This window comes from Dasypus novemcinctus, chromosome 31, assembly GCF_030445035.2.
Source record: "Dasypus novemcinctus isolate mDasNov1 chromosome 31, mDasNov1.1.hap2, whole genome shotgun sequence".
NCBI lineage: Eukaryota > Metazoa > Chordata > Mammalia > Cingulata > Dasypodidae > Dasypus > Dasypus novemcinctus.
The window spans coordinates 44,222,094-45,375,526 of record NC_080703.1 but is presented as its reverse complement, the minus strand read 5'-3'; the positions used below and the strand labels follow the sequence as shown (position 1 = coordinate 45,375,526).

The 1,153,433-nt window shown below is 43.2% G+C and overlaps 4 protein-coding genes, 1 long non-coding RNA gene, 2 other non-coding genes and 2 pseudogenes across 11 annotated transcripts; 5 read left to right on the top strand and 4 right to left on the bottom strand.

The window, feature by feature from the left end:
* Positions 1-14,117: 14,117 nt before the first annotated feature.
* Positions 14,118-151,897, bottom strand: DNAJC13 (DnaJ heat shock protein family (Hsp40) member C13). Of its 3 annotated transcripts, XR_011647845.1 has the most exons (57): positions 151,758-151,875; positions 130,271-130,351; positions 107,485-107,560; positions 106,657-106,806; positions 106,152-106,193; positions 103,161-103,361; positions 101,093-101,299; positions 100,903-100,998; positions 100,482-100,573; positions 98,115-98,281; positions 97,929-98,008; positions 97,670-97,839; positions 97,066-97,165; positions 94,934-95,041; positions 94,064-94,219; positions 93,276-93,332; positions 91,181-91,302; positions 88,895-88,970; positions 88,575-88,670; positions 87,863-88,006; positions 84,970-85,052; positions 83,485-83,638; positions 79,885-79,988; positions 79,636-79,795; positions 78,045-78,107; positions 76,756-76,857; positions 74,774-74,878; positions 73,820-74,022; positions 72,672-72,756; positions 70,070-70,224; positions 69,430-69,475; positions 66,800-66,954; positions 64,538-64,739; positions 62,435-62,550; positions 61,270-61,348; positions 59,638-59,773; positions 50,560-50,744; positions 50,057-50,131; positions 49,188-49,307; positions 46,655-46,834; positions 45,798-45,965; positions 41,906-42,019; positions 40,501-40,617; positions 39,254-39,431; positions 37,210-37,301; positions 35,753-35,852; positions 33,793-33,867; positions 33,445-33,557; positions 26,931-27,100; positions 26,722-26,764; positions 26,162-26,335; positions 23,464-23,643; positions 23,020-23,160; positions 21,441-21,584; positions 19,785-19,884; positions 15,840-15,948; positions 14,118-14,977 (listed from the first exon to the last, which is right to left on the bottom strand). XR_011647845.1 is itself a non-coding variant. In XM_058290684.2 (56 exons), the coding sequence occupies exons 2-56, from the start codon at positions 130,336-130,338 to the stop codon at positions 14,871-14,873; spliced, it is 6,732 nt and encodes a 2,243-aa protein (XP_058146667.1). In that variant the 5' UTR covers positions 130,339-130,351; positions 151,758-151,897; the 3' UTR covers positions 14,118-14,870. The 3 variants fall into 3 exon arrangements, 2 of the variants coding, with proteins under 2 accessions (XP_058146667.1, XP_023444305.1); XM_058290684.2 differs by lacking the exon at positions 15,840-15,948 and having other exon boundaries at positions 151,758-151,897; XM_023588537.2 differs by lacking the exons at positions 15,840-15,948; positions 151,758-151,875 and adding an exon at positions 139,675-142,124.
* Positions 151,898-255,251: 103,354 nt separating this feature from the next.
* On the bottom strand, positions 255,252-294,900 carry ACP3 (acid phosphatase 3). Its single transcript, XM_023588539.3, has 10 exons — positions 294,733-294,900; positions 284,571-284,666; positions 281,700-281,786; positions 281,099-281,251; positions 274,448-274,546; positions 270,299-270,391; positions 268,782-268,914; positions 264,551-264,633; positions 261,760-261,863; positions 255,252-259,032 (listed from the first exon to the last, which is right to left on the bottom strand). The coding sequence occupies exons 1-10, from the start codon at positions 294,847-294,849 to the stop codon at positions 258,837-258,839; spliced, it is 1,161 nt and encodes a 386-aa protein (XP_023444307.1). The 5' UTR covers positions 294,850-294,900; the 3' UTR covers positions 255,252-258,836.
* Positions 294,901-359,828: 64,928 nt separating this feature from the next.
* On the top strand, positions 359,829-359,900 carry TRNAC-GCA (transfer RNA cysteine (anticodon GCA)). The gene has a single exon. It is a non-coding gene; the product is annotated as a tRNA-Cys (tRNA).
* A 2,269-nt stretch (positions 359,901-362,169) lies between these two features.
* Positions 362,170-362,241, top strand: TRNAC-GCA (transfer RNA cysteine (anticodon GCA)). The gene has a single exon. It is a non-coding gene; the product is annotated as a tRNA-Cys (tRNA).
* A 201,371-nt stretch (positions 362,242-563,612) lies between these two features.
* CPNE4 (copine 4) lies at positions 563,613-1,073,538 on the top strand. 3 transcript variants are annotated; one of them, XM_058290593.2, is made up of 17 exons: positions 563,613-563,713; positions 563,806-563,997; positions 667,608-667,788; positions 896,407-896,586; positions 930,818-930,889; positions 934,073-934,147; positions 944,204-944,287; positions 946,708-946,797; positions 1,027,604-1,027,702; positions 1,031,708-1,031,794; positions 1,033,830-1,033,889; positions 1,046,257-1,046,390; positions 1,054,891-1,054,945; positions 1,056,988-1,057,039; positions 1,059,452-1,059,585; positions 1,066,340-1,066,576; positions 1,072,032-1,072,478. In XM_058290593.2, the coding sequence occupies exons 1-17, from the start codon at positions 563,697-563,699 to the stop codon at positions 1,072,164-1,072,166; spliced, it is 1,884 nt and encodes a 627-aa protein (XP_058146576.1). In that variant the 5' UTR covers positions 563,613-563,696; the 3' UTR covers positions 1,072,167-1,072,478. The 3 variants fall into 3 exon arrangements, with proteins under 3 accessions (XP_058146576.1, XP_058146577.1, XP_058146578.1); XM_058290594.2 differs by lacking the exon at positions 563,613-563,713 and having other exon boundaries at positions 563,793-563,997; positions 1,072,032-1,073,538; XM_058290595.2 differs by lacking the exons at positions 563,613-563,713; positions 563,806-563,997 and adding an exon at positions 566,901-567,224.
* On the top strand, positions 620,774-621,515 carry LOC139437942 (XK-related protein 9 pseudogene; annotated as a pseudogene).
* Positions 996,615-996,708, bottom strand: LOC111763955 (U6 spliceosomal RNA; annotated as a pseudogene).
* Positions 1,073,539-1,089,718: 16,180 nt separating the features above from the next.
* MRPL3 (mitochondrial ribosomal protein L3) lies at positions 1,089,719-1,134,204 on the top strand. Its single transcript, XM_004464739.4, has 10 exons — positions 1,089,719-1,089,872; positions 1,090,844-1,091,028; positions 1,091,959-1,092,050; positions 1,093,789-1,093,887; positions 1,103,988-1,104,087; positions 1,106,087-1,106,147; positions 1,120,630-1,120,738; positions 1,128,188-1,128,265; positions 1,129,758-1,129,835; positions 1,133,640-1,134,204. Exons 1-10 carry the CDS (start codon positions 1,089,799-1,089,801, stop codon positions 1,133,790-1,133,792), a joined length of 1,029 nt encoding a protein of 342 aa, XP_004464796.1. The 5' UTR covers positions 1,089,719-1,089,798; the 3' UTR covers positions 1,133,793-1,134,204.
* LOC131277062 (uncharacterized) lies at positions 1,131,515-1,134,846 on the bottom strand. The gene is made up of 3 exons (XR_009184250.2): positions 1,134,688-1,134,846; positions 1,132,127-1,132,186; positions 1,131,515-1,131,729 (listed from the first exon to the last, which is right to left on the bottom strand). It is a non-coding gene; the product is annotated as an uncharacterized lncRNA (long non-coding RNA).
* Between the last annotated feature and the right edge of the window lie 18,587 nt (positions 1,134,847-1,153,433).

The window sequence follows — 1,153,433 nt, the reverse complement described above, 5'->3', positions numbered from 1 at the left end:
AATTCTCATGGTTAACTGACTTTACATTCCATGATGATAACATGGCAATATATTATTATTAAAGTGAGTGAATATATAAAAAAAATTAGTTGATCATAAATGTGAGGGTTGAACTCTCAATTTTATTCCAGTGGTCTATTTCTGCCAGTGCCACACCATTTAGATTACTTTAGCTTTGTAATAAGTTTTAAGATTGGGAAGTGTGAATCCTCCAAGTTTGTTCTTCTTTTTCAAGATGTCTTTGGCTATTCAGAATCTCTTATTCTTCCATATAAATTTGACTGGTTTTTTTTTTCATTTTTACAAAGAAGACTGTTGGAATTTTGATTGGAATTTCACGGAATCTGAAAATCACTTTGGGGAAAATTCACATCTTAACAATATTTATTAGTCTTCCAATACTTGGGCAATATATTTCCTTTCAGTACTGTCTTTGCTGCATTCTATATGTTTTGGTATGTCTATATGTTTTGGTATGTCGTGTTTTCATTTTCACTCATCTCAAGATATTTCCTAATTTCCTTTGTGATTTCTTCTTTGGCCCTTTTGTTAAGAGTGTTTCATTTAATTTCCACATATTTGGGAATGTTCTGAATGTTATTCTTTTCTAGCATCATTTTATTGCTGGAGAAAATATATTATTTTAAAATGTTTTATTTGTTGAAACTTTTGTTTTGTGACTTAATGTATAGTCTATCCTTAAGAATGACCCACATTCACTAGAGAAGAATGTGCATTCTGCTGTTGTTGGATGAAGTGTTCTATATATGTCTGTTAGGTCTAGTTGTTTCAGAGTATCACTCAAGTCTTTTATTTCCATATTGATCTTCTATACAGATGTCTATCCATTATTGAAAGTTGTATATTTATCTCCTAATATTAATGTAAAACCATCTATTTCTCCCTCCAAATCTGTCGATATTTGCTTCATATATTTTGGGTATCTGCTGTTGGGTGCATACAAATATTTATCATTGTTTTATCTTCTTAGTGTATTGACCACTTCATCAGAATATAATATCCTTCTTAGTCCCTCATAACTGTTTTTAACTTAATGTCTATTTTATGATACTAATACAGCTACATTATCTCTCTTTTTGTTACTATTTACATGGAATTTTTCCTTCATACTTTTACTTTCAACCTACTTCTGTCTTTGATTTTTAGTTGAGTCTCCTGTAAACAGCATATAGTTGGGCCATGCTTTTTTTAATCCATTCTGCCAATCTCTGCCTTTTGACTGGGAAGTTTTTCCATTTATATTTAAAGTGGTTACTGTTAAAGCAAGACTTTCTTCCATTTTGATATTTGGTCTTTTTAAGCCTTATAATTTTTCAGCCCTCATTCTTCCAGTAAGGCCTTATTTCATATGTATTTTATTTTTTATTTTTTATTTTTTGCAGTGTAAAACAAGACCCTTATCATTCCCTTCTGTACATATTTAAAGATATTTTTTCATGGTTAACATGGGGCTTATATTTAACATTCTAAATCTACAGCATAAAGTTTGATACCAACTTAATGTCAAAAGCATATATAAATGTCCTGTATCCCTCTGTACCCCTGACCTCTTTTGTTGTATACACTTGTTATAAATTATATCTCTATACATTGTCTGTCCAAAACCATAGATTTCCAGTACTTTTTATGCATTTGCATTTTAGAACCTGTAGGAAGTACAGTTACATAACAAAAAAATACAACATAATACTATTGGTATTTATAATTACCCATATGCTTACTTTTACTGTAGATCTTTATTTTTTCATGCTGTTTTAATCTACTGCCTGTTGCTCTTCCCTTTCAATATGAAGAACTCCCTTTAGCATTGTTTGTAAGGCAGGTCTAATGGTAATGAACTCCCTCAGCTTTTATCTAGGAATGTCTTAATTTGTCACTCATTTTTAGTAATTCTTGTAGGGCAGGTCTTTGGTTGATGAACTCTCTGTTTCTGTTTATCTATGATTAAATTGCCTTATTTTTGAAGTATACTTTTGTCTGATAAAGAATTTTGGGCTAGCAGCTTTTCTCTTTCAGAACCTTCAATATATCATACCATTACCTTCTCTCCTCCATGGTTTCTGATGTGAAATTGGTATTTAATCTTATTAAGGATCCTTTGTGACAAATTACTTTTATCTTGCTGCTTTTAGAATTCTCTCTTTATCCTTGCCATTTGACATTCTGATTAGTGTCTCAGATTTGGTCTATTAGTATTTATTCTGTTTTGAGTAGTTTGCACTTCTTGGCATGCATATTTATACCTTTCATAAGAGTTGGTAAATTTTCAGTTATTATATCCTTAAGTATTTTTCTGCCTCTTTTCATTTCTTTTCTTCTGGGACACCCATTGTATATATCTTTGGGTGCTTCATGTTATCACTAAAATCCCTGAGACACTATTTTTCCCTTCTTTTCTCTATCTGTTCTTTTGTCTGTATGATTTCAATTGTCCTGCCTTCTAGTTTGCTGATTCTTTCTTCTGTCTCCTCAAATCTGCTGTTGTATTTTTATTCTGCATTTTTGTGACTTTCATCCCTATAATTTCATTGTTTCTTTTTAAACTCTCAAATTCCTCTTCATGTCCACACATTGTCCTCTTAATATCCTTTAGCTCTATATCCATATTCTTTCTTCTCCTTGCATTGATTCAGATATTTTTGAAGATCTTTGATTATTTATTCATAATTCAGTGTCTCCTCTGAAGTTTTAATTTGTTCCCTTTATTGAGCCATATCTTCCTGTTTCTTAGTATGACTTGTAAGTTTTTGCTCTTCTTTAGGCATCTGATTTTTACAAGTTTATTCTGAAGTTCTGTTTCTCCTTCTTTTCTAGGATTTTGTTGTTGATTGGCTTTGCATCAAGATTCTTCTATAATGCTTGATCCAACATATGCTGAATGTTTAGAGTAGTCCACATTCAGCTGTTCAGATTTTCTCAGCTCTTCTCCATCTTGCCCTGGATATTCAGTAATGTTTATAAGATTGCAATTTTTGTGCATTTGTTTCACTTTCAGAAGTAAGCTTCTTTTCCTCTGTTCCTTCTCCAGCAATCTTGATCTTTTCTGTTTTTATGAGAATTTTCTTTCCAGCTCCTATGATATGTTTAAATTCTGTCCCTCACTCAGGTCCCCCTTTTCCTTACTCTTTTTGGTTCTGGGTCCTGTCCTGCCTTACATCAGTTCAGTTTAACTCCACCCCTTTTATTTCTGTAAGATTTTTCTGCTTCCAGTTTCTTCCCCATTAGAGTATCCTGCCCTGGGACCTAGATGGGTTCAATCCTGAAATATGTGTCAATTCAGAAAGGTCCAGCAGCAATGCTTTCTCACCACAGTCAGCTACTGTTGATCCTGGTGTCCTGCCACATGGTGATCAGGCATATGGCAGGGCTCATCTCCTCAGCCTTGAGCTGCTCTGTGGGTCCAGCCCCTTGGGGGCCTCTTTCTGTGCCTCTATATTTTGCTGGTCCCAGACTCTGGGACCTCTCTTAGCCTCTTGGGACTTCTCTATTTTCCTACAGTCCTTTCTCTCACATGGCAGGATTAACATGTCAGCTTTCTTTCTCTATGTATCTCTCTCTTTGTGTCTCTGTTTATATAAGACCCAGCAAGAAGGCAGAAACCCAACCGTGTCAAGGCTCACTGATGTAGTCCAATCAAAACCAAGCTAATCAAGTGATCTAAAGTGAATCTAATGCAATCAAAGAGTAACACAGCCACATGAATAGATTCGTTTATGAACAATCTTTATTTGGGATTCACCAAATTCAAACTGTCATAAAGGTTACCTTCAAGCTCAGTGATAAACATTTATGTCTGTGTTTTTCAATACTGATTGTATTACTACTCATCCCAATTTTTAATTTTTAAAATTAAATTTTAAAAATTTCAAACCTGAGAGTAGTATAATAGACACCTATATACCCTTCATCTCAGTTGACAGGTTGTTAACATTTTACTACATTTGCTTTCTCCTTCTGTCTTTTTTTTTTTTGAGCTACTTGAGAGTTAATTGCAGGCATCATATCCCTTAACCAAAAGCAACGATCACATGTGAAATCTGACCTTTATAAAATACTATTATCTCATATACAATCCATTATTACTATTTCTTGATTTTTCAGTTTTAGTTATTGTCTAAGTATTTTTTCCATTTTTAGCAAATTTTTGTCTTTTTTAAAAGATACATAGATTACACAAAACCATTTCTTAAAATAGAAGATGAAAATTTAGCTCCCTTTCATCTTCTTCCCCCACTAAACACATACCCACCCTCTCATCGACATACTTCCTCTTTTTCCATCCTCCCAATATAATCATATGGCCATTTTTGTTAGATCATTAAAATTAGGTAAATACTAGTCATAGCTTTACCTTACCATGTCATGTATATTATGATTATTTTGCTGCCCAACGTATTTTTTTCCATTTGCTTTGCTTTCTATGTACTTATCTCTAATTCAAACCTAAATCTTTCCCTAGGTCTCAGTATTTTTATTATATTTTATTTAAAAATTATCAGTATGTTTAAATGCATAAGTAATCTATCAATTTCATCTTCATGAGGAATTTGTTCAGTGTCTCACCTGTTCATGCCTTGACTGTTTCTCTCCAAGCCAAATGCAAGCTGTTGTCTTACATTCAGTTATTTTGAGAATCCCAGATTCCTTTATTGGTTACCTTGCTTTGGCAGAGAACATCTTTTAAGAGTGTCTTTTTAAAAAAAGGCCTTGAACAAAAGGGGAAAAAGGTAAAGACAAATGAGTTTATATGACTAAGAGACTTCAAAGTGAGTTGGAAGGTCATTCCAGAGATAACCCTTATGCACATCTCAGCAGGATCTCGTTGACTGCCAAAGTAGGTACTAGTACCAAATAGTGGGGCTCCTGAGGGCTCTGGAGACATCCAGACACTATAGTCAGGGTAGATACCTCAGGAGTTTGGTGCCTTGCCAGTAGGTCCTACTTAGGAATTTATGCTCCCCAGTGTGACAGATTTGGACTGAGTTGTGGTTTCCCTACACATGGCTCTTCTGTCCTATTTGAACTTATGATTAGTACTAAAGTTGGTAGGTGTACATCCAAGAGAATTCAATCTTTGGACTGTCCATGTGCCAGTTGGGCCCAAATCTCAATGGAGTTGCAACACCTACTCTCCAGTTCATTGGACTCACCCAGGACAAATAACAAGGAGGGATGATGGATAACCAACATACCAAGGAACCGAGAGAGTCTACAACTGCAAGCAAGACAGTCCCATCCATAGGCCATATGGGATTGAAGCTCCCCCTCAACTAAAGGTGGAGTGGGCATCACAATTCCAGAACCCTCGGAATTAGGGAACAAACTACAGACTAAAGTAGATTTACTGGTATTCTATTATAGACAATGTGATTCTAGCAATGTAAGAACTTGTATCATTGATGTGGAGACAGTGACCAATGGAGATTAAGGGTAGGAAGAGGGAAAAACAGGTGTAATATGGGGGCATTTTCAGGACTTGGGAATCATCCTGAATGACATTACAACAATAGATGCAGGTCATTATATATCTTGCCATAACCTACAGAATTGAGTAGCAGAGTGTAAACTACAATGTAAACTATAATCCATGTTTAGTGATATTGCTCCAAAATGTTCTCATCAACCACAATGACCGTACCACACTAATGAAAGATGTTGCTAATGTCAGAAAATGTGGGAGATGTGGCGAGCAGGGCATATGGGAATCCCCTATATATTCTCTGTAACATTTATGTAATCTATCTTTTCAAAAATTTAAAAATGAAAAGAAAAAAATTAAGACCAAAAAAAGGTATTTATGGGAGGTAAATCTGAGATCTTGTAGGTTTGAAATGTCTTAATTCTATCCCCTTGCTTAAATAAGTTGGTTGGATGTAGCATTCTGGGTTGGGAAATCATTTTTCCTCAGACTTTTGAAAACATCACTCCCTTGTCTTCTTTCAGTGTCATTTAGAAATCCATTGCTATTCTGATTTTTTCTTTTCTAAGAAATCTCTTCTACCCTCTCCTGCGACATCCCAGAACCTTATAAGTTCTTCTCGTTTTCATGCTGTAAAGTTTCACAATATGTGTGTGTGTTTTGTTGTTGTTGAGGTACCAGGGCGGGCTGGGGATTAAACCTGGACCTCATCTCTGGGAAGCCAGTGCTCAATCACTGAGCCACATTGGCTCCAAGTTGTTTTCACTTGTTTGCTTGTTTTGTTTTGCTTTTAAGAGGAACCAGGAAGTGAACCTGGGACACTTCCATGTGAGAAGCAGGCACCCAATCACTTGAGCCACATCTGCTCCCAAATATGTGCTTTTTTCTTTTTTTAAGATTTGTCCCCCACTCCTCGTTGTTTGTGCTCACTGTGTGCTCTCTGTGTCTGCTCATCTTCTCTTTAGGCGGCACCAGGAACTGAACCTGAGACCTCCCATGTAGGAGAGAGGCACTCAATTGCTTGAGCCACCTCAGCTCCCTGCTACTGTGTCTCTCATTGTCTTTCCTGTCTCCTTGCATCATGGTTTTGTCAGCTTGCCGCACCTGCCCATCGCACCAGCTTGCTGTCTTATTTTCTCCAGAAGGCATTGGGAATGAATGCAGTATCTTCCACGTGGGAGGTGGGAGGTCAATCACTTGAGCCACATCCACTTCCCAATATGTGTTTTATTTTTTTTAAGATTTACTTTCCCTCCTTCCCCTCCTCCCACCCTGCATTTTTGCTGGGTTGTCTTCTCTTCTCATTTTCTCTCCTCTAGGATTCACCAGGATTCGATCCTGGAGACCTCTGATGGGGAGAGAGGTTCCCTATCAATTGTGTCACCTCAGTTCCTGGTTTCTGCTGCACTTCACCTTGACTCTCCCCTTGTCTCTCTTTTGATGCATCATCATCTTGCTGTGTGACTCACTTGCGCAGGCACTGACTCACCACATGGGCATTTGTGCAGGCACTAGCTTGCCATGCAGTCACACTTTCTCCTTTTCACCAGGAGTCCCCAGGGATCAAACCCAGGTCCTCCCATATGGTAGGAGGAAGCTCTATCACTTGAGCCACATCTGCTTCCCAATATGTGCTCTTAATAAGGTTTATTATTCAACAATTGGGCTAGGTGCTTGGTGGTATAGCCTTCCTTTCTGGGAAAAAAAAAAAAATTTGTCCTCCACCTCTTTTAACTCATATCTCTTTCTGGAACTAAAATTTTTGGATTTTGGACTTGGCTTCTCTTGTTTTTTGTCTTTTTTTATCCTCCCCATCCCACCCCCGGGGCTTTTTTTTGCTTGCTGTCTGCTCTCTGTGTCCATTCACTGTGTGTTCTTCTGTGTCTGTATTTTATTTCCCCTCCCTCCTTGCGGCTTGTTTGCTGTCTACTCTGTGTCCATTCGCTGCACGCTCTTCTGTGTTTTTGCTTGTCTCCCTTTCTTGTTGCGTCACCTTGCTGAGTCAGCTCTCCATGGTGCTTGCAGGGTGGGTGGCACTCCATGGCGTCTGCGGGCTTGGGTTGACTCTCTGCAGTGTAAGGGTGAGCCTTCCTTCACAAGGAGGCCCTGGGACATGAACCCAGGGTCTCCCATATGGTAGATGGGAGCCCAACTGATTGAGCCACAGCTGCTTCCCATCCAGCAGTGATTTTGATAGAACCTGGATATTTGGCATTTTACAAATAATTATTTTTATTAGAGCAGTTGGAGGTTTGCAAAAAAATTATGCAGAAAGTACAGAGTTCCCACATAGTCACTTGTCACATGCAGTTTTCCTATTATTAACATTTTTCATGAGTGTAGAACCTTTGTTATAATTGATGAAACAATATTACATTGTTTCATCAATACATTGATTATATTAATTTTAGTCCACTGTTTATATTAGGGTTCACTTTTTTTTTTGTAGCAACTTAGATATAACCTAAAATTTCCCTTTTCAAATTTCCAATTCAGTGGTATTAAATACATTCACAAAGTGGTGCCTCCACCACCATCACCCATTACCAAAACATTTCTATCTCTCCAGAGAAACTCCATACCAATTAAATATTAATTCCCCATAACCACCCAGCTCTTGGTAACTCGTATTCTTGTTTCTGCTTTTATGAATTTGCATACTCTGCTTATTTCATAAAAACAGGATTATATAGTATTTGTCCTTTTATTTCTGGCTTATTTCACTCAACATGATGTCTTTAAGGTCGTCATGTTGTGGCATGCATCAGTATTTCATTCCTTTTTATGACTGAATAATACTCCATTGCATGTCTATACCACATTTTGTTTATCCACTCATCTGCTGAAGGGCACCTGGTTTGCCTCCATCTTTTGGCAATTGTGAATAATGCTGCTATGAACATCAGTCTACAAATATCTGTCTGGGTATATACTTAAAAAGTAGGATTTCTGGGTCATATGGTAATTCCACACTGAATAGAGGAACCGCCAAACCATTTTCCCCAGAGTCTGCACCATTTCACATTTCTACCTGCAAGGAACAAATATCCCTATTATTCCACATTCTCTCCAACACTTGTTTTTTTAAAATACGTTTTGTTTTTTAATAATAGCCATTCTAGTGGGTGTGAAATGGTATCTCATTGTGGATTTGATTTGCATTTCCCTAATAAGATGCTTCCCCTCTTTTCATGTGCTTTTTAACCATTTGTATAACTTTGGAGAAATGTCTATTCATGTCTTCCGCCCATTTTTAAATTGGGTTGTTCGTATTTTTCTTGTTAAATTATATGGTTTCTTTTATATATTCTGTGTATTAAACCCTTATTGGATATGTGGTTTCCAAATATTTTCACCCATTGAGTAGGCTGTCTTTTCATTTTCCTGATAAAGCTCTTTCCACAGAAGTTTTTAATTTTGATGAGGTTCCTTCCATTTATCTCGTTTTCCTTTGTTACTTTTGATTTTAGTGTAAAGCTGAAGAAACCATTGCCTAACACAAGGTCCTGAAGATGATTCCCTACATTTTCTCCTAGGAGTTTTATAGTTCTGGCTCCTGTATTTAGGTCTTTGGTCCATTTTGAGTTAATTTTTGTATATAGTATGAGGTAGGGGTCCACGTTCATTCTTTTGCATATGGATATCATTTTCCCAGCACCATTTGTTGAAGAGAATATTCTTTCCCAATTTTGTGGTCTTGGCACCCTTGTGAAAAGTTAGTAGGCTCACTGGTTGAGCCCGTGTTTCCCATGTATGAGGTTCCAGGTTCAATTCCCAGCACCTCCAAAAAAAATTTGACTAAAGAGGTGAGGATTTTTTTTCTGAACTTTCAATTATATTCAATTGGTCTACATGTCTGTCCTTGTGCCACTATCACATTGTTTTGACTACTGCAGCTTTATAATAAAATCAGGAAGTATCAATCTCCAACTTGATTGTTTTTCAAGATGATTTTGGCTATTCAGGGCCTTCCAAATAAATTTGATTGGCTTTTCCATTTCTGCAAAGGCTTTTGGAATTTTGATTGTGATTGCAGTGAATCTGTAAATCATTTGTGGTAGAAGTGACATCTTAGCAATATTTAGTCTTCCAATCCTTGAACATGGATTTAAATCCTTCTATTTATTCAGGTCTTCTTTAATTTCTTTCATCAGTATCTCAAAATTTTCCATGCACAGGTCATTCACATGCTTGGTTAAATTTATTCCCAGATAAATTTAGTCACTATTGTAAATGAAAAATTTTCTTCTTGATTTCCTTCTCAGATTGCTCATTACTAATGTATAGAAACATCACTGATTTTTGCATGTTGATCTTGTACCACACCACTTTGCCAAATTCCTTTATTAGCTCTAATAGCGTTGTAGGTTTGTCAGGAATTTTTACATATAGGATAATGACATCTGCAAATAGGGAAAGTTTTACTTTTTCCTTTCCAATTTGGATGCTGTTTCTTTTTCTTTCCTAATTGCTCTAGTTAGAACTTCCTGCACAATGATGGATAAGAGTAGTAACAGTGGGCATCCCTGTCTTGTTTCAAACCTTAGAGGGAAAGTTTTTAGTCTTTCACAATTGAGTATGATGCTAGCTGTGGGTTTTTCATATATTTTCGTGTTAGAATGCTTCTTTCTATTTCTGGTTTCCTAATTTAAAAAAAAAAAATCAGGACGGGGTGACAAATACTTTTTAAAAAGTAAAAAAACAAAAACAAAAACAAAAAACCCCAAATCCAAGATCCAGCCAGTTGTTATAATCCAGGGACCCATTCCAAGTTTTGGTGTGAACTGTGGTACAGCTGTGGAGTTTGCCTCCACAGCTTCAGGGCAGGCGCCATCTGTTTTCCAAGGTACTTAAGGAGAATGCATACTTGGGTCACTGTTTCTGCCAGCAACTTGTCCTGCTAATCTATGAAGCAAGCGTTCCTCTCACTTCAGTTATATCCAGTCAGCACATCCCTCCCTCTCCTCACAAAAGTGATGGGAAACTACCACATACTACAAAAGAAGTTCAGCCACTTAAAAATACAACTTATTTAAAAATTAACCTACTGAGGAGAGAACACATCTCTCCATTTCCATGTGACAATTGGTTTTGATCTTATTTCTAGGTTCCTGACCTTAATTTTTCCCCAGAGGCAGCAAATTGGCAACCCTTGAGCCAAATCTAATGCACAGATACACTTGTGTGGCCCATTTGGTCTTAAAATTTTGACTGTGTTGTCCATAAGTAGGAGCCAGATGTCACGTGTTACGGAATGAAGAGAAATGTTCTCGTCCTAATCCTGGTCCTATGAATGTGGCCCAGTTTGCAGAGGCACTTCGAAGGTGGTGGTATTCCATGAGACCAAGCCAGGCTAGGGAGGCCTGAGCCAGTGTGCTGGAACCGTAGGAGAGGACACGGTGCAGAGGGAGAACACCACGTGCCGTGACCACCAGAGGCCACAGAAGCCAGAGGCTCGGTTTAAGAAGCATGGCCCTGCCAGCATCTTGATTTTGGACTTTGAGCCTCCAGAGCTGTGAGACAGTAACTGCCTGTTGTTCTCAGCCACCCAGTCTATGACTGTGAAGGTAGCTCCAGGAAACTAGGACTATATGGAAATCCAGATCTCCTGCTTCTCTTGAGCAATGGGAGCACCCGGCTCCCTCTCGAGCCAGCCGCCTTCCTTCACTCATTCACCCCACCTGCTCAGCCCTTCTGAGTGACTTTCCAGCCCTGGTCTCCTCATATGGTGATGCAAACTGGTCACCGCTGTTCAGCCAGCCCTGCTGGAAATTGACTTCCCTGGGAATTCTGTATTCTCTAGTTTTTTTCTAGTCAACTGACTCCAAACTCTAAGTTCGACCCCTTGCTCTAAGATGAGAGAATGCTCTGACTGTGAACATTCTGGGTTTCAGCTTCTGGCCAAAACTCCTTATTCAACTCAGTTAAGCTGTCGGACACCCATCTCAACTTGGAAGCTAACTTAAGTCATTTTCTGGGTCTTGCTTCTTGAACCTCATCTAGCTCAAAAGAGAAGATATTTTCATGTGTGTAAAATAGATGAACTTGCTGATGAAAGATTAAGGCCATTTGCGAATTTGGAGGCAAGATAATCACTTTTGAGTTAGGTAGAAGTTACATAGCACCATAACTACTTGTTAAAAACTAAGTACAAAATTACAAATTACTTCATGTAGAGCTAAATTTCTTTTTATTAAAATCCCGTCCCTGATCTGAAGGATATAGGTAATGAGAAAAATTAGCGTGTTGTTAGTTGCTGACTTTGATTCCTGCCACACCTCAGTTCCCAGCATCCTTTCATAGCCACATCTAATCCTCGCAACCACCTGTGAGGGATGGGTAAATTTTCTACCTTATTTTACAGATGACGAAAAAACTCCGAGGAGCCTTTGCATTCCTTGGTCACACCTCCTTCTGGCCAATGAAAGGAAAGTACTTATACCATGCAACGAATGTGCTCCTAAAAACTCAAGAAAATGGTTGAAATGTACGTTATCCCTTCCACATCATGGGTCTTAGAGGGGCAGTGTCCCTGTGATCTGGAAAATCCATGTACCTTCAACGTGGTATTGGTGGGCATCTGGGGGATTGGGGGCACTGTCAGAAGCAGTCACACCTTACAGGGTGACCCTTTGCTGGCACAAGCCCCTGATGGGGCCAGTCAAGGAGAAGTGCTTGCTCTCCCATGCTTCCTTACTGAACATCCAGAGGATCGGCAGCTGGTACTCCCGTCCTTCCAAAGCTCGAGGGTCAGCAGCCTTATATGTCTTTATCGTGAACCCTGAGGCGTTGGCACAAAAGTGCAGGGCTGCCCAACCCTCGCAGCTTGAAAACCTAGGGCTCGCGTCTCTTCTTGGATGATGTCTGACCTGAGACATTTTTTTCCAATACGGGTCAGTTTCATCAGCACTGAGTATCTATTCCAATTTGTAGCCTTTCTCTTCAGTCAGTTTTATCAGGGTTTCAGGAAACTCCACAGCTGCCTCTTGATTGCAGACGCTGCCTCTCTTGTTACTTTTTTTTTTTTTTAATATTTATTTATTATTATTTTTTAATTACATTAAAAAAATATATGAGGTCCCATTCAACCCCACCGCCCCCGCCCCCCACTCCCCCCACAGCAACACTCTCTCCCATCATCGTGATACATCCATTGCACTTGGTAAGTTCATCTCTGAGCATCACTGCACCCCATAGTCAGTGGTCCACATCATATCTTGTTACTTTTATAATACACTGTGTAGGGTAAACCTTTTTTTAAAAATTTTCGAACCAGCCTTTACTGGCCTGAAGATCCACAGGGGTAGACCCTTCACCTTCAAGTTCCTTTAAGGAACCATGTAAGGACTTAGCCTTTTCTCTATGATGCCAGAGTCTCCTAGAATGCTTTTAAACACTCCTGCATCCAAAAGGATGCCGCACTTTCTGTGAGAGAGATGTGCACCTCATGGTTCTGCACATGCTTTGCAGTTGTTGGTGTAGCTGTCGCAATGGCTTCACGGATTTCCTTCTCTTTTTTTCTTGATCTACCTTACGGTCAAAGATAAGAAAATTCAGAGTGCAGAGATCGCTCTGAGATCACCGTGCGATGTCCTGCAAGAGACTGCCAACAACATGCTTGGCAGCCCCAAGTCAGCACATGGAGCCGCAGTTCTTCTACTGCTTTTCATTTATGTTATTAACCAGTATAACGCATACTGTACAGGTAATATACATAACAGGAGTACAAACATTTTATGTTTTTATGAGTTACTAAACAAGATATTTTTACATTTCCAACCTCTGTGTATAGTCTGCTGACTTTTGTATTTCAAAAGCAACTTGGGGGTTTGAGTATTTCCCCATTTTTCAAGAAATAGTTTATTTAATTTAATTTTTTTTAAAGATTTATTATTTATTTCTCTCCCCTTCCCCCCTCCCCGCACCCCAGTTGTCTGCTCTCTGTGTCCATTCGCTGTGTGTTCTTCTGTGACCGCTTCTATCCTTATCAGCGGCACCGGCAATCTGTGTCTCTTTGTTTTGTCATCTTGCTGCGTCAGATCTCCGTGTGTGCGGCTCCACTCCCGGGCAGGCTGCACTTTCTTTCACACTGGGCGGCCCTCCTTGCAGGGTGCACGCCTTGCGCGTGGGGCTACCCTACGCAGGGGACACCCATGTGGCACGGCACTCCTTGCGTGCATCAGCACTGCGCATGAGCCAGCTCCACACGGGTCAAGGAGGACCGGGGTTTGAACCGCGGACCTTCCATGTGGTACGCGGATGCCCTATCCACTGGGTGAAGTCTGCTTCCCTTTATGTGTATTTTAAATGCTTATATTTTCTTGTACTCTATGATCACAGTAGAAGATACATGTGCTAAGATGTAAATTATTTGAAATACTCTCTGGCTCTTTACTTTTCTCTCCTCTTTAAAATACTGGAAGTAATAACACACACATTAAAGTATTTATTAACAGCCTGACCCATTCTCTGAATGTTGTATGGAAATTGAGATGTTACTTGTGTCTGGAAATTTAGAAGTGGCAGAAATTAATGAAAGGAAGTTAGAAATTATCAGACATGTCAATGTAACAGTCTGTATGAGGAGTTGTAAATCAGAGGTAAAGTTTCTGCTTTTTACTATTCCATCTGTCTTAGATATAAAGATGGCCAAAGGGAAAAATTAAACTAGAATATATCTCATTATCAAAGCAGTCAATTCCCTTTATTTTTAAAATTTTATGTACACATATGAATGATCTGTATAATGTACATTCAATATAGAAAGCTTTATCTATTTCATAATGTATATAACATTTCACAATTACACTAATCTCTTACATAACATTTTGATGTCCACTTTTAAATTTTTTTGCACAAGCTCCTTCTCATTCAATTTGGTAAAGCCAGTTATATATACCAATGTGTACTGTGAGCTCTCAGGAGGTTAATGACTGGGATATCAGTGAACGGGTGAAGGGACAAAACCTCATAGTGTCTGATGATGGGAGGACAATGACCGTGTAGCCACGATGCAGGAGAGGGAAATAAATCTTTTTTGGGGACAGTGACTTAGCTCAATTTCTGTAGATTGTGGCTCAACCTCACAGGCACGCTAATTAAAAAAAAAAACATTATAAAAAACTATGAAGAAAGTTTTGTCTTTTTGATTCACAGTCTTGTAAACAGATAAAAAGGAACAAAATGTGCTTACATACATCAAGAAAAAAAATTCTTGTGTACCCACATAGGTTGATCCAGAGTGCTTCCTCATCCGATGATACAATTAGAATCACTGACATTTTTTCTAAATAAAAATATATTTATAGAAAAAGGAATAACACTGTCGTGAAACCGGGAGAAAGGCAGTAAGAGTTCGCTTCAACGTATCAGCTGGAGGAATGTGGACTGGGCACTGGCCTTTCGGTGTTTGTCATCTTTCATGACTAGCTCAAGTCTGATAGCCAAGGTCGCCTGCCTCATGGTCTACGGGAGGCGGAAGGTTAGACATGACTGACGAAGATGTCCCTGTGGTCAGGTAGCCTGCAACTCCAGGTCCTGCAAGAGAGAAGGGAAGACGCCGCCATTCTAGAAAGCAGTCATGGAAAACACTGACGCTTACGCAGATGCTCTAGAACCTGACCTAGGACCCTTCACAAGGAGCTGATAATATTTCAGGTTTACCCCACAGGTGAAACTATACCTTAACAAACAATTACATAGCACTGTTTTCAGATTTTGCCTTTACTATATGACAAAATTAAAAATCTTTCAAATTTTATGCTGGACAGTAAGACTAGTATAAATATATAGGGAAAAATTTTCCCTTCTTGTGTCTTTAGAGAAATTCAACCTTTCAAAAATATTAAAAATGATGGGCATCGAAGGGACAGCTATGTCAAATGGAAAAACTGGGAAAAAACAGAGGAAAGAAAAATCAACACTTGGTCAGCCCTCACATAAACACAGCTAAGTTAACCAGTTTTCATTTGGTGTAAAGAAATGCTATTATATAACAATACCAAATAAGCAAAGGTTGCTACTGAGTTCTCTTGAGAAAGAAAAGGAAGGCTCTGGCCATCTATCACTGGTCAAAATGACAATATTATGGGGAAAAGTACCTTAATATTTTACTTCTATATGCCTCCCTGATTCTAATGGTCTCAATTGCATGAAAATGTCACCTATGCCAGCACGTGTCAAGATATGCCTATGAGGCTTAGCCTCTCAGTTCTTTTAAATGTTGTCTAGATGACTCTCTCTCAGATACACTGTACATGAGACACTAGCATAACACTGCACACCAGGTAATATTTTTAGCTGACATTGTAGGAATCAAGGCAAATGGCCAAGGGACACTGAAGGGATAGGACTAGGAAGGCAGTGGAAGCGGCATGCATTTAGCAAAACAGTTCTCTACCTGCTCCAGAGAGCTACACAGAAGTTAGCAAGCTGCCTGGCAGAACGGATCTAAAGCCCGCTCCTGAGGTGAAGGGGGCTGCTGCCAGTTAGGAGGGAAGGAGAGACACCTGAGGGGAAAAAAGAAACATAAGCAGCAAGGGAGTCGTGAGGAGGAGCAAACAGCAGAACAGTTGGATGAAGGCAAAGGCATAACAGGACTGATGCAGGACAAAAGGCCGCGACTCCAATTCATTTTGTCTCTCGCCTCGAGGATGCCAGCTGGCTTGTACCACGAGCGCAGATGCTCGTCGAGTGTGTGGCGACACAGCAGATACAATGCAGCCTGTGTGACTGTAACAGATACCGACCCGAGCACCTCGGTGATCGAATCTTGTACTTAAGAAAAACAGGTTTCCTTTTTAAGCTACCATGAGTCTGCATCTATCAACCTGGGCACGGCTGCCCTGAGAGTCCACAGAAAGCCTCTTTGACTTCCCACCTTCCGCCAAGTCAGGATGCCGTGCTTTCCACAGTCTGCTCAGGAAAAAAGAATACCTGGTCAACATGTCCCCTCTGACAATGAGGTTCAGGGCTACAGCACCGCACAGCGGCATTACTTCCCACCAGCCTGTTGTCCTTTGAACCTTAGGCACGCAGCACGATTACGGTGAAACTATACAGCCAGCCTCACGGAGGACCCGACCCTGCAGAATGAGGCCCCAAACACCGAGCACTTCCGACAACACTCAGTTCACATAAAAAACACTAGGCTACGAGACTGCATACATGTGCTGGGGTTTGCTGGGGCGAACTCTCAGGGGCTCTGCTGATTATTTTCAGGTTGTACAGATATAATAAACTTACCTACGAGGTATTCTTTGGCCTAGGAGTGGCTGAACAAATTATTAAGACATGAGGGCACTGGGAACCAAGAAGGCTGGGGAATCTAAACTGTGAAATGATGAGCCTATAAGGATTATCCAGAGAAGATGAAATGCTAGCCCCATGATCCGCCTCTTAAGAAACGACAGATCAGTCCTGCATGGGTCTGCAGATAAAGTCTGGGATGGGCGCTCCCCTGGCCTCTTCCTGAGGACATGATTGATTTCTTGGGGCCAGCAGGTGCTGCCTGGTCCTTAGGATGGAGACAGTGCATTAATGTTCTCGGTGGGGAGAGAAAGCGGGGACTGCCAGACATGAGCAGGTGGCAACACCATGCAAGCTTGTCAGAGGAATGGAAAAAGATACAAAATTGACAAAGAAGTGCAAAAAAAAAAAAAAAAGGAATCGGCTACCATGGTGGATTAGGGAAGGAGTATGGGCTTTGGAGAAAATGGCCATGGGGTTCTCACTGAGAAAGGGAAAAAAAAAGCCAACAACAACAAAGCAGAGCAGTTAATGGCATACAATAAACAGATAACCCTCGATGACCCTCAAACATCACCCACAGTGTGTGATCTTGGCTGGGTGTATGAAGAAAACAAAAGGCAGCAAAGAATCAGCACTGTTGGGAACTAATGGGCTGGTCTGAGGAGAGGCCAGGCAGTCCCACGCCTCAGACTGAAGCAGCTTCACAGGGTCTGCTCCCCTTCCCTTCCCGAGTGATCTTTCTTTCTCTCCTAATTTTCCAAGTCGGTACTCTGAGGAGGTTCACTTCTGACATGGCTTTCATGGACCCAGAACCTCTGAGCACCCAGGAGCCACTCCTTTTCCTCATCACAGGTAAAACCCCACTGAGGCACTCTGAAATAAGCATCTGTCACAGAAACAGTTCACGAGAGCCTTGGGAGGGAGGCACGCTCATATTTGTCAATACTGAGCAATCCTGCCCAGGACTTTAAAATTTTACCCCAAATGCTGAGCATGTGACTGAATGACACTGGCTCAGCAGCCAGAGAGAAAACAGAAAACAAATATTTTTTTGGTAATTTACTTTCTTTTGCCTTTCCCCATCTCCTAAACAAAATCTTAATTGCCCAACTCACCTGGAGATATTATTTAGAAGAAAGAATTAAGGATGTATGCTCTCACAGCACCTTATTTTATTTGCAAATTGATTAGAGAGGCTAGGTATAATTTGGATCTTCTGAAGATAGGTAGAGTAGGGTAAATCCTAATTTACTAAAATTCCAAAATTCAACAGAGCATTGTATACATTCCACTGATTTCCATATAAAGGAATTTTACCATTATTAGAAGTATTTCCCCCTTTTATCAAACACTTGGCACAATACATTAATGGAAAGGCTCTAACACAAAAGAGGAAACACTTGGCAGCCCAAGCAATTAGCACACATCACGGCAACTGACAGTAAACTTAAAAGCTCTTCAGAAAAAAGTCTTCTCAAAAAGACAGACTAGAGCTGATGGAAAAGTTTTCTTAGCAAGTCCCAAAACAAGAACATCCTGTACAGAGATGTGTCAAGAACTGGACAATTCAGGGGCCGACACAGCTCAGAGCTATTCCAGGTTGTTCTGCTTAGGCACGCCTGCAGGTAGGTGGGGAGCAAAATAATTCTAAGTCCAGGTCTTTGAGGCTCTACGGTCTTCTGTGGTCTACACACAGGCCTCTGGTCCAGGGCTTGTTAGGAGGTGAAGTGAAGGCCCCCCAGTAATCTTTTATTTCATCAAGTCAAGCCAAGGAATGCTGAGTACAATGGTGAGAAGAGGGATTAGCAGAGGCCGCCTAGGGGATGCTCACCATCTATGCATTACTATTCTTCAGGGCCAACTTTTAAACAGTTTATTTTTAACTAGGAAAATAAGCTTTTGATCTGCCTTTAAGAATTACACTCCTACTTACCAGCTATAGCTCCATCCTAAATTTGACAGAGAGATATAAGATAGACTAAGTCCTATTCTAGGCATTTCGTTCCAAAGAAATCACAGGACCAGGGATGGAAAATCTGGAAGGGAAACCTATGAGCCTCTGATTTTAGCACACATGTGCCTGGCAGCCAAAGCACTGTGTGCCTGTACATTCTAGGGCTCTGCTCTAACCAGTTAGGAGTGGACCAATATTAAAGTGCTCAGAGTGAGGGGAAAAGCAAGTAGTTTCACAATGGAGTCTAAAATTGAAACTAAGTAAAATTTGCTCCAAAGAATCTATTTTTAATTATTCGAGCTTTAGCTTTCATGGTTGATAAAAGTCTACACTAATAGTAAGGGCTGTTAAAAAATTATACTAATACGAGAAACACTGGGTATTTTTCTTTTTTTTCACTCAATTTATGTACATCATCTCTGGTGAAAAGAGGCAGGGCTGATATCCTTCTAAAGACTATAATTTTATCATTTCAGACAGATAGCAAGAATGACCTCATATTCTTAAGATTAATTTCAAACTAGAAACATCTATACCAGAGACTATATTTCATCTCCCACAGACAAGTGTCCTGAACCTCAAAAGTGTACCATCTATTGACACATAAGCAGTAAAACATCCTTTAATTAACGATAATCCCCATGAGAGGACAAACCCTGAATATTCAATAAAACCAGAATAATCACTGGAAACTTAGAGTCAAAATGTTTTTACACATGATTTTACATATTTAGAGCTTCGATCTGTAGTTTCCACAGAAATGCAATGATGGTATCGTGTTTTTGATACTGGTATTCATGAGTAGAGATTTCTCCACTTTTTACATGTTCAAGACAGACATTTTAATCCAGACCTACTCCAAATAGAACATGGACCACCACTAATTAATTGGATCACAGCTGACAAAGAACACGCTGTTTTAGTCAGCACACATTCAACACAACAGTGCCCATTCTGTCCAAGAAAATCAAAGTATAAATGTTAAAAATAGAGGTCGACAGCATGCCCACCTTCAAGGAGGGTCAGCAGGCAGACGAGGAAAACACTGTAAATGCTCTTTTAGGCCCATTCAGGGCAGGAGGAAGGTCCCTGGGGTTTGTGCCATGCATCCAGGGTCACAACGTGGGCTACCTCCCTTACCTGTGAGGTATCCTGCTGTTTGTGACTCAGAAATGAACAAGTCATGTTTCTGATCTTTGAAGGCACTCCAGACTGAAGAACGAGACAGGATTTCATTCACCTAGGGAAGGAAACAAACCCTTTGAACGTAAAGGGCTGAGTAACAGAAGATGGAACAAAAAGAAAAACCAAACTTCCCCAACAACAAGAACCTGGAGAGAGAGTGAGGCCTAATGTTCACCGAACGCGCCGTCTACGCCAGGATCCGTGCAGGAAAACCTCGTCAGACCAGCCCGCCCTGAAGATGTCCTCATTACCTGAACTACAACCAACCAGCTTGTGGAATTTGGGCAGAGGATTATAGTGTTTTCTTGTGACTGCAACAGCTGGCTGACAATGTGGTGTGGGGTGATGAAGTATACCTAAAGAAGGAATTTCAGGGAAAGAGGTTGCAAACTTGAGGCTAAACCCTAAAGCAATCTTTTAAATTATGGGTTGTAGCCTGTTAGAGATTTATGAAATGGATTTAGAGGGTGTGGCCAGCACGCTTAGAAAAATAAAATAGATTAATATAAGAAAGCATCAGATAAAACGGGTAAATACTATTTTGTAAAATAAATACATATGCATGAATATAAATAGCATGTGTGTAATGGACTACGATGAAACATTTCTGTGGGACGTAAAAAAAGTCTAAGAAATACCAACTTAGGAACTTAGAAGGTACTTATCAACTGTACATAAAATATTTATCGAGCCCCTCTGAGGTGCCAGCCTCTGCCTCCACAGGGCCTCCAAGCTTTAGGGGAGTGGGCAGCAGTGGGCGGGAAAGGAGAGCCCAGGGGGGCACCTGCCACATCCCGAGAAAGAGCCATGAAGGTGCAGAGTTCCCACTTCAGAAACTCTGGCCTTGGGAGTGGAAGGTGGCGTCAGGGTTCCTTTCCTAATTTTATCAACAGGAATCCCGAGGCAGACAGGGAAAAGAGAACGGTCATGGCTGGTACACACACGTGCCTCCACAGGTACTCAGGCCACCCACAGGCAGATCACCACAACATGCTTTATTAACCAACCGCAGCAACGCAGGCTGCCTCTCCATTTGAAATTATTCAGGTCGGTCAAACTATTCAACAATGATGCTATTCAAACAATGGCCTGTAGAATCAAATTTGTTCCTTTAGTAAAAAGGTCCTAGATCCATTAAAGGAAAACTTGAGAGGAAGTCAGTTTACACCTATAAAGAACATCAGTAGACAAGGCTATCTAGTACCACTGAGCGCAGAAAGCCTCGGAGGCGGCACAAGAAAAAACCGAAGGGGAAAATTAAACTACTGAGCAGGCCTGAAGTCAGTATACGGAGGCAAACTAATACACATCCAAGTCAGTACAAGAGAAAAGGGAGCACAATGCCTAGTAAGTGCTCTTTATGACGGCAGTATGGGATGGCTGATGGCTGTGGTTATCACCACGCAACAGCACCTCCTAGAGCAGAAAAGCCATCTTAACCAGCACGAAGTGCTGAGTCCTCTGCAGTGCTACTGCCTGCGGCCTGCTCCAACGACAGCAGCAGGACTGAGCAGCGGTGCACGGAGAGCCCAGACAAGACCTGGTTCAGTGACGAACACGCTGCAAGCACAGCTCCAGCAGAGCAGGGAGCAGGCCTCCCCGCAACCCCACCTGCTCTCCATACTGCAGGCTTCGAGTCATCGCCTTCAGAGCTTTGACAATCTGTGCCTTCGTGGCTGCGGGGCTGTCCAGACTTTCAAGGCCAATGCCTTCCAGTAATTTTAAGAGGTATGGGACCAAATCTGCCTTCAAGGCCTAGAAGAGAATATTAAGCATATATAAACAAATGGAAAAATAGTAAACTTTCCACCAAAGAAATTATTTTACCCCCAGGACCATACCTGGAAGAAGAGCAGCCATTTACTAAGCTTCCTACTTTCACAGTATTTTGGTGCTAGGTACAGAACCTTTTTTTAAAAGCTTCTAATGATAATGACCCTCTTATTTAATGAGAACTTATGCCATGCCATCAACTGTTCTAAATGCTATATGCCAATTTAGCATTTAGATTCCAAATCTTCCCATCATTATTACAGATGGAAAAAAACAATGCATGGAGGGTGAAGAATCTTGTTCACTGCCCCAGAGCTGTGCAGTAATAGAATCTGTATCTGGCCCCGAGAAATATAAAACTCTGAAAACTGAACTTGTAGCCACTATACTGGGTTGCCTCCTCTAATGACACTAAATTAATGGGCAACAATATCTGAAATACCTTAATTTCTTTTACATATTCTCTTAAAATATCAACTTTTGCATTCATGGCTCATTTCATAGCAGTCTAATAAAAAAGGAATAATTCTCTGCTATCACAATTTCACTGTCCATTTTGAAGCTCAAAGGGCAGAGACAAAGGTAACTAGCATTTCATGAGTATTAAATGTTTTCAGGCGCTTTTCAGGTAGTATTCTTGCACTATCTCAGGAATTCTCCTGGTCTTTATTTTACACTGGGTGAGGTTATCCTACCAAGACCACTGAGTCATCAAGGGGCGGCCCCAGCGTGAGGCTCAGCGCCAGTGCTCCCTACCTGTAATGTGATGGAGACACCCCCATCCCCATCTGCCTAAGTGGGGAGAGGCGGTGCATCAGGACAAGGGGCTGGAACATGAGGGCGCAGCGCCCCGGGCTCAGGCTAAGAGCACCGGCTCTCATTGCGGCATCAGGCAGCAATGGAGAGCCACTGGAGGGTTTTCAGATGAAGACGGCCCAGTTACACTTTACAAGTATCACTTTCGCCATGATTTTAAATTTATGTTTTCTGTTCATTGTTTGTTTACTCTACAACTCCTATTTTCATTTGTCTCTATGAATAGGAGAAAAAAAATGTGGCCATGTTTCTTAAACATTACTTAAGAAATAAAGGAACCAGCAAACAGAATATACCTTTATAAAAATGATGAAACAAATTTTAAAAAACAAGCTAAGGATAAATGCTCAGTAATATTAACTTCAAAATACTACTGTGATACTCAAATTCGAAATTTTGGTTAAGATTTTTGGCATCTGGTTCCCCCGCCCCGTGTATATGTGTGTGTGTTAAATAAAACCGCATGCACCAACTCAGACATTACCACTCTATCAGGAAAACCAAATCAGTGGTGCTAAATACATTTAGTGAAATCAGTAAAAATTTATCTGCCTGATATGTTTGCTTTCCTAAATAGAAGTGAATCTCAAATGTTACTTACTTGTGCTACTAATTCACTCTGTTCCTTCTGAAACATTCGATTTATTGCCTCACAGGCCAGTCCAACAGAATCTGTTCGCTTTTTCATTCCATTCATCAGTGGGCCAATGGTCTCTAAAGATGCCATGGCTTGAACACACAGCTAAATGACCAAAAAGAGGAGGTTACTTGTAGAGTAGCAACACTTTATATTCTACAATAAATACCATAGAAACAAAATAAATGAAAAGCCTACATTCTCTTCATGTTTCATAATGAACTGAGTCAAATTTAATCTATTAGTTGTACCGTTTTGACCTGGTTAAAAATGGTTAGAAATACCAGGCAGTTTGGAACAGAAAAGCATATGGTAGAAAAGGGATTTAAGCTACAATGTACATTAGACAAGAGGAGGAAGGAAAAATAGATTCTGGAGTTATAAGCGACTGGATGGGTTCACCAATACCTCGTTTTCGGATAGGGCGTGGATAACCCGAATGGCGCTCTTAGGAACGGCATTGTTCCGATGGTTCATTGCCTGGATGACTTTGGGAAGATGGCCCAATGGTGGGACCTGATCTGCCAGCTGGGGCTGTGCATTGAAGAGACACACCGTTGCCATCGTCAAAGTTTCCAGAGACTCCCCCTGGAGAGGGTAAAAAGCACAAATAAACCACCAAACAAATAATAAACTAGAAAATACTGATAAAGCTCTGCTCATCCTTATAACTACTTGGGGTTTAAAACTAAGGATCTGAGAAGTGGCTGTGGCTCAAGCAACTGGGCTCCCATTTACCATATGGAGGATCTGGGTTTGATGCCTGGGACTCCTGGTTTAAAAAAAAGGGGGGGGGGGGTGTCCCAGCCCTGTGCAGTGAGGCGCAGGCCCCCACGTGGTGAAGAGACTCACCAAAAAGACAATGATGCAACCAGACAGGAAAAAAACAAACCAAAAAACACTGAGGCTCCACTAGCTATAACTGCTGGTCTTTGAAAACTGATTCACAAACCCTGTGAGAACACGAGCTTCTCCCCCACCCCCTTCCTTGCGTCAAGAGACTTGAAGAATGTCATCTTTTCTTCTCTCCTCCCTCTCCCCCCGCCGTTTTTGCTGTGTCCATTCGCTTTATGATCTTCTGTATCTATTTCTTTTTTTGTCTTCTCTCCCCATTTTCTCTTCTCTAGGATTCACCGGGATTTGATCCTGGGGCCCTCTGATGTGGAAAGAGGTTTCCTGTCAATTGCGCCACCTCAGTTCCTGGTTTCTGTTGCACTTCACCTAGACTCTCCCAAGACTCTCTTTTGTTGTGTCATCATTTTGCTGTGTAACTCACTTGTGCCGGCAGGCTTTCTCTTTTTTTTTTCTTTTTTTACCAGAAAGCCCCAGGGATCGAACCCGGGTCCTCCTATATGGTAGGCGGAAGTCCTATCACTTGAGCCACATCCACTTCCCAGAATGTCTTCTTAATCTAAGCGGCCTTTCCCTGGGCCAGATTACAGCTCATTTCCACAGCAGGTTTAAGGGCTCACCTTCCAAAAGATGTAACTGGAAATTTTTAGTCAATGGTACAGAAATGTCAATATTAGCAAACACCAATAATTCAGGAAAATGCAAAACTAGTGCAGGGCTTTCCCAGTTCTATTAAAATCCCACTACTTAACATGCCTGGAAGGCAGAATGCACATTCTATTGTGGATAAGATTGCAAAAAGACCTGTAGTTCACACCATCATCCGCTGACACGTATATCCATAGCACATCTTAAATCACCAGAAAGGTGATGCAGGAGGAGATGCTACATGAGCCCCCTTTCTAAGTTTCAGACCTTCAAGGATTTCATTTTCTAAGCAAACAGGGTATGTGGTAAAAATCCTAGAAAAAACACGACTCTGGGAGGTAACATAAATCTTTGCATATAATCAGATATCCAAAGAAGTTTTTCTAAGCTAAACCCAATAACTATTATTTTCTAAGCTCTCAATATGTGCCAACTCTACCTCAAAAACTTGTTTAAAATCTCAGCCTTACGAGGCAAATGCTATGGTCACTTTCTAAATGAGGCAGAGAGGTCACACAGGACCACCTAAAAACAAAGCTCAGACTCTTAATCACCTCACTATCTAGCCAACCTGTTTAACTCAACCTCCAGTCATGTCTCTCAATTACTTTTAATCTAAAGCCTCAAACAACAAAACCTTATGTGTCAGGATTTCTGACACACCACAGCAAGGTCGAGGCTCCTTTCTTAACTTGTGTCTGCTTTCCTAGTAGAGTTCTCTTTTGGGTATACTTACTCTCCCGTCAATTTATTTAGGGTCATCCCTGCAATCTGCACAAAGTTAAGTAGAAAACACACCCTAGCAGGATGCACTTTCAGGAGAAAACAAGTTTTCCTTTAAGATAAAATAATCATTGGACATGGGGTAGCAAAAACCTTCCTTTAGAGCTTCCATAATGGCTAGAAATAACATCATTCAACATAGATATCTTTTTTTTTTTTTTAATTTTTATTTTATTTCTCTTCCCTTCCCATGGCCCCCCTTCCCCCCGGTTCTCTGCTCTATGTGTCCATGTGCAGTGTGTTCTTCTGTGTCCACTTGCATTCGTTATGTGGCACCGGGAAACTGTGTTGCTTTTTTGTTGCATCTTCTTGCTGCGTCAGCTCTCTGTGCGTGTGGCAACACTCCTCGGCGGGCTGCGCTTTTTTTGTGTGGGGCAGTTCTCCTTGCAGGGCACACTCCTTGTGCGTGGGGCACCCCTATATGGGGACACCCCTGCGTGGCATGAAAAGTCCTTTCGCGCATCAGCACCGCGTGTGGGCCAGCTCACACATGGGCAGGAGGCCCTGGGAATTGAACCCTGGACCCTCCATAAGGTAGGCGGACACTCTATCAGTTGAGCCACAACCACTTCCCCAAAACAGATATCTTGAACATTGCTTCAGAAATAACCACTGTACTAAAGTGTTTCACTTTTGAACCAAATGCAAAAAATAAAAATAAAAATAAAAAACATCAATGTGTACATTTTGAATTTAAATATGGCACTATATTGAAAGAGCTAGTCAATTTTAAATATATGGCCAATAAGGAATGCTGATTAAAAAGAAACACCAATACATTTAGCAAACTATTCAAAATGTTTTGCTGATGATTAAAGCTTACATGAGGATTGTTCTTCTCCAGAAGCTCAGTTAATTTTTCTAACAGTGCAATAAGAAATTCCCTAGGTTTTCTCAGAACCCAAGCTGGTTGTGCAATAAAGATTCTCAAGAAAACTCCTCCAACAGCAAGTTCACCCTCTGCTTCTCCAAACACGATAGCAAAATCTTCAGGTAACTTTAAATTGAAAAACAAAATGAAACAGAACATTGTCAAGTCACTTAGTTGAACATAAAGCAAGAAAAGCAAACCCTATTAAAGAAATAAGTCTGAAATTAAACTAGTCCTTAAATAGCTATTGATATAATCAAATATGATTATGAGTTTTATTTTCTCTTTTAAAAAGTTCACAAAGTGTGTTTTCTATAAATTATTTGCTATAAAATTAAGGACTCCAACTTTTATGTTCAAAGCCTAATTTTCCAAGGGAATACCCAAAGGTCTTAATGACAAAGTGTCTATAGGTTGGCATTAAAATGATCCTGCAGGGATTAAAACAAAAATTCAACAAAAAATAATGTAAAATGTAAAATATCTTTCTCTGAATAAAAGTATATTTTTACCTTCCAGTTTACATCAGGGTTATCCTGCTGATTTTTAAAGTGCCTTGGGGGAGAAAAGGAGGCAAGGAGAGAAAAAGATCAAACGTCAGTTATAAAATACATTTGACCTGTAGAATGAATCTTAGAGAGGTGATGGGGCAGAGTGGGAGGCATTTCCCCTCCCCACAACCTTACCAAAGACCACAGTTACTCCACATGTCTTTACTTACTCTAACATCATTTCTCTAACTGTTGTGGACACTTTATCTCTGGAACTATCATTCCAAATTAACTCAGGATTTTCATGAGTTCCTTCAAAAATATGTACAGCTGCTTCAGGGTTGTCTCTCATAGCATCCATGAAAACACTTGGTAGAAATTTCATTAATGTAATTCGAACCTATATGAGAAGGTTTGCAAAAGAAAAAAAGATCTATCGGAAACAGTTTCACGTTTCGTTTACTGTACATTTTTCTAAGGTAGAATATTGTTGCAATTTCTGTTATGGTTGATCTGGGCCACAATAGCACCCAAAAGTTCTGGTGGAGAGAGGATAAACTTTGGCTTACACAAAGGTTAACTCTGACAAGACTCCAGCTTCACTTCTAACTCTGCCTCAGCCGTTAAAACACGCAGGACCACCGGATGCTGGGTTCCCAGAGCCCCCTCTACTGGGGCAGGCCTTGCTCGTGCCCTCAGCCAGCCTGCCCTTGTGAGTTCCCCCGCAAACAAATTCTCATGCTACCTTTGCATCTTACCAGGATTTTTCATGCCATTTATTTTGCCATACTGTGGTTTATATTATACTTGCAGGTTTTTCAGTAAGGATTTACAAAGCAGCTTTAAAAGAAGTCCATCCAATACACACACAAACAAAAAAGTGAGGCATAAGGACAAAGAGAAAATGAGAAATGGGAAGATAAGTTCTTTCCTTTAGATCTTTACATGGCTCTCTCTCCTCCATTTCATTCAAGGCTATGTTCTGATCTCGTCTTATGGAAAGCTTCCCTAACTCAGTCTGTTTTGCTCACTGCCTCTTTGCTCAGTGCTTGGCATATGGCAGGTGTTCAAACATTTGCTTGAATGAATGAAGATGAACACAAAGTCAGTCCACAAAGGAAACATCCAAAGGCCCTATATAATTAATTGCCAGTGATGTATCACAGACTTAGCTCTGAAATTCTTAACAGCCAATGAACTAAAGGAAACAATGTCAGTTAGATGATACAGAGCACCCACAAAATAAAACCATGCCAGCTGTTTAAAAAAAGCCCACCCATTTCTGGAAGACAAAAGCACTCTTTCCTCAAGTTCCCTGGGAGGGCATTTTGTCAAGTATCAAATAAAGCCCTCAGGGTGAAATTAACAAGGAGTTTTTCTTCCTACGTTACTCAAGCACGCTGAGCATAATGCTAAAAAACATAACTCAATTTTACAGAGGCCAAATCTATGTAAAAAAAGCAAGTACCTATCACCCTTCTGGATCACAAGTTCCCAAAGTACAGGAACCATTGCTAACCAATTCCCAGTGGCACATCCTGCCCTTAGCAGCTTATTCTCACAAAGATCAGAGAAACACCTATCAGAGAAGCACTGAAAGTAAAAACAGGATTTAAAGACCATTTGTTCTAACATTCTCACTGTGGAGCTAAGAAATTCAGTTTAGAGAAGCTGCCCCGAGGGAATGTGAACACTCAGGTCTGTGATTCACAAGATAGAGTTCTTCCCAAAATGTCACACTGTCACCTTGTTAAGCGAGGCCATTAAGTTCATCTTTAATACAATCACTTGCTGTGGCTTTTTTTTTTATATTTTTAGTAAAATCATTGTTTGAATGATAATTGGATGTTTAATTAAAAATCCAGGGAAGCAGATATGGCTCAAGCAGTTGGGTGCCTGCCTACCACATGGGAGGTCCCGAGTTCGGTTCCCGGTGTCTCCTAAAGAAGACGAGCAAGACAGCGAGCTGATGCCACAGGCTGGTGTGGCGACCTGGCACAACAAGAGACGCACCGCCCTCCCAACAGGAGGTCCTGGGTTCAGTTCCTGGTGCCTCTTAAAAAAGGCAAGCAGAGAGTACACAAGGAACAGACAGCAAGGGCAAACAACAAGGGGGGATAAACAAATAAATAACTCTTTAAAACACAAACAAAAATAAACCCAACAATCATTTTCAGTTTCTTCATGACACTTAAATAACTAAGAGAACAATGCTGGAGACATTCTACATGAATTTTAAATTTAAGAGCCATCCTTATGAATATTGTGACATCAATATAAAAGCACACTTCTGTTTTACTTAACTGCCTTACCAATACTGACTGAGTTTCCTCATTTCTAGGTCTATTTAATCTAGTTTTCTATGGCCTTATACTTTGGGGGGGAAAATGGGTGGGGTGGGATATTAAGTTAGTTGATCTATTGTACAAGATCAAAGTCTTTTTCCTATTTGAATTCTGAGTATAATTGCTTGGTCATACTTTTATGAATGACCTAAGTATATGCATTTGTATATAGAAGAATTAAAGCAAAGATTACCAGGATGTTTAAAGCACTGCAAGTGATAAGAACTTCATAATTGTTTACTCACTGGTATGTGTACAATTAAACATTTGACGGAAAAAAAATTGACAGAAGGCAAATCCCTCTACCATAAACCTTAGGCATTATATCCAAGTTATTCAGCTGTTCTAGAATAGAAGCAAACTACTGCCCAGAGGCTAAATCTGGCCTGCCCCATTTTTGCATATAAAATTGTACTAGAACTCAGCCACACCTATTCATTCACTTATGGTCAATGGCTGCTTTTCTGTTACAACGGTAGAGTTGCGTATTTGTAACAAATTTTATGGCCGCAATGCATAAAATATCATTTGACCCGTCACAGAAAAAGTTTACTGATCCCACCTCTACCTCATACCATGCACATAAATAAACTCAAATGGACTGAAGACTTAAAGGTAAGAGTTAAATGGGAAGCGGACTTGGCCCAGTGGTTAGGGCATCCGTCTACCACATGGGAGGCCCGTGGTTCAAACCCTGGGCCTCCTTGACCTGTGTGGAGCTGGCCCATGCGCAGTGCTGATGTGCGCAAGGAGTGCCCTGCCACGCTGGGGTGTCCCCGCATAGGGGAGCCCCATGCGCAAGGACTGCACCCCGTAAGGAGAGTCACCCAGCGTGAAAGAAAGTGCAGCCTGCCCAGGAATGGTGACACACACAAGGAGAGCTGACACAACAAGATGACACAACAAAAAGAAACACAGATTCCTGTGCCGTGGACAACAACAGAAGCGGACAAAGAAGACGCAGCAAATAGACACAGAGAACAGACAACTGGGGCGGGGGTGGGGGGGGGTGAGGGAGAAGGGGAGAGAAATAAATAAATAAATCTTTAAAAAAAAAGGTAAGAGCTAAAACTATAAAACTCTTTTGGATTCATCAAAATTTTAAAAAGAAAATGAAAAAGTGCATAGAATGGGAAATCATATAAGCGATTGTAATCTAGACTACATAAAAACAACTACAAGTCAGTAATGAAAAAAAATCCAATTAAAAAGTGAGCAATGGCTATGAATAGACATTGCTCCAAAAAGATATATAAATAGCCAATAAGTTTATGAAAGATCCCTTACATCATTAGACACCAGGGAAGTATCTTCTACATCATTAGCCACCAGGGAAGTACAAGTCAAAACCACTATGTGGGCAGCGGACTTGGCCCAGTGGTTAGGGCGTCCGTCTACCACATGGGAGGTCCGCGGTTCAAACCCCTGGCCTCCTTGACCCGTGTGGAGTTGGCCCATGTGCAGTGCTGATGCGTGCAAGGAGTGCCGCGCCACACAGGGGTGTCCCCCACGTAGGGGAGCCCCACGCTCAAGGAATGTGCCCTATAAGGAGAGCCGCCCAGCGCGAAACAAAGTGCAGCCTGCCCAGGAATTTGCGCAGCATACACTGAGAACTGACACAAGATGACACAACAACCAAAAAAAAGAGAAACAGATTCCCATGCCGCTGACAACAATAGAAGCAAGACAAAGTAGACGCAGCAAATAGACAAAGAGAACAGACAACCAGTGTTGGGGGGAAGGGGAGAGAAATAAATAAATAAATCTTAAAAAAAGAAAAACAAACCACTATGTGATACCATTTTACATCTACTGGGATGGCTATGTAAGAAATGGAGATTAGTTTAGTTTTCACATAAAGGAAGAAAATATTAATTAATGTAACCTGGCAGCCTATTGCCTCAATCTCCCACTCCCGGGTTAAACAAGCAAAGGAAACCAGCGTAAGTCAGTCCTGTAGCCAGTAAAAAGGATGCACAAAAAAGAGCTAAGTCAATACCAGTTCAGCACTAAATTCCATACCTTATTTGGCAAAAGGAGCAGGTAAAAGCTAAAATGGTTGAAATGAGATGGGGGAAGCAGTTAATAAAAAACTGGGAAACTTGCGTGGGAAAGTTAGACTTTTTGGACAGGCTGTAACCTCTGAAGTATTCAATCTATGGAGAAATTGAGGAAGGGCTTGCATGCTTGCGTGCTAGGCTTAGGGGTATAAATTGCGTCATTTTTCTTTGTTAGGGGCGCCAGCCATGTTTTCTGGTTGTGTGCCCCTTCTTGCAAGATTGAGAATAAATTCTTTTCTTCTCCACAATCAGGTGAGTACTGTTTTATTCCAGAAGGAGATTTCTTTCTCACAGCTACAATAAAAAAAGGCAGGTAACACATGTTGGAGAGGATGTGGAGAAACTGGAATCCTCACAGGATGCTGGTGGGAATGTAAAATGATGTAAATGACTTTGGAAAACAGTTTGGCAATTCAGCAAAAGGTTAAACACAGAACTACCAAATGATTAAGTGAATAAGTAATTCAATTCCCAGGTGTATATCCAAGAGAAATAATGTCCACACACAAACTTGCACACAAATGTTCATAGCAGCAAAAATATGAAACAGCCCAAATGTCCATCAATTGATGAAGGGATAAATAAAATGTGGAAGAGTCATACAGTGGAATATTATTTGGCCATAAAAATACTGATACATGCTACAACATGGATGAACCTTGAAAACATTATTCTAAGTAACAGAAACCAGTCGCAAAAGACCACATATTGTATGATTTTATTTCTAAGAGATGATCAGAACAAGAAAATCTATAGAGACAGAAGTAGATTAGTGGTTGCCAGAGGATGGGAGGAGGAATGGGAAGTGACTGCTAAAAGGAATGAAATGCCTTTGGGGGTGACAAAATGCTCTAAAAATGACTGTGGGCAAATCTGAATATACTAAAAACCAATGAATCTTATACTTTATATGGGTGCAGTATATGGTATGTCAATTGTATCTCAATAAAAAAAAAATTTATTGACCCCAGCTCTAGAATCTTGTTGTAAATGATTCAGTTTAAGGAGGTGACAGCTGTATTTTTCCTATACAGATAATTCAACTGTAAAACTATTTATCTTGATATATAGTTGAAAAGCATATATTTGAAAGGGCAAAAATATTAAAGGGCCAAGAATGAGGTCAATTCTAGGACATATTTATTTTAAATATGTATTTAAAAGTATAGAAAAACTGGATAATGAAGTTATATTTTACCCAACTCTAGCCTTCAGAAACCTCCATAGTAAGTATCAATATTCATATTTGTATTGACCCGTTCTACAGGCATCCAAACGTAATCTTCTTCATCTCATCAATCCTGCTCAATGAAGACAGACCTTATTTCCACTGTAAAACTGGTTTAGGTCCTCCGTCAAGGTTTCCCATATCTAGACTGACAGTCCGCGCAGGGAAAATCAACTGAATGCGGTTTGCTTGACTGATGTAAACTGATGGTTATTAGCCACGAACACTATTTTCAATCTGAATTTTGCATGGAGGCACAGTGGATACAAGGGAATCCACCCTGGCTGTCGGCAGCAGGGGACCCAGGAGCCTGTGCCTCTTCCTTACCCAAGGCACTTCTGTGGACTCACTTCGACGGTTCCTAAACAGCAGCCCAGGAAGAATCCAAACAATCGTAGGGAAATTAAGAATGAAAATTCCGGGCTGCACCCCAGCGCTCCTGAGTAAGGCTCTGGCAGTGCCGCCTCAGCGAACACCACTTCTTGTGAACAGATTTAACAACAGAACGAGGGACCTGGATTACACCCGTTTCTGTGTACTATTCAATTCGGAAGTACTGTTTGCACCAGTTCCTATTCTTCAAACTGGACCATGGCTCCAGAGGTCAGCTGCTCCCCTCCAGCTGCTGAATGGACATCTCCCCGCAGAGCAGGGAGGCAGAGCTATAGTAACACTCGCCATCCCCACACTGCCTCACTTTTCACGGGTGTAGAGCCCTTAGTAATACAGACAAGAGGAGCAAAAGACACTGACCAGCATTTCCTTCACACGCTTCTTCCACAGGCCAATACTTGCAGCATTAAAGTCTGACCTGTCTCCTGTTACAAACTCAATATATTTTTGTTCTCTCTTTAAGGGAGATGGGCAGTTTAGCACCATAACTCAAACACTCTCTCAAGACTTTTCAATTCTGGTACAGGCTTCCCCAAGTAGGGTTTTCTCAAACCTGTAACACACAGGAACAATCTGAGGTATGTCAATCTTTCAATTTTTACATCAAATCATTTCCTTATCCTCACTACCTCAGACTTTGGTAAACATCATGAAATCAGTATGAAAGTAACAGAGACTTAAGAATTAATTTCTTTTCAAGAATCTATTCTGTGCTCACCTTTGGACCTATTAATTTATCGGCTGTCATTTTAGCAAAAAGTTCTGCTGTTTGGGCTCGAACTTGTGGGTGTGTTGAATTGCAGAACATATCCAATAAATAAATCAAAGCTCCTACGAAGGGAAAAAGAAGGAATTAGTGTTTAAACATAAAGATTATGACTTTTCTAATCAGTAGAATTGATGTTTATCCTTATGTAAAGTAAAATTATTTCAGCCCAATGTAGTTTGAATTTTTTAAAAACTGTAAGCTTTCCAAAGCGTTATTCTAGTTTTCAGACTGTACAAAGCAGCTCAAAATAACCTTCATACCAAGCTTGTTTGGGTGATAAAGCACTTAATACGTTACCCTTTGCCATTGCCTCTTTGATTATTTTTGTACTTGATGCCAAAGCATAAAGAGTTTCCAGAACAAGCTGACGACCTGCAGAGGAACAGACATTTCAAGGTATGCATCAGGTTTACGAGTATCAGTTCTTTGCCAGGCACTCAACTAGAAGTCTACACAGGGTATTGTACATCATCTTCACAACAACCATAAAGAGATATTATCATGGCCATGTTACAAAGGAGGCGGCTCAGGCCAGTTTCATCAGCCCAAGGCTTCATGGCTAGTGAGATGGGTCCAGGGTTTGGAATCCAGGTCTGATGACTTCAAAGTCCACACTTAGAAACAACCACTATGCATACTGTCTTTCCACATCACTGTTCATCGCACATTCGTAATGTTCTCACCTTCTACACTCTGGTGGTACTGTCTTTGGAAAATGACAAGAGTAGGAAGTAAAGGTTGCCAGACACTGTGCCACTCTACAACCTAACATCACCCTTCTGGACAAGGCCTGTGGCACCCTTCACCCTTAGTCATTGCCATATGGCATATAAATATACAGGACTATTGGAGTTTACTCTTTAAGAATCAAATGGGAATGACAGACGGCAGCCAAAGGAGTAAAGTGATGGCAGAGAGAGTGGAGGCTGAGACAGAAGGAGGAGAAAGAAAAGGAAAGTAATAACAACAGCAACACAGAGATGGGTTGGGCTAAGTTAAAATGCAGAATAAACATTCAAAAGCAGATTCCTAAGAGAAACAACAACACTTCGCTGAAAATCCACTACTGTTTTGAATGTAGTTTCAAAGGTAAAAAAAGGCTTTGGAGAGGACAGAGAAGATTAAAAATTTTAGGTACTTAAAATCCTTTAGTAAACAGTGCGATATATAATTTATTCCAAAACGTCAATCATAGCAGAGTAGCTAAGAAATCTACATATCAACTATTTTTACTTGTTAGATTAAAATACTGACTGGACCATATAAGTCAGATATGAATACAAAATTATGCTTTCGAATTATGATTTCTGTGACATACTTTACTTCATCAACCAGTTTAGTCTGCACTGTTTAAAGCTCCACAAAGCTACTGAAAACCAAGAAAACAGAAAAAAGAAAACCCAACTAAGGTTGTGGATATGGGGGAAATAATCTGTAACTAACTTTCAAGTTGCTATTTTAAAGAAATATTTCAAACATGTCATTCATCCAAGAAAACAAAATTATTACATGGAAATTCAACTTCAATTAGTTCACCAAACATAAATGAAGCACCTAAATGTGCTAGGCACTGAGGAATAAGATAAATGAATGAGACAGGGCTCTTGGTCCAAGGAAGTAGACAGGTGCGAAGCCAAGGCTAACATGACTTCCAGACGGTTGGGAAAGCCAAATGAGAATGTATTTTGATGGTTAGTTGTGAAGTTGGAGTTATATTCTAGTCGCCTGCAAAACTCTACTGCCTTTGACAAGCAATCTTGAGGTAGGTTCTAGCACACCTACTCTTTTATGCTAGACAACGATACAATTTTGAAAAGCATATATTAGTATAGGTTGCTTTCAAGAAACTAGGTTGCTATCTTTTTAAAATCAATTTCACTTTAATGGTGATAGTCTCTATCAGCATCAAATCAGTAAAATATAAACTCTGCAGCACTGAATTCTAAACTGAACACAATGTGGTTTCTATTATCCAAGAGCAGTATGTTTTTATGTTTATGAAACACTGGTCAATTCTCAATTACTGAGGTATAGATTATAGTCATTTGCATCTGCAAATCTGATACAGGAAATACAAAATAGTATAATTATAAAACACAATTATGAAGACAAATCTAATGTAAAGAATATCACTTAAGATATTCCATGACTAAGCATGGATGACATTATGTCTGAGCTTTTATATCATTTATGTAACTGCTCCCCTATGGGTTGGTCATGCTCTATTTTCCAAAATTCCTTTTGTGGCTATACATACTTGATGGCAACGAATGTAGAAGAGCCAGTAAGTTGGCCAAAACCAATGATTCAGCAATATTGTTGATACAGTCTTGATTAGATGTCACAATATTCACAACCTGAAAATTAATCAACAGGATATTAAAAGTTTTGAAAGATTTTCAGACTTACACTGAATTAGGTCATACTGGCTTTATAAAACTGCAAAAAAAATTGGAGAACAAAATATTTAATTTCAAGAGTTTAATCTTAAAAGATTGGCTTTATTATTTTGATCTTTTGAGAAATAATAAAAAATGATAATGCTTAAGTATGTATTGTGTTACACACATGAGTGCCTATTACAGGTAAGCATTAAATGTAATATGTCAATGTTTCAGCGGCAATTAGCTATCACTTGAGGCTTCCAGGAGCCTTCGATGCTATACCAGGACATGCTCCAGACTTGTGGTGGACAGTGTAATGTTTTCCAGCCATTACTCTTTCAGTTACAGTTATAAGATGCTCAAAGGAATTATGCAGGGAAGCATGTTTTTTAATTAGAAGAACATGCTCTTTAAACCTTTTGATCAATTTAACATTTATTACTCTATTAAAAATCTGTTTCAAATCAAATTTTAATCTAAGAACATTTTTAAAAAATCATTCGTAACCACTCAAAAACCTTTTTCTACACGTAGGGCTGACTTTGGTGTTCTTTGTAATAAGAATTTGTGGTGTAATGAGTGAGATCACTCGGGGCTGCCCACACGAAGAGCCAGCAGGGATCAGGGATTTCCTGTTTCTCCTAGAGGAAAAGGCTACACCCAAACAGCTTTCCTATGGAACCAGTAGCTTCATTCTTTCTAGAGGAGGGACCTCTAACTTCTTAAGACTCCTGAGGCTCAGAGGTCCTTGACAGCTGACTTTCCTAGGCAACTACTATAATCGGCATTGCTGCACTTATATTTATAACCCTCACTGGAAAGGCTGCTTTTATGCAAGATCTTTAAGAAGGCAGAAAAACAGATTGCAGGGGTAGGGTCCATCCTCTGGGGCAAATCCACAGTGTCTCTCTAGCATAGTGCCCTGGCTTCAACATGCCTTTCTGTAGGGACAATTCTTCCTGCTGTGGCTTCTAAGCTTCTCAGATAACACATATTCCTTGGCATTGGACAGATGATGACCATTTCAAAGGGGGAAACCTTGAATGACACTATGCAGTATTCACTCTTGACAATGAGTACATTAATTCAAATTTTCAAAGCACAGTCACTTGGCTTATAGGGTAGAAGAAAAACTACATTCAAGGAGTGTTATGTTGCTCAGTGTTGAGTGCCTGCCTCCCATGTACAAGGCCCTGGGTTCAATCCCCAGTACCTTCTAAAAATATATGTATATTAAAAAAAACTACATGCATTCTTTCATTCAACTTCAGATGAAGATTAATCAAGCTTCAAACACTATGTAATAAGGGGCAGGAAATGCAACTTTTACCTCTAAAGCCAACTGCTGCACTTGACCAGCTCCATGGACTCGGAGAAGAGAAAATATTAATTTAAAGTGCCCAATGCATTCACTTTCAGAGCCTAAGAAATAAAAATAAAACAGGTTATTTTTTATTTCCAAGAGTATTCTAAATTATACATCTTTAGAAAACCAATATACACTGTCAATTTTAAGTCTCTGATAACCCTTTTTAAACATTTGTGACATTGATGGAGGATCTCTAAGCAACAGTGAATCTTAAAAGGCAAAAAAGCAAGATATTACAGTTCTAAATTTGTTTTCATTCCCATCTCACCCCTTGCACCTAGGCTAAAAAACAGAATTTCATCAAATAAACAGTCTAAATATAGCTCAAAAAACTAAGCTGTAAGGTGATATTTTTTTCTTTTTACCTCTACACCTTAGGGCTACCCCTCAACATAATTATATTTTGGGAGAGTTTGACTTCATGTGGCTTTTAAGGAAGACTGGGTTAGACTCGGATACTTCAGGACTGCATCATTATCACACCAAAATGGACTCCTTATGAAAATTGATAATTTAAATTTGAATTGCATTTTCATTCTTGCTTACTTCAAACCTCTACCTGCATTTATTTACTACCATTCTATTGTGAATAAAACAAAAACCATTAATCAATAAGGTTTTTTTTTAACGGTTTATTTATTTAATTTATTTCTCTCCCCTTCCCCTCTCCCACTCCAGATGTCTGTTCTCTGTGTCTATTTGCTGCATCTTCTTCTTTGTCTGCTTCTGTTGTTGGCAGCGGCATGGGAATCTGTGTTTCTTTTTGCTGCGTCATCTTGCTGTGTCAGTTCTCCGTGTGTGAAACACCATTCCTGGGCAGGCTGCACTTTCTTTCACGCTGGGTGGCTCTCCTTACAGGGCACGCTCCTTGCGCGTGGGGCTCCCCTATGCGGGGACACCCCTGCGTGGCAGGGCACTCCTTGCGCGCATCAGCACTGCGCATGGGCCAGCTCCACACGGGTCAAGGAGGCCCGGGGTTTGAACCAAGGACCTCCCATGTGGTAGATGGACGCCCTCACCACTGGGTCAAGTCTGCTTCCCAATCAATAAGGTTTTATTCAGTATATATTTCCTTTTACTATTTGCTAGGTAGAAAAGGCTGCAAGTAGCCTTATTCCAAATTTTTACAAATTTCAATTCAATAGCCTATTTTGCTTTATACCTAATAAACCACTATTAACATTCTACTATGTAAACTCCAAACAGTAAGAAATCAAGTTTTGTTCAGATTTTACAACATGGTCTAATAGCATTCAAGTGTACACCCTAAAAATAAGTCACTATTCTTAACATCATTTAAATACTACTGGTAATTATTATTTCATTTGAATAAACTTTTGACAATGTAATTAATGAAATGTACTTTGAAGAGAGCAAATAAGTACCCTAAAGGTAAAAATAAGAAATACTAATAAAAAAGATCTGACATCTTCAAGTACATTAAAATGAATTTGTAGTGTTTCAGGTTTTTACATTTTGTATTTGTCATCAAATCAATGTCAACAAAGTTAGAACTGGAAGAAGTTTTCAGATTTTCAATCATCCATCACCTGGAGTCAGGCTAGAGTGTAATATTTCGGGAAATGTCCTCAAAGAATGACAACTCTCACTCTTTTATTATTTCAATTTTTAAACGTGAAAAACTTCAGGCAGTTTTTAAAAAATATGAGTGCACATATGCACATGGCACCAGAAAAGAGGTAAAAATAAGACCAACTACTAAGCATGATTCAAGCACTAATACTTGGTGTGTCAACGTATTTCACCAATGTGGAAATTTTATATCATTGAAACTCACCTTCCTTCTAAACATAGTGCCTTAACTCCTCTTTCCAGTCTACTGTTTCTAAGTCATTATAATGTTTGTAAAACATTATAGGGTCAATTTTCTTTAATGTCATACCCTATACAACTTGCCCCCAAGTTCCCCTGATAAAATTAAGAATTAGAATGTTTAGGGTCGTCTATGGCAGGCAAAATACTAACAAAGGTTAGAGCCACACACCTGGGTTGTATTTTATGACATTTCTCAGAGCTTCCAAAGCCATCTCCACTCTCGGCAGGCGGTCTCCGTGCTGCTCTGACTCTACCTTTGCGGCATGTGTGATGGCCATGAACGTGTGGAGGTACTGGGCCTGGGAGCCTATATAGTCCAACAGACTCGCAGTGAACGCTTTTGGAACCTAAGCCAAGCAGAGAAGAACTTGAAAACATTGTGTTCTCAGAAATAACACACAATAAAAACTCCATAGCCAAGGAAAATGCTCAAGCTATGTAAATATATAAGCATTAAATTACACATACAAACACACCGATGTATAAAAGAAGGTGAGGGGTGAAGAACCAAACACAGCTGCATTAGGAAATGTTTCTCAACTACTCTGCCCCAACACATGAGAGATCTGATATACTGGTATAACAATTTGGAAGTTAAAGTATCTTTTCCCTTTAGCAGTCAAAGTAACTGATTATATGATAACTTCCACAATTTGGCTATATTTTAATAATTAAAAATTACATCTATCTAGAACACAATTCAAAGGGCACTCTTCAAAGGGACTTTATAAATCACTTATTCTGTGATAAATAATATACACATCGTTAAATAAATTCCTTTCTTCTTAAGAACAAGCTATAAAACAAAGTCTCAATTTTTTTCTCCTTACAAACCACCTGACCAAAACTCCTTCCTAACACCCATCCAAAAAACAAAAAAGAAACAAAAAACATGCAACAATAACAAAAGCCCTACACAATGTCCAAAATACTAAGAAAAAGAAGCACCTCATTTACTTCTGGAATGATTTAGAATCATCATAAGAGGTGACCTGGTAAGACCCCAGACACTGTCTAAAATAACCATTTCCTCCCACCTGTGTTATTTTCTTTTAACAAAAGGCCAGACGAGATGTCTGCATGATGGTGTGAAATTCCACACGATGGAGTGTGGCTGGTCAGGTCTCCTGGCACTGCCACCTGGGACTAGTTAGTGGAAGCCATATATGAACATAACACATAAGAAAAGATAAGGAACAGCTGGCAACAATTTCTTATTCATGAACTTAAAAAATTCAATTGTTCACCATTCCCGAGAACGAGGCTATCAACAGTTATCTCATCACATTCCCAGGTTAGTGTAAAGCTTTTGGGAAAGAACAAATAGTATTTAAGTGTGTACAGCGTGACTAAACTAGAAGCTTTCAATATTAAGTTGTCAAAGGCAGCAGACAATACTAAAAGTAGAGCGCTTACCTCAAGTTGGAAAGTAGGGACTTCATTATACACCCTAACAAAAATCTCTCCCACAATAAGTTCTTTGGCATGATCACTGTAGACAAATCCTGATCCATATGTTTTGTCACAATCGCCCTTTTTTAAAAGAGAAAATAGACTCAGAAGTTAATCAGAATCATTAATGCCAGGCTTGTAAATCTATCCATATTCAGTTTAATACCTTAGATAAATAAATTGAGAGAGTAATTGGGAAAAATGTAATGTGATGAATGTCTCAGTACACGACATAATGTTAATATTATAACCAGCACTACTGATTCTGGAATAGACACAGAGTTACATTATAACTTTTCAGTCCAACAATTACTCTAACTCATTTTAAAGTTTCAAAAAATGACAGAGATCGGCCAATGACATAACTCAGAGCTGGAGTTTACAAAACAAGTGTGACACCTGGCTCTTGTGACTACTAGAAGGCGTTTGGCCTAGTCAGATGTAGGGTGATGTAGGTGAGAAATAAGCACATTTGCAATGGTCTTTTAAAAAGTAATGCACTGAACGAAAGTTCTGGAAACATTCCTCTGTTTAAAAATAGACAGGGTCATATTTCATAAGCTAATAAATCAAGAACAATCTTACTTTAAGGATATAGAACAAGACAGAAAAGAGGAACAGGGGAGAAACATTCCATTGATAGGCTGTGATCACAAAAAATTTAGACTGGACTGAATTAACAGGTGAAATAAATAGTAAAGTGCTGAACAAAAGGAAGATGTTACTAGTACTGTTCTGTTAAAAAGACAGCTGGTGTGTAGAAATGTGAGAGCTGTTCTTCTTTGCACTGCAATTCTCAAAAATTTTATCTAGAGAGTTCTGCACAGGAGTGGGGGACTATCGCAGAATGAGTTCAAAACTAAATTTTGGCTATACTTTAGTAAATTACAAAATTGTAAACCTACTTGTCTTCTAAATCAAGAGGTAACTGTCTAGTATGGATTACCCAGAACTCTTATCTCCTATCCTATTGTCTATTGTTTTCTTCATGGTTTAGGAGCTTTTCCACATCAAGGTGGCTGGGTCAGAGAAATTACTCAATCTTGATACCACAAAGCAGCTTTGTTTCACTGGGAAAAAGAGCCTGAAATAACCAACTGAAACAGGGATGCTGGGGGAGAGATAAACAAAAAACTGGTTAAACAGAAGACTGCTTTAAGTGGTAACAACAACAAACAATCTTAATGTTGGTACTGTTAAATACAACAAGAATGCTATTCTTGAAAAGGTTTAATATTAGATGGCAAAAAGCTAAGGCTTGATTAACTCCAAATTCAGAAACAGGTTTCTACTTAGTTAATACTAGGTTATATTTCAAGTAATTCCATCAGAGTAAGTTATAGAGTAAATTTATAAAACAACAGTTTACTTTTTTAATCATGTTTTCTTGTTGAAATTCAAGAAATTCAAGTAGTTCTGCTCTTGTAGAATTGTTCCATATCAAATAGGGGCTCTCTGTGTTGCTGTTAAGCATCTTCAAAATCTAGAAGACAGAATATTACAGTTTTAAAAAAGAAACTAATAATAGAAGTTATCATTTATTAAAAACATCTACTATCTGCCAGGTATTGGAAGAAATAATTTTGTATAATGACTTAAATCTCAAAAATTCTAACAAGTTTACTGATAAGATGCATTTTGAAGCCATGAAAAACCAAGGCTGAGAGATATCAAATGATTGCACCAGGTCTTACAATCATTATGCGGTGAAACTGGGATTCAAATTTGAATCTGTTTGATAGCAAAACAACATTTGCTCTGCTTCAGTGAAATAAGGTATTTTGTGTTAAAGTGAAACTTTCACTCTTTACTCTTTGCTGATGATATGATCTTATACCTAGAAAATCCTGAAAAGGCCATAAAAAAGATACTAGAATAGACGACTTCAGTAAAATGGAGGGATACAAGATTGACATGCAAAATTCAATAGTGTTTCTATACATTACTGATGTGCCACCTGAGGAGGAAATAAGAAAAAGAAGGTCCATTTATAATAGTGATTAAAAAAATCGAATGTTTAAGAATAAACCTAATCAAGGACATAAAGGACCTGCATTCAGAAAACTATAAAACACTGTTAAAAGAAAGCAAAAAAAAACTTAAATAAGGACATTCGGTGTTCATGGATTGGAAGACTAAATATTGTTAAGATGTCAATTGTACCCAAACTGGTTTACAGATTCAATACAATCCCGATAAAAATCCCAACAGTCTTTTTGGTAGCAATAGAAAAGCCAATAATCAAATTTAAGGGGCCCCAAATATACAAAAATGTCTTTAAAAAGAACAAAGTTGGGGGACTCTCACTTCCTGACTTTAAAGAGTATTACTTAGCTACAGTGGTAAAAACAGCATGGTACTGGCATAAGGACAGACAAATTGACCAATGGAACTGAACTGAGAACTCAGAAATCCACCCTCACAGCTATAGTCAAGTGATTTTTGACAAGCTGTTAAGCCCACCCAACTGGCCTGAACAGTCTATTCAACAAATGGTGCTGGGAGAACTGGATAGCCATAGCCAAAAGAAAGAAAGACCCTTCTTTCACACCTTATACAAAAATGGATCAAGGATCTAAACATAAAAACAACATCCAAAAAATTTTTCTAAAAGAAAATGTAGAAAAACATCTTCAAGATCCTATGGCAGGCAGTAGAGTTTCTTAAACCTTACACCAAAGGCACAAGCAACAAAGGAAAAAATAGATAAATGGTACCCCCTCAAATTTCAACACTTTTGTACTTCAAAGAACTTTGTCAAAAGGGTAACATGGCAGCTGACTCAATGAGAGAAAATACTTGGTAATTACATATCTGATAAGGGTTTAACATCCATTATAAATAACAGGATTGTACAACTCAACAATAAAAGACAAACTATCTGATTAAAAAATGGGGAAAAGACTTGAAAAGACAAGCGTCCAAAGGAGAAATATGAATGGTGAAGAAACATGAAAAAATGTTCCACATCACTACTAATTAGGGAAAGGCAAATCAAAACTACAATGAGATATTATTTTACACCTATTAAACTGGCTGCTATTAAAAAGATGGAAACCTATAAATGTTGGAGAGGATGTGGAGAGACAGAATGTTTATTCCCTATTGGTGAGAATGTAGAATGTCGCAGTCACTGTAGAGGACTATTTGGCAGTTCCTAAGGAATTTGAATACAGACTTGCCATGGGACCCCGCAATTCTATTGCTAGGTATATACCCAGAAGAATACACTGAGAGCAGTGACACGAATAGACATCTGCACACAGCTCATACAACTTTTGGTTGTAACCAAAAGTTAGAAACAACCAGGTGTCCATCAACTGATGAATGGATAAGCAAATTGGTAGTATAAACATGATGGAACACAATGCAGCGGTAAAAAAAAATGAAGTGGTGAAACATGTGACAACACGGATAAGCCTGGAGGACATAATGTTGATAAAGCAAGCTAGACACAAAAGGACAAATACTGTATGACTGTGCTATTATGAACTAAGCATATTATGTGAAATATATATCTTATATGAAATATGAATATGGGTAGAACTACCTATGACTCTTTTTCCTTGAAGCTGAACAAATGTAAGTTAATACTACAAAATGTTAATATCAGACAAAAAAAAATTATGCTAAGTGAAGGAGACCAGGTACACAGTACTATTGTATGATTCCATTTATATAAAATGTAAATATAAATCAATTTATCAAGATGAAATTAGATGAGTGGTTATGTAGGGCTGGGGAAGGAATGCTAAGGGGTGTGGAGTCTTTGTGTCTGGAGTAATGAAATTGTTCTCATATTTTTCAGATGATGCATGCACAACATTGTGACTATATTCAAAGCCACTGATTATACACTTTAGATAAATCGTATACTATTTGCATATATCTCAATAAAACTCTTAACAAACAAATATGTAATTGTGCAGGAATAGCCAGAAACAGCAACTATGTACAGCAGGGGAAAAACAGATTGAAAGGTGAAGAATTTTCTTGTTTGTCTTTTTTTTATTTATTATTGTTATTGAAATAATGAAACTGCTATAATGACTTGAAGTGATGAACGCACGACTATATGATTATACCAAATACCACTGATTATATATTTTGGATGAACTGTATGCTTTATTAAGATATAACAATAAAATTGATTTGTTTAAAAAAAAAGCTTATGGTTAGGAAGTTTTAAAACTTTGAGACAATGCATTTTAAAATTAATTTTACTAAATCCAGGTGGTACTCATGGCAAAAATTAATTCTGAAATGCTATTTTTAATATTATTACTTTTTTTTACTGTAGAAATTAATCAGCAATGTACAGGTATTTCTGAGGAGAGAATGCATCACATTACTGAGCACAAGTCCAGGAAAAGAACAAAGATGATGACTGGGGCAGTGAAAAGTAAAACCTGCACTAAAAAACAGACCTGATCAGACTGGATTAAAAACAAATAAGCAGCTTAAATTCTAAAAATACTTTAACTCTTGGAAACCAGAGGACTTTTTTTTCCTTATAAACACATTATATAATCAGAGAAAACAAAACTAAATAAAATAAAATAAAAATAGCCCACAGTTCTGCTATTCAGGGATAATAACTACCATGAACTGGTACAGAAAATTCCTTATCTAGCCATCCATTCTTTTTTAATATCCAATACAAGATCTAGTTTTCTCACTTAAAACACCTTAAACATCTTTTGGTGTATTTAAGTGCTCTTTTACAATTAATAGCTACAAAGTATCCATTTACTGGATTTCTGTAGGTTATTCAATTCTTTATTGCTGATCCTCATGAGAACCAAATAGGTTATGAGATCTGCCACTTCACACTTATTTTTGTCATGTACGTGTGTATTTCAACCCTGAGTGTACACAAGCTCTACTTATAAGCAATAGCCAGAAACAGATCTGGGTCTATGACTCTCAGAACTCCTCCCACTGTGAATATCAATCCAAGCTGACTCTGTTGCTCCATCTCTTTGTAACTCAAGGTCAGTAAGAATCAGGGTAGGGTCCACAGCTGAGAAACATGCAGTTCATTTACCCTCTACTGGACTTAGAGAGCTGATATCATCAGCACCAATTCACAATAAACTGAATTTCTTGGCTAAGAGATACGCACATGATCATTTTCAATTTTTGGATTTCTTAGGTCAATCAGCATAATTATGTTCCTTTATTCCTTAAAGGGCCTTGGACTATTCATCAAAACCCAGGCTACACCTGAGAGCTTACTGCAAAACGTCTGAAGTGCATACCTCAGTAACACTAGCCACAGCAAGTTTTTGAGCGACATAGGGTGTCAGCATGCCAGCTACACTTTTCCTTATGGTTGGATTTTCTGGGGTCGCTTGTTCTTCAGCCAGATACCCGCCCAGTCGACTCAGTGCCCGGACACTCAGTTTGGCAAGGTTATTGGCTACTTCCTGTTGTAAAAAAAATGAAGACATTAAAGTAGATGAGTTATCTTATGTAGGGAGCACACTAACTTTCTGGAATTAAATCTGAAAGAAGCATATTTAAGGAGCAATAAGCAAACAAACAAAAAAAAAACACAAAAAGGACAACAGTCCCTATCACTGATGTCTGAAAGTTTATGCAATAGAGCTTATTCCTTTATTCACTGGAAAAACCATGGGGGCCTACTGAATCATTTGTACCAATAAAACAGATTATAGGTAATTGGAAGAGCACACTTTGGAGGAGGGCAGGGAAGGTAGACTTTCCAGTTAGAGACACACACACTGTCAATATGAGTAATGAATAACAGTGACTAGGAAAGGAAGAGACAGAAAAGTATCTAAAACTAGCACAAGTATTCAAGTGTTTGGGGGAGCAAGCCCCAACAGTCAAATGGTATTGTTCCATTCCCTGAAATAAACAACCATAATTTTATAATCAAAAAGGTGATTATATATCTATATATATCTAGAAGATTAAATTATATCCAGCATATGCTATTAAAAATTCTCTCGCCTTTGAATCCTTCTAGCACAAGTGCTTAAGAGAAAAGTTTGGGGTCTTAGATTAAATTTGGTTAGCTTTGTTTTACATTAATTTAACATTAACCTATGGTATGGGTTCACATTCAATATTAAAGTGGTGTTGAAGTTACCTGCTGGTTTGTTTCTTCGTTTTTCTGAATGCCACTCTCTTCTAGAGTATAGTCATAATTAAACAGATAACCAAGAAGGTGCCACAAAATTCCAGCCTGAAAGAGGTGTGTCTGTAGCCAGAAATCCACAGCAAAAGAACTGACACATTCTACCCCAAGAGCAGCCACCCGTGGAATATTCTGAGAAGAAAGAAAAACAAATTTAACTTACAGGGTTAAAGAAAAATTCCCAAGAGGAAAACCACAATGACACACCAATTCACATTCACTAGGATGGCTACTATTTAAAAAGTGGAAAATAAGAAATGCTGGCAAGGATGTAGAAAATCTGGAACCTTTGTACATTATTGGTAGTGATGTAAATGCTGTGGAAAACAGTTTGGCAATTCCTTAGAAAGCTAAAATGAGTTACCATATGATCCAGTAATTCTACTTCTAGGTATATACCACAAAGAATTGAAAATAGGGACTCAAAAAGATAGCTGTACACCAATGTTCACAGCAGCATTATTCACAAGAACCAAAAGGTGAAAATAACCCAAGTGTCCATCAACAGATAAATGGATAAACAAAATATTATTCAGATGTAGAAGGAATGAAATTCTGATACAAGCTACAACATGGATGAATCTTGAAAACATTGTGCTGATGAAATAAGTCAGACAAAAAAGGGAAGACTGTATGACTCCACTTAAAAAATATCTAGAATAAGCAAATTAATAAAGACAGATTAGAGGCTACCAGGGTCTGGGGTGGGGGTGGGAGATGGAGTTATTTCATAATGAGTACAGACTTCCTGTTTGGGGTGATGAACATTTTGATTATGGATGGTGGTGATGGTAGCACAACACTGTAAATGTAATGAATACTGCTGAATTGTACACTTAAAAATGGCTAAAATGGGCAATTTTGCATTATATATATGTTACGCTAAAAATTTGAAGGAAAAAAAATTTCCCAAGAGAATTGATTGCTTAAATTGCTGTGAATTTTTGTCAAGCTAACTACTTTTTGTGTAAAATGTTTGCCTCCTCTTTTATGACCAATTTCCATTTGAATTTGAGTGTTAACCCTTTTAAAGTCTAATATAAAAAGTGAACCTTTGATGAAGTATCACAGTTACTACGTCTGAGGCTAGTGTCCAAAGACTTAGGAATGCAATTTTCCCCATTTTGTTACTAGAACTTGGGGGGAAAAAAAAAGGCAATAAGGCATTAATAGCAACTCTTGGTTCATGATCGTATGTGTATTAAAGTTACCTTTAGTGAAGGTAAAGAAGGATTTATCTGGTTTTTTTTCCTTCCCCTTCCCATTCCCCTCCCATGCCCTGCTGTTTTTGCTGTCTGTGTCTATTTGCTGTGTGATCTTCTTATATTTCTCTTTTTGTCTTTTCTTCTCATCTTTCTCCTCTAGGATTCACCGGTATTCGATCCTGGGGACCTCTGATGTAGGGAGAGTTTCCCTGTCAATTGGCGCCACCAAAGTCCCTGGTCTCTGCTGTGCTTCACCGTGACTCTCCCCGTCATGTCTCTTTTGTTGCATCATCATCTTGCTGCAAAACTCACTTGCATGGGCACTGGCTCACTGCACGGCAACTTGGCTTGCCGCACAGGTATTTGGCTTGCAACGCGGGCAGTCATGTGGGTACTTGGCTCGCCGCATGGGCACTCAGGTTGCCACACGGGCACTCAGCTTGCTGCACAGGCACTCAGTTCACCACGCGGGCACTCGGCTCACCATGTGGGCACCCAAACGGGCACTCGGCTTGCCATGCAGGCACTCAGCTCACCACATGGGTACTTGGCTTACCGTGTGGGCTCTCAGCTCACCATGCAGGCACGCTTTCTCTTCTTATTCACCAGGAGGCCCCAGGGATCGAATCTGGGTACTCCTACACGGTAGGTGGAGGCCCTACCATCTGAGCCACATCCGCTTCCCTACTTCTCTGTATCAGTGTGTTTTCTTATTAAACATTTGTAAGGACATCAAGTATATTTGAGGAGATTCCTTACTTGTAGACACCTATGTCCAATCATCTCAGTCCTGTTCCAGCCACACACAACTCTGCTCTGCTCAGTTATTTAAGTCTCTCTCTTCTCCACAGTCACCTGTCACATACACCCACAGTCAACTTCCCTTAGCACTTCCGAATTAGGAGAAAACAAGAAGCTCTCAGACAGGTAAAACCATTCCTACCAGGCAATGCCTGCTATGTTTTGGGCTTTATAAGGTACTGTACTGTCAGTAGATTTGTTTTTTCTAGGCTTCTCTCTTTTCTTCCCTCCCTCTCTTTTAATGTTCAGATGGGAACCACTTCCCTTTAGGTAAATCACCCCAGTCTTATATGTTGTGGGCAGCGTAGGAACAAAGCCTTCATTTACAGCAAGGTTTCTGTGTAAAATGCTTTTAGAGATCCAAATAATTCACTTAAAAATATTTTTGGGAAAGAACCCATTTTGAATTTGGGTACTTGCTACTTGAGAAGCAAACCCACTACTGGCTGTACAAAGAAAGCATTAAAGATTAATTCTACCTTGCCAAAATAGAGCACCCGACAGAGATCTCTGATGATGCCCGGCATTTCTGTGATCTTCTCTCGGCATTCTTCAAACTGAGCGGCCACACTGTAACATTTACTTATGTGTCCACATACCTGCAGACAATGTAACAGTAAATTCCTCATTTAAATAAGACGCAGCAGAAATCAAGTTAGCAGCAGAAATTCATAAATAATGCTTAACAGTATGATACTACAATATTTAGCCGAATTATCTCTATTGGATCACTGGTATCTCACTAAGATTCCTACAGATGCAAGGGTGGGCAAACCACGGTCACTGTGGCCCAAGGCCAAGTTGATTTGTGGCTATTCTTGTACAGCCAGAGAGTTAATAATATTTTTTACACTTTTCAAGGGTTGTAAGACATAGCCCACACATTTATACACACAAAGTAAGAATATATAACAGAGAATGTATGTGACCTGCAAAGCCTCAAATATTTACGCTCTAACCCTTAATTTAAAAAAAGTTTGCCCACTTCTGGATTAAGGTATTTTTGTCCAGCTTATTAACATAGCAGAATACCATAATTCTATTTATGTACACTTTATGTCAATTAGGTAAGCATAATAATAAAACCAAACCAATAGATAGTGCACATTGGAATGATGAACAGTCCACTTCTTTGAGTAAGAAATAAAGGTATTTCATTGGATCATACATACAACTATCAGCCCAACTGCACTCTAAAATACAGAATAAAACTCAAAAGCCTGGACTCAATTGTTCTATATTCTAAATTTTGCTGGCATAAGCAAAGCCTGAAAACATGTGCTCTTGAACCCTCCCAGTGATCCGGATAGACATGAAGTTGGAACCACTGGTCTAGTGCTAGCCTCACCTGGACCGACATGTCACTGGGCTCACTAGAACGATTTAAGACAGCCACACAGCGACTAAATGCCTCTTGTAATACCTGCAGAGAAGGAAGACAGCTGTTAACACTCCATTTTTTTACTTTATGTTTAAGAAGTCTCTTCTAGAGGAAATAAGTATAAAATAACCTTTCAATGTTGGATATTTGATAAGTAGATGTTTGTTCAATAAACATTTATTAAATAAATAAGTAAAAATGACTCCTAGCAGTTTCTTTTTTAAGCTATTTTTAAGGACTATTAAGTTGACCAAATTTGAACTCAAGATGCTCCAAGTCATGTTATAAAATAAAACTTGATTTTCACTCTTTATTGTTGGTACTAGAATACAGAGAATAAATTATTGTAACATCAGTTGGAATAAATTACAGAACTATACCAAATGTATTTTTACTTGGTGAAATCTATTGCCAAAAGTCATAACGTGGCCAAACTCGCTTAAAGATAAACACGTAGGTCATTATATTACCTCTATTCCATTCTCCCTTCTGAGCTCTTCGGCATTGAGGGCAGAACAGTTGACAGTATGGAAAGCCAGCTCTGTAGCAGCCGGCAACAGTGGTGATTCTTTTGAGAAAAGGGAGTCATCTGAAGTTTCCATTGTTATAGTCCTAATTAGCATGGGGTATCCTGCATATTTGTATGGCTGTAAATCTGGAATAATCAAAAGGTTAGTATTAGGGGAAAAAAAAGACGAAAAAATTGATCATGCCATGGTTTTACGTTAGCTTTGTCACTATGTTCAATTATGTTGCCTTAAAAAAATAAGATGATAAAATATTCAACATCTCAAACATCTACAAATTATAGTTTATAAAAAGAAATTAAACTTATTACAAATCCCTTGGAGCTCTCCTTTTCTAGCAAATTTGTTTACTTGATTTCTCTAAAATGTTTCCACTACTATATTCAGGTAAATTAACTAAACATGGTATGGAGTTCTTTGTATCCTTTGCAGAAGATTCACTTCTTATGTTGTCCATGTAATTTTTGTAACTTTTCACCTGATTGTAGATAGTCAGATATAAGCCAATTCACCTGAAATTATATTAACACTCATGATACTCACAGTACTTTACAAAGAAAAATGATTATGAGAAGACAACATTTTATGTAAATGACTGAATATTTATATTCTGCTTTCTGGATAACAACTGCATTTTTCTTTCTATTTTATCAGTTACTTTAAAATAAAAGTTTGACATAATGAAGAAAATATAACTAGAAATACAAAATAGAAAGCTAATTTATTAACATATTTAACAGGTCCTTTGTTTTGATAAGCAAATTTAAAAACGAAAGGTAAAATATACATGTGCCCAATTGCTCTGTTCTTTTCATTCGGTTTTTTTATTTTTTATTTTTAAACTAACCTATTGGGCATGAAAATTAATTGTGACCTTATAAGCATCTCTGATATCCCACTTGGAAATCAGCTTGAAGCTTTTTGCCTTTTGAGGATAACCAATAACCTGCCTTAACTTAAAAAAAAGCAAACAATCTTGGAACTGGCCTTCATATTTCTTATAGGACACATAAAAACATATATGAGGTAGAAAAGAAGAGTAAATCAATTTTAAGGCCAATCAGATAAGGACTCCCCCTGAGAACTTACTGGGTGTTTGCACACCTCCTTTAGAGAAAGTAGAAGTAGTCTGAAAAACACTCTGAACCTAACAACAAAGAAACCAATGGTGAGTTACAACTGTAGCTTCTGGCTAATACAGAGATGCCGATCATTCAAAAATATATAATCATGGGTTTGAAAAAGGCTTCAAGATCATTCTGATTAAAGGTAATGCCATATAACTAAAACGTTTTACAAATATGTTCTGCTCAGTTCATATGCAAAAATGAATTAATCCATCACTGTTCTCTTTAACAAACCAAATGCTGTTCCCTCAGCTGTTCCCTCCAACACTTAAACTGCAACTTTGCCTCTTGTCTTCAATTATCCAAAATTCCTTATGTTTCTCAAAAATCCATTGTCTTCTCTTCCTTCTCTCCCAATGTCATCCTACAACAAACAGGTCTTCCCCTTTGTGCTGTAAGCCAAGATCAGTTCAGTTCCTAAGCCTATGGAAATGTGCCATATTGAACACAACTCACCACCCCCAACAGCGCCTTACAGGTTTTCAACGTACTCCTGGCTTTCTGGGCTGCGATTGTTAGGCCTACCACAAACTTCCCAGCACACATGCAGGAAATCCTCAATAACACTGAACTCTAATATAACACAATTTCATCTATAATAGTTTTTAAGCTATCCCACAGGACCAGAGTTTTTGGGAATTACCACGGGGAGCAGGAAGCAGATGATAATTTGAAAAGCTTCTTCTGTTTTTGAAAAACCAGAATATTTTTGGTGTTTTCAAATTTAAGAGGCTTTCAGAATTATGATGGGCACAATCTTTTGTATGTGATTTAAAAACATTAATTCAACGACGTTTAAATTCCAGATTATATTTGAGATCACATTTAATATGTTTACTGCTAAATGACTCAAGACAAAAACTGACTGAGTAACCTGATGGAACTGAAATGTCCTTTAGGAAGGAGTAACAAAATCTTGTTGAAAATGCTGATACCACTGAAAACCAAAACTAAGAAGGGAAAGGTATTAGAAAAAGTATTTTGGTTCTTCCTATAGAAAACTACTTTCATGCAATACCTAAAATGCTAATCAGAGTATTTTGCTATAATAATTTAAAATCTCTTAAAGTACGCTGTAGAGGTTCTGGGAAGGAGGAGTAGGTTCTAGGAGCAGGAAGCTGGTGAGGTTCTGAGAGTAGGTGGGCAGGGCTCCACTCCTGCAAAATCAGAAGAGGAAGAGCAGACACTGTCCGAAGGAGTGCGTTGGGGATCTGCAGACCAGAAAAGTGCTGCTTGTTCTTGTAGGGTGGAGTGGAGACCAAGAGACAGAGGAGAGGCGGAAAAGAAATGTTAGTTACTTGCTCCCAGGGCTGGGAGTGGCACCTACCCCCACCCTCACCCTCAAGGCAAACAGCCTCAGTAAAGGTAAAACCAGTGGCTGGGGCAGCCAACTGAGAGCCCCCGGGAAGAGGGAGGGTGTGGCAGAGGGCTGAGAGTGCTTTCTCTTCAGTGAGTTTAAGCAGCAGGGTCCCACTTTGATTTGCAGCTCTAACCAGCCAAGAGAGGGTGAAAGAATCACTTCAGAGGAAAGGCTTGCCCAAGAGCACCACCTGCTGGAAGGCTGGGAAAGTGAAGGAAAACAGGCATTTTAGAGTCTCTCATTTCCCTACCCACAGGCCCCCTGGGATCTGGGCTGTGCCCAACAGAGGGTCCTTGGCCCTGTTTTGATAACTTAAACAGGGCAACTGAAAGTTTTAGAGTAAGCTGAACCAAAAATAAAGAACAGCTGTGAAACAAACCAACAGGCAAGAGAACCCGACCTTCAGAGTAAACTCAACAACATAATCAGATGTACAATACCAGTAAAAAATTACAAGTCATACTAAGCAACTGGAAGATATGGCACAGCTAAAGGAACGAATTAAAAGTCCTGTTGAGACACAGGATTTAAAACTACTCAGCAATGATGTTCATGCAAATCTCCAAAATCAAAGCAAGGAGCTGAAGTAAAACATGGCTCAAGAGATAAAGAATATTAAGGAGATACTTGGTGAGCATAAAGAAGAATTTGAAAGCTTACAAAGAAGAGTAACAGAGCATATGGGAATGAAAAACACAATGGATGAGATTAAAAATACATTAGAGGTATTTAAGGGCAGATTTTAAATGGCCAAGGAATGAATAAGGAGGGAAGTGGATGTGGTTCAACAGATAAAGAGCGTCCACCTACCACATGGGAGGTCCAAGGTTCAAACTCAGGGCCTCCTGATCCATGTGGTGAGCTGTCCCACGTACAGTGCTGCCGTGCACAAGGAGTGCCATGCCCTGCAGGGGTGTCCCCCGCATAGGGGAGCCCCACACACAAGGAGTGTGCCCCACAAGGAGAACTGCCCTGCACGAAAAAAGTGCAGCCTGCCCAGGAGTGGAGCTGCACACATGGAGAGCTAACACAGCAAGATGACAGGACAAAAAGAGGCACAGATTCCCAGTGCCATCGAGAATGCAAGGAGACACAGAAGAACACACAGCAAATGAACACAAAGAGCAGACAACAGGGGTGAGGGAAAGGAGAAATAAATAAAAAATAATAAAATAAAATTAAAAAAAAAAAAGGAATGAATAAGCAAATTGGAAGACAGAGCATCTGAACTTGACAGAAGGAAAGAAAGAGAAAAGAATGGAAATAATTGAACAACGTCTCAGGGAATTTAACAACAGAGTGAAAGGCATAAACATATATATGTTTATTGGTGTCTCAGAAGAAGAGAACAGAAAAGGGGCAGAAAACATATTTGAGGAAATAACAGCTGAAAAATTCTAAACCCTTATGAAAGACAAAAAAATAACAATATCCAAGGAAAACACACCCCAAACAGAATAAATCTGAACACACATATTCTGAGACACCTAGTATTCAGAATGTCAAATGCTAGAGATAAAGAGAGAATTTTGAAAACAGTAAGAGAAAAGCAATTCATCATATACAAGGTACATTCAATAAGACTAAGTGCCCATATCTCATCAGAAACCATGGAGATAAGATGGCAATGGTATATTAAAGGTACCGTAAGAGAAAAAATGCCAGCCATGAGTTCTTTATCCAGCAAAACTGCCCTTCAGTAATGAAGATGAGTTTAAAGTCTTCATAGACAATAAAAACTGAGAACCTATGTCATCAAAGACCAGATTATAATAGATACTAAAGGGAGTGCTACATCCTGAAAGGAAAACAGAGTAGAAAGAGACTTGAAAAGGGGTGTAGAAATGAATATTATTAGAGTAACTAAAGGATAAGAAGACAAACAATAGTAAGATATGATAATGGAAAGCCAAAAGGACAAAATGGATGAAGTAATGCCTTTACAGTAATAATAGTAAATGCTAAAGGGCTGAAATCCTCAAAAAACAAAGACTGGTTGAATGGATAAAAAATACATGCCATCTATATGCTGTCTACAGGAGACTTACCTTAGATGTAAAGACACACATTGAAAGTGAAAGGTTAGAAAAATATATACCATGAATACAGTAACCAAAAAAGTTGTGCAGTAGTGATACTAACATAAGGCAAAATAGATCTTAAATGCAAAGTTGTTATAAGAGATGAAGAAAATCATTATATATTAATAAAGGAGATTTCCATAGGCTTAGGAGCCAAACTGATCTTGGCTTACAGCACAAAGGGGAAGACTCATTTGCTGTAGGATGACATTGAGAGAGAAGGAAGAAAAACTCAGCAAGAAATAACTATAATAAATATCTATGCACTTAACCTGGGTGCCCCAAGATACATGAGGCACACCCTGGCAAAACTGGAGAGATAGACATTTCTACAATCTTAGTAGGAGACTTCAGCACACCACTCTCATCAATGGATAGACTATCTGGACGGAGGATAAATAAAAAAAGAGAGCAGCAGGAATAATATTATAAATGAACTAGACCTAATAGACATCTATAGAGCACTGTACCCTAGAACAGTAGGATATACATTTTCTCAAGACCTCAAGGATCCTTCTCCAGGACAGACTATATATTGGTTCAAAAACAGGTCTCAATGAATTTTGAAAGACTGAAATTATACAACACATTTTTTTCTGATAATAATGAAGCTAGACAGCAATATCGGCAGAAAAAGAGGAAATTCACAAATATATGGGGATCAAATAAGTGGGTCAAAGAAGAAAATGCAAGGGAAATCAGTAAGTATCTCGAGACGAATGAAATGGGACACCACAAAGGCAGTGCTAGGAAGGAAATTTATATCCCTCAATACCTACATTAAAAAAGAAGAAAGAGCTAAAAATCAATGACCTAACTACATACTGGAGGAACCACAAAAAGAACAGCAAACTAATCCCAAAGCAAGCAAAAGGAAAGAAATTACAAAGATTAGAGCAGAATTAAATGAAATGGAGAAAAAAATAGAGAAACTCAACAAAACCAAAAGTTGATTCTTCAAGATCAACAAAATTGACAAACCCTTAGCTAGCCTAATAAAGATAAAAAGAGAGAAGATGCAAATAAAATCAGAAATGAGAGGAAGACATTACTACTGGTCCCACAGAGATAAAAGGAAATTATGGACAAACTTTTCTAACAATGTACATACAAAAATCCTCAACAAAATACTTGCAAACCAATCTAAAAGCACACAAAAAAAGAAACATACATCAAGATAAAGTGGGTTTTATCCCAGGTATACAAGGGTAAGTTCAACACAAGAAAGACAATGAGCATACATACCACATTAATAAATTGAAGAAAAATCCCATGATCATCTTAATTGATGCAGAAAAGACAATGACAAAATACAGTATCCTTTCTTGATAAAAACATTCTGAAGGATAAGAGGAAATTTTCTCAACATGACAAAGTATATATATGAGAAATCCACAGGTAACATTGTACTCAATAGTGAGAGACTAGGAAGTTTTCCTAGTGAGAATAGGAACAAGACAAGGATGCCCACTGACACCACTGTTGTTCAATATTCTACTACAGAGTCTAGACAGAGCAAGTAGGCAAGAAAAAGAAATAAAAGGCTCCTAAATAGGAAAGGAAGAAGGAAAACTCTTGATGTTTGCTGATGATATGATCCTATACCTAGAAAATCCTGAAAAATACACAAAAAAGCTATTAGAGCTAATAAATGAGATCAGCAATATTACAGGATACAAGATTAATACTCAAACTCAATAGGGGTTCTTTACACAACTAATGAGCAGGAAGTCAGGAAAAAATTCCATTTCCAACAGCTACCAAAAGAACCAAATATTTAGGAATAAACTTAACCAAGCACAATAAAGGATTTCTATCCAGAAAACTATAAAATATTGCTAAAGGAAATCAAAGAGGACCTGAACAAATGGAAAGACATTCCATATTCAACGAGTGGAAGAATGAATATCATTAAGATGTCAATTCTACTCAAACTGATTTATATATTCAACACAATCCCAATTAAAATTCCAGGAGCCTTTTTTGAAGTAATGGAAAAGCCAATTATAAATTAATTTGGAAGGGTAAGGGGCGCTGAATAGCCAAAAACATTTTTAAAAAGAAGAGGAAGTTGGAGGACTCTCACTTCCTGACTTTAAAGCATATTACTTAGCTACAATGGTACAGTATGGTACTGGCATAAAGAAAGAGAGTATGACCAATGGAATCAAACTGAGGGCTCAGAAAAAGATCCTCACCATCAAGTGATTTTTGACAAGGCTCTCAAACCCACCCAGGTGGGGCTGAACAGTCTATTCAACAAGTGATGCTGGGAGTAATGGATATCCACAACCAAGAGAAAGACAGAGGACCCTATCTCCCACTTCGACAATTAACTCAAAATGGTTCAAAGGCTTAACTATAAAAGCTAGAACCAAAAATTCGTAGAAGAAAATGCAGGCAAACATCTCCAAGATCATGTGAATCTTGAATCTTGAATCTTCACTCTACTGAAAGGGTGAAAATATTTGGAACTACATATCTGATAAGGGTTTGATTTCCATGTTATAGAAAGAGATCTACAACTCAATGATAAAAAGACAAGTAGCCCAATTAAAAAAGGGCAAAGATCTTAAACAGACATTGTTCTAAAGGGGAAATGCAAATGCCACAAAGCACATGAGAAGATGCAGATCAAAACTATAGTGAGGGAAACGGACTTGGCCCAGTGGTTAGGGCGTCCGTCTACCACATGGGAGGTCCGCGGTTCAAACCCCGGGCCTCCTTGACCCGTGTGGAGCTGGCCCATGCGCAGTGCTGATGTGTGCAAGGAGTGCCCTGCCACGTAGGGGTGTCCCCGCGTAGGGAAGTCCCACACGCAAGGAGTGCGCCCTGTAAGGAGAGCCGCCAAGCACGAAAGAAAGTGCAGCCTGCCCAGGAATGGCGCCGCCCACACTTCCCGTGCGAACAACAGAAGCGGACAAAGAAACAAGACGCAGCAAATAGACATACAGAACAGACAACCGGGGGAGGGGGGGGAGTTAAATAAATAAATAAATAAATCTTTAAAAAAAAACTAAAAACAAAAAAAAAACTACAGTGAGGTATGTCATATCCTACAGAATGGCCATTATTAAGAAAAGAGAAACTACAAGTGATGGAAAGAATGTGGAGGAATAGGAACACTCCTTTACTATTGGTGGGAATGTAGAATGCTGCAGCTCTGTAAAAGACAGTTTGGCTGTCAGGAAGCTAAATATAGATCTGTCATATGATCCAGCAAACCCACTACTAGGAATGCATCCAGAAAAACTAAAAGCAGGGACGTAAACAGACATTTATACAATGATGTTCATTGCGGCATCATGCACAATTACTAAAAGATGGGAACTAAGTGTCCATCAACTGGTGAATGGATAAACAAAATGTGGTATATACATAGGATAGAATACTACTCAGCTGTGAGAAGAAATCAGGATGCATATGACAACATGAATAAAGCTTGAGGACCTTATGTTGAGTGAAATAAGCTAGACACAAAAGGACAAATACTCATGGAGATAAACTCTAGAATACAGGTTACCAGGAGACAGGTGGTGGATTGAAAAGGACTGATGCTTAAAGTATGCAGAGTTTTTAAAGTATGTAGAGTTGACTGTAAAAGTGTGGAAATGGATAGAGTTGATGGTAACACATGATAGTGAACACTATTAATACTGCTGATTTATAAGTGTGATTGTAGCTAAAAGGGGTAGTCTAGGGATGTAAATGTCAACTGCAAGGAAACTAGAGGATAATCTAAGGATTTCCATGGTGGAGGAGGATTGTGATTAATAGTACAAATACAACAATGTTTTTCTATTATAAGTTGTTAGGAATATGGTGATGCATGAGAAAAATACAGCTAATATAACCATGGACTATAGATAACAGTAATATTGTAATATTTTTGCATCAATGGCAAAGAAAAGACTATCAATTCTAAGGGTCAACAATAGGTGGGTATTAAAAAGGTATGGGTCATTTCCTTTTAGAGAAATGAAAACATTCTAAAATTGACTGATGTGATCACAGCACAACTTTCTTATGAAACTAAGGGCCCCTGAGTATACACACAGGATGGTGGTACAAGGTAGGGGACTGCATAGCACAGCGAACCCTCTGGTAGGCGTGGGTAATAGTATAAATATGAAAATGTTCTGTCATGAACTATATAAATATATAATACTAATAATACATGGTGGTAGTAATAGGCTGTTTTGTGTGATAAACACACCAAATATAAGATATAGACTATAGTTAGCAGTAATATTTTGACAGTGTTCTTCCATTATTTGTATAAATGCTCCACAGCAATGCAAGGTGTTGGTAGGGTGAAGTTATGGGAATCCTGTATGGTATGCATTGTTGTTTTGCAAACTGTCAATTTCTCTTTTTTTAAAAAAAGGTTATAAAACCAACATGGTAGAATTAGCCACAAGATAAATGAAATTTTGGAAATAACATGTCTTACCTTCTTTATGGCGGTTGAAGAGGATGCTCTGTGTTTTCAAAATTAAAATTATATTCTCTGGATCTGGTCCATCTACTATTTTTGCTGATTTGGTACATAAAAATTCATATGCTTTATTTACTTTTTCAAACATATCCTGAATGTAACCAAAGATAATTAACTTTTAATTTGGAACATCTCAAATCACAACTTAAACATAACACAGCTGATTTGTATTTTGTCAGTAACTTTTTTAGTCATTATTTTGTTTTGTTTTTTACATGAAGGAATTTATCCTAACTGTAATCTAGTTGGTATATGGTGTAAGGTGAAACCAATTTTCCCAAATGACTATCCAATTATCTCAACATGATTTACTAAAAAACTCTCCTTCTTTCGCTGGCTTATACCATATATATATATTAAATTTATACATACAAAAAGATTTTCACAATTATTATAAAAATTAGAGCTAAGACTTACATAGCGGACTGACTTCTAAATCCTTACTCTTAAACTACTAGATTATGTGTTCCATTGGTCTACATGTTGATTTGTATTTCAGTATTGCACTGTTTCACTATTGCAGTTCTATACAATATTTTAATATCTGGTAGGTTAAGGTTAGTAATTCAATACTAATTTCAAAATTTTCTTGATTGTTTTCTTTCCCAGATGAACTGTAAACTGTTCCCAGGTTTTCAAAAATACCCCAGGATTTTGATTTTAAAAAATTGCACTTTGGAATACTGTGTCTTTTCCCAATGAAAAACATTAACCTTGAAATCAGTGGAAATTAGTTTCTAGCAATAAATTTTGGGGGCTCTTGTATGATTTCAATTCTTACGAATCTTCATTGGTATTTTTTTTTTAGATTTATTTATTTATTTATTTCCACCCCCTTGTGGCTTGTGTGGTTTTTTTTGCTGTCTGTTCTGTGTCCATTCGCTGCACATTTTTTCTGGGTCTGCTTATCTCCCTTGGTTGCGTCATCTTGCTGCATCAGCTCTCTGCAGTGCATGGGCCATCAGCTCTCTGCTGCACACAAGCCAGCTTGCCTTCACAAGGAGGCCCCGGGACACAAACCCAGGGCCTTGCATATGGTAGATGGGAGTCCAACTGATTGAGCCACAGCCGCTTCCCTCTTCATTGGTATTTTAAAAGGTAGTTGGAAGAAGTAGGATCAGGAAATACTGTCAGCAGAGGATTTTAAACTTCAACCAAATTTTCTACTTCAGTTAGAGTGATCTGAACTTGGCTGTCATTAGAAAAAAATACATAAATTGCCCAAAGCAATCTGGTTGGTAATGGCATAGATTACAAATGAGTCGACTTGATCCACATTCCTAACTTTCAATTCCTCATGTGAATGCCCATTTAAGTTGACTGTAAACAGATATGGGTAAGAAGAGGGAATAAAATCCACAAATTACATCACAAAGGCAGCCCTCCTGGTAAACACAGGAAGGGCCAGGAAGCAGGCATTCGTACAGAAACTGTGGGGCAGCAGGCTGGAGGCTTATTAAGTACACATTCAGCACAGCTTAGGGTAAAAAACAGACACTGGGACAGAAGGTGAGTATATCTTTTCAAAATAGTAATAAAACAAAAGAAAGTCAACCCAAGTGCCCTAATTCCAAAGATAGTACATACCCTCCCTTCTGGATTCTTATCAGGGTGGTACTTTTGTGCCAGTTTGAAGTAAGCTTTTCTAATCTTGCTCTCCTCATGCCTGTTAATAGGAAAATTATGTTATGAATACGAAACATTGCAAGAAAAAATATTTGCACGATCATCTAAATTGGTGTTTTAAGAACCTAACTTTTATCAGGAATTGTATGTGATCGTGTATTAGGTAGCAAACTAAACCCACTAAGATTTAAGTAAGATTACTTTTTACATGTTATCTTTAGAGCTGAAAGGTAAAACCTAAAAGCTCCCTACAATAAGCTTACCATTCACACCAACACCCAAGGTTGGTGTGAAGAACTAAGAAATGATTAAAAAATAAAACAAAACCACCAATTTTAAAAAATGTCCAAAAGGCACCTTCCAACACTATAATTCTAAGTTATTTTAACTGTCAACCTTGTCAAAAATGTACAATTTTAGTTCATTCATACTTAAGAAAACATCTTCTAAACCATTTTTCTCTGAACATATTGAGTCTACTATAAATCTTCACTGATTAATGAATAAAGGAAATCTGCACTTTTCCCTATACATATGTGCATGCATACATCTGTTATTTTAGCATCTTAGGCATATTGTTTAATCAAATATTTTTTTCATGCATAACACAAACCACAAGTGAAAGGTGAAAATGAATATGTGACCACTTTGTGTCAGGTGTGGTGCCAGGCACCTGTACACACACACCTCAGTTAAAGGTGAGCAATGACTGTACCTAATAAGAGAATGCAGTTTGGCTAAAAATTTGCAATAAAAAATCAAATGAGAAGTGGACGTGGTTCATGCAGTTGAGCCCTGCCTCCCACATGGGAGGTCCTGGGTTTGGTTCCTGGTGTCTCCTGAAAAAACAAAAACAACCAACCAGCAGAACAAAGGAAAAGGAAACTGATGTGGCTCAGTGGGTGAGTGCCAGCTTCCTACATATAAGGTTACAGGTTCAAATCCCCAGACCCTGGTACCACAAAAACAAAAATAAAAAACACAAATGGATATTGTCCTAAGTTTGTATATCAAAGACTAGACAAAAAAATTTTTTTAAAAATACTTGTTTTAAGTAGTTTATTCTTTGATACTCACATTTTGAGGAAAGGCAGACATCTATATTATAATATTGAAAATAACTTACTGCCCCTGTCCTTGAGGGAGATTAAGCACTTCGTAGGCATCATCTATTGACATCATAGGTGGCTTCTTTTCTACTTCCTTCTTCCAGGCATCAAGGGTATCCTTCAAAAGTTTAACCTTTAAAAACACAGGGTTAAAATTTATATCTATGAAAGCAAAAATATTTCATAATAGGTAGTGGATGTGGCTCAAGCAATAGTGCCTGTTTCCCACATGGAAGGTTCCGCGTTTGGTTCCCGGTACCTCCTAAAAAAAATTCACAATATAATTTTTAAGACAGAATTTTAGTGCTGTATTTTATAACTGGCATTCCTAAGGCTACCAATTTAACTAACTTTCTGAAATATAAAAAACAAAACCACCGTCTTAACAACATCAGATACTAAGTAGATGGGTATTTGCTAAAGGGCTATATATCCCTCCATTTTTTTAAAGTGATTTTTAAAATTTTCTGCTAAAGAAACTTTCAGAAAATATGGAAACCTTTAAAACTAGCAGTCTATTGTGGTATGCATCTCAAGGTGGTCTAATGGTTCTTGGCATGCTCGTATTTATGCAGTGTAAAGGATGGTGAATCCGTGACTGGGTAGCAGGTGGGAAAGAGAGCTAATGTCTATTATAGGCCTACATGAACACAGTGCTTTACAGACTGTAGGTGATCTATTTCTTATCTGAAATTTTAATAATGAGAAAACACTGAGATTTTGAGAGGTAGATACAGATTTCCAAGTTAACAAATGGTGGTGGTGCTGGATTTGAACCTATGGCTGATGAAAAAGCCCATAGTTTTTCTGCTCTCTTATGTTGAATCCTGACCGAGGACAAAAGTCTACCATAGCACTGTAAAGAGGCAGGGGCTGGTGATAAAAATGGCAACTGTTCTGAACTCTTTTATATTGTAAGGGTGAGGCTGCCAGGAGATAGCCAAGGGCTCAGGCTGGAAGGATCCCAAATATAGCTTATTCCCTACAGACAAAGAAGCATTAACACTTACTGCCTCCTAAGTGTGCCAGGAATTAAGCTAAGTTTCTTACATGAATTCTCATTTAATCTTCACAACTACCACAAGATAGTTACCATTATTATTACCATTTTAGAGATAAAAACTGAGGCTCAGAGAAGTAAAGCAATATTCTCAATGTTATATAAAGCTATTAATAGCTGTAGCAGTTTGATATTATTGATGAATTCCAAAAAGAAATATTGGATTATGTTTGTAAACTGGTCTTTTCCTCTGGGCATAGTAGACTATATTTGATTCACAGATTGACTAGATTAAGTAATTACGTAAACCTCTTGTGCCAGTAGGGCATTGAGTCCCCACCCCTTGGTAAGTGGACTCACAGATAAAAGGCATGGCAAAGAACAGAACTAAGGGCTTTTAAGGTTGGAGTTTTGATGTTGGAGTTTGATGCTGAAGCTGGAGCCCCGGAGAGAGAGACAGATCCGTTCACCTGATAGTCTACAGCTGACCTTGTGGACAGAGGCCAAGCCTAGAGAGCCTTGTAGTCTACAGCTGACCTTGTGGAGAAAAGAGAAGAGCTGAGCCCAGAGGAACCCAGGAAGCCTGAACCCTTGCAGACGTCAGCAGGCATCTCGTTCCAACACGTGGAAATAGACTTTGGTGAGGAAAGTAACATATGCTTTATGCCCTGGCATCTGTAAGCTCCTACCCCAAATAAACACCCTTTATAAAAACCAACCAATTTCTGGTATTTTGTATCAGCACCCTTTTGGTTGACTAATACAATAACCAAATTGAGACTTAATCCCAGACTAACTCAACCATCTGTGAGTTTAATCATTCTGCTGTAAAGATAAGCTTCCATCAAGTTATTATAGAATGTAACTGTGTTACATGCATGAAATTAAGTTTGTTTTTTTCACAGGGTATCAACATTTTGAAATTCTTAATATTCCTTCATAAAATTATCTTTCAGTTTTGGATTTTCCCAAACACATCAAACTACATTCAAAGTTACACAGTTTTAAGTAAGAAGGAATACTTAAGGAAATTATCTTATTATAGAAGGAAGAAATAGCCAGAAGTGACCAGAGGCTATTTTTATCGTTAAGGAAGGCACAAGTTAACCTGCTGACTTACCGGGTCTTTAATTGGCCAATCTGGAAATCGGAGAGTATCACAAAGTTGTTTGAGGTAATAAATATTACAAAACAGTTCATTTTCTAGCTGTGGATAACTGATAACTGGGATGGGACAATACTGATAAAGTGCTCTTGTGTTACTCTGAAGACGAGGTGTGAAATCAGCAAGATGGGCGGCAATCTTCTCTATCATGAGGCGCCTGCAATTACAAAGACCTCCATTCAAGCATTATGAGAGAATTATTTTATTCTAAAGAGAAGGTTAAGATAGGCAATCATGTAATATAATTACATGTATCTTCTTTGGAGTTACTCTATTACTGGCGTAACTAGAGCTTGCAAGCATGTTACTCTGGGTATTCTTATGTGTAAAACTGCTTAATGGGAATAAACATTTATCACCTCCCTTTTGAACACTTATCTGTGAAAAAGATGATACTCTAGACTTTTCTATAGAAAAAAGAGTCATTAGTCAAATGGAATGAGGGTATAGCCAGGGAACTCAAACGTCCTATTAACCCAAAGAAGCAAACTGCATGCTATTTCAGTTAACCTACTTACTAGGGTCCAACCCTCAAGTTAAGCAGAAACTGATTTGGGTACACAGAGAGCTCTATTTTTTAGATGGGGAGTCAGATTAACCAACCTCAAGTATAAAATGGCATAGAAAAATTGTTCTGCTAATTCATTAACATTCCTATATATCTGCACCAAATAAAAAATATTCTGTCCTACAGAATATATTCAGACTGGTGGGTAGCTAGCACATTCCAAACCTAGAGGTGAACCTACGAGAGAAGTCAATTGATAACCAGCAGGCAGCATGGAGAGCACGAAGTCAGCCCAAGGAGAGTAAGCAATGGGTTCAAGATCAGAGCGATGGCCTTGACGCTGGAACGATGAGCACGATGTCTTTCCTGGACAGAGCCAAGCTAGACGCTGCCATGTCTTGCTAGTGGGCCTCGCCTTTATCTGGGTCTCCAGAGGCTTCTCCTGTGGCTTTCCCCTCCAATAAGGACATTCTTTAGGAAGGTTAACCTTCAGACTAAAGCCAGGGAGTGCTCATTCTAAGATGATCTGGGGCATCTCTGGCCTGATCCATTCTATGTAAACATGTTTTAGTAGTGTTCAGCTGTTTTCCAAATTCCGAGGGTGTGTGTGTCTTGATTTTGTCCCTATACATCCCCTGCATGCATATTATCAGTTTACTGCCTAAAACCTTACCAATTCTATAAACTGATTCAACACAAGCGGTAATAGGTCCCGCCTTTACGTAATGTTCTATTCAGATAATAGCAGTTTTGTGGGAAGTGGATGTGGCTCAAGCAATTAAGCTCCCACCTACCACATGGGAGGTCCCAGGTTCAATTCCCAGTGCCTCCTAAAGAACACAAGCAAGATAGCAAGCTGACGTGACAGGCTGGCATGGTGAGCTGATGCAACAAGATGATACAAGCAGAGACATAAGGAGGAAAATATAATGAGAGACACAGCAAAGCAGGGAGCAGTGGTGGCTCAAGCAATTAGATGCCTCCCTCCTACATGGGAAGTCCCAGGTTTGATTTCCAGTGCCTCCTAAAAAGAAGACCAATACACAACAAACAGACACAGCAAATGCAAACAATGAGGGGGTGGGGAGGATAAATGAAAAATAAAAATCTTAAAAAAAAAATAGTTTTGTCAAATCCTGTTTGGATTGAGTAGAAAAAAGCTTAAGGCATGTCAAAATTCATCAGACACACATAATTTGGCATCAATAATCATTGTAGCTTTAGATTATGAAACTAGTGAAAGGATTTTTCTCTTTTTTTTCTTTTTGCTAAATAGGTATTGTTTATTAAGGCTTATAATCTTCTAGAGGAAAAGTTATCTAATGTCCACTACTCCACACAGGCTCAGAAAAAGTGACACGCTCTAAATACAAGTCTAAACACAGCTTAAACTTTGCATCAGAGGGTCTTCTGATACAGAATGACCCTCAACAATGGATTCACGCCGACTGACTGGTGCCGGGCACAGGCATGTGTATCATTTTCATGACAACATTTCTTTTAAGGGAATTCAAACCAGGTAGCAAGTAGCAAAGACTGAGCAAAAAATGCAAACAATAATTAGACAGAGGTGGTAGTTGCGTAACATTGTAAATACAACAAATGCCATGGAACTGTTCACCTTAAAATGGTTAATTTTATATATGGGAACTTCACCTCAACAAAAAGTAAAAAGAAAAAATTTTAAATACAATCAACTGATTATTTACCTCATTTCACTGCTCCAGATTGCTTCTGGAGTATCAAATTCTCCTAGAAAAATCTCAGAAAACTTTTCAGGTTCATAGTTTTCTAAGTAACAAACCATTGCTTCAGGTAGGATGTGACCAAGTATACTTCTTTGGAAAATATCTTGTCCTTTTGTCTTTAGAACAAAACAAAACAAAATGTAGTCAGAAGCACTAAAGCTATTTCAATTTTCTAATAAATGAATTATGGTTAGAGAACATTTTAAGAGCACGGCTGGAATAAACTACTTTTATATGGGGAAATTAAATGGAAACATGGCAAAACATAAAATAGAAGGTATCTGGTATGAACTGGCTTGGCCTGAGCTCCAAGACAGGACTCATACTCTCCAGCTCTGCAGCATCTTCACCTCCTCAGGTGGGCCAAGTGTTGCCAATGTTACTAAGACGACTGGCCCATGACCATACGTAAGTGACGGACACAACGAAGACGTCACAAAGATTTACTCTTGTCATCCTACATTACCTTGTTCACTGCAGTTCCCACATGCACCTGCTTCTGTCATCCAAAATCATTAAGTCCCAAAAAGGAAAGACCATAAAAAGTGCCTGTTCTCATTAAACGTGGCTACGATTTTTACTCAAGGTAATTATAATTAATTGTATTTAAAACTGCAAATTCCCTGGCTGGTCAAATACAACCAGGCTGATGACCATATTATACATATAATGTTACTTATAACATAAAATTTTTATGCTAATTTATCTGATGGAAATAAAACCCTAAAGACAGAAAATTACTATAAATACTTCTCTCATTTTCTTCTAGGCAAATTGAGAATGTTTTACTGCTCCAGGATATGGCAAAAATTGGGAATCTAGGTGTGCTTTTATCATTTGGTGCAAAGACTAATTAGAAAATGAAGATTTTCAGGCTTTTTGCTAATAAAAGATATAAATTTGCTTTTTGTTCAACTCTTGGGAGAAAAACTTCTTATTCTGGTCTTTAGAATTCTAATATTTGATAATTCCTACATCCCATTTAAAAATCCCATCATAAACATGATGAGGAAATAAAACTTTACAGACTAACCGGTAACACACAAATTCTAGTTTTGTGTGCACATAGCAGTGGGGGATGAAGGTAGGGGAGTAATGACATTCATAATGAGACTGCAACTGGCAGGCTCATATATATACAAACTCATATATGCCTTCATACTCCAGATGATTTCAAAGTTACTGCTGCTGTCAATTGCCAATATTTAGGTATTATTTAAGAGAGCAGGGTATGATTTACACAGAGCAATAAAAAATACAATTCTTTGATTTATAATTTGTGTTGTCTCTTAAGACACATAGAGAATCAAAATAGACCCACTTTATTTCCAATTGTTAACAACATGCCCTTTTCTCCTGCTTCCAGGGTTCTGATATAAACAAACACTGTTTTGCTGCAAATATTCAAAATAACTGTTAGGTAAAATGTTATGGATAGTTTCTAATTTTGTAAAATTTTTTAAAATTTACATACATGTAATTTCCCAGAAAAAGGTAGGGAAAATGTCAAAAATGGCTTCTGCTACATTAAAGGAAGCATTTGAAGTCATTTTTTCCCCAAGAATGTGCAAACTCATAGCATAGCTTACCAGGGATGGAGGGCATAGGCAATGGCAGGTAATGCAAAATGAATGTGGGCTTTGTTTGGGGTGAAGGGAAGGTTCTAGTAATGGAGGGTGGTGAGATACTGTAATACTTTGTGTTATTCACCCCACTGAATGGGATAGAAAGATTTAAGTTGCATATATGTTTCCACAATTACAGAAGGAAAGAAAGAAAAAGATAGAGGGAGAAAGGGAAACAGACAGACCCTAAAGAAATGATGACAATTAAATGCAACACCTATTACTGGATGGATCTAAGATTGGAGAATAAAAGGCTCAAAAGGACGTTATTGGGGCATAAGAAAAAATTGGAATATATAATTTATAAATGTTAATTTCTTGTACTTTGATAAATACACTTAGGCAATTACAAAGGTGAATATCCTTTTTTATAGGAAATGTTCATGGAAGTATTATGTGTTTGAGGAATATGATGTCTACAGCCTATTCTCAAATGTTCAGAAGGTACAGAGAGAGGAAGGGAATATGACATGGCAAAAGTGGTAAAATGTTAAAATTGGTGGGTGTGGGGAAGTGGGGGTAAGTTGGGTTTCTCTATATGGGGGTTGTATTATTTTTGGGCCTAGCTTTTCTGCCACCCTGGAATGCGAACAAAAAAGGAGGTTGGAGTCTTAGTGAATTTTAGCTAACTAAACAAGACCCAGGTATGTAATGAACGATTTATGAAAATCACTAATCTCTATCTTACACAGAGTACAAGGTATGTTCACAAGGGTACCAGGTTACAATTCACACCTGCAATTTTAATATTAAGTCTAATGGGCAATGTTTATTTTCTTTCTAAAAATATTAGTTTAGACCTTCTATGTACAGGTACCACAAGGAAGATTTTTTTTAACAGAATAAAATAATACCTTCCCTCAAGCACTGATAATCTGATAAACATACACAGCTCAGGAAACTTTACAGAGCCAAGAGAGCTTATCCAGTATTGAATTATATATTCAGAGGCTTAATCTAGCTTACCTCCTCTGACTTAAAAGCCTGTTTGGTATGTGTATACTTCAAAAACCTAGAAAAAAAATAATAAATTAACTATTCAGACACGGGAAGTGATTTGGTTTTAATAATTTTAATTTCCTAAAGCCCAGATCTTACATATATATGTTTTATATATTATTTATATACCTTTCATATTAAAAAAAAATACACACACAAAGGCCACAAAAGGCAACTTGTAAATCCACGTTCCCAAATTATTTAATTTCTAATTAAGGCAAGATTTCAATGAATTAGAAAGATTTTTTACATTTAGTCATATTAAGGCTATGTAATAAAACACTAAAAGTATAAATAATAAAATATAAAAATACAATTACTCATCACAATTTAAAGGAAAAAACAAAATGCAAACCTGTACAATATATTATTAAATATGTATATTAAACCATTATATGAAAATAAAATTCTTATGAGATGTGGTAAAGTGTTGTAATTCTCCCCCCATTTTTCTACTTCTCCACCTTTTCAGACAAGTAGTTAAACAGCTTTTATAATGAAAAATTTAATAAAAGCAATGACATACTCAGGAAAAATGCAGTTAAGAAAAGCTACCAATAAACAATCCAAATAATAACTTTAAATAGACTGCCATTTAAGTTCTTACCGAGCAACAGGAAGCACATTGGAACCTGTATACATCATGATAAAGAAAAACACTCCACTCAGATAAAGACGAGGTAACTGGGGGTTATCTTGCATGATACGGTACAACAAAATAGCAACTTTCTCAACAAGGATAGGGTCAAAAGTCAGGAGCAACTAAAAAAGGAAATAGAATGTTTTGATTATTGGGCTATAAAAATCTTGCATTATCATTCATTTTAGGTTTATGTATTTCATATGCTGATGTTTGTTTTTTTATACATATGTCCATTATAAATAGAAAATCTGTAGGATTCACAGGGAGCAGATGTCACTCAAGTGGTTGAGCGCCTGCTTCCCATGTATGAGATCTTAGGTTCGATCCCCAGAACCTCCTAAAAACAGACAAATGAAAAAATCAGCTCTCACTGGGGAGTGGATGTAGCTCAGTGGTTGAGCGCCTGCTTCTTAGGTGAGTCCAATCCCCAGTACCTCCAAAAAAAAAAAAAATCTGTGGGATTCAGTAAGCTTATGTACCAGACTCCCAAAAATTTGAAGTGGTTCCTTCTACAACATTTAACGCAAATAGTAAAATAACAATTGAAAACTGATCAAAACTTATTCAGAAAAAGCTGAAACATGCCTGAAGCTAGTTTTTTCATGGATACTGACCAAACTTTCTTGGGGAGGAATCTCCTCGAATGGATTCCTCTGTTAATGACAAAAGAAAAAAGAAAAGTGCTCTGTTTTGAGTTAGTGTTGGTCCAGTTCAATTGACATGAAAATCCCCTAAGGCTACTTGTGAGTTCAAGAAACATAGCAGAGAACTATGCTATGGAACACATCTACAACAATGCTAGGGAACACATCTACTAGTGCAAGTAGAAAACAAGAGGGTAAACAAGTGCCAGAAATACCAAGTAGTACTTTACTACCAGAAAGGACCAGAAGATGTAATCTCCATAGAATCAGGCCAGAAATACTGAGAGGAATATCTGAGGCCACAGTAATGTATTTGGGCTAATAAAAAGCTATGTAGAGATGCTCTTAATGAACATTTGATAAACAAATTTAATGTTTTATTATGAAGTTTAATAAAAATGGCATTTCAATTTTCTAAGAATACTTGTGTCCCAAGAATTGCTGATTTTGGGTCAAATACTAGACTCAGATGTGAGACTGAACAGTTACATGCCTTTGAATAAAAAACCTAACTTTCTTTGTGCTTTGATGTCAATCTGTTCAAAAAGAAATCTAGATTAGGTGTCCAATACTATGACACATTTTACAAAGGAGAAATTAGCAGGAAAAACCCAGAATATGTGAAATTGTGGCTACACCAGAAAATCCAGAGTATTTATTCACTTTGTCTTGTATTACACTAAAAATTGTTCCAGCAGTCAACCAACAGAAATAATGTTCCTGAAAAGCACTGCAGCTGCCAAACGTGCTTGACAAGATTAAGGTTTCCCAGAATAAAAAATACTAGAGGCATATGCTGTTAAAAGATGCTATATTTATTAGGAAAATCCTCCTGAATCACTTTCACTGTTCAGATATTACTAAATATTTCTGGTTAATTAAAACAGAACCTGCTTCCCCCCCACCCCCCACCCCACCTCTCTCCCTAGCTTCATGTTATGCTGATCCTATCTCTCAGGAGTTTTTCATTCATCCTTTCATGCCCTGAAATTCAGTGCCATTTGCATTTATTTTCTTTCTTTTTCTTAGTTTCACAAGTCTTGGAAAAATGTATGGCTTAAGGGTTGACTTTTGGGGCAGGTCAATCAGCATACGGAGAGGGTTCTACATAGAAGATCAATCCCTCTCTGCACTCGCACAGGGCAGCCCAGGATCCTCTGACGGAGGAGATGGTATAGAAGAAACACCAGGAGTCACAGTGCTCGTGCACTCAGGGGTCTGAGCAGCACCAGCCAGACTGGAGCACGCAGTTTTACAACACTGGCATGCTCAGCCAGCAGGCTGGCTAGGCATTATCATGTTCAGAAGTCTTTTCATAACCACTGACTTATATAAGCATTATCTGGTAATATGTGAATATAAAAATGAAAAGTGATTAACTCTTTTTTCCCTTTCCATACACATACAACTGATAGATAAGTTACTGGCACTGATCTTACAGTTAAGTCATGTGGAATTTATATTTAAAGAAATATTAGATTTAACAGAATAGTTAATAGACAGAAGGAAAACATTTATCTGAACTCTCTGGGACCTAACTTGTTTTGGTCTAAGGTCAATTTCGCTCCAAAAGAGCAAAATAATGCCAAAAAATGAAGAAAGAAAAGATCCCTTAATACTTCTTACATAATTCCAATTCAATACTTTGATCAATTGTCACCTGTGAACACATACACTCATTAGAACTAAATGAAAGGGGTGGATGTGGCTCGAGCAGTTGAGTGCCTGCTTCCCACATGGGAGATCCCAGGTTCAATCCCTGGTCCCCCGTACCTCAAAAAAAAAAAAAATCTAATTCAGGCTCAGGCTTTTACAAATGTAATAGATTATAATAAAACAAAGACTGAGGTTCGTAATACAATTAAATAAAGGCAAATATTCTTAAAATATTGTTCCTAGTCTGAAAACATAAAAAAACTTACCTGAATAATATGGGGGAGGCAAGTGCTGTCTGACAGGAGTCTTTTTACTCTGGGTAAAGGCCGAATGATGGCATTATCTTGATCCCTAGAAAATATTTTCTAAGGTCAACATTTAATATATTTATTAAAATTTGTATGTTCAGAGCATATGACATTCTACTAGGCATGAAGCAAGTTACCTTACTTTTTTGTTAATGAAGACTAAGCTCTCATACAGCTGGGAACATGATTAGGTATTTTGGTTTAAATCTATTTGGCTGCTTAATAGGACTTCATTTCCTTCCATAAGATTTCCTTGAAAAACAGTACCCTAGAAGAGCCAAAGACTCTTATTTATTATTTAATTGATTAAACTTGGTGTTGTCCAACACACTGTTAGTGGGTATTTCCCCCCAAAGGGCATATGAAACTTTGTCAACATAAACTTAACCCTTAGTTTAACTACTCTTGATATTTTCCAAGTACAGCCTTAACTTTAATGCCACATTACTTCTAAAACAAATTTTATGCTTTTAAATCTAAGGTGATATTTAAAGAGAACTGGAACCATGGAAATTTCAAGTGTTATTAAATATGCTACACTTTCACATTAATTTCCATCACAACATACCTCTACTATAGTAATGAAACAAAATGACATATAGGAAAATATTTTATAGACTGAAAGGTTCCATGCAAGGGCTATAATTACAATTACCATGTAGAACAAACTCTCACCTTCACTAGTCAAGTGGGGTGAGATGTGGGCCTAGACTCACATTCTCTATCAGAAGTGATCAACCTGACAGATCAGAAGCCAGCATTCACCACTGTTTATAGGTTGCAGTATGTTTATTTCAGAACATTCATACTAAATTCAAATAAATAACTACAATTATTACTGTTCAAGAGTGTAGCCAGTGAACATCAATTTTATGATATTTGAGGTCTCAGAGAAAGTTGCTTTTAGCCATTTTAATAATATAATTTGCAAATTATTTCATTACATCTATTTCAAAAAGCTCCAATAGCCGAAGCTGAATTCCCCCACAGTCACAAATGGGATATCTTTGCTATAAATCACCAGTAATCTCATGCCTTCACAGAAGAAGCACCCATACAAATGGGAGAACAAGATGTGTTGGTGTCCCTGTTCAATTACATTTTACCTGCTTGGAAAATATCCACACATTGTGATCAGCATGTTCAATATGAGCGTAGCAAGGTCTGTTTCATTTAGCACCGCCTGTCCACTGGCTAACAGACACCACTTAAGCTGGGGTATTGCCTGCAGTGGTCGCCACCCATCCATGCCTTGAGCCCAGCATCTGGTTTTAGCATTTAGCATTCCTTTGGTCCATAATTCTTGCATCTAGATGATGGAAGGGGACATTATTACAAATAGACAAATGAAATAAAAAGTTTTATTACTATAATGTTATGTACTGTAAATTCATACTAAACTATGAAAGAAACATGCAAATTCACCATTATAAACAACAAGCTTTTGCTGACAGACCTTCAGGAACATGAATTTAGCTACTAATAAAAGAAAAATTTCCATTTAGTTGACTAACCTGCATAGCATACAGAATATTGGAAAGAGCGAAAGCAACATGCACAGTGTAAAAGGACTAAATTATATATAAGCAGAAGACTTGGTTTTCTATATAACCATCTTTGGCCAAATTTCAAAGGACAGCCTGGGAGGCTGAACCTGGAAGGCAGGATCAAATTTGGCTAGAGGATAAAAGAGAACTAAACTAACATCAGCCCACAGACTGTGTAGGGAATTTTCAGCGAAATTTCAGATTGCATATTAAAACTTAAATGTTCATACCATATAGAATCATTACAGTTTGACATAGTTATTAAGGTAGCAATTGTTATTATTCAAAATCCATTAAAAACTCGAGTGTTACATACAGCAAGATTTGAAGGCATTTATGTGGTATGAGTGGCTCTGTAAGAAGGCAAACAATCTAATCATATGGAAATGGAGTAGCCGAGTTCTCAGCCAAAACTAATTCAAATCTGTTTAAAAATATTCTATATCTCTGTGTGTACTAGGCAAAAGGGCATAAGAAAGACTTACACCTTTAAGATTTCTCCTAGATACAAACCTCCTGAAATCCATACGGGCCACTCCTTTCTTTGTCTGCATTGCCAAAATACCATTCCTTTTCGCTGTCTCTCTTCATATCTGGAGCAGCTTCGATTACATTGCTCTGTGTTTTTTTAAAAGATTTAGTTATTGCCCAAGACAAAACTCTAAGTTGGCAGATATTGTTTATAATAAAACAAACTTACATGGTACTACTTTTGGGGGTTTACATCCCTTTAGAAACCCACCTGAAATTTTAAGTGACCTTATGTTAAGAATTAACGTTTAGATGCCTAACCTAATAGTACAAAACAACTATTTCCTCATTAACATGTCTTCGAGGTAAGTAATTCTCTAAATTCACTAAGCAATCTTCACTAAATTCAAAGACCTCTACATTCTTATGGTCATAAATTTTATACACAAGTACTCCAGGTTGACTGGAATAATAGGGAATTACACTAAAATTTTAGTAGGAAAGTGTAGCAGTTTGATATAATTGATGAATTCCAAAAAGAAATATTGGATTATGCTTGTAATCTGATCTGTACCTGGGCATGACTGAGTTATGATTAGGGAATTGATCCCCAACCAGTCCCCATCCCTTGGTGGGTGGGGACTCACAGATAAAAGGCACGGCAAAGAACAGAGCTGACGGCTTTAATGTTGGAGTTTTGATTTTAGAGTTTGATGCTGAAGACTTAAACTGGAGCCCTGGGAAGTCAGCATACAGAGGAGAGATAAGCCAGCCCCCAAAGGAAGGAACCTTGAAGCCAGAGTAAAGCAAGCTCCAGGAACGTAGGAACCCAGGAAGCCTGAACCCTGGCAGACGTCGGCAGCCATCTTGCTCCAAATAGACTTTGGTGAGGGAAGTAACTTATGCTTTATGGCCTGGTATCTGTAAGCTCCTACCCCAAATAAACACTCTTTAAAAAATCAACCAGTTTCTGGTATTCTGCATCAGCATTCCTTTGGCTGACTAATACAGAAAGAATAGTGAAAATAGGTATATAAATAAACATTCATCCATAATGCTCATAATACTGAAATTCTTTTAAGAAAAAAGCTCACCTCAAGTAAAAGCTTAAATTAAGTAAGCTGAGATCACACCATGCAAAGAGTTAAAATACTTAACAGGAAAATTGAGTGGTTTTAAACATTTAGTTCCAACCTACTATTCTCATTACAGATAACTACTGTGTTCTAACTGGCTTGCCACTTTAGATGACTTTGGGCAATATACTCAGCTTCTCTGTTCCTAAGTGTCCTTATCTGTAAAACAGAAATAATGATGGTGGCCACTTCATTAGGCTTTTGGAGAATTTAAAGAGTTAATATTTATTATGTGTACCAGAACAATACCTGGTACACTGTAATGCTATCGAAGCATTACAACCACTATTATTTATAGCCAATAATATAAAGTTCTATATTATAAATACTCAAATAGCACCTCTGCTCATAATTAAAGAAAATCTAACAAGGCTCATCTCCTCACACCAGAAGATTAAACAAACATAACACCAAAAAAGTTACAATGAGCTAAGTACAGATCCCTTCCATAACTTAGATATCAGAAGAGGCCTTTTAGTGGAGATTTGCAGTTTAGTCCTCTTGTTGGCTGGTTTTAATAAGGCCTCTAGAGTCCTCAAGGCAAAAGCATATTCTTGGTGGCAGAAATGCTGAAAGTTCTAATTATATAATGGGTAAATTCAGTTTAATTCAAATTGCCTCAAAATAAGACACATTTAGAGAGGCAACTACTTTAAAAGACATTAGGAAAATAAAATTGGATTATTACTGACCATTTTGGATTGTTCTTATGAAGATCACTTTTATTAGTGTGAATTAATTTCTTAGGCATTTAGTACCATCATAATTATTGGAAAAATATAACTATTACCACGTGTATTGACAGATTTGTAGATTTCTTAGATTCTTTAGACCCTAAATTGTATTCAAAGAATATTAAGCTTATAAAACCCAGAGAAGTATACATACTTGCAGTGGTACTGTAGCTCGATTTACATGGAGATGTGCAAGGGTAAGCAAGTCCACAAGGATTCTAATTCCATTTGAATCCATGAGATCCTTAACATTTTTCTGCAAGAGGAAAACAAGTATTTTTTACTGCTCTGCTACCCAAAAGAGAATACTTGGAATATCTTCATAAGTAATTGACACAGAATTGGTATTACTAGGTATCTTCTGGATTTTTTATTATAGGAATATGAATTTAGATGATGATTAAAAGGGCAAAGCTATATTACAAAGAGATCACCTAATGGATTTTTACTTAAATATGTCCTGAGCAAAAAAAAAGAGGGAGAGAGAGAAAAGAAGGAAAGTTTGGAAGGAATAATACCCCGTGATAAACTCTGATTTACAATTATGGGTGGCATATTTTCTTTTACATTATCCTGCACCTTCCAAGGTCGTTTTTAAAAATAGGTTATTCTATATCAGAAAAAAATTTCGCTATATTAAGAAATCTTCTAAATGTTCAATTTTTTAAAAAATTCAAAATAAAAACTGGCAATTTCTTAGAAGCTAGGAAGAGATTACTAAGGTAAATTAAAATTTCCTAGGACTTATTAATTCTACTTTATTTTGCAACATTTCCATTACTTACCAAAATTGACAAAAAAACCAGGCAAGTTGGTATCTTACATAAGCAATAAAAACTCAGCTAATTTAAGAAACAAAAACTCTGCTCAGATTTTACTCCAGTATCCTACAATTGTAAACTATTATGCAATATAACTATGAATTCTTGTTAGAAAACAGCAGTAACCCATTAAAATGTCTAAAAGGAAACAGTTAATAGCTAAAGGTACAATCAGTTCACCCAATTTTAATAAAAAGATATAAATAAGGATATCATACTCTTCATTATAGGTTTTCAAATTACTTTTTATTATAAAAATAAATATATAAAACTTTCCATTTATTCCAAGCATTCATTTGACTTAAAACTTAATCTTAAAGATTCCCTAAAGAAAAATTAGCTAATACTCTCTCATTATTCTTCAATGGAATTTCATTCAAAACTCAATGAGAATTTCATTATCATTAATTTATTCAGCATTTAGTATTAGGGCAGAATGTACAGGGAATATCTGATGAAAGTGTTTCCCTCCAGGACTTTAGAGCAGAGTTTTCTAAAAAGGAAAAGATAAGAAAGTAATCCATCTCTGGATAATTTACTCAAACTGTGAGAATTTTTTTTAAGTTATATACTCAAATAACTTAGTTGGAAATGATAGCAGATTTATACAAAAATACTGTACCTTATTAAGGATCAACTTGTTAAGGAAGAGGATTAACCTATCACGTTCCAATTTATCTGTGCACTATTGAGATAAATGAGAATTTAATCAGAAGTGAATAGAAAAATAAATTAAGGTATTATTATTACAGGACAAAATTAACTAAAAGCAAATAAGAAATACAGTCATTATTTAAAAAATGAAGAAAACCTTAAGTTGTCAAATATTGTAATGCATCAATATCTTACATTCTCTTCGAATTTATATAACTTGTCTAATTTCCCTGGAAAGGCAGATATTTTTAAAGGCATTAAAAAAAGATTACTTTGATATATAGCATTAAGGATACCTGTAAACACTGAAATAAATACGAGAACTGGTCCAAATAATACCCTTGAATTAAGTAAAAACTCTAAAGGACTGATGATGTTTCACTTAATTCATATCATGATTAACACACCCACACAAAAGAATATGTCTGCCTAGAACGCAGTGTGCCCCAAGTACACCAGACTGCCTGGACTAATAGTGAATTATAACTCATTAGTGCAATCAGGGAAGCGAGTGTGGCTCACGGGCAGCCAGCTACCACATGGGAGGTCCCGGGTTCAGGTTCCAGTGCCTCCTAAAAGAAGACAAGCAGATGCTGCCTCCTGCTGCAACAAGCAGAGGCCACAAGCCAGAGTGCATATGGTGCACTCTCCTCCCATGTGGGAGGTCCCGGGTTCAGTTCCCAGTGCCTCCTGGAGAAGGCGAGCAAACAATGAGCAGACAGACAAGAGAACCATCTGGGGGAGCGGGGATAAATAAAGTAAAAAGCACAATCAGGTGTAATAGCAAACAATAAGGATTTCCATCCTTGTTGTGGAACCTCCTAAGTTATGTTTGTGACCTTATACAGAGTCAGTTTTCTAATCCACAAAGCATAGTTCATAGGTAAGGCGATTATAACAGGCAGAAATAGCTTATTATAAAAATTGGTGAAATTGTTCTCAGTTCACTGAAATTTAAATTGTTAAATATAAGGAAGCTATATACAAATGAAAGAATAAAGCATATACTCTGTGACAAGCAGGTAACAGTCAAATTTGAACTACATGATGAATGGATTAATTTGATCTCTCCCCCTGTATGCTGAAGTGTTAAATGATAAACTTTCTAAAATACACAAAATGCACTAACCTATGGTTTCCTTTTTTGGGTTATTGTTGTAGTTATACAGTTTTGCTATCTTCACACTTTGAAGTTTAACACACCAGCATCATTTAAGAGTTCTTTAAAGTAAAAAACCAAACATACATAATACCTCTAGAAGCCACTATTTCCTTTACACACCTGTCCAACTCATCCATACTTAATTTTTTGGCAAATAGTTCAGTAAAGTCATTCAAAAGGAGCAACTAAAAAATAGTAAGCTAACACTGACAAATACTAACCCATTAATTATTTTCCCATTCATCTAATTTAGATGTAAATAACTGTAATGTAAATTACAGAAAAACTCTTCTTGCAGAAGTTATTTGATCATAGAAAATTTTAATTTAGTTTTAAAAATTTAGCATGTACCACAATGACACTATCAAATAGCAGTTTCCTTAAATGATATCCTTACCCTCTCCAACATTCCAATGATATATCTCGTATCTGTAAAAGGTCCTATTTCTTCATGACATCTGCCGTAAACAATAGCAAGGGCTTGCAAACATAAACACTTCATGTTTACTTTTGGGGTGAGCAGGAAACGATGATAGAGCTCATTGAAAAATTCGTACCTAGTTAAAAAAACAACAGCAATGCAGTAAAAACAGGCACAAAACCAGAAGTGGAAGATAAATATAACAGGATAAAAAGAGTAGCTTACGATCTCTTAATTGATCCACTTTCTTCGTTCTCATCTTCCTCCAATAGTAATCTCAGGTAATAGTCCCCTATTTTTATTTCCTCTGCCAGGCACTCATATTTAACCTTTATTAATAAAAACAAGTTACATAATTTTAGATTATAAAAGATTTTTTGGAAATTTCCCACAACTGCTTTTTTTTTTTCTGTTCAGATCTTTTATCTTCTCTTCGTAAGAGAGCTCTTAACAGAGAAAAAAAATCCATTTCTTAAAACATCTGGTAATTCATTATTATTAATATGATTTACTATTTCAATTAAATCAGCACCACAAGCTTTGTACTCAGTTGGCTGCATGATTCAAGGAAGAATTTGCAAGAATTGTAGAAAGGAATTCCCTAACCAGAAAGACCAATTATCAAAATTCTTTATCTAAAACTTAAAATAACTGATTTCTAAAATACAAATCAAACACACACACAGCCATTTTACTTTCATTCCATAAATGCTAAGCGTTCACCCATTCAAATTCTATTTATTAGCATATACTGTGTGCCATGTACTGGGACACAGCATTGAACAAAGAGATAAAACTTCCTGCCCTCAAGGGGATAGCAATAGAAAAATAAAATGTACAGGAGTTAAGTGTTACCACTATGGAGTGAACTAAAGGAGGGGAATGGGATGTGGAGAGAGAATGTGTTTATATGTGTGTGTATGTAAAAGGAGTTGCGTTGTTAAAAGACTGGCAAGGGAAGTCCCAATGGGATAATAACATTCCAGAAAAGACCTGGAGGAGATGAGAAAACAAGTTATAAGACTACCCCAGGAAAAGAATACTCCAGGCACAGGAACAACAGACAGGGAGACCCTGAGGCTAAACATGAATTTGGTGCTTTCAGGGAAGCCAGTTTGTCTGGAGCATAGTGACAGGGTGAGTTGTAGAAGATAAGGTCAGAGAAATAAAGCACAGAGTTGGGTGGTACATAGGTTCTGTCTTGTAAGTCACTTTAAGAATCCAGGCTTTTAACAATGGAGGGTGCTGAGAATTGAAGTGACAAGGTCACTCTAGTGCTATGTTGATAACAGATTGTAGGAAGGCAAGGATGGAAGTAGTGATATTGCTAGACAGAAGTGAGGATTGGGTTCTAGATAAATTCTGAAGGTACTTTCAATAGGCTTTGCTGACAAACTGGATTTTGGGTGTAAGCGGAAAGATGATTTCAAGGGTTCTGACAAGAAACAATGGAGAAGTCATTATCTAAGATTGGGAAGACTGTTCAGGGGAGGGCTGGAGGAAGGAAGAGGTGAACTCTGGGGAGGCAGAGGACTGTAATATAGAAGACAATTGTGGGAGTGTACTTTGGGCAACTATGGCATGGAGGGTCACTGGTACAGGGTGTTGGTGGTAGAGGAATGCATGGGGAAGGGTATAAGTGGGGCATGCCTCTATGGCATATGAATGTGTTCGTACAGTCACAGGATATTATCTCAGTGGGTGGAGACACACTTGATAACCAAGAAAATATTAAATTCCAATCCTGGGAGTCCTGTTACATACTCTAATAGAATGCAAGAATCTCTCAAATACATAGACAGTACCTAATAAAAGAAAACAGACCAAAATGTCAAGCCCTCAATATTAATGCATGTAACTCTGAATCTTACTCTTGTAAAATTGGAACTGAGCCTAATAATAATTATTGCCTAAGAGTTACCTCCTGAAAACCTTGTTACTCAAATGGGCCTCTCTCTAAACCCAACTCAGTAAATAAACACACTGCCTTCCCCCCAGCATGGGACATGGCTCCCAGGGATGAGCCTCCCTGGCAGCAAGGGATTAACACCAAGCACCAACCAGTGATGCACCTGAAAAGAGACCTTCACCAAAATGAAGAAACATCAAATACAAAAGAGATTTTTAATTACAACTAAGAGGTTTAAAAATGAGTTGGGAAGTCATTCCAGAGGTTATACTTATGTATGTCTCAGGCAGATCTCACTAACTGCCACTGTGAACAAAGCCTCAAATAGGTATACTCCTGAGGGTTCTAGGGCTATATGGGCACTATTAGAAAGACACACAACCCCATGAAATCAGCACTATGTTGGTGGGCCTCACCTTGGAATATATGACAGTCTATTTCTCCAACGTAACAGACTCACTTATAATTTCCCTACACAATTCTTCTACCCCTTTTATTTGAGCCTATAATTAGCACTATACCTGTTAAATATATGTTTTAAATCTTCTGTTTGTTCATATGCTGGTTGAGCCCTGAATCTCAGAAGGATTACGACCAATACCTAATCTCCAGTTCATCAGATTCGCTCAATACAACTAACAAAATGATGAGGATGGACAAAGCCCATCACAAAAAGCAGAGTATCTGCAACTGCAAGCAAGACAGGTCCATCCTTCTGCCCATGGGATCTAAGCCCCCTCTCAATCTGAGGCAGAGTGGGCCATCACCAAAATCCCAAAATCCTCAAGGTTGAGAAACGAACAAACCTAAGGGGGAAATGCAACCATGGACAAAGTAAACCTAATATTGTAGTAATGGAAGAACAAGTAACATTGATATAAAGATGATGGTTACTAGAGGTTCTGAGGGGAGAGGGAGGGAATAATAGGTAGAACATGGGAATTTTTAGGGCACTCGAATTAGGAGTAAACAACAATGTAAACTATAGACCTTGGTAGCAATGCCTCAACACTTATTCATCAATTGTAACAAATATCCTACACAATTGTAAGATGTTATTAATAGGGGAAGATGTGAGAGGGGCAGGTGGGAGATATATGGGAATCCCTTATACTTTCAATGTAACTTTTCTGTAATCTAAAACCTCTTTTAAAATAAAGTTTATTAAAAAAAAAAAAAAAAGATTGAGAAGACTTCCAGAGAAGTAGGTTAGGGGGAAGAACAGGAGCACAGTTTTAAAGATAAGTCTAGATGCTTTTTAGATATCCAGTTAATAGTTAAAAGTATGAAATCTAGGAAAGAAAGTCTAAGTAGGAGATAAAAATCTGCATGCCATCAACAAACAGAAAACATTTAAAGCCATGAGATTAAATGACATCATTTAGGCAATGAATGTAAATAAAAAGAGGTCCATGAACTGATCCTTTGGGACAGGCCAACATTTAGAGGTGAAGGAGAAGAGGAAAAATCATCAAAAATAATTGTGAAGGAATGAAGAAAGAAAAAAAACCCAGGAAGAATACAGAGTCCCAAAACCAAAATAAAGTTTTTCAAGGAAGAGGGAATGAGCACATTCAAATGATTATATGCAAGTGGGTTAGCTATGCTTAGATGAAGAAAGACTATAAAGGTCACAAAAGGGGAATAAACACATAAAGAACAGATTTGGAAGAAAAGCACAGGATCAAATTTATTAAAAACTCCTACTTGATTCTCAGGTGCAAAACTGAATTACTTAACAAAATTAACTTTACACTTTTGTCTCAGGCACAGATTAATGTTTTCTAGTTATTCCCACCCCCATAACATTAAGAGGGAAAGGTAAAGGCACAAATTATATAGTTATATACTCTGAAAAAAAAAATCACTCAAAAAATACTATGTTTTTAAAGATTCCTGCAAAAACTAAATTTTACCTCAAATTCATGGTGGTTCCAGGAGATCACATTAGCACTACCAAGCTCTCTATCAATATTAAATGCTCTCATTTCAGATTCAAGAGTATCTCTCAGTTCTTCTCGTGTTTTGAAATTCCAAATTAGGTTTGATCTGGCATGGTCCTGACTAAACCTAGATATACATATAATTGGTAAACAAAAGCAATAAACTTTAAAATAAAACCTACAAATATCATTTATTACATCCTTAAGCAAAAGCAGTGGAATTCATTAACTTTAGTGAATGTAAATAAAGAGAACAGAAACTGCATAAAGCAAATATAGTAAAATGTGAGTGGTAGAATCTTGGCTGTAGGGATATAATATTCTCTATAAAACTGTTTCACCTTTTCTGTATGTTTCATATAAATAGGGGAAAAAATGAATATAAACTATAAAACTAATCTGTGTGGAATTCAAAATAATTAACTGATATTTCAATTTCAATGCTTATTGCCAACACAAATTCCAGTCAGAAAATAATTCTATTTTCAAATATCAAATATCACATTAGAATAAGCTTTTATGGACTATTGATATGCAGTGTATAGGATGGGCAACATTCCAGGTTTCAATCTTATGGATGACCTAAGAAAGAACACTGCTCAACAGCCAAGTAGTAATTTGAAAATTTTCAAAATATCTTCCTTATACTTTTGTAACAACTTAACTGTTGCAATTAATTTGGACAAAAGTCTGAACTGAGGTTGGATGAACCTTGTCTCAGTCTGTGATCCTTCTAGAACCTCAGTAACTACGGGCCAACACATATGAAGGTTTCTTAAGGAAGAAAACCAACGTATATAATTAAGGCCATGTTACATACAAACACATACTATTTATTTTATAAGAACTTTGGCAAGTTTTCAAATCTCATATTTTCCTTTATTAGTGAAGTATAATCACACTGATAGACTAATGTAACAGCTTCCAGAATAAGTACTGCAAATTATATCGAACAAGTTTGGCAAACTCCCCAAACATATTTACTTCAATGTCCTTCTATGGGAGTTAGGGGTGGGGTGTTGAGGTATCGGGGTGTCGGGGTGTAGTAGATGGAAGAGGAAGAATGTTAAAAAGTCTGTAAAGGTATGAGTCTGCTAACTTGGATACTCATTTCACACAAGTCCCGTGTTTTCATCGTCTATTCCTTTTAAGACTCCATTTCCACCAAGGATTAAAGGAAATAATCAGTTATTTCTAAGCCTTAATAAAGTGTCTTAAAGTAGGCATCTCTAAGCCTGACCATTATTTTAAAAGTAAATTTAGCCCGTCAGGCTATCAAGACTTTATAAAATGCCTTAATTTTATGGAAATATCACTTATCAGATCAATCTTAACAGTTACAGTTCTTGAAATTGATACCTGTGGCATAAACCACTAGTTCTAGGAAAGAGATATCTGTCATGATTCCTCTAACACCATGCTAAATTAAATTTATTGGAAAAGAGGCTTAAAGTTTACCTATAATAGAAGAGATCCCAATTTGCTTCTATTTTTACTCTTTGTCTTCTCTTTCGAAGAACTACTGGCTTTTGACTTATATTCTGGAAAAGAAAAAAAACTTTACAGCACTCAAATCTGGGCTACCAAATAGGCTCAGTCAGAAGATCATCACTTTACTAGTGATGAAAAACATTTTTTTTAAATCAAATTTTAGCAGAAGTAAAATTAATGAAACAAAACCTACAAAGTATGAATAGAGGACATTAAATTACATTGCAATATAATATAATTTATATATTTCTACAAAGTATTGCTGAAATATTCTCCATGTGGCTTAAAGTTACTCTTTCAACAATAAATTTTGCTAAAGTTTAGAAAGTGAACACTAGTGAAATCTGTTGGACAAAAACAATAACTTGTTTCAAACATTTATATGTAGTTAATAAAAAAGTCAGGGGAGAACAATAATCGTAAAAGTTCACAGGTTATTAAATGCTAACAAAACCAAGAGAAATAAGTATGAATACTACAGAGATACTAGAGAAGAAAGACATACCTACATTCAGGCACCTGTGAAGTGAGATTCTAATTTATTATAAGACAAAGAATACTGTATTTCATACATGTAGCAAGAACTTGGACTCACCATGTCGTTTCTGTTCTGAATTTAATTGTAAAACATAAATGGAAACTCTTTAAAGAAAGTAAAAGAGTGTGCACCTAGATCTGCTAAATTCTATCATACAAATTCCACACGGATGCCACTGACATGAATCATCTTCATTTTGAGATGGAAGAGCCTACCTGTTTCCCTACGCCCATGAATCAAATGTTTGGGCAATCATGAATACTTTTGAGAATTCAAAGAAGGCTATGAGGGTCTCGTCCTCAGAAAAAGGCACATATTTAAGATTGATAACTGGATGAAAGATCTCAACAATTCCCTAAAACATGTTCATGGACCTGAGGTTAAAAACCTCTGTTCCAAGTAAAGCCTACAGCTATTTCAGACATGAACATTATAAATCTCAATGTAAAAGAAGGGAAAAAGTAGAAAGTGTTATAGATTAAAATATGAAACTCTGTAACTTCATTAAAGAAGTGACAAATTATATAAAATACATCAAGAAAGATGACAGAATAAAATAAAATGAGACAAGATGACAGAAATAATAAAGGTGAAATGAGTAGTAAAATGTTAAAGAGTAAATGCTGCTCAAAGTACAACATTCATTTGTTATATAGGGAAATGTTTCCTACAAGTTTTAATTCTATGCACTGTCACTGAAAGTAATGCAAAATTGGTGTGAATTAAGTAAACAATTCAGAAATTGGGTTTTATTGACAAACCATTCCTTAAAACTTCTAATTAAGAAATACTTTTTTCAATTTCTCCTCCCTCAGGACAAAAAAAGATGCAGCATAAAATAACAAAAATGTAGAAGTGATACAGAAAAAGGACGACCAGCTGTCTATAAACAAAACTGACTGATTTAGAGATTTGGGTTAAGAACCCTAACTAGCCAAACAAATCCCAAAACTGAAAATAACAAAAAGAGGAAGTAATCAGTTTTACTTATAAGCCAGATATTACCATTAGTTCAACAGAGAACATTAGCTGTAAATGGAAATGATTTCATAAACATTCTGATTATGTAAGAATTGTAGCTTGTTTCAAGATTTGTCACTTAATCTAAACAATGGTTAGTTTTCAGATTTTAGCTAAAGCACAAGATCATTCCATATTTTGATGTTAGTATCTTTATGAATAAAAGTCACAAAGATTATTCACTGTTTCCTAAAGAAATTAATGTTAACAGAAATGATAACCAGCTGATGTTACCAAAAGAATCTTTTGACCAGCGTAACTATTTGGTATTATTATTTGCTCAAAACTTTTGATAACACTCCAAGTAAACAACAGCAACAGACTAACAAAACATTATTGGTATTAAAAATATACCCTTTCCCTTCTGAATTGTTGTCTTCATACAGGAGATACTATTCACATTTCCAGTTAAACAAACTGTGTTCAAGTTCATGTTGTCTAATGATCCTTTATATTAAAAATATGTGCAATATTTTCATGCTCAAATTCTAAAGAACTGATCATTGGCTCCAATCTCAGAAAGACACAATAGACTGTATTTATTGTTCTGCTGTATAAGATGCTTTATGCTTACATATGCTGGAAATCTATTTTTTAAAAAGCCATTTGTTTCAGAGAGGTATTTGAATTATTTTCCTTGAATACGGCAACAGCTACCATAAAAAAAAAAAAAAGAAAGAAAAAGAGATGGTTATGGGCAAAAGAATGTGTTATCAGCAATAACTTAGATCAAGTCAGCTTTTATAAGCTTCCTTAACTCAACCACTGTACAGTTCACCATCAATAGAAGAGTGTACATTATTCAATCAGGTTCTACTGTACATATTACATGCTGAAGCATGAAGCTAAAACTGTTTTTAATCAATCTCACCTTGATTTGAGGAGCCAATATTGCAAATTTAATTTCAAAATGTGAAACTATTTTCAAAACTCTTACCAGGCTTGTTCTGAATAAAAAAGCTAAACAAGAAGAGCACCTTCATTTTAAAAGCTGCAAAACAAAGTCCCGAGAAGAAATAGATACATATGGATTTTAAAAGTATGGAAACTGGGGGTTATGGAAGAAAAATTAAGAATGGAATTGGAATTTTATATTACATATATAACTAAAATCCCATTCGCTAATTCTTAAAACTGTGAGTTAAGGAAAACTTATGTAAACACATGACTCAGTAACATTTCTGCTTAAGTTTCAAATGTTCAGTCAGAAGTATCTGACACCAAACCCATGACCAAAACAGCCTTAAAGTAGACCTTGACCACACAAAAGAGAGCTCGAAGTCTAGAAGATTTTGTTTTTACCTCTTTTTGAGCAATGCCCATTCTATCCCTCCAGTGCATCAACACAAGATCCACTTTTTCTTTGGCAAACTTCTCAACTTCTTTAGCAGCTTTTCCAGCTAGCCTTTGCCACTCTGGAACTTTATTAAACTTTCCATACTGATCCTGTAAAATAATACTGAAATCCATTACAGTCGTTTGTGGAAATTTATTTTAAAAAACTAAGTAAGGCTGAGTCACACTATCTATTTTGCATGATAAAATATGTAATACTGAATGTCAGGGCTCTTTGAAGAAACAATGAAAATTTCTACGACAAGAATTATAGAAAATCTTAAGAGTTTAGGTTTCAAGAAGGTTCCTTTCTGAGGGGTGGCAGATGCAAGGGGGAGATGGGGACAGACAGAGAAGTGGGGTGAGGACAAGACAGAAGGACAAACAAGACATTATTATAACAGTGTGTCATGAAAGATATACAAATAATTTTCTTAGGGATAGCCAAAACCCAACCATTACAACAGACCTTGTAAGGAAAAAAGTTCTACACCAACATTTATCTATCATATATTAAGAGCAAATTATCACATTATACTCTTGAAATTAATAATAGAAGGGTACTACTATTCACTGAAATAACTTCTTGGTTTATTCATAAAATATGTAATGTGGTTCACAGAAAAGTATACAACAGTACTCCTAATCCTGAAAAGACATTTAGGACAATTGTATTTACCATTGCTATTTTCACATTATCTCTAACATGCATCCGATCAGCATCCTTCTCAGGAACTGGATCTGGGCTGTCCAAGTATGCCAGCAAGCCTGGCGGCTAAAAACACAAACGAAACACAAAATCCGTTTTTCAGAAAAAAAAAAAAAGTCTTAAAAACCAAAACAGAGTAATACTATTTTTTAGCTATTAAGGGTAGTATTTATTATATAGCAACTTCTACAATAAGTACATTTTAAATTGAAAACTAACAAACAGAACACCCTCTAACAGCATAACTCACTCAATGAATTACACACGTTTTTCCACTTTAATTGACTTACCAAAATGCGTTTCAACAAGTTTGCTGCAGTTGCATTATCAGCTGTCCAGAGTCCCACTAAATGCCTACTTAGCTGTCTGAAAAAAGCAGACGTTGAGAAAGGTTTGCTGCTTTATCTCAGCTAGAACAGAAAGGAATTTTTAAGAACAAAATATCATAATTATAAGAAATATGCCTATAGTAAAAAATCAATGTGATGTTAAAGATAAATATTTAAAAAGTAATATCTTAATGCAAGGAAGTGTTTGAGATAGTAATTTAAATACTGCTGGCATTTTGGAATTTTCTCCAAATTGAAATGTTTCTGATAGGTTCACTAATTTTCAAGGGCCCTGAACATGGAAAGGCAGGTTCTTAGAACATTTAAAGAAAGGAAAGGAAAAATAAACAGAGTGATGATATAATTAGTTTGTAGAATGAGTCCTGATATCAAGAAAGCATATTGTAGCATTCTGTGGAATTCTGAATGAGCAAAAGTCACCAACTATGTAATAATATAATTTTTTTGACAAGGTCAGAGATAAAAATACTTTCAGTTTTTGAGTTTGGACAAAGATCTAAAGCACTTAGGAAATTATAAAAGCTAAAGGTATATTTTTTGGTTCAAAGTGAAAATCTAAGATCCATGTTGAATCTATGACTAGGCCTTTAATTAATCTTAATACCCACAACATCATCTGTGTTCTAAATGAGAAGCTCTTATTGACCAGAGACACTATTTACTCAATGTTGACTCTTCTGAACTTTGGTAGGGATTCAGTTATCACTTGTTATGAGAATGTGCATGAAACCAATAAAGGAAAAAAACAAATAATCGCCTATAGTTACATGCATTAATGTATGGATATATATGCTATATTTGCAGAAGAACAAAGTTTAATAGCAAACCCCAAATTGTACTTTATTCTGTCATCAGAAAATGGACACTACTAAAACTGTTCACAATTGTGCCTATTTGGAGGCTAGCATACTGAAGTAATGTGATTGCCATCATTGGTACTTGGAAAATACTCTATCAGTGACTCTTATTACACCTTTAGTTAGGGATTAAAGAGATAACATTATATAAAAGCAATTTGTAAAAAACAAAGCAACACAAACAAAAGTGGTGTTTCTATTATAAATTGATAGCTTTTCAATACTTTAATTAATCACAGTATGGAATGTAGCTGATTAATAAAAAGGAACACAACAAGCAAAAGTCTCACATGGGGGTTCAATGGAATAAGACATCAAATAGTCTATTTTAATGAAAGATGGTGTCTGGCACTGAAACAGCAGTCACAAGGAAATAACCTTCCCTGTGTATCTTTCTGTCCTCTCAGACAAATTTGAAGACTACTTTTGTGGCCTAACATTTACAAGTATGAGTCACAGATAGTTTCTCATAATAGTGTAACAGCAGAAAACTATAACAGCAGCATACCATAACATACAACAATTGGACACAGCCGTTAAAGAAACACAATTATCACAACAACAACAAAACATGTTTACAATTTATGCTATTATTAAAAAGCCAATGAGTTACTTTGATATACCCAAACGAATAGAATGTGTATGATTCTCTTATTTTTTTAACTAACATAATGAGTCATAACACAATATGTTAAGGATTTCTGAAAGGATCACATATCAGAAATGATAAAAAAAAAAGGTAAGGGGCTGGAATTTATATAGCCTGGTGTAACTGAATAGATTTACATGTCTGTTAATAATTGAATGATTACTTTAAGAAATAAGATTTAGCAAAGAGGAAATTATTTAACTCCAAGAGATTTAGGCTAGATCTGGGTTAGGCTGTTTAGATATAAGGTTTTTTCATTTCATTTTTAAGTTAGAGTACCTAACTGACCAAAGATATTTAGAAATTGGGTATGTGAAGTTTTCACATGGGGTCACCTGCATGCAAAATGACCACATGGAAATACAAGGACAGGCATGGACATGTGGTGGTAGTTCCTAAGCTTCTAGGCACTCTTTTCCACAATCAAGTCCCATGACTGTGGGCTCTGAGCCCAATACGAGGCTGATGGAAAAAAAGCAGTTTTTCTTCCTCATATCATTCAGGGCTAAGGAAAATGACCATTTGGACACAGTCCTTCTACAAGGAAAGGAAAAAAGGAGAACTAAGGGACTCAAAAGAGATTGGAACATTCATGTAATCCAAAAACTTGTTCAGTTTGTTTTATTTAATACCTGAATCAGTTCTCTAAACAGCAAGTTAATGTATAGAATCAGTTCTCTAAACAGCAAGTTAATGTATAGCAAACTGAAATTAACCTACCTATTTGTAAGCATCCTTTGATCTGAGCTTAGTGTAAACATCGCAGTATGCAAGTGTCGTGGTAAGGCACCTTCACTGAGGGCGAGCTCTTGCATTTTTGCAGCAATTTCCTTGTCACCTTCCTTTGGAAAAAAGGTAAAATGATCCCCAAAGCATCAATCTACAGCAAGCTACCCAAATTCTTTAAAAAAATTTTTACATTTCTAAACGAATTATTCATTATACAATATAAGAAAATTTTCAAATGCAACTTATAATTCAAAAGATAACATAGGTGAATAATAGTCCAAGTAATTTTTGAGATATTATTTGCCTTTGGAATGAAATTTAATGTTTTCTGATAAATCTGTCTTATGAATTGTGCTTTGCTTACTTTAGTATTAAAATTAAATTTGTTTCCTGAGTGTATATAAGTATATCAGTCAACAAAGGGAAACAGTAACTCAGGGAATCAGTAATTTCTACCAAAGGCTCTGCAAACCTGGCTTGCTTTTGATATTAACAATATATACATTTTCATGGTGAATATAATTATTTTTTTAAAAAAAGATGACCTGATGTAGAGGTAGTTCTTTTTACTCTATTTTGCTTATATGTACTCACTCTTACAACAGAGTAAGAAAGGTAGGACCACTAATCCAAAGGTAATCTTAGAAATATGAATTAAGTAAGCAGTGATATTTAAGACAACCTGTTGAAAAGCAAAACGCTCACAATATTAGTGAAAAAAGAAAAAGAGTATAAGTACACAGTATAATTAAACCAAAGGAGTACATATGATGTATGTAAGTATATATATATGTATATAGTATATGTACATATATTATTTTGAACAGAACACAGTCTGAGAGGAATTCTCTAAAATGCTATTTCTGAATGGTAGAAATAGAGGTGACTTATTTTTATTTGTTCCTTACATTTTTCTATACATCCCAATTTTTCTTCAAAGATCATAAACTGGTTTTAAAATCTGGAAAAATAATTTCAGATAGCTGCCAGGATTTCAGTGTAAATAAACAAAGTCTTGCTTACACAGACATCACTTCTAGTCATTGGCTACGGCTCAGATATGTGTAGCTTGTACCTGAAGCCAAAAGTGAGCCTTTTGGTCATGCCTGGCACTCCATGAATACTTCTGAATGGATGGCAATATAATGGTGCTTGGTCTCATGGTCCTCTCTGTCCTTGGCTACTGCAAGCCCCATTAAGTGAAAAGTGTGGTACCTACTTTGGAAGCTAATATTGAACGTGGTCCCATTAGCTGGAAGGGTTAGATTAGCCTTTGTGTATACATACTAAAAATGCAATAAACTTTCATGTGACAATCAGTTCAATGCCTGTATATCTTTTTTTAAAATAGGTACTTATGAGCATACCAAATGCTATGTTCATTATTTGCTACACGTTATATTTATGAGCTACAATGACAGAGATTTTTGGTTATAGAAGTAAACATATTTTATCCAAATCACTACTATGACAACAAAAGAATACAATAAATCAAAAGCCATTTTAGATTGATGCCACTGTAAACTTTGAAGTATGCACATTGGCATTCACTGTCATCTTTTAAAAAATAGAGGAAACTAAAGCAACTACCTAGGGAGAAGCAATATCTGCTAGACAATACTATCTTCTAATCTTTAGAGTTTAATTACTTAAAGTACTTTAGCCTGAAGAACAAAGTTTCTGGTTATCATTCTTACTTGATAGTGCCTTGCTATGAAATAATTCCTTTAATATATGTTTATGCAAATTTACTACCTAAAGATTTCCATACTATCACCACTACCCCTCCAAATAAGAGCAAGATAGAAAGAATGCTAGCTTCTCATTATTTTCAAGAAATTTTTAAAAATGCAGGAACAGAGATGTATTTGCTGTACAACTTGTCTACTTAGAACATCCATACTTGTCTTGAGGTTTGTTACTGTTAACTAGTTTAAAATTAATTTCTCAATGATTTAGACTTGCTTTTCTTACCCAGAAAAGCAGCACATTTCTCATAAAAGACTGAAAGGCAATTTTGCCAGCTGTAATTAAAATAGCCAATCAACATTCAAGTAAGTTTAAAATTTCAAAATTGTTCTCTCACCTCTATTATTGCCTTCATAACCAATCCAGCTCCCTTTATAATTGCCATAGAAGGATGCTTCAAAATGGAGAAATAAACATTATCACTAAAAAAATCATTTTATTCTAACACAGGTAGCTGTTGTCCCGAAGATATATAAATTTATGCAAGATATAAGCCATAAAATTAGTAAATGATACATCTCCAAGTTAACTCTTAGATTGGTTAAATACTTTTAAGTATTTTTTACAATACAGCTTTATAGATACTTAAAATTAAAACATAAAGGGTTTATACTAGTAGAAAACATATGGCACTTATTTGAATAATAATCTGTATTATGCTGTCGTGAATGATACATATCAAATACTAAATATATATAAATATTCTACATAAAATATGCACATACATGTATACAATACCATATTACTCTGTGAAATAACAAATATTTTCCATTGTTTATGGTTCAGTTCATAGTATTTGCTACAGTTCATATTATTTGGGAATTTGCAAAGAAATGGGAACTTGGGCCTACCAGAGAAAATGAGGTTTTCACTCCTTGCACAGATAGAAAGGATGGGCTAAGGAGTCAAAACAGTGGCTAATAGCTACCAACTGGGCTCTACATGAAACACCAAGACATCTATGGGCTTAAACGTCCAAATATGATAAGGTGTTGGACTGTATATTAAATTATGTATCAACATTTCTATAAAAGCACATACTTAATATTTTTTAAACAAAAGAAACCTAAAAGTGATTCTATCAGACTAGCTGTCATTTGATTTTCAAAACATATGAACTCTCACCTGAAAAAGTTTAAAGAGGGTTCTTCCATTGGATGCTACCATCTCTAAGAGCATATCAAACTGCTGCCCTTCAGTTGTCTCACTATATGGAGCACAGAGGGCAAAGGTAAGGAAGTCCAAGAGTGAACTAATAACTAGTGCACCAGTTCCATGATCCTGAAACAAAGCAAAATATCCCCTTAAAGACTCAGGGACAGGGAGCTTGAGTTAAAGCCCATCAGTAATGTGTTCTCTTGTGTTATTCTGTCAGAAGTAAACATTTACTTTCTCAACCTGAGGCTCAGAGTTTGATGACTATAAGTCGTACTTGTTATGTTAATGTAGTAAATTAATTACCCACCATAACTCAAAAGGAACAAAATTAAAATTCAGTCAAATTTCAAGAAAATAACAAAGATTCCTCAAATGTATATAACTAAGGGTAACATGTATTTATATTAAAAGTAATCATCCACAACACCTGCAAAACTCTGGCAATTTGTTTATATTTCTCCTAAATGTTATAGATTGCCCATCTCCAAAACTGCAACTGGTGATAGAGAAGCAAAGATTTGGCTTAATTTTTTTTAGAGTAGTTTTATTTTATGATTACATTTTAAAATAAATAGAAAAAACAAAATCTGGAAAATTATTGTAAAAATCTAAAGGCTTTACAACTTTCCCTTCCCAGATAGATACAGCCCTGAAGAGATATTGTCCTAAACCAGAATATTTTACTATCAGTGACCAAGCTGAACTGTGACCAATATTGACCAAAGTTAGGGGCTGCAATAAAAACAAAGAAGAAAAAGTTGTCCATGTTGCTCTTCTAGAATACCTTTAAATAATAGTATGGGATGTCCCGTTATGATAAGTTTAATTACAACTTACCACATGGGAATTAAATTTCTCCAGTAAGTTTTCCAGAAACTTCTTTGAAGAGAGAAGAGAGGCTTTGTTTAGCTGTTCTTGTCTCAAGTCATAGTCATCATGCATGGGCTATTGATTGAAATCAGTGATAATTCATTAGCAATCGCATGTGCTGGCATCCCACAAAAGTCACTTGTAAGAGAATTCATTACATACAGAAAGAAGTAGAAACCATAATCCTTAAGGAAGAAAAGAAACTCATGATAAGACTAGCAGGCAAAAGTGCTGGTTTCCTCCGGGGTTGATCAGACTTCACAGACAATCTCCCTAGCAAGTGACTGCAGATAGTACTGTTCACAAAGTACACTCTCAGAAGTCAGACCTCCTTCTTAAAAGGCAAACACAGTACTCCCTACCCTGAGAATTTCATAACCTAAATATGAAATGGGGAAAAAAAGCAAATACCAAAATTGGCAGCAAATTACTTCATTGACTCAAGATGATTCTCTGGAGGGATAACTGAGATTTTAAAATGGATCCTAGCTTAATGGTTAAGAGTAGAGTCCAAACTCTAATTCTGTACTCACTATAATGGGAAGGTAAATTACTTTACCTCTCTCAGCCTCATTTTCCTCAGCTATAAAACAAGAATAACAGTATTTATCTTATAATACCATTATAAAGTTTAAAGGTGATAATTCATATAAAATGCACATAACTGAGAACAGATGTGGCTCAAGCAATTGAGTGCCCACCTCCCACATGGGAGGTCCTGGGTTTGGTTCCCAGTGCCTCCTAAAGAAAACAGACAATGAGCAGACAATGAGCAAAAACAAAAAAAGAGCAGAGAGTAGAAGTGGCTCAAGAAACTGAGCACCTGCCTCCCACAAGAGGTCCAAGCTTCAGTTCCTGGTGCCTCCTAAAAAAACAGACAGACAACAAAGAAAAACAAGCAGACAACGAGCAAAAACTACGAACAGACACAGGTGGGAGCCAACTCAGGGGAGCTGATGTGGCTCTGTGGTTGAGCACTGGCCTCTCACATACGAGGTCCAGTTACCTCAAAAAAAAAAAAAAAAAGCACAAAGTCAATACCTAATATATAATGAAGGCTCACACCACTGTTATGTTTCAATTATCCCACTATTTGCTTAACTGAACAATTAGTAGGGAGGATAATAAAACCGTAAACTTTAATTCACTTTTGGGAATAACTGCTAGGTTTTATACATATGATGTTGGTTCCATATTGCTTGGCTTGCCTAAAACACTTTATATAAGGAAAAGTCCCAAAAACTACAAAAGAAATTAAGATAAATGAGAAACTTCAAAGTTAAACTGAACAACTGCCTCTCACTCCATACAAGCAGTCTGAAATTAGTTCATTACCTCTCAAACAGCACTCAAAAATGCCCCTTCTTCAGCCCCCATCACTGGCTCAGCATCTCATTTCTTTCATGATATTTTGATCTACCTGGTTCTAACTTAACCTCTAATCTGCTCTTCATACCACTAGAGTGGACTTTCTAAAATTCACACCTTACTGTGTTATTGCTCTTTTGTTTAAAAATCTTTTAGTTCTTTCTTACTCAACAGCTTTGTCTGATACAGAAGGCTTTTTATGACTAACTCTGCATGTATCTAGCAGCTACTCCTAATAACCAGTACCAACATACATACACTGTATGTTCCAACCACATTATTTGCTGCTTCTCAAACATGCTTTTTTATATGCCAGTCCCTTCCCAGGAAATTATTTCCGCAGTTAGCAAATGCCTTCAAGACTCAGATCAAGTATAATGTCTTCGAGAAAGACCTGCTTAGAATCTCTCATTTTCCTCACCACTGTAACAAAGCGCTGCTGTTCTGTGTGACCCCATGGTCTCTACTACTAATTTGTATACGTGTACGTAGTTCACTAGAATGTCAGCAATGTAAATGGAGGGAGTATCTCTGTATCTCTAGCACCTGGCACAGTTTCTGGCATAGTATGTGCCTAAGAAGTATTTATTTGAATATATAAATAGCTAAGAGGGAAATTTAGGGAATATCGAAAAGTGGAGTTTAATTGGTTTAACAGAAATCTGGGGTGTGGAAAGTAAAACCATCAGTAAACTTAAGAAAAACTGTTTCCTTAAAAAATGACCACTTACACACATGAGGGCACAAAGCATATCCACAGCGGCATGGATCACTCCGTTGTTGCTCCTCTTGAGCGCTTTCACAACTTTCACTCCCAGACGCTCCCGAAACCTTTTGGAACAAAAAGATAAGCATAAAATAGCACGATCAGAGCATTTTTAAATGATTTTATTGTTAAGCTATCACATAATAGATCACTGTATGTTTCTACTGCCTTACTGCAACAATTACATATTCTGAATCCCATTTCTAGAACATATTATGCCATCAATTTATTAAGTTTTCAAAAGAATTTTTTCTCCTTTGGAGGGGGAGAGGTTTTTTTGGTGGTGGTGGTGTTTGTTTCTTAGGTTAACTAAAACCAGAAAGCATGTAATTTCTCATTCAAATTAATTATAACAAGAGTCAGTAATATTACTGGTGAGTATGGGTCTAATACTTTACTTCAGTTCCATGCATCTTCCTTTTTCATTTCTTATGAATAAAAATGATCATATCACCACATAAAAGGTTAACAGTACGTGTAATCAGATATCAACAGATAAATTACAGAGTATTTGCTATCTGAACTGTTCAAATTCTGTAAGAGAAGTTAAGTTTCAGAAGACAACTTACTTTGGAAGCTGAGTGAAGGCTAGAAAACCAGCTTTGGAAGCCACAAGCCTCCTCACAGCCTGGAACTGACTCTCAAGTTCTGCATTTGAAGCAACAACATCCCCCTCTTGGGACAGTAATGCTGTTATGGCATTATTTATCAGTTTTTCTTTGTTTTCTGAGAAGAGACCCTAGGTGAAATGAGAATATTTCAAATAAGTTTCCATACCAAAAGTTAATGACAAATTGTAAATGAAAATTCCAATAAAATTGATCTTACATCCTGTGTCACTGCGTGCAGAACTCCACTGTATGAAATATTAGCATTGAACCTGAAAACAGCATCTGCAAAGTTGCCATCTGTAAGGTAACGAAAAGGTTCAAAAGGAGATTTAGAGGTTCGCATCTTAATTCTTAAAACAGTATTAAGTAGAAGGATTAAAATGCCTTTATTCTTAATACTTACTGGGAGGGGCCGCTAAGAACCTGAGATGAAGGCTCTCTACTTCCTCATCAACGGGCATGCTGAGTAAGCCCCATCGCTGACCTTTATGCGTTGGTGTCATTTTTACACAAACATCTCTGTTTCCAGAAGCTCTTACTCCATCCAGCAAACTTGCTAATAAGGAATCTCTAAGCAAGGTTAAAAAAAATAAAAAGTTCTCACGAACGATAATTAAGGGGAATCGTGATTCAGAACAAAGCATTCATGCTTTAACTCAGGGAGGCACTGTGGATACGAGAAGCTCAAAAGAATAGGGCTTTGGGAGAGCACCTGGAGTTCCAATATTAGCTCTTGACCTTGCTGCCACAAAACAAGTTACTTAAGCCCTGTAACTTTGTCTTTTTTTTTTTTATAATTTTAACAGTTTTATTGAGGTATCACTTACAAGCCACAACATTCACCCAATTAAAATGCTCACTTTGATAATTTTTAGTAAATTTATATAGTTGTGTAACCATTACCACAAAAAGTTTCCTTGTGCCCCTTTGGGCAAAAACTCCCCAGTCCCAGGAAACTGTCTCTATAGTTTAGGCTTTTCAAGAAACTTCTTTAAAAAGTCATACAATATGTAGTTTCACATGTCTGGTTTATCTCATTTATATGTTTGTCCACATCACTGTATGCATTAATAGCTCAATCTGTTTTACTGCTGTAAACAGCAGTTTACTGTATTCCCATGTATGGATATACAATGTTTTTTAATCCATTCACAAGCTGATGGGCGGTTTCTGGCTTTGGGCTCTTATTGATTAGTTTATTTTAGAAGACACTGAGTATTGAACCTGGACCCTCGCACTTGCAAAGCAGACACTCAACCACTGACTATACCCACTCCCCAACTTGGTCTATTATATTATAAGTAATGTTGTTATGAACATTCACATGAAAATCTTTGTGTGAGCACATGTATTAATTTTTCTTGGCTATACAACTAGATGTAGAATTGTTGGGTAGTAGGAAAAGTGTATGTTTAACCTTTTCAAAAATTGCCCAACTGTTTTCCAAAGCAGTTTTATCATTTTACAATGTTACTAGCAATGTATAAGACTTTTTGCTTTTCCACGTCCTTTCCAATAACTGGCATTACCAGTCTTTTTCATTTTAGCCTTTTCAGTTCCTACGCAGTAGTTTTAATTTTCATTTCCCTAATGACTAACGATGTTGAACATCTGTTCATGTGTTTATTTACCATTCATGTATCTTCTCTGGTCAGGTGTCTATTAGAATTTTTTGCTCATTTTGGGGAGAGTTATCTTTTTATTACAGAGTTGTAAGAGTACTTTAAATATTCTGAATACAAGTCCTTTATCAGATATGTGTCTTGCAAATATTTTCTCCCTGTCTGTAGCTTGTCTGGTTTTCCCAGCACCAGGCCACAGTAATATCAAAATATGCAGACAGGGGAAAAGATGTGGCTCAAACAGTTGAGTGCCTGCTTCCCACATGGGAGGCCCTGGGGTCAGTCCCTCCTAAAAATAAAAAAGAAACACAAAAACAAACAAACAAAAACAAAACAACAAGCAAACAAATGAAAAAAACAACTCAGGGAAGCCAATGTGACTCAGTGGTTGAGTATTGGCTTCGTACATTAAGAGCTCAGGTTTAATCCCTGGCCTCAGTACCTCAAAAAATAGAAATAAAAAAATGACATGACATGACAAGACATAACATGGAGGGAGGGACGGAGGGAGGAAGAAAAAAGAGAGAAAGCATATTCCCCTGGAAAACTGGTAACTAGCCTATAATGTGAACTTAAAAAAACCTAACTTCAAATGTATTTATTTTTTGTCTTTACTTATTTTCTTAATGTTACATTCAAAAAATATGAGGTCCCCATATACCCCCCACCTCCCTCACCCCACTCCTCCCCCCACAGCAATATTCTCCTCCATCATCATGAGGCATTCATTGCACTTGGTGAATACATCTCTAAGCATCGCTGCACCTCATGGTCAATGGTCCACATTATAGCCCACACTCTCCCCCAGTCCACCCAGTGGGCCATGGGAGGACACACAATGTCCAGTAACTGTCCCTGCAGCACCACTCAGGACAACTCCAAGTAACCTGTTGTTATTCAAGCAACTTAACATTGAAAGTAAAAGGTGTGCTTTATATTAATCATTTCATTAAATCAAGATTTTTATTGGCTTTTAGGAATTTTAAAAATAAATGAAGGTCATTTAAATATGCAAAACATTCTTATCCAAGTTACATGATTTTAACATTCTAGTATAAATCTTTGTTTTGCTCTCTTAAATTTTGCACTTTGCTTTGCATATACTAGGATCTGAATAGCACAAAGAAAAAAGCTAAAAAATAAAATACCTCTCCGTTGAAGAATATTTCCTTATTTGCCCTTTTATAAATTCGATGCTAAAAAGTTGTGGATTTTCTGAGTCACAAACCAATGCAAATATCTAATGGAAACAAAATTGTTCAACAAGAAATATTTAGTTTCATTATAAAAACTACGTATCTTCATTTAGCCTAAAAGGGCAACAAAGAAAAATACTTAAAGGTCTCAATCAAACTTTTGTACAATCTTTAAAAAGTTCTATTCATTACATAGTTTGGAAAATAACTTTTGTCATACTATTCTAAGCTCAAGAAATACAGCTATGTGAGGAATTAAATCAATTCTCACTGTTTGCAATTCTTTAGGCATGATTAAATATTAAAAAAGAAAGGAAATTATTCTAACTTATCAATAAGAAGAAATCCCATTCAAGCTAATGCTGAAACCTACCTCTCCTAAAGGCTTCAATGTTGCAATATTATAGGTTGCGGGATCACGTTCTACTAAACATGTTTCTGTAAGAGCTAGAACTCTTTTTACAGGTTCCTTCAAACAATAAAATTGAGACATATTAAAAAGCTGTTGAAGAAGAATGTCAAAATCAGATGAACAAATTGTATTTTCAACACATGGGTCTTACCAAATGTCTAGGTGATATTTTTTGGACTATGAACTCTGCTAAAGATGTAATGGATTCATCAGTGCTGTATTTTCCAAAGCGCAGATTCAAATATTGCTCAAATTCTAAAGGTTCCTTTCTGATCCTCAATGAAATACCTATGTAGTTACCAGCATGGTCTATTGCACTTTTGATAATTTCTTCTCTTTGCTCTGATGCAAATAAATGCTGCACAAATTTTGAAATTTAAAAAGTTAGAGTTGAAACAAGTAAAATGTGACTATATTTAACCAACTCATAAGAAAGAGATTAAAGGAGCAATTCTAGATAACAAAAGAGGTAGTAGATTCTATCAGAGGGAAATAAGCACTGTGCTTGTTTAAAAAAGGTACTAAATTAAGGTCACAAAGTCTGGGCTATAGAGCCCTGCAAGTGACTCACTGAACAGATCTTACTAAGAAGTTAGGCTCTGGCTCTTACCACCAGGTACAGGACAGCATCCTGGGGCTCCCGGGAGGGACCTGGGGATCCCAGCCAGGGTACTGCCTGGGCAGGGTTCCCAATTTCAGTCCTGTTAGCTGTGATTTAATCTGTTGTATGCAGTGGGCTTTCCTGCAGACTTCTTCCTTTTAAGACTATTTAAATGTTTACAAAGTAATTGGCCTATCAGTAGTATAAATCAATTTTGTATTTTGTGTAGAATTTACTCATGTAGGGATAAGGCATTTGTGCCTGTGGGTTTGAACTGCTTTAAATCCTGCAAAAGCAGGGCAGGAGAGTCCCACAGAAGAATGCCTGGCCCAGAATGCCACAGGCATTCTGTTGAGAAACACTGGGACATACCTAATAATCTGATTTTATTCCCAGCAGCTTATCACAATTACTATTTAAATAGAAGGCAGCAGATAAAAGCCTGTTAAATAAATGGATCTGTATTATCACGTTTGCAGCTCGAATTGATTTATTTTACCTAACGTCTTTCAAAATACCAAGTGTAAGCTTAGAAAGTAGATGATTACAAGTCAAGCCTCTTATTGCCATCAAGAAATAAAAACTGTCAACAATAAGAGGAGTATCAAACAATTCTCATCCTTATTGTTTACCTTATGCATAGTATGGTGTTCAACTCACCAGGTGAACAAAACTGGTGAGATTATTGTGATAAGGTTATCACAGTAACATCACACAGGGAAAGAATAGGTAGGAAAAGGCCTATAAGCTCTAAAGACCTAAAATGCATTTTGTAAACTGGATTGCCCAGCCCTCCATTTTTCTGTTTATGTCCCTTGTGCTACCCTTTATCACTTATGTATTTAAAAATTCTAGGCTTTCCCAGGTTCTGCTACTGAGGGAAGGATAATTTATCTCAAAACACTATATCTTAGTATTCCCATGGCTACTAAGGAATTAGTATTCTCAAGAGAAAGGAATTTTGAAAGACCAAAACAGGTTCAACTGAGCCTCTCCAAGTAGAGACTATCTTTATATTGCCATATTTGAGATCTGAGATTTAAATTTTATTGAGGAAGGTAGGGTGTTTCATCATCTATAGGTTCAGGTTCTATTACCAGTGAACAAACAGGGTCTGATATAGTACACAATTTACTTATATATAATTCAGAATTTCAAGATCAAGGACCTGCAATGAACTTCAAACTTGATGTTTCAATGAATATTTAGATTTCAGATTATAAACAGTGAGGCAAAGGACAGAAATCTCTGTAATTACAAAGGTAAGAGATTTTAAATTACTTTTTCAAAGAAAGCTTAGAAACTTTTAGGTAAAACATTAGTTCTGAAGAAAACAGCACCTGTGGCCACCATTTACTGAGCACTACCAAGCCCCAGACCAGTGAAGCATTTTATAAAATTATCTCACCTGATTCGATGTATATAGTACTCCCCACATTACAGAAAGTAGCAAATTGGGATTCAAATTCAGGTCTCTTTAATTACAAAGTCTGTACTCTTTAACACCTTATTTCCTCCAAGAGAAGTCACATGAAATTTCAAAATGAAACCTAAAAATCCTGCTTTCCTGCAAATGGTCTTGTCCCTTTTAAAATGTCTTTTTAGCAATACTACTTACCAATCTACTGAATCCTCCATAAAGTATACAAAACCCTCCTTGATAATCAGAGAGATCTACAAAGCCTTCAATGTTTCTATAGTCATAGGAACAAAGGACTCTGTTGGTTGCAGGATTAATTTGGTCAAAGCCTCCAGGAGTTACTTCTAAAATTACAGGTTTTCTTGAGTCGCTCCAGTGATGTTTATAGCAGTTATATCTCTACAGAGAGAAAAACAATATTACTTTTAGGTTCATATTTAAGTTTACCATAAAAATAAAATTATGTTTAATGTATAAGCCACTGCAAAAACAATAAAAAATCTAAGTAATCTTATACATTTCTATCCAAATTGTTAAAAACTAATTTTAGCAATTTATGGGTTTGTGTTGAATGTTCATTTAAGCTGAAAGTGAATTTTTAATAGCAAAGGTTTTGATTTACAATAGTTTGTGAAAAAAATTTAAGCTAATGTTAAGTAAATCTATAAAAAGAAAAAAAAAAAGGAAAATCCTAAATAGAAATGTTATTCTGAGAGTTTTACCAGGAAAATTATTTCTACTTTTATTGATGAACTCCTTTTTAATTCAAATTAATTATGGTAAAGAGCTAAGTCACATTTCAAAGAAGTTATGGTAATCAATTTAAACATCCTGAGTGAGTTCAGTATGTTAATACAGATTTTCTTTCTACATACTGAAAATGTCAAAGTCTAAATTTGGCCTTAGGCTTTTCTAATCATATCATTGGGAAATTATCTGTAGGAGTCTTGATCACATTAGCAAGGAAAATTCCATTTAGCTATTAACATTCCTTTGAAAATTAAAGTAGATGAGTATCAGAAATGATTAGGTCAGTATTCATTTATCAATGGGTTTTACTCTTAAAAAGAAAAAAGATTTAATAGAGACAGCTAACCAAAAACGATGTGACACAGAAAAAGAAAATTAAAAATAAAAGGAAAAGGAGACAAAGGTAAAATAAGGATAACAAAGTGTCAGGTGTGAATATACATTCCTCCCCACACCGTCCCTTCCCCAAAACCACAGTGTTCTAACCATCAAAATGAAGACATGATCATTTACATTATTCTAATGGTAAAAATAAATTAGTCGCTCGAGAGCACAAGTATTTCTACTACTGAAATCATAGAGGAATTCCCTTGTAGGTGTTCAAAATAGAGCAAAGCATTCCACAATAGTGAACACCTCCACCCACAGGCCAACACACCAAACCCAGCCATGAGGTTCACAGACCACAACTCGCAAGTCCTCTCAGCGTTACTGACGGCATCATGCACAGTATAGTTCCACAATAGGAATTGTGCAGAAAGTCAAAGGCATTAACCCCAAAATATATCCAGAGCCTTGATTCTGAATTAAACCAAAATTCCAGTGGAAGAGAGGTAGGTGTGGAAGGGAGGCCACAAAAATAGTGTGCTTTTTCCCCCAAAACTATGCTTTTTCAGATGTCCACAACCCACTCTGCAGGATTGTCTCCATTCCTCTCATGTGATAATCAATTGCCATGAGATGTGCTGACAGAAACACATCATTATCCCTCAGGACTGTGAAGGACCTTGAGAGACAGCTAATTTAGAGTCCAAGGGGCAACAGGAGGCCTGAAGGCCAAATTCAACTTAAGCAAGAATGCTGGTCAGTCAGCAGAGGATTTGGGGCAAAGCGGTTGAATCTGAACATTTTTTAGGAAGATGTGCTGCTACTTCAAGTCCCTTACTAATTAGGTGGACTACTACCCATCAAGGAATCTTCTAAGATACTGTTTCTACCAGAGAACTTTAGGAAAAGTATTAAGAAGCTGATATAAAGAAAAACACATAAACAAAATCTATAAATATACTTATGGATGCAGTTGTTTTCCAGACTGATGAGATACATAGAAAACTCACCTGTTAACATAAAATAACTAAAATAAGCACACCAAGTTGTTATGATTTATAGAAACTTATTTGGGCTCATTAGAAACACGAAATAAGCAGCCCACCAGTTGCCATAAAACTATTTTAAATGGCTTCTGGGCAACCAGCCAATTGCTTGAGCTGAAATCAGTGAGTTTCCAGGACGCTAAAAGAATCAGCAGAAATACCATGGAAAGGATGAGAGCTTAAGAAACAGGAAAATGGACTGCCAGGGTATCAGAATTCAGTTCCCGCCTTTTGCCAGAAGCTATGGGCTCTGAACACTGTGAAGTTTAGGTATTCGCATTTTGTTACCATTACAAAAGCAGTAAATGCCCATGGAAAGAAATACAATACTTCAAGAGTGGAAAAAAGTATACACTCCCATGGTCCTTCTCCAGAAATCTCTGATTCAGTTTAATGCTGCTGTGGCATAAACTAGAGAAGGCCTGGGCAAGATGAGAAGATTCCAATAGCGACCATGACCTTCCCAATGCAGTCAGTACACCATGCAAAGCTTCATCACAGGCCAGATCCAGAACAAGCACATATCACCAGACAGTTTCAATGCACCCAAACCTTCTTAAAGCTTTACTGCTTCTGAAATAGGAAGTTCTTAAATCAAACAATTGCTGTATGTTTCAACAAGCATTATCAGCAATGTGATGTTCACTGAAGGTACTATTTATAATAAGGACTACCTGAGTGGTATCAGCTATTTATAATGCTCCATAGTTTTGCCTGATGATCTTCTCTCGACCACCAGCATCATCTTAAATCTAATTTCTCATATTTGAATTTCCAGTGAAAATACATCCATTTCTATCACATTATATCAGGAGACATTAAAATTATGTTTCCTTTTTTCCCTTTAAAAGCTTTGCCATTAAAGGAACACATAGATTATGGAATGATTTCTACAATAAAAGACAAGATTTGAGCAAATAAAAATACATATTGATAACTGTTAAAATACTTGCCCCATTTTGTAAGTTTTTAACTTTTCCTATACACTTATTGTTTATGTAGTTCATGTATGAATGATATACTCCAATAAATTGTTTTTAAGATGAAAAAAAAAAAAAATACTTGCCCTTCCTGTGATTTTTCCTTCTGAAAAATCAGTTCTAAATCTCTGAAAGAGAAAACATAACCATATAACCACAGTTTATGACAATGGACAAGCATGATTTAGTTCTTTCTACTAAAAGCAAGTACAACTTCAACTTGGTAACCTTGATATTAAAAACTATTATTGAAGTTATAGTTTAAGGGCAGTCAATAAAAAGCTTATAAACAAACGTGTGGAACTTCACTGAAGAACAAAATAGATTATTAAACATACGACTGCTTTATCCTGTATATGCATTTAAAAAAACAACAACGAATAAACTGTCAAGTATAAAGAATTTCACATCCAGTCTTTCACTTAGAGAAAAGTGAGAATTTTAATAAGTGTCATGTTAAAGGTCAATAAGGAAAAATAAGAATAGTGGATAAAGAGGCTTAGAGCATAACTACTTTAAAGAGGTATTAAATGTTTAATTTTTAAAAAGAGATGAGTGAAATTTGGTTTACTAACATGGAAACTTTCTTACCAATGCTTCTGTAAGCAGTTCTGTTCTGTGCTCTGTAGAAAATTTTAAAGTTTCTGACTTTTTCCCACTGCCTTTACGAAACGTGAGGTTGAATTCCGTTCCTTGTCCTTTTCCAACAGGGCTGATGCTACAGATGTCTCCATAAGGCCACTAAGGAAAAGAAAGCAATGCCTTCATCTGGTACCATAACATAGTGAAATGCAACATTCATTTTTAATACTTCAAATTTCATAACCACTAAATAAATGAAGAAAATTTTTCAGAAGAATGCTAAGATTTAGAATTAGTTTTGTCTTACAGCAATTCCATGACATAAATTCTTTGAAAGTTTTTAGTCATTAAAAGCAACAATAAGAAAAACATCCTATCCATATTCCAATTTCAATGATTAATGACATTAATGCCAATCAATTAAAATGCATAAAAGTTAAAAGAACTCCTGGCTGCAAATCTGTTAAAAAAAAAAAAAAAAAAGGAATCTGCAAAATGTGTCTAATGTAAAATTTAAAAGTAAGTTAGAAAATCTTAAAATATGATTAATTACCCATGTTCAGGTTAGTTTCATAAACAGTAATCCTACTCCTAAGACATCAATCTCTTTCAGATTTGACCTTTCTATCCTACAGGACTGATTTCAGGCCAGGGGTTCATGGGTCATAACCTCCCTTAAAACTCAAATGGTCAAGAAACTTTTGTTGGTGTAGAATAAATCTAAGTCTTAACTCGGTTATATTTAGAGAACATTTTATTAAAAAATAAAACCATTAAAAAAAAAAAACAAACTCAAATGGGGTTCATACAAACACCAGCAGCTTCTAACATGATTACCTGATTTGTTACTTCTAAGGTATTGGGATTATATGTAGTAATCGCATGGGTTCCAACTGAAAAGACACGCTTATACCTACAAACAAAGGAAGACAATTGCTTAAGTTTAGTTTAACCAAAAACATTTTATAAGAAAATACATACCAACACAGGAGACTATTTCTATAATTAAATAGAAAAGTGTTAAGTTAGATTAATGGTAATCCAATACAGCTTAGTTTTATATTCTCACATTTTTTAAGGTTCTAATACGTTACTGTTAATAAAAAGCACAACTAAGTGATTATACCAAATACCACTTTGTACACTTTGGATGAATTGTATGCTTTACTAATGCATATCTATAAAACTGATGTTTTAAAAAACATAAAAACCCTACCTCTTTACTACTCATTTTAGTGTGAATTAAGATTCATATATAGAAAGTAGGACCCATGCAAGCAACCTTGTGTTGTTAGTAAAAAATTGGCAAAGCACCGGCTGAGGATGCCAAAAGAAATAATGCGAAATTTTATTTTAAAAAAGATACTACATCCTAACAATTTTTTCAAAATAAGTTTTGAATAAAACCATGATGGAAAGGAAGGAAAAACTATGGCATGCTCAGACAAAGCCATATCCTAGTATCTTAATAATTTCCATTTAAGCAACTGCCTACACATCAAAGTGTTGTAGCAGTAGGAAGCCTACACCACAGACAATTTTCACTTCTCATATCATTTCTTTCACTTCAAGTACCAAATCTGAGGGAGAAAACCCATTTACATCTAAATAATCCTTTAAAAGAGAATGTGGGAAGCAGACTTGGCCCAGTGGTTAGGGCGTCTGTCTACCACATGAGAGGTCCGCGGTTCAAACCCCGGGCCTCCTTGACCCGTGTGGAGCTGGCCCACATGCAGTGCTGATGCATGCAAGGAGTGCCCTGCCTGCCGTGCAGGAGTGTCCCCATGCAGGGGAGCCCCACGCGCAAGGAGTGCGCCCTGTAAGGAGAGCCACCCAGCGCGAAAGAAAGTGCAGCCTGCCCAGGAATGGTGCCTCACACACAGAGAGCTGACACAACAAGATGATGCAACAAAAAGAAACACAAATTCCCATGCTGCTGAAAACAACAGAAGCGGACAAAGAACACGCAGCAAATAGACACAGAGAACAGACAACTGGGGCAGGGGGAGAAGGGGAGAGAAATAAATCTTTAAAAAAAAAAAAAGAGTAATTCATAATGATAAAAGTAGAAATTGAATTACAAAAACTTACTTAAAATTGAAGAACTAGTTCTTTGGAAATAAATGAGTAAAGCATTAGCTACTTTAAGAGTGAAATTATAAATAAGAATATATTACTATAAATACATAGAAATTTTAACAATAAAATGCTGTGTATAACTCTAGGCTGAGAAATTTGAAAATCAAAATTAAGCCAATCCCTATAGAAGACTTTAAGAAAGCTGCCAAATAATTACACCCTTCAAAAACACTGGGCTCACACTATTTCAAGGCAGTAGAGCTTTAAAAAACTAGGTAACTCCCATGCATGCTTCTTAAATTGTTTCAGAAACCAGAGGAAGCAGAGCATCTCAATTTGCTGAATGACACTAAAACCTGAGAAAGACAACAGAAAGAGAAAAAACACACACACCAATTTTTTTTTAACAAATATTATCAATAAGAATCATGTAACATATTAAAATATTAGTAGACCATAACAAAGAAGATTCATCTTAGGAAAACAAAGAGTTCAATAATATAAAAATCTATTAATGGGGGAAGTGGCTGTGGTTCATCAGTTGGGCTCCCATCTACCATATGGGAGGCCCTGGATTCACATCCCAGGGACTCCTTGTAAAGGCAGGTTCACCAGCAAGCGCCACAGAGAGCCAACTGAGCAAGGTGACACAACAAAAAAAAAGGGAGACAAGCAAAAACACAGAAGAGCGCGGAGGGAATGGACACAGAGGGCAGACAACAAGAAATCTGTGGGGAGGGGGCATAAATTAAAAAATAAATACAGACACAGAAGAACGCACAGTGAATGGACACAGAGAGCAGACAGCAAGCAAAAAGCTGCAGGGGGGGAGGAGAAAATCTATTAATGGATCATATTTATATGATGTTGAAACACCTATTAATTTATACTTTAGTAAAGAGATTTTACAATCAAAAATGAATGTTAAATATAATCAAGTGCTTTTTTGATTTCTATGAAGGGAATGTTTCTTTCCTTTGAACTAATGACACAATAAAAAGACACACATCACCTTAAAGAAACACATCATCAGACTTAAAGTTAACACATTAGAAATATCCCCATTAAGAGCAGAAGAGATTTCAAAATTTTTCTATTGTCTATCTTTTCCTATATTACTTGAATAGCAAAAACAACTTTATTTCCATTTTGGGAAGAAAATAATCTATACCACATATTCATTAAAAGGTAATGCTTTAAGTATTTTCCCCTAATTTTACATACCTAAAGTTGAATGGGAATCTATCTAAAGAATGAGAGCACTTCCTTTTAACATAAAAAATACTCATTTGCTGCCTTCTAAAGTGAGGTTGGGGGCTGATGAAGTTGGTGAAGATTTTTTCAGAGGCCTTGATGTTATTAATAGGGGGTATATGGAAAAATATCCCAAAAGTAAGCTATAGACCACAGTAAGTGGTCATAGTCCAATGATGCTCTTTCATAATCTATAACAAATGTTCCTACAACAAGTTAAGGTTGGTGGAGGGGTTATGTACGGGAATTATGCATATTATGCATGATTGTTTTGCAAGCACACAACTTCTCTAGTTAAAAAATATATATTAAAAATGAACAAAAATGTCAGAGGCTTAATCAATTAATGGGAACTAAAATAATTAAGGTCTTGTACAAATCAGTATTTTCCTTAGTAGATTTACACAATGAAATCAATTGTACAATAGAAATGTGAACTCACAAATTCTAACTTTCAGAACAATCTGCAGAGTCAAACATGCAAATTATTATAATCCTGAAGTAAAACTACAAAATTTGCTTATTTACTCAGGGAGCAAAAAGTGTAAGAAATGCATGCCTGAACTCTTCCAGCCGTCAACTGTAGTTGTCACAGCCCACAAGATGTAAGAGAACACCCTTGTCAATTCTATCCTAGGGTCCTCCGACACAACAAAGCCTCTTCTAACAGCTTTTTCATCAAATTTTGTCATTTGTGGCAGTTTCAGATTATTTATGAAATCAAAAAAAGAGATTATATTTGTAAACTGGTCTGTTCCTCTGGGCGTGATCCCTCCTTTGATTGTATTAGATTCAGCTGAGACATCTGTGATTAAATTATGTTAAGACTAGGGCTTTGATTCAACCACAGAAGCAGGGTGTAACTCAGGTGAAGTCCCTGCCACTTTGGTGGGTTATGTAGAGGACACTCACTCAAGCAGACACACAGAAGACACAAAAGAGAATGAGCCCCATTGATGCCAGAGGAGAGAACTGTGAGATACAGGAAGAAGGCTCAAACAGCTAAAGCCCCAGGAAGAGAGGCAAGCCCGAGGCCAGCAAGGCTGACAGAGGAAGCCCTGACAGACAGGTCCAGTGGGGGAGCCTGGCCCTAGAGACAGTGGCCATCTGGCTTCAACACGTGGCAACCGACTCTGGTGAGGAAGTACCTCTTATGGTACCTTGAGTTAGACTCTTCAGGGCCTTGTAACTGAAAGCTTTTTATAAAAGCCAACAGATTTCTGGTGCTTTGCTTCAGCACCCCTTTGGTTAACCAACATATCATCTAAATCAGTGCTGTGCAATAGAACTTTCCACAATGGTGGCAATTTTCTATATCTCTACTATCCTATAAGGTAGATGTTAGCCATACATGCTGACAGAGCACTTGAAATGTGGCCAATAACTAAAGAAATGGATTTTTAAAATTACTTTAAATTCAACTAGCCACATGTGGTTAGTGGTTACCACATGAAACAGAGCACAGTTCAGCAAAAGAATTCCAGAGTTAAGAATACTTTAGACCCAAAGTACTATCTTGACTAATAAACTCAGAGCTATCTTTCAGAGAAACATTGGGCTGTAAACCTTCTTCCCTAAGAAGAAAGCGATAAGAAAACAGAATTTTCAGGAGAGCTTCCTTTCCTTCTTCCATAAGCACTCCCTATCCCTCACTCCTTCCCTAGACCAAGTCTGCTAGACTTCCCTATAAGGATAGGGCAAAACTTCCAGACCATCTACAACTTTAAAAGCAGCCCTAAGTCTTCAAAGTTCACCTCAAAGTCCTCCTAGATATCAGATTTAGGCATGAAAATATGAATGGTCTCATATTTTTTTTCTTAACTTTTACTAAGTCACCAAAGTCCCAAGTCATAAGGACTAGACAAAGATCCCAGAGACTGAGGGAGATACATATCTTCTTTAGCTTTGAAACTAATTCTTAGCATCCAATGCAGCTTGGTGTAGAGGAGATGTTCAATAAAAATATTTCAAATAGCTAAATAGACCAATCTATCCAATAATATGTCAACAGGCATTCAAATCTATGATCCATTAGTATACTCTTGCTTTTACAATAATAAAAGTCAGACATCAACCAATTTTACACAGATTTTTTTTACCTCATAACCACTATAATGCCACCAGAAAAAGATAAGGCCATATTTTTATAGTTGCTTTATCTAAGAGGCATTTTATTCCCACAGCAATCAGTAATAAAAATAGTAGGAACATGTAAAAAATATTGTGCTAGTAAAATGCAGGTAGAAATAAAAAAAGCCACCTGACAGCAAAGAAAGACCACTGAAGTAAAAAAATGAGGACGGAATCAAGTTTTGGCTTTGATTCTGTGAGGTGTAAAAGTGTTTAATTTTGAGGAGATCCCATTTATCTATTATTTATTTTGTTGGTCATGCCTTTGGTATAGTGTTTAAGAAACTACCGCCTACCACAAGATCTTAAAATTATTTTCCTCCATTTTCTCCCTGGAATTTTATGGTTGTCACTTTTATAGTTAAGTCTTTGATCAATGAGGTAATTTTTATATAAGGTGTGAGATAGGTGTACTCTTTCTAGGATTCTTTTGGATATGGCTATACAGTTATGCCAGCACCATTTGTTGAATATACTGTTCTGGCCTAGCTGGGCTTAACAGCTTTGTCAAAAATCACATGACTAACTGAGAGGGTAGATTTCTGAGTTCTCAATTTGGTTCCACTAGTCAATCCATCTGTCCTTATGCGAGTACCATGCTGTTTTTACCACTGTAGTTAGGTAATATGCTTTAATGCGAGGAAGTGAGAGTTCTCCAACTACATTCTTCTTTTTTAAGACATTTTTGGCTATTCAGGGGTCCTTAACCTTCCAAATAAAATTGATTATTGGCTTTTCAATTTCTGCCAAAAAGGCCATGGGAATTTTATTGGGATAGTGTTGAATCAGTAAATCAGTCTGGGTAGAATTGACATCTTAGTGATATTTAATCTTCCAATCCATGAACACAGAATGTCCTTCCATTTATTTAAGTCTTACTCAGTTTCTTTCAGGAATTTTTTATAGTTTTCTGAATACAGTTCCTTTATGTCCTTGGTTAAGTCTTTTCCTAAATATTTGATTGTTTTAGTCATTATTATAAATGGAACTTTTTTTTCTGATTTCCTCCTCAGGTTGCACACCAGTAGGGTATAGAAATACTATTGATTTTTGCATGTTAATCTTGTATCCTGCCACTTTGCTGAACTCATCTATTAATTCTAGTAGCTTTGTTGTGGATTTTTCCAGATTTTATGACACAGAATCACATTATCAGCAAATAGCAATTCCTATTTGGGTACCTTTTAATTCTTTATCTAACATAATTGCTCTGACTAAAACTTCTAGCACAATGCTGAGTAACAGTGGTGACAGTGGCATCCCCGTCTTGTTTCTGATCTCAGAGGGAAAGCATTCAGTCTTTCACCATCGAGTACAATGCTAGCTGTAGGTTTTTCATATATGCACTTTACCATATAGAGAAAGCTTCCTTCTATTCCTAGCTTTTGGAGTGTTATAATCAAGAAAGGATGCTGTATTTTGTCAAATGCCTTTTCTGCACCAATCAAGAGGATCATGTGATTTTTCTTCTTCAATTCATCAATGTGATTTGTTACACTAATTGATTTTCTTGTGAACCATCTTTGCATACCTGGGATAAAACCCATTTGATTGTGGTGTATTATTCTTTTAAAGTGCTTTTGGATTCAGTTTCCAAGTATTTTGCTGAGAATTTTTACATCTATATTAAATTAGATATACTGGCCTGTAATTTTCTTTTTTCATAGTATCTTTATCTGGTTTTTGTATTAGGGTGATGTTGACTTTACAGAATGAGTTTGATAGCATTCTCTCCTGTTCAATTTTTTGGAAGAGCTTGAGCAAGACTGGTTATTAGATTGTCTTTGAATGACTGGTAGAATTCACCTGTGAAGCTATCTGATTCCAGGCTTTTTATCTTTGGGAGGTTTTTGATGACTGCTTCAAGTTCTTCACTTGTGATTAGATTGTTGAGGTCTTCTATTTCTTCTAGGGTCTATGTGTTTCTAGGAATTTGTCTAGCTTGTCTACATTTTTTAGTTTTTTGGCACACAGTTGTTCATAGTACCTCTTACAAATCTCTTATTTCTGTGGAATCAGTGGTGATGTTCCCCCTCTCATTTCTGATTTTATTCATCCCATCTTCTTTCTTTTTTTGTCAGGGAACTCTTACTAAGGTTCCCTCATATGTAATTCTTTGCTTTTCTCTTGCTGCTTTCAGAATCCTCTCTTTATCTCTGATATTTGTCTTTTTGAACAGTAGGTGTCTTGGGGTAGGTCTATTAGATTTATTCTGTTTGGACATGTTGTCCTTCTTGATATTGATGTCTTTCATAAGTGTTGGGAAGGTTTCAATCATTTTTTTCCTCAAATATTCTTTCTGCCCCTTTTCCATTTTTTCTCCTTCTGAGACACCAATAATGCATATGTTAGTGTGTTTCACATTGTCATTCAATTCTGAGACCCTGTTCCATTTTTTCCATTCTCTTCTCTTCCCGTTCTCCTGTCTTTTCCAGTTCAGATATCTGTCTTCGTAATCACTAATTTTGTCTTCAAGCAATTCAAATCTGTTCTTATGTGCCTCTAATGTATTTAAAATCTTTAAAATTGCCCAGCTTAAGCACTGGGCCAGGGACTCACTAATGTGGCACAGATCTTCCCCTAGGAGTTAGGGTACAGTGCCAAAACCAGTTTTTGTCCATGCAATTGCCAGACCAGTCAGAAGATGGTGCCTGTTAGCACACCTTTCCACAGAGATGTTTCACTCTCCATTTTTCTGTGTTTTGATGAAATTCATAGAGGCCTCTGCTGGACAGATTCACTGAAGAAAAGCCCCCTGACTCCATCTCCCTTTTCCCTTGAAACAGCTGACAGGGAGGAAGATGCCTGTTCTCAGATTGGCTGCAGCGACCCAGGGGTTTTAACCCAGCTTAATATATTGGGGGTCAGAGAGGGGAGCTCTTCCTGTCCACTGCAGAGGCTTGATAACTCAGTTTGTTGTTTCAGGTTCTTCGCCTCTCTGTCCCTCACTCTCCTGGGAATTGTGAAGCACCGTCCTGGTCTGCTGACCCCTAAAGCAGGTCCCTTGCACAGGGCTTCTGGATCTTTTTCCATTGTTTTTGTGAGAGAGTTGAGCTCTGCCTACTATGACTCCATCTTCTCACAATCCTCCTGTGTCTTTCCACATTGAGTGGATCTAGGCACGATGGATCTTAAATAAGCCAAATAAACCTAACCAAAGTTAGAAGAGAGCTTTTATATTACCCAGTCTAGTTCTCATCACAAATCACTTGAACCTTTATAGTACCCTGGTCAAGGCTGACTAGGAGCAATTGTTTACTAGTGGTGGTACAAGGGAATGACTCACTTTCCCTAAAAGTAAGTCTATTCATTTTCCAGTATTGCAGATACTGACTACTGTTCCTCAGAACAAAGTCAAAATATATACTTTCCCACATTTCACTCTGCTTCTAGTTCTTCCTTTAGCTTCACACAGGGCATCCTTCATTCCTCTACCAGTCAGACATTAAATCAGAATTTTCTCTCCTAGACTGAACACCATTTTTAAAAAATAAGTTTTGGCCACCAATTTCTAGAAGCATTTAAGATCTTCATAGAACCTAGGGTCTTCTCTTTCATTAACAGGTTGAAAAGCCTAGGTTCTATGAGTAGTTTAGGCCATCTCTAAAGATAAATGAAATGAAAAGTTTCTCAAAGAGTTAGGAGATGACTGGTAAGCAATGCTAAAGGAAGTACAGCAGCATACTGGTTAAGCCTATCAGCTCTGGAGTCAGACTGCCTGGGTTCAAATGTCGCCTGGACTACTCCCTAGCTGTGTAACCTCTAAACCTAAGCTTTAGTTTCTAAATCTGGAAAATGAGGACAGTATATGTATACGGCTCATGTTGTGAGAATTAAAAGAAATAATCTATGCAAAGCACTTGGTCTAGTGCCTGGCATGTAAGTGAGCAATCCATAAAAGTAAGTTACCCTATTGATATTATTCTGCTTATTGAATAATCAGGGGAAATCCCCAATACTCCAGAATAGTCACTGAACTGATTATAATTAGTGCCATTATTCTTTAAATAACCATGACTGGTTTAGTACATTCATATTTTAAAACATAGAACAAAATTAATGCACAAGATTTTTTTCACTATAAAGCAGGATTTGAGACATTAAAACCCCCCTATTTACCTTTCCATGTACTTTGAATGCTCTACTGAAGTATACTTGCAGTTGTATAAAATGTATAAATATACCCATAAAATCCAGTTACAATGTTAAATATAATAGAGAACACTATAAAAATAAGACATATTTCCTGCTTTCAAAATGCTTGGAATTTGGGGGAAGGGAGGGCAATAAGTATGGATTTGTTTCTTTTTTGAGAAGGTACTTGCTGAATCCCGGACCTCATACATGGGAAGCAGGCACTCAACCACTGCACTACACCCACTCCCTCGAATTCACTTTTGATGAACTTTAAAGACAGGAAGGAAATATACCCAGAAGGCAAAACCCTCTGCATTCTCCAACCCTATTTCTGCAGCACAGTGCTGTATATTCAGGCATATTCCAACAGTGTAGGATGATAAGAATTCTTGTCTAGTTCCACTGTGGTCAAAGTGAAAGCCTGGCACAAAAAAATATTTCACCTCTAATTAAAATAGCATATATTCTGCTTTCACATATTTCTCAAAATTGTTTACTAGTTTTTACTATCTCAGAGACTGAACAAAGTATTTTTACTAATAAGATAATTTGGCCCTAGAGTTCCATTTACTCTCATAGTCCCCCATTCACTTTAAATAAGTATTGACCATTTCGTGGATACTTAAGGACTATCAGTATGCCTTGGTTATTCCATTCAATATTTTTCCCATGTTATTTCATTCCTCAGAAGCTGTACTCTGCATTATCAGCTATGACCAGTTAAAGTCATAAAATCATGTGTAAGAGTCAGAACTGTCTACCTGACTGAGTAGGCCAGAGTAAAAATAGGTCAACATTATGGCTGTTCACAAGTACAGGAATGGAAAACTTTGTACAGGTTAAATCCTAAAGCAGCAGAACAGACTTCCTGGACAAGTCAGACTTCCTGGACAAGTGAGACTTACTTTTAGGTACAGTTTGCTAGAGTAACCTGTAATATGTGGAAAACAGCAAAGTTCAGTATTGAAAAGTTAACCAATATTTAAGTTTTATAAATGTTCAATTACATTGCTCTAAGTTTCTGTCCTATGGATGTCAATTTCTTTCTTTGCAAAAACCAAGTGCCTATTTCAAAATTTAAAATACTGGTAAGAAATGGAAGACAAGCGTGATCAAAGAGCCTGTTATCTACACTTACATGTTATTCTAGTAACTACCAAAGTTTAAAAAAAATCTGTGACATCTTACAATCAGTGGTTGTATTTGAAATAGTTTCCTTACTCCAAAGTACCATTTTAGGGGAATGCAGAAGAGGCTATAAATATGCAATAATTAAGTTTGCTTGACAAAATTTCAGAGCCTCTGAGAAGACATTCAGGTGTTTCTGGTGTGAGCACCTATAGTTATTACTACCAATATTGTCTTTTTTTTATCCAGTATTTTTTTTAAAGATTTATTTTTATTATTTATTTCTCTCCCCACCCTCCCCCCCCAACCCCAGTTGTCTGTTCTCTGTGTCTATTTGTTGTGTGTTCTTCTGTGCCTGCTTCTATTCTTATCAGCAGCACCGGGAATCTGTGTCTCTCTTCGTTGCGTCATCTTGCTGTGTCAGCTCTCTGTGTGTGCAGCCACCACTCCTGGGCAGGCTGAACTTTCTTTCATGCTGGGGGGTTCTCCTTACAGGGTGCACTCCCTGTGCATGGGGCTCCCCCATGCGGGGGACACCCCTGAGTAGCATGGCACTCCTTACGCGCATCAGCACTGCGCGTGAGCCTGCCCCACACGGGTCAAGGAGACCCTGGGTTTGAACGTGGACTTCCCATGTGATAGGCAGATGCTCTATCCATTGAGCCAAGTCCACTTCCCACCAATATTGTCTTTTATACACTATTAATTTTTCACATTTCAGAACTCATTCAAAACTCCAAACCTTTCCTTTGTTTTAAGTGTACTCTTCTAAGAGAGAAAAGTTCACTTTGTCACAAATCAGGAATAACCTTAAAGTCATGTGGTCAGGACTCCATTCCAAGACTTCACTATTTTATAGCTTCTCTCTCCCTGCGTAGCCAGGCACAGGCTTGACTGCTCTTAGCAAAGGCATGCCTTTCCAGGCAACCCATCCAACTCCAGATAGCTAAGCAGAAATTCTTCAATTCTAGGAGTCTATGATTTGGGGACTCAGAGGAACTGAATGGCTTTTTATTGAGATACCTACCATCTACTATCTCCTCCCCTTCTTTTTCCTAAACCTGGCCCCTCTTCTCTACAAATTTTAAAACAAAGAACAGTATGGTACCATGAACTGAATGAAATACACCAGGCGACAACTAACCAGCATTCATGAGTCCTTCATTCAATAATTAGTTACCGGGCACCTATTATGTATCAGGCACTGTTCCAAATGCTAGGAATAAAGCAATAAATAAGAAACAAAATTCTCTGTCCACATATAGCTTACTTACATTCTAATGTGGATGACAAACTACATAAGATAAAGAATGTTGGAGATGGTAGTAAGTGCTAAGTATAAAGAGGCAGAGAAGGTGCAAAGTAAGTATTAGGGATGACAATGGTATTAAAATTTTAACCAGGATGGTCAGGAAAGGTCTCGCTGAGAAGGTGATACCTCAGAAAAGACCCACAAAGGGAGGAAGCAAGCCATATGGATAGCTAAAGGAAGAACTTTTTGGACAGAAGAGACTCCAAGTAGCTAGTGAGCTAGAGCACAGGAAAAGAGGCCATCTGCAAGAGGCAACCCAGACCAGAGTTTATAGGAAAGACTCCAGCTTTTACTCTTCTGAGAACTGATTAAAGGATGCCTAAGGTAAAAGAAGAGAGGCCGGTGAGGATAAAGTAAAATCTAGAAAAAGAGGAAGTGGCTTGGGACATGGGTGGTACCAAGAATGAGAAGTGGTCAGATTCTGAGTATATTTTAAAAGAATAATCTTGAAGATCTGCTGATGGACTGACTATGAGGTGGAAAAAGAGTAGTTGGGCCTGAGCAACTGAATGATTGTGTTGCTATTTACTGATATGAAAACAAATGAGAGCAAAAGAGTAAGTGCAAACAGAAAAGAGAAGGGTGGAGGGACTGGCCCTTGGGAAGATCAAAGTGGTTAGGCAGAGAAGAGACCAGAAAAAGGGAGTGATAAATACAGAACTATATTCTGTTATATTAGTCTCAGAAAGATTTAAATTTGTAGAATATATTTTTAAATCTGAGCTTACAATTAACTAAAACCTTTGTTTGTTTGTTTGTTTTCACACCTTGGCTAAAAAACCCTGTCTCCCTGACCTTATGTTTTAAAGAGTTCTTTTTTCTGTGTTAAAACTTAAATCTCTCTGAATGTTATTTTGATAGATAAAATCTATTACTCTAGCCTTTCAAGATCTTTTTAGGCTTTTCTTGTAGTGTGTCCCTTCAAATCTGTTCAGCAAAACAGAAAATAAAAATGTTGGAAGGCCTGGCTTCTGTTTCTTTTAATGACCCCACCAACTTTAAAGTGAAGAACAACTAAATTTGTGAAATGTATTGTTTCTTTACAGGAAAGTGAAGAAGCTAAGCAGCTAAGAGAAGAATGTCCTGCCCAATATGAGTTAAAGAAAGCTAAAACACCTGGATTTGTTGCCAAGTCTTCTATCATACTAGATGTGAAACCTTGGTTGGATGAAACAGATATGGCAAAATCAGAGGAGCCCATCAGAAGCATTCAGGAAGATGGCCTGGTCTGGGGTTCTTCTAAACTAGCTCCAGTGGGATACAGAATTAAAAAAACTTCAGATACAGTATGTAGCTGAAGATGAAGAAGTTGGAACAAATATGCTAGAGGAGCAGATAACTGCTTTTGAGGACTACGTGCAGTCCATGGATGTTGCTGCTTTCAACAAGATCTAAAATCCATCCTGGATCATAGCACTTAAATAAAAAATTCTCCTCTCTCTCCTTTAGCCAGGACTTCAGATCTACAGTAAAGGCTAACATGATCTGCCCTAAAGAAACACAATAGAAAGGTAAGTTGTTCATTACTTTGAATCTGTAAATGTCTCAAAACAAATACCATTCTTAACAATTAACATTTCAGTTATACCTGACCCCTACATGCAAATGGGAAGCTGAAAAGCATGCATTTGTGGACCCCAGATATGGAACTCAAAATATTGTTTCTCTGCATGATAAATGCAAAAATTTCTCATCAAGGCAAAAACCACAAATGGGGTATACGATATTAGTATAAAGATATAATTATTTTAAAAGAACTATAAGTAAACACTCAAATCTCTAAGTAAAAAGTGCTTGTTTTTATCATACAAGGTTTCTGAAGTTAAAAAAAAAAAACATAAGGTTGCTTTGCAAAGCATTTAAATTATGACCTTCTTTACAAAAAAAGTTATTTACTTTTTTGGGAATACATACATGTGAAGTTGGTAATACTTACAATGATTAAAGAACAGCCAAACATCAGGAATAATGTCCTAACTCAATTCTCATTAAGGTGAATAGAGAGACATAGCCAAGGATTGTTTTCTCATCAGTGCTTCTGGGCATCATTTCTTAAAAGCACAGAAGGATGAATTACTTGTCTACTCAATGTGGTAGGTGGGCTTAAACTAAAATATTTAAATATAACTGCAGCTGCTTCTTAGCTATTCAAAATATTCTTCCTATCACAAGTCAGAAAACATCAAATAATGTAACTTGAGACCATGTAAATATATATATGGATATTTTGAGTTGTATAATATAAAAGTCAAGTTAATAAAAATCAGCTAATAAAAATTAGAAAATATATAGGTTTACCATAGTGTAATAAAAAATATTTTTCTTTACTTAAAAAAAAGTTATACGAAGATTTTTAAACAAGCTTAGTCCCTTCAGAAAAGGTATGATGGCAATGTCACTGTTCAAAGTATTAAGTATCTCTGGGACTGATTTTAGGAAGAATTTATAAGCCACGCCAACAGGCCCATTTTCCAAAGGTCTAGAACATATTTTTGACTCAAGCTTGAAAGACAATTGCTACTTCTACAAATCATATCTACACACAGAAGATGAAGAAGTATCAAAAGTGAAGATGGGAGCAGATGTGGCTCAAGTAGTTGACTGCCTGCTTCCCCCATGGGACATCCCAGGTTTGGCTCCTGGTGCCTCCTAAAAACAGAAACAAACAGCAAGCAAACAAACAAAAAAATCAACTCAGGGGAGCCCATGTGGCTCAGTAGTTGAGTGCCAACTTCCCACTTATGAGATCCCAGGTTCAATCTCTGGCCCTGGTACCTCCAAAAAAAAAAAAAAAAAAAATCGAAGATACATAAAAAAGTGTGGGAGATTCAAAAAAATTTAAGTATTTTGGCAGCCACTTGCAGAATGACAATCCTTATCAGTTTGACTTATAAAAGACAGAGGGGGACCTCATTTTTTTTTAATGTAATACTAAAAAAATAAAGACAAAAACAAAAAAAGACAGAGGGGGGACTTATGTGATCTGATCAGATTACCAGGAAAAACAAATATATCAACAGATAGCCTATCCTGCCCCCCACCCCATAGACTTATTGAAAAGTTCTTAAAATATCATGGAAGGTCAAATACAGCAAGATAATTTGCTTCAAAAATATAGTAATATTTCTCAAAATATCACTTCTTATAATTGATTTACTAGACTTTGTTCTGATTCCTGAATTTCAAGTATCAAAAAAATGACAATGTTACTTAACTAGAACAATATTTGGGCTATTCCTAAAAATAGCCCACTAGAAGCCAAAAGTAGGTCAACTGAGTCAGTATCAGTTTATGAGTTCATACAAAAATATGTAGAGGAACCTGGGGGATTTTTACCTCAATACTTATTTTTGTAATTGGTATTTTGTGTACCAACAATAAATGCAGGCATTTTGTGTTATCTATATCTAAACTTTTACCAGCAAGAATAATCAAGGAAATATGAAATTTCTAAACAATACAAATAATAACCAAAAGAGAGCTTGGGTAGCTATACTAAATAGACATCAAGTCAAAAACAGTTTAAGAGACAGTCACTATATATTGATAAAAGTGACAAATCAACAACAGACGGAACAATTATAAACATATGCACACCTAACAACAGAGCTCCAAAATATGTGAAGCAAACACTAATAGATTTGAAGGGAGAAATTGACAGTTCTATATTAATTGTAGATTTTAACACAGTACTTACAATAACAGACAGAATATCTAATCAGAAGATCAATAAAGAAATATAAGATTTGAACGATCCTCTAAACCAACTACTAGACCTAACAGACATAAAGAACACTTCATCTAACAAAAACAGAATACACATTCTTCTAAAGTACACGTGATCATTCTTTAGGAATAACCAAATGTTAGGTAACAAACAAGTCTCAGTAAATTCAAACACATTGAAATCATAAAACATATATTCTCTAACAGCAACGGAATAAAGTAGAAATCATTCACGGAGGGAGAAATGGAAAATTCACAAATGTGTAAAATTTAAACAAAATATTCTTAAACAACCAATGGATTAAAAAGGGAATCAGAAGTGAAATTTGGAAATATCTTGACACGAATGAAAATGAAAATACAACATATCAAAACTTATAGAATGCATAAAAGGCAGTGCTGGGAGGGAAATTTATAGTTCTAAATGTTTACATTAAAAAATAAGTAAGACTTCAAATCAGAGACCTAACCTCAAAACTAGGAGAACTAGAAGAGCAAACTAAACCCAAAGTAAGTAGAAGGAAATAATATTAGCTAGAGATAAATGACATAGAAAATAGAGACAATGAAACAAAAATTTGGTTCTTTGAAAAGATCAATAAAATTGACAAACATTTAGCAAGACTGACAAAGGAAAAAGAGGATACAAATAATGAAAATTAGAAATGAGAAGGGGGTCATTATACTGACCCTGCTGAAACAAAAAGGACTATAAATGGATACTATGAACTAATATGCCAATAAATTAGATAAAATGGACAAATTCTTGGAAACACACAAACTACCTACATTGACTTAAGAAGAAATAGAAAATCGCAACAAGCCAAGTACTAGTAGAGATTAAATCAGTAACCAACACTCTCCCAACAAAGAAAAGCTCAAGACCAGATGGCTTCACAGGGGAATCCTACCAAACATTATATGACGAGTTAACTCCAAATCTACTCAAACTTTTCCAAAAAATTGAAGAGTAGGGAATATTCCCTCATTCATTACACCAGGCCAACATCACCCTCATACCAAATACAAAGATACCATGAAGAAAGAAAACTATAGCCAATATCTCTTATGAATACACATGTAAAATCCTCAACAAAATACTAGTAAACCAAATCCAACAGCATATTAAAAGAATTATACATGATGATGAAGTGGGATTTATCCCTGGTATGCAAGGACGGTACAATTAAAGAAAATCAATTAATGTAATAGAGTACATTAACACAATAAATGAAAAAAAAAACAGAAACTCATTCTTAGTTGATGCAGCAAAGGCATTTAACAAAATCCAGCACCACTTCTATATAAAAACACTTAAAACATTAGGAATGGAAGGAAATTTCCTCAACATGATAAAGGACATATATGAAAACCCCACAACTAACATCCTACTTAATGATGAAAGACTGAAAGCTTTCCCTTTAAGAAAAGTAACAAGACAAGGATGCCCACTGTCACCACTATTATTCGACATTGTACTGAAAGCTCTAACCAGAGCAATTTAGGCAAGAAAAAGAAATAAAAGGCATCCAAATTGGAAAGGAAGTAGTAAGCCATCCCTACTGCAGATGTCATGATCCTATATATGTAAAAATTCCTGAAAAATCCACAACAAAGCTTCAAGAGTTAAAAATGAATTTAGCAAAGTAGCAGGGAACAAGATAAAATGCAAAAATCAGTAATGTTTATAAACACAAGCAATGAACAATCAGAACAAGAAATCAAGAAAAATATTCCAATTACTATCCATGATATAAAGAGATCTTACAACTCAACAATAAAAGACAAACAAGCCAATTAAAAAATGGGCAAAAGCCTTGAATAGACATTTTTCCAAAGAGGAAATACGAACGGCAAAAAAGTATATGAGAAGATGTTCAACATCACTAGTTACTAGGAAAATACAAATCAAAACTACAATGATATCACTTTACACCTACTAGAATAGCCACTATTTAATAAAACTGGGGAGTGGATGTAACGCAGTGGTTGAGCATCTGCTTCCCATGTATGAGGTCCCAGGTTCAATCCCCAGTACCTCATTTAAAAAAAACAAAAACAAGGAAAAAACAAAAAACAGAAAACTAGACGTGCAGGAGAGGATGTGGAGAAATAGGAACACTTAATTACTGTTGGTGGGAATGTAGAATGGTACAGGTAGAAGACTGGTGTTTCCTCAGGAAGCTAAATATAGATCTGCCATATGATCTGGCAACCCCACTACTAGGTAGAAAAATTCAAAGTAGGGTCTTGTACAGATATTTTCATGCTGATGTTCATATCAGCAATATTCCTGACTACCAAAAGATGGAAGCAACCCAACTGTCTATCAACCAACGAATGGATAAATAAAATGTGGCATATACACACAGTAGAATATGATTCAGCCATAAAAAGGAATGAAGTCCTGATACATAAAGCTTGAAGAAATCATGTTGAGTGAAACAAACCAGACACAAAAGACAAGTATGTATGATCTCACTGATCTGAAATAATTAGAAAAAACAAACTCAGAGTCAGAATCCAGAATATAGTTTACCAAGGGATGGGGTGGTAGGGAATGGGAAGTTCAGGCTTAAATTGTCCAGGGTTCCTATTTGGAATGACAGAAATGTTTTGATATGGATGATGGGGATGGTAGCACAACATTGTGAACATATTTAACAGCACTGAAATATATATGTGAATGTGATTAAAAGGGAAATGTTAAATTGTATATATAGTAACAGAATTAAAAAAAATTTTTAATCCATAGTACTACACAGTGAGCCATAAGTTAAACCATGAACTTTAATTAATAGTATGATTACATATTTTAAAAAGTGCTTTCATCAATTGTAGCAAATGTCCCATACCAATGCAAGGAGTAATTTGTTGGGTGGTACATGGGAATTCTGTATTTTATGCTTGATTGTTCTATAAACTCACCACTTCTCTCAAAAAAGGAAAGAAAAAAAAAAGTGACAGTAGACTCAGAAGGTCTGGAAATAAATGAAAAGAGAAAAGTAGAAGAGAAATAATTAACAAATAGAAAAGAAAAAGGATGTGAATAATTTTGGTCAATCTCCACTTGAAAGAGCAGTCTAAGGGGGTTCATTCACATCAGAAGCAGTATTCCTCAGAAGTGAGAAAGGAGTGAGTAGGAAATATTCTGCAAATATCTGTCCTAAGGACTCACTAAGAAAGTGTTCACTTCTCTCAGAAAAAAACCAAGGATATCTCCATGAAAAATGGCAGTTTATGGACTTAAATTCTTTGATGCAAGAGCCATATTTTTTCCAGCACAGATGGAAGTTAGCTTTTTAATACAGCATTGAATGTAAAATATAAAATTCCTCTAAAGGAGATGGGATCCAATTTCAATGCTGAGTGGAAGATGTTCAAATCCTAGATTGCCTGATAATCACCAAAAAGTACATAAAGAGAATTCCAGATGGACTCATCTAAGACTTAGAGACTAGCAGGGTCAATACCTAGGATGAAGCAAAGGAAAATAAACACAAACATATGATTCCTCTGGTCACCAGAACTGGTGAGGTATGCAAGTGTCAGAGCTCTAAAGAGAAAAGGATCTCTTCTCTCGTGGGACCCTATTCTACACATAAGAAAGGTGTCAGAAATTCACAGCTTTACTTTCAATATTTCTTCCACTTTCCTGTATCTAGTTATTGCACATGTTGCCTATGAATGTAGTGGGCATCTGTACTTGAATTTCCATAGAAAGGCTATCATGTATCCTAGTGTGCTCTTAAATTTGGAGCATTTGCCATAATTAATGTATGCAATTGTTAAAGTGAGTCACAGGTAGATATGACTTATAATTTTCATGCAAAAATCTTAGGAAACTATGTGTTAAACATTACTCTGCAGTTTTCCATAGTGAATCTGCACTTCTGCTTTCACTGGAACATCTGCACCTCCCTTCCTGTATGAAATGGCCTGCTTAGGCTAAAAAGGAAATTTTGCTCTTTCATGAAAGAAAAATGGTTTTTTGGGTTTTTTTTCATAGAGAAAAGTGTTTTTATTCCCCTGAATTCTGTTCCCCTTTGCTGCTTGTTCCAAAACAAACATATAATAAAATTACCTAGTTTACAAGTGGAAAAACTGAAAAGCACTGAAGAAGAGCAACTTCACCAGGGAATCTATAATGATGGCAAAAGAACCTGCATTAAGAGCACTAGTGGTAGCTGCAAGGTGAGACCTAAAGAAAACTACTATAAGGTTAACAGAAATGGGTCATGTGAATATTCTCAAAGAATTTCTGGAGAGATTATCTTTAATTTATTTATTCATTTTTATGGCCACTATCAATAACATTTTTCAGATATAGTGGGGCTGGGTTATCAACACATACAAAGGCATTAAGTTTCCTAAAACTGGAACTCTAAACTCCCAAAACCACACACAAAAACACACTGTATAGGGACATGATTTCTAGAGAGATGGTTTAATTAGCAACTCAGAAACAATACAAAGTTGTGGGTTTTTTCAATCTTGGCTTCTAATATTTTACATTAGACCATGCTAAGAAACTTTCAAACATATATTAAAATTGGCCACATGAAACAGGTTAAGTGTTTAAAAAAAAAAAAAAGGCAAAAAGCTTGTGTTCCCCATAATAATATTTGTGACTCAAAGAAATGATAATTATCACCATATGGAATAAGTAGGATCTTTTCAAGGAGAAGTTAAAAGCTTCAAGGTATATATACTGAAAACTACAAAATACCGTTCAAAAAATTAAAGATCTAAATAAATGGAAAGACATTCCATACTCTAGATCATAAAACTTAAAATTAAGATGGCAACATTCCCCAAATTGATCAACAGATTCAATGCAATTCCTATCAAAACCCCAGCTGCCTTTTGTCAAAACTAAGAAGCTGATTTGAACACTCATATAAAAATGTAAGAAATCCAGAACAATCTTGAAAATTAAGCACAAAATTGGAGTATTTATACTACCTGAATTCAAAATTTAACACAAAGCTACAGTAATCAAGAAAGAATGGTACTGGAACTAGCATAGGATCAACACAAATCAATAGACTAGAACTGAGAGTACAAAAATAAACCCATACATATATGAACAATTGATTTTTTACAAGGGTGTTAAAAAAAAAAAAAAAACCAATGGGAGAAAACAGCCTTTTCAATCAATGAATGGTGGTAGGACATATGGGTAGCCAGCCACATGTAAAAGAATGAAGTTGAATCCCTACGGCACACCATAGATAAACATTAACTCAAAATGGATCATAAACAAAATACAAGAACAAAAACTATAAAACTCTTAAAAGAAAATACAGGAGCAAATCTTCAAGACCTTGGATTAGGTAATGGTTTCTTAGATATGAAACCAAAAACACAGTTGACAAAAGAAAAAAATAGATGAATTGGACTTCATTAAAATTAAAAACTGTACTTCAAAAGATACCATCCAGACAGCAAAAAGACAACCCACAGAATGGGAGAAAATATTTACAAATCACACATCTTGTAAGGGACATATAGTGAGACTATATAAAGAACTCTTACATCTCAGCAATAAAGACAACTCAATTAAATGATTTGAATAGAAATTTCTCCAAAGAAGACAAATAAATGTCCAATAAGCACTTGAAAAGACGCTCAACATCATTAATTATTAGGGAAATGCAAATAAAAACCACAATGAGATACAGCTTCATACTGACTAGGGTGGCTAAAATAAAAAAGACAGACAATAATAAGTGTTGGTAGGGATATTGCTGGTGGGACTGTAAAATCCTGCATCTACTTTGGATAACAGTTTGGCTGTTCCTTGAAGAGTTAGACATATAGTTTCCATAAGATCCATCAATTCCACTTCTAGATATATACCCAAGAGAACTGAAAATAAATATCCACTCAAAAACTTTCATACGAACATTCATAGAAGCACTATTCACAAAAGCCTCAGGGAGTAAACAACACAAATGATCATCAACAGATAAATGGATAAATAAAATGTGGTATATCCAAATAATGGAACATTAATCAGCAATAAAAAGGAAACATTGACACGACAGAATAGGGATGAGCCCTGAAAACATTATGCTAAGTGAAAGAAACCAATCACAGAAGACCACATATTGTATGATTCCATTTATACAAGATGTCCATTTATATGAGATGTCCCATATAAGCAAATCCACAGTGACAGAAAAGTAGATTAGTGGTTGCCAGGGGATAGGGGAGGGAGTTCTAATGGGTGAGGGGTTTCTTTCTGGGATGATAAAAATGTTCTAAAGATCATGGTGATGGTTGTACAACTCTGAACATACTAAAAACTACCGAATTGTACACTTTATATGGGTGAATTTTATAGAGCATTGATTCTATCTTGAAAAAGCTGCCATTGAAACAAGAGTTTCAAATGTGAATAATGGAAAGAGGGAATTGTCCTATAAGGACAGAAATAGTGCTGTTTCAGATTGGTACCTATTGTGGGGTAAAAAGATTGCCTTAAGTCTTACTACTCTAAGAATACTTTTTACTTAATTTCAGATGATCACAATTAACGAAAAGCATACAAAGCAGAAAGCATTACTGTAACTTTGTTCTGCAGATTACTGAATCAGTATGCTATAATTATATTAAAAACAGAAGTTGTATTATGATGACCAGAGCAATCTAATAACTGAGGGGAAAAGTTGGGGTTGGGAGGATCCAATTTTTTTAAGGCTGATTCAAAGAAACAAACAGGCAATACTACCCTGGATAAGGACTTTTTTTCTCTAATTTACCTCAATGACACTAAGCAGAGAGAAAAACTAGAGACAAGAATTCTATAAGAGTAACAATAATGCCTTTTAATTTAGGAGCTCATACAATTGAGCTACTAAAAGGAAACACAGTCAAACATGCCAACCTTTCAGCATTATAGTCAGTTTGCTAAAACAAACCAGAAACACCACAGCGTTCAGGTGTTGTACCATTCAAGAAGTCACCAAACTCTTTTACCTAAAAATTTTAAAGTTAAGAATAAGAAAAAATATTACTGAACTCATTCATGTATAACATTTTACCTTCCTTGAGGCCTAATTTGGAATAGTGTGGTTACCTATTTGTCAACTTGTGATACACTCATTTACTCATTACTACCAGAGCACCAGAGACTAAAAGACACACTTTTCCTAAGGATCAACAAGCTGCCATTTATCAAACACTGAACGTATTTAAGGTATAATTTTAAAACTTTCATATACTCAATATCACTTCATTTAATTTATCTGAGGGGTAGGAACTACCATCCCTTTTACAGAGAGGAAATGGAAGCATTTATACCTTCTTGGTCTGATAGGCAAGCATTTAAAATATCATCGCGCCACACCCCCAAGGAAAAGAAAGTGTCAATTCAATTTTTTAATTTCATTTCAGGTCTTAAGAAATATTATAAAGTGCACAAGAATGAATGGCATATTTTCTCTGATAGTCAAATGAATAAGAAAATGTGTTGATCACACACAGGGTAGTCTCTAGGTGATAAAGTTGAGGAGTTAGCACTCTCCTCCTACTGCATAATGTCATCATTGATAGCATCGAAAACAGTGAATAACTGGTTACTTTCCTTTTAATTGTTACTTTTAATTCTTACAAATCTCCTCCCCAGGACAAATACAGAAAACCAGAAATGTCAAAAGTAAAAATAGCAATTATTTAACGTTCATTCTAAATGTAGCATTTCCATTTAAAAGCTGCGCACGTGCTTTTTAAAAGAGAAGAGTTGAATAGCATTACTGAGTTGCATGGTATATACTCAAAATGCTGAAACAGCAATATTTAAAGTAATACTTTATAGAAGTACAGAAAAATAAAATCAATAGCGATACTTACTTTCCCCTCCATGAATGTTTTGTTGTATAGAAACATGCCAAATCCTTATTTTCCCTAATTATGTTCATTTTGTGCTGAAACCTAGGAAATAAAATATGGATGAATTTAGTATAGTATTATATCTTTAGAATTTTTCTTGAATCTCTCATACCAAAGGTGCATTCTCTCTCTCACTTTCACAGCCTGCCCTATGGTACTCATTTTAAGGTACAATTTCCTCTAAAAGAAGACAGGCACTGGTCTGTTCATCTCTCCATTATAGCCTTTATCAGCCCATACAGTGATTGCTTAATTATCTTTCTCCCCAGCTGGACTGGAGTTTTGTTTTTTTTTTTTAATTCATTTTTTTAAAATATTACATTCAAAAAATATGAGGTCTCCATGTACCCCCCACCCCCCTCACCCCCCTACTCCCCCCATAGCAACATTCTCCTCCATCATCATGACACATTCATTGCATTTGGTGAATAAATCTCTGAGCATCGCTGTACCTCATGGTCAATGGTCCACATCATAGCCCACACTCTCCCACGTTCCATCCAGCGGGCCATGGGAGGACCTACAAAGTCCGATAATTGTCCCTGCAGCACTACCCAGGACAACTCCAAGTCCCGAAAACGCCTCCACATCTCATCTCTTCCTCCCATTCCCCACACCCAGCAGCCACCATGGCCACTTTTTCCACACCAATGCCTCATTTTCTTCGATTACTAACCACAGTAGTTCATGAATAGAATATCAGTAAGTCCACTCTAATCTATATTCTATTCCTCCATCCTGTGGACCCTGGAATGGTTGTGTCCATTCCACATCTATGTCAAGAGGGGGCTTAGATTCCACATGGATGCTGGATGCAATCCTCCTGCTTTCAGCTGTAGGCACTCTTGGCTCCATGGTGTGGTGGTTGACATTTCTCAACTTCATGTTAGCTGAGTGGGGTAAGTCCAATAAACCAGAATGTAGGAGCTAAAGTCTATTGAGGCTCAGGACCTGGCTATCATATGGTCAGTCCAGAGAGTCAGGTCCCCTGGGTATATCTTAAACCGCAGCACCAACTACAATTCTGGTAAAGTAACAGGAAAGGCTTGTGAAAAGAGATCACACCTGAGTCCAGCTCCATCACACAGAAACACAAACTCCAAAGAAGGGCCAACTGACATGGCACTGAACTCCATCTGCCATGACCATAGAACCTGTGGGTCCCTGTAGCCCTCAGAAGAACCAATACCTGGGGTTGTATCTACTTTATCTGTCTGTGGGACTCTGTTCAGGTGTGCATAAGGGCAACCCCTCTGATAACCTCCCAGCTCTTTTTTAGAGACTCATAGCCATATAAACTCATTTGTCCTTTCCATTTCCCCCTTGATTCAGGTTAAAAAGCATTTTTAACTGCTGTTATTATATGTAGACAGAGATATTCTGCTGGTCTGAGTTGAACCTTTTATTCAAGGTCACTTTCTAGTTACGTCATCAGTTGGTACTTGGTATTGATCCCTCAGCACCAGGGAGGCTCATCCCCAAGAGTCATGTCCCACGCTGGGGGGAAGGCAACGAATTTACATGCTGAGCTTGGCTTTGAGACTGGCCACATTTGAGCAACACAGAGGCTCTCAGGAGGTAACCCTTATGGACTGGAGTTCTTGAGGACAAGAATTGTCCACAACATCTCCAGTGAACATAATTGCATTCAAAAATGAACACTAAAATTCCCATTGCCAAACAACACCTGACACTTCACCAAGTGTCACCAAGTGACAAACCAATTCCAAAATTTTTTTTGTTGAACTCTTAAGTGCCAGCCATTTTGCTGTCTTTATCACTGCATAAAAGATAACTTAAAAATAAATATTTCTCACTGTAATTCATGTCGACAGTAAGAAAAATATTCAAATAAATCACCTTTCACCCTAGGAACCAAAAATAATAATTCTTACCTCTCTATTTAGAAAATTATTTTAAAATCGAGATTATATAATTTATATTGCTTACCCTGTTTTCAGAGAGTATTAACCTCTTCCCATGGACTTAAATATTCTTTGAGCAAATGATTTTAAGGCTATATTGTATTCCAGTGTATGAACACACTAGAACAGTGCCACTCAAACTGTAACTGCAAACTGTCTCTTCCTGGACCACATTTAACAGAAGTACAGAAATTGGGAGAAAGTGTTTAGAAACTCGTGTGGCCATTTGGTTAGTGGACTCATCTCCTAAGGATAAGGACCAGTTCAAGATGGTCAGAACTGCATGATGAATCCCATGTGGCATGAGCTGCCAACAGTCATGTGCAGTAAGACCATGTTACACACAACACTATAAGGAGAGTTTATTGGCTGTAACCCAGAAATGTGTAAAATCCAGGATCTATTTCTCTCATCAAAAAATGTGAATTTGGCTAGCTTACAAGAAGTAGCTACTACTGAGACACTGAAGACAATTTTGAAAATATTGCATTATTTGCTTCATTTTGAATAAAAGTTAAAAATGAATTTGCTGAGCTTGCTAAAGTTGCTATACGACCTCTTTTTCCATTTTTGGTCAACAAACTTTGAGACTTTTTTCTCTACCATGATGATTACTCAAACAAAACACAGAAGATTAAATGCATGGAGCATTGTTGTCAATGTTTAGTTTAGGTACATTAACAAGCAGGAAGCTGTTTTTTTTACATTTAAAACAGATTTTATTTACTGCGATATAAATAAAGGTCTATTGAATCTATTAATTAACATTTTGGGTTTGTATATTAACGTCTTTTGTTTGATTTTCCTAATAATTTCTTTTACTGCATTTCATAAAATTAGCAGTTCACAGTGGAATGAAAAAATAAAACAAATGATTTCTCACAATTTGAGATGCAATGCACTAGAATTTAATATGCTAATATCTGACAGTCTGGCTATTTTAAAAAACATTGTGTTAGGTATCTTGGGATCTTTCTTTAATATTTTTATTCATAAGATCAATTATCAAAACTTAAATTACTAGTTATAAACATGTAAGGCATGACGCATACTGCCAGAATATTCTCCTACAATTTCAACACCCACCAGCAGTTTTTCCCACAATTTACACAATACTGGTATTGCTTAAATGTTTTCCACCTTAATAGGGGTGAAATGACATGAGTTTTAAAAACCTGTATTTATTTGATTACTAGTGAGATTTGAAGGCTTAGCACTTTTTTAAATTTTTGGTCATTTTATTTTTTTGTATGTGATTTGGCTGTTTCTCTTTTGCCTGTTTTCCTATAAATATTATTCACTTATTGATTGAAGAGAGCTTTTTAAAGAACTGAAACTTTTCAAATAATTCCTCCCATGTGTAATTTTTGAATATATCAGTGTAGTTAAGTTTTAGACTCTTAAATCAAAAATATTCATCTTTTCCCTCTCTGCCTTTAGTGTCATGCTTAGAAAATAATTGCAACCCCGTATGTTTCTCACTTACTCTGAAATAAGGATATTTACATTTCCTTACACTGTTAACTCAGAAACTTCTCCCTAGCCTTAATGATTGGGAAACGTACTCTACTGTAGGATACAGACCAAAGTATCAAAATTACAAATCTGAATAACAGTTGGAATTATAGTTGAAATAAGGTTTCTTTACACTTTTATACAGGGTCTGAATTTTTTCAATCAGCAACTGTTCTGTTCATATTTACAGAGTTGTGTGACCATCACCACTAATTGCTTGTCCTTCCCCAATCCCTCCTCCTCCCAGACCTTGGCAACACTGACCTACTCTCTGTCACTATGAATTTGTTTATTCTGGAAATCTCATACAAATGGAAACATACAGTATGTGGGTCTTTTCTGATTAGCTTCTTTCACTCTGAATAATTTTTTAAAGGTTCATATACATTGTAGCATGTGTCAGTACCTCATTCTTTTTTATGCTGAAAAATATTTCATTGTATGGATATACTACATTTTGTTTAACCATTCATCTGTTGATGGACATTTATGTTGTTTCTGCTTTGGAGCTATTGTGAACAGTGCTTCTATGAATGTTCATGTACAAGTTTTATGTGGGCATATGCCTTAATTTCTCCTGGGCATAGAACTGAGTGGCAAAAACATTTTTAAAGACACCTGTATTTTAAAATCGCTTTCTTCATTGCTCATATTTGGGGGTTCTGGTTTTTTTAAAAGATTTATTTTTTATTTATTTCCCCCCCCCCTCCCATTGTCTGCTCTCTGTGTCCATTCACTGTGTGTCCTTCTGTGACTGACTGCATTCTTGTCAGCGGCACCAGGAATCTGTGGTCTCTTTTTTTGTTGCGTCATCTTGCTGCGTCAGCTGTGCGTGTGTGTGGCACCACTCCTGCATTTTTCGCAGGGGCAGCTCTTCTTGCGGGATGCACTCCTTGCACGCGGGGCACCCCTAAGCAGGGGGAACCCCTGTGTGGCACGGCACTCCTCGTGCAAGGCAGCACTAGGCATGGGCCAGCTCACCACCACAGGCCAGAAGGCCCTGCACACCAAACCCTGGACCTCCTATATGGTAGGCGGATGGTCCATCGGTTGAGCCACGTCCAAGTCCCTCGTCTTTGTTTTTGTATTAGCAAATCAGTGAGAACCTCTTTATAACATGTTCTTCCCCCAGATATCTACATGGCTTACACCCTTATCTGTTTCAAATCTCTGTTCAAATGTCACCCTATGGGGAGCAGATGTGCAATTTCCAGGTTTGGTTCCCAGTGCCTCCTAAAAGCAAAAACAAAAACAAAAAACAACAAGCAAACAAAAAAAAAAACAACTCCAGTGCTTCAAAATATATTCACCAAATGCAATGAATGTGCCACAATGATGAAAGAGGTTGCTGATGGGGGGGGGGAGCAGGGTGTGTGGGGTATGTGGGAACCTCTTATATTTTTTAATGTAACATTTTTTGTGATCTAGGTATCTTTAAAAATATACAAAAATAAATAAATAAATGCTCATAAAAAGAAAAAACTCAGGAAAGCTGGTGTGGTTCAGTGGTTGAGTGCTGGCTTCCCACTTATGAAGTCCCGGATTCAATTCCCAGCCCCAGTACCTTAAAAAAAAAAAAAAAATTCAAAAACAAAAGTCACTCTTACAATGTGGCTTACCCAAACCAGCTTTTTTTTTTAAATGGAAATGTTTTATTTTTAAAGAAGCTTTAGATTACATAAAATTTAAATAAAAAATATAGGGAGATTCCCTTATACCACACCCCTAACCATCTTGTTTTAAACTGTAACTCTACACTCTCCATTCCCTTCTCTCCTGCTCTTTTTTCACCCATAGCACCTTTCCCACTCTAATGTACAATCTATTTTATTTATTATTCATCTAATCCTACTATAATACACACAAAGGGAGGCATTTTTGTCTGTTTAGCTCACTTACAAAATAAGTACTCAGTAAGTACTTAAGTAAATGAATGAAATGCAACAATCCCATGGGCAATTCTAACAGGATTTTTCAGACTTCTGGAAAAGCATCAACTCATACTATGAGAAATAACAAAGACAATCATCAGTAGCAACAAGTTTAGAGAAAACTTTAGTTACCAGAAAAAGAAATTTCTCTTACAGCTAGCTGACATCTTCCTACTAGTGAGTAAGGAGACAGCTAACTATAGGCCTGAAAAAGGTGTGCTATTTTATTTATTTTTCTGGATTGTATATCTTGGATGAGACAAACAGCCAACTAAGATGCAAACATCATCCTTGCCTTCTGTCTAATTTGTAGTAAATGACACTGCTGAAAAGAAATCAGGGTGGCATCTCTGAAAAAGTAAAAGATATATATTTACTGATGATTTTCTCCCTTGTAGGCTATAATTAAAGGCTGGAACAATGGAAGAGAAGAAGACATAAGAAGTGACTGAATGAAAATCAGGACTGAAATTTGGATTCCTGGTCTATAACTTAAGATATCAGAATGACTGACTCTAGAATGAATGAAAACACCAGCCTACACAGAGTTCTTGGGTTAGGACAGATGAAAGGAGAAAGGAGAGTTGATAACATACAAGTAAACTACCAGCTCCCTCTGCCTCAAGGAGCCGGCACCAGATCTTGGTGTATATTTCCATCATTCTCTTCTATTTCTCATTACGCTCTGTTCTTTCCCCCATTTTCCAATCAATTCTATTTACTAGCCGAACTAAAAAAATATAAAAAAAGAGTAAACTACTGGTCAGTTAGAAAAAATACTGGATTTTGCTGCGGAGTACAATGCTGATAGAAAAAATTAAAATGTAGGTGAGTAAAGATGGCAAAAATCAGCACACATGATAATTTTCCTATTTGAGCAAGCAACAACTCTGCATCCAACAATGAATAACAACAACAACAAAAAGGCTAGTAAAACACAAGTACTCTTTGTGGAACATTATTCCTCCATCTGAAAGTCTTGCCCTCAGCCCGGTCTATTCAGGTAAGGGTATATTTGAGAGGTGAAGGAGGGAGGAGATACCCAGGGACTAGCCAACTCTAGAAATAAATGGATAATCTATGCTGCAGAATGTCTGCAGAGCCTCAAAATGGAGATCAGAACAATGCTTGTCCATTCTGAACCTTCATTAAAGTTGGAGGTAGAGAAACTAATCTAAAAATTTATAACATGCCTCAATATTATGCAGTAACTAGCTTTTATTGTATACGCACCGTGTTACAGACTGGGCGAGGCATTTATGCACTTCATCCTCACAACCACCTTGTCATACAGGTAGAATGATCCCCATTTTATTGACAAGAAAACTGAGACAATTAGACTGGTGGCTACTAAAAAACAGAGGAATACAAGAGTTGGAGAGGATGTGGAGGAATGGGACCCCTCCTCTACTGCTGGTGGGATGTAGAAGGCTCCAGCCATTCTGAAAGACAGTTTGGCAGTTCCTCAAAACACTAGCTATAGATTTGCCATGACCCAGCAATGGAATATACCCAGAAGAACTGAAAACAAGGACACAAACCGCTATATGCACACCAATGTTCATAGCAGCATTATTCACTATTGCCAAAAGTTGGAACCAACCCAAATGCCCATCAACATATGAATGGATAAACAAAATGTGGTGTATATATATATACAATGGAATACTACCCAGCTGTAAGGAGGAATACCGTACTAACACATGGGATAACATGGATGAATCTTGAGGACCTTATGTTGACTGAAGCAAGCCAGGCACTGAAGCACAAATACTACATGACCTCTCTAATATGAATTAAGCAAATCAAGCTGTCTCAGACAGCCAGAGACTAGAAGACAGGATTACAGGAAATGAGGGGGAGGGGAGGAAGGTTGTGAGCCAACGCCCACACAGGCAAAATCTACGATAAAGTGGACATAAGCAGGTGTGCAGTGAAAGGAGAAGACGGGGGCATAGGGACACTATCGGGTGGGGCTTTGCAGCCTTGAGGGGGGCCAGGGTTGGGAGGATGGGTCAGATGGTCCAAGGAATTGGGGGGAAGAGTTGGGGGGAAGCAGGTAATCACAGGAGATGTCGGGTATGTGGCTGAAACTATAATGTCGAGAAAACTCTTTAAAAAATATAATAAGGTACTGGTTTAAGGTGTTTGACAGGGTGCATCTGGCACAGGGTGCACCCGGGGCAGGCTTCTAGGGAGTGTGTGAGGGCTCCTCTTGTCAGTGTGTTATATCAGTGGGTGGAGACCCATACAATGAGTGGGAAGGTGTTGTACCCCCATCCTGGGGTGGTTTGATGTTCACAAACAGAGGAGAGGGTGTCTCTTGAGGGCATGGTGGCTCCTAGTGGGGAAGGACAGACATTTGTCAAGCCCTCAGCATTGTTGCAGTATCTATGAATCTGGTCCTTCAAGCAGTAAAGCTTGGTTGTCACTGTGGGCCCCAAGGGGAGGGGGAGAGAGGAATAGATAGATGGAAGAGGGGTAACTGGGGGCAATGGAAGTGTTCTGCATGATCCTGCAATGGTGGATATAGGCCATGTTCACCAGAAATTTATAAAAGTGTACAGTCTAAAATCTAAACCATAATGTAAGCCATGATGCAACCGTAGTTAGCAGCTATGTTTCAATATTTGTACATTAGCTGCAGCAAATGTAACATCCATATGCAAAAAGATCATTGCTGGGGAAGGGAGAAAAGGGTTTGATGTTGGGTACATGAGGGTCCCCTGTATTCTATATGTGACTTTTACTATGACCTAAAGCTTTTTTGAAGACATAACAAAAAAAAAAAGGATGAAGACACTGAGGAAAAAATGGAAAGGATTGCCTTGCCACTGTATACACAGGGGAACACCTATTACAGTGATGGAAGTTAAAATGTCAAAAAAAAAATTTTAATGATATTTTTCATATTTTAATACCCCAATTTATTTTTTACTTTATTAATAGTTTTTTCTAAATTATTAAGTATTCTATTTCTAATCTTTAAACCTATCATTACTATTTCATTTTCTTTATTAATTGAATTTGGCAATATATTAGACTTCATTTTTGAAGAAGTTTTGAATCAAAGAGGGGTTCAACTATGGCAGGGGAGGAGCACTGATGTGGGGTGTCATTGAAGGAGGATGCATGGGTGGGAGGGAGTTCTCCGGAGCATGCATTTAGGGTATATAGATATGTTTGGATGTTCGCTGGGTATTGACATAGTAGGTAGAGTTACACATGACAACTGAGTGAGTGCTGACTTCCCATTTTGGGGAACTCTGTCGCACTCCCTAATGGAGCAGCAACAATCCCCCAAGTGCAAGGGCAAACACAGTGAAGAAGGATGGTCCAATGATGGGCCCTTGATACTGAAGACTATGCTTATGAACCTGTGTGGTTGAAATTTCAATTAGGCCTGGAGCTGCAGGCCATTCTCTAAGCCAAACTCAGCATGCAAATGCATTACCTTCCCTCCACCATGGGACATGAGTCCTGGGGATGGGCCTCCCTGGTGCCAAGGGATTACTACCAAGCACTGGCTGGTGATGCAACTAGAAAAAGACCTTGAATAAAAGGGGGAAATGGTGAAGACAAGTAAGTGCATAAGGCTAAGAGACTTCAAAATGAGTCGGAAGGTCATCAGAAGGGTTGTGCTTACGCACGTCTGAGCAGGATCTCAGAGACAGCCAAAGTAGATATAACCCCAGATAGTGGTGCTCCTGAGGGCTACGGGGATACTAGGTCCTACAGTCATGGCAAATGGTCTCTGGAGTTCAGTACCTTGCCAGTGGGCTCTACCTTGGAATTTGTGCTCCTGAGTGTGATGGAGTTGGACTCAGATGTTACCAATCTACACATGCCTCTTCTGTCACTTTTACTGAACCTGTGGTTGGTGCTGGGATTAGTGTATGCTCCGGAGACTTGAATCTCTGGACTATTCATGTGCCAGCTGGGCCCTGAGTCTCAGCAGAGTTGCAACACCTGCTCTCCAGTTCATTGTACTTACCGAGGTCAGCTAACATGGAGGTGAGGATGGTCAACCATGACACTAGGGAACCGAAAGAGTCTACAACTGCATCCATCAGCCATATGGGCTCTAAGCCCATTCTTGATTTAGAGGTGGAGTGAACATTGCCATCCCAGGGTCCTCAGGATAGAGGAATAAAATATGGATTAGAGTGGACTTACTGGTATTGTACTACAGAACTATTGTGACTATAGCAATGGAAGAAACTGTTCACTGATGTGGAGACAGTGGCCATTGGAGTTGCTGAGGGCAGGGAGAGGGAAGAAGAGATGTGGTATGAGAGCATTTTTGGGACTTGGAGTTGTCCTGAATGATATTCCAGGGACAGATGCAGGACATTATATATCCTGCCATAAGCCCTGAATGGACTGGGAGAGAGTGTAAACTACAATGTAAGCTATAATCCATGCTGTGTAGCAGTGTTCAAAAATGTATTCATCAAATGCAATTAATATGCCACACTGATGAAAGGGGATGTTGATGTGGGAGGAGTGGGGGGGGTGGCAAGTGGGGGTATATGTGGTCCTTTTATATTTTTTAATGTAACATTTTGTGTAATCTATGTATCTTTTAAAAAAATAACTTAAAAAAATGAAAACTGAGACAGAGAAGTTAATTCACTTAATTAAAGTCACATAGGTGGTAAGTGGCTGAACCACGCTTTGAACTCAATCTGTGTAACTCCACAGTCTATGTGCCTAAGCTAAGCTCTACCACTTTCAATCAAATTTAGGAAATCAAATTAAATTCATTCTAACCATGTAATTATATAGGTTTATCTTTTGATAGCACATTCCTGGATTAATTTAGAACTAGCTCCAATTATTATCTTCACCTAGAAAGATTAGGCATTTTTTGAAAACAACTTAAAACCCACACTTTGAAGTGCTGAAATAAATTACTATACTCAACACAGCTCAAAAGAAATAAAAGTAAAAGGAAGTCTCTAAGGCTAAAGCACTCTACCATCTACAAATTAACTTAAAATATTTCTATCAATAGATAAGCTTTTCTATTTTTTAAATGAAAGTGCTCGAAATAAATACATGATAGCAGAAACTTGTTACCAAATATGATTTCAGGATAAACTTTCAGGAGAGTTGAAAAATAGAAAAACACTATTTTGACTAATATTGAGCTTTTAAAATAACCAGATTAATAAGATCTGAAGCTGGGACCTAGTCACCAGCAGTATATTAACTTCTCCAAATTTCCAAGCAAACCTATTTTACACTCTCAGTAAAACCTCAATTATTTTTTATACTATTCATCTACCAAAAGCCAACTGGTCTGGAAACAGCAGTGACTCTTTCAAACCAGGAGGGTACTTCCAGACACACAGATGACTAATTAAAGAAATTAATGGCAATGCACAAAGATCAGAAAAAATGCAGGGAAAAAAAAAACTGGAAGGGAATATTCTTACTAACTATGGAGTTGGAACAACTTCAAGAAGACCAATGGAAAATGAGTGAAGGCAAGTCTAGGGGACTTCTGAATGCCGGATTTAAGCGATGATTCCTCTGCAAAGACCAACTCCAGACACTTCTCTGTAGCAAGAGATCAGAGCTGCTATTCAACACACTAAAATATTAACTAAGGACCAGCACAAGAAGCTACAATAACAAATACACTGAAAGCAGTTTTAGTACTCAATCTATCTACAAATTAAGGGTGGTAAATTTTAAAAACAAGTATTACTTGAAGCCAAAAGTAAACTGTTAACAATTCAGTCCCTGCCAGTTACTAGCTGCATGACTTTGCCTAAAGTTTCAACACTCTGAATCCCAGTTCATCTTCAAAATAGGGATGATAGCACCTGCCTTAATGAGTTGTGGTGAGGACAAATAGCCCAAATAAAGGTTTAGCATGGTGCTTGGCTCAGAATAAGCACCCAAAGTATTAACTACAATCATAACAATTTCTGTACTTTCAAATATACTACCCTAGATAAGCAATAGTTGTTTGGAGTATTTCTATTATCTTTTTTATTTTCAAGTACTGACAGACATTTGTACCTCTTAAGGCAGGGGTTCTTAACCTGGGGTCCCTGGATCCCCAATGGGTCCGTGGGCTTGAATTGGAAATTCAAAAAAAAACATTATTTCTTGTGAGGATGTGTTGATGTGGGTGTGATATATTTATTAAATAATAGTACAGTGGGAACTTAGTATGATTTTTATTTTGATGTAGCTTGTCCTGAGTCCAGTGGATAACTGCCTGCAAAAAGGTTGGTAAGGATGGCAAAGGTGGTTTTATGATGCCGTGGGAAAACTCGCATTTCTAAATGTTTGCCAGAAATGACCATTGAACAGATGTTGCACCATGTTAGGTTATCAGGTATTGAAATTACAGGAAAGTTATAAAATGTAATTTTGAATAATCCTAAAATTTAAAGACGTGCCAACGTTAAGTGTCATAAAACTACCGTCACATTCTGTGAAGTGGTCTGTGGTTTTCACCTGACTGGCAAAGGGGTCCATGGAACAAAAAAGGTTAAGAGCCCCTATCTTAAGGCATTTTGGGGTGGTAAAGATATCACTACTGAATTATTTCATCCTCTCTCAATCTTTTATCCATTAATTTCAATCCTTCTGCTATCCAATCTATATCACCTAGAATGTTTACTTTCAAAAGTAGGTTTTCATTGATTTAATCCGCATTTATGGTTTTTTCCTAACTATTCAAGATAACTACACCAATTTTGAAAGTTAGAGCAATAGACTGCCAGTGACCCCATAATAAGAAAACTGCCAAGATCATTTTATGTGTTTCATAATCTTGCTAATCCTATCTCATGACTAAAGTCAACAGTGGCAGGTACATGAGGGTATCATTTTATCTTTTTTATTCTTTACAATTTATTTTTCACACAAAATGTGAAATATATATGATAGTCCAATATATAAGATAACCTGACACTTAAGTTTCTCTTTATTTCAACTTTATTCCTACACAATTACTTTAAAAGTCAACCTTGGGTAGCAGATGTAGATCAGTGGTTGAGCACCTGCTTCCCATGTACAAGGTCCCAGGTTCAATCCCAGTACCTGCTTAAAAAAAATAAAATAAAAATAAATCTTATTCACTACAATTTAAATATCCCCCACTCAACCTTATAAGGTATCTGGAATTTCAACTATGAGAAATGTTTCTTTATACATATACAACTTAACATTTAAAATTTATGTTGAATAGCTGTAAATTAACTATAGATTGAGAAACTTTGGAAAAAAGAAACTTTATTCCATAAAAATAATTTAATCCCCAGTCAATATCCCCTCTGTGAATATTTAATAACTTCTAGCAGCTCTAAAATTGTTCATAAGCAAAACTCTTAAACAACCACTAATCCTCAATTATTAGTGATGAAAATTTGCATAATTTCTAATATTAAAAAAGTAAGCGCAAGCATCAAGTAGATAATATCAGTGAGTCATGTGTAGGCACACAGCAGATAACAATAAACTGTCCAAGTAATAAAATGCAAAAATTGTTGAATGAGACCTTGCAGCACCAGCATTTGCCATTCTACCAGTTATTCAGAGGCTATGCAAATTAGCAAGAATTTATCTGCTCAAATTAATCACCACTCAAATATCTCCATTCCTACAACAGTATACCACTTCAAATGCTCAAAGACCTACCCTTCTGAAAATGGGAAAAACAAGTTTATAAACAGCTTTTGTTACTAAATTAAGTTAAAAGAACCTCCAATATTTCCAAGTCTGCTCCGCTTGCTTTTATTCTTTGTCCTAATATTACACCACCAACAGAGCATTTTTTTTTTTGCAACTTTTCAGTTTGCTCTTTTGAGAGAGAATAGTATTAACAGTTAAAAAATCAAAATCAGGGCAACACAAGCATTTTGGCTAGGTTCACCTTTTTCAATGAATTCTGAATTTCATGCTTTCACCAACACAATTTTCTCACATTCTCTAATTCATTACTGGCAATAATAATAATTCTTTTGGGATCATTTATGAATGAGAATAATTTCTTAGACAATGCATGATTTTGACACAAAACCAGAGGATCTGAAAGTCTGCTGAGAAGCCACCTACATTAAATTAACATTAAGGACAAAAAGTAGGATAAATAATTGATGCTATAGCAACCCAAGCATATTACAGCTAAGGCTATAAGCAAAAGAATTTGCACACATAGCAAAATTAAGTATATGTGTATAAATGATGTTAAGCAAAAAAACTCAAACAGAGCTTTCATTTCTAAATTTCAAAGTATAAGTATACTTTGAAAAAATATTGTACTAGTGAAGGAAGGAATTGGCTTTAATCAGGACTATTGGCTTGTTTAAAGCATACATTTTCCATGACCAATGAGAAGTAATTTTTACACAAATATGACAACTTTCAGAGAACAAGATGCTAATTTTCCACTTGGAGTTTTAAAATAAAATGTAAGAATAAATTCTACTTTCATTATTAACCTTGCTCTTAAGTAATGAATGAAAACTGAGCTGGCTTAAAAAACATCAGAAAAATAAGATAGATTGATGGATGAATAGAAAGATGGACTGATAGTGATAAAGCAAGTGTAATAAAATGTTAAAATGAAAATCTTGGAGATGGGTATAAAAATGTTTACTGTAAAGTTCTTTCAATTTTGCTGCAGGTGAACATATGTTGGGGGGGAAACAGAATTTGCTTTTATTTTCTGATCTAACTCTCTTAAAATAGAAACATCATCTACCTACTATATTGTGAAGCCACACTTGACAACATGGTAGAAATTCACATGGCAGGAACTAAGTGATGAACTTAATACTTTCTCATACAGCTATACCTTACTGAAAATGCAGGGGGAAGGAGACCCATTGCTAGGCAAAGGAGAACCCCTTAACTGGCCTGCTGAATACCTAGTTTTGTTTGAAACTGAATCACCTCACTAGGTTACTAGAGTTTAAATAAAAGGTAAGAAATATTACAGAACATCAACTTTTCCCCAGATTAAAAAGCTACAGCCAGACTGCTGAAGTCTTAGAATGTGCTGTGTACGGGGATAAACAGCCATAAGAACTTTAACCCTCTTTTTTAATTTTCAACTTTGTGCTTTAATATGTAACTCAAGTATACAAGTTAAAACATTTCCTTCTAAATAAACAAGTCAGTATATGGAATGTGTACAATACCTACTATACAGGGATCTTAAAGCAGCCAAAAAATAGATCACAAGGTAAGGTTTTAGTAAACCCCACCTTAGGTTCCTTAATTTGTTGAAGAAGCTGATAGCTCCAGAGATGTGTCATTAGAGAAAAACAAAACTAGTAGGGATATCAAATTTTAGAGGACAATCATATCTCCAAATAATTGCTCAGAAGTTATTATATAATATCATGAAGACTTTGTATTCATCTGCCATGCCAAAATTAGCTTTTAAAACACACACTACCTTAGGTCAAAAGAACCTAAGATTTCCTTTGCCTTTTTTTTTAAATTGATTCCTTACAGATTAGAAACTGAACACACGTTCTTGAAATAAATGGGCAAGAGGAATTCAAAAGCAACCCTAAATCTGAAGAAACACTTTAATATTAGCTAATGGGAGAGGAAGGGGAAAGAAAACATATTATAGTAGTTAAATTTGTTGGTCTTTTCTATTTATCAATATAAATCAAATACCGGAAAAGATCCCTATCCCTTCGTATTTCACATCACATGTATGCTGATTTCATCAGAGGGAATTATTCATATTTTTTACAAAGTAGACCGTCAACTCTTGTGAAAAAAGGTTTTTCCCAAGAGATGCATTATTGTGACTCTTTCCCTTTCCAAAACCTAAAACTGGCTCAAATATTAACTTGAAAAGAACTAAGTCTGTTCACATAAGCAATTCTGTGAAATCATTGCCATTGTTCACTCACATATTCTTAGTTTATACACATTCTCCTAGTCTTCAAGACCTAATTTCTCTTTCATCTTTGAAGCATCATTTAGTTTATGCAAGAACAATATGCTCTTCTACAACACACAAACAGGTACTTAATAATCTTGCTGTATTTATGCTACATGGGCCCCAATGGGCAAAGAGATTTTCAGCAGCACTGTTTTAACTTGTTGCTCTTTTTCCTATCATTATAATAAATGCATAAGAGGGTACTAAATTACTTAAGAGTACACCAAATACAAACTGAAAAAAAGTTTTACAGTAAGCATCCCAATACCCAAAGACTGTTATTATTAGAGGTTTAAGTGGCTAAAATGTACTTTCACCCAATACAAAATGGCAACATGTACATTTCCAGTTTAGCTCTTTCTGAATTATTCCTATTACTCCCATCTTTCCCCTCACATTTCACATTCATAGAACACTTCCACATCTATCAGTTCACCTAAAAAAGGGGGATGGGTGGGTATTTCCCATTTTAAATTAAACCAAGCAGCTCTACTAAAGTTTTGGGGGTAGAATGGCTTCTCTGGTCTAAGATTTGATACATGTCCAAATAATTCTGTATCTTGAATAGATATATGTGTGTGACAGACAGATGGGGAGAGAGAGAGAGAGAAGTTCCAAAGCACTAGATGACCACGCCATATAAGTCAGAAGTCACTGTATAAGAATTTCAATTTTAGTATAATTTGTATAGAACTTACAAAATACCAAAGAAAATCTCCTACATTAATAACCCCATCAATCCCTCCATTAAGTACAGTTGACAAAATGGGAGCATTAAAATTATTATTTTAGATTGCTTTAAGGGTTTTATTTTCAGTCTGTTAATCAAAAGATAAAACTTTTACTAATCAATTACAAGGGGCATATGCTGAGGATGTGACAATGACGCAGTGTAGTTTCCTTCTAAGCACAGCTTAGAATGCTGAAACTGAAATTCCACTGATTTTAGACTTGCTGCGTTAGAGATCACTCTCCTCATAAATAGTCCATAAAAGTACAACTTAAATATGTAAGCTGCTGGATAAAGTAAAGAGCATGTGAGAATATCTAGCAAATTATGCTTTACTGTCTGAGCCACATTTAATAGCACCTTCGCACAGGTAATTATGTCTTAGCAAAGATGGTCACAATTATGAAGGCTCAAGTTACCTCTGACAAGGATATTCCCTAATCATTGACTCTGAAAGGGGTACCCATGATTAAGAGTCACACTCCACATGACAAAGGAGGGCACTGACTCTGACTGGCACGTGCTGAGCATGTGGACAACGCTGAGGCAGAAAAATGTGTTGAAAACCACTAAGGTTTTGGAAGGCACAGAATGCCACCCATATGGGGCAGTGGATTGTGGATTTAGTGAGGGGGACAGACACTAGGTATCCCTCGATATACAAGACCGTCCCAAAGATTGAAGAATTGTCTTCCATTTAACACTTTTGTATATCCCAGTGGTCATTCACATAGGAAAAAAAACCTATTTATAATTAATCCCAGATTCTAATTCCATTTAAACTATAAATCATAAAGTACTTTCTGCAGGTTTTAACATACCTTAATTTTCCAGGAATGCAACTGCCATGTAAATTTATAGAATTTATTTACCTTATTAATTTCAGAAAACAATGCTGATAGCAACCCCGCTTGTGGTATTTGAATTTTACCAACATAAAAAAATCTGCACCAGTCAACATTTCTATCTGATACCACATATGACTGTTAATGGGTATAGAATTTCTTTCTGGAGTGATAATGTTTTGAAATTAGATAGTGGTAATAGTTGTAAGCCTCTGTTAATACCTATTTTGTAGGTTAAAGGCTTTATGGAATCTGTTTTGTATAGCAACCACTGAACTGCACACTCTAAAATGGATGAATTATATAGCTCAATAAAGCTGCTAAAAAATGTTTCCAACAATTTTTACGCTACATAGGTGAGATATCCAAGTGGAGATTTTGGGTTATTAGTTAGGTGTGGAATTTTAGCACACTGAGAAGAAATTCATAATGATGATATAAATCTAACAGCTTTTAACAATATTTTGGTTTTTAAATTCAGGGAAAAGAAAGAGAGATTCCTCAAGAAGTGAAGAGAAGAAAGTAGGCTCAGGATATCCTGTTCCCTCAAGCTTGTATCTGAATTGTTATTTCTTCTTCATTTTTGAAAGATATTTTTGCTAGGTATAAATTTCTGGGATGACAGTTTTTATTCCTATTTAAGATGCTGCTCCATCATCTTCTTGCTTGCGTGGTTTCTCTGCTGTAACTCTCATCTTTGTTCCTCTTTTCTTTGGCTGTCTTTGAGATTTTCTCTCATGTTCAGTAGTTTGAATATGATATGCCTATATATGGCATGGTTTAGTTTGCTTTGGTTTAGGATTTTGGGGAGAGTATTTATCCCTTTGTTCTCTACTAAGCCTCTTGGATCTGTGGTTTGATGTCTGACAATAATTTTGGAAAATTCTCTGCCATTATTTCTTTAAATATTTCTTCTGTTTACCTCTCTTCTTCTTGGATTCAAATTACCCACATGTTAAAAGTTTTATATTGTCCTCTAGTCCATCCTTTTTTTTTTTTCCTTTTCTTTTCTTTTTAATTCTGTTTCATTTTGGGTAATTTCTATAGCCTATCTACAAGTTCAATGATGCTTTACTCATTGAATCTACTGATGAGCCCAAAGGCTTCTGCATCTCTTTTATTATTTTTTATTTCTAGCTTTTGTCATTTTATTCTTTCTGTTGGTTCCCATTTCTGCTGAAATTACCCACCTGATCTTTCATGTTCTCCATGTTTTCAGTCAGTGTCTTTAAAACATTAACCATAGCTATTTTAAATGCCCTTTCAGATAATTAGCATCTGTATCATCAATCTGAGTCTGCTTCTGATGACTGCTCTTTCTCTTGCGTCTTTTCTTTATGTTTTTGTATGTCTCATAATGTTTTGCTGAAAGCTGGACATGTTGTGAAAGACAAAAAAGCTTGAGATAAATAATTTTCTTGACTAGAAATGGACATGCCTTTTCTTTGCTAGGCCTTTACTGCAGGGTTTGTATTAATCTAGTTAGGAATTGGGCTGGGTTTGTAATTTGTTGTTCCTATGGTTATTATCTTCAGTCTATTACAGGCTACAAATATCTGTAGAAATAGCATTTGTCAATAGCATATGTTTACTAGAACAATGTCTGATTCTACATGCTGTACCTCTGAGGTCTCTGCATAATCTTGTTTCTCTCCTGTAGCTCTGCTAGTAGTATTCTGCCGTAAGGTCTAGCAGGGTCTCCATACTGATGAAGACTCAGTCTTGAGTACATATTGCACTCCTGGGTCTCAGGGGTGTGGCCTTCTTGGTTCTCCTGACCTACCCTGGCTGCTGTTGTGGCCTCTCCCCCAGGAGTTATATTCTTTCCCCCTTCCTTTTTCTTCCCCCACTCAATGAAAGTGTCCTTGTTCCCCAGAGGAGAAGAATCAGAGCAGAGTTCCTGATTCTCCCCTGAAAGCTCTGTTGCTATTCCCCTTCTCCAGGTCTATACCACATTAGACACCTTTCAGGGTTCTTTCTGATCTTTTCTATGAATACCCAAGATTGGTAGATAAAAAGACCGCAGAAGAATGTTGGTTCACCAAATTTCTGCAGGCTCCAAGGGGTTTAACAGAGTTTAAAATCCCAGTGGGGACTTAGCCTTCATCAATTTGTTAACTATTCTAGCTGAACTCTTCTTCCCAGTGTCTGGTTGTCTAATGCAGGTGAATGCATGTTTGTGTCTTCCCTCTTTCTGCAGGTGCTCTGTATCCTTAAATTCTGGGCCAGTAGTGTGTCCTGCAAACTCAGCTCTTTGACAGATTCAAAGAAAGCCATGAATCTGTAGTTAGCCTGGCTCTTTTCCGCTGTAACGGTGGGAGCAAAGCTTCTTTCAATTCTTTACATCCTGGGAAGGAAGCCAGAAGGCATTTTTATTATTTATAAACTTTTCAGGATACTAAAGGAGGAGTTATGAAACTTCAGTATAAAAAGGGAGGCTTTATTAGGTGTGATAAGGTTAAGAAACACAGACTTCAAGAATCTCTCAAAACAGCTCTCCTTTAGCCACCGCCAAACATTACCATCAACCCGTCAAAGGTTAGGCCTAAAACTACTAGTAGCAACCCAATATGCGGGGCATTTTATCAGCTTAGCCTGGCTTTTATTTTGCTTAACTTTAAGCACTTCAATCACAGAAGCAGGAGAAAGGTAGTGAAACTGAAACCTCAGATTCACCTGTGTAAACAGCACTGGTTGAGGAATGGAGGTATTAGTCAAAATACATCCTTTTTTATTTCAGTCCTAATGTAGTACAAAGATTCCACTATCAATCTTTTAGCAAATTTAATAAAGCCAGTATTGTTACAGTTCCAGTTTACCAGGGCAAATGGCTCCTATTTAGTTGTGGATTAAGTTTGGTTAATACAAATACAAATAATACAAATAATACAAATACAAAGTCTTTCATTCTTTCCGTGATCCCATAAACTGTTTTTCACTGATGACTCCCATATATTTTAGACTATGCATTACTACCACTTTACCAAAAGGAAGAGGAATATCCATCGCCTCCCAAAGGTATACAAATGCTGACTTACCCGTGAACTGGACTCTCCCTAAGGTTCTCTACATGAGGCTCTTAATAACCCTCCTCCTCCTCTTTTCCTCCCCTAATAGTTCTACTTCCTGTTTTCAAATAGGAGACATATTTGAAACAAGAACTTACGTTTTCTGAATACATTGAGGTATTAAAACCATGAGCTGAATTTAAGATATAGCCACTTAAATATTGTTTCCTATCACATTAAAAATATTAACAAGGTGCCAATGCCAATGCTAGATTAGGTCAAACAATAAAACTCTCTCCAGAAACCAAGGAAATGTGCAATCAAATCTTTTTCGGATACCGAATTTCTGATTAAGTAGTTTCTCTACATTTCCTTCTCTTTAAAAGGCAAGTGTTTCATCTTCCCCACAGACTCGGAATACTGGTGAATATACCACCACAAACCCTGACTACAGTGAGTAATTTCCTGTTGACAATACTTCCAAACTTAAAAATCTATCAGGTCCGTAAAGTGAGAGAGAAAATAACAGTAATAAGGACAATCACTGGGGCAGATATCCTGAAACTTTACTTCTTTTCCAAGACACTACAAAGCAAGAGCCCGAAAGAATCGACCAGAACAAAGCTCCTCCTAGAAGGGGAAACAGGTAAAGGCGCTGCTTTCCGAGGGGAATGAGGCTGAGCTTCAAAGCAAAAAGGAGCGAGAAGTCACTGCTCTGGGAGACCACCACCGCCACATCTGAGGGCGATTTCTACTTTTTTATTGCCCTTAAGCAGCTAATAAAGGAAACAATCTCAAGCCAAGAGTGGCTAACTGAGCCTCCGACTGGAGATCACCCCAGGCAGGCACTCATCTGAAGTCTTGCGGAGGCACTGCAGCCCCTCCGCCCCTCCCACGTCCCGTTCAGGAGCAAAGCCCCGAAGGCCTTGCAGGAAGGAAAAGCCTGAGGGGGAATCCTGGTTTAGGAAAGGTGGGGGGCGGCAGGGAAGCCGTGCGCGCACCCCACTTCCCAACAAAGCGGAAGACGGCTGAGCAAAGAAATGCAGAGTCTTCGGGGGAGGGCGCGGGGGAGCGGTGGGGGTCGCGGCACCCAGAAGGAACTCAGCCCCGAGGGCGGAGCCCGGGGCGCGGGCGCGCGGCGAGGAGCGAGGAGCGGGGCGCGGGCGCGCGGCGAGGAGCGGGGCGCGGGCGCGCGGCGAGGAGCGAGGAGCGGGGCGCGGGCGCGCGGCGAGGAGCGAGGAGCGGGGCGCGGGCGCGCGGCGAGGAGCGGGGCGCGGGCGCGCGGCGAGGAGCGGGCGCGCGGCGAGGAGCGGGCGCGCGGCGAGGAGCGGGGCGCGGGGCCGGGGGCGCGCGGCGAGGAGCGGGGCGCGGGCGGGGGAGCCGGCGAGAGGGGGCGGGCGGCCCAGGGCGGCGCCCGGGCAGGGCGCGGGGGCGGGGGCGGGGGCGGCGGGGGTGCCCTGGGACCGCGGCCGAGAGCGCCCCCCGCCCCGCCCGGGCCTTCCGGGCCACGGCGCGAGACGGCGCGCGGGCAGAGCCCGGTCGGGTGCCGGGGGTCGGCGTTACCTTCGCGGAGCGGCCGAGGCTGCAGCCCGAGCTCCTCCCGCCGCCGGCTCTGCGTCCAGGGTGCGGGGAGGCGCCCCGCGGCCTCCGCCCTCACGGCCTGCTTCGCCCCGCCGACCCGGAGCTCCGCGGCCCCCCGCCCTCCGCCCGCTCCCGGCCCCTCAGAGGCCCGCTCTGGAGGCCGCCATCTTCGCGCGAGCCCCGGCCCGGCGCGCGCCTGCGCCCCGCGGTCACGGGGCGGTCAGCTGACCCGGGCCGCCGCGGGCGGGGACGCGGGCGGGGGCTGGGCGGGGGAGGCCGGGACGCGCCCCGAGCGGCGTGGGCGGGAGGAACGCGGCCCTGGGGGCGGGGGGCGGGAGGCGGGAGGCGGGAGGCGACCCGGCCCTGTGCGAACTGAGGACGCGCCCTCAGCAAGGGGGGTGGGGGCGGGAAGCGGCCCTGGGCGGCCTGAGGCCGGGCCTGGCGGGTGGGGGACTCGGCCCTGGGCGGCCTGAGGCCCGGCCCTGGGGCAGGCGAGTGACACGGCCCTGGGCGAGCTGTGAACCGGCCCTGGGCAAGTGGGGGGCGGGACGCGGCCCGAGCCTCTGGGCGTGCGAGCTGCTGGCGTGCAGCCGGGGTTTCGCTTTCCGGATCCACTCAAGTCCTGGTGGGAAGCATCACCCCAGCCCCGGACCTCACGGGCCGGGGAGCCTCCGCGAGGCGGTCGGAAGCCTCAGCCTGCCCCTGGGTTGGCGGAACTGCGAGCCAGAGGCCCCCTGCTACCCCCAGGCCCAGCACGAGGGTTCTGCAGGGTTTAAGGTTTACCGGCAGGCCGCGCGGGCCAGCGCTTCGGGAATGCGGATGGCTCTGTGGGTGTGGGAGTGCCCTGACTTAATACTTCAGCTCCCATTTGTGGTCATCTAGTCATATGTCACACTACTTTATCAACTCTGCGATAGGAATTATCCTCCTTTTACGGAAAAGTTGAGGCCCAGTCCTACAGCAGTGGACTCGGTGTTTGAACCCAAGCTAGGTGACTCCAAAACTGCCATTTCTTTGAACATATTTGGGAGTGGAGGGGAAAGGAGGATGGGATAGTTGAAAAGTGGAGATACTGGGACAAAGGCTCAGCCGGAATTATATGTTACCTTTGGACAAAAGTTTAACAAAGGCCAGACCTGAGCTCTAAGGACCCCAATACAAAAATAATTGATTTGGCAGCAAATTTTAAAAGATGATGGTATAAGGTGATTTGCATGAATACGTTATTTTATGAGGACAAAAGCACTGTTAACGGGGTTTAATACTCATTCTGCAAAGAAATTCTGAAATTGTGGCTTGTTTGAGAAATGGCAACTGCAGGATGAAAAATGTAGGTCATGATTCTTACTGATTTTTTGTTTCTTGACTGTTGACCTTTTATCCTGTCTCAGAGCAGAAAGAGACTTGCATTTATCCTTAGAATAGACTTTACTGTCCAGGAGCAGTAGGGTAAAATAAGAGGAAGTGCCAGGAACAGCTGGGTGTGGAATAGCAGGACCCAGAGAAGGGAGAAGAAAAAGAAAAACAGAAGGGTTCAGAAATGTATGTATACGTGGCGTTTTACAAGCTCTGTCACCTTCTAATAATGCCGGGTGAGTTTGAGGAAGCATACCCAGTTATTCCAAAGGACCAGATGCTGCACCAAGATTCAGTTACAGGATTTATAGCATCAAGACCTGTGAACTTTGTCGCCGTTCAGTATGTGGGACAGAGAAAATACATTCTTCTGGAGAGTTTGGTTTTCTTTTTTGTTTTTCCTGTTCCCACTTCTGTGTGACATCCCTTTAGGTATTAGCCAATACAACTAATCAAGCCATGATTCTAGTATGTCCAACTGTTGGTGTTGCTAACAGGATGTGGCATCAAGCCTTTCTCACTCCCCTAGTTGCTTTTGATTGGGATTTGCACAAGTATCCTTCTTAAAACAAAAGAAGTAACACGAGAGTCACAGGAGTTAGACTCATCTTTTTTTTTTAATTACATTCAAATATTTACTAGTCATCTACTGTGTGTAAGCCACTGTACTAGGAGATTGGACAGAAGACTGGTCTCATTTCCTTTTTCTTCTCAGTCACTTTGTCCCCACTCTTTTTTAATAAAGTTTGATAATTACAGGGTAGAACCTCAAACTTCTCTTTATGGCTTTATCTTATTTATGCGAAATGGAAGTTTGCATTAGCTTCTCTGATGCTGTTTCATTATACAGATATATTAAACTTACAACCAAGAAAGGGGAACTTCGCAGAAGATGTGCTTCCAAATTATGAGATACACAAGTACAGAAGACACCAATAGCTTTTATCAGTGGGCTAAGTTAACATATACGGCAGAAGAGATTTAGGGTTTGAATGAGCTCGTTAGACAGGTAGGCCCTTGCTTATTAGAATTCCCCATTGCTACTAGGTTGAGCATACTAATCGCATCAATGCCCAGATCCAAAACAAATCTTTAAGAATTGCATTCCACTCAGCAATATTTGAACTGCATTTCCTTTAAATATGCAAGACTGCACAACTGTGGTTTCAATACAGTAGCCATTAACCCCGAATGTTTATTGAACACTTGAAATAAAATTACAATTGGATTTAGTATGAGAAAATATAAAATATATTAATAATTTTTATACTGATTACATGCTGAAATAATATTTTTGGATATCTGTAAGGTTAAATAAAATCCATTATTAAAATTTCACTCATTTCTTTTCACTTTTAAAAAATGCGGTTGCTAGGAAATATAAAATTATATGTGTGGCTCCCATTGTATTTCTCTTGGGCAGTGCTGCTGTAGAAGGTTGTGTCGATGCGTAACTGTGGCAGAGATCTCTTCTCATTAATGGATGTTGATGTGCTTAAAGCTCCCACAGAATCCTGGTCAACTGGTCTCCATCGTAAATAACGTGGTTGTTTGACTCCAGTTGTTTTTCTCCAGGTTTATGTGTATATATACATATAGTTATATACATATATATATTCACTGCTTTCCTCTTTTACAATAAAGAAATTCACATGTCAGAGCTAGAAAATATATATATATAAAACTAATGATGTATTGTGTTCCTCTATACCTTACCAATAACTGTGCAAAATTAAAATTACTGACATCTAACAAATTCTAACACATGGGCATTTATCTGTACAATCTGTACATACATAGTTTGCACAACTTTTAAAAAAATCAAGCCTGCTTCCCCTGCTCACTAAATTCTATCTCAGGAACTATAATTTTATTGTTGATGTGAATAGAAACGTCTTTTAAAAAATATGAGGATATTGAACTTACTTTGTATTAATGAAAAACATACTTTGATTTCATTATAGGAAATAATCTAAATCTGATCGTATTTTAAGGAATGAAGATGGAAAATAAAATACCTGCTGTGTGGTTTAATAATTTGAAACTATTATTGAAATGTTAACTGGTTAAGGAAAAGCCCTCTCTGTGTCCTTTTCTCTTACCAAAACAAACCACCTGGTTTCTTGCAATGTATACACTGATGAGGATTTAAAATTCAGATGTTCTTACTTTTATAGGTATACGTTAGTAAAATAAAATTTTATTTTAAATGTTCTTATTTTTAAGACTATTTTAAGGGCCAACTAGTAAATTCAAAAACTTCCAGCCAGTATTGACAGATTTGAGAAAAATCTAGAGCCTTATGCATTTTTTTTCCTCAAGTGTTTTGAAGTGAACAAGATTTCCTGTCCACTGTGAAATGATTACATCCAGACGTTTTGGGGTTTTTTCCTCATCACCAGCACTTGAAGGAAATATAACATTGTAAAAAAAACATCACAGGCAGGCCCCCTACCCTTTTCTAAGCCTTAATTCTCTCATGTAAACTAGATGTGAGGGTTAGATAGGGCAATTGGGAGCACGCAATGACTTAATTCCCTTACTCTAGTTAAGATTAGACTCTCCAGCTTGTTTATATAATCCTGGTGCTTGAATTTCCTCTAAGCAAAGCAAATTTTCTACAGTTCTGGTAAGCAAGATTAATGATGGAAGGTAAACAGATTTAGACTATTGTCAGTAAAAGCAGGGAAATTCAAGTGTTCATCTATGGCAATCATAATATCACTTGGGTCTCTGTAAATACTCATCATGAGAAATCATAAAATAGATCATGCTAAAAAGGTGTCTTTTTAAATTTCTTACAAGAGAGGTGACTTACTAAAATCATACATAAATGCTAACAGTACAAAAAAGATCTGTAACTCACCCTGCAGCAGCCTGCACCCACGTCTAGGACCCTGTACTTATCTCTTTTCTTGTTTCTTAATAGACTCTTTACTCACTTGCCTACTCTATGGTGTGTCCTTAAATTCTTTTACATGACATAAGCCAAGGACCTAGAAGCCCAGAACCTAGAGCCTTCTGCTAGCAGATATCCTAACCACGAATCGAAATTCCATGCTTTATTTATCCACCACAATTAGATAGATAGATAGATAGATAGATAGATAGATAGATAGATAGATAGATAGATAGATAATTGATTGATAGATTTTTTGAGGTGCCACCGCTGGGATTGAACCCGGAACCTCACATGTGGGAAGCTGGAGCTCAACCATGGAGCCACATCAGCTGCCATGAGTTGGTGTTTTCATTTGTTTGCTGCTTGTTTGCTTTTGTTTTTAGGAGGCAACAGAACTGAACCCTATATGGGAAGCAGGCAATCCACCACTTGAGCCACATAACCACATCCACTCCCAGTCCACCACAATAAATATTTGAGAAATGATTAATTAAAATTTGACCATAAAAAAGTACTTAGAATGTCAAAGACTTCTTCACATACAAACCAAGATGAGTAAACATCCTTTAAAGCTAATTAGGGGTAATGGATGCTTTTTTTTTATTTTGTTTTTTATTTAATTTTTTTTTTAAAAGATACATAGACCACAAAAAATGTTACATTAAAAAATACAATGGGAAGCAGACTTGGCCCAATGGATAGGGCGTCCGCCTACCACATGGGAGGTCCTCGGTTCAAACCCTGGGCCTCCTTCACCTGTGTGGAGCTGGCCCACGCGCAGTGCTGATGCGCACAAGGAGTGCCGTGCCACACAGGGGTGTCCCCCGCGTAGGGGAGCCCCACGCGCAAGGAGTGCGCCCCGTAAGGAGAGCCGCCCAGCATGAAAGAAAGTGCACCCTGCCCAGGAATGGCACTGCTGACACAGAGAGCTGACTCAACAAGATGATGCAACAAAAAGAAACACAGATTCCCAGTGCCACTGATAAGGATAGAAGCAGTCACAGAAGAACACGCAGCGAATGGACACAGAGAGTAGACAACTGGAGGGAGAGGGGAGAAACATAAAAAAAAAATTATGTTTAAAAAAATATATTTATATAAGGTTCCCATATACCTCACCCCCCACCCCCAGCCACTCCTCCCACATCAACAACTTCTTTCATCATTGTGGCACATTCATTGCATTTGGTGAATACATCTTGGAGCACTGCTGCACTGCATGGATTATAGTTTACATTGTAGTTTACACTCTCCCCAGTCCATTCAATGGGTTATGGCAGGATATATAATGTCTTGCATCTGTCCCTGCAGTATCACTCAGGACAACTCCAAGTCCCAAAAATGCCCCTACATCACACCTCTTCTTCCCTCTCTCTGCCTTCAGCAACTCCTGCGGCCACTGTCTCCACATCAGTGATAAAATTTCAACCATTGCTTGAGTCACAACAGTTCTATAGTAGAATACCAGTAAGTCCACTCTAATCCACATTTTATTCCTCCATCCTGTGGACCCTGGGATGGTGATGTCCACTCCACCTCTAAATCAAGAGGGGGCTTAGATCCCACATGACTGATGGATACAATTAATGCTTTTATCCTATTTATTTTGTCTAAAAGTTCATTGCAACTGGAAGGAAAGAATGTCTATCTGTTGATCTTGGATAATGACTTATTCATATTCATTTATGTTCATTTGAGAACATAAAACTTCATTACACAATTAAATTCTTGCTTACTTTGAGTATGTAAGGATTTGACTCCTATATCTGTGTAAAATTTAATTTTGCCAAGAAAACGATGATTCTTTTTTCTTCTTGTAACTAGCAGTAAATGAAAAGCCATTTACTTAGAGTAAATGAAAATAAAACTGATAAAGGAAGTAGTACTTCAAGCTTCTAAATGTACTGATTCTCAAAGTCACATTGTGGATTAAAAAAAATAGTAAATCAGTGTAAAAAAATAAAAAGCACCTAATAACTGCAATTTGCAAAAATATGACTAATATAAAAGTAACACACATGTTTAATTTCAGTTGTCTTTTTTTTAATGGTGCACTTACTTTGGGTGTATTACAGATCTGCCTAGTAGACAGCCTTTGTGAGATGAAAACAGTGTGCTCTACTAGAAAGAAAAATGGTTTAGTTATAGTAATTGAGGTATCACTTTTTTCCTATTTATTACTTTTCAAACAATGTATTATCTTACTTGAGGAAATAAATTTTTACTGTTATCCACGCTATATTTTGTAATATATTTTGTAATAGTCACATTCAATTTCATCACTTATTGGCTACTTAACCTTTCAGCCTCAATTTCCTTGTTAATGAGAAGAGGGAATTTTTATACATATCAACAACAGTTGTTTAAATAAGAGTCAAGATATAGTATGTAATGATGGACCAATATTATTTAATATTATAAATGCATGTAATAGAAGAATAAAAATATTTAGCTCTCAAAAATGAGAAAAGGGAGATGGGGATGATTTAAATGTGCTAAATCTTCATCTTTCCTAAATTAATACTGTATAATACTGTATAAATTTTTAAAATCAAGAAAGGACAGAAAGGACTTTAGGGATCTTTCAGCAAGTAGCAGTCTTATTCCATAACGGTGAACTTCCTTCCTTGTTTCCGTTTGCACCTTTTGTTCCCTTTATAATTCTAAAAGCAGATAATGCAACATTTCCAGAAGACTCAATTACCCAATAGGCAGCTTGAGCAAGGGCTTAGGATACCACAGAAAACAAAACTTGAAGAGGACTTTCTAGTTACTATAGTAATCATCAAAATAATAATCATGAGAAAAATCAGAACTTTGTTGGACTTCTTCACTTATTTCATGTGTTCAGAATTGCTTTTTCTGTTGTGTTTTTGGAGGCCCCCTAATCTTTTCAAAATTGAAGACCTCTAATGATCTAAACCCAGCTCTGAGTTGGGGGGATTTTTTAAAAGCCTGTGAATCCATATTCAGGGAACGTGATGAGTTATATAACTATGTTGGAAATGGGAGATCCAAGGACAGTTATGAGGGCGTTACTGTGAATTGAAATTCACTTGGGCCTGGCACTAGGTTTCAACAACCTGTTAACTACTTTTAACCCCATTTGCCAGATGAGGAAACACCCCAAGCCTCAGGGAGCTTATGTGTCAGAATTAAAATTTGGATCCAGATTTGCTTGGTTCCAAAGTCTAGGATTGTGCAAGAGTACTCAGTGACTGTGTTTATCTATAGGTGAAATGGTGCACCTTGGGTAAATGGAATGAACCGACTTAAATCCTCTTTTGATCCTTCCTCCTTCCTCCTTAGGAACTTTAGGACTTTTTGCCATGACGAGAAAACTGTGTAGTGATTATTATAATTATTACTTTCATGGGTTGAAGAAAAGATGCATGATGGTAGTCACAGAAAAATTATAAAATTATAAACAGTGAGAGTTTCTACTTGAGAGAAAACATACATATTAATAGTTATTTAGAAGTTCTGGAATTAGTTTTTTCCTAAGAGTTATATATCATTTCCCTGCTAAGGATTTTCCAACATGTAAAGAAGTCTCCATGTATAGGTTGCTTTGGGTCAGCTCCCTATTTATGGTCTAATAACAGATTCTTTCAAAAATCACACAGATAGTCTAGGATTGAGGGGCTTTTAAAATTCACTAGCTCACTAAATTTTTTTTTTTTAAAGTTTTCTTGTGCTCTTTTTTTTTTTTTTTTTTTTTTTAAAGATTTATTTATTTAATTTCCCCCCCTCCCCTGGTTGTCTGTTCTTGGTGTCTATTTGTTGCGTCTTGTTTCTTTGTCTGCTTTTGTTTCTTTGTCCGCTTCTGTTGTCGTCAGCGGCACAGGAAGTGTGGGCGGCGCCATTCCTGGGCAGGCTGCACTTTCTTTTCACGCTGGGCGGCTTTCCTCACGGGCGCACTCCTTGCGCGTGGGGCTCCCCCACGCGGGGGACACCCTTGCGTGGCACGCGGTGGCACGGCACTCCTTGCGCGCATCAGCACTGCGCATGGCCAGCTCCACATGGGTCAAGGAGGCCCGGGGTTTGAACCGCAGACCTCCCATATGGTAGACGGACGCCCTAACCACTGGGCCAAAGTCCGTTTCCCAAGCTCACTAAATTTAATATCCTTTTTCTTTTTTTTCCCTATATACTCTTAGAAGTGGTATCATATTTTCCTTCCTGTGAGTTTCATTAACCTGTGTGTCAGTGTGTAAATACTGATTACTGTAAAAATCATATGTTTTTTACAGGAAAATCATATGTTTGCCATAAGACATATATTATATGTTCTATGTTCTTATACATTATTAATTATATAATACCTTATATTATATATTATTTTTATTGTATTATATACAGTCACTCCTCATTATTTGAGGATTCCATTATTTGTGAATTTGCATACTCGTTAAAATGTGTCTGTAATCAAATCAATATTCACAGTATTTTCACAGTCCGGAAAAATTGAGTCATCTGATGTACACACCCTGCCAGCTGAGATCAGAGAATGTGATGCTTGGTCTTGTTTTCAGCTCTCATACTGTAAACAGGTGTCCTTTTTTTAAAAGATTTTTAAAAATTTCTCTCTCCTTCCCCTCCCCCAGCTGTCTGCTTTCTGTGTCCATTTGCTGTGTGTTCTTCTGGGTCCACTTGTGTTCTTGTCAGAAGCACTGGGAATCTGTGTCTCTTTTTGTTGCGTCATCTTGCTGCGTCAACTCTCCGTGTATGCGGTGCCACTCCTGGGCAGGCTGCACTTTTGTTATGCAGTATGGCTCTCCTCACGGGGCACACTCCTTGCGCACAGGGCTCCCCTACACAGGGGACAACCCTATATGGCACAGCACTCCTTGCATGCATCAGCACTGCGCATGGGCCAGCTCCACACAGGTCAGGAGGCCCTGGGTTTGAAACCTGGACCTCCCATGTGGTAGGCGGATGCTCCATCCATTGAGCCAAATCCACTCCCCAAAGTGTTCTTTCTGTGGTATATTTAGTGCCAGGTTTTTGCATCTTTGTGTTTTATATTGATTTCACTGTTAAAAATGGCACCAAGTGGTGTGCTGAAGTGTCGCTGGTGTCCTAAGCACACAGCTGTGGTGTGCTCCAAGTACCTGCCCCCACTGATGAAACTTGCTTAAATTTATACTCAGAAGCTTTGTGCAAATGTTGCTCTAAAATATTCTGGAGTCAATGATAATGTTTCTAGATGGGGTTAAATGGGATGTCTCTAAAAGGGCTGATGATACAATGAACTTTCTAGGGAATCACTGTACCCAAATTTAAGGAGAAAGCAAAAGAGATAAGGTGTCTGTAAACAGAACTCCAAAAAGACAAGGTTATATATTGATGGGTTGAGAAAATGTGACCAGAGGCTCCCAGGAACCCAACCCTATATTTCCTTTGGGGTAATGATTCAGTATTCACTAATTCAGAGTTCACAGTGATTGAACAGACCATAACTATCACAAATAGTGAGAAGCAACTGTATATTATTTTCAAATAATAAGATGAAATGTTTTAATTCCAGAATTTAAATCTGTCACCAATCAAATTAGTTCTAAAATATGAATAAACCCAGCTTTAGCAAAAATATCCCTAATGAAAAACACAATGAGAAATTTTACGAGATAATAGCTCAATGCTTCCTTATCTCTGAAGCAAACAAACTGTAGTAAATCCTTATTATTGAGTGCCTTCCAAGATAATATCTTATTAATTTGTCATAAATATTTTCTATACTATCTCATATAATCAGGAAAAGGTGTTCTAGTTAATCCAAAATTCTGGTTAACTTTAGACCAATTTTCAAAGAAATATGTGTCATATATCATCCCATCTCATGCCTATTATTTGTTGGACTGTTCATTTGTAATGACCACTGTGCTAAGGACTTTAATGCACCATTTCATTTAATTCTCAAAACAAGCCTGTAAAAGAAGGTTCTGTTTTCATCTCCACTTTTCGGACAAGGAGCCTGAGACTGTAGGAGGGTGTTTAGTTTCCCAATGTCCTAGCCCTAGAAGGCAGAAGAGCCTTTCAAAACAGGTCTCTTGGATTTCAAAGGCCATGAGCTGAACACTAAGCTTTTTTTTTTTTTTTTAACATAGAAGCGCTGCTAGCTGTGATAACCCTCTTTCTTCAATCACCCAGAGTCACTTCTGATTGTCATTTTACTGAAAATTTATGTTTGAGATTTTAAAATAAAAAACAGTGCAGCTCTTTCATGCTATGTTCATAGTGCATTTCTCAGAATAACGTGGAAGGCCTGCAATTTGTGTTTTATTCCCATCAACATCAATTTTATAATACTATATTATCTTTTTTTAATTGAAAAATCTATTTTTATAGCAATGTTACAAGTTACTTAGTTAACACAAGATTTTAACTACAATAACAATAAATCTGCTTTAGTTAGTGGTTACATACCCCCTTATTTTTTTTTAGGTTTTTATTTATTTTTAACTTTATTTTGTACATATAATAATTGAAAATATAAATAACCAGAAACAAAAAAGAAAACACAGTAGAATAAAAACATACATTTCTCAGTTAAATGTACTGGGTACATATATATATATATATATATATATATATTTTAATCACACCATATGTTACACTATATATTTGATTCATAGTAATGCAATCATACAGTATTTGTCCTTTTGTGTCTGACTTGCTTCACTCAACCTAATGTCCTCCAGGTTCATCCATGTTGTCATATGCTTTACGACTTCATTTCTTCTTATACCTGCATAATACTCCATTGTGAGAATACATCACAGTTTGCTTATCCATTCATCTGTTGATGGACACCTGTCATTTCCAACTTTTGGCCATCATAAATAATGCTGCTATGACCATCAGTGTGCATATGTTTCTTCATGTCACTGCTCTCAGTTCTTCTGGGTATATACCCAGTAGTGGTATTGCAGGTTCACATAGCAAGTCTATATTCAACTTCTTTAGGAGCTGCCAAAGAGTCCTCCACTATGGCTGTGCCATTCTGCATTCCCACCAACAGTGAATAAGTGTTCCTATCTCTCCACATCCTCTCCAACACTTGGAGTTCTCTGTCTTTTTAATAGTGGCCATTCTGATAGGTGTGAAATGATATCTCATTGTATTTTTGATTTGCGTTTCCCTACCCATTAGTGATGTTGAGCATTTCTTCATATGTTTTTTGCCATTTATATTTCTTCTTTGGACAAATGTTTATTCAAGTCTTTTGCCCATTTTTTAATTGGGTCATTTGTCTTTCTGTTGTTGTGCTGTAAGAGCTCTTTACATATCATGGATATTAAACCCTTTTCTGACATGTGATTTCCAAATGTTTTTTTATCCCCCCCTTGTGGATTTTTTTGCTTGCTGTCTGTTCTCTATGTCCATTTGCTGTGCATTCTTCTGTCTATATTTATTTATTTTATTTCCCCTCCCCCCTTGCGGCTTGCTTGCTCTCTGTGTCTATTTGTTGCATGTTCTTCTGCTCTTCTGTGTTTTTGCTTGTTTCCCTTTTTTTGTTGTTGTTCTTGCGTCACCTTGCTGAGTCAGCTCTCCACAGTACTTGCAGGCTGGGCGGTGCTCCGCAGCATGCAGGCGAGCTTGCCTTCACAAGAAGGCCCCAGGACGTGAACCCAGGTCCTCTCATCTAGTAGACAGGAGCCCAACTGATTGAACCACAGTCACTTCCCTCCAAATATTTTTTTTCCCATTGAGTCAGCTGCCTTTTCACCCTTTTAACAAAGTCCTGTGAGGTTCAAAAGTGTTTAATTTTGAGGAGGTCCGATTTATCTCTGTTTTCTTTTGTTGCACGTGCTTTGGGAGTAAGGTCAAGAAACCACCACCTACTACAAGTTCTTTAAGATGTTTCCCTAGTAGTTTTCTTCTAGTAGTTTTATGGTCCTGGCTTTTATATTTAGGTCTTTGATCTATACTGAGCTGATTCTTGTATAGGGAGTGAGATAGAGGTCCTCTTTCATTCTTTTGGTTATAGATATCCAGTAGTCCCAGCATCAATTGTTGAAGAAACTGTTTTGTCTCTTTACCATTAACTTGGTAGGTTTGTCAAAAACCAGTTGACTGGATAGGTGAGGGTTTATTTCTGTATTCTCAATTCTATTTCACTGTTCGATGTGTCTATCTTTATGCCAGTACCATTCTGTTTTAACCACTGTAGCTTTGTAATATGTTTCAGGATCAGGCAGCAAAATTCGTCTCACGTTGTTCTCTTCTTTTAGAATCCTTTTGACTGTTTGAATGCATTTTCCCTTCCAAATGAATATAGTAATTGCCTTTTCTAATTCCAAAAAGTAAGGTGTTGGGATTTTGATTGGTGTTGCATTGAATCTATAAATCAGTTTGGATAAGATGGACATCTTCACGATATTTATTCTTCCAGTCCATGAACATGAAATGTCTTTTTTTCATTTGTGTAGCTCTTTTGAAATTTCTTTTAGCATGTTTTGTAGTTTTCTGCATATAGGTCCTGTACTTCTTTGGTTGAATTAATTCCTAGGTATTTGAGCCTTTTTGTTGCTAATGAAAATGGAATTTTCCCCCTGATTTCCTCCTCACATTGTTCAGTACCAGTGTACAAAAACACTGCTGATTTTTACATGTTCATCTTTCATCCTGCCACTTTGCTTAACTTGTTTACTAGCTCCAGAAGCTTTGTCATGGATACTTCAGAATTTTCTAAGTACAGGATCATGTCATCTGCAAAGAGTGAGAGTTTTCCTTTCTCTTTTCCTATTTGGAATGCTTTAAACATTTTTTTTTTTCTTTTTGTCTAATTGCCCTAGCTAGAACTTCTAGTACAATATTGAATAATAATGGTGACACTGGGCATACTTGTCTTGTTCCTAATCTCAGAAGGAAAGCTTTCAACCTTTCCCCATTGAGTATGTTGGCTGTGGGTTTTTCATATATGTCTTTTATCATACTAAGGAGTTTTCCTTCTATTCCTATCTGTTTAAGTGTTTTAATCAAAAAGGATGCTGCATTTTGTCAAATACCTTTTCTGCTTCTGTATTGATTGAGATTATCATGTGGCTTTTCCCCTTCAATTTGTTAATGTGGTGTATTATGTTGTTTGATTTTCTTATGTTAAACCAGCCTTACATACAAGGAATATATCCCACTTGGTAGTGATGTGTAAGTCTTTTTTTTTTTTTTAAAGATTTTATTTATTTTTATTTAATTCCTTCCCCCCCCCCCCCCTCCGTTTGTCTGTTCTTGGTGTCTGTTTGCTGCGTCTTGTTTCTTTGTCCGCTTCTGTTGTCGTCAGCGGCACGGGAAGTGTGGGCGGTGCCATTCCTGGGCAGGCTGCTCTTTCTTTTCGCGCTGGGCGGCTCTCCTCACGGGCGCACTCCTTGCGCGTGGGGCTCCCCCACGCGGGGGACACCCCTGCGTGGCAGGGCACTCCTTGCGCGCATCAGCACTGCGCATGGCCAGCTCCACACGGGTCAAGGAGGCCAGGGTTTGAACCGCCGACCTCCCATATGGTAGACGGACGCCCTAACCACTGGGCCAAAGTCCGTTTCCATGATGTGTAAGTCTTTTGATATGCTGTTGGATTTGATTTGCAAGTATTTTGTTGAGAATTTTTACAGCTATGTTCATTAGAGAGATTGTTCTGTAGTTTTTTCTTGTGGTATCTCTATCTGGCATTGGTGTTAGGGTGATGTTGGCTTCATAAAATGTGTGAGTAATTTTCCTTCCTCTTCAATTTTTTGGAAGAGTTTAAATAGGATTGGTGTTAATTCTTTCAGAATGCTGGTAGACTTCACCTGTGAAACAATCTGGTCCTGGGCTTTTCTTTGCTGGGAGATTTTTTTTTCTTTTTTCTTTCTGTCTTTATTTCTTTTTTTTAATGGTACATTAAAAAATATGAGGGAGAGGGGCGGGGCAAGGTGGTGACTGAGTGAGCACACCTGAGTTTCTCTCCTGCAAAGAAGCGGCTGGGCAGCGTTGGAAATTCTTCAGGACCAGGCTGTTTCAGGATTTCGCAGGGCAGGAGGTATCTGAACATTGATTTGGTGGGAAGGTAACAGAGAAAATTCGTGAATAAGATATAATTGAGACTCTATTACACAGAGGTGGGAGCTGCACGGGGGACGCTCCCTCCTGGGGTGGGCAGAGCCACCGCAGCACTGGTGTGATTTCTGGGTCTGCGGTACTGGGGAATTCATAAGCCCTGAGCAGGCTATTGGGGGGTTGATAGGACAGGAGGCCTTCGCAGACTGATTTGGGGAGGCAAACGGGAGTTTTTTTTGCAAAGCGGGGAATTTTTTATTGAGGACACAAATAATAGCACTTCCGCCTGGAGCCCCGCCCCCTGAAGGCCGGCTGCTGATCTGAAGCAGCCTTAAATTTGTCACAATAAAGAGACATCATCAGGAGACTGTTTCAGGGCCTGCAGGGTGGGAGACGTCTGGAAGCCAATTAGGGGAATATTTTGCGAAGCGTGGTAATTTCAGTTTTGGACTCTGTTATAGGCGTTTCTGGCTGGAGCCCCACCCCCGGGCCTGGCTACTGATCTGCGTCATTAAATTGGCTGCAGTGTAGAGGCGCCCCCAGGTGGCCGTTCTGGGGGCTTACAGGGTGGGAGGTGTCCTGAAGTCGAATTGGTGATACAGCCACAGAATAGACCCAGTGAGTGAGTGAATTGAGGGGTTCAGACACATAGGTTAGAGTTTGCGGATGTGACCTTACCCATAGGGCTGGCATGCAGCTGCGGGGATCCCTGAAGGCTGTGTTGCACTGCGGTGCTCCCAGGCTCCCTGTTAACCAGATTTGAGGGTGCCAGGTCTGAGTCCCCTAAACTCTGGTGGCCCACACCCCAGAGACTCACACCTCTTGAGTCTTCAATATCTCAGACTTTCCATCCCTGAATCCATCATGCCCTGATGTCCGTCTGAGGTCCTTGAATGTCCTAGCCCTCAGCATTTGTGTTTTTTCTTTTTTGTTTTGTTTTGCTTTGTTGTGTTTTTATTTTTATTTTATTTTTTTTATTTTTTAATGTCCTGATTGCTAACATTGCATTATCTCCTAGTCTTTTCTCCCAGCGTATCCCCCATAGACTTTTTTTTTTTTCAGTTATTTAGGAGGATTCTTTTGTTGTTGCTGTTGTGGTTGTTCTACATCTTTTTTTTTTCTTTTCCATACTTATTCCCCTCCCTTTACCCACCCCCTTTTTCTTTCTTCCTTTCTTCTCTTTTTTTTTCTCTCTCTCTCTTGTCCCTCATTTTCTTCTTATTTTATTTTATCTTAATTATACAATAGGTGCTGCAGGGAACACCTCACATTTGCTGGGTTTCCTCATTCTCCGCTGCCTCATTTCTGTGTGAATTGATTTTGGCTACCTACACTATTCCCTTTCCCCTACATCTTGATATCCTCCATCATCTACTGTCTCTCCTATATTCCACCTCCCTTTCTTTGATCCACAAAGTGTCTAACTCTTAATTTCTAATACTTTGTTTTGTTTTCTGTCTTTTATCCACTCTTGAAACTATTGCCTTTTTTTTCTCTTTCCCTCTCTCATGAAAACACTAGCCTTTTAATTCATACCATATTCCTCCCATATTCAGTCAACTACCTCATTATAGGTACTATACCTACTGCTACAACTCTACACAACTTACATGAATCTAATATCCATCATCTACTATCTCTCCTATATTCCACCTCCCTTTCTGTGATCCACAAAGTGTCTAACTCTTAATTTCTAATAACTTTGTTTTGTTTTCTGTCTGCTTTCCACTCTTGAAACTATTACCTTTCTTTTCTCTTTCCCTCTCTCATGAAAACAATAGCTTTTTAGTTCATACCATATTCCTCCCATATTCAGTCGTCTACCTCATTATAGGTACTCTACCTACTGCTATAACTCTACACAATTTACATGAATCTAACTGCCATCCTCCCAGATCTCATATTGTTGCTTTGTTAACATATATCACCAATACTACGTTACACTTTATCCTTGCTTACACAATTGCCTTTCCCCTGCACTAATATTTCCTTTAAAGTGAAATTAACCAGCAATAATAAATAAGACTAAGAAGAACAAAGTGACAAAGAGAAGATATAACACTTATGCAAAAACAACAGCTAATTAATCTCCAAGACTAGACAAAGAAGCTAAGGAACTGATTAAACCCGTCAAGATAAAATGATGACCAGACAGCAACAAAAATCTACAAACCAAACCAGTAATCAGGAAAACATGGCTGAATCCAATCAACAAACTAAAAACCAGGAAGGAGAGCAGAACTTCGCACAAGCAATGAACAACACATTAAACAAATTGTACACCATGACCAAGTGGGATTCAATCCAGGTATGCAAGGATGGTTCAACATAAGAAAATCAATCAATGTAATACACCATATAAACAGATTGAAGGAAAAAAATCACATGATTATAACTATAGATGCAGAAAAAGCATTTGACAAAATATAACACACTTTCTTGATAAAAACACTCCAAAAGATCGGAATACAAGGAAATTTTTTGACATAGTGAAAAAGAAAAACGAAATTGGAGGAATCACACTACCTGACTTCAAAACATACTACAAAGCTACAGTAGTGAAAACAGCATGGTATTGGCATAAGGAGAGACACACAGACCAATGGAATTGAATTGAAAGTTCTGACATAGAACCTCATATATATAGCCATATAATATTTGATAAAGCCACCAAACCCTCTCAACTGGGAGAAAATGGCCTATTCAACAAATGGTGCCTGGAGAACTGGATAGCCATATGTAGAAGAATGAAAGAGGATTACCATCTCACACCTTATACAAAGATTAACTCAAGATGGATCAAAGACCTAAATATGAGAGCCAAGACCATAAAGACCTTGGAAAGCAGTGTAGGGAAACATCTACAAGACCTTGTAATAGGAAATGGCTTCACAAATATCACACCAAAAGCACGAGCAGCAAAAGAACAAATAGATAAATGGGACTTCCTCAAAATTAAAGCCTTCTGCACCTCAAAGGAGTTTGTCAAGAAAGTAAAAAGGGAGCCTACACAATGTGAGAAAATGTTTGGCAACCATATATCTGATAAGAGACTTATAACTTGCATATATAAAGAACTCCTATATCTTGAAAATAAAAAGATAAACAACCCATTTAAAAAATGGGGAAAAGATTTAAACAGACACTTCTCCAAAGAAGAAATACAAATAGCTAAAAAGCACATGAAAAAATGCTCCAAATCTCTAGCTATCAGGGAAATGCAAATCAAAACTACAATGAGATACCATCTTACTCCTATAAGATTGGCAGCTATGAAAAAAACAGAAGAATACAAATGCTGGAGAGGATGTGAAGAAATGGGAACACTCATCCACTGCTGGTGGGAATGCAGAAGGTTCCAACCATTCTGGAGGACAGTTTGGTGGTTTCTCAAAAAACTAACCATAGATTTGCCATATGACCCAGCAATACCACTACTGGGTATATACCCAGCAGAACTGAAAATAAGGACACAAACTGATATATGCACACCAATGTTCATAGCAGCATTGTTCACTATCGCCAAAAGTTGGAAACAACCCAAATGCCCATCAACAGATGAGTGGATCAATAAAATGTGGTATATACATACAATGGAATACTACTCAGCTTTAAGAACAAATACACTACAAACACACATGATAACATGGATGAATCTTGAGAACCTTATGTTGAGTGAAGCAACCCAGGCAGTGAAGGACAAATACTACATGACCTCAATGATATGAAATAAGCAAGCTGCCTCAGAGAGCTAGAGACTGTAAGATAGGCTTACAGGAAATCGGGGGGTGGAGGAAGGATGTGAGCTGATGTCTGCAGGGGTGGAATCTGTGATGAGCTGGCGGTAAGTATGAGCACAAAGAAGAGATAAAATGGGGGCAAGGGGTTGCCTTTGGGTGGGGCTTTGCGGGTTTGAGGGGGGCTGGGGATGGGCGGATGGGTAATATTGTCCAAAAAATTGGGGGGAGGGAGGGGCAACATACGAACATAGGAGATTGTCAGGTGTTGGTTGAGAGTAAAATGCTAAGAAAACTGTATCAAAATATTATTAGGAGGGTTACCTGTTTAGGATGCTCGGAGGGGATGGTCTGATGCAGGACGGACTCCTGGGGAGTGTCTGAGTGCTCATTTTGCCAGAGTGGGTTGTACCATTAGGTAGAGACCCAAGTAGTGAGAGTGGGAGTGGACCCACATCCTGGGGAGGACTAATGCCATCAAATAGAGGGAACTGTATCTCTCGAGAGAAAGGGTGGCTCCCAGGGCATTAGGGCAGTTGAGCAAGTCAGGCCCTGATCACTGTTGCAAGTATCTCTGGACGTGGCTCCTCAGGAAATGGAGATTGGCTGTCACTGTGGGCCCCAAAGGGAGGGGAAAATGGATGTTGAATGGATGGAACCAAGGTAAATGTGGGGGCAAGAGAGGAGTTTCATGAGAGTACACAAGGATGGATGTAAAACATGTAATATTATACCAAAAACATATAGGGGATGACAGACTAATAATGTAAACCATAATGTAAAACATAGGATAACTAAAAAATTTAGAAAACTGTATAGCCTAAAGTATGGACCACAATGTAAGCACAGATGTCACCTTGTTTGAAAGCTATTGTCTCGGAGTCTGTACATCAGTTTCAGTAAATATGATATGAATAAGTTAAAAGATTATCGCTGTGGAAGGGAAAAGGTTTTATGGTGGATGTGTGGGAGTACTGTATATTGTATATATGAATTACTGTGATCTAGGGCTCTTGTGAAGAGAAGCTCAATAATTAGGAAAAAAGAAAAGAAGAAGATAGAAAGTAGAATTTTTCCAAATCAATATGTATTCTATATCTAACCTTTAAACTCATCACTACATTCCATTTTACTAGTAAGGGAACCTGACATTATGTTGGGCTTCACTTTCCAGGAAGTTTTGGATCACAGAGTGGTTCAACAATGACAGTGGAGGAAAACTGGTATGGGATGTTAATGACAGGCGATATATGGTTGACAGGGAGTTATACAGGGCATGTGTCCAGGGTGCATGGAAATGTTTGGATATACTCATAGTGGAAACAATTAAAAACAACAGCTTGGGGGGTACTGGGTTACTGGCCAGGGGGGCTCTGTCATGGTCCCTAGGGGAGCAGCGGCAGTCCCCTAGGTGCAACGGTAAGGACCAGGAAGGAATGAAGGTCCAACAGTGAGCCCCTGATACTAATGACTATGCTTGTGAGCTTATACACCTGAAATAAGAACAAGGCCTAGAGCAGCACTGTGCCTAAGAGTTCCCTCCTGACAGCCTCCGTGTTACTCAAATGTGGCCAGTCTCGAAGCCAAACTCAGCATGTAAATGCAATGCCTTCCCCCCAGCGTGGGACATGATACCCGGGGATGAGCCTCCCTGGCACCGAGGGATCACTACCAAGTACCAGCTGATGACGTAACTAGAAAATGACCTTAAATTAAAGGTTCAACGTGGACCAGCAGAATATCCCTGTCTACATATAATAACAGGAGTTAAAAATGCTGTTTGACCTAAAGTAAGGGGGAAATGGAAAAGACAAATGAGTTCATATGGCTATGAGTTTCTAAAAAAGAGTCTGGAGGTTGTCAGAAGGATTGCCCTTATGCACACCTAAACAGAGTCTCAGAGACAGATAAAGTAGATACAACCCCAGATATTGGTCCTTTTGAGGGCTAAAGAGACCCACAGGTTCTATGGTCATGATAGATGGGGTTCACTGCCATGCCAGTTGGCCCTTCTTTGGTGCTGGTGTTTCTGCGTGATGGAGCTGGACTTGGGATCTCTTTTCACAAGACTTTCATGCTACTTTACTGGAATTGTAGTTGGTGCTGGGGCTTAAGATATATCTAGGGGATTTGAATCTCTGGACTGACAATATGATAGCCAGGCCCTGAGCCTCAACAGACTTCAGCTCCTACACTCTGATTTATTGGACTTACCCCACTCAGCTAACATGGAGTTAAAGAATGTCAACCACCACACCATGGAGCCTAGAGTGCCTACAACTGAAAGCAGGAGGATTGCATCCAATATCCATGTGGAATCTAAACCCCCTCTTGACGTAGATGTGGAATGGACTCAACCAAGCCAAGATCCACAGAAAGGAAGAATACAGTAAGGATCAGAGTGGACTTAATGATATTCTATTCATGAACTATTGTGGTTAATAATCGAGAAAATGTGGCATTGGTGTGGAAAAAGTGGCCATGGTGGCTGCTGGGTGCGGGGAATGGGAGGTAGAAATGAGAAGTGGAGGCATTCTCAGGACTTGGAGTTGTCCTGGGTGGTGCCCCAGGGACAATTGCCGGATGTTGTATGTCCTCCCATGGCCCACTGGATGAACGTGGGAAAGTGTGGGCTATGGTGTGGAACATGGGACATGGGGTCAGCGATGCTCGGAGATGTACTCACCAGATGCAATGGATGTGACATGATGATGGGGGAGAGTGTTACTGTGGGGGGGGGAGTGGTGGGGTGGGGGTGGTGGGGGTGAATGGGGACCTCATATATATTTTTTGAATGTAATATCTTTTAAAAAAATGAATAAATTGAGTAGAATTTGGAAATAAAAAATATGAGGTCCCCATATACCCCCATCCCCTTCCCCTCACTCCTCCCCCCATAACAACAACCACCTCCATCATCATGAGACATTCATTGCACTTGGTGAATAACTCTGAGTACCACTGCACCTCATGGTCAATGGTCCACATCATAGCCCACACTCTCCCACAGTCCACCCTGTGGGCCATGGGAGAACATACAATGTCCAGTAACTGTCCCTGCAGCACCACTCAGGACAACTCCAACCCCCAAAAATGCTCCCACATCACATCTCTTCCTCCCACTCCCTATCCCCAGCAGCCACCATGGCCACTTTCTCCACACCAATGCCACATTTTCTTCAATTACTAATCACAATAGTTCATGAATAGAATATCAGTAAGTCCACTCTAATCCATACTCTATTCCTCCATCCTCTGGACCCTGGAATGTTTGTGTCCACTTCACATCTATATCAAGATGGGGCTTAGATTCCACATGGATGCTGGATGCAATTCCCCTGCTTTCAGTTGTAGGCACTCTTGGCTCCCTGGAGTGGTGGTTGATCTTCTTCACCTCCATGTTAGCTGAGTGGGGTAAGTCCAATAAACCAGTGGGTAGGAGTTGCAAGTCTGTTGAGGCTCAGGGCCCGGTTATCACATGGTCAGTCCAGAGATTCAGGTCCCCTGGGTATACACTAAACCCCAGTGCCAACTACAGGTCCAGTAAAAGTAACAGGAGAGGCTTGTGAACAAAGATCACATCCCAGTCCAGCGCCATCACACAGAAACACAAACTCCAAATTAGGGCCAACTGACATGGCACTGAACTCGATCACTCGATCTGCCATGACCATAGAAACTGTGGGTCTCTGTAGCCCTCAAAAGAACCAACACATAAAGTTGTATCTACTTTATCTGTTTCTAGGACTCTGCTGAGGTGTGCATAAGGGTGACCCCTCTGATAACCTCCCAGCTCATTTTGGAGACTCATAGCCAAATAAACTCATTTGTCCATTCCATTTCCCCCTTTTATTGAGGTCAAAAAGCATTTTTAACTCCTGGTATTATATGTAGACTGAGATATTCTGCTGGTCCGAGTTGACCCTTTTATTCAAGGTCATTTTCTAGTTACATCATCAGTTGGTATGTGGTAGTAATCCCTCGGTGCCAGGGAGGCTCATCCCCGGGACTCATGGCCCATGCTGTGGGGAAGGCAACACTTTTACATGCTGAGTTTGGCTTAGAGACTGGCCACATTTGAGCAACACAGAGGCTCTCAGGAGGTAACTCTTAGGCACCCTGCAGCTCTAGGCCTTGTTCTTATTTCAGGTGCACAGGTTCACAAGCCTAGTCATTAGTATCAAGGGCTCATTGTTGGACCTTCCTTCTTTTTTGGTCTTTGCTGTTGCACTTGGGGGATTGTTGCTGTTCCTTTAGGGACTGTGATAGAGCTCCCCTGGCTAGGAACTCAGCACTCCCTCAGTTGTTGTTTTTAATTGTAACCACTATGAAAATATCCAAACATTTTTATGTACCCTGGATATATGCCCTGGAGAACTCCCTGCCAACCATGTGTCCCCTGTCAATAACATCCCACACCAGTATTCCTCCCCTGCCATTGTTGAACCTCTCTGTGGTCCAAAACTTCTTAAAAAATGAAGCCCAATATATTGCCAGGTTCCATTAATAGTAAAATGGAATATAGTGATGAGTTTAAAGGTTAGATATAGAATATATAAAAATTTAGAAAAATTAAGGTAAAAATAAATTGGGTTTTCAAAAAATTAAAAGATGCAAAAGCTTTGGTTTGATGTTTTGCCTTCCATCACTGCAATAAGTGTTGCCCTGTATGCAAATTGGCAAGGCAACTTCTTCCATCTTTTCCTCAGTGTCTACATCCTTTCTTTTTCCTTTTTCTTTTCCTAATTATTAAGCTTGTCTTCACAAAAGTTTTAGTTCACAGTAACTCATATATACAATATACAGTACTCCACATATCCAACATAAAACCATTTTCCCTTCCACAGCAATAATCTTTTTACATATTCATACTATGTTTATTGAAACTGATGTACAGATATTGAGATAATAGCTTTCAAACAAGGTAACACTTAAGTTTACATTGTGGTATATATTTTAGAATATACAATTTTCTAAATTTTTAGTTATCTTATGTTTTACATTATGATTTACATTTTAGCCTATCAGCCCCTATATATTTTTGGTGTAATTTAACATGTCTTATATCCATCCTTGCATAATCTTGTGGAACACTTCAATTGCCCACGCAGTTAAATTGATTCCAACTATTCAATACCTCTTTCCTCCTCCCCTCAGGGCCCACAGTGACAGTCAATCTTCATTGCCTGAAGGGCCATGTTCAGAGATACTTGCAACAATGTTGAGGGCTTGACATGCTCGACTGCCCTAATGCATTGGGAGCCACCATTTCTCTCGAGAGATACAATTCCTTCTATTTGAGAACGTCAGTCCTCACGAGGATGTGGGATACCTTCACTCTCATTATATGGGTCTCTATCCAATGATATAACCCACTATGACAAAATGAGCACTCACACACTCCCTAGGAGGCTGTCCTGCATTGGATTATCCCCTTTAAGCATCTTAAACAGGTAACCTTCCTTATTATATATTTTTAAAAGTTTTCCCAGCATTATACTCTCAACCAAGTATCTGACAATCTCCTATGTTCATATGTTTCCCCACCCTCCCCCCAGTTTCTTGGGCAATATTACCCATCCTCCCATCCCTAGCTCAAGCCCACAAAGTCCCACCCAAAGGTATCCCTATGCCCCCATTTTATCCCTTCCCTGTACAAATACTTACCTCCAGCTTATCATAGATTTCACCCATGTAGGTGTCAGCTCACATCCGTCCTCTACCCCTCCCCCCCAATATCCTTTAAGCCTATCATCCAGTCTCCTGCTCTCTGGGGCAGCTTGGTTTACTTATTTCATATCACTGAGGTCATGTAGTATTTGTCCTTCAATGCCTGGGTTGCTTCATTCAACATAAGGTTCTTAAGAATCATCCATGTTATCATATGTGTTTGTAGTGTATTCGTTCTTAAAGCTGAGTAGTATTCCATTGTATGTATAGACCACATTTTATTTGTCCATTCATCTGTTGATGAGTATTTGGGTTGATTCCAACATTTGGCAATAGTGAACAATGCTGTTATGAACATTGGTATGCATATATCTGTTTGTGTCCTTGTTTTCAGTTCTCCTGGGTATATACCCAGCAGTGGAATTGCTGTGTCATATGGCAAATCTATACTAGTTTTTTGAGAAACTGAACTGTCCTCCAGAATGGCTGGATCCTTCTGCATTCCCACCAGCAATGGATGATTGTTCCCATTCCTCCACATCTTCTCCAGCATTTGTAGTCTTCTGTTTTTTTCATAGCTGTCAGTCTTATGGGAGTAAAATGGTATCTCGTAGTTTTGATTTGCATTTCCCTAATAGCTAGAGATTTGGAGCATTTTCTCATGTGCTTTTTAGCCATTTGTATTTCTTCTTTGGAGAAATGTCTGTTTAAATCTTTTCCCCATTTTTAAAATAGGTTGTTCGTCTTTTTATTTTCAAGATAAAGAAGTTCATTATATATACAGGTTATAAGTCTCCTATCAGATATATGTTTACCAAATATTTTCTCCCATTGTGTAGGCTCTCTTTTCACTTTCTTGGCAAACTCCTTTGAGGTGCAGAAGGCTTTAATTTTGAGGAAGTCCCATTTATTTGTTCTTTTGCTGCTCGTGCTTTTGGTGTGAAGTTCATGAAGCCATTTCCTATCACAAGGTCCTGTAGATGCTTCCCTATACTGCTGTCCAAAGTCTTTATGGCCTTGGCTCTTAAATTTAGGTCTTTGATCCATCTTGAGTTGATTTTATATAAGGTGTGAGTTGGTAATCCTCTTTCATTCTTCTACATATGGCTATCCAGTTCTCCAGGCACCATTTGTTGAATAGGCCATTCTCTCCCAGTTGAGAGGGATTGGTGGCTTTATCTAATATTATATGACTGAATATATGAGGATCTATATCAGAACTCTCAATTCGGTTCCATGGTCTGTATGTCTCTCCTTGTGCCAGTACCATTCTGTTTTCACTACTGTAGCTTTGTAGTATGTTTTGAAGTCAGGTAATGTGATTCCTCTAATTTCATTTTTCTTTTTCAATATGTCTTTGGCTATTCGGAGCCTCTTTCCTTTCCAAATAAATTTCATATCTAGTTTTTCTAGTCCATTGAAGAATGCTGTGTTGATTTTTATTGGGATTGCATTGAATGTGTAGATCAGTTTTGGTAGGATAGACATCTTAATAATATTTAGTCTTCCTATCCATGGATCGGGAATATTCTTCCATTTATTTAGGTCTTCTTTGATTTCCTTGAACAGTGTTGTGTAGTTTTCTGTGTGTAAGTTTTTTACATCTTTAGTTAAATTTATTCCTAGGTATTTGATTTTTTAAATTTACTATTGTGAATGGTATTTGTTTCTTGATTTCCTCCTGAGCTTGCTCATTATTGGTGTACAGAAATGCTACTGATTTTTGTGCATTGATCTTATAACCTGTGACTTTAGTAAACTCATTTATGAGTTCTAGAAGGTTTGTTGTAGACCTCTCAGGGTTTTCTATGTATAGGATCATGTCATCTGCAAATAACAAAATTTTGACTTCTTCCTTTCCAACTCGAATGCCTTTTATATCTAGTTCTTGCCTCAGTGCTCAAGCAAGTACTTCTAAGACAATGTTAAATAGAAGAGGTGATAGTGGGCATCCTTGTCTTGTTCCTGATCTTAGAGGGAAAGATTTTGGGATTTCACCATTGTAAATGATGTTGGCTGTGGGTTTTTCATATATACTCTTTATCATGTTCAGAAAATTTCCTTGTATTCTGATTTTTTGCAGTGTTTTTATCAAGAAAGTGTGCTATATTTTGTCAAATGCTTTTTCTGTATCTATAGATATAATCATGTGATTTTTTCCCCTTCAATCTGTTTATATGGTGTATTACATTGATTGATTTTCTTATGTCGAACCATCCTTGCATACCCGGAATAAATCCCACTTGGTCATGGTGTATAATTCATTTAATGTGTTGTTGAATATGGTTAGCAAGTACTTTGTTGAGGATTTTTGCATCTAGGTTCATTAGAGAAATTGGTCTATTATTTTCCTTTCTTGTGGTGTCTTTGTTTGGGTTTGGTACTAGGGTAATGTTGGCATCATTGAATGAGTTAGGCAATGTTCCTTCTGTTTCGATTTTTTGGAAGAGTTTCAGCAAGATTGGCATTAGTTCTTTCTGGAATGTTTTGTAGCATTCACCTGTGAAGCTGTCTGGCCTGGGGCTCTTTTTGGTGAGCAGGTTTTTAATGACTGATTCTATTTCTTTACTTGTGATTGGTTTGTCGAGATCGTCAATTTCTTCTTTCATCAATATAGGTTGCTTATGTGTTTCTAGGAATTTGTCCATTTCCTCTGAATTGTCATTTTTGTTGGAATATAGTTTTTCAAAGTACCCTCTTATGATAGCCTTTATTTCTGTGGGGTCAGTAGTGATATCTCCTTTCTCATTTCTTATTTTGTGTATTTGCATCTTCTCTCTGTTTTTCTGTCAGTCTAGCTAAGGGTTGTAATTTTATTATCTTCTCAAAGAACCAGCTCTTGGTTTTGTTTAGCTTTTCAAGTGCTTCCTTATTTTCTATTTCATTTAGTTCTGCTCTTATCTTTGTTATTTCTTTCCTTCTTCCTGTGGGGTTACTTTGTTGTTTTTTTACTAATTTCTCCAAATGTGCAATTAGTTCTTCAATTTTTGCTCTTTCTTCTTTTTTGATGTATGAATTTATGGCTATAAATTTCCCTCTCAATAGTGCTTTTGCTGCATCCCATAAGTTTTGGTATGTTGTGTTATCATTTTCATTAGTTTCAAGGTAGTTTTTTTTTTAAGATTTATTTCTTTATTTCTCTCCCATCCTCCATCCCCCACCCCAGTTGTCTGTTCTCTGTGTCTATTTGCTGGGTCTTCTTTGTCCGCTTCTGTTGTCAGTGGCATGGGAATCTGTGTTTCTTTTTGTTGTGTCATCTTGTTGTGTTATCTCTCCCTGTGTGAAGCACCATTCCTGGGCAGGCTGTGCTTTCTTTCACGCTGGGCGACTCTCCTTATGGGGCACACTCCTTGCACATAGAGCTCCCCTGTGTGGGGACACCCCTGCATGGCAGGGCACTCCTTGTGCGCATCAGCACTGCACATGGGCCAGCTCCACGTGGGTCAAGGAGGCCCAGGGTTTGAACTGCAGACCTCCCATGTGGTAGACGGATGCCCTAACCACTGGGCCAAGTCCGCCACCTCAAGGTAGTTATTAATTTCTTTGAGATTTCCTCTTTGACCCACTGTCTTTCTAAGAGTGTGCTGTTTAATTTCCGTATCTTGGTGTGAAATCTGGGCCTCTGGCCCTTGTAGATTTCAAGCTTCATCCACAGTGGTCAGAGAAATTATTTTGTATGATTTCTATCTTTTTGAATTCATTAAGCCTTTCTTTGTGGCCTAGCATATGGTCTATCTTGGAGAATGATCCATGTGCACTTGAGAAAAATGTATATCCTGCTGTATTCAAGTGTAATGATCTGTATATGTCTATTAGGCTCAGCTCCTCTAATATACTGTTCAAAGTTTTTGTTTCTTTATTGATTCTCTTTTGAGATGTTCTGTCCAAAGTTGATAGTGGTGTATTAAGTTTCCCCACTATAATTGTAGAGGCATCTATTCTTTCACTTAGTTTTTCCAGTGTTTGCCTCACATATTTGGAGGCAACCTTGTTAGGAGCATAAATATTTATGATCATTCATTCTTCTTGAAAGATTATCCCTTTCACCAATATGTAGTATCCTTCTTTGTCCCTCAGAATTGTTTTGCATTTAAAGTCTATTTTGTCTGATATTAATATAGCTACTCCTGCCTTTTTTTTTTTTTTTTTTTTGGTTATTATTTGCTTGTAAGATTGTTTTCCAGCCATTCACTTTCAACCTCCTTGAATCCCTGGGTCTAAGATGTGTTTCTTGTAGACAGAATATAGATGGGTCATATTTCCTTATCCAATCTTCCAGTCTGAATATTTTGACAGGTGAGTTTAATCCATTGACATTCAGTGTTATTACTTTCAAGGAAGTATTTATGTTAGCCTAATTTTCTTTGGACTTATGTTTGTCAATTTTGTTTGTTTTTCTTCTCTTTTTCCTTTTTTGTTGCTCTTACACTCTCCTCCAACTCTGTCTCTCTTGTTTTTTTCTTTCTTCCTGTAGAACTCTCTTTAGTATTTCTTGAAGGGCAGGGTTCTTGTTGGCATACTCTTTTAATTTCTGTTTATCTGTGAATATTTTGAACTCTCCATTATTTTTGAATGCTAGCTTAGCTGGGTAGAGTATTCTTGGTTGGAAATTTTTTTTCTTTTAGTACCTTGACTATATCATACCACTCTTTCTTGCCTCCATAGTTTCAGATGAGAAATCAGCACTTAATCTTATGGAGCCTCCCTTGTATGTGATAGTTTTCTTTTCTCTTGCTGCTTTTAGAATGTTCTCTTTGTCTTGAGTGTTGGATAATTTGACAAGTATATGTCTTGGGGTGGGCCTGTTGGGACTTATGATGTTTGGGGTGCATTGTGCTTCCTGGACATGTACATCCTTCTCCCTCAGTACATTTAGGAAGTTTTCAGCCATTATTTCCTCCAACACCCCTTCTGTCCCCTTTCCCTTATCTTCTCCTTCTGGGATGCCTATATATATATATGTTTGTGCATTTTGCATTGTCATTCAGGTCCCTAAGTCCCAGCTGGATTTTTTTCTGTTTTTTTATTGATCAGTTCTACTATCTGTTTAATTTCAGATGTACTGTCTTTCATGTCACTAATTCTCTCCTCTGCCTCTTCTAATCTGCTACTATTTGCTGAGAGTGTATTTTTGATTTCTTGAATTGCGGTGTTCATTCCCATCATATCTGTTATCTTTTTGTGTATGACTGCAATTTCTTCTGTATTCTCTCCAAGTGTTTTCTTCATATTTTAATCTCTTCCTTTACTTCATTAAGTTGGTCTCTAATATATGTTTTGAGAGTTTTAGTTACTTGTCCAATGTTCTGCTCCTCTTCCTGGTTTTTAGTTTGTTCATTGGATTCGGCCATGTTTTCCTGATTATTGGTTGGGTTTGTAGTTTTTTGTTGCTGTCTGGTCATCATTTTATCTTGATGGGTTTAATCAGTTCCTTAGCTTCTTTGTCTAGTCTTGAGAATTAATTAGTTGTTGTTTATGCATAAGTGTTATGTCTTCTCTTTGTCACTTTGTTCTTCTTACTCTATTTTCTTGTTGCTGGATAAGTTCACTTTGAAGGAAAATATTATGGCCAGGGAAAGTAAAATGAGTAAGAAAAGAAAATGTATAAAGTAGTGTTGGTAATAATTGTTAACAGCAACAATGTGAGATCTAGAAGAATGGATATTAGACTCATGTAAGTTGTGTAGAGTTATAGCAGTAAGTAGAGTACCTATAATGAGACAGACAACTGAATATGGGGAGGAATATAGTATGAATTAAAAGGCCAGTGTTTTCATGAGAGAGGGAAAGAGAAAAGAAAGACAATAATATCAAGAGTGGATAAAAGACAGAAAACAGAACAAAGGTATTAGAAATAAAAAGTCAGACAATTTGGGGGCCAAAGAAAGGGAGGTGGAATGTAAGAGAAACAGTAGATGATGGAGGATAGAAAGATGTAGAGGAAAGGGGAGTGTGTAGGCGGCCAAAATCAGTACACACAGAAAAGAGGAAATGGGGGATAAGAAAACATAGCAAATGTGAAACACTCCCTGCAGCACCTATTATATAAAGAAAATAAAACTAAAAGAAGAAAAAGAGAGAAAAAGGGAGGGGGCAAAGAAAAGGAGGGGGGGAACAAGCAAGGAAAAGAAAAAGAGAAAAAAACTAAATAAATGAAAAAGGACCTTGGGCATGAAACAGGAGAATAGACCAGGAGACAATGCAACAGTAGCAACCACGACAAAAAAAACAAAAAAAAAACAAAACAAAACAAAAAAAAAAACCAAAGCTTCAAGCTAGGAATCTTCTTTGCAGTTAAATAATATCCTTAGGGATCTGACATTCCCCCTTTCTCCCTTCCTCACTTCTCTCTCTCCCAGGGCAGCAGGAAAGGTGCATGAGAGGGTCCTTGTTGAACCAGCTCAACACAGAAGAAGATGACTATTTCCAGTGTGGGAGCACCTACACCTCATCAGAAACCCCAACTATGCTATTGGAAGCTTGGATAGCACGTCCTACAGCCCCCCTCCCCCTTAGGTGTGCTAGGGGAGGTGTAATTGATTTTCTGACTCCACCTTGTCCCAAACGAAGTTTCCTATCCCAGGACATTTAGGTAAATTGGGCTTTCTCAGCAGATTCACCTCTCCTTTCTTCTCAGACTCTCCCCAAGTCCGCTGGTACACTCCTCCAAGCTCAAGGAGAAAAACAAAACAAAACAAAACAAAAATGCAGATGACTAGGGTAATCCAGGACCTCAGATGGACTTCAGGGTGCAGTAGATTCAGGAATGGGAAGTCCGTGATATTGCAGACTCAAGGTATATTAGGCTCTGGAGTGTGGGCTACCAGGGTTTAGGGGATACAGACCTGGGAACCATGTATCTGGTAAACACGGGGTTTTGGAACACCACAGCACAATAAAGTTTTCAGGGATTGCCACAGCTGGGCTGCCAGCCCTAGGGGAAGGGTCCCACCCACAACTTCTCACCTCTGGGTCAGAAACCCAAAATTCCACCTCTCACAAGAATCTCTTCTGTCACTGTCTCACCAAATCGACATCCAGACACCTCCTGCCCTGCAAACCCCCAAAACAGCCCGCTCAGGGTTTGGGAACACCTCAGCACAGCAACATTTTTAGGGATTGCTGCAGCCTGGCCGCCAGCCTTAGGGGGAAGGGTTCTACCCATAACTTCTGACCTCTGTGTCAGAAACTCAAAATTCTACTTCTTGCAAGAATCTCTTTTGTCACTGTCTCACCAAATCAACATCCAGATAACTCCTGCCCTGCAAGCACCCAAAACAGCCTGGTCCGGCAGGACTCCAACCCTACTCAGCCACTTCTTTGCAGGAGAGATTATGAGGTGCACTCACTCAGACACCATCTTGCCCCGCCTTTGCTGGGAGATTTTTGATGATGAATTCAATGTCTTTAAATGCAATTAGTTTGTTAAGTTCTTGTATTTCTTTTAGCATCAGTGTAGGTTGTTTGTGCATTTCTAGGAATTTGTCCATTTCATCCAAGTTGTCTAATTTGTTGGCATACAGTTTCTCATAATGTCCTCTTACGATTCTTTTTATTTCTGTGCAATCAGTTGTAACTTTCCCCCTTTTATTTCTGATTATATTTATTTGCATCTTCTCTCTTTTTTTCTTTGTTAGTCTAGCTAGAGGTTTGTCAATTTATTGATCTTCTCAAAGAAACAGCTTTTGTTTTGTTGATTTTCTCTACTTTTTTTTTTGTTGTTGTTCTCAATTTCATTTATTTCTGCTCTAATCTTTATGATTTCTTTCCTTCTGCTTGCTTTGGGAGTTGTTTGCTGTTCTTTTTCTAGTTTCTCTCGTTCTGTTAAATAGTTGAATTTAGCTTTCTTCTTTTTTAATGTAGGCATTTAGGGCTATAAATTTCCCACTCAGGACTGCCTTCACTCTATCCCATAAGTTTTGATAAGTTGTGTTCTCATTTTCATTTGTCTCAATATACTTATTGATTTCACTTGCAATTTCTTCTTTGACCTACTGATTATTTAGGAGTGTGTTGTTCAGCCTCCACACATTTTCAAATATACTTTTTTCCTGTCTATTACTGATTTAGAGTTCCATTTCATTATGATCTGAGAAGGTGCTTTGTATAATTTCAATCTTTTTATTTTTATTGAGAGCTGCATTGTGCCCTAACATGTAGTCTATCCTGGAGAAAGATCCATGGGAACTTAAGGAGAATGTATAACCCACTGAATTTGGACGTAGTATTCTGTATACATTAGGTCTAACTCATTTATCATATTGATCAAGGTCTCTGTTTCCTTGTTGATCTTCTCTCTAGTTGTTCTGTCTAATGATGTGAGTGCAGTGTTGAAGTCTCCAATGATTATTGCAGAGATGTCTATTTCTCCCTTCAGTTTTCCCAGAGTTTGTCTCATGTATTTTGGTTAGGTACATAGATAATTACAACTGTTATAATATATCTTCCTGGTGGATTGTCCATTTTATTAATATATAATGGTTTTTTGTATCTCATAACTTCTTTGCACTTAAAGTCTGTTTTGTCTGATATTAGTATAGCTACCCCTGTTCTTTCTTGGTTACTACTTGCATGGAGTATCTTTTTTTAGTCTTTCGCTTTCAGCTGTTTTGTATCCCTGGCTTTAAGGTGAGTTTCTTGTAAGCAGCATATGGATGTCTCATGTTTTTTTATTCATTCTGTCAATCTGTATCTTTTGATTGGGGAGTTTAATCCATTCACATTCAATGATATTACTGTAAATGCAGTATTTACTTCCACCATTTTATACTTTGGTTTTCATATGTCATATCATATTTTTGTCTGTCTTTGTCTCTTTGGTTATTGTTTTTGCTATTTTTTTCTTCTGTACTCTCCTCTAAGCCTCTCTCTCCTCTCTTTTTATTTCAGATTCTAAGACTTCCTTTAATATTTCCTGTAAAGGTGGATTCTTTTTTGTAAACTCTCTTAGTTTCTGTTCATTTGTGAATATTTTGTATTCACCTTCATATTTGAAGGACAGTTTTACTGGATAAAGAATTCTCAGCTGGCAGTTTTTGTCTTTCAGTATCCTAATTGTATCATACTACTGTCTTCTCACCTCCATGGTTTCTGAAGAGAAATCTGCACAGATTCTTACTGGGCTTCACTTGTATGAGATGATTTGCTTCTCCCTTGCTGCTCTGAGAATTTTCTCTTTATCTTTGACATTTGACATTCTGAGTAGTATGTGTCTTGGAAGAGGTCTATTTGGATTTATTCTGGTTGTAGTACAGTATGCTTCTTGGACATGTAAGTTCATTTCTTTTGTGAGCAGTGGGAAATATTTTGCTATTATTTCCTCAAATACTCTTTCTGCCCCTTTTCCATTCTCTTCTTTTGGAACTCCCATGACATGTATGTTGTAGTGTTTCATGTTGTCATTCAATTCTCTGAGCCACTGCTCAATTTTTTCCATTTTTTTCTCTCTTCAGTTTTAGTTGTTCTGTCTTTGGTATCGCTTATTCTTTCTTCTAGCATTTCAAGTTTGCTGTTGTATGCCGCTAATGTGTTTTTTATCTCACTTCTTGTGTGTCTTTCATCCCCATGAGCTCTGCTACTTTCTGTTCAGGATTTAAAATTCTTCTTTGTACTCACTCAGTGTCTTCTTGATGTCATTTATCTCTCTAACTGTATTGTCTTTCAACTCATTAATTTGATTTTGGAAATTTGTGCATCTCATTGATTAGCTCTCTCAAACTCTGCTTCTCTTCTGGGGCTTTGATATATTCCTTTCTTGGGTCATGTCTTCTATTTCCTTAGTATGGCTTGTAATTTTTTGCTGATGTCTAGGATCTGATTAGGTTGTAGTTTACTCAGGTATTTGATTTCTTTCTCTTTTGTAGGGATTTCATGGCAGGAGGCTGTGTATTATCACTGCTGTCTGATTCTTGGCTCAACCTGGATTGTTAGGATTTTCCCTGCTGGTTGCTCAAAACTGGACACTGGGCCCAGTAAATGGCTGCAGACTGCTTCCTGGGGCCTTGGGGGGGGGAGGCTCTGGAGGCCTGAAAAAGCCTCTCCTTAGTTTTATTTTTCTCACGTGCACTTCCTTGGTCTGCCAGCAGACGGCGCTCACTGGTGGCTCTCAGTTCAGGGGCTGGTAGGAGTGTGTGTTACAACACAGACGGGATCCGTGTGATAGAGCCCCTGCCTGCTGGCTAGGAGCCTTGTCCTTCAGACTTCCTCAGAGACAGTTCTCCAGCCTTGCCTGGCAGCCCCTCCCTTTTCCTGGGTAGGAAATACTTCCACCACTCCCCTCTGGGTCCTCAACAATCGGTCCTGGTTAGCAGAGGAGGAGATTGGAAGGTCGTGCACCTTTAGCCCTTGCCGCCTCCAAGGCAAACAGTGGTGCGGCCCCACCTGGCCTGGAAGGGCTCCTGGGACGGGCTGACCAGATCTGTGGGTCAGAAGCTGGGTCAGCCTGAGGCTGTGCCCCTCTGTCCCCCCTTTCCTGGAATGGTGGGTCCCTGCAGCCCCCTTTACTGGAGCCGCAGCCCAGAGGCTGAGAATCCTCGTGTCTGGTGTGGGGAGGCGCCGGCAGCGGCCGCTGGTTTCAGCCCACAGTTCTGTCGTCGCGCTTCCCCTCCTTGGTACCTCTCTCCTCTGGGCGGTGTCCAGCCTTTGCCTGATGTCCTAAACCCTAGAAAATCTTTTTCTAGACTGTTCCAGCCTATCCTCTAGCTAATTTTCTAGAGGAGAAGAGAGTTCTGTGTCTTTCTAGTCCACCATCTTCCTGGAAGTACCCCTATTATCTTTTAATTAAAATTTAATTTTTAAATAAGTTATTTCTTCAAAAGTATTTAGTGTCTATTAATACATCATTTTAATTAACAGAAAATATGCCTAGCCCACATTTTGCAGCCTTTCCCAAATTTACATCTGTAGTCTAAACAGGGAGTAAAAGAAATGGAATGTGGACAGTCTGTTTCTAGTGAAAGCAAATCAATGACTTGGGAAATGAAATTGCAAAATTATCCAAAATCAACAAATTAAGTTGCTTAGGATTGAAGTTAGTGGATGAAAGAGGCATTGTCACATATCTTCTTTTAAGTAAAAATGTCTGTATCTTAGTGTTTGTGCCAGTTTACTACGTCTTCAGTGGCCTTAGACCCAGAGTTCAAAGTCTGTGTGGCCTCAGGTAAGTTAAGGAACCAGGCCCTGGAATCCGCTGGCTCTTTTCCTTTGTTTTCCTAAGCTTCACTCCTTAACTCACTCACCTGCTCTTTCATTTGGTAAAAGGTGTCTTGGGACAAAGGGGAACCCTAGCTTAATATCGGGAACAATCTCCTGGCATTTTTAGTGAGCAGATGACTTGCCATATGGGCAGTTCGCAGTGATAATGACCCACACAAAGCATGAACAAGAATGACTGGTTTTTCTCTCCAGATGTGTTTAATTGCATCTCTCCATTTTCCCCCCTCTCTTTGTTTTTTTCCTTTTCCACTTCTTATCACCCCATCCAGGGGGACTTTTATATAGAAAATGACCAAAAGACCAACAACAGAGTACATCCATCCCTCGGCCAAAACTTCTCATGAAAACTCTGTGATGACCTGCTCAGAACAGTCCACGTGGACTGCAGGGGCACTGCCCTGACACGTCTCTGATTAGGGTGGAAAAGCGCAGCGGCTCCTTGTGCTGCACCTGCAAGGGGCCCTCGCACCTCTTCCCCTGCAGGCTCCCTGCCAGATGGCGAATCCATTGCCACAGACAGGCAGAAGAAAGCCTGACGTCCTCTGCTTGGCTCTCCCCCAGGAGCTCTCAACACCACAATCGTTATTACATGCCGACCTGTTAACTCCTAGTTTCCCAGGCCCTGGGGTGGAGCCACTCAGACTGCCAGGGTTAAATGTCAGTTCCTCTGCTGGGGGTCTCAGTGGGCCACTTAGCACCCCAGCTTCTAACAAGTCTCTCATCTGATTTTGTACTAGTTAGGTAGGGTCAGCACAGTTTTAAGAATCAGTGAATCAGAATTCCCAGAGAAGTTATGAAGATTGCAAAAGGACTTGTCGGATTGGTTGAATACTGTTGAATGAGGATGGGGATTTTACAAAACATCTGTTTTGACCATAAACATATGAAATAATTATAAAACATATAGTAGGAGGTTAACAGGCTAACAAATGACCAGACAGCCCTCAAAGCCCTAATTTAGTTTCTGCCCATCCCACTTTCTGTCATCTCTCTTCCCCTTGTGACCTAGTACATAACTCAAACAGAAACAGAAACTCTCTAGGATCATTAAAGCAAGCTGTTGCAGAAGCTTGGCTGTCAGTTTAGCATTTGGCAGAATAGAAGACGCTCCAGTGAAAGCTGTGCTTTCATTTTGGTTTGGCAAGCAAATAATAGCAGCACACTAGCTTTGCTGATAAAAAGAACAAAGAAAACAAACCAATACCTTTTGCTGACATTTCTATTTCTAATGTACTGGGGGGTGGGGGTACACATTTTATGGCCCTTTTCCAGCATCAGGAAATTTAGGTAGCCAAACCGAGAAATGGTCTGTCTGATACTGAAGGTTTAAAACCAAAAATTCATAAAACAAACAAACAAAAAAACATAATTGTCTTTCTCTTGGCTCTTCACTTCTTACCCTTTTCTGCTCTAGACCCTCTACTCACCCCAATATCTGTTCTACATCATCATGTGCTCAATAAAACTATTCTCTTAATAAGCTAGACTATTAGAAAGGAAAAATCTCTCTGCTTTGTGAACTTCGCACTGTCATAGCAGTGTTCTGGCTCACAATTTAGAGCAGATATTGCTGAGAAAAGGAACGTCTGTCTTCCAGGAACAAGTCACATTGCCTCTCACAAAGTAGTATACCATTTTCTTGGTTATGCTTTGCCAAAGTCTCAACGTTATATTTTTCACAAATCTGGTTTTCTACAGGAAAGGGAGTTTGAGTCCAAAATCGAAGGACAGACATCTCCCTCTGCTTTTGTACTATCTCTGGCCAGCCTTCAACACTCTAGAGCGGGGATTCTTAACCAGGGGTCCAAGAGGTCCATGGAGAGATTTCAAGGGGTCTGTGAGCTTGAAGTGAAAAAATCAACTTATCATCTTTATTTTCTCTGACCTCTGACTGAAAGCTAGCATTTCCTTCACTTACGAATGTATGCAATTGTGGCAGTTTAAAACCCAGCCCCCTTGGGCTGATAAAACACTCTCACAAGGAAGTAGAAACGCAGAAGCAGGTATGCAGGAAGAGAGAGTGCTCCATAGACATGGCCATAGGAAGAGAGGTGAGCCCGATGGTCTACAGCTGACCTTGAAAAGAACAAAGCAGTTGAGCCCAGGAAGAAATGAGCCCTGGGGAGAGCAGTGAGCCCTATGCCAGCCCACAGCTGAGATCAGAAGAAGCTGGGGCCATGGAGTCTCAAGAGGAAGGAGGCTGGACCTTCACAGACATCGCCTGCCATCTTGCTTCAACACGTGGCAACAACTTTGGGTGAGAAAGTACCTCTTATGGTACCTTGAGTTGGACTCTTTAGAGCCTGGTAACTGTAAGATTTTACCCCAAATAAATATCTTTTATAAAAAGCCAACTGATTTCTGGTACTTTGCCTCAACACCCTTTTGGGTGACTAATACAGCAATAAATTACAATAATAGTCATGTCATATCACATTTTACTTGTTGCATATCAAAAAATCACTTACAGTAATCCATACTTTGAAATTACAGTAGTTGTTAGATCTGACATAGGTCAGTGTCATAAAACTATCTGCCACAACATTCTGAGGAGCCCCTGGCTTTCACCTGTCTGACAAAGGGGTCCATGGAACAAAAAAGGTTAAGAATCCCTGAAGTAGGAAATGAAGAAGATGACAATTTCCTCTCTTTAGGTAAGAAGTTTGAAACTCTCCTACAAAAGCCACAGCATCAGCATTATCATGTCTACAATTTTCTGAATTACGTCTGCTCTGGGCCTGCCTTGGCTTTACTCAAAGCAGAGGACTCAATAGCAGATTGTATGGAGTAGAGTTTTTTCCTCCTGCCTGTCAATGGGAACGTCATTGTCTCCTTTACCACGTTTTATTGTGTCTCCTTATCAGATGGTGTCTTCTTTGTCCCTCTGTCCTCTTGTGAATCTCTGCTGGGATTTTCTCTCTACCTGGAAGTCTCATCAGTGGTATCTTATTTGAAAAGGGAAATGGTTTTCCTAAAACACATTAGATGCAAAGGAAAAAAGAGATGTGTGTTATGGAAATCACCGGCTAGGTAATTGGTAATATCACCTGTATTCACATTTTAAAGACCTCATCTATCTTAAGTATTTTTAAAAACAGGACTTTTAAAATCATGAAATATGTGTCATTAAGAAACATTAACACACTTCACTGAGTTGACTTCGCATTGTTCATTAAAGCTGCCCGAGACAGGATGCAAGTGGGTGTTTTGAGTTCTACATTCAGGTAGAGTGACCAAGGAGTTAACGGTGGCAGGATCAGGCTGAAATTGGTCCATAGCCTTGATGATAAAAATGGTCTGGTTGTCCCTTGTCCCTGGTGAGTGAAGAGAGAGAAGGAAGGAAGGAAGGAAATCAAAATGTCAGAGCTAAGGTATGAAAACAACCTGACTTGAAATTCTTGTTTCTGAATTACTTACGTTCCCACTAGCATGATGTTTTTCTCTGTCTAAGTCAGTCCAGCCCGTCCATTTCTGCTTTATCTCTAGGGAGGGGCAGTCTCCTGGTCTTGACCCTCTTCCCACGTTCGCTGGCAGATATGCTCTCTGATATGCCTCACAGCCAATGGAGTGGAGCAGAAGCCATGGCTTTTCCTCACGTTCTTAGATTCTAGTCCCAGGACTCCAGTGGGGAACTCGGACTTCCACAGGAATGATCACTGGGATTGGTCCACCAACCCAAAGATGTCCACAACAACCTGGCACTCATACATGGGGGCCATTTTGAGCAGAAGAAGAGTGATATCAATCAAATCTATTTTCCTATTTTTGTTCAACCTCTCCAGTTGGATTATACTTTTCATCCTTAAAAGACCCAAGGTAGGAATGGGAGTTAATCAGTCAATTATTGTTCTCTGCTTTACATAAATATTTTTAAAAAGATTTATTTATTTATCTCTCCCCATCCCCTCATTGTTTGCACTGGTTGTGTCTGTTCATTTTCTTTGTTTCTTTAGGAGGCACTGGAAAATGAACACAGGACCTCTGATGTGGGAGGGAGGCACCTAATTACTTAAGCCACTTCTGTTCCCTGGTTTGTTGTGTCTCTCATTATGTTTTTCCTCTTGTGTCTCTTGTTGTGTCATCTTGTCACATCTGCTTGCCACACCTGTCCATCATGCCAGCTCTCTGTCTTCTTTAGGGAGCACTAGGAACTGAACCATCGACCTCCCATGTGGTAGGTGAGAGCGCAATCGCTTGAGCCACATCCACTTCCCATCTTCAAGATTGTAATGAAACACTTGATTTCTTTAAATACTTGCAAGAGGTAAAGATAAACTGCTTTGGAATTAGACCTGTGGTCTTAGACTTGTTGCTATTTGGATTGTAGGAAGTGACTCAACTTCTCAGTGCCTAAGTTTCCTCATCTTAAAATGGGAATAAAAGTAATTTCTACTTCTATAGTTATTGCTCAATGGGTGCAGAGTTTCTGTCTGGGTGATGAGAAAGTTTTGATAATGATGGGAGGTGATAGTACAATATTGTGAACGTAATTAATACCACTGAACTGTATACTTGAAAGTGGTTAAAATGGGAAATTTTGAGTTGTGTGTGTTTATTGAGGTAGGCTGGCTTAGTGAAGGGGGAGGAGGCAGGACCACATGGCCGTGGGACTCCCCGGAAACCTACTGACCATGAGGCTGCCAGAAAGAACCTGCGGGACCCTGGATGCGAGATCCCGTTTGGAAAAACAAGATCCTGTTTGACTCAGGAGATCCCAATGGGTCAAGGGAAAGCTCCGGGTACCCTCAAAAGGCCTCGCCACTGGCCCCTGAGAAATGACAGGAGGGGCAACCAATCAGAACAGCAAACAGCTGGGGCACCCCCCAATATTATGAGGGTCTGGAGGAAGACTTTAAAAAGCTGACAGGGGCCGCCGTCTCATCCTGCAGTGTGCCCGCAGTCCATGCCTCTGGCCGCGCCCTTTTCTGGTTTTCTTGTTCCTTAATAAACTCTGTACTCCCTTGCCTACCCTATGGCGTGTCCTTAAACTCTTTTATGCAACATAAGCCCAGAACCTAGAAGCCCAAAAGGCAGAGTCACCTGCTAACATTACGTGGTGCTCCAAGCTGGGAAACAGAGGCACATGGCGCTCCCCAAGCCAGCCCGAGCCAGGTGAGTTCTGATTAAAGCTTGTCTGTGCCCCCTTTTGTTTGCTAGAGGCCAAGAGGTTACCTCTGGGACCCTGCGGCAGCTTTTACCTGCTTCTTAGTGTCAGTTTTAACTGTAGACCTTGGTTCCTGGGAGTAGCCATGAGATGAGCTCACTCATGGCTGTCGCCTCAGACCTCTGCAAAGCAGGCCAAAGAATGGTCCTAGCCAGTCCCTTTCCTAAAGGGAAGCCTGATTTGGAAGCCAAAGTATGGGAACCTGACTCAGGTGTCTCCCAAGACCGCTAAGGCTCTGGGGATGCCCAGAGACAGAAGGCTCCTGATCCCTGGAACATGGGGCCAGTGAGCAGGGCCCAGACCTCATCCTCCCCCAGGATAATGGGCAGCTTCTAAGTGGGACAGACTGCCTACTGAGAGTCTGAAAAGGAAGAGGCTCATCTTTTCCTGCCACACTGTGTGGCTGCAGATGGCCGAGACCGGTGTGTGGGACCCTGAATTCTAGTTAAACCTGTGTGAGAGAGGAGGGGACAGGCAGATCTGAGGGCCAGAGAACACGCGGTTGTGTCTCCTTAAAGGGAGGAGGAAATGCACTAAAGAACTGGCCAATTAAAAGCTCAAGGAAATTACTCAAGAGTAAAACCCAGCCTTATTTCAAAGAAAGCTAGTAGAGGCAACAAAATACCACCTTGGTAGATGCTAACTCTAGAGGAGGACATATCCTCCTAGGAATTCCAGTCTGCCTCAGACATCCATAAAAAACTGCAGAAACGTTTCATGATCTCCCTTTTTAGAAACTGCCTTCTCAGTTTTCATCAATCAAGACCATGCCACCAGATGGGGAGGGTAAGCAGGGGGGACCTGGCCACAAGCTGCCTCCCCACGCAGACCCTGGGCTCTTGCCCTAAGGGAGGACGGGAGGGGCCAGAAGCCGTGCATGAACCGTCAACCAGGAGGCCTCGCAGACCCCTGACTTGGCGGGTTAGATTGTTAATTTCTTAATTAACATGGGAGCCAATTACTTGGCTCTGGCCTGCACTCCAAACCTCTCTCACCTTGGTTGTGCCTAATAAAGGGGATGAATGGAGAATCGTGGTTCAGGCTGTTTGCTAAACCTCTTCCCTGTAGAATAAGGAAACTCATCATAGGCATCAGTTAAGACGAAAAAGTTCCTGGCAAATGGCTTCTCTCAGGACCTTCTCTATGCTAAGTGTGCAAAATTCTCTCTTCTGCTCTAACCTGTGCTGAACTTTGTGTTACCAGAGTAATGTGAGGCAAGAACTTAGTGTTTTGATGCTGGAGCCCTGGGGAGAGAGCCAAGCCTTTCACCTAATAGTTTACAGCTGGCTTGTGGAGCGAGCAGAGCAGTTGAGCCTGGAAAGAGACAAGCCCCAGGAACAGAGATGAGCCTCCTGCCAGCCTACAGCTGAGATAGGAAGAAACTGGGACGATGGACCCTAAAGAGGAAGGGGAAGGCTGAACTCTCACAGAGACCAGCAGCCATCTTGCTCCTACATGTGGCAACAGACTTTGGTGAGGGAAGTAACTTACTCTTTACGGCCTTGTGACTGTAAACTCTACCCCAGATAAATACCCTTTATAAAAGCCAATTGATTTCTGGTACTTTGCATCAGCATCCCTTTGGCTGACTAATACAACACCGAAAAGTAACTTTGTAATAGGGAAACCTGTCAGAGGCCACCTCAATTTGCATATTAAAGCAGTGGTAAGGAAAAATAACCTTGATTTCATTGGGAATCTTCAGTTTTCATAAAATAATTGTCAAGGTAGTTTTTCTTGTATTGCTGAACTAAATACTTGTTCATTAATGTCATCATGGTAAAGGTGTAGAATTAAAAAACAAAGTATTAAAATAGTTAAGCTCATTTGATAGGTTATAAAATGCATTGAAAGTGTTTAGAAAATGTATACATTTTTAAAAGATAGACTTCAATATCATCAAACTCTCTTGTGCATTGAAACCAGGCCTTCAGTACACTGCATGGTGCCTCTCCATGAGTTATTGGCTAGGGGTCACTAAGACCCCTAAACAATAAAAGTATTTACCACATCCCTGGACATGCTCCTGAAGTGGATCGAGAGTATGTTGCAGTTTTGGAGTCCTGCAGAAGCCGACAGTGGCTCAATATGGCCTGATGTACAATGGACATTGCCCACAGACTGGCTCTGTTTCATAGGCTGAAGGGCGCTCTGCACCAGGCCAGGGAAACATTGGACTTTACCTTTCTAGTTTCTCTCTAGGGTCAGTTGTGCTGCAGCATGCTGGCTGCATGAAGGACATACCAAGTGGAGCAATAATTACCAGAGTAATGTGAGTAGAACTTAAATTAACACAGTTGGCATTATGTCCTGCTCCCATAGAGAGATAACATATATGGTATTGCAAACCTGGAGCTTAGACCTATTAACTGCAGCTCAAAGAGGAACTTGAGCATTGATTAGTATTAAGTACTGTACCTATATGCCCAATGAATATAATATCTCTTCTAGATCATATGCAGAGGGATATTGAACTAGAAGTCCTGGTAAATTTGGTTCATTTTCTAAGTAATTAATGAACATGCCTATAAGATAAAGGAATGGCTCTCTTAAATACTGTCTTTATTTTGCTTGCCATAGGCCTGTCTTGTTGTTGCCTATACCGTCTTTGTGAGTTTATGTCTAGAGCACTGCCTCTCTTCATAACTCTCCTAGCTGTCCTAAGCATAACCACTACTGTGGGAACTGGGGTTGGCAGTTTATAACCAAACCCAGCAGGTCTACCACAATCTCTCCCTAGAGTTAACCAACAGCATAAAATAACTCAAGGAAGAACGCTGTTCCCATCAACTTTGGGGGAATGCAGTCTCTGGAGGCACCTGGCCATTCCCACTCTCATGGTCCAGGATCCCACTTACCACTATCTCTTTTATCCTTTAAATAAGACCACATATCTTAAATTCTAACTAAGTTTATTTCTTACAGAATCAACACCTTATTAGTTATGTGGGGATTTCATCCAGTCCAACCAGAGTGCTGGACTCATCTTCCCTCAACCTCCATAGAATGGCCAGGGGGTTTTACACTTTGTCCAGTAGGGCCTACTACCCCAGCCAGCAGGAAGTTGCTACAGAAGAATGACCATCGCCCTTCAGCACCCTCTGAAGAATAAGGGTGTAAACTCTGCAGGGGAGTTGAGGCAGTTAGTAGACTGAAAGGGGGAAGGCAGCTGGCCCAGCAGACAACACAGCTGACAGACTACGTAGCTGTGAGACCCTGCCCAGAAGCTTCCTGAGAAGAAGGCTGCTGGAAAGACCCTGCATGACTCCAGCCATGAGATCCTCTTTGGAAAAATGAGATTCTGTTTGACCATAATCCCGGTGGGTCAAGGGAAAGCCCTGGATACCCTCAAGAGGCCTCACTATTGATCCCTGAGAAATGACAGGTGGGGCAACCAATCAGAACAGCAAACACTATGAAGGGGGAGGATGAGAGACTTTAAAAGGCCTGACCTGGGGCCCTGCACACACGTCTCGTTCTGCAGCATGCCCGCAGTCCATGCCTCGGACTGAGTACTTTTCTTATTATCTTCTTTCTTAATGAATTCTTTACTCCCTTGTCCACCCTATGGCATGTCTTAAAATTCTTTTTATTTTTTTATTTCTCCCTGCCCCCCTCATTGTTAGCACTCACTGTGTGCTCTCTGTGTCTGTTTGTTGTGTGCTCGTCTTCTTTTCAGGAGGTACTGGGAACCGAACCCAGGACCTCCCATGTGGGAGGGAGGCCCCAATGACCTAAACCACCTCCACTCCCACTTGTTGCATCTCTCTTTGTGTTTCCTCACTGTCTCTTCATTGCATCATCTCATTGTGTCATCTTGTTGTATGTGCTTGCTGCACCAGCCCATCATGTCAACTCGCTGTCTTGCTCATCCTTTTTAGGAGATACTTGGAACTGAACCTAGGACCTCCCATGTGGTAGGTGGGTGCCCAACTGTTTGAGCCATTCCACTTCCCCTAAAACACTTTTTTTTTTTTTTTAAAGATTTATTTATTTAATTAATTCCCTCCCCTGGTTCTCTGGTCTGTTCTCTGTGTCTATTTGCTGCGTCTTGTTTCTTTGTCCGCTTCTGTTGTCGTCAGCAGGACGGGAAGTGTGGGCGGCGCCATTCCTGGGCAGGCTGCACTTTCTTTCACGCTGGGCGGCTCTCCTTACAGGGTGCACTCCTTGCGTGTGGGGTTCCCCTACGCGGGGGACACTCCTGCGTGGTGCGGCACTCCTTGCGCACATCAGCACTGCACATGGACCAGCTCCACACGTGTCAAGGAGGCCCGGGCTTTGAACCGCAGACCTCCCATGTGGTAGACGGACGCCCTAACCACTGGGCCAAGTCCGTTTCCCCCTAAAACACTTTTATATGACATAAGCCAAGAACCTAGGAGCCCAGAGCCATCTAGTAACAGTATCACAATAAAAAGTTGTGGAAAGAACACCTACTTCATGGAGTTATTATGAGTATTGTTATGCATATCAAAAGTATATAGAGGGGAATGGGTGTAAACTCAGTGGTTGAATGCCAGCTGTCCATGTACAAAGTTCCAGGTTCAATCCCTGGTATTTCCTAAAAAAATTTTTTTTAAGTGAATAGAAAAGTATTTGGAATATAGAAAGAGCTCAGTAAATGCTACTATTACTATTGTCATAATTTTTTCACTGGAGTACCAGTGAGGCTAAACTCAGGTCCCTAAAAAAAAAATGGCATGTTTTAAATATTTCTTTCATTATTATTTTTTAATTCCAGCTATTCTCCAATGCTACAAGAATAAAAACTCTACAAAGCATGAATTGTACATTTTTCTCAAGTATCTTGTATGCATAAATATATATATACACATGTTTAATTAATGTCTATGTATATGTGTTGATATGTTATACAAATAGAAGCAAATCACACTCTATGGTTCAGTATTTTACTTGTTTTATTGACACTATATCTTGGAAATTATTCCATATGATTTGCCTCATTCTTTGTGAAGGCTGCAAATTATTCTATTGTACAAATTAACCATAATTTAACTTCTCTCCTCCTAATGGACATTTATGTTTTTTCTAATCTTTTGCTTTTATCAACAAGGTGACAAGAATATCCTTGGAAATTCATGTAAGAATATCTCTTAACTATTTTTATTATTCAATTTGGCACAGTTTTACTCACTGCAATAAATTGTAGCCACTCCTTGTTGTAAAGCATATGTCTAGTTATTTTGTTTTTGTCATATGTACATGCAATATGCTAATATGAATAATATTAATATATTACTATATATTACATATGTTGAGTATGCACCAAAAATAAAGATAAATTCCATGAAATCCTGAGTAATGCTTGCAAAGATTTCCTATAAACAACTAATCTCAATTCTGGTGTTGTTTTTTTAGGTTTCAGTCCTGTGATGTAAGTCTCTTGTTGTTTTAATGACCATAGCCTCCAGTCATATCTTATTGTAGATCTTCAGGCTATCTTCAAGTTGGTCACATTGGTTATTGCCCTTGATCATATCTCATATCCTACACTTTTTTTGTTGTTGTTTTGTTTTGTTTTTTGTTTCATTTTGTTTTTGAGGTACTGGGGCCAGGAATTGAACCTGGGACCTCATATGTGGGAAGCAAATGCTCAACCCACTTGAGCTATATCTGCTCCCCTTTCGTTTGTTTTTATCTCCAAAAATAAGGATGGTGTTTTGGGTTTTTTTTTTTTTTCCTTTCCCTTTTAGCTTTCTCCAGAATCAAGTAAATTCTTCTAAAGATGTTGAACGTCAAAGACTTTCCAACAGGAATAAAAGAATCCTGAGGAATTCACTGTAAATAACCACTGCTGAAAAATACACATCTAAACTCATACAGAAAAGCTTATATTCTATTGCATTGAACAGAGCATAATATAGACTAAGAAACATCACTGAGGGAGCAGATGTGGCTCAAGCAACTGAGCGCCCACATCCCTCATGGAAGATCCCGGGTTCAGTTCCCCATGTCTCCTGAAGAACAGACAAACAACGAGCAGACGACGAGCAGACAATAAGCGAAAAAACAAAACAACAAGCAGATGATGAGCAGACAATAAGTAAAAACAATGAGCAAAAACAACAAGCAGACAGTGAGCACAAACAACAAGCAAAAGTAATGAGCAAACCAATGAGGGACCCATTTAAGGGAGGGGGAGGAAAAAAAGGGATACCACTGAGTTCAGCGGTGGTCAGTGAGTTCAAGACGTGCGCTGCTAGGACTCAGTTTTAAATGAAACCATCAAATAGTAGTAATACCACCTATCGTGTGCTTTTATTTCCCAGGCACTGAGTTAAGAATGCTACACAAGCATTATTTAATCCTCACAAGAACTTCATGAGATATATGCTTATTATTCATTCTTATTTTACAGATAAAGAAACTTGCTTCAAGTCACACAGAGCTATTGAACTAGTACTTGGTCCCAGTACTTTTTTAAAAAATGTAATATATTTTTAAAAATATTTATTTATTTATTTCTCTCCCTTTCCCCTGCCTCCCCACCCCCGGTTGTCTGTTCTCTGTGTCCATTTGCTGCATCTTCTTTGTCCACTTCTGTTGTTGTCAGCGGCACGGGAATCTGTGTTTTTTCTTTTTTTGTTGCATCATCTTGTTGTGTCAGCTCTCCATGTGGATGGCACCATTCCTGGGCAGGCTGCACTTTCAATTGTGCTGGGTGGCTCTCCTTATGGGGTGCACTTCTTGCACGTGGGGCTCCCCTACGCGGGGGACACCCCCGCGTGGCACGGCACTCCTTGCGCGCATCAGCACTGAGCATGTGGTCCCAGTACTTTTAACCACTTAACTTTATAAGGAAAATACATTTTTTTAAAAGTTTAAATTTTTAGTTCTAATTGACTACTGGCTTTTCTACTTCCTTGTGTCTTTAATTTTGAATGCAAATGTTTCTAAATTCAACAATCAGGAAAAGGGAAGAAGAGTGAGTAGTTGAAATATGTGATATTTAAGATGATTTCTAACTTTAATATTCTAGTCCATATGTAGTCTAAACCCTACATCATTGAATAAAATTAGATTGTTATTCTTCCATTTTGCTTATTTTTGAAGAGTGTTTCCTGTTTAATTCCTTCCAGCATAGGTTTATATGCTTAAATGGTTTACCTAAAACAATTTGCCTGGACAAAAATTAAGTGATGGCAGGAAAAATCAATGACTGACCATGAAATTTGGCAATAAATTGTCTACAAATATCAGGTGACCTATAGATACCAACAGCTGAGTTCATTGAAGAGATTAGAAGTGATTAGCATTTGTTTCTATTTTCAGGAAAGAAATTAGCTCTGAGATTTTATTTAATACCAAGTCCACTCTATCAACATGAAAAATTTGACTGGATTTAGGGGAAGGAAGTAGGAGGGACTGAAGCAAATAATTTCCTACAAGTTCAATTTTTAAAAATTATACGTTCATTTCCAGTATTTCTCAAACAGTACTCCCTTCTTTCAATTTCTCTGGGTATTTTTGAAATAGAGTAATGAATAAATGAATGCTTAAAAACAACCTTTGTATTTGGATTTTAAAATTGTAAAACTATGCTCTTTGGAACAAGTCTAAAATACAGCAATACATTTTTGAAAGTTATTTTTTACCTACTTTCTCCAAATTCAACCACTTGAGGTCTTCACTATTCTATTGACGTTTATTTTTCCATACTTTTCTTGTACTTTTACAAATGTCAACATACATCTAGACAAACATATGTTTATTTTTCTTTACAAAAAATGGGATTATGCTATATACATTCCTTTCATACTTGATTTCTTTCCCCACCACATCATGGGAAATTGCTTCAGCTCATTGCATATAAATCTAACAAAACAATTTTGATAACTCCATGATATTTTACAATAATGGAGTACCATAATTTTATTGAGTCCTCTACTGATGGATATTTACATTATTTTGAGGTTCTTGCCATTCCAAACAATACTGCTATGTAATTTCTTCTGACATTTGAAAAAATATATACACACATGTATTTTTAAACAACTTTGTCTTAAAAACCCACTAAAACTTAGTCCTTCTGCAAGCAGCACAGTTGAGGAGCAAGGGCTTGTTCTAACATTCCTCTACATTCCCTTCTGCATTTCTGACTACGGAATTAAATCTAGATGGTAAAAAGTAGAATACCAGAGTTAGCCTGAAGATCAATGAAAGCCCAAATTCGGGTCCAATGTTAAGAGAATTGGAATGGTCAATTTTAACTAGTTGTAAAGTTTGGAACAAAGGATAGGAAATCTAGGTGTAATGTTTGGATATTGGATAAGAAGTCCAAATTCGCCATCTCATTATTTGTTCATAAGAAACACCAAAGCATATCCTTTGCATTTTGAATCATATTTCTATGATGGTATGAAAGCAAGTAAGTAAAGACTATTTATGGACAGTAGATGGCAGGCTATATCCAGAAAATAATGATTGCGTCCTCAGCAATCTTGCAAATATTTGGGAAAGAAGATGGGACTTAGCTTGTTATATCACAATAATTAGAACATCCGAAGGGTATATAACAAATGTGTTTACAATTATTGGAACGATGTGAAGTTTCTATATACTGATATCACTAAAGTAACGTCCTCATAGTAAGCAGACATTTTAAAAGTTGTGGGTCCCAAGAAATAATATTTTAGTGGTTGAAATATCCCAGACTCAATCCTGTAGGATGGAAGTGACCACATGTAGAGCTTACAGACATGGTCACTGGTCTGCAATTAAGAGTACTGAAAGAAAGTGGGTGGGACGGGGTCACTGAAGGTTTCAGTACTCTCTAGGTTGGCATACTCAATCAGTGTAATGGGAAATGCAGAAAAGCCTTTAAAAAACAGCATTTGTATAAATGGCACTATTTTGTACACGAGCCCTCTGCCAGGCTAGAGATTCTGCTTGGTTTTGTCTTAGAAACGTCTACAGTGTCATGAACTTCACCCCAATGTCCTCCACTAAACTATGGGATTTCTGAGTCTGCAACAGTGAGCTGGGAAGTTTCCGGAGCAGCTCTTCCTGGAAGCCCTTGAGAATTTTTTTTTTTTAATTGTTGAAGGAAATGTTTATGCAAGTATGTTGGGTTGAGAGCAAGTTTGAGATTCTTTGATCTGATAAGAATATTAATGTGACAGAAATTTGAATCTGATCCCTGTTTTGAAAGGGATCTCAAAAAGGAATTACTTTCAGAGTTCCAGATGAGTTAAACCTGCTTCACACTTTCTCTCCTACTGAATATAACTACAAAATCTGAACAGAATGTGTGGTAATTTTGAAGACCATGAAAAGTAAACAGTAACAGGCAAATTGGAGAATACCAGAATTTGAAGCACCATCAATACAAATTCAAACATAACACTAGTAATATTATCTAAACATACAAATTAAAAACAAAACAAAACAGGGATTGTCATAATGGATTAAAAGGAAACAAACAAACAAACAAACAACTATGACCTAGCAGATTTCAGAGAAAAGAAAATTACCAGGAATAAAGAAAGCCATTACATAATGATGAGAAAGTTAATTCACCAAGAAAACAAGACAATCTTAACGACAGAGCTTCAAAATGTATGCACCAAAGACTGACAGAACTAAAAAGAGATAGAGAGCAAGTCATGATCAGTGTTTAAGATAGCAACACTTCCTTTTCAGGATTAGATAGAGCTAATAGAAAATCAAGGATAAAGAATTACCAAATAACACCATCAATCAACTGGACCCAAATGACTTATTTTAAAAACAAATCAATTTTATTGATACATATTAAAGCATACCATTCATCTAAAGTGTGCAATCGATGATATTTGGTATAATTACATACTTGGGCATTCATCACTTTAATCATTATTAGAGCATTTTAATTATTTCAACAACAATAATAAACAAAAAAATAGACCAAAAAAGCAAACAAGAAAATTCTTCACTGCTCAATCTCTTTATGCTTCCCCTGCCATACATAGCTGCTATTTTTGGCTGTTCTTACACATTTATTTATTTACTGTTAAGCAGTTTTATGAGATATATTCACATACCATATGATCTAGCCAAAGTATATAATCAATGGCTTTTAGTATAGCACAACGTTGTGCATTCATAACCACAAAAGATTTTAGAACAAGTTCATTACTCCAAAAAGAAAAACTCCACACCCCTTAGCAGTCACCTCTCAATCCCTCTATCCTTCCTCAGCCTTGCATAACCACTAATCCAATTTCATCTTTATAAATTGATTTATATTTACATTTTATATAAATATATATATAGTATATACAGAAATATGTCTGATTTTTTTCACTTAGCTTACTGTGTTTTTTGGTCTGATATTAACATCTTATAGTAATAACATACATTAGTTCAGTTTCAGAGAAAAAATGGTCTTATATATGCGGTTTTGCCCATATTCATATCTCACATGTGATTTTACTATGCTATACAGTCCCATGTTACATTTTTGGCTTTCCTGTTAGTAATATACAAGACCATAGAATTTCCCTTTAAACCACTGCCAAACCCATCCAGTAGTACCACTAGCTACAAACGTTTATGTTGCACTTTCACCTTTTCTATTCACTTCCAAAGATCAATACACATCCCTTTTCCAACACTGCACAAGTTAACCCTCAGCTTTCTATTCTCTAACCTAATTCTACTTTCTGGTGACCCACATTCAAGTCATTAACTCCATGAGGTTACACAATATATTTAATTTGTAATTATGCAGTGATATAGTATGTGCCCTTTTGTGTCTGGCTTGTTTCATTCAACATAATGTCCTCCAGGTTCATCCACGTTGTCATATGCTTCACAACTTCATTTATTCTTACAGCTGCATAAAGGTCCATCATGTGTACTCACCTCAGTTTGTTTATCCTTTCCTCAGTTGATGGATACCTGGGTTGTTTCCATCTTTTGGCAGTCATGAAAAATGCTGCTATGGACATCATTGTGCAGATGTCCATTCATGTCACTGCTCTCAGTTGTTAAGGGTATATATTCAGTAGTTGTATTGTCAGGTCATGTGGCAAATCTATATTCAACTGTTTTAGGAAATGCGGAATAGTCTTCCACAGTGGCTGTACTACTCTATAATACATTCCCACCAACAGTGATTAAGTGCTCCTATCTCTCCACATCTTCTCCAACACTTGTAGTTCTCTGTCTTTTTAACAGTGGTCATTCTAATACTGTGAAATGATATCTCATTGCAGTTTTGATTTGCATTTCCCTATTTGCTAGTGATGTTGAACATTTGTGTGTGTGTGTGTTTTTGCCATTTGTACTTCTTCTTTGGACAAATGTCTTTTTAAGTCTTTGACCCATTTAAAAAATTGGGTCATTTGTCTTTTTATTGTTGAGTTGTAGCATCTCTTTACATGTCATGGATATTAACCCCTTATTATATATGTGATTTCCAAATATTTTTCCCATTGAGTTAGCGCCTTTTCATCCATTTGACAAAGTCCTTTGAGGTGCAAAGATGTTTAATTTTGAGGAGATCCCATTTATTTTTTCTTTTGTTGCCCTGCTTTGTGTGTAAGGTCCAAGAAACCACCACCTACCACAAGACCTTGAAGATGTTATCCTACATTTTCCTCTAGTACTTTTATGGTCTTGACTTTTATGTTTAAGTCTTTGATCCATTTTGAGTTGATTCTTGTGTAGGGAGTGAGCTAAGAGTCCTCTTTCATTCTTTTGGTTATTCACATCCAGTTCTCCCAGCACCATTTGTTGAAGAAACTGTTTGCTCCCACCCTGCCTTTCGCTTCCTTACACTTTGCCCGCCTGTTCCTCGTAAACTCCCTGTATTATGGCCCTTCTCAGCAGCAGTTTGTGCTGCTGCCTCCCTCTGCCCCTCCTCCCAGCCACTGTTATCTTCCCCCTCCCAGCCGATCGCTGTTCTCCCCGCCTCATTCCAACCGCCCTTATCCCGTATCCGCCCCGGCACAACCTCGGAAACAACCCCCTCTGCCATCAATGGCTTACGTCATAAACCGCAGGTCCGCCCTTGCCTCTGCAGCCAATCCTCAGCTGCCCCGCGGACATGCCCCTCCCACAACCTCCCCGCCTCCATGACACTATAAAACCCTATGTACTTCCCGAATAAAATCAGACCTGCGCATAGACCTCGTCTCTGTGGTTTTTCCTCCATCGAACCGCGCGTCCCCACCAAGCCTTGAGCCGCCCGCTGCCGCCCCGGTCAGGCCGTGGCGTAGGCCCGATCCCCGGCAGCGACTCGCCTGCAGTGCCGCAGCGGAGGCCAACACACCACCTACCACAAGACCTTGAAGATGTTATCCTACATTTTCCTCTAGTACTTTTATGGTCTTGACTTTTATGTTTAAGTCTTTGATCCATTTTGAGTTGATTCTTGTGTAGGGAGTGAGCTAAGAGTCCTCTTTCATTCTTTTGGTTATTCACATCCAGTTCTCCCAGCACCATTTGTTGAAGAAACTGTTTTGTCCTGTTAACATGGCTTGGATAGGTTCATCAAAAACCAGTTGGCTATAGAGTAAGGGTTTATATCTGGACTCTCAATTCTATTGAGATCAATGTATCTATTTTTATGCCAGTATAATGCTATTTTGACCACTGTAGCTTTGTAATATGTTTTAAGGTCAGGCAGTGAAATTCCTCCCACATCACTCTTCATTTTTAGAATGCTTTTGGCTATTTGGGTGCCCTTTTCTTTCCAAATGAATTTGGTAATTGCCTTTTCTATTTCTGTAAAGTAGGCTGTTGGTATTTTGATTAATATTGTACTGAATCTATAAATCAGTTTGGTTAGGACTGACATCTTCACAATATTTAGTCTTCCAATATATGAACAAGGAATGTCTTTCCATTTGTTTACATCTTCTTGATTTCTTTTAGCATTGTCTTGTAGTTTTCTGCATATAGGTTCTGTACTTTAGTTAAATTGATACCTAGGTACTTGAGTCTTTTTGTTGCTATTGTAAATAAAAATTTCCTCCTTATTTCCTTCTCAGATTGTTCAATACTAGTGTATAAAAACGTTACTGAGTTTTTGTGTTGATCTTGTATCCTGCCACTTTGCTGAACTCATTTATTAGCTCAAGTGGCTTTGTTGTAGAGATCTCAGAATTTTCTAAATATAGAATCATGTCATCCACTAACATAGTTTTACTTTCTCTTTTCCTATTTTGATGCCTTTATTTTTTTTCTTGTCTAATTGCTCTAGCTATAACTCCTAGCACAGTGTTGAATAACAATGGTGCCAGTGGATATCCTTGTTTGTTCCTGATCTTTGAGGGAAAGCTTTCAATCTCTCCCCATTGAATATAATGTTTCATATATGCCCTTTATCATATTGAGGAATTTTCCTTCTATTCCTATCTGTCAAAGTGTTTTTGTCAAGAAAGGACATTGGATTTTGTCAAATGCCTTTTTGGCATTGTTTGAGATGATCGTGTGGGGTTTTTTTTCCCTTCAACTTGTTAATGTGATGTCTTACATTGATTGACTTTATGTTGAACCAGCCTTGCATACCAGAAATAAATCCCACTTGGTCATGGTGTATGAATCTTTTGATATGCTTTTGGATTCTATTTGCAAGTATTTTTGCATCTATGTTTATTAGAGAGATTGTAATTTTTTCTTCTTATAGTGCTTTTATCTGGCTTTTGTATTAGGGTGTTGTTGGCTTCATAAAATATGTTGGGCAATTTTCCCTCCTCTTCAATTTTTGGGAAGAGTTTAAACAGAATTGGTGTTAATTCTTCTCAAAATGCTTGGTAGAATTCACCTGTGAAGCCACCTGGTCCTGGACTTTTCCTCGCTGGGATATTTTTGATGAATGATCCAATCTCTTTAAATGTGATTATGTTGTTATGTTCTTGTACTTCTTGTAGCGTCAGTGTAGGTTCTTTTGCATTTCTAGGAATTTGTCCATTTCATCTAGGTTGTCAAGTTTGTTGGCATACAGTTTCTCATAATATCCTCTTATGATCCTTTTTTTTTAAAACAAATTTTATCACTACATATTAATAATGTATACAGTTCATTCAAAGTATACAATCAAAGGTAGTTGGTGTAATCACAAAGATGTGCATTCATCATTTCAGTCACTACTGAAGCATTTTCTTTATTGCAATGATAATAAACAAAAAACAGACAAACAAACAAGAAAATGCCTCACCTATCAATCTCTCTGTGTTTCCCCTGCTGTACATAGCTGCTGTTTATGACTATTCTTGCACAATTATTTATTTATTAAACCATTTTATTGAGATAGATTCAAATACCATATGATTTATCCAAAGTGCATTACCAGTGGCTTTTAGTATAATCAAAATATTGTACATTCATCATCTCAAAAATTTTAGAACAATTTTATTACTCCAAAAGGAAAGACTCCACACTCCTTAGCATTCCTTCCTCAGACCTACATAGCCATTAATCTAATTTCATCTTTATAAATTTATTTATAATTACATTTTATATAAACAGAATCATACAGTAACTAGTACTTTGTGTCTGGTCTCCTTTACTTAGTATAATAATTTTGTCTGATATTAACATTTTGTAGTATTAACTTATATTTGTTCAGCTTCAAAGAAAAACCATCTTATATATGCAATTCTATCCATGCTCATATTTTGCATAATATATTTAGTTCATAATAGGGCAATCAGACAGTATTTGTCCTTTTGTGTCTGACTTGCTTCACTCAACATAATGTCCTCCAGGTTCATCCATGTTGTCATATGTTTCATGACTTTCTTTCTTCTTACCCCTGTATAATATTCCACTGTGTGTATACCCCACAATTTCTTTATCCATTCATCAGTTGATGGACACCTGGGTTGTTTCCAACTTTCGGCTATCACGAATAATCCTGCTATGAACATTGGTATGAAAATGTCTATTCGTGGCTCTGCTCTCAGTTCTTCTGGTATATACCTAGCAATGGCATTGCAAGGTCCCATAGAAAGTCTACATTCAAGTTCCTTAGGACCTGCAAAATAGTACTCCACAGTGGCTGTAACATTCTACATTCTCACCAACAGTGACTAAGCATTCCTATCTCCACATCCTCTCCAACATTTACAGTTTTCCAACTTTTTAATAGTGGCCAGTCTAATAGGTGTGAAATGATATCTCATTGTATGTTAATTTGCCTTTCCCTAATCGCTAGTGATGTTGAACAATGTTTCATGGATTTCCTCACCATTTGTACTTCTTTGGACACTTGTCTTTTCAAGTCTTCTGTTCATTTTTAATCAGATATTTTGTCTTTTTATTGTTGGGTGGTATGATCTTATGTATTATGACTATTAAACCCTTATCAGATATGTGATTGCCAAATATTTTCTCCCATTGAGTCAGCTGCTTTGCTACTCTTTTTATAAAGTCCTTTGAGGTAAAAAAATGTTGAATATTGAGGAGGTCCCATTTAACTATTTTTACTTTTATTGCTCAGGGAACAGGTATAAGTTTTAAGAAACTACCACCTACCACAAGATCTTGAAGATGTTTTCCTACATTTTCTTCTAGGACTTTTATGGTTGTTGTTTCTATATTTTTATCTATTTTGAGTAATTTTGTATAAGGCGTGAGATAGGGGTATTCTTTCTTTCTTTTGGATGTGGCTTTCCAGTTCTCCCAGTACCATTTGTTGAATAGAGTGTTCTGACCCAGCTGGGTGGGCCTTGTCAAAAATCGCTTGACTGTATGCGGTCACCCCTCGGGCTGAAGTGTGGTTTGCTGGCCTGGTGGGGGAGCAGCCGCGGCAGGCCAAGCTGCTGCCCTCATAATAGGGTGGCTGGTCGGACTCACCACCACCCCTGAAGGGAGCTCGGCATGGGCGCAGAGTGCCCTCAGGTCTCCCCTTCTCGGCAGCCATGCTTCCGCGGCCGCCCCTTCTCCTGGATGGCGCCACACGATGCCTGTGGGGCGGCACCCTTCTTCTTCTTTCTCCCTGCACAGGCGCAGGGCGGAAAATTCCAGTCTGCCCTTTTCCCCTCCCCCGACAGCAGCAACAGCCAGGCGTGGGCGGAAAAATCCAGTCTGCCCTTTTCCCTCCCCCGACAGTAGCAACAGCCAGGCGTGGGCGGAAAAATCCAGTCTGCCCTTTTCCCTCCCCCCGACAGCAGCAACAGCCAGGCGTGGGCGGGAAACTCCAGTCTGCCCTCCACCCCAGCAACAGCAGCCACCAATCCCTAAACCCTGCCCCTTCCCCCAGCAACAGCGACAGCCAATCCCTAATCACCACCCTTCCCCCGTCCAGTACCTCCCACTGACCTTTCTCCGGCAACCAATCAGAGCAGGGCGTGGCTTTGACCAATCAGCCTTCCCCAGCCCCTATAAAACTGTTGCCTCTCCCTCAATAAAGTTGGACTTGCGTGTTTACCTTGTCTCCACGGTAGTTTTTCTGCCATGTGCCCTCCAGTCCTGAGAGCCCCCGACAAGGGCCTGGCCTCCCTTGTCCCCAGTTCGTCGCCTGCTTCTCCGGGCGACCCCTTCATCACCGGCTTCGCCGGGCAACCCCGTCAGCCGAACCGCGCAACCCCTGTGAGACCGACCCCTCGTCTGCTGCCGGACCGACCCCTCGTCCCAAGTGGGACCGACCCCTCGTCCCAGGTGGGACCGACCCCTCATCCAGAGCTGGACTGACCCCTCGTCCGCAGCCAGACCCCACCTCTACCGACCAAGCAAGCCACCGCAACTGTACATGTGAGGTTCAATTTCTGAGTCCTTGATTTGGTTCCATTGGTCAATCTGTCTGTCCTTATGCCAGTACCATGCTGTTTTTATCAGGGTAGCTAAGTAATATTCTTTAAAGTCAAGAAATGGGAGTCTTCCAATTTCATTCTTCTTTTTTAGAACATTTTTGGCTATTCATCACCCCTTAGTCTTCCAAATAAATTTGATTATTGGCTTTTCAATTTCTGCCAAAAAGGCTGTTAGGATTTTTATTGGGATTGTGTTGAATCTGTAAACCTGTTTGGGTAGACTTGACATTTTAATAATATTTTATCTTTCAATCCATGAACACAGTATGTCCTGCCATTTATTTAAGTCTTTTTCCATTTCTTTTAGCAATGTTTTATAGTTTTCTGAATACAGCTCCTTTATATCCTTAGTTAAGTTTATTCCTAAACATTTGATTGTGCTAGTCACTATTATAAATGGCTTTTTTCCCCTGATTTCCTCCTCAGATTGCACATCAGTAGCCTATAGAAACAGTATTGATTTTTGCATGTTAATCTTCTATCCCATCACTTTGCTGAACTCATCTAATAATTCTAGTAGCTTTTTTTTTTTTTGGTGGATTTTTCAGGATTTTCTAGATCATATCATCATGTCATTAGTGAATAGTGAAAGTTTTACTTCTTTTCCTATTTGGGTGCATTTTATTTCTTTGTCTAGCCTAATTGCTCTAGCTAGAACTTCTAGCACAATATTGAGTAATACTGGTGACAATGGGCATCCTTGTCTTGTTCCTGGTCTCAGCAGAAAGCTTCAGCCTTTCATCATTGAGTACAATGCTAGCTGTAGGTTTTTCATATATGCACTTTACCAAATTGAGAAAGCTTTCTTCTATTCCTATACTTTTGAGTGTTTTTTTTTTTTAGTCAAGGAAGGGTGCTGTACTTTGTCAAATGCCTTTTCTGCATCAACTGAGATTTATCAATTGGATTTATCAATGTGGTTTATTACATAATTGATTTTCTTGTGTTGAACCACCCTTGCATTCTTGGGCTAAAACCAACTTGATCGTGGTGTATAATTCTTTTAAAGTGCTTTTGGATTCTGTTTGGGAGCATTTGTTAAGGGTTTCTGCATCTATATTCATTAGAGATATTGGTCTGTAATTTTCTTTTTTTGTAGTATCTCCATCTAGTTTTGGCATTAGGGTGATGTTGGCTTCATAGTATTTTTTGGAAGAGCTTGAGCAAGATTCACATTAGATCATCTTGAATGATTGGTAGAATTTACCTGTGAAGCCATCTGGTCCTAGGCTTTTCATCTCTGGGAGATTTTTTGATGACTGTTTCAATCTCTTCACTTGTGATTGTTTCTGTTTCTTCTAGGGTCAGTGTAGGTTGTTTGTGTGTTTCTAAGAATTGGCACATCTCATCTACATTGTATAATTTTTTGGCATGCAGTTGTTTATAGTATCCTCTTATGAATTTCCTTTATTTCAATGGGGTAGGTGGTAATACCCCCCCCCCCATTTCTGATTTTATTTGTGTCTTCTCTCTTTTTTTCTTTGTCTGTCTAGGTAAGGGTTTGTTGATTTTGTTGATCTTCTCAAAGAACCAACTTTTGGTTTTGTTGATTCTCTCATTGTTTACTTTGTTCTCAATTTCATTTATTTCTGCTTTGATCTTTTATTTTCTTTGGCTTGGGTTGGGAGTAGTTTGCTGTTCTTTTTCTAATTCTTCCAGGTGTGCAGCTAGATCGTCAATTTTAGCTCTTTCCTTTTTTTTAATGTAAGCATTGAGGGCTATAAATTTCCTTCTCGGCACTGTCTTTGCAGTGTCCCAAAGGTTTTGATATGTTGTGTTTTTGTTTTCATTCATTCCAAGATATTTGCTGGATTTTCTTGCAATTTCTTCTTTGGATCACTGATTAAGAGTATTTTGTTGAATCTCCACATATTTATGAATTTTCATTTTTTCTATTATTGATTTCCAGCTTCATTCTGTTATGATCAGAGAAAGTATTTTATATAATTTCAATCTTTTAAAATTTATTGAGATATGACTGGCAAATGGTCTATCTTGGAGAAGGATCCATATGCACTTGAAAAGAATGTATATCATGCTTTTTTGGGGTGCAGTGCTCTATAGGTGTCTGTTAGGTCTAGTTCACTAATCATATTATTCAAGCTCTCTGTTTATTTATCCTCTGTCCAGATATTCTATCCAATACTGAGAGTGGTGTATAGAAGTCATCACCTATTACTGTAAAGACATCTATTCTCCCTTCAGCTTTGCCAGTGAGTGCCTCATGTATCTTGGGGGATTGAGATTAAGTGCATAAATATTTAGTATAGGGAAGCGTACTTGGCCCAGTGGTTAGGGCATCCATCTACCACATGGGTGGTCCAAGATTCAAACCCAGGGCCTCCTTGACCCATGTGGAGCTGGCCCACATGCAGTGCTGATGCATGCAAGGAGTGCCATGCCACGCAGGGGTGTCCCCATGTAGGGGAACCCCACATGCAAGGAGTGCGCCCCATAAGGAGAGCCGCCCAGCGTGAAAGAAAGTTCAGCCTGCCAATGAATGGTGCTGCACACACAGAGAGCTGACTCAACAAGATAATGCAACAAAAAGAAACAGAGATTCCCCTGCTGCTGACAACAGAAGTGGACAAAGAACATGCAGCAAACAGACACAGAGAACAGACAACTGGGGGGTGGGGAGGGGTGAGAAAATAATAAATAAATCTTTAAAAAATATTTAGTATAGTTTTTTCTTGTTGAGTTGTCACTTTTATTAATATAAAATGACCTTCTTCATTCCTTGTAACAGTTTTGCTTTTAAAACCTTTTTTGTCTGATATTAGTATCACTACTCCAGATCTTTTTTGGTTACTATTTGTATGGAATATTTTTTTCCAACCTTTCACTTTTAACCTGGTTGTGTCCATATGACTGAGGTAAGTTTCTTGTAGGCAACTTGTAGATGGCTCACATATTTTTATCCATTCTATCAGTCTATGTCTTTTGACTGGGGAGTTCAAACCATTAACAATCAATGTTATTACTGTAAAGGCATTACTTACTTCATCCATTTTGACCTTTTACTTTCTGTTTTCATGTTGTATTATTGTCTATCTTTTTACCCTTTAATTTACCCTAATATTCTTCATTTATGCACTCTTCTCCAAGTTTCTCACCCTTGTTTTTTCCTTTTGGGTTGCAGCACTCCCTTTAATATCTATTGTAAGTATGGTCTTTTGGTAACATATTCTATCAGTTTTTGTTTCTGTGAAGACTTTGAATTCCTTTTCATTTCTGAAGGACAGCTTTGCCAGATACAGAATTTTTGACTGACAGTTTTTCTCTTTCAATTCCTTTAATATATCATACCACTTTCTTCTCTACTCCATGGTTTCTGATGAGAAGTCAGCACTTAATTTTATTGAATTTCCCTTGTATGTAATGCTTTGCTTTTCTCTTGCTGCTTTCAGAATCCTCTCTTTATTTCTGATATTTGTCATTCTGAATAGTAGGTGTCTCAGGATAGGTTTATTTGGATTTCTTTGGTTTGGGGGTGTGTTGTCCTTCTTTGATATTGATATTTATGTCTTTTGTAAGGGTAGGGAAGTTTTCAGTCATTATTTCCTTAAATATTCTTTCTGTCCCTTTTCCATTTTCTTCTCCTTTTGGGACACTGAAATGCATATGTTTTTGCATTTTACATTGTCATTTAGTTCCCTGTGATCTTGTTCCATTTTTTCCATTCTCTTCTCTTTCTGTTCTCCTGTCTTTTCCAGTTCAGTTATTCTGTCTTTGAAATCAATAACTCTTTCTTTGAGCAATTCAATTCTGCTCTTATGCACTGTTAATGTATTTTCAATCTCATACATTGTGTCTTCCATTCCCATAAGTTCTGCTACTTTTGTTTTTAGAGTTTCAAATTGTTCTTTCTGCTCACCCAGTATCTTCTTAATATCCGTTATCTCTTTAGTCATATTTTCTTTTAATTCTTTAAATTGATTTAGGAGAGTTTTGTGATTATCATTGATTAATTGTCTCTCTTAATCCTGTATCTCTTCAGGATATTTGGCTTGTTCCTTTGACTGGGTCATCTCTTCCTGTTTCCTAGTATGGCTTGTAATTTTTCTGCTGATGCCTAGGCATCTAAATATGTTGGTGAATTTACTCTGAGGACCAATATCTCTTTCTTGCCTATTGATATTATTTTTTCATAGCTCTTCTTTGATATTTGTGTCAACTTATTCTGTCTCTAAAATTGCCCAGTTTAAATTATCAAAATTGGGGAAGTGGATTTGCCTCAACTGATAGAGCATCTTCTACCATATGGGAGGTCCAGGGTTCAAACTCAGGGCCTCCTGACCTGTGTGGTGAGCTGGCCCATGTGTAGTGCTGATGTGCACAAGGAGTGCTGTACCACACAGGGGTGCCCCCACATAGGAGAGCCCACACACAAAGGAGTGCACCCTGCAAGAAGAGCTGCCCCATGCAATAAAAGTGCAGCCTGCCCAGGAGTGGTGCTGTGCACATGGAGAGCTGATCAGCAAGATGACACAACAAAAAGAGACATAGATTCCCAGTGCCCCTGACAAGAATGCAAGCAGACACAGAAGAACACACAGAGAATGGACACAGAGCAGACAACTGGGGGAGGGGGAGAGAAATTAAAAAATAAATAAAAATAAATGATCAAAATCATGGCAGGGACTCACCAATGGGGCACAGATTTCTCCCCCCCGGGGTGGGGGTGGGGCGGTAAAGAGAGCCCTAGAAGCAGTTTTACTCACATAATTTCCAAATTGGCCAGCCGATGGTGCTCATTGACTCACCTTTTCTAGGGAGTGTATCTCTTTGTTTTCCTTTGTTTTGGTCTGCCTGGAGTGGGGATTCAAAGCAGGCTCTGCTGGCCAAAATCACTGAAGAAAGTCCCCAACTTGCCCTCCCTTTTCCCTTGTAACAGCTGACAAGAAGAAGACGTCTGTTCCCCTCTTCTTTCATTTCTCATTGTTTCATTTGCATCTTCTCTCTTTTTTTCTTTGTTAGTCTAGCTAGGGGTTTGTCAATTTTGTCGATCTTCTCAAAGAACCAGCTTTTGGTTTTGTTGATTTTCTCTTTGGCATTTTTCTTTTCAGTTTCATTTATTTTAGCTCTAATCTTTATTGCTTGTTCCTTCTGCTTGCTTTGGGAATTACTTGCTGTTCTTTTCCTAGTTTCTCCAGTTGTGCAGTTGGATCTTTGATTTTATCTTTCTTCTTCTTTAACATAGGCAGTTAGGGTATAAATTTCCCTCTCAGCACTGCCTTCACTGTATCCCGTAAGTTTTTAAGAATTGTGTTCGCATTTTCACTTGTCTCAAGATATTTACTAATTTCACTTACAATTTCTTCTTTGACCCACTGAGTATTTAGGTGTGTGTGATTCAGCTCCACATTGAGATTTTACCTCTTTCCTGTCTATTATTGGTTTCCAGTTTCATTCCATTATGATCTGAGAACATACTTTGTATAATTTCAGTCTTTTTATATTATTGAGACTGAACTTGTGACCTATTGTGTGGTCTTACCCTGAGAAAGATCCATGGGCACTTGAGAAGAACGTATAACCCCCTGAGTTTGGGTGAAACATTTTATAAATGTCTGTTAGGTCTAGCTCATTTATCATATTGTTCAAGTTCTGTTGTTCTAATGATGTAAGTGGTGTGTTGAAGTCTCCAACTATTATTGTAGAGATGTCTATTTCTTCCTTCAGTTTTGCCAGAGTTTGCTTCATGTATTTTGGGGTACCTTGGTTAGGTGCATAGACATTTATGACTGTTATTTCTTCCTGGTGGATTGTCTATTTTATTAAGATGTAATGACCTTCTGTATGTCTTAAAACATTTTCTGCATTTAAAGTCTGTTTTGTCAAATATTAGTAATAGCTACCCCTACTCCTTTTTGGGCAATGTTTGTGTGGAGTATCTTTACCCAACCTTTTGCTTTGAGCCAGTACGTATCCCTGGGTCTAAGGTGAGTCTCTTGTAGGCAGCATAAGGATGTCTCTTTTCCCCCATATTCTGTCATCTTCTATCTTTTTTTTCTTTGTTTTGTTTCGGTTTTTTGTTTTTGTTTTTTTTATTCTTTATGTTCTTTTAAATGTTACATTTAAAAACTTGATTGGGGAGTTTAATCCACTCACATTCAATGATATTACTGTAAATGTATTATTTATTCCACCATTTTAGTCTTTGGTTGTAATATGTCATCATATTTTTGTCTGTCTTTTTCTTCTTTGGTTATCCTTTCTGCTATTCTTTTTTCCATACTCTCCTCCAAACCTCTCTCTCTTGTCTTTTTCTTTCAGACTGTAAGTTTCCCTTTAATATTTCCTGCAAAAGTGGAATCTTTTTGTAGAACTCTCTCAGTTTCTGTTCATTTGTGAATATTTTAACTCACCTTCATATTTGAGGGACAATTTTGCTGGGTAAAGAATTCTGGGCTGGCAGTTTTTCTCTTTCAGTGTCCTAATTGTATCTTACCACTGTCTTCTCTCCTCCATGGCTTCTGCTGAGAAATCAGCCATAAGTCTTACTGGGCATCCCTTGTATGTGATGGTTTGCTTCTCTCTTGCTGCTCTCAGAATTTTCTCTTTATCTTTGACATTTGACATTCTGAGTAGTATGTGTCTTGGAGTATGTCTATTCAGATTTATTCTGATTGGGATATGCTGTGCTTCTTAGGCATGTAAGTTCATTTCTTTCATGAGAGTTGGGAAATTTTCAGTCATTATTTCCTCAAATATTCTTTCTTCCTCTTTTCACTTCACTTTTTCTTCTGGAACTCCCATGACATGTATGTTGTTGCATTTCATGCTATCATTCAATTCCCTGGGCCCCTGTTCAATTCTTTCCATTCTTTTATCTCTCTGTTCTTTTCTCTCTTCAATTTCAGTATTATGTCTTCTGTATCACTTATTCTTTCTTCTATCATTTTGGGCCTGCTGTTGTATGCCTTTAATGTGTTTTTGATCTCATCTATTGTATCTTTTATTCCCATGAGCTCTGTTACTTTTCTATTCAGGTTTTCAAATTCTTCTTTGTGCTCACTCAGTCTTCTTGATATCCTTTATCTCTTTAGCCATATTGCCTTTAACTCATTAATTTGATTTTAGAAATTTGTGTGCATCTCTTGATTTGTTGTCTCAAATCTTGTATCTTTTCTGGGGGTGTGATAAATTCCTTTTCTTGGGCCATTTCTTCCATTGTCTAGTATGGCTTGTAATATTTTACTGATGTCTAAGCATCTGATTAGGATGGTGAGTTTACTCAGATGCTCAATTTCTGTCTCTTTCATAGGGATTAAATGGCAGAAAGCTGTGTTTTACTATTCTTTTGTTCTTGTTTTAAACTTATCTGGGTCTTTAGGATTGTCCCTGTTAATCGCTCAAATCTGGGCCCTGTGCCCAGTAATGGGTCATAGACCCACTTCCAAGGGCCCCGGGGAGGGTGACTGTAAAGGCCAGAAGAAGCCTCTCTTATTTACTTTTAATTTCCTCATGTGCACTTCCTTGGCCTGCCAGAAGATGGTGCTCTTTGGTAGCCCACTCGGTTCAAAGCCTGGCTGGAGTGTGTTTGCTGCAACACGGACTGGATCAATCTGATAGAGCGATAGAGCAGGGGTTCTTAACCAGGGGTCCACAGACCCCCAAGTGGTCCATGGAAAGGCTTCAGGGGGCCCGTGAACTTGAACCGGAAAAAAAATTGACTATTATCTTTATTTTCTCTTACCTCTAACTGAAATCTAGCATTTCCTTCACTTATGAATGTACGCAGTAAATGAATTACAGTAGTATTCATTCCACCTGCCTGGCAAAGAGGTCCGTGGAACAAATAAGGTTAAGAACTCCTGTGATAGAGGATCCTGCCTGGAGGCTGAGAGCCTCATAATTCAAACTTTCTCAGAGGTAGTTCTCCAGCCTTTGCTGGCAGCCCCCTCCCTTTCCATGGGTAGGAAATAATTCCACTCCCCTCTGCATCCTTAAAAACCAGTCCTGTGTAGCAATGCTCCCTAATGTACTCACTAAATGCGATGAATGTACCACACCAATGAAAGAAGTTGTTGATGTGGGAGGAGTGGGGGGTATGGGGAATGGGGTATATCGGAACCTCCTATATTTTTTACTGTAACATTTTGCGTGATCTATGTATCTTTAAAAAAAAAAAACAGATTAAAAAAAAATCAGTCCCAGTCAGTAGAGAGGGAGATTGAGAGGGTCGGATCTCTTTAGTCCTTGCCTGCTCCAAGGCAAACAATGGTGCAGCCACACCTGACCTGGAAGGGCTCCTGGGACACAGCTGACCAGATCTGTGGGTCAGGAGCTGGGTCAGCCTTAGGCTGTGTCCCTCTCTCCCCCCTTTCCTGGGGTGGTGGGTCCCTGGGGCTAACTTTGTCTGTAGCTGCCAGCCTGAGGCCTGAGAATTCAAAAGTGTCTACAGGGTGGGTAAGGGTGCCAGCAGGAGCAGCTACCCCTTTTAACTCACAGTTTTGCCATTGTGATTCTTTTCCTTTGCCCCTCTCCCTTCTGGGTAGTGTTCAGACTTGCCCTGGTTTCCAAAACACTAGAACAATTTCTGCCTGTCCTCTAGCTATTTTTCTAGGAGAGAAGAGAGTCTTGTATCTTTCTAGTTTGCCATCTTCCCGGAATGATCCTAAATGACTTCTTTTAAAATCTTTTCTTAAATTTTATTTTTAAAGAAGATTTAGAGTCCATAAATGTTACATCAAAAATATAGGGGAGGGAAGTGGATGTAACTCAGTGGTTGAGCACCTGCTTCCCATGTACAAGTCCCTAGGTTTAATGCCCAGCACCTCCTAAAACATATGTGTGTGTGTGATTCCCATATACCCCATCCTCTGTCCCCCCCCCCCCCCCCACTTTCCCCTATTGAGAATATCTTTCATTAGTGTGGTACATTTGTTACAATGATGAACACATGTTGAAACATTGCTACCAACAATGATCTATAGTTTGCGTTATAGTTTACACTTCAAATTGCAGAATTTTACAGGTTTTGACAAAATGTATAACGGCTTATATCCGTCACTGCATTAAATGACACTTTAAAACACTTACTCAACAACAGAACACTCATTCTTTTCAAGTGCACATGGAACATTCACCAAGATAGCCCATATCCTGAATTATGAAACAAATCTTACTAAGTTTAAAATAAACTAAAATATACAAAGTATAATGTCAGAACATAATGTAATTAAGCTAGACATCAACAAAAGAGAGATAACAGAAAAATCCTGAAACATTTGGAAACTAATCAATACACTTCTAAATAATCTATGGATCAAAAAGTAAACCTCGGGAGAAATTATTAAACATTTTGAACTAAATGAAAATGAACATAACATAAAATTTGTGAGACCCTTGTAAAGTAGTACTTAGAGGGAAATTTATAGCACCAAATGCTTTTATTAGAAAGGAAGAAAATAATCAAATTAATAACTTAAACGTCCACCATAATAAACTAGAAAAAGAAGAGCAAGCTAAACCCAAAACAAGGAGAAGGAAGGAAATAATAAGATATAAGCAGAAGACAATAAAATTGAAAGCACACAATTAATGGAGAAAATCAGTGAACTAAAGGATGGCTTTTAAGAGTAATAAAATTGATTAATGTCTAGCAAGACTGACAAAGAAGTAAGGCAATAAAATTTCCAATATCAGTATTGAAAGAGGAGAAATCGCTACAGCCTATGTAGACAATGAAAGGATAAGGGAAATCTGTGAATTACCCAATGCACATAAATTCAACACCATAGATGAAACTGACCAATTCTTCAGGAACCATAAACAACCCAAACTTAACCATGAAGAAATAGACAACTTGAGTTGTCCCTTAACTATTAAAGAAATTGAATTTATAGTTAAAACTTTCCAAAAAGAAATCTCAGGCCCACATGGTTTCATAGGTGAATTCTACCAACATCTAAAGGAGAAATAGCACCAGTTCTATACAATCTCTTCCATTAAATAGGAGAGGAGGGAATAAGCCCCAACTCATTTTATGAGACTATCATTACTGTGATACCAAAAGCTGACAAAGACAGTATATAAAAACATGTCCCAACTCATTTTATAAGACTATCATTACTGTAATATCAAAAGCTGACAAAGACATTATCAATATTCTTCATTAGAATAGATGCAAAAATGTGCAACAAATTTTATCAAATTGAATTAAAAAATACATAAAAAGAATAAGACACACTCCAGGTGGGGTTTATTTCAGAATGCAAGGCCCGTTCATGATTCATAAATCAATCAGTCCTTTTAATCTACCATATTAGCAATCTGAAGAAGAAAAACTTCATAATTGTATCAATTGATGCAGAAATGAATTTGACAGAATCTAACAACCATTCTATATAAAAACTCCCAACAAATTAGGGATAAAAGAGAACCTCTTCATCCTGCTAAAGAGTATAAAAAACCTTCAGCTAATATCATACCTAGTGGTGAATAAGTAAAGGATGTCCACTGTCCCCACTCCTATAAAAATTGTTATGGAAATCTCATTCAGTGCAGTAAGGCAAGAAAAAAAAGAGACATACATATCAAAAGGATTTAAAAAAACTGTTCCTGTTCTCAGATGAATGATTGTCTGCATAGAAAATCTCAACCAATCTACAATAAAGCTCCTGGAACTACTAAGTGAGTTTGGGAGAGTTGCAGAGAACAAGCTCAACACTCAAAAATCAGTGACATTTCTTTCCACTAGCAAGGTACAACTAGAAAACAAAATATAAAAAAAGCACCATTGTATGATAGTTCCAAAACCATAAAATATGTTGGTATAGATCTCACAAGTCTGTATGCAGTAAACTGAAAAATGCTGATAAAAGAAATCAAAGAAGACTTAAATTATGGAGAAATATGCTCTGTTCTTGGATTGAAAGACTCAATATAGCAAAGATTTCATTTTTTCCCAAATTAATCTATAGATTTAATGCAATACCAATGAAAAACAGGATTTTTGTAGACGTAGACAAGCTGATTCCAACATTTATATGAAAAGGCAATGGAACTAGAAGAGCTAAAACCATTTTTAAAAAGAGAGTAAATTTGGAGGAATCTGTAGGAAAAAATTGTACTTCAAAGGAAAACTATGTATTGTCTACAGCACACCTTTTCACACTCTAGGCATGCAAGGTCTATCTTGTCCAGTAGAAGTTCAAAAGTCTTTCCTTACATGCTGTGGGAAAACCAATTTTGTTTTCATTCGCAATTCATTTCAACATTCCTTGATCCATACAAATGAGTGTTTTTTCAACTTTTCCTTTGAACTGTTTATAACTTTTTCTGGGTTTCCTCCTTAAAATGTGAAATAAAATATTTAACATGTGTTCATTTTTATATCTGTAGGAGAGTCATGATTTTACCTTTTTCTGAAAATTATCTTTTAACAAATCACAATTGATTTTAAGACTCAGTATAAAGCTACAGCAATCAAGACAGTATACTATTGTTGAAGGGATGGATATATAGCTGAATAAAACAGAATAGAAAGTTCAGATATAGATCCACAAATATGTGGTCACTTTATTATTTTAACAAAGATGCAAAATAAATTAATGGATTAAGTTTTTTTTTAACAAATGGTATTGAAACAACCAGACAACCATAGGTTAGAAAAATGAACCCCAACCTAAAGCTCACAAATTATACAAAAGTTAACTCAAAATAGAGCATAGACCTAAATATAGGATGTAAAACTATAAAATTTTTAGAAAAAAAAATCATAGGAGATCTCAAATTTGGTGATGAATTCTTAGCCATGGCATCAAAAATATAACCCTTAAAAAATAAAATGGATAAATTGAACTTCACAATAAAAAACTCTGCTCTGTGAAAGATACTGTTAGAAAAATCAAAACAAAAACTACAGACTTGGAGAAAATATTTGCAAATCACATACATGACAAAAGATTTTTTATCCAGATCATAAGAACTCTCAAAACTCAAAAATAAAATAAAATAATTCAATTGGAAATCCACCAAAGGCATGGATAGTTACTTTACCGAAGAGATATGTTTGGCAAATAGGCACATGAAAAAGTGTTCAGCATCATTAGTCATTAAGGAAATGCATATTACCCATGAGATAACATGATATTCCTGAGTGACAAAAATAAAACTTAGTGCTGGTAAGGACTGGAGCACCAGAACTCTCATACCATCGCCGGTCTGGAAAGTTGTTGGAGAGTATACTATAAAGTTAAACCTATACTTATCATATGACCCAACAATCACACTCCTGGTAACTGCTTGAAGAATGAAAAGCATGCCCACCCAAAAACCTGTACACAAAGGTTTACCACAGCTATATCCTAATTGCCACAATTGGAAACAACACAAATGCCTTTAATGGTTGAGAAGATAAACTAAATATGGTATGTCTATACTTGGCAGTAAAAAGTAATAAACTTTTATGAATAGCAAAGCAACTTGGATGAATATCAAAGACATGCTGAGTGCAAAAAGCCAGTTTCAAAAGATTCCATACTGTGTGATTCCATTTATAGTCTAGAAGAGATAAAACCATTAGGATAGAAAAGAGATTAGTTGTTTCCAGGAGTCATGGGTAGGGGAAGTGGTGTTCATAAAAAGATAGCATGGATATGATCAAGTTTTTTTTTCTTTTTCTTCATTAACAAGATCTGGTCACATTGTTTAAGCTGTTTCTGCTCATTTACTCCTCTTTCTGAATAGTGGAGAAATAATCAAATTTATTTTTAGCATTAAATAATATAAATGTGCTTGAACAGGATTTTTTTTTAAAGTAATGCTTCCACAATTTGTTAAGCCAAAAAGAAGAGAGAGAGAGAGAGAGAATATGGGCTTTTTCAGGGTGATGGAATTGTTTTGCATCCTGATTGTGATGGTAGTCACATATATCTATACCCATGTTAAAATTCATAGAATTGTATGCCAATAGAGAAAAAGTTGATTTTACTGTATGATACTTAAAACATAAAATTGAAAAAGAAAAAAATAATATAAAAGTAATTCTCTTATTAAAAATGTTCCTTTATTTCAAAAAGCCATTGAAGGAAAGGAGGAGGTCAGAGCCAAATTATCCACCAAAATCAGAATCATCATTATTACTCAGCATCGACCTTGTCCCACAAAAAGATAGCTATTGAACTAGCCTAAGAAAAAAACATCTTACACAGACACATAGTTGAGTAAGACATCCTTACACAAAATAAATGACAGTTGTTGAGCTCTGAATTGGTCTTAATCTGTATCATAGAAAATAAGGACCATGAACTAGATTTATCACATGAAAATGAAATTATATAATTGGAATTCATCAAAAAATTAGCAAATTAATTTTATAATTAGCTAATGAGTATATAGATGTTTAGTCTACCAATCCATTTATCTATATAACTTCAATCTGTAACTAAATTTTACTAAGATTCACTAAAATTCAAGACATGCTCTTTTTAAAGTTTCTATTAGCATATATTGATAAAATTGACCCATAAAACAATTTTGAGTTGTATCTTACTATTTTGTATTAGTGTAGTCTATTTCTCTAAATTTATTCAGTATGTTAAATTGTTTTGCGCTTTGGATTTGTTCACATGATATTTTCTATTGTTTGTATGAAGCTGAAAGCAGACTTACCTTTAGTCAAATTCATTTAAGGAGTTTTTTTATTTTTTTATTTTTATGTAACATATTTTTCAGAATGATCTCAATTCAGTCTTTGGAATAAGGAACAAGTTCTAGAATCTTGACCTCGCCATAGAATGGTCTCATGACCCAGAACATGTGCCTTAGTCTGTCTTCCAGTATCCCATCCCTCTAATGTGGTTAATTATTTGTACATCCTCTCTGGTCCCAGTGGTATGTAATGAGGCTCATTATGGTAATCACAATAGTAGCTACCTCTGCACTAGGATATTTACATGTGACATCTCATTGGCTTGTCATAACAGCCCTGTAGATGTAATAAGTATGTCTGTTAACTACCAGGACCTAGACATTCCTCAGTTTAATTCCAGCTCTGATATCCTAGAAACCAAGACTTTTATCAGAATTCTCATCACTGCTCTGCTCCCAGCAAGTCAGCTGTTTTCTCTCTGCCATCTGCTGACTTCTCTACAGATGTCAGCTGTTGGATCTCCCCAGTTCCTTAGCTACTCAGTTCCTGCCCTTATCCGATAGACTTTTTTTTTAAAGGTTTTAATGGCTTTTCTTTTTTTTAATTCTAATTTTTTAAAGATATTTAGATTACATAAATGTTCCATAAAAAATATAGGGGATGGGAAGCAGCTTTGGCTCAATCAGTTGCGCTCCTATCTACCATATGGGAGGCTCGGGGTTCACATCCCAGGGCCTCCTTGTGAAGGCAAAAGCTGGCCCATGTGCTGCAGAGAGCTGATGGCCCATGTGCCACAGAGAGCTGGCACAACAAGATGATGCAACAAAAGGGAGACAAGCAGACATAGAAAAAACACGCAGTGAATGGACACAGAGAAGAGATAGCAAAAGAAAAAGGAACAAGCCGCAAGGGGGGAAATAAATAAAAATAAATCTTTAAAAAAAATGGGGGATTCTCATATGCCCTGCTCCCCACTCTGCCCACATTTACCCCCATTAACAACATCCTTCATTAGTGTGGTACATTCATTACAAATGATGAACACATTTTGGAGCACTGCCACTAGGCTTGGAGTATAGTTTGCATTGTAGTTTATACTCTCTCCTACACAATTCTGTAGGTTATGGCAAGATATATAATGGCCTGTATCTGTTGTAACATCATTTAAGACAATTCCCAACTCCTGAAAATGCCCCCATATTATACCTGTTTTCCCTCTCCCTGACCTCAGAACCTCCAGTGGCCACCGTCTCCACATCAATGATATAAGGTCTTCCATTTCTAGAATCACAACAAGTCTATGGTTGAATATGAGTAAGTCCACTCTACTCCACAGTTCATCCCCCAGTCCTGAGGATTCTGGAATGGTGATGTCCACTCCACCATTAACTGAAAAGTAGGCTTTGCAATTCCGTTGTGATTCCGGGCCCATCTGGCACACAGACAGTCCAAAGATGCAAGTCTGTTGGATGTACACCTACCAACTCCAGTACCAACTATAGGTTCAAAAGGAAGGGACTGAAGAGCCATGGGTAGGAAACAACAACTGAGTCCAATTCTGTCACACTGACTTTTAATGGATTTGTAGATGATCCATCCAAAATATTCCTTCTGGAATTCAACTCCAGTGATTTTACTTCCACTTCAATTCAGCCATCCATTTATTGGGTTATAGGTTATATTACTGGGAATTTAAGCATCTTAGAAATCAAACTCCCAAATTCCTGTTACCAACCAAAACTTCTCTCCTCTTAGATCTTTCTTGCCCAAACTCTACCTGCAGCTTCACTTAACCTCCTAATAACCTCTGGTCCCCTCTGTGTCAGCCCCACTCCCTTTTCACTCTCCTTTCCTAGTCTAGCTTCAAACTCATGATTAATCACTTGACTCTTTTAATATCAGACATCCCCCACCTTTTTAAACATATTAGAATCTCTTTTTTGAGTTGGTTCTTTCTTCCCTTGACCCAGTGATCTCTAGTCCTGTCCCAGTTTCCTCCCCTTTTTTTTTACATTCATCTTTATTACTTTCTTGCATTCCATTATTTAATGATCTCACTGATTCTTGCTCTGTCCCTGCCAAACCTCAAAAACTGCTTCCAGGAGTGTCATTATTGTTGATTCAAGCCAGATCTAATGCGGGCAAAATGGTCTTCTCTCTGGGCATAGTTACGCTGCATTTCAAACTGCGGCTCATTCTGGAAGGTTTTACAAGTTTCTTTTCTTTGCATTGTCCTTTGTCTAATTTACTGTTGGATTGTTGGTCTTTTCTTGTTAATATCTAAAAGTTCCTTATCTATAAAGGCAAAAAAAAATGTTCTATGTCATATATATTGCCAATTTTTTCCTGGCTTGTCATTTGTCTTTTAACTTTATTTATGGTGTTCTGCTCCATGCTCAAATTTTAACACATTTGTGGATTTACTTATTAATCTTATTCATTATAACTGCTAGGCTTTAAAAAGCTTTCTTATTCCAAAATTATATATATATAAAAATATCTATAAATATATGCATTTGCATATTTTTATGCATATGTACATATATATAATCTTACATGCTTTCTTGGTGTATTAGATTTGGTTTCTTTAAAAAGTATATGATTCATGTGAAAATTATTTTTTGTAGATACCCAGGTTTATTCTTTCAAATAACTAGCCAGTTGAATATCTCCATCTTTTCTTCACTGAAATACCACCTTCACCCTACTTTAATTTTCTATGTGTGCTTGAGAATATTTTTGCAATTAATATTGATCTATCCTCTTTGGTCTGTTTATTCATGACTTTGTATGAAACTGATCTAATTCCTTTGATCTTATGAAAATCACCAAAGTAATATACATTCCTATGTATATTTGGCAGATATATTTAGAAAAAAATATATGTCTCTTTATTTCCTTCATTTTAGACTCTCCAGCAGGTAAGAGGCAATATGTTATGGAAAGTTAGGTACTTCTCTGTGCCTCAGTTCCCTCATTTTGGGGGATTAAATGAATTAATTCATGTTAATTTCTTAGAATGAGAAAATGGTAACTACTCAATTAGTGTTAGCTGTTATTAATAAGATGACTAAATTAGAACCTCTATCCTTTCCTCTACCTCTTTCCCCACACTTCTATCTGCATCTCTCAACTTTTGTCAGCTTTTATCATGTTCTGTAACTATAATTCTCTTTCTCTATTAGTTGAATGTAAATATTGAAGATATCAGTATACATTATTTTCATTATTGAGATATATTAATGTTGTTCACTATCTTATGGTTTCAAAGTGTTTATTTTTTTAAACATATGTCTTCATCAAGTCACTAAGATTATCTATCTTCCTAAATATATTCCATCCAGGATAAGGAAGTCAATATAGTTACTGAAGATGTACTTCCCAGAACCCTCTGACTTCCTTTCCCAGTCTGGACCAGGCTCTCTCTGTCCTGGGCTGGAGCCAGTGTGCTTGGGTCTCAAGTCTTCAGCTTTCTTGGATTTTTTTTTTTTTCTTTCTTGTTTTGGCTGGAGAACATCTTCAAGTAATCTTCTTAAAAGAGTACATGACAAATAAATTTCTGAATTCTTGCATGTCTAAAAGCAGCTTTATGTTTCACTCAGTTGATTGTTCCTGCATATAGAATACTAGGTTCATAATTATTTTTTCAAAAGTTGAAGCGGAAGGGTTAATGATGAGAAATCACATCCCCATTCCTTTGTAGGACATACTTTCCCCTCTGGAATCTTCAAAGTTGTTCTCCATACCCTCAGCAATCTGGAATTTTTTGGGGGTGTGCCATTATGTAGGTCTCTTAAAACTTACGCTTGTGGTAACGGTTAAACAGAGTGCTCACAGCCATCGCGGTCATCACAAAAGCACAGCGTGCTGGACTGAACTGGCTGTCAGCAGGAAGAGCTCTTGGACTGCTTAGCACCTGTGCGGCAGCCTCCACTGCTGAGCCATACCATTATAGATGGGCTTTCTAAGTGTTTTATGTGTTTATTTGGTCTACACTGGGTTAATAAAGTAAGTTAGATTAATTGACTTTATTATCATGTGCTCTAGTTTCTGGAAAAACTTAAATAGGGTCTGGTTCTCTCTCTTTTTCTGGTCTCAAGTTTGAAACACTCATTGAAGAGGTTATAATGGAATTCCAATGCTACTCTTTTTTTTATTATATATTTTCGAAGATACATAAATCACAAAAAACGTACATTAAAAAATATAAAAGGTTCCCACAAACCCTACACCCCACACCCCACACTCCTCCCACATCAACAACCTCTTTCATCATTGCGGCACATTCATTGCATTTGGTGAATACATTTTGGAGCACTGCTGCACCACATGGATTAGTTTACATTGTAGTTTACTCTCTCCCCCAGTACATTCAGTGAGTTATGGCAGGATATATAATGTCCAGCATCTGTCCCTGCAATATTGTTTAGGACAAATCCAACTTACCCAGGTCAACTAACAGGAGGTGAAAATGGTCACCCATCACACCAGGGAACCGAGAGTGCCTGCAACTGCAAGCAGGAGAATCACATCCATTAACCATGTGGGATCTAAGCCCCCTCTTGATATAGAGGTGGAGAGGCCATCACCATCCCAGGGTCCACAGGATGGAGGAATAAAATTCTACTATAGAACTATTGTGACTAATAGTGGAAGAAACTGTAGCATTGATCTAGAGAAAGTGGCCATGATATTTGCTGAGGGCAGGGAGAGGGAAGAAGAGATGTGATGTGGGGTAATACTATTCATTTTTTATTACAAGATTTTGCAATGACATTGCAGCACATGATGAGAAAATCTGGCAACTTTGGAGGTTTCAACAAAAATTTTTGCTAGGCAGTGCTAAGATGGCATGTCATAAACAAATATCGGATTACTTCATCAATATATTAGATTGTTAACCTGAAGAACTTAGCCCAAAAATGTCATTTATAAAATTGAGAGTATCAAATCTTATCTTTACTTCCTATTACATCTACATAGAACCCACATGTCTACATAATTGTGTCAGTTTCAAATTTAACCAAGAGAATTATATGTTTCAGCTAAGTAGCTATATACTAAGTATATATAGCTACTTAGTATATAGCTACTTAGTATATATACTTAGTATAAATCTTTCAGTCATATCTAATTTCGAAGGGCTCAAATAGGAACATCATTTGCCTGAAAAAAGTGTAGAAAACAAATTCACGTTTAGTAGATGTCAAGCTTGAAATTATCATAATAAATTAATCTTCTACTTTGTTGTGACTCACAGAAAGCATATCATTTTAACATTCATTTTCCTTCAAGGCATTAACATCACATAAGTGGGTGGCATTTTGGATAGAGAGAAAAAAACAAACAAACTAAGAATGAGGTAGGACTTTCGAACTGGGACTCTTACGTACTTTTCCACAAGGCAGTGTGGTCTATGGGTTTGAGAGTGCAGCCTCTGGAGCCAGGTTTGGAATCTGGGAGATGAACAAAGTAACTGTCTTAATAACATGGACTCGTTGCTTTGGGAAAGGGCCGTTCATGCCTCTCTGCTGGCTGCTAATGGGGAGCAGGTTTGTTTTCCACTACTGGGACACCTACCTCATGGCCTGACCCCACGAGGACGGCCAGAGCCTGCTGAATCATCAGGCCACCAGAAAGTGCCTGTTCACAGCAGCCCATGAAATCTATGCCAGCTTCACGGAGGTCAATGAATCCTGGGCAAAGGGAGAACAATTTACTTCTATAATTTTAAAAAGGAATTTAAAATTTAGCAAGAGACTGAAGAAAGCCAGAACAATATCTACCACTTACATTAAATATTATTCTTATTTGAAAGAGAAAAACCTTTATTGTGAACAAGATAATAAGTCTTTATAAAACCAATTCTTTTGCTTGTTCTTTCTCTCTGCAATATTCACCTTAACATTAAATTGATAACTTAAGCTGACTCCACTGTGGACTCTGTCTTTACATTTTAATGACTTTTTAAAAGCACCTTATTATAGTTGACCTTGTATTGAAATATACTCGTTTTGATCAATATTTGAGAATACTGTGTTTGTTCTTTTAGAAAGAAATCCTCAATCTAAGTAACAGTTGTAATAAGATCTCCTCAAGGCTTCAGGTTGCTCCACCAAATGAAATTTCCATCATTTAAATAGTAGTTGTCATTTCAAGATGTAAGAACAGTGGGAAAAAAAAATCACTTCCAAGAGCATACAGAGTGCTGGTGCAAAATGACATCTCATGTTTGTTTCTTTCTAACTTCATAAAATTCAGAATAATGATGTTTGTGTCTGGGAATGACAGAACCCTGCTTTCCTTCTACGCAGTGTTTGCCACGTGCTAGGCATTGCTCCTGGCCCTTCACGAACACTCACCCATGCGCTCCTCTCAGCCACCCTCTGAGGCAGGTGCTCTTACCACCCCCAAGCCCAGAGAAGGTCAGCAACTTGCCTCGATCACAGGGCTAGTAAGTAGCAGAGCTGGGGTTTGAATCCACATAGCTTGGCTCCACTACCATATTCTCTTTTGTTCCCATAAGTAATGGTCAGTGACCCAAACAGATGGCTAATGGTGTGTTTGTAGCTTTGGATAAAATTACCCATTAGTCATTTCACTAAGAATGGTTATTTCTAACACTTAAGTGCTTGGCAAAACCTAATTTAAAAGACTTGACCCCTGTATTAGTCAGCCAAATGGGGTACTGATGCAAAATACCAAAAATTAGTTGGTTTTTATAAAGGGTGTTTATTTGGGGTAGGAGCTTACAGATACCAGGCCATAAAGCATAAGTTACTTCCCTCACCAAAGTCTGTTTCCACATGTTGGAGCAAGATGGCTGCCGATGTCTGTGAGGGTTCAGGCTTCCTGGGTTCCTCCCTTCCAGGGTCTTGCTTCTCTGGGTTCAGAGTTCCTCTCTTCCCAGGGCTCCAGCTTCAGCATCAAACTCCAACATCAAAACTCCAGCGTTAAGAACCCCCAACTCTGTCCTCTGCTATGCCTTTTTAACACCCTGTGGGCACAAGACTTTTACATGATTGCTTAATCAAGCAAACCTCTGAATCCAATATAATCTAATATGCCCAGAGGAAAAGATCAGTTTACAAACATAATCCAATATTTCTTTTTGGAATTCATCAATAATATCAAACAGCTACAACCCCTCTTCTGTAAATCTTAAAATAATTTAACTATAAATAGAGCAGACATATAGAGAAGACACTGCCAACAAAAGGAAAAAGATATAAAAATAAAATTTAATCTATTGGAAAATTTTTTATTGATTGTCTCAAGTATGATTTGCTTTGTATAACATTTATTAGAGCAATGCTAGTTAGGTAGAAGGGGCAATAACAAGTAGTTTTGGAAGATGTAATGACAAAGGCTTATATATTAAAGTCTGGCTTTAAATCTTTTATAATATACTAAAAGTTACTATTTGTCCCAGATTTTTCTGGGTAGTTTTTGTTTCAGATATTTTATTACATTGTAAGTTTACTTTTTCCTGTTTGGACTTGGAAAATATGATTCCAGTAAGCATGCTTTTTTCATTCAGTAATAAAGTGAGGTTTTGGAACCTCAGCTGGTAGATGGTTGATCCTCTGGCAAAGCCACCGTCTTTGTCCTCCAAGCCACCACTTTAACAACACTTAATTTTTAAATTTTCCCTGTACCTCTGGTGAAATTTATTAAAATTACATTTTTAAAATCTGAGCTTATTTCCAACATCTATTATGATTCTTTAAATACATTATCTATGCCTACACAATTAAGGCAGTTTATACCTCTGAATTCACAGCATGAGGATCTTGATGACATGAATAAACCTGCGTATTCTACCCACCCAAGGGTTAATGCATAGTTTAGAGGAGGGTTTCTCAAAGCCAGGTCAGAAACTGCCTGCGGCAGGAATACGTGGGATACCAGTTAAAAAGACAGATGTCTGGACCTCAAACCAGGTTTACTGGGTCAGAATTTATGGGGATGAGTCCTAAGAGCCTGAATTTTTAACAAGCATCCTAAGGGATTTTATGCACACTGAAATTTGGGAGACGCTGTTTTAGTTACACTTCTGGCAGAGGCTATCACCAAGGAATCCTGGGTGGGGCTCCACGAAGCTGATGTGTGCTGCTAGTTGAGTCAATCAACAGGTATTTATAGAGGCTAATTTAAATCAGCCCAGTGACTTAAAAATATTATGTAAAATGACCTGGAAGGAGGGGACACCATGTGGTTGAGACCAGAACCGTGAGGCTGAGGGCCAAAAGTGCTGACGACTGCAGGAAGAGCCAAATCTTTGAGGCACTTGAGGAAAAATAACAAGCTGGGGAAAAATGGAAAACTCAAAGAAATTATTTAGGAAGGGGCTGTAGCTAATTCATACCCCTATGTCAAATAATGGCACCACAGCACTTAAGCTGTTGTTGCGGGGAGAGTCCCTTGAAAGAGCTGATGAAATATGGACCCTACTTCAGCCCAAGTGTAGGTGCTTAATCAATGTTTGTAAGATTAAGTTAATTGTTTACATAACGTTATCTATGATTTCCCCCCCTCACTAAATGGCTTGGCTATTTTTTTTAAATCTTGATAGAATGCAATCATAGACTCCTTTGCTTGAAAAAGAAATTCAGGATTTCCTTTGTAGTAAAGAAAGCCCTATTGCACCTACCTACTCTTCCTCTTAAAGCATTTCTAAAATAATAGATGTTAAAAGATAAGAATGAAATCAAAACAGTGCTAGAGAGAGTGATATCAGTAGGTCAGATATTTTGAGAAATTCTTGTAAGATAAGGCAACATGATCGCACTGATGAAGAAAAAACAGAGAAGTTGCAGTCGAGCCCCTCAGAACGACTGTGGTTCTTTGTATGGGAGCTGCAAAAAGCTTGGAGCTTGGCTCCTCACTTAGTGTTAGAGAACTAGGAAGTGTTTGTTAGGGCAACTAATTAGAGAATACGTTCCCTCTCAGCTGTTCAAGTTACTCTTTCCTCCACGGATAGAGTGGTTGTCTCCAAGATAAAACCCAGTGCAGGCTCTCTGAGGACAGGACGCTCTTTCCAGAGGTCTCCTGCTGTGGCTGTTGTCCTTGATGCAGAAGTAGAGCAGATGTTGAGGTAAGCTGGGGCTTCCAGCACAGACAGTTAAGGTGACTCCATCCAGGAGATAGGTACATAGCAACACCCCAGCCAAGAGCAAAGTCCTTTTGTTTTTATTCATGGTTAACTTTTTAATTTTGAAATAATTTCAAACTTACAGGACAGTTACAAAAATAATACAAAACCCATATAGAGAACTCCAACATGCCCCCACCCAGATACCCATATCTACCAACTTCTAACATTTTGCCACATTTGCCATATAATTCTCCCTCTGTGAGAGTAGGCTGTGTGCACTGTGCTACTTGAACACAATTGTTTTAGTTTGCTAAGCTGCCGAAACGTAGATACCATGAATTTATTAACGTACAAGTGTACGGTTCTGAGGCCATGAAAATGTCCAAATCAAGGCCTCCTCGGGTGACGCTTTCTCCCTGAAGACTGGCTGCCGGCGATCCTGGGCTCTGTCCCACGGCAAGGCACATGCGGTGTCTGCTGCTCTTGCCCTTCTCTTCTGGGTTTCGTTGCTTTCAGCTTCTGGCTTCCAAGGTTCTCTCTCTCTCTTTCTCTGTCTCTCTCTTTCTCCCCCTGTCCCCCCAATATCTCTCTCAATCTCTCTGTCTCCATAGTCATCCCATTTATAAGGACTTCGGTAAGACAAGACCTGCCCTGGGCCATACCTTAACTGAAGTAACCTAATCAAAAGACCTTTATGTTAGGTTCACACCCACAGGAGTGGGTTAGCTTTAAGAACCTGATTTTTCCGGGGTCCATACAGCTTCACATCAACATAATACTTACATTTACATTTCCTAAGAACAAGAATATTCACTTTTGTAACCACTGGAGTTACCAAGTTCAACAGTGTCCTTTTACCTTTTGATAATTTGGGGAGGGGTTCTCCAGCTGACACACCACCTTCTTGCCCACAAACACTACTGGACACCTGATTATATACTCCCACCCTTACAGAGACCACCAGATCAGCCCTTGCCATTCAAGTAAGAGCTTCCACTTTGGATAATGGTTGACTACCTCCTATTGAACTAACCCTTCCACATAAAACAGTTATAGGCTCTGGGAAAAATATAAAATACAATGAATTGAACGTAACTAGAAGCAGTAAAAAGCAGTAGATACTGAAGGTAACCCAACACTTTGAAGACAAAAATGGTTCTGGGAAAATTTTACTTGTTTATGGCTTTTAAACTGAGGGCAGGCTCGAGGCTGTGCCATGCAGGAGAGGTGGTAGAAACGAGACGGCTAACATTGTATGAAAAAATCCAAGGGTCCTACTGGCTTGAAGTACCAGAGGACAGGTGTCTTAGTGTCCTAGGACTACAATAATAAAGTACCACAAACCGGGTGACTTAAAACAACAGACACTTATCCTCGTAATTCTGAAGGCTGAAAGTGTGAGCTCAAGGTTTTGGAAGGACAACGCTCCCCCTGAAGGGAGCTGACCCCACCCTTTGAACTGCGCACACCAGGAAGGGTTCAAGCAGTCCAGCCGAGGCTAAAAGAACCAAACTGAGATTTGAGCTGCTGCTCATTGCTAGGGAGCCAGATTTAAGGACAAAGTCAGCCAATTTAATTAACAGAAACTTTCTAAGAGAATGTAATAGAATTTAGCATCTCTACAAAATATCTTTCATCATGTCTAAGACACAATCCAAAATTACTCAATATACAGACACAGGAAAACAAAACCCACACACAATAGAAAATACTACCAATGAAGACAAGTCCCGAATTGGTGGAATGTTTCCATTAGAACAAAGAACTCTGAAGCAGCTATTCAATGAGAGGTTTGTTGGAGAAAGAGATAAATACGACTAAAAGGAAACACCAGCCATCTTTAATTTACAAGGTTCTTCATTCATAAAAATGAGTCATAAGAATTTGAAAGAGACTCAAGAGTATGAAAGAGAAAGTCTAAGAATAATAAATATAAACAAGTGAACCCAGAGAAAAGAGTTAATTTGGGGTACACAGGAGAACTGGAAAAATTCTAAAGAGTATCCCTAAAGATATTCAAGAGGAGGTGGCATCCATGAAAAAGAACAATCAGTGAACAAAAAGAATTCTTGAAACAGAAAAAAGAATAATGGATTTGCTGTAGAACAAACTGTTTTCTTGGAAAATGAACTCTCATAGGATATAGAGAAATAAGTTAGAAGATGGGAAATGTGAGAGAAAAGGTAAGAAAATGGACAACAGATCCCAGAATTTCAAATTCCAGGAACAGTCAACAGAGACAATGAGTAGGAAGAAATATGTAAAGAACACAATTTCCCTGAGTTTAGGACATATATGCTATAGAGAATTGCCTAGAGACTAAACAGAGAAACAAGTACTCATTCCTAAATACAGCCTAGTGAAATTTCAGAACTCCAGGGATAAAGAAAACCTCTTGAAAGATTAAGGAAAGGGGGAAAAAAACAGAACACTGGAATGAGAATCAGACTGTTATCAGACTTCTCATCAGCAATCTAGCATGCTAAGACAATAGATTAATACATTCTGGGGGAAAATTATTTTCAAGATAAAATTTATACCCAGCCAACTGTTTTCCATTCATTCGTTCATTCATTCATTCATGGCACTGGGGAGTGAAGGTGGGACCTTTTATACTTGAAGCAGGTGCTCAACCACTGAACTACACCTGCTCTGTTTACCCAGCCAAACTGATAGCTAAGTCTGAGGGCAAAACATAGATATATTGGGACATGTAAGACATTAAAAGCTTGCTGATGAGCCATATTCAAAAAAATTAATTGAGCTATTTTAAGAAAATGAAAAAAAAAATACAAGAAAGAGAACAGCCTGGGATAAAAGAATGGGCAATGAGGTAAACATTTCTGAAAATAAAATATATTTTGTAAAAAATAATGCTATAAAAGTTAATGCTGGGAAGCAGCTGTGGCTCAAGCAATTGGGCGCCTGTCTATCACACGGGAGGTGCAGGGCCTCGAATCCCGTGCCCTCCAGTTCGTGCCCGGCTCCTCGGCCTCTTGCTGCAGGTCTGGCTGAGCCGGTGACGATGGGCCTGCCCGCGGACGGCGCCTCTGACCGTCTTGACCACACACACAAGGGACAGCAGCTCCAGGGCTCCTCTCGCCTCCCTGCGCGCCTCTGAGGTCATCGCCCTCACCCTCCGCAGGCAGGTCCATCACCAAGGGCCTCAAGGGGCTGCATGAGGACGAGCCCAGCTCTTCCGCACCTGGTCACCGGCCAAGCTCTCCAAACAACCACACATGTAACAAATCTTAAGACACAGGGAAATCCTCTTCAACTCAGAGATGAGTAAGAAAACACGTGCAATACATAAATTCAAAGTAAAAAACTCTAATCAGAGTTGCAGAAGGATTCTGTTAGCCTAACACCAAAAAGCTCAAACGAACGTTCTGAAAAACGTGGTATTTGGGATGGGTTGTTGACAGTCCGAAAATTGCCCACTTAAGTTCTTAGCTTACATTCTGGTTAAACATTTTGAGAGCAAGTGGTAAAAAAACAGAGACAATGTACCTGGACCTACCTCTAAACCTGAAAATGGGTCCACAGCACACTCTTAACCCTTTTTCCAAAGACATATGTGTCGGCCGCGCCCCCCGCGCGCCTCCCGCAGGTGCGCCTTCCCAGCCCACGCCGGCCGAGCTCGGCCTCTGCTCGGCTCCCTCCTGGGCCTCCCCAGGGCAGGGGGGAAACCCGGGCGGGCCGGGGCCGCGAGCGGGGCCAGGGGGCTCCTGCGCGCCCTCGGAGCTGGAAGCTGCGTGGCCCTCACGAGGCGCCCTCAGGGTCCACCCGGGCCAGAACCCCCGGGCGGCAGCGGTCACTCCGGGCGCAGCCGCCCGCGCAGCTCCTCAAGGGCGCAGCTCCTCAAGGGCGCAGCTCCTCAAGGGCGCAGCTCCTCAAGGGCGCAGCTCCTCAAGGGCGCAGCTCCTCAAGGGCGCAGCTCCTCAAGGGCGCAGCTCCTCAAGGGCGCAGCTCCTCAAGGGCGCAGCTCTGTGGACACCCACTCCCGGCCCGATTGCTGAAGCTCCTCCTTCCTCGGCTCCCTCCACACCTAACGCCTGGACCGAGACCCGGGAGCCCCTTGTCTGCTCCCTTTCCCCGCACCGGCAGCAGCGCTGTGCAGGCCGCGCCCCCCTCCTCAGTACAGCGGTGGGGACCTCCGCCCTCTCCTGCACGTCGGGCCGCCTCTTCCGTTCCATTCTTGTTTTCCAGGACAACCCCGTCTCCAAAAACCTGGCGCCAGGTAGAGGACTGCCCCAGGCCATGCACCCTCACCCCTGGAGTGACCATCGGGGGTGGCTCTCGGGTCCTAGACCCTCATCCTTAGAGTACTGGGGGACACCTCTTGGGTCCTGGACCCTCACCCCTGGAGTGGCCATCGGTGGGTGGCTCCTCTGTCCCCTCTCATGTCCAGCCTAATGAGACACAGTGCCTGGCCTCATCACCCACTCCACAAAACAGCCATCTGGCCAGAAAATGGGACCTTAGCCTCCCCAAATTCTTATAGACTGATCAATTATTGTCTTGCTTGAGCAAGTGGAGTGAGACCCATGTCTCCCCCCTTTTGAGCTGCGCAGGCGCCCCCGGTCAGTACTGTCCCGCTTTTCAAGTTCTTCAACTTTCTTCCTTCCTGCGGATGACCTTCGACCCGGGACGACTCTACCCCCTCCCCCTCCACCTGCACCTCCTCCCGGGCCGCTGCCCCTCCCGCTCCCCCCCCCCTCCCCGCCCCTAACTCCACTTTCAGGTCAGTCACCAAACCCCGCTCATGTCCATGCTCCCTTCTCCCTCTCCGACCTCTCCCAGATTAAACACCTCTTGGATCCTATTCCTCTGATCCTTCTCATTTTATCAAAGAATTTTTTTAAAAAGATTTTTAAAACTTATTTATTTCTCTCCCCTTCCCGCCCCCCACCCCCAGTTGTCTGCTCTGTGTGCATTTGCTGTGTGTTCTTCTGTGTCCACTTGCATTCTTGTCAGCGGCACCAGAATCTGTGTTTTTTTGTTGCGTCGTCTTGTTGTGTCATCTCTCCGTGTGTGCGGCACCATTCCTGGGCAGGCGGCACTTTCTTTGCACTGGGCGGCTCTCCTTACTGGGTGCACTCCTTGTGCGTGGGGCTCCCCTATGTGGGGGACACCCCTGCGTGGCGGGGCACTCCTTGCGCGCATCAGCACTGCGCATTGGCCAGTTCCACATGGGTCAGGAGGCCCGGGGTTTGAACCATGGACCTCCCATGTGGTAGGCGGACACCCTATCTGTTGGGCCAAATCTGCTTCCCTCAAAGAATTTTGGTACCTAACTATCACCAGGACCTCACCTGGCGAGAGTGCAGGCATCACTCTTTCCACCTGTCTGTCCTTAGAAGAAAAGGGGCACATCTGGCCTGTGACCCAGGCCCTTGCAGATACCCTAAACCAACAAAACACTGCCAACAGCCCTGCCAGAGCCACAGCAGACCCCGGAACAAACCCGGCCGTGCATGGCATCCTCCATCCTCCAGAATTCCTGGCAGCCACCTCGCTCCAGGCAGGTGGGGAAAAACCCACTGGAGCGAGGCTGCAAATGTGCAACGCCTGGCTGCTGGACCAAGCAGCGCCACCCACAGCCTCCTCCGGCCGTGCCTGCTGGGCACGGGGAACCCATGGGAGGTGCCGTTTCCCCAGGTCTCTCAAGGCATAGGGCAGTGTTACCAGGCAGCCCCAGCCCCAGCTTCAACCTCCAGACCTTCTGGGACTGGCAACGCATGCCTGAAGGCGCCAGGGCCATGCAGGCCCCATGCCCATCTCCAGAGCAGAACCTCGGATAGCTGAGGGTGGCAGGTAGGCCGATTTCATTTCTCACTGATACGGAAACCACTTACTCTACCCTTCCCAAATTCCCCAAACTCTTAACTCACTCCTCAGTGTCAACAGTGGTGAATGAAATAGTTTCATAACCCTCGCAACCGCTCTTTTGCCATACTCACTAAGAAGCCACCTGTTCACCTGCTTGTTTTAACACACCCCTGCTTCTAGCTCCAGTCCTTAAAAGAAACATTTCAGCCAGCCTCAAAGCACAAACACTCCTCAAAGCCTACCTGGCCGCTTCCCTCTCTCTAACAGATCTATCTGCAACCCCTCTCCTGCTCTCCCTTCTTCTGTCAAGCTCTGTCATTCTGGAAATCTGGGGCAGTGGATTCCCATCACCACTGCCCATCCCCAACCAGTCACAGTTCAACTCAAAAATCCTACCCACATCCCATCCAAACCCCAATACCCTGTGCCTCTCGATGCCCTGCGAAGCATCAAACCACAATTACACACCTCTTACAAGGAAGCTTTCAGCTTACTCCTGAACTTTAAGTCTAAGTATCCTCCTAAAGCGTAATAATCCAAAATGCATGTATTAAATGTCTGAACAGCTGAGGTGGTGCTTAAGTGCATTTATGCTGCTCAAGTGCTCCTGATTACTAGTAAAAGTTCCCAAGAACAAGCTTGCATATTACAAGCAACCCAAATTCCAGAGCAAACCGTAGAAGCAGTAAAATCAGAGATATGAAATAATGAAAAGCTCAGAAACAGCCACATCAAAGGAGTAAGAACATAAATCAATTTAATAAGCTTTGTTTCTGTTAATATCTCTTAACTCTTTTTGTGCTAGTTTGTTTGCGCCTAAATTGAATAGCTTATTTTTCCTCGCAATATGGAATGAAAAATGTGAAACTTTAATGGATATAAAAAGAAGTGAAAAGTTTGAGGGAGTGCTATAGTAAGACAAAACTTATAGAAGTATTATAAGAAGGTAGCATTATGTAAACAAACTTTTGTGAAGGTAAAATCTGTCTTAAAGCAACTATAGTCTATGATTATAGATAATTATAAGAAACTTGTGAAAGCATTGGTTAAATGGAAGTATTTAAATAAGCTAATGCCAAGAAGTCATTATTAAATAAAAACTCAATTGATAATAACAAAAAGTAACTTCATAACAGGAAAATCTATCAGAGGCCATCTCATCTGCATATTAGTGATAAGGAAAAAATAATCATAATTCCATTGGAAATCTTAGGTTTTCATAAAAAAAGTAATTTTTCCTGTACTGCTAAAATAAAACTTTTGTATGTAGGGTATATAAAATCTGTTTTTATTAAGGAAAAAGACAGTCATTTTTGTCCTAAAATAAAATGGGTTATTAAAAAAGAATAAAATGTGGGACAAAACCTGAATATAGAAATGCAGAATTTTCATGGAAAAGGAATTTATATAAAGTTGAATAAGATTTGATGGATCTATGAAAATTTAAAAGGTTTAATATCAAATAGTATAATAATGTAAACTAAAATTTCTTTTTCTATTAGTGTGACAAAGTTTCTCAAGTCATTAGTCTGTTTTATTTATTTTTATTTTATTTTTTTAAAGACTTATTTTTTAATTTCTCTCCCCTTCTCCTCCCACCCCATTTGTCTGCTCTCTGTGTCCATTTGCTGTGTGTTCTTCTGTGTCCAATTAGTCTGTTTTAGTACAAGTTTATAATGAGTTTCTCTCTTGAGTAAACAGTATATAAAGAAAAAAGTCTGTTTTATCAAAATAGCTTCTTGTACTTTAATCTTATCATTTCCTTGGTTGTTTAAAAAAAAAAAACAATCTTACCACTTTAAAAAAAACCATAATGTTCAAACCTGACAACTTTTAACGTTTTGCTCTAAGTCAAATCCTGAAAAGTATTTATTTCAAATTATTACCAAAAATTTGTCCTTTCACCTTGAAAAAAGTAAAGTAATAAAATAACTGAATTCATTTAATGTTATAATTTAAATGAAAAGTGTTATAAAATTAAAAGGGATATTTTAATTCTGTGTTTATTAAAGTTATATAAATAAAATATTCTTATGAATACTTAAAGAGTATATAAAATTGCTGGAAATTTAACAATGTTTCAGCATACTATTAGATAAAAGTATAATGTTAATCATGGTTTTGATTATTTTTTAAAAAAATGGTATGTATCAGAAACAACCTCTCTGCCTGGAAATCCAGAGGTGGATGCTTTAGCACATATTCATCTGATTTGCCCCACCTCTGCTGAGAAAGCATCTCTATGGGTGCAAAAGAGTGGCCACTGGGGGCCGCCAAGGGTGGCACATAACAGTAAGTCATTGTAAATTTAAGTACCACCACTGCTATAGGCAGCAGTCCCAAAAATTGCTAGTTTGTTACCAAAAAAATTAATATCCAGTTATGTCACTATTGCTTTGTTTTAAAACTTGCTAAAGCTTTCTCTAGTATTTCCTTAGGCAAATCAAGCCAGCCTGCATTCACCTTCATGTGAAAAAAACAGTGGTGGATTTTGCAGTGCTTTCCCAAAGCTGTGTGAAAAACCCAATTTTTTATCCTGGCCTGATGACAAAAAATCCAGCAGCGTGAAAAACCTATAGCTATAACCCTATTTGGTTATATTAATAATATTATGTTAACCGATAATTCTTTTTACTGAATTAAAAAAATCACCTGACACAATGTATCTTATCTTAAAAGCCTGAAATAGGTGAACAATTAGAACACACTACAAAGTCCCGCAGCTCTGTTAAACTCTTAAATGTTATTAAAGTATGATATTTTCCCACACCACAAACTCCAAAAACAATTAATAACCTTTCTGGGGGGAAAACTCTTCACCCCTCATTTAGCTCAGATGTTAAAATCATTGTACGTGTTAATAAAAAAAAACAACAACAACTGTGCATGGAAATAAAAACAGGCAGCTTTCAAAGCAGTAACACAGGTTCAAACAGTGAAGGGGTAAACTTTGACTTACCCTGGGAAATGAACATGGCCAATACCAATGCTGGCTTTTGGTGGGGTCTCTGGCAAAGGCAGCATTCTAAATGAGCACCCCTTGGGTTTTTTTTCTTTTTTAAATATTTATTTATTTATCCCCCCCCCATTGTCTGTTCTCTGTGTCTATTTGCTGCGTCTTCTTCTTTGTCCGCTTCTGTTGTTGTCAGCAGCATGGGAATCTGTGTTTTTTTTTTTTTTGAATCTGTTTCTTTTTTGTTGTTGTTGCGTCATCTTGTTGTGTCAGCTCTCCGTGTGTGCGGCATCATTCCTGGGCAGGCTGCACTTTCTTTCACGCTGGGCGGCTCTCCTTACGGGGCGCGCTCCTTTCATGGGGGACACCCGGCACTCCTTGCGCGCATCAGCACTGCACGTGGGCCAGCTCCACACAGGTCAAGGAGGCCCGGGGTTTGAACCACGGACCTCCCATGTGGTAGACGGACGCCCTAGCCACTGGGCCAAGTCCGCCGCCCAGCCCTTGGGTTTTAATCACAACTGTAAAGAGGGGCCAAATTCTAATAAAGTCTTTTTAAAAATAACTGTGTGCAGCATAACATACCTGTTGCAAATAAAAGGCTTAACCCGTTAGTGTCTGGTCATTGAAAACCGCCATCCTTATCCAGGAGTAGATTGCAGACACGAGAAAGAAGACAGGGGAAGCAGATGTGGCTCAGACAATGGGGCTCCCACCTCTACCACACGGGAGGTCACTGGTTCAGACCCCAGTGCCTCCTAAAGATGACAGCAAGCTGTCACGATGGGCAGGCACAACAAGCTGACACAACAAGGGACACAGGAAGAAGGAAAAAATATGAGAGATACATCAAAGCAGGGAGCAGAGGTTTTCCATGCCTCCTAAAGATGTCAGCGAGCTGATGTGATGGGCAGGTGCAGCAAGGTGATACAACAAGATGATGCAGTAAGATATGTGGAGGAAAAACATAATGAAAGACACAACAAAAGCAGGGAGCGGAGGTGACTCAAGCTATTGTGCTTCTTCCTCCCACATCAGAGGTCCCAGGTTTGGCTCCCAGTGCCCCCTAAAGAAACACGGAAGACAGACACAGCAAGTGCAGACAACAAGGGGGCAGAGAGAAATACATAAATAAATTAAACTAAAAAAAAAAAAAAAGACAGACACAGCTAACTGTTGTAAACCACCCTCTGTGAAGAAAAAATCCATGAGGACACGTAAAACGCCTGCCAGCAGCAGCAGGTGTCCATCATGTCCCTGCCCACTCCTCTCAGACGCTCCTCGAGCCTTTAGCAGGTGCCCTCATGAAGACCCAGAGCCTTGCCACGGAACCCCAAGCAGCAGCAGAGCGGCTCTGCAAGGAAAACGAACGCCATGGCTTCCAAGTGCTGCGCGCCCACAGCTCACGGGTATCGCCCAGGAGCCTTCATCGTGCTCGTTCTAACGACTCTACGTGGGTCCCCTCCCACTCTCAGAAGGACAAGGCATGCTCTCACTGCTGCAAACACTGCACCAGGACTCTTGCAACCAGCCAGCTACTATTTGCTGCCTAAAAAATGTTAAGTGCCCTATATGAGATGCCAGCCCAAATTAACAGTACCAAGAAACTCTATTTACCAGCCACCTCATGCCGTCTTAAACTATAAACCAAGATATTAAGTGGACTTTTTATTAGAAAAATAAGTGACCTTTCAATGAAACAGCTAAAAGGTGATAAAATCTTTACAACAATAAACTTAAGTTTAAATTCAGCACTCCAGTTAAGGTGCTAATAGCAAAACCAATGCAGGTATTAAAGTTATAAATTAAAATGCCAGCCACCCTACAGCCCAAAATGAAGAGTAATAATAATTTGGTGTTGCCTGTGCCTCAAACTATACAAACTGGAAAAAGTAAAGTCATTTTAGCCATACTCTGCAGCCTCACTGGTTGGGAATCTTAAGTCCCTGAGAAATAAAAATCACTCGAAACATTGTCTCCTATTCCCACTGAAACTCTATGTGTATCTATATAAACTCTTCTTGGGCCTACACTGATATTATTAATAAAAATATTGCTTGTATACTGTTAAACCAACATTATCTGCCTGTCTGTTTAAAACAAAACAACTGTAATATAGTTACCCATCCAATTATGTAATTTCACTGCCAAGCAGTAACGGTCAATGTTGTGTATACGTTAACCCTATTACTGTTATGTTTTATATTGTTGTTGTATAACCTACATGCAGTATTTCAATGCCCCAACTGTTCACATGATATCTCAAAATATGTACATATAGAATGGAAAATTGTTGGAGATTTGGGCCCAAAGGGTAACGGGAATGAAACAAAGAGAAAGAGAGAGTGAAAGAGAGAGGGATGAGGGGATCTGCGAGCTGAGACTCATCAGACAACTTCACTGTTTACAAGGGGCTCTCTATACACCCCAGTCTACGGTGAGAACAAGCAGCAGCATGCAGTTAACTATTAGCATTACTCATGATCTAAGGAACTCAAAAAACCATATCTCAAGGTACAAAGTCTAAGTGTTCTCTCCAACTACAAAGTGTATGTGCTCCTCGTTTCTTTCAGCGTGTAAAAGCTTCGTCCTGTTTGCTCCAAACTCTTCATCGCTGCATTCCTTAGGGTGCAGCGTAGCCATGGAAACAGCAGGTCTCTCCTTGCCAGACCACTATGCCTTTGGTTCCAAAAGAAAGTGAAAAAGGCACTGGGGTAGAATGTAAAAACATGAAATGCCCATGTAAATGTAAAGTATATTCTGAAAACCCACAAGACCCCCCCTCCCCCCAAAAACAAAAAATCATCAAACCAGCCAGAAAAAACCGCAGCGACCCCACCTCCCGCCTCAGCCCCCCAGCCCGCCCCGGCCCCTCCCCGGATCTTGGGGAGCCTCTCCTCGGCCCTGCCTCAGCACCCCTGGCAGCCTCCTCGGCAGGGCTGTCCGGCTGCGCCCCGTCGGCCGCCTGCGCCAGGCCTCGGCCAGCTCCCAGCCGCCCCCGGCCCAGCTCCCCGCCGCCCCCGGCTCAGCTCCCCGCCGCCCCCGGCCCAGCGCGCCGTCGGGACAGCCCCGGGCAGCAGGCAGGAAGACAGCCCCGGGCGGGGGTCGGCCGCGCCCCCCGCGCCCCTCCCGCAGGTGCGCCTTCCCAGCCCACGCCGGCCGAGCTCGGCCTCTGCTCGGCTCCCTCCTGGGCCTCCCCAGGGCAGGGAGGAAACCCGGGCGGGCCGGGGCGGGACCACGGGCTCGTGCGCGCCCTCTCGGCGGCCTTGGAGCGCGAAGCTGCGCGGCCCTCACGAGGCGCCCTCAGGGTCCACCGGCTCAGAACCCCCGGGCGGCAGCGGTCACTCCGGGGGCAGCCGCCGCGCGCCCCCGGCCCACCGAGCGCGCCCCCGGCCCACCGAGCGCGCCCCCGGCCCACCGAGCGCGCCCCCGGCCCACCCACGGGGCTCAAGCGGCTTCTCCGGGCCGCGCGGGGCTCCGCAGGGCGCGCGCCGTCTCCAGGGCCGCGGGGGCCGTGGGCGCAGCGCGGCGGGGACGCGCCGTGGGTCTCCGCAGGGGGCGGGACTTTCCACGCGGGACGGCGGCGGCCCCCCCCCCCCGGCCGGGCCCAGGCGCCCACCCGCGGCCCCGCGATTCCCGCGCCCAGACCCGCGCGGCCCGGGCTCTCCGCGGAGCGGGGAGGGCGGCGCTGCCTGCGGAGGGGGCCCGGGACCCGAGGCGCCGCGGTCCGGCCTCCCCCCCCCCCCGCCTTGCTCCAGCAGCCTCCGCCCACCTCGAGGCCTGGCCCGGCCCCCGCCTCCACACCGGGCCTCGACCCCGCCCCGGGCTTCCCGCCCTCCCCTCCCCGCGCCCCCAGGCGCCAGGGCCTCTCAGGCCTCCAGACCGCGCAAGATTGAGGAGCTTCGTGGCGGCCCACGCCCGCCTTCGCATTTTATACCCTTCTGTATTTGTGTTCTGCATGTGCATTTATTCTTGAATACAGAATACTTAAAAAAATTTTTTTTAAGCCCACTTTTTAATTAATTTATTTTGTATTCTCTCCCCTTACCCCACCGTCCCCCCCCACAGAATACTTATAATACAAATTTTACTAAAACTTTAAAAAGGCACATTCCCTCTGGAATCAGGAAATACTGATGATCTAAACTTGTTTTTAAATTCCTCCTTAAGACATTAAGAAATTAGTCCATTTTAGTTTAGAATAATTTTGGGAAAGGGTTAAACTGTTACAATTGAAACATTTTTACAAAATTAAACAATTCAGGAAAACTTTCATCAATTTATCATGCCCACAAATATAACAAGATGCAGACACATAGTAAAGATTTTATTTTTCCACAATGACGCCACAAAAGTGTATTTTACAGTTTATAAAAAAATAAATATTCAACCTCTTAGAACGAGGATTCCACGAGCTTGAATAGAAACTCAAAAAAAATTCTACTTGTGAGGACATGTTGGTCTGGGTGTGAGATATTTATTAACTAATACACAGTATCATGTGGACTTACTGAGGGGTCTGTGGAACAAAAAAGCTTAAGAACCCCTGTCTTAGAAAATTTAAAATTACAAATGGGGCTCACATCTGTAGTTTACATTATGTGTCTTTTCGTCAGCCCTGGTTTAAAGCATCAAAATATAGCACATGTATGTCATCATTCAAACAGGGTTCCTATAAAGATAGCTTTGAAAAAGAAAAGTGACAGTTTGGCTTTCATTTTCCAGGAAATATCTGACTATGAAGAAAGAATCAATGCTAACAATATTAGAACAGAGCAGAAAGAGAACAGGAAGTTGGGAGAACGGGAAACATGACTGAATTCAGGGGGAAGAAATGCCAGTTATACATAAAAAGTTGGTTGATTAAATGATTTACATTAAATGTTTGCCTCTAATGCTTGAGCTCTTCTAATTCCCAGATGGCAAAAACTGATTCTTTTAATAATTGTATTCCCTTACTACTTTCTACCTATGGATATTCTACCTACAACTCTTTACTTTTCTACATAAATATTTTTGATAATTTTTATATTAAGGGAATGTCTCTAAGCCAATGTGTTCAAAGGCCTTTATAATGGTTCATATGTAGAGACTATTTTTCAGAGCTGAGGTTATCTCAGCCCTAGTGATTGTCTTTCAAACAATATTTATCATCATGGTTGCTGGACTGTTATCTCTGACCTAGCTGAAAAAGTCACTTTTATCAGTAGAGAATTTGCATCATCTCTTGCTGTTGTTAGATGATTAGCTTACTTCCTGATAAACATCACAGTACATTTGTGCTCTACAATTTATCTCTAAAGATCACTTGTTACTTGTGATTTTTTCATTCTTCCATGAAGTCTGAAAAGCAATTGCAGTATCTGCCAAGTCTAATCACCTATTAGCATAAGATAGTGTGGCTTAATTATGACATGGCTGGCCACTTTTCTGAGACAGTAATTTGTCTTTTGCTCTTGCTTCTGTAGATTTTTTCCCTTTCCCAAGCCCATAATATAGCCAGATCTTGGGTTTCTTTTCCTAGGTGGCTTTTGTGTTGCAGCAGGAAGTTGCCAAGCAAGAAAAGACAACTTCTTTTCAGACTTTTGTTTGCAATAGTCTTGAACTAGTTGCTAAGTTGTTCATCCTTAATGTGATTATTTAGGCATTTGGCTCCAACAGTGAACTTACACAGAGTTGGTGGAATATAAAAGTCAAAACTGTCACAACTTTTTCCTCATATCAACTTTGAATATTGCCAGGGGCTAAGAGGAACTCTACTTTCCATTGTTCCTGAGGAATTTTTTTTTTTTTTTTTAGTCATCCCTCTGTCTCTTCCTTCTACCATCTGTGGTCTGTCAAGGAAACAACTAAGAAGGGAGTGAGAGTTTTCTTTACAATAATCAAAAAAGATGGCAGAGCTGAGGTAGTGGGCAGTCAACCCTCAGTCCACTTTTCTTTCTACCTCACCACTTGTGAAATTCAGATATATCTGTGCAATTAAAATACAATGTTGGGGAGATGCGGCTCAAGCAGTTGAGCTCCTGCTTCCCACACGGGATGTCTGGGGTTCTGTCCCTGGTGCCGCCTCAGAAACAAACAAAAACAAACAACAAACAAATAAATGAAAAAACCAACTCAGGGAGCCACTGCCGCTCAATGGAGCTGATTCGGCTTAGTGACTGCGTGCTGGCTTCCACATATGAGGTCCCAGTTTCAATCCCCTGCTCTTGGTACCTCAAAAAAACAACAACACAATGTCATTTCATCATGGCCATGAACAACCTTTATAAAAGTGATATCTTTTACATTTAAAGTAAAATACATAAACCAGAACTATTTAAATATCAAGCTCTGATGGTGGAGGTTAAAAAAAAAACTGTGGTTTCATGGATTTTTTTCGTTATTTCTCACTATAGAAACAGGGAAAAATGACCTGAGTCTGTAACCACTAAAGTGGTTGATATTACAGTTTCTGAGAATGAGATACCTCTTCCTAAGGTATTTTATAGACAGACATGTGCATGGATGGGTAGACAGAAGCCTGTTAGCTAGCAGGCATTGGGTAGGGTTTCGTTTTAGGGAAGTGTGCGTATGTCTGTATTAAAACTCTTATTTTTTTAGCAACTATCCTATTTAATACTATTTCTAGTCTAATTACCTTTGTCCCACCTTGTAACCCTTTGCTCTTTGCAGGAAAAGAGCTAATTGGAATTCAGCTTCTTTTTCTCTCTGAACACCTGTGTCACAGGAAACACCTGTTCTTTTCAGGAGAGCCTCTTCCTAGCCGAAAAACAAGCCTGCACCACCTTGCAACGACCAGGAGATCTAACTAAGCAACCTGGGTATGAATTCATCTGTCAGACCAGCTGCTCCCTGGTTCCTCTAAGTTCAGTCCCTGCTCTAGGCAGGTTCAAAAGGCAAGACTGGGAACGGACCCTGTGACTTCTTCTGAAGGCTGCACCATGGAGAGGTGCTGCAGCATGGTGATTTTCTCCATGGGTATGCCCTTCTTTAGATGTCAGTTCAGATGCTCCAGAGGAGTCTGTCTCTCTTCTGGCAAGGTCTGTGGTGGTCGAGGACAAACAGCAATGCCATTAGGACACTGGACACCAGGAAAATGGCAATGCCAATGACCACCCTTATAACTGTGGGAAAACAGGACAATCATTAATGTAAAATTAATGCATCAGGAAAAGATGAAGATAATACATCGGTTTTGATTTCTTCCTTAACTGTAATTTGCAGTGGGGGGAGTGGTGGGGTGGCGGGTGGTGAGAGTTTCCGAAGCAGCTTTGAAGTCATCATATGTGTTGAAAAAAGAGCTAGGAGTTAGGAGAGGATCTAAGTTCCAGCTACAGTATGATCTTTGGCCTTTGGGCCTCAGCTCCTTCACAGTAAAATTGCCTGAGTTATTTCTAATGCCCTCTTTCAGCATCAACTTCATGCATTTTTCTAGTTAGGCAATTGTTCACAGAGTCAGGGTCAAGGAAGTTCTGAATACTCAACTGGAGTCATTAATTGGGTCTAAAAGAAATAGATATTATCTTTCAGTCCTTGGATTTGATTTTCAGTAAATATATTTTAGAGAGAAAACTTTGACCACATGTTGACTACAGTAAGCCATTTAAGTCTAACTGTGTTCTATTGCTCATCTGTACCTTTATTTACACTGTAATTGCTGACCTGCAATGAAGCAGATATATGGGATTTTTCCTTATGAGATGTGACTTCAGTGTTTCATTTGAAAATTATTCCCTTTTCCCCATACCCTCATCCACTAAGAGCACACTTCATAAATTCTGGTTTGAACCATTTCTAAATGTATGTCTTTTCATTGTAAATATATGAGGTCTACTTGTTGGCTTAGGCAATGGAGAAGAAAATCTCTCTCATTGTGGCAACCCATTCTACAGAACGCTAGTGCTCCATGGAATGCAGTTTTAAAATCATTGATTTAGCCAAACCCATCAGTGTAGAGATGATGAAAATGAGAAGCAGAGGGAGTCAATGATTTGGCTAAGTTTAAGAAGATAATTTTATTTGGACTACATGGGATCACATCAGTCTTATGATTTAAAAAACAGTTTACTGACTATGGACCTCCAATTTTAAATTTATCTCCCACACTCAAGACTCTCATAACCAACTGTCTGATCAATATCTCCCCTTGGATATCTAATAGGCATTTCAATCTCAAAACATTTCCAAAACTGAACCCCCGATTTGGCACCCTCCTAATATGTGCTTCCCACAGCCTTCCCCTTCTCAGATGAGGGGAACGCCATCCTTTTAGTGACTCAGGCCCAAACTCCTGGCATCTTCTTCATTCTTCTCTTTCTCTCACATCTTATACCTAATCTGTCAGGAAATCCCACTAATTCCCCCAACAAAAAATATCTAGAAATCAATGACTTCTCTCTTGCCTTGAACCAACATCATCTCTTCCCTGGATTACAATGACCCCCTGGCCTGTACCCTAGCTTCTATCCTATCCCCTCTGTTTTCAACACAGCAGCCAAATGACTTCAGGTCAAATCACGTCACTCCTTTGTCTAAAACAGCCTACTCTGGCTGCTCGTCTCACTAAGAATAAAAGCTGGGGAAAAAAAAAAAAAAGAAAGAAAAGACAAACACAGAACAAAAAGGCTCATGTGGCTGTCCATCATCCGGCCCCCTGTAAACCTGGACTTCCTCTCCTGCTACTCGACGCTTCTGTCGCTCTCCTTGGCCACACAGGTCTTCTTGTGTTCCTCCGACATGCCAGGCACACTCTTCCTCAGGGCCTTTGCTGCAGCGGTGCCATTGCCTCGGACATTCTTTACACAAATCCCTGGACCAAGTTACACTGTCACCTTCTCGGATCAAATTGCATCTTCTCAACGGGGTCTACCTCGACTTGCTGTTTAAAAGCGCAGTCTCCACGCCCTCACCCCACTCCCACTCCCAACCTGACACTTGTGATTCTCACCTTCCAATGCACTTATTTGCTGTTTATTGTATGCTCTCTGTCTTTTTCACTCCTTAGTAAAATGTAAGTGTCACGAAAACAAGAACCTTTGACATGAATCTCAAACACTTAGAAGTAATACCTGGCACATAGAAGATACTCAATAAATATTTGTTGAGGAAATGAATAACCTAGGACTTATAGAATCCCAACCCTTAATCTAATGTTTTTCTCATGATGCCAGGAGACCTCAGCATCTTAAGAAGATGACCATTAAGTTATATCCTGATGGATGGGTATCATTAGAATTGCAGATGGGGCTAATGTAAATTTTGAGGGAACCAAATAGAATTAAGGAAGGAAGGAAAAGACCAAATGGAAATGAGGGAGAGAGTCAGACACTAATGGTACTTAAAAATCAATTTTCATGGGTTTCTAATTTTGAAAAATTATTTTCAATTATTTTATGGTTATGTTGTCATGGTAGTTCCATAGAAATGCCTTTCCTTCCTCCCTTCTTTCTTCCTAGATGTGCTTGAGCACACACCATATGCCAAGCAGGTAGTGTGCTGGGCGTGAGCTCCTGAGGAACTTGAAGTCTACTGGGCGAGTCAATTAGACAAGTATGAGATAATGTGGTAAATAGTAGAGTAGAGATACAAAAGATATGACGCTGGAACAGAGAAAATTATACTCTAAAGAACATATTCTATATGGGAGAGAAAAAGTTTGGAAAATCTTCAGAGAAAATGGTAAGATCCAGGCTGGGCCGTTGAGGTGAGTAAGGTTTTGCCACAAGACCTGAGTTACATGAGGGAAAGTTTGGAAGATAATGGGCAGTTGCATGTGGTGGAAGCATAGGCTGTGAGGAGCTGAGGCCAGAGATGCAGGATGGGAGCATTTGTAGACGATCCAGTTGGCCATGGGAAAAATGGAAATCACCAGCCATTACTACACCTAGAAGTGACAAAAACAACTGTGGGAACAGATCGGATGATGGAGACACTGTGAGCCTGGTAGGGAGCTATTAAAATGCCTTTGATAAGATCCTGAGGGCTCAGAACAGGAGCTGCAGCCCTAGGAATGCAGAGGGGGGAATTCAAGGCTATTCCTGAATTAGAATTGACAGGCTTTGGTGAGGGCCTAAATATCCTGGTAAAGGAGAGGTTGTGGTCAAGGATTCCCATGGGTTTTAGGCTGGCTGACTGAGAAGATGAAGAGGCTGTGAATGGAGGCTGGGAACATATTAGAAAGGATCAATTTGGAGGAGAGGAGATAATGAGTTTTGTTTCCATGGTATGACTGAGATGGGTTACTATCCAGATAGAGATGATCAGTAGGCAGCTGAAGAAAAAAGTCTAGAATTCTCTAAGTCCATGTGGAAATGGGGGTTTTGGATGTAGAAGGTGGAGTCCAGGGTACACCAGCTAAGGAGCATGGAATGAGGGAGCCAAGGACAGGGCCGTGGGGACATCCTCTTTTGGGTGGGAGGTGTGAATCTGAGAGGAACTGCCCATGGAGCCTGAGAACAAAGAGAAGACTCAGAAGAGAGCTGTGTGTATGTGCGTTATTTATTCAAATTATATGTTCCCTTGTACTGTAAAGATTTGATGAGCTTGACAATAATATTCTGGAAGCTGAGAAGAGCAAGTATCTCAATTGTCAAGTGATGGTCAGTTGTATTTCACTGCAAAGAGGCCTTCTGCAGATAAGGACTGCAGATAAGACACCCTGCTGCATATAAATGCATGAAAGCCACTGAGGCAGTGTGGATTGGTACTACTGTTTGAACGGCGTTTTGGCCATATATTAAATATACAAAACCCTCCCCTTCTTGCCATTTATCTCTGAGTCCTATCCACCCTACTTCTTTTTGCACTTTAAATAAGTCTAGTGTTCACCTTCACTCACCCTAGGTACAGGAAACTACCACTCTCTGAATTATTGCAACAGCTTCCTAATCTGTGTGTCCTCAGTCTCATTGCCCTCCGATCCGTTCTTCTCTTGAAGCCAAAGTAATTCTCTGAAAACAAGGAGCCAGTCACATCAGCTCTCCTTTGCCTAAAATATTTCATTAGTTAGAGTAACTCGGCTTGACCTATAAGGCACTTGATACCTGCCCTTCCAGCTTTGGCTTTCTGTACTCCTACCATATAGAATTTTCCCAGTTCCTAACATGCCCAGGGCCATCGGTAAGCTCCCGGCCTTCATACGCTCTCTCTTGTCTGTAACATTTGCTTCTCTCCTCTCCGCCTGGCTGTTCCTTCTCTTCTTCAAGTTTCAGTTTAAACATCACGTCCTCTGGAAGCCTTCCCTAATCCCACATATTTAGGCTAATAACTTCTACTAAATATACTTTTTTTAAAAGGAGGTACTGGGGATTGAACCCAGGACCTCGTACACGGGAAACAGGTACTCAACCACTGAACTACAGCCACTTCTCTGCTGTATGTTCTTACAGTTACCTGTACATTCTCACTCATAGTACTTACCATACTTTACTCTTAGGGTTTAATTCTCTATCTCCCTATCCTTACCCTTGCCCCCAAATCTACAAGTCACATGGGGCCAATCATCTTATCTGCTATTTCCTCAGTACCAGACTTACCACCTGACACAGGCATATAATAAGTACATAGTAAGCACTTAATAAATACATATTGATTGTTAAACATTCCTATACTTTGACCCACTAATCCAGTTCTTGAAATTTGTTCTAAGGGAATAGTTCACAACACAGAATGTGATGGTAAGGGGACACGATATACTAGAAGTACAATGTAAGATGGTGTTAGGTTTGACTCCTGACCCTACCACTTGTGGCAAGTTATTCTCTGAGCTTCATTTTTCTTCTCTATATAATGGGGATATTGATGCCTACTTCATGAAAAAAGGAAAAGAGGCCACTGATTTAGGCACTGATGACATCCAAGGGAAAGTTTAAAAAAAAGAGATGAGGGAAGAATAGACAGCATTTTATATAATAGTCAAAGAATGAGAAGTTGTTGAAAGTGAGCTAGAGCATGGAAATTACACATTGATAGAAAGACACTGGCTACCAGAGGTTCTGAGGGGAGGGGATGGGAATAATATGTAGAAAATGGGGCATTTTTAGGGCATCGGAACTAACTGTAAACCACAATGTAAACTGTAGACCTTGGTTAGTAGCAATGCTTCAACATTCATTCACCCAATTATAACAAATGTACCACACAATTGTTAAGGTATTATTAACAGGGGAAGATGTGTGTTTATGGGGGTACATGGGAATCCTTTGTACTTTTGATTAACTTTTCTATAATCTAAAGCCTCTTTAAAGTTTATTATATTAAAAAAAAAGAAAGTTGGAATTTGAAGGGAATGATATGAAGCAGACACTTAAGGGTCCTTTGCAGTGAGAGAATATTTGAACATTTTCATAGTACAAGGGAAGGAGCCAGTAAAGAGGAAGAAAATGAAGCTACTTAAGAGATTTACTGACGTCCTGAAGGAGACTGTAGGATGGGATCTCACACACAGGGAGAGCAGTTAAGTACTAGAGGAGAAACATGTTTTTCTGAGCAATAGCAGTGAAGGGAGGCTAAAGCTACAGAGATATTTTGAGGTCACAGAAAATAAAGGAATTTTCAATAGATTGTCTTACTCTTCTCAGGCTATACTTTAAGAATAAAGAAGTCAAGACGGTTTTGGAAGTTTGGGAAGAATAAGAAGGCTTTCTGTAAAGAAGAGAAAAAAGGTCCTGTAAGGGCAAATACATTTTCTAAGCACTGTTGGAAGACCCAGCTGAGGTGTGGATAGGAATCTCAACATTCACAGTTGAGTGTTGAAATGGTGAAAATAGGTTCTAAGTTTGGTTTTCTTCAGCTCTACTCAGTAGGTCAGAAAGGAGAAACTTGTGGATGATTTGATCTAGGCTCAGATAATTGGTATGATGAGCAGGGCATGGGAGTCCCTCATTTATGGTCAGGATTGCCTGGAGGAGGGCAGGGCATAGGATGGACTCACTTGACATCAGGTTTACCTGGAGGAGGGTAGAGTATAGGATGCTCTTGTTTACAGTCAGGTTTACCTAGTGCAGGGCAGGGCATAGGATGGATTCACTTGACATTGGGATTACCTGGAGGAGGGCAAGGCATAGGATGGACTCACTTGAAGTCAGGTTTACCTGGAGGAGGGCAGGGTGTAGGATGCCCTTGTTTACAGCCAGGTTTACCTAGTACAGGGCAGGGCATAGGATGGACTCACTTGACGTCAGGTTTACCTGGAGGAGGGCAGGGTGTAGGATGCCCTTGTTTACAGCCAGGTTTACCTAGTACAGGGCAGGGCATAGGATGGACTCACTTGACGTCAGGTTTACCTGGAGGAGGGCAGGGTGTAGGATGCCCTTGTTTACAGCCAGGTTTACCTAGTACAGGGCAGGGGATAGGATGGACTCACTTGATGTCAGGTTTACCTGGAGGAGGGCAGGGTGTAGGATGCCCTCATTTACAGTCAGGTTTACCTAGTACAGGGCAGGGCGTAGGATGGACTCACTTGACATTGAGATTACCTGGAGGAGGGCAGGGCATAGGATGGACTCACTTGACGTCAGGTTTACCTGGAGGAGGGCAGGGCGTAGGATGCCCTCGTTTATAGCCAGGTTTACCTAGTACAGGGCAGGGCATAGGATGGACTCACTTGACGTCAGGTTTATCCAGGTGGAGGGCAGGAGTGGGAGTGAGGAGTGAGTCACTGTAGCTCAAAGTAGCTTCCCAGTGTCTTTTAGGAATGATGAAGTATGACCTGGCAATTTGAAGATAATGGCAACGAGGATGAGCAGGAGTTGTTATAACGAGATGGCCTCATCTCTTAAGTGAGTGGGTTGCTGGAAGGATATCGCTAGACCAGGCTCTAAAAGGGAGGGAACACGAGAATGCCTGGGCGAGCATGCTGAAAACAGGTTGAATAAAACAGACACATTGGTAGGTAATATTTATATGTTGTCAATGATTGTCTCTTTAGAACGCAGTCATCTTCACAGCTCATTCCTATCTTCTCTTCCCCATTTACTGGACAACTGAATCCCAGCCTCTGACCTCTGGACCCAGGATAAGGACAGAGTGCTACATGGGGCATGCTGAGCATTTATTTAATTAAGAAAGGCTGACTGAGCGCACCAGCTCCTGGCACTCTTCTAATGGCTGTGGATTCAAAGAGGATAAAGGGATGGGCCCTGCCTTAGGAAGCTCATGGCTCAGTCTTGACTCTTGAATATGTGCTATAGATTTTTAGTTTGGTGGGAAATGGGAAGTTCCCACCAGTAAAGTCTTCCTCCTGTGAAATAATTGGAGTTGGACACTGACGTAGGGGATGGATGAGACAGCGCTAGTAAAGAAAGTCTGTGTGGGTAAGGTTTTGGAATTAAAGAAATATTCTTTTTAAAACGGAATTGTATTGTTTTTAATTAACATGGTATGGATCTTAGTCTTATGAGTTTCCTAGTAAAGATTCTGGTTAATTAAATTAAGAGTAGATTAACTGGGTCTGCTAGTACTAGCTGAAAACACTCCTTATAAGTATGGGTAGAAGCTCACAGCTAGACATGCCCTAAGGAGTAGGGTTGCAGGCATCCTGCAAGTACAGGACATGCCCTATATTTAATGATTTTGTCTTGCTTCCTGCACTGGCTTTGTCAGGATGCTCTAAATGTCCTATATTCAACTTTTTTCAATATATTGCAAAAAATTTGACCGAGTTATTTTTCAGATTTGTCTGGGTGTCCTGTGGTTTTCTTTGCTAACCCTGGTGACCGTATAAAGAGTCGTTCCACCCCATCAACCTCTTGTGCTCAGGCTTGCCCTGTAACCTCTCTGCTAAGGCAAGAGGCAGCCAGCCCAGCAGGCTCACCCATGCCAGGAATTTCCCGATTTTGAACCACAGTCTGACTCCCTGGGAGTTTCACCTGCTGCGCTTGGTATTACTGCTCTTTGAGGCCAAATGGAAGAGCTGAGCTTTCTAAAGAGGTGGCGCTCACCTCCTGCCGGCACCTTCTCTGACCTTCCTCCCGGGCTCCCTCGCTCCGTCCAGGTCTGGGTGACTGCTGGTTCCACAGCAGCCCATGTAATGGTAATTCATAAAACACATGATTTTGCATGATCTGCATCTCTTTACTCCCCCACTACACTGTGAGCTTCCTGAAAGCATTGTCTTAGCAAGTCCCATCTTAAATAATGAGGTAGAGATGCCATCAGCTTAGCCTTTATCCAAAGCAGAGAAGTCCAAATTACATACATTTTCAATACAAAATGTTCATTTAAGTCAGTCAAGTAATTTTACTTTACATTAATATTTGCCCCCTTGTTACTTTGAAACTATACCCCCTGAAAATAAAAAACGTAACTGCACGTACCACACACTTTTCCAAGTTTATTATAAAAATAATGCTTTTGAACTTCCTAATAATGACTGTATTCACTATTTTATATTTGGCTAATTTCTGGAAGTAAGTTACATGCATGAAGGGGGGAAGAAGGAATAATATGATACTGGCTCCAAGGACAAATATTTAAAATTGGGGAAAAAAATAACACAAACCAGCCTATCAGTTGATGTCTTGTGTCAGCCATCCCGTGACCAGAGAGGAGAGGAAATGACTTCGTTCTCGTCTCCTGCATTCAGTAGAAACCGTCTCTAGGCATTCTCTTTATCCTTAACCGAAAGCGTTAATGCTGTATCTGCCACGTGGCAAATCTACAGGACTCTACAGTGCGTCAATTGGAACATGATTTATCCTTGTACAGTGAGTGAGTGCTTGCAGCAGGATCTCTGAGCTCACTTAGGTTATCTGAAGATACCAGATCACAGGTTTACACATTCCTCTTGTCCTCGGAACAGATTTCACCTTCACATGCTCAACATTCCTGTAAGTTTTTTTTCCAGTGTTTAACTGGGCATGCACACACATGGCAGGGTTGGGTTCATCAGGTCCTCATGCAGAATTATAATCTCAGTAAAGAAGCCAGTCCCATCCGGGATCTGCTAAACACACACCTACATTACAACATTTTATATCAAATCTGGTATCTGAAGAAAAGATACATTTAAAATATATTCATTTAAGTTACATATTTCACAGAAAGATTAACAATTCAAGTCACAGAAAACTCAAAAACTGTATCCAAAGTTTGAATATAAAACTCGGTGATCCACTGGAATGACTAAAGAATGGAAATTCTGAATCCACCTGTGTTAAAACTGGTACATGTAATGACGTGTTTCCAATAAAATGTATTCATGTATTCAATGTAAGTCCTCTAAACGAAAATGGCACCCTAAAAACCAAATGCATTTTTATCATGGGGCACTTTTTTTTAGGGATGAAACAAAAAGGACAGATTTGCTGTGCGCTAATGCCAGCTATTTCCTTCAGTAATCATGGGAATACACTCTCCAGTCAGTTGCAACAAATGCCTTGTTGATTTGTGTACAACTGTCCAATATAAATATATTTGGGTCTCTATTTTCTTTTATTTTTTAAGGTAATTTCTTTCCTTTACGATGTGTTGTCACATGCACATACACTAATATATTTTTAAATATATATACATATAGGTGTGTGTGTATATATTTATCTATCTGGCTGAGGTAATGTGCTGTAAAGCTATTCCACAGTGCAAAATGATGAAACCAGCCCAAACGAAGGTTGCATAGCAACTCAGATACAAGAAAACACTTACAGCAGACTGGAATATTTGCAGTGTAACAGTAGCCTCTTCTTTGCTGCAGTGGACATGAGCCCAGTTTAAAGGCAGGGATGAATTTGGTTTTGGCTGCGCATCTGGCATTCTGCTTGTGTTCTGGAAGCTTCCACCATGCATTTGGTCACATGGTATGGAGGGAAGGGGCCTCCTCATGCAAGCCAAGGCATCAGCAGGAAGTCAGAGCACGAAGTCCAGGTACCCTCTCCCGGCTGCTCTTGCGCCTTCCAGGAATTCAAGAGGCTTCTCTTAGCAGCAGCCCTGCACACTGAGCGCCTTCCAGAAGATGAGGACGTGTCTCCCAGCAGCAGCCCTGTGCGCCCAGCGCCTTCCAGAAGTCGAGGACGTGTCGTCCAGCAGCAGCCCTGTGCGCCCAGCGCCTTCCAGAAGTCGAGGACGTGTCATCCAGCAGCAGCCCTGTGCGCCTAGAGTCTTCCAGAAGTCGAGGACGTGTCTCCCAGCAGCAGCCCTGTGTGCCCAGCGCCTTCCAGAAGTCGAGGACATGTCATCCAGCAGCAGCCCTGTGTGCCTAGAGCCTTCCAGAAGTCGAGGACGTGTCTCCCAGCAGCAGCCCTGTGCGCCCAGCGCCTTCCAGAAGTCGAGGACGTGTCGCCCAGCAGCAGCCCTGTGCACCCAGTGCCTTCCAGAAGTAGAGGACGTGTCATCCAGCAGCAGCCCTGTGCGCCCAGCGCCTTCTGGAAGTCGAGGACGTGTCGTCCAGCAGCAGCCCTGTGCGCCCAGCGCCTTCCAGAAGTCGAGGACGTGTCATCCAGCAGCAGCCCTGTGCGCCCAGCGCCTTCCAGAAGTCGAGGACGTGTCATCCAGCAGCAGCCCTGTGCACCCAGCGCCTTCCGGAAGTAGAGGACGTGTCGTCCAGCAGCAGCCCTGTGCGCCCAGCACCTTCCAGCTGCCTGTATTTGGTGCTTTTCCTCTCGGCAGTAGCTTTTTGACTTTGTCTTCCAAACATATCATCTGCAGGGCATGGGTCGCAGTTTTAGCTGATCTGCTGTTTTCATTTTCCAAGTGGGCTCCTGGTTCTCCAAATCACTTCCAGCTGATGTTAGCAAACTCCCCATTGGTTTTGCTTTCTTCATTCCATGAGGCTTTTTGTTGGTTTGTGTTTAGGAGGTACTGGGGACTGAACCCTGACCTCGTCCACGGGAAGCACGCACCCCACCACCTGAGGGACACCTGCTCCCCATCCAGGAAGTTTTGATCTTGGTCGTGGGCACTTGGAACATTCTTGGTTTTCTAGTTTGCTACAGTTTGCTACACTTACTGTTTTAAATCAGCTTTAGATTCAACATCTCTTAGCAAAGGAGCATCAAGAGAAGTGCCCGGCATGCAGTGCTCTCATCAGATCACTAACTGGCTACCGTTATGTGTACATACGCTAAGAGCACAGTCATTGCACACATCAGTGCTTACTGGCAAGTTTGATTTTGGTTTCTTCAATCAGAGGATAGATATTATAGGTCCAAAGGATGCAAAGAGGCTTTCATTTCTCAGTTCTGCTGCCGAATATTTGTATTGTATTTTTTGGAGATCCTGGAGATTAAACCAGGACCTTGTACGTGGGAAGCATGAGCTCAACCACTGAGCCACATCTGGTTCCCCCAATATGTTTTATCACAAATATGAAAACATATAGTACCAGGTTTCCATCCTGAAGACTCCCCCAGATCTCACTGCTGTGTCTCTTTCCTTTGCCTCACTTGGACCTTTACCTGTTAGTTTAGGATGAACTCTTCCCTTCCTTGCCCCCACCCTAGATTGTAGGTTTTGTCTGAAATCTGTTCTACTTTGGACACTTTTCTGTGCAAACAAACCTGGGAGTTCTTAAACACCCGAAGACCCTGCAAACCCAGTCACATAGCTCTTGGCAACTCTGTGAACTTTAACCTGAGTTTTATCCCCGTTGTTTTGGCACAGAAGCCCCCTTAAATTAACACTGAAAACATAAAAAAGCAAACAAGCTGAGGGTCCTGGCAGGAGGGGCCAGGCATGTCGCCAGGCATACGCTGACACACCGTCCGTCCCGAGAAACGGCTGCCCCTCCTGAGCTCCATCTCACTCATCTGTACCAGCCTCGGTACCTGGGCGGGCACTCGAGCTCCTGCACTCCATGGACCAGTCCTGGGGGATGACGGGCTCCACCAGCTCACTGAACTTCCTCAGAGGACAGCTGTGGGTGCAGCCCGGCAGTGCGAGCGCATGCAGCTCATTCTGTGTATCATTCCGGTAGAACATCTCCACGAAGTACTGCCTGGTGGTGGAAGGCAGAGGAGAGAGCGCCGTTAGTGCTTAAATTGTTGACCTGGCCCTGGGTTTCCTTCCACAGGGAGTGCAGCATGTCAGCTGAGGTACTAGTCAGAGCAGCACTGGATTGAGGCGGCTTAACCAATCTAGGGTGGGAATGGGAGCCAGGGATGGGTGGGCCTGGCTCGGAGGGTTCGTTGGATGACCAGGCAGGGACCACGATGTGCAATCAGAGAAGGAGCTGAGGGTGAAGGTCGGGTCCCGAGGGGGCCTCTGATGCCTGTGAGAAAGAAGCGGGGGGAGGGAAGGAGAAGAGACCTGCGGGTTCTCCCTGTCCTGCTTCCCCTTCACTGCTTCTCCTTTGCTCCTTGCTCTTCTGTTGCCCCCTTGCACTATTTCTTTCAGTCTTCCCCCTGAACGTATTTTTCTTTCCTTAACCAGGCCATAAACATGGAACTGAATAAGCTGTAACATACTGAATATATGGCAAGATTTTTTTTTGTATGTGCAAATTATCCGTTAGGAAGAAGGATGGGTGTACACTGAAGTCCTCACGTTCTTTATTTAACAAATGCTTTCTGAATATTTTCTTCAAAAAACAAAGTACTGTTTGAGGAATGCCCATTGGCCTAACCAACCTCAGTAAAGCCAGTGTGAGTTGCTTATGGAAGTTACTTGTTAGCAGGAAGGAAGAAGAGAGATTCAAGTGGCCTCACAATTGCATCCACTAGATATGGATATAAACATGCTCTTTAAAAGAGTGTTTTTAAAAGGCAATATGAACAGGGCGGATGTAGCTTGGTAGTTTAGTATCTGCTTCCCGTGTACGAGGTCCTGAGTTCAATCCCGGGATCTCCTTACAAAAAAAACCAATATGAACAGTAGTGATCACCAACGTTCACTTACAAGATATGTTTAAAAGTACTTGCCTAACACTATATGAATGAGTACTTGTAGCTTGATAGAATATTTCTAGTGACAGCATCATATCAAACAGAAATTTAAAAATTGTGTGTTAACAGTAAACGTAATATCTGTCTGTGTGTGGTCCTCAGTTAATTTTTTTTTTTTTAGGAGGTACCAAGGTTTCAACCCAGGACCTCATACATGGGAAGCAGGTGCTCAACCACTGAGCTACACCTGCTCCCTGGTTAATTTTTTTTTCTATTTATCTATGTCTCTGAGACATACTTTGTACTTGATTCATAACATAGATTATTCGAGTGATGGGAGAAAGAGAGTCAGTGGAATTAAATGTCAGGGGGCAGAACCAGAGAGGAGAGAGGTCAGAGTTATTCCTGAAGATACTGGGTCTATGTTTTCTTCTCCTAGAGCTCCTAGAACTGATCCTCATCTATTCTAAGCCCAAAGCTGGCTCTGAAAGGGGCTTGTTTTTAAGAGAAGGTATTCATCTCTCTGGTCTTATTCCTGTTTCTGTTCTGACTAGCCTCCACTTCCCGGTTAACCCTTCATCTGACCCAGGGTCCTTGGGGGCGAGCGTAGCTGAGACTGCCTCTCAGGTCAGCTTCGCTGTCCCGGTGCCAGGCTAGTGACTCCACCGCCAGCGAGCCTTCCTTCCCTAACTGTGCAACACGCACTCTTGTGAGCAGCAACTACGTTGGTTGAGGATGAGATCTTCTCCGTGTTGTCATTCTCCCAAGACTAGCTACATAATTTGTGGGATCCAGTAGAAATGAAAAGTCCCTTTTTAAAAAATTAAAAATTTTATGACGTTAATAGCGGAGCATTAAAACAAGTTCAAGGGGCAGCGGGTACAGCTCAGTGGTTGAGCACCTACTTCACGTGTATGAGGTCCTGGGTTCAATCCCCGTTACCTCCTGAAAAACAAAAACAAAAACACAAGTGGAAGACTCTTCTGAGCAAAGAGCCCTTTGCAACGGCCCAGGTCGCAATCCCTGAAGCAGGCCCTGCCTGCAGCTATCGTGAGCGCCTTGAGAAGGGCAGCATGGATCCTCCACAACCAACCCCAAACGCAGGCTCCGGAGCAGGGGTCTCATTCTGTCCCTGCCTTGCTCTTATTTCACGGTAAGTTCTGGTCTGTTGACCTGCCCAAACACCTCGCCCTTCTCCTCCAATGGGAATGCTGCTGTCCTAGCAGATACTAACACAGCTGCCCTTGGCTGCCCTTGCCTCCACATTCTGGGAGTCTTCTTGGTTCTGAGTAAGCCGAGGCAGATGGTCATTCTGACTTCAGCCCTTCTGGGGGCTCAGCTTTGTTTAGCTGGCAAGGGTCAGAGCAGCCCACGGAAAGGTAATGCTGGTCAGAAGTCACCCTTTGACAGTCTCGGCGGCGGTAAGAACCACCAGAAGCCGTGTGTACAAGCTGGAGCCTTTAGGTAACTCAAGGGGCATTATTACACAGCCAAGCACAAAACCACTTTTCTTTTGGCATCTTCTACCAGGCTGTATTTTCCAAGAGAATCATGCAATGTCTGGTCTGCGCACTTCTTAGAACTTATTATTTTTTAAATGTAATTTTGTTCACTTAAGGGAGTTTCTGTTTTTTACCTACTGTGTATGCATTCTATATTCCAATAAAAGTCTTCGTGAAAGCAAAGAAAAAACCATGACTAGGCAAAGATAACTTTACCACCATTTTCTGCCCTGAATATGAAACTGAAAACGAACAAAAGGCAGGAAACACTGTCCTTAAGCCAGCAACAACCCAGCCTGGGTAGAGCGAGGCGATTTGGAAAGCTCCTCGGGCACTGACCCCTTCTCCAGGTACAGCTCCGTGACGTGGCAGGACGCGTACGGGGGGAGCCGTCCGTTGTAAACGTGCAGCGCCATCTGCAGGCCGCTCACAGTGGTGTCATGCTACAAAGATTGGAAAGAGGGCGGTTTTTGATCTTTACCTCTTGTGCAGATTCACATTCAGCAGGTGTTAAGCACTTGTAAAGCACCTGACGGTTTCTGACTCAATTAAAACTCTCAGACCTCCATACCTTAAGAAGAACGAACGGAAATAACTAATCTTAGTTGAATATTTGCTCTATGCTAGATGTGAGATTTAAACATATCATTTTCCATTAAATATGAAGAAAAAGAGACCCAGAAAAATTGAGTAATTTGTTTAATTGTATATAACCCTAAAATGGGAGAAAGTAGATTTGAACCAAATCTTCTAAGTTTCTGCACCTTTCCCAGGGGAACATCTCTGTTTCAGCTTGTTTCATTGATTTTTATTAAGTTTTAAAATATTTTGGGACACATTAAAGCTAGATTATATTCTTCTCTAGATGAGAATCACCTATGACTTTTAATTTGGGGTGGAGTATTATGAATTTTTAGGGAGGACAAAAATGTAAGGAAGAAGAGTATATAGTTTAAAAATAATTGCAATGCTATAATTTTGTGATGAAAATGAGAGCCGCTGAGTGTACACTTTGAAAATTCTACAAAGCATGGGACGATATAACACAGGGAATCCAGTGGTGGAAGATGGACTGTGGTTAACAGAATATGAGAATATTCTCTCATGAACTCTAACAAATATGTAATACTAATATATGGTGTTAACAACTGGGTGGATTAGGGGAAAAGTACACCAAATGTAAGATATGGGCTATAGTTAGTTCATAGTTTGTAACAAATATTTTACAATAATGCATGATGTTGGTGGTGGGGTGATGAGTGGGAGCTCTATATGACGATATGCATGTTTTTAGGTAAGTTCACAACTTTTACAAAATACTTCCTGTTTATGTATGTACATGAGTGTATGATATACATCAATAAAATTTTATTTAAAAATGATTGCAATGCTAAATGTTTGTTTCTGAGTGGCTGGAAGGTATAGGGGTCTGGGGTCTGGTTTTCAAATTTTGGTGTTTCTTTATTTTGTCATTGATTAGCTCCCTAATCTTAGGCAAGTCTCAACTTCCACATCTACAACAGGGAGATGTCAGTATATATTTATTCAAAAGGGGTTAGAACCAATTTAATAGAGAAAAAAAAATGGGAGTTATAAATATGTGGTTTCCCAGAAATCACACAATTTAGAATTAAAAACCTATTAGACATTAGAAAAATGGGTGGAATTGGCCAATTTCAGGCTAATCTTTTTCCAGGAAGCAGTACGCTCTGCTGCTGCCATGCATCCTTCAAGTCTATCTGAGTACAAGCTCCTCCTCCTTCAATCACCACCCTCTTCCTGAATGAATAAAACACAGTTGTCTCCAGCCAAACCACGTCTGAGAAACGCTCTCTCACGGAGACGTGAGGGGAGGAGTCGTGACTCGGTATCCTAGTCCTCTACTTGTCCCGTACTCCATGGCAGCCATTTCAGCGAATCAGCTGACACTACAGTTGTCCACTCCAGTGCCTCTTTCCCTGACTTCTGTGCCAAGACGGAAGTTTCTCTTTTTTTTCTGCCCACCGCCCAGTATAGCTCTAACTTCAAGTTGCAGCTGGCTTCTCCTTCCTCTCTATCCCCGTGACCATCTGGAGTTTTCTCATCAGCACATTCACCTGGCCCGAGACCACTTCTGTGTGTGGCGCCGCCATCTTTCCAGTCATCAGATGGAGAACCATGCCACCATGGGGCTTCACCCCCCTCACCGCCCTCCACCCACACTCCACATTCCTCGGCTGCTGCTGCTGCCCTAGTTCTAGGTTTCATCCCTAGTTTTCTAGACTATTGCAAAAGCGTTCTGTACTATATCCTGTTTCTATCCTGTCCCTCTTCTAGTCCATTTCACAAGAGGATTAACCTTTGAATTATTGCTCCTAACCTGTCACCTCTCACCCCTTCTTCCTTGAACAAACACCTGCAAAGGATTCTCCTTTGCCCAATTGTTTCTCTCATAAATTAACCAAAGGAGAACCAGATGGCACTTAAGCTGCTTTCTAGCTCAAATTCTGGGGTTTTATATCAGTTGTCCAATAGAACCATCTGCAATGCTGGAAATGTTCTCCATCAGTTCTGTCTAAAAAGGTACTCACTGGTCACATGTGGCCATCAAGCACTTGAAATGTGGCTTGTGCCTCTAAGACACTAATTTTTCTATTTAGTTACAATTAATTAAAATTTTAATAGTCACACGTGGCTAGTAGGTTACACATTGCTGAGCCCAGTTAATATCTACCTAATTTGGTATCAGCTTCTCCACACTCCCAGCCTTCCACTCCTATTCTAACATCTCCCTTTACATGCCCTTTAGACCAGCAAGTAATGCTGATGAGCTCCTTCCATCGTGGTGCCTTTGATGTGCTGCCTACTCCAGGAAGCCCTCTGGCCCCTCCACCTCCCTTCTCTGAGCACCAAACAGTTGCTTGAATGGCATTTCTGTACTGCGTTGTATGGTGTTTATGTGTTTGTCTTCCAGTCAGTTTTAGATTGTACATTTCTCAAAGGTCATAATTAAATGTTTAATTCTAAAAGCCCTGAACACTTGCCTACTGTCTACTAGGCAATGGGGAAAGGAAGGTAAAGAAGATGAGACCCCATCCAAGAGCTCACACACTTGAACAAATGGATTTTGAATGAAGGCAAAAATACTTACTGCTGAATACATGACAAATTTTCTGGATCCCAATGCCTGAGATGCACTCTTCATGTAACTGAGGATTTCACCAATCAAAACACCTTAAAGAAGACGGATCAACAATGGAGCTGAACCAAACACAGGCTTAGATTGTAGAACATGAACTTTTTGTTAATTAATACTTAGGACTCTGCCATGACTGAAGAAGAGAGGGAAACAGCTAATTTTCCTAGAACATCTGCTGTGAGGTAGGCAGAGTGACTTAGTGATTCCTGATTCCTTATCTCCAATTTATAGGGGAGGAAGGTGACGTGCCTAAGGTCACTCAGCTGGGGGTGATGAGAGCTGGGCTGGCACCAAGGACTCTGCTCCGCCAGGTGTGCTAAGCTCAAGTCAAAAGGCAGACAGCCTGGAAGAATCTCAGATGGCTTTTCCAGATCATAAAAGGCAGTTGTTAGCCAATGATCTTCTCAAGGGCAGACTCGCGAGGATAGCTTGGTTTGTTCTTCTGTTTCCCCCTCTTGCTTCCACTCTCTGGCCATGGGAGAAAGCAGCTCTCTGGTGCCTGTTTCCTGTCGACCATCTCTCTAGGTCACCCAGGGCTCACTCTTAGGTGGACAACCGGCATTTTTGGCTTTCAGTGGAGAGCTCTGTCTTAGTAGAGGAGACATTTTTGCTTTCACATCTCAACACCTAACTCTTGTTCCTGATGGTGAAAGGAAGTTGTGCCTCTCAGGCTCCAGCCTGTTTGAAGACACTGAAGGTCATGGAGCAGCTTGCAGTGCTGGGTGCCCTCTTGGACTTGCACAACCATCACATGAAATCACGGCTCATCGTGCCTCACTTTGGTGGTCTCTCTACTATGCGTGTACTCTCCTGGCCTGAGATGACCAGAGTTTTTGCAATGAGCAGGGTGTCAGTGTTAACTGTCTGCCTACAGGCCCTCTGTCCACTCAGCAGACACATACTGAGCAGCTATGATGTCCCAGACATTAAACTCGGTGAGTCGGACATGGCCCCTGCCCTCACAAAGCTCACATAATTATGGGAAGAGACAGGCCCGTTCATCAGGGAGGTGTTCAGAAGGGAGGTGACTGAAAGGAGCCGGATGCTCCGTTTCTAACAAATCGAAATCTTTCCATCCTAGAGAGGGCAGCCCTCTGGAGCCCTTAGGGACCTTGAGCTTAATCTTCATGCCACGTTGGCACTAAAGCCTGTAGTGAAGTTCCTGAAAGCCATGACAGCCTTCTGCAGCAGCAACTTCTGCCTCATCAACAGGTGCCTTTCTGAGCAGCCTGCAGCATCAGCAGTGGAATATGGCATCAGCTCTTTGTCCTAGGGTGATTGTCCCCCTTGTTCCACGAGTAACTAGGGGTGACTGTTAACGATTATCCTCATGCCCTGGCATGTTAATAGTTCTGTTTTATAAGTAGGGAAACTTAAGGCTTAGTAACTTGTCCAAGATTTCACAGCTTGTAAGCAGAGGAGCTGAGATGTGAACCTAACACTTCGTCCTTGCTCTTGACCATTAGACCACACTGTAGCATAAAGCAAACTTCTAATTTTCTGTTGCATTAGGTATTCATAAACTAGACAAAAATACCATTGATTTTATGACCTAAACTTTACTGCTGGGCTAAGAGGAGTTAGCAAAGTATATTTTCCGTGAGGAGCCATACAAATATTTTAGGTTTTGTGAGTCTTAAGGTTTGTTGGAACTACTCAGCTCTGTGGTGGTAGTACAAAAGCAGCATAGACAATATTCAAAGGAATGAGTATGGCTGTGCTTCAATAAAACTTTATTTAGAAAAACAAGCAGTGGGCCAGAGTTGGCCCTAGGGCTATGTTTCTCCAACTCCTGGACAGGAGTCAAAAGACAGAATTGCTCTGACTTTGATACGACCAGCCATACATTCCTCAATTAGTCTTAGGGATTTTCTCGGGACAGGAAGGCAAACTTACTGAGAAGATCATCCCTGAAACCAACTGATGAAACACAGTTCGGCTAAGGTCAGGAGATGCTGGGCCAAGTCCTGATGTTGCTGTGTGAATCTGCTACCCAGACAACACGTTTCCAGGGTAGGACTCTGTCCAGGGGCCTCATCATTCAACAGGTGTGTAGTTGACAAGTCTTCCTGGCATAAGTAGATATGAACAACAGGCTGGGCTTGTGTTTTGGCAGAAACTACTCAGAAACCATTTTCTGACTTATCAATAGCACTGACTTCGAGAGCCTTTGTGACTCATGACCAGGACACCTTAGGGAAGAAACTGACAGGCTCATCTAGGTGAGTCCACTTCTCAGAGGGGCCAACTGAGACCCAAAGAGGGGAAGCGCCTTCCTCCAAATGCAGTCTTCTAGTAATCCAAGGGGGAGGAGAGAGGAACACAAGCGAGCTGCTGAGATAAACCATCTCTTACTCATATTCGCACACACCCCTAAATCTACTATTAGACTATTATCAATTCTTGCCTGGATTTTGCTGCCTTCTCTTACCATCTTTCATCTAGAGAGGGGCTTCTCAGACTTTAATGTACATATGAAGCACACTGGGATTTTATTAAATGCAGATTCTGATTCAGCTGGTCTGGGGTGGGGCCTGAGATTCTGCATTTCTAGCCAGCTTCTAGCTCAGATACTGCAGCTGTTGGTTTGTGGACCATACTTTTACTAGTGAAGGGCTGGATTCCTGAACCCATTCTGACTAGGTTGTGGAAAACAAATCAGGAGTCCTGCCTTGAGCACCTTCTGATGGGCCTTGGGATAGAGTCGTGCTGCTGCACCTGGCGGGCCAGGCACCAGGTGTGGAGCTTGTGGAGCCAACCACACTCCACGTCGACCCTCTGCATCTTTGCTGGTTTGGTGCATAAGATTAGCTTCTGCCTGTCTCCTGCCTAGTGGTTTTCCCAACATGCCAGGTTCCAGCTGCACGCTCTCCCCAGCTCGAGGGCGGAGTCCTGAGTCCCGCTGCTCCAAGTGCAGGACTTAGCATGGCATGTGCACTCAGGACTTCTGTAACAGTGAGGCTCCAACACCCTCGCACTGCAGTGAGGGGCCCTGTTACTTGTCTCACCTTTGTTCACCACCCACGAGTTTGCTCGGGGCCCCTGGCGTCATACCTCACTAGCAGCTCTCCTGGGTACAGCTTCCTCCCTCCGTCCACCTCACACACTGCCCTGCTTTGTCTCTGTGGTCCCTGCCTTCTCCCTGTGATCTGAGTGCTCCCTCCAGCCACAGGCCCTGAGAGAATAGCGGCCCCCGGTCCCCCTGGGAAGCCTTGTCAGGTCCCAGCCCAGTGGTGAACAGGAGCTGACGGTGGCTGACGTGCCTGAGCTGTTCTCAAACCGCCTCGATCGCGCGTCACTGACGTGGAACCGCTCCTTCCTGGACTGACGCGGAGGACCCCTGCTCCCCGTCCTTCGTTTTGCTGGCTATGTGCACCCGCCTGCACCCCCTCTGTGTCCTGGCCTGCCCACCCGGCCGGGGCCGCAGCCCCAGCATCGCACTGACCTGCTGGCCTTGGTCTCCTCCTTCTCGCCCCTGCTGGCCACAGCGGCCCAGCACCTCCCACCTGAGTCCACTACCATGCTGGAGGGTGCCTCAGGCTGAGGAAGGCCAAATCCAGCAGAGAGAAGCATCACTCAGAAACAAATCCCAGTACCTTTTGCCACCATTGGGAAAACTCGTGCCAGAAACCTGGCAATGGCAACGTGTATTAACTCACAGTGCATAACTGCCTGAAAAAATATGTTTTTAATCAACGTTTGCAATGGTTACCACCCAGAGTTTCAGGAAAACGGGCCACTTTGTCCCACCTCCCACTTGAAAGGCCCACCCCATAGACCACAAGACCCACACTTGATTTTTATGGAGCTCAGGCCCCAAATCCTTGATTTTTTTTTTAACCTGGAAGGAATGTAAAGGACCATTTCGCTTCAGCCAGGCTCCTTCACTTTCCACGTGGGAATGCCAAGGCCCAGAGCGATTATGCCAACAGTGATGTTCATGGACAGTGCATCGTGCATCAGGCTCTGTTTGTTCTAAGGCTTTTGAATACATAATTCATTTTCTTCCTTCCAGAAACTCTATGAAGTAGGAATTATGATCTCCACCCTGCAGCATGAAAACTGGTGCAGGAGACTGAGTATCTGGCGTGAGGCACACAGCCGATTAGCAGTGGGACGAGGCCACACACCCGGGGCTCCAGCCACAAAACCTACACCTTGTTCTTGCTCTTGTCACACTTACCCCCCTGGAGTCTAGATTTCTCTCTTTGCTTGTGAATTCCATAGAGGGACAGGATGGACAATTCTGATAATCTTCTCAACTTCGCCATGGTGTCCTCAGTGGCCCAGAATGGTAAAGTGAAATTGTGAACACCCTGTAGCAAATAAAGAGAGGAGATGTGCATGTGTTTGTACCTGATGGCCCTCTGGTTGACTTTTTATCCTCCTCGCCTACAAGAGCTTCTGTGTCTAGCTGCTCTTGCTTTGCTATTTCTTTCTAGGGAAACTTTCGATGATGATAAACAGTGGTATTGATTTTGAAAAGAAAAACTCACAGAAACTGAGGTGCCCCTTCCTACCAAGTCCAGGGTTTTAGACTTAACTATGTGCCAGTGGGTGATTCATATTTTGCTGAATGAGGGTGCGGTAGGGCAAGAATGTGCCTCAGTCCTTTATGAAAGGTTTAGTGAGTTTTCTTTGAATTTGTGCGGAGGGTAAAGTGGCAAAGAAAAATTTGCCAGGGTTAGACGATGTTTCTTAACAATGAGCTGCCCGAGAAGGCCAGCTGTTGGGAGCCAATATATTTCTGGAGTCTTGGATAATGTGCCCTCCCCATGCCCATCAGTTTCTCGTTTACTGACTCTGGGCAAGATTCTGTGTCTTACAAGTAGGCACTTGGTAAATATTTGCTAAGGGGGGTAAAAAAGAGCCACGTATCATGGCCATTTTATGGAGTAACTCAGATTAAACTGTAGTTAGGAGTGAAACAAAAATCAAGGCTGTACCCTGTCACTACTAAATGCCAGGCCCACCCCCAGAGTGGGCTCTCATTGCCATTGAAATGTCTTTTGTAAGCCAACAAATTTTCACTGGAACAACGCTGATGCTAAAGGGGAGTACTGGAAAAGCAGCATGTGCCTGGGCTAATTAATCTTGTCACAGAGGAGAGCACACTGTGTCCTCTAGTATGAGACCCAACGCTCCCGAGAGCTCGAAGGCAGAGGTGATGAGCAGTGTGAACGACTGGAATTTAACCCAGGACGTTGTGAAATGGTTGGAGAAACAGGAATGTAGAGCAAGCATCATGAAGAATTGGGGGGGGATAGTAATTTATGTAGTTACCAAGATTATTTCATTTGTAAGCACGGCAAGGAAGGGATTCTTTCCTGATAAGTCAATTTCTATAGCCTTGCCAGCTGGTTTGCTAACTTATACATCCAGGAAAAAATTTTTTTCTCTTACTGTACAACAATATTGCTATTTTCATTAAAGTCCTACATCCTAAGTGACTGAAAAATAAGGAAGTGGCTAGGCATGGAAGAAAAGCACTTTTCTAAAGGGTAAAAAGATATAATGGTGAGGAAAGAAGAATTCAGGATTTTCAAGTTAATAGAAAAGTCTTGAATTATGTTTCTATGTCAAAGGAAGCATAAGTAGTATATCTGCAAAAAGCAAAAGAAAATGTATGCATCTGTTTCAAAATACGAATAAATCATAAAATCAGATTGCAAGTTAATCTTCTATATGCTCTTTTTTTACCTCACAAAACAGAGGGTCGTAGACATTACTCCAAATTCCCATGAGGTCCCGGCCTTGGTAACCTGAAAGTTTTGGCAAGGTTTCTAAGAAATCCTGAAACACACAGAGGATAAAAAAGATTTCTACACCAGAATTTCTCAATTTCAGCAGTGCTGTTATTTGCGGTTGGAAAGTCCCTTGTTGTGGTGAGGAGTGGGGTACGCAGGATTGGGGTGAAAGGCTGTCCTGTGCAAGGCTGGATGTTGGGCAGCATCACTGGACACCAGGAGCACCCCAAGCCCCAGATGTGACAACTCAAAATGCCTCCAGATATTCTGAGAGTGAAGCACAGCTGAGATCCATTATTCTTCACATAAGTTGCCCCAGTAATATTGACTATGGTGATGCTAATGCAAAACACTTTACACACGCTAATGATAATTTCTTCTTATTACATCAGCAGTGCCAACAAAGGCTGGCTTGTTGCCACGTGCTCCTGGCTTGTCTTGGGGTGGAAGAGCAGTGCTTCCAGTTCTTTTTGGATGTAGGTGAAGTGTGACTCAGGTGTGTGAGGAACCATGGTGAGAGGAGAAGGCATGTCCCAGGCCGAAGTGCCGCAGGGAAGCACAGTGGAGCAGGGCCTACCTACCTGGCTATAAATGTGAAATCTGGATGAAATGCAAATGTTTCTCTAGGTTCTGTATTATCTTGGATTGTCATGATAATGAGGCCCAATGTCCAGCTATCTGATTTAATTATTCATGGCAGTGATTTCTGGGAAGCCTTTTGGAAGATATTTTTGCCTGAATCAAATGGACAAATTTTCTAGGAAAATATAATTTGCCAATATTAATCCCAAGAGAGAGAAAGAGATAGATTTCCATAGAATTAATAGAAATAATTGTTAAAGGACTCCCCCCAAAGAAACCTCCCTTCCCCGCAAAAACAAAAGAACAAACTCCAGTGCCACGTGATTTTTTGGAGGAATTCTACCAAGATTTTCAAGAGTAAATTATTCTAATGCTATGTCAATTGTTTTGGAGCATAGAAAAAGAAAGAAAACTTCCAAAACGTTTTTACAAGTACATTTAACATTAATAGTGACAATCATGACCCCGAAAAGAAAACTTAAGAAAACCATAATCCAGTGTCTATTGTTAACATCCTTGCGAAAGGCCTAAAGAAAATATTAGCAAGTAATTTAACAGCATATTAAAGGAAGGGGTTTTATTCTAGAGATGTAAAGATAGTTCAATATTGGTTTATCTATGAGTATAATTAATCACATTAATTGAGCCATGGAGAAAAATAATTTGATTATGTCCAAAAATGTTTAAAAGAACTTTCACATTTTAAACACCCATTATTGATAAGAAACCACCCAAGAAAAGAGGAAAGATTGGAATTTTCTTAACTTGGTAAAAATATCTCTATCTTGACCCAAAAGCCAGCATGCTTAATAGGAAAATACTAGAAGCATTCCCTTTAAAATCAAGAATGAAACGGGAATGTCTACTAACAGCACTGTAAATTCTGGCCAGAGCAAGTAGGCAAAAGAAAGAAATCAGAGACATAAGGCAGCAGTTAAGCCATCATTATTTACAGACACAATAAAACTTGAAGAAACTTAACAAGAAATGTAAAGACCTATATGAATAAAACTTTGAAATAATCTTGAAGATAAAAACAATTAGGAAAATGTACCATGTTCTTGGAAAGGAAGACAACATCTGAAAGTTGAAAAGTTGAAGGTGATTTATTAATCTATTATGATACCAATAAAAGTACTAAAAAGTGAAAAAATATATAATTTGGGGCTAGACAAGCTCATTCTAAAATTCCCAAATAATATATAAAAATATAGCCATGAAAACTCTGAAAAAGTAGAGCAATGAAGGATGACCAGCCCTTTGGATAGTAAAGCATAATATAAAGTCAACAATTAAAAGAGTGTGGTTTGTGCCAGTTGAGCCCTGACTCTCAGCAGAGTTGCAACACCTACTCTCCAGTTCTCTGGACTCACCCAGGACAGCTAACAAGGTGATGATGGTGGACAGTGACCATCTCAAAGAGAGAGTCTGCAACTGCAAGCAAGACAGCCCCATCCATCTGCCCTGGGGATCTAAGTCCCCTCTCAAATAGAAACACAGTGGGCATAGCATCCCCACATCCTCAAGATTGGGGATGATCAATGGACTATACAAGACATCATTATTCTACTATAGCTTATTATTAGTCTAGCAATGGTAAAACTTTTATCATTGATCTAAAGGTAGTGGCCACCAGAGGGTCTGAGCAGAGGGAGAGGAAAGAATAAGTGTAATATGGGGGAATTTTCAGTACACTGGAATTGTCCTGCATGTCCTGAGTGTCCTCCATGTCAACTGCAGTGACAGATATTTTGTCATAACCTCCAAAATTGTGCAGGAGAGAGTGTAAACTATAATGTAAACTATAGTTCACCATTAGTAGTAATGCTTCAATATGTGTTCCCCAATTGTAACAAATGTACACTAATGAAGGATGTTTTGTTGAGGTTGGAAAGTATGGGAATGGGTAGGAATGGGGTGTATGAGTATCTCCTATATTTTTGTGTAACATTTATGTAATCTAAAGCTTTTTAAAAAAGAGTGTGGTTTTGACTCATGAAAGGTCAATTGAATCAAATGAAGAGTCCAGAAATAGACCCCTGCATATAGGAATTTAGCAAACAAGAACTCAAATTAGTGAGAAAAGATGAGTTATTCAATAAATAGTGATGGGACAATTGGATAGTCAACTGGGAAAAAAATAAACAGGATATGTACCTTATACTTATCAGCAGGATAAACTGCAAGTGTATTCAAAATATAAATGTAGGAATGAAGTTAAGGCTTTTCTAAACATGACTCAAAATACAGAAGTCATGTAAGCATATACTGCCCTTCAAGTACATGGCAAAAATACCCTAGGCAAAAAACAGTTTTAAAAATTTGCCATTCATATCACAGAAAAAATGTTAAAGTATATAAGGAAAGCTCCAAAAATTTTACAGGTAAATGAGAAGCAATAATTCAATAGAAAAATGGCCAAGGGATATGAACAGAAAAGAAATATAAATGATATTTAACCAGATGAAGTTACTCAAGCTCCTGCTGCACGACGTTGTATACTGGTGATGATGGCAGCATCTAGTCTTGTTCCTGATTTCAGAGATGATGCTCTAGTGGTATCATTTTTCATATATCACATTGGCAAATATCCTCCTAAATTGTCTACACATTGTCAGGAAGCCTGTGGAGAAACTTGTGCAGGGATGGGTAGAAGTAGAAATTGGGATAACCTTTTAGAGGCAGATTTGAAAATATTTCAAATTGACCTGAAATTTCCACTTCCTCCCACAGATATTCTTGTGAAATTATTTAGATGCACAAGGTATTCAGCACAGACTGTTTGTAAAAGCAAAAGACTGGAAATGGCCCACATTTTCATCAATAGAGGCTGGTAATTAAATTATGACAAGTCCATAAATTTCAAATATTATACAAATATAAAAGAAAAAAAATGAGGAAATTCTTTATATACATAAAGAAATATTTCTAAAGTATTATGTTAAATAAAAAAAGGTTTCCCAATTCTATGAATAGTATGTCACTTTTGTATAACCAAATTATCAGAATATATTCATATTTATTTGTTTATGCATGAAGAAACTAGAAGACTACATAAAAAAATAATTTACCTGGGGGTCATGGAGGTACTTTCCACTGTGTTCCTTTTTATATTTTCTTAATTTTTGAACTGTGTGAATTTATTCTTGATCCAAAATGCTATTTTTAAAAGTGCAAAGCATAATATATCTACCTTTTGAATATCCTGAAAAGGGGCATTTTGCAATGTAGAAATTGGAATAAAAACAATATCCTTCATATTCAGACTTCCCCACCCTGCAGCCTCAGTAAGGCAGGTGATTTTAGACTTGCCTTGCGCTGATCCAGCGTCTCACCTCGTTCTACAAGGCAGATTTCTCCACCTTCCTCCTCCTCTCCACAGCAGAGGAGGGGAAGGAGCTGTGACGACCCACCCTTGCCAAGCAGGCCAGCCCGTTCCAGTCATCACAGACTTTCAGGCTGGCCTCCACACTTGCCACCTCTACACCAGCAAAACATAATTCTCTCTGTATTTTTTAACCTTGTAAGGATCCAGCCTCTTCTGGAATTCCTCCGATTTTAAAGTCTCCTCCATCAGTTCTTGAAAGCGAGGGCAGTGTTTGAAAGGCATATATAGCAACTGCAGACAAAAGAAAAAATTTAAAAACCTGTATTAGTTAAAAGAAGTTTGCTAAAAAAGCCATGTTCTTTCCCACATTGTCAGCACTAGATGCACATCCAAGTATGTGCTCTGTGTGTGCACAGAGAAGGCACTTGGAGGGCCAGGGTCAGCTAACCACTGCCCTGACTGTGCTTTTGAAAGCCTGAGGGCCTTTACAAGGGCACTTACTAAATCTATAGAAAACTCTACTTAAAAGCATTATAAGGTCTAAGTGACGACCTTTCATAGTTCTAACTATAACACACAGACTGGGGACTCCCTCGTTCACTTTGTTGCTCTTACTTCCCATCTTTGTCAGTTTAGTTAAGTGCTTGCTGAGTTTGTCGACCGTCTCAAAAACCAACTTTTGGTTTTGTTGATTCTGCTGTTTTTGTTTTCAATTTCAATTGTTTCTACTCGGATCTTTACTATTTACTTCAGCTTGGTTGGGGATTAGTTTGTTTTTCTTTTCTAGTTCCTCCAGGTGTGCAGTTAGGTCTTCAGTTTTAGCTCTTCCTTGTTTTTAAATGTGAGCTTTGAGGGCTATAAATTTAGCATTGCCTTCACTGTATTCCATAGGTTTTGATATGGTGTGTTCTCATTTACATTCATCTCAATATATTTACTGATCTATCTTGTAATTTCTTAGATTAACTGATTATTTGAGTGTGTTGTTTAATCTTTGTATACTTGTGTGTCTTTCCTTTTTCTGTCCATTATTGATTTCCAGCTATATTGCACTATGATCAGAGAAAGTGTTCTGTATAGTTTCAATCTTTTTAAATTTATTGAGACCTGTCTTGTGATGTAACATATGGTCCATCTCGGACATGGATCCACGGGCACTTGAGAAAAATGTATGTCCTACTATTTTGGGGTATAGTGCTCTATAAATATAAGGTCTAGTTCATCTGTCATGTGATTCAAGCTCTTTGTTCCCTTATTGATCCTCTGTCCAGATGTCCTATTCATGCTGAGAGTGATATATTGAAGTCTCCAACTATTAGGGTAGAGACTTCTACTGTCCCTTCAGTTTCGCCAGTGTGTGCCTCATATGCCTTGGGATACCCAGGTTAGGTGCATACATATCTATTAGTTATTCTTCTTGGTGACTTGCCTCTTTTATTAATATATAATGATCTTCCTCATCCCTTATAGCACTTTTGCATTTAAATCTATTTTGTCCTAAGTTAGTATTGCTACTCCAGAAAATTTTCAGTTACTATTTGTGTGGAATTTTTCCCCAACCTTTTACTTTCAATCTGATTGTGTCCTTATATCTAAGGTGAGTCTCTTGTAAACAGCATATATATGGCTCATTTTAAAAAATATATTCTGTCAGTCTCTGCCTTTTAATTGGGAAGTTCAATCCATTAACATTTAATATTATTACTGTAAAGTTGTTACTTACTTCGTGTGTTTTGTCCTTTGGCTTTCTGTTGCCATATCTTACTATTGTCTGTCTTTTTACCCTTTAATCTACGCTTTCTTATGATCTTCATTTCTACAGTCTACTCCAAGTCTCTTGCACTTGTCTTTTCCCTTCAGGCTGCAGCACTTCTTTTAGTATTTTTTTGTAATTCTGGTCTTTTGGAAACATACTCTCGTTTTTTGTCTGTGAAGACTTTAAACTCACCCCCATTTTTGAAGGACAGTTTTGCCAGATTCAGAATTTTTGGCTGGCAGTTTTTCTTTTTCAGTACCTTAAATACATCATACCACTACCTTCTCTCCTCTGTGGTTTTTGATGAGAGGTTGACATTCAATCTTATCGTTTCCCTTATATGTGATGCATTGCTTTTCTCTTGCTGCTTGTAGAATCTTTTCTTTATCTCTAGTATTTGTCTTCGGAATAATAGATATCTCAGGGTAGGTCTATTTGGATTTATTCTGTTTGGGGTATGTTGTCTTTCTTGGATATTGATATTTTTGTCTTTCATAAGGGTTGGGAAGTTTTTAGTCATTATTTCCTCAAATATTCTTTTTGCCTCTTTTCCATTCTCCTTTTGGGACTCCTATAACACACATATGTTTGTGTGTTTCATATTGTCATCTGATTCCCTGAGACCCTGTTCCATTTTTTCCATTATTTTCTGTCTATTCTCCTGTCTCTTCAAGTTCAGATGCTTGGTTGTTGATTTCACGTATCCATTCCTTGGCCATTTCAAATCTGCTCTTATGTGCCTCTAATGTATTTGTAATCTAATCCATTGTGTCTTTCATTCTCATATGCTGTTACTTTTGTTGTCAGGCTTTCAAGTTATTCTTTATGCCCTCCCAGTGTCTTAATAGTCTTTATCCCTTTAGCCATATTTCCCTTTGATGTAGGAGATTTGTGTGGTTATCACTGATCAGTTGTTTTGAACCCTGTGTCTCGTCAGGACTTGTGGTTTGTTTCTCTGGCTGGGTCATCTCTTTCTGTGTCTCAGTATGGTTTGTAATTTTTTGCTGACATCTAGGCATCTGATTATGCTGGTAAATTTACTGACATTCAGTTTTTCTCTCTTGCCTAGTGGCTTAGTTTCCTGGCTCTTCTTTGACTTTTGGTTCAACTTATGCTAAGTCTTTAAAACTGCCCAGCTTAAGTTATCGTTAACAGGGCCTAAGACCCACGAAGGGGGTGCGGATCTGATCCAGGGGCTCCGGCTAGGAGACGCCGAAAGGCGGGTTTCCTTCCTGGGGGTTCCAGTCTGCCAGCTGATGGCACCCTGAAGTCCGTCCTCAGAGGCGACCCTTTCCACGGCCTTGTGGCCTTGCGGCCTTGCGTGGGATTCAAAGCGGGCTCTGTGGGCGGACTCTGAGGAGCTGCCCTCTCTGCCCGCCACGCCGTCCCGCTTCCCGGGGAGGCCGCCGCCCCCTCGGCCGCTGCCGCCCGGGTTTCCTCGGCTGCTCGCCTCGGGGCTGCGGGGCCTTCCCGCAGGGGTCTTCCCGCAGGCGCCCGCTCGGCTTCCTCGTCCCTTCGTGCGTGGCCCTCGGGGGAATGCGCAGCACTCACGGTCTGCGGCCCCGAGCGGCCCCGTCGGCTCTTCGCCGGCCCCACTGCTTCCGGGAGGGCGGGCTTCCGGGAGGGCGGGCTTCCGGGAGGGCGGGCTTCCGGGAGGGAGGGCTTCCGGGAGGGAGGGCTTCCGGGAGGGCTTCCGGGAGCGCCGAGCTCCGCCTGCTGCTCCGAGGCCTTCCCGGAAGTCCCCGCTTCCCGCCTTCCGCCAGGCCCGCATTTCCAGCCCCTCGATGACTGTCCCTGCTTGGCTGTTTCTCTTCTTCTCAAGCTTAACACATGCTGAGCTCAACTCTGCTCCATTTTTAACCATTTCCTCTTTGTAATTTCTCTACGTTTGTCCATGACATTTATCTTCCTGCTTTATAGACTAATGGCTTTTGATTGTTGTACTTTTGAAACATATAACAAATAGATCCCATTTCTTTATCTTCACTGTCTCCTTCCCAGTTCAAGCTACTAATATCTCTGGCAAGAGCCTCCCATCTGGTCGGAAGAGCGGGTCCATTCTACCAGTCCACTCTGAAGTTTCAGAGTCCATTCTGCACACACTGGCTATGCTAATCTATTTATTTACACTCATCTTTTAAAGCACCAGTCAAACCATGCCAATCTCTGGTTCATAACCCTCCAATGACTTTCCATTTTATGGGGAAGAAATCCACTCACCACCATGGCCAGCCAGTGTCGGTGTGACCTGGCCACGTTGGCCTCTGCTCTTGCCTCCCACCATCTCAGCCGTGTTGTGGGCCTGCTTGCCGTCCCTCGGACCACCAGGTCTCCATGCAAACGCTTCCCTTTTTGGAATACTCCCCCACCGACTTCCACCCTGGCTCTTCTTGCCATTCCTCTCCAGTCACTATCATATTATCTTGCTTTCTCTTTTCTTCCAAGGAATCCATTATCATCTAAAATTATTTCATTTAATGCTTTTTAAAATCCTCTATCTCTTAACAGATTTAAACTTGATGAGAGCTGGGATCTTGTCTGTCTCTTTCACTGCTCCATTGTCAATGCCTGGAACAGAACCTGGCATGCTAGTAAATACTCAGAAAACACTAATTTTCAAAGTTGTACCCTGCCTGTCATTCCTGATTTCATGTGCCACTTTGTTTTGCTTTGCTTTCCTTCCTCTAACGTCTTTTGCCATCTAATTTCAGGCCCTCATCTCCTCATTGCTGAATTGCTTCAACAGTTATTCTCCAAGGCTCCAGTCTCTTCCTTCCAAGCCAATGTCAGACAAATGCCTCATGCCACCTTTTATCACATACATGTAATACTGAAGAATGTACGCAGGGTTCTTTTATGTCCTTGTTTTTAATCTAAATTATCTTGCAGAGCTTTTGGGCTTTTCCCATGGGAGGAATCATGTCGCTGAGGGCAAAGCACTGGGCTGTTCATTAATGACTTACTTACCCTTCTCGGCTGACTTTAATGTTCTCATCCACAAAATTAGTCAGGCTGCCAATAAACAGAATAATCACCAAAACATTTGTTTGACAATTTTTAGTTTACAATGTATTTTTCCATTTTGTAACCAACTTGATTTTCACAAATCTCTATGAGGAAGTTAGCTGGGTACTGTTCCTATTTTACAGAAGAGGAAATTGAGGTGCAGGGAGGTTGCTCAAGGTTATGCATCTGACGTGGCAGTTGGCTCTCAGACTTAGGTTTTCCAGCTTGAAATAACACTGCCTTTCAGTTCCATGTGTCCTTTCAGGTATAAAAATTTCAATCCTCTAATTTGTCCTCGACATAATTTGACATCAACGCCGCCATCTTGTACTGTGCGTGCTAACCTTCTTTTGTCACATGGACTATGAATGAGGGAAGACACTCGACTTCATACTTTCACTTCTCTAAAGCACTTAGTGCAACTCTGGGAATAGCCTCGTATTGACCGATTAATTTTATTAGATTTCTTAATTAAAATAAGAGAACATTTTTTCACCTTTGTGGGTAGGTGGCCAGGAGGCAGAGATAGTTTTGTTTTGAATCTCTTCCTGTTGCACTCTTCTAATAGCACCTTTATTCTTTTTACTTTGTAAATTAATTATCATCTTCAGGATTAAGGGTTAAACTGTTACCTTGGTCTACATTGGCTAAAAATTTGGTGGTTATCCAGTGTTTATCTCAGCAGGAAAGGCTGTGGTAAAAGTGATTTCGATTTTCCTTTTTGGAAAAAAATATTCACAACCTTGCAGGCATGCTAATAAACATAATACTTCACTCTCAATTCTGTGAAGGAAAGAAGTAGAAATAAATCATCTTGTCTTTTCCAGCAGAGAAGTAGGTTGGAATAGATTTACTTAGAGTGAGATTGGCTAGGTAAGGGTGTTTTCTGTAGAGCATTTGGGATAAATTCCTAAGTCAGCGGATGCAATGGTTAAGTCAAATTTCTACGAGTATTCGGAGGGCAAAGAGACAGTAACCTATCTCAGAGGTCACTGGACAAATGTCCAAGTCCAGTGGTCATGATACACCTAGGCATGGAGGTGAGATGATCACTTCATGATGATACTACAGGGGAATTAAGAATTCCTTGTCCCAAACGGTTTCCCTAACAAAGTCTTATGTTCTATACCTGGGAGTTTGGTTAGATTTTATTTATTCATTACTATTTTAAAAATACAAATTCCTCTGAAAAGGTTTGAGTTCTTGGCCAGTCCCACTTGTAAGGAAATTTGAGTTTTTTAAATCAGTCTCACTTAGGAAGTTTGGTTTTTGGTGCTAGTTCTCGAACATTACTGGCTACCCCCTGGAAACATCTAGAGAAGTTACTCTAAAAATATTGCTGCCTGGGCCCCATTCTCAGAGAGTCTGAAGAGTTGTTATAAGTTCTGGGCATCAGAACTTTTAAAAACTCCCCGGTGAAGCTAATATATAGCAGTTTGAGGACCACTAGTTTACTGGAAAGAAAATTGCTCTGGAAAAAAGTAGGTCTGATTCTAATCCCAGAAGTGATGCTTAGCAGCTGGGCCACTTTGGGCCACTTTTGCTTATTATTTACCCTCTTTGGGCCTTTATTTCCCTGGTTGCAGAAGGAAAACAATATTACTCATTCAAGGTTGTTGTTAAGGGTAAACAGGACGGCACACGTAAAGTGTTGGGCAACAATTATGCACAGAAATCCTCCTTTCTTCTTTTCCGATCCCTGGGTAGGGCGATTTTCATGGGGAAGGGGTGGTGAGTGGGTCGAGGGGAATTCAGAAAATCTAGGGGAAGTAAAAGACTGGAAAGTTGGAGGCAGAACAATGAGAGTCTCGTGAGTGTAAAGATGGAGAGGGAGAAATTGCCAAAAGTGGAAAGAGTGATAATTCGAAGTCAGTAAGTGTTCAAAGAGAAATTTGGTTCCTACTCTCTCTTGCCTAGGACTGTCCATGTCCTGTGTTGTCCTTTGAACTTTAGGGTTAGGAAAAAATTAACACCACATGTATGGCCCAAAGAGTCCAGAGTTCTAAACCCGCAGGTCTGAGCAGCCTGTCTTCCCCCTTCCAGGCCCAGGTGGAATCTCATGGTTTGCCCAGAACACTGACCCGATCTTCAGAAACAGGCACTGTGTGCACCGGGACGGGCTGCCAGGGCAGGCTGGGATTCCAGATGCTGGCACCCTCCGGGCGAAACAGGGCTGCAAGGTTTGTCATAGCACTCATCAAAGTCCGGTCAATGTCTGTGCTTCGAATGTAAACCTAGAAGAGGAAAATCAAAGCCGAAGCCAACTGAGAGGAACCATGGAGCTTTTTCTATATAACCTATGGGGTATTTGGGAAATGGCAGGACATTCATACCAACATATTAGACATTGTGGTAGCATCTTTGATTATAATATCTGCTACACATAAGAAACGTCATGAGCATGCCATGATATAAAGCAAACTCATAGACAACAGCTGAACTGACAAAAGGCCAACGAAGTGGTGGCTACTTGCTAAGCAGTTTTCCATAAAATTTTGAACTTAATTATATTAATAAATATTTAGGAACAAAATAATTGTATAAAGAGGAATATATTTGTAAAAAAACAACCTTCTGACTTGTGAATGTTCCTTGGAAAACAGGCAAAGCAATTTTATATGTGCAGCATGATGTTAAATTCTTTCAAGAGATAAGGTTTCTACTTGTGGTGCCCCAAGTTACCTGTTCGTGTTTATAAGACTCATTCAAGAACCGTCTATATCTTTTCCTCATATAGTCTCCCAGTTCATATTGCTGCTCCATGCCAAGCTATGGGAAAAAGAAAAACCATTGAAGTAGGTTCTGTGAATCACATTATCATAGAAATTTGTCTCATCTCTCCTTACTGTACTTGAAGTATGAATAACTGCTACTTTAATAGTCCCACAACAAAAATACATCTTTAAATTAAAACAAGAAAAGACAGCTATAATCTTTAGTCAAGACTCTCTTAACCAAAACAAAATAAAACTCATTCATTTTCTTAGCACTTAATAGAAAGCCTTGCACATAGTAGGTGCCTAATCACCTAATCAATGGTGATAGATCTGATTTAAATAATAGTTTAAATCTGATAGATCTGATTTAAATAAATAGTTCATCTCTGGTGTGGTAGCAAGAGCCTTGTTGGTAGAGCATTCACAAGTGTTGATTGACTACTTGGGGATTTTTTGTAATAATTTCACTATCTAAAATATTGACTAGCAGAATCTCAAGACCCCTTTCCAACTGTGTGTGCAGTGATTTTATTATCTGCAGAATGTATTGGGCCTGGATCATTCAAAAATTTGTAGAGCCTGTGATTCAGTCAGTCTATATGGACTAGCAGTACTGGCATCACCTATAAGGTTGTTAGAAATAAAATTCTTGGGCCCCACCCTTGACCTATCAAACCAGAATCTTTGAGGGTGTAGCTCAGGAATGTTTTCAACAAGCTCTACAAGTGGTTCTGATGCACAGTAACCACTGAGAAGGGTTGCATTAGCTCCATGGTCCTTAGGCATTGCTTTGCTACAGAAGCAAACTTATCTGGGGGTGCTTGTTGGAATGCAGATTCCTCAGCATCTCCCAGAGATTTGGCTCATTAGATCTGGGGTGGGGCCATGGAATCTGCATTTTAACAAGTGCCCCACGTGATTTAAATGCAGGCAGCAGAGCACCAAACTTTGAGAAATTTATGTTCAAGCTTGTCTTTAACTCAGAGCCTCATCAGAGCACTGGAGCTAGAGAGGATATGCACGGTCAGTGTGGCTGCAGTTCAACCCCACTCCCTCCATCGCTAACATCTGGAATGGGATGAGGAAGGATTAAGTTGTGTTCTGATGTCTGTTTATAAACTCCCAGATGCTGCTGGTATGTGGATGGCTCTGAGAGCAGCAAGGATCTAGAGTGCAAATTACTGCCTTGGGCCAGGTATTCCCAATCTGCAGAATGCCAAAGTGATGTCTCTCTGGATCAGTGCTTCTCAGATCAGCAGCATCTTGGCACCTGAGCACTTGTTAGAACTGTAACTTCTTCAGCCCCCTACCAGACCCACTGAGCCAGTATCTCTGGGCTTGGAGCCTCCAGGTGATTCTGTGCATGCTAAGGTTTGAAAACCACTGCTCTATAGAGGATAATTTCTTCAAAAGTCTTCTGTAAGAACAATTAGACCCAAGTGCCTGCTTCTTCAACTACCCAGATCATCCAGGGCACCCACAGACATCAGAACACACCTTCGTCCTTCCTGATCCCAGATGGTTAGCGATGGAGGGAGTGGGGTTGAGCTGCAGCCACACTGACCATGCATATCCTCCTGTGCTCCTGTGCTCTGATGAGGCTCTGGATTAAAGAGAAACTTGAACACAAGTTTCTCAAAGTTTCGTGAAAGTTTCGTGCTCTACTACCTGCATCTGAAAACTTGGGGGCATTTGTTGAAATGCAGATTCCATGTCTCTGGGGATATGCTGAGGAATCAGGTCCTACTTCAGACCCACTGAATCACGATCTGCATTTTAACCAGCTCTCCAAGTGATTTATTTGAACACGGAAGTTTGAGAAACACTGCTTTAGAAGAATCTAAGGCAAGGGTCTCCCAGCACAAGAACCCATATCCTGTGGTCCAGAAGAATCTTCTTATCTTACTGGAAAAGCTTGTCAAGGGAACAGGGGTCTTATAAAGTCATAGGATTAAGAAGCAAACCTGAATTTTTGTAACCCTTTTCCTATTCAAAGAGCCAGAAGCCAGGTTGGCTACAGTTGAAGGAACTCTATCCTGGGAGCCAGAAGATACTAACCTCACATAACCCTCTGCTAAGCTCAGTGCCCACCTCTGAATGCACTGTGAAGGCCGTGATCCTCAGCCTTGATTGCACGTTAGAATCAACTGCTCAACCAAGGCTTTTCTAAAAATCCCAGTGCCCAGGCCACACACTAGACCAATTCACTAAGAAGCGCTCAGGCAGGCATCAGTATTTTTAATGCTTTCCAGGTAATTTCAACGTTTAGCCAAGTTGAGGACCCATTAGCTTTGGAAATCACTAACTCTAAACATTCTATGACATTATCTTAATGTATTTAAACTGTGCTTTGGTCAGGACAGAAGCAGAGCCCCTGCTGCTCTTGTAAGCAAAGGGGGTGTGTGAGGAAGAGGGAGCAGTATCTGCAGATGCCTTCTTCTCCCACCTCCCCGCCTCTTTATCTGCTCTTCAGGAAGTAAAATTCCCGTATGTTTGACCCCTTATCAAAAAGGCTCAACCCCAATATATCCAGCTGGCAAGAAATAGAATTTTGTTATTAGCTCTTCCAGAGGAATCACACTTCCCCAGGCCTGTTGATTTGATTTATTGACTATGAGACAATTTTTTTCTTTCTCAGGTGAAACCTCAGAAACTTAGGGTTTGGCATGCAAGCATCACGTGCTTCAGTATCTCTAAACTCATATTCTTCTGTTTTTTCTTGTACAAATCTTTGGCTTTAATAACACCAACAGGGTAAAACAATATAAAACAGATAATTCTATACACATTTCCCCTTGAGGCTCATCAACAATCTTTAGCTAGAAATCCAACCAACCTGGGTGAGTTGGCCAAACCCCTGTGGCCATGAGGATTCCTTAATGGGGTCATTGGGAAAGGTTTGTATTGGACTTCTATCTCCATGCCGGAAAACCTGAAAAGAGATGGGAGACAGTAATGCTGTAAATTCCACTTGGCTGTTCTGCTTCTGCTCATCACAGGAGATTTTCTTCCAAACCACTGGCTTTCAACCTTGGCTGCCTACTGGAATCAGCTGGGGAGTTTACAAATTCTGAGGACCGGGCCTACCCCTAGTCTGGGATGTGGCCTGGGCATCAGGATTTTAAAAATCTCTCCAGATAAATCTAAGATTAAGAACCATTGTTCCAAGCTCACTAACACTTTTCTTGGTTTTAGGTAATGTGAGCCTCAAAATGATTAGCCCCCAGGAGGCAGGCACTGCATAGAGCCATTCCACATCTGGGCAAGGAAGAAGGCAAACTTAGCAAAATCACTTTATTGCAGACAAACTCTGGTGAGAAGCAGTCCTTAATGATGGTTACAATAATAAGAACTTTAACATGTTTTTTACATATAATAAAAAACGGTGGCTTTTAAATGCAGAGACACAATCTGCTGACCATTTTGAGTCAATGATGTTAGTTTTTAGATTGAGGTGAAGGATTTGTGGATGAGAAGACTGGAAAAGCTAATTCTCAATACTTTAAGAACATGCTTTTGGCTTTGTAGGCCTGTCGTGTTATTTTGATTGCACATTTTACTCTTTGGGGAGAGTAGTTTGGATTTTTGAGAACTTTGTATTTTGATTTTAATATGCTTTCTGAGTAAAGTGCTAAACCAAACACATAGCCCTTTTGTAAGTAAAAGATAAGGAAAAAAAAGCACTGTAGAAGTGCATGATGAAGTCTACATGGATGTTGGCAAACATTTTTCATATGCCTTGCCTATGATTTCCTGCCCATCATTTATACCTCCTGGCTAAGATGCTCATTTGGTTGGAAAAGAGGGCCAAGAGGCTGTTCTTTTGAAATCCTATAAAACAGTTCACAGAAACTAAATAAGGGGCATTCTCAAACACTAGTTACCTTTGAGATGGAATTCTAGGAAGGTGGGAGAGGCTTCTAAGACCTGGGATGTGTCTCTGGTGTCTGAAGAAACCAATCTTCTGACCCTCTAAACAGTGAGAAATTCAAACCTTTGTCAAGCAGGCTGCAGAGGCAGGTGAGGAAAGTGCCAAGGATGGTCGGCCCCTGAGAAAGGGGGCTCCGTCTTTGCCCATGAGCACCTGCAGTCACTGGTTACTGGGGTGACTTGGTCATGATCAGAAATTATTGAACCCTTTCCACAATCAAAACATATGTGTTAGACTCTCTAGTTCCCAGATAACTGTACAGAATACTTTTCTGGATCAGAGTAACTGTATTAGTCAGCCAAAGGGGTGCTGATGCAAAAGGCCAGAAATCTGCTGGCTTTAAAAAGGGTATTTATTTGGGGTAGAAGCTTACAGTTATCAGGCCATAAAGCGTAAGTTACTTCCCTCACCAAGGTCTGTTGCCACCTGTTGGGGCAAGATGGCTGCCGACGAAGCCAGGTCCAGCCTTCCTCTTCCTCCTAAAGCTCTGTGGTCCCAATCTCAGCTGCAGCTGGGACAGGGCTCATCTCTCTTCCTAGGGCTCATCTCTCTCTGGACTCAGATGCTCTACCCTCTCCACAAGGCAAACAAATGGCTTGGTTCTCTCCCAAGGATTCCAGCATCAAAAACTGAGCTCTCTCCTCTGCCTTGTTATTTTCTGAGTGTCCACCCACCAAGGGGGCAGGGACTCACCATCCTACCGAAGTGGCTGAATCAAAGCCCTAATCTTAATTTAATCAAGTAAAAGTGAAACTCTGAATTTAATACACTCAAAGGGTATCACACCCAGAGGAACAGACCAGTTGGCAAATAATGTGTCCTTTTTGGAATTCATAAATAGTATCAAACTGCCACAGTAACTAAAGTTGTTACATGGTTTCAGAAGATTACATGCCTCATGTTTTTAGTTTCCAGGGTTTCTCAACCTCAGCACTTTTGACATTTGGGACCAGATAATTCTTTGTTGTGGGATGCTGTCCCTGGCATTGTAGGGTGTTCTCTACCCACTAGATGCCAATAGCGTCCTCTCAGTTGTGACAACTGGAAGAGTCTCCAGACATTGCCAAATGCCCCCCAAGGGACAAAAACCACCCCCAGTTGAGAGCCACTGAGTTAGGCAAGAAAATGTCAGATGAGTGACATTGTAGTAAAATAATTTACGATACAACCATAACTCTTCAACTTTTTAGAGCATGTTGATATAGCCTGTGCATAAATTCAAAATTGTTCTAAGAGTACCTAGTCCCCAAGATGGCCAAATAAGTAATATAGGACCTATAGTCTCTGAATGTTCAAAAAGGATGTGAGACAAATGTGTATTCAAGGTTGCATCTGGATATGCTAATTCAAGCTTACCTGAGATGTGAGTGATATGCTAATTCAAGCTCACCTGAGATGTGAGAGATATGCTAATTCAAGCTCACCTGAGATGTGAGCGATATGCTAATTCAATCTCACCTAAAATATGGGGGTACTATAATTCAAAACTTATCTGGTACTAAGACAAACACTTAACTAACAAGGAAAGTCATTTTCTTTCACAAAAGCACCATTTAACTCCCTACCCTTATATTTTTTCTGTATAAAAGGGAACCCAAAATTCTATTCGGGGCTCAGTTTTTATTAGGACGAGAGTCTGCCGAGCCCGGCCGGTCGAAATAAACCAACTTCCTTCTCGGTACTTTCGTGTCCTGGCCTTCGATACCGCGCACACCCGATTTCTCTACAACACTGTCTCAGAAGCTGTGCAGTGGACTTCTCATGCATGCAGTCTTCTCACCAGCTTTGCCAGGCAGGTCCTGTTATTGTCTCCATGTCACAAACGAGGAAACTGACCTATGTGGCCTCCCCAAGCTCACGCAGCTGCACTGGTAGAGCCGATTCAAACTGCAGGGACTCAGTTTCTGGACTCAGAGTCACTGTTCAGGGTCCTACAGCTAAATTCAGATGATCAGGGGCTTCCTTATAAACTTGTCTGACCTACTCTTTCCTCTAAGATTTGAAGGTTTTGTTGTTGTTAGTTGGTTTGTGGGCTCTGTTGTGTTTGTTTTGATGTCAGAAGAAGCCGAGACCTTGATGTAAGAAAATGCTGAAGGTCACGTGCAGTATTTCAAAAATAAAACCAAGATTATACAACTAACTGACAGAATTGCCTTGTGGTCCTCTGTGATGAGCATGTTCTAAAGAGCAGAGTACAGGAACAGAACCAGGAGACTTGGGGCCTTTTTAGGTCAGAAATAACTTCTGCAGTAATGGTTCAAGTATGCTGCAAGGACCAGAGATACACTTAGCAAGCTGAGTCCCTCTGCTGGTGCCAGAAATCCAGGTGTGCGAGTGTGTACGATGCACACGTGAACGACACTCGAGCGCTGGAGCCTCGCGGTCCAGCGGGAGTCCTCGGGCTCCGCCAGGCATTCTCTAAGTCTGTGTTAGGGCAGGCCCTTAACGGCTGCTCGGCCAGTTTATAACTGCTGCTCTCAATCCAGCAGCAGCACCCTTTGGAGAAGATTTAAAGCTCCTTAAGAAACCTACAACTATACTATCTTCTGTGGTTGCACTGTTTGTAGGACTAGTGATAATCGCAATAGGAAGACAGTCAAGACAAAAGTGACCCTCAAGTTTGTAGAATCCTTTCCCTGCTATTAGTATCTTAATTCCAACAACCCCTATGAGGACAGGTTTGCACCACGGCTGCACTGAACAGAGAAGAAACCGAGGCTCAGTGAGATTGCATGAGCTTCCCTCATCGGCTCCCCGGGCCAGCAGCCCGCTGCTTTTCTCACACTCCCTTCGCACTTTTAAAGCTGCAGGTGACATTTCCAGAGAACATGGCCCAGTGTCCCTGTGGATGAGCATGCCCACGGAGACACCCAAACAGATCGGCACATTCTGCAGGCTGCAGATAGCCTGGTGCACACAAAGAGAAAACGTCCAGTCCTGCTCCGTGCGGCAGCCAGAGTGCCCTTGAGAAACATTTCCATCTGATCATGTCACTTGCCTGCTGAGAACCCGCCCCTGTCCTCTCATTTCGTTACAAATCTTTTACGGAAAATGTAACATACGCAAAAGTAGAGCTTTTTATAAAGAGCCCCTGGGAGCCCATCGCTGGCTCCGACAAATGCCAGCTCGTGGCCAGTCTTGCGTCTTCGACCCCTCACCACCGCCCGACACCCCGTTCTTCTTGGTGCCCTTGGAGTGGCCCCTGAGCCCTCTCGACGTGGCCCTGCCCCTCGGGACCTTTGCCCTCCCGGCGGCCGTCCTGAGCCAGCCGCCGGCCGCCTGCTGGTCCGACCTGACGGCGAGCCCGTTTCTGCCCCAGGGCCTTTGCAGCTGAGGGTCTGCCTGGGGCTGCCGCGTGCAGGTCTTCTGCTGCCCGCTCGCTCCTGAGTCCCCGTCCGCGGCGGAAACGCAGCCACCCGGGGAAAGCCTCTCCTCAGCCTCGACCACAGCTGGCTGTTTTATTGTCTACCCTGATAGTTTCTTGTTTTCTGTTTATTTTAAAAATGCCTGGCCCCCTTGAAATCAGAATACTCATTGGCCCGTGCACTGCTATACCCCTAACCCAGGGCTGGGCACAGTCTGTACCCAAAACGCTCGCTTTAATGATGAATAAATTGTGGATTGGGTCCCGTTCCTCCGGGAACACGGTGGCTTCCTTTTGCAACTGTCTCACTCCCAGGACTTGCTTTTTGTCCTCATTTACGAGCAAGGCGTGCGTGGAGCTCCGCTCTGCCCCTCGTCAGGGTCCCTGCTCTTTCCCTTTGAGACCCTCTGTTTTTGACTTTGCTTCCAGGACAGCAAGTCTGCCCCAAACGAGATTGGGATCCAGTAAACCATCATGCTACACTTTCATGTTTGGACACTCCATGACACTTTGGGATAATCCTGGAAACCCTGGAAATCCTGTTTCTTGACTTTAAATTGCTCCATATTTCACTAGGATGTGCCCTCAGTGGTGAAAACCTCCCGACACGCAAACTGTGCCATGAATAAAAGCCTGTTTTCTTTTCTTGTTTTAGGAAATGAGAAATAAATCCATTGGTAAAGAAAATTAAACTGTAAAATACTACGGGCAGAAAGAACTTAGTCATATGAGCGCACTTCAGAAGAAGGGGGAAGGCTGAAAGGAATCAGGGTGGAACGCACCCGCATGTCACCAGGAAGGCACCCTCACGGACTTTCAGGCAGGGCCCTGGAATACAGAGGCCCCGGGGTGGCAGGAGTGGAAACTGTGGGCTGTATCGCACGGAAGCTATGGACCTATCAGGAAAGTCTGCCCTTTGGGTCAGCGAGACCACGTCATTCAAGCTTCTTCATCACTGAAAAGCTGGGTGACCCTGGGAAAGTGATCTAAACTTCTGCATGCCTCAATTTCCCTCTCTGTATGCCAAGAAAATATTTATTATGCAGCATCGGCTTAAGAATTAAGTGTGTAATATATGTAAAATTATTAGCATAATACTGAACACACAGATACATTCACTGTATGGGATTTACTAGTATATCTGTTACTATTATTTTGTTATTATTATCTTGTTCAGGCATAACTAGCTACCCTGTTTACTTCTTTTACTGCTGGCAATGGTTTGCAGCATTTAGTGCAAATGAGCAACTACTGGGTGAACAACGAAAACAAAACCTTTTCCTCAAAATTTCTAAGGATCTATTTGATTATTTCTGTGTGAGGAATGATCATTCCTTTGAATTTAGGACACTTTGAAGAGTGTCAAGTGCTGCTAGTGGCAGACTGGCTGACTGACTGAAACAGAAATGCACAGGCATAAAACTGGGGAGAAACTAGCGTAAGCAAAGTAAGCGGACCTCGACCTGGCCTGGCGCAAACTCTCACGGATGAGGGGGGGTCTCCCAGCAAATGAGGTTAAGAGCCAGCAGGCCCCACAGTCAGCTCTGCTGCTCCTGAGCAATTGTGGGGCCCAAGAGCACGCCCTGGTCTTTGTACTCCAGTGGAGAGTTTTACCTGGTTTCAGATGCATCACTAAAAATGGTTACTTCCTGTGTCCCCAGCATGTCCCCAGCACCCAGTACACCTCAGGTAATTCCAACTCCCTTTTTATTTCTCATACGTGATAATATATGTGCCTCACAGGGTAGTTTTGGAGAATTGAAATATAAAAACGCCCAGCATCGAGTGGGTGTTCCCAGGGTGGTAGCTATAATGGCAGTTCTCATTTAATCCAAGTGGGGAAACAGGGTTTAAAGCCTTGAGAAGTTCATGCTCAAGTGTGAAGGCTTTGGTTAAATATGAACAGTGGAAACAAAGGCAGAGGAAAAGCAGCTGGTGGCCTACCAAAAGTCACGACATGAGGATCAATGTGTGGTGGGAATAAGATCTCTAGGACTGCGGGGCCCGTTTTGAGTGCACATTCCTCCAGGTGTTTTCACTGGGTCTGGAGCCCAAAACTGGGAAGAAAACTGACCGAACTTAAAGAAAAAAGACATGTAAATACTTCATTCTTTTGAGAAGAAAGGGAAATGATAGGAAGAATCGTGGCATTTTAATGAACTGGTTATGTGAACATTATTTAAAAAACACAAATGAGATATTGCATGAGTACCTTAATAATAGTTACAATGTTTGGGGCATTTACTAAATGGGCTTATAAGTACTTTTTATGTGTCAATGCGCTTAAGCCTCACAGCACTCCATGAGGTACAGTTATCCCCCTTGTATGGATTTGAACCTGAGGCACTGACAGGTTAAGTTACTCGTCCAGAGTCACACAGCCCGGACCTCGGCTGGCCTTCACACCCGTTGGTCTGGTTCCTGAGGTGCCCCCGGCCAACAGGCTCCACTGTATTATATTTCTTTGGTGTTTGTACCTCAGATGCCTATTTAAAATTTCAAAAGCTTACTGCCTTGTATGTATCCTATCTCCAAGGCATTATCGTCTTTCCAATAACCCAAATTAAAAACCTCAGTTATTTTGGTTTCTTCCTCTCTCTTAATAATCATGTTCAACGCCCAGGGAGTCTGCCTTTAGAGTATTTTAAATCCCTTCTTTTTCAATTCTACTGTTTTCCAGTGCACACAGGATTTAGAGGCTATTACCATCAAGGAAATCCCATGACCTAAGGGAGAATTCTGCATTGTCAGCCATGAAGAATGAGAGGAGATTACACCTGTGACAGCATCCCTTTTATCGTAACACCCCAGTGGAATGAGATGTAATTTTTCTGTCTGAGATCACCTGAATTTGTGGTTTACTCCTCCTGGTTCAGGAGAGAGAATGCTTTAACATGCATTTCCCTAATTATGGATGGAATGATAGGACATATGGGGTTGCTTCAAAATAATGCAGTGGGTATGTGAGGGAATGGGTGGCCATGAGTCAAGATTGCTCATGAGACAATAAGTATTGAAGCTGGTTGATGGGTACACTGTAATTCAGCATACTTACTCTTCTATTTTTGTAGATGTTTAACATTTTCCAACTGTAAAGTTAAAAATAGCAATTCGCTAAGTGTTTTCTATGGGACACGCTGGGGAAGAAAAGGGGATTCTGTAGTTGACATTTAGGAAACAATTTACTAGATCTTTCCTTTGAAAGTCACAGTGCATGCTAGCATACCGAAGACTGAGGAGGCCTGCCATAAAGAGAACTGTACCTTGGCTTAACCCACAGTCTCTGTTCCTAAAGCTGAATTGACCCCTGAAACCATTTTTCCCTCAAGCAACATCTGGTAACAACTCATCAAACTACACCTGTTAACAATTTGTCAGATGGGTTCCGTGGGACATACTTTGGGAACCTGTTTTAAAAGCTCCAGCCGGGACTCTGTTCATGGGTGAGAATAAGAACCAAGGACAGTTCTCTGCTCTTCCTGCAAAGGACAGCTTTTCAGAAGTGGGGATCTTGGATCACAGCCGTTTTGAGTCATCAGCTAGTTTGGGTCGTGCCAGCACAGCCAGCCTCCTGGGGGCGATTCGGCCCCGGGCCCCGGGCTGGTGGCAGGTGCACAACTGCTGTGAGCAGGAGGAGTCTAGCTACAGTTGAGGGAAGCCTCTGGGCTCACATCCTGGCTCTACGCTTCCAGCTGTGCGACCACAGGCCTCAGCTTGCACCTCCATTTCTTCATCTATAGAATGGGATAATAATAGTTCCTATACCTTAGAGTAGGTTGCCTGGTTTAGAAAATACAAATAAAAATACAGTATGCCCAAATAGTGCATGGGACACACTTAATACTAAAAGTTATTCACTGTTAAACTGAAATTCAAATTTAACCAGGTGTCCTGTGTTTCATCTGGCAAATCCTACCTTGTAGGGTTGTGAGGATTATGCGATACAATCCATATTGATTGAACTCTCAGAACAATGCCTGGCAAATAGTAAGCATTCAATTAACGATTGATTATTATCATTAATACGACCACTTTATTCACAGGCACCTTGCTTGTATTCTGGTTCTCCCAATAATTTGCCAAGGATTGCCCTGGGTAGACAGTTTAACACTTTATAGTTAAACATTCTCTATAATCCATAAAAAGAAGAAAGTGATTATTTTCTGGCTTAAGTCCTTAGATGTTGCTTTGTAAGGGCCAAGAAAGTGGTATTAAGTCGACCTTACCTATTATTAATAATGGAAGGAAGACATGGTAGGAAAAAATAGTTATTGTAAGTTTTGGGTGATATTTTGTTCATTTTTCAGTTCCAAGAGATTTACCTTTATAATTTTGTTTTGCTTAGGGAAGAATTAACCTGAACACCTGTTAACAGAGAATGGGAGAGGCTACCCACAACCAGTCTGAGGGCCACAGAAAGTTAGCCTGGGTTGTGGGTAAAGCATGGAAGAGAGATCTGCCACGCTTTGTTGACTGAGAGTTTGCTGTAAGTTGCCATGCAGCCAGATCACCACAGGTGTACAGTGTTGGCAGTCCAATTTCTGTAGGTTCCCTACTCTTGTTTCATGCACAGGTTGGCAAGGAATCCATGGATATAAGTAAAAGTTCAGCTCATGTGGGTTTCACTACAGAAGGTACAGAACATTATACCATTTTTTTCCAGCACAGATGCCTGGCAGTTGATGAGTTGTTTGTAAATAAATTGATGACACATTTCACTGGATCTCTCTCTTTCATTGTTGACTCATGACCGGGTAAAGATTTACTGGACCGAGAATCATGATTTACATAAATGTGGTCATGAGATGTTCTAAAGAAGAAAGAAGGAAGTTCTGTATACATCAAACAGAGAAAACAGGCATTTGGTGTTTAATTTTTAGTAAGAGGTAGCCTTCTTCCAAATTATAAAAATAAATTTTGGGTATTCTTATAGAAATAAAATGTATCAGTCCACTTTCACTGTATTTCACTATATTGAATAAAAAATATGGGGAAGACCAAACCAACAAGAAAACCTGCGAAAGACAAGAGGAGGGGCCAAGAAAGGCAGAGAAAAAGGAGAAATAGGCAGTAGGGGCAGAAACCAAGAAGCAAGAGGGCGCAGCTGGGTCGTGTGAAGGGGACGCACTCCTCTGCCATCACTTGGCCGTTCCCCCTTTTTTCACCACGGGAGATGGGCAAAACATAATTTTAATGGTCAATCAACTCTATAGGTCAGGAAGTCACCCTAAAACTGTGGGTTTGGTCTCACGTTCATGCTTCAAAGGCTGCTAACAAAAGATATTTTCCAATTTCCTGCCAAAAAAAAGAAGGGGGCTACTTAATTCAGGAAATTTTTTTTTTTTTTTTGCTAACCATCATTGAACAGATGAAGCCAGTTTAAGTGCCACTGGATGAACAGCACCAGCTGGGGCTGCTCCTGCCCTCCCGGCACTCAGTGGGAGCCTAGCAGGAGACACCTGCATCTGTCGCAGTTGGTAAGGAAACAAACATTAGCAGAGGGGAGGAAAAAATAAACTGGTCAGGACTTGTTAGGACTTCACTAAGACGAACTTGCAAAACTTGACTCTTGGCTCTGCTCCGCTGAGTCTGAACAGAGCCTGGTCTCCAGAAGCTCACGCCAGGGTGAAAGGAAACCTGACGCTTAGTTTTCAGGCCCACCTTTTAACTTGAAGAGAAAAGCAACGAGGAAAGTCCACTTACCAAGGCCACAAATTTCAGTTCCTTGGCTCCCACTCCTCGGCCTGGCCAGGAGAGCAGGGTCAGGAAGGCCAGGCCGAGGCTTGCTGTCCTGGACCCAAGACTGGAGCGGCGGCTCATGCTTGGAGAGCCGCTTCTGACCTGATGCAGAAGGTGCTGCTTCCAGTTGAAACGCCGCTGGCAGTGAAGCTATTTAATCAAAGGATTGAAAGGAAGGCGGAGCCAGGCTCATAAATAGTAAAATTTCCAGGAAGCTTGGGGCAGAGTTTGGTATGTGTCTGGTAAACATTTTGAACCCCAAGTTAAAGGTTACACTCTCCTTGACTTAAGCTAGGAGGGCCCTGAGGCCCTGGGGGAGAGCCATTGCCCAGTTTGTAGAAACTCCAGGCTAGTGATTTCCTAATCTTTTGGGAATCCAGACTTATAGGCAGAAAAATCTGGAGGGAGCTTTGGGTACTGGCACAATTTGGGCCAAACATAGTTACTTTTGCTAAAGCTCTCATAAAGCCTATTGAGGTATTTCTAAATTGAAGAAAAGTCAGACCAATTTTATTTTGAAAATGTTAGTCACTCCTTAAGACGTTTTGTGCTTACCTGTGATATCTCAAAATTAGGGTTGGAAGTTCCTTTCCTGAACTGACACAGCTAAAAAACCCAACAAACAAAAAACCTGCAACTGTCTATTGTGAGACATCAACTTTGGCCATAAGCCTTATAGGCTGGTGGAGTTATGCCCTTTCCTCGCAGACAGGAGCTCACAGGGGACGCTACAAAAGAGGACGCCAGGGCTGACAGAGCTCAGCTTTCCATTTCTCCAGCCTTCAATCCCACTATCAGCTAAAACAACACAGACCAGTTGCAAGGGAAGGTTTTGCAAGATTTCTGTGTAGATCTGCTTCTCAATAAGGCCTCCTCTCTATCAGTGGAGGAAGGACGAGGCTTATTTCAGCATCCTGGCCTCTGCGATTTGCATTTCTCTGTGCTGGGAGGGTTCTGTTATTGTGTGATCATAGGCTGCCTTGGAATGTGGTGTGTGGGAGAGCTGATGCTTCTGCTGGTGTGGGGAAACGTGGGAGAAGGATGGAGACACTTCCGGGGCCTCGTGGCCCTCTCTTTGCCAACACATTCTCTACCTGCCCGCACCCACTGCCATTTTCAATGGGTGAGTTTGGGAGGAGGTGGTGCAGGAAGGGGGACGACTGAGAGATTGTTCAGCCCATGGCACAGACAAGGTTGCCACTCTGATCCTTGACGTGTGCAGCAACCCGAGAAGGGCTACCGTGTACCGTGCGCAGGCCTCACTCCGAGCCTGCGTCCGTAACCTGAGCTGGGTGCTGATTCTGCCCCAGGTCTATTCCTCTCAGTTCTCAGCCTGCTTCTTGCTCTCCTGCCTTCATCCTCGTGTCACTCTGAACTGAAGCTTGGCTGCAGCCCTTGCCGGTCGCGACTCTGGTTCTTTCCTGTATCTGTGCCGCGTGGAGCTGGGATGGGAGCAGCCTCCTTCCACCCGTGCTGCCCTCTTGGGTGGCAGCTCCTCTGGCCCTCAGCCTTCTGAGATGTAGTTGCTCTTGACCAAAATCCGCAAGAGCAGCAAAGGATTCTGAGAGAACCAGAAGGCGGCTTGGATTCAGTAGACCTCAGCTCAAAACTAAATTCAGTTTGAATTGAGTTAGGTGGGTAGCTGATACTTCTCTTTTTCTATCTCAGTTAACCATCCTAACTTCTGTGATCATCAAATTATAAAGGAAGGCGAAGGATTCAGGGTCATCAATATAGAGTCTTGAAAGACGTCAACAGCAAGAAGTTGCTTCCAAAAGATCCTCAACTCAAATGCCACCCATTTTAGAATCTTCTATGGCCTATTGAACCTTGAACTCATAATGTTTTGTGAAAACTTAGGGGTCACCTGGACAAAAATATGGATACAGTAGCCTTGAAAGTGAGGCATGAAAAAAATTATGATGTCTTTATATAAGAGTGAAGAGTCAATAGTTTTACATGATTAGCAGAACTTATTGGCTGAATTACATATGTTCCCTTCATCTGTCAAGTGTTCAGCCTCTAAAGAACACAGTGTTTTATCGGGAAGCAGGCTTCCAGACAGAGATTTGCATGCAGGAAGTTTGTCAGGGTATGCTCTCAGGATCACAGTACAGGAAGGGAAGAAAAATAAACAGGACTGGGAGAGGGAGAAGGTGGACTGTGATACAATATAAATGAAGGCCTCATAATTTTGGATATCACTTAGACACATGAAAAAATATTTTTTATAGTTCTAATTTTAGACTATAAAGTAGTTTTTTTCCCCCTACATGTATGAAATTTACCTCTTCAGGGAAATCATTGTGGTAATATACACATATTTAACTTTCAACATTAATGGATTGTACCACCTTATAATAAGGTTCCAACCACAGACTACTGTTCACCTCCCTCTTCTTCTCTTTCTCAAAAAGACTAATGTGAGAGTAGGGGCCATTGTAACCAAAGAATTTTGAAGTTATTCTGCTAATGTTATTTGTAATGAGAAAATTCTGAAGATTTATGAAAAAGCAAGGTGAAGAGTCATGAAATATATCCAAAATATCAGTTGCTCAAATTTGCTAGTTACCTGCATAAAAAAATCTTAGCTTAAAGGGAAAAATACAATTGGTGTGACCTGTGGACTGTGATTAACAGCAATACTGTAATATTCATGCATTTATGTCAAAGATGTAATGTGTTAATAATAGAGGAGTATGGATAAAGTGTGCCAGATGTACACTATGGACCATGGTTGGTAGTAATAGTCTGATGATATTATCTCATAATTTGTAACAAATATTCCACCATGGTGTGGTGTGTTGGTGAAGGGGTATTGTATGAGAATTCTACACATGGACATGATTGTTTTGTAAGGGCACAACCTCTGTAAGAAAAAAGTAATAGGGTGGATTGGGGGGAAGACACACCAAATATAAGATATGGACTGTATTTAGTAGTAATGTTTTTACAAAATTTCTTCATAATTTGTAACAAATATTTCATAACAATGCAAGATGTTGTTGGTAGGGAGCTGTATGGGACCTCTGTATGATGTTATGCATGTTTATTTTGTAAGTTCACAACTTTTCTACACATTTATTGGTCATCTATGTTCATATATGAATAATATACTATAATAAAAATTTAAAAACCCTTAGCTTAGAGAAGTTTTATCAAAATATATATTTTATTAATATGTTTAAAATGTTATGACTTTACAAAAATCCCATTTTTTAAATTCATAAAATAATGAGTCACATCAAATGGTTGTTAATTCCAACACTTCTCAAAGATCCCATTGGGATGTAGTAGGTATACTCAACCTTAAATTTTCATTCCTTCTTTCAAATCTACTGTGCCCAACCCATGTTGGAGTTTTTTTTTGTTTTTATTTTTTTCTGAATTAGTCTATTCAGGTGAAGAATTACTGTAAGATATTTGTTCTTAAAGTGTGGTTGGGGTCCCTGAGATCCTTTCAGGGGATTCTTGAAATCTATCAGAGAGCCTGTGGAGTAAAAAATATTTTAATAAAGATATTAAGATACTACTTGTGGTCTTCACGCTCATTCTCTCATAAGTATTCATTGAATTTTCACATGACATATGATGACATTCTGAAGGCAAATTGAATTTGTGCTGGTATATTCTTTTTTTTAATCTCAGTTTTAACTCTGAATACTATAAATATCAATGGATATAGCTCACATAAAGTGGAGCTCTTAAGGATTATCAATACTTTTTAAAAGCATAAAGGTGTCCTGAGACCAAATGTTTGAAAACCATTGCTAAAAGTAAGCTAATGATTCAAGCATTTTATTCATTCACCAAAAATGTTTGATTATCTACTATGAGTAGGCTCTAGGAATACCAAATTTGAGTAGACACAGTCCCTGCCTCAAGGAACATACTATATTGTAGAAGAAGACAAATAATTATAATATGATGAATCCAATGAGACACTCATTTCATCATTTATTAACCTAATATTTAGGTCAATGGAAGTGGCATGGAAGAATGAGAGAATACAACGCATTCTGATGAAATGTAAGTAGTTGCATTAGGATATCTTGGGGAACAATCTCTTTAAAACATGTCATGCTTCTTTTGCTGCTTTTGAAATTTTGGTGATAATTATTGGACCATATTCAAAATGATCCACCAACTGGTGTGCCGGGAATGTTAACAATTGGCTTTCAGAGTAAAAAAGTTCTGATTTGTAGCATTTGCCACTTTCCATGGTGTAATACTCCCACCAGGGCTGATTGCAAGCTCCCAGCATGGATGTCATAGAACATGGCAGTGGGAAGAGATGAACACAGCGTTACAGACAATTATATAGTGTTTCCATCATACAGAACTGTAAATAATTTTAAAAGCACAGGTAAGAAAATAGAGTGAAATAATTTGCAAGTGATGTTTTGAGTAACTTATCTTTTAATGTAAGTTAATTTTAAGTTTATGTAATTTATTTTTTAAAATGATATCTGTGTTTAACAACCCACTTGCAAAATTCCTGAAAGCTTAACCATTGGCTGTCACAAGCTGGTATAAGCTGGCTCCAGCGCCGCCCCGCATCGAGCATATCTTTAGTACTACCTTGTTAATCATGGTCTCCTGCAATTTCCTCATTTTGGATGAAGGAATATGGGATGCCCTAGCTGAGGGACATCAGTTATGGGAGAGTGGGCGGGAGACCAGGTGTTCTGGGCCAGGCTGGGGGCCTCTTGGCTGCCAGTGTCACTTTTCCAGACCCTGATGAGCACTCTCCATACACCTGGCTTGGTGCTATCGGGAACAGGGAGGCCTCGTCTCAATACCAGGTCACCTTTTCTGGTCCTGAACTGTTGAAGCCGAACCCTCCTTTGGGGGACACTTGGTGCCCTTCTGACGCCTGTTATCCACTTTAGCATTCAGGATTCTTTTGGTGGCAAGGGACAGGAATCTAATTTGATTAATCTTAGGCAAAGATGAATGGGGAACTGGAACTATTCACTCCTTTCTCCTTCTTTCTCTCTTGTGGCTTCGCCCACTCTCTCTTCTCCCACTCTGCACCCTCCTGGATTGACCATATCATTCTTACTACCTTGGAGTAATTGATTGTGAACTCTGGTTCAAAAATCCTGGGAAAGAATCGGATAGATTCAGTTTTGATTCCACATTTTTCATTCATTCATTCATTCGTTCATTCATTAAAACAAATATTTACTGAGTGTCTACATGTGCTAGGCACTGTTCTAGGTTCTTGGAAAGTTTGAGTGAACAATCAGGTTCCTTTTAGGAAACATATTCTAGCAGAGACAGATAATACAGATGTACTTTATGGCATGTAAATTATACCTCAATAAGGTTGTTAAAAATTAAAAATGACGGGAAGTAGATTTGGCCCAATGGATAGGGCATCCGCCTACCACATGGGAGGTCCAAAGTTCAAACCGAGGGCCTCCTGACCCGTGTGATGAGCTGGCCCATGTGCAGTGCTGATGCGTGCAAGGAGAGCCTTGCCTTGCAGGGGTGTCCCCATGTAGGGAGCCCCACGCACAAGGAGTGCACCCTGTAAGGAGAGTGGTCCAGTGCAAAAAATGTGCAGCCTGCCCAGGAATGGCACCACACACACGGAGAGCTGATGCAGCAAGATGACACAACAAAAAGAGACACAGATTCCGGGTGCCACTGACAAGAATACAAGCGGACACAGAAGACACAGTGAATGAACAGAGAGAGCAGACAACGGGGGGGTGAGGGAGAGGGGGTGGGGGGGTAGAGAAGGGGAGAGAAATAAATAAATAAATAAAAATTAAAAAGGAAAGGGCTAAGAACAGAGTATGTGGTTCTCCCACATTTAGAGTTCTAATGGAAGAGGAGGGGGTCGGAGTGGAGACTGAGAAGGTATAATGAGGACACCAAAAGGGACGGGAGAGTTAGGTGTTGCAGGAGCATAGGGTCTATCAAGGAGCAAGGGGTTAACTGTTCTGATCGCTCCCAAGTGTTTGCAGAAGAAAGATGAGGACAAAAAGTGACCAGTGGATTTGGCAAGATGTGGTGTAGTTGACTTCAGTAGGAACAGTGCCAGTGGAGCGGTGGAAATGGACATACAATCAGGATGGACTGAGGAGGGAATGAGAGCTGAGGATGTAGAAGCGGCAACCGCCAAAGACTCGTAAGAAAAACTAACTGTGAAAGATGTGAGAAATGGGAGGGGGGCAGGGGTAGCTGGAGAAGATGTGAAGTCAAAGCAGATGTGTTTGTGTGTGTGTCTAAATTAATGTGTTTGTAAGATGATGCAGTAAAGAGCCCAGAGGAAAGCTCTTGAACTGGGAGAGGGAGTGCGATTCAGAATACAAGTGGAAGGGATCTTAAAATAGGAACTGTCCACCCATTTTAAAGAGAGGGAAGCCCTGTCAGAGGAGGATCCAGTTATATTCTGAGGTTCTTTATATTCATAAAAGAAGAAGCCATATCATCTGGGAAAGGAAATCAAGGAGGGTGGCCAATGTTTTACAGGATTAAGGCGTGAGGAGTTGGGAAATGCATGCCACAGATGATGGGGAGGGAACACTTAGTGGGAATATGGTGCAATTACCAGGCAGTCCGAGGGCCACATATGTCCACATTCCTTTATCCAGATTGCTTTATCTGTTTGCCTTTTATCTAGAACAAGGTCATGAAGAGCACAGGCTGGGGTCATTGCCTGCCTGCAGATCCTCACTCTACCGCTTGCCAGCTCTAATGTGACCCTAGCCAAGTTACTTAATCTTTTAGTCCTTCAGTTGCCTCAACTGTAAAACAGGGATTGTGACAATTAATGAGGATAATACATGTGAAGGCCATAGAAAGGTGTCATTTAATAAGTGCTCAAAAAACGCTAGCTATTTGTGATGGATTGAAGTAGGCGCCTGCTTTACTTTGCCAAAGGGCTGCCGATACAAAGTACCAGAAATGGGTTAACTTTTACAGAGGGGATTTATTTAGTGTACAGTTCCAAGGCCACAAAAAGTCCAAGCCAAGGCACCCTCAGAGATGCTTTCTCGCCAGTCAGCTGCCAGTTTTGAGACAAGAAGGCTGCCCTTCTCTGCCACGCTTCGAGCTCAGCTGAGGACAACGGGCACACAGAAGGCTTGTCTCCTCTTGGGCAGCTCTGTGGGCCCAGCCTCTTTTGAGTTTCTTGGGGGCGTCTCTTCTCACAGCACAGCTGTGGGCAGAACTGGAGTTTTTCTTTCTCATGTGGCAGAATCACATATGGCGCTTCTTTCCTGCCTGTGCCTCTGGGTTTGTATCAGACCACCAAGCGGGTGAAGGCTCAACCTGAGTGATACCTCACCGATGTCACCCAAGCAAAAGCACTACATCAATTTCATCAAGTAATCTGATCAAAGGCCCCTCAACTGAATTTGATGCAATCAGGGTATCACACCCAGAGGAATAGTTTACAATCATAATCTTTTTTTTTTAAGAATTCATAAAGTGATCTCAAACTGCCACATACCCCATTTATTTATGTACTTATTTATTTTTTATTTCTCTCCCCTTCCCCACTGCCCCAGTTGTCTGTTCTCTGTGTCTGTTTGCTATGTGTTCTTTCTTTGTCCGCTTCTGTTGTCAGTGACATGGGAATCTGTGTTTCTTTTAGTTGCATCATCTTGTTGTGTCAGCTCTCCTTGTGTGCAGCACCATTCCTGGGCAGGCTGCACTTTCTTTCGCGCTGGGCGGCTCTCCTTACGGGTGCACTCCTTGCGCGTGGGGCTCCCCTATGCGGGGACACCCCTGCATGACATGGCACTCCTTGTGCGCATCAGCACTGCTCGTGGGCCAGCTCCACACGGGTCAAGGAGGCCTGGGGTTTGAACCACGGACCTCCCACGTGGTAGGCGGACGCCCTAACCACTGGGCCAAGTCCGCTTCCCCACATACCCCATTTAGACATGTTCTTAATCTTAATCTGCATTCCTAAGGGTATGAACCTTTGTGAATAGAATATCTTGAAGATGTTAGTTGAGGTGTCATCCAACGGAATGAGGGTGGGCCTTAATCCAGAACACTGGAGCTCTGTATAAGCAGAAGAAATTCAGAATCAGAGAAAGCCAGGGAGAGGAGCCAGGGGTCAAAGGAACCCGGAGGACATTGCCATGGGACCTGTAACAGGAATACAAGCCAAGGAGCCTCGGGTCACGGCAGCCAGCAGCGGGATGTTCTAGGCTGTGTGAGTTTCCCAGGTGCTAGAGCAAAGACTGGGCGAGGGGTTGGCCTAACAACAGGAGCTTTGGGCTCATGGTTTCAGAGACTGAAAGGCTGCTTCCTCCTGGGATTGGCATCTTCTGGCTGGCAGCAATCTGTGGGTTCCTTAGCTTTCCTGTCACATTGCAATGCACATGGAGGCAGCTTCTCCCTTTTCTTCCAGGTTCCATTGGTTTCCAGCTGCCAGCTGCTCCCCTTGCCTTCCTTCTCTGTGTCCAATTTCCCTGGCTCATGAGGACTTTAGCCATATTGGTTAAGGCCTGTCTCAATTTTATTGAACCTCTCCTAACCTCAAAACTGTGAGCCAGTAAATTCCCATTGTTTAAACTGACCCGTTGTGTGGTGTTTGTCATAGCATCCTGGAAAACTGAGACGCTATTATCGGTAAAACATTTGCATGTACTTTTCTACAATTCTACTTCAATCAACCTGGAATCAAATTACAAAACAAACAAACCAAGACATTAGTGTCCAATAAAAAACCATGAGGGACCATCTGTTTTTATGTTAATTTCTAAAAGTAATATGAAACAGTATACATATGGAAAAATGTTTAGTAATAAAAAGTTGCAATAAAAAGTAAATCATTTTTCCACATAATCCCAGGACATTACCATTATCACCAAGTTCTTGTGTATCTGCTCATATACTTAATAAGAGCACATTATGTAAATAATGATCTGTACCTTGCTCTTTCACTCATTTTTTTTTTTGGTCATCTCCCATAAACTGATGGAGACTTTTCCAGTTTACATCTGAAGAACTGCTTGTCTTTTTAAAAATTATTTTCACAAATGCCTTGGCAATAAGGACTCTAGTTCATGCACCATATATGTGTGCATATCTGTGAAACAGAGAGTTATAGAAGTTAAATTTCTAGGTCAAAGATGTGTACATGTAAAATATTGATACCTCTTAACAATCTTTCCACTAGAAAGAGTTTATATCAATTTACATTTCCACCAATACTGTATGAGAACATTACCAAAACTATAAAGAAATCTTTATTTTTGTCTTTCTCACTGGTGAAAAATGATACCTCATTATTGTTATAGTTTGTAATTGTTTATTTTATTGAATTGCAAAATCTTTTTATGTATTAAGGAAGTTAGGCCTTTGTCATAGAAAAATATTTTATAATTTGTCTTATAAGGTGTGGAAAAATCGCTTGAATTTGAATGTGGGAACCTGGCTTGAAGTTGGAATGTTTCCATAACACAGATAAGAAGTGTGGGCTTAGGAACACTGGCCTTGACTAGATGGAACGCCGTCTGGTCAGCATGAAAACTGTTTGCATGAGGAGGCATTTGAACTTTGTATGGCCTGTTCCCTGGCATTGCAGGTGCTGCATCTTTAATAGCAAGCAGCCTTGAAAGGAAACATAGATAACTACTGCTTTGTGATTTCTAATAATATGATGTGGAAACCAGGGTCGAGGCTCTCAGTTCCAGGAGCTGTTGAGTCCCCTGGTCCCATCTTTATTTTCTCTCTCGTGTCTTTCTTTCTGTCCTTCTATTTTTTCAGTTCTGCGCTGCTTTCCCTTCATGCAAACCTATTGCTGAGCTGGTCTCAGCAATAAGGTTTATATATTTAAAAAATATATAAATGTTTTGAATTTGTATGTAGCCTAATTTATCAATATTCTACTTTATGGTTTTTGTTTTTTCTGTTTGGCTTAGAAAGGCCTTGACTACTTTAAAATTTAAAAAATGTGCACCTATGTGTTATTCTGGTATTTCATGGTTTTGCATATATATTCAAATTTATTTTTGTATAAGGAATTTTGTGAGAATCAACTTATTATTTTCCAAATGGTTAACTAGTATGTTCTATATGATTTTTTTTTCTTTTTTTCCTCTTTATTTTTTTAAATGTTACATTCAAAAAATATAAGAGGTCCCCACATACCCCCCACCCGCCTCACCCCACTCCTCCCACATCAACAACCTCTCATTATGGTGGCACATTCATTGCATTTGGTGAATACATTTTGGAGCACTGCTGCACCACATGGGTAAACTACAATGTAAACCCATATCCTTTTTTTTTTTTTTAACATTTTTTTGTCTTTATTTTTTTAATATTACATTAAAAAAATATGAGGTCCCCATATACCCCCCTCCCCGCTCACCCCACTCCTCCCCCCATAACAACAACCTCCTCCATCATCATGAGACATTCATCGCATTTGGTGACTACATCTCTGAGCACCGCTGCACCTCATGGTCAATGGTCCACATCATAGCCCACACTCTCCCACAGTCCATCCAGTGGGCCATGGGAGGACATACAATGTCCAGTAACTGTCCCCGCAGCATCACCCAGGACAACTCCAAGTCCTGAAAACGCCCCCACATCTCATCTCTTCCTCCCATTCCCTACCCCCAGCAGCCACCATGGCCACTTTCTCCACACCAATGCCATATTTTCTTTGATTACTAATCACAATAATTCATGAATAGATTATCGGTAAATCCACTCTAATCCGTACTCTATTCCTCCATCCTGTGGACCTTGGAATGGTTGTGTCCACTCCACATCTATATCAAGAGGGGGCTTAGATACGATTTATTGAATAATCCATTTATATCTGATTTGAAATGTTACTTTTTATCATATGTTAAAACCCAAGTGTATTTGAATCTATAGCTGGATTTTATTATGTTTGACTAATATAGTTTTACCATATTATATAGTAATATAGTAATATATAATACTATATATATATACACACACACATCAGTTCCATTGTAACTTTTTTAAAAATTAGAGCAGTTCTACCTTTACAGAAAAATCATGCAAAAAGGAGTTCCCATATAGCACCCTATTATTAACACCTTGATTAGTATGGTATATTTGTTACAGTTTATGAAAGAACATTTTAATAACTGTACTATTAACTATAATCCATCATTTACAATGGGGTTCACTGTTATACTGTCCTATGTTTCGTTTTTTTAATTTTTAAATTCTAGTAACAAATATACCTAAAATTTCCCCTTTAACTATAATTCGGTGCTATTCATTACATCACAATGTTGTGCTACCACCACCACCATTCATTGCCAAAACTTGAAGATCAACTTAGATGTCTGAACAATTTAAGGATTAACTCCTCATTCACTGCCCACCATATCCCCTGGTAATATTTATTCTAGATTCTGACTTTATGAGTTTGCTTATTCTAATTATTTCATAACAGTGAGCTCATATAATATTTGTCCTTTTGTGTCTGGCTTATTTCACTCACCATAATGTCCTCAAGGTTCTTCCATGTTGTCGCATGTATCAGTGCTTCATTCCTTTGCATGGCTGAATAATATTCCATTGGACATACATAACACTTTTTGTTTATCCATTCATTAGTTGATGGGCATGTAGGTTGCTTCCATCTTTTAGCAATTGTGAATAATGCTGCTATGAACATTGGTGTGCAAATATCTGTTCAATATCCTGTTTTCAAATCCTTTGACTATACACCTAGAAGTGGGATTGCCAGGTAATATGGTAATTCTATACTTAACTTTCTGAAAAACTGCCAAAATATCTTCCAAAGCAGTTGCACCATTTCATATTCCCACCAACAATGAATGAGTTTTCATATTTCCCAGTACCTCTCAAACGCTGATTATTTTCTGTTTTTTTTTTCAATAGTAGTCATCGAGTGGATGCGAAATGATACCACATTGTGTTTTCGATTTGCATTTCCCTAATAGTTAGTGATGTTGAGCATCTTCTCATGTGTTTTTAGACCATTTACATGTATCTTCTTTGGAGAAGTGACTCTTCAAATCTTTTTGTTCTTGAGTTGTAGGTCTTCTTTATATATTCTGGATATTAAACCCATATCAGGTATGTGGTTTCCAAGTATTTTCTCCCATTGAGTAGGTTGTCTTTTTAATTTCATGATAAATTCCTTTGAGGCACAAAAGTTTTAAACTTCGATGTGTCTCATTTATTTTTTATTTTGTTTCTCGAGCTTTTGGTGTAAAGTCTAAGAAATCATAGTCTGACCCAAGATCCTGAAGATGCTTTTTTACATTTTCTTATAGGAGTTTTGTGTTTCTTGTTTTTATATTTGGGTCTATGATCCATTTTACTTGACTTTTGTATATCATGTGAGGTAGGAATCTACCTTTTATCTTTTGCTTATGCATATCCAGTTTTCCTAGCACTATTTGTTGAAGAGACCATTCTTTTCCAATTGAGCAGTCTTTGCCCCTTGTCAAAATCAGTTGGCCATGAATGTGAATGTTGATTTCTGAACTCTCATATTGATTCCATTGGTCTGTATGTCTGTCCTTGTGCCATTACCATGCATTGTAATTCCTATGGCATTACTATAAATTCTAAGATTGGGAAATGTGAGTCCTCCAATTTCATTATTCTTTTTCAAGATTGCTTTGGCTGTTTAAGGCCCCTTGCCATTCGATATAAATTTGATGATAGGCTTTTTCATTTCTGCACTGAAGGTTGTTGGGATTTTGATTGGGATTGCAATGAATCTGTAAATCACTTTGGGCAGAATTACTGTCTTTAGTCATCTAATCCATGAATGAACATAGAATATCTTCCCATTTATTTAGGTCCTCTATGATTTCTTTTACCAACGTATTATAGTTTTCTATGTACAATTCCTTCATATTCTTAGATTCATTCCTAGATATTTCATTCTTTTTGCTGATATTGGAAATGAAATTTTTCTTGATTTCTTCTTCAGATTTTTCATTACTAGTATATAGGAACACTATTGATTTTTGTGTGTTGATCTTGTATCCTGCTCCTTTGCTGAATTCATTCATTATTTCCAGTATCTTTGTTGTGGATTTTTTAGGATTTTCTGTGTATAGGTTCATGTCATCTGCAAACAGGGAAAGTTTTACTTCTTCTTTTTCAATGTGGATGCCTTTTATTTCTTTCTCTTGCCATATTATTTTAGCTAGAACTTCCAGTACGATGTTGAATAACAGTGCTGACAGTGGGCATCCTTGTCTTATTCTTTATCTTAGAGAAAAAGCTGTCAGTCTTTCACCATTGAGTATGATGTTAGCTGTGGATTTTTCATAGATACCTTGTATCATGTTGAAGAAGTTTTCTTCAGTTTCTAGTTTTTGGAGCATTTTTTTATTAAGGGTTGCTGGATTTTGTCAAATGCCTTTTCTGCATCAATTGAGATGATCATGTGTTCCTTTCCTTTGTTTTGTTAATGCTATGTATTACATTTATTGGTTTTCTTATGTTGCATGACCTTTGCATTCCTGGGATGAATCATGATATATAATTCTTTTGATGTGCTATTGGATTCATTTGCTAGTATTTTGTTGAGAATTATTACATCTATATTCATAAGGGGATATCAGTCTGTAGTTTTCTTTTCTTATGGCAACTTTATCTGGCTTTGCTATGAGGGTGATATTGGCCTCATAGGATCAGGGAGTGTTTCCTCCTCTTCAATTATTTTGAAAACTCTGAGCAGGATAGGTGTCAGTTTTTCTTGGAATATTTGGTAAAATTTGCTTGTGATGCCATCTGGTCCTGAGCTTTTCTTTGTTGGGAGGTTTTTGATTACTGACTCAATCTCTTAACTAGTTTTTGGTTTGTTGGGATATTCTGTTTCTTCTTGAGTCTGTGCAGATAGTTTGTTTCTAGGAATTTTTTCCATTTAATCTAGGTTATCCAATCTGTTGGCATTTGGTGTTCATAGTATCCTCTCATCATTGTTTTTATTTCTGTAGGGTCAGTAATAATGTCCCCCTTATCATTTCTGAATTTAGTTATTTCTGTCTTCTCTCTTTTTTTCCTTTGTCAGTCTAGCTAAGGGTTTATTGATTTTATTAATCTTTTCAAGATACCAACTTTTGTTTTTTGTTGATTTTCTCTATTTTTAAAAATTCTTATCTCATTTATTTAAACTCTAATCTTTGTTATTTCTTTCCTTCTCCTTGCTCTGGGTCTAGTTTGTTCTTCTTTTTCTAGATCCTGTAGTTTTGAAGTAAAGTCTCTGATTTGAGCTCTGTCTTCTTTTTTAATGTCAGCATTTAGAGCTATAAATTTCCCTCTCAGCACTACCTTTGCTGCATCCTATGAGTTTTGGTATGTTGAATTTTCATTTTTCATTCATATTTCTTAATTTCCCTTGTGATTTTTTTCTCTGATCTATAGGCTGTTTAAAAGTATATTGCTTAACTTCTGCATTTTGTGAATTTTCCACTTTCCCCCTTTTATTGATTTTTACCTTCATTCCATTGTGTTTGGAGAAGATATATTGTATGATTTCAATATATCTTAAAAAATGTATTGAGACTTGTTTTGTGTTCTCTCAAATGGTCTATCCTGGAGCATGATCCATAAGCACTAGAGAAGAATGTGTATTCTGCTGCTATTGTGGTGAGTGAAGTGTTTTACATATGTCTGTTAGTTCTAGTTTGTTTAGAGTATCATTCAAGTCTTCTACTTCCTTACCAATCTTCTCTTTAGATGTTCTCTCCATTATTGAAAGTGGTGTATTGAAATCTCTACTATTAATGTAGAACTCTGTTTCTTTCTTCAACTCTATTAATATTTGCTTCATATATTTTGTGGCTCTGCTATTAGGTACAGATATGTTTATAATTGTTATACTTCTTATTGAACTGACCCCTTTTTAAATGTATAGTCATCCTCTTTGTCCCTTGTAACAGATTTTCACTTAGTCTATTTTTTCTGAAAGTAGTATAGCTACCCCACTTCTCTTTTGGTTTCTCTTGCATGGTATATATTTTTCCAACCTTTCACTTTCAACCTACTTATTATTTTTTAAATGATTTTTTTTTATTTTTAAAGAAGCTTTAGATTAAATAAATGTTACATAAAAAATATAAGGAATTCCCATATGCTACTCTCTCTCCCCCTCCCACACTCTCCAACATTCTTCATTAGTGTGGTACAATTGTTGCAATTGATGAACACATATTGAAGCTTTGCTATTAACTGTGGACTATAATTCACATTATATTTTATACTTTGTCCTGCACAGTTTTGTAGGTTATGACAAGTATATTATGGTCCGTATCTGTCATTGCAATGTCATGCAAGACAATTTCAATGTCCTGAAAATGCCCCCATATTACAAATTAAGATGAGTCTCTTGCAAATAGCATGCAGTTGGTTCATGGTTGTTGTTGTTTTTTTCCCATTCTGCCAATCTCTGGCTTTTGACTAGAGAGTTTAATCCATTTATATTTAAAGTAACTGCTGATAATTTAAGCCTTTCTTTTGTCATTTTTTAATTTTGCTTAATTTATGTCTTATGTCTCTTTTGACCTTAATTCTTCCATTAGTGCCTACTTCCATATTTATTTGGCTTATTGTATTGTACATTTAGAGACCCTTCTCATTTCTTTCTGAATATATTTTTCATGTATTTTTCTTATAGTTAACATGGGGTTAAAATTTAACATCTTAAATATAACGATCATTTTCTTTGATAGCAACTTACCTTTAATAACATGCAAGTACACTAGTCCTGAACTCCTCGGTGCCCCCACCATCTTTTATACTTGTTATAAATTATGTCTTTGTACACTGTGTGTCCCAAACAATAAATTTATCATATTTTTTATGCATTTGAATTTTAACATCTGTTTGAAGAAAGAAGTGGAATTATATAACAAACAATAGTTGGTTACAGTGTGGAGAAGTAGGAGCCTGTGACCACCCCCACGTGAGAGGAAAATTCCACAGCCCCCTAAACTGCCTATATCTCGCTTCTGTAACAAGCTTGCTCGACTGTAAAGCCTTATCTCAAGTCCTCCTCCTGTAGAAAATGTCGTCAGGCCCTACCAAAAGACCAACCTGACCAGACCCTTGTAAATAACAAGAACTCCCCAACCGCTTGTCTCCCCTGATAGAATTTCTAGCACTTGATTAACTGCAAACACCTGCTTCTGCATGTGCTTGCTTGCTGAGCTATTGCCCCCGCCCTGAACCTAAAAGCCTATATAAGCAAACTCCCCCGCGACGCAGGGCTGCTCTCCCCTCTGCGTAGGACGAGGCAGTCACCGCGCGGCTAATAAAGCTCTCAATTGGAACTTTATTCAGAATCTGAGTCTGGTCGATAACGCTGGTCTATAACATTTGGAGGCTCCAGCAAGATAGATCGACAAGATCCCCCACTCCAGCGGGGTTGATCTCCTCAGACTCAGGGAGACAGGTACGTTCTGGGAGGGACCGGCAGTCTAGGGCAAGGCCTCGGAGAGACGTTCCTCCACCCTGGACACCACCCGGCCCTGGAACTTGTCTCCACCTAAATTTTATCTGGAGAGCATCAGAAGTTCCTGGGCCCAGGATCAGCAAATGGGACGGCCCTCGGAGAGTCTGTTTTCTGGAAAACCTCTGCAGAGTCTGTGGAATGTGGATAAGGGGATCTGCTGGACGCAGCAAATAGATCCCACCCACTGGTCAGAGCTAGACGTCGCTCTTGACTTCGGTTCAGGCTGTCTGGTTTGTCTCTTCGTCTGTCTTAATTGTTTGTCTTTTCGTATTTCTGTTCTGTGTAATTTGTGAAGAATTATGAGTCAATTGTAAACTGTGTTTCTGCTAGTGTGTTGTAATTGTTTTGTATTTATCTGTTTGTTCAATGTCAGTGTGTATTTTGATACCTCCGGATGGTGATATAAATTAATGAATAAAGATTTTTAGGAGAGCTCGATTCAAATGGCCAAATATTAAATAAGCACTTTTATTAATACATAAGTTTGAATGTTAATGGAATTTCTACAATGACAAAAATTGTAAGTCTTAACAAAATTCCTGTGTCTTTTCATTAAAAAATAGTTCTTGCCTAAATTAAAATGAAGTTTATTTTTCCTCACAGAATAAAATGAAGGATGTAAAAAATGAATATTAAAGAAAGTTAAAACTTTGTGGGAATGCTAACTGAAATTTAATAAGTTTTTCAAAAAGGTGTGTTTTGCCCTAAAATAGGATGGCTAATTTTCATAAACTCATGAAACTTAAATGCATGTGATGAATTGTGGAAGATATTGTGGTGATTTTAAGTAAGAGAATGTGTTCTGTGAAAATAAAATTTGTCTTAAAGTGATGTGGGCTCTGGGTGGGAGGCTCTTTGTCTCTTCAGAGGTAACCTTAACCTAAGCTGTCTGTCCTGACTCGTGAGTGTGGGACGGGAAGAGGCTGCAGTCCTGCTCTTGGTGACCACGGCAACAACATTGCTAAATGGCAATTTAGCAATGCAAACTCTATACATACCAGTCAGTCCAGGGAAACTCTGATGGTGGTGATGCCAAAACTTAGGGGAACTTAGACTTGGCCTCAAATGAAAAATATAATATAGCCTGTGCATAAATTCAAAATCGTCGAATTCTATATCCAAGTGTGCCTAGTCTCTAGAAATCCAGTTGAGTAATATAGGCTTTAAATGTTCACAAAAGATATAAGACTGAATGTGTATTCAAAGTTGCATCCAGACAGAATGTGGGCAAGATGCTAATTCAAGCTCACCTGAAGTGTGAGCGATATGTTAATTCAAAATCTACCTGGTACTCAGGCAAAGACAACTAACAAAGAAAGTAGTTTTCTTTGATTTGATTAAAAGCACCATTAACTCCCCACCCTGTATAAAAAGAACTTAAAAATCTTGTTCGGGGCTCGGGTTTGGAACAGAAAGCACCCGAGTCTGGCCAGCCATCAATAAACCATTTTTCCTTCTCAAAATCATTCCTGAGTCCTGGCTTTTCTATACACAAATAATTGAACCTCTCTCAAATTCTACAACAAAAGTAGTATAATTATGGTCTATATAGTTATAAATAATTATAAGAAGTTTAACGAAGCATTGTTTAAATTAAAGTGTTTAAATAACCCAGAAAGCCACTATTAAACAAAAACTGAATTGATGATAATAATAAAAAGTAATTTTATAACAGGAGGGCTTGTCGGCGGCCAGCCTCCCCTGCCAACTTGTTTCTGGGAGACTGTTTCTGGTATTGCATGTTACTAAGTTTAAAGTGAAGAAAAGTTTAATGTTAATAGTAATTATATGTTATAAAAAGTTTGCCTGGTAACTTATGTATGTGGGATGTATGGAATGTGTTTTTATTGTTAAGGAAACAGGAGAAGATTTTGTCCTGAGGTAAAATGATTGATTATTGGGAATATTAGAGTGTGGGACGAAGCCTGGGTGAATGCTGAAAGTACAGAAGGTTTATGAAGGGGAAATTTTTGTGATTAAGGTTGAGTGAGATTTAGTGGGTCTGTCCGTAAAGTCTTGAAAGGTTTGGTACCGGGTAGTATACTGATGCAAGGTTGGAAATTTTGTTCTTTCTCAAAATCTCTCAAGTCATTAGTCTGTTTTGGTAAAGTTTTCTGAATAATCAGTATACAAAGAAAATTTGTTTTACCAAAATAGCTTCTTGGGCTTTAACCTCATCATTTCCTCAGTGTTTGAAGAAAAAAAGGTCTTATCTTTTTTAAAGGAACATAATGTTCAAACCTGCTTTCTCAAAATCAAATCCTGAAAAATAGCTTTTTATTTCAAACTAATTGCAAGAGATGGGTTCTTTTACCTTAAAAGAAAAATTAAAGTAATTGTTGAGTTCATTTAATAAGTTATAAGTCGAATGGAAGGTGTTTAAAAGTGTTATAAAATTAACAGGTTTTTTTCTTTAACCCTCTGTTAAAGTTGTATGAATAAAAGGTTCGAATGAATACTTATGAGTGTACAAATTTACCAATATTTCAGCATTGGTAATAATTAATTATGGTTTTAATTATTATAAAAATGTATCACAGAAACAACCTCTTATCATAAATTAAAATAACAACACTGTAGTATGCAGCAGTCCAAATATTGTTAGTCTGTTGCAAAAAGTTAATGTCTGGCTGTGTCGCTATCACTTTGTTTTAAAACTTGCTAAAACTTTCTTTAGTGTGTTCTTGGACAGGTCAAGCCAGCCTGCATTCCTCTATCTGTGAAAAACCCAACAATGGACTTTTGCAGTGCTTTTCAGGGCTATGTGCATAGCCCAACCATCTCTCCGGCATGGTAATAATAATCTAGCTGTGTAGAAAAAATCTGTGGCTAAAACCCTACTGATAATGTTACTAACCAGTAATCCTTTTTTCAAAATTAAAGGAAACATCAGAGACGGTAATATCTTATCTTAAAAGCCTGAATTACACAAACAATTAAAACAAGCTGCAAAGTACCTGCTGCTCTATCAAATTCTTAGGTGTTGTTTAGTTGAGTAAAATAAAACTATACTTTCTGCTGTAATTGATAAAATACAATGTAAAAAAGCAATTATGTGCAGCATAAGAGGTCTTGCTAAAAGTGAAAGATTTACCCCAATAGAGTCTGGTCACTCTGAAAACTGCCATCCCTATCCAGGGGTGGATTGCAGGTACTGAAAGCAAGACAGAAATAGTAAACTGTTGTAAATCACCCTAAAATCTATGAAGGAACATCTGGGATGCCTGCTAGTAGTAACAAGTGGCTGTCTATCATGTCCCTGCCCACCCCACTAACATCCCTTTTAAAACTGTTAACGCAGATGCCTTTATAAAGATCCAGGGCCCTACCACTAAAATCTGGAAGAAGGGAGGGTGGCTCCACTGAAACAAAAGGCATTGTGAGTACCGAACCTTGTGGTGCCTAACCTGGCAGTTCTGGCTGCCTGTTACTCGCCAACACCAATAACTAACGTCGAGTCCCTCATGCTCTTGAGAAGAATGAGCCCTCAGATAACCTGTGGCACTCTCTGCCATGCATCACATTGGCTTTGCGGATTCTGGAACTGTGAGCTTGCAGCTTGTGTCTGCCTGTGGGCTTTGGGCCTGTGTGCTCTCTCCTTATGCTATTGTAGCAAGAACTGTTAACGTTGCAAAAAAGGTAAATACTGGCCCCTTGAACTAATAGCATTCATAATCATGACCTGCAAAAGAGGTTGTGAAAAATATTTCTTGGAATTGCCCCTCTGTATGAATGGCTAAGAAATAGAAACAAAACAGGACAGTATTTAACCCTTAAACATATAATTTTAAAGCCTGTATTAAAAATCCATGTGTTTTCATAACTTGTAAAGTAACTATTAAAAATAACTCATTGTTTTATGAGAATAGTGCCTTGTATACATGTCTACCAAAAAGTGTGTTGTAGGATGGAGAAACAATAGCGATGGCCAGAAGAAGAAAACGCATCTGGATACCTGTGAGAATAATGCGGATTTGGCGGTCGTCTCCTGAAAGTCAGTTATTGCTACATATAGTACAAGAATTCTTAAAATGGACTAAATGCTTTATTGGACTGCTTATTATAAGCATTTTGAGACTAACTGGAATCATTACAGCTGCTGCTACCGCTATGGTAACTTTACATAAAAGTACAGACTCAACAATACATGGCATGATTAGCATAAAATGCTAGTAATTTATGGCATAGCCAAGATCACATTGATAAACAGTTAAATAATTAAGTTAATGAGTTAGAATCGGCTGTTTTGCATATTGAGGATCAATTGTATAATTTAAACTTGTTGAAAGGATTGAAGTGTGATTAGAATGAAATTTTCTGTATAACTCTGCATGTAATTCATCAGATATAGTATAAGGGTTGGGAATCATTTGTTAGGCCATGAAAGTAATATCTCTCTGGAAATAGTGGAATTACAAAAAAATATATTAAAAAAGTCTCAAAATCAAATTCATGTAGCCAATGGTAAGGATATTTTCTCAGATATGATTTCACATGTTGCAGGGTTTAACCCAGTCGATTAATGGAGGTCATGGCATTTCCGGTCAGCTTTAAAAATAAGGCTGATTGTGTTTGTTCTGTTGCTCATAATTTTCACTGTGCTGGATGGTGTTTTTGGAGAAAATTGCAAAGGGTAACAGCCATAAAACATGTAAGTAATCTGGTGCTGGCAAAAGCACTTCAGTAACTTCCCCAAGTCGAAGAGCTTGGCTGGTAGCCAATGATGGGTAAGACTCTCAAAGGAGGGCAACCTAAGACAGGCACAGTCACCTCGACTAAAACAAGAAGGGGGAAATGCTAGAAACTGAGGCATAGTGGCCCATACATTACCTCTCTGAAAAAACTGAGAGAAAATATCTTGAAACATCGAGTCTTGAGCACCACTAGTACAAGAGGGCCCCAATCCTAGTTCCCCCATCTAATTGGGTTGAGCATTGCTGGGTCAACTGCGGTAAGATCAGCAGCTCTCGTAAAAAGTCACTTTGATGTCAGTCAATTGTCAGCCCTAGTTACCCAGGACCTCAAGAACCTTGAATATCAAATTTCACATTTTAAAAAGGCACTTAATTCCTTAGCCGAGGTAGTCCTCTGGAACCGGCGGGGACTGGACTTACTATTCCTCAAACAAGAAGGCCTCTGTTTAGCTTTAGGAGAAACTTGTTGCTTTTATGCTAACCACTCCAGCATCATTAAAGAAAGCTTAAACTTAGTCTGGAAATGATTAAAAAAATGAGAAAAGGCTCAGTCAGCCACCAAAAATTGGTATAAAAGTTTATTTAATTAGTCCCCGTGGCTTACAACCTTATCACTGCCCTTTCAGTCCCCTTACTCCTCCTGTTGTTGCTGTTAACCTGCGGCCCACTCATAATCAATCACTTAGTTCAATTTATCTGAAAGAGAGTGCAAACTGTTAAGCTCTTAATCCTGAACACCCCATACCAAAGCTTGCCTATGCAGGACCCTGGAGAGTATCACATTCAAAGGTTTGAATCTCCCCAAAAGAGAAGTAGGGAATGTGGAGAAGTAGGAGCCTGTGACCACCCCCGCCTGAAAGGAAAATTCCACAGCCCCCTCACCGCCTATATCTCGCTTCTGTAACAAGCTTGCTGGACTGTAAAACCTTATCTCAAGGCAGCCTCCTGTAGAAAGTGTTGTCAGCCCCTAGACCAACTTGACTCAGACCCTTATAAACAATAAAAACTCCCCAACCGTTTATCTCCCCTGATAGAATTCCCAGCATTTGATTAACTGAAACATCTGCTTCTGTACGTGCTTGCTTGCTGAGCTATTGCCCCCCGCCCTGAACCTAAAAGCCTATATAAGCAAACTCCCCCCATGACTCGGGGCTGCTCTCCCTTCTGTGTAGGAGAGGCAGTCGCCACATGGCTAATAAAGCTCTCAATTGGAACTTTATTCAGAGTCTGAGTCTAGTCAATATCACTGGTCTATAACAACAGTAGTATTGGCATTTACAATAATCTATATGGTAACCTTTACAGGTCAATATTTCTTTATGTTGCTTTGAACCGCTGTCTAGTGTCCCTTCCTTTCAGTCTAAAGAACTTCCTTTGGCATTGCTTGTAGGGCAGGTCTAGTGGTGACAAATTCCCTCAGCTTTGTTTATCTGGGAATATCTTAATCTCTTCCTCATTTTTTAAAGAAAGTCTTGCTGGATATAAACTTCTTGGTTGACAATTGTTTTCTTTTAGCACTTTATTTCTTACCATTGCCTTCTTGCCTCCATGGTTCTTGATGAGAAATTGGAATTTAATCTTATTGATATTCCCTTGTACATCATTTGTTGTTGTTTTCTTGCAGGTTTCAGAACTTGCTACTTGTCCTTGGCATTGGACAGTTTGATTACTGTGTGTCTGGGCATGGTGCTCTTTGCATTTATCCTGTTTGGGGTTTATTGCATTTCTTGAATGTGCATATTCAGGTCTTTTATTACATTTGAGAAGTTTACTGACATTATTTCTTTGAATATTGTTTCTGTCCCTTTTGCTCTTTTCTTTCTGGAACTCTCATAATGTATATATTAGTATGCTTGATGATGAGCTACATCTCTTAGGCTCTGTTCCTTCTTTTTTATTCTTTTATCTTTTGGCTGCTTAGCCAATTATTTTTATGCCACCTCCAATCTGCTACTGAAACTATTTAGGGAATTTTTCATTTCAGTTGTTGTGTTCTTCAATTCCAGTATTTCTCTGGAGAGATTCCCATATAGTCCTTTCTCTGTGTTTTCTCTGATTTCCTTAAGTTTACTGAGGATCATTATTTTAAAGTTTCTGTCCAGTAAGTCCAAAGTCTGGTTCTCTTCATGGCTGGATTCTGGATTTTTATCTTGTTCCTGTGGATGGGCTATCACTTCCTTTTTGTTTGTCTTGTGATCTTTTGTTGTACACTGTATTCACATTTTAAAGTGTTAGCTCCCGGAATGAATTCCTGGGCTGTCTCTTAAGTTTGTATCCAGTTAGTGATACGACAGAGATTTTCCTGAATGTCAGGGACTAACTGAAACAAACAAACCAAGTCAACAAGCAGCTCTCTCTCGGTGCGCTTTGGCTCTGCTTTGGCTGGTGGTGTCCTGCAGAGTGTAGCCTTGTTATTAAGCAGATCGGCCTGAGGCAGACGGAAAGCGTGGGGCCCTCCGCCTTGTCTGGCCCTGCGTGGAGCCAGCAACTAGGGTCACCTTCCCTTGGGCCTCTGCTTGTAGAGGCCTCCGGAATTCCCCTTTCACAGTCTGCAGGAGTTTGAGCGGAACTACTGCCCTCCTGGGTGCGCCTTTGAGTGACATAGTGCAGGTAGTCCTCGGCTCCCGACCATCTCAACCCGTTTCTCACGCTGCCCCAGCTGGCTGCAAGCTTCTCTGCCCTGACGACTGAGTCTAGGAGGTGAGCCCAAGACACGTGCCCTGGCTCAGTCTCCCAGACGTCCCCCCAGCAGACTAGCAGACATCTGCACGCCCCCACACCCTGCTCGCTCTGGAATGGGGCTGGGACCCTCCGTGGAAGCACAAGCAGGCTCCTCCTGGTGAGGGGGTGTGCCAGGAACTTCTACGGCTTTCCATAATTCAGCCTTTGCCAGGTTAATGCAGACCTTATCTATTTTCTGGAGTTTTCTGGGAGGTTACAACGGCCACCCTCAGAGCTGGCCTCCAGCAGTCAGAAGCAGCTGACCGCTGGCAGAGCTCTGGGATCAGGCCACATGTCCACAGAGTTTGGAGGACTAGACCTTCACGTGCCCCCCTGACGGGGCAAGCTGAGCCTGGAGCCGTCGGCCCCCACAGGCTGGGCTGGGAGGGTGAGGCTCACTGGTCTTGATGGCAAATGACCAGACTCTTCTTTGCTCACCCCTGAGGCTGCACAGCATTCCCCTAAACTCCAGAGTTCAGTAGTTCCTGCCAGTTTAATAGATGTTTTGGTGGAGGGACTGATTCCTCGAGCTTCCTACTCCATCTTCCCACAATCCATATTTCTAGTTTCTCAGCCATTTCAATTTTTCTTTGGTGAATCATTAATATTTTTTACCCTTTTTTCAAAGGTTAAACATTTTTCATATTGATTTGTTTGGCTTCTTTAAATAGTAAATCTTTATTGGAAAATTTTTTTCTAGTTTGCTATTTGTTTCAGTTTTGCTGGTGGTATTTTTTACATGCTGAAGTATTAAATTCTTACATAGTCACCATATCGTGACTGAGTTCTTTCAACTTCTTTGCCTTAGAAAGTGGTTAGTCAGTTATTTACAGGATGGAAGCTAAAGTCAGACAATTAAATGGCATCTTTTCCTAAGGCTAATACATGGCATTTATTGAAAGCTTTCTGTTGCCAGACTCTGTGATAAGGACTTTATTCTATGCTCACAACAGCCCTGAAAGAAAATTGTTGTCTCTAATTTACATGTAAAAATATCAGAATTCAGAGAGGTTAACAGATTTTCCCAGGGCTCAGCGTATTAAGAACCAGAGTTAAACCAAGATATTCTTCAATAAAAAAGCCTACATTTTTTTTTTCAAGGAAAATGGGCAACTTTAATTTATTTATTTTCAAAGCAACTGACACACACTTTATTGTTTACATAATGACAGTTCTGGACAAAATGAGGACTGTGACAACACATTTAAACTCCTATGACCCTATGACACAGATATCAGGTAGAAAACATCCAGTGGTTCAACATATTAAAATGTAAAATATATAAAAGAAAAGAAACAAGAATTATAAATATTCAGATTTTTTGCAGCTCAAACTTTTTTTTTTTAAGAATGAAGCGACAGAATTTATTATGCTCCTCTGCTCTGGGCTTGTTTCCCTTAGGCATACTCTCTATTTCTTTTATGTTCTGAGTCCTGGCTTGATGCTTAATTGGATGGATAGTTGTAGTACTTATTAAACTCTGAAACATGTTTTCTTCTGGCATATACATATTTCTTTAGTATTGGGATGGACCTTCTTGTCTGAAATGGGTCTAAGAGTCAGCATGGTTTGGGGTTAAGAATGTAGACTTGGAAGCCAGATATTTTGGTATTCTAACTGTGCCGTTTACTAATTGAGTACTCTTGGGCAAGATACATCTCTCTGTGCCTCAGTTTTCTCATTTGTTATACTAAAACCTTTTTTATAGGATTGGTATGTTAATCTGTGAGGTGCTTGAGGCAGATTGTCGCAAAAGTGATGGCTTTTATCTTTTTTTATTCCTCCAAAAGCCTGCATTTTAATTCATTCTTCTCATTCTCTGATAATGGGCATGTGTGAGCCAAAGGTTAACATAATGATAATATTTCTTTAAGTCTTATCCTGGTGTTTAAATGATAAAATATACTTTATTTGCTATCATTTATTTGCCAAATAGGTTACTGGAATCTGAACTATACTGGCCACTGTGCAGTTGATACCAAGATAAACAAAGCACAGCTCACGGTTAGAAGTGTTTCAGAGGAGCAAGTGAGATCTGATAAACTCCACTCTCCCTAATGCAATGTGCACAGCGTGCTCAGGAAGGAGCAGGGCTGTTTCTTGCCCAGCCTTTGACTTCACGTCTTTTCTCCTTCTCTGAAGACCCAAGTCACACTTGAGCAAACCTGCTCCAGACCGAGAGGTCGCCTCCTCACGGTGATGTGGGCTATGGGTGGGAGGCCCTTTGTCTCTTCAGAGACAACCTTAACCTCAGCCGTCTGTCCTGACCTGTGGGTGTGGGATGGGGAGGGGCTGCAGTCCTGCCCTTGGTAACCATGGTAACGATTCCAGTCCCAGGAAACAGTTTAGCAATGCAAACTCTGTAAACTTTAAATACTCAGGGAAAATGCAAACCAAATGGGCTAAAAGCTTATCTAAAATGGAGGAAGTCCATGCTAAAAGCTTACCTAGGATGTGGAAGAGATATGCTAATTCAAGCCTATTGAGAACTGAAACAAAAGGACCATTTGGCCTTTCCTCTCTGTATAAAAAGAACTCAAAAATCTTGTTGGGGCTCGGGTTTGAAACAGAAAGCCCCCGAATCCAGCCGGCCATCAATAAATCATTCTTCCTTCTCAAAATCATTCCTGAGTCCTGGCCTTTCTATACGCAAATAATTGAACCTCTCTCAAATTCTACAATGGGACGACAAACCGGTGTGCTGCTTCTCTTTACAGAGCCTCCTCTTGGCTTTCTGCTTCTCCGTACTCCACAGCTACTCACTTTTCCCATCAGTAATCAGTGGTGTGCCTTCTGGGCAGAACGAGAGCAGGGCTTTCAACAGAGGCTGCTCCTCACGTTCTGAAATGGGCCCTTACATGAGCAGCTGTGTTGGCGTCAGGGGCAGGTGAAAGAATATCACCTCACTGGAACTTATTTTCCCCTCTTCTTCGGCTTAAATTACACATGCATTTTCTACTGAGACTCCAGTGAAGGACTGGCACACGTATTTCCAGGTAGTTAAAAAGCTTTACTTTTTCACAACATATCCGAGTGATTTCACATCAATTAGTGACTATAGATGTGGACGTGACCCTCGTGACCGTCCAGTCTAATCACTTGTCCACTTTCTCCACTTTCTGACTCTCCGAAGAGGGAGAGGAGTTCAGGGAAAGGCCCAGCTGTAGGTTTCACCCTGGGTCCCACCACATCAATTTGTGTATCTTTGGGCAAGCTCCTGGAGTTCCTGAAACTTCAGTTTCCACCTATAAAGTTGGGATGATGATGATAGTGCCTAACTCAAAGAATTTTGAGGTGCCAGATGTATCATAAGTACTCAAGAAATAGTGTATATTATTATACTAGACAACTGATCTTTTGACATTCACTTAACAAAAACTTACTGAGTATCTGCCTTGTTTTCAGGCCAGTTTTTAAGTGCTAAGGGTACAGCAGTGAATTATGATAATAATAATTATAACAAAAACAAGAAAGACACTATCTTCCTGGAGCTTACATGATAGTGAAAGCAGATAATCAAATAAGCATAAGTCTATAATATAATGTAGGATAGTAATAAATTCTATGAGGAAAAATTAAGCAGAGTAAAGGAAAAGAAAGAGGAGATGCTACTGGGTGAGGACACCGGGGAGGTCTCTTTGAACAGGTGATATTTGAGCAGAGACCTGAAAAAAGAAGGGAGCAAACCATGTAGCTTCTGAGAGAAGAGCGTAACTTGTGAGCAGCTGTGGGAGGAAGGTGATCTAGAAAAGAAAGGAAGAGCTTTAATTCTTCCGTTTACTGTTTCCTGAGAGGCTTTATTCCTTGGAGCACAGTAGTGGTTGAGACTGGAGCTCATGGCCTCTTTTTACATGGGTTACACACAATGTGCTGATTAGTCTGTGGGGCCAAGATGCAATGGAATTTGATCCCAGCTTTCCTTGTTAAGAAGCTGTCACTTAGGCAGGCTCTTCAGAGCGTGGGGAGCCCATAATTTGAACCTGGGTAACAAATCATTTGAGCTCTCTAGTGGATGGCAAAAAGCTCCATTTTATTTAACAAATATCTGCCAAGACTGAGCCACATCTTGGAAGTTGTATAACTATTACATGGAAAAGTAATTTCTCATAATAGTCAATGATTTACTATAGGTGGGAACTTTTTTCCTTTGTCACCATGTGTTTTTAAATATTCAAAAAATTTAAAAGTCTGTTGCTTGAGTGTCTTTTACTCAAACCAGGCACTTTATATATGTGTCTCATTTAATCCTCACAACAACCCAAGAGGTAGGAATTATGGTCTTCATTTAATGAATGAGGAAAGGAGGATCAGAGAGGTTAATTTGTCCAACACCACGTAAGTAGTACAAAGTAGAACCAGCATTTAATCCCAGGTTTCTACTCATATAACATTGCTTTGCTCAGGCAGGGAGTTTTGGTTGTATTAGCTTGTAAGATATTTTCCTCTGAACTTAAAATAAATAGTGTCTCACAAAGGAGGTTCCTCAAGCCTTCATATTGTGTTGAAGATTGAAGAAAATGGAATTAGGAATATTTGACAGGCAGTCATTTTGTTATTCTGAAGGAGATTCATGAAACTGAAAAGCCACGCTGTTTCAGTAATAATTCTCTGGCAACAGAGATGCTCTTGTTTTAAAGATAATGGCTAATTTATTTGATAGGCTTTCCTATGTTTTTTCTATTTTCCTGTTCCAACTCTGCCTTCTTTGAACTTGAATGAGGAACCACAGAGAAGGAGGAACTTCGTAATTTAGCTTGACTATTGACAGACTGGATTTGAGTATGCAAATTAAATGCAAACATACTTCAGACGTCTTCATTAAAAGCCTGTTGCTCATTCCTCTTAAATGCACCATCACTGAGTGTTGTCACTTCCCCAACATAGGCCTAACCTAGAATCCTTGGTGTTACATTACCCTGGATTTCTGCATCCTCAGAATCCTTGCATATTAAACAGTCACCAATTCCTGCCAACTCCTATTTCTTACATCCAGAATTTCACTATAGTCTTGCTAATGTGAATCTGGAATTATCCTGATCTAGCTACTTATTAGCAAATTAATGAACTACTCCACATTCCTGTGCTCAATTAGTTTTCTATTGCTGCTATAACAGATTACCACAAACCTGGTGCTGTAAGCAATGCAAATGATTTCACAGTTTTGGACGTCAGAAGTCTGAAATAGGTCTCAGTGGGCTAAAATCAAAGTGTCAGCAGGGCTTCATTCCTTTCAGAGGTTCTAGGGGAAAACATTCCCTTGTCTTTTCAAGCTTCTAGAAGCCGCCAACTACTCTTTGGCCTGTGGCCTCCTCGCATCTACTGAGCCAGTAGTGGTTGGATGGCATCTCTTACCTTGTGTCACTCTGATCTTATTCTTGTTTTGACTTCCGCTTTCACTTTTATTTTTTTTTATTATGGTAATGTATGTAACATAAAATTTCCCATCTCGGTCACTCTCGAGCATACAATTCAGTGACATTAATTACATTCACAATGTTGTGCCGCCATCACCCCATCCGTTACCAACACGTTTCCATCACCCAGACAGAAGCCCTGCGCATGGACCGCTACACTGATGTTAACTCCCCGTTCTCCCCCTTCTCTCCCATGATGACCTACATTCTACCTTCTGTGTCTAAAGATTTTCATGTTCTAGCTATCTCATATAAGTGAAATCATACAATATCTGCTCTTCTGTATCTGGCTTATTTCACTCAACATGAAGTTGTCAAGTTTCATCCCTGTTGTAGCATGTATCAGAACTTCATTCCTTTTTAAGTCTGAATAATATTCCATGGTATACATGTGCCATATTTGGTTTATCCACTCGGCTGTTATGGACACTTGGGTTGCATCCACCTTTTGGCTATTGTGAATAATGCTGCTGTGAACACTGGTATACAAATACCTGTTTGAGCTCCTGTTTCTATGCTTTTGGGTATATACCTAGAAGTGGAATTGCTGGGTCGTGTGGTAATTCTGTGTTTATCTGTGGAACACCAAACTGTTCCACAGCAACTGGACCATTTTCTATTCATCCAACAATGTATGGGGGTTTTTATTTCTCTGCATTCTTGCCAGCGTTTGCTTTTTTTTTTTTTTTAATAATATACATTCTAGTGGCTGTGAGGTGGCATCTCATTGTGGTTTTGATTCACATTTCCCTAATGGCTAATGATGCTGAACATCTTTTCAAGTGCTTATTGGCCATTTGTATATCTTTTTTGAAGAAATGTCTATTCAAGTCCTTTACTTTTTAAGTGGATTTGTTTGTCCTTTTGTTGTTGAGTACCAGGAGTTTATGTAGTTATACTCTGTATGTTAAATCCTTAACAGATAAATGGTTTGCAGTGATTTCCCCCTACTTTGTAGGTTGTCTTTTTCTTTCTTGATAATATTCTTGATGTGCAAAATTTTAAATGTTGATGAAGTTCTACTTATCTTTTGCTACTTTTGTTGCTTTCTGTGTGAAGTCTAAGAGTCCATTGCCTAATACAAAGTCCTGAAGATACTTCCCTATGCTTTCTTCCAAGCATTTTATAGTTTTAGTTTGCGTATTTAAGTTGTTGATCCATTTTGAGTTAGTGTTTGTATATGGTATGAGGTAGAGGTCACTTTCATGTGGATATCCAGTTTCCCCAGCACTGTTTGTTAAAGAGAATATTCTTTCCCCATTGAGAAGACATGGCACCCTTGTTAAAAATCATTTCGACATAGATGTGTGGGTTTATTTCTGAACTCTCAATTCTATTCCTTTGATCTATGTGTCTGTCCTTGTGCCAGTACCACACTGGATTACTGTTGCTTTGTTAGAAATTTTCAGATCAGGAAGTGTGAGTCTTCCAACTTTGTCCTTTTTTTCCAAGATTGTTTTGGTTATTTGGGACCCTTTATCCTTCCATATGAATTTGATAATTAGCTTTCCTATTTCTTCAAAGAGGTTGTTGAAATTTTGATTAGGATTCCACTGAATCTGTAAACTGCTTTGGATATTATTGACATCTTAATGATATGATGTCTTCCAGTCCATAAGCATGGGTTTCCTTTTATTAGGCCTTTCCTTTTATTAGGCCTTCCTTAATTATTTTCAGCAATGATTTGTAGTTTCCTGTTGTACAAGTCCTTTACATCCTTAAATTTATTCCTAGAAATTTTATTCTTATAGTTGCTATTGTAAATAGAATTATTTTCTTGATTTCCTTTTTAGATTGTTCAGTGCTGTTGTACAGAGATACCACTGATTTGTGTGTTGATTTTGTATGCTGCCACTTTGCTGAATTCATTTATTAGTGCTAGTAGCTTTCTTACAGATTCTTTGGGATCCTCTCTCTCTCTCTATACACGTATTATATATGTACGCACACATACATGAAGTCATCTGCAAACAGGGACATCTCCTTCCCAATTTGGACGTCTTTTATTTATTTTTCTCCTGATTGTTCTGGCTAGCACTTCTAGTATAACAATGAATAGCAGTTGTGAAAGTGGGCATCCTTTTCTTTCTTGATCTTAGGGGGAAAGTATCAGTCTTTCACCATTGAGAATGATACTAGCTGAGGGCTTTTTATAAATGCCCTTTAACAAGTTTTTTTTATCTAGGAAGGGTGCTGGATTTTGTCAAATGCTTTTTCTGTGTCAATTGAAAGATCATGTGTTTTTTTCTCCCCTTTATTCTATTAATGTGGTGTATTACATTGATTGGCTTTTATTTTAATGTTGAAACACCTTTGTATTTCTGAGATAAACCAACTTGTTTGTTGTCTTAATTTGCCAGAACTTCTACCACAAATACTGCAAACTGCTGTTGGCTTAACAACATGAATGTATTGGCTCCCATTCTGAGGTTGAAGAAGTACAACGTCCTGATATCAGCAAGGCTTGCTCTCCCCCCAGGACTGCAGCGTTCTGACCCTGGCAGCCAGCAATCTTCAGGGTCCCTTGGCTTTAGTGCAAGGTCCTCTCCTTCCTCTTCTAGGGTGCTGCTGACTCCCAGCTTTGGGCCCCTTCCTTTGGCTTTCTCTTTATAAGGCCTCCAGTAATCTGGTGAGACCCACCCTCATTCACTTGGGCCGCATCTTAGCTAAAAGTAACATTTTCAAGAGGTCCTGTATACAATGGCACATGCCCACAGGTGTGCCCGTTGTGGCTGAGAGCACATCTAAACGGAGCACGTAACTCATGGCATGCAATCCTTTCCTCTGCTGTGGGATTCTGGTTGCTTGTAATTTTTTTTGAGGATTTTTGCATCTATGGTCATAAGAGATATTGATGTGTAATTTTCTTTTCTTGTGATACTCTATCTGGCTTTCATATTAAGGTGATACTGGCCTCATAGAATTTGTTAGAAAGTGCTCATCGTCTTCAGTTTTTTTGGAAGAGTTTGAGAAAGATTGGTTTTAATTCTTTGACTACTTGGTAAAATCACCAGTGAAGCCATCTGGTCCTGGGCTTTTCTTAGCTTCATATATGATTTATTATAAATGCAGAATCTAAACCATTCCCCAACCCTACCATCTACTGAATTAGAAACAGCATTCTCAGATTCTCAAGGGTGATTTATAGGCACATTAGAGTTGGAGAAGAACTGTTCTTAATATGAATGTTTGGTAAATAATAGGTGCTCAGTAAAGATTTATCGAATAAAACAATAAATAAGTACCAGGTATTTGTGTTAGGTACAAGGATACATAAATGAAAAACATGATTTTTCACACTTCCTTGAACATATTGTGAATTGCTCGTACATTTCTTCACGGGGTCAATCTGGGATCACTTAGAGATGGCAGCTTGAGCTCCTGTGTGGTTACACGGGGCATTGCGGGCCCGTGCACACAGGGAGTGTTGTCTGTTTTGCTTGCCACCCTGTCCCAGCATGTGGACGCTGCCGGGCACACAGCAGGTGCTCGAAGCTCCATAAATAGTTTTGAATGAGAAAAATCCATAGTTTCTTTTCCCTACTAGGAGAACCATTTTCAGGTTAAATCTCTTCAAGAAGGTGCTCTTTCCACCAAAAGAAGCAGATTGGAGAACGCCTCTCTCCTCCTTCCACCACAGGAGATGGCTTGTCCCTAAAACACTCAGCAGCTGCTCTGGAAAGAAAATGTTCAGAGGGACACAGGTGGACCCGCCAGTGGGACCAGCCCCTCGGGGGCCAGTGACTCAGGACCCACATTTAAAGAGTTTAGTTAGTAAGAGGATTTGTCAATGACAAGGCTCGCCGAGGCCGCGGTCTCTTCCCAAGGCACCCGCAGCGTGCGGAAGCAGCATTGAGAGGGCAGGTTCACCCCGAGACGAGACCCGGAGACGCGGGCCAGCAGCTCTCGACAGCGACCAGCTCCTTCGTGAGGAGAAACTGGACGTGACCACCAGAGCTGGGGCACGAGCCGGCCTGCTGCCGCTCTCCTGCGTTCTCCCCCATCACTGCTGGGCGGGCCCACTGCTCTAAGGTGCTGCTTTTTCTCTAAGGTGCACATCTGCACGTGCGTTTCTCGGCCTGGAATGCACTTTCCAGCTCGAAGTCCACTGTATGTGTCCTTTAGGAGAGGCTCAAACATCACCCTTTCTCAGAGTATCCCCCATGAGCTATTTTGTCAGCGTCTTCTGTCCCACAGCCTCTGTTCAAATTTGTTACGACATGAAATCACTTGTGCACAGAAACTGGGGCTTCCTTTAGGTATAGACTGATTCTCTTTATTTTCAAATATCACACCTGACTCTCCCGATTTACCCTCTGAGCCCCCAGGCTGCTGGCAGAGGTTCTTCTTCACCAGGAAATAGCCAAACCGTAGCAGTTCTTTCAGATTTTCCAGGAAGGAACGGTGAACAATTGCCTGACCTGCACTGGTTAGCTGGTAACCAGACCCTGTTGTCCTGGTTGGGAGCTGCTGTCCTCTGTGTACCGACAACCAACTTAGTTAAGGTGAATGTTGCTTTTTCTCATCACTTGATAAATTGACCAAATCACGCCCACCCAGCAGCCTCGCCACAGAACGCTTGGTGCCAGGTAATATTATTACAATACACTGGCTTCTACCATTTATTATGAAGAAATCATTGGAGATTTTATTTCAAGGAGTATCCCAACTTGAGTAAAGACTCAACTAAAAGCGAACCTAAAATCCTGCCTTTAGAAAGTTTAGTCATTTTGAAAACATGCCAATAGCAAGCCACATAGTGACCTAAGGTGTATGTACCCTGGGCTCCCCCACCTGTCCTCCCCTTCCCCGCCCCCCCCCCCCCCAGGCCCTTCTCAATCTTCAATCGCTGAAGCCTCTGGCAGCCTGCCGCTCCCTTCCCTCTGCGCTTGTGTAATGCCACGTGAACTGGCATTTTGCAAACTTGGACCACACCAGGGTTTCCTGCTGAGCAGGCTCAGCTCCTGCCCACAAGACGGGGCGGGTGGTGCCGTGTGCCAGTAGCCAGCAAATTGCTATCAAAACCATCTAAGCCTCAGGAGTTCCCCTTTCGTAAGATACAGTGACGTTTGCTACCTGAATGAGGGGTGATAAAACTGCCAACCTAGGTGGGTCAATCCGTTTTACAAATTGTGAGTGATGGGAGAAACCTGGGTTGTGTCGGCCTGGAGACCCCTTGGTTTGGGGTGAGACAGCGGCTTAGCCCGGGTGGTGGGAACTCTTCATCTCGGCGGTGAGGAGCTGCTGTCCTCATGTGTTCCTGGGGCCCCGGGTCCCCCCGTCGCTCCTGGCCCAGCTACGTCCTTGCCTGCAGCAGAGCTCCAAGAGGCACAGGGCGGGCATGCTGGGGACCCCCGCTGCCTGCACATCCACCATCTCCCCATCCCGACCGGACGAGGAAAGGGCAGCGTGCTTGCACCTCCACTTTTCAGAGGAAGAGGCCTAGGCCCAAAATAAAATGCAAAAAACTCTCGCCTGGGCCATCAGGGGCCCCCAGGGCCTTGCAGGCACGCCTGTGTCTCTTTTCCGATTGGCGGCTGCTCCTGCGCAGCTTGTTAGATTTGTAGAACTTCAGGCCCAGGGGTGGCTTATTGTTGTAATTTAATTCCTTCCTCTTGAGGGAGGCTCTGAAAAACCCCCTTCTGGGTGCCTTGTGACTTTCAAGGTGCTGCCTCCCTGGCCAGCTGCAGAGGTGTTCCCAGGGGCAGTCTGTCCTGGGCAGTCTCCACCTTTGTGCCCAAGGCAGCATTTCCTCTGTGTGGATCTCCAGGGAGAAGCCCCCTGAGCCAGCGTGGAGCAACTGGGAGGGGGGCGTGGGGTCTAGCTAGACCCCCGGCCAGTGGTCCTTGCAAAATTCCTGCTTCCTTCTGCGCAGAGGAATGTGCGGTGCCAGACAGGCCCCGGCCTTGGTCCCTGCCCTCGGGTCACAAATCCACGAGCCGGACAGACTCGAACAGCTGCGGCTGCGCTGTCGGGGCTGCGTCCGAGCTGCGGTGGGAGAAGGAGCGGGACCCTGGAGAGGAGATGCTCGGCTTCTTCAGGAGGCTTCGTGGAGATGCCCCGAGCCGAGCATCGACGGGGGGGAGTCAGGCAAGAGGGTGAGGTGGGGCGAGCACGGCGCCTTAGGAGTTTGGGCAGGTACGGAAGGGGCAGGATGACGGGGAGGAGAGGGATGGGGTCTGCAGGGCTTAGGGCGTGCTGGGACGTACCCTGAAGGCCGAGGACAGCAGGACACGGTTTAGGCAGGAGAGTAAGGTGGCCGAGTTGAGTGCAGGAAAATCACTGACCTGGTGGAAAGGCAGAAGGGAGCAGGGGCCCTGTGCGGCATAGGTGCTGGCCATATGCTTGGGGCAACTCGTGAAGTCTCTGCACCTGGGCAGCCTCTAATGGACCCACGCCCGTGGCCTGGTCTCTAAATTTACGCTTTGCAGACTGCAAGGGGTATAAGCTTCTCCTTGTTGGAATGCACATTCTGGCTCCGTAGGTGTGAGGGGCCCACCGCCCTGTGGTCCCCCACGCTCCCGGTGAAGCCGCTGCTGGCACCTGCGGAGGAGAGGGTCGCGACGTGCTCGCCCACTGTGCAGCTGGGCAGTGTTAAAAAAAAGACGCGGGCGCCTGTGCCTTCCCAGAGGTGCTGATTCGGTAGGCCTGCAGCGCAGCCTGGGCTCTGGGAGTTTTAAATGCAGATTTTTGTTGTTGTTTGTTTCAACCTTTTCATCCCTTGATGGCTACTCTTTAAAACAATACATCAAAAATGAATTACTAGAAAAATAAAATGGAAAGAAATAGGTATGGAAATACAGGCCCCGACTGCTCTTATTCGGTTCAACAGACCCGAGGTTGCTTTGCCACGTTGCCCTAGAGCTCCTTTGCTCACTCTCTGTGTCTGTGCTTTCCTGTGGGAAACGAGGAACAAGCAGTCCAAGACCCCAACTGCCCTCGAGCAGCTCTGAGCAGCACAGAGGACACTGGAGCCTGGAGTCCACGGGCCTTGCAGAGTGGATGGCAAGGAGGGTCAGAGTCCCAGGAGGAGTGGACACTCTGACCTCTGGTGGCCGGAGGGAGCTGCCCCCTGTGCCCCAGAGCTTGTGATTCTGGCGGGCAGGACCCCAGGGGCTCCGGATGTTTGCCTGGCAGTGGCGTCACCTGTCAGCCAGCTTCACAGAGCACCGGGCACGACCTGCCTGCTCAGCTTTCTGTGTCTCCCCAGGACCTCTGCTCTTCCTGCCTGTGATGTGGGTATCTCCTCCAAACCTCCTCCAGGAGAGCGGCACCAGCCAGCTTCTCCCACAGTAGCAACAGCTTCTCCACCAGCTCCCAGGTGCTCCAGCTGCCTCTCCTTCAGCTTCTCCTCCTGCCCAGGTGAACCCCACCAGCTCCCAGGTGCTCCAGCTGCCTCTCCTTCAGCTTCTCCTCCCACCCAGGGGACCCCCACCAGCTCCCAGGTGCTCCAGCTGCCTCTCCTTCAGCTTCTCCTCCCACCCAGGGGACCCCCACCAGCTCCCAGGTGCTCCAGCTGCCTCTCCTTCAGCTTCTCCTCCCACCCAGGGGACCCCCACCAGCTCCCAGGTGCTCCAGCTGCCTCTCTTTAGCTTCTCCTCCTCCAGGTGATGCAGGACTCTGTCTTGGAGGGAAGCTGGCTTGGCATGTCTGGGCCTAAATCTGGTTTCTGACAGATGTTTTGTGACCATGGGAAGGTCATTTGACTGCCTCAAGTTCCAGCTTCCTCATCTGTGGAGTGGGGATATGTACATCAAAGATCCCTAAATAGACACTTGTTTTCTTTTTAAATCCTACTAGTCTTTTACTAAACTTGATTATACAAAAGAATAAGGATATAGTGAACAAAATTGAATAGAGTTCTTTCTACATGTTACATGGTTGACTTTATCTGTTAAAACTTTGGTTTGTTGAATATTATGATACCATAAGGTTTTAATGATTCATAAACTTTTTTCCCATTTTAAGCCAAGCAAGATGCTCAATCAATATTGGTTGGACTTTGTTAGAAAGAAATCTTCTTCTGGAAGAAAATAAGGCTCACCCGATTGTGGAGAAGAAAAGAATTTATTCTCAATCTTGCAAGAAGGGGCGCACAACCAGAAAACGTGGCTGGCGCCCCGAACAAGAAAAATGACACAATTTGTAACCCTAAGCCTGGCACGCAAGCCCTTCCTCTGTTTCTCCATAGACTGGATACTTCAGAAGTTACAGCCTATCCGCGAAGATCTAACTTTCCCACGCAAAAGTTTGTGGTTAGTCACTTCCCCCATCATATTCCAACCATTTTAGATTTTACCTGCTTCCCTTTGCCAAATAAGGAATGGAATTTAGAGATGAATTGGTATTGACTTAGCTCTTTCTTGGGCATCTTTTTTACTGCTTATAGAACTGGCTTAAGCTGGTTTCCTTGTTCCCGCTTAACCCGAGAGTAGGAGACTGAGGCAGTAGGCTGCCAGGTCACATTAATCAATATTTTCTTCCTTTATGTGAAAACAAAACTAATCTTCATTTCTTACAGACTTTATATTAGAAGTTCCTTTTTTTTTTTTGAGATACCAGGGGCTGAGGTTTAAATCTAGGACCTCATACGTGGAAGGCTGGCGCTCAACCACAGAGCCACATTGGCTACCCTGAGCTGTTTTTTTTGTTTGCTTGTTTTTAGGATGCACCTGGGACTGAACCCAGGACCTCCCATGTGGGAAGCAGGTGCTCAACTGCTTGAGTCGCATCCATTCCCTAGGAGTTACTTTTTATTAAAAAAATTAATGAAGGAAAGGTTAAAAAAGACTGTTGTCAATCACTGTGAACATCCTTTTTCTGGCTGACTATCCATGCTAGGTATTTAATAAACTTTTCCCAGTTAGCCCTAATAACAACCCCATAGCTAAAAATTATCTCTCTCTTTTTTTTAAAGATGAGGAAACTGAGGCTTAGGAAGATTAAGTAATTTCCCTGAGTCACAGTGTTGGGGATTGAATCATGTACTCCACAAAAGACACGACGTCTTAAGACCCGCCCTGTGGGTGTGAGCTCTTCTGTAAATAGGACCTTGGAAGGTGTTATTATGAAGGTGTGGACTCACCGGATCTTCAGAGATAATAAACATCTAGATGGAAGAATGACAGTATGTTTATAGTGATAAAGCTGTGAAGAAAATACAACAGGGTAGGGATAGACGGTGGTGGAGGAGCCATTTTGGTGAGGGTGGCCAGGGAAGGGCTCTCTAGAAAGGTGATGTTGAGAGACGTGAGTGGGCTGAAGGAGAGCCACGGGAAGGCCTGGGGTGTGTGCTCCAGGAAGAGGCTTAGAACCGAGAAAGCCTCCAAGGACGCTCCTTACCAGGGCTTTAAAATCATCTAGACCTGATCGTCCCTGGACTGTCTCCCAGATGCTACCTAATTGTCCACTTGACGTCTCCACTTAGATATGTAACAGGCATGTCAAACTTAATATGCCCAAATCCTAACTCCTAATCTCCCCCCAAATCACCCTCCTCCACCATAGACTTCCATATATCAGTAAATGACCACTCTGTTTTTCAAAAATTTTCAGGCACACCACACATCCAAATAGTAAGGAAATTGTGTTAGCTCTACTTTCAAAATAGCTCTAGAATCTATAATGAAAGAGAATACAGGTTCAGTTACAGACCTGGCCAACTGGTTTATTATGAAGTTTCCACTGCTGTTTAGTGGGAAATTATTTTTTTTCAGGAAGTGGATTGGAGTCAATTGGATACTTATATGGGGAAAAAATCTTGACCCCTACTTTATGCCAGATACAAAAATCAATTCCAGATATAGTGTACATCTAATTGTGAAAGTTACCTTCTAGGAGATAAGAAAGGAGAGTATATCCACAATTTGAGGTTGACAATACTTCTTACACAATACCAGCAAGCACAAGCCACATCCAAAAGATTAATAAATCAGAAAATATTAAATTAGAAGAACTTCTGTTCCTCAAAAAAAAATCATTAACATAGTTGAAAGGCTAGCCACAGAATGGAAATAGACATTTACAATAAATATGTACAAGGAACTCATATCCATAATTTATAAACAATTCCTACAAAACAGCAAGAAAAAAAGGCAACCAAAAGAAAAATGGGCAAAAGATGTGAATAGGCATTCAGAAGAAAGGAAATTCTAATTAGTCAATAAAAATATGACAAGGTACTTTCCCTAATTAGCCCCAGAGAAATGTAAATTAAGCCACAATGCAATACCACTACACCCCCACCGAAATGTACAAGACTGTCCATAACAGCCCCAAACAGGAAAATCCCAATTGTCTACCAATAGCAGAAGGGATAAATTGTTATTTTCATACCACTAAATATAGGACCATAAAGAGAACACACAACAATGTGGATGCATCTCACAAACTTGTGAGTGAAAGAAGGCAGATACAAAAAAATATTTTGTGGTATGTCTCTTCTGTTGTTTGTTTTCTGTTTTATTTCATTGAGATGTAATTCACATACCATAAAATTCACCTTTTACAAATTACCTCAGTGATTTTTATATGTTCACAAAGTTGTGCCACCATCACCAGAATTAGATAGAATTCCAGAGTATTTTCATCTCCCCAAAGGAACCCCATACTCTTTAGAAATCATTCTCCATTCTTCCCTACACCCAAGCCCTGGCAGCCCTAATCTTTCATCTTTATGGATCTACCTATTCTGGACATTTCATGCAACATGTGGCCTTTTGTATCTGGCTTCTTTTACCTGGCATAACTTTTTCAAGGTTCATCCACATTAAAGCATATATCAGTACTTAATTCCTTCTTTTTTGTTTTTAACCTTTTCCTACTTTATTGGAGAAGTGGATTTACAGAACATACAGGATTCTGATACACCACCCCACCACCAACCCCTTGGAGTGGAATAGCTGTTAGAATCGATGATAGCACATTTTTATAATTGTACTATTAGTAAAAGCCCATGGTTTAACTTAGGGTCACTGTTGGTGTAATACACTTCCATTAATTTTTTTTCTAATTTTTAGTCTGTTACCATATAAACAGTCAAGCATTTCCCCCTTTAGTTGTATTCAGATATGTATTTGAGTGCTATTAATTGTGTTCATGATATTGTACGACCAATACCACCATCCATTCCCAAAACATTTCCATCATCCCACATAGGACACTTGTATGTTTTTAGCCTGCACTACCCATTCCTTATCCCTACCCTGTCCCCTGGCAACCTGTGTTCTAGACTCAGAATTTGCTTGTTCTAATTGTTTCAAATGGTTGAGATCATACAGTGTTTATCCTTTTGTGTCTGGCTTATTTCATTCAACATGATGTCCCCAAGCTTCCTCCGTGTTGTCACATACATCAGAACTTCCTTTATATGGCTGGATAATATTCCATTGTATGTATCTACTATATTTTATTTATCCATTTATTGGTTGAGGGAGACTTGGGTTGCTTCCGTCTTTTGGCAATTGTGAATAATGCCACTATGAATTTAGGTGTGCAAATATCTATGTGAGTCCCTGCTTCCAGTTCTTTAGAGTACATCCCTGGTATCACTCCCTAAGGCTGGATAATATTGCAGTATATGGATATACCACATTTTATTTATCCACTCATCAATTATCAGTTGATGGACATGTGGGTTGTTTCTACTTTTTGGCTATCATGAATAATGCTGCTGTGAACGTTCATAGTCGTGTTTTTGTGAGAGCAGGTTTTCGATTCTCTTGGGTATATACCTAGGGATAGGATTGCTATATTGTATGGTAACTATGCTTGATTCCTTTTGAGGAACCTCCAACCTGTTTTTCAAAGTGGTTACACCTTTGTATGAAGATGTCCCATTTTTAAAAAAAGATTTATTTATTTACACCCCCACTTGTTGTTTGTGCTCACTGTCTGCTCGCTGGGTCTGTTCGTCTTGTTTTTAGGAGGCACTAGGAATTGAATGAACCCAGATCCTCCCATGTGAGAGGGAGGGGCCAGTGAATTGAGCCACCTCTGCTCTCTGCTTGTTGGATCTCCCACTGGGCTTACTTGTGTCTCTTCATTGCATCACCTTGTTGCGTCAGCTCACCATGCCAGACTGTCGCATCCGCTCACTGTCTTGCTCGTCTTCTTTAGGAGGCACCGGGAACCAAGCCTGGGACCTCCCATGTGGTAGGCGGGAGCCCAGCTGCTTGAGCCACATCCGTTTCCCTCCCATTGTTTTTGAGATAGAGACCTAAATTCTAAAATGGTGCTCTGATCTAGCCTCTGACAACCTTAACTTTCCTAGCTTCATTCACCCCTTTGAGCGGACGTGTTCCTGTTGTCTGCTCTGCCAGGAGCCTGTCGCCACGTCTTCCTTTGGGTTTATCAAGTCCTGCTAATCTTTCTGGTCTCCTGATTTGTCACTTCCTGAAGGGAGCTTTCTTAACACCGTGGACTAGGTCAGCCCTGCTCATGTGGATGATTTAGCTGCATCATTGTCCTTTTTCAGTAATTTTCATAATTGCAATTTTTATTTTTCAAGTGATGATTTGATTTCACGGCTGGGTCCCTCACTGTGAAATCCATGATGGCAGGGGAGAGGTCTGCAGTTGCTCACCAGTGCGTCCCCACCATTTAGCACAGTCTTGAAAAGCAGTAGGTTCTAAATAAGTATTTTATGAATAAACAGAGTAAAAACTAATTGTAAAGGTGGTTATAGGCTATTTCCTTGTCATACTGAACAAAAGTGGGTTCCTGCCCCATGCACTTCAAAGACCAATTCCTGAGACATCAGGTTTCAAAGAGAGAAAGAATTCATTGCCAGGGTAAAGAAAGGAGCTCAGATGGCCTAATGGCCTAAAATCTGTCCCCTGACCTGCAGGATTCTAATAGTTGTCTAGTATCAAAGGACAGGCAGTTTATGCTAATGAATGATGAGGAGAGGTTGGCTCAGGTTCCTTCCTTAATAGAACATTAAGGGGCTGTCTAGTGATCCTAAGACTTTCAGGTTGTAAAACAGGATGGGGGTACAAAACAGGGGTCAATGACGAGGTGTTTTTTCATTCATTAGAAAAAGGTTGTATAGTTTTACAATCATTATCAGAGATCAGGGCCCCTGGATTCTAGTCCAGCAAGTGTCAGTAATTTCAGGTATTTACCTTCAGCTATTCTACAATTCACTAGAAAGTAAGAAGGCATCTACAGAATGATTCAGTAATCATAACGATTTGTTAATTCTTAGCAACCTGTTACACTTTCAGTGGCAATGGGGTTTGTGGCTGAGGGGGATGGGAATTCAGGGTGTGTGTATGGGGAATCTTGAAGGGCAGGAAGGCCTACGGCTGCAGGTGGAGTCAAGTACACAAGTGCTTCCACCTAAAAGAGGTTTGTTCCTTTCTACATTTGAGTTTCACTTTTTGTTTTTTGGGGGGTAATATAACACTTTGAAAATATGGGGTTTAAAAAATGCAATCTTGGCCTTGGGAAATTTCTTCCCAATTTCTTATGTAATCTGTGAATAAAGAGTTTCATGACAAAGAATGTTTGAGAACCACCTTAGTCATGCTTCACCTTCTTGTTACAAAGTACAGGGATGTATTAAAAGCTCTGAGAAATCGTGCAGAAAAGAGCTGTTTAAATTTACTTAACCTGGCATTTCTTGAGTTTATTTTTATTGAGAATTCCCTCTCTTCGGGCATAGTGATTTATCAACACACGATCATCATTAGTGTTTTATAGTGAGATGGGTTTGGGAAATGCTGCCTGGCATTGAAGAAACTGCTGTCCCTGGTGACTACCAGTCTGTCTTTCCTTTCCCTCTAGCAGGTAAGTAATTCTCTCTCCCTCTTTCTTCCCATACATCCCTTTGGAGGAGGTTACATTTCATCAGCACTTAGACCAGTGCCATTTAGGGTTCACATGAATGGAAAAGGCCCTGCTGTGGCAAGCACTTTTGACGCTGTCACAAAAAAAAGGAGAAACTGGTTGTTTCTTGGTGTGAGTTTGTTTACAGGGAGCTTTAAGGGAAGTTTTGAAAGAAACCTCCTTTACGCCACAGCTGCTTGAAACACTACAAGCCAAACGCATCTTTTCTGGGTCTCTAAGTGGCTCCCGGTGATCTGAGCAGCAGATCAGGTGTCTGTTGCATGTTTTTCATTAAGATTCCAACTTTCAGAGCGGGGAAGGTGATATTCAAATGATAGATGGGAGAGTAAGATGAGACTGATGCTCAGTGCCCTCCCTGGTGAGCCCACGGGCTGTATTTAGTGAGGACCGAGATCAGAAGTGCTCTTGGTGTAGAATTTGAGAGAAGTTCAATTGCTTGAGTATAGAGAGGCCAGGACTCAGGAATGATTTTGAGAAGGAAAAATGGTTTATTGACGGCCGGCCTGACTCAGGAACTTTCTGTTTGAATCCTGAGCCCTGAACAAGATTTTTTAGTCCCTTTTATACAGAGAGGAAAGGCCAAATGGTCCTTTTGTTTCAGTTCTCAATAGGCTTGAATTAGCAAATATTTCCACATCTTAGTAAGCTTTTAGCATGGACCTCAGGCATTTGATAAGCTTTTAGCATATTTGCTTTGCGTTTACCCTGAATACTTAAAGTTTATAGACCTTGCATTGTTAAACTGTCTCCTGCTCACCAAGGGCAGGACTGCAACCTTTCATTATCCCACACCCACAAGTCACAGATAGTTTAGGTTACCTCTGAAGAGACAAAGAGCCTGCCACCCATGGCCCACATCATTCTCACCTGTCTCCCAATCCCTTCCACTTGAGACTGAAGAGGCAAATTGCTTGGGGAACCCCCAGTTGGCAGCTATAACCTTCCGGCACCTTCTGGCAGGTGGATAGATCAACATGTAGGCGAGTCCCATCTGGTTGTGAGTGAGTCATCCCATTTTGGCTTCATAACTCATCACTGCCTGGAACAGACCAGCAATTGTCATTTTCTTTAGAAACCCTGGACATGACGGCTTGAATTTGCCTGTGGGGTAAGAAGAAGGGTTGGCCTGGGAGCCCAGCTCCCCTTTGCTTTAGGTTCTTAAGTGCAGAAAATCCCCAAGGATGTCAGGGCTGGCCTGGAAAACCTGGAAAGGCTACCTCGGGCTGGCCTAGGAATGCTCTGAGGTGAGCTTGCTGGCAGTGAACAGAGAGGTGAACTTGAAGGAAGAGCCTGAAAGGGTTCTCACAGGAAATGGACTCTAGAGTTCCTTGGGCTTCTGTGGTTCTAGGGTCCTTCAGCCTCAGAATGAAGGAACCATAAACGAGGAGTCGACACAGGAAATGTGCTCTAGAGTTCCTTGGGCTTCTGTGGTTCTAGGGTCCTTCAGCCTCAGGACAAGGTCACCATGAACATGAGGGTGATCGTAGGTTGGCTGCTTGCTGTGGTCAGGCAGCCTGCTAAGTGCTTTCTAGGTGTTGTGTCTTTTAATCTGTAAACCACTCTCTGGTGTGGGTTCTCTAGTTCTTATTTTATAGCTGTTGAAACAGGTTGAGAAAGGTAAAGCTACTTGCCCAAGGTCACACGTATTGCTCTCACCCAGGCCTGTCTGACACTGAACCCCTTCCCTAAACCGTCGTACCATGCTAACGTCACGTGTGTATTTGCATTTGATGAATGGAAATGTACTTCCATATTTTTCTCCCTCAGTCCTTGCTATGCTTTTGTTAGATAGTTGAGTAAATGTGCTGAGGTGGAAACTGAGGCACAGGGAGGTTGACCGACTTGCCCAAGATGCTGTAATGATAAGTGATGGGATCAAGCTTCAGATCTATATTTTCTCTTCGATTGGTCTTCTACCCCCTTGTTGCTCTTAGAAATCTGCCTCTATGGTAGTTAGGGCTGGAGGTGAGAGGGAAACAATTATGGAGAGTTTAAGGAAAATTTCCATTCCTCTACTATATTTACCTTCTCCTTGGTGTTATTGTCTTAAACACAAGACTTACCTAAAGACCTTATAAACAGGGAAGCTAACTTGGCCCGGTGGTTAGGGCGTCTGCCTACCACATGGGAGGTCCGCGGTTCAAACCCCGGGCCTCCTTGACCCGTGTGGAGCTGGCCCATGCACAGTGCTGATGCACGCAAGGAGTGCTGTGCCATGCAGGGGTGTCCCTGCGTAGGGGAGCCCCATGCGCAAGGAGTGTACCCCGTCAGGAGAGCCACCCAGCATGAAAGAAAGTGCAGCCTGCCTAAGAATGGTGGTGCCCACACAGAGAGCTGACACAGCAAGATGATGCAACAAAAAGAAACACAGATTCCCGTGCCACTGACAACAATAGAAGTGGACAAAGAAGACGACGCAGCAAATAGACACAGAGAGCAGACAACCGGGACAGGGCGGGGCAGGGAGGAGCGGAGAGAAATAAATAAATAAATCTTTTTAAAAAGACCTTATAAACAAAAGCTAGCATTTTAGTTTGAAATACTGTTGTTTTATTGGCCCATTTCTTAATGTTCTTCATTACGAATGAAAACTTGATGTATAAGACTTAACAAACTGTAAGTTGCCTAACGCAAACCCATCCATTTTTATTTTATGACCACCGCTGAAGCCACCTGGATATAAAATCGTAGAGAGAAACAAGGTGTGGAGATGTGTCTAGGAAGAAAAAGCAAGCAATGGTTGTACTTTGAGCACAAAGTCTCTGAAATGGAGCAATAGCCTGAATTGCCTCATTAAAAAAATAATAATGAGAATTAAACTTTAGAGGTTTAAAAACAAGCAACTAAACAATAAAAACGCAAAAGGTATTGACAGGTTGCAGTAGTCAAGGTGTTCAGCTCGCTTTTAGCTTTTAGTGATTCATATGAAAATATATATCAATGATGATATGATGTCTGAGATTCAATTTGCAATAATCAGATGGGTGGGAATGTGAGTCGGTAAATAAAGAAGATTGGCCACTTGTTGATAACTATTGATAGTGGGTGATGGCTACAGGGAGATTAATTATACTATCCTCTATACTTTTGTATATTTCCACAGCAAAAAGTTGTTTTTTTTAATGCTCACTTTTATTATTTTTTATTGTCTTTTTTTAAAGCTAAATAGATCATACAAAATGTTATGTTAAAAAAAAAAAAAAGAGGTTCCCATAATTGCCCCCCCGCCACCCCCCTGCTCAGCTCCCCTGACATGAACGTCCCCTCTCATGGGTAAGGCACATTCCCTGCATTTGGTGAATATACCCTGGGGCACTGCCACACCACAGGGACCATAGTTCACATTGTAGTTCACACTCTCCCCCCGTCCATCCAGTGGATTATGGCAGGATAAACATGTCCTGCATCTGTCCCTGCAGTACCACCCAGGACAACTCCAAGTTCCGAAAATGCCCCACAGCACACCTCTTCTTCCCTCTCCCTGCCCTCAGCAACTCCCATGGCCACTGTCTCCACATCAGTGATACGATTTCTTCCATTGCTAGAGTCACAACAGTTCTATAGTAGAATACCAAATGCTCATTTTTAAAAAGAAACCATTTCCTTACAGCTCACTTGTGCCGTCTATGGGTTATTTATGGGAACCATCCCTTTTGGGAGGAAAACGTGAAAGCTAAAAGTCATGCCTCAGAATAACGAAACCCTTGGCTACAACCACTCGGAAGGACTAAACTCTGGGCGGTGACAGGCCTGCTCCCAGTTTTGGAGTCAGCCAGAGGGCTGGGAGAGACTCCAGGTCTAACTCGTAGCCACAGAGCAGGTTGGTCTGCGCGGGTGCTCAGTACATACTCACCACTAAAAGAATGGGTGGTTTCCTGGATAGCAAAGCTTTGCAGAAATGGATCATATTGCAGATTTCATGGGTCTGACTCCCAAATTGTTGTTTCGGGTATACCAGTTAGTATAGCTCAGAAGTATGGATTTCTTCATCTCTAGCAACATACCTGTAATAATTAAGGGCATATATGCTGTGTGTGTGTGTGTGTGTGAGAGAGAGAGAGAGAGAGCGAGCAAGAGAGAGAGGGAGGGAGAGAGAGGGAGAGAGAGAGAACTTAGCAAATTGACAGCTTGGAGGGTCACAAAAACTGTAGTGTAATTTCTGGCATAAGAAAATAATTTTTCTGAAATCATCTCCCCACCAGTGTTTCTTAGTATTTCTCAGGTAACTCAGAATCTGCAGCAACAATACTTTCCCAGCATTCTGTGACTCTTTGGTTGGACTTTTTTTGTAGAATGCACTCTCATTTGCTGATTTTCTTCTACCCAAATAGGCAGCTTGCGGGATAAGTGCCATTTTAATCAGGAGGAGGATGGGAAGAAAACCATAAGTGCCTATTTTTCCTGCCTCCTTACCTTCTCTCATTTAGTCCTTGCTAAGACTCTGCAATGCTGGTCTTCCCCGCCCCTCTCCCCTCCCCCTTCCCCGCCCCTCTCCCCTCCTCCTGCTCCCCTTCCCCTCCCCCTCCTTTTCCTCCCCCTCCTCCTTTTCCTCCTTTTTCTCTTCCTCTGGTAAGGTGTCAGGGTCGATCCCTTGCTAGGGTTTGAAGGCCCTCTTTGAGCAGAGCCACAGTGTGAACCAGCAGGTGTGTAAAAGTCAGGGCTCCCAGGTGGTAATTCGCATCTAGGGGAATCCCAGAGGCGCAGCTTCCATCTCCTCAGCAGTCTTCCCGACAGGGCGATTGTTTCATACATGTCAGTGTCATCTTCACCCTGAAGCGTCCTGCTCTGGTGGCTGACACGGCATCCCTTACCGCCCCTGCGCTCCCAGATCCCATTAGAATGGGTGGAGAAATACAAAAGCTGACTAAGGAGTAACTTATACGTAGGCTTCCATATGCATTCATTTAATCTTCACAAAAATATGGGAGTCATGTCTACGTTTCAGATAAGGAAGCTAAGTCTCAGAATTCAATAGCTTGCCCGTGACGAAACAACATGGCAGTGGCGGAGCTTCAACCCGGGAGTTCAGAATTGCCCAATTTAGTGCTTTGGTTATTTTGTTAAACTAATTGCCATAGAATTGCTTATGTGGAGAAACCTCTTTATATCTGATCTAAAAATCCAAGGGTCTGTTTTTATTCGCATTAAATCTCAATTTATAATGTAGGATCTATCTGACCACACCATCCATTCTTCCAGGGACAGAGGGCTCTCTCCAGATTATCAGAATTTTCAGTGGTGCTTGGATAGTGCTGGAGGCTCATTATATTATATTTAGTATTATGATAGCATCTACGTTTTTGTCTGGGGGCTAAAATAGTAATAAAATTTGGTACTTAATTAAAATAAAACCTCTACTTTATTGATGCCTGGTTGAAAGTAATGCTAAATGTCCAATTTCTAAGAATGATGAACAGAAATGGGTGAGACAGATGGCCTGATTCCAGATGATCCTAAATAAAATTCAAGACAGAAGAGCAAATGCAGGGAGCAGCTGTGGTTCAAGATGTTGTGTGCCCACCTCCCACATGGGAGGGCCCGGTTTGGTTCCTGGTGCCTCCTACAGAAAACAAACAACGAGGAGACACTGAGCAAAAATGAGCAGATAACGAGCAAAAAACAATGAGTAAGACAACAAACAAAGAAGCAGATGATGAGTAAAAACAAAACAAACAAAAAAGAGCAAATGCATCCAATCCAATGCTTTATTGATATCATTAAACAACTGCTCAATGGCCAAAAGTTGTTCAGGAGAAAACTAAGAGTGAAGTCTATAAGCTAAACAAAATAGGAGCTTAAATCTGAGAGCTTGAGAGCCGTCATATGACTGGTAGCCTAGAAGATGTACCTAGGAACTGGAGGAACTGACTATGCTGACATTTAAAATTACTATTTTTTTCTTATTTGCTCTGTGCTTGTGGAAATATTCTTATTTACTTAAATTTACTATAGAATTGGGGAATAAAGGTACTTGTGCTTTTACTGTATGAAAAGATTTACTACTAATTTTTGGTTGCATTCTCTACCATTTCTTCTTGTTCTCTGAATGTGTATAAACATACACATACTCACATGGATGTTACACATGTACCAAATGTCACACACATACCACGTAGCTCATGGCTACCGTATGTGCACACACATTTATGCTGTTGTGTTTTTCCTTTAACATATACTTAATTCACTTCCATGGCCATAGCTAGACAGACACATTAAAAAGTACCTTTCTCAAGGCCAATTCACAAGCAATAGGCTACCATAGAAGATGAGGTTCCTGTTACTACTGAATTTGCACTCAACATGCACTGCAGCTATAAATTTGATGTAGTTCATTCAATATACCCTGCTCAGGGCTTCGGTGCTGGTGGGTAGAGAAATATGGGCATACTTGTTTAGTCATGGCATGGATTCCTGGACTGGGAGCCAACCAAACGAGAGCTGCGTGGAGTCGTTATGGCACTCCCTCTGTCCCCGAGGCTCTGCTGACCTCTCCCACCCACACCTCCGTGGCAGGCACCGCATTGCCAGGTGCTGTTCCCAGTGAAAGAGCAGACACGAGGTCTGTGCTGCCCAATGTGGTAGCCCCAAGTCTACAAATTAAATTTAAATCAGCGAAAATGAGATAAAATCAGCTTCACTCTTCACATTTCAAGAGCGAATGGCTATGATATTGGACAGGATAGATTTAGAATATTTTTGTAACAAAGTTCAACAGATGGTACCGCTCTTGACTTTACCAGCTGTCTTACCATCAGAAAACACATAAAATGTGCTGCTGATATGCTATATATAATAATATATTATATTTCCAAGATGAACATTCACCTAACAAATCAGTGTTGAACAGGGTAGCATCGAATGTGATATGTCTCTACCCATAAAAGTTGAGAATAATTCAGTTCAACCTAAATATTATTGACTGTTTACCATGTGCCAGATGCTGTACTAAGTACTGGGGATAGCAGGGTAATCAATCATCTAGTAGAGAAACGACAGGTAAACAAATACTGTATTGAAATACATATATAATAATTGAAGTGTGTTTAAGTATAAAGTGGGAATTAAGGAAGGTTGAATAAACCATCTCTTGCTTGAAGGTGGAAGGAAGTTGGTATTTGAAGTCTATAGGGAAAAGAGCAATATGTTAATTTAATTGGAGAAATGAAGTCCTAGGATAATGTAGTCATAAGGAGAGAAAGGGAATAAATGCAATGGTTCTGGTATTAAGGAAAATAGGTGAGCTGCATTCTTAGGTACTTCATCATTGCTGTTACTAAACTGGAAGATGAACTAGGCCAATAGAATTGAGAATGCCAGCTTAAGTTGATGTCACAGAGTCTATGTACTTGTGAAGTTAGTGTTTAGAGGAGAGAAAAGTTTCTTAAAACTCCTCATGCTGCGGAATGCCGCCTGGCCCATGGCTGTGGCTCAATCAGATGAGCTCCCGTCTACCATATGGGAGGCCCTTGGTTCGTGTCCTGGGGTCTCCTTTTGAAGGCAGGCTCATCCCCATGCTGTGGAATGCTACCTGGCCTGCAGATGCCGCAGAGAGACAACTCAGCAAGGTGACGCAACAACAAAAAAAAAAAGGAAGACAAGTGAGTACACAGTAAGAGCCTGTAGCAAATGGACACAGAGAGCAGACAGCAAGCAAGCTGTTAAGGGGGGAGGGGAAATAAATAAATACAGATACAGAAGAATGTGCAGTGAATGGACACAGAGAGCAGACAGCACACAAAAAGCCACAAGGATAAAAAAATTTAAAAAAAAGAAAGTGGCAATAAAACTATTGAGCCAAGAAAGAGTAAGGAGATACTGGAAGAATTAGGTGTAATGGCATGGTAGGTAGGGAGATGGGGGAAGATGTAACAAAGGACAAAACTTTATTGTTTTTATTAGGAAAAACAAAGGGGCCTGCTCTGACCCAATATTGAACCCTATCTGGAACAAAGTTTGAGCCTTTGTCATAATTAAACTAGCAGAATAATAGGTACCTTGGTGCCTATGAAACACTTGTAATTGTAAACTTTTCTTATTGTAATGGTTCTCAAGATCTAGTGAACATAAGAATCACCCAATGCACATGTTAGAAATAAAGTTTTTCTAGGCCAGTCCCCACCTACCACAGTAGGTTTGGAATGAGTAAAAATCTGCATTTTTAACAAGCATCCCAGAAATTTGTGATGCAGACGGCTCACTGACCACTCTTTGAAAAGTACTAATCACAACAATGAAATGGGAAAGGAAGAAGTCAGGCTACAGGACAGCTTCCTGATCACTCTCCTTTTGAAAGAAGAAAAAGAACATGCAAAGCGAATAATAGTTTCGACTTCCAGAGAAATTTGCATTTCAAGTGAATGGCTAATGGAGCTCAGAAATTAGCTGCTGTATCTGGAAATGGGATGATCTCATTAAGAATACTGGCTAAGAGGGAAATAATGCTTGCCTGTTAAGATTTATTTAATTTTCAACCTACATTTATTACCAATATTTTGTTCTATAAATCAGGCACAAGGGTGGGGCTGGTCTAACCACAGCTCTGGGTGAACACTGAGCAGAGATGGAGTAGAAATCAAGGATTTGTTGCAACCAACAGGCTGTGTCTTCCTCGGCTCTCAAAGATCCTTTCTGAGTCCCCTTAAAGAATGTTCTCTGAGTCGAGAGGCAGGCCAATATCCTCCCCGTGCACCTGTATTGATCTGCCCTAAACCTCCTCCCTGGCCAAATGGAAGGGTTTTGCATCCAGGGACTTCGTGGAAAAGGGCTCCTCTGAGCGAGGGAAGGGATGAGATGCCCGGTGTGGTTTGATGTCCTTGGGGATAAAAGTGAGCAGCTGGTAGTGTCTGGGCTTCTGGGAACAGAGCAGGGACAGAGACTAGGAGAGTTTGGGAAGGTGGTTTGAATCTCCAAGGCTTCCTTATGCTTGGCTCCAGCATCCCTTTTAACTTCACTTAGTTTAGTCATAGAGTTCTTACATGGATGGGGTTTGTTCTCTATGGGCGGAATGGCATGGAAAAGGGAGACCTGGAGAAATGGGTAATCTTGGAGAGAGTTCTAAAGGGATGATTCCTGGAGAGGAACGGGGGACAGGCTGGCTTCCCAGGAGCCTGCTGGGGAGGACGTGGGTGTGCTGATACAGAGTGCCTGGAAATAGAGATACGACCTGAGAAGAGGTAAAGGTGGGACTGCCAAAGAGGTGCTGACAGTCTCACCAAGGCTCACTGTTACTGTTCTGGTGTGGAACTGGTTGCATCTTCCCTGGTACCTGGGACCCATGTGTCTGATGCTGTCTCTTAGATGGGAAGGTGATTGTCTAGTCAGCCCAGGGAGCCGACGTTGTCACCACCAAGAGGGTCTCCTCACCACCACCAGCCAGGAAAGAGCATGCAAGGCTGGAATGAGCCTTCTGGGTGAGGATGGTCAGGAGCACCGGCCAAGGAGGGGAGCCCTCCGTAAGCCAGGCTGGAGGGAAACTCAGCGCTCTTAGAAGGAAGCGCCGGGGATGGAGGGTGGAAGGGACAGAGGTGATCCAGAAGGGGAGGAGACCGGCTTGGGACACCTGTGCTTGGGGTCGGTTTTGAGTCACCTCCTGTCCAGCCTCCAGAGCTCCACAGGGGCAGCTGCCTCGTGATGTGAAAACCCACAGCCGCCAGCAGCAGTAACGGACGCCTCTCTGGGGCCACAGTTGGTGCATTTGTGTTCTCCAGGCTTCTAGTTCGAGGAGAGTCTCTACAGGTGCTCTGAACGTCTCTATGGAAAACACGCACAAGAGGCCCGGGGCCAGCAGTGTTAGCTCTGGGAAACTGTTAGAGATGCAACTGAGTCAGACACCGCGTATCTCGCCTCTGAGCCTTACAAGTGGTCAGCAATTGGCCAATCTGAAAAGCGTCCCCTGCAGGGTTCTGCAACTCCCATGCCCCTTGCTCTAGGCTCTTAGGCTCCCCTAGATCACACGAGGAAGAGCCAGTCAATTGAGCAAAAGGCTGCTTATTCCCAACTCACTGTGAGAGTTCATAGTTCAAAAGATAAACATAGAAGGTGATAACAAAGTGGAAAGCTGTGGATGGGAGTTTAAGACCAAGGTTTGACAGTTTATCACCAGTGGAGAACAGATGGAGGCCCCCTGTTCTCAGCCGGGGCTGCTCCTGGTGCTCCTTCTCTGCACACAGCGCTGTCCTCTCTCTCCCTCCATCTCTGTCTTCCCTCTGAAGGGAGCCAGGATGTTCTGGTCTATGAAGGACCAACCTAGAACACACCTCGGCGCTTCCTACCAGCACTGGCCCCGGATGGCATCTCCCCCTTTCATTCCTCGCTCGTGGTCCTGATGGGAGAAAGCTGTGTTTGTGCATCCCCTGCGTACTGCCCCTTTAGCTAAAGACTCAGCTTTACTTATGCCTTTCAGGTAGGATTGCTAGATTTAGCAAATAAAAATACAGGATATCCAGTTAAATTTGAAAATCAAATAGACAACAATTTTTTTAGCGTATGTCCTGTGCAAAATTTGTGACATACTTATACTAAAATATTTAGTTTATCTGAAATTCAGATTTGATCAGATGTCTTGTGTTTTATCTGACAAGCTACTCTTAGGGAACAGGGATTCCATTTCAGTTGCCTAAGCCAGGAGAGCCAGGAGTTTCAGAGAAAGCAGGAACTCTTGTACAATTCGTATCCTACCACTCGTGCAACCAGTAGGCCTTCTTTGTGGCTAGGCCCCTATTCAGCATAGGTTCAAAAAAAAGTATTTTAAAATATCTTTTCAGGAATCCAATTACAATGGAAGAAAGTTTCATCGGCTGTGGAAACAAAGACAGGCTTATCTGGACGCAGAGGCTCTGTCCAGGAGCAGCCGCTAGCCACACGGCCCTGTTAAGCACCAGATGTGGCTAGCCTAAATTGTGTGGATACATATCTGATTTCAGAGACGTAGTATGAAAAATGCTATTAATGCAAAGTATCTCACTAATAATTTTTACATATTGATTAATGTAGAAATGATAATATTTTGAGTTAAAATTTTTATTAAATGTACAATGGATTAAAATAAATGTATTATTAAAATTAATTTCCCCATTACTTTTAAAATATATTTTGTTTATTTATTTCTACCCCCCCTTCGTTGTCCGCTCTCTGTATCTTTTTACCTTTCTTAAAGGTAGCTACTAGAGAATTTAGAATTACATGTACAGCTTGCATTTGCAGTTCGCGGTGTACAGCTGGCCTAGATCCGAAACAAAGGCAAGGAGACTCATGGTCATGGGGCGTGGAGGCAGGTGCCAGCCTGCCCAGCGGGGGTGAGAGTCTCCTCATGCCAAACATGTTGTGGTATGAATGTGGTATGTGTTCATATCGGTTTCAATGGCTTTAATTTTCTATCCTGACAAAAATTTGGTGATTTCTGAATGCCTAGGGAGCTAATAGGATTGCGGTTTATGTTTTTTAATATGTATATTTGGCAGTTGAATTAAGTTTTCGACAATTACAAATGTCGCTCTGCTCTGTGGCTCATGAGGACATTTGACTGGGATAAGGTGGGAAGAGGCAGGATGGGTTAATGGAGAAGGAGAGAGAGTTGGGAAAGGCCCTTGTTCCCGGAAACTGTACTAATAAGTTGTACTTTTTTATTTCTTCTTCTTCTTCTTGGGGTTTTATGATTGCAGATTGTCAGGACAGGACAGCTGTGGCTATATTTGCTAGAAGCAGAAGTACATGTTAATTTAGAATTTTAGGATTCGAAAACCATAGAGGGTGGTTCTGTAAAATATGGAAGAGGCAAAGGGAAATTTGGTCAGGCAAATTAAATCTGTGCAAGTTTCTGATTTCTTAAAACTGTCTTCATTTCTGAAAGTGGGACATCTTTTTATAACTGAAAATATTTTGGGATTTCAAAGTTTAGGTCTAGGACTTAAATTCTCTTTGATCTGCCACCCACTCCCTCCTCTGCCCAATTTACAATCTAATCTTTTTCTGAAGTATGTGGAAAGTAGAGAAACATTAGTGAAAGTGAAGCAAATGTACTTTTAAGACCTTATGGAGATTAAGGGCTTGGACTGTGGTAAAATAACCTGATCTCTACCAAGCCCAGCTGAAAATTCATATACCAACCAAGTCAAACTGAAGGAGCCATTCTCCCCTGCACGATCCACCGTCGTCAATTCCATTTTTCTTTCTGATCTCAACATTCTCCACCTGGGTTGCCACACTGCCCTCCACAGATGCCTCTTACCTGATTCTAAGAGATGAGAGCCGAGCTCCGGGACCCCTGAAGAGGCGCAACTTGTCTGCTGGAGCGTTTCCTGTAGCCTGCCTCAGCCCTACCCACCCAGTGGTTTTCTGTCGGCGTTGCAGTCACTACTCCAGGACTGATGCAGCCCTGGGTAACCCCGAGCTTCCCAGTAAAAGGCTGCTGGTGGCATTGGCTGGAAGCATGAGGACAGGAGCTGTGTGTTAGGTGCCTTGCTGGGCGAAGAGCATCTTGCTTTCCTGAAGCCTTGAGACCCCAGGCCCAAAGGAGCCTGACTGTGTGGGAGAAGTGGCAGTGCAGTGCAGACCAGGAGTCTGAGTGGGTGAGAAGGAATTGGTCCTTCACGCCCCTCCTCACAGGAACCTGGCTGGTCTGCAGAAGGGTCTGATGAATGGTACTTGGCTTGGAGACCCACCAGGTGAAGCTGGGGCTTTGCAGGAGCTCAGCATCCACTTCCTTGGCCTTTGTTCCCGGCCAATGCTGAAGCTTCAGGTGGAGGTGCCAAGACAAAGACATCGCAGGCTCAGCTCACCAGACCATCCGACCAGGGTTCAATGATGAGATTTTGGTTTCCTTTTCCTTATTTCCTGCCTAGTTGTAGTCGTGTTACTCATCATTATGTTTGCACTATCTTGGGATTCATCCATAAGACAGTACGGTTTCCCATGGCAAATTAGGGCATGGGAGGGGAGGTATGGAGTTGGGAACAGCCAAGGGTGGTGTGATGTTGTGGTGGGGACAGTCAGCCAGCAGAAGCAGGACTCAGGGGCTCTGCAATCTCCAGTCCTGGTTGAGGCAAAGAGTGATGGAATGTCCAAGAGGTGCAGCAGCGATGGGCACTCAGGAAGGTGGTCTGGTTATCTAACGCTGCATACTAACTCCAAAGAAACAACAAGTATTTATCATGCTCATGGAGTCCATGTGCCAGGAGCTTGGACAGGACTTGTGTCTGCTCCACAATGGGGCTGTGGGTGGGAGTGACTGGACAGCTGGCGCTGAGATGGTCTAAAGACTTGCTCACACACACGGCGTGTTCTCGGAGCGCTGCTGGAGCTGCTGGCCAGCGTACCAACACACGCCCTTCCATGTGGCAGCCGGGGCATCCTCACAGGCACTCGCACAGGCTGGGATCCGAGAGCGAGCATTCCAAAAGGAGCAGGTCCCGTTACCACCCACCTGAGACGTTGCATAGCGCTACTTCTGCCATACACTCTCTTGGTTGGAGAAGTCCAAAACCCCTGCCCAGAAGCAAGGAAAGGGGACATCACACCAATTTTCAGTGGGAAAAGCATTAAAGAAATTTGGGTCCACGGTAAAAAAACATCTTTTAAATAAGTTTCTTTTCAGTCTAAAGACCTGCAAACATAAGGGACGGATTGCCTGTCTCACAGTGGAAATCTGTGATAACTGGAATAGACACTCCGTTCAAAAAGGAGGAAAACATGAGACACAAAGCAGCTACTGGCCTGTAGGAATTCTGAAACCCAGCAGGGCACACGTGACTAGTTCCTTGATTAGGGCTCGGTGCTACTGTCTTAGAGTTACTTTTCCCACGACTTTGGACTCTGGGTTCTGGACTCTCAGTTTTATCCTGTGACTCATCCTTCCTTGTGCATAAGAAATGTTCCCACAGGGAATGTCGGGAGGTCCGGGCAGGGAGGCAGCTGGCACCTGGCTTGGCTTCTGGAACAGAGACCTGGCAGTCCCTGGGAAGGGCGACTGGGAGCCCGGGACTCACAGGAGGTCCGTCTCGTGCCTCCCACGTAAGGTAGGGGCTGGACCAGGGGTTCATGTGCTGAAGAAGGACAGGCCCATGTAGATGAGGAATTACCCTACAAAGCAAAGTAGGAAGGCATTTCACGTGAGCTTGGTCAAATCAGCAAAACAATTATGCTGAAATATGTATATATAGAGAGAGTTTTTAAATAAACCTAACTTACTTCCTAGCATTAAATCAAGGCCTAAATCCAGGCCCTTGGAGAGCTTATCCTTCTCAGCAACATTAATATAACGCATTAAGTTTCTGTTCCCAGATTACATAAGAAAGGAGTTTTAAATTGACATGTTTTTTCCTTTAAAGCTACTAAAATATTTTAATTATCTCCTTACAGTTTATATTTCACATCCAAATAGGATTTGAGGCAATATTCATAAAGAAAGAATAAAAGAGTATCAAAATCAAAATAAAGGATCAAAAACTATGTAAATAAGTATGCTGAAAAGCAGAGTTAATGTACAAACAGTGACTATTAAGCCTGCTCTGAGCTTCACTCCAGAATACACTTTTGTGCAGTTGAGTCTGTTTCTCATAAGCTTAGAAATGTACAAAATCTATGTATTTGCTTCAGAAATCTTTACTTCAGCCCTTTAAAAGGTGACGCTGCTCCTCGCATATGTAGAGTGTTATTGAGGAGATTTGTTTAGAATGGAAAGTTTGGAGCTGGAGATGAGGGTGTGGGAGGGTGCAGGGAGCAGGGGCTTGCCTGAGTAGCGATTTGGGGCTGCAGCCAGCCTGGCGTTATTTCCCCTGCACCATAAAGGAAAGACCCTTAGATCTGAAGTTTTCAGAGTCACTGCTACCCAGAAGATAAATGTGAAATGAAGATACAGTAGGTTTGCAATAAGAAATTGTGATTTGATATGCACTGACCTAATGTCAGATATAAAGAGATGCCAAAATAACCCCGAGGGAACAGGTTTGTGACTTGACTGGAGAGTACAGGGTCAGACTGAGAAGCCAGGTCCAAGGAAGCCAGAGACCGCTCCCGTCGCTGCCCGCAGGCAGATTCCCAGAAGGGCGAGGCCGCTGGACGTCCCTGTCCTCCCCGGCAGCTCCTGGTGAGGTGAGGCCACCACCAAGCGGAATTCAGCCAACTCTCAGGAATGTCAGCTCCCACATTTGTTTGCTGACTTGCTCCCTGCAGGATTAGAATTCAGACTGGCAGAACCACGTGTAATCCACAAGGCCGGGGGTAGGAAATGAAAGACGATGTGAAGGCGGGGAGAAAGCACACACTGGAATCTGCAGACAGTCTCTCAGTGCCGCCACACCTCCAACTTCCGTGAGGCAGACCTGCAGAACTGCTGGCATATTCCACCCCAAAGCTGATCACAGAGCTGGCCCAGGATTCCAAGAAGCTGAAGGAGGGGATCTGGGGGCAAGGGCAGGAAGCGCGTCCGGAGGCTGCCCCAAGCCGCCACGTGAGGACCTGCTGTGAAGGAGCTGTGACGGCACCCGACCTTACACATCTGGTTTGGGTTCGACTGTGTCCCCCCAAAGATATGTTCAGGCCCTAACCCCTGGTTCCATGGAAATGACTTGATTTGGAAATAGGGTCTCTGAGGATGCGATTAGTTAGATGAGGCCAAACTGGATTAGGCTGAGCTCAAATCCATATGAATGTGTCCTTATAAGAAGAGGAAATTTGTCCACTGACAGTCAGCTGCAGGGAGAGTGCCACGTGACAACTGAGTCAGAGATTGAAGTGCTGCAGCAGCAGGCCAAGGAATGCCAAGAATTGCCAGAAAACTTGTGGAAGCAGGGAAGAGGCAAGGAGGGGTCTCCTTGCAGCTTGCAGATGGAGCGCAGCCCTGCCGACACTGAGATTTCAGACTTCCGGTCACCAGGGCTGGGGGACAACAAATTTCCATTGTTTAGGCCATCCATGGCCCTTCGTTAGGCAGCCCTAGGTGACTCATCTCCCTGCACGTCTTCTCCATCCAGTGGTCCTTCCTTATGGCAGCCCTAGGCGACTTTTGTCCCTGCATATCTTCTCCACCCATGGTCCTTTGTTAGGCAGCCCTAGGTGACTCATCTCCCTGCACGTCTTCACCATCCAGTGGTCCTTTCTTACAGTAGCCCTAGGTGACACATCTCCCTGCACCGTCTTCCCCATTCATGGTCCTTCATTAGGCAGCTCTACGTGACTCATCTCCCCATACATCTCCATCCAGTGGTCCTTCCTTATGGCAGCCCTAGGTGAATCACCTCCCTGCACAGTCTTCCCCATCCATGGTCCTTCATTAGGCAGCCCTGGGTGACTCATCTTCCTTCACATCTTCTCCATCCAGTGACCCTTCATTAGGCAGCCCTACATGACTCATCTCCTCACATATATTCTTAGAGAACCAAGTGGAGAACCATGCAGGAATAGGAATTCTGGGAAATATAGTTCCAGCCTAGCTAAGTTGATTCCATATTAGCCACTACATATGAGTTAATTATTCTCCCAATAATCTTATTTAGGGTGCTAGCCATAGCGTTGGTTATTTTTCAGAGATTCTGAGGAAAGCTTAGAGATGGGGAAGGTATACCATCAAATACAATATTCCATGAAACAAATTTGTGGAGATACTCATGGAAAGACACACTGATCTGGTTGTTCCACAGGTAACTTTTTTTTTAGCCCCCCCCCCCCCCCGTGGCTTCTTGCATGCTGTCTGCTCTCTGTGTCCATTCACCGTGCATTCTTCTATGTCTGTATTTTTTAAAAATTTATTTCTCCACCCCCCCTATGGCTTGTTTGCTGTCTTCTCTCTGTGTCCATTTGCTGTGCACTCGTCTGTATTTTTTTTGCTTGTCTTCTTTTTTGTTGTTGTTGTGTCACCTTGCTGAGCTGGCTTTCAGCAGCACTTGCAGGCTGGCAGCACTCCATGATGCATGCGGGCTGGGCAGCTCTCTGCAGCATGTGGGTGAGCCTGCCTTCACAAGGAGGCACTGGGACACAAAGCCAAGGCCTCCCATATGGTAGATAGGAGCCCAACTGATTGAGCCACAGCCGCTTCCTTCCAGAGGTAACTTTGAAGGAACAAACTTTTCCCATAAAACAAGGATCATCTCTACCTGAAATTTTAACTTGCAGACTAGAACCCTGAGAATCTGAGTAGCTTGACTGCACCTTGTAAAAGGGCTATGGTTACATTTAAAGAATAAATTGAACCTTGGGAGAACCTAGATCGATTTGAGAGACACAAACACACATTAAAGAGAAAATGAAAGAGAAGGGGAGAAAGTGAGTAAGAATGAGTTTTAATTAAAATACAGCATTCTCTATGACCTCAAGGATATAACAGAGCAGATGGTTTTCCTCCGAAGTCTCTTGAGATGTAGACTGCAAAGCAAGTACTAAAAATACCATTTGGTCAAACTTCCCCATGACAATTCATTTTGGTGCCTTGTGGGCATTCTTTTTCCTTTTTTTTTTTTTTTAAAGTTTTTAATAAAATTAACTTATACCAGTCTCCAACTTTTTCATTTGGCTGAAGGCTTAACAAAAGCTCAAAAGAATTCCCTAGACCGTTTGTGGAAGGCCTGGGAAACCTGGGCACAGGATTGTGGATTTGGAGGTTTGACTGTGGGGCTAAATCAAGACAGTATTTGTCCAAGAACAGAGAAAAGTAGACTGTGACATTAGCTACATCTTTTTTTGTTGTTAAGTGGGTAATGAAAGGGTCTAAAGTAAATGGCACAGTGACTATCTGGGGAAGAGAGTGCCAGGTGGCAGGAGGTCCCACTGGGGACACAGCGAGAGGTTTAGGTTTGCCACTGAGTTAAAGGAAGAATTTGTCTTGGTCTGTGAATCAGATAAAACCTTTTCATTGTGTTGAAGGTTAACAGTAGCTCACCATCAAGTGGCACTTCCATGTGTCAGCCACTCTACAAATGGGCATGTGCATGGTTTGTTGAGGTGGCTTGCTTCATTACCTAAGTTCTCCTTAATATCACAGCATAGGCATTTAGGGAAAAACTCTTATATGGAATAAAATGAGGAAAACCTGGGTTGTAAGGTTGCTGGTGCATCTTGGGTCATGGGTAAGAACATTTCCCTTTTTAAAATGTTGTATTTAAAAGCTCCCACATAGTTTAATATTTTTTTCTACCTATATTTGACCATACTTATACTTTCTGGCCTGATCTCCCACTAGAAGATAAAGATGAGGTAAACTTTTGAATTTTGAGTCACAGACTTTTGGGATTGGAAAGGGCTTAGAAGATTCTCTAATTCCAACACCACTTTACAGGTGATGAAACTAAGCATTAAAAAATGTGAAAAAGAACTCCAGGGTGCCTAAGAGTTACCTCCTGAGAGCCTCCATGTTCTCAAATGTGGCTACTCTCTAAGCCAAACTCAGCATGTAAATGCATTACCTTCCCCCCAATGTGGGACATGACTCCTGGGGATGAGCCTCCCTGGTGCTGAGGGATTACTACCAATCACCAGCTGGTGTTGCAACTAGAAAAAGACCTTGAATAAAAGGGGGAAATGGTAAAGACAAATGAGTTTATATGGCTAAGAGACTTCAAAATGAGTTGGGAGGTCATCAGAGAGGTTGTGCTTATGTACATCTCAGCAGGATCCCAGAGACAGTCCAAGTAGATACAACCCCAGGTATTGGTGCTCCTGAGGGCTATGGAAACACACAGGTTCTACAGTCATGGCAGATGGCTCTGGAGTTCAGTGCCTTCTCAGGGGGCCCTACGTTGGAATTTGTGCTCCTGAGTGTGATGGAGTTGGACTCAGATGTGACCTTTCTACACATGCCTCTTCTGTCACTTTTACGGAATCTTTGGTTGGTGCTGGGGTTGGTGTATGCTCATGAGACTTGAATCTCTGGATTCTCCATGTGCCAGCTGAGCCTCAGCAGAGTTGCAGTACCTACTCTCCAGTTTGTTGGACTTACCCAGATCACCTAACAGGGGGTGAAGATGGTCAACCACCACACCAGGAAACCGAGAGTGCCTACAACTGCAAACAGGAGAATCACACCCATCAGATATGTGGGATCTAAGCCCCCTCTTGATATAGAGGTAGAGTGGGCATCACCATTCCAGGGTCCACAGGATGGAGGAATATAATATGTATTAGAGTAGACTCACTGGTATTCCACTATTGTGACTCTAGCAATCAAAGAAATTGTATCATTGATGTGGAGACAGTGGCCACATGAGTTGCTGAGGGCAAGAAAAGGGAAGAAGAGATGTGATGTGGGTACATTTTCTGGACTTAGAGTTGTCCTAAATGATATTGCAGGGTCTGATGCTGGACATTATATATCCTGCCATTACCCACTTAATGGACTGGGGGAGAGTGTAGACTACAATGTAAACTATAATCTATATGGTGCAGCAGTGCTCCAAAATGTGTTCACCAAAGATAATGAACGTACCACAATGATGAAGGGGGTTGTTGATATGGGAGGAGTGGGGGTGTGGGGTATATGGGAAGCTCTTGTGTTTTTTATTTGTAACATTTTTTGTGATTTATGTATCTTTAAAAAAAGACAATTAAAAATAAATTAAAAATAAAAATTAAAAAATGTAAAAGAATTTGATTAAGAAGCACTGTCCTAATATAAGGGGAAAACATCTAATTACTGAAAAACTTAAATACTATAGAATTTGGAAATACTGGAAGGACTCATTTCCAATAGTTTAAATAATTGCTACAATTTTTCTGAGGTTTCTGCAAGACGTTTTGTGCTATAATCCCTCCCTCCCTTCTTTTGTACCTTCTGAATGCCAGGCTTTGGGATTCAGGCTGGAGTCAGATGCCTTATAATTAAAACATGTGTCTATGCACACATATGCAGTAATATGTATGTACATAAATATATGTAACACATACACACATGCACATGATAATATAAAACATGTGCAGATTTGCTTATGTTTTGGCCCTTTGAGAACAAACTCGCATATGTGATGTAATGATGGTGAAGAAATACAAGAGCCATTCAATTCAGCCATCATTTCTGAACGCTGGGCTTGTGGCAGGTGTCATTCTGGGCCTCGGGGGTAGATGAAGTCTCAGCAGGTATGGGCAGGACCCTCAAGGCCTGGCCAGGATGCTTCCCAGGGAGTGCTATGGTTACTACTGTGGGGTTCAAGATGATTCTGGGGGCACATGGACAAATTACAGCTGTGTGACTTTGGGTAGGTTATCCAGCCCCACTGTGCCTCAGTTTACTCACCTGTCAAGGTGATAATTGTTCCTCCCTCACTGTTTTTTTTTGATGATTAAATGACTTAATATTTGCAAAGTGCTTAGTTGTGCAGGGCTAGTTGTAAGTACAACACATGCTAAATATAGTTTTTAAATATTTCAATAATTTTGTATTTACTTTCAAGCGTAGTTGAAATAAATACTGCTGGCATGATTTCAAGGATAATTTTGCTTAGGTGAGGCTAAGTGAAAAAAAAAGTGGGTTATTTCAAACAAATATTTAAATACTAGTATGGGACATATGTGGAAATGGTAAAAATTGGGACAATGGACAATGAGTGATTAGATTTGGAAAATATTCCATAGGAGAAAACAATAGGTGCTATCTAGGATGACCTACTAACCTGGTTTTCTGAGGGACTTCCTGGGATGTGGGGCATTTGGGGCTACAACCAGGAGAGTCCTGAGAAAAGCAGGAGGTTGCTCGCCCTGTGCGTACAGCTACGGCCTCACGTTTATTCCACAGCACTTACTGGGCACCCAGTGCTCCCTGCCTCTGAGGACTGGTCTTTACAGACCCCTGCACTTGAACCTGCCGTGATAAGCAAGGGCCCTCAGCTTCTGGACATCGGTGTTCCTTCGTCAGCACAATGAGGGCTTGGAATAAATGATTCCTAATCCCTTCCAACACTGGGGCTCTTCAATACGAAATGCACAGTACATCTGTTACTGCTAAAACCTCAGCTTCCAGTTAGGTCCAGGGTGAGACAAGAACAACGAGCAGAGCATGTATTGGGATTTTCTTAGCTCTCAGTTCCAGTGTGGGGCAGGGAGGACGAGAAGAAATGGAGTCTCTCCCACTGCTAGATCCAACCACACCCCGACCAAAACGACCACCGCAACCGTAGCATCTTTTCTCCCTGGCAAATGTCCGTGGTCTGGGAAATCGGCAGAAGAGTATTCCCGACGGCTGCAGCGTGCAAGGTGGATGCCCGTAAGGAGAGCTGACCGTTTATCGGGCCAGGACATCCAACTGCTCTGGTGGTGGTGGGGTTGGAAGCAGAAGAGGAATCTTTTGGTAGGACCAAGAGAGGGAATTTACTCAGTTGATTAAGAGGCTCGTGTTTGGAGCCTTGTTTCTCTTCATCAAATGACCTTAAGGAGTTGAACGTATTCCAAGTTTCAGGCAAGTTATGTTGCATAAGCGTGTAACTCGTGGACCATCTGTTTTTGTGTGACTAAAATCATCTTACAGTTATGGCTTGGAAAAGCTGTCTCACGCAAATTATGTATATGAATTCTTTTCCAGAGTCAGCTAATGCAGCACACGTCTACTGAGCCCGGTGTCAGCTCGGTGAGAAGCTGTGACGAGGAGTGAGCTGCACAGTTGCTGGGAGCCCGGGTAAGGGGACCGGACAGAAATCCTGTCGTCCCCTTAGGTTGACGTGGCCACTTGTTGAGAACCTGGTGGCTTTTGCCTAATACTCAGGTTTGCTTCAAGTGAGCTCTGGTGGATGGGAACGGGAGAGTGGATATTGGCGAGTCTAAGAAGAGTTTGTTAGCTCAGAAAACCTCGTTTTTAGGAGTCCTGTCTTTTCCATAATAAACTTCTTCTAAGATGCCAGGCAACAGTCTCCCTAATTATAGATGCCCTGAATCATTGCTGGCTTTTACAGCTGGAATGCTGAGAGAGACATAGATTGTAAAAGCAGGATGGTTCCAGCAGGGGGTATAGCTCAGGGGTAGAGCATTTGACTGCAGATCAAGAGGTCCCTGGTTCAAATCCAGGTGCCCCCTGGGTTGTCCCACTTTTGCCTTATTGTAGCTCATGCTTAGGTGAATAATAGCTAATGTTCCTTGTGTTCTTAGAATATGCCCAGCTCCGGTACATGCTCTTTACATTCACTATTTCCTCCATTTCTCACCAAAATCCTACAAGCAGCATACAATCAGTATATCCATTTTACATGAGGAGACTGAAGCTTGGAGATGGTCAGGAACTTGCTCAGCGTCAAAAAGCTACAAAGGGCAGGTCCAGCATTGGACCCCAGAGTCATCCTCTTAATGATTGCTTTATCCTGTTCTATCAGTATTCAAAGCTTTGCGACGACCCTCCTGGCAACGCTCCCAAGGTCAGGAAACAAGAAGTAGAGTCTTCAGCCACAGTGCCTTGCAGGGGTCCATAGGAACTGGTCTGAGTTAGGGAACTGAACTGTTTTCTAAGGCATGCGGACTTTCCATCGTCTTCCCCAAATCACTGCTGCAGCCAGTGGCTCCACACTGGGCACCCCTGCCCAGCCCAGGCACAGCCCCTCTGTCTCCTGCCCCAGCTCAGGCACTGCTTGCCTTTAGGTCAGCTTGGACGACACGGGCTGAGCACCTGCTAGTGCCGGAGTTGTGTCGAGGTGAGCCCAGAGGGGAAGCAGCCGCGGGCCTGGCTCTCGATGTGCTCTCCTCAGGACGTGGGCAGGTAACCTGAGAACAGTGATGGATGGACCTGCCAGGTGCAGAGGAGGCGGGGGTTACTTCCCTCCAGAAGAACGCGTGAGGGGGGCTTCGAGGGGATAGTTCACGAGGGCGGAGTGGAGTAGGGACGTTGGGGGGGGGGGCGTGGCTGGAGCTCCAGGCTGGAGCCGGCAGGTGCAGTTTGAAGCAGCAGAAAACGAAGCTGAAGCTGCAGCTGAAGAGGCAGTTAGGGACCAAAGCGTGAGGAGCCTGCTGCTGCTAAAGGACTCGGCGTTTTCCTGGAGCTTCTAAAGGGGTCGCCTGGATAGACTGCTTTTTTATTTATTCTCCCTTTCTTTCTGGAGGAAAGCACTCAGCTACTGAGCTACAACGGCTCCTCCAGACTGTTTTAAAACAGGCTGCGCTGGGAGCAAGGGGAGGAGGGATGTGAGGGGTGGAGCTGGGCAGCCACTTAGTTGGCCGTGGCATGACAGTGCAGGGTGGAGTTAAGTGACATCTGAGGTGAAATCAACAGGAGGGAGATTGAGCGAAATTGGGGAAGGAGAGGGTGGGAACAGCCTAGAATTGTGTTGGGCACTTCGGCCTAGATGCTGAGTTCACAGTGTGTCCCCAACCAAGAGCGGGACAAGGCAGTTCACAGGGTAAGGAGGCTTGCCCAGCTTCCTGGCCCGGTGAGCTCAGGCTGATGCTTTAGCCACTGCAAGCCCCCGTGTCTTCACCTGCAAATCAGGACGATAGTAATAACCCATGATGGCTACATGGGTGTGGGCAGAACTTTTACTCGGTGCCTGACCCATAGCAAATGCCCAATAAACATGCACTTAATTATCACCACAAAGCAGGAGAGGCAGGTTTGGGCAAGACAACGAGTTTAGTTTAGGGCCCTCTGCTGTGAAGTCTGTGGCTCCTGCAGGGAGAGGGAGAGGCTGGGAGTGCGTTTGGGGGCCCTCAGGTTTGGGAGCCAGAGCTCTGCTCCCCCGACCTGACAGGCCAGGGAGAAGTTGTTGCAAGATTTCCTCGACCTTTCTTCTCCGTCCTGGAGATAGACAAGATTAAAAATCCTCAGACTGGAACTCGAGGCAGCAGAAGTCAGAGGTGTTCAGAGGTGAATCCTGGACTTTCAGACATCGCCGTACGTGGAAAGCATGCGCTCGACCACTGAGCTTCACCCATGCCTTTTCTTTGTTTTCTAACGGTGAGATGAGACCGTTGGTCCTGATGCTGTCCCCTTTGAAAGCCTGGTGGAAACACGCTGGGTGCAGGCCCCGTGCGTGTGCGCATTTGCCTATCGTTTCAGAGCTGGATCCCTGCAGTCCATCTGTGGATTCCCAGTTAACATGTGGGTCATAATGCTCAAGCCATTCGCCCATGTGATTTGTTTTAAAACCTAGAAAATAAGGCTGAGGATACAGCACGGAGCCTTGGGTGCTAGGAAGAAGCTGAGCGTATGTTCTCTGGGAAAAGCAGGAGGGGGTGTGGCTAGAAGGGGCCTGGGGCAGAGTTTAACTCCAGGAGGAGTCCCAGACACAGAGGAAATTATGAGATGTGATGCACATCATAAAACAGGAGATAAGTGTTTATAGGAGGCTAGCTGCCATCAGGGGGCATAGCTCAGTGGTAGAGCATTTGACTGCAGATCAAGAGGTCCCCGGTTCAAGTCCGGGTGCCCCCTGGGCTGCTGTTTTACTCTTGGCAGTGGCCTGAGAAGTCCAGCACTAGCATATGGCAAGCAAGTTGCTCAGGACTCGAAATGTAGGAAGGTGCTCACTCTGTAGCTCAGAGACACAGAGACACAGCCGCATACCCGTAGACACATATATACATGTGCATGCACGTTACAGATGTGCACGCACAATACACACACATGCACGAACATACACGCATGTACAGTACATGTGTACATACATGTGGACAATGCATTGCACAGACATATGCACATACATACACATGCACATGTGCGTGCGCACATGTGCATACATATGCATGCTCAAGGCACACACATATAGGTGCATATATACATGTACAGATACACATGCATATATACACATGTACACAGATATATGCACATGCCCACACACAAACATATGCGCATACACACACCACATATATCTGCATGTACATACATGCACATGTGTAGACACATATATACACATGTGTACGCACATATACTCATGTATATACACATACGTATATACATATATACATGTATACACAGATATACACATGTGTACAGACATATGCACATGTCAATATACACATACACGCAGATGTCCCCTGGCCACACGATACACGCAGATCCCCACACAGTCACCATCGCTTGCAGGCACATGCTCACACACGCACTTGCTCATACACACCTTCATTTCTTTCTCCTTTTCCATACATTTGATCCTATTAACCAGACCCTTGCCACATCCCTTTCTGCAAACCTGTTACTTTGTAATAATTGGTTTGTAAAAGACTTGTGAAGATGTTACAGAGGGGTCCCCTTCCTGCCCCCAGAGTCCCTGAAATAATATATATTAATATATATAATATATAATATATAATACATAATATAGCCATGGCATATTTATCAAAACTAGGAAATAAACACAGCTGCAACACTAGTACCTAAACCACAGACTTTATTCATGTCTCACCAATTTTCCTCTACTGTCCTTTATTATTTTTTTCCCCAGGATCCAATCCAGGGTTCAGTTACGAGTCTCCTGGCAGTTTATTGGTCTTTCTTGTTTTTTGTAACCTTGGCACCTTCGACAGGGCCTGTCAGGTATTTGTAGAACGCTGCTCAGTTCGGGTGTGGCCAGTGTTTTCTCATGATTAGCCTGGGGTTGTGGACTTGGGGGAGAGTATGGAAAAGGCAGTATGTCCTTTCAATCCCATTATATTGGGGGTGGCGGGTGGGGATAAACCCTGCTGAGTTTAGGGGCCAAGGGGCTGGGCCATGCCAGAACATGCCTTGTCAAGCGAGAGGCGCGCTGCCTACCCGCACTGCTCGGCACATCAGCACAGCACGCTCTTCCGTGGCCTCCTGGACCGCCGCGTATCTGGGCGTGCCGCTGTGTGTACAGGATCTAGTAACAGGATAACGGCAACCCCACAGGACCTGTTTTCAGTGGATCCCAGCAGGAAGAGAGCCTGCAGCTGTGTAAAACCTGCCCCTCCAGGGGTCATGCCTTAATACCGCAGGTGTCGGTGGCAACCCCGGCTTTGCTAATTCGCCTTTCCTGTTACCACTGCAGGTTGAATTTACTTCTGCTTTTATCACTGCTCACAAGGCATGTTGTAATCGTGTGCCTGCATTACTCAGGCTAAGCTGTTAGGCTGCAGCCACCACCCTGACATCTCAAACACGATGAAGAGTTGTACCTTGTTCACACGAAGGCGTGATGCTGCCGGCAGACTTGTCCCTCTCCGGTAGCCTGCCGTCCAGCCCCTTGGCCAGCAAGGGCGTTGCCACAGTGGTGGAGCTGGAGGAGTCCTGCCAGCTCACACTGCTGTAACCCGGAGGCGCACCCTGCCACTTCTGCTCCCAGGTCACAGGACAGAACTGGTCCCATGGCCCCAGCTTAACAGCGGGGGAGGACGGGAAACGCGAGAACGTAAGGAAGCCTGGATGCTTGGGTAGTCCTAGCCGTCTTTGCCATAATCTGATTTCCCCACAACAGCTAAGCCCTTACAAATGTCAAATGTTTCTGATTCTTTTTGGTGTCACAACTGGCTGGCAAAGTACCTTGCCCGTAGTAGGGGCTCAGGAAGGGTTTAGAGAGGAAGAGCTCTTGATTAACTGAATGAATGGATGGATGGATGAACGAATGAGGCAGCATATAAAAGCTAAGTTTATTTTCAAATTCCTTAGAAACAAATTTTATTTTAAGGCTGGAGTTATACCCACATTTAAAAAGCAACTATTTGCTGCTTTTCTAAAAAAAGGTTGAAAAGATTCAGTCTTTTATTAAAGGATCTTGTCTATGTGCATCAAGGAAACCATGGAATCATTATTTTTTGTTACCATTTTTTTTTTAAATTTGAAAGTGTTTACTGCTAAGCCACCCTTTCTAAAACTGTTCACATGACCTTCTTCCCATCCCATTATAAAATCAAATATCTTTACTTTATACAACTTTAAATATATATCAAAGAATATAGGAAGAAATAAAATTTGGTGGGATCCACAGGTATCTTTTTAAAATTTTTTAAACTTTCCTTTCTATGTGGCTGGGTTTGTACAAGGTGTGTTTTATATGTGCATGCTTGTGAATGTTCATTAAACAAATCTGGAAACACGTAGCACCTCAGCTACTCTTGGCTTGCCTGTCTCTGAGCCCCTCACCCACTTTTCCACCTGGCTGGCTCTGGGGCCTCTGCCTGACATGGGCAGCACCCTCTTGCCACCGAATTGCCTCTCCTCTGGCTTTTGAGGGACCCCCTTGGTGGCCGCACCTGCAGAATCTGGATTGCTGAGCATTAAAGAGACTGTGGGCATACCTTTCAGCATGGCCTAACCCTAAACCTAATCCTGACCCTAACCCTAACCTTTCAGCATGCCCTAACCCTAACCCTAACCCTAACCCTAGCCCTAACCCTAACCCTAACCCTAACCCTGACCCTAACCCTGACCCTAACCCTGACCTTTCAGCATGCCCTAACCCTAACCCTGTTCCTGATTCCAACCTAACCCTAACCGTGACCCTAACCCTAACCCTGACCCTGACCCTAACCCTAACCCTGACCCTAACCCTGACCTTTCAGCATGCCCTAACCCTAACCCTAACCCTGACCCTGACCCTAATCCTGACCCTAACCCTGACCTTTCAGCATGCCCTAACCCTAACCCTGACCCTAACCTGTCAGCATGTGATGAGGACAAGGAGCTGCTTGGTAAACTCTCCTCTTCCTGCCTCCCCCCTCGGGTGGTTGACTGGACGGGGAGTTGACACCTCCTGGAGCAGCCTTAGAGGTGAACAGGCAGTCGCTTTTGGACCTGGTGACGGCCAGCTTGAACATGCACCTGCGAATCAGCACACCCTTCACTCTCTTTTCCCTTTCACTCCTGCTCCTTGGGGTTGTTCTCTGTGAACACATACTTGCACATAAGCTTTGGTTGCAAGCTGCAGGCTTTAGGGTTCTCAGGAATACACACACTAGGGCTGCTCCACCCAGGGTCCCTCTTCCCCTTGCCATAAAAGTTCTCCATGGCTGGATTCCAGCAGCCAGCACCTGCATCTCCTCACCTGATGGGTTTCTTATTTCAGCAAGACCCTATTATGAACCCATCTGAATTTTTTTCACAGTATGTAAAAAGTATACATTTAATCTTCATATAGTCAAAACTCTAAGTTAGGGCTTCATAATTTTAAGCAGGACTTTGTGGTGAAAAGGAAGAAGTCATGGTAAACTGAAATCACTGTAAGAAATAAGAGACATTTAAACACAAATACATGGACACGCACATTAAACGCACAACACAGCAGCTCCACATACATGGGCATGCACCTTACATACACAGCACAGCAGCTCCGTGTACATGGACACACACCTTACATGAATGACCTAGCAGCTTCCTGTACATGGACATGCACCTTACATGCATGATACAGCAGCTCCATGTACACAAACATGCACCTTACACACATGACACAGCAGCTACATGTACATAGACACACACCTTACATGCATGACATAGCAGCTCCGTGTACATGGATATGCACCTTACACACATGACACAGAAACTCCATGCACACAGATATGCACCTTACATGCAGGACACAGCAGCTCCATATACATGAACATGCACAACACAGCAGCTCCGTGTACATGGACATGCACCTGACATGCATGACACATAAGCTCCATGTATATGGACATGCACCTGACATGTACGACACAGCAGCTCCATGTACATGGACATGCACCTGACATGCACGACACAGCAGCTCCGTGTACATGGACATGCACCTGACATGCACGGCACATAAGCTCCATGTACATGGACATGCACCTGACATGCACGACACAGCAGCTCCGTGTACATGGACATGCACCTGACATGCACGATACAGCAGCTCCGTGGTGGGCAGGGCAAAGGGTGGTGGCAGACAGAAGCCTCCTGGGCGCTGCTCTCCAGCAGGAGGGCAGAAGCTGCTGGTTAAAGACCTGCCTTCCTGGAATGACTCCAGGATGTGGGCTGTGCTTTGGCCCCAGGAGTCCCCAGGGTGGGTAGGTTTGGCTGCTCATGCTGGAACTTGGAGGTAGCACACACTCTCCTGGCTGCCCTCCTTTCCTGTCTCCCGCCCACAGCCTCTTTCTGACTCCTGGCTCAGAAAGCTCCCTTTTGTGGAAACCCAAATAGGCAACAGCCTAAGAAATCAGTAAAAAATGTTATAAACTGATTTCTAAAATAACATATTCTGTACCGATTTCACATATCCTAAAACTTTTCTAAATTACGTGATTTTTAAATGCTGCATAGAATTTATCATATGGCTTATCAAACTTCATGTAAATAGTATGTTGGAGATTTTGGTTGTTTCCAACTATCCTATGCAACTGTAATGGACCTGGAATTAAACAGAGAAAGATTCGTCCCTGGAGTCAGAGATGTAAATATATAAGCCTCTGGTGGGCCATCGAGCACATGTAGGAAAGAAACAACCCCTGAATTCTCTTTATGTTTTTGAAGGTTGCCATATAGCCTGGGCCTTAGAGAGAAATCAAAGGACTCTCAAATATATTTTGCTTTAAAGGAAATGAGTTGCGTCCAAGCTTTCAGGGAGCAAGAATCATCTCTTCTTGTCTCTCTTTGAAAAGACATGACACTAAGGCTCATTATGTGCTGTGTGAGCTGATGGACTGTTCAACTGTGGGGAAAGCTGGGTTCCTGCTTACCGAGGTCCGGGCCCCTCCCTGGTGTACAGTTAGGAAGACTTTAACGTTGTATCGCAGCTCTCCGATCAATTCGGGGCCAGTTAACGCACCTAAGTTCTGCTTCTTTTCATTTGTACCCTGGGGATAACAATAGAATTCTCCTTACTACATTTGATGGTAGAATTAAATAATATGTCAGTGGACTGCATGGCACATGGTAACTACTCTATAAATAAAAGCCATTCTTATTTCACAGTGATTTCTATTTTCAAAGGAGAAAGAAGTAGCATAGAGCAGAGGGTGGGTTTAAGAGCTGTGAAGGAGGCTGTAAGGTGCAGGTGTCTAATGAGATTCAGGCAACAAGAACGTTCTCTCTCGTGACGTCTCCTACATCCCTGCCGCACTTCGGCCCTGCTGCCCGAGCCCTGCGTGGCCAAGTCGGTGCGTCTCCAAGTCGACCCACAGCACCACAGCTCTCGCATTTTAGTTTCCTGAAGGCTGCCAATGCAAAATACTAGAAATGGGTGGGCTTTTATAACGGGAATTTATTAGGATAGAAGCTTACAGTTCCAAGGCTGTGGAAATGTCCAAATCGAGGCATCAGCAGAGATGCTGTCTCGCCAAGTTGCAGCTCTGGGCGATCAGGCGCATGGAGGCCTTGCCTAAAGACACTTTCTCTTGGGATGCAGCTGGGGGATCTCAGGCACATGGCGTCATCTAAAGACACTTTCTCTTGGGCACAGCTGGGGGATCTCAGGCACATGGCGTCATCTAAAGACGCTTTCTCTTGGGTGCAGGTTTGGGTGCCAGGAGCACGGCGGGGCATGTGGCGGCCCCGGCCTGTGCCTCTCAGCGTGAAGCTGCTCCGTGGACCGGCACCGTGGAGGCCTCCTCCTGTGCCTCTGCTCTGCTGAGTCCAGCTCGGGACTCTCTGTCTCCTGAGGCTCTTTTCCTGCCTGCCCCATTTACACAGGGTTCTAGTGAGAGGATTCGGACCCGCCCTGGGTCCTGCAGTCTGACCGCAGGCCCCACACCAGCAGGTCCACGTGCCCCGGAGTGGGCCAGCTTAGGAACATAATCTGGGGTCCACGAAAGACTCAGAGCAGGAGCCCTGGAGCTGGCTAGAAAGGCAGTGTCCAGTCCTCCTTCCACTCACTGAATCAGAAACCCGGGAGGGGGGCGTGCAGCTGTGCTTTAAAGATCTTCCAAGTGGCACTGATGCACCTAAAGTTGGAGGCGCCCGCTCTGGCTTGAGCCTTTCACCAGGCCTCCCAGGCCCCCTCCCACGCCCGCCCCTCGGGTCCTGCTGGATGCAGCGTCCCCTTAGCCTTAACCCTTCACTGTTACTGCTTGCTCTGCCTCAACGCTGCACGCCTTTCCAGCTCTGGTTTTGACTCCTCACCTCTGACCTCATTCGAAGACCTTCGATCTCACACGTGATGTGATAGCTCTCATCCCTCCGTCCCTGTGCCTGGCAGCCAGATGACTCAGCCTGGGGCCCTGCTCCCTGCAGCCACCCAGGAGGCCAGCACTTTAGCCACCCAGGAAGCCAACACAGCAATGACCCAGGAGGCCAGCGCTGCAGCCACCCAGGAAGCCAGCACTGCTGCAGCCACCCAGGAGACTGACACCGCAGCCACCAGGAAGCCAGTGCTGCAGTCACCCAGGAGGCCAGCACTTTAGCCACCCAGGAAGCCAACATAGCCAGTGCTGCTGCCACCCAGGAAGCCAACACAGCAATGACCCAGGAGGCCAGTGCTGCTGCCACCCAGGAAGCCAACACAGCAATGACCCAGGAAGCCAGCGCTGTAGCCACCCAGGAAGCCAACACAGCAATGAGCCAGACCCTGCAATCACCAAGGAGGCCAGCGCTGCAGCCACCCAGGAGGCCAACACAGCAACCACCCAGGAGGCCAGCGCTGCAGCCACCCAGGAAGCCAACACAGCAATGAGCCAGGCGGCCAGTGCTGCTGCTACCCAGGAAGCCAGCGCTGCTGCAGCCACCCAGGAGACTGACACTGCAGCCACCAGGAAGCCAGTGCTGCAGCCACCCAGGAGGCCAACACAGCAACGACGCAGGAGGCCAGCGCTGCAGCCACCCAGGAAGCCAGCGCTGCAGCCACCCAGGAAGCCAGCGCTGCAGCTACTCAGGAAGCCAGCGCTGCTGCCACCCAGGAAGCCAGCACAGCAATGATGCAGGAAGCCAGCACTGCAGCCACCCAGGAAGCCAGCACAGCAACGACCCAGGAAGCCAGTGCTGCAGCCACCCAGGAAGCCAGCACAGCAACGACCCAGGAAGCCAGCGCTGCAGCCACCCAGAAGGCTGACACTGCAGCCACCCAGGAAGCCAGTGCTGCAGCCACCCAGGAGGCCAGCACTGCTGCCACTCAGGAGGGCAGTGCTGCTGCCTGACTCGGACTCCTGCCACCTGCCAAGAGCTTGGCCCATCGCTAAGAGCTCCCAGGTTCTGCCCTGCCCCGGGTGCCACCGCCATGCAACTGCAAGGCAGGGGAAGCACAAGGACCCCTGGATTCATAGTTCTGCTTAAATAGGAGTTTCTCTTTTTGACTTTTACTGGATGAAGGCTGGAATGGGGAGGAGGATGCTCGATGTGCCTCACTCCCGTGGTTGTCGAGTTGAGGGCCGTTGTCGAGAGGCCTCCGCAGAGGCTGCTTGTGTGTCCTCAGCCACAGCAGCTCCCACAGCTCAGCGATCCGAGGGAGTAAGGCCTGCCTCCCAAAACCTGGTCTCTGAAGTCGTAAACCATCGTTTTTGCTTTTGTCCTGTTAGAAGCAGATCAGTAGGTGTGGGCTACACTCAAGAGGCCAGGAAATAAGCCTGAGGAGGTCACAGAACCTGTGCACCTGTTCTAAAACCACCAGAGCCGGTCTCCGGGGGAGCTTCCTGCCACACGCCACCCAGTTCCTAGGGTGCTTGCATAGCTAGGTCACCTGGCAGACTCCAGACATGCCTTTGTCTTGGCCGGGGCTCTGTCCTGGCCACCAGATGAGAGCCCCTGGAACTCCCTCCAGGCTGTGCTGGAGTCTACAATGTAAGGTGGGGCCATCTTCAAACGCCTGCTCTGTGCGCTTGGCCGTCTCCAGACACCTGCTCTGTGCGTTGGTCGTCTTCAAAGGCCTGCTCTATGCGCTTGGCCGTCTTTGAACGCCTGCTCTGTGTGCTCGGCCGTCCTCAGATGCCTGCTCTGTGCGCTTGGCCGTCTCCAGACGCCTGCTCTGTGCGTTGGTCGTCTTCAAAGGCCTGCTCTATGTGCTTGGCCGTCTTTGAACGCCTGCTCTGTGTGCTCGGCCGTCCTCAGACGCCTGCTCTGTGCACTTGGCCATCTTTTCCTTGCTGCTTTGAGCGTGGAGAGTCTGCCAGGTGCCAACACAACCAGAGCCTTGGCCAACAAGATTAATTTGAGCTCAGATTTTTCCGTGTTCACCAGCTTAGGACTGCCACGTACATGGCCTGCAATTGGAGTGTGATGCCAAGCTGCCCAGAGGGGGGTGAGCAGCGGCTGAGACCCCCCTGCAGGCTACAGCCGAGCAAAGCTCCTGGTGCGAGATGTCTGTGCCTCGAAGACGGGGAGTGTTTCCTGATGTGCATGGATGTGCCATCAGGGAAGTGTTTCTAATTCTCATGAAGATGTGTCTGGCTAGCAGGGACCAGGTTAGAGAGCTTTGGGTTGCCAGTGACAGAAACCCAACCAACTGGTATAGCAAAGAGGAATTTAACTGAAAAATGTCAGTACTGTATTGGCTTCCAGTCCGTCATCAGGCTATCAGGGATCTCTCTCTCCTCCTGAACCAGCTTTCCTCTGTGTCAACATTGTTCTCAGGAAGGTTCTCTCTGGGTGGACGCAAGTAGCCCAAATTTACTTCCTTCCCTCTTAGCAACCTCAGGACAAGAGGACGTTTGTCTTCTGGATACTTCTAGCAAAAGTCCTGTGATTAAGTCTCATTGGCCATTTTCTGAACACTGGGGCAATGCCCATGGACTTCTGTGATTTGGCTAGGCCTTCAGTTTTTGCTCCTTTTTAGAGTTGGGAAGTTAATCTGGCCCCTTTCAGATCACACCAACTGGGTGGTTATCTAAAGAAAATTGAACGCTTTTACCAATCCTGATTGGATGAAAACAACATGTATCAGCCATCCCTGTGGTGAGACGGGCCATCAGAGGCAAACTGCAGAAAGAGAACTGAGACGTGATCAAGACAAAACGTGGGTTTTGTGCCTAATTCCTTGGCAGGCGCAGGTTACTACTATCTGCTCAGGAAATTGAAAAGCTGACGGGCTCCCAGCTCGAGCCTCGGTGTCGGCGACATCCCCGGGCTCTCCCACGCGGCACCTTCTCCTCGTCCGTCTCATTTGCATCCAGGTCCTGGTCAGCGCCCGCAGCAGCCCTGATGCCACCAGCCTTCTCCGCTGGCAGGCTTGACTGCCGGCTTTCCTGAGTTCATTTCCAAGGCGCAGGTTCACGGGTACAACTCTTCCAAAGGGAGCTCAAGGAATATTCTCCTCAAGCACGGGCGGTGGGCTGAACTTCCTGGGAAAAGGCTAGGGGCCAGCTCAGAACTCTGGCGGGCCAAGCAATCCTGTTATTTGTGCTGCCGCTCAGAATCCAGGGAACAGCCGCCTGAGTTTATCCTTTTCAGTGTGTGCTTTGGGGAGGTTCATTCTTAGCTCAGGGCCTACGATCGTTGCACTTCTCTTACACAGTAATTGGTTGAAGACTGGAATTACAACCCAAGCACAGCCAGTGCCTCTCAAAGGGACTTTATCTGGTTCTTTTGGAAAGGGGTCCCGTTTTGTTTGTTTTTTTTTAGTTCCTACAGGCTTTGAACCTGAACGTGCTTAAAATGAGCATTTTTGTCCAGCTTCAAACCATGAAGAGGGGATGTTCTGAGGATAGAGCTGCCCAAACGGTGGAAGTTAGAGCTGGAAAGGGGGTGGGGGTGGGGGGAGAAAGACCTGGTGACATCGTGTCAGCCCCTGGGTCCAGTCAAGCGAGAAATGAGGGCAGCTCCTGGACTTCACAAATTCCCCGTGTTGTTTTTTTTCACCTGAAAGCCAGATTCCTAGCTGATGTGGCACCATACTCCGCTACTGATGACGGAGTTCCAGGAAGGCCTGGGTCCCACTTCTCAGACCCCAACCGAGTTTTCTTACACTCTAAGGCTTCCATTTAGTCTCCTGCCTCCACTGAACTTGTTTCTCTCTTCGTAAATCTGTGGCAACAAGTCAGGCCACGCAGCACCTGTGGGGACTGACTAACTAGAACATTTGTGAAATTCTTTGTTTTCACAAGACATTATCAAAAGAACTCTATGCATTAATATCTCTTACTCTTGATTCTTTTTTTTTTAATTGTCTTCTGAAACATAGAACTGTCTTTTCTTTTAAAATGAATAATTATCTATGTTCACTTCTCAAGGGATAAACAGATAAAAAACATCCCTCTCTCTGGTGGGAGGTGGGAGATTCAGAGTGGGACTAGCTTTGTTTTTCCTGTATTTGCTGTTTTCTTTCTTCATCTGCCTAACTGCTTGACTTTTGAATTCCCAGTACTGGGAAAAAAATGTAATTATTCAGAAAATGCCAACACCAATGGGTTGGTAAGTTGTCTTATTTGTTTTGATTCTAGATTTAGCATCAACTGATATCATTTTGAGAAAATGTTCCATTGATTTTTGTGAGTTAAGTAGATCTACCGTGGAGGAAATTAGCCTCAAGGTAAATTATTATTATTATTATTATTTTTAATTATTTATTTATTTATTTTAAATTACATTAAAAAAAAATATGAGGTCCCATTCAACCCCACCGCCCCCACCCCCCACTCCCCCCACAGCAACACTCTCTCCCATCATCATGACACATCCACTGCACCTGGTAAGTTCATCTCTGAGCATCACTGCACCCCATAGTCAATGGTCCACATCATAGCCCAGACTCTCTCACGTTCCATCCAGTGGGCCCTGGGGGGATCTACAGTGTCCCGTAATTGTCCGTGAAGCACTATCCAGGACAACTCCACGTCCCGAAAACGCCTCCACATCTCATCTCTTCCTCCCGTTCCCCACACCCAGCAGCCCCCATGGCTACCGTTCCCACACCCATTCCACATTTTCTCTGTGGACATTGGATTGGTTGTGTCCATTGCACACCTATGTCAAGTGAGGGCTTAGATTCCACATGGGTACTGGATGCACTCTTCCCGCTTCCCGTTGTAGACACTCTAGGCTCCATGTTGTGGTGGTTGACCTTCTTCAACTCCATGTTAGCTGAGTGGAGTAAGTCCAATAAGTCAAAGTGTAGGAGCTGAAGTCTGTTGAGGCTCTGGGCCTGGGTGTCATATTATCAGTCCAGAGATTCAAATCCCCTACATATATCTTAAACCCAGCACCAACTACAGTTCCAATAAAGTAGCATGCAAGTCTTGTGAAAAGAGATCCCCTCTGAGTCCAATTCCATCATGCAGAAACACCAGCTCCAAAGAAGGGCCATCTGTCATGGCAGTGAACCCCTTCTGCCATGACCATAGAACCCGTGGGTCTCTTTATCCCTCAAAAGAACCAATACCTGGGGCTGCATCCACCCCATCTGTCCCTTAGACTCTGTTCAGTTGTACATAGGGGTATTCCTTCTGACAACCTCCAGACTCTTTTTTAGAGACTCACAGCCTTATAATCTCATTTCTCCTTTCCATTTCCCCCTTACATTAGGTCAAACAGCTTCCCGAAGTCATGTTATTATATGTAGACAGGTATATTCTGCTGTTCCACATTGAATCTTTAATTCAAGGTCATTTTCTAGTTGCTTCTTCAGCTGGTATGTGGTAGTGATCCCTTGGTGCCAGGGAGGCTCATCCCCGGGTGTCGTGTCCCACGCTGGGGGGAATGCATCACATCTACACGCTGAGTTTGGCTGTGAGAGTGGCCACATTTGAGTAACATGAAGGCTGTCAGGAGGAAACCCCCAGGCACAATGCTACTCTAGGCCTTGTTCTTATTGCAGGTGTATAGGCTCAAAAGTGTAGCCATTAGTATCAAGAGCCCACTGTTGGGCCCTCCTTCCTTCCTGGTTCTTGCCGTTGCACCTGGAGGATTGCCGCTGCTCTCCCAGGGCCCACAACAGTGACCCCCCGGCCAGGAGCCCAGTACCCCCCCAGCTGTTGTTTTTAATTGTTTCCACTATGAGTATATATAGACATTACCATATACCCTGGGCATATGCCCTGTATAACTCCCTGTCAACCATATATATCCTGTCAATAACATCCCATATCAGTATTCCTCTGCTGCCATTGTTGAACCACTCTGTGATCCAAAACTTCCCATAAAGTGAATCCCAACATAATGTCAGCTTCAGAAGAGTCTTAGATCACTAAAATTCATATATACAATATACAGTATTTCCCCAGATCCACCATAAAACCTTTTCCCTTCCACAGCAATAATCTTTTAACTTATTCATATCATATTTCCTGAAACTGATGTACAGATTCTGAAACTGTAGTTTTCAAACAAGGTAACATTTGTGCTTACTATGTGGTCCATACTTTAGGTTGTACAGTTTTCTAAATTTTTTAGTTATCCTATGTTTTGTCTTATGGTTTTCATTATTAGTCTGTCGTCCCCTATATGTTTTTGGTGTAATATTAGCTGTTTTATATTCATCCTCGTGTACTCTCACATAACTCCTCTTTTGCCCCCTTATTTACCTTTGTTCTATCCATTGCACATCCATTTTCCCCTCCCCTTAGGGCCCACAACGCCTGCCAATCTAATGCCCTGGGAGCCGTCCTTTCTCACGAGAGATACAGTTCTCTCTATTCGATGGCATTAGTCTTCCCCAGGATATGGGTCCACCCCACCCAATGGTAGAACCCACCTTGGCAAAATGAGCCTTCAGCTATTCCCTCCGGAGTCCGTCCTGCATCAGACCATACCCCCTGAGCGTCCTAACCAGGTAACCCTCCTACTTATACTTTGATACGTTTTACTCAACATTTAGTTCTCAACGAACTTCTGACACTCTCCCATGTTTGTATGTTGCCCCTCCCTCCCACCTATTTCTTGGACCATATTACCCCTCTTCCCATCCCCAGCCCCCCTCAAACCCAGAAAACCCCACCCGAAGGTAACCCCTTGCCCCCATTTTGTCCCTTCTTTGTGCTCATACTTACCCCCAGCTCATCACAGATTCCACCCCAGCAGACATTAACTCACATCCTTCCTCCACCCCCCGATTTCCAGTAAGCCACTTTTCCAGACTCTAGCTCTCTGAGGCAGTTAACTTATTTCATATCATTGAGGTCATATAGTATTTGTCCTTCAATGCCTGGGTTGCTTCACTCAACATAAGATTCTCAAGGTTCATCCATGTTATCACGTGTGATTGTAGTGTATTGGTTCTTACAGCTGAGTAGTATTCCATTGTGTGTATATACCACATTTTATTGATCCACTCATCTGTTGATGGACATTTGGATTGATTCCAACTTTTGGCGATAGTGAACAATGCTGCTATGAACATTGGTGTACATATATCGGTTTGTGTCCTTGTTTTCAGATCTGATGGGTATATACCCAGCAGTGGTATTGCTGGGTCATATGGCAAATCTATGGATAATTTTTTGAGAAACTGCCAAACTGTCCTCCAGAATGGTTGGATCCTTCTGCATTCCCACCAGCAATGGATGAGTGTTCCCCTTTCTTCACATCCTCTCCAGCATTTGTATTCTACTGTTTTTTTCATGGCTGCCAATCTTATGGGAGTAAGATGGTATCTCATTGTAGTTTTGATTTGCATTTCCCTGATAGCTAGAGATTTGGAGCATTTTTTCATGTGCTTTTTAGCCATTTGTATTTCTTCTTTGGAGAAGTGCCTGTTTAAATCTTTTTCCCATTTTTTAAATGGGTTGTTTATCTTTTTGTTTTCGAGATATATGAGTTCTTTATATATGCAAGTTATAAGTCTCTTATCAGATATATGGTTGCCAAATATTTTCTCCCATTGTGTGGGTTCCCTTTTTACTTTCTTGACAAACTCCTTTGAGGTGCAGAAGGCTTTAATTTTGAGGTAGTCCCATTTATCTATTTGTTCTTTTGCTGCTCATGCTTTTGGTGTGATATTCATGAAGCCATTTCCTATTACAAGGTCCTGTAGATGTTTCCCTACACTGCTTTCTAAGGTCTTTATGGTCTTGGCTCTTATATTTAGGTCTTTGATCCATCTTGAGTTGATCTTTGTATAAGGTGTGAGATGGTAATCCTCTTTCATTCTTCTACATATGGCTATCCTGTTCTCCAGGCACCATTTGTTGAATAGGCCATTCTCTCCCAGTTGAGAGGGTTTGGTGGCTTTATTGAATATTATATGGCTATATACATGAGGTTCTATATCTGAACTTTCAATTCGATTCCATTGGTCTGTGTGTCTCTCCTTATGCCAGTACCATGCTGTTTTCACTACTGTAGCTTTGTAGTATGTTTTGAAGTCAGGAAGTGTGATTCCTCCTATTTCGTTTTTCTTTTTCAATATGTCTTTGGCTATTCGGGGCCTCTTTTTATTCCAAATAAATTTCATAGTTAGTTTTTCTAGTTCCTTAAAGAAGGCTGTGTTGATTTTTATTGGGATTGCATTGAATGTGTAGATCAGTTTTGGTAGGATAGACATCTTAATAATATTCAGTCTTCCTATCCATGAACAGGGAATATTCTTCCATTTATTTAGGTCTTCTTTGATTTCCTTGAACAATCTTGTATAGTTCTCGATGTATAAGTTTTTTACCTCTTTAGTTAAATTTATTCCTAAGTATTTGATTTTTTTATTTACTATTGTGAATGGTATTTGTTTCTTGATTTCCTCCTGATCTTGCTCATTATTGGTGTACAGAAATGCTACTGATTTTTGCGCATTGATCTTATAACCTGCGACTTTGCTAAACTCATTTATGAGTTCTAGGAGCTTTGTTGTAGATCTCTCAGGGTTTTCTATATATAGGATCATGTCATCTGCAAATAATGAAATTTTGACTTCTTCCCTTCCAATTTGAATGCCTTTTATATCTGGTTCTTGTCTCAGTGCTCGAGCAAGTACTTCCAAGACAATGTTAAATAGGAGCGGAGACAGTGGGCATCCTTGTCTTGTTCCTGAGTTTAGAGGAAAGGATTTCAGGATTTCGCCATTGTAAACAATGTTGGCTTTAGGTTTTTCATATATACTCTTTATCATGTTCAAAAAGTTTCCTTGTATTCCGATCTTTTGGAGTGTTTTTATCAGGAAGGGGTGCTGTATTTTGTCAAATGCCTTTTCTGCATCTATAGATATAATCATGTGGTTTTTTTCTCTCAATCTGTTTATATGGTGTATTACATTGATTGATTTTCTTATGTTGAACCATCCTTGCATACCTGGAATAAATCCCACTTGGTCATGGTGTATAATTCGTTTAATGTGTTGTTGAATACGATTAGCAAGTATTTTGTTAAGTATTTTTGCGTCTAGGTTCATTAGAGAAATTGGTCTGTAATTTTCCTTTCTTGTGGTGTCTTTGTTTGGCTTTGGTACTAGGGTAATGTTGGCATCATAGAAGGAATTAGGCAGTGTTCCTTCTGTTTCGATTTTTTGGAATAGTTTCAACAGGATTGGTGTTAGTTCTTTCTGGAATGTTTTGTAGAATTCACCTGTGAAGCCGTTTGGCCCTGGGCTCTTCTTAGTTGGGAGATTTTTAATGACTGATTCTATCTCTTTGCTTGTGATTGGTTTGTTAAGATCATCAATTTCTTCTTTCATCAGTATGGGCTGCTTATGTATTTCTAGGAATTTGTCCATTTCCTCTAAATTGTCATTTTTGTTGGAATATAGTTTTTCAAAGTATCCTCTTATGATAGTCTTTATTTCTGTGGGGTCAATGGTGATATCACCTTTCTCATTTCTTATTTTGTGTATTTGCATCTTTTCTCTTTTTTTCTTTGTTAGTCTCGCTAAAGGTTTGTCAATTTTGTTGATCTTCTCAAAAAACCAGCTCTTGGTCTTGTTTATTTTTTCAAGTGCTTTCTTATTTTCTATTTCATTTAGTTCTGCTCTTATCTTTGTTATTTCCTTCCTTCTTCCTGTTGGGTTACTTTGTTGTTGTTTTTCTAATTCCGTCAAAAGTGCAGTTAGTTCTCCAATTTTTGCTCTTTCTTCTTTTTGGATATATGAATTTATGGCTATAAATTTCCCTCTCAGTACCGCTTTTGCTGCATCCCATAAATTTTGGTATGTTGTGTTATCATTATCATTTGTTTCAAGGTAGTCATTGATTTCTTTTGAGATTTCCTCTTTGACCCACTGTTTTTCTAAGAGTGTGCTGTTTAATTTCCAAATTGTCGTGTGAAGTCTGGGTCTCTGTCCCTTGCAAATTTCCAGCTTGACTCCACTGTGGTCAGAGATATTGTTTTGTATGATTTTGATCTTTCTGAATTCATTAAGCCTTTCTTTGTGGCCTAGCATATGGTCAATCTTGGAGAATGTTCCATGTGCGCTTGAGAAAAATGTATATCCTGCTGTGTTTGGGTGTAATGATCTATATATGTCTATTAGATCCAGCTCTTCTAATATACTGTTCAAATGTATTGTTTCTTTAGTGATTCTCTTTTGAGATGTTCTGTCCAGAGTTGATAGTGGTGTATTAAAATCCCCCACTATAATTGTAGATGCATCTATTCTTTCACTTAGTTTTTCCAGCGTTTGCCTCACATATTTAGAGGCGCCCCTGTTAGGAGCATAAATATTTATGATTGTTCGATCTTCTTGACAAATTGTCCCTTTCACTAAAATATAGTATCCTTCTTTGTCTCTCACAATTGTTTCGCATTTAAAGCCTATTTTGTCTGATATTAATATAGCTACTCCTGCCTTTTTTTGGTTGTTGTTTGCTTGTATGATTGTTTTCCAGCCATTCACTTTCAACTCCATGAGTCTCTGGGTCTAAGATGTGTCTCTTGTAGGCAGCATATAGATGGGTTGTATTTCCTTATCCAGTGTCCCAGTCTGAATCTTTTGATAGGTGAGTTTAATCCGTTGACATTCAGTGTTATTTCGTTTAGAGAGTTATTTATGGTAGCCATATTTTGGTTGGATTTGTGTTTGTTATATTTTGTTTGTATTATTTTATTTTCCCCTTCTATTTTTGTCTTTCTTGTTGCTTTTACACTCTCCTCCATCTCTGACTATCCTGTTTTTTCCTTTCTTCCTGCAGAATTCCCTTAAGAATTTCTTGAAGGGGAGGTTTCTTGTTGATATACTCTTTCAGTTTCTGTTTATCTGTGAATATTTTGAACTCTCCATCATTTTTGAATGCTAGTTTAGCTGGATAGAGTATTCTTGGTTGGAAATTTTTTTCCTTTAGTACCTTGACTATATCATACCACTGCCTTCTTGCCTCCATCGTTTCAGATGAGAAATCAGCACTTAATCTTATGGAGTTTCCCTTGTATGTGATGGTTTTCTTTTCTCTTGCTGCTTTTAGAATTTTTTCTTTGTCTTGAGCATTGGATAATTTGACAAGTATATGTCTTGGGGTGGGCCTGTTGGGGTTTATGACCAGTGGAGTGCGCTGTGCTTCTTGGATATGTACATCTGTCTCTTTCAGTAGATTTGGGAAGTTTTCATTCATTATTTCCTGCAACACTCCTTCTGACCCCTTTCCCTTCTCTTCTCCTTCTGGAATGCCTATAATACGTATGTTTGAGCGTTTTGCATTATCATTTAGGTCCCTAAGTCCTATCTGGATTTTTTCTACCTTTTTATTGACCACTTCTACTATCTGTTTGATTTCCAATGCACTGTCTTCCACATCACTAATTCTCTGCTCTGCCTCTTCTAGTCTGCTGATATTTGCTGCAAGTGTATTTTTGATTTCTTGAATTGTGGTGTTCATTTCCATCATATCTGTTATTTTTTTGCGCATGTCTGCAATTTCCCCTCCAAGTGTTGTCTTCATGCTGTTAACCTCTTTCATTACTTCATCAAATTTGTCGGTGATAAATGTTCTGAGATCTTTCATTGCTTGTGCGAAGTCCTGCCCCCCTTCCTGATTTTCAGTTTGTTGATTGGATTCAGCCATGTTTTCCTGATTACTGGTTTGGTTTGTAGATTTTTGTTGCTGTCTTGTCAACATTTTTTCTTGACGGGTTTAATCAGTTCCTTAGCTTCTTTGTCTAGTCTTGGAGATTAATTAGCTGTTGTTTTTGCGTAAGTGTTATATCTTCTCTTTGTCACTTTGTTCTTCTTATTCCAATTTCTTATTGCTAGTTAAGCTCACTTTAAAGGAAAGTATTAGTGCTAAGGAAAGGCAATTTTGTAAGGAAGGAAAAAGTGTGAAGTAGTATTGGTGATATATGTTAACAAAGCAACAATATGAGTTCTGGGAGGTTGGAGGTTAGATCATGTAAATTGTGTAGAGTTATAGTAGTAGGAAAGTACCTATAATGAGGTAGACGACTGAATATGGGAGGAATGTGGTACGTACTAAGAGGCTATTGTTTTCGTGAGAGAGGGAAAGAGAAAAGAAAGGTAATAGTTTCAGGGACGAATACCAGATGGAAAACTAAACAAAGGTATTAGAAATTAAGAGTTAGACACTTTGTGGATCAAAGAAAGGGAGATGGAATATAGGAGAGATAGCAGATGGTGGAGGATATCAAGTTGTAGGGGAAAGGGGATAGTGTAGATAGGCTAAATCTATTCACAGAGAAATGAGGCAGTGGAGGGTGAGGAAACCCAGCAAATGTGAGGTATTTCCTGTAGGACCTATTTTATTGTTAAGGTAAAATAGTATAAGAAGAATATTGGGGACAAGAAAGAGAGGATTAAAAAAAAAAAAGAACAACAACAACAACAACAACAAAAAATAAAAAATTAAAAAAAAAACAAAGAACAGAAACCCCGCCGCCAGGCTCGGCTGGGCTCGGCTGGGCTCGGCTTTCCCGCCCACTGCCCGCCACGGCGCAGCGCAGCTCGGCTCTCCCGCCCGGCGCGGCGCGGCTGGGCTCGGCTGGGCTCGGCTGGGCTCGGCTTCCCCGCCCACCGCGGCTCGGCTGGGTTCGGCTGGGCTCGGCTGGGCTCGGTTCCCCCGCCCGCTGCCCACCGCGGCCCAGCTAGGCTACCCTGGCCGCCGCCCGCCGGGGCTCGGCGCAGTGCTAGCTGCCTCGGCTCTGCCTACCCAAGGAGGGAATCCTCCACACGTAGCTGGGATCTCCGTGTATATTTCACAGGTGGATCCTCTCTGTTACCTTCCCTCCAAATCGATGTCCAGACACCTCCGGACCAGGAAAAATCCCGAAACAGCCCGGTCCCAAAGAGTCTCCGACGCCTCCCAGCCAATTCCCCCCAGGAGCTAGTAACCGGGAAGTTCACTCAGCTGCCAACTTGCCTCCACTATCTCAAGGTAAATTAGATACCAGAAAACAAAAGCTAAGTGAAAATGTACTGGGAAGGAAAAGGAGAGAGAGAGGATGCGCAGAAAGGAGAGGGGAATGCCGTGGATTCAGGCAGAAATATACTAAGTAAACCTTTGACAGGGGTGTCCGGTTTGGATGGTGTGGTGGCTTGGACCTTCAAACCCCTGAAAACATGTTCTTAGCAGAATCCATCCTGTTGGGGGGGAAGAGAGAGAGAAAAAGAGATGGAGAGAGGGAGAGAGAGAGAGGGAGAAAGAGAAAGGGGGAGGGGAGAGAGAGACAGAGAGAGAATTTGAAGTATTTTAAACCAAATTCTAGACTTCATATCATCCTTAGATACTGTTTCTTTTAATATTATGTTTCCTTTTCTGTCCCAAAGTATGTACCAACTACTTACTGTTGCCAAGACCCATTTCACCTCTGCTTTCCTTCATAAGATAATAAATAAAATTATCTCTCCCTTCAGAAGATAATCTTCCGCTGTTCATATGCCATATGAGCCCTGAATCTCAACAGAGTTGCCACCAACACCTACTCTTCAGTTCATCAGACTCACCCCAGATGATGAACAAACAGATGATGAAGGACAACACCCAAGACAAGAAGCAGAGAGTATTTTCAATTGCAAGCAAGACAGGTCCATCCACCTGAACGATGGGATCTAAGTCCCCTCTCAATCGGAAGCAGAGTGGGCATCTCCAACCCCAAATCCTCAAGACCGAGGAATGAACAAACATAAGGGTGGAATACAGCTGTGGGCTAAAGTAGAATTAATAGTATTCTAGCAGTGGAAGAACTTGTATCATTAGATACAAAGGCAGTGGCCAGCAGAGGTTTTGAGGGGAGGGAGAGGGAAGAATAGGTGTAACATGAAGCATTTTTGAGACATTGGAATCTTTCTTCTGCATGACATGCAATGACAGATACTAGCCATTTTGTCAAAACCTATAAAATTGTGTGGTGCAAAGTGTAAAACATAAACTATAGACCATGGTTAGTAGCAGTGCATCAATATGTGTTCATCAATTGTAACAAATGTACCACACTAATGAAAGATGTTGTTAGCAGGGGAAAGTGTGGGAGAGAGAGGGGGTGGGATATATGGGAATCCCTTATATTTTGACATAATATTTATGTAATCTAAATCTCCTTTAAAAATTAAAATCAAAATTAAAGATTATTTTAAAAATTACTGCTACTAACTATGGAGTCTAGCATTCACTTGGTATATTTTTCCCATAACTCTCTATTATTAACTCCATGGATCAGTATTAGTCATTTGTTAGAGATCATGAGACAACACTCTCCTATTTGTACTGTTAGCCACAGCTCACCTTCTACCACATGGGTCACTGTGTTATACAGTCCCAGGTGAACACATCTTTTTCTTTTTTGTGCTCATTTTTAGACACCACACAAGCCTATACTTTCTAATATAGACTAGACTTTCTCAACTGACTAGTGGATCACTGCTTTCTTAAAAATATTCTTCAGAGTAGGCTTGAAGATGCTGAGAGCGGCTCGGTAGAATCCAGGGGTTCTCCAAGTTTAGTCTGCAGAGAACGCCTAAAGGACTCGTGAAACAGAGACGGCTGCACCCCCACCCCAGAGTTTCTGACTCAGCAGGTTGAGGACAGGTCCAAGAACCTGTGTTTCGACACATTCCCCGGTAAGGCTAGTCTAGGGACCACACTCTGAGAACCACTGGTCGAGTAAACGCTTCTGGGTTCTACAAACCTGAAGAACCCTCATCCATCGCTCACCCTGTGACCCAACCTCAGGTTTAGTTTCCTCATTCTGTGATGAGCAAGGGTTCATTCTTCCTTCCCTGTGATGACACGCTGCTCTCAGTGCAGCGCTCACCCTTCCTTCTGCTTTTCAGTGACTTTGCCCACACCCCCACTCTGCCAGTCTCTCGGTGATCAGTTGTATCTCTGGAGTGAGGAGTTTTGGGTAAACAAAAGTAAGGCTGAGCTCATGGGATTGTGCTAGGTTCTAGGAGACAGGAGATGATGAGATGGCTCTAATTTATTCACTCTACAAATGGTCACTGAGCACCTACCATGCGCCACGCGCAGCTCTAGCTGCCAGAGGGGCAGGCAGAAATGAGACAGTGGCTTGTCCTGGTGGAATTACATCTTAGGAGGGTGAGTAAACAGGGAACAATCTTGGGGAGCCCTGGTTAAACAGGAGCAGCACAGTGTTGAGTCAACGACAAAGTCAAGTCGTTATTCTCTCTGTTCTGCCTGCCAAACGTTTGAAGTCAGGTTCAACAGGCGTGGAGTTCGCAGGGCTGCCGACAAAATCCCCTGCACTGGCGGCTTGGCCAGCAGGGTTCATGGGCTCGCGTGGGAGCAGGAGCCCCGGTCCAGGGGGTCGGCAGGCCCTGCCTTCTCCAGGCCCGTGGCGCTGAGTGGCGTGAGCCATCTCCCCTGCCTCCCCCGTCTTGTTTCCTTTGGTTGTGCTCTGGGTCTCCAGGTTGCTGGTCACGTTGTGAGAATGAATTCAGCGGCACACCACAGATGAAGCAGGCAAGCAGAGAATTTACTGTGAAGTGGAAGAGAAACGGGCGCGGGCGTGCTCGGGGAGAGACCACCGCTGGGGCCGGGGCTGGGCCTCCTCAAGGGCATCCTCAAGGGCGTCCCGCCCTCGCACCTTTCGCTGGGTTAAGAGGGTGTGGCTCAACTGATAGAGCGTCCGCCTCCCATCTGGAGGGTCCAGGGTTCAAATCCAGAGCCTCCTGGCGGTGTGATGAGCTGGCCCACGCGCAGTGCTGATGTGCGCAGGGAGCGCCCTGCCACGCAGGGGTGTCCCCGGCATAGGGGAGCCCCACGCGCAAGGAGTGCACCCCGTAAGGAGAGCCGCCCCGCACCAAACAAATGTGTAGCCTGCCCAGGAGTGGTGCCGCACACATGGAGAGCTGACGCAGCAAGATGACACAACAAAGAGACACAGATTCCTGGTGCTGCTGACAAGAATACAAGCGGACACAGAAGAACACACAGTGAATGGACACAGAGAGCAGACAACTGGGGGGGGGGGCGGGGAGGGGAGAGAAATAAAGAAAAAATAAATCTTAAAAATAATAATAAAATGATACTCTAATGGATTAACACTTTAAAAAAAAGAAAAAGAAGGATTCTGCTGTTTGCTGTCCCGTCCTGAGTGGCTGCTCTTCTGTCTTCCTTCCCTTTACCTACAGGCACTCATGCTGCGCCCCCTTAGCTTTTAGGGACCCGATGGGGAAAGCTTCCTGATGGGGACCCATGACCAGGCTTCTGGGGTTTCGGGCGCAGCTGGGCCTTTGCCCTCTACCTGCCGCGCCCTGTTCCCCTGCTGCCTTGCCGCAGGGGGAGGGACTGCAGGCGCACCGGGTCAAGACCCCGGCTCAGCTCGGCCTCGCCCCAACAGGCGCCCGGAAGACCCTGCGCGCACCCGCAGGACCGGGCGAGGGCCTCGATGGTCCTTTGGGTTCCACCACCACGTGCTGCAGAGGCGTCCAGGCTCCAGGGGAACCGTTGTCTCGCCTGGTCCAGCTCTACAGCGGATTCTTGTCGGGCCCTCGAGAGCCCGCCAGTGGCTTCTTCATCGTGCGGCTCCATCACGTCCCTCCTGTCGTGCCAGCAACTGCGGGCGGCTGGGAGACGGCGAGGACGGTGGGCGCGGCGCGGGAACGGTGCGCGCGGCGCGGGGGCGCGGGGACGGGGTGCGGGGACGGTGCGCGCGGCGTGGGGGCGCGGGGGCGAGGTGCGGGAACGGTGCGCGCGGCGCGGGGACGCAGGGACGGTGGGTGTAGCGCGGGGACGGAGGGCGTGACCAGTATCTGAAAGCTGAGCACAGCTTGCGAATATTTCTCGATGTCGGTGGTCATGCAATCATATCGGTGGAATTTACCGGGCGAGCACAGGCAGGGGTTTTCCAGGCCTCATCAGGCCCTCTGAGGAGGGGCTGTGCTTATCCCTGTTTCACACTTTGAAAAGCTGAGGCTCGAGGTATCGCTGGCCCAGGCCCCCTGGGATAAGCGCAGCACCCGCCTACAGCTCAGGCAGCCCCCGAGACCACCGAGCGCTCCTGCGGGAGTGTGCGCCACAGTCCAGCAGCTTTGGAATCACCCGGGAACCTGTGAGAAGTGCAAACTTCAGGCTCCCCCGAGGAAAGGAAATCAGTGGCTGGATCTGGACCTGGCAGAGAGTCCACGTGGGCATCCATCACCCCAAGGTGGCTGCTGGAAGACCCCTGCCCAAGGATTCTGCTGTTGGAAGCCAGGAGAAGCCCGAGATATTTCCCAAGGACTTCATCATTGGGCCCTCCTGAGGATTGACGGGTGGAGTAATCAGTCAAAACAGCAAACAGCTGGAACCCTCCCCTGCCATTAGCAAAGGGGTAGAATAATTAATGGGTCAAAAAGCAGGTGCCAAGTTCTCCTGCTCTCCTGCCTTCGCCCTGCCCCAGGCTGGTGCTGCCCTGCTCCTGCCTGCCCTGCCCTGCTCCGGCCATGTCACCAGCATGGATCTACACGCAGGTAAAACCTGGGCATTCGTAATCTATAGCGGGGACGTGTAGGCTGTAAACCAGCCCGCTGTATCACTTTCCAGCCCTTCCTCTCTACCTGGGACCCCTGACTGTTATTTTCCCCCATTTCTCTTCTCTCCCTACCTTAATAAATTACTGGCCTAACTCACTGGCCTAACTCACCCAACGTGCTCTTGAAATTCATTTTTGCAGCATAGACAAGATCATCGACAAAATCCATTTACACTGAGACTGAATCAGAATCTGCATTTAACACAATCCCAGTGATTCACATGTACATTAAAGTTTGAAAGGCGCTGGAATGATAGTGAACCTTGAGCTCAAGCACTCTTTGGTGTTTGCTCTAACAGTAGTAAGGAGCACAATCAGTCTGACAAATTTTACCTGGCCAGGCAAACAACAACAAACAGCGACAACAAGAAACAATGCGAGCGTCTCCAGGCCTGAGGAAGGCCATCGTGGAGACTAAATAGCAGATGTTGTCTCCTGGGCACTGGAATATTTGCTGACTCAGTTATTTATCACCTCTGCATGGTGCACCATCCAAGGTGATACATTATGGATGAGAGGGTTATTAAATTACAGCACTCTCTTTCTTCAGTGCTGGTGTTAGGCATATTTTGGGTGCTGCAATCTTCACACAGCAAATAGAGATTCTTTCATGATTATTGTGCTTCTAAAGATGCTTACTCATAGAAGCCTGTTTTTACCTCAGGTCTTTTTTGGCCAGCATTCTCTCTCTAAATGTCAGAGTGTGTGGTTTCGGCTCTAGTTGCTGCTCTCACAGTGGGGCTCCTGCACAGTTGGCCTTAGAATCATCTAGGTACTGGCTAAAAACATAGTCTTTAGGGGTAACATCCAGACATTTTAATTTTTAACAAGCTTACCAGGTAATTCTTACGTAAACTAAACTTTGAGAGAGACCCCTGTAGAAAAGCAGACCTAACCCTCCCATGTAGTACAAGAAAAACCCAGCATAGCTAAGTATCAAGGCCCTGTGCTGCACCCACAGTGTTAGAAAAACTCAACGTGAGTCTTGCTCAGAAGCACGCAGAGCCACAGACCCAACATCAGCCAGATTTAGCTCCACCAGAACGTGGAGCCATGCACTTCCTCCCCGTTATCTTTAACACACCTGCATCTTCATCTGCCGTTATCTGAACGTCACATTTGCACCACCCCCATCCTTATCACCCAAGAGTGCCCGGCCCAGGGACCAGCACATTCTAAGATTAACCGAGCAAAGCAAAAACTGATTTTTCCAGACCCTTCTTAGAACTGTCACCCAAATGATTAGCTTTCATTGTTTCAACCGGTGTGAGAGCTGTGAGGAACCCCTAATGGGGGCAGATCTGAGACGCCCAGTCTCCTGTCCTGCTGGCGTTAGTGAACCTGCTCGCCCTCATGACCTCCCGGTGTGGACGCCCATTCCTGTGCCCAGGCAGGAACCCGGAGCAAGCCCTGCGGGCTCCTTCGATTGGGTGCCCCTTCTCTTATCTTATGGGTGAGGAATTGGAAAAAGCTGCGTAATGACTTGTCTAAAATCTCATTTCCCATTTCCTTTTATTTTTATTGAACACAGAAGTGACTGCCTTAGGAAAGCTTTTTAGATCTCGTAGTAGCCAAAGAGGGCAGCCTGAGTGTGAGTGGCTGAACATGTGTTAGGTAAGTAAGAGGCGGTAGTTAAGCTTGAAAATCTCTCTCCTGTGATGGTAAGTGATCATTTGTCACCGGCATGCCCAATCCACGGGGTTCGACACAGAATTTCCTGAGTGAAGGCTGCTGGGTTCCTTGCAGGAGCTGACAAGTGCCTCTCGCAGCCACGAGGGGGCAGCAGCGAGCCGCCAGGTGGCCCGCGAAGCCGGGAGCCCAGATGCTCAGCTAGGAGGACGCTGCAGCCCCGGGAGCTGCTCAGGAATGCCTCCAAGGGCTTAGCCACCCCGGAAGGCTGGCTGCAGCGAGGCTGCAGACGGGAGAGCTGGGACTGAGGCAGAGGCAGCGCTCCCTCCTGCTCGCTCAAAGGCAGTGTGGGGGCTGGTGGGTGGTAGAGCCAGCCAGGAAGCAGCAGGGCGAGCCTGGGTGTTGGGTGGCCGGGGGTCCTGGAGCCCACCGCCCACGGAGGCGGCTTCTGCGGTTGTTGTCACAGTACTTAGGGGCCCTGCAGGCAGGTCAGGGGGCAGTGGCCCCGCCAGGAGCACCTGGGGCCATCGCTGCCCTAACTCATTACTGAGAAGTCCTTTGGTAGGGGGCTATCCAATTTCTCTATGGAAAATAGTGTTAAAACATTTTTTAAAATTTAAAATCCTTAAATACAGGGCATGATCAAATACTGCAATTATGGTACAATCAATACTGCTCCAGAAGTTTCAGTGAATGGGAGATCAATGACGGCTTGAGTGCCCAAGGAAAGCTTCTTCAGGGCAGTGGAATTTGACCCGAGCCTTAATGGAAGACTGCGACTTAGAAAGCCAAGGACACTGCAGGTGAGGGAAGCAAAGAGCAACGAGGAGCTCAGTCTTCCTGCAGATCGAGCTGGCGGGCTCCGTCTGTGCACAGGGCGCCTCCAGTGCGCAGTACACCAGGACCTAAACGCTGTGTCCGACGTTTGTTAAACTGTGCTTGTTTGGGTGGTTTCCAAAATGCTCAGAAGGAACAGGGTCCGGCTGCTTTAAGCAGTGGAAGTGAGCCATTCACAGAGAGGAAAGTGAGCCTTGAGGGCACATCAGAAATGCACGGGTCACAGCGAGACGATTTGCTCACTTGTTTCTGTTTGCGTTTTTTTCAATCAGTACACCATAATCTTGAGTCTGGATTTGCTCAGTTCACGTCTGGGTATATAAGAAAATATCCAGAATGTTATGAAGATGGTAAAAGGCTTTGTTGAGATCCCTGAAACAATATTGCCAAGAGAAAAGTATCCACAGGGAATCCTCTTCCTCTGCCTGATGAAGAGGGGACCACCCCTCCCAGTCCTGCAGAGACTCTGTGTGCTCTTGCGGATGTTAGCTTCTCGCTGCTCATTACCAGTCGCAGGTGTTTTGCCTTTGGTTAAGCACTTGTTTAAAGTCCCACGCCCTTTTCAGATTGTTTTTATGGAAGGCTTCACCTTCCTTCAGGACACCGCAAAGCCAGCCAGCATTTGAGGAGTGACAAAGCAGCTCGTTTCTCCTACGTAGGGTGCTTCTCAACCGTTACGTTTTTTCTGAGCAATTTGAAAGATGAAACACTTTCTCCTCGTAAGTGGCTCGTGTGGTCGTGGTTCTTAAGGGAGTGAGGTGGACTTGGGGTGGCGTGGGGAGGACGCCATCACAGCGTGGGAGAAATCCTCTCCACCCGAGGTGCTGGCCGCCAAGAGGCCCGGCCTTCTCCGCGGGATTCTTGGCGTGAGTGTTTCGCAGTAATCACGAGTTCTCTCTCTGCTGGTGGCTTGGGAGGGCTGCTTCAAGTCCCTCGGTGGGGACTCCTTTGGCAGGTCGTCGTTGCCCTCCCTGGGCATGACAGGTTCTTGGACAACGCCTCGGAATGTCTTCCTGGCAGCGTTACTTCAGGGGGCGCTCGAGAGGTATCGTTTAATCATTTAGTGCCCAAGATCTGGATATACATTCTTTTAAGGAGGATTTCACTGTTGAACTTTCCCCAGTATGGCACGGCATGCATAAAGAACCATTTGAGGACGATATTTTTCAACCAAAAGTATTTATGTCGATCACAACGTAGCTGCGCGGTCCCCCTTCTCCCCGCCCCAGCTCTGGGGGGTGGTCTTGCAAAGTGGAGAGGCAGAGCGGGCTGTGTTTCTTGTCCTTGTTGCCACCTGCCCCTTTCTTTCTGGCTGCCCCCCTCCACCCACCAGCCCTGCCCGGCACAGCCCTCGCTCAGCGGCTGAAAGCTCCTGGTGTCGTTTTGGGGGATGTTGGCAAAACCGAGGTGTTGAAGCTCCAGAAACGAGAGGGAGTGTAGACGGGAAGAGATGAGCCGGCAGAGGCATTCAATACCTGCCTTGAGCTGAGAGTCGTAGCAGTAGCTAACAAACCCAAATCACGGTTGAACTCAGTTTCAGCTGAAACCAAGCCATTGTTAAAGCAGATAGGGTTGCCCAGGTAATCTCAGTGTATGGGGCTATACTCTTAGGTTTGGAGAAGACATAGGCTCTCTATTTCCTAATTAACTGACCTGACCCATCCAGCTGGGTCCTGCTATTGGTCGAGTGCAGTAACTTTTGTGCCATCCCACCATTTGACAGCCATTCTTGGTACATGCTCATTTTCTTTTGAAGAGGATATCCACTTTCCTCCTGCCCACCAGTCATGCCTCTCTGGGGTGTGTTAGGTGGCGGCGTCTCCATGACCTTGCCTGGCCAGGTGGAGCCAGCATTCTTGGACCTTACCTTGTTCTCTGGAACTGCTCTGATTTCTGTGGTAGAGCAGACTCCAGGATCCACCAGCATATGTTCAGCAGATGTCTGTGGCTGAGATGGTCCAGCTTCTCCTTATCCATCAACTTCCCCATTGGTTTAGCCCCAGTGGCCCAGCCTCTCCTATCCCAGGAACCTCCCTGATAGTTTAGCACCTGATAGTCCAGCCTGTCCTATCCATCAACTTCCCCATTGGTTTAGCTCCTATGGCCCAGCCTTCCTATCCCAGGAACTTCCCTGATGGTTTCACCCTGATGGCCCAGCCTGTCCTATCCCAGGAACTTCCCTGGTGGTTTCATCCTGATGGCCCAGCCTTCCTATCCCAGGAACTTCCCTGGTGGTTTCACCCTGATGGCCCAGCCTGTCCTATCCCAGGAACTTCCCTGGTGGTTTCATCCTGATGGCCCAGCCTTCCTATCCCAGGAACTTCCCTGGTGGTTTCACCCTGATGGCCCAGCCTTCCTGTTGCAGGAACTTCCCTGCCACTAAGCCCTGATGTTCCAGCCTCTCCTATCCTAGGAACTTCCCTGCCATTTAACCCTCATGGTCCAGCCTGTCCTAGCCATCAACTTCCCCATCACTTTAGCCCCAATGGCCCAGCCTGTCCTATCTCAGAACTTCCCTGCCTTTAGCGCCTGCTTTGTTTCTTGCTGTGCTGTGGGTCCCCCTGAAATCTGGCTGGGTCTCCATTAGACTAACTCTCAGGGGCCTGGGGCAGCTTCCATCCCACCCAGAATGCAGCATGGAGAGTGACACGAGGCCTCCCCTCTGCCTCGTCACTTCTCATGATCAGATGTGGTTTGAGGAAGACTGCCCAGCGGCGCAGTGGACACTGACGGGTAATTCTGTGCTAGTGTTGCTAACTACAAGCTGGACCAAAGTCGCTTCCTTTTTGGAAATTCCCTCAGTCCCTTCCTAATACACCTTTGTTCTCTGGGTCTCTGGTCCAGAGAGGGGAGAAGAGTATATCTCGCTGTCTTGTGCCTCCCTTGCTCCTTCCACCGCCCCCTGCACCCCATGGCATGAAGCCTCTTGGAAAACCATCATGGGCCAGGAGTCGCCTCCCTGTGGCATCCTCACCAGTCAGAGAGTGCCTCCCCGGGCAGCAGCCTCCTCGCCCTAAAGGATCAGACTCCACGTGCTTAACAGGACTGCAGGTGCCTGTGCCATGGAGGCTTAGGAGCACAGCTTAGCCCCCAGTAAGTTAATGGGAGTTAAAGCGATTTGGGAAATGCTTTTTGCTTGCTTTTATAATCATTGAGTTGCTGAAAATTCCTATTTTGAAGATGAATATTAGCTGCTTTTCTTTTTGCAATCTCGTTATAATTGTTAACTTTCTCAATAAATGTTTTTGGTTAACTAGGGGAAGGTTACTATGAGGAAATGCAAAAGAGAAAGCTACTTAATCATATTAAAATGTTATCCCCTTTATATTTTCAGAAAAGAAAATGAGAGATGAGGTGAGTCAAATGGTGAAGTTGGTGACAAAATAATTTGTTATACTTAATTTTTCCTTGTAAAAACTTCTACTTTACTCTGGCACTACGCAGCTTTGTAAGTAGAAAGCAGTATTAATTGATTTGTCGCTAGATTCATGCTTCTCAAAGTGTGTTTTGTCAAAATGCTTTAAAAAGGGGGGACTTCATAAATCAACTTCCAAGTGCTGTGAACTATATATTTCTCTTGGAGATTTACAGTAAACATTAGCATTATAAAGGCTCTACCAAGAAATACGTTATAACGTTGAATCCTGCTTCATAAAACATCCATTAACATGCCACAGAACTTGAGTTTTCTGGAACATGTTTTGGAATATTCTAATCCAAAATAAGCCCTTTCTATTAAAAATGTAGCGACTGACGAGTGTAATTTGCGATCTCCCCAAGCTCTACCTGGAGGTGAATCCTGGTTCCAACTGAGCCACCGGCAAGGTGGGGGGCTGGGGGTCTATACTCTGTCTGGGCCGTGCCCCTCCTCATCCCAAGACCAGCTGCTCTGCCTTAGATTCTGTTTGGGCACAGGGCTTGTTTCCTGCCTGTCAACCGTTTAGGCCGACACTATTCAATGTCTGCTTGCCTCTCAATTCGGTTTTGCCCAGGTACTACCTCTTAGATGTCCTTGAAACTGAGAAGATGAAGCAGCTGGCGCCTCCCTCCCACAGTCCAGCTCAGGCTCGGAAAGCGGATTCCTGAGGCATCTGCTGGCGAGAGGAGTACGGAACCTGTGCTGAGGTAAACCTACCCCAGTGCGTCGCCCTGATCTCCCCAGGTCAGCTCCAAGCAGTGAAGGCATGTCGAATTAACCAGGCTTTGAAATCCACTCAAGGACACGTAATCCACCAGGAATGTATGAGTCATTTCCTGGCATGGTCTTAGAAAAATTTTCAAATTCTGCATGAGGTCAGTCCAGCACTTTCAGATCCTTTATGATAATACCAATAGATGCAACATATAAATGTTTAGAGAAGATGGAGACTGAGATATTCTTTCCTCTTTCGGTCACTCCCAGTGAAAGAGTTTTGTTTGAAATCAAGCGCCATTCTCTAGTTACGTGGATAGTCAATTGTGTATAGTTTGGCAAGAAGAATGTTCCATAGAATGATTTTTGGTAGATACTAGTCAGAAGACAGTCTGATGGCCAAAAAAGTTGGGAATTGGAACTGCTGGGGATGGTAGTTGAAATACTAATGGGGTCAGAATGGGGTGCTTAGAAATGCCAGAAAGCTAACAGATTGTCAGTGAGTGGTAGACTTACGCATTCACACTCACGCCATGGCCTCGCAGTGGGCAGGGTAAACTTCCCTGCTCCTTGACTTGGGCTCAGCCATGTGTCTTTCTGTATTAGTCAGACAAAGGGGTGCTGGTGTGAAGTATGAGAAGCCTGTTGGCTTTTGTAAAGGGTGTTTATTTGGGGTAGGACCTTACAGATACCAGGTCATAAAGCATAAGTTATTTCCCTCTCCAAAGTCTATTTCCATGTGTTGGAGCAAGATGGCTGCCAACGTCTGCAGGGGTTCAGGCTTCCTGGGTTCCTCTCTTCCCAGGGCTTGCTTCTCCTGGCTTAGGTCCTCTCTTTCTGGGACTTGCTTCTCTTTCCTTTGTGTGCTTACTTCCGGGGCTCCAGCTTAAGACTTCAGCATCAAACTCAAACATCAAAACTCCAACATTAAAAAGCCCTCCACTCTGCCCTTTGCCATATCTTTTATCTGTGAGTTCCCACCCCTTGGTGCCCTACTGGCACAGGACCCAATATAATCTAATATGCCCAGAGGAAAAGACCAGTTTACAAACATAATCCAATATTTATTTTTGGAATTCATCAATAATCTCAAACTGCTACACTTGCTTTGGCCAATGGGCTCTTAGTAGACCAAACAAGAGCTGAAGGTTTATGCTCTGTAAGAGCTTCCCTGGGTGACTGCTTTCCCTGGAGTCTGAGCCCCAGAATGAATACTGGAGAGACAGACCTAGTCAGAGCCAAGTCTACCCAACCTTTATCCTGAAGTAGGGGTGCCCAGCTGAGCCCAGCTTAGATCTTAAATTATATCCTGCCTAGTGAGTGGTGAGACTAAATTCTTTCTGTAAGCAGAGTTTGGGGTTGTTTGTTATGAAGCACTTTGTGGTAATAGCTGCCTAATATACTGGTTTAAGCAAAGTCAAACATTTTTCTATTGCATTACTTCTTAGACACCTTAAATTGCTACGTAGGGGAGTGGGTGTAGCTCAATAGCTGAGCATCCTCTTCCCACATACAAGGTCCTGGGTTCAATCTCTGGAGCCTCCTAAAAATAATTAAATAAAGATACATTTAAAAAAATTGCTGTGTACATGGCAAACATTTTAAGATGGTCTACAGCGAGTGGCATTCCTCCTTGACCCTTATTTTTGAGACCACCTTATGATACCAAGACAGAGAGAGATATAACCGGAGTTGGCACCCACAGCACACACCCAGAAGCCCACCCTGAGAAGAAAGTCAGCTGATAGGTGGGTTACAAGTCAGATGGATATTGGATGATGGATGTGGAGAAGGGAAAGGTGAAATTTTGAGATTGCCCCATATTTTGTCTTCACGCACATACCTGTGAATATACCTATAGCACATATTCATCCTTTGGGAGGAGGATTCCAAAGGAGAGCATGAAATGGGGAAGCACATAATCTGTATGAAGTGGAGAAGGGACCCAGCTGTGAAGAGCTTGAGAATGGAAACATGAAACGTGAGAACAAAGTAGGCAAACTACCAGGTCTGCTAGTTCACGGAGGCATTCTGTTTCTTTCTGATTTTCTCTAGCATCGCCATCTCTTCAGGGCTGGAGTGGAGCTGTCACCTCTTTGGAAGGAGTGTCCTGCCTTGGGGAAGCCTAGGATGGGCAATCCTGGTCTAGAATTCTCGAGGAGAAACGCTCCATTTTCTCCTTGGTGCACCTCTTCTTTCCTTGCTTCTCTTGCCATTGGAGTGGCAAGTCCTAGATGGTCAAGATGAAAAGACTAAGGTGGCCAGTTGCTCCCAGCCTTTGGGGCAGGGATTGGAAAACCTTTGCTGTAAAGGGCCAGGTAGTAAATAGTGTAGGCTCTGCGGGCCATGTCCAGTCCCCACCACAACATTCAGCTGTGTCACCATAGCATGACAGCAGCCATGGACAACATATGAGTGAGTGAGTGTGGTGGGCTCCAACAAAACAATATTTACAGAAACAGGTGGTGGGCTGGGTATGGCCCCCGGGTCATAGTTTTCTGATCCCTCTTTTGGGAAATGATTTCTTAAAGTTAGCACACCTCTGTGCTAAGTAAACCAATCAAAATATACTATCAAGAAAATGCTTTTTTCTCAAGTTTCCCCTCTTTACAAATTGCTCCTGAACTGTGGCACAAAGTGTTGGATTTTCAGATCCTGAGTTAATGTCTATCTTTCTCTATCTCTTTCTGTTTCATCGACAGAACAAAAATAACTCGCTGTGTTCTTGTTCTTGGGAGGTAAGCCCTATCCATGATAATTGTCCTCCTATTTTGCAGATGAGATGTTTTAAGTTTACTTTTGAATTTTTGATGAAAGACAGGATGTTGAAAAAGTCAACAGAAAAAGTTATTACAGCAGGTGAAATATAAAAACTTGATTAATTGGAAAAAGCATGTTAAATTTGCAAGATAACCATGTCTGAGACCCGGCGCTGGTGGTAGTGCCTGTGTGTTAGCGAGGTGGCTGCCAGTCACCCCACGGGGCGTAGAAGCCACGACTCCAAACCTGCTCTACGCCAACAGAACCCATCGGCAAAATAGCCTTCCTGCGTTCCTGTGCATTTGAAACTTTAGTGATACTAATCAAAGCATGGCCAGAGTCTCTCCCCTTTATGAATCTTCTACATTTTGGGTCACCACCACTGCTGCTTGTGGGACAGCCACAGGGAGCTGAAATACAGTTGCACAAGAAATCTTGCCTGCTGTTCATGATCCACTTAATTGCCAATTTTGCTAGATCACCCATCAGGTGACACCAAAACTCAAACCAAGACAGAGCCGAGGGAGAAGATTGGACTGCAGCCAGCCTGTGGCTGAGCTGTTCTGCCTCAGGTGCCGGTGCCTCTGTTTTCAGACTTGCAAAGCCATGTGGGTCCCAGGAACCCCAGTCTCTTCATCCCTGCGTGGGCAGTTTCTCCAGAGACGAGAGGAGTGTGAAGAATGCAAGCAGAGAACTCTGGCTGTTGATTAAAAATCTCAAATCCTCTCCTGGGCTATGAAATCTAATGAGACACTTTTCTGCCTGGTTCCCCCAGCCCTGATGGGCATCTGAGTCTTCTTATTTCAATGCCTAATGAGTGGGTTCATGCTTTTCAGCTGGTCTTGAGGTCTACAAAGCCGTTTTCAGAGTGAAAAATCACAGGTAACAGGGCCAATTAGGGGAATGTGAGTAACTTTCTTCTAAAAGAACCTAGAGCAGCAGCCTGGGCACATTGCTGTGCCTCTGTTCTGCTTTCAGTGCCGAAGGCATGGAGGCTCTAGCAGTTTGATGTTATTTATGAATTCCAGAAAAGAAGGATTATGTTTGTAAACTGGTCTGTTCCTCTGGGTGTGATCCTTTTGCTTGCATTAAATTCAAAGATTTTAAGTTTACTTAATTAAATCAGTTTGGGGCTTTTGATTTGACCATGTCAATAGAGTGTGACTCAGGGATGAGTCCCTGTCCCCTTGGTGGGCTGAGAAACAACACACATGAAGAGAAGGAGAGCGCTGTAGACACAGCAGAGGTGAGACCTTCGATGCTGTGGTCCCAGGAAGAGAGGTGAGCCATTCACCTGATGGGTTGTAGTGTTGAGAAGCACAGAAAAAAACAAGCCCTACCCAGCCTGGAGCTAAAAGAGGGGAAGGCTGAACCCTCACAGAGAAGGCAGCCATCTTGCTTCAACATGTGGCAGCTGACTTTGGTGAGAATCAACCTTGAGTTGGACTCTTTAGGGTCTTGTAAACTTCTACCCCAAATAAATACCCTTTATAAAAGCCAACAGATTTCTGGTACTTTGCATCAGCATCCCTTTTGGCAGACTAATACAGAGATTTCCTGATAAAATAGTAATTGTCTGTCCTGTGTGTTAAGGATTTGGAAATGACTGAAATACCATCACAAAATAGATTATTGTAATTACCTTTTCTATTGCATTTTCATGAAAGTGAGTGATACCTCATGTGACCTAATGAGGTAGAAGCAATGAGTTTTAAAAGGCAATTTATATGTACAACCTATTATATCTTATGAAATCATAGGCCAAATTTTGTTTGCCTTTGTTTGGCATCCATTGTCTGCCTATGTCACTTTTAGTACCAACTCATGGAGTATCAATCTTTCCAATTTTAATGGAAAAATTCCATTATCTAACTCCAGAATGGAACATGGTACCTGGGCCAATCAGCTCATTGCTTGCCTTCTGACCCCAAGATGAATTTTGATTAGGTCATAGGTTCCTTATTAAATCGATGGGATATCTTTTGACCATTGTGGAGACACAATGGGCTAGAATAGATGAGAATGTAGAATTTCAGCTGCTGTAGCCACCTTGCTCTCATATGAATGCCAGTACTACTGGATTCTTAGTTTGTAATTCCATTTTTTACTTCCTACAGGATCTAAAAGTCAAATGCATAAAATGTAATGGGAAATAAATGATTTGGAGTCATAAAGTATAAATATGTGTTTTGTGTATACTATTGAAGTCAAGTGGATGTTTTAGTCTGCTAGGCTGCCAAAACACAATATACCAGAAGTGGGCTGGCTTTTACAATCGGGATTTATTGGCCTGCAAGCTTAGAGTTCTGAGGCTGAGAAAAAGTGTTCAAATCAAGCATCATTAGGCAATACTTTCTCCCCAAAGACTGGCTGTTGGTGATCCTGGACTCCACTGTCACATGGCAAGCCACAATGGTGGCATCTGCTGGTCTTTCCTTCTCCTCCCAGGCGTGTTGCTTCAGCTTCCTGCTTCAGTGGCTTGTTCTCTGCTTCTGCAGCTTTCTCTCTGTCTCTCTCTTCATCCCATTTATAAAGGACTTCAGTAAGAGGATGAAGACCCACCCTGGGCCACGCCTTAACTGAAGTGACCTCATCAAAAGTTCCCAATCACAATAGGTTCACACTCACAGGAGTGGACCAGCTCTGAGAACATGACTTTCTGGGGAACATACAGTCTCAAGCTATCACAGTTGGTATCAAAACAAATGAGATTGCTATATTTTAAGCCCTAAGGTAACTATGAAGAAAATATTGGAGAATATGCAAGCTCACAGAGATAGAAATTAGCATACAAGTTGTCAGGGATGGGGGACAGGGGCAATGGGAAAATAATGGGTGCAGGGTTTCTGTTTGGGGAGATGGAAAGTTTTACTAATTGAAGTTGGTGAGGCACCACAACACAATGTGACTAATTCCATTGAATGATGTAGCAGCTTTGGTATTAGTTATGAATTCCAAAAATAGACATGTTTGTAAACTGCTCTGTTGGAGGTTTCACTTTTACACTTTTATGATTAGGGCTTTGATTGGGCCATGTCAGTAGGATATTGAGTCCCTGCCCCTTTGGTGGGTGGGGACTCAGAGAAAACAACATGGCGGAGGAGTTGGAGTTTTAAAGTTGGAGCCCTGGGAAGTAGATACACAGAGAAACAGATGCATGAGGAAGGAGAGAAGGCTCCATTGGACATGGCAGAAGCCCTGGGAAGAGAGAGGAGCTGTGAGCCTAATAGTTTACAGCTGGCCTTGTAGAGAGAGCAGAGCAGCTGAGTCTGGAAAGAAACGAGCCCTGGGAGAGAGACAAGACTTCTCCCAGCCGCAGCTAAGATTGGAAGAAGCTGGGACCGTGGAGATGGTAGAGGAAGAGGGAGGCTGAACTGACATCAGCAGCCGTCTTGCTCCAACACGTGACAACAGACTTTGGTGAGGGAAGTAACTTATGCTTTATGGCCTGGTAACTTAAGCTTCTACCTCAGATAAATACCCTTTATAAAAGCCAACAGAGTTCTGGTAATTTGCATCAGCACCCCTTTGGCTGACTAATACAAACATTATGCTTGAGAGCGGGTGAGATGGGAAAGTTTATGTTGTCTGTATGTTCCCACAATTTGAAAAAGAGAGCAACTAAAGAGGCAAGGACAGTAAAATGCAATACATGATCTTGGAAGGGATCCAGCAAGGGGAGGCTCAAAGGACATTATTGGGGCATAAGGGACAATTTGAATCTAGATTGTAATCATTGTGTCAGTGTTAAATTCCCTAAACCTGAGGCCTGCACTTAAGGTGGTTCTGAGACCTGCACTTAAGGTGGTTACGTGAGTGAGTATCCTTGTTCTTAGGAAATGTACATGGCAATCATATTAGCCAAAGTGGGGGGTGATGCTAAGTACTAGAACTCTGCTGGCTTTTATAAATGGTATTTGGGGTAGAAGTTTACAGTTATAAGGCCCTAAAGAGTCCAACTCAAGATGCTATAAGAGATATTTCTCACCCAGTTGCCACGTGTTGAGGCAAGATGGCGGGCGACGTCTGCGAGGGCTCAGCCTTCCTCCTTCCTCTTAAGGCTCCGTGGCCCCAGCTTCTTCTGATCTCAGCTGAGGGCTGGCATAGGGCTCAGCTGCTCTGTTCTCTTCTGCAGACTATCAGGCGAGTGGCTCATCTCTCTTCCCAAGGCCCCAAGATAAAAACTGACAGTTTTCTCTTCTTCCTCTGTATCTTCTGTGCAACTGAATGAGTGTACGTTTATTTAGCCCACCAAGGGGCGGGGATGTAAACTGAGTTATATCCTATTGATGTGGTTGAGTCAAAGCCCTAATCTTAATTTAATCAGACAACTCAGCTGAACCTACTACAATCAAAGGGGCTCATGCCCAGAGGAACAGACCAGTTTACAAACATAATCTCCTTTTTGTGAATTCATAAACAATCTCAAACTGCCACAGCAATATTAAGTGTTCAAGGAGCATGATGTATATGACATATACTCTGGTGTTTAGCAAATGACGTGATATGGCAAATAGTTAAATTTGGTGAATCTGGAAATCTGGGGAGGGGGACATAGGGGTACGTTGGAGTTTTCTGTATGGGTTTGTATTAGTTTTGTAATCCTCCTGTGTGTTTGAATGCATTTCAAGATACAAAGTTAAATGAAATTGGGTATATTCTGCCCACCAGCCTCAGGCGACTTGACTTGGGCCCTAGATCCCACAGTGACTTCTTACTGCTGAAGATCCAGGTGGGCCTGAGCCCCCAGCCCCCTCTCCTGGAGTCTCCTGCTTTGGAAGGAGCCTCTGGCCCTCCCAAGGTTTGGTGCTAAATCTGGTCTTCAGTGACACTTCTGCCCATGGTTGAAACGTCCTCCTTCCAGGACGCTTTACGTAGGGTTTGAACCTTCTTTTTTGCCTGGTTAAAGGACTTCGTGGTGTTTTCCTGCCCCAGGGACACCTCACACCACATTCCTTGAGAACACTGGAAAGTTTCCTTTAAACAAACAGAACATTTATGTCGCAGTCCTCAGGAGCATCAGCTGCAACCGGTGACCTGAGGACCTAATCTAATTTACAGACTTAACAAGTAAATATGAGATTCATATAAAAATAACCAGTTTTAGGTAGTCTGGGAACAGGTTCTCCATTCTCACCTTTCACAGCTGGTGGGGTGTAAGTTTCAGCTGCCCTCCTTAGAGTCCTTAGCACTCCCTGTCACCCTGCCTCCAGCTCCATCATGCCTTTCCCTTATCTGTCTGCCCAGTATTCTTATTTGAGTTTGTAACCTTTTTCCAAGGTCAACCATTCTAAACCATTCTCTCTTCTCAATTATGTACTATGACTGTCTGCATTCTCAAGGAAGTTAAACTTTTGGAATTCTACGTGCAATCCAGATTGTTCATATATCAATTTAGTAGTTCTTAGCTTATTTGTACATGCTGTACCTACATACAAATCTGTTTTGGATTATATATATTTTAGATAGAGTCTTGAAAAAGATCTTGTGAATCAATGTTTGTGAGGTACATTCTAGGGGCTAGTAGAGCATCATGGAGTGTTTCTCAATGACCGGGTCACAGACCACTCACCTGTGGTCCTTGTTAATGCTTGTTAAATATATGGTTTCCTAGACTTAGCATAACACACTATTTAGGTTTGAGGCCCTAGAGCACGTGTTTTATAAAGGGCACAGTTTGAGACTCACCTTCTATGGTGGTTTGAAGCTTTTATGGACCTCAGAAAATCATGTCCCTAGAGCTAATCCATTCCCGTGGATGTAAACCCACTGTAACTGGGAATTTTTGGTTAGGTTACTTCAGTAGGGCATGACCCAGGCGGGTCTCAATCCTCTACTGAGTCCCTTATGAATGGGATGACTACAGAGAGAGACAGAGAAACCCCACAGAAGCACAGAGAGGAAAGCCACAGGAGTGGGGGAGCTGACGCCACGAGACCAGGGGAAAGGGAGACCACCAGACGTGGCCATTGTGCCTCGCCAGGTGGCAGGTGTCCAGGGTCGCTGGGAGCTGGCCTTTGGGGAAAAAAACATCACCTGATGAACCCTTGATCTGGACATTTTCCTGGCCTCCGAACCAGGCTGTAAGGTAATAAGTTCCCATTGTAAAAGTCAAGGCTGTAAGGTAATAAGTACCCATTGTAAAAGCCGTTCATGGCATATTGCTCTGGGCGGCTTGCAGTAAAGCACCTGTGGTGAGCACGTGTGGTCTGAGCAGAGTGATGTAAGGGGTTCCAGAAGAAGCTGTTGGTCCAGTCACGTGGCAGGGCCAGCCAGGAGGCAAGTGTGGGTCAGTGTTAAAGGGCAGCCGGGCTAGGAGGAGAGGGACGATGGTGGTCTCAGATTAGCTTCTTTGGGAGAAGGTTCAGGTGGAGATTTCAATGCTGGATGCTCTGGGGCAGTGCTCTAGGGTAAACCCCCCTGGGGAGGTGTGGTTGCAGCAAATGTCCTCAGTCATCCTACAGGAAGCCCTGAAGCTGAGAGAGCCTTGTAGAGCTGTCCTGGCTTGGGGCAAGGAGGGCTTCCCTATAAACTAATCACTGGATGTCAGGTCCCCGGGAGGGAAAGTGTGCCTGGGAAAGGTGAATGTCTTCAGCGAGAGCGGTCCCCACACAGGGCTCGGCTGAGAGCTTGCAGCCGCCCTGGTCCCAGTCCCTAGAGCGAGCCTGCTTAGTCCTGGAGGGAGCTTCCGGGCAGCTCCCACTGCATCCACTGCAGCAGGCTCTGCAGACTCCCGCCTGGGCCAGTGCTGCCCGTGTCTGTGGGATTGGAAAACAACTACACTCATTTGTTCATGTATATTTTAAGTTTGCTCTTGTGCTACAATGCCAGAGTTGAGCAGTTGTGCTTAAAATGTTTACTCTCTGACCTTTATGAAACATTTGCCACAGATGCTTGACGTAGTAGCAGCTCAATCCACAGTGTTTCCCCCACGGGTCCTGAGGCCCTGGCATTCAGATCGCAGGAGGTGCTTCCTGGAGCTCCCACTGAGATGACCTGCAGCCTTTGCGCACTTGGCTTCTTTCCTTCACGCAATGAACCAGTGAGGTGCTTGGCTGTTTGTACGGAGGTGATACGATTCACGAGAGGTTTCTATTTTGTATATTTTAAATTCACTTGGCACAGGAATAGACGGCAGTCAACTTGCTCCTCTTGGATTTAAACGGGATCTGAGAAACAAGGAGTCAGGATCTCCTGGAGGGAGCGGGGAGGGCTCCAGAGGAGACACTGCTGGGTCTCTGGACGGACAGACGGCACCAGGCAGGCAGCTCAGGGTGCATTTGGAGCAAGGGAGGCGTGCAGAGCTCTAGCAGAGCATCATCATTTCAGGGGAGGACGGGGCGCTTCTCATCTTTCACTTGAAACAGGGTGACCCTACGACAATGTCCTAACTTAAATAGATGCTGGTTCATCTCTTTGTTAGGAAGGAACACAATGCTTCAAAGACTGTGCAGCTTTGCTAATCACTTTCAAGATGGAAAAAGATTCTGACTCATAACTTGGTAGAGGACTCAGCCTCTTGCTAAGCCCTCTCTGTGAGCTCTGAATTCCTGTTTCCAGGGCAGAATCCAGCTGCTCATTTCCCCAGTGCAGCAGTGTGGCCAGATGTGAAATCTTGGTGTGTGGATGAGCATCCACAAGCCCTTCTGGGTGGGGAGGGAAGACTCAGGAGGAAATGGAAGCACTGGAGAGTGAGGGCAAGGGTTCTCAAATCAAGATGAAAGTCCGTTTGGGTCAGAATTGCTAGGAGAGCTTGTTTAAAAAAAACAAAACAAAACATGAACTCTTGGGCCCAGCTCAATCTTATCAAATCTGTTCATTAAGAGTAGGACTCAGGAATCTAGTTTTGTTTTTTTTTTTTCTTGAAAGCTCCCCAGTGAGTCTGACACACACAAGTTTGAGGACCCGTGACTTAGCTCATCTTTGCTCTGTTGCTTTCTTCCCCACCTGGGGGAACATGTGCTCACAGACCTTCAAGAGCAATTTTGTGGGGGATAAAATCACAGTACATGACTTGCATTCTGATGGGTTTAGCCACTTAGGGATGTGTCAGTGTTGCCATTAGGGTTCAGGAACTGATGATACAGTCTATCAGCTGCAAGTCTTCCATTTATCCTTTACAAATTCAGTCAACAGGCTATCTGCTATTTTGTAGGCTTTGGGCTAAGCTCTATGGGTACCAAGGAGTATAAAAAGAATTCTCTACCCTCAGGTAGTTCAGAGTCTGGCAATTAACTTCATTTCACAATGACAGAACTATGGTTCAAAGATATTAATTTACAATGATGGACTGCTTGTAAGAGGCAGAACTGGAACTGGGCTCTTAATCTGGTGCTCTTTGGAGCCTGTAACTGGATTTTGTTGAGGTTCTTGTCTAAGCAAGAAGAAACGAATTTCAAGAGCTTGTCAGGTTAGTTAGGCCAGTAACTTATTAAGGTAGGGAGGGAGGAGAAATGGGAGAAAATAACAGATCATAGGACCGAGGTGGAGAGGAAAGGGCTGAAGAGTGATAAAGAGGGCTGATGTATAGAGTACAATTCCCATTACAGATTATAAATGCCCAGGTTTACTCACATATTGATCCAGGTGAGGGTGAAGAAGCCAGAATAAGGCACGAATAGGCACCAGGACAGGGCGAAGGCAAGAGAGAGCAAGAGACCTTGGCACTTGCTTTTTAAACCATTAATTATTCCGCCCCTTTGCTAATGACATGGGAGGAGTCCCAGCTGTTTACTGTTTTGATTGGTTGCTCCACCCATCAGTCCCCAGGAGGCCTCAATGGTAAGGCCCCTGGGGAATATCCAGGGCTTCTCCTGGCTTCTGGAGGAAATCTCATTCCAAATGGCGGAATCTCATGAGTGTCTTCCAGCAGCCCTCTTGGGGGTACCAAAGGACACGCGGACTTCTTGCCAGGTTCCAGATCCATCTGCTGATTCCCTATCTAGCCTGCTTCAGAGGCCACCTTCCATTTCTTAAGAGGCTATCATGCCCCTTGTTTAATAAAATAGACTTGATCTTGAACATGCTAAGAAATCAGGAATCACCCCAGTCTCTATCACCTTGTGTGTGTGTGTGTAGCAACCCTCTCTTTGGATTGAGAAGCACTCCTCTCACTTGGAAAGGACTCTGACTAGGCAAGTCTTTCGTTTGAACAGAAGCAACGCCTCAGACCTTCTTGAATGAAAGTAGTCTTTAAAGTGAGGCCCTCGGGGACTCTCATCCATAAGCTCCCTTCAAAGGAGGTCACGGTGAATACAGTCCAGTACCGCAGAGACGCTGAGTAAGAGGAAAAGGGAGGTGACACCATGGAACACGAGAATTAGGAGGCCACCGGTGACCTGGAAGCCAGGAGTTCCAGGCAAAGGCAGTAGAGCGAAGGGGAGCTGAGGAAGGCGGGAGAACTGTGCCCAGTGCAACTGGGTCATCAAGGTAGTGCAGGCGGGTAAATGGTGGGGATTGCGGTAGGGAGCAGAACTGGGCCAACGAAACAGGAAAATCGAGTGCAAGGAGTGCCGGGTTAGGGCTGGATTGGGGTTCCTTCCAGAGGTACGGTGACATCCAGAGGCGAGTGCTGATGTCTAATTGGCAGGCTCGGGCCACGCAGGTGGCCCTGATGTGAAAGCTCTTGCTAGAGCTGACCTTTGACGAGCTTTGCGCCTGCACCCCAGAAGACATCTGCTCTGTTTCTCTGGCATCGTTTAGCCCAGCAGAGGGTTCGTGGGCCCCCCTCTCTGCGGAGCTTGCTGCCCAACAAGCCACCTTGAATCTTAGTGGTTTAAAATAACAACGCTTTATTTAGCTCACAGGTCCATGGGCTGCATGGGCACAGCTGGCTCACGTGTCTGGTCAGCTGCTGGTCAGCCAGGAGGCTCTGCCTCTGCAGTCCTGCCTGATGCTGGCTGCATGGGGGTGGCCAGCTCACATGCCTCTATCCAGCAGGCAGTCCAGGGTCAGATCACTGGTGACTTGGCAGCGCTCCAAGAGAAGAGGCTTAGCCTCAAAACAGGCATAAGTCACTCTGCCTCTTCTTCTTGGCCCCAACAACCCCCCAGGCCAGCCCGAACTTAAGAGATGGGGAGATGGACTTTTCATGGGAGGAACTGGGAAATCAACCCAGATGGGGCTGTTATACAGACAAGCCTACCAATTCTGCTTCTGAGAGCAGACGAGCCTAAGGCGCTGGGAGGTGCCATGCTCACAGTTTTTTTTTTTTAAAGATTTATCTCTCCCACTTCCTCGCTGTTTGCATCTGCTCCGTTTGTCCCGTGCTCATTCTCTTTCTAGGAGGCACCAGGAACGGAACCCAGGACCTCCCTTGTGGTAGGCGGGTGCTCAGTTGCTTGAGCCACATCCTTGTCCCTTGGCAGTTTTCACAGAAAGTCTGCTTCTCTGTCCAGGTACCTGCTGAGCAAGGCAGTGACCCTGACCCCGCCCTGCCTGGGTGCTGGGCAGCTTTTCGGTCAGTCCTGATGAGGGGCAGTGACCCTGCCCCGACCCTGTCTGGGTGCTGGGCAGCAGGTTTCTCGGTCCTCACAGGGCGGCAGTGACCCCACCCTGCCTGGGTGCTGGACAGCTTCTCGGTCAGTCTGATGAGGGACAGTGACCCAGCCCCCGCTTCTCCGTCCTGGTGGTCCTGAGCACAATGAGCCCCTAGAACTTGAAATGCTTTCAGTAATTGCTTGCTACCCAAGGGAATCGGTTCTGGGGAAGGTAAGCCAGCCGAAATGAACAATACAAAGGCACAATCGAGCTCCAGGACTTCTGGGCATGGCCAGCACAAGAATTCCGCCTGGACACTGCTCCCTGGTGCTCTTTCCCGGGAGGTCACCAGCAGCCCCAGGACACCCAGGTAATTAGGCAGGAAGCTCCCGGCGCCCTGGGCACCCTGACGTGTGGGTCTAACCCTCCCCTCTGGTCGCAGGGCGGCTGTCTTTGTAGGTGAACAAAGCCGAGATGGTTCTGTGTGCTGCGAGCCCCTCCTCCTGTGGCCCTTGAATTCCAAGCTGCCCTCCCTCCCCACGACCAGGCGTCTGCCATTAACATTCCGTGGGTGCCTTTTGTGAGAATTACAAACTAATTACAGAATGCATAATTAAGTGCCTCATCTTTCAAACGCTGGGAAAGAAAACAGCCAGGCATTCCTCCCTTTGAGCTAGATCTTACCGCTGGTGATTAGCAACATGATTCACTCTGAAGGGGAGGGCGTGCTTTGAAGCATTCTTTCCACTTTTCAGGCATAATAAAAGGCTGGGAGCTCGGGAACAGCTTTTACTTACTTATTTTTCCCATAGAAATCAAGTCCTTCCCACCCTTTGTGAGCTGTTTCTTAGTTCTTCTCTTGATGGCAGAGGTTAGGGTAGGGGGTCTGGGAGGCTAAGCCAGCAGTGGACATTCACGGGCACGATCGCATTTAGTTCTCCAAACCAGCCTGTAAGGGAGGTATTATTATCCCCATTTTAGAATTTTACGTGATTCACCAAAAGGCATGCTACTAGCAAAAGCCTGATGGGGTCTTTGGCCAAAGTTGGTATGATTCTAGAATTCCTTGTACTTCCTCTCCAATATTGAGAAGGGGGAAATGTCCTGCTTGGAGCATGCCTTCCAGTGCCCCTTTCATTCCAGTGTCTGATACAATCCCGTGCTGATGTCTGTGACATTTGGGATTGTCATGTGGGATTATATCAAAGGCAGAAGTAGAATTATGGTAGTACAAGGCAGATGGGTACACTCATCCCTTAAAGAATAGAGATGAATGTTGATGTTTGTGTGATTTGGCCTCATAATAAGATGATTTTTTCCTTAGACTGACATGGAAACTACGGAGCAGAGGTTCTTAACATTTTCTGTTCCACAGACCCCCCTGCCAGGTGAAAACCACGAACCCCTTACTAAGGCCGCACTATCCTGTGCATTATTTAATAAACATAGCACACCCGCACCAACACGTCCCCACAAGAAGAATGTTTCTTTGAGTTTCAGTTCAAGCTCACCGATCCCTTGCTAAGAATCACTGCTGTGGAGGAGGCCACCACAGACACGGGGCTGCCGCGAGTCGATTACACGTTAACCACGGAAATAGCTACCCCCTCCCATGTTATCTTATTCCCTCTTTTGTCTCCATTGGATTGTACGATTGTCCCATTCCAATCGAAACTGGAAATTTGTGGATATTTGATCTATGAATCAACCGATGTGCCCTCCCTTCCTGTTCTGGAAGGTCTTTGCTGGCATTTTCAGAACCTGCCCGGGACCTCCTCTGTAGGAAACGCTCTGCCCGTCGCCCGACCCGGCGCGGAGCACCTGCATGCCCTTGCCTGACGGCTTCTCTGGCCATCGGGGTCCACTCTGCTCCCTGGGGCCAGTGGAAACGCTGGGGAGCCAAGCTAGTCTCCGAGCAGTCCTCCACCGGCGGCTGGAGGGAGCTGGGCATCAACGCCCCTCAGGCACGGTGACTGAGGCGAGCCCCAGAGCTCCTGGGCCAGGCTGTGTTCAGTGCCCACCGTGGCAGCTGGGTTGGTAATGCACACTGTGTGGGCTTCCTTCCTTTTGCCCATCTCACTCCCCCACTCCCTAATCCCTATTTCCTTCATCTCCCAAATAAACCACTTGCATTTGATTCTTTGTTTAGGGATCTGCTTCTGAGGGAATCCAAACCGGGACTCCTTTGTCCTCAGGCATCAGACGCACTTCCCTCTGCCAGGTCGACAGGGGTTTGCCAAGTGCCGATTCTTTGCCAATCGTATCTCAAAAGGAATTCTCCAATTCACTCTATGTCGAAGGGTTCTCTGGTCAAAGAAGATTGGGAAACACTGTATGCTATGTCTCTCATACAACGCATTTGTATATTAAAGGTTCTGACAAGTACTGTAATAAAGATAGAAGCTTAACTTGGTTTATTCTAGTGATTCCTAAAATTTTGAATAGAGAACTCATTTTCTCTTCCATAGTGGCATTACATCTGACACAGTGTGATGGGAAATGCTTATCAAGAGGGACTAACATAGCAGGGGAAGAGGAACTGAAGAGAGAATTTAAAATACGGGGCATTTCTTCTGTGCTGTGGCAGATTTTCAGAAAAGATACTAAGCCATCTTCTAGTAGGGCAATATAATAGTCTCATTCTCTCCTTTTTCTTCTATTTTTTCATTCATTCATTCATCTATTCCCTTATTCACTCATTTAACTAATATTTGAAGTTTGAGTGATTACCATATATAAGGAACAGTGCTGGGTATTGGGAGATAAGGGTGCATAAGTTGAAGTAAAGTTTCCACCTTTCCAAAGTGCAGAGCTATTTTTGACACCTTTTGGGTTTTACTTTTAAACTATTTTATGTCCTATCAATTTTAGTGAACATATCTGATTTAAAATTAATTTTGTACAAAGGATGTTCTCCAACCACAATGGAATGAAATTAGAAAGCAATTAAATAACAAAAGAAATTAGTCAAACTCACAAGTAAGTGGAAATTAAACAACATACTCCTAAGTAACCCATGAGTCAAAGGAAATATCACAAGGGAGATTTAAAAAATATATTCTTTGAGATAAATGAAAATGAAGAGAAACATACAAAAATGTGGAGGCATGTTGCAGCAGAACTTAAAGGGCTATAAAAACCTATATATATAAAAAAAGATAAAAATTAATAACCTAAGTTTCCACCTATGGCACTGGAAAAAGAAGAGCAAACTAAATCTAAACTAAGCAGAAGGAAGAAAACAATGCAGATAAAAGGTGAAATTAGTGAGAAAAGAAAAATAGAGAAAATTAACAAAATTAAAACTTGTGTATTTTTTTTTGGGAAAAGATCAAAATTTTGTTCTTGGATTGACCAAGAACAAAAGAGAGAAGACCCAATCACTAAAATCAGAAGTGAAAGAGGGGATATTACTAAAAACATTTCAGAGGTAAAAAGGATTATAAAGGAATACTATCAATAATTTTATGCCAACAAGTTAGATACAGATGAAAGAACAGTTTCTAGGTGTTGAAAAGTGCTGAAACTGACTCATGAAGAAACAGAATCTGAATGGTCCTGTAACAAGTGAATTGATTTAGTAATTTTAAAAGATGCCCACAAAGGAAAGTCCAGGACATATGGCTGCCCTGGTGAATTCTATCAGGTATTTGAAGAAAAGCTAGGGAGGCGGATGTGGCTGAAGTGGTTGAGCACCTTGTTCTCACACGGGAGGCTCTGGGTTTGGTTCTCAGTGCCTCCTAAAAGCAAAATAACAAACGAAAAGCAAATAAACGATCAGACCAACTCAGGGGAGCTGATGTGGCTCAGTGGCTGAGCACTGGCTTCCCATGTGGGAGGTCCTGGGTTCAATCCATGGTCCTAGCACCTTAAAAAAATTGTTTTTAAAAGATTTATTTATTTCCCTCCCCTTCCTCGCCCCCTCCCCCACTTGTCTGCGCTCTGTGTCCATTCGCTGTGTGTTCTTCTGTGTCTGCTTGTATTATTGTCAGTGGCACCTGGAATCTGTCTCTTTTTGTTGCATCCTCTTGCTTCATCAGCTCTCTGTGTCTCTGTGTGTGTAGTGTCACTCCTGGGCGGGCTGTGTTTTTTTCGTGCAGAGCAGCTCTCTTTACAGGGCACACTCCTTGCACGTGGGGCTTCCCTACACAGGGGACCCCCCTGCATGGCACGGCACTCCTTTGCATGCATCAGCACTGCACGTGGGTCAGCTCATCACACGGGTCAGGAGGCCCAGGGTTTGAACCTTGGACCTTCCATGTGGTAGGCGGACACCCTATCCATTGGGCCAAATCCACTTCCCTACAATTCTTAACTCTTTCAAAAAATAGGAGAGGATGGAACATTTCCTATTTCATTCTATGAAGCCAGTATTACCCAAAATCATACAAAGACATCACAAGAAAAGAAATATCAATATCCCTTACAAATCAATATCCCTTACAAATATATATGCAAAAATCCCTAACAATATACTAGCAAACCGAATCTAGCGATATATAAAAAGGGTTATGTGCCATAACCAAGTGGGATTTATCCCAGGAATGAAAGGATATTTTAACATTCCCAAATCAGTTAATGTAATACTCCATAACAATAAAATAAAAGGAATTGAAAAGATAGTATGTGTTTTCCATAAGAAAAGGCTCAGAACAAAAGGAACTGAAGAAATCTACCAAAATGTTATAGAAGAAAACTTCATGCTATAGAAGAATCTTAGTCAAATTACCAATACAGTCAATGAAAAAAATCCCAGCAAGTTTTTGAAATTAGAGATAATGTTTTACAAGCATCTAAGCAGAAAAATGGTACCCTGAAATTTCCTTAGGTGTTTATACAGCATCAAATGACAGAATAGAATGCAGAAATATCTACGCAATTTGAGGAAAAATTCCTTTGATATAACAATTTGCATGTATTAAGCATGTAATTAAGCTTTTTTATCTGCAAAGAAAATAGTGAATGGACACGTAAGAACTCTAACAATAACACATGTCTTTCCTTTAAAAAATATTTGAAGACATTTCTTTTATTCTGGTACTTATATTCAAAAGACATGCTGAACCCATATTACTTTAAATAAGTGTCAAAAGACCTTTTGGAAGCTTATCTTTAAGTCTAGCTTCAAGCTGAAACTGTCAGAACTTCACATTTGCTTCTATTCCCAAACCTTCCAAACATTGTTTTCAGGTACTATAGCAGAGAACTGTTGGTAAGGTAGAGAACGGACTAGCCCAGAGCTTCTCAAACCATCATGTGTCTATGGTTCACCTGGGAATCTTATTAAAATGCAGATTTTTGGTCTGAGGGACCAAGATTTTGCATTTAGAACAAACTCCCGAATTACGCTGCTGCTCCTGGTCAGTGGACCGCTCTTTGAGAGACAGGTGTAGGGTCCCTTGAGCGTCAGCGTAAGACCTCTTCTCTTCTTCAGTCTTTACAAACGAAGATGGCAACGTGTCTCTTGGCTTGAAGGACATGACATCTTTGTGGTTAGATCTCTCTATCTTCTCAAGAAATTTCTTGCCACTTTGCACCTCTGGTGGATTGAATTATGTACCACAATTTAGACATGTTCTTAATCTGCAAACCTGTGGACGTGAACCGAGTGTGAATAGGATCTCTTGAAAATAGTTAATTTGGGGCACATTGAATTCTCCATCTGAAGGGATGGTGCAAATGAAAGAACCTGATCCCCCTTATAGAAAAGGTAAAGGTCGACCTGACGTGCGCACTTGCCCGACGACCGCAGAGGTCACTTGGCTCAGGGAAAGCTGCCCAAGGGTCAGCTGCATCACACTTTCCCAGGTGTGCTTGTCAGAGGGAGCCTCCAGGCCAGGTTCTGGGGAGCCAGCCCGTGCGGGGGGCTGGCCGTGCAGGCCCCCAGTTCCCTGCTCATTCAGGTAATGCGTCTCGGCGACGTCACCCAAGTGGGGGGCGTGTCTATCATTGGCCAGGGGCGACTGCTTCACCCTTTCCTCCAAGTGCAATGCACACTCCATTGCACTCAGCCCGCTCTCCCCGTCTTCACATCATTTCTTTATATCCTGAAGGAAAATTGACCACCTCGTTGGTTCTGTAGCTTCTTAGGTTTTTACCATGTTCACTCTCCTCATGAGAGAGGTGAGGAAATATGTGGCAAAATTCTTCAAAGCCACATCATCACGGTCAAGGTAGTGAGACATCCACGTGAAGCTGTGGAGTGCCACGAGCCCTGGCACCCCTGCTTGGGGACTGGCCATCACGCCTGGGGACACTGGCTGTGTGGTGTGCAGGGGGCAGCCGAGGGGACCTTGAGGAGGGAGAGGGGCTGTGAGGGGGAGAGGGGCTGTGAGAGGGGCAGGGGGCTGTGAGGGGGGGCAGGGGGCTGTGAGGAGGGAGAGGGGGCTGTGAGGGGGGGAGAGGGGCTGTGAGGGAGGCAGGGGGCTGTGAGGAGGGAGGAGGAGGCTCTGAGGGGGGGGCAGGGGGCTGTGAGGGGGACAGGGGGCTGTGAGGGGGTCAGGGGGCTGTGAGGAGGGAGGAGGGGGCTCTGAGGGGGGGCAGGGGGCTGTGAGGGGGTCAGGGGGCTGTGAGGAGGGAGGAGGGGGCTGTGAGGGGGTCAGGGGGCTGTGAGGAGGGAGGAGGGGGCTCTGAGGGGGGCAGGGGGCTGTGAGGGGGTCAGGGGGCTGTGAGGAGGGAGGAGGGGGCTGTGAGGGGGTCAGGGGGCTGTGAGGAGGGAGGAGGGGGCTCTGAGGGGGGGCAGGGGGCTGTGAGGGGGGCAGGGGGCTGTGAGGGGGGGCAGGGGGCTGTGAGGGGGGGCAGGGGGCTGTGAGGAGGGAGAGGGGCTGTGAGGGAGGCAGGGGGCTGTGAGGAGGGAGGAGGAGGCTCTGAGGGGGGCAGGGGGCTGTGAGGGGGTCAGGGGGCTGTGAGGAGGGAGGAGGGGGCTCTGAGGGGGGGCAGGGGGCTGTGAGGGGGGCAGGGGGCTGTGAGGAGGGAGGAGGGGGCTCTGAGGGGGGAGGAGGGAGCTGTGAGGGGCAGGGGCTCTGACGGGGCAGGGGGCCGAGGCCCTGCTGAAGCAGAACAAGGGGCGCGGGTCCTGGCGTCTGCAAAGGCCCGGCGGCGGGTGTTGCTGAGGCTCCGCTGGGCCTGGCGCTGGAGGCTGGTCTCAGGGCCCTGGAGGCCTTTTCAAGGGGACGGCGGGGGCCCAGGTTGGACAAAGCCTGGGGAGGGGCAGAGCAGACGTGGTGGGGTTTGCCCTGCTTCCTGCACCCCAAGACGACCCTGCCGAGCCCCTGTCCTGCCCCTCCTTGAACTCCGGCCGCTCTGGCAGCTCCCAGCCTCGGGGCAGCTCGCAGGGCCCTTCCCATGGTGGTTTAACAGCCGGGCTGAACTTACCAGACAGGCCCAGCTGTTCCTGAAAATCCACCGACTCAGCCGCTGCTCTGGGCACGTTAGAGAAATTCCAAAATTCGATCTTAATAGCTGCCTTGTGCGTATTTTATTGTGAAAAACTTAGGGTTAAAGGGTACCAGCCCTTTAACAAAACCTGCTATTAGACCTGTGTAATTAAAATTAAAGCAATGAAGTAAACCATGCGTTTATGTAAACATAGATTTCTTATATGTGTGTAGAAGGTGTTGTAGGATGTGCATTTTCGGACCGCTCAGGCTAGTTATTCCTTAGACTTCCTTTCGCATTTTCTTGTTAGAATTGAGGGAGAAGCCTATTTTTGAACTTGTAAGCTATGTAAAAGGAGTGAGGTTCCCATGGTTTTTATTAATTCCTGTAGGGAGAGTCAGGCAGGGGCTAAGAAGACTGTACAGAAATAACCAGAAATCAGCTGCTCTGGCTTCTGTCCCCGCTGGGGGCCTGGGGGATGGAGCGTCTCTGCAGCCCTGAGCCTCCTCTCCCGTGGTGCTCGGCTGGGGCGGCGTCTTCTACTCCTGCAGGCCCCACGGCCAGCCCTGCTTCCTCTGACAGAGCCGCAGGGCTGCCTGCCAAGGCTCAGTTTCCACTGAGAACTGCAGCGCTGAGTTCCTCCGTGGCCCAAGGAGAGCATTTGCTCGCCTGCTTGCTGCAGCCTCTCTCCGCACGATGATTCAGAGGTTGGGGGCAGCTGGAGGGAGAAGGATGTGCTGTTCCTCTGACACGGCCGCCCTCTGAGGCTCAGCCCCTCCAGCCCCTCCTCCCTGAGACCCCAGGACCCCTCCAGACTCGTTCCCGCTGCCCCAACCCCATCAGGAACACAGCTTGGGACCCTTCTCAAGCTCCTGCTGCTCTATTAATGGCATCCAGTTGGCAACTGATTTTGTGTGTGTGTGTTTTTTGTATCCTAGCATGGGTTCTGAGGTCACGCCTGGGTTTGAATCCTTTCACTGCCCGTTTATTTAGCTGTGTGACCTGGGCAAAGTGCTTAACCTCTAAGAAATCTGACTTATTCATCTGTAAAATATGGATAAAATTAGCCTTTTTAGGGCCCCTGAGCACTAACTGATGTATGTGAAGTGTTTAATAGAGACTGGCCCACTGAGCGCTGTGGGATCTTGAAATAGTTCAGAGGACGACAAAGGCCATTCTGGGCTGTGGGAAGCAGGAGAGTCAACGGAACCCAAGAAGAAAGGAAATGGGGTGCTCAAGCTTGCCTCAAAGAGTGAAAGTTTGACCTGAAGTCAGTGTTCATCACTAGAAACCTCCTTTCCTGGGGTGTGGGGAGAGGAGGATGTCACTAGCTGAGGTGACAAAGCAGCTGGCTGCTGCACCTCTGCGCTGGAGTTACCTTGGGGGATGGCCAGATTTACCAAGTACCAACACTGGACCCGTTAAATCTGAATTTCAGATGAGCAGCAGTTTTTCAGGGTCAGCATTTCCCAAGTATTGCAGGTATCCTGGTTTTATCTGGTCACCTGAGCCTTCTATCCCGGGCGAGCCTGACACCATGTGACCTGCCCTGCGCATTTGGTCAGACATCTTGTCCCTGTTGGAACAGCAACCAGTTACCCTGGATTTCAGAGCTCATTGCGACAAGGAAAGGCAGAGTCTTTTAAAGCTAACTGCAGTGGCTGTAAGGAGGTGGCGCTGTTTGTCTCGGGCGATGCTGCCGGAGAGCTTTGTCCTGGCTCGAATCGTGAACATGAGTTAAATCCTGGTGTTCAAGTGGGCAGCTCGGAACACGCTTGCCTTTGTGGCTGAAGCCAGCCCGAGGAAACTATACGTAATGGGAGCTGGTAATATTTGCCCCATGTCACCGGGGCCATGTGTCCCAGCTCCACTGTGTCTGCCCAGTGAGAAGAATCCACTGGAAATGCCCCCTAATCACAGCTGGGGCTGTTGGGGAGAATGAATGATGGCAATTAGTTGGCAATATTTATTTGGGAAGCTGTGCTGCTTCATGATAATTATAAAACCATGAGTAAATCCCCCCTTTTTCCCCTTTTAATTAATAATTAGAGCCACAGAGACATTCAAAAATTGCTGTAGTGGTTTAATTATCTCTCTAGGAAGCTGGTTTCCCTGGACAGCTGTAATGTGTTTTGGAAAGAACTGGGCAGTGTCCTCATTCCAAAAGAAACACGACGGTTTGGAGCTTCCTTAGGGCCCTTAAGTGGCCACCTGCCTTCCTTCCCGTAGTACCAGTCTCTGCTGACTTAGTGGGGAAGCTTGCATAATTAATAGAAGCACATTGACTGAAGTTTGCAAAAGTCAATAATGAAACTGCGTGTGCAAGGGTTCTTATAAGACTCCTTCATGCTTTATCCCTTGGTGGCTTTACAGCAGTTGCTGGGACACACATTTCACAGATGAGCAAAAGTGTTAGCCTTTCCTTAAGGTCCTTAAGCCTGTAGAGTTAGGATCCAGGCCTCTTGACCGGCAGCCCAGGGCACGTTCTATCTGGCATCGGTATGCAAGGAGAGGAAAAGCCCATTTCTGCAGGAGCAGGAGGACCATTTCATGATTCCGAAAGGCGTCATTCCCGCGTGCCCAGTTTTCTGGCGAAGGCAGCCTACCTGGTTAGATCTTGCCTTTTTCAGAAGAGAGGCTCTCTGCGTTTCCCAGGTGAGTGGCCAGGGCACCTGTGATAGCGCAGATTCTGGTCCTGCAGGTCTGGGTGGAGCCTGCGCCCTGCGCTTCCAGCGAGTTCCCAGGCCAGGCTCGTGCCCCTGGCCCAGGCCCACTGAGTAGCAGGATGCTAGAACACAGCCCCGGAGGACTAATTAACAGTGCAATAAACGACAGCTGTGTGTTTAGAATGTCCCGGAACACTCCTCCTCCTCGCGGCTGCACTTCCTTTTCTTTCTTTTCTTCTTTTCCCTCAATCCGCCTTTGTAGCTAATGTTTCTTCTGCCAGGTTTGCCCCTCCACAAATCCTCTCATTTTCAAAGATCCAGTTTAGGGGATGTTTAGTCTCAAGCCTCCGTATAACAGCATAGACTATAAATCCACGGGTGAGGAGCTGGCTTGATGGCAGCATCTCTTCCTCACTCCTTATTTAATGTCCTCATATGGGTAGCTTGGCATCAGCCATGGAGGGAATATTTACACCATGGAAATGGGCTAACAGTACAAATTGGCTGTCCCCCCTCCCCAGGCAGGAACTGAACATTTACTAGCACAACACTGCTAACTCAATAAGACAGAGCTTCTCTCCTGTGTCAGACTATGTAATAATTATTACTTTCTAAGTAGCTGTTGTCTTCGCTAGACCTGCACCATCCAATATGAGAGCCACTGGCCACAGGGGTCTACTGAACACTTGGAAAGCATCTAGTTCTGACCGAGGTGTGATGTAAATGCAAAATATACACCAGATTTCAATGACATAAGTGAAAAAAGCATGTAAAATATCTAATTATCGTGATATTGTTTACATGTGAAATGATATTTTAGATATATTGAGTTAAATGAAATATGTTGTTAAAATTAATTTCACTTTAACTTTTGTTACTGTGGCTACTAGATGTAAAATTACATACTACATTGTATTTCTACTGGACAGCACTGATAGACTAAATTCCTGCAGGTCATGAACCATGTTTCCTTCATAACTAGACAGTGTCTGACACATAGCGAGTAGCCCATAAATATGTGCTATGTGGACGGTGGTAGAGGAAAGAAGGTAGTTGTATGGGGAATAATTTCAGTGGGACCTTATAACCCACAAGAATGTATAACTCAGAAGTGACTGTAGAAATCCTATGCATAGGCCAAGTTCTCTGCCGGTGGTGGAAACCTGTCTTTAGGGCTCCTTATGGGTGCCTCCCTGTCTATGTAAGAAAACGTTAGTGGCCAGCTCCCTGGTGCCTTAAGAGGCTCTCTGCCCCTGTCTGGGCTTTGTTTACTCCAGCAATCCCTACCGCACAGCTTTGGGCACAAATTAAAAGATCCCAGGTTCTACCTCCCTCCTCCCCCTTGTTGGCTCCACTGGCCTCCTTCTAGGATCCTTCTTCTTTGTTGGTTTGCTGATATATTTGCAGGGTCTCCTGGGACTTTTGAATTAGTTCTTTCCCAAGGCACTTCTGCACCTTTGGCTGCTCCCCCAGCTGCACACATCCCAGGTCTCTGGTAAGGGAGGAGCACAGCTTCCCACGCAGACCATGCTTTGGGGATAAAGACTTGGGTTGAGGCACACCCAGGGCTCCCTGATGCTCAGTAAGGGGCATATGCCCTCTCCATGGCTGGACGGCATTTATCCATGGGCAAGCTTCCCTCTTAAGGAGTTGAGTCTGTTTCCCAGAAACTTCCACCCAGTAGTCGGTCTACTTCTTCTTCCTTCTCTGCCTCTTCATCATTGTCATAAAAATAGCTAATATCTACAGAGCATTTTCCATGACCCACTGACTCTGCTAAGCATTTTAAATGCCTCATCTTATTGAATTCTCACAGCAATCTAAGAAGCAAGTACTATTATTAACTCTATTCTACTGATGAGGGAACAAAGGCTTAGAGAAGCGACCCGCCCAAAGCCATGCAGAAAGAGAGCACAGGGAGGGATTTCACTCCAGCCGGGCCACTGTACTGTTCTGCCATCAGGTAGTTCTATTTCTGAAAGTTCACGTGAAATTGCTCCCTGCTTTCACATGACAAGCCTTTAAGAGTTTAAAGACATCTGTCCCTTCTCCCTGGCTTAAAAAGCGGTCATGGTTCATCCTGCTTTCAGAGGGCCATTCCTTTTTTTTTTTTTTTTCCCCCACCTTTCTTCAACTGCTTCTAGCTCTCTGGCCAGGCCCATTCTCCACACCTTAGCTGGGTGCTGTCCCTGCTACCATTTTAGAATTAGTCAGTGTAGAGGAAGGGTTGGTGTAGGAGAAAGTAACAACAGATAGTACCTGAAGAGTTCTTACACGTATTTTTATTTTGTTCACGTCGAACAACAATCTTGTGAGGTAGTCTCAGTATTTTCAGATATAATAACAGCAGAGGAGAAAATAAGTTTCTTACACAAGATGACACAAACAATGAGCAAAAGAATTAGAACTTGGACCTTGATCTTCCCACGCAAAGCCCATTCCTTTCCTACTTTAAGGACATCAGCAAATGTCATGGGGGTCTTTGTGATTATCTGTAATACCTGCACATTCATCCCCTGGGGACTGGGTATCCTGAGCGCTCTGGAAAGTCTATGTTAGGCAGCGTGGACAGCCAGGGTCACTCTTCCAGGTATTTCCAAAGCCACTGCCATTTATACGTAAGGTTGCCAGTTTCAGAAGAGTGCCTGCATCTTTCCAAAAAGGCTTATCTTTGATATAGAAACTCACTTGAATGGTGCAGAAAAGAGACAAGTGATTGAAAGAAACCATTACAAACATCTCTGTGGCCAAAAACTTGCAACCTACAGGCTCCTGGTAGCACTCATTGTACAGTCTGTAGTGAGTCCTTGAAGGCATTCATTTGAATGAGAGTTCAGTAGTCTACCACAGATAGAAAACAGCAGATTAACTTCATTTCTTTGTGCAAGGAGCAGAGTCTAATAAGCTGAGGTCACTTCTCAGACCTTCATGACACAGCTGAGGCTAGAACTCAGAGTTACTAATCAAGTCAGGCTTGGCTTTGGTCGCCACCTCATCCCCAGCACAGAACTTTAGAAAGGACCTTTTGGAGGCTTGTGAGTAATTGCCATGGTAACCAGGTTCCATGGTACTGGACTCCATGGAGATGCAGCCTAGTTGGGATGGTGGTAGTGATGGGGAAGTTATAACCAGAGTGCTTCACCCTTGCCTCCAGTAACGTGGCCACTGTTCCATGGGGAAGGACGGGGCATGCCTAGCAGCCAAGAGGTTTCCAATGGAAACAGTTCCTGCAAAAATCACCATTGAATTACACTGCTAGGCCCATCTACAAAGTTTCTCTCTGAACTAGTCTTTAACAGTTCTCTGCTAGGATTGTCACAGTATATTTCAAATAAGTAGCATTATTTCAGCCATCAGATGAGTTTTGACAACTTAAGCTAATTTCACTCTACTTTTGCCTTTGCTAATTTGCTGGAAACAGTGTGCACAGCTTTTACTAGAAAGTAACATAAATGCGGGTCACCCTGCTTTTTAAAAAAATTTTTATTGAAGTATTTCATTCATACATGAACATACATTAACAATAAGAGTAGAGTAAAAGTTGTGAACTTACTAAATATGCAATAAACATGCACAACATCATACAGGGCCCCATACATCACCCTACCACCAACAGCTTGCATTGTTGTGAAACATTTGTTACAAATTATGAAGGAATATCGTCAAAACATTACTACTAACTATAGTCCATATCTTACATTTGGTATATTTTCTCCCCAATCTACCCTATTATTATTATTATTATTATTTTATTACAGAGGTTGTGACCTTACAAAACAATCATGCACATGCGTAGAATTTCCATTCAACATCCCTTCACCAACATACCACACTGTGGTGGAACATTTGTTACAGATTATGAGATAATAACATCATCAGACTATTACCACCAACTATGGTCCATAGTTTATATTTGTCACACTTTTTCCATACCCTCCATTATCAATGTGGTATGTCTTTGGCATTGACACAAGAAATTACAGTATTGCTGTTATAACCACAGTCCATAGGTCATGCCCATTGTATTTTTCCCTTGCTTCTCCACATTTCCATCACCCTGCAATGGTGATGTACATCTGCTCTAGCTCACAGAAGGACTCTCTTGTATCTGTACCATCAGCCACAATTCTCATCCACCTCTGGGTTCACTGTGTTATTCAGTCCTTAGATTATTCTTTAGCTTTCTTTCAATTGACATTTTCATCCTTAGATTACTCTTTTCAGCCACAATCCTATTTATAAACCAGTTGCTACTCACTATAATGTGCTACCATCAACTCTATTCATTTCCACACTTTTACAGTAATGTTAATTGAAAGTTCTACATATGTTAAGCATAAGTAGTCCTTCTTAGCACTCTTATCTCCGAATAACCTATATTCTAGGTTTTAACTCCATGTGTTTGTTCTTCATATTTAGTTCATATTAATGAGATCATACAGTATTTGTCCTTTTGTGTCTGGCTTACTGCTCTTAACATAATGTCCTCAAAATTCATCCATGTTATCATGTGTCTCAATTTCACTTCTTATTACTGTAGCTTAGTATTCCATCATATGTATATACCATATTTTGTTTATCGACTCATTGGTTGCTGGACACTTGGGTTGTTTCTGTCTTTGGGCAATTTTGAATAATGCCTCTATGAATATTGGTGTGTAAATGTCTGTTCACATCAGTTTTCAGTTCTTCTGGATATATTCCTAGTAGAGGAATTGCTGTATTATATGGCAGTTCTATATTTAGCTTCTTGAGGAACTACCAAACTGTCTTCCACAGAAGCTTCACCATTTTACAATCCCATCAACAATGTAGGAATGTTCCTATTTCTTCACATCGTCTCCAGCATTTATTGTTTTCTGTTTTTTTTCCAAATAATGGCCATTCTATGTGGTATTAGATGATATCTCATTGTCATTTTGATTTGCATTTTCCTAATAGTGATATGGAACATTTTTTTCATGTGACTTTTGACCATTTGTATTTTCTTTTTGGAGAAATGTCTATTTAAATCTTTTGCCCATCTTTTAATTGGATTGCTTGCTCTTTTATTGTTGAGTTGTATAATCCTTATATAGAATGGAAATCAAACCCTTATTGGATATGTAGTTTTCAAATATTTTCTTCCATTGAGTGGGCTATCTTTTCACCTTCTTGACAAAGCCCTTTGAATCACTAAAGTGTTTAAGTTTGAGGAGGTCCCATTTATCCATGTTTTCTTTCATCGCTTGTGCTTTTGGTGTAAGGTTTAAGAATGCAATACCTACCACCAGTCTTGAAGATATTTTCCTTTATTTTCTTCCAGAAACTTTGGTTCTTGCTTTTATATTTAGGTCCTTGATCTATTTTGAGTTAATTTTTCTATAAGGTGTGAGACAGGGGTCCTCTTTCTTTTGGCTATGAATATCCAGTTTTCCCAGCACCATTTGTTAAATGGACTGTTCTTTCCCAGCTGGGAGGGTTTGACAAGTTTGTCAAAAAATCACTTGACCGTAGATGGGAGGGTCTGTTTCTGAACCATCAGTTCAGTTCCATTGGTCTAGTGTCTATCTTTTTATCAATATCATGTTGTTTTTATCACTGTAGCTAGGTAATAGGAATTAAAGTCCTCATGTGAGAGTCCTCCAATTTTGCTTTTCCTTTTTAAGATGTTTTTGGCTATTCAGGGTCTCTTACGCTTCCAAATAATTTTGATAATTGTGTTTTCCATTTGTTTAAAAATGCTGGTGGAATTTTTACTGGGATTGCTTTGAATCTGTATAGACTGGCATCCTAATGATATTTAGTCTTCCAACCCATGAGCATGGAAAGATCTTCCAATTATTTAGTTATCTTAAAATTTCTTTTAACAATGCATTGTAGTTTTTCTGAATACAAGTACTTTACACCCTTGGTTATGTTTATTCCTAAATATTTGATTCTTTGGATTTTTTTCTGACTTCCTCCTCAGATTGTGCATTATGATTGTATAGCTACACTACTGATTTTTGCATATTGATCTTGTATTCTGACACTCTACCAAAATTGTTTATTAGTTCTAGCAGATTTGTTGTAGATTTGGGGGACTTTCTAGATGTAGGATCATATCTTCTGGGAATAGCTAAAGTTTTACTTCTTCCTTTCTGATTTCTTCCTTTTATTTCTTTTTCTTGCCTGATCATTCTAACGAGAACCTCTGGCACTATGTTGAACAACAATGGTAACTGCGGGGATCCTTGTCTTGTTCCTGATCTGAAAAGGAAAGCTGTCAGTCTTTCACCATTGAGTACAATGTTAGCTGTGGGTTTTTCGTATATGGACTTTATCATGTTGAGAAAGTTTCCTTCAATTCCCATCATTTATAGTATTTTTATCAAGAAAGGACACGGTATTTTGTCAAACACTTTTTTCAATTGGGTCATATGATTTTCTTCTTTGGTTTATTAATGTGGTGTATTATGCTGATTGATTATCTTGTGTTGACCTACCCTTGCATGCCTGGTATAAAACCCACTGATCATAATAAATAATTCTTTTAATGTATTGTTGGATTCAATTAGCAAGTCTTTGATGAGGATCTTTACATCTAGGAATTTTTCCATTTCATCTACAGTTTCTAGGTTTTTTTGGCACCCAGTTGTTCATAGTATCCTCTTACGATCTCTTTTATTTCTGTGGGGTCGGGAGCAATGCTCTCATTTTCATTTTTTATTTTATTTTATTTATTCGCATCTTCTCTCTTTTTTCCTTTGTCAGTCTAACTAGGGGTTTATAGATTTTATTAATCTTCTTGAGGAACTAACTTTTGGTTTTGTTAATTCTCTTCATTTTTGTTCTCAATTTCATTTATTTCTGCTCTGATCTTTGTTATTTCATTCCTTCTACTTGCTTTGGGATTTGTTTGCTGTTCTTTTTCTAGTTCCTCCAGCTGTGTAGTTTGGTCATTGATTTTAGCGCTTTCTTCTTTTTTAATGTAAACATTGAGGGTTATAATTTCCTTCTCAGCACTGCCATCACTGCATCCCATCAGTTCTCATATCTTTCTGACATGTTTATTGATTTCTCTCACAATTTCTTCTTTGACCCACTGATTATTTAAGAGAGTTGTTTAATCTCCATATATTTGTAAATATTCCATTTTTCTGCCTCTTGTTGATTCCAACTTTATTCCATTATGATCAGATAAAGTGTTTGTATAATTTCGATCTTGTTGACTTTATTGAGATCTGCTTTGTGGCCCAACATATAGTCTATCCTAGAAAAAAGATCCATGAGCACTTGCAAAGAGTATATATCATGCTGTTTTGGGGTACAATGTACTGTATATGTCTATTAGGTTTAATGCATTTTTCATATTATTCATGCATTCTGTTTCTTGATTGATCCTCTGCCTGATGTTCTATCCAATGCTGAGAGTGGTGTATTGAATTCTCCAACTATTATTGTAGAAATGTCTATTTCTCCCTTCAGTTTAGCCAGTGTTTGCCTCATATATCTTGGAGCATCCTGGTTAGATGCAAATACATTTATGATTGTTATTTCTTCCTGGTGAATTACCCCTTTTAATAATATATAAAATCTTTCCTTGTCTCTAATAAGAGTTTTGCTTTTAAAATCTATTTCATCTGATATAAATATAGTTACTCCAGCTTTTTTGTTGTTGTTAAGGCCTGTGTGGAATATCTTTTTACAACCTTTCACTTTCAATCTATTGATATTCTTAAGTCTAAGGTCAGTTTCTTGCAGAATACATACAGATGGCTCATATTTCTTATCCTTTCCACCAGTCTGTGAATTTAATCTGTTAACATTCGATGTTATTACTGTAAAAGCAGTTCTTACTTCACCCCTTTTGACCTTTGGGTTTTATCTGTCATATCTTATTTTCAGTACTCTTTTTATACTTTTAATTTTACTGATATAATCTTCATTTCTAGACTCTCTTCCAGCATTTCTCTTCTCTTTTCTTTTCAAGTTATACCATTCCCTTTAGTATTTCCTGTAAAGCTGGTCTCTTGGTTAAAACCTCTCAGTTTCTGTTTTTCTGAGAATATTCTAAATTCATCTTCATTTTTGAGAGACAATTTTGTCAGATATAAGATTCTTGGCTGGCAGTTCTTCTCTTGCTTATCTTAAATATATCATACCTCTGCTTTCTTGCCTCCATGGTTTCTGATAAGAAATTGGAACTTAGTCTTATTGGGTATCCCTTGTATGTGATTCATTTCTTTTCTCTTCGTTACTCTTGGGATTCTCTCTTCATCTTTGGTATTTGACATTCTCATCAGTATGTGTCTTGGAGGTTGGTCTATTCAGATTTATTTGGATGGGAGTACATTGTGCTTCCTGGACATAGATATTTATGTCCTTCAATAGAGTTGGGAAGTTTTCTACCAATATTTATTCAAATATTCCTTCTGCCCCTCTTCCTTCTCTTTTCCTCCCAGGACACCCATAACATGTATGTTTGTATGTCCCCTGCTGTCATTTAGTTCCCCAAGACCCTGTTCAAATTTTTTTCATTCTTTTCTTTATCTGTTCTTTCCTATGTTTGCTCTCAGAAGCCATGTCTTCAAGCTCACTGATCCTTTCTTCTGTCTCCTCAAATCTGCCATTATATGCTTCCAGTGTATTTTTAATTTCATTTATTGTGACTTTCATTCCCATAAGTTCTGCTATTTTTCTAAGCATGCCTTCAAATTTTTCTTTGTGCTCACACAATGTCTTCTTATTATCCTTTTTAAAAAAAGATTTATTTATTTATTTATTTCTCTCCCCTTCCCCCCCAACCCCCCACTCCAGTTGTCTGTTCTGTGTCTATTAGCTGCATCTTCTTTGTCTGCTTCTGTTGTTGTCAGCGGCATGGGAATCTGTGTTTCTTTTTGTTGTGTTATCTTGCTGTGTCAGCTCTCCATGTGTGTGGCACCATTCCTGGACAGGCTGCACTTTCTTTCATGCTGGGCGGCTCTCCTTACAGGGTGCACTCCTTGTGTGTGGGGCTTCCCTACATGGGGGACACTCCTGCATGGCAGGGCACTCCTTGTGTGCATCAGCGCTGCGCATGGGCCAGCTCCACATGGGTGAAGGAGGCCCAGTTGAACTGCAGACCTCCCATGTGGTAGATGGATGCCCTAACCACTGGGCCAAGTCCGCAACCCTTAGTATCCTTAATCTCTTTAGCCATCTCATTGAATTTATTAAGAAGTTTCTTTGAACATCTATGATTAGTTGTCTCAACTCCTTTATGTTATCTGGAGGCTTATCTTTTTCCTTTAACTGGATCATATCTTCTGGTTTCTTGGTGTGAGTTGTAATTTTTTGTTGGTGTCTTGGCATGTGGCTTACTAGATGTATTTATTCAGGATGCAGTTTCTCCCTTTAGTTTAGGGCTTTCTTGCCTTTCTCCCTTGTTGGTTTTGTAGGAGAAGTCGAGAATATAGTTGGTGCTGTAAGCTGTGGAGGCTGAAGCTGCCTGCATGAACTGATGAAGCTTCTTCCACCTTTCTCCTCTGCCAGGGGTAGGGACAGAGCCACAGCTGTGTGTAATACTCCACGTCTTGCAGGCCAAGACCATCTGTGGTTGCCCAGAGAGACTGATAAGCTTCATATCCTTTCCTTCCCTGCCTTTGGCAGGGATGGAGCTGCAGGTGTGGACAGAAGTCTATGGCATGCAGGCTCAAAATGACCACAGTTGCTCAGGTAGACTGCCGTAGCACCACCCCCCACCACCAGGGGTGGGAAAGGACACTCTGAGGTGCCCAACAGTCTAAAGCCCATGTGAGCCAAATATGCCTGCAATTGCCCTGAGAGGCTTAGGAAATACTGTTCCTTTTGCCCTTTAGGGGGTGGGAATGGAACATTGACACCCAACGTTCAGGCTATGTAGTCTGAAAGTGCCTGCTGTAGCCTGGAGAGGCTGAGGAAACACCAGCCCCCTCCTAGCCTATGGGAAGGCACAGGTAGAGATGGAATTGAAGGCACTCAATAAACCAGTTCGCTTGGGTCAAAAGTGCCTGCAGTTGCCCAGAGAGGCTGGGGAAACATAGCTCCTATCCTATCAGGGAGTGGGGATGGAGCTATAAGTGCCCACTACCCAGTCCGTGCAGGCTGAAAGCAAAAGCACCTGCAGTTACCAGGAGGGGCTGGTGTAGGTCCCCCCAGCTTTCTCCCTGCTGGAGGTGGGGCTGGGGTCTAGGCTAGAGCTGCAATCTGACCTGGGTGGAAAGAAGCTGGTCCCCACCAGCCTGTGATTTTCAGTCTTCCCCTCTTGCTGGGGGTGGAGTTAAAATGGCAGCTACTGACCTCTTTCTGCCTTGGACGGGTTCTAACTTTAACTGTTCTTAGGATTATACTTTAGCCAGTTGAATTTACTAATCAGGAGCTGAAGTTGGTGCCCAACTGTCTCTTCCTCCCCTGTTTTTGGGAAATGAAGCTTCCAACCCAGGTATAGAACAGCTCCCCAGGGACCTTGCACCATGGGCACCAGCCTTTGTGATGTGGAGGGCTCTACTCATGAGTATTCTCTGCAGATGGGCCATCTCCTCCTTCCATTCTTTCAAGGATGTTGCAGGATGCTCTTCTGGTTCGTGGGCACCCAAGCAGGTGCTTTAAATAGCTGTGGGTGATGACTAACTATCCAGGAGGACAAGCTGCCTCTTGGAGCTCCTTACTCTGCTGCCATCTTGCCCCTGGATATGGTTGCTCTGCTTCTGTATCCAGCCTAACAATAGTGCATGTGTAATGATAAAAATAATGAGTGTTCTTACACTCCTTTGCAGTTCTTTGGAGTGACTTTTGTAATCCTTTATCTTATTTATGTCACACAGGAACCTTGGGAACTACCTATTACACCCATTTTACAGATGAAGAGAATCAAACCTCAGAAGATGTAAATGTTTTATTCAAATCACATAGCTGGTAGTGATGGGCTGGGACATAAGCTTAGGTCTCAACCTCAAAACTGTGCCCTTGCTGCTCTCCCACAGGAAGGTACAGAGTCCTGTGCATGACTCTCAGAGTCTTTTCTTGCCGCTCTTCCAGAACCATCCTAACCTTCTCTTTACATTCATCTGCAACTATGTGCTGATTATCCAAACACTGTTTTCCTCAAATTGCTGCCTTTATGCGCTTGTCCAGGAAATTTCTTCTAACTCTGTTTCTCTGGAAACTGTCTACTCATCGTTTAAAGCTCCTCTGTAAGGAGTTGCTAGAACCTGCTGTTCTAATGAACGGCATTGATCTTGTTCCCGTTTGTCTCTTCCCCTCGGCTGTGAACAAATTGAGGGTAGGATCTGGCACTCTTTGCTCTGTGTTCCTGGGACCTACCCAAGTAACAACTTAATAAATGCTTTTTGAGATGAAAGACCCACATTTTCTCCTAATTCTTGAACATAATTCCATTTGAATTGTGTGTCACACCCTTTTGTGGAGGGACATATGCTTGCAGGGAGTGAGCTGTTTGCCCTCTCCTGGTGGTGAGCATTCCATGAGCACAACCTACCAGCATACCAACAGATTAGGAAGGTGCATTTTAATGCCTGCTGTGGTCCCCTGGAGACTCCTTTCTTTCAGTTGGCATATTTATTGGTATTTATTGCAGCTCCTCACTCTTTAGTCTTAAGCTTATAGCTCCTATTAGCATATTTTTACACAAAATTTGTTTAACAATTACTAGGCAGAGGGTCCACTTTACATCCTTTATTACTTAGAGAAATTTGAAAAATAATTTGTTTTTGGCTCACAAATGCTGGACACTTGGCCGTTTCCTCCTCTCCTTATAGCACTGCTAAAGACAATTTGTTTCCTCAGTCCTCGTGAGTCCCATACTTGTGTCTCTCAGTGAAGATAATGCTCTGGAGGCTAGAACCATAGGCAAGCTGCTGTTGGGCTCTGTGGTTTTGGTTTCTCTAGGGCTTTCGGATCTTCTTTTCCTCATAGATGGTAATAGAAATCTCCTAGCCTTCTCAAAGGAGTGCCTTTTTAGCCAGTTGCCTGCTAAGAACCAAGGTATGGACATTTCACTGTCGTGAAGCTAGGCTGGGACGTGTGGGAGGCACTGACCCTCTGTCCTAACAGGCCCAGCTATTGGCAGCAGGACGTCCTGTCCCAAGGACACTGTGATTGCTGGGAGCTCCCCTTTGCCAGAGAACTGCTCTCTGTGTCAATGAGCCAAGGGGAGTCCTCCCCATGGCTGCCCTGCCTCACCCCTCCTTCCTTGGGCCTTGACGTGATACACCTGAGGATAAAGAGCCAACCTGCTTGGATGCTGGAGGGAGGGACAGCGTCTGCTGCCCCAGAGCCACGTTTGAGCTCTGAGTGTATTCAGCTTCTACTGCTGGACTCGTTAAGTCAATGAGTGCCTTTAACCTTGAAGTCACTGTCTCTAGACATTTTGTTCCTTGTAGCCTGCAGCACGCTGAGCTAGGTAATATCAGTGACCCCCAGATTTCCTCATCTATAGTATTTTGGGGTCTCTCCTACAGTCCAGTGATTAGTCTCTGCCCAGATTATGAGGTGTTTTTCTAAAATACATTGGATTTTTCTTTGCTCAAGCATGTGCCGCCCATTTCTTCATAAACTCAGGTTGCATTTATTTGCATTTAATCTACATTCATTTCTCTGCCATCTGGTCTCTTCAGAGCAGTTTGTGGTACAATTTCCAGGCAACAGCAGGTAGTAGGTGAACATACTTCTGCTCCAGCTGTTGTAATGGATGCTTTGCTTTATCTCTCCAGTTATAGACTATCTCTTTGGTCTATTAATTTACGTTTTTTAAAGTAAAAAGTACATATGTGCTACATCAGTAATATCTTATGTGATGCGATGGTTGGAGTAAAATGTAATCCTGCCAAAACAATGGGGTTGTTGAATGGAAAAATATTTGACACTACTTCAGTTTTAAAATTTAAATTAATTAAAGTAAAATAAAAAATAATTCAGTTCCTCCATTGCAGTGGCTACATTTCCAGTGTCCCCAAACCACACGTGGCTATTGACTGCTGTGCTGGGCAGGAACTGAGTTCTCTTTTGCCCTCACCGCTGCTGCCTCTTCCTGGAGCCGCCCCAGGCCCAGAGACCCGGTGCCGGGCCCTCCTGTGTGCTCCTCCAGCCCCTGCACCAGCTTCCGTGGTGCAGTAATTGTCTCGATGCAGGCTCGTCACAGGGAGGGGCTGTCTAGTCCACTAGGGCGTGCATATCCTGTGCTTAGCTGGCACATTGCAGCCCCTCGTTAACAGTTTATTGCTTTTGTTTTTTTAAGGAAAAAGTTGTTTTTGGAGCTTGTATCGGACCGTTAGGGATAATGGCTATTCCTCTCTGTAGCTTCTCCATCTAGCATGATGCTTAGCACATGGCAGACACAGAGAGTGTTTGTTGAGTGACTGCTGAACGCTGCGCCTTCCTACTGAGGCTGGCTGATTGCACCCGCAGCCTCAGCGCGCCCTCGGCCTTTGACTTGGGGTCACTTTCTGAAGAGCTGGGGTCTCCCTGGCCCCGCAGCCTGGGTCCTGGGCCCCTCTTGAGCGTGTCGTGCTTCCTCACCTCCCCTAGGAGCCGGCTGCCGTCAGAGGCCGCGCCCCCTCTGCCTTCCGGCCCCCAGCCTGCGCCCGGGAGCTGCGTCCTGGGCTGCGCACGCCTCGACGTGCCTGCGGCGGGTCCTTCCTGGTTTCTGGCCCTCGACCACGGTGCAGGCTCGGGATCTCGCGTTCTGCCTGCCGGACCGGATTTCCTCCAGGCGCCAGCGTCTGGTTGTGCGCACGCGGCACGCGTCCTGGCGGCGTTCCCCGGCGGCCCCCCGGGATCCGGGGAGTTGTTTTGGAGACGCCCCAGCAGATGGCAGTAAAGCGTTTGGAGCAAGGGGCGCTTGTTCTCGTTTGCGAAGGTGCCGACACGTTAGCGTGGGGACTGGCGGGGTCCGCCCGGGAACCCAGCGGGGCGTCCCCCGCGGGGTCTCCTGCTCGCACCCCTGGGCCTTGCAGCTACCCGTGCCTGGCCGGGTGCAGGGAAGCCGTGACGCGCAGGAAAAGCCTCCTGCCCGGGGAGGGGAGGGCCCCCTTGAGCACCCCCAGCGCGCGCGCAGGCCTCTCCGCGCCCCAGGCCCCCGCACCTGCGTCCCCAGCGCTTGGGGGATGTGGCCGCGCCCAGATGCGCCCCACGGAGGCCCCTTTTTGAAGCACCGGTTTCTCTACGGCCAGTACTGGGGCAGCGTTCTAGGCAGGGTTGCTTTTTTTTAAAAGAGAGAAGCTGTTTACAACCATTAAAAAGAAGAGCAGAGAATGGAGAGCAACTAGTGGTTTCTAGAGAGCGAAGGTGCTGCCGTGTTTGTGATGCTAATGTTCCTTTGAGGCTGGTGGACTCGAGTCCGACTGGGAGGTCTGCGAAGCTGGAGAGCTGAGCGATCCCCAGTGGCTGTCCAGCCCTGCAGCCGCCCTCACCGCGCAGCTGAGTGCCCTGGGGGCGCGCTGGCGTCCGCCCCTCTCGCTGGCCGGCTCCAGCAGGCCTGCGGGCTGCACTCAGCTCGGTGCTGACTGCCAGGGCTGGCCCTACCCCCGGAAGTCCCCTTTCCCCAGCTTTCCTGGAAGTGTAGTCCTGCTTCAAGGACAGACCCAGGGCTTACCAGACTTGGTTTTCCTAGGATTGGATTATTCCAGATTACTTCTTGGTGGTTCGTGGGTCAATTATGGTATCTGGGAGAGGAGGGGTCACACCCTGTTTCTTAGGAGAACTGCCCCCTGGCCTGGCCTGGTGCAGATGTGCCCACCTTTCTTTCCGGAAGCTGAGAGATACAGCTAAGGTCAAAGGGAACCCGACTCACTGGGAGACATCTCCAGGGGGTACTAGAGAGAACTAGAGGGGGAGAAATGAAATTAGGTCCTGCATTATCCTGTATTGTCCTGCATTATGAAGTAAGTATGCAGTGTTGGGAAACTTACCCTTTCTGGATGTCTGCTTCTCTTACGTTGAATGAGAGGTTAGAAAGAGGGTAAGTTCCTAGGATTTTGTGACTTGGGGACTATAACCTGGCAGGCATTTCCAAGGCAAATATTAAATCCCTAAGAGCAAGAATAGCAAATGCCTGGCCTTTTGCTGCCTGCTGGCCTGTAATTAATCCCACTGCTTTTTCCTCTTGAGCTTTGGCGTGGTCTCAATCCTCAGCAGTGCCCCAGGAGGCCACTACCGACTGGTCGAAGTCAGCCTTCAAGATTGAACCTTCCTGCCATCCCAGACGTGAGCATTCAAGTTTCCACATCTCTCATCACGTTGGGGTTTCCATGTTTCCAATAGTTCCTAAAGCCAGTGCTTCTTGACAGTAGGTGTTTTTAAAAACGTATAAGGACAAACTCCCTTCTCCAGTTTCTGGGATACATAAAGGAAAGGATGATAAAGTAAAAACTTGAAACAAATAGTAACAGAAAGACAAACTACGTCAATATTTTCATTTTAAAAACAATTTATTAAAATATATCATTCATACATGAACGTTCATAAACAAAGAGTGTATAGTAAAAGCTGTGAACTTACACAACAAACACGCTTTACATCACACAGAACTCCCATACACCACCCTGCCACAAATACCTTGCATTGTTGTGAAACATTTATAACAAATTATGAAAGAGCATCGTCAAAGTATTACTACTAATTATAGTCCATACCTTACATTTGGTGTGTTTTCCCCCCAACTCAACCTATTATTATTTTGCTTTGGTTCATAAACCATGTAATTTATTTAAATTATACAATTAATGGCATTTAGTATAATTGCTAAGTTGTGCATTCATCATTTTAATCAATATTAGAGCATTTTCATCACTCCAAAAAAAGAAAGAAAAACAACAAAACAAACCGCCATCATATCCTTATGTTAGCACTGCTAATTACAAATCCTATGATGTGCTTTCAGCATATCTATTCATTTCCAAACATTTATAAACAACGTTTTACCAATTCTGCAGATTAAATCTCAGTTTTCCATTCTATAACAACAGTCTTTTCTCTGATGACTTATATTCTAGCTAGTAACTCCATGAGTTTGCTCATCATATTTAGTTCATAATAGTGAAATCATACAATATTTGTCCTTTTGTGTATGGTTTTCTTCACTCACCCTAATGTCCTCCAGGTTAATCATGTTGTCATATGCTTCATGACTTCATTTCTTCTTACAGCTGAATAATATTCCATCTTGTGTATATATCACAGTTTGTTTATCCATTTGTCAGTTGATGGACACCTGGGTTGTTTCCATCTTTTGGCTACTGTGAATAATGTCATTATGAACATCAGTCTGCAGATGTGTTCATGTCACTGCCCTCAGTTCTTCTGGATGCATACCTAGTAGTGGTTATACCAGATTACATGGTAGATCTACATCTCACTTCCTCAGGAACCACCAAGCAGTCCTCCACAGTGGCTGCACCTGCTGCATCCCCAGCAACACTGATTAAGTGTTCCCATCTCTCCACATCTTCTCAACACTTGCAGTCATCTGTTTCGTTAATAGTGACCATTCCAGTAGGTATGAAATATTTCATTGTAGCTTTGATTTGCATTTCCCTAATAACCAGTGGTGTGGAACATTTTTTCATGTGTTTTTTTTGCCATTTGTGTTTTTCTTTAGAAAAGTATCTGTTTAGGTCTTTTGCCCATTTTTCAATTAGGTCACTAGTCTTTTTATTGTTGAATTGTAGGATCTCTTTATATATCATGCATATTAGACCCATGTCAGGTGTGTGATTTCCAAATATTTTCTCCCATTGAGTAGGCTGCCTTTTTACCCTCTTCACAAAGTCCTCTGAAGTGCAGAAGTGTTTAATTTTGAAGAGGGCCCATTTATCTATTTTTTTCTTTTGTTGCTCATGCTTTGGGTATAAGGTTTAAGATACCCTAACCTACGACAAGGTCCTACATTATCTTCTAGGAGTTTTATGGTCCTGGCTTTTATGTTTAGGTCTTTAATCCATTTTGAGTTGATTCTTGTATATGGAGTGAGATAGGGGTCCTCTTTCTTTTGGTTTGGATATCCAGTTCTCCCAACACAGTTTGTTGAAGAGACTGTTCTGTCCCAGAAAAGTGGACTTGGTAGGCTTATAAAAAATCAGTTGACCATAGAACTAAGGGTCTGTTTCTGAACTCTCAGGTTGATTCCATTGATCAATGTCTCTATCTTTATGCCAATACCATGCTGTTTTGACCAACGTAGCTTTATAATACACTTCAAGTTCAGGAAACATGAGTCCTCCGACTTTTCTTTTTTTAAGGATGTTTTTGGCTATTTGAGACTCCTTTCCTTTCCAAATAAATTTGATAATTGGCTTTCTATAAAGTAGGCTGTTGGAATTTTGACTGGTATTGTGCTGAATCTGTAAATCAGTTTAGGTAGAATTGACATCTTCATGACATTTAGTCTTCTAATCCACAAACAGGGAATGTCTTTCTATTTGTTTAGGTCTGTGGTTTCTTTTAGCAGTGTTTTGTAGTTTTCTTTACACTCCTGGTTAACTTAACCATGTCAATATTAATGAATGACATTTGTGTTATATTAAGTAACAGACCATAGGGGCTAAAAAAAAAGAGCTCCCCAGAGCATCCTCCTGTCTCAGAATAGGGGAAAAAAATCCTCTTGGCTAACAATACGTTAGTTTTGTGTTGCTGATTTGGGCACTGACGGCTTTCTATTTGCCTTGGTGTAAATTGATGGACAGTATAAACTGCAGTCTGAATTTTCTATCACTAAGAACCACCGTGTTCAAGGTCATCCTATACCGCATACTTTTATGTTAACCCCTTGAATCTTATTTAGATACAGTATTGTATAGTTGGACCAGAATTTCTCTCAAGGAACCAGTCTTTACTAGTAGTTTTTAAATTTTTGGGTAATAGAATCTCCCAGGAAGCTTGTAAAAATGCAATTTCTTGAGCCTGCCTCCAAAGAGTCTGACTCAGTAGGCTTGAGTTAGCGTTCAGGGGTATGACTTTTTATCAAGTACCAGATAGTACTTAACCCCCAATTTGAGACATGGTTGTCTATGCTCTGGTGAAGTAGCTTTCTACTGAGCTTAGAACTGGGTGTTGATGTTGATATGCTTATCAGGAGAGACACCTAAAGAGGTGTAAATGCACTCCATGTGGGTGTTGGTGTCACCAGCTACAGTGACTCACAAGGCTCTAATGGAAAGAGGTTTTACTGACATAGACAAGGGACAGAGCAAGGTCCACATCACTGGTTTTTCAGTTCCCCATGGCCAGCGGGTCTCAAACCATGGCCAAAGTAGGGAGGTGTCCTATGGGCAGTGCCCACCTTGTGTTCATAGATCCTAGGGGCGGAACCCACCCCTTCCCCTTACAGACAGATGCCACTGGGTGTGAGCAGGATGTCATAAAACATACCCACCAGAGGCAGTCCCCAGTGAGCAGAAGCAGTGTTCTGGCATCCCCTTGTCCACTAGAAGAGTAGGAAGGAATGTCCTGAAATCCCCTGTGTACTAGAATGTAGAGAAGCAGAAGCAGTGTCCTGGCATCCCCTTGTGAAATGATAATTGCTAACATATTCCTAATGGGTTTGATGTAATTATTGAATGATAATTACAGATAATTACAGATAAGAGCAGTAGGAAGGAATGTCCTGGTATCCCCTTGTCCACTAGAAGAGTAGGAAGGAGTGTCCTGGCATCCCCTTGTCTATAGGACAGTAGGGAAGGAATGTCCTGGCATCCCCTTGTCTATAGGACAGCAAGGGAGGAATGTCTGGCATCCTCTTGTCTATAGGACAGTAGGAAGGAATGTCCTGGCATCCCCTTGTCTACAGGACAGTAGGGAAGGAATGTCCTGGCATCCTCTTGTCTATAGGACAGTAGCAAGGGACGTCCTGGCATCGCCTTGTCCACTAGAAGAGTAGGAAGGAATGTCCTGACACCCCCTGTCTACTAGAATGTAGAGAAGCAGAAGCAGTGTCCTGGCATCCCCTTGTGAAATGATAATTGCTAACATATTCCTAATGGGTTTGATGTAATTATTGAATGGTATAATGTATGTACAGTTTTTGGTCATAAGTAGACAATCAATGTTTTCTTTCCTCCTTCAAAAGAATGTATGAAGGAGGACTATAGTGACACGAGACCCTGAGGCTCTATGCATCCTCCTTTGATTCAGCTTGAAAGTCCAGGAAGTCTCCCATCCCTACTTGAGATAGATCGGGGAACTTCCCATTGGTGGTGTGCTGATGCTCTTTTATCTTGCCTGTGAATTGACCAAAGGTCTACGAACCATGTAATCCTCAGAAACAGGGTACAGAATTGGAGGGGGCTCTTGCAAGGTTATTGGTATCTGACACTATTGTTCTTCATTAAAAGAATTCTCACACTCTAGGAATGGTACAGAACAAACAACCGCCCCGTCTCCTTTCACTGGGAGAGGGACACGAGGACTGTCACCCATAATTAGTGTGCTTTGTTCTTAATGTTCCCAGTCAAGCCTACAGAAGAGCCAAGGTTATTACATCACTTGAAACATTCTTTTTCATCCCTCATCAGGAGATAGCAGGAGGAAGGTCGTGTTTCTCTCTTCTTCTGCCACTATTCTACAACTTGACACTGAAAACACTTGGGCTCGGGGTTTAATTTGAATATCTATGGTATAAAATTACTAGTGTTCACTTCCTGGAGCGTTTTCCTGACAAATTAATTGCCAACACAATTTTCAGCAGCGGGTGTGTGTACAGGGTGGTGGGGTTGAGGTTCAGTTTACGGTAGGTAATTACGGATGCCTTCGGTCAGGAAAGAGCAGAAATGAGATTGAAGGAGTCAGTGTTTTGGGTAAGCAGCACCTGCTCCTTCGCCTGCTCAGTACACGCACAGAGTTGGGAAGCATGTGGGACTCAGAGAACTTGTGTCTACCTTCGGTAGATGCAATTTAACCTCTTAAACATCATGTGATCTGTGATTGCCACGGGCCCTCTGAAACCACATTGTCTGTCATTACTTAGTTCTTACCTCTTTGTTTCCTGCCATTCAGCCATTTGAGTCTTTAAAACATCAGGATAAAGAAGGCAAAGAGAAAAACCTTTAAGGCAGGGAGTAAATAAGAGTAAAAAGAGATTCTTCATTTTGATTGAGTCTGAGGGAAGAGATACTTTTATTGATATATCTGAACTTATTAATAACTGGATGTGGAAAACATTTTCTTGGGATGAAGCATTGGACCTTTTAAGAAGTCCTCTCTGCTCATTTCCAGGTCTTCATTGCAAAACCGTTTTCCTAAATATGCGCCTTTAGATGAGGTGTGTACGTTCATGTTCGGTCTAAGTCTCTCCCCGCAGTCGTAATCATCTAGCATCAGAGACATTTAGTGCCTGAGTTGTTTCCATCTTTATTGTGGTTGACTGTTTAAAAAAAACAACTAACAAAAACTAAACAAATGCCAGTAATAGCCCCACATGGGGTAAGGTGGGAGTGGAGGTGACAGCACAGCCGCGAGCCCTAAACATGCTTAAAGTTTTCAAATTTTAAAAGTGTTAGCACTTTTACAGATTTCATTTCAAATATTAAAAAAAAGGCCACATTGCTATGTGACAAAAAATAAAAAATAAAACAGGGAAATGCACACATTTGATTCCAAAAATCTTGTTCCCAAGGTTTCCCTGTGGTGTCAGTTGCTATTAAGAATATTAGAGATCGAGTGTGGAGGAGATGATAATTCTGGCCCTCTGTTCCTGGAATAATAGGATTGTGGAGAAGGAATAAGGTTATTTGTTGGCCAAGGCTAATGTGCCAGTGTTTCATCCTTTCTCCTTACTGAATGTGGACCTTATCAGGTCCACTCTCTCAGAACGCTCCTGGGATAATAGTGGCCATAAGAAGCATGGATTGGGCAGGACAGTCCACGCCGACGCCTTCTTTTAGCCGATGGGGACATTGAGGCCCGCAGATGAGCAGGGGAGCCTGGGTCCCAACGTCTTAGGACATTCGCGGCAACAATAAGCATGTGTGGTGGGAGGCAATCAGGTACTTTACATGAACGTGGGTCTTGAATCTTTAATTTGGAAAATTTGCAGATTGGTGATGCTATCTGCTAGAAATGCCACTCTGTGCATAGTCAGGTGGAACTGGGAGGGACAGGAAGAGGGCCACGCATGGAGCACCTGCTATTATTAATACAAGGCAACTGCATTTATTATTGCATTTAATGTTCATGTTTCCATGATGAGGTGGATATTATTCCTATTATGTAAATGAGAAAATCAAGGTTCAGAGAAGTTGAGTGATTTGCCCAAGATTTTTCAGTTATTAGTGTAGGTTTTGAACCCAGAAATGCATGATCCAAAGTCCCTACCTAATCTTTCCATTTGTTCACCATGTCTTGCTTTTCTCCCTTCCAACTGTGTTTTCATTACTCTTCTTAGCACCAGATTAACCACAAACCAGGGTCTAGATAATCAGCCTTATCATTTCACAACGGCATTTATAGTGTGCCTACTAAGTACTTAGCCTTGTGCTGGAAGTGTGGAAATACCAAATGGGTTTGAGACCTTTCTCTGGCTGAGCAGGGTTCTCTAGATGTAGGGGCATCAGACAAATGCCTCCTGTAGCCTTCCATTGCAATCAGCAGGAAATTCACGTACTTCTCCCTGACTTACAAGACCTTCACCCTTGCTACTCAACATGGTCTCCAAGAACCAGCAGCAGCATCACCTGGTAACCGTGGCTGGTAACTGGCTAGAAATGCAGAATCTCAGGCCCTCCTCCAGAGCTACTGAACCAGACTCTGCATTTTAAGAAGATCCCTCAAGCCAACACTTAAGTCCAAGACTCAGAGTCTTCCCTGAATATTTGGGTCTAAGAGTTCTGACTCCTAATAGCTCTGTGTTCCATTATGTTATCATATTTTCTCATAGTGCTTATTATTCTCTAAAATTACAGCAGTTATTTATTTGTTTATATGTTTAATATCTGCCTCCTCTCACAAGAATGTTAAATTCCATGAATGCTGAATAAGTGAATGAATGAACAACAGAAAGTAATTTTTGCTACTGAAATTTCAACATACCGATATTAAAAGCCGAGATTATTTGCAAGCATGTTTGCCTAACAGAATTAACAATCAATACAACAGCGACATTTTTTGTGTGGGTTTGCTGGTTTGAGATAAAGTCCTTTGGGGCTACAGTTCATGGGTCAAGAAAGGATATCTGTAGTAGGAAAAAAACTTTCTCCTTCAACTTTTGCCAATTTTTAAAAAAATTGTATTTGTTAGGGTGGCATCTGGGGACTTTGACTTACCTGCATAGGCAAGTTTTCCCTCTAAATATCTTTTTAGCATTTCTTTTGAGAAATGCAGATGTTATGACATTGGCACGAGTAAAATGTGATTGGAGACCTTCCCTTTTAATTTACAGCAGCGACGGTGTAGTGGTTTTTCCTTAGGTAAAAACACCAGTTTGGAAAAGAGTTCATCTACTGTATGCACTGACTTTGCAAAAATGCACTGCAGATCTCCCCAGAACAGAGCAGTAAAGAGGAAGGCTCTCAGTGCTGACCAGACATCCTGGGAAGTGAGCTCACTGCATTTGCCTGTGAAGGTCCCCTGATAGAAGAAAATGAGAAAGAAAAAGGACTTGATATTTAATATGTCAGGTGATTTAGAAAACGAAATCGCATAACTTTATGTGGCAATCTTTGTTTTAAAGGGGGAGTCAAAATAAACCCATTTACAGAGCAAAAACCAAGATGAAGGGGTTAAAACTTGGCTGAAGTCACCCCAGTGATAAGAGACCAAACTGGAATTCAAATGCATGCTTTCTGCCATACTGCTATCCTATTCTAGGGAAGCTCCATCCTCTATTCTCCTGGTGGGATGAGTCCGTTGCTTTTCTTTTATCTGAAAAGTGAGTCAAATTTTCTTCTGAATGAAGAAAATTACCCTAGAGACCAATAACACTATAAAAAAATTAATGAAGAAAATGGGAGTGATGTTGCAAAATCTTTAATTCTCCATGGATAGAAAATGCTCCAGTGCTGAGGTTAAGTCCAAAGATGAAAATACTCTTTGTTTACCTCACAGGATTATGGCACTTTCAGTTGGTGGATCCAACCAGAATGTAATTTTTAATAGAAAGACCAGCCACTGGGATTTCACATACTTACTTGTATGTTCTTACCAGTCATAGTAGACAAAGTCAGTTTTAAGTGGAGGACCTAAATCAGGCTGAACGGACATTCATGATCCTGCCTTGCCAATTGAGGAAAAAGAGTTTTGGAGGAATCTGACAGCTCTTAGAGAATGTCCGTGGCAGCAGGGAAAGGAGAGGCAAGCATTTCCAGGGCACACCCCTTTTCTGCACTAAATTAGTTTGGCACCCCTAAGCCCTAACTCTCTTAGGTTCTGGAGTCTGAGGGGTCTGTTTTGCATTCCCCACACCAGGAAATGGAGCTCCTAATGCTATCCCAGTATACATCCAAAGACTAAGAGAAGATTTCTCAATGAACCCAAAGGGTTGCTAGGGCTCCCAGTTGACTTTTTTTTTTTTTTTGCAAAGAGATCCTTGTGCAAAATGAGTCCTGAATTTCATTAAGTGCACTGAAAATTCCCAAAAAGGCAAGGATTGGGTAATTCTGAGTAGTTGGCACTCATCAACTTTCCGGAAAAGTCGTACCTTGAACTTTTAAAAAATTGTTGGAGAGGATGTGGAGGAATGGGAACCTTCATCCACTGCTGGTGGGAATGTAGAATGGTGCAGGCACTGTGGAGGATGGTGTGGTGGTTCCTCAGAAGCTAACTGTAGAACTGCCCTATGATCCAGCAATCCCACTGCTGGATACATATCCAGAAGAATCGAACAGATATATGCACACCAATGTTCATAGTGGCATTAATCTCTATTGCCAAAGGTTGGAAACAACCCAAGTGTCCATCAACAGAAGAGTGGATAAGCAAATTGTGCTATATTCATACAATGGAATGTTATTCAGCTGTAAGAAGGAATGCAGTATCAACACAGGATAGCATGGATAAATCTTGGTCCTTATGTTGAGTGAATTAAACCAGGCACCGAAGGACAAATATTACATGACCTCACTGATAGGAATGAGCAACTTGAGGAGACTTACAGAGCTAGAGCCTGGAAGATAGGCTTACAGGAGACACAAAGGGAGAAGGTTGTGAGTCAATGCTCATGTGGGCAAAATCTACAATAAGGTGAAGGGTGTAGTTGTGCTGTGGGTGGATGTGACAGTGGCTCAGTGATGCTGTTAGATTCTGCGGTGCTGGTCTGTGAGGGAGGGTAAGGTGGAGGTTGGGTTGGACTATCCATGGAACTGGGGGGAGGGTCAGGGGAAGTAGCAAGTGAATTCAGGTTATTTGCAGGTCTGTGGTTAAAACCACAATGTCAGGAATGCTCTTTTCACAAATATGGCAGGGGAGGATTACTGATATGGGGTGTTGGATGGGGGGGGGGGTGCACAGGACAGGGTGCACCTGGGGCAGGCTTGTATGGAATATGTAAGTGTTCATTTTGTCATGGTGTGTTATATCAGAGGGTGGAGACCCTCACAATAAACAGGAAAATATTGAACTCCCATCCTGGGAGTTGTGCTACATTCTCAAACAGAGGGGCAAGAGACTCTCAAGAACATAGACAGCACCTAATAAAAGAAAGGCCAATATGTCAAGCCCTCACTATTATTGCAAGTAACTGTGAATCTTATTCTTCAAAAAGTGACACTTATTGTTTACCATAGGTCCTGAGGGGAGCAGGAGGGGAGACTAGAGTGGATGGAACATGGGGCATTTTTAGGGCATTAGAATTGTTCTACATGACCTTACAATAATGGATACAGGCCATCTTAAATCTTGTAAAAATTGATAAAAGTATAAAGTCCAAAATGTAAACCATAATGGAAACGATTGGCCATGGTCAGCAATGTTTCAGTATTTGTACATCAAATATAATAAATGTACCATCCACATGTAAAATGTTATTAATAGGGAAGAGGGGGAAAGGAGGCGGGTGTTGTGTATATGAGAATCCCCTATATTCTGTACATGACTTTTCTATAACCTAAAGCTTCTTTGAAGATAAAATGAAAAATAAAAAAAAGACACTGAGGGAATATACTGAAGAAAATACCTCTATACATGCAAGACAGCAGATCTTACAGTGATGAAATATATAATGTCTAAATAATTTTTTATTAAAAAATTAAACATTTTTTGTATTTTATGTTATTTTTAAACTATCATTATTTCATTTTCTTATTATTTTTATTTGGTTATTTTCTTGGCTTCATCTTTGGAGAGGTTTTGGGTTGCAGAAGGGTCACAGCATGGGCAGGGGAGGATCACTGGTGTGGGGTGTCAGTGATACAGGGATGCCCAGTAAGGAATTCACCTCTGGCATGCCTCTAAGGTATATGAATGTATGTTCAAGTGTTAATGGGACATCATCATGGTGGGTGGAGAGCCACACAATAACCAAAAGAATATCGAATTCCCTTCCTGGGAAGCTCTGCCACTTTCTCTAATGGGACAACAAGAATCCCCCGAGTACAGGGGCAGTGCCTAGTGAAGGAGGATGGACCATTGTGCCAGGCCCTTGATAATAATTGTACTTACAAGCCTTTTTTATCAAACTGAAACTTAGCCTAGTATTTTGTTACCTAAGAGTTACCTCCTGAGGGCCTCCTTGTGACCTTTATCTAAGCTAAACTTAGCCTATAAATTCAATACTCCCCACTCCCACCACTGTGGGACATGACTCCCAGGGATGAGCCTCCCTGGCACCAAGGGATTATTACCTATTCTCAACTAGTAATGCATCTGGAAAAAGACCTTGACCATAAGGGGGAAATGGTAAATGCTATGAGTTTTTATGGCTAAGAGATTTCAAAGTGAGTCAGGAGGTCATTCCAGAGGTTATGCTTATGCAGGTCTCAGCAGGATCTCACTTATTGCCTCAGTATATAGTGCCTCAAATAGCAGGGCTCCTGAGGGCTCTAGAGGCATCCAGACACTATAAGCAGGGCAGACAGCTCCAGGGTTTGGTGCCCTGCCAGTGGGCCTTACCTTGGAATTTATACTCACAAGTGTGACAGAGTTGTACTCTTTTGTGGTATCCCTACACATGTCTTTTCTGCCCCTTCTATTTGAACCTATAGTTAGCACTACACTTGACAGGTACTGTATTAGTTAGCCAAAGGGGCTGATGTAAAACACCAGAAATTGTGTGGTTTTTATAAAGGGTATTTATTTAGGGTAGGAGCTTACAGATACCAGGCCACAAAACATAAATTATTTCCCTCACCAAAGTCTATTTTCACGTGTTGGAGCAAGATGTCTGCTGACGTCTGTGATGGTTCAGGCTTCTCTCTGGGTTCAGTGTTCCTTTCTTCCTGGGGTTTGCTTCTGTATCCTCTGCTCACTTCCCAGGACTCCAGCTTAAGGCTTCAGCATCAAACTCCAACATCGAAAACCCTCAACTCTATACTTTGCCATGGCTTTTATCTGTGAGTTCCCACCCACCAATGGATGGTGTATTAGTCAGGATTCTCTAGGGAAACAGAATCAGCAAGTGATACCTGTCAATAGTATGGGATTCAGTAAGAGTCTCTCATGCAGCCGTGGGGATGCACAAGTCCAGGTTTTGCAGGCAGGCTACAACCAGGGGCTGCAATGAAAGCAGGTTCTTGATGAGTTCTGGGAAATTCTCACTCAATGCTGGAATCATTTACCCTTTTAAGGTATTCAACGATTGGGTTAAGTGTCACTCATTGCGGATGACAATCTCCCTGATTGATATAATTATAACCAGCTATCTATGATTTACCACTGCAATAAAGTCAATGGGGACTAAAGTCCATAAATGCCCTTGTATTACAGTTAGCCCAGTGCTTTCTTGCCTAAACAACTGGACACAATTCCCTGACTGAGTTGACACAATAACCTCACTATCACAGGTGGGGACTCAATGCCCGAATGACGTGGCCCAATCAAAGTCCTAATCATGACTTAATCAAGCCTAGGTACAGACCAGATTACAAGCATCTACTATCTATTTTTGGAATTCATTACCATATCAAACTGCTATGGGTGTATATTCAAGAGACTTAAATCTTTGGTCTGTCCATGTGCCAGTTGGCCCCTGAATCTCAGCAGAATTGCAACATCTACTCTCTAATTCACTGGACTCACCCAGCACAACTAGTAAGGAGGTGATGATGGAAAATGTCCACCCCAAGGAACAGAGAGTGTTTATATCTGCAAGCAAGATAGTCCCATCTATCTGCCCCATGGGATCTAAACCCCCTCTCAATTACAGGCAGAGTGGGCATCACAATCCCCAAATCCTCAGGACTAGGGAATAAACAATGGACTGGACTTACTATAATTCTACTATAGACTTATTGTTATTCTAGTAATGGAAGAACTTGTATCATTGATATAAAGGCACTGTCTACCAGAGATTCTGAGGGGAGGGAGAGTAAAAATTAGGTGTAATATGGGGACATTTTTAGGACACTTCTTTTGTCCTATATGACATTGCAATGATGGCCATTATATATTTTGTCATGACTTACAAAATTGCATGGGAAAGAGTGTAAACTATAATGTAAACTATAATCCACGGTTAGTGGCAGTGCTTCAATATGTGTTCATTAATTGTAACAAAGGTACCACACCATGAGGGATGTTGTTGGTGTGGGAAAGTGTAGGAGGGAGAGGGAGTGGGGCATATGGGAATCCCCTATATTTTTTATGTAACATTTATATAATCTAAAGTTTCTTTTAAATAAATAAAATGTAAAAAAATATTTTCTTTAATAATGTTTTGCCTTTAGAGCTTTTTGGAAGACTAGCTTTTGTAAAAGAAATATTTTTGTTCATTTCCTGATTTATCACCCAATCTTTCACAAATCAGAATTTAAGAGGCAGGAGAGAAAGTTGTTTTTCTTTATAGAGTTGTTTTTCTTTAGTTTATAAAAATTTTGTTTATTTCAGTATCTTCCATGACTCAGAGGGAAAAAAATTAGAGAATGATTCTTTTCCCTCTACTCCCATTTTGGTTTTCTTCCCACTTAAAGGATTTGAATGTATTGCTCTCCCTTCTCTGAACAGATTGTGCCCCAGAGGTTTTATTTGGAGGTTACTTGCTTAGAACTCAAAATCCCTTTCTCCTTAAAACTGGTGATTTTAGAAACAATGGTGAGATGCCCATAGATGCCTTTTCAGATCTCAGTGTGCCTAAAGTTCAGGTCTCAGCTCTGTTTCAATAAAAACCCAGGCCCTCTATTCACCGTTGTTTCTGTAGAAAAGGAATTCTGAGTTCCTCTTCCCTCAGTGGAGCCTCAGGGGCAGAAACAGTTCTTCTGGCACCAGGAACTCACTGATCCGTTATCCTGGATTATAGAGGGCACCTCACGAGCTCTTACTCTGATATTCTTAACTGGGCCAAGATGGGCAGACCTCAGTTTCCTTCCCATCCAGGGCTTTGGGAATTCCCCGTTCTCAAAGCAGGAGCTGCTTTGTCTTAAAGTAAAATTTCCAATTGTGTGGATGTCTTCCTCCAATCATTTGACATCCGTCTTTGGCAGGTGTAGTCCCAGGATAAATTAGAGGGTTAATCACAATTTTTTTCCTTTGTAAAGGATATCTGGGAAACATCTTTAGTGGAAAAGGGCTAAAAATGCATTTTGGGAGTGGAAGAATCAGAGGGGAATTTGGTGGTGGATAATTCACTAAGAGTTTTCTTTTGTAGGAACTGAGTCATTTTTAGCATCTTTTGTTGACACAGCCCTCTGTGCACTGTCAGGGATGGGACGCCAGTCCTGCTACATTCAGGCCCTTCTTGGTCCAAGAGGACATGTGGTCCTTAGGTCCTTACTCAAGTCTCCCAAGAATTTAAGGTCCAGCTGATCAGTCTTTTCTCAGTCCAAATTATAGTCTTGCGTTGTTTTTTTGTTTTGTTTTGTTTTTTTGATACATCTCAGGGGGATAGGAAATATTAAATTCTTAATGAGAGACATTAAGTCTCTGTTAGTAATATGATATCGCCAGATGTATACAAAAGCCCTCCTTTTGAGTGTTTATTTTCCCTTCTATTTTATTTAGTGTTTTCCTCCCAGAGGTTGTTCGGTTTAAATTTCTCATTCATTTATTCATTTGATAAATATTTCCTTAGCATCTTCTATGTGCCAAGTACTCACCTACGTAAGAGGCCAGGAAACTATGGTTCTGGGCCAAATTCAGGCAAGTGCTTGTTTTTGTACATGAAGTTTTATTGTGACACAGCCATTCACCCTCATTTGCATCTCGTCTATGGATTCTTTCATGCTGCAGTGGCAGAGTTGAGTGGGTGCAACAGAGACAACGTGACCTGCAAAGCCTAAAATACTCAACACCTGGCCCTTTATAGATGATGTTTGAGGACCGCTGGTCTCAATAGAGTAGCTACAGTCGTCTTGACCTTAAAGAGCTGACAGTTTTGGGAGGAGATGTAATGCTGGAAGAGAGAAAATGTCTTAATTTGCCACAGGGCTGCTGATGCAAAGTACTGGAAATGGGTTGGCTTTTATAATGGGAATTTTATTAGGGGAAAAGCTTACAGTTCTGAGGCCATGAAATATCCAAACACCATCACCATCAGAGGTGTTTTCTTACCAAAGTCAGCTCCTGGCGAACCTGGGGTCCTGCCACGTGGGGAGGCAAGATGGCGGCCGATCTCTGCCGAGGCCCCTGCCTTCCTCTCAGGGCTCACTGTTCCTGGAGCTCAGCTCTGGGGGATCAGGTGTATGGCTCATCTCTTCAGCCTTGAGCTGCTCCATGGGCACAGCCTGTTGGGGGCTTCGTGCCTCAGCTTCGGCTGCTAGTGATCTTGAGTCCTTTCTCTCCCATGGCTGGATCAAAACGGCAGAGCTCCCTTTTCTGTGTGTCTTCTTTCTCTCTCTGTCTCCATTTACAAGGTTCCAGTAAGAGGGCAGAGACCCAATTTGAGTCATGCCTCCCTGATGTAGTCCAATTAAAAGTGATCTAATCAAGGCCCCTTAACCCAATCCAATTTAGTGTAATTAAAGGGCACCCACAGGAATGGATTATTTCAAAGACATACTTTTTTAAAAATTCACCAAATTCAAGCTGTCACAGACAATAATCAAGTGCACAGATTTAAAAAATACCCTACTGAGTGCTAGAAGGTGAATCAAGTGGGGGTGACATGCTAGAGCAAACAGAATGGAGCTGGGGACAGAGGGGCTAGTTTGGGTTGTATGGTAAGGGGAAGCTGTCCTGCAGGAGTTATGTGTGAGCAGATAGCTGAGTCACCAGAGGGGCCATCCCATGAAGATCTGGGGAAGAGCCTTTGGCCAGAAGCAATAGCAAGAGCAAAGGCCCAAGTCTGGAACTTAGTGTGTTCAGGCATAGAGTATGTCAGTATGCTTGGAGTGAAAACAGTGAGAGGAAGTGTGGTAGAGGATGCAGGGACTGGGTTGAGGGGACTCTTGGCCACGATTAGGCATTGGATTCATTCTAAATATAAAGGGTTAACATGATCTGATGCAACCTTTCAGAGGTCATTCCAGGTGTTATAAAATGGATTGTAGGGGAAGGAGTGGAAGCTAGGAGACTTACTAGGAGAAATCAAAGAGCAAGAGAATGGTAGCTGGGTGATGAGAAGTCTGTTTATGTGGGATACCTTTTGAACTTATGGACAAAAGTTATGGGACATGTTAATGGATTGAATGTGGAGTGTGAGGGAAAAAGGATTCAAGATGATTCAAGTTTTTGGATTGAGCAGCTGAGTGGAGGGTGGTGTATTTGTCTAAATGGAGAAGACTGAGGATGGAACAGAGTTGGATAGGGTGAGAATCAAGGAAATCAAAAGTTCTGTTTTAGACAAATTAAGTTTGAGATGCTTGTTAGATATCCAAGTGGAGATGTCAAGTAGGCTGTTTGATATATAGTTTTGAAGTTTGCAGAGATATCAGAGTTAGAGATGGAATTTCATAGTCCCTGTATATATAGGGACAATTTTTGTAAGACTGGAAGAGATTACCTAGGGAAATAATATTGATAGAGAAGGGGTGAGAGCTACCAAATAGGTACAAACATTGCAAGGATAACATCACAGGAAGAGAAAAGTATGAATTCGACATAGATTCTATTTCTTTCTTGGCCCTTTACCAGCTATGTAAACTTAGTTGGGTCTTCTTACATCTCTGGCTCTTAATTCTCTGATTTTGAAAATCTTTTAAAAATCTATGAAGTTTAGCCTCTGAGACAAATAATGGTTGCCTATTAAATCTTGTTTCTTATCAAATCATGAGTCACTTCTAGTTGGAGGAACAAAGCTCCCTGATCTCCATGTGTTCTCATTTGAGATCATCTTCCAGAATTATATATCAAGAAGTGGAAACACTCGGGATCCAGTGTTTTAAAACATGTATCTGATCTAGATGCATCTAAAATCTCAGAGCACTTTCAGAGGCTCTGCACTTCCTGGCAACTTTCCCACCCTCTGCTGATAATGTCAGACCAGCGACGGTCATGTTCTGTACAGCGTCTGAGCTGAGGCTGTGGAGAGCAGTCATGCCTCCATGGCAGGAGAAGAATTATCTGCAGTCTTAAGAGCATTCAGAGCAGACTCTCAGGGCCCTGGGGCTCAGAGTGTGGCCTGAGTGAGGTCAGGTGACTCAGAACTGGGCAGTTCTCCAATAGCTCTTGCCAGTGTCTTCAAGGGGGCCCAAACATTTTCATCCCAAAGCCAGGGGGTCTCTGCACTTGCTGCATCATCCTACACCATGAGCCAGGCTTAGGAAGGTTGAGGTCTGGCCCTCTTGGACTTTGTGACCAAAGAATCTGCACTGACAGAGTGCCTTAGGCAACTTACTTATCTTTTTGAGTTCAGCGTTCCTCTCTGTGAAACTTACATGGTAATATCAGCTTCATAGGGTAGTGCGAAGATTAATGGACACCACCTTTGTGAAAATGTCTAGCAGTGTCAGGATAGTTTTCCTTTTCTTCTGTGGAGGACATTCTCGAGCTGTCTTTAGCCTGCTCTGCCCTGAATTACTTCATGCAATGACGGTAAGATGTGAGAGCCAAGGCCAGCGCTGGGCAGAAGTTGCTGGAGAACGTAAAGACAAGGGAGACTTGCCTGCAACACTGGGTCTTTGCCTCCTGCACCCCACTCAGTCTCTGTGTTTTTGAAGTCTACATGTACAACGTACTAACTTTATCACTAAAGGCCATCTTTCCTCCCCCTCCCAATACACCACAAGTGCATTGAATTTAAGCAAACACCTCTTCTTTTTTGTTGAGGAAGCACAAGATCATTGAAGCCAGGGGCCTGGCACTGCCTCCAGCTTCGCTTCCAAGGCTTGGGGCATCCTGGAAACGTCAGTGGTTTACAGAACTTTCTTATCTATGTGATGAGAAGAGTGTTCCCTAGACCAGTGCTTCTCAAGCTTTTTAGTGCATGACTCACCTTGAGGTCTTGTTAAAACATGGCTTCTGATTCAGCAGGCCTGGAGTGGGGCCGAAGATGCCTCATTCCTAACAAAGGTCCCAGCGATGTTGATGTTGCTCCTGCAGAGACCGCACTTTGGTAGCAAGAGTCTAGATTTCCTCTAAAATGCTACGATTTTATGGTAGGGGATATAGAAGACATACCTTTGTCACCATCCATCTGTTCATCCATTTTTCAATAAACATTTATTTATTGCTCAACAACTTTGCCAGATATTGGAATTGTTTAGGAGAACATGGCCCAATCCTTTCATATAAAAAGTCATAGTGCAGTCAAGGAGACAGATGTGGAAACTAACGTTTTTCAAAATCACTGTGACCCAGGTTCCTGAAGCAGCTGTTGCTTTCATGCCCTTAAAATTCTTATCTATTTTGGTGAAGTTCCTTTTATTCACCCAGATGAAGGCCACATTTAAAGATAAGATGTAGGGCAGGAAGCTGATGAGCATGTGTCTAATGAGAACAGAATTGGATGTAGAGAATCACACAGTTCAGTCTGAGAATCAGCTGTTTTATCATCACAGAAACTTGGTCAGGATTCTCCAAGTCCCAGGTTCCCCATCTGTGAAATGGGGAGAATTATGCCTTCCTTGCTTATCACGTGGGATTTTTAAGTGAAATTTAAACCGAGATTATGGATTATGGTGTTTGAAAAGTGTAAAGTGAGGTACAAATGTAAAGATACTTTCAGCTTATCACACGCAGTACAAGTTATCTATTATGGTGAAAAATACTGGAAACAATTTAAGTGCCTCAAAAATGGCCCTGCAAAGGCTGGGGCCTCATGAACAGTAGTAGCCAACAGACTGTGAGCAGCAGTGATAACGATGTCCCTTCTACTGCAGCAGTTGAGAGCCAGTGTGTCTCCTCCACCCTCCCCTGGAAGGCCCTGCCCACGAGCTTGTGACTGCAGGAGGGATGGACCCGGGCAGTCCCCATCCAGGATGGCCGCCTGAGCCACTTACGCTTTCTGTGAGCTTGAAGTAAACTTTTATTGTGTTAAGTTGCTGAAATTTGGAGTTTTTGTAGCACTGCCTATCCTATCTTGATTAAAAATACAATGTCCTCTAGAACGTCTATGCATTTTGATATATAAGCCATTATAAATACATAGTATTGCTTTGTCTATTTTTGCTGTAAATGCTCTCTACTGTATCTATTGTACTACAACTTATTATTTTCAAAAAACAATGTGTTGGAGATATGTTTTATGTTGGTTCATATAAACTGATCTTATTCTTTTAACAGATATATAGTATTCCACATTGTTGAACATTCCATTGATGTGCATTGATCAACATGGCATCTCTCTCTCTCTTTCTCTCTCTCTCTCAAACAATGCTGAGCTAAGCTTATCTGTACTGGTGCCTTGGCACAAGTATAGGTAATTTAAAAAAATAGATACTGAAAAGTGGAATTATTGGGTTATAGGCCATATTCAAATGTTAATAAATACCACTAAATTGCCCTCCAAATAAACTACATGAATTTTACTTTCACTAGAAGTGTGTGAGAGTACCAATTTCCACAGCTTTATTTTTTTTAAGATTTATTTATTCACTTTCCCTCCTTCCCTTCCCCTCCCCCCCCCCCCCCCCCCCACTGTTTTTGCTCTCTGTGTCCATTCACTGTGTGATCTTCTGTATCTATTCCTCTTTTGGTCTTCTCTTCTTATTTTTTCTCCTCTAGGATTCACTGGGATTCGATCTTGAGGACTTCTGATGTGGAGACAGTTTCCCTGTTAGCTGCACCATCTCATTTCCTGGTTTCTGCTGTGATTCACCTTGACTCTCCCCCTTTATCTCTCTTTTTGTTGCATCATCATCTTGCTTTGTGGTGATTCACTTGTGCAGGCCCTAGCTCACTGTGCAGGCACTTGTCTTGCCACGTGGGCACTGGCTCACCACGTAGGCACTGGCTTGCCATACAGGCATGCTTTCTCTTCTTTTTTACCAGGAGGCCCCAGGGATCGAACCAGGGTCCTCCCATCTGGTAGTCCTATCACTTGAGCCACATCCACTTCCATCCACACCTTTATATGACTTCTTAAATAAAATGTCTAAAACTTATTTTTTACTTTATCTATTGTTGTGTAGCAAAACACCCAAAACTTAGTGGCTTTAAAGGACAATGCTTTTATTACTGTTCTTGATTCTGTAGGTTAACTGGACTCAGCTGGGCAGTTCTGCTCCTTGTAATGTAGGCAGGTGCTGTGGTCATCTGAAGACTCAATTGGGGCAGTCTGTCTGAGCTGGTGCATTCCTATGGCTGGCAGGTAGTGCTGGCTGTCATCTGTGAGCTCAGCTGGGGCCATCTGTTCCATGTATCCTCTCCACATGGCCTTGACTACTCAAAGAAGAGTAGCGGGGTTCTTGGAAAGGATGTGGCAGTTGCCAGTACTCTTAGGTACTCTAGATGCTCTGAAGTCCCAGAAATTTCGTTCCCCATCTTGTGTTGGTCAAAGCAGTCACAGGGCACTCAGATTCAAGGGAGGGTAAATGGGCAACTCTTCTTGGTGGGTGAGGGGTATGTGTGTACAGAGATTGAAGAAATTGTTGGTAGCCATATTTGGAGATCATTTGTTTTTTTGTTTTGTTTTTTCGAGGTACTGGAGCTGGAAATTGAACCCGGGACCTCATATGTGGGAAGCTGGTGCTCAACCACTAAGCTACAATGGTTATTCTGCATTGGTTCTTTCATTTGCTTCTTTGTTTCTGTTTGTTTTAGGAAGTACCAGGGATTGAACCTGGGACCTTGTACATGGGAAAGAGGTGCTCAGTCCCTTGATCTACATCTACTCCCCAATAATTGTATTTTTGAGTTTAAACAAGTTTGAAGAAATGTTGTCTGTAAAACTTCCAATAAGTAAGTGGAACTTAGCATTTTTGATTCTGGGTTATTGGGGTATGTGGTCATTGCTAATCAAATGGGAGAAAGATAAAATTCTTCTAGGAATGCTATCAGTAGCCTACCAGAAGTTACTCAAGTCAAGGTGTGAACAAGTTGGAATGTCTTCCCATTCTAACTCTTTTTTTAAGTACACCACTGGAAAAGCAAGGCAAGAATCAAGTTCAGCCTCATATCCAGCCATCTGTCATGCATTTGGGAGCTTCAAGGTTAGAGATGATGGAAAGCACTCAATATAAATGGCTCAGAAGATCTCCATCATTTAGAGTGACAGTACATTAAGTAACCTCCTGCCTTCGGAGATGGGGCAGAAAGGTGAAAGCAAAAGAGTTGGGAGGAGGTTGGAGGCAAGTTTTGGATACACAAGTACAATGGACCAGAAAGGCTTTTCTGACCTGTGGTCTTGATTGAGCTGCTCCACTGCAATGTGGCACCTGGAACGGTGGAAAGAGAGAGGAACCAGAGCCAGGTTAGGCTAAGGGGGAAGGAGAGACTGTCACCTACCTGTTCATGGCTCCTAGATGCACCTTTTCTCCATGGCCTGTTCTAGAGAACTATGCCTGTGAAAGCATCCATGACATTAGTTGTGCTATTTTAAACTGGTTGGGGGCTGGTCATTTAGCCCCCAATTTAGGGCTTCCTCAAATGTTGGGACACTGAGAAATACCAAGGCTAGTTGAGGAGGAGCACCTTTGGTAGGGAAAAGGAAGCAGCCAGTTTGGGCAGAAGAGCCCAGACTGCAATGCTGACAAGCCTCTGCCAGCCAAATGCAGAGTTTGGAAGAGGAGAATTGGCCGCTGCACGGGGTGGAAGTGACGGGTTCTTGCACTGTCTGGCTTAGTCACTGGTGGAGGCTGGCAGAGAATACAAGATCTCGACTTGTGTTGCCTTGGTCATCGCTGGCCAGGGCTACCCTTGGCTTGAGAGCACAGCAGATCCTGGGGAAGGTCCTAACTGGAGGCTGTCGGGCACCACATCCCTACAGCTGGGCGGAGAGTTATTTCCTGAAGGAGGATCTAAGTGGTTCTTTTCTGTGCCTGACACATGTGACTTATATTCCCCTAGTTTTCTTCAAAACGTGTCTGTAAAAGTCAGACTTTCTCTGTCCTTAATTTCATCACAGTCTTGGTTGCAAGTGTTTGCAAGCAACTTGCTTATGAGAAAAGGAGAGTTTATTGCCCACGGGGTGGCCAGAAATGACAGACTGGACCTCAGATGCTGCAGGAGGGCGACTGCCTCTGATCTCTTTTTCTCGTAGCTTCACCAGTGTGACGTGCTTCCTTGAGAATGCTGGAACGGTGACCACCCTGCTTCACCTCGCCCAGGCTCTGCCCTGTCTCCTCCCCTGGGGTCTCATCTTTAAAATCTTAAGGAAGGATTGTATTGCATCTGTTTGGGTTGTGTGTCCTTTCTGGATCAATCACTGATGCCAACTATCATTGAAACTACATGAGCATAGAGGGCTTTTCCCAGAGGCAGGAGTGGGGTTGGGCAGGCAATACAAATATACACCTACAACACCCCTTCCCCCAAGCTCCAGCTTCATTTCCTAATTATTTCCAACAACAGACATGGAGCTTGCAGGTGAATGAGCACCCACCTGAGGCTCTATAACTTAGGAGCAGAGTTTCTCAACCTTTGAAGTTGCTGCTCCCTTTGAAAGGAAATTAATATCGAAACCCCGTTTTCCCCAACCCCCAGGAGATGCAGACACATTTACTTCACTTGCTGCTTTGAGAACTGCCACCAACTAAGATTTTGTTCAGTTTTAGTTTTCTATAGTTTTTGTATCATTTAGCTATTTTAGCAAAATAAATACTCAAAAACTCAGTGGCTTCAAACAGTGAGCATTTATTTTTGCTTACCAGCCTGTGGGTCAGCTGGACTTGCTCGTGCTGCTGGCCAGGGGTAGCAGCATGGATTTAGAGTAAGGAGAAAAGGAAAAGTAACGTTTACTGAATTCTGATATGCCAGGCTGTGAACTCTGCACCTTGGGCTGTGATTTCACCTCCCTTTGTACTAGGCAGTATCATTCCCATTTTACAGATAAAGAAATGGAGGCTCGGTAATACCAAGAAATGTTCCCAAGCCTCACAGTTGGTCAGGGGCAGCGTTGCAATTGTTTACTTATCCTGAATCCAGAGGCTGGATGGCGGGGACAGTGGAGACAGCACCAGACCTTGCGGTCAGTTGACGGGGACGTTCTGTGACCAGGAGTGAAGTCCTTGGAGGCTGCCCTGACTCCTCCAGGCTGTGTCCCAGGTGCTCAGCACGGTGCCTGGCACATGGAAAACGTTTGTGTTGGAGAAGTGATTGCTTGTTATTCTTGGAGAAGTGATCACGTTTTATTCTTGAAGAAGTGATCGCGTGTTTTCTGCAGCCACATAAGGGCTTTGCTGATGCGCCGTTCAGAGTGGGACAGAATGAGAGGAGCAAACAAAGGAAAGAAAACTATGGTGGGAGCCACAGGAAAATATGACGGAACGCCCAAGATAGAGCTCCCATGGCTACTGGGATGGAGCTGGGTGTGGAATGAGATGGGAGGCGCTGGGCCCAGCTCAGGGGAACAGGCCATTGAACCCCATTACCTGAGAGAAATGGAGCAGTTGGAGTCTTCCAGCTCTACAGGAGCTGGGGGAAAAGCCAGCAATCATAAAACAAAAGGCTGAGAATGGAACGAAGTCCAGGGAGTGGAGACAATCCTTAGGCTGCTTCCAGAGGTCATCAGGAAATCCTGCCTTGTCCCAAGATGACCACTGGGCACTAATTAGTTACTGCAACAGGCAATGAAACAAGTGTCTATGGATACAGAAGTTTGAGTTTGATGTATGTGTTTCGGGATTATAAATGTAAATCAAGCAATCAGTAGTAAAAAGATGGAAGGCTTTTTTCTTAAAATGATGGGCAGGCTGAAGATACCCAGGAAAATTTGTCTCTATAAAACTAAAGATTTTAGGGGAGCAGACGTAGCTCAAGTGGTCGAGCAGCTGCTTCCCATATACGAGGTCCTGAGTTCAATCACCAGCACCTACTAAAAAACAAACAAACAAATGAAAAAAAAAAGCAAACCCAACTCTCATTGGGGAGCAGATGTAGCTCAGTGGTTGAGTACCTGCTTCCCATATATGAGGTCCTGGGTTCATTCCCTGGTTACTCCTTAAAGAAAAAAACAAAACAAAACAAATAACAAAACCAACAAAAAACTAAAGGTTTTGCTAGTAGATGATTCACCAGTGTGGTTTCAGTTATTATTGCTGTGTTACAAATCATCCCAAAATTTTTTTAAAAAGCGTTTTATATACTTGCAAATTCAGGGGGTCAGGACTCTAACGGCTCAGCGTCAATGGCTCCTTGGTGGCTAGGGTCTCAACTGGGCAGACTCAAAGGCTGGGAATTTGTCAGTGGATGGGACTGGAATCTTCTGGAAACTGCTGCTTTCCTGCATCTGATGGCCCCGGCTGTCGGCTGGAGCTCCTGCACGTGGCCTCTGCACGTGGCCTCTCCATGTGGCCTCAGTTGGGCTTCTTCAAAGAATGTGGCTGACTTTCCAGCGCAAGCGTCCCAAGAGAACACAGTGGACGTGAGAGTACTTTCCATGAGCTAGCCTCAATGCCTCACAGCATCACTTCTGCTTTATTGCTAAAGGGGCCTCAAAGGTCTGCCAGGAATCAGGGGAGACAGGGACCCCACCTCCCATCAGGAGAAATATCAAGTTACATTGTAACAAGGGGGTGCAGGGCATGAGATAGCATTGCAGTCATCTTCTGAAAACACAATCTGCCCAAATGCCCATGTCTTTCTAATGCTTTAATGTCGGGGGCATCAGAGAACCATCACCCTGCCTGGAAGTAGATATTCACTCCGTCAGCACCTTCCTGGACATGGGGGAGCTCAACAGAGCTCATCCTAAAAGAGGAAATTGAATGTTCAGCGTTCCAGGCCCAACTCTGCCACAAACTCGCTGGACTTCGGATTCCTTACCTGTAAAGTACTGAGGTCTAAGAAGTTAGCTGCAGCATCTGGTGGTTTGAAGCTGTATGTGTCCCAGAAGAACATGTTCTTAAACTTAATTCGTGCCTGTGGGTGTGAACCCATTGTAAGGAGCCTCTTGACGAGCTACTTCAGTTCAGAAGGTGAGGCCTGTCTCGATGAGGATGGGTCTTAATCCTGTTACTGAGGTCCTTCAAAAGGGGAATGAAATTCAGACAGACAGAAAAAAGCCACAGGAAGTAAGAGGCTGGACACTGGCTGAAGAGAAGGACAGATGAGGAGACACTGCCGTGTGCCTTGTCGTGGGACAGAGGACCCGAGGGTCACCGGCCACCAGCCCCAGGAGTCCAGTCTTCAGGGACAAAGCATCGTCCTGATGAGGACTTAATTTGGGCCTTCTCTTTGTCCCCAAACTGTCAGCTAATAAGTACCAATTGTTTAAGCCAGTCCATTTCATGGCATTTTTTGAGCAAGAACAAGCAAGAACTCTGTTCTTAAGTTATTAGGTCAAGAAACTCGCTTCCTGGGCATTAACTTGGAGGCCCAAAGCTCATCCCAGGTGGTCTCTTCATCAATCATTCTATCCCCTCCTCCAGGAACCTCCCCTGGCTGTGGATCCAGAGGAGCAGCTCTTCCTTCCCAGTTGTTTGCCCAGAGGGCCACCAACCTAGGCTGAATTAGGCACAGAATGCTGCTTTGAGGAAAGACAGAAAGACATTTGAGGAGACGGAGTTAAAGGTGAGCAAGAGAAAGAGGAGGGAGTGTGGGGGAGATTATATGGGCGAGATTACCAGAGTGAGGGAGCTGGGGTGAGTAACACTGCTCACGATTTTATGGTCCCTGGTTGCAGCTCTTGTAAGAGCCCACTGTGCTCATCCATTTGATTCTAAGAAATCCCTGCAGCTTCTACAACATTCCTCTTTTGCCTGAGGAGTACAAATGGGATTGTGTCCTTTTCCAGCAAACCACCCCTGACCAAGTGCCTGCTCCAGCCTCACAGGTGGTCACCCAGAGGAGACCAGGCATCTCAGACCCCTCCTCCCCAGCCCTCTCCAGCCACAGCCTGGCAACTAGCTTGAGAGATCCTTGTTGAGTTCCACTCTGTAATTCATTATTCTGCCAGGATAGAAAGAAGAGAAGGAGAAAAGTTATAAATATCAGCCTTGGAAGAGAGCTTGGAAATGGTCCAGAGAGCAAGCCCCTCACCTATGAGACAGGAACAGAGCACAGAGAGTGGACGCAACCAGCCAAGGTCACATTTTAGTTATCACTGGAACTGGAATGAGAAAGCCAGTCCAACTGTTGTTTCAGGCCCTGCCTGACTAAATCTGCTGGAGCTCCCTGGGAGAAAGGTAGCAGATGATGGAGCAATCAGGTATGCACCTGCCTGGAGCAGTAGGCGTAGAGGGGAAAGGAAGAGGGTCATTTTAAGAGCCAAGATAACCTTGTGGAAGCTCTGAAAGCCCTTGTTGAGCTCCCAGTGGGCGGGGAACTGAAATCAACTCACCTTGGGGCACTTCTTACTCATGACATTGGTTAGGTTGCTCCAAAAAGACAAAGGCACTTCTTTTTAACTTCTTTTTCTGAAATTTAAAATATGTATAAGAGGGACAAGGTAGAATAATGAATCCCCAGATGAGAAAAGTTTTTTTTAAAAACAGTTTTATTGATGTGTAGTTGATATGCAGTAACCTGCATGTATTTACATGCATGTACAATTTGGTAAGTGTTCACACACATGCACACACACACAGTCTGGAAACCAACTACATAACGAAGATAATGAACTTATTTGTTACCCATCCTCCCCATGCCTCCTCAGATCTGTTTGTGATTTCTCTTTCTGGGAACTCCCAGTGGTGCTCCCTGACCTCTCAAGCCCTGACCCTTCTCCACTGCCAAAGTGGTCGCTCCATTTTATATTCCCACTGACAATACGTGAGTGTTCTAGTTCCTCCACATCCTTGACAGCATTTGATATGATCGTGGTTAAAATTTTAGTTACTCTAATTCTAATAGGTATATAGTAGTATCTAATTTCAATTTTCTCTTCAATTTTCCAGTGGCTATTTATGTTTAACATCTTTTCATGTGCTATTTGACATCCATATATCTTCTTTGATGAATTGTTTATGCACGCATTTACACTTTTAAAAATTGGGTTGTTTGTATTCTTACTAATTACTTTTGATAATTCTTTATATATTTGGATTCAAGTTCTTTATCAGCTATATGCTTTGTATGTATTTCTCCCAGTGTGTAGCTATTAACAATGTCTTTTGAAGAGCAGATGATTTAACTTTTAATAATTGTTTCTTTTCTAGATAATGTTTTGGGTATCTTATCTCGGACATCTTTGCCAAAGCAAGATCACAAAGATGTTCTCTTAAGTCTTTGAGAATTTCTTGTTTTAGATTTTACATTTAGGTCTATCATTCAATTGTGTGGTTTTGCATATCGTGTGAAGTATGGATCAACGTTCACTTTCTTTAAAATCCAACAGTTCCAGCACCATTTGTGATAAGCTATTTCTCTAGTGACTTGCCTGTGTACCTTCTAGAATGATCCTCAAAGCTTGAGGAGGAGATAAAATTTGATCTGTTCTTTGAAAGATTGAGTATTATAACACTTGGGGATGAAGGGAAAGACAATGGTCAGGAAATCAGAAAATGAGGGATGGGCAAGGGAATGGCAGCTCAGTGCACGAGACCCTTACAACCAAGGCTGATAGCAAAGAAAATCTTCGACCACATGGTGGACCTGTTTTGTATTGTTCAGATTTATGTCTTGCCAGATCCCTCGACAATTCTGCTCCAAATGGTTCCTAGTTTTCCACGGGTAAACCATAAGACTGTTCTCTCGGTCTGGAACATCCTCCTTCTTTTCCCCCAACTCCTCTTGCCAGCTGTTTCTGACAGTTCCTTGGGACTCGGCTTAGATTTATATCTTTTGAGAAGCTTTCCTTGAACCCCAACTCTACGTACCAGTAAAACATGCTGCTAACCAGGGCTGGTTACATAATTTGTAGGCCCAGAGCAAAGTAGAATTGTGGGTTCCCTTGTTCGAAAACTGGGTACTAAGGCAGGCTAGAACAGGGGCCTGAGAGAACAAAGGGTGCTGTAGAAAAGGACTAGGGAGATAAGAAAATGAAAAGAAACTATGGTTTGCTCTGTATTTTCCTTTCCTTCTATATCATCATTTTCAGAATAAGTGGTTGGCTAATGCAGGGAGGTAAACTGAATAAAAAAGAATAGCTTTCTTTGGTTGTGCATGTTTGTTAGAATGCCATTGCCTTCTTTCTGTGTTTGAGGCAAGCTGTGGTTTGAATTCAAAGTAACATGTTTACCTTGTGCTCACTCTGAGCCTCCTGAGCTCCTGTGCATGTGGGTCCACTGGAAGTCTGAGCACATGGAAAGTAACATGTTCACCTTATGCTCACTCTGAGCCTCCTGAGCTCCCATGCATCATGGATCCACTGGAAGTCTGAGCACAAGGGGCTGTGCAAATGCTGTATACAAATAGGGTGGCAGGAGCAGGCAACGTGTATATTGTGTGCTTCTCTTCTCACACACCTCCTCTGTTGTCCTGCTGGACTTCACTTACAAAACACAAGTTCAAAGCCAAATCCACTAAAGCTCTCAAGATGGTGCCTGCAGAGCCTGAAACCACGGTTGCACACCCACAAAGGGTCCTGGTGCTGACTCAGGTCCTTTGTCATTGTATTCTAGGTGCCTGGTGGATCTTTGAATTCCTGAGGAGCAGCCTCTGGGGTGGAGACTGGTGCAGGTGGTCTATGCAGGAGTGCTTCTGGGTTTGACATTTGTGGCTGGAAAGGGGAGGAAACAGGGCTGAGCAGAGGAAGAAGCTGAGCGGTGACGCATCTCAGAGTCAGCCAGGCCTGTGGGAATTCAGGAGAGGAATGGCCCTTTGGAATTGTCCCAGTTTGGGTAAGGGGACTGGGCCTTCAAATGCCAGGCTGATCGACACCCTAGAAGGTGTCGTGGTCTTGGGCAAGGTGATTCTTCAGCCCAGGCATTCCCTGTAAGGGGTAACAGCATCTCCAGCAGCGGAGGGAGTAAGTCCTTTGACAGTGACTGGGGCTCTGGGGGCCGCATCACAGCATCTACCTAAGATAAGGCAACTTAATGTTCCCTTCCCACCTCATACTCCCACCCCACCCCACGGACTCCTTGAGGGACAGGATTTCATTGTTTTCTCTGTATTTGCAATACGTATGTCTGGCACATTGCAGGCACTCAACAAACCTTTGCTGAATGAATCAACAAGGACACTGAGCAAAAAATAAAATTCTCTAACAAAAAACAGATTCTGATAAAGATCAGAATGATTATACAACTGTTCTCAATTCACACAGCTCTTTCACATTTGTATCATTTAAATTTAACAACTTAGTGAGGAAGAGAATGACTGTTATTTTCCAGATGGAGAAACAGGCTCAGAAAAGCAAACACCAGATTCAGAGTTAGCAGTGTCCATTTCAAGATTTCCTTTGCCGCAGTTTCAAGTGATTGCATCATGTCAAGGAAGCATGATCCATCCTCCTACCTCTGAGACCTGGCCCTCACAATCACACTGTGAGGATAAAGTGGGAATGAAATGCCCTGCTTTCCTGTAGGTGCCCAAAGAGGCTGCTTCCAGTAGCTGCATGAGTTAGGAGGGTCCCCCGGCTCTTCCGGGGCTCACATTGAGGTTGACGGGTATCAGCAGTGGGTTGGGTGGGTCCAGAACCTGCCACAGCCTTCAGGGACCTCCCCTGGGCAGAGCCAGCCTAATCAGGCCACACCTACCCAAGCTAAGTGGCCTCAGTTAACACAGGTCAGGCTGGAGACTCAGAGGAGAGAGGCTGTGGGAGCTTCCCTTGAGCCACTGCCCCTTTTACTTCCCTGGTGCTGACCTTGAAAAAATACTGCAAACCGTCAGATGAAAGTAAAAATAGCCTTTCTTGGCACTGAATAATCCGACTTCCCTTGACAAGGAAGTCATAGATTCCCCTCTTGAGATGGTTTCATCTTTTTGATTAACTAGCCAAATCCATTGGGAAAAAAAAAGAGCATTCAACTCCTAGGAGGAAGAAAAATGGAAAGGTTTAGGTAAAGGACATATTTTTTAAAAACTGGATTTTTAGGTGACTTTAATTTGATCTTCCGGAATTCATGAAATATAGATCTGTGGCTAGCAATGATAGCAATAGGACTAAACCTTATTTTGTGAAAGCAAATACGATGTACCAAATATGTCTTCTGGGGCTTAGGTATTCTGATAATAAGGATTTTGAAACCAAAAGTCAAGAGTCCTTGATTCAGTGCTCTTCAAGGCATCTGCAATATAATAGAGACACGGTAGACCTGGCACCCATGGCTTTTTGTCCTCCTCTTTTATTTATTAGCTTCATGACTCTGAAACTCAATTCTTCATCTGTAAAAGAGGAATAAATAAATAGGCCTTCCTGGATTATTGCTTGGGTCAGATAAAAAGCATGTAGAAGTTCCCTCCAAAACAGTAAAGTATGTTTTACTAAAGTACTTTATTAGTCATAGAATAAACAAGGATGAAGTGAGATGTTTGAAAGTGTGTGTTAATTGAGAGTATTGGATACCAGGACTCATGCTTGGTGATTATACCATTTTTATTCTAATCATGAATAACATGACAGTCTACGGAAGTATTATACCAGTCATTTGAATTCCAGAAAGCCCTTTAGTATTATTTGGGTCTAAATTGAGTAATAAATTTGTTTTCAAATAGTAAATATGAACCCATTAGTAAGTCAAAATTAATTTACTCATTTTAAGTGTGTAGTTCCATGAGTTTTGTCAAGGTAGATATCTGTGTAACTACTTCCATAACCAAGGTATAGAATGTTTCCATTCCCTAAAAAGTTCCCTTGTGCTCCCATGGAGCCAGTACCCTTCACCAAGTCTCAAGCACCACTGATTTGATTTTGCTTTTTGTTTTTTGTCATTAAGATTAGATTTCTAATATCCAGAATTTAATATAAATGGAATTGTATCATATGCACTACTTGAGTCTGGCTTCTTTTTCTCCATATAATGCCTGTGAGATTCCTCTACACTGTGTAGATCAAAATTTCTTTTTGTTGAGTAGCATTCCTTTGGAAGGATGCACCATAATCTGTTTCCTCTTGTTCATAGACATTTGGTTGTTTCCATCGTCTTTGGTGCTTATGAATGAATCTACTACAAACATTCGTGTGCAAATCTTTGTGATTACGTGTGTTTTTACTTCTCTTGGGTAAATATGAGGAGTGGAATTGCTGAGTCTTTGGCAAGTGTATATTTTAAGCCTATTGAAAGTCGAGTTAAATTTTACTTGCCACCGAGAGCATTTTTGCCTGGTTTATGCTTCTTTAGTTCTTCCTTGGGATGACCTCTACCTTTCACTTCTTAAGTTATGCATAGATTTGGAGTTGTGCATTTGAAGAAACATACAGCAGACTGTTCATCTTTCTTGGTTGATTGCTAAGTGTATGATTACTGAAAAGTGGAAATTATCTCTAGCTATTGACATTTGGGTTCATAAACTTTCACGGATAAATCTAGTAAGGAGAAGAGGATATGTACAATATAAAAGACCTTTAGGGAAAGCATATAAGTGATTTTTATTCACCTTTTAAAACCATATCTATTCCCTTTAATTAATTGATAACCAATTAATTTTCAATTTGGTAGTTGCTATTTTTTTCAGTATTTTTTTATTATTTTCTTTTTTAAAAAGATAAATAGAGCACACAAAATGTTACTTTAAAAAACATAAGAGGTTCCCATATACCCCACTTCACCCCCCACCCCCCACTCCTCCCATATCAATATCCCCTTTCATCAGGAAGATACATTCATTGCATTTGGTGAATACCCCTGGAGCACTGCCATACCACATGGACCGTAGTTTACATTTAATTTATACTCTCCTCCAGTCCATCCAGTGGGTTATGGCAGGATATACATTGTCCTGCATCTGTCCCTGCAATATCATTCAGGACAACTCCAAGTCCTGAAAATGCCCCATATCACACCTCTTCCTCCCTCTCCCTGCCCTCAGCAACTCCTGTGGCCACCATCTCCACATCAATGATACAATTATTTCTATTGCTAGAGTCACAACAGTTTTATAGTAGAACACCAGCAAGAATACCAGGAGTGCCAGTCCAAATTTTATTCCTCCATCCTGTGGACCCTGGGGTGGTGATGTTCACTCCACCTCTAAATCAGGAGGGAGCTTAGATCCCACATGGCTAATGGATGTGATTCCCCTGCTTGCAGTTGTAGACACTTGGTTCTCTGGTATGGTAGTTGACTATTCTCACCTCCCCATCAGCTGACCTGGGTAAGTCCAATGAACCAGAGAGTAGGTGTTGCAACTCTACTGACGCTCAGGGCCCCACTGGCACATGGACAGCCAGAGATTCAAGTCTCCTGAGCATACAAAAAACCCAGTGCCAACCACAGGTTCAGTAAAAGTGACAGAAGAGGCATGTGTGGAGAGGTCACACCTGAGTCCAACCCCATTACATTCAGGACAAATTCATTACATTCATTACAAATTCCAAGGCAAGGCACTGAACTCCAGAGCCATTTGTAATGACCATAGAACTTGTGTGTCTCTATAGCTCTCAGGAGCACCAGTACCTGGGATTGTATCTACTTAGGCTGTCCGTGGGGTCCTGCTGAGACATGCATAAGCATGACTGCTTTGATGATCTCCCAACTCATTTTGAAGTCTGTCAGCCATATAAACTCATTTGTCTTTACCATTTCCCCTTTTTATTCAAGATCGTTTTCTAGTTGAATCAACAGCACTCTTATTCAAGATCGTTTTCTAGTTGAATCACCAGCACTCTCTAAGCCAAACTCAGCATGTAAATGCATTACCTTCCCCCCAGCTTGGGACATGACTCCCGGGAATGAGCCTTCCTGGTGCCGAGGGATTACTCCTATGGGTTTTGAAGCTTATTGCTGCTCTATGTTTGGTTCCAGAACTTTTTAGTCCAGGGTTTTCTCCTTTAGCTAGTTACCATGTTAAAATTAATAATGCTAGCAAAATAAGCTCCTCACATGCTATTTTGAAAATCAAAAAGGACTTTCCTGCTCATTTTCAATATATTCTCCACATCAAAATCTTAGGTTAAAATATCCCTTTATGGTTCTGAGTTGTCCAGGAGTTTGCTGTTCCCAGAATATTCTACAGATGCCTAATAAGACTGGAAGATGTTTTGCTTTTCTGTGCCAAGTAGTTGGCCAAGGGAAACATGTATCTTCCACCCACAGAGAGAAGTTGCCTAAGGTAGTGGCTATATTTGTTAGGATAATATCAGCTGTAGTAACAAATAACTCCAAATTTCAGAGCTTAACCCAACAGGAGTTTGTCTCACATTTATGTAACAATCCCTAAGACAGTCCTTGTTCCTGATGGGTTTTGGAAACTGAGTGGTCCATGCAGTCATAAAAGAACCCTAGGCTCATAGAGGATCTGCCATCTTCAACATGTTCTTTCCATAATTTCCCTTGGCACTGACATCTAGCCAGAGGAAAGGCAAAGAGCAAGGAAGACCAAATGTGGTGGTATCTCATAGGGTTTGGGAGTTGTGTACATCACTTCTCACATTCCATTGGCTAGAACTCAGTGACTTAGCCATGTGGTTGCACATGTTGCAGGGGAGGCTGTTACATTTATCCTAGCTTTATGATTAGGCGGAAGAGGAGAAATTAAATTTTTTTCCCATGAGGAAAACTTCTCTTGTTTATTTGATTAAACTAAACTAAAATAAACTGGATAGGAAAAATTTTAAAGTCCAAAGAGACACCAACTTTTTTTAAAGGCTGCAATAGCTGATACAGCATCTCCTTGCTACCTTCTCCAGCCTTCTCTGTGGACCACAGTGATACATTCAGAAGCCTGGTGACAGGGTGCCAAATTCCTGCTGTCTGCCCAGCTTTTCATTCCTGGATCTCTCTAGGGCCCTTAGGAGGCCCACAATTTGAGGCACTGTTTACTGTGTCAGCCATGAGATCCTGCTGAGACTTGCATAAGCATAATCTCTAGAATGACTTCCTGACTCACTTTAAGGGGAAAAAGAGGTGTAATATAGGGGCAGTTTTGGGACATTGGAGTTTTCCTGCATGACATTGCAGTGACAGATAGAGACCATTGCATATTTTGTTATAATTTACAAAATTGTATGGGACAGAGTATAAACTATAATGTAAACTGTAGTCCATGGTTAGTAGCAATGCTTCAATATGTGTTCATCAATTGTAACAAATGTACCACAATAATGAGGGATGTTGTTGATATGGGGAAATGTGGGAGGGGAGGGTGTGGGGTATATGGGAATCCCCTATATATATTTTTTTTGTTTTTTAAAAAATTTATTGAAGTATATCACTCATACATAAACAATGAGTTGTAGTAATAGTTGTGAACTTAGAAACAAACATACATAACATCCTATAGGGTTCTCATACCTCAACCTACCACCAATACCTTGCATTGTTGTGAAACATTTTTAGCTAATGATTGAAGAGTATCCTTAAACTATTACTACTAACCAAAGTATTTTCCCCCAACCTGCCCTTTTATTTTTATGTCATTAATACATGAACACACACAAACAATAAGTGTATAGTAAAAGTTGTGAACTTATAAGCAAACATGCATAACGTCATACAGGGGTCCCATACATCAACCCACCACCAATACCTTGCATTGTTGTGAGACATTTGTTACAAATTATTAAAGACTATTTTCAAAATCTTACTACTAACTATAGTTCTTATCTTACATTTGGTGGATTTTTCCCCCTATTACTAATTTTACAATATATTTTATGACAGAAGTTGTAAACTTATAAAACAATCATGCACTTATGCAGAATTCCCATACAATCATCTGATTGTTACCACATCCATAGTGTACATTTGGCATACATTTTCCATACCCCTTCATTATCAACATAGTACATATTTGGCATAGATGCATGAATATTATACTATTACTGTAAACCACAGTCCAATTGTATTTTTCCCACGTTTCTCCACATTCCCATCACCCTGCAATAGTGATATACATCTGCTCTAGTTCACAAAGGACACTCTTGTATCAACCACAATTCTCATTCACTTCTGGATTCACTGTGTTATTTACTCCCTACATTATTCTCTAGCTTTTTGTCAGTTGGCATTTACAACCCTACACTACCCTTTTCAGCCACATTCCCATTTGTAAATCAGCGGTTACTCACTATAATGTTATATCCACTCTATACATTTCCACACTTTTACAGTAAAGCTAATTAAAATTTATACATACATTAAACATCAGTAGTCCATTTCAGTCCTCCTCTTATCTCCTTTAAGAATCCACAACACACCATGTGGTCTTGAGGATATTTTCCTAGATTTTCTTCTAGAAGCTTTATGGTTCTTAATTTTATAATTAGGTTTTTGATCCATTTTGAGTTAATTTTTGGATAAGGTATGAGACAGAAGTCCTCTTTCCTTCTTTTGGCTATGGATATCCAGTTCTCTCAGCACCATTTGTTGACTGGACTGTTCTGCATAAGATGGGTGGGTTTGACAGCATGTCAAAAATCACTTGGCCATAGATGTGAGGGTCTGTTTCTGAACCATCAATTTGGTTCCATTGATCTAAGTGTCTATCTTTACTCCAGTACCATGCTGTTTTTACCACTGTAGCTAGGTAATATGATTTAAAGTCCAGAAGTGAGAGTACTCCAACTTTGCTTTTCCTTTTTAAGACGTTTCTGGCTATTCAGGATTCCTTACGCTTTCAAATACATTTGATAATTGTGTTTTCCATTTATTTAAAAAATGCTGGTAGAATTTTTATTGGGATTGCATTGAATCTGTATATCAATTTGCATAGAATTCACATTTTAATGATATTTAATCTTCCAATCCATGAGCATGGAATGTTCTTCTAATTCTTTAGGTCTGTTTTGATTTCTTTTAACAATGAGTTGTAGTTTTCTGAATACAAGTACATTACATCATTGGTTAAATTTATTTCTAAATATTTGGGTTTTATCTGTCATATTTTATTTTTATCATTCTTTTGACACTTTTAGTTACTTTTATTAAAATAATCTTCATTTCTTGAATCTCTTCCAGGCCTTTCTCTTCTGTCTTTTCTTTTCAGGCTGTAGCACATCCTTTAGTATTTCCTGCAAAGCTAGTCTCTTGGTTATAAACTCTTTTAGTTTATGTTTATTTGTGAATACTCTAAACTTGCCCTCATTTCTGAAAGACAATCTTGCTGGATTCTTGGTTGGAGGTTTTTCTCTTGCAGTATCTTAAATATAAAATACCACTGCATTCTTGCCTCTATAGTTTCTGATGAGAAATTTGCACTTAATCTTATTGGGTATCCCTTATATGTTTTGTTTTGCTTTTCACTCATTGCTCTCAGAATTCTCTCTTTGTCTTTGTTGTTTGACATTCTGATGAGTATGTGTCTTGGAGTTAGTCTATTTGGGTTTATTCAGATGGGAGTTGTGTTTCTTGGACATGGATATCTATGCCCTTCAATAGGGTTGGGAAATTTTCCACCATTATTTTTTCAAATATTCCTTCTGCCCCCTTTCCCTTCTCTTCTCCTTCTGGGACACCCATGACACATATGCTTGCATGTCTCTTGCTGTTGTTTATTTCCCTGAGACCCTGTTCAATTTTTCCCATTCTATTCATTTGTTCTTTTGTATGTTCACTTTCAGAGGCCATTTCTTCAAGCTCACCAGTTCTTTCTTCTGCCTCCTCAAATCTGTGATTATATGATTCCAGTGTATGTTTTAAAAATTTCTTAACCTATTCTTTTATTTAAAAATCTTGTTTCATGTACTAGATACTGTATTAGATTTTCAAATTAAAAAAAATTTTAAAGATATTTAGATTACATAAATGGTACATAAAAATATAGCAGTTCCCATATGCCTTGCTCCCCACACCACCCACATTTACCCACATTAACAACATCCTTCATTAGTGTGGTATGTTCATTGCAATTGATCAACACATATTGGAGCATTGCCACTCCGCATGGATTATTGTTTACATTGTAGTTTACACTCTCTCCCACACAGTTCTGTAGCTTATGGCAAGATATAGAATGGCTTAAATCTGTCATTGCAATGTCATTCAGGGCAAATCCCAAGTCCCAAATATGCCCCCATATTACACCTATTTTCCCTTTCCCTGACCTCAGAACCTCCAGTACCCACTGCCTCCACGTCAATGATATAAGTTCTTCCATTGCTAGAATAACAATAAGTATATTGTAGAATACCAATAAGTCTACTTTAGTCCATAGTTCATTCCCCAATCCTGAGGATTCTGGGATGGTGATGACCACTTCACTTCTAATTGAGAGGGGGCTTCAGTCCCACATGGCTGATGGGTGGGACTCTCTTGCTTGCATATTGTAGGCTCTCTCAGTTCCTTGGTATGGTGCTTGTCCATCATCCCCTCCTTGTTAGTTGTCCTAGGTTAGTCCAATGAACTGGAGAGTAGGTGTTGCAACTCCATTGAGATTCAGAGCCCAGGTTGGCACATGGATTCAAGTCTCTTGAATGTACACTTACTGATACCAGTGCCAACTATAGGTTCACATAGAAGGGACCGAAGAGCCATGTGGAGGGAAACCACAACTGAGTCCAATTCTGTCACACTGGGAAGCACAAACCCCAAAGTAGGACCCAATGGCAAGGCACCAAACTCATGAACTATCAGCCTGACAATAGTGCCTGGGTGTCTCCAGAACCCTCAGTAGCCCCACTATTTGGGGTATTATCTAATTTGTCAGTAAATGAGATCCTGCTGAAATGTTCATAAGTGTAACCTCTGGAATGACCTCCCAACTAACTTTGAAGTATCTTAGCCATGTAAACTCATTTGTCTTTACCTTCCTCCCCTTCGGATCAAGCTCTTCTTTCCAGTTGCATTGCTAGTTGATGCTTGGTAGTAATTTCTTGGTGCTAGGGAGACTTATTCCAGGAAGTTATGTCCCATGCTGGGGGGATATTTTTGCATTTATATGCTGAGTTTTGCTTAGAGAGAGGCTGCATTTAAGCAACAAGGAGGCTCTCAGGAGGTAACATTTAGGCATCCTATAATACTAAGTTAAGTTTCAATCTCAAGAGTAAAGGTTCATAAGCACAGTCATCAGTATCAAGGGTCCTTCAATAGACCATCATCTTTCACTACCAGTGTATTTTAAATTTCATTTATTGCACCTTTCATTCCCATAAGATTTGCTATTTTTCTGTATGTGCTTTCAAATTCTTCATGCTCATCCAATGTCTTCTTAATATCTTTAATCTCTTTAGCCATCTCATTGGATTTATTAAGGAGATTTGTTTGAACATATATATTAGTTGTCTCACCTCCTTTATGTCATCTGGAGGCTTATCTCATTGCTTTAACTGGGCCATATCTTCCTGTTTCTTGATGTGGAGTGTAATTTTTTGTTGGTGTCTTTGCATCTGGCTTACTAGGTACATTTATTCTGGGTGCAGTTTCTCTCTTTAGCTTAGGGCTTCCTGCCCTTTCTCCCTTGCTGATTGTGCAGTAGGAGCTAAGGATGTAGTTGGTGCTGTAAGCTGTGGAGGCTGACAATGCCCTCATTTCCCCAGGGCTTCTCCCAACTTTTTCCTCTGCCAGGGGTAGGGACAATGCCACAGCTGTGTGGAATAATCCAAGTTGTGCAGGCCTAGACTGTAGTTACCCAGAAAGACTGACGAAGCTTCACATCCTTTTCTCCCCTGCCTGGGGTGGGGATGGAGCTGCAGGTGTGGGCAGCAACCTATGCCATGCAGGTCCAAAATAACCATAGTTGCTCCAGTAGACTTCCGATTATTCAGTCTGTGACAGTCAAATATACCTCTAGCTACCCTGAGAGGCTGGTGCAGGGCCCCCCAGCTTCCTCCCTGCTAGAGGTGGGGCTGCAGCCTAGGCTAGGGCTGCAGGCTGATCTGGGTGAAAGAAGCTGGTCCGTACCATCATGTGATTTTCAGTCAACCCAGCTTCCCCTCATGCCAGGGGCAGAGTCAAATGGCAGCTCTTTCCTACATGGACAGGTTCAAACTTTAGCTGTTTGTAGGGTTATACCTTAGCCAGCTGAATTTACTAATCAGTAGTTGAGGCCAGTGCCCAACCGTCTCTCCCTCCCCCATTTTTGGGAAGTGGAGCTTCCAATTCCAGCCATAGCATAGCTCCCGAGGCAGCTTTTGCCTCCAGTGGAGGACGGGCACTGGCCTCCCTGGTGTGGAGCGCTCTACTTTCCAGTGTTCTCTGCAAATGGGCATCTCCTCCTTCTGTTCTTTCAAGGATGTTGCAGGATGCTCTTCTGGTCTCCTGGAGCCCCACACAGGTACTTTAGGTAGCCTCTGCGTGTTTACTAACTGCCTTGCAGCACGAGCTGACTCTTAGCTCCTTACTCTGCCGCAATCTTGGTGGTTGTTACTCCCCTTATTTTTTTTAAAATAACATTTATGTAATCTAAGCTTCTTTTAATTAAAAAAAAAAAACAGAAAAAACAAAAAACACAGATGCCTGTTAGCGAACAGTGGAGTTTTGAACACTTCCATTGGTTCTTCGCCTGCTCATTGCCTGTTATGTCTGTAGCCTCGAGTATAACATTGAAGACGTCAAAGTAAAAGCCAAAAGGAAAAAAGAGAAACCTCCTTCCCCCAGACAAAAATCTACTTTTTCCTAAATGTCAGGAAGGCCTTCTTCACTGCCCTCACCTACCCACCAAATTGAGGACCGTGCACCGTGTCACACGGCATTGCCATTTTAGAAAGTGGCAAGAGGGAGCTGGCACCCCAGATGGTCCTGAGCACGGTTTTCTGTGGGCAGGACAGCCATTCTGCTGGTGCATATTCCTCCCATCAAGTCTGCCTTGGACAAATAAAAATCATTCTAACACCAGCAACAGCCCGATTCTGCACTTACCTTACTCAAAGGAAAAGGAAAAGGACTCAATTGTGTCAGGCGTTCTACACTTAAAAATTTAAGCATTTTGCTGACCAGGCATGACAGCTAATGGATAGTACTAAGTAAGATTCATAAACAAATACTAACAACCCTCCCAACCACCCAACTATACCTAAATGCTAGTTAAAACAACATCCCTTACCCATCCACCTCTCACCTGCATTGATTTTAAGTACAGAGGAAAAAGCAAGAAAGAAACTTTACCATCTTAAAAACAACAAACCTCCTGAAAAGTAGAAACTCTTCCTCTGAAGAAAAACAACTACACGGATTGCTAGAAACAGAGAACTATTACAGAACTGGTTATTAAAGTAAATAATTTGCTACACATGTTAACATTCAGTCAGCATGCTCCAAGATAGAGCCTTAAGAAAAATACTACCTGAGCTTGTAGTTTATACAATCATTAAAAGTAGGTCTAAGACCATGTGGATACAGAAAACTTTTAGAACCACTGCTGTTTAAATGATAATGGAAAACATACCACCAGGCCGACTCGTTAACCCATAAGATCAGTTTGAAAATAGACATCATTGAGGTATTTCTTCGCCTTGACTTGTATAAACCCAACTCATGATAACTGGACCCTCTCCCTTGCAGTCAAAACAAAACCTGGGGGAAGGAGAGCCGAGGATCAAAACAGTGTAACCTGCAACGTGCTTTATCAGGTATTTAATAAACGAGCAATGGAAACAAAACAAAACACCCAACCCATCAACCTATTACCTTTGGTAGCGAGGGAAAAAAAAAAGGCAAAGCAAAAGAGTAACACACATTTCAGCAGTCACTGCCCAGTGAAAACCGGTGACTGTTGTTAGCATTCTGCTGGGTCCAGAAAGCTTACGGGACAACCGTAAGTCAAAGGTGTTCTTACTCCTTTCAAATGTTAGACCCTTAGGTTGGCTCCTAAAAGCACATTTATTCACAGACCTTCAAAAAATAGATAAACTGTTTTTCTCTTCAAGAGAAAAAAGACGTAAAGTTCTAATTGCACTTAAGGCTTCCAACAGGTCAGCCTAACCGGTAATTTGACAATACTAAAGAGCTCCGCAGTGGTGTGTGTAATTCTTCTTGGTGTGTGTGGGGAGGGAAGCCAGATTGGTAAGAACATGGATTTATGACCACATCGGCCCAAGAATAGGAATATTTGGTTTCAAAATTTCTCTTGCAAGGTCAAACATTTCTCCCGGGATTTATGAAAAATGTTTTCTTCTAGAGGAAGTCCCTGCTCTGATTCACTCCCCGGTGGATTAATACTATTCTTTTTCAGAGACCTGTCAGCAACTAACGTGAGACTTCTGCCAAAGGTAAGGTAGAAACAAACCAAGCGCTGGCTGAGTGGTGTGGGCTGTGTGACCGACTTACAAAATTTCTCCCTGAAATTGGGGGGTACTGCTCTAAATTTGACTTTCCATAGCTATCACAATATATAGTCAAAATACCTAACCAAAAGGCTTAAAATTACCTACTTATCACTTTATGTGTAATAATTAGTTTTTTAAACCCTTAAAATTTTTTCTAGGGAGATAATCACACTCACATTATAGCTAAATCATAAGAAACATCAAAACTTTGGGGGAAAACAGTAACAACAACAAGCTTATTCCTGAGAAGTGAGAAGTAGAAACTCTGTGAACAATGATGTGACAGTCTTGTTCCTTTTTAACACTCTTTACCACAGCATGGACTTGATTGGCAGCCAGCAATCAAACGTACTTCACTTCTGAACAGTCACTGCCTCTATTGTATTAATCGGATCTTTTTGTAATGAAACTACAAGCATAACATTTTTTAAAAGGCCGCTGGGCACTCTTCTTTTATTGTCACCTTCACAATTGTCAAGAGCTGGGTTGGCCAGGTAAAGTCACTAGATTCCAACAACGACTGAAGGAATAACTTGTGCTGGCTTCTTTTCTTCCCAATCTCCATTCCCCCCTGGATCTTCACCCAAATGATCAAAGTAACACAACGGCAGTGGGGTTTGCTGTTACCCACGGCACTCTCATCATGGCTCGTACCGACTCAATAAGCTTCCTTAGCTGAGCTTTGGTTCCTGGCTCCCCTCCGAATCCGCTGGGTCTCTGGGGTGTTCCCAGCCAGTGCTTGGGAGGAAGGAAGCACTCCTCCAGCAGCGGGACAGTGGCCGGACGGTGGACGCAGAGCAGGCTGCCCATGGCCACGGCACAGGGCACAGCTCTGAGCCCTGGGCCAGCAGCCCCAGCCGGGCGGTGGCCTCGCCAGGCGGCAGGGAAGTCAGCGTCACTGTCGTTCATTTTGTAGCTTGTGCTTTAGGTGCCACATCTAAGGACGTTGCTGAATCCCAGGTCGTGAAGATTTCCCCTACTTCCTTCTGAGTGTCCATTCTTCAGCTCCTTGATCCATTTTCAGTCGTTTTCTGTACTGTGTGAGGTAAGGTCTAACGTCCTTCTGCACGTGAACATCCAGTTTTCCCAACAACGTTAGTACTGAGCGCTCTTGCTGAAAATCAGTTGGCCATGGATGTGTGGGAGTTTATGTTTTAAAGTGTTTAATTTTCGTCATCAAAGTAACATGCTTACTGAAGGGGAATAGAAGAGTAGAAATCTTTTTTTAAACAAGTCCATTCATAGTCCCATCCTCTGAAGAAAACCAGTCAAGCTTTTTGAGCATTTTCTATCCGAATTTTCTCTCTACAAAGTATTGAGAGGGATACGTGTGTGCATCGTATGTGTGTATTCATTGTTTCCACCAGACATTATATAGTTTTTATACAGTTTTTTCTTTTCTTGTTAACTATTATCATATGAGTTGCATAAAATGGTTTCTAATATTTACTTGATACTCCATCCTATGCCATATATTATGTAGTCATTTTTATATGGGGACATTTATATTGTTTCCATTTTTTTGATATTATAAACAGCCCTGTGATAACCCCTGTGCAGAAATCTTGTTGCACATATCTATTTTGTCAGACTAAATTCCTATTGCACAGCTGATAAATTGAAGGATATAAACATTTTCAAGACTTATAACAGGTATTATTAAATTTGGACAGTTATATTTTGAGAACCAAAGTGTTAGCTAAAGGAGTGAAGGTCTTTTGATGGAATTCCAGGTATTGGACAGCCAGTTGGTGAGGGGAAGGAGGTAGGAAAAATGAGTAGAACCGTTAGTTTTTTTTGAAAAACTTCTCTTCCACACTAGACTGACCCTGGTTTTCAGAAGGTTTCTGAAGGAAATCAGCAAGCCAGAGAGGCAAGTGTGCTGCAGACCTAGAAGGAAAATAAGGAGAAACCAGAGTTTTGTCCGGAAGGGAGTGGCCTTGCCTTGATTTGACCTCCGCAGATGTGGGGCAGGCCTGAGCGGCACCGCTGAGGGCTGCAGCCCTCCCAGGGCTGCTGCTGAGAGGGGAGACAACAGGGCCTGGTTCTCCTTAGCATGTGCCCAAATGCACACGTGGCTCATCAGGGCTCAGGCACAACTGGCCTCAGGCCCACGGCTGGCCTCCGTTCTCAGCCGCAGCTCGTTCAAGACGTCTTCATTCCTCCTTGTTCCCCGTGCGGTGTCACCTGTGCAGCCAGGAGCCCCTGAGCTCCATGAGCCTCCGCAGGGAGCGGCTAGTTGGCCCTTCCCGTTGGGTGGCAGCCCATGCTCTCTACTCCTAAGACTCCTGGAGCACGCTGGGGAGCCTGCTTTTGCCAGGAACACGCTTCTGTGTCTTCAGTGAAAGGTGAACCCTGGAACCTATCACTCTCAGGTCTGGCCCGGGGAAGGCTGGGAGGGCATGGCATCCCGGGGCTGCGGGAGCCACAGGCCAGCAGGTGCTCGGCCGGAGGGCAGGGATGCCCGCTGCCAGGACCTGCGGTCCAGGTGCTGCAGACCAGTGCCAGCAGCTCCTCAGGCAGGGGCAAAGGCCCTGGTGCAAAGGGGCGCTCTTGGTGCAGCGGGCGAAGCGGTTACCGGTTGCTGTGCTTTAGAAAGAGAAGGAGGGAAATAGATCTGGCCCAGTGGTTAGGGCGTCCTTCTACCACACGGGAGGTCCATGGTTCAAACCCCGGGCCTCCTTGACCCGTGTGGAGGTGGCCCATGCGCAGTGCTGATGCGCGCAAGGAGTGCCCTGTCACGCAGGGGTGTCCCCGCGTAGGGGAGCCCCACGCGCAAGGAGTGCGCCCGTAAAGAGAGCCACCCAGCGCGAAAGAAAGTGCAGCCTGCCCAGGAATGGCGCCGCTCACACTTCCCGTGCCGCTGACGACAACAGAAGCGGACAAAGAAACAAGACGCAGCAAATAGACACAGAGAACAGACAACCGGGGGGGGGGGGGGGGGGGGGGGGGAATTAAATAAATAAATAAATCTTTAAAAAAAAAAAGAAAGAGAAGGAAGGAAGCAAACTAATGTTTGTCGAGCTTCCGTTAAATACTGGGGCTCTGCTCGGCACTGCACCTGTGTTGTCTCACCTACCCCCCAACCACTAGACGAGGCAGGTGTGCAAACAATATCGAAACCCCTTTTAAAGATGAGGAAATTCAGTGTCAGGGAGCTTGCGCTGCTTCCTGAGGTGGCAGAGCCGAGTGGGATGAGAGCCAGGTGAGGAAGCAAGGCCCACACCTCTGTAAATAAATAAAATGCACAGAGCACGAGAAAAATGCGGGCTCTCGGATTTTGAGAGGAGATAATATATGAAGTTTAAAATTTTACTTTATTGAGGTATAATTTACACACCTCATCATTTGCCTATTGTAAGGGTGAAATTCAGTGGTTTTAGTAATTTTATAGAATTGTGCAACCATCATCACAACCCCTGTTTTCAATATTTCTATCTATGTCTTTTTAAAAAATTATTGAAATATCACTCATACATAAACAATACGTGTATAATAGTTGTGAACTTACAAAACAAACATATATAACATCAAACATATATAACATCTCCCCTTACCACCAATAACTTGCATTGTTTTTAAACCTTTTTAACTAATAATTAAAGAGCATTGTCAAAATATTACTATTAAATGAAGTATTTTTCCCCTAACCAATTCTATTATTGTCTTTTTATCATTTATATATGAACATACATAAACAATTAAGTATATAGTAAAAGTTGTGAACTTACAAAGCAAACATGCACATTCTACAGGGGTCCCATACATCAACCCTCTACCAACACCTTGCATTGTCATGAGACATTTGTTACAAATTATGAAAGAATATAGTCAAACTCTTACTACTAATCATAGTCCTTATCTTACATTTGGTGTGTTTTTTCCCAAACCCACCCTATTATTATTTTTTAAATATATTTTTTTATGACAGAATTTGTAAACTTATAAAACAATCATGCACATGTGCAGAATTCCCAAACAATGCCCCTCCATCAACACATCGCAATGTGGTATGTCATTTGCTACAGATAAAATAATATCATCTGATTGTTACCATGTCTATAGTGTACATTTGGCACACATTTTCCATACTGCCTCAGTATCAACAAAGTACATCTTTTGCATAGGTGCAAGAATATTATATTATTACTACTAACCACAGTCCATAGGTCACTCCAGCTGTATTTTTCCCATGCTTCTCCACATTCCTAACACCCTGCAGTAGTGATAGACATTTGTTCTAGCTAACAAAGGACACTCTTGCATCTGTACCATCAACCACAATTCTCATCCACCTCTTGGTTTACTGTGCTATCCAGTTCCTAGATTATTCTCTGGCATTTTGTCAATTGGCATTTATATAACTAGACTACCATTTTCAGTCACATCCCCATTTGTAAACCAGCTGTTACTGTGTGTTACCATCCATTCCACACATTTCCACCTTTTACAGTAAAGCTAATTAAAACTTCTACACACATTAAACATCAATAGTCCGTTTCAGTCATTCTCTTATCTCCTTTAAGAATCTAACACCTATCACCAGGTCTTGAAGAAATTTTCCTACAATTTCTTCCAGAAGTTTTATGGTTCTTGACTTTATTTTCAGTTTTTTAATCTATTTTGAGTTAATTTTTGGATAAGGTGTGAGACAGGGATCCTCTTTCCTTCTTTCAGCTATGGATATCCAATTCTTACAGCACCTTTTGTTGAATGTATTGTTCTGCCTGAGATGTGTGAGTTTGACAGGCTGGTCAAAAATCACTTGACCATATCTGTGAGGGTCTGTTTCTGAACCATAAATTTGGTTCCATTGGTCTATTGTGTCTGTCTTTAGGCCAGTACCATGCTGTTTTTACCACTATAGGTAGGTATTATGATTTAAAGTCTGGAGATGAGGGTTCATTTTTCCTTTTTATGATGTTTCTGGTTGTTCAGGACTGCTTACCCTTCCAAATAAATTTAATGATCATGTTTTCAATTTTTTCTTTAATGCTGGTGGAATTTTTATCAAGATTGCACTAAATCTGTATATCAATTTGAGTGGAATTGAGTGGAATTGATATTTAGTCTTCCAATCCATGAGCATGGAATATTCTTCCAATTATTTAGGGTTTTTTTGATTTGTTTTAACATTGAGTTGCAGTTTTCTGAATACAAGTGCTTTACATCATTGGTTAAGTTTATTCCTGATTATTTGAGTTTTATCTGTCATATTTTATTTTCACCACTCTTTTGACACTTTTAGTTACTTTTATTGATATAATCTTCATTTCTAGACTGTCTTCCAGGCCTCTCTCTCCTGTCTTTTCTTTTCAGGATCTAGCACACCCTTTAGTGTTTCCTGAAAATCTGGTCTCTTCCTTGGAAATTCTCTCAGTTTCTGTTTATCTGTGAATATTCTAATCCTACCCTCATTTTTGAAAGATAGTCTTACTGGATAAAAAATTCTTGGCTGGAAGTTTTTCTCTTGTAGTGTCTTAAATATATCAGACCACTGTCTTCTTGCCTCCATGGTTTCTGGAGAGAAATCGGCACTTGATCTTACTGGATATCCTTTATATGTTATGCATTGCTTTTCTCTTGCTGCTCTCAGAATTCTCTGTCTTTGGCCTTTGACATTCTGGTCAGTATGTGTCTTGGAGTTGGTCTCTTTGGATTTTTTTGGATGGGAGTTCATTGTGCTTCTTGGACATGGATATCTATGTCCTTCAATAGGGTTGGGAAATTTTCCACCATTATTTTTTCAAATATTCCTTCTGCCCCTTTTCCCTTCTCTTCTCCTTCTGGGACACCCATGACATGTATGTTTGCACATCTTTTGCTGTCATTTAGTTCCCTGAGACCTTGTTCCATTTTTTCCATTCTCTTCTTCATCTGTTCTTTTTTATGTTCACTTTCAGAGGCCATTTCTTCAAGCTCACCTATCCTTTCTTGTCTCCTCAAATCTGCTATTATATGATTCCAATGATTTTTAAATTTCTTTGATTGCACCTTTCATTCCCATAAGATATGCTATTTTCTACATATGCTTTCAAATTCTTCTTTGTGCTCATCCAGTGTCCTCTTAATATCCTTAATATCCTCTTTAGCCATCTCGTTGAATTTATTAAGGAGATTTGTTTGAACATCTAAGATTAATTGTCTCAACTCCTTTATGTCATCTGGAGGCTTATCTTGTTCTTTTAACTGGGCCATAGCTTCCTGTTTCTTGGTGTGGATTGTAATTTTTTGTTGGTGTCTTTACATCTGGCTTACAGAGTATTTATTCTGGGTGCAGTTTTTCTCTTTAGTTTAGGGCTTCCTATCCTTTCTCCCGTGCTGGTTGTGCAGTTGGAGCCAAGCATGTACTTGGTATTGTAAGCAGTGGAGGCTCAAGCTGCCCTCATTGCCCCAGGGACTAATGAAGCTTCTTCCAAGTTTCTTCTTTGCCATTGGTAGGGACAGAGTCACACCTGTGTGGAATAATCCAAGTGCAGATCTAGACTCTAGTTGCCCAGAGACTGATGAAGCTTCACATCTCTTTCTCCCCTGCTGGGACGGGGATGGAGCTGCAGGTGTGGGCAGCAATCTATGCAATGCGGGTCCAAGATGACCGCAGTGGCCCTGGTAGACTTCTGATTTTCAGTCTATGCCAGCCAAAGTTACCTGCAGTTGCCTGTATAGGCTGGTGAAGGGCTCCTCAGCCTCCTCCCTGCCAGAGGTGTGGCTAACGCCTAGGCAGGCTGCAGGCTGATCTGGGTTAAAGAAACTGGTTCCTGCTGACACTGACAGTTTCAGTCAGCCCAGCTTCCCCTCAGGCTGAGGGTGGAGTCAGAATGGTGGCTACTGGCTTCTTTCTGACTTGGGCTGGTTCTCACCCCAGCTGTTCCAGGGTTATTATCTCTTAGCCAGCCAAGTCTACAGGTCAGTAGCAGAAATCAGCAGCCAACCATCTCCTCCTCCCCTGTTTCTGGGAAATGGAGCTTCCAATTCCAGTCACAGAACAGCTCCCGGGGGCGGCTCATGCCACCAGAGTAGGACAATCACTGGCCTCCACAGCTTGGCTGGTAATTTCCCAGAGAGGCTGGCGCAGGTCCCCGCAGCTTCCTCCCTGCTGGAGGTGGCACTGGGGCCTAGGCTAGAGCTGCAATATGGCCTGGATGGAAAGAAGCCGCTCCCCACCAGCACTGGGATGTTCAGTCCACCCTGCTTCTCCTCGTGCCAGGTGCGGGGTTAAGGTGGTGGCTCCCAGCCTCTTTCTGACTTGGAATGGCTCAAACATTAGCTGTTCTCAGGATTATACTGTAGCCTGCTGAATTTCCTCATCAATAGCTGAAATTGGTGCCCAGCCATCTCTTCCTCTCCCGTTTTGAGGCAGTAGAGCTTTCAATTCCAGCCGCGGAACAGCTCCTGAGGTGGCTTGTGCCTCCACGGTGTGGAGCATTCTACTTACAAGTCTTCTCTGCAGTTGGGCAGTCTTCTCCTTCCACCCCTTCAAGGACATTGCAGGATGCTCTTCTGGACTCTTGGAGCCCCAAACAGGTGCTTCAGCTGGCTCCAGAGAGCTCTGGGTGTTTGCTCACTGCCCTGTAGGAGGAGCTGACTCTAGGAGCTCCTTACTTTGCCACCATCTTGCTGGTTCTCCCTATCTATGTCTTTATATGCAATAAGGGTCTATCTTAAAATGTGGATAGAGAAAACACTGTGATTTACATTGCCTGCCTACATCATCTTTTCAACAGAATAAAGAGATAAGAGGATGTCAATTCAGGGTACAGGGATACTACTATGGCTTCTTAGAGCAAATCAAAGATCGGTGAGGTTTCTAGAAAGGTTATTTCTAAAAGTCAGCGATGGTCCCTATGGCATCAATTGATGGGCAATGAAGTAAAGTGTGTGGAGGACCGCCTGGTATGGGTTAAGTTTACGGACAGTGTTAGCACTTTCAAGTTACTTGCTATTGTGAAGTTCCAATTCTATCCATGCTGATCCTAAAAATGTCAGGCTATTGGAACGTGTGGCTGCAGAAAACTGAGGTGGTGACTCGTGCATTTGTCCTTGCTCACCTGGCTGGCTCTGGCACTCTTTTCTGGGTTTGGCATGATGTCGTGCCCTCCAGGAACCCATCTCCAGCTTTCCTTCCCTGCTTTTCAAGCATGATGTCACTCTCTCATTGTGCTCTGGGCTTCTTGCTTCCATATTATTTGTCACGTTGCATTGTCCTGTTCCCTGAATGTCTTCCCCATTAGATTCTAAGCTAAGAGAAGGGACAGGATTTTGGTTTTCAGTAGTAACAAATTAACTTGGGTTTCATTTCATTGGCGTTCACTTAAAACATTGAAAAGATTTAATGAACATGCATTACTTGGAATTTAGCTAGAATGGGGATAGAGAAGATTAATCACAAAAGTTAGGAACACTGCCATCTGAAGATGAAAACCCATCAGGAAAGAACAGAAAATATCTCTGAATTTTTAATGTGTTAAGTAGGACAAGGATGGGTAGTGTTGGCAGGCTTTGATAATGGGAGTTGGTAAAGAAGTTTTCTAGTTTAAACATATGTATCTCCTAGGGTCACATCAGTAGCATAGTGCCCCCTAGACTTCTGGATTACTTATAAATTATTTATCTATCCCTTTACACATAATCCTAGACATCTTGAAATTTTCCTAGAAATGTTTAATATTTGACAATAGATTTAAGCCTAGACCCAGAATTTTCATTTGATTCTTTGTGTGTGCATGCAACTCCATACCTCACATTTTTATATGTAAAAGTGCATAATTTGTTGCCTGAAAATGGCTCTCTCATGTGACATTTGCAATTGATCTACCATAGCAATTAGATTTTCTTTTGGCTGCCATATGATTATATGTGTTAACTAAATGAATGTCTTAGATTTTACTTTAAATGTGAAACTGGATGCTAGTAATTATTATGACATTAGAAGTTCTTTCTATAATGTGTTTCTTAATCCTCTAGCAGCCTCTATTCTTTATAGCAACAGACTCTGCAGGTGATTTATAAACAACTGTTAGTACCCCTCAACAAAATTTCTGTTATTGTTTTGTCTCACGCCCTAGAAAATATTGCCCACTTGTTGAGGTTCTCTTTCCCTTCTTTTGCTGGCAGCAGATGCAACTGCCTCTGATTTCTTTCTTTGCTCGCTTGTTTATTAAGACCAAGGGGAGCCTGCAGTCTCCTTGGCTATTTAGGAAGCTAATTAACTCCAATTATCTTTCTGAGGATCTGTGGCTCTTCCTCACTTGGTATTTCCTGGAATTTCTTAGCCTATTCTAGAGGTAACTTGAAGCCACAAAAGAAGTAGCACATTGCTAAAAAGTGTTTTAGCTTTGGTGGCAAAGGTTGAGGAGTGGATCATTATTGATGGCCAGTAAGAGATGTTTTGTTTTCCTCCACAGGACAGACCAGGGTTTCTTTTTCTCCTTTCTACCTATAGCAAAGCAATTTATTTTATGCCAAGTGGGGTGCAAGTTCAGATGCAATTAAAACAATTATTTTCCCTGGTGACCCTTTCTCCTGGGAGCTGGAGATGGTTCCCGGTGCCCACTGGACACCTTGTATGGCTTGGAGCACGTCAGCAGAGTCACAGTGGAGAAATAGGGACTAAAACACAGACCATCAAGGTTCCCATAACCCTCAAGGGTGCATCCAATTGAGGATGGAGAAATTTCACTGGGAGAGACCTGCTATTTCCTAATCTCAGAGGTTTCCTGTTACCCTCTTTGTTATGCCCTCCCCTCCCCCCATGAATTCATACTTGATTTATTTGACCTCCTGTGCAGAGTTGGGACTGACATTCTTCTCAGTTTACGGCACGCTATAATCACAGCAGCAGCTGCTACTGCTGCTTCTGCTGCTGCTGCTTTTGCTGTTCTAAAGATAAGTTTTTATTTTTCTTTCTTGGAGAAAAATATGCTTACATTTTTTTGTTATGCTTACAGAACAATCATGCATAAAATACATGATTCTCATACACCACTCTATCACCATCACCAACTCCTTGCATTGGTATGGAGAACATTTGTTACAACTGATGATAGCACATTTTTTGTAATTTTACTATTAATTAAAGTCCATGGTTTAACTTAGTTCCATGGACATTAAAAAAAATTTATTCTGTTACCATATATACCATCTAACATTTTCTCTTTTAATCATATTCAGGTATGAATTTCAGATCTGTTTATTGTGTTCACATCACCAGCATACTTTACCAAAACATTCCCACCATTCAGAATAGAACCCTGTATGTTTTAAGTCTTAAATTTCCACTCCCTATTCCCACTCCATCTCCTGGCAACTTATATTCTAGATTCCAACTCTATGAGTTTGCTTATTCTAATTGTTTGAAAATAGTGAGATCACACAATATTTGTCCTCTTGTGTCTGGCTTAATTTCACTCAACATGATGTCTTCAAGGTTTATCCATCTTGTCATGTGTGTAAGAACCTCCTCCCTTTTTACAGCTAAGTAATAGTCCATTTTGTGTGTGTGTGTGTTATCACATTTTATTTATCCAACACTTGGTCGCTCCATCTTTTGCCTTCACTGCATCCCATTAATTCTGGTATGTTGTCTTTTCATTTTCATTTGGCTCAAGATATTTCCTAATTTTGCTTCTGGTTTCCTTTTTAACCCACTGGTTATTTAAGAATATGTTGTTTAATTTCCACATATTTACAAATTTTCCATTTCTCTCTCTTTTTTTGATTTCTAGCTTCATTCCATTGTGGTTAGAGAATATACATTGTATGATTTCAATATTTTTGAATTTATTGAGACTTGTTTTCTGACCCAACATATGGTTTATTCTGGAAAATGATCCATGTGCACTTGAGAAGAATATATATTCTGTTCTCATTGGCCATAGTGTTTTGTTTGTGCCTGCTAGGTCTAGTTAGTTTAGAGCATCATTCAAGTCCTATACTTCCTAATTGATTTTTCTGACTAGATGTTCTATCCACTATTGAGAGTGCTGTGTTAAAATCTCCTATTATTAATGTAGAACTACCAATTTCTTTCTTCAAATCTGCCAGTATTTCCTTCATATATTTTGGGGCTGTGCTGTTAGGGACACACATATTTATAATTGAACATCTTCCTGTTGAATTGTTCCTTTTACCAGTATGTAATGACCATTGTTGTCCCTCATAACTATTTTTATTTATTTATTTATTTATTTTTTTATTTTTTTATTGACTTTGTAATAATATTACATTAAAAATATATATGTGAGGTCCCATTCAACCCCACCCCCCCACCCCACCTCTCCCCCCCCCCAGCAACACTCCCTCCCATCATCATGACACATCCATTGGATTTGGTAAGTACATCTTTGGGCACCTCTGCACCTCATGGTCAATGGTCCACATCATGGCCCATACTCTCCCCCATTCCATCCAGTGGGCCCTGTGAGGATTTACAATGTCCGGTGATTGCCTCTGAAGCACCATCCAGGGCAGCTCCATGTCCCAAAGACGCCTCCACCTCTCATCTCTTCCTGCCTTTCCCCATACCCATCAGCCACCATGTCCACTTTTCCCAATCCAATGCCACCTCTTCTATGTGGACATTGGATTGGTTGTGTCCATTGCACCTCTATGTCAAGAGGAGGCTCAGATTCCACATGGATGCTGGATGCAATCCTCCCACTTTCAGTTGTAATCACTCTAGGCTCCATGGTGTGGTGGTTGTCCTTCTTCAACTCCATCTTAGCTGAGTGTGGTAAGTCCAATAAATCAGATTGTAGGTGCTGGAGTCTGTTGAGGCTCAGGACCTGGCTATCACATTGCCTCATAACTATTTTTGACTTAAAGTCTATTTTACCTAATATTAGTATAGCCACCCCAGCTTGCTTTTGGTTACTACTTGTCTGGTATATATATTTTTTTCTGTCACTGTCAACCTGCTTGTATCTTTGACTTTAAGATGACACGGTTGGGGACAGCATATAGTTGGGTCATGCTTTTGTGTCTATTATGCCAATCTCTGCCTTTTTGACTGGAAAGTTTAATCCTTTTACTTTTAAAGTCACAGGTCTTTTTCTGCCATTTTGCTATTTAGCCTTTGTAAGTCTCCTACATTTCTTGCCTCTCACTTCTGTTAAAGTCTACTTTATATTTATTTGTTTTCTTGTATTGAACCATATTGAGCACCTTCTCATTTCTATCTGGATATATTTTAATTAGTTTCCCTTGTGGTTACCATAGAGTTAACATTTAACACCCTAAATATATAACAATTAGAGCCTGTGCTTGTTGTTTTTTTTTAAATGGTACATATGATGTATGCGGTAGGCTTTTTTCTGATTTTTGTTTTTATCACCAACCCTCTTTTTTTTTTTTTTTTTTTTGAGGTATCAGCACTGGGGATTGAACCCAGGACCTCGTGTGTGGGAAGCTGGTGCTCAACCACTTGAGCCACATTTGCTTCCCACCAACCTTAACTTTTTGAGGTCTAGTCATGTTGCTTGATGTACAATGACTTCATTGCTTCTGATTCAAGCAGAGTATTCCACAGGTTGAATCTACATTTTATTTGTTTCCCTAATGATGGAAATACCAGGCTGCCTCCAATGCCCTGCTTCTACAGAGCTCTGAGGAGCATCCTTGACCCCTTTGGATCTGGGACTATACCAAGGAGTGGGATTGTTGGGATTTCAAGGACATACATGTTTATCCTCTCTACCTACAACCAAGTTTATTTCCAGAATGGCCGTATAGGCTCATAATTACACCAGCAGTGCTTGAAGGTTGCCATTTCCCCACCAACTTGCCAATACTTGATATAATCTGACTTTCTAACTGATGCATGTGTAGTGGTGTCTTATAATTTTGACTTGCATTTCTCTGACGATTAGTAAACCTAGCTTTTTGGGTGCCCCCTTCTGTGAGTTGCCTAGTCATATTTTTTGCTTAAGTTTTGTTTTCATCAGTTTTTTTCCCTTTTCCTCATCATGAAATTAATATTTATTTTTTTCTCATCAAACTGTATTTTGTGGAAAAGTTATAATAAGTAATAGTTAATTTTCCCCTGTTTTATTGTACCTTAATCTTTACCTATATACCTGCTGCCCATGTCTTCCTATCAGCAACTTATTCCAACCAATAAGTTAATATAATTCTAGCTAAAATGTGTCTGGTGTGTCTGTTGCTCATATAGCCATATCCTAGTAAACAGTATTTTCATTAGGCTTCTTAAAAATATTTGAGGATAGAACATTCATGACACACATCTGAGAATTCCTGGGAGTCTGCCTCTAGCTCCGTAATCATGGATTTAATACCCTAAAAGAAGTGAAAACAAAGCTCTTCCTAAAAACCTGGAGTATTTGTTCCTGAATTTGGCTTTAGGGATGATCGTTTGACTGCTTCCTTGGCCCCCTGATTGATGACGTGGTATTGCCACCGTAAAGGAAGGGCCTAATAAAAACCCACCCTGAATGATGCTGTTAGAATTAGACGGGCAAGCCCTGCTTTGTGTTTCCCTCAAGAAGTATTTGTTAATTTAAGGGTGTTTATTAAGAAGGGTCAGAGGTGGATTCTGTTCCCAGGTATAGTCAAGTTGTCATTCAAAGTTCTCACCTTGGAAGATAACATCTTTCTTCCAATGATATTGTCCTTGCTCAAAATATTGTGGTGGTCTTACAGTTTATAGCTATAAAATATCCAAATGATTATAAGCTTGGCCACAGCAGCTTGGGGCTGGGAACTCTCAAGTACTCTTCAGGAGAGCCTTGCTGCTCTTAACTGCATGTCGTATTGCGCAGTTACCATCTCTGAATCTCAGTTTTCCTAGGCAGTAATGAATACTGGAGCACAGGATTGGTGAGAAAGATAAGTGAGGGGACAGAGGGAGAGCCTTGGTTCAGTGCTCTGCATATAGTTCAGACCTGCAAATACTGCTTGCTTTGGAATACAAATTTGTTTTGGAATCACAATGGGCTTCACAGAGTGGCCTTCCCTGGGTTTTGAACTCTAGAGGCAGAATGCACACAAGAGTGACAGGGTATTGTTTTGGTGTTCAGGTATGTCTTTGCGAGTGTCCACAACTACAACCCTTGGCTGTGATGGCCCATCCTGTTTTTTTTCAAAGTGTCCTGTGTTCTCCTGGTCATGTGGTGTTCAGGTGGCCTTGCTGGGAAGGGGCTCTCTGTGCCTACCTGAAGTAAATCCACCCACCATAACATTCCCTGACCACGGCCCCTGTGGCGGATCAAAACTGAAAGGTTGACCTGGGTTTCCAGGGACAGAATTTGTACTCTGAAGTGATAGTGGACCTCTGAAAAGTACCTGTCTTCGAGGACCCTCTCACATCTTGTCTAAGCTTTTCTGAAGTCATATCCATCTTTTGAGTTCTCAGAACACAGTGGAATAGATCCAGGTTCAATTCTGCATTTGCCTTTTTACTAGCCACATGACTTTGAGCCACTCATTTAATCTCTTTGAGCCTCCTTTTTCCTTATTTAAAAGGTAAAAAGAAAACAATACAGATCTTGCAGGGATGTTACGTGGATTAAATGGAATGTTGAGAGGAAATCCTGAGCACATTTCCTAGTCCTTGTGGGTCCTTAGTACCACAAGATAACCCACAGAAGTGGGCTGCTCTGTGGGTTGAAAGCCACGTGTGTCAGGGTCTGATTCCAAATTGGGCATCCCTCTCAGATTCTCAGGCACTCTATAACCTGCGTACTGGACTAGTTCACAAAGTCTGTGACAGCGCCGCGTATGCAAATACAGCCTTCCCAAGGCTGTGGAATGTAAGGAACTAGCACTTCCGCCAGACTATTGATGTGCTGCTCAGGCTCTCAGGAGTGTCTTTTAAAAACTTATCAGCAAAGAGCTTCAAGGGCTTGCCAACGCAGCGCTCACTATTTCCCATTCGGCGTGAGAGAAATGATGGCAGAGATGGACTGATAAGAGATTGAAGGACCTAAGATGGGCTCCGGGAGGCGGGCGTGGGCTGAGGGTCTAACACCCTGAGATCAGAGCGCGTGGTTATGAGGGAGAAGAAGGGCCTTGATAGCAAAGTGGGGGGAGAGCAGCCTTGCACCCACGGGTGCTGACGCCCTCCTAAGGCAGCATGGGAAAAGTGGCACCAGTAGCAAGGGGCATTGCCGGTGGCCAGGGGCTTCGCTGGTGGTGAGGGGCTTCGCTGGTGGTGAGGGGCTTCGCTGTGGCCAGGGGCTTCGCTGGTGGCCAGGGGCTTCGCTGGTGGTGAGGGGCTTCGCTGTGGCCAGGGGCTTTGCTGGTGGCCAGGGGCTTTGCTGGTGGAGGGGCTTCGCTGGTGGTGAGGGGCTTTGCTGGTGGAGGGGCTTCGCTGGTGGTGAGGGGCTTTGCTGGTGGTAAGGGGCTTTGCTGGTGGTGAGGGGCTTCACTGATGGCCAGGGGCTTTGCCGGTGGCCAGGGGCTCTCTCTGCCCAGTTGGCCCGGGATCCACTTGCCAGGTGAGAGCCTCCCAGCTCATGGCTCAAGGTGGAAAGGAGGAAGGCAAGGACTGTTTCAGGGAAAGTGGTGCTAGGGCTTAGCTGGGCAGTGAAAGTCTTTAATCAGGGCCCCAGAAGGCAGAGTAGCCGGGGGAATTCCCAGGTCAAAGCTGGAGAACAGCGCCGGGCGTCAGGTGAGAGCTACGAAGGAAACTTGTAAATAGACCACAAAGCCAGGCGCTGAGAGACTCGGGAGCTAATAGGAAAACAAGATGCCGGGGTAAGTTGTTCAGAACTACGACCGAACCACGCGTGAGCATCAGAGGCCTACTGTCATCGTCATCGCCACCGTCGTCATCTTAAAATCTGGTACAGGTGACTTTGGAGGGGCAGGTCCATGGCTTTCAGGAATGAAGGCGATATTGTAGAACATTCTTAATCACATGTTTTTGACTTTTGGTTACTATGTTGGTTAGCTATTGCTGTGTAACAAACAGCTACAAAAAGCTCAGTTGCACCCAATGAGCATTTACTTAGCTCACATGCCTGTAGGTTTGTTGGGGCATCTCTGCTTCAAGCTGAGTGTCCAGAGCAATCAGAAACACGTGCGGCCTCTGAAGGCCTGGGCTTGGGACTGGCACCCTCACTTCTGCCACACGTAATTGACCAAAAATGTTACATGGTCAAGCCCAAAGGCAAGGGTTGGGAAGGAATTTCCCTTTTTCAATGTCTTTAGCATAGGACATAGATGTGAAGAAGTGTGAGAATTGTTCCAGTTGGGAATTAACAAGGAGGCCTGGGTTTATGAAAGTCCTAGTTTACCACACATAATTCTTATTATGTTTATGTGATTTGCGATATTCTGTTGAGGGCTGTTTTTCCCTCAAATGCACACCTGCCAAGCATAATGGACGTGAGATATTTCTGCATGCATATTCCTGTTACAACTGACTTTCGTGTAGATAAGCCAAGAAATGAAAATAAAGTGCGATGTTCACAGAGTTAGCTTCTTATAAATATTTGTTGAAGAATACTATACGTTCTGCAAGTGCTCAAGTGGTTTTCCAAAATTCAACACAGTGGAGTAACCAGCACACAGGTCTCTTCACAGTATCCCAGGGCAGCCCCTGCCCCGATTTCTAATACTAGAGATGAAATTCAGAACCTCGGAAATGGAATCCAGTTGTACGTCAGGTTTGTCTCTTGAGTCTCCGGCTTCCTCTTTATGTGGCTTCTTCATTCTCAAGTCCGCCCTTTTTTGCCTTTCTGCTGTCAGGAGGGCTCTGCCTTTCACTTCCCCCTTGCTAAGGGATTCACGTCTCACGGGCACTTTGGTTGATAGATGGTAGCACCAGTGTGCCAGCATTAAAACGTGTTTTATCTCTAGACACCAGTAGACGGTGTGTGCCCTGGAACAGGTAGCACAGGCAATGTGGTGGTAGTGAGGGAAGTCAGTGCTCTGCTCTGCAGCCTCGCTGATTTTCTACCTAGTTAGTCCATGATTACTGAGGATGGTTTGCTAAACCTTCAGCTGCAATTGTGATTCATCTACCCGCGCTTTTGTCCTGTCAATTTTTGTGTTATACACTTTGAACTTTTACTGGATGCATATACATTTGTAATTGTTATATCTTCTTGACATATTGGCCCTTTTATTTATTGTATTTTATATTATTTTATACCTGTTTTAAAGAGCCAGGATACTCAGAGCCACCACGGGGAAGGATTGTTTGTACCACGAACCCTCAGGTGAGTGCAGATCCCAGGAGACAGAGATGGCGTTGGAAGTTTTAGGTGAGGGAGGTAAATTAAGGAGCTACTTACCAAACGTGGGCAACCTCCAGAGAAAGGAGAAGCACTGAGATGAACACAGGGGAGCTGGTAACAGCCCTTGACCTGAAGAGGAGCGAAGAGACGGTCCATCTCGTGTCCCTTGGGCTGTGGCTAGAGCTGTGGTGGGCTGGGGGGCAGTGCTCTCCCACCCCCTTCTCTCCTGCCAGTGCATCCATTGGCTGAACCCCTCTAGAAGCCCAAGGACAAGGTAGACAGTAGGGGTCAGCCTTGGGGGGCACAGAGCAGGGCATAGGAGGGTGACGATGACATGGGCGCTGGTGGGGAGGGGAGAGAACCAGCCAAGCCCCCAGTCTAAGGTCCAGCAGGCTTCCTAAAATGCCCCTGGGAGGGAAGGCGTAGAGCGTAGTGTTTAGAAGCCGGGATTTGGATCCCGATTTCCAGGTTCAAACCCCACCTCTGCTGCTGCCCAGCAGTGCTGGCTACTTATCATCTCAATACCCCTATTTCTCACCTATAAATGGATGTGATAGCATTACCTGCTTTGTGGCATTAATGGATGTGAAACACCTGGAAGAGCACTGGGCACACGGCAAACACTGCAGAGGCAATATTTTTATTTACACATTCCAGTGGTCTGGAGCTCTTGTTTTCTTATGCTCTTTAGTGTCTGGGACATCTTGCTCAGGTCTGTCAGTAACTTGGAAGTGGAGAGGACTGGCTGATGGGATTTGGATGTACAGGTGGAGGAGAGAAAACCTCAGCTCTTGGGCCCATGACTGGGTGGGTGGGTGGTGAAATTGGGGGGCAAGAACAAGGGGCACCCACCATTTTGGAGGGAGAAGGCACAGGTAGCCACGCGCCTGTATTTTTTTCTGAGTGCATGTGTGTGTGTGTGTCTAAGCTGGTAAAATAATTCCATGGGTTTCACTGCTCATGGTAGGCCCTGGAAAACCAACAAAATTAGAAGAGAAAAACTAAAAAAGTGGTTTGTATATGAGAAAATAAAAGTAATTACCATCATTTATGTTTATTAGTTGTCACTTAAGTTTAATTATCAAGCAGCGTGCCATGATTATGGTTAGCATTACTTGAAATTCAGCTCATTATTGCTCAGCTTTCAAAGTTTGTGTTCCACATAGCCCATGACAAGCCATCAGAAGTGTGAAGGAAAGTAGCGTCCATCTGTGTTTCGTTACCACTGCGTCGCCGAGCGACTGGGTGAGTGAAAACTCTCAGTAAATCAGCACCTGGCATTTCTCCTGCAGACATTGCTCAAGCACCTGAAGATCCTTGGATGCTAGGTTCCTTTTCACTAGTGAGGAATCTTGGAGCCACAATGACTGGAATTGACAGAAGTAGGAGAAGGACGCCGGGTGCAAAGCAAAGCTTAGGCTACCATCGAAGAGTCATGCCCACAGTCTCCTGTCTTGAAAATGACATGGGCCTTTTCTACTTTTGTCAAAATGATGACCCATCAGGTAAACGTCCATCCCTCTGTGTCGTCTCCCCACAGTTTGCTTATCGTTCTTACTTGCCGCAGCCTGGCCTTATTGCTGTCATCCCAGCAGGTGGCTCAGATGAACTGACCAGGCTCATAAGCCCCAGTATCCCTTAGAAACGCTCTCCTCTTGTCTCAGTTGGGAACGTGTCCAGTGAAAATAAAAGCCTAGTGAAAGAGGTTTAAGCAACTGTGTTTGTCCACTTGAGAAAGCGTGCAGGGGGGCTACGGGGGGCGCTGCCGGGTGTGCCCTGGGCACCTGCTCTGCTGCTTTCCGCTCTCCATCCCGCCCGCGAGGCCACCAGCCTTGCGCCTCCAGCCTCTCCATCAGTGTCGCCGCTGGATTGCTGCAGGCGGGGAGAGTGGTGGTTGGCTGGTGGGGGACTGCCTTTTAGCAGACATGCTTTTTTGTTCAGGAAGGGGTGCATCCCCAGGGCTTTTGCCTGTGCTGCACTGGTCAGAGCCGAGCTGCAGGGCCAGCCCTGCTCGAAGGAGCCAGGGAAGGCGGCTGCTTGTAGATGGCTGTATCGTGCCCAGAGCTGGGCTGGGAAGGACGGGGTGAGTGTGTGTGTGTGTGCCACATGCGTGTGCTGGGAAGGAAGGGGTGAGTGTGTGTGTGCGCCACACGCATGTGCTGGGAAGGAAGGGGTGAGTATGTGTGTGCCACACACATGTGCTGGGAAGGACGGAGTGAGTGTGTGTGTGCGTGCCACACGTGTGTTCTGGGAAGGATGGGGTGAGTGTGTGTGTGCACCACACGCGTGTGCTGGGAAAGAAGAGGTGATTGTGTGCATGCCATGCGTGTGCTGGGAAGGAAGGGGTGAGCATGCATGAGTGTGCCACATGCTGTGCTGGGAAGGATGGAGTGAGTGTGAGTGTGCTGGGAAGGAAGGGGCGAGTGTGAGTGTGCATGCCACACGCATGTGCTGGGAAGGAAGGGGTTAGTGTGAGTGTGCATGCCACACACGTGTGCTGGGAAGGAAGGGGTATGTATGTGTGTGCATGCCACACACGTGTGCTGGGAAGGAAGGGGTGAGTGTGAGTGTGCATGCCACACGCGTGTGCTGGGAAGGAAGGGGTGAGTGTGAGTGTGCGTGCCACATGTGTGTGCTGGGAAGGAAGGGGTATGTGTGTGCGTGCACCACACGCATGTGCTAGGCAGGGCACAGAAAGGGAGATGACTCCTGGCAGATAGTCAGCGGGGTCTGCATCATTTGTCACGCGGTTTTAGTGGAAGGGTCTCCACTTTGGGATTGGAATCTGGTGGCGTGAGGGCTGGTGGGGTGCCTTCTCCACTGAGGGTGCCACAGCCCCGCTCCCTCAGCCCCACTAAGCCTCAGCGTGTCCATCTTCGTGTGTAAGCCCACACGAGACTCTGCCCTGCTGACCTCACAGGTGATGTGAGAATTAAGACGTTTTGGAAAGCACTTGACAAACGCAGATGTTTTTAGATAATGTTGAGAGTTGCCTCTCATTTCATGAGATCTTCCTTTTTGAAACTTTCCAAAAATATTACATGCCATTCTGCCCAGCATTTCCCAGGTAATCCCTGGAATATTTAGTTGTGTATAATGTTACTAGTTTTGAAATGGTTAAAAAAAAATCCTGTGGTCCAATGGATGTGAAATTTCAGGAGTACCTGGAGTTTTAAAATGTTAATTTGCTTTGTGACTCTCTAAGAAGTGGGTCTTTCAAACCATCCTAAAAGACCAGCAGTCCGTGCAGGGTACATGGAATTTGCTTTAGAAAGACTGGCCCCCTTTAGAGTCACTGTGGCCCAGGCGCGCGTCTCACATGGAATCACGGGTGAGGGCAGCAGTCTAGCCTTCATTTTACAGATGGGGAAACTGAGGCATTGGAAGGTGGAACGTGCTTTTTTCCCAAAATCATAGAGTTTATTAGTCATAGAATTGGGATTTACGTTAACTCCGGGTCTCCTTTCCATGAGTCTAGAGCATTTTCTTCTACATTTATTTTTCCCCATCTTCATTATACGTGGGCCTTAGCCAGGATGAATCATGAAATAATTCGTCGTCAACCACGTCCCTGTGTCCTCCTGGTACTTTTAGGGGGCACCAGGGACTAAGCCCAGGACCTCGTACGTGGAATGCAGGCGCTCAACCGCTGAGCTACAGCCGCTGCCCGTTCTTTTCCATTCTGAGTGTTGTTCTGACCCAGTCAGCACCGCCGTGCAGAGCCAGCCCCCAATTAGGTACCGCATCCCCCCTCTCCTGCTTCAGTCCGGGCTGTTACTGCATCGTCAGGAGCTCATGTGTTCCTGTCATCTTTTCTCTGGGATCTCGGAGACAGCAACTGGTAGTCAATGTTATCTTTAAAGCTGCTGTATAAACAAGAGGGACAAAAATGATGTACAAGGAATACCTGTGCGTCTGAATAGGGACATGGGGAGACTGCCCTGCTTAATGGGCAAATCCAGTGCTTCTCAACTGCAGGGATAAGACACTGCTACAAACAATAGGTGAGGTGCTGCGATTTGTGCAGAATTTACTTTAAAAATGCACAGCAAATCCAAGCCTATTCCTAAAATTAACAAGTCTCCCTTGGTTAAATTCTGATATATTTTCTTGGAAGAGGGAAAGGGATGGAGTTAAGGCTTAGCTACAGTATCTGGGCCTAACATCCATCCGGCCACTCACCATCCATCCGTCCATCTCCCACCCATCCCCCCACTCCTCCCTCCATCCCTCCAGCTAGTCACAAAGCGTTTACTGTCTCTTTGCCACATGTCAGGCACCCGGGAGGTGCTGGGGCATAGACTCGAGTACGGCAGATGCAGTTCCTGCCCGCAGTTTATTGCGCAGGACTACAGCAAGGGGTCCTGGAGGTGGCCTGGACTCCGTCGTCGTAGAGGACAGAGTCCCTGAGTGGGAGAGGGTCGCCATCTTGCAGTAAGCCCCTGGACTGTACTTGGGCGGCCTGTTGCAACTTGCATGTGAAAACCAACCCTCTTCTCGTTGCTGCGGGAAAAAAATGTATCGTGATCTAACAGTGGGTACCAGACAAGGAGAACTTGACACAGTGGTGTTTGCTTGGCCTCATCCTCTGTCCTAAGAGGACAGTGTCCTTTTTCTTTCACCTTGCAGCTTCACAGCTGCATATCACACAAACAAATATATCAGAGTATAGTCATAGAAATTATGACGTTATAACATCATCACCTGGAATTTGAATATACCGTGCAAGTTTTCATAGCCTTTTCTGCATGCAACAATTTTGTTCCCCCTAGTGGCTCCCTTGTCTGTTTGCTCATTGTTTTTTGCTCATTGTGTTTGCTCATTGTCCGTTTGTTTTTTTCCTTAGGAGGCACTGGGAACCAAACCTGGGACCTCCCATGTGGGAGGCGAGTGCCCAACTGCTTGAGCCACATCAGCTCCCCCATGCAACAGCTTTTAATTTGAGTTTCACAATCTTTTACTGAGGGGCAAGGAAGAGCAAGTTTAAATCATTCTCTGCAGATAAGCAGACTGCTGCTGGATGAGTTGAACTGGTTACGGCACCTCAGGCAGTATTTGCCCAACCTCTGACCCTAATCCATTTACCAGGGAGTTCTCTAATGGAATCAGAACCTGCTTAATTTAGCAAGTCACGAACGCTGGCTAACAGGTTTGGAGAGTTGGTTCTTACCCGTGCATCTCCCTGAATTCTGGTGATTTGACCCCTGTGGGGGCCAGTCTCAGTCCTCATCTCGATCCTTGGGTCAACAGAGCAGCTGCCCTGGAGGCTCCGTGTTCTTGCCGGTGAGCCCCCTGCCGCTCAAGGTCCCCGGGCCGCTCGGGCCCCTCAGCGAGCAGAAGCCCCGTTGCCCTCTTTGAATGGGTGCCCATCCTCACCCGGTGCTGCTACTTAAACCACTCTCTCCCTGTCATCTCCTCCCAGTGATTCTTAGGATCGCGTGAATTCCGTTTCCTGTTCTCCGTGTCTCTCCGAAGCCGACGTCACTTGTTTCCTCTCATCATTCTCTACCAGGGGCCTGAGCAGCCAGGACGCTTAGCTAATTCTTTCCCTGCCTACTTGGACCTATTTTCTAGCCCCGTCTTCTGTGCTCTTGGTCACTGCCAACACCATTCCCGCTTCCTCTTGTCTGAGTTTTAATTTCTCCATCGTGCCTCTTCCAGCAAAGGAGGTGGGACCTCAGAAGGACACAGAATTCCTGATGCCAGCAGGCACCCTGTCTCCATTCTGGGTGACATCTCTGCTTGCCAGCTGTCCCCAGTGTCTCCAGCTGGCTGCTCTTGCTGACCGGGCTCCTGGGCATCGCTCACACAGTTATTTTCCAGCAGATAAGAATGGATTAAGAGCAGGCGGTTGGCTTCCTCTGCCCAGACTCAGGAAGTAAAAAGGGTGAATGAAAATTGACATCCTTTTCAGAATTTCAAAGTTAAAATCATCTCAGACTTCAAGTTGTGACACAGAACAAACAAATAGAGTGTTATATTTCATAGTAAAGGTGAAGCAGATAGAAAGACCTGGACAAGGGGCACAGGTGGATGTCAGGAAACCTGTGCCCCATTTCCTGCCAGGCTCCTAACCAACCAGTCGTGTGATTTGGACAAATCAGTTCACCTTGATGCGCCTTCTAACCGGTCTAACCAGGTATCGGACTTATCGGATTTAAAATGCTTAAGAAGGAAACAGCTAAGTTATTCCCTCGTCCTTTGGAGCATCAGCTACACCTGTTTTATATTCCCTAAGTCTCCTTCCCAAAGTGTGCTTATGAGCAGGCATCATTTTCCTGAGCATTCCCAGGGTCCAGACTTCTTACAGACTCTGCGCTGCCCACGCCTCGTCTCTTTCAACACTGGGCCAGCAGCCGTCCTGTCTGAGGACTGGTCCTCACGGCAACTGGTTCTCCAACTTGAGCGTTTGCCAGAGTCCCTGGAGGCTTTGTACGCTGCAGCTAGGGCCGCACTGCAGAGCTTCTGCTTGGGGAAGTGTGGAGTGGGGCAAGGCTGTGCACCTGCCCTAGTTCCAGGTGCTGCGGCTGCCCCGGGGCCACACTTGGAGAGCCCCGGTACAGGGGAAGGAGCAGCGGCTTCGTACACAGACCCGAGGTCAATTTTTGGCTGCTATTTACTGTTTGGGTAACTTCGGCCATGTTTTTTTTCACCCCTAGCCTTGGTTTCTTCACCCATCAAATGGGACAAAAATACTTATTTCCCCATAGTTGCTGTGAGATTTAACTATTTCTGCTGTATAGAAAATGATTTCTTTATAAATACACTTTGTATATTACTGTATACATTTTGCCAAAATTCACTTTCTATTCCCTTGTTCTTTTCCACTTCCATCTGAAACCATTTAGTAAGTCTAACTATGCCATCCTATTCTTTAAAACTTTGGCTCTTCTAGGAAAATAATCAAATCATGATCTTGTAGTTAGTGATCATGGTCTTACAAGCAAAAATTTTTGGAGAAATAAACTACTCTAACAGCCTTCTGAAAGAACATAATTTCAGCCAGTTTAATAAAAGCCTTCCTGAATACTCAAACTATTTCACAGGACCGTGCCCACCTAAAACTCTCAAATGTTTTTTTTCAGTGTTAGCATCCATGTCCTGGATACATTATTAGCAAATGTGTAGCACATGAAAATCCTAGGAGAAGCAGACAAGGACCAAAATGGAACAATGAAATCTTGAGAAAATAGGAAATTGTCATTCTTTTCCAGTTTCTCTTAATTCAGACATTGGGGATTAGACTAGTACTCCGAGTGGATGACTGAGACTATTCAGCACCTCTTGTTAGATAAATAGCCCTTAGCCCTGCCTTAAAACGTGTTCTAGTGGAAAGATGAGAATGGGCTGCTGCATTAGGTAAGTACAGAAACTATTAGTGAAGATTGTTGGAAGCATCACAGATACTATTATTTGGGGGAAGTTTTCAAAGCTTCCCTTAGTCCAGAGTCACAGACTCAAATGCCTACCAGCACTGAGTAAAACCGAGGATGAGAATGAGTTGTTCAGAGATGAGTACTAGCTATGATTTGTTTCAGTAGGGTTATTTAACTCAGATTAACTTTAAAAAAGATTAAACCCATAGGGCAAGAAACCACTCCAAAAAGTATAATGCCTTCTTTATTTTTCCTTTTTTTGAAACCCATGGCCTGTTGCCTTCTAGTTTTCCCATTTTAGAGATATGGAAGCAAGAAATATTTCACTTACCTTTTAACTTTTTTTAATAAAAAAGAACAGTATAAGAGTGGTAGTAAATGAAAACTGAGTCTCAGGGTCAAGATAAAGGAGACAAAATGGAGAGGCAAGGACTGTGAAAAATTAAAAAACTCATATCCTGTTTACAGGGGCACCTGCTATACACTCCAAGCAGGTTTCTGCTATTTGAAAATGTGGGCTCAGTGTGGCTGTATTTTATTTTGAAATTTTTAAAGGGAAGTGGAAAAGAAGATTTTTATAGGAAGTAGATTTTTAACGTTAACAAAAAATCAAAACATTTAAATACAACAAGTATCACTGTGTGTGTAAAACGGACCCTGCGGGCTGGTCCTGCGGCTGATTGCCAAGCTTCATCCTCCACTTTCATGCACCCGAAAATCCTCTGTGAAAAGGCCGAGTGGGTGGAAATCGCTGTGGTCCCGACAGGTTGAGAAGCCAGCCCAAGCACAGGGTGTGAATTTCAGCCTTGGCTTTAGCGATTAGATCTCCTAAGGCTGTTTGCCAGGCTTTGAAATTCTACTGAAATACCTCCTGTAAAAGGATAACCATGTAGCCGAAATAAATTGATGTTACAGTTTAACATCTTGAGCTCTTAGGACTTATATGAGTCTTTTGCACTGAAACGTGTTGACTTTGTTTCTCTTTTTAAAAATTTAAGCGAAAATAATAACATGATAATTACAAAAATAAAAGGAATAAGGGATGTATAAAGTTATTAAGGAAAGTCTATAGCCTCTTCGTTCTACTTCCTAAACTTAACTTCTCCTGAGTTTGCTGTAGTCTTCCAGGCTTTCTCTATGGTTTTGTGTATAATTACATAAATGTAAACATATACAGTATTTTGAAACATAGACTATGTTATACATAATCTGCACCTTGTTTTCAATAAAGCTATGTCTTGCTGATTTTATATCAGCATATATAGAATCTAATTATTCTAAGTGCAATAAAAATATGTAACACATTTAATTATGGAGCTTAATAAAACAAATTGCACGAACCCACTGTCAAAGTTGAGAAATAGAACACTACGTATAATACATTGAACCTTCCTTCTTAATTTTCACCCCTGTCTCTGACCCGGAAGGAAAACCACTATCCTAAATTTTGCAATTTTTTTTTTTTTTTACTTTTTACAACATTGGTTTTTGTAACATAGTTTCAACACGTGTTTCTTTTAATGACGCATAGTTTATTTTTTCCTTGTTTTTGAATTGCATTAAAATGGAATCTACTATAATGTGGCTTCTGTGATTTGCTTCTTTTACTCAACAATGTGCATATATGTGTATAGCTATAATTCATTCACCTTTAATGCTGTTATATCTTATTGTGTGGCTCCATTTAAAATTCTGCATTCTCCTATTGAATTGTATAAAAAAACACATAGCTGTGTTTGCTATCGTGAGCAGTGCATCTGTGAATGAGCAGGCACCTTCACACACACACACACACACACACCCTCCAAGATGCTGCATGCTTTGTGAAGTGTGGCACTGTTGGCCATTCCTGCTTTATGGTCAGCAAGTATTAGCAGCGAGATTTCGATCCTCCTCCCAACTAAAGAGTGGGGGAGGAGTAAGGGCTGCAGGAAGCAGGGAAAGGGACCCTTTAAATCTTAGATGAAGGCTGGAACCGACTGCCCAGTCGCCTGTGAGTGAAACTGACCAGAATCAACTCTGCTGGAGCTTGAGGACTGGGCCATGGGCTCCAAGCAGGCCTCTGGGTTTCTTACGAGGAAGGTCCGAATAGCACTGCAAAGGCTTTGGAATTTAAACTGACCAACTATAGCCCACGAAAGTGGGCAGGATGCACATTCTGATCCTAAGCAGGTTGGCTGCCTGCTAAATAGAAGATTTAAATAGAATAAGAGTCTCTATGTCCAGAATACAACTCAAAATTACCATAGCAAGAGGCAAGGATATCGCAACTTGAATTAGAAGAGATAATCAGCAAGGAAGTGGATGTGGCTCAAGCAACTGGGCTCCTGCCTACCATATGTGAGGCCCCAGGTTCGATTCCTGGGGCTTCCTGGTGAAGGTGAGCTGACCAGTGCCATGGACAGCTGGCAGCTGGCACCATGGAGAGCTGATGGCCTGTGCCATGGAGAGCTGATGCAGCAAGATGATGCAACAGAGGCACAGAGGAAAGACAGTGAGAGATGCAGCAGACCAGGGAGCTGAGGGGGCTCAAGCAATTGAGTGCTGAGACAGGAGGTCCTGGGATTGGTTCCTGGTGTCTCCTAAAGAGAAAGACAAGAAGAAAAGACAAGCAGACATGGGAGAACACACAGTGAATGGACACAGAGCAGAGAGTGAGCTCAAACAGCAATGGGGGGAAGGATTTAAAAAACGGATAATCAACAGGCATAAGCAATGATACAGATGTTAGAATTATTGGACAAGAATTTTAAACCAATTATCATAAAAATGTTCTGAAGAGCAATTACAAATGCTCTTTAAACAATGGAGATATAGAATGCTGGAGTAAAGAAGTACAACATTTAAAGAAGAACCAAATTGAAATTTTTGAAATGAAACACACAATAAATTTTTTAAAAAGCAAAACCACTCCATGAGCTGAATGTAAGAAAGGTGATGAGGAAAGAGTCAGAGAACTTGAAGCTAGATCAATGCAAGTCATCATATCTGAGCATCAGAGAGATATTGGATTGGAAAAAATGAACGGGGCCTTGGGACAATAAAGGAAGATCCTGCTTTGTGCCATTGGTGTCCCATGAGGAAAGAAGAAACAGTGTCATGCTGAAAAGTTACTTAAAGAAATTGTGACTGAAATCTTGCAAAGTTTGGCAAAAGTCAGAAACTTAAAGATTCAAAGATTCAAAGTGAACTCTAAACAGTACAAATCTAAAGAAACCTATGTCCAGATATATGATGATCAAATTTCTGAAAATGAAAGATAAACAGTAAAATCTTAAACAGTTTATGGCAGAAATGACTTGTCACCTACAGGGGAACAATTTAATAACAGTGGATTACTCATCATCAGGGCCAAAAAAAGTGGCACAGCATTTTTCAAGTACTGAATGAAAAGAGCTGTCAATCTAGAATTCTTTATTCAGTGTAATACCCTTTCAGAATGATGTGAAATAAAGACATTCTCAGAGGAAATAAGAGAATATGTCACTAGCAAATGTGCCCTCAAAGAATTGCATACAGAGTTCTTCAGACAGAAAATGATAGCAGGATACTGGAACATGGGGAGTGACAAAAGAGGAGTGGAAAGGATAAATGTCTGGCTAAATATGATAGGCCATTTTTCTCTTGAGTTTTAAAATTATATTTGATGGTTGAAAGCAAAAGCTATAACATTTTCTGATGTGGATCTCAATTTATATAAAGGTAACATTTAAGACAACTATATCATAGGGAGCTAAAGAGACAGAAATCATGCTCAGGGTTCTACATTCTACTGTAAGTAGTGAAATGTTGGTACCAGTAGACTGGTAAATTAAGAATATATATGTATTTTTAATCTGCAAAGCATCCACTAAATTAAATACACTATTTATTAGGGCTTGATCCTACCATTCTTTATTCTTTTCAGTATTGTTTTAGCTATTTATAAATGACCCATGATTTTCCATGTAAATTTAAAAATAAACTTGTTTATATCTGCAAAATGCTTAGATTTTGATAAGAGCCGCTTTAAACCTGTAGCTCAAAATGGACAGTAATGACTCTTTACTGTGTTGAGTCCTCCACTCTACTAGCATGTCATGTGCCCCATTTACTTAGGTTTTCTGTGATTTCTTTCATCAGCATTTTGTAATTTTCAGCATACAGATCTTGTAGATGTTCTATGAGATTTATACTGAAGTATTTCATTTTATTTGAAGCAATTGTAAATGATACGTTTTATTTTAAAAATATATTTATTATTTCCTACCTCTCATTGTTTGTGCTCATTGCCTGCTCTCTGTGTCTATTCGTTGTGTGCTCTCTGTGTCTGCTCATCTTCTCTTTTGGAGGCACTGGGAATCGAACCTGGAACCTCCCATGTTGGAGAGGGGCACTCAATTGCTTGAGCCACCTCCGCTTCCTGCTTTGTTGTGTTTCTTATTGTGTTACCTCTTCGTGTCTCCTTGTTGCATTAGCTTACTGCACCAGCCCATTGCACCAGCCCATCTCACCAGCTTGCTGTTTTGCTCCTCTTCTCTCGAAGGCACTGGGAACTGAACCCAGGATCTACCATGTGGTAGGCAGGTGCCTAAATGCTTGAGCCACATCTGCATCCCATGATGTGCTTTAAGTTTCAGGTTCCATATGTTCATTGTTCATGTATAAAATGTGATTTTTTTCCTGTTGGTCTTGGATCCTGCAACTTTCTTGAAGTCACTTATTAGTTCTAGTTTTCTCTTGAAGATTACTTGGAATTTCCATGTGAAAACTTAAGTACATCATCTCCAAAATGGGGACAGTTTTATTTTTTCCTTTCCAATATATATGCCTTTAATTTCTTCTTATTGCAATTTCCAGCACCACGTTGAACAAGAATGGTGACAGTGGGCTTTCTTGCCTTGGTCTTGATGTTAGGGGGAAAGTTTTCAGTCTTTCATCAGTAAGTATCTTGTTAGTTGTAGGAGGTTTTTGTTTCGATACCCTTAAGTTGAGGAAGTTCCCCTCTATATGTTGCTGAAACTCTATTTGCCTTTTATATTTAAAGAGTTGTTTAAGCAAAACAAAACAAAACAAAATAAAATGAAGAATACATGACACAGACCATATGTAGAATGAAAAGCCTAAATATTTACTATCTGGTCACTGTCATAGTTACTATAGTACTGGAAGTCCTACCCAGTGCAATAAGGGAAGGAAAGGAAATAAATGGCATAAAAGGACAGGGAGGAAAAATGACTATTTTCAATGACATAATTGCCCTCCTAGAAAGTGGCAAGGAAACTATTAATAAATACCTAGAACCTACAGGTAAGTTTGGCGAGGTCTTAGGATATGAGGTCAATACAGAAAAACCAATCATATTTCTATATCTGGCAATGAACAATCAGGAACCAAAATTTAAAACACAATACCATTTCTGATAACCCTGCAAAAAGTGAAATACTTAGATATAAATCTAACAAAACATGTGCCAGATCTGTACACTGAAAATAAAAATAGTAGTGAAAGAAATCAAAGAAGAGCTTAATAAATGGAGACATACCATGTTCATGGATTGGAAGACTCAATGTAGTAAAGGTATCAGTTCTCCCCCAAAATGATCTATTTGTTTAATTACACTTCTATCAATATCCTGGTGGATTTTTTTTGTAGATATAGACAAGTATTTTAAAAAATTTTTATGGAAAGGCAAAGTAACTATAGCAGCTGGAATGGTTTTGAAAAAGAATAACCAGGGAGGAGTAAAGCAATCTGGTTTTAAGACTTACTGTATATCTACAGTAATCAATTATGTGCTCATAGAGGGATACTCACATAAGTTAGTAAACAGAGGAGAGTTCAAAACAGACATGCACAAGTATGACCAATTTATTTTTGACAAAGTTGCAAAATAAATTCAATCGAGAATGTATAGTTTTTTAAACTAATAATACATAATACATTTGAGTCATTCATTTTGATGTGTGTGTAAGTACTTTTTTTTTTTATTTGCTGGATATCATTTCACCGAACGGGTGTACCACAGTCTTTATCCACCGATTAGTGGAAGGACATTAAGATTGTTTCCAGTTTCTGCATCATGTGTGAGATATGGGTCAAGATTATAGATGTCCAATAATTCCAATATCATTTATTGTTCATTTCACCAATCTTTCTTCAGCTATACTAAACAATTTTCTCTTTAACACCTCCATCGAGTTTTCATTTTCAGCTATTATATTTTTCATTTCTAAACTTCAATTTGCTTATTTTTCAATTCTACAAGATATTTCCAAGGTGCTCTTTTTACTGGTTCATTTTTAGTTTAATATTTTATTTAAATATTTCAATCATATAATTTTATATCATGGATCTGATAATATTGTATATTTTTATATGACTTTTATTCAAGGTGGTTTGTTTCCCTCTGTACTTGGTAATTTTGACTTGTGAGACCATATTTGATTTATTTTATTCTGTTAAATTACTGAGGGCCTAAATTGGAGTTGCTTTCACCAGATAGGATTTGTATGAGCTTCTACTGGGAGCCATGCATGATTCTAGCCTGGGTCACTTTAATTTCCTTTGAGAATCTAAGCTTAATACAGAGGACTTAGGTTTAGCCTTCCTTTTCTAATGATGGTTTTGGCATTTGCCCCTAGGGAAATCCTGGATTTTTCTCTTTCTTATTTCTCATCTTTCTGGTTACCATTTGGTGTCTCTTTCTCTTCCTAACTCCTCTTAATACCACCTTTTCAGTGATGTGATTTAAACATAGCAAAACTTTGAAAATTTTGTTTTTGTAACCCATTATATTTTAGTGACTGCTGAAATACATATTTAGTGACTGTTCTTCAAAATATTTATCAGTTATGTTGCAGAAAATACTCCTTTTAATCTTTTTTTTTCACTACTGAGCCTAGAAATGGTCACATCTGAGTATTTTTGCTGTGGTTAGGCCTCAGAACCCTGTAATTTGAGGTTCACAGTCTAAGTAGTTTCCAGATTGTAGCCTTTTCCCCACTTCTCAAAGCCACCTTTTATTGGCATACTGCAAGTAGACACACCATCAGTCATCCATTCAGAAAGCCTATAAGAAGCAACGTCCTTGAAGCCAAGCCAGTGACAAAGAAGAATACTTGATTCTAAATCCTCTCTTGAGATAGAGAATGTTAGGTTGTTTTTACTCATAATCTTGGGGAAAAAATAAAAACATGTTGTCCCATAGCTAGAAGCAGTCATGGCTTCCTTGTTCATAAGTTATATGAGATGCAAACATGGGTGAGAGCTGGAAATCCTGGACCCTGTCCTGTACTCTAGAGAAGTGAGTTGGGGATTTCATATACCTCCCCACTCTCATCTCTGCTTTACTAAAAGAATATTTTCCACCTTAAATTGGCCACCAGAGGCTACTATGAACTGGATTCATGTTCAAGAGTGAACCTGAGGCAAAATTGAGCGGAAATCATAGCAGGAGAGGTAGGTATTTTATCTGTCCAGTGACTACTTTTCTAATAAGCATAATTTTTTCACAATTTATTTGCTCTTTTCCATTATCCAGTTTGTTTAGCAGTGGATGGTGGACAAGAACAAATAAACAGTGAAAAAAATATGCTTATTAGAAATTATGTATTTCCTTTCTCATTCTTTTTTTTTTTTTTCTTCCCAATTCATCCAAAGTGGTATTTGGTATGACCTCGGAGTTGTATATTTATCCCTTCAATCATTATCAGAGCATTTCTTTCTCATGCTTTCTAAATCTAAAACTAGGTTTCTGTTTCTGAAATAGGATTTATTTATTTATCCTGGCCTCCACCCCCATTGTTTGCACTTGCTGTCTGCTCGTCTTCTCTTTAGGAAGCACCAGGAATGGAACCTAGGACCTCCCATGTGGAAGAGAGGCGGTCAATCACTTGAGCCAACTCAGCTCCCTAATTTCTGAAAAAAGATATACACTAATTTTGGTAGATTGAGTTATATACTCAAAAAAATAGTTCTTAATCTTAATGCCCTTCCTCTTGGTGTGAGCCCATTGTAAATAGGGTCTTTGAAGGTTGTGTTTTTGGTTAGGGTGTGGCCCGATGAATCACAGCCGATTTTAATCCTATTACAGTCACACCTCAGTTAGTGCAATAGTGCAGACCATTGCAATAAAGTGAATCACATGAATTTTTTGGTTTCCCAGTACATCTAAGAGTTATGCTTACAATATATATTAAGTGTGCAATAGCATTATGTCTAAAAAGCAATGCACGTATCTTCATTAACAAATACTTTACTGCTGAAAATGGCTAACCATCTTATGAGTCTTCAGTGAATTGTAATATTTTTTTTTGGTGGAAGGTCTTGCTTTGGTGTGGACAGCTGCTGACTGATCAGGGTAGTAGTTTCTGAAGGTTGGGGAGAGTGTGGCAATTTCTTAAAATCAGACAACAGTGAAATTTGCCACATCAATTGACTCTCCTTTCAAGAAAGTATTCTTAGTAACATGTGATGCTGTTTGATAACATTTTACCCAATCTCTTTCAAAATTGGAGTAAATCCTCTCAAACATTGCTGCTGCTTTATTAATCAAGTTTATGTAATATTCTAAATCCTGTTGGCATTTCAACAGTGTTCACCAGGAGGAGATGCCATCTCAAGGTACCATAAGAAGCAACTCCTCATCCATTAAAGGATTATCATGTGCTTGCATCAATTCAGTCACATCTTCAGACTCGACTTCTCATCCTAGTTCTCTTGTTATTACTACATATCTGCAATTACTTCCTCCGGTGAGGTCTTGAACCCCTTAAAGTCACCCATGAGAGTTGGAATCAACTTCTTCCAAAGTCCTGTTAATGTTAACATTTTGACCTTCTCCCTTCAATGTTCTCAAGGCATCCAGAAAGATGAGTCCTTTCCAGAAGGTTGTGGCATTATGAACTGTATTTCTTAAATAAGACTTGAAAGTCAAAATGACTCCTTAATCCATGGGCTGCAGAATGAATGTTGTGTTAACATCCCTGAAAACAACATCCATCTTGTTGTACATCTCCATCAGAGCTCTTGAGTGACCAGGAACATTGTCAATGAGCAGTAATATATTGAAAGGAATTTTTTTCTGAGCAATAGTTTTCAACAGTGGGCTTAAAATTCCCCATAAACCATGTTGTGAACAGATGTGCTGTCATCCAGGCCTTGTTTTTCCATTAATAGAGCACAGGCAGAGTAGGCTTAGCGTCATTCTTAAATGCCCTAGGGGTCTCAGAATGGTGAATGAGCACTGGCTTCAACTTCAAGTCCCCAGCTGCATTAGTCCCAAACAGGAGAGTCAGCCTGACCTTTGAAGCTTTTACGCCAGGCATTGACTTCTCTCTAGCTATGGAAGTCCTACATGGCATCGTCTTCCAATAGAAGGCTATTTTGTTTACATTGAAAATTTGTTTTTTAGTGTAGCTACCTCAATCAGTTATCTTAGCTATATCTTCTGGATAAACTGCTGCAGCTTCTACATTCCCACTTGCTGCTTCACCTTGCACTTTTATGATATGGAGGTGGCATCTTCCCTTAAGCTTCATGAACCAACTTCTGCAAGCTTCCAACTTCTGCAGCTTCTGTACTCTCTCAGTCTTCATAGAACTGAAGAGAGTTAGAGCCTTGCTCTGGATTAGGCTTTGGCTTAAGGGAATGTTGTGGCTGGTTTGATCTCTCCAGACCATTCTTTCTGCATCTCAGCAATAAGGCTGTTTCACTTCTTACCGTTCATGTGCTCGTTTCCTTCAATAACTTTCCCTTTGCATTCACAATCAGCTAACTGTTTGGCACGAGAGGCCTAGCTTTTGGCCCATCTCAGCTTTTAACATACCTTCTTCACTAAGCTTAATCAATTCTAGCTTTTGAATTAAAGTGAGAGATGTGTGACTCTTCTTTTCTCTTGAACACTTAGAGGCTACTGCAGGGTTATTAACTGGCCTAATTTCAATATTGTTATGTCTCAGGGAATAGGAAGGCCCAGGGTGAGGGGGAGAGGTGGGGAATGGCCAGACAGTGGGGCTGTCAGAACACACTCACCATTTGTGGATAAAGTTCACCATCTTATATGGGCACAGTTCGTGGCACCCCCCAAACAATTAAAATAGTAACATCTAAAATCACTAATCACAGATCTTCATAACAGATATGATAATAATGAAAGAAGTTCAAATATTGCAAGAATTACCAAAATATGACACAGAGACATGACGTGAGCACATGCTGTTGGAAAAATGGTGACAATAGACTTGCTCAATGCAGGCTTGCCACAAATCTTCAATTAGTAAAAAACACATTCTCTGCAAAGTACAACAAAGCAAAGGGCAATAAAATGAAGAATGCGTGTACTAGAAAGCTTTATATGGAGAAAGACATGGGGAGGGTCAGAAGCAGGAAGTCAACAGAACCAGAAGAGAAAGGAGAGGACATCGTCATGTGATGGGAAAGCCAAGGAACCCAAGGCTTGCTCTTGAAGCCATTGATTAACAGTGGTCTTCTAGCCTGTTGAAACCATTAACCAAAATTTTCCTGTTGTTAAGCCAACCCATTATGTGGTATTTGTCATACTAGGTGGGAAACTAAGACACTAATTATGTGCTCATTGCAAGAAATGTTCTTATTTTCTTGAAATGAATACTACCTATTTCCTCTTCCCATGAAGAGATAAAAGGGTCATGTTTCCAATAAAGATGACAATATTTAAACTTTATTACAAGTGTACTCATGCCAGGATAGGGTTGCCAGATAAAATACAGGTCATCTATATTTTCATTTGCTAAATATAGCAACCCTAGCCAGAATCCACGTTAGGGACTTCTCACAATTTATCTCAAATATTTATCACAATTTCACAAAATAGATCAACGAATGGCAAAATTGGAATTAGAATCCAGCCTTATCTTGTTCCTAAAGCTAGGTTCTTCTGCCTTGAGTACTCCTTGTCCAACAGTGGACATGACATCCAAATAACAGAGAGCTGCTGACACTATAGAGTGGGACAGATCCCTGTGATGAGTTGATCTTCTCTTCTAAAAAGCGATTATTCTCACCTAAGAGTTAAGACGCTTGCAGGGATATTCAAAATACTTGAATATCCAGAAAAGAGGTGAGAGTGAGAAAGGTTTACATTCTTTGACTTCTACATTTTTAGTCTCTATGGTTTAAGACATAGCATGTTTTGGAACTGCTTTTCATAGAAAAGTTCATAAACTTCTAAATTTTTTGTCTCTATGGTTTGAGACATAGCATGTTCTGGAACTGCTTTTCATAGAAAACATACTTGGAGCTAAAAATGTAAACAAAAGATATCTCCCATCCTCTGATTTCCCTTTCAGTCTTTAATAAAATCAATGACTTTTTTCTTTTTAATTAAAAAAATAGGATGTCTGTTTTTCTTTAATTTTAAGACATCAAAAATTCATTTCAAATATAATTATAGATGTCATATAATAGTTGCAAGACTTTAAGGCAGCAAAGCATAGCTTACTGTTGTTAGTCAATTTGTGAGGACTGACCATTTCCCAGAGAGAAAATATAGTCCAGAGGTTTGAAGTGGCTTCTTAGTGGGCTTTTCCATCAGCCCAGTATAATGATTAAGATGATCATGAAGATCTCATGAGGTCACATTGTGCCTGTGTACAGAATGTAAGTGCAGCTTGGAGCAATGTTTCCAGGATTTGGCTATTTGCATACTAACTACAAGATTTTTGTAATATCAATATCTTCCTGTTATTTACATATTATTTTTTTAAATCAACTCATTTTTCACTCAAAAAATAAATTTAGTCTCCTCCTAAGCAATAATATTCATGAAATTGTGAATTTGATGGGCCAGTTAGATATTTGTTTCTAGTAAATACTAATTTACAAACATAACCTAAAACTTCAAATTTCTTTTGGAGCCACCTAGAATCAGCCATGCACATACTAATGTTGTTATTTATAGACTTCTTTGGGAAACACTGGTTTAGAGCAAGGGTCAGCAAACTATGGCTGACCACTTGTTTGTACAAAGTTTTATTGGAACACGGTCATGTTCATTCATTTTTGTATTGTCTGTGGCTGCTTTAGAGCTCCAAATACAGAGTCGAGTAGTTGTCATAGGGACCAGATGGCCCGTAAAGCTGAATATACTTACCGTCTGCCCTGGGCAGAACAGTGTGCCAACCCCTGGCTTAGATGAACCCTCCTGAGTTGGGTTTTGTCTATGCCTGTGGTTCTGTCCTCTGGTTCTCATTCATGATCCAAGATTCCTTCTTTCATGCGAAGACACTGTTCTACCTTCTGTGAAAACCAGACTAGAGAAAATTCCCTTAAGCATTGGCTAAATCTAGAGAGTCGAATGAAAGTCTATTGATAGATCTCCACCAAATGTTTGTTGGCTTGGTGGAGAAGCATTTCAGTTTGCAGCAGGAACTAACTGTCTCCTTATCCCCCCAACCAGCTGGACTGATCATTCCTACAATTTTCCTCTCTCTAGACTTCAAAATGGTAGAAATATAAGATAGGATTTCAAGCTTGAAAACTGACTTTGAATAAGAATTCAATATTGATGTGTCTGTTGTCACTAGCTCTGATCTATCCCTGGCAAGTGTGGGCAGCTTCTGTTGGAGGTAAAGCTGAAAAGTGTTCATCAGGACAGTTAATTTTCATAAGGTAAAGGAAGGAAAAAAAGACCCTTGAAGCTGTGCCACCTTTCACTATACTGGCTGGCATTTTTTCTCAGGCGTTTCTTGTGGAAGAGACTAAAAATCTTTATAGAAAAGCAATTGCGAAGTGCTAATCTTGAGGCCCAAAGAGATATGACCATGTGTGCATGTTTTAGCTATTGTTTGCTTTACAAGTATGTTTTTATTACATTTCTAATATAGTTGCTCCTCATTGGATAGTACCATCAATATATACAGTATGTATCTATTAAAGAGCTAAGAAATCTTGAGGCCCAAAGAGATATGACCATGTGTGCATGTTTTAGCTATTGTTTGCTTTACAAGTATGTTTTTATTACATTTCTAATATAGTTGCTCCTCATTGGATAGTACCATCAATATATACAGTATGTATCTATTAAAGAGCTAAGAAGCTATTGCAGTTAAGCATTTCTGGCATAGGCCTGTTCCTTCAAGGTGTTTGTAGATTTATTAGTCAATTATGAACAGAAGACAATGAGTCATTACTGTGTGTGAGTGTGTGTGTGTAGGCTGTGAGGCTGCTGTGGTTTGGAACTATATGTGCCCCAGATAAACTAAGTCCTTAAATCTAATCCATTCCTGTGGGTGTGGCCCCTTTGTAAGCAGACATTTGATGAGGTTACATCAGTTAAGGTGTGCCCATCTTGATCCTATTACTGGAGTCCTTTATGAGTGAATGAAATTCAGAGAGTGAGGGAGAAAGCACAGAAGGAGCAGCCAGAAGCTTAATATTATCAGAACTTGGAAGAGAAGGAAGAGGCCAGGAGAGGCCGCCATGTGCCTTGCCATGTGACAAGCCGAGGACCAAGGATCTCTGGCAGCAGCCCCAGGATGCCATAGCCTTTTGGGAGAAAGCATCACCTTGATGATGCCTTGACTTAGACCTTCTCTTAACCTCAAAACTGAGAGCAAATAAATTCCCATTGTTTAAGTCAAACCTTTGCATGGTATTTGCTTGAGCAACCAAGAAAATAAGATGGGGGGATTGGGAAATCTTTTCTAGATGGCACTTTATTTGGGTCTGGAAGGATGAGCAGGATTTTCTAAGTGGAGAAACAGGTGGAAGACATTCCAGGTAAAAAGACCTGTTCTCTTATAGCAATCAGAGGTAATACTTTATATGAAACATCAGCTGCACTTTCATTGCACAATGCAAGCTTGTCCCTTGATATATCTTTAGGAACATATCATTTTCTGGATTTGCCTAGTGAATTATTTGTAAATGAGTCACTGGTTCTAAGAAAAAAGATATGCTTCCTTGTCCCTGGATAGGAAACATGCACCCCCTAAATCCTGGTGTGGCAGCCGGGCTCACCAAGCCACATGACTTCTGTGATGGCCCATGTTGGAGCAGTGGAGATTCAGCTTTGAGATGAGAAGAGAGTCCCCATCTGGATTAGTGATAGCTCAGGTCCAAGCCTTATTGTTGCTGAAAGATTTCCTTCCATGGGTTATCCTGGGGCAGAAGCAGCCCCGAAGCGTGCGCACCTCATGCTAAGACACGGCTTCTTGCTGTTTCTCAGGGTCCTGGGCCTTCTTGCCAGTCTTCCTCTGCTGTGCAGCAGGGACAAAGTCACCTGCAGATGCTGATCCTCTCTTTCTGCAGCTGTGCTTGTCCTGCAGGGACAGGACAGAGTCCTGTGTTTCCCTCAGCTCAGCATTTTGCCTTCTCTCCAGTAATGGCACTTGTCCTATGGGGGAAGTATGTGTGGCAACTTCTGTTCCAGGGATTCTGCACCTAAGAGCTGGGAAATTCACTGGGCCTTCTGCTGATATGGACCATGGGACCAGTTCATGGTGGACTGAGCTTGACAGCTGAGAGAGCGGGGCATGCGCTTGTTCACAGCAGCACTGAGCTGTGAGGACTCCACAATGCTATACACCAAGGGGAAACGGGAATAGATTCAAAGCCGGATTTACTCCTTTCACAATCTAATGAGGGGACATCAGGCGGTAATTTCCCATGACTTAAATTTAGCAAAGCCATAAGCCTTGGGATCTCATGAACAAGTTTTGGCTGGGTAGCTTATACATTCGGGGTAGGCACCCCAGCTTCTCCAGGATCAGTGATTTCTGGAGGACAGCTGAAGGCACTCAGGAACTTCAGAGCAGACTGGGAAGAAGAGAGAAGGCATCTCAGCCATAGTCTTCCAGACTCTTGCTGGTTCTGAGAGTGCATCATAGTAAGGTTTAAATGTTCTTCACATCCTTTGTAAACTCCTTGGATTCAGAGATTTAATAGCGTCATTTCATATAGAAGTGGAAGTGATCTTTCAGTTCATCTACTTCAACTCCTTCATTTTATTTCAAGATGAAAACTGAGGCTCAAGCCCCAAATAGCCAAAAAGATCTTGAGAAGGAAGAACAAATTTGGAGGACTCAAACTTCCTGTCTTTAAAGCATATTACAAAGCTACCCTGGTCAATAGAGCATGGTACTGGCATCAAACAGGTATATCGTTCAATGGGATTGCATTGAAAGTTCAGAAATAGACCTCTATGGTCAACATGCCCATATCTGTTAAATAGATGGTCCACATATAGAATTCTCTGGGCTGAAGATGTAAATTTAAGAGCAACTGTTATGTCTGTATGATATTTTAATTTATGAGACTGGATGAGATCACCGAGAGAGTGGGACTAAACTGAGGTAGAGAGGACCAGGGCTGAACTCTGGCCACCTCAACATAGGGCACTGGACAGATCAGGAAGAGGCAGGAGGAAGCCCTGCATGGTGTTCTGGGACCCAAGCAAAGAAAGAGTAGTTAAAACAGGGTGTGATGAGCTGGGCGAAATGCTGCTGGTGGATGAAATACGATGAGGACTCACCCCTGGACTTAGCCACCATAAAGACCAGTATGATGGGACCATCGTGGAAAAGTTGGCAAACTTTTCCTAGGGCTTCTGTAACATGGTACCACAAACTTGGTGGCGTGAAACAAGTGTATCCTCTATCGGTTCTGGAAGCTAGAAACATGAAACCAAGGGCCAGTAGAGCCATTCTCTCTGAGGCTCTAGGGGCAGAATCCTTCTTTGCCTCTCCTTAGCGTCTGGTGGTTGCAGTCCCTGCATTTCCTGGCTCTAGCTGTATCACTCGGTCCCTCCTCTGCTGCTTGGCTCTCTCCTCTGTTGGTGGCTGCTGGCGGTCCCTGACTCTAGCTCTATCACTCTGTCCCTCCTCTGTCTCTCCTCTGTTGGTGGCTGCTGGTGGTCCCTGACTCTAAGCTGTATCACTCCATCCCTCCTCTGCCGCGTGGCTCTCTCCCCTGTCTCGTGGCTCCTGGCAGTCCCTAGCATTTCTCTTCTTTCCTCATAAAGTCACCAGTCACTCTGGTTCAGGGCCTGCTATAGCTCGGTAGGATCTATTTCTAGATAAGGTCACATTCACAGATTCAGGGCATAATGACTTCAACAAATTTTAGGAGAGGAAAATAATTGAACTCGCAGGGGCTGGAGTGGATTTACCTGAGAATGGAGAATTGTGGCTGGTGTATGTGGTGGTAGCTAGTGCCACAAAGGGAAGGAAAGAAATGGGGTGGCAGCTAGAGGGAAAATAGGAACTTCTAGGGAGAATTTTTTTTTTAAGATGGGAGAAATAACATGTTTGTAAGCTGATATGAATGATTCAGTAAAGGGTGAAGTTCTGATGATGTATGAGAGAGGGGAGAATTGCTAGAACAATATCCCTCAGTAAGGCCGAGGGGATGCAATCAAGTGCAAAGAGAGGACTATCTTTTAATAGGAGGATGGTTAGTTCATCTGTAAGCAGATGATACATGGGCAGAAGTGGTACAGGGACCATCAACATTCTCTTAAAGCTATTGTTTTAAAATTTTCCCTGATGGAAAAAGTGAGAATTGACTGAGAGTGAGAATGTGGGAGAGGGTTTGGGTAATAGAGGAGAGAAGGCGCGAGTAAGTCCTTGAGTGGAATAGGGAGGTGTAGGTGACACCCCGCCTGCCTTCCTCTCTTCCTTTATTCCTCCCTTCACTCCTTTATCCTGCTTTCCCTTGCAGTCTACAGCACACAAGCATTGTGCTCAACTCTGGCATCCACAAGTGGAGAGAAATCCCTTCTCTCAGTGGACTCTATGGGGAGACGAAGACCTGCACAAGTTGGTAGCTGGAAGGAGGGACCGAGCCTCAGCCCATCTCCCAGCCAGTGGCTGTCCGGCAGGCGACAGTGGATGGCTGGAAATGGGCAGCATAATGCCAGCTGAGAATTTTCTTACAGGAGAGTCAGGGATCCCAAACCCAGCAGTGAAATTGAGTTTGCCTCTCTCCCACTCACGGTTTATCAAATTTTATTATTCAAGGAGGCTGTTCTCATAAGTCAGTGGACTAGAAATTTGATTTAGGTTATTGCTCAGAACTGGATTAAAAACATTTTGTTATGATGCAGTTTTTTTTCAGAATATACTCAAGCTAGGACAGCTCATCATTTGAGTTAGTTAAATTTGTTGGTCAATATTTCTTTTACAAGAACCAACTGGACTCAACATCCAACGGGTACTTGAACATGTATATGGATTGGACATTGCCTTTACTCATAGAGAGCAATATGGAATTTACAAATTGCTGTAATTGCAAGTAGGAAAATGAAAGCTGCATAGGGAAAGGAATGGCTAGGTATTCCATTCTAAATAGCTTTTCTCCTTTCTCAAAATTTTGAGGGTCATTTCAAACAATATGAGCATGGATGATTTTAATATTTTTCAACACATCACTTTGGCTCTTATTTCCATTTTAAGTAATGTTGGCCCCTCTCTGCCTTTTTCCCTTAGTGTAATACCTTTTTTTCAGTGATTGAGGAGCCTAAAGTTGTTAAGGTATTTAAGGTTGACAGAAGCTAGATACAAAATTCCAGCTAGAATGAAACATTTCAGGGGTTAGACTAGGAAATGCTTATATTTCTAGGGGAGAAAATTTGTAAAATGAGCTAAGATCACACCTGTAGCAGAAAGACACCACAGTGTCGTTATCCCATGTGCCAGCAATCTACAAGCTGGTTTGAGTTTGTAAGCGTTGTTGAGCTGCATTATGTTCGAGCACAGATTCCTCCACACTGCCAGCTTCATGACAATTTGGTGAGGTTCTCTCTCTCGCTTCGCTGTTGGTCACTTGTTCTTTCTCCTTGGCATATTCCCTTGATGGAACAGGTCTCCTCCCTACTGGCCCTCAGAGGGGTAGACGTGGGACAAGTAACGTGTGCCTTCTAGCCCACCCCTTGTGCCATCCTCACCACGTGCTCCTTAAGATTGTGGCGAGTGTCACATTTCACTGAGAAGTTGAGAGGGAAAATGTTAAGCTGAAGGTTAAATTTGACTTTTTGCAATGTTCAAGGGAAAAACAAGAGAATTAGGCCCTCCAAAGGGGTCCCCTGTTCCTAACCCTACTCCTCTGCTGTAGAGACATGCCTTTCCCTGCCAAGCCAGTCATTTACTTCAGGTTTGTGACTCTCTACCCAATTTGTAGGAAATCCCACCACTCGCGTACTGGGGCCCCAAAATTCTTGGCCTATGCAGGGAGTCCCTGAATCCACTATGAAACTATCTGACTTTGATGCCTTCCCCCAAGAGCAGTCCTGGAGCCCCATATTTTTGGGTCCTAACAGCCTTCATCCACATTCCAGTTGAGACAATCTCTTTCTCGGCCTTGAGGAAATTCTCTCTCTTCTTTCTTCCCTCCCTTCTGAGGCGTGTAACATTATCACGTCAAGGAGTTGGGTTTCCAGAGGCAGGTCATCTCCCAGCAATGTCAACTTTCTGTCCTGCAACACACCCAGTCAAAAGGAATTACAGAGCCTGACCACTTTCTTGAAATTGGAATGGGAGGGGAGAGAAAAGAACAGAGACCAAAATAAAGCTAAAATCTCAATCATTTTGCCTTGTGTATTGATGTTATTTGTATTAACTTCTCTATATGTAAGTTCCCTTGTCACTTGAAGAAAATGATGACCACTGTTTCTGGGGTACAGTGTGAAATTTCCTTACAGGCTTCTTTTGACAAACCACGGAAGTAACTTAAAATTGGATAGTGTGTGTCTTAGGTAGATTTTTTCTAAGGTCCTTAAGGAAGAGAGTCTGAGATGAGGATTCACGTGAAAGACTGTTCAGGAAAAGTCATCAGGGGCAGTGGGAACTAGGTCCAGAGGGAAGGGGGCTAGAGAAGGAAAGTCCCCTGAGCTTGTCCCTACCCCAGGGGCATCTGGAGACAATGCAGGACACCCCTCAGAATCGCTCCAACCCCGGGGAGGGTATGATGGAGTATTTACACTGTTCACCTGCCAGGAGTTTGTTCAGGGATGTGGGGGCACTAAGTTCCCATTTTCCCAAAGTGGCTGCAACACTATCTCCATGCCACATGCTCTTTTACAAGGCGATTTTGACCCTCCTCCCATAGAGGTGGGGGTTTGTGTTTCTCCCCTTGAATGGTGCAGGCCTCTCTGACTGCCTCCACAGGCAGGATGCATGCTGCAGAGGTCAGGTTAAAAAGATGGAGAGGCCCATGTGGCAAGGAACCGACAGCCATGAGTGCAGCTCAGAGGTGGATTCTCCAGCTGAGCAGCCCCGTCTGACCTCACAGCACCTGGACTAAAGGTGAGCTCTTCCCACCAAGTCTTGCTCGCATTGAAGATTCATGAGCAACACGATTATTGTTGTAAGCTATTAAATTTTGGTGTGCATTTTTTTACATATTTTAATAGAATATGTATCATGTTTTATGACCTACCTTTAGAAGTCAACTAGCGACACTTTCTCCAAAGTATTAGATCCACCCAAATTCAAGAGGAGGAAACATAGACCCAACCTCTCAATGTCAGGAATGCCAATTTCACATTGTAAAAAAAATCTTGTGGGATTGGAGATCTAGTTGTGGCCATCTTGGAAAACGAAATCTGTCCCACTGGAAGACCTGCAAGCCGTTAGCAGTGTTGAGAGGGATGTTTCTAAAAGTTGGTCTAAGTAGCGATTAACCACTATCAGACTTGAGCCCTGAACATTAGGGGCCATGGCTTATCTATCTTTAAATGTTCTGTAAAGAGAACAGTGTTGGAGTTATCGTAGTTGCTCAGTGAATGTTTATTGTATAAATAAATGAACAATGCCACTTAAATTTCATCTGCCCCAACTCCCCGGAGCAGTTGTTCCAAGTTCATTGAGAGGAAGTACTAAGAAAACCAAAAAGCCCATGACCTTATAGGAAACCTCATATAGATGCTTCTGACTTTGGTGGCGCAGACCTTGACTCCACCTGGACAAAATGGTCTGGGCAAACAGTAGCCTCAGCAAGGTCAAGTGCTACAGGGGATGAGATAAGGAATGCAGCAGCTGCTACGTGGGGCTGCCTTGCTGTGGAACAGATGCAGCGTCAGTGACAACAGCAGAAGTAATAATAACGGTTATTATTATTATAATCACAGCAAGGACATTAATAGTTATAACCTCAGCTGCAATTCACTGGAGCATCACTGTGTGCTAGGTGCTTCAGAAAAATGACCTCTTTGATCTCAGGAACCATCAAGTAATGTGGGCATCATTATCTTTATAATTTGAGATGTTGAAACTGCAGTTAAGACATATCAGGTGTCTTGCCAAAGTCACACAGCTATTAAAATATGAGAATTGAGATTAGAACCAAAATAAGACAGGTCCAAAGGTCTGTGCTCTCTGCTGCATCTTGTATCCTCTCCAGAAAACTTTTATGGCTACTGAGATCTCAGATCCTTCCTTGAAATAAGAAAGGATTTGGAGGTGTGGGGTGCCAAGGATTCTCAGAGTCCAAAATTAATGAAACAGCTGCCAAATCATTGATGGTTCTCCCTATGCCTGGTGTGGCCTACAAAGCAAGAGTTATATTAAAATACAGAGGTAAGTGAATATTTATTCCCTGGAAAGAAGAGCTTGCTTCCTGAATGTTTTAATTTCCCTGTACTTTGATGTTCTGGATCTCTAAAGTCTTTGCTTGAATGTAATTAGATGAGTTGACGGTCACTTCATTTCATTCCTAGAGTTTCTCAAACCATATCACTACCTCTGTGTAAATGATCCTTCAGGAAAAGCTATGTTAAATTGGGTTTATGAATAAACCAAGCTAGTTCCTATTCATTTTGCTTCAAGCACTACTTAAGGATTCATCTCAATTCTAATTACCCTTTTTAAAGTCAGCTTTTAAATTACTCATTTTCATCAAAGGTTTATTTACATGCACAAGATTTAAAGAGGCAAATAGTACTATAATGTTTGATATAAAAACAGCAGTCCCACCCCATCCCCATTTCTCCCTCCAAAGTGGCAACCATTTTCATCTCTTTTAGTGCATGCTTTTAATATTTCCCACCATATCACTAAATAAAATGCTTTGCTTAGGCATATATTGACTTCCTAATTTGGGAGGATTAAACTCTGTTTCAATCCCCTTATAGTCCATCAACATAGAAATACATTTCCCACTTCCTTAAAGTTCCTTCTCAGTCATTTCTAAATATATTTAACTGCAGAAATCTGTCCCGGAACCTTATTCCTTGCTCCAATATGGACTAACGGTTACCTTCTCTACTAAGTGCCAGTTGTTATTCTGGAATTACAATGCCCCATCATTTGGAGGATTCTGGTGCTGTTTTCTTTGTTTCCTGAGCCCCAAATCTTTTCCCTTTTGATTTACTCCCTTGTTTTGGTAAAGCACATCCTCCAGTAAATGCCCAAGAAAGGTTAAATGAAAGGTAAATTTTTAGAGAATTTGCACATCTTAAAATGTCTCTATTTTGTCTTTACAGTTGATTGATAATTTGGCTGGGTATAGAATTCTGCATTGAAAATAATTTAAATTTAAAGCATTATACGTTCCAGTATTACTGTCAAGAAGTCTTAAGCTCTTTTGGTCCTTGATTTTTTTGTGTGGGGTTTGTTTTTCCTCCCTCTTTTGAAACTTTTAGAATTTTCTGTGTTCCCAGTGTTCTGAAATTTCACAATAATATGTCTTCATTCACTTTGCTGGGAATTGGGTGGGACCTTTCAAAGTGAAAATCTGTGCCTTCAGTTTTGGGAAACTCATGAATTATTTCTTTAATGCTTTCCTTCTCTTATTTTTCTCTCTTTCTGTAACTCCTGTTATTCTAATGTTGGACCTCCTTGGCTTCTATATTTTTCCTCTTTTCTCTATTTTAAATCTTTGCCAGTTTTTTATATTTTATGGGAGACTAAATTGATTGTATTGTCCATCTTTAATGACTTTTTCATTTATGTCTTCATTTTAAAATTTATTTATTTATTTTAAATTTATATACTCCACCCCCCTTGCAGCTTGCTTGCTGTCTGCTCTCTGTGTCCATTCACTGTGCGTTCTTCTGTGTCTGCTTGTCTCTCTTTGTTCCATCATCTTGCTGTACCAGCTCTTCATGGGTGTGGGCCATCAGCTCTCCGCAGGCATGGGCCATCAGCTCTCCATGCATGCAGCCAGCCTGCCTTTACAAGGAGGCCCAGGATGTGAACCCAGGGCCACCCATATGGTAGACTGGAACTCAACTGAGTGAGCCACGGCTGCTTCCCTATGCCTTCATTTTTAATTACTAGAATCTCCTTTTGTTGCTGGATGTTCCTTTTTTCAGCATCCTGTTTGTTTAATTGGTTGCAATATTTCCTTTTATATCCTATTGCGTATAAATAATAGTTTCTTAGTTTGTTTTCTCAAATTTGCTTTCTTATCTCTATTCTGGTTTCTGTATTTTATGTTGGAGGGATTTTTGTAAAAAAAATTGCTGATCTTTGTGTCTACTTATGTCTAAAACTGAGCTCTGTGTGAATGGCTTATTGATACTGGATTTCTCTATAAGATGTCCTGTCCTGGCCATTTGGTTGGGGATTCCCAATGTCAGAAACTTTATGCTTTTCCTGTTGATCTGGTTAGATTCCCCAGAGAAGGATCCCGCCAAAACGTGTATCTCTTGTTGCTAACATTCTGGGGGGCTAAGTGGATTGAAAGAACTCTGGGCAATCTCAGCATCAAACAGAAGAATATTCATTCACCATCCTATTTTAATATGGTGCCATTATATTCAGCAGGGATTTATATTCCTTGGTCCGAGGTTCACCTGAGAAGTGAACTCCATGAGGTACTCAGCTGGACCTCAGGGAAAGGCAGTCTGTGGGGACAGTATGCTTCTTAAGAAGACTTCCACGCAGTCCTCTTGTTTTGGGCACCGTACTTCTTAATGTACTTGGTGCTGGTAATAGCTGAGCCTTTGGGGGCTGCTGGTATAAGTAGGGTTTCTTCTCAGCTTTCCTCACTGCTATTTCATTTAACTTTCTCAGTTCCTTAAGTCCTCTGTTTTCTAGGCTCCTAATATTTGCTTACATTATCCACTATCTTTTCTTTGAATTTCTAGATTTTTATAGATTTATGAAGATTCTTCCACTGGCATTTTAGTAGGGTCGTAGAAAGAAAGAAAATTAAACATTTTAGTAACGTCTTGCTATCTTTATCCAGAAATTCTAAGTTCCTCTTTGCCAAAGTTTCCCCTTACCTTAGCACGAAAGATCTAGCAGCAATTTTTTTTTTTTTTTTTTTTTAGTAAAAGACTTGGGAATTTTGGCCACAAGCAAAAATGCCCAAGTAGGGAACTGCAAAATATCCCTCCACAGAAGCGACGATTGAGCTGGGAAAATTTGAGAATCAAATAAGCAAGTTTTCTGGATCTCTAGAATCTCATCAAAAAGCTTACAGATACCAGGGAAATGAGTAGTGATGAAGGAAGCCACTGAATTTTCCTGAGAGCACTTTGGCCCTTTAGCCTATCCATTTACCACCCCCTCCCCAGCATGATGGTGGTGGTAGAGATGGTAGCCCACATTCACGTTAGGTTCCATTTACCACCCCCTCCCCAGCATGATGGTGGTGGTAGAGACGGTAGCCCACATTCACGTTAGGTTGTTGGCACCAGAGGTAACGATAAACACATTTTCAAAGAGCTGTGGTTGTGTGTTTTGACCTGCTGGTGGCTCCGTATAGCTGTGGCTCACGAGTTTCCTTTGTTTCGCCTGCCTGGAAATTCTTGAGGGCTGAAGTGCCCCTGGTAGCACGTGTCAAATGGAATGAATGTACCACACTAATGAAAGAAGTTGTCAATGTGGGAGGAGTGAGGGTGTGGGGTATATGGGAACCTCATAGTTTTTTTTTTCTTTATTTTTTTAATATTACATTAAAAAAATATGAGGTTCCCATATACCCCCCCACCCTCCTCACCCCACTCCTCCCCCCATAACAGCAACCTCCTCCATCATCATGAGACATTCATTGCATTTGGTGAATACTTCTCTGAGCACTGCTGCACCTCATGGTCAATGGTCATGTCGGTTGGCCTCATAGTTTTTAATGTAGTGTTTTGTGTGATCTATATACTTGAAAAAAAAAAAGATTCAAAGAAGAAAAAAACCTATAAAGGTGAGTGAATTGGCTTCATCTGGCTAGGGAAAGGGATCTGAGGTCAATCAATAGACATCAAAAAACCTGAGAATGAAGAAGCTGGGGAAGGAGCTACTTGGAAGTATATAATTTCAAAGTGCTTCTGTGTATATATGTGAATTTAGAAGGTCACATGAAGGCCCGGGGATGGATGCTCAGAAGATATATGAGGTTTTATCTTTGGCTGAATTTTAGGCTCTGTGCAAGTCAAAAGTGAAGGAGGGGGAGCAGAAGGACTTCAAATGGCTGAGCACCTGCTTCCCATGTACGAGTTCCCAGGTTCAGTCCCCAATACCTCCTAAAAACAAACAAATGAAAAACCAGCTTTCACTGGGGAGCAGATGTAGCTCAGGAGCTGAGTGCCTGCTTCCCATGTACGAGGTCCGGGCTCATTACCAGGTCCCTCCTAAAAAAATAACTGAAGGACAAGGCAGAATTGTAAACCACCTGGCTAAGTATATAAAGTACCAAACTTGGCTTAAGAAAAAATAGAAAATTGAACAAACCTGCAACAAGTAAAGGTATTGTTCAGTAATGGGAAACTTCCCAGCAAAGAAAAGTCCAGGACCAGATGGCTTCACTGGTAAATTCTACCAAACATTTAAATAAGAATTAACATTGATCCTTCTCAAACTCTTCCAAAATATCAAGATGGGAACACTTTCTAAATAACTCTATGAGGCCAGCATTATGCTGATTCCAAAAGCCATACAAAGATATCACAAGAAAATGACAGGTTAATATCCTTTATGAATATAAACATAATACTAGCAAACTGAGTTCAAGAGCATATTAAAAGGACTCTGGTGACTCATCCTGCAGCATGCCTGCAGGACCTGTCTAGGACTGTGTACTCTTTTCTTGCTTCTTAATAAATTCTTTACTCCCTTGACAAAAAGAAAAAAAAAAGGATTCCACTACAAGTAGGATTTATTACAGGAATGCAATGGTAGCTCAACAAATGAAAATTAATCAATGTAATATGTCAGAATACTGAAGATATATTTATTATACCATATTAATGAAGGAAACATCCCCAGATGATCATCTCTTTTGATTCAAAGGCCCTTCATGATAAAAGCATTCAACAAACTAGGAATGGAAAAGAACTTCCTCAACATGGCGAAGAGCATTTATGAAAAACCAACACCTGACATCATACTAAATGTTAGAAAACTGAAACTTTCCCCCTTAAGATCAGAAAAAAGACAAACAGGTCTGCTTTCGCCATGGCTGTTCAACCTTATACTAGAAGTTCTAGCAGAGAAATTAGGCAAGAGACAGAAATAAAAGGCATCCAAATAGGAAAGTAAGAGGTAAAACTATCTCTATATGCAGATGGCACAAAGTCATACACAGAAAATCCTAAGAAAGATTCATGAAACCCATTAGAGCTAATAAATGAATTCAGCAAAGTTGCAGTGTAGAATATCATCATACAAAAGTCAGTTGTATTTCTACACATTAACAACAAGCAGGGAAGCGGACGTGGCTCAAGTGATAAGGCCTTCACCTACCATATGGGAGGATCTAGGTTCAATCCCTGGGACCTCCTGGTGAAAAAGAAGAGAAAGCGTGCCTGCATGGCGAGACAGTGCCCACATGACGAGCCGAGGCCCATGAAATGAGCCAAGTATTCCTGTGGCGAATTGAGTGCCCTCACGGCGAGCCGAGTGCCCACATGGTGAGCTGAGTGCCCACATGGTGAGCCGAGTGCCCACATGGTGAGCCGAGTGCCCACATGGCAAGCCAGTGCCCACATGGCGAGCCGAGTGCCCACATGGCAAGCCAGTGCCCACATGGCGAGCCGAGTGCCCACATGGTGAGCCGAGTGCCCACATGGCGAGCCGAGTGCCCACATGGTGAGCTGAGTGCCCACATGGTGAGCCGAGTGCCCACATGGTGAGCTGAGTGCCCACATGGCGAGCCAGTGCCCACATGGCGAGCTGAGTGCCCACATGGTGAGCCGAGTGCCCACATGGCGAGCTGAGTGCCCACATGGCAAGCCAGTGCCCACATGGCGAGCTGAGTGCCCACATGGCGAGCCGAGTGCCCACATGGCGAGCCGGGTGCCCACATGGCAAGCCGAGTGCCCACATGGCGAGCCGAGTGCCCACATGGCGAGCTGAGTGCCCACATGGTGAGCCGAGTGCCCACATGGCGAGCTGAGTGCCCACATGGCGAGCCAGTGCCCACATGGCGAGCTGAGTGCCCACATGGCGAGCCGAGTGCCCACATGGCGAGCTGAGTGCCCACATGGCGAGCCGAGTGCCCACATGGTGAGCCGGGTGCCCACATGAGAGTGCCTGTGTTGTAAGTTGAGTGCCCATCAAGTGTTGGTGTGGCGAGCCAAGTGCCCATGTGGCAAGCCGAGTGCCCACATGGTGAGTCAAGTGCCCATGTGAGTGCCCGCATGGTGAGCCAAGTGTCCACATGGTAAGCTGAGTGCCCGCATGGTGAGCCAGCACCCGTGCAGTGACCTAGTGCCCGTGTGACAAGCTGAGGGCCTGCAGAAGTGAGTCACGCAGCAAGATGAGAAGACAAAAAGAGAGACAGATACAGAAGATCACACAGTGAGTGGACACAGCAAAAACAGCAGGGTGGGGTCTGAGAGGGAAAGAAAAAATAAAGAAATAAATGTTTAAAAAATATATGAAAATGAAATTTTAAATAAATCCATTTGAAATACTATCAAAAATAATAAAATATTACGAATAGGTATTGGTGGAAGATTTGTACATTGAAAACTATAAATATTGCCAAAAGAAATGAAAGGAGACAAATAAATGGAAAGAAATCCCATTTTCATGGATTGGAAGACTTGGTATTGTTAAGATGGCAATACTCCCCAAATGAAATTCATATCAAAGTCCCAGTGACGTTTTTCTTTTGAGCAGAAATGGACAAGCTAATTATCAAATTCACACGGAATTGCACAGGACCCTGAATAGCTAAAATAATCTCAAAACAGAACAAAGTTGGAGGATTCATACTTCTTGATTTCAAAATGTACTACAAAGGTACAGTAATCAAAATAGTGTGGTTCTGACATAAGAATAGACAATAGATCAGTGGAATAGAATTACGATTCCAGAAATAAACCTATTCATATCTCATCAATTGACTGGTGCCAAGGGTGCCAATGGGGAAATAATTTTCTCTTCAACAAGAGGCTGGGACAATTGGATATCCACACAGAAAAGAATGAAGTTGGATGTCTACCTCTTATCATATACAAAATTTAACTCAAAATGGGTCAAAGGCTTAAATGTAAAAACTAAATCTATAAAACTCTCAGAAGAAAACATAGGGAAAATATTCATGACTTTAGTTTTGGCAATGATTTCTTAGATATGAAGCAAAAAAAAACAAGCAATAAAATTAAAAAATAGATAAATTGGGCTTCATTAAAATAAAAAAGTTCTGTGCATCATAAAAACAGTCAAGAGAGTGAAAAGGCAATACACAGAATGGGAAAATATTTACATGTAATATATCTTATAAGGGTCTAGTATCCAGAACATATAACTAACACTTAGTACCAACAACAAGTAGCAAACAACCCAATTAAAAAATGGGCATGCCTGCTTCCCATAGATGAGGTCCTGGGCTCAATCCCCAGTATCTCAGAAAAAATGGGCAAAGGATATGAATAAACATTTCTCCAAAAAGATAAACACATGAAAAATGTTCAACATCTTCAGTAACTAGGGAAAAAAAAATTAAAACTATAATCAGTTATCACTGTGTCACTTCACAGCCACTAGAATGAATGTAATAATAATAACAATAATAATAATAATAATAATAATGGAAAATAACAGCTGTTGATGAGGATGTGGAGAAATTGCAACCCTCATACACTGCTGGTAGAAATGGAAAATGGTATAGCCACTGTGGGAAACAGTTTGGTTATTCCTCAAGAAGTTAAACATAGAAATACTATATGACCCACAAACTCAATTCCTAGATATATTGCCGAGATCAGCTCAGCGATAGGTTGGCTAGAAGGGAAGGCAACACAGAAGCTACAGAAATAAAGGACAAAGAGAAACATGAGAGAGGAACCGAGGATGCAACCACAGGGCTCGCAGCTTCGGGAGATGAGAGCCCCACCCTGGTTTCCGCATCATATTTATTAGGGACTCCAAAGCAGCTGCTCCTCATCAGCATGGCAATGTTTACAATAATTGGGGACGAGTGCAAATAGGGAACAGGTAAGCCAGTTTCCCACGACATTTCCCCCTTTTTGTTTTTGTAAAGCAACGAAGGCAGATTTGCTGGTTTCTTGCCGCATCGTACCCCGAAGGGCTTGTTGTCTGCCTCTGAGGACTAAGTTCAAAAGAAACAAAGGCAAAGAAGCAACATTTCTCCCAGAATACCTCCTCCCCAACTTTCCCCCTAAGTCACAGGGTTTAGTGACGGTAGTCCATCTGCAATTCCAGCCATCGTTTAAGAAACAGGTCAGCATTCTGAGTCATGAGCTGTGGGATCTACTGGTTTAACAATTCCCTGGTGGTGCTTACCCAACCCTAATCCTGGAACATGTAATCCACAATATGGGAGAAATTATTTGCAGTACACCTATCTGATAAGGGTTTAATATCCAAAATATCTAAAGAACTCATATCTTACCCCTATTAGGATGGCTATAATTTTTTATAAAGGAAAATAAAAAACGTTGGCAAGGATATGGAGAAATTAAACCCTCATGCATTACTTGTGGAAATGTAAAATGGTGCAGCCACTGTGGAAACAGTTTGGCAGTTCCTCAGAAACACTATTTTAACTTTTACAAGTATACATTCCTATATTAATAAGGGAAATTTTAAATTATAGAAAGCTGTAAGGAAGTGCTCAGAAACTGATGGAAACATGTCAAAGGAAATGGGACCCCATTTGAAGGGGCTCATGCTGGCCAAATTTGAGACAATTTAAGTTTCAAAATTAATAATTACAGGAAAATAGTATACAGTTAATGTAAAAATAAGTAAACAAACGAGGGGAGATGGAACTTTTACTTATACAAAAGAATGATAATAATAAGTGAATGAGGAATGAAAGAAACATAAAATCATTATTTTACAACCACCATTGTAATGATTGATTCAGGCAAGGAATGCCAATGGATGCCTAGAACCACTGATGAAAAACACTTGGAACAAGATGTTTGCAGATCCTCAAAGCATCCCCCCACGTATTACTAGATGCTGAGAACCAGCAATAGGTTTGCTCGAGGGGAAGGCAATGCAGAACTTACAGAAACACAGGACAGAGAAAGAGATACAAGAGAGGAGATAAAGATGGGACCAGGGGACTCACAGCTTCTGGAACTGAGAGCCTCGACCCTAGTTTCCACCTCGTATTTATTGGAAACTACCGAGCAGCTATTTGCTATCAGAACTGCAACATCATCTACAATAATAGGGAACAACTGCAACATCTGCAATGAACAGGTTTAACATTTACAATAAGGAACAGGTAAGCCAGTTTTCCACAACAGTATATACCTTAAAAAATTGAAAGTAGGTATACAAAGAAAAACTTTGAAAACAAATGTTCATTGCAGCATTATTCACAATGGTCAGAACAACCCAAATGTACCATCAACTAATGAATAAGCAAATACGGTGTATCCATACAATGGAATATATTCAGCCATAAAAAGGAATGAAGTAGTGATACATGCTAAAACATAGATGGATCTTGAAAACATGTAAGTTAAAGAGGCCAGGCCTTTTGTGACTAGATACTAGAGAATTCAATGTAACTATTGAAATAAAATTGCATATAAATAATTCCACTGTTTTGCTCTGAACATTCATTTTCTTTGGGCTTTTAGTTTTCTCATCTGTAAAAGAAAGGCTTTGTGTCTTTGACCTGGAAGAGAGGATTTTAGGTGCCTCTGGAAAATTGACCGCCACTCCACCCAGTCTTGTAGTAGACCCTGAGGAAGAATTACTGGAGTTGTTTTGTACCAGTTTCTTACCTCTGGCAAGGAGTTAGGTGCATTTAAAGAGTATTTGGATGTACCAGGAAAGTATGCCCCACCCTGCCATGAGAATCACAAAGGAAGCTCTTGTGCCTGGCAGACTCTTCTCTCGACAGTTGTGGTAGCACATCATGGTAGAAATTTGGGAACCTGAGAAATTGCCCTATCACCTGGGAGCATGCTGCATTTTCTTGCTTTACAAAGCTACCTCCTAATGTTCCGTATTCTTTGCACTAAAATAGCACTACATCTACCCTTGTGCCAGGATTAATGTTTTAGACAGAACCAAAACATAAACTAATTAAATAAGAAAAAGCCAAATATATTTGACTGCATTAAAATTAAAAACTTTGGTTTACCCAGAGGCACCATTATGAAAGTGAAAAGGCAATTACCAGGTGGGAAAAGCTGTTTTTATAGCATATAACCAACAAAGGGCTCTTATACACAATACATAACAAGTTCCTATAATCAACAAAGAAAGGCAAACCTCCTAATAAAAAGTGGGCATGAAACCTGAACAAACAGAGCGGAAGTCTGTTGAGGCTCAGGGCCGGGCTATCATATTGTCAGTCCAGAGATTGAGATCCCCTAGATGTATCTTAAACCCCAGCACCAACTACAATTCCAGTAAAGTAACAGGAAAGGCTTGTGAAAAGAGATCCCATCTGAGTCCAGCTCTGTCACGCAGAAACACCAACTCCAAAGAAGGGCCAACTGACATGGCAGTGAACTCCATCTGCCATGACCATAAAACCTGTGGGTCTCTTTAGCCCTCAGAAGAACCAATACCTGGGGTTGTATCTACATTATCTGTCTCTGAGACTCTGCTCAGGTGTGCATAAGGGCAATCCTTCTGACAACCTCTAGACTCTTTTTTAGAGACTCATACTCATATGAACTCATTTGTCCTTTTCATTTCCCCCTTACTTTAGGTCAAACAACATTTTTAACTCCTGTTATTATATGTAGACAGGGATATTCTGCTGGTCATATTCAAGGTCATTTTCTAGTTACGTCATCAGCTGGTACTTGGTATTTTAAAGCATCTCACAGCACAGCTCTACGAATGGGCATCTCTCCCTTCTCCCACCCCTCCACCAGCTGCCGTTTTTACCAACATCTGTTGACATCTTTCTGTCAGTTCTGCCACTGCCTCAATGTAACAATGCACCATCTGGGATTCCCTCGAGGCCAAATGTTGGGTAACCTGTCAATTGGTGAAAGTAATGGAATGGCAGGGTTTTCCCTTAAGCATTGGGCTGGAAAATGAGCTCGGCTCTTCAGAGTGACCAGATGTGCTAGCCATGGGCTGCATCCGACCTTTAAAGTTCTTCCTGCTCATCTCCCCAACGTCTTTGTCCTGTAGATTCAGCCCATGTCACTAGGGCTCCGCCTCTCAGGCAGCTGTGGTGGGGTCCAGGGGGTCTCCTGCGCAGCATTTTTTCTTAAACTCCAAGCACTTGGGTCAGTGGCACCTGAGCCTCTCTTTCTCTAGCCATATCTAAAGACCTATTGGGCCACAATGGCTGGTTCTTTCCAGCCCTAAGGATCAGATTACAAGATTAAAATAATGTCAAATGATATGATGGTGATAATATATTTTGAGCAGATTGTAGATAATCCAAAATCAGTGTGTCAATGTTCTTCCTAGTTGGGAATACAACTTAGAAAAGGGAAGTAAGAAACTGAATTTATATTTATTTGTGGCCCATTGATTTGATGAAAAAAAGTGCAAGACAATGCTTGATTTCATTATTTAGTAAAACTTCATATGCCTTTATGATATAATAAGCCTATTAGTACATTTGTACCCTAAGTCAAGTAATTTTCTCATAGATTATTTCATTCCTTCTCCAAACCCTTCTGCCCTAAAAAATGCATTTTGAAAGCTGGAATTTCAGAAGCTGGACTGGGTGTGGCTTAATAACTTACACTATCAATTCAGTTCCATTTCTAGCATCACATGCTGTGATTTTTATTTTCCTTCATGTGCTTCAGGCAACTTTTCCCCAGAGGCTTCCCCTTGATCTGCAGGCATTCTGTTGGAAGCTATTGCTGAAAGTAAACTTTAAACGCTAAGTATGCTGATTATTTTGGTTTGACTCTTTGGAGTCAGGATAGGTGAAATTTCTCTCTCTGATGTTAGTATTTTATTAATGTTCAAGACAATTATTCATAGTACAATTAAAATAGCAAAGATCTTGGCTCAATGGGATCCCAGCCTGCTCCTCACTGTGTGGGGAAGTTTACTTTGCCTTATGGTGCCTAAATAGCCTCATCTGTAAAATAAACAGGTGCCTGTGATGGCCAAACAGTTATGAAAATGGGGACCGTTGTGGACCTTAGATGGGAAGTTTCATTAGGAAAGGGTGTGGGAGAGACAGGCAGTTAGAGATAGGACCCAGGGGCCGGGGATTAAGAATTAGGTTCTGAGGAAAATTCTGTGACTAACATTTAGTTTTCTGCTCATAGAACAAGGGAACAGACCAAGCAACTGTGCGAGTCTCTCTGTGGCCAACACATGGAGGTACATCCGCACCCTCAGCTTGTTTACTCCTCACAGGGTCACGGGCAGATGCTGTTTTGCTCCTCTCTCTCTTAATCCATGGGCTCGCCAAGGACACAGCGGAGGCTCCGGAGATGCCCAGGGTCCACTACAGCCTTGCCCTGTGGGATCAGAAACAGCCAATTTATCAGCAGCACAAGAAGCCGGGCAAGGGCTGGAGAGGGCACGAGGGCGCTTCAGGGTTCAAGGAGAGAAACGGGTTGGGGAGAGAGCCGCCTACAGCGTGGAGGGTGGAGGGGCCTTGGCCCGTACCGCCTGAAGTCCTGGGGATACTGGGGCTGACGGGGTGCAGGCGCTCACTCAGACCAGGGCCCCAGGGCCGCCAGGGCCACCAGGACCACCAGGGCTGCCAAGGCCACCAGGGCCACCAGGGCCACCAGGACTGCCAGGACCTCCAGGGCCACCAGGGCCACCAGGACTGCCAGGACCTCCAGGGCTACCAGGGCCACCAGGACCACCAGAGCTTCAAGGTCACCAGGGCCACCAGGACTGTCAGGACCTCCAGGGCCACCAGGGCCACCAGGGCCACCAGGGCCACCAGAGCTTCAAGGTCACCAGGGCCACCAGGACTGCCAGGACCTCCAGGGCCACCAGGGCCGCCAGGGCCACCAGGACTGTCAAGACCGCCAGGGCCACCAGGGCCACCAGGACTGCCAGGACCTCCAGGGCTACCAGGGCCGCCAGGGCCACCAGGAGTGCCAGGACTACCACAGCTTCAAGGTCACCAGGGCTACCAGGGCCACCAGGGCCACCAGGGCCACCAGGGCCACCAGGGCCGCCAGGGCTGCCAGGACCTCCAGGGCCACCAGGGCCACCAAGGCCACCAGGACCACCAGAGCTTCAAGGTCACCAGGGCCACCAGGACTGCCAGGACCTCCAGGGCCACCAGGGCTGCCAGGGCCACCAGGACTGCCAGGACCTCCAGGGCCACCAGGGCCGCCAGGACCACCAGGGCCATCAGGACCGCCAGGGCTTCAAGGCCACCAGGGCCACTAGGACCACCAGGGCCACCAGGGCCACCAGGGCCACTAGGACCACCAGGGCAACCAGGGCCACCAGGACTGTCAAGACCGCCAGGGCCACCAGGGCCATCAGGATTGCCAGGGCCACCAGGACTGCCAGGACTGCCAGGACCTCCAGGGCCGCCAGGGCTTCAGGGTCTCCAGGACCTCCAGGGCCTCCAGGGCCACCAGGACTGTCAAGACCGCCAGGGCCACCAGGACTGCCAGGACTGCCAGGACCTCCAGGGCCGCCAGGGCTTCAGGGTCTCCAGAACCTCCAGGGCCTCCAGGGCCACCAGGGCTGCCAGGGCCGCCAGGCTTCGGGGGTGGCTTGGGTTTGCCCTGGGCTTCTCCCTGCCACTCGGCTCCTCCTCTGCCGCTGGCCTCTCCACCGGGCAGCATGGCGGCTGTGAGGCGCCTCACCCGGGAGCTGAGCGCCGCAAACAGGCCCGAGCAGGAGCCACCAGGGCCGAGCCCCAGTCGTGTCATCTTCTCCTCTGCCTCTCGCCCGTCGCACCAGGTCAGGCCAGTAGAGTACTTAAAGCACCGTGTGCGGTTGCAGCCACCACCCCGGACCTTCCACCCTCGTTCCTTCCCATCTGCGCCTGACCTTCCTTAGTGACCTCTCCACAACTGCTCCATGCCCTCTCCACAACCTCCCTGGCCTCTTGACCTCGGCCCTGGTCTTCAGGACAAGGGCTTTGCGCCGGCTCTCCAGGGTTTGGCCTTGCCCTTACACTTCTCCCTTCTTGCCATCATGCAGCTGGGCCTTCACTGCCCCCTGCAAGAGCTGTGGGTGTTCTCCCGAAGAAGTTCTCAGCATCCCTCTTGGTGGGGTGAGAGGCCACCACACAGAGCACTGGCATATGGCTCTGAAGAGGACTGGGGTGGAAGGCGGGCAGAATCTAAGGATTCTAATTTAGATTCTGCCCGCCTTCCACCCCAGTCCTCTTCAGAGCCATATGTTATTGTCTTGAAAATTTCTCACATCTTTAAGTAATTTTAAGGCTACATACATTCCATTGTTTGCATGTGTCTTAATTTAACATTTTCATTGATTTCTACGTTTTTTGGTTATAAACAGCGCTTCTATGAACAGTTTTTTGCATGTACCTCTGATTGTTTCTTTTAGATAGAGTCTCAGAAGAATTACTGGATTTAGAAACCTTAGCTGTGATTTATACAGGTTTTTTTTTTCAGAATAAAAGTACCAAAGTGTACCCCATCAGCGAAGTATGGAAATGATGGGTAAACTACACTCTCTTCAACGTGTGCATCATTTAAAAATTCTTGTTATCGAATCAGTTGTTGAATTGCCTACTGAAGGCTGAACAGAGTCTCTTGTTAGTTGTGAAAGCTCATTTCCCTTTTCTGATTATTTCCCTGGGAAGGATGAAGGGAGTGACTCAGGTAACTAGAGAGCGACCATTGTGATCTGCGTTTTCTGATGTGCCTTCGTCTTTCTGCCAAGGGACATTATAAATGATTTGTGTTCTTCCTCACCCTCACTTCCTCAAAACACTTGTCTTGTTGATATTTGGATTTTTCTCTTCTCTTTCTGGCTGATGGAGAAATCAGAATGTACTCCGTCGTGTGATAGGACCTGGAGCTGCTGATTGGGAACTGGGAAATGAAAGGCTATAAAGATATTCCTAGTCAGCATTTGGGCCCTGACTTGGAAGTGACTTCAAGAAGAGAGTTCCAATTTGTTTTGTAATATCTCCAGATGTCTTCAGTTATACCCAGGGGTGTTATGAGATTTTTTTCAAAGCCAATTAAATACTATTTGATTTAAAATCAATCAAATAATCTTTTAAGAGGAGAGGGGAGTATCACAAAAATCAAGCCTTTACCCTAGGTTTCATCAGTTCCATGGAGCTTAACAAATACTTCCTTCATGGCAAAGCACCTTTTTCTGAGCTGGATGTTTTTACCAAGCCAGGCAACTTTTAGCTGATGGAAGGCAACTGATTGGGTTGGTCCAGATTTGGCATTATCTTCTTACTGGAATGAGCTAGCAGTTCCACAGAACTAATTGTGGAAGCAGACTGGGTATATAACATGGTATATAAATAATATGACAACAAACAGAGGATCATATAATGCCACGTGTTACAAGAGGTGGGTTTCAGCAGAAGATAATGGACAAGTCCCAAGACACTATGAAACAGATGGCTGCTATGATCTAATCAATATGGTCAGCATTTCAGGAAAGATGTCCCAGCTTGGATGTCAGCAGACGTTATGAATATGGGACCGAGACTGCAGCTCCTGTCTACCTGGAGAAAGTAGAGTGGTTGAACCTGAAGATCAGAGGTTAGGATCCTCGGCAGGCAAAAGGGCAGATAAACCAGAGCCGAGCCTGTCATTGTAACTTAGTTTAGACAAGAGAAGTGCTGAAACCTGAGCAAGGCTGAAGACCAGAGTTACCTTACAACCCAGGGACAAAGCTGGGTCCTGGGGTGTGGGGCCAAAGCTTTAGACAGCCTCCTGGTTCAAACTGGCTTGATCCAGGTCAGGAAAGCAGTTGAGAAGGCAAAGAGCCCTACTGTGGCGCAAAGCAGTTCTGCTGGGGTTGGGAGAAAGGCAGACTTGGTATTGCATAGCTTCCTTCCTTTAGAAGGTGCAGGTAATTATGAAGACAATTTCCCCCTTTCTCATTTATCTGCCAGAAGCCAATCACCAGCCCCCTGGTGAGGAGGATGACGAGAGTTCTGAGAGAGAAAGTGCATCAAATTCCCCTCGCCGATGCCATAATTGTCAGAGAGGTGGATGAGAGCTGCGGGAATATCCCATCTGTCTTTTCCCATTGGGGGATTCTTCTAAAAAGCGGTTCATGGTGCCAGAGCAGTCCTCCATCACAGCACTCTCAGAAGTTACCATGTCCCTGGCAAAGTTAGAAAGGTGTTGAGCAAACAGAGATTGGGGAAAAAAGCTTTGTGTTGAAGAGGAACATGGAGTCTGTTACTTTTCCCACCACTCTGGTCAGGCAATCTGTCTACACTTCAGAGCACTTATACTGTTGTGTGGTAGGTCCGAAATGGTTTTGGAGGCCAAACAAACCTAGGCTTGAATCCCAGTTCCACCATTTATTAGCTGAAACTGACCCTCATTTTCCTCATTTGTAAACCGTTATCAGCCTTGCCTGCTTTTTAAGATTGCTTTGTACATCAGTTGGAATAATGTGAATGGAAAAGTTCTGAATACTGAAAAGTGTCATGCAAATAAGAATTATGGTTACCAGAAGTTCTGAGAGGAGGGAGAGGGATGAATAGGTGTAACCTGAGACATTTTGGGGACGTTGGAATTGTTCTCAATGATACTGCAATGATGGATACAGGCCATTATACATTTTGTCAAAACCTATAAAAATGTGTGGTGCAAAACATAGACTATAAAGCAAACTGTTGACCATGGTTGGTAGCAGTGCTTCCATATGTTTTCACATATCCCTGGAAAAGAGCGTATTATGCCCATATGGTGACGTATTCCGTATAAGGGATGTGACATCATACATCGTTTAGAGGCTCATAGGCTTCTCTGAGCTTGGAGTGTGTCCTGAAGAGGCAAGCCTTTGGGGAACAGTGTTGGTGCTCCCAGGCCTCTCTCTGCTTTATCTGTACCTCATAAGTTGTCCATAAGTTTGAAATTCTTGGTAAAGCTTAATACTGGTTAAGATCTCTGATTCATGTCAGTCTGATTTGACCACCTGGTCCCTTGTGTTTTCTCATACGTCTTCCTCAAACGTGAGTTGGAACCCTCAAAACAAGAGTGATTGCCCCAGGAATCATGAGCCACCCCCCGAGGAGGCAGTCACTTTTGTGGTCCTGGACATGGCTCAGTGACATGGAGGGAAGGTTGCTTCTGTGCCATCCAGTCGTGCTGACTCCTTTCTCCCTCACCCTTTCTCTGCCTTTAGCTCCTCCTTCCCAGTACCACATCAATCATGTCCTGATCCCCAGATTCTCTGCCTCAGTTTACCATGGCTTCATTAGGCCTCACTAGCATTGATTGGCAAGGTCCTCCCCAATCTTTGAAGCCAGCCCTCCTCTTGTAGGATCCTGGTAGATCCTCTTTCCATCTGGTTGTCGAGTGTGCGGTGTCGTGTGGATTCCCTCCTCTGTTCTTGGAATGGCTGCTACATTTCCTGGGTCCATCTGGCTTACTTGGAAGTTGCTATCATGACTGTTCTTTCAGTACATGGATTGAGAAGAAATACACAGCCACACTTCATAGGCAACTCTAAACTCAATAAAACACCATCGTTAGCCACACTCTATTTTCTTATCTTTGCCACCACATGCAAGTGTCAGAGAAAGTTTTCTGCAATGATGAAGAGTTTTCATCAACAAATATTTAACTTCCTGCTAGGACCTGACCTGGGAGAGATGGCATTCATGAACCTTGGACAAATAGGCCTGTTCTTACATACTGTTCTGTTTCTATGAATTTGTTCTATTACAGGTGTCCTTGGTATTTAAAAGTCAGATTAAGAGGGAAAAATGGTTCCATGGGAAGAACACCATCAGATTCCAATGTCTTTAAGTCTGTGTTGAAGGCTTTGGAGGGCCAGGAGTCCTAACTAGGATGACTGTATGTCCCTTTCAGCATTTTCATTATGCTTCTGGAGAGGACAGGGATAGGCAGGATAAACAGTAAAAGTAAGACAGTAAAAGGATGTAAAACTTGAAGTTGGAAGACACGAAGTGAGGTGACCCTTTCTTTCCCCCTTAGGAATCATGTTACTTGGGCCCATGCTTTCTCCACTCTGAGCCTCAGTTGCCTTATGCATCATACTGAAATAAATATGTACCTCTAAGTTTATTGAGAAGGTCAAGTGTGATTGTGGATGTGAAAGAATTTTGTGAATGATAAAGTGATACGAATAAATGCTATTTGGCATTTTAAATCAAAAGGAATTGATTGTTTGCTGGAATTTTCTGAGCTGTCCATTTTACCCCATGCTCCCACCACTGATCAGCAGCTCCATAAACATTTAACATGGGAGGTTGGGTTCTATCAGGCTCTTGGCAGAACATCTGTTAATGAATCCTGAGATCTGCTCAAAGGGGAGCAGAAATTCAAAGGACCAAGGCACACATATTCATGCATACACACACGTGGATATGCACACACATACATGCACACACCCTTAGATACCCATCTCCCCAAATCCCGAGGATGGTTTCTTTAAGCCATGTAATGAGAAAAAGCTGGTTGTTTCTCCCAAATCTAGTGATGATGCCACCTGGGAAAGCCATACTGCTGCCCTGTGAGCTGGTTGCAGACTTGGGAGTTCATGATGTGAATTCTGTAGGGAGAGGAGAAAAGGGCACCCCACACAAAGGGCCATCTTGGGGCCAGACACCAGGGTTAGAACTCAAAATGTTAAGGTTCTATTGTCAGTCCTGGCATAGACATTCTGGAGTCTGGTTCCCTAACTTTGTTCCCTCCTATGCAGCTTCGAGCTATTCTCTCATGGGATGGTTGAGAAGATAGAGGTCCCATCCACCAAAGTCCAGTTGAGGCAGGAGCCAGAGCAGCAGGATAGACTCAAGATATTCTCTGGTGGTCCAGTAAAATATAATTATGTTATCTGGGTACAAAGTCTTGACTGGGATATTAGTTATTCTAGTACTGTGTGTGTTAAACCACGTGTGTGCTTCCTAGGAACAACTCCATAATTCTTTAACTTTTTGTCTGGAAAATCTTGCAACTTTGTCTAAAATAGGGTTTAGGAAAACTAGCTGTTGGATTATGATTATTCTTCAGCTCATTTCCCAGACTGTACTTTGGTTGAATGGATTCAAACAGACCTGGGTTCAATCCCACTAACTAGTTTTGAGATCCTGGGTAAGGTGGCTGAGCTTCCTGCAGTCAGTTCCCTCATCTTTAAAGATGGCAATACTGCCCTGGGTTCTTGTAGAACAAAGTGGCATAGGCACTCACTGAGCACCAGTTCGCCTCTCTGCCCCCTTCCTCCTGCAGCCTCCATTTGTTGGGTTTCCTTTGACCAACTTCCTCCACCTTAACCCTGTTTAGGGTAGAATGTTTGAAAGCCACCTGGTTATTTGTCCAATTGTCTTTGACCTAATGGAGATAAAATAGTACCTACCTCATGAGTTCATTGTAAAGGATAAGTGATATACTACTAAAAGAAAAACTGCACAGAGCTTGGCAAAACACAGGTTTACCAAATGCATTACCCTTCTAAGGAGGGGTAAGAGATGAAAAGATAATCCTTGAACACCAGATCTATTCCTGCCTTAATTGTTCACCTAGTGACACCACCCCAATTTGGTAATCTTGAGTCTGAATCATCCCCTTCCAAGAAGTCCTCCAAAGGTCATCATTCCCAGTGGCCTGACACTAATAAAATTCTTTGGTTGGCTTGACAATGTCTCTTCCATTTTTCCAGCCTATCATCATTGCTGGGCCTGTTGCAGTTGGGTTTGAGTGGGCAGTGCAATGCTCCTGAGAATTTGGTGCAGGACGTGTTCTGCTTTGCAGGATTGGGGAGTGAGGGTAGGGGTGCAGGTGAGGTGAAGTAGAAATAGGATGGGATAAGGATGAGGAGGCAGAATATAGAAATTTTCTCTTTTTCAAAGAAGGAAACAGTTCCTAATTTTTCCTTTCCTGATTCCAGCTTCAGATCACAATGCAAATCCTAATACACCTCCTTCAAGTCACCTACAGCAACCTAAGGACAGCCTCTGGGTGTTACTTCTCTTCACTCTGCTCTCTTTAGAAACTCAGTTTTTTCTAATCCCAAGAGAACAGAATAATTAACAATACTGATAAAGAAAGGTGAAATCTCCACCCAGTAATGCATATTCATGGCATCAGAAACATGCAGCTATTTTCAGGTATGTACAGAACTGGTCTATTGGACTATGTGATTTTAAAAAAATGCCCTTCTTTCTGGGCATTCCCCAATCACAAAGAGTAGGGAATAGAAAACTGTTATATTAAGAGTGAAACAAATTTCTATCATTCTTTGGCATGGCAGGAAGAAAAATGAGCCTTTTAAACAGCCACCTTTCCAGGCCAGAAAAGGAATTACTTCACATCAAAGGAGGAAGAGCGATAGGAATCTGCCTTGATGGTTTCTTTGCCATCTTTCCTCTCAGGGCAACATTTCAAAGGAGAGGAGGGACAGCAGGGCTGCTCTGCACAATAAACTAAAAAAATCTAAAGGAATTTTGAATTTCTAAGGAACACCCTGGAAGGGATTGGTTATGTGAGAGGCAAGGGAAGAGAGAAAAGTGGAAGGAAGCTATGGAGAGCCAGAGGCATCTAAGTTGGCAGGAAGCCAGCGTCCAGGGGAGGAGCAGCCAGGAAGAGATGGTGACAAGAAGGGACGCATTCAGGAGCAAGAAGGTCATACTTTCAATTTTAAGATGCATCTTATATTATTTTGGTCCCCATTTTATTGCTTCAAACCTTGAGTGATGTTTGGTCACAAAGACCTGCCCTAGGCAATGGTGCTTTGTGTGTGTTGAAGGGTTGGTTGGGTTCCTGGGGAGTGGTGACATGTGGGAAGAAAAGCAGTCAGGAGAGGAGGGATGCAGAGTGGAGATGGAGGACCCAGAGGAAGCAAGGAACTGGTCATGGTATGAGATGCCCAAGGGACAGGTGACACTCTACGGAATTCCTCAGGAACACTGCAGGGGCAGGGCAGAGAACACTGTGGGTGCTGAGCTTTCCACAGAAAGAAGGATAGGGGCTCTAGCAGTACTGCTTGAAAATTAAAAAGACAGGTGATTTGCAGAAGGTTTGAAGATGTGGGTCCCCCACAGGCAGCTACTTGTTTGGGGTATGTTCTTGGGTGAAGCAGTTAACAAATGGTGGCAATCTTTCCATACTCACCACTTCACAGAGGACATTTACACATTCTAGGGCTGAAAAGGTGCCAGAAAGTCTTTTTTTTTTTATTTAAAGATTTATTTATTTATTTAATTTCCCCCCCTCCCCCAGTTTTCTGTTCTCTGTGTTTATTTGCTGCATCTTGTTTCTTCGTCTGCTTCTGTTGTCGTCAGCGGCACAGGAAGTGTGGGGCGGCGCCATTCCTGGGCAGGCTGCACCTTCTTTCGCGCTGGGCGGCTCTCCTTAGGGGGAACACTCCTTGTGCGTGGGGCTCCCCTACGCGGGGGACACCCCTGCATGGCAGGGCACTCCTTGCGCACATCAGCACTGCACATGGGCCAGCTCCACATGGGTCAGGGAGGCCCGGGGTTTGAACCGCGGACCTCCCATGTGGTAGATGGACGCCCTTAACCACTGGGCCAAGTCCATTTCCCAGAAAGTCTTGATATGTGGTGCTTGACATCAGCTATTCCACATTGCTGCACTGGTGGCAATCTAGCTGAGCAACACAGACACGTCAGTTTTGGGGGCTGTGTGGTTTGAAGCTGTAGGTTATCCCAGAAAAATGTCCTTAAAACGAATCCATTCCTGTGGGTGTGAACCCAATGGAAGTTGGACTTTTTGATGAGGTTACTCCAGTTAAGGAGTGACCCACCTCATTCTGGATGGGTCTTAATCCTATTACTGGAGTCCTTTATAAACAGAATGAATAATATATAGAGAGGGGAAAAGCCATGGAAGGAAGAAGATGAAAGCAATGAAACCTTGAAGAGAAGGGAGAGACCAGCAGATGTTGCCATGTGCCTTGGTAGAACAGCCAAAGATTATTGGCAGCTAGTCTTCAGGAAGAAAGCATCGTCTTGATGATGCCTTGTTGGGACATTTTCCGGGGCTCAAACTGTAAGCTAATAAATTCCCATCGTTTAAGCCAACCCATTTCATGGTATTTGCTTTAAGCTGCCTAGCAAACTAAACTGGGTAAAATGATTCTGTAGATAGCTTGGGATTATTTTAAAAGTGAAGATCCAGCTACATTCTGTTTTTTGTCTACAACTGTGCTAGAGATTCCTTTTCAGGGCTGACATGTGGGCTTGTGCTTTTTGTGTATGACGGAAGGGGTGTCTGGTTTAAGGGGTCACTGAAATCCAGCCTTCATTGCTAGACAAGTTGTGTGCTCCGAAGTTGGGTGCTTAAAAGCTAGGGGGATCCAGAACCTTGACAGCAGAAAGCATGAGTTTACTGTCATTTTTCTTTTTATTTTACTACTTTTGTGCCTTTTTGCCAATTTTATTTCAGTGCTCTTCACACAATGTCTTCAGAATATTCTTATTTGCTGACAGAACTTTTAAACTCAATCATTCTCTCCTCACTGAGGAGAAATTTTCCAATCTCAGATTCTGAAAAGAGACACCATAAAATACTTCATGATGTACCTACTTGGCAAGTTCTTCTGTTTTTCTTAAGGGAAATAAAACCGTAACTTCACAAGAGGCTTGGGAAATGAAAAATTTCCAATAAGAACTCTTATAACATCTATGTTTGTACTACTTATCATAGACTTAGGTTAGAATTATATATATTGCATCTCCCCAGCCAGCAGCATGAGTCACAGTGAAAAGGATCCATGCTTTGCATTCTAAGGCTGGGATGACAAAGACATTTATCTTGGCATGATTAGTAGTGGCTGCCTGGAGCAGGGTATTGAGAAAAATGGCTCTAGGTGATATGGCTCAGTGAGGGTGAGCCATGATCAATTAGTGATGCCTGCATGGGCACGGAAAGTGGTAAATGCCATGTGCTATCTAGTTCTTGCCTTAGGTACTATTAGTAGCAGTGACTAGAATAGACACTCAACAAAACCTTGTTACATTGTTTGATTTCATAAATTAAAACAAAATCCACGGCTACCAAAAGATCTCTGAAATTATCACACTGCCCAGTTTTTCTCATATAGGACAGGAAGGGGTAAACCCATGACCATCAGTTTATTGTTCAAACTAAGACACTGTTGACAGTGAAAGGGGACACATTAATAACTGCCCTGGGAGAGTGGGTGTATATTCTTACTGATAAATGAGACATTTGAGTCACCCTGTGTATATCTCTAAAGCGACCCTGGAGGGTAAATGACTTTCCTCTGAACCAAAGGGTTGGCATACCAAGATCAGCAGCCCAAATGCAGTGGGCCACCTGCTTTTTTATAAACTGTGTTTTACGGGAACACAGTCACACCCATTTGTTTACCTTTTTCATTTCTATAGTTACGTTCATTACAACTGCAGAGTTGAGTAGCTTGACAGAGACGGTAATGGCCCACAAAGCTAAAAATAACTACTTCACGGATCCCCGAAGAAAAAGCTTGCTGACCCCTGCTCGTCAGCAGGGCTCTCGTAGACAGGGAGGGGATGGGGTCACGGTGGAGGGGGTGCTTCACTTTGGGTAGAGGAGAAAGACCCTAACACATTAGGACTCTGGTGCGTAGAGTCCCACGCTACGCACTTTGCTGACGTGAGCTCGCTTAAACTTCAGACTGACCTTGCAACATAGGCTTAACCTCCAACTAATCTAGACTCTCCAGGCTACCAAAGTCAGGGAAATGACGTTTTCTAGACTGCAGTTCACAGAACCTCCCTTGAAAGTTTCCCTGAGAAATGGTCTGACAACAACTTTTGAGTTATTCTGAACTATTCTGTCTCTCACACCCCAGATCTAATCTAGCAGCAAATCCCTTAGGCTCTACATTCACATTACATGTAGAATATGACCATTTTAACCACCTCCCATCCCCTCCTGTCTACATCATCACCCAGCAACCCCTGCCATTTCTCATCTGGATTCTCAAAGGTTTCCCTGATTCTGCACTTGATCCTACAGTCTACTTTCATTAGCGTGTCTGGGGTGAGCCTCTTAAAACCTAAGATCGTGTCTCCGCTCTTCTCCGGTTTGGCCTACAAGGTTTGGCTTGTGTATAATATTGCAGTCGGCACTCCGTGACTCTGTAAATTTAAATCAATTAGAATGAAATAGGATTAGAGAACTTCGGTCCTGCTAGCCCATTTCCAGCGCTCAGCAGACACATGGAGCTAGTGGCTGCTAATTGGCCAGAACCATTGCAGAAGGTTCTGTTGGACAGAGCTGGGTTCTGGCCTCTCATCATCTTATCTCATCTCCCCTCACTCTTCCCCATTGCTCACTCCATTCAGCCACCCTCACCTTGGGGTTTCTCAAACACCCCTCCCCCAGAGCCTTTGAACCTATTTTATCCTCTTGCTGGAATGTTCTACCCTAGAAAACCACTTGACTCAATTTCTTAAAGCTTTAAGTCCTTGCTCAGATGGCACATTCCCTGACCTTACCTAATCCACAGCCCCCTAGCACTCCTCCCATCCCTCTTTTCCACTTTATTTTTTTCCATATCACTTACTACCACCTGGCATATATTAATATGTGTATGTGTGTGTGTATATATATATGTACATTTTTTTCTATCTCCAATTCCTAGACTATGACCTCCACAAGGTTAGGTTAATAAAATTTTTTAATTTGTTGTGATTTTTTTTACCTCATTGATTATCCCCAGTTCCATGAGTAGCTTATGACTGATGGACTGAATGAATGAGTAGGAATATTAGCAAACATTCAATCCCCTAGCAGCCTACCTAACTTCATCAGCACTAATATATTGCTTTGTGCTGTAACTGACTTTGGTTTTATCTGGATAAATCCTGTCTCCCTTCCCAGCTGCTAATCTCTAGGAGCACAAGGTCTGCTCTTTAAATCTACTAACTCTTCTCCTGTGCTCAGAGTGGCCCCATTCCATGACTGACTCACTGAGGTCATCAAGCCAAGAACTCTGAAGTTTCCCTCCTAACCCAAACTGGCAGAAAAATATTAAAGAATTGTCAGTATTACTCCTTCTTTACTGTTTCTAAGAGTTATTTTCTCTGTTGTCTTGAGGAAACTGATGTGTACTAATAGGGTTTATGCAAATGATGGAGTGTTTTTTATTATCCTAATTCAGTTTCCGAATGTATAGAAACAAAAAATCCAGTAAGAGACCATTTTTATGACAATGTATAATTACAGCATGCTGGTGGAAGAACATTTGTCCAAAGTTATGTCTTCAGACCCTAATCTCTGATACAGCTTAAATTTGGGTCAAACAAAACCATTTCAGTGGCTGTTACTGTGGAATATGGTGAAAAGCCTTTTATGCTGGTCTGATGGCATGCATGTTCTAGAAAATAAAGCGACTGAGATGAAGCTGGCTCAGAAAGACGAAAAATTCCACATAAACATTCAGAATATCAGGAAGAGCATCAGTATTTATTTGAACCTGAGTTGGAGCGGGTTAACCTGGCATTTTTGTAACCCTGGGAGAGAGCTAAAGTGGCACCGTTTAGCAAAATGAGCTCAGACTTGGGAGCAAAATCAAAGCTGAAGGTCAGGTTGTCCTCTTCCCAACTTCTTTCCTTTAATATTCAAGGCGCTAAAGTCGGAGACTGCTACCATAATACAACCTTTTCATTTCAGTCTCTTCCAAGGGGACGAAGAGGCATAAATCAAAGATGCAGAAAGCTCAAGAGTTGGGAGGGTCCTCAAATCATTGAGTTAGAGTCAAGGGTTTTGACTAGGAGTTCATACCCAATCCTGATTCATACCTGACAGGTCAACTGGGAACCAATACATGATCAGTTTGTAAATCCTACTTTTTCCCTCTTTAGTTTCTCTGATGGGAGGTTGACTTTGCTAGTCCTTATTTAATAACCCCAGTGTTCTCAGATTCTACTGGAAGCCTCCCTTCACTGAGGCTGCGGTCACGTTGACTCACTGCTACTGTCATCTTCCCATACTCGCGTTTCAGTGGTTATAGCATCCATATTCCTTCACTGATGAGAAGTCATTCTGAAGTGGAGATGTAATTTGGTGGCTCACAATTACTAATGTTTTATTTTAGTCTCTAGGACCACATAGTATATATTCTTTGACTCTGTGGGAGAAGGCTTCCCTTTATTTAACAGCTACATGCATCCAACAATATAAGGTAGGACTGTTGCAAAATGCACCCATAGAAGGGGAATTAAAATGAATCAGGAGGTTTATTTCTAGATTCTCAATCCTATTCCACTGATCGATCTTTATGCCAGTTCCATGCTGTTTTGACCACTGTAGCTGTGTAATATGTTTCAAGGTCAGGCAGTGAAATGTCTCCCACATTGCTGTTCTTTTTTGGAATGCTTTTGGTTATTTGGGTGCACTTTCCCTTCCAAATGAATTTGGTAATTGCCCTTTCTATTTCTGTAAAGTAGGCCATTGGAATTTTGATTGGTATTTTGTTGAATCTGTAAATCAGTTTGAGTAGGATTGACATCTTCACAATATTTAATCTTCCAATCCATGAACACAGAATGTCTTTCCATTTGTGCAGGTCTTCACTGATTTCTTTTAGCATTATTTTGTAGTTCAGTGTATATAGGTCCTGTACATCTTTGGTTAAATTGATTCCTAGGTATTTTAGACTTCTTGTTGCTATTGTAAATGGATTTTCCCCCTGGTTTCCTCCTCAGTTTGTTCAATAGTAGTATACAAAAACATTACTGATTTTTTGTGTGTTGATCTGGTATCCTGCCACTTTGCTAAACTTAGCTGAAGTAGCTATGTTGTAGATATTTCAGAAATTTCTAAATATAGGATCAAGTCATCTGCCAATAGTGAGAGTTTTACTCCCTCTTTTCCTATTTGGATGCCTTTAATTTTATTTTCTTGTCTAATTCCTCTAGCTAGAACTTCTAGTACAATGTTAAATAACAATGGTGACAGTGGGCATCCTTGTCTTGTTCCTGATCTAAGAGGGACAGATCAGAAAGCTTTCAACATTTCCCCATAGAGTATGATGTTGGCTGTGGGTTTTTCATATGCCTTTTTTCATATTGAGGAATTTTCCTTCTATTCCTATCATTTGAAGTGTTTTTATCAAGAAAGGATGCTGGTTTTTTAAAATGCCCTTTCTGCAATGATTGAGATGATCATGTTTTTTTTTTCCCTTCAATTTGTTAGTGTGGTGTATTACATTGATTGATTTTTAAATGTTGAACCAGGCTTGCATACCAGGAATAAATCCCACTTGGTCATAATATAAGTCTTTTGATAAGCTGCTGGAATTGACTTGCAAGTGTTTTGTTGAGAATTTTTGCATGTATGTTCATTAGAGAGATTGGGCTATAATTTTCTTTTAGTGTCTTTATCTGGCTTTGTTATTAGAGTGATGTTGGCTTCATAAAATGTTTTGGGTAATTTTCCCTCCTCTTCAAATTTTTGGAAGACTTTAAACAGGATTGGTGTTAATTCTTTTCAAAATGCTTGGTAGAATTCACCTGTGGAGCCATCTAGTCCTGGACTTTTCTTTTTTGGGAGATTTTTTATGACAGATTCAATCTTTTTAAATGTGATTGGTTTGTTAAGTTCTTCTATTTCATGTAGCATCAGTGTAGGTTGTTTGTGCATTTCTAGGAATTTGTCCACTTCATCTAGGTTGTCTAATTTTTTGGCATAATTTTTCTCATAATATCCTCTTATGATCCTTTTTATTTCTGTGGGGTCAGTAGTAAATTTCCCCCTTTCATTTCTGATTTTATTTATTTGCATTTTCTCTCTTTTTTTCCTTTGGTAGTCTAGCTAGGGGTTGCTAATTTTATTTATTTTCTCAAAGAACCAGCTTTTGGTTTTGTTGACTTTCTCTACTGTATTTTTTGTTGTTGTTGTTCTTGTGTTGTTCCTAATTTCATTTATTTCTGCTCTAATCTTTATTGTTATTTTTTCCTTCTGCTTGCTTTGGGATTGGTTTGCTATTCTTTTTCTAGTTTCTCCAGTTGTTCAGTTAGATCTTTGGGTTTAGTGCTTTCTTCTTTTTTATTTTTTTTAAAAGATTTATTTATTTATTTCTCTCCCCTTTCCCCCCACTCCAGTTGTCTGTTCTCTGTGTCTATTTGCTGCATCTTCTTCTTTGTCCACTTATGTTGTTGTCAGTGGAACTGGAGTCTGTGTTTCTTTTTGTTGCATCATCTTGTTGTGTCAGCTCTCCGTGTGTGTGGTGCCATTTCTAGGCAGGCTGCACTTTCTTTCATGCTGGGCAGCTCTCCTTACGGGGCGCACTCCTTGCGCGTGGGGCTCCCCTACACGGGGACACCCCTGCGTGGCACGGCACTCCTTGTGCACATCAGCACTGCGCATGGGCCAGCTCCACACGGGTCAGGGAGGCCCGGGGTTTGAATTGCAGACCTCTTATGTAGTATACAGATCTTCTAAACACTGGGCCAAGTCTGCTTCCCTCTTCTTTTTTACTATAAGCATTTAGGGCTATAGATTTCCCTCTCAAGATTGCCTTCACTGTGTCCCATAAATTTTAATAAGTTATGTTCTCATTTTCATTTGCCTCAATATATTTACTTTGACACAATGATTATTTAGGAGTGTGTTGTTTAGCCTCTACACATTTGCAAATTTACCTCTCTCCTATTATTTTTTTTAAATTTTAATAAATTTATTTTTTAAAAGAAGTTTTAGAATACATAAATGTTACATAATAAATATAGGGGATTCCCAAATGCCCCATCCCCTCACCCTCCCACACTTTCCCATATCAACAACATCCTTCATTAGTGTGGTACATTTGTTACAATTAATGAACACATATTGCAGCATTGCTACTAATCATGGACTATAGTTTACATTTTAGTTTATGCTCTGTCCCACACAATTTTGTAGGTTATGACAAAATATATACTGGCTTTTATCTGTCATTGCAGTATCATGCAGGACCATTCCAATGTTCCAAAAATGTCCCCATATTACACCTATTCTTCCCTCTTCTTCCCCACAGAGTCCCTGGTGGCCACTGCCTTTATACCAATGATAAACGTTCTTCCATTGCTACATAATGTCTACTTTAGTCCATTGTTTATTCCATACTCTTGAGGATTTGGGGATGATGATGCCAACTCTTTCTAATTGAGAGGGGGCAGATGGATGGAACTATCTTGCTTGCGGTTATAGACACTTACTGGTCCTTGGGATGGATGTTGTCCATCATCATCTTGTTAGATGTCCTGGGTGAGTCCAGTGAGCTGGATAATAGGTGTTGCAACTTTGCTGAGATTCAGGACTCAACTGGCATATAAACAGACCAATGGTTTCAGTCTCTGACATATATAATTAACAAATATAGTGATAATTGTAGGTTCAAATAAAATAAAAGGGACAGAAGAGCCATGTGTAGGGAAACTATAAATGAGTTGAACAGTTACACTGGGGATCATAAATTCCAAAGTAAGGCTCACTGACAGAGTGCTGAATTCTGAGCTTATCTGCCCTACTTACAATGTCTGAATATCTCTAGAGCCCTCAGGAACCCTGATGTTTGAGACTCTGTTTACTGTGGCAATCAATGATGTCTGCTGAAACAGGCATAAGCATAACCTCTGGAATGATCTCCCAACTCACTTTGAAATCTCTTAGCCATAAAAACTCATTTGTATTTAATATTTCCCCCTTTTGGTCAAGATCTTTTTCCAGATGCATTAGTTGGCATTTGGTAATAATAATCCCTTGGTGCCAGGGAGGCTTTACCTAGGAGTCATGTCCCACACTAGGAGGAAGGTAGTGCATTTATATGCTGAGTTTGGCTTAGAGAGAGGCCACATTTGAGCAACAAGGAGACTTTCAGAAGGTAACTCTTAGGTAATATAAAATACTAAGCTAAGTTTCAATTCCACAGGAAAAGTTTCATAAGTGCAATAATCTATCAAAGGCCTGGCATAATGGTCTGTCTTCCTTCACTAGGCACTACCCTTATATTTGAGGATTCTTGCTGTCCTATTAGAGAATATAGCAGAACTCCCCAGGATGGGAATTCAATATTCTTTCAGTTGTTATGTGGGTCTCCACCTACTGAGACAAAGCCCCATGAACTTTTGTACATAATAATATGCCTTAGAGGCCTGCTCCAGGTGCACCTCTCCCCATACATCCCCCATCAACACCTGCACCAGTGATCCTCCCCTGCCACAGTCATGACACTTCTGTGATCCAAAACCTCTCCAAAAATGAAGCCAACAAAATAGCCATACTGATTTCCAGTTTCATTCCATTATGATCTGAGAAGGTGCTTTGTATAATTTCAATCTTTTTATATTTATTGAGAGCTGCATTGTGTCCTAACGTGCAATCTATCCTAGAGAAAGACCCATGGCCACTTGGAGAAGAATCTATAACCCACTGAGCTTGGATGCAACATTCTGTATATGTCTGTTAGGTCTAGATCATTTATCATGTTGTTCAAGTTCTCTGTTTCCTTGCTGATCATTGATTTTCTATCTATTGTTCTATCTAATGATGTGAGTGATGTGTTGAAGTCTCCAACGATTATTGTAAAGATGTCTATTTCTCCCTTCAGTTTTGCCGGGGTTTGTCTCATGTATTTTGAGGCAACCTTGTTAGGTCCATAGATATTTATGACTGTTGAATCTTCCTGGAGGATTGTCCCTTTTAAAATATGTAATGGCCTTCTGTATCTATTATAACATTTTTGCATTTAAAGTCCATTTTGTCTGATTTTAGTATAGCTACCCCTGTCTTTTTTTAGTTACTGTTTGCAAGGAGTATCTTTTTCCAATGTTTATTTTGGTTTTGTTGAGTATTTAATACAAAGTTTTAAAATATTAGCTTCAAAATTTTAATTACCAAATATGTTTAAATAACTTTCCATTTCAATTTTTAACTTTTATTAAGAAAATTCATTCCTGTCATCAATAAATAAAGGAAGCTATGGTTTTGGCAAAAAAAAAAGAAGGAGTGAGAATTGAAGAGAACAGCCATGAAGCACCTTTTATAAGACTGAGATGCATGAGAATGGGGTTACAAAATCTCAGAGGAAGTGGAGCGTTTTAATACAAACTTGTTCACCCAAACCCCTAAGAAGTTGGATTACCAACAAATCTAGGATTACCAAAGGAAGGTATGATTTCATGCAGCAGGTGGTAGGCATACGAGACTTGTAACAAAAAGTAGAAGAGCTGAAAATACTGTTTCTCTGCATGAAAATGGATATACCAGGGACGAAAATTCCATTCACAGTTATTAGGGGAAATGAGGGGTGTTCAAGGTGAGTCATTGACCCTATATGGCTGGCATCATCTGGGACCATTGTGATCAAAGCACATTTCTTGGGGTCACTCTCAGATACTAAAATCTAGATTGAATAAATTATGTTTCAGATCTTGAAGTTTATTATTATTGTTGTAGTTGTTAATGACCTTACTGTTTTGTAAAAATGTTTCCTAGGCTCATTCTAAGAGATTCAAACAATAATGGAATAAATAAGGGCTCCTCCAAACCTCACCCCCTTGAAATAACTATCATTAACATCTGCTAAACATTATTCTAAACGTATTTTTCTCCCCCCCCCCATCCCTCTTTCTCTCACTTCCATTTTCCAGATATTCACGAAGATAGAAGTGGGTGCGTTAGGTGGAAATGATGTTTATATTAAGAGATGATGCTATATATGTTGTTTTAAATTAAAGGTATTACTTTTTATTGAGTTTAAACTAAGGTAAGGTCCCAAGATAATCTACTTCCTAAAAGCTCCTAAGGCCACGGTCTCTGGAGCAGCAGCATCAGTAGCACCTGAGAACTTGTTAGAAATGCACGTTCTCAGGCCCCACACCTACTGAATCAGAAACCCTGGGGTGGGGCCCAGCCATCTGCATTGTTATAAGCCTTCCAGGGTTTTCTGTGTACACTAAAACTTGAGACCCCCTTTTGTATGTGTAAGAAAAAGATTGTCAGAAACATTAACATGTAGGAATTGCGTGGTTTTGTGTTCCATGTTTATACATATTGTCTCTCTACCACGAAAAAGGAAAAAGGAGTGCATTTACATTTTCTTTCCTTTCCTTCACTCCCTGATTTCCTTTAGCTGTATTTTATTTTTAAGTTGTCCAGATAACATTCATTTCTATTTTGTAATGATAATTCCCATAGTTGCTTACTCCTAATGTTTTTTTTTAATTAAAGTACTCTTTTTCACTATAGTTTCTCCATTCTTGAATTCTTTGCTTTGGTTTAGTTCTTGGTTGACTTGGTTTAATCCTGGAAGTTCTTTTCTAGAAGGGCTCTCAGTATTATAACTTTTTCATGTTAAAAGTAATTATTTCTTTCCTCCGTAGGTAAAAACATTTTGGTTTTACCAGGCAGTCTTGGGTCAGTTTCTTGAACTCAGACCATAAAGACATTGGTTGTTGACTTCCATCATTAAATTCTGCTGTGGAAATTCTGAAGTCAGCCTCTATTTTTGTCCTCATGACTTACTTTTTCTACTAACTACCTGAAGAATTTTCTTTTAGCCTCAAAGTTTAATAACTATGACTTCAAGAATTCTCTAACAATTATTAATTTTTTTTCCTGGAACATTCTGTATCTTTTCAGTCTGTAGATTACTTTCCCTTAAGTCAAGAAAAATTTCTTTTACTGTAACTTTTAATATATTTTTGTCTCATTTATTGAATTTTCTATTTCTGAAATAACAATATGCTTTATATTGGGCCATTGCTTTTTTCTGTTCTATGCATCTATTATTTTTGTTCTTATTGTTTTAGTCTCTTTGTCTTTTTTCTCTACATTCACTGTGATTGTCTTCCTTATATATTAGTAATTATTTTCAGCTGTATCTATTATAATTCTTGTTCTAGGACGGTTTTGTGTTCTGTTTTGTTTTGTCTGTCTTTGGTTTGTTTCCTTGTCTTTGCAATCTCAATTTTCATCTCATGCTGTTGTTTTAATGTCTTTTGTTTGTAGTTTATTTTATTGCTTTCATTTTCTATAGCTGCCCATAGAAAGACCAGCATGAAGCACTTTTATAGAATTTTCTTACAAGACAGGATTTTGAACAGTTTTTGGTATATTCTATCTCCTGTCTCTCATATGACTATAAAATGTTCTCTTAATATTACCTCATTTCTTCTTATCTTCAGTGCTTAATGTGGACAACTCTACCCAGAGTTTCTATTTGTTCTAATAATGTGGACCGATTTTCCTTAACCCCTTACTTACTCCATCTATGACTTGTTCTCCTCTGAGCTACTCTGAAGTGTGTGTATTGTGAGTTCTTCCCATTTTTTAAAATAGCCTGGAGTATTGGACAGGATTTTGGAGAATTCTTCCTGGATTGTGTGTGGCCTTTGGGAGGATGGGGACTTCTTCTGAGGGTTTGGCAGTGTTGTCTAGCGGGGCTCATTGTCTTGTTGGAGCCATGTTCTTGTGGTGGGAGAAGGGATGGAGCTGCTCTCTTCCTTTGGACTTGTGCTCAGGGCAGGGAGCACGTTTACTCCAGGGAGGTCACTGTGGCTACTTCACACAGCCATTTCTACTCCTCTGACTTTTCCTGGTGGTTATTTCTATTCCTTTCAGAAGAAGCAGAAAAATAAAAATACCTCTGGAGGTTTGGCTCCTCGTTTTATCCCAAGGGGAGAAGTGAGTCTTCTTACGGGGTTCTCAGTTTGCCCCCTAAACCCTGAGAGCATTCTTTTTTGTCATTTTCTGCTAAGTCTTGATTGTGGTTGGAGATCTGGGTAGTTCTGATCATTTTGACTTCCTCCTTGTTTCTATCAACCTGGAGATGCTGAAGCAGAGTGCTAGGAATTCTTCCTTCACCTTTGAGTACCTGTCCTTGTAGATATAAAGATAGAAAGGTTTTCCACAAGTTCCAGAAACTGCTGGCTTGTGCCAGCCTTGGACCTGTTAGTGATAATTCTCAGGTTTTTTGCCATATTTTCTACCCAGTACTGATTCTGCTAAGCTCCACCAGAAACTTCTTCCCCTACTCCCCTGGCCCAGCTGCCATTTTTATAAGTTTATATCATGATGTGGTTGTGGTGGGTTGTTCTCACATTTTAAAGAATGTTTTACTATTGTTTTGTTATTATTATTATGTATTAGGGGATCTGCCTTCTTTACTTGTCATGGCACTTCTCCTGTTGTAAATGATTAAGTTTTTATTAATTTTAGAGGTGGCTATTTACAGGAACAGTGACGGTTTAGCAATATGCTCCACAAATTTTGGGTTGAAAGTGGGGAGAGTTAACACTAATATTCTTGATATTATGCCCTGTGGCATTGCCCAGATGCTAGAAAACACTCTGACCGAAAGTTCTGCCAGGAAAAGTTTTCTTTACCTTTGGGGAATATTCTCATGAAACAGAATAAAAATGGCTTGAAATCAGATGATAGAGTGGAAAAACCATGAGTTTTGGAGCCAAGCCTAGATTAAATCCAATCCATCACATTGCATGTTTGACTTCAGATAAGTTCTTTAACATCCTTAAACTTCAGATTGCTCATCTGTAACTGGCGACAACACCTCTTATTTTGTAGACTTAAGGGAAGGAGTTAATGGATTCATATTCAAGTGTCTGTTCTACCACATGATTCAGTGCAAATGCTCAGCAGATTTTAGCCCCTGCCTCTCCTTTTTGCCCTTCCCTCTCTCCCATTTTCCTTTCTGATCTGATTGGGACTAATAGGATAGAGACCACTTTGCTCAATGAAGAAATGAATCTGGGGCCTCTCACACATCTTACTTTTCACAAGGGCTTTTCTCACCCCATAACAAGTCCCCTGTGGTAGTTTGAGATTATGAATTCCAAAAAGAGAGATGATGTGTGTAAACTGGTCTGTTCCTCTGGGCATGATAATCCTTTGATTGTATTAGATTCATCTAAAACATCTGATTAAATTATGTTAAGATTAGTGCTTTGATCCAACTATGACGTTAGAATGTGACTCAGTGTTGAGTCCCAGCTCCTGTGGTGGGCTGATTAAACAGACTCTCACACAAGAGAGAACACAGAGAAATAGAGACAGCTCCATAGACACGGCAGAGGCCCCAGGAAGAGAGATGAGCCTGATTGTCTACAGCTGACCTTGTGAAGAGAGCAGAGCAGCTGATCCCAGAAAGAAATGAGCCCTGGGGAGAGATGAGTGCTAAGCCAGCCTACAGCTGAGATCAGAAGATGGGATCATGAATTTTAGGAGGAAGAAGGAAGGCTGGGCCCTCTCAGACGTCGCCCGCCATCTTGGTCAACTTGTGGCAAATGACTTTGGGTGAGAAAGTACCTCTTAAAGTGTTGGACTCTTTAGGGCCTTGTGACTATAAGCTTCTACCCCAAATAAATACCCTTTATAAAAGCCAACAGAGTTCTGGTACTTTGCAGCAGCAGCCCTTTGGCTGACTAATACAGCCCCTTAATGTAAAGAGGCTTCTACTATGAGGCAGATGGTAAAGTATTTGCTCTCTGACCCACCCCTAAATGATGGGTTATGAATCTCTCTAAAACTCAATTTGTGTGAATTCCAGGAAGTCATTAAAAGTGATTATATAGTAAACAAATGGTTCTCCCAGGGAGACGGCAAGGATCACTAGATGTTAATGACATGCAAGTGCAGAAGGCTTAGACCCCAGCCATGTGAAGAAAAGGGAGTGTCAGGAAGAGAGATACTCTGGCAGAGACTGGTGGGAAGAGCAGTGGCTTGGCTTGATTAGAACCTGATGCTCCACTTGTCTGCGTCTCGGGAATGCCTGAATTGGAGCTGGCCATCATTACCTTTGCTGAGGATGAGCAATAGTTTGAAAGGCTCAGACAGGGATGGTTGAGCTAGCATGGCATGCAGCTTGTGGCTACAGAGCCCACTCAAGATGAGTCACAGAAGAAACATTGCTGCCATTCTGTCTTTGGGAGATTTTACTTAATGAGCTGTACCAGATGTGGAGAAAATGCTCTGGTTCTGTGTAGCCTCTATTACAAGAGCAGTCTGGAAATCTTAGGAAGACAGTGGTGCAGCAGGTAATAACTAGCAACAGCAAGCAGAAACTCTCATTAGCAAACTGCTTAAGGAATGGGGGTGGGAGTGGGCTCCACCTAACTGCACTCTGGTTAACTGCTGGATCACCAGCTAACCCCATTTGCTTGCAAAATGTGATTCTACACAAATATATGATTTCTTGCTTCCAGAAGCACACTACTCTGAACACAATTACATTTTGTGTAATTGCCTCTGCCCTGCTGTTTTTGCTGTCTGTGTCCATTCGCTGTGTGCTCTTCTGTGTTTCTCTTTTTGTCTTCTCTTCTCATTTTTCTCCTCTAGGATCACAGGGATTCAATCCTAGGGACCTCTGATGTGGAGAGAAGTTCCCTGTCAATTGTTCCATCCCCGTTCCTGGTCTCTGCTGTGCTTCACCTTGACTCTCCCCTTCGTCTCTCTTTGTGTTGCATCATCATCTGGCTGCATGACTCACTTGTGCAGGCACTGGCTCACCACGTGGGCATTGCTTGCCACACAGGCACTCACGTGGGCACTCAGCTCGCCACATGGGCACTGGCTCACCATGCAGGCACACTTTCTCTTTTTCTTTTTACCAGGCGACCCCAGATAAACCCAGGATTGAACCAGGGCCCTCCCATATGGTAGGTGGAAGCCCTCTCACTTAGCCATATTTGCTTCCCAATAATTCAGTTCTTCAAGGTATTTTTTTAAAGTTTCCTTTCAGTTAATAAATCCTGCAGCAATGTAATGTTTACATAGAGCTTCCCCAAATGGTGATCCTGAGACAAGGATTTTGGTGCAAGTGGTTTATTTGAAGGGAAGGAAAGAAAGCCAATAAAGATGCCTCCCTGGGCAGGTTACCAAGTGAGTAATGGGCTCAGTCTAGCTGGGGACCCTCTGAGACAAAATGTGGAGCAGAACCTGGAGTCACCCCACAAAGGGGAAGACTGCTGGGATGTTTATCTACCAGTTCTCATCTCTCTTTAGATGAAGGTCACTAATGGGGTACAGATTCCCTAACATTTTGTGTGGCCCCATGCCAGGGGCCAGAAATGTCTCCAGAGAGAAATGCAGGAAGCCACCTACATATATGGGGTCTGCCTGCAGGTGATCTCCAGGTTGGTCAGAGGAGGCTTGGTGAGGTCAGGGAAAGGGGGATACCAACAGCATCTGCTCCAATAGATGAAACCCATAGTAAAATCCTGCCACAGTATTTTGAATCCACACTAAACAATCCTCAGGCCATGGCTTTTTGCCTCGTGAGCATCTCTGGAATCACCCCCCTTGTTCCAGCCTATTGTAACCATGCAGGGCTAAGCCATCATCTTTCACCCAGATCACTGCCGCCATCTTAAGTGGCCTCCCAGCGGCCCATCTTGCTCACCTTCAGTGAGTTCTCCACACAGTTGCTGGGCGGGGGGGGGGGGGGGGGGGGGGGTACTCTAACATGGAAATATGACCATGCCAGTCTTCTTTTTAAATCCTTCAATGACTCCTTGAAGTCCACTCCTCAGTGGTCTTATAAGGAAGATCTACTTCCTGCCTGTCTCTTCAGTTCCTTCTCCGTCATGATTCCTGTTGAACCGGATGTCCTTGAATCAACCCAATTCTCTTTCCGTCTATACCTCTACCCATCTCCACCCATCTCTCTTACTTCTCTCTTCCACCACTTTACCCCTGGATTTTTATGAATGCTATTTTCCTCCTACATTTTCCCTCGCCCGCACCCTCATTTTCACCTATTTCTTCCATCCTCCCTGTCATCACATCTCCATCTCCACCCTTATTTTCCTGGCCAACTCATACTGACTCTACATGTCTGAGCCTAAATGTTACCACTTTAGAAACCCTTTTCATTTCCCTAGTCCAGGCGAAGTTCCCCAGCCTCATGCTGCCGGAGTGCCCTGCACATTCTCTGCGATAGTGTCATCATGCTTTATCAGTGCTATCTTTTTCATGTCTGTCACTCATTTAAAACATTGGTCTCAGTCTTCCTTTTTGCCCTTCTAGCTCAACTGACTAGCCTGGATCTTAGCAGGTACTCAGTAAACACTTATCGAATGAGTGAACAAATGAATAACGTTTGGCACTTGCTTTTGGTTCTGTGCTTCTAAATTCCCTTAAGAGGTATTCAGAGAGAAGAAATGAAACTCAAATGAAACAGCCATTTGTGGCAACTCTTATAAGAGGCTGTGGAATGTAGTGTTGTGTGATGTTACTCCTTGTTCTTACAGATGCAGAAATGTTTAGCAAATAAAGATGAGTCTTGAAGTCCAGTAGACTTGATATCTGTAAAAAGCACAAATATCATGATGGGTTGAATCACTTTCTACAAATCTGATGGCCTGAACCATCCTTTTAAATGACCTACTGGTATATTTCTTTATCCTCCTTGTTCTGGTTTTAACTGTAAAGCTGGTCAGTATTGGTATCAAGGGGTTGAGTAGGAATAACTCGGGGGTGCTGAAGCCAGAAAGGATGTTTGTGTTCAGTCTGAAAACAAGGCAGAGCTTCATTCAGCGTGGGCCTAATCTGAAAGCTCCTCTTCCTGTCCCAAGGGAGCAAAATGTAAAATGCTCTTCCACTGATGCAGAAGAGGTGAAACACAAGGACATCCAGTGGGGTCACTAAAGAAACAGAAAGCCAGAACCCAAGAGACACCTTTTCCAAGTCCAGGAACAAGCAGGATTTAGCAGAGCACTTTGCAGGAACTGCTCCTAAGTGTAGTTGACGAAGGCTCTGCATTTAAAACTCCAACTTTTGGGGATTATTCCTCAGGAGGCTAGTCATGTTAAAGCAGTCTGATTAGAGGACCATTCCATCTCAGTGATGTTCAGAAGAGGCTCCTCAGACTGCCGTAATGTGAGAAGATAGTATATCCAGACCAGGCCAGATCCAAGAGAATTCTCTAGGTCATGCCTAGCTAATGATTTTACAATTTCTAGGAAGGAGGCAATGGAGCTAGAATTTGATAGAAGCATATGTTGTGTAGTGAGTAGTCACAGGGCTCATCCTATAGAGAGGGTTCAAATAAGTCTTCTGCTGGCTTCCTAAAGCCCCAGCATTTTTAACAGAGATATACAAGGACTGAGTACGATCGAGATGTTAAAACCGCAGATGGCCAGAGCCATAGAAGCATATCCCCCTCCTCAGCCTTACAGAATCCCAAATCACCGTGTGCTCATCTCTGAAAGAAAGTGCAGGAGAGCTAGGTTGAACAGTGCTCAAGTTCTTGTTGGGCAGAAGTAGTGCCGTGTCTCTATCCCACACATGCCAGCATATTGTGGGGTACACTGCGTGTGCCCGGTAAATTGTTAGGAAGTTGGTTGTGGAAAATTACGTGGTTCCAAGTGAGGGTCACCGCTAAGTATAGCCGAAGTCCATACCTCCCTTCCTAGCAGTACTCCGACTTTGATTCAATTGGCCACTACTTCCCCTTACAGTCCATTTATTTGGGGAGAGCAAAGCTTACACCCTCAGATTTTGTATTATCATAACCCCGCATCGTCTCTTGGCTGGCACCATGACTTGCACACACTGGGGACTCTTGCTTGCAGTCCAGGACAGAAGGGTTTTCTCATCCCCTGCACCTATAAATGTGCCATCGGAGCACTGGCAGTCAGCTCACACTCTCCCAGAGAGATAGACAGAGCCAGAGCTCCTGGGCAAAACTTTAACTACACAGACAGTCAATCCCTAATTGTTTAACCCGATTTGTGTTCATTATTTGTAGCCAAATAATACCCCAACTCTTCTCTGTCATATATTGAGTATTAAAAATCCTTAGAGTTCTTCTTGGAGTAAAGCACACATAGGATGTTTAGAAATATATGATTCATTCAGTATTTATTGAGAGCCTACCATGTACCAGGTTCCATTCTAGTTTTAGATGAGCATTAACAAATGAAATAGTTAGCAAATTAAGGGCTGCAGAGAATTAAACTCCCCAATATAATAAAGAGCAAATGCTACAGTAGAGTATGTACAGGCTGCTTCTGGATACAAAATGAAAGCACATCATCTTGCTGAGGGGATTAAGGGCAGGTTTCCCAGAAGGAGGGCAATTTCTTCTAACATCTAAACTATTAGCCAAAAATTGTGTTTGTGTGTATGTGTGTGCATACTTGCACCTAAGGGCAATTCCAAGCAAAAAAATAGCATGTGGGAAGGCTTAGCAAGAGGAGCTGAAGGACCTGAAAGAAACTCAGTCTCAAGCACAATGTTGGCAAGTTGGAGGTCCTAAGGGAGGGGAAGCAGGGAAAGCAGAAAGGACTGGTCAAGCAGGACCTTGTAGGCCAGGTTAAGAGTTCGGGCTTTATCCCACGTGTAAGAGGAGGTATTGGAATCGAAGCAGAGGAATGGCATATCTAAGTTACTATTTTGGTTCAAAGCAAAGAAAATTTGGAAGTAATGAGCTAAGGAGAGACAAACTCCAGACTAGGAAAAGGAAGTAATCAAAAGGAAGTAATCAAAAATGCAGAAGTTAGGGAATGGGGTGATGACAGATTAATTAAGTTGCTATTAAGCAGGTTTTAACAGATAAAGCCAGAGTGAGCACAGGAGAAAAGAGGGAAAAGCTTGGAAAAAGACAGGTAATGCAAGAGCAAGGCTGAGCTCCCTGGAGGGGGCAAGGCATCCCGAGGTGTTTCCCCCCCAGACTGACCTTGCTTTTAAGGAAGAAATGAGTCAGCCTGTCAAAATCAATCCAGTGGTCAGCACCAGCCAGTCACAGACTGACATGAAGATGAAGGCATTTGAGTCAGGCCGTGGGACTGCAGCTGAACAAGAGCTTTCGCTCCCCTAGCTCACTCACGCCACTGGACAGGTCTTTCTTTACCAGCACACCCTCTAGAACACAGCTTGGAAAGTGACTAGTTTTAGCACCTTTAGGTAGCTGTGGTATTTGACTGTGGTTTTTCTTCTTGTTTCTTTTCTATGTCAGGAGGTATAATGGAAGGAGGAGAGACCTTGGATTTATGTAGCCCTAAACTGATGCCTGACTGTTTCCATGTACTAGCTGTGTGGCATTGGGAAAATTTAATCTCAATGCCTCAATTTCCTCATATCTTAAAAAGAAACTAAGATGATCTGCTTGTTTCAGTTAGCTGTTGCTGCACAACAGACCACTCCCCAAATGTCCCAGCTTAACCTAAGCATTTATTAGCTTACGGTTGTGCCCAGGTCAGCCGCTGGGCGTGGCTCCCCATTGTCTAAGTCCACCTGCCTGGCCCCTGCTGCAACGGCTGAAATCTGGCCCATAGCCCAATCATCCTCCCGAAAGCTAGCCTGGGTTTGTTCCCACAGTGGCTGAGTGGACATGGGCAAGGTTCTGCCAAGTCTAGACACAGGATGGACAGAGCATCACTTCTGCTGTGTTCGTGGGTCACGGGATTGGGCAGGTGGAGAAATACTCCTCTACGAGGAGAGCCGTGGTGGACATTGCAAGGGGCACGATGGGGAGGGCCTCGGAACTCCCTGCTACCTTGCTTTGCCGGGAGGTTTGATGAGCACCTGCCTGCAGGTGCTGCTAGTTTCCCCCTTTCTGTAGATATAGCGGCAAGAGCACACAGGAGGTGGCTCTTCCACTACCCGTTGCCACAGGAAAAGTACCGTGTTATTTTCTTCTGCCTGAGATGCCCAGTGACTCACTTTAAAGGCAGTCCTGCTGGAAGACACAGAATGCAGAGCTGCAATCAGAAAAACGATGCTGCAAAAATGGCATCTTCTGACTTTCTTTCCTTGTTTCCTGGGAGTTTTTTGAGTCACTTCTTAATTCCTTTGTTCACAGAGACTCAACCAGGATGGCAGGGTGGGCTGGGAACTGATTCCTTAGCAGAAACGGGGGAATGTATTCCTGTAATTTTCCAGCAGACATTTGATTTAAAATTGCCAAGCAGATAAAGTAAGGTTTTCACTAAAAAAATAGGCAAAAATGGATTAAATTTTGCCATCTTGGTAATTACACAAAATTTTGTTAAAACCCTGAAAATTATGTAAAGGTTTTAGCCCAACTAGTCAATTTTAGGGGTTTATACTAAGAAAACAAGTGGAAAAGTTATGTTTTTTTTGAAATAAACTTTTAATTTTGGGATAATTTTAGATTTACAGAAAGATTCCAAAGATAATACAGAGAGTTCACATATATTCTTCATGCGGTTTCCCCTAATATTAACATCTTCCATTACCATGGAACATTTGTCAAAACTAAGAAACCAAGGCTCTTGGCCCTCAGATCTGACTGAGCTCCCCGTCGACAGCACCAACTGGCCACCCTTGGGCGAGGCATCTTAGAACTTGACTCTCAGCCACCACCACCCACTGCTGCCCGCAGAGAGCCATCCGCTGATGTCACGTGGGTAGAGATGAGACGTCCCTGGAGCCCAGACCAAATTGTTGTTTCAAGGCATTTGATTTTGGAGGGGGGCGGGGTTGCCATGCAGTAATAGATCCTCAGAGCAGGGGTCAGCTTAGTCTCTTGCCTACAGTTTGTGTGTCAGATCCACCCAGCTTACAAACTTCTAGAGTAGGACAGGGCTTGAGTCAAATCTGAGGTACCAACCTTGCTAAGCACAATATTTGGCATGCTTTCTAAAAATTTTGTATTTATTATTTTTTAAATGTCCTTAGCGTTTTCCTTTAAAGAAATTGAGGCAGCTTATAGTATGCATTGAATTGAACTGAACTATTGTAAGAAATCAAATTTGCAGCTGGGGGCATGGCCAACACTCTACTAGATCCTGAGTGTTTTCTAACCTCCTCGACTGCAGCAGTTCTTTTTAGCTGAGCTTGGATACAAGTGAAGAGGGCACCAAGGTGGAGGAAGCTTGGTCAAGAGGGACGAGAGGGTCCAAGAGATTCTGGGACCTTGTGACGGAGGAAGGTGGAAAAAAAAACTAGGAATCCTATAAGAAGAGGGAGACGTGAATCTGGTAGAGAATATTAGAAGGCAACCCATAGTAGTCTAGTTGCTAGGTCACATCACCCTCGCCATTGGCTGCTTTTTGAAAACAAAAGGTCAGGGAAATACATGCCATTGGGTAAAAGAAAGGGAAGGAAGTCTCAGACTGTGAGTTCACAGAAGCAGGGGCACTCCTGGCGCTGGAGCTTCCCGTCACCTCTCCACAGCTCCTGGGCTCCATGAAGTCATCAGCCTCTCCATAGGTGATACCTGTCATCTATAACGTCCAGTGAGGGGAACGCCGCGTTCCTAAGGGGAGGCCCATGCCGCAGGAAAGGGTGGGGATGTGACATTACCTACAAACCCCACAACGGTGGGTACAATGAGGACCAATTACCAGAGCATGGACTGCTCTGTATTTGCAAATTCTTCAAATTTAAGTTAATTTTCTTTAAGTTCCTTAAAGTAATAATTTAACCGTTTTTGGAGAAAGTACTTACAAAATATATTTCTTGCTTTCTTAATAAATAATTCTGAATACACTTTAATTTCTCTGTAATGATGCTCATCACCATGAACAGTGCCCTCTGTGACACTGGTCTGTGTTTTCTACAGTAACAGCTCTGCTTTTTGGAGATACTGCTTTCCTCTCTTTTTTTTTTTCTTTTTCTTTTTTAGCTCTCTACTCTCCCTTTATATTCCCTTCTCATTTTCTTATAGTTATTTCAGGAATAAAAATCATAAAGCTTTTAAGAAACTTGTTTTCTCTTTTTAGTTTCAAAATAAATTATTTCAGTTTGAACTTAAAGCTATTTCTCCAATGTCAGCATTTTGGAGATAGGAAAGTATGAAAAAATGTGAAAAATATATGTGGAAATTAACCTACAAGTTGTTCCCTGCTTTCTTATTCAAGACTCCAATAAGGATGTCATGAGTCCAATTTATGTGAAAATAAGGAATAACTCCTATCAAACACCCTATCTCTGGAAATAAGAAAAGCTCTAAGGTTCTCACTGTTGCCAGACAAAATCTGGGTTTTATGACTTGGAGCATTCCAAAACTTATGAAGATAAATGTCATCAGTCTTTTCTGTAGTAGAAAAGTCAAGTCTGTGAAAAAAAAATGATATAGAGAGTGGAATGAAAGCCTTGAAATAGCAAGTATGTACCCAATCTGATGACATTCATTCACCAGTGGCATTTCATTGTGATTTATTGGCAAAAGTCAAGTAGACCTGGGCTTGGTTCTATAAATCTCTACTAACTAGCTGTGTAGATACTGACCTCAGTTTGTTATCTTCAAAAAAGGGGGATATGGATACTTAGCTTTCTGAGTTGTCATGAAAGTTAAATATGATAATGTTTGTTAGATTATCCAACCAAATTTCTAGCACATAGTACAGACTCAAATATCATTTTCCCTTTCTCTCCATACTGACCACTTCTTATCCAGGAAAATGAAGGTTCTTCGGCCAAACTACAAAATATGGGGTATTTTTTGAGGGCGTCATCAGTGCCCTGTTTGTTTTTGGCCCATTTGGCATATTAAAATGGATGATTAATAATCTTTTTGTGTGTATATACATTAATTTTTTAGCCAAGGTCTTAACCTCAACTCTAGCCAAAATAAAGGAAATGGAGCAGATACTTGTTTATATAAGGCCATTAAGAAAATTGTCCAGGTAACTTTCTGAAGGCCTATCTGGAATAATATTTGGCCATTAGTAATAAACAGCTGAAAATAGGAGATTGAATCAAATAGAGGTTTTATTTTACTCCTAAAAAAATTGCCCTTCCTGCTTAGCCTGCCTTGGCAGATGCTTGTAGCTTTGTGGTCACATGATGGTGGACCTGCCTTTACCTTGAGGTAGAAAGGAGGACGTGTGGGGATAGAGGTACCTGCCAGCTGAATCAGCATCCCCTTCTCCCTTTTTTTCCTAAGATTTATTTATTTATTTCTCTCCCCTTCCTCCCCTCCCCCCCCCCAGTTGTCTGTTCTCTGTGTCCATTTGCTGCGTGTTCTTCTTTGCCCGCTTCTGTTGTTGTCAGCGGCACAGGAATCTGTGTTTCTTTTTGTTGCATCATCTTGTTGTGTCAGCTCTCTGTGTGTGTGGCACCATTCCTGGGCAGGCTGCGCTTTCTTTCATGCTGGTCAGCTCTCCTTACGGGGTGCACTCCTTGTGCATGGGGCTTGCCTATGCGGGGGACACCCCTGCTTGGCAGGGCACTCCTTGCACGCATCGGCACTGCGCATGTGTTAGCTCCACATGGGTCAAGGAGGCCCGGGGTTTGAACCGTGGACCTCCCATGTGGTAGATGGACGCCCTAACCACTGGGCCAAGTCCACATCCCCCCCCTTCTCCTTTAAGACTCTCATGGAAACGTTGCTGTAACTTCCACTGACAACTCAGTGGCAGACCAGAGCTGTTACAACACAGTGCTCTGTGATGACAAGGATGTTCTATAGCTGCACTTTCCAAGACGGCAGTGACTATTCAGCACTTGGAAGGTGGCTAGTGTGACTGAAAAATGAATTTTTAATTTTATTTAATTTTAATAAATTTGCATTTAGGTGGCTGCTTGTGTCTGCTGGCCACTTTTGCATGCTGCCCCATGTGCAAGGAAGGTCTGATGTGTACGTTTTGGGCTGAGCACATTGCTGCCTCCAGCAGAATTTGGCTTCATTTAGTAATGAGTACAGGGTGAGGGAATAGCCTCTGCAACAGAAGGATAGTTGCGTGCTGGCATTCCTAAACCCAGAGAAGTGCGGTCCTCGTGGGTTCAAGGTCAGCGTGATGGTGTGCGTGGGGGGACATTATACAGCAGAAAAGTGGATTCTCAGAGCTGAAATCCCAGCATCTTTTCACAAATGAGGAAACTGAGCCTCATAGCAGGGACTGAGAAGCCTATAGCAGAAAAACAGAATAACCTGCTCTGAAATCGGAGAGAGCTTATTTGATGGCTTTTAAAACATCACCCATGGTAACTGTAAAGTCCCAGCAAGGTAATGTTCTCTGCCTCCTGTTTTAAAAATACAGTGAAGAGAAAGTGAGAGGGATTTTGATGCCACCTATCGGTAGACAGAGGTACAAGGGGGCATTTCCTAGCACAGCTCCTTAGTCACAGGGGAGGGGGTACGGGGTTCCTAGAGGCCCCCAAATAGAGGAACGGCAGGCGGTGGAGACAGGATCCCAGAACCGCCCTGGAGCAAGTGCCTGGCTCCTTTCTTGACTCCCAGCACCTGAAAAGGGCCTTCTTAGAGCAGTTCTCTCCTTTCCAGTAACACAATCCATCTCAGGCATATACAGAAGCAGCAGAAGAGTGCTTGTCAATTCTCACAATCACATGAAGTAGAAAGAAAAGAACACATTTTCTTGAGATTTGATTAACCCTGGGGTGAGATTCAAGGTTCTTATTTGATCCATAGCCTCAGAAATAAACCCTGTTGCTTGCAGCAGTCCTGTCGACTAGTTGAGTATGTGACCACTTTACAATAGAAAAGAAAAAAAAAAAAAAGAAAATAGAAATTCAATTTCAAAACAAAATGCTCACCCTGACTCATTCAGGGAAGGATCCAAGGATTTCAGTGCAGGGCACCGACTCTCTGCCTGTTTTTCCCCTTCATCATCTGCTACCCTTAGAAAATGGTATCACTGCTTTGGTAAGAATCCACATTTCCCCTTTTGTTCCCTGGCTCCATTCCAGCCTTTCCCTTGTCACACTGATGGGGTGATGCCTTTCATTTTGGCACAGGGCTCTGAGTGGATGCCTCCCCTTATGCTATCATACAGAGACCCGGCGATCAAATCTACCCAGAGCTGAAGCCTCCTCTGCGGCTTGGGCACACCAGTGGCCCTGTGGCTCTTCGACTTGGCTTTGGAGAATTTCCACCATGGCTGTGGAACCCAGCAGCTCAGAAACCATGAGAAGGAGGGTTGGAAGGAGGTGAGTGACACAGATAAGGGGATTGTGGTGTCACAGTCATTGAGGGGACTCTGGTGGTGGGCAACTGTGGGGGCAGTGATTGTGATCATGAGTGTATTAGCTGGTTATAAATCTTCATTTGAAGAGAGAGCTGTTGGTTTCATAGGAGAGGTGGGAGTCAATTCTGCCTTATGTGCCCTGCCAAGAACCTGTATGAATTTACCTTCAGTGTCATGCCTAAAGGGAAAAAAATCAAGTTTCTGGCATGAAGCTGCACGTGCGCTCTGCACACACTGCCTTGCAGGCGACAGTTTAGTTTCTAATTAGGGATCTGAAGCCTGCTGGCAGAGGGACCCATATTTGTCGCAAGTTGTGGCATTGTGGGTTGTGTTTATTTTGTGTGTCTATGCTTTTAATGGGGGGGGGGCAAAGATGACTGCAGTGACTTTTTTTCCTGTGGGCTTTGATTTCTCTGCTCTACGGTCAATGGGTTCAGCTATTATGTGCCTCCTTCAGAGCCTCCTTCAATTCATAGCCCTTGTTAATTCTGCTCTTCATTAACTAATTGTGTTCATTTGTCGGGTCATTCAGAAGACCCAAACCCCAGTATTTTTCATTGACAAATTAGAGGGGCAGGTTGCTGTGAAAATTAAGTGGGGTTGTCATTAGAGTACCTAACAGATGGCCTGGTAATAGTACATGTTCAAGACATCATAATTCCTCTCCTCTCATCCATAAAATAAAGGATTTGTGTGTGGTATTTAAAAAATTAAATTTAACCAATGTTTTTTGACTACCTGTTAAGTGGCTGGCATTGGAGTTACAACCTTGAACAAGAACTAAACCAGACACGTTGCCTGCCCTTGTGAAGCTGCCTTTTTAGAGGAGCAGGCAGCATGCAAGGAAGTGCAGCATGCCTTCCCCTCCATCCCTCCTCTGTGCAGGGGCAACCAGCTCAAGCTTCAAGGTTTATCTCAGGAACCCTGGAGGAATCTTTTCTGGCACAGAAAGTCCATGTTGGCTTTGCTTGCTGGTCGTGCATCCTTTCTTTCCTGGTAGGAGAACCCTTAATTTCCTCACACTCACACTCGCCTGGATCAGCCCCTCCCCAGCTCCGAGTGCTACAGAGCACGGGACCTACTCTCAGACACCGTGGAGGGGAGGGGGACCACCACCAAGCCACAGCGATGGGCTTGAGGTAGCCAGTCAAAGTGAGTCCAGGGATTGATTTGGGGGCTTCAATGAACAATCTCCCTAAGATCCTTTCCAGGGTCTGCATTTTTAGTATCATCCTATTTCCAGAGGACCTGAGAGATGACCTGGGGAAGGAAAAGTGTTGATTTGATTTTCTTCCTGAAGGCTGTCCTCTGTTGCGCAAAGATCGCCCTAGTTGCCCCCAGAGTCATTATTGGGATGCCTGCGCGGCTCACAGTCTCTTTCTCCTCTGGACCTTTCCATCGGGAGCTCTGATTGGCAGCCTCTCTTGGCTGGCATCTCCACCTTGTTGGCCAGTGCTCCCAGCACGGGTTCTCCTTGCATCCCTGCCCACGGAGGTTGTAACACGCTCCCTGCCATGCCGGGGTCAGAGAGAGCCTTTTATGCACTTACGGATTCTCAAGTCCAGTTCGTGAGTCTGAAGAGACTGGTATGTTAAGAGAAGTTAGTTATTTAGCTAATCTGCTGTTGCAGAAACAACCAGGAATGATGTACACGGTGTCCCTTCACTCATTCGTCTGAATTGGACTTTGACTACCTTTAGAAAAGGGAAACCATCTTTCTAAAGTGCTTCTTAACATGTGGCAGTGTGTCTCTTTACCTAAGACAGCACGTTAATGTTTATTTTTTTTTAGAGACAGGCACTTCTGAGACATTTCTTTATATTATGCTTATTCGGGAGCTGGGGTTATTCGGGAAGACACTGTGGGATGGAGGAAAGCCCCCTCATCCATTCCTTTATGTATGCATTTACTTATTGGAAAGTCATTATCGCGCCACTTCCACGTGCAGGACACTGCCGTAGACTCTGAGGATACAGAAATGAGCTAAATCGTCACCATCTCGGTGGCAGTTGAGCAGTCGCCCAAGAAGTTTCCTTGCATGTGTGCAAAGAATAAATCCCAGCGTGTAATTCCCCCTTCCTGTCGATAACCCGCCTTACCCTGGAGCAGGTGTGGGGTCCACGCCCTTGGAGGAGGAATCTGGTGTGGGCGACGGAGCAGAGCAGGCAGCCCGGGCCGGGCACGCGGCGGGACCCTGGACAGCGCCCCGCGCGGCAGGGCCCTGGACAGCGCCCCGAGCGGCAGCACCCTGGATAGCGCCCCGCGCGGCAGCACCCTGGACAGCGCCCCGAGTGGCAGCGCCTTGGACAGCGCCCCGAGAGTCGGGGACCCCGGAGAGCGCCCCGCGCGGCAGCACCCCAGACAGCGTCCCGAGCGACGGGGACCCCGGGGAGCGCCCCGCGCGACAGCACCCTGGACAGCGCCCCGCGCGGCAGCACCCTGGACAGCGTCCCGAGCGACGGGGACCCCGGGGAGTGCCCCGCGCGACAGCACCCCAGACAGCGCCCCGCGCGACAGCACCCCGGACAGCGTCCCGAGCGACGGGGACCCCGGGGAGTGGCCCGCGCGACAGCACCCTGGACAGCGCCCCGCGCGGCAGCACCCCGGACAGCGTCCCGAGCGACGGGGACCCCGGGGAGTGCCCCGCGCGACAGCACCCTGGACAGCGCCCCGCGCGGCAGCACCCTGGACAGCGCCCCACGCGCGCCCCGGAGCCCCCAGGGGGCGCTCGCGCCGAGGCTTCCCAACGGGTGTCTGCGGGGCGCGCGCGTGGGTTTCGTCAGAAGGTGGAAATCTCTCCAGAAGCGCCAGCTCCCCGCCCACCGCCCTCACCCCTCGCTGCCTCCCCTGCTCCCTCGCTCCTCCGCCGCCTGCTCGCCCCTCCGCGCCGAGTCACCCGCGCGCCGGCCGGCGACCCCTCTGCGCCCCGCCCCAGCCCCCTTCGCCGAGAATGGAGCCGGGATCTCCGCGGAGCCCTCACTCCGCCCTCGGCACCCTTCCCACGCGCTGTCGCTAGACCGGCCCCGGCGCGGGGGGTGGGGTGGGGGGGCGCTCCTGACCCCTCCGCCCCTGCGCGGCGCCGCGGGCCCGACCCCGGCCCCCGCCTCTCCAAAGCCGGATTCGCATTCCGGGGCGGCAGGCTCGTCCCGGCGGAATTCTCTCTGCACTTTGCGAGGCTGGCACACCCAGGTAAGCGAGCCCGGGCTCTGCCTTCCTGCGTCCTTGGGGCGCTGCTGCGGCACGACCAACTTTTGAGGGGCACGGACTTCCCTCCCGCGTCTGCTGGCTTATCCCCGCGGCTGTCCACGGGGACCGGCTTGGATCCGGAGGAACTTCCACCCCGGCGCTCTGGCCTCCGGCCTCTGCCCAGCTCCCGGGCGGGGCGGGGCGGGGCGGGGCGCCCCGGGGCCCCGGGAAAGTCCCGAGGCCCGGGCAGCGGTGGAGCCGAGTTCTGGCCAAGTTGCAGCTTCGCCTCTGGCCGTGGAAACGCTGTGGGGCTGAGGCTGCCGGGCGGGTGGGATCCCGCCCCGCGACCCCTTACAATGAGGTCCCGGTGAGGTTTAGGGGTGTCCGGGCGTCCAGACTTAAGACTAACCCAGTGACTTGCCAGGCCCCCCGGGGCAGCCTGGCCCATGGAGTAGCCTGGGGGGGGGGCGGCGCCGGGGGTCCCCTGGAACCGGAGCCGCGGGGCATCACAGCCGCGTAAGCAGGGGAGGTGGGCGGTGTCCACCCACGCTGGACCCGGTGAGCGTTGGTGCCGTCGCTGGGGAGCAGGGTGAACCCCGAGGGCGAGCCCCCTCCCCCTTGGGAAGAGACGCCCCCTCCCCTGCCTCGCGCTCCCATCCGGCCCCTGCAGGGCCGCCTCCGCCTTCACGTGGCCTCGCAAGGCTTCGGGTCCCAGAACCTGCCAGGCCCTGCAGGGACGATGCTGGGCGCAAGTCTAGGAGGAATGAATGTCTGAGGACCCCCTCCTGCGCCCCCAGGACCCTTCGGTGGCTCTGGGTTTCAGTGCCTTTTGGGAGGCGATTCCGCGGCGCCTTCACACCCTGTGTTCAAAACGATGCGAAAACAATCCTTCATCCTCTTGTTGTTTTGCTAGGATTGTAAAAGCACTGCCCTGGTCGTTCCTGGCTCGCTGGCCCTTCAGCTTCCTGGACAGCCTCTTTGAACTGTCCAGGGTGCTTGAACGTTTTCCCCTTAAATCGAGCACAAACCCTGCTCTTGGGAAAACTCCCCGGACTTCAAATGAAGTGTTCTTTGCCGCCCACTCCTTCCCTCTCCTGTCCTCTTGACAACCCCCATTTTCAAATGTTTATGTTTTACCTTTTACTTTGTGTCACAATAAACTCAGACAAACTTTCTAAAGGTAGGTGTTTTTGAATCTGTGAAAATGCTTTGTAGTTCGCATGCGCTGGCTAATGTGTGAACATAGCCCCCCCCAAAAGTCAGAGGCCAGCAACAGCTTTCCTTATCTTATGTGATGCCCTTCAAGTTTAGGAAGGTCCCATTTCTCTTTATTACCCGGTAGGTAAGACAGAGCTCGGGGCGGCTGTGACTGTGATTAGGTAACTTAACTTTTGATGTTTTCATGTCCTTTACTGTGCCTCTGCTTCTAGGCTGCACGAGTTTTGTCTGCTTGCCCATTTTTAAAGAGATGCTGTCAGTCACTCTAGCAGATCAGGGCTGTATACTCAAAGTAGGTCAAAGGGCTCCACAGGTAGGGAGGTGGGTAAAAATAGAGAGAGGTGGGGAATACAGATTAAACATCTGTTTGAATAAGCAGAGTAAGGCCCTGCTCTCATTTATCTCAAGATTCCGATGGCTTCCCAGGCTCGAACTCAGACCATTTCAGAACTGGGTGATTCCCCCAAGCATTACAGAAAAGAAGGCACCAGTCCCAGCAGGAGGGGATGTTGACCCCTGGGCAGTTTTGACTGGTTGGGCAAGAGCATGTCTGTGTGAACAGTCTTACTCACGTCCTGCCCTGGGGAAGCCCCCACCGCCCGCAAAGCCAGAGCCTTCCTTGAGTGGCAAGTGCCATTTTTATTCTTCCAGACACACTTCCAGTTTACTCGTTGGGGTCCAGTGAGTTTCCCAGCAGGAGACAACCACATTACTAGATCTTCTAAATATTTCTTTTAAAATAGTTACTCTGAGGTTTGTGACTTACTTCTAAGTTACAAAGACATTAAAAGTCTTCCTGCATATCTCAAGGTCTCTGGTAGCAACATGACAGTTTGCTTGGACTACTAGATTGTCTTCAAGAGACCTTGTCTTTAGAGGTTTTAATTAAAGTGTGTCTTGTTCTAAATGCTTCTTGTATTTTCCTTTCTTTCTTTTTTTTAATGTTACATTAAAAAAATATAAGAGGTTTCCAAATACCCCCACCCCTCCTCACCCCACTCCTCCCACATCAACAACCTCCCTAAATGTTTCTTGATCAGCATAATGACTTCTGATTTTTAAAATGCCTCATTTGGGTTAGCTGAGTAGGAAAAAAAGTGTTACTTCTTTCCAGAGTTCTTATATAGTATGCAAAGAAGAGAGGAAAGCTTTTTTTCTCCCAATCATCAGATGACTTGAATCCCCCATTATGAATGAGAAACCATAAGATTAAACTGGTCATAAGGAATCATCACATAGAAAATAATAGAAACAGGGTAATGGTGAATTCTCTACTCTCATCAGCACTTGAATATTATGGAGTCCAGTTGAACATGTGTATAAGGTACTTACCACGTCTTCCTCCATCTTCACATTGCAAGTTCCCTGAACTATAACCCCCGTACATTACGGCCACCTTCATTCACATAAAGGAAGGATTTTCCTTTTGGAGGTGACCTGCTGGAGGTGAACAGCTAATGTTGTGTGCCATCAGTGCTCCACACTTCCAGATCGTCCTAAATTCAGAGCAAGTAATGGGAAGAGTACTCTGGTGATAGCAAACTGACTGATTGGGATAAGTCTCTCTACAAGTTGGGAAAGTCCTTCATGAGTCTTTTTTTTAAAAATTGGAGATGTGGCAAGAAGATCTGTGTTTTGTGCATTTGAAGAGGAAAAGTGCTAAATTGTTCTCTACATTTGATCTTTCCATTTTTGTCTTGTTAATATTTTGAAACAAACAAACAAAAATCCCTTTGGGTCTATGCAGTAACCCAAAGTCATATTTCCTTGGCAACAGTAGCCAGTACACTGAAGTTACAAAATATCAAGGCAAAAATTTTAAATGCATTCAAAATAAAATGTTACATATTTCAAAACCATCCTATAGTGAATCAGAACTGACCTTCCAGCATATAATAATAGACTTGGGTTTGACTGTTTTTCTCCTGATTGAATGTAGATGGTACAGAACAGATTACAGGATTTTAACTCTTTTTAGAATCTTCTAAAAACACTAAAATATTTTTTCCCTTTGAAGGAACCATGTTATGAAAATAAATTGGGCTGAGGTTACAAATCCATTCTTTGGGTAAGGTGTTCATGCGGATGTTTGTGGTACGTCTAAATTTAAGCTCAATAAATGGGTCAGGAAAGATGGCTGTCTCTTCTATGCTATTTGAAATAGACAATATCTAGTAAGACCTCAATTGTAGCATTCAGTTCAACCAGTGAATATCTACTAAAACTTGTGATTACATAATAAACACATAGTAGTACTACATATACTTTGTCTTTTCTGTTCTAGAAATCTCATTTATCTGGGAGCTTTTTGTTTGCTCTACAAACTACCAAAGATACATGACAGATTGTATCCATTTTTCCTAAATTGTCAAATCCCAGGAAGTCCTTTATTTGACTCTATATTACTTGGAAAGCCTCTTAAGAACCATCAGCCTTTAGCTCAGTAAACACTGAGGGCCTGAAAGTGATAAGGAGGGCTTCTTTGAACCTTGACTCCAGTCCTCTGATTTTAGGACATGCCAGGAAGCAGGGGAGCCCATTGTGCCGACTGCGGTGGGCTGAGCCCTAAACTGTGAGTCCGTGACTCCCAGAATAGGAGGAGACCGTGGGGATCCCTGGATGACTCCAGCCTGTTAATTTGACAGATGTAGAAACTGAAGCTCCGAGAGGTGACGTGTCCAGCTCAGCACACTCATTAACAGCCCCCTTGGTTGCTCCTCTTAGAAAGAGACTAGCTCCCAGGAGAGGATTCCTGCGGCGGTGCCAGCCCCTGGCGCCGTGTGAACTGGTCATCTTTATGGGTTGGGGGTGACGGGGGGTTCACCTCCACGGGGAGTGTGGAGGAGCAGGCTTGGGACTCACTACGTTGCTTTCTCTTGGAGCCAGCACGGTATTTACCCAGTGGATGTGATTGAATTTGTACAAAGTCATTGTCTGCAGCCATCCCTCTTAATGTGCGTGCTTCACCAAGACTTGCTCATGCACAGTCTTGGCTTTCTATTTTAAATGTCACAATTGAGCTAATAAAGTAAACAGAGATATTATGAATGGTTCCAGTTCCAGAACCACGGGGAATCCTTCATTCTGTTTAAAATTAAAGCTCCATTAAGAAACCCAAATGGTGGTTTTACTCCTGTGGCTCAGAACCGTTGTGGCTTTGCAGTTATTTCTTAGAGAACCAGGAAGATTCCTCCTTGAAAACGGCAGGGGACAAAATGCAGTATTTTGGGCTAAGCCTAGAAACCGCCTCAGGTTTAAGGAGTGCTTATTGGAAGACCTTCTTCCCTGTCCAAGAGTTTCCAAACTTCTGGGAAGAGAAGGAAACCAGGCTGGAGAGCCGAGGCCAGTGGCCTGAGCCGGGAGGCTGCAGCGGGGATGTGAGGGCGGGCGGTCGCTAGAGGGCGCCGGAGCATCGGCGGAGCCCACCTGCGGGCTGCGGGCTGGGGGCTGGGGGCTGGGGCTGCAGGCTGGGGCCTGCAGGCTGGGGCCTGGGGGCTGGGGGCTGATGGCTGGGGCCTTGGGCTGCAGGCTGGGGCCTGGGGCTGCGGGCTGGGGGCTGTAGGCTGAAGGCTGGGGGCTGGGGGCTGGGGCCTTGGGCTGCAGGCTGGGGGCTGCAGGCTGGGGGCTGGGAGTAGGGGCCTGGGGTTGCAGGCTCGGGCATGCAGGCTGCAGGCTGGGGGCTGGGGCTGGGGCTGCAGGCTGAGGGCTGGGGGCTGGGGGCTGGGGCTGGGGGCTGGGGATTGATGGCTGTGGGCTGGGGGCTGCAGGCTGAGGGCTGGGGGCTGGGGGCTGGGGCCTTGGGCTGCAGGCTGGGGGCTGGGAGTAGGGGCCTGGGGTTGCAGGCTGGGGCATGCAAGCTGCAGGCTGGGGGCTGGGGCTGGGGCTGCAGGCTGAGGGCTGGCAGCTGCAAGGTGGGGGCTGCAGGCTGGGGGTTGATGGCTGTGGGCTGGGGGCTGCAGGCTGGGGCTGGGGGCTGCGGCCTGGGGGACTAGCTGGGTAGGCCCGGGGCGTGGTCTTGGCTCCTCTGGCCCCTCTGACCCTTCAGCCTAAACTGCCTGGCTGTGGAGAGGTCTAGCCTCAGAATGGGTGGGCCGCGCCCGTGCCCTTGTCCACAGCCGCCACCCCAGCAGGAAGGTCTCAATCGTCCCTCTCTCGGGTCACAGCTGGCCACAGCCGGTAAACCCAAAGCTGTGTAGGCCCTGAGGATGAGGAGGGTCTCGTCTTTTGAAGTCACAGACCGGCGTGCGGTGGTCGCGTGCCCGGTGGTCGTGTACCCGGTGGTCGCGTGCCCGGTGGTCGTGTGCCTGGTGGTCGTGTGCCCGTTGGCCGCGTGCGCGGTGGCCGCATGCGCGGTGGCCTCGTGCCCGGTGGCCGCGTGCCCAGTGGTCGCGTGCGCAGTGGTCGTGCCCGCAGAGGCTGGACGGGGGTGTGGGATAAGGAGGCTATGTCTCCTCTCAGAGAACCTGGAAAACGGCCTCTCAGGTCACCGCACGCAGGTGTGAGATCATCGCCCTCTTATTTCAAGGAACCAGGATGACAGAGGGTAAATTTAGGGGAGAAGACTGGGTCATTGGTTCATGTGTGTTTTTTAAAAATTTTTTTATTTTTAGAGAAGCTTTAGATTACATAAATGTTACAGCAAAAACACAGGGGATTCCCATATGCCCCGCACTCCCCCCCTCCCACACTTCCAACACTAACAGCATCTTCATTCGTGTGGTGTATTTGTCACAACTGAGAGCACACGTCGAAGCACTGCTGCTATCCATGGTCTAGTTTACCTTGTAGTTTACACTTGGCCCAGCGCAATTTTATACATTTCGGCAGAATGTGTAATGGCCTGTATCCACCATTGCAGCGTCATGCAGGACAAACCCAGTGTCCCAGAAATGCCCTGTGTCACACCTACTTTCCCCCCCTCCCCATCCCCTCTCAGCACCTCTGGTGCCGCTGCCTCTATGGTTTGTGTGTGTTTTTCACAATGATATTACAGGTTCCTAAACCCACTCAACTGTACCAATTTGCCCCATTTGTATTAATCTAATAATGGCGTAATAAGATACATGCCAAAATAATGGGCTTAATTGGACTTAATCCATTTAAACCTAGAAATGATTTTTAAAGGAAACAGAAATATAACTTTTAAAAATAAGACTTTACTACTAAATGGCAGGTTTAGAACAACCTAAATAAGGCTTCTTCTTTTAAAATATTGAAAGATACTGTTTTCAATCCAAAATTAATAACATTTCATCTGAGCAACTAGGCGGCCAGCTTCCGCGGAGCCACGGTAGACTTCTTTCCTGGGAGCCCCTGGAACCCTGTGGCTTGACTGGGAATTGTGTTGAGGGAAAGATCTGATAAGCCCAGGATGGAAATAGTTGCTCTGAGGGCCATAACCCTCAGCCCAGCCCATGGCCTGATTTAATTTAGGGAGACAAGACAGAAGACGCTCCGTATGGAGCCCGAGCTCGTGGGAGCTGACTGAACCCCTGAAGATCAGGCACACACCCCCGTTTCCAGAGGGAGGAGAGCCCGGCAAGCGAAGGCTGCCCTCGGCCTGCGGTGCTGCCTGGCTCTCTCGGGCCCACCCCGTGCCACCCCCCACCCGTCTGTGCTTCAGGAGAGCAGGGGCTGCTCCCCTCACCACTGACCCCAAGCAGTGAGGCCAGAGTTGCTCAAAGCCTCTGCTGGACTCAGGAGACCAAGCTGTTTCTTTCCTCCTCACTCTTACACAGGAGTGTGCCAAGAAATCATTGGGTTGTAATACGGTTTGAAAAAGACAAAATTTTGTTGTGATAAAGGCATCAACTTTGAAGGTAAACAGACTTGGTTTGAACCCTGGCTCTGCAGCTGAATTGCTGTTTGGTTTTGGGCAAATTACTTAACCTCCCTGCGCCCTACTTCCTCATTTAAAAGAAAAAAAAATTACTATGTATCTTTTGTTGTCTTTTTAAAAACAGATACATAGACCACACAAAATGTTACATTACAAAATATGACGTTCCCCTATACCCCACTACCTCCACCCCCACTCTTCCCACATCAACAGCCTCTTTCATCATTGAGGCACATTCACTGCACCTGGAGAATACATTCTGGAGCACTGCTGCCCTGCGTGGATAGTGGTTTACATTGTAGTTTACTCTCTCCCCAATTCATTCAGTGGTTTATGCCAGGGTATATAATGTCCTGCAACTGTCCCTGCAATATCATTCATGACAACTCCAAGTCCCAAAAATGTCCCACAGCACACCTCTTCTTCCCTCTCCCTGCCTTCAGCAGCTCCCGTGGCCACTGTCTTCGCATCAATGATACAGTTTCTTCCATTGCTAGAGTCACAATAGTTCTACAGTAGAATATCAGTAAGTCCACTCTAGTCCATATTTTATTCCTCTATCCTGTGGACCCTGGGGTGATGATGTCCACTCCACCTCTCTATCAAGAGGGGCTTAGATCCCACATGACTGATGGGTGGGATTCTCCTACTTGTAGCTGTAGACTCTCTCATTTCCCTGGCGTGGTGTTTGACCATCTTCACCTCCCTGTTGGCTGACCTGGGTAAGTCCAATGAGAATAGGAGTTACAACTCTGCTGAGGCTCAGGGCCCAGCTGGCACATGGGCAGTCCTGAGATTCAAGTCTCCGGAGCATACACCAACCCCAGCGCCAACCACAGGTTCAGTATAAGTGACAAAAGAGGCCTGTGTAGAGAGGTCACATCTGAGTCCAACTCCATCACACTCAGGTAGGGCCCCCTGGCAAGGCACAGAACTCCAGAGCCATCTGCCATGGCCGTAGGACCTGGGTGTCTCTGCAGCCCTCAGGAGCACCAGTGCCTGGGAATGACTGTGTGGCAGGGGGCCTGGCCATCACAGGCATGCCCTGAGGTTGTCTTTCTTAGTCTTCTACTTGTGCTCTCCCTTTCCCCCCAAGAATGCTTAAAGGCTGACACAGTACTTTTAAATAAGTACACGTTTATCTTGTCGATAAATAAAAATTTTCAGCTCTAAAATATGTGTTCATAGATCATCACTACAAATACATTTGATTATTTTAACTGTGTGGGTTTGGTATTACTAGTTTTAGAAATAAGTTGGCCAATGTCAAAACCCTAGCACCCGGGGAGGAGGGGGACCCCAAGGCTAAGGTGCCCGACCCCCATTCCAAGACCAGGTGATTTCTCAAAGCCCTGTTTCACCTGATCTTCACTTCTTCATTCCTTACCCATTCTTCCAGCACCACTTTCCCCAGGAAGACTCAGATCTGAGAGGCTGAAGCTAATTCCTCTTTCCACATGTCTTGGCCTGGCTCTGCTCTAGGCCCCGACTTCCTCGTAACTTGGATGTGCGAGATGTTCCCAGTTCTTGGTGTAGCACGAGCTGTCCTGCGTGGCAGCTGCGTCCGGCACGTCCTCACACGATGCCGGCGCCCTTTTGATACCTCAGCCCCTCCCTCTGCCGCCAGATACACACACCTGTTCCCTGGGCGTGCGCACTGCATCCAGGCCACTCACGTGAGGACCTGCAGTGTGCACCTAACTTACTCGAAATTCAGTCTACACCCTCTCTCATTGACGAAAAGTACTTGTGATACTTTCATGTTTTGCTCTATACGGTATAAAATACACGAATGTGTGTAATTATGCAGATACCTTACTGAATGGAGTCATGTGTTTGTGGAATATATTGTACATTATAAATAATTTAAAGGATTTTTGAGTGTCATTTCAACGATGTACGATTATTACTTTATGCACTGACTTTCGATCATAGCCCTTACCTAAAATGTGCGCCCCTACATTTGCAAGACTGTAAGCTGGGTTGGACATAGAGTAGGTAGATTGTTTATCTTGGGGTGACGCCCACCCCTGCCCTTGACTCTGCTTAACCTCTTGAAGCTCAGTTTCTAGAGACGTAAAATGGGACAATGACAGTGCCAGTCCCCCAGGAGAGCATGTGACTCGAAAGATACGGGACACATCAAAAGCATTCCAAGTGCCCACTATCCTGCTGGCAGGTGGAAATTACCCAGTGAATTGTAACTATCGTTGGCTGGTGGCAGCCCTCAAGGCCGCAAGCTTGTAAGTGATCATCTTAATGGTTGCGATGTGCCGTGTTGCGGGGAAGTTGTACAAGCCAGAAGGAGTGAGTTTATGTTGACGGAAATCTGCAGTAAAGCGTATGCTTTCAGCAGCTGCCTTCTCCCTTCCTTCCTCTCTCTCTCCCCATTTTTACCCACAAAATTTATGCCCAGCCATAAAGATGACTCAAGGATTATGCTGGGGCTTCTCCCAGATGAAACTCCCTCCATCCCTGCCGGTCCAGCTTTATTTCAAGTGCAAAGCACGTTTCGCACCAGCCTCCAGGGTCACAGCCAGAATACAAAATCAGTCACTCTCCCCCACCAGCCTCAGCCACAGAAGTTTATTGTATTTGACTTTATGTATCTCCTAGCTTTGTCCAAAAAGGATCGCAGGCAGCCAGCAACAGAAAACATATTGAAGCTACTCTGCTACAGAAGTCTACGATGTTAGAGCACGAAATCCCACCCCTGCCCAGTCCGACATCCTGCAGGTCTTAATCCTCTCACACCTGAGTGAGGCACAGTTGCCTGGGGGACGCGTTAAAACACAGATAGATGGGCTTCACCCCTAGCTTCTGACTCAGTGGGTCTGGCCTTGGAGTTGAAAATGTATTTCTAGCAGTTACTCAGGGGCTGCTGACCCTGCTAGTCTGGGAAACACACTTTGAGGACCACTGCTTTAAATATTCATTTTATATAGATACGCCGTGTATTTTCTTTCCAGTGTGGTACTGCTGAGAACGGCATTAGTGGAGGGGAAAGGGATTTGGCATGACCTATTATGTGCCAGGTATCTTATTGGGCACTTTACACACATAATCCTATTTAATCCTATTTAATCTTCACAACAACCCTGTCAATCAATTTATGATTATTTATTGAGGTCCTCCCATGTGCTCGGCTCTGGGTACATGGCATGAATAAAATCACCCATGATCCTGGCCTTCTGGATATTATATTTCAGAGGGAGAAGACATACTGGGGCAAATAATTACAAGGATGATTAGTCAGATCCATTGAAAATGTAAGACCAGAGAGGCTGGGGAGCTTGGTGGAGGTTACACAGCTAGTATGAGAAGAGAGGGGACAAAATAAACTTCAAAATTATTTTACTCTGAAATGTATGGTCTTTCCACCAAACCAGAAGTTCTCAAGATTTGTGTTCTTAAGGCTCCTTTACATTCCTAACATTACTGAACACCCCAGAGTTTTTGTTTGTGTGGGTTAAATCTATCGATATTTACTGTTTCAGAAATGAAAACAAAGTCGTTTATTTGAGAACTTCTGCCCTAAACCATGCTGCAGATAGTGCTGTCTTTCCTAGATGCTGAACCTTAATTTGTTTCTTATGACGTTTGCAGTCATCAAGGACAAGAAGCTTCTATTTTCTCTTAATTTTTTTTTAACAGGAGCGCCTCTCTCATGCCCTGGCCTGTATTTTCTAGTGATGGTGATTTTCTAAGCAAAAGGCTGACCTGCTTTGGAAGCAACTTTTAAAAATGAATTGATTTTAATTCATCAATAGTATAGTGAAATACAACAGGCACAGTTTCAGTTGTGGAACAAATTAAGATGTGGCGGTTTTATTATTCATCTGAGAGCCTCAGTCTCAGCTGGGGACACTTAAAAACATTAGCTCATAAAAAGCTGTGGCGTGCTCTGCCTCTGGGTTCCTCAGGTAGAGCTGCCACGAGGGACACCCAAGAAAGCAAGCCCAGGGGTCACTTTTGCCGCTTCTTCATAGGAAGAGAAATAGTCGGACCACTGGGCTCTGCGGCTGGCGGCTGTTGTCATGTTGGCAGCTGAACTGTTTTTAAGCTTGGGGTAATGACTTCTGAAATACTGCCCTTTCACAGCCTTCTAATTCATTTTCTAATGGGAATGCGAAGTTCTAGTAGAAATTTTCCTTTGGTGTGTAATGGTCCATGGTTTTTCAGACACTTTGATGTACTGGCTGACTCCACTGCTTTATGACATGAAGTTTTATTTAGTAAAATCAACTGAATCGGAGCTGACGTAGCTTAGGTGGATTTCAGTGGATGATCAGTGAGTCGAATCTCCTTGTCTTCCCCACCCCCCCCCATTGTTTTTAAATGTTACATTCAAAAAATATAAGAGATCCCCATATACCCCCCACACTCCTCACCCCACTCATCCCACATCAGCAACCTCTTTCATCATCGTGGGACATTCACTGCATTTGGTGGATACATCTTGGAGCACTGCTGCACCGCATAGACAGTGGTTTACATTGTAGTTTACACTCTCCCCCAGTCCACCCAGTGGGCCATGGCAGGACATACAATGTCCAGCATCTGTCCCGGCAGTAACACCTAGGACAACTTCCAGTCCTGAAAATTCCCCCACATCACATTTCTTCTTCCCTCTCCCTACCCTCAGCAGTTACCGTGGTCACTTTCTCCACATCAGTGCTACAATTTCTTCCATTCCTAATCACAATAGTTCCATAGTGGAATACCAGTAAGTCCACTCTAGTCCATGCTCTATTCCTCCATCCTGTGGACCCTGGGATGGTTTGGCGTCTGAGTGAGTGCACCTCATAATCTCTCCTGCAAAGGAGCAGCTGAGTAGGATTGTCCTTTTCTTTAAAAACATAAGAAACAAAGAACTAAGGGGGATGCTGCAGCCAGGCCAGTGGGGTACTTAGACATGGCTGATCCTTGGGTGGGAAGTTGGGAAAGAGGGAATAGGCTTTTTGGACACCAAACTTCTGAATCACTGGCTCACTGAGCAGCTTTAAACACTTTCTTCCAGATGTTTGATGTCATACAGGCACAACCCATGGGCAAATGACAAGAGCATGGGCTGCCAGGGATCCTTTGTCACCTTCAGTGGACGCATCCCTGCCTGGCTGCTGTCAGGCAGTGGGGACTCCTCCAATAGAACACAGTTTGCAAGGGGTTTTAGCAGTTTTTGGAGGAAATACATTTCTGGAGAGAGGCACTTGCAGGAGGAGCCAAGAGTGCCTCCTCTTCACCATCCTGTGGTGAGGGGCCATCTCTTGGGGAACTCTGTGGCCAAGTCTCTTGTGCTGGTTTTAGGTTGAGAGCTTCTTGCCCAGAGTTCTCAAATTCTAATTCTGTGGATTCATGTGAGCATCATAAACTCTCATTCTCAAGTGATGAACACTGCTAGTGCTGCAGAGACCTAGAGCAGCCTCTGAGAACCTTTCTCTAGAGCAGGCACCTCTGAGACTTCCTCTGGAGCAGGCACCTTTGAGAACCTTTCTCTAGAGCAGGCACCTCTGAGAGCCTTTCTCTAGGGCAGGCATCTTTGAGAACCTTTCTCTAGAGCAGGCACCTCTGAGACTCTTGCTCTAGAGCAGGCACCTTTGAGAACCTTTCTCTAGAGCAGGCACCTCTGAGACTCTTGCTCTAGAGCAGGCACCTCTGAGAACCTTCCTCTAGAGCAGGCACCTCTGAGACTCTTCCTCTAGAGCAGGCACCTCTGAGACTCTTCCTCTAGAGCAGGCACCTCTGAGAACCTTTCTCTAGGGCAGGCATATCTGAAATCTTTTCTCGGGGCATGCACAAGCAGGCACTGTTAGCAGCCTGCGACCTGCTCAGCAAATGGGCTCAAGGAATCTGACCCTTTGTTTCTGCCCTGTGTTTGCCTTGCAAACCAAACCAGCCAGCCCAGAAGTAGTCATGTTGACTCCAACAGGAACGGATGAGAGTTATTTTCTGTGAGGCTGGAATGGCAGGAATTTGACTAGCAACACAGGACCATCATCTTCCCGAAACTGGGGAGAAGAGATTATACTCAGTCATGGAGTATAGTGCTTGGGTAATTCAATGGAAGTTTCTGTCCCTCTTTGTCTGGTGGATCAGGAACAGTTCTGTTTATGAAACCCTGTGTTTTACCAGTGGTCCCAATAGCGGGATGCAATTGTCACTCTCTAAGCTCATTGTTCTGCCATTTTTCTTTTCATATTCCTTTAACTCCTATGACTCTAAGGGAGGCTTGAGGTGAAATAAGTCCTTCAAAAAGATCCAGAAGGTGTGGTTCTGAAATGTGGGCTTTGATGGGATTTTGGTGCCGTGCATCATGAGGAGCTTGCATGCAGGAGGCGCTTGTGGGATGAATGAGAGTGTATTTCCATCTGAATGCTTATCGAATTAAACTTGCCTGGTTAGATCTCTAAGAATCCTTGTACACCATTCTATATACTATGAAAAAGGGAGAGGGAGGCACAGAAACACCCTCCTTGGTGCCTCTGAACAAAAAAAAAGTCACCGTCTGTTGGGATGGGTAGGCAGGTGCAAAGCATGGCCGTCCAATTGCGAAGGTGTTATCAAGTGTCTCACCTGAAAGAAGGAAGGGGTTAAGGCTTGAGGGCATCGACGTAAGTTTTATGGTTGTTCCGAGTTTGCTATGGAGAGGGGATGGAGAATACATGTTTCTTGCTTGCACTCAGCAGCTCTCACCTGGGTGTCTGGGAGTAACAGACATGGTCCAGATGTGCAGCATCTTGTAAACTTGACTGCAGGTGCCCCAGGTGGACCAGGCGCTTGCTCTCATTTCCAAGTGCAGCATCTTGTAAACCTGACTGCAGGTGCCCCATGTGGACCAGGCACTTGTTCTCATTTCCAATGACTCTGCTGAGAGGTGGAGGACGGGAGATGGATCACTTAGGCAGAGGGGAGGGGATGGCATGGGCAGCCGATGGCAGTCTCCTGGCTCTTCTGTCCTCCCTGTGGAGAGGGGAGAAACCTGTGCCGTGCCGTCAGGAGAGAAAAGGAGGCCTCCATGGGGTGGGGTGGGGCGGGGAACTGCAGTCTCACTGCCCCCTTTTCTGAGGAGACTGCGGGGTCTCCATCTGCTCAGCTTGCAGATTTGACCATGGGGTTATCATTTATTAATTCACTCGTTTGGGAGGTGGCACGCTGCCTCTGCTGAGAGGCGAGCAGAGCCTCTCCCAGCCTCTGCAGGCGAGTCCAGGCTGATTCAGGGTCTTCCTGCGGCACTCCAGCCTCCAGAGTGTGCACCCAGACGCAGCAGACCCCAACCCAGCACTGGCCCTTGGTAAGTGCATCGGTCACAACGGTGGGATGGGAGCAGGCAGGGCTGGAGCCCAGGGCTGGACAGGGGAGAAGCCCGTGAGCGAGCTCTTAGTGTCCACGTGTGGGAACCAGACAGCTGTCATCCCACTTGGGGGAGCAGGATGGGCTGATACAGAGCCAGTGCCGCGTCCCGACCTCTGGGCTAAGCTCCAGGGACGGAAGAGGTGCAGGAGCAGTGGGCTTTGCCCATCCTCCTGGCTGAGGGCCATCCTTTCTTTCTTTCTAGGTGTTTTGTTTCTGGAAGCTCCTGATTCTTAGTAGAATAAGAATTAATCATGGGACTGGAGGCAGAGGGTTGCCTTTTGATCTGCTTAAGTTTGGTTGATGTTGCAGTTTAGTCAAGAGGCATCATTGTGTCAACTGAGCATTACAGCAAATTTTCCCGAATTACGAGTTTCACTTTGGTTGCCTTTATTGTTCTGTTTTTAGAAGTAAATGGAAGTAAACTTTTCCTCATTCCTTTATATGCAAATTTATATATGTCCCAATAATGGATATTTTCCTGTATCAAGTTCATTTTTCAGATGTATGGTGTCACATAGAAATGGAGGTGATAGTGTTCTTAGTACTTTGAATCAAATTTAATTAAATTCCTGATTTAAAGCTAGAGCTAGAACAGTATTTCTGCTACTCATTGCTGAATGGTTTCATGTGCACTCAAGACAAAAGTTCCTTTTTACTAAGAGAAGCGACCATTGCTGCAGCAAGGAAATGAAGATACTAATATTTCAGTTTCACAAAATTGGACACACGATTTAAAACTCTAGCATGCTTTCTTGCTTTTTTTGTGAGTGTTGATCTTGAAATTGAGAACCTCCAAGCTTTTCCTGTTTTCTAGTTTCACAACTCTGTGGGAACGAACAGAAGGAAGGTAATAAAGGAAAATCTTTTCAAGATAAAACTCAATTCATAAAGGTGGCAGCCATGCCATACGTGAGCAGTGATTAACAGCTGCAGAGTCTGCAAATGGCTTTTTAAAAATAAAGTGATAAAGCAGATTTTCCCATTATTTTGTGTGTTGGTGCTTGCTCAAAGGCTTGCCCTGATTTTTCTAGGCTTCATTTCATTCTGTAGCAATCGAATCACTCTTCATGTCCCAGCATTGCTGGATTGGGGTTTCTTAAATATTTTATATGTATCCCTGGTTATTCTTACCATGATATCCTACATTTCAGGACAATGATGTAGTATATTAAAACCATAACCTCCTTAAAACTGCTCATTTTATTTCTACCAAGTGAGTTTGGATGGACAGGCGGGCTTGTTTGGAATGGATTTACTTTAATTATGGGGCTGTGATGGTGGAGCATGAGCTAAACGAAGTGCCACAAGTTTAAAGGTCTTCTCCTGCATCACCAGCAGACAGAGGCGGCAGGTCTGGTGGGCCCAGAAAGATGGACACATAGTCTCACCCGAGAGGAGGGGTTAAGGGGAAGGAAGCCCCTCTGTTAAATTAGATCATCCGCTTAACAAACTAGGTTAATTTTAGAAAATGGGGTTTTAGGAAATTCAGTGGTCCTTGGCAGACTATCCAAGCACCCTTTTCCTGATTGATAAGCCCTGACACCTGCTCTGTTTCTCCTGGGGTGTAGAGGGATGGGCTTTTCATCTTGTCTGGGTTACGATTTCCTTGGAGAACCTGCCAAATGCTGTGAGGAATGAGCACGTCTACCTGTGCCCTGACGTCTGCACTCACTCTCGGGGTTGGAGGGCCTCCTGGAAGGAAGGAGGGACCCCTCCTTTTCTTCAGCAGGAACCCCGCCATGTCTCTCCAGTGGGTGTGATCTCCATGGCCTTGATATTCCCAGCACAGAGGCATTTCTATTAGAGGGAAAAGGGGCAGTGGGATGGAGACTTCTTGGGGGGCACCAGAGCTGCCTGGCTCTTTTGTAGGGTTTACAGAAAATTTGGGCGAGCAACCTCCTTGTGGTCTTGGGTACACTCTCTGAGTTGAGCTCTCCATCCTCAGAGGTGGGGGGCACATGTGGGCTGTGGGAGCAGCCCGGCTGAGCACCAGAGAGTATCTGTCCCCCCCACCCCCCGCCCCAGAGCTTCCAAGCCCTGAACCCCTGGTGGGCTGCCCGGGAAGCCGGTGGACTGAGCGTGCCACGTGACACCTTGGCACAAATAAGAGGAGAAGGCAGCCCACGCCACTCCTGGTGGAGGCCGGAGGTGCTCCAGGCTCTTCAGATGTCCTCCCGAGCTCCAGCCCCGGGCGGCGAGACGCAGGCTTCCTGCGGCTGACTCCAGGGCTCGCAGGACGTGGTGGGAGCTGGCCAGTGAAGCGCCACGTCCTTGCTGGGAGCGGTCCACTCACAGCCCACTCAGGGGTCTCCACGTGCCTGGCACTAGGTCCTGGAACTAGACAGGGAGCCAGTGTGAAGATGGAGGACCCAGAAGTCCAAGGGTAAGGCTCGTCTTCTAGTCCAGCTTCCCCTCTCCCCACTCCTCCTCCTCCTTTCCATCTTTCTATCGTTTCATACATTTTCTCTCCATCCTTCCTTCCTTCCTTCCATGCTTCCCTCCTTCCTCCATTCTTCCCTGTTTTCCTTCCTTCCTTTATTTCTTCCATTTACCCTTTCCTTTACCCTTTTCCCCCATTCCTTCCATCTGTTTCCTTCTTTCCTTCCTTCTCTTCAGCAGACATTTTCAGGTGCCTGTGGGATACAGCTTGTTCTTAATTTGCGAGGGATTTTGATTCCCTGTCCTTCACCCAGCTCCACCTTCACGGTACTTGAGGACCTTTCTGTCCGGCATACCTTTCTCCATCTCCTTCCTTCCCTGCTTGCCTTTCTTAACCATGTGGTGATTGAACCAGCATGATTGAACGCTTACTGCATTCAGTTCACTGCCATAGAGAAAAAGTTAAAATAAGTATGGACTTTGCCCCAGGAAGGTCAAAATTAAATAGGAATCAAGGTATGAACGTGTGAAAAGCCAAATAACAGGGCAAGAGCTACACGGTGGCTCAGAACAAAGTGAGGTGATGCAAGGCGGTGTGGTCATCGGTTGAGTGGGATGAGACCTCCTGTGAGTTCAGAGAATGGAGCGATTTTGTGGGGTGGCTGGGCTTGGGAAACTCTTAGAGAGAAGGAATGCAAACTAGTTTTTCATTTAAGATTTTATTATTTGGAGAGGAGGAAAATTCATTCCATAAAGGGGGACTGAATAAGTAAAAGCTTGTAGGTACTGGTCTTTACTTCTGTTGACTTCATTTTCCAAGGAGAAATTCCAGGGAAATGTGTTTTCTGTCCCTCTCCCTGCCAGGCTCTGCCATCTCCTTTCTAGTTTCCTTGTTTTTCCCCAAATGCCACTTCTCCTCAGCTGACAATGGAATCAGAGGAATCACCCAGTTTACCTCAGACCCTACCTTGATCAGGAGATCAGTTACTTTATGCTAAAATTGTACTTGAAGAGAAAGCATCAAAACATAATTCTCAACATAGTTTTAGTTTTAGACAGTTCTTTGTACTTAGGGTAAATGGTTTTGACATGCCGGCGATCGTGGAGAGCCCAGAAATCAAGAATTTTGACTGGAATTCCTAGTTTGGACGGTCCAGTATGATGGAATCCAATCTGGCATGCCATCGGCTGTCCCTTTTTACTGCATCAGCTCAGCGTTGAAAGGCTCTCAGAGGCTGTCTCGTATCTAACAGTGTCACATCCTACAGGTCAGGAAAAGGCTCCCATTTTTCTTGCTTATTGTTATGTGCGTTTAACATGTGCTCTCAGATGTTTTCCTAGAAGATGTGTGTTCAGAGCGTTTAACACTCCCAGTCCGTGGAGGAATACCTTCTGTTCAGGTGTCCGATGAGCCCAGTCTTCTGTGGAAGTGACTTGCGTGAAATCTAACTGATTTACCCTCGAGGCACCTGGATGCCCAAGTTGCAGCCCCTGAGCGTCTCCCTTTGGGGCTGGCACTTTTCAATCGCAGCGAGGCGGGAGGCGCAGGGAGGCTTGGGTGCTCTCAGCTAGCGGCCTTCTGACTTTGCCCTTAAGTAAAGGAAATAATCGCTTTATCCAATATTTGCTAGCTGCTCAGAATATAAATTTTCTTGTTGGTGCATTATGATTATTGGAAATTTACATTCTGGCATCATGTATGTCGTGTGTGTGTGTGTGTGTAGGTTAGAATAAAGGATTGCTTTTCCTTCCAGGGACAGTGTGACGACTTCTAGGGTCTGCTTGAGTGTTCCTTCCCTTCCTTCACGGTTGGAATCTGGTTAAAAGGGTTAGTTTGTAGCAGGAAGGAAAGGGGCGTCTCCCTGGTGGTAAACGTCAGCCTCACTGTAAGCTACCCTCAGATGGTATTGTCAAAAGGCAATTCTGAGATTATTTTATTTAACTCCCCTGGGTTCAGATATGGGAAGTGGCTTTGGCCAAGTGATTCAGCAAATTAAAGATAAACTCGGATTCAATTATAGCTTCTCTAGCTTCCTGAAACAAATAGATGTAGAGACTCTTTGCATCCTATTCCTAAAATATGTTAGACCAAGAATGCAATCATCAATACATTAAACATTTGATTAGTAAAATAAATAGTTTTTTTTTATTAGAGAAGTTGTGCATTTACAGAAAAATCATTCATAAAATACAGGGTTCTCCTGTATCACCCTGTTATTAACACCTTATAGTGGTATGGTATATTTGTTACAAGTGATGAAAGTGCATTCTTATAACTGTACTATTAATTAAAGCCCTTGGTTTAACTTAGGGTTCCCTATTTGTGTTGTGCAGCTTCATGGATATTTTTGAAAAGCTTACTCTAGTAAATATGTAACCTAGCAATTTCCCCTTTAACCACATCCAATACATAATGCAGTGCCGTTAATTACATTAAGAATGGTAAGCTGCTATCTCCACCACGTTTCACTACGAGTGATTTAAGAGCATTTTAAAATAGGGAGAAACGTGCTTTTAAGAATACAGAGCTCTTTTATAAAAATACATAGGACATGTTTGAAATATATTCTTTTTGTAAAAAAAAGAACTCACACTTGCTGCATACTACATTCTCATAAAACATTATACAATAGTTCTGAAGGTACTTAATACTAAGATAATTAAAATCCATCCAATTGCTTGAAAAATATTAAATAAGTCTTTGTGAAAGACAGATCCCAAACACAAAATACTGTATAATAAAAGACAATGGAAGTATTGGCCTCCCCATTTACCACGGAATGCAATCAAAACTGTAATTAGACTAAACTTCCCACTCTCAAATTCCAATGTTAGAAAAGAAAAAGAGATTAAATCGCGTCTGTATCCTACACATTTTAGGGGGAAAAAATTAAGGAAAGGAAATTAAAATGGAAATAATCTGGAAATCGAGGAAGAAAGAATCAACCGGTCTAACGAACAAAATCCTAATTTCTAGCTCCCGCTTGGTAGCAGCTTTTCCGCAGCCACTGGGAAATTCAGGACGCTTGATTCCTGCAGTCCCCACAAGTGGGGTCTTGGGAAAGACGGGCGCCGGGGCGGGGGTGCTGGCTCCGGGGCGTTTGCTCTACTCGTGTGCCCTTAGGAGGGAGGTTCCGATGGGTGCCGGGTGCCGGGAGGGCACCACCCTGGGTGGGCATTCCCGGGGTGCGCAGCCTGAGGCTTCTGGAGAAGGCTGGCGTCTTTCCTCCAAAGCTGAGCCAGGCCTTCTGCAGGTCTCCTTTAGCAGTCGCCACTCTTAGCGCCCAGCTTTCTTTTGGGAACCCTCCAGCCAGGCAGGATTCCCCACCTCAGGAGAGAGTGGCCCGGGTCGCGTTTACTGGCAATCACGCGCACTGGCTCAGTTCAGTGCAGACCTCGGCCCTGGCTCGCCACCTCTCAGCGTCCCCACTGGCATCAGCCCCCAGCCTTCACTGGCCCCCTATACGGTGGCATTCTTGGAGGCACAGTTGCACAGAGGTGAGAGCACGGGCTCTGGAGCTGGGATGCCTGGGGTCAAGCCCTGGCTCTCCCTTCCGGCAGCGGTGGGCGGGTGGCTCAGGCTCTCCGTGCCTCAGCTCTGTCATTTGTCGGGATGGAGCATTGATAACAGTCCCCAACTCACAGCCTGTTGTGAGGTTATTAAGTGACAGAGCCGTAAAGAACTTTGGATAGAGCATGGCAAGGAACGATTGTTCCTTAAATGTTAACAGGTATTATTATCATAACCTGTTGGGACACTGGGTAATGGTGTAATAATACTGAGAAGTGCAACATACAGTCCCTGCCCTGGAAGAATTGTGGTTTAATCTGGGCAACTAAGCATTTTTCAGTAACGAAGAAGGAGGTTGGGCATGTGCCCGATACAAGCGAAGGATGAGCTGTGACATCCGACTGTGTGTCACTCCCTCCCCGTCTACTTGGTGTTGATGGAGCAGACTTCCCTGCTTCCCAAGAAAGGATCTTTCAGATCCCAGACCTGGAGAAATCCTATCTGGATGTACTCAGTCTTTAAAAAAAGCAGGAGCTTCTGGTTCTTGGGGCAGTCTTCCACGTGATTGCCTAAATGAAAGCAGCCTCCACGGGTTCTTAAACGCACTTCTCTAATTCAGTGCTCTTGTGGGGCTGCACCTCTTCGGTGTCCTGGATAATGTGGAGAAGAGGCCAGCTGGCTTCTAGACTCTAGGCCAGCTCACAAGGGTCATGATGCCCTGCGAGTATGTCTTAGAATAAAGCATCCTTCTTCCAGAAAAGCCCTTCTCTCACTGCGTATCGATCTTTGCAGTTTAATTCTCTTCCCGCCTCGGGGATAAGCAGAGTCCACAAAGGAAGGGGCCACCATTGCTGTCTTGGCTCCTTATTTGTTTGTCCAGGGGCTTCGCCTGCAGGCGACTTTCCAGTCTGCACACACGAGCTCACGCCGAGCGCCGCCAGAGAGCTGGGCAGCCTGCGGCCGGGGTGTCGGACAGACCTCCGCCCGCTTTTGCAAATAAAGCTTTATTGGAACACGGCCACAGCTGTGTATTGACACGTTGTCTGAGGTTGCTCCCCCATGGCTCCCTCATCTGTTTGCTCACTGTTTTTATTTTTCGGCTCATTGTTCTTGCTTGTTGTCTGCTCGTTGGTTTTTTGGTTTGGGGGCTTTTTTGCTTGCTGTCTACTTGTCTGTTTATTCTTTAGAAGGCACAGGGAACCAAACCTGGGACCTCCCACGTGGGAGGCAGGTGCTCAACACTTGAGCCACACCTGCGCCCCGAGGCTGGTTTCCTACAGCAATGGCAGGAGTTGCGTGGAACTCTGTGTGCCCCGTGAGCTTTAAGGAAGTTTGCCAACCCCGATGTGAAGATGAGACACATCGATTACGCAGAGGAGGGGAAGTCCTTCCGAGGCCCTCTAGAGGGGCGGGGCTCACCCTTTCTGTCCCTAAGGATGGGGAAATTCAGGAGAAGAAAGCTGTTTTTAGAACAAAGGGCATGGTTCTGGTGCAGAATCCTGTTGCTTAAACTGTAGCATAAATAATTTCCCTAATTCCAACAGAAGTCACCCTAACAATATGCCACGTTTTTCCTCATTGCAAGAGTCATACGGGTACTCCAGTGGCAGGAAATTTAACAGTTTTCTGTGAAACGAGGCCCCACTCCCCCACGGCTGTGCCGTGATGGCTGTTTTCAGTCTCACACCAAGTCGGCTGTGCCGTGATGGCTGTTTCCAGTCTCACACCAAGTCGGTCCTGGGAGCGGCCACTCTAATCCCCGGTTCTGGTGTTGGTGGATTCCCGTCCACTGCCACCCCAGGCCTCTCCCATCTTTGGCTGCCTTGAGCTTTCCTGGGCCACCACTTATGGGCGCAGCGTCCTGGGACCCCACCCTTGATTCAGGCCGCCTGCCCTCCCGCTTCCGCCTCGGGGTCGCTGCGGGGCCGGCCGGCCATGGAACCTGGCTCTGTAAAGGGAGCCGTGCATCCAGAGCAGCCCTGCTCTAGGCTCACTCACTCATCCCTGCAGGGTGCCGGCAGTCGATCCCAGCTCTGCGGCAGCTTGTTCTTGTGGCTCTGAGCAAACCCCTTCCCAGGGCTGATGCCCAGAGAGGCGCACAGCCCCCTGGGCTCGCCCAGCCATCCACCCTGGCTTGGGGGCGGCTCCAGCCAGACCGGTGCCATTTTCACTTGCACAAGGATGCGCCACCGGTGACAGGCCCCCTAATTCCCTCCTCCGAGCTCCAGCTCCCCAGTGGGGGAGGCTGAGGTAGATGGCACCCGAGGCAGCTCCTGGCGCTTTGATGAGAAGCCCTTCGAGGCCGTCTTGCCGGCTGGCTAAGCAGCTCTCTCAGTGCTCCGTGGTGCTCCCTGGCCTCGGTGCCTTTGAGCCAGCAGGGGAGCCGAGTGGGAAGAAACCCCTGGGGCGCGGGGAGGACCGAGCTCCAGGGTCCTCCGAGGACAGGGCTCTGGAGACGGGAGGCAGCTGGAGTCTGTGGAGGCAAGAATCGGCCACGAGAAGGTAGCGCAAGCCCTAAGGCAGGTGTGGCGATGGCATGACTCTGCTCCACGTTGGAAAAGAAGGCTCAGCGCCTCCGCCTCCACGCGTGAGGGGAAGAGGGACGCGCCCTGCGCGGTGGCCGCGGCCCCTTCCCCCTGACCAGCCCATCGCCAGGTCAGGCTGGCCCTGACTGTGGAGACCGAGACCTGGGCCGGGCCGAGGGCGAGCGGCCAGGAGGGCGAGCGAGGCGCACGGCGGGGTGTGCCCCCCTCCTTCCCCGGAGCCGGCGACCTCGGAGGAAAGACGCGCCCAGGCCGCGCAGCCCTGAGACCCTGCAGGCTCCGCTCGGCGTTTCTCGTCAAGCCTTGGTTTTGTTCCTTCCCGGCTTCGTGGTGGAGCTCAGTGGGCCGCGCACGGGAAGTGGTAGCTCCGGGCCCATGCGGTGCCGCCTGCTTTCTTGACATCGTCCAGTGTAAACCCCACGTGAGGTCAGGAGAGTAAACCGAGGCTCAGGGAGTCAGACCCTGCCCCAGGCTACGGAGCGAGGACTTCCTGTGCCTGAATTCCAAACGCGGATCTCACACTGGGTGACGGTGCTCTCAGAAGCCCCCGCAGGGACGGCCTTCACCCGGGTGACCGAGGCTCCAGGGCAGTGAGGCCGCGGGGCCCGGTGGCTCTCGTCAGCGCTCAGACCCCAGGCTGTGGTCGTGGGCATTTAGGGGGTTTAGCAGCCAACCTGGCCAGGATATCCCCCCACCCTCCGCCGTAACAACCAAAGATGTCCCCCAACTCTGCCTGGCTGAGGGAGACTCACGACAGAACCCAAAGTCAAGTTGCCATTAAAGGAAATCTCCCTGTATGAAAAGGTCTCTGTGCATTTCTTTTTTTTTTTAAAGATTTATTTTCTTTATTTCTCTCCCCCCCTTCCCCACCATTGTCTGCTCTCTGTGTCCACTCCATGTGTTCTTCTTGTCTGCTTGTGTTCTTGGCAGCACCAGGAATCTGTGTCCCTTTGTTGTGTCATCCTGCTGTGTCAGCTCTCCGTGTGTGCGGCGCCACTCCTGGGTGGGCTGCGCTGTTTTCATCCAGGGCAGCTCTCCTTACGGGGCGCACTCCTTGTGCGTGCGGCTCCCCTATGCGGGGACACCCCTGCGTGGCAGGGCACTCCTTGCGTACATCAGCACTGCGCGTGGGCCAGCTCCACACGGGTCAAGGAGGCCCTGGGTTTGAACCCTGGGACCTGCTGTGTGGTAGGTGGACCCTATCCATTGAGCCACGTCCGCTTCCCTGTTGACTTTCTTTTTGTTTTTGCATCAAACTTCTGTTTCCAGTGCCCCGGGCACCTCCTGCCTCCTGGCGGACACCCTGCCACAGCCTGGAGCCTCCCGGGGAGAACCGAGGCCCCGAGCGCCGCATGCTACGCCCCGGGCCAAGGGCTGCTGCTCAGGCAGTAAAGCCTCGCGGCGTGGACGTATGGCCTTACCGCGGTGCCCGCACACCCTGCTGGGCGCTCAGCGAGCCTGGGCGGGGCAGGCAGTGCCTGTGGCCGGAGCTTGGCACAGGACCCCCTCGGGAGCAGCCGGCCGGTGTCAGCGGGGATCACGACCCACGCGGGCAAGCGCGGGCGGGCACGAGGGCTAGTGCTTCCTGATCCTGTAATCAAACGCCCTGTGGACCTTGACGTCTGCCGCGGAGAGACCCGGAGAGCCGTGAGGCCGGGTGCCAGCCCTTAGCCCTGCGCCCGGCAGGCGTCCTGCTGCGGCCCCCGCCTCCTGAGGGCGGGTGAAGGCGTGGGGTCCCCCGCCGGTGACAGTTTGGGGTATTGGCCTCAGAGCAGGTCTGGGCTCTCAGCAGGGCCTGAGGGGCTGGAGAGGTCACCGCCTGTTTTTCCCAGAAAATTGGACGCTCTGTGGCCACGCCCAGAGCTGCCAGCTCCCTCCCGGGGGTGTTGATAATGGATATTTTTAACCAGCTTTGAAAAATAGCTTAAATTTTGGACAATAGATAAAATCCCCAGGAATACCTTCCTGCGCTGATTCGTGGGCTCTCCTCCATGTCGGGGTTTTCGTGGATCCTGAACCGTGGCTGGCGGTGTCAGGTGTGCCTGCGGACTCCAAGTCCCTTTGCACACCTGTGCACACACTTATGTTACCGGGTTCTGTCTAGGTTCTTGGCTGTGCTGCAGAAATGAATTTCAAGAGCACGCCGGGTGAGTTAGGCCAGTAATTTATTCAGGGAGGGAGGGAAGAGAAATGGGAGAAAATAACAGAGCAGGGGTCCCAGGTAGTGAGGAATGGGATGAAAAGGGATAAAGGGGGCTGATTTACAAGCTACAACTCCCCATTATAGATTATAAGTCCCCAAGTTTACTTGCGTGACCACGTGGCAGAGGAAAAATGGTGACAGCGGCTGCAGAGGGCAGGACAGGTCCACAGGCAAAAGAGTAAGGCGAGAGAGAGCGCACTCAAGCTTCCGGTTTGCTTTTAAATGGCTAATTGCTCCCCCCTTTGTTAACCGCAGGGGAGGGGGCTTCAGCTGTTTGCTGTTTGATTGATCGCCCCACCCATCAATTCCTTAGTGAGGACCCAGTGATAAAGTCCCTAGAGAACATCCCGGGCTTTTCCTGGCTCCCAGAAGATGTCTTTGTTCTGGGGAGCAGAATCTTGGGGGTGGGGTTCCTCCAGAGCCGTCTTGGGGGTTCCTGATGTCCAAGTGGACTCTCTGCCAGGTTCCAGGTCCGTCTATTAATTCCCTGTCTTCTTGGCCTGCTTCACTTACACTCTTTTCTCCTTGAGGAAAGGTCCTGTTTCACCTTCCTGCTCGGCGACTTTCCACTCGTGAAGCTAGCTGAGTTGTCTAAGGGGCCGGCGTCTGTGTTGTGCTTAACTGAGGAATAAATGTCTCTTCTGACAATGTGAAGGTTAGAGAGAGTGCGTTTGAGGTTGCCAAAGCGGGGCAGGCCTTGGCCATTGGCAATGCTTCCACTGCTGTCACCACAGCAGCTTCCTGAGAGCCCCGAAAAGCAGAGAGCAAGCCCGGGCTAGCCCGCTGCTCTGGGTCAGGCCTCTCCCCACCTGACGGCCACTTCACCCTGCCGCTGGGTGTGGCTGGTTTCCACTTCAAAGTACTTTCAATCTCCATTCATTAAGGAGTGAGAGTCTTCCTCCAGGAGTCTGAATTATTTTCACACAACACTTGCAAGGGCTCCAGATTTTCATTCATTCCACACGCATTTATGAAGCGTCTATTCTGTGCCAGGGGCTGGGAGTCCCAGCAAAAACAGACAAAAATCCCTGCTCCCTGGGAATTTACATGCCAAGATTGCTCCAGCCGTGCTTCCGAAGACAGATGGGCGTCGCTCACAGCAGAGTTCTCCATCGTGGGCAAACTTTGTGCTCTGCTCTGTGATCAGTGCTTGGGGAAGTAGGATGCAATGAGCAGAAACATGGGATTATGGCAAAGGTGGTGGGCGTGTTGGGTAACTGACACACGAGCAATTGACTGAGACAGAAAATACAGACTTGTGACAGGTGTCACAGCAACCCAAGAATTGGTTTAGAATACATTGATGGGTGAATAATTCACTAAGGCTTACTAAATGAAACTGAAGGCATAGTCTTGGAACACAGTGTGGGAATGTTTGCATGAATGGAGAGCTGAGTGAAGGAAAAACCTGCCAGGTATGGTTGTGCGGGTTTTTCACTGCACGACTCCAAGGTCATGCCATTGAAATTGTGGAGATACTCAGTGCTCAACCAGCGTGGCCGCATGTAGCAGCTCTGTCAAGCATTTCACACACAATCTCATTTAGTCCTCCTAACACTCCGTTGGGTAAATGCAGATAAATAAAAAATAGTAATAGGTATTTTTTGAGTGATTGCTCTGTTAGGCATTTGCTAGATCTTATATTCTCATGGCACACCACTGAGGAAGGTACTGTTTTTATCCCCATTGGACAGATAATGAAGCTGAGGCTCAAAGAGGTAAATGACCGCCCAGTCACATAACTGTCAGAAGTGCCCATTCTTGATGGTGTGATGTGTTTCTTTCTTGTTAGACTTTAAACTGGAAGTCAGATATTGTTACTAACTAATTTCTTCTTCCCTGGAAACCCCTGCAGAGTGGATTTCCCATAGTAGATGCTGAGTAAAATTTGAACGGGTTGATGTTAGCTGAGTTGGAATCTGGCCCCCTGACCTGTGCTTTGCTCCCTTCACACATTGTGGCTGTTCCTGTTGAGCAGGTCAGTGAATGGAAGAAGAGTGTGTTAGCAGATTGTTGCTGTCTTGCAAAGCATAGCAGTCTACAGCAGCACGTATGTATGGTAGCATTGGCACATGGCTTTGGTGACTCAGTCAGAACAAGCTAGGTTATGCTGCCTTGACAAATAACTCCAATGGACTAATATAGCTAAAAATTTACTTTTCACTCATTCAAAGACCAGTTGCCCAATCTGTCTTAGCAACCCTCCAAGGCAGTTGTCTTCCATTTTCAGTGATCTGAAATTCAGCCTTGGTCTTTGATTCTGTTCACAGCCTCATAGCAGCTCACCAGCTGAGTTCCAATTGTCTTGCATTGATAATTCAGTCACATTCTACTGGCTAAAATTAGCCACATGACCTCACTAAATTACAGAGAAGTTAGAGAAGAAGAATTTCCCTGTGCCCAATAGAGAGGAAAATTGCATATAAGTGAGTTTCAAAAGATTGCCATAGTAGTATTGGTTCTTTATTTTATTTCTAATACTGAGTTATAGAAAGAATTTAAGGTAACAGCTGCAATACTGTCAGATCTCTTCAGAATAGTTTCATGGATCTGTAGTTACATTAGGCATGTGGTATTACTTCCAATTCCATATATTTAACCACAGTGATTTATGTCCAACTGGCTATTTGAATGTTCTAAATGTTGTTCCAGCAACTGTAATTTTCTTTTTGGATTAGAGAATGTTTTTAGTAATAAAAATATTTTAGTTAAGAAAGAATTTCCATTTTCTTGAGATTGTCTCAAAGAATGGCTTAACTGGAGTTCTTGCTCTTTGAAGGTCAGTGTAGAAATATTTCCCATCAGATTGTTAAAGCCCTTCACAGTGCAATGAACAGAATATAAAACTATATACATTATGATCCCAAATTTCTGCCTTTGTCTGTTTGTCTCTTTGACAATTGCTGTCTAGTTACCCCACCTCCATATACCACGCACACACACACATCATATTGGAATTTAATCATCAAAGCATTAACAGCTATTAGCTCTGAGCTTAATGGTTATTTTCATTTTCTTCTCTGAATTTTCAAAAACTTTAAAATGGGAAGCATTCACTTTTTAAAGTTAACATAAGTTGTTTTACTTAGATATAATCAGAAAACATGTGTTTTATGTAGCTATAAACGTAGAATAGATATTTAAAAGTGCTTCTATATTTTTCATAATTCTGCCTCAGAGAATAGAATTAAGTGATGCTCATTATAGATTATTCCCTTGCTTTTTTTTTCTTTTTTGAAGTCGTTCAGAACTTGGAGACAATGTTGAGTGAAGGATGTGGAGAACAGGGAGGGGGGATATCTGTTCAGAGATGAGGGACCATCGCTTCCATCACAAAATCCAATTTAATTAGGGTCAGCCAGTCCCCGCATCGCTCTCCCCTTCTGCTCTTCCAGGTTAGCTAATTCGGCATCTTCTGATGAATGCCATCTTGCAATTAAAATGCTGGTGCCGGCAAGTTTCAGCATCTCCTCTTCCAAGCCCCCAGCTGTCAGCAGCCCTGTCTTTTTAATCAGGACCGGTTTTACTCCCTTCCATCAAGTAACCTTTTACTTTCCCAGATCCCACTGAACTTGAATTGAGAAGAGACGGTGGCTGCATTTTAATTCAATCATTTGTCAGGAAAAGTGCTAAAAATAATGGCATGGGGACGGTTTGTGAATGTGGGGCTAAGGGCTTGCTGGGGTCTGGTTCCCACCTGCTCGTCCCCCCGTTATAGAACGCCGGGGAGCGCGCAAGGCCTGCCATGTGGAGGCAGATGGTGGAGGTGACGTCCCTCGGAAGTGGAGAGGGGGCCTCTGCACTCCAAGATCATCCCGCGCTCTGCCATCTGAGTCGCGAGAGGAAGAGATCTGAGCCCCACAGTCCTGCTCTGCAGGAAGGAATGGTCTGGGCAGGGTGGGCCGGCTGCTGGGGCTCTGTGGAGAGGCCAGTCAGAACAGCAGCCCAGCGCCCCTGTCAAGAGCACACCACCCACAAGGAATTAAGGTGCTCTCTGACAAATGGCCCCAGTGCTCCATTCTATATCCCCGCAACTGCTAGTGTCCCTCCAGCTACAGCCAGAATGCCACTGACACGGTCCATGTGGCTGTCTCTGTCTCACCACCATGGGAGCTACACCTGCTCAGGTGGGCCAATGTCTGTGCTAACACATCTCACTCGAACCCACAGCTGATTCACCCTGCTCGGGGCTTTTGAACCCTAAGGTGCATGCAGATCCGCTGAAGGGCCTTGTTACATGTGAATTCTGATTCGCTAGATCTGGGGTTAGGCCTGAGAGTCTGCATTCTAACCAGTTCCAGGTGATGCGGACGATGTTGATGTGAGGACCACATTTCGAGTTGCAAGAATTTAACTGACAGCTCTTGTCTTCAATGGGATTTTTAGCCTATCAGAAGAGTATTGGCAAAGCTTGGGTTCTTGATGCATTCCTCTATTTAAATTTTATTTATTACCGAGGATGGTTGTTTTAATATATACTTTGATACGTTTTGACATATAAATAACTTTTAAGAAGATTCATTCTTTTATTTTTTAAGTTGGCACCAGAAATATCCAAATGTGCACCACATAAATGCTTGCATCGCTGGTTTTACTTATTTTGTTTTTCCTTTTCCCTCCCTCCCTTCCCATCACTAGTTGTAAAAATGGTTAGCTTTGGAGGACAAGGGCCAATGCTTTCTGCAGATAGGTGCTTAATAAAGACTTTCTTGCCATTCTCTACATTTTTTTTTTAGTGTCATCTGTTAGGGTGAGCTTGGCAAACAAGACATGGATTTGAATAAGATGTGGCAAGAAAAATTGAATTACTCTCTCTGAAACTTCATTGCCTGGTATTCCTGCTTAGGTCAGAGTTCAGCTCTTTAGAGAGGACTTGAAGTGACGAGTCGGCAACGTGCAGGTGAGAGCCTGGGCCCCGGCCGCTGGCCTTTTCCTCCTGGGCTCCAGGGCGGCTTTCTGCCAAGGCGTGGGCTCCAGTCGGTCTTTGCCTCCTGAGAGTCTATTCTGAACTCCGCGGTGTGCTGTTTGGATGACGAAAGGGGCAATAAGAGATGTCAGGGAAGCAGACCTGGGGCTCTCGCCACGGCGGCGTGGGGGCCAGGGTACGACAAGGTCGGCAGCCTCACGGGCTTTTATTAACAGGTGCTGCCAGGACTGCACTGACATCATCCTCAGAAAGGAGCCCCAGACCCAAACGTTTGGACGGGAAAACAAATGAGCATAAATTCTATTTGGCTGCCATTGACGGAGGGAAGTTAGAAAAATGCAATCAGTTACATGTTGTTTGCCGCAGTTAAGGTGGAATGATTTATTGCAGGAGATAAGCCTTAGACAACCTCCCGTAATTTGGAGGACTCAGTGATACCACCAAAAGATGCGGGCTTTAGCCTCGATTCAGCCTTCCAGTCTTCTGGATGGTCCCTCTCGTTTGAGGAGTGGACAGAGAGAGGACTAAGACACATCTTGCATCCATTTTTTTTTTTTTTTACAGACACGATGTTTCTAAGGATCATTGCTTTGAATCAAATACTCAACGTGGATGGAATTCTTTTCTAAAACTGAAAACTACAAGCCTCTAGGCATTTTGAATGGTACTGGACAGTAGGCTTTGATTCTGTGCTTGAGACAGTGGCTCTTCATGATTGTGACTCGGTTATCGTTTTCTTTCGCAGCCTTGTTGCATTTATGATTTCGTTTGTGGCGTGTTGACTAAAGCCACCACATTGCCTAACGTGCACTCATCGTACGTGGATACAGTTTCCCCTCTGCTCCTTTATGAAAGTTTTCACTCTGATTCTTCTGAATTAAGATTATTCATAATGCCATCTGTTCAAATCAAGGCATCTTTTGGCTAGCCCAGTTGACTTTCTTCTTCATTAGCCAATAAAATCAGTCATTTGGTAATTGACATTTAATTGCATTGGCTTGTCTTTCTTAGGTTACAGTATTAGGACTTCAGACCCTCGGTGTTTGCCCCCTGCAGTGCCGGCACCGCCAACGTGTCGAGGCTGTGGTTGCATTTTAAACTAACTTTGTTCTGTCGTGGTCACGACTGATTTTACTGAGGGTTTATTTTGAACGAATCTTAGCAAGCTTCTTAACTTTTCTGTCTCAGTTTTCTCATCTGCAAAATGTGTGCTAACAGTACCTATTTCGTGGGGAAGGTCATGAGGATTAAGTGAGATAGTTCATCATGCCCTTTCCGATGTTCATAAAACATATCAGGCATGTCCCTGCCTCAGGGCACTGGCACTGATTTTCCCTTCTCCCTGGAACGTTCTTCTGTCTGATACTCAAACCTTCTGTCTGATACTCAAATGGCTAGCCCTTTTACTTCCCTCGAGTTTTTACCTAAGAATTCCTTCTTAATGAGAATTTTCCCTCCTGCTTAATACTTTATGTCCTTCTTCCCCATTTTATTTTTTGCCCTTTGCTCTTTTCACTGTATAATAGACTGGATATTTTATTTTGTTTTTTGACTGTCACACCCTCCCCTCTCTGTAAGATCTATGAAGTCAAGAAATGTTATGCTCTGTGTAATCCCTAGCACCTGGGGTAAGGTAAATACTCGTTAAATTACTGCAAAGTGCTCTGAGAGTGCTCAGCATCTGTAAGTCTTAGCAAGTAACCCCTGGGACTGGGAGACCACACTTGTTTTCTCTCCACTTCTGATTTAAATTCTACAGCTGATTCCAATTCTGTCTTTCTGGACCACTCGAACATTCCTTTTTTGCCCATCTCCTCCTTCTTTTAATCCCATTTTAAACATTTCTATGACACCCATTACCTTTTTACCTCTCCTAGCTTCTTCTCTGGTAGTTTTATATGAGTTGGTCCAATTTCTCCAACTTTTTTTGCAAGCTACTTATTAGCAGGAATAAATAACTCATATTTGTTTTCCTATTTCTTTCAGCATAACGGGCATTCATTGAATATTCTCGCTGTGTCAGTTCACATTGAAGAAAATGTTATATGACTATAGAGTTCATCATTTACTACCTAGAAAACAGGAAACCAATTTGATGGAGAGAAAAAATAGTGTCCGATTCAACCAAAACCACAGTAGTAAAATGCATTCCCTTGGGAGTGGGTGTGGCTCAAGCGGTTTAGTGCCCAATTCCCACACAGACGCTCAGTTCTCTATGCCTCCTGGAAAACACATAACAAGCAAAACAAGTGGAAAAATCAACTCAGGGGAGCCAGTGTGGCTCAGTGATTGAGCGCCACCTTCCCACCTGTGAGGTCCTGGGTTCAATCTCCAGCCCCTGGTACCTCAAAAAATAGTAATAATTACATCTGCTTCTGTGAATCATTTGATTAGTATTTGTCTTTGTTGCATTAGGGTGTTCCAGCTGCACTGGACTTGTTCCTTTCTTTCCTAAGCTTTTATTATAAGAATATTTAAATATCAGAAGAGTTGAAAGAATTGTACAGCGAGCACTTGTGTACTCACCAGCTATGTTCTACCATTAAATTTTAATTTACTCGATTTATCACCTATCTGTCCATGTGCTTTCTGTCCATTAATCCATCTTATATTTTGGTGCATTTCCAAGTTAGTTGCACACATCAGTACATTTGCCCCTAAATGTATCAGCATATATTCTATGAACTGTCGTTCAATATTGGAACTGCCATTCTGATTTTCCCATCATATATTGCTTTGGCTTCTTCTTCTAGAACTCCATGGATAGGGAAACCTAGAATGGAAACGTACGGCATGTTCTGCGTTTCCTGTAAAGGTCACTCCAGTCCCTCAGCACAATGTTCCTAAGAGTCACCCACGGCACACGCGTTGCTCGTTTCCCTTGTGTAGGTGCACCGTGGCTGGATGGACACAATGGATACGACCGCTCTGAACATGGCGTGCAGCCTTCCTGTGGGCGTAGGGTTTTTTTCACCGTGGATAAATACCTAGGGTTGAGATTCCTGGGCCATGGGCTGCACAGCTCTTTTCCCTCCTTAAACACACCAAGCTTTTCCTGCACTGCAACGCTGCACTGCCTGTGTTTGGAGTGCTGTTCTCTGAGTCTGAAACACCCGTGGCCCCTGATGTCTGCATCTGGCCCTGTGGTCCCTAAGGTCATGCATTGGCCTTCATGGTCCTAAGGTCAGCATCTGGCCCTGTGGTCCCTAAGGTCATACATCAGCCCCTGTGGTCCTAAGGTCAACATCTGCCCTTGTGGTCCCTAAGGTCAGCATTTGGCCCCATGGTCCCTAAGGTCAGCATCTGGCCCTGTGGTCCCTGATGCCAACATCTGGCCCCTGTGGTCCCTGGTGTCAACATCTGGCCCCCTCCTGTCATTCTGATCTTAGCTTCTTCATTCCATGATTCTGAAGTAGTCACACAGACCCGCTCCAGCACGTCACTCTCTTTTAATTAGCTGCAGAGCGCTTCTCTGAGAATGCTGTTTCCCCCATCAAAATATAAGCTCAGCAAAGCCAGCAACAGGCTTGTCTGTTACCACTGCCCTTCCACAGTCGAACATGGTTGAGCACAGTGAGGTTTACAATAGCTTTAGACAGTTCTTGATCTAAACTAGCATGGTACGTAGTCAGTACTCAGTAAACATTTGATGAAGAAGTGAATGCAGGAGTGAATAAATGAAATCCCAAAAGCTAGGATCCCATCAATATTATTCCTTGTTGTATTTTCAGTACCCAACACATAGCAAATGCTCACTATGCATTTGGTGGACGAATTGAATTGTTTCCTGGTGGGACATAAACTCTTAAGAAAATGCCACTCTGGAAAATGTCTTCTTTCCAGCCTCGCCACATGAAGGCAGTTAATCCAATTCCTTAAACACATTCTACACTTGGATGAAAATGGGTCACAGCTGGGGATGTGAGACATCTGCCCCCTGTGCTTGATGTCCAGGGAGAAACTGCTTGAGGCAAACTGGAAAACACTCTTGCAATCTGCTGTTTAGTGGTGCTAAAAGGTATTCTCCAAGTTCGATTCCTAGCAGTCGTCCTTTTGAAGGGGCTAAGGGGATGGAGGAAGCACTTACTTTATAGGGTAAGTGATACACACAGAGGGGTCAGCACCTGGACATGGTTTTATTGTCTTGCTTCTGGACTGTTATCCAGGATGCCTGCGGCCACAGCAACAGGAGACCTTCGAAGTTTAAGGGCAGGAAAAGTCAGCAGGTCTACGCTTTCACAATTCCTGGTGTGGTGGGAAGGGGTAAGGGAGAAAGAGTGGCTGGTGATGTCTACCGTCAGGCTCTACCTTTCTCCACTAGCTGACCTTGTACCAGCAGGAGCAGAGAACTGAAGGGAGTCCTTGAGTCTTCCGTGACCCCAGGGAAGAAATGGACCATCAGTGGGAACAGTGGGGGGGAATCTTCTCAGCATCCCCTTCTCTTTTCTTGGCCACCGTTACACGTGTGTCCTACAAACAGAGATGGAAAGCGGCCAGTGGAGGTTGCTATTGCATTGGAACCAGTGCCCACACATCAGTCCTACTCCTCTGCCAAAACACCTGTTGCAGAATTCCACTTGTTTGGAGACCAAAATCAAAGAGCCATCTTCCACTGTACCTTTCACAATCAACTCAACACTTGCCCCTCCTGTCCCCTTCAAAAAATTCCACATTCTTCCCTGCTCCCTTCTCTCTTCCCTACCATGGTCCCCAATTCTCCTTCATTTCTCAATAGGAACTGGCTTACATTTAGGTAGGCGTTGCTCTGGGCACAAGTTGAACCAAACCAGTCTGGTAAATCCCTTGCTTTGAGAGAAGGGTGAGTTTATAGCACAGTGGAGATCAGCGGGATTCTGTTGGAGGAAAGGGGAAACTTATGTGAGCTACTCTCTCTGAAATAAGTATAACCCTGAAAAACCAAGCATCTGCCAAGTTTTTATAAACCAGCTCATTGAAATTCTAAGGAAGGGCAAGTTATTCTCCAGTGAAGTATGTTGTGATACAGACTTTATCTTGTAATGTGAATAATCATCTGATTTTATATCAGGTTTAGAAACTTGGACTTTGATCTATTCAATTGGATTTTAAAAATACTTGCGCTGAAGGGACACACTGTAGTGGAGGATTCTATGAAGATGGCAACCTGAAGATACATCCTTGATATTCTCCTTTCTCAGTTCACATTTATCTATCTCTGTTGAGCCAAGTAGCAGCTGAACAAGTTGGCAGAGGCTGGATGCGTAATTAAGGACACCTTTCCTGGGACTTGCCCTTGGACCGGGCAGGTGCTGGGAACCACAGGGGCAGAGGGGCCAGGGGTAAAGAAAGGGGAGGGAGTGGTCTAGAAGAAGTGCAAGGCCTCCCCAAGGAAGACAGGCACCTGCTGGCCCACGTGTCGTCTCTGGAGGAGAGCCTAGTGTATCTTCCTGGACCCTGAGGGACCTCAAGGGAGATAATGGATGGGGTGAGTGTCTACATTCTCCTGGGACTAATTCCTCTAACTCAGAGGCTTGGGAGTGAGAGGCAGTCTCCAGGAGGCTGGCCAGAGGATGGGTGGATGTTGTCAGTGCTTCACCGCACCACGGTGGCTGCTGCACACGACACCAAGCGCTGCTTAGGAGCTTTATCTCACTGATAGAGGGTGAGTGTGAGAGGGTTCTAAAACAGAGCTGTGACTGGTCAAAGGAAAGTAGGAGTGCAGCCCTGGGAAGACAGCAAGCGGATTACCTAGAACAGACGGCACCCAGTGAAATCAAACCACCGGAGATGAGGGACAACCAATGATAATAATAGGGGAATTTAGGAAGATTTGTTTATAACAACAAAAAGTCGTTATTGGAATTTTCAAAGGTGGTTTTCTTAAAATATACTAGTTCAACTGTAAGAATAACTTATTTTGAAAGCTACAAGAGTGGCTTGAAAGATGAATGGAGGGAATATTTCAAAGTACAGAGCAAAAGTATAATGAAGGATGCTACGATATTCAGAGGACATCGCCAAGATGCGAATGTAAGCATTACAGAAGGTCTGCTGAAGAACAGATGGAAGAGAGGTTGTTTTTAAAAAAATAATGAAAGAAAATGTCCTGTGCTTTGAGGGAAAATCTTGATTCAATAAACTGAATGGTCTTGCTGAGTTCTGGGAAATAGTTTTAAAAAGTGATGCATATGTAGGCATATGCTCTTAAAACCCTTGGATTTCCCAAATATGGACGAAAACATCAAACGCTTCCAGATGGCAAGACATTACCAACCAAGAAAAAGTGAATCATACTGGCATCAGACTTCTCACCTGCAACTCTAGAAACTAGAACATAGTGGAAATAACATCAGTGAAAAAATCTGGATTTTTGTGTCTAGTGCTGAATTTCCTTAAAGGAGATCATCCCTAGAGTGAGACGACATGACTTAGAAACGCTAACTGGTTCACTGAGATGGAACTTTAAAAAAATGGACCCTCCCACTGGTGTTTCATTGCCTCATCCGTTTCAGAACAAGCTCTTTAATTGCATTTCCCCACACCTCACCGTGCTCTGTAACACTCTTTCCCAACATCAAAGAAAACAGTTCTTGTAAATAGAAGTATTTCAGAATAACTGGCTTAAAATGCATTTTCTGCATCATCAGGTCCAATCTCCTCCTTTGTAAAGACCAGGACTCTAAGAAAAATGAAGAAAGTTCCCCAAAGCTACAGCCCATGGGTGCGAAAGCAAGAACTCAGATCTGGTTTCCAGTCTAATAATCCTTCCAGCCAAGTTGAGGGTGGACGCACTTTCATTCTGGATCTGCCACACATCCCTCCCTTAAAGTTCTTTGTGGCATCACCTGACTGGTTTCTGCTCCTTGCAGTCGAAGGATCCTGACCTACTTAAAGTCTCTCAGCTTCAGCGACGGCGTATAATCAAGCGGTCACTGTCGATATCAGGAGGTCTGACCTGCTCTGGTCTCAGGACCTCCAGATTCCTGCATGGTTTTTCCTGTGGTTGTGTGGTTTCCCCACCTTAACACTCAACAGACAGCAAGTCAAGCTCACTTCATTTCCAAACGGGCTCTTGCTTGATGGTTTCTGCCACTGAAGTCACGTTACTCCAGACGTGCAGGTTCCTCGTATGAAAGTGCCTTCTCGCTAGGCCCCTCAAAAGTCTTCTACATTCCTCAGGTTTGCCAACGCCTTGGCCTAGTATCAAAGTCCCTCTCAGAGCTGGACACTGTCACCAACCCAATACAGCGTGCCTAAGATTACATCCAACCAAGCCCATGTCCATCCTGGACATCCCACCTAAAACCGCCCTGTCATGAAGGTCGCTCTGTGCCTAAAATCAAAGATCAGCAGCCGTGGGTGAGTGTCACTAACGCTAGCTCTGGGTCCTTGAAGCTTCAGTTTTCTTATTTGTGGAACAAGGCACCTGATGCTCTTCTCTACTCCAGACTTTTCGTGTTACTCATATACATAATGAAAGTTGAGGTACAGATAGATTTAGGGGCTTGACCAAGGCCACACAGCTTCCAGGTAGCAGGCAGCAGGTGGCAGGGCTGAGGAAAATTGAATAAATAATAGGTGCAGATTCTCAGATGGCTATTTCCAAGGAGACCCTTTGCCTCTTGTTGCTCACAGAGTAAGCAGCTGTCAGCTACAAGGATCTGTCCCTGCAGCAGGGATGGGGGCAGCTCTGGACAGACTCTCATCTGTGAAATGTGTTTCTGTGTTTAGGAAACAGCTGCTGGAGTGTCTGAGAAGTGCACGCCTGAGTGGTTTGCCCTTTGCACCATTGATTAAAAATAATCAGACTTTCAATATTCTGAGAGATTTTTTCATGAAGCTTGCATTTTTTTGGAAATAAAGTAACAAGTTAACAATTAGTTTAAAAATTATATATTGTGATAACTGCATGGAGAAAATGAAGAGGCCACTGTTAAGGGAGTTTTTTTTTTTCCAGGCAGGCAAACTGGACAGGTGGAAGGATGCTGGAATCCGTAGATCTTGATATGAAAATAGGCAACTTCAAAACTTGATGGAGAGAACTTTTAAATACCTGACATTTCCAGTAATAATGCTAGTGCTACTATGTATCATGCCCCTCCACCCCCAGGCCACCCCTGGGTTACTATTTCCAAGGGAGAGTACTTGGTGTACCCCAGTCCTTCTCCTCAGCAATGTGTGAGTTCCTGTAATTCTTTGGGCATCTCTGGAATGTTTCAAAAATTTTGGTGTAAGCTTCCTGGACTCCTCAGCTTCTGGGTTGCTCTGTCAGAGAGACACTTTTTCAAAGAGAAGAGGCCATTTCCTTTTTGCTCCCTCAACTCAAAAACTGGATCATGTCTTGCAGAGTTGTGACAGCACAACCCCAGGAGGGTTAACTGCAGACCTGTGAAATCTTCTCATACTTGCAGCCCCTCCCACAAATCTTTGGGCTCTGCAAGAGACAGTAGCTGAGTTGAAAGGTAACGATTAAAGTGCCAGACTGTGTTAAAACTAACTCACTGGTGTTCTTCAGACTTGGGGTGAGGACGGCTTCCTCTCCCTTCCCTTCTTTATCGCTCCCCCTCTTCACTCTGACATCACTGAGATTACCCTCCTAGAGCTCATCTTTCTCTACTTTTACCACATTAACTGATTTCTTTCTGGCTAGTTGTTGACTTTTTCATTGCCAGTCTTTCTGCCTTCCTGCTAGAGTTCATGTTGTTTTAAATGTAATTTTTCCTTCTCTGGTTCTCCCCCCTCCTTCTACACTCTGCTTTCCTCCACAATCCCTCAGCTATAAATAACCCAAGACATCCAACCTTTTGCTCTCATGGAGAAATGAATAATTAAAACTCCAAAGGAAGACACGGATTAAATCAGGCACTTAATTTCTTCAAAACACAAGAGAGCATTTTTTTGGTGTCCTGTGCAAACAGATGAGTCACAGCCAACAACTTCAAAAGGGTGAAAAAACTGAGGTTTAGCTTGATCGACATGGATTTAAAACTGGAGTGTGCTGGTGAATGTCAGGTATTGGACAGAAGTGACACTTCTTCCAAGTTCAGGAGCCACGGAGTTCCAATTGTGATCCATGCGATATTGATGGAGTTACTGACCAGCGGGGCTCTTTCTATACAGTATTTCATTTATAGAGTGAAATACTACAAGCTACACACTCCTGTGTGCCTAATGTGCCATGATGGTAATTCGTTTGTTAGAGATAACCTGGTGGGTGAACTGGGGAGATGAGATTCTCTGAGAGGCTGTGTAGTGGTGATGGACTTGCAAGTCTACTTAATTGTAAGGGCTCAAAAAGCAACCGACATTGTTTTGTAAATGATGTCTCACTACTGGACAGTCCACCAGGGGGGCTGGAAAGGTTCTCATGACCCCAAGATGCCAGGCAGTTGCCGGGCCATGAGGCTCTCATTGGCTTTCTTCATTTTGCATATTCTGCTCAGGCTTCTACAGATGGGATGACTGCCTTCAGGAGCGGTGACCTTTCAGGCGCCTTCCCGCACTTGGAGCATCTTGCTTATGTAGTGGCCAAGAAAGTGCAGGTATCAGGCTAAATGTCTGTCTGTTCTGTTTTGTGGATGGAGTTTCTGAAGCAAAGCATGGAGGAGGCATTTTCCAGGTGGATGGAGTCATCAGAGCCTTGATATTGGGGCAGAAGTCCTCTGTAGAACCTTAGAAGGAAGGTAACATTCAGAGACACGTGAGAGGGAAATGCCTGGATGGTGGATTTAGAACTAATACATACACGCCTAAATGAAAGAAACCTTTATAGAGATATCTAGGAGATAACTAAGGCTCAACCCAGGAAACAGCCGTGTTGGTATTTCCTCAAAGGAACAAGTGTGTGTGTGTGTGTATTTGTGTGAATTCTACTTCGGGAAAAATAAAATAAAAACTCAATGAGGTAGGATAAATGAAGAATAGGTGCAACATGAAGGCATTTTCAGGACACTGGATTGTCCTGCATGGCTATGCAGGCCATTATACATTTTGTGAAAACCTATTAAATTATGTGGGGCAGAGGGTAAACTACAATGTAAACTATTGATCGTGATTGGTAGCAATGTTTCAATATGAATTCATCAATTGTAACAAATGTACCACACTAATGAAAGATGTAGTTAATGGGGGAAAGAGGGGGATGGGGAAAGGGATATATGGGAATCCCCTATAGTTTTGATGTAACATTTATATAATCTAATAAACCTTCTTTAAAAATTAAAAAAAAAATTTAAGGCTAAAGGTATGGAGGGCAACACATATATTTATTAAACTTTATTTAATAAATAGCCTACGTTTTAGTTAAGTCTCTTCAGACTTTTAACATTGATTAACCACATTTCTCGGCAAAAGGCAGTTTCATTATAAAATTCTTAGAAAAGATTTAAAAATTTCTGTTATATACTTCTCCCAATATGTATTCTATTTTCTAAAAGTTTAGTCCCTTTGGGAAGAGTAAGTGTTAATTCGCTGATTACTTGCTTTAACTTACTCACATGTTATTGCTGACCTTAGGGCTCAGTACCTGGGGGTCTCCAAAGAAATAAACCTTCAAAAGAATGTAGTTGATCCGCTTCCCCTTGCTGCTTGAATGAGGGAAAGTCTTTGGGTAGGCTGTGATTTGTGTGGGAAGGACAGAGACAGAAAGCACGCCACCTCCGGGTTTCCAGAACTTGAACATGCGTGTGCAGCTTTGGTTTGGCAGGGCTGGCACGGCTCTCAGGTCTGTGGATGCTGATCCATGGGCCCCAGCTTATGTAGCAAGGAACTGGATTTCAAACCATTGTTCTCCTGCACTTGAAATGGGAAAAGCTTTGAGTGATCTTTAACTTTTCTTACGTAAGGTGGTGGTTATCAAAATAGAACCACACAACTTATTCTACTAAGGTTTTTGGTTGGGATTGCAGTCAATGGGCATCATATTAAGTGTTCCCAACAACAAAATGGAGGTATATATCTCCAGTTATTTAGGTCTTCTTTGGTTTTTCTCATCAGTGTTTTGACGTTTCCAGCACACAAAATTTGGACATGTTTTGCTAGCTCTAAACCTTCATCTAAATATAGATTTCCTCTAGATTTTGAGTTCATGTTTTTGGTGTCATTTTAAATAGTGCTTCTTTTAAAGCTTTCTTTTCCTATTGTCCATTGCTGCTACATAGAGAAGCTATTTTTTTCTTATATCGACCTTTGTATCTTTGCAAATTTCTTAAACTCATTTATTAGTTCTAGTAGCTTTTTTTTTTTTTTGGCAGACTGAGATTTCCTATGTATGTAGCAATTATGTTTGAAGACACAGACAGCATTATTTCTTCCTTTCTAATCTGCATGCCTTTTAATTTTCACTGTTTCCTTATTTTCTTGCTTTTTGCAATGGCTACATTCTCTAGTTATGCACCTGCTCTCTTAAAGGTTGGAATAGTATTTCAAGCAATAAATAAAGCAAACCCGAGGGAGGTGTCAAATTGAGACCTGCCGCCTGTTAAGGTATCTCGAGGAGTCTTTCCTTAGTCACTGTATTGCTGACAAGAAAACCTTCCCTGTGAGTGAGAAACCTCTTGGCTCCTGCTTCTCCTGCTCTGCAGTTGCCAGCGTTTAGACAGAAGGCGCCATGTTCCCAAAGTCACGCCACCGGCTGGGAGAACTTTGGCTTATCCCTCCCCAAGCAAAGCCTGTCCTCACACTCAAAACAGGAGTGCTCTCTGCTCTGTGTTTCTTTGTAGCTATCTTTGGCTCTTTCAGAAGGATACTGAGCATGAAGTAGAAACGGCGAGTCTTCCTGTGCCCTGCTCTTAGTCCTGACCCTGGGAGCCGTTGTCCAGGTATCACCACTTAGCTCTGCACAGCACAGAAACACATCAAGTGAGTCTTCCTTTAGAGTGTCAGGGTCGCTTCCTGTCACCTTCACGACCATTTCAGTCTCCTCCTCTATCATCATCAGTGGACATCCTGGACAAATAGATTGTCCTGTATGGAAAGAAAGTGCCACCAGGAGTTATTCTAACCTACCACTGAGTCATGCGCGTCTCCATCTCGTCAGCTGCCCCTCATCTGGGCTGGTATCTCTCACTAGTCTAACGCGCTAGCCTTCCTCTGTCCCTCCAATGTGTCCTCCGCACTGCAGTCAGAGTGATCTTTTTAAAAATGCAAATCTGATTATGCCACCCCCCTGCCTAAAACCTTTCAAAGGCTCCCCATGGCTCTTAGGATAAAGCCCAGACTCCTTCCTGCTTTCGCTGCCCCTGCGAGGATCACCAACCTCAGTTCTTTTCCCTTGCCATCGCTCCTCACGCTCCAGCCACGTGGGCTTCCTTTCGACAGCTCCGTTCGCCATGCTTGTACAGCAAGTGGGATGAATAAATGCTTGGACTTTATGCCCAATGCCTGTGAGCTCTGAGGGAGGGGACACGGCCAGCTCTACGTGGAAGCTCGTGGCAGATGCTCGGTAGATGCTCAGTACATTTTTAAAATCAATAAATGAATTTATTCTAATAATTATTCGGCCTCACTAGACTGTGACTGCCTCAAGGGCAGTCTGTGCCTGCAGCTTATTCATTAGCCCAGCGGCGAGCCCTTCATGGGCACTGGGTAAACCTCTAGAGACGGAGACGGAGACGTAACTTACCTCCCCTCTGGGCCCGGGTCTTGAGGCCAAGAGTGTGATCAGAACAGCCACGATGCCTGGAAGCCTGTTAGAAACCGGAATCTTAGCACCAACCAGTCCTGCTGAATCAGATTCTGCATCCCCCGCCCTACTTGATACCTATTTATTGTTGAAGTATAAAATATATGCAGGAAAATGAATCAAGTATACTACATTTAAGTGTGTACTTAATGTGTGGCTGTGTTAACTACCTCTCACAGCAAATGTAGAGTATTTTCAGCGCTGAAGAGGGTTCCTTCTCCTTCCCAGGCAGTGCCTTCCAATGTTAACCACTGGCCTCACTTTTACCACTTTTAACTAGCTTATTAGCGTTTCATGTTCTTGACTTGGAATAGTGGTACTTGACGTTTTCAGAATCTGCATTTTCACCAATTGCGCAGGTGAGTGGTACATGCAAGTTGGAAGAGCGTCACTGTAGAGGGTCGATTCCAGCCCTGGCTGCACATTGGCGGGTCGATTCCAGCCCTGGCTGCACATTGGCGGGTCGATTCCAGCCCTGGCTGCACATTGGCGGGTCGATTCCAGCCCTGGCTGCACATTGGCGGGTCGATTCCAGCCCTGGCTGCACATTGGCGGGTCGATTCCAGCCCTGGCTGCACATTGGCGGGTCGATTCCAGCCCTGGCTGCACATTGGCGGGTCGATTCCAGCCCTGGCTGCACATTGGCGGGTCGATTCCAGCCCTGGCTGCACATTGGCGCCAGCTCTGCTTTAACTGGTCTAGGGTGAGGCCTGGGAATCAGGATTCTTTAAAAAGTTCCCAGGGGATTCTAAAATGCAGTCAAGATTGAAAAACCCTTCTCTGTATCTCTTTAACTCCTAGATTGCACAGCTCCTCCTCTCTTCCTAGTCCATAGAAGGAAGACTCACTGCCTCGTGTAGAGTGGATTTTACCTGCTCTCTCAGTTTACTGTTTGTCTAGCTCCCACCTCTCCTAGATCCTAGAGGAGAGGCACAGAAGCCTTCGGTCTCTGTTGTTATCTTTCTATGCGGACAGCACTGTGCTGAAACTGGCTCATGCTAGCTTTTGAGGGCTGACTGTGCTTCTCTTTCCAACATACCTTCAATGACAGCATGGTGGTGGCTTGAACTTGGCCACGGTGGGAGCATTTACACCACAGAAATCAGAAAACACTGCAAATCCCTTTGTTCTTGCCCCGTCACCTTCTGGAGAGCTGGTTTACTGCCATGCACTTCCTACAGGTAAATACAGCTAAGGAGGAAGGACTTGATCTAGTCAAGGTAAAGTGGTTGTTCCAGCTGTGTTCTCAAGCTTTCACCTCTGCTAAACCCTTACTTGCCATGTGGCAATGTGTCCACTCCTTTGGGAGATGTAAGAAGATGGAAATGATTATTGGGTGTCTTCCATTGAGTTTGGTTGGAAACCCTTATAATCCTGTTTCCAATAGTCACTAGTATCTGGTCTTGCTTCGACCATCAGTCACAGTGTTCAGCTGCTCAGGACACAGACGAGGCAGCAGAATCCAGTGATGGCTTTCATTTGTGCATCTCACTAAAAGCTTTTTTTAACTGAATACTGTATTGTCTTGGCTTATTTGGTTTCTATTGATCACTGTATTCCACTGACAGTAAAGTGTTTCAAGATATTTTGCTGGCATTTTGTATGTAGACCTGTGGAATGACTGATAAAGAGCCTGCAGTTCTTAGTGATTAAAACCAAGACTTTGGAGTGAGAAAGACTTGTGTTTGCATCTAGCTTTTTTCCACTCCTACCTGGGTGATCACTGGCAAGTTATAATGCCTCTAAGGTTCATGTTCTTTATATGTGAAATGAGTATTAAAAATACATCGTGGGGGAGTGGATGCGGCTCATTGGTGGGTCCTGGGTTTGATTCCTGGTGCCTCTTGAAGAAACAAAAATAAACAACAAGTCAAACAAATGAAAAAGCCAATTCAGGCAAGCATTGGTGGCTCAGTGGTTGAGCGCCAGCTTCCCACATAAGAGGACTTGGGTTCAATCCCCAGCCCCCAGTATCTCAAACAGCAACAACAACAACATGTATGCATATCTATGGGTTGGATCCCTCAGGAGCAGACTGAGGCAGCACTTGGTGCAGGTAGTTTGGGAAAGTATCCCAGGAAATACTGGTAGAGGGGAGGGGAAAGTGGGAAGGAAGCTGATAAGGGGTCCATTCTCAAGCAACTTTGTGCCTGGAGCAATTGGACTTAGTCCACCTGGGGACTCTGATAAGCAGTGTAGGGCTGTGCGTTGGAGTTACCCCACTAGAGGAGAGCGGAAGCTGGGGTGTTAACCCACCAGCTCCTGTCATTCACTGGTTGAGGCTGGCTTAACTTCCTGGTGCTCCAGCCTGCCACACGAGAGAAAAGAACAGGGTCCAGGGACCAGAGCAAGCAGATTTGGCTGCTGGCGATCGGACATTGAGCTGTTATGCACAGAAATAGTTCAGGCCAAGGGGACATGGACAGGGTGTAGATAATGTCTATGGTGGTTCAATAAATCCTCAATAAACAGCAGCTACCTAAAGGGTGCCAAAGGTGGGTTGGCTTTTATAAAGGGGGTTTAGCTGGGGTAAAAGTTTCAGTTCCAAGGCTCTGAACCATCCAACTCAAGGCACCAGAGAGGTGCTTTCTCACATAGTCGGCTGCCACGTGGTGAAGCGAGACGGTGGTGACCTCTGTGAGATCTCTGTCCTCCCCTCCTGGCTCACTCTCTTGGAGCTCAGCTTCTGGAGCTCAGCTGGGAGCAATCAGGCTAGAGCCTGTCTCTTCCTGGGCCTCCTCTATCAGTCTAAGCTGCTCTGCTTTCTTCCCCAGTTCAGCTGCAAGCTCTCAGGCATATGGCTCATCTCTCCCTGGGCCTCAGTGCTTTGAGACTCTCGAGGGCTTCTCTCCTTGCAGCTCAGCTGTGGGTGAAACGGAAGTCCTTTCTCTCACATGGCAGGATCAAAGATGGCAGCTTCCTTCTGTGTCTCCTTTTATGTAGATCCAGCAAGAGGGCGGGGACTCCGCCTGAGCCATGCCTCACTGATGTCATCCAGTTGAAAGGGCCTCACACCCACAGGAATGGATTATTTCACAAACATGGTCTTTCTCTCTTTGGTATTCATAAAATAATTTCAAACTGCCCCAGGGGCTACTTAGGAGAGAGTTTCTCATACCAGATGTTGTCTACTGGCCCATAAGTGTAGGGGAGGCACAATGGCATTGTCAAAGGGGCATTGGCTCATCTCCCAAGTCTTGGTCTACCCCAAAATTCACGTGTTTCATGGCATACTGCTTTCTGCATGCACAATATAATATTCTTTGTGATCTATTAACTTTAATTTAAAAAGTGTAAAAAAAACTAAGGAAAATTTAAAATTATAAAAAATTTATAATAGTTCTCACAGATGTAGGAGTATATGAATGAATCTATAATCATTTCAGTTTCATTAACCCATTTCCTTCTTATATTATTAAAAAATACTCAGATAAGTCCATTTATGTTTGCAGTCCAAACAAATACAACGAATATTTATTAAGTGCCAAAAAAAAAAAAATCAGAAGAAACCCTTGTGCAACTCTGCTTTTCTTGCTGTGGTTACGGGAGAGACACTGCTGAAGGCACTCAAGTCCAACATAAAGGATAGCTTTATCCAGAGGTACTGGGCTCAGCAGAAAAGCCATGGGATGAGAAGACCTTTGTGGAGTCTTGGTTCAGTCACCGGTTTGTTCTCTGAAAGGAACAAAATCTCCCCAAGTCTCCACTGAAAGGGCAAAACCCACCTGGTTGATTTCCTGTGGCGAGGCGCACGTGGGACGGTGATTTGGAGAACAGTGGCCTTGGATGCTCATGTGTCCACGCAGGGGCTAAGGTCCACGCTCAGCTGCCACACCAAGGTCTGCTGGCTGACGGCGGGATGCTGGGTCCTCTGAAGGGCCTGACGTGTGCACCTCGTGCTTGTCCTGTACCCACAGCCCCACCGTTATTTGTGGTCTGACACTAGTGATGCCCACAAGCACATTTAATCAAGGTAACTCAGCAGTGAAAACTGGCCACAGAAAATTGTCCCAGTTTCCTCCAGGAAAACAGGGTTGGTAACAGTATCCCTGACATTCTGGAATTTTCCTTGGCTCCTCACACGGGAAGGGAAAAAAATCCATGCCAATGCCTGCATGACTTTGTTCACCTGTGTTCTCAAATCCAAGAAGTGGTCATGTCCCGCCGGGCATTGTTGGCCTCGATGTGCCTACTCTTTTCTGTTAGAATAACTCCAAATGGATTGAGTCTAGATTCAACATACAATGTGGCATTCGAGCCATTAAATATCTCAGTGTGATGTAAATGCAAATTAGTCTTACTAGGGTCTATGTTTAAAATTGCAGGGAAAATTATATGTTTTAAGAATAAGCCTACTATTAATGAAAAATAACTGTAAGCATATTTTTATTTTGTTATAAATTTAGACAAATATGTTGGTGTTAAGTTCCAACACCCTGAACTCAAGTACCTGAAAACTTACATATTCACAGTTTAATGCTTGTTAATCAGAAAATTTAAGCCTTATCAGAAGTATCATTCAATATCAGTGTGGTTACAACATTTTCTAGTTGCTACTTTTAGAAAATTTGGTAAAATGATTTGGAAAATAAAAATGAGTCAATTAAAGATATTAGGACATAATTGTTGCATTTTTCCCTTTAAGGAGGTTTTATTTGATCGACTCAGAACTATCTTTCCCTTGCACAGAAGCACACGATTTCAGAGTATACACGAAGATAATGTGGGTGGAATATCTCCAGACCATTCCATATATTATAAGCCAACTCAAAGTTTACTGAATATTTTGTGTTTGTTATATGCATGGTAAACCTTGATCTTTTCTTTGTCCTAGCAATATGTATTTTTCTATGTATAAGCATAAAATCACATGCAAGCAAATACAGAAATGTGCCACCGATGATCCTGGCAATAAAGTACACAAATAATAAAGTAAAGGTTAAGATCTTTGCTTAACTATAAAATCTAATTCTGGTAAAGAGTATAAGACGTTGTGTATAATAATTCAGCATGTAATAATTGTATTCAAGAAACTAAGTACTTCTTTAGGAGACTTCAGTTTCTAAATCTAACACTTCATTTTTTGCAAGGGAGCGGATGTGCATGTTTAGTTATTCAGTGCAAAGAAAGTATACATTGACTAAGGTACAATTGATTGGATCCTTTTGAGTTCTGGCATTTTCATTAACTTATCTCTTGTGACAATTTTTACCTTTGCAAGGGATTTTACTAAATTACTAGGAAAGCATTATACTTATAAGACTTTTGACTAGTCTAAAATGGGCTCATCTGCTAAGTAATCTGAATGGATAAGGGCTTTTTTTTAGTCCCTTTACCTTCTGCATATAATATAACCTAATCCAGGGAGTGATATCCTTTGCCCAAATCCATTGAGGTTCTGCCCCGCTCAATGGGGGGGTTATATAAGGGTGTGCAGCTCACTGGCATTACCTTAGGGTTCATCCCGCACAAGAGAAAAATTACTATTTACAAAGATAAACAGTAGGGAAGCCGACTTGGCCCAGTGTTAGGGCGTCCGCCTACCACATGGGAGGTCCGCGGTTCAAACCCCGGGCCTCCTTGACCCGTGTGGAGCTGGCCCATGCACAGTGCTGATGTGCGCAAGGAGTGCTGTGCTGCGCAGGGGAGTCCCCGCATAGGGGAGCCCCACGCGCAAGGAGTGCTGTGCTGCTGCAGGGGAGTCCCCCGCATAGGGGAGTCCCCCGCATAGGGGAGCCCCCATAAGGAGAGCCGCCCAGCGTGAAAGAAAGTGCAGCCTGCCCAGGAATGGCACCGCACACATGGAGAGCTGACGCAGCAAGATGACACAACAAAAAGAAACACAGATTCCCGTGCTGCTGATAACAACAGAAGTGGACAAAGAAGAACACGTAGCAAAAAGACACAGAGAACAGACAACTGGAGCGGGGGGAAGGGGAGAGAAATTTAAAAAATAAAATAAAATAAAAAGAATCAAATGGAAATTAAAGAAAAAAAACAAAGATAAACAGTAAATCTTACCAATAGAGAGCACCACACCAAGCACCTAAGCTCAACAGCCCTGACAGTGGAGTACACTGACTGTATATGCCCCTTAGGAGGTGATGTGACATGTAGAGCCTGGCTATGACGTAGTTTTCCCAAAATTATCTATGCTAAGTCTAAGCAGTCGTTTGGCTCTAACTTTAAATTTATATCAAAAGCACAATGATATGTTAAACAACCCAAGGAAGAATTCAGGCAAAAATAGACCCTGAGGTTTTATACAAGACACTGGCCAGGTTTCTTAAATAAATCAAAATATTAACAAAAGAAAGGCAATTCTAGATTAAGTTCTAGATTAAGGAGAATAAACAACATATTAACCAGGTATTATGTATGAAATTTGATTGGATCTTGATTTACAAATACTCAGAGATAAAAACCTTTTGGGGGACAATTGGGAGATTAAATATGGGCTGTTGTTAGATGATGATATTATAAAATTATTATTATTAGGGAAGTTGTGGGTTTACAGAAAAATCATGCAACAATGAACGGGTAAGGTTTTGGTAGTAAGGTATGAAGCTAAAGGATGTAGATGTGGCAGGTTTGCAGAGCTTTTTGTAACCACACAAAGGACAACTTAAACAACTTTCTAGAGAAGATGCCTGGAATGAAATCGTGTAACTGTGGTGTCTGAGTGAATGTGTGTGAATATGGGTGGGTAGTTTCTTCCTTGAGTGAATTATTATCAAATCTGAATGTTCTGGATTTTCAGCATAGGGTGCCATTTTAGCTACAGGTCCTGTGTGAGGCGTCACCTTATCGTGTGCTACTTTTCACATCCCTGAAAGCAGCTGTGACTGCTGATTGTGATTGCATCCTGTTGATTAGTGTAGTGACAAAACCGTGTCTTGCCTAGACTCATCGTTAGCCTGTGTGGTAAGGGATCTTCCCAGTGCCTTGGTCTACTCCTTAAGCCGTCGAGGGGCAGCTTGGGAGAAGGTTCACTTTCATGCATTCGCTGCTGGCGTTCGGTTCTCACCTGCAGCAGGATTAAGGTCTCCCGTGGCTCTTCACTTCACCTCGTTGGCTCTGGGACACTCGACTATTGTTACTGGACAGAACCGGGGACCTTTGGTTCATAGTTGCATCTTTATAAAGCTGTTGGGCAGAAGAATGAAGCCAGCTGAATCGAAAGTGGGTTTAGGCAGAATAATGATGTTTTTTTCTTTATCACATATTAATTTTTTAGTGTTGAACGTCTGGGCCATTTTTTCCTTTCAGATATTTAGAAGGAAATTGCGAAATCCTTCGCCGGCTATTACACAACCAGGCCATTTCCTTTGGCTCTAACTCAGAAGTAATTTCCTTAATCATTTATGATTCTCCCCCCTGAGCTTCCCTTAATTACTTTTCCTCTTGGGTATTAGGGAGCCTGATGCTACAACGTGATTTTTTGACATTCACCTCCAGAGACTACTTTGGGGGAAGGAGTTTTTTCTCTTTTCTCTTTTTTTCCTCTTCTACTTCCTCTCTTTGCATTCTCTCTCTCTTATTTATTTATTTATTCCACCCTCCCCAGCTTCCTTGCTGTCTGCTCTCTGTGTCTATTTGCTGTGCATTCCTCTTCTTTATTTATTAAAAAAAAACAAAAACACTTTCTCTTAGAGACTCCAAGAACCAAGTTGCTGCACACAGGCTGATCTTAAAAGGAAAATAGGTTTGGCAAACTTTACTGAAGTTGCCTTTTGTTTTCTTATTTTCATATGAACCATTTTTCTTTAGTTGGACAAGTAAACTATGGTCATAGTACTGAAAAAAAAATGAAGTCGTTTAAAGTAAGTCTCCCTTCAACACCCCAGGCTACCATCTCTTCATCCATCTTCCCCAGATGCAATCACAATTACCAGTTACTTGTGACCCTTCTAAATATACTTCAAGGGTAGAATGTTATATAGGAGAAGGGATGGGAAAGAGAGAGAGGAGAGAACATTCCCTTAAAAATAAGAAAACACAGTGACAGAGTATGAAGAGCTTTTTCACCTACCCATGTACCTTGAAGGCGTTAGGCGTGTGTGTGCATGGGAGGAACATATGTGCATTACTTCTGTGTGTGTATACATACGTGCGTAGACGGGTATGAATGTGGACACATGCACACACATGTATACATGCAAACTACACTGTACAGCTGGGAGGGAAGCAGGCGTTAGGGGCACTCTTGAACTTCCGGGGAGAATAAACAAAAAAAAAGCAACTGTATTAAGAAGATTGGAGGGAAGCGGACTTGGCCCAATGGATAGGGCATCTACCTACCACATGGGAGGTCCAAGGTTCAAACCCCGGGCCTCCTTGACCCATGTGGAGCTGGCCCACGTGCAGTGCTGATGCGCGCAAGGAGTGCCCTGCCATGCGGGGGTGTCCCTGTGTAGGGGAGCCCCACGCGCAAGGAGTGCACCCTGTAAGGAAAGCGGCCAAGCACAAGGAGTGTGCCCTGTAAGGAGAGCCGCCCAGCGCGAAAGAAAGTGCAGCCTGCCCAGGAATGGTGCCACATACACGGAGAGCTGATGCAGCAAGATGACACAACAAAAAGAAACACAGATTCCCAGTGCCACTGATAAGGATAGAAGCGGTCACAGAAGAACACACAGTGAATGGACACAGAGAGCAGACAACTGGGGAGGGGGCGCGGGAAGGGGAGAGAAATAAATTTTTAAAAAATTCTTTAAAAAAAAAAAAGATTGGAGAACAGAAAGTTCTGACAGAACCAGGATGTTTATCTTCCAAAGTGAGAGGTTTCTCACAGGAGAGATTCTCTCCAAATTCCCCCTTTCTACCACAAACAGGCTTAGAATGACAGACTTGTCTGTTTATGTGGGGCATCGCCACTGACTCTGGTTGCCATGACAATGCAAAGCAACTGGTCAGGGCCCGTAGCTTGGGAACATATCTGGAATCCTTGGGGTAAGGAGCCCAGAGAATGCACGTTTTGTAGCTTGGCACCTTGTTAATCTGTGCTGAATTCTTGTGGTAAAAAAATATCGATGCTGTGCCCAGTGAACCAGATGCTTTTGACAGAATAAGTGCTTGTCACATCTGTACTCTTCTCAGGTAATTGTTAAAGAGATGTACAAATTAAATTGACCTTAAAGATTAAAATGCATGCAGTTCCCTCCAGTTTACAACTCTTTTTTTAAAAAGATTTATTATTTATTTATTTAATTTCCCCCCCTCCCCTGGTTGTCTGTTTTCTGTGTCTTTTTGCTGCGTCTTGTTTCTTTGTCTGCTTCTGTTGTCGTCACCGGCATGGGAAGTGTGGGCGGCGCCATTCCTGGGCAGGCTGCACTTTCTTTCACGCTGGGCGGCTCTCCTTACGGGTGCACTCCTTGCGCGTGGGGCTCCCCCACGCAGGGGACACCCTTGCGTGGCAGGGCATTCCTTGTGCGCATCAGCACTGCGCATGGGCCAGCTCCACACAGGTCAAGGAGGCCCGGGGTTTGAACCATGGACCTCCCATGTGGTAGAAGGATGCCCTAACCACTGGGCCAAAGTCCGTTTCCCCAGTTTACAACTCTTTAAACCATTTCTTCTGGATTTCTCTGGGATGAATATATTCCCAAAGCCTTTAGCATAGTGGTGGCGATCATTGGTTCCAGAATCAAATCGCCTGGTTTTGAATTTTCCTGCTCTGCTTACTGCTGGGAGACCGTGCGAAAATCACTCAACCTTTTTGAGCCTCAGTTCCCTTGTTGCAAATATGGATGATAACAATATTTACCTTTTGGTTTGCCTTGAAAAATAAATCAATATATGCAAAGCATTAGAATCATGCCTGGTCAGACATTATCACCGTCCTTAATTATTTCTATTATTTATTATTATCATTGCTTTGAATTCTTGGTGGGAAAACATTGACATTTTTTTCCATCTTACATTTAGAGAGACTCATTGGAAAGACAAAAATAGTAAAATTGTAGAACAGAGGCTGGGTAGAACTTTGAAATCAAAGAAATTCTTTTAAGGTTGTGTAAAATTTTCTTGAACACATCTGAGAACTCTGTCTGCCTTTAACCCATCTCTTTCCCTCTAATTCAGTTAAAATAAATAGCATCTCCAGCCTTTCTCTTCATCTTACTCAGTGGTGGTAGCTTTTTTTTTTTAAAGAGTTATTTATTTATTTATTTCTCCCTCCTCCCCCCCCCCCCCGCCCCAACCCCGGTTGTCCGTTCTCTGTGTCTATTTGCTGCGTCTTGTTTCTTTGTCCGCTTCTTCTGTTATTGTCAGCAGCACGGGAATTTTCTTTTTGTTGCATCATCTTGTGTCAGCATTCCATGTGTGCGACACCATTCCTGGGCAAGCTGCACTTTGTTTCATGCTGGGCGGCTCTCCTTATGGGGCGCACTCCTTGCGCGTGGGGCTCCCCTATGCGGGGGACACCCCTGCATGGCATGGCACTCCTCGCATGCATCAGCTCTGTGCATGGGCCAGCTCCACACGGGCCCAGGAGGCCCGGGGTTTGAACCGCGGACCTCCCATGTGGTAGACAGACGCCCTATCCACTGGGCCAAGTCTGCTTCCCAGTTGTGGTAGCTTTTGTATGAACTTGCATTTCACTGGTCAACCTGATGCAGTGTGAGCTGGTGCTGAATCACACTCAGCTGTTATAGACAGTTGGAATTTAGGGGTGCGTGTGGAGTGGTGGAAAGAAAGTGGGACCTTCCCTGGACTGCAGGCTTGTGTAAGAGCCAATACTCTTTTTTAAAGTGTATATGCAAGAAGAAGGTTAAGGGAAGACTAGGAGCAAACTCATGCTATTAGCGCTCTGTGCCATGATTTCTTGGAGAACGGCGGAGTCAGAATTGCAGGCCTTGATGGGTGCATTGGCAGGTCCAAGGCCCCCTGGGCAGAGAGGACCACAGAGAAAGCTGATTTGAGTATGCTTAGGTTATTTGAGATCTACCTGGAAGACTGCCCACAACTCGTTCTTCAGCTGTCCGCATTCATGGAGCACGGTCAGGCAAATTTCAGTCGGTATGCAGCCATCTTGGTCTCTTGCTGTGCTATTTCTTGGCCGACTGTTGATTATCAAATAGCTTTGAGGAAATCCTTGCCTGATAAAAATCATCTCAGTGGGCTCTGTCCCAAATTTGCATACTTCTGTTACAAATTGTTTACCTAATTATCTTGGATGCTGAGTGGGGTACTTCTACTACTCTTAAATGTTAAGATTGCTTTAGTTCTGTTGTGATTTCTTGGTTTTTTAGGTATAATGTGGGCTTTTAAAAATCAGACTCACTTTTGTTCTTCCGTAAGTATGGAATTCTTAAACAGGACTGTTGTTGGATCCATTCCTGGCTTTACATTTTTTGATATTAAGGGACAGAATACCAAATGTCTAATGTCTTGCTATTATACTGTAAGGGTACTGGTCACATCGGGACTAATGATTGTCTTCGGGGTCTGTCCACCCCCGATTTTCAATTCAGACTATTTTGTTGTGACCAATATCACTATAGCTCTTAGTCTTTTCCTTGGAATCATTTTCTTATTGTTTATTATGGGAATTTTCACCCAAATGTAAGTGAAGACAAGAAACCTGATGAAATTGATGGAAAACCACTCAAAGAGGTTGTAGAATGAGGTATTTCCTAATGCAATCAGCTCTACAGTTATGAGATGTTTTCTTAGTTTATGTTTCAATTGTTAGTAAAGAAGAATTTGGCCTCCGCCCTTGTCCTCCTCTGGTCTAATTGCAGCTGTGGAGTAGACTCTCACCCCTTTATACTGGAGGATTCTCCTTGAATGAGAGGCATCCTTTTTCCCACAATAGCAGCAGCTCCCTGGGGGGGCTGTGTGTCTCCTTTGGAATTCCAACAGGAAGGACCTGTTCCCAGAAAGGCAACTGTTTATTTAAAAGGGAAGGAAGAGTCCCAGGCACTTACTCTAGCTGAGACAAAGGCGCCTGAGGACAAGTGCCCTGTGGGGCTCCTGGCGGCCCTGAGAACGCAGCAGGCAGAGGCTGCAGGGGCTCCTGCTGTGCAGGAGTGCGCACCTGGCACACCTGGCCAAAGTGAGGTCTTCGCGTGTCCGTAGATAACCCTCGATATCGTCGCTGACCACAAGTCCCTGAGAGGAAGGCATTTACACTGTGACAGGCATGTTTTGTTCTGTTTTCTCTTTTTTTGTTGTTCTTAGGATAGGAGAGAAAGAAGTTTCAGCAATTCTGACCTTTGGCTCTGGTTTGCATTTTCGTCTTTTTTTCTCCGAAATTTTGTACTATACGGTGTGTATTTTGCCATTCTCTCTTCATCCATCAATTTTACAAACATCCATTAAAAACCTACAATTTCCAGGCACTGAGCTAAATTCAGGGGGTGCAAAGACAAACGAGGGCCCATCCTGAGCCACAGGAAGTCCACAGGCTCGTGGGAGAGCCAAATCCAAAGTGCTTCCATTGGGAACTCTCGTGCTGGCAGTTAGTAGGTGCTTCATGAAGTCTGCTAAATTGAATTGAGCATTCAAAACTAAAATTGGGGAAATACTTGATAGGAGGTTTCAGGTTTGTAATCCAACTGAGAGAATAGATCATATCTCCTAGTCCAAGTAAGGAGCTCTTCTAGTTGGCTAATGAGCAACATTTCATTGTTAATTGATTATAATTCCTTTTTACATAAGGGTCAATTCAAGCAGTGATTTCAATGGTGAATTCATCATTGATTTCTCATTAAAAGAAAAAAGAAAATGTTCTCATGTTTAAAAAAAAAACACCTAAGTTCTGTGAGTACACTTTTCACTTTACCCCCGAAGGCCTGAAGAGACTTAATTTTGAAGTTTGCAGTGAAGCTTGAATGCATTTTGTTTTTATTTATCTTGAAGCTGCTGCCATGCCTAAGCCTGCATAGAGAGAATAGCTGTCACTCTACAGGGTGCATCTGTCAGGAAATATGGCCTCAGCTCAGCTGGACGGACATGACCAAGCATGGTCTACAAAAATCTTGAAATACAGTAAAATGTTTATAGTTTTAAGTCACTAAATTTTGAGTCACTTTGTTAAGCAGAAATAGAAAATCACAAAAGGTTTTTACCCACTACAAAATTGATGATTTCCCCTCTTCCTACATCTACTTTACCAGCGAGGAGATGGCAGCAGCCTTCCATCAACCACTAAATCCACGTATATGAAAACATACAATTTTCTTTCCAATTCTGTGATAAATGATCTTATCACAGAGGAGTCAGATAATTGAGGCTATAGGGATGTTGCTGAATTCTGGAGATGCTTTGATTTGTGGGAGTGGAGAAAGCAGCAAAGAAGAGCTGCTCCAGATAACTGGGAAATGCAACAAGGGGGACGATTGTAACACTACCACCTTGGGTTGCCATCAATATAAGTTACATTTTAAGAAATGAACATATTGTATGCTTCGTGTCTAAATGCCCCACCAAGAAAACAAATGTAAGTGGACTTTGAGATTAGACCAATGTCTAAGAAAACAAATGTGATAGGGAAATGAGCAGCTAATGAGATTTAATCAGCACTGTATTGTTCAGGGTATGCTGGATTATGCTGTGGTTACAAATAATCCCTACGTCTTGGTGACTTAATACAAGAAAAGTTTATTTCTTGTTCTTGCTGCAAGTCCGACCTAGATCCCTAGTTTGTCAGGCTCTGTACTGGGCTTCACCCAGCATGCGTGTCCACCATCTCCAGAGCAGCTCTCATCCTGAGTTTTAGAGCTTCACTCGGAGTGAAACAGACTTCTGCTCCCATTTCACCAGTTTGTCATGTGACTGTAGCCAATTTGAAGATTAGGGAAGTTTTCCTGGAAACGGGAATTAGAAAACTTTAGTGAAAAGCACCAATTTGACCACAACCTCTGTTATGGGGCAGGTATCTGCTGGAATTCTAGCAAAAATCCATTTTAGAGGTAGAAAACCAAAGTCCACGGATGGAGCAACTTGCCAGTGGCCTCGCAGCCGATCACTGAAGAGGCGTGTCTGGAACCAGGTCTGTAGGTCTGCCTGCAAAGCTCATGCTTGCTCTTCGGCATGATGCTCATCAAACACGTCCATGCACTTGAGGAGCTGGAAAGGGCAAAACAAAGAGGAGACTTTAATAACTGTTTGTACGTGGGTCACTTTCTTCTTAATAAGGTGCATTGTGCCCCTTAGAGCTGTGATCTGAAGACGGCTGGTAGGTTACAGAGTCCCTACTGTGCCGAGCTCGTGAGGGGAATTTAAAAATCAGAAAACAGCTTCCAGTGTCCTTGTAGAGTTTGTTGTACCCTAGGAAATAAGAAACAAAACCCTTCTTAAAAAGACTTGTGGAAACTTACAAAGTCTACTTGCAAATTAATACATGTTTCATCTCCTGAAGCCTGAACAAGGTGTTTTATCAAAGAATATAGATTCCTGTCATACAGCAAATAGAAAAGTCTTGGAAATGGCTCAGGTATAAATATACATTGTGCTGACTGCTGCTTCCAACAGTGGTTCTTAAACTTTCTTAATTAGGGACTCTCTTGAGAATCTGCCGAAAGCTATTCTTCCCCAGGAAAAAGGACTTCCACACTTCCAAACATCAGTTACAGTCTTAGGGGCTTCACAGATGATTTTCTCACTGGAAGCGCATCCACTTGCTTAAGACTCGGGGCTGATGAATTTTTAAATGCCCAGAATGGCTCTGCTGGGGATTGAATCCTGCATCCCATGAAAGACACTCCTGGAACCCACCCACCAGCAGGGCCTTCCAAAGGTGGTGCTAGTCCAGCCGGGGCCAAGTGGGCTCAGGGGGCCTCACCCCTGTTCCCGGAGGCCTTAGAGAGAAGCAAAAAGCAGAGAAAGACACAGAGACCCAGGCCGTGTCCACGTGAGCGAGGTCCGCCCTCCCCAGCAGGAGGAAGGGCCGGCCCCCCGGCCTGAGCTGGACTTCGGGCCACCGGCCACGCCGAGGGGCCCACTGTGGCAGTCCTCATGCTGCCCCTGCCGCTCAGCCCCTCCTGCACGCCGGCATCCGGCATACAGTGCTGGGTGAACGGGCAGGAAGGAGGGACCCAGACCAGCCCTAGTTCTTAACAGTCCACTTCCGCTCTGCCTGGAGCGTCTCTGTTTTGTTCTGGGGCATCAAGTGCATTGCTTTGTTCATATCACATGCACTGGGCCCAGAGGAGAGAGACTTATGTAACTATTTGATTTAAAATCAAGCAAGGAGCTGATTACAACCGGCAGATGTGGCCATTAGAGCGGTTGGTAAAACACGCAACAAATTCTGAGGGAAGAGGAATGATGTCTCATGACCTCTCCCTTTGACCGAGTGCCTGCCAAGAACCCAGCAACACCAGGGCCTGGGGAAGAGAAATGATAGAGGAACTCCTGGCCCTGCGAGGCCCTGGGTCTGATGGGTGGAAGAGAAGGCCAGCAGCTTGCCCATAATGCGAGAGTGACCATAAGAAAGCATGAGCGGGGCCGTAGGAGACACAGAAGGTGGGGTCTCCAGAGCGACGTAGCTTGCCGGGCTAGGACCCTCATCAAGGGGACAAGCACATAGAGCTCGGCACGGGCATGGCATTCTGAGAATTCCAAGAAGCAGAGCTATCGGCGAAGGTTTTTAAGTAGGAAGATAGTGCTGGCTTCTTGCAGAGGATGGATGACAGTGGAGAGATGGTGAGCTGTTAGGGTCTTCCCAGGGCAAGGACAGTCTTCAGTGGACTGTCCCCAAGGTTCGTACCTGGTACCCAATGTACAGTGTGAAAGACACCCCAAAACGTCTGCTGGGTGAACGAGTGGATGCTAAGTGACTGAGACCATCTCAGTTTGGCGGGAAGGGAGAAGATGAGCTACGAAGCGTTTGGAGGTAAAATAGGTGGGACTTGGGGATGTGGATGCAGTGGTGGTACGGGTCGGGGTAGGGAGAGGCGGATAATGGGAGACTGGTGATCCAAGCTGCTTCGTGTGACTCCTGGCATTGCAGCTTAGTGGAGCAGGGACCTTCTTTAGTTCATGTTTTGAGGATCGTGAGGGGGCCAGGCCCTGCCCTTGACTGACCTGTCATCCCGAGGTGCCAGAGAAGGATGGGAGTATGCTTTGGAGAAACGAGGCGTGCTGGCCTTTAAGGCAGCAGTACATCGAAGGAGTACTTTAATGACTGTTCTTTCACAGAGAAGCTGGCTGGCCGTTCAGGGCAGTGGGAAGGACATAACACAGACCCTCACGGTCGGTGGGAACCCGTCGCCTTTGGCCTTACGTGATGTGCATTTGCTGAGCTCCACTTTGGGTGGGTTCCTCGGTCAGGCAAGACCAATCAGACTTATTCCTTCCAGCAACTGAGTGACCCCTGTTTAGCCAGTGATGAAACCAAGGCTTAGAGTGGTTTAGTCACTGGCCTGGGGTCACAGAGGGGTTACTGAAAACATCCTCGGGGATGCAAGGAGGTTTAAATTCCAGTACAGCATGTGAAACGATTCCTGCATTAAAAAATCATTCTGTGAGGTGCAGTTTAAGAGACATTTTTTTGCTTCTACAAAGGGATTCTTAACTGTTTTTGTTCCACGGATCCCTTTGCCAGTCAGGTGAAAACCGCGGACCCCTTACTAAGTCCGCGTTGTACTATGCATTATTTAATAAATATATCGCATCCTCACCAACATGTCCCCAGAAGAAGAATGTTTTTTTGAATTTCAGTTCAAGCTCATGGACCCCTTGCTAAGAACCCCTGCTCTACAAAAAGCACGTGTGCATGCAGGAAAGTGACCTGGACCAAGAGTCTGTGACCAGGATTTTAGAACTCGTTCTGCGCACACCAGCCCGTGGGCTTAGGGCAGGCTCAGGACACGCCTGGACCGCGGCTTCCTGTGAAGCCTCTCTAAAGTGTTTCGATCGTCTCAGCAGTTTTCACTAGTATAATAATCTACATTGTTCATTTACATAAGTAAATTCATGATCGTGGGACTAAACTGTTTGAAATAAAACGTGGATTGATAAGAAAATCAAACACTGCATGAAAATAAACATTGTTGGCAGACATTATCAGCATTTTCCAAGCAATAAGTAATATGGTCCTTTTGTGCTATTCAGCATGGATCTCTTTCTTTCTCATATACGTATATATGTATATGCACACACGTATCTTATGCAATGTATTACCATGTTCATAAATCCTCTCAAGGCTGCTTTTGAGTCATTTTAATGTTTGAATCTTTAGAGGCACATCGTCATGTCACTTATTACTTGAATTTGCTACTGGGTGTTAGTCTTCAGAAGATATATTGCTTAACGTAATGGAGTTGGTCCTTCAAAGAAAGGGAGTTCTGCCAGGCACTCATGCTCCTAGCTCAGTGTGGTCGGGCGTTCTGGTGTAGGTGGTTTGCCTGTGAGTGGGGGTGGGAACACTGCATCTGCCCACTGCTTTCCAGAAAGACGCCATGGTACTACTGTAACAGGCAATTGCACAAATAAGCTGGACTGCCTAGAGAATTTATCTTCTTTAAAATGTGGGTTTTTCAGTTTTCTGCTTTCTGCAGTCTGATGGCGTGTTTGACAGAATTCCACGGCGGTCCTTCGTGGGGAGCATTTAGGAAGGTGTGCTGCCTTGGCTCTGCCTCCAGGGCTCTCTTCTGCTCAGGCATGTGGCCTTGGGGACGGCAGTCCTGGAAGTTCGGTGTCTGACCCTTGGGCTTAAGCATTTCAGGCTGCTGAGATTTTTCTCCCAAGGGATTTGATTAGAAACAGGCTGCTCCCTCACCGCCCCACCAGATGCTGCAGTACCGCCCTGAGTCGTTTTCCACTGTTGGATGCTTTTGATGTCTTCCACGCTGAGTCATAATAGGCTTTCCGGACTTTTGAACTCATTATCCCTTGTTCCTTCCAAACTTGTTTTCCAAGTTGTTGGTCTTTTGATTTAGGTCAGAGGACTCTAGCTGGATTCACACCCATTGGTCAGTTTGCAGCCAGGAAATCGGTCTGCCAGTGTAATTTATAGAGCCATCACTGTGCTGGACACTTTACTTACATTTATCTCATTTTGTGTATTTAAAAACCTCTGGGATTGAGGAGTGTAGGGGTATTTATTATTAACTCCATTTTGTATGTAAGGGGAATTGACGCTTAGAAAGATACATAAATTGCCAAAGGTCACATCTGAAAACTTCACACCGAAAATTTCATTCCAGACAGCATGGGGCAGTGCAGCGGATCTCTACCATGACGTGCCGCAGAATCAGCTGCGGGGCTTGTTACGTCTTCTTGGGTCCCACCCACAGTTTTCTGAATCAGCAGGTAGGTCTTGGGTGGCACCTGAAGTTTTGCATTTCCAGCAAGTACCCATATGATGCTGACATAGCTTGTTGGGAACTGAATCATGTCCCCAACAAAAAGCACGTTCAGGTCCCAGTCCCTGGCCTGTGGCTGTGTCCCCTTTGTAAATAGGACTTTTGGAGATGTTACTAGTTAAGATGCCCAGACCGAACAAGTGGTTCTGTCCAATGTGGCCGAAGTCTCCATAAGCAAAGGAAGTTGACATGGAAAGGAAACGATGGGGAATGGCTAGAAGCTGGAAGTCAACAGACTTCTTGGAAGAGAAAGAAGAAGCCACCAAGGGCATTGCTGTATGTGGAAAAGCCAAGGAACCCCACAGATTGCTGCCAGCCCGAAGATGCCAATCCCAGGAGGAAGCCAGACTTCTAACTGCTGAAACCACGAGCCCAAACTCCTGTTGTTGAGCCAACCCATTGTACACTATTTGTTTCAGCAGCTGGGAAGCTAATACACAGCTGGTCCAAGGACCACACTGAAAACCATTGGTGTGGTATATAAAAATGGATTTCTAGAGTTGGTCTGTCGGATTCAAATACTGGCTCCAGTATTTTAGGAAGGGCAAGAACTGGGGCAAATACTTTATGTTGGGGCTATTTATCACTCATCTTTTCCTGTCTCTTAGAGGTGCAGTGGGGATTGCATGAAATAAAGCATTTCAAATGCTTAATAGAGTGCCTGGAATCTATAAACCATTCTGTAACGTTATGTATTGTTATCATACTTACTAAATCTCACTACCAGGACTTGGCTAGTCTTTCTCTATGACAACGTATGTTTTATTTTTAAAGTTCTATTGTTCACTTAGCCCACCCAGACATTTTTTTTAAATCGATCAGAGGTTTACTTTCCCTCTTTCTTCAAAAACTACTACCCCTAGCTCACATCTTTCTCCCCCTATCCAAAGATGCAATATAGAAGCTTCCCCATTCATGTGGATAGGATAAAACTTTTAACCCCAGTTTGTGATTTCTTCACCTCAATTTTCTCCACTGTTTTCCTCATCCACTTTCTTGTACAGAAGATGCTGCAGAATCAGTTGACTTGAGAACCTTCTGGTATAAGCTGCTTGAGGACAGGGGCTGGCGCAACAAATCTTTGATCATACACAACACTTATCCTAATTAGCATGCTCCTGAGTGAGGGTGATGGAAGACTTGAGGTCAGAAGGGCTTTGCCACCTGGGGCAGAGTATTTCCCTTCTGTGTGATTTGTTTTCCTCAATGAAAGACTTGAAGTAGAATTTAAAAAGTTTAAGCTCATGCATTACCTTTTATCACCAGTACACTTCCCTGGTTTGACAGCAATGCTGCTAGCCCAAGTCTTGGTAGATGCTCTTCTCTATCTTATTTTATAACCAGGGTCTCTTTCCTGAATGGACCAGAGGCCATGCTAATGTACACTATGGGGATTTTTTCATTTCAAAATCCCCTGGCTCAATTCAAGAAGCTATTACATTGTCCCAGGATCCAGCTGCGGGCTTGGAGACAGCATTCTCCTTTGGGAAAGGTTGCTTTTTTGCAGTTTGGAGGATGTCCTAGAAGTGTTCTTTCAAGAGTAAGGCTCCAGTAGGGATGTTGCCTGATAGGCTGTAGATGTCAACAGCTTCTCAGTGAGCTCCAGCGTGGGGTAATTTGCATCCCAATTCTGCCTAAATAGAGCATGACATTGAACTAGGAGAGAGTATCTTGCACACAGGATGGTTTGACACCCCATCCTGGATACATTTGACTACGGAAAACAAGAGTAACTTTAAAAGGTGTTTTGTGCACATGTTTTCTTCCTGATGACACAGGTATCATTATGTTCCTGATAAAATACACAAAATTTTAGTAGAGAATGTAACAAGGTTAAACTTTGACACATATCCTAACTGCTATTTTATTCTTTCTCTTTCACTGTTTATCAACAAAATTAAGTAATAAAGTATTCTGATTTTTATCACTTACCAACACAATGTATTTCCTCATAATCTCTAAATATTCTTCATGAATATAATTTTCATTGGCTACATTGTATTCAATTGGGTCATATACCATATTTTTTTAAACAATACCAATTTTTTTATATTTATATTGTTTCTAAACTTTTTAGTATTATAATAAATGATGTATTGAAGATCCATCCATACATATGAATTTTGTGTATATTTATGCTAATGTACACAATGATAATTTCAGTATAAATAATTGCAGTAATAAAACTGAATAAACTGTACTTTTTTTTAGATCATAGGCATGAGTATTCTTTGTTGATCCATAGATTTCAAACTACATTTTGTTATGCAATCATTTCTAATACTTAAGGTTTTATTGATTAATGGAGACATAGAAAACATCATTGAACTATTATCCATTAAAGAAATTGACTGTTATCAATTAAAGACTATGCCTCCACCAATCCCACATCACACAAGTGTGAGAAATATGCCAGGCCAAGAAAATTTGAATTCAAGTTTCATCAAACCTTGGGGAACTGGTAACCCCTGTCTTATGCATATTTCAGAGAACACAAAAAGAAAAAAAAAAGTATTTTAAAAATACATCATAACCAAGAAATGTTCATCTCAAGAATGTAGGGTGGATCTACATCAGTCTACGTAACAATATATATCACCATAACAATATCTTAAATCAGAAGAGAAAAATGTTACCTTGTCTCAGTGTATGTAATACATTCTAGCCTGAGGGCTCTAGGCTAGCTCTGTTAGAAAGAAGAGCCTGAGGCAAGGATGAGAAAGTTGACATTTTGAAGTACCAGTTCTAGCAATGAGAGTGAGGAGGTGAGGTGGGAAAATATGTAATATGAGGTGAGGAAAGATGTGAAGCAATTGTGCTGCTATACTGGCTACCACTTCCAAACAAGTCGCAAAGACATTCCGGCATATTTCCTCGGCTCTTGGGAATGTCTCCAAAGTGTTTGCGAGAGAAAACTTCACCGTAGAAGAGTTTAGAGAGAGGAACAAAGAGGGGAAATTTATCTGTTCGGTTTCCTTCTGACACCTGTTTCCCGTCAGTGAGGTTGGCCCACAGAGCCCTAAAGTTTCTGTAGACCTGGCAACCTGAAGGCTTCTCAGGAAGCCAAATCCCAAGCCCCATCGTATGGCATTTCACCCAGAAGTGAAGGGAAATTCAGAACATTGGAGTGTGAACCAAGAGAGAAAAGGAGGAGTCAGTTGAGGGAATCCTAGAAGGCATGTAAAAAGTACTTGTAATCAAATGCAATGAAGAAGGAACATTTGATCCAATGTAACAGTTATGATTGAAAACAAAAGCAAAAAGAAAACTATCAACTAGGACTAAGCAGGAAATGATTTAATATGATCAAATATATTTATCCAAAAACTAATGATGAACATTTACAGATTCTCCCATTAAGGGAGGCGTAGGACAAGGGTGCCCGCCGTCACTGTTGCTGTCCTTGTACTGGAGATCCTAGCCCTCACATTACAGTAAAAAGAAATAGGAAGCATTAGAGTTATAAAGGAAGAGATAACCTGTTCTTTGTTTTCATATTTTATGATTGCTTGGTGTATTACTTAGCATTAATACAATTAATTTTGTAACCAAAAACTCTAAAACACAGCATTTCAAAGAGGACAGAAGCTGGTTTTTCTCTCACATAACTGTGCAGAGCCGAGGCCCTGGCTGCTGTGGCAGATGGTCTCTACGAGGTCATCGAGGAACATGAGTTCCTCCTGCTTGTGGCTCCACCGTTCTTTGCAGAGTGAGAAGGGCAGAGAGATAAAATGGGACATTCTAAAGGACGTGACCCAGATATTACAAACACCACCTTGTGCTCCCAGCCCATCAGTCAGCACTTAGCCACACAGCACCAGAGACTGGGAGATGCGATTTCTAGCCTGGTGGCTACATGTTCAGCTAACGCGTGTATGTGCATATGTGGGGTCCTTTACCGAAATGAAAGTGTGGGAAATGAACACTGGACTATAAACAGTACTTTCTATATGGAAAAGACCCAGTGGTATCTACAGACAAAATGAAAAAGAGACAGCTCAGAGTGTTTCAAGATAAAGCACTAATTAAAAAAACCAGTAGTGAATCCTATACCAGCAGTAATCAATTAGAAAATGTTATGGATAAACATATCAATTATAATAACAAAAACCATATAGTGCTGAGGAGTAGATTTACCCCACAAATATACAATATTCTTTCAGAGAAATTTACAAAAAATTTCTGAAACACATAAAAGAAGATTGCAATGTCTTTTAAAGATGTTAATTTGCCTCAGGTTGACCTCACTGCAATGCCAATAAATTTTCCAACAAATAAAACTGGGAAAATCTATGCTAAAATTTATAAATAGAGGTAGATGTCCAAGGTTGGCCAAGACAAACCAATCAGCAAACAACAGGAAAATGAGCAAAGTGCATGAATAGGCAATTCACAAAGGAGGAACTCTAATTGGTTAAGCAACAGATAAAAGGAGGGCAATCTCTCTAGTAACCTGATAAATCCAAATTTAAACAACTAACCACAAGTTACTATTATATGAGCCTTAGATTAGTGGAAATGTTAAAAAGGTAACAATACTAAGGGTTGGGAAGGATGCAGGGAATCTTGGGTGGAATGAAACTTAGGGTGGAAGTGAAATAGGGACAATCATTGTGGAGAACAAGGTGCTAATGTCCAGTGACTCTGAAGATGCCTAGTCTTTAATATCCAGGAATAGTGCCTATAGGTATATACCAGAAAGAAATTCTCATGCACATACACTAGAAGACAGACAGACGATGACGATGTAGATGCAGTCCTGGGGTCCCTCACGGGGGAGTGGATGAATACTCAGCCTTATATTCATACAATGGAACACCTCCACAGTGCTGGCAGTGTTAGTGGAAGGACAGATAATAAGCAAAATACCTATGTAAGAATATAGGTGCAAGGTACTAAGTGCTCTAGAGGAAAATAAAGTGAAGAAGGGAGAGTGTGAGCAAATGCCAGGGGAGAGGGCATTGAAATTCTAAATGGGGTGGCCAGAGAACACCTCCTCTTGAAGGTGTAATAACAATAATTTAAACTTCTGTTATTATTGGAATAACTTCTACACTATTATTTTGTCACTGTTAAGCAGCCATTCTTATTTTGTTCCTGACTCAATATCTAGCAAACAGCAGGTCATTAATAATCGTTTCACAAGGTGGGCGTCCTCTCCTCAACTCCACTGCGATGGCTCCACGTGCGCCATCATTTCACAAGGTGGGCGTCCTCTCCTCAACTCCACTGTGATGGCTCCAAGTGCGCCATCGTGTCACAAGGTGGGCGTCCTCTCCTCAGCTCCACTGTGATGGCTCCACGTGTGCCATCGAGTCACAAGGTGGGCGTCCTCTCCACTTTGCAGAGCAGAGGCGCCTCAAAGAGGCCCATGAGTGTCTCACTGTCATGCCGTCTGAACCTCGAGAGCTGGCGTCCAGTGGGTGGCAGGAGCCAGAGCCTGTGCCCTCTTCTTCTCCTAAGGGTGCTGCCTCCCAGAGGTGTGATCAGGGTGCTCAGGTTGCTGCTGATTCCTGGTTTCTTTCCAACGTTGCATTTTTCCTATTCAGCACCTCCATTCCAAAGCACTTCGGCAGGTAGGGAAAACCTCCTCTTGTTTCTGATTGGAAAAGACAGTTACTGGGCTCCTACATCAATTGGTGTCAATGCTTTTAAAAAGATTATGACCAACCATCAGAGCTTCTCATAGGGCTGATGTGCGTCCAAATTTTTTAAAATTTTCATTTGTCTTTTTAAAAAAGACAGATACAAAACATGTTATATTAAAAAATAGAAGAGTTTTCCACATACCCCACACCCCACCCCACGCCACCCATCCCACATCAACAACCTCTTTCATCATTGTGGCACATTCATTGCATTTGGTGAATACATTTTGGAGCACTGCTGCACCACATGGATTATAGTTTAAATTGCAGTTTACACTCTGCTCCAGCCCATCCAGTGGGATAATGTAGGAAATATAATGTCCTGCATCTGTCCCTTCAATATCATTCAGGACAACTCCAAGTCCCGAAAATGCCCCCATATCACACCTCTTCTTCCCTCTCCCTGCCCTCAGCAACTCCCGTGGCCACTGTCTCCACATCAGTGACAGAATTTCTTCCTGTACTAGAGTCACAATAATTCTATAATAGAATACCAGTAAATTCACTCTAATCCGTATTTTATTCCTCCATCCTGTGGACTCTGGGATGATGATGTCCACTCCACCTTTAAATCGAGAGAGGGCTTGGATCCCACATGGGGGATGGATGGGATTCTCCTGCTCACAGTTGTAGACTCTTTCTGTTCCCTGCTGTGGTGGTTGACCATCCCCACCTCCCTGTTAGCTGGCCTGGGTAAGTCCAACGAACTGGAGAGTAGGTGTTGCAGTTCTGCTGAGGCTCAGGGCCCAGTTGGCACATGGACAGTCTAGATTCAAGTCTCCTGAGCATACACCAACCCAGTGCCAACCACAAGTTCAGTAAAAGTGACAGAAGAAGCAAGTGCAGAAAGGTCACATCTGAGTCCAACTCCATCACACTCAGGAACACAAAGTCCAAAGTAGGGCCCACTGGCAAGGTACTGAACTCCAGAGACCATTTGCCATGCCCTTGGGACATGGGTGTCTCCATAGCCCTTAGGAGCACCGGTACCTGGGGTTGTATCTACTTCGGCTGTCTCCGGGGTCCCACTGATACGTGAGTGAGCGTGACCCCTCTGAAGGAGGGCACGAGTGGCTCCAGCCTGCATGGAGGGCTGTGGACTGTTGCCCCCCACACCAGCTGGGCTCTGGCCCTTCAAGTGTTGTCTCATCGGCTCAAGTGCATCTTCATCTAACGCTGACAGAACGTGGCTTGGTGCATTATGCTCACTAGGTGTGTGTCAGTTTGGGGCCTCCAAGAAAAAGAGGCCAAGGTGGAATTAGATATGCAAGAGATTAACTGGGGGAGGGTCTACAAAGACTAAAGGGGAAAAGAAAGAGAGTGGTGGGGAAGCTTTCAGACACTGACGCAGGTGACATCTGTGAGAAGAGCGGGAGGGAGAAGGCTGGAGGGAGGGCTCCAGACCTGCCCTGCAAGGCCTCCGTCAGGGAGTGGGTGGCCGGCGTGGGCGTTCAGTGCGCACGGCAGGCGTGGGCGGCTGGCGTGGTGTCCAGTGTAGGCGGCCAGCAGAGGAACGCTGCTTTCTGTCCTCAACTGGAGCAGCCCCAGAAGACGAAACCTGCTCTAGACATAAGGTGGCCTGCCGGAGGGAGCCCACCAGCGCCCCTCCCACAGAGTTCCGTGGTCATCACGGTGACCCTGGACATGTCCCACGGGACGCTCGAGCCTCCTTTTTAAATGGGGCTGATGCCTATCCATCCCCAGGTTTGGGGAGGACCAAATGAAATTCGTAAGTAAAAAACACCTGGTCTAGTATCTGGAATGAAGTTAGGAGATCGATGTTCTGTTTCCCATTTCACGTATGGAAAACTACCTTCCCCAAGTCCACAATTACTAGGTGGCAAAAAGCCAGTCCTGCCGCCCCGTGTCCTACAGGTATTCCATTCAAACACACCCAGGGGCTTGTTTCCAGTGTCTGGAATTAAACACTGCACGCACATTCTCCATGATCTGCAAAGCCGTCCACGGAGAAACATCTGCCAGTCCTGGCATATGCACATATGGGGATTTTTACTTAATTTCCTCATGTCTTACTTTCCATTGACACATCACAGAGAAGTGCCAAGCATCTTGTTCTTTGATCTCTCAGTGCATATTGGCACTGAAACTTTTGGGAGAATTGTAACATTCCCAGCACTAAAATATTCATCTTTGACAAACAGTATCTTAGGGAGGAAGAAATTAAGATACAAATTGGTTTCATTTAAATCTCACCCCTTCTTCCAGGCAAGTTGACACAGCCAGACTGGAAATGGCTTCCTTGCTTGGGTGCCTTCTGTGAGGAGGTGGGGGGAGCGGCTGCTCATCTCTGGGCCTTTGGAGTCTGGAGGTGGCCAGCCAAAGGCCCCCGGAGATCCCGGCCGTTCCCGCAGCAGTGGAAGTGAAGTGTAATATGCAGGTGGCCGGGAGCAGAGGCTCAGCTCTGCTGTGTTTAAGAGATGAGCGTCGGGTGCCCAGTGAACTTCATGATACAGCATGAGACCTGGGACCCAGACGTTTTTAAAGCTGGCCGTGGCTGGGTGCTGGAGCCTGGGGCTTGGGTGCCAGCTTCAAAGGGAAGGCAGAGACGCAAAGAAGTGCCAACCTGCTCTGATGCCTGCGGTGCTAGAATTAATGTGTGCAGGCGGCAGAGTGAGCAGAGGACGGAGGGATGGGGGGCTCGTGGTGGGGCGTCGAGGGACTCTGAGAGGAAGCCAGGAGCAGGTGCTGCCCCAGGGGATTTCAGAGGCCGGTGGGTTCATCAGATGGCTGAGAGGCTCGCACTGCAGGCGAAGAAACAGCTGCAGTGGGGGATCGCAGTGCACAGGGGCAGGAGCCGATATCAGCACGGTGCACAGGGGCTGGAGCTGGGATCAGTGTGGTGCATAGAGGCAGGAGCCAGGATCAACGTGGTGCACGTGCAGGAGCTGGGATCAGCGCGGTGTGCAGGGGCAGGAGCCAGGATCAGCATGGTGTGTAGAGGCAGGAGCCAGGATCAGCGAGGTGTACAGGGGCAGGAGCTAATATCAGCATGGTGCACAGAGGCAGGAGCTGGGATCAGTGAGGTGTGCAGAGGCAGGAGCTGGGGATCAGCACAGCGCACAAGGGCAGGAATTGGGGTTCAGCGTGGTGCATAGAGGCAGGAGCAGGGATCAGTGAGGTGTGCAGAGGCAGGAGCCAGGATCAGCGTGATGTGTAGAGGCAGGAGCTGGGATCAGTGTGGTATGTAGAGGCAGGAGCTGGGGTCGACATGGTGCAGAGGCAGGAGCTGGGGACCAGCATGGTGTGTTTGAAGGGACACAAAAAGCATTACCGGAGGGTAGAGCACAAGGAGCGGTGTGTTACGGTGGAAGAAGAGACGGACAGGCCCAGGGGGGACGGCCCAGAACAAGCCTTGGTGCCGTGGCTCGTGTGGACCACCAGGGGAGGACAGTGAGCTGAGGAGGCGTGAGGCCCGCGGGTGTTTCTAGAATAATCTCTGAGCCGACAGAGGGGGATGGGCTCACTGGGGAGACTGGAGGTTGGGAGGCCGGTTGGGGGGTGGATGGAGGGTCTGGGGGAGAATTAATGCAAAAGGGGGTGGAGCTGGAGAGAAGGTGCAGGCATGAGAGCGCGTTGTAAGAAATGACAATGCTAAGAGGAAGCCTGTAGTAGTTAGAATACTTAGTTGTGGCTATGGTAGCGTTTATTGAGCTTTATATCTGCCCCGTGGTAAGTTAACACTTTTCATTCACAGCAGCACTACGAGGTATGACATGCCACAATCCCTTCTCACTGATTTTAAAATTCCTCAATCCTGAACACAAAATCGTTTTCCAAACTGATACTCAGTAAAACTTTCTCTGACTGTTGAACTCGCTTGATGGAAAAATCTGACCTCAAATGAAGGAGACTGCTTTTGGCTCTCGTTATGTCATTCAGTGTGGATGCCCTCAAGTGTGCTACAGGAATATCAATGTATTTGATTATAGGTTGCTGCCAAACACCCTCCTGGGGTTGTTCCCAAATATAATAGACAATGTGTTGTGCTCTTGGGGTGTTACAAATTATACTTTACGTACACTTCATTACTTTCTGAAAATCTAAAGCTTCCTGAATTCCATAACACATCTGATCCCAATGGTTTCAGATAAGACTGTGAGTCTATAATTTCACCCCATCGCTGTTGTAATAGGCACGGAGAGGTCGAGGGTTTTCCGAGCCACGGTCGGCGGTGGCACGGCTGGGTGGGCAGCTCTTCGAGACCCCAGGTCTGCATTCCGAACCCTGCCTGAGCACATCTGCTCAGATGGCTTCAACAGAAAACGGTAATAGAGATCATTGCACAGGTGAGGCAGCTCATGTTTCTCCTTAACTAGTGTCTGCAAGTGACACGCCTTGCTTTACAGGCATTAGAAGAGAGGAAGATTCTAAGGACTCTTTGGACTAGAAATAGATTCCAGGCTGATGGAGATTTCCAGGATGGGGATTGGTTCATCATGTGAAGGTGAAAGAGCCATCCAAAGTTTTAGGGCTCCAGGTCGAAGGAACTGGAGTAACAGTTTATTGTTACTTTTAACCCACTGAAGAAATTGCTGGCGTACGTGTGCTTGCACACACACACACACACACACACAGTCTAGAGACCCTGCCAAAATGGGAGAAGTCACGGACTTTGGGTGCAAAATTATAGGTGATGTTGGTTTTGATTCTTAACCCTTTCCAGATTTTCCACAATGGTCACATTTTATATTTATCGTCAGGAAAGAGGATCTTAATTGTGTTGTTACAAATGACATGTTTTGCACAATGGTCACATTTTATATTTATCTTCAGGAAAGAGGATCTTAATTGTGTTGTTACAAATGACATGTTTTGCACAATGGTCACATTTTATATTTATCGTCAGGAAAGAGGATCTTAATTGTGTTGTTACAAATGACATGTTTTGAGGAGGGAGAAAGCAATAGTGATGTGTAAACATCTGTTCCAGTTTAGAAAACCTGCGTGCCTGTCTTCACTGCCCCTTTTCCTGTGGGTCAATAAACAGTGCTTCATTTCCTTCATCCTAGAGCTGGCCTAGAGAGAGAGCAATCTCATTAGAGAGTCAAATCTGTGACTTCTTTCAACTTCAGGAGATGTTTTCAAATTCTGGGACACGTTTCTGACTATGTTAAAAACAACCTAATACATCCCTCTGATTTTGATGTAGTCGTTTTTGTTTTATTTATTTTCAACTATAACATGATTAGAAGTTCCTCTTATCAGAGCCTGTATATTTTCCTTTAAAACTATTTTTATAGATTAGATCTTATTATGCTTTTCAGAATATAAAAGATAAAACATGTTTGATGTAAAAATCATGGAAAGGTACTGAAAAATATAAAGACAGAAACAAAACCAACAACTCAGTGAGAATGAGCGTTACCTTTATTTTTTATTTTTTTAAAGATTTATTATTTTTTTTATTTATTTAATTCCCCTCCCCCGGTTGTCTGTTTTCTGTGTCTTTTTGCTGCGTCTTGTTTCTTTGTCCGCTTCTGTTGTCGTCAGCGGCACGGGAAGTGTGGGTGGCGCCATTCCTCGGCAGGCTGCTCCCTCCTTCGCGCTGGGCGGCTCTCCTTATGGGTGCACTCCTTGCGCGTGGGGCTCCCCTACGCGGGGGACACCCCTGCGTGGCAGGGCACTCCTTGCGCGCATCAGCACTGCGCATGGGCCAGCTCCACACAGGTCAAGGAGGCCCGGGCTTGAACCGCGGGCCTCCCATGTGGTAGACGGACGCCCTAACCACTGGGCCAAAGTCCGTTTCCCGACCTTTATTTTTTAATAGAGAAGTTGTAGGTTTACAGAGAAATCACGCAGAAAGCACAGAGCTCCCCTGTGAACTGCTCCCCCAGTGCACGCAGTTTCCCCTACTATTAACACTGTGCAGTCGTGTCGGCCACTGTTGCCTTTTGGTGAATTGCTTCTCATTTTGGTTCTTCTGTTTGTGTTTGTGTGAGTTTTATAGCTGGGATCATACTATATATGCAGTTTAGTATTCTACATGAATACTCTTGGATAACCACGCTGAATCTAGAAGATGCAGACTTAGGTGTGAGCATTGTTGGAAACTCAAAATTTCATTAAAAGTGTAAATCTACCTGTTTTCCTTTTTTTCTACAATCCATCATGATCTCTTTAATTTTGGGATTTAATTGTGAGGAATTCAACTTGCCAATTAAAAATAACACAACTGCTTGTATCAACACACACACACACTCACTCCAGGTGTGCTGCTGCCTGGCTATTCGACTTTACTCAAGTCTCCTCAACTCTTTGTGCCTCAGGGGAAAATGGGCATAAGATTAATAGCTACCTGAAAGGGTTGTTGACCAGGATAGGTGATGAGATAATGCCTGTAAAGTGCCCAGGCTGTAGTAAGCGCTCATGAAAGATAACTACTGTGGTTTTCATTTCTGACTCGTCAGCTTGAGACCTGGTTGGGACCAGTGGGCAGAGGATGACCGGTAAAGATGAAATATCTATAAAGTGTTTAAAACTGTGTCCGGCAAAAGTAAGTGCTATATAAGTGTTTGTGCTCACTGGCTGCCAGTTCTGTGTAAGCAAATGGTTAGCCTATGATTTATTATCCAAATGGAGACAGTTTTGAGAATGAAAGGGGCATTATTAATGTTTATGCTGCGACATTGGGTATAACTCTCATCGTTCTGGGCAGACCAGGACAATTACAGGCAAACTGAAATACATAATCTACTCTCCCAGCCTCCCCACTCCCTCCACCCCCTCCCAAAACTTTCTCACTGTTAATAGTTCCTTAAAAATTCTTCCAGAATTTCTTTATGAAGACACCAGCAAATATGCATATATATATATGTATACACGCTTATATAAATATTCTTATTTTCCTCCTTTTTACACAAAAGTCAGCATTTTCTATATACCATTTTCTATTTTTTTAAGACAGTTGCACAGTATTCCATTGTTTGGATATGTCATTAATTTATTTAACCGATTCTTTATTGGTGAGCCTTTAGAGTATCTACAATATTGCAATATTTACTTAGTCAAATAATGCTACAATGAATAACTTTGTACATAGATGTGCAGAAGCAGAATGGCTGGGTCAAATGGCATAAACACAATTTTGAACAGTATTATCACAACTTGCAGTCTAAACCTTGTACCAAATTGCATTTCCATTTATGGTATGTGAGAGTGCCTATTTCCCACAGCATTGACAGCACAGTGTATTGACACAGCATATTGTTCTTGGCAATTAGGTAGGCGTTTCAGTGTAGTTTGAGTTTAGCAATATGCTGAACAGGAGTTGTGATGCTGAACCTTCTTGCATTATCCTACCTCAGTGAGATGCTCCTAGAGTTTGCCCAGTACACTTGGTGCTGTTTGGAGTTGAGATATTTTTATGTTAAAATTTTTATCAAGTTTTTCAAAAGTTTTACAATGTGACCTTTTCCTTTTTTCCTGTAGTTCCAATATTTAGGAAGGTTTGTATTTTTATACAATTATCTTGAAAATTATCAATTTGTGTAACATCTTTTGTCCTTTATTCCCTCCAAAAGAATCAATTAGTAGGGACAGGTACTTTTTCTGCCTTCTGTTTCCTCTCATTTAGCATTTGATTTTAATCAATATATTTCTTATTGATTAACTTTGTACTGTTAAATTTGATTATGCTTTCATTATTGGATTTATCAAATTTAAATGATCTGGTTTGATTGTCAGACACTCCAAATGGAGAATTGCGAATCTTATCCTAACTCCAAACTTCTTTTCTCCTTTCTGCTCTAATTTGTTATTTGCATCATTTCTACATCGTCAAGACATTACTATATACGTTCCTTTCTGACACTCTGCTGCTCATATTTGCTTTATTCTTAGTTGGAGAGTTAAATGTTGTCAATGAACTACTTTGCTATAGATTCCTGTCATCTCTTAATTGGATGAAGTTTGTCATCTAATATTTTCTCAAGAAGGGCTAATAAATACAATAAACCCTAATTCCTGTGTATTCAAAATTGCTAGTCCCTGAAGTCCTACTGGCTGTATTTTAAATGTTTGGCTTAAAATTTCATTCCTTGAAAACCATTTAAGGGTTACTCGATTGCCTTTTGCTGTTGACTTTCTCTGTAGAGAAATCTGATGCCAGTCTGAGTTTCACCCCTCCTCCCAATGGTTTTGTGTGGTTGCCCAAACAATTGTTTGCCTTTAAAATGTGATAACTTTAGTAAGATATGTCCCAGTATTGATTATTTTTGGATAAGTAGCCTGGTGCATGCAGCTCCCTTTCAATAAATATATCCTTGGTTTTATTCATGGGAACTCTGAGTATACATATGTTGGATCTCCTTTGTTTTTCTCTTATATTTTCCATTGTCTCTCTAATCCTTAACTCTTTACTTTTGTGCCATTTTGTTTGCTTGTCTCATTTACATTCTCTACTATCTCTTATTGTTCTATCCTTAATATCTACTTTTCTGGTGTTTCAAATTTCATCTTTATGTCAGTGATTCTTTTTCTTCTGCTCAGTTTCTGGATTCTTCCAAGTTACGTTTCTTCTCTTATTGGTTGTATTAGCCAAAGGAAGACTGATGCAAAATACCAGAAATTGGTTGGTTTTTACTAAAGAGTATCTGGGGTAGAAGCATACAGTCACCAGGCCATAAAGTATAAGTTACTTCCCTCACCAAAGTCTTTTGCCACATGTTGCTGACATCTGCAAGGATTCAGGCTTCCTGGGTTCCTCTCCTCCTGGGGCTCATTTCTCTCTGGGCTCAGCTCCTCTGTTTTCTCCACAAGGTCAGCTGTAGACTAGGAGGCAAATGGCCTGTTTCTCTTCCTGGGGCCTTTTTTCTTTCCTCATGATGAAGATCCTCTGTTTGCTTCTTTCCTGGGGCTCCAGCTTAAGACTCGAGCATCAAAACTCCAACTCTGTCCTCTGCCATGTCTTTATTTTTTTTCTTCTTTATTTTCTTTCAAATGTTACATTAAAAAAATATGAGGTCCCCATATACCCCTCCAAACCCCCTACCCCACTCCTCCCACATCAACTACCTCTTCCATCATCGTGGCACATTCATTGCACCTGGTGAATACATTTTGGAGCACTGCTGCACCACATGGACAGTGGTCTACATTGTAGTCTACACTTTCCCCCTGTCCACCCAGTGGGCCATGGCAGGACACACAATGTCCAGCATCTGTTCCTGCAGCACCAACCAGGACAACTCCAAATCCTGAAAATGCGCCCACATCATATCTCTTCTTTCCTCTCCCTACCATCAGCAGTTACCGTGGCCACTTTCTCCACACCAACATTACAATTTCTTCCCTTACTAATCACAATAGTTCTCCAGCAGACCACCAGTAAGTCCACTCTAATCCATACTTTATTCCTCCATCCTGTGGACCCTGGGATGGTTATGTCCAGTCCCCTCTATATCAAGAGGGGGCTTAGATTCCACATGGCTAATGGATGGGATTTTCCTGCTTGCAGTTGTAGGCACTCTTGGCTCCCTGGTGTGGTGGCTGACCTTCTTCACCTCCCTATTAGCTGGCCAGTGTAAGTCCAATAAGCCAGAGGATAGGAGTTGCAAACCTGCTGAGGTGCAGGGTCTGGCTGTCACATGGACTTTCCAAAAATTCAGGTCTCCTGAGTATATACCAACCCCAATGCCAACCACAGGTCCAGTAAAAGTAACAGAAGAGGCATGTGTAGAAAGGTCGTATCTGAGTTCCCATCACACTTGGGAACACACACTCCAAAGTAGGGCCAACCGACATGGCCCTGAACTTCAGAGTCACCTGCCATGATCATAGAACCTGTGGGTCTCCGTAGCCCTCAGAAGAACCAGCACCTGGGGTTGTATCTACTTTGTCTGCCATGTCTTTAATTGTGAGTCCCCACCCATCAAGGGCAGGACTCAACACCCTACTGATGTGGCCCAATCAAAGCCCTAATTATAATTTAATCATGCCCAAGTACAGACCAGTTTACAAATTCATGAACCATATCAACCTGCCACATTGGTTCTCTATCTTTTTCCTGAATTTTTATATTTTTGCTTTGCCGTCTTCCTTAAAAGAAGTTTCTGCTTAATTCAATTTCAAAAATATGTGATAAAATATTTTTATCACATTTTTCATGTGCCCACAGCAACATTTGCAGTGGCTATCCTTCATCTGACTAGATTTTTCCTTATATTTTTTTCATATCATGTCTGCACCAGCTCACTTTTTATTGCTCTTGAGTAAGTTGGATTTTTCTGAATTAGAATGTGCAGGAAGTCCCTCTTTGATATGATGGGGTTCCAGGGCAAATATGTAAGCTTCATAGCCCCAAAATCCTCTATTTTTCTGCTGCTACACAGACAGTCTTGTCCTAGCACCTCTTTGTGTAACCTGCTTCATTTTCTCTGAACCCAACTTAGCTCAGCAGGGCTCCTCTTACCAGTCCTGCTCACTCCACCCACACCCACCCTTGCAAAATAGGGATGCACCTTTTGTCCCGCAGGGCAATCCCTCACCTTCAAGGGAATTTTGCTGATCCTTTCTGAAATTTTTCAGTGCTGAGTTTTCTCTTCTGGGTTGACTCCTTTTCTTCCCCCAGGCAGCTCTCAGCAGATCTTGGCAGGCTTTTTTGCCTCTTGAGGATCTGTAGATAAAATCTGTCACCTACTCTCACTAAAAAGCGTTTGACAGTTTTCTTTTTATTCTCTTCGTTATTTTTATGTGCGCTTCATAAGGAGAAGCGTGAAAATGCTGACTTAATGCAACCATAATCTTATCAGAAGTTTGAACGTGATTTCTGTCAAAACAATGCAGATTAAAATAAAACAGAGCAAAACAGAACAGAAGGGCCCTATTCCTGGGCTGCACATTGGCTGTCTCAGCCTAAAGTCACTCCTGCGTTTTCTTCACGCCTGGAGGGAATTCATACTCCTCTGCCAGTATGTACATCTTCTACACAGACCCAAAACACAGCCCTCTCAAAACAAACAAGCAAACAAACAACTCAGCCCCACTTGCTCTTCCCTGGGATTCTCCAAACAATGAACTTTTCTAAATCTTTAACCTCTTCTGAAAACATCTTGTCCTCCTCCTTGCATAAATTAACATCTGATTGACCCCCTAGGACACCTGCAGCCTTTTCAAGGAGAAACTCTTTTTCAAGGTCACATGCTCCAGCCACTAGCTCTCCTCTTTAGCTCCTGGTCACAGCCTTTCAATCATGGTAGGGTTGGCTCAGCCTAACACAGTGCACTACATTCTGCTATGATGCTAGAAAAATGTGACGGCTGCTTGGGCATCCCCAAAAGGACTCTGACCTCTCATTTCCTTAAGTCCTTCCTACCTCAATGACCCTTTGCTCTCCTCCACCCTATGTACCCATCTCTTGACTTTGGTCATCAATAGAAGTTACCCAACTCCAAAATCACTAATTCAAACATCGCACTTTCCAGCTCATTTCCTCAGTTATCTCTGTGCAATAATTCTTTGACATCACTGGATGTCTAATCAATCGATCCCTACAATTTCTCTATCAGTCTCTTCCTATTTCATTTCTATACTATCAAGATTTTATCCCATGGGCCTTGGTTTTAATCTCTTTCTTATAAATGCGCTCAACTTCCTTCTCCCCTCTACAGACCTTTGAACTGCCTAACGTCAGCCTTACCTGAACCCAGCCTTCACCGATAGGGCCTCTGAAGAAAACTCACACATTGAGGAAAGTTTGTATCATTGTAAATTTCTAAGTACAAATCCCCAACTTGGCCCTCAACAATGCCAAAAGATCATATTAAATTACTCTAATGAACTTTTATCTATCATTAAACATTTATTTTACATTTTCTCTATTCTTCCTAAATCTCTAAAATCCTTCTCCCTGCTCTCGTTGAATGACATTGTCTTCTTGTTTTTATTAATAGACATAGCACCCATCAGGTAGAACTCCCCTTCCTCCCTCTACCCCATCCACAGACCCTGATCTCTCCTTCCTTCCTGCTCAATGGAAGATGCATCCCTCCTCCATCCAGCAGTGAATGCCTCCGCAGGGGCTCCAGGTGCCATCCTCTTCCACCTTCTCAGGGACCTTGTGTCCCCAGGCATGCCCTCTAGCTCTGCTCTCTAACTGGATTCTTCCCAGTAGGATTCCTCTCTGTCGTGGTGTACTTATCTCTAAGACACTTTCCTTTGACCTAGCAGCTCTCTATGACATTTTACGACTTCCTGAAAAACGTTTTTACACATGCTACTTCCACTTCTACCTCCCATTCACTTTTCAGTTCACCTCAGTCTAGATTTTCACCACCTGTTACTGCACCTAAACAACCTTGTTAAAGTCAACAGTGATCTTCCAAATAAAAGGTCACCTGTAAGTCCTCCTCTTGCATGGTTTCACAGCAGCATTTTACATCGTTCCGTCAAAAAACAACTCGAGCTTTGCCTCTTATCCCTACATCTGTTTTTTTTCCCAATGACCCCCTCCTCAGAAAATGATACCTCTGTATATGTAGTTTCTCATGCCTGATTATAGGCATCATTTTGCCATCCCCCTCACTTTCTATTCACCTATCCTGTTTCTCACCAGACCTGTCAAATTTTCTCCCCAAGTACTTCCCAGATGTGTTGATTTATCCTCCCCTTCCAGCACTGCTCCAGTATAGGCTGCCATTGTTTCTCGACTTCACTGCTGTAATGGCCTCCTAATTGTCCTCGCTTCCATCCTTGTTCTTCCTCCACCCACACTCTACGCATTATCCACCCACACTCTACGCATTATCGTGTCACTCACCACATGTACTTAAAATCTGAAATCTGATCTGACCCCAGACTGCCTCTCAATCCTCGTTGTCCTCCTGCTCTCAGTGCCTCAGCCACACTGACCAGCTTTCAGGAACCCTGAGGACTCCATACATGTCCATCCCTCTCCTTGGAAGGTCTTCCGTCCGCTCTTTGCTTGCCTAACCTCTGCACATCCACCAGATTCTACTTAAATGTCTCTTCTCCCAGAAAGTCTTCTCTGACCCGAAAGTTTCCCTTCTTTTAACACCACATCACTCTACTTGCCCTTTCTTCATCCCATTGATATTGAGATATCTGTGCACTTATTTGTTTAATGTCAGTCTCCCCAATGAGAGTGGAGTGCAGGTCAGTCTTGTCCTCCACTTAATCACCAATTCCTAGCACAGAATCTGGCATAAAGTGGGAGCACAATAGCTATTTGCTCACTAAGTGATTGAAAGGGGAACTGGGTTAGGCCTTGTTTTGACACAGAGCTGTTCAGTGGTTTAATCTGTCCTATAGTAGATACCAAGTTTCCTTCCGGGGTTCTAGTCTGGGACCTCAGTGTTGAACCAGCTGATGTTATGGTAATGAGGTCTTCCAAATGTGCACACATCTGTTTGCTCTGTTGACCTTTGGTTTTAACCATCCTGCCCTCCTGTCCAAATTTATTAGCTGACACGTGAGTTCTTTTTGATATTTGCAGCCACACCATTCAGGAAGTCTCCTGAGTTTCTCTGACTCTGGCTACTGTGTGCCCTTTCAATATTATGGCTGTAGCCACATCTGATTGGTACTCACTTGTATCACAGGACCAGACTATAGGAAGAAAAGAGAACTAATATTCGGGAAGGCACTGATTTTTGAGATGTAAGAACCAAGGAGAGTATTCCTTCTTTTCTAGAATCATAGAATGTCAGAACTAGAAAGTACCTTACAGTGCTAATCCTAGCCCCTATTGCACAGATAAGAAACTCAAAGCTCAGAGAAGTGAAGTGATTTCCCCAAGATTACACTTTGTCTTACCCCTTTGTCCACTATGCCATGTATTTATCTTAGTGAAAAAAATGTGCATCCTGGCCTTAAATTGCTTTTGACTTATTTCTGAGTTGTAAAAAGGTCAGAGCAATAAGAAGGTAGGTGTGAGATGGGGATGGGGACATAGACTCTGTGATTAAAGGGGAGACTCAAGCTATTCATCTCTCAGGGCCGAGGGAACCTCAGAATTCATAAATTATAAACACTGGGGTACATTCTTTCAAACAGTCACCAGAGCCATGGGTATGATGCTGCCTCATGGATATGGTTCCCTTTGTAAAAGAATGTGGTTGGTCAAGATGCACCAACTCTTCTCCTAATTGGGACCTCAGCTCCTCCCTCGCCTTTTTTTTGTCTTTATTATTATTTTTTTAATTAAGTGGGTCCACCAATTCCCTCCTCACTGAAGTGACCCTTGCTTCCTTTCCTGAGACGCTCTGCAGCACTCCCATGCAGAGGCTGGACTTCACTGAGTGGCTGTTGTGTTTTGGGAGCTTATTCCCGAAAGATCCTACCCGTGTGATTGGTAGAGCATGTTTCCTCAACTGAAACCTCCCTGAACTTTATGGAGAATGAGTAAGTGTAAGTTGTTTGTGCTAAAACATCCGGTAGTGATATTTCCTGTATGAAGTATTGGCCTGTGCGTTGATTGGGAATATTGCTAATCAGCACCCTTAGCATCCTGTGTGTGAGCTCGTTCTTTCTCACCTCCCCACGGTTCATCTGCCTTGCCTCACCTTGTGAGAGCCAAAGGCGCAGGAAGGGAAGCAGAGATTTAGATCACAACCTTAAGGGAAAGAGGTCACATGAAAGGTAGGAACTCTTCTTTAGATTCCTATGTGTGAGGCCCAAAGAGACACAAATGCAACTGCTGGTGTTCAACTGGGCGTGTCCAGCTGCAGGCACTGAGCCTTGCTGTGGGGAGCACTGAGCCAGGAGCTATAGGACTGTCAGTGCTCATTGGAGGCACACTGAGCCTTGCTGTGGGGAGCACTGAGCCAGGAGCTATAGGACTGTCAGTGCTCATTGGAGGCACACTGAGCCTTGCTGTGGGGAGCACTGAGCCAGGAGCTATAGGACTGTCAGTGCTCATTGGAGGCACACTGAGCCTTGCTGTGGGGAGCACTGAGCCAGGTGCTATAGGACTGTCAGTGCTCAGCTGAGCATGTCCAGCTGCAGGCACACTGAGCCTTGCTGTGGGGAGCACTGAGCCAGGTGCTATAGGACTGTCAGTGTTCAGCTGAGCATGTCCAGCTGCAGGCACACTGAGCCTTGCTGTGGGGAGCACTGAGCCAGGTGCTATAGGACTGTCAGTGCTCAGCTGAGCATGTCCAGCTGCAGGCACACTGAGCCTTGCTGTGGGGAGCACTGAGCCAGGTGCTATAGGACTGTCAGTGCTCAGCTGAGCATGTCCAGCTGCAGGCACACTGAGCCTTGCTGTGGGGAGCACTGAGCCAGGTACTATAGGACTGTCAGTGCTCAGCTGAGCATGTCCAGCTGGAGGCACACTGAGCCTTGCTGTGGGGAGCACTGAGCCAGGTGCTATAGGACTGTCAGTGCTCAGCTGAGCATGTCCAGCTGCAGGCACACTGAGCCTTGCTGTGGGGAGCACTGAGCCAGGTGCTATAGGACTATCAGTGTTCAGCTGAGCACGTCCAGCTGCAGGCACACTGAGCCTTGCTGTGGGGAGCACTGAGCCAGGTGCTATAGGACTGTCAGTGCTCATTGGAGGCACACTGAGCCTTGCTGTGGGGAGCACTGAGCCAGGTGCTATAGGACTGTCAGTGTTCATTGGAGGCACACTGAGCCTTGCTGCACCGAGCTCTGTACCTGGTGCTATAGGACTGTCAGTGTTCAGCTGAGCATGTCCAGCTGCAGGCACACTGAGCCTTGCTGTGGGGAGCACTGAGCCAGGTGCTATAGGACTGTCAGTGTTCAGCTGAGCATGTCCAGCTGCAGGCACACTGAGCCTTGCTGTGGGGAGCACTGAGCCAGGTGCTATAGGACTGTCAGTGTTCATTGGAGGCACACTGAGCCTTGCTGCACCGAGCTCTGTACCTGGTGCTATAGGACTGTCAGTGTTCAGCTGAGCATGTCCAGCTGCAGGCACACTGAGCCTTGCTGTGGGGAGCACTGAGCCAGGTGCTATAGGACTGTCAGTGTTCAGCTGAGCATGTCCAGCTGCAGGCACACTGAGCCTTGCTGTGGGGAGCACTGAGCCAGGTGCTATAGGACTGTCAGTGTTCATTGGAGGCACACTGAGCCTTGCTGCACCGAGCTCTGTACCTGGTGCTATAGGACTGTCAGTGTTCAGCTGAGCATGTCCAGCTGCAGGCACACTGAGCCTTGCTGTGGGGAGCACTGAGCCAGGTGCTATAGGACTGTCAGTGTTCAGCTGAGCATGTCCAGCTGCAGGCACACTGAGCCTTGCTGTGGGGAGCACTGAGCCAGGTGCTATAGGACTGTCAGTGTTCATTGGAGGCACACTGAGCCTTGCTGCACTGAGCTCTGTACCTGGTGCTATAGGACTGTCAGTGTTCAACTGGGTGTGTCCAGCTGCAGGCACACTGAGCCTTGCTGTGGGGAGCACTGAGCCAGGTGCTATAGGACTGTCAGTGCTCAGCTGAGCATGTCCAGCTGCAGGCACACTGAGCCTTGCTGTGGGGAGCACTGAGCCAGGTGCTATAGGACTGTCAGTGCTCATTGGAGGCACACTGAGCCTTGCTGCACCGAGCTCTGTACCTGGTGCTACTAGGACTGTCAGTGTTCAGCTGAGCACGTCCAGCTGCAGGCACACTGAGCCTTGCTGTGGGGAGCATTGAGCCAGGTGCTATTGGGCTGTTAGTGTTCCCTGGAGGCACACTGAGCTGCACCAAGCACTGTTCCAGGTGCTGCTAGGACTGCACGATGGCACCGCTCCAGGGAGCACCATCACCTTACACATCTGTGCAAAACACGCCCCCTTAAGTTGTGCAGTGAGATGCCCTTACATCCATCATCACAAATAATCCAATCGCCCGTGAAGGAAATGGCAGTATGGACTCATTTTATAAGGGAGAAAACTACAGCAGGGCAATTCATCTACCCCAAGTGGATGTGCAAATAACCTCTCTTTCCCCTTCACATCCGCTCTCTGTGCTTGCCCGCCCTGCTCTTTACGGGCCATGCCAGCTCCTGCCCTGGACATCGGCCTCCACCTGGGCTTTTCCAATGGGGACCCCTGGAAGGTGGGGCGGAAGGACGGACGTGAGTCAGCGTGTGTATTGCACCGGCCCCCGCCTTGCAAGGTCGTCCTGGGAGCTGTCGCTGCTGTCCTCCCCCTGGGCTGGGGCTGCTGTCCTTGTCCTTTGGGCCTGTGTGACAGCAGTTTTGCTCCTTCCAATTGGGGTTGCTGCACCCCCCAAGGCTCCCCTCCGAAACCTTGTTTCCAGTACTGGGGTGCCGTCTATTTCCTGTATGGACCCCAACTGATGCAGGCTAGATTTCAAGGTGAAGCTTTCTGACAGAAAACTGAAAGTTCCTTCTATTTCTTCTTGCTAAGCCATTGGAAAATGGCACAACTTTACAGCAGTACCTATCAAGTCCCGTGGATGCTGACGAGGACCGCCGGGTGATGCGTCCAAGCGCGTCCTGGCAGTCTCCCCGGCACACTCACAGTAGTACTTGTAGCCTGGAGGCTCTGCCCTGCACCTGCCTCTTGTGGAGATGCTCAAGTGGTTGCCCGTGGAAACCCACTGGAGCGGTACTTCCCGTGAAACTGTCCCCCGCGTCTGCTCCTTGGGTGGCTCGCGCCCTCAGTGCAGATCCTTTCACTAGCACCCAGGCTTCGCAGCTCCAGGAGCGCTCAGTTAAAGGTAGAACACCCCACTGGAGTTCGCAGTTTTGACTGGATGGCTAATTGGTGTGTGGGCTCTCCAACGAGACAGCTAAGGAAAAGCGTGGGACACAGAGGGGCAGATCTGATGAGGGAGGGAGAATGCGCAGAGCTGCACTCGGAGCTTGGCCACGATGGACAAGCCCGTGCAGGTGGGATGGCACTGCCAGGCTCCGGGGGCTCAGGGCTGCCCGATGGGGCAGCCGTAAGACAAAGAAGACCAAAAGGACACACAGGCCTGGCAGGCCTTTCTAGGTGCCACTCTACATGTCTGCAGAGGTTTAGTTCTTCTACCTCATCATGAAGCGTCACTCTGATTTCCTATTTATTTTTCAAGCGAAGAATACTTCAAAGTGCACAGATTGTCACAAATTGTCGGGGGATCCCTACAATGAGAGAGATCGTGAGAACAGGAAACTTTCGGAAGAGGGAACAACCCAGAGACACTGCAGCCTGCAGCAGTGCCGTCTCTGCCCCAGCTTCAAAGCACTGAGTCAGCAGGAAGACCACGTGGAGTGGAAGGAGGGAAGTGGTGTGGGGTGGGGGGGAGAGGGCCAGGGCTGCAGGCCAGCAGCTGGGAACAAGCTCCCAGGCAGGCTCTGACCCAGCGACCAGGTGACTCTGGCTAAGTTATGCTACCGGATCGAGCTTCAGTCTCATCTGTAACTAAGATAACCTGTTAATAATGATAGCTACCTCATCGGCTATTGTGAGAATTAAAGAGTTAATTCAAGCAAACAGCACAATTCCTGGCACAGCATAAGTTCTCACTCGATGCTAGTCATCATGGGTATTTTGCACCTAACGATTATGCAGAAAGGGAAGGAAGCAGTACTATTTACAGTTGGTGGGACGGTGCCAGAGACACTTAAATGAGACTCTTGGGTTTGCTGGAACTGGTCCTGTCTGTGCAATGCAGAAGTGTCTTGTAGGGCCCCTTTGGTTCATTCACCCATTCAGCAAATATTTCTTGATTGTCTTAACGTGCCGAGCCCTGAAGGAGGCGTTGGGCCCACAGTGGGGAGCATTCCCAGTGTCTGTCTTGTGCAGTTGCCCTGGGAGGGTGGGGGTAGACCAGGGAACAGATACTTACAAAGCGGGTGCGCATGGTCTAGGGATGATACAGCCAGCGTGCCAAGGCACACGGAGGGGGCCGTGGAGCGGAGCAGGGGCTGGAAGGCAAGATGCCTGGAATGTATAGGTGGTTTTCCCCTATGCTGGACTGACCCCTTAGTTGAAGAGAACAGAAAGCGGATTGAACAGCAGACTCAGGCTGAAATTAATTCAATAAATGTTTATTAAGCATCTTGCAAATTGCCCGACATTGAGCTAAGAGCTCTGAAACTCCACCAGGGACTTTGTCTATTTGGCTCACCTCACAGTGAAGGTCTGTAGACTGATAGGATGGTGATGTGATGGCGCTCAGGGTGCCAAAGGCTATTTGAATCCAGGGCTTCACCCTGGATCTCTGGTCTCCAGTGGGCTTAGTGTTCGTAACGAGGCAATCTTGTGCTGCTTATTTGGCAAAAATAAACGAACAACGAGTTACCGCACCTGTCAGCTCATGGTATCTTCTGGAGCACAGCAAACGTGTGCTTTGTGGGGATGGTGATTGGTGAAGAGAGAAAGGAGAGGGTGCAAGGAGATCTGAAGCCTAAATCTGGCAGAACAGAAAACCTGAAGCGTCCCAGAGGTCGGGGGACTCTCTCCCCCTTCAAGACCTCCTCCATGCACAGCACAGAAATCTCTGCAGCTGTGGTGTGGAGGACACTCTAGCTCTGCTTTCTCGCCATCGTCTTGAGATTGGCCCTCCTCACTGGACCGTATCCAATGCCTCGTTACTCGCTGTCAATATCCAGAAGCCTCCGTGCTGGAGCAGCCAATTTGCTCTTCATTCCCTTCAATTTCTCTGTGCCCTGACAGAGCTGTCAAGGAAACAGAAGCTCATCGCATCTCAGCTTCCTGGCGATGCCGGGAGCCCTGAGATCTTCCACGCCATCTGCTGCAGTCTGCCCAGCAGAGTGGCCCTGCTCAGCCTCTGCCTCAACGAGCGCGTCCGTGCAGGCAGGGGCTGGACATGGCTTGGGGCCCTTTTGTGACCGCCCCTCGGGAAGACTCAGACGCACTCGAGGTCTTGAGGTGGACTTTTGTGTGTTTGCCATACTCAGTCACTGCAGAGTGCTTTCGCCCTTTCAGACCCTGCCTGCCACAGTCGGATCCCATTGATGGCAAAGGGTCAAGGGCATTGGGGGTCACCGGTTTGAAAGGTTTGCCCCAGTGACTAGGTTTGAGCTGCTTTCATGGTGAACTTCACATAGGATTTCACGGCCAACCAGATTTAAAACATGACTTACAAAGCTTTCATGTTAAATACAATCTCAATTACATCTGCAAATACTTTTTTTGGAAGCAGACTGATAAAAATTTTAAATGATCGACACTTTAACTCACTGCTGTGGTATGTATAGGTAATATATTCTACATTTCAAGCATCAATAATCTACAACAGGAACTCGTGTCCCTGCAGGGTGTTCTTATCATTTTATATTCCTGTAGTTCTTCTCCAATCAAGAAATGCCCACGGGTTAATTGTCCTTATTTTACAGTGTTTGTCAGATACTAACTTTTTTTTTTAGGAGGTACCGGAGATTGAACCCAGGACCTCATACATGTGAAGTAGGTGCTCAACCACTGAGCTACACTCGCTCTCCAGAAGCTAACTTTTTTAACACCTACAAATTCTTCTCTATCCTGCTTGTCACTGCCAACACTCTCTTCCCTTGGGAGTTTCTTACAATTTTTAAAATTAATTTCTCTGATCCATACTTGCCTCTTGTTCCTATAGATTCTCCGTAGTCGATTCTAAGGGACAAAGCCATCCAGTCCTTCCTGGTTGTCCCTCTTGTTATTTACATGAAAATATTGCACCATATTTTATTTTAAATTGAGTATAATAAACTTTAAATGTATTTTTTTTTAAAAAGCACCCAACTAGATAGACCAAAGAAATTTTTCTACTGATCCTTAATTGCCATGACACCTAATTATTTATTTCCTTCTTTCCTTAAATGGCTAACTTGTTATTGAACCCTGCCAGAAATGAACTAATCTCCCCACCACTGGGACGTCCCTCGGAGGTGAAATTTCCACAGCCTGAAGGCCGTTTCCTCTCCTGATCCCTTCCTTTGTTCCAGCTGCGGATGAGACAGGATCAGCCCTTTCACTTTCTTGACTCTTTCACTTTCTTGCTCTTTACTCTCTTCCAGGAAGATCACAAAGATGCCAAATGTCTCCAGTTTCCCTAAAATTCTCAATAAATGTAGAATAACTTGTCAATTAACCACCGAAACCAGAATACACATGTTTCTCTGCTCAAATCTCATTTTCTGGGTGACCCAGGGCAAGTCACCCAAACAGTCTTAGGCTTTCCTCTGTACAGATTGGAAGAGTCTTAGTGTGTCCTTCAGAGGGTGATGCAAGGACTTTGGGATAGTACTGGGCCATCATAATTATATACAAATATATTTTCCTTTTTATTCTCTTCCCTTTTTTTCTCTCCTATTCCCAATCCCAAAAGATATATTTTGCCATTCAAATACAGTAGTAAAAATTTCTTATTTTCCCCTCAAGAAGAGCCTTGTTGTGCACAATATTAAGTTTACTTATTTTTATGTCATGTGCCAGTTGATGGGGATCCACAGGTAGAAAGATGGAGGGCTGTGCTCTCATGGAATTTACCGTTTTGTGCAGAAGACAGGTGAGTTAATTGGTGACTTTGATCATGTGAGCTGACTCTGCTGGCACAGCATGAGCCCAAGGTGTCGGGGGAGTCTTGAGGATGGGCAACCAGCTCAGCCCAGCATGGCTCTGGGAGGCTTCCTGGAGTAGGTGATGTCTGAGCTGAAACCATGATGAGTAAGGTGGGGGGAGGCGGGAGGGCATCCTAGACAAAAGAATAGTGCAAAATCGTGAAAGCAAGAGAAAGGGGGAGAGAGAGAGAAAGAGAGAAAGGGGCACCTTTAGCAAACCATCAGTGGCTGGAGGAAGGAATCCTCAGATCTTCATGAAGATGAATTTGTGAGAACACCCACATGAAGAAGACCTTGCGATGGTGCCTGTTGCAGAGGACCACGGTCTACCCTGGCTCCAGCTTTGCTTTGAGGTTTCTGCTAACAAGGTCATGGCGCCATTTTCAAAGCCGGGTCAAGCGTGAGCCTAAGTGGGAGCAGAGCAGTTGGCCTAGCTCTGACCCTGCTGTATGAGCCCCAGGGACACACAGGTCAGCGAGGCAGCCCTTTCCCTGGTTGGTAACACCTACATTCACATGTATTTGTTAAGTTTGAGGGTTTATTCTCTTTCACAGCCAGAGAGTACACCTGTGTCACCACCTTCATTATCTCATCTTTTCTAGGGACTGAAAGCAAAATAAATGGTCTGCATCCTTCTGCCATGTAAATCTACACTTGTGGTTTCCAAATTTTGTTGCATATTAGAATCAAGTAAAGAGCTTTAAGAATTCTCAATGCTCAAACCTCATTCCATTAAATCGGAATGTCTGGGGTGAAGCAGGAGTCGGCATTCTTGATAGATTCCAGGGGATTCCTAGGAGCAGCAGAGCTGGGAAACCACCATTCTACACGTCTGAGTATAATTTGATCTTCTCTTTACAATCCAGTTTTTCCTTTTCCATCCTTTTGTTTACTTTTGTGGTCTTCTCTAAATCCTTTCTCTATAACATCGATATAGTTTAGTAAGTATTTGGTCCAAGTTCATGGTTAAATTAAGTTTATACCTGGTTTCGGTTTCTCTTGCTTTCTCCTCGCCACTCTTTCTTCACTGTCTTGCCTGAGAAGTTGGCGGTTGCAGTCAAGGTGGAGATGAGTGGCTCTCCAGGGAAGAGAGCAAATGAGGACTTGGCATGTGGTCTCTCCTAGTACCGGCAAAGCCCGCCCATGCACTGCCCCTTCCCCTCCGTGTGCGTGGAGGGCGGCCGTCCTTCCGGACCTCTCAGGGTCTGTCTGCACACACACCACAGGCAGCCACCCCCATCATCTGGCACCGGCAGGTGAGAGAAAGCCCACAAGCCAAACTCAGCTCTTGTAAGTCCTTTTAGCACTTCTTCATCCTGCCTCCACCAAATGGTGGGAAGACAGATTGCTCTTATAAAAGAAAACATCCATTTGCATGAATTGCTTTGATGTGAGGTTCACATTTGTTGAAAAGTGCTTTGGAGCAACACCATTCATTTTTAGTCTTAGAAAGGAAGGAAGGGAGGGAGGACGGGAGGGAGGAAGGAAGAAAGGATGGAAGGATGGAAGGAAGGAAGGAACGAAGGAAGGAAGGAAGGAGAAAGAAAAGGAGAGAGAAAGGGACAGAGGAATGCAGGGAGGAGGAAAGAGAGAAGGGAGGGAGAGAGGGAGAGAAGCAAGCAAGGTATGAACTGGAGACACATGTCTCATAGGGTAACCACTAGCCACAGGTGGATTAAGATGAAATAAAATTTAATTCAGTCCCTCAGTTGCTCTGGCCACATGTCCAGTGCTCCGTAGCTGCCTGTAGCTCATGGCTGCTTTGTTGGCATCGTATACATAGAACGCTTCCATCCTCAAACAAACAGCTGTTTGAACTAGAGATTGTGCTCTGTATCTTAAGGAGGTATTTCTTCTTATACTTTGTCATCTACTCAACATCCTCTTCTTTCCCCAAATGCACCAACTAAGCAAAAGCATGCTAACTCTAGGATGTAATTACAAGCAGATGAAGCAAGCTCTTAAATGAGAAGGTGTAGGAGAGGAGCAAGACCCAAAAGTAGATCAGCTATCATGCTTTTTCAAGGAAATTGCCTTCTGGCTTCTGAGGCTGTCTGTAGTTTCTCCCACTGAACATAAAAATAATCTTGCTCTTTTTTTCTTTCTTTTAAGTTTAGCCACATATATGAGACCAGAAGCACAAAATCGATTTTTCGAGCCCCCAGGTTCCTGTTAACATGACATTCGTGGAAGAGCCCAACCTGTGATTATATTAAAAAGGGAAAATAACAGAACAAAAGAAGGCTGGGATTTGATCTTTCTTCTGGGTAAATTTAGTTGCCTGAGAAACGGGAGGAAACTATTTCTGTGCCAAAATAATAAAGCATCATCTGAATTTGCTTTCTCTCTCTCAGGAGCTAGAGTTGCCTTTGGAAAGGCTGTAATAGGGCCTAATAGTCGTACTCTTTCCTTTGATATTTTGTTTGAGTTTTGCTTTAAAGAGTTTCCGTCAGCCTTTATAATTATCCAGTTAAATTTATACATCCAGTTGTTCTCCCCAAAATGGATGACATTTGAGTGCTATAAAAGAAATATGAATGTGATGCAATGAATATAGTTGCTTTCTAGAAAAATCTCATCTTTATGTCTCACTGTTAGAACCAAAACTGTGAGCCTAGAAGTTCCTAGAATATGGATATATCTAATTCCTTATGCACAGTTTCCCAAGAAAGCTTTTTTTCAGGAAATAGGGTCTCTGCTTGAATTTTCTTTTGATCTCTCTATTTCAAAATTGGAAAGCTCAGAAAGTAACTAAACCAAGATTGTACTGCACCTTTGGGTATAGTGTATTCTAACAAACCATTCAGGCACACATATCGTCAACACCTTAGAAAATGGTTCTAACTGTGTTTATTAAAACGGTGGCCTTTTGTGCTTCTCAAGCCCTGGGCGTCTAGGTTTTGGGGATTGTAGCTCCACCAACTGCAACTAAGTCATCAGATGCTCAGGGGCTGGGGCAGTCGGAACGGAACGCTGCCTTCCCAACCTCTCCACTTGTTGATGGAGCTACCATTGCAACTAGAGCTCGGAAGCAGCACGAGCAGCCTCGAGAGTGAGGGGAGAAAAGAAAAGCGAATTGTAAGGAATACTAGCACACGGTCTCATTAATTCACACACTGCGCCTTAGGGATTTATGAAGTTTGCCACTGCGTGATCTAGGAAGGAATTTGCTATGCAAATTAAGAGTGTCAGCCATTTTGTAAGAAATACTTTAAAATAGGGTTTGGAGATCCACTGGACGCAGGCTCCTTTGGGGCACGTTACTTAACTCCCGTGCATCCCTGTTTTCTAATCCGTGGAACGAGGCTGACAATAACTATCTCCAGAGGATGATACAAGGATTAGATGAAACAATATATGAACAGTTTATTATGAGTGTGGTTAATATGAGCGGCTAGGAAAATAAGCTATTTTTAAAAGACGAGGGCAAAAAGAATAAATAGTCACAGCTTCTTTCCCTTTCTCATCCTCTTAGGCAGATTCAGTGTTTGTGCTGCAAACTGGCTGCTGAAGGGGCCTGGGCGGGGCAGGCCGTGCTCAAAGAGGGGAGGGACCCAGGGCAGACTGAGTTCCAAATCGAGGGGTCCTCTAAGAAAGGGAAATACACCTGACAATCGAGAGTCCCGAGAGGAGAGCACCAGGAAGTTTTGGGGAGCAGACAAAAGGCAGCGAGGGGCAGCTGCAGCGGGTATCAGGGCGCGTCGGCCCAGAGCATCTTGGAGGGGTGTGCTGTGCCGGTCACCAGGCCGCTCTCCTGAGGGGCTTCTCAACCGGCTGCCCCTGAAAGGCCATGCAGCCGAGCAACGGGCATGACCCGCGACCCCTGCTCACACGACCAGGCGTGCTCCGCGGTCCTGAGGGCCGGGCGGCGTGGTGAGGGCAGGGGCTTGGCTACGTGAGCCCTGGTAGGTGCTCATTTCCCCTCACTGCTCCCTTCCAGGTGTGGTAAAACAAATCAACCGTAATAGTTGGCACCTACTGAATGCTCATTACAAACCAGGCTATCTTCCATAGTAATTCATTTAGTTCTAAGACCGCCCTGTAAGATAGGAACTATTATTAGCCCCATTTACAGGTGGTAAAACCGAGGCACAGAAGGCTCAAGTAACTTGCCCAAAGTCACACAACAATCGCGTGGTAGAGCTGGCTTTCAAACCCAGATATCCTGATGCCGAGTCCTCGCTCTTAGTCCCATGCCATTCTGCATCCGATACGTGCGGAGGTCTGATTTTAAGGTACGTGACCTCTGGGGCAGTTTGCCTCGTTTTATAGGAGCTGGGTTTGTACTCCACAACCTTGCTACTGGTCCACGGTCAAGCAAGGTGGACGGTACCTGGAGCAGAATTCCGGGCCCCACCGCAGGCTCTCGAGTCAGAAACTGAGCTCAACGGGCCCCTTCAGGTCTGTGAAGCCACACTCCAGGACGCGCCTCCAGGGCAGGTGGACTCGCCCACGTCTCCGTGCCTTGCTGTGTCCAGCACAGAGCTGCCACTCGAGCTGATCTCCTCTCGCTCTGAGAGCGGGAATGCTGCATGGGAAGTACGTGGGCACGCCCCAGGGACAGGGCACCTGGCTCCCTCTGGCTGAGTGGACGGATCTCTGTGCCTCCTGTGTCCAGCATGGCACCAGGCCCGTCGCAGACGCCCGTCCGTGCTTCTTGAGTTGGGATGGAAATGTTGTGCGATGGAGACATCCAGCGCCGCGTTCTCTAGATGTGCTGTGACATTTGGGAAGGCCAAATAATGCCAAGACGAGCAGAGCAGTGACTGTACCCTTTTCCTAACACAGCTTAAGACAAGCTCGGCTCGGTTGGTTTCCTGTGAACTCGAGCTGATTCCCTTGCCTCTTGAGCTCTCTATTGTCTTGGCATTGTTTGCAACTCATTCAGAAACTAATTAAGTTTCAGGTTCAGTTTGTCCATTAGAGAGTGTGGATATGCTGAAGTGGTGGGTTGATTTTTTTTAACTTAAATTATCTTAGTGAAAGGACAATTATAATTTGCTTCTAAAATTGGCCAAAAGTCAGTTTTCATCAAAATAATTCTCTGAAGACATTAGTCTCTGTAAAACCAGGGTATTGTACGAAAGGCAACAAAGAGGATTTGAAGAGGCCATGAAAACGTATTGATAATCTGGCCATATTAATCCTGCTCTCTCTAACAGAGTGTGAAATTACTTGTTTACTCCACTTCTCTGGAGCTAGAGGTAGCTGATCGCTCGTTGCCAGAGCTGTACTTTGTGATCACCTTTCAGCAGGAGCTTCAGCTGTGCCAAGGCCAACTGACTCCATCTCAGAAGTCAAGGTCAGTGTAGGAACTCATGAACAGTAGCACAGACATCAGGGCTCTTACTTGTATGTTGGCAGGGGAGTTAAGCTGGGTCCTTGATGTGATCTGAAGCTGAGAGTTTTAGCTTCAGTATCCCCACAGTTCTTTCTCCCACAGATGAATGTTTAAGTTGGTTTTATCTCTAGTGCATAAATATTGTCCAGCTGATCACTATTGGGGTTGCAGTAAAGTACTACTAGTAGTCCATGATCTAAAGGAGTTCACATATGGTTTTTATTTCTCCCTTAGAGTGCCTTCTTGTGTCTGCTTGCATTAGCTATTGCTACATAAGAAAATTACCACAATTTGCAGCTTAAACAGAGCATATTTCTCATCTCACAGTGTCTGTGGGTCAGGAGTTTGGCAGAGCTTAGCCGATTCTATGCCTCAGCAGCTCGCAGGCTACAATCCACGTGCCAGCCAGTGCCTCGGTCCATCTGAAGTTCAGCGGGGGGATTTCCGCTTCCAGGCTCACGGGCGTGTTGGCAGAATCCAGTTCCTTTTGGTCTGAGTCTTAGCATCTTTTGGCTTTGGCTGAAGACTATCCTTGCTCCTTGCCTCCGCAGCATGGCCTCTTAGTTCATCAAAGCCAGAAAGGAGAGAGTGTCTTAGCAGGCATCCATTGCTATCCTAGGTGTGCACCTGCAGAAGCGACAGCCTGTTAATTTTACATGTGGCCAAAGGGAGTGAACTCCAAGGTCGTGGGGCCATCCTAGCATCTGAGCCACACCACCCCTGGTTTTTGTTACAGCTGTTATGCTCTAGTTCGTCAACTACCAGGTGGGAAACAGAATCATCTCTGTTGAGTCAGAAGGAACTTTAGAGTGGTGTGGCCATAGGTAAGGGCAGCGCCCTGAGACTAACCGTAGTGGTGAAATAGACCCTGCTGACACTCTGCCCAGACCCTCGTTACCCATCCCTTTACTCACCATGAGTCTTGGCTGCCAACAGCACACAGCTGCCCTTTACTGGAGAATTGCCTGCTTGGTTCTCAGCAATGGGGATGCCACCAAAGCTGAGCAGTTTTGCCTCCCCAACCCTAATATGACTGGCTGGCATGGGGGTAGAAGAGGCTGGCCCCTTTCCTTAAGGTGGTACGTGCTCCTGAGTTCCTAGCAGAACAGGCTAAGCTGGGCTCCAGCTAAGACCTCACTTCCATTTTCTACCCTCCTCAATTGATAAAGCACATCTCAAGTCCTGCTTCAGGCTCTGCTTCTAGGGCGCCAACTTTAGGCTAGCGGGAAACCATCACTACCCACATACCTGACGGAACAAGGCAAAGAAATCATGGGAGCCATTTGAGATTATTTATGAACCCCCAAAAAGATAAGGATTATGTTTGTAAACTGGCCTGTTCATCTGGGCCTGATCCCCTTTGATTGTATTAGATTCAGCTGAGACGTCTTTGATTAAATTATGTTAAGACTAGGGCTTTGATTCAACCACATCAGTAGGGCGTAACTCAGGTCAAGTCCCCATACCCTTGGTAGGCTGATATAAGTGGACACTCACGCAGAAGACACAGGAAAAGAGAGCTCCATAGATGTGGCAGACAAGATAACTTTTATCCTGTGACCCTAGGAAAAGAGATAAGCCATTTGCCGGATAGCCTATAGCTAAGATTGGGATGAAGCTGGGCCCACAGCATCTTAAGAGGAAGAGGAAGCCCTGAAAAATGAGCCCTGTGCCAGTGTGTATCTAAGAGGGAAGAAGGCTGGAGCCTCATAGAAATCGTGGCCATCCTGTGTCAACACATGGCAACTGACTTGGGTGAGAAAGTACCTCTTATGGTACCTTGAGTTGGACTCTTGAGGGCCTTGTGACTGTAAACATCTACCCAAATAAATACCCTCTGTAAGAGCCAGCAGAGTTCTGGTATTTGCATGAGCAGCCCTTTGGCTGACCAATCCATCATGTTACCAAAGCCTCGTGAGAGCTGAGGCCTGGAAGCTGCCTGGCAGAAGTTGTGGCCATACAGGGAATTATTCAGTTCCAGGAAGAGGGGTTGGGAAGAACTGTGCTGTCCTCTCTCTTCCTTTCCCAGTTCTCAACTGGGAATCCTAAGGCGAACCCAACAGAAACTAGCCAACAATGAGCTGGCAGTCCATTGAGGTTAGCCTTTTAGGGGCCAGACCAGGAAAGGGAAGGTGGAGAATCAGTGGGAGAATGATTGACAGTGACCACATAACAGCCCTAGATAAGCACAGATTTTCACTCTCATCCCCATCCAACCGTCATATTGCCACAGACTGACCTTTAGCAAATGCTTATTTGAGTATGCCTGTTTCCCTGCTCCACATCTTCCAAGGGCTTCCCATTGCCTGAAAGAGTAACTCACAAAATTTTTCAATTATATACCCTGTTGACTAAATGTCTCTGAACATGCACTTCTGGTTTATTTGCTTATTCATCTATAAACTATTTGAATTTACTATCATTAATAACTCAGAGGTCTATACACAGTTGAGGACATACCATTAATGATTGTACAAAAATCCACATTTCAAGAAGTCTTCTTGATAATTCTAAACCTTTTGGAAAACTTCTTGTCAACTTTTTGTGATTAGACTGTCATCAATTTTAACCAAGAGAGATGACTAATGGGAAGCTCATACTAGAAGTAGACATGCCACCTCTGTCAATTCATGTTATTTGCTTGTGTCTGCATTATTATATTATATTCAATCAGCAATTTTTTGTAGTAATCCATATTCTGGGGACCAGGGGAGTTAAAACTAGATACAATCATCTGAAATTCACTTACCCAAGCACATGTGACCAAAAATGTAATAACCTGAAAATGATGGAGGGATGAAACCATTGACCCCTCTGCAGTTCCCATCTTATACCTTGTGAGTTGACAAGTAACCATCTGTCATATGGACCAAGAGAGGGCTTCTGTGGCAGCTACGGATTCCAAAGTAGCAGCTGATACATTGGAAGAACATTGAAGAATAAAGTACCCATACCAAGAAGTTGACAAAGCAGCTTCCCAATATTGATAGAGCTGGCACCATTGTTTTACTATCTGCCTCATGAACATGTGTGAGTAATAGGCTCATGTATATGAATCCTCAGATAAGCCACAGTATTTGAGGTGGTTGTCTGCTCTTAGGTGGAAAGTGGTAAGCCCAGTTTGTGTGGGCTTAAAAGACAGAAGACATTTAAAGGAGCTGGTAGAACTTTGGTCTTAAATTAATGCAGGGAGATCTAAGAGGTTTCCATGCTGGTAGTGGCAGAGTGAATGGTTTGTTCTTGGGAGCAGTCAGGTTACAATTATAATAGCCACCACTTTTGGAGTTGTCTACTATATACCTGGCATTGTGCTAATCACTTTACACATATTAATTCAACCTGCTTTCCACAAAACTCTTCATGGTAGGTATCATAAAGAGTTTAGTATCCTGCTTAAGGTCACATGGTTAGTGTGAGGAGAAGCCAAGATTTGAACCAGGATCTATGTGTTTCCTGAGCAGAGTCTTTCATTACACCTCACCATTGAGACCAGGCATTAGAAGAGGTGTCCCATCTACAGAGAAGGCTGGTGTTCTGTACACAGGAGATGGACATGGGCATGAGCCTACAAAGTTAGGGGAAGTTAGAAGAAATGGCAGTGGCTTCTGGAGATGAGAGGCCACACAGCTTCAGAAGAGCACTGTGGATTCCCAAGGAGCCTGTGTATGCACTTGGAAAAGCAGAATTCAAGAGAACATTGATTATAGAATGTTTCCCTTCTTAAAAAGAAAATAAGGAAGGTTCATAACCCTCTCTGAACACAAAGCCCACTAACGAATCCCTTCCCTCCCTCGCTTTTGTTAAAAATTTCATTTCATGTATGATTTGTGCTGTGTTGCTTGAATAATTGGTCTGCTTATGACTTTTAAAAATAGAAGAATGATAATTTATTAGCTGTGCACTCATGATTTGTGCATTTTCTACAGATGAATACAAATTTATTTAAAAATAGAACAAATGAAAACAAGCAAATCAGTAGAGTCAGAAACTAGAATACAAGTTACCAGGGGCTGGAGTGAGGGTAGGGAATGGGGAGTTAATGTTAATTGGTACAGTATTTCTGTTTTGAGTTGCAGTAGTTTGAGGTTATTTATGAATTCCAAAAAGAGAGATTATGTCTGTAAACTGGTCTGTTCGTCCAGGCATGATCCCCTTCGATTGCAGTAGATTCAGTTGAGATGTCTTTGATTACATTATGTGAAGATTAGGATTTTGGTTCAACCACATCAATAGAGTGTAATACAGTTTAAGTCCCTGCCCACTTTGTGGGCTATATAAATGGACACTCACTCAAGAAGATGCACAGAAGAAGATACAGAAGAAAAGAAAAAAGCCCCACAGATACCAGAGCAGAGAACTTTGCCATGGCATGGAAAAGGAGAGAACTTTGATCTTGCATCCCTGGGAGAGATGAGCCATTCACCTGATAGTTGCAGCTGAAGAGAACAGAGCAGCTGAGTAGCTAAGGCCTGAGAGACCAGGCAGAGACTGCCTGCCATCTTGCTTCAACACGTGGTAACTGGCTTTGGTGAGAAATCAACCTTGAGCTGCACTCTTTAGGGCCTTGTAACTGTAAGTGTTTACTCCAAATCAATACCTGTTATAAAAGCCAGCAGATTTCTGGTACTTTACGTCAGCATCTCTTTGGCTGACTAATACATAGGTGATGGAAAGATTTGGTAAAGGATGGTGGCAATGGAGGTATAACATTGTGAATGTGATTGACACCATGGAATTGGATTTTTGAATGTAGTTAATGGGAAATTTTAGGTTGTATATATGGAACTATAATTTAAAAATTAAAAAAAAGCAAACTTTAGGACTGCACAGCACAAACATTGACTAATGTTAACTATGAACTATAGTTAATAATACAATTATAATAAGATAATATCATGGTAACAAAACTACCACACTAATGCAAAGTGTTACTAATAGGGGAGTGGGAATATGGGAACTCTGTATTTTCTGAATGATTTTTCTGTAAACTTACAACTTCTTTAATAAAACAAATTCCAAAAAGTAAAAACTAGAAGGGACATGTGGTCCTGTAAGTAGGTTGAAATAAAAGGGTGTTGTAGCCACTATTCTTTGATGAATTCAAACAATTCTCCATCAAAGGATTTACATGTGGTAAAAAATATAACAATTAGACTAGAAAATAGAAAACTGGCTTCCCAGCCCCAGCAGTGCTTCTAGAACAACTGTATGACATGGGTAAGCTGCCAGACTTCTCTGAGTTTGAGTTTTCTCATGTAAAAAAAAAGTCCCAAGGTTCAATTTAGTGGAAGAAGGGCCAATGCTTCCCAGTTCTGACACTAATCCCGTAACATATGTTCAATCAGATTTGCAAACTCTCCCCAACTCCAAGTTCTCCTTGTCTGATGTTCTAGATCAGGTTTGGCAAACTTTTAGGAAAAGGGTCAGTGACTAGTTCAGGTTTTGTTTCCTCAACTCTGTTGTTGTCGTGAACGCAAGTGCAGGCAATCTGTAACTGAATGGCTATGCCTGTGTTCCAGTGAAGCTGTATTTACAAACACAGCTGGTGGAATGGATTTTGTCTGTGGGCCACGGTTTGCTTACTCCTGTTCTAGAACATTTGTGGCATTCAGTGCAATTTCACTTCAGCATCGATAGGGAAATAATATGTTGACAATAATTAGGTAACCAGGATGGTAGAGGAATGGACCATAAAAAAAATTAAAGGTAAAGAAGAAGAGAAAGCAAGATTAGAGAACCTTGTGATTAAATCTTGGGAGAAGACACTCTGTGACATCTGCTACGAGGGAGGTGCACTGTTAGAGAGGAAGAAGGCTTTGGCCTGGTGCTGTTGCTGAGTCTGGAGGGAGTGGGTGGTATGTGCTTGTGTTTGAGCATATGTGTGTATGTGTGTGAAACAGAGATGCACAGAGGTCACCCAAGGTACTTCCTAACTCGAGCATCACTTAGAATGCTTACAGCTCACAGCTACCCCCTGGGACAGGGGCACCACCGTGTCCTGGGCCCTTACACGGTGCCAGCTAATGAGCGAAGCTTGGTAAATATTTATGGAGGGTGTCACCCCCATCTTATAGATGAGGAAATCCCACCATAGGGCACTATGCTGAGAGATTGGGGAAATCACAGCTGTCAACCCCAAGCTCAGCTCCCAGTGTGCTCAGCGGTGCATCCTTCTCAGGGAAGGAGGACACCACCAGCAGCTGCCCTGCCCCTCCGTGATGTAGGCTGTTTCTGCAAAGGGCTCCACGTAGAGACGGGCAGGGGCCCTGCGCTTATTGGTAGCTGCCCTTTCCACGACTCCAGCATCAGAGGCTCTGGGCTCTTCCCCACACAGTCTATCCCCTACTTTCCCCTTTGGATTTCTGAGTTCTCGTGTGGACAGGTGAGAATGGATATATGCATGAGGCAGGAAATGGGACTTTTTCTTAGAGATGGCTTATGATGGCACTTGAGAAGGTGGGCCGGGGTTTGGAGAAGGGAAATATGGGTTGTTTCTTCAAGTGGGACAATATACCTCTCTGTGCCTTCACATGACAGGAGAGCTGGGTTTTCAGGGAGTCTCAAAAACTTGGGATGTGATTAAGGTGATTAACAAACAAGTCTGCAAAATTTCACACAAGCACGTCCTTAATATAGAACTGAATTGCAGTTTGCAGTCTATTGCACTAATTCATTAATTTTATTTCACAAATTAAAAAAATTTACTATGCAAATATATGCAAATCATATAGGAAAATAGTGTTCTTAGCCAACTGTACCAGTTTGGTGTTTTTCTTTTTTTTTTTTCATTTATGGTTTGTTTCCCTGGAACTGCCACATGCCACTAGGGTGGAAAGTGAGATAATAAATACCTTCAATATTTGAAACTGCAGTAAACAATTTTCTGAGGGTGATTGGAGACTCTCGTCTTTGACAAATATTGCAGTGACTGGCATGTCTTTTTTCTCTCTTTCTTGCCTGAAACAGAATGAAGAAGATGAGCAACATTTATGAGTCGGCTGCCAATACACTGGGAATCTTTAACAGCCCCTGCCTGACCAAAGTTGAGCTGCGTGTGGCATGTAAAGGCATTTCTGACAGAGATGCCCTTTCCAAGCCAGACCCGTGTGTCATCCTCAAGATGCAGTCCCATGGGCAGTGGTTTGAGGTAGGCATGTCCAATAAAATGGACAGAAACCCAACTGGATGGCTGGTTCAAAAATGTCTTGATGTTTCTTGTCTTCATGTGGTTTATTTTGATGAACTCGAAAATTCTAGGAATGAAAATTATCACATTTCATGACGTTTTGGTGTGTCTGTTTTGTTGCTATGGATATTTTTACATTTATCCTTAGTTTGCAAGCCTAAAGCTTTTTGGAGCTGTTTTATTAAATACCAAGAGATACTCACAACCTACTCTTGGCCCCATTTCCTCCTTGAACCTTCAAATGCCTTGAGCGTGAGGGCTTGGGTAATTGGCAAAGGATTGGCAGCGAGGGAGTAACTGACAGGCATGAATCAGGAGAATGTTTTAGGACTGAGGATGCTGATTTTCCAAAATTGTTTCTGGAGATAAAGCCTTGTGGCCAAGGCTGAGTCCATAAGGGCAGATTAGACCTAATTAGAATTTTAGGAATGGTAGCTCCAATGGAGCAAGTACTCAGGGGTTGGGAAAGTGAAGGAGCTCATTGGATGGGAGTTATTTCCATGAGGTTCTGGGCTAAGTGAGGGAACCAGGAAGTCTGGTATGAGCAAGGTAGTCCGACGGGCTCCCTGACCACTAGACAGCAGTTGGGAACCAGCTTTGCTCCTTGGAGATGGATTGGAATACTTACTAGACAGGGTGGTTGGCCAGAACTGAGGAGATGGGACCAAGTCCAAAATGGGGATGGGAGGGGAGTTCACTCAGAACAAATCATGAGTCTGAGGAGAAATATGGGTTCTAAGGAGGGTCATGGATCTAACAGGCAGGAAGCCATGTGGCAACCTAACAATGGTGATGGGACCAAGTCCTCAGGACTGAAGAGTGGATTGATGGACCTGAGCTGGATGTTCTACCTCAGTTTGAGCTGGTTTGGGACTGGAGAAAGACAAATCCTTCCTGTGGGGATCATCAAGAAATTCAACAGTAAGGAAATTGGGGTGGTAGAAGTGAGATTAGGGAGCTGGAATCTGACAAGCTCAATGAGCCTGCATGCATTTCGATTGGCTCTGGAAGGCAGTGCAATCACATTCCCAAACACTCAAGTGTAGAACACCCACTCAATGTTTTCTGACACTCCTTGTTATGCTCGTACATGGCAGCTCACTGGGAAGTGGTGGGAATGGAATCCTGCCAGTATAAATCATTTGTAAAGAGTGACTCTCAGATTTTCAAGAGATGACTCGATTTTTGGGGGGAAGTTTGTTCTTTGAAGGATTTACTCATTTTTGTGCCAGGTTAGACCCTAACCCATCATGGCCCCCATGGAGAAAAGCTCCAGGAAGAGCTATGGGATTCTTTCTGTGCATCCACTGGCTCCATTTCACCAGACGTGGTGCTGATTTCTCGTTAGAGGGGATGGTGGGCATCTGGGAAGGATGGTAATGACTGTCCTAAAGGGTCACATTTCACAAGCTTCATTTTGAGAGTGAGAACTTAATACTAGCTAAACTTTTTTGGATTTGCCCTAAGCACTTTATGAAAAACGACTAATTCGGTCCTTACAACAGTCCTTTGAGGTGTTCTCCATATTGTGCTGATGAAGAAATTGAAGCATAGAAAGGGTAAGTAATATACCCAGCATCACACAGCTCCTAATCATAATTTTTAAACCCAGGCAGTTGAGCTCCAGAGCCTGACTCTTTACTGCTATTTTATACCCACAGTGGGCGCCAGTGTCAATCTTTAGTGGTTTGTGTGGCAGTGTTTTGGGTTGAATTCTGAAGTTGAATTTTTTTACCTCAAAAGTTAAAATAAATTTGATTAGAATTGATTGTTTGTCTTTTTGTTTTTGCTTCTCGACATCTGTTGTAAGTAAGCAAGATTTTTAAAGGGCTGGACTTTAAGGTGAAGGGTGGAATAGAGAGGAAGAGGGTGATGACAGAAAGAGCATCTTTGTGTAGTTACCCTTCCTAAGGAAACCAAATCACTTAGTGGAAATTGGATAATGGGTTTGAAGACATGCTGAGTAGAACAAGAGTAGACAACTACCTGCTTTGGATATTTTGGGCCAAACTCTTCAAGCCTTCCATACTTCTCCCATGTGTTTACAAATAGCTGGACAAAGTCTTCCACCGCACAGTTGAAAGAAGTTGCAAAAGGCCCAAGAGGCAGCATGCTACTTCTATGTACATGTGGGATAGTGTTAAGTTCTCTGTCAGGGAGGTTGATAGAACTTGGTGAGTGGATGAAATTCAGGTGAGGAGGCAGCAGGCATGGAGGAATAAAGGACAGATGGGCAGGTTGCAGGTTTTATTATCTATTCAGTTATATCCAGGGTTTACACTTTTTACTCTAAATATTCCCATTGATCTTGTTCACATTTTTTCTTTAAATTCTTTATTTAACAAAACTAAATGGAATGCATACATTAGAAAAAAAGTCATGTTTGGAACATTACAAGAAATTTGTCTCCTAATACCCCTTTTTCTAATTCAACTGTTATTTGTATATATTCCTTTTCAGTTTTTTCCTTCTGTCAAAAGTATTCTTATATGATTCGGATCATGCATGTAAAATTTTCTGTCTTGAATTTACTGAACAATTTCCCTGTTTTTTTCACTTTGAAGTTGCTTCCAAAAATAGCCAACAGTACAATGCAGTACAATGAATAGCTTTATGTATAAACTTTTCCTTTTTTTTTTTTTTTTGGATGAGCTCTTAGGAGGTTCTGTCAAGATGGAGCTAACAAAGGAAGGGCATTCTTGGAGCTTTTAATATATATTGCCAAGTGGCTTTTCCAAAGTGCTTTGTTACTATGTTACTCAAAGTGTGGCCTGCACATGGCAACCAGGACACAAACTTTTTGTTACAATTGGTGCAGGGAAATAAGGAACTGATGTCACAGTGTAAATTGATTCACTGCTTCCTTCCTGTAGAAAGTCTGAAAAAGCAACATTGTCAGGAGACCTAAACAGCATGCATAGGGAGTAGCTGGTTTAGGTTCCTGTCTTTCAGAAGCACTGTGCTAACAAGTTTTATACCCTTGCAGTAAACATTCAGGATATAATCAGAAACACTGAGCACATGCCAGGTGGCTGAAAAAAAAAGGGGACTTAATTCAGTTAAGTAGCAGCAAAGGACTGGAAATTCTGACAAGCTAAATAGGGGATCATGAGGGAGACAGAGATTAACAGCAGAAAGCAACTCCTTTGTTGGGTGCACCGAGCCAGCTGTGTGGACTTGTAAGAGCTGGTTGTTAAATACTGTGGAATTTTGCAAACCATGAGTGGCCAGGGTGGAAGTATTTATACCACAGACATTGGCGAACACTTTGTATTAGGGCCTTTTATTTCCCCAGAGAGCCAGTTTAACATTTACCAGCTCACCACTGGGTGTGAGGGGCGAAAAAGGAGGTCTAACAGGAGAGCCAAGCAGCTGGGCCCCCCAAGCAGAATCTAATCCATGTGGGCAGTGTGCACCTGGGGACAGCAGCAAGATGGAGAAGACAGAGGCAGTGCTGCAGAAGCTGCCCCAAGGGCAGGTGGGGGCAACCTGGCACCTCCCTGCCTCGTGCTCTCCATTCTCCAACCAGTGCCTTCCTGCTGGAAGCCGACTTGGAAAGCTTTGCAGGGAAAGGTGTAGAAGGCATTCGAAAGCAGAAGGTAAAGGACCAGCATGTAAAGCTTCCAGCCTTATACAGTAGCTTAGAGTCATTCCCCTAGCCATCAAGTAATGCGTATCTATTTAAGGTCAACACCTTTCTTAAAAGTTTTTTTAAAAAAAATTTATTGAAGTATATCACTCGTAAACATACATAAACAATAAGTGTATGGTAATAGTTATGAACTTACAAAACAAACATATATAACATCATACAGGGCTCTCATACCTCATGTCACCTTACCACCAATACCTTGAATTGTTGTGAAAGAATTTTAAAGAACATCCCCAAAATATTATTACTAACCAAAGTATCATACATTTAGTGTATTTTTCCCCAAAGCTAGCCTATTCTTATTATTATTACTATATCATTTATACATGAACATACATAAACAATCAGTGTATAATAAAAGTTGTGAACTTACCAAGCAAACATGCATAACATCATACAAGGGTCCCTTGCACCAGCCCAAGACCAACACCTTGCATTATTGTGAGACATTTGTTAAAAATTATGAAAGAGTATTGTCAAAATCTTACTACTAATCATAGTGCTTATCTTACATTTGGTGTGTTTTCCCCCAACCCATCTTATTATTATTTTGTAAATAAATTTTTATGATATAAGTTGTAAACTTAAAAAACAATCATACACATGTGTAGAATTCCCATGCAACACCCCTCTATCAACACACCACACTGTGGTAGAACACTTGTTACAGATTATATCTGTAGCTATATCATCAGTTTATTACCAGATCTATAGCATACATTTGGCATACTTTTTCCATAATCCCCCATTATCAACACAGTACATCTTTGGCATAGGTGCACGAATATTACATTCTTATTGCTGTTAACCACAGTCCATAGGTCACTTCAGTTGTGTTTTTCCCATGCTTCTCCACAATCCCTCCACCCTGCAAGAGTGACACAAAGGACATTCTTGCATCTGTACCATCAATACAATTCTCATCTACCTCTAGGTTTACTGTGCTATTCAGTCCCTGGATTATTCTCTAGCTTTCTTTCAAATGGCATTTACATCCCTAGACTGCTCTTTCCAGCCACATTCCCATTTATAAACCAGCTGTTACTCACTATAATGTGTCACCATCAACTCTATACATTTCCACACTTTTATAGTAAAGTTAATTGAAACTTCTACAAACATTAAATGTCAGTAGTCCATCTCAGTCCTCCTCTTATTCCCTTTAAGAATGCACCACCTACCACCAGGTCTTGAAGATATTTAACTATATTTTCTTATAGAAGATTTATGGTTTCCTACTTTTATCTTTAGGTTTTGATCCATTTTGAGTTCATTTTTATATAAGGTGTGAGATAAGGATCTTTTTTCCTTCTTTCGGCTATGGATATTCAGTTCTCTCAGCACCATTTTGGAATGTTCTGCCCAAGCTAGGTAGGTTTGACAGGCTTGACAAAATCACTTGACCATACCTGTGAGGGTCTGTTTCTAAACCATCAGTTTGGTTCCATTGGTCTGTGTGTCTCTTTTTATGCCACTCCATGAGGTTTTTTACCACTGTAGCTAGGTGATTTGATTTAAAGTCCAGAAGTGAGAGTACTCCAACTTTGCTTTTCCTTTTTAAGATGTTTCTGGCTATTCAGGATAGCTTACCCTTCCAAATAAATTTGATAATCATGTTTTCCATTTATTTTAAAAATGCTGGTGGGATTTTTATCAGAATTGCATTAGTCTGTATATCAATTTGAGTAGAATTGACATCTTAATGTTAGTTAGTCTTTCAATCTGTGAGCATGGAATGTTCTTTAAATTATTTAGGTCTTTTTAAATTTAACAATGAGTTGTAGTTTTCTGAATATAAGTGCTTCACATATTTTGTTAAGTTTATTCCAAAATATTTGAGTTTTATCTGTCATATTTTATTTTCACCATTCTTTAGATACTTTTAGTTACTTTTACTGATATAATCTTCATTTCTAGACTCTCTTCCAAACCTCTCTCCTGTCTTTTCTTTTTAGACTGTAGCACACCCTTTAGTATTTCCTGTAAAGTTGTTCTCTTGATTATAAACTCTCTCAGTTTCTGTTTAATTCTGAATATTCTAAATTTGTCCTCATTTTTGAAAGACACTCTTGCTGGATATAAGATTCTTGGCTGGAAATTTTTCTCTTGCAGCATCTTAAATATATCACACCATTGTCTTCTTGCCTCCATGGTTTCTGATGAGAAATCTTATAGGGTATCCCTTATGTGGTATGCATTGCTTTTCTTTTGCTGCTCTCAGAATTCTCTTTGTTTTTGGCTTTTGACATTTTGATTAGTATGTGTCTTGGAGTTGGTGTATTAAGATTTATTTGGGTGGGAGTACATTGTGCTTCTTAGATACGAAGATCTATGCCCTTCAGTAGGGTTGGGAAATAACCCTTCTTCCCCTTTTCCCTTCTCTTCTCCTTCTGGGACACTCATGACATTATGTTTGCATGTCTCTTGCTTTTGTTTAGTTCCCTGAGAACTTGTTCAACTTTTTCCATTCTTTTCTCCATCTATTCTGCCATATGTTCATTTTCAGAGGCCATTTCTTTAAGTTTACCAGACTTTTCTTCCTCCTCTTCAAATCTGCTATTATATGATTCCAGAGTATTTTTTATTTCATTTATTGTACCTTTCATTCCTGTAAAATCTGTTTTTTTTCTATGTATGCTTTCAGATTCTTCTTAGTGCTTATTTATTGTATTCTTAATATCTGTAATCTTGCATCTCACTGAATTTATTAAGATTTGTTTGAATGTCTATGATTAGTTGTCTCGATTCCTTTATGTTGTCTGGAGGCTTATCTTGTTCCTTTAACTGGGCCATAACTTCCTGTTTCTTGGTGTGAATTGTAATTTTTTGTTGGTGTCTTGGCATTTGGCATTTCGTGTGCAGTTTCTCTCTTTAGTTCAGGGCTTCCTGCCCTTTTCCTTTGCTGGTTGTGCAGTAGGAGCCAAGGTTGTAATTGGTCCTATCAGCTGTGGAGGCTCAAGCCTCCCTCATTGCCCCAGGGAATGATGAAGCTTCTCCCAACTTTCTCCTTTGCCAGGGACAGGACAGAGTCACAGCTGTGTGGAATAATCCAAGTCATGCAGGCCTAGACTAGTTGCCCAGAGAGACTGATGAAGCTTCCTCCCCTTCCTCCCCTGCCTGGGGTGGGGATGGGGTTGCAGGTGTGGAGAGCAATCTATGTAGTGCAGGTCCAAGATGACCACAGTTGCCCCAGTAGACTCCCGATTATTCAGTCTGTGCAGCCAAATGTACCTGCAGTTACCTAGATAGGCTGGTGCAGGGTCCGCCAGCCTCCTCCCTGCCAGGGGTGGGGCTGAAGCCTAGGCTAGGGCTGCAGGCTGATCTGCATGAGAGAAGCTGGTTCCTACTGTCACTTTTGGTGTCTTTCTGGGCTTCCCTCATACGGGGGTGGAGTAAAAATGGTGGCTACCAATCTCTTTTTGACTTGGACAGATTCTCACCCCAGCTGTTCCCAGGGTTATACTTTAGTCAGCCGAATCTACTGATCAGTAGCTGAAATCAGTGGCCAACTGTCTCCTCTTCCCCTGTTTTTGGGAAATGGGGCCTCCAACTCCAGCCACAGAATAACTCCTGTGGTGGCCTGCGCCACCCAAGTAGGACAATCACCAGCCTCTGGGGCGTGGCCTGTAGTTTTTCAGAAAGACTGACTTAAGTTCCCCTAGCTTCCTCCGGGGCTGGGCCTTATTAGACCTGTAATCTGGTCTGGATAGAAAGAAGCCAGTCCCTACCAGCACTGTGATTTTCAGTCCGCCTCTCTTCCCCTTGTGCCAGGGACGAAGTTAAGATGGCAACTACTAGCTCTTTCTGACTTGAACAGGTTCAAATTTTAGCTGTCCTTAGGATTATACTTTAGCCTACCGAATTTCCCAAAGTTGGTGCCCAGTTGTTTCTTCCTCCCCAGTTCTGGGTAAGTGAAACTTCCAAACCTAGCTGTAGAACAGCTCCCAAGGTGGTTTGTGTATCCAGTGGTGGGTGGGCACTGGCCTCTGGGGTGTGGAGCATTCCACTTACAGGTCTTCTCTGCAGATGAGCAGTCTTTTCCTTCCATTCCTTCAAGAATGTTGCAAGTTGCTCTTCTGGTCTCCTGAGCCCCCTATCAGGTACTTTAGATAGCTTGGGTGTCATCTTACTGGTTGTTTCTCAACACCTTTTTGGTACAAGTTCAGTGAGTGCCCTTTTCCTCCTCCACACACTTCTAGAAGTTAAAACACCTACCAGTCCTTTTAAACCATGTATCTACTCCTACTTATGTCTAGTGGAGCCTAGCAAATGAGCAGTGCACAAGATTTATTGGTGTGTGAATTTTCCTTTATCTTCTAGAAAATGTCTGGATTTATAGAGAGATTCTTGTTTACAGATATATAGAATTGGGAGAAAGCCTTGCATGAGAGAGTTCAAGATGGTTGTGTCAGTTCCCTTGGTGTCTTTGTTATGGTGAATCTGGTAATCAACAAGTAGAGAAAAGATAAGCTGAGAGGCTAAACCTATTTGCATAATAAAGAGATCTTTGGTGGAGGGGGGAGTGTCAGGGTGAGGGAGAGAGCAGCAAGGTGAGATGACCTTTCAGAGAGAACTTCAAAGAGGTTGTGTTCAATAGACAGTCACTTGCCTCACATGGCTACTGAGCCCTTGAAGAGCTGGCTAGTGTGAGTGAGGAACTGAAGTTTTCAGTCATTAAATTTTAATTTTAATGTAAATGCAAGTAGCTAGCACAGTTCTACAGCATCTGTGGTGCACTACGTCATTTGGCTGTGGTGGGGAGGAGAGGAAAGGGAATTTGTAAAGTGTTTACTGTAGGCTTAATTTTATAGCTTAAGTGTTTTCTGGTGGGAGATGGAACTACAGAGTGACGTTTCTTTTTAAATTGCTTGTGATGCCAGGACCGTGCTCTCTGAATGGAATTTCCACAGAGAAAGGGCATGATGCCCTGTTTACAGTCCAGGCTACCTTCAGATTGGCTTCCCACGGAAAGAGGGAGCACTTAGTCATTTCATTGTCATAGCTGTTAGCAAAGGAAGAGAACATTTGACCTCTAAAATGGATCACAGAAACGTAAGCCTCAGTTTTGGACTCAGAAAGACCTACTGTCTGACCTGCCTGCAATTAATACTGTGAAAGGTCAGTGAGAATGACTATGCCTTTGAAATACTGGAAATCAGTTGTTCTGTACTGTAGAACAGATTGTTGCACTTTGCAGGCCAGCAGTGTTCGGTGTATATGTTTGGGGATTGAGAAGATGGAGACTGTGTTTTATTTCCACACAGAGTAATTCCTGCCTCTGACTGGCTGAAGGTAGCATAGCATTTTTGGGGGGTGAAAAATCTTAGCAAAACTTTAGTAATGGCTGTGATTTTAACTGACAGAAAAAAGGGAAGAGAAAACTTGTGACTAGGAAGTAGATTCCAGAACGGGGAGTTGCAGACCTTAACCTTTAGTTTCACCAATTAAGGATCATACGCATTTTTAAATCTGTCCTGTACCCACTTCTAGCATGTAATGACGGCCCGGCCGTTAAGTGTAATGACAATTTAGAACAGGAGTTCTTAACTTGTTTTGTTCCATGGACCCCTTTGCCAGTCAGGTGAAAACCATGGACCTCTTACTAAGTCCATACTATACTGTGTATTATTTAACAAATACATCATATCTGCCCCAACACATCCCCACAAGAATAATGTTGTTGTTTTTTTTTTAAATTTAAATTCAAGATCAAGGACCCCTGGTTAAGAACCCCTGATTTAGAATGTATTCCATCACATCTTCCATTGCTGATATATTCAATAACTCGTGGAATTAAATGTCATGTATAAGTGGGATAAATGAATACTTCTCAGGGATTCAAAAGAGAAGAGTCCTGATGAAATAAAGACTTTTATCAATTCATTGGAGTGTATGCTCTAATCCCTGGGTGCTGCTGGATGTTCTCTGTGAAGCAGAGTCAAGCTCATGATGTCAGGGTCCTTGGCAGAGATCTTATGAATGAGAGAGAGCTTTCCCTCTTTGGAAAAACACAAATTATTTCCCAAACCATTAGGATGTTGCTCCAGTCACCTTGAATTCCATTTTTTTCCATCTAATCATGTAGTTTTATTTACAACTTTTGAACTTCTTCATAGGAAGCTCTAAGTAATTTCTGAGGACTAATTACCTTTGGATCAATTCCACATGAAAATATGTTATGATGAATCATGTGTTTTGGTGGCTTGTTCGTACTAATAATTGTTAGTAACAATCAGTTGGTTGTAACAATAATAATTGTTAGTAACAATCAGGTAGTAATACATCACTTGTCAGTGACTTCTAACACAAGATTACTATTGTTTATAATAATGTAGTCTCGCAGCACTTTATATTCACAAAGTCCATCTACTTAGATCATTTCATTTACTTCTCATTACAGTCCTATGAGAGCAGACATTGAAATTAACCCCAGCATGTATTGAGCACTGTGAAAAAGACATGGTTTGTATCTTCAAAGATTTCAAAAGTCCAGCAGAAGGACTCACTCCATCTCAGAGGAAGGGACCCTGGAGACTCAGTCATGTGACCTTGAAAAAGAGGGCTCAAAACCAGATCCTGACTTAAGTCTCTTCCTCTTCCTGAATATGTGGTGGATAGACCAAATCAAGGGTGCCTAGGTTGCTTTTACGTGGAATAGGTTAAAAATCAATCACTCTTCTATCCTCTTCTATCCTTCCATTATTCTACATCTTCTCTCTTTCCTCTCCCAGCTCTCACCTACCCAAATATAGGGTTTGATTGCCAGATGACTTAATGTCCCTACTAGCAGCCTAGTAGGTAAAATGTTGGTCCATGGCCATAGGTTTGCCCGTTCCTAGAGAAGTAGGCCATGACCTTTGGCAGCACTTCTTTCCTGGCAAGAGGGCTCATGGGGAGCTCTGTGGAACAAGTCTCTTTCATGCCATCACCGTTTTGTGTATTAAGCACTGAGGATAGGCCCAAATCAGAAGTTCCACCTGTACTTGAGGTTTTAAATTTTCCATTCTCCAAAGTCTAGAATTTTTATGCAAAATTATGAATATTTAGGTGATAACTTCTTAAAAATAAAAATAGGAATGAAAGCAGGAGTTCCAGGAAGATGGCATTGGAGTAGGCAGGAAGGGTTCAACTCTCTCATCAAAACAAAGGAGAAAGGACCAAAAGCTGTGTGAGGGACCTGCTTTGGGGGTCAGCAGACCAGGACAGTGCTGTGCAACTTCCAGGAGGGTGAGGAACAGAGAGATCAAGACCCCAAAACAACAAATGTGAGTTACTGAACCCCTGTGTCAGCATAGAGGGGCTCCCCTCCCCCACCCTCAAGACATTCAGCCTGGATAAAACTCCTGGCTCACTGTAGCCAACTGAGAGGGGAACAGAAGTCAGCTGTCATAAGGAAGTAAGGAGGGTGAGTCACAGGGCTTCTTTTCAGTGAATTCAACCAGCATAGCCCACTTTGAATCTTGGCTCTGGCCAGACCTGAAACAAGAGAAAGCAGAGGTTGATAGAAACACCTCCATGGAAAAGTTTGCCAACAAGCTCCATCTGCTGGCTGGCTGGGAAATTGCAAGAAGAAAAATTGCTTTTAGATCTCTCTTTAGCCCCACTCCTGGGAGAAAATCTGTGACCTATTAGTGAGTTCTTTCCCTGATTTTGATAACTTAAACTGGACAGCTTTAGAACTTAGAATAAGTTGAACCAAGAATCAAAGAAGAGCTGTGAAATAAAAAAAATAGGGAAATAAGAGAAATTGATCATCAGAGGAAATTTACCAATATATTCAAAGCCCTAGACATCAGCAAAAATTTACAAGTCACACTAAGAAACAGAAAGAGATGGCCCGAAGGAGCAAACCAAATATCCAGACAACATAAAAGATTTAAGACAACTAATCTATGACAATCACATAAATCTCCTGAATCAATGCAGACACCTGAAGGAAAATATGACTAAAGAGATATGGGTTATTAGGAAGATACTGGGTAAGCGTGAAGAATAATTTGAAAGCCTGCAAAGAAAAGTAACAGAGCTTGTGGGAATGAAAGACATAGTGAATGAGATTAAAAATACGTTAGAGGCATTTAACAGAAGATTTGAATTGTTCAAAGGAAGAATTACCAATTTCAATGACAGAACATCTGAACTGAAAAAGATAGGAAAACAGAAAGAGAAAGAATGGGAAAAATGGGACAGGGACTCAGAGAATTGAATGACAATGCAAAATGCACAAACAGACACATTATCAGTGTCCCAGCAGAAGAAGAGAATGGAAAAGAGGCAGAAAGAATATTTGAGGAAATGATGACCAAAACCTTCCCAACACTTATGAAAGACACAAATATCAATATCCAAGAAGGACAATGCACCCCAGACAGAATAAATCTGAATAGACCTACTCTGAGACACCTACTCTATAGAATGACAAATATCAGAGATAAAGAGAAGATTCTGAAAGCAGGAAAAGAAAAGCATCACATACAAGGGAGTCTCAATAAGATTAAGTGCCAAACTCTCATCAGAAACAATGGCGATGAGAACAAAGTAGTATGATGTATTTAAAGTACTCTCAGAAAAGAACAGCCATCCAGGAATTCAGTGACTGGGAAAACTGTCCTTCAAAAATGAGGGTGAGGTTTAAGTCCTCACAAACAAACAAAACTGATAGAATATGTTTACCAAAAGATCAGAATTAAAAGAGATATTAAAGGGAGTGTGGAAACCTGAAAGGGAAAACAAGGGCAAGAACCATAAAGAAGAATGTAGAAATCAAGATTATTAGGTAGAAGAAAGGATAAAAAGACAGACATTAGTAAGAAATGATAACAGAAAGCCAAAGGACAAAATGGACAAGGTAAGTAATGCCTTTACAGTAATAGCATTGAGTGTTAATGGCTTGTACTCTCCAATCAAAAGACATAGACTTATAGAATGAATAAAAAATATGAGCCATCTATATGCTATCTACAAGAGACTCACCTCAGACATAAGGACACAACCAGGTTGAAAGTGAAAGATTGGAAGAAGATATTCCAATTAGTGACCCAAAAAGAGCTGCTGTAGCGACACTAATATTGAACAAAATAGACTTTAAATGCAAAACTATTATAAAGGATGAAGAAGGCCACAATATAGTAATAAAAGGGCAATTCACTAAGAAGAAATAACTGTAATAAATATTTATGCACCTAACTTGGATGCCACAAAGAACATGAGGAACACACTGCCAAAGCTGAAGGGAGAAATAGCTGTCTCTACAATAACAGTTGGAGACTTCAATATGCCATGCTCATCACTGGATAGAACATCTGGACAGAGGACCAATAAAGAAGCAGAGAGCTATAATAATATGATAAATGAGCTAGACCTAACAGACATTAATAGAGCATTGCACACCAAAACAGCAGGATATACATTTTTCTCAAGTGCTCACAGATCGTTCTCCAGGATAGATCATACGTTACATCACAAGACAGGTCTCAGTAAATTTATTTATTTTTTTCTTAAATTATATTTTACTTTATTTTCTTTGGCAAGTAAGTAAAAGTTTATTGAGAAATAAGAAAAAGGGGAAGCACATACCTAAGACGTGTGTAGGCATACTACAGGATGAGACTTGCCTCAATGAATTTAAAAATATTGAAATCTTAAAAAAAAGATTTTTCTGATCATAGTGGAATACAGCTGGAAATCAATAACAGACAGACATTTATAGAGTATTACACCCCCAACAGTAGAATATACATTCTTTTAAAGTGTCCATGGATCCTTCTCCAGTATAGACTATATGTTGAGTCACAAGATAAGACTCAATAAATTTTAAAAGATTGAAATTATACAAAACATGTTCTCTGATCATAACAGAATGAAGTGCAAATCAATAATGGGCAGAAAAGGGAGAGATTCATAAATATATGGAGATAAACAACAACACACTCTTAAATAATCAGTGAGTCAAAGAAGACATTGCAAGAGAATTCAGTATATGTCTTGAGGTGAATAAAAATGAGATCACAACACATCAAAACCAATGGGACACTGCAAAGGCAGTGTTGAGAGGGAAATTTATAGCCCTCAAAGCGTACATTATAAAATAAGAAAGGGCTAAAATTGAAAATCTAACTGTGCTCCTGAAAGAACAGTGAACTATTCCCAAACCAAGCTGAAGGAAAGAAATAGTAAAGATCAGAGCAGAAATAAATGAAAGTGAGAACAAAAAACCCAGGAGAGGGAATCAACAAAACCAAAAGTTGGTTCTTTGAGAGCAACAAAAACCAATAAACCTTTAGCTAGCTTGACAAAGAAAAAAAGAAAGAAGACACAAATAAATAAAATCAGAATGGGGGAGGGCATTGCCACCCACCCCATTGAAATAGAGGAAATCATAAGAAGATACTGTGAACAACTGTATGCCAAAAAATTAGGCAATGTAGATGAGATGGGCCAATCCTTAGAAACACACGAACAGCCCACACCGATCCTAGAAGAAATAGAAGACCACAATAAACAAATCACAAGTGAAGAGATTGAAACAGTCATCAAAAAACTCCCAAAGATGAAAAATCCAGGACCAGAAGTTTTCACAGGCAAAACCTACCAATCTTTCAAAGACAATCTAATACCAATCTTGTTCAATTTTCCAAAAAATTGATAAAAAAGAATGCTACCAAACTCATTCTATGAAGCCAACCTCACCCTAATACCAAAACCAGAAAAAGATATTATGAAGAAGAAAATTACAGACCAATATCACTAATGAATATAGATGCAAAAATCCTGAATGAAACACTTGCAAACAGCATGTTAAAAGAATTATACACCACAATCAAGTAGGTTTTATACCAGGTATGCAAGGGTGGTTCAACACAAGAAATCAATTGGTGCAATAAACCACATTAATAAATTGAAGAAGAAAAATCACATGATCCTCTTGATTGGTGCAGAAAAGGCGTTTGGCAAAATACAGCACCCTTTCTTGATAAAAACACTCCAAAAGATAGGAATAGAAGGAGAATTTCTCAATATGGTAAAGTGCATATATGAAAAACCTACAGTTAGCATTGTAGTCAATGGGGAAAGACTGAAAGCTTTTCCTGCTGAGATCAGGAACAAGCTAAGGATGCCCACTGTCACCACTGCTGTTCAATATTGTGCTAAAAGTTCTAGCTCAATCAGGCTAAAGAAATAAAAGGCATCAAATAGGAAAGGAAGAAAAAAACTTTCATTATTCGCAAATGATGTGATCTTATACCTAGAAAATCATGAAAAATCCACAACAAAGCTACTAGAACTTATAGATAAGTTCAGCAAAGTGGCAGGATACAAGATTAACATGCAAAAATCAATAGTGTCCTATACACTACTGATGAGCACTACGAGGAGGAAATCAGAAAAATTCCATTTATAATAGCTACTAAAAGAATCAGATATTTAAGATTAAATTTAACCAAGGACATAAAGGACCTGTATTCAGAAAACTACAAAACATTGCTAAAAGAAACCAATGAAGACATAAATAAATGGAAGGAGATTGATGTTCATGGACTGGAAGTCTAAATATCTTTACTATGTCAATTCTACCCAAATTGGTATACAGATTCAATGCAATCCCTGTAAAATCCCAAAAGGCTTTTTTTATTTGCAAAAATGGAAAAGCCAATTATCAAATTTATTTGGAAGGGTAAGGTGATCAGAATAGTCAAAAATGTCTTAAAAAAGAAAAAAGTTGGAGGACTCTCACTTCCTGACTTTAAAGCATATTACTTAGATACAGTTATAGCAACAGACAGATTGACAAATGGAACCAAATAAAGAAATCAGAAGTAGACCCTCACATCTACGGTCAAGTGATTTTTTTTCAAATCAATTTTATTGATACATATTAATAAAGCATACAATTTATCCAAAGTGTACATTCAATGGTATTTTGTATAATCACATAGCTGTGTATACCACTTACATCATTATTAAAGCATTTCCATTATTTCAGTAATAATAATAATAAATAATAGTGAGGGGGTGGGAGGTATATGGGGACCTCATATTTTTTAATGTAATATTAAAAAAATAAAGACAAAAAAAGAAAAAAAACAAATAATAGACAAAAAATTTCTCACCTCTCAATCTCTTTGTTTCCCCTGCTGTACATAGCTGCTATTTCTGGCTATTCTTGCACAATTATTTATTTGTTTATTAAGCACTTTTATTGAATTATATTCACGTACTATATAGTCTATCCAAAGTGTATAATCAATGGCTTTTTTTTAGCTATTAAAAAGTCTTTTACTATAAAATTGTAAAATAAATAGAAAGAAATTACAAATTTTAAACATGAGTGGAAGGCCAAGTTAGATTTAATATAATCAGTTATAAATGTAAGTAGTTGGGAAGTGGATTTGGCTCAACAGAAAGAGCATCCGTCTACCACATGGGAGGTCCAGGGTTCAAACTCAGGGCCTCCTGACTGGTGTGGTGAGCTGGCACATGCAATGCTGATGCACACAAGGAGTTCTGTGCCATGCAGGGTTGTCCCCTATGTAGGGGAGCCCCTCACACAAGGAGTGTGCCCCATAAAGAAAGCTACCCTTTGTGAAGAAAGTGCAGCCTGCCCAGGAGTGGCACTGCACGCACAGAGAGCTGATGCAGCAAGATGATACAACAAAAAAGAGACACAGATGGCCAGTGCCACTAACAAGAATACAAGCAGACACAGAAGAACATGCAGCAAATGGATACAGAAAGCAGATAACGGGGGGGAGGGGAGAGAAATATAAAAAAAATAAAAATCTAAAAAAATGAAAAAATGAAAATTAAGTAGCATAGCAAAAACCTTTATGAATGTAAATAATAATTCAAATATAATAGAAATTATAACAATTCCAATTTTTATATTACAGCTCTAAGTATTGGACATAATAATCTCTAAGAATGAAATAAAGTATTGGTTTAGTTTTTCATTTCCATTTAGGCCATAATTCTTTCTAAATAATCAGATTCCTATTTGGAAATTCTTCACATCTTATTGGAATGCATTACAGCAGATAATTTGTCAACTTATAATTTTATGAGGCAGAAATACTCATCTTGTTCAACAGTAGTCATGCCAAATCATTATTGATCCAGATAGATTATTTTAATTAGAGTATGAGTAAGAAAGTGTTAAAGAAAAATGAAGTATCCAAAAATATAGTTCTTCTCCAGCTCTCCTCAATTAAAAGCAAGTGTTTATTTTCTACGAAAAAAACAAACAACAGAATACTGATCACAGGAACATTTTGTAAGTTGCCCTGAGTAATTGTTGTTCATATACTATAATGTTGTTATTTTATATTTATTTGGTTTATGCCAGCACTTTTTTGGTTACTATTTGCATGGAACTCCTTTTTCCAACCTAGCACTTTTAACTTGCATGTCTCCTTGTATCTGAGGTAGCTGGGTTCTCTTGTAGACAACATAGAAATGGCTCATATTTTTTTAAATCTATTCCATCAGTTTATGTCTTTTCATTGGAGAGATCAATCCATTAACATCCAGTGTTTTTACTGTGAAGGCATTACTTATTTCATCCACTTTGTCCTTCAGCTCTCTGTTGTCATATCGTTGTATTGTCTGTCTTCTTATCCTTTTTTTTACCCTTCCTAATAATCTACATTTCTAAACTCTTTTCCAAATCTCTCACCCTTGTTTTTTCCTTTCAGGCGGCAGCACCTCTTTTAATATCTCTAGCAAATCTGGTCTTTTGGTAACATATTCTATCAGTTTTTGTTTGTCTGTGAAGACTTTGAACTCACCTTCATTTTTGAAGGACAGAATTCTTGGCTGGCAGTTTTTATCTTTCAGTACCTTAAATACATCACACTTTCTTCTCTCCTCCACGGTTTCTGATGAAAGGGTGACACTTAATCTTATCGAGTTTCCCTAGTATGTGATGCTTTGCTTTTCTCCTGCTGCTTTCAAAATCCTCTCTTTATCTCTGATTTTTGTCATTCTGAATAGTAGGCATCTCCAGGTGAGTCTATTTGCATTTATTTTGTTTGAGATGCGTTGTCCTTCTTGGATATTGATATATGTGTTGGGAAGTTTTCAGTCAAATATTTTTTCAGCCCTTTTTATATTTTCTTCTCCTCCTTGGACACCAATAATGTGTATGTTCATGACTTTCTCATTGTCATTCAATTCCCTGGAATTCTGTTCCATTTTTTTCCATTCTTTTCTTTTTCTGTTCTCCTGTCTTTTCCAGTTAGATGTTCCACCCTCAAAAAAACTAATTCTTTCTTCAAGTAATCCAAATCTGCTCTTATGTGCCTCTAATGTATTTTTTCCTTTTTAAATTCTTTTTTAAAAAAGATACATAGATCATACACAATGTTACATTAAAATATATGAGAGGTTCCCATATACCCCACTCCCCACACGCCCCACTCCTCCCACATCAACCACTTCTTTTATTCATGTGGTACATTCATTGCATTTGATGAATACATTTTGGAACACTGCTACACACATGGATTATAGTTTACATTGTAATTTACACTCTCTCCCAGTCCATTCAATGGGTTATGGCAGGATATATAATGTCCTGCATCTCTTCCTGCAATATCATTCAGGACAACTCTAAGTTCCAAAAATGCCCCCCATATCATACCTCTTTTTCCTTCTTCCTGCCCTCAGCAACACCCATAGCCACTGTCTCCACACCAATGATATAATTTCTTCCATTGCTATAGTCACAATAATTCTATAGTAGAATACCAGTAAGTCCACTCCAATCCATATTTTATTCCTCCATCCCGAGGACCCTGGGATGGTGATGACCTCCACCTCTAAATTGAGAGGGGGCTTAGATCACACATGGCTTATGAATGGGATTCTCTTGCTTGCAGTTGTAGATTCTCTCAGTTCCTTGATGTGGTGATTGACCATCCTCATCTCCTTGTTAGCTGACCTGGGTAAGTCCAATGAACTGGAGAGTAGGTGTTGCAACTCTGCTGAGGCTCAGAACCCAGCTGGCATGTGGGCAGTCCAGAGATTCAAGTCTCCTGGGCATACACCAACCCCAGTGCCAACCACAGGTTCATTAAAAGTGACAGAAGAGGCATGTGTAGAAAGGATACATCTGAGTCTAACTCCATCACATTCAGGAGACCAAATTCCAAAGTAGGGTCCACTGGCAAGACACTGAACTCCAGAGCCATCATCCATGACTGTAGGACCTATATGTCTCTGTAGCCCTCAGAAGCACTAGTACCTGGGGTTGTATCTACTTTCACTGTCTCTGAGATCCTGCTGAGACATGCATTAATGCAACCCTTCTGATGACCTCCTGACTCATTTTGAAGTCTCTTAGCCATATAAACTCATTGATCTTTACCATTTCCCCCTTTTATTCAAGGTTTTTTTCTAGTTACATCACCAGGTGGAGCTTGGTAGTAATCCCTCAGTGCCAGGGAGGCTCATCCCTGGGAGTCATGTCCCACACTGGGTGGAAAGTAATGCATTTATATGCTGAATTTGGCTTAGAAAGTGGCCACATTTGAGCAACATGGACACTTTCAGGAGGTAACTCTTATTTCTAATATTTAAACTTATCGTTACTATTTCATTTTCCTATTAATTGAATTTGGCAATATATTAGACTCCATTTCTGAAGAATTGTTGGATCACAGAAGGGTTCAACTATGGCAGGGAGGAACGTTGGTGTGAGGTGTCATTGATGGGAGATGCATGGGTGGGAGGGATATCACCAGGGCGTGCATATAGGGTTTATAGATAGGTTTGGATGTTCATTGGGTATTGACATAGTGGGTAGAGTTTTACATGACAACTGAGGGAGTGGTCTATGTGTCTGTCTTTATGCCAGTACCATGCTGTTTTTACTACTATAGATAGAGAATATGATTTGAAGACTGGAGATGAGGGTTCACTTTTCCTTTTTGTGATGTTTCTGGCTATTCAGGACTCCTTACCCTTCCAAATAAATTGGATAACCATGTTTTCAATTTTTAAAAAAATGCTGGTGGAATTTTTATCTGGATTGCATTGCATCTGTGTATCAATTTGAGTAGAATTGACATCTTAATGATATTTAGTCTTCCAGTCCATAAGCATGGAATATTCTTCCAGTTACTTAGAATTTTTAAGAATTTCTTTTAACATTGAGTTGCAGTTTTCTGAATACAAGTGCTTTACATCATTGGTTAAGTTTATTCCTGACTATTTGAGTTTTATCTGTCATATTTTATTTTCACCACTCTTTGACACTTTTAGTTACTTTTATTGATATAATCTTCATTTCTAGACTCTCTTCCAGGCCTCCTTCTCTCTATTGTCTTTTCTTTTCAGGCTCTAGCACACCCTTTAGTATTTCCTGAAAATCTGGTCTCTTGCTTATAAATTCTCTCAGTTTCTGTTTATCTGTGAATATTCTAATCTTGCCCTCATTTTTGAAAGAGAGGCTTGCTAGATATAAGATTCTTGGCTCAAAGTTTTTCCTCTTGTAGTATCTTAAATATATCAGACCACTGTCTTCTTGACTCCATGGTTTCTGATGAGAAATCAGCACTTAATGTTATTAGGTATCCATTATATGTTATGCATTGCTTTTCTCTTGCTGTTCTCAGAATTCTCTCTTTGTCTTTGGCATTTGATATTCTTATTATGTCTCTCAGAGTTGGTCTGTTCAGATTTTTTCAGATGGGAGTACATTGTGCCTCTTGGACATGGATATCTATGTCCTTCGATAGGGTTGGGAAATTTTCTACAATTATTTCTTCAAATATTGTTCTGCCCCTTTTCCCTTCTCTTCTCCTGGGACATCCATGACAAAAGGCATTTGCCCACATTTTGCTGTCTTTTAGTTTCCTGAGAACTTGTTCAATTTTTTCCATTCTTTTCTTCATCTGTTCTTTTGTATGTTTACTTTCAGAGGCATTTCTGCAAGCTCACCAATCCTTTCTTCTTCCTCCTCAAATCTGCTATTATATGATTCCAATGTTTTTTTAAAATTTTCATTTATTGCACCTTTCATTCCCATAAGATCTGCTATTTTTCTACATATGCTTTCAAATTCTTTTTTGTGCTCATCCAGTGTCTTCCTAATATCCTTAATCTCTTTAGCCATCTCATTGAATTTATTAAGGAGTTTGTTTGAACATCTATGATTAGGTGTCTCAACTCCTTTATGTCATCTGGAGGCTTATCTTATTCCTTTACCTGGGCCATATCTGCCTGTTTCTTGGTGTGGATTGTAATTTTTTGTTGGTGTCGTGGCATCTGGCTTACTAGAATATTTATCCTGGGTGCAGTTTTTCTCTTTAGTTTAGGACTTCCTGCCCTTTCTACCTTGCTGGTTGTGCAGTAGAAGCCAAGGATGTAGTTGGTGCTATAAGCTGTGGAGGCTCAAGCTGCCCTCATTGCCCCAGGGATCAATGAAGCTTCTCCCTACTTTCTCCTTTGCTAAGGGTAGGGACAGAGTCACAGTTGTGTGGAATAATCCAAGTCATGCAGGCCTAGACTGTAGTTGCCCAGATAGACTGGGCATGGATGAAGCTGCAGAGGTGGACAGCAATCTATGTAGTGCTGGTCCAATATGATCACAGTCGCCCCAGTAGACTTATGATTATTCAGTCTGTGCCAGCCAAATGTACCTGCAGTTACTTGGATAGGCTGGTGCAGGGCTCCTCAGCCTGAAACCTAGTCTAGGGCTGCAGGCCGATCTGGGTGAGAGAAACCATTTCCTACCATTGCTGAGATTTTCTGTCCTGGCTTCCCCTCATTCTGGGGGTGGAGTCAAAATGGTGGCCACAGTCCTCTTTCCAACTTGGACAGATTCACACCTGAGTAGTTCCTAGGTTTATACTTAACCAGCCGAGTCTACCAATCAGTAGCTGAAATTGGCAGTCAACTGTGTCCTCCTCCTCTGTTTTTGGGAAATGGAGCTTCCAGTTTCAGCCACAGAATAGCTTCTGGGGCAGCTTGTGCCGCCAGAGTAGGATAATTGCCAGCCTCCACGGCTTGGCTGGTAACTTCCTGGAGAGGCTGGTACAGTTCCCCTCAGCTTCCTCCCTGCCAGAGGCATGGCAGGAGCCTAGGCTAGAGTTGCAGTCTGATCTGGATGAAAAGAAACTGGTCCCCACCAGCACTGTGATTCTCAGTCTGTCCTGCTTCCCCTTGTGCCAGGCACAGAGTTAAGATGGTGGCTCCCAGCCTCCATCTGACTTGGACAGGTTCAAACTTCAGCTGTTCTTAGGATTGTACTTTAGTCTGCTAAATTTAGTCATCAGGTAAAATCAGATGGTACCCAACTGTCTCCTCCTCCCCTGTTTTTGGGAAGTAGAGTTTTCAATTCCAGCTGCAGAACAGCCCCCGAGGTAGCTTGTGCCTCTGTGGAGAATGGGCACTGACCTCCGTGGCATGGAGCGCTCAGCTTACAAATCTTCTCTGCAGATGGGCAGTCCCCCCTTCCATTCCTTCAAGGATGTAGCAGGATGCTCTTCTGGTCTCCTGGAGACCCCAAACAGATGCTTCAGCTAGCTCCAGAGAGCTCTGGGTGTTTACTAACTGCCCTGAAGCAGGAGCTGACTCTAGGAGCTCCTTACTCTGCCATTTTAACTTGTGTTTTAACAAATTACGTGCTTTCAAAATTTTAAATTTAAATAATTTAAATATATGGAATTTTGAGTAATCAGACAACCTGGTAACAGGGAGCCCTTAATTCTTGGGGCAAAAATAATCTAGAGCTGGTTAGTGTCATCCTCCTTGAGAGCATGGCACTTGTCCTATGTTTCCTGTTAGCCAGCAGGCTTCATCGCTTGCCTCCTTGGCTCCTGGAGACATTTGATTTTAGATTCTGGGCTGAGTCTCTGAAATAGAGTTAGCCTCTCAGCTGTGGACACAGACAAGAGCAGAAAAAAGAAAATTATGGCAATTACAGCATTCCCTCCGTGTATCACAGGCAAGCTCCACTCTCGAAAGATTTTCTGTTCACACTTTGCTGACTTGCAACGTTTCAGTGGCTAACACCTAGCATGATAGATGATAAAAAACAACAGTTTTCTTCTGTTGTTCACAACGTTTCCACAGTGGTTTTGCATCAAACTCCCATTTGGGAAAACTTTGCTGTTGCTTTCTACCTCCTCCTTAACACATCCTTAATAAGAATAATTTCCTGTCTTAAAAAAAATAAGTTCACTTTGATGATCTTAGAAATCTTACCCTGAACATTGAAGAGAAAAGAAAACAAAATGAAATGTTAGCTCCAGAAAATGTTTCCTCCCTGCTGCCCAAGGCCATGTCCCTGTAACTAGAGACTGGCACAGATGATGATGATCTCTCTCTAAACCGTTCACTGGAACTAGGGAAAGAGAATACCAGGGAGAAGAATTGCATGACACGTGGCTAAGTGTCTGTCTTAAAACTGAGATCTCGCAATTGCCAATGTCAGAATGTCTAAGCACAGAATTATGCAAGATGGGAAATACAATGTGAGCTGAATCATACGTTGGCTATTAATTCTCTTGTTTACCCTGAGGATGGTTAAAGAGTAATTTCTGGTTCTGAAAGAGAGGAAGGCACCATGTGCTGGCTTCACTGCCTCCTGGCCCAAAGCACTGGACATTCTGGACGTGCAGAGTGAGCACTGTTTGCCAAGAGTTACCTTGCTGTACGTTCCCTGAGTCCCATGATTGGAAGGTGGAGCTAATTACAGGTCAGAGAACGAGCTTGAGGAGTCGTCTATGACTTAGCATCATCTGCCTCTAACTTGGCCCACCTGAAGCATCACAATATAAGATTGCTTTGACACTTTTCTTGGATGCCTATTTTAATGTTTAACCAGATTTGCTATTGATTACCATCTCTTTAAGAAGGCCGTCTTTCCTTTATAATTTCAATCTGCGTTACCTTTTCCTTAATTATAGTGGTGATTTAGTAACTTAGTAATAATGGTGCCTTAGAAATACTGAGAGTACATATAGGGCATGTCAGGTATTCTCCCAAATACTTTTTATGTATTAGCATACTTAATTATCAAACAACCCTACAAATAGGGTTGAACCCAGACTGACTGGCCAGAGGTTTAGACAACCATGCCTCTTACATATGCCACCCAGGGGCAGCCCAGTCCAGGAGATGCATTCACCGGGGTAGAAAACAGTGGGACAATGACATCAGGGATCCAGATTCTTTACAGCTGTTAACACTTTCTACAAGTCTGTTAATTATAGCCTTGTGGTTTATGATCAATTAAAACTCAGTTCTTTTATGTGCAAACTGTGCCAAGCCACGTGTCTGTTATTTGATGTGTGTGGAATTAATGATTTTACTCTGCATAAACACATTGTTTCCTATTAAAGTGCACCTTTTTGATTTACAAGGGACATGCTGAGATCATTTGTATCTCAATTTCTCATCTTTTATACTGTTTAGCACCAGCACTCCCAGGTTTTCATTATTATTTTGGCTTCATTTAATAGCATTTCTTTTAAGTTTTTTTTTTCTCTAAACATAGTGTTTTTGTTTGTTTTTATGGTGTGATAGTAATGATGGAGATGCACATACCATCTTTAAGATTTGTGGTCTATCTTTTGCAAAATTTAATGATAAAGTACATATGTGCATTTCTGTTTTTCAAAATTGCTCATAAATACTTTTTCTTTCCTTTTATATATTTTAGAAGTACTGGGGAACACACTTGGGACCTGTACGTGGGAAGCAGGCATTCATCTACTTGAGCTACAGCTGCTCCCATACATACCTTTTTAAATGATGGTGGAATATTCTAGGGTTTCAACCCAGCTCCTGGAGGGCCTGAGTTGGTGCAATCACGAGACCAAAGAGCACAGCTGGCACTGAGTCAGGCATGAGCTTTATCGGGACTTATGGACAGGAGAGAATCTCTGATGGCGGCTGGTCGGAGAATGAAGACAGCGCTCCACAAAGAGGCAGGAAAATGAGGGGTGACCGGAGGGCCTTCAGAACAGGATGTGCCACAGGGTGTGAGCACAGTACTCCTGCTCGAGCTACCCAAGCCCTACACCTGGGGTCTGGGAAGTTCGCACTCTGCTCATAGGAAGGACGTTTACCGAGGATGCTGCTGCTTTGGGGAGATTGTAGTTATGACTCCATCAACCATTCTCTCCCCCTGGGAGGGGTGTTGACATTTAACTTAGGTCTGGTCATGTAGGCGGCTACGTGCCAAGGACTTGGGGTGCTTGGGTCCCCACATCTGGACATCTGCTTAACTGTTTTTCTATCACTAGGTATTTATTTTTCAAATTTCTCTATTATAAATAATTCTGGCATAAACTTTTACAGATAAGAGATTTCCCTTGTATTGGGGGTTATATGTTCAAGAGTAGGAACATTCCAAGACTCTGACTGCAGCAGCCGAAACGCTTCATTAAAGGGTAGCCACCGTGTAAGATCCACCAACACGAGTGCTAATGCTTCAGCCACTGCTTCCGCTTCCTTGGATTAACTTAAAACTGCTTGAATTTACTTTATTTTCTTTAGGAGGTATCAGAGATTGAACCCAAGACCTCATACGTGGGAAGCAGGAGCTCAAACACTTGAGCTACATCTGCTCCCTTGCTTACTTTTAATAGAAATTAAATTTTCTTTGACTAACACTTAAAACACTCCCTTATCCCAAATTTTTATGTTTTCTGCCCAACCTCCTAAATGTTCCTGATGACTCACGATACAGTTCAGAGCTCAGTTCTCAGAACCAGCTGCCTGGATTAAGGCCTGGCCCAAACTTCATCAGTTGTGCAAATGGGCAAATTGTTTAAAACTTTCTGTGCCTGAGTTTCCTCACCTATAAAATGGATACCATCATGGCACCTACCCATTATGAGCTGACAATGTTATAATCCTATATGTAGAATGCTTAGAACAGTCCTGGTAGCGACAAAGCCCTCAACAAGTGTCACCACTTTTGGACATGCGATTGCTCATGTCATTGTTTGAGAAATGCTTTCTGAAGAAAGGCTTTTCAGTTCCCAGCTTTTCTGAGGTCTCAACTTAGAATTGTCCCATGATTAGGGCCAGAGCCGTGGGAGATTGTCCGGCGATCCCTGGGGACGTGCATCCTGGCATGTGGAATCTCTGCCCAGCACCTATCGCCTGGAACAATGAATGTGTGGAACGGCATTTGGGTTTCCCGGCCAGTTTCCCACGTTCACCTCCAAAGACGCATGGGTTTTCAAAGGCCATCCTGCTTCCTCTCGGGCTTAGAGCTCAGCTGCCCCTTTCACATTGAGGTAGGATTGTCGGTGCCTGAGGCGAGGAGTTCGATCTAACAGGGTTTTATGTGTTTGTATGGTTGTTTATTAATAAGATTGTGAGATGATGTTTGTAGGCCATTTCCTGCCACACAGAAACGTGGGCTATGGAGTAGTTTGCAACCTCATTAGTTTCTCTTCCTCACATCTTTGTGGTTTTAAGCGTCTTCTCACCCTTTTCTTCTCCCTGTGGGAAGAATGAAGCAGAGAGAAGCATGGAGAGTGGGCAGCTGCTGGCTCCCTGCCTCCTCTGCCTCCATCCTGCCTCCAACTTCCTCCGCGCTCACGGAAAGTAGAGGGAGTGTCGGCCGAAAGCCTGGCTCCCCTTGGCCCGGTTTTCTCTTCTGCCTCCTTCAAAGTCAAGTTTTCCTTGTTGCTCTCAGGGATTGGGTGATGTTTTTAGCCATAGAAATTTCTGGAAGGAAAATTGAAGTTCTTCGAAGTCTCTATCTGAGCCTTAGGAGATAACGTTCTGAGTCAACAAAATGCTTGCCTCCAAGTTTCAAATGGTTTTATAGAAGAAGTCTAGTTACTTCAGATACACTGCAAATATTTGTTTGAAATATAAAAATTATAAAAATAATTTTTTGCTTTTTATCAACTTTAATGATGCATGATTTGCACATAAAGGGCATTCACTTTAAGAGTACAGTTTGATGAACTTTGACAAGTCTGTACACCTGTATACAAATGTAAACCAATACCCGACTGACATACAGAATTTAAAATTTTAAATATTTAAAATTCAAAACAGAAAACAACTTATACACTCATATTTCAGCATATCAGAAACCACTAACTCTCAGATTGTGTTCCCATTGATTGACATTATTATAAATGATAGAAAGTTCAACTTATAAAATCAATTTTACTAATAAAATATCACTTTTAACTCTGGTATATTGGAGTTGGTATAAGACTTTGTCTTGAAGAGGAAGTAAAATGGCTCCACAACTATAAAAACCTTTGAAAACCCAGAGAAAGAGTATTATAAGGAGAAAAATTAATCCAGAGCTGGTTTATTTCCTATTCAAACTAAATCACTTATGTCACAACCCATGAGGCTATGGCTCACCCAAGAATCACTACGGCACAACCTATGAAGCTGTCCTAGCAGCCAGGCTTGGTCTGGAGTCAGTTTGAAAACCTCCAGATATGAGCTGTGTGACCTGGGAAAACACAGGTCTCTTATCTCTAATGGTTTCTGTCGGGACTCAATGACTGGCTAGCAGGATAGAGAAGTGGCTGCCGCAATAGAGTCCAGAATCAGATTGCTAATGCTATCTGCCTGCCCTTATGTAAACCCCTGGCCTTCTCTGTGCCTGTGATTTCATCACCTGTACCATGGAAGTAACAAAAGCCACTCCAAAGATTTATTACGAGGATGAAAGAAGACGATGCTTAAGAGTTGCTTAACATCATTGCCTTGTGCAGAGTGAGGCTTAATAAATACCAGCTGCTGTTGGTTAAAAGAGAGAATGTGCGTGAAACTAGTCTGGTTATCACATTCTCAGTGCTCAGCACGTGGGGGATTTTCTTGTCCCCCCCCACTGAGGCGAGCTTTTGGTCTGCTACCCAGCCCAAGCATTCTTGGTCCCATTCTTCTGTGTAAAATAAGAGAACTTTAAGTAAGGAAATTTATCAGTGCTCTAAGTGTCTGCCAAGTCTCTCACTTTGATTGATCTGTTTAGGCTTCCCTGGTGGGGAATTATCCAAGCCCCTTTATCGCCTCCTGTCTCTGCATTTTGATGAAGATGAATAGACTTGGAGCAACTTCATTCCATGTGTCCGTTTTCTCTAATCTACGGATGAGGAATCTCAGAGAGGTTGTGCTGATAACCCTCCTTTCCATCTTTGCTTCTTTACCAACAGCAGCCCCCACTGTTTGGCAGTCTCAGAAGAGAAGTGACAAGAAAATTCTTCCTTTCCAGAAACTCCAGATGTTCCTGGGGTCAGTTTATAGGCTAATTAAATATTTAATCTTGAAGCTCAGAAATGCAGAGTCTATTTCCAAATACTCGTTATTTCAAGAGCTTCCATGCATCTGTGAAACTAGCCTTCTATATTTTCTTCTTGACTGTGAAGACTAGTTCTTCTTGCTGAAAGATTACAGTTTTGGGACTGTGTATAAAATTTGATACTTTTATTTCCTCCCTTTAGTGAATGTTAGCCTTTTCAAAACAATTGAGGAACTGGGATTTGAAGTGGGAGGAAACCTAATTTAGCCTGCCTCTGTAAAGACTTACTTCATCCAGTTTGTTCCAGGTACTGCTGCTGCATAACAAGTTATCCCAAAATTTAATAGCTTAAAACAAGCATTTTATGATATACTGACAGATTCTGAGCACTAGGAATTCAGAAAGGGCACAGGAGGGACGGCTCATCTCTGGCTCCACAAATTCTAGGGCCTCAGCTGGGAAGATCCAAAGTCTGGGGTTAATTTAACAGCTGGGTTTCTGAATCATATATCTGAAGGCATCTGTACTGACATGCCAAGCTGGGACTTCCCATTGGAGCACCTGCATGTGGCCTTTTAGGCATGGCAGTATCAGAGTAGTTGGACTGTTTTACCTGGTGGCTCAGCACCCTAATCGTGGATATTCCATGAGCATTGTAGTACTGCATCACCTTTTCTGATTTAGCCAGAGAAATCTACACCATGCCTGCTGCATTTTGTTGCTTACAAGGGAGACATAAGCCTGCCCATACTTAAAGCGGGGAGACAAAGACTGAACCTGTCAATGAGACTGCCAGTTTTGGCCCACAGTTAAGCCATAGACTATACATGGAAGCATCTTATTATCGTATGGCAGCCCCATCTTATCATATAATCCTATGGATTACCTTAAGAGGCATGGATGGAAGAATGTGGGCATATTTATAATCTCAATTCCCATCTGGGAGCGCCTTTGAAGCTTGAGAGATTCAAGTGTGAGACTTGTAAAAGGGAGCACTGCTTTCTACTCTGAATGTTAAGCCTGGGAAACGCATGTCATGAAGAAGTACATGGGGAAGAAAATAAAAATTGAAGCCTCTCTCCTGCTTTGGAAAGCCAGATTTAAGAATAGCATGTCATCTAGTCTCTGAACACTAAACATAACAAAGAAAAAGGGGGGAAATCGCCCTTCCACTTCTATTTTCTCATTTATTCCTTACAACCACCTAATGAGGTCAGTACTATTATTTTCATCACCAGTTGACAGATGAGAGACCTGAGATTCAGAGATGTCATAATAGCATTTCCAGGATCACGTAGGCAGCAGGTGTAGAGGCTGCTCTTCAAATTCCTCTGACTTCAGACATCAGATCCACGAGTTAACCTGTGAGCCATCTCCTCCTGGAGGCCCCGTGTGCCAACTCGCGCTCTTTCTTGAGGACCAGTGCACCCACAGCTGTGGGTGCCCTCAAGTCCTACCACAATCACCTCCCTCTGTGAAACTTTCCTTCTCCCTATCTGCTACCTTGAGATTTACCCAACCCCTTTTTCCAACCCTAATAAATATTTTCCATGATAATTTACTGGTAAGAGAGCAGTTTATCCTACGGGTGAGTCATGATTCACCTATCTGCTCACTAAGGATACACATGACAATGGTTCATTCTTTGATTCATTCAACAAACACTTATTGATTTCCTACTATGTGCCAGTCACAGTTGTAGGGGGAACACTGATTAAACAGGGAACAAAACATGTGAACAGGGAGGATAGAAAATAGACAATATATGCATAACCTACTGTCAGATACTGGGAAGTCTATGAGGAAAGATGAAACCGTGACAAGGGGTGAAGATTGAGGGAGACTAGTAATAAAATTGTGGTCAGTCAAGGCTTCTTTGAGGAGGTAATATTTGCACAGAAACCTGAATGGGTAAGGGAGTCAGCCACCTGGGTGTTAGGAAAGGGTGTTCCAGTAGAAGGAAAAGCAGATCCATGACACAGGCACTCCCTGGCCTGTTTCAGAAGCAGCAGAGAGGCAGGTGGCTGGAGGCAGTGGACGAAGACAGCAAGAGCGAGAGGAGGATGTTGGGGAGACAGCCAGAGGCTCTGTAGCCTTGGAAAGATCATGGCTTTTATTCTCGATATGATGAGAGACCCCTGGAGGGCTTGGAACAGGAAAGCAATGTACATTTTAAGAGAGAACGCTCTCCGTTTGTGCCAGCAGCGTGTGTAGCCGAGTGGATGCTGGTGAGGAATGGGTGGCTACTGCATTTGTCCACGTGAAAGACGTGGTAGTTTGGATCAGGAGAAGTGAGTAGAAATGAGATGCATTTTAAAAGTAGATGCTGTAGGCTTTGTAGATTGATTGGAAATATGCTGTGAGAAAAAGAGAGAAGTCGAGAACGACTCGTCAGTATGAGCAACTGGGTGAATGGTTGTGGGAGAAGTCAGCCGTCTCCAGCTCTGGGTTCTCTCAGGAACTCTTCAGTGAACATGCTTCTAATATTGAGATAATATGGTGGACACTGTGGCTCTGGTTGTTCCACCCAGCTCCGTTCATTATTTACTAGCTACAGTTAGTGACCTCAGCTTCCTTACCTGTATAGTGAGGACAGTAGGACTACCTATTGTAGCTGGACAAGAGGACTACCTATTGTAGGTGGACAAGAGGACTACCTATTGTAGGTGGACAAGAGGACTACCTATTGTAGGTGGACAATAGGTAGGGTGGTTATGAGGACTTAAACAACAAAGTGCCTGGTTCTTATTGTTAGCTATTGATATTATTATTTATATTCTGTAAGCATTTATGATTATTTCTTGGGGGACGTGCTGGGTCAGAGGATATTCACATTTTTAAGCTTTTAAAAATTACCCAGTTACCCATAATGACCATACCAATGTGTTTCTATCAGCAACTGTGAGATGCAGAATTGGTATTTTTAAAAATATTTTAAATATTTAGAGTTTAACATGTAGACTCCCCATCTCTTTGCCATGCTCTCTCTTTCCAGTCACAGAACAAATATTTCCTTGGCTTAGCATGACTTGAAATTCTATTCATACTTCTGCCCTTCTCCTTCCAAAATTATCTTCGTATTAATATGTACATTCCTTATTAATGCAAACTGATGATATCATGGAATACTAATATAATAATAGCACAACTAGTACTATATGTGTATACTAATTAATATGCAGTGTGTGGGACTTTGCCAAGAGAACAAGGGCGAGCATGACGGAGAAGTAGGCTGTGTATGTATGTATTAGAACCAGGGAAAGGATCCAAACATTGCTAAGTTGTCATCTTTAATTCTGAATAATCACTGTACTTGATTCTGTGCCTTATTTAAAGAGAGGAAGAGGAATTGATTTAATAACCTGTCACATTATACAACACAAGAACTTGGGGGAAAAACACTCTGATATTCTTAGTGGGAAGAAAAATATTTTGACAGCTCCATGGAGATATCTTTGTGTGAAGAGAACTGGTAGAAATTATGGTGATGAATTGAAGTTCTTAGGAAAATACACAGTTTCCATATCATAAATTTGACCATTATATCAAAGAGCACCTCAATATAGAAAGTCTTTCCCCTCTCTTTTAGAAGGGCATAAGAAAACAGAAACCACATTTATTCCTTCCTTTTATCTCCTCCTTTAAAATAATTTATTCCATCATTCACCACAGGGTTCCCTGGACTGACTGACTGTGGTTAACAAAACAAATATGAGAGCATTCTCTCGTGAACTAGAACAAAATGCACAAAAATGCAATATTAATGCATAGTGTTAGTAATAGGATGTTTGTGGAGAAAATAAACCAAATATAAGCTACAGACTATAGATAGCAGTAATATTATGATGACGTTCTTTCATCATTTGTAACAAAGGTGTCACAACAATATAAGCTGGTGGTGGGAGGTGATGGGTGGGAATCCTGTGTGGTGTGGATGATTGTTTTATTAAATTCACAATTGCTCAAATAAAGAAAAAAAATTTATTTCACCATCACTTCCACTGGGGATTTAGACGGAATAATGGCAAAGTAGGATAATAATTTGAGAGACTTGTGAAGTTTAAACAAAAGAGATTAATATACGTCTGTGTTAAGCCCCGGCGTCCTGGAGAAGCCAGTTTGTAGCTTTAGGGAACAAATACCGTTAGGGAATTGTCAGTACCCTCCAGCCAGAGCCCACAGGGACACCTGGAGTTGAACGAGGTGGGTTTGTTGCTTGTTGCAGCAAGGGGTAATGCACATCTTGGGGAACCATGAGACATTTTAGTAAGAAGCTTAAGAAGTGCATAAATTGGGGGCTATTGTTAGGTGTTTGGGGGGGCAGGGCTTTGCTCTGGATTGGATGTTGTTAGGAAGCAGTTACATGACTGAGTACCTTAAATTTTATTTACAAGGAGGGGAGAGCAGACCAAGGTTGAAGATATAACAGGTAAAGACTCGTGTTAACCAGAACATGGAGCTATTTGGTCGTTTTTGTGATTTGGACAGTGTTCATGTTATTGTCTGGTTCAGCCATGATTAAGGAGCAGTGTAGATTTTGATCTGATCCATCGCAGGCACAGAGTGGCATTGTTGGTATTCAGCAAAAAAAAAGGTTGTTTGATTTTTGTTGAGGGGCAACTAATGCCTAAGTGAGCATGCCAGGCCAGCTCCCAGCAAGACCCACGTCTCGCTGACGGCACCAAGCTGCGTCCAGATGTCAGCGCGCACCCAGCAACCCAGCTGTCACACTGCAGAAGGGTCTGCTTGACAGCGGGCCGACTAGCTTGCTCAGTAAAACATAGATCAGAAGCTCTGAGTCCAAGCAAAGTAACCTGTACTTCTTAGCTCTATTATCCGAAGATTGGTATTTATTATGGTCAGCCTGAATACGTTCTATAATACATTAGTAAATTTATTATAATTAGCAAATACAAATAAATTAATTTTTCCCTTTTACTTAAACCAACATTTCCCTTCTGCCTCTTTCTGGTCAATTAGAGGGAAAATTTCCAGGAGCTCTTTAGGAGACATGCATGTTTCTTCCCATCTGTCCTATAGAAAGCTCTTTAATGAACAGCACAAGTCCATCAGACAGGGCATGGGTTTCCACTGGCCAGGAGAATATGCTTCATTCTTTTAAGGTGGAGTGGGTGGCTTTATTGCTGTTCCATTTCTTAAATCAGTTCCATTTAAGAAGCATCACATGCTCATTAATATTAATTCAACAAGCAGTTATTGAATATCTACCATGTGCCATACACCTTCCTTATCCCTGGATATGAGAACAAGTGGGTATGGTCGTGTCCTTGTGAAACTCATGTCTCTCAAGGGATGGAAAGACAGGAGAACCAAAATGGAATTTAAAGGTTAGGGGTGGGGAGTCAGAAGCAGGTATAATCAACTCTGCATTGGGAAGAGGAGTCAAGGATGCTATTTGAACGAGGTCTTGAGTGATGAGTCTGCCTGGTGGACAAGGTGGTGAGTAGCATTGCTTCGAACATCTTCCTAGGAAGTCTGTGGGTTTCGAGCCACAGAGCCTTTGAGCACAGATGGTGTGCAGTGGCTCTCAGCAGGGCGAGGAAGGGACTTTCTCGGGGGGTCAGGGGCCAGTTTTGAGGGTTTAACCTTTTGAATAGAGGATAACCCTGATGCAGTCTTGAATCTTGAATTAAATTGCTTATGTACTGGCCTTTCCCCATAACTATACTAAAGGAGATAGGAAACGGTAATGTCAGATGAAGCAGCTGACTTTCACTCATGGGATCTTGGGATAGGGTCGGGAAGTTTAAGAAAAATCTCCTTAATGGAAATTGATTGATGTTAGTTGCAAGATTTCAGCCTTCATTATATGCATCCTTCCTTGTAAACTCACGTGCATTTTCTCCCATCGTGTTCCAGCTCACCTCACTCACTTCACGTATTCACGTTGTGTCTGTTAGATAACTCGTACGCTCATGTGGTTTGCGCTCACTGACAAACTAACACTCCAAGGCTCTCTCTCATACACGCACACATACACGCAGTCTTATGCACTTTTGATTCTAGTTCTCAGTTAACTCAGGTTAGTGGGCTTACCAAGACTCAAGAAATCAAAGCAATAGGAAATTGTCCCAGTTGTTCTTTTAATGAAACATTCTGGGTAAAAATAAATCAGTCTCCAGAAGGGGTCCTTTACTCAGGAGCTGAGGGTGCAGTCAGGTAAGCGCCACGAGGACAAGACCTTTATCTTACTGATAGAGAAAGTGCTTGGCACTGATGGGCACTTAACTGCATGCACGTGTAAAGGAAGGCCGTTCCTTCTTGCTCATAGAGATTGCTGGTGTTTTGTCAGTGCCATATTTGATGGTTTGGACATTCCTCTCTAGAGATCAGTAGATCCTATTATTGTAGCACATCTATTCTTAATGGAATCTCTTTTTTTCAACTAGAGAACTTGCGGGTTGGCGGAACAATCACGCATAAAATACAAGATTCCCGTGTACCACCATATTATTAACACCTTTCGTTGGTGTGGCACATTTGTTACAATTGATAAAAGCACGTTTTTGTAATTGTTTGATTAACTCTAGTCGTGGTTTAACTTAGGGTTCACTGTTTATGTTATGAAGTTCCATGGATTTTTAAAACATTTATTCTATAGTATCTTATTTTTTTTATAGCAAACGGGTCAAGGGTATGTCTTCTTATAATTTAAATTATCTAATTGGTGTGAAATTTTGTTTAAGTCTTTTCTCCTGGAGGCATGTCTCTGATCAACGTTTTTAGGTAAAGTTTTTAGTTTACAAATCTTCAGTTCAATAACTTTAGGAAACAACATAACTGAAAAACCAGCATCTGGATCAAGAAAAGGGCACCAGCAGTGCCCAGCAGCCCCTCGTGCCCCTCTCTGGGGGCCGGCTTTCACCCTGTGCCAGGGGTAGCTGCTCTCCTGGCTTCCCAATGGCACAGGCGGGCTTTGCCTACTGTGGCGGCTGAACCATGCGCCTTAGTGCATTCTGTGGGCGCAGACCCATCATAAATAGGACCTTTGGAAGGTGTTCTTTTTAGTTAAGAGTGGGCCAAGTGATTCAGGTTGGACTTTACTCCCGATTACTTTACTTATAAAGGTCCTTTATAAGCAGAATGAAATTCAGGCACAGGGGGAAAGCCATGGGTGAAGCCAGAAGTCAATGGGATTGGGAAGAGAAAGGAGAAGATACAGGTGGGTGCATGGCCGTGTGCTGAAAAGGCAAGGACCACGGATCGCTGGCAAACAACCCCAGAGACCAGTCTTTGGAGAGCGAGCACTACCTTGTTGGTGTCTCGATTTGGATTTCCAGCCTCAAAACCATGAGCCATTAAATTCCTGCTGTTTTGTGGTGTTTGAGAATGCAGTTGGGAAACTAAGATGTTGCTTTGAATTTTGTAGAAATATATCATGTAGCATGTATTCTTTAGTGTGCAGCTTCTTTCATTTAACATCATATTTGTGAGATTTATGATATTGCATATAGTCTAATTTATTCATTCTCATTGCCGTGTATCGGCCCATTGTATTACACAACTGATTTCTCCATTCTGCTGCTGATGGACATTTGGGATGTTTCTATTTCAGGCCTATTATGAATAATGCAGCTATGAGTACTCTTTTTTTTTAAGTAAACTGTATTTCAACCTCAAAAAGTAAAATAACAGACAAAAGGCAGTTTAACAAATTATGAAAGCATTACTCTGAAAAATTCTGTCTAGGCACTTTTATGCCATTTGATCCTAAAAAGCAAACTCAATTCTTCTCCAGTGTTCAGAAAGATAGATAAATGAGCACGGATTGGTTATATGGCATGACCAAGTTCTCCTTGGTAATGAAGAAAATGAAGAAAAAAATGCTTAATAATATTTGTTTCTCATAAATCAAAACTCCATTATCTTCGCTTTTTTACCTTTAAAATTGATATAATACCTTCTTTGCCTTTGCTACAAAAATATTACATTATTACTGTTAACTATAGTCTATAGGTTATATTAACTGTGTTTTTCTATTTTTCTCATGCATCACCATATTCTTAACTCCTTGTAGAACATTCTTGTATTTATAATATTAACCAAAGTCCTCATCTACCACCAAAATCATTATGTTGTAGGGAGTCCCTAGATTAGCATCAAGCTGTCTTTCAATTAACATTAACCTCCCTAAATTACCTCTTTCAGTCACAATCGATTTATAAATCTATGGTGTTTGTTATCCTCATTATAGTGTGCTACCATTAACTATACCCGTTATCATATTTTTATAATAGACCTTATTAAGCATTCTACATATATTCAGCATAACTCCCCCCTTCTTACCCCATATTCTAATAACCTATACTCTAGTTTAACTTCAGAAGTTTACTCATCATATTTAGTTAATATCAGCAAGACCAAACAATATTTGTCCTTTTGTGTCTGACTTATTTCATTCAACATGACATTGTCAAGGTTCACCCATATTGTCATGTGTCTCCCCAGTTCATTTCTTCTTACAGCTAAATAGTATTCTAGCATATGTATAATATATACCACATTTTGTTTATCCATTCATTGGTTGGTGGGCACTTAGGTTGTTTCCATCTTTTTGCACTTGTTAATAATGCTGCTGTGAACATCGGTGTGCAAATACCTGTTCACACCCTTGTTTGCAGTTCTGCTGAATATATTCCTAATTGCAGGTTTGCTGTATCATACAGCAGTTTATATTTAGCTTCCTGAGGAATTGTCAAAACTTCTTCCACAGAGGCAGCACCATTTTACACTCCTACCGACTGTGAAGGAGTTTTCGTATATCTCCACATCTTCTCCAGGGCTTGTAGTTTTCCGTTTTTTAAATAATGGCCATTCTATAAGGTATGAAATTATATCTCATTGTAGTTTTAATCTGCATTTCCCTAATAGCTAGTGATGTTGAGCAACTCTTCATGTGCTTTTTGGCCATTTGTATTTCCTCTCTGGAAAAATATCTATTCAAGTCTTTTGCCCATTTTTTGATTGAGTTGCTTGTCATTTTGTCATTGAGTTGTGTGATCTCTTTATAGAACATGGAAATCAAACCTTTGTCAAATGTATGGTTTCCAAAGATTTTCTCCCATTGAATATGCTTATAGATGATTTTTGGGGAGCATATGGATGCATAACTTTTGGATATATATAGGAATATCATTGCTGGGTCATAGGGTAAGCATATGTTTAGCTTTAGTAGATATTTTCAAAGTTTTCCAAGATGGGTGTATCAATTTACACCTCCACCAATAGCGTATGAGAGCTCTGATTGCTATACATCTTTCCCAACATTTGGAATTCTCTATCTCTTACATTTTAGCCATGGTGTATGTGTAGTGGTATCCCTTTGGGATTTTAATTTACATTCCTCTGATGAATATGAAGATAAGTACTTTCATATATTTTTGGGCATTTGAATAACCATTCTTGAGAAATACTTCTGTCTTATAAAATTTTTATTTTAATATGTTTTCAGTTATATTTCCATTCTGTCTTTATGACCCCACCCCAACAGTTTTTCTCTTTTCAACCTATTTCTAATTCACTGTAGTAGTTGTTATACTAATGACCAAAGGTCTAGTAATTCTTAGTTATGACAGTCATTTTGCCATCACTCTTTTATATACATATATATATATAATTTATTTTTAAAAGATACATAGATCGCATAAAATGTTACATTAAAAAATATAGGAGATCCCATATATCCCACTCCCCACACCCCTCACTCTTCCCACATCAACAACCTCCTTCATCATTGTCGCACATTCATTGCATTTGATGAGTACATTTTGGAGCGCTGCTCCACTACATGGATTATAGTTTACATTGTAGTTTATACGCTCCCCCAGTCCATTCAGTGGGTTAATGCAGGATATATAATGTCCGGCATCTGTCTCTACAATATCATTCAGGACAACTCTAAGTCTTGAAAATGCCCCCATATCACACCTCTTCTTCCCTCTCTCTGTCTTCAGCATATCCCTTGGCCACTGTTTCCACATCAATGGTATAATTTCTTCCATTGCTAGTCACAATAATTCTGTAGTAGAATGCCAGTAAGTCCACTCTAGTCCATATTTTATTACCCAATCCTGGGATGGCAATGCCCACTCCACCTCTAAATTGAGAGGGGACTTAGATGCCACATGGTTGATGGATGGGATTCTCCTGCTTGTAGTTGTAGATTCTCTTGGTTCCCTGGTGTCATGGTTGACCATCCTCAGCTCCCTATTAGCTGACTTGGGCAAGTCCAATGAACCAGAGAGAGAGTTGCAACTCTTCTGAGGCTCAGGACACATAGACAGTTCAGAGGATCAAGTCTTCTGAGCTTCCACCAACCCCAGCACCAACCACAGGTTCAATAAAAGTGACAGAAGAGGAATGTGTAGAGAGGTCACATCTGAGTCCAGCTCCATCATGCTCAGGAGCACAAATCCCAAGGTAGGGCCCACTGGCAAGACACAGAACTCCAAAGCCATCGTCATGACCACAGGACCTGTGTGTCTCCATAGCCATCAGGAGCACCACTACCTGGGATTGTATCTACTTTGACTGTCTATGAGGCCACCACTCTTTCATTGTGAGACTTTACACTGTTAAAATTATTACTTATAATATTAGTTAAATGTTTCTATTCAAAATGCTATTGTGACTCTTTAACTATTACAATCACCATTTGTATTATTGTCATCAGCTTTGTACCAACCCACGTTACATCTCTCTAACAGCTAAAAACGATTTCAGCTGCAAATAACAAAAGTCTAGTCTAGGAGTTATTTTTCCTCTATAACAAGAAGCTGCTGGGTCGGCAACTCCATGTCACCGTCAGGGGCGCAGATTCTTCTTACACTTTCTCTGCACCATCCTTAGCGAGCTCTCAGGCTTCATGCTTCAAGCTCGCTGCCTCCTGGTAGTAAGACGTTACTGGATCGCCAGATGTCAAGTGTACATTCTAGCTAAGAAAAGTGGGATGGGCAGAAGGATATGGCGTGCATGTCTGGGATCCTTTTTCAGAGGGAAAGAAATCGTGACCAGAACCTTCATCACTTTACTTCTATTTCACATTTCAGTGGTCACGTAATGGTCCTTGTGTTACTTGATGACTCCTAACTACAAGGCGGACAGGAGTTAGTATTTGCTTTCAGCCGCTAAGAAAGGAAGGCAAGGGAGAAGGATGTTGGTCTGGTGTCAAATGAACAAACGTGCAGTGTCTTCTTAAAATGTTAGGGAAAAGCAGCTTCAAAGAGCAGGACTCAATCAACTCCTCTTCAGCCTTGGGGAAAATAGCTTTTAGAATGACCTCCTTGTGATAACCAGGCCCTGAGCCTCAACAGACCTGCAACTCCTACCCTCTGGTTTAATGAACTTACTCCAGCCAGCTAACAGGGAGGAGAAGAAAATCCACCACCACACCAGGGAGCCAAGAGTGCTACAACTGCAAGCAGGAGAATTGTACCCATCGTCCATGTGGAATCTAAGCCCCTCTCGATATAGATGTGGAGTGAACATAACCATCCCAGGGTCCACAGGATGGAGGAATAGAGTATGGACTAGAGTGGACTTACTGATATGTACTATGGAACTACTGTGATTAGTAACGGAAGAAATTGTAGCATTGATGTGGAGAAAGTGGTCATGGTAGCTGTTTAGGGCAGGGAGAGGGAAGAAGAGATATGATGTGGGGGCATTTTCAGGACTTGGAGTTGTCCTGGGTGGTACTGCAGGGACAGATACTGGACAATGTATGTCCCACCGTAGCCCACTGGGTGGACTGGGGGAGAGTGTAAACTACAATATAAACCATTGTCCATGTCATGCAGCAGTGCTCCAAAATGTATTCACCAAATGCAATGAATGTCCCACGATGATGAAAGAGGTTGTTGATATGGGAGGAGTGGGGTGAGGGGGATGGGGGCTATATAGGGACCTCATATTTTTTTTAATGTAATGTTAAAAAGAGCAAATAAAAAAACAAAATAAAATGAAAAAATAAGGAAGGGGAAAAAAAGTAATATATAGCCACTGCCCTTTGCTAGCACTGGAGTACCTTCAGCCTAGTGCTGAGAGTAATTCAGCACTGTTTGCCATATTCTCTGTATCTTCCTTCTGATGACAGAGGCTGCACTTGAGCTTCATTGGTCTCTACCCACTTTGGTCAGTAACTACACAGATTAGCCTTTAAAACTGAGGACGAAACACACGCACAATGAGAAGGCGACAAAGAACGACTCAACAATAGCTACTCTCCCAAAAAGTAAAGGACACACCTTCCACTTCGTTGGAATTTTATATAAACTAGGTAAGTAGTATTTGCTTTTGCTTTTTATCAGTAAATATGGGAGCTTATTCCTTTTTAATTGCTCTCTGAGTAAATAAAAGCAAAAATCCCTATCAACAAAGCCCCGTAAAATTTCTGATGACAAAAGGCAAAATGGTTTCCTAAATAAATTATCTTTTTGGTGCCCCAGTTTTGTTTTGTGGTCAGGTATCTATTTAGTGCCTTCTATACTGGATGGCACATGTTATAAAGAAAATCCGTGGGTTGTAGAGTTTGGCAGTTGATGTTGGAATTCCAACTCTTCCCCATCCCCTCTGATGAGCCTGGGCAAGTTGCTCAGCCCCGCGATCTAATTCCTGTGATGGACTGCATCGTGCCTCCACCCGCATGCCCCTGGCCTAACTCCCAGTCCTGCGGACACAAACCTGTTCATAAACACATGGTGGAGGATTCTGTTAAGAGGAGGCCAAATGGAACCAGGTGGTGCTCCAGCTTCTCTGAGCAGAGTCTTTATGAGCGGAGGAGTGAGCGGGAGGCAGGGACATGTGGAGGTAATGCCTACTACAGAGCGCCTGTGGCCAGAGTGTGAGGCAATGCCCGCTGCAGAGCACCTGCGGCAGAGCACCCGTGGCCACCGTGTGAGGCAGTGCCCACTGCAGCGTGCCCGCAGCCACAGTGGGAGGCAGTGCCAGCTGCAGAGCACCCGTGGCCACCGTGTGAGGCAGTGCCCACTACAGGGTGCCCGCAGCCACAGTGGGAGGCAGTGCCTGCTGCAGAGCACCCGTGGCCACCGTGTGAGGCAGTGCCCACTACAGGGTGCCCGCAGTCACAGTGGGAGGCAGTGCCTGCTGCAGAGCACCCGTGGCCACCGTGTGAGGCAGTGCCCACTACAGGGTGCCCGCAGCCACAGTGGGAGGCAGTGCCTGCTGCAGAGCACCCGTGGCCACCGTGTGAGGCAGTGCCCACTACAGGGTGCCCGCAGCCACAGTGGGAGGCAGTGCCTGCTGCAGAGCACCCGTGGCCACCGTGTGAGGCAGTGCCCACTACAGGGTGCCCGCAGCCACAGTGGGAGGCAGTGCCTGCTGCAGAGCACCTGTGACCACCGTGTGAGGCAGTGCCCACTACAGGGTGCCCGCAGCCACAGTGGGAGGCAGTGCCTGCTGCAGAGCACCTGTGACCACAGTGTGAGGCTATGCCCACTACAGAGCACCTGTGGCCAGAGTGTGAGGCAATGCCCGCTGCAGAGCACCTGCGGCAGAGCACCCGTGGCCACCGTGTGAGGCAGTGCCCACTGCAGCATGCCCGCAGCCACAGTGGGAGGCAGTGCCAGCTGCAGAGCACCCGTGGCCACCGTGTGAGGCAGTGCCCACTACAGGGTGCCCGCAGCCACAGTGGGAGGCAGTGCCAGCTGCAGAGCGCCTGTGAGCACAGTGTGAGGCTATGCCCACTACAGGGTGCCCGCAGCCACAGTGGGAGGCAGTGCCTGCTGCAGAGCACCCGTGGCCACCGTGTGAGGCAGTGCCCACTACAGGGTGCCCGCAGCCACAGTGGGAGGCAGTGCCTGCTGCAGAGCACCTGTGACCACAGTGTGAGGCAGTGCCCACTACAGGGTGCCCGCAGCCACAGTGGGAGGCAGTGCCTGCTGCAGAGCACCTGTGACCATAGTGTGAGGCTATGCCCACTACAGAGCACCTGTGGCCAGAGTGTGAGGCAATGCCCGCTGCAGAGCACCTGCGGCAGAGCACCCGTGGCCACCGTGTGAGGCAGTGCCCACTACAGGGTGCCCGCAGCCACAGTGGGAGGCAGTGCCAGCTGCAGAGCGCCTGTGAGCACAGTGTGAGGCTATGCCCACTACAGGGTGCCCGCAGCCACAGTGGGAGGCAGTGCCAGCTGCAGAGCGCCTGTGACCACCGTGTGAGGCTATGCCCACTGCAGCGTGCCCGCAGCCACAGTGGGAGGCAGTGCCAGCTGCAGAGCGCCTGTGACCACCGTGTGAGGCAGTGCCCACTGCAGCGTGCCCGCAGCACCACGAGTGCTTCTGCTTGCAGACACCTTGGTCGTGAACTTCCAGCCTTCAGTTGTGAGATGATTAATTCTTCTCTAAACCCCTCCTGTCTGTGGTGTATATTATAGCAGCCCTGGCAAACTAAGGCCGCTTCCTCATTGGTAAAATAGGAGCAGTGCCTGTCTCATGGTTTACTGTGCGGATTAAATGGCCTTATGCTGGCAAATTCCTTGAGTCAAGGCCAGTTTCACGATCTTATATATTCTGTAGAGTGTTTAAGTGTGACAGAGGTGATAGGTATGTGAGAAATATTCATCAAATGTACGTACGCCTTTCCTTTTTTTTTTTCTCAATTTGGCTTTTAAAATATCTTTCCAAACTCTCTCATGGTTACAGGGAACTCTAGATGTGACTTTTTAAAAGCAGTTTTACTGAAATATACTCACACACCATACAAACAATCTAAAGTATACACATCAATAGTTTTCAGTACAAACACAGACTTATGCATTCATCACCACAATCAATTTCAGAACATTTTCATCATTCCAAAAAGAAAAACCTCTTACCCCTTAGCAGTCACCTCTCAATTCCTCTATCCTTTCCCAGCTCTACATAACCACTAATCTAATTCTCTCTATAAAGATTTGTTTATATTTACATTTTATAGAAATGGAATCACACAAGATAAAGTACTTTGTGTCTGGTTTCCTCACTTAGTACAATGTTCCATTTTTAAATGATTATTTTTTAATTAGAGAATTTGTAGGTTTACAGAAAAGTCATGTAAAAATACAACATTCACATATGCTCCCTATTGTTGACACTTTGCATTAGTGTGGTATATTTGTTGCAATTAATAAAAGAATATTAAAATAATACTGTTAACTATCATTCATAGTTTGCATTAGGTGTATTGTCTGCATATACCACCCCTTTACGAATACTTGTAATAGTGTACATTTGCAATAATTCATCAAAGATCATTCTTGTACTATTAATCCCAGTCCATGTTATATAGTCCCATGTTATATATTCTAACTTTCATTCTAGTAACATACGTGATACCAAACTTTCTCTTTCAACCTCATTTACAAACATCATTCCGAGCTTTTAATTACACTCACAGTAATGTGCTACCATCACCACTATCCATTTCCACATACATATTTACAATCAACTTAAATAATTTGTACTACACTTTAAAATCAGGAAATGTGAATCTTCCAATTTTGTTATTCTTTTTCAAAATGTTTCTGGCTATTCATGATCCCTTACCCTTCCTAATAAATTTATAATTGTCTTCTCCATTTCTACAAAGTAGGCTATTGAAATTTTGCCTGAGATTGTATTGAGTCTGTAAATCATTTTGGGTAGAATTGGCATCTTATCAACATTTAGTCTTCAGTCCATAAACACAGAACATTATTTAGGTCTTCTTTGATTTCTTTTAGCAATGTTTTGTTGTTTTCTGTGTACAAGTCTTTTATATCCTTGGTTAAATTTATCCCTAGATATTTAATTCTTTTAGTTGCCATTGTGAATGGATTTTTTTTCTTGATTTACTCCTCAGATTGCTCATGACTAATATATAGAAACATGATCGATTTTTGCATATTGATCTTGTACTCTGCCTCTTTGATGAATTTGTTTATTAGCTCTAGCAGCTTTGTTGTTGATTTTTCAGGACTTTCTATAGGATCATGTCATCAGCAAATAATGAATATTTTACTGCTTCCTTTCAAAAGGATACCTTTTATTTCTTTTTTTTACTTAATTGCTTTGGCTAGAACTTCTATTACAATGTTGAATAACAGTGGTGATGGGACATCTTCATCTTATTTCCAGTTTAGAGGGAAAGCTTTCAATCTTTCACCATTGAATATGATGTTAGATGTTGGTTTTTCATATGTGTGCTTAATCATGTTGAGGAAGTTTCCTTCTATTCCTATTTTTCTAAGTGTTTTTAGGAAGAAAAGATACTAAATTTTGTCAAATGCCTTTTCCGTGTAAATTGAGGCTGTCATGTTTTCTTTCACATTCAGTTGGTTGATGTAATATATTAGATTAACTAATTTTCTTGTGTTGAAGCACCCTTGCATAACTGAGATAAGCCCACTTGATCATGATGTATAATTTTTTGATGGACTCTTGAATTTAATTTGCAATTTGATTTTGTTGAGGACTTTTGTATCTATGTTCATAAGAGAAATTGGTCTGTAATATTATTTCCTTGTACTACGTTTAACTGGTTTTGGTATTAGGGTGATGTTGACCTCATAGAACAAGTTAGGTAGCGTTCCCTCCTGTTCAATTTTTTGGAAAAGTTTGAGCAGGATTGGTATTAATTCTTCCTGGAATGATTGGTAGAATTCACCTGGAGAGCCACCTATCTGGTCCCAGGCTTTTCTTTTTTGGAAGATTTTTGATGATGATTGAACCAATCTCCTTGCTTATAATTGTTCTGTTGAGGACTTTTCTTTCTTGTTGTGGCAGTATGTTTTCAGTGTGTTTCTAGGAATTTGTCCATTTCATCTAGGTTGTCTAATTTTTTTGCATACAATTGCTCATACCATCCTATCATGATCAGTCTCATTTTGGCTCTTTTTTTCTTTTTAATGTAATCATTTGAGGCTATAAATTTGCCTTTAAGCACTGCCTTCTCTGCATCCTATAAGTTTTTAAAAATATATTTTTATTAAAAATGTTGTAAATTTAGAAAACAATCATGCACATGTGTGGAATTCCCATACCACACCCTTCCACCAACACACTATGTTGATGTGGAACATCTGTTACAGATTATGAGATAATATCATCAGACTATTACCACTACCTATGGTCTATTAGCATACATTTGAGATATTTTTTTCCAAATGCCCCTATTATTAACACAGTACAACTTTGGCATTGATACCAGAATATTACAGTATTGATGTTATAGTCCATAGGTTATATTAATTGTATTTTTCCCATGATTCTCCACATTCTTATCACCTTGCAACAGTGATGTTCATTTGTTCTAGTTCATAGAAGGATGTTCTTGTACCTATGCTATTAAACATAATTCCCCACCACCTCTGAGTTCACTATGCTTTTCAGTCCCTAGATTTTTTTCTAGCTTTCCTTAAATTGACATTTACATCCCTAGACTACCTTTTTCAGCCATAATCCCATTTATAAACCACCTGCATTAGTTCTACTCACTATAATGTATTACCATCAACTCTATTTCCATACCTTTTTGTCAAGTTAATTAAAACTTCTACATACATTAAGAATCAGTATACCTTCTCAGCCCACCTGTTTTATCTTAATAAGCTATACTCTAGGTTTTAACTCCATGAGTTCATTCTTCATATTTAGTTCATATTAGTGAGACCATTTTACATTTCCACCAACAGTGAAGTATAATGTTCCTATTTTTCCAGATCTTCTCCAGCACTTACTGTTTTCTGTTTTTTTAATAATGGCCATTCTTTGTGATGTGAGATGATATCTCATTGTTGTTTTGGTTTGCATTTCCTTAATAGCTAGTGATATTGAACTTTTTTTTCTTTTTCTTTTTGGCCATTTATATTTCCTCTTTGGAGAAATGTCTATTTAAATATTTTGCCCATTTTTAAATTGCATTGCTTAATCTTTTATTGTTGAGTTGTATGATCCTTATATATAGAATGGAAATCAAACCCTTTTTGGATATGTGGTTTTTAAATATTTTCTTCCATTGAGTGGGCTGCCTTTTCACCTTCTTGATGAAATCCTTTGAATCACAAAAGTGTTAAATTTGAGTACGTTCCATTTACCCATGTTTTCTTTCATTGCTTGTACTTTTGGTGTAAGGTTTAAGAATCTACCACCTACCACCAGGTCTTCTTTATAAAGCTAATTTTTAAAATTTACTTTAAAATTTGTATAAAGCCATGGAGTTAATATTTGTAAAATGTATGAGATAGGGATCTTCTTTCTTTCTTTTGGCTATGAATATTCAGTTCTCCCAGCACCATTTGTTAAATAGACTGTTCTGCTTGTCAAAATTCACTTTCTGAATCGTCAATTTGGTTGCATTGGTATATGTGTCTATCTTTATGCCAGTACTATACTGTTTACCACTGTAGCCAGGTAATATGATTTAAAGTCTGGAAGTGAAGTCCTCCAACTTCACTCTTCCTTTTTAAGATGTTTCTGGCTATTCAGGGCCCCTTACCCTTCCAAATAAATTTGATAATTACATTTTCCATTCTTTGAAAAAATGCTGGTGGAATTTTTATCAGGATTGCATTAAATCTGTGAACCAGTTTGGGTAGAATTTACATCTTAATGATATTTAGTCTTCCAATCCATGAGCATGGAATGTTCTTCCATTTATTTAGGTCTTTTTGTTTTTTATTTTTTTAGCAATTCACTGTAGTTTTCTGAATACAAGTGCTGTACATCCTTGGATAAGTTTATTTCTAAATATCTGATATTTTTAGTTGCTATTGTAAATGGAATTTTTTTCCTGACTTCCTCCTCAGATTGCGTATTACTAGTGTATAGAGAAATATTGATTTTTGCTTCTTAATCTTATATCCTGCCACTCTTGAAGTTGTTTGCTAGCTCTAGCAGCTTTGTTATAGACTTTTTGGAACTTCTAGGTATAGGGTCATATCATCTGGAAATAGCAAAATTTTACTTCTTCCTTTCTGATTTGGATGCCTTTCATTTCTTTTTCTTGCATGATTACTCTCTCTAGAACCTCTAGCACTATATTGAACAACAGTGGTGATGGTGGCATCCTTGCCTTGTTCTTGATCTCAATGGGAAAGCTTTCAGTCTTTCACCATTGTGTACAATGTTAGCTGTGGGTTTTTCATATGGTCTTTATCATGTTGAGAAAGCTTCTTTCAATTCCTATCTTTTATAGTATTTTTATCTTTTATAGTATTTTATGTTTGCCTCATATAGTTAGGTATATACACATTTATTATTATTTCTTCCTGAGGAACTGCTCTTTTTATTAATATATAATGCCTTCCTTTCCTCTATTAACAATTTTGCTTTTAAAGTCTATTACATCCGATATGAATATAGGTATTTCAGCTTTTGCTGGTTACCGCATGCATGCAATGTCTTTTTCCAGCCTTTCATATTCAAGTTATTGGTATCCTTGAGTCTAAGGTGAGTTTCTTATAGACAGCATATAGATGGCTCATATTTTCTTATCCATTCCACCAGTCTGTGTGTCTTTTGATTTGGAGATTTTCATTCATTAACATTCAATGTTATTACTGTAAAGGGAGTTCTTATTTCACCCATTTTGACCTTTGGGTTTTATCTGTCATATCTTATTTTCACCACTCTTTTCACACTTTCAATTACTTTTGTTGGTATTATCTTCATTTCTCATTTTGGCTTTTTTTTTTCTTTTTTAAATGCAGGTTGTAGCATTCCCTTTAATATTTCCTGCAAAGCCAGTCTTTGTTTTTATAAACTCTCTGTTTCTGTTTATCTGTGAATATTCTAAACTTGCCCTCATTTTTAAAAGGCAATCTTGCTGGATATAAGAGTCTTGACTGGCGGTTTTTCTCTTGCAATATCTTAAATATATCATACCATAGATTTCTTGCCTCCATGGTTTCTGATCAGACACAGCACTTAATCTTATTGGGACATCTTATTGTATGTGATGCATGACTTTTCTCTTGCTGCTCTCAGAATTCTCTGTCTTTGGCATTTGACATTCTTATTAGTATGTGTCTCAGAGTAGGTCTATTCAGATTTATGCAGATGGGAGTATGCTGTGTTTCTTGGACATGGCTATCTATATCTATCAATAGGGTTGGGAAATTTTCTGCCATTATTTCTTTAAATATTCCTTCTACCCTTTTCTCTTCTCTTCTCCTCCTGGGACACCCATGACATGTATATTTGCACATCTCTTGCCATTAAGTAGTTTCCTGACACCCTGTTCACTTTTTTCCATTCTTTTCTTCATCTGTTCTTTTGTATGTTCACTTTCAGAGGCCATTTCTTCAAGCTCGCCAAAATCCTTTCTTCTGCCTGCTCGAATCTGCTATTATATGATTCCATTTTTAAAAAAATTTCATTTATTGCACGTTTCATTCCCACAAGATCTGCTATTTTTCTATGCATGCTTTCTAATTCTTCTTTGTGCTCACCCAGTGTCTTAATATCCTAATCTCTGTAGCTATCTCATTGAATGTATTAAGGAGATTCATTTGAACATCTATGAGTAGTTATCTCAACTCCTTTATGTCATCTGGAGACTTATCTTGTTCCTTTGACTGGGCCATATCTTTCTGTTTCTTGGTGTGGATTATAATTTTTTTTGTTGGTGTCTTGGCATCTGGCTTACTGCATGTATTTATTCTTGGTGCTGTTTCTCTCTTTTGCTTAGGGCTTCCTGCCTTTTCTCCCTTGCTGGTTGCACAGTGGGAGCTGAGGGTGTGGTTGGTACTATAAGCCCTGGAGAATGTTGCTGCCTGTGTTGCCCCAGGAACAGATGAAGCTGCTCTCACTCTTCACCCCTGCCAGGGGTAGGGATGGAGCCACAGCTTGTGCAGCGATCCAAGCCATACAGGCCAAGACCATCTGTAGCTGCCCAGAGAGATTGATGCAGCTTCATGCCTCTTCCCCCCCTGCCTGTGGTGGGGATGGAGCCGCAGGTATGGGCAGAAAACTAAGCTGTGCAGGTCAAAACTGATCAGAGTTGCCTGGTTAGACTAACGTACCACCAGACCCCTTCTCCCCTGCTGGTGTGGGGACAGACCCTCCAGAGTACCCAAAATCTAGTCTATGTGGGCCAAAAGTGCCTGCAGTTTCTGTGAGAGGCTGAGGGTGTACTCTTCCTTCTGCCCATTAAGGAGTGGGTGTGGAACCACAGGTACCCAACAAACCAGTTTGTGCAAGCCAAAATCACCTGCAGTTGCCCAGAGAGGTTGGAAAAACATAGTTCCCCTCCTATCCTTTTAGGGCGCGGGGGTGGAGCCATAGGCACCAAACAATCAAGCCCATGCAGGCTGAAAGTGCTTGCAGTTGCTCAGAGATACTGAGGAAACATAGTTCCCCTCCTGTCCTATTGAGGGGCAGGGATGGAGCTACAGGTGTCTGAATATCCAGTCTGTGTGGGTTGAAAGAACCTCGAGTTTCCTAGAGAGGCTGAGGATGGAGGGCAGAGGTAGAGATTGAATGGAAGTTACTCACAAAACCAGTCCATGCAGGCTGAAAGCACCTACAGTTGACCAGAAAGACCAAGGAAACACAGCTCCCCTCTTATTGGGGTGTGGGGATGGACGCCCTGGTGTCTGACTATCCTGTCCATACCAGCCAAAAGTGCCTGCAGGTGTCCAGAGAAACTGGTACAGGTCTCCCCCAGCTTCCTCCCTGCCAGAGGTAGAGCTGGAGCCTGGGCTAGGGCTGCAGTCTGATATTGGTGGAAAGAGGCTAGCCCCTACCATCACTGTGATCTTCAATTGGCTCTGCTTCCTCTCAGGCTGGGGTAGAGTTAACATGGTGGCTACTGGCCTCTTTCTGACTTGGACAGGTTCAACTTGAGCTGTTCTTAGGATCAATTTACTAATCAGTAGCTGAAGGTGGTGCCTGACAATATATTCCTCCCCCATTTTTGGGAAATAGAGCTTCCAATTCCAGCCACAGAATAACTACTGAGGCAGCTTGTGCCACTAGTAGAGGATGGACACTGGCCTCCAAGGTGTGGTGGGTTCTACTCATGAATCTTCTCTGCAGATGGGCAGTCTCCTCCTTCTATTCTTTCAAGGATGTTACAGGATGCTCTTCTGGTCTTGTGAGCCCCCAAACAGGTGCTTTAGATAGCTATGGGTGATTACTAACTGCCCTGTAGTAAGAGCTGCCTCTTGGAGCTCCTTACCTTGCCTCCATCTTGCCCCAACCCTCCATATCCCATATGTTGTGTTCTCAATTTCATTCATCTCAGGATATTCACTGGTTTCCCTTGTAATTTCTTCCTTGAAATACTGATGGTTTAAGAGAGTATTTTTTTCCTCTTTTTACCATTTTATTTATTTTTTAAGGATAAATAGATTACACAAAATATAAAAAATACAAGAGGTTCCCATATACCCCACTCCCCACACACCCCCACTCCCCCCACATCAACAACTTCTTTCATTAGTGTGGTACATTCATTACATTCGATGAATACATTTTGGAGCACTGCTACACAGCATGGATTATAGCTTACATATTCATTCTATTCAGTGGGTTATGGCAGGCTAATGTCTTGTATCTGTCTCTACAATATCATTCAGGAAAACTCCAAGTCCTGAAAATGCCCTATTTCATACCTCTTTTTCCCTCTCCCTGCCTTCAGCAACTCCCATGGCCACTTTTCCCACATCAATGATATAATTTCTTCCATTGCTAGAGTCACAATATTTCTATAGTGGAATTCCATTAAGTCCACTCTAATCAATATTTTATTCCTCCATCCTGAGGATGGCGATACCTACTCCACCTCGAAATTGAGAGGGGGCTTAGATCTCACATGATTGATGGATGGGATTCTCCCGCTTACGGTTGTCCTTGGTGTAGTGTTTGACTATCCTCACATCCTTGTTAACTAACCTGGGTAAGTCCAATGAACTGGAGAGTAGGTGTTGCAACTCTGCTGAGGCTCAGGGCCCAGCTGGCACATGGACATTCAGAGATTCAAGTCTCCTGGGCATGTACCAACCCCAGCACCAACCACAGGTTCATTAAAAGTGATAGAAGAAGCATGTGTAGAGAAGTCACATCTGAGTCCAACTTCATCACACTCAGGAACACAAATTCCAAAGTAGGGCTCACGGGCAAGGCACTGAACTCCAGAGCCATCTGCCATTACCATAGGACCTGGAAGTCCCTGTAGCTCTCAGAAGCACCAGTACCTGGGGTTGTATCTACTTTGGTTGTCTCTGAGATCCAGCTAAGATGTGCATAAGTGTGACCCCTCTGATAACCTCCTGACTCTTTTTGAAGTCTCTTAGCCATATAAACGCATTTGTCTTTACCATTTCCCCCTTTTATTCAAGGCCTTTTTCTAGTTGCATCACCAGCTGGTGCTTGGTAGTAATCCCTCTGTGCCAGGGAGTCTCATTCCTGGGAGTTATGTCCCATACTGTGGGGAAGATAATGCATTTACATGCTGAGTTTGGCTTAGAGAGTGACAATATTTGAGCAACATGGAGGCTCTCAGGAGGTAACTCTTAGGCAAGTTGAAATTTCAAGCACACAGGCTCATAAACATAGTCATCAGTGTCAAGGGCCCATCATTGGATCATCCTTCTTTACTGGTCATTGCCCTTACACTTGGGGGATTGTTGCTGTTCCATTGGGGGATGCGGCAGAGTTTCCCAGGATGGGAACTCAGCACTCCTCAGTTGTTGTGTGAAACTGTAGCCAATATGTCAATAACCAATGAACATCCAAACATATCTATGTACCCCATATGCATGCCCTGGCAAACTCCCTCCCACCCATGCATCCCCATCAATGAACCCCACACCAATGCTCCTCCCCTGCCATAATTGAACCCCTCTGTGATCCAAAACTTCTTTAAAAATGAAGTGTAATATATTGCCAAATTCAATTAATGGAAAAATGAAATAGTAATGATAGATTTAAAGATTAGAAATAAAATACATAGCTATTTAGAAAAACTAAAATAAAGTAAAAAATAAATTGAGGTATAAAAAATGAAAAATATCATAGAAAATTTTTTGATGTTTTGCCTTTCAGCACTCTAATAAAGAGCATTATCTAAATTCCATATATTTGTGGGTTTGCCCCTTTTAATATACAGTGTTCTTTGTCTCTCATAACAGCTTTTGACTTAAATTCTCTTTTGTCAGGTATTAGTATAGCAACCCCAGGTATTTTTTGGTTATTATTTGCATGGAATAGCTTTTCTCAACCTTTCCTTTAAACTATTTGTGTCTTTGGGTCTAACGTGAACAACGTATAGTTTGATCATGCTTTTTTTCAATCCATTTAGCCAATCTGTATCTTTCAATTGGGGAGTTTAATCCATTAACATTCAGTATAACTACTCTAAAGGCAGTACTTATTTCAGTTATTTGTCTTTTGGTTTTTATATGTCACATCTTTTTTTGTCTCTCTTTTCCTTTATTGCAACCTCATTTTTTGAGTAACTGATATTTTGTGATGTTTTGGACTGATCCCTTTCTTTTCTCTGTCTCTGTATATTTTTAAATACTTTCTTTGTGGTTACCCTGGGGTTTATATTACACAATTTACTTCTATAACCTAACAATTTGAGAAGATACCAACTTAGCTTCAGTATCATACAGGTTCTCTGCTCCTATATCCCTCTGTTTCCCCTCTTTATATAGTTTTTGTCCTGCTTCATCATTTTATATTTTGAACAACTATTATTGAGAAATATGCCTTTTTCTTGTTCAAATGTATCTGATTCTTATATGAATTAAAGAGTAGAGTTGGATATTGAGGATATAGTACTTTTAGTTACCCTTTTGGATGATCTTCATTTCTTCATGGTATACAAAGCCACTCTCTCAAGTCTTTTCATTTCTACCTGCAGAACTCCCTTTAGTAGTTCTTGTAGGGCAGGTCTCTTGCTAATGAACTCTCCTCAGTTTCTGTTTGTCTGTGAGGACTTTAAACTCTCCCTTAATTATGAAGAGCAGTATTACTGGATAAAAACTTTTGGCTTGCAGTTTTTCTCTTTTAGAATGACTCCACCATGAACATCACAAACATGAACATAGCTTTGTCTAACTTATTCTTGGATTTTAGAATAGCCCATGTTGACCTATTCACATTTTCTCAGCTCTTCTTCACCTGATTCTTGCCTTGGATATGTGCTACAATTTTTGAGATTGCACTTTTTATGCAATTGTTTTACCTCCAGGAGAGAGCTACCTTTCCTCTGTTCCTTCTCTGGGAATCTTGATTTATTCTGTTTGTTTTTGTGCTGACTTTCTACCCAGCTCTTGTTATTTGTTTAAATTCTCTCCCTCACTCAGTGCCTATTTTCCTTACACTTTTCAGTTCTTGGACCCATCCTATCTTACTGCAATTCAGTTTACCCTTGCCTTTATTTTTTCTTCTCTGTTAGGATACCCCACCCCTCAAAACTGGATGAGGCCAATCCAGAAAGGTAGGTCACTTCAGAAAAGTCCATTTTGCCTTTAGATGGTCCAGCTGATTGAAATTGGATTGAGTGTGGTCACGAGGGTTCTCACCAGCCTCTCTGTGGCAGTCTCTCCCCTCTCCCCAGGGGCCATTTTGTAGGCAGCAGTCCTCAGGGGCTTGCTTTACCCCTGGGTCTTGGTGGATTTAGTGGATTTAGGTCCCTGTGCCTGGATTGGTGTGGAGGTCTAACTCACTGCTATGAATTAGTCTGCAGTCGTCGTCTGTGGTTGGAGCATGCTGCCTCTGTGTGATTTCCAAGCCACATGGGACCGAGCGAGGGGGCAGGGAAGTGGGAACTGACTGGCAGTCTGGGATGGAATTATCCAACCTGATATTTTTCTGTTTCTTTGATTCAGTGTTTATGGAACTGTTCTCCAATCCCTACTATCCTCTAGAGTTCTAAGCAAGTGTAATGTCTCCTTTCATTCACTAAATCTCTGGGGAAGTTTTTTCAGGGGATGCCATGTGGATCTCAGATATGATTTTAAAAGTGCCTGTGAGTGATTCAGGTTAAGGAAAGAAAAAGATGAAGTGGTAATTTCTCAATACACCCATTTAAAAATGCTCCTTAGCATCTTGAGAACTGGTGCTATATCTTGTTGTTTATCCCCAGCTTTTGGTCCATTGCCTGGTATGCAGTAAGTGCTCAACAAATGTCAAATGAGCAACTGAATGAATGAACAACTCCCAGGCCTTGAGTCATTGAAATAATTTTAAAATTGATACTAAATGATTGAATGGCATATTCCATACTGGGCCGCCATTGTACTATGGATGTCAAAGTCTAGAGAGACAGGAATGATCTGGAGGGGGAGGAGAGAGATCTCTAGTTTTCCACCTCTCTTGCTACAGTCTAGGGGTCAACCATTCCAGAATTGAGCTGGGAGTGGAGAAAAGGATACAGGCAATGCAAAAGGGAGCTGAAGAGCCAGAAAGAAGTTACACGGGTCACCACCCCCTTCCAGCCATCCCTGGTGCTCAGTGCATGCCTCGCCCACAGCACTTGCTGCACTGAGCTAAGGTGGTTCACGTATGTGCCAGGCATCCTTCCAGAGTGTGAGCTCCTCAAAGGCAAAGATTGCACATTTTGTTCTTACTGAATTCTTAGCACTTTGTCCAAAAGTCAGCGTTTCACACATATTCATGAATAGGTACAGGGCACACAGATGTGTTAGAAGAAGTATTTCCAGGAAACAGTTTTATCTTCCATAGGTGAAGTTCTATGAATAGCAGGTTCCTCAGTGGTCTGAAGGCATAGTTACTGAGCAAGGGAGGTCAAGCTTGAACAAAGGATCAGGATGTTCCAATAAGGACTCACATCCAAGAACAGAGAAGGAAGCATGAAGCATTATAGTGTCCTGAGTGAAAGAGTCCCTGGACAGATCTCAGAACTTGGCTTTCCAGAGCTATCATTTCCATTCCCCACTGTTTTGATCAGGGCCCAGTCAGAAGAAAGAAACCACACTCATTATTTTAAGAAAGGATTTAATATAAAGAATTGTTTACTAGGTATTAAAGATGTAAAAAGGCATACAGGAGAATACTAAGGTATCAAGTGGTAGCAACTTCCAATCCTGGGGCCAGGGGAACACAGGGAAAAGTTGAAATTTTTCACTAAAATTCATACCTTTGAGGAGGAGCCTGGGCTGCTGTCTCTGAAGGGGACACTGAAGCGGATTCTGTGAGTGCTGCTGAATAAATTGCAAAGCAGATTCAGTTTCTGCTAAGGAAGTGAGTTGTCACTGCCAAGGTGAAGTGTTGCTGGGGAGAGATTGCTGATGCTCCCGGAGACAGAGCAAACTAGAACGAGTGGAGCTCGTCCTCCTCCTCCTCCAGCCTTGAAGTCACCTCGAGTGACCCCGATTGGCAGAACCTAATGGGACTCCGGCTGGCAAAGCAGAAAGTGGTTTTCAGAGTACCCAGTCCAGCATCACAAAGCAGCATAGAAAGCTGGGTCTGGAGCTGAGAGACAAGAGTTAAATAACTGGCATACCCAAAAGCTTTCCCAAAGCTGTCTGATGGCTACAGAGTATAAGCTACCTTAAGTCAGGGGCATGCGCTTTCTGCAGTTATTCCACAAGGGACTTAAGCTTCCGCATTTGCCCCCTGATTTTATCCTCATACTGCAAGACATCCTAGATAGTTTGAGAGTGGATTTTCCATTGTTGTCTGAGTATCGCCTTTAAGGTTTAGTGTTTAAGACTCAGGCTGTAACAGGCTCTGGGCTTGAATCTTGGCATTGTAACTTACTATCTCAGTAAGTGTCTTTGCCTCTCCCTGCTTAGTTTCTTTGCAAGACAGTAAAAGAACGTCCCCCCATAGGGCTTGGGTTGGTGTGGATATTAAATAATGCACATAAAACCCTAAGAGCATTTCCTGGCATTATTAGGGACTCAGTAAATATTAGCTCTTACTATTTATGCTGACTTTTGGGTGTCCAGGGTGGGGGATTTTGGGGGTGGATAGAGAAGAATGTAATTGGTCTTCTGGAAATTCATCTACCCCACAAACATTTATTGATGACTCTGTGCTAGGTACTGGGACATGCAAGTGAAACAGAAGGCACGGTCCCAGCCACCCAAAAGCTCATAATCCTGTGACAGATAAAGTAAATGGACACTGACAATATAGTGTGGTGAGAGCTATGGTTTCATTAGAAATGGTGTTGTAGGACCATGAAAAATGACATCTCTATTCATTGTCTAAGGCTACGTAAAAGCTTACCTCCAGCATTAGCAGCTTAAAGCAACAAGAATCATTTTCTCATGTTTTCTGTGGGTCAGGAATTCAGACGGGGCATATCAGAGATAGCTAGTCCCTGTTCTATGATGTTTGCGACTTTTGCTAACATGCTTGAAGACAGCTCTGAAATCATCTGAAGAGTCACTCACTCACATGTTTTGTGTGTTGTCCAAGGGCCCATCTGGAGGACTTGCTCAGAACATCTAGATGGAGCCTCCATTTATGGTCTGATCTTTGCAACATGGTGACAGGGTTCCCAGGGCTATTGTTCCAAGAGAGCGAGCCAGGTGGAAGCCAAATTGCCTTTTATGACGTAGTTTTAGTAGTTAGGCAGTTACAAAGGTCCATGTAGGTCAAGGCAGGGGATAAAAATGCCACCTATCAACAGAGGAAAGTCAACATCTCAGTGTAAGAAGAGTGTAGGGCAGGATACGTATTGGTGCAGGATCTGAGGGAAATACTATCTGCCACAGCCTCTAGCTCAGCCTGGTGGTAGGAGAAGGGGTAAAACCTCTTAGAGGCGATGGTGTTTCTGCTGAGTTCTGAAAGCCCAGAGAGAGTTGACCAGTGAAGAAGAGAAGAAGATTATTCTAGATCAAGGATAAAGTAAGTGCAAAGATCCAGACGTGTAAAATAAATTTATATCTACCAAGTTATCAGCAAATGATTATTTTTGGCTTTCTTTGACAGGTTAGTCTGAATTTATCAAGCCCTTCTTTTTTCACAAGAAAACAATGGCTTCTACCAGTCAGGCTGAAGATATTTTACTTGGGAGAACTGGGGTCTGGAATTTTGAGACTAGTTCCCCCATGGTGGTCCTGCCTCCTGCTCTATCTTGAGCCAGAGAAGAGGTCGAGATGCTCTGGGTAGTCAGTTTCCACATTGTAGCCGATGCACCTATTTCGGGGTCTGGGTGTGGAAAGGGGGGAAGAGTGTGTCAGCAACTCTGGCTGTTTTCAGCATCTGAAGAATATTCTCAATTCTGACACTTGAGAATACAATCCTGTTTTTTAAAGCTCTCCAAGGTGACACCTCAGTCTTCCTTGGTATATCCTATTTCAGCCTACATTGGCTTTTCTCATCAGGAAATATATCAATCAATTCTTATCTTCTGGTCAAGATTACCTGCAAGAGCAGCGAGAGCATGTCTTCTGGTGTGTCCTCACTTGGTGGAGTTGTACAGAAGTTGCCACCATCAGCCTGGAAGAACCATTTATAAATATCTTGATCTTGTTGGTTCCTCCCCCTACCCTTCGTATTTCATCAGGGACCATTTTCTATCTCTGAAATATTTTTTACTTCTGTGCATTTCTTTAGGTCTTCTTTGTCCCTACTCTAGATTCCTGGGGCTTTCTCTATGGATGACTGAGCTGGCTCAATGATCAGTCTCTCCACTTACTGGCTTCCCCTATTCTCCACCACCCTTAGCATCAGGAGAATGTCTTCAGAGAGGACCTTCAACAAACATTTGGCTTTTCCTAGAAAGTGACTATTGAACTTCTCTTCTCCAGGCTGAGTGATCACATCTCATCTAATAGGTTCAGTGATGTCTGCTACCCTGAATTAAATTATTTCTAAGCAGAAACCTTCTGGTAGCATCATCATTAAGTAACATCTCTTCTCATAATATGTAAAAGGAGTTGGTTGGGAGAACAATGTGCTTCCAACAAGGCTAATGAGGTTTAGAAGTTGACTGCTTTAAAAAGAAAAAAAAATTACAGTATCTGATACTTAACTATTCCTTTGGAGTTTATTGGATTTTTCTCTTCTCTTTGCCTTTCTTTCCCAGCCCCTTGATCACCCACTGCATTCCTGTCCTTTCCCTTTCAGAATTATAAACATTTGTCATTTAGTGATCACTCTGTGCTCTATTCATGCCTGATTTTTAGCAGCTGAAACCCTCATAGCACTAATTTATGTAAGGACTCCTTCCTTAGATAAGACTGCATGCTCCTTGAGGGTAGGGACCATGTCTTATTCATAATTTCAAGGTCAATAATTACGGCATAGTGTGCAGTACAGAAATTTCATGACTGAATGAATGAGCAAATTATTGGCATGCAGCTTTTTGCACATTTAGATGAGGCAGCCAAGTGGGGCCAGGCATGATGCCCGAGTTGCTTCTGGACAGCAGCTCGTGCTGCTTACTCTGGGGAGGATCCTCTTTCCCTCTTCACCAGGACATCTCCAGTTCTTCAAGGGTAGGTCTTACTTTGGCTCATTTGGCTTAGCTCCTCTCCTAGCCATTTCCTTATGAAACCTTTCCTAACCCCCTCCCACCAAACATTTAATCTCCCTTCCTTCCTTACCAAGTTAGCCCCATACATGGACCCTTGCCTTTTCACGTCATAGGAAATGCCCTACTTGCTTGTTTATTAATGATCTGTATTTACCTTCAAATTCAAGTCCCATGAGAGAGGGGTTCACACATATCTTGTGTTTGTTGCATCCCCAGTGCCAAGCAGAGTGCCTGATAGACAGCAGGCTCTCAATACTCATCAGTAAAGTGTACATGAATGATTGATAAAAGAAGAGCCCTTTTTAGTTTTGGTGTAATCTCTCTCTTTCTCCAGAGCTATACTCATCTATATAGTTATGAGGGTGCTATGAAAAAAGAAAACCACAATAAAATATAACACATACAATGCATTGTTCAGAATCCCAGGGTCATCTTTTATTTATGCTTTTGTCTAAAAATACTCCATTACTATAAAATATGCAGAAGTGCAGGATGCATGGACAGCAAATTTCCCTTAAATTATGAAAGGTTGGGTAACTAATGGGCTTCGGCTGCCTCTGCCGTTCTTTGTGAGTGGGCTGTCCCAGCTGCTTTGAGCATCACAGGTACCATTCATCTGCTTCGTAGAGGAGAAGACGGTTGCTGTGAGAATTATTGAAGAGCTTTATCTCAAAATGACAAAAGAAATTAATAGCCCTAATCAAACCCATCCTGGAATCATCTTTCCTGCTCTTTATGCTTCAGCTGCAATGGGCAGTCAGAGCGTAGCACCACAGGGATGGCGACAGTGCGAAACCGTGGGCTCACGGAGCGCAGGGAGAGAACGCCCTGCTGTTCTCTGGCTGTGATAAGGTTTATACAAACGGCCGAACGGCCGTGTTAGGACTGGGGCCGATGCAGAAGGGGTGGGAGGTGAGAGCCGGGACTGGGGCTCAGTTTGTGTTTCTTGAAAAATTGCTTTTGAAGCCTTGTCTTACCTCTCAAAACCATTTGAAATGCACCTTACGGCAACCTTAGCAAGATGTGGCTTTTGCTTCTTTTTGTCATTTACCTAATATTTCTTATCCTGTGTTCTCACTTCTTCCTAGGCCTTACTTAGATACTTTGAACCTAAAGAAAATTGTTCCTCGAGCTGGTGTCCAATATCCCTATTTAGCCCTGGAGGAGTTATTGTTGCTTTAACTTGCCTCAGGAATGTCTTTCCACATGGAGGGTGGCATGACCTGCTCTTAATAAACTCCGTTTTAGAGGGTTTGTCTTTCAGCCTACAGCTCCTAATGGTTGCTTTTATCTTGTTAGAGAGAAGCGGCAACTGAATCAAACTCAGGTGTCAAAATTGTCCCATGTTCAGATTCAGCCCCATTGAATTTTAAGCAATTATTAAAAACAAAACTAATAGTTCCTATATGGTGCTGCATGGGATATGTTTGGGCTGCAAGTGAAAAAATCAAGACAATAAGTATTTAAACAAAACAGGAGTTTATTTTTCTTGCACTTCAAAGAACCCAGTGCCTGCTAAAGCAGATTCATGGAGCTGTGAGGAATCCAGATGCTTTAGCCTGTTGCTTCAGACTGTCCTCCCCAGGTAGCTTCTACCTAAGCTCGGCTCGTCGCTGTGCATTTCAGCCAGCAGGACAGAGGAGGCTAGGTGCCGCGCTTTAAGGATGGTTTCTGAAAATTGCAGCACTACTTCTGCCTAAACTTAGGTGAGGTGTCTCCCTCATGGTACGGGTTGGCAAATGTAGTCTTTATTTCAGGTAGTCATGGGCCAAGATAAAAATTAGGGGCCTATTCTTTAGAAGATAATGAGAATGGATATTGGGGGAAAATTTCAAGGTTTTGCCATCTTCCCTCACCTGAATACATTGTGAGGATTAAGGAATTTGACTTATATGCATTTTATCAACTATTAAATCCTGTATCCTTGGCAGATCTTATTTAGATATCATTATCACTATTCTCATGGGTAGGGATTCAGAAAAGGAAAGACTAGTTAGAGGTATTGGGTTGTCCGTTTCTCAAGGGCAGTCGTTTGGTTAAGTTTCATTCTGCAGAGTTATTGTTGAGGTCTGTTTTCCAAAGAATTCTTGTGAGGAAGCTGCATCGTTCACTATCCATCTGCATGGAGGATGAGGAGAACCTAGGAAAAGATGGAACATCTTTCTACAGATGAGAAACTGAGGTCCAGGATGGCTGTACTATTTTCTCAAGGTCATAAAGCTATCCAGTTAGAGTCAGAATACAAACCCAGTTCCCTGGCTGGATTTTCAATATCTTGTCCACCACATGGAACTACTTCCCCCAAATTAAAACCAACTGTAAAATGAGGGGTAAACTTCAAAAGAAGTTGTGCTAGAGAAGTTGCTAGAATTTTCTGAGAAGTGAAGGGACTGGCATTTGTGCCCGAGTGGAGCTCTTGAGGTGGCCCCAAGCCTGCCTCTTCCTTGATGACTGGAGCTAAAATCCACAGGGGCTCCTTGCCTGCATCCTCTCCTTTCTTGGGCTTAGAGTTGATCCTGCTCACCCCACGGCTACACCAGAGCTCCATTTTTACCTTGCTCTTGAAGCCTGCTTAGCGTTTGGTTTGTCCTTTGAGTGCTGCCTTCTGAATTCAGGCATCTTGGTTTATCAGCTCCTCTTGCTTTGTCATTCCTGGGATAGCTGTGCCCCAGGGCGGCGGGGGCAGGGGCTCCAGTGCCTCTTCCCACCTCTTCCCTCCCATCAGGGAAACCTGTTTCTAGTTTCCATGCGACCTTTAGCTTCTTTTATGAGTGCTGGCAACAAACTCTTGGTACTCGCAGCAACACCCGCTGCCTTTTCAACTTCTCCCTTGAATTTCTGAGTGTGGTTGACGAGGTGCTGCGTTTTTGGCGCATCAAGCTGTGTGCTTGGTGTTCTGTCTCAATGCATGGTGGCGTCTTGTTCCTGTTATTCTCTTCTTTGTCCTCTTTAATTTTGTATGACTTTGATGCCTTGTCCCAGCAATCTGTTTTCTGCTGTGTCAGATTGTACACCACTCTCTTTCCTTAATCTCCTCTGGCAGGCCTTATTAATTCATATAATCTTGCCATGCTAAGTGGGAAACAGTCACTTTACAAAGCAGCAATTACCTTATGAATCTGCCCCGTCTCCATGTTACCCAATCGTGTTGCATGTCACTTGTTTCTCCTATGCGATTTTACTTATTAAACCCGTGCTTATATGGCATAAATCCCTAGTTGCCTACCTAATATCCATTTGTTCCTTTTTCGCTAACAGAACTCTGCTTTGGGCATGGGGGGGAGGGGATTTGAGAGAGAGACAGTGCTCTCACCCGTAAGAAGTGAGCGGAAGTCGGAGCTGGGGATTTCTGAGGAGTTTGGCTTCCCATGGACCTAGCCCTCTTTGTCCTGGGTGCTCTCGCATCCCTGCTCCCTGGACGGTGGGTATGTTGGGTGAACCTGCCACCCCCAGGTCTTCAGCCATAAGAGAAGAGCAGAGAGGATTAGGCCGGCCTCAGCCCCGAGCTCTGTGTGACCAGGCTGATATCAGTGACCTTCTGCCACCGGTTGACGCACTCGCTGCTGTGGAACCCTCTCCACCACCTACCTAAATGCAATTCCTATCTGGTACATTCATAGCTAAGCAACTCGCTCCTGCGGTGGACGCCATGATGTGCCGCTGAATTCTGTACGGGGAAGATGCGGACAGTGCTCGGCTGTCAGCCCCCGGGAATGGCTTAGACTTCTGGGTGCCTCCTCGCCCCAGGCCCTGCCCCTTCTGGGAGTGGCCCACATGCAATAAATGATCAGTGTGGGTATACTTGGGCCTGGCCATGTTGGCCCATTGGGACAACTCCAAAGGGTCATTTAGAGCTTCCATGGGGGTGTCGGCAGCTGGCATCAGGAGACTTCAATGTCCCCCTCTGTCCACTCCTGCATCCGTCCCCTCCCTGCCATAGGTGCTGATCCAAGGACACCCATTAATAAGCACCCTGTACACTAGGGTCTGTCTCACGTTGCTTCTTGGAGAACCATCCTGGGACACCGGCTAAGCTGGTGTTCGTTCTATAGCTGTGTTGGTAGCCTTCCAGGTAGAGCCTCTAGACTATGTCCTGGTTGGTGGCAGATGAAGAAGTTGGAAGCACAAGGTGAGTAGACACAGTCCTTATTCCCAGAAGGGGTCCTAGCCTTGCGGAAGAGTCAGGCATGTAAACAGATAATTTACATTTAGGGTGGTGAGTCCAATTACAAGGGTAATTATATAGAAATACAAAGGACAGATTGAAAAACTGCCTAGAAGAGCCAGAGAAAGCCTCAGAGCATGTGAGTTTTGAGAGGAGTTTTGAGGATGTGTTTACCATACAGGGTCGGAGGTGGAGATCATCTTTAAAAGGACTAGCATGCATTATTTAAAAAATGCACGAGCTTGAAAGGTCATGGCATGACTGAGAAAGACAAATTATTTTGTGGTAGGAAGGGAGGGCGTGAGAATAGGCTGATGAATTGAGGCATTACTGAGGAAGGCATTACATAAATCTTGGCCAAACCAGTGGTATTTTGTTTGCATCAGAATGAAAGTTAAATGAGAATTTAAGTGTTGTTGAAGGATCAATTAATGGACATGTAGAAGATTGACCAGATGGGAAGAGATTAGACAGAAGGAAACCAGTAAAGAGCCTTGCACCAGCTAACAGGAGACTGACTAGGGCAGAGACTGGGCACAGAGAACGAACGTGATGGATTTAGGAAATTGTGGTGGAAGAATTAATACGGTTCCCCTTACTAAGTCCACGCGATACTGTGTATTATTTAATGAATGTGTCACACCCGCACCAGCATGTCCCCATAAGAAGAATGTGGTTTTGAATTTCAGTCAAGCTCATGGACCTCTTGTTAAGAACCACCGCCCTAGATTGATGGTGGCAGTAAGGAAGAGGGAGGAGACAAAGACGACTGAGAATTGGGGCTTATGAGCTGTCACGATATTCTCAAGAGCTGGGAGAGGGATTACAAGAGATCTGAGCTACCAGCACGTCTAGAAGATAACAAACTAGATTTCTAGCTCACAACCATTCCTGGACTGCAAATACAGGGTTAGGACATACAGAGGGCTGGTGGTACTTGAAGTTCTACATTGGGGTGATATTGTTCAAAGAGGATGTAGAATAAGAAAAAATGGCCAAGGACAGAGCCCCTGAGAAACACCTGTTGAATAAATATGGTCCAGCCCTGAGCAGAGTGGTGAGAGCTAAATGCCTGTCCCCTGCTCTCTTCTTTAGCATCACCTCCTCTTTCACCACTCTAGAACATGCTAGGTCAGCTTTAAGGCCTTATCCCCTGGTACCTTTGCTGACCAAAGCTTGCCCATTTTCTATGCCCTTGTGATTTCCTTATTATGCGGAAGGAAATGTTTCAGTAGGATTCTTCTCCTCAGCTCTAACACCTTCTAACCCCTTTTGCTTCCTTTTAACAAGATAGGATATGCTAAACTAGAGTCATTAGAAAGCGACCCTTGCTCAGGAAGCAGGAGACATTTTGCAACCTCACATCTTGAATTCTTGAATCGGGAGTTTTCTGCAGTAGAAGTAAACTCAGTCCTAATCACCTATTCCATAAACTCTTTGAAAGCAAGAACTTTGATTCATCTTTGAAAAGCACGGTGAAGAGGATTAAATACATGGTTACCCTGTATTGAACCAAATCAAGTGGAACCAAAACAAGACTGCAAGAACCTCTTCAATAAGTGATGTGTTAGCATCATTACCTGACTCCAAATGCAGGGTTTTCTGCAAAGGTGGGCAATACATATTTAGTTTCAGAAAGACTGAAATAGGAAGAAACATTGATATAATTGTGGTTGCCTTCAGGAATGAAGCTCAGACCTTACTTTTATACAAGGTGGGTGGAAATGCCTGAAGTCTGTGATGACGGAGGCAGTGGGAATACTAGCCATGGGATTCAGACATTGAAACCAACAGGTTAGGAGAGCAGCATTTGCACGGATGTCCAAGATCAGACAAGTTCTTTCATCAGGCTTAAAGCCAGGCTCACTAAGGGGTGTTCTTCATTCAAAATCAGTCTCAACTCTTCTTCATGAGTCTCTTCTATGTACTGTGCACTGTGAATTTTTTTGACATTGGTTGGCACATAGAAGATACTGGTTATCTTATCTTTCCAGCATCTTCTGTTACATAAGCTTTAAATCCCTATTTTATAGATGAAAAAGAACTAAGACTCTAAGTTTGATTGACTTTAGCCACACAAGTCAGATTTAACTGACCCAAAGTTATCTTTCCACCATATCATATTGTCTCTGCTAATTGCGTCATTAAAAATGCATGCAAAGGCTCAATAAGGGTAAGTGAATACAATTTCAGATACCTTAATTCTCGTAGTGGCATTGCCTATGCTAGGGGCAGGAAATGCTGGGGAATATGCAACATTTGTCTGAGTGTTTCACATATCAGATCCTCCCAATTTGTTCTGTGCTTTATAGGAATAATTAAAATGAGGCTAATTACGTTTTGGCTTTTTGATGCCTTGGACCTCTGCACCTTATGCTCTGTATAACAAGTAATCTTTGGTTAATATCTGAACTGTTTACAAAATGTTTTCATTACAATTTAGTAGTGTTTTTACTTGTGTAGATATACAACCTTAGAAACTAGTAACTCTGGTGGGTTAGGACTTTATTATATACTCTTTCTCTCGCAAGCATAACTTCCAAAGCATTTTTTATCTTGTTTTGTTATGTGATATGCCAGCTTAACTTTACAGACACAGACTGGCTGACTGATGGCAAAGAACCCAAGTGTCTTTGCATTTGTCTAAGAAACAACTTAGGGGTTGTCATAATTTTATGTAAATGTGAGATACAAGGAACACAGGAGAAGGAGATGATTTGTTTGAGATAAAGTGAAAGAAATGGGGAAATGACTGCTGAATGACAACGTGTGGAACGCCTGAGTCATTCTGCGGATGGATTTGTATTGACATTTTCTATTTTAGTTTTTGGCCTCTGTTCCACTGGTTCAAAATGCTTACAACTTCTTTAAGCAGGGCCAGTGCCTCTCAGCACATCTTTTCCCATTAGCATGTGGTATAGAATTGCTTTCCAGTGTAAGGTTCTTGAACAAAGAAAATGCAGGCATTGACAGACTCAGAGATTGAACAGAGACTCCTGTGATCCAAATTAGAATTCAGTGGTTGTTAACACTAGTGCTATTGGCATCGGCCAAAGAACACTGGTTCTCAACCTTGCCTGCCCATTCAAGTCACTTGAGGACCTTTAAAAAGTACTGATGCCTGAGTGCTACCACAGAGATTCTACTTTTACTGGCCTGGAGCGTGGCCTGGGTGTTGGAATATTTAAATACCCCAGGAGTTTCTAACACACCGGCCCAAGTTTGGAACCACTGAGTTAGGTGCTATATTTGGGGGAAAGTAGTATGGAAGAGAGTCAAGGGCAAAGACCAGCTTGAGTTTCAAAGAAGCCAAAAAGGAAGACAAGGATTGCCCAGCTGGGATTTATGGCTAACTTTTGTGGTGCGTGCACTTCATGGACAGGGCTACTATAAAAATCATCGTCTGAGCCACAGCTCTTTTGAAAGTGAGAGGGAGTGCTCCATGGATAAGGTATAAGTTATCATCTGAGCCACAGTGTTTTTGAAAGTGAAAAGGAGCGCTAGTAATAATTACACTGAAGTGGCAGGTTTATACCAGGATCGTCTCAGACAAACTGGGGCACATGTCACCTTACCATGGGTCTCATTCATGGCTTCTGATGCTAGGGTCATTTGGCTTGTGTAAATGCAATCTTTATAAGTAAAGCTGCAAGTAGGCAATGCTTTAGCCCTGATAATATCACCCCCACAGGTCCACCAGACTTAAACAGTGGTTTTCAACCTTAGCTACACATTAGAATCACCTAGAGAATATCTAAAAAATACCAATACTTTGTCCCCATCCCCAAGAGAGCCACATTTCTATGAACAGAGTCTAGACATGAATATTCTTTTTTCTTAGAGTTCTCTGAGTGATTCTAATTTGCTACCGTGTTTCGGAAGTACTGCTTTAAAGAGTTCGAAGTGTTTGACTCCCTGTGTGGCAAGTTGACTGCTGACAAGTGGGAATATCATAAAGATTGGTTGTGGTGGTTTGTGGGATGAGGCTTGTCGCTCCACAGCCCAAACTCCTAGATTTCCTTTGTCTCATTTGCCATTAAAACTATTATATCACGGTTGGGGGACTCGTGGTCTTCAAGTTGATCTCGGGAAGGTTTGGGGTGATTATTTACAAATGTGTAAAGGTATTCAAAGGGAAAATGTCTAAAACCCCTTTAATCAAACTTCTAGAATATCACAGTGTTACTCAGGACGTCCTCCGTGCCCACTTGTCAATGAGTCTCCATGGACAGGACAGCATCTCCCTTGGTGTTTTAAGTAAATACCGCACAGCGTCTTTGTGAGCACAGCCGGCCATTCCTAGAGGATGACCAGTGCAGATAACCTGCAATTCTCTAGCCTCTCGTCTTCTCCCGGGGCTGGTTGCCTTTTGAGCAGTCATCCATTGAGTCCGTCGGAGGAGCAAGCTGCATGAAGGAGGAAACCCGAGATTCTGTGCTGTTCCCATGTGCGGCTCTGGGGATAGGGTTGGCAGGAGGTAATGTGAAGCTGGAGTTGGAACGCTTTTACGTTGTCTGTGCGAGGCAGCTGTATCATCCTTTGCCACTCCCTCTGTTCTCAGAGAACAAATCATGGTCAAACGTTCAATTCTCTTTGCTTCAAGAATTCATAAGACGTTTGAAGAAATAACTGCGAATTAACTAGCAAACATGGACAGTTGACATTTTTAAACTAATGCACATTCCTGAAGAATTTTGTATAAAAAGTTTAGTTGTCAAGAAAAGAGATTTATTTGCATAATTTTGAGAACTTATTCCCCTCTAAACACCTGTGTGGTAGTATTTATATGGACTCCATCTGGTGTGGGTTTTTTTTTTAACTTCTTTAATTTTTTTAACCACCTAACATCTGCACAAAATTGCAATGCTGTTAGAGAAAGGAAGGTTGTGTTAGATTCCTCCATGGATTCTAAAGTATAATTAGTCCAGGAGGATAATGGATTGAGCAGCAGAGGGGCTGGGAGGGGAGGAGGTGGAGAGCCGTGAAGGAGTTTCCTCTGCGGGAGGTGTGGGGAGTGGGGCAAATGGAAATCCCTGTATTTCTGTATAAGATTTAAGTAATCTAGGTATCTTTAAAATATATATGTATAATTTAAAAATAAATAAATCAAAAAGGAGTTTCCCTCTGCTCACTCATCCTTCCCCAGAAGTAGGAACCAGAAAGGACTGCCTATCTCAAAGCCAACGAGTTCTGCTTCCACACAAGTGTAGGATGTCCCTTCTGCAGCCTCAGGGGATCTCTAGACCATCCAACTCTTTTCTGTAAAACGAAGAGAATAAGACCCAAGGACTCTGAGAAACGTTCCTCAAGTCAAGCAAGTCAGATTTTCCAACTCTCAGTTCACGGCTCTTTCCCGTGTGTCCTACTCTCTAGTGAGATCAACCCACCCTGGTGCTCCACTGTCACGCCTTTGGGAACTAAAAATGAGGAGGCTTTCCCTGCCAAACAGCAAAGACTGAACTGCTAGAGAACTCTTTCCTCACTTTTACCTGGTTTGTCTTGCAGGGTAGAGATTTTCAGAGTGGAGGAAACAAGCACAACCAATTTTTCTACTAAAAATATGATACCCACTGACCTAAAGGATCAGTTCCTTGAGGGCAGTTTTGAAACCCTGGAGTCTGGCCCTGGGATTGGCACAGAGTATCTCTCAATAGGTGTTTGTTTGAAGAATGTAGGAAGGAACACAGGAAGAAAGAACATGACTTATGAGCGTGGCTTTGCTCATTGAACAATCCTGGAAGGCAGGGATTTGGCATATACTCCAGGGTGGTGCATGGACATAATCTAATTTAGGGGAACCTGCTATGTGCACTTGACACACTATGTACTGTTGACATCAATAATTGACCCCAAATCCCCTCTGATTTCACTAAGAAAGAGGTCCTATATCATCATGGGTGAGAGCATGGACTCTACAACCTGACTGGGTTCAAATCCCATCTTTTTCATTTATTACCTGTATAACATCGGGTAAGTTTTCTCTTTGTAACTGTAAACTGGAACCAATAATAATTACCTCAGGTGAAGGCACATACAGCTTTGGAACAGTGTCTGGCATGTGCTGTAAACCTTTAATAAATATTAACAATTGTTAGTAGCTATTAGGAAAGATCATGCCTGGAAAATACTTTTGTGGACAACTCTAAAATTCTGTAATTTCTCAGTAGGTTTTCTGTTCTGCCCGCCATGTTTCCCATCCACATGCTGTTTTCCTCTTCTACCACTTTACTGCAGAAACTGCATGTGAACATCCCATCTTCCAGATGATTGCACTGACTTACCATGCTCTGTAAAACTGCAGAATGCTAGAGTTGGAAGAAACTTACAGAATGTTTACAATATGATACCTTTGACTTCTTTGTCCATTCACAATGGCATTTGGGAATATTTTGCCTTTATAAAATATCTAAATTTGACTAGAGCAAGTTCATGGTCAGTGTGAAAGAAAACAACTAGACAGAAATCATGGAAAGGGAAATATTTATGTCCTTCTGGGTTCTGCAATAGTAGGTGCCCAGAGGTGCTGGTTGAATTGAATCGACCTTATAGATAGAACCACCCACACCATTGGTCATTTTCCCTTTTATCCATATTAGATTATGTAATCAAAGTGTGTGCGTGTGTTGTGGGAAAGCACAATATCCTGGCTGGCAAATAGAGGACCAATCTAAGGAAATCATATATTGGCTCAAATCTCAAATATATTTCTTGTTTCAAGTGGCTATTCAGCTATGGGAGGACTCAGAAACATATAATAACTTTTAGTTTATATGAACTCAGTGTCTGTTTATTAGAAAGGCTCAGACTTGGCTGCAGAGATAATGACAAATACAGCTAGATATATGATGATGGCTTTAATGAAGCAGAGTCTGGAAGTGGAGGGCTTTATAAGCAGAGGCTCAGACAAATTCTTCAAGATTAAATGGTCGCAGTACTCTTCCCTTACATGCATGCACACACACACTTTGAATACACAATTGGAGAGCAAATGACAACTCACATCAAAAGAGAAACTCAGGAACTCATGCTTTGCTTCAATTTGTAACTAATGGGTATGAGATGGACAATGGAACTGATGATTTTGAAATCAATTCAGCTCTTAAAAGAGGGCAAAGCTGCAGGAGGGAAAATACCCCTTTTCAAAAATTGGAGCAACCTTCCTGAAACATAGGCAGAGTCCACTTTACAATCAAAGTGCTATGGAAGACCATGCAATCATTGGCAAACCAAGAGCCAAAAATGCCTGCTTGTGCCCAGGAACTATGGCTGGGCAGTCTTAGGCAGCTGTCCTCTCTGTCAGCTCACTGGGTCCACCTGGGCACAGCCCCATTGCTGCTATGGTGAGAAGACGAGAGCCAGGACCAAGTTTCCATGCCTTCACATGGGCCAGTCTCTGTCCACCTGGAAAATCAAGGACCTTAGCCAACCGTGGAGGAGTGTGTACCTTGGGGTCCAGGGAAGCAAAACCCCAAACTGTTAAATGGATTAGCTGAGGTCAGCACCATGTGAGAGCCTCTTGCACACTGGAAATTCAAACCCAGGAAGAGGCTCTTTTGTTCAAAAGCCAGTTTCTCTTGACCCTGCTCTGGTTTGGAGTCCTGAGCAAACAGAGCTGCAGAAGGACTATCTTCTGGTTGTCAGCTTGTCCAGACCCGTGGAGGAAGTTTGGATAGGTTAGCATTTGATGCGTGTGTCACACGCTGTGGTCATGCAAAATTTAAAATCTTAGATTGAAATTGCATTCTTCACGTCATATTTTCCAGTTTCCCATGGACCCTCAGAAGGAGGAGGGAGAGAGGAGGGAGAAGAAAGAGAAAGAGGAGGAGGAAGGGGGAAGGGGAGTAGGGAAGAGGAGGGGAAGGAAGACGTGGGGGTGGAAGGGAAAATGGAGATGTTTTACGTCGTGTTGCAGTGCAAGGGTTCGTTCTTCATCCTGAAATGGAAAACACAAGTATCTTTCCTCACTTGGATTTTTGGAAACCATTTTTGCCCATTTTTAAAAAATGAAAGTAAATTTGCATTTAAAAATGCACAGATCTCAAAATAAAAATACATTTTATTTTGACAATTATATATGCATGTAACCACCACCAAAAATAATACATCAAATAGTTTTATCACCCCAGAAATTTGTCTCCCCATCTCAAGCTCCCTTCTCCCCACCAAGAAGGCAACTGCTATTCAGACTTCTATTTCCCATAGATTAGCTTTACATGCTCTTGAACTTTATATAAATGTACCCTTTTGTGTTGGCTTCATTCTTTCAAGATACTATTTAGGGATTCATCCATGTGGGTGTATGTATCAGTAGTTCATTTGGAGTTGTATTCCATTATTTGGGTATACCACAATCCTTTTAATCATTCTTCTGTTTATGGACATTCTGGTTGGTTTCAGTTTTTTTGGCTGTTAGGAATAAAGCTGCTAAGAAGATCCTTATAAAACTGTTTTGGTGGACATATGTGTTTGCTTCTCTTAGGTAAACATAGAAGTGGCGCTGCTGGGTCATGTAGCAAATGCACATTTAACTTCTAAGGAACTGCCGAAAGTCTTCCAAAGTGGCCGTTCTATCGTACACTCCAGCAGCAGTGAGCAGGCATGCATCTGTGCCACAGCCATGCCAGCACTTGGTATTGGAAGTCGTCATTTTAAATTTTAGCTCTTCCACTGGGCATGAGATGTCATTTCACTGTGGTTGAAAGTGTATTCCCTGATGGCTAAATTATGTTAAGCAACTTTTCAGGTGTTTATTGGCCACTTGTCTAACTTCTTTTGTGAAATGGCCATTCACATCCTTGCCCACAGATTTTTAAAATTGGGTTGTTTGTGTTTTTATTGTTGATTTGTATGAGTTCAGTGTACACTTTTAATATTTATATTGCAAATATTGTCTTCTAAGACCTGCCTTTTAGTTTCCTTAATAATGCATTAAGAAGAACAAAAGTGGTTTTTTAAATTTTAATTTTGTTAAATCCAGCAAACATTTCTTTTTCTTTTGTGCCTATTGCCTTATGTCTTATATAAGAAATATTTTCCTTTGCTAAGGTCATGGAAATATTCTTCTGTATTTTCTCCTACAAGATTTATGATTCTAGCTTTTTATATTTCAGCCTTTGATCTATCTCAAATGAGTTTTTGTATATAGAATGAGGAAGGGGTTGGATTATTTTTTTTTCAAGCAGATATCTAATTGTTTCAGTGCCATTTTTTTTTTTAAAGAAACTTTTTCTTTACACACTGAATTGCTTTGGTGCCTTTGTTAAAAGTTTTTTTCTAGACTTTTTATCCTGTTCTATTTGTCTTTCTGCCTATCCTTACACAAGTATCACATTATCTTGATTACTAAATTTTCATAATAAATCTTGTATTTGTATAATGTGAGTTCTACAACTTTTTTTTTTCTTCACCATTCACCATTCTAGATCACTTGCATTTCCATAAATATTTCAAAATCAGTTTGTCGATTTGCTCAGAAATATCTTCTGGTTCTTTGGAAGGGCTTCAAATCTATGTCAATTTGGGAAAAACAGGTATCTTAAAATATATGCCTTAATATGACTGTTCTTCTTTAAAAAAAGTTTAAAAAATTTCTTTCAAAAATTATTTATAACCTTCACGGTGCAGCTTTGTGTGGGTTTTGTTAAATTTATTCTTAAGTATTTCTGAGGCCTCGGTACTCACCGCACACCAGGGCAGGGTGATGGCTCTGAAAACTCTAGTTTGAACAAGGTGTCCGGAACACAGTGTCGCCAGCTTCCTGGACTCATGCGAACACCATATGGAGAACGCGGGGAGAAGAGGAAACTAGAAACTGGAGCCCAAAACCCAGGGGGGTGGCAGGGCTGCGCGAAGCAGGTGGTCTGTGCCCGGAAGCCAGGTGCGGCCTGGGTGAGCGCAGCAGCTGCAGATCTCAGCCAGGGCCGGCCCAGCGCTTCTCAAGGCAAAGGGCCCCGAACGCAGACCCTCAGCTTCCAGCGGCAGCAGCAAGGCCAAGGCGCACAGGCAGGTGGCGAGGGCAGCCTTAGATCTGGTCTCGTCCCCCTTCTGAGCTGTACCCGCAGAGGCAGAGGGGGTCTCTGCACCGCACAGCCCCGGACGAGCCCCTCCTGGGGTGGACTGGAGGTGCTGCAGCACCTGCGGCGGCCAGGTGGGGTGCCCCCGCGGCAGCTGCCATGGACAGGTCCCTGTGGGTGAGCTGAGGTGGTCCAGAGCCCCAGCACACAAGGACACTGGAGACAAACGCTGTCCAGGGGCCCGAGGAGGGCCAGGAGCGGGGAGAAATAGCAGCAGAAGGGCCCAGCCTGGGGGTGCGCTTGCAGGGCTGAGGCTGGTAGAGCTGTGAGAAGGGGCTGTTCCAGGACGTGAGGGAATTAAAATAGCACCGTGGAGGGTCCTCCACCGCACATTTGGTTCCCGAAGCCAGGGGCCGTGTCTCACTCACGCTGGGTCCCCAGTAAACGCTGTACCGGCACATACCGGGGCGTCAGTAAATCCTCACTGAACATTTTAGTTTAGCTCCTGTGGCTCTTCTTCCACATAACCTCGGCAGGTTCTAGCACAGGGAGCAGAGTGGAGGTGGGGAGAAACGAGCGTGTACGCGGTCCCTCCTGCAGACTGGCTCAGGTGTTGCGCCGTGTGCTCTACATCCCTTACCTTTTTTCAGGGCGCCGTGAGGGCCCATTTTACAGATCAGGTCATTGAGGCTGAGAGAGGATTAGCAACTCATCCAGTCCACACAGTTAGTGAGTTTGAGTTCACATTGGGGTTGACTGCTTTCTGATTCAATGAACAGCCCCCAGGACAGCAGTGGAAAGTCTTCAGTTCCTAGAGGTGTAGACCCCTGGGAGAAGGTACACTGGTCATGTCATAACCCAAATCAAGGATCCTCAGGAGGCTTTTCCTTTTTAAAGAGCAGTCACCCTCTTAAGAACTCATTAATATTAAGGTAATGAGAGGACTTTTGAATCTTGGCCAAAAAAATAAAAAAGTGTTTTGAAACTCAGAAAAATGGACAATGGTTCATGCAGACTGCAACAATCAAAGTATTATGGTCCAATTTTAAGGGATCCCCATCATGAATATTCCAAGTTTAATGTAAAACGGAATATAGCATCTGTACTCACACTGAAGAACAGATTTGTAGCACCAGAACAAGAATGGGACAGTCCTAGCTCTTAATGCCAGGGTTTTATAGTAGATCAGTAGCTATTACTAAAGGTAATACCACAAATAACCGTAAAAATCCCGTGGCATCAAGTAAGAGCTTATGCAGCTCATATGCCTGTGTGTTGGCTGAGGCTCAGATGATCTCGGCTGGCCTCCTTCTCCTTCTGCTTGGTCGGCGCAGCTCTGTTCACGAAGCTCTCACCCTCCTCCTGCTACCAGAGGGCTCTCCAGGGCATGTTCTTCTCATGGTGATGGCAATGGCTCGAGAGCAAGAAGATTCACCCCAAGTCTCTCAAGACCTGGCCTCAAAGTCATACTTCATCCCTCCTGCAAGTCATGTGCTTGGACCCAAAGCTGAGGATCAGAGAAATACACTCTGCGCCTTTAGTGGGAGGACCTTCGAAGTCGCTTGGCCAAAGGCATGGGTTCAGGCAGGGTGAAAAACTGGGGTTTCTGATGCAATCTACCACAAGGATCAGAGTCTAAGACTTCCCTTAGGGTAGGCATTTGCCCTCCAGCCTTCAACTGCATGGCCAAGACAGGAAAAGCAGGTGGACGGTGTGTCTATATATAAGTTTCTTGTCCCCACTCTCATTCCACTAGCGAGATTGTGATGGAAAATGCCTCCGTCAATCCTCCCTCCCCTATGGGCACACGGAGTGAAGACTAATTTAAAGTGAGCAGGCTGCTTGTAGATTTTTCAGAGCACCTGCATCTTATTTTAGATGCTGTTGATGCTTTTGGCCTGGTTTGTGCTTAGGCAATTTGAAATGATTAAAGAATTTTGCATTTTTCAAGTGCTTGTGTTCAGATGAGCCAAATAGGGGTTGGGTGCAAATCTTCAGGACTTTTTTTAAGGCATGTTAAATTACTAATCACCTAAGAAAGTAGCCAAGATACGAAGTTCCCAGTGTCCCAGTTTGAATTCACAGAAGACCAAATTTAGAAGCCTCCCCAGGAAACTCAAAGCTCATTGGCTTGGTATTTTTCCCTCTTTTCTTTCTTATTTTTAACAACAGGCACTAGCCTCTGTGTTTGTCATTTTTCCTCACAGCCTGCAGGCTTGAGGGAAGCCAGTTTAAAACTTAAAAAACAAGTTCTTTTAAATGGGACTTAGCACTGTGGGATAGGAAGTGGCAGAATGAGACAAAATCAAAAGGAAAGCAAGGAAAATGAACGAGGTAGGAGCACAAAACAAAACCAGCCACTGGTAGCATCTGCTTCCTGTTTGTGATTTACAGATAACCTAGAGATGGTGACAGTGATGACAAAGGGGAAAAAATTAAAAATGAAGCATCCTCTGGGAGGCAGATTGTACCAAATAGGAGATCCATTTGTTCAGCAGAAAAAATGAGTTTGAAAAGGCAAGAAAGCAGGATTGGAAATGGAGCTTGACAATGGGAACCAGGAAAAACAGAACTGATCTGCAAAAAAGAAAGAGAAAAATATGGAATTCCCATGAGCTTGCTATTCAAACTGTGGTCCTTGGATGTGGGAGGTGGGTGTCAGCTGAAAGCTTGTTAGAGATGCAGAACCTTGCGTCAACCTAGACCTTCTGCATCAGAATAGATACTTTAACACCATCCCAGATTATTCACATGCACATTGGAGTTTGAGAAGAACTGTCTTAGAACACTCAGGATAGAAAGAGTTAAGAGTAACACTAGTGGGAGAAAACGAGCTAGCAAGGAGATAGTTTGGGGTGAAGGGTGGGAAACTGACAGTGAAAGACTACCCGTGGTCAGATGGCCTAAGGTTTTTAAGAACAAAATTGCCCTATGTTCAATTTTTAATTCAATCCCTCCTCTCTGTTTCTCCTACCCTTTTGTAAAGTTTGGTCCATGTGCCGTAGTGATGTGTGTTTGCAGACATGACTGAAGCCCTAGGACTGCTGAGCTCTGCACCTGCTGCGGGAATGAGCAGAGACAGAATGCATCGAAGCCTGGTGATTCAGGACCTGAGCTGTCCGCTGTGAATGGGAATCCAGGATAAGAGGCCACCAAGGAAACGCTTTTACAATAGGAATGTTTTGGAATATATGTGTATATTTTCCTCTTTTTCACTTTGAGGAAACCTTTGCCTTAAGGAAGGTGTGTGGCATCAGAAAGAGTCAGTGGGCAGCTTCTGTTTGCTTTTTAGATGGAAAGGATCCCCTGCCTTAGGGAAGCACCATGAACGGCATGGCTCAAAACAACAGGAATGCGCAGTCTCAGTGCTGGAGTAGACGTTCAGAGATGCCAGCGGGGCATCCGTCCTCTGAAGCCTGTGGGGAGCCCTCCCTGCCTCGTGCAGCTTTGCCGTTGCCAATGGCTCTTGCCATTCCTTGGCTTGTAGATGCCTCACTCCAGTTCCTGTGGCCTTCCTCCTCGTCGGCCTCCTCACCGTTGCCTGTGTCTTGTCTCTGCCTCTTGCAAGGATGGGTTAGGGGCTCACCCACTCCAGTATGACTCCACCTTGATTTAAATCCATCAGCAACGACACCTAGTCCCAGCAAGGTCACTCCCTGTGGCCCTGGGGTTAGGATGTCAGCCCATCTTGGGGGGATGCAATTCAGTGCTTCTACATGTGAAGCCCCGAGTCTCTCTGGCCCTGCTCCTAGAATCGTATTCTGAGACCCAGTGTGGAGAGCACCCAGACTTCTGCCACGGGGGAGACGCCCCAGGCAGCAGGTGGACAGAGAAGCCTTCAGTGGGTGAGAAAGGAGAGTCTGGGAGGTGAGTCTTGGGTGAAGGCTCTGCCCTCCAGGGACCCCGTTCTCCCCAGCCTGGGCTTTGTTCTGGGGAAACTAAGAAGAAAGAAACCGCAGAGAGGTTGAGGGAGAAGCAGAAGCAGAGCACTGCTTTGCGCCCACAGGCAGGACTGAAGCAGCATCGCAGAGTTAACGTGTGACCCCATGACCCAGCACCCACCATTTCCCCCAAGCACCCAGGGTCCAGTGCCCATGGACCTCACTCCAGAGGCGCAGCCGCCGTCACCGTTACCAGGACCAAACGTGAGCGGGGCTGGGACTGTTGCCACACTCTGACGGGTGGCGTGATGATGCCACCAGCAGCCCTTCGTGCTTGCTGATGGCAGCCTGGGCCGTGCACGGCCCTTGGAGCAGACCTATCCTTTCCAGTGCCATGAACTCCAAGTTCCTTCTGGACTCCTGCCGTTCTTTACACCTACTGTGGCCTGGTAGGTTCTGCTGCTGCAGCGAAGTTGGAGAACTTGCCCTCCTGCCAAGCCACCTTGAACTCGGGTGTGCTTTTCCTGCCCCACTTCTCTTTCCTGGAAACACATGTGAGAGTAAAACCTGAGAATGCAGCAATTGAGTAAAACATCACGCAGTTATTATTAGGCCTCCCTAGTGTGATCAGACGTGGGAGAATTTGAAAATGCTCCTTATTCAGCCGACAACATTTTGAAGAGGAAGATGAGGCTTTGTTTTTCCTTTAACCTCTTTATTTTAGGAAGCAGTTCTACAAAGCAGTCTCATGCTACTCTTTCTTGTTAGCGCAATATTGCTGTGTGCAATCTTACGCTTCAAAAGTTAGCCTTCCTTACTGTCCGCTTTTCTTTCACATGAGCAACTGATCCCACAGGCCTCAAAAATGTGTCTGTCATGCAAAGGCCACTGAGAGGGGATGGTATGGCATTGCAAGCACAGAGGCCACGGGGCATGTGGAGCTGTTGACGACAGCAGTGAGGTGGGCAGACTCTGCAGGGCTAGACACACTCACTGTGACTCCGTCAGGAGACCTGAGATGATTGCATTCTCCTGCTCTTTGACCTAGTCATTCCACTTTGGGGGGATCTTTCCTAAAGAAATGAAAAAGGCAGAGAAAAATTGTACTGATTGCACTTCTTTGGTGGTTATTAGACAGTTCTGAAGGTCTGCTTTTCTTTATATTGGCCTTGGTACTTCACACTTCTCTAGTAGTAGTCCATTCCACCAAACTCGTCACATGCATTTATAATTTTTAAAGTCTCTTCCATATTAGTGGTGATAGGATTTTTTCCCAACATTTTATTGTGAAAATTTTCAAAAGTTCGGAACTGTTGAAGAAATTGTGCAATGAACACCCATACACATACCACCTAGCATCTACCATTCCATTTCATTATATTTGCTTTATCACATTCCTATCTTTCTCTATCGATCCATCAAGCCACCTTTTAAAAATGCGTTTCTGAGTAAATTGCAGACATGGCGATAAGGTTTATAAAATGAAAAAAGGATTTTATCTTTCTGAGCAGCATTGTACTCTTGAATTATTAGGATTATTAGGGTGATGGCAGGAAAGAAACAGCGTGGCAAACTGGACAATTGGAGGAGGGGTCCACCAAGGCGCAAATGGTACGATGCCCAGATGCCAGTGGGAGCAGGGCCCTGGCGCACCCCGAGGCCCGAAGGGCAATGAAGGGGCGCTCACCGGAGGCCGAGAGGGAGCCAGGTGGACGTGGCTGCCTGGCAGGGGAAGTGGGGGGCTCCGGCTCCACCTCCACTGCCCTCTGTTCTCCCAGGGTGCTCACCAGCTGACTAATCCCAGCCAGAAGCCATGGTGAGGTCAGCTGTTGGCGCTGAGCAGGAGGGAGAAGGAGGGGAGAAGGGAGCTCGCCAGCATACTCTTAGCTGGAAGCGCTTGGGCCTTCTAAGTAGCAAGGATTCTAGGTAGGAAACCACATGCTAAAGCCCTACATTTAAAAGCCTTGCAATAGGTCAGGTGAGACATGCCTGGTGGGTTCCCAGGAAATTAGTATCAGAGTTAAGAAAAGCTCAGCCTAGTGTGACTAAGGAGGGAAATACCATCCCCACAGCTGCTGAAAGGTTTCTGGGCAGCAGGGTGTCAGATGACGTAAGTGTGAGGGAAGGAGAGAAAAAAACACGGAGCAGATCTCCTGTCATGAAAGAGAATAAGAGGCAGGACAAAACGGCTCTGTAGACGGCAAGGAAGCTGCGCTCAGCTGGGCACGCCTTGCCCGCCGGCGCACGGCTGAGAACGGGTGGTCTACAGGAGTAAGCTGTGCCCTCTCTCGGGACACGTGCGGCCTCTGTGCTTCTCTTTGGACAGGGGCAGTTTGCAGTTCTGAGCTCTGCGGACACGACCTGGCACTGCCACAGGGAGCTTTAATAACTCGTGGCAGAGAGGCTTGGGTGGCATCCTCTTGGCAGTATCGCTGAGAGATGGTTTTGTCTTCAGGCCACCCCATGTGTGCTCGCATCATTGCTGCGGGCTGGTTCATTTTATTACCGTGTGTCTGGCTAAGCATAAATACATAGAGAAGAGGTCTCCAATATAAAGTGCAGCAGGTGCTTCTCATTTGTTTCGGCTACAAATCTCCATCGTCTGAGTTTTGTAGGGACAAAGACCTCTTCCCTCCCAGTGTCTCAAACCCTGTAAATTGATTTTGACCGTGCTGGACTTTGGCTCAAAAGATAGTGAACTGACACAAGGGAAAAGAGGCTCTTCCCCTTTGGTGACTGTTGCCTTAGGGGCAATAATTTCTTCATCAGAACCACTTGAAAAGGGAAGTATTGGTCATTTTTCCTGGCCACGTACTCTCAAGGTTAGTTTTCAAGCCTTGCTAAAGACTGAACTATCTCAAATCCTCTTTAACACAGTCCTTTTTCTTTGCTTTGTTTGCAGTTAAGAGCCCTCACTGATGCATGAAGCCATGCTTCAAATATTATCACACATCAATAGATGTATGTGCACAGGCTATGAATAATTCCTAAAGACGTCTCTTAAATGGCTAATAAACACATAAGAATGCACAACTTTATTAATAATCAAATGAGTACAGAGCAAGAAACAGTTTTCAATCGTCATGATTGCTTAGGTTTTTAAAAATTATATACAATATTTTTGAGAGTGTAGGGGAGGGATACTCTAAGCCACTCATGGTTGCCAGTGGAAATAGCAGCTAGTGAATATGTCAACCTCAGTGTATAAAGAAGATTGCGTCTCACAATGTTATTTATAACAGGGAAATCATGAAACCATTGAAAACAACCTATATACACAACAGTAGAGAAATGATTGCATAAATTATGGTATGTTCATACAATCCAATAGTGTTCAGCAACTAACAGTGAGATTTTCAAACAATGTTCACTGGCATGGGAAAATTGACATCAAATAATGCTGTTCAAAAAGAAGGATGAATCACTGTAGGGATAATAGGGTTCAATTTCTGTTAAGCTATGAAAAACAGGTATATTCCTATATACACAAATTTACCAGAAGTAAATTCACTAAAATACCCATACTGTTTACCTCTGGGTAATAAACAAGTCTTCTTTCTTTTTGTGTATATATTCTGAGTAGTCTTTAACTAGCAAGTAAACCTATATTTTGAAGCCATCTGCTTCATCATTTTCTTCCCCATCTGTTGTATTTAACATCTGTTTTCTCTCATCGTTTGAATTTTTTGGCACCCTCTTAAAATAGTGGCATGTTTTAAGCAATTAGGTCTCTAAAGTGGACCTATTACATACATATTCCTCTCTTGGTTCTCTATACTCACCAGGACAAACTCCTGCCAATGTGGGATTTGACATTTAATACCTGATGATCAGCAACCTTGAATTCAACTACCTGCTGACTGATGATTCTCTGCCCAGTTTTCCCCCAAATCAGAAAATACCCAGATCTTGTCTCCCAATAGACACGGCTGGCAGTGCATTCAATTCTACTTAAACCTATATGCCTAGGACTGCAGGAATATGAATCATTTCTGGAATTAGTCATAATTAAAGATGAAATAAAGGGAACCTCCTCCTTGCTTGGAAGAGAGAAAGAGAGATGGAGGACATATACCTAAAATTTATGTCAGACTAAAGCTGACACTGAGTGGAAATAATCATCATGGGCAAAACCGAGCTGGTGGGCAACTAGACCCAGGGTAGAGCAATGAAGGGAAGGAGAGCACTGGGATGCCAGCACGAGAAGAAGAGGGCAGGAGCTCACCTGTGAGGAGCCAGTAATGAGAAGATTACACCTGATTACACCAAGTGAGAATCTGAGAGGGATTTTGGTAGGTTGCATTTTCCAAAGATGAAAATGCAATATGACCATTTCACATGATCTTCCTGTACTATGACTTCGACACCCTCTTTTCAAGATATGGGATGCAGTGGGCTTGTGACTATAGAGCAAATGTGATGCTCTGTGACCTCCGAGTCTAGACCATGAAAGCAAATACAGTTTGTGCCCAGTTAGCTGGGGACATTCACCCTTGGAACTCATCAGCCATGCTGTGAGGGAGCCTAGCAGCCCACTGCGAGATCCCAGCCAGGGGTCTAGCAGGTTGTCCAGCAGAGGTGCCGGGCAGCAGCCAGCACCGCCCACTGGACATGGGAGTAAATGAAACGTTTAAATGACCCTAGTCCCCAGGTGACTGGTCACTCACAGCATTGTGTGCTCCTGGCTTTGCTAGGACATGCTTTCTCCACTTTTTGAATTCTTGACTCACAGGGTCCAGGAGCATATTCAGAAGGCTGGGAAGTGTGTTACGCACCAAAATAACTGGAACTGGGGAAATGTAAATGTAAATGGATCCAAACTGGGGGTTGTGTTGTAGGGATGAGTCTGGCTTCTAAAGGCAAAGCACATAAAGTGAAAATGGCATTTAGCGCATAGTAACTCCGTGTACAATGTTGTTCAAAGCACAAAAAGCAAATCTGCAACAACCTGACACACCAAGGCATACTGTCAGCTCTGGAAGGTTTTCCACACACTTTAAAGCCTATGGAGCTGAATTAAGAACCTCAGTAGGCAGCCTGCCATCTAAAGCTGTTTACAGAGTGCAGGCAGAAAGGAAGTCCTTTCTATTTCTTCACCAGGGTCGGGTCCAGCCAGAAACAGAGCACCCATCACTTACCATGTAGTATGCGTTATGACAGTGGCCAGTGAGCTCTGTTTGCCACCCCTTTAGTAAGTATTTCTAATAAGTTCTGATCTCCTGTACTTCCTGCATGCACCTCCTAATCAACACCAAGCTCTCAGCACTTCTCTTACTGCATTTATTCTGAGAAATTTCCCCCTAAGTTTAACAGGCAAAGCATGGCAGTAAGGGGCAGGAGTGTTGGAAAAACTGGATATGCAATGGGTTTTTAGACATGAAGTTCTGACAATAAAATACAGTGAATGAAAGAAAGAGATAATCCAAATGGCTGGACAATGGAGGGATTGCTGTTAATTTATCCCATTAGTTAAGATTGTTATACGTCCAAGCAGTAAGGAAAGAAGATTCCTGTATGAAGATGCCTCTTGGATCCTGGAAATTGTACTAGATGTTCTTTTAGATTATATACTTACTAAGTGCCAAGAACTTCTAAGTGATTTACATGTATTAACACATTATAGTAACTCAATGAATAAGCACTTTATTTCCCCCATTTTTGTATATAGGGAATAGGCACAGAGAAGTTAAGTGTCTTGGCTAAAATTACACAGCTTGTAAAAATTGGAATTAAGGCAGTCTGGGTCCAATGCCTATGCTATTGACTTTGATGATAGACAGCCTCAGGCACTTAATTTAATTCCAGTTAACTTTACAGAACTGAGAATAGAGTCAAGGATGCAACCTGGAAAGTTTTTCCACATTTCCATAAGAGATCATAGAAAAAGACTTAGTTCTCAACTCATCGTGACTGAATTCTGGATTTATAAATATAAAGAAAAATGCATAACCTAAAAGCATCCAGGAATTCTTTAAAGGAACCCCAGTTAAGCGAGTGTCAAGACAACCTCTGCCACACTGAATGCCTGGCAGCATCTGTCAAGTCTTTGGGATGAGGATATGGATCTGCTAGGTCTTGCCTGCTCATGTTGCTGCTTCATGATACCTCTGTTCATCCATTCAGTCTGCACATTTGTTAGTGCCTGCCATGGTAAAGCCAGGCGTGGAAGGAGAGGAGAAACCCCTCGAGGTAGTTCAGCTGCTTGGACCCACTCTGCACCTCTGTGCCTCTTGTTGGCTGTGGTTCTGAAAGGTCAGGTGTTGACTTAGTTTCCTTAGCTGCTCCAGCAAAGGCCACGCGGTGGTTTGGCTTAAACAGTGGGAGTTTATTAGCTCATAGTTTTGAGGCTCGGAAAAGCCCGAATCAAGGTGTCTCCAGGTGACACCTTCTTCCCAAGGCCTGGCTGCCAGGAACCCCTGGCCCTTCTCTTCACCACAGGGTACTGCACAGTGCAGACTTTCTCAGCCTCCTCCTCCCCTTTCAGGATCCCCTGACCTTCACCTTCCTGCTTTCTTTGGCTTTCTCTCTTTCTGTCTGAATTTTATGCTGCTTATGAAGCACTCCAGTAGCAGGATTAGAACCCATCCTGATGAGTTAGGTCACACATTAACTGAAGTAGCCTCCTCGAAAGTCCTGCCTGTAGTTGGGTCACACTCACGGGAATGGATTAAGTTTACGGATATGTTTTCCTGGGACGCATGACTCCAAACCCCACAGGCGTGCTTCTCAGGAACAATTATACAGATTGGGAGAACTGTGCCACAGCTAACGGTAGCCTTCAGAAGATGGGACTACAGTAAAATGGTAGGCAGTGTGAACTTCGGGATTCAACCCTGCATGTAAAGAGCAGAAACTTGTGTCAGAGAGAACTGGGTTTGAATCCTGGGTCTGTGGCTTGAATGTGATCTCAAGTAAACTATTTATCTCTTTTTTGTTTCAGTTTCCTCATTGTGAAATGGACTTAATAATACCTTACAGAGTTGTTGTGAAGATTAAGTGGGATAAAGCATTTAAGTGGTAGAGCATGATGCATGGCATAGAATTCATATTCAGTGTAAATTAGTGATGGCAATCAAGGGTCTGATGAAACTATAGTCTTAGATCAGGAGGAACCAGTATTTTAAACCAATTTTCTAAGACTTTTCAGCAAATCTTAAATTCAATGAAAAGGCATAAGTGGAATCAAAACACAGAAAGGCTGTTTTTCTCTTTCTGTTAGATGATTCCCTAAATCTTCTTTTTTTCTCCCCTGATGTTGAAAATGTACCATGAATAAACTAGTAAGGAGAGCAATTAATATTAAATAATGAAAGTATAAACTGAGAGCAGCAGATGGGATAAAACTCATAGCTCACAGTAATTGTACTTTTAAAGAGTGTTGCCTTGTATAGTAGATGGAATATGCTTTAGTGCCCTGTGAGAGCTGTTTCTGAAGAACTTCAAATGAAAAAGAGGAAGGCTGAGGCTGGAAAAAACACAAAGGACTTATGCATATAGATTCTGCAATGAAAAAATAAAAAGGGAGAGAGAAAGTAATTATATTTTTTATACTCTACTTTGTTCCGTACAGACAATGCAGTGAGTGTGCTATGCCAGGCACCCTGCGAGACTTGGTGTGAATAGTCATGAAATGTAGACGCCACAGCATCGTTCCTAACAGCTGAGCTTCCTGGATTTAAATCCCATTTCTGTCACTTAATAACTCTATGATCTTCGATTCATTTATTCTCCCCATGCCTCCGTTAACTTCTCTATGGTGGTACCTAAACAGATGGCGGCTGTGAATATTTTATGAGATAATATCAGTTAAAACTATCTGCCTGATATGTCAGGAATAGCCAGAATGTGTTAACTATTATAATAATAATAACTTAATTTCAAGGAGCTCACAGTCTGGTGGATGTGATGGACTTAAAATAAGCAATGAGAACATGACATATAAGATATTCTTGGGATCTTTCAAAGAGGAAAGAGCTTTTTGTGTTTCTCTGTCTGAGGGACTCAAGGAAAATGTCACCCAGACCTTGGAGAGTGAGCAGGCATTTGTAAATGCTGTACCTGGAGCCCAGAGGGAAGCAGGGATGGGGATGGGGGCGTTTGCAGAGAGAGGAACCAAAGATAAGGAAGCGGAGTGAAAGGTCTTCCTTTTAACCACTTTTCCTTACATTTTGTCTTGCTTCCTTGCTGCCCCCTCCCTAGTCTTTCCACGTCTTGTCACTGTTCTACGTTAGGACACTCATCTCTGCCGTGCGGAGATCGTACTCTGGTCCAAGCCGGGAAGAGGTGTCGTGCTATTTGTAAAGGCTCTGATGCACACGCTGGGTTGGGCAGCCAGGAGACCGGGTATGCTGGGGATCGGGATAAAGAGGAACGCAGCCCTTCCAATGCACCCGACTCGCCAGCGAGTGCCCTCCGTGCTGGGTGTCATTCCTCCCTCATGGCAGTCCTGCCAAGGAGCCCTCACTGGACCCATTTTGCACACAAGCAAAGTGAGACAGAGAGAGGCCAAAAGTCTGGAACTGCAAACTTTCAAATGACGTTCTAGAAGTATAGCTCATGTGCTGCCTGTCCAAACAGGCTGTTGAAGAGCAGGGAGAGAATGACCCCTTTCCACCGTGGACATTGCCATGCACATTCCTTCATCTTTCTAAAACGTGTCTAGACTGTGTTGAAGTGATTAATAAATACTCGTATTGTCATTGTAAACACTCTCTTTTCTGTGTGTGCCATATCACTTTGCCCTCTCTATTTGAGCAGTGTACCCTGTGGTATGTAAACAAGAAATGACAACTCATACAATATGTGTGGGGAGTAATGAATTTAAATAAACAGAAGCATGCATAATTCAAGTAGCAAGCCCTGTCCCACTCAGTTTCTGCATAAGTAATTTGCAGATTCTCTGGACTTCTGCCAGTAACTATTCCCCCTTCCAAAATTCTCTCAGAGTTATGAGGTATGGTGTGGGGAGATGGGGGTGGTAGAAATACGATTTGGTTTCCTCTGAATCTGATTATTGTCATTTAGCATTTTCTCATATGATGTATAATTAATCTTACTGGGTTCAAGTTATTTTTATTAGAGGATGAATTGAGATGCAGAGAATAGTAAAGGCAGCCCAAGGTCCCTTCACGTCTTGGCAGAAAGGTGAGATAGGGAGTAAGCCATCTGAACTCCTGTGTAGGATTCAGCTCATTGAGCTTGCACCTTGCTCTTGCAGGCTTTGTTTGCCCTCAGGTATTACACCTTGTCCCCTGTCCTTTCCATGGTGGACTACTTTTCAGATACCGTGTCCAGTGGAATCGAGCCTTTCATGTTTCTTTCAAAGATATGTAAGTAGCTTATGTTTTTCAGTGACAACTCAGCTGTGCAGAGATGTGCCTCATTTTCTGTGGCAGAATATAATTTGCTCCTAGTCCCTATTTTCTGCTTGATGATGAGAGGGATGATCCTAAACTTGCCACTTCTGGTTTATAATAGTCTTGTCAAGGCTGATGCAATAATTTTGATATAAATAGCCAATATAGGATTTAAAGGCAGGCAATTAAAATTCAAACTTCCTCTTCAGGTGATATTCCCCTCTCAAGGAGAATCTCTTCAAAGAGAATCTCTCCAGGAGAATTTCTTCTTCCTGACCTCTTCCCCAAGATGGTGCCTGGGTTCAGAGGGGCACACGTGTGTCCTTGTGGCACCAGACACGGTTATCTGGGTCCCTGCTGGGCACCTCTGAAGTGGATGTCTGTTCCCACTCTACAGAGAGTCCTTGGAAATGGACTCACTTGTTCTTTGATGGAACTCCAACATCTGCTGATGGTTATGGCCCCCACCAGCTTTCTGTTTCAAGGTCTACTCTCTCTATGCCCTCCTCATCCCAAATAAAGGTTTCTACCAACCTACTGTCCCTTTTCTAACAAAATGAAACATCTTTCTCACCCCTCTTCTCCTCTTCAAGATGCCATTTCACCATTTTTATTCTGCTGGGGTATCCCTGAGTTAACCTGGTGTACTCTAGGAAGACCCAGACCCATTTAGGGTTTCTATTCCATCCTCTTCCTACCCCAAAAGTGGAGGCAGGGAGCAAGCTTTTCTAATCCAGACAGAACTTTTACTTCCTGTATTGGTCAGCCAAAGGGATGCTGATGCAATATACCAGAAATTGGTTGGTTTTTATAAAGGGCATTTATTTGGGGTAGGGTCATACAGATACCAGGCCATAAAGCATAAGTTACTTCCCTCACCAAAATCTATTTTCATGTGTTAGAGCAAGAAGGCTGCTGACGTCTGTGAGGGTTCAGGCTTCCCAGGCTCCTCTCTTCCAGGGTCTTGCTTCTCTCTGTGTTCAGGGTTCCTCTCTTCCTGGGGCTTCCTTCTCTTTCCTCTGTGAGCTTACTTCCCAGAGCTCCAATTTAAGGCTTCTGCATCAAGCTCCAACATGAAAAACCCCCAGCATCAAAAAGCTTAACTCTGTCCTTTGCCATGCCTTTTTATCTGTGAGTCACCACCCACCACGGGCTGGTGACTCAATGCCCTAATGACATGACCCAATCAAAGCCCTAATCATAACTTAATCCTGCCCAAGTACAGACCAGATTACAAAAATAATCCAATATCTATTTTTGGAATTCATGACTATATCAAACTGCTACACTTCCTATAGTGTGACTGGGAACCACTTTCAACTTCATTTCATGGTCTTCCTTACTCTATAGTTTGGAGCTGACTCTGCAGCTGACATGGCAGCTGATAGCCTGTTGGATGGCACTTTGCTGACTACACTCCCAGACACTGGGACAAGAAGTCCTTCCATGAAGGGGAATCTAGATGGTGCACGTTTGAGTCCATTGCAATGACAGAAGACTTCTCTGCTTGCTTAGAAAGTAATTTTGCCTTTCTTTCTCTACATATTTGAACACCCTCTGTTAGAATAGGAATTTCTTTGCCTCCTCGCAGTAAGAAGGAGGGAAATTTATATTCTTTTGGGAAGGCATAGTCACTTCCTTGTAGCAATATCAACCAAAAATTGATTTGTTATATCCTTTTCTTCCCAAATATGGTTGAAACATGAAGCACTGATACTTCCTGTGCAACACAATTTAATTCCCCTCCCACAGCAGTAGCTCAAAGACTGCTCCTGTCTAGCCATTCTAAGCTCAGTATGGTAAAGGGTTATACTTGTTTCAGGGACTGGAAGGACATTTCTCCTCCTCAGGAGGGAGTGATAGGGTTGGGAGAACTCTTTTCAGAACAAAGTGTGGGTGTAGGCAGGACTGCAAAGTGTGGGAGACAGCAGACTAGGAACTAAAGGTTAAAAGGACGTCTCCCCAAGGGGATGACACAGAAGGTGGCCCCATATCTAGATAAATGGTCACACTGAATGCTCCCTCCTGCCCCCCACCCCCAGATGGTATGAACGTCTATTTATATCATTACTACTGAAAAATAAACTCCAAATGAGTTTCCTATCAAGACTGAGTCATTAATAAACCAGGATTGCATTCTAGAAAGCCACTCTGAGGGAGGTGAAATCATCAAGAGGGTGGAATGATAATTTCCAGGGCTCCATCCCCCACAGAAACTTTAAGCAATAAAAAGGAAATGGTAGAACCATCATGCTCAAAGCCCCAGAAGACAGTTAAAGGGTTGCAGTACCAGGGCAAGCACCAAATAAAGATAATGGAAAGTTAAAAATGGTGGGATCTCATGGTGACATTTCTGGTCTTCTCCCCGTCCCCTCACTGGCTTGGTGCAAAGCTGGCCAGTGCTCCCAATGTGGGACCCTCATCCTGGTTCTGGAGGGAGCAGAGTGACCATTGTGCACATAGTGGAGTGCATGTAGGTCTGTGCCAGTCTGTCTGGTGGCAGCCTGAAGGACTGAATCAGGACATGCATCACAGACTCACCATCCCAGAACTTGCTCTGTACATAGAAGTAGCTCACAGAGCTCTCCTACAGAATGCTGTGGAACACTCAAATTGCAGTTGCCTGGGGCAAAGGATTGCAGGCTGTGGCACATACAGTGTAGCATTTGGAACTGTAGCAAAGGAGACACGTGTCTCTGTGTAAATGGGAGAATTTCTAGTCATGTGTGCATGCCTTGGACAAGATGCATGCACAGAAAAGATGGAAGGACCCTACGCCTGTGCCTCAGGCTTTTCTTAAGCAACTCTTAGGGTGACTAAGCACTAAAGGAGAGTACTCGTTCAGGCCAATCTGCAAAGGCTGGGAAACAAGTCTGTTCTCTCTTCTGTGTGAGTGTGTGAGCTCCTGGCATTTAATGAAATCTCTGTCATGACACAAACTCAAGGGACAGATGTTTCAGTGTCCAAATTTCAGAGATAACACACAAAAATATGGAAAGTAGCAACAAAAGATTACAAAACATACAAAAAGAAGAAGAAATGATGGTCCATGCAAAGGTGCAGGATAAAGAATTAAAAATCATCAACAGGGAAGCAGATGTGGCTCAGTTAGTTGGGAACTTGTCTACAACATGGGAGGTCCTGGGTTCGGGTCCCGGTGCTTCCTAAAAGAAGATGAGCAGACACTGCCTCCACCACAATGAGCAGAGGCCATAAGCCAGCAGATACCACAGCCCACAGAGAGTGGATAGGCTCAGGCCTTGGGCACTCACCTCTCATGTGGAAGGTACTGGGTTCGGCTCCTGGTGCTTCCTGGAGAAGGCAAGCAAACAATGAGCAGACAGATGGGAGAATCCTCTGGGGGAGGAGGGGATAAATAAAAAGAAATAAGCAAATAAATCTTTTTAAAAAAATATTCACCAAGGAATACCAGAGCTTGGACATACCAGACAAAACTATTTTTAAAAAATCCTCATTATGCTCAGAGAGCTAAAAGAAAACACAGGCATAGAACTAAAGGAATCAGTAAAATGATAGATGAATACAAAGGTAATATCAATAAAGAAATAGAAATCATGAAAGGAACCAAACAGAGCTGAAGATCACGGTAAGAGAAATAAAAATTTCCCTAGAAGGGTTCAATAGCCAATTGGAACTCACAGAAGAAAAAAATTAGTGAACCTGAAAATAAGGTGATTGAAATTATTTAATGTAAATGGCAGATAGAAAAAAGAATGAAGAAAAGTGAACAAAGTCTGACAGACCTGAGGGACAACATTAAGTAGACCAATATATACACTGCGGGAGTCCAAGAATAAAAAGAGATAGAGATGGACAGAGAGAAGAGTCAAAGGAAGAGTGGCTGAAAACTTCCCAAATTTAACAAAAGGCATGAATACACGTATTCAAGAAGCCCAAAGAACTCCAAACAGGATAAATCCAAATAAACCCAATTCGGGGCATATTATAACCAAACTGTGAAAGGCCAAAAATTAAGAGAATTTTGAAAGCTGCAAGAGAGAAGCAATGTGTCACATACAAGAGAACCTCAGTAAGATTAAGTGCTGATTTCAAATTGGAACCATGGAGCAAGGAAGGCAGTGTGATGACATGTTTACGGTACTGAAAGGGAGAAAATTGCCAACCAAGAATTCCATATTCAGCAAAAACTTTGAAAGTGAGGAAGAGATTAAGAGAAAAGCTGAAGGACCCTATAAGAAATGTTAAAGGGAGTTCTTCAGGTTGAAAGGCAAGGGCAGTAGACTATAGATTCAAGTCACATGAAGGAAAAAGATCTCCACAACAACACGGGTAAATACAAATGCCAGAACTATTGTATTTTTTGTTTGTAACTCCATTTTTTCCTTCCTATAGGATCTAAAATACAAATGCATATGCATAAGTAATGATCAATCAATGATTTGAGACCTATTCACAGATGACATGATCCTATATAAAGAAAATCCCAAAGAAATTTTAAGCTACTAGAGATAATAAATGAATTCAGCATTTTGGCAGGGTACAAGATCAATACACAAAAATCAGCGGTGTTTCTATACAAAAATCAACTCAAAATGGATCAAACTCCTAAATATAAGAGTGCCAACTATAAAACTCTTAGAAGAAAATATGGGGAAATATCTTCTGGGCCTTGTAATAGACAGTGGATTCTTAGATTTTTCAGTGAAAGAATAAGCAACAACCATACACACACCGAGCTAAATTGGACTTTATTGAAATTAAAAACTTATGCATCAGAGGACATTATCAAGAAAGTGAATATACAAGACAGAATGGGAGAAATATTTGAAAATCATGTACCTGATAAGGGTGTAATATTTAAAATATATAAAGAATTCTTATTACTCAAAAAACAAAATGGCAAACAACCCAATTAAAAAATAGGCAAAGAACTTGAATAGAAATTTCTTCAAAGAAGATATACAAATGACCAAAAAGCATATAAGGTGATGCTCAGTGTCATTAACCGTTAGGTAAATAAATGCCTGTCAAAACTACAGTGGGATTCCACATCACACCCACTATAGTGGCTAATATGAAAAAAAAGGAAAATAGTAAATGCTAGCAAGGATGCAGAGAGGAAGAATCTCGGTTTATTGTAATGGGAATGTAAAATGGTGCGGCCACTGTTGAAAACAAAGGCAGTTCCTCAAAACCTTAAACATAGAATGATGACATGACCCAGCAACCCCACTTCTAGGTATGTATCCCAAACAATTGAAAGTAGACTGAAATGAACTGATACTGTATGCCATATTTTACAGAGGCATTCTTCACAATAACTACAATGTGGAAGCAACCCAAGGGTCCAGCAGCGGGTGAACGGGTAAACAAAATGTGGTGTATACATAGAAAGGAATTATTCAGCTTTAAAGAGGAACGAAGTTCCAATTCATGCTACTCTCTGGATGAACCTTGAAGACATCATGTTTAATGAAATCAGTCTTACACATAGAGACAGCTTTGTGTGATTCCACATAGATGAAATAACTAGAACCTGCAAGTTCACAAAGGGAGCGTGCGTGTTACCAGGGGTGGAGGTAGGAGGAGGAATGGAGAGAGAAGGTATAACAGGTGCAGGAGTTCTGCTTGGGGTGCTGGGAAAGTTCTGATGAAAGAGGTGGGGAGGGTAGCACAGCACTGTGAATGGGTTATTCCCTGAGTTGTATGCCTGCGAGTGGCTGAGATGGAACATTTATGTTGTCTGCATGTTTCCACATTTAGAAGAGAGAGACCAAAGAGGCAACGACAATTAAATGCCACCCGTGACCCTGCACTGGAGCTTATAATGGCGGAGACCCAAAGGACGTTATTGGGACATATGAAAAAGTTGAAATACAGACTATAATTAACATTATATCAATGTTGGATTTCTTGAATTTGATAACTGTTACAGCAGTTCCATCAGGGAATATCCATGTTCTTAGGAAATATACAAACATTATTAAGTGTTCAAAGGGCATGAGGTATACAACCGACTCTCAAATGTTTAGAAAATTAGATAGATGATAGATAGGTGGCAGATGATAGATAGATAAATAGATAGATAGATAGATAGATAGATAGATAGATGATAGATGATAGATAATAGATAGATGATAGGTATAGATAGATGATAGATATAGATAAATGATAGATAAATAGATGATAGATACAGATAGATGATAGAAGATAAATAGATGGTAGATAGATGATAGATAAAGATAGATGGTAGATATAGATGATAGATGATAAATAGATGTTAGATGCTTGATAGATGATAGATGACAGATAAATAGATGATAGACAGATAGATAGATGATAGATAGGTAGATAGATAGATAATGAATAATGTGGCAAATGTTGCAAAATGTTAAAAGCTGGTGGGTCTGGGCATCTGGGTGCGGCTATGTTAGATTTCTCTCTATGGCTTTTGTGTTATTTTTGTAATTGTCCTGTAAGTTTGAAAGTATTTCATAATTTAAGGTTTAGGGGAAAACCAGAAAGAAACCCACCTGGGGGATGTGGGAACACTCAGCTGGTGAGATGCAGGTAGTTGGTAAGAAACACCGTGAGGGACGCCCTAGTGGCCCTGAAGGAGGCGACGCGGGATGAGTTCAGAGCCCTCCTACCTGCGCTCGGCCAAGGGGCGCACAGTGCCTGCCCTGCTGCGTTGAGGGCCCTTGGGTGAGCACTTTAGATCTAACCAGCTAGATGCACACACACTCAGCCGAGCAGAGCTCTAAGTCAAACGAGCACTAAAGTCCTGTTGGTGAATATTTTGGCTGCCTGCTTCCTCCTGTGGCTGGCACTTAGCCAATATATTTGTCAACTGAGCTGTGATGTGTTCCTTTGGATTCCTCTTCACTAGTCACTCTTTGGCTGCTGACAGGACTCACTGCAAGGGAAATTGAAATAAAAACTAATAATGATCCAAACGACTAATGGAATAAAATGGAAACCAATTGAGAAAATTGTAGACGAGAAGATCGGCTGACCTGGAGAGGCTGGTTATGCTGGCTCTTCCGTGATTCTGCTCCCCCAGCCAGAGGAGCTTCTCTCCGTTTTCCAGGTCTCATGGCCCTCCCCAAATCCTGCCTTGTACTGATTCTTTGTACGTGCACATGTCTCTTCCCTCCTGCCTAGAGTTCAGGGGTCTTGAGGCTAAGCCCACCTGCCATCACTGCATCGCCTAGCATAGCACATCACACGGCAGCTAACTGAACTGAAAGTAGGACTGCCTTTCTCTAACTTTAACAGGTGAGAAAACAGTCTAGGGTTTTAACAACCTGCCTGCATTTACGTGGTTGTGTTAACACAGAAACAGAACCCAAGTCTCTTTACTCTCAAGCCAATAGATGTTCTTTTCCTGGTCATACCATGCTCTTTACATGTTCACATACATTAAATATAAACAAGCTCCCATATATAACCATAACAGCAAAAGCACAAAAAAAGTGAAAGTAACCCGTAATCCCACCACTCAGAAAAACTTGTCACCATCAATATTTTATTAAATATATGTGAATCTATAAATATGGAAATATGGAAATAAACAGTTCAACATATTGATATATAAAATACATATATGCAAAGATATACTTTATATGTAAACACAATTTAACTCTTCCCCTGGAGTATAGATTTAGAATTTTTTAAAAAAATCTTTACCATTATAATGCAGATATTTTCTTTCGGAAATTATTTTACAAGGAAAATGCAGAAATATGATGAACATCTTTGTACATAATTCTAGTCCACACCTCATATTTCCTCACAAAGGTGATTTCTGGAACCAAGTATATGAAATTATATAAGGCTTTTGATACATATTAAAAGATTCCTTTCTAAAAAGTATGCACCAATATATACTCCTATTATCATTCTTTGACCCTTTTTAATAAGATGCAAGGCTGAAATTGCTTTATTTTAAAAAACAATTTTTTATCTGAAAACTAAGAATATATTTTATTTGGCCTGAGTAAAATGATAACTCAGAATTTTCATGTGTTATGTCATTGTCGATCACATCTATTTAGTAAATATATACATGCATATACATGACATGTGGCGATTGAGTCTTTTGTGGACCTCAGGAGACTCTGTTCTTACAGCCGGTCCACTCCTGTGCATGTGAACCTGCTGTGGAGCGGACCTTTGCATTAGGTTCAGGGAAGGGACTTCCTTTTCAGTAGACCCTGCAGTGGGGCGTGGCCCGGGGGGGTCTTGTCCTCTTCCCCGAGTCCCTTATAAATGGAGGAATAAAACCCACAGCCACAGGGGAAACGCTGCAGAGACACAGAGAAGCCTCCAGAAGTTGAAATCAAGGAACCCGGGAGAGAGAAAAGCCACAGGCAGAGCAGCCAGAAGCTGAAGCAGTGAGGCTTGGAGCACAGGGCAGAATCTCGCCAAGTGCCGAGTGCCCGCAGCTGTGCTCGGGGAGGAAGCGAGCCTGGACGTCAGAGCCACGACTGTGCCTCGCCATGTGGCGGAGTCCTGGACCACCAGCAACTGACCTTAGGGGAGAGAGCGTCACCTGATGTCTTGATTCGCACATTTTCCCAGCCTTGGAATTGTAAGCTTATACATTAATAAATGTATTGCATTGGCATATTTAGCAAACTGAAACAGTATGTATACATTGCATACATACAAACATACATATAGTAACCTTAGAATTTATAGAACACACTGAAGCACACTTTCATAATAAGTGCTATCATAAGAGTTTATTTTTTTTCTGTTCTGTGAAATTCCTGTGGTCCCTGAAATTTTTTCTTGGAGCTCCCCTCGTCGTTACTCCTCCACCAACCCCATCCCCACAATTTGTTCTCCATCACCATAATCTTGTAAAATTGAATGAGGCACTACGTAACGATTTGAGATTGGATTATATTCTCTTAACATAATGAACGCTCTGGAGAGCCATCCAAGCTGTGTGTATCAAAGGTTTGTCCATTTTTTATCACTGTAGTATTCCACTGCATGAAAATCCAAGCTTGTTCACTCATCCAGAGCTGAACCTTTGGAAGGTCTCCAGTTTTGGGTTGTTACACATGAAGCTGCTATGAAAGTTCATGTGCAGGTTTTTGTCTGAATGTAAATTTTCATTTCTCTGGGATAGAAACCCAGGAGTGAGATTACTAGGGCATTTGATGAGTGTATGTTTAGCTTTATGAGAAACAACCCAGTTGCTTCTCGCCATCCCTTGTCTACCATGTGTCTGGTGCAGGAGGGGGCGAGGGGCCAGAGCTCTGCCCCTCCTGTGAGGAGGGAGGACTCTGCTCTCTGCCCCGTGTGCCAGGGAAAGGAGCTGCTCATTTCTGGAGTTCGTAGGGCAGGTAGGGTCACAAGGGGTCCCCCTGCGAGGACCCCCTTCCCAGCCCTCTGGAGCAGTGGCGTGGGCTTTCCAGCACGCTTGACCTTTCCTGACTGTATCTTTAGTGGCTCGTGGTTGCAGGCTGCTCTAGCACCAGCTCAAGATTCACAGGAGGACACACTGCACAGGCGTCCCTGGTGCCAGCCCCACGTGCCTTCTTCTCTCCACCTTTCAGAATTTCCTGATAGTTGCTTTATGTGGACCCAGAGTTTCAGTTGCAATTAGCAAGAGCGATAGGGTGGAACAAGCTTGCTCCATCTTGACCAGAACCAGAAACCATCATTCATTTTTATTACTGGTGAAAATGAATCTGTTTTCTGTTTTTTGTTTCTTCTTCTTGGCATTACTTGTTTATGCCCTTTGACCAATTTCAAATGGAATGTAAATATTTTCCTTATTCTTTAATAAGAACTCATTATATATATAGAATATGACTTCTCTATCAAAATTTTATTTGTTACAAAAAATTTCTCCAGGTTTTTTCTTTTTATTATTTTTTACATAAAGATAAACAAATCTGATTTTTTAATCTACTGAGATTTCTTATTTTCATATCCTGAGGTCAGATAGAGGTCAAATTTTATTTTCTTCTGTTTTGCTTATTTTTTTTTACATTTAAATCATAATCCATCAAGATTTTTTTTTATTTATGGTGAGAGTTAATATAACTTGATTTTTTCTTCCAGATAGTTCACTAATTGTACCAGCACCCTTGTTTATTTAGTGAGCCTTTCTTTCTCTACTAACAGATATAATTATTGAATGAATAAGCCTTTTTTCCTTCAAAGAAGAATTTCTTTCCCACCCACACCTTCAAGCTTAACAAACCCTTTCTTGGAAACTAAATAAAATATAACCGACTTCTCCCCTAAAAGGTGGCATAGAAAGATGCTTATTGTCTTCATTCTTCTACCCCTGCATCATCAATCCACACTTAGAGGAATAAACAAGCAAATGAGCCAAACAAAAGAAGTATGGAACATAATTTGAAAGAAAATAATTAAGTCTGGCTGTCCCATGATATTAATAAAGGGAGAAAATGCAGAAAAGATATTGGTTATTATAAAATCTAAAAAGGGAACTTAAACCACAGGCTTTTTCCATAGCCTGCAGTTTTCTTTCTAGCTTTTGTCTTAAAAAATGTGAAACATATGAATATTTATTGCCATCTTATCTTTTCAAAAAGTGAAATTAAAATAGCTGTTTCTTGAAGTAAAGTAAATGTTATCTTTATCAGTTTGTAGATATTTCTTGTTTTCCTGCTTAATTCTTTGAATTATTCAAATAATTTTAATGAGCCACTTTAATAGCTATATGAATATAAAGACATGCTTTAGTCCCTGATTGCCCTGCTTTTCTGCAGCTGGAGAGGTAGACTGCAAGCGCCAACTTCTTTCTGCTGGAAGGAATGTGAATCTCACTGTAAAAGAAGGAAAGATGCTGTGAAGTGGGGCTGTGGGCGGAGAACTGGAAATGGATGTTCCTGATGAGTCAGTGCTGACCTTTGTAAATATCCCCAACTTTAACGAATTGTTCTTTTTTTAAATTTTTTATTTATTTATTTTAAAGAAACTTGAGATTACATAAATGGTACGTAAAAAATTATAGGGGATTCCCATATGCCCCACTCCCTTCCCCTCCCACCCCTTCCTACATTAACAACATCCCTCATGGTGTGGCATATTTGTTACAATTGAGGAACACATTGACACATTGTCACTAACCGTGGATTATAGTTTACCTTAGAGTTTACACTCTGTCCCACACAATTTTGTAAGTTATGACAAAATACATAATGGCCTGTATCCGTCATTGTAATGTCATGCAGGACAATTCCAATGTCCTGATAATTCCCTCATATTACACCTGTTTTTCCCTCAGAACCTCTGGTGACCACTGCCTCCACATCAATGATAAAAGTTCTTCCATTGCTAGAATTAAAATAAGTCTACAGCAGAATAATAGTAAGTCAACTTTAGTCCATTTTTCATTCCCCAGTCTTGAGGATTTGCGGGTGGTGATGCCCACTCCACCTCTAATTAAGAGGGGGCTTAGATCCCATGGGGCAGGTGGATGGAGCTATCTTGCTTGCAGTTGCAGACACTCTCTGTTCCTTGGGATGGACCCTTGATACTGATGATTGCACTTATGAACCTTTTCTTCCGAAACTGAAACTTAGCCTCGTATTATATGTTGCCTAAGAGCTACCTCCTGAGCTGTTCTTGGATGACTCAGCCTTAGAGTTTTGTATCTTGATACTGTGCTCCAGCTCTCCTCTGGGCTTATCTTCTAGGAGAATCACTGTCAGCTGGGTTGAGGATAAGCTGTAAAAGACAAAGGATGAAAACAGGGGAACCCTTTAGAGGTACTCCATGTACATAAAATGGGCAAGCAATGCAGGTGGCTGGGAACAGGATGAGGTGGACATTCTGGATGTATTTTGAAGGTAGAAGGATTTCTTGAGAAATTGGGTGTAAGGTTAAGGAACTTATCTGTAAGAGGGCAGGGTGCGCAGAAGTCATGAAAGAGCCAGCACTACCAGCCTCTCTCTGCCACTTCCAGGTCAGCTGATCTTCTCTGTAATTTTCTCGATTAGTTTCCAATTTTATTCCATTAGTCATTGGGATCATTATTAGTCCAGTGAAATTGAAGGCAACGTGTCTGGGAAGTACTTGCTCTGTACAGTCAATACAGACAAATAAATCTAAATGATAGTCACCACATCTTGCCAGAATCTTTCATAGCCTTAACCTTTGAAGGTGTGTATGTGTGTGTGTGTATGTGTGTGTGTTTGCACACAAGCTTGTTTAATTCCCAGTTAATGGCTCGATTGAAATGCAACAGCATGTTCTGCTGGTAAACAGTCCTGATGGCAGTGATGTATATGACTTTATTTCAAAATCAGATGACACATAAATCCAAATAATTTCCCCCCATCCTTTCTGAAGGGATATCACTTCTGATTTATTCTAGCTTAGTATCATCAACATTTGTCAAGCAATATCCCAATGGACTCTTTACTCCTTAATTTGTTTTTTATAGTATAGTTACATTGTCATTTTATAGGATTGTCCTTAATGTTCTGGGCATTTTTTTCTTATATTTGCTCTCTCATAAGCTCCATCTGGAATTTGAATGTTAACTCTTGGCTCTCATAACTTCATCTTGTGCTGATGAGGTTGGGTTGTGGATAAGAGGGAGTCACTAACTGCGTTAGAGAAATGTCAGTGTGGGTGATTCACCAGATGCACATCTGACAAATATGTGCTCGCCTCTGGCCATGTGCCAGGCACTGGGATTCATGAAAAGACACTGCCCCTGCCCTCTAGGTGCATTATTCCAGGTGAGTGATGATGATACTTGCTCTGCAGTAGTGTGGTTGACAGTGGTGAGAAGACAGGTTTAAAAAGTGCACATAAAAACCAAAGTACACTCTGTATAAGTTCTCAAGAAATACACCATTTCTCAAGAAATGTGCCACTTACCAAAGCATTCGAGGATCCAGATCACCAAGAGATTAATCAGAATAAAATCAAGAATAAAATGTAGTGAGCTCAACAGTTTCCTTCCTATGTATTTATCTAAAAGAAAGAAATGAAGCTATTCCAAGACTTAGAATGTTCATAGCAATTTTATTTATGATAGCCGAAACTGGAAAAAATTCTGATATCCTTCAACTTGAGAATAGATAAACAAAGTATGATATATTCATAGAATGGAATACCACTCAGCAATGACAAGAACAGACTACCAATGTATGTAGTAAGTTCACTGCCATAGATGTTTTTTGACTGAAGGAAGCTGTTTTAGTATGCAAAACTTCCAGAAATAGGCTGGCTTTTATAAAAGGAATTTATTAGGGTAAAAGCTTATAGTTCCGAGGTTATGAAAATGTCCAAACCAAGACATCATCAGATATGCTGGGGGATCCTGGACGCCTGCCATGTGGCAAGGTAACGTGGTAGCTGGTCTCTGCCTTCTCCTACAGGTTCACTTTCTCCCTGAGCTCAGCTGTGGGGGATCAGGAATATGGCTCATCTCTTCCCGGGCCTCGTCCTTCAGCTTTGGGCTGCTCTGCGGATTCCAGCCTCTGGCCTCTCTCTCAACATCTTGGGGCTTCTCAGCATTTTTGTAGCTATAGGCCATCCTAGAATCCTCTCTCACATGGCAGGGCAAAATGGCAGCTCCTTTCTCTGTGTGTTTCTGTTTTCAGTTCTCAGTTTATGTAAGACTCCTGTGAGAGAATTAGGGCCCACCCTGGACCCCATAATCTACTCAACAACCTTAGCTGAAATGGTCTAATCGAAAGGGCCCTTAACTGAATCTAACTAAAAGGTTCCATGTAAATACACACACAGGAGTTGGCTAGTTTAAGAACATAATTCTCTGGGGTCCACAAAAAACTCAAACCAGGACAGAAGCCAAACACAAAAAGCACATCCTGTATAATTCCATTTATATGCACCTAAAAATAGGCAAAACTAAGTTAGGGCGGTAGAAATCAGGAGTGAGAAAATCCTTGGCGAATGGAAATATTCTATATCTTGATTACTGTATTGGCTACAGGAATCAAAACTCACTGAAATGTACTCTTGAAGTCTGTGCATTTTATTGTATATAAATTATACCTCAATGAAATAGAATGATGGGGGAAAATAAAGTTTGAGGATCAAGCAATCAGAAAATTGCATTAAGTGAATTTAGATTCTGAATACTACTTTAGAAATGGCTTGTCCTCGACTAATGGAAATACCACTACTATATATATGACTTACTAAATTGAGCTATCTTTAGCTGTTGCTTCCCTTTCTTTCTGTCATTGAAATATGAACTTATTGAAAAAGGGGTCTCTAATTCATCTTTATGGAAAGTGTAAAGCACGTCACAATGTATTTTCTTAGAATCTGTCATGTCCCCAACTTGGGAAAACCAAGTTACCAGTGAAAACAATCCAGGCCCTACAAGGTTTGTTCTGGAACTATTATATACTTGTTCTTTGCCCGGTGTGGGTCGGCTCCACTTTGATTTCCTGTTTTATATTATTAGCTTTCAATTTGCTTTTACCACAAATCTAATTTGAACAGCTACTACTTTCCCATGTTTCAGTCCCAACTCAGCACTCTTCCTTCTGATAAAATGAAACAAGGCTAAAGACTGACATTAAGTACTCTAAAACATAATTGTGGAAAACATTGTGGAAAATTCATGGGAATTAAATAGTGGATTTGAATCCCTCCTCTTTATTTTGCAAACCTTTTGCATTATGGTTATCATGTTTAAATCATAAAATAGTTTATGTCTTTGTAGGCTACCAATTGTATCCTATTCATTGCTGCTCCTTTTCTACAAATATAAGAGAAAAATGTGGAAAGCTGCTACTGTTGATGAGTTTGTGATATGCTGTTATAGTAGCTGTGGATTACTCTGTCTACTTGGTTTACCACAGTCTCATATCAATCTTGAAGATATGCACATTGAAGTTACATGTGTGGTGAAACAGGTTTCCATTATTGGAAAAAACTAATTAAACTTGGGAATAAATATATCATTTGTACTATGCAAAGTGTGATTCCACCCTAGAATATAATTTATCTAATTCAATGTCTCTGCACACAGAAGCAACTGGAACTGGGCTGAAAGGGCATTTTCTTTAAAGTTTCCATCCCGTGGGCCATTTTCATTTCTTCTTTCAAATATACGTCTCTGAGACTAAAGTTTCAGGTGTCTTTTTTGAACCCCATAGGTGATTCCTCAGGATAATTCACATTGTCTCCTTTTAAAATGAGATATAATACATGCTATAACTTCAAATTGCATAAAGCCATCTTCAAAGAACAGTGAAGATCAAGAACTAACAATAAAAAAAGAAAAACTCTGTCTGTGGAGACAAAGAGCTCTTTGGATCTGGTGACTAAGAGGAAGGTTTCCAGAGATGATGGTGTGCTAAAGTCTACAGTACATGCTTTGTCTTTGCTTACATTTTGAGGTAGGGGTGGCTGCTAAGAGCCTGTTGGATGAAAACAACATAGATAATGAGGTTCAGGGAGAAGTGCATAGCATAGGGTCTTCATTTACTCCATCTTCCTCAGTTCTGGTAAGCTGGTGCAACCCCACAGGTGAAACCAGAGACCCAAGAACCTACTGAACCTAAACGCTAGACGGAATTTTCACTGAAAGTGATCTTTACGCCCAGCTCCTTCTTGCAGCTTGCCTTTCATTCACATCTTCGTGATGTATGTGAATGGATGAAAAGTGGTCTTAGGAAAGCACTGAAGTGGGGAGGCAACTCAGGGTGCTAGGAGTCCCTGAACAAAGAGCCAGAAGACCTCGGGTTTGTCCTGCTTGATCTTAGGTAAATGCATCTTTATCCCTGAGCCTTTATCTGTAACCAAAAAACAAGTGTTTTCTAAGTTTCACTCCAGTCTACGCTGACTTTCTCTGTCTTGCTTCTTTTTCAGCTATGAAATGATTCTTAAAATTTCTCTATTCGATCGATACAACTTTCTTCATGTGGAATAGTTTGCATCCCTTTAACCACTGAGTTGCCATCCTCCTAAAGACCCCAGATTCTCTAAGATTTCCTTAGATCAAGAACAATAAGCAAGCATTTTTGTTGAGTGTCTAAAAAAGACCAAACACTCTGGCCTTTTAGGCATATTATTCTATTTCATACTCATCATAGCCCTGTGAAAGAGGTATTATTTCTCCCACTTTCAAGGGGAGAAAATGGAGACTTACAGGACTTAAGCAATTTAGCCAGGGCATAACATGTAAAAGACAGGATTGGACTCCAGGGCTCACTACCTCCTCTCCATCCCACTCCAACTCCCCCAAATTAATATTCACTAATTTCACTTACTTATTCATTCAAACCCAGATTTGCATTGAACACCTCGTACATTCTGGTCTCTCAATATGGGGGATTGAGGATTTTTTAAAGTCCCTAGTTTGTATACATTTATATTAATTCAGGCATTTTTTCCCCTTCAGCTGTGAAAATAGTCCAGCATAGATTCCACCAAAGCTTTTGTAGAGTCCTTTGACTTTATCACAGACTTCTCTTGGCTCTTTTCATTTTTCTTTTGATTGTTTCTGGCTCTATACAATCCCCATCCCTGATCTGGGACATGGGGTCTGAGTTGTGGGTCATACTTTGGTTACCAACTGCCATGCTAAAAGCAGATGTGCCATTGGAGACGAAACAATTTTAGTAAGATGACCACGAGATCACTATGTACCGTAGCCTTTGTGAAGCCCAATGTCTTTGTTTCCTGATTGCTAAAATAAGTACCATACAACGGGTTGGAATTTATTGGCTCAAGGTTTTGAGGCTAGGTGAAGTCCAAAACTGAGGTATCAGCAAGGTGATGCTTTCTCCAGGAAGACTGGCATTCTGGAGCTGCTGCTGGTGATCACTGGGTTCCTAGGATTTTCTGTCACATGGCAATGTGCTCTCCTTTCTATTCTGAGTTCTTTTGATTTCTGGCTTCCAGCTTCTCATGGCTTTCTCTCTCGTGTTCTCCACAAGGTTTCTAAAAACAGGAGTAAGACCCACCTGATTCAGCTTGCTACAGCTTACATAAAAATAACCTCCTCGCCAGGTCCTCTTCACAAAGTGTTCACACCCATAGGAATGGATTAAGATTAAGGACATGTCTTATATGGGGTACATACCCCGCACCCAGGGACCTTGGCTGGGCCTTTCTGGTGACCTAAATCCACCTCTTTCTCCTGGGAACGTGTCTATGACCACTCTTCACCAAAACCACCGCGATGGAATGCATTCTCTCCTACCTTGAACTTTGCGCTAATGCACGCAGGACACAGCCCAGAAGCTGCTGGGACTGGTGGAAGAATACCTTCTTGTAAATTTCTTCATTCTCACATTCTTCTTGGGACATAAGTTTACCTTAAAAACTACTACGCATGTAAGTTACCACTTCCTTATTTGTGGATTAAGCCTCAAAACTGAGAAAATGTTTTGGCAAGCTTTTATCATCCACTTCTGAGTATCACTTTAAGGATCTGCTTCAAGAATCTCTCACATGGTGGCTATTTCCCACTGTGAGTTACATTTGGAATATTTTGTTACCATGACACCAAAAGCCATCAGGGAATCCCACAGCAGATCCCTTGTGTGTCCCAGAAGCTTCTAAGTCCCTCACAGAGTCCATCACTCACACGTTATCCTGTTGATGGTGGGTTTTCAATGTCACATTCTACGTGAATAGGACAAGAGGCCCTCTTGAGGGGTCCCTCCAAGCCTTCAAAATTCCATGCTGCTTGAAGAGTATCAGGAATATCAGGCTTGTCTTGTTCCCTGTCTCCAACTTGATGTCCACTCCAAGCCCCCTACCAGAGTTCTCCAAATCCAAGATACTCTAGAAGCAAGCAGAAGTGAGCTTTGTCTTTTTCTCTAGTTTTTCTGTCTTCCCTAGTTCAGATCCATAGGAGAAGGAAGCAGACAACCCAAATAAAAGGGAAAAGGTTTCCTTCTAAAGAGTTTGCTATGCTTTATCTGCTTGAATTTATACAATTTACTGGGTTTTCCTGCAAGAAAAGTTTACACAGGGCTACCTATTTAAATGTGGATAAAATGAGATCCAGAGACATTGAAAGACCTGGTCAATATCTGACTATTGGTAACCTTAGCATCTCTACCCTCTTTCTCTCCATATGCAGCAAAAGTTAAGGCTTGACATTCAATAAAGACTCTAATTCCAACCTTTGATGATATAGTTGAAAGCCCCAGGTCAACTGTCTTTTAAGAGGTAGATATTTCTTTTTTGTACCTTTGAGTTATTCATTTCTTTCTAAGCCATCTTTATATCAAATTCCTATGTTTTTACAGTAATAAGAAAGACAACAGAGAGTGATTATGCTCTGAATAACTCTGGGTTTCAATTTCATAGAATCATGGAGTCACAGTGTTGAATGAGGTCTTTGAAATGTCTCATTTGATAGATGAGGAACTAAAGTCCAGAGAGTTTAAATGACTTGCCCAACTGGTTGGCTGTAGAAAACAGGTTTCCTATCTTCTAGACCAGTAATTTTCATGCTCTGATAGCTTAACATGTTAAAAATTATGAGTCAGTAGTAGAGTCTATCATTTGCCCTATTAATAAGGAAACGGACTCTTATTAATTAATTAATTAATTAATTCAACAAAAATTCCTTGTACATTATGGCAGTTTGAGATTCTTTATGAATCCCCAATAAAGAAAAATTGTGTTTGTAAACTAATCTATTCCTCTGGGTGTGATACTGTTTCACTGTATTACATTCAAAGGTTTTAATTTTACCTCTTATGGTACCTTGAGTTGGACATTCCACAGCCTTGGGACTGTAAGCTTTTACTTCAGATAAATACCCTTTATAAAAGTCAATAGATTTCTGGTACATTACATCAGCACCCCTTTGGCTGACTAATACATACATCTTCTCTGTTTTTGGAGTTAAAGGAGCTGCAAAGAATCATGAAATAGTTCCTGTACCAAAATTTAACCTCTAGTTACAAGTCCCAATGTGTCCAGCAGTACGCCACTTCTTTTTTCATTTAAATAAGAAGAGAAAAAATATCTGGCTCACTATACTTGATGCCAGACTGAAAACAGAATGTAGTTTTAATGTATAGTATTATTTAAATATCATGACATGTTTATGTTTAAATGCTTTACAATGTAGCAGATTAAAGCAACCTGGCTTTCATGCCTAATCTTTAAGGGGAGAGTGGTTACAACATGGTTTCGTAACTCCAGTTATCTTCACATTCACTATATAGTTCCTCAAGGATGCTGCAAGCTTATCCTCAGTCATTTGCTTTCAGGACACTCAGTAAAAGTGAAAGTCCTGACCCTGTCTATATTGAGAACACTGGGCACACTTCCATCCAAACAACTCCTGGTGGTAGTGTCAGTATTGATATGATGGCTCCAGTATTGATATCAACATGCTGATTAAGCATTGGAGTCAGGCAGAGTTGGTTGTCAAATACAGGTTATAAAACCCTGGCCAAATTACTAATCTTATACAAACTTCTGTTCAACTAAAATAACCAGGCGTCCTCCAAGGTTGCAGTAAGGATAGAATGATGTGTCAAGCATCTAACAGTGTATGACAGATAATAGGCTTTTAATAAATGTTAGTTTCTTCCTCTTTTTCTGGCATAAGACAATAATTTATCATGTATACATTGCTACTTATTTCTGCCTCCTTGCTGAGAAATGGAAAAATTATTTTTGATATCTAGTACTGAAGGAAAATAACAAGCTTAAGCATATGCAACAGAAATACTTCCCAAATGATCTCTGAGGTAGATGGATTTTTAGGGACTGCAGGAGTAAGTTGATGACCCAGATATATGATACATTGATGAAGTTGAGGATCTGCTGACTGTCAAGTTTTGCCTGGGCAGGCATTTGGTTCCCTGTGCAGGTTATACAGAAGTAGTCACCTTCCCCAGAGAGACAAGGAGATTATCTTTTATGGCTGACTAATGGTCAGATTCTCTTCTCTCACTGAAATTAATGAGTTCTGAATTATCCAGTATTCTAGTTTGCTAGGCTGCCAAAATACAGGTATACCAGAGATGGGTTGGGTTTTACAATGGGGATTTACTAGTTTATAAGCTGAGGCCATGAAAATATCCAAATGAAGGCATCAATAGGCAATGCTTTCTTCCCAAAGACTGGCTGCCATGGATCCTGGACTCCTCTGTCACATGGCAAGGCACATGGTGTGTCTGCTGGTTTCTCCCATCTCTTCTGGGTTTCATTGCTTTCAGCTTCTTGCTTCCATGACTTTCTCTCCTCTTCATCTGAATTTCGTTCTCTTATAAAGGACTCAGTAAGAGGATTAAAATCTACCCCTAATGAGGTGGATCACATCTTAAGTTAAAGATCCTACTCACCAAAAGATCTTACTTACAGTGGGTCCACACCCACAGGAATGGATTAATTTTAAGAACTTACTTTTCTTGAGTCCGTATAGCTTCAAACCAACACACTCAGGAATATGAGCATGAGTGGGCACTTAAGGAAAAGAGGAAGAAAATTATTTTTTTCAACACTTATTCATTCATCACTTTGGAGACTGATCCACTTGAGCTAAGCCTGGGTTACAGTTATTGGTCTATGCTGATCTAAGGATCAGGGCAACCAGCATAAAAAATCCTCCCTTTTTTCAGTTTCTTAACAAAGAGCCAAATTCCAGTTGCTACAAAAGTATTATACCTTTCTCTGCAGATTAAACAAGAAGGCTGGAGGTTAAAAATCTAAGGAGAATAATTTAGAACTTGATAAAAAGAGTTTTAATTCATACAAATTGCCATGCCTTTACTTCATTGACTTGAACTCATTTTATAAATCCTGTTCCTCTGAATTTCTGCAATTTGGGAATTAATTGGTTATTGGTTATTAGGAGTATACATAAAATAGCAATTTCCACAGATTATTAGAATATTTACCAAGTCCTTCTAATGATTCCAAAAAAGTACCCTGTTGTTAGTTATGAGGGATAGTCAGGCCCTTGAAGAGATACTCAGGGTGGGTTTATTAAGTTTTTCTGTTTTCCAAAGGAGTCTATCAAATATAAGTGGGAGGCATCAGAACTCCTGAGGATAACTAGGAGTCCAGAAACCATAATTCTTAAAGAATCAGACAGCATGAACATACAAAGAGTACATTGATTTGATCTGTGAAGGTAAGAATGAGTGAGCAAACCATTGGACTATGACAGTAAGTGTGGAAATTCACCCTTACTAGAGAATTACGCAGCCTCTTTTTCCCTTCCTAATACTTCAAAGTTTCCTTTGATGAAATGAATTCTCCTGAAATTTGGGAGATTAATTCCATATGTTCTCATCAACAATGAAAGCCAAAGGGGCCATGCCCTCATTGTCTTTCCCTGTAGAGCCATCGGACAGCCAAATGGACGATTTCTCTTTGGACCTTGCTCTTGAGCAAATGATGAAGGAATATTTGGGAGTCATTCATCGCAGAGGCTACTTTAGCAGAATGGATAGCTTCTGTCCAACTTCTCTCAATAAGGGACCTCTGGCTTCCTGTTTACTAGCCAGTTCCCAAATCCCTCCAGCATCCCACCAATTCCCTAAACCCAGTGTATTCTCCATCAAATTCCCTCTGCATAAGTTAATCAAAGCCAGTGTCAATTGCTTACAGTCAAAAATACCTAACTGATCTAGACATTTATTCTAAGTTTATCTCAAAGTAGTTTATGTCCATCAATTAATATATTGTATTATCAGTGGCTAACTCTCAAGCTGAAAAGGGCTATAGTGACCTTTTAATCCAACCACCTCTTTCATCTGCTCATCTATGTAATAAAATGGGACTCAAGGAGAAATGTGAGAATATTGTGGCATAAAGGTTAAATGAGTTAGCAAGAAGCATGAGTCACTTTTTCCAACAAATGGAGAAAGAGGAACGCTGTTCCCTTGAATTCTCTTTTGTTCGTGGGTTGTGTTGGTATTGGTCAGGTGTACTATAGTGTAGTAAGAAGTGCTATTAAAACCTGTCGAGCATAGTGTCCTTTTATACTCAACTGCTCCCAAGTACTAGTTATCTCTAGTTACTCTCAGCACTTTTTTTTCATCTGTAAGATAGAGATGAACTCCCTCATAAAATTATTGGAAAGTATAAATGAAGGGAGTGTGGATTTCAAAATCCAGGGTCTAATAAAACACAAAAAGTTATTTTTAAGAACAGAACTTGCTGTGATGTTAGTCATAATTTGTAAAGTCCCAGCCACCGTCAGTCAGTTCTTTGGGCCATTTTAGCTCCAGAGCTTGCCATGAGATCAGTCAAAGCTGTCCCTGGGACTTCATCAGATCTGAGTTCTTCTGCCCAGTCCTGCTGTCATCCCTTCACTTCCACAAGGTTAGATCTCCAGGGCATTCCATGATAAATATCCTGAGTACTAAACTCAGAATCTTGCTCCTGGGGAACCCAATCTATAATACCTCTTTATTGGTTATTTTACATTTACTCCCCTTTGAGAGCTTAATGCAGTAACTATTTTTCCCCATTGCAGCAAATCAGGGAATTGACTCTCAGGCAAGTAAGCAACTTAGCTAAGAAACACGTTAAATGACAGAGCTGGGATTAGTTCAGTTTCATTCCAAAGACCTAAAAGAAAATAAGTATTCTTTCAAGAAATTATTAACGTATCTCTTCTTGGCCTATAAGTGCAAATTCCTCTCCCAGAACAGGTAATTGTGCTCCGTGCTTTGGAGAGAGACAGAATCTTACTGTCCACATAGCTGCTGAGGTTGGGTAAGATGAGAGTCCCCTTCCTTTTGTCTTTATTTATTAGCATCCTTCTTGACTCCCTGAATTAATAGCTATTGTCTTGGCCTAAAAATAGCAAGTGTCAGGTTTTACACATTTTCAAATATTTCAATGTAACCATTTGAAAATAGGCTCTTAAATTTTGTTTTCTCTCTATTGGCAACCATGGTTGCTATGGAGTTCAAGTAATAGATTGTGATGTTTAACACTGAATTAATTACTACTTCTCACTCCCGGGGAACATCTAATTATACATATTCATGCCAAGCAGGATTTGGTTGTCTTAAGGAAAGAGTGTTTGTGTTTGTCCTTTCACTGTACAAGGTGCATGAGGGAAGGGTCTCAGTTTGTGGCCTTCTAAAAGCCTTCTTTTTCTTCCTTAACTATAATTTCTTTTCTAGATGTGTTCTATATTGGTTATATTTTTATTTTATACTCTCAAATAGATTTTCCTTTATTTTGAGCACTGTAGTGAGATAAAGCATGGCTAATTCCCCCATTTCCTCCCTCTGCTCTCTTCTCTTGGCCACACTTATCATGCGGTAGTGCAGTGTTGCTGGGAACAGCACAGTTTCTGGGGACATAGACCTGATCTGCGTCCTGGTTTTTGCCACTTAGTTGACACGGGGCAAGTCATTTCAGGTCTAACCTCAACTCCTTAACTGATGAAATGGGGGTGGTTTTCTGGCATTGGTGCAAAAATAAATTAGATTTTAAAAGCAACAACGTACAACTGTACTTCTCAAACACCAGTGGACGTGGGAACCACCTGGAGAGTCGCTAAAGTGCAGTTTCTGATTCCCTAGTCAGGGAGAGGCCAAGGTTCCACATGAAAAGGGGCTCCCGGCAGACGCCAAAGCTGCTGGTCCCCAGGCCACGCTGGTAAGGCTGAGCGCATGTCACGAGGCCAGTGCGAGAGGAGCTTTCAGTACGACCCCTAATTAGTGCTCTCCCACTCCTTTTGGGCAGAAGCACACAAAATTCCTGCCCATTAGCCCGGTGGAGAAGCCACGGCACGGGCGAGCCGGTCCTGCACGCTGGCACCGTGGCACCCCCGGGCTCCTCTGGGGCGCACTACAGCCTCACCCGTGACGCACCCGTCTTCCCCATGTGTGGGTGTCGCAACTCCTGCTGCTGCTAATGGGAGTTACTCAAGCACGTGTTGATTTTAAAAACATAAATCCTGTGGTGTTTTTATACACTTGGCTAAAAAGGCAATTTTGTGTTTCGCGATAAAGAGACCTATGTCTTGTTCTGACAGTAAAGCATCGCGTTTGCTCCTTTTGAGGGACTCTTCAGATGACCCTTTTTTACATTGGGTTTGGGGTGTTCATTTGAAAATGGAGCTATGACTCCAGGGCTCAGGGGACCTATGTAGCTGAAACTGCGTACAATGACACGGAGACATCTTAAGCCTGAAAGGCAGCCCCTTGCTGGAGAAATCCTAGGACTCTTACAGCAGCCGTTCAGATGTGGGTGGGAGGTGTTTCTTTTATTTATACTCTCTCCAGTCAGGGGAGGTGGTAAAAGGCTGCTGCTTTGAGAAGGTCGAGGAAGGACTCTTGAGCATTCCTTCTTCGGTGGCTCTGGAGAGAGCTTCTGTCTTCACCCTCCGCCTTGAGCTTCAGCAGCACCTCCTGGGTCTCCTGGACACCCTGGCCTCTAGCCCGGTGCATCTGTGCTCTTCCAGCCTTTCCTTCTTGAGCTTCCATCTCCTGCTGGCCTTTGCTGCTCCCTCGTTTGGGTCTCGGAACAAGACTAATGCACACTGGTCCCGTTTTCCTTGGCCAGTGCCCTTGCTGGTCCGTGCTCTTCCACAGCCCGGATGCTGTGGGGCAGTGGTGACATCAGCCCTTGTCCGGGCAGGGGCTGCTTGGTCCGGGCTCGGCTGGCCTCCTCTGGTCCCTCCTGCCGGCCGGCCCTCACCGTCTGGCCTCCAGCCACTTTGGCTCCTGCATGCTCCTCGACTGTGCCAGGATGTCCCTGCCTTAGGGCCTTCACCTGGAAGCAGTGTGGTTCACTCCCTCAACCCCTCCAAGTCTTAGATCTTCTCGATAAAGCCTTCCCTTCCTCCTGGCTTAAGGTTGCTCGTCATGCCATTCCCATTCCCACGTTCTTCATCTCCCTGCCCTGCTTTGCTTTTTCTTTTCCCAGAGGGCTCATGACTTCCTAATATAGATCAGAGGCAGCAAACTATAGTTCCAGTAGAAATTACTCTTTACCCCTTTCCACATTTATTAATGTGGGCTGAAAATGCCCTTTCCTCCAACATTAGACAAATGTACGTCTTCAGACATAGCTCTTTCTAAAGAAAAATAAGGCTGTTCTGTATCTTGATTTTATTGATAACTGTACAGGTTTACTAATGCATCAAAACTCATCAGATTTTACACATTAAATGGGTACAGTCTATTGCACGTAAATCATACCTCAATAAGATTATTTAAAAAATAAGATTTTTTTTTTAAAGAATAAAGCCATCAAGCTTGGGTTACGGGGTGGCTATGAGGCGGGCTGATAGTACAAGGAAGAAGCGGCAGTTGGCATTTAGGAGTGTATTCTTCTTCCTTCTAATAGTGTGGACAAAGAGATCAGCACAAATTTATCCTCACGCATATCGCTCCCTCTGGCTTTGAAGAGCTAGAGCAAACACCACAGTGCTAAGCACATCCACGTTCTGTGTTGATTTTCCTCGTATTTGCAGTGACTCTTAGAAACCCAGGAACTGGAAATGTTCAGGTCGGTTTAGTTTCATAGTGTCCTGAAGTGAGTTGATCCCTATTTTACTTTTATAATGGGGTGTAGAATTTAATAACTCTGAAAATATTCAGATTCATCTGGAAAACACACAATCCTCATCTCTCCTGTTTGAAAATCAAGGGTGAAAGCATTGGATGATGTTCTTTTTCTCATGTGAATAACGTCTGTATGGAATGGAAACAACTAATAAGCTAGTTAGCAAACTCCTCAAATGCGTATGTTCGGGTTTCTAAAGCTGCCTTACTCTGCCAGCTACCAACCCTCGATTTCAGATTCAAACTCTTCAAAATTAATTAAGTAAAGCTGAGATGTGAGAATACAGGGAAGTACAGGGGAAGACATAAATCTAAACTCTGCTTTCTCTGAACATGCACGTGGAAGCTTGGAAGGTGTGAGAAACTCCGTCCCTGAGTACCAGGGCTGGCCCTGATGTTTTAAAACGTATGATTCTAGGTTTGGAAAAGGATTAAAATGCTTAGACAAGCACCTTAGGTGGCCTAATTATTGAGAACTTAGGACTTATGTTCTAACTTTCTTCATATGTTATCTTTCTATGCTGGAATAGAAGGAGGGCCTATTGCAAAATGCTCCATGGTTTACTTAAACTCCAATTGCTTCAAATGCTCATAAATGTCATCAAGACGATGCATCTGCTCTGTCTAGCCTCATGTTGGGATCTAAGATGAAAGTAGGAGATCAGGGTCACCCCAATGCTCCTCTGCTCCATCCCTGGCTGTCTCCCTAAAGTCTACCGCTCAGCCAATTCTCATCCGTTGAGGTTTTCATTTTCCGATATTCAAGAGTGCTTCCGTCACTTTCACTTTAGTTAAAATGTCTTAGGAGGATCTCACTGACTGCTGCAGTAAATAGTGCCTCGAGCAGGGCTCCTGAGGGCTCCAGAGACATCTGGACACTAAAGGCAGGAAAGACACCTCCAGGAATCATCACCGTCCATGGACCTTACCTTGGAATAAACGATAATCTACACCCCCTCTCCCCCCATGTATTGGAGCTGGACTCATTTATAATTTCCCTACACATGGCTCTTTGGGCCCTTTTATTTGAATCTGTAATTGCACTATATCCATTAAATATGTGTCCCAGAGACTTAAATCTCCCAGTTCTTCATATGCTGGTTGAGCCCTGAGTTTCACAGAGTTGGCGCCAACACCTACTCTCCAGTTCGCCTGACTCACTCAGTCCAACTAACAGAAGGATGACGATGGACAAAGCCTGTATCAAAAAATAAAGAGAGTGTCTACAACGGCAAGCACAACAGTTCCTTCCATCTGCCCCACGGGATCTAAGCCCCCTATCAATTGGAAGTAGAGTGAGCATCACCATCCCCAAATCTTCAAGATTGAGAAATGAACAAACATAAGGGGGGGGGGGGTTGCAGCAATGGACTTAAGTAGACTATTATTATTATTCTACTACAGTCTTCTTATATTCTCACGATGGAAGAACTTGTAAAATTGATATAAAGACAGTGGTCACCAGAGGTTCTGAGGGGAAGGAGAGGCAAAAAATAGATGTATAATGGGGCATTTCTGGGACATTGGAATTGTTCTGCATGGCATTGCAATGACAGATACAGGCCATTATACATTTTGTCAAAACCTATAAAGTTGTGCAGTACAAAATGTAAACCATGATGTAAACGATAGACCATCGTTAGTTAGCAATGCTTCAATACATGTTAATCAATTGTAACAAATGTACCACACTGACGAAAGATGTTGTTAATGGGGGACAGTGTGGGAGGGGAAGGGGTTGAGGTATGTAGGAATCCCCTGTATTTTCTATGTAGCATTTATAATCTAAAGCTTCTTTAAAAATAGTAATAAAATTTTTTTAATGTTATCAATTTGTCTGGTTTCATCACCCACAACCTAACTTTCTGTGTATTTCTCTTTCTAGAATGTCTAGTGATGCTAAATATTATATTTCTTTTCCCTTCTGATCATTGACATCTTACAGCTATTTTAAGACTGCTGCCATGTCCACCTCTACCACCCATTGGTGCTCCCATTGGGTCTCTCAGGTACACTGTGGAATTTAATTCTTCTGATCTCCCTCTATCCCCCAGACCCACCAAGCCCTTAAAGGGGTGGGAGTCTTCCTCAGACCTCCTGATTGTTGATGCCCTGAGACCCTGGGATGGCGTTTGAAGCCAGAGCTAAAATCTCATCCCAGGGAACCATGCCTCTGTTAAAAACAAACAATACAGAAAAAAGAACCCCTGTCATCATTAGTGATGGGTGTCAAACATTTCCAGTTCTCTGCCTTCCAGACACACAGTAGGACTGCACTTCCTGGGCTCTGATGATTGGTTAGAGCCATGCGACTAATCCTGACAAGCACATTCAGAGCACTGAGCGACTTATAGAGCTAGAAACCTGCCAGAGGGCAGCTTTCTCTCGGGCAGAGTGACTGCCAGAGAGCAGGATAGTGGCTGCTCTGTTAGTCTGAATCAAGTCACTGTGATGGGCAAGAACCCTTCCGCCAACCCTCGATGCCCGTGTCGCATAAGCACGGAACATGATTTGTTCTAGGGGGCTGTTTGTAATTGTAGGAGAACCTAGCTCATCCTGACTGATGCACACCAACAGATACCTTGGAAAGTCCTCATCCACCTTCTGTGTCACGCCCAACAGCCTGCTCCGGGAGTCTTGAGAACGTTGAGCACAGCACACCTCTATGAGCACAATGCCACGTCACTCTAACATTTTCACCGAGACCCCTACCCTTCTGTCACCTGACAGAAATCAGGTTCAGAAGAGGAAACACAATTAAAATCTCTAGTCAAAGGCCTAAGGGCAGGGAAGCAAAAGAAAATTAAATAGCCCCTAAATCTCCAACATAAAATTTTTCAGATCGCGTCAGGTGCCCTGAAGCTCATTACGTCTTAGTTTCCAATACAACAACAACAGCAGGAATAAATGCGTGTTCTGGAGCTTTTCCTCCAGAAGCCCCTGTCCCATAACATGCAAATAACTCCCTCTTCAATTGGCTGCTCTTTAACATTTTTGTTTAAGAATAAAATCAATGAATTTGTAAAAGTAGGTTAACATGTTTTTCAGTATTAGAATATTTTCATAATCTACTAAACTACTTTTTAAGGATTCTGACTATAATTTAGTATCACCTTGGTTTATCACCCTTTAAATTTATATGTTGCATGTGTGTAAGCTAAAACAACATAAATGGATTTTTAACATTCCCTTTGTTTCTATTATTCTATAACACTCTCATTTTTCTCTTTTCTTTTTTAATCTTCACCCATTTGGAAGCACTTTACATGCTTGAATTTATGTTTCATGAAACTTGCTCTTTGTGTTTCATTTGCCATTATTTCTTGGATTCTTTATTTCTACGTAGTCTTCACAGATTTTCTCTTATTTTCATTGGACTAACTCGTTCACTGGGTTGAAATTATATGTAAATTATATTGAGTTGAACCACGTGAAATTACAATTTTATAGATCACAAAAAGTCAACAAGAGTGTTTTGAATCAACGTAATACATTTTCTAAGCATACTTCAGTTCAATATGCCCATGCTTCCAGGTTTTAACATCAGAACAAGTCTGCTTTAAATGTCTTTATGTATTTATTTTCAAAACTATTTTAGTAGTGTGTATTCCCAGTTGTGTAATTAATACCTAAAAATTTATTCTCCCCATAATCCTTCTCTGGGGAACTCTTGGGTATCCTTTGAGATCCAACCCAAATGATGCTTTATATGTGAAAAACAGCCAGTATTCCCCCAGCCTCCCCTCACCCCAACATTCTTCACCCGAAGAGCTACCTCACCCACAGCTCTTGACACTTTTAGTCCACATATCTGCTCGTACTGCCTTGAGCTCCTTTGGAACAGAGGCTGTCTGAATCTCCTGTTCCTGCCCAGCGTTGGCAGAAGTGCTTGGAGCAGGGTATTTGCTCAAAATGTGCTTGTGGAATAGAATGAGGAGAAGGTTGCATATGCTGAGGCTCACGCCATTTCCATGTGATGTTTGGTAGTTATTATCAGGGCATCTGGTCTCAAGGCAGACGTCAGAGAAGATCCAGTTCTTAAGTTTTTATGGGAAGTGGCTGAAAGTGTGCTTTGAACTAGTGACAAAACAGTGGACTCTGGTTTCTTGGCTTTTGTACCTGAATCCTAATTGCTACCTTGACTGCGCCTTCACCTGGCTTTGCCTCATACTCTGATAAATGTTTGTGTTTGACATTTTCCCTTTTCTGAGCCTTGGTTTCGCAGTTTCCCTTTCCTCACCTCGTTAAAGTCCCATGCTTTACTTTCTTCTTAATGACTCTAACTTCATTGACTGTTTGAATAGAATTTTACCTTCCAGACTGCATGGGTTTTTTTCTCCCAATTTTGGCCAGCTTAGTTTTCATCTTCTTTATTTCCTCTTGGGAACCACAAACACTGGATCCTAATTGTAGTTCTGGATGATTAAGACTATAAATCAGACATAGGAATTAAATTCTCTAATTTGTTCTTTGTAGACTCAAAAACACTCAGACCCGCAGCACACTGGAATTTCTAGCAAGGACTATTGATTTCCGAACCTTCTCTGGTGGATGCTTTACTCTCTCTTACTTCAATACCAAGCGATGACCTTCAACAACTGTCTTTCTGAAAAGTTGTTAGCTGTGTGACCTTGGGCAATCTCTTACACCTTTGAACCTCAGTTTCTTCATCAGGATATTTATAGCTACTGCATCAAGAGGAGGGGGTTTAAGGAGATAAAGCATTTAAACTCCTTAACACAGCTCCTGACCTGACTTCAGCCCCTCGTATGCTTGTGTCCTCTACTCTGGATTGTGTTCGTCATGACTCGCTGTGCTAATTGTCTACATAATATCATCCCTCTTGGACACTGTGGACTAAGAATTTTATATAAAGGCTAAATCAGAAAACATTCTCTTGAAAGAAGTAGAGGCAGAGTTGGGAGGACAGAAAGCAAATGTGGAAGGGTGGACTTCCATGAAAGACAGCTTTGAATATATAACAGAAAGTTCAGTTTTTGCTGTGTACCCTTCTGCTAGAAGCTGAGTTTTCTTTCTCTCATTTATGGCCACCACCAATTTCTCCTCTTCTTCCTCCTTTCCCTTTTCCTCCTCCTTCTCACTCTATTCTTTTTCCTCCTTCTCCTTGACTTCTCCTTTCCTTCCCCTCTTTCCCTCCCTTTGTGCCTTCCATTCCCACTCTTCCATCTCCTCCTTTGACCCCTTTTCAAATTGTGTGTGTGTGTATTTTGTGAGAAGACTTTTGGTCAAGGAGAAATGAAACCTCTTACTTAGACCAACCTAAGATAATCGTTCAAAGAACTGTAATACGTTGTCTGCTTTTTTAGCCTAGTCTACTTGGAGTTAGCTCATATATTCCCTTTCCGTGTTAAAGTTACAAATCTCTACAATAATCTGTCCATCAATTGCGACCTAGTCTCACTCTTACAAGTCAACATTGTAGTTGTAGATCTGGGTCCACATTGGATTTCCTGCTGTACATTTTCTCTTGGTTTTTCATTAACCCTGGCATATTTTAGTTGTCAATTTTGTCTAATTTTATTACCACAAGTTGTGGGTTGACCCCTCGCATTCTGCTCTCCCTGTCTCCTAGGTGTGCACTGAAGTTTTGTGGATTGGGGAAAAGGGTGAATTGGTTTTCTATTGCTGATGTAACAAATTCCCACAAATTTAATGGCCTGAAACAACATAAATTTATTATCTTATGTTCTATAGGTTAGAAATCTGACATGGGTCTCACTGGCTAAAATCAATGTGTTGGCAGAGCCTCATCTGGAGGTTCTAGTGAAGAATCCATTTCCCTGCATTATCCAGCTTCTAGAGACCACCCACATTCCATACTGAAACCTCTATTCTTCCATCTTCCAATCAATTGTGACAGGTCAAGCCCACCTCATACTGCATCACTCCGACATACTCTTTCTCCCCCTCTTCCATTTTTAAGGACTGTGTGATTATATTGGATCCACCCAGGTAATTAAAAATAATCTCCCTATTGTAAAAGTCACTGATTAGCAATCTTAATTCCATCTGCAACATTAATTTCCTTTTGTCATGTAACCTAATATAGTCACAAGTTCACACATACACAAATACATACATATATATATGCGTATGTACTTACCTGTATGCACACATGCATACCTACATGTATGCACTCTCCAGGAAGATGCTTTGTATCATTGGGGGAAGTGCAGGCTACTTTTATTGAAGACATAAGTTGTCCATTCAGAAACAGTAGAAATTCATCATATGGGGGAAGTACCCTTTCTTTCTAGGAAAAATGAGTAATGTTTTTTTATAATACTTAGTTCCCCTTTTACACAATCCCTTGTAACAATTTCTGAAAACAATGAACAAATTAAAAAAATTATTGTCTTAGATTTCATAATACAAACTGGCTGGATGTCATGTTTCTTTCATCTTTCTGATTGCTGAGAAGCTCAATAAGTTTATTAGATAGGTTCCCTAACAAAAGATTTCTTTACCATTTTAATTTTTTATTTTACAAATAACATATGAATAATTCTCCTTAAAATATGTTAAAGACTATGTAAGTGAACCTATTTTCTAAAAATTCAGATGATCTACAGAAAGGTAAATTTGTTGACTTTCTTAGAGTTTCTCTCTCTGTTGCAATTTCCCACCTATTCATATGTTTTGTTAATCTTTACAATGTTAATCAATACTATGTTAAATCCCCTGTCTAATAGTTCCAATATTAGGTCATCTCTCAGTCTAGTTCTTTTGATTAACTTGATTATTGATAGTGGGTTGCTTTTTTTGTGTGCCATCATTTTCTATTGAATGATGGACATCCTAGGCAGGACAATAGACCCGGAGGTATATATTATTTATATCAAGGAGTAGACATGCCTCATACTTCTAAGCCGTAATTACGGGAAACTGAGTCACACTAGGCAGAAGTTGAGCTGGATTTCTCTGTTGTTACTATGGTCACCATTAGCTCGACACTGGCTTCAAATTTCTCTAGAATTACTTCAGGGATAGAGCTTTCACAGTGATTCTGCCTTGCCTCCAGCTGCTTTTGCAAGGACAGAGGATTTTTAAGATCTTCCCGTCTACACTCAGTGGGCTTTACCGGGGTCCTGCAGACAACATAGTTTACTGCCTCCCCCAGCAGTTAAAGACGTTTGAAGCTTGGGGTGGGGATTCATGTCTTTCTCACAGCGGTGGACCCTCTGCCCCAGGCCTGGACCCCTGAGTGAAGCCTTCTCCAACATCCTTCCTGCTTTCAGTCTCACCAGGAGCAGCCAGTGCGTTCTCTGGAGAAGGACTTGTGAGTGGGCATGACTCCCCTTGCTTCTGCAGCTCCTGGGCTCAGCACCATCACTCTAGCCCACACTTGGCCTCAGCGATTCACTAAAAGTATTAGCTGAATTCTTCTCACCCACTTTCACGGTGACCTTATCTTCCTCCTGTGCTCTGCCACAGGAGAGCCAACGTTCACACCCCATCTGTCCTTGGAGGCCCCTGTCTGTCCTTTAGATTTCAGGCTGGTTCATTATAATATGACCTCAGTTCTCTAATGGGTTCAGGAAAAGTGACAACTTTGTAGATCTTCTAGCCTTTTCTGGTTGTTAGGATAGACGTAGCTCTCTTTATCCTGGACAGAAATCTCCATTTCAGTAATGATTAGAAGAAGGGAAATTTCTCCCTCCATTCTCCTTGATGATGATAGTGTTCATTCATTCATTCATTCATTCAACTAATACTGATTATGTGTCTTCTATCATGCTTCAGACACTATACTAATTTCTACATATGTAATAAAGAAAAAGACAGGCAGTGCTCCTACTTTCATGAAGAGTATATTGAAACATTTTTCTAATATGTATTTTGCTTTGAAAATACATACTTTAAAAAAACATTTCGAAGTAATAAACATATAGGTTAAAATGTGAAAAGCAAGTTATCTCATATTTTGAAGATTAATATGTTCATTCGCATAGAAGGTAACTAGACAAGGCTGAAATTATACATTAAAAAATGCATCACCTATCACCCATTTCTCTTTATCTTCTCTGGAGATATTTTGACCTAACCATAAAAGCCACATTATATCATTTCCACGATATCCTATTGATTTTTACAGGTCAGCCCTATTCATTTTGGGAAGGAACTAGAAGGGAAAATAACCACCCAGAGACAAGGATCTTGGATGCCATCACAAAGTAATTTTATAATTCATCAATTTTAAGCCACCTTGCTGAAGGAAAGGATGGACAGACAAGATTCCAGATGAAGAGAGTGATTCCTAATTGCATCACTTTTTATGATGTGCTTAGTATACAAAAACTGTTTTTTTCCCATTGTTAATTTTTTTTCAAATTGATCATATTCAAATCACCAAATATCTCATCATTGCCAACAATCTGCAGTGAAGATAGGAGATGAAGACCAAGACATCTTGAGTTATAAGGCTCTACTTTGCAGCAGGCTTTCCAAGTTATCATATTTAAGCTTTTCATCCTGTAAAAGTAGGTACAATTTGTCCCACAACACAGATGACAAAATTTAGGATAGATGAAATGCCACAGCCATTCCTCTCTGAAGGTTTTCTGCCTCCCCTTGCTCTACCTCCTCTAGGGCTCGCAGCTGAGAGGACTGGGCTCCTGATTTCTAATTTCCACGTGCTTCTCAGTTTGCTCGGGGGCAATCCACGACCTGGCCAGGAATTCAGGTCCTCTTCTCTGGTGCTATGCCCCCTTTCTTTTTTCTCCTCTCTTCTAACCCTGGGACCTCTTGTTGGGGTCAAGGGAGCCCCCTTTCCTCTTGTCCTTGGTTAAGCAATTTTGCTAAAACCACCATCTTCCTCCTTCTTAAACATCTGCTGCTTAGATGCAGGTTTTTGGAACCAAATCCTGAAAGACTTGCATGCTATTTGGTTTCCTTCCACCCTTCCACATCCTTCACAGGAAAGGGGCCTGCGGCAAGACCACCTGCCAGAAACCAGGGCAAGGAGACGGGGAAAGGGCTTTCTTATAGTTGGTGGCTTCTAAACTGCCGTGAAAGATTTTCACTGAATTTTCACTTTTTCCCTGCACCTGGGTCTTAACATCAGCTGACCAAGTTGGCTGTTTTCTTGCTCCAGGCAGAGGCCAATAACTGTAAATTACTGTGTTCTGTCTGATTAATATTTTAAGAGAAAGTTCATATTATAAATGAAATATCATTTACTTCTGCTTGGAAGAATGGCAGCCAGCCAACAAAAAAGGTTCTCATTAACTTCCAAGATGCTTTTAGGAAGACTTAGATAGGGGAAGTTTCAAGCATCTAATTAAATCCAACACCTGGTTGAATTTAAACACACTGTATTTAATGTCTGACTCATTAGCTAGTGTGGTTTTAGCTACATAGTAATAAAAATGACGTGGCTTTGGAATTTCTTGTTTCCCCATTATTTATTCACATCTGGAAGATTATATTTCCAAGAAGACTATAATAATATCTTCCACCTCTTATGAGCCTCTTAAAACCTGATTTTCTACATCCATACCCGGAGATAATGTCTCTGTCACCTTTGCTTGATCCTGGGCATAACTTTTTTTTAAAAAAAGATTTATTTATTTATTTCTCTCCCCTCCCCTCCCCAGTTGTCTGCTCTCTGTGTCTATTTGCTACGTCATCTTCTTTGTCCGCTTCTGTTGTTGTCAGCAGCACGGGAATCTGTGTTTCTTTTTGTTGCATCACCTTGTTGTGTCAGCTCTTTGTGTGTGCGGTGCCATTCCTGGGCAGGCTGCACTTTCTTTCGCGCTGGGAGGCTCTCCTTACGGGGTGCACTCCTTGCTCATGGGACTCCCCTATGCGGGGGACACGCCTGTGTGGCACGGCACTCCTTGCATGCATCAGCACTGTGCATGGGGCATAACTTTTTGACTGCCTTAATCAGTAGAATATGGTGGAAGTGATACTAGCTGCCCTGATACATTAAAGAAGATAAAACTTCTGCCTCATTCTCTCTTGGGACACTGCTTTGGAAACCAGACACCGTATTTTTTGAAAGCCCTGGTTATGACTGGCCAGTGGCACAAACTTTTGTGTTGATTCTATGAATCAGGCTATGTAGGACAATCCGATAAAAAGAAAATATAGAACTGGGGGTTTGGCATTTGTTTACAAGGTAGTAGTTAGACTCAGAGGGATATAGCTTGGCTTGTGAGCAGTTTCCAAACCACGTATTCCACAGGTATTTACAATTTGTATTTTCGTAATACTTACCTATTCCTTGACAGTAACATTGCTCTCCAGCCCCCATATTTCATTTGGCTAAAATCATGTGGGTTCTGCTTTTATCAGAAAACTGAGTTCCACAGAGATACAGATGCTGGGGATGATACAGGTGATGATGAAGCCTGAGATGAATGGCTAGAAAGGCAGAGACAGTTCTCAGAACTGCCTGCTGGTAGAATCAGGGAATCGCAAACCTTCAGTGGTGGGAGGGACTTTCAGGCAACTGCTTCAGTTCTGACAGGATCAATGGATCGACCATTACTCTGTGTGTGTGTGTGTGTGTGTGTCGGGTGGGGGGAGGGGAAAGAAGTAGATTGATTCTAGGTATTGTTAGATATTCAAGAGAGAAAACTAGGTGAGGAAAAGAGCTAAGACTTACTGTGTCAGGAACTCCCCATATATGCCAGAAACTGGGAAATGGATATCACTATCTGGGAGACAGGTATCACTACCTCCTTTTACAATCAGGAATAGGAGACTCAGATGGGCTGGGTGACTTGTATTAAGTTCACTCTCATAATAAAAATTTACAACCAGCTCTGGCTTTCTCCAGAGTCTTGTTCATTTCCCAAGCTGCCCCTTGGAGAAGAACAGGACAAGGGAATAGGGAAAAATCAAAAGGTCTCATGGAGATGAGTACTGAGGTGGAAACCGATAGGTGGATAGTAGTGTGAACATAAGGAAGTGTGGTTGCCATGCCAGAGGAGTCAGCATGAGCAGAGCCTCAGAGCAGGGCAAGCCTACGGGAAGTGGGTAGGAAAGTGGTAGCAACTGATGAACAAGGACCAGGCAATTTAGTATCTGGACACCAGAGTTGGAGTCAAACCTGCCTTAATTTCCCATTTAGTAAGAGTTTAGTTCTCATTTATGGTTGCCTGAACTACTTAATGTTGCTTAATTTTGTCATTGCTTAAGCCCCTGTGTTTTCAAATTGTGCTGTGAGGCATAAGCCAAATGGGGCCAGACATACCAAAGGCGGGAAATAGAATCTATAGAAAATGTCACCTTTAATCCAAAAACTAATATTTGATTTTTTGCGTGTGTATTTCATCCCAGTCTCCCCCATGCATGCTTTTTTACATAATTATAATTGTAGTGTATATAACTTTATTACCTTGATTTATTTTCTTTTAACACTCAATCATAATCAGTTCTCCCCATAGCAATCATTTTAATCATTGCATAAAGTTCCAGCAATTAGAGGTACAGAATTTATTTAACCATTTCCCTGCCCTTAAATATTAATGTTGAGTTTAGTTTCATGCCATTACAAATAGTACTCCAATAAACACTTCTTGGCAGAGTCTGGTTCCCCAACTTTGTACTTAACTTATGTTGCCCATCTTATGTGTCTCTGTTGACTGGAATAAAGTAGGTCCCCAACAATGTTTTTAAAATATATTTGTAATGAATAGTGTTTTCCTCATCTTTTAAATCATTTACTTGGGAAAGATTCCCAGATGTCTGTGTCTTCAGGGTGTTCTTATCCAAAGATTTCCTTTCAGGAAAGGGAAATCCCATGCTCAGTTTTCCTTCCATGTGAAAAACTTTTTGATAGAGAAAATTATCGGCCAATCTTCCTTTTACTTTTGTTCTCTGGCAAGAAATAAGGAACTAAATTTGAGTGGGACTGTCTATATGATAAAAGTGGACAGAGAAGGGAAGGAGAATTAACATTTGCTGATTTCCTACCATGTGCCAGCCACTATGCTTAGCACGATGCTTGTGTCTTCTGATGTCACTGTCACCACACCCAGGGCGTGAGTGCTTCTTGTCCACCTTCAAGTGAGAATTCAAGCCTCTGGGAGATTATGAAACTTGCCCACTTCCAAGGTCCCCAGATGGGTAATTGTGAAGCCCTCATTTGTACTTAAATTCTGCTGACTTCAAAGCAATTTTTAAAAGACCTCTCACTACACTACCTCCTGGAAACCAATATTAGATCTATAACTTAAAAAATGCTCCAATAATCTAATTTCAACTCTTTCTAAATCCAGTTCTGTGGGAAACAGCTGTGGCTCAACCAACTGGGCTCCTGTCTACCATACAGGAGGTCCAGGGTTCAATGCCCAGGGCCTCCTGGTGAGGGCAAGCCCCGCAAGGGAGCACTGCCCCATGCAGGAATGCCGCCCCACGTGGGAGTGCCAGATGGTGCACAAGATGACGCAACAGGAGATACAGAAGAGAGACAATAAGAAGATGTAGCAGAACAGGGAGCTGAGGTGGTGCAAGAGAGTAATCACCTTTCTCCCACTCCAGAAGTTCCAAGGATCGGTTCCTGGAGTTGCCTAATGAGAATACAAGTAGACACAGAAGAACACACAGAGAACGGACACAGAGAGCAGACAAATGGGGGTAATGGGGGACAGAAATAAATAAAATTTTAAAAAATAAAATAAATCCAGTTCTGTGTTTATCCAAGTTTCAAACCCAAGGCAACAACTTGACGTCCTCATGGAGAGACAATCGTCTCTCTGGGTTGCTGACCTATGCTACTGTGATTTTTTACTTTGTGCTGGTTTGACCTGGTCCCTTTTTGCAGATTGTTATGGAGAAAGCACCATCTTTCTCTGACCAAGACCAGAGTGCTTGGTCTTCGTTGTTTGATTCACTTCTGAGCTTGCAGATATGGTAACAGGTGGCAGGATTTCCAGGGTTTCCTCTGTGAACTCTTTGTGCTTTGGGGATGTTGCTAAGGGGCTCTGCTATTTAACTGCCCTTTGACCTCATGCATAGCCTTCCTCAGATCTAAGAAGTTCAGCCCAGCGTGACTTGGATCTTCCTTTTCACAGTGCCTGGCAGCCTTCACCACTGTCCTGGTCCCGTCCCAGCTGAGTTCTGTAGCAGCCAGCATTTGACTGCCTAAAATTGAAGCTTACCTTCAATTTCGGAACTTATAAAGAGCAGCCGGGCAATTTGTCAGCACTTTTTGCTGTGTACGCCAGAAGAGACTATAAGAGTCTACTGCTCTAAACTCAAGACCAGAGTCTGAGGCTCTGGAATGATACTTCCTAATACTCCTGGTTCTTCTCTGCCTGGGACGCTGGCAGCCCTGGGGCCCAGGGCTCTGACACCCATTGGAAAGGGATCCTCACACTCTTCTTTGACCATGTGGCTAGAACCTGATTCTCAGCAACATCCTTTTGGGACACTCTTTTTCTCTCTCCCTTTGTAGGCATATCCTTGACTGATTTTCCCTGACCTTCTGAAGTTGTGCCTCACCTACTTCCTTGAGGTGGAAGATTGCCCATCAGACCATTGCCACCTTGTCTGAATATCCTGGAAATGCTCTCTCTCTCTAAATCCTGTTGACTCAGTTCTTTTTGAATCTTAGCATGGCCTGGGGTTAGTGCCAATAGATGATGTACCCAGACTTCGTCCTGATATTGAGCCTATACTGAATACTTAGCACTCACAAGCCCATAAAATTACTAATAAGTATACTACCTTTATATCCTGGAATGTCTTGTACTGGGATGCCCCGTTTTTGAAAGAGCTAGCCATGGTGAGCCCAGTCTTTGGTAGGGAGTCTTGACCCAGTTTCTCTTCTGTTGGCATATGACCTTGGCAGAGAGCTGAGCAAATGGAACATCAGGTTTGATTTCACTTCTACTTTAGTTTAGGGTCAGAAGGTAACCTTGTGCCTTAATCTTTTAGATTTCACTCCTTGGCAGCAGTATATATGGTCTGAGGTGATTGGACAGGAAGTTACTGTGAAATGCACTAAAGTGCAAAAATATACCTGACCCCACTTCAATCAGGAAAGCAGCAGGAGCTTTTTAGAAAGTCCAGGCACTGCCTGAGTGCTGATTGATTGGCCTGCTGTGGGCATTATTATTAGAAGCAGGTTATTTCTCCCAGCCTCCTTGAACACATGATGGGGGTGGCCCGCAAGGACCATATGAGGAAATAAATGTTCACTCTCTGCTTTCTTCTTTACAACTAACGTCCTTTGGAAATCGTTCTAGGTGATCCCGTGCTATGATGGCCGATGAGTCCGTCCTTGAAATAGTTCCCTACCCCCTGTTCCTTTTCTCACCGCTACCGCCCTCACTGAGGCCTTTTTCCTGTGTCTCATGGAGAACTGAGTTGCTGCCCATTAGGAGGTTCTACCTTCGGCGTCGGCCTTCTCCCACGGCGACCAGAGCGGGCTGCCTAAGAGCATGCGCCAGTCACAGTGCCCACCCGCTCAAGACCTGCACTGTGGAATTAAGTCCACATCCTTAGGCTACCCTCAAAGTCTCCACCATTTAGCCCCTTTCTTCCTTTTGGGGTTATCTCCAGCAGGCCTTCCCAGCCTGCACAGGGACAGGATTAGGCGACCCCACTGCGGCAGGGCCTCCCTGACCCACAAAGCTCACTTCACTAAACGGAATCCAAAGAGGCTCTACTTTTTTTACCCAGCAAATGTTTTGGTAGTTGAAGTAATGGCTCAGATTCATTCTAGCCCAGACACTCTAGGAGACTGTGAGATTAAAATATCAGTCATTTAAAATCAGTCCTTTGTAGTAGTATTTCCTTTATTTTATTTTTTTTTGCTTGTAGTGGATTGATGGAATGTGACAGAATTTAGCAGGGTGGTCAGATTTGTTCAAAGCCATTTCTTCTCACATTTTTGTCATGATGCCATAACCCGAAAAGTGACACCCATTCATCCATTTATCCATCTCTCTAGTCACTAATAAATATTTATTGAGCACCCTAGGCACTTGGAAGAAACTGGAAATGTAAAGGTTACTAAGACAAATGAGCCCTTTAAGCAGCTTACATCTAATGTCAGTAGAGACCTGTAAGCAATTCTGTATTGTTAGGTGCTATGACAACTGTGATAACAACCTTAAGAGTTATACCCCAAATTCTCCTGGGGTGGTTGTACAGGTTTCTGGGAGAAGGAGATGTATGAAATATTCCTACAGATTTTTTAACTGAACAAATATTCTCCAATTTGAAGGAGTAGGAGAGAAGATGAGGTTGAAGGTAAAGTTATTTCTGTGTGTAAAAAATGAGAGTATGTTCACAAGGGTTTTGCCACGCCTGGACAGTGGAGTGTTGCTCGGGCATGGTAAAGATAGTTCTGTCGAGCAAGAATGCCAGCCAGAGAATGTGGGCTGTATCTCGAGTCCACAGGGAGCCAATGACGATTTTATGGTAGGGGAGTTAGCAGGATTCCTTTGTTAGAACGATTACTCCAGAACAGGGTTTCTCCCCTTCAGCACCTCTGACATTTGGGGCCAGATAATTCTTTGGAGTGGGTCTCTCCTGTACCTTGTCGGATGTTAGCAGCGTCCCCAGCCTCTACGCTCTAGATGCCAGTAGCTTCAGTTGTGATAGCCAAAAATATCTCCAGATGTCCCCAAAAGTCCCCTGAGGGACAAGGTCACCGTAACTGGGAACTAGAAGCATCTGGGCTCGAGAAGCTTTGAGGAGGCTGGACTTCTGAGCCAGGAGGTCAGGAGACCAGTAGAGGCAAGTGAAATGGTCCATGTGAGAGATGACCAGCTCAGAATTGAAGCAGAGGCCGTGGATGTGAAGAGAAGAACTGCCTGGCAGCTGTTGTAGAAGCCACGTGCTCCGTGGTCCTAAGACACAGAGATTAAGGACAAGGAGAGGGTGTGGATTGTTCCAGCAGTTCTGCCTTGGGTGGCAGTGTGGTCGGGCTGCCATTTGCCATGATGAGGAATGGAGGAGGTGCTGAATTCTGTGTTGTACTTGTTTCCTGAAGGAGCCTGGAGCATCCAGGTGGAGTAGGCAGGTGTTAGCGCCAGGCCCATAGCTGCACAAGTTGCTTGGACATTTCCTTTAGTCCTCTGAGGATTTTGGTCTCCAATAGCTCAGGCTGCTGGTCTCAGCCTGGACATTTGTCTTGAAATATGAGTGTTTAATATTGTAGCTCCAATTCTGAATTTTGTTTCCCAGAGGTCAAATCTGACCATTTCAAATACAAAAGATGACCAACTATGATTTGGCAGATCCATTAGACCTAGGCGTGCTTTAAATTCAGACTGGGGACTATAGTATTTCTTGAAATGAAAGACTAAATGTGCTTTATATATATTATTTATAACACATATACACATGTGTATGTATATATATATAGTACATTCAGTCTTCCATATATTAAATATACAGTAGGACCTCATTTTACATGACCAATGTTTCAAAGCCCTTTATCTAAGATGAAAATTGTGCATAATAGTGAGCCCCATTATTTAATAAGCATTTCTCATATTACACATTTATAAAAAAAGGCAAATAAACATTCTCGTAACAATACATAACAAAATTATTCCTAGAATTAATTTTAAAATATTTCAACCGTCTCTCCGCCTTTATTTTTTTCAACTGTCAATCGCGTATACCTGAATTTGCGTGTTGAGCTCACATAAAACCAGGTCCTGCTGTAGCTATATACCATTATATAATATATAATTATATATAATACATAATAATAGAGAGAGAACACATTCAGTCTATAATATTACAAATTATATATGCATATATACCAATAATAAAAGATCCCTGTAAGGTCTCAGACCTGCTGTTTGGAACTCTTGGGAACTAAAGCCTTCCTCAGTCTAAGCCTCGTGTTTGTTTTTCAGTGGTGGAGAGCAGGCAGTAGGCCTAGCTGCTGGCACCGGCCACTTCCTTACTAACCTCGGATAATCTGAGTCCACCAATGAATTGTCATTCTGAGCATGTTTCACCAGCGATTACTTCAGGTTAGAAGAATATCCAGGCTGCCACTCAAGAGTGACTGTACACTGTATAGCGTTTAACCTTTAATGAGTTTAGTTTTATCTCAGCAGCAAGTCCTGGCCTAGGCATCTCCATTGGGGGAGATCCAAGATGGCAGAGCGGGGAGTGGCAGGCTGCACTCTCCTAGAAAGGTGGGTGCTAGGCAAACTTCCTGAGCATACGGGAGGCTGGGGTGTTACAGGGTCATAGGAGATGGCGACTGAGAGGGGGATGAGGGGCGACACGCAGTGGCTCTGGGGAAGGCAGAGGAGACCCCACAGCAGGCCTGGGTTGCTCAGGGCAGACAGAGCTGGGCAAGCCCAGGGAACTTGGCTGCAGGTTTTGTTTTCTTTGCTTTACTTTCCCTCTCTTTTTTTTCTATTTCCTTTTATTAGTTAAATTTTCTTTTTTCAGAATACTGGTAGAGAGGCTGGCTACAGGGTGATGATGGGTAGGTACAAGCAGCTGGAGAGGAGTGGACTGGTGAGTCACCAGAGGCCCAAGGGGGAGGTCTGGTTTTGTTCTTGTTTTTTATTATTATTTTTAAAATTTATTTATTGAAGTATATAACTCATATATAAACATACATAAACAATAAGTGCATAATAATAGTTGTGAACTTACAAAACAAACATATGTAACATCATAGAGGACTCTCATAATTCACCCTACCACCAATAACTTGCATTGTTGTTAAACCTTTTTAACTAATGATTAAAGAGCATTGTAAAAATGTTATACTAAACAAAGTATTTTCCCCCAACCAACCCTATTTTTATTATCTTTATATCATTTATATATGAACATACATAAACAATTAAGTGTATAGTAAAAGTTGTGAACTTACAAAGCAAACATGCATAACATCATAAAGAGGTCCCATACAAACACCTTGCATTGTCATGAGATGTATGTTACAAATTATGAAAGAATATTGTCAAAATCTTAACTACTGGTGGTGGACTTGGCCCAGTGGTTAAGGCGTCCATCTACCACATGGGAGGTCTGTGGTTCAAACCCCAGGCCTCCTTGACTTGTGTGGAGCTGGCCCATGTGCAGTGCTGATGCGTGCAAGGAGTGCTGTGCCATGCAGGGGTGTCCCCGCATAGGGGAGCACCACGCATAAGGAGTGCACCCCACAAGGCGAGCCGCCCAGCGCGAAAGAAGGTGCAGCCTGACCAGGAATGGAACTGCACACGTGAAGAAATGACACGACAAGATGACGCAGCAAAAAGAAACACAGATTCCAGTGCCGCTGACAACAACAGAAGTGGACAAAGAAGACGCAGCAAATAGACACAGAGAACAGACAACCAGGGTGGGGGAGAAGGGGAGAGAAATAAATAAATAAATAAATAAATCTTTTTTAAAAAACTTAACTACTAATCATAGTCCTTATCGTACATTTGGTGTGTTTTTCCCCAACCCGCCCTATTATTATTTTTTAAATATATTTTTATGACATAAGTTGTAAACTTATAAAACAATCATGCACATGTGCAGAATGCCCAAATAACACCCCTCCATCAACACACCACAATGTGGCATGTCATTTGCTACAGAGAAAATAATACCATCTGATTGTTATCATGTCCATAGTGTACATTTGGCTCACATTTTCAATAATACCTCGTTATCAACACACTACATCTTTCAAATAGATGCAAGAATATTATATTACTGCTAACTACAGTCCATAGGTCACTGCAGCTGTATTTCTCCACATTCCCAGCACCCTGCAGTAGTGATGTACATTTGCTCTAGCTCACAAAGGACACTCTTGCACCTGTACCATCAACCACAAATCTCATCCACCTCTTTGTTTACTGTGCTATTCAGTTCCTAGCTTATTCTGTAGCATTCTGCCAATTGGCATTTACATACCTAGACTACCATTTCAGCCACATCCCCATTTATAAACTAGCTGTTTCTCACTATGTGTTACCATTCACTGTATACATTTCCACACTTTTACAGTAAAGTTAATGAAAACTTCTACATACATTGAACATTAGTAGACCATTTCAGTCCTCCTCTTATCTCCTTTAAGAATCCAGCACCTACCACCAGATCTTAAAGATATCATCCTATAATTTCTTCTAGAAGTTTTATGGTTCTTGTTTTTATTGTTCGGGTTTTTATCCATTTTGAGTTAATTTTGGATAAGGTGTGAGATAGGGGTCCTTTTTCCTTCTTTCAGCTATGGGTATTCAATTCTTTTAACACCATTTGTTGAACGTACTGTTCTGCCTGAGTTGTGTGGGTTTGACAGGCTAGTCAAAAATCACTTGACCATACTTGTGAGGGTCTGTTTCTGAACCATCAGTTCGGTTCCATTGTTCTATGTATCTGTCTTTATGCCAGTACCATGCTGTTTTTACCACTATACCTAGGTAATATGATGAGGGTTTGCTTTTCCTTTTATGATGTTTCTGGCTATTCAGGACCCTGTACCCTGCCAAATAAATTTGATGGTTGTGTTTTCACTTGTTTTTTTTTAAATGCTGGTGGACTTTTTATTGGGATTGCATTGAATCTGTATATCAATTTGAGTAAAACTGACATCTTAATGATATTTAGTCTTCTAATCCATGAGCATGGAATGTTCTTCCAGTTATTTAGGCCTTTTTAAATTTCTTTTTAACATTGAGTTGCAGTTTTCTGAATACAAGTGCTTTATATCATTGGTTAAGTTTATTCCTATCTGAGTTTTATCTGTCATATTTTATTTTCACCACTCTTTTGACACTTTTAATTACTTTTCTTGATATAATCTTCATTTCTAGACTCTCATCAAGGCCTCTCTCTCCTGTCTTTCCTTTTCAGGCTCTAGCACACCCTTTAGTATTTCCTGAAAATCTGGTCTCTTGCTTAGAAATTCTTTTGGTTTCTGTTTATCTGTGAATATTCTAATTTTGCCCTCATTTTTAAAAGACAGTCTTGCTGGATATAAGATTCTTGGATGGAAGTTTTTCTCTTGTACTATCATAAATATATCAGACCACTGTCTTCTTGCCTCCATGGTTTCTGGTGAGAAATTAAGCACTTAATCTTATTGGATATCTGTAATATGTTATGCATTGCTTTTCTCTTGCTGTTCTCGGAATTCTCTCTTTGTCTTTGGCATTTGACATTCTGATGAGTAAGTGTCTCAGAGTTGGTCTATTTGGATTTTTTCTGAGAGGAGTATGTTGTCCTTCTTGGACATGGATATCTATGTCTTTCAATAGGGTTGGGAAATTTTCTACCACTATTTCTTCAAATATTCCTTCGACCCCTTTTCCCTTCTCTTCTCCTTCTGGGACATCCACAACACATATGTTTGCTCGCCTTTTGCTGTCATTTCATTCCCTGAGAACTTGTTCAAGTTTTTCCATTCTTTTCTTCATCTGTTCTTTTATGTGTTCACTTTCAGAGGCCCTTTCTTCTAGCTCACCATCCTTTCTTCTGCTATTATATGATCCTAATGTTTTTTTTTCATTTCATTTATGCACCTTTCATTTCCATAAGATCTGCTATTTTTCTATGTATGCTTTCAAAGTCTCTGTGCTCAGAGGCATGTGTAGAAAGGTTATATCTGAGTCCAACTCCATCACACACAGGAACACAAACTCCAAAGTAGGGCCAACTGGCATGGTCCTGAACTCCAGAGCTATCTGCCTTGACCATAGAACCTGTGGGTCACTGCAACCCTCAAGAGAACTAGCACCTGGGTTTCCATCTGTCTTGGCTGTCTCTAGTACCCTGCTGAGGCATGCATAAGCATCACCCTCTGATGACCTCCCGACTATTTTTTGGAGACTCATAACCATATAAATTCATTTGTCCCTTCCATTTCCCCCTTTTATTGAAGGTCAAAATGCAGTTTCTAACACTTGATATTACATGTAGGCTGAGATATTCTGCTGGTCTGAGTTGACTTCTTTGTTCATAGTCTTTTTGTAGTTACATCATCAGCTGGTGCTTGGTAGTAATCCCTCAGTGCCAGGGAGGCTCATTCCCAGGAGTCATGTCCAATGCTGGGGGGTGGGGAGGGGGAGGCAATGTGTCTACATGCTGAGTTTGGCTTAGAGAGTGGCCACATTTGAGCAACATGGAGGCTCTCAGGAAGTAACTCTTAGGCACCGCAGCTCTAGGCCTAGTTCATATTTCAGGCACACAGGCTCATAATCAGAGCCATCAGTATCAAGGGCTCATTGTTGGACCATCCATCTTTACTGGTCTTTGCCATTGCCCTTGGGGAATTGTTGTTGTTCCATTGGGGAATGTGATAGAGCTCCACTGGTCATGAATTCAGCACTCTCTCATCTGCGGTTTCCAACTGAAACCACTATGAAAATATCCAAACCTTTCTATGTACCCTGTATACATGCCCTGGAGAACTCCCTCCCAACCATGTGCCCCCCACTAATGACACCCCACACAAGTGCTCCTCCCCCACCATAGTTGAAACTCTCTGTAGTCCAAACTTCTTCAAAAAAGAAACCCAATATATTGCCAGGTTCCATTAATTAAAAAATGGAATATAGTGATGGGTTTAAAGGTTAGATATAGAATACATAGAAATTTAGAAAAATTAAATAAAGGAAAAATAGATTGGGATATCAAAGAAATGAAAAAATTAAAAAGCTTTGTTTTTGACATTTTGCCTTTCATCACTGCTACAGGTGTTGCCCTGTATGTACAGTGCCAAGGCAATTTCTTCCATTTCTTCCTCAGTGTCTACCTCCTTTCTTTCTTTTTTTTTTTTTTCCTGATTATTAAGTTTCTCTTGACATAAGTTTTAGGTCACAGTAATTCACATATACAATATATGGTACCCCCACATATCCAACATCAAACCCTTTGTCCCTTCCCCAACAGTGATCTTTTTACATGTTCATATTATATTTGCTGCAGTGAATGTACAGATATTGAAACGATAGCTTTCAAACATGGTTCCATTTGGGTTTACATCATGGTTTATATTTTAGACTATACAATTTTCTATATTATGGTTTACATTTTAGCCTATAGACTTTTATACATTTTTGGTGTAATTTAACATGACCCATATCCCTCATGGCATGATCCTGTGGAATACTTCCATTGCCCCACATTACCCTGATTCCATATATTCAACACCTTTTTCCCCCTCCCCTCAGGGCCACGATGATAATAAATCTTCATTACTTGAGGGACCGTATTCAGAGATACTTGCAAAAATGTTGAAGGCTTGTCATACTTGACTGCCCTAACCCATTGGGAGCCACCATTTCTCTCAAGAGATACATTTCCCTCTGTTTGAGAACATCAGTCCTCCCCAGGATGTGGGTATGCCTTCACTCTCATTGTATGGGTCTCTACCCAATGATATAATTCACTATGACAAAATGAGCACTCACACACTCCCCAGAAGGTTGCCCTGAGTCAGATGCCCCCCCCCCGCCCCGCTTAGGCATCCCAAGCATGCAACCTTCCATATTACATTCTATAAAGAGTTTTCTCTGCACCACAATTTCAACCACATACCTGACAATCTCCCATGATCAAATGTTCTCCTCATCATGTCCCCAATTTCTTGGGCAATCTGACCTATCCTCCCATCCTTAGTGCCCCTAAAGCCCACACAGTCCCACCCAAAGTTATCCCTATGCCTCCATTTTATCCCTTCCCTGTACAAATACTTACCTCCAGCTTATAGATTTCACCCAAGTAGCTGTCAGCTCACAACCTTCCTCTACCCTCCAACTACCTTAAAGTTTATCATTCAGTCTCTAGCTCTCAGAGACAGCTTGGTTTACTTATTTCATATCAGAGAGGTCACGTAGTATTTGTCTTTCAATACCTGGGTTGCTTCACTCAAAATAAAGTTCTCCAGATTCATCCATGTTATCACATGTGTTTGTACCGTATTTGTTCTTATAGCTGAGCAGTATTCCATTGTATGCATATACCACGTTTTATTTATTCATTCATCTGTTGTTGGGCATTTGGGTTGATTCCAACTTTTGGCAATAGTGAATAGTGCTGCTGTGAACATTGGTGTGCATATATCAGTTTGTGTCCTTGTTTTCAGATCTTCTGGGTATAAACCCAGCAGTGGAATTGCTGGGTCATGTAGCAAATCTATAGCTAGTTTTCTGAGAAACAACCAAACTGTCAACCAGAATGGCTGGATCCTTCTGCATTCTCACCAGCAGTGGATGAGTGTTCCCATTCCTCCATATTCTCTCAACAATTGTACTCTTCTGATTTTTTGAAAGCTGCCTGTCTTATGGGAGTAAGAAGGTATCTCAATGTTGTTTTGATTTGCATTTCCCTAATAACTAGGGATTTTGAGCATTTTTTTCATGTGTTTTTTAGCCATTTGTGTATCGTCTTTGGAGAAGTGTCTGTTTAAATCTTTTTCCCATTTTTTAAGTTGTCTTTATTTTCAAGATATAGGAGTTCTTTATATATGCAAGATATAAGTCTCCTATCAGATATATGGTTACCAAATATTTTTTCCCATTGTGTAGGCTCTCTTTTCACTTTCTTGACAAACTCCTTTGAGGTGCAGAAGGCTTTAATTTCGAGGAAGTCCCATTTATCTATTTGTTCTTTTGCTGCTCGTGCTTTTGGTGTGAAGTTCATGAAGCCGTTTCCTATTACAAGGTCCTGTAGATGCTTCCCTACTTTGCTTTCCAAGGTCTTTATGGTCTTGGGTCTTATATTTAGGTCTTTGATTCATCTTGAGTTGATTTTTGTATAAGGTGTAAGTTGGTAATCCTCTTTCATTCTTTTACATATGGATATCCAGTTCTCCAGGCATCATTTTTAGAAGAGGCCTTCTTTCCCAGTTGAGAGGGTTTGATGGCCTTGTCAAATACCATATGACTGTATATAAGAGGATCTATATCAGAACTCTCAATTCAGTTCCACTGGCCAATGTGTCTATCCTTGTGCCAATACCATGCTGTTTTCACTACTGTAGCTTTGTAGTGTGTTTTAAAGTCAGGTAGTGTGATTCCTCCAATTTCATTTTTCTTTTTCAATATATCTTTGGCTATTCAGGGCCTCTTTCCTTTCAAATAAATTTCATAGTTAGTTTCTCTAGTTCATTAAAGAATAATGTGTTGATTTTTATTGGGATTGCTTTGAATGTGTAGATCAGTTTTGGTAGGATAGACATCTTAATAATATTTAGTCTTCCTATCCATGAACAGGGAATATTCTTCCATTTATTTTGGTCTTCTTTGATTTCCTTGAACAGTGTTGTGTAGTTTTCTGTGTATAAGTCTTTTACATTTTTAGTTAAATTTATTCCTAGGTATTTGATTTTTTTAATTTACTATTGTGAATGGTATTTGATTCCTGATTTCCTCCTCAGATTGCTCACTATTGGTGTACAGAAATGCTACTGATTTTTATGCATTTATCTTGTAACCTGAAACTTTACTGGACTCATTTATAAGTTCTAGAAGCTTTGTTGTATACTTCACAGGGTTTTCTATGTATAGGATCATATCATCTGCAAATAGTGAAATTTTGACTTCTTCCTTTCCAATTTGGATGCCTTTTATGTCTGGTTCTTGCCTCAGTGCTCGAGCAAGTACTTCTAAGACTATGTTAAATAGGAGGGGTGATAGTGGGCATCCTTGTCTTGTTCCTGTTCTTAGAGGGAATATTTTAGGATTTCACCATTGTAAATGATGTTAGCTGTGGGTTTTTCACATATACTCTTTATCATATTCAGAAAGTTTCCTTCTATTCCGATCTTTTGCAGTGTTTTTTATCAAGAAAAGGTGCTGTATTTTGTCAAATGCTTCTTCTACATCTGTAGATATGATCATGTGATTTTTTTTCTTTCAATCTGTTTATGTGGTGTATTACATTAACTGATTTTCTTATGTTGAACCATCCTTGCATACCAAGAATGAACCCCACTTTGTCATGGTGTATAATTTGTTCAATGTGTTGTTGAATACAATTAGCAAGTATTTTGTTGAGGATTTTTGTGCCAAGGTTCATTAGAGAGATTGGTCTGTAATTTTCCTTTCTTGTGGTGTCTTTGCTTGGCTTTGGTACTAGAGCAATGTTGGCATCATAGAATGAGTTAGGCAATGTTCCTTCTGTTTAGATTTTTTGGAAGAGTTTAAGAAAGATTGGTGTTAGTTCTTTCTGGAATGTTTTGTAGAATTCACCTGTGAAGCTATCTGGCCCAGGGCTCTTTTTAGTTGGGAGGTTTTTAATGACTGGTTCTATCTCTTTACTTGTGATTGGTTTGTTGAGATTGTCAACTTTTTCTTTTGTCAATGTAGGCTGCTTATGTGTTTCTAGGAATTTGTCCATTTCCTCTAAATTGTTGTTTTCGTTGGAATATAATTTTTCAAAATATCCTCGAATGATAGTCTTTATTTCTGTGGGATCAGTGATGATATCTCCTTTCTCATTTCTTATTTTTGTGTATTTGCATCTTCTTTCTTTTTTTCTTTGTTAATCTAGCTAAGGGTTTGTCAATTTTATTGATTTTCTCAAAGAACCAGCTCTTGGTTTTGTTTATTTTTTCAAGTGTTTTCTTATTTTCTATTTCATTTAGTTCTGCTTTGATCTTTGTTCTTTCTTTCTTCTTCCTTTGGGATTAGTTTGTTGTTTTTTAACTAATTCCTCCAAGTGTGCATTTAGTTCTTCAACTTTAGCTCTTTCTTTTTTTTTTATGTATGAATTTTTGGCTATAAATTTCCTTCTCAATACTGCTTTTCCTGCATCCCATAAGTTTGGATATGTTGTGTTACCATTTTCATTAGTTTCAAGGTAGTTATTAATTTCTTGTGAGATTTTCTCCTTGACCCACTGTTTTTCTAAGAGTGTGTTGTTTAACTTCCAAATCTTGGTGCCAAATCTGGGTCTTTGGCCCTTTCAGATTACCAGCTTCATTCCACTGTGGTCAGAGAAATTATTTTATATGATTTCTATCTTTCTGAATTTATTGAGACTTTTTCTGTGGCCTAGCATGTGGTCTATCTTGGAGAATGATCCATGTGCACTTGAGAAGAATGTATATCCTACTGTATTTGAGTGTAATGTTCTGTATATGTCTATTAGGTCCAGCTCCTCTAATATATTGTTCAAAGTCTTTCTTTATTGATTCTCTTTTGAGATGTTCTGTCCAAAGTTGATAATGGTGTATTAAAGTCCCCCACTATAATTGTAGAGGCATCTATTCCTTCACTTACTTTTTCCAGTGTTTACCTCATGTATTTGTAGACACCCTTGTTAGAAGCATAAATGTTTATGATTATTCTTTCTTCTTGAAAGATTATCCCTTTCACTAATATGTAGTGTCCATCTTTGTCTCTCACAATTGTTTTGCATTTAAAGTCTATTTTGTCTGATATTAAAATAGCTACTCCTGCCCTTTTTTGGTTATTGTTTGCTTGTAAGATTGCTTTCCAGCCATTCACTCTCAACCTCCTTGAATCCCTGGGTCTAAGATGTGTTTCTTGCAGACAGCATATAGATGGGTCATATTTCCTTATCCAGTCTTCCAGTGTGAGTCTCTTAACAGGTGAGTTTAATCCATTGACATTCAGTGTTATTACTTTCAAGGAATTACTTATATTAGCCATATTTTCTTTGGATTTGTGTTTGTCATATTCTGTTTGATTTTCTTTTTCTGTTTCTGTCTTTTTATTTGCTCTTACACTCTCCTCCAAATCTGTTTCTCTTTTTTTTCTTTCTTTCTTCCTGCAGAACTCCCTTTAGTATTTCTTGACAGGCAGGATTCTTGTTGGCATACTCTCTTACTTTCTGTTTACCTGTGAATATTTTGAACTCTCCATCATTTTTGAATGCTAACTTTGCTGGATAGAGTATTCTCAGTTGGAAATTTTTTTCTTTTAGTACCTTGACTATGTCATACCACTGTTTTCTTGCCTCCATGGTTTCAGATGAGAAATCAGCACTTAATCTTATGAAGCCTCCTTTGTATGAGATGGTTCTCTTTTCTCTTGCTGCTTTTTGTATTTTCTTTTTGTCTTGAGCATTGGCTAAATTGACAAGTATATGTCTTGGGGTAGACCTGTTGGGATTTATGCTGTTTGGGGTGTGTTTTGCTTCCTGGACATGTACATCCATCTCCTTGAATAGGTTTGGGAAGTTTTCAGCCATTATTTCCTCTAACACTCCTTCTGTCCCCTTTCCCTTCTCTTCTCCTTCTGGAATGTCTATAATATGTATGTTCGCACATTTTGCATTGTCATTCAGGTCCCTAAGCCCCTGCTGGATTTTTTCTATCTTTTTATCAACCAGTTTTACTATCTGTTTGATTTCAGATGTATTGTCTTTCATATCATTTAATCTCTCCTCTGCCTCTTTAAGTCTGCTATTATTTCCTGAGAGTGTATTTTTGATTTCTTGAATTGTGCTGTTCATCACCATCATATCCATTATATTTTTGTGTATGATTGCAATTTCTTCTGTATTCTTTCCAATTATTTTCTTCATATTCTTAGTCTCTTCCTTCACCTCATCAAATTGGTCCTTAATATATGTTTTGAGATCTTTAATTACTTATTCAATGTTCTGCTCCTCTTCCTGGTTTTTAGTTTGTTCATTGGATTGGGGCATGTTTTCCTGATTATTGGTTTGGTTTGTAGTTTTTTGTTGCTGTCTGGCATCATTTTTTCTTGATGGGTTTAGTCAGTTGCTTGGCTTCTTTGTCTAGTTTGGAGTTTAATTAGCTGTTGTTTTTGCATGCGTGTTAAGTCTTCTCTTTGTCACTTTGTTCTTCTTATTCTATTTCCTTGTCATTGGCTAAGTTCACTGGGGACCACACATCCGGGAATCTCAGGACCCAGGAATGCCACCGCACAACTGACAGTTCTCAGGAAACACCACAGCTCCCAATGTCTTCTTAATATCTTTAATCTCTTTAGCCAACTCATTGAATTTATTAAGGAGACTTGTTTGAACATCTGTGATTACTTGTCTCAACTCCTTTATGTTATCTGAAGGCTTTTCTTGTTCCTTTAACTGGGTCATAGCTTCCTGTTTCTTGGTGTGGATTGTAATTTTTTGTTGGTATCTTCGCATCTGGCTTACTAGAGTATTTTTTCTGGGTGCAGTTTTACTCTTTAGTTTAGGGCTTCCATCATTTCTCCCTTGCTGGTTGTGCAGTAGGAGCCAAGCATGTAGTTGATGCTGTAAGCTGTGGAGGCTCAAGCTGCCCTCATTGCACCAGGGGCCAATGAAGCTTCTTCCAGCTTTCTCCTTTCCCAGGGGTAGGGACAGAGTCACAGCTGTGTGGAATAATCTGAGTGCAGGCCTAGACTATAGTTGCCCGGAGAGACTGATGAAGCTTCACATCCCTTTCTCCCCTGCCTGCAGTACAGATAGAGCTGCAGGTGTGGGCAGCAATCTAAGCAGTGCAGGTCCAAGATGACTGCAGTTGCTCTGGTAGACTTCTGATTTTCAGTCTATGCCAGCCAATGTTACTCGCAGTTACCTATAAAGGTTGGTGCAGGCTTCTCAGCCTCCTCCCCACTAGAGGTGGGGCTGAAGCCTAAGCTAGGGCTGCAGACTGATCTGCTTGAAAGAAACTGGTTCTGCTGACATGGAGAATTTGAGTCAGCCCTGGCTTCCCCTCAGGCTGGGGGTGAGGTCAGAATGGTGGCTACTAGCCTCTTTCTGACTTGGGCTGGGTCACACCCCAGCTGATTCCAGAATTATATCTTAGCCAGCCAAGTCTACCAATCAGCAGCCAACCTTATCCTCATCTCCTGTCTGGGAAATGGAGCTTCCAATTCCAGCCACAGAATAGCTCCTGGGGTGGCTCATGCCACCAGAGTAGGATAATCACCAGCCTCCACAACTTGGCCAGTAATTTCCTAGAGAGGCTGGCACAGGCCCTTCAGCTTCCTCCTTGTTGGAGGTGGCACTGGGTCCTAGGCTAGAGCAATCTGATCTGGATGGAAAGAAGCCAGTCCCCACATGCACTGTGATTTTCAGTCCACCCCGCTTCCCCTTGTACCAGGCATGGAGTTAAGATGGCAGCTCCCAGCCTCTTTCTGATTTGGAAAGGCTCAAACTTTAGCTATTCTCAGGATTATACTGTAGTCCCCTGAATTTACTCATCAGTAGCTGAAAATGGTGCCCAACTGTCTCTTCCTCCCCAGCTTTGGGGAAGTGGAACTTTCAATTCCAGCTCCAGAACAGATCCCAAGGCGACTTGTGCCTCCAGTGGAGGACAAGCACTGGCCTCCAGGGTGTGGAATGCTCTATTTAAAAGTCTTCTCTGCAGATGGGCAGCCTCTTCCTTCCACGCCTTCAAGGATTCTGCAGGATGATCTTCTGGTCTCCTGGAGCCCCCAAACAGGTGCTTCAGCTAGTTCCAGAGAGCTCTGAGTGTTTGCTAATTGCCCTGTAGCAAGAGCTGACTCTAAGAGCTCCTTTACTCCACCACCATCTTGCTGGTTTTCTCTTTCTCTCCCTTTTTATCTTTTATTTATTACTATTATTTCACCCTCTTTCTTTCTCTTTCTTCATCTTTTTTTTATTTTTTAATTTTTCTTCCATTTTTACCCTTTCATTTTCTTCCTTCCTGCCTTTCCCTGTTTAGTCTTTCTTTCTTCTTTTCTCACTTATCTGGCGTTTTATTTTGTTTTATTTCATTTTATTATATTTTTCCCTGTTTCTTCTTTTTACCTTTTAAATTTTTTATTCCTGCATTATTTTCCTCCTTATTACTTACTTTATTCTGTCTCTTTTGTAGTTCTTTTTCCTTTCTTTTTTCTTTTTTCTTTTTTCTTTTGTTTCTTCTTTCCTTTTTGGTGGATCTAATTTTTTTTTCTGTTTAACACCAACAACTATAAGGATGTAGAATAAGTGGAACCAAGTGATAAAGAGGACTCCTAACACAAAACCAAACAAAAATAAGATCTTAAACCCTAGAGTAGAAAGAGAAACTAACCAAATAAGCCCATTAAGATAAAGATTCCTAGACATCGCAAAAAATGACAAGGCATACTAAGAAACAGGAAGTCCTGGCCCAATCTAATGACCAAACTAAAAAGTAGGCGGAGACACAATGTGGAACAACCAACCAAGGATGCCCAAACAAATATCCTTAATCAACTCAATGAAGTGAAAGAAGGAATAAGGCTATCAAGAAGACACTGGGCGGCAGACTTGGCCCAGTGGTTAGGGCGTCCATCTACCACATGGGAGGTCCATGGTTCAGGCCCCGGGCCTCCTTGACCCATGTGGAACTGGCCCATGAGCAGTGCTGATGTGCACAGGGAGTGCCCTGCCATGCAGGAGTGTCTCCCGCATGGGGGAGCCCCACGTGCAAGGAGTGCACCCCCTAAGGAGAGCCGCCCAGTGTGAAAGAGGGTGCAGCCTGCCCAGAAGTGGTGCCGCACACATGAAGAGCTGACACAGCAAGATGACGCAACGGAGGGAAACACAGATTCCCGTGCCACTGACAACAACAGAAGCGGACAAAGGAAAACACAGCAAATGGACACAGAACAGACAACTGGGGTGGGGGGGGGAGGGGAGAGAAATAAATAAATAAATAAATCTTTAAAAAAAAAAGAAGACACTGGGGGAACATACAGAAGAAATTGTAAACATACATAAAAAGATAACACCTTACAGTGATAAAAAACACAAGGCAAGTGTGATGGTTAGGCTAATGTGTCAGCTCGGCCAGATAATTGTTCCCAGTTATTTGGTTAAGCAAGCATTGGGCTACCTGTAATACAAGGGCATTTATGGACTTTAATCACCGTTGACTTTACTGCAGTGGTAAATCATAGATTGCTGATTACAATTACATCAATCAGGGAGATTGTCATCAGCAATGAGTGACGCTTTATCAAATCAGTTGTATGCCTTAAAAGGAGAAGTGGTTCCAGCATTGAGAGAATCTCCCAGCTCATCTTTGGACAGCCAGTATCTCCCAGAACTCATCAAGAACCTTCACTGGACTTTCATTGGAGCCCCTGGTTGCAGCCTGCCTGCGGAACCTGGACTTGTGCATCCCCATAGTCACATGAGAGACTCTGATAAAATCTCTTACTATTGACAGATATCTCTTGTTGATTATGTTTCCCTAGAGAACCCTGACTCATACAGGAAGAAATTAAAAATACAGTAAAAGTACATAACACCTGCTTTGAATAGGCAGATGAAAGAAGTAGTGATGTAGAAGATAGGATATCTGAAATCTAACTCAATTAGATCCAGCCTTTCATGGGATAACTTAAAAAGTGACAAACATATCCACAGTAGTATTTATGACATTTTTATCTTTGGACACCCATTTTAAAACTCACAAAGTGAATAAATATACCTTAAGCTCTTTGGAAATGTCTTCTTAGGAGATTTTGAAGAAAAGTGTCTTTATTTGACTAGGAGTACCCAAATTCAATTTAAATTCTAAAGTATAAGGGACTTAAATCTTGCACAATTATATCTTATTGGTTTTCTACTAGGTTTTTTTAAAAAATGAAAAATAAAAGCTTCCACACAATCACTTTTCTTTGTGAAATTCAAGCTATGATGCCATTGTCATTAGTGCTGTATTCCCAAAACCTTACCAATTTTCCATCACCTAATACTCACTTAAATGTCTCATTTCAACTAATTATTGAATCAGGCTTGGAAGGGTATAAAAGATAAATGCTATCTTGCTTCCAATCACCTGCCTAGTTGAGATAAACTTGGAACGTTGAGAAACTTCCTTCTTGGACCCCCAAGCACCCCACAAATGTATCACTTAGCTTAAGGATAACCACTTTCAGGAGGTGTCTTCTTACCACACCCTCCTAGACTACATTAGATGATGTTTCTAGGTGTGGATTTTCATATCACTTCATTCATATATTTAACATAAAACAATATTTTGGGCATTTGTAATTATCTCTATGTGTCTGACTCTCCAATATTGCCATATTCTTGAGGACAGAAACCATGTCCTGTTTATCTTCCATTTTCTTGCAGAGATCAAGGAACAGAGTAGACTTTGTTTTAGTTTGCAAAAAGCTGCTGGGGGCAATATATCAGAAATGGGCAGGCTTTTACAATGGGAATTTATCAGGTTAAATACTTACAGTTCTGAGGTCATGAAAATGTCTAAGTGAAGACATCATCAGGAGGTGCTTTCTTCCTGAGCTGCAGCTGTGAGTGACCAGGCACATGGGGGTGTCCTCTCCTCTCTCCCCTCTCCTATCTCATACAGGTGTCATTGCTTTTAGCTTCAGGCTGCTCTGTCTGTGGCTTTTCTCTCATCTGGTTTCATGGATTTCAACTTCTGGAGGCTTCTCTCTGTCTCTTAGCTTTTTTCTGTGTTTGTTGCATTTTATTCCTCTATTTATAAAGGACTCCAGTAAGAGGATTAAGACCCATTCTGGGTCATGCTCTACTGAAGTGATCTAATCAAAAGGAAGTTTCCAGTAACAGAATCTAATCAAAAGATCCCGTCTACAATAGGTTTACAAGCACAGGAATGGATTGGCTTTAAGATCAGGATTTTCTGGGGTCCATGAAAGCTTCAAACTGCCACAGTCTTGATTGAATTAATTATTGTTTGCATCTTCATAGATAGATGCTTCTTAGTTGGTGAAGCCTTTGAGGGGCACTCTTCTCATAATGGTGGCAGAGATTCAATGGCAGGGCATCTGCGGCCACATGTCCACGCACTGACCATTTGACCATTCACTGGGTTTTTGCACTCACTGTGTGCATTTATAGGCAAACTTCTACATAGCTCCTTTAGTGGGTTTGATGTAAAAGACCTTCAGGTGTTATGTCTGAACAGGAGAACAGGGCAGTCAATCTATTTCAGAATCTATACTTTAGTGTTAATGAACAATGACCAGCCAGCTTGCCATTCCTAGCTGGAGTATAACACTTGACCTGACTTGTGTTCACATTGATTCTGAAGCATCAATCATGTCTGTAATGAGAGCTCCCTCATTTTCATGTTTCTGGTTCCTGGAGAAAAGGACAAATACAAATAACAGATATCCTGAGTGCAGGACCCTCTAGGAGGTACATTTGGCAACCTTGTAGTACCTTTAACTGAACAGTTTCTAACGGAATCTCTGGTAAGCACCTTTGGCAATACTCTGGATGGGGTCTTTGTGACAGGATGAACCTGTAGGTCTTGACTAGCCAGTGGCATCAAACTATTCACCATCATGGCTCATCCATACTCTGGAAATGATGGGCAAATCCCCAGTAAATTGGATATATTTTGTATTGCCTTTCCCAACATCTTCCCCCTGCCACAGTTTGATGACCCTTTTCCAGGATATATTAAATCAGAAAAAAAAAAAGACTGAAACCCCAGCACATTGCAAATTGTGAGACATATGAGGTATTCTGCTTTTAGCCCTTCTCTATTAGAGAAATGAGGATGCTAAGAAAAATGGGTTTGAGGGAGTTACCATTTCAATCCAGTAGTGAGACAGTCCTAGCTTAAAAATACCAAAGCACCATGACCTATAGAGTTTAAAGATACAGTTCAGAGTGAAACTTAGGTAAGTGAATGTCTAGAGGGTTGGGTGACTGGAACTATGAGCAGGAAACAGGAACCATTCCACCCTTTCAGAAGAAAAGAGAAGAGTCTTCTGGTTGGAGGAAAAAGTTGTCTTTGCAAAGAATTTAAATGTACCCAACATCATTAGATGAAAAGAATTTATATGTATTATTCTAACAACAAAGCAATGGCCATAAGAGGAAGGTTCCTGCCTTCTGTTTCTATGAGCCACAGTCGCACTGATGCTCTTTGGGTGGGAAGTTTCTGTTCATTTGCAAATGCGATGACATTTTCAGCTTTTTGTACGAGGAGCGGAAGCACCTTGGGAAGCTTGTGGTTGAATGCATTCTCCCCTAGAGAGCAGCAAATGAGGTTAAATCCATTTACTGATGGAGGAGCTGGAGGGGATAGGGGGCAGTGGAGGAAGGGACAGTGTATGGCAATGAATTATTCTAGTTGAGTTTACTTAGAAAAAATGTATTTATTTGCATCCTTCCTCCAACCTTCATCATTTTCCCCATAGACAGCAGGTACAATGCTTGGAAAATAAATCCTCTTTGCAGAAAGCTATGGATGGTTGTATACTCTTGACCTGGGGAGCAGGCATAGAACAAGTGAATTTGGCTGTAATTAAGCTCCTGGGGACTGCACACATTCATCCAAGTCAGAATTCAGTTCAAAAGCAAGTTTGATAAAAGAGGGAGGTTGGTAGTAACCAAACCAACCCTGTTAAGAAGTTAATGAGGCTGAAGATAATTCCAAAATGACTTAATGTAGCAGAAGTTGTCTCACAAGTTGGCTTGGATTCACCTGACCTTGGACAGCTGTGATGAGGAGCAAATAAAGTCCTCAATTTAGAAAAAGCTCTGCTGCTTTCTGGAACCAAAGGTATTAGAGCCCTAAGGAAACTCACTTGGTGCTGAGTCCACCCCCTCAGTTTCCAAGTGAGGATAAGGAGCCCTGATAAGTTAAATGCCTCTCATGGAAATGAGGACTAGCATTAAAATATAGCTGTGTGCAGTGATGCTTATGCCTTTCACTCCATAATCTCAGACCCAACGGCTTCCCTATTGGCATTGGTTATAAACAAGCGATCGTCCCAAAGTAAGAATGAGGGTATTTCTAAGTAATCATGGAAAGAGTTCAACATTTTTTGTGTACTCACTAACAGATTTTTTACTCACTAGAAGAGTTTTCTACTGAAATAGGGTACTTCACCTCTCTGGATAACAGGGTTGTCATCTACAAAACAAACAAAGTAACAGTACCACTTGGTTACCACACATGGCATCTTTGTGCCAATGAGAAAAATGCCTCCTCTGGTGGTTGAACTTGAGGATTCTCCTTCTTCTGAGCAGACTGCCTCATAGCAAGGGACTGGCTTGGTTAGGAGGCTGGATTTCATTCCCTACTCATCCCTTGACCAGGAAACTTTCCATAGAACATAAGCCACACACTCAAATACAAGGGTCTTGATACTAGCCTTATTTCCCATGGCTTTTGTGAGACCATGTGGAGAACATCTGTGCAAGTTCTTTGTAAGATGTGGTGCTCCTTATCCATGAAAGACCTGTTAAGGTATGGAAGTGGTGGACCAGGAGATCCCTTGAAAGTAAAATTGGGTACCTGGATTGAAATTCATTCTATACTGAGGGTTTTCCTTCTAAATCAACTGCATTCCTGAAAAGTAGCTTCTAAAATTGAACTGGATTTTCAAAAAGTATTTTGTTAGGGAAGGAGGGTGATTTGAACAGCCTGTGTATCAGGATACATGCTTTTCGGGACCAAGAGAGATATGATTGGAGAGCAATGGACAGAGCTTGAATCATGTTGGACAGTAGTTCCCAGAAGTGCAGAGGTCCCAATGGAAATTTGGATTCAGGTGGGGTCCAGGCATTGCTGTTTAGTTTTGTCTTGGTATTTTGTTCTTGTTTTTGTAGGTTCTCCAAGTGAGCCTAATCATAGGTTAAAAAACACTAGTGTAGAACTTTATAAACCATGGTAAAATTTTTTTATTTTGCTATAAGGATAGAAAACCATGAATAGTGCTAGGCAAGGAAGTAACATGATATGAATTCCATGTTTAAAAGGTCACTCTTGCTCCAGAGTAGAGAATGGATTGAAAGGACAGAGGGAGGCAGGAATGAGAGTAACTATCAGAAGGCCATGGCCAGGATCCCTGGAGCCATGCTCTCTGGAGGAGAGAGAAATGCATGGATTTGGAAAACGTTGTGAGGTGTCGTAGTCCCCCACAATATTTCCCAAAATGTTCGTTTGCTGATGGATTTGGTGGTATGGGAAAAGATGAATGGTCCACAGATTTTTGTTTTGCATAGTTCAGTATATGGTAGTGCCATTTACAGAAACAGGGGGACCTGGGAGAGAAGCAAATTTCTTATTTTAGCACTTTATTTTGAAGATATATGCCAGATTTCCAAATGAAGATGTCTGGTTGGCAATTAGTCACATCGGGAACGTAAAGAAGTGACCAGGACTGTGCATATGAGCTTGTGAGGCTATATGGTAGATTGATAGGATTTCCAGTCATTGGTGTGTGACAACATCAGGGGTGCAAGACAAGTGGGTTCTTTGGAGGATGAAAATAATGGTTCTTGTTTCTTTCTTAAGAAGATAAAGAATCTGAAATGGAAGAAAATGGAACATGAGTTTTTATATATAAACTTCATTGACCGATTTTTTTCTCTTAGAAAGAAATTGGATAGAAACACTTGAAGTCTTATGAGGGTGGGGTAGGGGGGCAGAAATAAACTTTGCAATTACAGTAGCCCTGGATCCTTTTATGCTGTGACAGTCAAGGGCAAATCTACCAAGGTCGCTCATTGCCCGTCTTCCTGCCCCTCACATCATCTCTATCTGGTTCTCCATGCTGGGGAGGACCTAGGCACTTTCAGCACCTAGTTTCCTTTAATTCTGACTCAAGCAGAAAATAGCCAAATTTGGACTAATTATAACTAGTCTCAAAACTTGGTGATGTCTTCTGACGATCTTAATATCAGACTTAACAGTGAAAATGAGTCCTGTTGTCAGAGAATTCATGGCTGAAATGATGGGGAAAACATGGGCAGGCTGCAGATGGCACAGGAGAATTGAAATTTGCCCCCAGCATGCCCCCAGGGCACCAAGTCTCCATGCCAAGCCTTCTGCCTAGAAAGCAAACACCAGAGAATCCTGACGACGCTCTCCATTCCAGAAGTAGCACCAGTTTACCTTCTTTCCCAGTTTTATGTGTTTGATCTGTTGATTGGTTGACTTAGGGCAGCAGTCTTCAAACTTGGGGAGTAAACCCCTAGGGGAACATGAAGATTTCCAAAGCATGCAAGACTTAATTTATAGCTCTTCAAGTTCCACTGGTACTGTTTCCCAAAATTAAACTGCCTAGTAATTCACCCTTCTCCCATTTTATCAAATAAAGGGAACTTTTTGCTGCTAGGATCCTTTCTATGGTACATTGCCATGTGGTTTACAAACCCTCCAGAGTGCTCAACAAGGACCATTTGAAATATTAGTCTAGGCATTGAGCAAATGGATGGCTTTCCTGATGCAGTAATAAACAAATCTTTTTGGAAGTCAGGTTTTCCAGTTCTTTGCTTTCCACAAAATTAAGGTGGATCTAATTGAATTGGCAATTGATGGGACATTAAAAATAACTTTCGGTGATAAATTGCTATGTTATTTTGATATATAACTTGGAAGGAATCCAAAAAATTGAGTGAAGTGGTTATTACAAAACTTCCATTTGCATCTATTTATTTACAGGGAAAAGTTTCTCAGTTCTAAGCATTTATTATAAATACAAATCTGAAAAAATAGGAATAAAATTGACTCTGTGCCTCATTTATTATAGTGGTTAGTTATATTCATCCAAGAATACATGAAGAGTAATTGAGGGAGGCTTGGTCATTCATCTCATTGAGATGCATTTTGAATTATAATTTTAGCTCTCGTATTTATCAACATTTATAATATATTTCATTGTTTTAATCAATATTACACTCATTTTATTGATAATGAGATGATGATAATTGTAATGATAATAATCCAAAAGAAAATCTTTAACACTTAGATGTAGAGAAAGTTTTTTTAAAGATTTATGTTTATAGGCACTTTTTTTGCAGAGGTACAAAACTGAATGATTTTTTTAAATCTTAAAAATACAATTATATTTCATTTGGCTACAATTCTATGAGAATGATGCAGAAATATAGTTTGAAGGGGGAAAAAGAAGGTTAAGAAATTCATTGAAGAAGACTTTGACCATGTATTTTTTTCCAATAAATGATAACCTTAAGTCACTGTGGCATCAACTTGCCACTCATTTGATTTCAAACCATTTCATTTTAAGATAGCAGAATTAGAATATGCCAAGTATTATGTTCTTTGCAGCTATTAAAATATATAATGAAGTTTTTTAGATAGCAGCTTAGATGTGTGTAAGTAGATTCACAGGATTTAGAAATCCTTTGAGGGGTCACATAAGCAACAGAAGATGCTATTTTGGAGCACAGGATGGGTCTTCTTGTCGCCATGTAGGCGCCCCTTAGGCCAAGGACACACATCTCATTTATTTTTTCACTCACTCATTCATTTATTTTACAAACACACACCTCTCCTCCCCCCCCCCCCCCCGCCCCGAGTTTCATTCTAAAGTTCTGCCAGTCGTCCCTCTCAGGCCACTGAGTACTGGTGTTAGTTCTGAGGAATTCCAAAGTGACACCTGGAAATATATTTTTAGAAACACTCCTTAGTTCTCCAAATATTTACCATCAATGAGTTGCATTTTATTAGTATTTGCCATGAGAAAACCAGGCGTGTGAAACCTTCTACCTTATTTTTTAATACCTCTGATTGAGAGTTCTGTTTATTCTGTCCTGCCATGGGAGAAATATCTCATATTTAGAACTAGGAAAAGAACTTGGTTTCACTTATGTTAGCAGCAGTTGGGCTATTCTCTTTGTTTATTTGCATTCAAGAGTTCTGCAATAACAGTGTAATACTCATGTTGTTAAAAATATAAAATAAAAAGAGCAGTTTGGATGCCTCTGGCTCAGGCAGGTGAGATGCAGTATACGCTCAGCTCTCAGTGACAATGGCTGCCCTCTTTGAAGCCCAAGGGAAAACAGTCCAAGAGGGGTCTGTGAGAATATTGCTTTGCCTAGGACTTCCCTATTATCTTTACATTAAGTTATAAACCTTGTCTAGAAAGGTCATTCATTCGCCAATCATTGATTGGATATCTACTATGGGCCTCTGGTCACTACCTGTACTGGTTCTAGGCTACAGAGATTAAAAGGTGTCATTACAACCCTCAAAAACTTATGATCGAGCACCGGAAAGAGAATTAGGGTTACCAGTGCGATAAGTGTTGATGATGGCAGCTAAGGAGCCCCTAACTCACCCAGGAAGAGGAGTCAAAGGGCTTCAAAGGGGGCAACGCCACAGCCAAGTGCTAGAACACCAGCAGGAATTGGCAGGGGAAGAAAAGAAGGGCAGGACTTGTAGCCCTCACCAGGCTTGGCCAATTCTAGGCCTGTGTTGGAGAAGCAAGAACTTTGAAATTAGAGCCAGGCAAGGAGGGACTGGAAAGCAAAATCAGCTGTATTCAGGTATGGGGTCTCCAGAGAGGCCCCAGTCAGCACCCCGGGGGAGGTGGGCTTTGGTGAGCGCTGAACTGCCTGAGCCCCTGTCCTCTTAAAATGCTGCACCAGCAAGATGCGAGCACCTGTTGCCTTGTGAGCGAGTCAGCCCAACCCAGGAGAAGGAGAAGTGTGTAACTCCCAGGCTTGGCTGGCAGAGCAGGAGAAAGACCCGGAAATATCGATTGTGCGTGTGTGAGTGCAAGCTGGTGTGACAGGGCCACGGGGAGCTGGGGAGAAGAGTGAGCTCCATCCCCCCTGATCCCCTCTCTTACTTCCTGTCCCGTCTCCATCTCAGGATTTGACAAGGGGAGGTAGTTAAGACATAATGGAGTAGAAGGAAGCAACTGGGTTGGCGCCCAGCCTGTGCTCTAAGATTCAGCTCAGCATCAGCACCTTCCTGAGCCCCTGGTTGGAGTCAGGGCTCCTTCTCTGAGCTCCTAAGCTGCCCATTCAGAACTCTAACTTGATTAACTGTATTCCACTGGGATTTATTTCTCCCTGTACATACCTCCCTCTTTACGTTATGAGTTTCTCAAAAGTAGAGGTTATATATTTTGATTTTTGGGGAATCCCTTAAAACAGGACTTGGCGCATAGTGTGCACTCAGATGGTTAGTTAACTAAATTGCATCTCTTCCATAGGTATCTCATGTTAGCTGCCTTACCATGTAATAATAGCAAACACTGGCCCAGCACACGCCATGTGCTCAGATTTCCCTAGATACCCATGCAGTTCTCCCAAAAACTTTATACAGTGGATACTCAGTGCTGATTTAGACCTAGGAAATCTGGCTTCCAAATCTGTGCTTAAAACTATTCTATCACCTTACTCTTCTCGCTACAATAGTATCGAATAGGTGAATATTCAAAACTCCACTCTATGAAGGAGGAAAGTGAGTCTCTGAGAGTACGAGGGAGTTGCCCAAAACAGGCAACTAGTAATTGGCTGCACCAGGACTCAGATCCAAACATGTGCAATTTCAAACTTGAAATATATTGATCATTTGCATTTCTCTTTGGAACTGCACATTCGCATCCTTTGTCTTTTTTCCATTAAAATATTTTTACTATTCTAATCAACTTTTATGGCCTCTTTCTTTATTAAAAATAACACGATGTAATACAAATATTTTCCCAGTTGTTTGTTTGCTTTTAAATTTATTCATTTTTTTCATATGTGGAAAGTTTTAAAACTGTATAAGCAAACTATAATTTATTTTGTGTTTTCTTCCTTTGCTTCTAAAATTTGAATGCCTAAAATTAGAATCACAATTACCTATGCTTTGAGTTATGGTTTCAATTTTATGTTCAATATTTTAATACATTTGCCATTTATTTTGATAGATGGTATATATAGGTTTTAATTAATCTTTTCTTTTTTCAATTAAACCACTATTCAAAAGCCAGATATTGAACAGTCCTCTTAGCTGTCTTCCTTAGTACAATTCTCCCAGGCCTTTTGTGTAATAAGCATCTGCTCTGCCCTCATTATGTAAAAGGCTCTGTGAAAGGCTCTCTGGGGCCTTCAGACTCCACCCTCACCATGTAAAAGGCGCTGTGATAGGCGCTCTGGGACCTTCAGACTCCACCATCACCATGTAAAGGGCACTGTGATAGGCACTCTGGGGCCTTTAAACTCCACCCTCACTATGTCAAAGGCACTGCAATAGGTGCTCTGGAGCCTTCAGATGTGGAAACTCCAGCTTCTGCCCTCCAGGAACTTCCAATCCAGTGTACAAAAGTCAAGCTTCCTGATTAACTCTGGCAGGACAGAAGGCAGAAGGAAGGCTACTTTGGAAATGGCCACAATGTTTCCATTAGAACGCTGAACTCTCATGTCAGGTGCCAGTGGCCCCTGTGCAGAGCCCCCCGAGGCAGGGGATGCCAGCTCGAGGAGCATGGTCGACAGGAGCCCCAGCCCCCCAGCCCCTGCCTCACCTGGGTCGTGGCCTGGGACACGGGGGACTGCGTGAGGCCAGGTGTGAGCAACTCTGATTAACCTGGATCAGGAAGGCAGTGAGCCCTGCGAAAGCATCCACAGAAGCTTAACTCTGGAGACCCAGGAGCAGTCTTACAATTGACTTTGGTGTAGTAGGAAATGAGTTGGAGCACATGGGAGCATCAATTAGCAAGTAATATGAACTTAAAATGTGTGAAGATGCAAATAGAGAGGCAGAAGGCTGAGGCAGTAATAACTGAGGTGCTCACAGAAGGTGTGCAGGGAACTGCCTGGAGTCAGAGAACCCGCAGTGCGCCAACTTCCTAGGGTCTGGGGAGAGAAGCAGAGCATCATTCCTTCCTGTCCAAAGACAAGATTGTGACTTGCACAATACAGATAACATTTCTATGCAATGCTGTGGAATAATACATGAGGTTTAGACTATACCATGTGTCAGGCACTGCACTAGGCACTTTCTAAGGACACTGTCACTCAGTCTTCACTCTGAATATTATTAATATCATCTCCATTTTCCAGGCAAGCAATCTGAGGCTTAGAGAGTTTAAGTACCTTTCCCAAAATCACATTGTAAGTGGTGGACCAGGATGCGTACAGTTCAAGCACTAATCTATTCTAGGTGACCTAGCCACAAACCAGACTTGTGAGTTTGGGAGAGTTACTTTAACCTCAGTTTCTTCTTTTCTCAAATAAGCATAAAGAGTACCTATATCATACAATAGTTTTGATGATTAGTTAGATAATGCAATATAAAGCACTTAACATTTTATCTGTCACAAAGTAAACTCTACAAATATCAGTTGGTATTATCAGTGTTATTTTTAGGTGTCTGAAATGAATTTATGTATCATGTGGAAGTATGCTTCATTTTTGATAAGGGGTTACACATGGAAAGTCTGTAGAGACTTACAGCTACCCTGCAAACTGACCTGACATAGAAAGAATCTTGTCTTGTTTTAAACATAAAGAAATGATAGATAAAATATGACACAAATATAAAGTAAACACACAGCTGAACTCTAAAGTAAGACAAGCAATCTGTGGTGCCAAAAATGAAGACGGGGGAAAAGACAGAGTGCTGGGCAGAAGCTGCTGAGGACCAGCTCCTAAAAGTGTAAGATATTACTATCCCCTAAGACCTGAAGAGCTGGCATTCCAATCCTCCGTGCAGGAGAGGAAGCCTCAGGCTCTGCAACTAAGCTCTTGGTTGGACATGGGAGTTACTCTGATTGGAAGATGAAAGATGAAACCTGGAGAAGCAGCAAGAGGGCTGGCCCTATATCTAGAGTCACAGATAGAAATTACAGAACCTAAGAATAGTCAGTAGGGTCCCAATTTATAGTACCTGAATATGCAAAAAACCCAAGTCAAGAAATCAGCATGCAGTACTTGTGATCTAGAACTTGAGGTCTTGACAGAAGCAAACATAAAGCCTTTTCCTCAAAGACAGCTACAAACAACACATGAAGACTCTCAAGGAACACAACTCCTGCTGAAAATGGGCTCATAGCAAAAATTACAAAACGCTTATAGAAATAAGCCACCATGAGAGAAAGTTGGCAGGTAACGAACTATATAATTTCTACCTAAAGTGCTGGATATAATAGCACAGTATGAAAGAAACATCAAAGGAGTATGTAAAAATATGCAGAGTTAAAAGGAGAAGTCATAAGGCAAAAATAACACAGAATGGAAACAGAATAGTGAATTTGAAAAATAGTCATTTAGAAATCATACAAGTGAAAAATATAGACTGCAATTTTTTTGTAAAATGGACAGTTTATAGATGAAGAAAGAATTTTTGAAATAAATTTAAGCCAAGGAAATGACCCAAAATACAGCACTGAGAGATAAAAGTTGAAAAGTATTTTAAGAAGCATTAAGGATAAGATGGGAAGTTCCAGAAACAGAAGGTGGATAGAATGTGAGAGAAATTATATTTAAAGATATAATTACTGAGAATTTCCAAAAATTGAAGGCATGGATCTATGCATTGAAGGATCACGCTAAGAAAATGCAACATACCAAAGCCTAAGGGATGCTGCAAAGACAGTGATGAAAGGGAAATTTATAGCTCTAAATGTTTACATTAAAAAAGATGAAAGACTTCAAATCAGAGATCTAACATCAAAACTGGAAGAACTAAAAAAGAAGATCAAACTAAACCCAAAGTTAGCAGAAGGAAGGAAATAACAAAGATTAGAGCAGAGATAAATGAAATAGAAAGCAAACAAAAAATTAGAATCAACAGCAAAAGTTGGTTCTTTGAAAAGATTAACAAAATTGACAAACCTTCAGCTAGACTGACACAGCAAAAAAGAGAGGATTCAAATAACTAAAAGCAGAGATATAAAAAGGGGGGTATACTGCCAATCCCACTGAATTAAGAAAGGTCTATAAATGGATACTATGATCAACTGTATGCCAATAAACTAGATAACTCAGATGAAATGGACAAATTCTTAGAAACACACAAACTACCTACATTGACTCAAGAAGAAAGAGAAGATCTCAACAAACCAATTTCTATTGAAGAGATTGAATCAATAATCAAAAACCTCCCAACAAAGAAAAACCCAAGACCTGAAGGATTCACAGGAGAATTCTACCAAACATTCCAAGAAGACTTAACTCCAATTCTGCTCAAACTCTTCCAAAAAATTTTCAAGAGAACACTCCCTAACTCAACCTACAAGGCCAATATCACTCATCCCAAAGCCAGATAAAGATACCACAAGAAAAGAAAACTACAGACTAATATCTCTTATAACTATAGATTTTCAAAAATCCTCAACAAAATAATAGCAAACTAAGTTGAACAGCATATTAAAGGAATTATACACCATGGTCAGTGGTCAGGGATTTATCCCTGGTATGCAAAGTTGTGTTCAGCATGAGAAAATCAATTCATGTAATACAATACATTAATTGAATGAAGGAAAAACGCCCACAGCTTATGTCTTAGCTAATGGTGAAAGGCTGAAAGCTTTGCTTCTAAGATCAGCATCAAAACAAGGATGGATGCCCCTGTCACTGCAGATATTCAACAGGGTACTAGAAGTTCTTGCCAGAGCATTTAGGCAAGATAAAGAAATAAAAGGCATCCAAATTAGAAAGGAAAAAGCAAAACTTTACCTACCTGAAGATGATATGATCCTTTATTCAGAAAATCCAGAAAAAATTCACAACAAAGCTCTTAGAGTCAATAAATGAATTCAGCAAGTTGTGGGATACAAGATCAAACACCCAAAAATTAGTAATGTTTCTACACATAAGTAATGAACAATCAGAACAAGAAATCAAGAAAAGAGTTCCATTCACAACTGCAACTAAAAGAATCAAGTATCTAGGAATGATGTACATAGGATGTACACAGAAAACTGTAAAATATTGCTAAAAGAAACCTAAATAAATGGAAGGATGTTCTATGTTCATGGATTAGAAGACTAAATAGCATTAAGATATCAATACTATCCCAAGCAATTTATAGATTTAATGCAATTCCCAAAATTTGACAACTTTCAATGCAATTCCCAAAATTAGACAACCTTCTTTGCCAAAATGGAAAAGCCAATCATTCCAATCATTTTAAATTTACATGGAAGGGTAAGAGGCCCCAAATAGTCTAATCTATCTTGAAAAAGAAGAATGAAGTTGGAGGACTCATACTGCCCAATCTTAACACTTAGTACAAAGCCACAGTAATCAAAACAGCACAGTACTGGCACAAGGACAGACATTTAGACCAATGGAATAAAACTGAGAGCTAAGAAACCAACCCTCACATTTATAGCAAACTGATTTTTGACAAGGTGGCAAAGACTAATCAATGGGGAAACAATATTCTCTTCAACAAATGGTGCTGGAAAAACTGGATCTCCAGTTGCAAAATGAAGGAATGAGAACCCCTAACTCCCATTATATATAAAAATTAACTCAAAATGGATCAAAGAGTTAAATATAAAGAGCTAGAATTATCAAACTCCTAGAAGAAAATGTAGGGAAGCATCTTCAGGACCTTGTGCTAGGCAATGGTTTCTTAGACTTTACATCCAAAACTCAAGCTACAAAAGAAAAACTAGATAAATGGGACTTCACCAAAATAAAAAAAAAACCTTATAATGAAGGTGAAAAGACAATCTACCAAATTAGAGAAAATATTGGGAAATCGCACATCCAATAAAGGATTAATGTCCAGTATATATAAAGAAATCCTTCAACTTAACAACAAAATGACAAGCAACCCCATTAAAAATGGGCAAAAAATTTGAACATTTTTCCAAAGAGGAAATACAAATGGCCAAAAGACACATGAAACAATGTTCAACATTACTAGTTATTAGGGAAATGCAGATCAAAACTACAATGAGATATTATCTCATGCCATACAGAATGGTCATTATTAAAAGAACAGAAAACGTCAAGTACTGGAGAGGAAATGGAGAAATAGGAACACTCCTTCACTGTTGGTGGGCATTCAAAATGGTGTGACCTCTGTGGAAGTCCATCTGTTGGTTCCTCAGGAAACTAAATATAGAACTGCCATTTGATCAAGGATTTCACTACTGGGAATATATTCAGAAGAACTGAAAGCAAGCATGTGAACAGATATTTGTACTCTACTCTGATGTTCATAGTGACTTTATTCACAATTGCTAAAAGATGGACACAACCTAAGTGTTCATCAACAAAAGAATGGATAAACAAGATATGGTATATTCATATGATGGAATATTATTCAGCTATGAAAAGAAATCAACTGGGGAAGCACATGACAACATGGAGGAACCTTGAGGATACTATGCTGAATGAAATAAGCCAGACACTAATGTACAAATTTTGTGTGGTCTCACTGATATGAACTAAATGCAATAAGTAGGCTTATGGAGTTGGACTATGAAGTGTAGGTTGGTGGGAGATGGAATGTGGGATGAGAAGGGGGGAAGATGCTGGATGTATATAGAATGTTTAACAAGGTCACATGTAAATATGTGGTAATGGTTGGACTTGATGGTAACATATTATAGTGAATGTAACAAACACTGTTAATTATGGATGTGATTGTGACTGAAATGTATATTCTAGGAAGATTGTTAGTTGGAGGACAGCTGGAAGATAATACTGTATAACAATGATTTTGGAAGTAGACGAGGATTGTGGTTAAACTATCAATACAGGAATATTCTACTACAGGGTGTTAAGAATGTGGTGATATACAGGAAAACTGTAGCTAATGTAATTTATGGATCATAGTTAACAACAACATTGTAATGTTTTGTAGCAAAAGAAAAGTTGGTACTATATTAATTCTAAAGGTAAAAGAATATGGGATTTAGTTTTGTGAGATTTGAAGATGATTAAACATTTTTCCCTTTTTCATCTTTTTTCATTATTTCATTATTAAAAGAACCTTGACTATGCCATTTAACTAATCTGTGTTCATCTTAGTATCTTTCTGAACACTAGAGGGACAAGTTAGCAGTGGGAATTAGTTGAAATAAAAATATGTGGAAAATGGAGAGCAGATGTGGCTCAACTGATAGAGCATCCACCTATCATATAGGAGGTCCAGGGCTCAAACCCAGGACCTCCTGGCCCTTGGGGTCAGCTGGCCCATGCACAGTGTTGATGCACACAAGGAGTGCCCTGCCACGCAGGGGTGTCCCCTGCTTAGGGGAGCCCCATGTGCAAGGAGTACACCCTGCAAGGAGAGCCACCCCATGCAAAAAAAGTGCAGCCTGCCCAGGAGTGGTGCCACACACATGTAGAGCTGACACAGCAAGATGACACAACAAAAAGAGAGACACAGATTCCTGGTGCCACTGAGAATGCAAGCAGACCTAGAAGAAAACACAGCAAATGGATACAAGAGAGCAGACAACTGGGGGTAGGTGGGAAGGGGAGAGAAATAAATAAAAGTAATAATAAATCTTTTTTTAAAGTACCTGAAAAATAACTTTTTAGGAGTAATGTCACCTTTTTCTGTTCTTTTATTTTTGAAAATTTGAAATAAAATTGTTAATTTAAAAAAAAATCAACAGGGAAACAACAATGTCAAAAAATAATACAAAATTATTTAAAAATATGCTACAATCAATTGTAACAAATGTTCCACACCCATGCAAGGTGTTAGTGGTGGGGTGGTATATGGAATCCTGTATTTTATGCATATTTTTTCAGCAAACTTACTTTTCTAATAAAGGAGGAATAAAGAAAAAGAAAGAAAAAGCAAAAGAAAATTTCAGGGATGTTTGTCAAGGCACTGATGTTCTCAAGTCACCGTTTACTCATCTGTGGAATGGCAAGTGATGTGCATCAGATTAGAGAATCAAATTCTAAATTCATGAGGAGCAGTCAGCTAGGACATTCAAGGAAACATTAATTTTTTTATTAAATAAGTTGCTTTTGCATTGCTCTTGGATTTACAGCCCAAATGCTTTATTTGGTTTACACAAATTAAAAAATTCAGAGAATCTGAAGGAAAAATGAACAAATTTTCAGTGAAATATATATTTTTAAGTATTTAATGAACTTTATTCTTAACCTTGGCATATATTATGGGGAAAGTCTTATCTTCAATGAAGGAAATGTTATATCAGTGAAATATTTGTAATATACCTCCTTTTAAAAGTGATGTAACAAAATGAGTAAAATGAATAAGGCTACAGAAAACTTGAACAATTATTAGATAGAAACGAAAATCTGGATCTAATAAAAGATAGTTCTTCAAATTTTTGGTGGGTCTTACACAAAAATTTCTTATGTACTAAGCCACAGAGGAATATCAGCAAATATTAAAGAATTAGATACATTCCAACTTCATTTTTGGATCACAATTAAGCAAAATCTGATTAGAAATAATTAGAAATAAAAAATGAAAAGTGAAAATACTCATATATTTAGACACTAAAACACATTCCCAAATCACCCATTGGTGAAAGAGGAAAATTCATAGAAGTTATGAAATATTTAGATGCAAATGACAGTGAGAACACTACTGACCAAACATGTGGGATACAACCAAAAGAAATGGTATTTAAAAGGAAATATATAGCTTTTAAAATTGCTTGAAAACAATTTTCAAACAAAAAAAAAAATAAATTGAAAATGAGCTTAGAATTCAGCTCAGGAAAAGAGTAAAACAAGAGAGAGCCTAAAGAAAATATAAAGAAGGAAATCTTCAACAGTAGAGATTAATGACAGTAAACAAGCAAACTCTAGCTATAAGTAACAGAACAAAAACTGATTCTTAGGAAAAGGCTAATAAAATATACAAACTTCTGGTATAATGGTCAAGGGGAAAAGAATATAAAACTAAATTATATTAGAAATAAAAGGAAGTATACTACAGATTTTTAAAAGGTTGAAAAATTTTTAGGTATAATTTTAGGCTAACTTTTTAAAGTAGATGAAGTTGAGAACTTTCTAGAAAAAAATGTAAATTATCAAAAGTTGTGTCATGAAGATAAAAAACCTGAATACAAAAAAAATATGAAGAAAATTGAATTGAGAGTCCACTCACCACCTAGCCAAAGATACAAGTCAGGGTTTTACAAGACATTTAAAAACAAATAATTTTTGTGTTAATGAGAATGAATGCCACCATAAGCAACAACAAACGCTGACTGAAAGAATAATTATAACCCTATACATACATAAGCATTACTACTAATATATAGAAAACAAAATGAAATATGCCATTTGCAGTAAAAATAAAATAAAAAGCCTAAGAAGTGCCTAGAAATAAATCACTCAAAAGATGCACAATACTTTTTGTGAAAATTATAAACATGAAAGAAAATCTGAATAAACGGAGACATTTATCCTGTTCAAGGAAGAGACAATCCAGGATTTGAGATAAACTGCCATTTTTATTTATTCTGTTCACCTAGAAAAATGGAAAATTTCAGCCCCTACACATGCCGGGCACTGTTCTGCTTGAGATAATTCAGTGAATGAAGCAGATCTCTGCTCTGGTAGAGTTTATATTCTGGCAGAAGGTGGGGCTGGGCGAGACAATAAACCATATGCATAATAAATAAATTGTCTAGCATAGGTCAGAAGATGGTAAGAACCATGAAAAGGTAGAACAAGGGACTGGAGGTTGGAGGAGCTATGAGAGGACTTTTTAATAAAGTGGGTAGTAGAGTGGGCCTTGTGGAGAAGGTGAAAGCTGAGCACAGACATGAAGCAGGTGGGGGAGTTCGTCAATCAGGGATCACTGGAAGAGCTCCGTGAGGTGGGAACAGATGGAAAGCCTTGATACAAAGCCTTGAAGCAAAGGGCCAGCATGGCTGGAAGGGAGTGACCAAGAGGGAGAGCCATTACTCAATTGGACCATGGACCTCGACTTCTCAGAGTTGTGAAGATTAAGTAACTTAAGGAAAGGAGCCATATTTACAAAATACAACTATATGCCTGACCCTCTCTAGAGCCTCTAAACACTGAGGCTCCAAGAAATTAAATACTTTCACCATAAAGAGAGTGAGAGATATAAATGGGATAAGACAAGACCCTTTGTCTCCAAAGCCCAGGCTTTTTCCATAATCTTCATGTGAAATGGCCAAACACAGTGACTGAGGTATAATTGGCCCCTAGTCAGTAGAAAGAATAATAGTCCATTTTTCCTTTCCTGAATCAGAGATATCAATAATTGATTCTGTCTTCGTGTGGGTTTTCCCAAAAGCAGAGCTTCAGGCAAAGATTCAAATGTAGGTATTTTCATTTGGGAGGTGATGCTAGAAAGCAGGACTAAGGGAAGGGGAAAAGAGACATGAAAGAGAAAAGAGTAAAGGCGTTTCTTTGTGGGCTTCCTGAGGAACTGTGTGGCATGTACCTCGGCACTGTCCCTCCTAAGGAGGGGATGCTGGTTCAGACATCCCTCAGGTCCACATGCAGGCTGCCTTCCAGGTGGGCAGAGCTCACTCCCACAGCCTCAGAGCAAGCCCAGAGGCAGAAAAGCAGAGAGGAACAGCAGGGACTTGAGGCTGCCCACCACAGATGCAGCAGAAATCAGCTATTGATACTCTTAGGACCAGGGCGGGAATCACCTGGACATCTAAGATGACTCAATAAGAGGAAAACTTGTATGATAATCAGAGGCATCGGAAGATGGGCTCAGTCACTCAGGAGGTCATATGGCCCGACTGTAAAAGTGGGTTAGCAAGGGGGAGTGGGTGTGGCTCAGTGAGCACCTGCTTCCCATGTACGAGGTCCTCGGTTCTATCCCTGGTACCTCTAAAAACAAAAACAAACAAATGGAAAACCACCTCACATTTGGAGCAGATGTGGCTTGATGGTTGAGTACCTGCTTCCCAAGTACCAGGTCCTGGGTTCAGTCCCTGGTGCTACCCTAAGAAAAAGGTGCTGTCAGGACTGGAGGCTTGTCAGGAGCCTGGCCACTGACTAGGCGGGTGGGCCACCTAACTTCTCAGAACATCCCAACCGTCAGTGTCTATGACCTTCAGTACTTGCTTAATACCTACTATTTACCCCAAAATATCAGCACCAAATTTGATTCCTGAAAAAAAAAAATTCTGTATTTGCTGAGCAAATATTCAAATAACTTTCCCACATTATTAGAACTCCAGGAATTCTCACCCTGCTTCAGTTAAATAGGCAGGAATAAATCACCCTGGACATACTGGTATAGACAGGTCTGTGGAGTAGCTGTGGCGTAGGGGGTCACTGGGTCTGTGGAGTAGGGGGTCGCTGGGTCTGTGGAGTAGGGGTCGCTGGATCTGTGGAGGAGGGGGTCGTTGGGTCCGTGGAGAAGGAGGTCGCTGGGTCTGTGGAGGAGGGGGTCGTTGGGTCCCTGGAGGAGGAGGTCGCCGGGTCCGTGGAGGAGGAGGTGGCTGGGTCTGTGGAGGAGGAGGTCGTTGGGTTTGTGGAGTAGGAGGTCGTTGGGTCCGTGGAGGAGGAGGTCGCTGGGTCTGTGGAAGAGGAGGTGGCTGGGTCCGTGAAGTAGGAGGTGGCAGGGTCCGTGGAGGAGGAGGTCGTTGGGTCTGTGGAGGAGGAGGTCGCTGGGTCCGTGGAGGAGGAGGTCGCTGGGTCCGTGGAGGAGGAGGTCACTGGGTCTGTGGAAGAGGAGGTGGTTGGGTCCGTGGAGGAGGAGGTCGTTGGGTCTGTGGAGTAAGAGGTCGCTGGGTCTGTGGAGTAGGGGGTTGCTGGGTCCATGGAGGAGGAGGTGGTGGGGTCCATGGAGGAGGAGGTCGTTGGGTCTGTGGAGGAGGAGGTCGTTGGGTCTGTGGAGGAGGGGGTTATTGGGTCTATGGAGTAGGGGGTCGCTGGGTCTGTGGAGTAGGGGGTGGCCAGATCTGTGAAGGAGGAGGTCGCTGGGTCCGTAGAGGAGGAGGTCGCTGGGTCCGTGGAGTAGGGGTCTCTAGGTCTGTGGAGTAGAAGGTCATTGGGTCTGTGGAGGAGGAGGTGGCTGGGCTGTGGAGGAGGAGGTCACTCGGTCTGTGGAGTAGGGGGTCATTGGGTCTGTGGAGGAGGAGGTCGCTGGGTCCGTGGAGTAGGAGGTCGCTGGGTCTGTGGAGGAGGAGGTCGTTGGGTCTGTGGAGGAGGAGGTGGCTGGGCTGTGGAGGAGGAGGTCGCTGGGTCTGTGAAGTAGGAGGTCGTTGGGTCTGTGGAGGAAGAGGTGGCTGGGTCCATGGAGGAGGAGGTCGCTAGGCCCGTGGAGTAGGAGGTCATTGGGTCTGTGGAGGAGGAGGTGGCTGGGTCTGTGGAGGAGGAGGTCGCTGGGTCTGTGGAGGAGGAGGTGGCTGGGTCCATGGAGGAGGAGGTCGTTGGGTCTGTGGAGGAGGAGGTGGCTGGGCTGTGGAGGAGGAGGTCACTGGGTCTGTGGAGTAGGGGGTCTTTGGGTCTGTGGAGGAAGAGGTAGCTGGGTCCGTGGAGGAGGAGGTCGCTGGGTCCGTGGAGGAGGAGGTCGCTGGGTCTGTGGAGGAGGAGGTCATTGGGTCCGTGGAGTAGGAGGTCGTTGGGTCCGTGGAGGAGGAGGTGGCTGGGTCTGTGGAGTAGGAGGTGGCTGGGTCCGTGGAGGAGGAGGTCGCTGGGTCTGTGGAGGAGGAGGAGGTCGCTGGGTCTGTGGAGGAGGGGGTCGCTGGGCCTGTGGAGGAGGAGGTGGCTGGGTCCGTGGAGGAGGAGGTGGCTGGGTCTGTGGAGGAGAACTTGAGGGAGCTGGAGAACCAGGTTTGAGGCATGCCACTTCTGAAGCCAGGCTGAGGTACGGTTTCGTGAAGACCTCACAACATCAGGCATTGGCACCATAATTTGCAAAATTGATGGTTCTGTGCTGGGGATGCCATCCTGTGACAACCGCTAATGCCACCACCTCCGGGGAAAGCAAACGCTACGCGAGTCTCTGTGTCAGGACTCAGCCCAGCTCCTCTGATGGCCGAGCCCGGGTCTCAGGCCTGCTTTTAGCTGGACAGCTCCCACCAAGATCCCTGTCCCCACAGCCAGCAGGAACGCCTGCTCGTCATTACAAGATGGCCGCCTAGGGCGGTTGATGCCACACACACTAGAAACCCTTCAGTGGAAGTTCCAGACTTTACCCTAGAGACACAGGTCAGAGGGAAACCACAAGCCGTTTTGCTCTGAGGGTTCGTGAACACTTCTCTCATCTCTGTGGGCGTTCACACGGAGGGCAGAGCTACCACCAGGAGCGGGAGCTACCCTGTGGCACTTCTCTACAGCGTCCTCTCTGCCGGGATGCCTGGACCAAGGGAGCCTGTCTCCTTGACAACCGTAACTGAGCCCTCGTTAGAGCTGGCCCAGGGTCTTCTTGTTACCACTTCTTTATCTGTGGTCAGGGGCAGGCGCGGAACATGCAAAACCAGGAGGGTCATGTGGTCCATAAAATCTAAGAGGAGGTTGTTTCCACAAATCATTCAGGAGCAGAAATCGCCAAGAGTTCCACCTTCCCACTCGTCATTCTCTTCCGGGGGGTGCCTAGAATCTTGCCCTGCACCTGCTATCGCTTTCACAATATTTTATATTCTCTTTCAGAGCATTTAAAATCTAGCTGTCTAACTCCAAAACCCCATATGGCTTCTTTGTCATAAACTTAGTCTTTTCAAAATAACTGGGAACAATGAAGCCTACTGTGAGTATAACTCACTTTTAACTAGAAGGGGAAAACTGAACTGGATTTATTCAGGTGAATACAAGCTGCATTAAATATTGGAAGGGTATAAATTAAATCATAAAACACTTCAATATAATTATGAAGTATTTGTAAAGTATGTGTTAGTGAACGTTAAATCTGTTTGAATAGAGGTGATAATGTAATAGTATATGAAAATCTTTTACATTGGATGTTGCCTTTTGTTAAGATATTTCTTATTACAGATTTTATAAACTGTCATCTTCAGGAATAAACCAAATGCAGCAGTTTGCTTTTCAGATTTTCCTTGAATTCTGCAGCAAATGATAAACTACACTATGTGAGCGCTTTTGGGATGCTGGGTTACAAAGACAAAAATCATAGCGGGTGCAGGTGAGAGGTGATTGTGTTGCGAGCATCAAAACTGATGCTTCCTTTACACACTACCACGTGTACCTCCTTGTTATGAAGCTTTCCTCTCTCTAAGGTCTTGAAGATCCTTGAGAGGAGACTGAAGGGAAGAAATGAACAATGCGCGAAATATGCAAGTGTTGGTTTTGTAAAAGCGCATTTAACCGTTTCAAACAGCTCCATGTCGTTTATCTCATGTCCTCATTCACTCACTCACTCACTCATTCACCAGGCATTTGGCGGGCCGCCGTGGAGCGCCCTCTCCGCGCCAGTGTCAGTGGGAAGCAGCTGGACGTGCTGCAGCCCCTGCTTCAAGAGCACACTCCCTGCGTGGTGGAGCTGCGGCCCGGGACGCGGTGCTCCCGTGTGGTCTGAACACTGGAAGGATGAATCAAGGCTGTTAAGCATTTAGCCAAGTGGGCAAGCCACCAAGTCTGAAGGGGCTGCAGCTTGAACAATTTCCTGGCTTGGGAGAGGCCGGAGGTTGTGAGGATGGCGTGTTGGTAAGGGCTTTCTTAGCAGGACAGAGATTTTGAGCCAGCGTGACCAGAAGGCCTGGAGGAGAACGCGGGCTGGCCTGGGGGGTCCCACGCGGTGAGCGTCCTCCTTTCCTTTCATTCCGCTGGAGTTGATGCTCCCCTGCATAGTTTAGCTGCAAATACTTTAAAAGTCATCTCTCTTTAGATTTTAGGAATTTTTCAGGATTTTGCTCTGCCATTAATATTCTGAATGGGCTTTGCATACTTATTGGTTATTTGTCCATTCCTGGTTTCTTCCGTGTAAATATTCAAATTACTGGGATAGAGTTTGAAGCTTTAACTCTGGTAAACACAAGATAGGGTCCAGATGGATGACACTGGAGAGAAATGTCTCTACATCCAGGTTTTCTGCTCTTTTAGCATATTTGTTCCTGAAAACGGCCTGCTTTCAGCCATACCCAGTTTCTGTGAAAAAATGGGGAAAATGTGCTTTGTCTTTGCTGTTCACCCGGGAAATCTGACTCCTCCAGTACCTGCGGGGCCCACGTTAGACCCACTTGTACTCTACCTGCCCCTGGATTTATCAGCAGGCGGGGGGCTGGACTGGGGTAATTTTGCTCCCTGCCCGCTGCCCTCACCTCAGAACATCAGCCATGCTTACGCCGTTTTCAGGGGACCCCGGACAAGCTGTTTCCCCACAGCCAAGGCTCAGGGCGCCCCTCCCAGTGCTTGCCTGGCTTCCCATCCATCCAAACAGCCCGGGCTGAGCCCCTCCTCCAGGTGCCACACCTCCCCGCTCAGGCCTGATGCAGCTTGAGCGTCTGGCTTCTCCCGGGCCCCCCCAAGCCTAGGCTGCCAGCACACCCCACTCGGCTGAGCCAGTGCCCAAGAGGATGAGGAGGAGGATGGGAGAAAGGGTGCCCGTCCTGCCCCAACGCCCAAGAGGGACCATGAAGAGGGAGGGAGAAAGTGTGACCACCCAGCCAGCCAGTGCCCAAGAGGGACCATGAGGAGGGAGGGAGAAAGTGTGCCTGCCCTGCCCTGCCCCAGCGCCCGGCCCTTGCGAACCTGCCCGGCGTCCCCGGCAGGCGCTCTGCGAAAGCAGCCAAGGCCCCACGCACCGTGGACCAGGGTAGGGGCTGACGCGGGCACACAGCATCCTCCCGTTTCCGTACCCCTACTCTGCGCCGACCCTGAGCCTTACGGTACAGAGGAGGAAACTGAGTCCGCAGAGGCTCTGTGACCAGGTCACATCACTTGTGAGTCCCAGACCAGGATTTGACCCTTACTCAAGACTCATACTCTTCCCAGGGCAGATGCACAGCCTGGACTCACGGGAGGCGTGGTAAAAGGAGAGCGGGGGCTGCTCCTGATGCGCGACAGGAAGGGCTGGTCTCGGGAAGGGCAGCTGGAGGAGCGCGGTGTGCCTGGAACAGCGTGGGGTGGACGGTGGAGGGCCAGGAAGCTGGAGCCAGCGAGAGATCCAGAACTGGGCAGCTCCACGTGCCTAGAGGCAGAGCGTGGGGTGGACGGTGGGAGGGCCCAGCAGGCAGGGAGCTGCTGAGAGATCCGGAGCTGGGGCGCCAAAGCACGGGTCTGCTGCTGGGGTTCAGGTCAGGACTCACCTGGAGGACAAGGGCAGAAGAAGCAGGCTCCAGGGGAGACCCCAGTCCCTGGGGAGCGAGAGGCAGTCTGTCGGGGGCGCGGGTTGGAGAGCTGAGTCCGAACGATGACAGGTGCGAATGCCCTTGCGGAGGACAGAACTGAGATTCCTCAGCACACCACCACTAGCCAGCAGCCACAGGGCAAGGGGCCACTTCACACTTCGGACTTCCAGGAATGGGTGCCGTGTGCTTCCCATACCAAGGCCCGCTGTTGGTCCTGAGGACGGCGGGATTCTCTGGGAAGGTCGGGTTCTCTGGGAATGCCGGAAGGGCATTGCCAAGAAAGGGGGACCAGGGAATTGCAGGGTCTCTGGGGACGCAGGAGTCTCACCCCTGCTGGACGATGACCCGTGAAGCGATGGCTACGCCCCTCCAGGGACCTGGGTGCCCCTCCACTGCCCCGACACGGTGCCTCTGGACAGGCTTTTCCAGCAGGCAGCTCACATCTCCCCTCTACCCTCCTCGGCCTTTCTCCCACAACACCACTGCCCACAGCGAGCTTTGCTTTTGCCGTTCAAAAGTCTTGGGATCTTGAACCTCAAAAAGGCATTTTCCCAGCATGCTGTGGTTTCTGGTTCAACATCCACTTAAAACTCACAGCTGAACACGCCTCCTTTCTTTTTGTCTGCGTTTCCACGGATATGGGCCTGCTGGAGGTGGAGCTCGTTGAAAGCTCCTCCTGCTCTGGGAGTGCTGGGAGGAGGTTAGTGTAATCGTTCCAGGGAAAGTCGCCTGGGCCACTGTGCGCTCCCAGCCTCCCAGGGGCAAAGAAACGCTTCCACATTCAAGTTCCATCTTTACCAGAAGACAAACTCCTTTTTCTGAGAGATCCAAGTATACCTTTTAGAATGAGTTTGGGATGAGGCTACGTCCGCAAGTTGGATCTGGAGCAGGGGTGGTGGCTCTGAGCTGGAACGCGGGGACCCCAGCGACAGCAGCCTCTCGCCAGCCTCCCTGAGCTCCTGGGGACGGAGGAGCAGTAACTGATGGAAGCTCCGCGAATTGTCCTGTCACCCTTAATTCACTCTCTGCTTTTGCTTCACTGTGCTTCTGAACAGGCCTCCCCGAATACCCCCGTGGCAGGTGGGGGCTGAGGAGGGCGTGACTTTCTCCCTGGAGAAAGGCCGTCACCCCTGGCAAGCAAAAGGCCATTGCCCGACAGCACGCAGTGGGCGCCGTGTGTCAGATGAGGCAGCCCCGTTTTCAACGCTTTGTGTAAAATAAGTTGGCTTTGGAGATGCTGATTGCTCCAAGCCCAAATGCTTTCCGTGCTTTTCTCAAACTGGCATCTGGTCTACCTCTAGGGGCTTTGCCCTCGCGTGGCCTCAGGGCATCGCCTTGGAGCTGATGGGAATGGTTTTGTCTGAAATAAAGTTTCCGTCATCACACGCTCTCCCTCATCCCTCGGGGGTGGTGGCAGGGTGGTGAGGTGGGGAGCATTCCTCAATTGCCATCAGCCTCCCCCCTCCTGTTGCCTGGTTTCTAGAAGCCTCCGGAGTGGAGCTTGCAAGGCCCCAGGCCGCGGAAGGGCCGGAGTTGGGGTCCGATGACCGGACTCCTGGTGGGCACTTGCTGTCAGTAAGATTCTGAGAAAGTTTCCTAATATCTTTGAACCTTGGCTTCCTGGTCTAGGAGAAGAAAGCTGCCTCCACTAATTCTCAAGCCCGTGACAAATCCATTAAGAGACCTGCAGGTGCTTTGTTGGTTTGGGGAGCCGGTTTGAAGGCTCCTGAGCAGCGGGATGGGAGTGAGCTGGGAAGCAGGAGGGAGCAGCAAGCAAAGGCTGCCCCTCCCTGGCAGGTCCCTGGCCGGTGCTGGGCTGCTGCCCCCTCTCCCCCGCCCTCTGGGGCTCACCCACACTTGGGGTCTCAGCAGTGGGGCAGCCTGTTGGGGCGGGTGCTCAGTGCGCAGTACTCCCAGGAGGTGCTTTACCCACCGAGTCACATCAGCTCGTTCCTGGCCCTGAGCTCAGGCAGGAGATCCGCGTCTACACAGCCCTGGAAGCTCAATGAGGTTCTGTATGTCCACACCAGGCAAACACAAAGAAACCATGAAATCTGATCCGCTGCCTTAGCTTTTGGTTAGGAAGCCTGAGGTTGCATTTTGAGGCAAAGAGCGAGGAAGGGCAGATGCCTGAACTCCTTGTTTTCCAGCTGGAACATTTTCAGGCTTTTTTTTTTTTAACTAGCTCTCTGACCCTGTGCAATTTGCCAGAAAACAGGACCTGAAGATTCAGGGTTTTCCAGCATCATCTCCATCTCTCCTTCCTGCCAGCAGCCCAGAAAATGTGCATTCAATGACATCTAAACTGACGGAGAGATGTGGTTAAAACACTCCCTTCTACCCCCTGTCCCTCCCATGCCCCACTTTCCTATTCTCCCTTCCTACCCCCCTACTCTCCTCTCCTCTCCTTTCCCTCTGCCTTTCTCTCTCTTTTCCTCTTTCGCATCTTTTAGAAATTTACTGTTTATGAACTAAAATGCCACCCCACCAGAGACTGTTAAATTCCTGGAGCTCAAGAAATGATCAATGAAATCAAAGGATCAAAGGTTTTAAAGAGTCTTCTTTGCTCCAGCCTGATGGCCACAGTTAATCAAGTTTGATGGTCTCACGCCTCCGTCATCTTCCCAGGTTCCCTTCTCTCCTACAGAACCCAAGGCCCTTTCACTCCTCATCAGTTTTCCCTAGAGGTGAAGCCAAAAAAAAAAGAGGCAAAAAAGGAATAAAAATGCTAGCATTGAAAATAAGCTGAGTTAGCTAGTTATTTAATAGCCCAGGGAAAAAGAGCTGTAGGAAAGAAAGAGGAAATGAGACCAGGTCAATTAAAGAGCATTTCTGAATTGTCTTTGGAATTCATTTTTCCTTCCTTTCTGCCTCATCCTTTATCAACCAAAATAGTTGAGAATGTTGGACCAAGATCTTAAGAGTTCTCGGGCAAAAGATAACTGCAGCTTTAGAGCAGATTGAAATCCAAGTTCCCTTTCCAAAGTGGGTCCTCGTGTGGTGGTGTGCTGTCCTATTACTTTAATCAGGAGACACTTTTGAGGACATGTCTCACTCAGAACTCTGCACGTTGATGCAGGTAGAGGGCAGCATGGGGCGCTCCAGCTTAGCTCCCTTCTGGTTCCTGGTAGCAGCCTCGGAGGCACTGAGGAGCCCCAGGGGCTACCGGACCACATTGCTTTGGTAATTTCAGGAGCTTTGTGATTAGTCAGGACAGGGAATAAATGACATCTGTGTAATTCTCACTTGGAAGGCTTTTGAGGCAAGTAACAGAATTCCCAACTATTTCTTAATTACTGCCGACTATTACTGTTCCTATAAAGCCAGATTCCTTCCTCTTTTGCTTCTCAACCCGGCATGTAGGCTTGTGCAGTGAGGCTGGTTCCGCCCAGTAGTAAGATGGCAGCATCTGAGGACATGAGGTACCCATGCTACCATATCCAGAAGAAGAAAAGGTGTCTTTCTTTTTTTTCAGGGTGGGTGGAACATTTATTGCGGAAACTCATCAACAGACTTTCCCTGCTATATCTTAGGCTGGAAAGAGATAAGCTCTCACCTTTAAACCCATAGATAGCAAAATAGGATGAGAATACCATTTGGGTTTTGACCAGTCATGGTTCAGCCTGTGGGAAGAGCCCACCTTCCATGTGGACCTTGCCTACGGCGTAAAGCTGGAGTTCTCTTAGCAAGGAGGAAGGTGGGAGTGGCCATTGGGCAGGTAGTCAAGTGTCTGGTATTCCTGAGCCTCAGCTTCTTTACCTGAAAAATAGCGAAAACAAAACCAATCTCACAAGACTGTTGTGAAGATCATCATAAGGTAAAATTAGCAAAAAGCTCAGAAAAGGTATTTTTAGGCATTTTCTCCCTTGTAAAGTTTTGAATTGGCTTGAAAGATTAAAGTCTTGCCTTTGTTCATGAGATTCAATTGTCTTCTTCCCATAAGGTACAGGATCTTCTGTCATCAAAATTCTTCAAAATAACAGATTCACATTTGGCTTACTGAGTTACTAATGTGTTAAGTCCAGTACAGTTTCACCCTTAGTGAATTACGTATTTGACAAAATAAACAAAAAGATGCCTCATTGGTCTGATGAGCAGAAGTCCATCTAGTGAACAGGTCATTTTTTCTGATATTTGCTTGGTGTTGCTATGGTCATCCATCAAATCACTTGTTCTTATTTTAACTTGACACCTTCTGTCTATTACGAGTTAACAAAAGCATCGTCTAGGAGATGTTATTCTGTCTTCTTAATTTATAGGACCACTCTAGTAAATGTTTTTTTTTAAATCACCTTTGTTAGAAATTTGGTAAACTTCTCTAATTGAAAGGATGAACAGTCACATGAAATCAGAGTTCTCCTTATATGTTAAAAATGTAAAGACACCCTAGCATTGTGTTGTAAATTTTAGCAATATCCCTTATTTTATTTCACTGGGAAAAGTTCAAGAAATATTCAATGTAAACGGTTATATTTAGGGCATTTCCTTACTGAATGCAATATTTTTTTTAAGTTAAGGTGTTTATTTCTCTCTCTACCCTACCTCCCCCATGATACTGCAGTGGCAGTATTTGAAAGATAAGTACATTTCTGTTTATACAATTTCATGTACAATATCCAGAGTAGCTTAACTGGTGAATTCATAGGAAAAAATCTTCCTTTCCCAGGCAGGCAACTATAGAAAGCTTAAGTACATTGAGGTATAACAGTGTTCACCCCTCTGATTGACTTAATAGGAGCAGTTTGAGCACATGTTCATGAACTAATAATTATACTTCAGGAAATCATTTCTAACGGAGTTACCCCCAAAATATGAAAAAGGGTTGGGCACCAAGATATTCATTTCTCTCTTGTTTTTAAAAAGCAGACAATTCCAAAAATGTCCAGAAATACAGAATGGGTAGGTAAGCTTTGGTTTAGCCATTTAATGGTATATTGTATAGCCATGTAAAATTTTGGTACAGTTTTCCTAGCAAGTTAAAATGTTCATGTTAGAACATGAAGTAGAAACACAGGATATAAAATTTTATAATTATTAAAAATTAAGAACCAAACAAGATTCTTTTGTTTACAAAAGAATGCTTTCAAAATAGATGATCTGAAATACATCAAAATGCTACAGTGGTGCATGTATATGATTGGATTGTGGATGACTGCTTTTTTTTACATTTCAATCTTTTACAAATCTCCACTAGTAACCATATATGGTTTTATCTTTCAAAAAACAAACATTAACTTTTACATTTATTAAAATAGAAGGGAATAGGTATACCCTTGCTGAAGCTAGCCTAGAGAATCTTTCCTGAAATCCTTTGAATTTCTCCCTCAGAAGTTAAAGTTCTAACCTAGAAAATCATGGCTGGCTTCCCTCTACCACAATGAGGGTCAAAAATTTGTGCCTACCCTGGTTACTGTGACATTTTGTGTTGCCTAATGTGTACTAGACACACACTCACTAAATAACTTAATAATTCTGTCTTTTTATAATTTACCCATGAGTTAGTTCACTCCATAAAAGTGCAGTATATTTCAAAAAGATTAAAATAACTTTTTGGATAATTCATCAACTGTTAGTTCTTAAAGAAACCTGGGGCAGAATGGGAGACATGTTCCAGACTTCTGGAGTCATGTTTCTCCAGGAGCAACCTGCCCATCTCATAAAATAGGTTGTGTCTGTTAGTGGTGCATGGAGGTAGCACAGCAGCAGGGCGGCCAGGTTTCGGTAAACAGTGTTCCCTGGGCAACTCAAAGGCCTGGATTTCCCTGCACACCTCCACTAGGTGGCCGCCAAATCACTAGTTCTCAAGAGGAGCAGAATGGAAGAAGTGTGCTACTGGTCAACCTCACAGCATAGGCTGTGGTGGGGTAAAGCGTCCTTCCCTACACGCCACGCCCCTCAGCAACAGGGTGCTGTGAAGTCATGGCATCCCTCAGCTCTGAGGAGAAAGGCCAGCTGACGACACATCGGTCATTGAAGTTTGGGGGAAAAATACAGTATTTTGCTGTTCTCTGATGAGTCTGCCGAGGAAGCCAAATGGTTCTGGAGACGTGTGTAACGATTCCACACTGCCAGGGAACCCTGAGCGGGATTTCCTCACACGTGACAGTGTGGCGATGCCCCCTCATCTGACGCAGGTCCCATAATCACGTTAGGCTGGCGACACTCTTAAGTCTCACTCCGTAGTTCCTTGCCAATGCCAGTTGATACTACAATAAAATTCATTCCATCCATTAATTCACTTAACATGCATTTTCGAGCACCGATTTCATGCTAGGCACGTTCTCGGTGTGGCAGAGGAACTAGTTCTTCGCAAATCCTCCTCTCAGTCTCAATGAAGATGATCCACCCAAGCTTTGGGACATCGCCTGCTCATTCGGGACTGAGAACGTAAGTCCCGGGGATGTACCCCCAGTAAGTTTGCCGTAGCCCTGCCCCTTCCGTGCCTGGTCATTTGCTCATTGGTGATGGGGGCACTGGGGCAGCTAGAAGTTCTTGGCCTCTAGCCCTTAAAGTCAACTGAACTGAGCGCAGGCCTATGGTCAGAAATGATTGTGTCTGGCAAAGTCTGTGCTGGGGAAATGAAAATTCAACACTAACCTCTAACTGTGAGCCGGAGTCCCAGATGGAATCAGAAGCACATCGGGTCCTTTTCAGATAGTATCAACACCTGATCGGAATGGGGATTTTTTAAACGCCATGATGGATTCCAGATCCAAGTTTCCTTGTCACTTTGTGCCTTATAAGTTGCATGTGCTCTTATGTAGCCTTCTAAAGGTATGCTTGGTTGATTGTTCAACAGATATTACTGAGCATCTAATATGTGCCAGGCACTGCACTAAACACTGAAGGTACAGCATCAAAGAAGCCAGACAAGTTTCCCACTTTCATGGAGCTTACAACTCAGTGGGGTAAAAACTTTAACAAATAAATGTATAGAAATAAAGAATTAACTATTGGTATGAAGATTGGTTGTTGCTTCTAGTCATCACTTTTATAAATAGATTTTCATGTGTGCTGATTTGGTCAATAAAGTTAAATGACCAACTTCTAAAAAGAGATATGATTTCTCCATATTTTTCAGGCAAGAAACTCCAGTAAATGACTTGCTAGTGTTTTTTGTTTTGTTTTGTTTTAAAGATTTATTTTTTATTTATTTCTCTCCTCCCCCCCCCCCCCCGCCCCCGCCCCAGTAGTCTGTTCTCTGTGTCTATTTGCTGTGTGTTCTTCTGTGTCCACTAATATTCTTGTCAGCAGCACTGGGAATCTGTGTCTCATTTTGTTGTGTCATCTTGCTGCGTCAGCTCTCCGTGTGTGCGGCGCCACTCCTGGACAGGCTGTGCTTTTTTCGTGTGGGGCGGCTCTCCTTAAGGGTCGCACTCCTTGTGCATGGGGGTCCCCTACGTGGGACACCCCTGCATGGCATGGCACTCCTTGAGTGCAGCAGCACTGCACATGGGCCAGCTCACCACATGGGTCAGGAGGCCCTGGGTTTGAACCCTGGACCTCCCATGTGGTAGGAGGACACTCTATCAGTTGAGCCAAATCTGCTTCCCCTGCTAGTGTTTTGAAGTCTTCAGCAGTTTATGAGATTTAATCCAGATAGGCAGGTAGGTCAGAGAGGTTTTCCAAGATGAGATCTTTTGGTGGCAAGCACACACCGAGGATTGTCTTAAGGTGCTGAACACCAGGACATCTGATTTAGAAACTGCTCCTCCAGGCTTACAGATGAGCAGGTGGTCATCGTACCTGCACTTCTGTATTTGTGGAATGATGATGTTTCTCCTCCCTTCCAGGGAGCAGAGGGTCTTCACCGCTTCCCCATCAGCCAACACCTACAATTCCAGTGCTTCTTGGCCTTTCCTTCCTTCCCCTCCATATTTGAGCTTTTCTTTGGAGCAGTAGTGGGTAGGGATTTGGTTCTTCCTCAGAGGGGTGGCTGGCCCCCAATTGTTTACCCTAAGTTATAGGGTACCTTAGGCAACTCCAGGGCTACAGGAAAAGCCCACTCAGCATCCTTTCACATTTGCAACACAAATATGTTGTGCTATGTGCACACAAGGACCTTGATGGCTGCTTGTGGATCTGCTGGTTGACTGTCGATGCACAGAACGCATTTTGTGCTGCAAAAACAAAGCAAGAAACCTAGTATAGAAATCCAGTAACTTGAACTCACTCAAAGGCTGAAGCTCTTGCTTTGCTGTGGACTGTGCAAACCTCATCTGAGCATGGTGAGACCCAGGCCAAGGGTTCTTTGTAAAGGTCTGGGGTAAACCAAACCCTTAGCTTGGGCCTGGTAACCACAACATGTAGGTACGAGGAAATTAAGTGCCCACTTACAACGCAGTCATAATTATTTGACTTTTACAGGGATCTGTTTAAAAGAGAAAACAAACTATTATTCATAGTTCACATCCAAATAGAGAAGGTGGAGGACTCCCTCATTTGTGGTGGCCAAGGACGCTGCCCCCTGGGGCCAGGTAAATTCCAGGACCTGCAGGGCTGGTCAACCAAGAAGGAGGAGGAGGTGGAGAGAGAAGCTTCTGGAACACGTGGGCACGCCTGCCTGCCTGTCATGGCCCCTCACTGATGGCAGGATTTTATCCATCGCTTGCTGGACAGACCGTCATCACTGCAGTGTTGGGATCTCAAATAACCATTCATCTCTGGACATAAGTCACGTCTCGGCCCCTCGCTAATTCATCCCAAGAGAAAGCTGGGGTCTCCCTTCTCAGCACCCAGTCAGCCACCAGCCACCTTGTCTACAAACGCTGGCCTCTGATGATGCATAATCGACTGAAGTAAACGGATTATCTCAACAAGCACGAGGCAACACTTATATATTGTTGGTGGGATGGAAAAATGGTGCAGCCACTGTGGAGGTTCCTCAAAGTTAAACATAGAATTATCATATGACCCAGAAATCCACTTTTTAATATTATAATACCCAAAACGATTGAAAACAGGGACTTGAACAGATTTGTCTATCAATGTTCATAGCAGCATTAATTGCAGTAGCCAAAAGGTGGCAGCAACCCAAGTGTCCATCAACAGATGGACAAACAAAACGTGGTATGTGCATACATGGAATACATGGAAAATTATCCAGTCATTTAAGGGAAGGAAGTTGGTTCTGATACATGCCACAACATGAATTTTAAAGGCATCATGCTGAGGGGACAAATACTGTACAGTCTTGCTTACCTGAAATACCTGTGAGCAAAGTCCTAGAGGCAGGTGGATTACAGGTTGCCAGGAGCCAGAGGGTGAGGAGAAGGGGGAGTTAGTGCTTAATGGTGTGGAGTTTCTATTCCAGGTGCTGAAAAAGCTCAGGTGGTGGGTGCTGGTGCTGGGTGCTGGTGCTGGGTGCTGGTGCTGGGTGCTGGTGCTGGGTGCTGGTGGTGGGTGCTGGTGCTGGGTGCTGGTGCTGGGTGCTGTGGTGGGTGCTGGTGCTGGGTGCTGGTGCTGGGTGCTGTGGTGGGTGCTGGTGCTGGGTGCTGGTGCTGGGTGCTGGTAGTGGGTGCTGGTGCTGGGTGCTGGTGCTGGGTGCTGTGGTGGGTGCTGGTGCTGGGTGCTGTGGTGGGCGCTGGTGCTGGGTGCTGGTGCTGGGTGCTCGTGCTGGGTGCTGGTGCTGGGTGCTGGTGCTGGGTGCTGGTGCTGGGTGCTGTGGTGGGTGCTGGTGCTGGGTGCTGTGGTGGGTGCTGGTGCTGGGTGCTGGTGCTGGGTGCTGTGGTGGGTGCTGGTGCTGGGTGCTGTGGTGGGTGCTGGTGCTGGGTGCTGGTGCTGGGTGCTGTGGTGGGTGCTGGTGCTGGGTGCTGGTGCTGGGTGCTGTGGTGGGTGCTGGTGCTGGGTGCTGGTGCTGGGTGCTGGTAGTGGGTGCTGGTGCTGGGTGCTGGTGCTGGGTGCTGTGATGGGTGCTGGTGCTGGGTGCTGTGGTGGGCGCTGGTGCTGGGTGCTGGTGCTGGGTGCTGGTGCTGGGTGCTGTGGTGGGTGCTGGTGCTGGGTGCTGTGGTGGGCGCTGGTGCTGGGTGCTGGTGCTGGGTGCTCGTGCTGGGTGCTGGTGCTGGGTGCTGGTGCTGGGTGCTGGTGCTGGGTGCTGTGGTGGGTGCTGGTGCTGGGTGCTGTGGTGGGTGCTGGTGCTGGGTGCTGGTGCTGGGTGCTGTGGTGGGTGCTGGTGCTGGGTGCTGTGGTGGGTGCTGGTGCTGGGTGCTGGTGCTGGGTGCTGTGGTGGGTGCTGGTGCTGGGTGCTGGTGCTGGGTGCTGTGGTGGGTGCTGGTGCTGGGTGCTGGTGCTGGGTGCTGGTAGTGGGTGCTGGTGCTGGGTGCTGGTGCTGGGTGCTGTGGTGGGTGCTGGTGCTGGGTGCTGTGGTGGGCGCTGGTGCTGGGTGCTGGTGCTGGGTGCTCGTGCTGGGTGCTGGTGCTGGGTGCTGGTGCTGGGTGCTGGTGCTGGGTGCTGTGGTGGGTGCTGGTGCTGGGTGCTGTGGTGGGTGCTGGTGCTGGGTGCTGGTGCTGGGTGCTGTGGTGGGTGCTGGTGCTGGGTGCTGGTGCTGGGTGCTGTGGTGGGTGCTGGTGCTGGTGCTGGGTGCTGGTGCTGGGTGCTGGTAGTGGGTGCTGGTGCTGGGTGCTGGTGCTGGGTGCTGTGGTGGGTGCTGGTGCTGGGTGCTGTGGTGGGCGCTGGTGCTGGGTGCTGGTGCTGGGTGCTCGTGCTGGGTGCTGGTGCTGGGTGCTGGTGCTGGGTGCTGGTGCTGGGTGCTCGTGCTGGGTGCTGGTGGTGGGTGCTGGTGCTGGGTGCTGGTGCTGGGTGCTGTGGTGGGTGCTGGTGCTGGGTGCTGTGGTGGGTGCTGGTGCTGGGTGCTGGTGCTGGGTGCTGTGGTGGGTGCTGTGGTGGGTGCTGTGGTGGGTGCTGGTGCTGGGTGCTGGTGCTGGGTGCTGTGGTGGGTGCTGGTGCTGGGTGCTGGTGCTGGGTGCTGTGGTGGGTGCTGTGGTGGGTGCTGTGGTGGGTGCTGGTGCTGGGTGCTGGTGCTGGGTGCTGTGATGGGTGCTGGTGCTGGGTGCTGGTGCTGGGTGCTGGTGCTGGGTGCTGGTGGTGGGTGCTGTGGTGGGTGCTGGTGCTGGGTGCTGGTGCTGGGTGCTGTGGTGGGTGCTGGTGCTGGGTGCTGTGGTGGGTGCTGGTGCTGGGTGCTGGTGCTGGGCGCTGGTGGTGGGTGCTGGTGCTGGTGCTGGTGGTGGGTGCTGGTGCTGGGTGCTGTGATGGGTGCTGTGGTGGGCGCTGGTGCTGGGCGCTGGTGGTGGGTGCTGGTGATGGTAGCACTCCTGTGGAAGCAGAGAGATTCAGAGATCGCGTATGGAAGGCCAGGACTCACGAATAATTTTGGGAAGGAAAATTGATAACGACCGGCCAGGCTCGGGAACTTTCCTGTTCAAAAACCTGAGGCCCGAATATGATATTCCCGTTTCTTTTATACAGAGGATGTACAAGTTGGGAGTCAAACGGTACTGTTTACATGCAAAAGGACTTTTTGTTAGTTTCTTAGAGTGTCAAGTGTTTTATCTGAGTATCAGATGGTCTTGAATGAACACATACTCTCTAGGTAAGTCTGAATTGATACATTACCCCCACACACATATCTTACACATTCCAGGTAGGCTTGAATTAACACATTTAGCTCACACACACGAGTTATTTATGAAGAACATATAGCGCCCACCCACAACCCGTAGCAGCGCGATGTTGTGAATGCAGTTCAATACCGCTGAATTGTACGCTTGAAAGTGGTTAAAATGGGAAATTTTGTATTGTATCTAGATTACTACAATAAGAAGTGTTTTAAAACGTCAATGGGTGACAGAATTTGGGTGTCTCCAACAGCACCAATGGATGAGCTCAAGGTCGCCAGACATTTTATGAAAATCCACACACTCTTCCCACTCTCTTCCTAAAAATACCTGACATAACCATTTGCTCTGCCCGATCCTCAAGACTATGAAGTATTTGAAATGTTTTTTTTCCAGTCTAGGTAAGAGGCAAAGAACTCAGCACTTCCCCTGAATGAGCACATCGCTTTGCGAGGGTTGCAGGCAGCCTTTCTCTTGAGCTGCAGCTTAGTTTGGGCTCGGGTTTCTTTCCAGGGGCCTCATTCAGTATTAATGTCCCATCTGGCTGCACTGCAGGGAATGGAGCATTGAACCCAAGCTGCAGAGGATAAAAGGCAAGGTAAAATCATCTGCAGCAGCAGACGGAAATCAATTCCGTTTTCCCGGCCTTTCAGCAGCTGATGGGAGGGCGCCGTCTCCACCCTGCTAGAAAGGAAGTTGTTCACCAAACACCCCTGTCTGAATAAAGCAGGTGGTGCTAGCAAGTCTCTGCCAGTCCAAGGTCCCTCACAGGCTGCAATTCCTTAAAATGGAGAGATTCCATTTGATACCCAAACAGCTCTAGATGGAAAGAAAAGATCAGCTGAAGGGCATTTACACAAAGGAGGATTTCTGATTCAATTTCTGTGCTGGTGGGTGATTCACTCTGGGCTCAGGATATTACATTTTTGATAGGATTTTTCTCAAGTGTCTCCTGTATCTAGTTTAGTGGGTCTAGCGCTCTGTTTTCATTTCCACCCTTCCTTGCAAGATGAGAAACTGAAATTCCTGGACTCACAGAATCTTTCTGGACTCAGGTTCTAGAATGAGTGGTTGCAAATGTTGTTCAGAACCACCTCTTGGCTTTCTGAAGGGGTGTGGGAGAAGGAGAGAGTTGAAACTCCCAATCCACGAGAAATCACTAAGCCCGATTACAAGTGTAAATCCTCTTTCACCAAGCTTTGGGTGGCAGATATCCTCACCAATAGCCGCATCAGGTAGACTCAAGAGGAGAAATAAAGCAACGGAACAAGTGAAAAGCTTAAAGCTAGATGGTCCACAATAGATGCCTGGCTCCCCAGTAGAATAACAGAGTACAGGCTCTGTTTGAGCAAGGTCCTTGGCTGTCTGGATGTAAATACTCAAAATGTGTTTCTTCTGAAAACCATGAAATCTGAGAGTGGGTGTTTGAGAAAGTGGATTTGGGGAATTAAAAAGAAATCCTTCTATCTCAAAATTACCCTTTCGGTGGTCAGATCTGATGCTCTGGTTTTGAAGAACTATTCCTTGAGGCAGTAGAGGGAATATCTTGGCTGTATGTCTCCTTTCGTCTGACGAAGCGTGAACTGTGGTCTCTCTTCGCCTAAAGAGGTAAATGGTCAGGACAACCGCCCTCCCCCGCCTCCGGTCAGTGCTGGGTAGGCTGCAGAAAGTCAGGAAGCCCCTGGGCTTAGGGCTGAGACGAATCACCTCCTTAGACGCCTGTGTACTTTCTTTTTTTTCTTCTTTATTTTCTTTTAAATGTTACATTCAAAATAATGAGGTCCCCATATACCCCCCACCCCACCTATGCCACCCCTCCCACATCAACAGACTCTTCCATCATTGTGGCACATCCACTGCACCCAGTGGATACATTCTGGAGCACTGCTGCAGTGCATGGACAGTGGTCCACACTGTAGTCCACACTCTCCCCCAGTCCACCCAGTGGGCCATAGCAGGACACACAACGCCCAGTATCCATCCCTGCAGCGCCACCCAGGACAGCTCCAAATCCTGAAAATGCCCCCACACCATATCTCTTCTTCCCTCTCCCTACCCTCAGCAGCCACCGTGGCCACCCTCTCCACATCACTACTACAATTTCTTCCCTTACTAATCACAATAGTTCCCCAGCAGAACACCAGTAAGTCCACTCTAATCCATACACTATTCCTCCATCCTGTAGACCATGGGATGGCTATGTCCAGTCCCCTCTACATCAAGAGGGGGCTTAGATTCCACATGGATGATGGATACAATTCTCCTGCTTGCAGCTGTAGGCACTCTCGGCTCCCTGGTGTGGTGGTTGACCCTCTTCACCTCCCTGTCAGCTGGCCAGAGTAAGTCCAAGAAACCAGAGGGTAGGAGCTGCAAGTCTGCTGAGGCCCAGGGCTTGGCCGTCACATGGACAGTCCAGAGATTCAGGTCTCCTGAGTATACACCAACCCAAATGCCAACCACAGGTCCAATGAAAGTAGCAGAAGAGGCATGTGTAGAAAGGTAAATCTGAGTCCAACTTCAGTCTGAGTGGTTTTCTTTGGCTTCCTTTAAAGGGCCAGCGATAGATTTGCCATTCCTGGGTAAACACAGCTGAAGAGGATAGAAGATCTTTTCCTGAATATCTGAGCATAGGACATGTAACACACATACATACCCTTCCACACTGCACTTGCTTTCCCATAGTCAGAATGAATAGATAAGCTATAGACCAAAGACCAAAGCAAAAAGAGCATTAGAAAGGAGAGGTGGGGAGAGCAGAGGACGGAGAGAGAGCAACAAAGGTAGAAAAACAGGAAGGGAGGGAGGGGGAGAGGAGAGGACCAGGAGGGACCAGGGGAAGGAGCGTTTTTTTCCTCTCTTGCCCACTTGTGTTTATGCCCAGGTTTAGACTTTATTTAAGTTATTATAATTTTTTTTTATGATTTATTGTGCATATGACATTAGCAGCATCCAAACTCAAGGAAAAATTCACTTGCAGCCCAATTTCAATAGAAAATCTAACCGTTTTCACTTTGCTGTGTTCCTTTCCTATCCCCCTATCGGCATCATTTTATCTACCGTTTATCCTTGATTCATCTTTGCTTATGAAGGACAACATTGATTAAGTAACCACTTTTTGGGACAAAAAAGTGAAACACAACACTAAAGACCAACGGTAAAATAAACCACGAGAACCATTTTGTATTTCAGAATCAAGGGAACATGTCAGTTGCCACCTCATTTTAGATTTTTTTTTTTTTTTGGTCAGTGTAAGTATCTTTTATTTTTTTTTAATTTTTTTATTTTTCCAAATTCTGCTCAATTTATTCATTTTTTTAAAAGATATTACATTAAAAAAATATGAGGTCCCCATTCGCCCCCACCGCCCCCACCCCACCACTCCCCTCCCAATAACACTCTCCCCCATCATCATGTCACATCCATTGCGTCTGGTGAGTACATCTCCAGGCATCGCTGCACCCCATGTCCCGTGTTCCACACCATAGCCCACACTCTCCCACATTCCATCCAGTGGGCCATGGGAGGACACACAACATCTGGCAATTGTCCCTGGGGCACCACCCAGGACAACTCCAAGTCCCGAGAATGCCTCCACATCTCTTCTCTTCCTCCCATTCCCCGCACCCGGCAGCCACCATGGCCACTTTTTCCACATCAATGCCACATTTTCTTGAATATTAACCACAATAGTTCATGAATAGAATATCATTAAGTCCACTCTGATCCTTACTGTATTCCTCCTTCCTGTGGACCTTGGCTTAGTTGTGTCCATCCCACATCTATGTCAAGAGGGGGTTTAGATTCCACATGGATACTGGATGATGCAGTCCTTCTGCTTTCAGTTGTGGGCACTCTAGGCTCCATGGTGTGGTGGTTGACATTCTTCAACTCCATGTTAGCTGAGTGGGGTAAGTCCAATAAATCAGAGTGTAGGAGCTGAAGTCTGTTGAGGCTCAGGGCCTGGCTATCATATTGTCAGTCCAGAGATTCAAATCCCCTAGATATATCTTAAACCCCAGCACAACTACAATTCCAGTAAAGTAGCATGAAAGGCTTGTGAAAAGAGATCCCATCTGAGTCCAGCTCCATATGGTTTTGTATCTTGATCTTTCTATTATTATAAGCATTTTGTAGGTCTGTATCTAGTTGATAATTCTAATTTTCATAGCATCATATTATGCTATCAAGGAACAAGCGGTGTCTGAAATGGGCCATGGTGGGAATATTTATACCATGAGAACTGGCAAATCCTGCAAACTTAAAAGCACCCTACTGCTTATTTCTAAAATTTTGCTATTATAAATAATACCATAATGAGCATCTTTGGCTAGGCCTCCCAGTTTTAACCCCTTCCTGGCACTGGGAGAATTCCACCAAGGGGATAATGATTTAAAAAGCAGTAATAAATAAAGGCGAACATTTCTTGAATACGAACCACGTGCTAGAAACTCTGTCAAACATCTTCCTTAATCCTCAAAACGGCCTGGAGGGTAGGGATCACTAAGCTCCTTTTACTGATGAGAAAAGTGAGCCTGGGATAACTGGACCCAAGCCACACAGCCTGAGAGGGGCAGGACCAGCGGCTGCGCAGGAGCACGTGCTCTTGACCGCAGGGCGCCCAGAGGCCCCTGAGCCCGGCAAAGGCCCCGTGGAGCCAGGCTGTGGCCGTGGGCACCAGGCCCCCTCCGCGGCTCCCACTCCAGCCGCCCGGAGCCGAGGCGGCCCCTCCAGTGGGTCCCTGCCTCTGCCGCACCCTGGGGACATGCGGCCTTCACAACTGTGGGGCTTGCCCCAGCTCATCCGGCCACCAGCGCCCTCCGAGTTCCTCTCCTGCTCTTTGATCAACTGTTGACCCCCAAGCCACCAGCAGACCCATGCACCAGGCCAGCGGCGGGGAGGCGAGCACCCCGACAGAGCTGTGGGGCGTCTCAGACGAGGCGAGGACGTCCAAGAGGGTTGATGGGGTGGGCGGCGGTCACCGCGAGGCCGGGCGCTGGTGGCACCTGGGCGGTTTGCATCAGCCTTGGGTTGGTGAGCACAGTGAGGTGCTCGGTGGAGCAGCTGGACAAGCCGTCTTCATAAATAAGCGGCTGAGTCAGTGCCTCGTCCAGGTGCGAGCAGTTATTTCCTAGAGTGACTGACTTTTGTCTGCTCCCAGTTCTGTTCAGCACATAGAGAGGAAATAAGCTGGACTGGAGTATCACTGGGCACAGAGACAGGAAGCTAAGCTGCTTCAGGCTCAGAAGGAAGAGGCCTTTCTCCAAGGCTGGACGTTTGGAACAAGCACCTGGAGGGAAGACGATGGCAGGCGCAGCGAGCCATCACACTCGTCCTTTCCCCAGGGTCCCCAGAGCCAGGGCTTTCCTCTCTCCCTTCCGGTGCCTCCCCTGGCGCGGGTGACAGCAGGACAGGAGGCCCTGGCCTAACCCCAGGGCTCGTCAAGGCGTCTCGTCACCGTCTTTCCTCAGAAGACAGCCAGCAACCCCGACGATCTGCCCAGCAAGGGGGTCCACGTTACACAGTTCTGTTAACGCATTTCCTAATAAACGCAAAAAGCAGCTTTCTCCTTTTGAATTGTAGGATAATTTCCAGACGTGAGAGTCCGGGGCGACAGGAAATGACCCTTTTCATAGCACTTGCTCTCTGGTGCCAGAGGCCTCTCTGTGGGGGGTTGTGACAGCCTGTCCTGCCAGCGGCAGTGCGGGAGGGCGCCGTTTTCACAAGGTGGATATGGTTAGCATTGGGCTTTGTGATTAAAATAAATATATTATAACTTAAGGACAGCATTATTTCTCCTCACTTAATTTGCATTCCTTTGATTTCTAGGGAGGTTTGACAGTTGAATTCATGCTCTTTGTAATAATGATTAGAACTAAGAGAGCAGCAAAAAGAAAATTCCAGAAGCACCTTAAGATGCCTCCCAAAATAGCCACTGTTAATAGTTAGCTATATCTCGAAAGACCTTTCAGGTTCTTTCTAAAAACACATTCCTTTTTCCCTATAAAAATGGAGTCATTCTAACTTATTTTGTAAGCTGCTCTTTTCCACGTATTTTGGGCATTTTTCTGTAAATAGCATGTACCCCTAGCATCAGCTGTACTGATGACCGTCACTCCACTGCGTGGGACTGCACACTGGCCATGGAGCCCAGTGCGGGGAGCACAGTCCAGCTGGCCATTTAGTCATCACGCGGGTTTGGACAAGTTATTTACATCACTGTGACTCAGTTTACTCATCTGTAAAATGAGGATCATTTAAGAGTAGCTTCCTCATGAGGTTGTTATGGAGATGAAATAAATCAAAATTCTTCAAGTACTCAGTGTCTGGCACATAGGATGCTCATAAAAGTGCTGAGAAAAATACTGGATGCACCATGATTACTTCATCAGACCCATATCACGGGACATTTTGACTGTTTCTTTTTTTCTTTTTGTTTATTACAAAAAATGCTGCTATAAACAACCCCATAGATAAACCTTTGCTCTCTTTAATTATTTCTTAAGATGAAGTCTTAGGTATTAAATTGCTTGATCAAAGAGCACATACCTATTTAAGGCTTTTGTTAACAGGCTGCTAAACTTTCCATCGAAAAGTATATTCCATAAGTAGTGTAAGAGAGTGCTGTTTCTTCCTTGTTAGCAATTTCCTTTAGATTCTTTGCCTACTGGGGAGGTGAAACGATCTGATCAGAGAGCTGAGGCGCAATTTCCTGTGTCCTCTTTACTCTGCCCATCATCGTCTCATCATTAGCTGGCCTAGGACTTTATCTATAGCCGGGCACGCTAGCCATTTAGGCACTATTAAAGTGAGAAATAATAATTGGTAATATTGCATTTAGGGTGATCATTAACCTCCACTAAATCACAATGACTCATCTCCAGAAATAAATGGAAGATCTGCAGGAAAAACAAACTAATTTGTTATAACCACACAGGAGCACAATGGACACAGGGAAGGTCTATCACGATGGGCACTTAAGAAGGTTTCATTTCGTATCAGCTGCATCAAACAAATGCTGCTTGAATGGGGTTCGTGTTATCTTAGTTATTAAAATCAGTTGCTAAATCACATTTATCATGATACCTTGTTACTTGCCCAATTTGAAAGGGAAAAACTAATTCTGCAAGAGAATCAAACATTGGCAGATATTTTGTAATTAAGTGTATGCAACAACCCAGGACTTCCTGGGAAACCTGAATTAGGAGCTTCTCTAAGTTCGTGTCCTAGATTGAAAAGTTTTCTTAATTTTCCAGAAGAAGTCATTTTGTGGATGAACATTTTTCCTGCCCTGTACCCTTCCCCATGGGGCCTCAATGGGACAGAGCTAGTTCACCCCATGCATGTGGCTTTTTTTCTCTGCCTGGACAAGTTTTAACCACAATATTAAAAAGAATTTGCCAACTGTAACTTGGTCAAGGAGAAAAAATGTGCATGTAAAGTAAGGGAGGAAAGCAGTTTGATATTTTTCATGTTATTCCCTGAGTTTTCCTGCTGAAAGGAATGAAATTGTACCTATGAGTCTTTATATTTCAGAGTTATCTAGTTTTTGCTTAATTTTGCTCAGATTCAGTTCTCTCCTCTTCCGACTGCCCCTCTTCAGGTCATGTCACTGACAACTTGAGACTCTTTGAGCAAAGCCATGGAACATGCCTCTCATCCTACTCTTTCTTCTAAGTTGCACTGGATGAAGAGTTTGAGGGAGGTTGAAGCTCTTGGCCCCTAGGAGAAGGTTGGATAGCTTCATTTCTGCGTGACTTCTTCCCCAAACCATGCGGTTGGAGAGAGAACTGTTCATGAAGTTGCAGTAGTACAACAGACACATCTGTCCTTTACCATGTTCAAACATATCACTCACTCTTATGGTTTTATTTGAGAAACAAAGACCTAGAAAATGGAGCATCTTAACTAGGGTCAGAGACAAGAAGAGGTGGAAAAGATGCCAGGAGTGATGTGTATTGAAGCATCAGCCACAAACTAGACATGCAAATGTATGATAAAGTATTTAACCTCAGCTCCCCAAAACGAGAAAAGATAGGTCCATAGCCGGCTTGGCAGATGAGGCCTTTATGAGGTCATGAGACCGCAGTGCTCTCACCATGTGGGGCTTCCTGCAGCCCCAAACGCACTGCAGAACTTCTCAGGGCCTTTGATTGCTAATTATTGTTGTGGTTCTTCAAGAAGGCAGCAGATTAGGCAGAATTTTCCTGCTTATTTGGTACAAAGCAGTGCCCCCCTGCCACACACACACACACACACACAAGTTCTGACGACACATACAGACAGGCCCTCTTTTGTTTGTCTTGGCAGAATATCTTGTCAGCTAATTTTCTGTAACACACATTCGGGAAACGCTGGTTTAATCCATCCCCCTCCTTGTACTGGTGAAGTAGCAGAGGCCCAGAGAGAGGAGGCGACTCTCAAGCTGACACACAGGATTCAGGATAGACTGAAGATCAACCCCAGGCCCCAGCTCTCTACAGCGCACTCTCGCCAATGCAGATTTTTAACCTTCAGCAATCTAAGAGTTACCTTAGCAATGAAGCCTCACAGGTGATAAAAGCTGCTGACTGCTAGCAGATACATATTTTCTCTTCCCATTTCTTTTTTTCCTATGTAGTTTTCAATATTAACTCTCAATCTGAGCAACAAAAGCAAGCGGTTCCTTGTTTGTCCTAAGCAAAACAATCCCAAGTTACCTTATCTAAGCAATGAGACATCATGGGGGAGTTTTTCAATTCCCGACAGGCCGGGCGTTTTCCTCTGAAGCCTGATGGGGTGATTAAGGGCACAACCTCTGATGGCAACAGGCAGCCCTGATTCGTACCCTGGCTCTGCTACCCACCTGCTGGTTGCTTAAATTTAACAAAGACAGAGTCTATCCTGGTTTTACTCTGCAATATGCCTGCTATTGGCTGATAGGTCCTTAGGGAGTAAGAGTTAAAGCACGCTGTTATCTCCCAGGATTCCGCAGGTCAGGAAATCCATCAGGGTAGAGGATGTCTCTGCACCCCAATGTCTGGGGCCCCAGCCGGGATGACTTTAATAGGTGGGGACACCAAGTTCAATGACTGTCTCATGATGATGGAGGAGGTTGTTGTTATGGGGGGAGGAGTGGGGGAAGGTGGTGGGGGGTATATGGGGACCTCATATTTTTTTAATGTAACATTAAAAAAATAAATAAAGACAGAAAAAAATAGGTGGGGACAGGAAGAGCTCAGGTCTGGCTGGGAATCGCTCTCCCGCCTCCTCCCCTTCTTTCTCTCTCAACAGACTTCTTGCCCTGCGTAGCCTGGGTGTCCTCACAGCAGGCAGCCTTAGGGAAGTGAGTTGCTAGTATGGCAGGGAAGTGAGTTGCTAGCATGGCAGCCCAGAGACAAAGGGGAACGCTGCCAGGTCATTCAAAGCCAGGCCAGGAACGAGGCCTAGCACAGCTTCTGCCATCCGTCAGAGGAGACGCAGAGCAGCCCAGAATCCAAGGGGCGGGACTGATAGACGCTTCTCTTGATACCAGGAATGCCAAAGAATTTGAGCCATCTTTAATAGGCTATATCTTCCCAGAAAGGCCTTCCCTGGTTCTCCTGTTTAAAATTGTAATACCTCTAATGCTTCCTATTTCCCTTTCTTTGTTTATTTTTCACAATAACTTTTATCACTTTGCATATTTTATGCCTTACATATGTATTTTATCATCTGTATCTCCCATTAGGGCATCAATTCTGTAAGGCTAGAGAATTTTTCTGTTTTGTTCACTACTGTATCTTTAGCAACTAGAATAAAGCTTGATACACAGTTGGCACTTTAGAAACAGGTATTGAAGAAATAATGAGTGAATGAACAAATGAATAAAACTGGGGTAAGGTAACCACCATGACCCTCAGTTTCCTCATCTGCAAAATCGGAATACTACTACCTTCGTTCTAGAGTCTTTTGAGGATTAAATGAGATCAGATATTAGAAAGTACATAGTGTAGAACCTGGCAAATAATTAGTAGCTATTAATTTGAACAGATTTTGGAAATCATAAAATAAATTTAGACCTTGTCTTCTTGGGTACTGCTTAATGTTCTGACATATAGTAAGAACAGATAACTTAAAACCAACCTAGACTTCACTATCCAGGATGAGTGAGTTTAACCGCAAAAGGAGAGTGGGAGATTTGATGGAAGGGGCAGGTGTCATTTTAAAACTGGCTTTCCTTTTGAAGTGAACATCAAAGTTGCTAGAAGGATCCATAATAAAACAGACATCACGATGGGTCATTATTTATATTTCACTAAGCAAGGAAACCTCATTTGAGTGCTATCATTTGCTCCCTAGTTTACTGACTATAAATAGTAATCCAGCCATTTACTTCCACTCAAAAAGCCCTCCTAATTTGAGCATTTGCACATTAAAGCAATGCTAATGCAGATTTTCATCTCCTCTCAGCTGGAGCATCATGTTTTTTGAGAAACTTCCAAACATCCTATCTGCCGCATTTTCTACATCTGTTTTTGTTTCTTTCTCTTCACAGTGTCTTTGAGAGTTAACCCGACACATCTCTGTGGTGTAGTAAAAGTCGCGGGGTCCAAAGGGCACATAGAACGAGAAACGGAAGAGCACGGGGCTGGAAAGGCGTGAACGCGGGCGTCGCCTGCCTGGGGAGCCTGGGTGAGCGTGGCCCAGCCCCAGCTGCGTGGCCCGTGGGGGCCTGGAGTTGCCCCACTCCCCAAAGCTCCCTTTCCTGTGGGTCTCTACTGCTAGGAATCCCAACCTATTTTCCTGTATCTCCAATCTGTCATCCTAGACCAGATCACGTGTCCAGGTTTTTCGTGATTTTTCATTTAAAAATTCCATTTGTCTCAAGTGTTTTGTGAGTTTAGAAATCTGACTCCCAATGGGGTGAAGGGAACGAGGTGGAACCGCCTCACATGTCCAGAGGCTTCTCTTCGTTTCACCTGCTACACCGTTCCTCCCTCTCCCTTCCTGTTTCTTCCCTCATTGGAGGAAGAAGCAAATCCTTCCCTGAGTCTCAAGCTGAACAGTTCCTTCCTCATCCAGGCCCTCAGGCTCAGATTCCACCCCAAAGTGGACCGATCTAAGCATCTTCCCTGCAGGAAGTTCTTGAGCCAACTGCTAAGAAAATCAAATCGTCTCCCTAAGTTCCTCCTCTTGCCTTGACCGAGCACACACACCCCATCGTGCTCGCCATCCCTTTAGCCTGGAGACATGACAACATCCGGAAGCGGCCATCTCATTTCAGGAGGAAGCGCTGCTGTTAGTCTACATTTCCAAGGTGTCTTTTTGAAAATAAAAATTGCCACATTTTTTAAGCTTTCTTGGTAATGAAGTATCTTTCTCTGGTTGCTCATGAACTGCAAATAAGGACTTGGAAAGCTTTGCTTGGCAGACCACACTCAAGATCAAAACGATTTATCCCATTCCATGAAATCTCCAAATAGTCCTGCACCTTGCCTCTTGAGAATAGTTTAGGTGATTTGGGACATGAAAAAGGACAAAGGTCCAGTGACTAAGATAGCCTCCTAAAGTGGAGTGTAGACACATATCACATGGGAACCTAGGATTAGATTAGAGAGTGGGAACTGGTAATGGTCTTTTTCCAAAGAATTTGCTTTAAAGAAAGGAGTCACATTCAAATCCCAAATCCACAACTTACTAGTTATGCATCCTTGGGCCCTTTGTAAACCCTCACTGAGTCTCTTTCTTCTCATCTATTAAAGAGTGGGAAGAATGCCTGCCTCCCAAGGATGCTGTGAGAATTAAATTATATAAACATAGAAAGTCTCCCCAAAAAGTCAGTCCCCTTTTCTCTCATAACATAGACAAGATCCTACAGTTATAACAGACCGGCTCACCATGATGCATTTCATTTGGATAAGGTTGCTTTTGATTAATGGGTATAATGGCAATTCCAGTATTGATGGAATTGACCCTTTTGTAAAAAAAAAATCCACACTATTCCCATGCTATGAGGCATCAAAGTTGATAGTAAGATTCTTACATAAGTGGGCATGATAGCAGGTCACAGTGTGGAGGAAGTACTATTTCAGAAGTGGCAGAGCTGCCTGGATTTGAGTCTATAAACTGGAGGCCTAATAAAGTTATTATATTGATGACCTTCTGCCTTCTACAGCACTCAAGGTACATTAGAGTGCAGTCTTCAGAATAGCTAGTGAGGTGCCTCAGAGATTTATTTGCATTTGTGGGAGAGATGGTGCTGAGTTTTCTCATTTCTCATTAATGCTAATCACTTCCATAGAGAACTTCCTTGAACAAAAGTTTAAAAGAATCTATAAACTTTCTTTAAGCCTTTGTGCAATTTCCTATTCATTACCTTAGCAATGATGAAGCAGTTGGCATAGCCTAATAGATAGAACAATATCAGCACTTGAATTGTAGTTCCATATTTTTCTCTCCCACCCCACTCTTTACTGCCCTCCCTGAAAGATGACTTTTTTTTGCTCTTTGATCCAACGTCTTTCTGGCTTAGTTTGTTAGCTCCATATCTCTTTGCTTGTTCAAGAAGGGGAGTTGGCTGTACCATTAGATGAGTTTTAGAACCCCTCTTTCATGAACTAGGAATTGAGCTTTGGGGAACTAGAAAGGATTCATAATCTTGGCTTGCCCATAATATATTAGAGAATGAAAACGGTTTTCAAGAACTCAAATTTCCTGACTTTTAGAGACAGTCTCACTTTAGTAGGCTGGTCTTAGAGTGAAGATGCTCATGAGGTCCCACCTTAGCAGAAGGCTGTAGGATATCATACCTACCCTAGGACATACTTGGTAACTTCAGCCTCTGACTCTAAAACCAACCTCCTGCCAAGCCAGGTGGCTTTTCACCATCCATCTGATTGGCTCCTTGCTGCCCAACGACCTGTGCTAGGGCTCTGATCCTGACTTGGTCCTTCCTTCTTGCTTGGCTCCTTCCACTTCCGGCATTCGCATCATTGCGTAGGGCTGGGTAGAGCCCCATTGGCATCCCAACCTGCTTGACTCTCTTTTTGAATTAGGCATATTTCAACTCCAAACTCTCCAACTCAGGCCTTTGTTCTTGTACAGCTAAACCCCTGAGAATTGTCATGGGAACACCCACTGATGGCCCATTCCCATATGGGGCCCCATAAAGACCTACCATCTCCGTTGAAGTGGCTCTCTCCTGACACTGAAGAAGAGCCAGCTGACCTCTGCCATTCATGTTTCCCATCCCAAGGCAGAGCATGGATAGTGATGGAATTTTCTTTTCTAGGTAAAGGCACGTTGGGTGACTGGTGTGGCAGCAAAGCAGAGTAAGCTCTGTCCTGTAACAGTCCTCCCAGACACTGGCTCTTAGGAGTGAGGTCTTCAGCCAGCTGGGTTTTTGTGAGGGTCTGCAGGTCACTGAAGCTTTAGAACTCATGACGTAGAAATGGAAGCCTTAACAAACAGAGCCAATATTCGAGAAAATCCTAAATGTCTCTCAGTTTCTGATGATGGGGTCTGAGTAGGTGAAATATATGGCTGTTAATTTTATGAGGTCATTTATACTTAAGTACTATTAAAAATTTGGGGTCCTAATTACTAGGAGAATATCAACATTTTTGTGTTTTGCAAGAGAAATGTCAAAGTGATTTAAATGTCAGAGTTTTTTGGCATTTTTAGCCACTCTTTTTAGAGCCACCTGTAGTCCCAGCTTTACATTTGGATGCACTGCCCAGCCCGTGGGCATATTCTTGGTGATATGATAATAATTGGATCCTGGGGACTTAGAAAGCTTATTGGCATTCTCCCAGAAGGGAATGGAGACTTTATAGAAACAGACCATTAAGACTTGCTCTTCAACATGTTAGAGAAGTTTTGCATTTTGAGATTGGATTAAAGAATCTCTCTGGAGAATGCTTCAAAATACTAACAAATATGATAGTCTCCAGAATAAGAATGCCTAATGTGATGGGACAGATGATCCTAATATGATTTAATAATGAAATAATAAGATAGACATGTGGCCTTTGTATTTAACAAATCCCATTACAAAACACACAATGAAGTAATCAATACTAAAATTGGCAAATTCTGAGTAGGTCTGATGCCTGGCTTTTGAATATTAAGAAATTTGTCAAACTTATTATGTCTTCTAGCAAGGCAGCTCCCAAATTTATGGCTCCTGAAAACCCAGTAACAATAATCAATTCATAATTGTTTTCTATTCTTTCATCCTTGCAAGTTGTAATGGAGGCAGTGCATGGAATATCAAGTAACTCCTTGTGGTAAATATGAATGAAGTCAGTGGTAGCACTTTCAGGATTGAAACATACGTAGGTAGATAGATAGATAGATAGATAGATAGATAGATAGATAGATAGATAGATAGATGGATAGATGGATAGATGGATAGATGGATAGATGGATAGATGGATAGATGGATAGATGGATAGATGGATGGATGGATGGATGGATGGATGGAGAGAGATAGAAGGTAGATAGGTAGATGATAGAGGATAGGTAGATGATAGATAATAGACGAAAGATGATAGAAGATAGGTAGATGATAAATAGATGACAGATGATAGATGATGATAGATAGATAGATAGATAGATAGATAGATAGATAGATAGATAGATAGATAGATAGATAGATGAGCAGGAAATTGTTTATTGTTTTTAAGTAACAGTCATCTGTCCCAGGCCCAAATAGCTATTTTTCATGGTACTTGCAGCCACCACCTGCTCCCCTCTGGGAGTTTGGGCTGCATTTTTTTTCCTCAGTCAATAGCTTAGATTCTATCATCCATAGCGGATAATACATTCACTTCTTCCCGAGTGGCTCATTAATTTTCTTTTGATTTACTAGGCTAAAGGAAATACTAACCATTCAATTTATTAAGTGTGTTTTGTCCAAACAAGTTGAGCCACTTGAAAAAAAAACAATGCATGCAATCTAAAAGAAAAAGTATTTTAATTTCACCAGTTACTTGATAATGGAATGTGTGTGCCTTTTGGGCACTGTACATCGTCTCAAACCTGGAAATTGTATTAAATCCCACCACTCTCTCATTTTCTATTTCAAATTTTAACAACTGCCAAAAATCTAGTTTCAAAAATTTCTGATGGGGAGCAGAGGTAGATCAAGTGTTTGAGCACCTGCTTCCCAGGTATAAGGTCCCAGGTTTAATCTCCGGAACCTCCTAAAAACAAACCAATGAAAAATCAAACTCTCACTGGGGAGCAGGTGTAGCTCAGTGGCTGAGTGCCTGTTTCCCATTTACAAGGTCCTGGGGTCAAACCCTGGTACCTCCTAAAAAAAAAAAGGTCAGGTGAATGTGGTGGCATGATTTAATGCTGTACATGTAAACTACTTTGAGATGGCAGTTTGTAAGGTATCTACCAGATATCGAATATCACTATATTTCTCTTGAAAGTGTAAAATATCTGGTGTTTTGCCCCAATGAGTTCACTGTGGTGGGCAAAGTTCAGAACTATGTGACAGGAGCACCTGACTCATACACATTCAACCACATGCTCACCCTGTGATCAGAGAGAGTTACAGACTTTTAATACTTCATATCCCTAAGCATAAATCAACTGTATTAAGTCATCCTCATACAAAGAACCAGCAACCTATTCCAGCACAGGAGGGAAAATGGACTGTTTCGTACCTACTGAGACACACTATGTCTGCATTTAGTGGGTGATTTAAAGTACTTTAAATTTTTAAACTTTTTTCCAAATACATACCGCATATGCTCACACATCCTGTTCTATAGAAATAGGTGGGAACCTGTTGTCATTTTGTTTAGAGCAGTCGGTTTTTCTCTTGCTGTTTTTTGCTTCCACATATATTCTCACTCCATGTAAACAACTCGGGGTATAACTTTTATGTTTTTCCCTTTACACACGTCTGTGGATAGTGGCCACTGATCTGCCTGAAGGCAGCACGTTACACTTGCATCAGGATTTCCTTCATCCCTCTGAGTCCTAAGTCTTTATTTCAAATTGCTGCTTAATGCCCCTTGGTGTGGGCACACCACCGTTTAGTCGGCCGCGTTGCTCAGAGGCAATTTATCACGTTTCCAGGTTTCCTGACACTCTCGACTCTTGTTTGTATTTTCTTACATACCAGTCATTTTATTTTTAAGGGATTGATTCTCAGTACCAGATTGCTGGGTTGAAGGGTATATTTGTGTCATAGAAATGTTTTTAAGTAGGTTTTTCGAAACACCTTTCCTCAAAGGCCTTGATTTTCACATTCCCACCAACAATGTATGAGAGGATCTATTTTTCTTCTTCTTTATTTTCTTTTAAATTTTACATTAAAAAAATATGAGGTCCCCATATACCCCCCACCCCATCCACGCCACCCCTCCCACATCAACCACCTCTTTCATCATGGCGGCACATCACCGCACCTGGCGAATGCATTCTGGAGCACCGCTGCGCCACGTGGACAGGGGTCCACGGTGTGGTCCACACTGAGTGGATCTTCTGACGCCACAGCTCCAGCAGAAATGCTTGTTATCAGTCTTTTGGATTTTAACCACCCTGATGGAAGTCAGTTATTACTCTTTTAATTTGCATTTTCCTGACCACTGGTGAATGTGAGCTTTCTAAACTATTTGGCCATTTGGATTTTCACTTCTATGAAGTGTCTGTTCATGTCTTTTACCAATTTTCAGCTGGGTTGTTTGCCTTTCTCTCAATAGTTGCAACATCTTATTGTGTGTTAATGGTATGAAACTTTCATCATCTGAATTATCCAGATTCTGAATTTCCTCTAAATCTATGATTTGCCTACTGACTTTCTTAATGGTTGTTTGTCATACAAATGTCTTATATTTTTATATAGTGAAATATATCTACCTTTTATAACTCTGAGTTGCCAGACTTAGTTAAGAAGAATTTCTTCTCCTTAAGTTTTATCTGTGTAATTACGGAGATTTTCTTGCAATATTTTTAGTGTTTTACTTTTTCTTTTCAGTTATAATTTTGGTCTTTCTAGACATGCTTTTTTGTTTCAATATACAAAACTGATATAATTCACTTTTTTTCAGATTTTAAACAATTGTGGATTTATTACACAATTAATTTCTTTCCACTGAAATGTGCTACCACTTTTATCTTTAATAAATTTTCATAAATACTGGGAAGCATTTCTGAAAACTCTGTTCTGATTTTTGCTTATTCCTATGCCAAGACTATGCTGATTAGATCAACCTTAGCTTTGCAATACGTTCTCCTATCTGGTAAAGCAATTTATCATTGCTATTTTTTAAATGTATGTTTTGGCTAGATGCAGGCATTTATTCTTCAACATAAGGATTGAAAACATTTTACAAATCTCCCCAAACCCTGTTAAGGGTTCTTATCAGAGTTTCATTAAAATCATATTTTAGTTTTGGGGACTTTGTCATATTATGACATAAAATTTTCCCATTCAAAATCATGATGTCTTTCCATTTGTTCAAGGGTTGCCATTTGATTAGATGATATAAATTTCTTTGTTTAGATTTTGTGTCTTTCATGTTAAATTTAGTTGCAAAGAGGACTTGCTCTTCTAGGAAGATGCGATAGTCCTTTTAACATTCCTCCCGCTAAGTCCAACTGAAACCCCTGGACGTTGTACATAAAACAAACAGAAGAATGCTCTGACAAAGGCGAGCCAACGAGCGCCGTGGGTCCTGAGAGATGGCCCGTGCTGAGTACTCTGGGCTTCCTTTTTATCTCACCCACCCCAGACCTGGAGCCAATGGGCTGACAACCTGGAAACAACAGAGCATGCAGCCAAAATCGCCACAACCACCACCGATCTCCTGACCCACAGGACCGAAAGAAGGGACACCTCGTAAGACAGAAAACCTGGAAATACCTTCTATGCCCAGCAGACACCATGGGAAAGTGGGGGCTCCAGCCCACCCCCACCGCAGGGCCAGGGGGATCCAGGACTTCCACCCCAAGGCTGTAATGAGGAATCCCACTCCCCTCCAGGGCGGTGTCAGAGGTCAAGCAGGTGCTGGCCTGTCATCCCAGCAGGCCGGGGGCTCCACAACCTGCAGTGTCAGTGGAGAACGCGGGGTCAGTGCGCCCTCCACCCACCTGGCAGCACTGAGCACCCTCTCACCTGCCCCTGCTGGTGTCAGAGGTCAAGCAGGTGCTGGCCTGTCATCCCCGCCAGCCGGGGGCAGGTCCACGACCTGCAGTGTCAGTGGAGGACATGGGGTCAGTGCGCCCTCCACCCTCCTGGCAGCACTGAGCACCCTCTCACCTGCCCCTGCTGGTGTCAGAGGAGCCTGGTGGCGAGTCAGCAGGACCCCAGCAATGTCAGGTGTCCGTGAGCCACCTCACCTGTATGTGTGGAGACCCCGCCAGAGCCCATCTCTTCCCAGAAACAAGGAGGGGCCCCTGCTTGGGTATCGACAGAGGCCAGGGGGGCCACTACCACTGCCTGGAGGGAAGGAAATCGTGCCCCCTCTTCCCCTACCAGAGTGCGGGAAGAAAATAGAAAGTAACAGCTAAGCAAAAAGGCTAAAGAAGATCCAGAGTCCCATAACATAATACAAAAATGTCCAGTTTTCAATAAAAGTCACTATTGAATACCAAAAACCAGGAATATCTCAAGCTGAATAATAAAAGACAGTCAACAGACACCAATACTATTATGACAGCGATGCTAAACTTATCTGACAAAGATTTTAAAGAAGTAATAATAAAAACATTTCAGTGAAAATTTATGACTATGTTTGAAACAAATGAAAAGATAGGAAACTTCATTAAATAAATAGAAAGTCTCAAAAAAGCAATAGAAGATATAAAGAAGAACCAAATGGAAATTTCAGAAATAAAAAATATAATAACTGAAATAAAATGCTCAGTGGAGAGGCTCAAACAGCAGAATGGAAGGGATAAATAAATCAGTAAACTGGAAGACAGAACAAGGGAAATTACCCAATTTGATCAACAGAGAGGAAATATATTGGGGGGAAAAATGAAGAAAATCTCAAGACCTGTTGTAACAAAAGAGTTAACATTCATGTTAGCACAGACCAGGAAGGAGAAGAAAAAAAGGCAGGACTGAAAAAAATACTTAAAGAAATAATGGCTGAAAACTCCCAAATTTGGCAAGACATATAAACCTACAGAACTAAAATGCCAAGTGAACCCCAACCAGTATAAGCACAAAGAAATCCATGCAAGGACACATCATAATTAAACTTCTGAAGATTAAGGACAAACAAAAAATTTTGAAAGCAGTCAGAGAAAAAGAATGCATTGTCTATAGGGAAAAACAATTTGAATGAGAACAGAGTTCTGATCAGAAACTATGGAAGATGTAATTTAAAACTCTTAAAGAAGAAATCTCCAGACCCAGGTGGATTCATTGGAAAATTCTACCATATAAAGAAAAATAAATGCCAATTATACACAATCTTTCCCAGAAAATACAATAAGAGGGAACACTGTCCAATTCCTTCCATGTAGCTCACGATGTCCTGATAACAAAACCATACAAAGAGAATGCAAAAAAAGAAATGATAAAACAATATTTCTCATGAATATAGACTCCGAAGTCCTTAATATTATCAAATAGAATTCAGCATTATCTAAAATGAATTACATCATCATGACCAAGTGGGTTTAATCCAGGGATGGAAGGCTGGTTCAGCATTCAAAAATCACTAAACCACCATTTACCCAATATAGCAAATCCACCATATTAACAGGCTAAAGAAGATACATGATCATGTCAAGCAATGCAGAGAAAGCATTTGACAAAATTCAAAACCTACTTATGACAAATACTCTCAGAAAGATAGAAATAGAGGGAAGCTTCCTCAACTTGGTAAAGAGCAACTGCTAAAATCCTACACCTAACATTATACTCCCTGATGAGAGACTGAATGCTTTTCCCCGAAGCCCGGGGAGGAGAGGATGGCTGCTGTCACACCCTTACCCAGCACGGTGGTGGAAGTTCTAGGTGGTTCAATAAGGCAGGAAAAGGAAACAAAAAGCATATGGAGAGGAAATAAATTAATAAAACTGCTCCTATTTGTAGATGGCATGAGTGTCATGGCAAAGATGTCAATTCTCCCCAAATTGATATACAGGTTTAAGTAATTCCTATCAAAATACTACCATGAATTTTTATAGATATAGGCAATAGTGTTCTAAATGGCAAAAGAACTAGAGTAGCTAAAACAATTTTTAACAAGAAAAAATTGGGAGAATTCAGTCTATCCAGTTTCAAGGTTTATTGTATAGTTACAGTAATCAAGACTGTGTGGCACTGGTCAAAGATTTGACATTTAGATCAACATAATAGAACAGAGAACCCAGAAAAAGACCCACCTAAATATGCCCTACTAATTTTTACAAAAGTGCAAAATCTAAAGATGGAAAGATAGTCTTTTCAACAAATGGTGATGGAACAATTGAACTCTCATAGACAAAAATTGAACTTTGACCTAAGTCTCACAACTCATACAAAAATTAACTCTCAATATATCTTGGGGGAAGCGGTTGTGGCTCAACTGATAGTGTGTCCACCTACCAAATGGAGGGTCCAGGGTTCGATACCCAAGGTCTCCTGACCCGTGTGGAGAGCTGGCCCATGTGCAGTGCTGCCACACCCCACAGGGGTGCCCCACGTGCAAGGAGTGCGCCCCACAAGGAGAGCCGTCCACGTGAAAAAAGCGCAGCCTGCCCAGGAGTGGCACCGCACACACGGAGAGCTGACATAGCACGATGACGCAATAACAACAACAAAAAGTGACAGTTTCCCGGTGCCACATGGCAAGAATACAAGTGGACACAGAAAAGAACACACAGCAAATGGAACAGAGAGCACACAACAGTGGGGAAGGGGAGAGAAATAAATAAAATATTTTTTAAAAAATGGATCATGGGCTTAAATGTAAAATGTAAAACTATAAAGCTTATTTTTAAAATTAGGAGAAAATTTTCAGGGCCCCAGGCTAGGCAAAGAGTTCTCAGATTTGACACCAAAAGCACAATCCTTAAAAGAAAAAAATGATAAATGAGATTTCCTCAAATTTGAATGTTTTATCTGCAAAAGAACCTTTTAAGAGGATGAAAAGACGAGCTATAGACAGTAAGAAAACATTTGCAAAATGTCCAATAAAAGACAAGTATTTAGGATATCTCTTAAAAATCTCAAACCTCAACAGTAAAAACTCAAACCATACAATTAGAAAAGTAGAAAAGACTTGAAGAGACATTTCACCAAAGAAGATACACAGATGGGAAATTAGCATAAGGAAAGATGTTCAACATCAGTAGCCATTAGGGAAGTGCAAATTAAAACCACAATGAGATACCACTGCACACCTATAAAAATAGGCTAAAATAAAAATTAATGACAACTCTAAATGCTGGGGAGTATTCGTAGAAATGATCACTTTTACATTGCTGATGGGAATGTAAAATGGTATAGTTTCTCTGGAAAACTGACAGTTTCTTAAAAATACTAAATATGCAACTACCATACAACCCAGAAATTGCATGCCTAAGCATTTATCCCAGAGAAACTAAGACATGTTCACACAAAAGCACAAATTTTATAACATTTTTCATAATAGCCAAAAATTAGAAACAACCCAGATATTCTTCAACAGATAACTGGCTAAACCAACTCTAGTACATCCATATCATGGAATTCTGCTCAGCCATAAAAAGGAACAAACGATTGACAGTACAACAACCTGGACAAATCTCCAGAGGATTATGCTGAGGGATAAAAGCCAATCCCAAAAGGTTGCATACTGTATGATTCCTTTTATATAACATTCTTGAAAGAAAAAAAATGATAGAAATAGAGAAAACATTGCTAGAGATTAAAGAGAGGGAAGGGAAGGAAGTGGGGTGGGCACAGGGGTAGAAGGAATAGTCCACATCAGGGCAGTGTCCTGGCTGTGACAGTTGCTAAAGTTTTGCAAGATGTTACCACTGAGGAAAACCAGGTAAAGGGAGCAAGTGAATTCTCCATATTTTTTCTTGCAACTGCATGTGGCTCTACAATTATCTCAAAAATAATCTCAAAATAAAAAATAAATATAAATTTAGTTGCAAGTATGTTTTTATCTTTTATCATTTCTAGTAATTGGAATATTTTCTGTTTCTACTTCTAGGTACTTATTGGTAAAATAGAGAAAAGCCAATCACTTTTAAAAAGGCTTGTATTCAATTCTTGTCATTTGTTTTCAGTTACCTTATCAAATTCTCTTGTTTAATACTTGGAGATTTTATTTGTGTGTGGTGGTTCCTTACAGCTATGCAATAATGTAATTAACAAAAAGAGGTCATTTTAGCTGTTTTTTCCAAGGTATCTGCCAATTATTTAATTTTCATGTCTTATACCTTTCAAATAATCTTTAAGGCAGTATTAAATTATAATACCAGCAGACATCTTTGTCTAGTTACTGATTTTTTTTACTAGAGAAGTTGTAGGTTTATAGGAGAATCATGCAGAAAATACAGAGTTCCCATATTCCCCCTTCCCACTTTTATTTCCTTGGATTAGTTTGGTGTATTTGTTATAGTGAAAGAATATTGTTTTAGTTGTACTATCAACTAGAGTCCATGGTTTTCATTAGGATTAACAGTTTGTGTTATATAGTCCTATGTGGTTTTTTTTTAAGTTTATTCTAATAATGTATATACAACCTAAAATTTCTCCTTTTAACCACATTCAAATATTTAATTCAGTGCTATTAATTATGTTCACAATGTTGTGCTACCATGACCACCATCCATTATCAAAACTTTACAATCACCCCAAATAGAAACTCTGTACAATTTAAATATTAACTGCCCATTCCCTAACCCCGCCTTCTTTTAGTTTATATTTGCCTCAAGACATTTTAAGCATTTCCGGACATTCTTATTTCACTTGGTGTTGTTTTCACCATCTATTGACATGATCTCATGGTTTTCTCCTTTAAACATTTGGTGTGATGAATTATAGGGATAAAGTTCCTGATATTTATCTCTTTTTGCATCACTGGAGTCCTCCTTGGTCATGTAGTGGATATTTTTATACACTGCTGGGATCTTTTGATAATATTTTATTTAGAATTTTCACACTATATTTCTAAGTGAGTTTGGTGTACACTTTTTAATTTTCTACCATTTTTTATCAGGTTTTGGTATTAAGTTTATGCTTGTTCCATGAAATTAATTGGAGGGTTGTCTAGATTTTTCTATGGCCTGAAACAGTTGAAATTACATCATAATTATCTATTCTTTAAAGGTTAGATAAATATCAGCTGTGAACCATCTGGTCCTAGTGTCCTTTTCAGTGGTAGATTTCTAACCACCTTCCCAAGTTTGTCCACAGTTGTTGGTCTGTTCAAATTTTCCACTGCTTAGATAAATTTGAGTAATTTATATTTTGCTAAACAAAAAAATTATTTCCCCTTGGGAAATAATTCATGTATAATATTTTTTTAATCCTTCCTGCACCTGTGATTGTTCTTTCTATTTTGTCTATAACCAGACTTCCTGTTTGCCTATTTTATTTTATTTTTTTCAAAGAACCAGCTTCTGGATTTATTTATCCTTTCTAATATTTTTGTTTGTCTTTTTATATCAGCTTTTATCTTATTCCTCTTCATAATTCTCTTTGATTTATTTTATTCTAAACTATTAAGATGAATACTAGGTTTTTGTATTTTTATTCCTTATGATTTAATAGTAAAGGCATTTAAAGCTACACTTTATCCATAGAGTAGTATTTTCACTGAGATCCACAGGTTTGGGTGAGAAGTGTTTTTTTAGTTGCTTTCTAGATTGTTTGAAATTACTCTTTTATTTCTTCTTGGAAGCAAGAGTTACATGGGAACTTGGTTTTTAAATTTCAAAGTAATTAAGATTTTTATTTCTTTTTAATTTTTTATTCCTTTTTTATTGGATTTTGGTCAGAACATATGATCTATGACATCTTTACTGTTTAAACTTTATTAAGTTTATTGATTTAATGCAGTTTACTGAGTTTACTAATTATTACGTATAAAGCCAATTTACATAAACATTCAATATTCAATAGACAGAGAAAAAAATAGCAGTCTCCTATTCAATGTGGGTAAGGTATATATGCATATTCATATATATATAAAAACAAACTTGTTTTTGGACTAATCAATTACTCCATGGCTTTACTTATTCTTTATCTAATAAAACTTGCTAATTCTGAGATGACTGTTGAAATCTCCCATAGTAATTATATTTTTATAGCATTCTTCTTCTTCCATATGTTTTATTTCATGTATATAGATCTTACTTTTGGTGTATTCAGGTTTATGTCATATCTTTCTTTTACAAATTATGCATCTTATAAATGCATGGTTAACTCTGTTTACCCCAGGTACTTTTAGCCTTAAATTTTATTTAATTTTGCTTTTATTAATATCCACAATCCTGCTTTCTTTAGCTTTGTATTTTATTTTCTTTAGACTTACATGTAAAATGTAAGCTCATTTTTAACTTTTTCTTTTTAATTATCTCAGTGTTTCTTATAAACTGAATTCAACTAGGTTTTGCTTTGTTAAGCCAAATTGACATTTCTGTTTAATTTAGAATTCAGTACATTTACATTATGCGATAACTATTATACTATATTTTATCTTTTCCATCTCATTTTGTTTATAATGTATTTTATATTGATAGTACCTTGTGTTTGTTTTCCTTATTTTTACTCATATGATAAATGTCTGTTCATTTCCCCTTGTTAATTTGAACTTTTTCTAATTTTTCTTTGAATAAATGGTTATCTCCATAGATAATGAGGATGATTTGACTGCAAGTAACAGAATACATGAGTAAAAGAACTGCTAGCTTAAACAATAGCAGATCTTCTTACCTTGCATGAAACAATGACCTCAGGTAGGCATTTTCCAGGTTGGTTAAGTCATTAGCGTTCTGGGTGATTTCTCTTTTCTTTTCTTGCCTTCCCTCTCAACACGACAAGATGGTGACTGCAACTCCAAAATCACGTCTTCGCATGACAAAGACGAAGGAAGGAGTAGGCAACAAACTGTTTATCCCTGCCACATTTTATCAGGGAAGGCAACCTCTGCTAGCTGAAACCCCTAGCAGTCCAATTCCACTGGCCAGGGTGGGGTCATTTGGTCAGGCTCTGGCCACAAGGGAAGCCAGATAGTGAGTATCAGTCATCTTCAGCCTCACTGTAAGAACAGCGAGAGAACAGCTGTTGGGCAAGCAAACAACAGTGTCTTCCAAACTTCTTTCTGCTTTCATAATCAGACACGTATTTCCCATCTACTATTTGATAAGAAATTACTCATTCCCACACCCAGGTGCTGCCTTTATCACCTACTTCCACCTACCCCCGTAACATACAATTTTTAGAAAATTTTTACTTCCCTGATTTTTACCCCTCTTCCCTAGTTGAGAATTTTGGGATATGTTGCCCTCACCCCTCCTATTCAAACCATTGGGTTTTTCTGAGATAAGTTGGTGCTTTTTAATTACAGACTATTGAGGAGAATTCCCTTGATAGCTTGACCCATCTGTTTTGTGCATCTGATTTCAGCATGTTCCCAGACTGTCTAGCTTTACCTCTTTGGGCCAGAATCTGCTCTGGTTGGGTGGGATCCTTCCTGAATCAGATGTTTGAGTCTAATGTTCAGGAGAAACATCTGGGCTTGAGATACCCATTTGGAAGTCACCAGCCTACTGATTTTATTTAAACCCATTAGATTGAAAGAGATGACGTAGGGCGCCAGTGTAGAAGATAAAGGGGGGGGTGGCAGTCTGGGTCATGCCAGCATGTGTGGCTGAGCTAAGGCTCTTAGGGAGGCACAGAGCAGGTGTCCGCGTGGGGTCAGGGCCAGGAGACACCCGGCGCTGTCCACCACAGGCCAGCTCCACCTGGAGCCACGGCGGGCAGGTTGAGTTCTGACACCTTATTCCCTTGTCCTGTACCCCCGTTACTTGGTTATGAACTTGCTCCTCCTGCCATCCAAGTCTAGCGTAGGCCATTGTCTCTAGAACGCCATTGGCAAATTGGCCCTGTGGGCAGGAGATGGAAGCGCCCGTCCCACTCTGACTCTCTGCCCCTTGAAGCCAGGGCAGGCTCGTTTGACTTTCATACTTGGGGTAGAGAGAGGTCACTGGGATGTCATGAAAAAATAAACAAAAACCTAGAGCGGCAAGCTTCTCTTCACATTCAGTGCCGACAAAGCTCAATGTGTGACCGTAGGCGAGTTACTCGGCTTCTTCAAGTACAGTTTCCTCACTTTTAAAATGAGGATATGAATTTCATCTACCGCTCAATGCTATTGTGTTGAGACTTTGGTATAACGTAAGCACAGTAGCATGTAACAGGTGCTCAATATTTGTCAGCATCCTTTCTTTACTGATCTTAGAGGGCAGGGGAAAGCAATGTAAATCCACAAAATAATCTCTGAATTTCCATTTTAGTTATTCTTCTTCACCAAACTATCTAGCTTCCTATAGTTACATTCTGTTTTATTTATGCACTTGTGCATATCATATATGTTGGATCAAACAAAATAGTCTTCACATTGGATCAAGCAAACTCAGAGAGCTGGAAATGAACCCTGTGCAATCCATAAACGTGAAATTTATCTCCCTCACCATCTATCAAAGCCAGTAAGAAAAATCCATAGGTGGATTCCAGCCTAGAGTTAGAATTCCAGGTTAGAAGAAATGCTGTAAGAATTAGTCCATCGCTTCCTCTGTGACTTAAGTCTCCTTTTCTTCATTCATGCTACATGGTGTCTTGTATCTTCTTTGGATTTTTCTGATGTAAGAAAGGTCTTCTCTTCATGAGGCCAAAATCTGCTTCATTTTGGCCTCTGTCTGTTGTTTCTTAATGGCTGATTTCTTGCTGTACAAATATAAAACACACTCAGCCCAGCTCCCAGAACATCTGCCAGATCAGATAAAATGTATGTAATACAGAACCACTCCCCATAATGGAGAGCCGCTCATGCTCGTCACACATGGTGTACATCGGAAGACGTCACTCATGGGAATTTGTTTTCAGTCTCTCTCTGAACTGGGGCAGGGTGCCTCTGCTGCAGGGCAGCACAGTGTTCCTAGCAGCTGCTGCCACCATATAGAACGTCCTTTCTGTGCATTCAAGGCTTTTGGCAGAATGAGTGGGGCTGTATGTATTATAAGTTGGACTCCACGTTGGGGTGGATGGTGATACACCTAGTTTAATGCTAAACCCCTAAGGCTTATCTCAGTGCTGGAGAAAAACTCACATCACATGCGTGTACTAAATCTTCACTGAGCGAATGAATGAATGAATGCAAATGAGCACAAATTGATAAACAGTAACTTGGTGAAGAATTTGCTTTAGCTGGTTAAGACTTAAGAAAAAAAGTGGCTATTGAAAGAAAAACAAATGTCCTCTAGGGGGTCAAGGTTAAGTACTGAAATCATTCATGTAGTGACAAGAAAGCAATATGTTTTTGATTACATGCCCTGAATCAGATGTACAATAATTTACAGGATCCTAGAGTGCAAAGGCCAAAATAGAAGGACCATTGTTAGCTCCAAAGACAGAATGAACATTGAGAACTTCAGGCAGAGCACGTGATGAGCTCCCAACTGCTCCGGGTATGGTTGACCTGCTGCTTCTTTGTAACCATGAGAGTGTCCAGGCCCTTATAGTAACTGTTGATAGTCATCGTTCGTGACCATTTTAATGGTGCTGATGGTGCTGATGGGAAATGATCGCTTAATGATCATTTTAACGGTGTTGATGGTGATGATGGGAAATTGAGAGCTTAATGATTATTTTAACGATGCTGATGGTGATGATACTGTGACGGGAAATTTCACCACTTAGAGATTTGGCCCCACTCCTTTTACTTTGTGAACCACCCCACAACGTAAGTGTTTCAGTGTGTCAAAAGAGTTATTGGCACATGAGTAGGAGCAATGCATAGCGTCAGTGGGAGTTCCCTCTAAAAGAGACACAATGCTTCATAAAAGAGGTGTTGCATGGCAGATGTGTGTGTGTGTAAATATTTTAAGATAGGTGGGGGGCTTGACTCAAGCCCCCCCACAAAAGGCCTGTTCAGGTCCCTGGCCCTGTGGGTGTGAACTTACGTGCAAATAGGACCTTTGATGATATTATTGATTAAGGTGTGGGTTTTAGTTTGCCAAAATCTGCCAAAAGCAATGTACCAGAAATGGGCTGGCTTTTACCGTGGAGATTTATTAACTTATAAGCTTACAGTTCCCAGGCTGAGAAAATGTCCAGGTCAAGGCCTCAGGTGACGCTTCCTCCCCAGGACCAGCTGCTGGCGATCCTGGATTCCTCTGTCAAATGGGAAGGCACACGCGGGGTCCCCCGTGTCCTCCAGGTCTTGCCGATTTCAGCTCCCTGGTTTCTGTGGCTTCCTCTCTCAGCTTCCGTGGGTTTCTCTCAGTTTCTGCAGCTCCCTCTCTCCATGTCCACCCCATTTATTAAGGACTCCAGTAAGAGGATTAAGACCCACCCTGGTTTTGAATGATCTAGGTATCTTTAAAAAAATGTTTTTAATCTATTAAAAAAAAAAAAAAGACCCACCATGGACCATGCCTTACTGAAGTAACCTAATCAAAAGGAAGGCTGCACCATTTTACACTCCCATCAACAGCGAAGGAGTGTTCCTATTTCTCCACATTATCTCCAGCACTTATTGTTTAATTTTTTTAAAATAAGAGTCATTCTATGAGGTGTGAGAGGATATCTCACTGTCATTTTGATTTGCATTCCCCTAATAGCTAGTGATATTGAACATTTTTTCACGTGCTTTTTTGCCTTGGAGAAATGTCTATTTAAGTCTTTTGCCATTTTAAAATTGAATTGCTTGTTTTTTTTTATCGTTAGGTTGTATGATCTCTTTATAGAGCATGGAGATCAAACCCTAATGGGATATGTGGTTTCCAAATATTTTCTCCAATTGGGTAGGCTGCCTTCTTGACAAAGTCCTTTGAATCACAAAAGTATTAAAGTTTAAGGAGGCCCCATTTATCCATTTTTTCTTTCATTGCTTGTGTTTTGGTGTGAAGTTTAAGAATCTACCACTTACCACCAGGTCTTGAAGATGTTTCCCTACATTTTCTTTTACGAATTTTATGGTTCTTGCATTTATATTTAGGTCTTTGATCCATTTTGAGTTAATTTTTGTATGAGGTATGAGATAGGGGTCCTCTTTCTTTCTTTTGGATATGGACGTCCAGTTCTCCCAGCACCATTTTTTGAATAGACTGTTCTGCCCCAGCTGGGTGGACTGGACCTTGTGAAAAAATCACTTAACCAAAGATATGAGGGTCTGCTTCTGAACCACCATTTCGGTTCCATTGGTCTATGTGTCTGTCCTTATGCCAGTACCACGCTGTTTTTACCACTGTAGCTAGGTAATATGATTTAAAGTCCAGAAGTGAGAGTCCCCTCACTTTGCTCTTTTTTTAAGATGTATCTGGCTATTCAGGGCCTCTTACCCTTCCAAATATATTTGATAATTATTTTTTTCCATTTCTTTAAAAAGGCTGATGGAATTTTTCATTGTGATTGCATTGAATCTGTATACCAATTTGGACAGAATTTACATCTTAACAATATTTAGTCTTCCAAGCCATGAACAGGACTGTTCTTCCATTTATTTAGGTCTTATTTTCTTTCTTTTAGCAATGTATGGTGGTTTTCTGAACACTAGTGTTTTACATTCTTGGTTAAGCTTATTCCTAAATATTTTTTTCTTTTTGTCACTGATCTAAAATGAATTTTTTCTAACTTCCTTCTCAGATTGCTCATTACTAGTGTGTAGAAATGCTACTGATTTTTGCTTATTAATCTTGTATCCTGCCTCTCTGCTGAACTCATTTACTAGGTCTAGTAGCTTTGTTGTAGATTTTTCAGGATTTTCTAGGTATGAGAACATATCATCTGTGAATATGAAAGTTTTACTTCTTCCTTTCCAATTCGGATACCTTCTTACTTGATTACTCTATCTAGAATGGGCATCCTTGTCTTGTTCCCAATCTCAATGGGAAAGTTTTAAGGCTTTCGCCACTGAGTAAAAGGTTAGCTGTGGGTTTTTTATATATATGCACTTTATCATGTTAGGAAAGTTTCCCTTGATGCCTAGCTTTTGGAGTGTTTTTATCAAGAAAGAATGCTGGATTTTGTCAAATGCGTTTTCTGCATCACTTGAAATGATCTTGTGATTTTTCTTCTTTGACTTATTAATGTGCTGTATTACGCTGATTGATTTTCTTATGTTGAGTCCCCTTGCTTGCTTCATATAAAACCCATTTAATCATGATGAGTAATTCCTTTTTTAAAATATTTTTAAATTTTTAAATGACACTTAATTACATAAATATTACATAAAAAATATAGGGATTCCCATATGCCCCGCTCCCCCAACCCCTACATTTTCCCACATAAACAACATCCTTCATTAGCATGGTACATTCATTGCAATTGATTAACGCATTTTGGGGCGTTGCCACTGAGCATGGATTATAGTTTACATTGTAGTTTACACTCCCTCCCACAAAATTTAGTAGGTTATGGGAAGATATATAATGGCCTATATCTGTCATTACAGTATCATTCAGGACAATTCCTAAGTCCCAAAAATGCCCCTGTATTACACCTGTTTTCCCTCTCCTTGCCCTCAGAGCCTCCAGTGGCCACTGCCTCCACATCAATGTTGTCATTTCTTCCATTGCTAGAATCATAGTAAGTCTATAGTTGAATACCAATAAGTCCACTCTAGTCCATAGTTCATTTCCTGATCCTGAGGATTCTGGGATACTGATGTCTATTCCACCTCTAATTGAGAGGGGCCTGTGATCCCATACAGCTGATGGATAGGACTCTCTTGCTTGCAGTTTCAGGCTCTCTCACTTCCTTGGTATGGTGATTGTCCATCCTCACCTCCCTGTTTGTTTTCCCGGGTGAGTCCAATGAACTGGAGAGTAGGTGTTGCAACTCTGCTGGGGCTCAAGGCCCAGCTGGCAAATGGACAGTCCAAAGATTCAAGTCTCTTGGATATACACCTACCAACTCCAGCACCAACTATCAGTTCAAATAGAAGGGACAGACGAGCCATGTGTAAGGAAGCCATAACTGAGTCCAACTCTGTCACTCTCAGGAGCACAAACTCCAAAGTAGGGCCCACTGGCAAGGCACCAAACTATCTTCCCTGACCACAGGACCTGGGTGTCTCCAGAACCCTCAGGAGCCCCACTATTTGGGTAGTATCTACTTTGGCAGTCTATGAAATCCTGATGAGATATGCATAAGCATTACTTCTGGGATGACCTCCCAAATCACTTTGGAGTTTCTTAGCCATGATGAGTAATTCTTTTCATGTGTTGTTGGATTTGATGTATGAATATTTTGTTAAGCATTTTTTTGCATCTCTATTCTTAGGGAAATGGATCTGTAATTTTCTTTTTTCATAATATCTTTCTCTGGCTTTGGTATTATGGTAATATTGGCTTTACAGAATGAGTTTGGTAGGATTCCTTCTTGTTCAATTCTTTGGAAGATTTTGAGTAAGAGTGACATTAAATCTTTGAATGCTTGGTAAAATTCATCTGTGAAGCTTTCTCATTCTGGGCATTTCATTTTGGGGAGTTGTTTTATGACTGTTTCAATCTCTTTGCTTGTGATTTTTTTCTTTAAGGTCTTCTATTTCTTCTAGAGTCAGTGTAGTTGTTCGTATATTCCTAGGAATCTTTTCCTTTCATCTACATTCTCTAGTTTGTTGGTGCACAGTTGTTCATAATACCCTCTTATGATCTCTTATTTCTCTGGGGTCAAGAATAATGTCCCCATTTCCATTTCTGATTTTATTTATTTGCATCTTCTCTTTTTTTTTTTTTTTTGTCAGTCGAGCTAAGGGTTTGCCACTTCTGCTAATCTTCTTGAAGAACTTACTTTTGATGTTATTCTCTCTATTGTTTTTTTTTGTTGTTGTTCTCAATTTCATTTATTTCTGCTCTAATATTTGTTATTTCATTTCTTCTGCTTGTTTTGAGAAGAGCTTTCTGTTCTTTTTTTAGGTTCCCCAGCTGAGTAATTGAGTCATTGATTTTAGCTCCTTGTTTTTCAGTGTAGGTATTGAAGGCTATAAATTTCCCTCTCAGCACTGCCTTTGCTGCATCTAAAAGATTCTGATATGTTGTGTTCTCATTTTCACTCATCTCAAGATATTTATTAATTTCTCTTGCAATTTCTTCTTTGACATACAGATTATTTAAGAGTGTGTTGTTTAATCTCCATGTATTGTGTATTTTCCCTTTTTTCTGCCTGTTTATTCTATTATGATCAGAAAAAGTGCTTTGCATAATTTCAATCTTGTTAAATTTATTGAGATCTGCTTCATGAGCCAACGTATGGTCTATCCTGGAGAAAGATCCATGAGCACTTGAGAAGAATGTATATCCTGCTGTTTGGGGGAGCCACATTCTGCATATGTCTATTAGGTTTAATCCATTTGTCATATTATTCAAGTTCTCTATTTCTTTATTGATCCTCTGCTCAGATGTTCTATTCATTGCTGAGAGTGGTGTATTGAAGTCTCAAACTATTATTTTATAGACACATATTTCTCCCTTCTGTTTTGCCAGTTTTTGCATCATGTAACTCAGGGCTTCCTGGTTAGGTGCATATACATTTTGATTGTGATATATTCCTGGTGAATTGTCCTTTTATTAATATATAAATGTCCTTCCTAGTCTCTAAAAATAGTTTTGCTTTTAAAGTCTATTTCCTCATATGTAATATAGCTACTCCAGTTTCTTCTTATAGGCAGCAGGTAGCTGGCTTATATTTTCTTATCCATTCTGCCAGCCTGTGTCTTTTAACTGGGGAGTTTAATCCATTAACTTTCAATATTATTACTGTAAAGGCAGTTCTTACTTCACCCATTTTGACATTTGGGTTTTATCTATTACATCTTATTTTCACCACTCCTTTTGCACTTTCAGTTACTTGTACTGATACAAACTTCATTTCCAGACTCTCTTCCAAGCTTCTCTCTCCTGTCTTTTCTGTCAGCATTCCCTTTAGTATTTCCTGCAAAACCAGTCTCTTGGTTAAAACTTCCTCAGTTTCTGTTTTTCTCTAAATATTCTAAACTCATCCTCATTTTTGAAAGGTAATGTTGATGGATATAAGAGTCTGAGCTGGAAGTTTTTCTCTTCCAGTATCTTAAGTATATCATACCACTGCCTTTTGCCTCCATGGTTTCTTATAAGAAATCAGCACTTAATCTTATTGGGCATCCCTTGTATGTGATGCAACACTTTGCTCTTGCTGCTCTCAGGATTCTGTTTTTGGCATTTGACATTCTGATTAGTATGTGTCTCGGATTAGGTCTATTCAGATTTATTCAGATGGAAGTATGTTGTGCTTATGGGACACAGATATCTATATCCTTCAATAAGGTTAAGAAATATTCTACCATCATTTCTTCAAATATCCTTTCTGGCCCTTTTCTTTCTCTTCTTCTTCTGGGACACCCATGTCATGTATGTTTGCAAGTCTCTTGCTGTCCTTTCGTTCCCTAAGTCCCTGCTCAATTTTTTCCATTCTTTTCTTTTCTGTCCTTTTGTATATTTGTTTTCAGGGGCCATGTCTTTAAGTCACTGATCTTCTGCCTCCTCAAATCTGCTGTTATATGCCTCCAGTGTATTTTCAGTTTCATTTATTGTGGCTTTTATTCCCATAAGATCTGATAGTTTTCTATGTATGCGTTCAAATTCTTTGTGTTCGCCCAGTGTCTTCTTAATACCCTTAATCTCTTTAGCCATCTCATTGATTATTTTATTGAACTTGTGTGATTAGTTGTCTCAACTCCTTTATGTCATCTAGAGGCTTATCTTGTTCCTTTGACTGGACCATATCTTCCCGTTTCTTGGTGTGGATTGTAATTTTTTGTTGGTGTCTTAGCATCTGATTTACTAGATGCATTTATTCTGGGTGCAGTTTCTCTTTTATCTAGGGCTTTCTATTAGACTGACTTTGTGCTACAATTCCTCTTTGATACTTGGTTAAACTTAATTTGGGCTTTTTAGTGACTCATGTTTAGCCATTTTGAATTCTTCAGCTCTTTTTTATCTGTTTCTTGCCCTTTCTTTCTTGCTGGTTGCACAGTGGAGCCAAAGGTACACCTGGTCCTATAAGCCATGGAGGCTGAGGCTGCCTGCATTACCCCAGGAACTAGTGAAGCTTCTCCAGAGTTTCTCCCCTCTCTGGGGTGGGATGTACCTGCAGCCAAGTACAGTAATCCAAGCCATGCAGGCAAAAACTATTGACCCAATAGACTGATGAAGCTCCATGCCCCTTCCTCCCCTTCCTGGGGCAGGGATGGAGCTGCAGGTGTGAGCAGCAAACCAAGCCATGAAGGTCAAAACTGACGGCAGTTGCCCAGGTAGACTGACAAAGCACCAACCCCCTCCTTCCCTGCCAGGGGTGGGGATGGAGTCTCAGGAGTGTCCAACAGTCTAGTCTGTGTGGGCTGAAAGTGTCTGCAGTTGTCTTGAGAGGCTGAGGGAGCACTGTCCCTTCTGCCCTTACCACAGGAGTACCCAACAATCCAGTCCATGTTGGCCCAAATCGCCAGCAGTTGCCCCCAGAGACTGAGGAAAATTCCATGCCCCTCCTGTCCTAGTGGGAGTGGAGATGGAGCCACAGTTGTCCAATAATCCCATCTGTTCAGGTTGAAAGCCTGAGGGAGCATTGTCCCTTCTGCCCTTTCAAGGGCGGGATACAGCCACAAGGACCCAACAATCTAGACCTTTCAGGCAGACAGCACCTGCAGTTTCCCAGAGAGGCTGGGGAAACACCCCCTCCTCTCCTGTCCCTGGGGTCAAGGATGGGACAACAGGTGTACAACTATCCAATCTATGTGGCTAAAAGCACCTGCAGGTGCCTGGACAGGCTGGTGCAGGTCCCCCAGCTTCCTCCCTGCTGGAGGTGGGGCTGGAGCCTGGGCTAGGGCTGCAGTCCGACCTAGGTGAAAAGAAGCCAGTCCCCACTGCTACAGTGATTTTCAACCAGCCCTGCTTCCACCCAACCTGGGAGTAGGGTTAAGATGACAGCTATCAGCCTCTTTCTGACTTGGACAAGTTCAACCTTTAGCTGTTCTTAGGATTATACTTTAGCCAGCCGAGTTTACTAATCAGTAACTGACATCAGTGGCCAACTGTCTATTCTTTCCCCATTTTGGGGAAATAGATTTTCCAACTCCAGCTGCAGAATAGCTCCTGAGGTGGCTTGTTCCTCCAGTGGAGGATGGGCACCAGCCTCTGGGGTGTGGGGCTCTCTACTTACAAGTCTTCTCTGCAGGTGGGCAGTCCCCTCCTTCCATCCCTTCAAGGATGTTGCAAGATGCTCTTCTGGTCTCCTGGGCTCCCAAACAGGTGCTTTAGAGAGCTCTGGATGTTTACTAACTGCCCTGCAGGACAAGCGGACTCTAGGAGCTCCTTACTCTGCTGCCATCTTCCCTTCTCCCCCACCTCTTTATTTATAAGAAACTCTGATATTTACAAAGAGAGAAATAGGAATAGGCAGGAGGAAATCAGCATATGGGGAGATTTGTGGTCTGTGGAGAAGCCTAAATTTTCTGGGCTGGCAATGGAGCTGTCATCACACGTACTGGTCTAGAAAAGCCTTTTCCTCAGCCTCCCTCAGGGTGGACACCAGGCACAGATAGTTGGGATTCAAGAGGGAGAATGTGGCTCCTAAACTACGGGAGTCAACACCACTGTGCTTTCTCTCAACCCTTGTGTAAGTGGCTTCAAGTTTTAAATTAAGAAGTGCAATAAAATTTTGTAGATTCCCTGGCTGCAAGAGGAAATCTTTCAGGACTTTCAGGAACTAAAAAAAAATAATAATGCATGTGTTAATGGTGCAAAAGTTGTTGGTGTTGGCTGTTAGGCCACAGTGGATAGAAAATCCAGACACGTGGGAGTTAATGCTTCATGGCACTGCCCCAGGTTTGTCACTGGACAAGGACAGGGTGGCCTGAAAAAGCTGTGTGATTGGACTTAATTGTGGAGGGAAGGCAAGGGTTCTCTGAGCTAGGGTTTCATGGCAGTAAGAATTTGTGGTGATTTGGGTTTGACTTCAGACAGAAGCCTAACATTTCAGTGAGGCGGTGAGAAGGGAATCTGGTCTAGTGAGAAATCAGGAAAGAATAGAGTGGAACCCATGGAAATTGTCCAAGATAGTGAACACATTTTGGGCTTCATTCATTTATTCATTAAGTTAAATATTGTAGTTTTGGCATTTGGACAAGTGGGTGTACATAAGTCAAACTGTCCCACTTGTTTTGATTTCTTTGCATTTATAGAAAATAAGAGATGTCTATTTTTCTTAACACTTTCATGCAAACTCTTTAAAATGTGTTTTGTAGGATGTGTGCGTGTGTATAAAACATGAGGTTTGGAGGATTTGGAGAATATTAAATTAGAAAAAAGTAAGCACATCCACTTGCTGCAGATCTTCTAGAGGGCCTTTACTGTGCATCGAGCATGACGCTTCTCCAGAAAGGGGGTTGCGGGCAGGGCTTCCAAAGCTCATTCGACTGCACAGCCTTATTTCCAGGAATTGCTTGTTGAGGTCGTGTTTGCAAAGCTGGCCTCAGGACCGACCGTCCTTTGGAGACATGCAGTTAGCTCGGACCCGGGGCCTCCCTGTGCATGCTCTGACAAGGCCAGCCTAGGCTCGGGGTCCACTGACCGCCGAGTGAGGAGTGACCTGCCATTGTCTCAGGCGGCCTTCCTCGAGCTCTGGACGGGGCGGGCTGGCCCAATTTCTGATTGGCTATTCCATAGCATTTCCCCCCTGTGGGCTTTTTTAGAATTTATTTTCAGACGGTGTAGTTGACAAAACAACCAAGAAGCAGAATGTGTGTATATGCATGTGTGTGTCAAAACCTCTATGTGAAGTGCTGGGTCCCAGATGACGTAAGCTCTCTGTGAACCAAGTCGGGTCAAAATCACGTGGCGAGTCGAGCGGGCACTGGACCAGGAGCCAGGGACCCAGCGGGAGCCAGGCCTCGACTATCGGTTTCCAGCTACAGGAGTCTGAGGGTTTCACGTCGGCAATTTCCCCTTCTAAATGGCATCCCTGTGCCTCAGGAGCCGCGCTGAGCCCTCCTGGGTCCAGGCAGGCGCTGCTGAGTCATCATTCTGCCCCTGGGAAGAGAGCCGGCCTCAGGTGCCTCTCCACGGTGGGTCCCACACTCAGCCCCAGAGGGAAAATGACACCTGCCACGCCCAGACTCCCCACAGGTCCAAGACGACAGCCCCGTGGGGGAGAACTGGGCGCCCGGTTAGCGCTGGAGAGCTACGGGCCGGGCAGTGGGCATGGGGGCCGTCGTGGGACCATGGCACTGATGGACAATGTGGGCAACTGGGCGCTGGCCTTGAGCAGAACGGATGCTGAATCTTCTAAAGGAGTTGGGGAGGGGGAGTTGGAGTTAAAGGAAACGGACCCCAAGCCACTGAGCACCCCCTCCCCGTGCCCCTGCTGCCCTGCTGGAGGACCGCGACACCTGGCTGAGGAGGTGGCTGTGGTGAGGAGGGGGAGGGCAGCCTAGCCAGCCCCTTCTCATCTGCCGGTTGCTGGCCTGTCAGCCTGGACAAGGACACAGCAGCCTGCGAGATTCTCTTCACTGTTTCCAATGTCAGTTAATAAGAAAGCCAGGGGTCTCCGCCTGGGGTGGGCTTTCCTGAGACTGCTGGGAGGGGCACGTTCTGCTAGTAGCCAGGTCTGAGGGAAGCACCAGTTGCTTCACACGTGTGACCTCCTGGCTCGTCCGAGGAGGACCTGGGGGCCCTGCCACTGGGGTCACCGCAGGTACCACCTCCCTCTCCAGTCCCGGCCAGCGGCTCAGCCCACTTTCAGCAGGCAGGGCAGGTGCACCTGTGGGCTGGGGAAGGCCGGGAGAAGACAGCTGCTTCTGGGCTGGAAAACACCGTCCTAAAATGCCTGGAATCCTCCCTTTTCTCTTGGCCTGAAGCATCCAGATTTCTCCTGAGCCCGGAGGGGTCGGGCTAAAGGGAAGGAACTTGAAGAGCCAGTTATAGCCGGAGGGCAAGGCCAAGGCTGAAGGCAGTAAGATCAAGCTGGACACTCTACAGCTGCAACAAGGAGACTTTTCGGGGCCTCTTGCCCACTGAGGGGGTTAAAAACTGCTTTCCTCTTAGAGGGTTTGGAGTAATAAGCTGGAACCACAGTGGTCAGGCAGCCCTTGAACAGACTGCCAAGAGCCCGGGAAATCCTAAGTGGCTCCGCCGCTTAGGAGCTGAGGGGCTTGGGGCAAGTTCATCTCTTTGATGCTGAACGTACGTGTAAGGTAGTGACGAAAGGTGACGTGGTTGTTGGTGTGACTACGTGAGTTAATATACCATGAAGTAGCTGGGCAGTGCCAGGTGCTCGCTAAGTGCTGAGTGCACATTAACGTGGTCCGCTGCCTCCAAGGCTGCAGAATACAATGCCGTGGCTAAGAGGGAGTTATGCTAGGAATTGCATATTGGTTACAAGTTTTCCAAGTCTTGAAAGACCATATATTTCAGAACTCATGAGCCACCGGGTGAGAGAGTTCTGCTGGCCCTTTGGATCCAGAAGGCTTTTACAGGGTTTGCAGCACCCTGGGCCGTTTTTAAGAGCACTGCTTGAGCCCACAAAGTTTACCCTTATCAGGGGCTCTTAGCCTTTTTTGTTCCCCAGACCGCTTTGCCAGCTGGGTAAAAACCACAGACCCCTTACGAAGCCCACCCCTACTGTGTCTTCTTTGTAAAGTCGTCACACCCACACCAGCACGTCCCCACGAGAAGAATGTGTTTTTTGCATTTCGATTCCAGCTCACAGACCCCTGGTTAAGAACCCCTGCCCTGGATTGCCCAAGTGAACAGAGTTTAATAAAGGTGTCGTTAGAGATGTGTGGGCAGCTCCAGGAAGTCAGCGAGGGGTGCAGAGGTGCCAGCGGGCTAGCAGCAGGGGGAGACCATTCTACGGGCCTACGGCTTGGAGGGAGCTGGAGGTGGCTGTGCTCCTGGGAGCCAGCAAGAGCTGGGCTGGCAGGAGGGGCTGCGAGGGGGGCTGGGGGCGGGACACAGTCATGCTGAAAAGGCAGCCCTGGGTTGGAGAGAGCAAAGAAAACACACAACCCCTGTCTCCCCGCCTTCGGGTCTCCTGGTGCTTCAAGCTGGCAGGAAACACCACATAGCCAGGGAGGCCCATCTCCTGGGACCCAGAGCAGAACAGAAAGACCTGGGAACGCAAAGGAGAACAGCTACCACATTCATTCGCTCTTGTTTCACAAATAGAAAGTGTCAGTTAATGCAGTGTGTCTCTTGGATAAAACACCAAATAAGCCAGTCCTTCCCATATGTGGTCATCTAATTCCGTTCTCCACCTTGTAGCAAGCTGAGTGGCATTCAGAACAGCAGCTTCTAGAGGAGACAAGTCTCCAGACACCAAGTCCGACTCAGGAGCTGGGGTATGGTACTGGGATTCTGACGGGATCCGCCAGCACAGGGGGCTTGGGGTGGGCCACACAACAGTTTATGATCCCGGTGTCTGTCAGGCTGGAGTTGAACCGCAGTAATTGGCAACATAGTATAGCTTACTGGTCTCCAATTTATCTGCACTGGAGTCCCCTGAGTGGATTTTTAAACTACTGATGCCTAACTTCAGTCTCTACAGCATCTCATTTAATTGGTCTACAGGTTCCCAGATGATTTCAATGTGCAGCCAAATTTAAGAGCCTCTGGGTTTATGTCAATATATTTCATGTATGCAGGATTTCATTCATCTCCAGAGAGATAGAAGTGACAGGCTAGAATAGAGCTACCCACACAGCAGCCACTAGCCACATGTGGCTATTTAAACTTAAATAATTAAAATAGCACTTAAAAGTCAGTTCCTCAGTCATCCTAGCTGTATTTCACGTGTTCATTAGCCACATGTGATTGTCATTTTAAACAGTGCAGATATAAAATATTCTCATCATCGTGGTGGGTTCCACCGGATAGCACTGGGACACTGACAGGACCCCCAAGCTCAGGGAACCGGGGCTCAAGGCGATGACACGCGGACAGAAATCAGAAACGGAGCCACACGAGCCGGCACTGGTGGGGGAAGAGGGCTGGCTGTGAAGTGGAGGACGCAGAAGGGTTCAGCACAGAAGACACGTGCAGACCTCCCGTCGACGTGCCCCACCGCGTTCCCAGCTCCCAGTCAAGGTTAGCTCCAGCTCGGTGCGGGATGGAGTGGGCAGTCCCCCGTGTTGGCGGGGCCGTCGAGGAAGAGGAAGGCCCGGGCTCCTCGCGGGGACCATTCTGAAGGCACCTGCAGGGTGGTGCTCATTCCCTGCCCTTCTGAGCCACACTCGGGCCCGCTTTGAGCAGCACAAGCCCGAGGCTCTAGGTCCTCCAGCAGCGTGATCCCAGGGCCCCTTAAACAGCACAGCTGGCCAGAGAGGCTGTTACTTGAGAGCAGGCTCGGCGCACAGCAGCAGGATGAAGGAGGTCCAGAGGTCATAAGGAGAGAAAGGACGCTGGGGATCCTGGATCACTCGGTTTAGTTTGGAGTGTCTGAAGGTCTTACCACTTGGCTGGAGAAGAGCGCCTTTTCTGTGAGTGGTCTCAGAATGGATGTTTCTTGGGAGAGGTAGATGGTATTCTGGAAAGAGCATGTATCGTGGAGGCAGGCAGGAGCCCCAGCTGCTCGGTCTCTGCAGCCTTCGCTGCCTGCCCCAACGAGCAGAGACCCCCAGGGCTGTGGGAGAAGCTCCTCCCAGCCCATGTCACCCTCATCCCTCAGTTTCAAAAGGGAAGAATGGGGAGGACAGTGAGGGGCTGCTGGCGATCTAAACCCAAAGCTTTGGCAGATTTCATTCTGTGCACCCTCACGAAGTGGCCACGGGGCTGCGTTGCTTGTGGAGCAGGGCAACTCCCCGCACCCCCCGGGCGCAGGTCAGAGTCAGATCTGACTCCGGCGCCGCCCGCCATGATGAGTCCCATCCCTGGTTGACCCCTCGTGAATGTCAGTGCCCTCTGACCGCCAGGTGGTGACTGGGTCTCCAATAAAGCCTATCCTTGGTTCTCTCTGAAAAAAAAAATACATCTGCTACTGGTTTTCTAATACATGGTTTTATCATCTACAAAGTGGGAATCATCTCTTCGATGGAATTATTCACTGTAAGATGAACCATTATTAGGAGTATCACAGGGAAAGAAAAAATCCTTCCAATTAAACAATGGCATATCTTCAATCATAACATGCATACCAATTTCAAAGTATTGAACTGTGAAATAAACGTGTCTTAAAGACTGAAGAAGATAGTATGTAAAGTGTCCTTGTGTGTCCTTTTCTCTCTCATCCTTTCCTTTGCTTGAGTGGAAAAGGTACCACCATCATTTCTCACCATTCAACTTGCCATCCATTTTCAAGAAAGAATGAAATATCTCATTAGGTAGGGGCCAGAATGCCCTCCTGAGGAGGTGGCGTCTATGAAGTATGCTACTCTCAAAGCAAAATGTTTATGAGGACCTTGAATGGAGGCTGCTTCTGGAGTTTCTGGAGGATTCAATTCTTTATTCCTAGGTGGGCTCAGAAGTCCATGCATATGGGTTGACTGAGTCTGAGCACCAGAGAGCACTTGGTGAAAGCTCTCGATTAGCCCAGGTGGGATTGAAGATGGACTAGACTACCGGGGCCATTGTTTAACATTGGGAAGCAGGTCCTTGTGGACTAGCTCCCACACTGTAGGAGCCTCAGCTGGCACCCAGGCATTGCGACAACCCCCAACGCCCCTTGGGAGAGCGAGTTCTGCCCCTGGAGAGAACCATGAGGCTAGAAGAATGTGCCAGCTCCAGTTCAGGTCATTTGTGAGAAGCTAGGAAGGACCAAGGCCACAAAGTAGCAGCCATACTTGCCATCCGAGGAACAGGAGGGGGACCACTGAGACCACCTGGCGGCAAGGTAGGTAGCAGGAAAGTGCACCTAACACGTCGCAGAAACAGCCCCAGTAAACGCAGGTGCCCACACGGGACTCTTCACTTAACCATAAAAATGTTAACGTTTCAATTCCAGTCCCACGAAAGCAGAGAATCCACCCGAATTGAAAATATAAATCCTGTGTCCCCGGCACCTGCCCACTCACTCCCTGTCGAATGATTTTGTTTGCTCCAACCACGGGGCAAGCCACCAACTCTGAGACCAGTCCTTTGAAATCAGCAGCCACAAGCAGCTGAAATCCTAAAATTGAAGAGTGCTATTTCTGGTGGCTGAGTGATTTATTTTACCTAAATTTTATGTGATTTAATATGTCTCCTAGGAAGTTATGTAGTTTGAAAAAAATGTCTGTAATAAATCCTTTATCTTTGAACATAAAGTTATCCATTTTTTATTCAGAGAAAATTAGATTCTCCATCCTCACTAAATAAATTTTGAGCAAATACTTGAAGAACATCAGTTTGAGGGAATGCCTAATTGTAAGGCTGCCTGAGGGCCCTCGTGTCACTCTGACGTCATTCCTCACTGGCCAGGCGCCCACACAGCACCTGTTACCCTTGGAATAAGGGTCTGTCCTTTTCCAGGGTCCCAAAGACCCCAGCCCACTCACAACTTGCATCATCCGTGGCTCCTGCCTCACTTCCTTCCCTCAAGACTATCTCGCTGCTCATTTAACACTCACACCCTCACAATTTTCTCTGGCAGTCCCAGCCGTTGGAAGCCCCAGAGAGTAGGCTGTCACTGGGGGCACAGTCTTGAACTGTGTGTTGACGCCACGTTAACCCTGTCCCTCACACAGTCCAGTGTCCATGGGCAGTTTTCAGGACCGCATTTGTGTTTCCAGTGTACTCAGTGCACAAACCCAACCTATGGAGACCAGCTGCAGCTGCACCCTTTGACTTTCCTCCAGCAGTTCCACATTTCACCTGGGAGAAGTAGAGTGTTTGCTGTTTGGATTATGCATTACTTTGAGCAATAGGGTTTAGGTGGAAAAGTTTAAAGTTTGCATGACCATATAGCATAGAGGTTAAACACACAGACTCTGGAGTTAAACTCCCTGAGTTCAAATCCTACCTCTGCCACTTGTTACATGGAATTAGAAAAGCTATGGGATCACTGTATCTCAGTCTTCCCAACTGTAAAAGGGGATAATAATAGTACCTACCACTATTAGTCAGCCAGAGGCGTGCTGAAGCAAAACACCAGAAATCTGTTGGGCCTTATAAAGGGTACTTATTTCAGGTAGGAGCTTACAGATACCAGGCCTTAAAACATAAGTTACTTCCCTCACCAAAGTCTATTTTCACATGTTGGAGCAAGATGGCTGCTGACATCTACCACGGTTCAGGCTTCCTGGGTTCCTCTGGGCTCAGCTCCTCTGTTTCCTCCACAAGGTCAGCTGTAGACTATGAGGCTCTCTAGGCTTTGCCTCTCTCCACAAGGTCAGCTGTAGACTATCAGGTGAACGGCTCTGTCTCTTTCCCCAGGGCTCCAACTTAAGACTTCAGCATCAAACTCCAACATCAGAAACCCTCAACTCTGTTCTTTGCCATGCCTTTTATCAACACCCTAATCATAATTCAATCATGGCCAGGTACAGATCAGATTACAAACATAATCCAATATCTACTTTTGGAATTCATAACCATATCAAACTGCTACACTACCTTATAGCATAAGAATGAAAAGAGAGTGCTTGTCGAGAGATTTGAACAAACACTTCAACAAAGAAGATATGAAGGTGGGAAATAAGTATATGAAAAAATATGTTCAATATCATTACTTATTAGGAAAATGCAAGTCAAAACCACAGGTAAATACCACTTACACCTATTAGAATGTAAAATGCTAAGCATACACCTACCTTATGACTTGGCCATTTCACTCCTAGGTATTTACCCAAGAGAAAAGGAAATACATGCCCTATCAAAGGCTTGTTCAAGAATGTTCACAGCTGTTTTATTGTAATAGCCAAAAAGCTGGAAATAATGCATATCCATTAATGGAATACTACTCAGCAGTAAAAGGGATGAACCATTGATACACACAGTGAATAAAATCTTAGATAAATCTCAAAATAATTATGGTGAGTGTGACAGTTTGAGATTATTTTATGGATCACAAAAAAAGAAATATTACATTTGTAAAGTAATCTATTTCTCTGGGTGATTTACCTATTGCTTGCATTAAATTCAGTTGAGGGTCCTTTGATTAGATTACTTGATGAGATTGCTTTAGGGCTTTTGATTGGTCTATGTCAGTGGGCGTGACTCAGGTTGAGTCTCCACCCCTTGCTGGGTCTGATAGAAGCACAGAAAGACACTCACTCTGACAGGCGCAGGAAAAGGAAGCTGCCATGTTTAATCCAGCCATGTAAGAGAGAGGACTACAGGATCACTTAAGCATAAAGCCCCAAGAGGCTGGGCCCACGGAGCAGCTCCAGAGGAGGGAGCAGGTGAGCCTGGCAAGGAAGGCTGAACCCCCAGCAGAGATTGGTGGCCATCTTGCTTCACGACGTGACAACACACCGGAATCAACAGGAGCCGACATTGGTGTGAAAGCATCTCTGATGGTGTCTCAGTTTAGGCTTTTCATGGTCTTAGAACTGTAAGCTTTTACCCCAAATAAATCCCCTTTATAAAAGCCACCCCATTTCTGTACTTTGCATCAGCACCTCTCTGGCAAACTGAAACAGTGAGTGAAAGAAGAAAGATAATAAAAGAGTTCATGCTAAGAGAAATTGAGAGAAGACTGCAGAGTAGGAAACTCCAGGAGTCAGTCCCTCTACCCAGGATAAGTATAAAACAGACAGGAACTTTCTGAATCAACTATTTCAAAACTCCAGAGTCCAGTAGAACACTGAGCAGCATTAGGGAAGAACGGGAGGAAGAGGCTGCGAAATTGTCATAGATACCACTGAAATGCTCTCTCAAATCACTGAAGACCGAAATTAATGGAAGGACATTCTGTGTTCATGAATTGGAAGGCTAAATATTGTTAAGATGTCAATTTTATCACAAATTATTTACAGATTCAACATAATACCCATCAAAATTCCAACAATCTTTTTTGCAGAAATGGAAAAGCCATTCATTTTAAACTTATATGGAAGGGTAAGGGACCTCAAGTAGCCTAAGCCATCTTGAAAAAGATGAATGAGGTTGGAAGACTTCATACTTCCCAATCTTAAAACGTCTTACAAAGCGAAAGTAATCCAAACAGCATGGTACTGGTACAAGGACAGGCATATAGACCAATGGAATCAAATCGAGAGTTCAGAAATCAACCTTCACACTTATGGTCAAATGATTTTTGACAAGGTGGCAAAAACCACTCAATTGGGAAAGAAAAGTCTTTTCAACAAATGGTACTGGGGAAATTGGATCTCCATCTGCAAAAAAAGAAGGTGGACTTCTACCTCACAATATACACAAAAATCAACTTAAAGTAGATCACAAACTAAAATAAAATAGCCAACACTTAAAAACTCCTAGAAGAAGATGGGTTGTCCTAAACTAATCACTCAGTGAATTTCACTGCAGCTTGTGTTTATGAGAATTCCTTATCTGGGAAGCCAAAGGACAGCTGCAATCTGAAGAACAATCCAGTAAATGTAATTTGTTTTATATTGTGTGACAGATAATTATCAACCACTAAATAATGTCTTTAATACTTATTTGCTGCAGAGTGTTTTTGTTAAAAGGTGATCATCTCTTGCCTTTCTTTTACAGTGATTTATATACAGGTGATAAACATCCAGCCAGGTTTCCTGTAAGAGACCAGTTAACATATGTACATAAACCACAGAAAAAGTATAACAAATTATTTAAAAATTAGGGTTTTCTCCTACTTAAAATATTTAGCTTAGGACTACTTAGGACATTTGTAAAACTACATTAAATACAATACAATCTCTGATTATTTTTATAAACAGATGATTTCTGCAACTGAAATAACATCTCTGCTCAACAGCAATCCTAGGCTTTGATATTTGGTAAAAAGTTGCCTTGTATAATTCCTGAAAACGATACATGTTCTGAGACCAATAATGCCCTAAGGATAAAAGATTTCTAAGCAAATTCATTATCTTTTATTTTTTTTTACTATGATCTAATGATAAAATTGCATAAATTTTCATTTTTTAATGCATTTGTCTCTTTTAGTTAAATAGCTGGTGATTTTAAGGAAATGCATTTAAGAAGACTGAACTGAAGAAAAAAAAAAGAAGACTGAACTGGAATAAAGTGTTCATTAAACTATTAAAAACACACACACACACAGCAAGTTTAGATCCCACATCTCCTCCTTTCCTTTAGATGGGCACTTAAAAATAAAGGTCCCAGGCCCCACCCTGTACTTACTGAATCAGGATTGCCTGGAGTGAGGAACAGGAATGCAAGCTTTAAAAGAAGCTTCCGGTCTATTCTAATGCACAGTTCTCCCAAGCGCAGTTGTTCTGCCTAAACCTGGCCTCAGCCTCCTGAAAACATAAAACGTGCCAAAACAGCTTCAATATGCACTTCCCATCGCAAGGGCTTCCCTACCGTCATCTCCCCCTTTCCTGGGAGGCCTGCTGGCCCTGGGATTATCTTTGGAAATCATTTATCTTGGTAATGCAAATGTTCATTAGTAAACTTGATTACTTGAATTCTGTCCAATTAGCCATATCCCTCAAAAAGGAAAGTCACTCAGTGCTTTGCACTTAGAGCTCACCTTTTGTTTTTGGTAGGTGTGGCTTGATGCCAGCATGATCTTATACCTAAGTGGGGTCAACTTTGGAAAATCAAGAATTGAAAAGACAGGTTGCTGGACTTGTACCCATTGTCCAATGTGAGCCAATGATGGGTGGGCAAAGCAGAGAAACAAAGACTAGAGTTTCTGTCTTCCATCTCTTATCATCTAAACCTGCCCAGACTCTATTCTTACATACAATGAAAGGTACCTTTTCTACTGTTTTCTGGATCTTCAGGATGTCAAACCCACCTGTAAGTTACTTCTTAGGGGTTATTTTTGAACCTTCTCTGGAGAGGCATGACTTGCGTATAACTAAACCTATCAGGTGGCTCATTATTACATGACTTTGGGCCAGATGTTGCCAACGCAATGCACATAGTGAGCTTGTGGAGAAACTTCATGAGGGGAGAAGATCCTGGAAGGGGCTGTGTGAATTGTAAAGGAGATGCCCATCTGAAGGGGGCGCTCCCTAGGTATTGCTGTGAGGAATGTAGCCCAAGTTTGCCAGATATTCTTGGTTTTTCTCCAAGAGGCAGGAGTAGAAATAACCCCTTTTTCATGTCAAATAAGAGAAAAATGCTTTGAGAGGGACAAATAAGACATCTCCAAGTCAGCATGAGCCTGCAGATTACTGGTTTGTTACCTCGTGCTATTATTCAAAATCATGATTCCTGAACAACAGGAAAAAAATTTATACCACTAGAGTAAATCTTGTACCCACACAATTGGCCAATGGCATAGTCTGTCCTGTGCCCCAGAGCTAACATTAGGTAAAAATGTGAAGTTCAGCTGAAACGGAAGCTGGGTCCAATGAGCACTGGTCTGAACAAGAGTGGGTTAGGATTTGTCCATCTGCCTGCCCAGGTTTTGAACAGGGACATGACCAGAACCATGTTCCTCTTCTTATAACCTGGATTGTCTATCCTACCAAGACTGGCAGGTGGTCCTAACGGGACAGCCCCTCTCACACAGAGCCCACTGGGCGTTGACTCACATCCCCCTCGGATCTTGACCTCCAGTTCTGCACTGTGAACCCGTTCGTAAGTAGGACCTTTGAAGATGTTATTGGTCATGGTGTGCCCAAACTGAGCGAGGGTGGGCTGATCTAATATGGCTAAAGTCCCTACAGGCAAAGGAAATTGGACACAGAAGGAGAGGGAGATCACAATGCGATGGAGGCAGAGTTGGCTACAAGTCAAGGGATTGCCAGCATGGCAGCACCAGAATGCCATAGACTCCTGGAAAGAAGTGGCTACAGGTAGCTTGAGTGGGCTTTTGACCTCCCAACTGTTCCTGCTGCTGAAGCCAGCCAGTGTGAGTTGTTTCTCATAGCAGAACTTCAAGTTAAGACAGAGCCCCAAGCAGGAGGTGCCAGGAATGAAGCATCCAACTCAAGAGTGAGAGGAGAGGCTGCAGCAAGCATCAGATTTTCTTTGCTGGCCAAAATGGGACACGCATGATATCATCAAAAATTGCTTTCCCTTCATTTTATTGGGTGACTCTTGCCCTTTACGCATGTGAAAGCTGGAGGAATGGTTTTCATAGTTTGTGCTAATGAAAGAATACACTAAACCAAGTTTCTATTTGAAAGTCCGCAGCACATACGGGTTCCAACTGATTTATAAAATATGAAGGAAGGAATCTGCCATGGGGAGATGCTGTAGGATAGGAAACTGGGTCCTTTAAGACTTCCCGGCATATGAGTGGTTTTGTGTGTTTTTATTTATGACAAGTGTAAAAGAAAAGAACTTGAGTGGCAAGGTTCCTGCAGGTTCTAGACAGCGTACCCAGAGAACAGAATGTCAGGGGTTGAACTCTTTACAGGGGTGTGAGCAGGCTGAAGGGAGCCCATAAAGAGGCTGAGGCATGGGAAGGTGGGAGCAGAGCAGGGAGTCATTACTGCTTATTCCTGTCGCTGCCCTAACAAACTGCCATGGCCTGGGTGGCTTTGAAACAGGCCTGGAACCAAGGTGGCGGCAGCTTTGTTTCCTTCTGGAGTTTCTGAGGGACATCTGTTGCCATCTCCCCTACCTTCAGGGAACTGCTGGGATCCATGGCTTCCCTTGGGCTGGAGCTGCATCGCTGCTTCTTCCTCTGTCACGGCCGCCTTCCCTGTGTGCGTCTCTGTGTTTCCACATGGCCTTCTTACGAGGACACCAGTCAACAGATTTAGGCCCACCCTACTCCAGTACAGCCTCATTTGACCTAATGACATTGCAAAGGCCCCATTTCCAAGTTCACCTGAGTGAACTTGGGGGGGACACTGTTCAAACCAGTGTATCACTCTCTGTCTGCTCTGACAGGTACCTAGCTTACCAGACCCCTGGATGACTTCCTGTCTTGGAAGGGCATTTGCTGGCAGAATCTGTGTGTGTAGAGACACCCAACTTCTGTGTTCTCCCACTGTCTGGTCTCCTGCCAAATCCTCCCTTTGTGTCTAGCCAGAACCCAGAGGGAACCCAGGAAATTCAATCCTTAGAGGTCAGTCCCCTGGGGAAAAGAGCAGGGTAGAAAGGGACGAACATGGATCTGGGAGAGGCGGAGAGCTGGAGAGTTACTATTCCAGAAGGCAAGGGATTAGGCCTGTGGGCTGTCAGAGCAGAGAGGGACTGCTCATCTGCTAATCCTCAAACACTTATTTTGTAGATGTGAAAGTGGGGTTCAGAGAATTGAAATAACTAAATGAACAGTACACACTTAATAAAGGGCAGAGCTGAGACTGAAGGCAGTTATTTTCTTGCTCGTTCTCTAGACCTTTCTACTTCATAATGCTGGGGATCATGATGTGGGAAACTGATCTGCAGTAGAGTTGGCTAAAATGGGGAGCCTACATTGTCATTTGCCATTTCTGTGCCTGTTAGACATCACCAATCAACTATAGATTTTTCCTCTGAGCCCAGAAGTACCCTAAACTGTTCCTCGCCCTAAGGTTGCAGGCAGCCCCAAATAATCAATCCACCACTGCCCTGATGGCTAATAATATACGGAAATCTTCCAGCACAAGGTCCTGTATTATGTCTAATACGATTTTCCTCTTTGAAACTTGGCTCGTTCTCTGAAGGTGCTCCTTCATAGTATTTTTAACTGCTTGAACCTGGGTTTGATGGCTGGAAGAAGGGGAAGCAGGGACTAGTTTTCTCCAAGGGTAATAATGAAAAGCCCCAATGCCTGCTGGGTCTTCTCTTCCTCTCTCCCTGTAGGTTGACAGAACAGAGGTGATTCGCACCTGCATCAACCCCGTGTACTCCAAATTGTTCACTGTGGACTTCTACTTCGAGGAGGTGCAGCGCCTGCGCTTTGAAGTCCACGACATCAGCAGCAACCACAACGGGCTGAAGGAGGCGGACTTCCTCGGAGGCATGGAGTGCACGCTTGGCCAGGTGGGCCCCGCGCGCTTTCTTTTCTCCTTACCTCTCTTACTTGGGCCTTTATCCCTCTCTTTTTCCCTCTCTCTCCCCTCAATCAACTCTTGCTTGCTTTCTTCTATTAATTTGATTTTTTATTTAACATGCAGCATTTTGTAATTTCCCAGGTACTGTCACACCCATTTCCTTTATGTAGGGATCGTGCTGTAAGTATGTGAAGTTACTAGTTTTTGCAAAATTAATCATTTTCTCTTCTGGATTCCCTCACTATGTCAATTTATTTAATGATTACTTATTACTTAATGACTATTTATTGAACACTTTTTATGTCTGGCTCCATGCCCTGCCCATGTATTTGTAATGATAGTCTTATCTTGTTAGATTATAAACTTTCATCTCCCAACTCAACTCTGAGAACTTGTAGGTAGAGTGTTTTCCTTGTTAACATTATTCCAAGCCTCTAAGGCCAAAAATAATCCAAGTTAGGGACTAAGTAGATATTTAATGATAAATGAATGATTTTACTTAATCCTCACAACAATAATGTGAAATAAATATCATAATTATATCTGTTTTATCAGTGACAAAACTAAGAGTCAGAGAGGTTGGATGATTTACCCAAAGCCTCACATTACTAAGTGGCAGAGCTCAGACTCAAATTTTATTTTATTTTATTTTATTTTATTTTGTTTTTCTTTATAAAGAAGCTTTAGATTCCATAAGTGATACATCAAAAATATAGGGGGATTCCCATATACCCCACTTTTCCCCATTAACATCTTTCATTAGTGTGGTACATTAGTTATGATCAATGAACAAATACTGAAGCATTGCTACCAACCTAAGAATTACCTCCCGAAAGCCTCCTTGTTGCACAAATGTGGCCTTTCTCTAAGCCAGGAGTTCCTAACCTTTTATGTTCCATGGATTCAGTCAGATGAAAACCACAGACCTCTTACTAAGACCACTCCATTCTGTGTATTATTTAATAAATACATCACAACTGCACCACCATGTCCCCACAAGAATAATTTTTTTTAATTTAAATTCAAGCTCACAGACTCCTTGTTAAGAACCCCTGCTCTGAGCCACACTCAGCATATAAACTTACTACCTTCACCCCAGCAAGACCCATGACTGCTGGGGATGAGCCTCCCTGGCACCAAGGGATGATTACCAAGTGCAACTAACAAAGCATTTGGAAAAAACATTGACCAAAAGGGGAAAATATTAAATACAAATGAGTTTTTATGGCTAAGAGGTTTCAAAGTGAGTCAGAGGGTCGTTCCAGAGATTATGTTTATGCAAGTCTCAGGAAGATCTCATTTACTCCACAGTAAGCAGTGCCTCAAGCAGGGGTTCTCCTGAGGTCTCTGAGACATCTAGACCCTATGCACTGGGCAAACAATCTCAGGAATTCAGTACCCTGTCAGTGGGCCCTACCTTGGAATATATGTTCCTCAATGTAACAGAGTTAGACTCATTTATAATTTCCCAATACATGGCTCTTCTGCCCCTTTTATTTTGAACCTCTATACTCATTAAAAATAGGTACAAGGGACTTAAATCTTCAGTCTATTCATATGCTGGTTGAGCCCTGAATCTCAGCAATTTTGAAATACCTACTTTCAAGTTCATCAGACTCACTCAGGACAGCTAACAAAAGGATGATGATGACAATGCCCAGCCCAAAAAAACCAGTATCAACAACTGTAAGCAAGACAGTTCCATCCTTCTGCTCCATGGGATCTAAACGCCCTCTTAATCAGAAGCGGAATGGGCATCACCATCCTATAGTCCTCAAGATTGAGGAATGAACAACATAAGGCAAGAATGCAATTATGGACTAAAGTAGACTTGTTATTTTTCTAGCAATGGAAGATCTTGTAACACTGATATAAAGGCAGTGGTCCCCAGAGGTTCTCATGGGAGGGAGAGGGAAGAATAGGTCTCATGGGGCATTAGAGACATTGGAATTGTCCTGAATGACATTGCAATGTTGGATACAGGCCATTATACATTTTGTCAAAACCTCTAAAAACGCGCAGTGCAAAGTGTATGCTATAATGTAAGTTAATTATTAAACTTCAGAGCCCCTCATTTGCATGAGCCCCTTCCAAGAGTCTGTGTAGTTTTGTGCTGCTTTGTTCTCTTTTTTTCCTCAAAGAAGGCTCCCAATCGTAAGCGTCAGTCCCCACAAGATCTGAGTCCACCCCCTACAGAGGTGATGAGTCTCAGGAACCAGTGAGAAAGAGTTTGCCTGGCAAAAGATGGCAGCTATATGCTTTGTTTGTGTGTGTGTATGTGTGTGTGTGTTTTACCTTGTCTAATGTCATTTATCTCAAAGGGAAATTTTTCCCAAGGTGTACTGAGTAACAAAATAGGCAATGTGCTTAGTTACTCTTTTTCAGCAAATACAGTGCCTGACTTCATAGGATTGTTGCTTATTCCTTTAATGAAAGCCGAGAGCCCAATCTGGAACTACAGCTAAGGCAAAACAGAGAGAGAATCTAGAATATCTTCCATAACTATAATCTCTCCCGTAACTTTTGAAAATAATTGGTAGCACATAGTTTCAGGACCTGTGCCAGGTGCAATTTTGGATTTGGTGTGGAACAATGTGTTGTGTAAATGAAATAAGAACATGATTAAATTGTATCTTTTGTAGCTATAAATATACCATACCAAGAATCTCCCTCATACAATGGGCATCCCTCTGATGTTTAAAAGTGATATTTGGTCCTGAGAAATAAATATTAGTCCATGCAGGAGTATGTGGATTAAAGATCTTTTTCATCCAAAGCTTTGATAATTTTGTTTAAATGAATAACATTCACACTTACATCTCTATCTCTTGGAGGCTCATGTTTCCAAGAGCCAGTAAGTTATTGACCCTCACATTGTGCTAGGGGCTGGTGAACCAAAAACTTTGTCTTTGCCCTCAAGCAGCTCACAGTCTAGTTGGGGATAAAGACATAAGGAAAATAATTGAGCAAACAAGGGTTTAAACCACACCTGTGGTATATGCTGCTAAGGAGAAGTACAGAAGTATAAGGGAGCAAACAATGAGAGTATCTCACCAGGTGGAGAGGGTCCTAAAGGTAGGAAGGTGACATTTAAACTGGAACTTGAAGGGTGATGCCATGACGTGTGAAGGAAGAGGCATCACATTCAGCCTATAGAGTGTCTTCATTAAGATTTCCCAAAAAGCAAACTCTGAAACTAGAAGTTGAGGTTGGTAGAGGAAGCCACAGTGGAATGGAAAAGTGGGACAGAGAAAGGCAAGGCAGCCCCCCAAGGGCATGCCATCAGGCCAGCTGCCACTGTGGACAACTGAAGCTTAATTCTGCTGGGAACATTCTGGACGCCAACGCAGAGCCAACACACAGCTATTCACCCTACAGTGGAGGGCACTGAAGTACGTTTACACTGGGGATGCATATACTCTCATCGGTCCCTGGTTGAGAGCTGCTGCCGGGGTGGGGCATTAATACCCCAGCACTTCTGGCCTGATGCTTGGATGAGAAAGCAGACTCCAAAGACCAGAGAAAGCTCTCGAGCAAAGAAATGCAAGGCAGTGGTTGGAAGTCTGCAAATGAAGTCCTAGAGCCTGGGGATATGAGCAGGGCACTGTCAGCATCAGCTGCGCAGACTCTGTTGTTGCCTACCCAGTAGCCAATTGCCCTGCCCTGTGAGCTGTCAGACACCGATTATTTTCAGGTGTCTGCCTTCCACCATGTGGCCGTGTAGAAATAGCTGTATCCCTCCCTCAAGGTTGAATCCTGAGTACTTTCAGCCAACCCTACACACCCCCTATCCCTCAGTCAACAGATTGGTGTGGGGATGGGCATGTGGTCCAGTCTAAATGATAAGACATGAGGGTTTTCTTGAAAAGATCCCCTAGCCTAAAGAAAGAGTGTGGTAGTTTGAGTCTTTTATGGACCCCAGAAAATTATGTTCTTAAATTAACTGATTCCTAGGGCTGTGAACTTCGTGTAGGTGGGACCCTTGGACTGGATTTCTTCAGTAAGGCATAGCCCGAGGTGGATGTTAGTCCTCTTATTGGATTCCTCTATAAACGGGATGAATATACAGAGCAGAGAGGCCCCAGAGACAGAGACACCCCCAGAACAGAGAGATATCCCCAGAAGCTGAGAAAGTCCCAGAAGCCAGAAGCTGAGGTCAATGGACCCCAGGAGGGAGAAAGCCACGGGAGCAGAGAGAAGTCAATGAGAGCAAGAAGCTGAAAGCAACAGAGCCCAGAGGAGAGGCAGAGGCCAGCGTATGCCACCATGTCCCCTGTGACAGGATTGCTGGAAGCCGTGTCTTCAGGGAAAGAGCTTAACCAGATGTCTTAATTTGGACATTTTTCTCAGCCTCGAAACTGTAAGCTTATAAGTTAATAAACCCCACTGTAAAAGCCAGCCCATTTCTGGTAGATTGCCTTTAGCAAACTAAAACAAAGAGACACACAGAAAAAAAAAAAAACAGTTCTTTTCTGCCTGTGATGACTACAGCCATTCTACAGCAAAGCTGAAGACGAGAGCAGCAATGAGGTGAGGGCAGAGCCAAGAGAACTGTGGAGATGGGGAGTCATGGCCTCTCTTACTGCGCCTGGAGCCTGCTTGTTAGAGGAGAACAAATGTCTTCATTGTTCAAGCCTCTCGAAGTGGGATTTTCCGTTTCTTGAGCTAAAAGCATCATGACTGATACAGTGCATACAAGAAGCTAAAAGAAGGCCAGGCTGTTTGGAATGTGGTAAGCAAAGAGAAACGGTGGCATTGGCTAAATTTTCTTACTCTATCCAGATGAGGACTATGTACAAGTGAGCACTGAGGATGAGATTTCAAATAATGCTCTGTAAAATACTTCCGATACTTGTAAAAGAGCTTCCATGCCAATAATCGCACTTGACCATCATTGACCATGCTGGAGGACAAATGTCCTTATCCCTACTTAAGAGCTGAGAAACCTGAGGGTCAGAAAGGCTCCATGTCTCAGCAGAACTAAGATCAGAACCCAGGAGCTCTTGACCCTTAATCCAGAGTTCTTTCCTCACCATGAGCTGGAGAAGGACAAAGCAGGGAAGCCACCTCTTCTGAGAGTTCCTTTAATACCTTGGTTTAGATGAACAGATGTGTGGCAGGTAGACTTGTTCAGGGAAGCCCTAAGCCACATGACATGCTGACCTCCCTGGGTATATTATATATTCTTTGGGGACCACCTTATATTATCAGCCATGTGATGGGTGGGGATTGACCTTCTCACACTTTAGGACACTGATTGGCTTAAGCCACTTTTGTGACCACAGCTAGTGGGTCGGGAAAGACTGTGTAACCAATCAGAGGTAATGACTATAACTCTGTGCTTGCGGGGGTCTTCTGAGAAAGTGGGGGTGAGGCAGTGAGGTCTGGAAATGCTGACCCTCAAGGGGAGAACCTAGGGCGGCCAGGGGAACAGGAGGCATGGAAGCTGACTCCTCAAAAGGAGGGACAGAGCAGTAGAGAGAAGTCAGGCGCTCAGTAGTATCTGTGCACTGCCGGATAGGCGCCTGAGGCCGAGCTCCCAGATTTCCAGCCAGTCGAGTCCCATCGTTACTTAAAATCATTGTGGGATGGTGTCTGTCAGTCCTGAATGGTCAAGTCATATTCCACAGAGCACTTGTACCAGGCCCTACTGACATTTTCAAATTCCAAGATTATGAACCTTCTCTATTTCATGCATTTGGCAATTCTTATGTATTGCCTTGGGAAGTTCCTTTTCATTGCTGCATTAAAGCCATATTTCTATCTTCACTGGCATTTACTTTTTTTACACATATTTTTGTTACAGAAGTTGTGAACTTACAAAACAATCATGCACATGTGTGGAATTCCCATACAGCACCCCTTCACCAACATATCACACTGTGGTGGAGCATTTATTACAGATTACAATATCTTCAGACTATTACCACTAACGGTGGCCCATAGCATACATTTGGCATATTTTTTCCATACCCCCTCTTATTAGCACAGTACATCTTTGGCACTGATGCAAGAATATTACAGTATTGCTATTAACTATCACCCATAGTTTACATTAATTGTATTTTCCCATGCTTCTTCACATTCTTACCACCCTGCAATAGTGACATATATCCATTCTAGTTCACAGAAGGACATTTTCGCATTTGTTCTGTTAACCACAATTCTCATCCACCTCTGAGCTCACTGTGTTATTCAGTCCCTAGATTATTCTCTAGCTTTCTTTCAATTGACATTTACATCCCTAGACTTCCCTTTTCAGCCATAAACCCATTGATAAACCAGCTGCTATCACTATAATGGGTGACCATCAACTCTATCCATTTCCACACATTTACAGTCAAGCTAATTAAATCTTCTACATACATTAGTCATCAGTACTCCTTCACAGCCCTCTTTTTATCTCCTAATAATGTATACTCTTGGTTTTAACTCCATGCATTTATTCTTTGTATTTAGTTCATATTAGTGAGATCATGCAGTATTTGTCCTTTTGTATCTGGCTTACCTCACTTATATGATGTTTTCAAGATCCATCCATGTTATCATATGTGTCCCAATTTCATTTCTTCCTACGGAATTGTAGTATTCCATCATATGTACACACAACATTTTGTTTATCCATTCATTGGTTGATGGACACCTGGGTTATTTTCATCTTTTGGCAATTGTGTATAATGCTGCTTTGAACTTCAGTGTACAGATGTCTGTTGGTGTCATAGTTTTCAATTCTTCTGGATATATTCCTAGTAGAGGGATTGCTGGATCATGCGACGGTTCTTTATTTTGCTTCCTGAGGAACAGCCAAACTGTCTTCTACAGAGGCTGCACCAACAGTGAAGGAGTGTTTCTATTTCACCACATCTTCTCCAGCACTTATTGCTTTGTTTTTTTCAATAATGGTCAGTCTATGTGGTGTGAGATGATATCTCATTGTCATTTGGATTTGAATTTCCCTAATAGTGATGTTGAACATTTTTTCATGTGCTTTGTAGCCATTTGTATTTCCTCTTTGGAGAAGTGTCTATTTAAGTCTTTTGCATGGGCATGTACTTTTATGCATAGCTATCTGGTCCCTACAGCTAGATTGCAAGTTTCTTAAGGCAGGGACCATATTCAGCATCTTTTTGTAAAGTGCATGTCTTATATATCACAAGCACTCAAATTTAATTTATTGATTAATTAATTTTGAAAACATCAGGTCAGTATGAACTTTTTTAAATGCTAAAGTTCATTCATGTATTTATTCATTTTTTCAGCAAGCATTTAGCAAGTGCCAAGGATGTGCTAAGTGCTAGAGACACAAAGAAGAAAAAGACAGAGGCCCTACCCCCAAAGGAGTATATAATCATTTGGGAAATACAGACAGGTGAATAAATAATCAAAATGAATATTCTTAAGTGCTACAAAACAGGTGTGCTCCAAGGACTACAGTGGAAACAACTGTCTAGAGGGGAATCAGGGAGGTCTCACAAGAAAGATGACTCTGGACCTGAATCTCAAAGGATTGGTAGGAATGCAGCAGATAAAAGAAATTAGCATTCTCTGGGCAAAATGGCTGGCACACACAGAGGCACAGAGAACTCTTAACTGACTCAAATGACTGGATGATCAGGTAAAGGTGGGAAAGGACAAGAGAGAGAGCCAGGCTGCAAAGGTCTCCAGTGCATTTTTCTAAATTTAGAGAGCTTGGACTTGACTCACTGAAGGAGCTGAAAAATTTTAACTGGGAGAATGACAACATTGCACATGTATATTAGAAAGATCGCTTTGGAATTCCTGTGAAGGGTGGATGGGAAAGTGTGGACATGGAGGCAGGGACAACTAGTTAGGAAACTCGTGCAATAACAGGGAAGAGATGAAGAGGGCAGTGCTGATAGAAGGAGAGAGGAGACCCAGAAGAGAGTTCTAAGAGTAGAATCATCAAGCCTTGGAGATGGGATGGGGAGGAGGAGGAGTTTGGAGGTATCTGGCTTAGGGGATAGAGGTCTGAATTGGCTGTCTTTGAGGAGAAGCATATTGAGGTGGGGTGAGGAGTAGAATGGGTTGTTGGCCTGTGGAGCTCAGGATGTCTTTGGGGAAACCTGGCAGTGCTGCTCTTGGTGGCTGACCACATGTGTCTGGATAAAGAGATGACATAGTTTTGGGAGCTCACTCTCTAGAATTGGTGGCTGACCACATGGGTCTGGATTAGGTAGATGATGCAGATTTGGGAGCTCACTCCCTAGAGCTGGTGATGACCACTTGGGTCTAGAGTCAGTAGATGATACGGATTTGGGAGCTCACTCCCTAGAGTTGGTAATGACCACCTGGGTTTGGAGTAGGTAGGTGATACAGATTTGGGAGCTGACTCCCTAGAGCTGGTAGTTGGTAGCAGGGAAGTGGATGGTATCTCTCAAAGAGACTAATGAGTGTCTTATTTTTTTTTACAAGGAAATTCATTGAACATGCCATTTGTGAACAAATCATAAAGGATTAAAAAGTCCTTGAGTGTATAAGGACATCTCTCTTTGTACACTCTTTCAGATAAAAGTGTAAATTTGATGCTGTCTTAAAATCTAAAACCTTCATTGAGTGTTTTCTATGTGTAGAATAGCATTCCAGGCAAATGCATTTGTAACGAGAGCTTCGCGAAGGGCAGGCAGTACTTCTTTACCCTTCACGGGTTGTAAGTCTTTGGTGTGAATTGGAATTTTTCTTTGTTCTAAATTGTTCTTTCTCGTACAATCAAGGAAAAAGAAAGGGCAGCAACACTGTCCTTCATAACTCCAGTAGTGAAAGAGTCTACTGCTTAGCCAGGTGGACAGCAGGAGCTTGGAGGTACCCTAGCAATGGCACAGCCAGGGACTGAGGTGCCCTTTCAGAACACTCAAGAGTCCTTCCTATGAGTCTGATGGCCTGCCTTCAAATCTCGCTCAGCAGCTCTCTAGTTGTAGGCTCAGAGCCAAATTCCTGTAGCTGTCTATGCCTCAGTATTTCTTACATTGTAAAATGGATCGAAAAGTTCCCACCTCAAGGAATATTGTGAGGCTCAAGTCAGATCATGCATATAGAGCATTTAGCAGAATCCCTGGCAGAGAGGGAGAAATCAGGACATAGGAGCTATTTTAAGGTAATGAGAATCTAGGGAGTAGTGGGAAAAATTGACACGTAGAGCGACCAACACTGTGTCAGGAGTGAAGGCAGAAGTATAAAGGATGAAAACATTATGGGACCATTCATGTCTTAGTAAACCTGAACTTATAATTTTGCCTCAAGTTCATCAAGTACTTTAGTCGAGGGATTCAAAATGTAAGTGTGTGTGAATGTCTTTCAACATTTACTCATCTCAGACTATTTTCAAGTAAAAAGCATTTTAAATCAGATCTCTGAAATAATTTGGGGAGGTATTTCAATTCCTATCTTGCTGTAACTAAGGCCCATAAAGAGAGGTAAAGTGACTTCCTAAAAGCCATGCAGGAAGTCAAAACTTCAGAGCCTGTCCTCACACAGCTATCTGTGGGTACTCACTCTGTCCATTTGAGTTGGCCACATTCTCTCTCTACCATGTGAAACATCAGGACTTTGGGCCTTTAGGGAGGAAAATACCAGCCCTCAGCTTGCTAAAACCTGGCATTGGCCATGAGGTTGGGAATAAGCACAGCAAGTGACTTAGCACTGAGCACAAATGCCAACTGAAGGTTCACATCCTCGGAGAGGACTCGAGGTAGAACTGTGCGTTCTCGGCAGATGGATGAGGGGGGCGAGTCACGGGGACACAGGGTGCTTGGAAAGCTGTGTGCTCCTTCTGGGTGAGTGTGGAGACCATCCTTGGATTTCTGTTGCCTGAAAGAGACAAGGAGCTAAATTAACCCCTCTACTGCCCCACCAACAGAGGGCTCCTCAAGGAGAGACTAGCTCCCTCACTATCTAGAACAAGTTGAACTTTATGTGATGCACTCTTTTTCTCTTGCCCTGCTTATTAACTCGTTCATTCACCCCTACCTTCTTCCACTTCTTCATCCACTAAACATTGTGGATGCTGAGTCAGAAAGAATAAAAATAAGAAACACAACAGCTAACTTTCCCAGACACTTTTATTGACCAGGCATTGGACTGGGCACTTGATATACTCATTTAATCACTTAATTAGTATAACATGCCTGTAATTTGTACTACTACTATTACCCCCATTTTACAGATGAAGAAGCAGACTGAGCAGACCTAGGTCACTTATCCAAGGTCACAGAGCTAGTAAGCAATGGATCTGAGACTTGAAGCCAGGTCTGTCTAGCTCCCAAGCCCCTCAAGATCTTTTCCATTCACTCTACTAACTTGCCACTAACCTGAGGAAAAAATGATGCAGCATTTATTAATGCAAAGCCAGGATAGAGCTGACTTTGCTAATTTTATTGGTTGTGTAGTAAAGCTGACAGAGACGACCCAGGAAACTCTTGCAGAAAAATAGTCTTGCTTTTCTTCCCTCCAGATTTGCATATGGAATTTACTTTAAATATAATAGGTGTGACAGTTTGAAGCTGGGTGGGCCCAGAAGATCATTCCTTAGAGATAATCATTGCCGTGTGGAAACCTCCTGTAGGTGGGGCCTTTTGATTGAATTACTTCAGCTAAGGGAGTTGGATTAGATTTTGGGACCTAGGGTGGGTCTTAATCCTCTTACTAGAGTCCTTTATAAATGGGGGAATAAAAAGCTGCAGAGAGAGAGAAACCTCCAAAAGATGACAAACCTGGGAGAGAGAAAAGCCGTAGATGGAGCAACTGAAGTTAAAAGCAACGTGGCCTGGAGGAGAAGACAGAGACCAAGATGGGCAGATGCCACCTCTGTGCCCTGCCCCAGGAGAGGAGTCCAGGACCAGCAGCTGGTCCTCAGGGAGAAGAGCATTGCCTGATGAAGCCTCGATGTGGACACTTTCACAGCCTCAGGGCTGCAAAATTTTAGCCTAATAAACTCCCATTGTAAAAGCCAACCCAGCAGCTTTTAACAAACTAAACCCAGGCCCCACACTTCAGGAACCATGGCCCAGGGTCTTGGTGGGGAATGCTAATGAGCCTGGCAGTTTCTCTGAAACTTGAGCAAGGCTGTCTTTCTTCCTAGCTTTCCTTTGGGACAAACACTGCTCTCACAGGAGCCAGAGAGCCCTGTGGGCCTCGGCGGTGGACAGCTTACATTCCTGGTCAGCAGAGAGCCCGCTGGCTGCTCAGCACTCCCAGTTAGAGGAAGAGAGCCTAAGTACAAAAGTAGCACTGGGAGGGCAGACTATATGAGAACAGGGGTGTCCACTGAGCGTGTGTAGGAAATGTTCCTTGCATACCCCTTCTCAAAGAACCGCCCACCACACAGGCCTGCCCCTGCCCCCTTCTCAGTGAGGCTGCTTCCGCCACCCTGCTAGAAGGACAGCAGGACATGTGACCCACCCTCCTGGCCACAGCTATCTGGACCAGTGTTGACTGGAGAACATTTCCTGTCTGGGACTTGACCCAAGATTATAGACATTTACTGTAAGATGCGTGACATCTGGGAACATATCTGCCACAGCTCCTTCCCTTGCTTGGAGAAAATGTAGAGGGAAAGAAGCTTGGACAAGTGTCCGAAAGGCAGGGGGGCCATGAGACCGAGACAGATGCGTATGTGTAACAGAGGGTAAAGAGCTTCTCCGATTCCTTTTGGCTTCTAAGTGCTGGGCCCCTTGGCTTGCTGTGCTCTGCTTGGGTCCATTAATAACAGCCCACCTCCCCTGTGATGCTTCTACCTGTTTAGGGACTTTTCTTTTACTCTCAGCCTTACAAACCCTGACCACCTAATGTAGGGACTTAGCCCCAGTGCTGGGAGTGGAGAACCCAAAATGGACCCTCCTTTATTTGCTCAGAAAACCTTTGAGAACATACTGTTCCAGGATCAGGAGGGGGTGCCGAGGTAGACTAGACAGGGTTGCTGCTCCCAGGTGGCTTACCATCTTCTTGGGGCAGGAGGGGCCAAGGTTAAAACCAGGGCTGTAGAGTCTGAGTGCCTGGGCTTGAGTCTCTCTCCTGCCACTCCCTATTCTATCTTCAGTTTTCTTATCTGTGAAATGAGCAGAACCTGTTCCCAGGGCTGTTAGGATGATCAAATGAAATATTCTAAGTCAAGGCTGAGGCACAGTGCCTACTACATAGTGAGCTCTCAGTGTGTCTCTTCTTCTATCCCCTTCCCCTCTTCCAGAAGCATCTTCGGTTGTATCAAATGAAAGTTCCAGAGAGTTGGTGCTGCCATGGCCATTCCCCTTTGGGGCCCTGTCTCCCTGAATCTGGCCCCATCCCCTCCTGTCCCCTTAGACCCATGGGTTCTCCTCTCTCAAGTCTTACTCTAGGCACCTCTTTGCCTGGCTGCAGCAGACAAGCCTGAGCCAAAAGCAGGCATGGAAAGTTAATGGGCAGGTTTGCTCAAGATGAATCTTTTTATGCATTTTAAAGTCACTCTCATTTTGTACCACTAAGATAAATTCAACCTCTCTGATTTGCAGCAGCAGTTTGCCTGGATGCCTCTCTTATGATCTAGAGTAACAAGTTTAATTTCTCTGGGTTCCAATATCTCAAAGTGAGAAAGAGGACTGGGTAAGTCTGTTGGCCTGTGGGATGAATTGTACCCAAGACTCAACAAAAAGTGAGTCTTTGCCACTGTATTACTAGTTTTAATTATGAAAGGAACTATTGTTTGGGGCAGTTATCTGGAGAACTCAAAGAAGGCAAAGAAAACATCTGGAAGATGGAAGAAAAAATTGCTTCATAAACCACACACAATGCTTGAAGTTTACGTTCTTGGTGGAGATCTCAGTTTCCAGAGTTTTGTCTTTCCATCCTTTAAATGTAGTTGAGTGGACCTATTATCCAAACATTAGTTACTTTCTTCATCCATGTGAATGTCAGAATTAAGTCAATCTCGTTGGCCACTGAAGGTAGACCACACACTGTCAGTAATCAAGGGGAATTTGATCTCAGGCTGGGGTGGCCCCAGTTTGTGAACACTGAGATATGACCTGTAGGAGGTGGTGTCCAATCTCAGTGGAAGGGGCACGGCAAGATTCCACAGACCATAACCTCCCCTATCCCTGAAGCATAAAGCTGGTGGTCCAGGGAAGTAAACTTGACACACTGAAGCAGGCACATCATCTCCCTCCTCACACATGGAAAGCTTTCCCTGACTTCCAGAATCAGTACAAGCAGTAGCCACATGAGTGATGGATGGTGTAAGTGGAAAACATCAAACATCATCTCAGCTCCCGTAGGCCGGCTGAGAAATCTCTGGGAAGTAGTCCAACACATAGGGTGGTTGTGAGTAAGCAAAGCCCCAGTTCTCCAAAGAGAATAAAATTAGTTCTTGCCTTTTCCTTGTTGTCTGTGTCCAGCAAATAACCTTAAATACAGGTCATAGGGTCATTGTCTGCTTCCTCTGGAGCCTGCTTTTATGCCTGTAAATCTCCTTTACAGAGCCTGGAATGGAAATCAGGAGCCCAGGGTCCTAGAACTGCCAACTCCGTGATCCTGGCAATTTGCTTAACCTCTCTGTGATAGGGACCACATCTCTAAGAGAGAGTTCTGGGTAGACTCTCATTCATCTCTTTCCTTTTCCCTTGTTTTTGAAATTGAGCATCCCTTCCCACTTCTCTCCTCAGCACATTTGGTATTTCCCCAACCAAACACATCATCTACTGTCCTACATATGTCCCTCCTAGGAAACAGGTCCTCCTGTCTCATTTTGAAGACAGTATTTTTAAAAACATGCTGCAATAGCAGTTAGAATGAACATGTCTACGGGCCTGCTTCACAGTCACTCAAAGGATCACAGCCACAGCTCTAGCCCCGTGTGTGGGACAGAGGAAGAGAAGACATCTGGAGGATCATGAGGACTTGCAGGGTCCGGTGGATGGATGCCAGTCCCCACAATTTAAGCCAGCTTGGGGCAGGGCACACAGCCCATGGCTCTGCCATCAGTGCCCCTCGGACTCTTCGTACAGGTTGGAGGAGCTGAGAGCTCCACTACAGCCCCGTCTTTGTTGTTCCCATTTTATCCCAGTCCCATTTCCACCCAGCCCAGGGCTTTTGGTGAATTGGTCCTGTGTCTACACCAAAAAAACAATTCCTAGTCTAGCTACTTAGGCAAGCATCCAACCAGTCCAGTCTTAGGACAGTGTGCGTGAGTGCGTGAAAGAGAGAGCAAAATAGTCTGTTGTTTTAAAACGGATTCGTGTGCAGCCCATGGGCCAAATCCAGCCCATATCAGTTTTCATAAATAAATTTTATTAGGACATGGCCATGCCTATTTCTCTACTGCTGCTTTCACACTACAGTTGCTGAGTTCAATAGTTGAGGCAAAGACCAAAAGACTTTGCAGAGCCTAAAAATACTTGCCTGGCCCTTCATAGAAAGTTGGCCAACTCTGTTCTAAAAGATGAACCTAGTCCCTGCTTCTCCTGCAGTATCCTCACCTTCTGTTTACCCCTCTCTTTATATCCTCATGACCTCTAGAACCTTCAGGTACTCCTCCATATTTTCAGGGACTTGGCCCTGAATCCCCGGTCACCTGTTGTTTGTCCCTTTGAGTAGCCATGTTGATCTAAAGCCCTCTCTCTGGTGCCTCAATAAACCTACTCCAGATCTCACCTACAGGTTCCTCATCTCCTCCATGAGGCTCACTTGTCCAGCCTGGCCCAGAAACCATGGTAGCCATTCCAACCAGGGTGCACGAGTGGCCTTGTCTTTCTAGTCTTCTCCTCATCACTTCACCAAGGTCAAGGCCTTGGCCAGACAGACCTATTTTGACTGATTCTCCTTCCCCGTCACATGGTCCTTGAGATTAATGCATATTTTTCCCACCTCTAATAACTACTACCCAGGATGCAAGTTAATGCCGCTCAAAATGTCTTCCCCCCCTCCAGGCTAAGGGGTGTCTCCAAATGCCCAGCCATCGTTTAAGGTCCTTCCTGTGCCCCTGGCCCCTCACCAGCTCTCAGCAGACAGCAGCTCACTGAGGAAATGGGACTGAGCCTGAAATGAGCGTCCTCAACTCCTCACTTCTACTTCAAAGTGTCAGAACGCTCCTGTTTCAGGGGCAGAGGGTCTGTACCTTTTGGAAGGGCAGCCCTTCCACCTGAGCTCCTGGCCAAGGCCTAGTCTTTCTCATGCAGGACCTCGCCCTGGCTTCTGTCCTTCCTGCTCACTCAAGTCCTCACTCTTCTCTCTCCACCAGCTTTACCTCAGCCACAGCAGACCGGGGGGTGGGAGGACCTCATATTTTTTTAATGACCAAAAAAAAAAAAAAAAAAAAAACCCAGCAGACTGAGGTCTTGCTTTCCTTTTTGGAAAAAATAAAAAGGAAGGAGAAAACAAAGAACCACTTTACACAACTCACCATAGCCCCCCACCTTTCCTTCTTGTGTTGTGCCTTCAGCATTTATCCATTTAAACATTTACAAAGGCTGTCAAAGCAATACAGTGGCAGTGGGCTGGCCTGGACTGTGGGAATATCAACTTAGAAGCTTCCAGTTCTGCTGTGAAAGTGCCCAGATCTCAGCACCATCAGGGCTGCTTCTGCCTTGGCGTAGCTGTGGGTGACCAGGTACGGGGTGGTGTCCTCTCATCTCTCCCGCTCCCCGCTCCTCCCGACCTCATCACCTGCAGCTTCTGGCTCAAGCGGCTCCTCTCAGCCTGTGGGTTCTGCTGCTTCCAGCTTCTGGCTCCTGGGGCCTTCTCGCTCAGCTCCTGGGTGTTTCTCACTGAGCCCCTTGCGTCTCTAGCTTTTTCCGTATCTGTTGCTTTTTATTCCTCCATTTATAAAGGGGATTAAGATCCACCTGTGTCCCGCCATCTATTCAAAGGCCCTTAGGTGAAGTAGTTTAATCAGGAGGCCCCACCTGCAGGTTTACACACAGGAGCGGGTTAGTTCTGAGGACACTGTCTTCTGAGGTCTACAAGAGACTCAGACCACATCCCCCATTCCCTGTGTGCAGGTGCCCTGCCGGGTATGTGGCCATAAAGATGGACTTGGTTAAAGGGAAAACTCAAGGGCAATAGGACTGAACAGAAGTTAGCCCTCACTAGCATCCAGTGGGGACAGATTGCTGACGCCAGCACTCCCCGAGTGCTCACACAGTGAGCCCAGACCTATCTGCTTTGCATGTGGTGATTCGTTCCATCTCTCCAGCAATGCTATAAGGTACTTTACTCATTATGTGCAATTTTATAGGCAAGGAATCTGAGTCACAGCGCTATTAGATAAGTTGTCCAGCTAGTAGATTTGAGCCCAGACAGCCAGGTTTTTGCAGTCTTTGATCTCAACCACTGCACACACTGCCTCCCAGGCACCATATTTTTTCTGATGAAACTGACAGAGATTTACAAAGGTGTGAGGAGCTGGGCAGGCTCCTACACTGCTAGAGCATCTGTGATATGTTTCTTTGACCTTAGAAATATATATATTTTCTCTCATTGTTCTCTTCTAGCAGTAAAAATTGGAAAGGGCCTTAAAGTCCAAGAGTGGGACATTACTTTTTAAATTATTGTGTATCTTCAAAATGGAATATTTAAATCATGTAGAGGAATAATTGATAGAATGGGAAAGTTTTCCTCCTATGCCATTAGGTTAAATGGGTATGAGGTGTCTGTGAAGAGACTGTGTGTGGACATGGGTGAGTGTAGCAATTTGATATGGTTATGAATTCCAAAAATAGATACTGGATTATGTTTGAAATCTGATCTGTACCTGAGCATGATTTGATTAGGGCTTTGACTGGGCCACGTCATTAGGGTTTTGAGTCCCCACCCCACCCACCAAGGGGGACATGCTGGATAAAAGGCAAGGCAAAGGACAGAGTTGAGGGTTTCTGATGTTGGAGCTTGATGCTGAAGCCATAAGCTGGAGCCCCAGGAAGTACGCATGTAGAGGAACGAGAAGCCAGCCCAGGAAGAGAGGACCTGAGCCAGGAGAACATAGAGGAATAGTGACGACTCCTTAGACATGGCAGAAACCCCAGGGAAAGAGGATCTAGCAGGCTTTCCTTTCCTCAAGTTGCCTCTGCATTCCTGCTTCTGCCATTGACTCACCATCCCATGAGTGCCACCCTTTTGCCGACCCGTGTGGCCCCAGAGTGGACATCATTTGACCTTCTTGACTCTCCTAAAGCACCACAGGGGCAAGGCTGCATGAAGGCTCATAGTTAGACGCCCTTGTGCTGTAAGTCCTCCTGCACCTTGCCGTTGGGAATTCCTTCATGGCCACTCTTCTCTGTTTGCTGCAGCCTCCTGCACCCTTTCCTGCCCCTTCCTCTTCCTCACCCCAACCTGTGGCTCACAATAGCCCATAAAGCACCTCGTGGTCACAGGCAGTGCCTTGAGGGCCTCGCTTTCCATGGCCGTTGTGCTTCTCTTCCAAAGGGAAAATTTATGACTCTAGCTTTTAAAGTACCCATTTCTTCACAGGCCAAAGGACTGGCAGGACAATGTTTTAAAACATTAACAGTGATGACATCTGGATCATGGGATTGTGGGTTAGTTTTAGTGTCACTGCTGTGTTTGCCTATATTTTCTAGAAGGAGCTTATATCACCTCTATAATCAGAAAAAAATACAATAACTGTGAGTGAAAGCATAATAAGGTTTAGATGCTGGCTTCAAAGAACTCACACTCAAAGGAAATTTTCTAAAGATTCTTAAGCTTTTGAAGGACATTAAAACTTGTAAAAAATTTTTAACTTAGGGGCTTGACTTTTGGGTGAGGTATTTGCTGTGGCTGTGCTTTGTTAGGCTTTTGAGAGAGCATTTTGCAGATGCTTCAGGTAAAGCCACATTTCCCACCTCTTCTCCTCCACACACACATACCCCAAGGGAGAAGGATTTACTGTAATATTAATTTTGTAATTGGATTCTGATCCTATGTAATATTATTTTTGATTACGGAAGAGACCTGGGAGGGCTTAGCACACTAATAATGTATAAATTAAGGAAGTATCACTGGAACTACAAAGGAATTCTGAGAGTCCCCCAAAACCCAGAATCTCCAGTTCAAGTTCTGATTTCAAAGAAAAATTTTTACTTTGAATTAACCTAATAAGGTTTAGAGAAAAAGAAATCATAACTGTTTGACTTACAAAATCATCACCAGGAGTCTTGGCTTCATATTCAAGGACAAAAGGAAGCCAGGTATGAATTCATTAACTTTGCTTCGGATGGACCGTGAGCCTCTGGGACTTCTCTGAAATGGGGTGGCAGGCGGGAAAAGGTGGTTGCTCCTGAGCCCAGGCTCTAGGTGAGCCCCTGGTGAGCCGCCCACTCTTCCTTCGCATGTGTCCACCAGGAGATTCATGTCAGCACACAATCTCTAGCCAGTTTCTAAGACAGTGGAGCAGACATCCTCCAAACCGCTCTCTCCAGAGATTCAAACAAGGAAATTGAGGTTACGATGAACTTACTGATAGAGCCCCAGTGGAATCAGCAGCGCTTGGAGCTGGGGAGAGCTAAACACTGCTGAGTATAGCCAGGCCAAGGGCAGGAGTTAGCTCTCTGGTGCTCCTGGCCTGGAGGACATATCAGTCAGGGTTCCCTAAAGAAGCAGAATTAATTACACACACGTGGAAGGGGGGATTTACTTTAAGGAATTGGCTTCAGGTGGTCGTGGGGGCTGGCAGGCATGAGAGTCGTAGGCCAGGCTGCAGACTCAGGCAGGAGATGACGATGAACTCAAGAGGCAGAATGTCATCTTCTCTGGGAAGCCTCAGCATTTGTTTTTAAGTCTCTTCAGCTTACTGGATGAGGCCCACCCATGTTTTCAAGGGTAACCTCCTTTACTTAAAGTCCACTGACTGTAGATGCTAACTACAGCTACCAAACACTTTCACAGCAACACCTGGGTCAGTACATGATGAAGTGACTGGGTATTGTAGCCTAGACAAGAAGACACATAAAACTAGGTACGACGGGGGGAGTCACCCCTCACAGGTCTGACCCCTGGAGAGCATTAGGGTGACCTGACTGCATTGCCCCAGACAGTCCCAGTTTATACCTATTAATTATGCACACTGTCCCCTGTACTTTCAAAAGTATTCCAATTGGACAGCATGTTTTATGGTCACTTCATGAAAATCATCCTCATCTTGTGCCAGGCACATGTGACCTTGGATCTGCCAATGATAATGTCATTGTCACCATCACTAGACTAAGTCCATGCTTCTTTGTGGCAGAGCCAAGCTCAACCACCAGGCATTTCATGCAAAGCCAGAGAACGAAGCTCCTCTCCCCTACCCTAAGTCCTGGGCACTGTTCTGGGCTTCACTTTCATAAGCTTAGTAAGTCAGAGATGGACATCCCTTGGCCAAGCCCCCAAATCTCTCCACTGACTTTCTAAGAAGTGGTCAGTTGAAGGATGGGCAATGATACTTGGGGATCTTGTTGTACCCAGACCCTGTTAGGTGAGGCCAGTGTGGTCTCCACTTGATGGGTCAGGAGCTAAGAGAGCTCTTCTGATTCATCCAAGATCATTCCAACAGCAAGCATTGGAGCTAAAATTCAAACCCGATTGACCTGATTGTGATCCCTGCCTTCCCATTTTACAGCATTGCATCCCAAACTACATTCAATTTCTACAACCCTTTCCACATTTGAAAAAGTAGAGTAGCAGTTCCCCATGATGCTATCAGTGTAAAACTGCTCCCAGAGATAAACTGACCAGTTGACAAACTGACCCCTGCATCTGAAAAGTATCTTTGTCCTTCTTCAGGGGAGCCTGTGGCTTCCATCGATAACTGGACACTTCACGTGCAAATGATTGTGGGTATTTATCAGAAATACTCCTGAATCAAAAGATTTACAAAACATATAGTATTTAGTCCTTATCCTTTTCCTTAGCATGGATCTGTTTGCTCTCATAGCACTTTATAATTACAGTAATACTAAAAGAGCTGATAAGTAGTCATTCATTCAGTGAATAAGGCATTCATTTAATGCTAACAACAATAATAAAATAGGTAATATGTACTCATTCAGTGAATAAGGCATTCCTATTTAATGCTAACAATAATCGTAAAATAGGTAATGTGTGTTTACTCATCCAACTAAGTATGTATGTACTCATTCAGTGAATAAGGCATTCATTTAATGCTAACAACAATAGTAAAATAGGTAACGTGTGTTTACTCATCCAACTAAATATGTACGTATCCACTCATTTGAGCACTTACTTACCCCAGATACGCTTCCAGGTACTGAAGATTCAGCTGTGAGCAAAGGGGATGAAGTCCCTGCTTCCCTGAAGCTTCCTCACATGCAGAGCATAAGAGCAGGTTACACATGAGCCACACGAAGCAGAGGGTGACGGGAAGGGAGTGGCTGCTAACCTGGCTAAGAATGTCAGAGAAGCCCTTTCTGGCCAGAGGCCAGAATAAAGCACGAATGTGAGTTGTGGGAAGACAGCCAGGGCAGAGTCCAGGCGGTGGAAGGAGGGACGCCTGGAACCGACCGCCAGGCCACATGCTGAGCGCCGCACCGGCCTGCTCACGCCGTCTTCACACAGATGCCAGCGCGAGTGCCATTGTTTGCTCTTCCCACTAAGCATCTGAACCTCGAAGTAACTTGCTCAGGAGCACAGTTTTCAAGGGAGGAGCCATGATACAAGCCCACCTCAGCCGCGGAGCATTTCCGTGCTTTGGCCAGGGTTGATCCCTGGAAAATAATATATGCAAACCCTGCATCGGCCACGGGCCCCGGAAGCATTTACGTGCTCATGCCCGGCCTCACCAGGTACTGGACTCTCTTGCTGCTAGAGGCTCTTCTCCAGGTTCTCTCTGCCAGAAGGCTGAAGGGGTGCATCAAGGTTCACTCAAAAACTTTTTCTGCGCAGCGTCAGTTTAAGTCAAGCAAGATTTTTCCATCCCTGCAGTTCTTTTTAGAACATGATTTTACTGTTTTTCTGTATATAAAGGTAATACAGGTTCATTGCAAAAAACACTCAGAAATATATAAAAAATATCTTTCACCCCATTATTGAGAGGTAACTACTGAGCATTCTGGTGCAAATTCTTCTGGATTTTTTTCCCGTGTATGCATATCCATATAGTTCTTTGTTTAAACATACATTTGATCACTTATACATGCTTTTTGTTGTTTTCTTTTTTCACATCAACATATTTCGTGACTGTCTTTGATGTACATCATCTAAGTTCCCATTATTAATGACATTGTATTATACATGTCTTTTTGCCCTCATCCTCACACAATGACTTTTTTAGGATAAATTAGTAACCATGGAATACTTGGGTACACATTTTTAGGCTCTTGATACAAACTGCAAAATATCCATACAGAAAAATTGTAGCATCTTGCATGGCTCTGTATGATATACCAAGAGCTCAATAGCCTTGCAGTGCTCTGAGAGGCAGGTAGCTCTCCCCTGTGATAGCTCCTTGAGGACAAGGAGCGATGTGAATCATTTTGCATAGCTGATAGTTTATCCTAGAGTCTTGCATGTCATTTATGGAAGGCAGGAAAGCCTGGCAGTTAAGGGAGTGGACTCGGGAAACAGAATCTGGATTCAGATCCCATCTCTGCTACTCACTAGCTGTAGAACCTTGGGCAAATTACCTAACTACTCTTTAGTGGGCTAATGGTGACCCCCCAAAAAGATGTCTACATCCTATTCCCCAGTACTTGTGAATGTTACTGTTTTAGTTTCCTACCTGCTAAAACAAGTACCATACAGTGGGTAGGCTTACCAACAGCAATTTATTGACTCACATTTTCAGAGGTGAGAAGGCTTCCCCTCCCTGGTGTCTTCTGGCAGGTGGCAATCTTTGGGTTTCCTTGTCTTTTCCATCATATGGTAATGCACATGGAGGCGCCTTCTCCCTTCTCTTCTGGGTTCCATTGGCTTCCAGCTGCTCCCCTTGACTTCTCTTCTCTGTGTCCAATTTCCTTTGCTCATAAGGACTTCAGCCATATTGGATTAAGACCTACCCTGATTCAGTGGGGCACCTTAACTAACAACACTTCAAAGGTCCTATTTACAAATGACTCGTGCCTACAGGACCAGGGGCTGGGACCCTGTGGCCTTTTGAGATTATTTTATGAATCCCAAGAAGAAAAAGGTTATGTTTTTAAACTAATTATTCCTGTGGATTTGATGCCCTTTGATTACGTTAAATTTGGCTGGGGATCCTTTGATTAGATTACTTGATCAGGTCGTTTTAGGACTTTTGATCAGTCTACCTCAGTGAGGGATGACTCGGGTTGGGTCTCAGCCCCCTTGCTGGGTCTGATATAAATGGAAACACAGAAAAAAACACAGAAAGACATTAGAAAAGGAAGCTGCCGTATCTTATACTGCCAACTGCACCATGTGTGAGTAGAGGATCATCAGCACAAAGCTCCCAAGAGGCTGGGCACACGGGACAGCTCAAGAGGAGACGGCCAGACCTGAGGGGAAGGCTGAGACCTGGGAAGGGATCGACGCCATCAGGCTTGCCACACACCCAGACAACAGAATCAGTGGTAGCTGCCTTTGGTGAGGAAGCAGCTCTTACAGAGCCTCGATTTGGACTGTTCACAGCCTTGGAACTGTAAGCTTTTACCCCAAATAAATTCCCTTTGTAAAAGCTAACCCATTTCTGGCTCTTTGCTTTGGCAGCCCTTTGGCAAACTTAAATAGACCTAAATGTGCCTTTAGGGGTCATGATTCAATCCTCAACTATTGCCTTATTTAGACAAAGAATCTTTGCAGAGTAATCAAATTAAAGAGCTTATCCTAGTTTGCCAGAGCTGCTATCATCAAACCACATACTGGGTTTGGCTTCAGAGGCCAGGTCCAAAATCAAGGTGCTGGCAAAGCCATGCCTTTACACAGGGACTGGCATTCTGGCACTGGTTGGCCAAAACTCCTTGGTCGCTTGGCCTTCCTGTGACGAGGCCATGTCCTCTCCTCTCTCTCCTGGTTCCCGCTCACTTTCTGCTTCTTCCCGTGGCCTTCTCTGTATACGGCCTTCTGTGATCTGAGTTAAGGGGCACCCAGGTTTGGTTTGCCAACCTTAACTAAATGACATCTTCAACAGGTCCTATTTATAGGGGGTTCATGCCCACAGTGAGGTGCACTAAGATTAAGAGTGTTTCTAAATCGGGGTACATCATTCAGCCTACCACAGCTTGAAAACAAGGAGATGACCCTGGACTAGCTGGTGGGCCCTAAATTCAGTGACAAGGTCCCTAGTAAGAGACACGCAGAAGAGAGACACAAAATAGGAGAGACACAGAAGAGGAGAGACACAGAGGAGGAGAGACACAGAAGAGGAGAGACATGCAGAAGAGAGGCACACAGAGGAGAGACACCAAAGAGGAGAGACACAGAGGAGGAGAGACACGCAGAGGAGAGACACAAAATAGGAGAGACACAGAAGAGGAGAGACACAGAGGAGGAGAGACACCAAAGAGGAGAGACACCCAAGAGGAGAGACACACAGAGGAGAGATACACAGAGGAGAGACACAGAGGAGGAGAGACACGCAGAGGAGAGACACGGAAGAGGAGAGACACGGAAAAGGAGAGACACGCAGAGGAGAGACACGGAAGAGGAGAGACACGCAGAAGAGAGACACCGAAGAGGAGAGACACAGAGGAGGAGAGACATGCAGAGGAGAGACATGCAGAGGAGAGACACCGAAGAGGAGAGACACAGAGGAGAGACACAGAGGAGTCCTGTAAAATCAAGGCAGAGATGGGAGCGAGGCAGCCACAGTCACAAGCCCCATCTGCCCGGAGCCTGGAAGAGACCAGGAAGGGCTTTCCTGGAGCCTCTGGAGGGAGCGTGGCCCTGCGACACCTTGACTTTTTTAAATTCTGCCCTCCAGGAATGTAAGAGAATAAACTTCTGCTAAAGTCACAAAGTTTCTGGCCTTAGGAGACGAATACACTCTCCAAGCCTCAATTTTTATCATCTGTAAATGGTTATTATGATCACATTTACTCCCAGGCTTTGGTGAGGATTAAATGAGCTGATACCTGTACAGCGTGTGGAGCAGGTCCTGGCACACAACAAGTGATATCCACGTCTCATATTATGATTCTTTAATGGTTGTGTGACCTCAGTTATCTCTGAACCTGTGGTCCTTTCGCTGTTATTTGGTAATAATAAACACACTCGACCTAACTGCTTCAGCTCTGGGTTTGGCTTCTTTCACTTAAAGATGGTGAAAGCATCTCCTGATCCTCCTCTGGCATGTGACTGCTGAGAGCTGCTTGCCAGGCTCACTGAAGAAGAGTCACAGCCAGCGACGGTGGTTGCAAAGCTTCTTGTGCTCTGAGACACGGACCCAGCAAAGTGCTCCGCTGTGGGCACGGCCGCTTGGAGACGGGCTGCTTCAGGCTGCAGCCAGGCTGTGGGGAGGAAAGGGGTGGGTGGTTTCTGGCGCATAACTGAGCATGTTATGGGGCCTCACCCAAGAAGGGGGCAAGGATGGATAATGAAAGCACAGGCCCTCCTCAAATCCCTCTCCCATCCTCTCCCTCCACCCCTGCCCTTTGATGATGAAGTCAGAGACCCTATAATTACATAGAAGTAATAGAACCCTGCTTAACAGAAAGCTTAAATCGGGAAGCCCAAACCAGTGGAGTACCCATTGCTCCGGTCATTCTAGATCATTCTTCACAGGGCTCCCGGGACGCCGAGGACCGCACTGAACTTACCAGAAATGCGCGCTTGGCGTGGCCTCGCCCCGACGGCTGAGAAAGCCCCAGCTTGGCACCTTTTCTTCATTCTTACAACTTCCAGCCATTAGCAAAAGTCCAAATCAGCAGAACAGATTGATATTAAACCTCTCTTTATAAATCTTTTAAATCTGATCATAATGCGCTAAAATAATTTGCCTACATGCAATATGTCATTTCTAGCTCAGTGCCGCTCAACTTTAATGTGCAGGCAAAGCACCTGGGGTCTCGTTAAAATGCAGATTCTGATTTAGTAGGTCTGGGGTGGAGACTAAGGTTCTACATTTTTAACAAGCTCCAAGCCTCTCTGCTGCTGCTGCAAGTAGCAAGGAATGTCCTCCTTGGTCCCACAGGTAGGAACTTGAAGACTGAATAAAATATGCCAATTGAGAGGAGAAAGTGTTGAAGGCTTTTTATGTTCTTTAAAATATTAATATCTTTTAAGCTTTCCCTTCATTGGTACTATTCACTAAGTTCTCCGGAGCACCTCAGATGTGATTCCAGATCCTTCTGGTCAGTGGTGGTAGCAGGGCAACCAGGAAGGGAGAAGCTCAGGGGTCCCTCAGGCATGATTCCAGACCCTTCCGGGGTGTGGTGGTAACAGGGCAACTGGAGGTAAAGAAGCACCAACACAAGGGGCTGTGCCGTAATGTAACCTGGAGGTGGTCTGATATCTACAGGTGAAGGGACCTGCCAAGCAGTCCTGGGGAGGGCGAGTGAAGGTGGGCATTTCCTTAAAGCTTCTGCCTTCCTTCTGCAAGGACAGCTGTGCATACATTGGGGTCCACCAGTGGAAGCCAGGAATTCTCCCCATTTCAAGATCCTTGCCTGAATCCCAATTAAAAGATCCTTTACTTTGCTAAGTAGTGCAACGTTCGTGGGTTGCAGGGACGGTGACATGAATATCTTTTGGGGGGCATTTTCAGTCAGCACTGCCCAAAGCACCTCAGCTGAGGGTGCAAGACGGCCCGCCGCCGGGGACAGATTCAAGGTCGTCCTCGTGCCGCCCACGTGCTCGCTGTGCCTGCCATCCCACCCCTGGGGCGTCATCGCTCCCCTTTGACTAGTTCTCGCCCATAAGCCTTCGGCTCAGGAGTAATTTCTTCAGAAACGTTTGCCCTCAGCCCCCAGAGCGGACGGCCCATCGTGCTCATGTCCCAGCTTTGGTGCTTCTGGCATCTGCTGATGGGGCCACTTCTGCGGCAGCGCCCCTCCTGCTTTGTAGCATCACCTCATTCCCAACACCCAGCACGTAATAGACACGCATTTAAATTCCTGCTCAGTGAAGGAATGGCTCCTCTCTGCGGCTCCAAGAACTCAGCTCTCCTCGATTCCCTCGTCCCCCTCTGCTTGGGTTGGGGGAAGAGTTCGACGATTAGATGTCAGTGAAGGAGATACCGCGTGCCAGGGGCGCTGCACGTTCTGTGACAGAGTTAGCGTCTCGGTTTGCATTCACCCAGAAGCAGCAAGGACTAGAGGGTATGTCAATTGTCTGGGAGGTGAAAAGGTGAGCGGGGGAGGGAAGGCAGCCGGTAAACTAAAGGGTGTGTTAGCTCACATGTCCCCAGGGAGAGTGTCAGGCGTCTGGAGAGGACAAGCGCCCCAGGGCCTCCCTGCCCGGTGCTTGGGCCCGGACGCCTGTGGTCAGTGGCTGAGGGCTGCCCTGTCCAGCCTCCGGTGCCCATGGCTGCAGGCACGACAGGGGAAGCCCTCAGCCCACGCGACCTGGGCGGGCAGCCGGAGGGCTGAGGGGCACGGGCAGGGCTCCCAGCATCTGCGGCAGCGAGGGATGGGGGAGTTCAGCTGCTCCCTACGGTGGGAAGTAGCGACGGTGCAGGGGCTTAGAGAACCCTAGGATCGCCCCTTGGCAGGGCGGGTCTGAGGCCAAGCAAGGGTAGGGAGTGGCTCGCCTCAGGCAGGTGCGCACCTGAGCTCCCTCCACGTCCTGCAGGGAAGGGGCGTTGAGCTTTTCCAAATCCGGAGTGATTTACACAGAGCCTTTTTTCATATACTACATATTTGTGTTTTAAGGAATGAGCGTTCTGCAAAACATGCACCGGGAATTATCAAGTCAGGCCAAAAGAGACTGACTGTCATGTACTGCAAGGAAGGTTTTATCTCTTTCCGTTTATCACTGTAGCGTCAGGACAGTGCCTGGCCCATAAATAGGTGGTGTTGTCACAGAGACTTAAAGCGACGTCAAAAAAGAAATCCAACAATATTTGCAGTAACAGCAGTCTCATGAAATAAGTGTCTAGTCCCCAAAACGACTGCTTTGAAAGAAAGTTCAGCCAAATACGCCCGTGCTGGAAAGCTTGCCTATATATATGTATCCTTCCAGTCTCCTGGCCCCGTTCCCATTCAGGTAAATGCGACGGCGGCCCCTCCTGTAAATCAGCTCCTGTCCCCTTCCCTGGGAAAGCAGCTTTCCAGCCCCGAGCCAGGTGTGAGCGCGGAGCACCAGCCACGTGGCACCGATTCCCCTCTGGCCTGACCTTGCTGAAAAGAGTATTTCAACGGCTGCTTCTCCCCCAACCCGCCACCCTTTTGTTGAATGCTGGGGTTTGCAGCTGTGAACCCAGCATAGGGTGAAAAGCATCAAATTAGAGGACTTCTGGCAAGTGCATCCCCTTCAGCCTGACAGCAGGCAGAGAGCTGGCTATTTGTCCGTCTCGGATGTCACCGGGGTTGGGGTGATGCCTTGTCACGCTAGCTTTCATCATCCTCCACCAAGACCGAAGGCCTTTCGGAGCCTGGGGCAGTTGCTTCCAGGGCAGCGAGGTACACATGATAAGCTGGTTTGCAGCAAATGGTCTTTTCTTCACCGATCTCTCCTCCAGCTGGACACCCCTATTTTTGTTCAATACTCCTAAGAATGGCAACATCAGCAGTAACTCGTAGCTTGCCGATCATTATTACGAGGAAAGGTTTGAAACCCTAATTATTACTCATTCCTTGGCTGAGATGGAGGCCCAGAGGCTATAAAGCAAGTTTGTTTCCTTGCCTGCTTGATAATTCACTCGTACAACCAAATGCCCCTTCCCTAAGAGGGAATATTTCCTGAGAAATTGCTGTCATCTGAGCATTCGCAAAAGGCATGAACAGGTACACAAGAGAATTCTCTTCATATCCTGCAAATGGCAGTGTTGGTATTTCTAGATGAAGAGCGAGGAGAGCAAACATTAGCCATCTGAGTTCTCAAGGTTTAAGTCCTTCTTGGTCTTTCTGGAAGCAGGTAAGTGCAGCTCTTGGAAGACACAACCTGTGAGCAGGTGTGGCTTATTCCAGCGCTGACAGGCAGTGAGGCGGCTGGAGTCAAGGGTGTGCGGAATCGTGTGGATAACAGAGTGCCAGTGGGCAGATGTGTGTCTGAGATCGGCTCTTTGGGAAGAGCAGGTGTGTCGCCGGTTCCTGAGCCCGATGTTGGCCTGGAGACCGCTAACAAGGGGCCTTCGTTTTGTACATGTCTGTGTGTCCCTTCAGTGAACAGCCCTGGAGAGGAACTCTGGCTTCCTTGTGCTTGTCAGCTGTTTGTGCTTCCTCTGCATTTTGGTTCATCTCAAGTGCAAGAAAATGTTAACACTCTGCTGGGAAAGGGTAGCTTCTCCAGATGAGTGGCAGTGCGTGAACGTGGAAGCCATGGTTTTGCCCACAGGAAAGAACCACCGAACCTGCTGGCTGAGTAAGGAATGGTAAGGGTTTGGCTTCAGAATTAACTATTGGAAGGAATACCATTTCCTTTATTATCTGAGATTTATTTTGTGTCATTTTATTGATACCCAATTTTAAATAAGGAAATTGTTCTGAATTGTTATGTTACACTGACCTTAACCAAGGTCAACTTCTTCGGATGATTTCATGCATGGGGTTTAACTTGATTATTTCTTTACAATATTCCCCATATTTATGTATTAAGGACCAAACACACTGATATGAAATCCAGTGCTTAAAAGAAAACACTTTCGATATAAATTCAGCTATCAAAATTTCCCAACACTCTGTTTCATGTAGAATGTAGAGACCGTGGTCACATCCCTGCCCCACCACCTCTTGGTCCCGTGGCCTTGGGAAACACTTAACCCCTCTGTGCCCAAGTTTCCTCATCTATAAAATGGAATTAAGAATACCAAATTTGTAGGGTCATAAAATTAGAAGTAATTGTAAAACTGCCCAGTATAATAAAAACCTCACTCAATATCTCATTTTCTCTTTGGAGCCAAACTTCTTGAGTTGTTTTCATGCGCTGGCTCCATTCCCTTTTGTTTTAATTTCCTAGCCTTCTGAAGACCGTGCAACAGGTATGGTTACAGTGGGAGTTTGTTCACACACAGCTTTGAGGCTGGGAAAATGTTCAGATCAAGGCACCCTCAGGGCTGTGCTTCTCCCCATAACTGGGGTCCTTGAGGCTGGCAACCTCGGACCTCGTCTTGTCCCACGGCGAGGCTCATGGCAGCGTCTTCTTGTCTCTTCCTTTGCTTCCAGCCTCCATTTCAGCTTCTTGCTCCTGTGACTCTCTGTCTGAATTTCATTCTCTAGTAAAGGGCTCCAGTAATAGGATTGAGACCCACCTGATTGAGGTGGGCCACACCTTAACTGAAGTAGGCTCATCAAAGCAACGGACTAAATTTAAGAACATGTTTCTTCTGGGGCACATACAGATTCAAACCACCACACTCTACCCTCTGCACCCCCAAAAAGACATGTTCTTTCTACATGCAAAATATATTTGTTCCATCACAATATCCCAAAAGCTTTAGGTCATTTCAGAAACAGTGGTTGGGACAAAGTCTCATCAAAATTTGTCTAAGGGTGTGGTTTGTCCTGGGACACAATTCCCCTCTGTCTATGGACCTGTGAAACCCGGAGATCAAGTTATCTGCTCCAATACAGAGTGGGTGGACAGGCAGAGGACAAACATTCCCACTACAGAAGGGAGGAATTGGAAGGAAAACAGGGTCACGGGTCCCACACAAGTCCCAAACCCTGCAGAGCACACTCCATGAGACGTCAAAGTCTGAGAGTCACCTATGGGCCTGTGCTTTGTCTTCCAGGCCTGGTGAAGCAGCACCCCACCCCTTGCATGTGCTTGCCCAGCAGCCGTGCTCTCCCCAAACGCTGGAGTGAAGGCTCCACTCTATCGAAGCACTGGGGTGGCAGACAGATTCTCCTCGGGTGCCAGGGCCCGGGCTCCATGCTTGTCCCACGCTGGGGAGTGCAGCCCCTCCACCCTCTCAGGTCACTGGACACCAGCACCCTTACTGAACAACTGGGAGGAAGGACCTCGCTCTCCAAGCGCCGGGGCAGACCCGCCTTTCCACAAGCGTGGTGGGCTCGCTCTCTTGGCCCGAGAATGTGCCTTCAGTCCAGATGTCAGCTTCCATGGTTCTTCCCTTGCAGTGATTTTTCCTTCAATCTGTCCCTTTTCTGTCCCTTTTAGTCAAGACTGGTAGGGGTTCAGATCATACTGATTATGCAAAACCTTGTCACTTTTGCATGTAGCACACAGGGGTCCAAACCATTACACGGGAGGACTTTCCACCCACCTGGATGGCGGCACCTCCAGTGCTGACCTGCGCCAACGTGGCTGACCAAGTCCATGTCCACTTAAACCCTCACATGGAGCACTATTCTCTGAGGACTCACTTTCTGGAAACTCAGAATTGTCCAAGCCATCAATTTCTGGTGTCTTTGTTCCCAGGAGTTTGGTTGTCGGCTTTTCCCATTCCTCCCCCATTTTACTATAACCAAGCAGCGCTTTCCACATTGAGCCCAGAAATCTCCTCCGCTAAATAGCCAAGTTCATCACGCTCAGTGCTGCCCTTCCTCCAACACCAGAGCGCAGTTTTGCCAAGTTCTCTGCCGCTGTGAAACAAGGATCGCCTTTCCTCCAGTTTCCAACACATTCATCATTCTCTTTGAAGGCCTCATCGCAAGAACCTTCAGCATCCATGTGTCTATGAACAATCTCTTCAAACCAATCTCAGCTGTGTCTATCAAATACCTCACAATTCTTCCAGCCTCTACCCATTCCCCAATTCCAAAGCCATGTCCACATTTTTGGTATTTGCAATAGCAGCACCGTACTCTCGATACCAAAATCTGTTTTAATTTCCTAGTGTTCTGAAGCAAATACCATGAAATGGGTAGGGTTACAGTGGGAGTTTGTTCACACACAGATTTGAGGCCGGGAAAATGTTCAGATCGAGGCAGCCTCAGGGCAGAGCTTCTCCCTGTAACTGGGGTGCTCGGGGCTGGCTGCCGGCAACCTCGGACCTCGTCTTGTCCCACGGCGAGGCTCATGGCAGCGTCTTCTGGTCTCTTCCTTTGCTTCCAGGCTCCATTTCAGCTTCTTGCTCCTGTGACTCTCTCTCTTTGTCTGAAATTCGTTCTCTAATAAAGGACTTTAGTAAGAGGATTGAGACCCACCTGATTGAGGTGGGCCACACCTTAACTGAAGCAGTTTCATCTAAAGGTCCTACTTACAGTGCATTCACATTCACAGGAATGGAATAAATTGAAGAACATGGTTTTTTCTAGGGTACACACAGCTTCAAACCACCACAACTTTCCTCCCTCTCTTCTCCTCTATGTGCTTCAGTTGCCCCAAACCTGAACATGAGTTATTTACTCCCAAAAGAAATGTTTCCCATGTACCACCCCATTATTATTACCTTGCATCAGTATAGTACATTTGCTACAATTCATGAAAGAATTTTTTAATAATTGCATTATTTATAGTCCATCATTTAGAGTAGGTTTCACTGTTTGTGTTGTACAGTCCTATGTTTTTGTATGTTTTAATTTTCTAGTTACATAAAATTTCCCCTTTAAACCACATAACTCAGTGCTTGTTAATTATGTTCGCAATGTTGTGCTACCATCACCACCATCCATTACCAAAACTTAACAATAAATCCTAATAGAAATTCCACAAAGTCAAGCATTCATTTCCCATTCCCTACACCACTCTGGCCCCCGGTAACCTACAGTCTAGATAATGATTCAATGAGCATGCTTATTCTGATTATTTCATATCAGTGAGGTCATACAATTTTTGTCCTTTTGTAACTGGCTTATTTCATTAAACATGATGTCTTCAAGGTTCATCATGTTGTCACATGTTTCAGAGCTTCATTCCTTTTAAAGTTGAAGAATATTCCATGGTACATATATACCACATTTTATTTAGCCATTCATCTGTTGATGGATACTTGAGTTGCTTACATAATTTGGCAATTATGAGTAATGCTACTATGAACATTGGTGTATAAATATCTGTTCAAGTCCCTGCTTTAAAATCTTTTGTGTATATACCTACAAGTGGATATTCCATCACTTTTGCAGTATTCTTTTCATTAGTAGCAAGTCACTGGATACGTTCCACACTCAAGAGGAAGAGATGACTCAATAAAATGAATACCAAAAGGTTAGGATCACTGAGAACCTTTTTTTTCCTATATTTTTAAAGGAGCTATAGATTATATAAAAGTTACAATGAAAATATAGAGGATTCCCATAGACTCCACTCCCTCCCCTCCCAAACTTTCCCCCAGTAACAACATCTTTTATTAGTGTAAAATATTTATTACAATTAATGAACAGATATTGAAGTATTGCTGCTAACAATGGTCTATAGTTTACTTTGTGGTTTACACTTTGCACTGCACAATTTTATACATTTTGCCAAAATGTATAATGGCCTGTATCCACCATTGCAATATCTTGCAAAACAATTCCAATTTCCCACAAATGTCACAAGTTACACCTATTCTTCCCTCTCCTTCCCCTCAGAACCTCTGGTGACCACTGCCTTTATATCAATGTTACAAGTTCTTCCATTATTAGAATAATAACAAGTCTACTTTGATCCATAGTGGCAATCGCCCAAATCTTGAGGATTTGGGGATGATGATGCTCACTCTGCTTCCAGCTGAGAGGGGCTTAGATCCCACAGGGCAGACAGGTGTAACTGTCTTGCTTGCATTGCCGATATTGTTTTTTGGGATGTGCACTGCATTCAGAACAATTCCAATGCCCTAAAAGTGCCCTATGTTCCACCTAATCTTTCTTCCCTCTCCCCCTGGAACTTATGGTAACCACCAAGTTTCAATTTTTCAAGAATCAGGTTCATAGTTACATGCATTAATGTTGCAGGTTTGACATATCAGTGTTTTCTTTTATTGGGCACTGCCTATGTACTTGAGAGATTTTTGACCCTCTATTTGAGAACATAGCAAGACTCCCCATGATGGGAGTTTAATAGTTTCTTGTTTATTGTGGGGGTCTCCACCTACTGAGACAACACCCTATGCCATGATGAAGACATTCATATTCCACAGAAACAGGTACACCCTTTCCTATATATCCCACCACCAACGTCCTGTACCTGCCATATGTGCAAAGAGCATCCCCAGCCTTGTATTTTCCCCAGAGTTCACCTGTTCCTTCCTTCAGTCCTCCCCTCAATTCCATGGACAGTCCGCCCTAAACCCCCAACCTTCTCACCCTCACATTCCAGCACCGTCAACCCCACTGACATCCCTGCTCCACCATCACCCCCCTCCACTGCAAACCACCTCCTTCCCTTTTATCATTAGATTATGCCCAGACGAGCATCAGCTCATCACACTCTACTCCCTTTCTGTCTTCCAGACACTCCTTCTGTGAGTCTGCTCAATATGCTTAGGTCATATCAGTGAGGTCATGAAATATTTGGGGGCCGTCTTAAATAGAGGCCATCTACCACAGAGAATGACTTTGTTCTCCTAGGCAAAACATGGCATTAACCTGATTCTTCTAAGCCTTTCATCCTTTGAGTATCATGGATTTCATACCCATTAGGCCTCAGTGCCTTACTAAATTTCTCATTTTAAAATGGGAAAAGGGAAAGAGAGATGGGGAGGCAGAATCTGCTAAGAATATCTCCCAAGAGGATGATGATTTTAGTTGTCATTGCTCAATGTGCATTGACACTAAATCATGAGAGAATCCCAATTACTCCTACTTGGCTGGTTTGAGCATCAGTTTCTTGATGAGTTCCTTCATAATTTTCTGATAAACATATTAAAAATAGAGCTCTAGGGATTATAGATCAGAAGGTATGTGTTTATATCTCTCCCTCTGCACCCATTCCCCACTTTCCACAGTTTAGTACTAATTTGAGATCATTCTGAAGCTTTGTTTACTGTATCTTAATATGCTTGTTCAACTTTTTCCATCTAATTTTTATGTAAATGCCTCAGCAACGATTAAGCTACTTCCTAATTGACTGCATTTTCTATAATACCTCACTCACTCGCTCTCTGATGTCTCATGCCATTAGAAGAAATAAAGGAAGGAAGAAGCAAATAACCTGCATTTAGGATAGGTCCATGGACAAACCTTAGGGGATAAATGGACATGGGTGCTGTCAAGTAGAGCCATGAATGCAGAATTTTGTAGTGGAAAATTTAAAATCACCTGCAGTCATATAACTAAAGTTTCCACATTTTGTTTCCTTTTTTGCAGATTGTTTCCCAGAGAAAGCTGTCCAAATCCTTGCTCAAGCACGGGAACACAGCTGGGAAATCCTCCATCACAGTAAGCCTTCCCTAAGCAGCCACCTGCCCCAGTGCCCAGATGGAGCTGGTTGGTCCAAATAAGACGGATGGGAAGCAGACACTCTGGCTATTTGGAGTTGATGCCCCAGCTACTCAACTACCCAGGCCACCCTTTCTTTTTTCCTTCTTTCTTATTCCTGCCAATGGTATTTTGACCCTTCTACCCCTAGGATCAACAGGGAAGAAAAAGGATTTGAAAGTGAGACCACTCACTTTCACTAAGACTTCAGCAACTTCAATATAGGTTTCAGTGGTAGAGAAAGATAGAGCTGTTGCACAAAGTAAGAACCTGGAATTTTCTGGGGTTTTCTATCTTCAACGCTGCAAAGCCCTGCCTCTCATTACTTAGGAGAACTAAAAATTTGCTCTAAAAGCATTTAGCCCAAGGTTTGACTTGTCACCTAAGGATCAGAGAGCCCAGCATTTAAAACTCCTTCCTAATAAAATAGAACCTTTTGCAATGATAGAAATGTTCTGTGATATGCGCTGTCCAATATGGTAGCCACTAGCTGCTTGTGGCTATTTAAACTTAAAATTATTTAAAGTTAAATAAAATCAAGTATTCAGTTCCTTGGTTGCACTACCCACATATCAAATTCTTAATAGTCACATGTGGCCAGTGGCTACTGCATTGGACAGTGCAGATAACAGACCATTTCTATCATCGCAGAAGGTTCTGTTGGGAAAACACTGGAAGCACTTGTAAATAAGATCTTAGATTTCAAATAGAACTCACAGTATTTGAAATTTTAACATCTTGTATTAGAGCCCTTGAGAAAGGTAGAGAATGTGGTCCAACCATTTAGCTGTGTAGGGGAAGTAAAAAGGTAGAAACAAATACCAGGAAAATCTGAATTGCTAGAAAGTCAAATTGCCAGGAGGGAAACCTCCTAAGTTCCTTTGAACATTCTCTTTGAACTTGAGAGTGAGTGATTGGGTTTTTTTTTTGTTGTTGTTGTTGTTTTTAAAGCTGTTTTTTTTTAAGGAAAAAATTCAAAGGGTGCCCAGTGGTGAAAGATGTATCCATTCTCACAGCAACTTACCTGAGTTTGTTGCTTGAATATTTTAATTGACATTGTATGTAGAAGCTTCTTCTTGACTGGCTCATTTATGAATCAAGTGGGGCTCTCAAAAGCTATGAGCCCAATTGTTCATTCCCAAAGCTCACAAATCCAGTAGAGTTTTACAATGGTAGGTCCAATTTTGAGATTTGCTGTGGTTCTTCCCAGGTAGAATATGACTGACTTAGCCATTCTTTCTTTAAGACATCCTGGAAATTTTCTTCTTTCCTACATCCCAGAGAATTTGAATCCTTCTTAATTTTAAATATTTAAATATACCTCTTAATCTTGGATCCTTGGATCATAAGACTGCCTCCATGTCTTCTAGGAAACACTTAAGAATGCATGCAAAATTTTCTGGGCCTATACAGATGGAGAAGATCATAATTTTCATTAACTTTCTCCAAAGGCATCTGTGACCATAAAATAGTTACGCACTGCTGTTAAAGTACAATATAAGTGGTATAAAGGTGGTAAGATGTGAAGTAGGACTAAATGAAAAGTAAAATACAGTAGTTTCTGGTTTTCCAAGTGTTCCTTGAGTTTCTATTTTGTACTTGGACTTATGTTCCCTACTGCATTCCTCTTTAGATAACACTTGAACTTTATTATTAGGTGTAAATTAACTTAAATTTCCCAGTGACTGTTCTTGAGTACTCAGAACAGATGGACCTAACACAGAATGGAACATTTAAACTCAGATAGAACTGAGATAGAATCGAGTTAAAGCTCAGTGTCTCAACATAACAAATCTGACAAGTGTAAACATGCTGTGATTCCTGAATGCCTGGTGAAGTTGCGATATTATGTATAATTGATGTATTAGTCAGCCAAAGGGGTGCTGATGCAAAATACCAGAAACTGGTTGGTTTTTATAAAGGGTATTTCTTTGGGGTAGGAGCTTACAGATACCAGGCCATAAAGTATAAGTTACTTCCCTCACCAAAGTCTATTTCCACATGTTGGAGCAAGATGGCTTTCTGGGTTCCTATGTTCCTGGGGCTTGCTCTTCTCTGGGTTCAAGGTTCCTTTCTTCCTGGGGCTGGCTTCTCTTTCCTCTGTGAGCTTACTTCCCAGGGCTCCAGCTTAAGACTTCAGCACCAAACTCCAACATCAAAACTCCAACATCAGAAAACCTCAACTCTGTTCTTCCCCGTGCCTTTTACCTGTGAGCCTCCACCCACCAAGGGGTGGGCACTCAATGCCCTAATCCTAACTCAATCATGCCCAGGTACAGATCAGATTACAAACATAACTCAGTATTTCTTTTTGAAATTCATCAATAATATTAAACTGCTACAATGGGTTAACCTATATGCAACTAGGCTGACCCCTAAGTTTTTTGTGGTTTTCTCTTTCTCCTGTCTTTCACCACCAATTTCTAGTTCAAGGCTTTGTGAACCATTTCATTGACTACTAAATATGGGAAAGTGACTTTTGAAAGAGGCTCTTGGGCAGTATTACCTCTTCACTTACACCAAAATCCTTGCCAAAAATGCTCTGTTCTTGGGTGTCAAGGGCTAGGATCCTTATTTTATGTTTCTTTCTCCTCTTCTTTCTCTTTATCCCTCATCCTAGAAAGCCCAGGGACAGTCTTTTTTGAAAAACAAAAATTAGAACTTTTCCATGATAGCTATTAGTTTGGAAAGGACATCAACACCAGTTTATCCCCCTTGGTGGCCTGGCTCAAACCAACAGAGAAATATTGTTGTTTTGTCGTTATTCCTCCTTTTTTAACTTCCCAAAGGAAAAAATATATAATTATTCATGGAAGTGTCATTCAATGCCCAGTGGCCTTTGGAAAGAATCTCTTCCTAACGCCTCCTCTTCCAAATATCTCTTCCTCTAGCTTGGCCCCTCTCTCTCTTGTTCTCCAGCTCAGCATAAATGAGATCTAGGTATCTATTTCTCCCTATTGCAGGGAGAAGGATACCTGGAAAGTTTGTGCCATGCTCAGTAGGCAGGGCCCAAAGTTGTGGAAAAACTCTTTGTTCAACATCTGTCTTCATTGTTTGTGACCAAACATGAGCTCAATTTTCTCTCGGGTGGCTGAGTTGAGTGGCCTAACCTCTATTGCCGCTAACGCTGGCCTTTTCGTTTAGGTGATTGCTGAAGAACTCTCTGGCAATGATGACTACGTTGAACTTGCGTTCAATGCACGGAAATTGGATGACAAGGTAAAGTGCTTGGCATTAACCTTATGGAAGGAAGTAATAAAGCTAGCATACTCAGTTTAATCAGATTTCCCCCATAGCCATTTTCCCTTTCAACCCACATTATTAAACAGATAAAGATTTCAGAAAAGTCTGAAAAATAAGGCTTCCTACAAATTCCTCCAGCACTTAAATGAGGAGGAGAGACAGTAATTATAACAGGAAACTTTATTACACTAGACATCATTTGTTCCCAAATGTCAGAGATGAGATATGCCTAGGTAAGTGTGATTCAACCTCAACACTAGGAACATTCCAAGGGGAAAGTGAAGACATGAAAAAGGAGAAAAGCAGCATTTATTGAGCACCTATGTTTACCAGGAAAAGAGTTGAGAATTTTCCATGCATTACCACATTTAATCATTCTAATGACCTCTTGAAATAGGTATTATTAACACTGTTTTGCAGATGAGAAAACAGATTCAGAGATCAAGCAGCTTGTCTCAGGTCACTCCATGTCTTAGTCCATGTCCTCTGAGAAGCAGACACTGAGACAGGCTGAAACATACAGAACTTTTATCAGGCAAAATGCCTGTGCGGAGAACACAGGGAGGAAGCCTGGGACAGCCCAGCCCCTGATGGCCCTCGGAGGGGTCCCACGACCCCCAGGACAGACCTGCCTTCGTGTCACTGTGTGCTCAGGCAGTGGCCGGGAGCCGTCCCTGGGGAGCCTGGCCTGAGTGTCAGTGCAGGATTTCAGAGCACAGCAGCTGGGCCCTGGGCCAGTCACACTCTCTAGAGTTGGAGGTCTGCAAGGTACATCTGTAGGGCCACCAGACCTGGTAATAAGTGGTAAAATGAGGACTCAGTCCCAGGTAGTCTGACGCCCATCTGAAATCTTCCTATTATACCTCATAACTTCCACCCAATTAGTCTTGTGACTCCTCCAAAAGTTCTGCAGTCCCCATCCCTTAAAAGAGAGGGTCCCCATCCTAAGCTGTTTATGATTTTTACTAGCCATATCCTTATGTTAAAAACCCCTCAATCTATCCACAAATGTATTCACGTAAGATTCCATTTTCTTAGAGTAGAACAAAGAATTGGGGATTTTTGGATGCAGCACCACTTTTTCAAACAGTGACTTAGGGGCATTAGCCTGAAAAGATAAAGCAATTCGTAATGCAACTCCTTAATGATCAAAAGCAGCAGCTTATAATTGAGCATATCATGTTCACTTTTTACCTAAAAAAATACGAAGCCCATTTATATATTCATTTTTTCACTCTATTATGTGTTCATTTATTCACTCATTCATCATTCATGTGTCAAGCCTTTTTTGGCTACCTGTATGCATGAGGTACTGAGAAAAAGACATACTATAAAACACTCTTACACCCCCAACCTGGAATTAACCATCCAAGAGATATAAATTTAAACAATTCTATAGCCATGCTAGGATATGATAAGTGCAGTAAGAGATATATAAACATAGAGCTCTGGAAAGGGTAACTCATTGTGCCTGGGGACATAGAAAACACATTATCCCTGTAAACTAATTATTAATGTATTGGGGCTTTTTGGTGTCCTAAGTAGATAGTGTGAAACCATCACAAACTTCTACCTTTTAAATTCTCACTCACGAAGTTCTAGAAACCCCCTTGTGCACCGACATCAATTGGGTGTGAGATTTTTACCCTCACCTCCTCATAACTGTTGAGGCTTTTTCTTCCCCATCATCTCCCCAAGTTTCAGAAGAAGTCACCAACTGTCTTGCAGTGTCTCCTGGTGCCATTGGGTCAACATGAGGCAGTTTTAAGCTGCTCATTTAATGGCTTATCATGGCTTTTCTCCACTTAGTGGTCTCTCAGGAACCTCTAATTTGTCCTCTTTCTAACTTATGTTACAATGCAAGGGGCTTTGAAGGTTTGTGAGTGGGCCCTTTGACTCTGAGGTATTTGACAATTTCCCCTCAGTCAAATGAACTGAAAGAGCCCCTGAAGCACTAATACTTTCCGAGATGGCCATCCCACCCTTGGACACACCAACTGTCCAGAGCCATCGTCATTGCTGAGCCTAATGCCACAGAGCTGTACAGCCCAGATCCTTGATGGCGAAGTGGCCAGGCCATGCTATAGCCAAGTGTGTGGACAGTAGACATCATGGTGGCCATCCTTGGAATTGGTCTGCAACAATGATTTTGTGGTAGAACCAGAATAAGGAAGTATAGTTATTTCATGTGACAGTTGAAAAATAGTTCCCAGAGTTACTCAAGGAGAACTTCTTTATGTCTTTCAACATCAAATGATTTTGTAGTCATCCACATATTTGTAGTTGAATTTATAATATCTATTAATTGAGAAAATATATTATCTTAGTTGGCAACAGGACTGCCAATGAAATACACAAGAAATGGGATGGCTTTTATAATGGGACTTTTATTTGGGTAAAAGCTGACAGTTCCAAGGCCTGAAATATCCTAATCAAAGCACCATCAGGGAAGTGAATGTGGCTCAGGCAGTTGGACTCCCGTCTACCATACAGGAGGTCCAGGGTTCGATGCCCAGGGCCTCCTGGTGAAGGCAAGCTGGCCCCGTGTGTCAATCTGGCCCACAAGGATTACTGCCCTGAGCAGGAGTGCTGCCCCATGCAGGAGTGCTGGCCCACGTGGAGAGCTGGCGCAGCAAGATAACACAACAAAAAGAGACACGAAGAAGAGGTAATAAGAGATGCAGCAGACCAGGGAGCTGAGGTGGCATAAAAGAATGATCCCCTCTCTCCCACTCCAGAAGGTCCCAGGATTGGTTCCCAGAATCACCTATTGAGAAGACAAGCAGACACAGAAGAACACACAGCGAATGGACACAGAGAGCAGACAACAAAGGGGGGGAGGGAAAGAAGGAAATATAAATATTTTTAAAAAAGAAAGTCATCAGAGATGCTTTCTCACCAAAGCCAGCTACTGGTGATCCTGGTGTCCTGCCACGTGGGGAGGCAAGATGGCGGCTATCCCTGCCGAGGCCCCTGCCTTCCCCTCAGCGCTCACCGGCTCCAGGAGTTCAGCTGTGAACAATCAGGCATGAGGCTTGTGTCTTTCCAAGCCTCCTCTTTCCACCGCAGCTGCTCCATTTTCTCCCTGAGCCCAGCGGTGATGGTCAGCATACCGCTCGTCTCTTCAGCTCGGAGCTGCTCCACAGCCCCAGGCTCTCCAGGGCCTCTTTCCTTGCCTCTGTGCTCGGCCGACTCCAGAGTCTGGGACATCTCTCAACCTCAGTTTTCCTGCAGTCCTCTCTATCTCCTGACAGGATCAAAATGGTGGCTTCCTTTCTCTCTCTGTTTTATATATAAAACATTTATATAAATTTATATAAATCTCCAGTTAGAGGGAGGGGACCCAACCTGGGTCACAGCTCAGTGACGTCCAGTCAAAGGGTCTCTCACCCACAGGAACGGATGAGTTCAAGAACAAAACCGTTTTCTTTTGGGGATTCACAAAATAACTTCAAACTGTCACACATAACATGACTAAAAGCCAAAATGAGGTAAATAAAAGCTCTTAATTTTTCAATTTTGTTGATATCATAAAAGCAACTGATTTCTATATACTTCTGGAAAGTTACAGTACAAATATGTGGGGAAAATATGCTACAGCCAACTCAAACAATGATTGTAGAGGATCTGGATTCCCAGTCCCTTGAATAACTCTAGTAACTCCCAGGTACCAAGATACCTACAGTAGAAAGCCACTATTGTAACTCAACTCCCTTCTCTTAGAGATAAGATTTTTGAGGTTCAGAAATATGAAATGACATGGCCTCACACACACACAATCAGCGACAGAAAGGGGCTCAGTCAAGTTGCCTGACTAAAATCTGAATCTTCCTTCAGGGCAGAAAGTGAACAGATAGAAATTGGGTTGTCTCAGGATGTGGAAGTCTTGACAATGTCTTGTATTTTGAGCAGTAGGAAGCCAGGAAGGCGGTGGGGGTATGCTGTTGGGGAGCAGATTCAAAATGTGGTCCAGTGAACCCGGAGGTGTCTGAGGTCTCTGAGACCCTTTTAGGGGATCCATGGGGCTAAAACTCATAATATTTTCATAATATTTTTCATAATAATACTAAGACATTATTTTCTTTTTTCACTCTCCTTCTTTCATAAGTGTACAGTGTAGTTTCCCAGAGGCTACATGATGTGTGATATCCCAACAGATCGAATACAGAAACAGATATGAGAATTCTGCTGCCTTCTATTAAGCCAGTCACTGTGCCATTCTTCTCATTATTTTATTTTTACTTTGGAAGTTATAGTTATTTTCTATTAAAAATGCCATTTATGTTATGATGTAATGGGCTTATTTTCATTACTTTTAAATGAAGGCACAATGAATATTTTTGAATTTTCTTAGTTTTAATTTATAATATGGTAAATAGTGATAGATAATAACCCACATAAACAAAAATTCTTTGTGGTCCTTAATAATTTTTAAGCATGTAAAGGACGAAAATGACCAAAAACTTTGAGAATAGCTGTCATAGGAACCACTAAGTACACTTGCAAACTGCAACGACAAGGAAATGTCCTGTTCCTTTGGACAGAAATAGTCATTTTTAATTTGCCTTTCCAATGCTGTCCAACAGACCAGCAGTCATTTACCCACGACCAAAATCCAGAGAGCCCTTGAAATCTGAGAGGCAATCTTCAGTGAGTTCTGGTACATAAAAGAGATGGGGATTTGAGGAATAACTTTTTTATCTAATGTTAATGTAATCCACTTAGCCAAGAGATGTGCTTTCTAACTTCCAAAACATATTTAGGAATTCTTTCCTCCCCTTTCCTGAGAAATTACTCATGTCAGTGTGTTGGAAACAAGTCTCATACTGGGGCCTCCAGATCTGCACAGACGTTTTTAGTGTTCCCATGATCCAGGTTTAATGGGATACTATACAAGCACACAGTGCTGCCCCTAAAGCAGGGGTACACAAATTTTTCCTATAAAGGGCCAGTGTGGTAAATATTGTGGGCCCTACAGACCATATGGCTTCTGTCACAATTACTCAACGGGACCTTTGAAATGGGAAAACATGCGCAGACAATTCGTAAGTGAACGAGCGTGGCTGTGTTCCACTAAGACTTTACAAAGTCAAGCAGCGGGTCAGCTTTGGCCTGTACATCCAAGTTTGCCAGCCCCTACTCTAAAGCAACGTAAAAGCTCTACCTGCTGGGCCGTGATTTTATTGTATTTAAGTACGTCTACCTGGGAACTATAATATAGCCTGCATTGAAGACAGAACCAATAACTACAGAGCATCTACAATGTACCAGATGTCTAATTGCATTATCCCCAAAACTCAAACTTACTCGCCAAAGGTGGGTAATATTTACAGATGAACTATGGAAAGGTTAAGCAATGTCCCAAAGTCACAAGGCTGGTACGAGACAGTTTGCATATGGCCCCTCACTTGTCAGACACTCTCTTCTAGGTCCAATATCCTACATTCAAGGTCACTGCCGTGCATAGGCGCTGCTGCTTTTCCATTCTAAACCTCAGGTGGCTGCTCAGCGCCCTCTAACTTAGCTAAATTCTTTCCTATTGGACTCAAGGGGCGGAGCCTCCAAGTTAGTAAAGATTTTCATTACTGCAAAAATTAACTGAAACGCCTGATCCAATCCCTCTCCACTGCACTGAGCTGTCCCCAGGGCCATCTCAATGCTGATGGTCAAGAAACGAAAGTTGAAAATTCCAAATTGGGCTCAAGTGACCATGCAGTGAGACCCTAATTGCTTTTAAAACTATGAGTTCTGGCTGTATGCTTAACCTTTGGGTGAGCTCACTGTGCATTGTTTCATTTTCGGATGGTTTCTTAATAGTAGCATTCCTGACATTTGAACCCTGCTTTATAAAGTGCCTTCACACATTCTCTCTTCCTTTGACAATCATTACGGCTGACCACATACAGTTCTGACGACGCCCCAGGCCCTGGACTCAACACCTCACAGGCGTCCGTTCCTTTAATCCTCTCTACTGGGCACTGAGACAAGGGGTGACCCTCCCTCCGTGGACAGGGGAAAAAACTGGGACATGGAGAAATTAAATGCCGTGCCCAAGATCATCCTTATTCTGCATAGTGGAGTCAGATTTAAAAGTATCCCTGATACCAGTGTGCTGTACATAAATTTTCAGTTACTTAAAGACATAGACTATATTTGATCTTTCTTCTGATTTATAGTATGCCTTCCCCACAACAATTCTGTGCTAACCCTAGATAGCATTTAAAAGAATAGAAAACAAAATGGAGAAATTGTTGAAAATACTACCAAATGAGAGGAATAGGGTACTAAAGTGCATATGAGGTATGATGACAATATGGAGAAGGAAGGAAGGAAGGAAGGTAGGAAGGAAGGGAGGGAGGGAAGGAGGGAAGGGGGAAAAGGAAGTAAGGAAAGAAGGGAGGTTGGGAGGGAGGAAGGAAGGAAGGAAGGAGAGAGGGAGGGAGGGAGAGAGGGAAGGGGAGGAGGGAGGAAGGGAGAAGAAAAAAAAAAAGAAAAAAAAAACAGAAAAGAAAGCTATGTCTAGATTCTAGAGAAAGATTTACCAAAATGCTATTGATGGCTGTACAGTTAAGGGTGGGATTATGGACTAGTTTTTCCTTCTTTCTATTTTTATCTATTTTATGTTTTTAAATAAAAATGGAATACCTTGCAACAAAAGTAAAATATTATCAATAAAAAGAAAATAGAAAAAAAACAAAGTTCCAACAACACAATCAGCAGTTTCTAAATACAATTCACAAATAAGTCCCCCGCGTGACCAACAATTCATTTAAGAAGGCAAAGCATGAAGCTGCTAGAGAAGTAATCCAGGAGCTCCCAGGACGAACTAACATGCCCCACATGCACTGGGGAAGGGGAGAGAGGGAGGCTCCTTTTTTTTTTTTTAGGAGGTCCTGGGGATTGAACCTGGGACCTCATACCTGCGAGGCAGCTGCTCACCCACTAAGCCTCACCTGCCCCACAAGCTCCAATTTCTTAAGATGAGTGTTAAGACAGAAATAGATCTGAGCAGGAAATGCCTTGAGCAAATGCAAACAGGTGGGAATTAACTAGATGTGTGTCTGAGAGGAAAGCAGGGGTCATTTTGGAAGAGGGACAAGGTTTGTGGGATGGTGTATGGAAAGCTGCCGCTGTGGGTTCTCGGCAAGGTGCAGGGTGTGTTAACCTGGCACCTTCAGAAACAGGGTGGAAGGACACATAGACTCTGGGCAGGGAGTGGGTGCTGTGTGGTGCCATGCCGGGGCCCATTTGGGTGAGAGGACATCAAAGGGGAAGCTACCCCCACCTCCCATCTCTCCTCTCTCACTCATCCTACGAAGTTGCCAGGCTGGTATTCTTAACTGCAGAGTCGATCACAGTGCCCTGCTCAACGTCCTCCAGTGGCTCCCCACTGCCTCTCCAGGCGAGTTCCAGGCATGAGTATTTAAATCTCTTCAGTCCTGGAGGTGACTCTGCCAGCACTGTCTCCAGCTTCTCCACTGCACATCCTCAGGCTGCAGCCAAATAAAGCCACGCAGTGTGTTCCTCTCCTGTACCAGATGGGGCTCCACTCTGTGTCAGTCAGGGTTCTACCCAAAGAACACGTGTACACTTCATATCCATTACGAGATTTATTCAGGTATCTGAGCACACAGATTTATTTACGTGCAGGAATTGACTTTTGTGAACGTGGGAGCTTACAAGTCCTGGATCGGTAGAGCGGGCTGACAAGCTGGAAGCTGTTGGACAAGAACTGAAGCTGCAGTCCACAGATCCACAAACAGAATTCCTTCTTCCTCAGACAAACCTCAGGTTTTGCTCATAAAACCTTTAAACCGATTAGATGAGGCCCACCCAAATTATAAAGTATAATCTTCTGTATGATGTATTAGGATTCTCTAGAGAAACAGAACCCATAGGATGTGTATGTGTGTGTGTGTGTGTATACACATGTAATGGTATGAGATTTTTCAGTTGAAATTTGCTCACGAGAACACAGGGATTGGCAAGTCCAAATTCCATAGGGCACACCACAAGTGGGAAACTCCAGGGAAGGTTTCAGTGAGTTCCCCAGGAAGAGCTGGCTGGCTGAAGCAGAGACAGAAATTCCTCTCTCTGACTGCTGGAATCATCAGTTCTCCTTTCGAGCCTTCAGCTGATTGGATGAGACGTCTCTCCTTGCTGAAAGCAATCTCCTTTGTTGATTAGAGATGCAATCAGCCATAGATATAATCAACTGAATGATTTAAATCCACAAAACACTCCCACAGTAACAAGCAGGCCAGAGCTTACTTGACCAAACTGCTGGACCCCATAACCTGGCCAAGTGGATACATGGATCTAACCATCAACCTCCTTCACTTAAAGACAACTGATTGTATATGTTAACCGCATCTACAAAATACTTTCACGGAAATGCCTAGACTAGCATTTAATTGAATAACTGGAAACTACACCTTAGCCAAGTAGACACATAACTCTAACATCACACACAGCCCACTCAGGATGTCTCCTTCTTAGAAATAGCTTCCTCACAACCACCTTTTCAGCCAAAGCCCACCAACTCCCACTCTCCTCTGAAGACTCCTTGTACTTATTTTGTTTTTACTTAGCCTTGGGTTGTGTTTATTTTTGTGCTCGTCTTACCACCAAAGTAGATGGTATTTTGAAAGACTGAGACCTGTGTCTGGTTCTGTACTTCCTTGAACCTTAACCTCAAATACAAAGACTCTGTGATCAGAATATGCTCTGCAAATATTTTGTTCAGCTGCAGACTAGGGTGGCCAGTACAGACATGACAATAAAGAAGAATTGGAAGTAGAAGTCAAGCATTGCACAAAGGGAAACGATGTGTTTGATTCCAGGATCCCTAACTTTTGGAGGGAAAGATGGCTTTTAAAAAGAACATAGACTTAATTTGGCTTTGCTGCAATCTAGCAATCTATATTTCTGAAAAATATGTAATGAGTGTGATGACTAAGGCTATTGCTATTCATTCATTCATTCACTAAACTCTATGCACCTATAAAAGCTAGACACTGTGGAAATGGTAGAAATAAAGAGGAAGTTAAGATATAGTTCTGGCTCTCTTAGAGTTTATAATCTAGTAGAGTAAAAAACAAGTTAAAAACAAGGATGTAGATAGGCTGTGCTTCTAGCAAGGGAGGATTTATTTCTTTTACATCATCCTCCCACTTGGGGGGGGAGGAAACTGGATAAAATACAAGGTAGTCAAGACTTGAAGGGCCAAGAAATTGGAGAGAAGAGAAATTCGTTTAGATATTCTACACAGATTTTCCACGCAAGGCAATTCCTCAAGGCTGATTCCTAAAGAAGCCTCTGATAAAGTAGCTACTAGGAAGCAGGGTAATTGAGCAGAGTGTTTGGTGTTCTCATGGGGTTGGAGAGGCAAAACTGGAGCTCAGGACTGCTTAGAAAGCACAGGCTAAAAGTTCCCTTCAAAGAAGGGAAGTGGATCCAACAATGAGGAGCTTATCTTCTCAAGTCATTCACTAATTAGCAAATAGCATCAGAGAGAGAAACTGAACAAAGAATTAGAGCTAAGGGATTATGGAGATAAACAGAGCCTTTGAGAGTCTCACAAATGAAATGGGCCTTCAGAGCTTGTCAGAAAGAGCAGCCCTCATGTGTCCTTAAGCTACGGGTTGGAGCCCTTTAAGACGATGCCCATTACTTCTCGATTTCTCAATAACTGGCATTTGAACTGATCTTTGAAGAATACTTTAGACTCTAATGCACCAAGTACTTAGTTCTCAAAGGACTTGGAGTTCAGATGCAGCTCATTAAGCCAAGTCTCAATCACAAAGATGAAGGTCAAAGCAGGGAAGGACGTTTGTAAGCCATCTTGGGGCAAGGAGAAAATAGTTGGGGTAGATTTGGGGCAGTTACGCGGGGAGAGATGATCGCCTTGTCTTCTACCCTACATGTGGTCAATCAGGATTATAGGGGGATTTTGCATTGATTATATCTCGCTGCCTGATCAGGGCTGGATTAAATGTGGGGAGAAATCTCATTGCTCTTTATCTCTTTTAGGATTTCTTCAGTAAATCTGACCCATTTCTGGAAATTTTTCGTATGAATGATGATGCAACTCAGCAGCTCGTGCACCGAACTGAGGTGAGAAGGGTCATCTTTAGCGACACCATCTTGACTCTTAAGAGGATAAATTGACCTGTACTGGGAAAACTCTTAAATTTCTTAATATTTGTATATATATACACCCAGATCTGTCCTCAAGAGGACATTTTAGCTTATTTCTCACCTTAGATGTTAAAAGAGAAGACCCACTCTATCCCCAGTTTTCCATTCTTGATCTTCATTGTAGACAGACAGAGATTCATTAATAATAAAAATCTAAATACTAGGTAACATTTAATGAGGCTTACTATGTGGCAAGTCTTCTACTAAGTGATTTATTTGTGTTTGTGCATTTATTTTTCACAACAAGCACTTGACATGTTATTTTGCTCCCGTTCAGTTGAAGAAACTGAACTTTAGGGAAGTTAAGTCACTTTCCCAGGTCTCATAGTTAGCAAGGGAAGGGGAGCTGGGTTTGAATTGAGGTTGTTTGACCCTGAGCTTCAGTGTAATTTGGGAAGCCAACTGCCCAACCAGGGAAAGCGCACCTGCTGGACTTCAGTCAGGCCTATCGTAGAACAGCTATCCTGTCTCAGCAGCCGCTAGGTTTCCGTGTATCTCCCTCACTTCTCCCTCCTTCTTCTCCATGTGGCTACAAACCTTATCTCCCACTACCCAAGGAGCCCCCTCCTGCACTCCATAACTCAACCCCACATTTTGTTTTATTTCCAAGCCAGTCCAAGAGGGATTCTGTGAGGGTGAGGAGTGTGTCGACAAAGAGGAAGCTGGGTAATTGTGATGATTGATTTGGAGCTGAGAGAAGGCCTGGTTGTGCTTACATAACCGGTGGTGGGGTCAAGGAAGAAGGAATGTTTGTGGCTTTCATAGTTCTCATTATTGATGTTGGTCAATTCTCCTATTCCCAAGAATCTCTAGAACTCTCAATGTACCCCAGTGCTGAGGAGCTCCTGCAGTCTCACAAGAAATGTATATGTGAAGTTTTCCAGTGAGTCAAGCAATATAGTATTGATTTTTTTCCCCTTGCTTACTCAGTAGATACAAAATAAATACCAAACAATACTGTTCCCCTGGGAGAAACACATACACACAGAGAGAGATTTTCATTTAAGAGAATATTCCTAGCTAAATTTTTTATTTGATATTGAGTTTTTCAGATCTGTTGCAGTGAAATACCTTATTTCTTAGGGTGTTCATATAAGGATGATGAATTAAAAGTAACCCACTTTTATCTAACTTTCCTTATCATCATCATTGATCATTCCTAGGGTATCAGGAGATGAGACAAAGTCACCCAGAAATATTTTTCTACCTCAGGGGATTAAAAATTTGATAATGATTCCATGATCTAATCCATAATTCATGGTTATATTAAAGATATAATAGAAGAAGGAATCACTTATAAAATAATTACATGGTTTAGAGAATTAACTTTTTGGCAGAGCTAACTTCTGCTAAGTACTTCAGTCTGACAGAATTTCATTACCTTCATTTGTACGTCCTCTAGAGCAGTGACTCTCAAACTTCAGCATACATGAGCACCACCTGAAGGACGTACCTCTAGAGGTGCCGCCAGTAGGTCTGGGGTGGAGTCTGAGAAGTTGCCTTTCTAGCACGTTCCCAGAATATACAGTGCCCACCAGCCAGTGACCACACGCAGGGAATCCCAGCACGTGGAGGACACAGAGCACAATGCTGAACACAGGGCTGGCCTTCATATACTGTGAACTGAACTGAGTTATTTAAATTATAATGATGGCGGGTTAAGACCTGACTCTCAGGTCCATCTAAGAGGGGCTCTCAGGAAAATATGACCAATTCATGACTTTTTAAGTGGTTTCACTGTATTTTAGACTTGGTTTGTAGGCCTGAAGCTATGTCCTCTACATTTCCAGGTATTCTAACTGAGATGATCATGAGCTAGAGCAAATATGCTCCTAGGAATTTTCTCCTAGAAACATCCCCTCTGACTTATAATCTGATCTGACTCAAGGTCACAAATGGCCAAAGACCTATTTCTTTAGCAGGATTGTCCTGCCACCTCTTCCCCTCAAGCCCCATTCTGTACTTAGACTCATTACCTCTGCAGACACCAACCAAGGGGAGTTCCTGCCATAGAATGGATGGGTCTGTGGTCCTTCAGCAAAGGCCAGGAGCAGCCCCACCTCCTTAGTTACAGCCTCCTTTAGTAATTAAGGGATCATCTTCAGCATCCACATGCGGGATGATATTCCTGTCCTTATGCCTGAGACAACTTTTGCTCATAATGATCTGCTTAATGAGCACCCTTTAAAGGTTTACCTCCCCACCTTTTCAAGAGGGCACCTGGTCCAGAGTCCTTTTCACAAGCATCATGATGACTTCTCAAGCAGCTTTCATGTTGAAATGGGGTAGGGTCAAGTGTGTTGTCCCCTGCCCACTATGTCTCTCTTTTTTCTCAGGTTGTGATGAATAACTTAAGCCCAGCCTGGAAATCATTCAAAGTGTCCGTAAATTCTCTATGCAGTGGAGACCCAGATCGCCGGCTGAAGGTCAGAAATCTGTCTGTGTCTGAGAAATGCAATGCTTTATGTATTTAACCTTCCTCTTTCTCCTCAAGTGAATGTTGGCAAACTCAAAACTTTCTGTGCCATTTACTCAACTCTCACCTGTTAGCGTCCTGATGAGAGAAACAGAAGCTGTTTCTTCAGCTAGAGCCATGAAAGCTCATGGGATAGCCCCAAATCAATCCCAGTTATGTTATGTCAAGAGACAAAATCCATGGCATCTCAGAGACAAACTTGGAAATAAGTTCTGAGTATACTTTGCTGTTACTGAAAACATAAATATTACTGTATTGATTATTTATTGTTGCATAACAAACTACCCCAAAACTTAGCCGCTTAAAACACCAACCATTTATTTTAGCTTTGATTCTGTGCACTGGCCAATTGGGCTGAGCTCAGCTGAGTGGTTCTTCTGTTGGGTGCTCTTGGACTCTTGCATGATTTTGTGGTCAACTGCTGGTAAGCAGGGCGGCTCAGCTTCTGGGGGTTGGCTGGCTGCCTTCTGGAATTGTGGGGTTGGTGAGGACCATATGCCTCTCATTGTCCAGCAGGCTAGTGTGGAGTTGTACACACAGTGACCTTAGGGGTCCAGAAAGCAGGAGTAGAAGCCGTAAGGCCTCCGGAGGCAGCATTACTTCCTTCACATTCTCTTAGTCAAGCCATATCTCGGGGCCAGCTCAGATCCATGGGGTCAGGAAATAGACTCCACCTCTTGATGGGAGGAGTTGCAAAGCAGTATAGCCATTTTTGCAATCTACCATAAATTCTTTCTGAGCACCATGGGAATGTGGAAGTTGGGGGGGAAAGAACATTGTGAAAGCTGGGAATCACCAAGGGAAGTCAACCGGCTAAATGGCAGGAGCAAACTCCAGGAGGCAGTCCCGATGCTCCATTGTCTGGACCTTCCTCTACTTCAGAAGTCCCAAAGCCCCATCTTGTCAGTGCCCCAAAGTCGATTCCACTCTGAGAACTCAAGGTGATGAAGTAAAATCACAGGAGACTGGTGCCTGTGAACCAAAAGCCTGACTAACAAGCATTCAGCAAAAACATGACCATCCAGCAGATTTGGGCCATCATCCTCATCCTCACCATGGCCTTTTCTCCCTGTGGGAAAACAAGGAAGCCAGTTGTCAGCAGGTTGCTGTGACTGCCTAACGCAGAACCATGGTGCTAGTTAGCTGAGTGGTTAATGGCTTCATGGAGACTCTGAAGGCTGGACATCCACCTACTCTACGGGGGATAGACCCACCAAGGAGACCACTATGGGGGATAGACCCACCAAGGAGACCACTATGGGGGATAGATCCACCAAGGAGACCACTACGGGGCATAGATCCACCAAGGAGACCACTATGGGGGATAGACCCACCAAGGAGACCACTATGGGGGATAGGTCCACCAAGGAGACCACTATGGGGGATAGACCCACCAAGGAGACCACTACAGGAGATAGATCCACCAAGGAGACCACTACGGGGGATAGATCCACCAAGGAGACCACTATGGGGGATAGATCCACCAAGGAGACCACTATGGGACATAGATCCACCAAGGAGACCACTACAGGGGATAGATCCACCAAGGAGACCACTATGGGGGATAGATCCACCAAGGAGACCACTATGGGGGATAGGTCCACCAAGGAGACCACTATGGGGCATAGGTCCGCCAAGGAGACCACTATGGGGCATAGATCCACCAAGGAGACCACTATGGGGGATAGACCCACCAAGGAGACCAAACCTTCACGTTGGCCTCCCTGGGCGCCTGACCACCTGGAAAGTGTTAAGTGGACACAGCCAATATTTGTGTCTGTGACTTTACATTTCCCTTGATATTTTGTCCCCAACGCCTCTTCTGAAGGATAACAGCCTTCTTGATTTGTCAATGCTATCAGTCAGGTTAGAATCCTGTCTGGTTGGTTTAAGAAGCTCTTTAAGGTGATGTTGTGTATATCCACTCAGACCCATTCAGTGTGGACTTTGTGGTTTAACTCTCAGCAGACATGCTTGCTTCCATGCACTTAAGTAGCAACTCAGTTATCCCCTGATGTCTTCTGGAAAATATTTCAAGCCCTAACCCTCCCTGGAGAAACCAAGACTCCTTGCCATGTGGGCCTCCATGTGTCCAGGGCTTCTGAGCCCAGAATGACCCAAGCCACAGCTTCAGGCATGGGGCAGCAACCCCTGCCTCTGCTTTGAAGTGGTGCCTTCCCACTCCCCTTGAGCCACAGACCATTTGTTGACCGGAGTTACTAAATGGATTAAAGTAGAGGGTTGTCTGTAGAGGAAGAAATAAAGATGCCAAAAAAGGAGCACTCTGTGGACTCTTGAGTGCTCTGCTCTCAGGAGAGAATAAACCAGAAGAAACAGGACTGAGCTTTCTCAAGTTTCACTCTTGATTCTTGGACTTTGGTGGTGGAGGGGGGGGTTGCTGTGCATTGTAGGAAGTTTACCTGCATCCTGGCCTCTACCCATTAGCTGCCAGTTACAACCCTCCCCAGCTGTGCCTCCAGAGGTTGCAAAATGTTCCCTGGAGGGTAAACTCACCCGTGAGAACCCTGGTATGGAGCAGGGCTTCTTTACTACAGAATGCACCAGAATCTCCTGGAGCCACTGCCGAAGCAGAAGGCTGGGCCTCTGAGGCAGGAGGTCTGGAGCCTGCACTTCCAGCAGGTTCTCAGGCGCTCCTGCGGTGCTGGGAGCCCCTAGTGCAGACACGGGCTCTGTGATCCCAGGCTTCCGTGGCTAAGGCCCTCACTTTCCTCCACCGGTTCCCTCTGCCGCCCGCCCTGTGCTGCCCAGCAGTCACGCCTGCTCCGCTCTCCCTCGCCTTCAGGTCTTAGCCGGGATGCCTGGAGCACCTCGGCTTCCCTTGGGTCTCTGAAACTCCCTCCACTTCCAGCAAACTTTCTGACTTGCTCAGCGCTGAGTGGAGTGCTCCCCAGCTCCCAGCAGCACCCATGAGAGTGCTCCCCAGCCTGCTGTGAAACTGCCTTTTCCATCTCTGTCCCCCAACACAGTTTGCTCCCTGGATGAGGATCCCGTCTGCTCAGTGGTACCTGGGTGTCTGCTCAGTGGTACCTGGGTGTCTGGCACGGGGGGAGGCGGGAGGGAGGCGCTGAGGAGCCAGCAGGGGCACTGGCCTGAATTGTGGGAGGGGCTGCCATCCCACCAGTGGTGGGCGCTGACGAGGCTCAAAGCTGCTGTCACGCCTCTGCTCACACAGCAAATGCAGTTTTTCTGGAAAAGCGGGAGGGACTTCATGTTTGTCCTTTATTTGTCCTGATTAGTTTGTTAACAGTTGCTGCTGTGACATTCTTATAAGTGTGTCCCTAGTCAGTTTTCCCCAAAATAAAATGGCACCAGATTGGCAGGTGGCAGCTCTGTCCGCGAGGATGTCATTCTTAAAAAAAAAAAATTAGAACGGGAATTTTTTAAAAACCGTCTGCCAGGTTCAAGTCTTAGCAAAGTCATCACTCCTGGGTCTTCAGTAGTCTTGATAGCTTTAATTACAATTTATTCAGAATCCACACAAATGCCAAGAATAGCCTACTTTTTCTTTTATTTATTTATTCCATACTCTTCCTTTATGGAAAAAAAATTTAATTGTTCAAATAAGCCTTTTTCAGAAGTTATTTTTTTAACTTTTTAAATAAACGTTTACTATGGAAAATTTCAAATACACAAAGAAGTAGAAAGATGATACAGTAACCCCCACCCTTGTCATACAACCTCAACAATTATTACATCCTGGCCAGTTTTGCTTCGTTTACACCCTCTGCCACCCATCTCTGACTCATCCATTAGACACCGCAAGCACATGATACTTGTCAGAGCCTATGAAAATGTTTTAACTTCTTTTAAAATCAAAGAGGGAGCAGATATGGCTCAAGCAGTTGAGCTCTTGCTTTCTAAATGGGAGGATCTGGGTTCGGGCCCCAGTACCTCCTAAAAAAAAATAAAACAGCAACGACAAGCAAAGCAAATGAAAAAACCAACTCAGGGAGCAGATGTGGCTCAGTGGTTGAGTGCCAGCTTCCCACATACGAGGTCCCAGGTCCAATGCCCAGCCCCTGGTACCTCGGTAAAAAAAAATCCACTTTTAGGATTGAATAACATGTTTGCTTGTTTTTCTCACGTCGGAAAACAATGACAATTGTAGGGCCTTGAAAATCTATTACATCTAAGATGGGAGTGATGAGTGCAAAAGTACCTAGAGTCAGTGAAGGTCATCATGAGGCCCTGTCCCAAGCATCATATCATTTCATCCAAAAATACTTTAGTACGTATCACTACTAAAGGATAAGGAATCTATTTTATAGAAACATTTTCAAAGAAACATCACCGTGCCTAAGGATATTAACTATATAGTTCCGTAATACTGTCAAGAATTCTGTCACTATTCAAATTTGCCTGATTATCATTTCTTAAACAACAGCTTTTCCCCCTTTAGGGTCTAAACAAGGTCAAAACCCTGCATTTGCCTATGTGTGTCTCTGACGTTCCTTTTAACCTGGTAGTTCCCTCTCCCTCTCTGTTTTCCTTGCGATTTATTATTGAAGAAGCCAGATTGGTTTGTCCTGCAGCATTTCTCACATTCCGTGTTCTTGTAGATTTTCGTTTGGACTAGGTCAGGTGCCTGGCATGACTGCTTCAGAGGCGATGGCCTTTTTATGCTGTTGTCATGGGTGGATCTTACCAAGATCCATTATTTCATCAGGAGTCACAAACTGGTGATTTTATAATTCTATCATTCCCGCTTTATTATTTGTAGCTCTTCTGTAAAGAAAAACTTTCCCTTCAACTTTCCAACAACTGCTTGGTTTCCCGAGGTGCAGTCTGTACAGGAAAGTTAGGAACAAATGTTTGTTTTTCATTTTATTTGTCAATTTTAAGAAAAACAAGTTAATTCTCTAGCATCCTCCATAGGTAGCCAGTGTGTCCCCTCCCACCAGTATTATTAAGAATTCATGGATTTTTATATTTGAATATTTCTTTTTCCATAATTTTTCCTTTGAAACCTTAAATTGACCAATGTGTAACCACTGGGAACCTCTTCGAGTTGGCTTTTGAGTTCTTTTGACATGAACCTATTGTTTTCTAACCCTTTTCTTGCTTTCTGGTTTGTAAAAGTGTTCTGGGCTCAACTTGCACATATCCTGCAACAGACCTGAAATCCGCCATTTCTCTAAAGAGTCCTGGTTTCTCCAGGAGGAAATGATACTTAGAGACCACAGTCTAGGTGCTAGAGGCTCAATGTTCTTAGGCCTTTTCATTGGGAAGAGCTATAAAATACATGTATTTAAAAATACATCACCACCTACACTGACATGTCCAATCACAGTTTAGAACTACCAAGTAGTTACATAACTTTCTGGACTTCATATTTGTATCTCTTTTGCACTGAAAATCTTGGTTCCTCATGATATCAAGATAATTACTTTATATTAATAATAGCTTTGTCCTAATATACATACATTTAATATCTTTATAATAAATGGTTTCAGAAAAATAATAAATTATTGCTCAATGGACAGTTACAAAATATTTAAAATTTTTTTACAGTATTTTTCATCTAGAAGATATATGTCTCTATGGATTCTGAGACATGTTTTAAAGTCTCTGAAGTAATTCCTCCCCACAGTTAAGCCTGCAATCCATAGAACTGTCAGATTCATTTGTTTCACTGTGCTTTCAATTTTTAGAGGTTTTTTACAAATTCAATTTTGTTTATAAGTATACAAAATGTTTACATGTTGTAAAGTCAAATATATAAAACAAGGTATAATCAGAGAAGCTAGTTGCCACTCCTGCCTTTTCCACCTTCTACACCCTCCCGCTACAGGAAATCTTCTTGTGTAGGGTATTTTAATACCTGGTAGAGATAGGCCCATTCCCTTCTGTCTTTTTAAGGAGTTCCTGGTTTGCTTATTTGTTCTTTCCAATTAGCTTTATAAATAACTTATCTAGCACCACCAAAAACAAAACCTGGTGGTAATTTATTGAGATTATAGTAAATGTATAAAGTAGGGATAATTGCCTTCTTTTAATATTGAATCTTCTTCCCCAACACCAAGGCATATCTTTGCGATCACTTACGTCTCCTTTTGTATTTTGCAGGAGTAGTTAATGTTTGACTCTTACAGGTTTGGAGTATTTATTTTAAGGTTACACCTAGTTGTTTTATTATTTGTTTTGCTTTTATAAATGTAGTCTTCCATTTTATCTTCTAATTGACTCTGGTTTATCTACATAAAGGATATGAATTTTTATTCTTAAACTATTTGTTTAAGTTCTTGTGATGGTTTGATATATGGACTCCAGAAAATCATGTTGTTAAAGCTGTGGGTGTAAACATACTGTAAGAAAGGGCATATGTTAAGAAATGGTCCAGGGGGGTCTTAAGTCTCTTACTGGATCCTTTACAAGAGAATGTGATTCAGAAAGAGAAAGCCACAGAAGCAGGAGGCTGGAGACAATGAACCCCAGAAGAGAAGGGAAAGAAGGAGATCTGCCATGTGCCTTGCCATGTGACAGAGGAGTCCAGGATCACTGGCAGCCAGTTTTGGGGGAGAAAGTGTCACCTATTAATGCCTTGATTTGGACATTTCTCCCAGCCTCAAAACTGTAAGCTTATAAACTAACAAGCTTCCATTCTTAAAAGCCAACCCATTTTATGGTATCCACTTTTCAGCAGCCTTTTCAGACTAAAACAGATTGTGGTACCAGGAGAGTGGCGTGCTGCTGTTGCAAACACCAAAAATGTGGGAAAACAGCTTTATAAATGCATAAGGGGTAGATTGTGGAAGAACTGTGAGTTGCTTTATAGAAAAGTCCTCAATTGCTTTGAAGAGACTTTTGGTAGAAATACGGATGCTAAAGGTACCTCTGATGAGGCCTTAGACGGAAATGATGAACGTGTCACGGCAAACTGGAAGAAAGGTGATATGTGTTTTAAAGTGGCAGAAAACCTGGAAAAATTGTGTGCAGATGGAAGGCAGAATGTGAAAGTGATGAGCTTGGATATTTAGCTGAGATTCCCAAACTAAATGTGGAAAATGTGACCTGGCCTCTCTTTGTACTTACGGTAAAATGCAAGAGGAGAGGGATAGGCTGAGATCTGAACTCCTGGGCACAAAGAAACCAAAACTGATGGGTTGGAAAATTCTGAGTCTAAAACATGAGTCACCAGAGAATAGTACTCCGCATGAAGATTTAACTAAACATGGTTGTAAATTCAATTATCCAGAGAGAATCTGTGGAAAGTCTTACTATCCGACGGTCCGAACCCCTGTTTCCTGCATGCAAAACTGACAAGTTTTTTTGTGAGATTTGTATAAATGCAACCACTGTGAGCCTGGACTAAAAGGGCACAAAAGAGGCAAATTGAAGGAAGAATGACCAAAAGACAGAAGTATGGAAGCTGAGGTCTGAACTGAAGACATCTTATTGGGCCAAGAGATTGGACCGACCCTTGTATGTGGAAAGGGTGAGCCTTCTGTCCCACTGTTCAGGAAAAGTGGTACCCCCCCAGGTTTCTCAGATGCCTGGGGAATTGCAGAGGGGCTGGACAAGACCCCAGTATTGGTCAGGGTGGAGCCTAGAGTCCAGCCACCACGCTGATGCTTGAAGAGTGTGGAGCCAGGAGCCTGGCCGCCACCCCAATGCCTGGAGATGTTGGCGCCTTCACCCCAGTATTTGTGGAGAGCATGGCCACTGCACAAGCCCATGGAAGGGGTGGGGTGCTGCCCCATCATGCCCCAAGGCCTCATTCCATAGATGATGTGTCAGTCTGCCAAAGGGCTGCTGATGCAAAGTACCAGATATCTGTTGGCTTTTATAAAGGGCATTTATTTGGGATCAAAACGTATAGTTCCAAGGCCATGAAAAGTCCAAACAGAGGCAAATCGGAGATGTCTTCTCACCAAAGCCAGCTATTGTTGATCCTGGCCTGTTGCCACGTGGCAAAGCAAGATGGCCACCAACCCCTACCCAGGTTTCAGCCTTCCCCTCTGGGCTCATCCTTTTTCTTGAGCTGCTTCATGGGCCCAGCCTCTTGGGATTTCATGCTTAAACAATCCTGCAGTCCTCTTTCTCCTGGCATAGGGCTTGTTGCTTTCCATGCCTTCTACATCAGTCTTGGCTGGCCTGCTCTCTTCCCAAATTCAGCTGTAAGCTATCAGGAAAATGGTTCATCTCTTCCCAGAGCTTCAGCTGTTTGAGTCTCTCCTTTCCGTCACGTGGCAGGACCAAAAATGGCAGAGCTCTCTCTTCTTGTGTCTGTCTGTCTGTGTGTCCATTTATATCAAACCCAGCAAGAGGGCAGAGGCTAACCTGAATCATGCTTCACTGAGTCATTCCAATCCAAAGCCCTAAAGCAATCTCATCAAGTATCTAATCAAAATCCCCTCAACCAAATTTAATGTAATCAACGTGTCTCACACCCATCCCATAGGAACAGATTAGTTTATAAACATATTTCCCTTTTGGGGATTCATAAAATAATCTCAGATTGCCACAGATGACCCTCAGATCTTGAAATCTAATGGTGTTTGCCCTGCAGAGTTTTTTAACTGTTTGGGACCCATGACCCCTGTTTTCCTTCCAATTCTCCCTATGGAAATGGGAGCATTTATCTTATGATTGTCCTTCCTTTGTATATTGGAAGCAGATAACTTGTGCTAAGTTTCACAGCTCCACAGCCAGAGGGGAATTGTACCCCAGGAAAGACCACATCCATAACTGTCTTGATGAGACTTTGTATATAATATTGTTACTGAAATGATTTAAGGCTTATGAGATTATGTGATGGAATGCATATAGTTTGCATATGGAAAGAATCTGTCTTTTTAGGACCCAGCAGGTGGAGTGTGAAGGTTCAAAGCTATATGGACCCCAGAAAATCATGTTCTTACAGTTAATCTATTCCTTTGGGTGTAAACCTACTGTGTGTTGGACCTTTTGATTAGGTTACGTCAGGTAAGTTATCGACCAGAGTGCCTAGATCCTCTTCCTGGAGGTCTTTAGAAGAGAATGTAATTCAGAGAGAGAAATCCAGGGAAGCAGGAGGCTGGAGGCAACCAGGGAGAGAGGGGAAAGTCCAGGGGATGCCCCCACGTGCCTTACCATGTGACGGAAGCATCCAGATCACTGGCAGCCAGTCTTTGGGAAGAAAGCATGGCCTAATTATGCCTTGATTTGGACATTTCCCTCAGTCTCAAAGCTGTAAGCTTGTAAATTATTAAATCCCTATTGTAAACCCAATCCATTTTTGATATATTGCTTTAGGCAGCCTAGCAGACTAAAACAGCACTCTTATAATTTATAGAAATTTTCTGTTAATTATTTTGGATTTTCCAAATATATAAATACATATATATATTATATATATATATATATATCTGAAAATAGAGATAATTTTACCTTACTTGCTTACTTCTATGCTTCTAATTATTTTTCTTCATTAATTGAATTACCTAGTACCCCCAAAGCAATGTAATATAGTAATGGAGATAGGGGCATACTTGTTTACTGCATCGCTTTAGTAGAGATTATATTTTTAAAGTACCTCTCAGGTTCAGCACTTACACAGCCACCTTAAATACCTTTGGTACCATTCAAAGAAGATATATGTTATGGCAACCCTAGAGAAAGCACTGCAATATGCTGAATGCCTTCTAAACTATTTAAAATTAAATTACTCCCTGAATAGATTTGGTTTTATGTTTAATATTAATTACTTGATGACATTGTCCAGCATTTCTATGGCATTTTAGAGTTTATACATCCCTCATCAAAATCATAATTTCATTTACTTCTAACCACACTGTAATGTAGGTTTCATTAGCTCGATTTTACAGATGCAGAAATGAAGCCTTTTTATTGGATTTCACTGCCTCCATTTTGTTGCATTATGTTTCTTAAAAAATAAACCATCATGTTAAAGCATATCCATTGGTTCTGATTCAACCAGAATGTTTCATTTACCATTGTTCTGATAGTTAGCAATGAGACTTGTCTGTGTGTTACATATATCACAAAATCTGAGACCCTATCAATTAGTTAATGTACCACTAAGAAAAAAATGCTTTTAGCAAACTAAAACACAATGTTCTTTTTTAAAATAATTGTATAGTTGATAAGAAACCATGTGCATTTTAGACTGTATGAAATATGGCGATAATCATTTCCTTTGGTTTGATCAAACATTATTAACACCCAGCATGTATTGTTTTGGAGGCAATGCCAGAGAAGATTCTTCCAGATGGATGAGAAGGCACCATCGGCAAGCATTTATCAACACCCTATTGTGCATATTACTGTGACAAAATGCCGTGCCACAATAATCTTGACAAACGTTTTATAAGCACCTTGAGGCCATTTAATCACACATATAAAAGAGCTATTTCCTATCTCCTCTGATATTCAAACCACACAGGAAACCTGGAGACTTTCCCCATGCGAAGTTCACCAGGCACCCTCTAAGGGTGGAGGATAGAAGCCAACTACTTTGCAGGGGAGCCAGGGCGATCCAGACCAGCTGTTCCTGTGCCTCACGGAGGATAGACACAGCTTATTAATCGAGGTTGTAGCAGGGTGGGCGCAAACAGGACATAACCAGGCAGAAGGAAGTGGCCAAGGAGAAGCAGGTCCCCAAGACAAGTAAGGGCTAGGAAGGCCGGGAGCCCATGAAGGGATAAGAGAAGGCCAAGTACAAGTCTAAACCAACTGAAAAGGACATTTTCATCCACAGTTCATCTTCTTCACTTTTTATGCCCTCCGTCTCCTAGAATCATGCCTGGTGGGACTTAGAACATCCACATTCACAAACTCCCTCCTGTCACCTCCAAAGTTGGACCCCTGGTCCATCAGAGAAGTGCTTGACTCAATTAGAATCCCATGCAAGCAGTCCTGGAATCTCCATTGGAACAGCTTTCCTGCCTAGTCCCGGGCAGGCCGTTTGCTCACCACACACTGAGAAGTATGTCCTACTGACTGAAAACGTGGCTGAATCACTTGTCCTTCCCTTAGGTTGCTCACCATTTCTTCTGCCACCTTAGTGCAAAGCTGGGCTCTCTACTGTGTCTGCACATTCTGCTCTTCCCCCTAAACAGAATCCTTAGAGTTTGTTTCTAGGTTACTTCCAGCTAGTCCTGTCTTCTTCTCAGGTATGACTGGGCCAACTTCAAGTAAAATTGTATCTTTCCCACAAATTCATTCTCTTTGCTTCAGACTCTCTGAGATGGACTGATGTGCAAGTGTCAAATGGATCTGATGCCTCAAGCATGTTCCTAGAGGCTGTGTTGGACCTTCCTCCCATATTCCCAACCCCACATGACTCCTAACTCTTGGACCCCCTAAGTGCCTCTTATTTTGCTTCTGATGTTTAGGCTTAGCCTTCATACTTGTTTTCTTGTTTTGTTTTTGCTTTTGTTCTCTATTTGATTTTCTTTACCAGACCTTCTGGCCCTTCCGACTTGGAAAGAAAGAAACTCTACTCCAAGTCCAGCTCACAGATCACAAACCCTCAAAATGGCCCAATTCAGACCCAAATTCCCCCAGACCTTTAGAAGGGGTTTCAATGTCTAGATACCCCATGAGTTACACCAACATTTATTGAGTCATGGTGCCAACCACAGGCAGTTGGAAATTGAGGAGTCCCTGACTCACTATGTTCAGTACTGTTGGAAACACCTGTAAGAAAGAACCTGGCATTCTCAGGCAATTGAGAGCAATTTTACTTCCCTCTCTACCTTTCTTATAATTTAAAGGAAAAAACCTTGGATGGTTCACAGTCCTGCTAAGTTTCCTTGAGACCTGTTGAGATTCAAGTGCTTTCTTTATGGTCTTCTGGATTGAGCACTGCTGGCTTTGTGCCTATCGATAGTGCACTCAGCCGGCAATTACCAAAGGATTGCAAATGTATCCAGATGTCTCTCTATTGGATCAGCTATGGCAACAGGAATTCTGGACCCTACTTAAGTAAATGGCACCCCTGGGCCCAGGAGGCTGCCTCTACTGAGATCTGTAATCAATACCGTAGCATGGAAAAGCATTGATCAGCTTAAATAGTGATAAGAGTATGCAGGAACAGAGGAAGTTTCTGAATGGAGAGAAAAATTCTTTTAACGTTAATAATTCTTCCTTTTCATTAATAGTATATCTATCCCTTTTGTACTGATGAGAAATTCAAGACTCTGTGTTTAAGCAAATTGCTCAAGATTGCACACTAAATAGCACAGCCTCCACTTAAACACAGGTCTTTTGTGCTCCATAGCCCTTCTCTTAGCTGTTAAAAGACAGCTGATATTTACTGAGCACTTTCCATGTGTTGTCAGGTACTATACTGAGCACTTTGCTTAAATTATCACATTCGACCTTATAATCATCCTAGCAATCCTGCAGAAACAAATAGTCCCCATGCAATGAAAGTTGATTTCTCGCCCACATAACAACCTAAGGACTCATCAGTGCCTGTCTCTCCTCCATGCAGTGATTCAAGGACCCAGGTCGCTTCTTCGTTGTGGCTCAACCATACCTTAGGGCAGCTTTGTTACTTGTGTCCAGCAGTCAGAAGGGGGAAATCTGTGCAGAGGTCTCTCTTAGAAGTCAGAGCTGCGAACAGCTTTCAGCCTTCTGCCTACATTGCTATGACGAGACCTCGGTCACATGGCCACACCAAACAGCAAGGGAGGCTGGGAAATGGGGTCCAACTGGACGACTAGGAGAAAAGGAAACAGGCTTTTGGTGTCCAGCCAGCTGGCTCTTCCCTCGGTGGATACTCTTATTATTCCACTTTGCAGATGAGAAAACTGAGGCTCAGAAATCTTAAATAACTAGCCTACATTCACAGAGCTGGCAAGTGGCATGGCCACATAAGGTCTGTCAGACTCTGAGCTAAACTCCATCCTGTCCCTTACAACTTTCCCGCAGAGGTGGAAACGTTCCATGTCTAACAGTGGCTACTAGGCTACTCCCCACCTGGGGCCAGAGGATCCGGCTCTCCTCCTTCTCTTCAAGCTTCCTTCCTGTTTCAGTCTGCTCTTGCTGTGCCTCATCCCTTTTTCTCCAAAGCACCATCCTTCCCACTCACCAGGGAAAAACTTCTGCCCCTTATGCATTACGTTCTGCTGCTGCTAGGAGCCCTCTTCTCTCGAGTCTTAAGGACCCAAAGGGGGAGGAATGGAGCCTCCTAAAAACTAGGTCAACGGCAGGCACTTCAATGCCAAGTCTGTTTTTTTCACCAATGAGAACAGTCTGATTTCCTCAATATCTAAGAAGAGAGCAAGCACTTCTTTTTTTTCCTCCAGGAATTGTATTTTTTAAAAAGGGGGTTCTTTCTCCATTACCAGGACTTTGAACCTGCCCCTTGTGAGACAACTACCTGACGTGCTAAGGCATGTTTGACCCTGCCGACACCGACATACTGTAAGAGAATCTCTACCATCTAGAGCAGCTCTTCCTCGGCAATCTGGGGTGAAGACAAGGCAGCTCCTAAGAGATTCTTCCTGATCCCCCAATTCCCTCCTCTCAGAACCCTGTGTGAAAGGAGGATGGGGAATCCTTCTTCTTACCATTAGAAGAAGAGCACGGAGCAGATGGGGGACCTGGCTAAACTATTTTTTCGGGAAATCTGAGGCCAACGCCCTTGAACGTGTTCTGCCTCTGAATCAGAAAATGTTTATGGAAAAAATCATCTTGGGAAAATACCTTGAATTTCTGGACTAGGAGGACCAAATAAATGCTAATCAGTGCCCTGGAGAGATCTCTACTTTACCGTGAAGAGGGTGCCCTCTTGCCATGGGGGACATTTCCCCAGCAGAGAGGACGTCAATCTTAATGAGGCACAATTGCCGGAACTGGGGGCTGTTTCCTCACTTACTGAGCCCACCTCGACCCTTTCTACAATGAAAATGAAGATCTAACCAGCGCTGAGAAGATGTTTGGGGAAAACTAGGAAGCTGAGCGGAGTTGCTGAGTAATGTAGGGCAAGGAATATCCCGAGTGGAAAGTCAGACGCAGCTGGGTGGCATAATTCAGATTATGCCATCAGATAATTCAGATGCTCTGCCCAAACGATGCCCTGTGCTGTTACCACAGACAAATGCTTGTGCCAGATGCTGCTAGTTGTTTGTATCTGTTTGTTTGTTTGTTTAATGTGAGTCATGCCATCATTCATTGCACCAGCTTATTAACAATGAAGCTGAAATAAGTTGCCTCCAGATCTCAGTTTTCATTTTTGCATTTTTGGAAATGTTTTTAAACCTGGACTTGTCAGGAGGAAGGCTTTCACAGACTGGGCTGGCATCAGGGAGGCCTTTGCTTTGAGTCAGCTTCTGCAAGGCTTTCAGCTACTCTCCCACATTTTAAAGCATCCAACAAGGATTTAAAAAAAAAAAAAAGCATTGCAATCCACAAACTGCAGTCACCCTGGGCATACCTTTCTGGAAGTCTTTTCAATAGAACCTCAAAATAAAAAGTTAAAGGAGCTACCTCTTAGGAAATGGATAGCCTTTATAAAGAGGTGGTCCTTGCAGCCAAGAGAAATGACCCTTTTCAGGTGCTGGGCAGACCATTTCACAGGCCCTCCTCCTCATTTCCTCCCAGCGAGTGTGCTCGTGAGACCAGCTGTCTGCAAGTTGCTTGGCCTCCTAAAGAAGAGTTGAGGGGAGCACAGAAACTAACGTCCCAGAGAAGTAAGCTGACCACATAAGAAATGAATTATCTATTCCCCGAGGTGGTTTGAACAGCTCCCTGCCTTGAGATCTTGAACTCCTTTTAAAGAAGTGCAAATGCTTTGGGACTTGTCTTAACAAGGAGAAGAAAGCTAACGCCATTGTCATGCCCACCTCCTCCCATTGCAGATAGAGATACAAGCTAGGAATGGCGAGATGCCTTTTCCTGTTGCATCAGGAGCCGCTCAGGCTGCACAGCTCTAGCCCACTCCCCTTTCACCTCAGCCACCTCTTCACTGGCTCCTGCTTCCTTGCTGATACAGGAACTCAGCTTCGTCCAATCACCCAGACTTGGGTCCTGGGAGCACTGACTCACATAAGACACATGCGTAAGTCAGCATATAATTTATTAATCTGCAAAAATAATTTAATAAAATTTAATAAATTAATTGACAGTCTGTAATCATCCTGCTCTTTCCTAATACATGAACACTGATGAAGCAGAATTAGTAATCAGAACATCACTTGCTGAGCATGGAAGCTTAAAGCATGGCACAAGAGGAGATTCTACTCTTATCAGCAGTTTTGAGACAAGGACCCTTTGGAGAGTCTGACTGAGATAATAGGAGGTTTGCTTTTAAAAATGCAGACAACAGTAGGATTTTCTGGACTCACTAAAACTAATTTATGGACTCCAGACCTGAGCTAAGCCATGGGTGAATCTTGACACAATATAACTTTCCAAAACCTAAAAGCATGATTCTCATTTAACTATCAAATGAACAGGTATCAAAGATTTTATTCAACTCATTAATGAAGAAACCAGTAAGAGGCTAAAACTGTTCTCCAAGAACATCTTGAGATATTGGGTTTACACAGCCTTTAAAAAGAAGAGAGAGAGAACTAACTTTTCTAGATATAAAACTGATTAGTGCCCTTCAGAGCAATTAAACTGTAAATTTTAGGGTTATCTATGATACTAAACATGGCGGCAGACTTGGCTCAGTGTTAGGGCATCCGCTTACCACATGGGAGGTCCGTGGTTCAAACCCCGGGCCTCCTTGACCCGTGTGCAGCTGGCCCATGCGCAGTGCTGATGCATGCAAGGAGTGCCTTGCCATGCAGGGGTGTCCCCCACGTAGGAGAGCCCCACGCACAAGAAGTGTGCCCCGTAAGGAGAGCCGCGCAGTGTGAAAGAAAGTGCAGCCTGCCCAGGAATGGTGCCGCACACACGGAGAGCTGACACAGCAAGATGACACAACAAAAAGAGACACTGATTCCCATGCCACTGACAACAACAGAAGCGGACAAAGAAGATGCAGCAAATAGACACAGAGAACAGATAACCGGGGTGGGGAGGGGGGGTAGGGGGGAGAGAAATAAATAATCTTTTTTAAAAAAAAAAGAAGTATGATACCAAACAGAAATTTTTGCCTCTCTACTGGACACAATGTACAACTTAACATGCATAACAGTACAGGTCTGAGACCTTAATTAGTAAATTGTAAATAGCAAAATCAAACAATGGTAGGTTCAAACAATGGTACACCCCCTTGAGGGGGCTGTTAAACAAAGCTGTAATATGGCATTGAAAGGACTTCAGCCATATTCTTGGACTTATTTCCAGGTTGGGGATAAATTTTCTCATCAGACTCCAACAGCCCTCAACTGAGTTCACAGTTCTCGAGCCTGATGTTTGGCTGTCCCCCTTCTTCCACATCCGTCTCTGAATGACTGGCAATTCTTAACCTTTAGGTGTCACCTCAGAACTCCACTGATCAGTGACGCCTTCCCAGACCTCGCTGTCCCCCCAGGATCTCGCCATCTCTTCACCCTCAGCCTCTTTCATGGCACTTACCATCACCTTCAATCTTGTTTATATATTCATTGTTTGCCTCCTGTACCAAAATACAAGCCACAAATTTCAAGGGAAAGAAACTAACCTGTCCAATTCCCCACTCCATGCTCAGCCTCTAGAACAGTGTTTGCCATATAGGAGATGCTTAATAAGTATCTGCTCAATTGAGGGATGGATGGATGCATATTCATGCCAGTAGTTGCTTTAGCTCGGTTCTTTGAAGACAACACTACCAGATTTTTGCTATTTGGTCCACGCTTTAAAAGACTCCCAAGCAAAATACCCCTCTGACCCACTTTTCTTTCCCTCACAGCCCTTTCAACCTGGGACACACCTTTAATTTCAGGCTATGTCTACATTCATTATGGAAACTCTCTTCCCTTATTGCCTGTGCCCTTCTCTTGCCCCCTTTACTGCTGTACCCTAACGCATTTTCCTTCAAGTCTCAGCATGCCTTTCCCTCCACCCACCACATTATGTAGAAGGAAAAGAAGGCAGGGAAGAGTCTGAATGAGAGGAAGCCAACAAGGAACGAGGGGTTAGAGTGAAAGTCACAGAAAGAAGGAAGAGTACTTTAACATCGCCCAGTCCATGCATGATAGCTTTTAAAGGACAAGAGGGTCTAAATTATTCTCAAGAAAGGAAATGGAAAGGAAGACGCCTTGTGGGTTTTCCAAATGTCAACTTCCTTTCATTTCACAGGCATTTTGAATGATTTGGTACTTTGCTTCCTTCCAACAGTCTCTGAAATAGCAAGGACCAAGTCTCATACTAAGAATGCTAAATCCTGATTTATCTTTAAGCTGTGGGATTTCAGTGGAATAAACCAGGGGATGGAGATGGGACGAGTGAGATTAAAAGGACTCTGTTCAGTCTCGGAGTGGATGAGAAAGCAAATGTCCTCTGGAGTCTGAACCTCAGAACGTTTTCTGAAACTTGCTAGCTTTTTTCCCTCTTCTCTTTTCCTTGGCAATTAAACCTCTGCCCGGATGTTATTGCTGTTGGCCACCCAGCCTGCCTGCTTGCACAGGCTCTTAAAACGCTGTATGACAGCTACCCCAGGAAAGGGCAGAATCCCTAAATGGACTTGTCAGGAAGCATTTCCTCCAGCTCGTCTTCCCTGCCGACCAGCTGGCCCTCCTCACAGGCTCTCTTACAACCCACTGACCCCTGTTACTCCCAATAACAAAACAGACTCTTGAAGGCTTACGATGTACCGAAGAGCAGAGGCGCTTCGAACAAGGTCAGCATGGGACCTAGCACGATGCTGTCAAGCTTTAGCCTGTGTCAGAACCTCTTAAGGACCAGTTAAAATACAGATTGCTGGACTCCAGCACCAGAGGGTCAGCAGGTCTGAAGTGGAGCCCAAGAATTTGTGTTTTTAACGGGTTCCCAGGTTGTGCTGATGCCGCTGGTCCAGAGCTCACATGTGGAGGATCACTGATGTATAAGAAAAAGTCGAGAGACAACCTCAACGAGAGGATCCCTCAGTTCACCCTTCTCCGCCTTAAAATTTATATCTGCATCCATTGTTTCCTTCTTTCCAAGAGCAGCTTGTTTACCTGCAGCTTCGCTCCAGCTCTTCCTACAATCCTAAGTCTCCTCCCAGCACGTCACTGACACGAGTCGTTTAAGGCTGGAAGGAGGCTGAGGGGTCACCAGCCTCTGGGTCACGTTGGCACTGTTGACATCGTGGGGTCGTGAGGGGCTGTACCGAGCACTGTAGGAGGCTTAGCAGCTTCCGTCCCCACCCCATGCTGGCAGCACCCGTTGTCGGGCTCAACATGTCCCCAGACGTCGCTAACTGCCCGTGGGGGTGAAATCGCCCCCGACGAGAACCACTGCTCCTGTCAGTTGTGCTTGAATCTCTTCCTCTCTGTTAGGAGTGGAGAGAAGACTTGGCCACATCCTTCCTAATATGAATCCACACCAATCGAAAGACAAGAGTAGAATTCAGAAACACGGAGTCAAAATATCACGTCATTCCTTGGCCCTGCTGCAAAAGAAGAAACTGTTCTCCCGGGGCGTTCCTGTTGTGATTGGTAACAGGTGGAGGAGCCCGTGTTGGACATGAGGCTGGGGAGAAGAGAGCTGTATAAATACCAGGTGGGGCGACAGTGGAGCAAGAAAGACAACGGCGTTCTCAGCCTTAGCGACGTGTTAGATGCACCAAGGGAGTTTAAAAGAAAAAATTATTCCTAAACCCTACCTTAGACTACTCAAACAGAATTTCTTGAGTTGGGAAAGACAGTAGAAATTCTTAAAAGCTGCCAAGGTGATTCTGACGTAGAGCCAAGGTGGAGAATCGCTGCTTAATGGAATGGACTAAGAAAACTTAATCCCCTTTAGGAATTTTCCTGTGGGTATTGAGGAGGCACGCCCAGTCTGATACAAGATTGCCCGGTCAGTTTCTTAAGACTTTTTAGCCAACTAGTCCTCAAAGTTCTGCTGATGTAGAAATCGCAGAAACTTATTAGAAAGAGGAGGAAATTATTACAGGCTTTCGGGTCGGCTCCTGGGAGAATGCAGCATGTCTGAGCAGGACCTAACGGGACGTGGCAGGCCCAGCAGTGAGCTGCTAACGGGCCCAAGGCCGCAGGTTTTAGCGTCAGGAGGGGGCCCTGAAGAAGGGCAGGAGGTGGTGAGCTGGTAGGGACACAGATGTGGGTGGGCATGGTGAAGAGGTGGGTTTTCACCCCGAGAGCCAGAGGAGGCACCGGGGGGCCTAGGCAGGGTTTGAATTCTCTGAATCAGTGCTCTGTGCTTTGTGGAGCTCGGCGTGAATGAGGGACAAGCCAGAGGCAGGAGATTTGGTTAGACGTTACAGCAGTAACCCTGATATGGGCTATTTATCCAACAGGGTGGCCAGAACGGGACGACACGTTAGCTGCAGATGTGGGGAGAGAGAGAGGAAAGACTCGAGAGCCAGGGTCAATTCCTGGCTGGTACCTGGATGAAGAGTGACCCATCCCTTAAGGAGAAGAGCACCAAAGAGCAGGTGGTTTGGGTGGGAAAGATGAGTTCAGTTTGTACTTACCGAGGCCAATCTGTGGAAGAAATTGGGAAAGTTTATTGTTTGGAATGGTTTACATTATTTAGTATGCACTCCTACCAATGAAAAAATGTGAACACTCTTCAATATATGCATATGTTGTAAATTATATTCCTTTACTATTGTACTACCACAGTTTGCATATCTTATATATATACAGCCGTCCCAGTTTGCCAGAGATTATCTCAATGTGTGCACTAAAAGTCCTATGTCCCAGGGAAACCCTCCGCAGAGCAACCCAGCTGGTCCACCTGACAGTTCAACATGTTTGGCTCTCAAGAGAGACGGCTGAGCTAGGGCATAAATGCATGAGTTGTCAGTAAATACAGGGCAAGTGTGTGTGTGTCTGTGTGTGTGTGACAAAGGCAGCAAGTACACATGTGTTATATGACTAGAAAAATATACCAAAATATTAGCAGTAAACATTTCTCAGTGGTTAAATAATATAGCTAATTTTTAGAGTTTTTTCCTACCTCGCGGAAATGTTACTTTTGCAACAAGGAAAAAGAAAACACTAATTTAAAATACAAAATTTTAATATGCATGACAATTTTTAATCTTGTTTTAGAACCTTTTCAGTTCCTGTATTAGTCAGCCAAAGGGGTACTGATGCAAAATACCAGAAGTTGGTTGGTTTTTATAAAGGGTATTTATAAAATAAATAGGAGCTTACAGATACCAGGCCATAAAACATAAGTTACTTCCCTCACCAAAGTCTCTTTGGAGCAAGATGGCTGCTGATGTCTGTGAGGGTTCAGGCTTCCTGGGTTCCTCTGGGCTCAGCTCCTCTGTTTTCTCCACAAGGTTAGCTGTTGACTATCAGGTGAATGGCCCTGTCTCTCTCCCTGCGACTCCAACTTCAACATCAAACTCCAACATCAAAATTCCAACATTAAAAGCCCTCAACTCTGTCCCCTGTCATGCCTTTTATCTGTGAGTCCCCACCCGCCAAGAGGTGGAGACTCAATGCCATAATGACATGGCCCAGTCAAAGCCCTAATCCTAACTTAATCACACCCAGGTACAGACCAGGTTACAAACATAATCCGACATCTATTTTGGAATTCATAACCATATCAAACTGCTACATTCCACCCTCTGAATTCCAAAAAAATTTACAAGACTCAAAAAAACCTTAAATCAGTAACAATGAAAATACTAAATCGTATCACAATCAATTTAAAGAAATACAGTTTGTCTTGGGGCAAATCCTGTCTGCTATGGACCTCTGAAACTCACAAAATAATTTATCCATTTCCAATACACAAATGGACAGACAAAGGATAAACATTTTCATTACAATAAGGAGAAATTGGGAGGGAAACATGGGTCATGGGTCCTCTACAGTTCAGTAAACCTGCAGGGCATCCTCCATTTGATTTCAGTCTGAGAGTCATTCTTAAGATGATGGGTTCTTCTGCTTGGGACCATATGGGGACCCACCCTTTCCACCAGCTTGCCCAAGGGCCATTTTCTTGGTTCCACATTCATCAAGCATCTGGGTGTCAACCAAGCTCCAGACCTCTCCCTCCAAGAGTGTTGGGGTGATTGTCACACCTCACCCAGTCTTTGGGTTAGAGTCTTAACCCCCTAGGACAGTGACGTGAAGACAACATTCCCCCTAACCTTCGGCATACGGGCTCAACCCTCTCAGCGCAACGAATTGACCACCTGGCCTTTCCTAATCTTTGGGGGAGGGGGACAGGTCCCCCCCTCTCAGACCTGTGGGGTGCTGACCTTAACCACCCTAATCCTTGGGGAATGTGCTCCACCCTCTCTGTACCCTGGGGCAGCAAAACTCTCCCAGAACATTGGACAGGGACATCCACCTTCTTTAACTCCTGCAGCAGACTCTCCCTCTCTGTACATATGGGTGGAGTTCCTCTCTTGGCCCAAGGTGATATCCTAAGTACAGACCTCAGCTTCCACAGTTTCCCTCTTAAAGCTGTTTCTCCTTCAATCTATCCTTTCCATGTCCTTTTTATTCCAGGCTGACAGTGGTTTTGTTCATACAGCTCTCTCAAAAACCTTGTTGGTTTAGCACACAGAAAGCAGGGGTCCAAGCCATCAGACAGTAAGACCTTCCACAACTCTTTCCAACATAACTGCATCTTCAATCTTGACTTACAAGTTCCAAGTTTAGTTAAATCCTCCAATGGGATACTTTCATCTGGGAGCTTGATTTTCAGAGGCTTGGAATTTCCAGAATCAGTTTCTGTTTTCTTTATGCCCAACAGTTCAGTCCTCAGCATATCTCTTGTCCAGCATTTTGCTATAAGCTGCAAGCAGAAGCCAAGCTGTATTCTCCAGCTTTACTTTGGAAATTTCTTCAGCTAAATGCCCAGGCTTGCCATTTTCAAATTTTGCCTTCCATAAAACACCAGGAGTTAATCTTGCTAAAGTTCTCTGTAACTTTAAAACTCAGATCACCTTTCCTCCAGTTACCAATAATAGTTTCATCATTTACTTCCAAGACATCATAAAAGTCTCTTTAGTGTCCATATTGCTATCAACAGTCTCTTCAAAGCAATCTAGGCCTTTTCCATCAAACATCTCACAATTCCTCCAAAAAATACCCCTTACCCATTTATACCATTCCAGAATTTCAGTAATTGCAAAAGTACTACCCCACTCCCGGTATCAATTTCTGTATTAGTCAGCTGAAGGGGTGCTGATGCAGAAATTGGTTGGTCTTTATAAAGGGTATTTACTTGGGGTAGGAGCTTACAGATACCAGGCCATAAAGCATAAGGTACTTCCCTCACTAAAGTCTATTTTCACGTGTTGGGGTAAAATGACTGCCAATGTCTGTGAGGGTTCAGGTTTCCTGGGTTCCTCATGGCTCAGCTCCTGTCTTCTCCACAAGGTCAGCTGTAGACTATCAGGCAAACAGCTCTGTCTCTCTCCCTGGGGCTCTGGCTTCAGCATCAAAACTCCAACATCTACACTCCAGCATTAAAAGCCCTCCACTCTGTCCTTTGTCATGCCTTTTATCTCTGAGTCCCCACCCACAAAGGGGTGGTGCGGCGTCTTGCTCGGTCGGTAGAGGTGGGGTCTGGCTGCGGACGAGGGGTCGGTCCAGCTCTGGACGAGGGGTCGGTCCCGCTTGGGATGAGGGGTCGGTCCCACTTAGGACGAGGGGTCGGTCCGGCAGCAGACGAGGGATCGGTCTCACAAGGGGTTGCGCGGTTCGGCTGACGGGGTCGCCTGGCGAAGCCGGCGATGAAGGGGTCGCCCAGCGAAGCAGGCGACGAAGGGGTCGCCTGGAGAAGCAGGTGACGAACTGGGGACAAGGGAGGCCAGGCCCTTGTCGGGGGCTCTCAGGACTGGAGGACGCACGGCAGAAGAACTACTGCGGAGACAAGGTAAACACGCAAGTCCACTTTATTGAGGGAGAGGCAACAGTTTTATAGGGGCTGGGGAAGGCTGATTGGTCGAAGCCACGCCCTGTTCTGATTGGTTGCCGGCGAAAGGTCAGTGGGCGGTACTGGACGGGGGAGGGGTGGTGATTAGGGATTGGCTGTCGCTGTTGCTGGGGGAAGGGGCAGGGTTTAGGGATTGGTGGCTGCTGTTGCTGGGGTGGAGGGCAGACTTGAATTTCCCGCCCACGCCTGGCTGTTGCTGCTGTCGGGGGGAGGGAAAAGGGCAGACTGGATTTTTCTCCGCCCACGCCTGGCTGTTGCTGCTGTCGGGGGAGGGGAAAAGGGCAGACTGGAATTTTCTGCCCTGCGCCTGCGCAGGGAGAAGGAAGAAGAAGGGTGCCGCCCCACAAGGCATCGGGTGGCGCCATCTGGGAGGAGGGGCGGCCGCGGAAGCATGGCTGCCGAGAAGGGGAGACCCGAGGGCACTCTGCGCCCATGCCGAGCTTCCTTCAGGGGTGGCGGTGGGCCCGACCAACCACCCTATTATGGGGGCAGCAGAATTAGGCCTACCGCGGCCGCTCCCCTCGCCAGGCCAGCAAACCACACTTCAGCCCGAGGGGTGACCGCAGGGTGGGGGACCCAGTGCCCTAATGAAATGCCCTAATCATAACTTAATCACGCCCAGGTACAGACCAGATTACAAACATAATCCAGTATCTATTTTTGGAACTCATAACCATATCAAACTGCTACAGTTCCCGTTTTTAAATAATAACTGAAAGAATCATTTTTAAAAGTCCCAGAGAGTTTTCCTGGTGATGACAAGTGTATTCTATTTTCGTATAGTGACATCATTCAAAGTTTGGAAAGGATTGTGGATCAATTTGACTTATCTCCTCTTAAATTTCAATGTCTACCTGGGCTTAAATAAACCTGAGATTAGAGCTATTGCCTGGTAATACAAACTCAAAAAAAAACAGAGAAAGTTGCTACCCTTATATGTTTTTATTAGTTTTTTTAATGAATTTATTATAGACCATGTTTCTATATTGTTAATTCTGCAATCATAGCCTGTGATGCACAATTATTAAGTATATATTTCGGACTGATCCTACAGCACCTGGCTTTTTGACAAAGCTGCTCTTTAAAACAAGTGGGTTAACCATCACTATCTTCCATTTTACTATTAATGGAAATACATTGGGCTTCATTTTCAAAGAAGTTTTGGATCACAGAGAGGTTCAACAATGGCAGGGGAGGAATACTGGTGTGGGATGCTATTGACAGGGGACACATGGTTGGGAGGAAGTTCTCCAGAGCATATATACAGGGGACATAAAAACGTTTGAATATTTTCATAGTGGTTACAGTTAAAAACGACAACTGAGGGAGTGCTGAGTTCCTAGCCAGGGGAGCTCTATCACATGACAAAGACCAAAAAAGAAGGATGATCCAACAATGAGCCCTGGATACTAATGACTGTGCTTGTGAGCCTGTGCACCTGAAATAAGAACAAGGCCTAGAGCTGCAGGGTGCCTAAGAGTTATCTCCTGAGAGCCTCCATGTTGCTCAAATGTGGCCACTCTCTAAGCTAAACTCAGCATGTAAATGCATTACCTTCTCCCCAGCATGGGACAGACTCCTGGGATGAGCCTCCCCGGTGCCGAGGGATTACTACCAAGCATCAGCTGATGATGTAACTAGAAAATGACCTTGAATAAAAGGGTCAATTCAGACCAGCAGAATATCTCAGCCTACATGTAATATCAGGAGTTAAAAATGCTTTTTGACCTTGAATAAAAGGGGGAAATGGACAAATGAGTTTATATAGCTATGAGTCTCCAAAAAAGAGCTGGGAAGTCATAAGACGGGTCACCATTACGCACACCTCAGCAGAGTCCCAGAGACAGCTAAAGTAGATACAACCCCAGGTATTGATTCTTCTGAGGGCTACAGAGACCCACAGGTTCTATGGTCATGGCAGATGGAGTTTGGTGCCATGTCAGCTGACCCTACTTTAGAGTTTGTGTTCCTGAATGTGATGGAGATGGACTCAGATATGATCTTTGTTCACAAGCCTCTCATGTTACTTTTGCCTGACCTCTGGTTGGTGCTGGGGTTTAGTATATACTCAGGGGACCTGAATCTCTGGACTGTCCATGTGATAGCCAGGCCCTGAGCCTCAACAGACTTGCAACTCCTACCCTCTGGTTTATTGGACTTACCCCAGCCAGCAAACAGGGAGGTGAAGAAGGTCAACTGCCACACCAGGGAGCCAAGAGTGCCTACAACTGAAAGCAGGAGAATTGCATCCATTATCCATGTGGAATCTAAGCCCCCTCTCGATATAGATGTGGAGTGGACATAACCATTCCAGGATCCACAGGATGGAGGAATAGAGTATGGATTAGAGTAGACTTACTCATATTCTATTCATGAACTATTGTGATTAGTAATCGAAGAAAATGTAGCATTGATGTGGAGAAAGTGGCCATGGTAGGGTAGGGAGTGGGAAGAAGAGATGTGAAGTGGGGGCATTTTCAGGACTTGGAGTTGTCCTGGGTGGTACTACAGACACAGTTACTGGACATTGTATGTCCTCCCATGGCCCACTGGGTGGACTGGGGGAGAGTGTAAACTATAATGTGGACCACTGACCATGTGTTGCAGCAGTGCTCAGAGATGTATTCACCAAGTGCAATGAATGTCCCATGATGATGGAGGAGGTTGTTGTTATGGGAGGAGTAGGGTGAGGGGGGTGGGGGGTATATGGGGACCTCATATATTTTTTTATTGTAACATTAAAAAAAAAAATAAAGACAAAAAAAAAAAGTGGGTTAGGAATGGTGTCACCAACCTTCACTCCCAAATGAGAAAAAGAGCATGGAGAAACCTACATGACTTGCCTGGATCTTCTGGGACCTTGTACAGCTGTGCTGATATTTCAAACCAAAGATGCTCTAGAATCAAGTGATAGAGCCTCAGGTTATTCCAACTATTTTATCCTACCAATGAAAAAACTGAGATCCAGAGAGAAGAAATTACCAGCCCAGGACCACATGGCTCATGAGAAGCCAAATCAAGACCTGAATCTGGACTAATAGAAGAAGGAAAAGCGTCAAGCCATTATTGCACACCTACTATGTTCCAGGAGTCACATCAGATACTATTCCATGTTCCATCTCCTCTAACCCACATGACAACAGCACAAGGTTAGCAAAGAAGGAAACTGAGGCTCAGAGAGTTCAATAATTCACATGCCTCTTGAGGGCAGAGCCTGGACTGAGTTCCAAGTCTGGTTGACCCTAAAGTCCATCCAGTGGGTCCTGAAGGCTTCCTGAGGCCCCATGTTCCTTTCATGAGGCCACGCTGCCTTCCTTGAAGTTACCAATTTAACGCTTTGGCTAAACGGGATAACAGGTTCAATTGCTGTCCCCAGGTAGGAGAAATATCGGATTTGTTTATCCATCCTCCTTCATGATTGAATGCCAAGGACCTTCCTGCCACCCAATATCGCCATCACGGTTCAGGGGGAGTGTCCTCCAGAAACACAGGGTTTCTCTAGCTCGTGGTAAAAGTCCGAGAGCCTGCAGTGTGTTAAACCTCTCAGGAGGATCTGCATGTGTGTGGGAGAATTCATATGTCGGAAAAAGGAAAAGGCCCCTTGATCAGTTCTTCTTTTTGCCTATTTTTGTCCTTTTTTTAAATTATCTTTTTAAAAGATACTTAGATCACACAAAATGTTACATTAAAAAATATAGGAGGTTCCCATATACCCCACTCCCCACACCCCCCACTCCTCCCACATCAACAACCTCTTTCATCATGTGGCACATTCATTGCATTTGATGAGTACATTTTGGAGCACTGCTGCACCACATGGATGGAGCACTGCTGCACAGCATGGATAATAGTTTATATTGTAGTTTACACTCTCCCAGTCCATTCAGTGAGTTATGGCAGGATATGTAATGTCTTGCATCAGTCCCTTTTTTACATACTTTTTAAGTGCTGTAACTATTTCCAGATGCCTCCCAACCTTTTGTCTCCAGAGCCTCACCTCACAGTGGACAAGGCAGGAAGTATTATCCCCATTTACAGATGAGGAAACTGAGACATAAATAATTTGCACAGATATCACAGATATTTAGAAAGACAAGAAGAGAAATCGGGAAATAGTTCATTGTTTGGAATGGCTTACCTTTTTTAGTATGCTCATTTTGCTTATTTTATTAATTATACCCCTTTACTACTGTGCTAATGTAGTATGCATATCTTAAACTTTACGCAATAAGAGACTTTTTAAGGATGTGATAAAAATGAATATAAATGGAAGTGCTGATATTTTCTTCCCTTACACAGTTGTGCAGACACACCCTGGGGTTCTGCTCGCCCCCACCCCACAATTCCCGCTGCCCCCAACCTTCTAACCACCACAAACGGCAACACTGATGGGGTGGCAGTCTCGTGATAAAGAGGATGATGTAATTAAGCTCACTGATGGGTTGATTCTGGATTACTCAAAAGGGAAATTGCGCTGGTGCCCTGACTTAAGCAGATGACCCCTTTATAAGCGGGACTTCCAGGAGCAGGGACCCTCTCTCTCTGCTATCGCATGTAAGACGCGCGCTGCCGTGAAGTCTATACCACGAAGAAATGACAACTTGAGGAAGCTGGAAGCAGAGCTTTCCCTCAGAACACCTCCAGCCGGCACCTGGACCTCAGCCTGTGGGACCCTGGGCCAAACTGTGCCATTAAGTGGCTCCGTTGTGGTCACTTGCTATGAGCAAGAGAAGACTAAACGCACTGCTGGCTGGTCTTTCCAGCCCCTTGGTTTCAACTTCTCACTTTGGAATCAAAGAATTTGAACATGTGCCGGGCACCAGGCACCAGGCAGCCTGCTAAGCTCTTTACCCACAAGATCTCATTCAACTGTCCCCCAAGTCCTGTGGAGTTCGTATTTTTGTATCCATCTTAAGGGTGAGTCAGCTGAGATTGGGCAGGATGAGGCAATTTGCCCAGGTCCCATAATCAGCTCATCCTGGAGTGGAAACTAAAGCCCGTTCTTCCACTGTTGTGTCCCAATGGCCCTATAGCATACCACAGCATAAAGAATCCCACACTCCTTTATTTGTCTGTTCACTCAGGGAGTATTTATTGGGCATCTACCATGTGCAACATATTCTGTAAGTCTTGAAAAATTAGACATATCACGCTATGTGCAAGATTTGGCCAAGAGGATGGCAACAAAATCTCTTTTGCTTCCCCGTCCACCTTCAAGTACTACTCTGACAGTGTTTTCTTCCCAACTTTTCCCCAGACAGAGCCAATTTTTCTCTTAAAGAGAAAAATTGAGAAATTATTTTACATTCAGGATCCAGCAGGATGTAAAACAGGGGTTCTCTTCACCTTTTCTCTTCCACAGACCCCTCTGCCAGTCAGGGGAAAACCACGGACCCCTCACTGAGTCCGCACTCTGCTGTGGGTTGTTTAATAAACACATCATACCCGCACCAACACATCCCCACAGAATAATGTTTCTTGAATTTCACTTCAAGCTCATGGACCTGGCTAAGCACCGCTGGTGTGAAATGAGAGCTGGCAGAGGGCACGGGACCTAACGAGAGCAGGAAGCTTTTACCACCCAGCTCAAAGAGGACATAGAGAGGGACTTGCATTCCCCAAACCCAGAGAGAAGCTAAGAGGTAGAAAGGGGGTCCCTGGCAGGAGCTGTGGCTCTGGAGGACCCAGGCACTGCCCAAACCTCAGCGTGGTGAGGAGGGAGCGGGGACAAGCGCCCCAAGTGCCGCTCCCTGCCAGTGCCTGCCTAATGGGGAGTCAGCCTAAGAGCCTTGTGTTGGTCTCCCACTAGGCTGTTCATTGATCGCTCCTACTTCAGCGGGGACGGGTGGCACAGGCTGAATCTCTCAAATAGCAGGAGTGGGTTCTGTGAAGTTGTTACTTACACCTGAGGAGTCTCTGTGAGCGGCGTCCCGGCCACAGAGCCAGGGAATCAGAGTCCAGGAGGTGACTGGCTTGACACTAAGGCAAGGTGCTGCAGCTTCCCTTCCGTTCTGCTGAGACACGCTGAAGGGGAACAACATGCCACGTCGTCCTCACATGGGCTCAGCTGTCCCAGGAATTGCTGTCGTGCCTTTCCCAGTTCCAGGCCTTGGAGAAAAACTAACCAAGATGGGGACTGAGTCAGCCTGAAGGAAGGCGCTTGGACTGCACCGTGCCGAGCTGGTTGCGGCTTTGCTCTGATGGGGAAGGGCCTTATGGAGACTGGAACGTCAGGCAGGTGAGCCACACTTGGCCTGCTCTGCCGCCTTCTCCAGGTGACAGGGCCTCCTGGGGCATCTCCCAGAGTTTAGTGTGAACATCCCCAGGTCAGTGTCTTCATCGGTCAAATGGAGATATTAGAACCTGCCTTTACTACATAGGATTGGTTTGTTCATTCATTTGTTCCCTCATTCACTTATTTCTCTTATCAAAAATTTGATTGCCTACTATATGCCAAGACAGTCTTAATAATCTACATTGAAAAAATTGTGGCCAAAGAGTAAAACTGGAATTTTCAAAACAACCTCAATTTCAAATATTTAAACTATTTATCCCTAAAAATTATAACCATTTTCTGAGTCTTTTCTCCCTTAATTACTTAAACATGTAACCATTCATCCAGTCATGTGTGAAGCTCCGTTCAAGGCCTACTTTCTGAGAAGCACCGTACTAGGTTCTGGGAATTCCATGCAGGAATGAGGATTGCCTATTACCAGATAGGAAAGGGGAGACGAGAAGGAGGGGTCTCGATGACTATCCAGTTTCTAGCTTGAGTAATTCCTCCCATCATCCCAGAAGGGTGGGTATTATTACTGCCATTTTACTGTGCAAAATGAGGCTGAAGGACCTCAAGGCCACATAGCTGGTAATCAGAGCAGGATTCACACTCAGGCCAGCCTGACTCCAAAGCCCAGCCCTTTCTACCACAAACACTTACCCCAGGGCCTTCACATCACCTGGACCATGTGTCCCTCTTCTTAGATCCAAAATGTTGCCTGTTCATCAGATAGGACAAGGGAAGAGAGGGGGGAGCTAGGGCTGGAGATGGTGGAGGGCAGGCCAGGCTGGGGCCTGCTGACCACTCCCGCATCCTGTCCTTGCTGCTCTCGTCCCCCAGCAGGTCATCGTGCTGGGCTGCGTGGTGACCCAGCCCTGACCACAGGAGACCACCAGGAGACCTTCAGGAATGCCTAGAGTGAGATTGCCACCGTTGGGATTGGGAGATCTCCGATGCGCTCCAAAGGGACAAGCTTAGGAGATGACACTCCAGTTTGCTGTTTGCTCACCAGCACTTCTCAGGCTCCATCTTTCTCTCCAGTTATCATTTGAAATGCAGAACCTCCTGTCTGGCCAAAGCATTAAGTTGGCAGTGGATTTCCTCTGGATCTGCACAATCAGAAGTCAGCTACAGCCAGAGTAGAAAGCTCCTCTTTCCCACCTTTTCTTTGCGACTGGTCGTTCAGATGACAGAATGGTTCCATCTGTGAGTTCAAGCTCTGCCTCATCAAGATTAATTTTCAAGGTTGAAAAGATGGTCCCTAGTAGCACAGAGCCCAGAGTTGGTGCCCCACTGTCATCGTCCTCATTCTAATATGCCTGGTTATCTCTTTTTCTTCAATCTACTCATTTACTGTTGCTCCAAATTGCCAAAGGGAATTTCAAAGAATACAAACAGCCCAGCGTTGGGATGGTTCCCTAGCATTGTATCTACTGTGGCAGTCCTCAGCAGAATTCTCTCTGAATTTAGCCCTCTGACATCTGGGAACTAGGAAAGGTCAGAAGGGTCTTTTGCAGAGGCCTTCTGGGAACAGAATATTATCTGGCATAAAAAATAGTGCAGGAGAAAGAACTTCTTTTATTTTACAGAATAGATGATTTCAATGAGAGCCATTGTCAAGAAAATTATCTAAAGCAAAATCTTTTTTTCTATTGATCTGATTCTACAATAACAAATTTGTGCAGAAGGGAGAAAACACCCTTTGACCTGACTCTTAATTCTTGTGGCAACATGTTTTAGGAGAAATGTAAATAGAACCCTCAGTGTCCTAGCCCAGTGTGCAATGAAAGATCTCCTATTGTGTGCCTTCTATTTTGCCATCTTTTTCACCAGCATGTCCTTAGCCAGTCACAAAGGGTGAGATCCCAAATGCTTTCAGTACGAAGTAACCTCTTGCATTAGAAGTTGAACACGCTGCAATGGTTGAAAAGAAAAACCTTTCATAGGCAGGTTCTTGAGCTTCCGGAGTCTTTTCCCAAGTCAAGGTCTGAGCTCTACTCACACCTCTAAAACTTCTTTCCATGACTTCGGATAAGCAACCTTCCTGAGCTTAAACTGTGTTACCTGTAAATCAAAGATGGTAGCGCCGACCTCACCCACTTCTCGGTGACATTTTCTGAGTCAGTGAGGAAGTCTGAAAAGCACTTTGGATTTCTCTAAGGGAGCTGTTATTTCAGAAATAGCTTCTTAGCAGTCATGGCATAACAGAAAAAATGGAAAATGAGCTCATTGTTTCCTTTGTCAGGGCTCTATAGTTGAAACATTGAATCTTGTTTCGTTTGCTTGATTGTAGGTAAGATATTTTACTTCTCCAGACCTTCGTCGTTAATAAAATGAGCAGAAAGTAGTACTTGCCTCATAGATCTGTTGTAAGGATTAAAAGCAGAAATGCAAGCAACACCCTCAGCATATCTAGAGGCCAAGAAGCATGGTCCAAACGCCTGTATTAGACGTTTCAGTCAATCATTCGTCAACATCTGTTTTGTTGGCTAGGCACCAAATGAAATGAAAAGCGCGTGTTCTCTGAGGCATCAACCACTCCTTAAAGAGTATCAGGGTTCCCAAGAAAAAAACGGCTAAACCTGAAAGATTTGGAGATCCTAACTATAATTAGTGACCAAGAGGCCTTCTGAATGAATAATTCCAGTGCTCTGTTCTGAAGGTCTAGCTCCATTTCAAGTAAGGTGCAATGTTAGCATTGCTGACAGAGAGTGTCGGCAACAGAAGCGGGACTTAAGACATGCTGTGTGTCCCTTCAGTTTGGAGAACTCCCGAGAACGCTTCAGTCCTCGGGTTCCGTCCACGCCCTCCTCTGAGCAGTGATGCTCTGGCGCCTCCAGTTTCTCTCTTGGCCATCACAGGCTTCCACGAGTGCCACGTCACTCTCAGTCTCTCCTTCCTTATCTGAAAACTGTTTTTACTGAGCTGCAGTTTAACTACCTAAAGGTGGAATCATTGCTGGCTACTGCTTTACACCTGTCCTTTACAGAAGAGCCATTCAGGGAAGTGGACTTGGCCCAGTGGTTAGGGCGTCCGTCTACCACATGGGAGGTCCGCGATTCAAACCCCGGGCCTCCTTGACCCGTGTGGAGCTGGCCCATGTGCAGTGCTGATGCGCGCAAGGAGTGCCATGCCACGCAGGGGTGTCCCCCGCTTAGGGGAGCCCCACGCGCAAGGAGTGCGCCCCATAAGGAGAGCCACCCAGCGCGAAAGAAAGTGCAGCCTGCCTAAGAATGATGCTGCACACACGGAGAGCTGACACAAGATGACACAACAGAAAGAAACACAGATTCCCGTGCCGCTGAGAACAACAGAAGCGGACAAAGAAGACACAGCAAATAGACACAGAGAACAGACAACCAGGGTGGGGGGTAAAGGGGAGATAAATAAATAAATGAATCTTAAAAAAAAAAAGAAGAGCCATTCAGTCCTCATTGTGCCCAGCTCTCCTTCACCCCCCTTCATGAAGCTGCTCATCTATTCCTGCTAATTTTGTGAGTCCAGAGCATCCTCAGATCTCATCCATTCTCCTAAGGCCCAAAGAGAGTGCTCATTCGCTTGAGGCCACACAGTCCATCAGTGGCTTGAGTCAAGAAACCAAGTCTCCTAATCCTGGGCAATTTTCACATCCTAAGTGGTTCCTCTTCTTCCACAAATACAAATGAAATCCACAACTGAAAACTGGACGTGGAAAATGGCCTAAGCTAGGAAGAGCTATTTCTTCTATAGAAGAAAAAAGTTCATAAACTAGTGTTTCTCACTATCACCTGGGAACTCATTAGAGATGTAAAATCTCAGACTCTACCACAGACACGCAAAAGTAGAAATCCAAGCCCTCCTGATGATTCTGATGCTTGTTCAAGTTTGAGAACTAATGCCAAAATCTTATACCATAATTAATGAGACCATTAAATAGCCACAAATGCATGGAACTATATTTGAATTTCAAGAGCACCTTTTAATTTCAAGACTGTTATTTTACCTGGAAGACAAGGCAAGCTAATAGTTTTCGAGGGCCAAGATTTTACTTATAGTAGCAGAAGTTTTCTCAGAGCCCTTTGGGATTACAGACCTGGCTGGAAGAAAACAGAATCGGGAGAAGATACTCCCAGATGTAGGTAGATATTGTTTTTGGATGGAGCATCTTCTCTGTATGTCCAATTCAACAAAGAGATCAAACCTCCTCTCTATAATCTTATACCAGGTTGCTTTACACGTACATGTTACCTTTCTGGTCCCTGAAAAATTTGAACATTTGAATTTGCTATCCAGCCTGTTTCTTTACTCCTTATGTGGGATATTAGATTGACATGTCAGATATTGCTATCCAGTGAAAGTTGCTGTGATGATGAAAATGCTCAATATCTGAGCTGTCCAGTAGTGTAGCTACTAGACACATGTAGTTATAGAGCACTAGTGTCGTCAGAGGAAATGAATTTTAATTTGATTTCATTTTTTTATTAGTTTACATTCAAATAGCCATCTGTGGCTGACAACCATCCTATTGGATATCACAGGTCTAAATTCATCAATACAGTATCTTATACAACAACTGAAAACTCACAAATTGGTAATCTACAGTAATCTTTTTAACAATTTGTGGACCCCTCAGCATCAGTTAAGAAATGATTGTGCCTGAACTGCATGTTAGGGTAGTTTGAAAAAGTTAGGAGCCTTCCGTTCATGATCAGTACTAAGTCATTCCAGTACGAGTGGATTTTCTGACACTTTTTACAACTCCTGTTCTTTGATCATCTATTTAAAACAGGAAAAGATTACTGGATACAAGTTTGAGAGAAACCATGGAATTTACAATAGACAATTCTTCTAACAGAAATCATACAGAAGAGTTCCAAAAATCTATATTCATTTTTTATCCTGAGGATAAATGGTAAAACATTCATGAAAGCACTATTCAAAACAAGGTTTTCATAAAGATAAGCTGTCCATAAGGGAATTCGTACTTTGCAAGTTCATGCGTGACTATATTCAAGTACCATCTGAGATACTGCCAAGGTGATTTTTCCAGATATTTTTGAGTGCTCAGTAATTTCCAGACCAAGAAAAGTCCCCTCGTTTTACACCCACGATATATAAAACTAGAAACTAGTCTCTCTTAAAACCCAACGTGGAATCTTTAAACCCCAGGCAGTTTCTCACATGAATTTGGAGAGAACATTGCTGCAAATTTACTTCCTTGTCCTCTGATCTCCCTTCCGGTTTTTAAGAATATCCCTGCTCAAGAACCACAATATAGAAGGTCAGAGTAGGGTTAAGGTAAAAGCAATCATATTTACCCCATCTAAAATATCCACCTCAAAACAGAAATGAGCAAATCAAGACTGACTTAGAAATTATCAAGTATTACTAGACCCTTAACTGGAGAACCAAGCTTAACTGTCCCCGGAATTGTTTTGCTGGCTGAAGCTCAGCAAAGTTGGATGTGATAGTAAGTGAATTTGATTACTTACTGTCTTCATTGATTCTGACAGTTATTCCACGGGAAATAAAATGCTCTTTTGAATCTAGATTTCCTATGGATAAAGCTTTAGCAAAACTTTTGCCAGTCTTGGCATTCAGATTTTCTAAACTTAAGTCAGTTGATGGATGCTCAGAATATGCAAATTTCATGAGACTATTAAATGTGTTTTCATTAGCTGAGGGATAACTGTACATGTGGGTAAGTTTAGCCTTTCTTCATTACTAACATAAATTTGGTGCTTAGGAGGCACAGGAAATTGAACCCAGGACACCGCCACACATGTGGGAGGCTGGTGTCCAACTGCTTGAGCCACATCTGCTTCCCGCTCGTTGTTTTGTTGTTGTTTTTGCTCATTGTCGGCTCATTGTTTTTGCTTGATATCTGCTCATTGTTTGTTTGTCTTCTTTAGGAGGCACCAGGAATCAAACCTGGAGCCTCCCATATGGGAGATGGGTCCCCAACTGCTTGAGCCACACCCACTCCCCCCATTTCTTTTTTAATCCTTGAGTTTAGATAAGTGAGCTTTAAAAATTTTTAGATGTATGACAATTTAGTTGTTTTTAAATTTTGATTTCTAATAGTGGTAGTCATAGAACATGGCTTGTCTTCTACTGTTCTTTGACATTTTTCAAGTCTCACCTAGCCCAGCCAGAGGTCAGTTTTCACATGTGCTTGAGAAGAATGTATTTCTTCTGCATTAGAATGGAGGCCTATGGCTGAGTGGGGTGGGATGGGGTGGGGAGGTGAGTGAAATTGTGGAATGGCAAGTGTGGACGCAAAGAGACTAGGCAGGAGGCCTATGCAGTAATCTAGGCAAAAGACGACGATGGCATGGACCAAGAAGTTAGTGTTGGGAGTGGTGAGATAGAGTTGGATTCTGGAGATATTTTGAAAGCAAAACCAATAGGGTTCTGTGAAGAACAGGATGAGGAGCATGAGAGAGAGAAGAGTCTTGGCTGAGCACCCAAGAAGGTGGGACTGCCATCAACTGAGATGCGGAGGTCTGCATGTGGAGCATGTTTGGGGTAGAAGGTCCACATGTTAGACACCCAAATGAAGAGGCAGAGTTAATAGGAGTTCAGGGGAGAGGTCTGGACTGGACAGATAAGCTTGGGGTATAAACTTGGGTATTCTGGCTTACTCATGGTTTCTAAAGCCTCCAAGATTGAGGAGATCAGCTAAGGCAACTGTTCTCAACTGGGGGCCACTGTGGCAGGTGTTACTAGCATCTAATGTGCTGCTAAACAGCCTACAATGCAGCAGCCAGCCCCACCATAAAGAATTATCTGGCCTAAAATATCAATAGTGCAGAGGTTGAGAAAACCTGGCCCAGGGCATCAGCATAGCTAGAAAAAGAGATGTTCCAGGGCCGAGCATTGGGGCACTTTAGTAGGAGTTCAACAGGATGAGAAAAATCATCAAGAGTCTGAAGATGTGCACCTCATGATACTAGAGGGAAATCAGGAGAGTAGGATGTCCTGGAAACCAAGTGTGAAGGAAGGGGAAGTTATCTACTGTTTCGAATGCTCTGATAAGTGAAGAAAGACGAGGACTGAAATTTGCCGCTTGGATTTATCATTGTAGGATCATTGACAAGAGCAGTTTCTGCAGGGTGCTGTCAGCAGAAGTCTGGCTCTGTTATTTACTCCTTATTCTGTGTGACCTTGAGCAAGTGACTTAACCTCTCTGAGTTTTAGTTTCCTCACTTATAAGATGAAAATAATAATTTCTACTGCTGAGAGAGCTGCATGTGATAATGTGAATAATGCATGGAAAGCACCTGGAACAGAACTGGCACATAGTTGCCACTCAATACATGTAAGATCTCTTTCCATAACTCTTCCATTCTTTTCCAACTCCTCTTCTCCTTGACTTCCCACTGCCCTATTCCTCACCAAAAATCCCTACTGCTTCAATGCTTTTCACACTCTTGGGACTATTCAGTATTATCTGAGGCAATTCGTACATTAAAACAAACTTTATGATGGGAGACATATTTCAAATTATCTCTTTTATTAACTGAGGAAAAAGCATTAATAATTTGTGTTTTCCTATATAAGGTGATACATTGGAGTGGGAGAGAAACAGGTAGCAATTGAAAAATAGATAGTCACAAAGTATATTCCTCATGAAGTTAAACATTCTATTGTTAATTTGCATTAGGTATTATGTCTTTCTACATTTTCACTACTGTGCTAACCCAAAATAGTAACCCCATTTCCTAGGCTACTAAATCTTTGCATCTCTTTCCCACATAAAACTCATATATTCCAAACTCTCAGTCAAAACCACGAATCCTGAGAGAGATGTGCAAAGGACAGAGACTGGGGGGAAGCTAGAGAGGTGGTCTGGTGGATTAGGTTATGTATCCCCAGTTAGACATGCTCTTGGTCTTGATCCGAATTCCTGTGGGTATGAACTCTTTGCAGAGAGGATCTCGTGAAGATGTTATTTTAGTTGAGGTGTGGCCCAAGTGAATGAAGGTGGGCCTGAATCCAGAGTGCTGGAGTGCTTTATAGGCAGAAGAAATTCAGATATAGAAAAAGCCATGGGGAGGAGCCAAAGCTAGAAGTCAGTGAGGACCTAGAAGAGAGGGGAGAGGACACGGCCGTGTGATGAGAGCGCCAAGGAACCCGAGGATTGCAGGTCATCCAGAATCCTACCAACCCTGTTGGAAGCAAGTCTCTACCCAATGCCTTGATTTGGACTTCTAAGTTCTCACGTTGTTTATGCCAATCCATTGGGTGGTGTTTGGAATAGCAGTTCAGGCAAAAGTAAGACAGTGGGAAATGCACTCTTTAAAACCTCTAACTTGGTCATCTCCCACTGCACTGTCTTCTCTTGGGACTCAAAAAATGATTACATTGCTCTAATGATTGTACAGCAACTGTATAAAAAGTGAATCTAATCTCAAGAGGTTCAAAGTAGCCATATTGTAGAAAAAGTGATATCCAAAAATACGTCATTCTGCATTCAACTCTTATTTCACAGAACTAGGGACCCTGGAAGGTCATCTAAGTAATGATACTTTGTGCAATTTCCCAATTCATCACATTCAGAAAGCTCTCAGTCCAATTGGCTCCTGACTGTTCTAGAAGCTCAGGTGGCTGAAGAGGAATTGTCCATGATTTGGGGCTTCTGGATGTCCCAGATTGCAACAGCAGAGTAAAATGAGGAAGTTGGGATCCAAGGGCAGAGTAGCAAGGGGGCATAGCCACAGAGCAGGGGCCAGAGGCTAAGCAGCCCCACAAAGCTTGATGCAGGAGACACGCAGCAATGATCAGATAGATGCCTCAAGTCAGAATTAGACAATCCAGACGAATTCACAGCAGAACAAAAAGAAACATCAGTCAAGCTGATGTTGATAAAGGGGCAGGATGGTGATAAATGGGCAGGACAATGTGGTGAGCAAATGCCACAGCAAAAAGAAAGAAAAGGGGCTATGCCCCATTCATCTCCTAGCCACAGAACCTAGGGAAGTACCTCAGCAGAGGAAGTGCTCATTAACTAGTTTATGGATGACTCAGCCCAGCAACAGATTTAGGATACTAGAAACCAGCCTAATTCAGCCAATTAATGGCAGAGACCACTGGGGATCTTGTGTGAAGTCAGCTACAGGTTCAGTAGGTCTGGCAGAGAAGGGGTGAGAGAGTCTACATTTCTAACATGCCGTGTGACCACCAAGGCTTCTAAGCCTCAGACCACACTCTGAGTAACCAGGGTCTTGACTCAGCAACTTATACTAGCTCTTTGTCGAGCAGAAATCAGTCCCTAGGAGGAGGACTGCAAGCGGAAATAAGGGAAGCACTGCCAGAAGTAAGGAAGCGAAGTCTGGGCAAGAATGGTGGTTCTTGAGGTGAGTGACTTGGGGAACTCACCTGTGGCAGTGGCAGCAAGAGACCACAGTAGCCCAGATATGCCTAGGCAGGTTTGGCGTGGGAAGTGGGAAGCAGACTTTTTAAATGGTTTCTCCACAGGAACCATCATTGCTTTTCAACACCCAATGAAGGACCTCATGCTGCACACTTGCTTCTGTTTTTTGCATAAAAATCAAAGTTTAGGTTTCCTTTTCCAGTTTGAGTATATCACTGCAGAAGAACTTAGGGGCATAGAAAGCTGATATTTAAAAAAAGAGTTGACGGTTTAGCAAAACGATAGAGATGGGAACTCTTTAGACTGCAGAGAGTTACCTACATTAAATAGCTGGCCCTTTCTGTCCTTGAACCTGCTGTCCTCTATGACCTATAGTATGTGGTTTATGTTTCAGGGAATTTGGAGCACGCTCTTTCCTGTCTCTTGTAGATGCTCCTAAGGAGGGTGACCGAGCAACAGGCCAGTACAGTGATGCAGAATCAGCCCCAGCTTAACCTATGATGAGTCTGTATTCTCATTCCAACACCTTTAAGTACCAGCTTCAGAAGCAGAGCCCTGTGAAGCCAGATGGCAGAAAGTTCTTTTCTCACTGTGGCTTTGCTAACCATCATCTTTCTTTGCCACTGTGCAGAGGAAAGCCGTTTCTGACCTGATCCATCAAGAATCTGCCCTCTCCTGCCTGCTGCTCTGCCCTTCTACTTGTTACAGGTGTTTAGGACTGTTCCGTGCTATGCTTGTACATATAGGTCACCGTGTTCTTTCCCCCAGGGTCAGGTATTACCATATATATTCCGGGAACTAGACACCCATTTTCCCACCAAGTTATCCACTTCCCTGTTGGAATGTCTTAGCTATTGGCTGTCAGCTGACATCTACCTATGCCTGCCCCATGGTGGCGTGGGAGGTGGCCGTCAAGACTGTTAAATAAGGCACACTGTAGGACAAGATTGCAAGATGTGTTTCCTAGCATAGCAATCTCAAGTTTGTGTGTGAGTGTGCAGCATACACTCTAACTCAATGACAAAAGACGCAAACTCTAGCTGCCGCTAGAGGAAGGCTAAAGCAGGGGACCGAATGTACTCCCTAAACCAAAACTGGGAGTAGTGAATTGGGCTTTAAGGAGATTCCTGAGAGCTCCTGAAGCCAAATAGCAAACCACAACTAGACCTAGGGCGGCTGCCTATACATAAGGAGGCTTCCCTAAGGTAGAGTCAGGAGGCACAGAACTCAGCTCAGGCAGCCAGTCGATGATCAGCAGGGGAGGAAACATCGAAATGCAAGACCCACATACATGCCAGTTAATGTTCCAATTTCCAGGAGACCTTCAAATTCCTCAGGAGAGCATTTACAGACTAAAGGTGTCAGTAGTCAAGAGTCTCTGCAGCTGACCACAAAAGCTGCAATTTCTAAGGGATGATGGCCTAGAGGATGCCTTAAGTGGTAGCAGCAGAAGTGAAAAAGGCCACAGGACAGGCACTGAGATGGGGTGCTGTCACTGGCAGTTGAAAGGAACAGAAGTATGATGGTTCTGAGTCAAAGTCAACACCAAAGACCTTGAACTTGGGTCTTGATTTGACCCCATGCTGGCTTCTACTTAGGATTCCTCTTAGCCATAGGAGCCTGCCTGTTCAACGGGAAATAATGATGGTATTTCAGTTTCCTATTGCTCCCGGAACAACTTACCATAAACTCTGTGGCTTAAAACAATGCAAATTTAATACCTTAGAGTCCTGGAGATCGGAAGTCAGAAATGGTCTCACAAGGCTAAAATCAAGGTGTCAACAGAGCTGCCTTCCTTCTGGAGGTTCTAGGGAAGCACCTGGTTCTTGTCCTTTGCAATTTCTAGATGCTGCCTACCTTCCTTGGGTTGTGGCCCCTCCAGCAATTACCCTGTCCGACCTCTGCTTCCATCGTCAGATCTCCTTTTCTTCCTCTTATATGGGCCTTTGGGATTCCATTGTCCCGACCCAGATAATCCAGAAAAATCTTCACACTTCAAGTTCCCTAACGTTATCATATTTAAAGTTCCTTTTGCCATGTAAGATATATTCCCAAGTTCAAGTGATTAGTGTGTGGACATCTTTGAGTGGCCATTATTCTGCCTACACAGATGGTCTCTTCCTCAAAGGCCAAAAAATTAGCCTTTAACTGGTCTGGAAGTGGGAGGTAACTCAGAACCCAAAGGTGCTCATGAAAAATGGCCCACTCTGCCAAAAGAAAATGGATTTATCCTAGCACACATTTTTGTCCATTTTTTAAAAATTTAACATTATTTCTTGCTCCAAGAAACTCTCCCCTTAAATCATGTCCTTGTAATACAGCATCATCATTATTTTTAAATCAACCAAACCATTACAGTAGTTTTTGTGTTCTGAAAACAAGCACATGATAGTTGGCTGCTCTCCCAGAAACACTGCTACTATGAGTATTATGAATATCATCTCCAACACTTTATGAAACCAGACAAGTCCACCGCATCTGCTGTGCCCTGGGTGGAACTCTCCTGGCTTACTCATACCCAGGAGAGCACAGCAGAGCAGCCACTCACTGCTTTTGCCCCCGTTAAAGGAGGATCTCATGCAAGATGGAGTTCTGAGGTCCTTGGAATTTTAGACAGGAAATTTGGATCAGAGATTGAAGACAATCATGATTTTTCTTCTATTGCAATCGCAGTCAAGTCCTATCAATTCTACCTACTCCATCTTTCTCCATGTCCTTCTTTTCCACTTCAGCCTAATGCCACTTGTCAAGGCAGTGTGATACATTGTGAAACTTCCAAAAATAACCTGATTCTAAGAACCAGCTGGGGTTGCTTATTAAGCATGCTGATTCCCAGGCAACTTAGAAAATCTGATTCTGAGTCTGATTCTCGGAATATGCCTTGGAATCTGCATGTATTATAAACACCCCCAGGTGTCAAGAAAGAGTGGGCAAGACTGACAGGATGGTACAACCTGATTTGGAAATCAAGCCTACCTTTGAACATTTTTCAAAGTGTGTGAACTCGAAAAAATTGCTTAGCTTCTCTGAACCTGTGCAATGAGCTCTTCATAGGTTGTTTGGGGGATTAAATGGGATTATGTGTGTACACAGAGCCTGGAGCTCGACAATTGTAAATTCTTTTCTCTCCCTGCCCTCCACACCTCTCCCCACAGTACCTTCTGTAGTATGGTTTTCACAGCTGGGGAATGTTGACTGACTGCAAATGTCGTAGAAAGATGACAAGCAACACTCAATTAACCTCTCTGCCAGCACCATCCCAACCCACCCAGTGTCCAAGCCCATCGAGCTAACTGCAATTACATGGGTTTTCAGAGCTCTCCCTGCCACACGGCTTCCTCTCGTTCACAAGGAAATGTCCACAAAGGCGTCCCTTTCTTCAGCGTGCCAAGCATTTCTTTTTGGCAGTTTGGGGCTTGATATGAAATGGAAAGCAATTCTATTTCTTAGTGGCTCCAAAGAATCATGGGTGTATATTATGGCATGCTCCATTTTATTCTCTTCTTTCTTTACCAATTATCCTTACCTTTCTCTTTATGGTTATGGAAGCAGGTTCAGAGTGATGATCAAAGTTTCTACCAGGATTTTCTGGAGAAAATTCTTGCTCAATACAGCAAAATCCTTTTCTCTATATACCCCCCGGTTCCTGGCACTGCATCAGCAATTCCAAAGTGTGATCCCCAAAGCAGCAGCAGCATCTGGGCTATTGTTAAAAATGCTGATTCTTGGGCCCCACTGCAGACATACAGAATCAGAAGTTCTGAGAATGAGGCCCATAATTCTGTGTTTCAAAAACACTAGGTAATTCAGGTGCACTCTAATTTGGGATTCACTGCATTATAGCTTCAGCCATGTCCTGAAAGCAATCACACAATATAGACAGGTTTTACCAGCTTAGAATGCTGCTGACCTGTCTAAATAATGCTTCAGAATCTTTTACTCCCTTCCAACTTATCTCATTTTAATTCTCTTTTTTCCTGATTTCCCCCTTCCCCACCAAAGAACCTCAAGTCTCTATCTCACTCCCTGTATCTCTTCTTTCTGAACTTTAAAGAATAATAAACTCAGTAACCTGGAAGTGACCTGGGAGATTATGTAAGCCAAGAATGGCAGTGGTGTAATCTCAGAGACGTCTGAGCCATTGATAGTGGGCTACCTGAACTGTCACATTGAGCAGTCTTCTGAGGTCATGTCCGTGTTCAGTGAAGGACCATTGATGTGTACTACTGAGGTTGTAGAGAGAAAGGGGCAGCATAGTGCCCTGAAAAAACCCTATCCCCTAGGCCACCCATGGCCTCATTCTACAGTTGAGGATTTAGAGACTCAGACAAGAGATAACTTACCTAAGATCATATGGCTAGAGAGTGGTGGAACTACATCTTAATATTAGAAATCATGTCCAGCACTATTCCTTAATTCCCATCTTCTTTTTTCTCACTCCCCCTTCTTCTCTTCTGCATTTCTCCTTCCCTTTCCTCCCTATCCCATTTTCACCCTTGTGAACTTATTGCCAGCTATCAACACATTAACCTCAGCCAACAGTGGGGGTTTTGGGGGGTGCACCTTAATATCCTATCTAAATGTAAGACTAATCTCTGCATTCAATAATCACAATGAGATGAAAGGTAAGCTTGTCCTTCCAAATCACTATCGCTCCCTCTAAAATAACTTCCCTAATTCTGACCTGGGAGCGTCTGTGTTTCCACAGCATCCTGTCCTCATCTTTGCATAGCAAGTACTTAACACCATAATCGATGGTGCATTTGCCTGGCTTTCCTCTTTCCCACTCCTCTGCCCAGCATCTCACGTTCCCCACACACTAAAGTAAAGCAGTACCATGCCCTGTTACCTTTGTATCTCTAGTTTTAACACAGTATCTGGCACATAGTAATTGCTGGGAGGATGGTGAATGAATCAATGAATGACTTGAGTAGTGGTGAGTTAATGTTTGCATCAAACAGAAACCTCAGAAGAAAGTTGTTACAGTGATCTTCAGGTGAAAGTTCAGCCTGAAAGCCTTTTACTCCGTGGAGGCAATGGTTTGCTGGGAATCTGAGAAAGTTATTCCCATTCAATGGAGGTTCTGACATCATTTGAGGAGATTTTATAAGTTCAAAGTGTCACGCCAGAGAACTAAAGGTACAAGAAGACATTAGCCTTAAGGAAGTGTCTTTGCTAGAGTCCAGTGGGGATAAAGTTGACGGTTATGATAAATACAAGCATTTCTATTGCAATGTATAGTTTAAAAATTGTTTTCAAATATGTTGTCTGTTGAAAAAACATGTTGATTAGAAATAATAGGATCTGCCTCCCTAACAAAGGTGGCCCAGCCTCTCTAAGACTTAGGCTGGTTTTTTTCCTTTTTTTTTTTTAACAAATCAATTTTATTGATACATATTAATAAAGCATAAATCCATCCAAAGTGTACAATCAATGGTATTTGGTATAATCACACAGTTGTGCATTCATCACTTTAATCATTTTTAGCATTTTCATTCTTCCAATAATAAGTAAAAAACAGAAAGAAAAAAAACCTCCTCACCTCTCAATCTCTATGCATCTCCTACCATAGATAACTGCTATTCTATTTCTATCTCTCTAGTTACTTGCATTTATCTTTTGTAAAACCAGTCTTTTATATGCAATATTACCCGTATTCATTTTTCACATGAGGTTTCACTGTTATACAGTCCCTTGATACATTTTTCAGCTTTCCTTCTAGTAATATACATATCCTTAGATTTTCCCTTTCAACCAGTCACACCCATATACTAGCTCTGTTAGTTAGAAACACCATGAAATGCTCACAACATTTCCATTCATTTCTAAATATTTCCAAACAACTTTTCTAACAATTCTGGACAGATTAATCCTCAGATTTCCATTCTCTACCCTCCATCTATTTTCTGGTGACCTATATTCTAATTATGAACTCCATGAGTTTACACAATATATTTAGTTCATAAAAGCACAATCATAAACAGTATTTGTCTTTTTTTGTCTGGCTTGTTTCACTCAACATAATGTCTTCCAGATGCATTCATGTTGTCATATGCTTCATAACTGCATTTCTTCTGACCACTGCATAATATTCCATCATGTGTATACACCACAGTTTGTTTATCCATTCATCGGTGGATGATGGACATCTGAATTCTTTCCAACTTTTGGCAATTGTGAATAACACCACTATGAACATTGTACCCAGATGTCTGTTCATGTCTCTGCTCTCAGTTTTTCTGGGTATATACCTAGTAGTGCCAGGATAGCAAACTAAAATTCAACTTCCTTAGGAACTGCCTAACAGTCCTCCACAGTGGCTGTGCCATTCAGCATTCCCACCAACAGTGAATAACTATTCCTCTCTCTCCACATCCTCTCCAACACCTGTTGTTCTCTGTCTTTGTAACAGTGGCCATTCTAATAGGTATGAAATGGTATCTCGTTTTGGCTTTGATCTACATTTCCCTAATCCCTAGTGATGTTGAACAGTTTTTCTTATGGTTTTTTTTTTTGTACAAATACATGATATTTATAAATATTTAGAAATTTCTTAAAGTAGCATTTCATTATAGACTATTTTTTCTATGACATTCTTTATAGGTTTTTTTATGCTAACATATGAGTAACAAAGTCATTTTTGTTTTTGTTTTTGTTTTTGTTTCGTTTTGTCTTTATTTTTTTTAATGTTACATTAAAAAAATACGAGGTCCCCATATACCACCCACCCCCCTCACCCCACTCCTCCCATAACAACAACCTCCTCCTTCATCATGGGACATTCATTGCACTTGGTGAATACATCTCTGAGCACTGCTGCAACACATGGTCAATGGTCCATGTTATAGTTTACACTCTCCCCCAGTCCACCCAGTAGGCCATGGGAGGACATACAGTGTCCAGTAACTGTGTCTGTAGTACCACCCAGGACAACTCCAAGTCCTGAAAATGCCCCCACATCACATCTCTTCTTCCCATTCCCACCCTCAGCAGCTACCATGGCCACTTTCTCCACATTAATGCTACATTTTCTTTGATTACTAATCACAGTAGTTCATGAATAGAATATCAGTAAGTCCACTCTAATCCATATTCTATTCCTCCATCCTGTGGACCCTGGAATGGCTATGTCCATCCACATGTATATCGAGAGGGGGCCTAGATTCCACATGGATGCTGGATGCACTCCTCCTGCTTTCAGTTGTAGGCACTCTTGGCTCCCTGGTGTGATGGTTGACCTTCACCTCCATGTTAGCTGGCTGGGGTAAGTCCAATAAACCAGAGGGTAGGAGTTGCAAGTCTGTTGAGGCTCAGGGCCTGACTATCACGTGGACAGTCCAGAGATTCAGGCCCCCTGAATCTCTTATGTTTTTTTGTGTGTGTTGTTGTTGCTGGTTTTTTTTGTCATTTGTATTTCTTCTTTGGACAAATGTCTATTCAAGTCTTTTACTCATTTTTTTTAACCTTTTTAAAAATCTAATTTATTTAACTGTAACTTCCTCTAATAACTTTTTTGTGTCTTAATTTTTTATTATTGTCTTTTTTTTAAAGATAAATAGATCACACAAAACATAACATCAAAAAATGTAAGAGGTTCCCACATACCCCAATGCCCGCCCCCTGCTCCTCCCACATCAACGTCCCCTTTCATCAGTGAGGCACATTCATTGCATTTGGTGAATACACCCTGGAGCACTGCCACACTGCATGGACCATAGTTTACATTGTAATTCACACTCTCCCCCAGTCCATCCAGTGGGATATGGCAGGATATACAATGTCCTGCATCTGTCCCAGCAATATCATTCAGGACAACTTCAAGTCCCGAAAATGCCCTATATCACACCTCTTCCTCCCTCTCCTTGCCCTCAACAACTCCTATAGCCACCATCTTCACATTAATGATACAATTTGTTCCATTGCTAATCACAACAGTTCTATAGCAAGTCCATTCCAATTCATATTATATTCCTCCATCCTGTGGGCCCTGGGATGTTGATGTCCACTCCACCTCTAACTCAAGAGGGTGCTTAGATCCCACATGGCTGATGGATGCAATTCTCCTGCTTGCAGTTGTAGACACTCTCGGTTCCCTTGTGTGGTGGTTGACCATTCTCACTTCCCCATCAGCTGACCTGGGTAAGTCCAATGAACCAGAGAGTAGCTGTTGCAACCCTGCTGAGGCTCAGGGCCCAGCTGGCACATGGACAGTCCTGGGATTCAAGTCTCCTGGGCATACACAACCCCAGCATCAATCACAGGTTCAGTAAAAGTGACAGAAGAGGCATGCATAGAGAGGTCATATTTGAGTCCATCTCCATCATAATCAGGAGCACAAATTCCAAAGTAGGGCCCACTAGCAAGGCAATGAACTCCAGAGCCATCTGTCATGACCATAGAACCTGTGTGTCTCCATAGCTCTCAGGAGCACCAATACCTGGGGTTTTATCTACTTTGGCTGTCTCTGGGATCCTGCTGAGATGTGCATAAGTGTGACCCCTCTGATGACCTCCCAACTCATTTTGAAGTCTCTTAGTCATATAAACTCATTTGTCTTTACCATTTCCCCCTTTTATTCAAGGTCTTTTTCTAGTTGCATCACCAGCTGGTGATGGAAGTAATCCCTTGGCACCAGGGAGGTTCATCCCCAGGAATCATGTCCCATGCTGGGGGGAAGGTAATGCATTTACATGCTGAGTTTAGCTTAGAGAGTGACCACATTTGAGCAAATTGGAGGTAACTCTTAGGCACCCTGCAGCTCTAGGCCTAGTTGAAATTTCAAGCACACAGGCTCATAAGCATAGTCATCAGTATCAAGGGTCCATCATTGGGCCATCCTTCTTCACTGATCTTTGTCCTTGCACTTGGGGGGTTGTTGCTGTTCCACTGGGGAATGCAACAGAGCTCCCCAGGATGGGAACTCAAGACTACCTTAATTGTCATGTGTAACTCTTTTGACTATGACAATACCCAATGAATATTGACCATAACTATATACTCTATATGCATGCCCTGGAGAACTCTCTCCCACCCATGCATCACCCATCAATGACACTCCACACTAGTGCTCCTCCCTTATCATAGTTGAACCCCTCTGTTATCCAAAACTTCTTCAAAAATTAAGCCTAATATATTGCCAGATTCAATTAGTAGGAAAATGAAATAGTAATGAGAGGTTTAAAGATTTGAAATAGAATGCATAATAATTTAGACAAACTAAAACAAAATAAAAAATAAATTGGGATATTAAAAAATGAAAAATGTCATAAAACTTTGTTTATGACATTTTGCCTTTCATCATAGTAGTACGTATTGCCCTGCATGTACAGTAGAAAGGCAATCTCCTCCATTCCTTCCTCAGTGTCTACATCTTTTTTTTAAATTTTGTCTTCTAAAAAATTTTAGATTGTAGTAAAGTCACATGTACAATATAGGGGACTCCTATATACCCAACGTCAAACCCTTTTTCCACTTCCCCAGCAATGATCTTTTTATATGTGGATGTTATATTTACTATAGCTGATGTACAGATATTAAAACATAGCTACCAACCATGGTTCCATTATGGTTTATATTTTAGACTGTACAGTTTTCTAAATTTTAGGTTACATTATAGTTTACATTTTAAACTATATACTTTTATAAATTTTTGGTGAAATTTAGCATGGTTTATATCCATTGTTGCACAATCTAGTGGAGCACTTCCATTGCCCCCCAGTTACCCCCACCTCCATCTCTTCTATCCCTCTCTTCCCTTCCCTTCAGGGCCCACAGCGATGACCAAGCATCACTCTTTTGCTCAGTTTTTTAATTGGGTACTTTGTCTTTTTATTGTTGAGTTGTCGTGTCTCGTTGTATATCATGGATATTAAACCTTCGTCAGATACTTGATTTCCAAATATTTTCTCCCATTGACTTAGGTGTCTTTCCATCCTTTTGAAAAAGTCTTTTGAATTTTGAAGAGGTCCCATTTATCTATTTTTTTCTTTTGTTGCTTCTGCTTTGGGTATAAGGTTTAAGAAACTACCAGCTACCACAAGATCATGAAGATGTTTTCCTACATTTTCTTCTGGGAGTTTTATGGTTTTTGCCTTTATAGTTAGGTCCTTGGTCCATTTTGAGGTAATTTTTGTATAAAGTATGAGACAGGGGTCTTCCTGCTTTCTTTTTGGACATGGCTATCCAGTTCTCCCAGCAAAATTTGTTGAATAGGCTGTTCTGGCCCACCTGGGAAGGCTTGATAGCCTTGTCAAAAATCATTTGACCATAGATGTGAGGATCTATTTCTGCGTTCTTGATTTGGTTCTATTGGTCAATCTGTCTGTCCTTATGCCAGCACATGCTGTTACCACTGTAGCTAAGTAATGTGCTTTAAGTCCAGAAGTCAGAGTTCTCCAACTTCATTCCAGTTCATGAACACAGAATATCCTTCCATTTATGTAAGCCTTATTCTGTTTCTTTTAGCAATGTTTGTAGTTTTCTGAATACAGGTCCTTTATGTCCTTGGTTAAGCTTATTCCTAAGTATTTTATTATTTTAGGACTTAAACTCTTAATCTGTGAAATGAAATGATGCCTCTGCTCACCTCAAAGAGTAATTAGGAAGATCAAATGAGATCATAGGTAACAGCACTGGAGCTTTTATAAAGGGCACCACAGAATGAATAGGTCAGGAAGATAAAATTTTTATTGCTCCTAAGCTGAAAACAGGTAGAGCGAGGCCTGAAAAAGCAATATTTTCAAGAATAAATTATATGATATTGGCTAAGTAAATTTCCCTCCTACCACTCAGTCTCCTTCTCCATAAAAAGAGAACGTCAGAGTGGAATGATCTTCAAATTGCCTTAGATCTAAGATGCTAACGTTTTCGTGGGCGACTTGGGACAGAGCACGGTAAGTTCCATTTAGTGAACCAAGGGTCACTGCCTTGACTGGGAGAGTCGTGACAGCACTGCTCAGGCTCCACGTCGTTCCACCACAAACGTGCAGGATGAGGAGCTGAAGCATTTTATTCTCTGACTCGTATCACAGTGGAGCTTGTTGGCAGCATGTCCCTAGACTGTTTCATTCCTGGTGGACCTGGAGAAAACATGATTCATTCAGTCAAAGCCCTGCAGGAAATGGCAGAACTAATTATTTTTATTTTTGTTTCTTTTTTCAAAGGAATGCTTCACGAATTTGCATGTCACCCTTGTGCAGAGGCCATGCTAATCTCTGTATCGCTCCTAGTGTATGTGCTGCTGAAGCGAGCACGTGGCAGAGCTAATTATTAATAGATGCAGCTCAACAAAGGCTGTTTGCCTTCCTTTGCACTGAGAGCTGATCTCCCCGACTCTCACTCTTCCCTTCTCTCTATCTTGTCTGTTCCGTAATTCCTTGCATTTTTATGTGTCTTTAGTTCTGATGAATTTAAAACTGTGCAGATTTTACCTTAATGATCCTTCCATTGGAAAGAGTCAAGAGTAGGAAGAGAAAAATATTATCCCAATTCTGCAGCTAGAAAACCTGAGCCTGAGACCTAAAGGGAAGGTCTGGGAATAAAGATACTGAGCATCAGCTATGTGTCAAATCTACGACTGGGAGCTTTATGGTGGTTAGGCTCTTCTTATTAAAAGGAATTTGGGTTACTTCTCATTTGGGAGAGTTATGTGAGGATTCCTCTGAAGAAAGAGAAGATAAGGAATTTTGCCATACTCCCAGGATTCCCAAAACAGCTGAACAGCCAGGTCTCACAGACCTTATTAAATAGTTCAGTACTCAAAATTCAGAGCAGTTCTAGCAACTGGGTCATCAAGGCCACCTCCTAAGCAGCAAGGGCTTGCAAATGTTAATTCTCATGAGCCACCGTTATGGTGGAGCAAAGGTGTGAGGCATCTTATGGCAACTTACCTGGAGAGACCCCTCCAGAGGGGGCTGTGGAAGGAGAAGACACCGTGAAGTCCAGCAGTGGATTCAAAGTCGGTGCCATCATAGAGGGAAATACCTACCTGAACCAAACCTCCTTTCCTGTAAGAAACTAGGACATATAAAAGAAATTCCAGCTTAAGAAATACATAAACAAAGGTTTTAGGAACTCCTTTTATGCACTATTTCATTATTTCAAAAATTTACTCTATGTTATTCTCCTATTCTTTGATTAAGGGTCCTTTAATTAGGGAGATTCCTAAATGTGTTGAAATACAATTTGATTTATCAAAATTTAGTGGTCACAGATCTTCTAAGGTTCATTTGTTGAACAGAGTGAAATACAACATTCAAGGCTGTGTTTGATTCGACTAGTGGTATTTCCATCGTGTTTTCTGTGCTTATCTATTACAGAACTGAATGCTTTAGACATATTCTTGTTGGCCTGGGCATTTTGATGAGTTGGAAACCCAAGCTCTATTTATAACATTGTTGCTCTGAAGGAAATAATGTTCTGAGTTCCAAACTATAAGAACTTCTTGAGTGTAATGATTTATAAATTGGAAATTAATGCAATTTTTATTCCAGAAACTTTCTTATATCGCTTGACACCAGCATCTTTGAAGCACCAGCCTCTGGCAAACGTTTTTAAAAGCTCTGCTCATTACAGACTTTGTAGGATATTTGATTCTCTCTGTCTTGGGAAATGGTGTGTATATGAAAGAAATAAATGGTACATTTGTCTAAGACAGTGGCTCTCAAAGTATGAGCCAGGGACCAGCACATCAGCATCTCCTGGAAATGTGTTAGCAGTGTAAATCCTTAGACCCTACCCCAAAACTGCTGAATCAGAAGTTTGGGGGATGGGTCCCAGAAATCTGTGTCTTAACAAGACCTCCAGGTGATTCTTGTGCATATGGAAGTTTAAGAACCAATGAGCTAAGGTACTTCTGTGAGCTTCAGAAGACCCGTGGGAGAATAGTGTAGCATCTCCATAACGTGATTGGGGCAAGAGCCTGTTTCCTGTGTCTATGACATCTGAGTGGGAGTAAAGGAAGTCCCTGCATGGGGTCAAAGGCAGTTGGGGCTGAGGGCGAATGCCCTGGGTGGCCCGGTTCTCTGCCGCTCTTCCCTGACTGCCCGTTTCACGGCTGTGCTCCACCAGCCTGCCCACGCTCTCCTTCTCTGCTCCTTCAGTTTCCTGGAGAATTTTCTCCTACCTCCTCTCAGTCAGTCCAGCCTCCACTTCTGCTTCAAAACGATCTGCTTTAAAAATGACTTCTTTCAGGAAGCCCTCCGTATTCCTCTCAATTGCCTTCATCAAGCATTTATTGAACACCTACTTTTTTCCTGGCCCCAGTCGTAAGGTTGGACAAGACTCATTCCCTGTCCTCATGTCCAGTGAGGATGCATGGCAGACACTTTCGCTCTTTGCTTTCACTCACTCTTCTCTGCAGTTCCTAATAAACTCTCCCACCCTTCACCTGGTTTTAGGTTACTGCAAACATGTTTATCTTTCCTATTAAACGATAATTTCCTTCAGGGCAGTAACCGTGTTTCAAGCTCCCTTTCTGTGGCACATCTCCTAGCCTGCCAAGCACGTTTGAATTAATGAATGAAATAAGGATTGAATAAATGGCCTAAGCGTGTACAGAATGGCTCTATAACCTTCACAGTAAGCTTCTCTGTCTTTTCTTCCTCTGCCAGTTGATCTACCTTGTATCCATAGACCTGGGGCATTGAACCAATAAAATCCCCAAAGCAGCTCATTTGAATAAACAGGGGTCTGTGTTTCTCAACCTGCTGGGCTGGGGGAGAAATCCAAACAGGTGGCAAACCAGCCAGCAAGTCAAATACCAATCCACAAAACTCTAAGCTATTTTTGAAATCTTAAATATCATGCCTTATGGCCCCATTGCTTTTGGACAGAATGATGTTTGGGCTTTGAAGAAAAAAATTGTAGAAGCCTGACTCAGGGCCAAAAGGGGCAATTGGATGCCACTTAATTAGTGGAATTACAAACAGCCTGCCAAATGAATGATTTATACACGGCCAGAGAGAAGCAGAGGAGAGTGATGGTCTTTTTAGCAGCGATTATGTGTCCAGATCTTTTAACCGAACTAGATGGCATGCCAACCTGAATTTCCAGGAGCAGCTGCCTAAAGGTTGCTTACAAACTCTCTTTCCATGCACAAGTCAAAACAATACTTAGGTTTACAGACACATACCTCCAGACAAGGTAACAGTTTGAAAGAATGAATAATAAGATTTTGTAAGGCCCATGTTTGCCCATTTGCTCACCTCTTTGTAGTTCAAAGCTCCAGGAGGCATCTTAGAAGTGAAGCTTCTCAGTAAGGACAGAGGAGAAGAAGGAAAGGTTCCCATAGCTCTATTAGAATCTCACACTTGGGAATTCATCACCATCACCATTATATCCACGGGATGGTGGGGTCTCAAGTAATCAAGAGTCCTTGGTATTTACCGCATGACCATGTGATTTTAGTGGCATATTAAATAGAAGGATTTAAATAAAATAGCACTGAGGATCACCCACGTTGGCAGTAGAAGGAAAGCAGGAGTATTTACCAACTTCCAGGCCCAGATAGACTCTCGTCTCAGGAACCCAGCTTCACCTTTATCTCTGAGACAGCGATGGACAGTGTTCTCTGAGTACTCGTAGCCCAGCTGCAATAAGAGCAGAACATTCCAACCCAAAGGGGAGGATAAGACCAGGGAGTAGTGTCTCTACTGATCTTCCTTGCGATGCGTGGCTTGCTCTCCAGTGCCTCAGCCCTGCCCTGAGAAGGCAGTGACTTCCAGCGAGGGCTTCCCCTCCGAGGCCCCTGCTACCATCAGCTTGTGCCAGCTGCACATCTATCCAGACTCACCAGAGTTTAAACCAATGGGAGGAAATGGGCTTTAAATCACATTCCAACTCAGGTCAATAGACCATGGCTGACCAGGAGGCTGGACTGAGGGGGCATCTGAGGTTTTACCCAGGCTCCGTGAGGAAGGTGAAAGGGTTGGTAAATGGTGCCAGCATTGGGTGAAGATAAAGGGATGGACAGAGAGTGGTGGGAGGATGAGTGGTAACACCTGTGCCAGACATTTGCCTTCCTCGTCGAGATTTAAGAGTCCTCTTTTCACCACGCTAAGGACCTGACTCACTTACGGTAACTAATATTTGGAATAATGCCCCACTACAGGGGCCCAATTTCCACTGGTCACAATATTAGAGTATTGCCCAACAGCCTTGATATTCACACAGAAGAAACTCAAGTTAGTAGTGGAGTCATGTATTGGCATCAGCCATTCTCCTCTCTGGAGTAAATCACAACAATTGTCTCCATCTTCCTTTTGGTCAGTTTTTGAAGTTGTAAGTAGTTGCCACAGGCAGAGCTGCTGACCCTTCTGGGTCACTATGAACTTCACAAAACAATTCAAATTTGGGAGGAAAGCTCTAATTTGGTCATCTACTCTTGCTCTGTCTCATTTCCTCGCCAGCGCAAAGAGGAGCTTGAGCTACAAAACGGCCTTAGCAAGGAGAAACTATTGTAAAAGAGTGTAAATTGGTAGTTTTAAAGTCAAATGGTGGAATGATTACTAAGTTAAAAACAGGGACTGGTGGGCAAAGGAGAAAAATCATGAGTGGGGGATACCTAAAAAGAAAAAAACATTCCAGAGAAAGGGGAACTGAGAGACTCTCCGTCTTGGTTACCTTCACAAAGGTCAGAGGTGAAAGGTCAAGCTAGACACACAATTAGATATCAAGTTGCAGGGACCAGCTTTAGGGCAGATCTCAGACAAAAGCCAGCAGAGCAGCCAGAGTGGACATCTAGACAGGAAACATCAAACATCTACCTTCACAGCCCACACGTAGCCCATTGACAAGTATTTATTTTGTCAATCAGTCATGGCATTAATCACATGTTATTCCTGGGCCCTAAAATAAATAATGGTACAGCAACAGCGCTAGGTTTAATGGTCCTTAACATTCCGCTGTTAAACCGATGACACGGCCACATCAGTATTGATGAACATGGACCTTCTCCATTAGGGATAATTCATATTACAAGGCATAATGGGCTACCCACTCCCATTTTTGCCAAGGCATTATTCACACTGATACAGGCAACTAATCCATCAGTAAATGAGGAAAAAATGTATTTTGTTTTGTGGTGAGAAAAAAAAAATACCCTGACAAATGTTGATCATGAGAAAATAGGGAGTTTTCACCACTGACTTAGAGTTTAAGGGAATGCGAGCTCACCGTAAAACTTGCCAAAACGGGTTCAGGAGGAGTGACGTGCGCCCAAGAGCAGCCTCTCCAGGAGGAGCTTTGGAATGTGCTGTCCATTCTGCCTGGAACACGCTTCTCCACCCACCCACACCCGTGATGGCTCTTCCCATTTGCTGGACATCGGCTTAAGAAGCATTTCTTCCAAGAAGCCTTCCCTGACTTTCTGTCTTAGGTGAGGTCCTCCAGAAGCTAACCCCGAGGGAAGAATTCGTATGAATGTCCTCCTAGAAAAACTGACAGTGGGGTAGGGAGGTGGGAAGGAGGCAACGCAGCTGGATATGGAGGGGGATTGGGGCGCAATCCCTCCAGGGATCTCTGGAAACAATGTCAGCATCTCAGAGTTGTCCAATAAGGGACAACATTTCAATCTTCACTGGTTTAAGACTGCCCCCAAACACTTCATCTGCTTCATGCACAGGAAAAAACATAGTTCTGGCAGCCTGAGGACAGTCCTCCACCAAAGAAACGCAGGTGGTGGCTGTTGGGAAAGGACATCAGAGAGATGTGCCCCAAAAGAGTCCCATGAGTGGGACATCCTAACAGTCCACTGCACTGGTCTGGCTAAGAGCTCCCGTAGTGCCCTGCACACTGAGAATAGCACTCACCATGCCACATTTAACTGCTGAGTGAGCTGTCTTTCTTTCCTTCTAGATTTGTAAGCTCCAGGAGGGTAGAAGTGACGAATGTCTGGTTCATCATTTTATTGCCAGTGACCAGCACCAAACCTGGCCATGGTTAGCTCTCAAAAATATTTGTGGAGGGAAAGAGAGAAGGAAAGGAGGGAGAGAGGGAGAGATGGAGGGGGGTGGGAGGATATGGTTTAATGGAAGGAGTGTGCTAATGTACACTCGAACAGAAACAAAACCTTGTAAGAGCATTTGAAATGGGGTGATGCTGAACGAGTTTTGCTCATTCTGAGCACGAGCATCTTGGCTTGAAAACCCAGCCCTTGCCCATCCAGCCCAGGTTTCCTTTGTACCCGTTCCAGGAGGACTCTTTAGTCAGCTGGATGAGGGGGAACAAGCAAGCCCACAGTTTGGAACGAAAGCTTTATTCCTTCGCTATGAAAGTAAGAGCAAACATAAATACAGCAGCAAATGAGGCTTCCAATAATTCCCAGCTCCTTTTCATTAAATGTTGTTTAAAATCCTTAGCTGAGTGGGCTACAGAGCCAGGTCTCTTCTGATCACATCTGGATTACTTTTTAATCTTTCATTCGTTCCTTTTCATGGATCGGTTAAAGTGATACTTTACACCTATTAGAGACAACAATGCTGAATTCTAAGTGACTTAATAAAATGGACTTCTCAGTCAAGTAAGCCCACTTGAGTGTTCCTCGGGCAGCCTTCACACAGGGCTTCCCTGCTCCATCTCCTCTCCTTGTGGGCCCACTGTCCTTGACGCCCGCAGAGTCCTCACGTCTGGTAGATGGAAAAGCACCACTTCTCAGCCACTGCAGCCCAGAGGTGGGAGACACCACATTCCCCGCTGGGAAACGAGGGCTCTGAGGCAACAGCCCTCACTCTGGAAGGGGCGCCCCAATATTTCGTGGGCAGTTAAGCAATGCTACCACATAGTCATTCAACAAGTATTTGTTAAGAAGCACCAAAAATACATGGTGCGAGGGTTTGGGTCCCTTCCCAGTCCTGTTGATCTTACTGCACAGGCAGCCTCTGCTCCTCTGGTGCCACACCGGTCCCTGATGGCTGTTTATATACAGCCCTGGCCCTTGCCCTCTATCCTTCATTATCACGACCTCCTCGAGGAGCCTTTCTCTAAGGCCAGTTGATTTCAAGGGACCGTGTTCCTCTCAGCAGGTGCGACCAAGGCTGTGCAACTCCCCAGACCCCAGGGCCTCTCACACCTTGCCACACTCTGCACACGCTTGCTGTTGTTTTACCTGGAGGACTCATCACCCTCTCATACCTCAGCCACAATTGCATCCATCCCCCAAAACTCAGCTTCCCCCTTGGCTCTAGTACAGACCCTTCACCGGGTTCCCTCAAGCCTCAGGCTGGACGGTGTCCAGCCTGACCCCACGGACTCCATGTTAAATACTCCTCCAGCATGACCTGCTAAACTGTGTGGTCATCTTATTTGGGCTGACTTCCCCTTCTAGATTTCAACATTTTAAAGAAACCAGTTGCTTCCTTCTCATTTTGGTACGCCCAGTACATAGTAGTTACTCAGAAATAATCCTTTTTGTTTCACTTCTTATAGCCCAGGGTCACCAAACTGAAGAATTGAGTCCTTCTTTATTTTTCGTTAGTACTTATTAACTTCCTTTTGGGGATCGAATCGTGTTCCAAAAGGCCCCATCCCTGGTCCTGTGGGTGTGACCATGGTAAATAGGACCTTTGAGGATGTTATTAGCTAAGGTTCCCAAAACCCAATGGGGTGCATCTTAATCCACTATGGGCACACAGAGAAAGCCAGGAGAGAAGCAAGAAGCCGAGGCCAACAGAACCCAGAAGGTAAAGAGGGCTCTGCCGTGTGCATTGCCAGGTGACACAAAAGCCAAAGAACCCCAAAGTTTGCCCGCCAGCCAGAAGACACTGACCCTGGGAGGAAGCAGCCTTCCAGGCTCTGAAACTGAGCCAGTAAACTCCTGTCGTTAGGTCAACCTGATAAGGGGCTTGGTCTGGGCAGCTGGTATCCTGTACCTCCGTAGACCTGGTATTCTTGAAATGAACTTTCAGTGGATTAACAGATTCTGGTTTCTGCTCTCTCAAATGATAACCTTGATATGGAGAGTGGAATTTAAATGGAAACTTGGGGCCATTTATCAAAAGCCATCACTGAAAGTACCATGAGTATTACGGCAGACAGAAGAAACTTCCCATTAGTTTCCAGTACTTTTGCTGGCCTCCCACCGTAATTACTGACGAAACCTGTGATGAGCAGAGTCACTTCGATCAGTGAATGGATGGGTTTACACCTCCAGATCGAGAAGACCTGTCTCATCTCCCCAGAGACAAATACAGCGATTGGTGTGTCCAGTGATGGAAAAGGAATGAGGAGAAAAGTTCAATTACTTGGGTAATAATCCTGACCAGACAGGTCAGTGGCCCTGCTAAACTGTCAAAATCTTAACTGTCTGCTTGTTCATCTTGCAAATGTGTCTAAACCCTTCCAGATGGAAACAATAGTATGTCTTCCTGCTGACTCACAGAGCCAAGTCCTCTTATATCCCAGGAAAGTGTCCTACCCAAGAGTCTGCCTAGAATAATAATTGTCTACAAGAGGAAAACAAATAGAGTTTCACTGGTAGCAATTTTGGGCTAACAACATAGTAGAAATTAGGGATTTCTTGTTTCATCCAAGAAATTCAAAACTGTTTTCTCACACTAATGTAACTCAGTGAGGCAGAGAGTGGCTGGGAATGGCTTGACCTACACAGAAAGGCTGGACAGAAAGGATCTGTCACAAATAACTAAATGGAATTTCAAAAAAGTATTGGGTTATCCTAAACTTGGTTTCTGGGTACTTTGAGGGTGGCTGCAGTGAGACTACAAGGAATTCCAGCAAGAGCCAATTCGTGAGTTAGGATCCAGACCTGGTATCAAAATTCTGAGGCTATTGGGTTCAAAAGATAAGCTAGACTTCCAAGCAAGAGAATAAGCTGAAGAAACACTACCAACACTAGAATAGAGCAGTGGTGGTGAAGAAACAAGAGTGTCCAGGCCAATTTTTGCCAGTCTGACTGGAATGCTTGAGTTAATTTTATTTTGTCTAACAGATAGATGAGTGGTAAATCCAATTTAAAGATCCAGACTTGGCTTGAACATGGCAGCAAGAAAACTGTTTTGAGTGGCTTATTTTGCACGGTTGGCTAGGAGTGGCTAACTCCTCCAAGCTAATAGGATCTATTACCTAGTGTTAAGACTTCCAAGTCCCCAAAAACCTTTGGTAGTTGCATCAAGCAATAATTAAGCATGATAATCCAATAAAGGAGCTCATGTTGGAAATACAGAGCAGCCAAGTTGCCTGCCTGTGCCAGACTTCTTCCTGCCTCCAGCCTGTGGTCTCCAGGCTGATTAAGCCATGAAAGTGGACTCATCTGTTCTTTTCCAATCTTTAAGCACCTTTTCCTCCTCAGAGACCCAACAGGAGGTTGTCTCTAGGCATCAAATTAGAGTAATCAATAAACCACAAGCAGCGTGGCACACTTAGCAGCAGAGATACAGACATTTTGCTAGAAGACACAATGATTATCTGTCATGAACTCAGAGAGTCATTGTGTTTGTTAAGGCCAAGAGTGTGAAACTCAACATGACCAAACACTAAACAATCCCTTGGCTCTCAAGCCCATTCTTCTCACCTAGAAGAATGACATGCCATCTACCCAATCATCCAACCAGAAGCTGAGAAGTAATCCTCCTTTCACCTCCCTCAACACAGGCATCTATTTAGAGATTGAGACCTACAGTTTCTACCTCTTTAAATATCCCCCTGCTCTCTCCATTTTCAGTATCATAGTTTATTTCAAGCCCTCACTAGACTTGTATTTTGTCCCCTCCTTTTCATTCTCCAACTGGCAGCCAGAGTGATTTTGTAAATTGCTGGTCTGATTACATCATTCCTCTGCTTAAAATACTTCACATCTCTGAATTGCCAGCAGAAGGTCCATCCAACCAAAAAATTCTCTGGAATACTCTACTTGGTAAATGCTGGGGTAGACTGACTTAAGAAAAATAGTGAAACAGCATCCTGTTTCAACTGCCAACTAATCAATGCTCAGAAAGTTACCTAAAATATAGAAGACAATCAATTTCCATTCCATGATGAATTAGTGGACAGTATGGTACACTGGAAAAAAAGCATAGACTCTCCCCCAACCAACTAAGATTCAAATCTCAACTTTACCACTTTCTACCTCAAGCAAGGTACCTCACCTCCCTGAGTTTAACTGCCTTCAAAACAGGGTGGCCCACACATGCCTTGAAATTTTGTTGGGAGGATTAAATGACATATACTTAGAGGTTTTAGCCAATCAGTGGCCACACACAGAACACAAATACTGAATATATTGGAAACATATAAATCAACAAGACAAAAAGCATCTGTTTATTTGACATTGCCTATACGGGGTACTTTACAAGGAAACATGGGGAGTTGTAACATCTGACCCCCGGGATTTAGAGCCTAAATTGTGCATACCACCTCCACTGCGTCACTCCAAAGTTGTTTCCTCAGGGCCTGTCATTCAGCTGGGGCTCACCTTTTTCAGTGAGGTCAAGAAATTCTTCTTCTGTGTCAAATAAAGATTTTGCAATTTTAAAAGTTTAGTTTGATGTCCCCAGGGGAAAGATCAATACCTGTGGGCGTTAGATCTATATTGCATAGCAATTAAATTGGAAGATTTTGGAATTTGTCCTTTGAGGGGTCTTTACAGCCTGGTTGGATGCAAGCACACAGGAAAACAAGAATCCAGAAGTGTGGTTCTATAATTGGGAAGCAGAGATGTTTTTTCTCCCAGAGTTAATCTATAATCCCACAGATGGATGGGAATGACTCTAGTGAAGGAAAGAAAAATCATTTTTCCTTTGGTCCCAACTAGTCCTTTCTCCAGATGAAGGCCCTGAGCCCCTGAGAAATTAAAGGTTTTTCCCAGTTAAGGTACTGGCCATTCTGGGACAGAAGCTCTGACTCTGTCAGTGTTCCTTCTACTCAGGATTGTGGCCCAGCAAAAGTCAAACCTTTATTCAGAATATTGAGGTTCCCAAAAAAAATACCTCTTTCATGAGTTGTAGGTAAACTTCTATTTCTGCTCAGGGCACATGTTGTGGATAATGTGTCTCACCTCTTGAGGCCTACACCAGCCTTCTGCCTAGAACTAAGAGGGCCTCTTAACCCTGATTAAAATCCTAAATGAAATAGGGGTATCTGTGCCAACTCCTACTGACTTTCCAGCACCTCAGCGAGGATTTCTTACTTAGCATTTGTGAAAAGTGCTATAAGATCCTCATATGAAAGTTCCCCTGTTCGTCCAATGCTACTTTGTCGGCACATTCATTCACCCAACCGAGACTTATTATATGCCCGCTTTAATCTTACTTTCTTTTTTCATTATGCGGCTCATGTAACTCTTCACCACTGAACTGTAAGAAATCTCTGAAAGTAATCCTGTAGATAAATAATACACGTCTTTCCTATTTGTTGCTTTATATCGTGCACCCAGCTCCTTCCTGACACAGTGAAGCTACTTGACAAAGGCTTGGTAATGAAAGAAAGAAAACCGTAAAAGGGGAAAAAAGCACAATCATTTTTTCTACCTCTTGCTATAGAATCAGACCATTCCAAAGTGGATCTAAGGAAATACTCAAGAGATGGAGACAAAGATAGAGACCAAAGAAGAAAAAGAGAGTTGGTTACAGATAGTGTAGAGGACACCCTTGTAATTTCAGAACTCCTCTCGAAGGTAGAGGTGTGTCTTCAGAAGTTAAGAAAAGTTTGTGTCCTGTCCCAATAGTGACTGTGCGTTGAGCAGGAACGGTGTCTGTATTTGCAATTCACATAGCGAAGCTCCCAGAGCACAGCCACTTATCAGTTCTCAGGTAGATCTCACACCTGGAAATTTGGTGGTGTTGGAAGAGAGAGGATCGGGTTAAGCCAGTGTAGGTGACTGATAAGGAAGGTGGAGCGCTCCCTGAAAGCCTGAGGTGTACGTCACTGCCAAAGCCTGCCTCTTCACTCTGCCCATTCAACCATGGGATTTTCAATCTTCCTAAAGAGTAGTGAGGTGTGAAGTTAAAAAGGTTTGAACAAGCATTTGGGAGTCTCTGAAGCTTATCTGAACTAACCAAGCCTCCCAAGGTCATAAATCTCCAGTGGAAGCTTCCAAGAGTGGCAGACTTTGTGAGCTTGTCTCCAGGCTTGGCTGTGGTCCGATGCGCAAGATAAACCCAGCACACCCATCACCCTTCCCTCCTGGGCACTGTTTGGCACAGCCTTCCTGAGCGGACCCTTTCAGGATTGCAGGATTTTAGGATATGTGTGCCTGCGTGGAGCAGTGCTGTCCCACGTGATTTGTAGAAGCCAGGGTGCCCATTGAGGGCCGTTTTCTGTCCACGGCTGTTTGCTTGGGTTTGGTGTTCTTAGAAGGTGGTTATCCAGAACAGAGCTGTAGTTACTGCTGCGTCGTCACAGAGCCTTGGACGCCTGCGCTTTCTGCCCAGTGCGCTTGGTGTGTGGTCTGGAGACCACATGCATCTGAGCTGAAGGATGCTGAGTCCCACCCTCAGCAACTAAACGGGATCTCAGAGGACTGGGTCTGGGCACCTGAAATCCAACAAGCTCTTCTTAGGCACATTAAATTCCTAGACAAATGAATTTTAATTTCAATTCCTCAAGTCCAAGTCAGTCCTTCTGCAGATGAAGACACGGAGTCCCAAGAGGTGGTGCAGCCCCTGCCCAGCATCCCACAGCTGGTCAACCTCGAGGGTCTCATGGAGCCAAGCCCGTGCCTTCCTAGGCCTTCCTTTGAGGCACCGTCCTTATCCTTTCCTGGCGCATTCACGTGACACAGCACAAGGCCCTAAGAGGCTGCTCTGGGTGTCTGTGTCTGTCTCTGGGGTGCACAACCTGGGGGAGAGGAGAAGCTGAATCGGGCGGATTACTTTCTAGTTGTGTGCAGGCTCGGCCATGGGTGTGTTCAGAAATGAGGAAGGGTGCTCTCCTGCTCTATCAGTCCTGACCTTGTGCTTGGGAAAGGACCAGAATTACTTGTTCTTCTGTGTAAATAAAATAAGGATCTCTTACACTCACTGTACTACTCAGGGGGCTCTCGGGAGGCAGAACCAACAGGAGATCTCTGTAAATAGTAGAAAATTTTATCAAATTCTACATGCAACTGTGGGGAGGCACAGGTCCAAATTCCTCAGGGCATGCTGCAAACCAGGAGTTCTGCGGAAGGTCCTGGATGACCTCCCCAGGAAATGAGGCTGTCCAAACAGAGATGGGAAGTCTCTCTCTGAGTGCTGAAATCACTTCCCCTTTTAAGGCCGTCACCTGATTGGATGAGACGTCATCCATTGCTGACGGCAGTCTCCTCAGTTGATTGTAGATGTAAACTGCCATCTGTGCAATTAACTCACTGATGTTTAAAATCCATGGAAGACCTTTGTATTACAGTTAGCCCAGTGCTTGCTTGACCAAACAACCGGGCACCATTACCTGGCTGAATGGATGCAGCCAAACCATCACACTTGCATATGCCATTTCCTGGGTGCTCTTATTTCATTTTGGAAGCCTTCCCTGACTATGCATGGTGGACTCTTCCAGGGAACCCAAGATCTGCCCTTGGTACAGCTCTCTGTTTTTGTTATGTCCACATTGCATCACTATCATCTATTCATATGACCATCTTCTGAACTAGAGCATCAATATTTTCAGTATAGGAGTTAAGACTTTCATCTCTTTCTCCCCACTGCCAGCACAATTCCTACTTCTTGGTAGGTGATAAATAAATATAAATATGTGTAGAATATCTCTGTGAAACAACCTGGTGGGTAGATAGAATCATCATATCCACTTTAGAGATGAATACACTGAAAGAGAGAGGTAAAGTGATTTGGAGATAATTACCCATTTGTCCCGTGAAAATGAGGAAACTTGAATCAAATTCTGAATGACCTGCTGGAGTCCCAGTGTCTCCACCAGCAGTTCCCTCCGGAGATCACAGTGCTCCATCTCCTGACTCCCCAGTTCTGCAATGCAAGTTTGCCCACTAGTGAAAGGAGAGGGAGTCAAACGCATAGTGTAAGTTGGGAACAGATTTAGAAGAACTAGCAAAGTCGGCAAGATAGTCCAGAACAGGTAGAGCAAAATAGAAGGAGCAGATCATTGTACATGGCTCTGACCAAATCTGTGAGTAGGGGTTATGGTTTGGGGTGCTTCTCCCGCCAAGTCCTGGCCTGAGGCACAGCCTAGACAACGGTGCTGATAAAGACGTGCAACACCAAGGTGAACCGCAGAGCATTCACCCAGACGCACCTGCGCTTCCTTTTGAGAGGAGGCTCAGCCAGTGAGGGCAGGCATGACAGAAGGCTGCTCAGACTCACTGACAGGGTCTGCACCTGGAATTAAAACATGGTGCCATGCCCAGTGCATTAGCCAAAGGGGTGCTGATGCAAAGTACCAGGTTCTGTTGGCCTTTAGTTCTGTCGTTGTTTTTTCCATTTTCCTTCTTTCTGTTGGCTTTTATAAAGGATATTTATTTGGGGTAGAAGCTTACCATCACAAGGCCCTAAAGAGTCCAACTCCAGGTACCATAAGAGGTACTTTCTCACCCAAAGTGTGTTGCTACATGTTGAAAAAAAGATGGCGGACGATGTCTGCAAGGGTTCAGCCTTCCTTCTTCCTCTTAAGGCTCCATGATCCCAGCTCCTTCTGATCTCAACTGTAGGCTGGAGGGCTCATTTCTTGCTGGGCTCAGCTGCTCAGGGCTCTTCACAAGGTCAGCTGTGAACCATCAGGCGAATGGCTCATCTCTCTTCCCAGTGCCGCAGGATCCTCTTGCATGTCTATGGAACGCCCTTCCTCTTTTCTCGCATATCTGCTTCTACCTCCCGCCTCCTTGATTGAGCGTCTGTTTATACAGCCCTCCAAGGGGGCAGCGACTCATCTCTGGGTTGTCCTAATGATATGGTCAAAGCAAAGCCCTAACCTTAACATAATCAAGTAAACCTAAAACCTTTGAATGTAATACGAAGGGTATCATGCCCAGAGGAACAGAGCAGTTTACAAGCGTAATCAACATCTCTTTTTGGAATTCATAAATAATATCAAACTGCCACACCCACTATTTAGTGTAGCGTTGAAAACAAAGCCTGCGTTTGACTTGGTCTTGGCCCCATCGACTGTGGCAGGACCATTGACGCCTTCAAAGTTCACCCCTCAGTTATTTCTTTTGAAATCCTGTAGCAGGTTCTTGCACGTGCTCATGCTCAAGCCGGTAAAGCTACCTCATGGCGTGGACCATACCCCCCCACCCCCAGCCTTCCTGAGTGCTCGTTCCTGCCTCTACTGCCCTTGAAGCCAGCTGAGCACAAATCTGCGCTCTGGGGTCGCCCTGCCCCAAAGCCACTCCCCCCGTCTGCGTGACTTCTGCCAGACCCTGCTATTGTGTGAAAACTGCTCTTTCAGGCTTTTTACTTACAGCCTCCTCCCTAGAACTCAGGCACGACTCCACGGGGGCAGAGCCCAAAGATGAACCAGCGTGATTGTCACTGGCCTCTACGTAGCCTCACACGGCCCCTCCACCATGCACTTCTTTGTTCCTGGGCTGATCTTCTCAACGTACTCTCTCCTCACCTTAGCTTGAGTCCCTCAGAAGGTGCTCAGGCTCTCATCCCAGCAGTCCAGCAAACGTGATCCCAGAGATGTGCCTCTGAGGCTCCAGCCCGCAGGCCCCTTGGGAACTTTATCTACACACTTTGTGTCGGAGAAACTCCCCCTTCCATTTATTTCCTCCTTATTCCCGTCTCCCAGGCCCAGCGTCAGGTGCTCCTCTCCAAGGACGTCTCTGTCTTCCCTCAACCCCCCTCCTGGCAGCCAGGGGGCTACGGCTAGATCTGCACTTTGCAATAACAGTAAAGTGAGGAGAAAATAAGCAAGGGAACTTGGACTTTCTTCCCATAAGCATGCTCAGCCAAAGGCAACCTGTGCCAAAGTTACAACAACAAAAAGGCAAATAGGCAAAGAAGATACACAAATGGCCAATAAGCAAGGAGGAGATGCTCAACATAATTAGCCGTTAGGAAAATGCAAATCAAAACCACAACGAGATACCATTTCATAGCCACTAGAATGGCAATTATTTAAAAAAAGAAAGGAAAATAATAAGTCTTGGTAAGAATGCAGAGAAATAGGAACCCTTGCACATTATTGCTAGAATGTAAAATAGTACAGCTGCTGTGGAAAATAGTTTGGCAGTTCCTCAAAAAGTTATAGAATTACCCCATGACCCTGCAATTCCACTTCTAGGTACAGTTCCAGAAAGTGAAAACAGGGTCTCAAACACATACTGGCACACCAGTGTTTAGAGCAGCACAGCAGTAGTTACAGCCAAGAGGTGGACACAATCTATGTGTCCACCAACAAGTGAGTGGATAAAGAAAATGCAGCACATAAACACCAAGGAATATCATTCAGCTGTAAGAATGAATGACACTCCAGGCATGCTGCAGCATGGGTGAACCTTGAAAACGTTATGCTCAGTGAAATAAGACATATAAAGACAGACAGAGTGTGATGTCGCTTGTAAGAGATCTCTAGGAATAATAAAAACCATGCAGAGACAGAACATAGATTAGAGGTTACTGGGGTAAGTGGAGGGGGAAGGAATGTACGATTGGTGGATATGGAGTGTTTTTAGATAAAATTAATGAAATGAAATAAAATAAATAAACCTCTAAAATTACCAGTCAAGAAAAAAAAAAGACATAAATCAACAATGCTTGGAGTGAAAAAACACAAATATATATTTAACATTCTTTTCAGATATTTTACAGTCCTGTGTAAACAAAACCAACTGTGATGATGAAACCAACTTTGTATTGATTGTCACTGGATTTTTATAAAAAAGAGGTCATCCCAAACACTAAGCTACTGATGAAATTCTCACAAACCCCTAATCATAGCTGTGCTGAAATACAATTTCATGAAACACCATAAAATGATAGACTATTGCCTCATTTCCCGAAAGCTGTGGTTAGAAGACTGGGCTAGACTGAGTGATGTGACGCAGGCTGGTTCCAACAGAACTGACCCTGGCAGCATTTAGCTTTGAGGGTCTCAATTTAAAATTCCACCTTTGAGTGAGCCCAGTAAGGCCCCTCCTGGATTAATCACCCTGAGTAAATTTCAAAGAGGACCTATTATCAAAAGGAACATTAAAAATGTATAGAAATATATTCATTCCCTGGGAGAGGTGAGACATTCATGAATTAGTTGGTCTAAAAAATAGAAAATAGAAAAAAGCCTGCCAGTGGCAAGGTGGAGAAGTAAGCTGAGAAGCCGCGTGGCAGAATAAAAAGGACCCGATGTGGACAAATACGCCAAGTAGACAGCCGCTTCTGTGCTTTGGAGTCACCTTAGGTTGCTTCATTGTATTTCACGACAATCGTCTGTTAACACGGAATCCCGTCTTGTCCACTCTCATGGGGCCCACCAGTGATGACCAACAGTTGACTTTAATTTGTCCAAGGGTTTTAACAGAACCTCCAACAGAAGAAGACAAAGGGGGCCGTAGTGTGTCAATCAGGTAACGATGGCTAGCTGGCAGATTCGTTGCCGTAACGTGATAATCACGGACTTTGGAACAAGAGCTCGGAAAAGGGCTAACGATGGCCTCCACACTTGGAGGCCAAGTAACTGGAGAACGTTTTATCTAGAAGGGGCCTCCGAGAACGTTGCCCCCAAATCTCCTTCCCCAGGCACCCATTTATAGAGGAGGAAACAGGCCCAGAGAGGCTGAGAGGCTCAGCCGAGTCCCACAGCATTACCAGCTGAGCAGCCAAAGGCCCGTGCCTCCGGGCAGGTCTGCAGCCACCAGAGCAAAGCGTCCGCCCCATCGGCTCCCTTGATGAAATCACCAGATGACTGCGCCCCTCGAGGGCAAGGCCAAACACGCAGAGGACTGCCGGGCCTCCACTCGGGACGCGCCTTCTGCATCCACTCATCGAACTCTCACCTGAGCTCCTACTTGGGCCCCAAGAGCTGCTGTTCATGATTGAAAACCTCTCAGTGCTGGAAAGTCTCCTTCTGTGAGTGTAAGTCCATGAGCCAACGGGTGCAGTCGTGGGAGATGCGTCAACGCAGACGTAAGCGGACGGCAGGGCAGGTTAGGGCAGGGCATGACCGGGGCGCCAGGGGAAATGTGACGGCCAATTCTTCCCCTAAGCAAACGACACGCTGCAATGGTTTAAAAAAATTAAATTTAAAAAGCCCAGGAGGAGCAAGCTGTGCGGTGGTCGGCGGCTGTGGCGCCGTTTTGCACCACATTTCAATAGACCCTCGCTCTTGCCTCCCGGGGGCCAGGTCAGACCCAGCACCCTGGACCTCTCGTCGCAGACCCCGGACCCCCGGGCGTATCTGCAGTCGTCCTCAACAGCAGCGGTCGCCCTCTGCTTCTCGTGTCCCCGCCTACCAGGGGACGCGGATGGAGGTCACGGGAGCCGGGCACGTCCCTGATGTGTTGTCTGGGAGGCCCAGAGTTGCGGGAGACGCAGCTGGGTGTGACCGCGCACCAGGTGTGACCGCGCACAAGCCAGAGGCCTCGCCCCTCGCTGGGCACGGGTCGGAGCGAGGGTGGGCTCGGAGGAGGTCTGCTGCGACCGGCTTACGCGGTGGCGGGGCTGGCCAGGCAAGTCCGAGGCCAGGGCCGGGTGGGCTGGCCCAGGTGCACGCAGCGCTGCGGTCCAGGGCAGAATCCTCCGGAAGCCTCGCTACTGCTCACCGGGGCTTTTGGCTGGTGGCCTCAGGCTCAGCCAGGTGACCGGGACCAGCTTACTTAAAGTCAACCAAGTACGGAGTTTAATCACATCCACAAAAGACCCTCACGGCGAGGCCGAGGTTAGCGTTTGATTAAGTAGTCAGGGGCTGCTGCCCAGCCAAGCTGACCCATGAAGCGGACCATGGGTTCAGTGTGGGTGTAAAGGAAGAGCCAGAGGGAGCAGCCGACCCCTCCAGCCAGGTCTACCTGCGTCCAACGGGTAGAGAGGGAGTGGCTGACCCCTGACCCCTTGTGCCATGCCTACCTGCATTCCACAGGTAGAGCAGGAGTGGCTGACCCCTCGAGCCATGCCACAGGTAGAAAGGGAGTAGCCAACCCCTGACCCCTCGAGTCAGGCATTCCACAGGTAGAGAGGGAGTGGCTGACCCCTCCAACCAAGCCTACCTGTGTTCCACAGGTAGAGAGGGAGTAGCTAGCTGACCCCTCGAGCCAGGCCTACCTGCATTCCCCAAGTAGAGAGGGAGTAGCTAGCTGACCCCTTGAGCCAGGCCTACCTACGTTCCACAGGTAGAGCGGAGGGTCCCAGGGACACTGCACAGGCTTAGGTTTGCCTCTTTTTGTGTGGGAACGCTGAGCTGGTTCTCAGCATTGCTAAATGAAGCTGAGTGGTGTTCGTTGAACTTCAGAGATCCGGGTGTTTGCAGCTTCACAGAGTGGGGCTTTTACACAGGGCAGGCAAGGAGGCTTGGACTCTGAATTCCTCCTTCCACCAGGGCAGTGTGGAATTCTAGGAAGTGTATCGGCTTTGGCACAGACGCCTGGGTTCAAATCCATCTTCATCCCTTCCTGCGTGTCTGGTCAGGTCGCTTGGTCCCTCAGCCTCTGCTTCTTGCTTTTCATGGCAATGATAATATCACCACTTCAGGACTATTGTATGGGTTGAAGATGACAACACAAAGGCCCTGGGTTCCTGAAATTGCGCAGCTAGGTCACACTACGAAGGTAACTTCCTTTCCTTTGAGGTTGCCTGGTTCAGCCACGGGATCCTGGGGCACAATTTCACTCTCTGGGCCCCCTCCACTATAAAATGAGAATAATGGTAAGTCGTTGTGGCAATTAAATGAGTTAACGTGTAAAGCGCCCACAGGAGAGCCTGGTGCATGGCTCTGCACCATTTTCACAGTTGTCCGTTGCTGTAGTGAGGTAGTGGAGAGGCCCTGGAGACAGGAAGTCTGGATCTTGGTCCCAGCCCCACACGGGGTCCACTTGTAGGAGCCACTTCACCCTCTACCATGCCTTCCTTTTCTGTAAAGCGAGGGGTTGACTAGACCCTCTGCCATGCTCCGACATCTTGAGATTCCATGCCCACCTCCGCTGTGACACACCACTCCGGCTCTTGGGCAGTTAGTTCTGGGAGGCCCTCAGTGACCACAAGAGCCCCGCCTCACCCCGGTTCTCCCACAGGACGGTGGAGCTGGTTACTTCTCACCAGGATGGTTGAGCTGGTTACTTCTCCTGCAGGACAGATGAGCTGGTTACTTCTCACCAGGACGGTTGACCTGGTTACTTCTCACCAGGACGGTGGAGCTGGTTACTTCTCACCAGGATGGGTGAGCTGGTTACTTCTCCTGCAGGACAGATGAACTGGTTACTTCTCACCAGGACGGTTGAGCTGGTTACTTCTCCTGCAGGACGGTTGAGCTGGTTACTTCTCACCAGGACAGTTGAGCTGGTTACTTCTCACCAGGATGGTTGAGCTGGTTACTTCTCCCACGGGATGGTTGAGCTGGTTACTTCTCCCACAGGACGGTTAAGCTGGTTACTTCTGCAGGATGATTGAGCTGGTTATTTCTTACCAGGATGGTTGAGCTGGTTACTTCTCCTGCATGATGGTTGAGCTGCTTACTTCTCCTGCAGGATGGTTGAACTGGTTACTTCTTATCAGGATGGTTGAGCTGGTTACTTCTCCCGCATGATGGTTGAACTGGTTATGTCTCACCAGGACGGTTGAGCTGGTTACTTCTCCTGCAGGACAGTTGAGCTGGTTACTTCTCCTGCAGGACAGTTGAGCTGGTTACTTCTCACCAGGACAGTTGAGCTGGTTACTTCTCACCAGGATGGTTGAGCTGGTTACTTCTCCCGTGGGACGGTTGAGCTGGTTACTTCTCCTGCAGGACAGTTGAGCTGGTTACTTCTCCTGCAGGACGGTTGAGCTGGTTACTTCTCACCAGGACAGTTGAGCTGGTTACTTCTCACCAGGATGGTTGAGCTGGTTACTTCTCCCACGGGATGGTTGAGCTGGTTACTTCTCCCACAGGATGGTTAAGCTGGTTACTTCTCCTGCAGGACAGTTGAGCTGGTTACATATCACCAGGACGGTTGAGCTGGTTACTTCTCACCAGGACACCTGAGCTGCTTACTTCTCCCGCAGGACGGGTGAGCTGGTTACTTCTCCCGCAGGACAGTTGAGCTGGTTACTTCTCACCAGGATGGCTGAGCTGGTTACTTCTCCTGCAGGACAGTTGAGCTGGTTACGTTTCACCAGGACAGTTGAGCTGGTTACTTCTCACCAGGATGGCTGAGCTGGTTACTTCTCCTGCAGGACGGTTGAGCTGGTTACGTCTCACCAGGACAGTTGAGCTGGTTACTTCTCACCAGGACGGTTGAGCTGGTTACGTCTCACCAGGACAGCTGAGCTGGTTACTTCTCACCAGGATGGCTGAGCTGGTTACTTCTCCCACAGGATGGCTGAGCTGGTTACTTCTCCCGCAGGACAGTTGAGCTGGTTACTTCTCACTGGGATGATTGAGCTGGTTACTTCTCCTGCAGGACGGTTGAGCTGGTTACGTCTCACCAGGATGGTTGAGCTGGTTTCTTCTCACCAGGACGGGTGAGCTGGTTACGTCTCACCAGGGTGGTTGAGCTGGTTACTTCTCACCAGGACGTTTGAGCTGGTTACTTCTCACCGACGCTCCTCTGTTGGCCCCAGCTTTGCAGCAGGGAGAGGGGGAAAGCGCGTCTTGAGGGGTCTGCGTGCCATGGCCTCCTTCCTTGGGGACCTCTTCTGAGAAAGGTCAAAACAAGAGTCCATGGCTGCCGTGACGGGCCAGCCAGTTCAAGAGCTAAAGCCCCGGAAGCGGCAGCGACTGCTGGGACGAGGCCTGGAGCCTGGAAAGCCGCCTCGGCCTGCAGCCCAGGGTCAGTGGCCACGCCACCCTCAAAGAGCCCGACGGTGTGGTCGGCAGGGAGAGGAGGGCCATAGCTAACCAGGGCGTATCGGGAAGCCCAAGAGAGCGCGGCAGAGGGCGTGTGGTCCTGCTTTCTAAGGCCGCCAATTCTGGTGCCAACCCCATCCCCACTGCCCCGGGTGTGGCTTTTCTGCCGTGGCGAGGAAGGAGGAAGCCGTGCGTCCCTCCCCAGATAAGGCGACTCGCCCTCTGTCCATGCTGGGCCCGTTCCGTGTCTCTTCTTTTACTTGCTTCTGTCCCTTTTGCCTTTTTATTTGCTGCTCCCCACGGTGGAGGAGGGAGCGCTTGAGTGTCAGGTGCGCGATGGGGCGCACTGGCTGCCCAGCAGCGTTTTACCCCTGACAGGCCTCAGGAACCTTCTTCTCTGTCCGTGTGATGCCCAGGCCCAGCAAGCGCTCCTCCATTTCTTGTTCCAGGTAATAAATGTGTGAGAGCTGAGGTCTGTGAGGAAGGGCTGTTGGCAAACAGGAAAAGCACCTGGTTGTAAGTAACAGCGGATCAGTCCGCAGCATTCCACAACGGGACACTCACAGCGCACATCCGGGGGGGTTCATATCACCGAATCATTGATTGGTTCCAGTGTTCGTTAGAAGAACGAGGTAGAATTGCATCTTGCCATGAACCAAAAAGCCTGTCCTCAACACTCCGACCCGGCTAAGGTGCACTGCTTAGTGATTCATCCAGTAGGAGCTGCACCTTTCCTTTATTTTGCAACTAGAACCAGTCTTAGTATCTCTACATTAGTAAAAAAGTTCAAAGAACATCTCCGTTCTCCATAAGAGGCTTGACGTCCTCTGCTAATTCTTTGCACGTGGTCCCACAGTCTGTCTAAACATTTCCAGCAGTAAAAGACTCTTTCACAAGCAGACGGTTTTGGTTTTGGACAGGCTTAATAATTGGCACTTTCTTTGTTACTTCTCTGTAAACTCCCCCCAAAATTCTGTAGTAGTGCCCTTCCCTGCGACAGCCCTCCGAGCACTTAGATGGTTCTTCGACTCGGTGAAGCCACCCCACGATCCCAGCGGCTTCCAACAACGACGCTTTATTTCTCGCACACACGTGTGTCCATCACGGGTCTCCAGGGCTCGGGCGTGTTCTGCCTTCACCAGGGACTCGGCTGACAGGACAGCTGCTACTAAGGATGCTGCTGACCTCCGAAGCAGAGGGGAAGATGGAACCCGCACTGCCCACATGGCCCTGAAGCTTCTCCCTGAGGATGATGCGATTGTTTCCACTTAGCTGCCGTCGGTGCAAGCAAGTCACGTGGTCACACGCAACGGCAGTGAGGGGGTAAGACATAAAACACTGCCATGTGACAGGAAGGAGAACTAGAACTGTTTGATGAGCAGCACTCAAGGCAAATTTACAAGCTCAAGGACCAAACTGTTCAATCAAAAATTTTTTCAGACTTTTGCGTGATAATAGTTTATTTCACCGTCTACCCGTTCAGAAAACATATAGTGGCCAAGAAGTTATAAACTGAGTAATACTTCTAACTGAATTTTAACTGTAATTCCCTAGCTTTCCGGGATGGGACTTTCTGTTAATATCTACGTAAAACCCCTTGAATTCTGACTCCGCGTAACTGCAGGATCCGCCGCCCTCCCCAGGGTTTCTACGCGCTCCCTCGAGGGTTCAGCCTGAAGCTCTTTTTCTACACTCCTGCTCCACAGTCAGTTCTCAATCACTGGGCATCTCATGCTGCTTTCTGTCTTGCTAGTCTCCGAACCACGCTCGCAAGCCCTCCCCTTCGTTCCCCGAGTCACCAGCCGCTCATGTGGGAGTCAGGTATAGTGGGGCTGGGGTAGGGGAAGGGGGACAGTGGGAGAGGAGAGGGATGCAATTGTCTGACCTTGAAAAGGAGACCTGGCAGCTGCCTCTCACCTCCTCCCGTCCCCGAGCTCCCCCTCTGATGACACCTGCCGGCTCGCTGGACCCACCTGTGTGAACCTAGTTACCAAGGGGGCAATGCAGCTTGGCCATCAGAGCAGTCACTTTCCTTTTGTCTTAAGCCCTTCTATTCTGATTTGTTCTAATCAGTTCTTGCATAATCAAAAGTCTTCTCATGTTTTCCAAAGCTAAGAATTATCTACCAAAGCCTCGCCATTTAAAGAGAGCAGAAGATGAGAAATCAGTTTTTCTAGAGATGGCTCAGAAAAACATCTTAGCAAGTGCTTTTTATTCCTACCAACACTGTGTTAAAGAAACTTTAAATACTGTAAGCATGGATCATAATAGGTGAATTTGGGAATATTGAGCAATATTATAAGTAAGAGGGAGTCAGATCATGAATGACCTTGGGAGAGTGGTAACCTGTGGCTCTAAGCCAGGAAGTGACATGATGAGTGGACCGTGGGGCAGAGGGCACAGGGTAGGCTGCTGTGGTAAAGCACGAGACCCCTGGGGGGTGCCGGGGTGATGCACAGGACCCTGGAGGGTGCCAGGTGATGCACAGGAACCCGGAGGTTGCTATAATGATGCACAGGACCCTGGAGGCTGCTATAATAATGCACAGGAGTCCTGGAGGGTGCCGGGGTGATGCACAGGGCCCCTGGAGGGTGCCGGGGTGATGCACAGGACCCTGGAGGGTGCCAGGTGATGCACAGGACCCTGGAGGGTGCTATAATATGCACAGGACCCTGGAGGGTGCCAGGGTGATGCATAGGATCCTGGAGGGTGCCGGGGTGATACACAGGACCCTGGAGGGTGCCAGGGTGGTGCACAGGAGCCCTGGAAGGTGTCAGGGTGATGCACAGGACCCCTGGAGGGTGCTGGGGTGATGCACAGGACCCTGGAGGGTGCCGGGTTGATGCACAGGACCCCTGGAGGGTGCTGGGGTGATACACAGGACCCTGGAGGGTGCCATGGTGATGCACAGGACCCTGGAGGGTGCCAGGGTGATACACAGGACCCTGGAGGGTGCCATGGTGATGCACAGGACCCTGGAGGGTGCCGGGGTGATACACAGGATCCTGGAGGGTGCCAGGGTGATGCACAGGACCCTGGAGGGTGCCATGGTGATGCACAGGACCCTGGAGGGTGTCAGGGTGATGCACAGGACCCTGGAGGGTGCCAGGGTGATGCACAGGACCCCTGGAGGGTGCCGGGGTGATGCACAGGACCCCTGGAGTGTGCTGCGGTGATGCACAGGACCCTGAGGGTGCCGGGGTGATGCACAGGACCCTGGAGGGTGCCAGGTGATGCACAGAACCCTGAGGGTGCCGGGGTGATGCACAGGACCCTGGAGGGTGCCAGGGTGATGCACAGGACCCCTGGAGTGTGCTGTGGTGATGCACAGGACCCTGAGGGTGCCGGGGTGATGCACAGGACCCTGGAGGGTGCCAGGTGATGCACAGGACCCTGGAGGGTGCCGGGTTGATGCACAGGACCCCTGGAGGGTGCCGGGGTGATACACAGGATCCTGGAGGGTGCCATGGTGATGCACAGGACCCTGGAGGGTGCCATGGTGATGCACAGGACCCTGGAGGGTGCCGGGTTGATGCACAGGACCCTGGAGGGTGCCGGGGTGATGCACAGGACCCTGGAGGGTGCTGGGGTGATGCACAAGTCCAGCTGGAGGCTGCTGTGGCGATGCCAAGAGAAGGAGCAGAGTTGGAGTCAAGTCACGTTCAGGAGGCAGAATGGAGAGGACCTCATGTGGAAGGGGAGGGGAGGGGGGAAGTAGGGGAGGGCGCCCAGAGTTTCAATTGAATGTTGCTCCTTTTTGCTGTGATAGATAAATAAATGATTAGGGATAAATAGAGGGTATAAATAATGTTTCACTTTGAACATATTTCACTTAAGGTCAATGGACATCTGAGCAGGATTTGGGTACAGTCAGGGTTTTCCAGAATTGGCCAGTGCGGTCTGAACCCTGGGGAGGGGCCAGGCTGCCTCTTAGGACCCCAGTGTTCTAGGGGAGTCCTCGGGGTGGAGTCCCCTGGAAGCCTCGACCTTATTTGAGATCCGTCACGTTCTTGCTGCAAACTGTGGCTTCAGACGCACGAGTGCTGTGTAAGGTGCTTGAAACCCAGCCCGCCCTCCCCCACCAGGGAGACAGCGGCGCTTCCCGTCCACCTGGGACGTGTGGTCAAGCAGAGGACACAGTTGCGGATCTGTCTGAGCCGCTCGACCCAGAACGTCTCCCCCACCTCAGAGGAGCCCCCTTGTAGAAGCACCAGGTCGCAGCTTGTGTTGGCAGATGCCTGATCCTTTACCAGCGCGACTTACCTGTCGGTGCACTCAGTCTCACTATTCTGCCTTTTCGGTCCTTTTGGGGGCATTCCTCTTTTATATTCAGAAAAAAAAATAAAGGAAAGATGTGACTAACGTAGCCCCACCCAGCTCACTGAGTGTGAGCGGCCGATGGGAGGCTGCACATGGAGGCAGGCACCTGGCTGCAGGTGTGTGGAGGCCCCTGGAGCTGAGTCCACACCTGCCTTCAGGGCCCAGGTTTTCACTCCTTAAGTGGTTCCTTTGGTGAGTCACTTATTCTTTTGGGCCTTACTGACCTTATCAAAAGCTGACAGTCATGACTGTGCCTCCAGGCTGCTCGGAGGTGATGACAAAAAGGCTAAAAAAGGGTTACAGAACCGCAAGAAATACAGGAGCAGATGCTGGACGTTATATGTCCTGCCATAACCCACGGAATGGACTGGGGAGAGTGTAAACTACAATGTAAACCATTATCCATGCGGTGCAGCAGTGCTCCAAGATGTATTCACCAAACGCAGTGAATGTGCCACAATGATGGAAGAGGCTGTTGATGTGGGAGGAGTGGGGGTGTGGGGAGTGGGGAATGTGGGAACCTCTTATACTTTTTCAATGTAACATTTAAAAAATAATAAAATAAGGAGATCATAGAATCGAAAAAAAAATGCAGCCACACCTTGCTGCTCAACTGCTTTGAAACTTGTCAAATTTGGTACTCGACACATTTTGATGTAAAAATTTTGTCTCAGTACTTGTCATTTGTTTGGTATTTGATGCACAAGCTGGAACTGGCTGGTGTCAGTCGCCTCGTGACTCGCCGCTCTTTCCAGCAGAAACAGAGGGTCACACGTTAGTCACGCGGCAGCTCTTGTCCTGTGCACATCCCGTTGCGGTCTTAACTTAGCTTCTGTGGTCACTTTGTGTATTTTTGCATTTTTTTTCTCATCATGGATCCTAAGAAAGTGAGCAGTGACAGCACTGAGCAGCAAAGAAAATCATTTTGCACCATCATTGGGCAAAAAAAAAAGAAATAAGAGGTAACTCTGAGCGTGGCACCTGCCGGGCTGATCTTGCTGGGAATGCGGTCTGCCTGGAACAACGGTCTCCGCCACCATCAGGAATAAAGAAGGGGAAAAGAGGCTGATGTTGCACAAGGAGTTAAAGCAGCAACCGAGCAGCGTTCCCAAACACTGAGGAAGCTGAGAGCTGTCATTAATATTGAGTAAACGAGAAGCAGTCAGCCGGCGACAGCGTACCCGAAGCCATGATGGGCGAAAAAGCGAAAGGGTCGCGTGCCGATCTTTTGAAGAACAAACCAGAACCCAGTGATGAGAGTGCTGACGTTTTTAAGGCCAGCCACGGCTGGTTTGATAATTTTAAAAAGAGGACCTGCATCCACAGCGTCGTGCGGCCTGGCGAGGCAGCGAGGGCTAATGAAAAGGCCGCTGATGAATTTGTCAGTGAATTTCAAGACTGCATAGAGGCTGCGGGTTTTATTATTTACCAAGGTTTTACCTGTGTTGAGACTGGAGTTTTTTGGGAAAAAAAATGCAGAGTAGAACCTACATCACAAGAGAGGAGAAGGCATTACCAGGTCACAAACCAATGAAGGGCAGGCTCCCTCTACGGTGTGGGAATGCTAGTGGGGACGGAAAACTCACGCATCGATGGGTCTATCACAGTGAAAACCATGAGTTTTCAAGAAGCATAATGTCATAAGAAGCAAAGTCCATGCGATGTGGAGGGGAAACAGCAAAGCTTGGGTCATGAGAGAACTTCTCACTGAGTAGATAAATGAAGTGTTTGGTCCCTCAGTGAAAAAATATTTGCTGGAGAAAGATTTGCCTGTGAAAGCTCTGCTACTTTTGGACAATGCACTGCCCACCCTCCAGGCTTGGAGGAGCTCAGCTTCATCACTGAGGTTCCTGCCCCCCAACTCTACTCCTCATCCAGCCCATGGACCAGCAGGTCTTCCCAAACCTCAAAAAGCCATACCCCAAGATGCTTTTCCAGATCACCTCTGACCTCCAGTTGACCCCCGCAGAATTCTGGGAGGAACATTTCAATGTCCTGCACTGCCTTCACCTTACTGGCAAGGCCTGAAGCAGAGTCTCTTATGGGACAATGAAGTCGGCGTGGAAGAACTCGTGGCCAGAAGCTGAGACTCAGACAGACTTTGGAGGGTCTGAGGCAGGCCCAAGCCTGCAGGAGCAGAGGGTGCAGCTGTGCAGGACGTTGTATCTTTGGGTCAGTCCCGGGGTCTGGAGGCCGATGCTGCTGATGCTGAGGAGTCAGTGGAGGAACATCGTTGAGGAGCTCAGCCCTGAGGAGCTGCAGGAATTGCAGAAGGAGCAGCATCAAGAGGAGCCGAAGAGATTTCTTCAGGTGGAGAGAAGGGAGGTTCTTGATAAAGGAAATTGTGCAAAATGGGCAGAAGTTCAAAACTCTGTGGAGAAGTACCATCCAGACAAAGCTCTCACTAGCAGAAATGTGATGTACTGAATGACCAAACAATTTCGGTTTCGAGAAATTCTGAAGACAGAACAGTCCTCATTGGATAAGTTTTTAGTGATGGTGACAAATAGTGTGTCAGAGCCTGTGGTGCAAGATGAAAAAAGGCAGAATTTTTTATCGCTGTGGAAGGGAAAAGGTTTTATGGTGGATGTGTGGGAGTACTGTATATTGTATATATGAATTACTGTGATCTAAGGCTCTTGTGAAGAGAAGCTCAATAATTAGGAAAAAAGAAAAGAAAAAGATAGGATGTAGCATTTTTCCAAATCAATACATATTCTAGATCTAACCTTTAAACTCATCGCTATATTCCATTTTACTAGTAAGGGAACCTGACATTATATTGGGCTTCACTTTTCAGGAAGTTTTGGATCAGAGAGTGCTCCAACAATGGCAGCGGAGGAATACTGGTATGGGATGTTATTGACAGGCGATATATGGTTGACAGGAAGTTATACAGGGCATATGTCCAGGGTGCATGGTAATGTTTGGATATACTCATAGTGGAAACAAAAACAACAGCTGGGGGAATACTGGGTTCCTGTCTGGGGGTGCTCTGTCGTGGTCCCTGGGGGAGTAGCGGCAGTCCCCCAGGTGCAACGGTGAGAACCAGGAAGGAATGAGGGTCCAACAGTGAACCCCTGATACTAATGACTATGCTTGTGAGCCTATACACCTGAAATAAGAACAAGGCCTAGAGCAGCACTGTGCCTAAGAGTTCCCTCCTGGCAGCCTCCATGTTACTCAAATGTGGCCAGTCTCGAAGCCAAACTCAGCATGTAAATGCAATGCCTTCCCCCCCAGCGTGGGACATGACACCTGGGGATGAGCCTCCCTGGCACCGAGGGCTCACTACCAAGTACCAGCTGATGATGCAACTAGAAAATGACCTTGAATTAAAGGTTCAAAGCGGACCAGCAGAATATCCCTGTCTGCATATAATAACAGGACTTTAAAATGCTGTTTGACCTAATATAAGGGGGAAATGGAAAGGAGAAATGAGTTTATATGGCTATGAGTCTCTAAAAAAGAGTCTGGACGTTGTCAGAAGGATTGCCCTTATGCACTCCTGAGCAGAGTCTCAGAGACAGATAAAGTAGATACAACCCCAGGTATTGGGTCTTTTGAGGGCTAAAGAGACCCACGGGTTCTATGGTCATGGCAGATGGGGTTCACTGCCATGTCAGTTGGCCCTTCTTTGGAGCTGGTGTTTCTGCGTGATGGAACTGGACTCAGATGGGATCTCTTTTCACAAGACTTTCATGCTACTTTACTGGAATTGTAGTTGGCACTGGGGTTTAAGATATATCTAGGGGATTTGAATCTCTGGACTGACAATATGATAGCCACGCCCTGAACCTCAACAGACTTCAACTCCTACACTCTGATTTTTTGGACTTACCCCACTCAGCTAACATGGAGTTGAAGAATGTCAACCACCACACCATGGAGCCTAGAGTGCCTACAACTGAAAGCAGGAGGATTGCATCCAGTATCCATGTGGAATCTAAGCCCCCTCTTGACATAGAAGTGCAAAGGACACAATGTCCACAGAGAAAATGTGGCATTGGTGTGGGAAAAGTGGCCATGGTGGCTACTGGGTGCGGGGAATGGGAGGAAGAGATGCGATGGGGAGGCGTTTTCGGGACTTGGAGTTGGACTTCACGGACAATTACAGGACATTGTAGATCCCCCCAGGGCCCACTGGATGGAACGTGGGAGAGTATGGGCTATGATGTGGACCATTGACCATGAGGTGCAGCAATGCCCAGAGATGTACTTACCAAATGCAATGGATGTGTCATGATGATGGGAGAGAGTGTTGCTGTGGGGGGAGTAGGGGTTGGGGGCGGTGGGGTTGAATGGGACTTCATATTTTTTGAATGTAATATTTTTTTTAAAATGAATTAAAAAAACAAAGAAAAAAATAATAAATAAATAAATAAAAATAATACTTGGTAAAAAACATGTAAACAAAAAAAAAAGAAAAAAAAGAGAAAGAACATCAGAAGCGCAAGTGCCAGACGTTCTACTGCAGGGGACCCTCCTTCCAGCAACTCTCCATGTACCTCTCCTGCTCACCACTCTCCTCCCACCATCCCATTAGGCCACGGACTCGTCTCAGTACTGGTACGTGAAGTTTTCCTGCTATTTAATCTAAATATTTATTAATTTTTAGGTTTATTTCTCATGTAAAGTAATGGTTTACAACCCTATTGTTTTACGTGTTGCCTTAAAAATATGCATTGTCTTTGGTTTAGGAACGCACTGAATTTATTTACATTATTCCTCACCATTTTGTTTGGTGTTCGTTGTTTTTGGCACTCACCATGCCTCCTGAAACCAATTAGCAACAGTCTGGACTGCCCGAGGTGCCGCTGGACCGCTGTATTGCCACTTGCCGTAGCCCTGGGCTGCTGGGCTTTTAGTCCAGTGACGCTCACGCTGCCTTCAGCCATGGTTGCATGCTTTGAAAAAAATAAAATATGAGACAGCCTCTCCTTTCTTTTGCAGTGCATAGTGTGGGACTGGGACTCCAACGGCAAGCACGACTTCATTGGCGAGTTCACCTCGACGTTTAAGGAGATGCGAGGAGCCCTGGAAGGGAAGCAGGTAGGGGGGAGCGTGTGCAGCATGTGCCCAGATACCTGCCTGTCCTCGGCACCCAGCTACACGTGAGACAGCTTGAGGCGAGGCACCAGTGTGTGATGAACGGTGACGAGAAGGGAGCAAGGTGGGATTCGGTATCTAGATTCTAGCGCTAGCCCAACCCTCAGCAGCTGTGTGGCCTTGGATGCAACACCGCCCCAATGGGGAAGCTTCTCTGAAGGTAAAAGGGAGATGTTGGGTGAGAATATTTCTACCTTCCTTTAGCTGCGTGACCTTGGACAAGTGATTTAATCTCTCTGTGCTTCGGTTCTCTCACTTGAAAAACACGACCAGTAACTGTCCCTGTGTTGCAAAATTGTTGTGAAGGTTAAATGAGGCAATCCACACCATGCACTTAGCAGAGTACCTAGTGCGCGGCTCACACTTCCAAGGTATCTGCTATCCATGGGATTATTCTTTCCAGTTCTCCATGTCACGGCTTGGTGACATTAATAACACATTCAGAGTTTTGGAGACATGCCTTGAACCCCCCAGCCTTTCGTTTTGGGCACACATTTCCGTCTAGTTCTGGCCCCTCTCTCCTACACCGACAGGCGCGCAAGCCTCTGTGTCCTCAGACACACGTTCCTAAATATAAACGGACGGTCCTGCTCTCTAGCCCTCACAGCGCACCCTCTGCGCTTGCCGGCTCAGCGCCCACCTGCCCAGCTCCCATGGCAGACCCAGCCTTTTGCAGGGGCTTCCGGGGCCGAGCTGCGCGGTCCTGCCAGGTGCGGGGAGCCCCTCCAGGGAACAGCGGTCACATCGGCGGGGAGCTGGCCACCCTCAGGCCCGAGCCGAGGCCTGGGCTGTACACTGCTTCCCAGGGCAGGAACCGCCGCGGGCCTCCAGGTGGGCTGCCGCCCCGTCCCAGCTCCCCGCCCTCTCATGTGCGCCTCTGAAGGAAGGGCTTGCTTCTGGGGGAACCAAGGCCGACACTGGCCTCTGCAGGCCGGGCGTCCTGCCTCGGGGGGCTTGGGAGCCCAGGGGGCTCGGGGGGCTGTGCACCCTGCCTCGGGGGGCTTGGGAGCCCAGGGGACTCAGGGGGCCCTGCCTTGGGGGCCTGGGGGGACTCTGGGGCCTTGGGGGATCTGTGGGGGCCTTGGGGGCCCCAGGGGGCTGGGTACCCTGCCTCAGGGGGCTCAGGGCCCCTGGGGGGCTGGGCGCACTGCCTGAGGAGGGCTCAGGGTCCCAGGGGGCTGGGCCCTGCCTTGGGGGCCTCAGGGGCTCAGGGGCCCTGGGGGGCTGGACCCTGCCTCGGGGGACTCAGAGGCCCTGCCTCGGGGGAATCGGGGGCCCTGGGGGGCTGGACCCTGCCTCGGGGGGCTCGGGGGCCCTGCCTTGGGGGAATCGGGGGCCCTGGGGGGCTGGGCCTTGCCTTGGGGGGCTCGGGGGCCCGGGGGCTCTTCCCCCGGGCAACGCTGGTGCCAAGCGCTGGCTGGATTCGGCCGACTCTTGTTTCAAGCTGCTTCTTCCAGAGCTAAGGTCGGGATACGGCCAGACTGGACGGAAGTAAATCAGCATTCTTAGAATCAGAAACCAACTCTAGAGCCTTTGGCCTGACACTCCAGGGCGCGTCCACGTAGCCCTCACGATCCCGCCCTGGGTGGTGCCGTCTGCGCCAGCCCCTAAGGCCCTGGCCGATCGCAGAGCCCGGCCCCCGCAAGCCCACTGAGCTCCGCTGGTGACGAGCAGCCGAGCAGGGAAGTTGTGCCTCTGGAGCCCCTGCACCAGCGAACGCTACCAATGCCAGCCGCTGGAGCTCTACAGCGTCCCACACAGTTACGCCTTGTTCTCCGCTGTAAATGCAAACTGCCAAGTCAATAACTATGGGAAGCGTTTCACCTTTAGACTCCTGAGTGGACACTAAAAGTGAAACATGATATAAATCACAATTTAAAGACCCCAAAGCCTGATACTCTCAGCCGAAAAGACCATGAATCTTGAGTCCTGTGCAGAAACTGGACCACATGCCTCTGTCCTTCCCTGCACCACTGAGGCACCAGGAGAAGGGCAGGGCCGCTGCCCAGCCCCGGTTTCGGCCGGTTTGGACCATGGAGAAGCACCTGCTGAGTGCCAGGAAGAGGCCAGGGGCACCAGCAATGCCAAGGGCAGCACGACCCTGTCCCCCCAACCCGGGCTGACAGCGGGCGGAGTCCGTGCCAGACGTGAACACACGCCAACAAGCACACAAGCAAACAAACATGCAGTTGCAGCCTAGGACAAATGCTGTGACAACTGGCCTTGCTTAGTTAGTGAAGCCGTGTGTGTCCGGCAGGTCTGAGGGACAATTAAGGGAGAGCCTCTCGAGGGTGGAAAGAAGCCAACCACGGAACAAGTCGGCCAAAGCAGAGATAGCCTGGCGTGGGGCGTGCTGGAAGGAGGCCAGCGTGTCCGGGCAGAGCAGGTAGGAAGCCCGCACGAGGTACCGTCAAAGACGAGGACGAGGAGGAGGCCAGGAAAGGCAGATGTGGATGGCTATAAAGGGTCTGGGCTTTCGTCTACACGTAATGAGAGCACCCGAAAGCTGTGTTTTCCAATGCGGTGCCACATGCCACACGTGACTGTTTAAATTAATTAAAGTAAAAAGCACAGTTCCTCAATCATGTGCTGAGTAGGTACCTACTGCTAGCCACCGCATCGTTTGACACGCACAGAGAATATTTCTATCTTGCAGAAGGTTCTAGAGGGCAGTGCTGCAAAGGGTTCTAAGCTGGAGAATGACACGATTTCTAACTGGCTACTGTACATATAATCGATTGTGGAGAGGCAGGAAGAGGAGGCAGGGGTCTGACAGGCGGCTACTCTTACGGGCGAGTTAAGAGGCAAGAGTGACTTGGACTGGGCACGCGGTAGAGGGGATAGAGAGAAGTGGAGGGCTGAAGATCTGCTTTGGAGATAGGAACCCCAGGATTCATTGAGAGATTAGATATGAGCAGGAAAGGGAGAGAGAAAAAGGATGACGCAAGGAGAGGTGGGTCGGTGCTGGTGCCACTTCCTGAGATGAGGGAGTCGAGGCAGGGAGGTCCAGTTTGTGAGGAGAGTTTGGGCGTTGAGCTTGCAAACCTGGAGGAAAGACTTAGCTGGAGATGTAGTTAAGAGCCATCAACAAAGAGGGTATTTAAAGGCAAGAAAGCAGATGGGGTTATCCAAGGAGGAAGGAGAGAGGAAAGGATAAGAGGCTGGCCCTGAGGGGCCTCCACCTGTGGCCTCTGCTGCCCCCTCTCCTGGGCGTGCGGTTCTGAAGAAGCAGGGCAGGGTCCTGGGTCACCTGACAATTCTCAAGTGGCGTTCACGAGCATCCTTAGCTTGAGGGGCCACCTTCCAGGCACAGGCAGAAGAGCCCCTCCAAGACTTTCTGGGAGGCATCATGGACCATGGTCAAGCTGCGCGTGTGCACCCCAGCCCCTCCGTGACCACCGCTGTGGGTGCCTCCACTGTAATCCTCAGTGAGCTCCTCCGTGTAGACTCATCGCTGTCCCCTGATTTCCTGTTGCCAGCGTTCATCATCCTCAGGATTCCAGCCTTGCACGAAGCCTCAGCACTCGGCGTCACTCAGCCACGTGCCTGCAGAGCTGTCCCCGCTCTGCCTGATTCGGCACGGTTGACCGTAAGCACTTACGTGCGCCGAGGGCATAACGTGCGCTAATTATTTAATCCTCACAACAACCCTCTGACACAGATTCAGTTAGCTCCATTTTACAGAAAAGATGTTCTCAGCAGAGGGGAATCAAGTCATTTGCAAAGATCCCACAGGAGATAAGAGGCGCTTGGTTTAAGTCAGTCTGATTCCAGAATCTACACTCTCAACCGCCCTTACCGCCCCTCTAGCTGCAGGGGCTACCACCTAGGGGCCATCAGGGAGCCCTCAGCTCTGTCCACTGCAGCTCCCGCCACATTGTGCTGCCACATTGAGTGGCTCAACTTCTTGCTGAGCGGGCTCTTGTATTGTTACCCCTCTGGTTGCAGGTGCAGTGGGAGTGCATCAACCCCAAGTACAAGGCCAAAAAGAAGAACTACAAGAACTCAGGCATGGTGATGCTCAATCAGTGCAAGGTGGGTATACTGCCCCCCTTTTCCAGGAGTATAAAGCTAGAAGTGTCTGGGGGAAGAGCTCAGACTGTGTGGCCAAAGGGAGATGAGTTCCAAGAAGGCACAATATGTTTTTAAATAGAAATCATAGAATCAATGTTATGATGCACATAAAATGAGAAATGTCACCGTAATGGCCTTGGAGTTGTGGGTCCCCAGTGCCGTCGTCCCCACCACAAGGACAGTCCTGCCCCCAGAGTCAGGAAAGTCTCGGTCATGCACCAGTTCTTCTCTACCCAGGGAAGCACCAGAGGGAGATCCCAAAAGGGGCAGCCAACGTTTATGGAGCACCTACTGTGTGCCCACCACAGCATCTGGTGCTTACATGTGGCACATCGCTCATGCTGAAAGGGTAGCATGAAAACAAGACAATGGGCAAAAGTCAAAAGGCCCAGATGTGCTCCCAGGTGCTCCAACTCTGCAGGAAATCCATGTGCTGATAACAAAACCTCCCTCTAAGTCCCATCTGAGAGTATTGTGCTGCTGTTTGAGCACTTTCTGTGTGTGAGTAATGAGAATACTTTCTATTTAGCTCTTATCACAACCTGAGAGCCCTACTTTCAAATGTGGACATGTAAGTAGCTCAGTCTCCTAAGTCATAGGGTCAGGAGCTGAGATTTTAACCTGTGTCTGTCTGACTCCACCACATAGTTTCCTTCCCCTAGACGGGCCTCTCCAAGGCTGCCAGAAGCTGCAGCATCATATCCTTACCTAACGGAAGAGGTAGAAGACACGACCAATGAGTCTGGCCTGGGTCCTTGAACCAGCCCCTGGGACTAAGGGATGATGTCTTCACTGACTGAGGTCGTGTGTCCATCCCTGCGGCCAGAGAAGCAGCTGCTGGAGGGTCTGTTAGGGGCCTCTACAAGCTGATCTTACAGCTCTGTTTGAGAGGTCATTGCTGTTTTGCTCATTTCCAGGTTCTCATTTCCTTGATATACAGATGAGAGTAGGGTGTCCCAACTGTCGGCAAAGCATTGCCATAAGGAGGCTGGAGGAGGCGGGATTCAGAGGCCAAGTGCAGGTCCACCCAGGGAGAGGTCTGCCGGCAGGTGTGTCTCACCTGGAGGTGGTACCTGGAAAGACCACAGTGGGGTTTTGGGATCAGACTCCAAGAACCATCAGGTAGAGTCTAAGAAGTGAGGGGCAAAACCACACTTGCTAGTTATCTAGGTGGAAAGCTCCAGACTCTAAGTTCCATGTATTTGCTGAGTAAATGAATGGGTGGATATTGCCAATAGTCAAGCAGCAGAATCATAAAGAATCAGAAATTAGACTGGAAATCAGTAGGGCATATGACAGTGGTTAAGCAGGAGCAGGAACCGTGCTGACTTGTAGCCTAGAGGTCAAAAGGACGGACTGTGCAGTCCCAGCTGCCATCGTTGGAATCTCGGCAACACCATTCACTAGCTATGTGATCGTAGCCTCAGTTTCTTCGTCTCTAAAATGGGTACGAAGATGAAAATAGTAACAGTGGCATAGGGCTGGTTCTAAAAGTTAAACGATATAAAGGATGTTGAGTGCCTGGCTTAGAGAAGTACTCAATGAATGTTAGTCGTTGCTGTTTATGGCAGGGGAAGGGTCTGGCTAATTGGAAACTGCCCCTGAAAGGCCTTCTCGGTAAGCTGTGATATTGTAGCTGCCTGTCTAGACAGCTGGAAGTACGAGGAAGCTGCCAGGACAGGAGCTGTGAATGTGACTTTATTGATCTCAGAACAGTCAGACCCTTGAAAATGCGGCTATTAGTCTAACCCCAGAGGCAGGGACGGATTAAAATCAAGCAAGCATCGAAGGAGAACGGAGCAGGGTGGATATCCGCAGCCCTCGCTGGCCATCCGTGGCGAGCACTGCTTTCTTTCCCTCCTTGAACAGGACAAAACCAGGCGACTCATCTTGCTTGCGGCTCCCTCCCTGCACTCCCCTCGCTCAGCAGCCCAAAGCCCAGTCTGTCGGGGCACAGATCATGCCAAGAGTAACCCGCCTCTCCTCTCCCCTGCAGATCCACAAGATGCATTCTTTCTTGGACTACATCATGGGTGGCTGCCAGATCCAGTTCACGGTACGTTGTCTACATGTTTGTTCCTGATCAGGGACCGGGGGGTGGGGGTAGGGGGTGGGACAAGAGGAGGCAAGAGACTTTTACACCCTGGGCCGCTCTGTACAAGGGTCGCTGCCAAAATACTGTGTGGTGTCGTGGCGGTTTCAAACACGAGTCCGTCCGCCTGCGTCCGCCTGTGAGTGGTTTTCAGAATCGCCTCAGGACATCCAGCCACTCAGCCTTGGGGGCTCGGCAGCCTCCCCAGGGCTCCTCCCTCAGGAGTGAGGCGTCGTGGGCGCTGCCAGGTGCCGTCGCCTGGTGAGGAGAATGGGCAGGAGCGGCCTTGCTTCTGAGCCCCGCCGAGCCAGAGCAGGTGCCACCAGGACACAGGGTCAGTGCCAAGGGGAGGCCACTCGAACGGCTGAGCAAGCAGTGGGAAAGTGCAGCCCGAGGCGTGGAGAGCCAGGCTGGAGTCAAAGCTGAGGAGGAGGCAGGTTTCTAGACTGTGAGTAGGCTGAGAACCCTCTCCTACTGTGTGTGAGAATTACACCCTCTTCATGTGTGCAGAGGTGGTGGGTGAGGATTTACACACTGTGTATTGAGATGGTGGGTGAGGATTTACACACTTGTGTGTACTGAGGTGGTGGGTGAGGACTTACACATTGTGTACTGAGGTGGTGGGTGAGGATTTACACACTGTGTACTGAGATGGTGGGTGAGGATTTACACACTTGTGTGTGCTGAGATGGTGGGTGAGGATTTACACACTTGTGTGTACTGAGGTGGTGGGTGAGGATTTACACACTTGTGTGTGCTGAGGTGGTGGATGAGGATTTACATACTTTGTGTAGTACTGAGGATTTACACACAATTTTTTATGCTGAGGTGGGAGCTGTGTCCTTCTAAAGTGCCCAGGGGTGGGCCAAATGTGTGTCAGCCACTGTGTGACCATCTGCCCTGGAACAACTTGCTTTCACTGGCTTAATATTCAAAATCCTCCTAGAGGTTTTATCTCCCGAAAGGGAATCCCCAGGTGGCAAAGGACAGATCTGCTCAAAGCTATGAGAATTCCACATGGAAGTAAACAGAAGAAATACAATGTGTAGAGCATGTGCTTCTCATCTCACAGAAGCATATTCAGGGAGCCCATTCCTGTTTAGATCCCCAAACCAGCAGAGTCACATCAGAGAGCAAGGAAGATGGGTTTGCTTTCTGTCCAAGAGAATAGGGTCGGGGGTTCCTGGTCCAGAGATGGTGGTGCTCCAAAGACTAAACGGGGGAGTCCCGAGGGGCAAGAAACAGGGGTTGTTTGATGGACCAGCCTCTGAATCACAACACAGTTAATTGAGAAATTAATTATAAGATTAAGGTTGCAGTAACTAATGATTGTTTCCCTAGCTAGAGGCATGTCCTCTGCTCGAATCTCAGAGGGGTCCATCTATTGCCACCCCCTCAGGGCGTGCAGGGGTTCATGGCAGAGGTGGCCACCTTCACCCTGAGGCCCCCACGTGCCCGCTGGCACATGCGGTGGGTAGCAGGTGCGTTCCCTTGGGCTCACACACCTAACCCTAGCTGAGCTGCCGGTGGGATCCCCGCTGCTCTGCGAATATGCAAATGGAAGGAAAGAAGATAAGCAGGGTCACAATAGAAATAGTTTCCAAGATCTTAGATTGGGAAGTGGACATGGCTCAGCTGATAGAGCGTCCTCCTACCACACGGGAGGTCCAGGGTTCAAACCCCAGGCCTCCTGACCTGCGGCTGGGGCGGCTTGCACCCCGACGCTGACGGGGGTTTGGAGGGGTCAGCTGGCCGCAAAGGCGTCTGAGGCTACGGCAGACAGCCTCAGAGGGGCTCTCAGGCGTGGAGGACGCGCGGCGAGGGGAGAAAGAATGCCGCGGAGACCAGGTCTGGTACGCAAGTCCGGTTTATTAAGGAAGTGCAGTGGGTTATATAGAGAATGAGGAGGGCGGGGTAGAGCAGGAGGAGTGAGGGCTACGGGGCGGCTGGGGATTGGCAGAAACTTGTGGGCGGACTTGTGGTTTTGTGCTGTTAGCTGTTGCTAGGGAAGTGGGCAGATTTCAGGTTATGATGCAACACTGACCCATGTGGAGGTGGCCCATGCACAGTGCTGATGCGCGCAAGGAGAGGAGTGCCACACAGGGGTGCCCCCCACATAGGGGAGCCCCATGCACAAGGAGTGCGCCCCACAGGGAGAGCCGCCCCGCGTGAAAGGAGTGTGACCTGCCCAGGAATGGCGCTACACATACAGAGAGCTGACACAGCAAGATGATGCAATAAAGGGAGACAGTTTTCCAGTGCCACCTGATAATACAAGCGGATGCAGAAGAACACACAGCGAATGGACACAGGGAGCAGACAATGGGGGGAGGGAGGGGGAGAAATAAAATAAATCTTTAAAGAAAATAAAACTCTGAATTCCTAAAAAAAAGATCTTAGGCTAACGAATGATCTCAGAAACTACAGGTGTTCAAAAGGGAGCGCTGTGGCCCGGGGTCTCTTCGCACCTGCAGCTCCCACGCCTTGAACTCCTCGTTCGCCTGCAGGGGCTGGCCTGCCCTTGAGGTTGTGCTGCCAGGACTCGGCCCACCAGAGCCAGGCGTTCCACCTCAGCGTTCCCAGCTCTGCATCTGACTCACGGCCGCCAGGAAGCCGGGACTCTGGAGGACTTGTGTTTCATCCTGGCAGGTGCCCCTGAGGCGGTCTCACCACCCCGAGCCCAGGCCGGGCTTCCACCTCGCCCATAGACTGCGGGAAGATGATCGGTGGAGTTGTCTGGAGCAAGGAATGAGAAGAGGAAGGTGTGGAGAGAAGAAGGTGAAGAGATGAAGAGATGGGAGCAGGCGCCAGCTGGAGAGCCTCCTTCCCGGGCCTCGGGCCAGTCCCCAGGGGTTCTCTGTGGAGCTTTCTATTAAAGAAAACACACTCGTCCCTTCACGCCGTTTACCTCCAGAACTGAGCCTGCTTTCTCACTGTTACCTTCCCACTGCTTAACGGTGCAACCTAATGTAAATTATAACCTGTAATACAAACTGTTAATAACAATCAGTTTGGTCTGTAAGCATTTACAACCTGTCTGGTAATTTTATTGAAACTCTCTGGCAACATGAAAAGAAACTGGTAGAGGGATGAGAAGTGAGAAGAGGACTTCCAGGCATGGAGATGGGTGGAAGGTAGAGAAAACGTGTGTTGTTGACGTAGTTACACTTCTATGCCCTCTCGAAGCACAGGCTCCCTTTGGCACACAGCTCTGGTGCAAACTCAAGAGCTTTGGCCAAGATGAGCTTTTTGCCGCCCTGGAGAAAACCCAGCAAGAACCAGGAGGACACAGCGTTCTGGATGTTCTCCATTTCCTCCTCCAGGTCCGCTCTTCTCTCCGTCTCCCTGCTGTGACCCGGGGGCTATCCCCTGGACGTGCCAGCTGGTCACTCCTGCTTCGGGTCTGCAATCGGCTTGGGTCAATGGAAGCACCAGCTGGAGGCCAGAAAGGGGAAGAGAGAGAAGCTCGGGCACTTCCTCGCCAGCTCTCTGCTGCAGGTGGTGCTTTGTCAGTGACCGTGTCCTCTACAGAAGCCACAGTCCTCACTGAGTTCTAGCAACTGCCCTTCCCACGCCCTCTGGGTAGTTTCCCTTAACCTTTGCCACATTTTAAAGAATTGTCTCTGTGTTAACCTCCTCATTTACCCCTTTGGAGTGGGCTGTTTATTTCCTGTCAAGACCAGACCACTCCCCGTTCTAAACAGAGGCTAGTGGAAGGCGTTCCAGGACGATGTATGGCGAGTGTTCCAAATACTTTTGTGGAATTGTCATGAATTGAACCCTAAACCTTCAAATGGTGGGAAGGATTAGGAAAAAAGAAGAAATTGGCTGAGTAAATGTGATACTTGCTTTTTGCTTTAAAAAGCACCTGTAATCAACTGAAATATTCATGGACATATATATTTTAATGATAAATACCAAAACCTTACTTGGGCTATCAATAAGTGGTCTATTTACATCAATAAATGGAGTGTTGGGGAAGAGGTTTGGGATCAGAACTTACAGGGCGTTAAAAACCACACTGGGGCTTTTTTATTTTAAGATTTATTTTTTTAAATTTCTCTCCCTTCCCTGCCCACCACCTGCCTCCCCTCCCCCCACTCTCTGTGTCTGCTCTCTGTGTCCGTTAGCTGTGTTCAGTGTCTGCTTGTGTTCTTGTCAGCAGCACACAGAATCTGTGTCTCTTTTTGCTGCATCAGCTCTGTGTGTGTGCAGCACCACTCCTGGGTAGGCTTTGCTTTTTTCATGTGGGGCAGCTCTCCTTATGGGGTGCACTCCTTGTGTGCGGGGCTCCCGTAAGTGGGGAATGGTACTCCTTGCACGCATCAGCCCTGCACGTGGGCCAGCTCACCACACAGGTCAGGAGGTTCTGGGTTTGAACCCTGGACCTCCCATATAGTAGGCGGGCTCTCTATCCGTTGAGCCAAGTCCACTTCCCATAGAGCATTTTGAGGGAAGGTGGTGGATAATGGAAAGTCCAGGGGACCTTGGGCAGTTGGGCGTGTACTTTGGGGAAGTAAATCTGGGAGTGTTCAGTAAGGCATTGATGGTGACGGGAGTCTGGAAGCAGAAAGAGGAAGAGATTAAAGGCCACCGCAGCAGTCCTGGGACTGGAGTGGCCGCAGGAGGAACGGGCATCCTGAAGAGTCAACACGCGTTGGCCCATGAGTCAACGAGGAGGCTAGAAACAAGGGAGGGCCACTCAGAGTGGGAGCCTGACCGACAGAGCGTGGACATGTGGAGGCCAGAGGCACTGCTGCTTGAGAGACGAGATGACAAATTTGTCTTCGAGTCTGGAGGTCCTTCGTGCATCCCAGTAGAGATGGCTGTCCTTCTCACCTCCTGCTCACCCCACTGGTGAGGGAGGAGCCCGCCCTCGGGCTGTGGGACCTCACGCTGGACAGAAGAGAGCTCCAGCTGTTTAGGAGCCACGGAGACTCACAGCTGGGGAGGAGGATGTCGCACACGTGCCAGCCCACGCGGGGAGGCGCCCAGCAGCAGCGTGACCAGCCAGGGGCTTGGGGGGCTGGGGCTCCGTAGTGTGGAGGGTGGGGTCCCTCTGGTTCCCATGGGAGGATGTGATTGGCCTGTCTGATGAATTCCATAGGCTGCCAGGAACTGAAACCCACTACTCAGGGATAGAAAGAGCCGCACCGGTTCCCCTAGATCAGAAGGTTGTTTAGGGCCTTATCTGTGGAGCAGGTAAGGGGAGTGTTAGACTGCACCTCGAGGCTCTCCAGTTTCACCAGCTGTCAAGGCAGCAAATGATTCTGGGCTTTAATTTTAAGTCTTGCACCACAATGACACTTCCAAATTTGGCCCTGGGCTTCAGGAGGGAGGTGGGAGCTGCACATGTGTGGATGGATGAGACCACCAAAGAGGAGCCTAGAGAAAGGAAAGTGTCTGATGGCAGACCTCCACTTGGCGACAGGGGAGAGAGGGACACAGCAGGAAGAGAAGAGATGCCAGAGTAAAAGAAGGTCCGAGAGGAGGGAGGGACTCAAGTGTCCAGGGAAGAGAAAGGCCTCAGGTGATGACCCCTCACACTAAAGAGAAGTCGGGAAGAACAGAAGCAGTGGTGAGGCTATGCAATGAGGGGGCATCTATTCTCTTCGAAAGAGCAGTTTCAGCAGAACGAGATGGGGCAGACCAAGGAGTGAGGATGGAAACAGAAGTAAGGGAGTGAACGCGGAGGTTAGAACCATTCATTCAAGAAGGTTGACAATGAAGGGAGGGCAAGAGGGGAAACGGAGGATGGCAGCTGGAGGATAAAGGGACGGGAGAGCTTAGGCCAGCATCTGACCCTAGAGAAAGCCCCATGGAGGGAACGAGATAAACGTGCTAAAGAGGCCTAATGATCCTAGTTCTTTTTCAGTCACCTAGACCCCTTGAGAATCTGATACACGCACATATCTGCTTGTTAGAAAAACCACGCACCCGATTTTGCACACAGTATCAGGAAGTAAAGGACACCCTGAAGACAATTCTCTATCTTGTGGTTCCTTGAGTCACAGGAGCTAGAGCAACTCTCCGATCACAGCCCTTGAAGAGGTGGGTGGAGGTGAAAAGAGGGCTACGGGAGAGAGACTGGGTTCAAGAGGCTTGGCCCAGGCACAGGGGCTGAAAATAAAGCCAGATACTAGAATTTCACCTGCAAAATGCGTTATGGTTGGCATAGAAGAGACAGGCTCCATAAGGTGTTTGGAAGGAAAATGGTAGAAGAATAAAAGTTTCCTTTTGCAATCTATTGTTTTCCCAGTATACAAAGGCATTCCTTGTAGCACCAGTTGTCCCAGAACAGGTTGCAAGCAACCTAAATGTCCAACAATTAGATAATGGCTATGTAAATTACAGCGTGTCCTTCAAGTACACTATGATAAGCCATTTTAAATAATAATTATAAGGATTGGGTAATAATATGGGGAAGTGTTTATGACTTAGTGTTAAGTGAAAGGGAAGAATATGAAGCAGAACCACTCTATGATTACAACCATGGAAATATCGAGAGAGAGAGTGAGCTAAAAAGAAAGGGAAACAAAACATGATTTACCAGGTTAGCGATATAGAGAGGCATGTTTTTCAGATGTCCATTTTTATTGTAAATTTTTAAAAATTGAAGATGATATTGCCTTCCCTTATCTCTGATTTTATGGTCTACATTTTAATATCCTTATATAACATAATATGATATAATATAATAAGCTGAATGTGGCTTCTCCCAGGCGTGACCTTCAAGTCTAACAAGTAAGATCACCTACTAAAGATTCTCTCAGGAAATCTTTTCCAACCCTCACACATTTAGGGGCATGCTATGCCCACGCTGTGCCCCAGTTTAAGTTTTAAATCTTTATTTCACGTCCCCAATTAAACACTGATGGGCCCTGGTGTAGGCCTTTGAGAAATAAGAGTGTGTCCTGCTAATTGAGCATCCAGGCAAGGCTGGACACAAGGAGTCAAAGAAGCTGATGTTTGCACTTTCCAGGAGGTGAGCCAGGTGCCCTCAGGGGTCTTTCCTGAGAAGTTTTGTGGAAAGAGAGGAGAACAGGAATTTAGCCTACATTGCATCTGGTCCACACTGGACAGTATCTCCACCACAAGGCCCGAATCTGGGGTCCCAGCACACACGGTCCCGAAGGCCGACAGCGACCACGAGAGAAGTCAGCAGACACCAGAGGTGGCTCGTGCACTTCCCTGAGGAAACCTCCAGCAGACCCCAAACGGCCCATCTGCCGCGTGAGGAGAAAAGGTCTGAGGAGTGGGCTGGCTTCCTGTAAGAAGCCAAGAGTGTCCCAAGGGAGACCTCCGATCCCTGGAGCCTCCCGGCAAGGGCGGGCCTGGCAGGAGCACGTCATCCCCTTCTGGAAGGTTCTGGGAAAGCCGCTCCACAGCTCTGCTCCACGATAGGAGCCCCGCGCCTGTGCCCCTGCCCATGGGAGACGAGCACAGGCAGAACCAGGGGCTCCCCTAAAAGCTGTCTCAAGGAAGCGGACTTGGCCCATTGGTTAGGGCGTCCGTCTACCACATGGGAGGTCCAGGGTTCAAACCCCGGGCCTCCTTGACCCGTGTGGACCTGGCCCACGCGCAGTGCTGATGCGCGCAGGGAGTGCTGCGCCACACAGGTGTGTCCCCGCGTACGGGAGCCCCATGCGCAAGGAGTGCACCCTGTAAGGAGAACCGCCCAGTGCAAAAGAAAGCTCAGCCTGCCCAGGAATGGTGCTGCACACACGGAGAGCTGACACAGCAAGATGACACAACAAAAAGAAACACAGATTCCCGTGCTGCTGACAACAACAGAAGCGGACAAAGAACACGCAGCAAATAGACACAGAGAACAGACATCCGGGGTGGGGGGGTGGAAGGGGAGAGAAATAAACAAATAAATAAATCTTTAAAAAAAAAAGCCATCTCAGAGCATGAGGCCGCAGCACCGCGCAAGCCCCAGGCTCAGACTCCCGCCCGGCCCCATGCCATACGCGGGCCTTTCATGTCATTTTCTTGATTCGTTTCTCAACTTCATCCCACCTTTGCCTTCCCCCTGTTGCTTTTTTTTTTTTTTGCATTCCTCCCCTCCCAGTTGTCTGTTCTCTGCGTCTATTTGCTGCGTGTTCTTCTTCCCCGTTGCTTTTTAATACAAACCAAACCTTCCACCCCATTCTCTTTCCACTGATGCTTCTTTTAAAGAACACGAAGAATGCTTGGTAGACAGCTGCCTCCTGAAGACGGTCATTCTACCTCCAGCTTATCGGGGGGACTTTAGAACCACCACCTGCCAGAGAACAAATATATATTTTAGGGGCCGTGCACCCCAGACTACCCCTGCTGTCGAGTCACATGACAACGTAATGTTGCTACGAGCGCTGGGAGCTGCAGGGCAGAGCCAGTGGCCACTGGTTTATTTCTGTTTTCATCAGTTTTTAAGTTCATACCCGCACCCTGAGCAATATCAGAATCTGCTGAGCTGGAAGAGCCTCTGTGGTTTGTCACCGACACAGGGGCCCTTCCCATGTGCAGAGTGGAAATCCCAGAGGCCTTAGGGAAAAGTAAAATTTCCACCGGCATGCTGTTTTATCAGTAGAGCACCGCCAAGGATGGCAGCCCCGCACCGACCTTCTAATGCCCTTCAGATGGTGCCACCGTCCCAGCAGGGAAGATGGCCTCGTGCCCCCAACCGCCCTGCTCCGCCCCCAACTCCACCTTCACTTCTCTTCTCAGCCTTCGCCCTACCCCCTTCTCACCACCTCTCGGCCCCACCTAGGTTGTCAGATGTAAGGGAATTCCTCCAGGTCCGAGGATGAAGAGTTGATAGAAGTGAAGTGATGTTTTAGGGCAGGGATAAGGAAGAGGCAAGCGTGACACCTCAGGGGCCAGGTCTGGGGGACGCGCTCTCAGGATCGTGCAGGCAGGGCAGGCCGAGATGAGGGCGTCCCGGAGTTCCACGCCTACACACCTCTCCTGCCGGGCTGTGCTTTTTATTTTTAAATATACCGTTGCCAAAACCCCTGTACGCTCTCGCAGATGTGAACACATGCTCCAGAGAGCGCTTCCCGCTCATCCAGGGGATGCGCGGAGGTGGGCGCGGCTGCTCGTGCCTGCACACCCGTGCCCGAACCCCCGTGCCTCTCCTTTCTCCTCTCTTTATATGGCCTGATTTCACCCTCTGTTTTACATCAAGACACCAGCGTGTTTTTGTCATCACAGAACGCCCTGACCCCTGAGGCGCCTCAGTCAGGTAGTCAGCAAACGTTCCTTTAGACAGATTCCCAGCCAGGGTGTCAAGAAGCAAAGGCAGGACACCGCTGCTCCAGGAAGCACCAATGGCTACCAAGGGCTCGGGAGCGGAGGTGAGCGCCAGTGCACCAGGAGGGGCGCGTTGTTAAATAAAGCCCCCGCGCTTGCCGATGATTCCTGTTCAGATAAGTCAGAGCTGGATCAAGATGATCTCCATAGTGATATCCTCATACTCTCCAGAACACTACAATTCTGGAACGCTTCCTTCAGTGAGAGGGGTGGCTCTCCACCCGGCCTTCTAAGCAATTATTCAAAAATAAAGCAGTGCTTATTATGTGTTGACTCACTTCAGGTGCCATTATCCCTCAGGTGTGTCTCCTCCTGACAGAAAGGTGAGAAAGGTGGCTCGAGGACCCTGGAGGGATGATTTCTTCCAGCACTGTGTCCTGGACACCTCTTTTTTTTTTTAAAGATTTATTTATTTCTCTCCCCTCCCCCCCCAGTTGTCTGCTCTCTGTGTCCATTTGCTGTGTGTTCTTCTGTGTCCGCCTGTATCCTTATCAGCGGCACCGGGAATCTGTGTCTCTTTTTGTTGCGTCATCTTGTTGTGTCAGCTCTCAGTGTGGGCGGCACCATTCCTGGGCAAGCTGCACTTTCTTTCGCGCTGGGCAGCTCTCCTTACGGGGCGCACTCCTTGTGCGTGGGGCTCCCCTACGTGGGGGACACCCCTGCGTGGCACGGCACTCCTTGCGCACATCAGCACTGCGCATGGGCCAGCTGCACACGGGTCAGGAGGCCCTGGGTTTGAACCCTGGACCTCCCATGTGGTAGGCGGACGCCCTATCCATTGAGCCACATCTGCTTCCCCCCAGGCACCTCTCGAGTGTTCCTCTAGGAGACGTTTTGCTGGAACCCCCTCCAGCATCTGGTCCTCTCTCTGGTCAGGCCCCATGGATGGATCCCACAGTGCGCCGCACCTCCTGCTTTTCACAAAGCTCACATTGGCTCCTCCTGCCACTAGTTTTTCATCACAATCCTTAGTGAAGTGGACTTCACCTATGTCTCCCTCTTTTTCCCAGTGGATTGGCTTCCACCTGTAGGCTGAAACCCATCTCAGAAGACTCTGGAACTTCCTGGCCTTTTTGGGGTCACCTCCATTCATCTCAGTAGCACATTCTCCTGCTGTTGTGCATGCACACATGCACACACACACCAATTGTACTGGGCAACTTTCCTTCTTGCAGGCTTTCCTGCCAACACTGTTAGCCCTTTATCAATTGTGACCCCCTTCTCTTAAAACATCTGGGTTCCTGAAAACAGCCTGTGAGTCCTGCCTCTCTCTATTTTCAACCACAGTCTGGTGGAGGGGTGAGGAAGAAAAGGGGGAAATCAGTGATGGAAAAATAACTTTATGAAAAAAATAAGAGGTTAAAAGTGAATTCTTGCTTGTTAGTCCATTGCTTTTCTCTTCCGGTCACTTTGATTTGAGGGCATTGCTGAAGACTCGTGATGTTTTCCCCACTAACATTATTCTTAAAAACTGATCTTTTAGAGGCACAAGCGAAGCGCATGGCACCATTTCTCTGTCCTTCCAGAAGTAACATCCCACTTCAATCAACCCAAGGGGCAGTCTGCTTATTTGTTGTAATGGAATTTGCCAATGTAACACAAATAATGTTCTCCATCCACCAGAAGAGAAAACAGAGACTTTCTGTTCCTAGGAAGCCTAAAAAGCCCCATAATGGATTTTGCTGAACCCAACAGGGAAAGGAAAGATATGACAAAACATCCCTTTCTTCCTCTACTATTCCTTCTCATTTTTTTTTTTTGCAATAGCCTGTGTGAGAATTCCTTTTTTCTTCTTCTTTATTTTCTTTTAACTGTTACATTCAAAAAAATATGAGGTCCCCACCCCCCTCAGTCCACTCCTCCCACATCCACCACCTCTTCCACCATCGTGGCACATCCACTGCACCTGGTGAATACGTTTTGGAGCACTGCTGCCCCACATGGACAGGGGTCTACACTGCAGTCCACACTCTCCCCCAGTCCACCCAGTGGCCAGGGCAGGACACACAACGTCCAGCGTTCCTTCTCATTTTAACCACTGCCATTTTAACCCACCCCCAAGATCAAGCATTTTTTGAGAGGTGTTTGCTGAATTAACTTTATCTAGCTGGTGATGTAAGAAATCAGAAGAAATGCTCCTTCTCAGCTCAACACCCCCTAGGCTTAAGCGTTTCGTTGCTGTTGTTAAGAAGTGATTGGTAAGCTCCAAAATGTACTCATCAAATGCAGTGCATGTACCCCATGAATGAAGGGAGTTGTCGATGTGGGAGGAGTGGGATATACGGGAACCTCTTATATTTTTTATGGTAACATTTTGTGTGATTTATGTACCTTTAAAAAAAAGATTAAAAAAAAATGATTGGTGAGTCAAACTTTGGTTTAGATGGTGATGATGCTGGGAGTCAGAAAAACATTTAAGACGTTGAAAACTAATGAAACCTGGAGGTAAGACAGAGGGTCCACGTCTCTGCTCCCCACTCCCAAAGCCAAGCCGTTCAGGCCAATTCTTTGCTGTAAGGGAGCTTGTATGTGAACGGGGACGGCGAGGTTGAGTGCCTTGCAGGAGGGTGCTGCCTGCAGAAAACCTGCTGGAGCCACATCAGCGCTCTAGCACCTGGCCACTCGTGGACACGCGGAGGAGGTTTTATTATGCAAACCACACCCTTAAGGCAGGGCTGGGTGGGAAGGGGGCTCACCTGTCCAGCGAGCTCAGGAGCTTCTCTTTGTGAACTTTCGCTTGGGCCTGGAGAGGCGAAATCCTCCCCTTACTCTGGACCAGCAGTGGCCGGATTTCTCACCTGGGCTTCCACCTCAAGTTCCGTTTTGGACAGGGAAATGACAAGGGCGGCTGGGGGTGACGGGAACGGCCCCAACCAAAATCCCAACGTCTCGTAAGCGACTTCGCTTCTCCCCGAGCGCCCCTCCTCGGCGAGCTCTCCGGCGTCCTGCCTTCGTCCCACCCGCGCAGCTGACCGCACAGCCCAGGGCACCCCTCCCTTCGGGTCCCACCCCCGCGCCTCTCGTCCTCTTCCAGGTGGCCATAGACTTCACTGCCTCCAACGGGGACCCCAGGAACAGCTGCTCCCTGCACTACATCCACCCCTACCAACCCAACGAGTACCTGAAGGCGCTGGTGGCCGTGGGGGAGATCTGCCAGGACTACGACAGGTAAGAGCGCCGCGGCGGCGGGGTCCCGAGGTGCCCAGCAGGGCCTCCGCGCAGGAGGGAAACTCAGGTCGGCTGTGGCCCTTGGCGGCTGGGCCAGCCGCACTCAGACCTTCCACCTGCCACCTGCAGAGAGCTGAGTGGGCGCCACTGCCCAGCCGCCAGACAAATCCCTTCTTGGCTGTCTTCTTTCCACTGGGCTGGAGACCCCTGGAGAGCAGCTCGGGTTTCCTTTCGTGAGGCTTTAGTATATTCTTTTTTTATTTCACTCCAAGTTTTCTCCATGAACGGCCGCATTGCGTCGCCTGGGAACTTAGAAGCCCAAGCCTCTTTCCACGATCAAGATGACATGTTAACAAGGTTCCCAGGGGACCCGGGTGCATGTTCAAGTTTGAGAAGCCTGATTCATAGGACATAACTGCACTCATCCTCACATTAGCCCTTAAGTAATAGATACTCTTGAACCGAAGAGGGAAAATTTGCGCGGAGAGGTTAAGTGCTTTGTCCTCCTCGCTCAGCCAGAGGCAGGATTTGAACCCAGATCTAGCTCACTCTTCAGCTTGAGTTCTCAATCACTGTTCCGCTGACCTCCAAAGCTGTTGTTGGTAACGTGAGCAGAGGGCTGTTTGTGTGGCTGCGTGTGTAGGTACCTGGACAAGTGTGTGTTTGTGCATACATGTGTACAGGAAACATGATTTCTAGATCAAATAAGTATTATATTTATTTTTACTTGACAGTAAATGTTGATCTTTCCTATCTAGAGAATTCCTTCTGAGGAGTGATTCAGAAAAACTACATTAAACTGAATTTATCCTGCCTTTCCTGTGTTTCCCAGATGAAGGTGAAGGAGGTCAGGTGTTTGTTTAACAAGGCTTTCTGAGGTGGAACCAAAGCAAATTTAAATGTTTGTAAACATTCAGTTGATTCCCTGGTGCCACTGCTAAACAAGCCTGGTTAGACATGAGGAGCAATTACTTGACTCTCTGGAGAGTAAGTGACTCACTTTGGTAGGTTTCAGAGGAAGCTGGCATGACAGCGTGGTGTCTCTCTCTCTCTAGTTTGGAATTAGTGGTGCCCACTTTTAAACCCCACAGCCCAGTAAGTGGCACATCCCCTTCCTGCTGGACTGGCTCTGGCCCGGCCGTGTCCCAGGAACTCAACGGGTGCAGCTGGGGGGGCGTGAGCGGGTGCAGGGGCCGCCGCGCCTCCCCTCCTGTGCGTCTTGCAGAGAAGCGGGGAGCCGCTTTAAATTGGCTTATGGGGCGCTGCTGCTTCTGCTCAGCCTTAAGGTATCGACTGTGAAGATGCGTTGAATGTCACAAACACAGGAGGATTTACGGGAGGTTTACGTTATCTGGGAATTTGTACGGAGGAGAGGACAGACGAACAAATCGCGTGCCCGCTGCATCAGAAGCTTCTCTGGGCTCCTCAAGGCAACAGGCCGCCTTCCTCGCCTCCTTGACACACACACCACTGGAGTGAAAGGCCAGGGGTGCCTTCCAGATGCGTAGTTACTCCTGAAATGCTTGTGAACAGGCAAGGAGGCTAGGGCACTCGGCACAGGCCAGGCCATAGGTGCTCGGCAGTAAAGCAGAGCCTGAATCTGCAGCGAAAGGCCGTCTAATAAGGAATTCCAAAGAGAAGATTGGAGCGTTGTTCAGAAATTAAGTTACGAGGCTGAGAGCCTCGGCATGGCTCCGTGGCTGATTTACTGGGTGATCTGGAACAAGCTGTTGAATTGGCGTGTCTCCTGATTGCCTTGCGTGCAAAATGCAGGTATTATCGTCAGAGCGACACGCACGTCTCCGAAAAGCTTTTATCCCTTGTTAAGGTGAACCAGAGAAAGTCTGGGAAGCATTTTGTATTCCCTCACAAATGCAGATTCAATATAAAAGTAAGATATGGCACCTTGGAAGTTAAGTAAAGAGTCACGAAAATGACTCCTTTTTTAAAATTTAATAGGGTGATGCCAAGGTTATCAGCCCCAACTAACCAAGAAAATCAAGGTTCTGCAGGTCGGCGAAGCATTTCTTTCTTACATAAAGAAGGCAGCTAAGCATTAAAATGGGCAAACACTTAAGAAAGAAAAGGAGGATTGAAAAACCGCAGAGCTCTCTTAAGACTCCTTAGAAGAATGTGTGATGCGAGCTGCTCGCTTGAAAACTGACAAGGCCCCGGAGTTTCTCCTTGTGTGGGTGGACAGACACAGGCAGGCAGGCAGGAAGTGTCAGGCTGGGGCTCTGGAATTAATTCGTTCTCCATCGCAGTCAGTGAGGGGTGCTGCTCAAACAGGAACACAGCGTGAAAGCTGGCAGGGGCCCCGCGCCTCCTCCTGCGGGGTCAGGGAGGCTTAGCCCGTGAGCTGAGAAGCTCCTCGCAGCCCCTGGCAGCCACGGGTGTCCTCGCTGCCCTGTGCAGTCGCTGCCGAGGGGCCACCACGAGGTCACCAGGGAGCAGGGCAGCTCGAGAGGTGCCGGAAGCTTCCGCAGACACCGGTGCTCCAGCCAGGGCAGTCCTGCCGCTCTTCTGTCGCTGAGCCTCTGGGAGAGGCACCACTGTCCATCTCTTGAGAGCACATGCACGTGCACACAGGCACACGCACAACCATGCAGGTGCATGCACACAGGCACAAGTGCACACGCATGCCTGTGCACACACAAGCTCACACAGATGCACACACATGCAAGTGCACATGCATGGCACAGAGGCACACACGTGTGAACACAGGCAAGCGCACAGCACAAGCACATGCATGAGCACATAGGCACACAAGGTGCACACGTGCATACACAGGCATATGCACACACAAGCACACATGCTGGCACAGAAGCACATAGGCATGCACACAGGCACACACGTGCGCACACAGGCACAAACACATGCATGCACAGGCATATGCACATGCACAAGCACACATATGCACATGCGCACACATCGGCACACGTGCACACCCACACATGCACACAAGTGTGCACACATGCACGCACAAGTGCACATGCATGCATACACAGGCACACACGCATGCACGTGCACACACAGGCATATGTGCATGCTTATGGATGCACACACAAGCACACACACAAGCGCACATGCATGCATCCCTAGGCACACACATGCACACACAGGCATATGCACATGCTTGTGGATGCACACAAGCACACACACAACTGCATATGCATGCATACCTAGGCACACACATGCACACGCAGGCATACGCACACGCTTGCACATGCACACACAAGCGCACATGCATGCAAACACAGGCACACACAGGCATATGCACATGCATGCATGTGCACAAGCACATGCATATGTATGCACATGGGCACACATAGGCACACATGCACACCCAGACATATGCACACACGTGTGAACCCAAGCACAGGCACACATGAGTGCACATGCATGCATACATAGACACATGCCATGCACACGCACGCACAGGCATATGCACACACACAAGTGCACATGCATACAGGCGCGCACACAAGCACGTGCATACACATGCACACACGCACACAAGCACAGTATGCTCAAGCTCCATGTCCTCTGTCAGCTCTGGCACCCCCGCTCCTGGGAGCAGCAGCCGCTCAAGGCCAGGGGACGCCAGGGGAGCAGGTTCCCGACCGCGTGAAACCGCGATGGAGAGGCTGGTCTGCGGCCCGGCGCGTGCCCGTGGGGGCCTGCCTGGAGCTGCCGGCTGCCTGCTGTCGACCCGGGCTGTCTGCACCCGCCCGGCGTGCACTGCCGTTTCCGTCCTGCGCCCGCGCAGAGCGAACGCCCGGGCCGGTGGGGTTAAGTGGAGAGGACTGTGACGGTGACATCGCGGCCACTTCTTCCACGGTGCCAGGCCCAGGCGTGCTTCTCAGCCTTGGCAGCGCGCCACAGCCTCGCGGGGAGCCCTTAAAAGGCGCTGGCGCTGCGGCCCAGGCGCAGCCGGGAACCGGGACTTCCGAGGTCCCCCAAGTCGGTGGGTCGGGAAGGAGAACCAGAGCTGAGCGGAGCGCCTCGGGGCCGGTGGGATGGCCGCGTCCTGTGCGCACCCGCGGCCAGGCAGCTCCGGGGTGCAGAGACAGAGACGAGGGCAGCTGCGTGCCTCCTCGCCCAGGGCCCACGGGCTCGGGAGAGAAAGCACGTCACAGCCGGGGCCGGGAGCCTCAGGGGCACGCTGGGCTGCAGAGCGGAGGGCAGCGTCCACTCTGCTTTCTGGGAGCCCAGCGGAGATCAAAGGGGGCATCCTGGGAGGGTCCCTGGGCTGGGGGGAGGGCGCCTAGTTCTACAGAGGTAGGGCTGTCCTCAGGCTGGACAGATGGCCCTGGGCCCGAGCCCGCTCTGCTCCTCTGCGCTGACGCGGGGGCCCCTGGACCCCTTTCCCTGATGGCACGCTGGCGCGTGACCCGCCTGCCCTGCAGAAGGGGCCTGGGCTGGGCATCAAGAGGCTGGGCAGGGCGGGTTCTGCTGCCGCTAGTGGAGGAAGCTCTTGTCTGTAATTCCCTAGATTTGCTTTTTCCTTAAATAAGCCAAGCACAGAAGGAGAAAGAACTGCAGTGTTCCCTTGAAAGGTCATTTTGAACCAATGAGCCCTATTATTTATTTCTTGTTTTTAACATTAAGTACCCTAAGAGGAAATTTGTAAAAATATATATTCTCAATTTCACATTGAAATCTATCATTTTTCACTATGGGTAAGTGTATTATATGACAAAGGATGAAATTTCTAGTGTATTATAAATATGGACATTTAAAAATAACTCAGATAAATAAGAATAAAAACGTCAAAACAAAATAAAATAAAATAATAACTCATAAAACTCTTGTGGACTTAACCAATAGAATCTAAATGCCATTTGACAACTGTTTGATATGCATTATTATCCATTTTAAAATATACATGAACAAACTCTTCAGTCTAAGTTGAGAATTTTAATAATTTATTTCCATGAACTCATGTTTCCATTTCCTTCCCTTACAAAATTTTATCCCAACGTATCCTAGTAAATATTGTTTGAAATTCTCTTCTTGAATATAGTATACTTTTTGGTAACAAAAATATGAAAATAAATTGAATTTTTTAATTTTCTAAAATGGTCTGTGAACATAAAATTCAAAGTATTTTTAAAATATCTTCTGGTTGAGTTTTTACAATTTTTTCATTTTTATCCATGTAAATACTAAGAAACCTTGTTTTTATAAATGAATATGAGAATGGGAAAGGTTTTAATTAGCAGTAATACTCAGTTCTTTCAATTCTAAGTTATCAGCAATGGTCTGTCATCAAAATACAATTTTAATGACCTTCTACCTGCTGACATCAGCATTTCCTACAATTGTTTCTAAAGCAAAAATTGGCAACTACCTGACTTGCGAAAGGATTTGTTTCCCAGTGAAATCATTCACACTTAGCATTGCTCCTTTATCCAAAGTGCCGTTGTGAAGGGGAGGTGTGATGGAGAGCAGTGGCTCCATCACAGGTAGCCCCAGAACATCAGCTTAGGAATACAGATGCAAGTGCAGGATCTGAATCCTGGTGCCTTAATGAAATGAAAAATAAGAGCCAGGCCCTCACGCCTCTGAAGAGCTTTGCATTGTGATGTATCCCAGTTTTAAGACGACTTTAGAGAACAAACGTTATTACATGTCTAGGGGCTCTGACATGTCATATTGCTCTGAGTTAGGCTCCATTTCCTTCTGGAGGCAGTAATTTGTCTTCACTTTTATTAACCGCTTGCCGTATCCCAAAGTCTTTCTTAACAGGGATGGGGCAATGAAAATGAAGCTTCCATCTGAGGTCATTTGGCTATGACCAGGCCTGAGACGTTCGGGAGAGCTTAGTCATTACCACTGAGGACCACGGGTTCTTCTACCGCATTTTATTCCACTTTATTCCTGGAGTAAGAATGATCACCTTGAGGGATGTACTGGTATAGCCCCTGCGTTTCCCAGATTGGCAGGATCCACCAATCAATTTCCCAGGTAGTTGCTAAATATGCCCTTTGCTCAGTGCTTAGTAGATCCATTCTCGAGTTCTTTGATGTGTTGGCAAACCGATTCTTATTTTGTGCTCAGCTTGCCTTGTTCTTGCTTCTTGCATAATAAGACTCCTCTCTGCCTAGTTTTATTTTTAATCAGGAAGAAGGTACATTTTAATCTATTGTGCTTAGGTTAAATTTTTTCTTTAAAGTGTTTATGAGGTAGAGGCTTTGTGGTGGCTTACTTCAGAGAATACGTGCCCTCTTGGCTCATTAATTATTCCCCTTGTAGGTGAGACATTTTGCCTACCTCTCTACTTTTGAAACTCAATTATATAACAGTGCATCATGCTCAGCAGACTTCAAATCCCCAAGGTGGCTTAAAGGTACAAAAGGAATATCATTAAGGCTGGGACATTGGTTTGGAGCTTAGAAATGGATGGAACATTCTATCTTAGCCCTCCTAACCTCATCTAAGAAGAAAATAAACAGCGGCGTGTCCCAGGTTTCTCCATTTCTCTTCTGACTTCTGAGCTACCTCTGAGTTGGAAGAACCAGGAGTCCTCCTACCCCTGGGAAGGCTTCCTTCTAGACTTGACAGGAAAGTCTGTGGAAGCCCCTCTCGTAGACCCCTCCCCATTCTACCATCCCACGCCCACGCCAGGCTCCCTCAGGGAGGAGCTGCTGAGGCTGATCCTAAGCTGTTGTGATTCTATTTATCAGCATTAAGGACTTCTCTAATAGATGCTAGGTGCAGCACACCCAAGCCCCAGTCTACCCAGTGAGGTTCTGAACAATTCAGACCGACTGGCAAGTCTGCTGTGTCAGTTCTGGCTTCCTTGTATTTCCCAACCCCTAACTTTAGATTTGATCAAATGGGCTGTGTTTTAGTAAAGGTTTGCAGAGCCATTGTTGGCTGCTAATGACTTCTAACCCGGGTAGGCAGTGGTGCAGGAGATCACACCTGTTGCTAAGACCTCTCAGCTGGTTGCAGGATTCTTTACTTACAGAAGATGCTCAGGGCAGGGAGGCCTACCCCAGATCCCCTTTCCTCCTCGTCAAACATTGCAAAGAACTGAGAAATGTAGGAATGGTTCCAAGAACTAATCGCAGTTGTGTTCTTAATAGGAGAGGAAGTGAGAGGCAGATGGCGTGAGAGGGACATACCCTCTGCCAAAGGAACACTCCAGAGTCTTCCTGCAATGCCCTGTGACTGCACAAAATTTGCTTAAGGAGGGTGTTATTTGTTGTCTAGTCAGGGGACCCAGAAGGAAACCGCATGTAAGGGTGTAGATTGTCATTACCTAATAACAGTGTAGCAGAAAAGGCATGGCTTTGAAATCTCAGACCTCCATGATCATCACTTTAGGCTACTTGTTTAGCCTTCCTGAGGCTCAATTTATTCATTTGTAAAATGAAAATAGCAAGCAGGTGGTAGCCGAGGGCTGTGTTAGGTAAGTGCGTAAATCACCCCCAATGTGCCCGGCATGTGTGCCCAAAAGTGCTGCTTCTCCTCCTAGCCATACGCTCACCTGCAGTACAGGAGTTAGAGCTGAGAGTCACCGGGAAGGAATAAGTAGGGCGAAATTCCAATATGCCCAAGAGAAGCAAGCCAAAGAACATTTACACGACTCTCGTGGGTTTTCACAAGAATTCTCCCTCCTTCGCACAGCCTCCTAACGATTCAGTGCGTGGATTGGCTGTTCATTAAATACTTACCGAGCACAGTCTCTGGGGCAAGTATTTTGCTGAAGGTGGGGACCAGGGGACAGTGGGGTGGGGAGGAGGATAGAAAGGTATTAATTAACACAGAAGACAGGGTCCGTAGAGTCCAGGAGATAAGAGGTCTGTGAACAGTTCAGCACTACTGGTGTGTAATACAGCGGGGACGAGCTCCGTCAGTCAGCCAGCCTTGCCAGGTCCCAGGGCTTTGTAGCACCTCCTCGGACTCGGGCTCATCTGGACTCGAACCCCGGCTCTAACCAGCAGGATGATCTTGGGCAAGTCACATCACTGCCGAAGGGCTCAGTTTCCCACCTTTAAAATGGAATAATGATCTCTTCCTGTAAGGATTTAAAACGATGTAGATATATATCTCCAAGATCCTATGGAGCGGGTGGAGCTCAGGCTGAGCGCACACTTTACATGCACGCGGTCCCAGGTTCAGCCCCCAGTATCTCCTAAGGAGAAAAGATCCTCACCATCCACCATAGGAGTTACCTCATCCACAATCACTTTTCAAAGGAGACAGAGAGCTGGGGGGAAGGAAAACAAAACAGCCCTGGGGCCACTGCGTTCCTTGGTACCTAGTCTAGCAAAGTCAAGGGAAGAAGTGGCCGACTAATTACGCTAATGAACTTAGGGGTTATTTCTTGATTTTAATTACCCATGCTTTCGCCTGCCCTCATTACCACGGATAACCGAGAGCTGCGCGGCAGCCTTTGACCTAGCAGCATTTGTCCCGGCGAGGTAAGGCAGGCTCGTGTTCTTCGTTAGATGAACTGAAGCGGCTTCTTCTTTAATTTTGATTTCAGTGACAAAATGTTCCCAGCCTTCGGGTTTGGCGCCAGGATACCTCCAGAGTACACGGTGAGTGAGTTTCACTTTGCTGGGGCCCGAGAACACGTTAGATTTCCTTCCTAGGAGTCTTGCTCCTTTGGTCTTAAAGTAAGAAATGGCAATGGGACCCCAAGGGTCAGAAACGGCCTTTGGCGCCCGCGCCGGGCTCCTCAGATGTATCCCAATCCCCGGGTTCCTGGGAGGGGCTGCTCAGAGACCCCGAGGGGAGCCCCACGTTCAGACGGGGCAGGGACTGGGACAGCACGCGGGCAGCTGGCCTCCCGGGCTCAGGCCCGGCCCATGGACGAGCACCAGCTTGAGTCCGCGGGCTGAAGCCCCATCCGCGCCCTGGGGGAGGCTCGGGGACGAGCTGAGGAGAGGAGCACTGTGCTCAGAGCAGGAGCGCCGAGGCGCTTACAGAGAAGCGGCACCCGCTTTGGTTTTGAGAGGATTCGGCCCCACACAAGAAGGCGAAGGCTGCGGAGAGACCTGAGGCAGAGCTGAGGCGCTCTGCGGTGCCTGCGGGGACGCGCCCCACCGGGCGCCCTCCCCAGGGGGGCCAGGCCTTCGACAGGCAGCAGAGCCCCTGCCTCGCCTGGCCAGAGCCTCTGGGTCTGAGCTACGTCCCAGCAAGGCCGCCCCGCGAGTGGTCCCGCTCACGACTGTCGGGAGCAGACGTTTGCTTCCTCCAGAGCCCTCGGGCCTCGACCTTCCTGGTCCCGAGAGAGCCACCCTCCCGGTCACTGCTGGAGTGAGCAGAGGCCGCTCAGTGCCCCCCACGACTGCTTCCAAAATTCACCCCAACGCCGCATTTCCTCTCTGCCCTAGATGTGCCCCGATGGTCTCGGCAGCTCTGGCAGCCCCAGAGAATTTCAAGATCACCCCGATTTGCTTCTTTGGGATGGAATCTTTTTGCTCCACCAGGAGCAGACTTTGAGACAAGGGTTTGGATGCGAAGAAGTTATTGGGGAGGCGGAGGAAACGTCAGTAGAGGGGGGACCAGGGAAGGAAATCCCCGAAGGGCATGCCTTGGAGCCCCGTAGCGCTGGGGGAGCAGGGCCTGCTCCTGCGGGGGCCGGGAAGGCCAGCAGAGAATACAGACCCCCACCCCCCGGAAGGAGCTGGGCTGCGCGGGCGCCATCTCCCGTCCTCAGGGGCCAGGGCTGCACCGGGGACATTGACTCCCCCAGGCCTTCCAGCCTTTGCAGGGGCAGGTGGAGGCCAGAGAATAGGGCTCAGGGCCAGAGCAAGCCCCGAGGCAAAGAAACCTGGTGAGCTGGACCTGCTGGAGGGGTGAAGGCCACGTGCCGCCAGCACCCACCAAGAAAGAAAAGGCCCATTCCACACCCACGGTGACCTCTTTTCTAGCCCCCAAGGGAGCCAATGCTTGAAAATAGCCTTTGAAATGGAATTCTCCATACAATTCCCATAAAAATGTCCCAAGGCCAGAACAGCTTTGGAAAGAGAAAGTAAACAATATGTCCTTGGGCCCGGCCATGGGTCCTTCCAGTAGAGGAAGTTTTACAACAAGTATCACTTTGTTACTTTCCCAGAAGCAGAGGGCATCTAGTTTACCTCTATATATGTGAAAATCCTCTTGCCCTGTAGTTCTGCATGTCATACCAGAATGACTCTTAAATGTCAGCAGCTTAGCTGGAGCCTTTATAGCCATCATCATCTTGAGAAGACAGCTTGGGTTTTTGAGTTATCATTTTTTTATCACTGGGTCCAAATAGAAATCAGCCAAATCTAAGCCTCCCGTCTGTGGCCAGGTCTATCTGAAAGCTTTTTGGAGTTACATCTTTCTGAAATCTTTCCTTGCACTTTTTATATGCTTTTTTCTCCCCTCCTGCCAACAGTTATCTGATTCCGGAAAGTCTTCCTGTCACCTCCACTCCACAGGGAGCAGCGGCCACCCCCCTGGCAGCTTGTGCAAAGGCTTAAAGTGGCCCCTGCTAGGCACATAATGAATGTAATGGCATTTGTTTACAAACTCTAAACCTCAGTGCTCCTTCCTGGAATAAAGCCGTAATTCCCCTCTCTTCCTTTTTAAAATTCCCATCGGTGTCTAGGTCTCCCACGACTTCGCGATCAACTTTAACGAGGACAACCCGGAATGCGCAGGTAAGTCACAGCGCGGCAGCGAGCCAGAGCCCCGCGGCCCTTCCTTTGGCGCTGCCCGTGTGGGTGCCGCACCTCCAAGGTAGCGCATCGGTTATGATTGACTGCAGCGAAGAAGTCAACCTTTGGGCACCGAATAAAATAAACCATCTTGCTGCAGAGGCACAGAAAGCCCCAAAATAACAGAGCAGGAAAGTAAGGGCTGGAAAAGACAGAAGGCAGAAGCACCCTGGGTCCACAGCAAGAAAACACTGAGCCCGTTCCTGGATCCCTGGCCCAAAATCAAAGAGTCATGGGGAGATTTCACCCGATGAGCCAGCTCTCATCACAGTTTTTTTTTACAACTCCCTCTCTGTTCAGGTATAAGGGGAGGGGGAAATTTGGGGATCGTTTGCCCGGTTCAGCTTGTTGGCCAAGGACACAGCCTCAGGGACCTTCCACAGCAGCTCTTTAGCTTCATGCCGGTAAGCGCTCTCCCTGTTCCGTCGTATCTCACCAGAAACTCCCAGACAAAATCCCACCTAATGATAGCACAAGGATGATTATGGCGATACGTTTTAATCAAGAGTTATTTCTCCCTGCTTTCTGGAAAACAAATAGAGCCAATTACTTTTGTTGCGATGAAGACCTTAAGCCATTTTTATAGTGGGGTAGGTAAAAATATCCATGTTCTCTCCTGTTCCTTGTCAAGGAGGAAGGGGGCTGAGCCCCGGTGGGGTGTACAGAGCACCAGCAGTTTCATAAACTTGTCACTTAATGTCCAGCGCGGTGTCGGTATCAGTGAACCTGCACTACCAGCCTCGAGGCCCACTCTCCATTCTGCCCCTGTTCCCTCCCACCCTCCCTCACTCCCCAGTTATTATGGTTATGTTTCCCTCCTCCCAACCACCTTTCTTCTTAGTTTAAAAAGTGATTTTCCACCAATTAGCATGAAACACACACCCTAATTCACCTGCTTCACACCCCTAGCATTCCTCTCTGATATTTCTGAAAAGGAAATCAAATTTCCTTATCTCACTCAAAAACTCAAGAACCCTAAAAGATAAGGAGCGTCTTCCCCTTGGGGTCACTTCACTCCAGAGCCAGGACGCTTAGTGATTTGGCATCTGTCCTGAGAAGCAGGGGCACGGGCACAGGGCAACGTGGGCCAGCGCTTTTGATGAGAACAAAGCAGAACTCACTCATCCAGAATACCAAGAACCAGCTTGCAGGGGATGGGGGCTTGAGGGGCGTGGAGAACACGTGGGGGGGCGCGGGGCGGGGGGCGCCCCTCTGGCCGAAGCAGGACCACTCAGAGTAGAAACCAATGGAAGGAGGAACTGACACAGGGCAAGGCTTGGGCTCCAGAAGGGTCCCTGGAAAGGCCATCTGCAGTGGACCCTTCCTGCGAGTCATGACAATGGGGGTGTATGGGCGGAGCCACACAGGGGCCCCGCTTCCCCCAGCGGGCCCCGCCCTGTCCTCCTCCGGGGGTCTCCGGGCCTCAGGATGGGAGCCCCTCTTTAAATGAGGGTTTGAGCAGCCCTCACCTGCACACGTTCCCAGTCTCAGCCGTTTCCTCCTTCCTCACACACTTGGTGGGCATCCACCCCGTGACAAGCGCCGCTTCAAGCTCCTTGGGCGATACAAAAGTGAGTTAGGGGGAGTGGGTGTGGCTCCAGTGGTCGAGCACCTGCTTCCCACATGGGAGGTCCCGGGTTCAGTCCCCAGGACTTCCTAAAAAAACAAACAACAAACAAAGAAACCGAAAGAACCAACTCAGGGCAGCCAGTGTGGCTCAGTGGCTGAGTGCTGGCTTCCCACATACAAGGTCCAGGGTTCCATCCCCGGCTCCAGTACCTGAAATAAAGTGAGTTAGTCATAATGCGTGCCCTCGAAGAGCCCCATCTGGAGAGATGGTCATGTGCACACAACTCGTGCCGGTGGCCCAGGGTGACGTGGAGATGACCACATGGAGCCAACCAGGTAGGTGTGAAAGCTGGAGGAGCGCGAAAGCAGACTTTCCAAGCGGCTGAGGACGCCACGCTCAGAGCCAGAGCTGGGTTTGAACCCAGAGTCCACACTCACTTGCTCTGTGACCTGGGGCAGATTATTTAACCTCTCTAAGTCTAGTTCCTCCCCCTGTAAAACGGGTATAACACCTATCTCATTATGCTATATGGATCAGATGAAATCTTCTGTGTAGAGAGAGTACCTTGGGGAAAAGTTTGTGGAAATGGTGGACTTTGCACTGTGCTCCTAAAGGGAAGGATGATTTCCGTGGGAGAGGAGGCAGCATGTGATAGTTCCTTTTCATCTTAAGATCGTAAGTGTGATGTTGATGAGGACGCTGGGAGAGGCGAATGCCGGCTGTATGTGTGCTGTGATTACCAATGCAGTTGGGAGAACGGTCGGCCTCTGCCCGTCTCCCCTTAGGAATTCAAGGAGTCGTGGAAGCTTACCAGAGCTGCCTTCCTAAGCTCCAGCTCTACGGGCCCACCAACATCGCCCCCATCATCCAGAAGGTCGCCAAGTCGGCGTCGGAGGAGACCAACACCAAGGAGGCTTCGGTAAGGGGGGCAAGCCGCTGCTGGCGGGAGAGCACCCCTCCCTGCCTGGACCTTGGCTGGCACCCACCCATCCCGCTCTGACCATAAGCCCGGCACGTCTACTTGTGAATCTGGACAGGTGCGTGAGCCTTCTCTGTCCTCAGTCTCCACCTCTGAAAAACGGGAATGACCCTTCCCTTCTCTGCTGGGTTCTCGAGAGGCTTAGGGATGACACGTATCAAACGTCTACCACGTTGCCTGGCTCAGCAACGGAAGCCACCATGTGTGATGGAGTAGAAGCCACACCCCACACCCCACCCCTGGGAGGGAAAAAAACTGCCCAAACTTAAGCCTTCTTCCCAGTGTACCCAAACTACGAGGCAAAGGGCCACAGGAGTGAAACCGTATTTGCTTCTGCCCCGGCAGTGAAGTGCAGGAACCCAAAACATCACAGCAAAGATTTGTTTCACACTCTATAGAGGTTTTCTTGTAAACCAAAGTCAGAGTTTGGGTTATCTCAATACTATTTCAGATTTAATGAGTTACTATAATAACTTTTCTACGTATGTTTCTAATAATATCAATGTATATCATTTTTAGCTTTATGAGTTGTTGGTTTGATGGGTTGGTTGTTTTTTGCAGTTAGAATATTACTGATAACTGAAACTTACCGTTTTCTCTGGGCTCCAGGGCACTGCATTTGCATAAGTGAAGTAACTTTGTTCTCTCTCATCTTCTTACAATCGGCTCCGCTAACTTGCTCGTGCTGTACCGTTTTCCGCCTTCCCTCGGGAAGAACGGCTGGAGCACCGTGCTCCTCCGTGCTCCTCCTGTGCACTGGCTCATCCCCTCTCAGTCACTCAAGGTCTTGGACCCGGCAGTTATATTTCCCCTTTCTCCTGCATCCTCTATCTCTCCCTTCCTACTGAAAACTCACTGCCGTTGGCCTATAAACACGCGATAATACCTCCTGTTTACCTCTTAAAATCTCTCCCTTGACACGCTCTCCCCTTTGGCTACTGTGCCTTCTGTTATTCACCGACAGAGTGAAATTCATCAACAGAATTGACTGCGCTCGCTGTCTCCCTTTCTCCCCCCATTGGCTCCTCACTCGTATCAATCAGACTTTCTCCCCCAAAATTCCCCTGAAAACTGCACTTGTGCAAGTCAGCAGGACCTCCATGTTGCCAGACCCAGTGGTCGCCTCTCCATCTTCCCCCGCCTTCCAGAACAGGGTGTTCTCCTGGTTGTTGTATCGTCTCCCTACCGCTCTCTCTGTCGTTTTCTAGCTCTTCCACCTCCTCTTGACCTCGAAATGCTAGACTCCACATCAGCGCTCAGGCTCCTTCTCCTCTGCCTGTAGTGTCGTACCCGTTGCCATTGCTTCAACGCCCTGATTCCGACGTGTGCCTGCAGCCCCAGCGGCTCTCCTGGACCTTGGCCCTGTGTCCCGCTGTCTACCCAACAGCCCCGTCCGGAGGTCCAGTGCAGAAGCGTAGCACGTCCAGACCACAGCTCTTCACGACCCCCCCCCCCCCGTGCCCTCCTTCCTCTGCCTCCCCAGGCACCGAGGACGGCCCCTCCGCTCACTCGGCCGCTTGCCTTGGGATCATCCTTGCCCCCTTCCCCGTCACGTCCAGTGTTAGCTGTACGTTACCGCAGGGCAGATTGCCCCACCACTTAACAGCTCACAACCCCAGCAGACACGTGGACCCCGTGGCCGCCCCCGGCCGGGGCGCCGAGGCTGCGAGGTGCAGACCAGGCGTCTTCTGACGCGCCTGGCCTGAGGACCTGCTCTCCAGGGGGCTCGTCCACGGGCTGGGTGCGCCAGTGTGGGCAGGGGCTTCGGTTCTCCATCTCGCGGGCTGCTCCGTGAGGGTCCCTGAGGGTCCCCGGGATGTGGAAGCCGTGGCTCAAGAGGAGGCCACATGCTGCCTGTGTGGCCGCGCCCCAGAATTACCTTCCCCACCCCACCTCCCGTCTGTCAGCAGCCGCGTCCGTCTGTTCTCGACGTGACCCCCTGCCCCTTCTACTCACCACAGCTACTGCGGACCCAGCTTCTTTCACCTTGGCTGAGGCTTTACCTGGGCTCCTTCTTCACCTTTCCCCACAGTCAACTCTTCACCCAGCTCCCAGATTGCTCTTCTGAAAGCCCAGCTAACGTCCTCTCACCCCTCTGAACCCCAGTGGCCGCTCATCCCACGGAGACCGAGACCTGAGCTCCTGGCAGCAGCCCGGGAGGCTCTGTGACCCCCACCCGCTGTTCCAGCCCTAACCCCAGCCCCTCCCCTGTGCCCCCTAGACTCCAACCACACCAAACACACTCCCACCCCAGGCCCCAGGGCTTCTCTCGCCCCAGCTGCCACGTGGCCTGCTCTGGACCCGTCTCTGCTCACACACATGGCCGCTGAAAGCCTCTCCTGGCCCCCCATCTGAAATGCCTGCTTTATCCTTCTTCACGGCGCTCAGCAGCAGCCACAGAGTGCTCTGAACGGACAGGAAAGGGCACCGCACAGGGAAGCTCGTCTCCCCTGTCCTACAGGAGGCTCGTCTCCCCTGTCCCAAAGAAATGACCCTGTGGTCCAGCAGCATGGGTGCTTTTCCCAGTTTTCTCCTGTGCCTGGAATAGCCTGTGGTGGGGGACCCCAGTGGCTCAAGGTCCCAAAGCCTCAAATCTCTTAGGCAGGCTGGTGCCAGGAGCCTGTGCAGCAGGATTTATTCCTTTGCTTTGTGGAACTCTCCTAGGAGCAAAAAAGGCCCCTTTTTATCTAAGCAGAACCTCAAGTGTATTCAAAGACCATAGTATTTCATCAGCAAGCATTTCTCAACTTTCCTTTGGAAGGGAATCTTGTTGCTAGCTTTATTGGAAATTTCCATCAAGGTTTTCGATCCAGCAGTCTGCAGCCTATTACCCTTCGCTAGATTAAACCTGGAAGAGTCAGATTTGAGAATTCTGATAATCTCTCCAAAACAGAGGTTCTTAGCCTTTTCGGTTCTGTTGTCCCCTTTGGAGGTGGCAAAGCCCATAGACCTCTTCTCAGAATAGTGTTTTCAAATGCACAAAATAAAATATATAAAAGTATAAAGTAAGCCAATTATACCGAAATGCAGTTAGCAAACTATCTTAATGTAACATAGAAATATATAACAAATACAGTAATAAGATGTTTCTTTATTGACCTATGAAATTATGAGAACCGCTACAAGTCTGGAGTGTAAATGGTACATTGCGGTATCTGCAGCAGCTGTAATATAACAAAAAACACCTGTGATTTCTGCTGGTGACTAAGTCACAAGTACAGCTAGAACTAACTTGATTTGTTGATTACATTCATAATAGAAGAAAATGGTCAATTTCAGCTAGAGGTTAGAAAACAAAATGTAACTTACCGCCAAGGTCACAGACGGCCTGAACTCTTTCAACAGTCCAGAGACCCAAAGGAAGAGCCCCTGCTACAAACCACGGCCCGCCGCCTCCCCTTGAATGAGCTGCAGGCTAAGAATTTTTTTTCATCGTTAAATGATGGAAAAAAATCAAAAGAATAGTATCTCAAGACACATAAAACTTACGCAGTATTAAAATTTCCCTTCTGCTGGCGTTTTATTGGGGCGCAGGCACTCCCCGCTTACGCCGTGTCTGTGGCTGCTTCCCTCTAGAGCGGCAGATCTGAGTCGCTGCCTCCGGGACCACTGAGTCTCTCAGAGCCTGAACTGTTCACTCCCGCCCTTTACAGCGTGTGTCTGCCCACCCCTGCTCGGCACGGGAGGGTTCTGGCTCAGTGTGGCACGGCGACGGCCCGAAAGCCCTGGGCAGGTGGGGAGGTCCATCTCCTGAGCTCTAGGGAGTAGGTCAGCCAGGGTTTAGGGGAGAGCCGGGTGGAGGCAGAGGCCCCAGGGGTGTGGGCAGATGAAGGGGCACCTGCTCCTGAGACGGGGCAGTCGCCTTCCTGTGTGGCCTCCGCCCCAGCTCCAAGGCTGCCCCCAGGGCAGGGCAGGCTGTGATTCTGCTGCACTCGATGCCTCTTTCCTGCAGCCCACCAGGTTTGCGTCCCTCTGCTCCTTCCCAGCTCCTCCGTCACTTTATCCAACCAAAACCCTCCTCCAAACTCCCGGGACACCTTCCTTGTGAGCACGTAAGAATCAAAAACCATAATTGTGGGTGAACATTTACAACTCGAAGGAACTTGCCAACCCGACGGTCAGCTAGGACTGTGTTATTGGTTAGTGGACACGGAACAAAATTAGCCTTTACATGGGAAGCGCTCAGAGCCCGTGCCAGCGTCATCCGGCTGGGCGCCGCAGCTATCCCCAGCTGTATTTCCGGCTGCGTAATTTTGTTTAGAAACATTTTTGTTCACGCTTACAGAGAAATGAGGGAATTTGTTAGAAGCACCAGGCAATTTGCAACTTGTAAAGTGCACGATTTTCAAAACGGGATGCTTTCAAAATGTGGCTGCTCTGCCCCGTCTTTCTTCTCTGGACATGGTGACTCGGCTTGGTTTCATCTTCTGACGTTCTCTCCCTGTCCGTGTCGGGCACATGTCAGAGACGATCCTGGAAGTTTCCTTGAGTCTTGGGCCTCCCCACCCCTCTTGCCTGAGGAGGCCGCGGCGGTGGGCAGGGGTGCCGACCTGCCTTTGCCCCCCAGTGAGCCACCCTGCTCCAGACGCCAGCGCCCTGGCCAAGCTTCCCTGGGGACGAGTGCAGGGCCTTCCGTCCAGTCTCCACCGCAGCTGAGCCCCCGGCCCGTCTCTGCCGATGGGAAGGGCCGGGCGTGCTGCAGGCCTGGAGCCAAGGCAGAGGAGGGGCCTGGGAGCAGGGCGGCCCGGCCAGGCGCTTGGAGGGCGGCTGTCACCCCACACTCGGTCAGGGGAAGAGTCGGTTAGAGCCGGCGAGTGGAGAGAGAGTGCGAGGCACGGATTAACTATAAGTTCTCTAGTAGCTACGTTTCATAAAGTAAACGGGGAATTTTAATTACTTTACCTAAACCAGTGTAGACAAAATATTGTCATTTTAACGAGTGTGTGCCATAAAATGAAATCTTTTACATTCTTTGTTTTGTACTAAGTCATTTTACATTTACAGCATCTCAATGGGGATGCCACATTATCACTGGAAATACTTGACCTTTAGAGTTGAAATAAAATTTGAAATTCAGTCCCTAGAATGCACCAGCTACATTTCGAGGGCCCACTAGTTACAGGGGCCAGTGGCTAATGTACTGGCACAGCTTAGACCCTTAAAAGTCTTGGCACTGCAGAGGACCGGGTAAATGATCGCGTTTACCCCACATTTGAGCAACGAGGAAACTGAGACCAGAGAAGTTAGCACTTTCCCAGGGTCTCCCAGAACGAGGCTTGAACCCACTCCTTCTGCTTCCATTCTGCTGCCCTTGCTACTGCACGGCCTCTTTCCTGTTCTCAGGTGATTGTCATAAGTTAGCCGTAATTCCTCTGCCCCCCTCAAGCTCCTTGAGTCAAAGCCTTAAGCCTTCTAGGGTTGTTGGCATAGGATCCAAAAACTGTCACCCATCCCTGTTGCTGCGGTGCAGGTGCGTCACTCCCCCATGTTGCTATGGTCCAAGTGAGTCACTCCCCCCTGTTGCGATGGTCCAGGTACATCACCCATCCCTGTTGCTATGGTCCAGGTGCATCATCCATCCCTGTTGCTCTGGTCCAGGTGCATCATCCATCCCTGTTGCTCTGGTCCAGGTGCATCATCCATCCCTGTTGCTCTGGTCCAGGTGCATCATCCATCCCTGTTGCTATGGTCCAGGTGCATCATCCATCCCTGTTGCTATGGTCCAGGTGCATCATCCATCCCTGTTGCTATGGTCCAGGTGCATCATTCCCCCCTGTTGCTATGGTCCAGGTGCATCATCCATCCCTGTTGCTATGGTCCAGGTGCATCATCCATCCCTGTTGCTATGGTCCAGGTGCATCACTCCCCTCTGTTGCTCTGGTCCAGGTACATCACCCATCCCTGTTGCTATGGTCCAGGTGCATCATCCATCCCTGTTGCTATGGTCCAGGTGCATCATCCATCCCTGTTGCTATGGTCCAGGTGCATCATCCATCCCTGTTGCTATGGTCCAGGTGCATCATTCCCCCCTGTTGCTATGGTCCAAGTGTGTCACTCCCCCCCCCCCCCATTGCTACGGTCCTGGTACATCACCCATCCCTGTTGCTATGGTCCAGGTACATCACTCCCCCCATTGCTGTGGTGCAGGTGCATCACTCCCCTCTGTTGCTCTGGTCCAGGTACATCACTCCCCCCTGTTGCTATGGTGCAGGTGCGTCACTCCCCTGTTGCTATGGTCTGGTGCGTCACTCCCCCTGTTGCTGCAGTACAGGTTCATAGCTCCCCCCGTTGCTGTGGTGCAGGTGCATCACTCCCCCTGTTGCTATGGTGCAGGTGTATCCCTCCCCCCTGTTGCTATGGTGCAGGTGCATCACTCCCCCTGTTGCTATGGTGCAGGTGTATCCCTCCCCCCTGTTGCTATGGTGCAGGTGCATCACTCCCCCTGTTGCTATGGTGCAGGTGCATCACTCCCCCTGTTGCTATGGTGCAGGTGCATCACTCCCCCTGTTGCTATGGTGCAGGTGCATCACTCCCCCTGTTGCTACGGTCTGGTGCGTCACTCCCCTGTTGCTGCGGTGCAGGTGCATCGCTCTCCCCCACCATTACTGCAGTGCAGGTGCAGTGGCTGCTCAGATCCTAACTCTCCTGTCCTTGTCTCCTTGCCCGGCCGTCCTCGCCTGGCGCCTGCCCACAGCAATACTTCATCCTGCTGATCCTGACGGACGGCGTCATCACGGACATGGCGGACACCCGAGAGGCCATCGTCCACGCCTCCCACCTGCCCATGTCTGTCATCATCGTGGGCGTGGGCAACGCCGACTTCAGCGACATGCAGATGCTGGACGGCGACGACGGGATTCTGCGGTCCCCCAAGGGAGAGCCCGTCCTTCGCGACATCGTCCAGTTCGTGCCCTTCAGGAACTTCAAGCACGTACGCAGGCGTCCCCGGGGGGCAGAGCCCGCGCGCTTGCGCCACATCTCCCCAGCGTCGGGAGGGACCGTCTGCTCCCGAGGCAGTGCAGCTAGCCCTGACGTAGCACCTGGCTCCCTGGAGAGGAGGCGCGTGTCCCTGCAGACGCAGGGTCGCAGCCGGCTGTCACCCACGTGCTTTAGGGGTCCCAGGGCTGCCAGGTGCTCTTGGGCAGCTGTTTTAGAAGGGACCGTCCACTCCCGAGGCAGCACGGCTAGCCCTGACGTAGCACCTGGCTCCCTGGAGAGGAGGCGCATGTCCCTGCAGACGCGGGGTCGCAGCCGGCTGTCACCCACGTGCTTTAGGGGTCCCAGGGCTGCCAGGTGCTGTTGGGCAGCTGCTTTAGCCCACAGGTACCTGGCAGAAGCAGCGAGGACAAGCCTAGACTCGGCCTGGGTCCTGCTTGCGAGCCCTGGAAGAGGCCTCGTTTGCCTCGGCCAAGTGTGTTTTCAAAACATTAGAGACCCGAGTGCCCCCTAAGGACTTAATAAGCAGCAGTGAAGAGTTCTTTAACTCGTGAGGATGGCAAAGCTGGTTCTGAGGAGGGGAGACAGGGAAACGCGGCCAAAGAGGGACAAGTGGGGAGAAGCTGGGCAAGGCAGAGTCGAAGCTGGTTTACCAACAGGGTGAAAAAGAAACAAAAACCACGCCCTGAGCCTCCCTGCCCCGCCGGGCAGCAGGCATTTGCACCTTAGGTTTCGATGAGTTAACGTCGAGCGTAACAGATTTGGACTCTGATCCATAATAAGTAGGACGTCAAGTAACGTTCTGTCCCCTTAATGACCCCAATCAGGCCCACTGGTCAGTGCTCTCGCATGACTTTGACATCATTTTCCACGTTTCCAGATTTTGAGTAATTAGTAACAACGTGGAGAAAGGGCCACCTTTAAAGTGCTCAGAACCGTGTGCCAGGGGGCTGCCTTGCGGGGGGGCTCTTTCCTCACTCAAGTGCGGGCTCCTGTGGGCAGGTGGCCCTGGGGACCCTCCAGAGCCCACCTAGGTGGGGCAGCGTGGGAGGCCACGGACGGTCCTCTCTGTCCTTTCGTTCCGTGCCCTGGGACGCCCAAGAGCCGCGGGTGGACACGGCGCTGCCGCCCACTGCGGCCCTTCCCTGGGCACCCCGGGGGTGCCAACAGCCCATGGCCAGCAGCTGCCACCACCCTTAGCTGCCCCAGCGGAGGGGACGCCCTAATCCTCGGTGCCCCGCGCTCCCCGGGCCCTCTGGAAGGCAAGGGCACCCCGCATCCCAGAGGGTCTGCACCTCGGGGTGCCCGCTGGACGCCTCTGCCAGCTTCCCCTGTGGCCCCTCCCTCCACAGGCCGTGCCAGCTCCCGGAGCCCCTTTGGAAAAGCCCCTCTCGCCCAGCCAGGGACCCTCACCCCAGCCCCTTCCTGGCACTGCTCACAGCCAGCCTCCCAGGCACGTCCAGGTACACCTGAACCCAGGCTGGGATCAAGCTGGGAGCCCGGCTACATGGGCCCAGGATGTCCAGGGCGCGGAGGCATGGGGCCCTCGTCGTTGCCGACGGCCAGCCCCGCGCCAGTGCCTTAGCCTGCCCTGCAGACGCCGCCCTTGGCTCACCCGGCTCCTTGGGGGCCCTAAGGTGAGCGTTGGGTTGAAGCACCAGCCCGGCAGCCTCAACTGACCTGGGCTCAGGACCTGCGAGCTCCAGGGCTCCTCGGGCGAGGGGGGCTCCTCTCTGAACTGCTGCCCAGCTACGATTCTCCTTTTCAGGGTGCCGCATCATTAGAGCCCCAGAGGGGCAGAGAACAGGTCCCTGGCTGGAGGGCTGGGGGCAGAGGGCGTTTCCCAGCTCCCCCAGGAGCTCAGGGGTGGTGAGGGGTGGGGGGAGGCACCTGCGCTTGCACAGCCTCTCCCGGGCAGGAGGTTTCCAGCGAGAGCCGGCGTCGGAGAGGCTGGCCGAGACCTCGAGCCACCTGCAGATGGGCAGCAGGGAAGAGGGTGGGCAAAGCCGGGTCTCTGAAGGAAGGGCCGCGCTCACCCTTCTCTTGGCGTTCACGCGGGGGGCTAGAGAAGACCGCAGGGGTGCAGCTAAGCTGGTCAGCGAGGCAGAGGGCAACTGCCCTTCCAGGTCAGGGGGCCCTGCTCCCTCTTGTCCTCCCCATCCCTGGCCCCACCGCACTGAGCAAGAGGGTGGACGAGCTCATGCCCCGGAGATGTGCGGACTTGCCTGCGGCACCCTGGCCTCCCCGCCAGGCCGCACACGCACGCTCTCCCGCCCATGGATGTGGCCGGGCCAGCCTCGGGCATCTGCAGGGGGCTGTGTGTTGGGGCACAGCTGTCCACACATGCCAAGCCGTGGCGGACGGCTGGAAAGAGCCCAAGAAAGGGTGGCCCCAGGACTCAAGAGACGCAGCACGAGGACAGCGGCACGTTTGGGCTGGCTTTAGAGGAAGGACAGAGCTGAGCCGTGGTGAGCAGGGGGTCGAGGGGCTGCGGGGGAGTGCCCAGCAAGGTGAGGAAAGGGTGCTGCTTGTCACCAAGCGGCCCCTGGGCAGAGGCATGGCCAGGAGCACCTTCACGGCATTCCAATTAGATTTTTTTTCAATTATTTTTTTTGTCTTTATTTTTTTAATGTTACTATCAAAAAATATGAGGTCCCCATATACCCCCCACCCCCCCTCACCCCACTCCTCCCCCCATAGCAACAACCTCCTCCATCATCATGAGACATTCATTGCATTTGGTGAATACATCTCTGAGCACCGCTGCACCTCATGGTCAATGGTCCACACCATAGCCCACACTCTCCCACAGTCCACCCAGTGGGCCATGGGAGGACACACAATGTCCAGTAACTGTCCCTGCAGCACCACCCAGGACAACTCCAAGTCCCGAAAACGCCCCCACATCTCATCTCTTCCTCCCACTCCCTACCCCCAGCAGCCACCATGGCCACTTTCTCCACACCAATGCCACATTTTCTTTGATTACTAATCTCAATAGTTCATGAATAGAATATCAGTAAGTCCACTCTAATCCATACACTATTCCTCCATCCTGTGGACCCTAGATTGGCCATGTTGACTCCACATTTCTATCAAGAGGGGGCTTAGATTCCACATGGATGCTGGATGCAATTCTCCTGCTTTCAGTTGTAGGCACTCTTGGCTCCCTGGTGTGGTGGTTGACCTTCTTCACCTCCATGTTAGATGAGTGGGGTAAGTCCAATAAACCAGAGTGTAGGAGCTGCAAGTCTGTTGAGGCCCAGGGCCTGACTATCACATGGTCAGTCCAGAGATTCAGGGCCCCTGGGTATACATTATACCCCAGCACCAACTACAGATCCAGTAAAAGTAACAGGAGAGGCTTTTGGAGAAAGATCACATCTGCGTCCAGCTCCATCACACAGAAACACAAACTCCAAAGTGGGGCCGACTGATATGGCACTGAACTCCATCTGCCATGACCGTAGAACCTGTGGGTCTCTGTAGTCCTCAGAAGAACCAATACCTGGGGTTGCATCTACTTTTATTTGTCTCTGGGACTCTATTCAGGTATGCAAAAAGGCAACTCCTCTAATAATCTCCCGGCTCTTTTTGGAGACTCATAGCCACATAAACTCATTTGCCTTTTCCATTTCCCCCTTTTATTCAGGTCAAAAAGCATTTTTAACTCCTGGTATTATATGTAGACTGAGATATGCTGCTGGTCCAAGGTGACCCTTTTACTCAAGGTCATTTTCTAGTTACATCATCAGCTGGAACTTGGTAGTAATCCCTCAGCACCAGGGAGGCTCATCCCCGGGAGGCATGTCCCAATCTGGGGGAAAGGCAACACATTTACATGCTGAGTTTGGCTTTGAGACTGGCCACATTTGAGTAACACAGAGGCTGTCAGGAGGTAACTCTTAGGCACCCTGCAGCTCTAGGCCTTGTTCTTATTTCAGGTGCACAGGCTTAAAGCATAGTCATTAGTATCAAGGGCTCATTGTTGGACCTTTCTTCTTTTTTGGTCTCTGCCATTGCGCTTGGGTCAATTAGATTTTGAAAACCGCTTCATTATCCAAACCACCCACTCTGAATTCAAGAAGCAGTAAATAGGGTGAGTTGCTGCTCTCACTCCCTCTCAGCCAGTAACTGTGAGTAGCCTCCTTCCCCTGTGCTGAGCAGAGCACAGGCTCCAACTGGTGGCTCTGGGTGAGTTGCTGAACCACTCTGCAGAACGAGGCAAATGATGAACGCACCAGCAGAGCTCCACGAAGCTCACCGGAGCCTGGTCCCCGTGGGCGGTTAATAAATAGAGCTGTCATCACTGCTTTTACCGTCTGCTCTCATATTTTTTGGACTTTTCCCAACCAACTAATGCCCCACTAGCCCTATTTCTTCACTGCAGCCCCCAGCACGGGTTCTTGAGGGTGGTGGGATCACGAAGGAGCCGTGCTGCCCGATGCGGCCAACGCCGGCCACACGTGGCTATTTTAATGCACATTCATTAATGGTACATTAAAATTCAGTTCCCTGTCCACACTAGCTCCATCTGGACGGCTCGAGTTGCATGTGGCTCGAGACTAGCAGCCTGGACTGTGCAGGTGTAGAATATTTCTGTCGGCACAGAGGGCCCTGTCGAATAGCTCTGTCCAGGAACATTTTTGGCTGCGAGTTACAGTAACTGCCTCACAGTTCATGCACGAGGGGGCCTGAACCGAGGGTAGTTTTCCCCCAGGGGACATTTGGGGAAATTTCTGGAGCGTCAAAGCTGTGGCGGGAGCGGGGATGCTGCTGGACATCCTGCTGGGCACAGGACAGTCCCCACAGAGCATTTTCTTACCCAAACTGCCAACAGGGCCAAGGTTGAGAAAACCTGAATTCTGTAAATAGGATTGCATTTTTCCCTGTGTATCTAGACGCCAGAAGCCGGCAGCTGCTGGCGTTTTCTTTTTCTTTTCCCTAGATACTCGTGTCAGGGTGGCAATTCGTGACTCCCTGTACCGTTCTCCTGTGATGATAAACTGGCCGCTCTAACTGCAGGCGTCACTCGTATTAGGGCTAATTTTGGCCGTGCCAGGCTCCCTTCCTTGTTTATAACTTCCCTGTTGGCAAGAACCACAGAGCCCATAAGCCCTCACACACTGCCTGAAGCGTAAAAGTGTCTGGACTTGGGTGTAAATAAAAGAAAGGAAAAAAAAACAAACCTGCAGGATAATGCCTTCTGCCAACCAGTTGTGAGTAGTTGTATATTATGAGACGTGCATGAAAATATCACTGTGAAACGAAAGGTTGATTTTCCAACAACCTGGCAACCTTGGCCGGGAGCAGACCCTTAACAAACACTGGGTGGATGGACGGATGGATGTGGCTAGCTGCTCAGAGCAGGACTCTCGTCTTTTCGGTTGAGTTTGGGCCCCAGTCTTTGACCAGGCACCCAAATCACGTTGGTCTCTTCTTGCCTGCAGGCCTCTCCAGCTGCCCTGGCCAAAAGTGTGCTGGCCGAAGTCCCAAACCAGGTGGTGGACTACTACAACGGCAAAGGGATTAAACCAAAATGCTCGTCGGAGACGTACGAGTCATCCAGGACCCTGGCGCCCTGAGCGCCGCCCTTTCACGGAGCTCCGAGATGCTGTCCTGCTACTATTTAATACGTCTGCTCTTCCTGTACTTAAAGAAAAACACATCCAGTTAAAAATAGCACGTTTTGGTGATTTTTAACTAACCATTTTTTTTGCATGTTTAGCCCCAAAGCCTGGATCTGTTAAGCCGTTGTATTGTTAAAGACTTTTTACAAAGAAAAAAAAAAGAACAATAACAAAAAAAAACACACCGTACCCCACACCAGTAACTTCCTCTTTCCATTACAGCATGTCGCCTTGAAATAAAATGGTATCTGTATCTGTTTTTTTATACTGGTTTGTTGAAATTTTGCTAAATTTCTTATTATCTTTACACTGTAAAGCATTTTGAAACATTTATTGAACGTCGGTAGCCAAAACACACTTGGTTTTATCTGCTCCCGGACGAGAGACTTTTCCAAAAGGCAGATGCATGGACAGTATTTTGCATGTTTAAAATAAAATCTGACAGCGCACACCATGTCCGCGGGTGGTGTCCACGGGGCCCCCTGCTGGGAATGGTCTCCGCCCGGCGATGGCCCTGGCCGGGGTCTGGGGCTGCGGCCCGGCTCTCCCACCGTCGCTGTGCCCACGGGCGCCGAGGGCCTGCTTCAAAGCCAGCGGGTCGAGGCCGGGCCCCCCGGCGCGCAGGTGAGGCGAGCCTGGCCAGGTGGCCGTGCCGCATGTGCGCAGGCCTGGGCGAGGGGCCTGGCCTGCCTCAGAGGGGGTGGGAGGGAGGGGCCGCCCCAGAAGCTGCCCTCCCCGCGCCCCACTGCGCAAGCCCACCTCCTCCTCCCCTGAAGGAGGCCCCACGCCAGGGTGGCCCGTTCTACGCAGCTTCTAGGAATGGCCAAAGCCCTCCCTGGAACCCACCAGGGGACGCCCCGGAGCCGCGCAGCTCTGCCTCCAGGAAGCGCTGGACCTGTTGATGCCCAAACTCCACCGGCACCCCCGTCTTTGGTGGCTGCATTCTGTTTTGCTGTAAGCCAGCCACTCTTGAACCAAAAGAAAGAGGGTTTCACGTGCACAACCTTCATGCCAGTTGAAGGATGAGTTTGCAAGCATAAAGGCCTCGAGGTGGAATGTGTTTTCTCATCGGAAGTTTGGGGACGCAAACCGCAAGGCAGAGTGGACCTGTGTGTTGCCTGTTTGGGGTGGGGACAGTGTTAACGAGCAAGTCACATGCTGTGTGTGCTTTCCAGGGTTGTAATTACAGATCCTCATTTTGCAAATACATGCCAGCCAACTGCACAACATTCTGGGAATGACAGTAAAATAGACGACTGGAAAAAATTTAAACTATTTAAACTGTATTGTTTTATGAATAAATTGGGTACTTACAGAAGTTTTTCTAAGAGTTGTGCTCTTGTTTCTCTTTTCAAAGCGACTCCCTAAGAGGATTCCTTTCATAGCGGTGCCTTGGCCTTCTTCACAGAAAGAGGACTTGCTCCTTCGGTCCCACTGAACTTGGATTAGGATCCATCCCTCCCTAGCTGGGCCGCAGTCGGGCTGAGTGATGCCTGCCTGACCAGGTTGCCGCGAGCATCTGAGGACCCGTGCGAGTGTCTGGGGCCGCAACTGGGCTGCCCTGAGAGGCGAGCCCTTTGGCAAGCGGAGTGTGCAGGCAGATGGTTAAGGGACGGTGCTCAGGCTTAAGGCTGCGGAGGGGACCACAAGTGGGAGTGGGCAGAGCCAGGGGGACGGCGAAACCAAGGCCGCAGTGGACCCCACGGGGGCTTCAGAGTCGACGCAGTCTGTTTCCGGCTGCTCAAATGCAACATACCAGACATGGGCTGACTTTTACAATCGGGACCTATTAGTTTACAAGCTGACAGTCCCAAGGCTGAGGGAAATGTCCCAACCCAGCCCATCCGGTGGTGCTTTCTCTCCAGGCCCGCTGCCGGCGCCTGGGCTCCTCTCCCCGGCAAAGTACCTGGTGGCGAAGCTGCACCCCCTCCTCCAGCTTCCGGCCTCCGGCTGCCTGCGCCGTGGCTTTCTCACTGTCTCCCCACAACCATCCCTTTTTTTTAAGATTTATTTTTTTAATTTATTTCTCTCCCCCTCCCCCGCCCCCCAGTTGTCTGCTCTTGTTCTTCTGTGTCCGCTTGCATTCGCGGCGGCACTGGGAATCTGTGTTTCTTTTTGTTGCGTCATCTTGCTGCATCAGCTCTCCATGTGTGCGGCGCCACTGCTGGGCGGGCTGTGCTTTCTTCACATGGGGCAGCTCTCCTTGCAGGGCGCACTCCCTGTACATGGGGCTCCCCTACGCGGGGACACCCCTGCGTGGCAGGGCACTCCTTGCATGCATTAGCACTGCACGTGGGCCAGCTCCACACAGGTCAAGGAGGCCCTGGATTTGAACCCTGCCCCTCCCATGTGGTAGGTGGACGCTCTATCCGTTGAGTTAGACCCACGTCCCTACCATCCTTCCTAAAGGACCCCAGGAGAGGATTAGGACTCACCCTGGGTCACGCCTTACTGCAGCGACCTCATCAAAAACCCCACCCAAGGCGGTCCACACCCACAGGTGTGGGTTAGCTCCAAGAGCACGATTTTTCTGGGTCCGTAAAAGCCTCAAACCCCCACGGCCTTTCAAAGGTATCCCAAGGTGATAGCAGAAATCCAGGCTGCCCCAGAAGAGGGGTGGCTTGACAAGGCTGTGCTCTTGAGCTGAAGAAGCTCCAGAAGCTTCCGAGGTAGTTAACTTTTGGGTCCCAGCAGCCCAAGAAGTAAATCCTTCCTCCTGAAGGCGGGCTCTGGATCGCACAGCACCCATGACACCTGGCATCTGGCAGGGACGCGGGAAGTGGCAGCACTTGCTATTCTTATCATCATTTTTACACTTCTTTTTATACCCGCTGCCACCGATTTAGTTTATGCCTTTATCACCTCTTGTCTGGGATATAAAAGAGGTTCCTGTTGCGTTGCCTTCACCCAGTCTGCTCTCCATACCGCTGCTGGAGGGAGGGTCACAGAGCGTCAGAGGGTGGAGGGCCACAGAGCAGACCCGAGCCTCTCGCTGCCCTGCTGACATCCTCCAGGGCTCCCCACCAACTTCAGAGTAAATCCCAGTTCACACGTGACCGTGCACGGGACACGCATTGGATTCCCACCGCCTGACCCTCGCCCGTTTGTCTGCCCACCTCTGGGCACCCCACCCTAATCTACTGCTGACAACCTCTTCACGTTGCATCCGTTGGCATTCCCCCCATCCCACCCTCTCATCCAGGGAAATCTTGTCTTTGAAGCCTCAGTTCATGCGCCATCTCCTCTTGGAAGCCCTCCTAGATCTTTGCACACACACCCCAACATTTCCCAGACGTAGCCAAGCATTCTCCTGCAAGGTCCCCGGGCATACCTCTGCCTGACCTTGCCTCCCCAGCTGGAAATACGTCTCTCCCAGAGGAGCGTGTTGCTCACCTTTATTCACTTAGAGTTACTAGTGCCCACGATTAAAGCGTGCGGGATAACTTAGTAAGAGGAGATGGCCTTCTGGTGAGAGGAGAACCTCACTCAGTCTTCTAAGGAACACAGCTGCTGAGCACAAACCAAATTCTCTTGCCTTAACTTCCATTACATCAAAAGTCTCAGTTTAACACAAAGATTTCCAGGCAAACACTATTAAGTACAACAAAGTTACAATACAAGGTAATGTGACCATTTTCTTGAGGTTTATATAATACATTTGCATAATCCAGTTGTCCCCCAAATTTCTCCAGACTTCTGTTAAGAACCCCAACCGGGACATGGAAATGTTTTGGAACGAGATAGAGGTAGTGGCTGTACAACACTGTGAATTTACTAAAGACCACTGGATTGTTCACTGTGAAATAGGTAGTTTTCCATTGTGTGAATTTTGTCTTGATAATAAAAATAAAGTGGCCTACTACTGCATCTTGTTTAATTAGTAGGCAAGCTTCTCATTCACAAGTTCCCCTCCCAAAGCCATCCTGCTACCTGAGGCCAAACTAGAGTAACGCAGAGTTAAAGCTTTAAAAAAAAAAAAAAAAACTAACAAACAAAAAACAAAGAATTATCCCGCTGGTGCCCTCCACCAGGGCTCTGAACCCAGCCTTGCCTAAAGCCAGATCTATCCCTAGAATTTTCAACCACAAAAGCCCACGGATTGTGGGTGGGATCATCAACATGGTGATGTAAGACGTTCCCTGAAAAGAAGTTCAAACGAATCTCCTACATCAATTCAAGTGATAAAGGAAAACATGCATAAAGAAATAAAGGAATTAAGAAGACAACGTGGGTAAAGAATCAGTAAACTAGAAGACTGGGCAATCAAAATCATGCAGTCGAAGAACAGATGGAGAAAAGAGTAGGAAAAAAATGAGCAGTGTCTCAGGGATTTGAGTGACTGCATGAAGAGCACAACATGTGTCCCAGAAGGAGAAGAGAAGGAAAAAGGGGCAGAAAGAATATTTGATGAAATAATGGCCAAAAACTTCCCAACTTTTATGAAAGATATAAATATATATGAACAAGAAGCACAGAGTACTCCAAACAATAAATCCTAATATAACTACTCTGAGACACACACTAATCAGAATGTCAAATGCCAAAGAAAAGGAGAGAATTCTGAAAGCGCAAGAGAAAATCAATCCATCATATACAAGGGATCCTCAGTAAGACTCAGTGATGATTTCTCATCAGAAACCATGGAGCAAGAAGGCAGTAGTATGATAGATTTAAGGTCCTGTTAGAGAAAACCTGCTAGCCAAGAATTCTTTATCCAGATAAACATAAACTGAGTTTGTCAAGAAAACACCTGCCTTACAAGAATTACTAACGGGAGTGCTGCAGGGTGAAAGGAAACGACAGGAGGGAGCGACTTGCCATAAGGTGAAGGAGTGACGAGTCAGACAGGTACGCTGTGGAAGCTAAGTTGGTGTCTTTTCAAATTAGTCAGTAATCGATGCAGGTTGTGCAATACAAAGCCAAGGGTAACCACAAAGAAAGTATTTTTAAAATATACATGGGAAGCGGACTTGGCCCAGTGGTTAGGGCGTCCGTCTACCACATGGGAGGTCCAGGGTTCAAACCCCAGGCCTCCTTGACCCGTGTGGAGCTGGCCCATGCGCAGTGCTGATGCGCGCAAGGAGAGCCCTGCCACGCAGGGGTGTCCCCGCGTAGGGGAGCCCCATGTGCAAGGAGTGCGCCCCGTAAGGAGAGCCGCCAGTGCGAAAGAAAGTGCAGCCTGCCCAGGAATGGTGCTGCACACACGGAGAGCTGACACAACAAGATGATGCAACGAAAAGAAACACAGATTCCTATGCTACTGACAACAACAGAAGTGGACAAAGAAGAACATGCAGCAAATAGACACAGAGAACAGACAACTGGGGCAGGGGGGAAAGAGAAAGAAATTTTAAAAGTTAAAAAAATTAAAATAAATAAATAAATAAAATATACAGAAACAAATGAGAAAGGCATCAGTCAGGTACATCACAAAAGATCAACCATAGAGAAAAGGATATTCCCAGGTTAAAGGACTTTGTCATGAAAACCTACTCAGCAAGAGAAAATGTTTGGAAACCACATATCTGATAAGGGTTTAATACCTAAAATATATGAAAAATTCCTACAACTCAATGACAAAAAGACAAAAAAAAATTTTTTAATGAGCAAAAGACTTGAATAGATATTTCTCCAAAGAGGATACATGGATAGCTAAAAAGCACACAAAAAGTTATTCAACAACACTAGCTGTTAGGAAAATACAAACCAAAACCACAATGAGATATCATTTCACACCCACTAGAATATCTACTATTGGGGGGAAAAAACAGAAAACTACATGTGTTGGCAAGGATGTAGAGAATTAGGAACACTCATTCATTGTTGGTGGGATTGTAAAATGGTGCAGCCACTGTGCAAGACATTTGGCAGTTCCTTAAGAAGGTAAATATAGAACTACCACATGACCAGGCAATCCCACTACCAGAAGAAGCATGGACTCAAACAGATATTTGCACACCAATGTTCATAGTGACATTATTCACAATTGCCAAAAAATGGAAGCAACCCAAGATTCCATCCACTGATAAATGGATAAACAAAATGTATATCCATACAATGGAGTATCTTTCAGCTATAAAAAGGAGCCAAGTCCTGATGCATGAGACAACTTGGACGAACCTCAAGGACATTTTCTTGAGTGAAACAAGCCAGACACAAAAGGAGAAATACCGTATATCACCGATATGAACTAATTATAAAAAACAAACTCAAAGATTTAGAATCTACAAGATAGGTTATCAGAGGATAGATGAGGGGTGGAGAATGGGTAACTGATGCTTAATATGTACAGAATCCTATTTAGGTTGATTGTACAGGTTTGGAAATGGATGGTGGTGATGGTAGCACACTATTGTGAGTTTAATTAGCAGCACTGAATTATAGAAATGAATGTAGCTAAAAGGGAATACTTTAGGTCTTCTTTGTTAATAGAATAAAAATTAAAAGATAAAACACAGGACTGTATAACATAGTGAACCCTATTATAGATGATGGACTATAGTTAACAGCACAGGTATAAGAATTTTCTTCAATGAATTACAGCAAATGTATGACACTAATACAAAGTATTAATAATAGAGGGGAAAATACACCTAATACAAACTATGGACAGTAGTTAATAGTACTGTTTTAATAATCTCTCATCAATTGTAACAAAGATAACTACTGTTAAAAAAAATAGTACAATTATTTAAAAAGTGCTGTCATCAGTTGTAACAAATGTTCCAGACCAGTGCAAGGTGTGGGTAGGGCAGTGTATGGGAATCATGTATTTTATGCACGATTGCGCTGGAACCCACAGCTTCTCTAATGAAAAAGAATAAGAGCCCACAGATTTCTTTTGTGATTAAGCTTCTGTGGCTCTCCACCAATGGTTTCTGACCAGCATCGCTTGGCCCTGGGCTAGAGGAAGATGGTGGGCTGGGGGAGAGGGAGACGGCGCGGCACTGCTTTAATCTTTCCTCTTCTGCCCCCAGTCACAGAGGGAACCCACTCCCCTGGCTTCCTTCTGCAGGGGTAATAAATAGCTGAAGTCATAGGAAGATACTATGTATCTCTTCCCATTCCATTCTAAGGTTCTGCCCTGGGATCCAGGTGAACAGGTTCATCTCTGGTTTCCCCATAGGACCCATGCCTGGAGCACAGCAGGCGCGTGGGTCCTTGCTGAACAAACCAAGCATGTTGCCCCTTCACCAACCTCTCCTTCACTTCCTTACACAAGATGGGGGAGAAAGAGAGGACGCACAGGCAATTTGTCCGTAGCCTGGTAAAATCACCGACGTCGGCACTGCTGGGAAAGGGGCAGTCGAGGTAGGTCATTACAGCATCCTCCTGTCCTTCCTCTCTGGGAAATCCACGGTGGTCCCTCCCAAGTTCTAACTTTACCACTCTCCACCATTTCACTTGAGTTCCATTGCAGGAAGGCCTATTATTATACTTTTCATTTCAGGATTTGGGATATGATAGCTCACATTTATAGTCATGAAACGGTGGAGAGATGACGATCAGATGGTGCTTCAGGTGCCCTCTAAATTTAAGAGGGGAAACGGAGACGGTGAGGGGCAGCTTCTTTGTTCTTCTCATGAAGGCTGCCCTGCTCTGGAGCCTAGAAAGCATCCAGGCAAGCCCCGTTTCTATTCCTTGGGTCCTCCCAGCTCTCCCGGGCTCGTGGGAAAAAGTGCAAAGATGAAGTGACAAAGTCAGTTTCCCTAAGAATCCATTTCTCACATGTAATCTTCTCTGTCTGTCCAAGAAAATCCCAGGCTCCCTTTTGGGGAAGGACTTGCCCACTCAGAAAGATGTTCTGTTTTATATTTGCACATTTCCAACCTAGCTGGTATTTTACTCTAAAGATCATTTCCCTTCCTTCCTGCTAGCCATAACTTAAGCAAGGAGACATTTATGAGTAACTTCTGCTCTCAATCTTCCAAAACAGCAAATGCAAAGGCTCAGCCTCCTGTGGAGTGGAAAACACTGCACAGGGTTTCAGGAGACCTGCGTCCTAGACTCGGCTTTGCAGGGACGTTTCCTGGGTACATGGTCTGGGACAACTCACTTCACGGCTTATGGGGATCAAAGGAAATAATATTTATAGAACACCAAACATGGCCCCTGCACCATATAAATAGCTCAAGACATAACTTTTAAGGCGAGCATTTTCGCTGCTTCTACTATTCTGGAATAACAGCAGTTTTCCCCCCAAGAGCACATGTTCTCTCACATGACTAGACCCATCACGGCTGACTATTAAATTCCCGTGGCCACAAGCTGACCCTGGACACGGCCGCCGAGAACGCAGGCCAACGAGCATTTGGAAGGAAACCGTGTATTCAAGGTCAAGTCCGCAGCTCCACACCCAGTGTCCTGGGCCAGGCTTCCAGGCTGGGGTTGTGACTTCCAAGGAGTGTGGAAGTGGGTGAGGAAGAGGGAGAAGGGCCGAGCCTTCGTGCCTCATCCAGGGAGGACTCCTGGCTCCCTGGGAGTGAGGACGACTCTGGGCGACAATAGTAAGTAAGCAATGAAAGCACTACTTCTGCATATGTTTTATTGCTGTCATATTAAAAGGAGATCAACAAGCATGAAAGAATGGCCAAGAGCTGTCCTCACATCTTGTTAGGAACTTACATGAGTGCTCCAGGGTGAAACTGTTTATGCAGAAACTACCAAAGAAAAAGTTATAAAATGACGAAAGGGTATTTTTCACAATTACGGTGCTATCGAACAGAAAGGGACTATAAATTATTAGTAACAGCAGTCGGCCCTGAGTTCCGCCCATGTGCCATACACTGTTAGGCCCTGGACATGCATCAGTTTATTTCACCTGTGCTGGTGCGCGGTGAAGGAGGTGTTTTCTTATCCTACTCGACGAAGGAGGAGGCTCAGAGAAGTTAAGTGCTTGACCCCAGTGGAGCCAGGATCTGAACGACACCTGCCTGCCCGGTAGCACGTCCCCCGCTTCCCTCGGAGCTGCGGGAGGAGGCGGAGGGGCAGGGCAGTGGCAGGGCTGACCGCTCTTCTCTTAGATGTCCAGGCTCTGCCACCCAAGCTACGGTTCTGGGGCTGCCTGCTCTACTGGTGTGGAAATGGTCATTCTTGCCCAGTATTTTATATCAGATTTCCATATTTTTTGACATTTTCGTTATTGAGGTATACTTCACATACCATGAATTCACCCTTTCAAAGCACCCATGATTCTGTTAGGCCTCAAAGCAAGGCTTTTATGGATAACCAGAGATGGCATGAAGGAAACTTCAACACGAGAGTCAGGCAAACTCACATTTATTACGTCTGCAGCGGTGAGGAGCCAAGGCCAGTCCACAGTGACTCAGACCTGACTCCCCACGCTGCGGTTTCACTCTCGTTTAAATACCCAAGTTACTACTTAGCATTTGCTTTGATTGTGCATTAGTTTTTATGCATATGGATGAACACACATAGCTGGTTATATAATTGTATGATTAGCATGTTCAGGAAATCATGCTTGCACATACATTGCATGATCAAGAAAGGGGCGGATAACGCCACCCCTGGGTGGGAATTTTACTATGTTAATTAAGCAAGTTGAAGTGAGGACAGCAAGGGGCTGCTTCTGCGCAGGTCCAGTCAACTGGTTGAACTGGTTTTCATACTTCATTGCTTCAGCAGGATGTTCTTGACCACCAAAAGCGGAATTTGGCCCAAAGAGAGGGTTGCATTTCATTACCTTCTGATTTACATACAATTCTTTTCTTTGTATCCTAGCAACAGGGAGAGAAACAAGTTACTTTCAGGTATTTGGTCATCCTACATCTACCAATTCCGTCATTTTTAGCATTTTCAGAATTGGGCAGCCACCACCAGGAAGACTTCCAGATTTGGCAAGTATTACTGGAGCTCTGAGATAAACGTGGATTTTAGGGGAGGGCTGAGGACACACAGGAGATGACCCTGCACGTCTTGTTGAGAAGCTGTGGCTTACAAATGTGACACCATCTCACTACTTAGAGTCAAAAGAGAAAAGCTACTGGCAGCCATGTGTGCACACGGTGAGGCTGCGAGGAGGAGGAGGCAGCCAGGGCTGGGGTGGGGTGTCCTCATGCAGGGCACAGGGCCCGGGCCCCGCAATGGGCAGAATCGGTACGGTGGGTGCGTGGGGGCCTCTGAGATGCCAGGGCTCTCCTGCTGGGTGGCCCAAGCCTTCACCTCTTGCCAAGCCTAACTACTTGCCGTTTGGAGAGACCGGCTGGGACTTGAGCAGGAAGTAGAAAAGAGACTGGACAGAGCCCGGCGATTTCATCAAACACGGTGTGACCTGAAGGTCATTTACATGCTCTGACCAGCAGCTCCTCGGAGATACTGGGGGGTGGCACTCGCTGCCTCTAGCGGATGCGCGCTTGGCGGAGCCAGGAGCGCCGGCCCCCGGCTGCAAGTTCCCTCTGTAAAAGGCCACTTGCCCCGTGAACCTTGGTTAACAACACTGCACCGGCGCTTCTGTCTGGGCACACGGGGTTATTTTAATCACCTCCTGAGCTCCTTGGTCACTAAGGGAGGCCTGCCTCTGCAGGCGGGTTGCCAGGACAGTCCTGCAGCCGTCACCCCGGGACCCCGAGCGCCCGGTGCCGGGGGGCGAAGGCAGGGCTGCAAGCGCCTGGGGGCTCGGCCTCTGGACACTCAGCTCCCGTCCTCGCCAGAACGTGCTCGGCCGCGGCCGCCTCGCCCCTCCCTGGACACGTGCAGACACGAGCCGAGCCGGGGGAACGCCAGCTACTCAGCGGAGGCTGCACCGCGGGGCAGCAGAAACTTGGGGAGAAGTCTTCTCTTCTCTCCTTCGGACTAGCCAGACACAACCTGAGGCTTTTGCGCAGGGTCCCTCTGCCAGGGTAGTGGATCCCCGCAGCCACCCCCTCCGTTCTCTCCCGACAACACACAGAAGGAGAGCGCAGCCGACGAGACTTTCCAGAGACTGCGGCAAGGCCCCCATGCCTCATGCGCTCTGAAAAAGCAGCAGCTCTGAAAAAGCAGCAGCTCTCCATGCTTCCCGTGGGCTGGCTGGCGGAAGGTTGGCATGCTCCCCCCTGAATCTGGGGCACTTGTGACTGAGCTGAGGTGGTTCTGTGATTTCTGAGGCTAGATGGTAACAGGTAACAGTTCACGTCTGGACGCTCGCTCTTGGAACACAGCCGCCATGTTGTGAGGAAACCCAAGCAGCCACGTGTTCCAGCTGAGGTTCCAGCCGGTGCCCACCTTGAGCTTGTCAGAAATACAGATTCTCAGAAAGCGGACTTGGCCCAGTGGTTAGGGCGTCCGCCTACCACATGGGAGGTCCACGGTTCAAACCCCGGGCCTCCTTGACCCGTGTGCTGCTGGCCCATGTGCAGTGCTGATGCGCACAAGGAGTGCCCTGCCATGCAGGGGAGCCCCATGCGCAAGGAGTGCACCCCGTAAGGAGAGCCCCCCCAGCGTGAAAGAAAGCACAGCCTGCCCAGGAATGGCGCTGCACACATGGAGAGCTGACACAGCAAGATGATGCAACAAAGAGAGACACAGATTCCCATGCCACTGATAAGGATAGAAGCGGTCACAGAAGAACACACAGTGAATGGACACAGAGCAGACAACTGGGGGGGCGGGGCGCGGTGAGGGGAAAGAAATAAAAAATAAATCTTTAAAAAAAAAAAAGAAATATAGATTCTCGACACCAGCCCAGCCCTACTGAATCAGAATCTGATCCTTAGCAAGGTCCACAGGTAATTCTTACATACACCTTAGATTTTAGAGGCAGTGGCCTAGGACATCACAGTCTATTGTTTCTTTCCCTATAAGAAGGTTTTACAGGAATTGAACAAGTGAATATCTCAAGCAATTTGTCCTCATCACTCTCTCTTGAGACAGTTAGTTTCATCCCGACAGATCACGTCCCTAAGGATGCAGGCTTAGCCTCCCTCCCCAGTCCTGGCTCGTCTAGTCCAGGACACCCCTGGCCACCCAGCGGAGCTTTCCAGTTCCCCGCGACGTCAGCTTCCTGTGAGAGGGACAGTGCAGCAGGGCAGTGGAGCCCTGACTCGGGCAGGGGCCTGACTGGGCTCCCGTCGGGCTCTGCCACCTACTGCTAGGTATGTGACCCCGGATGAGCTGCTCTTCCTCTGTGACTCAGTTTCCACATCTGAAAAATGGGGATGAGGATAATAGTGCGCTCTTCATAGGGGAGCATTCCCTGAGCCAACTTGTGCCAAGTGCTTAGAGCAGTGTTTGCCTCTTAGTAAGAGCAATGGACGTGTTAGTAACTCATCAATCTTCTGGTGCCTCTAGACTTCCTCCAAGCAGACTCAAAGGCCCCAAATGAACTCGTTTCTAGGGATTTCTCCGGACTTGGCCAGGCTCAGAGGGGACTGGTCTGGAGCCCTGCTCCAGCGGCCAGCAGCAGACAGCGTGGGGCGCGGGGCGTCCTGGGCTGGCAGGTTTGGTCCCCTGGTGTTGACGCTTTATTGTTGCTAATTTCCATTCCATCATCAAAGAGCTCTAAAGAAAAGGACCCTGGTCAAGTTACGCTGAGTTCTAGGACCCTGCCGGGCACGAGAGGGGAGGAGGGATGTAGAGGAATGTTACGCCCATGTTACTGCATGGCACACCGCTCTTTATTTTTAAGTTTTTGTCAAACCAAAAGTACTTGCATTCTGGTCATCTCTTGGAATCCTATAATGCGTGGGCTGATGTAGGAATTATATATATAAATAACAATGAAGTTTCTAAAGCATTATATTGAAGTTGTAGCAATGATTTGATCTCACTAGAAGACATTAGAGCAAAACTTCATCTTCTTACCGAGGAAGTGTCGGTGGATTTTGCATATCCTTGTGCGTGTGGCCTTCCAGGTTTCCTCGTCCAGCCGGCAATAGAATCTGAGTCCAGTGCTTCCTAAAGTCCCTTTTATCTACCCCCCTTGACTCATCTCCATGGCATCTCTACTGACTTTAAAATATGCCAGATTCCCACAAGTTTGGAAAAGTGGGAGAAGGCCGAGGATAAATTAGTGAAAAACCTAAACTCAATTTTAAAAGCTAATTTCAAATATAAGGCACGTTGTGAACTAAGAGACAGCATGAATGAATACTAAAAATTAGACTAAGCAACATTGAAAAGTTACCATTCTGCAATCGGCCACCCGCACACATCTCAGCGTGATGGGATTCCCTGAGGGGCCTCAGCAGATCACTGGTGAGCCCTGGGTTGAAAGTTCTTCCTTCCAGAGTGATTCTCTTCTCTTGGACATGGCTTTAAAAACTCAGACGTGAAACTACTCCTCACATTTTAGTCAATAAGAAGAATGCTTCCTACATCAGCTTTTTGATCTGAATTAGTAGATTAAGAATTACAGAGTGGTAGCACTGAAAGGAGATCGTGGGCATTATCTTTGCCCCAGTGAGGGACTGAAGTCTCAGAGGGTAAAGTGGTTTCATAATTCCAGAGTCCAGGACAGTATCCCAAGGAAGACAGCAGAAGTGATGGAATATCTGGTTCTGTAGGTGAGTGCTGCCACTCTAGAGCCAGGCCCAGTACTTGTCAATTACCAGCATTGTGGGAAGCGGATTTGGCTCAATGGATATGTTATAGACCAGTGATATAGACCAGACTCAGACTCTGAATAAAGTTCCAATTGAGAGCTTTATTAGCCGCACGGCGACTGCCTCGTCCTACGCAGAGGGGAGAGCAGCCCCGAGTCATGGGGGAGTTTGCTTATATAGGCCTTTAGGTTCAGGGCGGGGCGGGGGGGGGGGGGGGGGGGGGGCAATAGCTCAGCAAGCAAGCACGTACAGAAGCAGGTGTTTGTGGTTAATCAAGCGCTGGGAATTCTATCAGGGGAGACAAGCAGTTGGGGAGTTCTTGTTATTTATAAGGGCCTGAGTCAAGTTGGTCTAGGGGCTGACGACACTTTCTACAGGAGGCGGCCTTGAGATGAGGTTTTACAGTCGAGCAAGCTTGTTACAGAAGCGAGATATAGGCGGTGAGGGGCTGTGGAATTTTCCTCTCGGGTGGGGGTGGTCACAGGCTCCTACTTCTCCACAGATAGGGCATCCACCTACCACATGGGAGGTCCAGGGTTCAAACCCAGAGCCTCCTGACCCATGTGGAGCTGGCCCACACACAGTGCTGATGCACGCAGGGAGCGCCGTGCCATGCAGGGGTATCCCCTGCGTAGGGAATCCTCATGCACAAGGAGTGCGCCCTGCAAGGAGAACCGCCCCGTGTGAAAAAAGCGCAGCCTGCCCAGGAGCGGCGCTGCACACACAGAGAGGTGACGCAGCAAGATGATGCAACAAAAAGAGACTCAGTTTCCCAGTGCTGCTGACCAGAATCCAAGCAGACACAGAAGAACACACAGCGAATGGACACAGAGCAGACAATGGGGGAGGGGAAGGAAAGAGAAATAAAAAATAAATCTTAAAAAAAATTACAAGCATTGCGCAGTGACAAAACTCCAGTGTGAGGAAACCTCCCAGGAGCGGCTGGCAATCAGGAGGCGTGCGTGTGCTCTCAGAGAGCAGGCAGATGCCATTTTGCCTCGATTGGTTCCGCAGCAGGGTCTGCTGAGGGTTTCCTCGGCTCGAGCTCTCCGTTCTGGACCAGGAGAGATTTGGCACTAAGGGCAAAGGTTAGGCTGAATGGCTCAAACGCTCACAGATGATTGGGGGGAAATGCCCACTTGCCAAGTTTCCTCTCGCCTTAACTGAGCTCCAAGACAAGAGGAGGAATGTGTTTATCAGAGACAGGCAAAGAAAGAGGATGGCCAAGAGCCCATGCTCTGGGGTCCCACTGCTGCGCTGTAAACATCAGCACTGTCACTCACCAGCTGGTTGACCCTATTTAAGTTACGTAATCTCTCTGTGCCTGTTTTCTCGATTGTTAAATGTAGATATTATAGTATTATCACAGGGGGCTATTACAAAGAAGAAGTGAGAGAATGTACTGAGAGTAAAAATGAAACCTGTTAGTAATCAGACTGCAGAGTTTACAATGAAATATCAACACGGTACTTCTAACAGACCATACCCAAGGCTGCAGACAGCTGCAAAATGACCAACAACTCTTTCTTCCGAGTGATTGCTACTTTCTTATCATCATCAGCATGCCCAGGTCCACTTTGTTCTTCCTGCCCCTGGAACAAAGATTATTGTGAACTGTCCCTGATTGCTTCTTTTTTTAGGTACCAGGGGCCACCCAGGATCTCAATTGTGGAATACTGGTGCTCAACCGCTGAGCCACGTTGGCTCCCCTGATTTGGCTTTTCTCATTTGTCTTGCTTGTTGTTTGTTTTTGTTTTTTCAGGAGGTACCGAACCTGGGTCTTCCACATCCACTCCCCTTGATTGCTTCTAGATGGCATTCAATCCAAAACAAGTCCCTGCTTCCTTGACACTACCATATAATCACTGAGCACAAGACCAAATTCTATTAACAAGCTCTTCCCAATTCATTCTTACAGAGACATCCTCAGGTGTTTGATCTCTTGCAACAACAAGCTAAATAAACCTAGTGTAATTTGAATTCCAGTTTGCTCCTGATGAACTTGCAAATGCTGAACACGTACTATATGCACAAGAAATTCTAGCTTTGGGCAATAGTAACCAAGTCTTCTTTTTCCAGATTTTTGCAGGAAGCACACTTTAAGGTGTGTTCATTCAGTAAAGCACCATTCTTAAATAACTGGGAAGCCTGGCAATATGAACAGGATGAAAAGATGTAATTTCCCCCCAAGGCCCAAAATGCTGTAGAGAAGTAGCCAGATTAACTGCAATAACAGCTGGTGAAATGGAAGGGCAAACAAAGCAAAAGCTCTGGAGACCACTGAAGTCCAAGCAGTAGCCAGGAATTGCTCTGATCATTGCCTGAAACTTTTAAGCCAGGCTAGCTAGATCACTAATTAAAAGAGTGGGTTGGAATACCTGCAGTGTTAAGTTCTCACTTCCTGTTTTCTACACATACCTACCTAGCTGTCAAATAAGGAAGTGGATTTCTGGAGTAACTGAATGAATACCCAAGGCGCACAGATGGGGTTAGGCTGGGTCTGCACAGGGGCTTGTTTGTAAGGAAGGTGTATTAGTTACTATCACTGCATCAAAAATCACCGTAAAACACAGTGACTCAAAACAACTTAATCATTTATTCTCTCTGGCAATTCCTTCAGGTCAAGAATCTCTTAGCCGCTTGGCTGGGAGGTTCTGGCTCTGGGTCTTTCCTGAGTTGCAGTCCTCTGAAGGGCTGCCTGAGGCTGAGGGTCCACTCATTCAAGGGGCTCACTCAAGGGGCTGGCAAGTTGGCTCCTCTCCACGCGGGCCTCTCAACAAGGCCGACTGAGTGTCTGCAGGTCAAGGCTGCTGGCTTTCTCCACAGGGGACAAGTCAAGAACCCAAGACAGGATCCCTCCTCTTAGGACCGCGCCTGGAAGTGCCACCTCATCACCTGGGCTGTGACCTACTGGTCACGCGGGCCAGCCCTGGTTCAGAGCTGGAGGGAGCTACGCTAGGGTACAAGCAAGGATCACTGGGACCACCAACACAGGTTGCTTTGATGAGTCAGCTTGTAAACATCAGGAACTCCTGTTGTTAGAAAGAAATCTTCTGGAAGAAAATAAGGCTCACCCGATTGTGGAGAAGAAAAGAATTTATTCTCAATCTTGCAAGAAGGGGCACACAACCAGAAAACGTGGCTGGTGCCCCGAACAAAGAAAAATGACACAATTTATACCCCTAAGCCTAGCACACAAGCCCTTCCTCTGTTTCTCCATAGATTGGCTACTTCAGAGGTTACAGCCTATCTGAGAAGATCTGACTTTCCCGCGCAAAAGTTTGTGATTAACCACTTCCCCCCATCATATTCCAACCATTTTAGTTTTTACCTGCTCCCCCTTGCCAAATAAGGAATGGAATTTAATGCTGAATTGATATTGACTTAGCTCTTTCTTGGGCATCTTTTTACTGCCTATAGGACTGGCTTAAGTTGGTTTTCTTTGTTCCTGCTTAACCCGGGAGTGGGAGACTGAGGCAGTAGGCTGCCAGGTTACATTAATCAATATTTTCTTCCTTTGTGTGAAAACTAAACTAATCTTCCTTTCTTACACTGTGAAGAGATATTGTGCGCTGCCCTTATTCAGGGCGAAGTCAATTCCTGACTCTGCCCACCTGCCAGATGGGTGATCCTGGCCGAGCACCTATTCCCAACTGGATTTCTTCGTTTACAGAATAAATGGAGCATCTTCCTTTCAGCGCTGTTGCAAGAATTATATAAACTGTAAATAACGACATCAAGCACTGCCAGCACAACGGCCTCCTCTCGGGGGGCACATTCACAAGTGCGTTCGCCTCAATCTTCCAGGGACCTCGGAGCAGGCAAGCCGGTCCTGGCCTCCCCCACGGGACGCAGACACCGTAGGGCTCTTCCGGGCCGGAACTCCAGTTCCGGGGCCGACACGAGGGCCCGGAGCGCAATGAGCGCGGACCGGAAGTGGCTGCGCGGAGCTCTTTCCGGCCGAGGGACCGGGGCGGCCGGCGGCGCGGAGGCCCGAGGCGGCCGCGTGGGCAGCCTTGAAGCCTGCGGGCGCCGTCCCGGCCGTCATGGGGGGCTGCGGGCTGCTGGCGCGGGCGCTGGGCCGGGGCGGCCTGGGCGCCGCCCGGGGCTGCGGGCACAGGTGGGTGGAGCGCGGGGCCCGCGCGGCCGACCTTGGCGGCGCGGCGGGGTGGACGAGGGCGTCTTGTGTGGAGACCTGGCCCCGGAGGGCGAGGGAGCGCCGCCGCTGGGCTTGACGGGTGGATTGTTATGAACTGGCGCCCGGCGGAGCGCTGCCCTCGACGGCGGTACCTTGCAGTGGTACCTCCACCGGGTGCCAGGCCCTCCGAACAGGGCATCACGTCGCCCTCGCGGGAGCGGATTACTCTCGTCCGTCTGCACTTACTGTCTTTATTCCTTAGGATCTTCATTCCGTTTTGCAGATAAAAACTGAGGCTTAGAGGCAAGTGACTTGGCTCGAGCATACTCAGCTAGTGAGTGGACAATTGGGTCTCGAACCTGGGTCTATCCAGCTACAAGGCGGGGCGGGGGGAGGCACAGACTGCTGGAAGTTTTACTTCTGTTTCGTCTCCGTGCAAGATTTCCTCGCTCCGACCCCCTCCCCGAGGGCTTTCTTGGTGTGTTCAGCTGCTCAGAGCGGGATGCTAAGGGGTAGAGGTCATGTCTCTTGTGGAAGTTTGAGCTTTGCACGTCCAGTTTCTTCCTCTGTTTCCAAACCTAGGCCATGGCCCTGCGGGGAGGAGGTGAGCTTATCAGAGATAGCAGTGGGCGGCCTTCGCCGACTCCACTGGAATGACACCTAGTAGAGCTCACATTCTGATGGCTCGGCTCTTCATGTGTTTGAGTAGGTTCTACTCCGTTAGCAATCTGTTTATTACAGAACACAATATGAACTTTTTTCCCAGGGTAAACATTCGTAGTTAAAATGTGAGCCCCAGCGTTATCACAAGAATGTCAAAGAAAAGACTTGCACAGAACCTAAACCCTTTCCTAAGACCTTGGCTACACTTTCCAACTCATATGACATGATTTCTCTATAGTAAACGGGAGAACCTACTGAATTGTTGTTGTTTTTAAATTTTATTTTTACAGAACAAACATTTGGCTTTTTGTTAGAGGTCTCCATGGCAAGATTTGTACTTGGTGGGATGAGCATCTTTCTGAAGAAAATGTTCCGTTTATTAAGCAGTTGGTCTCTGATGAAAATAAAGCCCAATTAGCAAGTAAACTGTGTCCTCTGAAAGATGAACCATGGCCAATACATCCCTGGGAACCAGGTGGTTATTTTGTATTTCATGAATTCTCGTCTCTTAATTACTGTATGGCTGAACATATTCAAAATCATATACCGACTTCCTGATAAATTTGTCATCTCTTGAATTTCCTTCTCATGTCTAAATGTCTCTTTCATTGTGGTTTGGTTTGCAAGTTTTTTCTAGCCTCCTAATCTGTTAGTAAATGTCCGATTAAAAAAAAGAAAAAAGACGACCCTGAGAAGCTGTTTTGTGGGTGAGAGAACCATGTGGCTTATGTTTTCACTTCCTTCAGGTAAAAAAGTATAAAATAAATCATGGAATAATATAATCTGTATTGTAATGTGTTGAGCAGATGTTTTTGGTTGAGATTTTCTGCTACTCCTGATTTGCCGAGCATAACCCCCAAATCAGTTTTTTTGTGCCTAGTAGATGCTAACCCATGAGTCCAGACCAAAGAGAGGACCTCTCCTGTTCAGTGTGCCATCTCTGCTGTGGGTTTATATTGACATTGGGTTGTATGATGGCCCAAAGGTCTTAATGCCAGCTTATGCAGTAAATCTAAGTGTCATATTGGAGGGTGACATTTTAGCAACATGTCTACTTAGTCTATATGTCTATAATACCAGTTTCTTAGAATTTGAGTGATTTTTCCTAATTACTGAGTTGGAGATGAAGTGATACTAGGAAATCATAGTGATGAATTTATCATGGATTCTAATTATTTTACAACTATAATTTATCAGTATTTTTTTAATTGTGTGCAGTTCTCTTATATTCATTTATTTTACAAATACTTTATTGAGCACCAGTATAGTTATACCAGCCACGATTGAAGACACATCTGTAAGAAACAGTTGTGTTCTACTCTAGGTTATACTAGTATTGTTCTCTGCCCGCTGCTGGGAAATGTCACTGAAGAGTGGTTGTCGCTGATTTGGTGTTAATTGCCAGGTTCCTCCAGAGTTGGCCTTATTGCACTGAAGCTGGGCATGATGCCTTTGTGGACCAAGGATGGTAAACAGCATGTGGCCACGTTACTTCAGGTAAGAAAGAAACCGACAGTCTATGCAAAATGAATCTTAGTGGGCAGTATTTGTACCCTGAAACAACAGCTGGTGAAGAGGGAAACGTTGAGCATAAATAATATTAAAGAACCGTACTTCTGACTGTTTCCGCGAGTGCTCTGACTCTTGCCTGCGTGGTGGCTTCCTTGATACTGGTATTGGGATAACTGAAGCAGTGAATTAAAAAAATTGTAACCTAGCTTTTCATAGATCTCCAATTTAGTTCATAGTCTAAGAAATCCCAGTCCCATCTTCTTGTCATACGTGGAGTGTTTAAACTTCAGATTATAATTTTGATCTCTTCGCTAACTATCAGAATATAATACTTTTGTCTGGGGAGGCAGCATTTTGGTAACTGAGATGAATTAAACTCAAATGAATAAGAATATGGGCTCTGAGACCAGAATAACCTGAGTTCAGATCTTGATTCTGCCACTTATCAGCCATGTCACTTGGAGCCCTGTGCCTCACCTGTAAAAGACTGTTCTAGTAAACATGCTCTACCTCAAAAGGTACTTGTGAGGACTGCACAAGCTGGTAATTGTCGAGAATTTGGAACAATGGTAAAGATCCAATAAATACTAGCTACTGTTGACTTTATCATTATTATAGAAGGATCACTGATAAAGTTAGGAGATACTCTCTCCCCAGATTAATTTGGACAGCTCATTTAATCTTTGGAGCCTGTCTTCATGTGCCTGTTAGACAGTGGTGAGGATTAAAATGAGGGCTCATGCACATCAGTGCTTAGAGTACTAATAATCATAGATCGCCTACAGACCCTTAGTAAATTTTGATTGGTTCTGAATGTCCAAGTGTAAGACTGTGGCTTTGAGAATACTAAGGAACTTCGGGAACTTTCACAAAGGACAGGTGGGATTGTAAAATGGGACGAGCACTTCAGAAAACAGTTTAGCATTACCTGGTAAACTTGAGATAGGTGAACCTTGAGGTCTAGCACTTCCATCCTGAGTATAACTAGAGAAACTTGAACAGTTGTGCAACAAGATAGACGTGCAACATGTTTAGAGCAGCATCACTTTTAATATGTCCTAAACTAGAAATAACCCAAATATCCATCAACAGTAGAATGGGCAAGTAGATTGTGGTAAATCAGACCACACTAAACTACATTATAAAGCAGTGCTTTCAGAGGAAATAAAAGTAAATTTCTACGAATGTTGAGAGTGGTGCTTATCTCCAGGGCTGTGGTTCTCACACTTCATTGAGCATCAGGAGCACCTGGAAGACTCATTAAACAGAGGTTGTGATGCGTGGGGTCTGGCTTGGGTCTAAGATGCTGCGTTTTTACCGTGTTCCCTGCTGAGGCTGCAGCTGCTTCCAGGGACCACCACACTTGGGAACCACTGATTTAGAGTAAAGGGGGACAAGGGCCCCAAATTGGGAAAAAACACACAGAGGCAGCTGGGATTCTGTCTCTAACCTGGGTGATGGTTACATGGGTATTTTCTTTACAAATACTCATCTTGTTTTTTATGCTTTATGTAGTTTTCTGTATGTATTTTACTTGATTTTTTTTTTTAAGGTTTATGTATTTTAAGATTGTGGTTAGTGGTAGAGGGAATTCCTAACTTGCCTTGGGACCCAGTGTGCCTGGTATGTAATATTAAAATATGTACTGGTTCACCCCAAACCTTTTATGCATTTGTTTTTTTTGTTCGTTTTTGGGTTTTTAAAATTTATTTCTCTTTTTTAGGTACAAGACTGTCATGTCTTAAAGTACACTCCGAAGGAGAACCATAATGGAAGAAGGGCAGCCCTAACTGTAGGAGGGAAAACTGTATCACGTTTCCAAGTAAGAGCTTATTTTCATTCCCAGAGTATTACATTTCATTAGTTTCAAATCTGAATTTTTTATATTTTGAGAGTATTCAATAGCCACAAACTTGTCCTTATCCTTGAGGTGTTGTGTAGTTTGGGGGAGGCGTCCAGCACAGCTGCTGAGGGCAGGAGTCCAAGAGACCTTGAGTTCATTCCATCATCACCCCTGACTAGTTGGAACTTCTCCTTGCTAAACCTCAGTAGTTGCCCATCTGTAAAGTAGGAATGAAAATACTCCTTACCTAGTAAGTTGTTTTGAGGATTGAGGTTCATCAGATGTCCCTCCCATGTAGCTGATGCTCAGTGGATGGTAGCTCTTTGGTTATTTTGTTGTTCTGTGTTTAATTTCTCTTTCTTCCTTTGGAAAATAGCTCCACCATTGTCACCGAGAGTATGTGAGGATTAATTCTGCATATAAAGAAGGTGCCCTCAGTACTTGGGAGAAAGCTGTGTATGAACTTGAATTAGATTTTATTTAAATATAACTTTTTTTCCAACTAGAATACTTATAGAATCCTGAGGCTTTTTTTGTTTAAATTTGCAAAACTAATATCCTCTACTGATGACTAGGAGAAAGCCTTTCTAGAAATGGTGATGGTTTTCTCTAATGGGCAGTGAAACATCTTCAGGGTAACTACAACATATTGCTTATTTGCATATAAGGTAAACTTTTTTTTCATTGTAAGTTGTTTATGAAGTGAGGATGGATAGAAATCAGGATACAGCCCATACTATCCAACTCAAACTAGCCTTCAGTTTATTCATCTAGTGTTTATTGTGTCCCCCCTCTTTCCTTGTCATAATTAACTTGTATTGAGCACTTACTGGCATGATGTATTAACACCTTTCACGTTCGTCATCTTTATGTAATGTTCTCTGCTTTGAGGCTTGAAAGCGTTACGCTCCTTACTAGGGCCGTGCACAGGTCAGAGGCAGCGCCTGGGAGCTGGGAAGACCAGCGAGGTGGGGCTGGACCTGGGCGCGTGTGGGCTGTCGGGTGCAGGCAGAGGGCCTCTGTGCCGCCCTGGGGAGTGTGGACTTCTGAGTTCTCTGCCCAGGGCAGTCATGTGGTCAGCTTGTTACTTTGGTTTACCAAAACTAGAAGAGTCTGGTTGGAGGGAGCGCGCCTAGGAGGGTATTTGGGCAACCAGGGCAGCGTTGGAGCCTTCTGAATGAACTAAGGCAGCCGCCTCGGCTTTGTAAGGAGCAGGCATTCCTAAGGGAGGGCACCGGTGTTGTGCTGTGGAGGGTGGACGCAGGCCTGGGGCGAGTTCAGACAAAGCAGCCGGGCCAGTGCCGGTGTGGCACCTGCGAGAGGACAAGGACCGGGGAGTTTTGGGAGATCAGTAGATTTGAGGTGTTCATAGGAAATCTAGGTGGAGCCGTCCTGTAAATCGTGGGAAATATTGATGTGAGGCATCCATGAGTGGTGGTGGCTGACAGCATCGGAGTCCTGCTAAGCTGGCCTGATTTGTCCAGAAAAATCAGCTGTTATTGCATGTTATGTTAATGTAGCCTGTTCATTTTTCATTAATGCCTTGTAGTAATAGCTGCCCTGCTATTAATTCTTGACAGTTTATTGTAATAAATTCGGGGTTCAAATAATTCCACAGTAATTAAAAGTACATTGAGATACTTATGGAACTGTTTTTAAAATTTCCATGTTTGAATTTTTTAAATGTGTAACTATGTGGCCAACCTTCATTTGAATAATTCTTTGGTTTGACAGTTGCCACTGCTTTCTAATCGATGTACTCATGTATTTTTGTAGTGACTGGCACCGTCATCTTTATTTTCATTGCCCATTTTGCCACTCCATGACTTTAAGGCCTTGACATTTGTAAACCAAGCATCTGCTCCCGCAGGTCTGTGAGCAGGACGTCCTCAGGGGTGGCTGTGAGATCAGCAGAGGGGTGGCCGTGAGGTCAGCAGAGCTGAGGTCAGACCCTGATTTTTCTACTGTTAGCTACAAAATTGGACTTGATGGTCTCCAAATTCTGTTTTAAAACTCTATCCCATTGTTTCTCTGAATATTTCAGTTCTCAGAAAAAAAGATTCAAAAAAAACTTACTTGGGAGCTCATTTTAATTTAGTGCATTTCACTTTGAGAGGAAGATGTATTGTAAGTAAAAATAACATGAGCGTACTACCAATAATATTGATATAGCTAACATAATTCTAATAGAGTGTTACAGAAATGACAGTATTATTCTTTTAAATGTGCCCCTAGTCTGCATTAAGCTTTATTCCCTTCAGTGAACATTCACCACAGCAGGGTGATTCCAATGCTGTATTCTTATGTTGTGGTGGATTTTGCTTCACTTAATTTACATAGACTTTAAAAATTATTCACTTCTCTAGTCCAGGAAGGACTACAAAGGACTTTATTATGTGATCTCTTCAAGATACAAATTTTCAAGCTCCAGAAGGACATTTAGTACCGTATAAGACAAAGCTTTTGCTATAAATGACTTTCAGAATAGAATCTTAACGTGAGGTTTTAGAATTCTCTATGTATAAGTGAAGCATTTTTTTTTTTAAAGGGAAAAGATTTTCAAAAGTAAAAATATACAAATTTCCTCTTTCTCATTGTATCCCTCAGGGAAACTGCAATATGGATTGATTATAAAGGGTTTGGTTTGGGTTGGATTTTCAATGAGACCTATAAATATAAAACATCAGGTAGTTAACCACTCTAAAATAAATTGATTGAATCAGTTTTATTTGTAAAAGGGCTAGAAAGGTTTTTTTTTTTTAAATATGTAAAGAATATATGCTTCCAAGAAATGAGATTGCTTTGCATTTGCCATTTTTGTGGCTTATTGTAAATTAAAAACTAATGTGGTACATAGTGTTTTTGAATAAGAAAGTTAAGTGGCCTTAAAAGTTGATCAAATTAATTCATCTTTTTATCAAAAAAAATAAAGATTAGTTATTTCTCCACCCTACCCCCCCCCCATTTATCTGCTTTCTGTGTCCATTTGCTGTGTGTTCTTTCTGTGTCTACTTGTATTCTCATTAGGTGGCTCCAGGAACCGATCCTGGGACCTTCCGAAATGGGAGAAGCAATCATTCTCTTGCACCGTCTCAGCTCCCTGGTCTGTTGTATGTCTTATTGTCTCTCCTCTGTGTCTCTTTTTGTTGTGTCATCTTGCTGCACCAGCTCTCCGCGTGGGCCAACACTCCTGTGTGGGGCAGCACTCCTGCGTGGGGCAGTACTCTGTGCAGACCAGCGCTCCATGTGGGCCAGCTTGCCCTCACCAGGAGGCCCTGGGCATCAACCCCTGAACCCCTTGTATGGTAGACGAGAGCCCAATTGTTTGAACCACATCTGCTTCCCAGATCAATTCATCTTTGGAGCAAAGAACCATTTTCATTGTGAGGAGAATAATTTCCCCACTTTGAAGAGGGGGAAAAACACAGCCTCATCTGTGGAATTGTCCAAGTGTGACACTGCTGTCAATCATTGAAATTGCCTTTTGAAATCACTCACTTGATTGCATATTACACTGTTACACTGTTGCTGGTTTCACCTCAAGTTAAGCATTTGATTTTTTTCATGACTGATGCCTAATTAGTTTTATAATATTTTGACTTTTAGAAGAAAGAAATTAAAGTATTTAATGAAATTGGAAGATAATTAAGAAATATGTGTTACCTTCATTCTTTTTGTGTGTCAGTCTATAGATCCTTAGGTTTAGATGTTTTTCTGATCTAAGGATTTTTCTCAGAAGCCTCATGACATACTTAAAAACGTCTTAATAAAATAGTATACTTTTTTAAAGCAGAAACATGGAATGTGTGAACGTTAAAAATAAGATTGAAGACTTCTAAAATTTAATAAATCTGAATTTAATACATAGGAAGATAATTTTAAGGAGCCCCATCTTTTTTCATTAAAAATAATTTATTGAAGTATATCATTCAGACATGAACCTACATAAACAGTAAGTGTATAGTAAAAGTTGTGACCTTACAAAACAAACATACATAATATCCTACAGGAAAGAGCCACATTTTTTAAATGAAAACCTATGTGTTTTGCTTTTGTTATGGAAGAAGTAAGTATGACTAAAGATGAAAGCAGGTGGCTTGATAGGAGGGGCGTTAGGGACATGAAACCGTGGAGGATAACTGCAGTGAATTTACACCACCCGTCTTTTTGCGGGAAGTCCAGCTTCTTGAGGGAACACTGAGGAACAGAGCGGTGCCACGGACATCCCGAGTGGAGCTTTCAGCATCAGTTGCATGGCTCCACTGGGAGGCTCCAGGGAGGTCCTGGTGGGGTGTGGATTGATCCAAAAATCAAAGGTCTGTGCTTACAGGCCATGCCGCCCAATTTCATGTTTGAGTAAAGGCAGTTTACAAGTAAGTGAGTTGTAAAGGGGCACTAACGTTTCACATATTAAACTGGTATTAGCAAGTAACTGAAGTTTGCTAAGTGTTCAGATGTTGTCTTCCACAAATAAGTGTGGTGTGCAGATCCTCCATTGGAATTTGGGGGAAAGATGCTTTATCATTACATCATCGGTGTCATCTCGAGTTGATAAGGGTTTTCAGTTGTTGGTATTCCTGCCTTTTTTTAATTACAAGTTCCTCTTGGTTTAGTTCCATAGTAGTCTTGTTTCTCGTGGATTGTTGATGATCCTCACAGGAAGTAGTGGTGTGTACTGTCACCTCTAGTTTTCTAATAGCTAGGCTCAAAGACATCTGCCACTACCGTAGCAGTGGTGTGGGCCGAGAACTGCTGCAGCAGCAGTGAGGGTGAACGGAGGGGGGCGAGGAGAGGCGAAGCAGGGCTCTGCTCCCCGGCGTCGTCCTCTGCGTCTCCTGCCGTTCGTGTAGCCCACACGGGCAGCGTCTGGCCTGCATGGTGGTGGGCTCTAGCGTGAGACATGGGTGAGCAGAATATCTGGGTCCTCACAGGCAGGCAGGCAGACATCTCAGCGGGCGAGGTCAGGGATGTGGACATTCGAGGTTTACGTAGCCTCTAGGGTTGGTGTAAATGGAGGAGTCATCTGCCCTGGCAGGACTGCCCGAGTAGGGCTCCAGACAGGACTGTCGCTGGCAGTTGACCCGAGACGTTTATTCAGCACACGGTCAGTGTACTCTGGGCTGCAGGTGGAGGGGATACCACAGGCCCGAGAGCGGTCCAGGCAGAGGCAGGTGGGCACGTGCAGAGCACCATGGCCCATTGAGGCCTCGGGCTTCGCCTGCCGCCAGAGGGCCGTGGAGGGAGAAGGAACAGCAGGGAGGCGTGCCCTGCCGGTTGTGGTCTCCTGGAAGGGGCAGCTTCTCCCCAGGAAGGAGGAAGTGTCACTGCCCTTAGGCAAGTGCTGTGGCAGTCCATGTCAGAGTCCTAAGACTTGGAAGAAATTGAAAACCCAAGACATTTCATGTGAGAAAATAACCCAAACGGCCATGAAGTTTCATATCCAGAGATGTGGACCATAGTGGTATTTATAATCGCAGAGAGAGGGGAAGAGCAGCCAGCAGAGCCTACCAGGAGCTGGAGATACGGAAGCAATAAAAATAAGTCCCTGTGCTCGGGAAGCTGATATTTTGGTGGGACTAGGTAGATAACAGGAGACTTGCACAGAAGACAAAACAATAAAAATGGATGTATTCTGACAGGTGGAGATAAGTGCTTTGAGGAATAATTTAGGTAGGCTGAGGTGATTACCAGTGCCAGTAAAGTGACAAGAAGTGGTGCTCTTTTAGGTAGAATAATCAGAAAGAGGTAAGATGGAGAGCTGAAAGAAGTACGGGAGGGAGTCATTTCACAATCCAGCAGGAAAACGCACGAGGCAGAGGGAGCAGAGCGTGCGAGGGCTGCACTGGGCTTGGCGTGTCCTGAGCCCGCGAGGAGGGCTTGTGCTTGGAGCTCAGTGAGTCGGGGGAGGAGAGGGGGCTGGACTGCGCGGAGCCTGGAGGTCACGGGAGGGCGTCGGGCTTGGTTCTGCACGGGTGGATGCCGTTGTGGGCATGGTGTAGCGTGCGGGCTAACAGGACCGGGTTGGGAGCTTCCCCTGGGAGGCAGCAAGCAAAGGCTCCCGCAGGAATCCAGGCAGAGACGGCAGTGTGGTCTCAGCGGTGGTGGGGACTGGTTTTAAGTCAGCGTTTTGTAGTTTTCATCATACAGGTCTTGCACATGTTTTGTCAGATTATTCCTCAATAGTATTTTTCTTGAGCAATTTTAAATGGTGTTGTATTTTTAATTTTGGCGTCCACGTGTTCGTTGCTAGTATATAGAAATGCAGTTGACTTTTTATATGTTGGTCTTGAAACCTGCAGCCTTGCTGAGTTCACCTTTTAGTTCAGGAAGGTATTTTTGCCAATTGCTTGGAGTTTTCTATGTGGACAATCATGTCATCTGCAAATAGGAATGTATTTTTTTAAAATGCCAATGAATCAGACACAGAATGTGACAAATATAGGTCAAGGGTGACTAAGACCTTTGACCCAAATAACAGAAAGTATGGAGTTGCCATTTATTGATTTCAAAGACCAGGAGAGAGCAGGTTTGGGAAGAAGTTAAATTCCGTTTTAAGCATGTTGAGCCTGAATTGCTACCCTAGAGGTATTGAGTTGGCAGTTAATCATTGAAATTTTTTAGTTGAGAGTAGAATTCTGATTGAAGTTAGAAATGTGGGGTCCTTAGCACATAAGAGGAAAGAGAGAGTAGTACCTGGAAGCCAAGTGCCATCAGGCTTTCAGGGAGAGGGCGGTCATCTGTGTTAACTGTTGGTAGGGCCAGTAAAATGAGTAGGATCGCTTGGAGATCATTGCAGGCACTTTCCCATGGAGGATCAGGGACTAAAAGTGCCTGATTAAAGTAGCCTCGAGAGAATGGGGGGTTCTCCTCTCCCATGTTGGGGAGTGCGAGGGAGAGAGCGCAGCCTGAGTGGCAAAAAAGGAGAGAGAATGGGGAGAGCGGATGTGGCTCAAGTGGTTGAGCGGCCTCTCCCCCGTGGGGAGGTCCTGGGTTCAGTCCCTGGTGCCTCCTGAAAGAAACAAAAACAGACAAAGCAAACCCAGGGAAGCCAGTGGGCTATGGTTGAGTGCGGCTTTCCACACATGTGGCCCTGGATTCAGTCCCCAGGCCTGGCCCCTCAAAAGAAGGGAGAGAGAGAGACTGGAGGAAGCAGGTGTAGTTCAAGTGGCTGAGCGCCTGCTTCCGATGACGAGGTCCCGGGTCAATCCCCAGTGCCTCCTAAAAACAAACAAACGAAGAAAACCCACTCTCATGGGGGAGTGGGTGTTGCTCAGTGGTTGAGCACCTGCTTCCCATATATGAGGTCCTGGGTTCAATCCCCTGTACCTCCTAAAGAGAGAGGGAGAGAGAATGGGTGACATCATTGAGCATGCCTGCTCCCCTTGCACCCTACCCCACCCGCCCTGCACTGGTTGGCAGAGTAGGTGGCCATGGGAAGCCTCTGCAAGTGATCGGAAGTTGTTTTAGGTTATGAGAAATAGATGTGTCTCATCTCTAAGGCTCACTGAGTTGCAGTTAATAAATAGGTTTTGCACCAAACCATGGGAAAATCTAAAAGCTTCACCCCACTCTTACAGCCACAGATTGGCATTACACAAACCTGTAGATTGTGAAAGGAAGGTCAGGTTGCTGCAAAATGGAATTTGGAATCCCAGAGACTATTTTATTTGAGGTGTTTGTGCTGCAAAGAACAAGATCCGAGTGAAGATCACCTAAGTAATGACTGCCCTGAGAGTGAAGGATAAATTTTATGCTTATGAGGGAAAGAAAGCTACCAAAAAGAAGTCAGTCGTTAGCAAACTGAACTTTGACAAGCTAGCTGTTCTGCGAGTGGAGGCAGCTATGAAGCAAAATAGTAGCAGAGGTACGCAGGAGTAATATTGCCACAGAAAGCCTATGTTGAAAAGAAGGTGATGGGAGAATATTTCATAAACAGAATTTGCACAAACCTAATGCTCTAGAGATACAAATAAATTTTCTTAAAGGAAACTAGAGAGTGGGAGGAGAGGAAGTAGATGCAACAAGTCTGTCAAGGAGCAGTGTTCTAAACAGAAACAGAATAGCTGAAAGAGGACGAGAGGTCGAGGAAGGGTTTTATTTTATGCGAGGTACCGCAGCCTGTTTGTACATTGATAGAAAAGGGGCAGTAAAATGGGAAATGGATGATTCAGAAGAGAGTGGGGACCGTTTCAGAAGCAGAGCCATCACGTGGGGGAGAGGAAGGTGGGAGCAGCGCGGAGGAAGGTTTGGCTCTTCACAGGAACGTGGACAGTGCCTCTGTCACCACCAGTCCTTGTCCAGCTTCACCTAAAACCACCCGTGCTTGCAACATCTTAGGCCAGTGAGGTTGCAGTCTCCAAGCAGAGAGCCTCTGGCCGTGGATTTTCTAAAATCTCCGTGGGTGCATGTCACGCGCAGCCTGGAGTGGGAGTGAGGTGTGATGGGGGTGAGTGCTGCTGCAGGCATGTTGATGCAAGTGGGGATAAAAGCGTGGAGAGTTTGGATTCTTCTGTGTTTTCAGTGACTTAAGAAGCAACATGATCAGTTCATGTGAGCAAGAAGCAGTGGTGCTGGAGGTTTTAAAAGAGGATGTGACATCGTTGCCTTGGAGAGTGGGAAAGGGATTTAACTAGGGGAATGCAGTCGGCCAGGCCACATGTAGGACCCCCTGTAAAGTCTGTGGTCATGTTTTCAAGTGTGACCTGAAGTGTTTTCTTCCAGCTGCTTGGGCACCGGTAGTCAGGGTTGGATTTCCCAGGGTGAGGTTTGCACAGAGGGCAAGGGGGTTGAAAGGCTGCACAGTGGTGTGATTATGACCACTTGCCGTGGCTGAGCCAGGTCATGAGGGAAGTGAGGAGATGGGGGTGGGGTATGAGGAGAGGACAAGTAGGATAGTGGACAGTGTGCCTACGCAGAAGAATTGTGGGATTTGGAAAGAGGAGACCAGGAAGGCAGAGAATTGAGAGGGCAGGAAATGGGAGGGTCAAGCAGTGTGCTACCGAAATACCCAGGTTTGGTACGTGATCCTGAGGTAGTGCTAGAAAGTGGTAGAGCCAGAAGCAGGAAGAAAGTGGACGCCGGCAAGTCCGGAGGGGCAATGAACAGTGAAGACTGATGACACAACCGCCAGGGAGAGGACAGCGACCTGAAGCAGCAGGAGAGCAAGGCATGCACCTGCCTTACCGCAGCCGAGGGCTATTTGTGAGAAAATTAACCATCCTCAGTAGAGCTCAGGGTCAACGGCAAGGCATCCTGCTGCAAGCACCCCTGTACTCCCGTTGGTAAGGGACTGCGAGCTGTAAGGCGGTGAGAGTTCCCCGGGTGAGAGGTTTCCTGGGAGAACTGGGCTTTGAGGCGCTCGAAGTAAACAGGCAAAAAAGGTCAAGATTTCCCATCCATTCTGAGGTGAGCCACTTCTTTGTCTAAGTGTTCAAACATAAGAGACTAGCTAAAGAAATGCAGGAATAGCTCTAATATGAAATCATTACACATTGTATTTTTGAAGAATGACGACAGAAGAAAATTATGACACATTTCAAATGGGCAGAGAAAAGAATTGAAACCCCCATATATAATTCCAAATATTTTTTAAGGGTATAGCACCATTAAATACAGTGCAATTTTAGATTATTATTTTTCTTGTCCTTATATATGTTTTCTGCAGTAAAAACATATATTTATAAACCCTCAAAGATAGAGTGATATAAAATTTTAGAATAGCAAAATAATTCTCTGAACACACTTAAGCATAAATCCTTGTCCATGTTTCAGAATAATTCCTTCAGATAGTTTCCTTAAAGAGAGCTTATTGTGTCAAATGGTGTAAATATTTTTAAAGGTCTTGATACACAGCCTCCAGAATTTAGATAGGAGCACTACTATGTGTCTTTCCTAAGAACAAGCCTTTCTCAGTGTCCTGTGTTTGGATCCTAAAAAGGGAGGTTACGTGCTCACCGGGTGTCGAGGCGCAGGCTGCTCTATCTGTTTCCTAGAGGTTGATAACTTGCTTTATATTTCTGTGCATTGAACTCCACTTCTGCTATTGAACATGTTACTTATATGTGCTGCTTCTTCTCTAGAAAGCTGAATCCATATTGGAATTTTACCGAGAACTTGGATTGCCGCCAAAACAGAAAATTAAAATCTTTCATGTGACAGATAACGCTATAATTAAGCCAGGTAATCTGAGGTCGGGGAGAGGAGGGAGGTAAAAATATCTAAATATGTGATTTGTTTAATGTCAGCCCTTTCAATAAAGCTGAATCCAAAACACAAAGTCCCAAACATTTATTTTTAAATGTAAAACCTATCTGATTTAATCACTAGGGACAAACAATTCTTTTTCTTTTTTTTAAGTGGAAAAAGCTAGAGAGAACTCTTTGTTTTCCATGAGAGGGGGAAGAACGCTTTTGTGTTTTAATGTCGAGGGAGTTTCAGATTTGAAAATGTCATTCCAAAATAAGTACACCAACTTTTAAAATGTGAGGTTTGCATTTTGCAGGCTGGCATTCTATTAAGTGAAGACTAGCTAGACCCTCGCTGAGATAGAAGTTGAGAAAATATAGCCTGAAATGGGAGTGTCTGACCTTTGCACCTCAATGTAAAGATTCTTACTTTAACATTACGAAATATTTACCTGAAACAAGGAATGAACTGAATTTCTTAAAGTAGAATGCATTTGTAATAGGCCTTATTAATTGGGATGACAGAGGGTCAGCTTTGATATAAACTATAATTAAAAGAATTTTCTTCAAGTGCAAACTTTGCAACTTTAAGTAAAAGTAAGTGGAATTAAAATAGCAAAGTATTAAAATTAGTAGAGGTCTCCTTAGGGTCATTATATATTATAATGATTAATAATGGGCATATTCTACTTTAAATGGAAAAGAACATTTCACATATTTTATTTTATAGAAAGTTCTAAAATAGTTTTAAATATTCTCTTTGGTATTGTTAACCTATCTAGTAACTTACTTAAGCGTGTTTAGGGTAAAGATAAATTGAGACTACTTCAACTTTTGCTGTAGATCAAGCCATATAAAATTGTTGTTTTCCTTGACCAAAACTCCTCCAGCCTGTTTCCATTTGTTCACGCTTTCAGAAATGTAGCCACTTTTAAACAAACAACCTCCCCCACCTCCTCAAGCTTTCTGAATTCAGGGTTTTCTCTACCCAAACAAATCAAGGTTAAGTCTCACCTTAAAGGAAAATACAACACTTTACTGCATGTATTAAACAAACAAAATAACTTTCTGTTGGCATTCCTTCCTACATCAGTTCCTGCTTTTTGAAAACCCTCTCACTTAGTACTAGCATTGATCCTTCATCTGGAAGATGTATGAGGTCAGGGCCAGGTCTTCTTTGTCGTCATCACTCTGTATTGTAAGTGTCTCATAAATGTTGATTCCAAGTTTATATATGCAACATACTATGAAGGGCTTTGATTTATCTCAGAATTCTTTTAACTAACATGCCTCCCGGGGGTATTTAAAATAAGATTTGATTTTCATGCAACTGGTTTTGAGAACATTACTGTATACAATTAAGAGCATCTATAATGGTAGTTTCTTGCTATTTCAGTTATTTGGACACATGCTGGGATTTTATTTTATTGGAACAATGACCAGCCCACCAAAAGTCTGGTATGCCTGGGCTTTATGTGCATGTCACACATACATAATGGAAACCAGCATACGAGGGCCTCTATTCAAATCATTACATTTTCAGTGTTTGGATAACATTTCCAGTGGGAAAGAAGATTTGACCCGGCCCCTTTTTGCCCCTCAGCATTTTTTGACTCATGCTCTTGGTCTGTTTTCCTTACGTGAAATGGGGAATGGATGTTAATTTAGGGTGTTGTTATTGACCAGAATGACCAGGAATCAGAAGGCTTTGCATTTACCAGCAAGACCGCTATGCTGCCCCGGAACTGCCCGTGTCGGTCGGTGCCGCTGAGGCCCCTGCCGGGCATGGTCCGTCGTCCTTCGTGGCCCGCGGCTCGCCCCAGCCCCACGGGCCTTCTCCTGGCACGCTGTCCTTCAGCCCACGCATAGGACTGAAAAACCGTTTTTGAAATCTGGCAGCTAGTGAGCTTCCTGAATGCAGTTGACATTTAGTAAAATTGTTTCTAAGCCGACAGACTCACAGTACATTTTCTTTTTCTCTTCTCTTCACACAGGCACCCCGCTTTATGCCGCGCACTTTCGCCCAGGACAGTATGTGGATGTCACGGCTAAAACGTAGGTCTGAACAGTGGCTAACTGTTCCTTTGTATTTTCCTCCGGTATTTAGTAAATAACAGAAGCACAGTCTTTCAAGTCAGTAAATAAAGGATAAATAACTATTATTCTCATTCAGAACTCTAATCCTTGATATTACCAAGTGCCCCAGTTTTAGAATTGCTCAGAACTAGTTGTATGTGAAGAGTTCACAACAAAGTACAGCTTTTAAACTGAGATGTGTGCTTCTTGAAATGGGGCCAAGGGACTTGTCACATTACTCAGGTTCTTTGTGGGTTGGGCCCACTTCTGTTTTGAAGACCAAAGGCTACATTTTGATGGTAAAATAACACAAGCAGTTCAGATAGTGCTCTTCCAAGATTGTTGGGAAATCTAGTAACTGGCTTTTCTTTCCAATTCTAAGAAACAGTTAAATTAGAAAGCATTCTGTACTATTTATGACAGCAGTTTATGCATTTAAGTTTCCCTTAAGGTAACTGTCAAACTTTTGTATCTGTGTTAAAAACCATCAGATGCTAGAACAGGAAATAGTTTCATACCTTAAGCGTCTTCAGTAGCGTGACATTCGATCTCAGTTCTATATAAAGTGAGACTTCTCCCATAAAAGCAAAAAAATTATACTTAAGGTGTCGATTTGGTAGAAATTAGCACTCTGTTGGCACTCGAACAGCAATGCTGGCTTTGAATCATTTAGACTGGGCATTGGTACTGTTGATAATTTGTGGTGGTGGTGTTTTTTTTCATATTTATTCTCTGCATCAAATGACTTAGGATAATTCAGTACTGGCTAGATAATCTCCAAAAACTATTGCAATCTTAGAGAAGTAGTTTTTTAAAAGTGGAGGTTACCTCACTGAAATGAATCAGCCAAGCCCTTGGATACATTTTTTGTAGAAACTGTTTAGATCATTGGATTCCATGACCTAGGCTAAACAAAACTCCAAGTATCAGCTCTTATCTGTTCTATTTCTTGTTCTCTGAACATAGGCAGGGGTTTCAGTTCCTTTTGTGCCTCCGTTTTCACCATTTTGTCATTAGACCCTCTGTCTGCAGCCTGTGTCCAGAGGTAACCTGCCTGGAACCCTTTGAAAATAAGCAGTGGTCAACCTGTGAAGAGCCAAAGCAGATTTCCCCCAGGGAAGCCTTGGCACAGCCAGGCAGGTCTTCGTTTCCACACTTGTCGCGTGGTTTAAAACCGGGGCCGTCATAAATGGCCACTCTATGCCTTTGCTCCCGTGGAGCCATTTGAAATGGAATTGGCGGTGGAGGGGGTATTCTCTGGCGAGCTCGTGGAGCGCCCCTTCCCTGCGCCCTGGGCACTGAGGCTCCCCTCCTCTCCAGAGCCCCTGGAGCCGTGTGCTCTGCCTCCCTCGCCAAGTCCGCAGAACTCTGGAGTGCAGGGCTTCGGTTTGCCTCTGGGGGGTGAATCTTGTGAAGCAGATGATTCTACTTTTTGGTTTCTGAACTAGTTGTTATATGATAAAATACCCCACAGTAAGGCTAATTCACCCACAGTTGATGCTGCTGAGTCTCAGGGTTTTGCAGACTATGTCATACTCTGAGGAGCCTTCCAAAGTCAGGGGCCTGCAGGGGGTGTGTGGCTAATGGGATCAGAGCCTGGCTTTCCGGTGCTTGTGCCCGCTAAATGCTTTCATCTTGGATGCCCCTGCTGTTTTCATTAGCAGCTTCGAAGTTATGTTCAAAGCCCACCCTTCCACTTGTGTGTGTGAAGGGAAGGGGTTTGGTTTAGTTTTGTTTGCTTTGTTTTACTTTAGGTGGTGCTTCTAGAAAAGAGAATTGTTTAACACTGTGTGCCAGCTTCAGAACCAGATAGCCCTGGTTAAAGGGAGCAGGGAAGGAGGCTGTTCACTTGACCAGCACCCCCTCTTGTGGGTGCGGCACAGTGTTGTCTGCCCGTGGGTGTGCCGTGCTTTGTGACCATTCCTCCGCTTGCAGTTTCCTGAGCATTTCCAGCGACTGCAACTCTCTCGTACTTGGCTTGTGCTTGAGGCGGGCCCCACGCCATCTTTGCGTGCTGGTAAGTCTGGACTCCTTCCCATGTCGACTGCCTGGGCTCCTTCTGCAGGCAGCGCTGGGCCCTCGGACGAGTCTGGTCCTGGGAGCAGCTGCCTCTTCTCTGTGCTGGGCAGTGGGACGTGTGTGCCGCTTGTGCAGCGCCACTCTTCACTGAAACGTCAGAATGCATGAGGGAGTGTTGCCCCCACTGCCTAAAGAGCCAGGTGGGTCTCAAAGAGCAGAGGCTCTGGGCTCAGTGCCAGCCCTGCGGAGCAGTCAGGGGGCCGAGTGCCGTGGCAGGAGCCTCCCTGGGCAAGCCAGGCCTGTCTGCCGTCAGCCCGCGGGCTGTCCAGCTCTGCTTGTCAGCTGCATTGTGTTTGTGATAAGGTACTGTATTTCCTGGCTGTTCAGAGCAGTAAAGTTTAAAGCATTTTAGCTAAACAGTTTTCAAAACAAGGGTTTAGCTAGAGAGAAAATGTCTCGGAGTAGTCCGTCAAGTGAGTGACTCTTTCAGGGTAACGACTGGAATTTGAGGAAAGGGGCTTGGGGCTGAGTAGGTTTATATTTTACTTTTTGCTTTAAAAAAATTCTTATCGTAGGCATCTGTAGTTGCTCTGCTAATTAACTCTACAAAAGCAGTGTTTTTTTTTACCCAAAGTCAGCAAAATCAGGTCCGACAAGAAGCAACTTAGGGTAGTGGCTAGGAGCATAAACCTCCCTCTCAGAAGCTCCCTGAGCTAGGCAGCTTTCTTCATCTCTGTTGCCTCGTCTTTAACGTGAGCGTGGTTACAGCACCACTCACCCTGAGGACCGAAGGAGGTGCTGCTCTTGGCTCAGGAGTACTAGCTGCTTTCACTGTGTTGCTGTTGCTCTTCAGTTGGCTTCATTGTAAAGGAAATAGGAAATATCTTCTAGAATAAATAGAAAGCAGTTCACCGAGTTACTGCCTTCTTTCTTTGACTGTCTTTTGTATAGCAGAGTAGTAGCTTTTCAAGGCAGGCTGGGTGTGTCAAGATCACACCCTCTCCGCTAAACTGGCATCTTCAGAGTAAGGGGTGCCCTGGCAGCAGCCCCGTGCCCCTCTACAGAGTAAGGGGTGCCCTGGCAGCAGCCCCGTGCCCCTCTACAGAGTAAGGGGTGCCCTGGCAGCAGCCCCGTGCCCCTCTACAGAGTAAGGGGTGCCCTGGCAGCAGCCCCGTGCCCCTCTGGATTATTGGGTGTGTTTATGCTTTTGCTCTCATCTGTTTCTCAATTTGCTGGTGGCCTGGGTTGGCGGCGTGGCCACGTGCCTCCATCTGCCAGGGTTGGCCCTTGCAAGTGGCCGGCCTTGTCTGAGTTCATATTTCCTTGTTTAGCATGAAGGTGTGTGACTAAATGGCTCCACGGGTTCCTTTCAGCACTCAGAAGCTGCTTCCTAAAAAAAGAGTCCTTAGTGTTCCAGGTGGCATAGCTCACCTTGTCTGCACTGAGGAGCGGTGATCCCGAGCACTAGATTCATCTAGTCCAAGGGTTCCTGGCAAGAGGTCCGTTCTTCTTGTGGGAACGTGCAGGTGTGATGTGTTTATTAAGTAATGCGCAGTGTAGTGTGGACTTAGCAAGGGGTCTGTGGTTTTCACCTGCCTGTAGAACAGAAAAGGTGAAGAGGCCCTGACTAATCTGTTGATGAAAGGGATGTGACTGAAGACCTTCTGAAAATGCTTACATCCTTTTGTGAGACTGTAGAGTAGGTTATTTGAATTTCCTTTCTTTGAGAGGAGCAGTCTGTAGTCAGGGTGGCAGGACATGGTCCTGGTTTATTTAGGGCAGCCGGGAAGTGCTCCCTTTTGTAAGAGGACTCAAAGGAATCCCTGGAGACTGGATGTCAGAACAGCCGTGTGCAGTGCAGTCATACCCGCCACTCGTTGATGAAACGCTCCCAGATACCGAGGAGAGAGGTTTACGGCATTCAGACAGAAGTAGACAGCCTGTATTTCACGGCATGCTCACTGGCTCGTCTGGGAGAGTTGAGCTCTTCAGGCTCTCCATGCCCGCCCGCTGTGAACTGTGTGGATGGAACAAACACCCACTGTGACTGACTTGTGGACTCAAGGGCTGTTTGTCACTGGATGGGTCACATGGACTCAGGCACCACCACCAAACTGGGTAGAAATTAACTCGCAAACTTGATAGACCTTTAGTAGAGACGCTCTGTCTTTGAATGTGGAGATGAGAATAGGTAGATAACATCAGGGTGAGTTTGTAAAAGTGAGGGGAAGACACAGGGGCTGCAGTTAAAGGTAGGTTGTGTTTTGATTGTTTGCAGTTGCTGTCTGCTCTCTGTGTCCATTTGCTGTGTGCTCTCTGTGTCCATTTGCTGTGTGCTCTCTGTGTCTGCTCGTCTTCTTTAGGAGGCACCGGGAACTGAACCTGGGACCTCCCATGTAGGAGGAAGTATTCCATCACCTGAGCCACCTGAGCTCCCTGGTTTGCTGTGTCTCTCGTTGTCTTTTCTCTCTGTGTCTCTTTTGTTCCATCATCTTGTTCTGTCAGCTCGCGGTGCCTGCCCACTGTGCCTGCTCGTCTTCTCCAGGAGGCACCAGGAACTGAACCCAGGCTCTCCCATGTCATAGGCAGGACCCTAATTACCTGAGCCACATCCGCTTCCCAAAACGTTGTTTATTTTTTAATTTTTAAAAGTTTATTTCAATATAACTGTGTTTACAGAAATATACTCATTTTTGGTAATAGAATGCAATTTAAAGTTTAACTTATGCTCCACAATTTCATCCAAAAACTTGGGACATGGTTTAAGATTTTTAAAAAGAAAGGATTTGCAATCAGGTTTATTTTTCATTTATTACAAATGTATAAATGATTTTTCCTCAAATGTTGCTATAGCAGCAGCAAGAGCCTTGAGAAATTTGCCTTTGGTTTGCCTCAGAAAAATCACACATGTTGCACTGTAAAAGTTTTAAAAATTGGTGCATCAAACCATTGTTGTAATGTTTCAATACCAGTTCCCAAAGTTCAGTAATGAATGGATGTGACGGGGACAGGGGAGCAGGTAGCCTCTGTGCATACTGTAAAACTAAGAGCTATCTTAATACTGCCTGTAGACTGCAAATTACACAAGCCAAGATTCAGATAATTCCTTGAGTCTGAATTAACATCATCAGCTCAGTTTATCTGCTCAGGTCAAGGAAACTCACCACACTGGCTGCAAGTTTTACTGATTTGTACAAAAAAGAAGAAAATAAAGTTTCATCTCTAGCTTTTTAGTCCAGAACTGAAGGTATTACTACGGAAGGGATTCCTTCCAGAGTCCACATTCATGGGGTGACATGCCATCAGTCTATTTAAGTTTAAATCTTTATCAGCACTCATATGCAAAACTGTCCCCAGAGTTCAAAGGCCACGTGACTTAACAAGTGACTCAGAAATAAAAAGGGCCTTTCCTGGAAGACTGCAACAGAATATTCACCCCATTATAAGAAACCTTATCAACAACAGCTAACCCTTTGTGAATTTCACCTCAAAACTATGTGTATAACTTAATATCTTGAGGGGAGCAAGTGTAGCTCAGTGGTTATTCTTGTGCTTCCCATACGAGGAAATGCCTCATTCAGTGGCAGGGTTCAATACCTGGTACCTCCTTAAAAACAAAAGATCTTGAAAAACAATGTGAATATATGTTCAAAAGATGGCTAAAAAGAGGTGCGTTTCCGTAAGACTACTAGGATTGGGCTTATAAAGTGTCCTCATCCCTAAGTTCTCACAGGTTACTAAACATCAGTTATAAGTAACATGCTCATTTTTTGTGCCTTTAGCAAACAATATACTAGCTTCAGTTCTGTGGGAGGGAGACTGAGAAAATTAAAACGTCCATACAAATATCACGTTTTTCAAATGGAGGAACTTCCACCTGGTCCAGAAGTCACATTACTGGTATACTTTTCAGTGATGCCATTTTCAGTAAGTACAAATACGTGCATGAAGATTTAGAACCTAGTGTAGACCAAACAGCAAGTCCTTGTGTTCCACTCAATTTCCATAATGGTGTTCTTACAGATCAGTAATAAGGGATTTACTTTCCTGCATATTTTTGCATTTAACATTCAAGTCTAAAAGCTGGATTAGAAATTTGTCAAATTCAGCATTCACCAGCAACCAACTTTTAAAATTTTGCCGAAACAATCCACAGAAGCCTCTTCCCCAAACTGATTCCCAGTCTTCAATCTATGCATAAAATCATTCTTTTTATATATACCATAACAGGCAACTTAAATAAAATGTACCCATGAATATCAAAACTAGTTTTTAAGGGGAGCAGACGTAGCCGAAGTGGTCGAGCTCCTTCTTCCCATGTACGAGGTCCCGGGTTCAATTCCTGGTACCTCCTAAAAATAAACGAGAAAACCTACTCTCTTTGGGGAGTGGATGTAGCTCAGTGGTTGAGCATCTGCTTCCATGTATGAGATCCTGGGTTCAAGCCTCGGTACTGCCTTTGAAAAAAAAACTGGTTAAAATTTAACTAGCTTTACTGTAATTTCCATCTTAAAGCATACATACCTGCAGCCTGATCTTCTGTGGGCATGATTGTTGGAGCCTAGAACTCAACATTGTACATGCAGAATGTACACTGTATCCTGCAGCATCCTCCTCGTGTCTTAAGACTCTTTCATCCCGTAAAGCTTTGGCCTCCCAGTCAATTCTAAGTTGAAACATCTTTCAGTGTAAACTTCACAGTCAGATGTTTACTGGAAGTATTGCACCTGTACTTCATTAACCCTTTTCCTAATCTTTAAAGTTGTACTGTCAAAATGTGAAACCTGCCTCAAAAAGATCACCAAATAAAAAGAAAAGAAATGAAATATTAAGGTGGTTATTCCAGAATAGGACATGGGGGTTACAATTATTCGATATTCCCTATTGGAAATCTTTATTTCACATCAGTTTATGGTAAGAATTGCCAAAAATCCTATGATGGAGTCTTTCATATTTTTTTCTGTGGCCAATTTTTTTAATTGGGTAATTTGTCTTCTTGTTGTTGAGTTGTAGCAGGTCTTTATAAACTTTTAATTTTAAAACCTTATCTGGTATATTGTTCACAATTATTTTTCCCCATTCTATAGCCTGTCTTTTCACTTTCTTGGTAGTGTCCTTTGACATACAAAAGTTTTTAATTTTGACAAAGTCCATTTTATCTATTTTTTTTCTTTAATTGCTTGTGCTTTTAGTGTCATATCTAAGAAATCACTACCAAATCCAAGGTTATGAAGATCCCCCCTGTGTTTTCTTCTAGGAATTTTATGGTCTTAGCTCTTATGTGTAGGTCCTTGATCCACTTAGAGTTAATTTTGTTTATGGTATGAGGTAGGGGCCTACCTTCATTCTTTTTCACTTGGATATCCAGTTTTCCGAGCACCATTTGTTGAAAAGACTGTTCTTTCCTCATTTAATGTATTTGGCACCCTGTCAAAAATCAGTTGGCCATAGTTTGTGGGGGTTAGACACCATACTTTTATATTCATCAGTACATTCCTCAGCTACAGATTTCACCTTATTCTAATTTGTTCTTGGGGGTTCAGGTTTGTGAAGAAGCAGCCCAGTCTTGATTGGGGCTAGGAGCTGAGGTGGGATTCCTTTCCCTGTATTCCAATGTGAGTTTAAGCGTAGCAGAGAAGCTAATTTTAAGCCAGTGTTTTCATCACCTTCATACCCCCATCTTTGTTTTTATTTATTAAATGCATAAATATAACCTCATCTTGGGGCATCCTTAGAGAAGTCCAGAGTCATCTCTTTCATTTAGTACTCAGTTACTGTTTTTCTGAGACATTATATACCAGTCACTTAAACCTCTCTCTGCAAAAATCATCTAAAGATAGAAAGTTAAGTTTTATTTGGAAACGGTTCTAACTAAAAACTCTCTACTTAGAATATTGGTTTTGATTTCTTAATAAAGGTGATGATTCTTGACATTAAACAGTACCTTTTCTTTTTTCATGGTAATAGTAGAAAGGTGGAGAATGTGGGGAGAAGGGTGTTGAGTCAGGAGAACAGAGCGTGGAAGGAGCGGGTGGGGCCCTGTGGCCAGGACGGTGGTGTGGGCGGCGGCAGCGGGGCGGCGGCAGCAGGGCGGGGAGCCGGCCGGGCCCTCACCTGGGGAAGGCCTGGGGGCCACCTGCGGCGGCGGGTCTTGTTGCGCTTGCTGGGTTTTTTGCTGTTGTTTTTCATATAAATGTATTGCTGGATTTCCCCATTAACATTACGGAAATTTCTCAATAAATGGAAGCACCAACAGTTGAACATACTTTTTAAAAGTATGTTCATTATAAATTTTTGTTGAAGGAAAGGATATCATCTGACAGTGAAGAACTGTATGTCCAGCCCGGAACGGCAGATACGGCACCCAGGAGTGCTCAGCCACTCCGGAACTCGCCGTCCGCGGTACGAGAGCGGTCCTGGCTGAGGAAAGGTCGCACGCTGAGTTCGTTTCTGAACTAGCCTGCCTGCCTTCTGCCTCTTTTGAAGGAAAAGAGCTAGGCGTTTACTGCTGCTGGGACAAAAGCCTGAACGTGAATTGGAGAATAAGGAGTCCTCGTCTCTCTCCTGGTTCACGGGCGAGAGCACGGTTAGCACAGCATCGGCTTTGGCTCTGTCACCCTTCAGCATAGGTCCAAACCTGTATTTGAATAGTGCAGCCTCACGCCGTTGTTTAACACCAGATCATCTCCATGCTGCTTCTGTACATTATTTATACAGTAGTAACATGCCTTCATTCTGAAATTAAACAGGTTGACCCCAGACAGGTCCACATTAAGTCTCTGTTTTAGCAGTTCATTCAGAAAGCTTTCTGAATTCTTCTGTCATATTAAATTTTTGTTTAATCTACCTTCTTGGTTTTACTTAGGGCTCTAGTTTAATGCAAATGGTACAGTCTTAGTATGAGTTTCTCTTGAGACTGAACTCACACACTGACACTCTCTGTTGAAGCTATTTCTCCGTGTTGGGTGGATCTAGTCATGTTTCGGTAAGCCATAGAGATAGGGACACACATAGAAGAAGGACACGGAGCAGGTGTGAGCGCTGCCTCTCACCCAGCAGTGTCACCAACAGGAGAGGACAGCGGCTGAGGGGGACACGGAGCAGGCGTGAGCGCTGCCTCTCACCCAGCAGTGTCACTGAGCAGTGGGGAGGACAGCGGTGCCTGCTGTGGAAACGCCTTTCGTGTGCTCTCTGCACCTGACAGCAGAGGGTGGAGGCCCCCAACACCTGGGAGAAAGATGACAGACCAGACATAACACCTGTAACTGTAGAAAAATCCTTTTTGTTTAATTTCTGCTCCATCTGGCAAGTAAACGCCAACCGATGTCACAGCAGTCCCTGACAGGTTTGAACAGTTCTCACCCAAAGGGAAGTGTCTGGGCTCTTTAAAACTTTTTCAGCATACACTCATGCACATCCTGAGCCCGGCACAGCAGTAGCTGGAGTGCAAACCCTAGTAACAGGTTCTGTTCCACCACAGCATGAAAACCATGCTCCGCTGTGACTTGCTGCCTGTCCGATGACAGGCTGTGCGGGCAGCAGTGGCCGGTCACCTGGTCCTGCCCACCGGATTGCTCAGCGCTGGGACAGCCGTGTCTGGCAGTGCGCTGATGCCACGCTGGCTGCTTCGGTTCCTTGGGCTCCTAAAGACGCCTTGGCTCTACCCACACTCCCCATTTCTTCAGCCCAAGTTCCACTCTTGGCAGTAACCTTGTAACTTGGCGATGCGCACAGCTGGTGGAGAAGCGGTGTTCTTCGCCTCTGTCCTGTGTAAGCTCAGCCCCAGGGTCGTTGCTGTCCAGTAGCGCACCTGGAATAGTAAACTGACGTTCGTTCTCGGAGCGCCTTAAAATTGGCTGCACGTTTCTCCCCAGGTGAAAGCAGGCGCTCTCGTGGGCGGCCCTCGTGGGGCGGCCGTTGTTCCCCAGCAGCCCTGCCCGGAACTGTTGGTTTGTTTTTTAAAGCAGGGAGAGGCCCGTGTGGTAAGATTTTCATCTTAGAAATTTCACTCTAGTGACCTTGAGAATAGCTTGAAGAGGCAACTGGTTTTTGTTTCAGAAACTAATTGAATGTATTACCAAAAGCCACTGTGGAAGCATTTTCCATCCAAAACAGTAGGACAGTTCTGGACTGTGACCTTCTTTTGAAAGGTTTTTATTGTTCTTTATTAAATGGTCAGAGCCCCAACTTGTCTATTTTAAACTTCCTTCAGTGGTGATAAACTGCCTGTTTCCAAAAATGGGTGATTTCCCCCCCTCATTTCAGTTAATTTGCCTTTGATTTATCTCATATGATAATAATGGACTACAACATTTTCTTAGTTTATTGGATTATGAATGTACATCTTTATTATGGACATTGAAAACGTTGATTTCACTGGACAGGCACTTGTTAAGTAAATGTAATTATCTTAGTGTATGAAAGGCATATATTTTTCTGGATTTCATTACCTGGTGAGAGATACCAAATATTTGGAAAGTAAAACATTCTTTCTTTAGTAGGAAGATGAAAAGGACTTTCTCTTCTTTTTTTGACAGAAAAGTGAATTTTTTTATTCTGTTTATTAAATATTTTGCCAGTTTATTATTACAACAAATGTCTAATAAAGGATTACTATTCCTGTTATATAAAATGCTTGTACAAGGTGGAATTAGAAACTACAGATAAATGCTTAAAACAGAAAGAAAACCTGGCTGAACGGGTGAGGCGCTTTCGGGTGGCTGTGGCCAGCCCCTCTGAGGGCCGGGGTGGCGGCAGGAGTGCAGGGTCTGGAGCGCCAGCCTAACCGCAGTAGCTCCAGGGGTCGTGGATGAGGGCTCGGGCCGCGGCGCTCTGAGCGGCTCCTTTACCAGCGCTGCAGAGCATTCGCAGACTGCGTGTAAAGGGATGTCCTGGGCTGTGTCCAGGAAAACTTCATTTACAAACACAGGGGCCAGCGTAGGTCGGAGTTCGCTAAGCCCTGGTTTAAACCATATCGAGAAGGTCAAAGGCAGGATGCTGAGGCCTTTTGTGAAGCAGCAAGGGGAAAGGGGGGAGCAAGGAAAGGGGGCGTGGGGTGAGGGCAGCCTTGGAGAGAACTTGAGTCTGTTTTAAAAGAGGCCATAGAAACTTGAGCACTGACTGGGTATTTGATATTTAGGAGTTAGGAATTTTGGTTTTTTTTTTTAAACATTGTAATAATGGCATTGTGGTTTTGTTCATAGACGGAACCCTTATCTTTTAGAGATTCATGCTAAAATATTTATGGATAAAGTGATGCAATATCTGGAGTGTGCATCAAAGTAGTCCTCTGGAAGGTGTGGGGGTAGATGAGAGAAGAGAGGCCTGGTCAGTACTTACTTGACCTGCGACGGTGCGTGCCCAGGATTCATTGTTCTCATCTCTGGTTTTGAATATGTTTTATAGTTTCCAAAATAAAAAGTCCTATGAATAAAAGGCCTTTGTATTGGAATTAGGGAATGAACCCCAGAGTGAGTTCCAAAGAGCAGTGAGAGAGGAGGATTGCAGAGAATGGTGATGAGAAGGGAGAGCAGCAGAAGCGGAGAAAGGGGAGAAGCCTGTGGCCAGGGGCCTGGGGTCTGGGGGTGCTGGAGACCACGGCTGTGGACACGGCCACCTCACACCACACCCACGTGGGTTTTGTCTTCAGATGCAAAAGCCTCCAGAATTGTGCAGTGAAAGGCGTTTTCCCACAAGATGATGGATTTCATGTGAAAACCAGGTGTCTGCTGGTAGCCATTTGTTTCGGCATTTGCCACAATATGACAAGGGAATGAAATTCTCATGGCAGTCCCTAGAAATTTTATAATTCAGTGGGATATACTAAACTACACATTCCCTCTGCAAGATTCTCACGTGGAAAGGGGATGCTGGAGATTAGGCATGAGCTTTATGGGTTACATATCATTTTTAATAAAATGAGGTTTTACTTTCTGCAGACTGTGAAAACCTATTTGAAATGTGCCTAAGTGTGCTAAGTGTAGATTTGCTCATTTCTTGCTTTTATCTTTGTCCTCAAGTTTGGTGACAACCCAGAGAAGCAGAATAGACACCTGTTCCACCCGTGGGCCCACAGGGCCTCTCTATTCTTGAGATCGGAGTTAAGCCAACAATTTGTCATGTCGTTTGCATCTTATCCTTTTGTTGAAAGGTTATTTATTGAATAGGTTCCCTAGGTTCCCCTTGTGCACAGTGTAACAACATGATGTGTTCTAGAACTAGATTGAAAAACAGTCTGTAATTAGTCGACAGATAATTAGCACTTTCAGGATACCACTTTCATCTTATAATCATTTACTCTTAAAATGAGCTAAATTATCTTCTGTAATTTACCTGGCATGTGTTTTTATTGGTGCATACACTTGTTCTCTCTCATTTTAAATAAGAACTGAATCAGTTTGAGAGCTCAGAGGGTACTGGTAAACTTCCTACCAAGAATGGCCAACATTAGGATGTGATATTTTTGAAATAGGATGTTCATTTCAGATTAGCATTATTGATGCCTTCCCGTAATTCTTTAAAGAATTATTTGTCAAACAATATCATAGGTTCCTATGACTCTTCAGACATTTCTTTATTTTTAAATTGCCAAGCTTTTTTATTTTTCGAGTATATTCTAAAATTCAGTGATAATGGGAAATATTTGTCAAATCTCTGAAGCAAAATTTCAATAATATATTTGATTATCAGATGTTAATCTCTTTATAGCAAGGGTTCTTAATCTTTTTTGTTCCACAGACTCCTTTGTCAGTTAGGTGAAAACCACAGACCCCTTCCTAAGTCCACACTATACTGTGTATTATTTAATAAATACATCACACCCACACCAATAGTTCCCACAAAAATAATGCTTTCTTTTTTTTTTTTTATTTAAATTCAAACTCATGGACTCCTTATTAAGAAACCCTGCTTTACAGAATTACATCGTGGGTTTTTTCTTTAATATGTTAAATTTCTTTTATAGTGCTTTGATCAGGGAACAAACATTATTTGGAGTTTTTGAAGCCAAAAGAAGGAAAAAATCAGATATACACCATTCAGTTGATTGATTAATGTGGGAAAAGAGTGATGTGAGCTACATTTAAAGTATCATACAGAAATAACTTTTGACGTGATTTGATAATTTTTGGCTGTTATGTTCTGCATGTATGTAATTTATACTTTCTGTATTATATTTTTTACCTAAAGCAAGCTGTCTTATTCATGTGGGCTTACTTTAATTTATTGCTGCCTGAGAATTCTTTGTTAAATGTATAGTAAAGTCCTTGGGGAAATAAGATGATTTTCTTAATCTTCTGCTTTGAGTCCTTTTTTAAATGGCCAGAACTATGCCCTGTCTAATAATAGCTGGCTCAGTTGTGAGTAAGAATTACTGCATTAAAAGTATGTGGACATATTATCTGGTGAACAATTAAAAGAAGTTCATCTTAAGAGTCTATAAACATGGCGGGCACAGTCCCACAGCTCCTCTGGCCCTTTGTTGTATCATTTGCAGTGATACATTTGACATCCGCAGACAAACTTTAATAACTTTTGAACCTTAGTATTTACTTTCTACCTGCATCTCAGGATGTTTTTCTAGTTAACAGAATTTTAAAATAAAGTGGTTTCATTTAAAAATTGAGAGGTTTGATTTTAAGAAATTGTTGCTCTCTCATTTAATTTCTCTGCTGACTTCCTATTCAGACCTTGAGACCGAGACCCATCTGGTAGCTCCTAAAGTGAACCTTGTTTGGTATTTGGGGCATTATTGCTTTATTTAGGTGCTCCGTGGTGTCAGGTATTTATTGCTGTCTGGCACACTCCTCTGAAACGCGATGGCTTAAAGCAGCGTGCTCTCCTTGCCTCGCAGTGCAGCTCAGCGTCTCAGGGTGCTGGCCAGTCTGTCGTCTTCTCAGGGTGCGGCAGGGCGAGGACCCACAGCCGAGCCCCCTGGGCGGCTCTGGGCAGCTCAGGTCCTCTGGCTGCGTGCTTCCCAGGCGGCCTCCTGCAGGGCCTGGCAGGCACAGAGCGGCACGGTGGGAGCCACCAGTCTCTCTGTCGCCTAAGCTCGGGGTAGACCCGGCCTAAGCTGAGGGGACGGGCTTACCCAGGGGCGGGCGCAGGGAGCGAGGCTCCATCTGTCGCGAGTACTTGGGAATGTCTAGAACGTGGCCACGTTTACTGTGCTGTCTTCAGGATTGTGGTGCTAAACTCCCTGTGCCTAGCTCGCCCCGTCCCTCAATCTCCAATTACCTTTTCTATTAGAATGAGACTCTAGTAAGTGGTGCCAACCAGGACAGAGATAAAGGAATGGTCACTGCAGTCTTGCTTATCTTCTCTAGTTATCTAAATAAGGAGCTTTGTTTAAACCCTGAGGTCCTGTCAAGAACAAGAACGTGTACAACTGGGAATATTTCATGCTGTGTTTGTTAAGTAAATGCTAATGTTTGTTTTGTCCCAGTATAGGTAAAGGTTTTCAAGGCGTCATGAAGAGATGGGGATTTAAAGGCCAGCCTGCTACTCATGGTCAAACGAAAACCCACAGGAGACCTGGAGCTATCTCAACTGGTGTAAGTATAACCTAGGTGTGCACGCGCAGTGTCCTTGCGGCCAGTCTCACCCCAGGTGGGTGCTTGTGGACGTGTTTGGTCTTAACTTACGTGCTCCTTCCAGCAGGAGCCCGGCTGGAGTCAGCTGTCGTGACCACTTCCTTACTTGGAAGGCCGGAATGTGCTTTCCTCCTGCTTTCCCCTCCCTCCTCCTCCTCCCAGCCTACACTCTTGCGGCTGGCTGCAGAAATAAGGGATTCGGGTGTCCTTCGTCTGACCCTGCTGGTCCCTTCATGTATTTGTTCATGCCCCAGGAGACAGTGGGAAAGACTGGTAAGGACAGTACCATGGTGTAAGAGAGAAGGGATAGAAAGGACGTGCAGAGAGAAACAGTAAGAGCACAGGAAATGGAGCAACCCCTTCCGTTGCTGATTGGGTTCTACTCCCCAGAGACAGAGCATAAAGAGGCTGGGGGAGTCATCTCCTTTGGCGTGTCAGTGATTCAAGGTCACTCTTTTAGCAAGAATATCATGGAGAAGCATTCTTATATGTTGCTGGTGCTGTTAAAAAGTGGTGCAACCCTTATGGGGAAATGTGGCAATACCTTTGACACAGCAGTCCTCCTGCTAGCAATTTATGCTGAAGATGTTCTCCCAGCAGTACATTTACACATGATTATTTATTGCAACATGAATAACAATTGTAAGCAATAAATGTCCATACCTAGAAGTTGATAAGTAAACTGTGGCATGTCTACCCAGTAGAGTACTGTGAAACAGGGTGATTCGAAGAGAGAAGACAATACAGAGATACCTGCTGGTTTTTGCAAAAGGAAGCCCTAGAAGGCTAAACCAGAAACTGAGAGTGGTTACCTTGAGTGGGACTGGTAGGGCAGGGCCTAGGGGTGGCCGCGTGAGACTCCCTGAACATATCTTTTTGGTTATACTTTTTTTTTTACTTTTGGAACCATGTTAAAGTTTTGCATATTCAAAATAAAGTAAGCACAAGAGTGAGGAGAAAAATCCAAATAAAATATAATTAGGAAAAAATGAACGTAACTCAATTCAAATGAATAACATGATCATGCTGAAAAGGAGGGGAAAACTACCTCCAGTAACTTGTGACAGTATTTTGGTTATATATCCTCAGTCTAAATTTAACATGTACTCTGAGCAAATGATGAATTCTAGTTGGTTTTCTTTTTCCAGCGGTAGAGTAACAGTTTTCTGTGAGTTCCAGGCTTGAGCAGGTAGGTAAATGTAGTGAGCTCACGCATCATGCTAAAGGAGAAGGGAGTTACAATGTGAAAGGACAGTTAAAATGAACTGCACAGCGGTCAGGTTTTAGGTATCAGTGTGAGCTTACTCTGTGTGTTTATGTCTCAGCTCTGTCTGCTGAAAGGACCGAGGATCTAACACGTTTCAGCAGCAGTGAGCATCCCATAGCCCAGGTCCTGGTTTCTCGGTGTCCTTCCCCACTGAAAGAAACTCGGGCTGTGGGGAGAAATGGCTGATTCCGGGCATAGGGCAGGAAGAATACAAGAAGAGCCTGAAGTGTCTTGTGCAGGACAGTAAGGAAGTACCTAAAAGATGATCGGCATATCGAAACAACGCAGGAGGGAAGCAGATGTGCCTCAGGTGCCTGGGCTCCCACCTGCCATATGGAAGTCACTGTTGGGGATCCCGGGCCTCCTAAAGAAGACAGCGAGCTGGTGCGACGTGCAGGCGTGGCGAGCTGACACAGGGGACACAAGAAGAACGTAACGAGAGACCCAGCAAAGCAGGGAGCAGAGGTTCCCAGTACCTGCTAAAGAAGACTGCAAGCTGATGCAGCAAGGTGATGTAACGCGAGATAACAGGGAGGAAAAACATAATGAGAGACCCAGCAAAGCAGGGAGCAGAGGTGGCTCAAACAGTGAGCCCAGGTGCGGCTCCAGGTGCTTTCTAAAGAAACAAGGAAGACAGACACAGCAAGTGCAAACAACAAGGGGGTGGTAGAACTGGCTTCCACTGTCAAAAATAAATAAGATAGTAAGAGAATTTGTGGAATAAAATTGGAACGCACACACTGGTATTGAACAATGGGAGGTGGAAATCAGGAAAAAAACTCTATTTACAATAGCAACAAAAAGACTCTGATACCTAGGAATCAGTTTAACCGAAGAAGTACAGGACCTAAATGCAAAAAACTGCAAAACACTGCCAGATGAAATCAGTGAGCCCTAAACAAATGGAAAGAACTTCTGTGTTCGTGGATTGGAAGACTAAATATTGTGAAGATGTCAGACCTACCCAAACTGATTTAAAGATTCAGTACAATACCAATCAAAATGGGAAAGGGCACCCAAACAGCCAAAAGCATTCTAAAAAAGAAGTTCAACATGGGAGGAATTTCACTGCCTGACCTTGAAGCATATTACAAAGCTACACTGATCAAAACAGCATGGTCACCAGAAACTAGAATGAGGGTAGAGAATGGAAAACTGATGGCCGGTCTGTGCAGAACTGGTTAAAAGGTTGTTTGTAAATCTCTGGAAAGGAATGGAAATGGTGAGGGCACATTGTGGTGTTTGTGACCAGCAGCGCTATTATTTGGGTATGACAGTGGTTCAAAGGGAGGCTAAGGACATGTATATTACTAGAAGGAAAGATAAAAAATGTAACATGGGACTGTGTAACATAGTGAAGCCTCATGTAAAATACTAATATGAGTGATACTGCATAAATAAGACTTTTTACAAACTATAAATACAGATGAACTAGAGAGAAGGAAACAATAGCAGCTGTGTATGGTGGGAAGCATAGAGAGATTGAGAAGTGATGAATTTTGTATGTTTGGTTTGTTGGCTTTTCTTTTTTAGTATTACTATTACTAGCATAATGAAAATGCTCTAAAAATGTTTGAAGTGATTAGTGTACAACTAAGTGATTATACTGATATCATTGATTGTACATTTTGCATGGATTTATGCTTTATTATGTATCAAAATTGATATATCAAAATGGAAAAAACAAAATAGCACAGTACTGGCATAAAGATACACACATCGATCAGTGGAATAGAATTGAGAGTCCAGAAATAAACCCTTACCTATAGGGTCAACTGGTGTTCTACAAACCTACCAAGTCCATGTTAACAGGACAAAACAGTCTCTTCAACAAATGGTGCCGGGACAACTGGATATCCATAACCGAAAGAGTGACAGCGAGGACCCCTATCTCACTCCTTATACAAGACTCAACTCAAAGTGGATCAAAGACCTAAACACAAAAGCCAGGACCATAAAACAACTGGAAGAAAATGTAGGGGAACATCTTCAAGACCTGGTAGTAGGTGGTGGTTTCTTGGACCTTACGCCCAAATCGTGAGCAAACAAAAGAAAAAATAGATTGGGACCTCATCCAAATTAAACACTTTTGCACCTCCCAGGACTTTGTTAAAAGAATGAAAAACAGCCAACTCAGTGGGAGAAAATATTTGGAAATCACATATCCTCGATAAGGATTTAATATATATCATCTATAAAGAGATGCTGCAACTCAACAATGACCCAATTAAAAAATGGTCAAAAGACTTGAATAGACATAGGTCCGAAGAAGAAGTATGAATGGGCGGGGGGGTGGGGGGGGACATGAAAAAAATGTTCAACTTCACTAGGGATTAGGGAAATGCAAATCAATGAGATACCATTTCACACCTATTAGAATGGTAAAAAGAGAACTACAAGTGTTGGAGAAGATGTGGAGAGAGAGGAACACTCACTGTGGTGCAGCCACTGTGGAGGACTGTGTGGTAGCTCCTAAAGAAGCTGAATATAGACTTGCCACATGACCCTGCAGCACCACTCCTGGGTACATACCCAGAAGAACTGAGAGCAGTGACACGAAAGGACATCTGCACACCCATGTTCATAGTGGCGTTATTCAGACTGCCAAAAGCTGGAGACAACCCAAGGGTCCGTCCACCAGTGAATGGATAAACCAACTGTGGTCTGTTCACACGATGGGATATTATGCAGCTGTAAGAAGAAATGAAGCCATGAAGCATATGACAACAGGGATGAACCTGAGGACATTGTGTTGAGATACAAAAGGACAAATATTGTATCATGGAGCTACTATGAACTAAATAAATTATGTAATCTCAAGTTGATTTAATAACTTGAATATGGATTGTCAGAAAATAGAATGAGGCTAGAAAAAGCAAAGCTAAGGACTAACTTGTACAGGATTGGTGAAAAGGATGTGTCTTAACCTTTGGAAATAAACAGAAAGGTGTGAAAGCCCACCATAACGTTGGTGACTAGCAGTGCTATTACAAGTATGTGAAAGTGGTTTAAAGTTGAAGTCCAAGGTCACGTGTATTCTATAAGGAATGCTTAAAAATGTAACGTGTGACTATTAGCAGAGTAAAACCACATGCGAAATATGAATATGGGCAAAATTGCATATATGTCTGTTTTTCTTTGTAACTGAACAAATGTATGTTAATACCACAAGATGTTAGTATCAGACAAGTAAAAAATATTATGCTAAGTGAAAGAAACCAGCCACAAAGTACTCCATCTTGTACTGTATTACTCTATTTATATAAAATGTAAATATAAATCAATTTATAAAGAGGAAATTAGATTAGTGGATTATGTAGGGTGGAGGAAGGACTGCTAAGAGGTGTGGAAGTTTTTTTGGAGTAATGAAATTGTTCTATAATATTTTGTGGTGATGAATGCACAACACTGTGATTTTACTAGCCATTGATTATACACTTTTGACAGATTGTGTGGAATGTGAATATATCTCTACAAAACTGCTTAATAAATAATTATGCAGGAATAGCAGTTGCGGCAGCGGTCTTCGTAGCCTGGCCCTGTCCCTTGGGCCAGGCGACTCTTCCCGGAGGCGAGGGCGAGGCGGGAGACTTGGCCGAGTCTCCGGCGAGGCGTGCAAGGTGTGGAGGGCGGCGGGGACGAAGGAGACGAGACACCCTTGTGGAGCTGTAACAGAGCCGTTTATTGGGGAATGTACAGAGATTATATAGGGCTGTGGCGGAGGGGCGGGCAGGGTTCTTGCTGGGATGCCGTATAAGGCGTGCTGGGGAGACTTTCGATGAGCATTGGTAAGGAGCAACACGGAACTGCCAGGAGGGGGGGTACGGGAAGGGGCGGGAATGGCGTCACAGCGAGGGGAGGCGGGAAGAGGAGGGGGAAGGGGGAGTGGGGGAGCCGTCCGGGTGTTGCCTTTTGGCGGGAACAGTGGGTGTAGCCTAGATGACTGGGCGGGCTTTGGAGCACCGCATACCAACGGCCCGAGGACGTGGCATCCGTACCGGCCGCCTCGTAGTGGGCCTGGGCGGGCTGAGGACTTGCGCCTGTACCAGCCCTTCCCTTGACCACTGGCTCCAGGTTACGCGTCTACCTTCCGCCAGGGCTGGCCCCTACTGAGGAGGAGGCTATCCCACAAATAGCCAGAAATAGCAGCTGTGTACAGCAGGGAAAGCATAGAGAGATTGAGAAGTGAAGAATTTTGTCTGTTTTTTGTTGTTTATTATTATTATTGAAATGAAAATGCTCGAATAATGCTTGAAGTGATGAATGCACAACTATGTGATTATACCAGATACCACTGATTGTACTCTTTGGATGGCTTTATTAAACCATCCAAACATATCAATAAAATTGATAGTTTAAAAACTTAGGATGCGTGACTTCATGATATAATTAATAGATAACATCCATAAATGGGAGGAATGGAAAGGTCTTACCATATAATGCCAGATGGTGAATACAGTTAAAATGATAGAGTTAGAATATTAGTATTTGGCAGTCTCACAATAATTGATTCAGCCAGGAATCATCAATGGATGCTAAAACAAGTGGGTGAAAGCTTGTTGGGAATTAGATATTTATGTAGTCCCAAACAAATTACCTATTAATAAAAAAGGTAAAAATTACAACTTTATAGTGGATTAAGCTAGCAAGCACATCCTTAACTAAGTGATCAAAGTTATTCATACATTACCAGTAACTGGGCAAACCAATGTAACATGCCTCCTGATAAGATTTCCAGAAAAGAACACAACATCACTTCTGTGATGGTGGTCCTGCCAGAAACGTATCACCTGAATCTAATCATGGAGAACATCAGACAAGCCCAAAGTGAGTAGTAGTTTATAAAATAATCGGCTTGTGCCCTTCAAAAATGCCAAGGTCATAAAAGAACAGGGAAAGCTAAGGAATCGTTCCAGTTATTTAAAAAGACCAAAGAGACTTGACAACTGATAGCATTGTGTGTGCAATGGAGCCTGGATGTGGGAAAAATAGCTGTAAAGAACTTTATTAGGGCAGTTGACGAAATGAAAATGTGGACTGTGGGTTAGATAATAGTAAGTTACATGAGAGGATATCTTCGCTTTTAGGAAATACACACTGGAATACTTACAGGTAAAGGGGCATCATGTCTGCCACCTAATTTTCGATGGTTATGGGGAAGATGTACATATAAAGAGAGAACAAGTGGGAAAGCAAATGGGGCAAAATAAAAACAATGGTGAATTTGGGTCAAGAGTATGAAGGTTCTTTGTGTTGTACTATTACAAGTTAGGTAAAAATTAAAAGTTATAAAAGACTAGGTACATCATAGACATAAACTTAAGAGCTAAAGTTCTGTGTTTTCTTTAAAGAAAACACAGGAGTTAGGTTTAAATATGACACCAGAAATACAGGCAAGAAAGAAAATACAGATAAATCACGACATGATCAAAATTTTAAGCATTAGTTTTGCAAATGATACCAACAAGAAAGTGGAGAGGCAGCTTACAGAAGGGGAGAGAGTAGTTGCAAATTACTTATCTGATAAGGGAAGCCTTCCTATTTTAGATGTAATTCAGATTTGCTTCTTTAGATGAACGATTATCCTTTATCGGAGCCAAAATCAGAGGTTTTATGAAGCTGTTTGAGTTTCGTGAGTCAGAGACAACCAGGACTGGACAAACAAACTCGCTATTCTAATAACTAACTCTGCCCTTTGATCATTCCGGTCAAGGAAAGTGACACGACAGGCAGGAGTGGGGGTGGAGTCCATCAAGTTGGTCAGTACTGAGGATTCCTGGAAACAGACCAGGCAGGCGTTTTCTTTCTTTGAATGGTGTTACGACTTACATATGTCCTTTATTTTTCTTTTTTACTTCTCAAAGAGCATTACTTTAGTTACTATACTTTTGTTAACTGAGTTCTTTTCCTAAATCTGTTTCTTAGTCTATATTTATCTGTCTTATATCATTTGGAAAAGAAAATCTCTATGGTAAATATAACTAAATCCATATTTAGTTCTTTACTGGAGCCTAGCAGCATGGGGAAATGATTTTAAAAAACAACATTTTAATAATGCCTATTTTTAATTTGCATTTTGGTTTCATCAGTGCTGTTTGAACTTGAGAGTACGTGTGAGTGCTAATTTTAGTTTTCTCATTTAGGATGTTGCCAGAGTCTGGCCTGGAACTAAAATGCCTGGACAAATGGGAAACAGAGATAGGACAGCATTTGGCCTGAAGGTAAGTTTCTGAAGTGACTGGCTCTAGGAGCAGTAAAATTAATGCTCAGGTGCTCAGGCACCAGACTGTGTATTTCATGCATGTCTGTGACTGTTCTAATAAGCTTTACACTTACGGGGAGGATGTGTCTGTGTGATTGTCCTACAGGATCTACAGTTATGGGCAGGGAATGGTGTCTGTGATTGTCCTATAGGACCTGCAATGTGTGAATCTTGTGTGCACTGGTGGTTTGGTAATAATAGTCATAGTATACGTTTTTATTTAATGCCCAAAGCATGGAATGTGTAGTCATTTAAAAAAATAAGAAAGTGGTCTACCATTTGAACTGGAAAATATAAAGCTTTATGTGTGATACTCTCTTTCCATAAAAGAATGAACAAAAATTCATGACATCTGTATGTTCACAGAGAAAAGTGGAGGGTTACATACCAGGCCATCCCAGCCTACGTGACAAATACGTGGGGGGGGGGGGTGCAAGAAACTGTAGGAGGAAGAGGAGGCGGCAGTCAGCAGGGGGGAGGCAGAGTAGCATTGCCAAGATATGGTTTCATCCCATTTGTAAAATAACCATGCATTTTAAAGGGGGAGTTAAAGTTTATTCTCGACTGTCTCGAAGAATATATGTAATATTTAAGTGTCAAAAGCAAGCTGTGCTATAATAGATGCTTTTATAAAAACAAACGACTAGTGTATGTATGTAAAGGTGTTTCAGAGCTCTGAGATACAAAGAAAAAATTACTCTCTCTTAGTGCCAGCACCATAGGCTGTTCCTCATAACGTCCACACATCCTTTCATTCCTTTTTTATCCTAGATAAAGTTGTATGATTAATTCTAAGATTTCCCCCTTCTATTACTTTTATACTTACTAGAGATATTTGTATTTTCTTTTGTGTGTGATTTCATTTCCTACAGTATTTAACTTTTTAGCCTTATGTAGATAGTAGCTGAGACTCAAACTTAATTTTCCCCATGACATTTTGTTTTCTCAATACCACTTCTTGACTGATTATTCTTCGTCCTTTGTTGGTTTTAAGTTTTTTCTCCATATGAAGAACTGTTTGGGGCCATCTGCTCAGCCCATATATTTTAGAAATTAGGCCCAGCAAGGTTATGGCTTGCCCAGTTTCTAGTTGCAGGAAACAAGTTTTAACTAGAAAAAAGTAAAATTGGATTTCTACTTGTTATTTTTAGAAGTAGCAACAGAGTTCATTGAGCTATCCAAGTAATCTTGATGGTTTCACTTGCATTTGTATTTAAAATGAGAGTTGTCTACCACTTCCTTAAACATATCTGTTATAGTCTTATGTACAAGTCATCCATAGGGTTTGAATTTTTTTAATCTCATTCAACATTTTGAAGTGCCGATATGATAATTACTTTCCAGGCTGCTTATATCCTCAGCTTTTAGCAATAGATATTGTTTGTTAATTTTAAAATAAGTACATTTTCAAATTTTTAACTCTTTACATTTGATTTCATTTCATGCTTTAGGTGTGGAGAATAAACACGAAGCACAATATAATCTATGTAAATGGCTCTGTACCTGGACATAAAAATTGTTTAGTAAAGGTATGTATAATTCGAGTTTTCCTTTATTCAAATATGTGGGTAGTAGCATAAATTCTCCTTCAGTCTCATATGTGTGACTTGAAACTAAGTGGCTGCTCTTCTACAATCTCCTGCACTTTTCTGCTTTTTGGCAGCGCTGGAGTGAAAACGTTGCAGGATAATCCCACCTGTGTCTTGGAGCTGAGCCCCTGAGAGCGCAGAGCCAGTCAGCAGGGTCTTCAGGGGTAGAAAGGGGCAGCACTTGCAGAATAGCAGCCTATCTCTGTGGCTCTGCAGAAGGACTTTCTAGCTTTTCTGAAAGAGGTGCTTTGACATGGGAACTAAAGACATGTTAGGGGAAATTAACTGAGTATCTCCAAGAAAGATCGTTAAAAGTTGGCACTTCAGGGCCCTATTCACCGTGATATGGCTGCACTACGCTTACTCTACCTCTTAAGTGTTTTCCTTAAAAAAGACACTTGTTTTAGAAAAATTCAAAAGTATAAAGTAAAAGAAGGGAACAAACATGTTGTATGTTGTAAAGGATAGATTTGAAGTAAAAACCCTTAAGCTCTCAGGAACTTTTTTTCTATCAAAGAAAATACAAAATATTCTGCCAGGATTTAAGCCAACTCAATACAAATTCTCTCACTTAATGAATTTGAATGTTTTGGAATATTTTCCATTCTGAAAACAAATCTGTAGTAGTAGTATCAGCTATTCCTGGAAATAATAATCCTCATTATCTTGCATATTACATATTATCTTGCAGCAGCAACAAAATGTTGAAATTTAAACCTCAGATTTTTAACACTGAGTAATTTTTATTCTCATTTCTTAAAAGGTCCATTCATTGCATAAGATTCAATTTTAAAAAAATAAATATTACAGTAATTAAGAGTTTTCATTATTCAAATTCCCTTTTCTGGAGCACTTCACTTTATGACTGGCTCATTCTCAATGTCCTTAAAGAAAAACTGTTTTCCCCGGAAGGCACATCACTTGAGATATGCTTTAGCTCCTGCTCAGCTTCTAGAAAGAAATAGAAGAAAAGGATAACTTTGTCACTCTTGTTGATTATGATCTCATAGCCAGGCCTGGAGTGGACTTTATTTTTAGCATCTTCTTATAGGGAAAGCTTTATTAAAATAAATGTCCAAAGAAAGATGTTATTTGGATTGAATGACTGCCTGTTCTTTGCAAAGTTTATATTTTGTTTCCTAAAAAGTAATAGTTTATTAACATAAAAACAACTTTATAGCATTAAAACTTTTATTTTTATTTGCAAGTCAGATTCTAGAAATGTCTTTATTCCCAGTTCTTTTTATATGATCTTTGAATCTAGCAGACTGTGGCTGAGAACTGAGTTTAGAATTTAGTAAAGTGATAGAAAATAGCAAGATGTGTGTTTACTCCATAAGGTGTTGTGCAATGTAATGTATTTATAAATATAAAGCAGTAGAAAGTGGAAACAAATTCCAGGCTTTGACCATGGGAGTGTCCTCAGGTTTGGGGACAACTTAGTGCCTTACCGCCATCAGAATCATATTAGATTCTATTTAAATAAAGATGAAGGATTAGATGAAACAGCCTTAAATTAAACACACGCAACTTCTGGTGAAGTGGACGCTTGGTTAGAGGACACTCCCGGGTTTCTCTTGTCCTGCCCGCCAGCCTCCCCAAGTGCGTTGCCCGTCATGAGACAGCGCCCTTCCCCGGCTCACCTGCGAGCCTCGCCGTGGGAGCCCCGTCCTGTCCCATCCTTTTTAGCCCCATTGCTCGCTAGAAGCCATCACGCTCATTCTGTGTCTCGCCGTGGCTTGACGTCTGAGATGTGTTTGTACTTCACGGGTACATGTGCCCGAGCTTGCTGACAGTAAAGCGGGGAGGGCACCAGCGCTGTGTTGCTCAGCTTCTGTCCTCGCAGAGTGCAGGGCTAAAGTTAGTGGGGGTGGTCTGAGGGTGGCCAGCCGGTGTAACTAGCATACTCTTTCTCCTGTGTTGTTGTTTGGATTTACTAGACAGATGCCCTGAGAGCCTAAAGAACTGTTTATAGCGTACTGTACTGTATATTATTAAATACTATTCATGTGTGCTCATTCCTGTGTTTTCATTTATAGTTTGTTTCTTTTCAGATTCACCTATTTTTGTCTGTCCCCTCTCCCTTCTTTCCTCAAAATATTTGAACTGGTTTGTCAATATATTTAAATCACATACACAAAACGAGGTAGATGATTAAAGGTGCCTTGGTGAAGGTAGAGAAATAATAATAATAAAACCAGGGGTAAAATTAAAGGAAAAGAAGCACCTACCTTAGAGTCTTGCTCATGTGTTAAAGATGGGCTGCAGATGTTTGGCTTTCACTGTTAGAGCTGCCAAGACAAAAGAGATTTAGATGACGCTTCAAATCAGTGAAAATAGGGCCTTAGCATTTACATTTCAGAAATAGAACCAGTGCTTCTGCCGTCTGAAATGTTCAACTGTAATATAGCTGTGAAGTATAAAAGTAACTGAGAATTACTCTCTAGTTCCTTTATGATTAAAGTTTTATATTTATCAAATTAGCATAGTTTCGTTATTGCTGGTTTTACTGTTTATTTGCTTGGGGTTTGGGGGGATTTGTTTTGTTTTTCTTAGAGAAGTTGTATATTTACAGAAAAATCATGCATAAAGTACAGAGTTCCTATAGACCATGCTATCATTGACACAGTTGGATTTTATTTTTAACCCTAAATTTAGTTTTAGTTCAACCCAAGACTAGTGAATTGGAAAAAAAAATTTTAAACAAGTTCATTTTCTTCCAGGTAACTTAGCAATAATTCCTTGGAACAGTTTTAATAAGAAAGATTAAAATAGATCTATTTTTCTGTACTGAACTGTTCCTAGCAGCTGTGTACTTACTTCAACCAAGTTATTCATTTTCCTATTGCCAAAATGATTATGACTTATTTTACTCTGTGTGTATAATTACATGTAATTTTTTTTCTATGAATAAAGACTATAGAATGAGTCAGAAGCTTTGAAGAACCCAATAATGTTTTCCAAAAATAAAACCCAACATTTTGATTCATATCAATATCTGTACAAAATGCCTTGGTATATGAATTTGCAGAAATAGTATATTTTTTAGAACATAGTTAGCAGAACTGTTATAAAGACAAAGATTTATTATTGTTGTTGTTATTCTTTATTCAGTCCTTAGCTTCTCAGTAAGAATTCTATTTACTTAACCAAGCTAATTCCTTAATAAAATTTGATGGTTTTGGTGTTGTGCTGTTAAAATTAAGATAAACAGATATGCCAGGTACATTTTATTTTTCAACCTCACTTTGAAAAATCTATAAAAAGAAAATACAATAATAAAGATAAATAATATGATTAGATAATAAGATTTAAAAAGTAGAAAATACCTTTTAGGTATATAGTTTATGTCAGATCGTTATATTTGAACAATCAAGAATTTGGATTAATTGATGTTTGAGTAGCAGTTTTAGAATATGATGTATCATACTGGTCAGTTCTAGATACTAATAAGCCATATTAATAATTATATTAACTATTAAGCTATGATAAAGTAATAATGAGTATTTTATTCTCATGAGATTAATGTCAGGGGATAGTTTTTCTGCCACTGGGTTAAACTTATTGGAATAAAAAGAATACATTGACTGAGTTCCTTTTACTGAATATATGTAACAATTGTGTTATTCATATTAGAAAATGTAGAAATAGATATTCTTTGATCATGAATAACAAGTGAAATAGCTCACATTTAAGTAATCAGTTTTCTTAGTAGCACTTATAAGATTTTTTCTGTCTCCTCAGATCAGAGATTCTAACCTGCCTGCACATAAGGACTCCTGTAAAAATCTCCCTTTCCCTACATACTTTCCTGATGGAGAGGAGGAGGAACTCCCAGAAGACTTGTACGATGAGCACGTGTGTCAGCCCAGTGCTCCTTCCATCACCTTCGACTGATCTCACCAAGGGCAGGATCTCGCGTGCCCCGTGGCTTTCAGCCCGAGAGCAATGCCCAGGAACGAGACTTCTGTCCTGGCCGTGGCGGTGCTGCACCGGACTTCCTTGTCAAGGGCACAAGTACGTTATCCATCCCCAAAACGAGTTTTCTTAGGAAAATGACCACACTAAACACCATTTTGGCAGATTGGATGTGCCAAATGGTAAAGGACTGTCAGTTTGCATATTAGCAAAATCTTTGTAGTTTGTGTCATATAACACATTTCCCAAATTGTCCTAAGGTATATATAAATGTAACTTCTTTTACTAAAAAAAGATTCTGTCTGTTTTTGTGAGGGGGTGGTTGTGAGCCCTGGAGAACAATATGGGAATATGTTGTAACCTATTTTAATAAACCATTTCTTAAAATTAATTTTTATAATTGTTATTAATTTTAGAGTCCTAAAAGGAGAAAGTAAGATTTTCATTTAAATTCCAGTTAAAGTCCTGACAATGGAAAGAGTAAAATCGTAAATTATGGATCCTGTTTACATTTCTTTTGGGAAAGGTGGTTTTGTTTACTTTGATCACTCAAATAGAAGATCAGTATAATCATTTTTCCTTGAAACCTCTCAAAAATTTGAAATGGCAGGGATTGTACATTCAGCAAACTTTTATTAATAGCCTACTAATGAAAATGTTAATGGCTCCTGAGTTTCTCTTCATTGTATGAAATTAATATGTAATTACCAATGGCTACTTAAGCAAACAGATAATTAAGCGTAACAGTTAAGTACCAGCAAGCTTCCTTCAACCACTGGATCTCCCCTGGACCAGGTTCCTGTGGACGCACAAACCCCAGCGTCTCACCTGGACGCCGACTGACCCGGGGCCGCATCGCCCCAGGCTCACTCACCCCAGGTGGGTCTGAGGCTCCTGAGACCAGTGGCCTGTTCTCGAAAGCCCAGCAGTTCTCTCCTCCGGCACCTTCTTCTCAGGCTTCGTTTCAAATCCCAGTGTAGCCAGATCTCTTTTTTAAGGTCTTAACTTACACTTCATTAAAGACCTGTGACAATTGACAGGAAATCCCTGTGATAAAATCATAATATCAGAATAACACATCTAGGATGATAGAAACTAGAATACGTGGCGGTTGGAGTTTTGAGAGGGAAGGTGCCAGAGTCGCTCTGCTCATTCAATTTGGCTCTGAGCTTCCTGGTGCCAAGATGAGAAACAATGTCTCTGTTTCTCTGTAATTATGATTTCCTCAGGGGAAATTCTTTTGTTTGTATGTTGCAAGTAGTACTGAATCTTAAACTATAACCGAATATTGAACAGTGAAAATTGTAAGGATAAATTGTCCTTAATTGGATTAGGCCTCATTTAAAATCACAGCCCTATTTTTCATTCAAAACAAAAATAACTTACCAAACTAGAAACTCCTTAACGTGTTAAAGGTTGCTTCATGCAGACGTCACCATAGAATGTTAAAAACATCCTTGTCAGAGACCAAACCCGCACCTCTGCTCCTTCCCTTCAGCGGTGCTCTTGGTCCTAGCCCGTGCGAGCAAAAGCGGGAACGGGGTAGATGCTGGGAAGTGAGAGAAAGTCTCATTGGAGAAGACGGAACTTGAATGAAGAACATAAAAGAAAACTTAATGGGAAAGGAATATGGTCCTAAATGAGGAAACTAAGTACTACATCGAATTCAAGGCCGTCATTTTTTTAAAAATCTCAACAGGACTTACCAGGCTATTTTAAAGCTGGTTCTAAAATTCATGTGAAAGTTTTAATTCAAGAATAGCCAAAACTTGAAACAGTACTCATTAGTTAGGTATACCCAACCGTTTTTATCAAAACATTAGCTGTGCTTGATCAGAAGAATTTAATGGACTTGTAGATGCATCAGGTTTGCTGATAAAGCCCCGAGAAGCAGCTGTTCTCTTGCAAGACAAATTACGATTGTTGGGAGAATGTAAAATCTTTTTTTCTGCAACAAGTACTTGTGGAGAGGTGGCGGGAAAGGAGTTTTGACATCATAGCCTCTGAAGATGGCCGACTGGCAGGAGTGCAAGGAGCAGTTTGTTGGCCAGTTGCTCAGGACCCACATGTTGAAGAGGCAGGGTGCCCTCTCCCCTAGACAGCCTCCCCAAACCCACCACACTCTAGAATCTGCAAGTGGTCTGGATCTGTGTGAGTTTTAGGGAGGAAACGTCTGATTGCCTTTTGGATCGTCTTCAAAGAGCCGGGTGGGGACCCAGGCATCTGCTCCCACTCCTACCTCATGCTCCACCTGCCAGCACTTCGTACAGCCGCCTGTCCAGCGGAGAGAATCTGGGCCCTATTTCTGCAGAAGGGACCAGAGCTGGCTCCTACTGAACCAGGCGGAGAGGAGGATGCCTCCCTCCAGGTAGGGCTCACGTTAGCCATAGCCCACCCAGCCACGTGGTTCCCTGAGAGCCTCGGGTCACTGGCACAGCGCGAGCTGGCCCCAGCACCTGTCCTCAGGTGTTCAACTTGGAAAATGAGCTCTGCGCTCTGAGCAGGGCGTATGCCGTGCCAGCACCAGCCCGCCCGCACCGCCACGGAGCCCCAGGCAGTGCTGGGTGTACCCGCTGAGCAGACGCGGAGCAGCTTGACTCAGCGGCGCAGCCCTCTGGGGTCCCGAGTTGGGCTTCATTTTCAACTGTCTTGAAGTGGGGAGCCTTCCTCTAACTCACCTCCATTCAGGCAGGTATTTGTTCCAGCATTAGTTGGTGACGAAATAAGGAAATACTAAACCTTGTGTAAATTCTGTGAGCCCCAGGATGCCGACTAGTCGAGATCGCTCCGTGAAGAGTTAAAGTGCATTGGCCGCCCTCCTTCCCTGGGCACCCACCTGCAGTCCACGCTCCCACGGCTGGAGCTGGGAGTCGGCTGATTGGTCCCAGCTCCACGCAGGACAGAGTGAGACGGTGCCAGCCATCACAGACGTTGAGAGTTCAATGAAAACTTTACTTACAGCAGGTATAAGGATGTAATTTACTAGGGGATTAAATAATTCAGAGTCAGTAAAGGTTATAGTAAGTTTAATGCTGGGGTACAGAGAGGCTTTTTACAAGTACAATGTAAGTATGGCTTTTGTGGCTTATTTCCGAAGGCAAATTTGTGAATGGACCCTGATCATGTCTCAGTATATGATAAGATATATACAGAAATACTGTGTCTTTTTTTTTGAGATTAGAGTATCATGACATGCAAACAAAAGCAGCATTCAGGGCTCCACATTGTGCAGGATGATTTTTACCAGTCTGCAGAAGTACTTGTTTCACATTTAGCAACTTGCCTTTACTTGTTTTGTAATCAAAAGACCTTTGAGAAAGACTGTGTCAGAACGAGAGCCTCTCCTGTGTGCAGGCTCAGCCTGCGTCCTGAGCCACATCCACAGACGGCTGGCTGCGCACAGCGAGCGCCCCCGTGGGCTCTGCTCTTGGCCCTGGGATACACGCAGATATGTGGGTTTCTCAGAATGTGTCATTTCTCATTCTCAGCAGAGAAGCCTTGCGAGAGCAGAAACCCAGTACCACCGCCTTCGCCAGCGTGCCCTGCCGGCTTCTCCATGGCTGAGTCCTTCCTTGGCAGCCGCCCCTCCTTCCTGCTGTGCCTGAAGCGCACCACTGTGCAAGTTCCCCCACTTCTGTGGGAGGGGTGGACTTGTAGCCTGTTTTGTTTTCCTAAGTGGTTTTGGTAGATGCCTTAGTGATGAGGTAGGGCAGGCTGCTGGTAGCTGTTTTGCTGAACTGCTAACCCAGGAAAGCAGCTGAAGACAGACCAACGAGTAGGTCACTGCTCTGAGCCGCCTTGGGGAATTTCTTCCGAAGCTTTAAGTCATATATGTTGCTCTGCAGCTACCTGTTTTTGTACAGGAAGCATTTCTTCACACCAGAGTTGGACTCTTGACCAGTAAAGCTTCTGCTGCTTCAGGATTATCCATAAAGTTGGCTTTACTGTATCAACAGCCATTTTTTCCTTCAGTTTCTAGTTTTAGTGCTGATGCTGCTATAAGGCCTCATCTACCAGCTTCCAGTAATGCCAGACCTGAAGGGAACTTGGCCCCATAGACGACAGTGGGCTCTCAAATCAGGCTGTACAAGACAAGACAGTGGCCGCAGTTCAGACTCTGCCCCCAGCAATTGCACAGCATTCCCTGGAGTGAGAGAACTTGGTTAAAGTGTCATCGTCCCCCCAGAAAAAGCCTGTGTCCCCAGCACACAGGGCCACCCGTAGTGCTTCATCCTTTACTTTTCTGCTTTTCAATGTTGTTTCCGAAGAACCTCCAGCCATCCAAGCCACACATTTCCATTCTTCCTAGACTAATGAGGGGGCCCGTTCAAGTTAGGCGAGCTAACTACCTCACATGCAGTCCGCAGCGCTGTAAAAGCAAACGTGGATTTAACCCAGCCGCCCAGGGAAGTGTCGGCAGGGGAGGCGCATAGCTGCGCCTTCTGGCTTCTGACAGGAGAGCGTGACAGTTCTGATCTTGATTACCCAAAAGCAGCAAACTTACGTGAGCTTCACATATGTTTTATGGCACTTGGAAGTTTGTTTGGTATGTTTAAAGAAAAAGCATAAGACATCCATCAAGCTCTGACACTCCCGAATTTGCTTTATTTAGGAAGGACCTAACTGAAAACTCCATCTCAAAAGTCACAGCAAAGATGTGTGGATGGCTGTATTATGAGACTGTCAGAATGAGCAGTAATAGACGCTCTCTTGGGCACCCGCCATAGATTTCCTCATGTACACCAGTGCGGTATGTAAATGAGGAAGCAGGAGGCGGCCCCAGAGCTGCTGGCTGGCTATCCATTTTATCCTGAAACTGCGGAAGCATTGGATCTGGAGCTGCACCTCATAAAGCAGTGTGTTTGTAAAGACTGCTCGCCCCTCCTCGAGCGTGGAGCGTTTGACAGGCTGCTAATAACAGCCAGCCTGCTGCTGAAACAGCACCATAAGTGACAGGCAGAGCAGAGGTGACGATATCCACAGAGGAAGGGGGTGCTTAGGAACACGTGAGTCGAAGCTGAGACTGGGCAAAGAAAGCAAGCAAACAAGGAAAAGAGCCGTGTTACATAAGAGCTCAAGACTTTTCCTGCCTGTTAGATTGGAATAGGCAGCGTCTCCTTCCACTTCCCTGGCTCAGTTCTGTAGCCAGTGGCCGTTAGGAGGCCTCGACCTTGAGAAGGTCGTGATTTAATCTTCCAAAGCTCATTTTTAGACCCACTTACCACAAAGAGAGGCTCAAAGTTCAGTGGCCCAGGAACCGAGCAAGGAAGCGCTTATGATGAGGTCTGCCCACCACGGACACAGGAGGGCAGCGTCCAGCACAGGCGAGGCTCGGTGCTGTGCGGGGCAGCCTGATGCCCCTCGTACGGTGGTGCTCAGCTGTGGCTTTTAAAACCCCAGTCCATGTACTCTAGTTTTTTATTGTTTTGCTTTTCAAAGATCTATTTTATTTATTTCTCCCCACCCCCTTTTTTGCACTCGCTGTGTCTGGTCGTCTTCCTTGTTTCTTTAGGAGGCACCAGGAACCGAACCCGGGACCTCCAGTGTGGGAGGCAGGTGCCTAATTGCTTGAGCCACCTCCACTCCCTGCGTTGTTATGCCTCTTGTTGCGTCACCATGTTGCATCAGCTCGCTGTGCCTGCCGATTGCATCAACTCACTGTCTGGCTGTCGTCTTTCGGAAGCACTGGGAACCTCCACCCCTTGCTTTTGCTGCGTCTCTCATTATGATCTTTCCTTCTTGCGTCTCTTGTTGCATCAGCTTGCCGCACCTTCCTGTGGCGCCAGCTCGCTGTCTTCTCTAGGAGGCACGGGAGAATTCAACCAGAGCCCTCCCATGTGGTAGGCGGGGGCCTAATCACTTGAGCCTCATCTGTTTTCCCATCAGTATTTTTTATGGCTCTCCAGGAAATGACAATGTGCAGCCAAGGTTAAGTACCACTAACTTAAAACAACAGCTTTTGTGTAGATGGGCAAGTCACTTGTAGAACCAGGCCAGTTACTTGCAAACCTTCATAAAGCAGTTCATCCAAATTGGAGAAAAATTTATAAAGTAATAATATGAAGACTTGTCTGTCTAGTAGTATATGTTAACGTCCATCCGTGTGTGAAGACACTTGGCACCTGGTAAACTGCTCGGACGTCTGACACCCTGCTGCAGTGAGAAGACAAGCGTAGTCGCCCAGGACTTGCTCGGGGTCTCTGGAAACAGTACCTGTGTACCTCAGCTTCTCTCCTTCCTTAGTCCTTCTGCACAGCAGCCTGGCAACCATGATTATCTTTCAAGAACACCATGAAATAACAGTATGTTTGGTTTCATCAATCATGAGGCTCTGATTTAGCCTCACACACAAATACATATTGAATTATTTTAGGTTGCTCTAGAAATGTACCTAAGTATCTAGACTCAACAGTAAAATCGTGTACGCACACTCCATAAATGAGCTATCAATCTTAGCTTGCCTGCAGTTTCCAAAACTTATTGTTAATATTTGCCCTTTTGTTTATTTTGCTTGTATCAAAGGCTTAAGAAAAAGTTCTGAAGGAAAGGTTGAAAATGGAAATTTTATCTACTCAGTTTCTTTTTCTGCAAATTGGGGCAGATCACGACTCTGTTACTTGATTTGCATGGCTGAGGGCTTAGCACGGCTCCTGAGAAGCTGTGCGGCGACCGACAGGCTTGGGCGTGGGTGAAGCTGCAGCCGGGCCTGAAGGCTGACGCGTTGACCCCGGCTCCACTCTCGAAGGTGCGCGTCAGGACTCCGTGGCGTTCATCGAACACCTGCGCGCAGACCATTTACAGCCTCTCCTTCAGCCCTCGACCACCCTGCGAGGTGGGTGTCGGCTCTGTAAGGGAGCAAGCAGATCGAGGGCTGTGTAACTGCCAGGTCCAGTAGCGAGTGAGAGGCCGAGACCTGACGCTCCTCGGGCTCCGCACGCGACCGGGCGGGGCGCCGGCGTCCAGTCAGCCACGTCTCCTGACCGCCGTGCGGGCACCACTGAGGAAGCCCGTCGCCGCGGCTGGGAGGAAGGACGATGCGCCTGCCCCTCAGGTCTCCTCACCGCCCGCCAGCTCAGCTGGGAGGAAGGACGATGCGCCTGCCCCTCAGGTCTCCTCACCGCCCGCCAGCTCAGCTGGGAGGAAGGACGATGCGCCTGCCCCTCAGGTCTCCTCACCGCCCGCCAGCTCAGCTGGGAGGAAGGACGATGCGCCTGCCCCTCAGGTCTCCTCACCGCCCGCCAGCTCAGCTGGGAGGAAGGACGATGCGCCTGCCCCTCAGGTCTCCTCACCGCCCGCCAGCTCAGCTGGGAGGGGTGAAGGGCCGGTGTCCAGAGCTGGCAGCATTGGGAGACGACTGAGCGGACGAGCTGGACATGGCGGGACTCTGGGCAGCGCCAGGCCTGGGAGGAACTGCCCTCCTGGCAGGGCTGGCTTCACCACTCAGGGAGGGTGCGCCCTTGGTGAAGAGAAAATAAGGACAAGGGCCCGCCCGCCCGTTCCAGCTGCAGGCCCAGGGAGGCGGCACCTCCTCAACAGTCTCCAAACTATTGATTTGACCTGAGCAGGGAGCTCAGACCTGATTAATAGATATTGACGAGACCCGAAAGTAGCTTCAGGCAGTAAAACGTGAGATTTAAAAAGAAAACAAATCCTGGGGTTTCAATATCAGAAGAGGTGTCAGGCCAGCTAAAACTGCTTTATTTTTAAAAATAAGCGTGGATTCAAAAGTTAATTGAATGGAGAGCTCTTGCCGCTTTATAAGGACAACATCCCAGTTTCCTCTCTCTCTAACGAATGGGCGGGCGGGTTAGCACTAAGTGGAGATGTGCTCTGGGCGGGCGGGTTAGCACTAACGAGTGGTGACGTGCCCCTTATGTGGGCGGGTTAGCACTATGAGTGGAGACGTGCTCTGGGCTGGTTAGCACTAACGAGTGGAGATGAGCTCTGGACAGGCGGGTTAGCACTCACGAGTGGATACTTGCTCTAGATGGGGTGTTAGCCCTCCCAGCCTCGCAGCACCTCTCCGTGGCAGGCAGGCGAGAAGAAAGTCTGGGCCAATCAGATTTCTATTTCCTGACTCCGTAGGTGACTGGCAGGTCAAACACAAGGCTCTGGTCCGGAGACTGTAAGAATCTGGTCAGCCTTTTCCTTCTGCACCAGATAGAGATCTCTACTTTTCAGGCTCTTGGGTTCCCCCTTGCTTATTTAATGGTCTCTGCAGAACTATTTGTGGCAAAGGTAGGGGTCCTCTGTGGTACTGCTGTGCTCTTGGTTTGTTGATTCTGTGTTGAGTCAGGGGTAGTTCCCTTTTGTGTTGAAATGATAAATAGAAGAGAGACATTCAGAGAAACCACTGAATGAGAAAATGTAAATGAAGAACAAGTCATTTTGGATCAATTAGACTAACAGTCTCCCACTTTAATTCTAAGAGGACACCAAAGAAAAGGAGAAATAGGATTTTACAAAATTAAAAATTACCTTTACTTTGTATTACGAATATCATTTGTTTAGTATAGGAAATTAGAAAACGTAGATCAACAACAAGAAAGAGAAATCTCTCGTGATCTCACCCCAAAGAACTGCGATCCTTGACACCCTCTAGCCTTCTCTGCCTCATATGCACCTGTATTTGTCACTAGGATTGCACTGTACGTGTTGCTTCACCATCTTTTTCCCAGTTGATATTTTCTTAGGTGCGGGGTCTTCATTAGACTCCAGCCTGGATGCAGCGCAGTCTTCTCGGAACGTCCGGGGCAGGGCGGGCTTGTGCACCTGTGCGTCCCGCATCTGGGTGCTGCCTTCCAGTAACACAGGGAGGCCCCAAAACACTCACGCGAGGGGAAAGGAGGAGCATGCCGGCTCGGGGTGTCTTATTCCACTCGTTTTCTCTGCCGTGTTTCACCTCCTGTCCCCACGTCTGACCCAGCGCTTGGCAGGGCGCACGGTGGCGCTCCAGGGCAGGGCTCAGCCTTCCCTGTTCCACGGCCCTTTCCAAGTCCGCGGTGCACTGTGTGATATCTAATAAGCACGTCCCACCCACACCAACATGTCCCCACAAGAACAATGTTTTTGGGAATTTCAATTCAAGCTCTTGAACCCCTGGTAGAGAACCCCTGCTCCAGAGGCTTTTTCAGTAAATGGGTGAAATGGTTGCTTTTTCCTTTGGTTTACTCCAGCACCATAGTGATATACTCATAAAGGTTTGAAATAATTCTAGAATCCCACAGAGCAGTGGTACATCTCTATATCCTATACTTCTTTTCTGATCAAAATTACAAAAGAGACACCCCATTAAAAATGTTATCAGGCTAAAACTTGAATAAGAGGAGAGACAGACTACATATCATAAATTTGCCTATTATTACTAAAATACCTTGCAGGTCCTATGCAGTTCAGATGGGGACAGTGAAGAGAAAAGTTGTGGGGGGCTAGAATTTTATAAAAATGTTTCTGAAATTCATCCAAAATAATATACTGGAGGAACTATAAAAAGAAATATTTAAATACGGTGAGTAATGGGGCAAGGATTTATCTTCCCCAACTCTAAACCATAGACAATGCTCTAAGATTAAAAAAGCTCATCTGACACTGACAAGAATAAGTAGATTTTTAAAAATGTAACAAGTACAGAAAAGTACTTTTTAAAAAGACAGTTCATTAATTTTAAACCAGTAGGAAAATTAGGAATCCATGAGTCTGTACTGATAATAAAAATAAATGAGAGAAACATGGATGGTTGCTTCACAATAGACTGTCAAGTGTCTACTGAGAAATGTAGAGGGAGTGCTGGGGTTGGAAAAAATCTTTTTGCAACCATCATGGTAAGAATTGGTTCGGGCAATAATCATAAATGGATGCTAAATTGGAAGGGAAGGATAGGTTTGGGCAGGGAGCAAGGTATTTTCCTGGTCTTGAAGTGTCTCCCCATAGACCGCTTCTTACTGAGGGAAAACCACGACAGTGACCACCAGATGACCAGAGTTACCCAGGGAGGGGGAGGTGGTCATTGTCACCAGACACGACTCATGGGAAGGACCCAACGGCATGTGGGTACTGTCCCAGCTGGGAATGCACAGCCTGAATCCAATCACTGGGAACCGAGGCACATAGGCCTGAAGGGAGGAGGGACTGCCCTTCAGTGCCAAGTGTCCTAAAGAGAAGCCGAGCAGACACTAGATGAAGGGATTAAGGAGACGTGACGACCAAATGTAACACCCGATCCCAGACGGGCCGCGTTGGAGTGGGGAAGATGATAAAGGACACTAGTGAGCCAACTGGCAAAATGGAAATACGGACTTTAGATAAAAGTATTCTAGCAAAGTTAAATTTACTTAAATTGATAACCTACTGAGATGATGTTAAGAGAAGCCCTTACTTTTAGGGAATACACACTGAAGTACCTAAGGGTAAAGAACCATAAGATAATGAGACTTACTCCCAAATAGTTGGGAAAAAATATTTAGATGATAAGAGAGAGGAAAAGGAGAGAAGATGATGGATGGATAGATAGCTGATAGATGATGGTGACAGAGAGGGAGGGAGAGGGGAAGAGATGATGATTGATAGATATTTAGATAGAGGTGATGGATGGAGAGATGATAGAGATATAGATGATAGATAAATTAGATATAGGTGATATAGATTAGATAAAGGATGGATGGATGGATTAGTTAGAGAAAGCAAATAATAAGGCAAAAGGGGGGAAATGTTTACAATAGGTAAATGGATTAAAGAGCATATAGGTATTTGTACTGTCTTACAACTTTTCTATGTTTGAAATTATTTCCAAATAAAAAGATTTTTTGAAGAATACATTTAGTTACAGTTCTATGTGTGAAGTTCAAGAATAGGCACAACTCTAATAATATGGTGCTAGAGATCAGAATAGAGATCTGCAGATTATTGTGTTGTACACTTAAAATTTGTGTACTTTATATATGCTCTACCTGAGTAAAAATTAAGTTGAAAATCATTTCATTAATTTTGAGTTGAGAGCAAGTCACATGTTGGGGAACGTGGATACAGGAAGTAGAGGATACAATGAAGGGCAACCAGGCGGGGTCAGAAAGGGGTGAGGGCAGGGTGCCAAAGGAAACCTTGCCTAAAATTTAGTTTAGGACCTTTTTTTTTTTGAAGTCCCAGGGCTGGGGATTGAACCTGGAACCTCGTGTGTGGGAAGCTGAGCCGCATCCACTCACTGGCCCAGGACTCTGACAGACGAAACAACTGACTATTCAGAATACCATAGAATCCTGTACAGCAGAATGATGCAATTTTATCTATTGCTGCTGAAGGAATTCCAAGTCACAGAAGGATCTCCAGGGAAACGGACTTTGGCCCAGTGGTTAGGGCGTCCGTCTACCACATGGGAGGTCCGCGGTTCAAACCCCAGGCCTCCTTGACCCGTGTGGAGCTGGCCCAAGCGCAGTGCTGATGCACCCAAGAAGTGCAAGGGTGTCCCCAGCGTAGGGGAGCCCCACGCGCAAGGAGTGCACCTGTAAGGAGAGCCGCCCAGAGCGAAAGAAAGAGCAGCCTGCCCAGAAATGGTACCGCCCACACTTCCCGTGCCACTGACACAACAGAAGCGGACAAAGCAACAAGACGCAGCAAATAGACACAGAGAACAGACAACAGGGCGAGGGGGGGAATTAAAAATAAATAAATCTTTAAAAAAAAAGAAGAAGAAGGATCTCCAGGAGGCTTGAGCTGGGATTCAAAGGAATTGAGAGGAAATGCGGGTTCTTAGGGCACAGTTTTGCAAGGGACACAAAGTCAGCATGCTCACAAGCAGCCTTTGTGGAGGACCTTTCCCACGTCCCAGACGCCGCGCTGACTCTGGGAAGACTGAGAGCGGTAGGCCACGGCCCCTGCCCTCAAGAGCTTGTGCACGCCTAGGATTATATAGCAAAGAATAAGGTGTTTTTTTAGGAGGTACGAGGCATGGAACCTGGGACCTCGTATATGTGAAGCAGGCGCTCAACCACTGAGCAACACCTGCTCCATGAATAAGAATTTTTTAAAAAGGCAAGTGGGGACTTGTGGTCAACAAAGTGAAATGAGATCATGCTTTTTTCTTTTTTTTTTTTTTTGGTACCTTCTCTGCACATAGTGCTAGATGAAATGTAAAAATAGACATAGCCAGGCTCTACTAATAAGGTAAACCAGGAGAGGAAAAAGTGTAAAGTAGTGAAGAGGTTGAAGCTACAAGTATCTTGGGACATGCATAAGAGAGCAAATGGCAGCACTGGGGCAAAGGGGATCAGAATTCACTCAGGCAGGGAGACCAGAGCCAAGTGTCACATGATGCCGGAGGCTGAGGAAGGGCCTCGCCACTCTAACGTTCACATGAAATGAAGCTGAGGAGTTAAACAAAGCCAAAACAGCACTGTTGGTTATGGCTTTTAGGTAGCTGCTGGCCTAACAGTCTGAATTTCATGACCAGGAGATAAACAGAGTTCCCACTGGCTCAGTAACTGGATTTGCAAAGTGTCCAGGATCAGAACTCAGGAGCCAGGTAGAAGCACAATTGCAACCATCAGATGAGGCTGCGTGAGCAAAGAGGGAGAAAGAGAACAAGAAAAGTTTAAAAGTAAATAAAGTATCCCCCTTTCAAAACCAAAATTCTAAAGCACAAGAAATCAAATCCTAAGAGTTCATCTAATCCTAGGATCTGATTGATCCTAACAATCAGAAAAAATTCCCTCCACATGCAATTAAAGTTATATAACAGTTTGACAAAGATCTTAATGTGTTTAGGATGCTCAAAGAGATGACTAACTTTCTAAATCCCATTCAACATGGCAAGAAATTACAAAATAAAAACAGGCAGAAAGAAAACAAGAATGGATTGCTATAAAAAGGAGGATCAATTTAGTTCTATCTACCTTTCTGTATCTATCATCATTGTGCTGGAAATGAAGAAAAATTCATAATATATAAACTAGATGATTAATTCTAGAGAACTGATAAAACAAGATAGTACTGAGAAAGTCATACAAAATACAATAAATGTAAATGGATTATACTCACCTGTAAAAGATATGAGATTAAGTTTAAAAAAAAAAAAAAGGAAAAGAAAACCCAGCTACCTTTCATTTATGAGAGATCTCTTAAAACCACAATGAAAAGCTTAAAAACATACCAAGGGAAGTGGACTTGGCCCAGTGGTTAGGGCGTCCGTCTACCACATGGGAGGTCCATGTTTCAAACCCTGGGCCTCCTTGACCCATGTGGAGCTGGCCCATGAGCAGTGCTGATGAGCGCAAGGAGTGCCCTGCCACGCAGGGGTGTCCCCGCGTAGGGAAGCCCCACGCGCAAGGAGTGCACCCCATAAGGAGAGCCGCCCAGCGCGAAAGAAAGTGCAGCCTGCCCAGGAATGGTGCTGCACACACGGAGAGCTGACGCAGCAAGATGACACAACAAAAAGAAACACAGATTCCCATGCTGCTGACAACAACAGAAGCAAGACAAAAAGAAGAACACACAGCGACTGGACACAGAACAGACAACTGGGGCGAGGGTGGGAGGGAAGGGAAGAGAAATAGATAAAATAAATCTTAAAAAAAAATAAAAAATAAAAAGATACCAAGAAAATATTAACTAAAAGAAAACTGGTTTAGCACTGTCAACATCAGACAAAGTAGAATTTAAGGCAAAAATCTGTTAGGGATAAAAAGGAACATTAAATAACAATAAAACAAACCACTAGGAAGCTATAAATACCATGAAACTAAGCATGTAACAAGTTCACTTCAGAATATAAAATGTGTATACTTACAGAATTACAAGGGAAAAATCTTTAGTCCATGATTATAGTAGGAAATTTTAACATAACTCAGGTATATTAAACTGATAGAAAAAGCAGTTGAAAATCAACAAGGGCACAGAAGACTTGAGCAACACGTCTTAACAGTTTAATTTAGTGGGTATTTATAGAGCCATTACTTACCGGCAGCACAGAGCTCCCTCTAGGCTCTTGGAGGCATTAATGAATATCTGACTCTTCTGGAAGATTCACTCCAGCACTACCCAAGGTGAGGCCCCCATAATTTCTGCCTTTATTGCCTCAATTATAACACTTACAGCCAGGAGTTCCTGAGCCAAGCCAAGACTAATTGCTCTGCTCCCTACTTCAGTCTTCAAAGCCACTCTCCAAGGTGGCGTATTGCCAGCACAGCGGCCACTCTTCACACGTGGCTCTTGAGCATTAGAAACGTAGCTGGTCTGAACTGAGGAGTGCTGTAAGCATAAAATACACACCAGATTTTGAAGATTCAGTACAAAAAGTAAAATTTTTCATTAATAATCGTTTATATGTATCACATTGGACATTATTTCATATGTAACCAAAGGCAGACAAGGCTACTCTCTGAGCAGGATCAAGCACAAAAACAAGATCAATCAGAAATTGTCTTGAGCGCAGACGAGAATACTGACCAAACCACAAAAATGTCCAAACACTCCTCCTCTCCTAGCTAATATGGGTAACTACTTTTCCTTACCAGTTACACCTCTAATCATGCTTACTCCTCTCACCTTCTAGATGAAAACTAAGATGCAGTAGAACTGCCCGCTTCCAGACAACACCAATCCCAAGCAAAACCGCGCTTCCCTGAGTTCCCTCCCAAATCCCCTGGCTGTAGTTTAACGCCTGCACCACCCGCTCCTCCCTGTCTGCAGTGCCTCGTGGCTCCTGTGCTGTGCTTCCCCTCTTTTCTCAGTTACAGTGCATTCCTGGTGGTCTCAGGCTTGAGGGCATGACGATCCCGTTTAACAGATAAAGACAACTAAGGCACAGGGGGTCAGGAGGCTCACCTGCGGTCCCGCAGGATGCTGGGAGCAAAGAGAACGCCCAGAGGGGCCCGGGCGGTCGCTGTGCTTCCCGCTCCCAGGGCAGCGGGCAGCCGGGAGAGCGCGGGCTGGACGAGGCCTGCGGAGGCACCTCCCGGGCTTCCACGTGCCCGCTGGCCACCTTGGGACCTGGACAAGAGGCAGATTCCGCTTCAGCAGGTCCGGGAGGAGCCGGAGGGTCAGCGAGTCTAACTGGCGTCCAGGCGGTGCTGGCTCTGCTTCCTGCGGACGGTGCTTAAACAACGGGCTCCACACCGCACCTCTCCAGCCGCTGCCTTCCAGACGTGGGCTTTGTTTCTCCGTTTACACCCACGCACACACAAAATTAAGTGACTTATTTATCCCTTCGTTGGACACTTGGGGATCCGGCAAAGCAGACAGGAAGCCGGGCCTGACTTCCCAGGGTGGATCAGGAGTGCCAGGTGAGCGATTAAAGCAGGGGGTGTGGACGAGGCGTTCTGCGCTTCCACTCCAGCTTGGCGCCTGCCCTGATCCCTCCTTCCAGCATCAACGCTCGTTATTTTTTATTTTCTCCTGTACACTATGGTTTTGAGTCATTATTTATTCCAGATGATTCGTTGGCTGAAACAACAGTAGTGGGCCGGGGGTATATTCAAGGTCATGAAATTAGAAATTGTGTTATTTAGAACTCCCAGGAGCTGCGATGGAATTTTAAAGGAAGATATTTAGCATCCACGAGTTAATCCCCAGCCCCCGAAGGTGGGCACAGTGTTAAGTAGGTCAGACTCGGGGTCTGTGTCTCCAGACTGTGCCCTTAGGAAGAGAAGCTGCTGTTCTCAGTGCTCTCGCATTTAAATGATTTTGACATGAAATTTCAATTAGTCTTCGAAAGGCGTTGTCTGCCGCTGCTGGGAGCTTGGGGAGTTGGTTAGCCCGGCCTTTTCTGTTTGTTGCTCCTGAATGTCAGACCAGCGGGGCCAGTTTGTTTAAAGCCGTTTGGTCCATTTTGCAGGTGGAAAGAGGAAGCAGCCCCTGACCCTGGACGCTGGGCGGGTCCTCTTAGCTAGCGGCTGGTGTCCCGTCGAGCGTGATGTCACAGAACATGACGTGGGACAAGCCGCCTTGTGAGCGGACAGGCAAGACAGAAACTAGGGAAGTGGATGTGGCTCAAGCATTTGGGCTCCCGCCTGCCACACGGGAGGTCCTGGGCTCAGTTCCTGGTGCCTCTGGAGAAGGCAAGCTGGCATCTTGGGCAGGCACGGTGACCCGACACAACAGGATGATGCAACAAGGAGACACAGAGGAAACCCAATGAGAGACACAACAAAGCAGGGAGCAGATGTGGCTCAAGCATTTGGGCTCCCGCCTACCACATGGGAGGTCCCAGGCTCGGTTCATGGTGCCTCCTGGAGAAGGTGAGCTGGCACCCTAGGCAGGTGTGGCGAGCTGACGCAACAAGGAGACATGAAGAGGAAACACAATGAGAAACACAACAAAGCAGGGAGCGGAGGTGGCTCAAGCAATTGGGCACCTCTCTCACACATGGGAGGTCCCAGGTTTGGTTTCCAGTGCCTCCTAAAGAGAAAACGAGGGAAGCAGACTTGGCCCAGTGGTTAGGGCGTCCATCTACCACATGGGAGGGCCATGGCTCAAACCCAGGGCCTCCTTGACCCGTGTGGAGCTGGCCCATGTGCAGTGCTGATGCGCACAAGGAGTGCCGTGCCACACAGGGGTGTCCCCCACATAGGGGAGCTCCATGCGCAAGGAGTGCACCCCGGAAGGAGAGCCACCCAGCGCGAAAGAAAGCGCAGCCTGCCCAGGAATGGTGCTGCACACACGGAGAGCTGACACAACAAGATGACGCAACAAAAAGACACAGATTCCCATGCCGCTGACAACAACAGAAGCGGACAAAGAAGATGCAGCAAATAGACACAGAGAGCAGACAACTGGGGGGGGGGGGGCGGAGAAAGAAATAAAAAATAAATCTTTAAAAAATAAAGAGAAGATAAGCAGATACAGAGCACACGACAAATGGACACAGCAGACAGCGAGTACAAACAGTGATGGGGGAATGAATAAATAAATGTTAAAAAAAAAAGACGAAAACAAGCCCACTGGTCACATGTCGGGGCTTGGACAAAACTGCGGCTGCTGCGGGCCCGGCCCCGACCAGCAGCGGCCGCCTCCCCACGTGCCCGTCCTCTGCTGGGTTAGACGTAGACGCCCAGGTGGACCTGGCTGGCCGTCGCGGCCCTTCGCACGCATGTGGCCCCACGCCGGCCTCTGCCCTTCCCCGTCCCAAGCCCAGCGCTCCGCCTTCTCCAGCGCGGCCGGGCGACGCGCCCCCGGCGGCCTCCCCGCAGGCTCAGGAGCGTGGGGCGGCCTGGAGGCAAAGCCCACGCGGGGCGCTGTCCCAGTGGACGCGGCGAGCACCGCCGACGGGAGGCGAGGGAGGAGGCGGCCGGCGTGCCCCCAGCACGAGGTGGGGCGGGGGCTTCGGGGGTGTCCAGGGAGGAGCGGGGCGCGCCCTCGGGCTGCGGGCCACCCTGCTTCCCGCCCTCCCGCTCCCCACTCGCTGCAGGCCTGAGGCCCCGGGCAGCGGCCCTGCGCGTCCTGCCACCGCCCCGTCCTGCGCCTGGAGCGCCCGATGGGCCTCGCGGGCTGGGCCCCTGGATCTTCTCCCCAAACACCCTCGCTCCGCAGGCGCCGCGCACCTGCCTCTCCCCAGCCACGGCCGGTCCTCCAAGGGCGGCCGCCTGCCCACGGCCTCGGCCCTTCTCCACAGGCCCCTGCCTGGGGGACCGACCGTGACAGCCTGAAGATCCCAGCCCCTGCCTGGAGGACACACGGCGACGGCCTGAAGATCCCCCATGGCGTGGCTTGGGCTGCGGGAGGCGGGAGTGGCTTGTCTCCGGGTGAGGTGGGCCTGGCTCGTCCAGGGGTCCCCGCAGGAGCGACAGTGAGATGGCAGAGAGAGGCGGTGACGTGGGGAGCCCCCGGGACCCGGGAGGCGGCGTCCTGCCAGCGCCCGGCCCCCCGGGGCTGCTGACCGCGGCCTGGCACTCAGGGCGTCCCTGTCCTTGCAGCAGCTGCAGAGCCCGAGCGCCCAGGCCTCTCTCCTGGCGCTGCCTCCGCCGGAGGGGCCCGCGGCCCGCGCGGCGCATGAAGGGGCCTCCCAGGCCGGCCCCCACCCTCCTGACCCGCCGCGGCCCGGGCCGGCGCCACCGAGGCCAGGCGGGCACACGGGCCGGGCTGGCGGGCAGAGGCCACGCTCCCAGGCCACTGGCCCAGGTGGCGGGAGCCCTGCGCGTCCAGGCGCGGGAGCCACCTCCTCTCCTGGCAGAGGCGTCGCGGCGCCAGACCGTCCCTGCCCGGGCGGGAAGGCAGGCCCAAAGCCCCCCGGACGAGCCAGCCAGGGCCCCCACCCCGGGGGCCTCCTCCTGTACAGCCCCTGTTGGCGACGAGCTGACGCTCCTGGAGAGAACGTGGAGCGGAGGCCAGCAGGGAAGACAGCCGCGCCCCCCTCCCTCCTCCGTGCTGGTGCTCGGAGGCTTCTAGATTTCTCTCCTCCGCGCTGCGCTTCCAGGGCTCTGGAGCGGCCACCGAGAGGGCGGCAGTTCTCACGTCACGGCTTTGGAGAGCTCCGGCTGTCCCCTCACCCCCCTCACACCCACCGCGGCCCCTGCAGCTCCCTGGCCTCGGCTGCACTCCCGCCCCTTGGGTGCGTCCCTTCCCACCGGCTCCGCGGGGGAGGCTCCGCCTGGAGGAGCTCCTGGTGCCCGAGAAGGGAAGTGGAGCGGCTAACCGGGAGGCCGGGCGGGCGGACGGCCCTGCGCTCCTAGGCCTCCGGTCTCTTCCTTATGCCTCTGCTGGAGCGTAACCTAAAGACAGGGGAAGGGCGCGTGAGCTCGCCTGAGAGCGGCAAGGCCCCTCGCCCTCCTCCTGGGGAGCTTGCCCGGCCCCCCACGAGTCCAGGCAAAGCGCCAGTCCCTGGAGAACAGGGACAGGAAGTGCAGGCCGCAGAAGCAAGTCCACGCTAGCATTACCCCAGATGTAGAAAACAAAATCAAAGGCAGCCTCAAGGGGCCGGGGCGAGCCGCGAAGGGGAAGCGGGAACGGGGACGGGGAGCCGGGCCGGGGCAGTGGGAGCCGTGGGGCTGACCCGCGCGCGCTGTGCCGCGGCTGCCGGCCTGTGGTCCCGGGGCACCTCCCTGAGCCCGCTGCAGCAGCTACCTGCCCACACGAGGTCGCCCCCCTGCCGCAAGCACCAAGCGAGATCACGTCTGTCAAGTCCCTGGCTTTTTTCCCCACACAGTTAAATGTAACTATTGACTTTTACTATTACCATGAAATAGCTGCAAGAATAATTACTAAGTAATTATCAAATAATTGCTAAATAACTTACTAATTAACAGCCACATTATTACTCAAATTACTAAACACACTACGGGATCGTGCTAACTGGCAATTCTTAATCCTTGCAACGACAGTTTATTTACAGTCCAGGCAATTACAAAGCTCACAGGTGACTACATACAGCATTTCTCAAGAGGCTCTACACCCCAAATCTGTATACTCCCCAGCAATGGGCATGTAAGAAACACAGAAGAAATGACAGCTTTACGCTTTTGTCTTCTTTGTTTACAATTTCCAAACACAAAAATACAGACTCTCCAAGTCCAAATGATCTCACTCTGCGTCAAAGACTGCTATGTGGAACAAAAGATTGAAAGAAGGAAAACGTCGCTTGGTGTGACGGTTAGGTTAATTTGTCAGCTCAGCCAGGTCATGGCGCCCAGTTGTCTG

Bases quoted from the DNA above. Each gene is read 5' to 3' on its own strand.
- DNAJC13 (XM_058290684.2), bottom strand. From the start codon at position 130,338: ATGAACATAATTAGGGAAAATAAGGATTTGGCATGTTTCTATACAACA. The intron at 98,282-100,481 runs GTATTTTATTTT...AACCTTGCTTAG, and splicing joins AAATATTCTTCAACGGAGAG to AGATTCCTTATTAGCAAGTT. The intron at 35,853-37,209 runs GTAAAAGTTGCA...ATTAATTTTCAG, and splicing joins TGCAGCAGTTGGCTTTAGAG to GTTGTGAATATTGTGACATC.
- ACP3 (XM_023588539.3), bottom strand. From the start codon at position 294,849: ATGAGCCGCCGCTCCAGTCTTGGGTCCAGGACAGCAAGCCTCGGCCTG. The intron at 274,547-281,098 runs GTCAGTGTTCTG...TTTTGTCTGCAG, and splicing joins TGCCTGTTTCTGAAGATCGG to TTGCTATATATGCCTTTCAA. The intron at 264,634-268,781 runs GTAAGTGTGACA...GTCTTCTTTAAG, and splicing joins GAAATCTAGACTCCAGGGGG to GTGTTTTGATTGGTGAAATC.
- CPNE4 (XM_058290593.2), top strand. The intron at 1,054,946-1,056,987 runs GTGAGTGAGTTT...ATCGGTGTCTAG, and splicing joins GGATACCTCCAGAGTACACG to GTCTCCCACGACTTCGCGAT. The intron at 1,059,586-1,066,339 runs GTAAGGGGGGCA...GCCTGCCCACAG, and splicing joins CCAACACCAAGGAGGCTTCG to CAATACTTCATCCTGCTGAT.
- MRPL3 (XM_004464739.4), top strand. From the start codon at position 1,089,799: ATGGGGGGCTGCGGGCTGCTGGCGCGGGCGCTGGGCCGGGGCGGCCTG. The intron at 1,092,051-1,093,788 runs GTAAGAAAGAAA...TCTCTTTTTTAG, and splicing joins ATGTGGCCACGTTACTTCAG to GTACAAGACTGTCATGTCTT. The intron at 1,106,148-1,120,629 runs GTAGGTCTGAAC...GTTTTGTCCCAG, and splicing joins GTGGATGTCACGGCTAAAAC to TATAGGTAAAGGTTTTCAAG.